The following is a 1,153,433-nucleotide window of genomic DNA, read 5'->3' as shown; positions in this document are numbered from 1 at the left end:
AACTTGACTCGATCACCTAGTCAAGGTAATGTTTGAGCTATCCTTTTCGATGTCAGGATGACAATAAGGATGCTAGGAACTTTTACTCAGGGGGGTGAGTCAGCCTGACTTGTCATTGGGACATCCAGATTGAAGCAGTGGAAATTCAGTTCTGTCTTCCAGAAGAAAGATCTGGGACAGCCAGTACCTCCCATGCACCTCCCAAAGTGCCATGCAGAATATAAAAATGGCATCAGTAACCTGATCATCACTCCCAATGCACTGCATCACCTCTCTCTCAATCTCCCTCCCTCGTGGCAGTGTTTTCCTTCACCCTGAGGACAAAGTGGCTCATTGCTCAACCAATGTTCAAGACTGAGAGTGTTCCCTCACAATATCAACACATTTATGGAAACTGAAAAATGGAATCACACTTTTTGATAGAACATAGGTCCAATTTGGCTTTTTGATCAGACCACGAAGATTGGTTATACAAATTTCAGTATTTAATGTACATCTTTTTCATCAACGAAAGCTGAACCTGCTGGTCCCATGTCTCCATAAAAATAGCTTGTAGATATAGACATACAATAGCTCTATGTAAATATGATGTTAATTAATTCCTTTGCCATCATTTGGCATTTAAACATTTTGAGAGGCCAACATTAAAATGGGTGAGGAAGGATACAATACAGTTCCAAATTAGTTTTTACAAAATGGCACTAGAAGAAAAGTTTTGAAAAACAGGGTTTATGTTTAGTTCACCGTTCAGGATTAACAAAGGAGTTTGTAGGGAGCCCATCTACAGACTAGCAATGGCGCATAAAGGACATGAAGACGGGGTGGTCATTGAGGGCCGAGCACGAATTGGAAGAAAATTGGTGTGAATTGAGAGCAAATCATGGGGAGCCATCTGGTAGTAATAACAGCTTACTTTCCTGCATGTAATGAGACCTATTTTTATCCTCACTTCAGACAAGCAGTCAGGGAAAGATAATGTAATCTCTAGTCCAAATTTCTGGAGAATTTACGAGCAAAGAAAGCATTGAGACAGAAGAAGCCTGCTTGGCTTCACATAGGAACCTGTCTTGGATCCTGACATCCAGATTCTAAGGGCTTCATACATTACATTTTACATTTCTACCACCAAAGTGCAGCTATGTATCTCCATATGGAGCACTTGGAACTGAAAATTGGTCTACAGAGATAAGACTGAAAAGGAGAAAACAGCAACTCAGTCTTAATTAGGGTTGAAAACAGGACACTGGAGAAATCCCCTAAGAGAAGCATGGTTAACATAATGCCACAGAGGCAGATCTGAGTGGGGTTATTGGTAGGGAGTATACGGAGGTGGCGATTAGGAGGGTTGGGGGCATCATTTAGTGTTAAGAACAATATATAAAACATGAAAAAAACGAAGTCATTTTTCTAAGAGTGGAAGTTAAAAGTGTCCAAGAGAAAATAACAGGGGACTTGATGGCCGAGTTTCCTGGGGAGAAATACGGATAAAAAAGAAAATGCATTGCAAGTTCAAAGCCAGGTGAAATGCATGCACAGTAGTGTATAAATCTAAATTGTCAGGACACAGGAGGAGAGACAGAAGAATATAGTGTATGGGCTTGGAGAAAATGATCCCAGAATTAGATACTGACAAGGAAGGCTGGCTGGAGTTCCTAAGGCATAATAAACGACTTGAAGAACAAGTAAGCCACAAAAGGTCAACAGCACATGGGGCATACCCAGAGCTCTGAAGAAAAGAACGAGTAGTTACTTTCGGGATATGAAAAGCCGGGGCCTGATACTCTCTTCCATAAAACACCCCTCACGATTGCTGAAGGATCCCAGAGAAAGAAAATGTTGTAGAATACAGGAGGACAGAAGAGAATGAATTAAACTCAGGGAGAACAACTTCTTTCCACATGTACACACAGTGACATAAAGTATAATCCTGTCGTTGGAAGAAAAAGAACATATTCATTGAGATTATCAAAATACAGTGAAATTGATCATTGCCAAACTGAAAAGACGGTTTCCAAATGCACTTTTCCTTTGACAGAATATAAGGGAATATAAAAAGTAGCACTGATATACCACTTTCGGTAATTTAAAAATATACCACCCTGTCTTATAACGTCTAATAATTAATGACTGCAATGTTCACATGTTCTTTATTAAAAGATCAAAAATAAATTTACTTTCAGAGTTGAGTGTCCTGAGTTATAATTATTTCAGTTTCGTGTATCACTCTTGATTTTAGTGATATTCTGCGAATAAAATAAACCTCTGAAGATGCCAGATGCAAAAGATAATACTTATCCATAAGAGGAAGTTGTGAATGAATGGAAGGGGCCAGTATTTCATACCCAGGTAAATAGTTCCTTCTCAAAGAAATGATGCTGCAAGAATTAAATTTTAAATGCTTTGTGAGGCGCGGTATGTGTACTGGGGACAGGGATAGATATTTCCTAAAAGGTCAAATGTATATTTCAGCATTATATATTTTCTAGAAATTACTTAAATTATGGGGATAATTATTTCAATACTGATAACTGAAACAAAATTGCATGGATAATGAAGATGGTCGCTTTCAAATCACAGTTTGGTATTTTGTTCATATTTCTGCATAAGATAGAACAGACGAAGACTGGGGCACCTGGGTAGCTCAGTCAGTTGAGGGTCTGACTCTTGATTTCAGCTCAGGTCAGGTTCTGGCGGTTTGTGAGTTCGAGCCCCATGTTGGGCTCTGTGCTGACAGTGGGGAACCTGCTTGGGATTTTCTCCCTCTCTCTCTGCCCCTCCCTGCTCTCTAAATAAATAAATAAACTTTAAAAAAAAGAACAGAAGAAAATTACTAGAGAGAAGCAAAGGAGGGAATTGTTGGGGGGAAAAATCAATCAATAGCAGATAACCATAACAAAGAATACAAACAGACATTGAAACAGTAAATATAACTGTTTTCAATATGTTCAAACAGTGAGGTGGTTACTCTGATGATTAAAATCGACCCAAATTCGAAAAAAAAAATTGAATTTAAGGAGGGGACAACTACAGTGTCTGAGATAATAAACCCATTCAGATTACATGTTGCAAAAAAATTAGTGAACTTGATGATCTAGGAATAACAAGTATACGAAAAGAAACACAAAGAGAAAAAGAATTGAAAAAATCGAGGGGTGCCTGGGTGGCTCAGTCTGTTAAGTGTCTGACTTCAGCTCAGGTCATGATCTCATGGTTCGTGAGGTCGAGCCCCACATTGGGCTCCATGCCGACAGTGTGGAGCCTGCTTGTGACTTTTTCTCTCACCCTCTCTCTCTCTGCCCCTCCCCCACTCATGCTCGCCCCCTCTCTCTCAAAAATAAATAAATAAACTATTAAAAAGAAAAAGTCGAAATGCATTAAGTAGAAACTGTATGTGGATTTTTGAATTTGGATCTTATGATATTGGGCAGGGTCACAGTTCTCTTGATAGTGGGCAGGATCACAGCTCTCTTGTGATATTGGGCAAGGACACAGCTCCCAGTAGCCGCAAAATCAGGAATGTCAACAAGTGAAAACACCAAGAAGCATTCTGTACCCATACAGCCATTCTATTTGTTGCTTTCTGTGCTATACTGCTATACGCGATAAGTTCTATTAGATATTTGACATTGTATTATAAATACTTATCTTTGCGATAAGACGATTTTGCCCAATTGGAGGCTAATACAAGCATTCTGAGCACATATAAGGTAGGCTGGGCTAAGCTATGGTGTTCAGCAGGTGAGGTACATTAAATGAATTTTCGACTTAGGATATTTTCAACTTATTATAGGTTTTATCAGGACACAGCCCCATCGTAAGAAAAGAAAGATCTGTATTTAGTAAATTATGATCTATCTACACTTTTTAGCTTCCGAAATATTAAGCCACCATTGCCTTGTCATCATTTTTCTGTGTTTTAATGCCTATGGATCTGTATGTTCTTTATCTCCATAATCTTATTACCGGAGTCAAGAAAGTGCCTTGATTAATCAGTGGTTTGATCTATCATGAATATACATACAGAAGTTATTGAATTTCCTGAAGCAGCTTTCACAACTAAAAATGTGGCTGTTAAAGTTTAAGAACATGTTTTTATTACCTTATAAATGAGTATCTTAAAATGAGTTGAAAAATCTAATGTCATAACCATTTATTCTCACAATTCTATCTTTTGCTATCTTGTGTTCTGGAATTTACTGTCAAAAGACGTCTGCTAAGTTTCCCTCCTCTTTACCATCTTCTATTGATATTTTTACCCTGCCGAAAAGCTTCCAGGATTCTTTTCATTAATGTAGATATTCAGAATGAAAATCGGTGAGGTACGTAGATCCCATGTTTTTCATTTTTCTCACCTCACTGTAAAAACTAAAGGTCCCTTCCTCAGTAGACCTTGGTTCTATTATTCATTACTGCATCTCTTTTTTTTAATTTTCGTGTCATGTTGAGTTTCTGGATGCTCTCTATAACACTCACCAATTTCACCGCTTTAAGAACCTGAATTATAGGGTAATTTCTAGATTTCACCTTCCAATTCACCTTTTTAAATATCCAACCTACACTTCCTGCTCTAATTGTAATTTTAAATATTCAGACACCATTTCCATTTAATCTCTCAAGTCCTTGACCTATTGTTGCAGTCTTCTCAGGATTCCTCGTTTCATAATCCCTCAAACCCTGATGACATTGCCCTTGAGAATAGGTCTTGTGGATATCAAAATGTCTGCATAATCACCATGATGTTTGTATATCACAATGGAAAGGGGTTTATGTTTTATCTTTTTTTCCCCCCCGGTTTGGAGTGTTGACAGGCATTGACACACCTTAATTGCCAACCAGGTGGAGCAGTTCAGTTCTCATATCCGGGAGTAGAGAGATAAGTCAGGTTTTCTACAATTTCACTTTTCTCTAGGGCCAAAGGCATGGCCCATGGAGAACAAGGAGGGGTTGCTATAGACTGAGGTAGCCTCTCTGTAGATGAACATTTTTGCTTGTTTTGTGTGTTTATTGGTAGTTGGAGGGAATGGGGAGCATCGTTATGTAACTGAACATGACAGCTCTGCAGGGAGCCAGAATGGCAATGCCTCATTCTAAGACATTGCCAGCCTCTTAACATAATACACTGGGCATTCACCTTAGAGCAAGAATCATGCTTTGTGGAGTCTGTTCCCTTACTCCCCTCACAAAATGCCATCAGATGGGCATTCTTCTTCACCTATGTTGTGTACTCTCAGCCTCCTCTGGATTCCAGCCAATATGTCTTGCACTAGGCAATACAAGAGTGTGTCTAGAGTGAAGCTTCCATTCACATGTGAACTGCAGTTTGACAGAACTTCTGTTCCTCCTTCTCCTGTATTTTATACTTAATTTTTGTTTTCTTTTAGAGAAAGTGTGAGTGGGGGAGAGGGGCAGAGGGAGACAGAGAGAGAATTTCAAGCAGGCTCCACACTCAGCGCAGAGGTGGACACGGGTCTCAATCCCATGACCCTGGGATCATGACCAGAGCTGAAATCAAGAGTCGGACACCCAACTGACTGAGCTCTCCAGGCGCCCTCCTTGTCTGGTAATTTTTATGTGAGAAAGACCAATCGTCACTTTCCAGAAGTAGAATACTCTTTCATTGGGCGTGCTTCAACTGTTTTCATTGGATTTGGGAAATAAAAAGTTAAATTTTGGTGCTCAAGTTAGCATGAGATGAAAATCTCTCTTATTCAGTCATTGTTTAATCTGGGCTAATCAAGTCCAGTTCCTTTGATTATCTACATATAATCTATCCCTTTAAAATTCTGTAGGAGTCTCCCCTAAACCTTCTCCAGTGGCGTCAATACTGTTCTATAGAAGGTGGTATAAACTGCACAGAGTTCTATAAATATGAAAGTATCTTATTACACAAGGATGCCATTGTATTTCCACCCAACAATGTCTTTGTTCTACAAGTTGTATTATGCACAGTATGGCACAAAGAATATCAGTGTGATGTTGGTTTTGCAGAAAAGATAGCTATGCATCCTCCAAACTCTATTGGCATCTGACTGTTGGTTTTTGCCTCAGATCATGATCCTGGGGTTATGAGATTGAGATCTGTCAGGATCTGGATCCATGCTGGGCATGGAGCCTGCTTAAGATTCTCTCTCTCTCTCTCTCTCTCTCTCTCTCTCTCTCTCTCTCTCTCTCTCCCTCTGCCCCACTACCCAACTCATGCACAGTCTCTAATAAGAAAATAGTATTAAATAAATCTAAATAAAAATTGTTTTGTAGAAACTGTACTGCCTACTTCTTTAATCAATCACATTCACTATTCAAATATAAATGATGTTCAAAACTTTGAGTTCTGCTCTTTACCTCTAGATCTTGTATGTCTCTCCAGGTTCTTGTGACCTCAGTCACAGGTTATTGGACCATCAACTTCTTGTCTTATTTCAGTCATGGCAACATTTGAAGAATTCTAGATGAGGGTGTAACCAAGTAGAGGTCTCTCAGAGTCCTCCTCTTCCTGACTGGATGATAAAGTAAATTCTGTACCGTGGGGTAAATGTTCACCAGTGAAAGACAGAAGACAGACAGAAACTCTACAGATAAAGTCCTCCCCATTTTCTCTCTATGGTGCAATCTTTCCCTGGCTTCTCCATTCTGCCTATCATCTGTAGTCTGCATACCAGACTGTGCAAGTACATCTATTTAACTTCTCTTGTTATCTATAATAAGACGCAAGATGTTCTCATCCTTATTTCCCTTACCCCTCCTTCTGGGATACACTGTCAAAAGAAAACATCTAAACACAATCCTTTCTTCAGGCTCTGTTTTCCAGTGAGGTCTGGATAAGACAGCATTTTCCAGAGAGTTTGCATTCTAAAAGTTAGGGGAAACAAACAAGAAATTCCTGAAGAATTCACACTGAGAATTACTTTTATTTCAGTATAGAATTCCTAACAGCTCTGAACCCTCGTGCACATTGAGACACTCATTTCCAAAGTAAGCCTGAACTACACATATAATCAACAGTGGGGGTAGAACCGTTCAGTAAGCATGGCAGCAGCATGATCGTTGGCAATACTTCTTGTAATGCAGTTCCTATCTTAGGAATAAAGCTACTTCTATACTAAATAAAGGCAATTCTAGGGTCATCACAAAATGCCATCGTCTGAGTGGTTTACACAACAGAAAGCTATTTTCTCAGGGATGAGGAGACTAAAATTCTGATATGAACGTGTTGACAGGATTGTTTTCTCCTGAGAACTATCTCCTTGGCTAGTAGATGTTGTCTTTTCCCCTTCATATCATCTTCCCTCTGCACTTCCAAGTTGTAACCTCATCTTCTTATAAACACACCAGTGCTACTGGATTAGAGCCTCATGCTAGCAAACTCATTTTACCTTAGTTACCTCGATAAATATTCTGTCTCCAAATACAGTCATGTGCTGAGGTTCAGTGGGTTAGGACTTCACCATATGAGTTTGGGTAAATACAAGTCAGCCTATAATAGTGACTGTGTATCTACAAACTTTGGCCCCAGAGACCACAGAATTGTTGAATCAAGAAAAAAAGGGAAAAATGTAGTACCTGTATGTGTAAGTCAGGGATCATTGGTTGTACACAATAAAACTGCTCAGAACTATCTTGAGAGGAAAAGAAAAATGTTTGAAAAGACTTGGGCATGGTCCATGAAATTCAAGGAATGACCAGAAATTCAGGGCAAAAATGAGAAAGGCATAGGGCAGCTACAGGGAATCTCTGTAGCAGGAGATAATAACTTCTCTCATATGTCCATCCATACTGCTGCTTAGGTGAATAGCGATCCACTCTCATTGTTTAATTTAAACAGGAGTTTGTGTATTGGTGTGCCTATGACTGGTCAAGTCTCCACTGTTGTACATTCCTTGATAAGGGATGGGAAGGCCATTTACGTTCACAGACCCATCAGAACTGCACACATTCTTAGACTTGTGGTTGTCCACCACTTCCCCACAAAAGTTGGGGACAGGGCAGCAAAGGGGGACAGAAAGAAGTGAAAATCATATCCCCCTAAGTTGGCTTGCATTGCTCACACCAATTGGGTAATTGCCACAATTCGCTTTGTGGACACAGATCAAATCTACAAAGCTGGGAGGAATGTACCCACTTCTGCCATTTCCCCCCTTGCATCTGTATTTTATCCTCCATTAGATTTGGCATTACATATCATTATTTCTTTGGCCACAAGCTGTGACAACAGGAAGGACTCAGCTGACTCAGCAGGAAGTCCGGCCACCCCTGTGAGAGAGATGCCCAAAGGCATGTCCCCTGCCATTAATTTTCTGGTTTCCGATTATTACTCCTTGCTTCCACAATGCTAAAACTGTGCCGCATTTTTGTTAGAGCTCTTTCAAGGTATCTTTGCTGTGATTCTGACTGTTACAGCCTGGTAGTAGCTCTTTAAAAGAGTCCTCGTCGTTTAGAGTAGGAAAACAATAGAATAATGACTTTTACAATAACTATTATAAAGAAATCTGCCATCTGGAGAGATAAGGGAGGCTGTCATTTTTGAATTTTGCTTCATCAGGAAGGAGCATCTCACTAAAGACGGATTTTTCTGCCTCCTATATTAAAACCGGTGTATGGTGTTTCACACATCACAGGACACTGTTCATATAAAAAATCCCATTTTGCATAAATGTCATATCACATCTGACCCAGTAGGTGACCTGATGTTGTTAAAACTCTGGTGTCCTAGCCTCACAGTTGTGCACCCAATTCTCTGCGATAAACATCACACATTCCACCTTCTTTCAACCAGGAAGAGTTCAGAACTCCATTCAGAAAGAAATTCACACATAGCCCCTTTGCCATCCCATGTTAGCCTGGGACACAGGTCTAGAACAGGAGTCACCAAAGATTTTCAGTAAAAGGGCAGAAAGTCAATATATTTGGCTTAGTGGGCAATAGGACCTCTGATCTAACTACTAATCACTCATGCTGTCATGATTATTTATAGATTATTTATAAATGAATGGGAGACTCTGCGTTTCATTATCATTTTCTTTACATCAACGAGCAAAGGCCCACATTTGGCTAAGAGATTGTCGTTTGTTGACCCGTGTCCTAGAATTCTGCCTCTGTCACTAGTATATTAAGTTCTGACCATGTACACAACAGCAACTTGAAAATAATTACTATCTTTTATCTTGTTATATATTTATTGTGTATCGATGCACCTGTGCAAATATACTAGTCTCCATAACAACCCAATAACATCACTATCTCTGCTTCACAAAAGAAAAATTGAGCTCAGGTAACGATTCTGGCTAATATCTCCAACCTTCTAAGTGAAGCTTCACATTTAGAAGTTTTACATGTTTTAGGGGCACCTGGGTGGCTCAGTTGGTTGAGTGTCCGACTTCGGCTCAGGTCATGATCTCGCAGTTTGTGAGTTCAAGCCCCACGTTGGGGTCTGTGCTGACAGGTCAGAGCCTGGAGCCTGCTTCGGATTCTGTACCTCCCTCTCTCTGCCCCTTCCCCACTCATGCTCTCTCTCTCTCTGTCTCTCAAAGATGAATAAACAGTTTTTAAAAAGTTTTAGAAGTTTTAGGTGTTTTAGTGGGTATGTGAGTCAGCATGCGTTGCGGTGTGCTGTGGTAATAAGAAACCCTCAAACTGCAGTAGTTCAACCAGCAAACATCTAATTTTTCCTTATGGAAAGGTGAGGCAAATCGTTGGGTTAAATGTCCTCCCAAAAGCTACCTAGTCCAGCTGCTTGGATCACAGATCACCTCTGTACTGACATGACATGGATACAGATCATCGGGGAGCTTGTTATAGTGAAGCATATAAAAGTTTTGGGGGGTGGCAAGAAAATGATTCTGTATGGAGGGAGAGACATCTAGTCAACATCATATCCGCTAACATAAATCACAAGGCTCTGCATAACTTGACGAGGATAGGGAAGTAGGATTTGCATCTTTGTCAGGGAGAAGAGGAAGCGTGTACATTTCGGACTGTAATACCTACTGAGTTCAGGCTTGTCTACCTTCAAAGTCATTACCCTTTTCACTGTATGATGCTGCCTATCCCGCATCCTGGCGCAGGTCAGTCCTGACACCCCATCCCATTAGCTTGGAACCATGCCTTTCCCTGAGAGTCCTCTTACTTGACACAGTATCCTTATCTCCTACCAAGTGTGGTTCCTGGTCCACCAACTTTATCACTACCGGGACCTTGCCAGAAATACACAATCTTAGGACCTACTCTAGATCAACTGAGTCACAGTTGCATTTTGATAGGATCCCTAGGTCACTTGTGAGCACCTTCAACAATGAAAACTATGCTATAATCCACCCTGTGGACAGCAGACTTGCACCTGGGAAGAAATTATTCAGCCTGTGAAAAGCTGTCTAAAAAAATCCTGATTATTCCATCATTTCCTGAATCCATCATGGAAGATACCTGAAGAACACACCTGAAGAAGCCCAGGGAACCTGTAGAGAAAAGCAGACATCCATCTCAAGGGACCAGTGGCAAACTTGAGCAAAATTGTGAAGAAAAATCAGAAAAAGGCACCACAAAGGAGCGCTGCTGGACGAGAAAGATGTGAAACTCAGTAAAAATTCCAGTATTTTATTTTATTTTTTTCAATATATGATGTTTATTGTCAAATTGGTTTCCATACAACACCCAGTGCTCATCCCAAAAGGTGCCCTCCTCAATACCCATCACCCACCCTCCCCTCCCTCCCACCCCCATCAACCCTCAGTTTGTTCTCAGTTTTTAAGAGTCTCTTATGTTTTTGTTCTCTCCCACTCTAACCTCCTTTTTTTTTCCTTCCCCTCCCCCATGGGTTTCTGTTAAGTTTCTCAGGATCCACATAAAAGTGAAAACATATGGTATCTGTCTTTCAAAACTCCAGTATTTTAATGGATTTCTACTCAATTATAAGATGTTCTGATTCCAGCAATGCAGTAGACTAGATATTTTGAAACTCTTTCTTATTAGGAAGCATCTAAGAGTGCTTTTTTTTAATGTTAATTTATTTCTGAGAGAGAGAGACAGAGACAGATCATGAGTAGAGGAGGGGCAGATAGAGAAGGAGACACAGCATCCAACAGGCTCCAGACTCTGAGCTGTCAGCACAGAACCCAACACTAGACTCAGACTCACGAACCTTGAGATCATGACCTGACCCGAAGTCAGATTGTCAGCCGAGTGAGCCACCCAGGGGCCCCCAAGAGTGCTTCTTAAATGCACACACGAGCTTACAGAAAAGTAACATTAATTCTGAAAAGTGAAATAAAATAAAACAGAGACACAAATCAAGAGAAGTAAACTAGTTCTAAGGCCTGTAACTGCCGTTGGGTTACCTGTGTACCCCAGCAAGGAAGAAAACTCAATTTTACTACCTGCACAGGACCGGAGAAAACGTCTTAGGTACTCACAAGACAAAGACAAAGCCAGAACCCTTCAGTGTATCCATCTCAGCTGAAAAGGTGAACTATGAGTGAAGACAACACAAAAATCTGAATCAAGGGACAACAAAATGTTTCCATTTTTAAGACTGACCTCTGTTCATTCTGGATGGGGTGGGATGCGGGCAGGCATCCCTAAAAATTCCTACAGGTTTCTGGCCTGAATTCACACCAATCGTGTAGTTAAAAAAAGTTCAAGCTGAGAGATTTGGTTTGACGTGGCTTTAGGTTGTTAGTACCTCCAGCACCCCAATGAGTATACACAGAAATCTTCCATAAAGGAGCCAACTGACACTGCAGTCCACAAAGACTTACCCTACAGAAAGTTTCCTGAGACACAGGTCACAGTCAGAAGCCACGGGGTACAAACAGGAACCAGGAAAACGAGCCAATGGCAGAATCAGATACTTTCTATATTAGAATAACCAAATACAGAAGTAATCAATAATGACATTAAACAACAAAAAAACAATGATTACACTCATGAGTAAGGAGAAAGTAGTATTAAAATAGAAAATGATGGGGTGGCTGGGTGGCTCAGTCAGTTAAGTGTCTGACCCCGGCTCAGGTCACGATCTCACGGTTCGTGGGTTCTAGCCCCGGGTCGGGCTCTGTGCTGAGAGCTCGGAGCCTGTTTCGGGTTCTGTGTCTCCCTCTCTCTCTGTCCCTCCCCCCACTCATGCTCTGTTTACGCTCATGTTTACAACATGCAAGATATGAGAACATTAACACACTAACTCACATAAACCTTACAACAGCCGTATGGGGTAGAAAGTAATCGCTCTAAAGTCACACAGCTGATACGTATCAGAACAGGGATGTGAAACCCAGCTGTCTGGACCATAATGTGACCTCTTAATCTCCTAACCCAGGTGACATACAATCTGTGGATGGCTGCATCCAAGGAGCAAAAGACACAGAAGTAAAAATTAAATTATCAACCTGGAAGAGAGATGTGAAGATAGCATGGAAAGGAATGCAGACAATGAAATAAGTATGGAAGGACTGTAGGACTGAGTGGGAAGTTCCAATATACATGATGGCCTTCCCGGAGGAGAGGGCAAAGGATGCGGGGCCGTCATTCCCACTGAAAAGGACAGGCAGGGTGTTTCAGACCGAGTTCAGCCAATCTCAAGGAGGAAGAAGAAAAAGTAAAGAAATCCACACTTGGAGACAGTAACGAAAATGGCGGATGCCACAAACACCAATGTCAAAGAGGAGATTAAAAGAAGGCTCTCGTACACGTGTGTACACACACACACACACACACACACACACACACACAACCAGGTATTTCCTGCACACTGACAACCCAATTCTCAATAGAATCAAAGGCAGCCAGAGGAGAGTGAAAACCATTCTTCACATCTCCCAGAAAATAACTACAACCCATAATTGCACTCCCAACAGAACAATCTTCTCAAGGACAAGGTAGGGATAGATTTTAGATCACGAAAACCATCACAATTTACTCTAAAGAGAGGCCCACTAAAGAAATCTCTAAGGGAAGTATGTATGGAAGAGGGAAAATGCTCCCAAAAGGAGAATCCAAGGTACAAAAAGGACTGAGGAGAAAGAAAAAAAGAGGGTTTTCATGGAACTTGGTGAAATCTTTTGAAATTTATATGTAAGTATAAGGGGCCAAGAATCACTAAAATCCTTCTGGACAAGGGTGGGTGCGGAGTGACAGACATCAAATCAAAGCGAAAGGAGACAAGGCAGTGTGTTGCATTATTCCTAACAGCCCAACGTAAAAAAAAAAAAAGGAAGGAAGGCAGGAAGAGAGGAAGGATGAGAGGGAGGGATGGAGGAAGGAAGGAAGGAAGGAAGGAAGGAAGGAAGGAAGGAAGGAAGGAAGGGAGGGAGGAAGGAAAGGAGGGAGGGAGGGAGGAGGGAAGGAAGGAAGGAAAGGAAAGGAGGGAGGAAAGGAAAGGAAAGAAAAGGAGGGAGGAAGGAAGGGAGGGAGGGAGGGAGGGAGGGAGGGAGGAAGGAAGGAAGGAAGGAAGGAAGGAAGGAAGGAAGGAAGGAAGGAAGGAAGAAAAAAGCTGAAAGCAACCTGTCTTAGCCTGCTTGGGCTGCAGTAACAAGTAACACTGACTGAGTGGCTTCAAAATCAAGATTTCTTATATTTCTTATATATTTCTTATATTTAAAAATCCAATATTTCTTATAGTTCTAGAGGCTGGAAGTGCAGCATCAGGGTGCCATCATGGGCGGGTTCTGGTGAGGGTCACATTCCTGGCTGGGAGATGGCTGCCTTCATGCTATCTCCTGACACTATGGAGACAGACAGACAGACAGACAGACAGACAGAAGGCAGGTGAGAGAGAGCAAGAGATATTGCCTTCATCTTCCTCTTTTTACAAATGCTTTTATCCCACCCTGTGCCTTAACCCCGTTACAGTTAGGTTAGCGTAACCCTAATTAACTCCCAGCGTCCCCACTTCCAAACACCATCACACTGGGGATATACGCATTAGCATACGATCCTGGAGGTGGGGGGTACATAGAATGACCATTCAAACAAGAGCACACATAACTGTAGTTTGATATATTCATAGTATGAAATCATATATATGTATCCCATAGATATGGAGTAGTTCATTGTAATGTTTTTTATTAATGCAATTTTTTTTCTCTTATAAAGAAGCATATGTTACCAGACAAATTTTATAGCACATAATATCCTAAGATACTGAAATGTACTCATAGAAATTCAGACCATTTATCTTTCATTACAAAGGATAGGCATTAAATGGCATGCACGAAGTTCCAGGCACATCATGAATAATGAGAGAGACTTTGATGTATAGAAACCCACATTTTCATTTGTAAATAAAAGAATCTCCATAGATTGAAATAAGTGTTTTGCAAAGCGTGTGCAATGTGCCATGAAGCTACATAAGACAGTAAGTACCCCAACAGTATTGAATGGCAGCTATATATACACATTCTGTACAGTTGCATGTATACATTTTTTTCTTTCCATCTGTCAACAACAACCTATGACATACAACTATCCCTCTATTACCAATGAAGAAAAGAGCCTCAAGGATACAGGGGAATAAAAAGGATACAGGGCCCATCCCAGACCCTCGGATGGAAGTGTAAACACTGAGGGAAGGCCAACATTCATTTGGCATCACCAACAATTTGGAAGGTGCGTAGACTCACAACACAGCAACCCCATTCCTGAGCGCTCCCTCCCCCCAATCAGTAGGCAGAAGCACATTCAACAGGCCACTGTTGGCCTGGCCACTTCCCACCTCCCTGCTTCTTATGACCTCCTGCCTTGCCATGTATCTCAATCACAAAACAGAGGCGCAGCAAATTCCTTCACAAACCATCTTCCTAACATCTCTGCCTTTGGGCATGGAGACAAAACCCTTCTTACCATTTCACCTGACACACTTTATCCCAGTGCCAGGATATTGAATCTTTATCTCCTATAAGTAGTGCTGTACAGCTGGGCAATACAGTTATTTAATCTGTACTCAACCCTCCCCGTGAAAATTGCCATTTCTGCAAAATGGGAGGTCACTTGGTGTTCAGAATTAAATTAAGACATCTGGAAGTGTGACTTCTTGTGCCCAATATTTAACCTGTTGACCTGGGTGGTCCATGATGTGAATCACTATGTACAGCAGCTTTGCAAAGATTAGCCTTTTGAGACCGTCTCAGCAGTGCCTTAGAGTGCCAAATGAAAATGCTACAATAAACTGCTACAATCAACTAAATGGCTGATAGGACACATTGCCTCTGCTGCCCATCATTCCCTATGTGCGGCAGCAATTGAAAAGGTTGATTCCTGGCAAGATGTTAGCTCTCTTCTGGGCTGGACAACGACAGTATAGTAGTGTGGATCACCAAGATGGCCCTTTTAAAGAAGGTTTAGCACCTCTTTGGAATGAAACTCACAGATGGTGGGTTGGATGACAGTTGATACCTGCTTATGGTGCTGACTATGGTGCTGAACAGAACCACAGCTTTACTGTGCTGGTAGGTAGATACTGGAAAATACCCTGTCTCTAGATAGTCTAAAGCACTGGCTTGCTCACACAGCTGCTCTATTTTAGGTCACAAGAGCAGATTGAAAGGGTCCACCATTCTTGCGCCAAGGTGAGACATTTCACGGTGCATCCACAGGTAAGTTTTCTGTTCACTCTTACAGTTCTTCTAGGTTAAATTTTAAGTTGTGTTGAACTCTTCTGTGAACCAGAAGCTACAATGATAGCAGGTTCAGACTCAATCCTCAAAGGATGCTGGAAAGGAACACTTCCATGCCAATGGGCAACCTCATACCAGCTCGACATCCTCCTGCCTCATCACTTTGATGGATGTTCTGCTTTCAGAGTCCATGTTCCCACGTCAGGCTTCGTCAGGCATGTTTGGGTTTTCTGGCAGAATTCAGTTCTAACTAGGATGATGATTTATTAACTGCATGTCATGTTGCACTGGCATAGCCTAGTAGTATTAGAATGACCAAGTCAAGAGATAGAAATCCAAGTTTAACTCCTGAACCTTCGGATGGAAGTGTAACTTCCTTATAAGGAACGTGAACTTGGACAAGATACTTATTTTCAACAGAACTTAGATTTCTCAACAAAGAGACTTACTGTAGTTTCCATAGGATGCAAGGAAGAGATTCTTTATCTCAGATACTAACTCAGAGGGTCTGTGTGAGGACTCAGTCAGGGATATAGCCTCTGACCTGCACCTAGAGCTACACTCTATATCATAGAATAGGATGATGGGCAAGATATTTGTGGGAGAGGGGAAAGTGGGTGATGGGCATTGAGGAGGGCACTTGTTGGGATGAACATACACTGGGTGTTGTATGCAAACCAATTTGACAATAAATTATATTTAATAAAAAAAGATATTTGCAAGTAGAAGAGTTAGAGAAAAATGGATATGTATGCTAACCCATATGCATGGCAATAACACTTTGTAAACTGTCACCTATGATGGCAGTCTCAGTTCTTCTTATTCAGGCATACAGCCAGGTGCTGTGCTTACCCTCCAAAGCACCCCATCATCTGTGGTGTGCAGGTTGGAACTTGCACCTTGAGAGAAGGTCCATTATCACTGACATAGGACACTACGGATGATTCACATACATTTCAGTGTATATGCATTCTCATGTACAGATCTCCCTGGAGACTAGAAGTCCACTGTGAAAAGCTTCCCAAAGACCTACTTTAATGGAAAGGAGAAATGAGCCAAGTAAATGGATACAATTGGCCCTATTATGGGACCCCGTTTCTTTTTTGTCTTGGATTCCTAAGTGAATGGAATGTGACTCCCTACTCACTACATGGGAGACAGTCAATGAGAAAACTCTTCTAATTGGGAAAATCACTCTAAGGTGACTCCTTAGTCACAGTGGTGACGCCTATTTTTCTTCATCAAATGCCATCTATAGCAGTAAGATACTCCTTATTACATGATGCTAGATGGTCATCAGCACAGCACAGAGCCTTCTTGGGATCCTGTCTCCCTCTCTCTCTGTCCCTCCTCCCCACTCTCTCTCTCAAATAAACCTAAAAAAGAAAAAACACCGATGAGAAAAACTAGACCCATGCATAAAAGAATTGTCTGCACATCATTAGAAAAAAAAAAAAAAGCTGATCAATCCCAGCCATATCAACTAACTAAATAGTAACTAAATAAATAGGGTGCTGGGGTGGCTCAGTTGGTTGGGCATCTGGCTTCGGCTAAGGTCATGATCTCAGGTCATGGTCTCACGGTTCATGAGTTCGAGCCCCATGTTGGGCTCTGTGGTGACAGCTCAGAGCCTGGAGCCCTGCTACACATTCTGTATCTCCCTCTCTCTCTGCCCCTCTCCTGCTCATGCTCTGTCAAAAATAAACATAAAAACAAATGAAGAATAAATAAAAATTGAGCTGCCATAAAAGTAGGCCCCCTGAGAACTGTATGTGTGAACCAATAGTTGTTTTAAAATACAGGAACTATCACAGGCTCAGTCTTATTATTTAATGTTTTATATTGTTATCTTATGTATTTAAAGAAATTGTGTCACTTGGTCTAATCCAGTAAAAAACAAACTATACAAAAGTTTTGTATACAAAAACTATACAAAAAAAACCAAAGTATACAAAACTGTATAATTCATGACTCATTCTATCATGAAAAAGAGTCAAAAACCACTTTCAGTGGGCATATTTAGTATACTTCTAATAGAACTGCACTAAGTCTCCATTATCTGTAGCCTCTACAGAAAAGTGGGTACTCTAGTCCTCAGAATTAAGAATGTACAAATATATACTTCTATATGGAAACATTAGCTTAAAAAAAAGAAAACGGGGGGCGCCTGGGTGGCTCAGTCGGTTAAGCGTCCGACTTCAGCTCAGGTCACGATCTCACACTCCGTGAGTTCGAGCCCCGCGTCGGGCTCTGGGCCGATGGCTCAGAGCCTGGAGCCTGCTTCCGATTCTAGGTCTCCCTCTCTCTCTGCCCCTCCCCTGTTCATGCTCTGTCTCTCTCTGTCTCAAAAATAAATAAACGTTAAAAAAAATTAAAAAAAAAAAAAAAAAAGAAAACAGGCACCGGGTGTCTCAGTCACATGAGCATTCCACTCTTGGTTTACGCTCAGGTCATGATCCCAAGGTTGTGGGAATGAGCTCCTCACTGAGCATGGAGACTGCATAGGATTCTTTCTCTCTCTCTCTCTCTCTCTCTCTCTCTCTCTCTCTCTCTCTCTCCTCCCTCCCTGCTTCCCTCCCTCCCTCTCCCTCTCTCTGTCTGTCTCCTCCCCAGCTCACACGCTCTCTCTCTCAAAAAACAAAAAAAGAGGAAGAAAAAAGGAAAAAACAAGCCATTTCTGCAGAAAGAATAAGAGGAAAGTGTCTAAAATTGCCCTGCAGACCTCAATTAGAGGCCCAGAAGTGCTATTTCACTCCAATGGCAATTAAACAATGAAAATGTTTGCCAAAGGCAAATGCGGTACCTTCAAACAGGAATAGTATTTAAAATCAGGATAGGATGAAGGATAGCACAGCCCCCTCCCTCTCTCATAGGATAATTCTAACATGAGTTCCCAGCATTGCCCCAGAAGTCTAATGCAGCTGTCATGCATGGAGTCAACCATCTGAACATCACCTAGTTCATTGCTGTGAACTCCAACAAGGTAGCCCCGAACCACAAGTGCATAGAGCACTTGAAACGCAAAGCATCTGAACCGAGCCGTGCTTTCTGTTTCAGAGGCACACCGACTTGAAAGACTTAGTATTTGAAAAGTGGACATAATATACCTCATTAATAATTTTATATTGATCACATGTGAAATGGGATACTGGGTTAAGAAAAAATTTATTACTGCCTGGGTGGCTCAGTCGGTTAAGCGTCCGACTTCAGCTCAGGTCATCTCACGGTTTGTGAGTTTGAGCCCCGAGTCGGGCTCTGTGCTGACAGCGCAGAGCCTGGAGCTTGCTTCTCATTCTGTGTCTCCCTCTCTCTCTGCTTCTCCCCCACCCATGCACTGTCTGTCTCTCAAAAATAAGTAAACATTTAATTTTTTTTAAATGCAAAATATATTATTAAACATTTTTCATGGTTTTTGTCCTATACTTAAAAAATGAGACAGTAGAAAATTTTAAATGCTAGATTTGACTCTCAGTATTTATCAATAGGCTACACTGTTTTACCAGTTACCTTCCTGCCAGGTCTCATGTTCCCAATTACCTAGCTGTAGACTTCCAACAGCCCACTTTTTTTAAAGTTTATTTATTTATTTTACGAGACAGAGAAAGCGCAAGTGAGGGAAGGGCAGAGAGAGAGAGGGGAGAGCGAGAATCCCAAGCAGGCTCCATAGCCTCAACATGGGCTCAAACCCAGGAACCACAAGATCATGACCTGAGCCAAAGGTGGATGTTTCACTGACTGAGACATTCAGACCCCCCCAAACAACCCACTTTCATTTGAACACTGGTCTCCGTTGCACTTACAGAGAAATCCAAATTAAACCAAATGATCCATACTAATAACCCCTCATAATTGACATAAGAATATGTTTTTCCTTCCTGGTCATGCTACACAAGTACATAATAACTATTCTTCTGAAAATTATTTATGTATTTGCATAAGATATATAAAAAAGACAACAGTAAAACTTTCAATTTGTGTCTTTATCGTATTTTCAATAAAACTGCAAAAAAATTACATTATTGGAAGCCTTTAAACACAAGTGTTACAGGGCCCAGAATCACAAATTTTCAGGTAGAAACTAGCAATCCAGCTCTCCAGAAGGAATTACATACTTCGAAAATGCCCTGAAGACTTCAATTCCATGACCCAAAGACCTGACTCCCACTGTAATTAAATAGTGAAACCTTTTTCCAAAGCCATGTGTGGAATTTTTGTAGGCATGACTCAAAAGGTACCTCAAAATATATGAAATGTGACGTCTTCAGTCTTATTATTTAGTATTTTTACCGTATACTAAGATATTTTTAAAAGGATGGTACCATATACATGAAAAATCAGATGTTTACTCTAAATGTTCTATTCCTTTCATTGTTCAAGGGGCCGTTAGACTTTTAGACACAGCAACACATCTTCATGTTTAAGTTCTGAGCCCGCAGCACATAGTTGGACATAAATGCTACTGACTCTGATACCAGTTACAAATTTCCCACCCTGGATGGGTTCCTGGGAGTTTATCAGTATTAACTGAATGCTAACATTTTGTTGAAATTCACTCAGCTGTTTAGACAACTTTATTGCCTGAACACATTTAGGAAATTTTTATTGTTGTTGACAAAATTGATTCTTGGCTCCCGAAATCATGACCCAATGTGCCAAGAATCATGACCAACGACATAGCCGCAATATTTGCATTTTTAATTATTAACTGTGGTTTTAAACCATAAAATTTATCATATTACCCATTTGAAGTGTATAATTCCATAGCAGTAAGTACACTCAGGGTTGTGTAATGGATCTCTAGAATTTTTCATCTTGCAAAACTGAAACTCTATACCCATTGGACAATGAACTCTCCATTTCCCTCTCCCACCAGCCCCACACAATCACAATTGTACTGTCTGTTTTTATGGATAGGACTAATTTACATACCTCATATAGGTGGATTCAGGCAGTATGTCTTTTTATGACTGGCTTTTAATGCACTTAGAACAACACCCTCAAGATTCATGCATGTTGTAGCATGAAACTGGATTTTCCTCTTTAAGACCCAGTAATATTCTATTGTGTCTCTAGCCAACATTTTCAGCACATGTGCTTTATATATTCATCTTTTGATGAGTATTTGGGTTTCTTCCACACCTTAGCTATTCTGAACAATGCTGTAATAAACATGGATGGACATCCTTTTTTCAATGCATCTAGATATATATACCTAGAAGCAGATTTCTGGATCATGTCATGACTGTATTTTTTTTATTTTTTATTTTTGAGGTATACCCATCCTATTTTCCACAGTAGCTGCACAATTTTGCATTCCCACTAAAAGTGCAAAAGGGTTCAAATTTCTCTATATCCTCAGCAACACTAGTCATTTTTCTTTCTTTCTTTTTTAATATTGAACACCCTAGTGGGCATGCAATGATATTTCCTTGTATATTTGGTTTGCATCTCTCTAATGACGCATCATGTTGAGCATCATTATCTATGATTACTGGACACTTGTATATCTTCTCCAAAGAAGTATCTGTTCAAGTTTCTGTCCATATTTTCAGTTTGGTTAATGGGGTTTTGTTTTCACTATAGAGTTGTAACAGCCCTATATATTCTGCAGAGTATCCCTTCATCAAAGCGTGATTTACAAATATCTCTCCCATTCCATAGGCTGCCTTTACATTTTGTTGTTTCCTCTGATGTGCAGAAGATTTCAAGTTTCACGTAGTCCCCATTTGTCTGTTTTTATTTTTAACGTGTGTGCTTTTGACACCATTGCTAAAAAAACTATTACCAAAGGCAATGAGATGGAGATTTTTCCCTTTCATTTTCTTCTGGCAATTTTTTAGTTTAAAGTCTTACATTTAAGTTTTAATCCAGTTTGAGTTAATTTTTGCCTATGGTATCAGGTACACGTCATCTACTTTTTTTTTTTTTTTTGCATGAGGACATCTAATTTTCACAACACAATTTGTTCAAGAGACTGTCCTGTCCCCATTGTGTTCTTGGCCCCCTTGTTGAAAATGGTTTGACCATCTGACCAGACTCTCAGTTCTGCTCTGTTGTTGTACATGTCTGTCTTTAAGCCAGGACCACACTGTTTAATTACAGTAGCTTTGGATTATATTTAGAAATCAGGAACTGTGAAGGGCACCTGGGTGGCTCAGTCAGTTAAAAGTCCAACTTGGACTCAGGTCATGATCTCACAACTTGTGAGTTTGAGCCCCATATCAGGCTCTGTGCTGACAGCTCAGAGTCTGGAGCCTGCTTTGGATTCTGTGTCTCCCTCTCTCTCTGCCCCTCACCCACTCACTCTCTGTCTCTCTCGCTCTCAAAAATAAATAATAAAACATTAACAAAAAATTTAAAAAACGAAATCAGGAAGTGCGAGCTCTCGAAATTTGTTCCTTTTCTAGAATGTTCTGGCTACTGGTTCCTGGTAATTCCATATTAATTTCAGGATTTATTGTCCTACTCCTACAAAAAAAATGCCATTGGAATTTTGATAGGGATTGCAATGAATCTGTAGAATGCTCTGTGCAGTATGAATATTTTAATAAAACTCTCTTCTACTCCATGAGCACAGGATAACTTTCCATGTATTTATCTCTTTACTTTCTTTCAACAATGTTCTACATATTGAAGTGTACAATCTTTCATCTCTTTGGCCTATCCCTAAGTATTTTATTCTGTCATGCCATTTGAAAGGAGATCCTTTTCTGAATTTTCTTTTCAGACAGTTCACTGTTATTGTATGGAAAGCAAGTGATTTTGTGTCTTGATTTTACATCCTGCAGCTTTGCCCAATTCATTTATTAGTTTCAACAGTTTTTGCAAGGAATCTATAGGGTTTTCCACATATAAGATCAACATTTGCATTTTTTATCCTTCATCTTTGCATTAATGCACTGTAGTCCCTGAGGAGACACTATTTCCGTGATGCGAAGCCCTACAAAGACATCTGCATAGTTGATTCATTATTTAAAAAAAAAAATCAAGCAACAGACCCAATGCAATGAGCACAATTGCAAGCTGTTGGATGGCTGAGGCTTCTAGAGTCTTTCACGAGGACATTTCAATAACGAAGTAAAGCAGGGAGAACGGCTCCTGCCTGTGAGCCTGCCTGGTTCCCCACCTGTTGGCAATGATGGGCTTTTATTCACATCTCAGGATCAGAAACATAAAATGTATTCCGAAAGCACTGTGGGGAAAAGAGAACGCAAAAACACTCCAGAATTTTTGGCAGTCTCATCTACTCTACAAGTAACTTGCTAAAATGAGCCAATTTTCCTCCAGCGCTGGCTCCGTATAGCTTGGCATTTTCTATCACAGTCGACGTTTTTAACCTGAAGCAAGGATGTGATGCATGACTGTGTGTGCACATCTTCTGAGGAGCCCTCCCCGCTCCCCCCGCCCCCATCATGCCAACTGAAACTGGCGTCAGGACCGTGACACGAACCTCTCAAGGTGCTAAATACTACAAGTTCCACTAGTCGATACCATAGGCCAGGGGATTAACACAACGATAATATTCCCAGAGTGAGAAGAGAGATTACTCTGAATAATTTAAAGAGTGCTATCATAAACTCGCAGGAAATGAACTTCAGAATTGCGCAACACATGGCACTGAACTTGAGACAGTGCAGAGGGAGAAAGCAGTGTGGAAAGGCAGGAAAAGACCATTCTGACCTAAATCCTTGATCTTGGTAGTCCTTTCCCTTTGGGGTAGAATTTGGATAGAGTAGATGAGAAGTGAGTTTCCAGCTTGAGGAGGAAGTGATCTTATTCTCCTTGCTGGTAAAAAAGCAAGATGCTGTTCCCACCTTCCCTTGCTGGGTAAAACGTGACCGTGAGCCAGCTGAAGGGAACTGTTGGGTCACACGACAAAAACCTCTCAGCTATGCTTCTCCAGACTCTTTCAACGTCTACCGACTTGAAGCTCCATGAACCGAGAACATGCACATAGAAGGTGGTGCTTTCATGAGGTGTAGGGATTATGGGTCCCAAATCCCGCCTGGGGACAAGCTTCCTAACATGCAGCACAGACATTATGGTCTTTGAAGCAGTCAGTACTTGTGTTCACATGTGTTTTGCCAGCTCAAGGAGTACCTGTGTAAACTCCAATAAAATATTCAAAGTGTCTCGTATCACTTACTCCCCAGAAACTATTACATTAGTACAACTAGAAAGAAGGAAATAAAGCACTGAAAATAAAAAATGGTTTGTGTGCCATAATCAGCATTATCCTGATCATAATCTCATACACGTGTGAATTAGAGAAGTCTCATCTGTGTATGACCTGCCACTTAAATACTGTATTTCATTGATTGTTTTTTTATATACTTAAAAAAAATTTTTTTTTAATGTTTGGGTTTTTTGGTTTTTGTTTTTTGTATTTTTTTTTTTTTTTTGAGAGAGAGAGAGAAACTGAGTGGAAGTCGGGGCAGGGCAGAGAGAGAGGGAGACACAGAATCCCAAGCAGGCTCCAGGCTCTGAGCTGTCAGCACAGAGCCCGACAAGGGGCTCAATCCCACAAACCATGAGGTCATGACCTGAGCAGACGCTTAACCTACTGAGCCACCAGGCACCCCTATATTTCCTTGATTCTAAGGAACATATTTGAAATTAGCATGTGCCTTACAATTGACCGACTGCTATAGCCAAGTGACACGTTAAAATAATTTCTTAGTGGTATGTAGAGGAGAGAGAGAGGTGGGGAGAGCGAGAGGGAGAGCAACATAAAGGTCCAGCTTTCAATCAGTGACATCGTAGATCTAATGAAGCAGCCTGCTGTATACTGGATTCCAAGATGGGAACTGCAACAGTTTTTGTTCCTCCAGGATTATGCCACCCTTTCCTGAGTCTTCCAAGTTACACTGCCCACGAAAGCTAGGAGATTATGTGATCCCGGCCAAGGGCAGGAAAGTCCAGCTTGGAAGTTAACAGCCAGTGCTGACTATGAGCTACCTCTCAGGGTGATACACTGCCTGCTCATCACGTGACCACAGAACCTTCCCATTTCCTCCAGCGGAGTGCAACTGAGGCTCAACGCTTTAACCGGATGGTTTATGGAAAGATTTAATTGTGTTGTCACTTGTAACAGTATGGACATGTGGAAATATTAAGAGGAATCACAGTCAACTCCTAAAGCCCCAATTAAATCATATTTAGACATGACTCATTTCTATAGATCTTGGTAAATGTATTTTATGTGCCCCACTGATCTGCAGCCTAATAAAATATACACAACAATTCAACATGTGGCTAACATCTGCATTACACAGGATATCTAGAAGTTAAACATTTGGAAATACAAATGTGGTCTCAGCCTCTATTCTCCCAGGACAGATAATCAGGATAGCACTTGTAAAAATATACATAAAATCCTTTACTTCTTTGGTGCTTTCTGAGAGGTCTAAACACACAGCAACAGCTGCAGATTAGCAGAAAGCAGTGCTCCTTGGTCAGGCCTGATCTACGTCTTGCAAACGGCTCAAAGCTAACACCCAGTGCCGACATGAAACACACATCAGCAGACTACGGCCCCAGGGCCATATATGGTCCACTGTTATTACACAGCTCATAAGCTAACATTTTTTTACCTTTTGCATTTCTATATGCTTGAAAAAAGTTTCAAAGAACAATATTTTGTGGCATGTGCAAATTCTGTGAAATTCAAATTTTCGGGTCCTGAAACAAAACTCGATGAGACACGGTCCCATCCGTTTGTTTTTGCAGGGTCTCTGGCTACTTTGGGGCTACGGAGAATGAGTGAGGACACAGAGTGTCTGGACCATAAAGCCTGAGATGGTTAGTACCTGCTACTTGGCAGAAGAAGTGTGCTTATCCTGGACTTAGGCCCCATGACACACAAAAAAAACCCAATAGGGCATTGGCATGACTCAGGATCTTCTGTGAAATACCGAGTTTCAGGCCTTGCACTACCGCCTAGAGATCTGCGTTTTCAGGAGACCCCAGATGATTTACATGAACATTGAAATTTGACAACTCAGAACTCAAAAGAAAATAGGTACCCTATATACTAATCAAGAAAGTCACGTCCATTTGAGGAAATACAAAGAAACAGATTCATAGCTCACATGAGTCATGGGAATTTTAGATAAAAAAAAAATACTAAATGATGAGACATTAGTTTTCATGCAGCAAAAGTGAGGCAATTTTAGATTTAACCCCAAACAACTACAAAATGGAGAGACATAACAAACGTAAGCCTAGGTTACTTTTCTAAAGTTGACACTCACTTAATCACAGAAGAGTTTTTGTTTCTGAGTGTGTGTTTATTTAAAATTGACCTAATTACATCTGCTTTACATACCTTGGGTACAGAAGTGAGTAATGAGCCAAGAAAGTCAGTGAAGTCCTTCATCTTTACGACAGAAGAATGGTAATGACACGCGAATATATGTTCGAGGGTTCCGTGCCGGAAAAGAAAGAGCATTTCTGCAACCCATGCATCATCATAACCAATGCATCAATATCCAATTATCAGCAGTCAGTTGCAATTTTCACTTTGACATTTTCAGCTTGTTATTTCATTATCATGGAAAAATGATTTCTCAGAGACAGCCTGCATAGTCCACATTCCTGAGGCGAGCACGTTAACTTTGTAACATTCTGTTTCTTAGATAGAAAGCCACGCTACTTGTGACTGGCAATCCAGGCAATTCCCGGGAATTTCTACTCTGGTCATTCATCATGAATAAAGAGCTGACAAGATGAGGACTAGATCTTTTCCTGGGGTGACTGGGAAGACATTCCCAAAAGACGGCTGGTACCTAGCCCTGGTCATAGGGGCTGACGTCAGAAAACTAACGATGATCAGGCTCATTTGTCCCAATGCATGTTTTCTCTTGATTCAATTCAGAACTGGGTGAGCAACTCCAGATGGCTGAACCTTCTAAATATTTGGGGGGAGGGGGTGGGTAACTTTGTAAAACATAATGACATTTGGTGAAATTTCCCAGGACAAAAGTCATACTCGTCTATCAACTCTGTGTATTTAGCCATCATTAAATGGGTTTGCATAGAAATCAGTAATCACAGGCCATTTACAACATTAATCAATCATCTGTATCTTTATCTAATTCTTGACGATGTGATGGTCAATGCGCACATGGGGATTTTCAGATTCGAGTTTAACCAGTGATGATGGGCCCATCAGGTACAGTCTACATCACCATGGTCTCATTTACAAGCCGTCACAACCAGTCGGCCTCCTCATCATTTCTATCCTTCACATTACCAGAAGGCCTGTTATTCTGCCTCTGACTTTGCGCCTAGCCCAACCTCATTCTACTGCGTGTGATTTGGACGTGAGAATACTGATCAGATTTCCCCTATGAAAGGCAACCCTTCAGTGTGAAAGAAATCATCATGGCTTCTACTGCTTTGAGTCATTTGAAGGGAGGATATATATCACAAAGATGTTCTGATTTGTATTTTAAGCCTCTACAGTTACTAAAACAATTCCTATAATAAATACAAAGCATAATAATAGTAATACTCTGCACTTGATCTCCTTAATGGTGAAAAAAATACAACAGGAATGCGGACAGTCCAGTGTTTTCAACCGGATTGAAAATACATTTTGAAGTAGTTAATATACATGTAACCATGATATGTTGAAATTAGTTTTGAAGACTTTCCATTTGGATTTATTTATTAGTCACAGTGACAAAAAACCAATGCTAGCTCTCATAAGGGAGAAAAGAAAAGAAAACAATTTAACAAGAAGGATAAGTAACTGGTATCTCAGACAGAATTGAGGCCAACACCCAACTAAGGCATGTCCAGGATACAGGAAACAGGGATTGTTTGATGGTTTCACTTGAGTGCAGTTCTTGGGATGAATCAGCCATAGCCCTTTCCCTCCTTTGCTTAACATCCAAAATCTCAAAAGAGATGGTCCAGTTGTCACTTTACATGACATGTTCATCTATTCATGATGCCAAGGCAACCCCCTCCACCCAAAGAAGTCAAGATGATCAGATAGGTGACCAAAAACTCATTGAAAAGTCATTGTCTCTGGTGCACCTGGCTGGTTCAGTTGGTAGAGCACGTAATTCTTGATCTCATGTTGAGAGTTCGAGCCCCATGTTGGGTGTAGGGAATCCTTACAAATACAATACAATACAATACAATACAATACAATACAATACAATACAATACAATATAACTCTTTGTCTCTTATTATCCAGAAACACCCCTGTCTTCATACACACATTTTCAAAATCATCCCCCACCCCACATGTTGAGTTCCATGTATAATAAAAACTCACGTAATTTCTCCCTGAGAGGAGACCGCCTAGAGCCTTGCCAACTGGTTATAAGTCCTGAATGTTCTGAGGATGGCCCTTTCATCTCTGGCTTTATCTGGATCTCATGTTGAGTGATATTCAACGACAAATGTAATAAGAAGTACACTGAACCACCACCGTCAACTTTCCCTACCATTTTGTAGGGAGAGGCGAGGAAATAAGGCATTTAATTAAAACGTGTAATTATATAACATGGAGCCAGGCAGGAAATACCTGGCCTACCAGTGGAGCCTACCAGTGCCATATCACATTCTTAACCTGCCTCCTTCACCACCTATTCAAGACCCTCTCTACTGCAGGCAGCACTTGTATTCATGGAGGTCCCTTCCTTCACGGTATAGGCTATGTATGAAATCATAACTACACAACCCAGGGGAGATTAGGTTGCTTTCCTTTCACCGTGACCACCATGCATGCTGGGAAAGTAGTCAACCCTGGCCCATCATAACAGGATCACATGAGCCCTTGAGTGTCCAACTCAATGATCCTAAACAACACTCTAAACACCTCCAACAGGGACATGAAAAGCCCCCAGTAGGCAAGCATGGAAACCTTAGCTTCACAAGAGTGCTACTGAAAGTGTATCCAGTTCAGAAGACACATCACCATTTAGGAAATTCAATGTCTGAATCACAGAAGCTCAGAATCAACTGGAAGGAAAACACCCATTTTCAGAAGGTTTCTTTAGGGACTGTCATGAGCAGAGAGAGGGAGAGACAGAGAGAGTCTGGTAAATAAAAGTATACGCTAGTTTGAAGATGATTAAGCCCTGAAAGTAGCAGGAATATTTATTTAGAAATAGCATTTGCAAAATGCTATGTGTTCTTACCTAAAATTTTGCAATTCCTTTTTACCTTAATGTATACTTCGATTCACTTTTTATCTAAGTGTTATGTGTACTATATGGTAGAAATATCACTTTGTATAACAATTATCAAATTCTTCATCCAAGACCCTTTGTCATCTTTTTAAGGATTATTATATTATGGTGATGCTGGTCTTCACATGCATAAAATGCTCTGTGAAAGCACTCTGTATTGGGGTTTAATCCTTGAGAGCCATTTGCAGAAGGAGAAATCATATCTTTTTAGGTGGTAAGTATATCAATAGGACTAATGAAATAATTAATGCCGATAAACAGACCAAAGAAATGTGAATATAAAACATAAACTTTACCTGTGCTACATTGGACTGTTTGTGCTCCTCAGCTAAGAAAGGAAACATGAGTTAAACTAATGAAAATTGTATAATAAAGGAAACCATAAGCCTATGGATTTATAGGTGATTATTGCAAAAAGTAACTGAGAAAGAGTACAATAGGACAAAACCAATTACCTATTTATTATGACAGAGATGTGCTGAGCAGGAAAAATGAGAGTTGGTGCTTTGCAAGGTTCATAAACCAGCAAACATTACTGACTCCTGGGTGCAGGGTTTATATTAGCTGGAGTAACCTACCAACGCTCTCTTGGGAGATGTAGAATTCGTCATTTTTGATTTATTATGGCAAAATTTGTTATTTTAAAGAAATGTGTACAGTTTACTGATTTACTAGCAAACAGGTTCATCCATTTGGGGACAGCATTCTGCTTATAAATAAACCATAAAATCATAAAATTAATAAAAAGGAATAGCAAGGGAAATTTGGACACAAAATTAAGGTCATAAATTAAGGAAAAATTTTCTTTTGACGTGTGTTTTTATGACCCAGACTGTGTTTTATTACAGAGAACTAATGTGACCATTTGTTGTAAATGAAATAATTCTCCACTTGATATTTTCCTTCCAAGTGCAAGATAACATTGGATGTGGCTTTATCATTAATAGCATTCTGTGTTTGAAGGTGATAAGGCCTTGTTTGAAATGTTGCTTCCATGTTTGATTTACAGTTTCTAGTAGACTACATCCCAGCTTTTTGCACGGGCATCATGAAACGCCTTAATATTCAATCCCCGGATTTTACCAGAGTTTCCTAGCAGACAAGAAGTCGACCACTTCTACCCTCTTGTTGAGACAACTAATGCAATACCATATACTTGGAGATGAGGGGGAATTTCTTTTCACAACCGTTCTGGTTCATTCTTCGATTCCTTTCATGAAGGAATGTACATGATGCTACTCCTGGTTGGCGATCGAGGAAAGTTAGATATTACTCATTTGCGTCCCCTTTGGAAGATCTTCATGTGCAAATATGTCTATTCTACAAAGAGATGTTTCTAATTGATAGCAATTCAGGATTTCTCATCCTTGACACCACTAACATTTGGTATGGGATCACTCTTTGTTGTAGATAAATACCCTGTGTGTTACAGAATGTTTATTTTAGCAGCATCCCTGGCCTCTACTCGTTACATGTCAGTTAACATCTTTCCCACCCAGGTGTGGAAACCAAAAATCTGCAGAAAATGCCAGAAATCCCCTGTGTGAAGTGCCCTTACTTGCCAAGAACTGCCATAATTGAAGATAAATACAAGTCTAGAATTTGATGGGTATAGCTTTGCACAGAGAAGGGGGGGGAGGGTTGTCTCCAGAATTCTGTTCAACTCCAACAACTTATACATTTACTGCACCATTTTTACTGTTATTTTGTTATTAGTAGCATTCGTTTTTACACTGCCACTACTGTTAAGCATTCCATGTGTAATTTTGTAACCCTCATCTTTCCCCCGGTCAGTGCTTTTGCTCCATTTCACCAATGAAGAAACTAAAGTTAAGAGTGTCTAGGCACGTGTTTCTCAAAATACTATGTGCACACACATCATCTGGGATGTAGTTAACCTTCAGATTCTTCAGCTGACCGGGGGTGGAGACTGAGAGTGCGCATTTCTAACAAGATCCCAGGTGATGCTGATGCTGCTGGTCCAAAGACTTCATACTGAGGAGGAGACAATGAAACTTGCCCAAAGTCCCGCAGCTATACAGCAGTGCAGTCATAATTGGAACCCGAGTCTGTTTCTCATAAAGGCTACGCTGTCTCGTTCCACCCTTGGGTGTGAATGTCTGTACTGTGTGGTTGGCTTTAATCTTCTTTGAAGGGGCCCATCTCTAGCATTCCACTCCATTTCATGCTTACAAAGAGTGCTCAGGTCTCGTGAAGGTAGAAGGCACTCACTCATTGTAAGGAATTAACATCAGTTGGAAAACAACTGGATCCCTCTTTCCCTGTTCATACGTTCTTCTAATAAGCACAAAGTACATCACCTTCTAGCTGCCAGGCAGGAACTAGAGCCTGAATTCAAAGATGAAGGGGATAGAATCTTTCTGTCTTGAAGTTCAGCTTTAATTGGCAATATCAATGTATGACCAGATCATTATGAAACAGTATCCCAGATTTATCCCTGAAGCCTGAACAGGGAAATTACTGGGACCAAGACTGAAACTGAGAATACATCATCACATCTATGATAATCCCAACCCCATCATGGCCCCTCCTTCTGTGGCCACAGCAGCTTGGGGTCACCATTTGAGATTGGTGTCTGGTATTCTGAACAAGTCGACCTGGTTCTGCCTGATAAGCTGGTGATGATGATGTAGGTTTATTCTTGAACAAGATGTATGACAAACAATGGGACAAATGAAAGTTTCCTTTACAGAGGATATTAATGAAGTTATCTGTCCATCACTGTTATACTCATCACATTACGGTTTATCCAACATGCATCTACTGTGCTACTGTGTCCATCAAATTATGAACTATGTACTACTGAAAACTTAGAAGAACAGTAGATAATAATTTCAACAATGAAAAATGCTGCCTGTGAACCACAAGACATAAAGGTAACAATCTAGAAGTTATTGAACATGGTCCATTTGTAAAATCAAGAGCTGACCTCAAAGCTTCCCAGTAACATTTCACAGTTAACAAGTTGATCACAACTCCTGGTATGGACTCCATCTGATCCTGAATTATGGGAAACCTCACTCCAAAATCTCTCACCTATAACTTGAACACAGTTCTTTCTACTGACACGCACCTATTCCACATGATGAATTAGCTCGATTGCCTTTGATCACTGGAGGAATGAGGTCAGTATAATGTGCACGTTGTGCTGGTTCATGTAAATTTTATTCCAGAGATTCATGTTTCATACCACCAAGTCACAGTGATGGGATCCAAAGTACACTGACACAGCTGAAAGCAATCAGCCACACAGGAAAAAAGCTGTCAAAAATTTCCATTCACCCCATACTCTCTTTCTGGCCCAGGTAGCCAGACATTCCTTCCATCTTGCACATGCCTGTCACCTGCTTCTCTAGGACTCTGGTGCATTTTTATTACCTTGGTCTTCCAAATCCTTACGTGCATCCCCTCCCGTCAAGCGATCATCACCTAATTGACAATGATACTCTACACTCATTTTTGCATCCTGTTTAAAATTAGCCCTTTTAATATCATTCATTTCCTTGTGCTTTTGTTCTCCTTGTATGTATTTTTATTATTCAGGATACAAATTTCCAAAGGTTTTGCAAAAGATGTTCCCAGCAGATGGTCACACGAGTCCTGCTCTTTTTGGACAATTTTTCTAACTACTAGATTGATTTTTTTTAAATTTTTTTTAATGTTTATTTATTTTTGAGACAGAGAGAGACAGAACATGAATGAGGGAGGGTCAGAGAGAGGGAGACACAGAATCTGAAGCAGGCTCCAGGCTCTGAGCTGTCAGCACAGAGCCTGACGCGGGGCTCGAACCCACAGACTGTGAGATCATGACCTGAGCCGAAGTCGGCCGCTTAACCGACTGAGCCACCCAGGCGCCCCTACTAGATTGATTTTTAAGGTGTGTATGTATAAGAGCAAAAACAAAACAAAACACTCAGCAAAACAAACAAAATAAATAGCCTTTGTATTTGCCCCCAAAGTAGCTCAAATACCTCTACGTTTCCTGCAATAAAAGTAACAAAATCTTCATTTCACTGTATAGATCACTGGAACTAGGGATCTCTGGTCATCTCTCATTTCACAACCAAATTTCATAAAAATAATCATCTATAACCACCAGGTCTCCCATTCATTGCTATCCTTCACTCAACCACTGTACTAAAGCAGCTTCTGCCTTGGCCACCAATAACACATTTGTAACTGAACAGTCAAGACACCAGGCACAGTCCACATGGCCCTCCACGGGGAGACGGACACACAGACCGTGGTGCAAACAATGGAACACCACTAGGAATAAAGAGAAATGACCTACTGACACATGCAACAGTGTGGCCGAATTTCACATGCACCGTGTTGCGTGAAAGAAGCCAAATTCGGAGACTAAGGAGTGCATAAACCCATTATGCGTGACATTCTTGCAAAAGCAAACCCTATGGACAGGGGACAGATAACTGGTGGCTAGGGTTGGGGATGCTTAAAGGGACATTTGGGGATAGGGAGGGGAAGGGTAGGCGTGCTAATGGAATTGTTCTATCTCTTGATGGAGTGGTGTTGCACAAGTGTAGATCCTTGTCAATTTTACAAAATTGACCACTTACAAGGGTTAATTTTACCATATGCAAATTATACCATAATAAAATAAATGGAAAAAGAGAGAGACAGAGAGACAGATCTCGGTCCTCCGTACACCTGAAGTTCTGTGCTAGTTTCTATTGCCCTCCTCATTTTCTCCATTCCTCCCTCGTCTCTAACTTCAGTTTCTCCCCCAACCCTCCCTTCCACCCACATCTTCCCATCAAGGATTCCAAGTCCTCCAAATGGATGCCGCTTCATGGCATCATTCTCATCCTTGTCATCCTATTTACCAGTTTCCGCAAGCTGCAGGCTGAATGGCCAACTTTCCCAGACAGCTCCGCTGTATGAAGTGATCTCTAGGAATGTCTCCTTAATGCCTATCATGGCTGCAAAACATGGCTACGTGCCCCCCCCTCCAACCATCTAGTCTCCAACTGGACAGAAAGCATCAGCCTTTCAAGGAGAATGGGGGAAATCTTCCCCACCGAATCCTCTCTTCTTCACCCCTCCGTTTGATAAACAAGAAGCAGGAACCAAGTCTACTCTTTCTCCCCTTCATGAGATCTTGCACCTCCTCCCTCGAATCCATGGGCATAGACACCGCCCTGGTTCAGGCCGCCATCATGGTGTGCTGGCTCTTGTCCCTGCCTCCCTGATCCCAATCAGTCACCTATTCATTTGAATAAAATGCACCAAGTCCCTTCTGCATGTCAACGCTCAACACTTAATTTCAAGAGCCTCTCAACCCAGCCGGTAGAGGCTAAACCCTTAACGTGTACTCAAGGCACAAGATCCTCATGAGGATCTAAAGTTTAAAAAAAAAGTACTAAAGTTTAAAAAAAAAGAATCACTTATTATATGTTAAGTGCAGAGACAGAATACAGGGATGAACATTGTAAGGAATGTTACATGAAGGAAACAGGTGAGTAAATAAAAACGGTTCCTCACATCCAACCCTCAAAGGCCCCCTCTGCAACACCTATGCTTTTGAAATAAATGGGCTGGTACAGAGAGAGTGTGTCATCTGGAAGTGGTTTGCTTTTCCTTATCTTTGATTTTCCCCAAAGTAAGGTTGTAATTTGCTCTCTTTCTCATGTTGAAAATCAATGCTGAACTTAAGTTACTCTTTCACGTTGACTGTTTATGGTGAGAAATAAAATGTTCCTGTAGTACATCCACTCAATACCACCCAAACGTCTTTTTTCTGCTTTACTGAGGCACAACTGACAAATAAAATTGTAAGGTATTTAAAGTGTGCACCACAATGATTTCATATGCTTACACTTATGGAAAGGATTCCCACGCATACATCACAAGCATATTTGCTCTCGTGTGTGTGAGAACGTTGGAGATCTACTCTCTTCTCAAACTTCAGTTATGCAATAGTGTGGTCAACCATCACCACGCTATACATTAGATCCTCAGACCTTATTCATGATCTCCCTACTTCCCGATACCCCCCAGCCCCCAGCAAACACTGTTCCAATCTCAGTTACTGCGGACTGAACGTTTGACTTATTTACTTTGTAAGATTCCACACATAAGTGATATCCTGAAGGGCTGTCCTTCTCTGTCGGGCTTTTTCACTTAGCATAAATCCCTTGAGGTTTATCTACGTGGTTGCATAGGACAGAATATCCTTCTATTTTAAGGCTGGATGATATTTCTTCACCTTTCCCCCCCCCCCCCTCTCACACACACACACACACACACACACACACACACACACACATTCTTGATCAATTCATCCACTGATAAACATGTAGCTTGTTTCCAAACCCTGCTTTTGGTGTAATAATGCTATCATGAGCATGTGGGTATAGACATTTTTTTTGAGATAATGGTTTTGTTTCCTTTGGATATACACCCAGTGGTGCGATTGCTGGACGATAGGGTTGTTCTATTCCAAATTAGGATAGGTTAAGAATGCAGACATTGTTAAAGAAAAACAAAATGATTCATGAGATTGGTCAACATAGGCAGACTTTACTTAGGACTCCCTTGATAGGTATAGAGACCACGGCAATGGGGTTTTGCTGTAGAGGATAGATATGGGGCTCAACTTCACATACAAGGAAAGCCGAGAAGCAAGGTACGGAGTGGGGTGACAGGGGTGGAGGCAGCAGTGGCTAGAAAATTACTGAGAAGGCAGGGTAATTCTTCACTCAAATGACCTAACTGGATTCTTGGTAGCAGACCAGGATGATCAGACAGCACCTGGGAATGATGAAGCCGGAGGACAATCAGATATGAATGACGTGGGGGCCTGGCCAGGATTTTTGCCAATACTAAACTCTTGGAGGACATACCCGAGGGTGGAACCTAGTCAGAGTCGAAAGGGTCTGATCGGAGTTTGGTCAAGGAGAGAGTCTTTGTCAACATTTCTGACACTGTTGAAAGCAAATGTCAGAAATGTGTATTATATAATAATAGTAGCAAACATTTCAGTTGTGTTCATCACACCCCATGGACATCTGATGTGCTTCACAAACATTCCTGAAATCCTCACTACAACCATGAAATAGGTCCTTGGAGGAATCCTGTCTCACACCAGAAGAAACAGAATAACCTAGATAGTGTGTCACTGGCCTAGGATCATACATTTAGCACCTGCAGAACCATCATTAGTAACCAGGCGACCTGACTCCATAGTTTACGCTCGGAATCATGGTGATACCTTAAGAAACTGATCAAAATAAAGAGGCAAAAATTTAATTGTTAATGCCAGGAATCTTATAATTGCATAAAAAGAGACTGGGGATAATGGTTTCTTACATGCATTCTAAAAAAGAAAAGTATTAAGACCAAGAAAAACACCCACTGTAAAAAGTAATCTTAAAGATGACATTAACATTCATAAAAAGACGTCTCTATGGAGCCTACTGACTCATACGGACAGAGAAGATGGCCACATGAGTGCCCCTATCTTTTGCCCATCAGTCTCCTCCTTGGAAGGCATTCTGGGTGACAACGGAGTGCATCCACGCATAATGAGTTCAAAACTTGGAAATCATATTTCAAAGAAACTCACTCCATTTCTAAACTAAGCACACATAAAATATAGCCAGTTCCACTCCCAAAAGTATTTCACGTTCACACACCTGGCAAAGTATGCGATATATTCAGGCTGTTTGTCAAAAACTCACAAACTGTATCTTAATAATCCTCCTTTTTTCTGTTTACCAGACAAAATATGTGATGCTATATATCTGAGTATGTTAAATAGGTACCATCTGCCGTCCTTCACCCAATGGGGGAGGGGGGAGAAAAGGAATACCGTTTGTTACACAAAGTACTTTTTCATTATCTTTAGACATTTAACAAACATATGACAGACCACAGAGGCAAGAAGATAATTCTGTTAACTTCAGCTTCCAGAGAATCTAATACTAAGTATGAAATGATCCCGGGCAGCTGAATCCACGTTCTGTAAATGAAAACATGTGGAGGGGAAAAAAAAATCTCTGCAGTACTTTAAGATGGGCATTTCTTTACAACATTAAAAATGGTTTTCCTGGGGCGCCTGGGTAGCTCAGTTGGTTGAGTGTCCTACTACAGCTCAGGTCACGATCCCATGGTTCATGAGTTCGAGCCCTGCACCAGGTTCTGTGCTGATAGCTCAGAGCCCGGAGTCTGCTTCAGATTCTGTTTCTCCCTCTCTCCCTGTCCCTCCCCAACTCATGATTTCTCTCTCTCTCTCCTCCTCCTCCCTCCCTATCAAAAATAAAAAAAAAAATAAGCATAAAAGTGTTTTTCTTAAAACTGTCGATTTTACAATTTTGTCAAATCAGAACGTTAAGGTACGATGAATGGCCAATTTTGCAATAATTAATTCTTCAAAAAACAAAGTAAGTTAGAGTGATATGCCACTTGTATATTATTTCACTTTCTGTTCTATCTGTATCACTATAGCAACAGACCAGCATAATCTAGAGACTCATGCTTTACTAGTAAACCATCTTCCCCGGGGCGGGGGATCTGTGAGCGGGTGACGACTCTACTGGAAACGTGGATCAGTGATGCTCTACCTGGCCTTTTTTTTCTGTAATTTTAAATGTCTATCTAGAGCTAGAACACAAAGGCATGGTAATTAACAAGGTATGTTCAATCATCAGCCTCAAAAGACATAACTATACTTTCTCAAGGGTACTTATACCTGATGGTAAAAATTTAAAATAAAATCTCCATTGGATGGAGATGAGCCATCCCCTCACCCCCCAACCCCAGTGTGACAGTCACTCTGAAGAGAATCACATGGATGACCCCGGAAAAGTCCTCTGAGGGCAAGAGGTGATCGTGTGCATGGGTTTGCACAATTCGCCCTCTCTTGCTTTAAGCCAGGTGATGAAGGCACGGAGTGCCCTATTCCACAAAGGACAGCTTTGTGACAAGGACCACCACCAACTGGAAGATACCCACAGGGCAAGCAATCCTTTCATTTGTGAACTGTATTCCTACGACAGGACATGGAACACGCAAGACATGATCTTCCCTGTAGTGATTATTCACTGGGTTTTTCTTTCTTTTTAAAAAGTTTTTTAATGTTTATTTTTAAGAGAGAGAGAAAAAGAGCATGAGCAGGGGAGAGGCAGAGAGAGAGGGAGACACATAATCGGGAGCAGGCTCCAGGTTCTGAGCCATCAGCACAGAGCCCGACGCAGGGCTCGAACCCACGAACCGCAAGATCATAACCTGAGCTGAAGTGCGATGCTTAGGTGACTGAGCCACCCAGGCACCCCTCACTGCATTTCATTTTCAATGACTCACTGCTACTGCTGACCAGGGCCGGGGTGAGAAGACTACATGGGGTCTAGGCGATAAAACAGAGGGCAAACTTCTGAGCCCCTTTATCACACGAAATAGGCAAGGAAACAAATGGCAAATTTCTGAGCCCCATGGAATATCATCAGATAAAACTGCAGATCAACCGAATCAAAACATCTTTGTTCAGCTGTTGACATTTCCTCTTCCGGTTTTAAGGTCTCAGAGAAAGAAATGTATTGACCAAATGAATGAGTTAGTAGTTAGAATGGGCTACCGGACAAAATGGGCTACAGGGCTAAATGTCTTAATCTCAGACGTTTCCCATGGCATGCTAAAGAGTCCAAAAGACACCCCAAAGAGACTTCGTGGAATAGGAGCTACAAGTAACAGAATGACCTAGGGAAAGTTTTATGGAGAAGGCCACCCTTATATAGTCTTGGGAATTTGCAATTGGATGGTACAGTCAGACTGCCCCACACACGTATGGTTCACCACTATATGCAGTGACTTTGTGAGAATCACAGAAAGTGTCTCTGCTGATCCAAAGGGTCTTAGTGAAAGGAAAATGTTGACTGTTTCAACCAGGGTGGTGGTCCTTTCCTGGGTTGTACAGCAAAGGCTAGAGTGCCTACTGATGTGCCAACTAGGCTGCATGACTTCAGTGTCAGGCTGACTTTGTCTTCTGATTTGTTAAAATGGGACCATTTAACCTATGTTTCAGTGAAACAATGTGTGGTAGTTTTTTTGTTTTGTGTCAATGTAGCTTATCTGGTTCTATGCTTGCCAGAATGTATTTCACTGTATAATTCTAGATTAGGGTTGACCACACAAAATTCTGTGACACCGGAATGTTCTAAAAGATTGGGAAGCAGCTGTTACAACATGGCCCCATATTGGTATGTGGCCAGGACAGGATGCACCCGTTCAAAAGTTGTCACTGATGGGCTAGACACATTTGTTGGTAGGGGTGGCAGCTGGGACCACAAGTCCTCAACATCCTTCCAGAACCATTCCTTTAGTGATTCCAACCCCCAGGACAGGCACACATACAGCTCCAGGCAAAGAGCACTGGCTTCTTCTGCAGATCCCAGCATTGACAGGTTTAGATGTGCCATTGGACACATATGGGTTGCACTTTGCACTGGTAGATTCCAAATCATCCGCATGGGTACCAGGCTATCCTGGAGGGATCTGGGTAGTAGTTAATCTTGGTGGGGCTCTGGTTGTCCTGATGGGATCCAAGTGGTCCCCATGGGTGTCAGGCTATGCTGGAGGGCTCTGGATGTCCTGATGGGTTCCATGTCACCTCCATGGGTATCAGGCTACCCTGGAGGGCCCTGGCTGTCCTGGTGGGTTCCAAGTGGTCCCCACAGGTACTACTTTATCCGGAAGGCCCCTAGTTGTCATGATAGATTTCACGTAGTCCCCACGGGCAGCAGGTAATCCTGGAGGGCTCTGATTATCCTGGTAGGTTCCAAGCTGTACCCCATGGGTAGTAGTTAATCTTGGTGGGGCTCTGGTTGTCCTGATGGGATCCAAGTGGTCCCCATGGGTGTCAGGCTATGCTGGAGGGCTCTGGATGTCCTGATGGGTTCCATGTCACCTCCATGGGTATCAGGCTACCCTGGAGGGCCCTGGCTGTCCTGGTGGGTTCCAAGTGGTCCCCATGGGTGTCAGGCTATCCCGGAGGGCTCTAGTTGTTCTGATAGGTGCCAAGTAGTCTTCATGGGTGCTATTTTGTCCTGGAGGGCCTTTGTTATCCTGGTAAGTTCCAGTCAGTCCCCATGGGTGTCAGGCTATCCTGGTGGGTTCTAGTTCTCCTAGTAAAGGTTCCAAGCTGCCCCCCAATGGGCATCAGTTAATCCTGGAGGGCTCTCATTGTCCAGGTATGTTCCAATCAGACCCCAAGGGTACCAGTTTATGCTGAATGCTTCTGGTAGGATCCAAGTGATCTCGATGGAGCCAGGTTAGTCATCTTCAACAGCTCCTCTCTGTTCTCCCTGGCTAGTAACTTTCCTCTGATTTTGAAATTGTCCCCATTCGAATTTTTACTATCCCAGCATCTCTCACAACTATGTAAGGTCTAATAAGGGATCCTTCTTCCAGGATGTTTACTTCAATTTTCTCTTAAACATCACTTGTAATACTATTTTTTTCATTATATTCCTCTTACTTGTAGTACATTTTATTCCTTTTCTGTTTTGTCCTTAATCACAATGAAAAGTAGAAAAACATGACTTTCATCTCTCCTGATTGCTGCCTTCCAATATCAAACACACTTCCAAATGCATCAGTACTGATGGACTATTTTAGAACGTATTGCCTGTAATCTGAGAGTATTCCTTTGACCATAGTGTAGGATTGAATCTCTGATCTACAATGAGAATTATTCTATACTAACATGTTTGAATGGTAATGGTGCAACCCAATCATCCTCCAAGGGCCACATCCACCAAACAACTTGATATGATCAACCCAGCCTCCTTGAAATCATGCTCCTATCTTACCTGAAACAAAACCAACAAAATACCTCCTTATTCCATTTTGCACATGGAATTGTGAATCAAACCCTTACCATCAATTCTGCTACTTCTAAGCATAGAGACATTAAACAATGGGGGCCAGGTGTTAATACAGATCGATGCAACTTTAAAAGACTCGGGCCAGTCTATCAAGACCCATCTTCACAATAAGCCAGGCTACTAACTAGAAACTTTACCTCAATTCCAGTGGGGTAGGGTCACCTTCCTAAGGAAAGAATAAAAAAAAAAAACAAAAACTGAAGATAACCTGGCTATGTGTGTACATAACAACATCCCTCAGGACCTTGTAACATGAGACCACTTAATCAGACTGCATGTTTGTGTGTTCTTGTATACGGGAGACGAAGAAGTAGAAAATGTATAAAACACTACGCCACATGGCATTCGGGGCTCAGTTCTTTGGATGCGAACCCAGCGGAGCCAGTAACAGCATGAATAACGTTGCTCCTTAGAAAGAAAAGCCTCAGAGCCACGACTCTCTCTGCGAAAACCCTGCTACACCAGGATGTCTTGGTTCTGTGTCTTCACAGCCTGGTGTTAGTCAAAGTCCCTGCCACCTCTTCTACGGTATATCTTCTGATGTCACTACTACCATTGTTCAACCTCTACCAACCTCACTGACAACAGAAAGGGATATTCGTAACCAAAACAGTAAGAACAACCAACGTGCAATTGAGTAAGCATCTACAATGGGATTGGAACTAGAATGGAATGCCATTAATAACTCTACAAGGCACATGACGTGGTTAATTTTTTTTAAAATTGAATTTCCTTCAATGTGAATTTATTTTTGAACAAGAGAGACAGAACATGAGTAGAGGGGCAGAAAGAGAGACAGAGAGACAGGAACTGAAGCAGATTCCATGCTGTCAGTACAGAGCACAGAGCAGGGCTCGAAATCACAAAATGGGAGATCATGACCTGAGCTCAAGTTGGACAGGTAACCAACTGAGCCACCCAGGTACCCCCGAGGTGGTTATTTTTAATCAAGTATGAGCCCGGACCTGTTTGTCTCTTAATTCGTTCTACTGTTCATTCTAAAAACTGAAACTCCGGAAAGAGAAAATTTCTAAGCCCTGGAGCCATGTCCCTAATGCCTCTGATTATATCCCCCAAAGTTCTGAAAGATTCCTTGAGGCTTACACCAACATAGGTGGACCTATGTATCTTTCACCTATAATGTCCTTTGCAAAAGTAGTTTTAACCGTGTGTCCTGGCCTCCATCTGTTGCTGTATTCCAGAAGTTCCACTATCCAATGACCACCTGCCTGAGTGTCCTACATGCTTGAATTCTTGCTGCAAAGCTTGGCAGAGTGAGGGTCACGAGAAAATTCAGAATGTCCGTAAAAGCAGCTGGGGAGCACGGTGGCATGGTGTAACCTAACGTAAATCCAGAAATGTAAACCAAAAGAGCAAAAGCTGTAGCAAAAGACAAAGTCTTTGCAAAAACAAAGACATGACTGCTGCACGGTGTGCTGCTCCCACAACTAGCTGTTGTTCTCTTGTTTCTATGTGCTGGGCTCAACCACAAGGGCACTGTTCAAGTGCCAAGTATCTCTCATTTCCAATTGTTCCTCTTCTAGTGATCAGTCCCATTCTGATCCCCTCCCAGCCACCCCCACACCTCCCCCCAAATTTGTAAAACTGGAAACAATTAAGAGTTTGTATTCTGTACTGTGTTATCTTGGGAAGGTCACGGTACACCTGAAATTCTTTTTTCCCTTAGGTGGGAAGGGTACCAGAATACGCACCCCAGTATATGCCCCTTTGGCAAACGTACTATTTTGAGCTAAGAGCAATTGAGACCCAGGAGACACAAGAGAAGATTTTACCTCCGTCAGCCTCAAAATGGGAGTATATAAATTGCCCCTTTTGTAATGGAAATGTACATTTATAAAGGGAACTTCCATTTAATTTTTATTTATTTGGGGGGGGTTTGTTTGTTTTTTTAACGTTTATTTATTTACTCTTCTGAGAGAGAGCGAGCAAGGGACAGGAAGAGAGGGAGACAGAATCCCAAGCAGGCTCCATGCTGTCCACTCAGAGCCCTATGTGGGGATTGAACCCACCTACCTTGAGATCATGACCTGAGTGGAAAACCAAAAGTTGGAGGTATAACCGACTGAGCCACCCAGCCCATGTTTTTTTTTTTTTTTAAATAAATTCTTTTTTATGTTTATTTATTTAGAGATGGAGAAAAGCACGAGCAAGGGAGACAGGCAGAGAGGGCGAGAGAGACAGTCCCAAGTGGGCTCTGGGGTGGGCCATGAACCATGAGATCAAGACCAGAACCAAAATCAAGAGTGGACCCTGGAGCCAGAGAGCCACCCAGGAACCCAGGAAATGTCCATTTGTAAAGATGTTTCAATACCAGATGGAGAGCTAGCACTCCTCTCTTTGAGGTGACTCTTCTCCGCAGAACAAGGCAGCCCGTAGTTTCCAGACATGTCCTCCCCCCGTTACCCAAACTTGCCTCCCTCACCAGATGCCCAAAGCTCTTTTGCTTTGTTTAGCCTAAAACGGTGTGTAACTTCAATCACCTGGATGCCTCCATGTACCACATTTGTCTTTGTGAACCCCAGTGAATTAAAAATGTCATTTCCCCCCCTCGTGTCAACCTGTCTTTTATGTGTTTGATTCATGGCCCTAGACATTGAATGTAGCAGGTAGCAGAAAAAAAAGATGTTTTTTCTCCCCTACACGTTCAAGAGAATCCTTTAAGGGGAGAGAGAAAAAAAGGTGTGTGTGTGTGTCTGTGTGTGTATCCACTCCTCGTACATGGATGTATATGGATATATGCATAGGGCTACAAACATGCTTTGTGCAAGCATGTGTACAAGCATGTGTATGTGTGTGAGCCCCTGTGTGCACTTCAATGCTGTCCCCAAATTCTCTATTACTCAGATCTCCTTTTCTGTGCTTAGATCTTGTGATGACAAATGTCTTCAGTGGGAAGGAACCATCTGCTTTGTTCAAACTATTCTGGTCAAGTTGGCTGAGACAGCACATTTGCATTAACCGAGTAGGGGCCACGTTCTTTCACATCTTGTCAGTAAGAGAGACTACCAGACAAAAGCCTTCACAAATACAACCACACACAACCCTGTTTTTTGCGCAGTGTGAAAGGTGTCTGTGGCACTGAATGCTATAGGACTCATTCGTGAACGGCTTCCATAGAGAAATGCATTATTCCTGACTGGTCTTTAACTCGAACGTACGAACCCTGCCTGCTTCTGTTTCTGGAAACGAGAGACACACGGGCACACAACACACCATCAAGGGATGGAAATGCAAATTCAAAAGAGAATCAACCGCTTTCAAATGGTTAACAAGTAAATGCTGCTACGCTAGAGCAGAGGGGGCACAGGGATGAGTAATTGAGCCAAGGTAGCCAGGTGCTTACACCTGCATCTCAATAGATAGTTGGGCAAGACTCAGGGGCAGGTTTTCCTGGGGAATCTTAGAGAAGTAGTGTTTAGAATTTAAAATGCTGACATGTCTTTATAATCAGATACTGGGCTCAGATTTCCTTGTCCACCCCTTTTTCACTTAGAGTCTTCCTTGGGCAGAGGTGCCCCAAGCGCTTACCTTAATGTGCTCCAGAAAAACACGTTCCGGCTCCAAAGATTCTGCAGCGGCACTGGTGTCCAAGCATTAGTGATCTTTGCTTTTCGGGCACACGGGGCGGTACGCAGTACCCGTCACCTCCAGTTCACCTAGTCTTTGTTAGGAGTTGCCTTGAAGTACTTTTCAAACAACACCCTGGAATCAGTAATGTTTTATCGCTAAGATCTCACTGTTGATGAGATTATCGTGTTATTTATCTTCTTGGAACAGAAATCCCAGAAGATCCTTGGGTAGCTTGGTGTGTGTGTGTGAGAGAGAGAGAAGGAGAGAGAGAGAAGGAGAGAGAGAGAAGGAGAGAGAGAGAAGGAGAGAGAGAGAGAGAGGGAGAGAGAGAGAGACAGAGAGACAGAGAGAGGGAGAGAGAGAGGGGGGGAGAGAGGGGGAGAGAGAGAGAGAGAGAGAAAGAATATGTAGAGAGCAAGAGGGAGTCACTCCTGTAAAGAAGCGACCTGCCTCAATCAGAAAAGCCTGTGTGAAGGAAGGACGCACGAGAACTACAGCTACAAGATAGGGCCCACACCCACCACAGCTGATGCCCCAGAACCCATGAGAAGCAGAACGGCTTGCACGTACCCAAGACTGATTTAATCCTTTTCACAAGGGATGATTTCTTGTTTTTAATGTTACTTTTCAATATTCTCTACATCCAACGTTGAGGCTTGAACTGACAACTCTGAAATCAAGAGTCACGAGCTCCAACGACTAAACCAGCGGGGCGCCCCCCAAAAGGGGAGAATTTTTGCAGGAAAGAGCCCGACTCTGCAGGGATGACCCCTCTATGTCTGATAAGTTGGAAAAGGCAGCTGCTGCTGGAGGCTGTGCCCTATTGATCTCCCAACAGAACGGAGACCCTCCACTGCTGGGGCCTGATAAGCAGTAAGCGTGGAGGGCCGACCCCGACCGGACCGAGACTTGACGTGTGGATCCTTCACTTCCTACCCTCAGTGACACTGCCTGTTGCATCACGTGTCCTGCTTCTTCTTCATGTAAGAAACCAAGTTAATCACGTGGTAGACACATCTTTGAATTTTGCAATCCGGCTTTATGATTATGTTAACCTTGCTTTATGACCGAATAGGGCTCACAGTGTGGAAAGATACAACTTGCGTGTGCACCTGCAAAGTGTGCTCATGATTGAGAGAGGGAGAGAAAGAGATGGGAGGAGGGTAACAATAACTGGGGTAATGCTTAAAAAGCTGAACCTGTATCAGCAAACATTCACTAATAGCCACTTGGATGTAGAAGCAAGACAGTCCTACTTCAGAAAGAAGCATTCACTGGACCCCCGAAATGCCAGGTACCCATTCACTAGCACATCAGCAGGTGTTCAACGTTGGGATGAAATCCATCCCCCAATTAGACCAACGCTCCATTGAGAAACCACTGGCCCTGACACACAGAAACGCTTCCAATACTAAGAAAAGCGCGAAGAAATAAATGCGACACTTCAGGATGGCTGTTTCAAGTGTAGGTGCCCCTGCAGACACGGTAACTTCAACCCACCAACCACCTCTCTTTTCACCCAATTTACCTCAATAAATCACATTCGCCGTAACACTGATTTTAATTACATCTAACTTTCTGTAAACTGAGAAGCCTGAGCAAAATGACTTCTAACTGCCTTCCATTGTTAATGCCTACAAATGTGAGCTCATATACCTCTAGAGGAAAAACAAACCATCGTGCGGGGGGTTGGGGAGGGAATGGATGTGTGGATGCAAACAGATCCTTAATGGTTCCGTCCCTGCAGGAGACACAACGGTGCCAGGTTGCAGCCTGTACGTTGGTTGGTTTGCTTGATTGATTAGGTGGCTTTACTTAAAAAGGTCAGGAGCCTGTTTCCTTAAGACTTCAAATTGATGGAAGTGTAGACCTGGAGACATTCATCTCCCCACTCCCCATCGACAGGACCGTTCTCCTGCGAAGGTCTTGAATCACCTCACAGCTCTGTCCCTGATAAGACCAATCTATTTAGCTGATTCATTTGACTACTTTCTGAGCCATTATCCCGATACTGAATTTCATCCTGCAGTGGGAAAAAAAAAACAACAACAAGCATTTACAAAGCAGGAGATACTGGGGAAGAGGAAGAATAAAGGAGCAACTTTTTATTGCTTGAACTGACCTTTAGGCAGCCTGCAGATGCGGACCATATCCCCACTCACAACAGAGCCCCGCACCCAAACTCAGCAATTGCAACGCACTGGATTTTGTTCTTCATCGAAGAAATACCTACGTTCAAATTGAACGTATCTGCATTTGCTGCCATAGAATTGGACAGCATTTTTCTTCTCATGCGATGGTATGTATGTCTTGCTCTGTTAGATGTTTACTTTCTATGCCCCCCAAGAAAGATAGATAGAGTCATTGCTTGGTAGTACAGAAAAGTAACCACAATGCATTTTCAAAAGTACTGGCCAAGGAAGACACCTTCCTTATGTGGGATAAGATCTGAGGGGAATAAATCATATCAAGTGACACATAAAATGTAGCGGTCAAGGGAACAAAGAACGCATACATGTGAATGCTATGGTATGCACTAATCGATAAAGGAATTTGACCAGGCTGATTTCCTGGGACACTAGGATTCAGGAAAACTTCTGTTTCTCTAACCAGCCCCTCTGCACTGGAAGACACAGACACTGAAACGACCAAAGTGAATCCCACTTTAAATCACTCCATGAACAATATAAGCCACTTGAGCTGTTGGGCGGGCAGAAATCTGATGGAGGATTCCCCATGAGGCTGAACCGAGAGAGATGATAAGGACAATCCAGACTGATCATTTCTGGTGCATTGTAAATGGTCCCTGTTCTGTGAGGATGCCCTCTGGCACAGGTGGAGATCATAGCCTTATCTGTTATAGTCCCCAGGCTCGCCACATGGCCGACATTATAACCACTTCACTACCCGCCACTTGTAAAACCATCCTTCCTACACGAACAAGAATCTCAAAGACAGCACAGAACCTTACATGTTTGGGCACCCATCCTACCCAGCACATCCTAGTTACTCAACAATTATTAAATCGATGAATGAATGAATGAATGAATGAATGAATGAATGAAATCGATAAATGAATGAAATCTCGTGATCGACAGCAGAAGACTGAACCTACATTAAGGTGACCATATACTAATCGTTGTCCTGAGCCCCACAACCCCTGAGGAGATAATTCAGCTGGGACCACCCAACTAGTAAGCATTGGAGCTCAGAACATACCAGAGGCTTCTGATACAGCATCACAGTGATACTTCAAGAATAGCAATTATGGATGGAATCAATGTCGGTGTCCATCAATGGACACAGGAGAAGGCCAATGTGGTCTATGTATACAGCAGTGTATTACTCGGCCATGAGAAAAAAAAAATTCTGTCATAAGTGACAACATGGACAGGTCTTGAGTGTATTACACTAAGTAAAATAAGTCAGAAACAGAAGGTCAAATGTATGATCTCTTATATGTGGAATCTGAATGGGAAAAAAAACACAACAAAAATCAATGGATTCCTATCGACAGAGCTGATTAAGATGGGTGGTAACTATGGGGGTCAAATTGCACACTACCAGTTATAAAATAAGTAAGTCCTGGGGATACAACATACAGCATAGTGATAGCTAATAATACTGTATTATATATTTTGAACTTTGCTAAGTGAGATTTGAAAAGCTATAATCACAGATGGAAAGTATAAAAAACCGATGAGAGAAATTGATGATGACACAACAAAAGATATTCCATGCTATGGATTGGAAAAGCAGTGTTAAAATGTCTAGATTTGAGCCCCACATCAGGCTCTGTACTGACAGCTTGGAGCCTGGAGACTGCTTTTGATTCCCTGTCTCCTCTCTCTCCCCCTCCCCCGCTCACACAGTCTCTCTCAAAGTTAAATAAACATTAAAAATTGTTTAAAAATGTCTACACTACACAAAGCACTCTACAAATTCCATGCAATCCTTGTCAAAATACCAATACCATTTTTCACAGAACTAGAACAAACAATCTTAAAATTTGTACGGAACCACGTAAGACCCTGAATAGTCAAAGCAATCATGAAAAAGACAAATAAAGCTGGAGGCATCACAATTCTGGACGTCAAGTTATATTACAAAGGTGTAGCCATCAAAACAGTATGGTACTGGCACGAAAATAGACACATAGATCAACGATACAGAAAAGAAAACCCAGAAATGAACCCAAAATTATATGGTCAGTTAATCTTCCACAAAGTAGGAAAGAATATCCAATGGGAAAAAGACAGTCTCTTCAACAAAGGGTGTAGGAAAACGATACAGCAACATGCAAAGAATGAACCTGGCCCACACTCTTACACCATGCACAAAAATAAATTAAAAACGGATTAAAGACCTAAATGTGAGGTAGGAAACCATCAAAATCCTAGAATACAACATAAGCAGTAGCCTGACACTGGCTGAAGTAACTTCTTTTGGGATATATTTCCTAAGGCAGGGGAAACAAAAGCAAAAATAAACTACTGGGATTATAAGAAAATAAAAAGTTTCTGTGCAGTGACGTAAACAACCAAAAAATAAAAAATAAAAATAAAAAGGCAACCTACTGAGTGGAGGAAGATATTAGAAAATGATGTATCTGATAAAGAGTTAGTATCCAAAATAGAGAACTGATACAACTCAACACCGAAAAAAAACAGATAATGCAATTAAAAAGTGGGCAGAAGACATGAACAGACATTTCTCAAAAAACAAAACAAAACAAGCCTTAGATGGCCAAAAGACACATGAAAAGATGATCGGGCGCCTGGGTGGCTCAGTTGGTTAAGCGTCCGACTTCGGCTCAGGTCATGATCTCACGGTTCGTGAGTTCGAGCCCCGCGTTGGGCTCTGTGCTGACATCTCAGAGCCTGGAGCCCGTTTCAGATTCTGTGTCTCCCTCTCTCTCTGCCCCTCCCCAGTTCATGCTCTGTCTCTCTCTGTCTCAAAAATAAATAAACATTTAAAAAAATTAAAAAAAAAAAAAGATGATCAGTATCACTTACCATCAGGGAAATATGAATCAAGACTACAATGAGATATCACTTCATATCCTTCAGAATGGCTAATATCAAAAACAGAAGAAAGAACAGGTGTGGATGAGGAGGCAGAGAAAGGGGAGCCCTCTTGTACTGTTGGTGGGAATGCAAACTGGTGCACTGTGGAAAGCAGTATGGAGGGTACTCAAAAAGTTAAAAATAGAACTACCTTATGACCCAGCAATATACTACTGAATATTTCCCCAAAGAAGATAAAAACATCAATTAAAGGGATACATGCAACCTGATACATATCACATTATTTACAATAGCCAAGATATGGAAGCAGGCAAAGTGTCCATCGATCTATGAATTGATAAGATGTGGTGTGTGTGCGTGTGTATGTACGCATGTATACAGGGAGTATTATTCACTCTTGAAAAAGAACGAAATCTTGCCATTTGCAAAGGACATGAATGGAGCTAGAGAATATAATGTTAAGCACAATAAGAGAAAGACAAATACCGTATGATTTCACTCATATGTGGGATTTAAGAAACAAAAGAAATGAGGGGCACCTGGGGGGCTCAGTTGGTTGGGCGTCCAACTTAGGCTCAGGTCATGATCTCATGGTTCACGGGTTCAAGCCCCGCGCCGGGCTCTGTGCTGACAGCTCAGAGCCTGGAGTCTGTTTTGTGGATTCTGTCTCCCCCTCTCTCTGCCCCTGCCCAGCTCATACTCTGTCTCTCTCTCTCTCTCTCTCTCTCTCTCTCTCTCTCTCTCTCTCAAAAATAAATAAAACTTAAAAAAAATTTTTTTCAAAGGAAATGAGCAAGGGGAGAAACAGAGAGAGACACCAACCAAAACCAGACGCTTAACTCTAGAGAACAGTCTGATGGTAGCCGGGGGGAAGAGGTTGGGGTACAGGGGAAATAGGTGATAGAGATTGGTGAGCTTACTATGATGAGCCCTGGGTGTCATGGCGAATTGTTGAATCACTATATCGTACACTTGGAAACTAAAGTAACACTGTTTGTTAACTAACTAGAATTAAAATTAAAACTTAAAAAGTCATAATCCCAAGGGAAGAAACTGTTCCTATGTGTACTGATGGATGTTAACTAGACTTAGTGCAATGATCATTTTGGAATATATACTGACATCTAATCATTATTTTGTATACCTCAAACTAATATTGTATGTCTAGGGTATTCAATAAAACAATAAAAACACAAGTATTTTAAAGTTTGAGACTGATTATTTTCATCACGTGTGCAACTAATGAAATACCTTATACATTTACAAAAAGAATTATTATGGGACGATCTTAAGAAGAAAGTCACTTGACTCCCAGAAGATATATGTAAATCAAAATAATCCACAGCATTGAACAAACACTCTTTAAGTGTCATGAAACAAATAAGCCATTTTATTATGCAATCATCAAATAAAATGTAAGACACAAAATAAGAGTATGGCAAGGAGCCCAAGGCATGTACTTCTATGTACAGGCAGATATGATAAGGAAATATACGTCCTGTCTCACAGACATCAATTCTCAAATCCTTAAAATGCACAGGGTGAGGTGAGCACACCTTCATCTGTGTATCAGATGATGAGGCTCAGAGAGGAAACTCAGCCCCATTACCACAAGCAAAGTGGTCCAGTTTGGAAAGAAGCCAGGTGGAAAACAGCAAGCCCTTTCCTACAAAAGAAGCCTGATGTAAAAGCCAGCAAACAAGGCTCTGAATTAAGCATTGTAACCAACAGTAAAGACAGAACATTAACTGGCTCTTAATTGTTCCACCTATTCAGTTTTTTTAAAATTCATATGTACAGTAATATATTCATTCTTTCTACAAACCATTATTGACCATCAGTCAGAGTAGCACGTCTTAAGTTTTTTTTGTTTTTTTTTGTTTTTGTTTTTTTTTTTTAATTTTTTTTTTCAACGTTTTTTATTCATTTTTGGGACAGAGAGAGACAAAGCATGAACGGGGGAGGGGCAGAGAGAGAGGGAGACACAGAATCGGAAACAGGCTCCAGGCTCCGAGCCATCAGCCCAGAGCCTGACGTGGGGCTCGAATTCACGGACCGCGAGATCGTGACCTGGCTGAAGTCGGAGGCTTAACCGACTGCGCCACCCAGGCGCCCCTCGTCTTAAGTTTTAATGAGCATGTGAGTCATCCAAGCATCCCATTAGAGAACGCAGGTGTAGTCCTTGAGGACTGGGTGGGACATGAGATTCTGGACGTCCGCTCCTCACCTGCTCGGTGATGCCGATGGACAACTCTCTCTTTAGAGCACTTGGGAAACTAACAGGTCATCCTCCTTCTGGTTCAAGAAATTTCTCTACTAGATGGGAAAAAAACGAACTAATAAAAACAGTGAGGTTTTCCTCAAAAGTTCTTCCACCCTCCACTTGAATGGGATGCTAAACAAACAAACAAACAAACAAACACATAGTATACCCTTTTAATTCTGTCTCTGATGTCATTTTATGTTATGTTGTGTTGTGTGTACAAACATATACCCCTGTGTTAAGAGGAAATTGTCTTTTAATCTTATCCAGTTTAGAATGTCTTAGCAGGGTACCCTCAGTCGTTCACAGTCCCCAGTGGTCTAGTCTCTGAACAGCAGCACGGTGTGATTATCTAGAAATGTGGGGTGGGGGCTGTGTGTGGACAGTTTCCTAAGTCACGATGGTAGACGGTGGGGAAGCTGCATGGACACAGCCTCCTCAGGCAATGAGAAGACCTACCTCGTCACTAGTTGCCCTGCTGGCATTCTCCATGGACACATGGAAAGCTGATCCTCCAGTGCCACTCGGGACCTCCTAGCCCTCTCTGGCTGGCTCGGCTTGAATTTGCCCGAACTGGTACTGTGAACACCATGTCTGCATTCTGGCCTCTTGGCCAGGACGGCTGGCCCCGTGTCTACAAGTGTACTGGAGGTGACCATACCCTTCACCACGGGGAGACGAAAATCGGATCAGCCTCCTTCCTCCATGATCCCCTTTAGGAGACTATGTAGACTCTGATGTGCTCCAGGAGACTAAAAACATGAACTTTACCCTTTTAGGTTCAGTGACTGAGACATGCAAATTAAATGAACAATAAGCAGATCAACAGAAGGAAAGGTATGGATTCTGTCAGTGACAAGGACTCTACATGCAAGGATTGGGCTTCACAGAAGAAATTAAAACCCAAGAGGCCGTTAGAACCAGAAGTTTATATACCATTATAGCAAAAGGCAGATTGACTGTTGAGAGGAGACCAGACAACGGAAGGAAGGAGAGTTGGGCTTCCAGGGGTGGCAAACTGTGGGCAGGAAATATATGATGGAAAGTAATGTTAGAAAAGGATTGTTTAGTAGGGTTTGTTATGCAGACCCAAGCCAGTACCCTCGGCCAGGAGTTCAAAGGCAACTCTAGTGATTAAAAGTTGTTCTCTTCTTGACATCAGAGAAAGAGACAGTTTTACAAATGAAGCTGTGTTACGTTTACAGTACCGTATGCCTTGTTTTTAGGCAGAAAGGGGGAGGATTCACAGGATTCCTCCCATGTCTGTGATCTAATTGCTTTTAGCTCCAAAGAATCCTTATGCCAAAGAGGCACGTTCTGATCGTCTTCTTTTGCATTTTTTTTCTTACCATTCTTTAGTAAGAAACACACTCTTCCTTCAGCCCCAAACACCTTTCTTCGGTATTCTGTGGGGGTGACTACCAACCTTCTCCATCTCTTCAAAGAATCAGGCACCCCTGACCTGCTTACTTGCACCCATTATGCACACTGCCGTCCTCAAAAACATTTCTAACATCTTCTATTTAAAAGGTAGCCTTGGGGGGCACCTGGGTGGCGCAGTCGGTTAAGCGTCCGACTTCAGCCAGGTCACGATCTCGCTGTCTGTGAGTTCGAGCCCCGCGTCAGGCTCTGGGCTGATGGCTCGGAGCCTGGAGCCTGTTTCCGATTCTGTGTCTCCCTCTCTCTCTGCCCCTCCCCAGTTCATGCTCTGTCTCTCTCTGTCCCAAAAATAAATAAAAAAACGTTGAAAAAAAAAAAATAAAAAAAATAAAAGGTAGCCTTGGGCGCCTGAGTGGCTCAGTCGGTTAAGCGTCCGACTTCAGCTCAGCTCATGATCTCACTGCTTTTACGTTCAAGCCTTGCATCGGGCTCTCTGCTGACAGCTCAGAGCCTGGAGCCTGCTTCAGATTCTGCGTCTCCCTTTCTCTCTGCCCCTCTTCTACCGCTCTCTCTAAGAATAAATCAACATTAAAAAATAATAATAAAATTTAATTAATTAATTAAAAGTAGACTTGTGCACGATTCGATGATTAGTGGCTCTCTTTCCCTCTGCATTGTGCAAGCGGGGAGTACAAGGATGTAGCAGAACCATGAACATGATCCGTGGCACGTGAGAAATGACTCTTGGCTGGGTGGTACACAGAGGGAACACAGGATTACATCTGTCCAATGCTGAGTGTCCATGCCTGCTGGTAGGCACTTTGTGTTAACTGAATTTCCACGACTGACAAAGTATACTGGGGGTCTGTCCCCATGTATGGTTCAGAGTTAGGGAAATTAAATCACTCATTAGGCAGAATTCATACCTCAGTAGTCTGGTATGCCCCTCACCCCCTGCCCCGCCCCGGGAACTAAATAAGGGATCGCATCAGAGTAGGAAAGATGCTAAACCAGTTTATTATCTAGAATTCTCTGAAGTCTCCCCTTGCATATTACATAGCAGGCATATTTTACACTCTACCTCCTTTCTAATTTTTCTTTCCTTTTTTTCTAATTTTTCTTATTTTACTGGAGGAAAGTAAAAGCCTCAGATGATCTCCCTTTTTAGAGCCACTCACTGCTGTTGCGGCTTGAGTGCGGGGACACAGGAGCCCATCTGATTATGGAATAGGAGAAAACAAAAACTTTTGGACTTCGGAATTAGACGTATTCCTCGTTGCCCATGCTTTGTGGGAAAGGTGCTACTTGGTTGAATTTTTCAAACCTCCAAGTTTTTCGGCCATGATTGTCAGATAGCTTAGATTCATTACCATATGCTACAGAAACAGTCACAAAGATTACAAAGCCATGCTCCTGACAGGACAGTTTCGTTCATGCCACCGTAAATCATGTGGCCGTGCAAGAAGGCGGAACCATTTCACCACACACGGTAAGTATTTGTGGTACATTTTATATGCAAGGACAGGTACAGATGTGTATGCACACAAAGATGCCTAAGGCAAATAGTACATACACCTATTCGTGAACTTTCTCTCAACTCAAACCCTTAGGAAATGCTCTTGACTTGATGTTATTTAATTAAATTTTGCTTTAATACCCAGATTGGCATTTAGGACAGGCTGGACTGACCGATGCTGTTAAGCCACTCACAAGTGGAAACAATCTCGGTGTTCATTGATCAGGGATCTTCCAAATCTTTTGAATACATACTGCTCTACCACAAAGTGCTAATCCAGTCTTGGAATCCCTGTAGCGCTGTGATTCTGTCCTGTTTACACCCTCTTCAAGCTGCAGTGCCCTAGGCAATGGACACTTGAGTGTCATTGTGTTCTAAACAAACACACTTCAATTTCTATCACAATGTACAAACAGACTATGATCCCAAAGATGGCAAAATATGGCAGAAGAGATAAAGCCAAACAAACACTCGGATAGCTCTTTAAAATACAACACAGAGGGAAAACACTCTTAGATACCCAGAGAAATTTCTTTAACCTAGTAGATAATTTTAAATTCTTGGAGCGCCTGGGTGGCTCAGTCGGTTAAGCGTCCGACTTCAGCTCAGGTCACGATCTCGCGGTCCGTGAGTTTGAGCCCCGCGTCGGGCTCTGTGCTGACAGCTCAGAGCCTGGAGCCTGCTTCAGATTCTGTGTCTCCCTCTCTCTCTGACCCTCCCCCATTCATGCTCTGTCTCTCTCTGTCTCAAAAATAAATAAACATTAAAAAAATAAATTCTAATGGCGTTTTTTCCTCCTCGATGTAATACATACAATAAAACAATCAACATATTTTTTTGAGCTTGATATAAAATGAACCATTATTGCTTTCACTAAGATAGCAAAAGCAGGTTACCCTGAATGTCAAATAATTTCTTTAAATGACCCAATGATTCACAGTCAACAACTTGATGGACAAAACTGTGAAAATTAATAATCACGAATTATAAAAACCCACAGAATCACTGTGTTGTACACCGGAAACTAATGTAACACTGTGTCAACTATGCTTCAAAAATCAAACTTAAATACACAACTATACTTAAATATTTTTAACACAACTTAGGAATTTTCGGTAACATCAGATATTTGCAATGAAATAGTAAAGGGAAAATAGTGTACCATCTATGTATGCACTTTGTCTATACCATTTCGTGAAAATCAAACAATAGGTAGATAGATGATAGAAACATATGGGTAAATACATACTCAGATACATAAATAGCACAAAGTAGACAAAAGGAAAAGGTCTAAGGAGACATACCCAAATCACATATATTTGGTGATGTATGGAGGGATTTTCGTAAAGAATCATCTTACAAAAAGAGTTGATGGAACTTGTAAGAAACAATGCAACCTGACCCTATGAGTTACAATTCATGACTTCTCCCTAATTATTAAATTTCGGTCGCCATATATGCTGATCTGAGTATCCGTGCCTGTGCACTCAAGCAGATCTCCTCCAATTGGTTCAAACCAATGAAAGTAAGGGAAATTTCACGTGAACTATGCGATAGCATTTTTCGACTTCCACATTCATGTGCTATTTAATGTTCAAAGTGATTTTAATCACTCCGATGATAAATAAAGTTTGGGATTCAGGCCACATGAGACTAACTCCAGAATACATGCAAACATATGTCATAATGTCATACACACATATACACATATATGCATGCACTTAGATATGTGCATGTGTGTGTGTGTGTGTGTGTGTGCAGGACCCTAATGATACACACCAGATTACTTGGAAACACAATTCCAAAAGACAGAGGCTCCTTGGGAAGGGCAAACCCATAGCCTACGGTCCCTTTCTCTATCCTGCTCCCTGGATAACTAAGTGTTTTGGTTGAAATTCTGCTCACCCACCTCCAAACACTTCTCACCTGTGAGATTTTGAGAAAACCGCTGAATGCCACTGGGACTCAAGTCTGTCAATCTGGAAACTGGCGATAATTCTCATCACACCTGTTCCACTTTGTTTTGCGGAGATTCTCAGCACTGAGGGGAGTCCACACAATGGATAATCTTGATCTAGAATTCTTACGTATCAGTCCAAGGACCCTCCCCCAATGAACTCAAGCTTCCTGACACAGTCTCAGAGCTAAGCCAGCCATCACTGATGTTTTAGATGTGGTCCAGAAGAAACATTTCCTTTCTATTCCAGAGCTCCAACAAGGGTCAGGTGGGCCAGCGGCAGCCTGGGGCCACAACCCGCCAGCACGGATTCCAAGCTCCCTTGAGCTTGGCCACCCTCATTCATTTCTGTACCGTCTGTGGTTGTGTTCACCTTATGGAGGAAGAGCGTGAGGCTTCTTGGCCAGCAAACCCTAAAATATTTACTATCTGATCCTTTACAGAAAGTTTGCTGAACCTTGGGCTTGAATCTTGATGAGGGCTGCAGATCACTTTTATTCTATGTTCAAGGTGTTTCTCATATATATTGATGCAGGGCATTGGATTAAGACTGACACAAAACACAGTGTCTCTTTCCATTTGAAGTGCTACGTGATGAGGTAATTGCCTAATGATAAATGATGATGTACGAATCACGGGCGTAAATAACCACAACGAAATGTAATTACAAAGACACAGTGAGGAAACAGCACTAATGGGATGCTGGCCTCACAATAAATTCCCCAGCAGACTCAGTAATGCCATTTCTAACAGGAAAGAAGAACCCAAATGGGGACATTCTCATGTTCCCTAGAAACATCTCCCACTTCATTGGCTGCATAATTTTAAGGCCCCGTGATCTCATTTCATTTCACTGTGGTGCTTTCATTCTGTAACGACTGTCTGGTAAAAGTGTACGGGCTCAGAGCTTCTGTGGGAACTTCCCTATGCGTGGGTTTTACCAAGTATTGAAATGCACGGGAGTTAAATGTGCAGACTGGGAACGGACAAAGAGTGGTTTGAGATGTGAGCCAGGGGTGAAAGGCATCTCTGATCTGATCTTACTCTGGAAAACAGTGATGTGCACTATAAACCCAGAGACCAGAGCTATAACTTTTCGATCCCAAGTAGAGATCAACGTCCCCAATTTTCCCACTCAGTGGCTGACAAGGGTGAGCCCAGCAGGCCTGGTTTTATGGTGAAGCTTCCCCACGCTGCCTCAAACTTGTAAATCTGTACCCTTGTCAGTCTGTGTCAGCAGCTCCCTTTACAAGGGGACGTAAGTGTCATGCTAATGATTCCGGACTTGGCACGTCTTCAAGGCTCCTACAGCCACTCAGAGAGCCTGTGTGAACTGGCAGGGCCGGGGATGAATTCTTCACTGAAATGAACTAGCCGGCTCTGAACCCAAGGAAGGAAATCTGGAGCCTAAAAGCAGCCCGTGACCACAATGACACTCCGCGTCCTGGCGTGTGAAGCTCGAAGCCAGCCTTTGAAAAGGTTCCTGTGCACAATGCTCTTCTCTGAAGGTTCTTTTCCACGACGCCGAGCAGTTTATTTGCTCTTTTGTTGGGCTTCAGTGACTTATGGGTCTGGGAAGCATTGCTTTGCAAAACATAATAACTCCTGCCATGAAAACAGACTGGTTTTAATGACAATAACTTGATATATCAATTACTAAGAAATTGCTAGCGGGTGATAGAAGGTCTGTAAACCTAAAACCTGATACAATGGTGGCTCAGAAGGAGGAAAAGGCACCCTTGGGAAACCATAAGAATAAAAATGTCAAATCTAGCGGTAAATTGGGACAAGGAAAATACTCTTTGGGGGATAAAGTCCTTGCCTGAAGCAGGGATAAAACCGGCTGCAGGGCCTTCTGTCTTCATGGAAAATAGAATTACAGTCTTTTTCAATTTTTTTTTTTTTTTTTTGTACAGGACAATGAAAGACTCTATCATCATTAAAAGCGAACACAGGGTGTTATATGGGAACTCTCTACTTGCTGCTCTGTTTTTCTGAAAAAATAAAGTCCATATGCCAGGAAAAAAGGAGAAAAAAAAGTAAACCTCGAAAGCAAAAGCAGAAAGAAAGGGGTGTCTTGATGAAAGTGGTTTCTTGATGAAATTCTTAGCTTAAGCTCAAAGCCTCCCCTTTGGTATCCGCTGAAAATCCAGACAGATCAGAGGGAAAACACAATCTACGTAATATTTTCCGTCCTTCTTCTGTGCACTTTCATGATGGAGGATGGCCGCTCTGGGGCAACAGATCCTGGGCAAGGTGACCAGGATTCCCACACAAGGAGGAGAGTCAGGATGTTAAGACTATAAAGCATATCAGATCACTAGTATGCAGTAAGGAATAGAGTTGCACCTTATTCAAGACCTGAATCTTTTTCGAGATGTTCTCTTTGTCTCCTGAAAATAAGTGGCTGCAATTGCCCAGGATGTTCTCTAGATACTGCTGGTATTGAAATACCATAGATACCATAGATGGAAGCACAGGGATTCCATGTGGGGACTGTAGGACTTTCTTTCTCAGGGTCTGATTTGGGCACTGTGCGCTAAGGTGCTAACACGACGGAAAGCATAGCGTAAAGCGAGAACACCACCTCCCTGCTCTCTGTCAAGGCACAACCCACACCCGCAGTAGGCATCCAGGTGACAGAATCAAAATCTCCACCTTGGGTTTTGGTGATGGGGTAAAACATATCCTTTTGGCTTGGTTCTAGGGCAGTTAGCTTTCCTGGCATGGATAAAAGATGGGTTCTTCTCTATACTTTCTAGTTCAGATTTGTTTGTTTTCAATGGGGGTTCCACATCCAGTGTGGGGCTTGAACTCAACACCCTGAGATCAGGAGTCACATGCTCTAGCAGGTGAACCAGCTAGACTCCCCTTATTCCCTATACTTTCTAGGCCAAACTAAATCCCCATTACTTTTTGTTGTTGTTGTTCAAATCTATACATCTGCAAACCTTTGCATGTATTTCTCTCCCCAAACACACAAGGCATGGCGTCTCACTGAGATAAGAGTTCTTGTGTTCACATTCAGACTGGTTGGAAAATGCAAGGTCTCCTATCCGGGACATTTAATTCCCTACCAATAATGTCCTTCATCCCATCATTCTGGATGATTCCCCACATTGAATGAAATGGCTATGACATTCACAATATAAGACTATTTTCTTTACATATTCTAAAATAAAAGAAGCTCAGACTCCACCATGACTACCTTAGGTATCTGTGCAAATTGTACCTTTTCTGTTTGGGAATGAATCCAATGTAAGAATGCCTACTCAGGCAAGGTGTGAGTCATACATTGGCTAGCAGTTTAAACCCATTTCGATCCAGACTTCCTTATAAGAGCTGAGGAGTTGAAGATTTTTGTTCCTACATCAGTGAGACTTGTGGCGATAGATTTGTACTTCTTACGTGAACAATGAGCAATCATGTTCCACCTTTACTAAATTCAACAGGGCATCTCCTTTCATGAAATAGTCTGGTGGTTATAGCTTTGCATTTCACATCGTTACTGATGCTATATTCTAGGCATTTATTTACATAATAAAATTTATCTAGTATCCAGTGAAACACCTAACCATTCATTTAGCAGTTAGAACAACAAAGAGTGGAGTTGTAAGATCTCAGGTTCATTCCTGGCTTTGCCGCTGGCTAGCCTTGTGAGCTTGACAAATGTACTTCACCTCTCTGGGCACCTCTGTATTTCATGGGAACACAGTGAGGATCTCATTAGAATGGTACAGGTTAAACAGTGAGTGCCGTAGCAGTGTCCGCCAACAGAGTGGGAAGACGGTGACGTCATCTAAGGAATTTTAACCCTAAGGGAGAAGCAAAAACAAAGCTAGAGTTGACTCTAGTTCATTTTGCCAAGAACGCCTCTTTCTACGAGTGAGAACTCTGTGCTAAGGACCGTCTTGACAAAACTCTCTTTAGTAAAGCTGGTGTTTTTGAGGAAAGAAAGACACTTCTATGAGGGGCGTAGTTTAGTAGGGAGGGCTACATCGTCTTGGGGAAAATAGTAGAATGGATGTCTAACACTGAAGATGTCTGGTATTCACACAAGTAAAAACGAATTTTAAAACAGGCCTTTGAAATTGCATTCAGGGGCGCCTGGGTGGCCCAGTTGGTTAAGCGTCCGACTTCGGCTCGGGTCATGATCTCACGGTCCGTGGGTTCGAGCCCCGCCTCGGGCTCTGTGCTGACAGCTCAGAGCCTGGAGCCCGCTTCGGATTCTGGGTCTCCCTCTCTCTCTGACCCTCCCCCATTCATGCTCTGTCTCTCTCTGTCTCAAAAATAAACATTAAAAAAAAATTAAGAAAAAAAGAAACTGCATTCAACATTTTCAAGAAAATGTCAAAATTATACTTGCTTGGGGACTTTACACAATGTTGCCTATAATTTTTCAGAATATGAAATACTGACATGTGCTTGGAATACACAAGTTCACACCTATAATTGTCCCTACTGTAATAATTAGGGGAACAAGTATAAATGGAACATACTATTATTCCCAAGTTATGACATTGCAGAGCTGTGAGCACCCAGAATCTAAACTCCGGAATGGGTCCAGCTTTTCCTCAGTGGTCAAAGGCTACAGCCCTCTTCCTCTCTGCATGTATCCGCTGAGATTCGGCATAGAGAGGATCAGAGCCTGGAAACTGCTTTGGATTCTGTGTCTCGCTCTTTCTCTCTGCCCTTCCCCCACTCACACTCTGTCTCTAAAAATGAATACATGTTGAAAAAATTAAAAATAAAAAAAAGGAATAGCTTTCCTCATGTTTGCTCCAAAGTGATAAGACCTGGGACCTGTGTATTTACTTGCCTCTGTTTTAGCTTAAGGTTCAGTCTGAAACTAGATACCTAGCCTTGTTTAAAATGGTTAGTTAATGGATAAAGAAGATGTGGTTTATATATACAATGGAATACTATTTGGGAATGAGAAAGAAAGAAATCCAGCCATTTGCAGCAACGTGGATGGAGCTGGAGAGTGTTACGCTGAGTGAAATAAAGTCAGGCAGAGAAAGACAGATACCATATGTTTTCACTCCTATGTGGATCCTGAGAAACTTGACCATGGGAGAGGGGAAGGGGGGAAAAAGTTACAGAAAGGGAGGGAGGCAAACCATAAGAGACTCTTGGATACTGAGAACAAACTGAGGGTTGATGCGGGTTGGGGGAGAGGGGAAAGTGGGTGATGGGCATTGAGGAGGGCACATGTTGGGATGAGTACTGGGTGTTGTATGGAAACCAATTTGACAATAAATTATATTTCATATAAAAAAATAAGAAATAAATAAAATGGTTGGTTAAATAAAATTAAGTAACGCTCTATCCTGGCATATGGGGTGGGGGGAAGTATAATGGAAGTATAATATTTTATAAAGTTATGGCTTAACCAATTTTCTTATTGCAATATTTAGAATACATTAGGATACAGTTATTATTTAATTTATTAAGTAAATATTCTCGGAGGAAATACTGGAAAGATGGAAGGATGGAAAAAATGAATTCACAAGCAATACTTTAATAAATGTACTTAAGTGATAATCAAGGAAAAGAAAAGGTTATGTGCTTGCAATATAAGAAAAAAATTTTTTTTGAGACAGAGTGAGACACACAGAACCCAAGTAGGGGAGGGGCAGAGAAAGAAGGAGACACAGAATCTGAAGCAGGCTACAGGCTCCAAGCTGTCAGCACACAGCTGACACGGGGTTTGAACTCACAAACCGTGAAGTCATGACCTAAACCAAAGTGGGACCCTTAACCAACTGAGCCACCCAGGCAGCCCTACTAAATGATATTTTTAAATGAGCTCTAATCCATTAACTAATTATCCTGAGATGCATTTGAGAATGTCAGGAAACATTCTTTTATCAACCACTTTAAAAAATAAAATTTCACGGGGCACCTGGGTGGCTCAGTCAGTTGACTGTCCGACTTCAGCTTAGGACATGGTCTCATGGTTCGTGAGTTCAAGCCCCCATCAGCTCACTGCTGTCAGTGTGGAGGCTGCTTTGGATCCTCTGTCCCCCTCTCTTTCTGACCCTCCCCTGCTCAAGCTCTCTCTCTCTCTCTCTCTCTCTCAAAAATAAACAAACATTAAAATTTTTTAATAAAATAAAATAAAATTTCACTTGGTTTCTAAAAATTAAAAATTCCTTTCCTTGCCAAAATTTGAAAAACAGAAGAAAGAAAGAAAGAAAGAAAGAAAGAAAGAAAGAAAGAAAGAAAGAAAGAAAGAAAGAAAAAGAAAGAAAGAAAGAAAGAAAGAAAGAAAGAAAGAAAAGGAAGAACTTTGTCCTATTCTATAGGATTGACAAGCCCATTGTTTCTACTTAGCATGCTAACTGGGTAAATTTTGTGTGTGTAATCAACAGTAATGTTGCCTTTGAATTAACCTAGGTGATTCCAAAGCTCTGACCCCATTGGGAATGGCCCTTTTAATATTTATTCTGCATTTTTCCTTCTAAGGGCAGTTGATGAATAGTGCTAGACAAGTTGCAATACAATTTCTTAGAATTTCTAATAACTCTGTGAGCCAGAATGTGCTTCCTTTTCTAATCCATCAAGTGCTGAGAGTTCAACCAATGACTAGCTTTTTCCAAGGATTTTCTGCTCTCTTTGATTATGCAAATCTTTGCTGTCTATGGGACCTGGAGGCTAGGTTTTCTTTCCCAGGTTGTTAAGAGTAGCTATTTCAGCTGACTTCAGAATGAAAGGTGCTCCATTCATCACTGGCAATTTCACTGAAGACTTTGTAGAAAAGATAGAAGATTTTATAGACAGAGATAGAAACATAGCTCTATGGATATAACCAGTTACGTCTACAGACATACATTCGTTTTCATATATACTATTATATGAAATGCATAATGTAAATAGAATCTATGTACAGTAAAACCTTGGTTTGCGAGCATAATTAGTTCCAGAAACCTGCTTGTAATCCAAAGCACTTGTATATCAAAGCAAATTTCCCCATAAGAAATAATGGAAATTCAGACGATTCAATCCACAACCCACAAATATTAATATAAAAATGACTACAATCCTGGGGCGCCTGGGTGGCTCGGTCAGTTAAGCGTCTGACTTCAGCTCGGGTCATGATCTCATGGTCCGTGGGTTCGAGCCCTGCGTCAGGCTCTGTGCTGACCGCTCAGAGCCTGGAGCCTGTTTCAGATTCTGTGTCTCACTCTCTCTCTGCCCCTCCCCTGTTTATGCTCTGTCTCTCTCTGTCTCAAAAATAAATAAACGTTAAAAAAAAAATTAAAAAAAAATGATTACAATTCTGTAATATAATACAAAATAATAAAGAGGATACAAAATATAAAGAAAAATAAACGAATTAACCTGCACTTCCCTTTGAAAACCTTCGAGGCTGGTTTGAGGGAGACAGGAGAGAGGAGGGTTATTGTGTGGGTGGCTTTCACTATGACTAACAGAATCACTGCTATCTATTGGCTCAATGGAATCTTTTTCTTTTCTGGCAACTTTAACAAGGAATTTATCTAATGACACTTGGTTTTGGCTCCTTTTGAGGATTTCACGGAAATGTGACACTGCATTGATGATCACCCAAAATCACACAGTGGGAGATAGAGATAGAGATAGAGAGAGAGAGAGAGAGAGAGAGAGAACACCATTGACTCAGTTGAGATTGTGACATTCATGTGAAGTATCACCCGTACTGTGAAACATGGTTCATTTATCAAGTTAAGATTTATTAGGAATGTTTGTTCATCTTGCAGAATACTCGCAGAGCAAGTTACTGACAATCCAAGGTTTTACTGTATATACAGGTAATTATAATACCTACTATATGCTGATACACATTAGGAACACGGCTTCATGTTTGGAGAGAAGACTGCAAAAATATATCCAGTGTCAGATTCCTGACCAGCAAAGGTGAACCGATGAAGGGACACCTCTCTATTTTGCCCACTGAGGTAATGACTTCATAAAAACGTTCTTTCATTAAAACAGAAAATATTCTTTATGGGGGAAAATGTGATTCATAACTGCCCTTTTATTTTAAAGACATCAAAAGAGTTTCCATTTGATTCTAGAATCAAAGCAAAATAATTAACATGGGTAGAGAGCGGAGAACAGAGGAAGATCAATGGAAAGGCATTGATGGCCTATCCAAAGCCCTTCTCCTTCAGGAAGTCCTTACTTATCAGTGCCTTTTGAGACCATTCTTTCAGCAGAATGTGAGAAGTAACCAGTCAGTCAGGTCTGGGTATTGGAAGTCAACTGAGGGAAAACTTCCTTGAATTAAACAGAAATACCAATACTGTTAGACTCTCAAATGAACTGTTTGAAAGGAACCTGAAGTCAAAATGAAGAAAATCCATGCGATTGAAGCTCTTGTCAATCAGAGCTCCAAGAAGACAGTTTGTCATGTCTTTGCCTCACTCCTGTACCCTCACACCTGAAACAAAGTCTGACTCACAAAACAGGAATGATCGGGTTCAAAATGATCCATCCCTATTTCCATAGCTAGGTAACATTATACGGAAGGCACAGACAGCATACCAGTCACATGAAATCAACCAAGCAGTGATTAAGGGACACTCAACCCTTAACTCCCAAGACCTTTAAGATGGTAATTATAAGGGTCATTGTTTTTTTTCTGAACGAATATCCTCTGGTTTGTGTGTCTAAATACTTGCTATTTTTTTTTTTAAAGAATTGATTTGACAACAGAAGTCGACCAGCTTTAATCATCGAAATGATCAAATGTCTTTTACCTTAAGTCAAAGAAAAAAGAGAAATGGCTTAAATCAAGAAGCAGTGATAGGTGCCTTGGCAGTTTATGAAGCTGATTGTCACAGTCATGAGGTCCTTGCACAGACACACTGGAGACTGTTGCCAACGGATACCGTATCCCAGGGACCTGGGGCACAACTTCACTCTTACAATATAGGCATTAAGCTCCCCTTAGCTGAAATTTGCCATTTGACACGTGACAAAAGCCAACTCCAGCTGCTAGAATAGGAGCTCTACCTGCTCCAGGTTCTGTGTCTCCATCTCTCTCTGCCCCTCCCTGGTATGTGCTCGCTCTCTCTCTCTCTCTCTCTCTCTCTCTCAAAAACAAATAAACATTAAAAAAGAAATTAGCGGGGCGCCTGGGTGGCTCAGTCGGTTGAGCGGCCGACTTCAGCTCAGGTCATGATCTCGCGGTCCGTGAGGGCTGTGAGTTCGAGCCCCGCGTCGGGCTCTGTGCTGACAGCTCAGAGCCTGGAGCCTGTTTCAGATTCTGTGTCTCCCTCTCTCTGACCCTCCCCTGTTCATGCTCTGTCTCTCTCTGTCTCAAAAATAAATAAATGTTAAAAAAAATAAAAAAAAAAAAATTAGCATAGGAGCTCTACATTTCTGGGTACTGAGTGAATAGTAATACAACCACTTGGCCTGTCCACCTTTGCTTGCCATAAATGAGATGGAGAGGTAAGGCAGGTTTGGGAACAGAGGCAAATCTGTTGGCAGAAACTCCCCCCATCTGTATCATCCTATAGCCTCTTGAAAGTATTGCAGTTTCATCAACATGGCAAACATCGCTGCCTACAGAGGGATGCTACAATCACCCTGGCCCCACCTGAGCAAATTCTATTAGTTATCAATTATGATGAGCCACCAATAGATTTCCAAGACGAACGGCAAAACACAACTAACAGAAAATACATGGTGTCATACAAGAGAGTTACCACCATTTTGGTCGTTGGTTTTTCATGTGGTATGCTCAGATGCTCAAGTCCTGATTCATTTATACATTCTTGGATTCTTTCAACACATAGGGAGTGGAGACATGATTTTCAGCAAAATAGGCTTACCCTCTTTCCTCAGGAAACTTACAGCCTAGAATGGAAATAGATTAACTTAATGAAAAGAGAATTTTTTTAAAAGACAGAAAGCAGAAACACACACAAAAAGAATGAGAGGGAAGGAGGAAGGAATGAAGGAAAGAAGAAGAGAGGCAAAGAGAAGCCATACGATGGTAAATGCGATGGTTGCTAAGGAAGAGAGGAGTATCAATACTTAGGGAGACACTTTTCCTATTGAAGGTGCCACACGGAGGGGGACCCAACATTTAGAGTCAGGGTGGCAAATTGACAATGGCAAGGGAGCGCTGTAACCAAAAGTGTTGGAAAACTAAGTGCAGATGTATAAACATGAGAACTGAATACAAGAGAATTATTTGTGTGCCTGAGTATCTTCATAATCAAAGGAGAGGCAATGCTCTGAAGTTACAGGTTGAGGTCAGATGGGGTCAGGGGAATAGGGATAGGAAAACACCTGAAAGATCCTCACACTGATTGGGTCCCCCTGTGCTTCTTTCTACATCTGTCATTTCTTTTCTTTTTTCCTTCATTAAGTTTTGATAATGATCCATGTAGAGGAAAACAAGAGCCTAAACTTGGGAGACAGAAGAAATAGGGCAAATACTAAGACTGGGTATGCAAAGCAACTGCTCTTGGAAATGTGTAGAAAATGAAATTAAAAATTAATGGGCCACTGATTGTTGTGGGAAATGGAAACTTTCTATTGCTTTAGGGTTTATTAGAGGGCACGGAAATTAGAGGTCTACTAAGCTAATGTTTCTTGACTGTGCTCCCCAAGAAAAAAAAGGGGGAAGATCTAAGAGTTCATGGCACCAGATCAGAGCTTCTTAGCACTCAAGGTTTGTTTTAATTCTCTTTTTACATCAACATAACATTAGTATGAATTTTGTCTAGAAAACTTTTTTTTTTTTTTTTTTTTTTGCTTTTCAGTCATTAAATATGGAAGAGGAAAAACAGATTACAAACGCAAAGAAATAAGTTTGGTGCATAATAGAAAGAGTTCTGTAGAACATTTAGACTGTTGCCCATCTGAAACCACTGCATTAGAACTTTCTCATGTGCTTCCTTAGCTTCTCTGCCTGCCTCTATGTCCTTGATGCTTCCTCAGTGCAGGGACCTAAGCGCCCACTATCTACATTGAGTCATGTCTTCAGAGCTGGGACGAGGGTTGGCCCCTACAGCTTGGCCGCCATATTGTTCACTATGGCTGCAGTACTCTGGCATCTGCTAACTTGTAGATGCTCTTCATCCCCCTCTCCCAGATGTGATAGAATGACGTTCCAAACTTCTAGGTATGAGTATGGCATTCCCAGAGGTTGCCTGGATGGCCTAGAAGCCCAAGACTATCAACACCCCGTAGGGGAGGTCTCATGGGGAGCAATGCCTCCATGTCACTTTCTTCCCACTGGACTTCTCCAGAGGACCTCATTCTTCCTCTTTAGACAGGTCCAAACTACTGGTGCATCCTGCTGTGTTTTCTTGTCTTGCCAGTTCTATAATGCATTGACCTTTACCTGATGTCCTTGAGCTTTCTTCTCCCCGTAAAGCATCACTGCACAAGTTCTGCCTTAGGCATGCCCTCCTTTCTAGGGAATCCAGGCTATAGACAGCAGGGACTTTCCTGCACTAGGAAGCAGACCTCACAAGACAGGATTCAGAATTCACACTGTCCAACTACTTGAAGGAGTGAGGACTGCAATGTTCGTAGTTAAGGGGCGATTACATGTCCCAAGCAGTGATCGCACAATTACAAAGCTTTCACCTAAGGAACACTGAAATCAGCTCCAGGATGGGGAAGACAAAACACTGGAGATTGAATCACTGTTGCCCTGAATCAGTATGAGGACCACGATAAATGTAACGACCATTTGGGGCGCCTGGGTGGCTCAGTCGGTTAGGCGTCCGACTTCAGCTCAGGTCACGATCTCGCGGTCCGTGAGTTCGAGCCCCGCGTCAGGCTCTGGGTTGATGGCTCAGAGCCTGGAGCCTGCTTCCGATTCTGTGTCTCCCTCTCTCTGACCCTCCCCCGTTCATGCTCTGTCTCTCTCTGTCTCAAAAATAAATAAACGTTAAAAAAAAAAATGTAACGACCATTTACTGAGGTGGCTGCTTTCGACAACTTCAGAAGCTTTGCCCAAAGAAAATGATAAGTGGCCAACTGTCCGTTTCATGCATGCTGTGAAAGCCAGGAGGTGAGTGGGAAGGTCTAAGAAAGACATGTCTTCTGCAGCAGCAAGGGAAGCTTTTGGGGAAAATCAGGACCAGGCTGGATGGTAATGGGGCAGAGTGGCCAAGATGACTGGATGTGGAGCCCTGCTATGTGATAGCAGGCCCTGGTAGGGAAAGAGAAATCCCTGAGACCTCTGTTGCAAATATTCTGATGGACTAACATCTAGATCTCAAACTCCACATCACTTGGAACACTCCTGACAGCCACATTCCACTCTGTCCAGAAAAACAAAACAACAACAACAACAACAACTTCTTCCTTTGCAATGACCTTGCCTAGAGGTGGTGCCTCCGAAAATCAAGTGTATGTTCCTCAAGACCCACATGCATCTTTCTTTGTGTTCCCCAGAGATGTGGTTTTCAAACTTGAACATGTGTTAGGATCACCTGAAAGCCTAAACATGGATCAGTGAGCTCTACCCCTCAAAGTCCCGGACTGAGTGTTGCTATGGAGTGAGTCCTGGGAAAGTGCCCTTCCCTAACGTTCCCAGGCGATGTTGTTCCTGCTGGTCTGAAGCCACACTAGGAGGAATGCCTGTTTTGGTCCTTGTACTCAGATGTCATCACAGATGAGCTGGGCGGCGTGAGCCCTACTCTGTGGCAACAAATGAGCTATACGCCAAAGGAGACACAGCACCTGTCTCACCGGAACGAGCTACAGGGATACGGGTGGAGATGAATCTTAAGACAGGATGGGTTTGGAAAGAGCAGCATGTAAGGTGGATAAGAGAATTCACTGGCATGGTGACACTCACACACGACCTGGCATTTGAGTTTTGGAAGGACATCTAGAGCTGGTCCAGTGAGTCTCAGGTGATGGCACTCAGGATAGTCGACACAGAAACGGCCTTCTGTAGCTAACATGGGGCTGCCAAACTTCAGCGCAGGACTGAGAGGGTTAGAAGGGTAAGAAAAGTTGGGGTACTAAAACAAGTTGCTCCTGTAAAACGAGACATGTCCACCTGATGTTGTTCAGAGGACTCCCCCTTCATGAAACACTACAGAATGTACAGGTGAGGGAGTATCAGCACACATTAGAAGGTTCTGAGCAGCTGTGTTCTATGGGCCACGGCTGAGAATGGATGGTGTGGCCACACGACCAGATTCCCTAATATTGATGATACTGATTTGATTTTGGAATGGTAGAGGAAAGGCACCAGCACTTAATCATCAGAAGGAAGGTACCTTTAAATTGGCATCAACCCAGAGCAAAACTCAGCATGCCTGATGTTCAGGAATCTGTGGATAATCAATGATGGCGGATGTAGATCATGGCATGTGCTTCTCAATGTCTTTAATGAAAAGAGAGTAGAACTACCAAGTACTAGGCTGCCACCAGCTGCATCAGTAGAAAAATCGCAGTCCCTTATTTTCCAGAGCTAGGAGGGCTCACATATCCAGAGATACTAACTGGCAGAAAAACCAGGACCAGATGAGGAAAGATCCCGCAACATGATATAACAACACACAGTAGATATTTGTTACTTTTCCTCAACAGCTTACACAATTACCAGAATATTAGAGAGAATAAAACACCGACAAACTCTTAGGAGTCCTAGACAAGGGCTTTTGACTCACTTCTCACAGTGGGGCCAATGGTCTCACAGACCTTTGTAGATCATTCTGTCAGCTCTCAAGTATAAAAGTGGCAGGCATCTACTATACCTAGCTGGCAGAGCCCTCATATGGGCTCTCTGATCTCTGGAGTAACAGTCATTATTATAGGAAAAGCCAAGAGGAATCCTGGACCAAGGACAGTAGATCAGTAACAATAATACACTCGGGAAAAATGCTAAAGTCGGGTCCACCATAAAAGACTTGAAGGATACAGGAGCGTGAGTTCCATTATATCCTTCTTGACATAACCGGCTTAGTCTATATAAAAACCAAATGTGTCATAGGACAGAACTGGGAACCACCACAAACATAACCAGAAAACAGGCAGAATTGGAGCCACTACTCCAGGAATGGTATAACGAATAGAACAGATGTTCAGTGTACCTTTTGGGAATTATTCTATTTCAAAGATGATCATAGATATATTACCTTCACATGTTGACTCTGTACCACTTTTTGAGAATTATTCCATCTCAAGGATGATCATAGATATATTACCTTCACACGTCGACTCTTCAGCTCCCCCTGTCACTTTGCTCATCGTGACATTCTCCGTAGCATCACACTGGTCCACCATATTTACGACATCACGTTATGAAATGGAAGTGACAAGTTCACTTTATGCCCTAATAAGACATAGGCATGCCAGAAGGTGGGAGATTAATTCAAGAAGGACTTCACGACCTGCCCCCACTGATGAGGCTTTAGGAGTCCAGGGGTCTGGGGCATGCCAGGACATCCCTTCTAAGGCAAATGACAATTTGTTGCATTATGATCTCCCTACGACTAACACAGACACACAACATGGTGACACAGGAGAGAAAGAGGAGTCAAAGTTGAAGTCAAAGTTTTGGTCTAATTAACTGGATAATGATTCCATTTACTATGAAACATTGAGGCAGGGACAGGTAGGGGGAAATGGCAACCATCATTCACTTAACACATAGAAATTTAAGATTGCTAAGGCAGAAGCAGTTGGATACTTGGTGGTGTATTCATGGAGACGCCAAGGGTAAAGGACATGGTTGGCAATTGTCAGGACTTAGCGGACATTTAGAAACCTGGGATGGATAAGGTCACCTGGAACAGGGAACACAGATAAAAGGTCCAAGCCTCAGGCCCCCAAAGGCAGGGGCACTGAAGCCACCAGGCCTCACAGCTCTCAGAGTGGGCGGGCTGATTCTGTGAGCACCCATTCAACTGAAGGGGCCACACCGGAAACTGGTTTACAAAGCCACACCCTGCCTCTTCTTTCCTGACCAGATCCCCAGAAACGGTGGAATCAAACCTTTTAGTGGGTACTAGGGTTGCTCAACAACAGGTTTCTCACAAAACGGTTCAGCTAGGTTACAATTCCCAAAGGAAATGAGGATTTCCTTAAAACCTTCAACAACCACATACTGCTAGAACTAAAATAGCCCATCGGCTAGTCTGCTGCTCCTGAACATTAACGTCTCACTTTGCCAAACCTGTCATTCTTTGAGAAGAGTTGAACTATGACTTATTTAGGATTCAGTGACACTGAAACTTTGAGGGTGCTTGGAGCTGCTTAGTGTTGCGATGTATGTGTGTGTATAAATTATAGACACTTATATTTCTTATTTATAACAGGACTCTTCATTGTAGGGGGTATGGAAAATACACAAACTATAATGAGAATAGAAACTTAATCCTCAATAACTCAGCGCATGTTCAGTTGTCACCAAAATGTATGTGGCTGATTATACCCAAAGAAGCCTGCAATGAATGCCTCCTTTGAGAACATTACTCCCCTCTTTGGACAGGAGGCAGGAATCAGGGAAGCAGTTACAAGCTACGCCACTAAGTGTAGCAACCACAAAGTATTACTTTCTGAGCAAACAGCTCAAAATATAAAGCCAGTATCACATTAGTGAAAGGTACAGGTAAAAATAAATATATGCATATTATATGCAAATATATACACACATAGATATACTTCCCCAAAGTCCTATAATTGTTAACACGATTTAAATATAACTCAGTTCAGGGGCACCTGGGTGGCTCAGTCAGTTGAGTGTCCGGCTTCGGCTCAGGTCATGATCCCACAGTTTGTGGGTTCGAGCCCCGCATCGGGCTCTGTGCTGACAGCTTAGAGCCTAGAGATTGCTTCAAATTCTGTGTCTCCCTCTCTCTCTGCTCCTCCCCCGCTCATGCTCTCTCTCTCTCTCTCTCTCTCTCTCTCTCTCTCCTTCAAAAATAAATAAAAACATTTAAAAAAATTTCTTTAAATACAACTCAGTTCAATGAATGTGGACTTGCCATCTTATTTCAGACCACTTACTAGGGTGAAGGGCGTATGGATGAATAGCACTTTCTTACATTTGGGGATATTAAAGAAGAGAAGGAGAGTCCATATGTAAGTCCAAACTCCATGCACAAATCTATAAGGTACAAGTGAGAGCCAAGAGGGAAGAGTGAGTTACAAGAGTTGCCAGTGGGGAAGGAGTCACGAGGGAGAGGACACTAAGTAGAGCTGAGGAAAGTCACCATCCAGCAGTGATACAAACAGGGGTGAGGCAAACAGGAGCAGAAGGAAGAATGTGCAGAAAGACCCGTCCACCAATGAATGTAATTTTTGCCTGGTCCTAACGTACAGTTTCCATTGCTATCTTTTTCATGAATTTCAGGTGTTCAGGACCAAACGAGACAGACTCTCTGGAAGAATAAACACATCTGGGTTGCGATCTCTATGTGCCATGTCCAGAGTGACACCCACTTCCCTTTCCAAGGAAACCCTGTGTGGGATTTTACAAGTGTGTGAATTCTTTCTCTTGGTTTATGGTCATTGTCCTCCAAGCAGAGCACAACTGGGGTTTTCTTTTTTATTAAACAAATAAACAAAGCTAGCGATGAGACATCACCTCTGCCAACGTTTTAATTATATTTTGATGGCTTCTCAGGAATAACACCTTTCTGCAATCATACATCAAAAGCAAACAAAATTAAACCCACACCTGAGGGCCTCCCAAATCATAGACATCTTTACTGAAACAACACAAAATTAATTTGAAAAATGGTGATTTTTGAAAACATTTTTCCTCCCCTCACTATTAAATGTGTCTTCTATACATCAAAAACTGAACCTTTTTATTAGTGTTCCTTTCTAAGATTGCTAACCAGGCCTCAGTATTTGTCAGGCTTCCAGGCATCTGGAGGAGGCCTTTTCTGCCCTTGGTGGCTGAGCATCGCGGTTTTTCTCCTGCAGGCTGGCTGTTCTCCTGCATGATAGGTCTGTGTCAGTAACCTCTCTCCTTGTGCATGATTTCCAAGGGTGACCAGGCTCACAACCCACAGAGAAGTGTGCCAAATCCCTGAGAGCTAGCTATGGGCAGTTTGAAGAGCCATCTAAAATTAGTGTTGGCTTGGGGTGCCTGGGTGGCTCAGTCGGTTGAATGTCCAACTTTGGCTCAGGTCATGATCGCACAGCTCGTGAGTTCGAGCCCCGTGTTGGGCTCTGTGCTGACAGCTCAGAGCCTGGAGCCCACTTCTGATTCTGTGTCTCCCTCTCTCTCTGCCCCTAACCCACACACGTTCTGTCTCTGTCTCTTTCAGAAGTAAATAATCATTAAAACTTTTTTTTTAAAAAGTAGGTAATGATAAATAGGATGATCATGACCAGAGTACTAAGCTCTGAATGAGTGACACGCGGTTCCATAACATCGTAGGTGTCTTGTAGGTGCTCACCAGCAAAATAACCTGCCAACGACCCTACCAAGACCTCCTTCACACACCTCACCCTCACCTATGGTTTGACAGCCACTGGCCTGCTTTACCACATTAACAACAAAGAATAAAAGGGTAAAGCAATGCTACCTGCTACAACATGGATTCACCTAAAAAAAGTGTTGCTATGTGAAAAAAGCCAGAAAAAAGTAGTATGTAGTATAGGATTTCATGTAGCTGAAAAGCCCAGAATAGGTGATGGTGTAGACACAGGGGATAGTTTCCAGGCAGCTGGGTGCAGGCGGATGGAGGAGGGGTCGCTCCACGCAGGCACAAGTCAGGGTTGGAGGAGGGACCGCCCCACAGGGGCACAAGTCATGTTTCTTAGGATGATGGAAATTCTCTCTGTCTGGATTGTGGTCACAGTTGTGCAACTCTATAAAATTATTAAAAATCATTAACATGTGAGTTCTATGGTATATAAATTATACTCAATAAAGCTCTTTTGAAAAAAGGAAGAAAAGAAATGGCCCTAATCCAAGAACAATGAAATATCTCACCTTTAAGGACCATTAATCTACTTTGCTACACGGTTTCCTGTTTATCACCTTCCTTATTTACAAAACCTATACTCCTGTATTTCTTCCTGAGTCTCATGCTGCTACCTCACTCACAGTACTTCTTTTGTCTTTGTTTTTGTTTTAATGTTTATTATTTATTTTTTGAGACAGAGAGCACAAGCGGGGAAGGAGCAGATGGAGAGGGAGACACAAAATCCAAAGTAGACTCCAGGCTCTGAGCTGTCAGCAGAGACCAGTGTGGAGCTTGAACTCATGAACCAGGAGATCATGACCTGAGCAGAAGTCAGATGCTTACCCGACTGAGCCACCCAAGTGCCCCTTTTAATTTTTTTTTAACGTGTATTTTTTTGAGAGAGAGAGCATGAGTGAGGAAGGAGCAGAAACAGGGAGACACAGAATGCAAAGCAGGCTCCAGACTCAGCTGTCAGCACAGAGCCTGACGTGGGGCTTGAACCCAAACACTGCGAGATCATGACCTAAACTGAAGTCAGATGCTTAACCCACTGAGCCACCCAGGCGCCCCATCACTCACAGTACTTCTGATGCCAGGTATTGTAGGGAGGCTCCGACACCAAGCAAGTCTGTGACACCAGCTGGGTGTCCTACGATTCAACTTAGTTCTGACACTGTCCACCTGCCAGCATCGGATCCCAAGAGTGCAGGGTTCGGTCCCACAAGCCTACTTCATGTTCTTCAGACACCATTCAAGTCCATGTTGTCATTTCTGCTTCTGAACCATCAGCTACAGATTGGAGGTTCCCCTCCTTGGGTTTGATTTATTTGCTAGACTGGCTCACAGAGCTCAAGAAAACAGCCTCTTCCTGTTTGCCGATTTAGTAGGAAAGGGTATAATACAGGATAGAGATGCATGTCCGTATGGAAGAGATGTGTAGGGTGAGAAGCTTCCAGGGTCCTCTCTGGGCTCCACTCCCCTGGCCCCTGCAGGTATTCACCAGGCTAAAAGCTCCATTAACCCTATACTTGAAGGGTTTTTATGGGGGCTTCATCATGTAGGCATGATCAATCTTATCTCTATCTCCAGCCCTTACCCTTCCTGGAGGTTGGGGGTGGGGCAGAAAGTTCCCGGCTTCTACTCATGGCTTGGTCTTTCTGGTGACCAGCCCCCAACCAGGAGCCCATCAAGTCACCTCATCATCACAAGATGTTCCTATCACCCAGGGACTTTCAAAGGATCTCGGAGCTCAGTGTCATGAACTATACACAGAGACCAACACATATTTTCCATTAGCTCTCAGTCCTCTACTAGGAAACTGCAGATTCCTTGCATGGCTTGCAGACCAAGCTTTTTTAGGTGCAATCAAACCGCCCTTCAGGACACAGGTATCAATTTCCCCTGATGCCTTCCATGGCCTTTTGAGCTTGAAATGATAGTGGTTCCATCTAAGTCCAGGGCACAAAAGGCTGTCCTGTCTAATTTCTCTCCCAGAACAAGTCAGTGAGCCTGCACGCTTGGTGTAGAGAAACAAAAGTAGCATTAATCATGCTCCTCATGTGTATGCCAAACACAGCCACCTTGCAGAAATCTTTTATTATTCCTCATAAAAACCTGGAGAATTGCACCTCATCGACTCACTTTTCAAATGCGGGCACTGTCATTCGGAGAAGTGAAATGATCTGATCCAAGGTCACGAAGACAAAACTCCAACTCCTGTGTTAATTCTGTCTACCCGGTGTGGTCCTAATCCTCCAAAGCACCACCTGATCTGAGATGAGGTTTCCAAAGTTGCTAGGACATCGATAAAGCTTGCACTTTGGAGCCCTAGAGCACTCGGTGGCTGGACAAAGTTAAGGAACTATGTTGGTGATGCCTACACTGCATGGTATCTCTAATCCTATTGTACAGCAGCCATGCAAAATCCCCAAGGAACTGTAACACTGAGTTGCCTTTAAATAAAATATATCTTCAATTTTGTTTTTATCACACCAATGAATTGGTGCCAAACGCACATCAATTATTGTATATTGTTTGGTTTTGCAAAATTCCACTTAAATTTTTCTCTAAAAATAACATTTTCCTTGCTCAAGGGCATGTACGATGAGCTAGGAAAGTCTGAGCAGAGGACACAAAGAACCCAGATAAAGAGACTGGGACGTGAAGGAAGAAAACCACAACACACAATTTTATTAAAACATTTAAGCAATGCTGGAGGGTGTTTACAGAAATGGAGCGAAGGAGAGTGACAATGGGGCCATGTTTATGAAAAGAACTCCTAAAAGTATATTTGATTTCAAGGACATCAATACTAGGTGGGGTGGCAAATGAGCTTCAGTTGAAAAAAAATCACAAATTGTGTGAATTATAACATTAGTAATGCTCAAGTGTAATGATTTTGCCAGTGTGTGCACTCGCAGGCCCACACACACACGCACTCTTTGTGGGAGACAACTGGCAATACACGGAGACATTTTTTGTTTTCATTTCAGGGGGACAGGAGTGTATGGCATCCACTGCATAGACGTCAGGGACTTCCTCAGACATCCCACAATGTCCTCCTCCCACAAAGGAGCCCCACAACAAAGAATTATCCAGCTCCAATGTCACTGGTGCCCAGGTTGAAAAAACTTGGGTTACAGTAACACCACAATGACCTTCTGTGCCGCTGAAAACTAACCTTAGGAATTTCACTAAACTGGTAATGATCTGGACTATATATTTTCTTAGTATCTCTTGATACAATTTACTAGAATTCTACAACCAGACTCTCACATCAGCAAACAGGAGCTTCATTACATCTCTTTAAGGAAAACATTAATTTGTGTAGAATAACTAGGCTACCAAAGTGCAACACTATCAACGCACAACACGGTCACATAATGGGGAGACTCACACTTGTGTTGCAGATACCGTCATTCTTTTGAGCAGTACTCTGCACCGGGTCCAGGGCAGGATGATATACAGGACCATGAAGCCATTCTGACCGGGCTCCAAAAAACTGTCCCCAAGATGAAATAAAAAGATTTTTTAAATTGCTGTTAAAAAGGTGCAACCTAGTCAAACACGTTATTTCCACTTTATGTACCTTTCTCTGTGAGACGGTGGTATAGCTCTCTTCAGGGATTGCCATGTAGAAACCGCTCAGCTGTGCATGTATTGGTGTTCAGACTAAACGTCCTGGGCTTGATCACTGAATGGGGTATCTTGATTGTGATTCCACAAGAAAGACTTAGAAATGAAGCTGCTCTAACCATTAACTCCCAGCAGTCCTGGCAGCATCGATTACATATTGATTTGTCGGAAAAATCTCAGGTTCCTGTAGCTTCATCCCAGGCTTATACACTCATAGGAGCCATTCAGCATTTAATGGACAAAAAGCACTTTCCCAGTGAATCAACATCTTTTTATGTATCTCTTAATCCTTACACAGAGGGGCACTCATAAAACCACAAGGCAATGTTCTGAAGGCTCGCTTCAGGGTGTTGAATGAGAGGAACCATTTGTGGGGAGTCACATTTCCCCTACAATCCACAATGCGCCAGATTCTATGTACTCCTGCATCCTGCCTTTGACCAAGAAGGTAATTTGGTCTACATGATCCATTCAAAGCTTATGTTCTAGCTACAACCAACAATAAAACAAACAAACAAACAAACCCACAAGAGTGACGACGTAAGTCATAACTCTTACTCGCAAAATAATCATAACTCTTGACTTCACGGTTTGGAAACGTTGCAATAGTTTGGAAACCTAATCCATTTACTATCTGTAAAAGGGCGCTGCATGCTAGTTGGAATCTTTAAGAGAAAAAGCAGCAAGTTCTATCGTTGACTTCATCTGTTATGGTGGAGTATTTGAGCAAGAGGTTTGGCACATGCTGCACATTAGAATTACCTGGGGATGACGTGGAAACAACAGGAACCACTTCAAGAACAATGGGAAGCCACTTCGTTACCTGTTCTGTCTATACGGAGGGCATCTGCGTGTGCATATGTGTGCTGTGTGCAACCAGAGAATCAGGCTGCAGATTTCCCACTTCCTGTAGATGTTTGCATAATATTGAAGCATTAATTATGTAATGTTTGTCAAGTGTTTGAAGCTCCTAGGGAAAAGGCACTATATTAACAGCATTATTATTAGCGTTTTCTCCATTGAATTTCCATTATAAAACGCATCACGAAACGAGTAGCAGCCATCTGTCACACAGCTTAAATGCTTACATTCTACACAATTTTGTTTATTGCTAAACAAAGGTACTCGGTAAGCCATATATAAAAATCATTCTCAAAAGTGAGTTGAACAGCTGCTGTGTTCTAGACTAATGTTAACACCTTGCTAGCAGCTATTATTTTTAATAATGTGAAAAACAAATCACAGCTTCCATTTACTCGGTTTTAATAATGATCGCAGAAGCATACGTTGTGTTAAGCTATAAGTGGCTTTGTTGATAATGAGAAGAATCAGCAACTCATATTTGACTTTTTATGGATTACAAGGTCTCTAGTGAAGTCAGTTCTTGCCCTCGGCCATGACAAGACCTCAAGAATGACCTCCAGAACAGGTAGCCCAATTCAGTCATTACCAGCCCCTTCATCAACACTGATTATTATCCAACTTTTGATCATTGCCAGTGTATCAGGCATAAAAAAAAGCATCTTTTGTTTTTTTTTTTTATTTCCTCAATCTTGACTAGAACTGAGTATTTTCCATGTGTACCAACCACTGGTGTTTTCTCTGAATTTCTTGTTCAGATCCTTGCCCATATTTGGAATGAGTATGATCTTTCTCTTTTTCACATGAATGAGAACTTGATTTAGTAAGCAAAGTATCCTAGGTAAACATAGTGTTGCAAGCACATTTTATTTCCCCTAAATTTTCATTTGCCTTTAAAAAAATTTTAATGTTTATTTATTTTTGAGACAGAGAGAGACAGAGCATGAGCAGAGGAGGGGCAGACACACACACACACACACACACACACACACACACACACACACAGAATCTGAAGCAGGCTCCAGGTTCTGAGCTGTCAGCACAGAGCCCGATGTGGGACTTGAACTCACGAGCTGTGAGATCATGACCTGGGCTGAAGTAGGCTGCTTAACTGACTGAGCCACCCAGGCAACCCAATGTTTGTTTATTTTTGAGAGAGAGGGAGAGAGAGAGAGAGAGAGAGAGAGAGAGAGCGAGCAGGGGAGGAGCAGAGAGAGAGAGAGGGAGACTCAGAATCTGAAGCAGGCTCCAGGCTCTGAGCTGTCAGTACAGAGCCCCATTTGGGGCTTGAACTCATGCACTGTGAGATCATGACCTGAGCTGACGTTGGTCGGTTGACCAACTGAGCCACACAGGCACCCCTCATTTGCCTTTTAATCTGCTTACGGATTGGTGTGAAAGGGATATATACATATAAATATATATATTTGACTTCTGTTTAATGTGATTAAAAAGGTCTTTTATACAGGGGGGAGAGAAGAAGTAAGAGAAGAAGCTACAATTTTCACATTTGCATTGTTTATAATATTTACATATTTAAATTACATAAAATTTATTTTGGCGCAAATTGTGAGGAAGGAATCCAGCTGTGTTATGTTTTCAAATAGCTTTTCTGTTGTCCCAATACCACTTTTTAAAAAATTATCCATTTGGGGTCAGCTGGGTGGCTTAGTGTTAAGCATCCAACTCTTGATTTTGGCTCAGGTCCTGATGACATGGTCCTGAGATCAAGCCCTGCATTGGACTCTGCTGGGTGGGGAGCCTGCCTAAGATTCTTTCACCCTTTCCCTCTGCCCCTGCCATGCTTGCCCTATGTTGAAAAGAAAGGAAAGGAAAGGAAAGGAAAGGAAAGGAAAGGAAAGGAAAGGAAAGGAAAGGAAAGGAAAGGAAAGGAGAGGAGAGGAGAGGAGAGGAGAGGAGAGGAGAGGAGAGGAGAGGAGAGGAGAGGAGAGGGAAGGAGAGGAAAGAGGAAAGGAAAGGAAAGGAAAGGAAAGGAAAGGAAAGGAAAGGAAAGGAAAGGGAAAGAAAAAGAAAAAGAAAAAGAAAAAGAAAAAGAAAAAGAAAAAGAAAAAGAAAAAGAAAAAGAAAAAGAAAAAGAAAAAGAAAAAATTATCCATTTTTCTAAAATATCAACATTATCCTGGACTCCATTTCTGTGTCTGGGCATTTTCCTGACATTCTGCTAACTACCTTTATCTGTCTCTCAATTTCTAGGCCAATACCAAATAATTTAAATATGGTCTTTATATTTTTGTACCTAATACCACCCCATCGGAAGTTGTATTTTCTTCCTTAGATGAGCTAGAATGGGGATTATGCCAGAAATTGCAAATATCCAAATGTCTCTTTACATATAGGAGAAATTAAGTGCCAACGCAAACCCTTGAAAACCCGTGAATATTTTTATAAAGGGAAGCAGATCGTGTCATTTTTAAAGTTTTTCACAATTGTAACTACACACCTCTTAAAGGCAAAAGGCTCGGAGTTAATCAGATGTGTTACCACAGAGCTTTATGGGTGGGTTCTTACAAGTTGCCATGATAATATTCCATCAGGATCTTTGAACATGGTCTTTAAACATGCAGAGCTGAATCCCGCCATAACTATTTCCCTAGACCTAACAGCAGATAGACAGCTAGTGTTTTATCCTGACTCCAAATACAGAGAGATGACAAACCAAGTGTCAGTTAGGATTTCCTCTGGCTGCGAGTTACAGAAAATTCTGCTAGGGTCACTAACATCGTTACTGGTGCCTGTATCTCGGCAAACGTTGTAGGCATTGTGGGAGTAACTCAAAAAATGTACCCATTACTCCAGGCTTTTCTATTTTTGGTGCCATGTGGTCTTTCTGTACCTGGTCAGCAAATGGCTGCTGAGTTTACAGATATTGGGCCAGATTTGCAAGCAGAAATAAAACGTAAAGGAAAAAAGTGCCAGCAATAGAAGGGACTTGTTTCACCGGCCACCCTCACGTCCCATGGACACTCCAGACAGCAGGGAAGCTTGGTGGATCAAATTGCTTTCACAGCCTTTGGTACAGGGGTAAAGAAGCTGGACACAGCGGTGGAGTTCATTACAGTATGGTGTCATACTACAAAATGCTGTCACCTTCATGTCAGAGAGGACTCTGAATTAATGAAAGAAACTCATGACTAGATCCTGAGAAAGTGCTAACATTCAAAACTGGGAGAAATTTTTCAAGACTTCAGTTCCTCACATCTTTAAGAAATCACATTATCCCATAGAAAATATCAAGTAAACAACAGAATTCTCTTTCAAAGTACAAGCTCAAAGCAAAGGGAGATTTGGGAATTTAGAATTGTAAGAGACAAATTCTACAGACAGCCAAGGAAAACTATCCTGCCCTGCAGGGACTTCAAAAGTATATCAAATACAAGCTATTCTTTGTAAAAATCTTCAAAAACTCCAATAAGCAGAGAAAGGAATTACATCAAAAACTCATCAAGAGAAGTTCTGGACAGAATCAAAATGGCACCAAGCAATGAAAGAGTGAAACTCTTGGTTGGTATCTAAATAGCTATCCTAATGATTAAACATAATCCAAGATTCAGAACTAACTCTTTTCTTTTTAAGTTCATTTAGAAAGTGTGTGTTCATGAACTTTTTCTTTTTCTTTTCTTTCTTTTTTCTTTACTTTCTTTTTTCTCTATTTTTTTTTTTTTGAGACATAGCACAAGCATGGGAGGGGCAGAGGGAGAGGGTGAAAGAATCTTGGGGGAGGAGAAAGAGAGAGAGAGACAGAGAGAGAGAGAGAGAGACAGAGAGAGAGAGAGAGAGACAGACAGAGAGAGAGAGAGAGAGAGAGAGAGAGAATCCCAACCAGGCACCAATAGTTAGTGCAGAGACCCTTGTGAGGTTCAATCTCACCGAGAGATAACAGCTCAAATCAAGAGTCAGATGCTTAACAGAATGAGCCACCCAGGTATCCCCCAGAACTAAATCTTTAAAAAGAAAAAATAATAATGTACCATGTTATAGAAATAAGATACTATTTTGTAAGTGAGTCACAATGGTCCTGATCTAAAGAAAAATCAATTCGTTTTAACCAAAATCTAATGATGCTAAAAGCTAAATGATGCTAAAAGCTAAAAGTTATGCTGAGTAATTACTAAAGGGCAGAAGGCAGGCGATATTATTTTAGAACTAAATAACCAACTATGTTTCCCTTGGTATAGTTTTCAAAAAATTGTGGCAAAAAAGAAAATTTGAGCAATTAAGTAAAAAACGGGGAATCAAGTAAGAAAATAACAGGAAAGAACAAAAATCCAGGATTTAAGAAAATGGCAGAGAACCAAATATCAGCCATTAATGAAATTATACTTATGTTGCTAACGTAGAGTTGAATATACACATACTTCGGGCATGTGGTTTTTGAACATTTTTCCCAGAGCAACGTGCTTGAGCGATCCACAGATCCTCACTGAAAACACAGTCAAAACAATCGCCAAGTTTCAAATCAAGGATTAGGTGATATATTCACCTAAGAAGGACATCCTGCCATATGTAACAACATGGCTGAACATGGAAAACATTATGGAAAAGGAAATAAGGCAGGCACAGAAGGACAAATACTGCACAATTCCACTTCTATGAGGAATCTAAATCAGAATAGAATGATGGGTGCAGGAACTTAGGGAAGCAGGAAATGGGCAGTTGTTACTCAATGGGCATAAGCTTTCTGTTATGCAAGAGGAATGAATACATTCTAGAGATCTCCTGTACAACATAATGCGTAGAGTTAACAGTACAGTAGTCTGCACTTGTCAAGCAGGTAAATCTCATGTTAAGTGTTCTTATGACAGTACAAACAAAAACAAAAAAACGAAGCAGTAGGAGACCTTTGGAGGTGATGGATACGTCTATTACCTTGACTTTGGGGACAGCATCAAGCTGTGTGCATATATCCAAATTCATCAAATTCTACATATTACATATGTGCTTTTTTGGTAAATCATTTATACTACAACAAAGCTGTTTTAAAACATTTCTTGAAATAAAATAAAATGTAGGGAAAATGGATAAAGATGTTCAAAGGTAAGCCTGTAATGGGGATTAATAAATCAGGTCCGTCATGTTGGGCAGAACTTCCCGGATACTGTGCTACAAGTGACTTACAGGTTTATTTCACAACTCAAATAAGTTAGTAAAAGTAGGCTCGGATTCAGGGTTCCAGCTCTATCTCTTGCTATCTGTGTGACCTAGACAATGGTATTTAATTTCTAACCCTTAGTTTTATTTCTGTAAAATAGGAATAATAGTATTTTCTAGTGCATGGAGATTTTTAAGACTTTGAATTAATTTAGGTAAAGCATTTGGAATCACACTAGGCATCTGTTAATTGTTCCTTAAATATTACCATCAGTGCTTATCCCAAAGGAAAATATTCGGAACCAGTGGTATATCAAGGTCAAGCTGGTCAAGCAGGCTTGGAAATTAGGATCTAGAAAATAACTAGGCAAATTGGTTTCTATGTGCATAGTGAGAACACTTGATACCACAGGAAGGAGGTGCAAAGATAAATAAATAGTGATTTTACAACAGACTTGTTTACAACGCTAGGAGAAAATTTAACGTGTAAAAAACATTTAAAGAAATAAAGAAGAATTGGAACCAGAATGGGGTGACCTAGGAATTCTCTCAACTCTTGATTGCTTTATGACTTTCACCACATTAAAAGCCTTTACCCTCACTGAAGTCGGGAGGAGGAGGGACTCTGTTCAGTGTACTGTTCTTGGACTCTGTTTTCCCACCACCACTTTGTATTCCAAGTTGCGATGCTTTTGGATTTCTAGCTTTCCTCTGTATCCGCTTGACAAATGTAGCCTTCCAATATCTGGCATGAGCTAGATGTGTTTATTTCCACACTCTTTTGTGTTTTTAGGCACCATCATCCTTGATTTGTACTAGTCCCTCAAAACTGGGAGCTTTCCACTCAGTTGAAATAGAAGGTCCACACTAAAAAAGTGAAAAATGAAAGGGGGACGGTGAAGGTGTCCTGAAACTAGCAGCTATTCACCAAACCAATGTCTTCTTCTTTGACACTGGGTCACACAGTAGGTCCTTCAGTTTCTCCTTCAGTTAAAGCTAATACTTAGGACGTTCTAGCCAATGGTTTATGAGCAGAAGTGATGGGTGCCCCATCCCAGCCTGGATCAGAAAAATCTCCCATGGATTTCCTCCACGGCTCCCCTGCTTTCTGCCGTGAGGGATAGGGATGAACCTCTGGGAGAAGCTTGGGCACGGTGCACTGGGCACCTCAGTGACGGCTTGCAACACAGGACTCCCTGCCCCCCAAATCTGCTCCGTCAGGTCACCCAATGTGGACTTCGAGCAAGAAGACAGCTACACCGGATGAGAGTCCATACACATTTTTGCTCTGCTGGTTACAGCATTTTGGCATACTCAAACTCATTGAGCATTCTAACTTATCCAAATGGTCCTGGCCTAACAGGAAGAATCCGGAATCTAGCTGCTACCTGGGAGGCACAAGGGTTCTTCTCTTCTGCTGAGTGTATTGAATATAAGGCTGGCTGATGCCAAGAAGACACAGGCGGAGGTTTAGATCTATTCCTGAGGAAGGCAAAGTCTACATATGTGAGAAGCCTCAGCTTCTTCTCCCCCCTCAGATCCTGTCCTCATAAACCCTTATTACGACATTTTAAGGGCCACCCCTCCTTCCACCTTTTGAGCAGGTATACATATTGGAACTTAGTAAAACATGGGTGAAATAGTGATTATTCTGGGATGCCTGGGTGGCTCAGTCGGTTAAGCGTCCAGCTTCAGCTCAGGTCATGATCTCACGGTCTGTGAGTTCAAGCCCCGTGTCGGGCTCTGTGCCGACAGCTCAGAGCCTGAAGCCTGCTTCTGATTCTGTGTCTCCCTCTCTCTCTCTCTCTCTCTAAATAATAATAATAATAATAATAATAATAATAATAATAAAAACAATAATATTTTTTAAAGCACTGCACTAATAATAATGCACACTTTTCAGGTCTCTGCATTTCAATAAAGTCATAACAGAGCAGGGCACCAGGGAAGGGAACACAGAATGACTGAAAGCCCACACCTGCTGTTCTATGCAAGAAGCCTTAAAGGATTAGTATGGATCCATCTGCAAAGACCAAAGCTGACAAGGGAGAGCACTAAAGTTTATAAACTCATAAAAGAAAGACCTGGGATGAACACAGACATGTTCACCAAATCCCAGTTCACCACAAAGCCCTTTACCTTATAACTAGAAAGAACGGAATTTAGGGCAAACAGAGAAAAGGTAAGTTAACAAAACAGAGCAGAGCAGATAACAATGTCCCGATTTGCAGGAATCATAACCTAGAAAACCAGAGGCCTCCTGCCAGAGTGTGTGTGTGTGTGTGTGTGTGTGTGTGTATAATTTTAGAAAAACTTCAAATAAGTACCAGGAAAATTCACACATGACAGTTCTATTACAGGAGCTTTCATGGCACCTAAAAAATTAAAGAGGCTAAAAGTGATGGACCCAAAATGAATGACTTACAACTGAAATGTCTGAATTTTGAAGCCCTATAAAAATGGCATTGTGCATACATTCTCGACAGCTGTGCAGCTTTGCAAATTGCACTTGCATTGCCTCTTTGGGTTAGCTGCAAAATACTGTCACTGTTAGATTTATTTTGTATCAGCCAAAGTGCTGTTTTTATGGAACTGCCCGTGGAGAGAAGCCCGTCATAGATTCTGAGCGACATGGAGAAGCCTTGGTAAACCACTAAATTTAGATAGGATAGAGCCACACACTGAAATTCTTAAATGACCTCACTTTTCAAATCTCCTCCAGGCATGAAATAGACCCACTAGCATAAGATATAGCGTGAGCAGTTACAGGGGGGAATGAGGAGACGTTCTAGTACCACAGCAGGAAGGGAAGTCACAAGAGAGTCACTGATGATATCCCCGGATGCTCACAGATTAAATACGGTCACGTTTAAACTCAAGTTACACACAATTCCTGCTTTAGAGAGGGCTGCTGTCGAAAGGAAGTAACATGACTTCTGGTTTCTGCAAGACCAACATTTTCAGCTTTTCTAGGAACTCTTTCATTTGGAAAAGGTCGCTTAGTCTTTGGAAACAATCCCGTTTCCAAATAGCGAAGATTGTACACAACAGATTAAAAATTAATATATGTTATGCTTGAACGTTAGGAAACACGATTTCTCAAAAGAGCAGTGAACTTCTACAAATCAGTCTTAAGTATTCCTCACCACATACTGGCAGGAGGAGTAAAAACGGCCACAGGCACAATTGGAAATTGAGAGATGTGCCTTGAATTAAATGCTAGAGTCCGGATCACGACTGAATCTGTTTAAACAATGAACAGATGTTTATTAAATATTTACTGTTATGGTTTATGTTCTCAAGGAAGAACGCTCATTGCAAAATTAAAAACAAAACCAAAAAAATACAACACCAACACTGCGCAGCTGGGAATCCAATGTGTCTGAAGTTAGTTTCTGGTGCATCTCTGCATGGCATGTCAAATTCATGGTTCATGCATCATAAACACAATCAGGGCTACAGCAGATAACTGCTACTTCTTACACCAAAAAACACGTTTTTGTACAAGTATGTACTTAACTATGCCTCATGATTTCCTCTTAAAATTTTACCAAATTGTGGCTGGCTGCACTGGCACCTTTCAAGAATAATGGTCAAGGGACATTAATGCTCATGGCCAAACATACTATATATACTTATATATTTAGATTTATATATTTATTTTCACCTAAATTCTGAAGAAAAAGATATACAATTTTCTAATAAAATGTTTTTTATTCCTATTTTTTAATTTAATTTATTTATTTTGAGAGAGAGAGAGAGAGAGAGAGAGAGAATCCCAAGCAGGCTCCACACTCAGTGCAGTGTCCCATGTAAAGCTCGAACCCACAAACCTGCAAGATCATGACCTAAGTTAGAATTAAGAGTAGGACGCTTAATCCACCAAGCCACCCAGGTACAACTGAAGAAAATGTTTTGTAATCCTCCAAAGAGGATCCCTTTAAAACTATTATCATTGGGTCCCCTGGCTGGCTTAGTCAGTGGAGAATGCAACTCTTGATCTTGGGGAGTTGAGCTAAAACCCCATCTGGAGTGTAGAGATTCCCTAAAAATAAAACTTTACACAAATAAAACAAAAGAACAGATCATTACCAGTATCCCTAATCCTAACCTTGTTTTAACCTAACTCTCCCTGATCCCATCCCTTTCTCTATTGCCCTGCCCCTCCTCCTGTGTCAATCCAGGGTCCTACTCTCTTCTTCCTCCTGTCCCCTCTCTCCCTCCTTTATGTCACTTCCTGTCCTGTCTCCCCTTCCTTCATGTCATTTCCTAGACCCTCCTACCTTTAGGTCACTTCCTGCCCCCTCCTTCATCCTTTACATTTCTTCCTGGCCCCTCCCCTCAACTTCCTGTCCCATCACAATTCATACTGAGATCTCCCCTAATAGGATGTGCTCTATAGATGAAGGGCACAGTACCCAGCAGAGGGAAGACTTGATGCAAAGGCCTTCTTGTCAAAAGACTCAGCTGATTTGATGGCTATCTCTGGGACCAGAATGGCCCCATGAAGATGATTCACCCCTGAAACGAGGTGGTGTATCAACAATTACACCCCTACCAGGACCACGGAGTGCATACAAGCTGCCCAGGGAGTGGGGCACAGCCCTGGGGTGGGAGCTCTTTTTAGCTGAGGGCAATTCAGAAGACAGACTCAACTGAGGTGTGTCAACAGAACATTCTCAGAAGAGGAGGGAACAGGTGCCTTGGTCCTGAAGGAGTCTCTGCAGAGGATGCCACCGTGATCACCACCGTAACCTTGACTAAGGAACTGTGTCCTATCACTGGAAAACACACAAAGATCTCAAAAATGTCATCCGGAACCTTATGGAAGCATACAATTCCATTAGAGAAATGAGACATATGCCATCTCTGAGGAGTATCTATCAAATCTCCCCATCAGATAGCTCCTGATAACACCTGGATTATAATTGCTCCAAAATCTCTTATAATTGGATAGAAATAAAGCAATGCACTCATAATTTCAAAGGAGGCATCCATATAGAATGATCCTAGGGACAAGTCTTGTAAATAAAGCATTACTGAAGGACTTCATGCCCGTTCGTTTCCCTATTTTCCATGGCTGCTTTCATTCTACTCCGCGATATAGTTACTACAAAGACCACATGGCCCGCAAAGCCTAAGTTATTCACTATATGGTGCTTTGTAGGAAAACGTTCCACTCACTATGGAACATTAGGATTCTCCAGGACTTAAGTGCAAACAGGTCTGCATCTATCATATTATTACTACAAAATGCTTTTCAGGAAGGTAACTTTTTCGTAGAGGACACTATATAAACATTTTGATGGACCACCCAAGGTTTACTTCCCTTGCGATTTGTCCACCCTCCACCTCTAGATAATAAAGAACATCCTCCCAAATATTTTACGGTAATACCCTAGCAGCGTTGGCCAGACCATGTTCAGGTTCTGTGCGGCTCAGAAAAAGAATGCCACCGTGCTCGGTAACAACCGTAAGACAAATCTGTGTTTTGAACCCTTTTGAGAAAGCAGTAATTTACCAGAAAGTATTTGGCCATTATCGTGACAGGCTATAAAATGCCTAGTTAAGAGAGAATGTGTTGAAAATAATATGGACCCCTCCTCCACTCTAGGAATCAAGTGACTCTCTCCAAGTCTGAATGTATTTAGAATGATTTTATATTAACAACAACAAATAGCTTTCAGGTATATAAAAAGCCAGAAATTCCAATGTAAGATGTTGGAAGAGTCTTTGGCTCTCTGATGACTGATGATGAACGTGGCTTAGGTACACACTAAATGAAAGAATTCATGAATCAGCAAACAAATGGGGACATCTTTCTAATCTTCCCCTTCAGCACGTTTTCTTAGCCTATCTCGTCCGTGGGACTAAATTGAACAACTCCCTCTCAATTTGTATTTTACTTCACAGTCATTTCTGTATTTCTCTTGTTTTCTCTCCTGGATTACAAATCTAAAGGAGGTCCTTTTCTTACCATACTTCACATTCCTTTCCACATTTAGTTGACAGCCTCATCCATATTGCACTATCAATGCCTGAAAGCTAAGGGAATTGATTACTACTTAAAAGTCACCTGATTAGCAGGTTCCTGACCTTCCACCACCACCTTTGGTTTCTATTACTTATGATGTGTGTAAGCTTTTTGGCGTACAAATATCAGAATGGACTCTGACAAAGTTAAGAAGAAAATTAAAAAAAAAATTATGGGAGAGAACACTGGAGAGCAGAACAACAGTAAAAGCAGAAACATCAGCCTCAGGAAAGATAACACCAGGGGGTGTTCCCAAGGACCCAAAAGGTCAGAATATCTCCCAAAGGCAGCGACATTGGAATGACTTAATTCCAAGAAACACATAAGGGCCACTCTTCTCAAAAATTGATCCGTATACAGTTTCTACCTGGCCCAACAGAACCATCCCATGGCAAATGGACCAACGCACTAACTAGGACCACAGAGACAAAAGACAGGTAGATCTCACAGAATTGGCAGAAAAAGGGGGAGGGACCTGAGAAAACAACACACAAAGACTCAACTAGACAAATTCCAGGCTCTTGTTCTATAAATGCATGGGGTAAATAGGCCTTTCATCTCCTAATTACTAAGGGCCGGAAAATGAATTCAAAATAAATAGCCTAGGGATGCCTGGGTGGCTCAGTCAGTGAAGCCTCTGACTTTGGCTCAGGTTATCATCTCACGGTTCATGCCCATGTTGGGCTCTGTGCTGACAGCTCAGACCCTGAAGCCTGCTTCGGATTCTGTGTCTCCTCGCTCTCTGCCCCTCCCCCACCCATACTCTGTCTCTCTCTCTCTCTCTCTCTCTCTCAGAAATGAATAAACATTAAAAAATTTTTTAAAAAAGAAATAAATAGCATAAAAGTAATGTTATCCAATAACTAAACACCTAGATTATGATGTGTTTATTAATTTTTAATGTTTATTTTATTTTTGGGAGAGAGAAAGAAAGCAAGCCAGGGAAGGGAAGAGAGAGAGGGACACACAGAATTTGAAGCACGCTCCGGGCTCTGAGCCATTAGCACAGAGCCCAATGTGGGGCTCCAACTCATGAACCCTGAGATCATGACCTGAGCCAAAGTCAGACGCTTAACAGACTGAGCCACCCAGGCGCCCCAAAATCTAGATTATTTTTTGAAAAGTTATATAGACTCCTGATGGAACAGTTCAGACTGGAGCAAAAGAAAATGCGAGCTACCAAGCAAGCATTAGACTCATGAAGCTCACTATGCGACTCAGGAGCTGAGGCAGCCCCACCAAGTTCATAGGCTCTAGCCAGAGCCACATGTAATTCAGAGGCCTCCCATGGAGGGAAATATGACAGAAAACTGCAGAAATTTAAGTGGTGTCTGGGATCTTATCATAGTGACAGCTCTTTATTCCTATTTACCCAGAGAACAAGAGTATAAACACAACAGCCAGCATCCTTTTATAAGCAAGCTCGAAGGACCGAACTGCAACCTATGTACAAAACAGCATCTTCCAGAGGTGACAGCAGACACATTAGACACAGACCTAGGCTTCGGGCCCGGTGGCAAAAACAGCCATTTGTATTCTAACTGTGCATCCAAAGCCACTTGCCTAAATGACACATGAGCATTTTCGTTTAGATCTTTTGAGTTATAATTTCTGGCTTTATTGCATATTTCATCTGGGCCACTTCCAAATGGATCTTCTGGCATGGTTATACACTGTGATAGAGTCATATTCGGTTTAAAAATCATTACCTTAATCATCTCTGCTACTTGGATTTAGCGCGAGGGAAGGTTGATTTAGTTTTCTGGTTTATTGTAGGAATTTTACTCGTGGTAACATTAGTTTTAGTTTAAATTGAAACTGTGGATCACGAAATGAAAGTTTAGAGCACATGGGTGTGGGATTTGTCTCCTGCACACGGGTGTTATATCACATCTGACAATGTAACTTTGCCTTGAGCTGAACCATGTATTAAAATTTAGTGTTTGCTTCAATGAGAAAAGAACTAACTTTATAGAACATCTTCTGAATGTAGACCACACCACATCATGCACTCAAGTCAGTGATGCCGACTTTCACACTGGCCTAATGGCTGCATTTTGAAATGATTTCTAAATTTTTCAAAAGTAGTTTCTCACAGGGAACAAACTTAAAAATAGATAAATTGGACTATTTCCAAATTTAAAACTTCTGCGCAACACAATCTGTGTTGGTCGTGTATCAGGACATTGAAAAGACAACCTATGGAATGGAAGAAAATATTTGCACATCATCTCTCTGATAAGAAGCTGATACCCAGAATATAGAAATAACCCATACGACTCAACAGCAACAAGAAAACGAAATAACCCAATCAAAAATCGAGCAAGGAATTTTAACACGTATCTCTCCAAAGATGCTATACAAACGACCAACAATCACATAATGTGTTCAACATCACTCTCATCATCAGGGAAATTGCAAATCAAACCCACAATGAAATTATCCCATCACATCCATTAGGATGGCTACTATTATGAGAAAACAAAAATAACCAATGTTGGCAAGCAGGTGGAAAACTTGGAACCCTTGTGCACTGTTGGTGGGGATGAAAAAATGGCGCAGCCACTGTGGAAAACAGGATGGGAATCCCGTGTAAATATTAAAAATAGCATCACCAGGGGCACCTGGGTGACTCAGTTGGTTAAGTGTCTGACTTTGGCTCAGGTCATGATCTCCCTGTTACCAACTTCAAGCCCTGCATGGGGCTCTGTGCTGACAGCTCAGACCCTGAAGCCTGTTTCAGATTCTGTGTCTCCCTCTCTCTCTGGCCCTCCCCTGTTTGCGCTCTGTCTCTCTCTTTCAAAAATGAATAAATGTTAAAAAAATTTTTTTAAAAAGGATGAAACTTGAAGACTTTATTCTAAATGATATTATTTATCTTAACTGACTAAATTATAAGTATTTACATCATAATGTGTAAATGTCATAGCACAAAATATAAACACAATCCTACCTACCCCAGATACCTTCTCTAGGATCTGACCTCAGGAAGATCCTACTAGAGTAATCCCAGGGTCCCAAATGTGAGAGGTAAGGATACTGGGTCTGGGAAAATGGTCTGATAAGAGTCATTCAATATTTAAGTGTAAAACATTGGAATTGGAATCATCCCTGTCAGTGGGGTGAGGGAGACAACAATAGCAAACAAGGGGCACCTAGCTGGCTTAGTCAGTAGAGCATGTGACTCTTGATTTCGGGTTGTAAGTTCGAGCCTCACGTTGGGAGTAGAGATTACTTAAAAATAAAATCTTAAAGAAAAAACAATAGCAAATGAACATAAGGAGTACATCCTTTCTCTCTTCTTGCTGCCTTATAACATCTTCTAGTGCTCCCCAATGGAGGCACTAAACAGGGACAAAGGAGAAAGGTATTTGCTGAGGACCAGCACCCACCCATTCACCATGGTGGGTTTGGAAGTGCGAGACAAGTGGTTGATAACCAGCCCAGACATCCTCTTAAATTCCTTTAGCTTGCTTCCACCATGTGCATTATAGGCCCAGCACCCCATAGAGACTTGATTGCTTGCAGAATACAGAAGTGCCTACCTTTGTTTTGTCACTGAAAGCTGAAGGACAACGATCCAAAGTAAGAAACAGCAGAGTAGGGACCTACTCCCTGGTTGGACTACACTGTGCTGTGTGGACTGCACCCCAACACACTGCATCAGAGACATCAAGTGAAACAAAACAGAGGGCCTTGGAGAAGAGCCTAAATAGACAGCAGAATGGAGCAGACAGCAGAAACTGGGGGGAACTATGGAGAGCTTGAAGTAAAGGGATATTTTGCCACCAACTGGGAGAGGAACGGCCATGCCTTCCCATACACTGACCCATCACTGTACATTGAACAACGGCCGCTTACCCAGTCCACGGAGACTTCTAAGAATGCAGCAACTACAGGAAGAATCTTAAGTGGCTCTCCTCTCCTGGTGGGCCTTCTTATACTTGTTCAAGTGCTGGTCATTCACTGAGTCATTCAAAAAGGCTCTGTGGCTCTCAGGTAGTTAGTACTGTTCTAGATACTTGCCCTCTACTTAAAAGATGACCAAATCGCTAATTCCCCATCTTTATAGAATTTAAAATAGCTTTTAAAAATACCAGGAACAGAGGATCATTCCTACGAGACTCTCCAATAGTTGTCTAGTGGTATTCGATGACTCTTACACTTGACAAATGTTAGCAGCCACGGATGTTAAAGATCACTTGTGTTCAGAGTCAAGCCTGCAAGGCAGCCTCAGGAGTAGGTGTTCCAACTGACCAGCCATTGAACAGAAACCTGTGCCTTGCACTGTCCAAGGAGAAATGGATTGGCTCCAGTTCAGGAACTGCTTTTTTGGAAATGCTTGTTTGTAAGATGGCATGGTTTCTTGTGATGGCTAAACTGTTGCCAGTTTGGCTAGACAATGGTGCCTAACTGGCCAACCATTAATTAGTCTAGATGTTGACACACCTACCATAAGCTGACTTTCAGTAAACAAAATCACCTACCCTCTTTCACATGGATGGGTCTTCTACAATCACGCGAAGGTTTCCCAGAGAAAAATGAATCCTGCCTCAGACTGTAACCTAGGAATCCTTCCTGAGTTTCCAGCCTGCCAGTGTGCCCTGTGGACTCAGACCCAAGACTACAACATCAATTCCCTGCCCGAGTTTGCAGCCTGAGGGCCTGCCACTGTAAAGACAGAATCCACAGACTCACGATTGCTACATCAAGTCTTCCCTGAGTTTACAGCCCGCCAGACTACCCTAAGGCATAGACCTGCCAGGCAACACAATTGCATGAACCAATTCCTTAAAATAAATCTCTCTCACATACATGAATATTTGTATACATACGGTATTGTATATATACCCTCTTGTTTTAGGAAAACCTAATTGATAAATTTCTTAACCTAAGCAAGAAAGCAAAGCTCAGGAAGCAGAAGCCCTAGTGTAGAGAGAACAGTAGCACTGCTTCATGCCATACTCTACCCAGCAGAGAAAATTCTCTTTTACTCCCAAATAATTAGTCTTCCTTTGCAAGGACTGTGCCAAAGACTTCCTTCTCAACGTTGCTTCAATTCAGTGGAACAGATTGAACTGGAATCTTCCAGATTTCCTTCTTGCCATCACTCCTGTTGAGTATCAAGTAGCAAAGGAGCATCCTGCCTACTCATCGATGTGACGTCCCGATGCAGGATTCATTCTGGAAGGTACCGCTACCTATACTGTGGTTGCTATTGGTTATGCCCAAGCGGGAAGAAGAGTAAACGCACATCTGAGGACTCCCAGTTTGACTTCACAAATCTTTTCCCAAGTAAGGCTCATCAATAAAACATAAGCGGTCGCCAAAATGTGGTCAGCCAGCAGGGCACTGGTCTAGAATAATAGCTTCATTGTGCACAACAAGCAGACCATAAGGACAGAATGGCCCTGGGCAACCTAATGAAACAGGAAGTAATCGTACAGTGGGACAACTGAATTTCTTTCATCTACCCTTCCTTCCAAGACAGATTAAACAGCCTTCCTTAAAACAATACTATTTATTTTCTTATTTAGGGAAATAGATTTTGGTTCCCCAGGTGGATAATAATTAAAAACATGCCTCTAAAAAGTGGTACCAGAGAACACTTGGATGTAGGGAATCCGACTTTCTACTGTGGGGCATAATCTCTGCATTTTTTTCTCTCTTCGGGTATGTTTCTATTAACAAAGGTGGATAGTTTCCACTTTGTTCACTGAGCAACCCCCTTTTTTTTTTTTAATCTCACCTGCCTGATTTTCTCTTGCTCCCATAGAGATCATCACGCCCTGACCCTCCAAACTCCTCACTGGGCCTCTAGAGCATGGCTGTGAGTTTCCCACATATTCCCTGGAACGTACATTATTAGCCTGGATGCCTGAAAAGCATCGAGATGAGGCAGACACCTCTCCACATAGCTTGTGGATAAACATAATTCAGATCATTCAGAGCTCTCCCTTGCCAATAATTGTGGAAGAGATTAACCAGGAAGAGAATATAATACATTAACCAGGAATAACCCAAGAAGAGAAAATATTTTGTCCAAACACCTGCTGTTGAGAATTGTGGCAAGTTTAGTAAACGAAGATTTTCTAGCTCATTTTCAACATTTTTTGCATGGTGAGATTTGCAGTGGTGTATTACAGAGCTCCACAAGGAAGGGAAGGCTTCCTGGAATATTACAGGGCTCATTTCTGTCAATCTATAGGCTAGTGTGAGCTTTTATGAAAATAGGCAAGTGGACTTGAAGACAGTCCTTTCCATGGCTGTTTAGAGAAAATCATCCTTCAAAGGCAGGTTCAAATTGCAGGTTATCCAGTAAACACCCCAATTGGCCTGTTCTATAGGAAATAACCTTAACAAAGTTTTTTTTTTTAATATATGGAAAGGCAGAAGATAAAGAACAAATCTTTATACTTACCTGAGATGCTTACATGAGAGGTCTGCATGAGACAACAGAAGGTTAAAGATACAGCTGGCACCCCTTGTGCCCTCTTTTCCTACTTTTATTTACAACCTCTATTTTCCTCCTGCAGGGAACGAATTTTGTAAGGTTGGAGTGTAGCTTCCCCAGCATTTTTCTGTAGTTTCAGTAATAGGACAGTGTATTGTAGTTTTAATTTACCTTTTCATTGGTACCAATCAGGCTCACTCTTTCGCACAGAGCTGTCTGGACGCTTTCCGTACTTGAGATTGGCGCTCTTCTCTTGTATTGGCTTGTAGCGATGCTTAATATATTTTGGATACAAATCTTTAGTCACTTGTACATGTTGCACATACATACCTCCAGCCTGTGGTTTGTTACTTGATGTGTTTATGGTATAAAAGATACAGATGGTTTAATTTTGACGAGGTCACAGTTACTTTCAGTAGGGCAGAAGAAATGTTTGCATGCCTGTCCCAGGCACCAACAGGCATTCTACCTGATGGAGAGGGAGATGGTGAAGGGGTTTAATAATTTAATTTTTTTAATGTTTGTTTATTTTTGAGAGAGACGTACAGTTTGTGAGCTGGGGAGGGTCACAGAGAGAGGGAGACACAGGGAGAGAATCTGAAACAGGCTCCAGGCTCTGAGTTGTCGACACAGAGCCCTATGTGGGGTTCGAACTCAGGAACCGTGAGATCATGACCTGAGCTGAAGTCAGACACCCAACTGACTGAGCCACCCAGGGGATTCAATAATTTAATATGCATATCAATCAGTTCTCTTGTTTTCACACTATGTCGCACTTATAACCATCACAGACTTTGCTCCATCAATTCACAGGCCCTACTAACCCTCAACAAGCCCCTAAGAAAAAGGGTGCTTTTGCACAGCAGCGACAACTAGTCCTTCATATGTTTTGTATGGTCGTCATTTCTGAGATTTGTGCAAACACATATTCTACCATTGTCTTTATCATTTCTGTTCTCTCACTGTCACTGAGAGAGAAAACATAAATGACTGTGATCCATTTCCTATATGTTAATGTGAACACCACACACTTGCTCCCAACTCAAGAGGCCTCTCCTGATGAATGAATGCCTTCTTCTCTTTGCAGGAACAGGTGATGGGGAACTGTCCAAGGTTCCCAGCAGATTATAAGAGCTACTCTTAAACACTGGGATCGGCTATCGGGCACAAACACGCATAAAACGTGAAATGGCAAACCACTGCTTGGTGATTTGGAAGGTATACAGATTAACTATGCTGTCCACTTACACAAGCACATTTACATGTTGGTATACTGTTAATATTTACAACACTGCATTTAGTATATACCCTTACTTACATAGCCCTTCCCCTATCATTGGGTCCATTTAAAATCACCCTACTTTTTATTTCAGTGATTCTAGAGGTGTGTAACACCTCATACCTACATCATAATCAGCTTACATTAATTTATACGGATTCCTGCTGCACGTGCAGCCTAAGAGTCTCTGTATATAAAATAAACAACATTCTAACATTTGCATATGCCTCAAATTTTTAAAATCATGGCTTCATCGTATACTTGATATTTCCATTTTGTTAGTCCAGCACCACAATAGGGAAGCTGATAAAAGAAAGGGATGGTCAGATGCTGAGAACAGAAGCAGAGAGAGGTAATCCAAGTGCGTGAATTTAAGCAGGTTCCTATCCCTGACGAGCCCACTGAGCTCTAGCTCCAAATTTCCCATTTAACGTGAACACTCACAAATGTTCCGCTGTCACTGAAAACTCTGAATGTCTGAAACAGAGTGAATTTCCAATTATGGTCAGTATAGGAACAGTTAATGGGAATGCAAAGTATGGTTTGTAAATGCTGGGGGTGGAGAGACAGGATTGTCTTCTCCGAGAGGGTGAAATGCAGATGCTCTGAGATAGAACAGGAAAACCAATAATCATGAAGTGGTGAAACGCCTGCCATGAAGGGAGATAATAGGAGAAAGGGTATGACATGGGCAGGGGAGTGTCGTTAATAAGCCAGGACTAATTAGAAGACTTGCCATATGAAAAAAAAAAAAAAGAAATGTTAAAAGTTAAACTATTTAAACTGTCACGGGAGCTCCTGAGTCGTACCAATAGATGTGCATTCTGGAAAACAATGTGGACCTTCTGCAGATTTCTGAACTGGCAACTGACATCTACTTTTTGACCCAGACTCTTCCGGAGGAATATAGCCCTGTCTGACTCTGGCAATATCGTGGTATAAATTGACAAAAGCTGAGACTGTGGCTACAGGTTGAAGGAGGGAGGAGAGAGAACAGATACAGAGGCATTTGGAGGGTCTGGGAGGTGCGTAACCCTATCCAGAAAACCGTTACAATTTGTATGCTTCGTGACTAATTTCCTCAGGTAAGCTGTATTAGTAAAGGGATACAAGCATAAAATAATTACTGAACGTTTCCAAATTCCTTCAACTTCTCATTTAAGCCTGATGTAACCCTTGCTTAGACCACAGCTTGTTCCTGCTTCTTTGTGAACTACCCTGAACCCCCACACACCTTCCATTCTGGCTCATCCATTAGTATATCATCTAAGCCATCATTCTTATGTCTGCTTCCTCCGGGGCCATTTCATTAATTATAAACTATATACTGCTGGCCAGAAAGAAATTGAATCTAGTGAATTTGGTTACCTGATAATGATGTTTATGCCAGTTTTGAGACGGAAAGTGTTTTGAGACTCCTGATCAAAATTAGGTTTGAGATCACCTTGAGATTTCATTGACCCTTATTCTCTTATTCACGGTTAGAATAAATAGGAGTGGTGTTTGTGCCACCAACAAACTGTATTTCTCATAATGTCTGTCATATTGATTTCACCCTGCCATGGTGCTGGTGGTATGGCCCTGGGAATGTGGACCTCCATGAAAACTCTGCTGCTAGGTGCAGCTTTCTGATTGGACACATCCTACTGGAAATCATTTTCTTCTTTAGTTGCAGTGGCTTAGGTTGCCTACTGTCTCAGAAGAGATAGAAACTTCATTTAGCAAGATTTTAGGCATATAATTTCAATATACAAAAGTCATTTTTTTTTTAACATTTATTTTTGAGAGAGAGAGAGAGAGAGACAGAGACAGAGTGTGACCAGGGGAGGGCAAGGAGAGAGAGACACACAGAATCCAAGGCAGCCTCCAGGCTCTGAACTGTCAGTACAGAGCCTGACGTGGGGCTCGAATTCATGAACTTAAAGATCATGACCTGAGCTGAAGTTGGAAAAGCCACCCAGGTTTCCCCACAAAACCCATTTTTGTTTCTGTATTAGAGCAAGTGATGTTTCTATGTTGGTAGCAAGCAATTAAAAAAATGATATTTTTTTAAATTGCTTATTTATTTTTGAGAGAGAGAGAAAGCGTGTGAGTAAGGGAGGGGCACAAATGGTAGGGGACAGAGGATCCGACGTGGGCTCTGCATTCACAGCACAGAGCCCGATGCAGGGCTTGAACTCATGAACCATGAGATCATGACCTGAGCCTAAGTCAGAGCTTAACCACCCAGGCGTCCCAACTGGAAAATGACATTGAAAAAATGATCATCATCATTTACTCTCCCATGATCCACAAAAATCACTTAGCTATGAACTTAGCAAAAGTTTCCCAAAATTTCTACACCCGAAAAGTACAAAACATTGCTAAGATGAGGGAACAAAGACATAAATTAATGGGGATAGTTTCCACTTCCACAGACTGTAAGATTCCATATTTTTGAGATGTCATTTCACCCAAGAATCTTCCACAGACTCAATGTCATACAAATAGATACCACAGGAACTTTTTTTTTTGTAGGAATTATCAAGCTGATACTAAAATTTAGATGAAAATGCAAAGGACTTAGATCCTGCAAACCATCTCCAAAATAAGAGCAAGTCTTCTAGAACTTGGAAGATTTGAGGGCAACGTGGTTGTCAGCAGACCATTCTTCGAAAGAAGATTGCCCTGGGAGTATTAAGGAAACAGGCACCAGAAATGGACAAACAGGCACTGAGAACTGAGTGTGTGAGTCACTGGCAGGAAATAATAGTCATTTCCTTAGTTGGCAAACCCAGAGACAGGTTCCAGCAAGGGTTATCAAGAGGTGAATATGGAACATCTTGACTGAGAGCCACCTGGTAGAAATGTTGACGTGAAAGTTGGATTCATGAGTCTGGACTTCAGGGAAGGGGTATAATTTGGGAGTCAATGTCATGGAGTTAACACTTCAACTTGACATCAGGTATGATTATCAAGGCAATGCATACAGGTGGAAAAGAACCCATCCGAGGAATAAACACTGGGTGGGGTACAGTACAAACTTAGAACGGGAAGAGAAAAGGACAAAGGAGATTGAAGACAACTGGCACAGGAGGAGGAAAATCAGAGAAGTATGCTTTCCTGAAATGTATGTAAAGGAGAACTGTATCAAGTAAAAGGGAATACCCAATTATATCAAATAATATTAATACATCTGATAAAATGAGGATTAAGGGTTTTTAGATTAATAGGAAGATGAGATTTCATAATAGGAAGATCACTGGTGATCTTGACAAGGTTAGTTTTGTTGGATGGTGACAGGCAAATTCTAGTAGAGTGAATTCTAGACGAAAGAGAAATCTAAAAATAAATTATATACCCTTTAAGTAATGCCAATAAATCAGTGTTTAAAAACAGTAAAGTATGATGTTTAATATTTTATTTACGTGGATGCCATGTTTCTTAGTAAACATGAAAAATATTAATTTGGGTGCTTGGGTGGCTCAGTCGGTTAAGTGGCCAACTCATGATTTCAACTCGGGTCATGATCCCACGGTTGTGAGATCGAGCCCCATGTCGGATTCCATGCTGACCATGAAGCCTGCTTGGGATTCTCTCTTTCTTTCTGCCTCTCTCCCCCACTCACTCTCTCTCTCTCTCTCTCTCTCTCTCAAATAAATGTATATATATAAGCATATATATATATATATGCCTGTTAAGCTATTTGGAAGATATTCATAATCTTAGCGAAAAAAAGTTGTAAGGCCAAAGGTATTTTTCCTCAAGATATATTCCCCCTAAATCTTCAGGTAAAAGAAAAGACAGAGGGAAAATATTTATCTGCCAGCACTGAGGAGCAAGTTCTTAGACACGAAGGCCAAAATGAGAAAAGGACTAATACAGCATTTCCTATTAGGGTATTTCAGTAGGAGGGATCTTGGCAGCTAAGCAGAAGTCTTCACTTACAAAAAGCTTGACGTACCAAGAAGTGGCAGTGTGGGTAAGAGGAGACAAAAAATCCACCAGGATACCAAAGGGCAGAAAGCTACAGAAGTAAATCAATCAGGATGTCAAAATGGAGCACGGAGGATGTCCGAGAGATGAATTGAAGGGTTAGCAGAAAGTATACAGAGGCAGAAGTCGCTGATAGTTCAAGACAGTTCAGTGTGAGTCGTGAGAACTCTACCTCTCTGTCCCTGTGTTCCTCTCCATCAGGATTGCCAATCCCTGCCCTAAAGTAAAAAGAGGTTACTTTTTTTTAAGCGTCCATTTCACAGAAGAAAGAAGTGAACTGAGAAAAGGAAAATATGAAATAGATGCATCCCACAATCACGAGACACATTATCATATTTCAAATGACCTGGACCGTGAGCATGTACCATTTTGTTTCAGAGAGTGGTTCAGAATATAAATAGCTATTGTGCAAAGGTGCCTGGCTACTTTCTCTGCTGTCTCTGGCCCTCAATACCACGGTGATGGAGGTAGTCAGTCAGGGCTGAGTCTGTACCTGTCAGCTCTGATTTATAAGGTACAAGGCAGGTCTGAATTGTCCTTGTCAGTCACCAGCCAAGCATACCAGGACTTGGGGCAGATCAAACGGGTTGCTCTGGTGAATGAAATATTTGGATTCATCTGTCCCTTGCAAACTATGTTCTCTTGGAAAGAGCTGAAGCAACCACTATATGCAAATGAATGTAAGTGCTATAGACCACACTGTGATGTGTTGCTAAGGGCCCTTTTCTTCGGACACCCAAATCATTTAAGAGACCTGCAGTTTTGTGTCAGTTTGTAAAAGACTAAAATATCTAATTGGTTTTAAAAAAGGAATCAATAACTTGTAAACTCTGGTGTCAAGAATTAGAAAAAGATTAATTGGGGCGCCTGGGTGGCTCAGTCGGTTAAGCGGCCGACTTCGGCTCGGGTCATGATCTCACGGTCCGTGAGTTCGAGCCCCGCGTCGGGCTCTGTGCTGACAGCTCAGAGCCTGGACCCTGTTTCAGATTCTGTGTCTCCCTCTCTCTGCCCCTCCCCCGTTCATGCTCTGTTTCTCTCTGTCTCAAAAATAAATAAACGTTAAAAAAAATTTTTTAAAAAGAAAAAAAGAAAAAGATTAATTGCAGGTGGTCCTTGCTTAGGGTGAATTAACAACCCCAGCGAGCAAGGTTCTAGCAATTAATAAAATAACCAGCCATAAGATTTACATTAGCGTGCAAAGGTCAATCCATTACAATGAAGGAGTGTATTCATTAGGAAAAGAAAACTCCGGGGAAATCCTATAACTGCCCCTGATCCTGCATGATTGTATTAGCCTTTACACTGGCCAAAACCTATAAGGGGAAAAGATATGATGTTGCTGCAGTAATGGATATCAACCGCTCTTCACAAACACTGAGTAGTAATTGCATTAACGCTCAGCTCTTGAAGCGGCTTGCAAAAACACAATGAGAGCTTGGAGAAGCAAACGTGCCGTTTCACTGCCCACCATGCAGAAGTAATTGGCTTATTCTCATCGATACCAACAGAAGAGGGCAGTGGGGAGATTTTTCTGTCCTTAGGAAATCTACATAGTTTAACTCTAACTCTTCATCTTGAGATATTGATAAAATGTGCAAATTGGGGTGGTTAAGATTTCCAATATGGATATTAAGACGGAAAAGAATGTATTCGTATGAAACATTCAACTTAAAACACTAATTCTAAAGTACATAGGGTATATAGTGCATATTACTTCCACTATAAGTTAACAGAGCATAGCTTGGTATTTTTTCTGATACAAATATGTCCCTGTAATCAAATCTAAGATTAAGATATAAAACTCTTCCCTCACCACCTGAAGGCTCCCTTATTTGGCTTTCCAATTAATGTTCCCTCCTAGTTAACTACTGTTTGGATTCCTATAGTACAATGCACAGGTTCTCAAAAACTTCCTATCAGAATTATACACACGTACTCTTTTGTGTCTGCTTTGTTTTACTGAACATTACATTTGTGATATCGAGCCGTATCCTTGCATGAAGAAACGATTCACTTTTGATTGTTACATAATATTCCCTTTTAAGAATATAGAACAATTGTATTACCTTAATGATGATAGTTGGGCTCTATCCAATCTGGGCTTACAATGAATAAAGTTCCTGTAAACATTCTCATCTCTATCTTTGAGGGGCTTATGTACTCATTTCTCATGGCTACACATCTAGGGGTAGAATTCCTGTCTCATAGACTAGACAAGGTTTCAGTTTAAATTAATGCTACCAAATGACGATTTTAACAATTTACACACCCACCAACTACGGGTGAAAATTTTCCTATGCCCACCAACCCTTGGCATTTACTTTCTATTTTAACTTTATCCATTCTGGTGGATTAAATATCATACTTTAAAAAATATATATTTACTTATTTTGAGAGACAGAGAGAGCATGAACAGGGATAAGTCAGAGAGAGAGGCAGAGACAGAGAGAGAATCCCAAGCAGGCTCTGCACCTGGGGCTTGAACTCACAAACCATGAGATCTTTACCTGAGCAAAAACCAAGAGTCAGCTGCCCAGGCACCCTTAAAATATCAGACTTTTGATGCATAGTAAGGTATAGTACAAACAATGAAATTGTTTCCTTATTGTCCAAACTAAAGAAATGTTGTAAAATAGTAATTAAATACTCTATGCTTGATATTGTAAGGGCATTATCTCTTACACTAGTTGCCATTTTAAAATGTCACACGATAGGGGCGCCTGGGTGGCTCAGTCAGTTGGGCGGCTGACTTCAGCTCAGGTCATGATCTCGCTGTCCGTGAGTTCGAGCCGCGTCGGGCTCTGTGCTGACCGCGCAGAGCCTGGAGCCTGTTTCGGATTCTGTGTCTCCCTCTCTCTCTGACCCTCCCCCGTTCATGCTCTGTCTCTCTCTCTCTCAAAAATAAATAAACGTAAAAAATAAATAAATAAAAATAAAATGTCACACAATAGAATTTGCTAGGTTTATGTGGCTGCCATTGGCTTTAGTAGGACTAGGATTTAGTGCATTTTCTAATACTGCACACCACACCAGCGTTTAGCCTTCCCAAGCCAGCCTCATTTTTATCTCATTGTACTCCCTGACCTTGGGGAATCTGACAAGTACTTCGTTTCTTGCACATTTAAATTTTTAATGCATATTTATGCTTCACCAAGATTCTGTGCTTGGTTCCTTTCTCTTGTGTTCTACGCGCTCTCCCTGAATGACTTCACCCCTGCTCTCAGAGTGAAAACTCACCAGGATAGATAAAACTCCCCCAAAAAACTGCAGGTCTCATGAAATAGTGAAAAATTGAATCCTAGTGCTTTAAATACCTTTCGTGTGGTTACACACCTTGAACCAAAGGACAGCAGAACATTAAGCTGATATAAATTTGACTTCGATATCCAAATGATAGTGTATCTAAAATAAGCATAGACTTTTTTTTAGGTGATATAATGCCCCTGAGCACCTCTTTAAAAATAAAAGAACATGAGTTCATAGAGTTTCTATATAAATCCTTAACATATATTGACTGATTACAAAGATAAGACAAAGCTTAATGTAACATTCTAGTATTAGACTCATTAATGTCTGAATTCATTCCACAAATATTTATTGAAAACCTACTACCAATAGCTATGGTTACAAAATCTTGGTCTCCAATTAATATTTATCCAGGAGAAAGACAGAAATTGAGTAACCAAATAAATATTTAACAACTTCAGTTTATTATACCTTCAGCTCACTTGGTGCTATAATAGAAATGTAAAATCATTAATTAAAATGTAACCCAAATCGTTCATCCATTTTAAGATTTTAAACTAGGGGTGCATGGGTGGGTCAGTCGGTTGAGCCTCTGACTTCGGCTCACCATGGTTAGTGAGTTCGAGCCCCGTGTCAGGCTCTATGCTGACAGCTCAGAGCCTGGAGACTGCTTCAGATTCTGTGTCTCCCTCCCTCTTTGTCCCTCCCCCATTCATGCACGTGTGCTCTCTCTCTCTCTCTCTGAAAAAAATAAATAAATGTTTTGAAAAGTTAAAAAGTACTTCAAACTAAACATTTCAATGGATTCCCAAATCAGGAATGTCGAACATCACCATTTGGAAGGATGGGCCCATTTTAATGTCCTATCAACCAATATGAGCCATATTTCACATGAAGAGCGGACTAGGGCACCTTGAGATACAGCTTATGGATTGGCTCACTGTGGTTTGACTCTTACAAGTATCATTTTCTTCAGGAGGCAACTCAAAGAATGACTTCCCAGCACCCTCTGTCTAAAGTATCTGAAGACATTTGCACTGAGCTGTTTTATAAAGAAAACACACAAGGAAGACAGTGACCTCAGGTGCATCCGTGAAATTTTCTGCAATATGCGGGACCAAGCTGATAGAGGATTACCATCCCCGGCCACTGGGGCTCATTTATGTAAAAGGGTTTCTTCTTAGTTGGTTTAATTTTTGTTAATTCAGCAGCTTCTGGGAGCAATTTTGCTGTGTGTGTGTTTTTATTACTAGAGCAGTCTCTCAAAGTGCATTTCCTTGAAATACATGAGTGATGGAAATAATTCAGACAGCATTCCACCCAGCAGACCATTTACGGGAAACCCACACACGTCGGCACCAGGATACGAGCCTTCCTATTGCAACTACGGTGGCATGGAAGAAAGGTTCACTTACCACACCTCGCCGGAGGCTGACTGGGTCACAAATTGTCCTTAGCACATTCAAGGAGCTCAACCCTCTCCAGGGAGACTTTGAATACATTTCCTCAGATTTGCGTGAGTAGCCATTTTGTGTAATGTGACCAGAATTTACTATCTCTGAAAGCTATTTGCCTAGGATATCTACATGTGAGAAATAATGAAGTAAGAAAGGAAGGTTCTATGTAAGGAATGCTACAGTGTGTTATGATTTTAATTGGAATTTAACACTTCACTTACATAGTGTCTACATATCTGGGGTGCCTGGGTGGCTCAGTAGGTTAAGCGTCCGACTTCCGCTCAGGTCATGATCTCACGATTCGTGAGTTTGAGCCCCACGTTGGGCTGTGTGCTGACAGCTCAGAGCCTGGATCCTGCTTCGGATTCTGTGTCTCCCTCTCTCTCGGCCCTCCCCCTCTCAGGCTCTGTCTCTCTCTCTCTCAAAAATAAACGTTAAAAAAATTTAAAAACAAATACTAATGAAATAACTGTACGCCATGCTTCCCCTTAAGTTACCTCCAAGTTGAGGCAGGATGGAAGGGAGGCTGTGGAGAGAACCTGACCAAAGTAAAGCCATTCTGTTTTTTATGCTGACCCTTAACCTAAAAGTCAGCAGGTCATAAAAAGACTCACAGGATCCAACTCATGGAAAACCACAGGACCCCACTCCCTCCAGTAGTAAAAGCCATAACACACTGGGCATTAAAAATTGATCCCCACAGGTCATTCCATAACCCTAAGACAGTGAGGAAACTAATTGCACAATGTAAGTGCTAGACCCAAAGTTAAAGAGTAGACCTCTTCCCTATATGGTTAGCTAATTTGAAAAAAAAACTGAGAAAACTCTTCATTAGAGGCAAAGTTGGGGTTCTCTTCCTGATCTGGAAGAAGAGACCACTATTTTCTTTATGAAGTAGGTCCATTCTTACTTCTGTACTTAATAAATCTTCCTCCCTTTCTCTAAATGGCTTGCTCTTGAAATCTTTGTTGCACAAAGCCAACAACCTTCTTGCCTGGTGGCCTGACGCCCTCCCTCTTAGGGAGGCACCAAAGTCAGTACCTGTTCACATGCATGACGTCTACATATCAAGGAAATACCAAAGTTAATTGTAGGTCACTCTTCTCCATAAGTTACCTCCAAGTCAGCAATGGGTCTTTCTGGAAACACGTAAATGAGAGGAAGCACATGATTCCTCTTACGAAAGAACTGAGACAAGAAATGTAATCAGTGATGTAAGTTACTCCACCTGCATAATTACCTCATGTACCTACCATTCCTTAGACACCAAGTTTTCTACTGATAACAACTGGATAAAATCAAGTCCTCGGATTAAAGCAGAAAGCATCACCAAGCCTCCTCTTGTGGTCGACTTCTAGGAAGCGATGGTCATTGATTTCCTGTTCTGAAGATATTTTAAGAACAACTAGACTAGAGTCTAGGAACCAGATCTCAGTGTCTGCCTATTTTTGTAAATAAAGTTTTACAAGGGAAAACAGCCACAACAATTCACTTACAGACTGTGCATATTGCCTCTGGCTGCTTCTGAATGCTCCCTTAGCAGAGGAAGGAGGCTGTAACAGAAATACGTTGACCCCTGAAACCTTCACTGGCAGGTCTTTGCAGAAAAAGTATGCCTCACACTTGAACCAGACAAATCCCCTCTTCTAGTGATGATGAGCCTGAGATCCACATTGACTGTGGGACCACCCCAGACCAGGCGGGAAGTCCCAACCCCCACAAACATATACATACACACACCATCATCTTTGTAACATTTCTGATGATGACATCTGGCCAGAACAGCAATGTTTTATAGAATAATCGGCATTCACCGATGCTTTTCAGAGAGGGCTCGGAATGCAATACTGATGCCCATATTTAGATATATATATATGGATATAGAATATATTAGAGTATATTACTATAGAACATTCAGAATGTGGAATATTAATCATATAGAATGTAGACTATTGTAGACTATTAATGATGTTGAATACAGAATAATAGAAGATACTAATATACAGTACTGCATATATGTGTTTGTGTGTGTGTGTGTGTGTGAAATTCAAACATTAGGGTCCATAAATATAGTTTTCCTGAAGCACAGTCATGTTCTCTGTGCAGGAACTGCCTGTATCGAGTTCTGCACCGGAGAGGCAGGCCCGCTAAGTGGCCCGCTAAGCCTGAGACGTCTGCTCTCTAGCCCCTTGCAGAAACGGTCCCTCGAGCCAAGGAGAGCTTGGCATCTCTCCTGCGGTCTGCCAAGCTGTGCTCCTCATGGCCCTCGAGGGGGCTCTGACTCCAGAGAGAAGAAAAGAACATCAGGCCTTGGTCTGTTCTCATCAAGAAAGTAGCTTCTTACACCAGAAAGCACTTACCGGCTTCTCAAATGACCAAGTGTTTCTAACCTTGCCGCCTGTGTATTTCCAGTTCACGTGCCTGCTCCGTGCTCCCCAAATAGTTATCCTGCTTCACACAACCCAGTGCAATCAGACAAGAAACTGATTTGCACAAGTGGAGAGGGTACTTCCAGAGAAACAACGAAAAAGATACATGTGCTGTGTGTCTGTGTATATACATATGCACACATACAACAGGGAGCATATTAAACATAAGAAATTTCTGTTCTATTCTAATTTTTATAATATACATAATATTTACTATAGGGAATTAATATAATATTTATTATAGGGAATAATATTTATTATAGGGAATTAGATCACAAGATGATGGAGACTAGCAAATCCAAAATCTGCAGAGACAATTTTCCAGTTCAAACGCAAAGGCCAGAAGCTAGCTGACCATCCCAGTTTAAACCAGAAAATTCCTCTTATGCCAAGGAAATTCAGCCTTTTGTTCTAGTAGGCCTTCAACTGATTAGATGAGGCCCTCCACAATATGGAAGGATTTCTGCTTTACTCAGACTATCCATTTAAATGGTTTTTTTTTTAAATTTTTAAATTTTTTAAATTTTTATTTAAAAAAATTTTTTAATTTTTTAATGTTTATTTATTTTTGAGAGAGAGAGAGAGAGAGAGTACGAGCAGGGGAGGGGCAGAGAGAGAGGGAGACACAGAATCTGAAGCAGGCTCTAGGCTCTGACCTGTCAGCACAGAGCCTGACGTGGGGCTTGAACTCAGGAACAGTGAGATCATGGCCGAGGCTGAAGTCAGATGCTTAACCAACTGAGCCACCTAGGTGCCCCCTATCCATTTAAATGTTAATCTCCTCCATGAACATCCTTGCAGAAACAGCTATAATAATGCTTGACCAAATATCTAGGCACGTCATGGCCTCCTCAAGTCAACAAATGATATTAACTATCACAAGAGTGCTGATAGACCAATGATTCAGAATTCCGGTATCCAAGGGTACTACAGTTAGACAACAGATTCCACCTAAACTCAGAAATTTGGCAATTAAAGTCAAGAACTACAAAGAGCCTGACTGGATGCTGGGGTAGTGTCTTATTACATACAAAGCTTACCAGATACAAAGTCGCTGACAATGTCGAGAGCCTGCTGGACCACATCAGAAATCAACACCAAGGCCTGGTAGACGTGATTTCTGTTATTGGTAAAACCCACAAAACAAATAAGCCCATCCCACTTTGAATGTGTTTCATTCTCTGCCTAAGGTTGAGAAAATTTTCAGTATACATTTTATTTAGGTAATGAACCGGTGAAATTCTCTACAAAAGCTAGGAGACCTTACACAATATTTGTCTACAGATTTATCATTTCCAATCCTAATCTTACTGGGGTTTTTTGTTTGTTTGTTTGTTTTAATTTTTCTTTTTGCAGAGAGAGATAGAGAGAGTGCAAAGAGGGCAGTAGAGCAGAGGCAGAGAGAGAGAATCCCAAGCAGGCTCCACGCCGGGCATCGAGCCTGACATGGGGCCCAATCCCACAATCCTGGGATCATGACCCGAGCCGAAACGAAGAGTTGGACGCTTAACCGACTGAGCCACTCAGGTGCCCCATAATCTTACCATTTCTACGCGTGTTTTCTTCATTAACATTCTACTATTTAACATTTTGGTATGAGTTCTTCATGAGTATTTTTTTTTCCAACTGTGCTAACTCTCCTCATTATTTCTGTTTCCTAAGACTTCCCACCTGCACTCAACTCAGCAAATCACAGTGAAACTCCTACGTCCAGTGTTTCTAGAGTACCTGGCTTTCACTTGCTTGTCTGAAACTTCTGAACACCCAAGTACATGTGCCAGGTCAAAAGAAGCATGGATTTAAGGACTGGGCAGTCAAGATTTAAATCCTGAAAGACTGCCCCACAGAGCAATGTAAGGAAATGTTTGCTCCCAGGGCAATATGAGAAGAAAAGCTTATTGAGAAAATAAAGGAAGGAAATATAAGGGACGAATGGAGCATGAAGGGAAGGCATGCATTCTCCATGGAGCTGGCCCAGGCACTGTCCTGGGCAACTCCTTCCCCAATCATGCAAAGAGAGGAGCGTTCCCCCCATTGTTGTCAGCAACAAAACCTGAAGCTGAAAGTAGACGAGACCTGCCAATGTCCTCTGACCCCGAGTCTCCTGGTCACTGACCAGGACAACTCCTTCCCCAGTCTTGCAAAGAGAGGAGTGTTCCCCCCATTGTTGTCAGTGACAAAATCCGAAGCTGAGAGTAGACGTGACCTGCCAATGTCCTTTGACCCCAAGTCTCCTGTTCTCTCCATCATCCCAATGATTGAGGTTGTTAGTACAAACTATCTCTTGGAACCACCTCAATCACAATAGTATTTCAGACTGAGAATACCAGACAAGCTCACAATAGCATTCCTCTTCTCCAACAGATTATAATTTGCAGAAACAAGGAAAACTTTAGAGAACCACTCCAAACATCATGTAATTATGTGTTACATCATCACCTTTATAAAGGCAGCCGACAATTCTCTTTGGTATCACACGCCCAAAAATAATCAGTACAACTCAGAAGGTGCCCGAGCAGAAGGTGAGAAGATGTCTTCACAGCAGAATTGATTTTGCTCCCTAAACTCCTGATAACTAAAGAGAGATGGTCCGTAAGACTGAAACACAATGTTAATGAAAAGAGAGTATGAGAAGGTTATGACTCTGTTGGTATTCTCTCACCAATTTGCTTCCAGCGAATCCTTGCAGAATCCCTGGAAATGCTCATTGACCCTGCTGGGACTTGGATGGATCTCTGTGAATCCTCTGCCTTTCTAACTCATTGGGGATTACTAACTAGGGGGTTACATGCACAAAATAACCCAAATTAAAGTACGACAGTATGAGATTGGCAATTTCAACAAAGAGGAAGTCAGTGTATGTCTCCTCTCTCCACAAAATAGGGGTTATCCTTTAGAATATGGCACCTTAGGGGCGCCTGGGTGGCTCAGTGGGTAAAGCATCTGACTTCGGCTCAGGTCATGATCTCACGGTTCGTGAGTTTGAGCCCCACGTTGGGCTCTGTGCTGACAGCTCAGAGCCTGGAGCCTGCTTCTGCTTCTGTGTCTCCCTCTCTCTCTGTCCTTCCCCTGCTCATGCTCTCTCTCTCTCCAAATAAAATAAAAACAATTTAAAAAAAAGAATATGGCACCTTAATTAACTACAGTTCATTTTAATCCACCACAAATACTTTTAATAAGAGGCAGGTGGCACTTAAACACAACTATGTACAAGGCTGTAATCATGAATTTACAATTTCATTTTGAGGACAGAAAAGAATGAGGACCATACAGTATTATATAACAACTAATTCTCATAACAACACCTGGGTGCCAAGATTAATCCCACTCCCCCTCTTTCTGGACCCCCTTCTGCTCCTCTGCCAAATAGAGCGGAAGGTCAAACATCCCCGATGCTTCACAAGTTGATGAATCACACAATATGTGATGACTGTTGTTCTACGCGCTCGATTTCAATAGACAGGGAAGCGTGAGGATATAATCGTGGATTATTTGCAACAACAGGAGTAAAAAAGTGTTTTGAGAGCCTTTAAGGGAACATGCAAATAATGTGCCCACTCCATTCCCCGAGTATAGCACGTGGCTAATTTTTACTGCCTAAGGAAGAAGGTGGGCTAATTTTATAATAGGTAGATACATCCTCATACATAAGGATGTACATGTACATACAGGCATAGACAGAGATGTTCCATTTGCAGGATCTTTCTGCACACGAGAGATGTGGACACACAGCCTTGCAGTGGGGGGGGGGGGCAAAACTCATCACCAGAGTTGCTTCTCCCCCGTCAGTGGGCAGTTGCCTCTCTGGCTTCACTCTCATGCACTTATACATCTGTCTTGTCCTTTACAATACCAAGAGCAAAACTGCCAAATACTCTATTGATGACTATACAAGTTACACCCACAGATTTTCATAAACCCAGCAGCACAGAGACAGGCTCTCAGCAAACCCATGGAGCTTCTAGAAACCACTGTTTCTTTTGGAGGACATCTTTTGGAGGACCTCTTCCAGAACATTAAGGATTACTTTACTGTCTAATTTACCACTCTGTAATTTCCAGAGTGTTATTCTTGCCTTGAAAAAAAAAAAGAGGGGCACCTGGGTGGCTCAGTTAGTTAAGTGTCTGACTCTTGGTTTTGGCTCTGGTCATGATCTCACAGTTCATGGGTTCAACCCCCAAACTGGGCTCTGTGATAAGTGTGGAGCCTGCTTGGGAATCTCTCTCTCTCTCTCTCTCTCTCTCTCTCTCTCCCCCTCCCAGGCTCACTTGCACGCACTCTCAATCTCTCTCTCAAAATAAATACATAAACATAAAAAAAGAAAAAACTGGGACATTTACCTGTTACCCTTATGAATTTCTCACTTTAGCCATGATTACTCAATGCACTACAAAATAGCTCTTGTCCCTGAGATAGGATTCACCTGACTTTGAATTTATTTTAAAACCCTGTGCCCTCTTATTGTTTCCTCATTTATCAAAGGCTTAAATCCCTTCTAACTCCATTAGCTTCTTACCTTGAAACTTTGAAGACCATTTTATAGGGTAGAAAAGGCAGTGGAAAATCAGTATTTGAATAAGTCCAATGCTCTCTCTGTATCTGTTAACATAGCACTTGCTCTCAGGAATGGGATTGAATTGTCTAGGACTCCTTACCCAATATCTAACTCTAGATTTTCTAGATTTCCTTCGTATTTTCCACAAGCCTGGGATTCAATGTTCCTCCACTCTTTTATTACGATCTCATCAGTGCACATTTTTTAAAGTTTTTTTTTTTTAATTTATGTATTTTGAGACAGAGCCCAAGTTGGGGAGGAACAGAGAGGAAGAGAGACAGAATCCCAGGCTGGCTCCATGCTGTCAGCACAGAGCCCCAAGTGGGGCTCGTTGCCACAAACCGTGAGATCATGACCTCAGCCCAAACCAAGAGTGGGATGCTTAACCAAATGAGCCACCCAGGTGCCCCATGATCTTGTCAATACACATTTCTAAATGTTCTTTTAATTTTCAATGTCACCAGGAAACACCTTGCATTGCCACATGCCCCCCCCAACCCCTGAAACCCTACTCCTCTCAGCACAAAATGCACAATAAAACTCCCATCTAAGCAAGAAAAACAAAACGACCACTTACTTTTAAAGCAAAACTTGTACTTTTTTTTTTTCTTTTTAAAAGCATGTTTTAACTTTTTACTGTGGAAAATATCAAACATATAAAAAGTAAAGGCTATGGTATAATGAAATTCCAGAAATGTATCACCCTACTCGCAACAGTTATCAATATTCTGCCCATTCTGTGTCATCGATAACTTTACACATTCCCAATTCCCACGTACTTATAAGTTTTAGGGAGATTTTTTGAGATAACATATGTATACACTGAAGTAAACAAAAGGTATCTGCACAATTCTGACAAATGGATACACTTCTAGAATCCAAAATGCTAATACCTATAGAACATTGTCATCCCTTCAGAAAGTTCTCTGTTCTCTTATCAGCCAAACCTCAAGCCAGAGGGAACCGCTGTTCTGTTATTTTTCCTTGTAGTTTTGCCTGCTTAGTTTTTTTTTTCTTTAAAAAAAAATAATGTTTATCTTTGAGAGAGAAACAGTGAGAGAGGGGGAAGGGCAGAGAGAGGGAGACACAGCGTCCGAAGCAGGATCCAGCCTCTCAGCTGTGGGCACAGAGCCTGATGCGGGACTTGAACTCACAACCGTGAGATCGTGACCTGGGCCGAAGTTGGGTGTTGAACTGATTGAGCCCCCCAGGTGCCCCAGTTTCTTTTTTTTTCTTGCCTGCTCTCCCAGCTCCTGTACATGGAATCCCTCAGTATGGATTCTTTGGTATCAGGTTACTTACATTCATCACCATGTCTGAGCTTCATCCATACTGTTGCATAGATCAGTAGTTTGTTCCTTTTCATTGCTACGTGGTGTTGTATTATATGAGTATACAATAAACAATATACACTGTGTGGGTATGATGAACAGTTTATCCATTCTCCTGTTGTGTATTCCAGTTGTTTCCAGGTTGGGCATTTGTAAATAAAGCTGGTATTATCATTCTTGCATAATTACTTTTCATGGATAAACACCCAAGAATGGAATTTCTGACTCAAAAGGTAGATGCATATTTCATATTATAAGAATCTGCCAACCTTACTGCAAAGCTGTTGGACCTAAGAGAGTGTTTCTCCCATAAAATTTCTATTGTCAGGGTTTTTTTTTTAGCCACTCTATTCACTATACAAATAGTGTCTCGTTGCACTTTTAATTTGGCTTTCTCAGGTAACTAATGATGTCCAACACATTTTCATGTGCTCGCCAGCTGTCTGTGTATCAGCTTAAAATAAAACGTTTCATTTTGAACTTTTATGATGAAAAGCCCTCAAAATAATACAGTTTGTTTATTGACCTCACCCCACACTCCCTAAAGTTAACATCTTACATAACCATAGTATGATTATCGACTCAGGGAAATGAACGTCAATAAAATGTCAAGTCAACTAGATCTTATGTGGTAAAAGTACATGGTTCAAAACAAAAGAAGGCCTATCCTGCATGGTCTCCTGCCTAGTCACGCCTCTCCTCCATTTCAGGCCACCGTCCTTCCAGAGCCTTTTAACGCTTCTGTATTCAAATACAAATATACATTATTCCTTCCCATTCACAGTGAAAAACCAGCCCACCATATAAACTCCCTTGCTCCTCACTTCATCTACTTACCAGCTTTCTGGGGACCTTACATATCTGTGCATAAAGCACCTCTCATTTTGGCCACTGCACCCAGTATGTCACTGTCAGGATGTACTCTCGTTTACGTAACAGCATGCAATTTTTAAAGATTCCTCCACCCTTGTATTTGTCAGAGTGATCTTGTTATGATGGTGGTGTCAGAACCACACATTTCAGAATTTCTGAGCAGGGGATCATAACCAAACACGGTCTGACATGGGAAGTACATCTGGTCGACCTTGCTGAGCTCTGCTTCTCGTAAACTCTGAAATAGGCACCCACAAGGCAGAAACATCAGCTCCCTCACAGGAGACCGCGGAAGCCTGGAGAACATGCATTCCACAGACAAGGGGAGAATAACCCTGCTAGACTCTACAGAAAACAGCCTACAGAAAGCTGTAGAGCTAGACTGTAGCTCCGTAGAGGTAGACTCTACAGAAAACAGCCTCACAGATAACCCCGGCTCAAGTGTTAGATGTACTAACACTGTTCAACTCTAGTATCTGAAGGTTCTAGATCCCAGAGGACACAACCTTCTACCTTCAGGCACTGTCACTGATACACCTGGCTTCAAGGACAGAGAAGGTCCCCTCTACCCACTCCCACCAAGGGTACACCTCATCATGTAACTCAGACACCGGTGGAGGAACCAGATTCACTGGCTCTAATCCAGAATCGAAGCCACCAGTGCACGAGAAGCCAGCTAGAGTGCCTAGTCTCAGACAGCTTCCTGTTGCCTTTTCTTCTCAAGCATGCCCTTCCCCCAGCGCCCAGAGATAGCCTGGGGCTCGGTTCACTTCCTATCCGCATTCTGCTAAAGCAGGACTCTGAGAGAATTCCTCAACCTCTCTTGCTCTCCATCAATTCATCCCTTTGTTAGGCTAGTGGATGGAACAAGTCCCATTTCCTGCTGAACTCTCTAAAGTGACTCTCCATGGCCTCCAAGATAAAAGGCCAAGTCTTATTGCAGAAAGATATATGGCAGACCTCTTTATTTACAAATGCTTGACACATGTAAAACAATGTGTCATTTCAGAATGCATGCCTTTGTCATAAATGTATGAAGATATGAATAAGGATGATAAACAACTCAGGACAGTGCACGTATCTGGTGGGAGAGGAGAAAAATGTGACTAGGGAGGGGAACACAGGAGGCTTCACTTAATAGACAACATTAAATAAGAGCGAATGACCTCCCCTCCTCCAGCCTCCAGACGGTCCAGTCACCCTTCTACTGCCAGCCTATGCTTGGTTACTCGGCTCTCATGCGCGGAGTAGACTTGGCTGAACTTGCCTGCTACAAATGCCAGTATTCACACAATCCTAAGATGTTACAGATGGCGTTTCTGGACTAACAATGCTACGAAACAAAATTACTCCAGCGGCATCAAAGTTTTTGTTACTAAAAAGAGTGGAAGCCAAGTTTTAAGTTCAAATTCCATCAAGAGCTGGAGAACTGGAACTATTTTTAATTTAAGCTTGATGTGGCGAGTTTAAGCATGGGAACAAACACAATTCACACGTCGGTGGGAAATGCGACTTATAATACACTGTTTCACAGAGCAGTCAGGGGAGAAGTTACATCCCTGCTGTTTTCCCATTTATTTAATCACCGGACTGCAGGCTTCCTCATTCCCCCCACTCAGTACTGGAATTGAAACAAAAGAAAACAGTTTTCAGTCTAGATGGATTAAACCTACATCTTACTTTTTGCCAGTGTGCAAATGACTGGAACAATTTGATTATCATGTGTTTGGGGAGGTTGAAATTGAAATTGTTTACTAAGGGAACACCATGTGTCTAATAAATCATTTACATGTCGATGTGTCGTTGGTATATTGATGGGACTCAAATACTATATATTCTGTATTGCCACCTTTTGGCTATTTATTCCTAAAATGCTGAGGGAAGGAAGGAAGGAAGGAAGGAAGGAAGGAAGGAAGGAAGGAAGGAAGGAAGGAAGGAAGGGAGGGAGAGATGGAAAGAAGGCAATGGGGCTGTTGTTACAATTTTTGACGCTGTCCATGGTATTTATAAAGCCAAGACTGCATCCAGCAAGAGATAGCATCTTCACATGAGGTCATTAAGATTTAGTGAACAGGGATGCCTGGGTGGCTCAGTCAGTTGAGTGTACGACTTCAGCACACCTCATGATCTCGCGGTTCGTGAGTTCAAGCCCTGCGTCAGGCTCTGTGCTGACAGCTTGGAGCCTGGAGCCTGCTTTGGATTCTGTGTCTCCCTCTCTCTCTGCCCCTTCCCCACTCATGGTCTGTCTGTCTGTCTGTCTCCCAAAAATAAATAAACCTTCAAAAAAAAGACTTAGTGAAGAATACTCACAAACATGTGGGAACCTGACTTATGAGAGATAAAACAAGGCCCAGGGGATATGGAAGCACCCCAAGTTTAGATACAGAGAGAGCATTCCTATCCTGGGTCTGAAGAAGCAGGGACCAGAATCAGCCCCCTTGGTCAGCTGATGTGGCCACATAGAAAAGCAGTAGAGAGGATCACCACTGACTTTACTCCCACCTCTGTGGTTTCCTGCCAATAAGCCACCTTTCCACAATTGTCCAACTGGCAGTAAGCGCAGGACTAAGGGATGTGTGCATGCAGGCCACTCCAGCCATCCAGATCCCAGAGCCAGAAGGAGAATGGACAGCAGGAAATCTGAGCAGAACGTCCAGCGTGATAGGAAGCATCACTGGAGACGGACAAGACTGAGTCATTGCCACTGGACGCTGTGATGTTCACACTATACTTCACTGTTTTTACTGAAATGGGACTGTCCCTAAGGAGACCATGCCTTCAAGGGGCAGGGAGCCCACTTGCATGAGTTTATGTGCTCGCTTACTATTTCCTACTTCTGCGTTAGATTTCGTATTCTTATTCGGCACACAGATATGCTCCCACAGAACCCAGTCTGTAAACTGAAGGTACAGAGCACGCAGTTACAATTAAAAAAAAAAAAGATGTCTTTTCCCAGTTCACGGGAGGAAGGGAAACATAAGTCAATGGCTAAAAACTGTCAATTTTAAGTTTTTCTTCCAAAACCTTGTCTCAGGTCTCAAGAATCTGCTACTGCATGACTGCTCATAAAAGACAAACCACTCTTAACAGAAGCAAATAACCAGCCTCAGGAAAAATTCAGAAGCAGCCTATTAAAGATAAGTGTGTCTGTGGCTGAGGTTTTACACTGCACAGAGAACATGGTCATATTTTCTGATGATAGAATTTCTCTTAAATGCTTTTTCATGGGATTAAAATATCAGCATCCCATAATGTCCTGCAAAGAACACTGTGAATTCCAGTCTCTCAATCAGCTGAAAAAAGTTTAGAAACACTCTCCTGACCCCTGGCAGGGTCTCTGTCTGATCTTCATTGAAAGCTCCCATCTGGCATATAAATCAAGAGTAAGACGCCCACAGGGGCCTTCCTGAGGAGACGTGCTTCATCTCCTCTGAATTTCATTCAGGCTAAAGCCAGCTTCACTTCCTGCTTCTTATAATTTGCATCATCAAAATAGAGGTCTTTCGGTATAAAAATGTATCACTTTACTGAACGTGTGTTTTCAAACTACATACACCTAAGATCCCCTCCTCATCCTCTACTCTTATGATCTGTTCCATCTCTCTGCACCTCCTCTCTGTCTCTCTGTCTCTCTGTCTCTCTCTCTGTCTCTCTCTCTCTGTCACACACACACACACACACACACACACACACACACACACACCTCTTCCCTCTGGGGAAATGTGCGCCCTTTTCATATTGACTAGTTGTGGTCAAGATCTGAGAACAGATAGAAGATACAGTACCACCCTTAGGGGGAAGAAAACAGAGTGAGGCACCTGGCTGGTTAGTTAGAGGAGCACACTACTCTTCATCTTGGGGTTAGGAGTTTGAACCCCACATTGGGTGTAGACATGACATCAATAAGCTTTAAAAAAAAAAAAAAAAAAAAGAGGAGGACAGCAGAATAATAAAGGTTGAAGGAACACCTGGCCCATATAAGCCAAACCACAACAAGGAAAAATCAGTGGGATTCTTAGGTCCCTACATGTGCCAGACACTGTCCTCAGTTTTGAAAAAAACAGTGAACAAAAGCAGACAAAATCCTTGTCTTCAAGGAGCTGACTTGTGGGAACAGATGACTGCCCATACACATAATGGATACATGGCTTACCTAGTCTATTAGAACGTGATGAAAGCCACAGAGGAAAATAAAGCGGGGCAACGGGGCAGGTTGTATACTTAAAATGAATACACTTGGGCTGGAACACATTTCTCTAATGTATTTATTTTGATTACACCGCCATTGTTTCCCTTTACTCTTAAGGAGAACAACCTTTACCACAAAGCACTTGATGAAGAAAGTGAGGGTGCCGTGTTTTCAGAAACCACGTCTGAGGCAGCCTCACTCACATGCTGGCAGCCAGGGTGTGGGAGCAGCCAAAGACACAGGGTGAGATGTTGCAGCTGTAGAGGAATTCCCTGCATATTTCAATGACTGCATATTTTTTTAAGGATTCAAGTAAAAATCAAAAGGAGAGAGCAAGTTGCAGATTGAATTTGTGGATCCTGGGTTTAGAAGCCAATCGGAACAGAGGGGTATTTCTAGGATTTTAAGGGTTAAAAGTCCTTAGCAGCTCTGCCCCATAAAACCATTGTTCTGGAACCTTCTAACCACATGCAGCTACTGAGCATTTGAAAGATGACCGAGTGCGGGGGCGGCTGGGTGGCTCAGCCAGTTGAACGTCCGACTTCGGCTCAGGTCATGATCTCATGGTTGCTGAGTTCGAGCCCCGCATCCGGCTCTGTGCTGACAGCTCGGAGCCTGGAGCCTGCTTCGGATTCTGTGTCTCCCTCTCTCTCTGCTCCTCCCCTGCTCTCTCTCTGTCTCTCTCTCTCTCAGAAATAACTAAAGATTAAAAAAGAATTAAAAAAAAAAAAGGAAAGATTACTTAGTGTAATGGCAGAACCAATACACTAAGTATTTTTACTTAATTTAAAGTGAATTAGCCACATGTGGTCAGCCGCTACGGTATTTAAGACCCCAGGTCCATACACACGCCCTGCCATCTTCGGCATGTGACAATGTGTTTGTGCTGCCCAACGTCCTTATTTCCGTTGAATATTTCACAAAGCGTCTGCACACAAACCAACCTCATTTCAACCCGGTGCACTTTGGCCCCATCCAATTTGATTAAAGAATGTGTATCCGCCAATTCACAAATGGTGAAGATGACGTTAGCACCGCAGACCTGAAGGTGATGGGTTCTTGCCCTCGTGTGTGTCTGTGACACCTTGGACCACACGCTCAGACTCTACTATTCCATGCCCCACTGCATCCCGTGGCACCAACCAACGCCTCTCTCCTGGTCTCTTCTCCGCATCTGCAAATTCACATCAATGCCAGTCCCGGAGAAGTTCTTGAAATCTAGCTCACCAGCTGTGCGGTTACAAGATTCCCCACCACAGGAAGTCTTTAAAATATGTAACTGCTAACCTTATTCAATCAATAGAATTATGTCATAGCAGGGGGACAATGAACAAAAGACGTTCCTAAGAAGTATCTGGTTAATACAAATTCTCCCCATATGCAAAACTAATTTGAAGAACAACAACTCTATGTTTAGTCTCGCCTCTGAGATAATGGACAGGTGAGTTACACCTTCACTTCTATATCATAGATCAAAGATAAACTGTAGTGCTGCGGTAGACTGGGGCGGAAAACGTCATTATTTTGTTTGCACTCAATCCCACAGAGGAATCTGAAAACAGAGAAGGGGTCGTCAAGTAGCACTGGGAGAGCTGGAAGATTTCTACTTCCAGAGGAGCAGTCTTCAGATTGGCCCTGACTCCTGGAGGAACAAAGGGGTGGGACTTTTCCTCAGCCCCACTGTTCCATGCAGGCAGTAATGCCTTCAGAAGATAAAATGGAATCTGATAGAGCATGTGCAATTCACTGACCACATGCACTATGGTTGCAAAGAAACGAAGGCTGACTCTTCAACAACACAGGGATTAGGGGATCCAACCCCCTCACACAGGGTTGATGATCCATGTATAACTTTTGATTGACGCCCCTCAAAACTTAACCGCTAACAGTCTACTGTTGACCAGAAGCCTCACTGATAACATTAGCAGCTGATTAACACACATTTTGTATGTTATTTATAATATATACTGTATTCTTCTTATAAACCATTTATTTTTTAGAGAGAGAGAGAAAGCATGGGGCAGATGCAGAGAGAGAGGGAGACAGAGGATGCATAGCGGGCTCCATGCCGACAGCAGACAGCCCCCATGCAGGGCTCAAACTCATGAACTGTGAGATCATGACCTGCACCGAAGTTGAACACTTAACTGACTAAGCCCCCGAGATCCCCCTATACTGTGTTCTTACAGAAAGGAGGCTAGAGAGAAGAAAACATGTTTAAGAAAACCGTAAGGAAGACAAACTAAATTTACAGTCCTGTACAGTACTTATCAAAAAATATCTGCATGTAAGTGGAACCATGCAGTTCCAGCCCATGTTGGTCAAGGGTCAACTGTAATTTGAATAAAGCCCTAAAGAAGCCCTTTCGGGGAAAAACTATGAAATGTAACAAAAAGGACCATCAAAAGGAACTGGAGATACAACTTCTGCCCTTGCACCGTACTTCTCCTTAATCAGAAAGATGAAACCGGGCCCAAAAGGAGCTTAGACCATATGACTGTTCAGTTTGATTTCCATGAATATGAAAAGCAACGTTTTTCAACATCCGAGATAATGGTCACTTGATGGAGCTCTGGATCCGTGCCTCCCTCTGCTCACTGTTCCCTTTTAACCAGACTCAAGACAAATCTAAAGCTGGAACAATCTACAGTCTGGAGAACAGGATCCAGGAGAGTTGGGCATGGTAGCCAGGCAACAGTAAACAAGAGACCAATGGAGTCTGGAAGTGGGCATGTATGCTAAGACTACAGACGGGGTGACTGAGTACTGAGGGAAAGGAACCCACCGGGTATGTTTACATGATCATGCACAATTTAATGTAATTTACCATGACCACATTTTAATGGAACATGACCAAACTTGGGATAGTCGCTCATATGCAGGCAACTCAAAATCATGCCAAAACATGAGGCACATGCTGAAGCTTTAATATCCCTGCCTTTTAAAAAAAATTTTAATAGCTATAGAAACAGTAAGTTTACAATTCAAAATTAACAGAAAATATACTATATTCCCCAAATTGCTTCCATTACAGAGCCTACTTCCAGCCATATCTGAGAAAGGCTATGTGTGTTTCCTCATGAGATCACAAATTGTTGATATTTTCTAATGTTTGGGTACTTCTGAAGAACTTAAGAGTATAGAGCAGGGAGCTGGTAATAAAGACTTTCTGAGAAAATAATCCAACAACATTTAATGTTCTTGCCTGCTGTGGACAGAGCCCAGAAATAGAATTATATTAGGCACTCCACTGTGACCTGATTTTCAGGGGGTAATGGATATGCAAAAAGTCTTTTTTAAGACATGACACCACTGTGAGTTTTACCAAGTATTTCCTTAAAGAGAAACAGAATAGATCGTCCTCTCAAAAATCTTTTTTTTTTAATATTTTTAACATTTATTTATTTTTGAGAGACAGAGAGAGAATGGGAGTGGGAGAGGGATAGAGAGAGAGAAAGACACACACACAGAATCTGAAGCAGGCTCCAGGCTCTAAGCCATCAACACAGAGCCCGACACGGGACTCGAACCCACAAACCATGAGATCATGACCTGAGCCTTGGACACTTAACCGACTCAGCCACCCAGGTGCCCCCTCTCAAAAAGCTTTCAAAGGAGATCCTTCCTAGATTTGGAATGGAATGGTTGATTTGAGAACCAACCAGCCTCTCTCCCTCCCTCCCTCCTCTCCTTTTCTCAATTGATTTTGTAACCTGAATTCTCTCCCTGTAAAAATTTTGGCTTTCTTGTGAATGCATGGGAGGGAGAGGGAAAAAGGCAAGATGAGGATCCATGTTCTTGGAACAAAGCAGATTAAAAACATATTGGATCCCATCTCTCACCTCATTCAACCTGAAACCTATTCAGGAAATGCGCTCTGCATTGCAATGTTCTGCTGGTGTTAAACTCTCCGAAACGGATGATGCCTCTCCATCCTTCGTGAATCCGATACACCAGAATGTCAGCCTCTATCTTTGTATGTGGTGAGAAAGTCTACAATCCCAAAAAACAACTGAAACGCATTTCTCTCAGATGGATGACTCCATTTCTCCTCCCCTGGATCAGACCAAAGGTGAAAACCCATCCTGAAGCATACATGCATTTTGATGTTCAATGACAAAAACCCAAGGACACTGTCTGTTGCAAAGGTATAAAGGAGGAAAATGAGGTTAGAAGAAACAGAAGCTATCTCGATAGTAAGTAATCACACAAGTTTTTCAGGTGATAAGTCTTATTTCTGTTTCCATACTGTTAACTAGCTTATATCCTCTTTTTTTTAAAGTTTTTTATTTATCTTGAAACAGAGTGTGTGTGCGCAAGAGCAGGGTGGGGCGGAGAGAGAGAGGGAATCCCAAGCAGGCTCCGTGTTGTCAGCACAGAGCATGATACGGGGCTCGACCCCACAAACCATGACCTGAGCTAAAATCCACAGTCAGATGCTTAACCAACTGAGCCACCCAGGCACCCCTCTAGCGTATATACTCTTAAATAACCTACTACTGGGGTGCCTGGGTGGCTCAATTGGTTAAGACTCTGAATTCGGCTCAGGTCATGAACTCACAGTCCGTGAATTCAAGCCCTGCGTTGGGCTCTGTGCTGACAGCTCACAGCCTGGAGCCTGCTTTGGATTCTGTGTCTCCCTCTCTCTCTGCCCCTCCCCCACTCACGCGGGCATGCGCCCTCTATGTCTCTCAAAAATGAATAAACATTAAAAGATTTTTTAAAATAAATAACGCACTACAAACCTGGCCATATATAAAGATACTAGGCAAGACCAAAAAAAAAAAAAAAAAAGAAAAAGAAAAAAGAAAAAAAAAGGCGTGAATCTCACTGACAGACTAAGCAGCATTGTGTGAGGACTTAAACAGATGCTCTATTTTAGCTCAGAAGTGAATTTCCAACTTGCAAATCATTTCTGAATGTTAACGCTCTCCATCCTTCACAGTGGGTTTCTGGGCAAATGACTCTCTTCTCACTGACTTGAATTCATGTGGTCTTTGAATTCCAGAAACAGGAGGTGACTTATTAAAATACAGCCTTCATTTAGACATTCCGAAGGACGCACAGAATCTACTTTGTAAGACAGTGATTCTTCAATTGTGCTTCGCCGGTGGGTACAAGAGGAAGAACGTAGGGGAGCCAGCAAGGGGAGGGGACAGATGAACAGGTGGGCTCCTTGCCTATGTGGGAAGCATGGCTTGATTTCATTTCCATATCAGCTTTATTCTAAAGAGATTTGTGCAAACACTACAAGAATAGTTCAGAAGTAGCTCGATCCTCTTAATTGTCTCCTGAACGAAGGGTCTAGTTACGGGATTCCACAACAGACCAGGAAAATGAACTTGCTTTCAATTTGTGTTTTGCTCTCCGATCTCACTCCATAATGTGGGATCATCTTATGGATGGGCCAATGTGGGATCACAGGATCCGGGATAAGAAGGACAGCTGGTGTCCCATAGCCTGTCTGGTGCCTATCAAGTGGGGGAAGCAATGGCTACCCCATGCTTCTTCACAACAGGGTATGAGCACCAAAAGAAATATTCATTTTACAAAGGCTTATAAACTGTAAAGTACGACATAACGAGTGCCACAATTTAAACAAATCCCAAAGAGTAGGCAATGAATGATTCCTCTCCCCTGAAAGCTAATGATATTATGTCTCTGCTATCTTCCACGTTTTCATAGCTTTGCATAAGGTATAAAAATATTTATTCAAACTACTCAGTGTTAGGGTAATTGTTTCAGAATCCCTTCTAACAGGAGCCGGCAACATCCTCACGAGGGACTGGCATGTATTTCTGTGAAACGTGGAACCGGTGGCGGTTTGGATCAGTAGCTGTCAGCACCTTTCAGGCCTCTTCCTTTCCTCTGGACTCTTCCATTCTTGGGTTCCCATGTCTCTATCCAAGACTTCATCAACCACACCCTCCTCAGTGTTCTTTCTCTAAACAAAGCATGTGCTTATTCCTCTGTGCCTCTGCAAAGACTCTCCGTGTTCCCGGCTCAAAGGAAACCCTCTTCATCAAGTCCCGGCACCAGCGTCTAGAAGGAACCCCGCCCATCTTTGCATCGTGTGTTCGTGCTTTTATTTCCCAAATGGGAGCAGCTCTCATGGAAGCTGACTTCATATCCTGTTAAAAACCAAACACCAAAAACCCTTCTCAAATCGAGAGAAGGTGTAGATGCAAGGAAGCAGTATATGAACCTCCAACGTCCATGATCTGGATGCACATTTCACTTACAAATCCTCACGGGCCTCTGGGTTTCCTTTATGTGATTATTTCCTCAAAGAAAATGTCTCCTCTAGGTCTTAGGAGAGCAAAGGGAGGCACCTGGTTGGTGATTCCATATAAGGTCAATGAGTAGGAGAAGGATCAGGGTTAAATATATGGACTGAAGTCTTACTTTGTTGGTGAGAGAGGGAAATAACCCAAGGAGGGTAGAGTAAATGTTCCTTCAACTATGCAGGTTTGAAAAAATATCTCCTTAGACATCTGGGTGTTAATTTGTTAATGTTAAAAACACACACGTAAGTACCCACCTACTTCCGTGAAATAAGTACGTATGGGGTAAAAAATCTGTTTCTCATACAGACACACATACACTTACACATACATACACACATGCACACACACACCTCTCTCTTTGGACCATGCCTTCTGCATGCAGATAAGGCAGAGAGAAAATGGTAGAGTACAGAGTGTATTCATCGGTGCCACTAGCAAATTATGAGACATGGAGTAGCATATGGTACAATCTATAGAGGACCAGGAAGCATGCAGCCAGCATTAAACCTATAAGGTATTTCCAATCAAGAAATGTTTTGATTCCTGTAATGGACATTCCTTATGCCTAAACTGCAGGTTTAACGTACAAGAGGGAAGACCTGGATAAAACTGTTTTCATAAGCATTCAAGAGACCTAAGTTTTGCTATCATTGCTAGTGTGCACGTTGTTCTAGCTTTAGTTGTTCAAGACATTTATTTACTTTGGGGCGTGTGGGTGGCTCAGTCGGTTGAGCAGCCGACTTCGGCTCAGGTCATGATCTCGCGGTTTGTGGGTGTGAGCCCCATATGGGGCTCTGTGCTGACAGCTCAGAGCCTGGAGCCTGCTTCGGATTCTGTGTCTCCCTGTCTGTTTGTCCCTCCCCCACATGTGCTCTGTCTCTCCCTCAAAAATAAATAAACATTTAAAAGTTGTTTATTGATAACACAATCCACTTTACAAAATTTAAGCAGACAAGATTGTACTGGGAGATGCAGATAGATAAGTCCCAGGAAGGGATGTAGAGCATAGATATATTTCCAAGAGAAAGTCCTAACCACAGTGAAGAATTGGCCAGATACAGGAGCAGATCCATCGTTTCATCAGTAAATAGCTGCCGAAAGCCAACCTCAAGACCGCACGACTGCTGTGTTCAACAGAAAACCAAGTCTGCACCTCAACCATGGGAGAGGCTACATAGGTGTGGGGGAGGTGTCCTTTATATCCTTTGCTTACTCTGGTCTACGACACAGAGTCAGAATTTACAATGAGACGATGTACAAATGAAGAGACAATGCTTCAAAGGTTTTAGGCAACCGTGAGTGGTTACATGTGTTAATACTGCAGAGAAACAATCCATCACTCATGGCCATTAGTCTGAAGGTTGTAGATTTGAAGGGAAACAATGGGTGTATTTTTCCATTGGGAACCTTCAAAGAGAAATGATTGGCTGGCATGATCATGACTGATGATCCTTATTTGTATATTTCTTGGATAAATTACATGTCCCAGAGAAGTTTGTGAATTTAGCTTTTAGTATTTGCCCTTGAGAGAAAACTGCTAGATTGATAGCTAAAATCTTAATTGCTACTCAGGCAATTAAGCTATCCTCTGAAACCCATACGGCTTTACAAGACAGAGAGGAATGAAAGATGTTTGCACTGCTCACATAAATAAACTTAACGGGGGTGACCACAGTCTTCCTATTGCAAACAGAGACAAAGGGATGAGAAGGAAAATGAGAATGCAGAGAGGAGGCCGCTTCCCTCATTACGAATAACATAGAGGTAACTTTTTAAAAAGAAAGCAATTCATTTTGGTTATAGAAGGCACTTTCTTTTTCAGTGTTGTGGAAGCAAATTTCTTGTTTTCAAATACAGATAAAACATGCATTTACTAGAAATCAGAGAAGGATGTGCTGTGGACACAGTTAAGAAATGTGGCACCTTCTGCATTTGCTCTAGAGTAGGGTGGCTACATGGGGACTAGAAGGTTCGTGGCTCATCAGCGTTTCTCAGCCGGGGCGATACTGAGCACAGGTTCCAGCACTAGCCACGTGCTTACAGTCAGCCCGTTGCAACCATTTCCAGCACAGAGCTGGAACCTGGAGGCACCTGACTCTGTGATCCTGACTGTTCTGATGCGAGACCGCTTCCTCTCTGGTTTTCAAATGAGAGTACCTACAGCTTCCATTTTTGTTTGCTGTGCTTGGGGAGAGAGGGGACTGCCGACCCATGCACAGTAGGATGTTGAACACAACTCCTGACCACCAGATGCCTGTCACAGCCCACTCTTCCTCCTACAACTTGGAACAACCCAAAAGGACTCCAGGGATCGCCCAAGGTCCCCTGAGGGGCAAAACTGCCGTCCTGAGGTTGTGATCTGTTTTCTAGATGTAAACTCAGAGAGGAAATTTTCATCTTGGTATTGCTCTGTTATATTGCCAATGAGAGAAGAATGAATAGGCTTTTCTTTTCTTATTTCAAAATCATTACAAAATGTGGGGCGTCTGGGTGGCTCAGTAGGTTGAGCGTTCAACTTCGGTTCAAGTCATGATCTCGTAGTTCATGAGTTTGGGTCCCATATCGGGCTCTGTGCTGACAGCTCAGAGCCTGAAGCCTGCTTCAGATTCTGTCTCCCTCTCTCTGCCCCTCCTCCCGCTCAGTCTGTCTGTTTCTCTCTCTCTCTCAAAAATAAAAGCATATAAAAAAATTAAAAACAAATCATTATAAATGTAAACTCAACCCTCTAGGATCTTCCCTTCAATCTGATGAAGACAGAGTCAAATAAGTCAGTTGGCTTTTCTGGCAGAAGGAGGATGGGGACATTCATATTTTCACTGCCCTATTCACCTTGACATGACTTCTTTCCCACTGACAGAGCAGGCCAGCAGCCACAGAGTCTTACCATCTGTTTGCATCTAATTCACACCATTCGCTTCTGTGAACATTTTCTCCCACATTCAACAAATGTCTAATTTCATTTTTATGGGTTTTTTTTTTTAGAAGATTGGACTCACAAAAGAATCAGAAGACATATCCACAGTGGAAGATTAGGTACTATTTTTTTTTTCCAAATGATGGTGCCAGATTTCTCATCAGGCAACCAAATTACGTATCTCTGACACCCACACGGTTGTTTGAGGGACATCATGCTGTAGTATGTGTTATGGCACATAAATCACTAATGCATTTAAATTCTAAATAAATAGTTTTGCCAAAGCTACACACCTTTGGTCCTATATGGGTAAGTTTCCCTTCTAGGTCTTTGTAGAAATGGACGATCTGATGAAAGACACAGACACGGTGTGGCATGAGCCAAATGGCCACTGCAAATGATTCGTTTTGTTTATCTGGAGGGCAAGTGGGACTGGGTGAAATTCATCAGGGAACCTTGTTTTTCTTTTTTTGAAGACCTCACCTACAGCTCCCCTTGAGGAATTACTCTACACAATACATGACACCCCAGGGATTCGATTGGCAACGAATCAATATTCTTGCCCATATTATGAGACCATTTGCAAGCTGTTTGGAAGCCAAGTTTCTGTCCTTCGGAATCGTTTTTTAAAGTCTAGCTTCCAGCTGTCATTCAACATGATGCATCCCATGGGACATATCTATTTTACCTGAAGTATTGGCAGTTGGTTGCGGGGCGGGTCGATTTCATGCACTGCTAATAAGAAACAAGACATATGTGTGGGGAGGGTGGGTGGGCGGGCAATAGTCTCCTCGGGGCGCCACACACACAGTTTGTTTTCTCCCACTGATCAAAGTGCAGTGTGTCGTGCTCATTGTCCATGGTGAGCCTTCCTCGAAGGGGTGGGCCATGATATCCGTGGAAGGAGCTGATCATGAGAGCCCGCGGTGACCCAACTTTGTAATTCTTGCTACATTCCAGAGCTTTCATACTTTGGAGGATTTCTTTCCATTTTTTTCCCCTTCACAGAATAGTCCAGCAACAAGCAAAGTAACACATTCAACTGAGAAAGTGAAGAAGATCTCCAAATTATGAACATATTTATGGCCTTTCCTAACAGGAATTATGGATTACATATGAATTATACATCATTACATACACATACGAATCAAGCATAATTATGTTAAACTAGATTTTTTAAAAGTCTGGATTGCAAGATCTTCCCAAATTTTCTTATCCACACTTGAGATATTTCCTCTCAAGGCCCACCCCCTTGATCCCAGGGGGACGTTGTTCTTCACATCAGAATCTGGGGCTTAGCCTACAAATCAAAGAACAACAAAACAAAATACTCACCGTCCCTTCATGTTGTCCCAAATTATATCACTAGGACTCATGGTTGATTAGTCTACATTCCATTATGGTCATGCGATCTAACACTAAAATTTAAGGGGAAAAACCCCCACAAAGCTAGTATTTTCCAAGAGAGAAGGTGTACTCTCCCTTTGATCTATTATCCTTGGGAAGGCAATGGTAGATTCGATTGCCTTCTCAGAGTTACAGACACAGGACAGCAGCTCCACATCTTTCTCAGGAAAGGCCTTGAAGTATTCCAAGTAAAGAGATTAAGACACAAAGGGACAGAGGGTGAAGGCAATTCTTAAGGGGACAAGGTCAGCACGTGGTGGGACCATGATGAGAAACACAAATAACGTCTCTACAAGGCTCATGAGCTTAACTGGTACCCATGGACTGCACTACCCACTTACTTTTGGCTCAACCTGGATATGCTCGTGGTTTCAAAAGTATTTATTGAGTACCAATCGGATGACAAAATCTGTATGAGATCCGTGGCTAGTTACACAGATACAGACCAGGCTTTATACAGCACAGAGGCTATTGGGTTGATCCCAGTTTCTGTGCCTTCCATATTCTACTGGGAAGCTGAAAGAATTTATATCTAAAGGCATGGGCCAACTTTCATTTGAAATGGTCAGCCTTGACTTTTAAGGCTATCAAAGCTCTCCATTACCTTCCCTTCTCCAGACTCTTTCACTGTTGAACCTCTATTAGCCATCGTTTCTGTTCCTGAACTTCCTGACTTTTTCCTTCTTATAGAACATCCTTCTGTCTTTTACCACACATAGGCATGGATCCAGGCATGTTCCTCCAGCTGCTGAGGAGTGGGAAGGTGGCTACAGAAATTGTGGCTAACGAAAATCTGAAAGTGAACTGAGTAGTGAAAGGTAAATATGTGCTCACCTAGTGAATGGAACAAAGTATTCTAGACTAATGGTTCCCTCTCCTACCTCAAATCTGTCACCCTTCAACTACAACCCAGACCTTCAAAACATTCTCTTGTAATGTGAATCATGCATTCACTTTTACTGATCACCTACACTGAGGAAGGCACCATGCTCTTCGTCAGAGTATCACAGCTGATGTCGTAAGGCACGTAGCAAAAATCTGTTACTTAGATCAGTCTCAAAACAGGGTTCTGCCATTTTCATTCCTTCTGTATCTTTACAGATGGCTTGTGTTTATACATTGGTGTCCAGTACTAATATGGCTTCTCAACACATGGTTTTACGAAAGAATCTCATTAGTTGCATTGGATGAACGAACATTGCCATTTCGATATGGAAATGCACAAGGTGAGGCAGGATCTTTGTGGACTCTCTCTGCCTCTCCTATGGGGTAGGTGTTGTAATGGAAGAGGATGGAAGAGAAAGTAAGGGAAGGGGAGAGAAGGAGAGGGAAGCGGGTAGCATTGAGTGATCCCCTCTAGAAGCCAAGCATTATGCTCGGAAGGAATTTGGGATACCCCAGACATTATGCAGGGTTCCTGCTTTCGAAGACCAAGGTCAATTCTCCTCTTGAATCCAGTAACTTCAGGTGATCCACTTGGCTAAAAAATAGACACCCAGGGGTATCCATTGGTCTCATTATTTAGAAAAATTGATAGATGGATCATTCAAAATACTACCTCTGGTCAATTCGAGATTATTATGTTGGGTCAGCCTCTGAATGCTTCTTTTTAGGCATTATATTGGAAAACAATGTTCATATTACAAGATGATTATTGCTTATTCATGCCATTTTTCTGTGCGCAGAAAGGTCAATAATAACTCTACTATTTACAGCGTGTTAATAATGAACTGGACTTTTTACATTGCTCAGGTCCTTCTCCCTAAGAACAACTCTCCAGTGTAGCTGATATTCACCATTTTACAGATGAGAAAACCGAACCCACAGACACATTCAATTCATCACTTAGCTTCTGAGTGACAGAATGGGACCTGACACAGGTCTGTGACGCTACATTCACCCTCTCCATGCATCGCATACATCAACATAACTAGTTCTGCTAGTTAGGCACTCACCATGCTGTCTAAGTCCTTGAGTTATCCAGGTGAGTTCTGCCACCAACTCGAAGCAACAATGAAAATGTAACAAGTCGGGGCGCCTGGGTGGCGCAGTCGGTTAAGCGTCCGACTTCAGCCACATCACGATCTCGCGGTCCGCGAGTTCGAGCCCCACGTCAGGCTCTGGGCTGATGGCTCAGAGCCTGGAGCCTGTTTCCGATTGTGTGTCTCCCTCTCTCTCTGCCCCTCCCCCGTTCATGCTCTGTCTCTCTCTGTCCCAAAACTAAATAAAAAACGTTGAAAAAAAAAAATTGAAAATGTAACAAGTCAATCTACGTGCCCGACATTCCTTACGCCTGTGGTTCTACCAAAAACCAACAGAGTTTAATAAAAAAGAAAATCAACATCTAAGAGTCTTCAAATTCCTAACAAGCAGAGACATGGAACTCAGCCCTAAACACAAGACACGTTCCATAAATGCTTGTGAAGTGAATCAAATTCCACTTGCAAATCAGAGTCATTATTTCTATCCACCCCACAGAAAACACCTTTCGGGGACTGAATGCAATCTTTTCCCTGGTTATTAGAATTATTAAAAAAAATAAATTCTGTGCTTTTAGACAGCTATCTATTCTTTGTATGTCAATGTACAGATTCCAGGGTTCCGAGTATGTACTCAAAAGTATTGCTTTCATTTATGTACATCCGTTCTGTTACTGCCAACACCACGCAATTTAGCCCCTGACACACATTCAATGGAGAGAGTTAGGTATATGCTCTGTCTCCAGAGACATTTATTTACAGATGCTGGCGGGCATACCCCACACCTCTTCTTGTATGTCTCCAGGACAGACCCGGCTGTGGGTATCCTTTTAATGTGGGTGGATTAGCACTGGGCTAGTTTGGAGGCACAGAAAGAGCTGATTATCTTGAAAACTGCATTTAAGAACAGTACCAATAAACGTGAAAATGGCCCAGAAGTACACGCTGTGTGACAATGGTGTCCAATCTGGCCATTGTCTTTGGTGGCTCAACCGAAACCCAGTTTCCTTGACCAGGAAAAAAACTCACTGAGTGCATGACAGGGTGCTGGCCAGAGTCCCCAAGGATGTGAGTTCACATCTGTGCTCTGCACCTCCTAGTTTTACAGACCTGTGCAAACCACCAAGTCCTCTGGCCTTTCAACTGTCTCCTCAAATGCATCCTGTCCTGTCTGTCCTCACTTAGAAACTCTGCTGTAAGTCCATCTTTCTTTGAAGAGCCTCTAGGAATTTCTCAGCTCCTCCAGGATAAACAAAGAAATCTGTAATACCACTGCACCACCTAGGTCTGGAGCTTGCTGCCCTAGGGCCTTTGCACATGCAATTTCCTCTGCTAGAACTGCCCGACCATCCTCTCTCAACTAGACTATAAGCTTCCAGAGGGCAGGGAGCAGATCTGTTTTGTCCTCCCCTTTGTAATCGTGGTCATTATATCCATAAAACCTGGCACAAGGGAAGTACCCATACTCCAGGTGTGTGAACATGTGTACCTGCTTAAGCAAAAACACACACGTACAGAAGGCTAGTGAGGGTATATACATTTTTCCAGTCATGCTTATTTATCACTCAAAACAGTGCTTGGCCCATCACAGGGTTAGATAGATGTATGTGGAATCAACAGAAGCTGTAATTAATGTAATTATTTTATTATGAGTAAACGCTTGGCAGGTTATTATCAAATGAGTTTGATTAGGTGTCCTCTGAAGAGTGTGAGTGGCTTCTATCATCTATCATCCCACAGCCAAGTGGGCCCCGCTATCTCTTTGTCCTCCTTGGACCCATCTATCACAACAGATCTCGCAAGGGTACACTGAATATGACAGAAGTGCATTTCCAAATCTGCCCGTAACCACACAAACAAGGAAAATACTTTCTTGCCAAAATGGGCCACCCAGCAGTGACAAAAACGACGCTCATCACTTTATGTGTTACATTCATTGCTGAAATAGCATCCGAAAAGGATAGGGAGAGGGAAATCCCAGCCCTCCCGGAGCCGGGCCAGGGAAGGGGGTGGGGACAGTGAGGCACCTACCTTGTGCATAAAATTTAAAGAGGCACAAAAAACATGAATCAAAAAAAAAATTTAGAGGTGGCTGGATGGCTTGGTTGGTTGGGCCTCTGACTCATAGATTCAGTTCAGGTCATGATCTCACGGTTCATGAATTTGAGCCCCACATCAGCCTCTCAGCTGACAGGGGAGCCTGCTTCGGATCCTCTGTCTCCTTCTCTGGGCCCCACCCCCACTTGTGCTCTCTCTAAGATAAATAAACTTAAAAAAAATTTAAGTGCCCGGGTGGCTCAGTTAGTTAAGCATCCAACTCTTGCTTTCGGCTCAGGTCATGATCTCACAGTTTATGAGACTGAGCCCCACATGGGGCTCTACACTGACATTGCGGAGCCTGCTTGGGATTCTGTCTCTCCCTCTCTCTCTACCCCTCCCATGTTTGTGCACGCGCACTGGCTCTCTCTCTCTCTCTCTCTCTCTCTCTCTCTCTCTCTCCCTCTTTCAAAAACAAACTTTTTTGAAAATTTTTTTTAACGTTTATTTATTTTTGAGACAGAGAGAGACAGAGCATGAACGGGAGAGGGGCAGAGAGAGAGGGAGACACAGAATCGGAAGCAGGATCCAGGCTCTGAGCCATCAGCCCAGAGCCCCACGCAGGGCTCGAACTCACGGACCGCGAGATCGTGACCTGAGCTGAAGTCGGACGCTTAACTGACTGAGCCACCCAGGCGCCCCAAAACAAACTTTTAAAAAATTAGAATTTAAATAAAAACTAATGATATTAAAATATGAATAATCATTTTTACAAAAATCTGCCTTGAGTAGGCATTTAAAGTACAACTCATGAAAGTCGGCTTTATGCCAGGAGGTCTGTTGAGGGCAGATTTGACACACCCAGATGGGAGAAATTCTCATCTGAGAACAATACAAAGTCTAGGGGTGCCTGGGTAGCTCAGCTGGTTAAGCATCAGACTCTTGATTTTTGCTCAGGTCATTATCTCACGGTTCATGAGTTTGAGTCCTACACTGGGCTCCACACTGCCATTTATTATTTGCTTAATATGACATTTAATATTTATTAAATAAACATTTAAAAGAAAAAAAAGGCAAAGTCTAGTAATCTCCTGACCTATTTTAGTACTTAATAACTGACAAAATTAGGACAATGAAAGTATAACGGAGCTCTCAGGTTGCACCATTTATTGTCGAAGCTTCTGTCAATGCTATAAATGTTGAAATTTCCCAACCTGTCTACCCTAAAGCTGACCAAGGTCATGCTCCCCAGCAGCTTCTAATATGCCCCAGATTTCATGTTTTCTCTTTGTAGACATAGAAATGGACCTCCACAGCTCTTACTATGGTTGGTAAAAGTCACTCCTCTTACACACATTATCATGTCTACAGCTCAGTAGCTCCTTCTCAAAATCTATGTTTATGGTCTGTAGGGCTATTATACCATTTCACCAATACCAAATAATTACCATTCATTTTCATCTATGCGGGCTTTGACTCCAAAATTAGCTTTCAAGCACCTTGTGCATTAGAAAGCTTAAGTGTTTTCATAGATACCTTATCTCGGTTTGAAAATAAAGCGTTAGCAAAGTGTTAACTGTAATATTAGTATACAATCATTAAAAATTTCCAATTATTAAAAAATTGTTTTAAGTTTATTTATTTTTGAGAGAGACAGAGACAGAGTGTGAGTGAGAGAGAGGCAAAGAGAGAGGGAGACAGAGAATCTGAAGCAGGCTCCGGGCTCTCAGCTGTCAGCACAAAGCCTGACGCATGGCTCGAACGCAGGAACTGCAAGATCATGACCTGAGATGAAGTCTGAGGCTTAAGTGACTGAGCCACCCAGGAGTACCTCCAATTACTTTTAAATTGAGAAGCCCAGGATGCAAAATTAAACACAAATTACAATATTTCTGTTCTCTGTCATCTTAGTTAATGCATAAATCATTCTTGTAGGAGTTGTACTGAATTGGAGGGATTTTTAAAAATCCACTGTGTGTGAAAATTTGCAGATTTTTAACAGAAGGTAAAAGTGATTTTTTTTTTCTTGGCAGATGAAAGGAATATAAAACAACAGATTGACTCTCTGGGCATGATTCTCAGGATGAGAAAAATATAGAGTCACATATTGTAGATGGGAGGGAAAAAAACCACAAAATCTCATGAATCATGTGTAATATCCAAATGCTAAACTATTGAGACTTCCTCGCTGGAAAATATATAGTAAGTGGAAGTTGCACTTTTGATTTTCCTCAGTCTCTTTCCCTCTTCTAGCTTAGTAAACACTTTATGTGGAATATCCCATGGCTTCCACCTGCTTTAATAATGTATTTTGTCATATTTTACTGGGTAAAACACGATGACCCTTTGGAGATGATCTGGAAAATAAGCTCCAGGCCAGCATGGTGTTGTCAGCTCCTAATTTATGAGTGGGACACCCAGTCCCCCTTTGATATGTGCTACAATTATGTGCAGTGATAGAAATGATGTGCACACAGAGAAACACACATTTATGCTGGTGTTGTTGTTGGGTCCAAAGATATTGTCTGATTTACTGCTTAGTTAGGGCTTCCCAGTCCTGTGCCCTTGTAAAGCTCCTGTTCTGTTTCATTTCAGCGTGGAACATTCTTACTCTCATTTTGCTCTCAAGCACTTAACTTCTAAGTGACCAACCCTGCATTATAGATTTATGTGTCCACATATGCAGGACGAGCTTCACTACAGCTGTGAACCTCTCCTCACTTGCACTCACGTGAAAGTGTCCCTGGGCCAGAATGCTAGTGAGAATAGATTTTTCGGTCTCGACACATGGCTTTCCAAAGAGCCCTGTGGTAGTAACTGTGAAGAGCCCACTGCAGAGGACACAATTATCAGCTGACCACACGCTACGTGGTTGTTCCAGGCAACATGTGCTGCTGTGATGTTATCTCAATGCACTCGCCTTTGGGGCGCCTGGGTCGTTCAGTCGGTTAAGCACGGACTCTTGATTTCGGCTCAAGTCATGATCTCACGATGGGGGGATTGAGCCTGACATTGGCTCCACACTCAGCATGGAGACTACTTGGGATTCTCTCTCCCTTTCTTTCTGCACCCCTCCCCCCAAAAGAAATAAAATTTAAAAAATAACAGTAAATGCATTTATCATCACATAGATTCATGAGTCATTGAGAATGGCCCCCAGGGATGCTCAAGCTATTGGCTATTTGGGATGACCCAGCCAAAGCACACAGTGACGCAACACTCTAGACGCCAACTGAGTCTTCCTGTAGAGTGCGTCCACACGAGGGGCTCATTCCTTTGATACTCGTCCACACCTGTTCTCCTATAGCTTTGCCAAAACTATGTTTCCAGGCTGGCTCATCTGGTGTCCTCAGCTATTTACAAGCTAAACCTACCCCCACCCAGCCAAGTGCTCAGCTCCCTAGACTAAGCTTCTGAGAACCTAAATTCATGGGTGAGAACTAAGGAAAACTTGAGACATGGAGAACGTAAGGAAAAATGGAAGCATCATCTCCTATTTTCCAATCTGTTTTGGACTCAGCCAATGAGGGCAAACTATTTCATGGTACACAGATTAAAGACACAAAGTTTGCCTTTGGTTCTAGACCTGCCACCTTCCATCCCGTTATTTCCTACAGTGACAAACAACAGAAAATACAGTCGTGTAGAGAACACAGGAAAGATTCACTCTCCACTATCCTTTTGTTATCTGCTCTATCTTATTTTTTATGTTCCACATTCTTAAGTTGGATAACTCCTTGGTTATTTAAACATAAACATATAAATATTTTAGGCTATTAACTGCCTTATTTCATTTTAGTAAAATTTCACGGATTTTCCTACATATTTGTTTAGTCTTATTTTCTCATTTTCATTAATATTTCTTCTCTAAACCATTAATATTTAAAATTATATTTTAGTGGTAAGAAATAGGGGGTTCCTGTTATATTTTAACTTGATTTCAAATTTAATTTCATCGTGTTCAGAGAAGATCTGCACATCCTTCCTATTGTACTGAGACATGTCATAGCATGTAAATACCTTTTGTACATGTTCCAAATTTGAATATTATATATACTTTCCAATCAATGGGGCAAAGTTTTATTATGTATCTATTTTTTTTTAATTTTTTAACATTTATTTATTTTTGAGAGACAGAGGTAGAGACAGAGAGACAGAGTGTGAGCAGGGGAGGGGCAGAGAGAGAGGGAGACACAGAATCCAAAGCAGGCTCCAAGCTCTGAGCTGTCAGCACAGATCCCGCTACAGGGCTTGAACCCATGAACCATGAGATCATAACCTGAGCCAAAGCCAGATGCGTAACCGACTGAGCCACCCAGGCAGGTGCCCCATTATGTATCTATTTTATCATGTGTTAAATGTGCTGTTTAAATTGGCTATGTATTTTGCACCCTCCCCATTTTCTTTCAATTTTTTTCACTCTTTGTTCTGTCAGTTACTAGAAGGGACAAATGTAGATCTGTCAATATCTCCTTGTAGTTTTGATTTTCTTGTTTTTAGTAATATTCTTAGTTGCATACAAGTTTAGATGTTTTAATATTTTCTTGGTGAATATCTTGTTTTGTGTGATATATGTGTTCTTCTTTGTCTCTAAATCACATTTTCCCTATAAATTCTTTTCACTAACAGTAAAAATGACCATCTAGAATACCTGTTTCCATCATTTAAGTTTATATTCTAATCTTAGACATATATCGTATGCACATACATGTACACACAAGCATGCAGTACATCTTTTTTTTTATTTATTTTTTACGTTTATTTATTTTTGAGAGACAGAGAGACGGAGCACAAGTGGGGAGGGGTAGAGAGAGAGGAGACAGAATCCGAAGCAGGCTCCAGGCTCTGAGCTATTGGCATAGAGCCCAACGCGGGGCTCGAACTCATAAACCGTGAGATCATGACCTGAGCTGAAGTTGGACGCTCAACCAAGTGAGCCACCCAGGTGCCCCTAGCATGGAGTACATCTTAAATACCATTCTAATAATCTATATTTTTATAAAAGTGTAGTTTATTTATATGCATAGTTATTCATCATAGCCAACCACTATAATGCAACCAGGTAAAAACTATATACCTACAAATTAAATGTCAGATATGTCTCAGGCAAATGTGACTGGCCTGTAAGCCAGGCATTAACAAAAGGATTGATAACCATATGCCTCCTGACAGTGGTTCACATCACACAGGATAATGATTATCCAGCTCACACTAAATAACACTGATCAAAGTTCTGGATCTAGATATTGGCTGGGGCATTAGCATTTATCCCAAGAGTGATATAATTGATTGGTGCCTAACTGAATTACTTCAAAGGGGAAAACAGGGCCAGGAAAATACTGGACCCTGCGCATAATTTCTTATTATTTTATTTCCCCCAAACACCCCTAGTAAAAACACATATGGTATACCTTTATGTTTTGAAATGTATCAAAATTATAATGTAATAATTAATAAAAACACATTAAATAAGAAAAAATGTGCTAACATATGAGTCATTACTGTTTTAGGAATTAGGAATAAAAACCAACTTTCAGTTTATATACAAATGTGGTTATAGGGAAGGCTATTGATATACTCAATATATTCAAAAAATCTATTATGCTGAGGTTAAAAGTGTTGGCACAGATGAAATATAAATATTCATTCAAGGAAGAAAGAATAATAATGTACATTTTTCAGCTGCAGTTGAAGTGTTTACTTATATAGTTTTAAATGGATAATAGTTGTCAAATAACTATGATACAAAGATGTAATTGAAAACATTTATAAGAGCAATATAAGATTTTGATTTTACAATGTCAACTTCATACATAACTGAAAGCCATATCATTTTCAGATATTGAAATTCATAATGAAACACTGTACATCCTAACTACAAACGTATGTCAGTGACTAATGAAAAAATGTCAGGCTAATATCAGCTATGAATGCAGATGCTTAAATACTAAGCAAAATATTATCAAACAGAATCTAACACCACGTTTAAAAACATGCCATGACCAAGAGAGATTCATTCAAAAAATCCAAGGACTCAAATCACCTCTACTGCTATTCAACATTATATTACAGGTGTTTGCCATGCAAGGAAAACAAATATGCCAATAAGCATTAGGAAAAAAATAAATCCCAGTTGGTTTGCAGATACCTGTAAAACTTAGCAAACAACACTATGACTAACTCAATCTATAGAATAAATCAGAAAATTAGCTCCATGAGTTAACATACAAAAGCAATGAATATTCCCTCAAATTTTAAGTCTTTAATGTAAAAGAAAACTCTACTTACAAAAACACCAAAGACAATATATGTAGAAACAAACTTAAAAAATGATATGCAAAAGGGGAGCCTGGGTGGCACAGTTGGTTAGGCGACTGACTTCAGCTCAGGTCATGATCTCACAGTTCCTGAGTTTGAGCCCCACGTCGGGCTCTGTGCTGACAGCTCACAGCCTGGAGCCTGCTTCAGATTCTGTGTCTCCCCCTCTGTCTATACCCCTCCCCTGCTCATGCTCTGTATCTCTTTGTCTCTCAACAATAAATAAACGTCAAAAAATTTTAAAACAAAAATGATATTAAAAAATATAAAAAGTGATGTGCAAAAATAAATCTATAAAATAAAACTATAAAAATTCTGTGGGCGTCTGAGTGGCTCTGTCGGTTAAGGATCCAACTTTGGCTCAGGTCATGATCTCACAGTTCAGGAGTTCCAGCCCCAGTCAGGTTCTGATCTGACAGCTCAGGGCCTGGAGCTTGCTTCAGATTCTGTATCTCTCTCTGTCTGTCCTTCCCCCACTCATGCTCTGTCTCTCTCTCTGAATCAAATATAAATCAACATTAAAAAATAAAAATCTCTGGAAAAAGGGGTGCTCAGGTGGCTCAGTCAGTTAAGGATACAACTCTTGATTTCAGCTCAGGTCATGATCTCTTGGTTGGTGAGTTTGACCCTTGCATTGGGCTCTGCCCAGTGTTGAACCTGCTTGGGATTCTCTCTCTCTCTCTCTCTCTCTCTCCTCCTCCTCCCCTAAATATGCACTCTATCAAAAATAAATAAATAAACATTTTTAAAAAAGCATTAGGAAGAAAAGTAGATTGAAGACATAGAAAAACACCCTTGAAGAGGAAGGACCAGAATCATAAAAATATCTACTTTAGCTACTTATTTCTAAAAGTAATGTTACCACAGTTTAAAAAAAAATAAAAGGACACACCATCTCTGGGAGTTAGACTAACTGACATGCAAGTTCATGTAGAATAAGCAGCTGGCAAGGAGAGCCAGAAAAATCCTTGGTGAGGAAAAGGCCTTTCAAATTTGAAACACATGGTGAGTCATCTATAATGAAACGCACTAGAGGCACATGAGCAGGCAATGAGGCTGGAGAAGACACCTGAACAGACACAGGCACATAAGGAAGTTTACTATGTGATAAAAGTAGCATCTCAAATGCCATCCTTAGACAAGGATGGCTTTAATTTGATTTTTTAAACGGCACTGGTACAAAGAAGAAGCCATTTGGAAAATGGTACACTTAGATCCCCATCTCATTTCTACCCAAGACCAACCTCAAATGAACCCAGTTCCTAAACATGCACACATTTACGTGCACTTTCATGCATGCATAGCTACATGAGGTCACACACAACTTCTCAAAGAAAAACGAATTTCTTCTTCTACAACCTTGTTGTGGGGTAAAAGGTTCCTAAGTATCATCCAAAATCCAAATGCAACCAAACACCGATAAGTTTAAAAACTATCTGGAGGAGGGGCCAAGATGGCAGAACGCATGGAAGTTTCTTTTGCATCTCTCCTCCCTGAAATGGAGCCAGATCAACACTAAAGTGTCCTGTACACCTAGAAAACTGATAGGAGGATTAACACAACCATCTGCACCACCAGATGCAGTACCAGTACTCAGCAGGTACATGGCGTGGAGAGGTCAAGTAGGGGGAGAGAAGCCGAGGAGGGCAGGGAGCCGTTTTTGCTTGCGGAGAGAGGATGGAGACAAGAGCAGAGTATGGAGAGCATCCCCCCGCCCGAGAGTGGCTACAGAGAAAAGAAAGAGTACACGAGGGACTGAACAAACAAGGCAGAAAGGAGAAAGGAGAGGGTTTAAATCCCACAAAGACTCTATAAACAGGGAGCACAGAGCGAGGTCCTCGGGCCACACGGGGAGTGGCAGTTCCCCTGCTGGGAGGACATTTAGTATTGTCCGTGCGGCCACCCCAGTGGACCCCAGAGGTCCCAGCAGACCCCAGGGAACAACCACATTCGCTGGTGCTGGAAAAGGGTCATTGGGGTTGAAGCCTGTTGCTGGATGTGTGTTGTGATTTTCCATAATCCCTGAAACGCTGCTGCCACAAAATCATGTGAACTTTTTGTGGGGCGGTTCTGGGGTGGGCTGGCACCCAGCCGCAGTCTCTGGGCATTGGCAGCAACACAGTCTCGTGAAGGTTCCTGGGGGCAGGTAGGAACCTGGCAATTTCTCAGTGAGACCTTCCCCCAGAAGGTCTGAGTGGGTCAAAGCTGCAGTCTCTCCAAGTGAGGGGTCAGGAAACATAGCCACATCTTAAGATAAAACTCAGGAGGGAGGTGCTACCTGGCAACCTGAAGGCTTGGTCATGAACATTATAAAAGCAGGGAGTGGAAGAAGCCAGACACAAAGGACGGGTGAGCGATTCCTGACTGGGGAGAACAGAGTTCTGGCACTAGAGACTGGGTAGTTGGGTGAAGCCATTTTCACCCCTCCTGCGCATGCGTATAGGTACCTACAAGCACCACCACAATCCACCCCAGTAAGCTAAGCAGCACCATCTGGTGGAGAACAGAGCAGTTACACCAAGGCCCTCCCAACAGGGACAACCACGCTCTTGAGGAACAACACAAGTCTCTCCACCTGCTTAGTTTATAGATTATAAACTGCTTCATAGTTCCACTTCCAGGGGAACTGATGTAATTTCAATCATACTTCAGTCTGTTTGCTGGTTCATCTATTCAATTTTTTCTTTTTCTTTTTTTCTTATTCTTGAATACAGAAAGAGAAAAGATTTTTTCCACTTCTATTAAAAATCTTTCTTTAATTTCTTTTCTACTAAATCTTTTACTTTTTTGTAAACGTTTCAAATTATATTTGTTTTACTTCCACCATTTTGTTTTATACTATTTCATTGTGTTCATTTTTTTCAAATTTTCAAATGTTTTCCTTTTTTTTGGTCTTTTTATTTTTTTCTCTTCTTATCTTTCCCCTTTTCTCTAATCTGTCAAGCTCCTTTCAACAATCAGACCAGAACACACCTAGGATCTACCATCTGTTATTTGATTTTTTGTGTGTTGCCTTTAATTATTTCATTTACCTTACTAATTCCTTTACTTCCTTCAAAATGCCGAAATGAAGGAATTCACCCCAAAAGAAAGAACAGGAAGAAATGACAGCCAGGGACTTAATCAACACAGAATCAAGCAAGATGTCTGAACCAGAATTTAGAATCACGATAATCAGAATACTAGCTGGGGTTGAAAATCCCTTAGACTTAAGGTTAAGATAAAGGTTAGAATCCCTTTCTGTAAAGATAAAAGCTAGTCAGGATTTAATAAAAAAATGCAGTAACTGAGCTACAATCTCAAATGGATGCTACAGTGGCAAGCATGGATGAGGCAGAGATGTGAATCAGCGATACAGAGGATGAACTTATGGAGAACAATGAAGCAGAAAAAAAGAGGGAGACTAAGGCAAAAGAGTACGATTTAATAACTAGAGAACTCATGGGAATGCAAGCTGGTGCAGCCACTCTGGAAAACAGTATGGAGGTTCCTCAAAAAATTAAAAATAGAACTACCCTATGACCCAGCAATTGCACTGCTAGATATTTATCCAAGGGATACAGGTGTGCTGTTTCGAAGGGACACATGCACCCCCATGTTTATAGCAGCACAATAGCCAAAGTATGGAAAGAGCGCAAATGTCCATCGATGGATGAATGGATAAAGAAGATATGGTATATACATACAATGGAGTATTATTCGGCAATCAAAAAGAATGAAATCTTGCCATTTGCAACTACGTGGATGGGACTGGAGGGCATTATGCTAAGTGAAATGAGTCAGTCTGAGAAAGAGAAAAATCATATGACTTCACTCATATGAGGACTTTAAGAGACAAACCAGATGAACATAAGGGAAAGGAAACAAAAATATAAAAACAGGGAGGAGAACAAAACATAAGAGACTCATAAACATGGAGAACAAACTGAGGGTTACGGGGGGGGTGGTTATGGGATGGGGGATGGGCTAAATGGGTAAAGGGCATTAAGGATCTACTTCTCAAATCATTGTTGCACTATATGCTAATTTGGATGTAAATTTTTTAAAAATTAAAATAAAATTCTCATAACAAAAAATTAGAGAACTCAGTGACTCATTAAAAAGGAACATCAGAATCATAGGGGTCCCAGAAGAGGAAGAGAGAGAAACAGGGGTAGAAGGGTTATGTGTGCAAATCATAGCGGAAAACTCTCCTAACCTGAGGAAAGACACAGACAGCAAGATCTAGGAAGCACAGATGATGCCCACTAAATTCAAGAAAAATTGACCATCAACAAGGCATATCATAGTCAAATTCACAAAATACTCAGGCAAGGAAAGAATCATGAAAGCAGCAAGGTGAAAAAAAAGTCCTTAACCTACAAGGGAAGACATATCAGGTTTGCAGCAGACCTATCCACAAAAACTTGGCCAGAAAGGAGTGGCAGGATATATTCAGTGTGCTGAATCAGAAAAAGAAACAGCCAAGAATTCTTTATCCAGCAAGGCTGTCATTCAAAATAGAAGGAGAGATAAAAAGTTTCCCAATCAAAAATTAAAGGAGTTTGTGACCACTAAACCAGCCCTGCAAGAAATTTTAAGGGGGACTCTTTGAGGGGAGGAAAGATGGAAAAAAAAAGACCCAAAGGAACAAAGACTAGAAAGGACCAGAGAATGCCAACAGAAACTCCAACTCTAGAGTGGAGTTTAATATAATGGCATTATAATGTCAATATAATAGTCTAATATAACGGCAATAAATTCATATCGTTCAGTACTCTAAATGTCAATGGATTAAATGCTCCAATCAAAAGACACAGGGTAACAGAATGGATAAGAAAACAAGATCCATCTACATTCTGGTTACAAGAGACCCACTTTAGACCTAGAGACACCTTCAGATTGAAAGTAAGGGGATGGAGAACCATCTATCATGATATTGGTCACCAAAAGAAAACCACAGTAGCCATACTTACAGCAGACAATCTAGACTTAAACATAAAGACTGTAACAAGAGATGAAGAAGGGCATTAATCTTAATTAAGGGGTCTATCCACCAAGAAGATCTAACAATTGTAAACATTTATGCTCGAAATGTGGTAGAACCCAAATATATAGACTAATTAATCACAAACATAAAGAAACTCATTGATAATAATACCATAATAGTAGGAGACTTCAACACCCCACTTACAGCAATGGACAGATCATCTAAACAAAATCAACAAGGAAACAATGGCTTTGAATGACACAGTGGACCAGATGGACTTAACAGATATATTCAGAACATTTCATCCTAAAGCAGCAGAAGATATATTCTTCTCCAGTGTACATGGAACATTCTCCAGACTGGATCACCATATTGGGACACAAATCAGCCCTCAACAAGTACACAAAGATCGAGATCATACCGTGCATATTTTCAGACCACAACACTATGAAACTCAAAATCAACCACAAAAAAAAAAAATGTGGAAAGATAACAAATACTTGGAGACTAAAGACCATCCTACTAAAAACTGGGCTAACCAAGAAGTTAAAGAGGAAATTAAAAAGTACATAGAAACCCATGAAAATGATAATACCACAGCCTAAAACCTCTGGGACGCAACAAAGGCAGTCATAAGAGGAAACTATATAGCAATCCAGGCCTTCCTAAACAAGGAAGAAACGTCCCAGATACAACCTAACCTTACACCTTAAAAAGCTGGAAAAAGAACAGCAAATAAAACTCCAAATCAGCAGAAGACAGGAAATAATAAAAATCAGAGCAGAAATCAATGCTATTGAAACAAAAAAAGTACCAGTAGAACAAATCAATGAAACCAGAAGCTGGTTCTTTGAAAGAATTAACAAAATTGATGAACTCCTAGCCAGGCTGATCAACAAGAAAATGGAAAGGACTCAAATGAATAAAACCATGAATGAAAGAGGAGAGATTACAACCAACACAACAGAAATACAAACAATAATAAGAGAATAATATGAGTGATTATACACCAATAAAATGGGCAATCTGGAAGGAATGGACAAATTCCTAGAAACATATAAAGTACCAAAACTGGGGGGCACCTGGGTGGCTCAGTGGATTAAGTGTCCAACTCTTTAATTAGGATCAGGTCATGATCTCATGGTCAGCCCAGGGCGCACAGTGCATGACTAAGTCAGCTCAGGGCACATAGTGGAAGACGAAGTCAGTCCAGGGCACAGAGTGGATGACTGAGTCAGCCCAGGGCACAAGGGGATGACAGAGTCAGCCCAGGGCACATAGTGGATGGCTGAGTCACCCCAAGACACATAGTAAATGACTGAGTCAGTCCAGAACAAATAGTTGATGATGGAAAGCAATGAACTCTCCTTGACCAAGAGAAACTGGCCTATGAGCAAGGCACTCCAAGGAAAATAGCTGATGAAGAGACCTCAGGCAGTGAGTGAGTCTCTGAGCCTAGAAAACAGGTGAGGATTGAGTCACTCCAAGAAAAACAGTGAACTACGTGTAGTGAAAAGAGTCAGAGACTGACTTATCCAGGGAAAAGAGTCGATGCCTGAGTCATTCCAGGGAAAATAGCCAATGACTGAGTCATTCAAGGGAAAAGTCAATTACCAAATCACTCCAGGAAAAGTAGAAGATGACCCAGTGGTTCCAGGAAAAGCAGCCAACGTCCGAGTTAGTCTAGGAAAAGTAGCCGGTGACCGAGTCAGTCTAGGGAAAATACTAGATGACCGAATTGGTCTAGGAAAAGCAGCCCATGACTGAGTCATTCTAGGAAAAAGAGTTGATGACTGAGTCACAGCAGGATCAAGAGCCAATGACCTATTCATTATAGGAAAAAGTGTCAATGACTGAGTAATGGCAGGGAAAACAGTCAATGACCCCAGTCATTCAACAAATCAATGACCCAGTCACTGCAGGAATAAGAGTTGATGACTAACTCCTTCCAGGGAAAATAGTGGATAACTGAGTCATTGCAGGGTAGTCAATGACTGAACCAGTCTAGGAAAAGCAGCTGATGACCAAGCCATTCCAGGAAAAAGTCAATGGCCAACTGGGGGAAACCAGTGGGGGATCAAGTCATTCTAGGAAAACTAGTAGATAAGGGAGTCATTCTAGGGAAAATAGTTAATGACCGAGTCATTCCAGGAAAAAGAGTCGATGACCAACTTATCCTAGGAAAAGCAACTGAAGACAGCCCAGAGAAAAGAGTTGTAAAATGACTAAAACAGCCAAGGAACACTAGTGTAGGAGCAAATCACTCCAAGGAAAACATGGTGTAGGGATGGGAGACAGTGAGTGATCTGTGAGTCTGGAAAATGTGATGATCACATCACTCCAAAGAAAGTCAAGTACTAAGTCAGGGAAAAGTGTCAACGTAGGAGTGATTCCAGGGGCAAGGGTCCAGGACCCAGTCATTCAAGCAAAAACAGTGTATGACAGAGTCATTCCGGGAAAAACGTGCGATGGTCAAATCATTCTAGGAAAAGCACTCAATGACTAAGTCACTCCAGGAATAAGAGTTGATGCCAGAGTAGGCCCAAGAAAAAAAAAACAGATGATCAAGTTGGTTCAGGAGAAGCAGTCAATGACCGAGCAACTCCAGGGAAAACAGCTGATTAGGGTCAGGTCTGAAATCTCCTCAGCAAAGAAAAAGGAGCCCATGAGCCAGAAAAACAACTTCTGAGAGGCAGTGAGCGGTCCCTTTAAGTCTGGAAACAGGTGATAACTGAACCACAGCAGGGAAAACAGCCAATGACGGAGTCCAAGGCAAACAACTGATGATCAAACTAGTTCAGGGAAAAGAGTCAATGACTGAGGCAGCCCACCGGAAAGGGTTAATAATGACTTATTCAGTCCAGGAAAAGAGTTGATGACCGAGTGACTCCAGGAGAAAAAGTCAATGACTGAGCCAGCCCAGGGGACACAGTCCAGGACAGAGTCAGCCGGAAGAAAAGGTCCATGACCTATTCACCTTGGAGGAGAGGGTCAATTAGTGATGCCTGAGTCCCTCCAGGGAAAATAGCTGATGACCGATGACACCAATGACCAACTCACAAGAACATTCCCTCCGTGACAGGTAACAGCACTGTGTCATTCCAAGGGAAAGCATCGAGAGGACAAATAATGATTCCCTCCGTCCATGGAGAATAAATGACAACCAAATCACCCAGGGAAAAGTCAATCACCCCATGAGTCCAGGGAAATCAATGACTCTGTCCTTTCAGGGAACCTATTGGTACTGGGATGACAGAGTCCCACACACCAGGGACACAGTGAAGGAGTCTGTCCCTTCAAGAAAAACAGTCTTTGAAGACGTAACAGGTGGCACTCCCCCAGCGCAGGGGAGGCAGTAGATGACAGGGTGCTCCAGGAAGCATAATGGAGTACACAGCATCACGCCAGGAAGACGAGTGGATAACCGAGCTATTCACGGGAACAGTCTGAGACAGAACTGGCCTAAGGGAAACAATCGATGACAAGATATCAGGATCACTAGATGCTCGGGTCCATCATCATTCCGGGGGAAAAACTGCGTGACTGAGTCACCGCAAAGGAAAGAGTTGCCCAGATGGCACCTGCAGGTGCACGGCCGCCCACTAGGGGTCCCCACACGCAGCCAGGTCTCTGCCACACCATCGTCCCTGGTGCAGGGCTTCGCGAGGACGGATTCATGCAGGTGCACGGCCGCCCACTAGGGCTCCCCGCGCGCAGCCCGGTCTTAGCCATGCCATGGCCGGCAGCGTAGACATGAGCGTCTATGCATTTTCCTTGCTCTGTTTACGAAAATAGCACGTTTCTCTTTTCATTATTTCTGCTGATACTCTGGCCATTTCCTTTCCTAAATGAAGTTGCTTTTCTTTTTCTCTACAAGTCCTTTTGATTCTGAGTTTTGATTGATCTTGGGTAAACAGGTGTGAGATGGCCAGGCCACTGGGTCAAAGTTAGTTTCTTACTGAACTTCCAGTAGTTTTTCCAAAGTCATTGTGCGGCTTTACACTCTCATTAAATACTTAAAATAATAAATTTATACTTATATATTATAATTACATAGAATTCATTATATATAATGTTTAATAAGATTGCACATACTTATACATATCTACATGTATATAGATATATACATATGTGTATATGTATGTTATTATAGATTTTATATAGTTCTATAGATATAGATATGTATAAAGTTCCATTTGCTCCATGACCCCAGGAACATCTGACGTTCTCAGTCCCGTTCATCTCAACGATGGGTGTCTACTGGAATCTCTCCTATATCCCTATCGACGCCAATGAAGCCAACCTCTGCCATGTGCTTTCTTGGCCACAGACTCTGCGCTACAAGACGTCTGCGTTGTTGCTGCTGTGAACATGCACTGCTCGGTCCACAGGGACTTCAGGGAATCCTTGGGCGACTTGCTGCACGTGGGGTGTAGACACAGAGCCAGAACACTGAACCGGCAGACCCCAGTCAGCTCTCAAGAACTCCCCTCTGGCTTTCCTTCCTCCCCAGGAGTGCACCTCCCATGTCCTGCAAACATCGGGCCCCTCACACTTGGAGAGCACCCTCCAGGAGCTCAAGACCTGGATTTGGCACAAACACGAGCTGTGTAGCTTCCTTCTGAGCCGAGATGTGCAGGCCGTCTGGGCTGTAAGCTGGAGCCAACTCAGTGCTTAGTTTTCTCTCCACCTTCCCTCAGGAGGACACATGTGCTGCCTGGTGTCCGAAGCCTGAGAATCACCATCTCCTGAATTCCCAGCTTTCCAACCGTCTGCAGTGAGAAGGCACCTTCCTTAGCAGTTAACCCTTCAAGAGCAAAAGTGTCCATGATTCCTTCCCCATGTTTCCCTTTGTTACAAATGTGAACCAGATGTGCTAAAATCTACTACTTGTAAATGAATAAAATCCTATAATAGAATAGGATGCCCTCCAAGCATGAAGTATCCTCCCTAAACTGCTCGGCCCCAACAACCCATATACACGTCTATACTAGGGGCTCCATTGTTCTCAATCAGCACAGAGGTCAACTCAGGGCCCCATGCTTGGAGATATTTGGGAAACACAACTGAGCTACTAAGAGCTGGTTCAAGGCCACTGATTTCCTTCTCAGCAATGTTGACTTGTTGTTTTATACTTTTTATTTCCCTATCCTTTTATCTACCTTCCCTTCCCCTCAAGGGTCTACTTTCTGCTGCACTTTATTTGGGTATTTGAATTCTTTTCTGCATTATGTAGAGTGGTAAATTGTGTTTCCTGTTTTTTTGTTGTTGTTGTTCTTTGCACTGACTCACATATCCTTTTATTAGCGTCCCTCACCCATTAAGTTTCTATTGTGCACTATCACCAATCACATAGACCTCAGCTTTTCAGAGAGCAAGGGAACCTGAGGGGTTTTTGCTGCAGTTTTTGTGTATCAACTGACTTTGAAGTATTGTCTCTCCTTCTTTTCCTGAAATGAGTAGGCCTGTGATTATAGAAGAATAATTTGTAACTTCTTAAAATATAATTTGCAGCTTGTTGAACCATAAATCTTAGGCATTAAACCCCTTGGTGACGGAGGCTTGGTAGAGGCTTCCTCTAGTCCAATGTATATTTTTTAAGAGAGAGAGAGAGAGAGAGAGAGAGAGAGAGAGAGACAGGGCATGTGGTCAGGGGAGGGGCAGACAGAGACAGAGAGAGATAGAGAGACAGACAGAGACATTAAGCAGGCTCCACACTCACTGCAAAGCCTGACTTGAGAGTAGATCCCACAACCCTGAGATCATGACCTGAGCTGATATCAAGAGTTGGATGCTCAACCGACTGAGCCACCCAGGTGCCCCCAGATACTTTCCATGAACAATGGAAGACCCCAAAATTACTTAAAAATAAAGGAAATGTATTAGCTTATGTGAAGGAAAAGTCTAGTAATAAGGTAACTCCAGAATAAATACATTTGTCTGCTCAATTTTCTTCTAATAGTATATATGTTTCATTAATTATTAAACTCCTCTGGGGGTGGGGTGGCTCAGTCTGTTACGTGCCCAACTCTTGATTATGATTCAGGTCACGATCTCATGGTTCGTGAGATTGAGCCCCCAAAGGGCTCTGTACTGACCGCGTGGAGTCTGCTTGGGATTATCTGTCTCCGCTCTCTTTATGTGTCTTCCCCCAGCACTTACTACTCTCTGTCTCTCTTGCTCTCTCAAAACAAATAAAACCCAAAAACAAAACAAAGAATGTCCTCTGTAATTTCCTTATAAGTATGGTTGGATGTAAGAATGTACTTTAAAAAAAATTATTCCTCAGGGCACCTGGGTGGCTCAGTCAGCTGACCATCCGACTTCGACTCAGGTCATGATCTCACTGCTCATGAGTTTGAGCCCCACATTGGGCTCTGTGCCGACAGCTCCAAACCTGGAGCCTGCTTCAGAATCTGTGTCTCCCTCTCTCTCTGCCCTTCCCCTGCTCACACTCTGTCTCTTTCTCTCAAAAATAAACAAAAGTTAAAAAATAAATAAAATTATTCCAAATAGATACCCAATGATGATATAACCATTTATCAGACAAATTCATCATATGTGCTGGTCCCTCCTGAATTCTACTGTTGGCTTGACTACATATATATTTAATATGAATTATTTGTTAGGTAGTTAACATTTGTGTGTATATCCACACATGCATATATTAATAGTCTCTTGTTTAATATATTTATCCATTTCCTCATCTGTGGTAGTATTAAGCTAGTATCTATTTTAATATGAAAAATGTTAAATAGTACCTATTTTAATAATAATTGAAAGAGTATCTGCTTTAATTAATGGGGACTTTATGGTAAGTCTTGATTTCTGAGAAATTATATTTGTCTGCACCCAGACATCACTGCACAAACACTACTCTTTTTCATCACATAGTTACTAGAACATAAATATTTAATCCTTTTCCTCCACCCACTCATTGGTATTTTGTTGGGATGTCTTCAATTTGCATACTTGTGTTTTTATAAGATTAAATATTCAAATCCAGGACAATGGTCTATCTCTACAAATGCTCAGCTTTCGTATTTTGTACTTAGGGTTTTACAGATTTCTGCATAGACATTCTAAATCCTTCTTATTCAATTTATGCCTATGAGCTGATCGTTATTGGCATTATTAGAAGCTGGTAATTCCCCTCATTGTTTTCTATGAGATTATTACCACTGCAGAGAAACAAACCTATTGATTTGTGTATTTAACTTGTATTAATGTTATTTTACCCTGTTAAGATTTACTTAATTTTAGATTGCTTTTACTCCTCCCCAAATAGTCTGCAGAGAGAAAGAATTTTGTCTCCTGTTCTAATGTTAAAATAAATTTTATCATCTTTTGTATTTTATTATCTAAAGTAAACAAAAAGAGTTTAATAACAGTAATGAAAACTGATGTCAGCATCCTGTACCCAACCAGAACAGACATCTTCCAGAATCACTAGTAGACTGGTTGTTATTTTGGGTCAATAATATTTATTACTTATAAGCAGTTTCTTTCTCCATCTGGTTCACTTAGATATTTTATTTGTAAGGGCTGTTGTATTTATAAGACACTTACATGACATACATGGATTTTATTCATTTTCAATTGTTATTGTCATTAGTTATATTGATATAATTCCTGGAAATTGAAATTTTTTTTCATTTATGAAATAAATGTTACTTGATTATATTATTTGGTACTACACCTGTGTAATGTCTGTCAGCATTTTATAAAGAATTTTTCATCTGTATTCACAAAGAAAATTATTACTATTTTGTTTTCAATTCTACCAACCAATCTTTTAATTAATGCTATATTCATATATAAAGTGAATTGGCAATTTGCATATTTTCTACTGAAGAGTAGCAAATTATGCAACCCCAAAATATGCCACTTTGGCCTAAGGATTATGCTAAATTGAAGGTAAATGAGAAGCAGACACCAAAAAAGCTCCCTGTGATCTCCCATTTGCCTAAAAGCGGGATATGAATTTACAAAGTGTCCCCCTTTCCCTCTCTACCCGGAAGGCCAGAGGTCAACCCTGGAGAAGCCTTTAGAAGCCATTGGCCCATAGAAGGCACCAGAAGAATCTAATATGGCAAATTCTACTAACTAGCCTTTATCTCCACCTGTTGAAGCTCTAAACGGTTTGCCTTTGCCCAGCGAGTTCTCCACAATACAGTGTTCTTTTCTGTTGTTGTTGAAGATGCTATATAAGCTGGAATTCTAAGTCACCTGGGGGAGTAACTCATTTTCCCTGGGTATCTCTCCCAAGTATACACACAGTGTACATGTTAATAAATTTGTTTTCCTCGGGGTGCCTGGGTGGCTCAGTTGGTTCAGCGTCCGACTTCGGCTCAGGTCGTGATCTCACGGTTCATGAGTTCGAGCCCCGCATCAGGCTCTGTGCTGACAGCTCAGAGCCGGGAGCCTGCTTCAGATTCCGTGTCTCCCTCTCTCTCTGCCCTGCCCTGCTTGTGCTCTGTCTCTCTCTCTTCCTCAAAAATAAATAAACATAAAAAATAAATAAATTTGTTTTTCCTCTTGTTAACCTGCCCTCTGTTACTGGGGACTCAGCCAAGAAGTCAGAAAGATAGGTAGAGAGAAAATTAATTTTCCTTCCCTACACAACTGTCTACAAAATTTTAAACTGGAGCCTCTCAAACTTGAACATGCAAAAGTACACCTAGAAAGCTTTTTAAATGGTAGATCCCTCCATGCCTCATCCCTGCACCAAACGTATTCCATTCAGTAATACCGATGGGAATCCTAAGGGTTTCCATTTCTAACAAGCGTCCAGGAAATGCCCACGATGCTGGCCCACCCCTACTCACAAAAATGCCACAGATTACATTGGAATTATTTAATGAGTAATATGTAAATCAGCCATTAAGCCATCTACTGCCATTCTTAATAGCAGATTGTTTGTTTCTGTTTATAAAAGTTTCCTATATTGTCCATGTGAATTTTGAAAGGTTATGTTTTCTCAGGAATCTTCTGTTTCTTCCATATAACTCCAGTAAGTGGCACTTAATATTCTTCTATAACTCCTCCATTAAACTTGTAATATTTTTTTTTAATTTTTTTTAACGTTTATTTATTTTTGAGACAGAGAGAGACAGAACATGAACGGGGGAGGGTCAGAGAGAGAGAGGGAGACACAGAATCTGAAACAGGCTCCAGGCTCTGAGCTGTCAGCACAGAGCCCAACGCGGAGCTCAAACTCACAGACCGTGAGATCATGACCTGAGCCGAAGTCGGCCACTTAACCGACTGAGCCACCCGGCGCCCCTGTAATACTTTTTTTACATTAAGGCACATCTCTGCACTTCCATAATTTTCCAAGTAGTTTGGAAAGTCAGTTCAAACAAAATTTGAGTTGGGGGAGGTATTTTGTTCTGTTCTGCCTTGTTCAATGATTAAAGGCTGTACTTTCCAATCAATTAAATCATTTGCTAGTAAAGAATTATGATTTGGATATATACCAAATCACAGAGTTGCGGAGAGATCTCAGTTAATTAGTAAAGAGGCAGTCCATTATTTCCACAAATAAAGTCTTCTGTTGCAAAAATGGCAAGATACATACAAATAGACACGTAAAACCAGCACACCATTAACTGGTAAGTCACAGTGGTATGAGCTCTGTGCTAGCCGGGTCCAGCCTGGAATCCCATGTCTAGATACAGCGATAGGTCACTATGAAACCCTTCACTCCATGAGCCATCAAACTCCTCTTTGAGTCACGTCTATCAGCAGAGCTTACTGCCTAACAAACTTCGCAAACGAGTTGGACGATGATGGTCTGGTCCTCTGCAGCAACACCGGTCAGACAGATTCTGCTCTGATTCTGCAACTGAACAGTCAACTCAGCAATGATGTGTGGATTTTCCAGACGTGGTAGGTAGCCTCGTAATAATTAACAACATCCCATTCAATTCCTCCAGGTGAAAACAGGACGCAAATTGTTTTTGTGAATCTTCTCAACATTCCACACTCTGGGCTATTCTTACATGACAAAATGTCACCAAGTGACTATGTGGACGGCTTCCACAAGGCTGCCATACAGATATGCTGCATTTTACAAGATGCCTTTTAAGAAGACTCTGGCATCATTCACTTTTGCAGGGCGCATTTTCAGAAGACTCTGGGGCCATCCACCTCCACCCGCCTCACCCACATTACCACCTGCCATGGCATTTCCTGACTGGTTTGTGAAAAGCAGCCAGAGAGGAATGGCTTTGTTTGCTTCCGATCGGTGATTGGTCCAAATTGTATGGAACATGTGGAATCAGCAAATGTTTGAGAATTCCTGCACTGCAGTTTTAAAAATAGTATGCCTTCAGGGGCACCTGGGTGGTTCAGTTGGTTGAAGGACTGACTGTGGATTTCGATTCAGGTCACGATCTCACGGTTCATGAGATCAAGCCCTGCACTGGGCTCTGCGCTGAGCACAGGGCCTGCTCGGGATTCTCTCTCACTTCTCTCTCTCTCCCCCTCTGGGCCCCTCCCCCACCTGCGCACGCTCTCTCTCTCTCTCTCTCTCTCTCTCTCTCTTTCTCTTCACTGATTTTGCTTCTGTCTCTACAGAGATGTCGCTTAGATGGCTTTTTGGTTAATGCCAACTGTTCTCTTTTAGAAATTACACACCAATTTGACCCACTAACTTCTCCACTTCAGACCTAAAACCCACCAAATCTCTGCTGAGATGATGTTACTTGTGCCCTTGATTTCCTTTTGTTATCAAATGTACCCTATGGTGTTATGACCACCAATTTTTATGTACTGTTCCTGCTATTAACTGTTCCCTCTCTAAGAGCCTTTATCCTTATTTCCATGAGACAATGCTACTCTATAATCAACTTTTTATAGGATATTTCAAATTGGGTAGGACTCTTCAGCTATCCAACCCTAGACTTGAAATTCTTGAAAAAAGGAGAAAAGCATATTCTATATACATCTTTCTGTCATAGTCATGTTGGTAGCTCAAAATTGTTTCAATGAAATTGAATCCCAGTGGATTTTTAAAAAAAACTTTTGTTGTTTCTTTTTAAAGTTTATTTATTTACTTTTAGAAAGAGAGTGAGAGAAATGGGGAGGGACAGAGAGAGAGAGAACCCCAAGCAAGCTTCACACTGCATACAGAGCCCAGTGTGGAACTTGAACTCAAGAATCATGAGATTGTGAGCTGAGTCAAAATCTAGAGTCAGACGCTAAACCAACTGAGTCACCCAGGCACCCCTGGATTGTTTTTTCATGATGTATTTCTGTTTCTTGAAGATCCTTCATTTTAAATCTTTTCCTCTGGAATTCTACCTGAATCGTGTTACCAACTTCTCTCCCTACCATGATTCACCATTATTTTACAGTCTCTTTCTAGATTATGAAGATTGTCTGTACATGCTCACTTCTCAGTTTCCACAGCTTCACATTAAAGATGAATAACACAGGAATTATAAAGAAATTATGTCCTTTAAATTGTATTCCGTGTTTTCTTTAATTGAAATGACAGTTTTTAACAAGCTGTTGTTTAGTTGTAACTATTTTGGTAAATAAGAACATTTGTGTTTTACGCCTGACTGAGTAAACTGCAGCACAAAAAATAAAATAAAAATAAAAAAAAGAAGAAAGAAAAGCATTTTATATTCCAAGCATTAAATCCAAACAACAGGATTCCAAGCCCACAGAAAACATGTGCCACAACACAAAAGACTGATTTCTACAGTTGAAAACAACTTAGCAACCAAGGCCCATCAACAGCAATGACCAGTCACATACAGGTTCCCAAACATGATCATGCCCACATATATTAGTAAGTGAAAAAAAAAAACATTAAGGATAGAAAAAAATTGCCACTTCCTGTGATATTTTAACAAACACATGGCATAGCATGTGGTTTAGATTTTTAGCTGCAGAATTTATCACGCTAGACCCAGCCACCACATTGGCTGCCGCAGGAGTGAGGGCCATGACCCAGAATTAGAATTTTCAGACATGTGGCCAAAGCATCCATAGTTGTCAAAGTCCCCAGCTGGTTTTCACAAAAACCTATATCTCAGGAACACACCTTCAGTGGCAGTTCCCCAACCAAGGTCCCTTTATTCTTCAAGGTCTCCAAATCATCCAGTTGAAGTGTCTTTTCGAGACTCCTCACGGTCCCAGAGAGTGCCTCTCTTGTCATTCCCCACAGTGGAAATTAAAACAGACATTTCTAGGGGCATCTGGGTGGCTCAGTCGGTTAGGCGTCCAAGTTCTGCTCAGGTCATGATCTCGCAGTTCGTGAGTTTGAGCCCCACATCGGGCTCTGCGCTGACAGCTTGGAACCTGGAGCCTGCTTCAGATTCTCTGTGTCTCCCTCTCTCTCTGCCCCTCCCCCGTTCATGCTCTGTCTCTCTCTGTCCCAAAAATAAATAAAAAACGTTGAAAAAAAAATTTAAAAATAAAAAAAAGAAAAAAAAAAGAAAATAAGCACAATTTACAAAATAAAATTTAAAAGGTAGAAGGGTGTGACTGTTTTTATTCTCTGTACCATCTCGTAGAAAACAGCTGGATTCTAATATGTGCTCCGGAATTCAATCTGCTGTCATATATGGCTATGATTGGAGTCTATGAAGAAATTCCACTCTTGTATAGCTATGTGGTTGGAAAACAGGAGTATTTTTATAGCTCTTCTGGATAAATGCGGACATTCTTCTTGGATACCACATCCACCAGAGTAGTTTGCGAACGATTACTTGAAATTTGGAATCTGTAGCCAGTATTAACAAACCTTTCATATGCTGTGATATTAAAATCCATGGGTGTACCTTGCATTTTAAGTGCATCTTTTAGCCGTGCATGATTTTGTAACATGATGCGTGATTCATGTACAAAGTAATGCCTTAGCACATTCTGCAGGTCTTCTCAATTGTTAAAATCAGTACTGATCTCTTCAGAAGAGTCTTGAAGTCCTGGGAAGCCGTCAAAGATTACCCTTGGCAACCGTTACTCTCAGTTGTTATTCTTGGAGGGACCGGTTCACTTTTGGTCACTTTCAAAATCAACGTCTTCCAAATCATCCAGTCGAAGTGCATCTACCAGTCATTCTTCCAAGCGGAAATGACACGCCACGAGAAAAGAGACCCATTCAGCACACAACTCAAATAATGAGATGAGTACTTCCCTCCCACAGAAACCATGACATTCTGGTATCAGGAGAACTGGTTGACACACACGTCCCATTTTGTCGTGCTGAAGACTGAGAAGACATCAACTCCAGTACTGAGATTTCGTAACATTAACACAGTTTTTCTGCTTTGTCAAGGGCATTCTTGAGTGAAACAGGCTTGTCATAAACTAATAACACATAGCAGGGAAGAACAAACTGACAACTCACACAGTTAAGTATCACTGCATGGATCTGTGCTAAGGTCCCAGCGAATTTTGCCCTGTGCTGCTTTTTGGTTTATCTGTACAAAGTCGATCCAGTGAAAAAAGGCAAGTGGCACCTTAGCATTCTTAGTAAAATAGTTCTGACAACCTTTGGATTTAGAGATGCCCAGGGGTCTGTGAATCACACTTTAAGAACCCACAAGGTCATATCTTACTGGTCCTTGGTTCCTGCCAATATGTTTTTACTCTATGTAAGGTGTTTTTTTTCTTTTAAATTATTACCAAATAATTGTTTTCAATTTGAGAACAATTTATAAAAGTCCATGTCTGATGTTTGGAAAGCTTCTTGAGTCATGCCTGGTCTCCTACCATGTATGAAGCCACCTGTGATCACAAAATTTGCTACAATCCCTTCAGGCCAGGAAGACTCTTGGAAAAGGAAGACAGTAAGTACGAAAGTGTTGCAATACATAACCATCTTCTAATCCCCAGGATGAACAGTGGTAAGCCCTCATGAGCTGTGGAGTTGTGAATTATAACAAAATGATTGATCTAGAGGAGGTACTAGGTAGAAAAATTGCTTGCGTGGTGGATTTGAATTAAGTTGGGCTTGCCTGGGTGGCTCAGTCAGTTGGGTGTCCAACTTCAGCTCACATGATCACAGTTTGTGAGTTCAAGCCCCATGTCGGGCTCTGTGCTGACATCTCAGAGCCTGCAGCCTGCTTCGGATTCTGCATCTCTTGCTCTTTCTCTGTCCTTCCCCGACTCACACTCTGTCTCTCTCTCCCTCTCAAAAATAAATAAACATTAAAAAAAATTTTTTTTTAAGTTGGGCTCAGGAAAACACAGAATGAAGAGAGGCAGTGTCCATGGCAAACCATCACCAGATGTCTGCAGGGAGCCTGGTGGTGTGGGTGAACTCTAAAACTGAGTTCTAAAGAAGAATTCAAAAGGCAAGAGAAGAGAGGTTCAGAAAAGAGAAAAACGCAAAGCTAATAACTTCTAAAGTCACCCTTTTGTGAGCCAACAGGTCAGAACAGCCAATTGATAACTTGGACAATACAGATTTTTGCTAGTGCCAAAGAATGCTGAAAGGAATGTTTCCTGTGTGTCCACCCCAACATGAATGTGTAGCTGGACTTCATCCCCTTCAGTTTCCCACACTCTTGGCATTAGAATAGACAGACCCCACAAAATGTTCCCACCTTGACACATCATTACATACTGAAGACACAGGCTGGATTGTAAACAACTCTGGAGATTGCACATGCTCTTGGGGGCCCTTCGTCCTAACCAGACTATGGTGACATCCTCTTTACTTCTACAACCAGCTCAGGGAATAAAAGATCTCTTTGAAATAGTGATGGGTCCTTCCATCCAGAAAAACAAATTCCTTTGAGAATTTTAAGTGTATACCTGCTTTATTTTTTTTTAAGTTTATTATTTTATTTTGACAGAAGGAGCGAACAGGGGAGGGTTAGAGAGAGAGAGAGAGAGAGAGAGAGAGAGAGAGAGAGAGAGAGAGAGAGAGAATTCCAAGCAGGCTCTGCACTGTCAGTGCAAAGCCCAATGCGGGGCTCAAACCCATGAACCATGAGATTATGACCTGAGCCAAAGTCAAGAGTCAGACACTTAACCAATTCAGCCACCAAGGTACCCTGTGCATGGCTCTTTAAATGCACACCTGCATGTACATAACGTTATACACTACCAAGGGATTCGAAGACCCACCAAAGTTTATCCATGATGTCCAGTTAAGAACTCCTATATGAGGGCTATCAGACTGATGTTTATTTCAACGTTCAATGTCCCTACAACATTTTTCAAGCATCTTTAATAGAATCATATTTAACTGAATATGTTGGGACACTGCAGCCCTCCCTGAGTGTATGCGGATGTTACTTCTAACTCCTTGCACTACTGTACGCATGCTTCAACTTCTGGAAACTTCCACTTGGAATACTTAATGTAGTTAATGTGGACTATACTTTAAGCAGAAGTTAGCAGCCAAAACAAGTCTGAAGTAAGTCAGCACCTCATTTCCCCTGCCAGGCTTCAGCTCATAATTATGCAAATGAAAACTTGCCTTTCACTAGAACTCATAATTCACACCCTAAAGGCTCTCAGTTGACAACTGTTTATTGGAAAACTGCCACACATCCAGGGCTCTGCCAGGCCCTCCCAATCCATGGCATGGCACACTATGGAGGAACACACAATACAAATGAAAAGTCAAGGCGCATGTTAGAAGCGATCAGTGAAAAGGAAAAGACTAGGTATAATCAAGTCCTGAGCTGTGGACTATCAGCCAGAAGTGGTACAGAGTTCAGGGAAAAGAGATGTTTGAGTAAAGAACATCACTCTTCTGTGGCAATTGGATCTAGGCTAAATGGCTGGGGACAGAATTAAGTAACTGGCGAATTTCTATGCCTGGTCCTTGAAGGGGAGATTGTGTGCTATGCTTGAGGTCTACATGGACACACTACCTGGGGTGTACAGAGTACTCGCTTGGTGAGTTCAAAGACATTTGGCATTGTTTCCAAAGCACACATTCCGACAAGGGCAAAAGGAAATGCAAGATGACAAATACAGGATATACCCCATAATAGAATGGCAATGGATTTGTCTTCCAGCTAAGGAATGATCTCAGAGATAGCCCTTTTTCTCCGCATCTTTTTCCACTGCCCATCCAGACTAAACCAGAGATACAGTACATTTATATACCCAACTGGACACGTTATCGTCTACTAGTCTTATATTAGATCATATATAAACATCCTGAGGCATGGCCACACTCTGTGTCTGTGCCATTATTCAGTGATTACTGAGTGTCTTCTAACTAGTCAAGAAACGCAGTCAGTATGTCAGTGGATTTGTTTATGGGGGTGTGGGGGAAGACAGACGGGAGGCAGAACAGGCAAGAATAAATACCCTATGCTTTATCTCCATAGAGAGTTCACAGGCTAGTCAACAGAGAGCTGCAGAGACAAACCATCATAAAATAGTCATTATGCTACAATGGAGCCATGTTGGAAATGCTGAAGGAGCACGGATAAGCTGTGTTGAAGTGCCAAGTACCCTACTGACACTCTGCAAATGAGAGTTTAATGAAAAAGAAGTGCTGATTGAGAGCCAAGATGCGTTCCTGCACTGCAGAAAGTACCATATCAAGTGGAAATCAATACGGAAGACAGTATTGACAGTTGATGCTGATATAACACTTAACTGACCCTCAGAAAAGTCTAACTGCTAATGAATGCGTGGCATGTTCCAGGAACGCAGAAAGCTGTCCTTTCTTATTTAACGGTTTGTGTAATTTTGGGAATAGGCTATGTCAGTAAACAGTAAAAAGTAGGCAAAATACCACATGTGTTAACAAAACAAGTATAAAATACGTAAGGCTTTAAACTGACAGCAAGGAAACACCCAACGTATATGAAATAAATAACAGCAGTTTCACTTAAAAGGCAAATTAAGCCATAGTAAATTAACAGACAAATCTTTTAACTCATTACACAAATATATAGCATACAAGCACTATCTTCCATAAGAATGACTATCATTTCAAAAAAAGTTTTTTTTTCTTCTGAGCTACTGTATGGATATGCATTCCACTGTGTGGCTCCCATTTCTATGTTTCTTGGTAGAAATGCCCTCAGGATTATATACCTTGGTCAATGTGGGTAGACACTGGATAGACAATGACAAATGATCTTGTAGCTCTGTTGTACAGCTGACTTGTATTTCTCACCCCACATGCTCATTAATGACAATATTAATGGGACGGTCACTCAAATGAACAGAACATTAAAATACTCATGGTGCAGAAAGGGCTGGAAAAGTGCACTGGCTAGTGGTTTTCTATACTGTCATTCTGTGAAAGACCAAAGGGCTGAGTTAGTAGAAAATGCCTTTGATCCAGCAAGTAAGTGAGGTTCATGCATTTTTTATTACAGAATAACTAAAAACCAGCACTTTTTTTCCCCACAAAGTCACTTATGGAATAATCTCACCCAGTCAAAATAAATTCACTTCACATTTGAGTTTTAAAACTTGCTAATTTCAAGCTCCTCATTAAGGCCCTTCTTACTCTCCATGAGCTGAGTGGGCCATAACATGAACTTTCCACTAAACTAGCATCCTTCTTTCTCCACTCATTGGCTTCTCTGTGCCACCTTTTCCCTGCCTGGAATGCCAAAGATAATGGAGCACAGGGGTGGCATGGTTGTGGATAGTTCTTAATGTTGATGATTAGCTTGTTCTCTCATAATACAGAATTCCCTTGTTTTTTTTAATTAATGTTTATTTTATTTTTGAGAGAGAGAGACAGAGCATAAGCACGGGAGGAGCAGAGAGAGAGTGACACACAGGATCCAAAGCAGGCTCCAGGCTCCAAGCTGTCAGCACAGAGCCTGATGTGGGGCTCGAGCTCACAGATTCCAAGATCATGACCTGCACTGAAGTCAGATGCTTAACCGACTGAGCCACCCCGGCGCCCCCAGAATTCCCTTATATTATGCCTCCTAACCTAAAAAGCCCAGGTTTTTATGACTCTGAAATCCAGGCCCACCACAGGCTCACTGTCCTAACCTTGGGTCTTGGGTTTTACTATCTTACATCCTGATGGACAAACCAAGTACCTAATTCCCTTATGAATGTACTATGCCTTAATGTCCTTTTTCATGACTTTCTTGAACAGAGGATGTATTTATCTCATAGACAGAATGAACCAAATGAGCCTGCAAACACCATGTCCCCTTTCCCACCTGATTTCAGCACTATGGCACTGGACAGGTCCACACCAGTTCCGGGCCCACCACCATCCCTGGCCAGCTCCATGGTCTTGTTCTACGTAAGACCAATGGAAATTCCTGCCAGGAAGTTAACACCCTGAGGATCACCCTCAAACTTGTAGGATATGGGAATCAGTGGAGAAGTACCCTCAATTGCATATCTTTGTTTACCAAAAAAATTTACCAAAAATGTCTCAATGAGCTTTTGTGAGAGGCTGAGCAGTGTCTCTTCTTTCTGTTCCACTTTTAATGTGAAATGGATAGTTGGTTAGCTAGGTTGATACATACAGACCTAACGTCCCACTGGCATTTCTTTTTATAAAGAAGCAGAAGATTAGTGTGTTTTAGAGATACTTTTTCCGTAAGCAGTGTTTCACAGTCAATAGCTGAAGATTTTGGGTGACTTTATATCCAGAGACTGGTTAAATAGAAAAGCAAGGTCCACTGTAATTTTACCTGAAAAAGTGGTTGGAACAGAAATGGAAATTGCCATCAAACACAGAAGATTGCTTTCGTGCGATTTCTCTGTTTTATGTTCAAACACATTTATTTTCAGAGACATTGTCTGTCTTTTCCTTTCCAAGGGATCAAATTCACAACTTATTCTTGAGTCTCTTTGCTTAAATGGCCTCAGAATTAAGTTGTACAATGCCTTGCTTCTTCAAAGCGCCCACATGGTGCTCCAGTGAAATTCCTGGAGAGACCACGGGGTGTCTCTTAGAACAGACAACACCAAAGAGGCTTCACAGTTTCTCAGTGAATCCTGGATGGCAGAGCAACATCACACATATCTAACCGGAGTGCTTCATCTATTCCTTTTCTTAAAAATGCCCATAGGTAAGAAAACCGTATAATATAGAGAACGCCTTTAGAGGTCTGTGCCTAGGATCACAGAAGGCAGCAGGATGAAAACTCAGATAAAATAACCCCACACAAAGGACTCATGGAGTTACCTACCCTGGATCTTCCATTGGCACCACTTAGATGTAGCAAATTGCAGAGAAAAACCCCTATTCCATGGTACCTACTTTCCCTCAATCTCATCCTTTCTCCAAACCATCCGATAAATTGCCTTCCAATTGCTAAAATCTCCTCGGGTTTTACAGATGACTCTCAGGCTTTGTTTCTATACAAAATCAACTCTTTTTTTTTTTTAATTTTTTTTAACGTTTATTTATTTTTGAGACAGAGAGAGACAGAGCATGAGCGGGGGAGGGTCAGAGAGAGAGGGAGACACAGAATCGGAAGCAGGCTCCAGGCTCTGAGCTGTCAGCACAGAGCCCGACGCGGGGCTCGAACTGACGGACCGTGAGATCGTGACCTGAGCCGAAGTCAGACGCTTAACCGACCAACCCACCCAGGCGCCCCCAAAATCAACTCTTAAAATGACTGATCACCCACTTCCTGCTTTCCCCCTCCAACTCCCAGAGCTCAGCACCCATGTTTACTCTTTGCCTTGTTGACTCAAGTTTCTGCTACCGTTTTTCAGATATCCCCCCCCCCAAAAAAAAAACAGCAATGAAAACCCACAGCACCAGGCTTACTGGGAAAGTAGCTCTCAATTATTAATAAAAAGCAAACAAAAAACCAGTATTAGTCTTCTATTCTTTGAGAAGTTAGCATTGATTATTCTCTATTTTCACCAAATAGAAAGAAACATCTACAGTGCAAAATGGAAATCAACTTGTGTCAACCACAATAATGGTGAGGTGTTCAGCATGAACCCATGGCATCCATCTATATTACAAACCATCTCAACCTGGTGCAAATAAACAATGACACTCTCCATTCCCTCAGACGAAAGCAAACAGAGGCTGTTTATTCAGAGCTTGCTATAGAAAGGCAGTCAGCCACCACCACTTAAGTCTGACATAGAACCAAGGAAGGCAGTGTGGAAAAGCTTCAGGCTTAGGATGGGCAGGGACAGCAGGCTGCCGGCCCAGGGAACTGAAAAGCATAGTAGCTAGAAGGGCTCAGTCGGGGGAACACATTTCACCTTCGCTTGTTGGTCCTGAGCTGGAAGACAGGCAAAGCATTCTAGGATGACTGAAAAGGCTGAAGTTTGGACTCTGGAGGTGGTTGCTGAAGAGGTGACAGGTGTGAAAATTATGGCCATATATGTCTGTCCACTGTCCGTTTGTACATTCTGTCTCTCTGGTTCATTTGGAAAGTCCTGCTACTTAAAATGAGCCACCTGGGTGGCTCAGTTGGTGAAGCGTTTGACTCCGGCTCAGGTCTTGATCTCACAGTTCATGAGTTCTAGCCCTGCATCGGACTCTGTGCTGGCAGCTCGGAGCCTGGAGCCTGCTTTGGATTCTGAGATTCTGTGTCTCCCTCTCTCTCTCTCTCTCTCTCTCTCTCTCTCTCTCTCTCTCTGCCCCTCCCTTGCTCGTATTCTATTTCTCTCTCTCTCAAAAATAAACATTAAAATTTTTTTTAAATGTCCAGTTAGGATTAGTCGTGATTTATAAGAATAAAATAGACCTTAAAGAAATCAATTGCAAATCATTTGCTAGCCAAAGCAACAGGATTTTATAATGATCATGGATAGAAGTTACTAACATGATTGCTATTGTTTTTAATATTTATTTATTTAATTCAGAGAGAGAGAGAGAGAGAGAGCAAGCACAAGCCAGGGAGAGCAGAGAGAGAGGGAGACACGAAATCTGAAGCAGGCTCCAGGCTCCAAGCTGCAGACCCTGACGTGGGGCTCGAACTCATGAACCTTGAGATCATGACTTGAGCTGAAGTTGGACGCTTAACCACCTGAGCCACCCAGGTGCTCCACTAACATGATTTCTAAACATTTGTAGGCACTGGAGGAGATCTCAGCAGTATCATGGGCCCTTTCTTTAATTTTCTAAGTACGAAAACTGAAGAACAGAATGGAAAGCTGACTTGTCCACAACTAATAAAAGTCCTGATCTGGACCAACTATTTGGTGCTCCAAGTGCACAAATGAAAACATAATCTCTGAAGTATTTTCATGCAGGGTGTTCATTGCCCCTCTGCAATGAAGCTTTACTTTAAATTTGAAATCCACATGTGAGGTCACGTAAAACTAGAGTCCTGTCCCTACATAAAGCATTGTGTGAGCAATTTCACTCCTGAGGCAAAATGGCACCACCCAATTCTGCCTAATGTGAGAACGGGCCATTCAACAAGTAGACAGAGAACAGCAATTATACGATCAATAATAACACATCTTGACGGGCATATCGAATGTGTTCACAAAGCCCCCAACTTCAATAAGTACTGAAGGTGCCAAAAAGCAACTATTAATTAGTTATATCTTATAATTTGAAAAAAAATTAAGATGAGCCTGTCTTATAACGAAAGACAAGAACATCTTCAGGTAATTGTCTCTGTGCGAGGGGGAGTCTTTTTTTTCCGTTTTAAGCATTATTGACGCACTGCAGCCTCTTGTTGATTTCGTGTGCATTTTGAAAGGAGTGAAGTCTATTTCTAGAGAGGGAATCTTGCAAACAATGATCAAAGTGTGAATGTATGCAAATTCAGTGTTTCACCTTAATTACCTCACTAGTGCCTGTCAGCAGGCACTTCCAAGGTTTCGCTGATTAGCAAACGATCCCAAATAATTATTATTGCATCTACAAGTACAATGATTCTGAGGCCTGGCTACCGGCCCAGCAAATTCATTGCCTTCCACCCCCCCATCTGCTCCTCTGGAACTATTCCACATCCTATAGCTCAAATGGGTAGCGACCCCACCCTACCTCACTTTAAAATAAATCTCAATAAACTGGTTCCTTTAGGATGGGAGCTGGGATGTCTTGGACGGCTACAAGTCGAGAAGGTGCATAAAACTGGCGAATGGGTTCCATATGTGGTGAGAAAAACCTTCTATGCCCCCGTGGTTTCTACCACCCACCAAATGTACCTGTTCCAAATGTAAAATTTTCCAATTCAAGCATATGCTCACTTTCCAAATTCACGTTTGCTGACTGAAACGGGGATTCTCCAAGCACTCTACACATTATTTTCAAGAAAATAATTTCAAATAAATTACAAGTTGGAAGTGGCAGGTGCACACGGACTGTATTCCGTTTTGTTAGCTTGAAGATGGACTAGACTTGTATTTCACACTCTAGGAAAACAATGGAGCTAAACGCAAAAACAACGTGGAATGTGATTTAAGAACTTGGACGCTGATATTAACTAAATGTGGTGTAAGCACAATAGTGTAGCAGATAATGGGATGTTTGTCGTTAAAGAAAAATCTCCCTTTTTTAAAACAAAACATTATTGGGACATCTGGGTGGCTCAGTAAATTAAGTGTCCTTTTCCTCATTTCAGCTTAGGTCATGATCTCACGGTTAGGGAGTTCAAGCCCTACTTTAGGCTCTGCGCTGACAGTACAGAGCCTCTCTCTCCCTCTCCCTTTCCCTCTCCCTCTCTCTCTCTCTGCCCCCCTCTGCTTATGCAAGCATGCTCTCTCCTCCCTCTCAAAACAAATGTTTTATTTTTACATTTCTTTAAAGTTTACTTATTTTGAGAGAGAGAGAGAGAGAACATGAGTGGTGTAGGGGCAGAGAGAGGGAGAGAGAGAATCCCAAGCAGGTTGTGAGCTGTCAGCTTGAACTCATGAACCATGAGATCAGGACCTGAGCTGAAACCAAGAGTCGAACACTTAAGTGACTGAGCCACCCAGGCGCCCCTCATAATAAATAAACACTTGAAATGAAATGAAATGAAATGAAATGAAATGAAATGAAATGAAATGAAATGAACCCCTGTCACCTGCAGAAAGATGAAGTTCCTGGGAAGTATATATTATACGTTTGTTGAATGAAGAATAAAGGACCGTGTGCATGCGTGAATGGCTACAATGAACATGGGAAAAGAAATAAAAGCCAGTTGACTCAGTGAGTCACCATAATCCTTTGATAAAGAAGGGATGTGTGCATTGGTAACTTCTGTTGGTAGCTGTTAGTCAGATTTTGAAATCCTTCCATGAACTTGCAAGGGTTTGTGTGGTCCATATTCACAACTTACTTCCCCCCCAAAGCATGTCTCTCTGACAAGGGGAGCTTAACATAAATGGCCGGGGATGGCACCAAAGGGTGATGTGAGGAGGGTCTTGGCTTGGTGGCTGCCACTTGCCAGCCTTCCAGCAAATGCCTTTTGTGATATGAGCATCCCTTTTCTCATTTGTAAAATGTGTGCAGTTCAGACTCACCTTGCAGGGTGGCAGTAAGCATTCGTGACAGTTGCAGTCAAGTCTCGCAAACACAGTAGGCTTGCCAACAAAGAATGGCTACTGCCATTAAAACCACTGGAATCAATTATCTTCCAACTGGCATAGGTGACTTTATGAATCTTGGCATCTAGTCTAGGAATACATCTCTGAATAAATAAATGGGCTGATATACAGCATACTTTGAGTCTTTGTCTTATCCAATTTATAAGGTAAAATATTTTTTAAATTATTTTTTAATGTTTATTTATTTTTGAGAGAGAGAGAGAGAACGAGCAGGAACGAGGGAAGGGCAGAGAGAGGGAGACACAGAATCCGAAGCAGGCTCCAGGATCTTAGCTGTCAGCACAGAGCCAGACGCGGGGCTGGAACTCGTCAACCGCAAGATCATGACCTGAGCCAAAGTTGGATGCCCAAGTGACTGAGCCACCCAGGCGCCTCAATGCTAAGATATTTGAGTCACTCCTGCGAATGCACATGAAGCACTTTTTAATACATGGAACATATTTTCTTCGTTTGATACACAGAAGTATTTGTTATGTTATGATACAGACAACTTACATGTTTATTAATAGAAAAATGCTGGGGCTGTTTCATTTTTCCCACACAACTGTAGTTTCTAGGAAGCTGAATGCTCTTCAGTAGTTATACATTTCTTTCCATGGAAGAATTTACTAAGACAGAAAATATCAATTGAACACAGGGTAAGTGATTCCAGGTCATTGAGCAACTTGATAGAGGTACACTATCAGAAATCTCCTTTAAACATTATGGTTTAAAAATACTATTTAATGTAAAATTCCAAAGGTTAAATGAGACCCTTGATCAGGAAGTGAACTGTAGACTGCGATAATAGGAAATTATTGATGTAAAATGATAAAACAAGATTTTTAACTAATTATTTACTCTCAAGCAGGGGTGCCTGGGTGGCTCAGTCAGTTGAGCATCCAACTTTGGCTCAGGTCATGATCTCCTGGTTTGTGAGTTCGAGCCCCACGTCAAGCTCTGTCCTGACAGCTTGGAGCCTGGAGCCTGCTTTGGATTCTGTGTTTCCCTCTCTCTCTGCCCCTCACCCGCTCACACTCTGTGTGTGTCTCTCTCTCAAAAATAAATTATAAACATTAAAAAAAAATTATAAGCTCTTTCTGCCATCTTGGAGCCTGTGGAGGCCTCATGGGAACAGGACTCCTAAAACAACAGATATGTCTAGAAGGCTGTGGTCCAAAGCCATTTTTGCTGGCTATAAGTGGGGTCTCTGGAACCAGAGGGAGCACACAGCGCTTCTTAAAACTGAAGGTGTTTATGCTTGAGATGAAACTGAGTTCTATGTAGGCAAGAGATGCGCTTCTATGTACAAAACAAAAACAACACAGTGACTCCTGATGGCAACGGAATAAAACCAGAGTAGTCTGAGGAATAAGTAACTCGTGCTCATGGAAACAGAGGCAAGGTTTGTGTCTAATTCCAAAGCAACCTTCCTTCTAAAGCCATTGGCCACAGAATCTGTGTGATGCTGTACCCTTCAAGGATTTAAACTAGCTGAAAATTAAATACATAAAGGTGTAGATTTGTTCTCTTACATTTTTGTTAAAAATTTTATACAGAAAAAAAAAAAAGATTTACTCTCAAGCATGTCCTCAATGAGGTTCAGGAGTCAGTCAGTGCTGGTACCTACCCATGGAAACATGTTTCTATTAGCCAAATTTTCCTCAATCCAGAGTTTAAGGAGAAAAACAAAATCACTTGGAATTTTGAATGCCTTACTTTACAGACGAGGAAATAGGCTGAAGAGACTGTGTCCTGCCTGAGGTTCTAATGACAAATGGAAGAGTCTAAATGAGAATCCAAATTAAACGAGAATCCAGTTCACTTATGACTTGTGTGTCTCTTAATAAGCTATGAGGAGGTAGGAGAGGCACCATAATTAAAATCACCAGACATGAGAATAGGGTTTGGAACCTTCTTCCACCAACCTTCAGTATGGAGTTTTGCTCCCCACCATGCGACATCAAACATTGTATTATCGTTTCACGGGCTCTGAACACCAACTCTGCTGTACTCAGAGCTGAATTTAGATTCAGGTAAGCTCCTATCCCATTAGCTTCTGATCCAAATTACGCTCTTTTTTTGGTTCAAAGTAGATGAGTTCTATTCTTTGCTCTATGAGGTATACTGAACTAATTCAAGGAAGTCATAATTTGGGTAAAGTGCCTTTTCTTCCAGCACTATACGTTGGTAAACGTTGCTTTTAGATGTGGAAAAGCACTGGTGAGTCAACCATCGAGTGCTGACATCCTAGGTTAAATTAATTTAGAATATTCATCAACGATGGAATAGTTAATAGAGTGTTCCTCTTATTGAAATAGCCTCACTTCTAAGAAAATACCATGGTTTCAATGTAGTCTATATTTTGCTATTTTTGGTGAAATGCTCTTACTTGAGTGGCCATTTACATAAAATGAATATGGTTTTAAAGCATTTTTATAAAGATGAATTTGCTTCCAGCTTTATACCACCTCATCAACGTAATAGGAAAACCACCTTATATTGTAAATGTCTCCCCTTTTGTCTCTTTCAAAGTTTCCTAACAAAACCAGGAAATCCAACTGTGAGAAATAGCTCAAGAGGACAAAGCCATGGTTTTCATGATGTGTGAAGAAGGGTAAGAACTTGCAAATGAAGGGACGTTTCATCAGTGGAAACAGAATCTGCCAGAACAGAACACTGAGGCTTCCTGATAAAGAAGAGGTCAGTCTGCAGTTAACAATCCTTACGCATATCCTGTGTGCATAGTTGGGCTGGTAAAACAGAAAGAAAAAAAAAGAGAAAGGTGGAGGGGAGAAAAAGAAGAGAGAGACTAGTGAAATATTTGTAAGCATAACCTCACAGTCAGTGGGTCAAAGAATTTATTGTAAACTAGAAGTCAAAACGGAGTAGGACGCCATTCAGACTTCAGTTGGCTGTTTTCCAGTGTGGTCACACATGTTTGAGGAGCAAAAAAGACAAACATGTGTGACTAAATAGGAAATGTAAACCTCACAAAACAATCTCTATAAATCTGGGATATAAAATAAGCTTCGATCATCTAGTTAATGATAAACACTTTATAAGGGAAATTGCAAGAAGCTATATACCATCTGTTTGGCTGGTCTGGAAGTCAGCTAATAACTTGTGGATGGAATTTCTGATTCAATATGGTGATTTATGGTGTGACACGTTTGCCTCCCTCCGTTCCTTCCGGGATGCTACTGAAATGACAATCAAGTTATAAAAGATAAATGCCAAGTCTATGGTAGGGTCAGAAAGAAGGGAGGTTACCACCAACTTTCCAGAACATTTTCAAATGGAAATGAGACGATATGAGTATATAAATGATAATGGAAGCTTAGAAGTGCTGCATGTGGGACCTGTAGATAGTATGCATCGAGAATCATGGGGGGTACAGTGGCATCTGGGTAGCTCCCTTGGGTTGAGCATCCGACTTCAGCTCAAGTCACAATCTCATACTTTGTGGGTTTGAGCCCCACATCAGGCTTTGTACGGACAGCACAGAGCCTGTTTCCCACTCTCTCTCTGCCCTGGCCCCACTTGTCCTCTTGCTCTCTCAAAAATAAACATTTAAAAAAAGAGTCATGGGGGCACACACACACATACATAAAATGAGTATCTATGCAGGTTTACATGATAGCCCTTCATCCCACCGTGGTTACAGATCAGCTGCAGGCTTGCTTTGTAAATAGGGAGAGACTTTCATGGAAGAGCCCTTGATGTAACTGTGGATGCAAAAAGAGGAAACACACACACACACACACACACACACACACACACACACACACAAGGAAATTTGAGATTATTCTTGGGGATATATAAAATGAAATGAGAGATATTCCAAGGAATGAAAAAAGCTCGGGATCCTTAGTTTGCAGGCTGAAGGCATCCTTTCTTTTGCTTTTACTCAGACCCTAAGAGTGCCTATGTGAACCCCATGTGTCCCCTCAGAGGAACCCATCTGTTGACGGGACCTGTCATCCCCAAATCTATGAAGAAAGTCTGTTAGAAACAGAGCCATCTGGCTGGAAAGCAGTCACTCCAACTACTCACATTAATCCTCTCAGTCTTTTATTCAATAATACGAACAGCTCAAGGAAAACAATCAGCTGGTAGAAAACCACAGAAGCCCAAAGAAGATAACGCATAAGTTATTACCAAGACGGCAAAGAACAACTAAAAATATATTTTCTTCTTCTGAAAGAAGATCCTCTTAAAATCTAATTAGTATCTTAAGGGACACTTAAGAGTATGTTCCATTAAGGAAAATGACATAAGGTTAGCCAAAAAAAAAAATGCTACAGTGAATGACCGTTACTAGAAATAAATAAAGTTCATGGAAAATCTCACCAGAGAATGAGGATAGCTGGAGACTAAATTTATGATCCATAGGATAAAACTGAACAAATCTTCTAGAACATAGAGCAAAAATTACAGAGAAATAGAAAGTAAATTGAAGAGGCATAGAGGGGAGATCAAGGAAGTACAATACTAAACTCAGAGGATTTCGGGAAGGAGGGAACCCAAAGCAGAGAGAGGCAATGAATTGAATTTTGGAATAATTTAATCATTTGTAGAAGAAATGATTGCACCTTCAGACGGAATGAGAATAAGGCAGCCTAATGAAACAACAGCCACACCACACCACATTCTGGTGAGTGTCCAGAAACACACAATGATAAGTAAAAATTCTAAAGGCTTAAACAGAAGAAAGGGGGTGAAGATATTTCCTTAAAACACGTCTCATCACATCCTTGGGGACTCGAAGGCATAAGCTAGGACTTCAAAGTTATGAAGGAAAATGTGTTTGCACCAGGACTTTTTTTTTAAAGTAAGCTCTACACCCAACATGGGGCTTGCACTCATGACCCCGAGATCAAGAGTCTCATGCTCTTCCGACTGAGCCAGCCAGATGCCCCTGTATCAGGATTTTATATCCAAACTACTGCACAGCACGAGAGCTTTTTTCAATCGTCAAAGTCTCACAATGTTTATGACACATAATGCTTCTTTCAAAAACAAATCCATGGGGCACCTGGCTGGCTCAGTTGGTTGAGCGTCCGACTTCAGCTCAGGTTGTGATCTTGTGGTTTGTGGGTTCGAGCCCCGCATCAGGCTCTGTGCTGACAGCTCAGAGTCTGGAGGATGCTTCAGATTCTGTGTCTCCCTCTCTCTGTTCCTCCCCTGCTCATGCTCTGTCTCTCTCTCTCTCTCAAAAATTTAAGGGGAGACACAACACACTCAAAGAACAATGTAAAGGATATTCAGTGGAATACTTTACAGCAATACAAAGAAATGACTGATAACGGCGTTATCGTTTGGCGGGGGGGGGTGGGGGAAGAGGGGGTGCTGTGGTGGTTCAGCACATTCAGAACAGACCTTCCGAGAAACCAATGTTCTGGTTTCTTATCTCGGCGGTAGTGACTCCACGTCTGTTGATTTTGTGAAAATTCATGAAGCCGGATACTTATTACCAGTGCACTTTTCTATGTGTTCCTACTACAAGAAAAACTTCACTTCAAATATGAGTAAATAAAATGATTGCCTCTTATGTTCCACAAAATCTCTGAGGTTGTCAGAGTTCATGACGCTCATTTTACAGTGAGAAAACTAAGCATCCAAGCGTGAAGGAAAAGGCGGACCCAGCACGCAGAAGCGGCTTTTCTCATCACTAATCTATAGGTTGAAAGCCCGCTTAGGGATGGCAGAGGCTAACAGAAAGTATGCCAACCACTTTCCTAACAGCGTAGGATGGTTAAGTTATGTGGACATCACTGTGGTCTATTAGGACCATAGAAAACTCCCTTGAAGACTGAAATAAGCACGTTCAAGGAAAACAAAGGGATGAGCTTTTAAGACTGAAGGTACCAAGTCATGTTTTAGACCACTGACCAGCACAGGAGGATGCTGTTCATGTTCATGCTTCCCATGAACCCCGGTGGGACTCAGGTACAGGTATCCACCTGTCTTCATGAGCCCTGGTGGGACTGAGGTACAGGTATCCACCTGTCCTCTCAGGTACATGTATCCACCTGTCTCCCATGAACCCTAGTGGGACACAAGTACAGATATCCCCCTGTCTCCCATGAACACCGGTGGGACTCAGGTACAGGTATCCACCTGTCTTCATGAGCCCTGGTGGGACTGAGGTACAGGTATCCACCTGTCCTCTCAGGTACATGTATCCACCTGTCTCCCATGAACCCTAGTGGGACACAAGTACAGATATCCCCCTGTCTCCCATGAACCCCGGTGGGACTCAGGTACAGGTATCCACCTGTCTCACACTCACCAAGATGCTCCTAAGAGCTGGACGTGGCGAATCACAGTGTCTCGTTCACCAGGTATGTTCACCTGTCCCAGGCGTGAAACGTCCCCTCAGCAGGTCTGGTCAGTGTCCTTCAGAGCTTTGTGTGAAGTTCAGAGTAATGAAGGAAAGCAGAATATGCTACCCCAAAATAGACCTCTCTGGCATACAGAATTTCTTGAGCTTATTTTGAGCAACAGCAGATTCAGGAAAAGCTCTGAGAACAGTAGAAGGTACTGTTTTGAAAGGGTAATTTACATTTATAAAGGAATCTTCATTTGCAAAGGTGTCTGCATCTCACTACCAAGCAAAGAAGGAGAGTTAAGTAGAGAATCTTACCAGTGGAAAAGGCACCAACTTAAATCTGCATAAAACACGCTTACCCTTGTTTACCTTTCCTTGAAACCCCACCATAATGCTCCCAAGCTCGCACGCGCACACACCCTTTCTTTAGCTGACGATGGTTAAGTTGGTGGCTTTGGGAATGCCCTACGTATACATGAGATAGGTTGCTACACTTCTATTTGTTTTTCTCTTGTTAATCTGTCTCTTTGTACAGAAGTCTGTGCCAAGAAGTCAGTAGGGTAGAAGGAAATTTATTTTTCCTCCCATACAGCGGGAGTCCCTTCTGTCATTGGAGTCCCTAGGCATCGAACATGATTGCTTCGAGTGACCAGCGGCGATCTCTCCTAACAATGGAAGTGTTGTCTCTACAGAGGACGGACTGACCAACAGCCTGCCCCAACAAGGGACACAGACCTGTGAGAGCCACTCGTGCGGAATATTCTGGCCCTGGGATCTTACCTGTCCTTTTCTGGTGAAGCTCCTGTGTGCTGGGGATCTCTCCGTGGCAACCCCCACCCCCACCCCCCGAGCCTCACTAATGGAAATATCATAAGTGAGAACGTGATACCATTTGCTGGTTACACTGGACGTATGTTGAGTAGACACTGCCTAATCCCACTTTCAATCGATGAAGTCACGTTTCTCTGTCACACGAAATACATTTTATTGACTAATCCCAAGGAGATACGGAAATTTGAAACTAAGAAAACAAGAGGGGTGGGGGGAAGATTCAAAACAGATTCTGAAGCACGAGATGAAATTAACACATGAAAGGGAAGCTGTTCTTAAAAGTGCCTGCAAGCTTCCCTACGGAACCTGGGTCAGGGCAGAGCTGTGAGCAGCTACGCAAAAACAACGGCAATTTGTGAGGATAATCTGTCCCTCTGTGAATAAACTCATGCCCCCTAAGGCACAGCGACATTAGCTCTGGGAGGGATTTGTAGCTCTGTGTGCACTATAAACTCACATAGTATGTGCTCAATACACGTTAGTTGAAGGAATTATGTATGATTCTCAATATATTCTGCATCGCCCACCAGGGAATTCATAAACTCGATTTATGAGCCCCTATACTGTGAGCTGAAGGATCCCACAATGCACACCCCAAAATAGGCCTCTTTGGCATATAGACTTTGAGCTAAAGGAGTGGAGAACCAGCCACTCAGGACAAGCTCCTTCCCTACCTCTGACTACTTCAAACTGAGTACATAAATGTCCCCTTCGGTAAAGGAAAACCGATAAAGGAAATTTCCATTGGCAAAGATGCCTCTCACCGGAAAGAGTATTTCTTACCACCTGAGAGACTCTTATCTGCATAACAAGACCACACCTACTCACCATAGATTTTTTTCCTCCTCCCCTTCCATAACTTGCCTGGCCACTAGAAGCCTGAAACGTCTTTATCTGAAGATGGGAATTAAGTCACAAACATCTGGCTGCATCCTTCTGTGGCGTTTTTGCTTGTGGCCTTCCATGTTTATATGCCTAATTAAAAATGGATTTTCCCTTGGAGCGCCTGGGGGGGGGGGCGGGGCTCAGTCAATTGAGCACCTGACTCTTGATTTTAGCCCAGGTCATGATCTCACAGTCTTCAGACCAAGCCCCACGTCAGGCTCTGCACTATGTGTAAAGCCTGCTTGGGGTTCTTTCTCCCTCTCTCTCTCTGCCCCTCCCCCTTTGCAATCTCTCTCTCTCTCTCTCTCTCTCTCTCAAAATAAATAAATGCATATTCAAAAAAACAAAAATAAAACAATAAAAATGGATTTTTCTCTTGTTCATCTGCTCCATGGGCAGAAATTGTGTGCCCTTAAGGATTCTTCCTTACAGATCCACATATAAGGCACATGTTAGTGACAGCATGTGTGCATGAAGTGAAGCATTGACAAGACAAGTAGGACTGGTGGGACTCAGCATTAGAATGATACATCCTAGCTGCATCACAGTTGCTGGGTTTTCAGAGAAGACAGATGTAGGCTGGGGGACAAAAGAGTGAAGAGTAAACCCCCCCGGGTGAAAATTAAAATCAAAAAGGAAATGACAGAGGACAGAGCCCTCCCATCAGCGCGGAACCATACAAGGATGAAAAACAAACAATCTGGAGTATTGGGGAGAAACAAGGCATGCTATCAGTTCAGCCTGAGGAGGAGAAGAACTACAGAAATACGAGGGACTGTTCATTGTCCTCTGTCACCGGAACCCTGCCCTGCACAGGCCCACACTGATGTCGGACATTACTATTGTCAGTGAGGGACTACTAACAGATATTCACTCTCTGTCTTTTATTACAAAAGTTAAAGTAGAGAGACAAGTGCATTATCTATGGGACGGCATAGTCAGGCTTCCTCTTTCCTGGCTCATGATGTTCCTGGGGCCAGGGCCTCCCTCCTCACCAAGAGGCACCGGCCCAGGTGTAATGTCCCCTGAAAGCTGGCACCCAGCACAAGGGGGTGGTCGTCCCCAAAGGGAGCCGCCACGAATACCTGCGGTGTCACTCCCTCGCCCAGTCCCCCCATGCCCCTTCCCCATATGTCACGTGAAAAGGACAAACAGTACAAGCTGGGGTCCCACCCACAGCACGAAGCACAGGGTCCTGTGTGGCCAGCCCACCACACCTCTCCCCAAGACACTGGGTCAGGACTGTCTACCCAGTGTGACCCTGTGCTCTCTGTCAGGGAGCCGTGCCCAAATGCTCAATTGCCTGATTCTGATCAGATTGCTAGAATGCGGTCTGGAGAGAGAACGGAGGTGGCCCCCATGCAGACTCGTCCTATGCACATAACACATTCTGTGTGCAAAATGTTTGGCTTCAGGGAAGATTCCAGTAAGTCTTCTCTTTGCTCTCAATTCAGAATGTAAAGAGACAGCTCCAAACAAGGGAAAATTAATTTCCCTACGAGCCCATTTCCTGGAAAGTTACTTACACATTTACATACATGCGTATATAAATATGGCTGCATCTGGAGCCTAGATTAGCTCAAATAGTTGATACACATTGGGAAAGGGGTTGGTTTTAGTCATAGTAGACATATCCAGATCATACATTTATGTGTACACATATACCATGCACACACATGCACACACACGCACACACGTAAGCATACAAGGATTACATAACAGGACGCCTGGCTAGCTCAGTCAGTGGAACATGCAACTCTCGATCTCGAGATTGTGAGTTCGAGCCCCACACTGGGTGTAGAGATTACTTAAAAAAAGAAAGCAAAAAAAAAAAAAAAAAAAAAAGAGGGGCGCCTGGGTGGCTCAGTCGGTTAAGCGGCCGACTTCAGCTCAGGTCACGATCTCGTGGTCCGTGAGTTCGAGCCCCACGTCGGGCTCTGGGCTGATGGCTCAGAGCCTGGAGCCTGCTTCCGATTCTGTGTCTCCCTCTCTCTCTGCCCCTCCCCCGTTCATGCTCTGTCTCTCTCTGTCTCAAAAATAAATAAAAGCGTTAAAAAAAAAAAAAAGAAAAAAGAAAAAAACAAAGCATTGGGACTTCTGGGTGGCTCAGTCAGTTAAGTGTCAGACTTCGACTCAGGTCATGATCTCACGGATCCTGAGTTCAAGCCCCACGTCAGGCTCTGTGCTGACAGCTCAGAGCCTGGAGCCTACTTCAGATTCTGTGTCTCCCTCTGTCTCTGGCTCTCCCTCTCTCTCTCAAAAATAAACCAACATTAAAAAAAATTTTTTAATTAAAAATAAAAAAATCATTATATAATATATATACAACATCACATCAAAGTAAAAAGCATTGTTATATACATGTATTGTCATATAACATTGTATATAGCACTACAATAAATTGTAACATTATAAATGTCTATAACATGTGACATATATTATGTATTATAAATAATATGTGTATATATACATGCCTGTGTATACATATATGAATGCATATGTACATATTATATAATATATATACATCAATATATCGTAACATTATAACATCTATGTTATATATTGTCATAAACTACATATTTCCATTTATGTTTAAATATATATTTGTATTTCAGTGAGAAATTCAATTTGTTCACTACCTTCCTCAAGAAGTTCTCAAGTTTTTTTTTTTTAATTTTTTAAACATTCATTTATTTTTGAGAGACAGAGAGAGGCAGAGCATGAGCAGGGGAGGGGGAGAGAGAGAAGGAGACACAGAATCTGAAGCAGGCTCCAGGCTCCGAGCTGTTTGTTAGCACAGAGCCCGGTGCGGGGCTCGAACTCACAAACAGCAATACCATGACCTGAGCCGAAGTTGGACGCTCAACCGACTGACCCACCCAGGCGCCCCAGAAGTTCTCAAGTTTGAGGGGTGTCTGGGTGACTCAGTCGGTTGAGTGTCCAACTTCAGCTTAGGTTGTGATTTCATGGTTTGTGAGTTTGAGCCCCACATCTGGCTCTGCGCTGACAGCTTGGGGCCTGCTTGGGATTCTCTCTCTCTGCCTGTCTCTCTTTCTATCTCTCTCTCTCTCTCTCAAAATAAAATAAACTTAAAAAAATACATTGAATAAAAACAAGTTCTCAAGTTTGACAATTTTTGAAAGTGGCTGAAAGAGGTCCACCCTCCATTATTATCTGTACACAGAACCAATATCTTTTTCCCAGCACTTTGCTAATGGGAGTCACAGAAATGAAGAGAAAAATCTAATAAAACAAGTCATTTTTTTCCTTTATTTTTGGCAGTTCTACACTGTAGAAAACTTTAAATCCTCTCTGAAGCTTAAGAAGAGTTCTGCAGTGGCCTTCACTGACCTCATTTCCCCCCGGTGCTCTGCTTTTGGGTTCTGCACAGGCATAGTTGATATTCTGCACCAAAAAAAAAAAAAAAAAGCAATTTTCTCATCTTCCTTGTTCTAAAGGACATACAATGAATCTCTGGACAAGTTTTGAAACATTCGTATGTCCTCGAGGAAGATGTGCTCATGACAAAATGAAGCAGATATTTTTTAAATGAGGAGAGAAGAAAACACAAGACACCAAAATCATAAAATTATGGAAATTATGCAAATATCTGTTACAATTCAGGCAGGATGAATTAACAGTCTGGATTCCTGCACAATGAGTTTCTGCACAACATAGCATGAATTTCTGGATTCCTGCACAACACAGCAAGTAGGGGAGGAAAAATCTTTTTCCTTCCACCCTCCTAGTTTCATAGATCTCGAAAGGGAAGGAAAAATCTTTTTCCTTCCACCCTCCTAGTTTCATAGATCTCGAAAGGGAAGGAAAAATCTTTTTTCTTCCACCCTCCTAGTTTCATAGATCTCAAAAGTCATCACCGGTGGGATTTATGGACGGTCTTTGGTCATCTGAGAACTACCTGGGGAGTACGTTTCCATGGAGAGCCAGAGCCGGTGTGGCCATCAGACGCCGAGGGACGCACTGCGTCTCTATCGGTGCCCTGATCAGAGCGGGTCACCTTTTTCCACAGAGGACATCAGAAGAGAAGCAGACATTTTCAGTAGAGTATCCTCCCTGGATCCCCCTGTATAATTTCTTCATCAAACCCTGGATCCCCCTGTATAATTTCCATGCCTTAATCCCTGAGACTATGAATATGCCAAAAGGGACTTTGCAGATATAATTGTGGTTACTAATCAGTTGACTCTAAAATCGGGAGATTATCGATGTAGGCATCCTGGTAGGGATCAGGAAGGTTCCATGTAATCACATAAGCTCTTAAAAGCAGAGATAAGAGGGGCACCTAGGTGGCTAAATCTGTTGGGCATCTGACTTCCGCTCAGGTCATGATCTCACAGTTCATGGGTTCGAGACTCACATCAGGCTCTGTGCTAACAGCTAGGAGCCTGGAGCCTGCTTCAGATTCTGTGTCTCCTTCTTTCTCTGCCCCTCCACTGCTCATGCTCCTTCTCTCTCTATCAAAAAATAAATAAACATCAAAAAAAAATGTTTAAAGCAGAGATAAGAAAGGAAGTCAGAGAAATTCAAAGTATAAGAAGGATTTGGTAATCAAGGGGGCATAAGCCAAGTGGTGTAGGTAGCCTCTGGGACCTGATAATGACTTCTGGCTGAAAGGCAGCAAGGAACCAGGGACATCAAGCCTTCTATCACCTTCAGACCAATAATCTGAGTGGCATTAGAAGCAAATCCTGTCCCACAGCACCTGCAGGTAAGAGCCCAGCCTTGTGAACACCCTGATTGCAGATTTCTGAGACGCTAAACCTCAGGGAAGAACCCAGCCAAGCCCACCCAGACTCCTCACCTACAAAATAAAATGAAGTTGTTTGCTACTGCTGAATGTGTGGTAGTTTGTTAGTCATGGAAGCAACAGAAATCAACCCCAAGATGTTAAAGTAGAAACAGAATGGTTGCTGTTGACCCCGCAGCTCCTCTGACCTGACCTCTCCACTGAGGCACATAGAACTGGCCAGGATCATAGTACTGAGCTCCTTCCTGTTCGTCTTTGCTGAGAAATCCCAGCAGGGATTCACCTCCTGACTTTCAAACACCTGCCTGCTCCTACATTCTCCCTTTCCTAAGGCCAGCCCCTTTGGTTAAATGTTTGCAGAGCAAAAACTAACAGGGAACTTTCTAACTTCAGTTGCTATCTTGCTTCCCTTCATCAAGGTGAAGATTAAAACCCCACACTCAATCATCTTGTCTTCTTGGCCTCTTTGTCCTTGATATGACCAAAATTGATAGATTCCACTATGAATTTTTATGTTGGCCTTCCAATTGAATCATAACCTAGTAATTTCCTTGTCTGAGCAACTCTCTTTATTCGGTCATCTGTTTCTTCCACACTTTTGTGAGCAAATGGAAACACTGGGGATAAATATCTAAGAACAGTCGAGAGAGGGATAAATCATAGCAGATTTTCCTTCAACTTGCACTAACATTCAAGCTCCTCACCACCACCTCAAGGGCTCCTCATAAACTGGTCTCTACTAATATCCACCGCATGATTCTTGCCCCTCTCCCTTTTATCCACTGTTTTCTAGACAGAGGACTGGCTTTCCTGTTAAGCAGTCAACTATAGCAGCATGCCCTAAGTGCTGAATTAATCTGCTTACCTAGGAGGGGCACTACTGGAAAGTCCTCTCCCCTCCCCCAGGTTCTTCAGGCCTCAGGAGGTTCTTTTATTTTCCTAATAGGGTCAAGAGGAAAAGGCCACAGTTGGGGCCATTATGATATTAAATTTTTGGAGCCAATATAATGGCCACCAACATAAGAGCTATAGCCATACAAAGTTGTGCACTAGGAGAGTTTTAGTAAGGCTAGTTGGGTCATTTCCACCTACTTACGCTCTTAAAATGGGGATTTCTTCAGAAAAAATTAAAAAGAACTGGGGAAGAGCTCAACCATCAATGCCTTTTGACCAGGATTTGGTCTTTACACGGGACTTGGGCTTTGCCTAGCTCTTGGTCCACAGGCTCCAGTCATGTGAGTTTTTGGTCTCCAAGTAACCTGCCATTAAACGGTGTGACATCTAATGAAACCCTAAACACTAATTGTGTTTTCCTCTAAATTACGTGAGGTCTCCTGTTGCTTCTTCATTGTGTTTGGTATTTAGGCTATAGATTTATTTACCATAGAATCTACGAACAGCAGAGGTAACTTAATCAAATTAAAGAACTCTGATGTTCATTTGCTATTAGTAGTGCAAATTATGAGAACAAGGTGGAACAGTCGTGGATAAAGGAGGAGGTCTTTAACCAACCTTCACTTCTCTGGCTCCCCAGGACTTAACTCTTCGCTCTTTTCCTCTAGTTTCTGACCTCCTGGCTGACGACGCTTGAACAATAGGGTATCATTGTTACAAAATCAACGTATAACCAATCTCAAAGCCCCCTCTGGGGACCCAGACTCCTGCATTTTTGTTGATTTTCAGGCCTGCCCTATAACTTACATATTCTATTGCACCCAAGCCACTAGCTCAGTGAGAAATCAACTGCACATCCCAGATTTAAGTGTTGGCCAGCAAATGCCAGTGGGGGCCAGTCTGAAAATAACTGGCTACGGAACTGTTCCAGACAAAAGGAAAACGAAACACACTGGGTGATCTTGGATTGCTGTGACTGGGAAATACATGTAACTTTGCGGAAACTGAGAAAATTTGATTACAGTAGATTAGATAATAGCACTGCATGAAGGTCAAATCTCTTGATTGTGCCCATTGTTAACAATGGTCTTTGTGTTTCTTAAGAAATACACACTGAGGGACACTGGGCTGCTCAGTCGGTTAAGGCTCCGACTTCAGCTCAGGTCATGATCTCACAGTTCGTGAGTTCAAGCCCCGCATCAGGCTGTCTGCAGTCAGCACAGAGCCTGCTTTGGATGTTCTGTCCCCCTCTCTCTCCCTGCCCCTCCCCTGCTCACTCTTTCCCTCTCTCAAAAATAAACAAACATTAAAAATTAAAAAAAAACCGACACGGAGATATTTAGGGGTAAAAGAGCCTGTAACTTATTCTCAAATGGTCGGGAGAGACAGAGAAAACGGCAGCAAATATATACCATTGGTGAATCTACATAAAATGTATATAAAATTCTGTGTACTTGTTTCCCAACTTTTCTGTAAGTTTAAAATAACGTTAAAATAAAAATGTTCCCAAGAATTAAATGCTGACACACTTGTTGGCATTGACCAGCTCAGAAAAGGTGACTGCTGAGTAACGGGATATAAAGGTTGGTACTGAGTGGATACACAGGACAAATAAAGAGTTGAGCCACCATCTTTGAAGGAAGATATGAGCTTTGAAGCAAATGATGAATACATGAATACTGAATAGAGTATAGAAACTCGTACATACGAGGTGGCAAGTCTGCAATAAAAACAAATTTGTCTCCATTCGATTTGTTCACGTCTCCAGCTGCCCGTTTCATGAGATTCAGTACCCGATGTATTTTCAATTAATTCAACATACAGAATGCATTTGTAGTATGTTTACAGTCGGATAAGATCCTAGTAATCTTTTTTGTTTAATTATTTTGTTTAATGTTTATTTACCTTTGAGAGAGTGCGAGCAGGGGAGAGGCAGAGAGGCAGGGAGACACAGAATCGGAAGCAGGCTCCAGGCTCCGAGCCATCAGCCCAGAGCCCGACGTGGGGCTCGAACTCACGGACCACGAGATCGTGACCTGAGCCGAAGTCGGAGGTGCCCGGACCCTAGTGATCTTCTGGACTGTTGCACCATCCAAAGGAAAAGAACAAGAAATCACAAGGGTCTCCACTGGTTTGCTTCATTGTTTCCTTCTTTTACATGGACACTGAGAACAACATGATGGAATATAGAATTGATTCTGGGAAATCAAAACATCTGAATTATGGTTTCTCGATTTCCACAAACCCTTCTGGGTTTCATATGCGTATCTTCCAATGAGTAGAGATGTAAAGAAAAGACACTATTCACAATGACTTTTAACCACTTGGAATCAAACCATTCCAAAGTTAGGATATGACGCAGTCAAGTTTCTCTCATATCTCCTAGCCCAGTGATTCCCGAGCCACGGATCAAGTTTCGGGGATTATGTGTGACTCTTACATGTTGACACTCTGATGTGACAAGAGTCCATGGAGATGTGGATTAAGAAGTATTAAAATTCAAATCCATTGTCTTTGCTTTTGGTAGTTTATCTTAGAAAGTTTAGTGATGATGCTGTATGTACCTGAGAGTTCTCTATCTGCAGGGTCCTGACTTCTCAAAGAAGAACTGAAATATTGCTAGAAGACTTTCCTCTGCCAGGGTGCTTTTCAACCGCCCATGCCCTCCAGATTCACATTCAATGTTAAGATGCTTCTGTATGAACAATGCAATCAAATCGTTTCCGAGGCTGGATAGAAAGACTCTTACACTCCTGTCTCAGTTACACAATTGGTAAACAATACCTAAACAATAAATGGTTTTCTGGGGCCAAGAGGATAACACAGCCAAGGAAATAATTTTCATCATACCAAACTCTAAGCAAAAACAAAAAAAAAACAAAAAAAAAAACAAAAAAAAAACTCCTATAGTTTAAAGACTGAAGAGACATATAAGAAGTCCCAAATATGTTTCTGCAAAAATTTACCTGTCTACTTTAAAATATCTTAGATCTCAGATTCACAGGTTTGAAGCTTCCTTGGGAAAAGCATTATCGTCATAAAGAATTCCTAGCTTTTTATAAATTGAGGCTTGTCTTGCCTTTATCTTGCGTTCGTTATATAGAGTCCCACCTACATTATGAAATAAATCAGATCTTCCAGACATGTTCCAGATACAATGGTTAAGCGAGAGCTAACTAGGTTAAAGAAACTCCATCGTTAACAGCCCCCTTGCTAGCTGAGACAGAAAACACATACAGACATTGAACTTTGTCTTAAAACTTCCTCTCTTGAACAATGAAGTCAGCCTGTGTCCTGCCAGTGTATCAGTCCTGAGGTAACACTAGGACCAAAATGGGGCCAATTAGACTCCTCCTTCTGGGGGTAGGAGCTCGGATCTAAAAACATGCCATCAAGTATGCAATAGTTTCTTGAACTAGGAGAAATGAGCCTCGTAGCTAACTGGAGGGAGAGAAATTACAACAAAACAAGAATCCGGCAAATGGGCTTGTTCAAAGCTACATTTTCAGGAGAAGGTAAAGTCATGCTGTGATACAGATCTAAAATGAATACGCGTTAAAGATTTTATTTTACTCATGGGATAGGAGGGAAGCAGGTAGATGTGACAATCCGTGGAAAGGCAAAGTCAACAAGACACCTGAACTGCATATGGTGGCAAACCACAGACAAAAATCTTACCTAGATCTGCACACAGGGTCTGCACATCCGTTAGTCAGCTACAATTTAGAGACAGAAGTAGCTAAAAGACAACGAACTGTGCCAGGATCAGACTGCCCAGAAAAGTGTGCTGTAGGAGATTCAGAGATTTCTACTGTATTAGACCTGGTATCTTTGCACCTCTCCCCAACTCCAATGCCACCACACCCCTACACCACACACCACAGAGTCCCAGCCTGGTCTCTTAGTCAGGGTCCACACGGACTGCTAGGATACCAGGAAGCCGTATTTAATTCTCTCAACTGGGAAGTCACTGTGACCTCTTCCAGACTCCCAACTGGAAGTTCATCTGTCATTCTTTATAGTGGTTATCACACAGTAATTTGAGTTACAGTGAGTCACCTGTCTGTTTTCCATCCTTTTGATCTACACCAGAGCCCTTGGCAAGGGCTTTACAGAGCAGACATAATTTAATAAAGTTTTGTGAGATCAATGAATGGACACTGCTCATTCCTGTTTAAGATTCTTCTATCCCTTCCCATGGATATCCCAATTGTATAAGGTATGTACAAGTTACTTTTATAGCCATTATATCTGCGGGAGTCAACTCTGAATATCTGTTCTGGGCAAGAACCATTCCTAACCACCAAGAGTACAAACGTGTACACCCACACACACACACTCCTGAGAACTTTGTCTCCAACATCCCAAATACTGGGTTCATTAAACATGTAGGCAGTGGGAGGTCTCACCCTCTCGACACACCTAACTGCACCAGGGCGCAATGATGCTGGCTGAACACATACAAATGCATTCTTCTCTATCAGGAATTCGGAATTGAGATTTAGAGGCACTGTCCCTTTGAACTGAAATCATGCAGAGTCAGCATGGAATGAAACAGCCACGTTGCTGGGTGCGTGCAGAATCAGAAAAAGCAAGAGAAGAAACATGATTTTCAAAATAAGGGGAAGCATGACTCTTATACAGATGAAAAATGAACATGCTATAGATTTTCTTTTATTCATTAATCAATGAGAGACCCAAACGCATGTGATAGCCAGTTCAAAGGGGAGAAAAACACATTCTTATGGAGCAAAGGAATTGAACTGTAAATCAAGGCAAAATTATTTTTTGGCTGGGGGAGGGGGTGGTTAAAACCTTCTTGAACAACACATTTACAAAGATGTACAACACAGGTCAAAGACCATGAACAACAGGTTGAGAGTCAGAAGTTTGGAGGGGCACATAGGAGTCAATACAAAGTTTTTCATTGAAGCACAATTTTTTCTTACAAGACCATGTGGTAAGACAGAGAGAGCTAATACCTGTTTTCCAATATCTTTGCTGTGCACGGTTTCATCCCTCAAGAGACCCAGGTATACATCCTTCCTGGGGTTTCTAAAGGATGTTGTGCTAACCCTGTAATAAATTCTGTTTGCTTGTCTTATTGAGCTTGTAAAGGTTTTCTGTTGTTTGCAAACAAAAGTTCCTCTGATAAGATATTCATATCATCAGGGAAAAAAAAGGCCAAAACTTGCTGATGAAACTCACTGAACCCCTGATTTCCTTCCTTTCCCGGTACAGGGTTTCCAGAATTGTTTCGATTTAAAGCGAAGTGTAAAGAACCCTGGATAGAGACACTCACAGAGGGGTATGCATACTTTTAGACTGTCTTGATGTTGGTCTGCGGTTCAGAAAAACATACGATAAACTAAATAATGGAGAGAAGGCAATGGTCTTAGGCGATCGTAATTGGAAGAAGTGTAAGGGTCATATCACCAGAAGTATTACAGAAGATGGTGATGCACAAAGAGCATCTCTCCTCGGCAGCCATGGACCGAAGCCGGGTACACAGGGCACACCTGTGCCACCTTACCTGGACTTCCTCCCCCACTGATTCTACCTGTGAGGGTCCTCTGCCTGGTCCCTGAAGGCATCGAGTCCCCAAGCCCTGCCTCTCACCCCCGTTGCAGGGTCTGGCCCGTAGGAATGACCCTCACTGCTTTATGTTTCCCACCTAGGACACAGTGGGTCCCAAGGTATTTTCTCTTCCCCTCAGGCTACATGTGAGGTTCTTTTGTCTTGGTTTCACCTTTGTCTTTGTTTTGCCACAGTCCCCCATAGATAACCCTGCATCGGGGACCAATGATACCCAGTGAATTCCCATAAGACACCACTGCCATGCGGACTCCAGCTTCCCATGAAACACACTAAGGTTAAATAAGACCACACATACCCACAAAAGCAGTATTTAAACATATTTTGGCCCCTCTGCATAGATCTCTACAGAAGCTCTAGGGAAAATTCCATTTCTCTCCCTAGAGCTTAAAAAATCTGTCTTTTTAACATACATTTCAAAATTTAAATATCTGTTACTTTCATTTAGCTTTATAGGGCTTTTAGCTTTTTTTTTAACTTCATACTAATAATTCATTTGCTTTCAAAGAATGATTTAGCTACCTTTATCCTTTTCTCATAGATATGCCTGGTAAAACTTAATGACTAAAATAGATGAAATAGTCTTTTGCTAGGAAAATTATGAATGCTTAAGTCACCCAAATTTTTATATCTTTTTAATAATAAGGAGAAAAATACAGAATACTGAACACAAAGCCTCGAACTTTTAAGCTATTATTAAAAATTTTGTTCAGTTTCCTAGGCTCAGAAGTCAGTTTCCAGACAGATAGTTGTATGGATCTTAAACCATTTACTTTTCCTTATTCATAAACTCTTCTTTTCAGATAAAACTTATCAAAAAACTTAGTTTCAGGGGGCACCTGGGTGGCTCAATTGGTTAAGCATCCGACTCTGGATTTCGGCTCAGGTCATGATCTCATGGTCTGTACTTCCTACAGACATTTCAGGATTGCAAAGAGATCGTAAATCCCGTTATTTTAAAGCAGTGATTTCTATTCCTCAGTCTCAAATTAGCAATGTGGACATTTTCAATACTCTAACAGTCCTGATGGAATTTTTACATTTAACAATTGTAAGTGGTCAATTAAGGCTAGTGTAAACATTATGGCATTTTCACGTTCATTTATTTATCTTGCTCTTTAAGTAAGCTCCATGCCCAAAGTCGGGCTCGAACTCACAATTCCAGCATCAGAAGTCACATGCTCTGGGGTGCCTGGGTGGCTCAGTCGGTTAAGTGTCCAACTCTTGATTGCAGCTCAGGTCATGATCTCAGTTCGTGAGATCAAGCCCTGTGTCAGGGTCTGTGCTGACAGCACTTGGGATCCTCTCTCCTGCCCCCTCATTGCCCTTCCCCAGCTTGGGATTCTCTCTCCTCTATGTCTGCCTCTCCCCCTCTCTCTCTGCTCACTCTCTCTCTCTCTCAAAGTAAATAAACATTTAAAAAAACTTAGTTTCACTATAATAAAAAATAGACTACAAGATCACCAGAAAAGATCACAATACAAGGAATAAGAAAAAAAATCCACTGAGACACCTGGGTGGCTCAGTCGGTCAAGCGTCCGACTTCAGCTCAGGTCATGATCTTGCAGTGAGTTCGAGCCCCGCTTCGGGCTCTGTGCTGACTGCTCAGAGCCTGGAGTCTGCTTCAGATTCTGTGTCTCCCTCTTTCTCTGCCCCTCCCCTGCTCATGTTCTCTGTTTCAAAAATAAATAAATACATTAAAAAAAACTTTTTTAAAAAGAAAAAAATCCACCAATGGCAAAGAAAGAAAATATGTATTTTTAAAATTTTTATCTTTCTTAAAAAGAAAAGAGTTGAGTTTTAAAAAGTAGTTTCTGGGGCACCTGGATGGCTTAGTCAACTAAGTATCCAACATCGGCTCAGGTCATGATCTCGTGGTTCGTGAGTTCAAGCCCCATGTCAGGCTCTGTGCTGACAGCTCAGAGCCTGGAGCCTGCTTCGGATTCTGTGTCTCCCTCTCTCTCTCTCTCTCTCTGTTCCTCCACTGCTCACGCTCTGTCTCTCTCTCACCCAAAATTAAAGATTAAAAAAAAATATTTAAGAAGTAGTTTCCTCATGCACCTGGACCAAAAAATACATTTTTTTCAACAACTTGATTGACAAAGATGAAAAAAGTTAGTACTACCTAATATCACTATACGATGTCAACAGAAGCACAGAAGAACCGTTGGAAACACATTATCAAAATCTTAAATGTACATGCCTATCAGTTCTCCAATTTCACCTGATGAATTTATCCCGGGAGGATCACTGGACAAATGTGCAAACACATGTACAAACATATTTAGCCTCTTTTTGTTTAAAGGAGAAAAGTTCAGAAACAGTCTAAATATTTAATAGGGTTGGTGAAACAAATTACAGTACACAACAAAAATATCAGACACAACAAAATACCAGAGAGCTACTTAAAATACCAGCTACTCAAAATACCAGAGAGCTACTTAAAATGATACTGGATAGGGCAGATAATAGACAGAAAAATTTTCCATGATCTATTCTTATAGAGAAGGAGAAGCAAATTTAAGTCATGTATTTATTAGAGCAGCCTCGTGATCATGGTGAAAATCATGAATCACAGTTTTTAATGCCAGGATTAGCTGATTTCTAAACTAATAATTATCACCAGGGCTTGGAGCTATGAAGTATCTATCATTGCTAAAACTCTGGTGAAGCCAGATTCTTTTCGGTCCTTGCAATTATGTAATCTGATAATTTATTGCCATTCAATGATGCATTCTCCATTCAATTAACAAGTAGATCTGAGCTGGGTGAAATGAGAAGGTACTATCAGCACCCCCTATTTTTCCTCCCATGTGTGGTTTGGATCCAGCCAGGGAATCTGTATTCAATCTAGCCCAAGCAACACCCCCAAGGAGAACTTCGAAGAAATCCTTCTCTTCTCTTGTAACTAACTATTCGTGCATTTAGGTCTGTTTCCTCAGGACTCGGACTCAGGAAACGTTGCACAAAATGTAGAATTTACAAGCCTGGGTCATCCTTTTTGCACTTTAGCGTTATTTTTTTCTCTCTTTTCTTTCAGGAAACAGATGGACAGAAACAGTTTTCCCCTATAATACCTACCAGTGTTTGCTCAACATCTGCGATACTTGCTGCCTGGGAAACCTGATCAGACAATCTGGGAGTAAAAACCGGATATATGATAATAGAACGAAATCGGGCATCTCGTTCTAAATCCACACCTGCAACAAACTTATTGTAACAGCTGCCCAGGATCCAATCAAAGAATACTAATTACAGGTTGTGAAGATCTCAGGGTGCCTGGGGGGCTCAGTCAGTTCAGTTTCTGACTTTGGCTCGGGTCATGATCTCGTGGTTCATGAGTTGGAGTCCCACGACGGGCTCTGTGCTGACAGCGTGGAGCCCGCTTTGCATCCTCAGTCTCCCTCTCTCTCTCTGGCCCTCCCCCGCTAGTGCTCTCCCTCTCCCTCTCTCTCTTCTAAAATTCCCTAAAATGCCCTCCACGTAATCATCTGGTCAAACTAATCAACAGAGAGCCCACTCCTTCTGTCAAACGTTCTGTGAATTTGCTAGTGTGCCGAAATTCTTGTGCCAAACTGGCCAGCCTCTAATTTAGGCGAATCTGTATACATATATAAATATATAATATGAAGACTAGAGACCATGAGATGCTCTACAAAATGTAGAATTTAAAAACTTAGGTCATTTTGGGGCGCCTGGGTGGCTCAGTCGGTTAAGCATCTGACTTCGGCTCAGGTCATGATCTCACAGTTTGTGAGTTCAAGCCCCATGTCGGGCTCTGTGCTGCCAGCTCGGAGCCTGGACCCTGCTTTGGATTTTGTGTCTCCCCCTCTTTCTGCTCCTACCCCCCGCTCATGCTCTGTCTCTCTCCTTCAAAAATAAATAAACATTAAAAAAAATTAAAATAAATAAAAACTTAGGTCATTTTCCTGCACTAGGAGTTGGAAATATGTATATATTTATTTACTCATGCTGTTTATACATACATCATTTTATACAATTCCCTATTCTAATAGACTGTTGATTAACTGAATGATGATAACTGATCTTTTTGGATAAAAAATGAGGAAGTTCCTCATAATCCTTCAAAAAATGCCCTAAGAAATACCTTAGCTCTGTTCATACACTCCTGCAGTGTCGGAGAATGTAACAAAGCCCCAACTTTCTAGTAAAGGCTAAATGAAAGACGACTGGCACTGCTAACAGTGCCCCTGGATTTGAAGATGGCCAAGCCCTCCCACCAAATCAAGGTGCATGAGAAATCCAGTCTGTGTGCTTACCAGAAGGAGATAGAAAGTGGACAAGCCTGTACTGGTCTGCAAATTCTAGAACACAGTAATCCTGCCCAATGGCCAAGCAATTCTCCCATGGGAAGTAGTTATTAAGTAGGGCAGGACTTGGGGAAGAAACATGGAACAGGTGAACAGAATTAGCAGTCCCCAAATGGAGACATGAGCAAGTGATCTCCACAGCCCTGCTCTATGGTTCAAACCCAGAGTATGTTAGGTAGAATATGAAGTAAATAAGATTTGCCTGTGAATGAACTAAATGTGACTTTTACAAATGCCATCAAAGTGTGGGGGAAAAAATATTTGTAGTGTTTAATTATGAACCAAAGTTTTAAAAATAATTTTCTCCAAAATAGCTTATAACCTTTTTTTTTTTTTCAATTCAGATAATTTGTATTTGAGAAAGAAAATCCAATATATTGGATACCAGATGTGTCAAGAAATAGTTGAGTCAGGTTCCACATACCATTGAACTTGGAATTATTATTATTATTATTATTGTTGTTGTTGTTGTTGTTGTTATTATTATTTTAAGTAGGCTTCATGCCTAGCATGGAGCCCATTGTGGGGTTTGAACTCATGACCCTGAGACCTGAGCTGAGATCAAGAGTCAGAGGATTAACGAGACGCTTACCTGGAATTATTGATAAATACATCGAGAAGTGTCTTTAGTTGTCCTATTTCTGAATCCAGCTGATGATGTCATTTACCAAACGATGCAAATGGATTTGCTGGATGAACACAAACTCCCTTTCTTTTCTAGATTATAGGCATCATTCCAAGACGGATTATTCTCCCCAGTCTCTCCCGAACAACATTCCCAGTATCCCCCTGACCTAATGCTTGGAGGGTACAGAAAGGTGACAGAAACTCACTTTCTCTCCTTACTTCAGTTGACCTAACCTTTGACCTATCCATGAACCCCATTCCTCTTAGCACACTAGGTATGGAAATTCAATCACTGTCCTATAAATTCCACACAATAGGCTATGGATTTCCTGGAAACGTTGTATTCATGAAATACAACTTCTCTCTTTTTTTTTTTTTCTGTTTAGCGTGAAATTAATAATTAGCAAATTCTAGCGCTGTGTGTGGTGAGATAGCACACCTCAGGGATTCCACACAGAAGCCTGAAATCTTGAGATTTAGTTAAGCTCTTTACCTGCGATGGCATTGACTTTTTGACTTTGAAAAGTCATTTGAGTTCATCTATTTCTTCACCTTCGAATTGGGGGGGAAGATGAAATCGTGAGCACAGTCTGCTCCCATGTGGAGGAGTATAACTAACCCACGTAACCGGACGAGGGCTGTGTGACCACCAACGGGTCATGGAACCCACCATTTTCCTTGTGGGGTCCTTTGGAAGACAAGTGGCTTTGCAGGGGACCACAGGGTCCAAAATAATGGCGACTACCAACAATTTAGATCTTTTTCAAAGACTGCCTTCCCCCGCATTGGAAATTACAGTGCAGAGAGAATAGGCTTTCTTGATTTCCTTTGAATAGAATATTTATAGCAACCTCCGCTGTCAGAGAAATTACTACTGAGTGAATTCAGTGAATTGTGGAATTCACTCCCCCAATGTAATGAAAAATCATCACGTCTCTGACCATCAAAGCAGGGTCCACCATGACAAAATGACCATGAGGATGTTGCCCCTCACTACATATGTCTGACTTTCACTATGTACTGTGAACTCCCGAGGGTAGGGAATGTGCTTCATTCATTTTTATGCTCCCAAATCCAAACACAGTATCCAGAATACAGCAGGTGTTCAATTAACACGCATGGGATGATGGGAAGGACAGACCAGAGGATGTGCCACAGGAGAAAGGAACGGCATGCATACCCTTTTTACTAACAATCCCTACTGCTTACATTTACACTTAGTAACAACTGTACTATCACAAACTACATTTGATTTTATTTGAGCATATCCTGCCAGATAACAAGCTACTATTCCCTCTTAGCAACTGAGACATTTTCTAAAGCTCTGTGTCCCTAGCTTTCGTTTCTCTCCAGTTTGTTCTTCCATTTGAACCGTATGTGATTTAATTCAATTTGCTGGTTCACCCTGGCCATCCCAGTTATTCAGACTTTCTCGGCCTTGCTAGAAATTCAAGATGATCATCTCATGTAAATCTGAAAACAAATCCGTCCTGCCAGCAATGTGCTGCAGGTATGATCCCCTACCGATGCCAGACATGGGCATGTCCCTGTCATGGTTCCCCACCAATGTCTCCTGCTGACTGCCAGGAACCACCTACAGGGCGGAGCACAACTGAGATCTACACTGTGCGATGGACCGCAGCCCGAAGAAGCGGGGAGGTGGAAGAAGGGGCTTCCTATCACGGTGTAAAACATGGTCAGTCACAAGATCCCCATGCTACTTTGCTTGATCGCCAGCTCATTTCCTGCTTCAGTGACATGGTCCTTTTTATATCTCAGTCACTGAAATATAAAACAAAATACCCAGTAGAAAAAGAATAGAAAAAAAAAATATCCAATAAACTTGAACATTCCTTTTTTTAGCCTTCAGAAGCTTTATTACCTTCCCTTGGGACATCTAATACCATCCAGATACTGTCTCCTTCTAAATATGATGCTCATGTCCTTGACCTGACAACTACTTCTGGATATGAATCACTCAGAATGGTGCATCTCTCCTATAATCAACATGAATAAGGTGAGTGCTTTTTCTAGACACCTTCTGTACTTAGAGCATGTTTGTTAACCAGGAGTCCTTTAGTTCAATCCAAGAGATGCATGTTGGGCTTACCTGGCCTGGTGGACCAGATGTTCCCAGAAATGCCTGACTCCAGGCAGTTGTCAAACGTTACCTCTTCCAACTCTCAAACACACCTGCCTCAACAAATCACTGGTTCATCACAAAGACAGGGATACTCCTGGACTTACTGGTCCCAAAGCCATCCCGCCCAACACTTCTTCAGTCCCTGAGTTTTGTGAAATGCCTCCAGGCTATAGTATATAATAGGAGCATAAGACAAACCCAGAGCTTTTGCAAATCCCCTGCCTGCTCAAGTCAGGGTTTCCAGACCTCAGCACCACTGTAATTTGCCCCTGGATCGCTCTTTGTCCAGAGGGCTATGCTGGGCACTGCAGGATATTTAGCAGTATGCGTAGCCCCCTACCCACTGGAGGAGCACACACACTATACTCCTCTCCTCTGGCAACAACCAAAGATCTCTTGCCAAATAGCATCCCCTGAAAAAGTTGTATGCCAGGCGCCTGGATGGCTCGTTGATCAAGCATCTTGATTTCAGCTTAGGCCGTGATCTCACTTTGTGAGTTCAAGCCCAGTGTCAGGCTCTGTGGTAACAGCACGGAGCCTGCTTGGGATTATCTCTCCCCTTCTCTGCCCCTTCTCCTCTCGTGCGTGTACTCTCTCAAAATAAATAAACCTTAAAAAAAAAGCTGTATGCTACCACTCTCTCCTGAATATTCACAAAGAACAACCTGGTAAAGGCTCTGAAAAGTCCTGTGGTACAAAAACAAGTCAGACAGACACCATTTTCCAATGTGTTTAGTTGTTTGCTAAAGGACACATGAGTTTATCTCACAAGAGCCAGCCTTGAACAGAAGAGAATTTTGGAACAGCTGTTCTAGAAAATATTCGTATTAACTGTATTTTAAGTACATGAGGCAAACACCTGACTGAATTTAGGCGCTTGTGAAAGTATGCCCCACAATCAAATGTCTGTTTAAAACGTGCAATTATTTATTCATGAATATGAATACCCATCTAATAGATACATTTGTAATGGAGACTGTCACCATGAAATTGTTTCAATTACTCTATGATTTATTATTCATGAGCATATTTATGTGGAAACACGTATTTTTACCAATACACAGTGCCCCAACAGGAGCACGTTGTCGTACTCTTGCTATTGGCAATGCATTATTTATTTGTACGCACTTCATGTTTCAAATGTACTTAGGACTCAATAATTTTTATAGGTGAAACACTGAAAAGACCAGGAGCATTAAAGTCAGTTTTGATCCCAACTCCCTGTCAAACACAGCTTTACTGGGAAAATTAACGTCTTTGGAAGTAAGAACGGGAACATTTAATCCAGAAAAGTAACATCATCTAAAGTTCTGGTCACTGAGTCCAACGTGTGGGGTTTTCTTCCCCAGGAACCAACCCAATTCTCGGACACCAGCTGGGTGTCCAACAATTCAACTCAATCTACCCGGAAGGAGAGTCAGATGCCAAGGGTCAGGGCTCTGTCCTAGGAGACAGCCCTCCCCGCCCCTCTCCCCGCCCCCACCCCCACTGAGACTTCAGACGCCAAGTTCACACCGTTAACAGTGCTTCTGACGGAGGATCCCACGCCAACCTCCTTGGTTTCTATTAATCGGCTAGAGCAGCTCACACAACTCAAGAGAAACGTTTCTCACTAGATCACCGGCTTATTACGGAAGGGTATAACTCAGGAACGGCCAGATGGAGAAGACACACAGGACCCGGTGTGGGGAAAGGGTGTAGACCTTCCAGGGTCTCTCCAGGTGCTCCAGCCGCCCCAGATCTCCACGTGTTCAGCAACCCACAAGCTCTCCGAACCCTGTCCTTTCAGGCTTTTATGGAGGTTTCACCCAGCATGATTGCTTAAATCATTGGCAGCTGGCAACCCACTCAACCGCCAGCCCCTCGCCCCTCCCCAGAGGTCAGGGGGTGGGACTGAAAGTTCTGTCCTTCGCATCACTTTTGGTTTCCCTGGCAACCAGCCCCCTTCCAGAGGTGCCTTCCAAAAGCCCCTTCATAACCATCACAAAAGACACATTTGTAGCTCTCTTTACAGGAAATTCCAAGGCTTTCAGGCGCTCTAGGCCAGAAACCTTGACCAAATAGGTATTTATTATAAATCCCAATATCACTTCAGGCTTTCAGAGGGTAGGTAAAATTGTCTTAACACTGCAAATGCTCACTCAGTGTGGATGTGTATTCAAGACCGAAACCCACCACCTCCTGATTCCCCCAGAGTTTTACAGCTTTGTAGCTTGGCTAAAAAATGTTTTGTGTTCTGGGACACGTGGGTGATTCAGTCAGTTAAGTGTCCAACTTCAGCTCGAGTTATAATCTCACGGTTCATGGGTTCGAGCCCCACGTAGGACTCTGTGCTGACAGCTCAGAGCCTGGAGCCTGCTTCCGATTCTGTGTCTCCCTCTCTCTCTGCCCTTTTCCTGCTTGCACTCTGTCTCTCTCTCTCTCAAAAAACAAGAATACACATTTAAAATTACATTTTGTTTCCTTACATCTGAAACTAATACAACACCATAAGTTAACTGTACTGAAATTAAAATAAACTTTAATTTTTTTTTCTATTACAGAAGGTATACTTGCATGTTTATTGTTAACATGAAGGAAAATATATATGTGTGTATGAAGAATAAAATAAAATTCATCTATCACTTTATTACTTAGAGATAAAAACACTGCTTAGAGTTGGCTAAGTTTCCTTCCTGTCTTTTTTTACTATAGATTTGGAGGCTTTTTAGGAAAAGGTTGAAAAATAGAACATGTTGTTCCTTGACATCAACTCTGACGTTTCTCACTCTCCTGGGATTTGAAAAACACAGTTGGGGAAGGAAAGAGGTGCTGCATACTTTGGAAATCCCCCATACCCCAATGTAGGGGCCAGGAAACTTCTTCTATAACGGACCAGACAGTAAATATTTCAGGCTTTTGGGCCATGTGGTCTCTGATGCAACTACACATCTCCACTCTTCCAGCACCAGAGACAATACATAAAGCACGGCCATTGCTCTGTTCCAATAAAACTTTATTTACAAAAGCAGGTGGTAGACAGGATTTGGCCCATGAGCTGTAATTTGTGACCACCTGTCCTTCAGTGTCAAATATTGATGAGGAAGGAACAGACTTCAGAAAAATAAAACACCACTTGTATCTCACTGATGGAACAGTTTCTGTTCTATAATAAGAAAAAAAAAAAGAGCACCAAGGTAAAAAAAAAAAAAAAATCCATCCAAATATGTGACTAAATAATCGTTTGTTAAAACTTTTTATCAGGGAAAATAGTGCAGCTCTGAATTCTTTTCAAATCGAAAGGCTGTCATTGCTTTTGGGCCACGCTTCACAGAACGTTGTTTTTCTTCTCAGGCAATCTGTTCACTGGAGTATTGATTACATTATAATCCCTCTGATCCAGCTTTTTCTGGCTGCTTTCCAAGTTATAACCATTTCTGCCACTACATAAATCTCCTCAATAATTTTCCCCAAATTAAGTCCCCTCTGTCTATTCTGATCAACCAATTTCCCTCCTACAAACTGCAGATTCGATCAGCTGCATGTGGCTGACGGAATCTGTTTTTACAAGGACATTCTGTGATTAGGCAATTTTCTTCAAGGCTGATTGCTGAGAAAACCATCAACAGTAATATTATTTTCCTTGTAAGAAATACTTGAGATGACATGGATTTCTTCCCTTCTTCCTTCCCTTTCATCCTCCCTCCCTTCCTTCCTTCCCTCCCTGGTTGCTTCCTTCCTTTCATCATCCTTCCTCCTTTTTTTTCTTTTTTGAGGTCTTTAACTTGCCACAGACGGAATCCCTGCATTGTCTATAGGCAAACAGACTTTCAGTTCAACAAATACTGAATGTCCACTCTAGCCCACATCGTGGGGGAGCTGCACTGTTCCAGCACATTCTTTTCCCAGTTCTGCATGACCACCACTCCCCTTTGGGGTGTTTTCCTCCAGCACATTCCTCAGGGGAAAATCAGTGCTTGCCTAGGGGGTAAAGACGAATGCCCAGCTCCCAGACCTTCAGACAAAATCTCTAAGGCATAGTTTCTGTTCCAGAGCCCTCCAGAAAGCAGGCTGAGGCTAGGATTTTGCAGAAATCACAATCTCTGGGTCCTCTCTTCCTTTCCTGTCCTGCCTTCTCATTCCTTTCCCAGCTTTCCCTCCCTGGACCCCAAGAATCCTCGCCCAGGGTCTGCCTGTGGGGAATGTGACCTGAGTTGTATGCTGTAGAAAGTTTCTTCACCCCCAATTACTACTGCCCCATGCTCTCCCAGTTGGATACCATCACCTTGCAGAAACGTCTTGAGCCAATGCAACAAATATCTGCAATGACTGAATTTAAAAATTATATATATATAATATATATATTATACATACATATACATACATATATATTTATATATATTATATATAAATAATATATAAATTAATATATATTATATATTATATATATTATATATTATATATAAATATTATATATATTATATATATTATATATTATATATTATAATATTATATATATTTATATATATTATATATATAAATATTATATATTATATATTATAATATTATATATATTTATATATAATATATATAATTATATATAAATATATATAATATTATACACATATATATTATATATTATATATAATATATAATTATATTATATATATAATTATATATATATATAAATATATATTTATTTATATATATTATATATTACATATAAATATATATTTATATATTATATATATTATATATCATATATCATATATATTATATATATTATTATATATTATATATATTATATATAAATATATATATAATATTATACACATAATATAAATATATGTGTATGTATATGTATATGTATGTATGTATGGGGTAATGCGGGTCTCCCACCACCATCCTAAGAATTGGCTGACAAGTAAACTAACGAGAGTGTTCCTTAAACACAGGGCATTTCTATCTGGTTCCATCCAGTGATTGGGATGTCAAATGAGAGTAGGGCCTCCATTGATTAATACGACCACCTCTGCTCTCAGATCAATACAGTCTGAACTGGCTCCAAAATACAATCTTTATCTATTTACCCGGCATCGATCAGACCCTGGCAAATTGATTCAGAATGATACGGAATAATTTACGAAACAAAATGTCAGCGTACAGGACAGCCATGAGAAAGACACCAAGCTTAGTCACTGGAGCTTGTTTAGCTCGGCACACCTCGGCTACCGACCATGTGTCTGGGAAGCAAGGCACGTCACCACATGGTAATTTTTGTTGGAATTAGAGAAAAGTGATTTAAGAAAGGTCCCAGCTAGGCTTCAGCATAAACGTCCTAAACCCTTAAACAGGAGGGATTTGCATGTGGAATTAGCTGGAAGCTTTTCCTCCCTCCCAGCTCACTGCTGTGGAGTGCTAATTGCTTGCATAATGGCAAGTGGCTGGTATCAAAATGCTTTCCTTGTATTAGGCTTTGTTTCACATCTCTGCGTGCTCCTGTTCAGGTTGTTAATGATACTTTACACTTACACTGATTATCTTCACTTTTATTAGCGATTAAGCCTGAGCCCGGTATGTACATTTTATTTTCCATTCGTCAGCTCTGATGACACATATTGCATACTAATTATCTGACTGGATGACTATTAAATACTTCAGAAGCCAGATGGTTTTGATGGAGTGCTGTTTCGAAAGGAAATATCATCTACCATACTGGAATGTGAAAAAAAAAACAATACTTTAAAACTTCTACGAGCGAATATATTAAAAATGTCGTCCTGACTTCAAGTAGTAAAAGTTTTCTTAGCGGGGACAAAGAATACAAATCAAGAAGGAAATGACTGATACGTTGATAACCTCAAAATTATAAAATAAATTCTGTAGCCTTAACTTTAATAACCAATAATAAACAAATCACAGAAACCACAGTTGACATTGCTTTTTTGTGCACAAAACTGACGAAAGCCTTATATCCATAGTATATAATAGAGATACGCATTATATAAATATATATTATAGGACACCTATTATATAAACATAGATAACGTATTTTGTATCAATAATATGTGTATTTATTTGCATATGTGTGTAAGGGTCAATAAAAAAACAAAAACTGAAGAAGATAAACTGGCAAAGAACATAAACAGGAAATTCTCAGAAAAGGGTATTTAAATGCTAATAAACATATGAAAAGATATTTGAGTACACCAGTCATCAGACGAATGAAATCAAAACAGCAATGAGGTATTATTTCCTAATAACAAGATCAACAAATATTAAAAAGTTGGCCAGGGGCGCCTGGGTGGTTCAGTTGGTTAAACGTCCGACTTCAGCTCAGGTCATGATCTTACGGTTCATGGGGTTCAAGCCCGCTGTTGGGCTCTGTGCTCATAGCTCAGAGCCAGGAGACTACTGTGGATTCTGTGTCTCCATCTCTCTCTGTCCTTCCCCCCACTCATTCTCTCTCTCTCTCTCTCTCTCCACCCCCTCATCTTTCCCTCTCTGTCTCTCTCAAAAATAAACATTAAAAAAATTTTGTTAAAACATCTGCCAGTATCAATTGTTAGAAGTTGGTTCAAACTCTGCATAGTAGAGCAATACAATGATGTGTGTGCCCTTCGAGCCAGCAATTGCATTCTTTTTTTTAATTTTTTTTTCAACGTTTTTTATTTTTATTTTTGGATAGAGAGAGACAGAGCATGAACGGGGGAGGGGCAGAGAGAGAGAGGGAGACACAGAATCGGAAACAGGCTCCAGGCTCCGAGCCATCAGCCCAGAGCCTGACGCGGGGCTCGAACTCACAGACCGCGAGATCGTGACCTGGCTGAAGTCGGACGCTTAACCGACTGCGCCACCCAGGCGCCCCAGCAATTGCATTCTTAATGGCACATTCCAGGGAGCCCCCTGTATCTGTGTTCAAAATGACATGTATAGGCAGATCTCTTCAGGTATTTCCTAGAACAGCAGAAAAGTGATCACAACTTAATTTTCCATCAGTTAGAGAAATAAAGTCATATGTTGGATATTAAAGCAATGAAAGGACTGCCTAGCAGTTCAAATGAATCAACTAGAGACAGATCAACATGCAAAAATCTCTAACAAGCGGGGGGTGGAGATCGTAAGTATGAGAAGGATACGTACAATATGATACCGTTTATGTGAAGTTTAAATTTTTTTAATTGTTTAAAAATTTAAAAAAATATGATGAATAAGTCAACATATTATTTCTGAAGACATCACCACCAGTGACATTGTAAAGACAAATAATGAAGACTAAACATCAAATTTGGGATCAAGAGTTTTCTGGGGGAAAAGCGGGATGGGAATGAGTGGGGAACACGTACAAAGAACATGTCAACAGTGCCTAATACTTTTTATTATTAAAGATGATAGACATTCGGGGAGCCTGGGTGGCTCGGTAGGTTAAGCATCTGACTCTTGGTTTTGGCTCAGGTCATGATCTCACGTTTTGTGAGCTGGAGCCCTGCACTCTTAGCACAGAGCCTGCTTGTGATTCTCTCTCTCTCTCCCTCTCTCTCTCTCTCTCTCTGCCCCTCCCCTGCTCACTCTCTCTGTCTCTCTGAAAATAAATGATGATAGACATTCATAGCTGAATGGATAGATGGATGGATATACAGATACATAATAGATAATTGACATGAGTTTGCCAATAATTCTCTGAGAAGAGCGACTCTCATGACAAATGCCAGACACTATTCATTTAGTGAAAATAAGAAAGTCACGTTATTTTCTCAAGGCAAATGATGTGTATCTAAACTACCCATGCCCTGGATTAGCAATGGACTGTCCACCGTCCTCCAGATTTTGTTTCACTTCTGTTGCAGTTAAATGTGATCTGAGTAGTTACACATTCATTATAGGTTATTTTAAGTCAGATGTCGCTGGAAAGTTAAAACAAAAGTTCAAAATGAAATCCCAATGATGGAGGTGCCTGGGTGGCTCAGTCAGTTGAGCATCCAACTTTGGCCCAGGTCATGATCTCGTGGTTCATGGGTTTGAGCCCCGCGTGGGGCTCTGTGCTGACAGCTCGGAGCCTGGAACCTGCTTCAGATTCTATGTCTCCCTCTCTCTCTGCCCCTCCCCTGCTCACAGTCTGTCTCTCTCTCTCTCTAAAATAAATAAAACATTAAAAAACATGAAATCCCAATAAAACCAAAGTCAGTGTTTTCTTTTGGATCCCTGTGAGCGTTGCATCTAATCATTAGTGGGGATTTGAGAGCCTTCCGTAAGGGTTCCACTTAGAGTTCAGGTTCCAAGAATTTATTTTCATACATGTGATTTGGAGTGTGGAGGTGATCACACGTCAGTATCCTATTTTCCGTTTTGACTCACAAGGTCGTTCCAAGTAATGGAAGTCCTATCGTGTTTCTGTTAAAGTGCATGCAACTTGAAGAACATACATGGGGAGAAATACACAGAACACAGGTTCTCAAAAGAGAAGAAGCAATTAACTTCCTGCTCTGTAAGAAAGTCTTTGCAAATTATTTTCAGGAATTGTAATAAGAAGGGCAGTTAAGTCTCAGGTATTAAGAGAATTCAAATCCTGTAATATTTACTTCTGTAAATCTCATCAACACTCATAGCACTATTAATCTGATAGTAAACATCCCAGAGTTATAACAAGTTGATATTTTTGAACTCATACTTGCCTGATTTAAAACAGTTCCAAAAAGTTACTTCACCCCAAACAGCACAGAGCTGCAGACTTTAGAATTTATTCATAATCACATCCGATTCTATTAAAGAAATTGTGTTTTCATCCTGAGCTACTGGCCTATGACCCTCTGTGTACACACAATTGGAGTGTCATGTCCTATTTAGATAACTGACATTGTGACTGACGTACACAATGCTTTATGTCACTCATGAAGGTTGATATCATTTACTCTTAATTCTAAGGCTTATTAAATCTTAGAGATGTGACTCATGCAGAATAAATGTAGCAAAATGAAAAGAAAGAAAGAAAGCGGCATCGAGGTTACCATTTGGTGGACCATGCTACCTAGAAGAAAAAAGAAAACAAAGAACATTCCAAATGAGACACAGATGAGAGCTTCGTGTCCGGCATTAGCATCAGTAATTGTTTTGTTGGATACCCTTTATGTTGTGAGCACCGGGATATGAGGAACACCCAGTCCTCTTGCACAACACAGGAGGTACACACAGACACCGTACTCGTTTCGTGGGTGACAACCTCACTGCTGTTCTGCTTACCACGTACCCATTAGAAGATCCTAAAGAAATGTCATAAAACCTGAGCACCTCGTTGAGTATCCAGGAGCCCAATTAATAGCATCCCTCTGGCCTATCGAGAGTCTGAAGTAATTAGGAAAACAAGCCAAAACGGTTTATGGAGACCAAAATGTCCACTTCATCAGCCTTCGCACCGACCCCAAAATCGAGGCTCCTGTGTTCCATTCCAGCCAGAACTGGATGGAAGTAGGCTTCCCTGAAGACTGCCAACTTAGCACTCACAATATGGAAAACAGACAAGACTGACCATAGTGCCCATAGGCTGCTGACACCCAGAAGGAAGGGCAAAAGATGCAGCTACTGGGACAGAGCCCCTTACAAGTCGGACAAAGCATTCCATCTCCCTTGGGGATGGGGGGGTGGCAGGAGTAAGGGAAAGGCTAGAGCACCTGCAATATCCACACCCACCATTGGAAGGACACACAGGGCGTGGATAAGTGTCCCCTCTTTCCTCAAATTGGGACGAAAATATTTACTTATGTGACGACCTGAGATCCTCAACACGACGTCCACCTGTTACACAGATATTTGTCTGAGCACCTACTATGCGCCGTGTGCACAAATGCACAAAATGTGCACTGCTGTGTTCGTACTCACTGGAGTGTGGGGGTCTCGCTGGTGCACGTCACAGCAAGGACTTCTTTGTGCCCGTTGTGCACTCATAAAACAAGACCAGTTTAGAGGCAATTAAACAGAGATCATGGCGGCTCCACAAGATTTGCATGTAGGTTTCACCCACAAACGAGGCAGAATGAACCAGCCTTGACAAAGCTGGGTGGGAGCGTCCACCCAGTACTTAACATGGTACCCAAACCACAAGGGACTTAGAGCTACTCAGTGCATGGCCTCATGTTCTGATGATGGAAGCAAGGGAGGGACAGAAAAGGAAGGAAGGAACAAGGAAGGGAACAGAATGACAGAAGGCTTCTATGTCCACATTGCTAATCATGCCAACGCGGGAGAAACGAACTTTCCCGGCGTTTTTCTGGTTTTACCAACCATGGCATACAGTTAACAGAGAAGCTGTAAGAAACACAGAGAAAGAACTTATTCTAAGCCAGAAATATCTGGAGAGTTAGTGAATGGAAAATAAAAATATGAAAATATGATTTATAACACTGATATTACTCATTGAAGACATAATGTTCTGAGCTATCGGATTAATCACCACCATTACTGGAACACAGAGAGGGAATCAGTGAGCTATAAAGATATCTTTGTCTACAAAGAATAATGCTGCTAAATTTTTGTAAAACATTAAATTAAAAATAACTTATGTGTATCTCTATGTGTTTGCAGCGTAATTTTAAAGTCACTAGGCTCTATAAATTTTAATTTGTTAGAGATGTATATAGCCTTTTCTACAAGAACAATTTTATGAAATCTTTTCGGCTTTCCTCTAGTTACACAGGTAAGATAAAATGATTTTTTTCTTATATACATTAGGACATTTAAATACAAGTAAACCTCCTCTGAGAAGAAAATTCTGGCATTAATTTTTCTTCAGTTTTGTAAATATCCTTCCTTAGTTTTGAACACAACCACGTCTTTTCATTTAAGGCTCTAGTAGTAAAGAAAGAAGAGGCGTTGGAGGGGAACAATCCAGTAACTACGTGGCGTACTGTTACCTCATTGATTATAACCCTTAGGAACATGAATTAAAGAACACTTATTAAACCTCAAAGTCTCCATTTCCAACTTTATGGCCAACTCAGCAACTCCTCCCAGTATAGAAACTAGAAAATGGCAGATAAAATGTAAACTTTTTTTTTCTTTTTTTTTTTTTTTTTTTAAGCACATCTGTGCTGGTGATTAAGAATCAGGTACCATGAAAGACAAGCCCCTGAGGTGAGTTACACTGGAGGAGTGCTTGCCCTGAAGGTGGTGTCCACTCACTGGCCCAGCACGAGCCTGTTATTTAAGGGCTCTACGTGCTGAAGACAGTAGTTCAACGCTTTGGTCTGAAGAACGAAAGCACTGTTTGAAACTCTTGCATGGATGGGAAGACTCAGTGTTACCAAGATGTGTCCTGTCACTGAACTGGTCTACAAATTTGATCCAAACCCAACCGAAAGAAAAACAAAAAGCACCAACAACAGCAACAACAACGACCACCAAGCAGACTTTTGTGAAAAGTGAGAAGCTAGTTCTAAAATTTATATGGCAAGTCAAAGGACCTAGCAGAGCCCAGACATTCTTGAAGAAGAGTAAAGTTAGAAGACCTACACTACCACATTCTGGGACTCAGAAGTATGGAAATAAAGACATACCTCGCTCTAAATGAGAACAAGCAGAGACGCTTAATTCAGGGGTTGCTGTAACAAAAAGGAGTCAGCCACCAATATCTGCATTTGGCTGAGACTCAAAAGGCAGGTAGGAAAGGTGGGAGAGTTTTACAGTGGATGCAGGGAAGGCTTCAGGTATGCTTTGATTGGAGGTTGTTGGTATGAGGGAGCTGGAGGGAGCCTCAGTAGAAGCAGGGTATCTTAGGGGATTGGTTTGGGGAGCATATTTGTCTTTCTCGGGTTGGTTCGGAGTTGCAAAAAAGGGGAAAGATTAGGGCTACTGGAAGACACTGACCAGGTCCTGACCTTTCCAGGTCAACTGCCACCGAGGCGGAGGTTCGACTTCAGGAATGGTTCAAGTTCTATTTTCGTATTTGAGCTGGACGTTGTACATTTGATCTTCATTCTTTCAACAGAAAGCTCCTCGTTAACATGGTGTGGTCATGGCTCAACGACAGACAGAACCGAACAGAGAGTCCAGAAAGAGGCCCACGCTTGACTCAGGGCAAAACTGTCATTGTAGTTCAGGTGGGGGAAAGATAGTCTTTTCAATACACAGAGGGGGATCAGTTGGAGATTCTCATAGGGGGAAGCTCTGATTAACATTAAACTTTATTTAAAAAACTAACTATGTATATGAAAAGAATAAAAACATACTGAACAACTTCCAACTATGTGGACAAGATAGGACAGGGATCAGAATGTGTAGCTACAACACTTTGGTTTGACAATCCTTTTGAGCTACAGGCTATTTAGAATTAACAAACAAAGGAAGAGTTATCTGCCACCTACTATTTTCCTAAAAGCAGGGTGTATATGGCTCTCAGAGGATGTTCACCACACCTGCCTCCCGGGGAGAGAGCAGACTTTCTTATCCCCACAGAGGGGAGTGGATACCACGGTGAGTTTGCACAAAATGACCTTACTAAAAACAGCCTGTATCGGGCATTAGTAACCCACCACCCGGGTTACTATTCATTTCACAGAATTTATCACCTCGTGATGCCCAAAAGGGCATCAACCTTTGTTGAAAGAGTATATAAGCCCCTGAATGAAAACATTCGTGGCTCCCTACCGTTCTGTGCACATAGACATTAATACTCTGTGCCTATTTTCCTGTTCATCTTTCTTTGTGATTTTAATTCTCACACGCCTGGTGCTTGCTTTTGTAGTGCATAATACTAATTCTCACACGCCCAGGTAATGAACCTAAGAGGAGAGAAGGGAAATTTTTCTTCCCCAATAAATGAAGTCAGGAAGGAAGATTAAATCTGGGTTCCTGCTTGAGAGTGGTTCAGGCTTGCATTTTCTTTCCTATGCATCAGTGGATGCAAAATTCATGGTTTAAAAAAAAAAAACTCTAAGGGACCCATGTTAATGAACTGAATCTAATTATTAGCGGCGCAAAATAACAACAGCAATTGCTAATGGGATACGATGGCCTGGCTTTTTAAAGACAGGCAATAAAAGAGGGTTAATCTGTGAATGGAGTCCTTGTTTGCAAGACTGTCAACTGTTCTTTCAAATAATAACCTCAAAATGAGTTTGCTCTTCACCAAATTTACTCGACTGAAGTGTCAGAGTACAGGAGAGAGAAGTTCTGAAGCTTAGATTAGGTAGTTAAAAGGTTGAAAATATTTGAGGCAAAGGACGTGAGTTAATGTGGTCATTACTGCGGTATGTTGTTCACCATGGCAGCCTCAAAGCCTCCTGCTGCTGTATGCAACCCTGGTGGCTGCATGCAACCGCAGAGGAGAACGTCCCAGAAGAAATGTGCCATGGTCTCCGCCGTGTGCAAGGGCCCAAAGCAGGCAGAACCCCCAGAAGGGTGTGTGATGTAAGACATATCGCATCGAGAAACCATAGTCTCAGTGTTGGCAGGTCAGAAGGAAAAGGAAGATGGCTGATGGTTTCTCCATCCAAAGGCAGACACGGGCACACTTCCCATGCATCGTCTTGCTTCAATAACTTCAACTTCTTGGGAGACAGTCAGATCTCCCAAACACCTAAATCCACGCATGCAAAAAGAGGCATGCGCATGTACATTCGTGCACACGTAGCTACATCTATGAGCACAGGTCACCAGGTTCTTCAAGAGCACACCCAGGCAAAAGGACATTGCCTGCTTTTACAGCCCCATAAAGATTTCTAAGAATCTACTTGTTGCCATATGCAGGAAAGCTGAAGGAGAAACCATCCACGCCTGGCAGAAATGCAATCATTACTTCACATGAAATGCTCGGGGCAAACTAACACCTCAGGTCATAGGACAAGGTCTGCTCTAACTAGAGGGTCAGGTGCCAACCCTTGCATTTGGCAGAGATCTAGATCTCCAAGAGAGCCGCTAGGACTTACAACTTTTCTAAAGTTAACACTCTAAGAAAAGGGGAAGGAGAACATCTCATCCTTTATTTTGATCAGAGAGAATTAAGCCTCTTACTCTTTCTGTTTTGTATTTCCCCAAAAAGGCCCTGTTGGGTCAACAAAAGCTCAGAGGGGAAGCTCCCACGGGGGTTTCAGACCTCCCTTGGCAGTCTTGCCTTGTTCAAGATGTCCTCATGTTTTCCAAAATGAGTTCAGTTGTGCTAAATGCTGAGTCTGTCTTTGGAAACCCAATTGGATAAGGCAGAAAACATATTTTAACTCCGCCAAGCAAATTTCATGGTGTTTAAATAAAAAAACAACAACCCGTTCTTTGGCTCTGTAAGCGGGTCACGCCTGGTGGGATAGAAAGGGGTGGGGGTATAAGGGAGATGAGCAGTGTTTGTGTCTGCTCCTTTTACAAGACTTTCAGAAGATGTCAAGAGAGACGCATCATCCAACGTGGCCCAGATGTTAGAATGGTGGGAAGGCTACAGGGTACCAACTTAGGAATTGATTTCAATCGCTTCTCGGCCTTTTGGCTAAGATCAAGTGTAGGAATTGATTTCAGAATCGCCTGACAAAGGCTCAAGCAGGAGGAATCAAAACATATGGCTTCTCTCATGATTTAATGAGCACATCATTTATGCCATGCTCTACTCAACACATTATTCTCCAAATTCAGATTCTCAGAGTAGGAACCAGAGATGCGAAAGAGAGAAACACATACTGCTTTCACCTAGCGTCCATCTGCACTGTCATATAAAACACTTTACATTTTGTCACAAATATCTTCCGATCAACCAGCATTTTGTAACCGTGACAGGAGAAGCCTGTGCTGAGGAGTAGGGTCAGGGGCCCGCATGTTCCCATTCTAAGAAGTACAACAGTGGAAACTATCACAGCCTTTCTGGTGGTCCGTCCTAATCACTCAGGCTAAAATTCATAACGCGCAAGGAGAGACAAAGCTAGGTCAGCCCAGAATTCCCTTCCTATCCTGTCCGTGCCCCTCATCAGCATACCGGTGGTGGAGAGGATTGGTAGGACGTGCACACAGAAGGAAGCAAGATCAAATCAGCTGATCTGGGTGGGCGCAGTGTTTCCCCTTTTCTCGTGAGGAGAAAATACATATGCATGTACCAGCTATGAAATACAAATTGGGTAATTTCAGTGGTTCTGTATGGAAGTTAAATGCTCTTATATTTGCATTTAAAACTGACATTGCACAATAGAAAGATGAATGGTAATGCCCGTGCTAATAATTTAAAATTTTAATTTTCCCTTACTTGCAGCAACATTAAAGAGCAAATATAAAACACCATGACAAGGCAAGAGGCAGAGTGTGGAAAAAAGGAAACAGCTTACACCTCATCTCTTTGACAGCATGTTTCTTCCTGATTTTTGAAAATGGGGTCTCATATTTTCATGCTGTCCTGGGCTCCTAAAATTATGTAGTCAACCCTGTCTGGATATATACTCTTTATATATGTCAACCACATTCTACAAAAATCTAGATGTCATACAGAAAATTCTGCTAATCTAGCGGCAACTGGGTGGCTCAGTCAGTTAACTGTCTGACTCTTGGTTTTGGCTCAGGTCATGATCTCACCTCACGGTTTGTTGAGTTTGAGCCCTGTGTTGGGCTCTGGGCTGACAGCAGGAGTCTGCTTGGGGTTTTTTGTCTCCCTCTCTCTGTCCCTCCGCCCTCTCTCTCAAAAGTAAATAAACATTTTTTAAAAGTTAAAAAACACTTCTGCCATTCTCTGAAGCTTTTGATTTTTTGTTTGTGTTTGTTTGTTTGTTTAAGTAATCTCTACACCCAATGTGGGGCTTGAACTCACAATCCAGAGATCAAGAGTCGCATGCTTTACTGACTGAGCCAGCCAGGCGCCTCTCCGTTGGCATATTTGATTTTTCCACTTTGATATTCAAAAATATCTCACTAGCAAATGTTGTGCGGTTAGGTGTACCTTTTGGAATGTTTTCGAATCAATCACTTTAACAAGTAGACTTGAAAGATGAGCCGACAATCGTGCTTTCAGGGAGTCGGTCTTACAGAAAAGTACATATTTGCTAGACCATTAATTGTCTCTATGCCCCTTCCCCATTGGAAAGCTAGCACAGATGCCTGATAGAATCTTTGTCAGTTGCTGACGGTGATGAGCGTGCTGTAAGTCAGCAGTTCTCAACTTTGGCTGCATCTTAACATGACCTGGATAGCGTCTATAAAAACAAAAACAAAAAACAAAACAAAACAAACAAACAAAAAAAACAGTCCAAAGGCTCTACTGCAGACAAGGTGTCCCAAACTCTACAGGAGTCCAAAGTATAATCAAGGTTAAGATAGGCTGCCTAAATCTATAACAGTGCTTTGCAATTCTGCCTGTGCCAAAAAACGCCACAAGCACCTTGCTGAAATTCCAGACTCCTAACTAAATTAACTGAGTCCTAGAGGGCAGAAATTGTGCACATTTCAAAAGCATTCCTAGGTGGTTCTCGTGATCAGGATCATTTAGAAAGCACGGCTCTAAGATGAGTTGAGAGGGAGGGAAAAAAGAGGTGAACGGCAACAAAGCCACCAGTGATAAAATCCTGTGAGAGTCATGCTATTTTCTAAACATACTAACCCTCCTGCTTTATCTACATCTCTTAGGGGCTTAAACCAGCACAGTTATTATCTTGTGATTTCTGTTGGTCAGGAATGCAGGCATGGCTTGACTGGGTCTGCTGTTTTAGGGTCCCTCACAAGGCTGCAACTTAGGTGCTGGCCAGGGCAGTGGTCTCATCCGAGGCTCAGGTGAGGAAGGATCCACTTCCAAGCCCATATGGCTGTTGGCAGAATTCAATCCTTGTGAACAACAGGACAAAGGCCCTCAGTTGCCTGTTAGCTGAACACAGCCCTTAGTCTCTTGCCTTCTGGGCACCTGCCACATGGCAGCTTCTCTCTTCAAGCAAGCGAAGAAGAGAGGCTCTGAGTGACACGGAAGTTACATGCTTCTGTTACATCATCACAGAAGTGGTGCCACATCCCCTCTGCTGTCTTCTGTGGATTAGAACCAAGTCTCCGGTCCTTCCCACACACAGAACAAGGCAATTACATGAGGGTGTGGATTACAGGAGCGGAGAACATTAGGAGCCAGCTTAGAGTCTAATAAAAGGCTGAACAGAGGTGCCACTAAGAACGTACATGGAGGCTGGGGCACCTGGGTGGCTCAATTGATTGAGAGTTCGACTTTGGCTCATGTCATTATCTCACGGTTCGTGAGTTCAAGCCCTGCGTCAGGCACTGTGCTGATGCCTGCTTTGGATTCTGTGTCTCCATCTCTCTCTGTTCTTCCTTTTCTTGCGCTATATCTCTGTCTCTTAAAAATAAATAAAATGTTAAAAAAATTAGAATGTGCATGGGGTCTAGAGTGAGAACCCCTGGGTTCATGTGTCTAGCATCCCAGCTTCCCACTGTATAACCTTGACAACCCCTTAGCTTTACTGACCCTCAGTTTTATAGATGTGTACAAAGGGGTTAAAAATTACATACACTTTATAGTGTTGAGACGGTCACCTGAATTACTAAATGCAATGAGCCTGGAAAAACGGGCAGTGCATAGTAACAGTTCCATACATAAGAGGTTAGTATTGTATTCCCATAAGACACTTGGCTATGCCATATCAAGGCTCATTTTCTCTTTTGTCTCCTATTAGTGAGCAAGAAAACATGTGATCTTGCCTACACACTGGGCCTATGAGACAGTGGTACAGCAAGGGGCAGTCTGTTTGACCCCCTTAAGTGCAGACTCATAAAAGTTTAGTGCAAACTGAACAGCATCATGCTTCCTTTATACCTTTGCTGTTGGGGCTCAAAATGGCTTCATGTGTACACTCATTGAACATGGACTGTGTAAGGCAAAGAGCAAAGAACCCCTGTGCCTGAAGCACTGTGGCATACGCACACAATTGTAACAGAAGGGAGATCATGACCGGTTGCTCAAGAGAGTGACAAGCAAACACTATGGCAGCTCACAGGGGAGAGAATCATTTCAGGCTCAAAATCCCATACAGATGGCACGTAAGGAGGGAGCAGTAAATGAAATACATCACTATTAGAAAGTCTATAAAAGGCAAGTTATCCCAATATCGATGGGTGAGTGCATTTTCGGCTCAGAGGAGTGAAGGCCTGCTTGTTCTGCAGAATGATACTGGCCCTCTGTGGCAATGCTCAGGGCTGGGATTTAGGCTGGTTTAGAAGTCAAGACAAGTGTTAGGGCGCCTGGGTCGCTCAGACGGCGAAACGTCTGACTTTGGCTCAGGTCATGCTCTCGTGGTTTGTGAGTTCGAGCCCCGCGTCGGGCTCTGCGCTGACAGCTTGGAGCCCGCTTCACATCCTCTGTCTCCCTCCTTGTCTGCCCCTTCCCCACTCGTGCTTTCTATGTATCTCAAAAATAAATAAACATGAAAGAAAAAGAAGTCAAGACAGGTGTCAAGAATGTATGAAAAGATTTATTACTCCCATCATGAGGCTTTCTGGGGGACAATAAGGCAGGCTCCCATGCTGGTTCAAACTGGCTCTGGACACATAGAAAAGAGACAGCTGACCTTCCACGATGGTTAGGGCACGGAGATGGTGTGAGGGTTCCTGAACACCGGTTGGGGCTTGCACACCTTACACCTCCCACCCTAGCCAAAGGAGGGCACACACGGGCATTCTTACTGTCTCATTCTCAGGTAGGACAGAAGGGGAGGAGCTCTCTGTGAAAGCTGTCAGCAGGAAAATGTCAAAAATGGAGTCAGACCCTTTAGTCTAACATATCTTATTCATGCATGTGAAGTAACCAGGTCACAAGGATTCATCTATTTGCCCAAGATCAGAAGCCAAACCGAGAATTCCAGAAACAGCAAGAATCCGGGCTTAGCTTCCTCCAGGTGCTCCCGGTCAAGCGTATGCCAGCTTTCCATGCGGATCAGATACTGCGAATAACAAAGAGTCTTCCCCTGCATGTGATGTCCTGAAATGCATTCTTGAGTGTGGGGTATCACATCCCCTCCGGACCACATCACAGAGGAACACGAGTGAGTGGAGAGGCCAAAACTCTGGGGAAAAGGGCTCAGCTGTGACAAGATATAAATCATCATTCCCTCTTTTTGTCATTATACCTGCAGATTAAACATAAAGATTCTACACAAGGATTTCTCAAAAAAAAAAAAAAGGGCATTTTTATGCCTCAAATTAAACAGAAGTGTTCTTTGCAAGGTTTCTTTCACAATGGCATTTTTATGTCGGGGTTATGAATTCCACATCTCTAGAGGAGACAGCTTAAGGCTCTTTATTATGACAGTATTATTATTTAAGAACCAGTGATCAGTATCATCCCCTCCTCTTCAGAGAACTAGCTTTCTTTCCAGACTTTGAAGAATAAGAGAAATTTTCAGACACGAGGCTCCTTCACTGAAGAGTCTGTCTCTTAAGACAAGTAAATAGAGGTCGAGGAGGACGGCCAAGGACGCAGCTATCTGGGGTGCCTCTTACCACCAGTTCGCAATGCCTTTTCATGTGGGGATGAGAAAGTTGGAATTCCCATTCTCCAGAATCCACTTGTCTTTAGAAGCAGCCAAACCCAGTAAGCCAACATAAGTGATTGAGACACCGCATAGCAGATGTTCTCTCTTGTAATTAAATCCCCTTTTAAAGTTTGCAAGTGACCTTTTGAATAAACCTGAAAGGGAAAAATGGCAGGCAATGCTTTCACCATCTGAAAAGTTGTTTTATCTGATTTTTTTTTTCCCTAGCAGACAGGCACTTATGCATCTGTGGGCATCCGTTCTCCACTGGGCCCTGGGTCAGGCGTGGGAAATACACCGGTGAGTAACCAGAAACATAAAGAGGTAAGTTCGTGGTGCTAAGACATAGGTTAAATAAAAAGAATGTGCATGGCATTAAAATGAGTAGAAGCAAACTCAGACCAACTCAGGGATGAAATCCAATTCATTCTTTAACGCCGAGTCCAAAGGATATTTCCTTTGTCAACACTTCTTCAATATTTTGTTTCCTTTTTTTCAGTTTTTATTTATTTTTGAGAGAGAGCGTGTGAGCAGGGGAAGGGCAGAGAGAGGGGACAGAGGATCTGAAGGGGCCTCTGCGCTGACAGCAGCGAGATCATGACCTGAGCCAGAGTCAGATAATCAACCGACTGAGCCACTCATGTGCCCCGTTCTTCAATATTTTCTTACTCAGTTGATTGCAGACGACCACGCGGTTTGCTTCCTGTGTGAGGTGATTACGAACAGCGCTGCTAAAAAGCACTCTCTTCTGTGTGGATGGTGCACACACGTGTGCATTTCTAAGACCGGAATTGCTGAGCACACAATCGTGCTTTGGCAGGTGCCATGAGTTTTCCAGACCAAGAAGTGCACACACCGAGAAGAGTTCTGGTTACTTGGCTTCCTCACCAACACTCGATATTGTCTGTGTTTTCCATTTGAGCAGCTTCTGGAGGTTGTACGGTGGTAAGACACTGTGGGTTCAATATGCATTCTCCTGATGACTAATACATTTGGGACACTTTAAATATGGTTTTGGCTATTTATTTAATTTTTTAAATGTTTATTTCTTTTTGAGAGAGACCACAAGGGGGAGGGGAGGGACAGAAAGAGAAGGACACAGAGAATCCAAAGCACAAAGCCAGATGCGGGGCTCGAACCCATGAACCATGAGATCATGACCTGAGCCGTTCGGACACTCAGCCCACTGAGCCACCCAGGCGCCCCTGCTTCTTGGTTACTTAGATGGTGTCTTTTCATAGTGCTTATTCAGCCCCATCTTTCAGTTGTGTTTTCTGTGTATTTGGTTTTGATTTATAGGCATTCTTTCTACATCCAGTATGTAAGGCTTTTTTTTTTTTATCTGTTATGTGTCATAACTACCTTTTCCAATGCCCTAACTGATCTTTTCACTCCTTGAATGCTGTGTGTTGGGGGGGGGGGGTTGGCTTTTAATCTAATTTATTTTCATTTACTTATTTTTTACATGTTTATGTATTTTTGTGTGTGTGTGTGTGAGGGAGAGAGAAAGAGAGAGGACAAGCAGGGGAGGGGCAGAGAGAGAGGAGACAGAGGATCCAAAGCAGGCTCCATGCTGACAGCACAATCCAATGTAGGGCTTGAACTCACATGAGATCAGGACCTGAGCCAAAGTCAGACCCTCAACCGATGGAGCTACCCAGGCGCCCATGTTTAATTTCAGAGAGACAGAGAATAAGAAAGAGAGCAAGCAAGCAGGGGAGGGGCAGAGAGAGAAAGGGAGAGAGAGAATCCTAGGCAGTCTCCACGCTCAGCGTGGAGCCCGATGCAGAGCTCAATCCCAAACCCCGGGATTGAGCCAAATCAAGAGTCAGATGCTCAAGCGACTGAGCCGCCCCTGAATGTTGTGTTTTGATGAACACCCCCTCTGAATGCATTAGTAGGAGTTTTCGTTCAACACATTAATCTCACACTTACCTGTATTAGTCATTAGACTTACACGTTGAGTCTGTTGTTATTCTTACATGCATCTGGGTTTGCCTCTCAGAAGGTGTACTTAGGAATATGTGATCTCTTAAAAAGCTAGATAAGAGTTGCACGTTAGCTTAATCTTTGACAAGCAGGATGCTCGGAAGACCAGTTCGTAGGTAAATTGCCTGGTTAGTGCAGTAGTGAGCAGACAAAACGAAAACTAAGGGTGGACAAATCTAGGCTGATATCACCTTGTGTGGGACAAAAATAGGCACTGAGAATATGGCTGTGGCTGAGATCAAGGATCTGGGTGGCTGGGAGTGATGGAGAGTCTTGTAAAGACGAGATAACCCAGATTAGAGAGAAGACAGATGGGTTATTAACATGCTCACTAAGTCCCCAGACCAGTTGTCAAGGAGAAATGATCACCCCGGGTTTAAGGAGCTGACACACTGAGTGACGAAAGAAAGAGTGGCTGGATTCAGAGAATCATACACTCCAGTGGCTACAGGAAGTAGACAGAGAGACGCTTCAGGAAGCCCAGAGGTTGTCATGATGAAAGGGAGGATGTTAAGGTGGTTTTATGAACGCCTAATGCCCTCCACCTTCTGGTCCTGGCATCCCTGCTCTGCTGATCTGCCCTGCCTGAATTAGGGTTCACATGCAAAAACGACTTTGGAACTGAAAATGCCAAGATCCGGGCTGAAGTCACGTTCCCAGGAACATTCCTGTCAACGTGGCATTAACACAAGATTTGCCAGCAATGAAACAGACCACGAGAATTACGTGTATTTACAAGGCTGCAAACAGATGAAGATTAAGAAACCTCACATAAAGTGCTGTTTCCTTGGTGGTGTCTCTAGAAGATGTATTCTAAGTGATTTTTTGGAAACTTCTCATCTTGATGCTAGCTAAGAAATCGGTAAGAAATAAGAAGAAATCAGTAACAAATAAGTTTCTCGTTTTGATCGGAGCTCTGAGTGCAGACAGGTAGCAGCTGTGTTCGCAACAAATTACCTGGGCATCTTATCCAAACACAGATTCTGATTCAGCACATCTGCACGTGGCCCAAAGTTCTACATTTCTAACAAATTCCCAGGAGATGCCTATGCTGCGGGTCCACAGACCATATTTTATGTAGCAAGTGGCAAAATCACCTGAGGTCAACAGACAGAGAGGCAAAATTATGGCAAGATGCATCCGTATTAGTTTTCTATTGCTGATGTAACAAATTACCACAGAGTTAGCAGCTTCAAACAATACCTGTTCATTAGCTCACTGTTCTGCATTTCTTTTTTTTTAATGTTTATTATCTATTTTTGAGAGAGAGCATGAGCAGGGGAGGAGCAGAGAGAGAGGGACACAGAAGAGTCAAAGCAGGGGCTCTTCAGAGCCAGATGCAGGGCTTGAACTTGAACCACGAGATCACAACCTGAGCCAAAGTCGGACGCAAACTGACTGAGCCACCCAGGCGTGCCCATTCTGCATTTCTCAAGTGTAGTTGGGGTCTCCCAACTACACTTTCTCAAGTGTAGAGGGTCCCCCAAGGCTAAAGTTAAGGTTTCACCCAGGCTGGGCTCTTATCCGCAGGCTCTGGGAAGAAACCATTTTCGAATGCATCCAGGTGGGTGTCAAAGTCCAGTCCTCGCAGTTGTAGGGCAGAGATCCCTGTTGGCTTTGTGGCTGTCCTTTGCACCCGGAGTGACCTCTACAGTCCTTGCAGGAAGTCAGCCTTGTCTCAGAGCCAGGAAGGATGCATGCAATTCTTCTCACACTATTGCATTTTGTCTTCTGCTGCTGCGGCTGCTAGACTCTCCTGGCTCCCGCCATGACTTTAAACAAATGATTCAATGGGGCCCATTCAGAGAATCCAGCATGATCTCCTTATTTCAGGATCCATGACTTTAACTGAATCTGCGAAGTACCTTTTTGTTACGAATGTGTCATTTTCCCAGGTTGTGGGGATTGGGACATGGAAATCTCTGGGCGGCTATTATTTTGCCTATCATAACGCCGTAAGAATGTGATTTTGTGATCACCTCAAGATGTATATCCTGTTGCTTTAGGGGGCAGGGTGTGAGTTGGGTCTCTGGACATATCTTTGAAAGACGGCTACACTCAAATACATGTGTGTGCGTGCACACACACACGTGTGCACGCACACACATACACAGCAGTCCTTCAGAGTGTATTGGCCAGCTCTGTTTGCCCATGACTATGTACCACCGAGGAGCTTAACCAACAGAAGTTCATGTTCTCACAGAGATTCTTTTTCATCACTTTCGTGCATATCTATGTGCAACTGTCCTCTTCTTAAGAGGACACATCATTTGGATTAGCGTGTATCCATCGGACCTCATTTTAAATTATATTTAAAGACCCCATCTCCAAATGCAGTCATATTCTGAGGTCCTGGGGGTTGGGACTCCAAAACAAGAATCTGGGGGGCACATAATTTGGCCATAATACATAGGTAGGGCCTGGTTACGGTCGAGGTCCCAACGCTCATTTTTGATTGCTTTTGACCAACTCTAGACTCTAATGAAACTGCCCCTAAAGCTGAGTTTCCATTTTCATCAAGGATAGATTTTCTACCCCTCCCCCCTACCCTGCAGGTATCTGGACTCCTTGCTCTTGCAAATGAACCCCCTCATGTTGGGGCATAGAGAGGCACTTAAAGAACAGAGCTGGTCTAAGTAATAAATAAAACTAGACTAAAACAGAATTCTTCATAATAGCTTTGCAAAAGACTTGAAATAGCTTCAATTATATGGTAGTGCAGGTTTCTTAAGAAGTGGGGAAATTTGTACTTGAGTTATTCTCTGATGTCAGATTACAGTACAAGCAAAGCAATTAGCTTGAAAGGGCTTCAGAGAAAGCACAGGAACAGAGGCAGATATAAAGAGAGAGGAATTCGCTCTCACATATTCAAATGCAAACTCCAGCAGCAACAATCAATAGTTTGTGTTTTTGTCAACAATAGGCGATCTCCATAATTATATATGTGAATTTTAGATTCCTAGGTCACCAGGCTGGCTTTGTTCTGTCTTTCTTATTCAGGACACTACAGACCCACCAGGGACAAGGAACAGGCTATGAACCATTTCCTTCAGGGTGAAATGGAACTGGCATTATTCCACATACATGCACACCCTGGGCCCTTTAGTGAGGTCTGCTTTGTGGTTCGTTTGTTATTATTTTTTTTTAATTTATATCCAAATTAGCATATAGTGCAACAATGATTTCAGGAGTATATTCCTTACTGCCCCTTACCCATTTAGCCCATCCTCCCTCCAACACCCCCTCCAGTAACCCTCTGTTTGTTCTCCACATTTAAGAGTCTATTATGTTTTGTCCCCCTCCCTGTTTTTATATTATTTTTGCTTCCCTTCCCTTATGTTCATCTGTTTTGTCTCTTAAAGTCCTCATATGGGTGAAGTCCTAGGATTTTTGTCTTTCTCTGACTAATTTCACTTAGCATAATAGCCTCCAGTTCCATCCACGTAAATGCAATTGGCAAGATTTCATTCTTTTTGATTGCTGAGTAATACTCCATTGTATATCTATATCACATCTTCTTTATCCATTCATCCATCGAAGGACATTTGGGCTCTTTTCATACTTTGGCTATTGTTGATAGTGCTGCTATAAACATTAGGGTGCATGTGTCCCTTCGAAACAGCACACCTGTATCCCTTGGATAAGTACCTAGTAGTGCAATTGCAGGGTCATAGGGTAGTTCTATTTCTGGTTTTTTGAGGAACCTCCATACTGTTTTCCAGAGTGGCTGCACCAGCTTGCATTGCCACCAACAATGCAAAAGAGATCCTCTTTCTCCGCATCCTCACCAACACCTGTTGTTGCCTGAGTTGTTAATGTGAGCCATTCTGACAGGTGTGAGGTGGTATCTCATTGTGGTTTAGATTTGTATTTCCCTGAAGAAGAGTGATGTTGAGCATTTTTTCATGTGTCAGTTGGCCATCTGGATGTCTTCTTTGGAGGAGTGTCTCTTCATGTCTTTTGCCCATTTCTTCACTGGATTACTTGTTTTTTGGGTGTTGAGTTTGATAAGTTCTTTATAGATTTTGGATCCTAACCCTTAATCTGATATGTGGCTTGCAAATATCTTCTCCCATTCTGTCAGTTGCCTCTTAGTTTTGCTGATGGTTTCCTTCGCTGTGCAGAAGGGGTTTTTTTGTTTGTTTTGTTTTTTTTAATTTTTTTATGTTGATGAGGTCCCAGTTGTTCATTTTTGCTTTTGTTTCCCTTTCCTCTGGAGACGTGTTGAGTAAGAAGTTGCCGCGGCCAAGATCAAAGAGGTTTTTGCTTGCTTTCTCCTCAAGGATTTTGATGGCTTCCTGTCTTATGTTTAGGTCTCATCCATTTTGAGTTTATTTTTGTGTATGGGGTAAGAAAGTGGTGCAGGTTCATTCTTCTGCATGTCACTGTCCAGTGTTCCCAGCACCACTTGCTAAAAAGACTGTCTTTATTCTGCTGGATATTCTTTCCTGCTTTGTCAAAGATGAGCTGGCCATACGTTTGTGGGTCCATTTCTGGATTCTCTATTCTGTTCCATTGATCTGAGTGTCTGTTCTTGTGCCAGTACCATACTGTCTTGGTGATTACAGCTTTGTACTATATCGTGAAGTCCGGGATTGTGATGCCTCCAGCTTTGGTTTTCTTTTTCAAGATTGCTTTGGCTATTTGGGGTCTTTTCTGGTTCCATACAAGTTTTAGGATTATTTGTTCTAGCTCTGTGAAGAATGTTGGTGTTATTTTGATAGGGATTGCATTGAATATATAGAATGCTTTCGGTAGTATCGACATTTTAATATTTGTTCCTCCTATCCAGGAGCATGGAATCTTTTTCCATTTTTTTGTGTCTTCTTCAATTTCTTTCATAAGCTTTCTATAGTTTTCAGTGTATAGATTTTTCATCTCTTTGGTTAGATTTATTCCTATGTATTTTATGGTTTTGGGTACAACTGTAAATGGGATCGATTTCTTGATTTCTCTTTCTGTCGCTTCATTGTTGGTGAATAGGAATGCAACCAGTTTCTGTGCATTGATTTTGTATCCTGCAACTTTGCTGAATTCATGAATAAGTTCCAGCAGTTTTTTGGTGGAATCTTTTGGGTTTTCCATATAGAGTATCATGTCACCTGTGAAGAGGGAAAGTTTGACCTCCTCCTGGCCAATTTGGATGCCTTTTATTTCTTTGTGTTGTCTCATTGCTGAGGCTAAGACTTCCAATATTATGTTGAATAACAGTGGCGAGAGTGGACATCCCTGTCTTGTTCCTGACCTTAGGGAGAAAGCTCTCAGTTTTTCCCCATTGAGGATACATTACCGTTGGGTCGTTTATATATGGCTTTTATGATCTCGAAGTATGCTCCTTCTATCCCTACTTTCTTGAGGGTTTTTATCAAAAACATTTTGTCAAATGCTTTCTCTGCATCTGTTGAGAGGATCATATGGTTCTTGTCCTTTCTTTTATTGATGTGATGAATCACAGTAATTGTTTTGCGGATATTTAACCAGCCCTGCATCCCAGGTATAAATCCCACTTGGTCGTGGTGAATAATTTTTTTTAATGTATTGTTGGAGCTGGTTGGCTAATATCTTGTTGAAGATTTTTGCATCCATGTTCATCAGGGAAATTGGTCTACAGTTCTCCTTGTTAGTGGGGTCTCTGTCTTGTTTTGGAATCAAGGTAATGCTGGCTTCACAGAAGGGTTTGGAAGTTTCCCTTCCATTTCTATTTTTTGGAACAGCTTCAAGAGAATAGGTGTTAACCCTTCCTTAAATGTTTGGTAGAATTCCCCTGGAAAGCCATCTGGCCCTGGACTCTTGTTTTTTTGGGGATTTTTGATTACTAATTCGATTTCCTTACTGGTTATGGGCCTGTCCAAATTTTCTATTTCTTCCTGATTCAGTTTTGGTAGTGTATATGTTTCTAGGAATTTGTGTATTTCTTCCAGATTACCCATTTTATTGGCATATAATTGCTCATAATATTCTCTTATTATTGTTTTTATTTCTGTTGTTTTGGTTGTGATCTCTCCTCTTTCATTCTTGATTTTATTTATTTGGGTCCTTTCCTTTTTCTTTTTGATCAAATTGGCTACTGGTTTATCAATTTTGTTAATTCTTTCAAAGAAGAAGCTTCTGGTTTCACTGATCTGTTCTACTGGTTTTTTGTTTTTTTTTTGTTTGTTTGTTTGTTTTTGGTTTCAATAGCATTAACGTCTGCTCTAATCTTAATTATTTCCTGTCTTCTGCTGGTTTGGGGTTTTATTTGCTATTCTTATTCCAGCTCCTTAAGGCGTAAGGTTAGGTTGTGTATCTGAGATTTTTCTTCCTTCTTGGAAGGACTGGATTGCTATATACTTTCTTCTTTTTTTTTTTTTTTTAATTTTTTTTAACGTTTATTTATTTTTGAGACAGAGAGAGACAGAGCATAAATGGGGGAGGGTCAGAGAGAGAGGGAGACACAGAATCTGAAACAGGCCCCAGGCTCCAAGCTGTCAGCACAGAGCCCGACGCGGGGCTCGAACCCACGAACCATGAGGTCATGACCCGAGCCGAAGTCGGACGCTTAACCGACTGAGCCACCCAGGCGCCCCAACTATATACTTTCTTCTTATGACCACCTTTGCTGTGTCCAGAGGTTTTGGGTTGTGGTGTTATCATTTTCATTGAGTTCCATATACTTTTTAATTTCCTCTTTAACTGCTTGGTTAGCTGATTCATTCTTTAGTAAGATGTTCTTCAGTCTCCAAGTATTTGTTACCTTTCTAAATTTTTTCTTGTAGTTGATACTTTGTGTTTAAACAGAGATTCCGGGGTTAGGGTTTGCACTCTGGGCAAGGACTCCAACCAGCACTCAGCAGGTCTCTGACCCTCAACCTTGCTACGTTATTATTTTTTTTTAAGTTTATTTATTATTTATTTGGGGAGGAGGGGCAGAGAGAGAGAGGGAGGGAAAGAATCCCAATCAGGATCCATGCTGTCAGCACAGAGCCCTACATGGGGGCTGGAACTCACATACCATGAGATCATGACCTGAGCTGAAATCAGCTTAACCGACTAAGCCACTCAGGTGCCCCTGGACCTTACTACTTTAGAAGACAGCTCTGCCCAGTTGTTCAAACCAGATACACCTGAAGTCACTTCAGACACCAAACATACATTCATGCTATCAAAATACCCTTGACCTCCAAGTCCATCACATCACACTGATTTTATTTTTTAATCTTCCTTAATGTTAAATTAGGACTGTTTAATAAGATTAAAGTAAACTGGAAAATAAACAATAACTAATTCTCATGTCTTTTGTTACGGTGTCCTGTAGAGTAACATCAGACCTTTATCAGATGCTCAGTGGAGTCATGTCTATAAAAGCAGCGACCTTGTCTTTTAGAGAAACCAAGGAAGAAGGCTGACCAGACTTTGAAAACAGAAACTGTCTCAATGGACAAAGAAAAAAGTTCTTGAATAACGCAGTGGTACCTTTCATGATCTTTCACAGCTTCTCCCCAAGATCCACTTCCCAGTTATGGGGACACAGATAGACCATCACTCTCCAGAGTTCCAGGTAGGTCCAAGTGCCTGGTCCCAAGCCATGGCTTTTGTTAAAGCTCAGACCTCTGAAGACTGGCCAATTCCATCGGCAAGTAAACTTACTGTCTTAGAATCGGCAGACCATCCATGAGAGCAGCCATTACTAATCTGTCCCAAACATCATCCTAGATGAATCAGCACCAAGAGGGGACCTAAGAAAGGCTAGAGACCAGAGAAAAAGCAAGCCTCCAGGTCATGGAAATGTGGCTTTTGGGGCCCCCTGGGCTGTGGAGGCCATAGAAAATGAGGAGCAAAATGAAAGGGGGGGGAGGATGATAGAAAAGAGAAATTCTGCCTGCATCATAATCATGACCTTCGGTAAAGTATCATAAAGTTGTCGCTCTCTCCTATGTTATATAATCACTTAATTTTCACCAATGAAAGTTTTGAATCAGCTAAGCTTTTCCCCCCTAAATTTGACACAAATAACTCAAGCATTTCCAACCATTATTTCTGCTCAAAGAAGGAATTCATTCTCTTTATGCAAAGTCATATTTCTTGTGCAAGAAAGCTAGGTTCATTGCCCACATGAAATAATTCTGACTCACTGTATGCCCTCTTTGACTCATGTTCCCTTTTAATTACTACTATTTTAATTTCATATTAGATTGGTACAGCATTGTGCTGTAAAATAAATGCTGTCAATAGACTTTATTATTGCTAAACAAGAATGTAAGCAGACGTGCATTGTGATGTCTCCAGCCTGATTAAACACAGCAGCAGAAAATAGTGACAACATATCCTTTGTTCATTTCTCGATGTTTTGTGGAATGGGGTTTTATCTACCCCAAACTATGTGGCCTTGGGCTTGTTCCTATTGTGTTTGTGTCAGATTTTGTCTGTTGAGTTTCTTATAATTGAAAAGATTAAACTACATTTATAATTGTATCTATAAATATAATGGTTCAAAGAATCTCTCTTCCCATAGGGATAAAAGCAAGATTTGGAGGATACAGATATGCTCTGCATAAATTCATATTTTCTACTAAGATCAACTCTTCCCTCTTTCCATCAAGCCTAACTTTTAATTTTTCCCTGTGGTCATGACTCTAATAATTTTACCCAAGTCCTCAACCATGTACACTGAAATGACAGCCGAGTCTAATATTATTGGAATTTAACATGTCAAAATAGCTCTACTCCAAAAGGGTGACATTTCTGTATATTGACTCTGGATAGTCAGTTCTGAGTGCCATTTATTATTAATTGCTAGTGATATTAGAAGTGTTTGTGAATGCTCAGGATGTTTTTACAACAGTTCTCTATCGCTCAGACAAAACCAGGAACTGCTTACCACTCCAAAGACCTATGCCCTACCCTCTTGGGGTTTCTGACTTAATGAGATTTATCAAAGCCATATATCAAGCTGGAAAGGGCCCAACCACTTTAGAACTCATAATGTCAGGAATTTCGATAACCTCCCAAGAAAAGATGTTTCCAAATAGGATTTCTAGTGGGTTGCAATCTCCGGGACCAGCCAGGGATTTTGCAGTGGCCGTTTATACCCTCTGGATTTTATATAAATGCTGACTACAACCTCATCATCAACAGCAAGCACAACTGAGTACTGTCTGCCTCCCACTCGGAGACTTTCAGTGAGAACAAGCCAGGTTCTAGGACAATACCTAACCACTCCAAAATCTCACTGGTGTCAGGCAAAGGTGTATTTCTTGCCCACACTTCAACCCCAGTGTGATTAGCGGAGAGATTCCGCTCATCCTTGTCACTCACAGACTGCTCAATGGAGACTCCTGCCATCTCATGATGGCACCATGTCAACACAGGGTGTCAGGCTTTCTAGCAGCAGAAAACAGAGGCAAGCCAAGATGGTTACCTTGACCCAGAAGTGACCTACACCACTTTGAGTTATGCCTCACCATGCAAAATCTGAAGTGTGTTCACCTGAACACACTGACCTCCAAAGGCGTGTTCCCAGAAGTAGAGGAGGACCAGATATAGGAGGAGGGTATAGCACGTAGCACAATGGCAAAGGGGTACTGAGTATGCTTCAGCCATGATGCTGAGCAAAACAAAGTCCTACGGATTTCCTCAGTTCATTTTCTTTTTTTTTAATTTTTTTTTTAACGTTTGTTCATTTTTTGAGACAGAGAGAGACAGAGCATGAAAGGGGGAGGGTCAGAGAGAGGGAGACACAGAATCTGAAACAGGCTCCAGGCTCTGAGCTGTCAGCACGGAGCCCGACGCGGGGCTCGAACTCACGGACCGCGAGATCATGACCTGAGCCGAAGTCGGCCGCTTAACCAACTGAGCCACCCAGGCGCCCCTCATTTTCTTAAAGAACACCCATGCCTTTGCCTGCATTAATTCAATGCACTTGTGGAGCTATATTATGAATGTACAAAATTGCCGTGCCTGAATATTGCCCATTTCATATGGCTCTCCATATTAATATTTATGGAATGGTGTAAATGTGTCTGAAATAGACTTTATTAAGTAAATGGCTCTGAGCATGTCTGCATTTGGCACAGGCAGGGGGTACATCAGGCTCTGGTGTGACAATAGCAACTTTATAAGGGAGACACGGGAGAAGTTGAGACTCATCACGCCTGTTTCCAGCCCCCTCAAGGCACAGGGGATTTACTTATATTTGTTTTATGAAAAGCACATTATACGACTGCAGGAGGAGGAGAGAGGAGAAAAGTCTAGAAGCATATTGATATCTTATTCCCCTACAGTTTCCGATCTTGAGTTTTGGTTCCTTTCCCTGTATTTGAGCTTCACAACTGACCTTGAGAGCTCATGCAATCTGCTTTGTTTCACATGGAGAACTCCATCCCAGCAGGATGTTTGTCCTGCCCAAGTATGTGCCGAGTGGCTATTAAGGTGGCTGGAAATTATTCCTACAAGATACAGACATGGACACATCCCTCCAGGGGAAAAATGGAGCCCAACTGGACAGGGATTATAGGACTCATTTCCAAAGAATAAAGTGTCTTCACCATCTTGTTCAATGTCATACAGTCCTCTTTCAAAAGGGCAGCACTAAACGTTTCCAGAACTTTTCAAATTACAATGGCAATTATATTCCTTTTCTGACACCATTAATCTCTGTATTGCCACCAAAAAACAAAAAACAACAACAAAAAAAACTAAAAGAAAAAACTAGCAAAGGATTTTTCTTTTTCTTTTTTTCCCCTTTGTTTCTTGTTTTTTTTTTACTAATAACAGATATTAAGCAAAGTTTGGTTTTAATACACTCTAATTTTTTTTAATCTTTTTTTTTTTTTTTCTCAACGTTTTTTTTTTTTTTTTTTATTTATTTTTGGGACAGAGAGAGACAGAGCATGAACGGGGGAGGGGCAGAGACAGAGGGAGACACAGAATCGGAAACAGGCTCCAGGCTCCGAGCCATCAGCCCAGAGCCTGACGCGGGGCTCGAACTCACAGACTGCGAGATCGTGACCTGGCTGAAGTCGGACGCTTAACCGACTGCGCCACCCAGGCGCCCCTTTTTTAATCTTTATTTTAGAGACAGAGAGAGCACAAGCAGGGTCGGGGCAGAAAGAGAGGGAGACAGAATCTGAAATAGGCTCCAGGCTCCTAGCTGTCAGCACAGAGCCCGACGTGGGGCTCGAACCCACGAACCATGAGATAATGACCTGAGCCAAAGTCGGGACACTCAACCGACTGAGCCACCCAGGCGCCCCTAAATGTTAGTATTTTGAGATGAAAACGTTCATACACAGTCACTTTGCATGGATCATGAGACTGTGAGCAGATATGCAAATCAGATCACCTACATTAATTCTGTGGGTATTTATAATCCTTTAGTCCAAAAGGCCAACATGTTCTGTTGTGCCTTCTGATGCTCAGGGTCCAAGGCGGTGTTCCAGGTTGATGAATTACAAGTTTACAGAGCGCACAAATGCCCAAAATGTATACATTTACAGGCACATTGTATGTATTTTCCACGTACGTTAAGGACATATGGCTGTGGTTACCAAGTCGGTGCCTCCACTGACATTAGGGAGAAACAATGATCAAATACGAGGAAGGAGAAAGAAAGCTACTGTTCTCACTTTAGTTGTCCGTATTAGGGAATAATTACAGATGGAGATGGGGATAATTGTGTAAAGACATCTTCCAGCCTCTGCCTTCCTGAGCTTGTACAGTCGTGTTCACATTTGGGACATGGTGGATTTAAATGTTTATTTTTACTCAATTCCCATAGAACATCATTATATTGAAGAAGGAGTAAGAGGAGCCAAAACTCCTTGGGAGACATTCCTACGAAGGACGAATGGACTCGATAGGTCTGACATCACGCACTCATCAATGTGGCATGTCTCTCGATGTCTCTTATGTAATGAATCTCTCGGTGGTGATGCACGTGATGCTGCATTTGTGTGACTGGACCAATGCTCCCCAACGCCTCGGTCCAGTAAACATTTCTAAAATCATGAGTATTCTTGTCATATGGTTTCCACCGCCTTTCATTTTGCAAAAGGTGAAGCCATGCCTATGCTCAGGCAAGGAGAGAAACAGTTATAATGAACACTTTTCACTGTACCTTTATTGGGATGTTGTTGTCTTAAATACTGGGCACCTTTTGAAGTATTTATCCAACGACCAGTCTCTTTTTGGTCTATCTGCTTATGACTTCCAGTAGTGGTTTTTTTTTTTTCCTTAATTGCATCCATTTTTGAGTATATATGTCCACTGATTGACCTTAGTGCAAAATATCCTCTTTTGTATGCATTTCTGAGTATCTGTGGTTGAGGGCTGACCTTACTGTATTTTTGTAAGACTGAAGATTATCTTTCTGGTTAAATATATAAATCTAAAATGCTTTTTCTTAGTGATCAACGTTGTTGCCCACACTATTTAAGAAACTTTCCTTAAAAAAAATTAATGTTTATTTATTTTTGAAGGAGAGAGAGAGAGAATGTGAATGAAGGAAGGGCAGAGAGAGAGAGGGAGACAAAGAATCTGAAGCAGGCTCCAGGCTCTGAGCTATCAGCACAGAGACTGACATGGGGCTTGAACTCATGAACCGTGAGATCATGACCTGAGCTGAACTTGGACGTTTAACTGACTGAGCGCCCCCCCTTAGGCACCCCTTAAAGGCACCTCTTAAAGGCACCCCTTTTAAGGCACCCCTTAAAAGTTTTATACATGGTCAAATATTTATGACGAGCATACTACAAAGGCTCTCCTTCATTTCTTACATCATTCAAGGACACTTACCGAGTACTTACAGAATTACTATATTCAGTAGTTCATTCATTTATGTTACTTTATAGGTTTTTAAAAAATATTTATTTATTTTTGAGAGCAGAGACACAGAGCGTGAGCAGGGGATGAGTAGAGAGAGGGGGAGACACCGAATCCGAAGCAGGCTCCAGGCTCTGAGCTGTCAGCACAGAGCCCGATGCAGGGCTCAAACCCACGGACCGTAAGATCATGACCTGAGCCAAAGTCAGACACTTAACCGACTGAGCGACCAGGCGCCTCCTAAGAAGCTTTCAATGGCACTGTGGGTGCACACTATTGCTGCCTCTATTTGCAGTGTAGTAGCTCTCAAGAGGGAAGCCTATTTCATGAAAGGATTCAGCGTAGTCAGTGCTGTGGATAAAAATAAGTTGTTCTTAACTTTCTTCCTCTTTCTTGTCAGGAAACAAATATGGAAAATACCAATTATTCCTTAATATTTATATTCCAAATGTTAAAGAAGTGCATTAACTATTTGACACATAATAATTATCAGCACTCAAATGGGATGGGTTAATTTAGTTTCAAAAATAATGAGGAAAACAGGTTGGTAAGAATGGAACTTCTTGCAAGATTGGTACACAATCTGGCATGATTTCCATTAATGGATGGACTCGGATTTGCAAAAGGGAAAAGATGTAGGAAGTAGGTGAGTATGTATATATGTATATGTGTGTGTATATGCCATATACATGTATGTATGTGTGTGTATGCCGTGTGTGCGCGCGCGCGTATGCCTTATGATAGAATCCTGGAGCAGGGAGAATGGACCATTTTATATTATTTTCTTCCTGAATTCCTAATACTACTCCCCTCTGGGTAAACCAACATGTCATTAATTATACAATAAACATGTTTCAGGGGCACCTGGATGGCTTAATCGGTTAATCATCCAACTCTTGATCTCCGTTCAGGTCATGATCTCACGGTTTGGGAGTTCAAGCCCCGTGCCAGGCCCTGCACTGACACTGAAGAGCCTGCTTTGGATTCTCTCTCTCCCTCTCTCCCTGCTCATGCTCTCTCTCTCAAAGCAAACAGACAAACTTAAAAAATAAATAAAAATAAGTAAATATGTTTGAATGGCTGATGTGTGTTAAGCATGATCCTAACTGCTGGTTATATAAACAAAGTCCTGCCCCCACGTATTCACGTGTTTAATCTTCTGGCAGAGGAAACAGATAGCACATACAAGACACAGATACACACACAAGGAAAGGAACATAATGAGCGCCAAGCTGGAATTTGACATTGGCACGTTTCACAGATCTCCACTGCGTACTCACATTTTTATACGCCCAAGGAAAGCCTTGCCAAGGAGGGGATTCCTTGAGAAGAAAACTGAAGAGAATAAACACCCAACCACCTCTCTTTCCATCCACACAGAGGCAACGGAGAGTGGACCCAGCATATTTGAAGACTGTGTGGGTGGCGAGCAGCTACCCTGTGTCATGTGGGCAGAACACACACAGAAACCAGGATGATGGCAGACCAGCGGGGAATCTGAAAAAGAAGGACCGAGACTCTTGGTCTACAGGGTCGTGAGCCAAGAAGGTAACTCGGTATTTATTTCATTGCTTAAGCTGAGTTACTCAAGACGAAAAGGATGACTGTGAAACCAGCCCTGAAAAGTGGTGGCTGGCAAGGCTCTGGGTGGCGGACTTGCCCAGTGCACGTGAAACCAGACCAGCTGAGAGCCCAAAGCCTGGGCCCCTCCTGCTTCTCCAGGCTGCCCTCCCCACCTTCTCATGCTAGTCACCCCTGCATCATCAGTGCTCGCTGGTGAGGATTCTTTGGCTGCCCTGCACGTCTGGACCGAAGCTTCCGCAATCATGTGTGCTTTTCACTCTTTATCTGGTTTCTGACGCCACTTGAACGGGAAGGAGAGTGTACATGCACAATGCTCAGCCATTTTCACAGCTCCCCCTGCGCCCCGCTCCTTAATACCCTGTACTGGACCTTCTGTCTCGGCAATATTTCTCAGGAAGAACCAAAATGATCACGTGGGCTGGTGTGGGCTTTCATCTGGAGACTCTGACAAAGAATCACTTGTAGGCTCATTCAGGTGGTTGGCAGAATCCAGTTCCATGGGGTCCTGGCATTGGGGTCCCAGCTTCCTCACTGGCTCTCCACCAGGGCTGTTCTCAGTCCCCAGCAGCTGCCTGAGGTCTGCATCACGTTGTCACCTCCATCTTTACACCACCAACAGCACGCTGTGTCCTTCTTGGGGGTCAGCTCCCCAGGACACGTGTGTTCCTCTCCTGACCAGCAAAATTCCCTGCTTTTAATGGTTCCTACGATTCCACTGGACCCACCCAGATAAGCCAAGATAATCTCCCCATTTAAGGTCAGCTGATGCGTAACCTTAAGTATATCAACAAAGACTGCTTTTACCGTGTAACATAACTGTGGGAGGAATACCAGGGATTGAAGGTCATGGGAGCCAGAATTCTGCCTAGCACACCCAATGGACATCTCTGATCATCTGTGTTGTACCTCAAGACGTCCCAAACGCCTTCTCTTTCAACGTTATCTGTCCTTTGAATTTCTAGGCATCTGTAATGGCACCCACCGCTCTTCACCATTTTTGCCCCTTTCAGGCTCTCCCTCAACTTGTAAATTTCTTATATGACACCCACAACATGGTGTGACAGTGTGCATGCCAACCCTTGTTTTGTCCCACCAAAAAAAGAAAACGAGCACATCTTTATGCCATGTTGGTATCAATGAACATGGCAGCTGGGATCTCCAGCCACTCCTGTCTCTGCTCAACCATCCTGTGGTGGGGGGATCGATATCTCTTCATCACCTCTTATAGCACAGGGATCTCCTGGTCTGCAGACCACCATCGCTAACACTACCTTGGAGCTTGTTAGAAATGGAGAGTCTCACACCCATCCCTGATTGACTGAATCCATGCTCTTCCCGTAGATATGCTCTGTGAGGTCTAAATAGCTGTCTACCTGATAAGAACGGCGAATGCACATAAATCATGCCAAATGATGTATCTCTATGTGGTCTTGTTTTCTTTTGTTTCCATAATTCATATTGTTATCAGTGTTCACATTCATGATCACAGATGGATTACTGCCTGGTTAAAATAAAGACTTGCTACTGCTATTTGTTATTAAAAGTTCAAGGTGCAATGGAGTTTGATTTCTTCTTCATTTTTATAAGGCAAGGAAGAGACTGAATTTTAATCTCAGTAATATATCTTCCAGTCTGTTGCATCTGGAGGGGAACATGAATCTTAGACTTAAGTTGTTTATGGTGATAAATCATATATCATTCAATAGTCACCATGTTCCTTGTACATTTAAAAAATGGGATTTAATTGCAAGTGTCTAGAATTATGACATAGATTGTTTCCTAACAATGTCCTTTAGGTGATCAGTATTTTTAAGTGATTCATTTTTTTTTCTAGTTTTAGAAATCAGAATTATTTCACATCTTAAATTCCTTAAATGATGCACATTCTTGTAACTATTAACTGCCGCTTTTAAGGTAAGATACACATTGCAATTCTATTCTTAAAATGTATAATTATGATGTAAATTAAAAATACAGAAAGAAAGTAGAAAAGGACAAAAATGTGTAGATTTCATTGTTATTCTAGGTCTTCCAAACAGCTACATTCCACGTGGTTGGGAACGGTTACAATTCAGTCAACATCATACATTTTATTGAGCATGATGAGATTAAAGAAAATGGGTAAGATATGGAGCCATCTCGAGATCTGACAGTATAATTGCGAAACAGACTCACGAAAAGAGGAAGTACTCCTTTAGCACACATGAGAGGAAACAGAGTAGAAAAGAAGGGCCAAGAAATGACTGGCTTTGTGCCTTAAAGTATAGCTACGTTTTGAACAAAGGAAGGGCAGAGGGAATCTGGAAAGAAGCTCCGGTAGTGGGCACATGGTTGGTTGTGTACAGGAGAGCCATGTACGCCGAAGTCCTAACTATGTGAGGCATCATACCTACTGATCGGATTTTAAGTTCAGAGAACCCAAATCGTGGTGGTAGTACGGAGCGGGGTAAGGGAAAGACTTCTCTCGAATCCAGTTACTTAACAATAGCCATTTAATTTTGCTGCTGAACTATAAAATGGTTATAGAGCAAACAAGCTGTCCATAATATGGAATCCACTGACAAACAATGGAAACATTTAACTATGGAACAAGGTTTAATAAAAAGACATTGATTCCGATGGAATATTTTCCCCTTTGCTGTATTCATTATTTCGTATCTTGGAACTCTGGGAGGTGGGGAAATCATGGAAAATTCAAATTCTGAACTTTCAGGGATAGAAGTTTGATAGAGAACAAATGATATGTATTATTAATTGTCAACTTTTGTTCCAAGAGAGAAATGTCCTCTTGGATCCTTGTGAGATTTCCCCAGAATTCACATGGCCTGCAAATGTATCAAAGCAGGTTCCAGGCTCTGAGCTGTCAGCACAGAGGCTGACGCGGGACTCGAACTCACGAACCGCGACATCATGACCTGAAACAAAGTCGGAAGCTTCACCGACTGAGCCACCCAGGCGCCCCATGGCCCATTTTCGATTCCTGCAGCAGCTATAATGCCATGTGATGTAAGGAGGTGTGGGAAGGGATCTGGCTCTGGTGAGTTGCAATATGGAATATTGCAATATGGAACTTTGTCCCATGGGATTAATGGATGATATATTTCATCGCCTATTGAATGAGTTGTATACTCAAAGTTGCTAAGGCTTCTTGCCTTTTAACCTCTTTATTTGGTTTTTCTTGCCATTTGCCTAACAATGGCAGGATTGGTAATCTGTGTACATATCTGCTTCCTTCACTAGATGGAGGCCTTCCTGAGGTCTTCCCCATTTCTGCATCACTCACTGCCTTCACATGGCAGGTGTGTGCTGATTGAAAAGGAGGTAGGAGGAATTACCCCCCCACCCCCCCCCCCAAAAAAAAAATTTCAAGAGTAGAGGGAACGTAATGATGTCCAAACAGAAAGAGATCAAAGGCACACGGAGCAAAGAAACATATCATATAACGAATATCTCCAACCTTATGCCATACATGGTTTCCATATTCTTACCATGCCACAGTAATGGAATGTGTTAGGAAGCATTGAACACAGCTTCTGTATACAGTGTTTCTGTACACAGCATCTAAGAACCTTGGTTTTCAAGATGATTCCCATGTGTAGCTTTATGGCCACGCTGACGTGGACGTTTTCCAGTATGGCCAGTTTTATTTACCACATTTGAAGTCAATGAGTCCTTGTCAACAGCAGGACATTAAACTTCTGACATTGTACTTTTGAACTACAAGAAATTGCTCCTCCCCATCTGAGACAGAAAGTATGAACACACAGATATCCACATCTCCTAGGTATTGGAAGTAGGCTTAATAAAATAACTATTAGATGTTGGAAAAAGAACCTTCTAATCGAATATGTTACATTTCCCCCTTTATCTACAAACAGGAATTCTCATATGTGTTGTTAACTATTCCTTTGAGCCTGTAACTCAAAGTTTTGCAAGCTGGGTAAGTGTAAACCTTCCCCCACACCACTGATAGTACGTTGGAGTTTGCAGGGAATAACTCTTAATGCTTCTAGTCACAAAATCGATACTTTCCAATAGTTCGGGAAAGCTAGTGTTGAAGAGAACTTTTACACCTGAGTAGCAACCAGGAGCTATAAGACAGACTTTACAAAAACAATAAACTTTATCACACGATGGCTGGCAGAACTAGCCTTCTCTCCTATTAGGCTAACACTCTATGTCTTGGTTTATGCCATTTTATTTAACAAGAACACACCCATGCCTGAATTTCCCCAAGATTCTCCTTGTAAAATTTTTACTGGGAAGTGAGGACAGCTGGAGGAGAGCCTACTTATTTTCTCCACGCCCTGTGTTCATCGGAATGAACCCACATTTTTGTTTTACTTAGTTCTTTATTGCTTCTCTAATCTCGCTGTCCCTCCACCTACTCTTTAATCCTTACTTCCAGTGGACGCAAATGGGATCTCTCCATACAAAGGCCCCTCCGAAGAGCTCCCCTGGGAGCAAATCTCTAGTCCCTGGCACGCTACAAAGGTTCAACAAACGCTAAGTATTAAGAAACAGTACACATTTGCTGTGTGAACATACAAGTTCCAAGTTCTTTAAGGGAATGAACTCGTTATATTTTAAAACTAAAACTAGGGGCGCCTGGGTGGCTCAGTCAGTTAAGCGTCCGACTTCGGCTCAGGTCATGATCTCACGGTCCATGGGTTCGAGCCCCGCGTCGGGCTCTGTGCTGACAGCTCAGAGCCTGGAGCCTGTTTCAGATTCTGTGTCTCCCTCTTTCTCTGACCCTCCCCTGTTCATGCTCTGTCTCTGTCTCAAAAATAAATAAATGTTAAAAAAATTAAAAAAAATAAATAAATAAAACTAATCACGTATCAAGTCTAGCCACCCTTGAAACTCACTTCTTCCTCAACATCCACTTACACAGTTAAAGAGCAAGTTGATGTGCCATGAGTTCTCACGCAGCAATGTGTGGCCAAAGTTCTCTCCCCACAGTAGGCCCAAAGAGACATAAGCTTAAGATGTTTTTCTCTTATCACACAGTGTTTACGTTTTATTTTGGACAATGTTTACTGTGGACTTTTCTCAAGCTAGTGTATCAAAGTGCCTCTATCTCTGACTTCTAGAAACGAACATGACAAATGGCTTCAACTATTTCTTTGTAATCCACAGCCCAGCAAGGCTCCCTAAAAAGGTAACTAGAGCTTTCAATAAATTCTCCATGATTCACTGTGATCACCCACCTTTGAGAGTGAGGCATGGTGGTAGGAAAGAGGACAAAGTCTGTGTTTTACTCTCCAGGCTGACGTGCAGGAAAGAGTTCTCCACTCCCTTGTCCTACGATACTTTTACTAGGGCATTGCTGAATAATTATCTCTACCCAGCTTCCAATATTCCCCTTCTTTGTCTGGGAACTAGTCTCCCTCCCATCTATTCTTTGAAGTTGAGAATAATTAAAAAGCCATTAGAGTTCTCTCTTTGCAATGACACTACATAAATTAAATCTTAGTGGTGCTGAAAAGCTGCGACGTGACCTAACCCTTCCAAAGTGTCACTTTATCTACAATTCAAATTTCATTTGTGTGAACAGGTCTCCTTCAAGTGTTGTTAATTTGAAAGTCGAGGATTTAGATGTAAATAATGAAAATATATTACTTATTATTAATGTGACAGCTTCTAGATTATTTTCAGTCTGGGGAAGTATATTAATAAAAGAAGGATAGTATTTCCTAAAGGACCTACTACAGTAGGGAAATCTCTCTTGGTGTTTTTAAAGTAGATTATTTTCTTGCATTATTTGGTGGAAAGTAGGTTCTTAATCCTCATACTTTCCGTCAATGTTTATGTAGACAAAGAGGATTTTTTATCGGCTTTCAAGTGGAAAGAATTGAGGTCTGAATGAAATGAATTGTGGGTGATTACGGTAGCATGCTACAAAGACATTCAAGAGAGTGCAAGACAGTGTTCTTGTAAACATGTACCCTCCCCCTCCTCTAGCTGAGTAGCAACTCAACACTTATGAATATTCGGGGTTGAACAAGAGATTGTTTGTACATGACTGAATCACAAGGCCTCATAGATACAACAGCCCCACGAACAGAACTGTAATAGAAGGTCAACTGTGTAGTGGGAATGGTAAATTCAAGATAGCATGGGGACAGAGGAGAGGCACAGAATCAGCCCAGGAGACCGGGAGAGCTGAGGCTCCCCAAAGGCTAGCCTTTGGGGATGAGGAAGAATGAGCACAGGACAAAAGGAATTAGCTCAGGAAAAAGATCTCTTCCAGAAGAGTGGCAAGTGAAAATGCACATAGGTAGATAATTGCATAGAAATTCTATCGTGACCCAGTGACAGGTGGAAAATCGCCAAGGGCCTCCTCAGCACCATGTTAAAGAGCTGGGAGTTTTATCTCAAAGGAAATTAGGGATGACAGCAATAGAGAAAGTCTGAGAGAAAACTTGTTTCCATTGACAAATTCCAACTGGGACACAGGCAATGATGACAGAGAGAAGGGGGTGATTAAAGAGATTTTTATAGTGGATTCTGTCCAATGTACTGCCTGAGAAACGAAGACAGGGATACATCAAGATGACTGTGGGGCTCTTACTTGGACAATCATGGTGGGAGTGGGGCAGAGTGATGTTCTTCATCAAAACCGAAGAGAGGGAGAGAGAGGAGAGAAAGACAATCAGTTTCGTATACAAAAGTAGTTAAGCATAAAGTAATGAGTCCATGCAAGAAGTTCTAAGGAAAGAGCAGATTAGCCTAGCTATGCAAGTTATATAAAATATTCCAGATTTTAAAAATATATACATGTCAAAAGTTATTAACTATTGGTGGGCACAGCATACCCAAATCTATTTTAAAAATACTCTTTCTTATTTACGTTGTGAATTAACTGCAGCTTCCTTAACCACCTATAAATTGTACAGTTCAAATGATGAAAAATACCTGCAGGAAGAACCTATATTTCATGGGAGAATAAGTAGGAAATTTCGAGAAGGTTTTGGAGATGTATTAAAAGAGAATGGAGAACATAAACGTCCCAGGCAAACATGCAATGCTGTAAGGCTTACACAGTTTAGACTGTTGGTGATGTCAGTAGAGTGAAGGCTGAGCTCTCAACAGCTCCCATGAGGCCACGAAAGACAGAAATGTAGAGGCTCTTCTCCAAAGTCATTAACAATTTCAAGAGAGTGAGAGAGGAACACAAGCCAGGTGGCCCTGTGGGACAGCCCAGGTCACAAACTCAGGAATTTAGCTCTGGGCCCTCAAAGACAAATCTAATGGAAGCTTGCCAAATGGACTGTAGTCTGTCCCCGGACACTTTCCATGAGCCTAGGCCTGTAAAAGAGTCACAGAGATACAAACAAGTAACTGGTGTTGATGGAAAGTTTTCTTGTGAGCATTTGCATAGGTTGATATGGAAAATGAGAGACTGGCTTAAAAAAATGTAAAATGAATTATGTGTCTACGTTGGAAAATAAAGACAAAATGATTGTATGATTTCAAGATGAGGACAGTACCAGTAGGGTAAGAGGGATTCAGAAATCGGATTGGCAAGAAAGGAAGTTGAGTATGCAGAGTTTCTAGAGTAAAACCTTAAGAAGTGGGACTCAAGAATCAGAAGTAAATTCAAAGAACTAAGGACAGCATAGAGTTGGTGGGTGTTGATGGCAAACACACATCCCGCTTGGGGTTTTGAACATCGTAGTGACAGTGGGTGACTGGAGGGGCTGAAAGTGTCACCAAAATCTAAGACAAAATCTGCCTTCCCACACACCACCTCCCAGGTCATTGCGTCTTCAACACCCTGTTTTCCAGAAGAAGAGAGAAATATTGTGTCTTCATTCAAAACTTCCAAAACAGGAGAGAGAAAGATGTACTGAAATAAAATATAAGCTAAAATGTTGGAAACCGATTAAGTAACATAACATGGGAAGGGTCTAGCAAAGGTATCCAGATGACTACTAATAAATATGGTGTTGGGACTGTCAATGTTTTAGGGAGAGGCTCTTCGGATTCTAAACACACTGTGATCCTAAGAAAATGATATGCTGTGAGAATATCCCGACTATGAGGTAAGCCAGAAAGAAGCTGCTTGGAGGTGTACATCATTCTTCACCTTCTTGCTGTACAACATTCACCTTCTAGAAGACATGCAGGGCAAGAGATTCTTGAAGGATGGGTCTAATATGCACCAGAATGGGAAATGCAATGCTTGCACACATGGGGTTTATAGCTCGAAAATCAATCTCTATGGAAGATTATTTTACCATTCACAAACAGAGCTGCTATTGTATCTTCCCCCTGCTTAAGGGTCTGTCCCTATTACCTACCCCATGAGGTGGAAATTCCTCCACCTAGCAGTCAAGGTATTCTAATAATAGGACCTCTGCCATGAAGACGATGCGAATTCTGTCCAGCTTCCAAAGTAGGCACACTCCTGAGTCCTACCCATATCCATTTGCTCCTGTGGCTGCCTCTTCTTTGACAAGATCAAAATCTCCCCACCCTGTAAAGACCGCTGCAAGGGACTCCGTGGTCAGTGGACAATGGTGAGGAGGAACCGGGCTGTGTCCCATGTTCACAGGTAGTTAGTAAAAGAACTACCACCTGTGACTTCAGGAAGCTGGCTGGAGGAAAGAGGTCTCCAAGACTTAAAAATACAAATAGAATCTGAAACTGTGAACATCATATAACAACAACAAAAAAAAAATAAAATAAATAGCAGTTCTATCAGAATAAGAGGAGGCTCCTTGAGATTTGGGCATGAAATAAGCACTCTGGAAAATGTTAGGTTAATGAAAGTGGACTTTTTAAGGGCTTTCAAGAGAACTGTAACATGACTTAGTTCGTTTGTTCAAACTATAATTCTTCATTTCTTTAATTTTCTAAAACAGAGATTCTTTATCCAGTGACAGTTGAATTATCCCGCTGCCCATACTGGCTTCTTCTTCTCTCGCACTGGCACACATTGGCTTGGTGTATGACTGGGTTCTTCATGAATAATCTCGTTCTTTCTCTTTAATATCTCAATCCATCTCTTCAGCATAGTAGGTAGGATGGCTCTTCAGGCAGACTTCCCAACCTGACAAGTACTGGTTGATAGCAGGCAAGGGAAGCACGGGAAGAGTCAGAAGGAGCAAACTCTAAAGGACAGCTTCTCAACACCAGCACCACTGACGGTGGGCAGGCTGTCCTGGCATTACAGGATGAAGCGGCATCTCTGGTCTCTACTCATTAAGTGGCAGGAACAACCCCTTCCCACTTACGACAACCAATAAATACAGCCTCCAGAAACTGCCTGATGCCCTTATGATGGGGAACAGAGGGGACTGAGAACCACTTTGATAAAGATGTGTCTATCTCATCCATAAAGGGGAAAACAACATTCCAGAATCTGAAAAACAATTTTTGGATGCAAAAGATATTGGAATTGTATAAGACCATAAAAATATTAAAATATAAAAGCCCAGAATATATTACAAGTTTAAGAAAATATTTAAAATCACAAGACATATTAGTATTGGCAGGAAAACAGGTGTAGAAGAACAAGGAATGAAAATGTTGGTAATAAATTCTCCTAATATGATACAGAAAAATAAATGCAGGTTGAACACGAGGCCCTCTTCAATGCAAAAATAAAAATTCTTCAAATTTCTTCCAGTTCTCAATGATCAAGCTATAGTTCACTTGTGCATAACCTTCAAAGTTAATGGTGCTTCCTCTCCTAAAGTTAAGGGCATGAGAAATCTAATCCTGTTCTACCATAAAATCAGTTTCACAAACATTGTAAGCCCTGTCCCTAGATCATAAATTCCTCCACTTCCTGTAACTTTCTTAAAGATAAGCATATTGCATATCTAAAATTTCACTGTAACGAAAAGTACATCTTTCTCTTTGCATCTGACATAGTTACTTGAACGCCAAAACCAAAAATAGGATTTTGGGATAATGAGATTTTATATCCAGGAATTTTTCCTTGGCAGCATAGTTTCTGGACTTGCCTTAGTTAATAGCGTCCTCCAAGGGTCCTTAGTTAATTGACATTTAAAAAATATCTGTATTCTGCAATGGTGGATATACGATATTATGCATTTTTCAAAACCCAGACGATACAACCCAGACTGAAAGCCAATGTAAACTAAGAACTTTAGTGAACAAGAATGTATGAATGCTAGTTCATTAACTGTCACAAGGGTAGCACACAAATGCAAGCTGTCAGTACGAACAGAAACTGAGGAAGGAGAAAAAGTAGCACATACAGGAGCTCCACACAATGCATGCTCATTTCTTCTGCAAATACAGAATTATTCTTAAAAAGAAAATCTATTAATAAAAAACACGTGTTCAATAACATTCAAACCTATTTAAACTCTTTCGAATGCCAACCATTAAAATGGAAAAGCACATTTTTTAAAAAAAGTTTATTTTGAGAGAATGAATGGGAAAGGGACAGAGAGAGAGAGAGAGAGGGAGAGAGAGAGAGAATCCCAAGCAGGCTCTGTGCTGTCAGTGCAAAGCCCGATGCAGGTCTCCAACTCACGAACCGTGAGATCACGACCTGATGCCGAAGCCAAGAGTTGGACGCTTAACCGACTGAGCCGCCCAGGTGCCCCAAAAAGCACATTTTAAAAAAGAGATGTCTGATAATGGGCCAAAATTAGATGGTAATTGGTATGCCTGGCTGGCTCCATCAGTGGAACACGTGACTCTTGATCTTGGGGTTATGAATTTGAGCCCCATGCTGGGTGTAGAGATTACTTAAAAATAAGTAAGTTGTTTTTTTTTTTAACTAAGTGGTAATTATGGAATGGGTATTCTTCTCTGATGTCTCCTGAGGTAACCTGAATAGTCTTTGGTAACTAGAAATAGCTACAGATGAATGTGAGGTTATGAATCCTCAGGATCTGTCTACAGCTGGACCACTAATTTAGCAGCTCAGCTTCCACAGAAGAGACATCTTTAGGCTCATCTTTGTTGAGCCCCTGAGCATCATCAAGGAAGTAAGGTGTGTTGCTTAGTGCAGGCTGATTAGAATTCGGCCTCATTTCCCTCTGTTCTTTCCATACTCTGGGCTCGTGATGGAGGGTGAGCTGAATCTCCTATATGGGTACGCTGTCCCAATGCTTGTTCATCAGGAACAGGAAAAGTATGTTCTAATGACTTGAGTTCTCTATTTCCCTTACTGAAACATGAGTTGGTGGTGTTGGAAGTAAAAATATTTCTCTTCTGTAACCCCAATACATGGATCAGTGTGAAATAATCCCTTTGGGGAACACTTTGGCCATTGCTTCCAAAGCTAAACATGACCTAGCCATCCTACTTCTGGGTATGTATCCAAGAGAAATAAAAATACATGTGTCCACATAAAGATATGCACATGAGTGTTCAGAGCAGTAGGGTTCACAAAACCCAAAAGCAGGAAACAGCCCAGAAGTCCATCAACAGGTGAATGAATAAATGCATTATGGTCCTTTTATATCCCAAACAAAAACATACAGGGAGACTGAAGTAAATATATGGGAGAATACAAATCTCGTAAATACCAAATAAACGAAAAGCAGTGCAGCTGTCTTAGCAGACAAAATATATTCTATGAATGAGTCACTGCTAGATAAACAAAATGCACAGTGAGAAAAAATATAACAAAACCTTAAAATACATAAAGGAAAAATTGAAAGAACCGAAAGGATTTATGAACAAATCTGTAGTTGTCATGGGGGGGGGGATTTAATACATCTTTTCCAGTAACTGGTAGAGCCAGCAGCCTAACAGCAGTAAAAATAGAGATTAAAATGATTCAATTAGCACACTTGACTTAATAGACAGTGCACTAAAAATTAAAAAGGATGCATACTCCGCAACCATACAGAAGACTTCCATGTAAATGGAGGCTCTGCTGCTCCAGAAAACAAGTCTCGATGTCTTTCAAAAAACTGAAAACACAGTGCAGGTCTCTGGCCGTTATGCAATTAACTTTGACATCCCCAAGTATTTGGAAATGTGTTTTAAAGTCTGCATTATCCACAAGTAAATGGGGGAAAGCATAATGGAAATTGAACAATATTTTTAAATAAATGATCTGAAAAATTACCAAATCTTTCAGGTGCGCCTAGAGCAGTGTTGTGGGAAACTGTGTGCATTAGCACAGAAGACAGAAAATTCACAAATTTATCACCACCCTGACAAGTTAAAAATTGGTAGATAATCTGGAAAGAGGCAGAAGGAAGGAAATCTAAAGATAATAGTAGAATTTAATTAAATAGAGAGCAAATATGTAATAGGGCACGTTGGTGAACATAAAAATTGGTTATTTAAAGGTCCAATAAAACGAGCAAATTAGCAAATCTGATCATTCAATAGTCAGGGAGAGAGAGAGAAGGCAGAAATAATCAATATTGGAAAGGAAAAAGGGGATACCTTAAGATCTTACCACATTAAAGAGATAATAGTAAAAACATTAAGGCAATAAAATCCCTGGAAAGATGTAACTTAAAGACCAAAAGAATAAATAGAAAGCCTCAAGTCATATATGCCTCAAGAAAATTAAATTCCTGGTCAAATATTCCCAGAATGAAAATGGTAGGCTCACATAGCTTCATCAATGACTGTTATAAAGCACTCAAAGAACAAGTAATTCAAATTTTATTCAAACTCCTATAGAGAACAGAGAAGCGAAGGCTCAATAAATCATTCTATGGTGCTAACATAATCTTCATTCCAAGACCAGACAAAGCAGCATGAGAAAGAAAGAATACTTATGGGCCAATCTCCCTCAACAGATCCAAAAAAAAAAAAAAAAAAAAAAAAAAAGAAAGAAAGAAAGAAAGAAAAATTTAGCATATACCTCCAGCAGTGTATTATTTAAAATGGTTTTATCCTGGGACCACAAGTGCTGGTTTAACATATTAGTATCATTCTGAAAACCACTCCCTGTTGATGAAGTTTTGTTGCACGTATTTTCACTTCAGTATGAAATTAATAACTCTATTGGACTCCTTGAATCAAATATATGAAATAAAAGATACAGTTTGTTAGGAAGGATCCGATTCTTTGGAAAATAAAGTTGAAAGTGGGGCATGTGTGCAAGCTGGTCAAGTATTGCCTGATTCCCATGTTACCCTTAAACACAAACTTTTCAAGAAAACTATGTAGATGTGTATTTTTCATGTTTCCCCTCTCCTCCAGTGAACAACACTGTTAAGAAACCCACTTATAATTTGTGTACTGGGATGAATCATATTGAAGTGACCAACCAAGCATCCCAGATCCTGGAGAAATGGAAAATGTAGCTTAACCACCTTACGTCCATCACCAAAACAATTTGCAGTCCTCTGGGGGTTGAGGGTTGGGGAGACTTAGTCCCTCTACCCACAGTTCACTCTTTTTTTTTTTTTAATTTTTTTTTTCAACGTTTTTAAATTTATTTTTGGGACAGAGAGAGACAGAGCATGAACGGGGGAGGGGCAGAGAGAGAGGGAGACACAGAATCGGAAACAGGCTCCAGGCTCCGAGCCATCGGCCCAGAGCCTGACGCGGGGCTCGAACTCACGGACCGCGAGATCGTGACCTGGCTGAAGTCGGACGCTTAACCGACTGCACAGTTCACTCTTTATTGGGTGTGGTGTACTTGGGTATCTCAACATTATGGAGCAAGGTCTTCTCTGAGACCCTGGGAACTCTGGGGTCTGACTTCTGCCTCGTGCTTCCTAAAGACCATCTTCATCAACGTTTGTTCAAGTTGTCATAGTCCCACAAATGTCTTCTGAGAAACAGTGTCTTTGGTGTTCTGTCCACCTCTCCATGTTTCCCTCACCCCCTTAGATTTGACCAGAGAGTCTCCTGCTACTTGTCACCTCATTCATCTCATGGAAGAAACTTCTTCTTGAATATTTTAGGTGTGTCCACTGAGATGGCTGGGTCAGATAAATAACATTAATCCCTTAAACATTTCGTAATGGTTCACAGCATGATGTCCTTTGCTTTGCCAGGAAGAATTTTCACTCTTCTCTATCTAACACAACGTACCCCTGCAGCCACAAGGTCCCATTTCCTACAACTTCTCATGTTGTATTTTATTTGTCAATCTCCTTATCAGACCCTCTCTAGGCTATAGGCCTGCGGATAGTGCAGATCTAATTTGGCTTAGTGTCCCCAGACTTTAGCCCAGACCTGGTACTTAGTGTATACCAATAATAGACACAATAATGTGTCTATTCAGCAGGATGTGCTAACGGCTGGGGGGAGGATCAGAGGGGACAAGTCAGGAAACTAGTTGGGAAGAAAAACAACAAATACTGTGAACTGATATGAAAGAGTCCTCACAGTCATGCTTTTTTTTTTTTTTAATTTTTTTTTTTCAACGCTTTTTATTTATTTTTTGGGACAGAGAGAGACAGAGCATGAACGGGGGAGGGGCAGAGAGAGAGGGAGACACAGAATCGGAAACAGGCTCCAGGCTCCGAGCCATCAGCCCAGGGCCTGACGCGGGGCTCGAACTCACAGGCCGTGAGATCGTGACCTGGCTGAAGTCGGACGCTTAACCGACTGCGCCACCCAGGCGCCCCAGTCATGCTTTTTTATGTGTGCAGAATAAGACTTTATTTTTATTTATTTTTAATTTGAGTATAGTTGACACAGAAGCCATCATTTTTATAGCTCCCTTCAAGAAAAATGTGGTAGAAAGTGAAACTAGGCAAGACTCTCAAATGAATCAACACTGTCCTTCTTGGCATCTTCCACCATTGAGCTCAGAGAGTAAAACACCGATAACCAGTTGACATGAAGCTTAACTGGATAGTCTTCCACAAATGGAGCTAAATCTTCCTTGTTATGGAATTTGAAGAAGATGGAAATTTTCAATTGAAATTATGGCAGGACTGTGGACTTGGCCATGTCAAAGCTTAGTGCATGTGGCATCTGGGGACTTGTCATTCTTCTAAAAACAACCATCTTTAAAGCAGGGGGATTATATTCCTCTAAAAGAAAAGCAAGTAGGGCATATCCGCAGAACACAGGACACTGTAACTATATGACTTAAAAAGCAATCATGAAAGAGTGCTCTAGCGTCAGGAAAAAGAAAAAGGAAAAAAGAGCTAAAAGCATTGTAATTTCAGACTACCCAGAAACCACGCAGCTGAATAGGTTTGCAGATCTGTGGCTCTGATTTCAAGGTTATCGCTCCGGGCACTGACAGTCTGTTGTTTGTAAAATTGACAGAGAAGCATATTTTAAAAGAAATTCTCATATCCTGGCTGCCACAGAGCTTTGAAGGTCATGAATGCAGGTAGGGTGCACTCACCAACAGCAAATGAGAGGAACCCTCTACAAGAGCATGGGCCGCCACTTACTTTCCTCTATATGCCATGACCATGAAGTTGGAAGCCAGTAGAGGCAAGTCCAAGAACAAATCTCTGCTTGGTAGGTAGCATCATGCCATGCTGACTGCACCCATACAGATCAAAAGACAGAAAACTGTCGGTGGGTCTCAGACAAATGGCAAAGGACGAGGGCTCTAGTTCACGCAGTCTTGTTCGATGCCAATTCTTTTGAATGCCAACTCACTTTTCTTGCTGTTCTTAATTTTTTCACTATGGCATTTAGTGAATGAGGGCAGACATCTGTGGAAGGCATAATTCCAAGATCCCCCCCTCTCCCCACCAATGACCAATGCCTTCTGACATTCAAGGCCTTCTGTGAACCTCTGCCCTCAGGCGTGGGCTGGAATCTAGGGACTCATTTCCGCAGAACAGAGTACCACAACAGTAACGGATGTTGCTTCCATGACTAGGTTATGAAACACTGTGACTTTCCATCTTGCTGGTGAAACCTCTTCCTGGCTTTAATGGCACGAGATGCCATGTTGAAGTGACCCAAATCCATGTTGACTGTTCCATGGCAAGGAACAGAGGGTGACCCACTAACAGCTTGCAAGAAACGAGATCCTGCCAATACCCATTGAATGCACTTGAAAGCAGGTCCTTCCCCACCAAACCTTGACATGGCAGTGTGGCTCCAGCCATCACCTGACTGTGGCCTTATAAGAGACGCTGAGTTTCAGGGCCTGGTCAAGCCACACCTGGACTCTTGACCCACAAAACCTGTGACATGAAAAATGTGTATTATGTTAAACTACTAGATTTCGCACTTCTAAAAATCTAGGCTGACAAATACATTGTATTTCTATGAGTACTTTTCCCCACAAAGATCTTTAAATTCCTAACAATGAAAGCAGAAATAATATTTTGATTTCAGAAAAGGGTTTACATACCTAAGTCAAGATCACATTACCTACTGCACCAACATCCTGGATAATACACCATATTTTTCAGAATTTATTATGGATAGGACGCAGATTGCAATTGCAACATAATCTTGATGAAGACCTTGTCCTTCACAGCTTTCAGACATACCATATGTATGGGGGAAACATTACTTTAATTTTTACTTTATAGGAAGTAATAAAATTGTCTTCAAGTCATGAGATCTGTGATTGCATGATGATATCATCTATCATCCGACAGTGACAATTCACAAGGCTAATTTCATAACATGCCAAGTCATTAACAAGTATTCCATGAAGATCTAACAACCTAAGTAATTGGCAGTCATTTCTCCTTCTGGATGAGAAAATGCATGATAAAACTGAAATTCTGCTTGACTGTTACTTTATAATTGTTTACTGCTTATTTTTGTTCATTTGTGTTGTGTTGTTTTTACTTCTCAGAGTTTTTTGTTTTGTTTTGTTTTGTTTTGTTGTGGGGGCAGAGGGGTTGGTTTGGTTTTTTTCATTTCATACCCAATACCAACACTTTGTGGTAGTAGATGGGTATTATCATTATCACAATGATATAAACAGTGATTAAAGTTATTTTGAGACTTTCTCAAAATCACACAACTCCAGGCAATGGTCAAGAATGTAGGGCTGTATTCAAAAATCCCCATCTCAAATCTAGAAATACTTGATATCTTTCTTCTACATGCCATGTTTTCATGAGATTCCTATGTTTTGTATTATTTTGCCACTTTTAAAATTTTTTAAAAATAAATTCTGCCCTTAATGTGGGGCTCAAACTCATGACACTGAGATCAAGGGTCACATATTCTACCGACTAAGCAGCCAGGTTCCCCTTATTCTGCCCAATTTTTTCTCAACTAAAATCTATCTTCCCCAATGTTAGTACCAACAACTAAGCAGTATTTTCTAATCATTCATGGTGAACTCACCATTGAATTCCATTTAATGCCTTTCCATAACATACAGACCATGGGAAACTATTGTTTTTTCCTTTGGTTTTGTTATACCAGTGGCTCATTAGTTATGAGACAGAAAAGACACAGAAATTCCTGGTTTCTAAATCTTACCCTGACATATAAAGTTTGAAATTATCAGAAAAAAAGTAACATTCACTCAGAACACAACTGGAGGTATCACAATCCCAGATTTCAAGATCTATTACAAAGTTATAATAATTAAAACAGTATGGTAGTGGCACAAAAATAGATACATAGATCAATGGAACAGAACAGAGAGCCCAGAAGTGAACCCATGACTATCTGGTCCATTAATCCTCCACAAAGGAGGTAAGAATATCTGATGGAAAAAAGACAGTCTCTTCTACAGTGGTGCTGGGAAAACTGGACAGGTACATGCAAACAGATAAAACTGGACCAGTTTCTCACACCACATACAGAAATAAACTCAAGCGGATTAAAGATCTAAATGTGAGACCTGAAACCATAAAATTCCTAGAAGGAAACATAGGCACTAATCTCTTTGGCATCAGGTGTAGCATCATTTTTCTAGATAGATCTTGTAAGGAAGGGAAACAGAAGAAAAATTAAAGTATCAGGACTACATCAAAATAAAAAGCTTTTGCATGGTAAAGGAAACCATCAACAAAAACGGAAGACAACCCACCAAATGGGAGAAGATATTGGCAAATGATATATCCAATAAGGCGCTACTTTCCAAGAACTTATACAGGGGCACCTGGCTGACTCAGTCAGTAGAGCATGCAACTCTTGATCTCAAGGTTGTGAGTTCAAGTCCCACACTGGGTGTAGTGACTACTTAAAAATCAAATGTTTAAGAAAAAAGAACTTGATGTAACTCAAAACCAAAAAAACAAATGATATAATTAAAAATGAGAAGACATGAAGAAACACTCTTCACTGCAGAGAACAAACTGATAGTTGCCAGTGGGGAGGTGAGTGGGGGGATGGCTGGAAGAGGTGATGAGGATCAAGGACACTTGTGATGAGCACCAGGTTTTGTGTTGAATCAGGACATTGGAAACCTGAACCTAATATTACACTGTATGTTAACCAACAGGAATTCAAATAAACACTTTACAAAATGAGAAGAAACGAACTGAAATTTTCCCAAAGAAGACATCCAGATGGACAACAGACACCTGAGAAGATGTTCAACGTCACTCATCATCAGGGAAATACAGATCAAAACCACGGTGAGATAACACCTTGCACCGGTCAGAGTGGCTAAAATCAGAAACATAAGAGACAAAAAGTGTTGGTTTAGATGTGGTGAAAAAAGAACCCTCGTGCACTGTTGGTGGGAATGCACCAACATTGAATATGTTATGCCCAAAGCCCATAATATTTTCTAAATATTGTCTCCTCCCCTGCCAAGAACTTAGCATGGTTTATAATATAGAGATGAATGAACCAAAAGACAGGAGAAAAGGGTTTAGCTCCAGCTTTCCACCTAATATGTGATCTTAAAGCAATGTTTTAACTGCTACGGGAAAAAAAAATACATGCTCTGGCTGTGAAAATCCTCTAGCAAGTTTGTTAGATTTGTTTTGGTTCCTGAAAAAATTAAAAGTTGAACTACTGGGGCACCTGGGTGGCTCAGTCAGTTAAGCGGCCGACTCTTGATCTCAGCTCGGGTCATGATTTCATGGTTCGTGAGATTGAGCCCCGATGTTGAGCTCTGTGCTGACAGCACGAATCCTGCTTGGGATTCTCTCTCCCTCTCTATATGTCCCTCCCCCCACCTCCCTCTCTCAAAATAAATAAATAAACTTAAAAAAAAAAAAGAACTACCATAGGATCTAGTAATTCTACTACTGGGTATTTACCCAAGGAATAGGAAAACACTAGGGGCACCTGGGTGGATCAGTCGGTTAAGCGTCCGACTTCAGCTCAGGTCATGATCTCACGGTCCATGAGTTCGAGCCCCACGTCGGGCTCTGCGCTATCAGTTCAGAGCCTGGAGCTTGCTTTGGATTCTGTGTCTCCTTCTCTCTCTGCCCCTCCCCCACTCGTGCTCTGTCTCTATCAAAAAAATGAATAAACGTTAAAAAAATAAAGAAAGAATAGGAAAACACTACTTTGAAAATATACATGAACCTTTATGTTTACTGCAGCATTATTTACAACAGCCAAATTATGGAGGCAGTCCAAGTGTCCACTGACTGATGCATGGATAAAGAAAATGCCACACACACACACACACACACACACACACACACACACACACTGGAATATCATTCAGCCTTTAAAAAGAATGAAATCTTGCCATTCGCAACACGGATGGGTTTAGAGGGTATAATGCTAAGCAAAATAAATCAGAGAAAGACAAATACCACATGATTTCACTCATATGTAGGATTTAGGAAAGAAAACAAATGAACAAGGAAAGAAGAGACATCCAAAAAGCCAGATTCTTAACTATAGAGTTTCAGAAGATTACGTCAGAGGAGGATCCTTGAACCTCTGCACATACAATTGTCTCCTTCTTTGGATGGTCACCAGAGGGGAGGTAGGTGGGGGGTGGGGGAAACAGGCGATGGGCATGATGAGCACAGAGTCATGTACAGAATTGCTGAACCATGATATTGTACACCTGAAACTAATATAACACTATATGGTATATGTTATTAATACTGGAATTAAAAAATAATGTTTTAAAAAGGTTGAGATAGACATTTAAATAAATGGATTAAAATATTTATTTTTTGTTTATTTATTTATTTTGAGACAGAGACAATGAGCAAGGGAGGTGGGGGGGAGAGAGAGAGAGAGAGAGAGAGAGAGAGAGAGAGAGAGAGAGAGAATCCCAAGCAGGTCCATTCCGTCAGCTCAGAGCCTGATGTAGGGCTTGATCTCATGAACCAAGAGATCATGCATGACCTGAGCCAAAACCAAGAGTCAGACTTAACTGACTGAGCCACCCATGTGCTCTGGATTAAAATTTTTAATTTTTTTAATGTTTATTTACTTATTTATTTATTTGAGAGAGAAAACAACCAGGGAAGGGGCAGAGAGAGAGGAAGAAAGAGAGAATCCCAAGCAGGCACCACACTGTCAGCGTGGAGCCTGTGATGTCATGACCTAAGCCAAAATCAAGAGTTGGACACTTAACCAAATGAGCCACCCGGGTGCCCCTTTGTAATATTAAAAAAATTTTGTTATGTTTATTTTTTGAGAGAGAGGGGGGATTAAACATTTTTAAAGGCAACATTCAATTAAGGTGGCACTATTATCTTTTAAGTGGAAAGTTTTTAGTCTTTTTTAAGACTTTTTAAGACTTTTTTTAAGACATGTCAGAATGCTAAAATACTATTTCTAATATCTTGTGTTATTTCCTCTGTAAAAGTGGTTCTTGCATTATACTAGCAATCAGCAAGTTGCTGGTGGCCACGTTCCCACCTTTCAAAATGTGCATTTCAATTTAAACATGTGCTCCTTGAAAAATGTTGAATTGTACAGTAGGTACAAGATTATTGTGGGATGAACAGACATATAATATGACTGGGGATTACATGAATGAAGGTGCCTTGAAAGGCAAATCAGATGCCCCTAAACATGACCCAGAGTAGTCCTGACATGTCACCATTGGCTCAGAGCAAGTTTGTTAGATCTGTTTTCTGAAAATATGCACTACATAGGTGGTTGGCCCCAAATCGATAAGCAGAGCTGAGGCACTGCTGTAGACCGAACTGTGTCCCCAAAATTCATACGTTGAAGACTTAGGCCCCAACATCATGTCCTTTGGAAAGAGGGGAAGGGTCTTTGGGAGACAGTGATTGTTAGATGACATCATGAGAGTGGAGCTCCCATAATGAGATTAATGCCCCTATGAGAAGACTCCCCACAACGTTTCTTCTCTTACTCTGTGTCTACCAGTTGAGGTCACAGAAGGTAGCCATTAGAAAGTCTCAGGGGGGGAGGGGCATCGTTGAACCTCTGCATACACAATTGCTTCCTTCTTTGCTAATTCATTTAATATGTTATGCCCAAACTAACCCCCCCACCCCTGCCCCGCCAAGAACTTAGCATGGTTTATAATATAGAGATGAATGAACCAAAAGACAGGAGAAAAGGGTTTCGCTCCAGTTTTCCATCTAATATGTGATCTTAAAGCAGTGTTTTAACCGCTAAGGGAAAACAAAATGTGAGCACTGGCTGTGAAAATCCATGTGCATACATGTGTTTCCATGTGAAAATCCTCTGGCGAGTGTGAACCCGGTTCAAGTATAAAGTTCTGTTGTTACACCTATTAACATTAACTGCTATTATTACAGATCTTCAGCTAAAATTTGCCCACGTGGTTTCCATCACCTCAATTAATAATATCTGTGCTCTCCCAAGACAGTCAAGTTATTATGCACATGGCATATAATTGCATTTTTGATGTTTAGATCATTCTGGAAATCATTAAAAGACCATTGTAGTCTCTAGCACTTTCTCTGCAGTGCTGTTCATCAAACACTTGATATGATGCATACGAACTGACCATTTATGTCTCTTTGGTGGGGTGGTGAAACTCCTCATCAAGCTGAACCTGCAGTCCCTTGAATGCATTAGCAATGACTAGTTATTAATCTTATAACGTCTTCTAATTAACAGAATAAACTGTAAAATGAAGACAAATTGAATGTGCCAATTCAAGGGTGAAATACACCCAACCACTAAATGCATGCTCATGCAGGAAAAAAAAAAATCTATGAATACTTCACCACAAAGAAAAGCTGGTCTGTGCTTATTTATAGACAAAATGCAAAGAAGCAAACTAACTCCTTTGTCACTTGCTTCTGTGTGTCTTTTTTCATGATGCCCCTGAAATTGCTAGGGATAAGTACTGTAAACATCATCATTACTGTTATTTATTTTATATAGCACCCCTTTGAAGGATCCCAGAGCTGCAGAAGAAACACCAAGACACAGAGAAATAACAAACAGATCTGTAACAGCAAAACACCCCCAGGAAAAATCATAAACAAAGAGTTGAAAAGAAGTAAGAGGCACGGATCATAAAAATGAACTGGATTAAAAGCTACGGCCAACAGCAGGGAGTATTTATGTCCAAAAAAACAAGTCTAGGATAGCAAAGGGGCGTGTTTTGTTTTGTTTTGTTTTTCTTTCTCTGTAAAAGCGATGCTTAAGAAACAGTTGATTAAGTCGAGATGTAGTGCAGGGTGTCCCAACCTCTACAGACATTGGCACTACTGACATTTTATTTTATTTATTTATTTATTTAAATTTTTTTAACGTTTATTTATTTTTGAGACAGAGAGAGACAGAGCATGAATGGGGGAGGGTCAGAGAGAGGGAGACACAGAATCTGAAACAGGTTCCAGGCTCTGAGCTGTCAGCACAGAGCCCGATGCGGGGCTCGAACTCACGGACCGCGAGATCATGACCTGAGCTGAAGTTGGCCGCTTAACTGACTGAGCCACCCAGGCGCCCCACTACTGACATTTTAAAGCAGTTATTTCTTGGGGCGCCCGGGTGGGTCAGTTGGTTAAGCATCTGACTTCGGCTCAGAATCTTGCAGTTCGTGGGTTTGAGCCCCGCGTCGGGCTCTGTGCTGACAGCCTAGAGCCTGCTTTAGATTCTGTGTCTCCCTCTCTCTCTGCCCCTCCCCTGCTCATATTCTCTCTCTCTCTCTCTCTCTCTCTCTCTCTCTCTCTCTCTCTCAAAAATAAACAGTTAAACCAGTTATTTCTTTGCCATTGGAGGGGGGGAGGGTTGTCCTGTCAATTGCACGATGTTTCCCATAGGCTCTGGCACCTACCCACTAGATGCCAGTAACAGTTCGGCACCCCAGATGTGACCATCAAAAATATCTGTCCTGGGGGCACCTGGCTGGTTCAGTTGGTAGAGCATGCCCCTCTTGATCTCAGGGTTGTGAGTTCGAGCCCCACATTGGGTGTAGAGATTAGTTAAAACTAAAGTCTTTAAAAAAATAACGTCTCCTCTGGAGTGGAGATGATCATCTGGAGGTGGGGTGGGGGAGGCACCTAACTGCCACTGGTTGAGAACCACGGATGAGGTGAAGCATAAAATAAAAGGGAAGGATTTGACACAAGGAGGGTAATTTTCAGAATGACACTTGGAAAGTTCGTGGCTTAAGGAATAGACTTCTGGAGGCCTAACAAATCTGAGAACGCTGGTTCATGAGAGTTCACAAATGTTTGGTGAAACGTATCTGGGCTTTAAATACCTTAACAGCTGTTGTTATCGGCTGTACGACTCTGAGGCAGTCAAGTCCTGTCTGGAACTGTCAGCATCCTCATCGGTGAAATGAGGATAAACATTAATGAATTCAGCCCCTGGCTGGCTCCGTTGGTGAAAGCATGCAACTCTCGATGTCATGATTGTGGGTTTGAGACCCATGTTGGGTGCAAAGATTGCTTAAATAAAAAATAAAATGTTAAAAAAAATTCTTTTTTAAATTTTGGTAAGTTCTGAGGATGACTGCGAGGTTGAAATTAGAACCTGCCCATGAAAACCCCTCACTCAGTGGCTGCTTCGTACCTAGAAGAATCCCAATGTCCATGTGCCTGCTGCCTTTAGGACAGTTAGGATCACACGGGTTTATTCACAAGATGGAGGAAAGAAGCCAGGATCAGTTTGATAATTCTAGATTATAGGCTAAAGCACAGGAAAGGACATGTGACTCTGAGTACCCATTACAGAAAGCCCCAATCACCAGATTGGAAAGCAGGTGTTCCGTGTGTCTCTGGAGAGAGGTCTTAGGACAGTATTCATGGAAAAACTAATGCCAACCATGGACATGGCCTTCCCCAGAAAACCATTTACACATTTGTATGAAATTCTGCACACCTCTCTGGAGGCTCGAGGATTTCCTGAAACCTAGCCATGACCTTGTTTAAGATCCATGCGCCTTGGGGCTCTTGGCTGGTTCAGTCGATGGATCGTGCTACTCTTGACCTCGGGGTTCTGAGTTTGAGCCCTATGTTGGGTGTACAGATTACCTGAAAATAAAATCTTAAAGGGTGTCTGGTTGGCTCAGTTGGTTAAGTGTCAAGTCTTGATTTCATCTTAGGTCATGATCACAGGGTTGTGGGATGGAGTCCTGTGTTGGGCTCTGCACTGTGTATGGAGCCTACTTGAGATTCTCTCTCTCTCTCTCTCTCTCTCTCTCTCTCTCTCTCTCTCTCTCTCTCCCTGCCCCTCCCCCTACTTGTGCTCTTTCTCTCTCAAAATAAAAAATAAAATAAAATAACTTATAAAAAGAGAACCACATATCTCTGGTTAAGAGATCCTGTCTTAGTGTGAGCTGTAATCGGCTCAAAATGGAGGGGACAAGACCTTCATTATGTCTCTGTGTGGGCATGCTCTAGGATATGCTCCAAGATTCGTAAGCCCTTGTGTATACATTTTTTTCCTCTTGAATATGGGCAGCACCTAAGACCTTCTTCTAAGCATGGCAAAGGGGATACGAGCAAAGTGGTTTTGCAGATGCAATTGAAGTCTACCTCGATGGTTGACTCTGAGTTCATCAATGGGGAAATTACCTTGGGTTGGCCTGACCTAATCAGGGAGCTTTTTCAAAGAAACCTTCCGGGAAAAACAGCAGAAATTCATCCTCTCCCGCAGGCACGCAGTTGCTGGTCTGGAAGGAGCAAGTTGCCATGAAGGCCACCATCGCAAGGATGTGATTTCGGCCAACACACTAAGGGAGCTCAGAACCAGATTCTCCACACAGTGAGCCTCCAGATGGCAATGTTAGCTCTGCTGACATCCTGACTCCAACCTTAAGCAGAGGACTCGGTGGTTAAGTTGTTCCCAGATTCCCAGCGCATGGAAACTGTGACATAATCGATAGGTATTGATTTAAGCTGCAATGTGGGTGACTGTGTGCTATACAGTGACCGATAACTAACACACTATGTACCTCCACATTCCCTTTATGAACACGGTCTCTTTAGAAATCAGACTCCCCAAAGTCAACCTGAGCTGGACTAGTGATAGTATAAGGCATTAACTTACACCCAAATTCGGTAGCTAAAACTCACACCGGAATGATGAATAGCTTCTTTAAGAGTGGACCCCTGTGGGGGCGCCTGGGTGGCTCAGTCGGTTAAGCGTCCGACCTCGGCTCAGGCCATGATCTCGCGGTTCATGAGTTCAAGCCCCGCGTCGGGCTCTGTGCTGACAGCTCAGAGCCTGGAGCCTGCTTCAGATTCTGTGTCTCCCTCTCTCTCTGCCCCTCCCCTGCTTGCACTCTGTCTCTGTCTCTCTCTCAAAGATAAATAAACATTTAAAAAACTTAAAAAAAAAAGAGTGGACACCTGTGTGCTAAGTTCACGACAACAGACAGTGCGTACATCCCCTTGTTCTTCTACCTGCTAACATAAAGCAGTTGCTATGACCCTTAACCAAAAGCCAAGGAGAGTGTGCAGTCTGGGAACCCTGGTTACCCAGACATTGCTCATAGTATACTTCTGGGTGGACAGGGAAGATGACCACTGTAGCATGGATTTGGCTGGAGTTTATTCGTATGCATTAGGAAGACCTACCAAGCAGCTTAAGACCTGCACAGACTTCGTGCGCCCAAAGTCTTCTGCATGGAACCTTTTCTGAGAAAATCTCCTATAAAGTGAAGATGAATTTTTAACATGGAAGCTATTATTTATCTTGATATCATGCCTAAATAACATTGTGCTTCAATACAACTGAAGAGTATAAAACCTGTACCCCCTAAAACACTTCTCAGCCCGTGTAGCCTCAACCAATAGTGCACACCACGCGGGGTGCCTGAGTGGCTCAGTAGGTTAAGCGTCTGACCTCAGCTCAGGTCACGATCTCACAGTTCATGGGTTCAAACCCCGCGTTGGGCTCTGTGCTGACTGCTCAGAGCCTGGAGCCTACTTTGGATTCTGTGTCCCTGTCTCTCTGTGTCCCTTCCTTGCTCGTGCTCTGTCTCTGTCTCTCTCTCTCTCTCTGTCTCTCTCAAAAATAAATAAACATCAAAAAAAATTAAAAAAAAAATACTGGACACACGGAAGATCACGTAAGCCACTCTAGGAAGCAGTAAGCTTAGGATGCATGGCCAGTGTTGCTGAATCCTGCGTGCAACTGTCGATTCATTTTCTGCGGTCAGGAGAGATTTGCCCCAGGGCTGCCACTGGATTTTGAATGTCCCTGACATTCAGAAAATGCATATATACGTAGAGGGCCCCGGGTTAGGTAAGGGTAAATTCGGGGTAAGCTAGTGTGGTCTACAACTTCCCTGGGAGACCCACGCCATCAGGAAGAGTCCCGTGTGAAAGGGTTAGAGCTTAATATTGGAGTTCCCTTCAAAGTCCACCTTTGCCAGCTCCTTTCTGGGCCAAGAAAACAATCCTGAGGCATTTCAGAGGGCAAGCCTGGGTCGAGTTCCAATTCAGATACAGAAAGCAGCACATCACACCCCCACCCCCACCCTAAAATAAGCGGCCGATCGTGCAGGCCCGCCAACGGAAATCTAGCAGCGAGGGTCCGTATGAAATATCAAGAGAACGTTTATCTTCACCAGAAGGGCTAGAAGCAATGCTAATCCTACATGGTGGACAGAAATACTTTGGTTGAAAGGGTCTTTGAAAACCAGGGAAATAATGTGGTAGGATTTCCCTACACTTGCTGGGAGAGATCAAAGAACCTCTGCTCCTATTCCATTTGCGCAACATTTTAAAAGTACAATTTCCAGGGGCGCCTGGGTGGCGCAGTCGGTTAAGCGTCCGACTTCAGCCAGGTCGCAATCTCGCATGATCTCGCGTGATCTCGCGTGATCTCGCGTGATCTCGCGTGATCTCGCGTGATCTCGCGTGATCTCGCGTGACCTCGCGTGACCTCGCGTGACCTCGCGCCCCGCGTCAGGCTCTGGGCTGATGGCTCGGAGCCTGGAGCCTGTTTCCGATTCTGTGTCTCCCTCTCTCTCTGCCCCTCCCCCGTTCATGCTCTGTCTCTCTCTGTCCCAAAAATAAATTAAAAAAAAACGTTGAAAAAAAAATTAAAAAAAAAAAAAGTACAATTTCCAGAGGTTTCAAAAACCAAAGTCCAAATCTAAAAAAAACCCAATATAGTGTATCTGCTATACCAATATGGACAGACTCACAAATTACCATCACAAATCGCAATTAAAGGTAGAATTATGTGTGGAGAAATCTATGCAAATAAACAAGAAATAGATGTTGAAAATAGTCACATATATACGTGCGGCATCATGCCTGTTAATATGTGCTTACTGTGCACGTAACGCTCGTAGGGGTTGACAGTATAAGAGTTCGAAACAAACCCCCACAGAGCGTTGACATAAATGTATATGTAACTTTTCAACCCAGCTTGGTGAAATGATTCTATGATCAGACCTTAACGTTTACCGGTGCTTTTGTATCCCAAAACGCTGTATTTATTTGTTTATTTAATGTTTATTTTTGAGAGAGAGAGAGAGAGAGAGAGCGAGCATGTGCTAGCACACAGGGGAGGGGCGGAGAGAGAGAGAAACACAAATCCGAACCAGGCTCTAGGCTCTGAGCTGTCAGCACAGAGCCCGATGCAGGGTTCGAAACCATGAGCTGTGAGATCATGACCTGAGTCGAAATCAAGAGTCAGATGCTTAACTGACTGAGCCACCCACGTGCCCCTGTGATGTTTTTTTAAATACGCAATTGCTTCCCACTTCAGGTGTCTCTGTAAACAATTATAACAAGCAGAATAACAGAAAATTTAGCATTTACTTGTACGCACATAGGCATGGGCAAAATTTCTCTGCGGGCTTGGAGAGCTAGTATTCTGTTAGATCAGAACTCACTCCTCTCCGGTGGGCTATCAGGTGAGTTAAAGAGAGGACTGTCTGAATTTGGGGGTTCGGTTTAGGCCCCATGACCCAGAAGGCTGCATTACATGAATGTGTTTACTGTTTCTGTTCTAACAGAGGTCCCAGGTGGAAATCAAGCAACTCAAACACATCTGTGTGCATATGTGGGTCCACACACGGTTGAAGATAAGGGAGAAATGTCCTCACCCTCTCCATTAAATTTGGAATGCAGCCGGCTTTGTCTAGTTTCACAGAGATCTAAAGAATCTGTGATATTTTCCGCAGTCGACCGATGCACCTAACTGAATGCATGTCATTAAAAACCAAAGTGCTGTACATGACCCGTGTATTCCGGCGAATCCTTGAAGGTTATACGTTTGATGGTGAGTTTTCATCCCATTCGGGGAATGTCATAATTACTGATGGAGATCTCAAAGAGTCATTTTTCATGACAGACACTGAAGAAAGATAAGAAAACAGATGCTGTCCTATTCGTGAACGTCTTACATTTTTGGGCAAAGAATTCGTGAGCCGCTCCGGGAAGACAGGAAAGAAAAGATCAGCACGGCAGAGGTCAACAAAACCAATGTAAATAACCGTACATTTTAGACTCCTTCCTCCCAAACATTTTGAAGGCTTACTGGAATGATTTTCTGGCATACACCCTTCTGGAAAAAAAAAAAAACACTGTGCACATCTGTATTCCTGGAATGAAGTGACAAACAGCACATCTTTCTTGGAATATGTGAGCTGATGGTTTTGCCCTTGGGGAGGTGGGGGGGATGAAAAAGCATTTGGACCATTTTGTCCGGGCGCCATAGCAACAGGAGGCAAACGATCAAGTGTGGATTCACTTCAAAGGGTCGGCCTGCCGCGGAGTATCTTAAACACTGCTCCGCTCTGGCTCCTCATGTACCTCCGTGGGAAGCAGGGCACGGTGCTTCATGTGACACAGCCAGCAGGGCTCTGTGTGTCCTGTGCGGAGCAAGGACACTGGGCAGAGAGAAGCAGGCCTGTCCCAGGGCTCAGCACACTCCATTCCTTTCCTGTGCTTGCTCTAACACATCTAACGGCTTAAAACAACACAGACTGATCTCCCTGCCCTCCAAACCCTATGTCTGAAATAGGTGTTAAAGGGACAAAATCAGCTTCTTCCAGAAGCTCTGGGCGGGATGGTGTTCCCTGGCCCTCTCCAGCTTCTAGAGCTCCTCGTGATCAGCATCCTTCTGCCCTCTGCTTCCCTCGCCACGTGTCCTTTTCTGACTTTGACCCCCTGCCTCCCTATTATAAGAATGCCTGTGATCGGGGCTCCTGGGTGGCTCATTCGGCTCAAGTCATGATCTCACAGTTCACGGGTTCCAGCCCTGCATCGGGCTCTGTGCTGACAGCTCGGAGCCTGGAGCCTGCTTTGGATTCTGTGTCTCCCTCTCTCTCTGCCCCTCCCCCTCTCATGCTCTCTCTCTCTCTCTCTCTCTCTCTCTCTCTTTCTCTCTCTCTCTCTTTCTTGTTCTCCTCGCTCTCAAAAGTACATAAACATAAAAAATTTGAAAAGAAAAAAAAAAAAAAAAAGAACGTCTGTGATTATATGGAGCCTGCCTGGATAATCCAGGATACCGTCCCCCACCTGAGTTCCTTCTCTGCCAAATCTCTTTTGCCACACAAGGCACCGTATTCTCAGGTCCAGGCATGAGGGTGGAGGGAGGGGGGTCATGATTCAGCCTCTAACTCTCATTATTCCTCTGGGAATGTTCAAAGAGTTCCTCAAATGGACTTTGAGGAGATGCTTCCTGCCTTGCATAAACAGAGTGAATCCGCACCGTGGCCCGATCTTGTCCTTCTATGGTTTCCTTTGGTGCATTCCCACACAATTTTTACCCGTGTTGAAATGCATTTTCTTTGTGGCTCTTGGCTTCGCGACCCCCACACTGATTAAATGAAAATGTCCTCTACAGGCGCGCCTGGTGGTTCAGTCGGTTGGGCGTCTGACTTCGGCTCGGGTCATGATCTCGCTGTTTGTGGTTCGAGCCCTGAGTCATGCTCTCTGCTGTCAGCATGGAGCCCGCTTTGGATCCTCTGTCCCCAGCTGCCCCCTGTCCTCTGCCCTTACCCTGTTCTCTCTTTCTCTCTCAAAAATAAATAAACATTAAAAAAAAGTCCCCTGTTCCACTCATGGTTTCTGGCCACCCACTTGCAAGTTATATATTTCTCTACGAACTCCCTTCTTTACTGCCTACCTCCCGTTACTGATACTTCGTTCACTCAATATGAATTGAGCCACACTATGGGCCAGGCAGTCTTCTAGGTTCTCCAAATGTTGGTGAATCCACGAATAAATATGCACATCCATTGCTTAGTAGTCCTGTAAAACCCGCTTACCAGCATAAAGCGTTCTTGGCTTTATCTGGAATCCCGTCTCTTTTAAGAGTTTCCTATCTCAAACAAAAAATATTCGATGACCATCGTCATCTGACAAATATGGAAAATACAACAGTTTATACCATCTGGAAAAGTTTACACTGTCTATGTAGATTGTTCACTGCATAGCCCATAACAAGGAATGCCAGAGACCATTATTATTTTCATCAGAGTTGGGTCAGAGGACGGATTTTCAAGAGTAATGCTTTTTCCTCCTACCGGCACTGCATCAGCTCTATGGTGGCATGCAATGTGGGGAATTCATTTAATTTTGCAATACTTGGAGGTAAAGGCACAATGCCATATACCTCATTAGTAAGAACTGTGGATGAGTGGGTGAATGTGTGTGTGTGTGTGTGTGTGTGTGTGTGTGTGTGTGTGTGCACGCCACATCTCTATTAAAAGAAACATTTTTTTTCTCTCAGTGACACTAGTATTCATTTCATTTCTCAAACTTTTACACAGCTGAAGTTCCAGTGAGAATTGTTTATTTTTGTATTGCCCATCCAAAACCTTTGGAAAGATATGAGCAAACAAATCTCTGATTGTGCACTTGTAAAGGGTGTTGAATTTTCCAGACTCTTATGAGAGGTCCTTGAAAAACAATTGCTCCTGTATTTTAAGCTGAGAAAATGAATTTTACATTGATTAGAACACAGACCTTTAATAAGCATCTCTAATAGACTTCATCGACTGTGTGCACGCCCGAGATAATAGAAGGATTAAATGCAAAGAAATTATACTTGGGAAACATAAAATGTAGAGAAATGGATTCCTTGATCTATTATTTCAACCACTATTTCATTCCCTTTTCTTCTCCCTCTTATTATCTCCTCATTTTGTGTTAGCAAAAGGCACCATCCCTATTCACAACAAAAGAAATCCTTCTCCTAGACCTTAATCAACATGCTAACACTGATATTCCAGGGACTTTCTGAATATAATGCTTTCTCATTTCATTTTAGAAAGGCCCTAGATTCCCAATGTGGAGACAAACCGGTAATGCTTACATCTGAGGAACACAATTAAAATGTACTCTCTCTTTCCATTTCTCCCTTTCCCTACCACATTAGTCTCTCTGTAGATGGTAGAAAATGTAGATTTCCACTGGCTTGACTTAAAATTTTTTTAATGTTTATTTTTGAGAGAGAGAGAGAGCGAGAGCGAGAGAGAGCACGAGCAGGGGAGGGGCAGAGAGAGAGGGAGACACGGAATCTGAAGCAGGTTCCAGGCTCTGAACTCTCAGCACAACACGGGGCTTGAACTCATGGACTACAAGATCATGACCCGAGCCGAAGGGAGACATTTCATTGACTGAGCCGCCCAGGCACCCCTCTAGTGGCTTGACTTTAAAAGCAGTGAAAAAAAAGCCAAAACCTCTCGTTTTCCATGAATCTTCTTTAAGAACTGATGGATGTAGTTTGTGGGTTTGAGCCCCGTGTCGGGCTCTGTGCTGACAGCTCAGAGCCTGGAGCCTGCTTTGGTTTCTGTGTCTCCCTTTTTCTCTCTCCCTGCTCCTCCCCTGCTTGTGCTCTTTCTCTCTCTCTCTCTCTCAAAACTAAATAAATATTTAAAAAAAAACCCACAACTGATGGATGGGTTTCTGATTATGCAGAATTGGAGGGGACTGTAGGGAGATTTTTAACAAAGGGGACGGAGAGGTCCCGTGAGACAGAATGCTTACCTGCACCATCTAACTGTAGTTTTCCATGTCTGAAGGCTATCCGCAGACAGAAGGACTCCCGCACGGAAAAGACATCCAGTAGCCTCACCACTGCCTATGCCACACTTAGGAGCCAAGCTCAAGAAAAATCTAGCTCAACATGAGATTGCTCAACTGGTTTTATGTTCGAAATCCACTATTGCTCTGCTCAGGAAATGTGTGTGAGTCCCTGCTGGGTCCAGCATACAATGAAAATAGTGCTGTACAATTGTCAGCATAAGACCCGCTTTAGAGGGAGAAGACAGGTGGTCACTCAGGTTGGCTGAACTCACCCCTGCATGGAGAGCGGAGTGAAGCCTGAAACTCAGCAGAAGGAACTTGTGGGGCGTGTCTCAAGCACCTGCTCGTCTTGGGGCTTGCCTGCTCAGGAACGACAGGTCAGAGAGATGTGGTGGGAATCCGTGTTCCACCTCAGTCTATCCTAGGAACCTCAAAAGGGCTGTGGATGGCCAGGAATCAGGGTGTGCACTGAGCTTCTTCCCTGTGTGTCCACCTTTGTGTTTGTTCGAAGCAACGTGCCTACTGCTCTCGCTCTCCTACTGTTATGCAGCCCTCACTCATAACATGGGTGAAACCAATGCTGTTATATCCTGAGTCTGATTTTAAGAGACACTGACAGTGAGCCAGTTACAGGCCTCCAAAGAGGAGAGGGAAGACACAGAAGACGATAAGCTGAATTAGAATAATGTCTCTTTCCTGGCACAAAAAAGTTATTAAGAAAACGTGTCTACTGAAAGAGACAGAGATTTGGACAAATGACATGAACACAATGTGCTTGGCTCTGTAACTGAGATATTTACAAGGATGGGTGTGACTAATTTTTCTTGAGAAGGGGTAACAGAAGACAGTGAAATCATTGAAACTGCTACTCAAGCTGGTGTTGTTTGAGAATGGAAGGAAACTATGCACAAAGAAGAGACGGGATGGCACAAAAAAGAAAACATGAAATTAATAGAGAACATGGAAAACATGTTCCTTAAGGAAGTATGTTTCCGAAAGATTCACAACTCATCTCCTTGGATTTTCACAACACGTTTTCAAAAACAAAAACAAAAACAAAAACAAAAACAAAAACAAAAACAAAACAAAAAAACAAAAGGGCCCAAGAAGTCCCACAGCAAAGAAACTTATCTGTAAGAACCAACATTTTCAGGACACCTGACTGGCTCAGTTGGTTAAGCACCCGGCTCTTGGTTTCGGCTCATGTCATGATCGCGTGGTTCATGAGCTGGAGCCCCACGTTAGGCTCTGTGCTGACAGCACGGAGGATGCTTGGGGTTCTCTCTCTCTCCATCTGTCTCTGCCCCTACTCTGCTTACAGCAGAGTACAGCATATCTCTCTCTCAAAATAAATAAATAAACATTAAAAAAAAAGAACCAGAATTTCCAAGATGCTTGAATGTCTTACTGTTTGTTTTAAGGAATACCACTTGGAACATATGGAGAACCAGGGTACCGTGTGTCTTTAGAAGAAAGTCTTAGAAAAGGAGAGTCTATGGAACAGTCTTGGCTGGGAGGTCTCTCCAAGCCCAGCTGTAGCTCAGGGAGCACCCTCTTTAACAATGCATGTGAGGAACAGGACACCAACGTGTACATGTGCATGACAAATAGAACTCCCACGAAGACTGGCAGGATGGGATGGTCAGCCTCTTCCCCCCTTCCCGAGCACGATCATGAGAAATTCGAATCTAAGAAGAAAGTTTACTTGATGCTTGTCTTAGTTTGTTAGGACTGCCGTAACAAAATACCGCCTTCTCACTGTGTCTTCACAGGGTGAAAACACCCCATAAGGGGCAGAGTCGCCTGAGTAGAACCACTCTTATAAATTCTGAGGCTGGTAGCTTCCTTCAAAGCTACTGATGTGATGTCTATGAGATGTAAATATAAACTGCCTACTACAGATCTCTATTAAAATGAGAAACTGACTCCTCAGAATGCACCTGTTCCCTAGGTGCCTCTCGGACTTCCTTTGTCTGCAGATCCCCAGAGATCTCTCCATGCCTCTGCCCCTGCTCACACCCTTGCCTGGGACACCATCCCCACTGTCTTTATCTGGCTGGCTCTCACGCCTCCTTAAAGAACTGCTCAGGATGCGACGCACTGGGGAGAACTCCCCTGACAACTTCTATGTTCCTAGGCTGGAGGAACACTTGCTTCCTGCCAAGGAACTACGGCATGCCCATCTCTGTCTGCAAGCATACACCATCTCTGCCTTCTGTGAACCATGTTTCAACACATGGGCTGCTTCAACGTCCGCCTCTAGGCACACAGATATAAATGCATGAAAAGTGCTGCTGAGTGAATGAGGGAGTATCCCTTTCATGCTTGAGCAGAATGAACTCTGTACGCATGACCCAGGCTCAGGTTGCAAGTCTGGAAGTGAGTTGACAACAGTCGTACAAAAGGCAATGATTAGCCCTTGTCCTCAGGGGACAAGAGTGAATAAAAGTTTAATTTCACACTTGGTGCATTCCAGGTAGTATATCAGAGATCACGCATGTCAAGAGAGGTGCTAGAAAATGCTGGAGCAATCATCAGAAGGATTTACTGGTCAAGGGCTCTGAGCCACGTTGGGTGAGAGGCCATGAGCGTCACGCAGAAATGTGAGGAAAGGCTGTGAATTTCCGGACGAGACTGGTGGAGGTGACTCGTCTACCACAAAACTGGAACAGAAGCTAAAGAAACACTCCAGAGAGTGGATAAGAGCACGTGAAAACACAAGGGTCTTGACCCGAAAGGCTTTTGAGAAAAGCCAAGAAGGCTGAGTGGAAATCTAGGAATGAGCTCTGGGTTTGCCTTCGGAATAAAGCGTGAGTTATCTAGTGAGGACACGATAGCTCTGGAGAGGGTCCAGAGAGCCACCGGGAGGACCTCTACGCCGTATCGTCACGTAGGCAGATGGGCCACACTGCGGGGCTCGTGTGCTAGGAGCTGCATAACAAGGGAGCTGCCTAACAAACCCTCCAACTACAAAAACCCCGTATGTGGTTTGTGCAACTGGAGTGTGGAGGCACACTCATCACCTGGGCTTACTCTCAGGTCAGGGGGTTGACTGGACACCGCCTGAGCCAAATGGCCCCGAGTGGGATGATCAGGGTAAACCAGGGCTGCCCCATTCTCCTAGACCCAGAGGCAAGTCTGGGCTCGGCCCTGTCCTGGTGCCGGTGGGGAGAGGGGCAAATGGAAGCAAGCCTTTGCCTGTGTCCTCTCTGTTCAAGTCTCACTGGTCAGACACACAGACAGGCCCGCTGTGTGAGGACAGGGGCAGGGACATGAGCACACGATGGGGGAGGGGTGCCCTGGGACCATCAACGCTATGCACCTGCTCTCAGCTCGTGCAGGAGGCTTAGAGGAGCCCCTTCCAACCATACTTGCAAATGCTTGTGTCAGATATGCTTAAGAACAAACTGCTTTAATGAATCCAACAACGAGACTTTTATGTTGGAAATCAGTGTGAATGGTGGGGGACTTAAACAAAAAAAAAAACGAGAGGCAGAGGTGACAGCCGGCCATTGAACTGCCTTTCATCCTGGACTGGGCACAAAGTGATGATGTCAGGATACCCAGGAGCATGGACCTCAGGATGTGTGTTGTGACTCCCAAGGGAGGATCCCACCTGGCTGGGGTGTGAACCTCTGAAGGCAGAAGGAAGTGAGTTTGGAAGGTCTAAAAAAGCCAACGGCTGTGGCAGTAATCCCTGTCCCTCTTTCTGCCTTGCCGTATGTCCCTAGCATCCCCGATGGAAGGACTCCAAGAGGAAGCCAAGAGGTAGAGGGGAAAGTCTATAGCCTCCTCGGATCATGTGAATTGCCCACACTGTACAATTTTTGGCCCATAAGGGTCAGAGTTTCACTTGGGTCACACTAATACTTTCCAGAGTCTCAGCTCCAGCCTCATGCCGTTGGACACAGAAGCGATGGGTTGGTGGCTAAGAACAACCCTCAAAATGGTTTCATGGTGTGTGAATGTGGCGTCTGTGAGCATCGGCCCAGCGTCCTCGGCACATTCATCGTAACCCGATTCTGAAGCCCGAAGAATGAAGTACCACCGGACGGATTTAGGGCGTGCGTGAACGCCGTGTAGACGTCCACACCCCCAGCCCAGGGCTCGCCCTGCAAAGCCAGCGGCCAGGACTCTGCTGCTGGAGCGGCCCCGGTGCCTCGTTATGTCAGGATGCCCCAGAAAAGGGTGCACGGAGTACCCCTACGTAGCACAGGTGTGTTTGCACTGACGAGTGTCCGAGAAGAAAGCTCCTGTTGCATTCGCAGTGACCGTACTTGTGGTTTGCTAGAAGCTTCACGGAACAAGGATTAAAAAGAATGAAAATGCGGGCGCCTGGGAGGCTCAGTCGGTTGAGCGTCCAACTCTGGATTGCAGCTCGGGTCATGATCTCACGGTTTGTGAGTTCGAGTCTCGCTTCGGGCTCTGTGCTGACAGTGCAGAGCCTGCTTGGGATTCTCCTCTCTCTCTCTCTCTCTCTCTCTCTCGGCCCCTGCACATCCAAGCTGCCTCATGGTGGCTATGGCAGTGGGTGGATCTATGGCATCTCTCACAAGGATCCAGATTCAGCCATGTGACGTCTCTGCCACAAAGACTTCCCAGCTGTGCCTACAGGCTTTCCTCAGCTCCTGGTTGACGCTAGAAAACCCCCGGGTATGCCAAATGATGAATAAGTGAAATTGGAAAATGTTCCTCAAGGCTAAGCGGGGGTTTTGTGTCAGTGTATTGCATTGGGGAAACTGCTGAGGGCTGGGCATAGGTTAGCTGTATCCATTTGTTTTCTTCTATAAAAAATAACTGTTCCAGATAGTTCTCTTTCTCCCCTCCCACCATCTGCCTCCCTGCTTGTCTCTCCCTCTCTGTTAAGTCTTCTCTCTTATTATTTTTTATTATTAAAAAAAATTTTTTTTTAACATTTACTCATTATTGAGAGATAGAGAGAGACTGAGCATGAGCAGGGGAGGGGCAGAGAGAGGGGGAGACACAGAATCCCAAGGAGGTTCCAGGCTCCGAGCTGTCAGCACAGAGCCTGATGCGGGGCTCAAACTCACGAACCGTGAGATCGTGACCTGAGCCGAAGTCGGACGCCCAACCGACTGAGCCACCCAGGCGCCCCTCTTATCATTATTTTTTAAAGATTTTATTCTGATGTAATCTCTATGCCCAACGTGGGTTCAAACACATAACCTTGAGATCAATAGTTGCACGCTCCATGTATGGAGCCAGCCGGGGCCTCTCAAGTATTCTCTTTAAATCCTCCTCTTTACCTACCCACTGGGTTATACCTTTCAAACACTAATTCCCAGGTTCCACTCTGACACACACATCTTTCCCCCTCTGACCAAAAAGTAGATTCTAGATTCTACGCACCGTGATTTGTTTGTGGATATGGGCAAAAACGCCGCAACATTTAAAGACAGGAGGTGGACGCAGCTTTCCACACGTGTAAAACTTTCCAACTGCAATCCCGCTTCTCCGGCTGGTCTATGCCACCCTTCCCCCCTCCCCCTCTGGGAACTCTCCAGCCTTTATGCAGATAATAGTGATAAAGTCAAAACCCTTCATGCTAACTGATGACATTTTGGGGTCATGGTGGGGGGTCTGTAGCCGACAACCAAGAAAGAATTCTTAAAGACCATCTTTGGTGCAAAAAGGTGGTTTTATTAAAACACGGGGACAGGACCTGTGGGCAGAAAGAGCTGCACTGGGGTCGTGCACAGTGACCGGTTATATACCATGAGGCTGGGGGAGGTAAAGTCAAAAAGGAGGCCTCCAGAGGGACTTTGATATGCTAACGAGGACTCCTAAGATACCCGAGGCTTTGCTATTCTCAAGCTAAGGTTGGGTTCCCTCTAGTAAGCCATCACGGAATTCCTGGAGGGCTGTTATCCTCTGCCTGTCTCAAGTATCTGTCCATGGGCCGCAGGTCACAAGGAAATTTAATTTTACCTGCCATTTCCTTCTGCCTTTGTTCCCCAAGTCACTGTGGAGGGGAGGGTGACACTGGGGCTCCAGGAAACTGAGTCTGTAGGTTTCTGGAGATGAGGCTGTTGACAGATTGCCTTTTTCTTGTCATTTACTAAGATGTTTGTAAACTGAAGAAGACTCCTGTCCTGCCTGACTGTGATCTCAATCAGTTACCCCTTTGTTTTCTTTCCTTTCCTGTGTCCTTGGGCAGCCAGGAGTATCTGAGGCATGTCACACGTATACTACCCGGGGTGGGGGGCACAGGCATGCACTTTGTCCTCAGCCTGACCCACGGTCCCTCATCATTAATCAACTGGCATCCTACGCATCAACCTGATTTTCCACTGACCTTTTTTATGCTGCACGCGGGGAGCATGAGCCCTTCTGGGCAGGTGTGAGCGGGTCAGTGGCCAGGAGTCTCCGGGTCCTCGGCGGTGCTAGGGGTGGGGGGCTGTACAAGGCTACTGATGTCACATTGCCTGCATCCCCCACCCCCACCCCCACCAGTCACATTGCCTGCTTCCTACTGGCTTGGCTCTTATCCTCTCAAGAATGCACAGAAGCCAAGTGCAAATACCCTAGCCAAGCAAAAAGGCAGGGAGCAGGACTCCCCACCAGAGTCAGAGCAGAGCGGAATGCGGCCCAAAGTAGAGAAATGGCTGGGGTCTCCCCAGCCTGAGGTCCCAGGCTGCCAGTCCATCTGCTGCCACAGAGTGAGCCATCAAGGAAAGACCCGGTGTCTCCTTCCTCTCCAAGGCTGACAAACCCAGCCGGCCAAACAGCCTGACGCCGAGAGGGAAGGGTCTGGAAGAAGATCTGCATGTGCCCACCCGCCAACGACAACACGCTCTCTGCATCGTCTCCCAGGAGGAAGCACCACACAGTTGCTGGTCTTTGCATTTTACTCACCCTCTGTAATCACTCTCCCCTTCAGAATATTACAGTTGAAAATTGTGACTTATTCTCACTATAAATATGCAAAACTGGCTTCTTTCAAGCCCTAGCTCCACGCAGGGAATCAGGGATTGCAGAGAAAATACACATATATTAACACATAAAGCTAATAGCCCACTGGAAATATTAGACGACTTCAGAAGGAGGCCCGTGCATCCCTAGAACAAAGAACGCATTGCTAACTTTTCAGATCACTCAGTAGATGCGATCTCAGTCTTTAGAGAGCCTTGCGTCTGTCGTGACAACAGACTTTCAAAGTTCAAACGCCCTTTCCTGATAAACCAGGAGCCACACCTGGAAGGTCGAGCCTGGCCTTTAGCAGGATGCAGGGTGCTGGAGAGGTGCCAACGTCACCATGAAGATGGGTCTGCTGAGACAGCAGACCTGCAGGGGGAGGGGACACCGGGCAAGCCAGAGAGCCAGGAGGTGGGTCCTCTGAGCCCAGTAAGCTTAAAGCCTTGAGCAGGGGCGAGACCTGTGTAGTAGAGGGCAGGGGTCTACGATGGAAGGACACCCCAGCAGAGCACAACGGTGGCCTGGCTCGTCTACACCAAGAAACACCCCTGAGAAACAGTTCCAGAGCCACCTGCCAGCATTGCAGTGCCCGGGCTCTCCAAACATCCTACTTAGCTCCGGTGGGGGGCACTGGCTCCCGCCTGGAAGACGGTGGAAGGCGGGCCTGGCACACTGAACCTTCTAGACGGGGAAAGTGACTCCACGCTGAGGGACTCCAGAGTCTAGTGCCTGAAACCAGGTACAAACAGAAATCACGGCCAGAATCCAGGGAGCCAGCCACCGAGGGGGCCCCGTCGGCAGCTCCACGGGGGAAACGGGGAGCACAGCTCTCTCATCCAGAGAGCTGACCATGGGCTATGCCCACCACAGGTGCAGGAAGCGAGGGAAGAAGAGAGAAAAGATGTCCACTCTCCCACGTCCGAGAACCTACAGAGCCTTCCCCTGAACCATCTCGACAGAAGGATGCAAGGCAGTTTTGAGATGCGTGGATGAGGATTCCAACACGCTAGGGAGTCTGCTTCTGAAGATTTACCCAAAACATAAAACCAGAAGACCACTGTGCTACCCTGGACCATGAGTTGTGCGTTGGAGATTTTTCTCTTCTTCCCCCAGCACCAGTGCACATGGCACTTCTGACAGGATGAGGCCACAAAGAAAATAATGAAAGCTACTCCCCCCACCCCCCGTGTATGAAATGCAGTGTAAACTATTCTGACACACTTTGTTCTTAGCCCCCGAGCATCTGGCTATTGTGGTGGTGATTTTGTGGTACATCCAACAGACTGAATCTAGAGCCAGAGAGAAACAAGGAATTGTAACTCTAACCTACATCGCTGATCAGGTTCTCTCCTCTGCCTGGACGGTTTCCATGACCTTCCCACAAGCTGATCTTGATGCAAATTCATTTGCCAACATTATGCAAACACTCAGCTCCAATGTCTTTAAGTCTGGTGGTATACACATCTGACGGGTCACACGCTGCTAAAAGATGCTGGGGACAACTGGCAGCAAAGAATCCTGACGTAGTCAGTGAGGTCCCAGGCTTCCCAAGATGCGAGGCTGGGCTTTCAGAGCTGGCACTTAGTCACAACCTATGTGAGTGTGACCGCAGTAAACCAGGATTATTGTAGAAAGCCATGGCCTTCCTCTGTAGCAACCATGTGTATATCCATGCGATACAGGAAAAATGCTAATAATCACATACATATCCATATGACACACGGCAGGAATAATAATAACGCATGACACTAAGACATGATTGCCAAGATGCAGATGAGACCCCTGGAAAGAATGCACACGAGTGCTCCATGTGGCAAGACTGTTGATTTCAGGATGGTTTCCCTTGGCACATTCACAGCTTTGCCTTTAGTCTCCCTGGGGATCAAGAGTTGGCGTCTTGACCAACCTTTCCATGGAACACATTCCAACTGCTGCATGGGCACCTTCTGGGTGACCACAGAGTTACCCGACATGACACGAATAATACACAGTACTTAGAACACACACGAAATTGTACTTAGAGCATCCACCTGCCTTGTACACGGGGATCACATGTGCTATTTTCAAAGTCATTGTCAATAACAGATTTTGCAATGACAGAGTAATACAGCCTTGCCTGCAAATAAATATTTTATATGCAGGAAGCAATCAAAATATCCTGAGCCTGCCTTTTGGTTGTGTATGGCTGTGTTCACATGAGCACCGAATGCCGAGGTCATAAAATTCTAATCCTACACTTTTCTTCACTTCAGATGTACTTATTTAGCATGTACGGAATAATTACTCCATGTAACTGCTATATGCTGCCAGTTAGTTTGAAGGACTGGAGTCCTCTCTGCCCTAGCTACTTTTGACACATGACTGAATTGACCACCTCTTGGCCCATTTGCAGATAGATCCTGAATGTTACCTCATCCTATTTCTGAGAAATTCGAAAACCTAGCATAGGAAGAACCCATGGTCATTAAAAGGCACATCAGTGGATGCCTTCAGAAGAAGAAAAAAAAAATAGGGGCACCTGGGTGGCTCAGTCAGTTGAGCATCCAACCTCAGATCAGGTCATGATCTCGCAATCTGTGGGTCCAAGCCCCACGTCAGGCTCTGTGCTGACAGCTTGGAGCCTGGAGCCTGCTTCGGATTCTGTGTCTCTCTGTCTCTCTGCCCCTCCCATGCTCATGCTCTGTCTCTCTCTCTCTCTCTCAATAATAAATAAATGTTAAAAAAATTTTTTTTAAAAAAGAAGAAAAAAATATACTCAGGTTCATTAGTACGAAAAAGAGTTCATATATCTCATTAAAATTAACGTTATGGAGTTTAACTATTTGACACATATGCATTCCAATTAACTTCAATTAGGAAAAACAAGTGTAAATGGATGTGTGTGGACATACAGTTACCAAGCAGCTTGTCGAGATCATTAGATGCGATATCCATGTGTAACTATCAGTATAAATGGTAGACAGTGAATTATTCCTTGTCGCCATCCGTTCTACTGGGTAGAAGTCATGGTGTGACAATCCTTAAATTAAATATCCATTAAGGATTCCAATCAATCTTGACATGCACATGTTTTTTTTTTTTTTTTTTTTTTGGTGAAGAAAATTAATAATGCATCAGAATTACAGAAACCAACCAAAGCTGTCTTCCTCTCAACTCTTTCATCTCCTGTTGCAATGCTGTGCAGAAAGAAAAGGCAAGGAGGGTCCGACAGTTTTGAAGCAGACCGCGGTAATGAATATTCAAGGCAGATTCTCAGCAGAATCACCCAATCGTGGCCCATTTATCTTGCAACTTGAGATATACCATTAATGGGACAAATGAACACGTTACGGTACCCATGTTAGCACACCTGCCTTCTTCTGAGGGTTCCAGACCTGCACAGCACAGAAAGTCAGCAAAGAAGGAACCAAGACATGTAGGGGCTCTTCCCAAGAAAAGTTCATCAGGACGAAATGCCCTTCACAAGCCTGAAGCCCAGGTGGCGGATAGAAACACATATGGCAGGTTGAGCAAATGGGGTCAGGGTACAGGTGGGCGGGGGAGAGAGAGGTTATGTGACAATATGCAATGGGCCTTATGAAAACAACAATTACACTCACTGCACATGACACGCCAAATGTAGCACGCATATGACTCTTGACTTTGACAACGCTACTGAACAGTACAGATTTTTATTCCCATTTTGCAGAAGAGGGAACTGAGACTCAGAGGGATGCCGAGGCACCTCCCCATGACCCGTCAACACCGTCACAATCTTCTCACTGGAATCCCAAGGCTCTCCCAATGATGCCATGTTCAAAAGAAGACAAACAAGTCAGTGTTTCATGGCCGAAAGGCAGTCTGAGTACCGTGGGGAATCAGACATGCAGAGGGAACATCGGGAAATGGTCTATAATCAGGAATGTATACAAATCCCCTACCCATAGCATGCAAAACGAGCTTTACAATGAGGATGATGCAGGGGAGTGAACGCTGAGAGTCACAGCTAAATTTTAAGACAGCTCCCTCATTCGAGTTCAAGTGATAAAAGGGTGATTAAAAACACTTGCCTTTAGAGGTACATTGTTGGTCAATAAACTTTCATTTTAACTCCTGTCTGTCTCAATCACAGCTTTATTTGTAATTGCTGGTGTTGCCTGTGGTATATGTGTCTATGACCTGTTCAAGGTGTGCTTCAAGCAGAACAGAATTAAAAGATGGTTTCAATTTGTTTTCTTTCCCAATCGACTCTTGTTACTAACATCAAGGACAGCTGCATTCTCCACGGGGTTGACACACTGAACTAGATCTTTCTTTCCTTTATACTTTGATTAGATGGCACATATTTCTTTACCTTTATTCAACAGACATCTTTGAAGGGTATCATCCTCCAAAGCATAGTGTCATATACTAGGAAAGGCACACAGTCCGTAGAGAGCTACTGAATCTAGCTGAGCAGACAGGTATTTGCAACAAGGAAATGAGTCAACAATACACAAATGAGTGAAGTTATAAGACAATGAGTAAAAGCTACAAGTGCATGAACTACAGTTAAGTTAATTAACAACAACAACAAGAAGGGGAACCCAGGAGACCCCCGAAGACCGGGCTGTGGCTAACACAGAAATAGCCAGTAATGAGTTTCTTTCTCGGTTGAGGAGCTTTGCTTTGTTTTGGTGACCAGGGAAGTGATAGGAGAGAAAGACAATGCCCAGTGGAGTTTTTAGCCGCACCGCTGATGGGAAAGTGTGCAGCAGTTCTGAATTAAGTAGATCTTGACTTTCGTGACCCCTTAATGCCTCACCCAAGGATGCTGCTTCCTAGATTCTATTCTAGTTGAGCGGTTTCCAGAGTGTGAACCTCGGACCCCTGGGAGTCTGGGAGACGTTTTTACAGGGTCCCTGGGAACGCATGTGTCTTCCTAATAATACGGAAATGCCGTTCACTGTTTTTGGCTTGTGAACAGCTGTACTGAGGGAGCAAAAGCAGGGACGGGCAGGTATGATCTTCACGAGTTCCAGCCCTGCATCGGGCTCTGTGCCGACACCTCAGAGCCTGGAGCTTGCTTCAGATTCTGTGTCTCCGCCTCTCTCTCTCCCCTTCCCCTGCTCACACTCTGTCTCTTTCTCTCAAAAATAAACATTAAAAAAAAAAAAAAGAATGTTGTTGATGAAGCTGTACAAATTACTAATTTTCTCAACTATCTCAGATTTTCTCAAATATCTTCTCAAATTCTTCACATATTTCAAATACAGGTCTTTTTAGTATTTTGCATAACATGGGAGTACACACAGTGTTCTTCTCGGGCAGGATGAAGGTTGATGGTCATCTCCAGGGGAGAAAAGAAAGCATGCCATTGTTTGTACAGTGATGTGAAATGCCTGGTACCATTTTTATGTGATGGAATGGGTGACAGATGATCTGTGGCAATTCAGACATGGCTCTTTGGCAGAAATCTACCCAAAAATGAACAAAGTGAGTCTGTCACATCATGGAAAACAAATGACAAGTATTTGCTGCCGAGGACAAAATTCAGGATTTCAGGAAAAATTAGTATTTTTAAAAAAATTTTTTAAATGTTTACTTATTTTGAGACAGAGTGAGTGGAGGAGGGGCAGGGAGAGAGGGAGACACAGAATCCGAAGCAGGATCCAGGCTCTAAGCTGTCAGCACAGAGCCCGACATGGGGCTCAAACTCACAGACTGTGAGATCATGACCTGAGCCGAAGTCAGACACTAAACCGACTGAGCCACCTAGGTGCCCCCAAAATTAGTATTTTAGAAATCTTCTATTTGCCACCATAAACTCGATGCCCTCCCAAAACTTACCTTCTTTCCTAACAAAATTGGTAGTGATGTTAATAAATGTGAGTTTTTGATGTTGTATAACAAACTGTGTGAATATTTGGAAGTCTTACATCACTTAGTGAACTAGCATTTTCTGAATGAACTAAAGTATAATGTTACAAAATGCATGGGTAAGATACGCATGTTAAGCACAAGATAAAACAATGAATTTTAATGTGATACTGAACAAACTGTTTATTGATATGGGCTCATATAACACTTAAAATGTTTTTAATGTTTTATTTTTTAAAAATTTTGTTTTAACGTTTATTTATTTTTGAGACAGAGAGAGACAGAGCATGAACGGGGAGGGGCAGAGAGAGAGGGAGACACAGAATCAGAAGCAGGCTCCAGGCTCTGAGCCATCAGCCCAGAGCCTGACGCGGCGCTCGAACTCACAGACCGCGAGATTGTGACCTGAGCTGAAGTCGGATGCTCAACCGACTGAGCCACCCAGGCGCCCCAATGTTTATTTTTGTGAGAGAGAGAGAGAGAGAGAGAGAGAGAGAGAGCGTGTGCATGAACAGGGGAGGGGCAGAGAGACAGAGACACAAACTATGAAGCAAGCTCCAGGGTCTGACCTGTCAGCACAGAGCCTGATGTGGGGCTCAAACTCACAAACCGCAAGATCATGACCTGAGCCCAAGTCTGATGCGTAACCGCCTGAGTCACCCAAGCGCCCTTCATATAACACTTTTTAACCTGCCGGAATCTACCAGTGTTGAGTTTTGCTGTAGTACTAGATAGAAATATCCACAGCTATTTAATTATCCTATTTTTTTTCAACTACATAACTGTGGGAAGCCAGATTTTCTTAGTATGCACCAACCAAAACAATACATCACAACAGAGTGCCTTAGCTGCTATGAGAATTCAGCTGTCTGTTGTTAAAATCTGTTGTTAAAAAAGTTTGCAAAAATGTACAAAATGTAATGCCACATATTTCACCATTTTGTTTTATTTTAGAAACAGTTATTTTTAAAAATGTTTTTATGTTAATATGAGATAGGTTTACTATTGTTACATTTATTATTTATTTAAAAAAATTTTTTTAATGTTTATTTGTTTTTCAGCCAGAGATAGAGACAGAGTGTGAGCGGGTGAGGGGCAGAGAGAAAGGGAGACACTGAATCTGAAGCAGGCTCCAGGCTCTGAGTTGTTGGCACAGAGTCCGACATGGGGCTCGAACCCACAAACTGTGAGATCATGACCTGAGCTGAAGTTGGACGCTTAACCGACTGAGCCACCCAGGCGCCCCACTATTGTTATTTTTAAATGAACGTGTAAGTATTCTTAAGTGTTTGCATTTCAACTTCTAATTTAGCAAACATCATAGCTAAAGCCCATACATATAATATCTCTGCAGAGTCCTCCATCATCTTCAAGATCAAAAAGATGTTCTGAGACCAAACCACTTGAGAACGACTCACCTAGAAGCATCCTGGTTTCTCCATGTGGCGAGGTGCCCTATCGTGCTTCCCTGAGCCCAGCAGCAGGCAGGCAGGGTTAACTGCTAGACTATACCTCGACTATTTACTTTAAGGCTATGAACTCTGGTCTTAGGCTTCCATTCGTTTCCTCTCCATCTACAAAGTCACCTTCCTTGAGGCAGCAATCCCCGCATGTAACTTATCCATCACCCGGCTCCATTATCAGCTGCCACTGTTCTCTCCTCCCAGTGTATCTGTTCTTCAGCCTGCTGAGTGATTTCATGTGGTTCAACATCCCCCCCCCACCACCGTCTCTGTAAAGACGGATGTGGCAGACAGACCCTTCAATGACCCCCGATGATCCCGCCTCCTGATAACCCACACCCCTGTGTTACCACCTGCCTGGTGTGGGGACTTAGAAACCTGCTCCTAAGAAATAAATGGGGCGTCACTTCTGTCATTAGGTTACAAAAGATTGTAACTTTACCTTGCTTCCGGTCTCTCTTGCCTTCTCAGCTCCAACCCTTGCAAGAATGAAGGTGCTGAGTTGGAGTTGCCCACATGAAGAGGAACTGAGGGAGGCCAACAGCTGGAAAGGAACTGAATCTTCCAACAACCCTGTGCTTAGAGGTGAACCTTTCCCTGGTCACACCTTCAGATAAGACCCAGCCTGTGCTGACGCACTGATGGCGGTCGCGTGACAGACCCGGAGCTGGGGACCCATTTGAACTGTGCCTTGCATGCCTGATCCACAGTGACTGTGAGATCATCAACCCATGTCATTTTAAGCCTCTGAGTTTGTGATATTGTGTTATGTAGCAACACGTACTAATACAAGTGTGGTGAATATTTCTTTTTCCACGCAAGCCAGAGGGTGTCTTGATGTGAGGAATCAAGGAAAAATCTAGGAAGATCTACCTATCGTGTGTTTACCTTTGTATTTAAAAAAATATATTTATTGGGGTGCCTGGGTGTCTCAGTTGGTTAAGCGGCCGACTTCAGCTCAGGTCATGATCTTGCGGTCCGTGAGTTCGAGCCCCGCGTCGGGCTCTGTGCTGACCCCTCAGAGCCTGGAGCCTGTTTCGGATTCTGTGTCTCCCTCTCTCTCTGACCCTCCCCCATTCATGCTCTGTTTCTCTCTGTCTCAAAAATAAATAAACGTTAAAAAAAATAAAAAATATATTTATTTTTGAGAGAGAGAGTGAGCAGGGCAGTGGCAGAGAGGGGGGTGGGTGACAGAGGATCAGAAGCAGGCTCTGAGCTGTCAACATCAAGCCTGATGGGGCACTCAAACTTCTAAACCATGGGATCATGACCTGAGCCCCCCAGGTGCCCCCTCTTTGTATTAATTGATGCCTTCAGATGGCTCCTGATCTGGAGGTCACAGCGCCTCAAACATATCAAGTGTTTCATAAACATTCACCAAATTCTTACAAATATATTTGTTTTATTTGACAAATGCATGTAAGACACTGGGCTGGATGTTCCCCACGAGAATCAAGGTGATCAGGGTGCATTTTCTGAGCTCATGCCATTTATCATTGATGGTGGGAGGCACTCTTGTAAACAAACCCCTATAACAATATCATGCATAAAGTAAGATAATGCATTAAGAGAGCATTAATAAACACAGTGTGAGGGCAATACCTGGAAGGAAGCAGCCAAGCGAAAGTTGCTTTATAGAGACAGAGTTTGTGTTTTGAAAAATCAACAGGCTTCTGTGTAAGGAGCATGCCTCCCCAAAGATGTCCACACCCTAATCCCTTGAATTTGTGCATATGTGAAGTTACATGATAATTACATCCTAAAATGCAATTAAGGTTATGGACCCTTACATATAGAGATAATTCTGAATTATACAGGTTGGCCCAATCCCATCACATGAACCTTAAAAAGCAGATATATATATATATATTTTTTTTCTCACCGGAATAGAAGAGAAGTGCCACAGAAAGGAGTCAGACAGATGTGAAGCATGGAAAGTCTTGGCACCTGCTACTTGTCTGGAGACAGAGAGGCCACATGGCAAGGGACACATGAGACCCTGAAGAGATGAGAATGACTGCTGGCTAAGCCAGCCAGGGAAAACAGGATGGAGAGTCCTGCATCTGGACGGAACTGAAGTCTGCCAACCACCTGGATGAGTTTGCAAGCAGGTTCTTCCTCAGAGTCTCCAGACAAGATCTCAGGCCATCCACCATCTGGATTTTAGCCTTACGAAACCCAAAGCAGAGAAACAAACCAACGATCACCCCACAAATCTTCTGACCTACCTGTGAGATAATAAAGGGGGGTTGTCTTATGCTAAGTTTGTGTTTTTTTTATGGCAGCAATAGAAAACTAAGGCTGCAATCGATGGCAGTGGGGGGTTGCGACAGGGGAGGGAAAGGAGAAAAGTCAATCGAGGCAGCAGGGTCTGGGAGCATGACCCCAGATGTATGGCCATGACCAAAAAGAGGAAATGGCAAGTTATCTGACGTGGCCACAACATAATAAATATGAAGAGAAGAGCAAACAGAGACAGGAAGATTGGTTGGGGAACGCACACCAAGAAAGACAATGGTAGCACTTATCTGTAGAACAGATTAGGCTGGTCCAGAAGTCCTAGGAAAGATGATCAATCAGAAGTAACCTAGATAAGAGATGACAAGACCCTAAACCTGGAGGGTGGCGTCTGGAATCAATACAAGTGTGCAAGTTCAAGAGATGGTTCTAAAGGGGGATCAGCAGAACTCGATAAAGTTAAATGAAGACCCGTCAGAGAAAGAAAAGGTGACTTCGGTATGTCAGGCTGCATGAGTCAGGATGCGAGTGCAATTAAACAAGAGAAAGAGGGGGGCTGTGTGGGGTTTTGTTTGTGTTTGTTTTTTGACACCAAAGGGGAGGTTCCTTAATTCTGTTTGGGGCGTGCTGTGTTTCAAGCGTCTGGGGAGGAATTTATAACAGGGACTGCAACTTCAGGGGGCTGGAAGTCACTTCTAAGGGCAAGGAGGGCCAGCCAGGAGCGGGTCTAAGAGACAGGTGAGGACAGAAATCCCTTCCCTGAATACCAAGGGAGCAGGGGCCCAGGTAAGGGAGAAATGCTGGAAAACCAGGTTTTGTGGTGGCCACAGAGAGCGGGAGGCAGTGTCCGTGCACAAAGAAAGTGCCTGAAGGGGATCTCGAGGGCAGAGAAATCTGGTGGCAAGGAAGAGAGGCTGAATTTACCAGAAACAACATTCAGATGGTCAGGGTCCTAGACAAACGGCAGTGAGTAGACTGGAGCACTTAAGAGCTCAGCATGGCAGGTGTACCTCCCACAAGCGTCTGACCTCCGGAGTCCAGAGCAGGCTGGGGGGAAGGGCACAGGGCTAGAGATGTGAACACCTGAATGGGGACCACGTGTCAGCAGCTGCCGTGGGCAATGGGGCAGGTCTTGCAGAAAGGACACAAAGTCTACCAGAGGGCGGCCAACATTGCTGGGTTATCGTGGATGGCCAAAGATTGTTTGGAAATGACCGTCAGGTCATACTGCAAACACGTGGACTCACGAGTTTGTTGGTGTGTATGCACAACCCTCCACGATGATACGTGTCTGCATGTACACACTACAGGAGAGGGCCTGGGTGCCCGGCCACACGCCAGGGACCAAGGACTTTTAGTTAGTTAGTTAGTTAACTCATTTGTGTTAGTCATCTCTCCATCCAACCTGGGGCTTGAACTCACAACCGGGAGGTCAACATCAGCATGCTCCCGCGACTGATCCAGCCAGGCACCCCCAGGGACCAAGGACTTTCGAAAGCAGGTTTGGGGGCTGCCTGGGTGGCTCAGTCAGTGAGGCATCTGACTCTTGCTTTCAGCTCATGATCTCATGGTTCATAAATTCGAGCCCCGCACTAGGCTCTGCACTGGTAGTGTGGATCCTGCTTGGGATTTTCTCTCTCTCTCTCTCTCTCTCTCTCTCTCTCTCTCTCTCTCTCTCTCTCTCTCTCTCTCTCTCTCTCTCTCTCCCCGCCCCTCCCCTACTTGGGCTGTCCCTCTCAAAATAAATAAATAAAACTTAAAGAAACAAAAAGAAAAGCAGGTTTGGTAGTTCGCAAGTGCACGTTCTGTGCAACAGTGTGAGACAGCAATAGGGACAGGGAGGGCTTGTCCGGGGCAGCGGGATGCCCGGAGATGCGGAGGCGGGATGAGTGCCGTAAGGGTTCTGCCCCTGGCACTCGGGCCTCATCAGTCCCCCTGCGCTCCCTGCTGTGCCACGGTGGGTGGGACAGCATTCCTGGTTGCTCACAGGTCAGTGCCCCTCGCAGGGCTGCAGCCTCGCAGCTCTTTCTCGTCCCTGCAGTTCTGTCTTTTGTTCTGCCTGTAGAGCTGCCCTGTGCCTCATCCCTCTCCAAGAGCGGTCGTCAGCCCCATCCCCGGAACGCCTTGGCTGGAGACCCACGTTATGTCTTCATGAAATGCCAGTCCGATGGCTGTTCCAGGACAACTCAGGAACACATAAAACACACCACAGATAAAGTCCACATTTCCTTCCGCATAACAGGGCCACTCAACACGTTCCCGTTAGCCTCTCACACAGACGGCTCGTGCAGAATCTTAGGGCACGACAGCTGAGTCACAGTGCCAAGTGCGCATTGCCTTTCTGACCCTTCCTCGCCTGGAGGCTTGGGGCAGGGAGCTGCCCTTTCCACGTCTCCGCGTCCACATCTGGAAAATGTGGATAAAAGACCTCACACACGTTTTCTGAGAAATAACAGAGTCAGGACGTATAACCGCTGCCCGGCAGTGGGTACACAGGCAATAAATACTACCTACTTTTGATTTAAAGGGACTTTTTTTTGGTATTTATTTTTGAGAGAGACAGAGCATGAACGGGGGAGGGTCAGAGAGAGAGGGAGACACAGAATCCGAAGCAGGCTCCAGGCTCCGAGCGGTCCGCCCAGAGCCCGACGCGGGGCTGGAACCCACAGACTGCGAGATCAGGACCCGAGCCGAAGTTGGACGCTCAACCGACTGAGCCACCCAGGAGCCCCACTGCTTGTGTTTTTATGTAACTATCAGAGGTCCTCCTGAGAGAACTCTGGTTTGCGAGGCACTGGACGTTATCGTCGGAGCTCATGGAAAGCTCGTGAAGTGTACAGAAAGGAAGCCAAGTGTTGCCAACCACCAGGAGATCTGGACGTGGAGATGTATTTTTGCAGAAAAGATATCTCCTCCTCTCTCTGGTTCTTGCTCTCACGGTGAGCTTTCCTGCTTCTCTGCTCTCTGCTCTCAACTGCTTCACCCTTTGTCTCTCCCTATCACCTCCCCCCATGTCCCTGGCTTCTCTCCAAGACTGCAGTCACTAGATGGTGGCTCCAATGTCACCCGAAGATAAGACTCTCATCACAGTGTCTTGGCTGGACGTCTTCCAGACAGATGCCTGGTTTCTGATAAGAATTCCTGGTAAGAAATTGGCCCCCACTGCCGCCCTCCCCTGCCAACTCCACAAGAGGATACGTTTCTTATCAGTCAGTAAATGCCTTCATTATCTATCCCAAGCTGCTTGTGTGTATGTCTGGGGGACACCGCGGTGAGCTGAGACAGGGATTACCTAGTTCCGAAGCAGGGGTTTGGGGGCGGGGGTCGCTCTAGAAGAGAGTTCTAGATGGACTTGTTACCCTGAAATCCATCTAGTACAGGCAGTCACGCATGGGATTTATAGCACCTTCCCTCCCTGTACTGGCAGTATTTACTTGATTGCGGAGTTTTATATGGCACCTCAGAGCCAATAAGGAGAAAGGAGGAACAGCCGTCTCTCCTCAAAGAAATATAGGTTGGCGTCGATGTCATATCTCAAGACAGTCACCGCTTTATTGCATCTCCTACTGTTTGCATTCATTCATAATCCTGATGTGACTTCAATTTGCCTGCGACATGACATTGGAGGCTTTTGCGAAGACGCCTGGTGCAGAGGGGAGTAGGTGGGAGAGGGGCAGTGAGGCGAAGGAAGAGAGCAGAGCTGAGCACCTGTGTATCAGGGTCCTTTCCTCCTCCGTACTGGGAGACACGGGAGCCACTTGTAAAAAACAAAATGACGCTTTCCCTTCGGAAAAAGGTCCCAAGCCTTCTCTACATTTCTTCTCCGAAGCACAAAAGCACAACTCGCGGTCTTGCACAATATTGCAGAGAGGCAGGTGTTTTAGCCCTTCCCGTCAAACAGCTCCGATCGTCACTTGCCTAGACCGTGCATCGTGCCTGACCTGCTACGGAGACAAAACCTGGGACTTGTGGGTCCATCGCCCCCTCGGCTTGCCTGACCTGCGTGGGCTCTGAAGGTGCCAGGGACACGGCACGGACGCGTAGCAGCTGCTACTGTTTAATTTCTGAGAAACATTCCAGCCGCTCTCCTTAAAACCTTTCAGGGCTTGCCTCTTCGACCACACCTCTATCTCAGGCCTCACGACGAACACCTACAAACGCATGCTCAAGGGGCGCCTGGGGGGCTCACTCGGTTAAGCCTCTGATTCTCACTTTCAGCTCAGGTCATGGTTCGGGGGGCTCACTCAGTTAAGCCTCTGACTCTCGCTTTGAGCTCAGGTCACGATCTCATGGTTCGCGGGTTCGAGCCCCACATCGGGCTCTGTGCTGACAGTGCGGACCCTGCTTGGGATTCTTCGTCTCCCTCTCTCTGCCTCTACCCACACCTGCTCTCTCATGCACTCTCTCCCTCTCAAAATAAATAAACATTAAAACAAACAAAATTTTGGGGCGCCTGGGTGGCGCAGTCGGTTAAGCGTCCGACTTCAGCCAGGTCACGATCTCGCGGTCCGGTCCGTGAGTTCGAGCCCCGCGTCAGGCTCTGGGCTGATGGCTCGGAGCCTGGAGCCTGTTTCCGATTCTGTGTCTCCCTCTCTCTCTGCCCCTCCCCCGTTCATGCTCTGTCTCTCTCTGTCCCAAAAATAAAAATAAAAAAAACGTTGAAAAAAAAATTAAAAAAAACAAAACAAAACAAAACAAAAAAACAAACAAAATTTAGTGGGTCCTCAAACATGGACACGCACACATGCCCACAAATTCAGACACACATGCAGGCACTTACACACACATATGAATTCACACACAAACACACGCACACAAACACAGGACCATTTGGGGGCTTGCAATCGCCAGAATGCAGAATAACGTTTCACCCTCCCTTCCTTGGCTCTTTTCCTGCCTTCTGCCTAGAATTCCTTTACTGCTGTCTCCACCTACTGAAACGACTTCGCTCGAGAGAAGCTCCTTTTTCTCATAAATTGAGAAAATGCTTCCTCCCTCCTGGAAACAGCGTGAGAGTAAAATGACGTAACGTAAGCAAGAGTGATAACACACTGGGGTGTAAGTCTCAACTGCCCTTGGGCCATCTATGTCTATTCTGGACTCCTTCCATAATTATGGAATCACCTGAGCCTGAAGCCCCCTGCTAAGGACTACATTTCCCAGACTCCTCTGTGGCTCAGTTTGGTCATGTGACACTGTTCTAGCCAATGAGCGGTAAGAGCCACACACTGTCCAGCTTCTACAGTAAGGTCCTAGACAGAATGGGGATGCTTCCCACTTTCCTCGTCTTCCTTTCCCCAGTGAGTGTAATGTCGCATGTTTGTGAACCGCCTTGGAAAGCAGCACCCTGAGGATGACCAAAGAACAAGATGAGGCAGTATGAACCCCTGACAAAAGTCTTAACAGGAAGGCACCCAATTACCAGTGCACATTTCACAGGTGCAGAGAAATACACTTCCGTGTTGTGTAAGTCATATCTAATTTCTACCTGTGCCACTAGTGCAAAGCCCTAGATCGCAACTACTATCTGCAATAATCATGGCTGAGGCAAATGATGAAAGACCCAAAGTTCACCTCGTGTATTCAGCTCGCTTCTCTGTGCCCTGCTTGCTCCAGATGGGGCGAGGGAAGCCGTGGGGGTCTTGAGCCCTCCCAAAAGATCAGCCAACCTAAGAGAGGTGTTATCCTTCTCTTCCGGGGTGTTTCTTCATGGGTCTTGTTCAGCTCACTCCTTCCATGCAACCCTCAAATGTCTGCGCCCCTAGAGCTCCCCCTATATCCAAGCGATCACTGTCCCCATAATTGTTCGTCATATTCTCTTTGGTAATCACTGAGACAGAGGGAGATCCCATCAAGGACCACACCAAGAGAAGGGGATTAGACATGGTATCTATTCTCTGTGACCCTCAGCTCCACACTGATACAACCGCCCACATCCCTCTTTTCCACAGAAGCCCTCCCTTAGACCCTGGAGATGATTACAGGGGTACCAGCTACCCTCTAGGCACATTTATATTCCTGCTCTCACTCTTTTATTTTGCTAATTCATGGATTTCTTTTCTTAAGATTTTATTTTTAAGTCATCTCTACACCCAACATGGGACTCGGACTCACCACCCTGAGATCAAGAGTTGCATACTCTAGGGGCTCCTGGGTGGCTCAGTCAGTGAAGCATCCGACTCTCGCTTTGGGCTCATGGTCTCGTGGTTCACGGGTTCAAGCCCTGTGTCAGGTTTTGCGCTGACAGTGTGGAGCTTGCTTGGGATTCTCTCTCCCTCTGTCTCTGCCCTTCCACCTCCTCCTTCTCTCTTAAAAGAAAAAAAATAATAAGAATTTTTTAAAAATAACAAACAAACAGAAAGAGTAACATGCTTTACTGGGCCAGCTGGGCGTTCCTGGATCTGTTTTACATTAACTGGGCCGATTTAGTGCACAGCCTGACTATCTTCTAGGCTCTACTCTGTGCTTCGCATTGGCAATCAGCAGTGACCACAGCACAGGAAGTCTTGGATCACACAGAGCTGGCAACGCAGCTGGGGACAGGAGGGATTACAAGCCACCACCAACAACCGGGTGCTGACCAGAGCTATGAAGGCGCCGCCGCCCCAGTGATGAGAAAACACAGCTGAGTCAGGGCAGGGCTCTCTGACCGGGCCACATTTGAGCACAAACCTGAAGAGACAGAGCCAGTGACCTCGTTCCACCAATCACACACACTTGGAGGGGCTCAGGGAGCTCTAAGGCAGCCCCAATTTACTAGGAGTGTTGCTTATGTTGGGAAGGGTACATGGGTTTGCTTCGAGAACCCACGTCTAGTGTCACAGACACCAAGCAGTGGGCAGAAACATTCCCAGTGGAAGCTTGGGTGTCCCTGCTGTGTGGGTCCCTTCCTGGCTTCACTGCCTCTCGCTGTGTAGCCTCAAGACACGTTCTGTGGCTTCCCGCCATGTTCTGAGAGCTAATATCTTTTAAGGTAATGTTAGTACATACCACTGCAAGGAAGAATCCTTCCTGCTCCTAACACTGATTTCTGATGTACGGGTCTTCTGGGTTCTCTGGCACTGTGGGTCAGATTGTGACACCAGTCCCTCGAAACTTTTGCTACTGGACTATTACCACACCTTTGCTCCAGCAGCTTACTGTGAAATAATGCGGTCCCCACGCGACACTAATAGAACTGTTCACACAAATTCCGAGGGAGACTCTGAAATAACATGGCAGTACTCAGTCATGATGCAGCGGCCCACATCACCCAGAAGGGTTTAGGTAATTTTGTCTGTTTGCTTTTCTTATAATAGTAAAATGGTAACACGAGATAAACATCTCTATGGAGAGCTCATAGACATCCTGGCAATCTGGAGGTTACAACTAGGAATCCCTGCCCCAGAACATATGTAAGATCTTTACAACTGTCCTGGGTCCCCTACTAGGGAACATCCTTTCGTTTGCCTCACCTTCTATATCTGGTCCAGTGTCAACTCCTGTCCATGTCACCTTCTAAAGAACTCTTGCATTTGTCCGTCTTTCACATTCTACAGGGCTTCACCCAAGGCCAGGCCACCATCACCTCTCAATTACACTATAGAAATGGCCATCTACATAGTGAGCCCTCAACTTCTCCCCCGCCGCCGGCCCCCAAAACACCGCTCTGTTCTTCTCTGCAATGTGCTAAGAATGATCTTTCAAATGTGATCAGCCCTCTCTCCTGCTTCAAATCCTCCAAAGGTGTCCCAAATGTTTAAAATACAGGTGAAGATCTCCATGGAGACATTTCACACCACGGTCCCTGCCTTCCTCCAGCCCCATCTCTCCCGAGTGTTTCAACAATGCTCATGAGCTGCTGGCATGTTCTGTGATGGTTAATTTTACGTGTCAACTTGGCTGGTCTATGAGGTGCCCAGATATTCAGCTAAATGTCATGTTGAGGGTATGTCTATGTAGGTGTTTCCGGATGAGATTAGCGTCTGAATCAGTGGACTGGCAAAGCCGATTGTTCTCCCCAGTGTGGGTGGACCCCATCCAATCCACTGAGGGGCTGACCAGAACAAAATGGCAGAGAACTTCACCTGCTGTTGCTGGTTTTAAACATGGAGAAGCCTATGCAGCAGGTAAGAGAAGGAAGTTAATTCTGTGAATAACCATTGAGCTTTCTCCCCAGGGGAGAACTACAGTCAATCTTAGCTGATACCATGATTGCAGTCTGGTGAGATCTATGGCAGACAAGCCAGCTAAGTTGTGCCGGACTGAGGCTTATGGACCTGTCGCACAACAAATGGGTATTATTTTATGCTGCTAATTTTGTGGTAATTCATTACACAGTCATGAAAACTATCTAACATAGTCCCCTCAACATCCATGGGAGGCACAGACTTCTCTGCCACATGCTGTGGCCAAACAAATGTGGACAGGAATGACCGTTACAGGCATAGATCTTAAGAGCAGCATGCATTTCTGCTTGACCTTTTTGGGCTTTTGTCCTCTACCTCTCGGTCCCCGAATATAATAGAGCACAGCCACACCAGATAAACTGCAGACAAGTGTGCAGAGTAATAAATGCATATATTCATGCCATTGAGTTAGGGGTTGTTACACAGCATTACTGTGGACATACCTAACTAATACATGACCATTTCCCAGAGCCAAAGCCTGGGCCAGAGGAGTACTCTTCTTTGAAGGTCTACAGCTATGGTTTTCTATTACATGGACTTACACATATGAGGCACTAGCATCAAGGGGCTGATGACCCAAAATCATTACCAAACTGCCTCAAAACCAAGAAGCTGACAATAACCAAGATCATCCCATGCAAGTATAGGTCTATTCTGAATCAGATCGACGGAACGCCACCCACTCAAACGCATGGAACTGTTTACACACATTAACCGCATCATATATACCTAAGAAATTTTACTTTTTTAAGCCGTCAAATGATACAGTTCTGGCATTAACAATCTGTATAACGTTGAGTCCTTCTGTGATTTGTCTAGCAGTTCAGGAAGTGAGTCAGTTCTGCATGCTAGTTTAGATGGATTCCACTTTGCACTTCATGTCTTTAAATCCCCCCAATGCAAAAACAGCTCAGACAATAAGAAAATAATGAACCAATCAATTTGATTGGTGGGGTATAGCAAAGACATACAAATTGTTAAATCCCGTTTTAAAGTTTTAATTCTGGGGCGCCTGGGTGGCGCAGTCGGTTAAGCATCCGACTTCAGCCAGGTCACGATCTCGCGGTCCGTGAGTTCGAGCCCCGCGTCAGGCTCTGGGCTGATGGCTCGGAGCCTGGAGCCTGTTTCCGATTCTGTGTCTCCCTCTCTCTCTGCCCCTCCCCCGTTCATGCTCTGTCTCTCTCTGTCCCAAAAATAAATAATAAAAAAAAAATAAAAAAATAAAATAAATAAAAATAAAGTTTTAATTCTATGACTAAAGTTTAATTATCATTGCCAAACCTCAAGGATGTGATCTCTCAGATAACTGAAAGTTGAATTATGTTATATACCACTTGGGATGATTTTAACTAGTCCAAGGCCCTATTCCTGTTATTATCTTCAAACATGAGTCAAAACTATCTTGAATCTGTTATCTGCCAAGAAAAAAAAAATAATTTTTGCTTTGTGGCTCTGGTATTTTTATTCCTAGAGCTAGTTAAATTTGCATTTTTATTTTTTTATTGCTAAAAACTTCACTTTACAAATATACCAATATATCATTTGGAATTTGGGACCCAGAAAATGTTTGGAATGTGCTATTACAGAATATCTCATGAGATATTCAGTTTATTTCAAAGTAGCCTAAAAGAAAGATAAGAAGTTGTCCACTAAAGGGGTAAGTGGATCCAAAAAACATAAAAACAGTCATTTAATGAGAAATCAAATGTGTTGGATATATAAATTTAGAGCATTATGATTTTTTTTAAAAAAAGGTTATTTATTTTGTGAGGAGAGAGACAGAGAGAGAGAGAGGGAGGGAGGGAGAGAGAAGTAATGTGAGTGGGGGGAAGGGCAGAGAGAGAGGGAGAGAGAGAGAGAGAGAGAGAGAGAGAGAGAGAGAGAGAGAGAGAGAGAGAGAGAGAATATCCCCAGCAGGCTCTGCACTGGAGTTTGAATTCCCAAACCGTGAGATCATGACCTGAACCAAAATCAAGAGTCGTATGCTTAACCGACTGAGCCACCCAGGCTCCCCAGATCATTATGATTCTTAGGGAAACATTACTTGCAATAGAGCCAGAGAACTCCAAAAATGTGTGTGCCTCTTTGAAACATCACGTTAGAACCCTCATCTATGAAGAATTTTTCCAATGTAGAAGTCACTGAATCACACAAAAGAGGCGTATGCAAATACATACACTCTGGAGACAAATATCATCACAGTGATTTATGCAGTGTATCTTCAAACACTAAAATGTTTATGTTCTGCTTATCAATAAAGATGCTAAATTTTTTTTTAAAAAGTTTTAAACGATTATTTATTTTGACAGAGAGAGAGAGAGTGTGTGAGTGAGCACATGAGTAGGGGAGGGGCAGAGAGAGAGGGAGACACAAAATCCGAAGCAGGTTCCAGGCTCTGAGCTGTCGGCACAGAGCCCGACGCGGGGCTCGAACCCACGGACCGTGAGATCACGACCTGAGCTGAAGTTGGACGCTCAACCAATTGAGCCAACCCAGGTGCCCCATGAAGATGTCAAGCTTTAAAATACTGTAACACAATTGTGTTTGACGAATGACACAATGGTGATAATTTCTGAAGATGAGGTCACGGAAGTTTCCATAGTATAGTCTTTCTACTTTCTGTTTGAAATTTCCCACCATACGTTGTTATTATGCTCAGCAATGTACGCTTTCTATCTTGTCTTCCCGTCTGGAAAAGCAGAGAGGAGACTTTAAAGATTTTAAAATTTAAATTTTCATCTGTGCCTCCCTCATGAAACACGATGATGTTATTGTATTCCAAGCTATCGTTCCAAATTGCGGAGGCTTCGATGGGCAGATTGGAAACATGTTTTCAGCGTAAACACCATGCCATCCCACGAAAATTGCAAACCATCTTTACTAATATCATATTTAATGTAAACACACAAAAGCCACAGAGTGTGCTGTAGAAGTGCATGTCATATGTTTGATGAAGAGATCTTGCTTTGTAACACCTGAGGTATGGGCAGCTAAAACGAACCACCAAGTAGTCAGAAAACGGAGTGCATGCTGGAAAAAACTCTCCATTTCTGTGCCAGGATAGATAAAGGAAAATCTAGGGCAATGAGATTACCTCCCTGCACTGGCAAATCCATACTTTACAGCTGAGGAAAATATTCACTGACCAAATAGGAAATGGTTTGGAGTACTATTTCAGTTTGTTTGTCCCTTACATACTACAATTAAAACAGTAGGAAAGATAGCAAAACAGGTCTTAATATGGTACTTGTGAAACATTTCCTCACTGCGTAATGGCCTCTTAAGAGGAAAATTAAAATGTGTCATAGAAAGTATTCATGGTTCCTCAAAATGATGCCTTGAAACTTCTGCTGCCACTGCCGTCACCAACCTGCCTTGTCAGGCACTAGAATCCGTCGTGTTATAAAGACTGAATTATTTTCTGTTGATAGTCCTCAAAATTAGTGATTTGGGCTAACATGCATCGGCTGGGTCAAATCTTTTTCCTTCTATGGTATGCAACTTTCTGTGGTCATATTGCAAAGGCGGTCAGTCCGCATAAACAACAGAATACAGAAGTGGACGGGCCAGGTCCGTGCATTACAGAAAGTTTCACAATGGATGGGCGAGGGTAATTATCGACGGTCTTCACAGAGTGTGCATTTACATGGCTGCCTGGGTGGCAGGAAAGACAGTCTCGTCATTGCCATTAATTTCTAGAAAGGCCAACGTGCCATGTAGCTGTTAGGGACACCGCTCATGGCCAGATCTCATCAGAAGATAATCCGAGAGCACTGTCATTTCCTCGAACCAATGTCTGCCTCGTCAGGAGGGATTTCTTGTATTTCTCCAAAACGTGTGAGAAGCAGAGGGCACGGAGACCCTCTTCTGCAGAGAAATATGTACTTTCAACGCATGGTAAGTGATGAGCTGACACTTGGTGCCTGCGCGTTTTAGACATACAAGACAGTGAGGGGTGGAGCTTAAATTCTGGCTTTTCTGCCAGCCCTGGAGCTAAATAGTTGTTTGGACACAAGCATTAATCAAGCGCTTTCCTGTGTATTATCTAAGATCATTGCAAATGGAATCTTACTGGGTAATTGCCACACGACGGCCAATGGCACGTCATCATCTCCAAAGAGAACGGCTCCACGAACACAAGTGGGGATGATTAAGCCTCCATACTGCACACCCATCTCTGACCGGCCTCCCGCCCCCTTTCTCCCAACGTAACATACAACCCGTTGCCTCGTTTGTTGCTTCGTGATTCTAACGGTCGTCACTGTTGAATGTAAACAACTACCCAGGGGAAGAACCATGTATTGGCCTGGACAGTCTTTAACACTGCCTTGTTGTAATGCAAATTACACACGACGGTTTTTGGTCTTTCCCGAACACACGATGCCCTTTAACTTGCCATGGAACATAATAGCACCATATGATTTTTGTTAGCACTAGAATTCACTTAAACATTACTAGGGTGGGGAAAAGAAGGGCACACTTAATTCAAACCATAAAAGGTTGAAAGATGGTTTCCTCGCATTTGAAGGCTAATAGCAGGATGCAAATAGACATCAGTGTTCCAACTCCCCTTTTTACTTTAAATGCACTGTCCAAAATTGTAAACACACAATTAAACAGGACTGAACATTTTAAATACACGGAGGATGGCATTCACATGTAGTGTTTGTTGTTGTTAAAAGAATTGAACTTGCAGAATAGTTACTGAGTTTCCGTGTGATGTAACATGTTATCCCACAATAATCTGCCTTCCTAAAAGCCACTCAGGAAAGCTTAGCAGACGTGTATAATGCTGAAGATACCACCAACCTAAACATTGATTTCTGTTGCTTTCTTTGTTTTGTTTTGTTTTGTTTTACACTGGCCCAAAAGCCACCTCATTTTTCCTCTCTTCCAACTACTTAAAATATCCTTCTGAGTCCGATGAAGCCTCAAATATTCCAGCGTCCAAAACTTTGCAGGATACCGTAGCATGCATGGTCTAAAATTGAGCAATGAAGTATTTTGCAGAATCTAAGAATTCTTCCTTTGCAGAACCACACGAGCTATCCAAAATGAACATGCCATCTTGTACGACCTGCACATCTCGGTCAGTAAAAGCAACATTGGTAGCAAATCCAAGGATGACGGGGCTGTACAACGGCAAACAGACAAGCACAAAACCAGGTGCCTGTTTGTTTGAATGCAATAAATCAATCATAAATTTGAACTGCATTTTCACGATGGGCAAGCTCAGATTGCTTCTTTCACCGTGCAAAGATCTCAAGTCTGCAGGCTAGCTCATGGATTCGACACATGGCTTTAATTGACACACAGTTCTTCTGTGTTCCTTGCTAGGCGAGTCAACATAAAAAGTGCTGTCACGGACTTGTATATCTATTTAATTATACGATGCCACAATCTAGCCAATACTGGTACATACTGTGGTCGGGGTTGTGCACTGCACAAATTTAGATTTAGGAAGCACTCTTCTCACTGCAGTGTGTTAATGTGGCTCCCAGAGTTGTGCAATAGGATAGCATGTGTGGTCATATACAGAGATCATGAAAATCTATCCGTTTACTGATTTTATGTTTTTAAGGTTTCATTTTATTTATTTAAAAAAATTTTTTTTTAAATTTATTTTTGACACAGAGAGAGAGAGAGAGAGACAGAGCATCAGTGCGGGGGATGGGGGGCATAGAGAGAGGGAGACACAGAATCTGAAGCAGGCTCCGGGCTCCGAGCTGTCAGCACAGAGCCTGACGCAGGGCTCGAACTCACGGACTGTGAGATCATGACCTGAGCCGAAGTCGGACGCTCAACCGACTGAGCCACCCAGGCGCCCCAAGATTTTATTTTTAAGTACTCTCTACACCTAACATGGAGCTCAAACTTACAATCCTGAGATTAAGAGTCACATGCTCTACTGATTGAGCCAGGCAGGTGCCCTCTGTTACTTATTTTTGAAACCGAGAGGTCACTACATCCATCTAAAAGCATAAAGCAACATATTTACATCCGGTCCTCTGGACCTGTTTCCTCATCTGTAACAGGACCATCACAACATCTATCTGACAGATGAATAGTGAAGATTTAGTAGATTAACCCACAGAAGTACCTGGAATCGAGCCTGAGATGAACGAGTCTAACCCAAGATTACTCCACATCGTAGCCCCTCTCATCGGCGTGGGACTTTGTACCAGTTCCTGCCTCACCAGCAGCGTGATGCAATGCACACTCCAAAAAGTCACTTGATCTCCGCTCCAGATGTGATGGCTGGGAGCAGGTGTCCCCGATCCAAGCTCTAACGGATGGCCTGTCTGATACCACTCTCTCTCAGCACGTTCCAACCCAGTGCACTTCTCCTGTCGGATAAAATGCCACGCGTGTCCTTTCCTGAATTACCTGAAGCCCCCACGTCTCCCAAACTCTTTGTACGGCACTTGCTGCCTTCAATTTGAGAGGGACCACTTTCAGTCCTTGCTGAAGAATGTCTGGATGCTAGCTGGTTATGGAATGTTTTCCACCCTTTTTTTTTTTGAAGTCAAATTTACTTTTTTATTATTTTTATTTTTAATATAACTTATTGTCGAGTTAGCTAACATACAGTGTATACGGTGTGCTCTCGGTTTCAGAGATAAGTTTCCATGATTCATCCATTAAATAAAAAACCCAGTGCTCATCCCAACAGGTGCCCTCCTCAATGCCCATCACCCATTTTCCCCTCTCCCCCAGCCCCCATCAACCCTCAATTGGTTCTCTGTATTTAAGTCTCTTATGGTTTGCCTCCCTCTCTGTTTGAAACTTTTTTTTCCCCTTCCCTTCACCCATGGTCTTCTGTTAAGTTTCTCAAGTTCCACATGAGTGAAAACACATGATATCTGTTTTCTCTGTCTGACTTATTTCACTCAGCATAATACCCTCCAGATCCATCCACGTTGCTGCAAATGGCCAGATTTCGTTCTTTCTCATTGGCAAGTAGTATTCAATTGTATATATAAACCACATCTTCTTTATCCATTCATCAGTTGATGGACATTTGGGCTCTTACAGAAAAGCAGGAGATGCATGAATGCCATGAATTAATTGTAAATATTAAACAGGAGTTTCCGTGGTTCTTATTTCAAAGGTGGTGAAAGAAATTGGCTTTAAAACATTACGCTGTCTTTTGATCTTTTTCTAAGACTAAAATCTGATCAACAAAACTAAAACAACACAGTGACCGGAGTCCTTTACATAATCACAGGAAATATGTTTTTAAGTATTTAAAAGGTTATAAAGTTTACAGGGAATTCAAAGAGTATTTTTTCCTTCCTTCCTTCCTTCCTTCCTTCCTTCCTTCCTTCCTTCCTTCCTTCCTTCCTTCCTTCCTTCCTTCCCTCCCTCCCTCTCTCCTTCCCTTCCTTCCTTCCCTCCTTTCCTTCCTTCCTTCCCTCCCACCTCCTCTTCTTCCCTTCCTTCCTTCCTTCTTTCCTTCCTTCCTTCCTTCCAGTTTATTTTTATTTATTTTGACAGAGAGAGCCCAAGCAGGGGAGGGGCAGAGAGAGAGAGAGAGAAATCCTAAGCAGACTCCCCACTGCCAGTACGGAGCCTGATGTGGGATTTGAACTCACAAACCATGAGATCATGACCCGAGCTGAAGTCAAGAGTTGGACGTTCAACTGAGTAAGCCACCCAGGTGCCCCTAAAGGGTATTTAATAGGGGTGCCAGGCTGGCTCAGTGGGAACAGCACGTGACTCTGGATCTCAGGGTCATGACTTTGAGCCCCATGTTGGGGGTAGAGATTACTTAAATATTGGAAAATTCTGCCATTGTAAATACAACCATCTGTCAATATATGTAACATAGTTTGAAATCTCCTATCTTCTTCTAGCGAATGAAGCAAAATCTAGTACTCCAAGTTTGAGAGGAGTCAACGTTGAAGTCATCATTGATTTGTTGGTTGTGTAACGTACTCAAGTCTGCCTACTCACTCCCTTGGTCTACACTACAATCATTTATCCTCAGTTCTGGGCCGCAGTCAATGGCTGGTAGCCCCATTATATATATTTAAAAAAATTTTTTTTTTCAACGTTTATTTATTTTTGGGACAGAGAGAGACAGAGCATGAACGGGGGAGGGGCAGAGAGAGAGGGAGACACAGAATCGGAAGCAGGCTCCAGGCTCTGAGCCATCAGCCCAGAGCCTGACGCGGGGCTCGAACTCACGGACTGCGAGATCGTGACCTGGCTGAAGTCGGACGCCCAACCGACTGGGCCACCCAGGCGCCCCAATAGCCCCATTATATTTTTATGCCGAAGTTTATCTGACCCCCACCCCCACACAGTTGATCATCTGCACAGAATTAACGCATAAACCACATTTCCTTTATCCACTCCTCCACTGATGTAGGCCACGGCCACATCTTGGCTATCGTGAATGGTGCTGTGGTGAAAATGGGGGTGCCCATACCTCTCTGAGATCCTGCTTTCAGTTCCTTGCGAACACCTGAGGCTTGCTTTCTTTCTTTGTTTCTTTCTCTTTCTCTCTTTCTTTTTTTAAAGTAACATACACCACCCTTCAGGGGTGCCTGGGTGCCTCCGTCAGTTAACCGTCCAACCCTTGGTTTCGGCTCAGGTCATGAGTCTCATGGTTCACGAGTTCGAGTCCCGCATCGGGCTCTGCACTGACAGTGTGGAGCTGCTTGGGATTCTCTCTCTCCTTCTCTCTCTGCCCCTCCCCTGCTCACAGTTTCTCTCTCTCAAGTAAATAAGCTTAAAACAAATAAATAACCTTAAAAAGGAAGGGAATCTTTTTAAGATAATCTTTCAATCTTAAAAAGGAAGGGAATCCCACGATATGCAACAACACGGATGAACTGTAGGGAATTTATGTCATATGAATTAAGTCAGTCACAGAAGCATAGATACTGCTGAGCTCTACTTACAAGCCGCATCTAAAACAGTCCACCTCTCAGAAGCAAACAGCAGGATGGACGTGGGCAGGGTCTGGGGGACAAGGAAAATGGGCGGTTGCAAATCGGCATGTACAAAGTGCCCGTCATACAGGATGGATTCTGGAGGTCTGCTGTGCAACGTGCTACCGACAGTTAACAGGTCTGCACTGCACACTTAAAAATCCAAGAGGTGACGTGTTCTGACAACCTTTAAAATTAAAATTAAAATATAAGAGAACAACACAGACACCCAAGAACGAATGCACAGGACCTCTATGTCGAGCAAGCACCCAGTAAGTCAGAAAAATCATTTGCAATCCAAAGAGCTACCGCAAAACGTCAGGCTTAGAGAGCGTATCACACCTACTGTGTTATTCAAGGTAATTAGTCTGGCTGCTGTGATTCTAACAACCTGCGAATCTCAGCGGCTTACGAGGTAAAAGTTGGATCCTGGTCAGGGTTGCAGTTGTCGGGTGACCAGGCAGCTGTCCCCAGCTGCCCCGGGGGGTGATGTGACTCAGGGGTCCGGGCCCTCGTATCTGCATGGTGTTCTTGTCGGAGCCCTTACCTGGGTGTTGTGCAGTTTGCAGCCACAAGCAGAGATGTGCGGGGACCTTTCTGGCCAGGCCTGAGTGTAGGTCTCATGGTGCCAACGTGACAACAAGAGAAATGGGAAATGTCACCCTGCCTGGTACCCGCGCATACGAAACTGTCCCATTTGCACCAGGAGAACATTTCTGTGTCAAATGTAGTCACCAAGGCGCCCCGCCCACTGGGGAACAGGCCACGTCTTTGTACATTTACGTAGTTTTGTACACTGTGTTAAATTTAGACAATATAAATTTTGATAGGCAACTCACAGCGCATATTTAGAAAAACACATGCAGTGGAAATTCTGCCTGTAGAAAATCACCACCACAGGTAATAGAGTTTGAAACCTGAGACGCTCACAGGATCGGTGAGGCCAGTCTTATACCCTAGATTTCAATATGACAATGACGGCTTGCTGACGGGGTAAAAGCATACGAAAGCATCGTGCAACTCGCCTCTATGAAGACGCGAAGAATCGCCGGGGGAGATAAACAGAGTCATCGTGAAAAGTCATTTAGACCATTTGAACCTCATGAGTAGGACCGTTTTTATTTTTTATTTTTTTTTTTAACTTTATTTTTTTTTTTTTTTGAGACAGGGAGAGACAGAGCATGAACAGGGGAGGGTCAGAGAAAGAGGGAGACACAGAATCTGAAACAGGCTCCAGGCTCTGAGCTGTCAGCACACAGCCGGATGCGGGGCTCAAACTCACAGACCGCAAGATCATGACCTGAGCCGAAGTCAGCCGCTTAACCGACTGAGCCACCCAGGCGCCCCAATGAGTCGGACGGTTTTTAGAGCAAACATTTGAGGGTCTCCGACATGGTGTTTTCTTCTTACAAAACCGGTGAGTCACTACATGAACAATGCCTCCTTTGTGTGAACTCACGGGTACTTTCCAAGCTGCTAGTGTCCTCATTAGGAGAGCTGACATGTCCTTCCCCTTTAGCATAATATTAAGTCCCGGCAAATTACGAGTGCTATATTGAGAGCCCGCTAAACAAAACAATGGTATTAAGTGATGTTCGCCGGATGGAGCTGTGGCAACACAGGAGTCTGTGATGCCAGAGTGAGAGAGAGCCCCACCCTCAGACCCATTGCAGCTGTCCTGGAAGGAGCCTGTATTTAAGGGGGACATGGTCATTTACATCACAAATCACATTCTCTGAGGGCTAAGGAAGGGAGTAATGAGGCCTGAGATCCAGATTGGAGCCTGCAGCAGTCAAAGTGTGTTGTGCACAGAGACCTCCCCCTAAGCACCCAATTGAGTTTTCGCACAGCAGTGCTGGGTCAAATGACGGGCCCCCTTCCCCCCACCCCTGGACCCAGTGTTCACACACATCTTCCTTGCCCTTCTTACTGCCACAGGGCTTTATCCGGACTCTGCTTCGGTCTTCCAAAGGATTCAGAAGGAATCCAGTCCCATGACAGACCAGAGAGGCCAACGTTTCCCGTTTCAAAATTTAAACCCTGCAGAATTCTCTGCTCCACGTATCTGTCGAGGAAAGGAGGGCGTTTCACTTGAGCACAGGGCTAGTTGAGACTTTCACGGGCCCATAAAGGAAAAACACATTAAATAGGTTTTCAGATAATGACATGAGGGGCGCCTGGGTGGCTCAGTCAGTTGACCATCCGATTCTTGGTTTCGGCTCAGGTCATGATCTCACGGTTTGTGGGTTCAAGCCTTGCATCGGGCTCTGTGCTGACAATGCAGAGTCGGCCCGGGATTCCCTGTCTCTCTCTCTCTCTGTCTCTCCTCTTCCTCCTCCCTGCTTGTGCTCTCTCTCTCAAAAACAACTACACATTAAAAAAAAAAAAAGAAGATAATGGCATGTTACACAAGAACCTAAAATATGTGAACACACTAAGATTCTATTTCACCACCGTGTTGCTACACGTGTGCACAGGACCTCCAACCCCAAGGGTTTATCTTTTTCTTTCTGATTTTAAAAGAAATTAAGGCACTTTTTGTGCACCCCTGAAAAGGCCTGAGGCAGTGTGCGTGATGGCTAACTGGTCCTGGAGGTGAGGGGCTGCCACACTCGTCACCCATCTCTGTATTTCTGAGCCCTTCCCTGAGGCTTTGGGACACGATCAATATTTGTTGAATTGAAACCTGTATCCGCCATTGCTTAGCATAGTAAAGCCCTCCGCGTACCCGTTGAATTGAGTCACACAGGAAAATAGAGCCATACGACACATTTCTTTCAAGGAGAGTTTTATTTTAAGTTTGCATGGGCATTAGAACAAGGTTCTCAGAATCCTTTACCAGCTGCCATCACTTTACAGGTGGCATTCTTCAGAGGCAGACCAGACACTGGACCCACATCTTTTCTCTGCTCTCCTCTGTGTGTCCTTCAGGGCAACCTAATGTCTGTTTCCCTTCTTGAATCCTTCACGACGTAGGGTGGGATTCTGGTTCTCACACAGCGTCACTGACCTTGGAAAACGATGCCTGTCTACACGTTACTGTTTGCTTAGCTTGGCATGTCTCTGAAATGCTACGAATGTAGTGATTTTGTTGCGGAAGAATTTGTTGAAACCTTCAAAACCCAGGAAGGTTTGGACATACAAACCCTATGGTACGTAATACCACTGAGATTCTTTGAAAACAAGTAGGCTCATACAGCTTTGTAAAACCAACAAACACAAAACCAGGTCGTAAAGAAGGCCTGCTTGGTGTTCCCTGAACAAAAGAATTCAAATTTCCTGCCATACATCCCAAGCAAAACTTTCAGATGGCAAGTGGTCTGAAATCTAAGAATCACCGTTATTATGACTAAACCTGATTTTTAAATACCCTGATTCGTAATGGTGATTTAACTTATTTTGAGGCAAATATGTGAGAGCTCATTTTATTTCTAGAGGTATATGTATCCTTCATTTGCTGCGAACATTGTACAGACTGAACAACTCTGAACATAAATGTGTATCCACATAATCTGTAAAAGTGCTTTAAATTACTTCATCCTCCAACATACATGCCCACACCATCAAGCGCTGTCTAAAAGTCCACTTGCATGGAGTGTGTTAAACTTTGAATAAACATGATCAGCTGAAAACCTAAGTTCCTAACAGAGGTTTTAAGTAGTTTCTGCCTGGTAACATCAGCAATAATCCTAACACGTTATTAACATGCTAGTGCATTCTTTAATGGTTCCTAAAGTAATACGACAGATTTTTGGCAATTTCTGGAGTGTGAAATCCACACGAGAAGTTGAGAATTCTGTTTGCTCTCCAACTTTCCACCACTCAACTGGGGAGAGGAGGAAAACTCACTTGCAGGTTTGAAGGGAAAGAAAACAAACATCAAAATCTAAAATCACGGACGTCAAGAGGAACGAGGGCACTATCGCTGATCTTGGAAGTGATTGATGGGGGACGAGTAGAGAGAAGTGTAGCCCACTGTGGGAACGTGGACAGAGCACACATTCTTCCCACTCAGCCACCCAGGCTCCAGACTTTCCATGTGGCTGTCCTCTCCTGGAACTGAGCCAACATGAGGCCAGCAGACAGTGCTGAGACCCGTTCACAAAAGACATGACTGGGTAGCCACAGGGACAGCAGCTCCTGCCCACGGACCAGGAAAGGAATCCATGCGATGCTGTTGGAGAACGTATACTGTCTGAACAAGTGATGTAAGCCTTGTCCACCCGGGTGCACTCTTTCCACAGTGGGGGCTCACACTCAGGACCCTTCTCCGGCTGAGCCACTGTCTGTCCATCGCCTGTGTGGCCTCGTGATGCCTTGTCCCTTAATTATTGATGTCGGAAGAAAGAGAATTAGAACAAAGTTGTACGTCTCACTGAGGACTGGAGGCATAGGGATTTCGTAGCCGTAGGACATGAGAACACAAAAGGGCTTACATTAACTCCTCTGGTCTCATCAGTAAACCCTGCAACCACGAAACACATCACAGCATCACGTGTGGATCATGGATTGCTTACGAATGCTTTGCCCGCAAATCATCTACGTGCCATGCCAGGAATTCTGCATCACGTTGGGATGGATTCCTTTCACTCCAGCCCCCCCACCCCACCCTGAGGTAGCCTTTATTTCAGAATTTCCATTCACCGAAGAATCAGTAAAACCCAAATATAATACTATAAATTATAAAACGGAAATCCCTTCGGGAGAGATTTGTTTTGGGATTATTGCTCCTGAAGGAAGGATTTCCCACAAAGTCTGTTGAACAATACATATCCATCTGTGAGCCTCTCCTGCTTTTACTTCAAAAGTGATCAGCTTCTAGCTTCCTAGCTTAAGTATCTCAGGTTTCTCAAGGAAAGAAATGAACTGGGAGTATGTAAGTATATCTATCACGAATAGCATTTGATATGTGTTCTAAATAATACCGATAATAATTGCCTTCCACGAGCCGAACTGCAACTTAGCATCATGTACTTCATGGCCCTTTGCTCACTGTAAGTTGCATATGTGAAGATTTACTAATTGCTTTTTCAGTGTTATCCCTTGTTTTGGGGGCTAGGGGAATCATGGCGGCCAACGCACCAGAAAGCGAGGCTCCCACAGGGCTGGGGCTGCCCAGTGCCACCCCGGACGTACAGCTAGTGGCTTGCTCTCCTGGCCTGTTTTTCTCGGTCACACTGGCAAGACAGGCCTGATGGTGAGCAACACATCTGAAGCCACGGCTTCCAGACAATGTTGCCCAGTGACAACTGATTGGGGACCGCCTTCAGGGTCTTGGTGTGACGGTCTACTGCCTGCTGCATGGTGTCGAGGACCTCCTGGAACCGGGGCTCGGTCGCTGGCGTCACTGGGTTTCTCTCTATGGGGTCTCTGGAAATATCAAACAGCAACGGCGGATGATGGTAGCTGACAGAATGCCCGTGGCAGAAACACACGTGTGTGGAAAAGCAGCCGTTGGCGCCCTCGGGGCTGAACTTGGGCGTGAAGAAGAAGGCCTTCCAGATGGACGTGCCTGTGGTGTACAAGGACAGAGGTTGGTGTGGTGTGGGAAGCATCTCTATTTCACCACGAATGGGAACGTGCACAGAAACTATGCTGCCAGCATGGGAAGCCTTAGTCAGGGATGAAACGGACCTGTTTCGATTCCTTACCCTTAAGGCTCAAAAGAACGAATGCCATAGCCAGAAAGATAAATAAGAAAGCAAAAACACGTGTGAAGGTGCAACTGGTGAGACAAAGGTAACATTAAGAGAATGACAGCTTCTACGAGGCAAATTTACATGGGACCGTGGCATTTTCTTCCTACTGAAAAACATCTCTCTCCCTCTCTCTTTCTGTCTCCCAATCTCTCCTTCTCTATCTCCGTCCTCTTCCTTTTTCCCAATCCCTAATTCCTTAGGTGATGCTGTGCAGGCAGGAGAAGAAAAAAGCCTATTAATTGAGCTGAGAACTCGGCCAGGACCGTCCCTTTGGTCTAATAAACTTTACAGTGCGGAACTGTGCAGCCGCCCTCAATAAACACACACTGACCAACAGAGGACAAGCTCCCAGCCCCGCCACCTCTTGCCCTCTGACGTTTTCAACCTGCAGGCTGTGTTTCTGTTTAAAACAGGACCTTCCGGAAGAGGTAGGCTCACTGCTAACGTGGACACGAGAGAAAAGTGCTTGCACACACACGTGCACATGCGTGGTTTTTTTTTAATTGCTCACAGCAAATGCTTACTCATGACTGAAGCCAAGAAGAATTCATAAATGCATTTTAATGCCTTCCTGATAAAACAGTAACATTCCATCTTTGCAATCTTGAAAGGAATACAGGAAGATACTATAAAGGCTTTCAATACAGAGAAAGACAGATACCATATGGTTTCACTCTTATGTGGATCCTGAGAAACTTAACAGAAACCCATGGGGGAGGGGAAGAAAAAAAAAAAGAGGTAAGAGTGGAAGAGAGCCAAAGCATAAGAGACTCTTAAAAACTGAGAACAAACTGAGGGTTGATGGGGGGGGGGGGGGGAGGGAGGGGAGGGTGGGTGATGGGTATTGAGGAGGGCACCTTTTGGGATGAGCACTGGGTGCTGTATGGAAACCAAGTTGACAATAAACTTCATATATGAAACACACACACACACACACACACACACACACACAAATAAAGGAACATTTGGGTGTTGGCCATTAAAAAAAATAAAATAAAATTATGGCCTCCCCAAGGTAAAAATAAATAAACAAACAAACACTAACAAAACAAAGAAAAAACCCACTGAGTTAAATGAATTGAAAGTTGTGTGTGCCAAGGTGGAACATACTTGCTAACAGTGAGAGACCCATTTAATGAATATCTGCTAAGGTATAGATTTATGCACAACAAAATTCTGCGTTTGACAGTTTTTTACTAGTCTGCATTTCAAGTTTGTACAAAAAGCTAATAATTTTTCTTGGTCGGCCGTTCTTCCCAAATGCGTTTAATCAGTGATAAGAACAACAAAAAGAATTCATTCTATGCCTCACCCTTTATAGTTTTCTGTATGCTTTTTTCTGTGTTTGAAATAAAGTTGCTCTTTGGGGAAAAAAAATAAAGGCTTTCATGTGTATGTCTATCATAACCAGGTAATCAGAACGCACACACATGATCACGCACACACAGCACCTACTTTAGTCTTACGCTACACCAACGTTTCAGAGAGGCCATCTAGAAGGTCTACTGGATAGCTAAGTAAATAGCGTCCAAGGTTTAAAGATGGGGGGAGTAGGGGAGGAAGAGATGGACGTGGTAAGCAGCACATATTTCAAAGCCCACTTTTAAGCACATGACATTATGAATATTAAAAAAAAAAAAAAGGATGCGGGGGTGGGGGAAGGCAATTCAGCATTTTCTGCAAGAGCACTGGGCAACATTCAATGCATTAGGAGGCTGTGCTTGGGCCCACCCACAGCTGTCACAAACAACCCAAACCATGTTCAGACCTCAGTTAACATTTCATTTTCTCCTTTCTGAGAAAACCTAAGCATATCAAATCAAGAATTAAACGAGCCTGGGGGGCCAGGCTGGGTGGCTCAGTCAGTTAAGTGTCCGACTCTCGATTTCGGCTCAGGTCATGATCTCACGATTCGTGGGTTTGAGTCCCGCGTCGGGCTGTGTGTGGAGCCTGCTTGGGATTCTCTCTCTCTCTCTCTCTCTCTCTCTCTCTCTCTCTCTCTCTCTCTCTCTCCCACCCCCTGCTCATGCCCTCTCTCTCAAAAATAAATAAACTTAAAAAAAATGCAAATTAGGAGAATTCATTGACCCCATGGTAGGATGGTTACAATAGGATGGCTACACAGTTTAAAAATTTAAGTTCTTTCGAAGTCAAGTCAGTGTTCCATCATACCCCCAGAGACTGCCTTTTTTAGGGAAGAAACCTGATTTACAAATAGTTATGAAAGACTTGTCTGTTTATTCTGAGGAGCTGAGTGCTCATCAAACGTCTTCTGACAGGGCCGTGAAAAGAGCTTTCTGCGCGTGAAGAAGGGAGTAGATAAAGACAGAATCAGCAGGTACTGACCAACTGGAATCAGGCCCAGGACGAGATCGTCTTGTCTTCCATGGTCACTACGGTGTTTTTATGTGCCCCCTCCCCCGCCAGAGAGCCAGAGATATTCCCACTGTGAAGGACAGACCTCTTGATTAATTCTGTTTCATAATTTGCACGTATCGTCGCAACGGTGACTTTGAGGCATTTACTGACCCACCGATTCAAACACAGAATGAACCAACAGAATGAACTGAAAACAACTGGCCCGAGTGTCCGCGTCATCCTCAAGCAACCCCTGCCCTCAGGTAAGCACGTGCAAGGGAAGGGGAGCCTCTCTGTGGTCTGGAGGAGGGGGAGACCTGGCACCCACCGGGCAAGCGATGTGCGTGTGCTCTAAGGGAATCCGTTCAAAGAGTTGCTCCACACGAGGACACCTCCAGCTTTGGCCTCGTTCTTGCTGCAGGAGACAGCAGACCACACCTGTGTCAAACCACAGGTGCTCAGCACACCTGCCGTTTAAAGGCCGAGTCAGGCAGACAGGCACACACGGGAGGCTGCAGACCATTTCTGAGCATCCTTACGCTCTCTGGCGGACTTGTGAAACTCACATGGGTTTCCTTAACATTCTCTACATCAACTCCTCTTTTCCCCCGGTCCTCTGAAGCGTGACAGATTTTCTCTAGAAGCCTTTTCGGCGGCACAAGCCGCTGCCACTTAGAAGGCATCCCGGGTCGGGGTCAGCGGGGCCATGAGTGTTTGGAGACAGAGGTGTGCGCGAAGCGCCCTGCTCGTGCTGCGAATGCAGCAGATTCGGGGAGGGTGTTTCCAATCTGACATTCGAGTCGCGTCTCGCTGTGTTTAACACCCCGAGACAAGGTGGGCTCCTGGAACAAATTCATTTTAAGGGCCCCTATTTCCCACTTGCTTTTGAGAGCCGCGCACAAGGGCTCCATCACTACCGCCTTCGGTCACGCCGGCCCAGAGGCTAACTGCAAAACTGACTCAAAGGCTACTCAGGAAATCTCGGGCGTCCTTGCCCGGGAGCAGTGGGGGATCGCTACCGAGCTCGGACAGGTGTAGAATTAATAATTAATTGTTCTGATTTTTTGCTTGTTTGGTATGCCGTAAGGAATACGTGCCTTTTTATTTTCTAACCTGGATTTTAAAACTTCTTGTAAAAAGACAGACGGCTTATTCTCTCTGCTGTTTCTTTGGACCATGTTGCATTTGCTCGACTCAGAGCAGTGGGATTGCATATGATTGCACGTAAGCTTACAAGACAGAGATGCCTTTCCGTTATTTACCAGGAACCTGGGAATCGATACCTTCAGAGCTGTCTTTTCAATGGAAAAGAGCGAATCCCGGGCATGGGATACAACAGGAAGCACGTCATGTCACGTTATACTGCTAACAGCTATATTTTGTCCTGTCTTCCAAAATCATTTTGATAGCGTACTTCATGCTGGATTTCTCCATATACTAGAAAAATGTTGTGGTGTTTTAAACATGTTTTTTTTTCTATCGTTAAGGGTCCACTATCCCCTGAGGAAAGATCGATTTTTCTCACCTTGTAACACATAAATATTTTGACCACAGCAGGGTCTTAAGTAATTTATATCAGAGGTCCCAGGACACCAATTACTAAGTTCTATAGCGAGAATACATGGCAATTCAGTGGGACATTCTCCAGTTACATTCAGAAGGTGCTTAATTCTGCATTAACGGAGGCCAATCCGCTTTCCACGTGCATCTCACTTGACATTAGTATGGTGGTGACGTGTCTTAGTTATGTTAGAGTGCTACCACTAGATGTTGGTCTGGTGCAGGGGCCAGCATCCTGTGTAGACACCCTCTGTTCTGAGTTCAGAAGCGTTTCCCAGGTGCGCCTGGGTGGCTCAGTCAGTACAGCATGTGATTCTTGATCTCGGGGTCCTGAGTTTGAGCCCCACCCGGGTGGACAGCGTACTTTAAGTAGAAGTGTCTCCTGGTTCTGTGGCTTGTGTAGTAGGATTTGCTTTAGTTCTGCCATCCTTTTTCTTGACATTTGCCCACAACACTGGGCTTCCAGTCCTAGCTCCGTGGTATCCTAGCTGTGCGATGCCGGCCATGGCTGTGAACCTCTCCGTGTCCACATCTCCCTTTCTGTGAGCTTACGAAAGTACTGGTCCCTGCCTCCTGGCCTTGCTTTGCGGGTTAAGAACCTGTTCCTGTGCATAAGTTCTGAGAACACAGCCGGGTTTGTAGTCAAGACCACATATGAGTGAGCTGTGAATATACCCTGGCAGCCAGTCTAAGTGACAACCACCCTGGATTCTGTCTGCTCTTAACATCCGTTCGCTGCAATACATGTCTTAAGACACTTTTTCCCCCACTGAGGATCCTTAAAGCGTTCCTCCTGACCCCAAGGCTCCCTCCTACCTGTTCGCTGTAGCCCAGACCCTGAATGACGCAGCACTGGAGTAATGGATTACAGCTCTGCCTGCTTCCTGCAGCTGTCTGCACCGGAACTCCACACGAAAATAGGACAACCAACGAGGAAGCAGCTGAGGCCAGGAGCTACTAGTGTGCCTCAAATCCAGGCAGGATTTAGAGCAATCCTACTTCCCCCGACCGATGGCTGACTGTCAGAACACAAAAAACTCCCCTCGACTAAGCCTCCGGTGTACGTACAAACAAACAAAAAATTGGGGAACGGAAAAATAAACCCCAGTACTGAATGAGTACACCATACAGGCTATGCCTTCCTCCCTGCTCTTGGCCGCTGTACGTTGAAATCCTCCCCATCCTTCAAGGTTCTACAACAATTCCTTGTCCATGGGCCTGTCTGAATCCCAGCCGATGCGATCAGCGTGTCTCTGTCCCTCTCACCTATTTTCACTGTACATTGGCCAGCCGTGGACACACTCCATGTCTCTCGCTGCATTCTTTGCTGTCTGAAATCAACAGCTGTATTTCCCACATCTCTTACGTGCCCGGCACCTAGCACCTTTCATGGAAGGGACGGCCTCTCACCTGTGTTGGGTAAATTAACTGATGAGATGATGATCTGAGCAGGACCGAGAGGGGGAGGAAGCCAACTGCCATCACGAAAGCTGGCGTGGGCAGAGAGAAGGCCCAGCACATTCTACCGTCCCTCCCGGGAACATCCTGCTGGACATCATGCAGTGCCTAGGAGAGCCGTGAGCACGACACAGACCCAGACAGATACATGAGTGATGCAAATACCTGTATCTTGGCAACAAACACCGAGCAGTCCTAAGGAACGAGCATGGCAAACACTACTCACCTGAGCCTTCCGGAAAGTCCACCGAGGGACAGGAGAGCAGCTGAGAGGGCGGGAGTCAGGTGTGGAGCCAATGAGGGACGGCCAGAGCCAATGCCCCCGAAGATGGCTACACATAGGGAAAAAGATGGCATGGGGGAATCCCAGAAACGGTCCACACTTGGAGGTGTGGAGATGGCCAAATGGTTCAGAGAACCGTCTTAGGTCAACCCATTCCCATGCACGGAGGGGCAGACCCTACAAGCAGACAGTGTTGGCCATGAATCCAACTTTGCTGTCAGCTGTGTTACTGCATGCCAGTTATGTGGCTTCCTACACTTGTGTCTCCCCAGCTATAAAAGAGAAATTCCTGAAGAGACACAGGTCCCCGTCTCTCAGTCTCCTGCACACGGAAAGTGCTACCTGGGGGCGTGGGCACCACAATGAACCCTCCACTTCCCAGCCTCCTTTGAAGCCAGGTGTGGACAGGTGACCAACTTCTGGCCAGTGGATTTACTCCGGAGCCTCTCCACATCGTGCTTGGGAGAAGACTGGCCTGCACCCTTTCCCTCTCATCTTTCCCACCCATTCCTCCTTCCTGCTGCCCCTTGGGGGACCCCATCATCATTCACCACAAAGACGTAGCTGTCGCATTCTCCAGATGGTGGTGGAGAATGTGGACTTTGCATCCTGAGACCGCATAGACCACCCGCCTCTGCTTGTCGCTCGTGAGATGGACAGAGGAACTTCCCTCCGATGTACATTACTGTTCCTTTTTCTTTCTTGTTCCAGACAAATCTGACACTAATGTCATCAAAATCTCTTAATTATAAGGATTAGAAGAAGTATCCGACACAAAGCGTGTAGCACAGTGTAGGACAGCAGGAGGTAAGGACGAGATGCCAGGGTATATGGTTAGGAAGTATATTTTCCTTAAAAAAATTTTTTTTAATGTTTATTATTTATTTTTGAGAGAGAGAGAGAGAGTGTGAGCAGGGGAGAAGCAGAGAGAGAGGGGGAGACACAGAATCTGAAGCAGGCTCCAGGCTCTGAGCTGTGAGCACAGAGCCTGACGCGGGCTCGAACTCACGGACCGTGAGATCATGACCTGAGCTGAAGTCGGTCGCTCAACCGACTGAGCCACCCAGGCACCCCAGGAAGTATGTTCTCAAAAGACAGATCATGGCCACAGACACACAAAGGTGACAAATTGGAAGAATAAAAGATTAACAGGGGACAAAGTATGTAACCACCTACAAAACACTTCTGTATAGAAGACGCACAGCCGAGGAAGACACAAATAGGTGAATACACAGGATGTGCCTTGCTTAGGACTAACATGTCCCTGCTGCAAATACCAGGTGCGACAGCAGACAGAAGCAAATCAGAAGCAACTTCTAGACACGAGCAGGCATACCCAGAGAACTGAGATTCGCCTCATGCTCAAGTCAGAGCAAAGGGATGCAGGAAACTATAGACGAGAAAATAGCAGAAGCCAGTATGCAGGGTGCAAAGGGCAGAAGACGGGACGTCTGGTTAAGATGAGAACAAGCCAGCTTCTGAGCTGAGACCCAAGAATGTGTTTGAACATTCTAAACGTTGTGTTTTGGTATTCAAGAAAGAAAATGTAATGTGGACTTATTCCGTGTCCGAAAGGAAGTAAGTTTGCATTGTGACAAATTAACCAAAGTCACAGCTGGCACGTTTTTCATCCACGGTATTCATGAAATCTAAGGTCAGGCATATGAAACCTTTAGAAGAAAAGTGGATGTCTTTCTAAAGATTTTATTTTTAAGTGATGTCTGCACCGAAAACGGGGCTCAAACTCACAACCCCAAGATCAAGAGTCCCACGCTCTTAACCAACTGAGCCAGCCAGGCGCCTCTGGACGTCTGTTTTAAAAACTGCCAAATACTGTCTAATATAAGGTAATATAAAGTGCCGTGTCAAAGTACACATTTAATGGACTACGTTGAAGAAAATGAAATCCATTTATGAGGTTTTTTTTTTTTTTCCTCCCCATTAAAGGAAACGAACGGCTGGAATGTTCAGCCCGTTCCTGAGAGTCTGAGCGCTAATGAGGTAAAATAAATGAAATAAAAGTCTCACGGTTTCAGGAAAGCCTTCTCCATCCTCTTATAACACTTGTTCTCCCCAGTTGCCAAAGCGGAGTCCGTGCCTCCCAGGACACGTCCGCCTGAGCCGTTAGGACTGTGCATTCGCGTCCTGTCCCTCCTGGTGCCCAGAGCTCGTGCGAAGTGGCATTTAGGGGAGGCATTCATAGAGGAAAAGGAACCCCTGAGGCCTAAATATCTCCCTGCAATGGTAACAGTGTATCCATCCACTTGCACCAGGACTCCTGGTCGAGTGCGAGGAGGTTAGTTCAACTACACACAGGTCTGGTCTGCAAAATACTGCCGCCCACGTCCCGTGGTGTCAACCCTTAATCCTTCCTTCCTGACCCTTCGGATCCCATTGCCGACAATCAGACAAGGAAGGGGGTCCCACGGAAAATGACTAACGAAGACGGAAGCCGAGCACAGCTTTGTTGCACTGGGTAACCGTCAACCCACGAGACACAAGCAGCCGCATGTAGAAGATTCTCTCTTTTCTTAGGTGTACTTTAGAGGCAAAATGCATTTCTAAACCGTGTGAAAACTTTAGGCAGTCAGCAAAGCAAGCATTTGGCTTTTCTCACCATAGTGATGCTATTTTCGTTTTAAACTTTATCTCTTGCACAGGCACGCTGAACAGAAAGGAGTTAACAAAATCTGCATATTCATTACAGAAATTATAATAATAAACAAGATGATGTAACTGAAAAAAAATAAAGCTTCCTGATCTATTTTGAAAAGAAGGCACTTTTTATTTATTTTTACTTATTTATTTTTTTACATTTATTTATTTTTGAGAGACAGAGCACTAGTGGGGGAGGGGCAGAGAGAAAGAGAGAGGAGAGAGGAGAGAGGAGAGAGGAGAGAGGAGAGAGGAGAGAGAGAGAGAGAGAGAGAGAGAGAGAGAGAGAGAGAGAGACAGAAGCCAGAGCAGGCTCCGGGCTCTGAGCTGTCAGCACAGAGCCCGACACAGGGCTCGAACTCACGACCCGCAAGTTCATGACCTGAGCCGAAGTCGGACGCTCAACCGACTGAGCCACCCAGGCATCACAAAGAAGGCACCTTTTAAAAAGTGGGATACAAACACACATGATTTTAGAATGAGTTCTGTTATCCTACAGTGTTTTGTTGCGATTTCTTTATAAGATGCCTTTTTTTTTTTCAATCACAGAAAAAAAGTTTCAAACAAACTTGAACTGAAAGGTAGCTCGTGGGGCACTTGCGTGGCTCAGTCAGTTAAGTGTCTGACTCTTGATCTCAGCTCAGGTCATTATCTCATGGTTCATGAGATAGAGCCCTGTGTTGGGCTCTGGGCTGAGAGCACAGACCCTGCTCGGGCTTCTCCCCCCCTCTCTCTCTTCCCCTTAAGCTTGTACTCTCTCTCTCTCTCTCTCTCAAAATGAAAACAAAAAAACAGTAGCCAGATTTGTGAGTCCCTTTTTGCTCAGCCTCAGGATGACCACATCCCATGCATTTCTCTGTCATCACATGAACTGGGTGTTCAGCCATTAACATAGTTTGTATGCTATATTCTTAAGCTTGCAAATCTGTGACAGAATGCTTCAGCCAAGGATCTCCTGCTTTCTGAGATAAATTTTATCCATAAAATCAAGCTGCCATTACACTGAATTTTTAATTCACGTCGATTCACATGCCCCAATTTAAAGCCAAGGCTTTTAATACACCTTGTACGGTATATTTTAATTCAAAATTCCCATTTTAAAGTAAGAAAAGCTATGCATGTGATAATAATGCTTTTGTGAGTTCTTTTACAATGTAACGGGAATAATGATATTAGCTCATGATTAAATTATGTCGTTCAACTTGCTGAGACAACTAAATTACAGAATTATTATAATTATGGAATTAGTGAATTATAGAGTAGACATTGCGTGTTAACAGTTGAAAGGGGTTTGTGTTTCAAAGGGGTGGAAATGGAATTCTAGCTCTCAGTGGGAAGCTGTGAGAGAGGAAGAAAGCCCGGGTCTGCTGTGCTCACCAATTCCCCGAGTGTAAATACCCTCCCAGCGCGGCTGAGCTCACGTTAGCAACAGTTTAACAGCGCGTGGGGAAGGTTCCCGACCTACCAGGAGCTGGCTCCAGCATGGGCCTGCTGTGACTAAATCCTGATCCTACATTTCTCTTTTGTTCTCTAAAAAGTCTTCTGAGCTCAGGCTGCAACCCTCTTTTCTTTTTCTTTTAATTAAAAAAATTTATTTATTAGAGAGAGAGGGAGAGAGAGAAAGGGAGACACGGAATCTGAAGCAGGCTCTAATTACATACAGTTCCTTCTGCATAGTTGTCTCAACCTGGTGCAGAATGAGGTCAAGGGGATGGGTTTTTTTAATTGCTTAAATGTTTGTTTATTTTTGAGACAGAGAGAGAGAGGGGGACACAGAACCCGAAGCAGGCTCCAGGCTCCGAGCTGTCAGCACAGAGCCCGAGTGGGGCTCGAACCCACGAACTGTGAGATCATGCCCTGAGCCCAAGTCGGACGCTCAACCGACTGAGCCCCCCAGGCGGCCCTGCAACCCTCTTTTCTTTAAGAATTACGTACCTCGTCCCACCACAGAGTACGGCAATCACTGACAATGTCCCACCAAAGAGATCCGAGCTGATGGAAGCTGACCCACCCAGCTAAGCACCAGTTCCCTTTGTTTCCTGTAGTTGACAGGTAACTGCGTGCGGGTGACAGTCCCACCTTCCTCTCGCACCTCCACCACCGCGGCCTGTGACAGAGCCAGCCACACAGCCTGGTGTCAGGCAGGGAATCTGGTCTGTTTTGCTCACTGGCAGATACCATTCTAGCACAGTGGATGCCACACAGTAGGTGCTGAAACATACCGGCGGGATAAACACATGAACTACTGAGTAGAGCCCCACAAAGCCGAGTGTGACAGTGCCTGACAACAACCGTCGTTACTGAGTTTCAGGTATCGCCTGAGAGGCAAGGGAGAGAGGACTCATAAAAATCTATGGCGTGGACACCCCTGGGCTGGACGGATGCTTCAGGCACTGGAGCGCCGCGATCCCCACTTTTCTGTTATCGGTTCAGCCTTTCAGGAAGTGCACAGGAGGAAATGTCACCCGCGTGTGTCTGGGCAGCAAATTTCATCCCAGGGCCAGCCACCTATGAGAATCTGGGTCTTGTTTTTCTCACTTCCTCCTGTTTTGTCTCTCTCTGTCCCTTGTGTCTTTCCTCCTCCACAGAGTGTTTCTCCAGCCCCTGATCCAATCTGTTCCTTCCGGTCTCTGCCCGGGGCTGGGGGTGGGGGTGGCGGTGGGGGTCGGGGGCTGGGGCTATGTATATGCACTTCTCCAAGGTTCGGGACAGGAGAGGCGCTTCCTGACAGAAACCTCATTCTCTATGTTTCTTGCAAGCTCCGTATACCAAGAGGTGGGAAGGAGTAGACCTCTCATTCCCTGGAGGTCTCAGACCTCCACGTGTCCCTTAATCTAAAAGAGCCCCTGTGTCCATGCCGAGATTTGGAATCAGGGACACAGCGACGGGACAGGCAAGCAGAACCCTCCCAGGTCGAGCATCCCAAACTCATGTTTCTCTCTTACTTATCTTCCAGAAAACGTTGCAAGGGAAGTGGCCCGGCCTTCCGAAAGTAGACACTGTGAAGGGTAAACCTGGTGTTGTCTCTGTGGCTAAGGGAAGGCCTGCAGTTTTGGAAAATCAGGAAGAGGCTGTTCTTTGAATAAGCATTCGGTAAACGGGCTGGGTGAGCAGGTGCAGAGTGTCTGGTGGTGATAACTGGTATGGAAATCGCCCGAGCTCAGGAATGAGCCATCCGCTGCGAGGTCCCCGCAGAGTGTAGCCTCCAGGGACAGGACCCAAGGGACAACAGAGAAATGGAGTTTTCCTTCATCTCTGAAGATGAAACGGGAAGCCTGCCCTCAACACCCACCCCCTGCATGTACAATCCCAGCACAGCCGCCAGCTTTCCAGGCTCCGCGCATCTTGGAGCTGCGAACATTGCTGCGATTCAAAGATTAAACACATGCAGAAACACCGGAAGCCCATCCCTGCACGCAGGACCACCGCTCTGCTCTTGCACGCCTGCTACAAACACAGCTCAAAAACCACCACTGGAAAACCCGAACTCTATCCCATTTCGGGTGCAGGGCACGCTTTAAACGACACCCAGTTGGGCATGTACACGATGACATTGAAGCATCTGGACTGCGCTTTCAAAGACCTGAATCCAGCTCATGATCTGCCACCTCCGAGGCTTTGGAGAGACTGTCGCGTGACCATCTCAACGCCACTCTGCATGACAGCGTGAAGCTACCAAGTGCTGGACGGCAGGCATGGGGCGGGGGGTGTTTCAGCGGGGCTTTGCGGGGGCACTGAGAAGGCCAGAGAAGGCGAGTCCTCCCGGGCAGAGGAAGCTGCAAGCAGGAGTCACATGCCACCCACAGCAGGGGGGGCTGCGGTGGCTGAGACTCAGAGCCACAAGGAGCGGGAAGGTGGGCAGCTCACGGGACATGGAGGGCTGCCAGCTGGGGCTTCCTCTGCCTGAGAGTCAGAGCTGCTCACGACTGACTGTCTGGATCACACACCCTCGTGCCTGCACAACGACGGGACCCCAGGGAACAAGAGAGAAAACAGGAGGAGCAGAGGCTGGAAACAAAGCACAGTCACCGTGGTGAGGCATTCCCTGGCCTTTGCGGAGCTAAGCTCTCTTGCCCTTTCGACTTGCACGGCCCTGATCGCGAGCCAAGCAGAGGCGTGGGAAGGCGTGCGTTACTCACTGTTCCAAGGATGCCAGCGCACGGCATTTAAGTAGAAGTTGCAGTAATGGAAGAGAAACTCGTGATCGGAGTGTTGGGTTTTCCCTTGAAGCAGGGGCATCAGGTCACGTCCATCAATGATTCTGTGGGGACAAAGCCAGCCAGGCATCAGGTGGCGAGTGGCCACATCATCCTCGGGCTAAATCGCCCCAACTTTGGAGCTGCCCTTCCAGCAAATGAGAGCACCATAGAGTCAGCTGGTCATAAGTGAGCAGCCACCACAAAGAACACTCGCTGATCCCTGTCAGGCACCGTATGCAACTTAGCGGGGCCACTTCTGCTCTCGTATGAACTCAGCGAATCCTCCAAGCTGCACCAGGAGTTGGGACCATTATCATCTCCTGGTGACGAGTTGAGCCAGAAGGTGCAAGTGCAAGGTCATGTAGCTACGACCGGCCACTGGATGGAAACCCAGCTGATTGGGGAGCCATGCTCTCGACCAACCCCTCCCCCTGCTGCTCGTCCTAAACCCAACTTCTGCCTATTGCCTTGTCACGCGGGAAGCTTTATTCCCGAAGTACAGCTCTCGTGAAAAGAAGGGTATCTAACTATTTGCGTTACGAAAAGGTATGGGAGCAGCTTGGCTTGGACAGAAGTCAATGGAAGCACATTTCTAAATCAGAAGGAATTAATCTCTAAAAGAATAATAATGCTGATGATACTAGATACCCTTTGGATGCGTTGTTCCCGGATACAAACATCTCTTGTATGACTGACTATCTAACCAGACCAAGGGGAACTTTCCAGACTGCAAACAACTGGTGATATACAATTGGTTAGGAGCAAAATAAGATTATTTGGCATTTAAAATAAGGGGGAAAAAAAGCCTAACGTTTTGTTTTGAGTTAAAACATACATTAATAGCCACTAGAACAGCTCAAGTCATTGGTACCATTAGGGCCATGCCATCAAAACAAGGGTCAGAGGGGCGCCTGGGTGGCTCAGTCGGTTAAGTGGCCGACTTCGGCTCAGGTCATGATCTCACAGTCCGTGAGTTCAAGCCCCGTGTCAGGCTCTGTGCTAATGGCTCGGAGCCTGGAGCCTGCTTTGGTTTCTGTGTCTCCCTCTCTCTCTGACCCTCCCCCGTTTGCGCTCTGTCTCTCTCTGCCTTTCAAAGGTGAATAAATGTTAAAAAAATTAAAAAAACAAAACAAAACAAAAAAGACAAAAAACAAGGGGCAGAGAGCTACTTTGCAAGTGCTAGATGGTCTCAGCTGAGGATTATCTTTCTCTGATGAAAAACACTCCATCCCTGTCATCCCTTATCAGGAGGAATTCGGAAGCTGGAAGTCGACCTTGGTTCTATAATTTGGGTTAGCATTCTTGAGAGGCTCTCTGCATCCCCTGAGCTTTGTGTGTGGCTTATTTTGGTGTCACTAAAAACCCTTAATGTAATGATAGTCTCGTTGCTTAGCACTTCTCTGGCCTCAGCCCTCGTTATTAATCACGCGCTCCGTGCAAGCCCATGGACTGAAAATATTCTGTTATTGTGAATTAAAAGTAAGAACAAAAGGCAGACTTGGCCCCCAAGCCTTCATTCCTGTTCACCATGGGAGGAGGAGAGAGAAGCAAGGTAGAGAGACGCTTCTATCCAGAAGCAGCACACTCTCTGAGATAGTATTTCTATCCTGAAATGGCAGTGATTCGTTTGGGTCTGTCCAAATCCCTTTGGAGAAAGGCTCAGTCCTTACTAATATGCAATCCTGAACAGCGTGTTAAGAAAGGAAGGGATGAGGCACGGTGTGTAGCTGTCAGCACCTGAACAGAAGCTCCTGGTGGTGGAAAATGACCAGGGGGTGGGGACACAGAGGGACACCACCCTGTCCCCAGACCTCCACCTCAAGTGCAGAGCAGGCCTTTCCCAGAACCCTCGGAACAGAGACCAAAAGTCCATTCCCAGGGCACAACATCCAACTCTATTCCCTTATTCTTTGGATGTAGAGATAGATCATTATTATTAAATTAAAAATTTTTTCTAATGTTTATTTCTGACACAGAGAGAGACAGAGCATGAGTGGGGGAGGGGTAGAGAGAGAGGGAGACACAGAATCGGAAGCAGGCTCCAGGCTCCCAGCTGTCAGCACAGAGCCCCATGCGGGGCTCGAACTCACAGACCGTGAGATCATGACCTGAGCCGAAGTCGGATGCTCAACCGACTGAGCCACACAGGCGCCCCTTATTATTTTTTTTTTTAACATCCTATACCTACTGTACTCATCCCTAGAAGCAGGCAATAAATCATGCCACTGTGAAAAGCCACCGTTTTTTTAAGAGTGCTACAGAAATACGGTCTGTCAAAGAGAGGCTCATTTCTGCCGTGAAAAATTGGAAGTGACCCCACTGCGCTCAACTTTTAAATGGTGTCGAAGCTATCAAAACACTTGGAATTGTTTTAAACAGCATGTGTGAGTCACCGATAACCGTGGCCATAACCCAGAGACAGCACATTTCCCCTGATGCGGCCTGGGCGGAAATGCTTCCAAAATGTCGCGATCTGTGGGACCAGGGACGAGGCACTCTCAGAGCGACACGAAGCATTGCTGTTTTCTATTGAGAAGACTCTTAATTGGGACTTTTCTGCCGGCGAATTCAAGTTTTCATAGCAAGTGTGCCCAGATAGTCCCTGCTATGAAATTGGATGAGTTCTTTTGTAGCCTCCTCTTGATTCTCTGAAAGATGTGTTCGTTTGAAATTGTTTTTAATTTGGAAAGTGAGGTAGAAACACTCTTCATGGGCTCCTGACCCACAATGACCGTCATGATTTTAAGCACTCATCTCCAGGCAGCTGATTTCAGAATGTCACATCAAATTAAATATCACGGGACAACTGTCACATCACTGCAAAGAGCATGTTTCGGGAACTTTCCTTGGGCTGCGGTGACTTCCTTCCCCGCCTGGATGTGCTGGCCTTTCTCTTAGTTGTGAACCAGCACATAGTTTTCCTGGATGTCCTTGACTCTGCTCGACTCTGCCTGGATGTCCTGAACTCTGCCTGGCCAGCTCTCAGAAGGATTTAGGGATCACAGGAAAGGGGAAAGCTTTGCAGAAGGGGGAGTAAAGACCAGACAAGGTTTTGGGGACTGACAAAGAGGCTAATCTGGGGTGCCATGTTGGTGAGATACCTGTGTGACATTCACAACAAAGTGATTTCTTCACTAGAAAGTAACAGTAAAGGGAGACATTTTTTGGCGAAAGTGTGTGTACCTTTAATAAACTACAGGAAATTCCAAGTAAACCAGGAAGTTATTTTCATGATATAAAAAATTCCTCCATTCATAAACATTGAACACACTGCCTAATTTAAATATAAAGCAAGACCAATCATGAGTATTTGTACGTACAGGAAGAGTCTCACCCCTTTTTCTGCAAAACGCAGGGGAACTAGTTTTATGTGTAGGACTCTACTGAAATAGTCGTCCACAGTTGCCTGGCCATTGGGCAGCAACATTTAATGGGAGAATGAAGTCACTTCCCTGGTCTTCATGAGACAAAAATGATACTGCTCATTCAAATACTGATTTCTTTTCCTAACGTGAACAGACTCAAATTTTATTTTATATTATTTAGGAGATCTAAATTTTATTTAGAAGATCTAAATTTATTTTATTTAGAGATAGGAGATCTAAATATTTCACCCGCAAAACTTGATTCTCAAAGATGTCAACACCCCCTTTTCTTTCCTCCCAGCTGAATGGGCTATGGCCTGAATTTAGATGATTACCAAAGGCTTCACCAATTATGGCATGTTGCAATTCTTTATCAGCAATATCTGTGAACAAGGAGCTTGGTCACAGGCTTACTATGGTGATAGTCTATCTGCTTGCAAAGATGTCCTGATGGGAAGGCTTTCATTTTCATGAATTAATGCATTTTATTATTATACTCTTCTTATGTAAGTCCCTGTTGCCTATGCTTTATCTCTCTCTCTCTCTCTCTCTCTCTCTCTCTCACACACACACACACACACACACACACACACACACACAAAGGTTGCCCTCCATTTATTTCCAGAATCAGCTCATTTGGAGACACAGGGGGGAATGATTTTTCAGAATACGCCTGGGGTAATGGCCACCAAAAGTTCTTTTGATAAACCTGTGTGGCGGAATGCAAATGAATCACTGAAGTATGTGTGAAGGCAAATTCACTGTGGACAGGAATCTCATACAGACACACTACAGGGTCAAATTAGAGAGTGATTCTCGCCGTAGTGCTGAGACTTTGCAAAGCGAAAACATCTTACGTGTATCTCTGACCACTGCTCTTTTGACCTAAGTAGAAATCCTGTGCTGAAGGGTTCTCATGTCCTATTGAGCTCTGATTGGGCAGGAAAGCCAGCTACCAGACGCAAAACGCTTCTTGAGAACGACAAGGTCGTACCTGAAGGCTAGGGGTCTTTTGAACAGAAATCCTCCTGTTGCAACAAAACACCAGAAAGATGTGAGGGCACCTCGTTAAGCTCCCGTCAGACAGCTCGGGTTCAACCCTTGAAGTGAGTTTATTCTCCTGAGGAATGTAAATTTAATACTGCTCAAGCAAGAAATCGGGGAGGCTGATTTCCACCAATCTTTCTGGGAGAGAGTTAAGGCTGTTTTCTCAAGAGTAGGTATTTGTGTATCATTTATAGATGGATATCCATATGGGAATGTGGTCCACATGCTTTCATTGAACCGTTTTGCTGAGGTTAATCTATTGTAACAATATTTTCCATAAAAGAGTAATAATTGAGCCTCCAGACAGGCTTCGTCAACCTCAGCACTACCAACATAATTGGTTGAATTATTCCTCCTTGTGGGAAGACGTCTTGTATCTCGCAGGATGCTTAGCAGCATCCCTGGCCTCTGGATGCCATTAGATGCCTGTAATTCTGGGTCAAGACAATCAAAAATATCTCCAGGCAATGATAAATGGCCCCTGGTGGGGAAAGAGTCACCCCCGCGGGGAGAGAATCATACCGTTAGATGTTCCAAGTCTCCAGGGCAGAGATGTATAAGGATGTTTTCTGGACCTGGTTTGCACTGTGATTTAAATAAGATATTGTGTGATAACTGTATTTCCAGGAAGGATTTCAGTTTTCTTATCTGAGTAGTCTCTAGGATTACGGTGGCATTTTATCAGGCCTTAAACCTGAACCCAGAGACAGTATTGTCACATTGACTTGGGTCAAAAAGTATCCGTGAGATCCAAGAAAAGCATCTTCAATCTTGAGGAGGAGTTCTTATAGGTGAGATGGCTCACACATCAAATATTGTGGGCCTGCTGAAGAGGGAGGCTGCCTCCTTCTTCAACGCGCACGAACAAGGAAAACAGACTGACCTCCGTGAGCCTCAGATTGGCGTGGGAGGGAAGGGCCAGCAGCAAGATTTCCCTTAACGGATTTTCTTCAGCCTCTGATCTTTTCCTTCCCTTGTGTTTCCACAACTACATGCGAACCCATTTAAAGACACAGGGAAAGCAAAAGCAGTGCTGATTTTAATATTATGAGCCATGAGAGAAAAATGTAATTAATGAAATCACCTGAACACTCTGTGTGAGCTAGTTAAGGAAAGATTAAGTTTTACGTCAAGGGTCAGAACAAAGGGCCAGTGAGTAGATGAGATAGAAAGTGAGATTTTTGGCTTCACATAAGGAAAGACTTTTTATGACTTTCTGCTGCCATGTTTTCTGTCATTGAGGCAGAAAAAGTATTTGAACAAAGTAGATGTTAAAAGTCCCCTTTAGCCCTCAAATCTTATGATTCTATGGTCCCAGATGCACATTAAATGAACACGGCCAACATTGACATGCTCTTGTGACTTTAGTCCTTCCATTGAGCCTGCAAGGTCAGTGCTGTTATTGAACCCATGATCCAGGTGAGGAATCAAGGCTCACTAAGGTAAACACTTGCCCAGCAGTGAAGCCGAGATTTGAACCCAACCTGCTGTCATCCACAGCACCACGTGCTCTCAAGAGTGTGGCCCAGACACCCCTGGGGGATCCTTTCAAGAAGTCTACGAGGTCAAAACTATTTTCGCGTGAACACCCAACGTTCTGTGCCCTTTGTGCTACATACAGCCCCTCCAGGAACGCACAGTGGACTTTGCCAGTGGACTCATGGCAGGAGACGTCATCATCCCTGCTGTCCGCGGACTTAATGTGGCTTGGGCGCTCTCGCGCGCCGAATGTTTTTTCAGGTTTAATTGCTCATAGGATAAAGGTTGATAGGCATAACGCACATACACAAAACGTCTTTGGGTTCCTCAGTCACTCAAGAGTGGACATGGGGGGTTGAGAACACAAAGTCTGAGAAGGGCTGAGCTCTCTGAAGCTGCCTGTGGTGCGTGCGCATGCACACACGCGTGTTTGGGGGAGAAGATACGCCTCAAGAAAAAAGTTGAGAATAGTAAGGAAAGAGTGAACAGTGACACAATCTTAAAATCAATGGGAGATCAGCAAACCTATCCCGGGACTCAGCTCGGGCCAAGCGGTGCTTCCCTCTCTGGTTTCCTGTTTCCTCTTGGTTCCGCTGGCCGCGGGATTTAAACAAAATTTGCGGCCCGCCTGCATGACATGAGCCCGGTCTGCCACCAAACTAATGAAAACAATTAATCAGCGTGCTTCCCTTAAAACTCTTCAGATTGGTAATAACGCTTAAGAAGAAACCATTGGCAATGTCATAGGAAGTTGTATTTAAATTTAAGAGAAAGACGTTTCATTTAGAACGTGCTAACTGAAGGCATGCTGGGAGGGAGGGCCGTTAACGGCGGAACCAGCTGCCTTTCTTGCTGCTGCAGCAGAGAGCAGCTGAGTGGGACCAAAAGGAAGGTAGGGGAGCAAAAACACGGGGGGCAGGGGGGGTAAAAGAGGTGTCTGCCCAGCTACCCCCAGAGCCCGTGGATGGCACGGCGGGAGAGACAGGGTCAGTGGCATGCTCAAAGCCTTCGGTTCGTGAAAGCCAAGGACCGTGCCACTGCATCACACCCCGGAGTTTATTACCCACTGGGATAATGGGGTTGACGGCGTTTTTACACCAGCGGCCCCGCCAGTGAGTCCCATAACGGGATGTGGGTAACAAGTGCAGTGGCGACAGACAGCACGCCGTCATGCAGGCAAACCGAACGCGCTCGCCTGGTGGATGCGAGGGAGACGACAGTGCGGGCGTCTGAGTCACAGTACCTGTCCTCAGGCAACGGAGCCCCCGCCAGTGTGGCCACCGTCGGAAACACGTCCATGTTGCTTGTTGGCTCGTCAATCTCTAGTCCGGCCTGTATCACTCCCGGCCACCGAAGAATGCCAGGAACCCGGATACCCCCTTCCCAGTTGTTTGCTTTTCCCCCTAAAACGTCAAAATAAAATAAGAGAGAGAGAGACAGAGAGAGAGAGAGAACAGGAATATGTCTTTTCAAAGCTTGGTTTAAGGCTCATTTCAACACACTCTTCGACGTTCAACATGGGGCGGGTGATCTGGATGAACAAAGTGCTCTACTTGGTTGGATTCAGTGAGAATTTTGTGAGCAACAGAGCAGACAATGGGATGAAAAAAACCACATACGACATGGTCACTATTATGCATGGCACACGGCTGGCACTGCCCGGTGGTCATGAACTAGGGCGACTCTACTCTCCCAGCGAGAGAGGACTCAGGTCAATGACCGTGGACTCACGAAGCTGACATTCCATTTCTACTTCTCACCGGGTTAGCAGGAAAAGTAACGGCCCCCCAAAATGTCCATGCCCAAATCCTCAAAATCTCTCAGACCAGGATAGTTCTGGAGGGCTGGGAACAGGACTTGTGGGCCGGGTCTCCCATTGAAGGTGAGTCCACTGGTCTGTGTTTCTGCCACTGAACATTTCTAAGATTTCCAACTTCCCAGGAAGTAATCTCTAGGCTCCTTGTGTGTTTAGTTGATGGCATTCTTGTGCCCTTAGAAACAATCCGCATCTTTTGTGAGAGACAGGCTGGAAGGTGGTACGAGGGTGGCCTTGACAATGCACAAGGGGGCCCACGCCAACGAATGCAGCTGCCTGCAGATGCTGGAAAAAGCATGGAAACATATTCTCCCCGGTAGCCTTCACAAAGGAACACAGCTGCCAACACAGAGCTTTGCACAGGTGGACCCACCTTGGGCATCTGAACGCCACACCTATAAGATAATCTGTGTTGTTCTGAGTCACTGCATTTGCAGTGTTTGTTAGTGCAGCTGTGCGGCTCAGACATTTGTGCCTCAGTTCCCCCAGCACAACATTAGGTTGACAATTACATGGAATCACCCCAAGTGTCACGTCCAGTGTCTGGAACAGAAGAAGAGCGCCCAAATCGCCATTTTCACCACTGCTATTATTTTTGCTAGCAGGGTGGCTCTTACTGTTTCGGTGAAGAAACCAGCTTTGCCCATAGGAAGTGACTTGACCATAAGCAAGCAGAGCGTGAATGGGGTGTGGGGAGACGACGGAATGGTGAGCTCCGTCCAGAGTGGCTCTGCAGACAAGATGCCCTCCGAGGCCTGCAACTAACGCACCGGGAGGGACACAGGCATGCCAGCGCGAGAGCCCAGAGAGGCGAGGGCCGGACCCCAAGCCATGCAGCTAGCACAGGGACAGGTGCAAAACCGGACGCACGGCTTTCCCCTGAAGTAACTCAGCGTGGCTTTAAAATGAGCTGAGCACCGCTGAACACCACAGGAATAACCACGCTGGAAGCTGGGATGGAGACAAGGGAGCGAATGAACGTTCAGCTACTTCAGAGTACCTTTTTCAAGCTTTGTAAGATTAAGTAAAGAGTTAAATTAAATGAACAAGTTGAGACATAAACTGATGTGCAGCGGGAATAGAACGCATGAGTACGATGCATGGTTGACAAAGGATGTGAGTGCCACTTACACTTAAAAAATTGGGGCGCCTGGGTGGCTCAGTGGGTAAAGCATCTGACTTTGGCTCAGGTCGTGAGCTCACGGTTCATGGGTTGGAGCCCCGCGTCGGGCTCTGTGCCGACAGCTCGGAGCCTGGAACCTGCTTCGGATTGTGTGTCTCCCTCTCTGTCCGCCCTTCCCCTGCTCCTGCTCTCACTCTGCCTCTTTCTCAAAACTAATAAACATTAAAAAAAATTTTTTTAAGTTTAAAAATGGAATACAGGAGACAGAAGTTTAAGGGATCTTGAAGCAAAGCTTCACTTCTTAATGCTGGTTTTTAATGACTGTGCTGGTTTTTGAATTCTGTCCATTGCAGAATGAACTGTAGCTGATGACTCTGGACTCAACTCCTCTACAAGCAAGATCTTTAAACTCTGGGCACTAAATGTTTTATACGCATAGACATCAGGGTAGACTCACATAAAAATTCACATTATCCTTTGCAGTTTCCATGATGGCCCCCAGGAAAAGTTAAAAGTATTGCACTATATCTTCTCAACATGATCTTAAGGTAATTATCTGACAAATACTACTATGCTTGCATCACAGACACCACATCGAAGAACAGGGAAGTTCAAATAATTTGCCATAATTTATTCAAGCTGTCAGTAGCTCAGGGAGCTTCAGGAGGACCCTCAAGGTGTGAGTTAGTCTGACTCTTCTTCTACGAGATTGAGCACATAGAAGTGTCACTTGCTTATGCGAATAGCAGACCGGGCTCACGGCATTTTACCTGCTTCTCCTTCTACTGGAGCAAACTCGGAATGTGCACCTGTTTACGCTTCTACCAGATCAAGATAGTAGGATTTGCACCTGCTTATCTGAACTCATAGACTTTAAACGTGTTTATCCATATACTGGATCAAGTTCATAGACTCGTCTGTTTAGCCTTGTACTAGATCAAGCCCACAGAATTTAAACTTGCTTACCCATCAACTAGATCAAGCCCAAAGACTTCCATCTGTTTATTCTTCACGATCAATCTCACAGCTTATCACACGCGAAATCCTTCTACTAGATGAACCTCAGACAATTTTCATTTGTTTATCCTTCCATTAGATGAACCTCATAATATTTTCCCTTGCTTATCCTACCCAATCAAACTCATAGATTTTTCATCTCTTTGTCCTTGTATGAGATTTAGCTCATAGGATATGCACATTTCTCTTACCAGGTGAGTCTCATAGAAGTTTCACCTTTTGTTGTACTAGATCAAGCTCCTGGAATTTTTTAAATCAATCCTACTGAATGAAAATCATAGACTTAAATCTTACTCTTCTTCAAGTTCAAACCCAAAGGACATGCACCTGCTACCCTTCTGGATGAACTTCATAGGATTTTCATCTGTTTGTCCTTCTGCAAGATTAAGCTTATAGAATATGCACATGACTATCTTTCCAGATGAACATCAAATAATTTTTACATGTTTCTCCTTCTGTGGGATCCAGCTGATAGGATACGCACACGACTATCCTCCTAGATCAAGCTCACAAAATTTTCATGGTCATCCTTCTAGATAAAACTCATGGGATTTTCATGTTTATCCTTCAACCAGATCAAGCCCGTAGAACTTCACTGTAAATTTAAGAACAACAAAATAAGTTTGCTACCTAACATAAAGATCTTGTTTAATTAATGGCTAGTGTATATATTTCTTGCCCCAATGGTTAACACAAAATAAAACAAATAAATCAGAAGGTAGGCCAAAATACCACAAAAACAAAAAAGAATCCTTTAAAATTTTTTATCTTCTAGATGTAACATGGCATTGCAGATTGGATTCTGAAACAGAAGAGTGCTTTAGTGCAAAATGTATGGTTAACAGTGATGTACCAAAGTTAATTTCTCGGTAAATAACAACGGTTATGCAGAAAGTTAACACTGGACGAAGCTGGGTGCAGGGAAAACAGTAGCTATCCTCACTATCTTTGTAATTCTGTCAATCTATACTAACTCCAAAGTAAAAACTGTACTAAAGACACACATAGAGATGCTATAAATATACGTGTGTTTCCCCGGTTAACTAAGTACTTGGCATTCTCCAGAACAAAGCAGAGAGAACAATACGAATTACTTCACAGGGTTTTATACATACTCTTTCTAATGGCTACATGTTACTGATCACGTACCATGCCATATGGACTATGACCTGCATTTTGTCACTACCTCCTTACAACCACCTCATGAGGGCGCGACTATCACTCCCCATGTATAGACACAAACTCTGATGGTCTATAATATGCATTTCATCTCACTGAATCCTTCCACCTATCCCACTGTGGTGCTACCATCACTCTCCATTGTGTAGATACAACACCTGACGGGGCTGAGGGCAGGTAGGTCCCGAAATTACAGAGCCTGCTTGGGATTGTCTCTCTCCCTCTCTCCCTCTGCTCATCCCCTGCTCACTCTCTTTCTCTCTCTCTCTCTCTGTCTCAAACAAATAAATAAACATTAAAAAAAAAAAAGAAACTTGGAAAGACAAATCTGAACTATAGGATTAAGAACCACAACCCTGGGCACATTGTTTTACCCTTCCAGAAGTGAGTGAACAGGTGCATCTTCTTTAAGGAAAAAGGCAGTGTTCAAGGACGGCTGACTGGAGCTCACCAGGTGAAGGTACAGGGACACCTGGCTGAAAATCCACGTGAGAGCAGGACTGGGAAGTGCCCAAGTTCCCACGTCTTGGCTACATTTCCATGTCTTGGAATGAGCACGGGGCACAGATGTCTCTTCAAAATTCTGACTTCATTTCCTTTGGATGTGTACCCAGCAGTGGGATTGCTGGGTCATACGGGAGCTCTGTTTTTAATTTCTTGAGGGAACTCCATACTGGTTTCCATTGTGATTGCACCAATATGCATTCCTACCAACACTGCATGAGGGTCCCCTTTTCTCCACAACCTCTCCAACACTAATCTTTGGTCCCAACACCTGAGATATGGAAATAACCTAAAATGCCCATCAATGGATAAATGAGAAAATGTGAAATTACACACACACACACACACACACACACACACACAAGGGAACACCAGGCACAGAAAAGGAGGAGGTGTTGCCATGAATCCACATGGGTGAAGCTGGAGAACATCATGCCAAGTGAAATAAGCCAGACACAGAAAGATAAATGAGTCAAACTCATGGAAACAGAGGGCAGAATGACAGTTGGCATTGGCATGGGACTGGGGAAATGGGGAGATACTGGTCAAAGGGTACAAAGTTGAATACGTTCCAGGATCTAATGGGCAACATGGGGGCTATAGCTAACCAGACCGTATCACATCACTGCGTACATGAAAACAGAGAGATCTTACGTATTCTTACCACACACACAAAAAAGAAAAAAATGGTGACCGTATGAAATGATGGGTATGTTAAATAACTTGGCTGTGGATATCATTTCACAGTGTATACATACACCCCAACGTCAAGTTGTGCATCTTAAATATATATAATTTTTATTAGCTGTACTTGAAAAAAAGCTGAAAAAAATCAGCAAAGGAGATACTTGTATTTATTTTGTAAATATGACTCTGTTTCACCATAAGAAAACCAAATAGTCTTTCCATTCATATAAACGTTACCATTTCCATAAATGCCTATCCACTTATACAGGCACCCCCCCCCCCCCCCAACACACACACAATGTAGACAGTGCCATAGAAATCCACAGGCTCATCCAAGGTATGTGTAGATGATGATTCAAGTATCAGGAATCTACTCTGGGAACTCTGCTCTGAGATCCCGAACCTCCAGGTGATGGAAGAAAAGGGTATGAGAGCATGCTTGGTGTCCAGCTCCTCTGAAATCACCACAAAACTCCCGGAGGAAACCTAGAGAAGTCACACCCTGCCAGAGATCTAAGATTCCCCTGAAGAGCTCCAAGCCAGAAACAGTCCCCTGGAGGCAACAATTCTGTGTGCAGCGAAGAGGCTTAGCTCTGCTCAGGTGCGGTGCTCCGAGCACCATCAAGAAAGGTACAGGACAAGAAAGAAAAGAAAAGAAAAGAAGAGAAGAGAAGAGAAGAGAAGAGAAGAGAAGAGAAGAGAAGAGAAGAGAAGAGAAGAGAAAAGAGAAAAAAGAAAAAAGAAAAGAAAAAAGAAAAGAAAAGAAAAGGTACAGGACTATGGGAGGCAGTGTGTCTGCAGCTCCCGGGGCCCAGCCATTCGCTGACCACCTGGATGTAAGGGCTGGCAGGACCACGTGCATGGTGGCATCCCAGGCTACTTTTCTGATAACAAACTATCATACTTGGGATGAACCATGATGCTCTGTCAGGAAAATATGAACCCACTACGTGTAACATCCAAAGACCCTCATCTTATAGGTCTGAATTTATATTCAGAAGGAAATAGATCAATAAACAGAACCCCGTGCAATTTTCTAAAGCTGTAAAAGGAGTGTTTTTTCTTTTTTTTTTTTTTACAAGAATGGTAAAAAAAAAAAAATGCACATTAAAAAAATTCGTAACACTCCGTGCACGCTCTGCTTAGGGAGAAACCTGTTTGGTTAAGTATGATCACATATTTCCAGGCATGTGTTCGTGAGCAAATAGCCTTGCTCGTCAGATGGTGTAGCTCTCACTCTTATTCCCCTTGCCACAGTCCATGGAAGAGGCTATGTGCAAAATGCGTCCATCAGGCTGAAACAGGACAGCTGACTCTCTCAGTCACTGCCACGATTATCCCTGGTGAAGTTCACGGCATCTACAATGGTGAGCTCCATTCATTCCGAAAGTGTTTATTAAGAAATTACTTAGGGTGACCAGGAGTAATGATGGAGTGCACCATGTTCCAGGAACTATTCAAGCTCACTGCAGAGATGAACACGTTCCTTCGCCACCATCGCTTGCAGGGTAGGTACCCCATTTCACAGCTGGGAAATCTTTGGTCAAGTGATGGCACCAGGTAGGGCTCCAGAATCTGGGCTACGGACCGCTAGGTTTTCTTGATTCTCAGAACCCCACAGGGAACACAGTTTTATGAACAAGGATCTCACCCAACAGGAATTCCAGGTCTGCAGGGAGAGCTCAGATGTCCCGCCAGATGCCTCTGAGTGGGAGTCCACAGAAACCACAAGGGGGATGCCTGCTACCTAGGAACACCCACCCTGCCACCACAGAGTGTGAGTGGCGTCACGGAGGACAAACAGGGGCAGGAAAGTTGGAGATGTCTTGCAGGACAAAGACAAGAAAAACAGGGTAAGAAATCTGGATTGCTTTTTCTTTCCCCTGAAAATGCATGAGCAGAAAGAAAAGGGAGTACATTTACAACTTGGTCAAGTAACTGTCAAAGTCGCACACTGAACATCTAGATGGCACTATGCCACGATGAGAAGTCACAGGGGAAGGATGGCTGAGTTCCCCAATCTCTCCAGGCAAATGCAGAGAAAATGCCACCATTTACTCCAAGCCTCTTGTCAGGAACAGCTGCTTCCGGGCCAGGCTTCTATTTTTGTCCTTTCTGATGCTGCCACCCGGCAGGTCAAATCACTTTTAGTGGCAAGAGCATATGCCAGTCATTCTCATACCTGATCTGAGCACAGAGTTTTGTGAAATCATCTCATTGCCACTTCTCTCCTCCTGAGCACCTCCATGACCGTGTAACGTGGATACCCAGCATGCATACAAACCACAGTAATGCAGGTAGAAGCACAAATTCAATGCTTTCTCACCCAAGATGCTATGTTTTAAGCTTTTCTTCACTTATTCATTCCAGGGACCAAAGCCCACAAATTACAGCTCTACCTGGTGCCATCACTTGACCAAAGATTTCCCAGCTGTGAAATGGGGTGCCTACCCTGCAAGCGATGGTGGCGAAGGAACGTGTTCATCTCTGCAGTGAGCTTGAATAGTTCGTCATTACTCCTGGTCATCCTAAGTGATTTCTTAATAAACACCTTCGGAATGAATGGACGTGACAGAATTATCTGCGTTCCGTCAGGCTATATCAGTGCAACACTCTCCTGATATCAGTGCTCAAAAAACATTGTAAAAACACCCTTAAAATGAACTGACTCAGTCTGAAGAGTTACACGTAACTCCTCGAGCACAACGTGAAACTGCTGACTCATCTGAGTAGGGGTTGGGGAATGTCTTCTCTCAGGGGCCAGGTAGGAGACAGGGGTTGGGGAACGCCTTCCTCAGGGGCCAGGTAGGAGACAGGGGTTGGGGAACGCCTTCTCTCAGGGGCCAGGTAGGAGACAGGGGTTGGGGAACGTCTTCTGTCAGGGGCCAGGTAGGAGACAGGGGTTGGAGAACGTCTTCCCTCAGGGGCCAGGTAGGAGACAGGGGTTGGGGAACGTCTTCCCTCGGGGGCCAGGTAGGAGACAGGGGTTGGGGAACGCCTTCCTCAGGGGCCAGGTAGGAGACAGGGGTTGGGGAACGTCTTCTGTCAGGGGCCAGGTAGGAGACAGGGGTTGGAGAACGTCTTCCCTCAGGGGCCAGGTAGGAGACAGGGGTTGGGGAACGTCTTCTCTCAGGGGCCAGGTAGGCGATAGGCATTGGGGAACGTCTTCTGTCAGGGGCCAGGTAGGAGACAGGGGTTGGGGAACGTCTTCCCTCAGGGGCCAGGTAGGAGGCAGGGGTTGGGGAACGTCTTCCCTCAGGGGCCAGGTAGGAGACAGGGGTTGGAGAACGTCTTCCCTCAGGGGCCAGGTAGGAGACAGGGGTTGGGGAACATCTTCCCTCAGGGGCCAGGTAGGAGGCAGGGGCTGGGGAACATCTTCTCTCAGGGGTCATGTAGGAGATAGCTTGACGTTCATGGTTTCTTTCCCAACACTCACTTCTGCTGCCATGTTGTGAGACCTCGAAGAATAAGCGTGGCTGTGTCTCGATAAAACTTTATTTACAAAGCCAGCCATCAGGCTAAATTCGGCCCTAATGCCAAAACTAGCTGAGCCCTGCCCTGAGTTAACTGAATTTAGATTCTGTGTCCAGGTGAGTGCAGCAAGCAGGCAATTCCACAATAGTAAGTCCTTCAGTATTGAGGCAAAATGTCAGCGAGGCTTCTAGTAACAATGCATTTGTTCACTCAACTGGACACCTTCTTAATATCTCCTACAGGATGAAAAACTAAGCCACGGACTGTGGCAGAGAATGCCAAGTGAACCATGTTCCGGGTCTGATCTGCTTCTGCAACATCATACTTTGGTTGAGCTAAGCCTCACCTAAGTGCCCCAGGAAACAGCTTGCCCCCTCTTGCCTTCTGGAAAGTTCTGTGTCTGGATGTCTGCTCTGCCAGGATTTTCCCCATCCCCCAAATCATTTTACCCATCCTCAAAATCCTGGACAACACGCCCCTCCCATTTAATTAGCCTCCCACGAGCCCCACTGCAGGTGATGTTTTCCTACTGTCCATTTCCTTAGCAGTTTTCAACTTCCTTGTTTATGGGATGTGTGACAATCAAATCTGTGCATATCTTATCATCCCAGCAGGACCATGAGTGCTTGAAAACAAACTCTGTCTAATTCAGTGTTTAATCAACTGAAATCCACATCATAATATTTTCCAAATTATAGGGTCCAATTTATTCCTTGAGTGAATGAAATCATGGATTAATCCCTGAGGAGTATGGCTGGGGAAAAGACTATCCTATAGAAGTGATTTGAAATTCCTATTTCCAACCTCCTTTTTGTCCGTCAATGTTGCTAGGACTTTTCATTTCCCTCATCAACTGCATTCCGTAAGTCCCCTCCTCCAGAGCCTGACCAGCCTCAGAAGAGAACCTCACCTTCCATCTCATGCAGGAAAATGAGCTCATCACCACCAAGTACTTCAACTCCCTGCCTGTCCAGACCTCAGTTGATGCTCCCCTGCCACATCCTTCCTGCTCTCCTGCCACTTTTCCTCCACACAACCGCAGCCGCCCTCTCCACAGACCACATGAGACCACATCGCTTCCATCTGCTCTGGCTCCAACGTGAGTAAATCAAGCATCCAGGATCCAACCACAAGCCTTACCCCCGATACGGCTTTTGCAACACGGGGCCCAAAGTGCAGTATTCTTTGCTCACGTGGACAGCCCCAATCACTGCAAATGGCACTACGATGTTTGGAGTTCTTGCTAATCTTATCCTATCTATGTGGTCCTCACTGCTGGCTCAGACCACGTAATACACTATTTCCCTCACATTCTTGCCCAAACACTGAGTGCCGTGAGTTCACATCTGATGCGAGCTCCCATCTCCACGGTAAGACATTAGCCCTCAATGAAAATGGATGTGTTCTCCACAAGTCTTGATCTTCTCAGCAATTTGACGTCAGTTATGCCTTGGGTTAGCTCTCTCATTAAAGTTGACCCTGATCATCAAGTATGCTCCAATCTTTCCCATGACAAAGCCCTGCTTACAATGGCTTGCCTGCCTTTATGGACAAATTTTTCAAAAGAACCAGAGAAATTTCTCATCCATCCATCCATCCATCCATCCATCCATCCATCCATCCATCCAGACTTGGCCTCTTGCGTCTCACTGAAAGTATACTTGTGAATCTCTCTGGTGGCTACTGAACATAATTGGTCTTATGTCCTCATCTTACTGGGCTCTTCAGCACCATTTACGTCTACTACCCTGCCTTTCCTCGAATCTTCTCTTCTCCTCGTCTTCTTCTGACTTCCCAAATAACTCTGGCAATATGGCCTTTACCATATCATCACTGTCTATCTCACCTTTTAGGTAAGAGTTCTTCAGGATTTGTTCCTTGACCCTCTTCTCTTCTTACACCAAATGATCTCATACACCTCTCTACGTGCCATGACTCTTATTTCATAAAGGGAATCTCTGTTTATACAACCACGTGAGCCAAAAACACAAGACACGTCTTCCTTTCCCTCAAACCCAGGATCCAATCAACAGCCAATGCCGATGGATTTATCGAGGCAGCAATGCTCTTCCATTCCCAGCTATATCTCCTCAAACTATGCATCTTTCCAACCCAAGCTCGAGTATTTTTTTTTTCAGTTATATATTTGGTCAGAAATTATTTCTGAAAACACGTGAGGCACCGTTGTAGGCTCCATGGATGCACATGTGAGTGAAATAACATATATGGCGTCCCAGATCTCGCGTGTGGAGGACGGTAATACCCTGCACGTACTGGGTGCTCCTGCAAACACTTGGCATGCACTGACTTTGTAATCCTCACTAAAGTTCCCCATGATATTCCTCTAATAATATTCAATCATATTATTCTAATTCTAAGGATGACAGAACAGATACACAGTCATTCCTCCACGTATCCTTATTTCCATGACTCTACCCTCTCCTTCTACTAGATTTGGGCGGCATTCTTCACATGCAATTTTACTACCCAAATGGCAATGATTATTTGAATGCATTTCTACTGGACATATTAACTTGGACGTGTGGCCTCATCAACTACATCACCCGACAATCCTTGTGTTCTCTTTCAACTCTAGCTACGCCGAGCCGCTCTTGCGCTCGCCGTAAACATCTCACTCCCACCTAGAATGAATTCCTCACTGCTCCTCTCCTTGCCAACATGCAAAAACATCAGCCCACAAAAGGTCATCTCCCCAGGGGAGGCTCTCGGAAGTCCAGGCTGTGCTGAGCACCTGTAACCATCTTCCCGTGAGAGAGTTCCCTTAGCACCTCATTATTCTCTGTAGAAAATTATCTCCGTAGATCTCCATCTCCTCAGTAGAATATGAGCTACACGAGGTCGGGAACCCTGCATCCATGGCCTTTATGCCCTAGCAGCTAGCCCCACACCTGGCACACTGCACAGAGTCGATAAACAAAATGCTTGCTGCTCCAATGTGACTGAACGAGCGCGCTGATAAATGAAGATAGCACATGGTCTTCTCACAAAGGTGAAAAGGCTGTGGATGCCTTCCGGCACACTAAACACCCATACAGCGAGACGCCACAGCTTTTCCCACTCCCGGGAAGCTGGTGAACACACCTGTCCAAATCTGAAGACAGAACCTGAACGTTATATAACCACCTTCCAAGAAACTACCAGACCCGCTTGCTGTCTGTTTCCCAACAAAAGTTATCAATGGCTCTCTGAAAGATGCATTACTGCATGAGAGAAAGACAAGCCGAATTCAGGGACTGTAGGAAGCAACTTATAAGTGGTACAGACTCAAGCCAATTAGTTGCTTTTGGAATTTGCATGTAAGGAAAAGGAGTAATGCCAGAAGCTGCAGAAATTCTGAAAGCATTTCTCTGCACGTGGGGAAAGTCTACATTCTTGAGCAACTCAGGAAAATAGGATAACCCCACCCCCATGCTTCTGCAAACACCGTCTGTAGAGTTAATTTATCCATTCCACTGACATTTATTACTTGCCTTTAGGCAGAGTAAAAGGGAGGTATGGGGAGAGCTTCCTTCAGGGTGACCTTGATTTCAGAGAGGAATGCAAATGAAACAGAGCTGGTCTAACTGTTCTCTTCCGAGAGCACAGGGAATTTTCTGCTATGAGAAAGAGACAGAAAACTCTCAACTCTGCTATAAGAAAATCTTAGGGAAGTTATTCTGGCCCCAGCTGAAGGAGGGTATTTTAGGGGAAAAGAGGAAGATCCTCAGGAATGGTCCTAGGAGCAGAAGGAAGAGAAATCTGGGACCTGCCCACTATTCATTCAGCAAGTATGTAGTGAAGACCTGCCGCATGGTTACTGTAGGCAAGGAGACAGAAGGAATAACACACCGCAGATGTCTGCTTCCATGGGATTTACATGATGAGAAGGCAGTCAAACCATGAGCACATAAATGAATAAACACAGAACATACTGGATGCACAAGAAATTACAGTGAGGTGGTGTGTTAGAGATCTGGTGGCACAGATGAGAACTTTTGTTTCAATGGTCCAGAGAGATCTTACAGAGGCAACCCGCAAATGAGGGAGCAAATGCACGCAAACATCAGGAGATGAGCTCTCCACCAGAAGGAGCTGCCAATGGAAAGTCCCGAAGGTGGAAACGAGATTAAAATGCAGAAAGACAGAAGGAAGATAAAGCAGTTCTAGGTCACACAGCCAAGGTGCAGACTTTACATTGTATTCTCAGTGCATGGGGATATAGCAGAGGGTTTTAGGAGGAAAGGAAGAAAAGCCTTGTGAACACAGAGGAGGCAGAGATTGGAGTGATGTGTCTACATGCTAAGGAAGGCCAAGGATTGCCAGCAACCACCAGAAGCCGGGAGAGGCAAGGAAGGATCCTCCAGTAGAGGCTTCAGAAGGAGCACAGTCTTGATGACCCCTTGATTTCAGATGTCTGGTTTCTGAAAGCGAGAGAGAGAATAACGCCGTGTTGTTTGTAAGCCATCTGTTCCGTGGCAGCTGGAGGAAAACTCAATGCAATACACTGAGTGCATGTTTATTGAAGCTCATCCAGCTGCCTCGGTGGAGAATGGATTGCAGACAACAAATCGAAAGACCACCTGGAAACCCACTGGGGAGATGAGCTGGAGGTGATACCGGCCTGGAGGAGGAGATCATTCTTGGACATGAGAGAAGTACATCCATGTCAGGTGTCCTTAGAAGATCAAGTGTATAGGACTCACTGTTGGGATATGAGGGACAGGGCAGATCAAAGAAAGAGGCTGCAGGGACTCAACAAAACCAGCTTTAGGGGTTGAGTCACTGAGCGAAGACCAGTGCCAATCAGTGCAAATCAGTGATATCATTGGCCTGTGAGACATGTGGTCTTGGGGATCTCTAAGATCTCTAGTATGGATCTGTTCATGGGGATGTGCCCCATGAACATCCATACCCTGCATCATGCAGGGAGCTGGATAGAACAGTCTGGGGTTCACAGTAAGTAAGGGTTACCAGCCCTCAAATGCCACCTGAGGGCACGGGCTTAGATGACACCATATTTGGTGAATGTGTAGGTAAAGAAATGAGGGGATTCAGGACACAGCCCCAGAGGTTTCCAACTTTGAGAGGCAGGTCAAAGGAAGATTATAAGCCAGCACTGAAGGGTGAGAAGAAGCTTCCATGAGGTGGCTTGCACCATCTCTACGAGACTGATCCAAGGGCTCTAAACATTGATGTGGACACCAAAGGAGGCTGGCTGAGGCCAACTGATCCTTTCTTAAGAGAGCCACAACTTTTGGGACTATTTCTTGAGCTCCAATTAAGCTGTCCTAACCCAGGTGAGGGTGTAGAATGAAGAGAGCCTTTTGAAGATCCCTCCATCTGTCTGATGTAAACAGACCCAACACCCGCCCAAGATGCAGTTACACAAACTGAGAGCCACGGTCTGTGCTCCCTACACACAGTTCAGGACTGCAAGGAGATTGTAAATCCTGTTACTTTAAACCAGTGATTCCTATTCCCCAGTCCCAAATTATCAGTGTGGACATTTTTCAATATTCTACCAATCCCGATGGCATTTTTACATTTAACACTTGTTAAGTGGTCATAGGCTAGTGTAAACGTTATGGCATTTTGAGGTTCACTTATGTATCTTGCTGTTTAAGTAAGCTCTACGCACAACGTCAGGCTCAAATTCACAACCCCAACATCAAGAGTCACATGCTCTGGGGTTCCTGGGTGGGTCAGTCGGTTGAGTGTCCAACGCTTGATTTCAGCGCAAGTCATGATCTCAGCATTTGTGAGATTGAGCCCTGCAGCAGGCTCTGCGCTGACAGCTCAGAGCTTGCTTGGGATTCTGTGTCTCCTTCTCTCTCTGCCCCTCCCTTGCTCACTCTCTCAAAATAAATAAATAAACTTAAAAAAGAAAAGGGTTGCATGCTCTACTGACTAAGCCAGCCAGGCACGCCTACTTAATCTTGCCCTTTTTTTTTTTTCAGTATATATTTTTTTAACGTGTTCATTTTTATTTATTTTGAGAGAGAGATAGGGAAGAAGTGGGCGAGGCACAGAGAAAGAGAGGGAGAGAGAGAATCCCAAGCAGGCTCTGTGCTGCCAGCACAGAATCCGATGTGGGGCTCGATCTCATGAAACTGTGAGACCGTGACCCGAGCCGAAACCGGAGTCAGACTGACATAGATGACCCATCTGTCAGTCTAAACAGGAGAATCATGCTGCAAACATCATCTTTAAAAGAATGAGAGAAGATTAATGGTGTCACTATTCCCTCACCCCCATAATATTACATTTTTTTCATGCCGACAACAGCACGGACCTTATGTCCCTAGGATTACGAGGAATAACCTGTTGAATTCTGGAGAAGGATGGTTTAACTGTAGCCATTCTATTAAATTAACCCACAGATTTTATTAGGGAAGCAGATTAGAGTGCTAACACGGCAGAATCACCGGGCTCATACACTAACGATCTTTCCGAGGGGTTTTGATTGAGAGTAAAAATCATCAGTGTTCAGAAAAAGATGCTCTCTTGATCACGGAGTTTAAGCAGCGTGATTCCTCTGCGAGCGAGTCTGTTGGAATTTGCAGCTTTAGGAAACCAGATGTTTTGACATTTAGAAGTCTTTGGTCATTTCCCACAGCTCGAAGGAAACCACATCTTTCTTTTAGGGCATCGCCTTTTATCAATGTTTCACTGGGAGCCCGATTTCAACTAAATCTGACAAAGGGATAATGCTCTGCAACAGAGTAGTGGCTGGGATATTGATAGAGCATAATACACTGGTGATATTTCCAGCATTCAAGCAAAACAGGACAACATGGATAACGCATCTGATAGGTTTCCTTTTATAAACGAAAATCAGGAGGTAGCTAGCGACACGCTGTGAGGGCTGTATGATAACCTCGCTTTGTGACCGTCATTCAGGACCCTTGATGCTCTCATCCTCACCCACACCACTTGTATCTTCAAAGAGCCAACTCTCAAAGCTACAAGCCAATACCACCACCCCCTCCGGCTCATACCCCATCCTGGGATCCATCATCTGGTCTATGCTCCCTGAACGGAGTCTCCGGTATCCGTAGCTTTCTTAAATCACATATTCCTTTGTAGCCACTTCTATGACTGCATTACTGTAAGACTGTACCTATTACTTCTATCAGTCCATGTCTCATCCCCAGCTGCTAACCCACTTTGGGACCTCACAGACCTTCCGCAGGAGAACGAATGAACGGAACTGTGCATGGAACACAGTCTGTAACTCCATCTTTAGAGACGATGGCATCTGTAAAATAAACTAAAAACCGCTCTCTCCACACAGGCCACAACCTCATGGAAACACGGCACACATACCTCATCTTAATATATTGGAACACGGGTTTTGACTGCCGCCTACGCTGAAATAAGACGATAAACAGAGGAAGCTGGCCGAAAAGAGTGGCTGCCTGGGGAGGGGTCGTCCTCTGCCCATGAAACACTTGGGTTCACTCACCTGACCCGCATCAAATGTCACGCGTATGCTCTGCCCTGGCGTGGTGACAAAGGCAAGCCAAGGAAGGGGAATGAACACCCCGTGCAGGTTATCCAGACCAGCACGGAATAGGAATGCTTTCCACCCTGCATTCCAGGGAACCAAACGTGTAAGAAAGGTCCCTGCCCCGAGGTGCTCAGAATTTCAGACGCCTGTAGGCCGTGCACAGAAAGATGTAAAACCAAGCATAAGGTATGCTGCCTTTGGGACAGATGGTGCGTTACCCTCTGTCCAGCGCCCTGCCTCGGTGCAGGTGCACTGTGATGTATATGACTCCACTCGTTTGTGTCGCTGGACAAGCCGTGTGCTGCTTCTTAGGCCCAGCGCTAACGTGGGTGACCGCTAAAGTGGGTGAGCCATAAGCACAACGAGAGAGCGGGCATAGCGGGTGGCTAACACCTTCCCAGCCATGCTTCCCCTGGCAACCATTGTTGACTTCCAAGATGCAAGAACAGGTCATTAGACAAAGAACACACGTGGCCTCCAGAGGCTTGAAAAGACAAGGAAAGGAATGCTTCCCCAGAGCTTGCACGAGGACACAGCCGGGCTGTCACCTTGGTTTTAGACCAGTGAGACCCACTTCAGGCTCCTGACCTCCAGAACAAGAACTTAATAAACTGTGCTGTTCTGGGGCACCTGGGTGGCTCAGTCGGTTAAGTATCTGACTCTTGATTTCAGCTCAGGTCATGATCTCACAGTTCAAGCCCTGTGTTGTGACAGTGCAGAGCCTGCTGGGAGTCTCTCGCTCTCTCTGCCCCTCCCCTGCTCCCTCTCTCTCCATAAATCAATAAATATAAAAAAAAACCACTGCTGTTTTAAGCCACAAGTCTCTGTTATTTTGTTTTGGCAGCAACAGGTAATTGATACACGCATTGTTGTTTTAACCAGCTATCCGGTATGAGGCTGCATTTGTGTGAAGACGACATCATGTCTTGACCCAGAATGCGTGCTTTTCATCCCCATGGAGACCACACAGAAACGCGACATGGCCACGTCACTGTCCAATGCCAGTGACACAGCGATGTCCCGCATATTGGAAAATGGCAGAGGAACAGCATTAGAGCTCAGAGATCAAGGAAAACTCAACCAGCGCATGAGCGGGGAGGGTACAGCTTCTCCACATCAGCACTTCCCACCTTCACAGAGTCCTCACCTTTATAGATTCCGTTACTTCCTCCGTGAACTTCTCCTTTAGGGGTCACCTCTTCCACGTGTGCTCCTTGGTCCGAACTGAAGTAGATGAGGGTGTTATTAGCCAGTTTCAGCTCATCTAGGACCTTCAAGATCTGCCCTGAAGGGGAGAGATAGCCAACGTTAACACAGTTCAATCTCTACAAAAGGAAAGGAGATTACTTGCTCTCACCGACTTCTCTTAAGATGGGAAGGAAATGTTCTCGGACATCACAGCTTTCCCACGCCGATCCCAACCGGGGATGCAACGTAATCAGAAAGTCTAACTGTGGCAGGGTTCTTGGAAGCTACAGTCATTGAACCAAGTATCATCAAAAGCATCATCTGAAACTCTAGGCATCGTGGACGGATTCTGCAGACTGATACCTTAGAAACTATTCTGGAAGAATCAGGACCACAGAGCATGAGCCACTTAGAGGAACGTGGCATGGTCCTGAGTAGAAGAAGTCTACCAGTTCCCCTAATTCAATGCAAAACCCCAAACCATCAATGTTCTTCTTACACGAACAAACATGCCTACAAATATGATGAATGTCTTCTTCTAATATAGTACATACAGATATAGAACTATCTGTATTTTATTTAGACCACACAGAACCTTAATGACTAAACAGTGTAGGTTCCATTTTGCAGATGGGAGCAAGTGGGGCCTCGTCATGGTCACAGAGTTAGGAAGTTGAGAAGCCAGAAAGTAAGCGTGAAATCTGATTCCAAAGGGCAGAGTCTCAAACCTTACATAGCTACACGGATGGACTCCATGGGAACCACAGAGGAGCGAAAAAGATATCTCATGATGACGTCTCATGAAATACTCATGGACGAGAGGATATGACAGCCACCTGTTTTCTTTCAAGCAGGAAGAAGGGAAGACAGGATGGGGTACGGATTAAACAAGATGCGGCACGAGTTCATGGTTGTTACAGGTGCATCAGGGGCATGTGAAAGTTCACTTCACTTTTCTGTCTGCTTCTATTTATGCCTAAATTTTCCATAGGAAAAAAAAAAAGGAGCTGGCTGAAGGCAGAAGGGGCTAAAGTATGGGCTGCCTGTTGAGGAAGCTGTTGCCAGCTCTCAAGTCAGAAGAACATGACAGTGAAAATAAGGAATACACTTTGTGATCTCCACAGAGACCCACATATGCTATGCTACCAGTTAAATTTAGTAAGTTAATGCGTGCAGTTATATTCTGATTGAGGTACTAGGGTGTGACCCCACTTTTGATGTTTGACTGCTAAGAGCTCTTAAAGCCTCACTGCTCCTCATTCTACATGTGCCCAGCCAGCTAATAAGAGAGCCAGGGTGCTGCACCCTGCCGTACTCATGGGGGAACCAGGCTATGCCAGCCCCCGCCTGCACACCGAAGTCAATCCCTGCTTCCTCCCCCATCGCTCTCAAGCTATTTTCGGACCAGCTCGGGACCTACCTTGCTTGCCACAGAAACCCTCATTATGTGAGTAATAAACCTTTTCAGAATTTTACAAGGACACCAAGTGTCCCCTGCAGCTGTAATAACTGGGTAAGGGCACACTGTACCCAGCACGTAGGTCAAGCCCCAGTGGGGACAGGCCCCCCACTTTGGGGCCGCACCTCCACCCATGTGGTTCAGAAAGGGTTGGGAAGGATCGCACCATCAACTCTCCGTGGAGGTGCACAGATGATTTCCGAGCCAAAAGCAAAACCCAAGTCATTTGTTACAAGACATGTGTCTCCCATTTGATTGTAAATGCTACGGGTTACAGTATATTCAATCTTTCTCAAATTTTTTAACTCATATCATAAACATTCTAAGAAGCCACACCGTATACATAAATGTCATACTCAGAACCAAGGAGTAAGATCCACAAGGGCCATTTCAGATCTGTCTCCCATGATACGTCATTATCAGGCAGACACAGGTTGTGGTGTTATCGGGTACAGCAAGGCAAATCACCTGTGTGCGTGGGGAGGTTTGGCTCCAACTCTAATTTAAGCTGTATCATAATTAACTTAATGAGTTGAAACAGGGAGAAGGAATAAGACAATATAACCTCCACTATGTTTTCAAGGGAAAATGCCCCTTTTGGCTCCTATGACAATTTCTTTTAAGTCTCTTTTTATTTATTTTGAGTGAGTGATAGAGAACAAGTGGGAGAGGGAGAGGCAGAGGGAGAGGCAGAGGGAGAGGGAGGGGGAGGGGGAGGGGGAGGGGGAGAATCCCAAGCAGGCTCCACGCTGTCAGCACAGAGCCCAACACGGGGCTCAACTCACTAACTGTGAGATCATGACCTGAGCCGAAATCAAGAATAGGATGCTTAATCAACTGAGCCACCCAGTTGCCCCTCATATGACAATTTGTAAGTAAAAACAGACTAAGCAGTTAGCAGAGGATTGAAGGGTTTACTTCCTTGAGTTATAATTAGCATTTTGCAAAAGGGTAGGCAATCATATATCTACCTTCCAAATAAGATTAACCTTTCACAGATTGAGAAGAAACTTAGCATCGTTTCTTTAAAATGTGGTGTCTATGATAACTTCTACACACACAAAACCTGCACATAAACATTTATAGCAGTTTTGTTTATAATTGCGCAAACTTTGGAAATGACCAAGATGTCCTCTCGCAAGTGAATGGACCCAGTATAGTGCATCCAGCCAATGGTCTACTGTCCATGCGGAAAAGAAATGAGCTATCTAGTCATGAAAAGACATGGATGAATTTAAAATGCACATTTCCAAGTGAAAGATCCCAATCTCAAAAGGTACATAATATAGGACTCCAACTACATGATGTTCTGGAAAAGCCAAAGCTATGGAGATAGCAAACAGATCAGTAGTTGCCATAGCCTGAGCAGGGTGGGGACAAAGAATCAGCACAGAGGATTTTTAGGGCAGTGAAAGTATCGTGTCCGATACTGTAATGGTGGATGTGTGTCATCATACGTCAGTCCAGATCCACAGAATGTAGGACTCAAACAGTGAACCCTAATGAAAACTATCACTTCTAGTCGGTAACAATGCTTCAACGTTGGCTCGTCAACTACAACAAATGTACTACACGAATTCAAGATATTCTTAGGTACACAATGTGCACAAGAAAGGGAACATATGAAAACTGTACCTTCTACTCAATTTTTCTGTAAACCTAATTTTTCTGTAAAAGTGATCAAAAACAGTCTACTTTTTTTTGAGAGAGAGAGAGAGCGTGAGACCAGGAGGGGTACAGAGGGAGAGGGAGAGAGAGAGTCCCAGGCAGGCTCTACACTGGGCTCAGAGCAGAGCCCAACGCAGGGCTTGAACTCATGACTGTGAGATCATGACCTGAGCCAAAGTGAAGAATCGGATGTGTAACCGACTGAGCCACCCAGGTGCCCCTTCCCACTACTTTTTTAAAAAGTGCCTTTCAGATGCAGTGTTGAGTCGGAGACTTCTTCATCCAGATATCCGATATGTGTTACAAAGCACCTACTGAACACGGGCTGTGTGTTAACGGCAGAGTATCCAAGCCCTTGGAGCCTCCTGGGGACCCCGTTCTCTGCTCAAGCCAGCTAAAGCTCCTGTTTCCCCTGTAGGCTCTTTTCATCTCCAGATGAGCCTACAGGTGCACTTAGCAGACAGACTCCGTCTTACTCCAAATCCCAGTATTCTTAATGACCGTGATCAGATATTTCCCTTGTCTCCATCCATTCTTCTTAATTCATTGCCTAGACTGATGACTTCATCTTTTTCATCAAAAGTTCCCTATACAGCTGGTCTGGGATTAACACAAGGCATCTAGCCGAGGCCATCGGGCATGTACAAACAGCGGAATATTTGCCTGAATCTGTGCAGAAATGGTGAGATTTCTGATTTCCTTTTAGTTCTTTCTTTCCCAAATGACACACTCTGGATCCCACACAATTTAGGTCCTACGCCAGAATCTCATTTGTAAAGCCTGAAGCCTGTTAACTGTTTAAGTTTTCATAAGATTGATCCTATAAAGCTCTAACATATTTCTCTCCTAAAAATTCTGAATGGAAATCTCCCGTGAGAACAAATGCCTGTGTATTATTCTTGCTTTCAGACAGTACACTGAGAGTCAGAGGTCCACAAATATTATTTTTCAGTAAGGTTCTCAAGGTATAATGATACCAATTTATATGGGATGATAGTTTTGAATTACCGATGGTGGGCTGAAGGATAGCTTATAAGTGAAATGTGTTATTTCCAAAGCTTTCTCACATTGCTGCCTGAATGAAACAAATACAGAAAATAAGTCACTTCAAGATCACTTTTTTATTTCACTAGGGTCAAACAAGAGAGAGCTTATCAAAAAATGAGCACTTCAGATAGGACTTTTGTAAACCAAAAGGACAACACATGGAAACGTCAAAGTCTGGCTCCTTCCTTTTTCTCCAGGTATGAATGCGGCTTGCAGAGGAAGCCTAAATTCTAGAGAGTTCCTTCATTCCATTTATTCACTCGACAAATGAGTGTGAAGGCACTATTGAAAATCAGGCAGTGATATGCCACTCAGGAGACAGAAGGCTTACCAACGCATGGGCCACATTCTAGATGGTACACGAGAGAGAAGCTATCACGTAGAACTAAGGGTTCAGGGTCTGCCTTCTGGCTCCTGAGAGTGGCAGACTGACTTTGAATCCTGGGTTCCCAGCTTGCTCTGTGGGGTTCTTTGCCTCTAAGTCAGAGATGAAAACGTAAAATAGGAAAGTGTTGCCAGGAGGCACAAACGAGGAGAACTTCATACACGACAGCCCAGAACTGGTCACACTACGATTGCTCAATGCACCTTAGCTCTTGCAACAACATGAAGAAAATTTCCACGTACTCAACATGACTCCAGGGAACACCAGAAAAATCCCCTTACAACTGTTTTAGTAAGTCTTCTATCTGATCAACAGGTTAAGGGTGGGACTCAAATAATCCTGCTGAAGTCACAACCATGCAGTCCCTCACCGTAGCACCTCTTGGTGGCTGGGAGTCTGGGTCAGGCATGTGCAATGCTTGGCACTCACTGTTCTAGCTTTAACCTACGTCCTCAGGCTCTCCTGAGCCTGAATCTGTTATTGAGTGGCACACAGAAATCTAGCTGTCACCGGCCCTAGAAAGGCAATTCTTTGTTAGCTTATGTAGGATGAGAAGCATACCCAACACCCCATGCATCATGTCATATCTGTCAATGCGCAAATAGATATACTGTCTCCAGCTGGAAGCGAGGTCCACTTAACGCAGGTAAACTTGACCTATCACATATCTCACATCAGTGTTGTTCGAATTTTAATGGCCTTATTTATCACCTTGGGAACCATGCTAAAACCAAGATTCTGATTCAGTACATCTGCGGGGATGTCTGTGAACCTCAACGGTGCCCGTCTGAAGACCGTACTTTTAGACGGTTTGACACGAGACTAAATGTGCCGTATTCCCTGACATACAATAAAAGGAAATGGCTGGCATTTTCCAGATTTCCAAACCAACAATGATAATGAGATGTGGGTACAGTTTCAACACCTAATTTTTACACATGGAAAAGAAACATAATAATGCAGAATTAGGATTGTTAGGGCAGTTAAGAAACGGAAGAGCCTACAATTTTCAATGTTGCTTTTCTACAGATGACCCTTTGTTCACTTTGCTGGTGCTTCTTGCTTTAGTGAGTTCCTGTCTGAGCTCCTATTGTTTCCGGGAAACGCATCCTTATTTTGTGCTGTACCTGGTTGTTATGATAATGTTGTGATTTCCTCCATTAAACCCGTCTCTGCCCTCATCACACTTGTAATGTGTGATTTATCCCCCGCACCTGCTCTCACCATCTGGGGTGTTTTCGCGGCTCGACTCAGCTATCTTCTTGGGTTAACAATAACGTGTGTGTGTGTGTGTGTGTGTGTGCGCGCGCGCTCGACTCAGCTATTTTCTTGGGTTAACAATAACGTGTGTGTGTGTGTGCTCGACTCAGCTATCTTCTTGGGTTAATAATAACGTGTGTGTGTGTGTGTGTGTGTGTGTGTGTGTATTCCAGGGCATTGCACTTGCTGGAAATAATCGGAATGGTGTCCGTGTCTGTTCAAGGGAATCACACACGTGTGTGGGAGGAAACCCAAAGCTGGCATGCCTGTGGGTCACAGGAAGCCATCCCAAGCCAGTGCCTGTGGTCACTGCTTCCCTAGGGTCATACACATCACAGGGGGGTGGCCGAGCTGAGCAGCAGGTGATGAGGCTGGCAGGGAACAGTTTTGAGAGGATTGTGCTCAGCGAACATATGGTCTTCCACCCTCGGTCCATTCTACTGCCTGGACTTTACTGTCTGGCAGAAAATGAGGTTCAGGAATTCTGGTGCCACCCTTTGGTCTTCTGAGTGGCCACCGGCTGAACCTGCCCTGGGGGTAACCCAGGCTTTGTCATGGAGTCCGAGGTTGCCCATATCCCCCGGGGCCATTCCTTGGATCAAAGCCAACAGAAAGCTCCAGAAACATACCAGCTAGGATTTGTCTGGCAACACCTCATGGGAAGCCAACCGTGAAAGAGCTGTGTGACCTGGGCTGTAAGCAGAGAACATCCAGAGGCAAACGGACAACATTCAACAAAACGAAACCTTTCAGAATTCTTACTTGTGATGCTCAACCACATCACCCATACTCAACTTTTATTTTAGGACTAGGTTATTTTTTTCATGGGGTTTTATCATCCATGAAACTGAAGGTACAAAATTGAACACTGTACGTCCTTTCACGGACACCCTGCACATACAGCACAGATTCCAGCCCTCCTGGCCACGTCGGCTAACACCCCACCAAGCTCCTCTCTTGGCTTTTGCTTCTAATCCACGTGACCTTCAGTTTGCTTGTGTGCGGGTCCCCTGTAGCGTCTTCCTAACTACAGGGTGAAGCGTTGGCTTTATGGAGAGATCGCAAGCTCTTAGGGACAGGTTGGCTGTTCCCCCGAGATCTGTACTACCAGGCTCTGGGTGGTCACGGTCTTCTGCAGACTGTGAGGTCCAGACAGGACCATCTCAAAGGAAACAGTCATCACGACATTAGAAAAACACACAAGATGCAGTGAATTCATGTTGACGTTTTCATCATGGACTCTTTTCTCATCCATGAACTATTTCTAAGAGCTTGAGATCTCCCCGTAAAGCTGGAGCTTTACCCTGGAGTTAGCCAGCCACTGCGGGGGACCTGCCCACAGCCGAACGGAAACCCACATCGATTAGGAGGTATCATATGCACACTCCAAGCACAGATGTTTTATACATCTGGGAAATAATAAGTCTTAGTATTAATAACAGCAGGTAGTATTTGTTGAGAACTTGATGCATGGAAGGCACCATGTGCCGTGCTCTAAATACATGACTTCACTTAATCTGGTTCATTAATTCAACCAATTCAAGCAGATGAAAGAAATCTTTGCAGGGGGAGCGTTGCATGTGATTTTCTGACCAGCCTCAATTGGGCCCTGACTTAAAAGGAACAGGTATTCCCCGGCTCCTGAGCGGCTCGGTCGGTTAAGCATCCGACTCATAATTTCACCTCAGGTCATGATCTCATGGTTCGTGGGTTCGAGCCCCACACTGGGCTTCATGCTTGCAGTGGTGACCATGCTTGGGATTCTCTGTCACCCTCTCTCTTTGCCCCTACCCTGCTCTCTCTCTCAGAATAAGTAAACTTTAAACAAATTAAAGAAAAAAAGCAAGTATTCATACCTATTCCTGACTCCTAATTCTGACCTCACCTTTCAAATACACACATTGGTATTCAGTGGAAACTTATCTGAGCACTGCTTTAACCCTATATCCTGGGTCCCAACACATGTTTTGTTTCCGTGCCTTGAAATATTTAAGTAGCAAATTCAATGCATTCCATGGTTAACTGAAGGGGGAGGAAACACTCCCGAGAACACTCCTCTAGTACCCACATCCATATTCTACCGTTTTCCGTGTCTGAACTTTAACTTGGAACACAGACATGTTTACAGTATACAAGGCAAACTCGAGAAGACATGCCTTGGTGGAATCTTCGAACACAGTAGCTGAAAGCACCTGGGTGGCTCAAACCACATGGGCTTGTCTTGTAGACAGTGTGCAGCCAGCGGGGGACAGACCGGTCTACGGTCTGAGTTTAAGTCGCCAGGACAGACACCCGCTTGTGCTCTGCTGGGCGTGTGGTCGCTGGGCAGTCCCGCACAAGCTGCTTCACCTCTCGGAACCTCCCTGTCCCGCCTGTAAACTACAGATGATAAAAATACCTGCTAGAGCAGCCGCGGGGAGTAAAGGAATTCATGCACGCAAAATATTTCAGTAAGTTACTGGACAATCACCATGCCGTTTTACAGGCTAGCTGCTGCCCAATAAACGTTTCCCATTCTTGCACTGGTGGCTGTTGCCATTATGTGCATTGTGGAAACGTGACCATGTGTTTTATTAATCCTGTTGGAATTCATCGGGACTTGATTTCCTCGATTACTTACAGTGTCATCTTAGTGACGGGAATGATTTATACGCCGGTGTTAAAATTGGTTCATTTTAATTGGAGATGTAAATTCGAGGTAACAATCATATCCGTCCAAGCCCATGAACGTGAAATTAAGCTTTGGGCTTTGCAAAAACGGGAACATGGCTACAGAGTTTATGAAGCCTGGAGGTTCATGATTTACAAACTAAATTAATTTGGAGAACCAGGGTTGATTTGAACACAATGCACCTCCAACTACACATTGCAGCAAAATGTTTGTTTGGAACACCAGACGCGCCTCGGTCCTGCCCTGGTGCCTTCCCTCCAAGCTTCTCCATCCCTGCTCTGCAGTCCTTATACCACTAGGCTACAGATGCAAAAACCCCTTTCTGCAGAAAATGGACTACTTTGTCACATGTGCAGTTTTTCTGGAAACTCACAAAGAAACCAAACAGAAAGGGAAAACACACACGATGTCTCTGTCTCCTTTATTCTCGCTGGTCTGCCATTGGATTTTCCGATACTGTGATTTACGTTAAGCTTTCCAAACGTGCATGCCTGCAGCATACATATAAAATCAAGAATAGGTAGATGGAGAAAAAAAAATGCTTTGCTGAAGATAAGGATTAATCTGTACGAACAAAGCATTTAAAGTGAATGCAGGTGAGGGGCGCCCAGGTGGCTCAGTCTGTTAAGCATCCAACTCTTGATTTCAGCTCAGGTCATGATCTCACAGTTCGTGAGCTGGAGCTCCACATGCACGGAGAGTGTGGAGCCTGCTTGGGATATTCTCTCTCTCTCTCTCTCTCTCTCTCTCTCTCTCTGCCCCTCCCCTGCTTCCTCTCTCTCTCAAAATAAAGAAAAGTAAACTTTATAAATAAATAAATAAATAAATAAATAAATAATAATAAAAAATTAAACATACGAATGCAGTTGAGAGCAGAGCCCAGGACTGACCACAGCAAGTATGCAGTGTGCCCAACTGGTGGGCAAAGGGGTCAGACGGAGTCATGGAGGAATAGACAGAAATAACTCCGTTAAGGCCACCTGCACGGGACAGGGGAAGAATGCTTGTACTCTCATGTGCCCAGTGGCCATAACTTGCCTGTGTCTCACCACGCGTGAGTCCTCATACTGGCTCTCTGTTAGCAATTCCATTCCTTTACTCCTTGAAAAGCACTGAGCGACAAAGCCTGATAAACGTGTCTGAGGGGCTCACGTCTAGCGGCAGGAGGGGTTCCACTTTCAGATGCCAGGAGGCTCCCCAAGTGCACAGATGTCTGACCCTGCCGTGCAGATGGCACAGAGGGCCAGGGAGATTTGCAGAGGGGCTCATCTCCAGTGCTTTAACAGTCATAGACCCGGGTGTCATCCTTCCTCCTAAAACAAGGGGAAGCCTTGCCACCTGTCCCATGCTGGCTTTCAGAGCAGAAAGAGAAACGGATACCAGATGCACGTAACTGGCATTTCGGACAGTGAGCTTGGGAAGAGCCGGCCCCGACCGGCGACTGCTGTTTGTAGTGCCACCTAGACCCGTCCAGCAGCCATGAACTGCACTTGTCCTCATCAGGAAGTGCTTCGGGGGGAGGAACGTGGAGCTACGGCCGGCAGAGGGATCGCAAGCTTTCTTCCAGGTGAATGAAGACCCCACCCCAGGAAACGGCCATTCTGAGGACGGCCAGTGTGGCACATGCCATGAAACACACAGGGAGGTCATGTCTGAGCCACAGTTAGCTACAGGATTCCTTGGCTTTTGGTGAGACGGGGTGGAAGGAAATACACACCATGTTCCTCGAAGTTTGGGGTCCGTGTACTCACGCAAACATGGATGCATGTGAGTGTATACTCTCCCCTCTGGATTCTGTCCACACGCACCAATGCTTGTGGCTGTCCTCAGTCTGTTTACAGCGTTCTGCTCAAGGATTCCCCTTCTCTTCTCCCAATCCAACAGACTGCAACCCTCCGTGGCCAGTGCCGTAAGAGCAAGTCTCCAGAAGAGCTGTGTTTTGTACAGAAGCATCCCCCTGCTGGCACGCCCTCCCAGAAAGCCCCCCGCGGATAACACGACAAAGCATTTCTAAGACGGAAGCATCTACCCTATTTGCAAATAGGGTAATTCCCTCCATTTCAAAATAAGTCATAACGTCCCTTTACTTTCCTTCCTCCGCTTTGCTTAGCTGCAAGGGAGCATGAAATGAAACCAAAATGTCAAGTTGTACAAACAAAGCGAATGTTTTTTCTCAGAGTCGGTACTCGAAGCTTCAGAGATTGTCAGAGAAGCTCATTTTCTGCAGCTTTCCTTCTTCGTAAAGTACGGCATATTTACCTGCTCAAATTCAGATGCATAAATGCATTTATAAGATGGTTGTTACTGATCAAATTTGGCAGGAAACAAACAGCCATACGACAAAGTTACCCTGACAGCCAATTTTACCTTCCCATGATTAAAGTTAAAATAGGTAAAATGTTGTAATTTTGTCGTATTTCTTCTCTCTCAACTACTGTCTTATATCAGAATGAAAAAATATTATGACAACAGTGTTCTTTTGATAACCATTTTCTACTCACCAGAAATGTGAACAGGGGCAGAAGTTACATTTTGCCACGACTGACTCAAAAGGGAATCTGTAGGTGAATGTCACTGTTTTACAACCTCATGACATCATGTGTTCAGTTCAGCAAGCACTCCAGAATGACAGAGGTCTGTTAACTCCAGAAATGACAGAGGTCTGTGCCATTTAAATTCTTTGATTCAGGGGCGCCTGGGTGGCTCAGTCGGTTGAGCGTCCGACTTTGGCTCAGGTCATGATCTCATGGTCCATGAGTTCAAGCCCCGCGTCGGGCTCTGTGCTGACAGCTCAGAGCCTGGAGCCTGTTTCAGATTCTGTGTCTCCCTCTCTCTCTGACCCTCCCCCGTTCATGCTCTGTCTCAAAAATAAATAAACGTTAAAAAAAAAAAAATAAAAAATAAATAAATAAATTCTTTGCTTCATTGCTATCTTGGAATACCGAGTGGACAAGATCTATTTTGGACTGAGAAGGAGTCGTTTTAATAAAACATGCTACTTCATAATCTATCTTCACTTTTTTTTCTCTACTTATTGGGAGCAAATAAAGTGATGCAAAGAGTCCTGCCAGAAAGAAGCTTTCCTTCACAAAGGTTTATATGCCTAAGTTAGCAGAAGAGCACTCAGCCATCACCATCTCCAATCTGGAGCTCCGGCTGCCATATTGAGAGATGCGTCTCCAGCGGGTGAACCCAGTGAGTACCTCAGAACACATGAGGTCACCAACAGCCGACTCTGAGCCATCCTGAACTCCCTCTCCACAAGACTTGTTGGAGACACAGTTCTCACACTCTAGGAAGACGGACATGGCCCCGTGATCTCAGACGACAGAGACTATAGAAAGATTCTATTCATTCCATTTTCTCATGGGGAGATATCAAACCCACGTAACACACGCAACTGTGCCCTGGGACATCTATTGCCACATGCTTCCCATCTCTACACAATGAGAGAAGGGAGTCAGTGCAAGGTGTGTGTGTGCTGACATGATAATAAGAACAGCACACATTTGTATCCCACGCATGCTTCAACACCTCCTGGCAAGATAGGCAATGGTATAACCCCATTTTACAGATGAGGAAATACACACCCAGTGAGACTGGTAACCTTCCCAGGCTTGGCAGCCAGCAGGTGCTGGGGAGGGGGTGCAGCTGCCATGTCAGGAATCTGGCCCCAGAGCCTACCCCTTCCCCAGCACCTGTGCTGCCCCCAACATGCAGAAGCCACATGTCATGGGGCCATCTCTGCCAGTCAGCACTGCCTGGGACATAAAGGCAGGCTCTTGGGTCTGAATCCTGCCTCTACCCCTTCCCTTCCATGTGCCTTGGTTTCCGTATGGGCAAAATGGAGTAATGCAGTCCCATGCGGGGAGTACTGAATGAGGATTACTGTGGATGCAGGATGCCCGGAACTATGGATGCAAGATGCCCGGAACTAGGGATACAGGATGCCCAGAACTATGGATGTAGGATACCCGGAGAGAGAAAGTAGCCCAAGGTACAGATGTGCAGGCTTATTATCAGAGCTTCAATGTCATTACAGCAGGAGGTGGTGGTAATGGTGTGGCGACGGGACATTCTCAAGGGGCAGAGGAAAGCAGGAGAGCCAGGGTGGGAATCCAACATTGGACACCACGTCTCTAATTTACATGGCCGAGAACAGCTTAAGTCCCTAACAGCCTTTCAAGGGCAGTCTTACTAGGTGGAACACGGGGCCAGGGTCACGAATTGCTTGCTTTTGGTTGAATCATAGATTCAATAATGTGGTAGAAATGTTTTCGAATGATCTCTAATTTTTTTTTTCCTGTTCTAAGTGTAAAAATCAATAATAGCTTTAACATTGATTGTTGAATATGCTGGAAACAGTGTGGACACACACTAGTCTCTGCCCCCCACCCCTTTTCCTGATTGTCTGAAAGTGAAACTAATCTAGGGTGGCTCAGTCAGTTAAGTGGCTGACTTTGGCTCAGGGCACGACCTCACAGTTCGTGAGTTCGAGCCCCATGTTGGGCTCTGTGCTGAGAGCTCAGAGCCTGGAACCTGCTTCAGATTTGGTACCTCCCTCTCTTTCTGCCTTGTCTCCACTTGCACTCTGTGTGTCTCTCAAAAAATGAATGAAATGTTAAAAAAAAAATTTAAAAAAGGAAGTGAAACTCATCTAGGATAAATGTAATTCGAGACCATCCAGGCAAAGCAGAGTGGGGTCCCAGGAGCATACCTGGACCTTCAGGATGAGCACAGGTGAGGGCAGGATGCTGTGTGGGATCAGCCACCTGCTCCTGTTTCACTGCCCGGGAAGATACCGGGGAGCAGAGCAGGAATCTCCTTTTGGGGGCATTTGCGGACAGCCCCTCCCTGTGTGATCTGAAGGCTTTGTGTCCCTGGGCAGGAGGAACACACGGGTAGTAAAGGGCCCGTCACCACCATCCCTGCATCCCACCATCCCTAATATGCCTTCGCACCAAGTCCAGTGCCGACAACACAGGTGTGAGCCCATCACCACTGCCCACTCACAGAGCAGACCTTGCCTGGTGAATCAGCTCATGCGGTCACCGAGGGAAGTGACCCCCGGACTACACCCACCTGGCTTGCAGTGGCCGCAGGGGCCTCATGAGTTCTCTACACACACCTTGCACAAAGGGCCTCACCTGCTGCCTACCCTGGGCACCACAGCCCATCCTCCTGAAGTCCTGAGAGGTCAGTCCCACACTAGCCAAGAGCATGGACCACCAAAGACCGACAGCCATAATAATGAGCAAATGACAGCACATGGTCACACACACGTGTGCTTTTCCACATGAGTACCTTACTGTAAAACGTGAGACTATAAACATATTTGGAGGGAACACAAGAGACAAACGCATATAATTTGGGAGGCAGGGAAAACCTTTTTAAAGCTCACTGCCAATCCCTAAAGGCACAAAGGGGAGGCTGACGAATCCAACCACAGAAATTCACCACGTAAGAGTCTATAAATAAAATGAAAAGACAAACAAAAAAAGACAGAAAAATATTTGTAATCTACATCAAGTAGGTTATTAACGTCCTTCATATGTAAAGAGCCCAAACAAATCAATAAGGAGAAGATGGACAATCCAATAGAAAAGTGCTCAAGGGATAGAAAATGGAATTCTTAGGACAAAAAACACAATCGTGGACAAAAATGCATTGACACTGAAAAATATCCCAGTACCTACTTCTGTAAGAAAGGAAAACTACAAAAACCATGTGTAGAGTTTGTGTCAAATCCTCTTAATAAGAATGGTGTCTTCGTATTATACCACACTGGCGACATATAAACAGTGAAACTTATACCGTAAACCATCAACCGGGCTGGCCATCAGGGGCGGGGTCACTAAAGGCACTTCCTTTCTGCTGTGTGTGTCTGTATTCTTTGGTTTTGTAGACTCTAGATTACTCTGGCCATTAGAAGAATTACAAAAAATTAGGAAAACATTCAAATTATAAAAAGAATATGGCAAAGGCATCTTGCAAAAATGGAGACATTGATGGACAGGCACCTCCAAGCTCTGCTCTTGATCTATATGGACCAAGGACTCAGCTGCTGGCTCGTGCTGATGCAGGATACACGGTGCAGTGACAGAAAACGCCCCAACATGCACAGAAAATGCCCCGACGTAGAAGCACAGAAAGAAGAAAGACTTGAGGTTGCTCAGTGGCATCTCACACCTACTGTGCCCTCCAAACCATCGCTCACAAAGCGGTCCTCTGACACACATCCCAGAAAGTGACAATAATGGAAAATCTTGGCATAGGAGATTTTATTTTCACTTACCATAAAGTCATTTTTTTTCTTCAAGCCTGGAAGGTGTATGAACCTCAATACAATTATATTCCAGGAGCAACATCACATATATGATTTTGAGGAAGCCCTGTATTTTCAAAGTATACATTAAGTGCTTCCAAATGGCCGAATTTCCCTTGCACATGTTCTAAAGCTGAGTGTATACCTTTGTAAACTGAACACGTGATTTTTTTCATACCGTCTCCCGGTTAAATCGGTTTGATGACCGTGGAAGGGAAATTATACATGGGTAGGTCTGTTTTAGACATCCCTTTACAATTTATGGGTTATCCTCATTTCCTAGATGTCTTCCTGAAGTTTCAAAAACCTTATTACGTATCTCACACTCGGGTAAACAGTGGGTTTGTAAGGAAAACTGCCTTATTCCTCTCCTGGCTAGATCCCCTGGAATGAAAATTTGTTCATTAAGCACAAGTGTTGTGATACCAGGCCCCGTGGAAAGTCCCTGGGGGGATACTGTCTGTCTGAACGCTCTACTTCATGATCATCTCTGTAACAAGGGCTCACAGTGACAAGACTGGCAGCCATATTTTACCTGATTCAGAGCTAACGTGCCATTCCAAGCACATACCCAACATGGGATAGTCTCGGATAAACTAGTAGACTGTTTTGTTTGTTTTAACATCAGTATCCCCTTTGGGGAATTAGCATCCATAGTGAAGTTATTGAATTAAGCAGATTTTACAAACTCATGCATTTTTTAACACGTGCTATTTAGGATGAAATTGAAAGCAAATGTAGTGCAAAAGGACCTCATGTAAACACACACGCGCGCGCGCGCGCGCACACACACACACACAGAGGCAACTTAAAGTCTTCTGAAAACTCCAAGAGGGAATTTTCAATGAAGAGAAGCACCAGTGTGAAAATAAAATCTAATTTGTTGCTTGAGTTGAGTTTTAATAATTGTGTCATGGATGCCCTGGGATTCAGAAATAGAAAGTGCTGGCTGAATATTTAAAATACACTTTGTAAGTAAACAGAGTGTACAGTTAAGCAGAGGCAACGTGGAAAACCCCTTGCAGCCTTAGCTCTTCGTCAGGTCGCCCCTGGAGTAGGGGCTTAAGAAAAGGCACTGACCCCACCAGAAAAATGACGATAGATTTTGTTTAATTAAAAAAAGCGCCAAGAGAAATGTCTGCCCTCCTTAGGATTCAATATAATGTGGTATATGTAATTTTAACAGGTTTCCTCTTTCACTCATCATATTAGCAGAGAGTTTGAGGGATGTTATTGTCATTATTATTATAGTATTATTTTAGAAATCATAACACTTAATGCTACCAAGGGTAGAGTGAGCGGACACAACACATTGGCACAACTAAGTCCCTCCTCTGGTATTTATCTTTTAACCAATTTCTTTGTACAAAGTCTTTTTACACCTCAGACATTTTCTCTTTATGTAGATGTTGCATATGCTTTTCAACTAGTTTGTCACTGGTAATTTTAGTTTGTTATCTTTTTTGACATCAGGAAATTTTAGATTTGACGTAGCTAAATCTAGCAATCTTTTCCTTTAGCATTTATTTCTTTGCTTTTAAGCTTAGAAAGAACCTGCTCAACAATACATTAGAGAGATAGAGCCCAATATATGTTCTTGCATTCTTTCGCGGGTCATTTTTCCAAATTCAACCGCAAGGGGTATTCACTTTCATGCATGGGACACAGCAGCACAGCACACAAGCAGATTAACCTTCTCGGTGTCATACACCATCTCTGTAACCTCAGGTAAGTTACTTTACTTTCCTAAACTGCAGCTCCCTGAAAAACTGTCTTTTTTTTTTTTTTTTTTTCAACGTTTTTTATTTATTTTTGGGACAGAGAGAGACAGAGCATGAACGGGGGAGGGGCAGAGAGAGAGGGAGACACAGAATTGGAAACAGGCTCCAGGCTCCGAGCCATCAGCCCAGAGCCTGACGCGGGGCTCGAACTCACGGACCGCGAGATCGTGACCTGGCTGAAGTCGGACGCTTAACCGACTGCGCCACCCAGGCGCCCCCTGAAAAACTGTCTTATTTACCTGGACCATCATCCCTTTTTCCCCTTTGCTTCGTCTTTGTTATTTTCGTCATCGTCTTCTTCTTCTTGATGACCATTTTTCTTCACTAACACCATCATCACCATCACCCTCATCGTTTTCGTTACTCTTCATCACCATTATCACCATCAACATCACCACCACCATCATCACCACCATCACCACCACCGTCATCACCATCACTTCCAGCATCATTATCTCTTTTAAGTGCGTGCAAAACACCACAGTGCCAGGGACCAGTAATTATAATGTCTCCCAAAGTTTGATCATCGCATTGCAATTAACGCATCATGTATTTTTAGCTATCTGCCTTGAAAGGCCACATCTACATTTACATGAAAGTCTCTTTCTGGGCTTCCTGTTCTCCTCCATCACTCTGTCTCTTCTGGAGCCAGTGCCACCTAGCTTCATTTATTTACTTTTATTGAAACTCTACAGTGCTTAGTTTTAAATACAATGCAAATTAAAAACACGTTTAAGAATTCACACCACATCCAACCTTGGCTGCGCGAGGCTGAATGGTGCACTTGCTCTGTTTGAGAAGCTTAGGAATTTTATACCTAAATGCTTCCACATTCTGCTTCCCAATGCCTCCGAGTAGGAACTGTCCCCAGCACAGTTCACTGTGATGTGCACCGTAGCTACAAGGTGACAATGAGTCTTGTGCTATGAGCATTTTCCTCTTAATACTGCCTTCATGGCAAGGAGCTGACAGATGGGGCTCTGCCATACAGAGATGGAAGCCAGGTTGCTTTACTGTGTATAGACCACCTCCCTTACTCCATGAAACCTGCTGGAAACCTGGAACTTGGGGCTGGTGACCAACCCCTTAAATAACTTTCGAGTCTCCACTGACTGTTTGTGTGAGAAAACTGGAAGTGCAGCTAATGAATGTGTGGTCCATAATGGCTCTGCACTGCTCCCTGTAAAATACACCATCATTCATCCAGTGTTCCCGCCTCGCCATAAACCTCCATCCTGAAAGTGTGTGAAGCTAACCAACCATCCCAATCAGGGGACAGCTGAACTTGGTGTCTTTGGTGCTTGTGCAGTCACAAGGAAAGAGCCAGCTAAAGGCCATGGCTTTCCAGTGCCTTGACGTACTCAACACAAGGAGACTGACTTCCAGTCCTTTATCCCTTCACCTAAAAGCAAGCCACACCTCTATGCATGCCCAGAATGGTTAGAATGGTTCTACCTCTTCCATGTAAACACTTTACCTCCTCGAAGGCCTCCAACACCTTCCCTACTATGTTGTTTGGACCTACAATCCATGGACTTCCAAGCCACCAGCCCCTGTCCCCCACACTCCTCATTCCCATGCTGCGGACTGACACTTGGGTCATTCTCTTGCTATTGCACCAATATCCAATGCTGAAATGTCTTTTGTGATACTCCCTGGCAAAATTTAATCATCATTCAATTCAATGATCTTTCCTCCCGCTTCTACATTGGCTTGAAAATCACCCAGTTATACACTCTGAGCCAACACTTGATTCCTGGTCTCCCTGTGAGCAGAGCTCAGACACAGTCCAATAAACTAACCCTCTGCCCACATCCCTTGTGCTTCCTGAAGGAATATCCAACCCCACTGACTTCAGACTCCTCAAATATCACTCGCTCAGCAATCTCTTACAACACTAAAGTTTATAGTGGCTAAATGCACTTGTGAATCTTCACCTGGTTAGAAGTTGATTGTCCTTTGAAGTTTTCTTTACCCCTGAATTCTGATACCCCCATTTCTCTTACCCTCTGTTCTCAGTCTCAGGGGTCCTTTGTTTTTCTTTTGGGAATTCTTCCTATTTTGCCCTTCCTTTCAATGTTCTACCTGGCCTTCCATTTTCAGAATGCATCAGAAGGGAGCACATTATTTTCACGCTTTAGAGGAGGCTCCATTTATCAAGAAAAGGAGCGTTTAAAAAATTCAAGACAGAAAACTGATGTGTTGAATCCCAAAGGAAATACACAGCATTATGGCCCAGATTGCATTCCTTAGAGAACAAAAGAATGACGAAGAGAATATTGCCACTGCTTTCTTAGACTCTGTGATGCTAGTTTTTGAGAAGTAGAAACGTGGAAATTAATTTCTAAACTTTTACCTTGGCTTTCAATGCAGGAAAACCTTGAGTCACAAGTTACTCAACTGCTTTCAACACGCTTGCAAAGCAATCTTATCCACTCCCATGGTGGGACCATTATCCACGTATGGAAGAGAAAACTAAGTAGGACTTGCAATTTCAGCACCTTGGATAGGGACTTGCTGTACCAGGCACCTCTCCCGGCCCCCCCCCCCCCCCCCCAGGACTTATTGAACCCTTGCCATGTTCCTGGTCTGCAGCCTTCTAGAAGCAGATGTCTTCCACATGAACCCAAACAGAGCACCTTCGCCCAGGCAAACGTACATACTAACCGAGAAGTTATTCACTGTACACAGCATTTCTACCACAACAGTCCCAGAAAGAGTCCATTTTGAAATGGATATTCTATTAGACTCATGCCCAATAAGCCAAAACCTTGTTAGAATTACATTGTATGTGTGAGGGGCTTTGACCAACATCCAAGGCTCCTCATTTGCAGCGTCTTTTCTTGTGTTACTTGAAGTTCTTGTCACTATCTTGATCTCTTGAGACCTTCCAATTCATTCGCCATTTCTCAAGATGGATTCCATGTGTGGTCATCAGTGTTGCAAGGCATGTGTTTAACTATATGTCAGGCATGGAAAAGAGGAATTCACCCTGTACCCTACCCTCAGCTGGTCTTGTATGAACCTGTGCATTATGTTCCCATTAGTTTGGTTGTGTGTTCTGTCCCTGCACCCACATAAGGTGGTGCTGCTCAGTCCCACAGATGGAAAGGGACGGAGAAACTGAGGACCGCCGTATCACACACAGCCATTAGGGGTACCACATCACAGATGCTGAGCGACCCAGAACACTTCTCAATGCCACCACCACAGGGGGTGCTTCTTCTACTAAAGAAAAAGCTTCACAGTTTTTGTTTGAGAGAAAAAAATCCCACATAAGCCACTGGATCCCAACCCTTGAAAGTAGCATTTTTTTGTTTGTTTTTTTTTTTCTTTTTAATTGAAAGGTTTGATCTGACGCCAGACATTTATGTTAGTGTTCACCTCATTGTTCTTGACTTGCATTTCTCTTTGTAGGATAGAGAATTTGCTAGTTGACTCCTGGGCAAGTGCTGATTTATGATTCCTTCCTGGGGCTCTATTAATAGCACAGGGCTCTAAATAAATGCTGACTGCATGCAAATTCCACCTGACAGACTGAAGGTGTTGCCTGGGATGGTACAAGTCACAGATAAGAAACCACTGGTGGGAACCACCTCCATGCTTCCACCTGCTTTCTCTGCCCCCTTCCCATTCATAGATCTCCAGTAAATACCACTTCATGTCCAGGGGAAGGAAAACAGCTACAATGGCACGCCCCCAAAATACTCAGTGCATGTTTGAAAACACCGTGATTTTGTCCATCTGTTCCTCCTCAAGGCTCTGCTGTTTCAGAATTATTTGGGACTGATGGGGCACCTGGGTGGCTCGGCTGAGTATCTCACTTTGGATCAGATAATGATCTCATGGTTCATGAGTTCGAGCCCCACATTGGGCTCTGCACTGGAATCTGCTTGGGATTCGCTCTCTGTCTCTCTCTCTGCCTCTTCCCCATGTGCTCACTCTCTCTTAAAATAAATAAATAAAAACCTAAAAACATTACTTGGGGGGTACCTAGGTGGCTCAGTCAGTTAAGCATTTAACTTCAGCTCAGGTCATGATCTCATGGTTCGTAGGTTTGAGCCTACATCGGGCTCTGTGCTGACTGACAGATGAGAGCTTGGAGCCTGCTTCAAATTCTGTGTCTCCCTCTCTTTCTCTGTCTTGCTCTCTCTCTCTCTCAAAAATATACATTAAAAAGTTGAAATAAAAAAAGAATTACTTGGAATTGAAAATCTCACTTTGCAATCATGCCCTGACTGTCCACGGGATTTGGCTGTCAGTGTTTCCTGCTGAAGGGATATGGTGGGCTGTATCCATTGGCCCCGTCTTCCCACCCTTCCTATCCCCAAACTATCAAGGGGTTTATCTGCATCTCCCTTCACTGGGACAGTCATTCATAACTTTGTGCTCTGTGTTATTATGACATCTCCTGGAAGAATCTTAAGTCCCTCAGTGGCTCCTAAATTCCCTTATGTCAAGGGACTTATCATTATCACATTCCCTCGCTCAAAAAGAAAAAACAACAGGCACCCAGTCCAGCATTCAATAAACATGCACGATGAAGGCATGAGCTATTTCCCTGTGATTTAGTGTGGACTGCTCCATGCTATGAAGCAGCCTTTCTCATTACAGGGAAAGCAGGAGACGCCGGGCTGCAGACTTCATGCTCCGGCTGAACACCTGCGTTCGGGTTCCTGCTCATCCCGTATTATTAATTCTGTAATTAATACACCTGAGGCATGGGGTGCTTGGGTGGCTCAGTCGGTGAAGCGTCCGACTTCGGCTCAGGTCATGATCTCACGGTTTGTGGGTTCGAGCCCCGCGTCAGGCTCTGTGTTGACAGCTCGGAGCCTGGAACCTGCTTCGGATTCTGTGTCTGCCTCTCTCTCTGCCCCTCCCCTACTTGTGATTTATCTCTCTCTAAAAAAAAAAAAAAAAAATTAAAAAAAAAATACGCCTGAGGCAGGTGTATTAGCCATTGGCACCCCTCACCGGCCTCACCTGCAGAACGCAGATGAAAACCATGCTCCCTGCCGCCCAGATGGGCCACAGCACCCAGGAGAGAATGCGCACGCCAGCCAGGGCTAGTTGGGGGGCACCTGCTGAGCTGCCAGTGACTGGCATTATTGAGGAACGCTGACCACCCTGCGGGTTAATTAGAGGTAATACGGTTCCAGGATGCTAGCACCCACATGGTGGCTCTGCAGGGCCCCTTCTGTGGCCCTCACACCAGATCTGTGTGCTCACTGCCCTCGGTGATTAAGCAGTGCACGACAGTGCAATCACCCAGCTAAGAATAAAGCAATGGACACACGGATGTGGCATGGAAGTGGCCTTGGAGCACAATTAAATAACAAAGGTGCTTTTGCCCTGAATATGCCTTTACGGGGACAGACGGGCCGCGGTGGAGAAAGCTATCCTCCATGGAATTATGCGGCCTCCACCAATTTTGAAAGAAATGCTCGGAATGACAGAGATGTGCCCTCTTCACTTACCCACTGCTATCTCAGGTGCCTTTTGTGCAGGACACATCATTTTTAAGGAGACGTCCCCATTTTATTACACAATTATTGAGAATGTTGCAGTCCCATGGTGTCGTAGGGAAAGGCTCTTCTTGGAAAGTGGAAACGCTCATTGAAACACTCAGAGGTACCGGATTTGTAAGACAGCAGACACATCCCGAGAAACTAATGTCATGGCTCACAGGGAGGATTTCATGTTTCGGCAAAAGAAACAAGATCGTCTACAAATGTGACGTCAGGTCCGAATGCAGATCTCAAAGACTGAAAAATACTCTCCATTTCATTCAAGACGGAACCGGGTTCTAGACGGAACCATTCTACATGCAACACTCAACGTCAGACTTTGTGACGGGTCAGGGTACGCATATGTGGGATTATAATTAAATAAAAGTACGTTTCACGATACCAGCACAAGCCTGCTGGCTTAGCCAGCAAATGTCTTAGAGTCCTACAAGCAACCTGTTATTTGAAACCTAATGCTCATCAACGAGATAAAACATTCTACCAATTCGCACTACCAAGAAGTGGAAAATATAAACGGATTTACATGCAACATTTAAAGAAGCAAACGAGAAAAGAGGCAGGCTTGTCCTGGCATATGGAAAAGGCCCACTGCAATGGATTTGTCTCACACGTCTTGTGATGGGGAATGTTTTGGTTTCGAGTATCCCGGTAATTATCATACGTCCTCCTTTCTGTTAGTTTGCAGAGTCACAGAGCTGCAGAGAGGACACACAGTGAGGACCTGCCTCGTCTGAATTCTTCATCGTAACATGATAGCCATGAAACCTAGAGATTCAAGATGTCTCCCAAGTTCACAGAGACAGTATAAACACAGAGCTGGAAGCTAGAATAAGGGTCCAGTCCTCTGGTTTCTTAAGACAGTGCACCAAGATTTAACAAAACAAAACTGTTCTTGTAATCACCACAGTAGGCAACCATCATCACCTTCAATTTGCTGCTTAAAACAAATCAACCAAAAAAAACCAAAAAAACCGCTCTGTGGCCATGTTACAGTATTTCCAAAAGATCTAGTTGAAAAAGTTAAAAACTACCAATTCAGTGCAAAAAAAGAAAAGGAGGAAGAATGAGAGAGGGTGAAAAAAAGGAAAAGAAAACAAACACATGAAAATCCTAAGCAACCTGCTGACTGGTGACATTTGGACAATTTTGTCTGATTTTGTCTGTAAGGATTGCGCAACGTCAACACAAAAGACAATGTCACCAGAAAAGACAGGATCTGAGTGACGCATTCAGGGCCCACTGGTTTTCCATTCCTTTGCTTCCCCTAGACACTAGAGAACAGACCCGAGATTGCTCAGCTGTACCAGAGAAAATGAAAGAAAGCAGGCTCATGACCATCTCCTGTAGATGTGGACAATATATTGTTTCAAGTAAGTCTTGCCAGCACCTCTAGAAAAAATGGTAGGTTTCTCAGGAATCGAGTAACTTAAGAAGAAGGAGAAGGGACAGAAACAACAAGGCAATGTTTGCATCCTCAGAGAGGCGGCGAGAGGAATATGGGCCCTAAAAAGGAAACCAGCGGACTATGCAGCCAAGAGGACAGGATCCCCAGGAGACCCTGTAGCTGCCACCCCAAGCCGCCAGCCAAGGCTGTAGGCGGCCGTGGTCCACTCCATCCCTAAATCCAGCACTCATCTAACAGCACTGCAGACGAGGTGTTGCTCACATTTGATTGTTCACAAGAATAGTCAAGAGAAAGGTTAAAACTTTGGTTCTTTTTCTCCATTACCCTCTACTCGCCAGCCCACACACCCAGTTCTTCCCTGGCGATGAGCCACATTCATGCACTTGGGGCCAAAGACACTTGTTACATCTCAGAATCAGTGTTTCATTACCTTCGTTTGATTAAAAAAATAAAGAAAGAAAGAAAAAAAAACATTTGCTGTATAAAGGCATCAGGGTGGAAACTCACAGCAAAGAAGGTAGAAAGACACCTACCAACGCTCCAGTCCATTTCCTCCACGGCATCCCCGTAAGCTCCGTGTTTGCTTTTTCCGGCAAACTCCTTGGAAGAGAACAGGGCCGTGTGCACGTGAAGGTACGACAGGACCAGCAGGAATGGCTTCTTGGCATTCCTGCGAGAGGAGAAGGTTCAGAGCAACGTAAGAACATTTGCCACATGGTCGTAAGGATCAAACTAGTACTCCATGACGCCATGTGAAAAGTCGGAAAGCACCATAGGATGATGTCTAATATTTTACACTTTTAAACATTTTTTTAAAGTGTATTTATTAATTTTCGAGATAGAGAGCAGAGAAGGGGCAGAGAGAGAGGGAGAGAGAGAGAGAACCCCAAGCAGGCTCTGCATCACCAGCTCGGAGCCCAATGCAGGGCTTGATCCCACCCACCATGACATCATGACCTGAGCTGAGGTCAGACGCCTAACTGACTGAGCCGCCCCGGCGCCCCTAATATTGTACGTTTTACTCAAAGAAGCAGAAGTCTCCATGGCGTGCCTGTGAAGAGACTGATGCTTACCCTGTGCAGATCAGCGGAAGGAAGTGCTGTGTCCTTGAGGCATACCCTGAGGACACAACTCTGGAAGGAATGTCGTGGGGTATGGCCTGCTTTGCTCTTGAATTCTATTCTTCCCTCTCTATACAGTTGATTAATACCAATTCAAGGGCCTTAAAAAGCACATTCTCTTTGGAACATGGACACACAGACAAGCCAGTGCCTAGTAAAGACCATCTCTTGATTTCCCAAGTTCTTACAAAGACACCTGTCTACTTGTCTAATGCCAACTCAACTCTGGATTCCGCCATATTGCTCACCTTCCACTATAGAACAGGTCTCCTGGAATGAACACTCCATTGTCAACACTAAAGTTTTGGAAATTATATGGAACATTCTAGGAACTGGGCCAAACTGATCAAGAGTCTCCAGTTACTGTGAAAGCAATTCTTTTCTTTTTTTTTTTTGTGTGTGTGTGTGCGTGTGTGTGTGTTTATTTTTGAGAAAGAGAGACACACAGAGGGAGGGAGGGAGAGAGAGAATGAACAGGGGAAGAGCAGAGAGAGAGGGAGACGCAGAATCCAAAGCAGGCTCCAGGCTCTGAGCTGTCAGCACAGAGCCCGACGTGGGGCTCGAACCCATGAACCCTGAGCCATGGACGGTGACTTCTGTTCCTGGGACATAGGAGGACCCTCCATGGAAGGAGAGAAGGCCATCCGTGCGTGTATGATAAGAGTGCACAGAGTTACATGAGTCTGTCTTCTATCATGTCTCTGCAAGGTGGTCTTTCACTGAGCAGACAGGACATCATGGACACCAGCCATGGTGCTGGGTGCCAAAGCACGGGGATCAGGTATTAGATGCACCAGCAACGCTGGGAAATGTCAAGTGGACCGGGGCTTGTGACAGCCTATGGCACAAAGATTTACCGTGCGGGACTACAGCACATTGGACGGTGCATGGGACGTGAGCTAGGCACACGCAAATGCATGGCTTCCGTGCACACACCCTGCAGTGTGACTCACAGCCTCCTCTCTGGGGTAGCAATTCTCGCTGAGCAACAGCCTCTGACAGAGAGGAGGTCAGAGTCATCGAGGATGCCTGGGTCTATGACCTGGAAGCCTCCGTGACACTCCATCAAGTTGCTGGGAGGGAGACTTGTCAATAACAGCTTAGGTCCTGTTTTATTACCTTCCGCACTTCAGTACACAACGCTTCTGAAAATGTATTGCCACGGTGTTGCGCGCCGTGTGAAAAGATAGAGAACTTTCCGCCGCTACATGCTTTCGCTGTGTTTGTAAAAATACGGCAGGCAGCTCTGTGCCTTCCCAGTAGCCTGCAATCATTTCAATCTGAGAATGCAAAGACTGATGTCCTATAAATACAGGGTGAAAACATAGGCAAGGAGACGGAGGAGGCATTTGGTTCTTTTTTTCTCAAGCTGTTGTTTTCTTTTTGTTTGTTTTTGTTTTTTTCTGTCTGCCATGAAGGTCTGGAACAGCATATTCCTCATCCGAGGGCTTGACCGTTCTTATTCAACCAAAGTCCCAGCGTGAGCCAGTGTCGGGCGTAACTGGGAAGCACACAGGAATGTGTGTTGGTTCCTTCTGAGAGCCCTCGGATGCTGTGATTACAGCAGGCACGAGGCAGCGAACGGCCTCACCAGTCACCCAGCCAGAGGTCAGTGCCGCCGCTGTGTACGAGACACAGATGTACACACCCAGCGATTCCTCTGTTGCCTCCACACACACCCCCACATCGACCGGATGAACATTTGGCTGACATGGTACTCGGGACTGAAACTATCAAGGTAGGCTTTCTCAGATCCTGCCGCCAGAAACCAATCTCAACTTGGCAGGGTCAATAACTTGCTCCTGGAGAGAGGCAGGTTCCAAAGGTTCATGCAACGTGACGCTGCATGCAAATGCTTTCCACAAACACGTGTATGTCAGCACTCTCCCGGTGTACACTCACAGACAGGACACTAGATGATGGCCGACAACCTGTCCTGGGTATTTGCTGCCCAGATGAGCTAAAAGCAGAAGTGTGATTACACGGAGCGCCCAAATTATTCATTCAACAAATTGGAATCGTTTTTTAAAAGATTTTATTTTTAGGGGTGGCTGGGTGGCTCAGTTGGTGAAGCATCCGAGTTTGGCTCAGGTCATGATCTCATGGTTCATGGGTTGGAGCCCCGCATCAGGTTCTGTATCTCCCTCTCTCTCTGCCCCTCCCCTGCTCATTCTCTCTCTCTCTCTCTCTCTCTCTCAAAAATTAAACATTAAAAAAATTAAAGATTTTATTTTTAAATATCTCTACATGCATTGTGGGGCTTGAACTCCCAACTCTGAGGTCAAGAGTCACATGCTTTACCAACTGAGCCAGCCAGGTAGCCCTAAATCATAATAATTTTAAAAATAAAAACTGACATGTATGGAAAGAAAGCCAGAGAGCTACCACTAACACACAGACTTTGCTGCATCTTGGGCTGGGGAAAGCGACAACTTAGTGTGAAGGAGCAAAGACCAGCAACAATGTCAACATTCGACATTACCCATTTTTACACCGCTTCAATTTTTTACAGTAGCACGTGTCACTTTTGGAGCCACAGAAAAGTAGAGATGGCTCTGGAAAACAAAAACAAAGACGAGAAAACTAGGAAAGACACCTTCTTCCCTCGAAAACGCAGGGAGACAAAATGGACACCCAGGTCTGAAAGCCAATCTATGTAACAGACCTAAAAAAAAGCTGCCTGGTTTCAGTCTTCACCCACATCCTTCCAGCCTGCCCACACTGGCCTCATCTGCTGACCTTCACGAAGCTGGGCTCTCTGTGCAAGAATTCTGCACACGCAGACTTGTCTGTGGCTCTCACGTTACATTAGATGGGTCACCAACGGAGGCTACCAGACTCTGAACCCACTCATCACCAGCTGTGACTCTCCAAGCCCACTGTGACCTGAATGCATGTACCTGAGGTCACCCACACGCCCTACCCTACAACAGGTACAGGAAAGATTCTTTGCTGCTTCTGGTTGTAAATTCCCTGGCGTCCATGCATTCATTCTCCTAACCCAAAGAAAGATTTTATTTTCAGGGGTGAGGTAACTGCAAGACACTGAGGTTATGCAGAAACAAAATAAAAAAATTGCTTCCCTGCATTTTAGGTAACAGGAAATAAAAACATCTGTAATTGTTGTAATAGGAAATGAGACCCCGAGGAAGGAGATGGTTTCTCCAAAGTGCCTTTGGAAAATCGATCGCATTTCTTTTCAGTTACTAGGAGAGTACCTAAAATGGTGGCAGAGAGAGCCTCCTTGGATGGGCCCTCCAAGGGGAGAGAAAGAGAACAGGAGAGTATATTCACCCCATCACAGTAAATGTGCCTGCTAGGAATAACTGTTATGATCCTGAAGGACAATAGAAGACAGATCATCTATTGTGCAGGTTCGCCCCCAGCCTAGGGACGGGGAGAGAAGCCCATGAAGGACACAAAAAGAGGACCCCGGGAAGTGAGTAAAATGGGGTCTATTCTAAGGCACAGAGAGTACAGCAATTCATTCATTCAACAGTGGTTCTGAGTGCTAAAAAAAAACAAGCTAACGTTAAAACACTGAGAAGTTTCCCATAAAAAAAAAAAAACTCCCCCTCAAATAGTTCCCTCTCACAAATAGGCATTTATCCTTTCTCTTTTTTAAGATAAATGTTTATTTGTTTTTGACAGACGGAGAGCAAGCAGGGAGGTGCAATGAGAGAAGGGGACAGAGGATCTGAAGCACGCTCCATGCTGTCAGCACGGAGCCCGATGTGGGGCTTAAACTCTCGGAATCGTGAGATCATGAGCTGAGCCAAAATTGAGAGTTGGATAGCCAGTCAACAGAACCACCCAGTACCTCCTCTCTGGAACAGGGGACAAGTCAGCAGCACCAGCCTGCATTTCTGAGGGACAGCAGGCCACCACTGGGAAGGAGCTGAACCAAAGCCAGTTCCCTTGGGCCTCCAGACCCGGACCACCCATTGCTAATTTCCTCACCAGCCTGGACCCCCGGGAATCCGTGCTTCAATGCCTGACGTCCCAAAGGCCGCGCTTGCTGATTCCAGTTTAGGTCATAATCCCAGGGCATAAAAGAGATGTGTGTGTTTGATGAAAGGAGAAAGGTCTGAGAGTGCTTTATCCACACGCCCCCTTCAGTTAGGAATGCTGTGGATCTAGACACACTAGAGCAAAAAGCAAGGAGCTGCCTGTAACTGTATTTGGCTTGTGGCTTGCTCAGCCTGGGATGGACACTCATACTAAGAGCCCAAACCCCCTGCATTCCTAAACCCACGTCCTGTTGGCTCATGCAAGGTAGAAACCAATCAAGGGGCATCTATCCTTACTGAGCAAGACCATTCTTTAATTACTTAACCTTTCTCCTGTTGAACACATATGTGTCCCTTTGTGTTGCCCTTAATCGTTAATCTGATGTACTTTTCTCCCCGTGAATTAAAATCGATATCACCCCCATTCCTTTCTGGCTTAAACTCTTATTTAAACTAATAAAGTCATCCCACAATCTCTTTCTTCAGAAGATGCTTTGTGCCAAATCGCAGCTATTCATCATGGCCACTTATACCACAGTCTGGCTGGAAATGTCAAAGGCTAGGTCGAAGGGACCCTGTAAATGCATTTCAAGATTTTGACTGTGCCAAATATCAATGGCAGTGGAACAGGATAAAAGGTCAGGTCTTCCGATGATACATTTATCAGCTAGTTCCAGGTTTTACAGCATTATGATGACAACAATGTTTGCAGAAAGAAGTCTCTATTTCCTGTAAAACTACACACCATGGAAAATGGTAGAGGGAGCACTTCTCCGTGACCCTCCAGTAAGCACATACTCTCTGTGTGGCAAAGTTACCTCCTCTGCTTACTCATGCTTTTCCAACATTCTGATGTCATGGTCGCTTCCCTTTGCAAATCAGGATTTGTTGAAGTCACAAAAATGAGATCTTGCCACTCTGGGAAATCAGAGATTAAAAACAGAACTCTAGGGACCTCATCAAGACAAAAGGCTTCTGCATGTCGAAGGAAAACAATCAACAAAACTAAAAGGCAACTGATGGAATGGGAGAAGATGTTTGTAAATGATGTATCACATGAAGGGTTAGTATCCTAAATCTGTAAAGAACTTATGAAACTCAACACCCGAAAAACAAATAATCCAGTGAAGAAATGGGCAAAACACATGAATAGACACTTTTCCAAAGAACACTTCCAGATGACTAACACACACATGAAAAGATGCTCAACATCCCTCATCATCAGGGAAATACAAATCAAAACCACAAGGAGATACCACCTCATACCTGTCAGAATGGCTAACATTAACAAGTCAGGCAAAAATAGGTGTTGGCGAGGATGCAGAGAAACCCTTTTGCACTGTTGGTGTGAATGCAAACTGGTGCAGCTATTCTGGAAAACAGTATGGAGGTTCCTCAAAAAATTAAAAATAGAACTACCCTACGACCCAGCAATTGCACTACCAGGTATTTGTCCAAGGGACACAGGTATGCTGTTTCGAAGGGGTACATGCACCCCAATGTTTATAGCAGTGCTATTGACAATAGCAAAAGTGTGGAAAGAGCCCAAATGTCCATTGATGGATGAATGGATAAAGAAGATGTGGTCTATATATACAGTGGAGTATTACTCGGCAATCAAAAAGAATGAAATCTTGGCATTTGCAACTACGTGGATGGAACTGCAGGGTATTACGCTAAGCGAAATTAGTCAGAGAAAGACATCATATGACTTCACTCATATGAGGAATTTAAGATACAAAACCGATGAACATAAGGGAAGGGAAGCAAAAATAATGTAAAAACAGGGAGGGGTACAAAACATAAGAGACTCTTAAATACAGAGAGCAAACAGAAGGTTGCTAGAGGGATTGTGGGTGGGGGGATGGGCTAAATGGGCAAGGGGCACATTAAGGGGGGCACTTGTTACGATGAGCACTGGGTGTTATATGTAGGGGATGAATCACTGGATTCTACTCCTGAAATCATTATTGTACTATCTGCCAACTAACGTGGATGTAAATTTAAAAATAAATAAATAAATAAATAAATAAATAAATAAATAAATAAAGGAACTCTAGATCTTTGCCAAAGTTTACATTTGCTTTCTAGTAGACTCAACGCTAAAAGTACAAGAGATATCCCTTCTTAAGCTCAACTGAAAATTATTAGCATTTATTTCACTTCCAATGACAGCCTCTTAGCACACACACACACCTACACTAAATATGTTCAATACATATTGAGTACATGTTGAATACATTCAATATGCACTGAACACGGGAGCCTAGAGAACAGAATTCTCAGGGTCAATTTCATATGAATTTTTGAATCCAATCGCTGGATACCATAAACTATACAAATTATATGGGTGCGTGTAAAGTCACCGTGCTTCTTAGAAATGTCCTCTTCAGCCTGAACGTGTGAATATTCGCAGAGAAAAACAAAGAGAAGTTTCTTTCAATTGTAATGTTTTCCCTAGCAATGAAGCGGTGTTTTCCATGAATTTAGGGAGAAAAGAGGCCAACATATCTGGCCCCTGACACCACACAATGACCCAGGTTCCCCTCGCTCTGTCGAGGACGATACGAAATGTGGATCTCATTCTACCCAGTGGCATTAACCTTTTTAAATGTAGCCTTGACTTAAATGAATGAAACACTACTTTGTGAATAAAATTAACTCACTAAATTCACCTGTTATTATGCAGCCTCTGTTTTCTTTTCAGAATATGCAAACACTTCTCCATCACCATGGTAATGACTGTGCGGACCTCAGAGCTCCTGGAAGAATTACCAGGATGCATCTCCTTTGAGGGGTGACACCTGGACTCTTCCGTTTGTAGAAGGTCTGCTGAGACATCTGTAAGATTCCCCGGTCTCCTTCCACCTCCCCTGTACTCAAATCTAATCAGCAGGTTGGCAGAGTCCCGGGCAGAACAGAGCAGAGGCATCTAAATGGTCCACTCCGAAAGAGAGAGGAGGCTTCACGGGCACTTAGCTGTGGTTTTGGATCTAGTGTGTTGCTATTAGTCATAGGGCTTTGGCAATTCACTCCAAATGTGGGGCCTCAAATGCCCCCACAAGAAGACATCTCTTTTCTCCCATCTCATGTGGCTGTTTTGCAGCATGAAAGACGTGATGTGTGTATCCCCAGGGCCTGGCAGGAAAGGACCACTGAGCAGAGGTTACTGACACTTGAACATGCCCCGTTTGCGCCTTGCACCCAAGCTGGCTCTGATTTACAGAGCCCTGAAGACAGGAATGCCTAAGGGAGGAAGCTGGATGGCTGTAGGATCCTTCACTCAGCACACAGGGGGAAGGCCGGCAATCTCCAAGAAATCTACAGCTCATTCCTGCCTCTAAGAGCAACAAGGACTCTTGCTAATTCAAGTGGGTTCAGGATGAGCTGCCTCTTGAATTACTATACAGCTTATAGCATATGGTGTGGTGAACCAATCATCTAGCCTTCCAACAAAAACATCTCCCCAAGACAAATTTTATCCCTGGGAGTAAATGAGGATGAGGCCCCACGGACCATGTTGTGGTTTCAGCATTCCCAACCACCAGTCTCCTCAATGTTAGAAGTAAGCACTGGTGACCTGTCTGTAGCAAATTTGCTTCAGAAGACCTCACGCCCCTGTCACCCGCAGCTCCACATCTCAAGTCTGTATCTTCAGTATAAAATCATTCCAGCGAAAAGGCTTAGAGAACGAATATAAATTTTAGAAATAAAAGGGGCGCCTGGGTGGCTTAGTCGGTGATCTCACAGTCAGTGAGTTCGAGCCCCGCATCAGGCTCTGTGCTGACAGCTCAGAGCCAAGAGCCTGCTTTGGATTCTGTGTCTCCCTCTCTCTCTCTCTGCCCCTCCCCTGCTCTAGCTTTGTCTTGCAAAAAACAAAAATGAATAAAAATTTAAAAATAAATAAATAAATAAATAATTTTAGAAATATCAGTTTAAACCATTTTTATCACTATTATTGACATACGAATTGAACGTGAACTGCATACCCCCCACATTGTCTTTTATGCTAACATATCACGAGAAGGTGCCAGTTTCCACTGGGAAATTCTGAACTGAAACGCATTTGGATAAATTTCAGAAACATTGCCATTGCTTTGGTCATTGTCCTGCTCCTGCCGAGTCTGAATCCATTTCTCACACAAAGGTGGTAAGACCTTCTTAAATTATTCAGGATATGCTGGCCAATGACACAACACATATAAATGAGGTCTTCACCTCCTTCAAACAATCTTTTTTTTTTTTTTTGTACAAATGTTGCTATGATTCTTTGGTGACACATTAACGCAGATCTTTCAAGATGTGTGGCCATCACCTGCAGCGAATCAGGTATCACATGTGACACAGTCTGAGGACAACTGTACCCAAGGATGGGTTTACCTAGATGTTTTCAATCTTTGTGTGTTCAGGCAACGTCATGGCAAAACCTTTTTGGGAAACAAATGCAGTATTTTCACTAATACTGACTGCACGTGCTACACCAACGTGAGCAACAGGCATTTCCTCTGGAACCATCTATTTCGAAGAATAAACCCTTCTGTAATAACTCAATAACCCCAACTTTCAACTGTGGTGTTGCTCGAACATCTTAAATCTCTAGTTCTGCCAGAAAATTGCAGATGCCTGCATCTCATCCACACGAACGACACAGGCTTCAATACCCTTAGGATCAAATTGCTCTTGGTTCCCTCTCAAAGCCACATGCGGAGGGACCCATTAAAATGCCTTGTAATCATATGAATATTCATACTCTCTATAGACTCCTCCACTGCTGTCAAAATACCACCTGTTGAAAAGAAGTGATTCATCTAGAAGCCAAGTCTGATCCCTGACCCCTGTGATTCTGCAGGGGCCACCGTATTATTAATGTCTTCTGTTTCTGAGAGATTGCTGGTGGATGCAGACGAATGGGCGAGTGTTCAGCTGTTAGAGCAAATTTGGCAGACAGCAGACTGCTGTGTTCTGGCATGAGTGGACAGGTCTGCAATCCCAGGGAGCGCCGTCTGAGTCCGGGATGGCTGCTCCCTTGCTTAGAAAACACAGCGAGGTTAACCCACGTGGTAAGAGCTTTTTCAACCACGCGAACTGTGGCCCACTGTTGACTTATGATGCTAATTTAGGGTCACAGCCAGTTCTTAAAAAATAATACACAACAGGACACCTGGGTGGCTCAGTCGGTTAAGCGTCCAACTTCGCCTCCGGTCATGATCTCGCGGTCCGTGAGTTCGAACCCCGTGTCGGGCTCTGTGCTGACAGCTTGGAGCCTGGAACCTGCTTCGGATTCTGTGTCTCCCCCTCTCTCTGCCCCTCCCCCGCTCACACTCTGTCCCTCTCTGTCTCAAAAGTGAATAAACATTAAAAAAAAAATTAAAAAAAATAACACACTACAGGGGCACCTAGGTGGTCTGTTGGTTGAGTCTTTGACTTTGGCTGAGGTCATGATCTCACAGTTCCTGAGTTCGAGACCCACATGGGGACTCACCGCCGTCAGTGCAGAGCCTACTTTGTATCCTCTGTCCCTCTCTCTCTGCGCCCCTCCCCCACTCGTACTTTCTGTCTCAAAAAGAAATAAAACATTACCAAAACACACACACACACACACACACACACACACACACACACACACACACACCAGAATAAGATGCAAAGTGGAGCGCCTGGCTGGTTCAGTCGGTTAAGCATCTGACTTCAGCTCAGGTCATGATGTCACAGTTTGTGAGTTCAAGCCCCGCCTCGGGGTCTGTACTGTCAGCTCAGAGCCTGGACCTGGTTTGGATTCTGTGTCCCCTTCTCTCTCTGCCCCTCCCTCGCTCTTGCTCTCTGTCAAAAATGAATAAATGTTAAAAAACTAAAAAAAAAAAAGAGTAAGACGCAAAGTATCAGAAGTGATCATGCTGCTAAAAAAAAAAGAATCGTTTCAAGAGACTTGTTTCAACTAACAATCTATGTATAACTTACTGGATGACAACATAACATGTATACCTTATAAAGTTCTAAAACTTTTGCATTAGATCACAAGTCAGTAGCCCCTTCTAGAAAAGTCTGGGGGCAAAACAATAATGGCAGCTTTTGTCCCTAAAGTCCCCATCGACACTCTAGTACGTTTCCGAGTGTCCTGGGAGACATGTGTTTTAGACTCTCTCGGGGAACTTGTTAAAAGGAGATGTTCCTCAGCACAGCTCAGTAGCAACCTCAAGAGAAAAGATGGGCAACCTTCAGTTTTAACAGTAGCCTCGGTTCTTGTAACAGTCTGAGCAGCCATTATTCTGGCTGTGTGGGAAAACAAACCTACGTAGGCACCGATAACCCAATGGCCCCTCTATATGCAAGTGATTACGACAGACACTTAAGAGCATGACTGCCAGCTTAAAATCTTCTGTCCAGACCCGCATTACGTCCTCCCTCCTGCCGTTGTGCTGAAACCCGGTCTCTGCAGCCTTTGGTGCCGGAACAACTCACGCTCCCAGCATGCACGTGGCCAGTGACTGCCCAGACCCAGTGTGTGATTTTCAGATGAAATTTCCACTTTTCTCAGGGCACCTGGGTGGCACCTGACTCCTGATTTCAGTTCAGGTTATGACCTCATAGTTCATGAGTTCAAGCTCTGCATCTGGCTCTGCACTCATGGACTGGAGCCCGCTTGCGATTCTCTCTCCCTCCGTTTCTGCCCTTCCCCCTCTCTGTGCCTCTCTCTCAAAATAAATAAACTTTGAAAAGAAAAAAAGAAACACCCACTTTTCTCTAAGGTGACAAATGGAACAGAATGGTTCTGTTTTTGACAGCAGGTGTTCCTGATACAGTTCCTACTCAGGAATGCCACCAACCCTTCTCTGGTTGGTGACTGCAACCCTCAACACTATGCATGAAAGGGGTCCTCACGGACCTAAACGAGATCGTCAGCTTCCCCCTTTCTCCTCACGCAGTGGTTCTGCTCGGAAACTTGCATGGGGGATCTCCCCGTGTCCTCTGTGTCGCAAGGACATCTACACTTACAATGCTCGCTTGAGGAGTAATGACCGTGCTTACAATGCTCGCTTGAAGAGTAATGACCGTGCTTACAATGCTCGCTTGAAGAGTAATGACCGTGGTGATACTTAAAGCCCCTTTGGTCATGTGGGAGACCTTTCTGGCACGGTACCAGAAGCACGAGATGTGAGGGATATCGGCAGAGCTGCTCCAGCGAGAGCCCACGCCACTACGCTTCCTGTCACGTGTCAGTCCGTTCTCTGCATCCTTCCTCCCGAGAGCCTGGCTGGACAAATCTGCTCTGCATGCAAGGGGCAACGTGGCTGGCAAGACCACACCATTTTTCCAACGTGTACGGAAATGACCAAACACTACGCTTCACGGGCAGCAGCGTCAGGATAAAAGGTGATACCCACCGTCGAATGAACTGGGCTGCATCCGTCACCAGCCTCTGCATGAGGTTGTCATAGGACAGAGGCTGCTGGGTGATCTCGTGGTTCCTCATCAGGAAGCAGTTCAGGGGCCGGAAGTAATGCAGGAAGCACACCAGAAGGCCCAGTATCATGGCGGCCAGGCAGAGAAGGCCGAAGAAGACCAGAGGGGGCACTCGGACCAGCCCCAGGTACTTGAGCACCACCATGGTGAGGAGAGTGACCGCTATGATCTGAAGAGGGATGAACACCAGCAGCCTGATACCCCTGGTGAACACACTGCCTTCTCCGGGCTTGCAGTCCCTTAGGTTGGTCACAGGGATCCCATGGAAATAATCAAAGCCGTGGCTCAATGGGTGGTGACAAAAGTCGCTTTTGTTGTGACAGTTCGTCCCAAGGTGCCACTTCCCTGAGAAGGAAGCGGATGATAGGTTTAGACCCAATGAACACCCTAACCGGAATGTTAGCGTCTGATTCCCACCTGGTGAAGAGCGGGATCGCTCTGCACGTTTATTAGCCAAATGCCTACTATTCTGTAGAACCCCTTGGTTTTTCACTTCCTCCTCCACAAACAACAAGGTATTCACTACTCACTCTATCAGAAAACAAGAACTAATTTAGTGTCGAAAATAACAAAAGAAAAATACCTAACATATTTAACAGGCAGGTGACAAAAATACACAGAAAAACACAGCGTCTTTAAAGACAGTTCCTTAAAATTAAAGTTGTAGGACCAATTTGGTTTTGTCCCTTGAATATTAAAAGTGAAAATGAATCCTTTCTCAAAAAGCTGCACCTCAAGCATGAGCAAATCACACTCATAACTCAGCAATTATTTTAAACATCTATGAACATTTCTTATAAAATGTTAATTATACCACTAAATTGGTTGAGTGTCTCACAAAAGAAAAACATGATGGTTTAATGACAAGAGGTAGGAGGAAAGACAATGGTCATTTTGCTTCTATGAAATATTTGAGGATTCATCTGATGACCCACATAGACTTAAGCGTATTAACTAAAAAAGGACGAATGTATCACTCCTATCAACTGAATAAAATCAATGTCAAGTGAGACAAAGTCTAACATAATTTTAGCACGAATATATAAAATTAAAATACTCAATAGCATAGTGTGTATATGTAGTTTCGTATGCTGTATGGCTATTTATAATTATTTATCAATCTATCATCTATCATCTGTTCCATCTCTGTATCTCATCTGTCCATCCATCACCTATCCACCCACCCATCCATTCATTAATTTATCATCCATCTTTAACCATCATCCATCTACTCATCATCCATCCATTCATCCATCCATCATTCATCCGTCCATCCACCAATTACCCATCCATTCAACATCCACCCATCTAACCATCTTCTATGCACCCATCCATCCCTCCACCATCCATCCATCATGCATCCATCCATCAACCAATATCCATCCATTCATCATCCATCCACCCATTATCCATCCATTATCTACCCATCTGTCCATCATCCATCCATCCATCATCTACCCATTATCCATATATCCATCATCCATCATCCATCCCTATATCCATCACTCATTCATCCCTCCATCATTCATCCATTCATCCACAATTCATCCATTCATCCACCCATCCATCATCTACTTCATCTGTTGATCTATCCATCCTTACCTCTGTCACCTATGTCATCCACCTTTCCATTTATCCATACATTCATCAGTCCATCCATCATTATCTATCTATCTATCTATCTATCTATCTATCTATCTATCTATCTATCTATCTATCTCATTTATGTACCTATCCATCCATCCATACATCCAATCACACACACACACACACACACACACACACACACACACACACACACACACTGACCGTATCCTTACATTCAAATAGCTCAGATAGGTGTATTGCATTTTAATTGAAATGGAGATCATTTGTTCCCTATCTGAAGTTGTGCAAACTGTATGCGTGATGTCATCCGTAAGAAGGCAGTCACCATGTCCTGTCCCAGGCCCTCGATTCCCACTCCACAGCTGCCCATACCTATGAGAGCTGTTGAATAGCCTTGACCCTTGAGAAGCTTGGCAAATGTAATCTCGCTGGTGGGAAGTCCTCCAGATGAGGCCGAGAAGAGATACACACCCACGAGGAACTCAGATGCCATTCCTGAAGCAGGAGAGATGAGCACTGAAACAGGAGTCTGGGGATGCCCTTAGGAGGCCAGCAGCCATGGCCACGGAGCCCGCAGGTTACCTGATCGGATGGGGTAGCGGCCTGTCATGAAGGCTGCCCTACTCGGGGTGCACAGGGGTGATGCCGCCAGGTGCTGCGTGAGCTTCACGCCCCCTTCAGCCAACCGGTCAATATTGGGAGTCCTAGAACAGAAGACTCGTGTCATTCACCATGACCTTGACACATGCAGCTCCACTGTGGCTTTTCACAGTGCGTCACCTCTCCGTCATCCAGAGAAACACCTAGGAGGATGCATGATGCAAGACAAACCATCCCAGTGCTTCTGCTCTGAGAACAGACTGGCCGATCCCATCACAGTTGTTGTGCACATGCTAGGCATTCTGTTCTGGGACCACGCTGAGTTCTCACCCCTTATCGCCCGCTGGGAATGAGGCCGCACCCTCTCTGCCAGCCCACCTTCCGTCCTGCAGGTCCTGGCACAGACGGGATTCTCCTGAGCCTCCTATGACCAAGCTTGTCCCTGGGGGGTCTTGATGTGTGTGTGGGACACAGATCCTATCACAGCACCTTGCTTACCATAAACGGACAGCTCGGCTCACTGCGCTCCGCGCCTGCACCGTGGGGGTAACACACATCTTGCTCATCATGGTCCACAGCCTGGTGCCCACACAGAGTAGCCCTCGGTGGTGCACAGCGTCAAGGGGACAGTCGTCTCTTCGCAGTGCTACCATCAACGTGCTCCCCCGCCCATGAATTTCGTGTGTGCATTTGACAGTCAACTTCTTCCCTGTGCTTTTCTGCTTTCAGTCAGAGATTTAGAAGATTTAGAAGGACTGAACCTGTGTATCTGACTTAAACCTCCCCATCCCTAGACTGACACTTTTTTTCTTCCTTTTGAGATTTGGTAGAAACAAAACCTTAAAGCTTGATTGTAATTTTTTTTAATTAAGACAGCTGAATAGGAACAGTTGTCTGTTCTCTCAGTGAACTTCAGGAATACGTATATTGTTTTAATGTTTATTTATTTTGAGGGGGGAGGGGCAGAAAGAGAGGGAGAGAGAGAGAGAATCCCAGGCAGGCTCTATGTGGTCAGTGCACAGGGCCTGATGTGGGGCCTGATCTTATGAACCGTGAGATCACGACCTGAGCCGAAATCAAGAGTCAGGTGCTTCACCAACTGAGCCATATGTATACTGAGGAATACACAGAATATTAAAAATAATAAATAAAATTTTTAAAATGAAGAGACATGAATAAGAAAAAGTAAATTACTAAAAAGAGATGTATGGCAAGTGTCAAAAAGTAAGATCTACGCCATTTTTTACAAAATGAGGCGAACGGTGGGTGGAAAACTTATGTGGTCAATTGAAATCTCATCCTTGCCCATGTGGTTAAAACTCTAACAAATATCACAGGTAAGCTCACAGTTTAAAACAACAAGCAGCATCGGGACGCCTGGGTGGCTCAGTCAGCTAAGCTTCCGACTGTTGGTTTTGGCTTAGGTCATGATCTCACGGTTTGTGAGTCTGAGCTCTGTGTTGCACTCTGGGCAGAGAGCGCAGACCCTGCTTGGGATTCTTTCTTCAATCTCAAAAATAAATAAACTTAAACAAAATTATTAAAAAATAAATAAGTAAAATAAAATTTGAATGACAGAGGGGCACCTGTGTGTCTCAGTCACTTAGCTCAGTCAGTTAAGCATCCCACTCCTGATTTTGGGTCAGGTCATCAACTTATTGTTTCTTGGTTCGAGCCCCACATCGGGGTCTGTGCTGACAGTGCGCAGCCTGCTTGGGTTTCTCTGTCTCAAAAATACCTAAACATTAAAAACAAAACAGAACAGAACAAGCGGCATCTGATGCAAAGGTTCAGTGTGGAACTGAGACACGTCTGGTTAAGCCTTGCACAATGGTTTCTCCTGAAAAGAAAAACGTATAGCCAACTTCTGTTTGATGTGACACATCACAATGAAACACCCCTTCCTGCTGCGTTGTCATGTAGAAGAGACAATGACGAGGCAGAGTGATGGCAAGAAAGTAAATCAGTGTCCAGTGCGTCCATCCCCAAGCTTCACAGAGTCACTATTGATAGATCTCATGAGAAGATTCTATAAAAGCACAGGATCTCTTTCCCCACCTTGTGTGATTCAGTTTGAACTGATCATTGCTAAGTAAGAGGAAGCTCAGGACCAGTTTATGTGATTGTTTCCTCATCGTTATAAAGAGAGAATGCCGTCTTGATGCCAATATTCTATTACTCAAGGACCAACTTCCTTTTTTAAACCAAAGCGCCCTTAGAATACATCTTACATGAACCTAGTGTTACGCAGGGGGCTGAGAAATGAAACGCCCTCATCTCTCCCTGATTCTGGTCCCCAGTGTCCTTCTAGCATCACCATGACCCCTGATCCTTGGAAGGTTCTGGAGTCATCCAACCTGACACATGCCTCTGGGCCACCTGTCCTGGCCAGGGTGGTAACTGTGGAGGCAAAAGAAGGAGGGATGGGGGCAGGGGGGCCACCCACTGGCACAAAGCCAGGTACCAGACAGAGAAAATAAAAAAGAGGTGAGCCAATGGGAAGAAGAGACGGAGGACGTGTGGAAGCAGGACAGTATCATTGGGTCAGACAGTCATTAGGAGTATCTTTCCAGTGGTCTCTCTGGGTTGATGCAACTCACTACCCGTGTTCGAACACATCAAGTCCTGCCCGCCTTCCCGACGCCAGTATCTGCCTGCACCCACGAGAAGTCACACATCAACGAGTGTGCCCTGAAGGGGTGGTCTGCATGTTCTGTGACTGTGTTCACATCACTGGGGACCACTGCCTACGAGCAGGGCCAGGCTTTCGCACGACAAGCACGTCATCGCACCTGAGGGTCTTGTTTCCATAGCACCCAAGATCTCCGATGCCAAGGTCGTCAGCCAGCAGGAGGACCAGGTTGGGCCTTGTGGCTGCATGGCTCTGGGCCACACTCAGGAATGACAGCAGGACCAGGCGAATCCTCATCCTCCTGCAAAGGGCAACGACAAAGACAGAAGTGAGGGACGCCAGCGTGCAATGGACCACCTCCTTTTCTGGGACCTTCTCCCAACCTGTCGCCCCAGACCATTTGTGCTGCAAGAACACAGACTCCGGTGAGCAAAGCACTTTGTCCTCTTTCCAGGGTGTTTGCTTCCAAAACAAACATTTCTGTCTCCAAGGATAGTAATGACCTCTCATTTCTTTTTCTTTTTTTATTTAAGTTTATTTGTTTTGTGCGAGACAGAGAGAGCGTGATGGAGAGAGGGGCAGAGAGAGAATCCCAAGCAGGCTCTGCAGGATCAGCTCAGAGCCCGACATGGGGCTCGAACCTACAAACTAAGGGATCATGACCTCAATGGAAACCAAGAGTCGGATGCTCAACCAAATGAGGCACCCAGGCACCCCATGACCTGTCATCTCTATTCTACTACTCTTCCCCAACACATAGGCTCTGCTTGGAAGAAGGAAAACACAACCACCCGCCATCTTTTTTTGGCATGTGAGCTCTGTAATTAGCTAAAAGTTCTCTGTGTGAGCTGTGGATAGACGAGTACTTCATTAAGACCCAACTGTCAACGTCCTCTCCTTTCTAAAATTCGCTTCTTTTTTGTTTGTTTTTAAAGGGAAGGTTAGGTCAATGTTTCAAAAATCAAGGAGCACAAGGTTTATAGCCTGGGGCAGCTCGAGGTGCTGGGTAATAGGTCACACTTTGCCGTCTCCCATCACTGTCTCCCCGCCTCCTAGACCAGGGTCCCTGTATCCGTTCAACCTCCCAGCTGGAACCAGAAGCCTGGCCCTGGGAATCAGATTCTCTCCTCTACCGGAGGACGGGGCTTCCCAGTTCATTTTGTTGTCTGCCTCCGTCGCTCCTCTGGTTCCCATCATCTACTGCTTTTGCAGCCCTGACCCTGTGTCCCATCAAGTGAGAGCCAGAGCACTGGCAGGTGCTGTCCCGGGCATGCTGTTTGACAGGCCTGGTGGGCGGCAGGGAGGTGTGCAGGAGATACACCCCAGTCCCTGACCACGGTCAACATTCATGTCCTTCTTAACCTCTCCTCTCTGAACGTACTCCCCGACGTTACACAGCATTTGTGACTCAGCGACACTGCACAACAACTTGGGTGGCTATGAAACTGGACGTCCTCTTTCCTTGCTGCGCTGTGGGCACTAGGAGGGCAGCGGCTGGGTGAGTGAGCATCCAAGAAAACCGCGTGACACATAGCACTGACGTTTTTTCTGTTGAATTAAAAATGCCTCACTCCAAACTCCACCGAAACACAGGTTAAGAAGGAGACTACCCTGCATGGTACGTGGTTGGAAGGTTCGATGGGTAGTAGAAGGATGTGAAAAGGAGCATCCGTCTGTCGCTATGAGCACCAACACACAGTGAAGCTTCTCAACATTACTGAAGACACCCATTAGTAGTGCCTAGGAAATGCCCTGGGCGCGCACGTCAGGGGTCCCTAAGTGGATGCAACCCCTTGGAAATGCAAAACTAACACCAGTGACGGATAAACGAGCATGCCCCCTAACCTCCCGTCCCCACAACAAAGCAACGTGGGGCCTTCCCACCAGAGAAGGCAAGAGAACCACAACACCATGCTTGTGTGCTTCTAACTACTGGGTGTTTTCGTGCTTCCCTTAACCTGGACACTAAATACACACAACTTCTTATCTGGAACCGCACTTTTGTGTGTGCACGTGCGCACTGTAAGCCCTCTGCCTACGCCTTTGTGAGCTCACCTACATGAAGAACACAGGAGCACGTGCTCGTTATCATTATTATTTTAACAGTATTTCATCAGGATTAATTATTTATTGGGTAAATAAACGATGATTGATTATTGTGAACAGGGTTTCCCAGCCCTGACGTCACTGGCACCCTTGCTGTGGGGCTCATGGGTCACTGGATGATGCTCAACTGCACCCCAGCCTCGCCGCCTCACCCCCTCTCTTCTAGCAGCAACAGAGGCCCCAGCGGAGAGGGGCCGACGTATGCCCACCTGGCACCCCTCCCAGCATCTGTCAAATCATCTGCACACATGTCGTGTGCTCTCCTAGCTAAGCAGCTCAGTGTCTACAGAAGGATTCGGAAGCTGCAGCCCATCTGAGTGACCACAGATTTCTCCTCTGCACCTACCTGTGTATCAGCAGTGCTTACAGATAATGCTCCGTGGCCATGACTGGCACCCACCACTGACCTGGAGGAACACCTCCTTCCTCTCCCTCCTGACGCACTTCTGCTCTCCCGTCTTACGTCTCTCTCCCTCTCAAGCACCTTCCCTTCTCATAAAAGCCAACTCTGTTCTCCACTACCCTCTTCCTCTAGAGACAAGCAAGCAGGGAGCCATGGCTCATACAGCAGCCACTCTCCCACCCCTTACGCTGCCCTCAATTCTCTCTTTGGTGGCTTTTACTGCCTGCTTGTTAGGAAGTAGGGGGGGATGAGTGAAGGACTGTGGGTCAGGGGTCTTGTCCCCGCTCAGGCCACCAGCAACGAGGTCTTGGGCGTGAAACATGAGCTGCCTGTGCCTCAGTCTCATCCACTGTTCCCTGACATCCTGCGTCCGCGACGGGGACTCAGCCAACGTGGTGGAAATAAAGGGCTGCCCTGCAATCGGGATCTCAGAGGTACATGCATTCCTGAGTTCATCACGTTATTCACAATGGCCAAGACATGGGACCTACCCAAACATCTGTCAACAGAGGGACAGCGAAGATGTGGCACGCATGCACGTGCACACATACACACACATGCACAGTCAATCAACTATTAGTCACACACACACACACACACACACACACACACACACAATGGGCTATTAGTCACACACACACACAGTCAATGGATTATTACTCAGTCATACACACACACACACACACACACACACACACACACACACAGAGTCAATGGGCTATTAGTCACACACACACACAGTCAATGGGCTATTAGTCACACACACACACACAATGGACTATTAGTCACACACACACACACAGTCAATGGACTATTAGTCACACACACACACACACACACACACACACACAGTCAATGGGCTATTAGTCACACACAGTGAATGGACTATTACTCAGTCATACACACACACACACACACACACACACAGTCAATGGGCTATTAGTCACACACACACACAGTCAATGGACTATTAGTCACACACACACACACACACAGAGTCAATGGACTATTAGTCACACACACACACACACAGTCAATGGACTATTAGTCACACACACACACACACACACAGTCAATGGACTATTAGTCACACACACACAGTCAATGGGCTATTAGTCACACACACACACACACACAACAGGCTATTAGTCACACACACATATACACACATACAGAGTCAACAGACTATTACTCACACGCACACACACAGTCAATGGACTATTAGTCACACACACACACACACACACAATGGACTATTACTCAGTCACACACACACAGTCAATAGACTATTACTCAGTCACATACATACATACACACACACAGAGTCAATGGACCATTACTCAGTCACACGCACAAACACACACACACACACACACACAGTCAATGGACTATTAGTCACACACACACACACACAGAGTCAATGGGCTATTACTCAGTCACACACATACACACACACACAGAGTCAATGGACTATTAGTCACACACACATGCACATACACAAAGAATCAATGGACTATTAGTCACTCACACACACATGCACATACACAAAGAATCAATGGACTATTAGTCACATACACACAAACACACAGTCAATGGACTATTAGTCACACACAATCAATGGACTATTGCTCAGTCTCTCACACACACACACACAGACACACACAGAGTCAATGGACTATTAGTCATAAAAAAGAAGAAAATAGTTCCATCTGCTACCACAGGGATGCACCAGGAGATATCACACCAGACAGAGAAAGACAAACACGGACTGAGCTCACTCATAGGTGGAATCTTAACTCTCAGAGGCAGAAGAGAATGCTGACTAGGGGCACACACATGGCGCGATGTTGGTGCAAGGCTACATGCTTTCTATTACACGACGAACACGCTGTGGGGACCTAACGGACAGCATGGTGAGCACAGTTAATAACAGGGTCCTTGCTTGCAACGGGCGTAGACGGTAGATTGTAAACGTTGTCACCACACACCAGAAAATGGTGAATATGTGAGGTGGGCAGTGTGTTAATTAACTTAATCGTGATCATCGTTTCACAACACATACGTATATGAAATCATCACCCTTCCACTTCAGATATATACAATTTTGTCAATCATACCCCAATGAAGCTGGGGCTGGGGAGAACATCGCCTTGCCTCCCCCTGAGGAGATGAAAAAGAAAGAGAAATAAAAGGTCTCCAAAATGATAAAGCATGAGACAAACACCACTGGTTGTTTAGGAAGACTTTCATGCATCCATACTTTTACAACTAAAAGCAATTCACTGACCATTCAACCAAATCCGTTCCAATTCAACACACCTATGGGGTGAAAACTGGTAAAAGACATCGTGATGGCCTCGGGTTGGGCTGGTTTCACAGGGGAAGGAGCCTCAGAATCACCCTGCAGGGCTCTGGCCGGCCACATCGGGGGGACCCACAAGGACAGCACCCTCAAGGATGGCCTTCTGCAGGTGGCTTCTGCAGGTGAGGTGAGGTTTCGATCCTGGCCCCCTGCCGGGTGGCGGCCAAACCTGGGCTGCGAATTCAGCCTCTTTGTCAGCACTTTGTGTTAAATGGAGATGAACATAACACTACCTTGTACGTGTCCTCAAGAAGATAAAATTATATGCTGAGTGCTGTGAATCCATAAGGGACTCGTCAGTAGCGGCCAGTAGTCGTTGGGGGCAGTCATCACAGCACTATTATTACAGCTTTGCGTAGATGATAGTAAGGATAGTGACAGGGTTTGAAACAAAGAGGTGACCCCAGTGACGCCCTCCTGCTACTGATTCCCATCTTGGATAATCCCGTCCCCGTGGGTGGGGCCGGACCTCCAGACTTGCTTGTAAGGAACAGAATGTGGAAAACAAAGGCATGTGACGTCTGTGATGAGGTTGCAAAACCCCATGACCTCTGTGTGGCTAGCAGACTCCTCCTCCTGCTGGACTTGAAGGAAGTGAGATTGCACAACTGGACAGATGCCCCTCCAGGACGAGGGAGTGATGGCGGCCTCCAGCCAATGGGCAGCAAGGACCTGAGGCCCTCGTGCCAACAGGCTGCAAGAAACAGCATCTGCCCACAACCACCTGAGCGAGCTCGGGCACGGATCCTTCGGATGACACACCGTTCCTGGCCGGTACCTCGGTGGCCACCCAGGGACCAGCTAAGCTGGGCCAGATTCCCCACCCACTGCACCTCTGGAGATAACAAACCATGCCGTCATCAGTTGCATGGAAGCAGAAAACTCACACAGGGTACAATAGCTTTAGATGTGAAGGTTCGGTTGTGCTAACGACGGCCTGAGAAAGGCTCTCTGTGGCGGGGGCTCACAGGCCACGCTTAACTTATTTTCAGAACACACTTCATTAGTAATGACTGGTCAGAATTTATGTAAGTAATTTAAAGATACATTGCCCAGCTCACCAACCATGTGAAAAATGAATTTTTGTTTTACGACTGAAAGTTGAAAATACCAGGAATGAAAAATGTACTTCTGGTAGCCCAGAGGAACACGGTTGACAGAGAGATGAAATGAAGCAAAATCCAGGCCCCTTGTGAGTCTTAAGTAACATTTCACCAAAAAAATCCAGCTGCTGAGAGAAGTTCTTTGGCCTACCCTGACTTCATCGTACACAAAAATCAAAACTCATTTTTTTTAGAATTTTGGTTTGCTGTGTTTTTACTTTTATTCTAAATGTACAGAAGGAAAATACATAAAGAAAGTATTCAGAGAACCGCTCAGGGGATCAGTTTCTTTCCGTGTTCTTTTTACGGTGTTTGTTGCGCACATGGCTGAATGCACAGCGTTCCCATAGCCACGTGCCGTTTTTCTGTTCTTTGTTTTTCTGTGCAAAACTCACACTGTGAGCTGGGGAAAAGTCTGCAGGAACGGCGGGGATCAGAAATGGACGGCACTGTTAGCCCACAGAGGTCACGGCGGACAGATGGTGATGAACTGAATCAGGGGGTGATGGGTGTGTCCGATTTGCATTCTCCCATCAACCTGTTGCTTTGTGGTGCCTGGATCTGGCAGAGGCTGGAGGAAATGTAAAGCACAGTGGCCATGACTCCATAGAGATGTTTGTACCCAGATGAAGTGGGGGCAGGTGGGAGAGAACAGGACTGATTGGGGATACTGTTACTACCACTATGTAATTAACAGGAGATGACATGTCAGAGAGAGAGAGAGAGAGAGAGAGAGAGAGAGGTCAGTGAGACTTCAAGCTTGCTCTCGGGAAAGATACTGCAGCAATGGGCTTTACAGAGAAGAATGAAGACAAAAAAAATCCAGGGCTTAAGATTATGAATCGGCTGCAAACCAGGATCTGACCACAGTCAGGATCCATTGTACATATGAATCCTCCTTGGGAAAAATTTGTTCCAACTTTCTGTGCAGAATTTTGCTGAGGTGCTTATTAATTCAGGTGTAGACTTTTTTTTTTATTGGAATTAAACCCAATAGGATGAATGCCCTTTAATAATTATTAATATCCACAGAGAATGAATTCCTGAGTCACAGAGTGGGTTTGGTTAGCTCAACGTGACATTAGATATAGTTAGGACTCGGGTGAGACCTATCATCGAGCCCAATTAAAACTGTTAGGAAATTTAAGTCTGTTCGTAGCCATTTAGAATCTCACTGCATCTAAATCATTACTGTCTGAAGTAACCACAACTTATTTGTTCCCCACAAGCATGAATTAGAAAAAGGTGTTTATGAAGACGTTTCAAACTATTAAAACGTGGTTGATACAAGCAGTTTAAAAATAAAAGAAAGTGCTCTGTTGCTAACTATGAACAAGGCACATTAATTTCTGAAAAACTGCATAATTTCCCTCCTTAAAAAGTTAAATTATTTTTCTGAACAATCTTAATTTGGCAAAAAACAAAAAACTTTCGTGGGGAAGTATCTATTCCTAGAACAGAATCATTATGGAGGAGAGAGAGAACTCAGAACACCTTCGTGACTGGAGGTGTAATTACATTACGTTTGTTCATTAAAGAAAAATTAACAATGCACTTACATAACAGAAGCTTTACCATGGCAACAAAAATGTTCCTGATCTATTTGCTCAATGGAGAAAAAGGCATATTGAAAATAGAGAAAACCCTACACTTAGAAACCATATTTTTTTTTTAGAACAAATGCAGTTTTATTCCATTCAAACTATGTATAATAAAAATTTCTTAACCAATATATCCCGTGGACAAAGTGTTATCTAAATAGATGTCCTGTTTTAAAATCATAATAGTCATCTGACATCAAGACAGAAAAAAAACCTATCTGAATATGTGTTAAAGAAAACAGGCATTTCTATAGATTTAAATATAAATTGTGATTTTTCTAATGTAATATTGTATGCAAACTATGCTTGAACAAGAAATAATAAATTGCTTGAAATTTTTCTAAAATAAATATTCAGGGGCAGCTGGGTGGCTCAGTCGGTTAAGCAGCCGACTTCAGCTCAAGTCATGATCTCACAGTTAGTGAGTTCAAGCCTCGCGTTGTGCTCTGTGCTGACAGCGTGGAGCCCGGAGCCTGCTTTGGATTCTGTGTCTTCCTCTCTCTCTGCCCCTGCTTTGCTGGGCTCTTTCTCTTTGTCTCTCTCTCAAAAATAAATAAACGTAGAAAAAAGTCTTTAAAAAAGAAAACAAAATAAAGTTAATGGTCACGTTTCACTTATTTACCACAACACTATCTTTACTGACTATGCCACGGTACATGGTCTTTTGGTGTTCGCATTTGTCAATACGCTTACCTATACATGGCACAATTAAACGAGTTACATTGATTTAATAACATGAATAAAGAAAGGTATTTTAAAAATTAAGCCTTGCTGAGCCTCTTCCTTTACATTTGAAATCTGGGAAGGGTTGACGAAGCGCTAAGTTCAGAAACCTGCAAGATCCTGGTGCCTCCTGCTCTGGGAGCTCGTACAGCTTATGCTCCGGGACATGAAGAGTAGGTCAGCACGCAAGGAATCTGGGCACAACACCCTGCAAATTGGTGCTGACGCTCCTTACCCACCAACCACCAGGTCGCCCGATCTCCGCACACCTCTGTCCTCCGGCCGTACAACACAAGGGCTCGTACCTCGTCTAAGCTCCCGTGATGTTTATGTTCCCCAAACCTGATGGCTTTTCCCTAAGTCTGCCTGGAGCTGACTGTGTGGGGAAACGTCTGGCTGCCTCAACCTGTGTTAGGTACCTTGGCAAAGGTGAGCGTTCACCTTGACACTGACACACGCCAAGATGCAGGTGCCCTCGCTGATCTATGGCACCCAACAGACTGAGTCTTTTACGAGACTAGACCCGTCCCAGGCCAGCCCGGGACGTGGGGAATGTCTCAGGCAAAGGTGGGAATGGTCCTGTTGTCTCCTCGAGACCCAACCAGACAAGCCAGCTGAAGGGAGCCCCTCCCCTGGAGTTCAGAGCAACCAAAACGTACACGCTCAGCCCCGGTGGGAAAGCGACGCCAAGAGCACAAGGCTTCAGAATCAGGGTGGTGGAGACACCCACAAATGGCCACAGTGATAATAACAACTCACCCCCTTCAGTTTGTATCAGCTCATTAGCCTTGAGGTTCCCATGGTACAGAGACCACCCTCTACTACCAAGAACAAGTGTGGTTGGCTCTGTGATGACTCCCCTTTTACAGATGACGGGGGTGAGCCTGGCACGTGACGTCATGCAGCAAGTGACTCATGGGACACGGGTGACAGCCCAGGTTTGCTGTACTCCAAATCCATTCATAGGGAAAAGTGATGAGAGGGGCCCGGACAACACGTACCTCCTAGGAAAGGTGCTGGGGCAAGGCGCGGCTGGAGGATTCTATTTTACTTCATATAGGGCTGGGCTGTTTGATATTTCATCACTAATTATGCAATTTTTATTTTTATTTAATTAATTAATTAATTAATTTTGAGACAGACAGAGGGCAGGGGCAAGGGGTAGAGGGAGAGAGAGAATCTTAAGCTCCATGCTTGGCACGGAGCTCAACGTGGGGCTCGATCCCATGAACCGTGAGATAACCTGAGCCAAAATCAACAGTCAGATGCTTCACTGACTGAGCCACGCAGCTGCCCCTAATTAGTTATTTTTTCATTGTGGTAAAAAGCCACATAAAACGTACCCTCTTAGCCACTTTTAAGCATACAGCTCAGTGGCATTGAGTACATTCACAACCGCTGGGAAACCGTCGCCCCTATCTATCTCTGTAACTCTCTTCGTGCTTCAAAACTGAAACGTCTCCTTAAACTCTGACTCCCCGTTTCCCCTCTCCCCGCCCCTGGACCCCACCCTGCTAGTCTGTGTCTCCATGAGTTTCACTGGTCCAAGTATTGCATCTGAGCACAATGGGACAGTATCTGTCCTTCTGTGTCTGGCTTATGTCACTCAGCACAATGTCCTTGAGGCTCATCCATGTCGTAGGACGTGTCGGGATTTCCTTCCTGCTTCTGAATAATACTCCATTGTGGGGACCGACCACATTCCATTTATCCACTCATCTGCCAACGGTAATTATGTGATTTTAAAACACAAAATATGGAAAATACTTAACCACCATTAATTTCACTCCTGGACTCCTGATCACGGTTAGGGAATTTCTTTTCACAGTCATTTGCAGGGTTAAAATTTGTGAACATCTACATATTTTGAAATAACTATATCATTCACATGCTAACAACATGTATGTTGCTGTCTGTGCCCCTGCATATAAGGCATTTCATTTAAGTAAAACCCAAACGAACACTTGTATTCATTATATAATATCTCATTCAGTTCTTTTTTTTAATGTTTTATTTTTGAGACAGAGAGAGAGACAGAGTGTGAGCAGGGGAAGGGCAGAGAGAGAGGAAGACACAGAATCCAAAGCAGGCTCCAGACACTGAGCTGACAGCACAGAGCCCGACAGGGGGCTCAAACTCACGAACTGTGAGATCATGACCTGAGCCGAAGTCGATGCTTAACCAACTTGGCCACCCAGGCACTCCTCTCGTTCAGTTCTTAAGTAACTGAAAAGCAAAATACACTTTACTATATACTCCTAATACATATACACACACGTATATGATATGTATACACACCCTAAATACACATATATACACAGAATGACCAGAAGTATGAGAAAATATATCTGTCTCAGAGATTATACACATGTACATATGTATCACCTTGTATTAGTATGCTGAAATGTCTACAAACATCAGTGTCTTATAAAAGTTAATATTTCACTGTTATCCCAAATTTTATAAGGGAAACTTTTATTGCTCATGATTCGTTATTTTCAGTCTAGATGGTTGAATCTCTTATAGGTAGATATTCACGTCTAATGGCTTGCGCTTAAGACGAAAGAGAATTGTCAGTTTCTCCCCCTGCACGTAATAATTCATAATTATCATAAGCATATATTTACTTACGTTATCATAGTCCCCAGAAAATATTTAATGCCATGGAGCTTCGATATAGTATCATTTTGTGAAATGTATATTTTGTAATGAGTGAACTGCCTTTACAATAAGAGGTTATCTTTTTAAATTTATTTTTTATTTAATTTATTTTTATTAAAAATTTTTTTAATGTTTATTTTTGAAAGAGAGAGAGAGAGAGGAGAGAGAGAGAGAAAGCAGGGGACAGGCAGAGAGAGAGAGGGAGACACAGAATCCAAAGCAGGCTCCAGGCTCTGAGCTATCAGCACAGAGCCCGATGCAGGGCTGGAACCCGTGAACCACAAGATCATGACCCCAGCCGAAGTAGGACGCTCAACCGACTGAGCCACCCAGGCGCCCCTAGATGAGTGATTATCTTTGCGGCGAATTGTGTTTTTGTCACAAAGGACAAAGTGCGTGTTGGGATGGAGATGCGCTATCAAGAGAGTCTAGCTCATTCACGAATGCAAACAACCAACAGGACATACAGGGGTTCTTCAGGGCCTTCAAAGCTCTGTGATGAAGAGACGCCCACAACAATGAAGCCACTGGAATCCCTGGTAATATCGTTTGTTAGGACAGTGCACACCGCCTGTAGGCTAGCGCATCTCCACCTGGGACACGTTTGGGTGAGTTTGCAAATGGGATGCTCTGGTTGCCGTTTTAGTTGGCATCAGGCAGTGATGTTAAGGTGCTTGCCAACAGACGACTGTGTGGGAGGAAGAAATCGCTGTCCTGCTTGGCCCTGGCATACCTCTCCTTGACCTCCACACCTAAATGCTCTGTCGTTACCCACGCGTGACCATGGCTCAGCTCACGTGTTCACTTATGTAAAACTTTACTGAATTTTATGAACCAGAGTGGCCCTCAAAACTCTGGGGCATGTGAACATCTCACAACGTCCTGTCTGGTCAATGGGGGTCACCATAGCTGGAGAGTTCTTGGTACCAGAGAGCAGTGGATGGAAGTGTCATTAAAATGAGGTATGGTAGAAGGTAGGGCGGCCAGATTTTGGGGAGCTGTTTATTGGCAATGGTGAATCACAGAAGGATTTTTCTAAGAAAAAGAAGCTGTCACGGTGTCATTGTCTGTGTCTCCCCCACCGCCTTGAAGAGATTCAGATGTTGAAATCCTAACCCCCCTACCAGGTGATGTTATTCAGAGGCAGGGCTTTGGGGAGGGGACGGGACCAGTGGCCTCATAAAGGAGTCTCCAGAAAGTCACATGCCCCCTTCCCACATGGGAGGAAGCCATGCTGTCCGTCTGCCTTACGCAGGACAGGAGGTCTGGGCACATCCCAGTCTAACTTGCTACAATTCACTGGAGTTCAGTGCTGGAGCAAATAACAAAGTGTACTTCTGCCTAAGGAGGTCACCGCCGTACAGAGGTCTTTTTCAGGGACCTCACGGGAGGAAACAGAGGCTGGGTCAACACGGGTTTGGGGATATCTGCATATTCTCGGATCCCCTGGCCAAAACACCCGAGTACCCTACCAGTTGTAATTTCTAACGTTCAGCACGAAGGACTGGACCTCCATCACAGGCAATGGCAGAGAACGGTTAGCAAATGTGAAAGGACAGAAAATGGAGCACGCAGAGGGTCTGAAGGAGAAGGGAAAGCCGGGGGGTTGGAAAGAGAGTGAAAAGCTTCTTCACGTCCTATTGATTGCCATCGGGGCTGTAACATCACAAGGCCCCTGGGATTATTCTCTGTTCGAGGTACTAAAGCTTTCTTTACGGGGGTGAGAACCGTTCAGCTGGGCAATGACTGGAGATGAAAAAGAAGAACATTATTTTAGCTATTAGGAATCAGGGGCAGGCATGACCGATTTAACAACCAGATTAGGGAACGAGGCAAAGATGACTCAAAACAACTAGGACATCCCTGCTAAGTGCATGGCCGGCCAGCGGTTTTTGTCAGCCTCACACTTCAGCAGGCTGCTTAACCCCTCCGCGTGAAAGACATTCCACAAAAATGATAATCAGCCTGACCATCTTTCCAGGGAGGATGGCCATGGCCACCCCTCCACCGCCAACACACAATCTGTCATTTAATCACTACTGTTTTGTTCGTGACTACAAATACATGCGTAATGCTGTCAGGATGTGTAAGCAGAATGCAGAAGCTTTTCATGCATTTATTTTTTCGTTTAATTACTCAGATAGTTAAGATGGTGAGCACCTGAAATGCGTAGCCTTATCAGAACATTCTGTCAGGTCCAAAACCCAGCCAGAGGAAGATTCCATGTAAAACGTATCCAAATGACACCCTTGGTTGGGAGTCCGCAGCAAAGCCACCACAGGGTCTCAGGGCAAGGTGAGCCAGTGTGACAGGTATGATTAGCCAACATGACCCTCTGGAAGAGAGCTCTGTTTGTGTGCATGTCCGTACAGGCTCACATCCTGGTTCCCGACCAGAGCCAGTCCCAGTCCTATACCCTTCTGCCAGGGAATCAGCCTTCCCCATGCCGGGGTCCCCCGACCCCAGCTCTTCCTTCTCATTCCCCCACCCAAGAGGGAGACTGGTTACCTGCTCTATCCATCCACCACATTGGATTAGGCAAAAGTAGAAACCAATACGACTGCAAAACTTGCCGGGCTCTTCGTCTAGGAGAGAAGATCTCAGAAACAGACCAAGACAGAAGACACAAGTTCCAAGCATTCACTACTGAGTGTCACATTGCCTTCTCCAAAACCCCCTCCGTGTGTCAAGGTGGTTGAAACATAAATGGGACAAAGTCCCACGAATGTCTTTCGTTGAGTGTAGTTAACGGTAACATAACTGTGTGTTAGCCAATTTGACAATAAACTGTGTTAAAAAATAAATAAAAGTCATTCAGCAAACACACATACACACACACACACACACACACACACACACACACACACACGAATCGCCTTTAAATTTGCTTGAGTAGCAGCATGCAAAAGACAGAAAAGATTTAGCTGTTGTCTCTGAGGCCCGAGCCAGGACAGTGTCCAAAACAAGGAAGACAATCTTACAGGAGCTGCCAAACCACGAAATGATCAGCCTGTCACATGGCATCTCTCCCCAGCCACGACCGGGAGGAGACTGAAAAACCCCATCTGTCGGGGATATTGTGGCAGGGATTAGTTGGTGGAGAAGGAGGGAATTTGAACAAAGTGACTGCTGTCATCCTTCCCAACCAGGAGATACTGTCAGTCCACAAGTAAACTCATCATCTAAGATAGATCAAGGTGGAAATAACAACACGAACGTGTACCCATTGAGAAAGAAACCCAATCAAATAGGCATTCTCTTTGCTCTCTGCAAGGGATCCATCTGCACGATACTCCTTGCTCTGCCCGTGAGACTGTGCACGGGATCTCCTGATGAAATAAACTCAATAGGAAGATGATAATTAACAAATAATTTGACAACATAATTTAATTATGGGTCATTTAAATGTTTGGAAACAGCCATAAAAGCGATTTGCATCTCACTAATTAGCCCCATTTATAACCCCTTCTAAACCTTCCCTTGCTAAGCATCACAGAAAATCATTATAATCAATGGAAATTATCAAGCAACAACAGATTTTAAACGCAAGTGCAGGACAATGCGTGTTAGGAGAACACCGGCGGAAGCAAGTGGCTGCCTTGCACTTCCCAGCTTGGTCTGCTTCAAGCTGGAAAGCAGCAAGAGCGCTCTCTGGAAGACATGTTTATCTGCAAGGCATCTCCCAGATGCCGCTCGCCTGTCAGGAACATGGGCTGATGGCCAAGGAGATGGGAACATCATTCACATATCCTCCTTCCATGCTTGCTTACCAGTAGTTTAGTGAGCATATTCCCAGGAGGAACCTTCTCCTTGGAAACACAGCCTGCCCAAGCTCCCCAAGGCATCACCCTCAAATCCATCTTTATTTTATTTATTTATTTTTTTTAAATTCTTTTTTTAAATTTTTTTTTTCAACGTTTTTTATTTATTTTTGGGACAGAGAGAGACAGAGCATGAACGGGGAAGGGGCAGAGAGAGAGGGAGACACACAGAATTGGAAACAGGCTCCAGGCTCCGAGCCATCAGCCCAGAGCCTGACGCGGGGCTCGAACTCACAGACCGTGAGATCGTGACCTGGCTGAAGTCGGACGCTTAACCGACTGCGCCACCCAGGCGCCCCTCAAATCCATCTTTAATGCACAGCCTGGCTCTGCTGAAATGGCTTGGCCAACAGATCATAAGATGGAGATACGCCCAAGTGTACATTCTCTCGGTGTAGCCCTTGAATATTTCCCCCCTTTCAGCCCAACTACATTGAATGGGATGGCGATACACCCAAGTATACATTCTCTTGGTGTATCCATGGAATATTTTCTCCTTTCTATTTCAACCACACTGAATGGGATGGAGATATGCCCAAGTGTATATTCTCTCTGTGTATCCCTTGAATATTTTCCCCCTTCTAGTTCAACCACATTGAATGGGATGGAGATATGCCAAAGTATACATTTTCTTGGTGAATCCGTCGAATATTTTCTCCCTTGAAGTTCAACCACACTGAATGCGATGGAGATATGACCAAGTATACATTCTCTTGGGGTATCCCTTCAATATTTTCTCCCTTGAAGCTCAACCACACTGAATGGGATGGAGTTATACCCAAATACACATTCTCTCCGGGTACACCTTGAATATTTTCTCCCTTGAAGCTCAACCACACTGAATGGAAGAAAAGGTTGTCAGTTCCAGTGCTGCCATTAATGACATTGAATTTCACCCAAGCCCTGTGATCTTGCAAGTCAGAAATAGTTAAGAAATACCCCTGCCCTCTCCGTTTTGGAAAATGGCTGACTGCAAAGAACCACCTTTCCTCGAATGACTCACATAAGATTTGTGAATGCCTCCCATGACAACCTTGGACAAGGTCAGACACAGACTCCCCAAATTCCCTTTCTTTGTGTCAAATGAATCACTGAATGGCTTGTCCCTACTTATCAATCAGAATAAAATACTTGTCAAACTTTGGTTCAGCTTCTCTCCTTCCCTGAAGGCCCCAAACTTTGGCCCGCTCTAACCCAGAGCCATCAGACAGCCCCTCCTGAGGACAGGTTGCCCCAGGGGAAACCATTCTTGGATCTACTGTCCAGTCTGTCCACCCTCTCATCCCACACCTCACACCTGGTTCCCCTGGCTTTGTTTACCTCTCCTCATGAAAGAGAAACCCTTTTTGCCTAAGCTTTGAAATTGTGTAAACCTAATGGCTGGAGTGTTTTTCCAACTTGAAATAATGCCTTTCGATAAAAGTCTCTCCTTCTTGAGTCTGCATCTGTGTGTTTGTCTAATGCAGACCAGGTTGTCTTGGGTGTAGGGGACTCCTAGACTGGCAGAGATGGAGCCTTTTTCCAAGTTTGATTTTTTAAATAGTTTATTTTATTTTTAAGTAACCTCTACAGCCAATATGGGGCTCGAACTCACAGCCCCGAGATCAAGAGTCACACACTCCACGGACTGAGCCAGCCAGGTGCCCCTCAAGTTTGATTTTTACATAAAATCAACCTTCCTGTCCTGTGAGATGTCATAAAGGTGCCAGAATCATAGCTGTTGGTGTAGCACCCTGCCTATTTAGCATCTACAGAAAGCCAGATGCCAGTTCACCAACACCATTCTCACGAAAAGTGGTGCAGGTGTGTGTCTGCCCCATCCCGTGAGACATTAGTAACATAAGGGTTATGTTGTAGGGCAGATAAGTCTATCTGTTACTCAGCTACTGGGTTGAGCATCTCTGATTGACTTCAGTGAGCTACGTATTGCACTATGTCTGCTGTACATGTAAACTTCAAAGTTACAGCAATGGTTTCCCTCCAGGGTCTACCAAGGATGGCCTCTGTGGTCTACAAATGAGCTGCCATTTTCCTGGGGGCACCAGGAAGAGCCCAGAATCAGTGAGACATCCCAACAGGAAAGAGAAGATACCCGCGAAATAGAATTATGGAGAATTTACTAAAACATTGACAGGGGTGTGGGCAGGAATAGGGAAGCCAGGAGGACAATGTTAGTCCCAAAAGATGATACCACCCTGATGCTCAAAGGGGAGAGAATGGTCACCCAGAGCAGGCAAGGGCTCTTCAGGAGAGCTGGCATCCCTGGTCTAGAATGCAGCCCTTCCTTGGTAACCCTGCAGGGAAGGAAGAGGGGCTCAGATGAATACCTCAACCCGGGTTCCTTCCCCTTCCAATGTCTTGGCTTTCCTTGGTCAAACGCGCCAGAGCCAGACGCAAGATAGTCTGCTGATGTAGTTCCCATGGGGCTTCCTCCATGGAAGGAAGGGAGGAGAACATAATGGGTGTGGGGGGGCAACGTGGCTCTGAGGACAACAGGGAGGAAAGCAGCTCCCCAGACGGTCACCATGCCACCGACATCCAGGGCAATGTTCTCCCCCCATTCCAGAGAACCATGAGCTGACAGGACTCTCCACACTTGCCCGGGAGTGCAAGAGGTGAAACTGTGCACTGAACCCTGCTTTATCTGCCTCCACAGAGCCTTTTTTTTCTCTTCACCGCTATCCACTGATGTGTAAGCTGTCTTCATTCCACAGCCCAAGAGAACACATGACAAAAAATGGGAGCAGGATTGCACGGACTCCTATTTCCATTAAAGCATACAGACATCAAGTGCTTCCTTCTAGACAGTAGCTTTTGCCCTCGATCAACTTGAGCCGACAAGGCCACGGGAGTTCATGAAAGATTTGGAGGGTGGGCTCTATGGAAAGGCTGAGAAAGGAAAGACATAGATAAATCTGCCTGAGTTTCCAATGTTGCAATGGGAATCCCTTGCGATCAGTCAAAAATAATGTGACTTGGAAAAGTGAATGCTGTCAGGTGGACCATGTCAACAGCATTGACTGTGCACTAGCTGTGCACCACGTACAGCACCTCTGCAGGTGTATAAACGACGGTGACACAGACAAAGATGAGTTGAGAGCAGAGCCAGGACCTTGCGATGGCACAGGCAACCTACCAATGGCGTGGGCACCTTGCATGGCATGGGCCCCCATGATGCTATGGGCACCTTGGATGGCGCAGGCACTTCATGAGTGTCTGGACACCTTGGACGGCATGGCTCCTGTCATGGAGCAGGCACCTTGCATGGCATGGGCCCCCTGTGATGGCGTGGGCCCCTTGGATGGTGTGGACACCTTGGATGGTGTGGACACCTTGGACGGTATGGGCCCCCTGTGACGGTGTGGGCACTTTGGATGGCATGGGATCCCTGTGATGGCATGGGCATCTTGGATGGTGTGGACACCTTGGATGGCGCAGACACCTTGGATTGCGTGGACCCCCTGTGATGGTGTGGGCGCCTTGGATGGCATGGGCCCCCTGTGATGGCATGGATATCTTGGATGGCATGGGCCCCCTGTGATGCTGTGGGCACCCTGGATGGCATAGGCACTTCATGAAGGTGTGGACACGCTGGATGGCATGGGACCCCTGTGATGGCATGGGCATCTTGGATGGTGTGGACACCTTGGATGGCACAGACACCTTGGGTGGTGTGGACCCCCTGTGATGGTGTGGGCACCTTGGATGGCATGGGCCCCCTCTGATGGCATGGGGACCTTGGATGGCGTAGACACCATGGCAGGTATGTTACAGACACTATCCCCACATCAAAGCGCCTTGGCGATTGTCCTCATTATGAACACCTCATTTCCCTCTCAAAAATGGTCCATGTGCAAATGAGAGACAGGACAGTCTCACATCTAATCCTCACAATGGAGGCCTGGCCATCATCCACCTTCCATAAAGGAGAAAGACAGGTTCTAAGAGGTTGAGGTGCTTGATGAGGGTCACACCTCTAATCAGTGCAGAAGCCACACCTACAGGATAAAATTGGCCCAGCTTGGGGGGGGGGGGTCTGCATTCAGCCACAGTAGATGACTCCCCCCCACCCCCTCATTGGTCTACAGAGAGTAAGATCAGAAAATGTCTCATTTGGACGGCGAAATGACCCGGGAAGATCCTCTGAGGACTTTTCCCATTCTCATGGGCTCATCTCTAAACACGTCCACCAGTGATACATCTGCAGGAGGTGCAGGTTGCAGGTCTGGCGTGAGTGTCCACAGCAGAGATTGCAATGGAGAACTTGCAGTAAAATTACAGAGAAAATGCACAGGTTGCAGGAGACCACCCCCCAAATTCCATGGGAGGCTGCCTACGTTATTTTTTTTTATGGGCTCCTCAGGGATGTGAAATGCCGAAAGAACGTTTTTGAAAGAATAAAATTACTCTCTGAGGAAACCCCATGCATGGATACAAAATGCTTATTGTCACGTTCAGCAGAATTTCCCCTGAAGGGGTTCAGAACAAGCCTCCCCCAGATACACCGCTTTGGCAGGTGCATTGTTCTGAGCTGAAGGCAACGAGAGGCCAGAAGACTCAGAAAGACCTGCTTAGCTCCTCCTTAGCTGCCTTGGAGAATTTAGGCAGAAGGGCTGGTCTGGCAACACAGCTCTCACCACAGAGAATGACAGAGTCTGGGTGAGTGTGGAAGGCTGGGGGAGGGAGAGCTGGGCAGGGGGTCAGCCTGTCTGTTCAGTTTCGTCTCGGTGCCCTACGGGCTCTGCGTGTGTTCACCAAACACCTGCTCTTCCCGTCTTCCCAGGAATTCCCTTCCTCCCGTTTGAAGCCCCAGGCCCCGACCCCCTTCTCCTTAGTCTAGGACAGCACAGACGCTTCAGCTGCCTGACTCTCTTGGAGCCCCTCACGTCCCTGTACGTATGAAATTAAATTTTTCTCCTGTTAATCTGTCTTATGCCAATTTCATTAATAGACCAGCCAAAAGAACCTAGCAAGGGAAGAAGGGAAAGTGTTTCTGCGCCTGCACTCCCCCACAGGAAATGGACAAAAACAAGTGCCTGTCTGGAATTAAAATTAAAAACTTAATAAAATTTTTAAAAAGAAAAAAAAACTCAAGGGCTTGCTAAAAGATATGGAATATTCCAGAATTCAGTTCCCATCTCCTGGTGATCTTGTAGAATTGCATGTGAGCCCAGAATGTTGGTTCAGCCACCTTAACGTGCCAGCTTGTCTTTTATAAGAGTCTCCTCGGATTTATCCTAGATATGGAGGTCTCTGCCATGGGCCATCTCCTGAACTCTAAAAGACCAATATGGAAGACACTTAATGAGACATCCAAGCTGGAGTTCAGTCTGGCTGCCCAGGGCTACCAGCCCATTCCAGTGTCTGAATGCCCACCTCTGAAGCCAAGACCCGAACAGCATCCTGTGTCCTGTGGTCAGTTCTGAGTTTCAGTGATGGGATCCTATTTCCACACCTAACACAAAGGGGCTGGACACCAAGCAGTGACCTTCCCACACTCAGTTCTGCATGTGGCCCTCTCCATTCTCATCCACAGTATCTTCTGTGATGTGGGGTTACAGACAAGTCCTTAACACCGTAAGGTCCAAAAGAACCCATGCAGTCCTCCAACAAAAGTAGGTAACAATCTCTAGAGCAGACACGCTGGGATGGGATGGGGGAAGCAAAAATCCCAATGGGATGCACAAGAAAGTAAGCGGCTGGCCTGGGAGGGTGGCTCTGCACAGTTCCTTCCCTGCCGTCAAAGACATGTAATCTTTACATGTAAAAAGGAAACCACAGCAAACCTGTAGGTTGATTAAAACCACGTTAGACTGCAGCATTTCCAACAGCAAGGAAGAGTGTGGATATTTATATAGAAAGCATTACATTTAATGCCGATTTCAGTTGTATCCTGCAAATTCATTAAAGCACAGTACTTGTTAGCAAGAAGACCATTCGGTGCAATTCCTCATTGTTTGCATCAAAAGGGAAGAAGTGTGGTTTATGTGTACGTAAGTAAGTATTCTGGTGATCTCCAAGGGATTATCTTCAGGATCACTGGATGAGTTATCTGTGTAAAACAACACACTCCCAGGGCAGGAAGGCACAAAAACCACATGCCCTTCTCGGTTCAAATTTTCCACCGAGCCAGATATTATGTGAGCCCACCTGTATCACAGCCCCTACTGCTTTTCTTATGGAGTACCGAATGCTTCTGATGGGTCCGAGGATAGGCAGAGAGACAAAGGAACACACAGACAACTCTCTGGCTGCTGGATGTACACGGGGGCGGCCCCAGTACGAATGGGAGGGAGAAGGACATGGCAGACGTTTGGATTCAAACCCAGTCTGGCTTTTAGCCTTGGAGACCATGCCTTCGACCCCTTCAATGCCTTCGATGAAACAACAAGAACGAACCAGCCAGTATGAAGTGGGTGTAAGAGGAGTCTAGCCTTCTCCCTGACCCCCTCTGCCTCGAGGAGACAACTGGGTGCCTACTGGGGATCTCACCAAATGAGGGGCCGCTCAGGAAGCTGGAGCATGCCACCAATAGACCCACGCTATGGACATCAGAAAGAGTGGTTAGAAAGAGAAGGGGGACAACCTTCTACGGAGGGAGGAGTTTCAACGGACAGAAGCTAGAAAACTGTGGGCAGGACAGGAGGAATTCTCAGATGGCCAGCAATACCCCTGCCCCCCAGCTGTACACGCTCTGTGTAACCCCCTTCCCTTGAGGGGCAGACAGGACCTGTAAATGTGATGGATGGCATTCCTGTATTAGGAGACTAGTCCGTTGACTCTGAATTCATCCAAAAGGGATATCATCTTGGGTGGGCCTGACGCGATCAGGTGATCCCTTGAAAGATATGGTTTCAGATGGCCTTGAAGAAGCAATAAAGAACTATGACATGAACTGCCTACAGGGGCCACGTGCCCCGAATCACAGGTGACCTCTAGGAGCCAAAAGTGGGCCAGGACCTACAGCCCACAAGGAAATTGGGGCCTGAGACCCCAACTGCAAGGAAGGGAATTCTGCCAATACCCATTGCATCTGGACAAGGATCCCGATCCTCAGATGACGTGCTGACTTCCCTGAGCACAGGAACAATCTATTCCTGGGCTGGACTCATGACCCACACAGACTGGGGCATAATATGTGGGTATTGTTTGCAGCCACTGTTTGTTATGGAAGAAAAGAAAACACATACGATGGGTACAAATGTTTGTATCCTATCTCCAAATATTTACAGATATTCGACTTATGGTGGTGTTATGTCCCAATGAACCCATCATAAGTTGAAAATATCAAAAAGTCAAAAATGCATTTAATACATCTAACCTACAGAACATGACAGCTTAGCCGAGCCTACCGTAAATGTGCTCACACACGTGCATTAGCCTGACATTGGGCACAATCATCTCACAGAGGCCTTTTTTATAATAAAGCATTGACTACCTCACGCCATCTACTGAATACGGCAAGTGACAAGCAGGTGCTTGTATGGGGACGGAATGGGTGTCAGGGTGCTGGTTCTTGGCTCCCGTGATGCTGGGGCTGACTGGGAGCTGCCCCTGGCCAGCCTCACGAGAGAGGACAGCATTGCATGTCCCTAGTCCAGGAAACGATCCAAATGCACAATGCCAAGTACAGTTTGTACCGAACACAGACTGCTTTAGCACCATAGTCAAATCAGAAGTGGAGAGATCCTAAGTCGAACCACCATAAGTAGGGGACCATTTCTCTGTATGGAACCGCGGTTCTATGCCATCCACCATGATTAGCACATCCCTGGGCATCCGATAAAGGCCCAGGAGACACTGTCTGGATGGACCGACCTCAGAGCAGAAAGAACACAGGAAAGGTGTGGTGGGCTGGAAAAAAAAAAAAAAAAAAAGACCCCCAAGGATGTCCACGTCCTAATCCTCAGAACTTGTGACTATCTTACTTTAAGAAACAAAAGAGGGGGACTTTGCAGGTGTGTTTAGGTTAAGGACCCTGAGAATGGGAGAGGATCCTGGCTTACCCAGGTGGGCCCCATGTCAACACAAACGTTCTTATAAAAGGCAGATGATGGGGCAACAGGGTGGCACAGTTGGTTAAGCGTCTGGCTCTTGATTTTGGCTCAAATCAGGATTTCATGGTTCATGAGACTGAGCCCTGAGCTGGGCTCTGAGCTGACAGTGTGGAGCCTGCTTGAGATTCCCTCTCATTCTCTCTCTGCTCCTCTCCTGCTCGTCCTCTCTCTGTTTCTCAAAATAAACACTTAAACCACCAGGTTTGCAGTAATTTCTTACAGAAGCCCTAGAAAGTTAATACAGAAAAGAAGGGGAGAATATAAGGAAGGAGGGAGGCAGGGAGGAAATGAAGAAAAGAAGAAAGGAAGTTAGGAAGGGGGAAGGAGGGCAGGAGGTGAAGATAGCAATTATCTTCACTGCTTAGGAATTTCCAGGGCTAGAAGTATAGGAAATATGTCTGTTGAAAACAACAGTCCTAGAATGCCTGGGTGGCTCAGTCGGTTAAGCATCTGACTCCTGATTTCGGCTCAGGTCATGATCCCACAGCTTGTGAGTTTGAGTCCCACATCAGGCTCTGTGCTGATGGTGTGGAGTTTGGGATTCTCTGTCTCCCAATCTCTCTGCCCCTCCCCCCCACTCTCTTTCTCTCTGTAAACAAACAAACAAACAAACAACAAACTTAAAAAAACTAAAAATCAACAGTCCTTTACCACCGGTCAGCCTGAACATATGGTACAAGACATCTTTCTGCACTCCTGCTTTGTATCTGTCTCTGAATCTATAGTTACTTCAAAGTAAAATTAAAAAAAAAAAAGGAAACCATACAACAGAACAAAGAGTAAGTTGTGATTTCTGTATATGATCCCTAAGAAATTCTGGAAGGACAACACACACACACACACACACACAATTACAGTGCTTAGTATCAGTGATGGAATTAGGGTGTTTTTTTCCAATGCTTCCCTGATTTTACATTTTTTAAATATTAAGCAAGTCTTGCTTTTATGACTACAATGAAAACAAAGAGAAACCCTTAAAATACAAATGGATGAGGAATGAGGGAAACTCACGACGTCATGGAGAGACAAGGCTTAACACCCCCATGTTGTTCATGCCTATTTACACTGTTTTCTAAGTTTGGCCCTCCCATCACCACCCATGAAGCAAGTATCTGGCGTTACAGTCATAACAGGAGTGGGCACTTCAAGCTCTGGGTTGGTTCCAACACCACCCAGCTTCCTGTTGTTCTATCAACTTCGAGAGGCCAGGAGACCATTCCCTTTGTGCCCCCCTACAATCCACTCCACTCCTGGGATGGGGTTGAAATTAGAAAATATTTCTCATGGGGCGCCTGGGTGGCTCGGTCGGTTAAGCGTCCGACTTCGGCTCAGGTCATGATCTCACAGTCCGTGAGTTCGAGCCCCGCGTCGGGCTCTGTGCTGACAGCTCAGAGCCTGGAGGCTGTTTCAGATTCTGTGTCTCCCTCTCTTTCTGCTCCTCCCCTGTTCATGATCTGTCTCTCTCTGTCTCAAAAATAAATTTAAAAAAACGTTAAAAAAAAAAAGAAAATATTTGTCATGCATTGATTTGTGCAAAGCTCATGATGTTTAACAGCTATGTGCAACCTTGGACCTGCCCCAAGTTATCACATAAGTTATTCTTTCCAGCAAGTTAGAGAATAATTCTTCAGTTATGTGAAAGTTCACTTCTACAGACGGATCCTTCTTTCGTTAAAGCTCCAATTTGGGATAAAATGTTGAAATACTCTGAGTTCTAAATATCCCTGTCAAACACTACGTCTGTGGCATAGGGTGAAATCTTCAGTTAGGGTTTGGTGTTTTCACCTCTATTTCAGAAGGCCTTTTTCTGACATCATTTAAATTAATTTTTTAATTATCAGTTTTTAAATTTTAGATGGGGGAAGGGGCAAAGAAAGACAGAGAGACAGAGAATCTCAAACAAGCTCCCTTCTGTCAGCATAGAGCCCAATGTGGGGCTCGAACTCACGACCCTGGGACCACAACCTGAGCCAAAATCAAGAGTCGGATGTTCAACCAACTGAGCCACCCAGGCGCCCCTCTGATGTCATTTAAAAAAATTAACACACTTAAAATTATTATTTGTGAATTCAAGCAGTAGCAAAGCTATAAATTCAGTCCTTCCTCTGCGTGAAAGTTTACAGAGAGAATCTGACTCAATTGTTGAAGATAATCAGTATTGTGCACCCCTCCCCTTGTCAGTACAGCCTTGCTCCTTGTGCTGTGCACACATCATGCAAACGTTTGAACACAGCGTGGATACAACACACGTGTGCTAAGGGGAGATGAGCACAGTGTGTTAGCTGTTGTCTTCTTGATACAAATGTGGAGTCCTGAGTGATGCAGAAAAATCAGTCAGCACCTCTTAAAAATGTGTTTCCCTTACAAGAGAGAACAGGTGTCATTTTTAAGAAAATTTGTAAGCTCTCAAAATGGATGACAGGAAGAGAGTATCAATTTGCTTGCCAAAGCGAAGCGAATAAATGATTTTCCCTGATAACCACTGGGTCTGTGTGATCTATCAGATAATCAGTAAATTCACCACCCAATTTTTCAGCGAAACTTTGGTTAGCTCTTCCTTCAACTTAGGATGTAGATTTTATTCAACACAGGGGCACCAATGCCTTTTAGTCAATGCTCCTGGACTATGCTATTACTGTCACTAATTATCATTGTGATGGAAAGGAAAAGCTTTAATTATTGATAAATGGGACAAGATCTTTTTACGAAACTATTAGGATCTGGCAGTGGAAACGACCATTCGTATAGGTCAAAAATAACTTTCGGCAGTGTCCTATGGTGCAACATACACCACAGACAAAAATTAGTAAACGTCAACTCTGGAGCCAGAGTAAACTGGTTACCGCGTCAGCAATAAAACGTCTCCTGTGTGGTTCTCAGGAAATTTCCTAACCGTTCTGGGTCTCAACTTCCTCACTGTCCAAGAGGGATACGGATATTGCTATTCTATAGACAGGATGATAGCAAATGAGAATTTTAAGCCTAAAACTTAAAAGGTTTTAAATTTAATTTTAGACATTAAGTTTTTAAAAATGCAGATGCATTGTAATCAGTGGCCTCTAAATACCACTTAAAAATCCAAAAAGGAAATGTTAATCGTCTACTAACCCAGTTGGACATAAGCAGTCGGAAAGAACAGACTGGTTTTGGAGAGTGGCAAGCAGACATGGGAAGGATCGCTGAGAAAGGAACCAGGAGAGAGTGAAAACAGGGTGTGCACTGCACACAGGGGCACGCCATCCTGAAATGAGGTCCACATGGCCAGGGGCCTCTCCTGAGGGTCCCAACTGTCTGCAAGACAGGACTCCTCTCTGCAGAAAGCGGACGTTCCCAGATAACAGCTGCAGGTCACAGACGGAAAGGCCAGCTATCTGACAGGCGAGACCCAGAGTAAGTGTTCCATTGGCACAATCTGCACAGCTTCCACTCAGCTTTGCAGAACCTCCCTCTTCACTATAAACAGGAGCAAAGGACCAGAATCCATTTGAAAGGAGTCCTTACCATGAAGGTCAGAAACAAAACCACCCAAACCAAAACCTTTCAATCATCCAGCAATTAATCAGTAGATAAACAAAAGGTGCTTTGGAAAAAGTACATTTAGAGAAGAAAACTGAAGTTTTGGAAAGATAGCACCTGATCGATGATGAAATAATTCAGCTGGGTACAAGAATTGTAGAGCATCTCAAAGGAAAGTGGAATAAAGAGCAAGGTGGCTGAGAACAGCAGAGAAAATATGAAACAAGAATGTCATAAGCAGGCATCGAAGCAGAGGAAAAAAGAAAGAAAAAACATGCAGGGGCGGTGTGTGTAAATTCCAAAGCAGTAACACAAGACAGTTTCAGAAGTCAGGGATGTGAATGTCCATCCTGAACAGAAGACAGTGTGTCCAGAGCCGTGACTGAAAACAGACCCGGGGGAAAAGCCCATGATCACTGAATCCTAGGGCACTGAGGGCAGAGGAAAGATCGTAAGTGCATGCGGAGGGGGGAACGGGTTACATCAAAAACATAAGACGCAGCGTGGCTTTGCTGTTGCAACAGCCACACTGAATAAGACAAAATCCTGAAACTCGCAGAATCCAAAGGCAAAACAATTTGCCACCTGGAGCTCCACGGCAGCCTCCAGGTGTGGGGGGCCAGGAACAGAGCCCGTGCACACGTCCTGCGCCAAGTGTTTGCAACTTGAGATCCACTATTTGGTCTAGGGAGAGAGCATTCATGCCCAATTGCGTGCATTTGTGGTTGTTACGCTCTCTTCACTGGCGTCCCCAAACGAGAGTGGATACGAGTGTCACATTTATCTTGGGGGAACAAGTCAAACATGATTAATAATAATTGCAATAATTAAATCCCCATCTCTTCCCTTTTTTACCGTGAAATGTGGATGTTGGCGCTTAGGCAGCAAAAACCACTCTTTACTTCTCATGTAATTCAACTGGATGGGCGCTATGTCTCTGAGCACAAAATTTACCCTTCTTCACTAGGCTGCAGGGTCACGTACTTGCTCAAGACTCTGTCTTATGAGACCCAGCAGCATTCATGTGATTTTTACTTATTTATTTATTTCTTTTTTATTTTATTTCTTTTTCCTGTTTCCATGAGGACTGGGCACCCGGCAAGTCTAAGCCCACTCCCGTTACCTACAAAAACAGGCTCCAGACACGGTCTGGGAGAAGAATCTAGGGTGGAAAAGAGTGTGTGTGGCCACAAAGTAGCTCAAAGGAAATAGGTCATTATTACCCATCATGTCAGAATGGAGAAGGATGTGATAAGGAATTGGCTGAGAAAAAAGCGGGCTGGAAGACAGGAGGGGACAGAGTAACAATCATCACCCTAACTGAAAAATGTCACATGACGAACAAGAAATCAACTATAAGTTAATAGAAACACGAAAAGCATCTAATCTCATCAGGAATCAAAAATTAAAATTAACAGGCAAGGAAAATGCTCCTTTTGATCTACCGATTTGGCAAATATTGGGACGTGATGACACTGTGCCTTGACAACAGGAAGCGTAATGGGGACCCTTGCTCACTGGTTGCGGAAATGCAGACTCAGACAGACTTTCGGGAACATATCTGACAATGGAGATCAAGCATCTCAATGGCGTCCCATTCTTTGAATCAGCACTTCTGTTTCTACAAATTTCTCTTATGAAAATACTGAGGGAGGCACGCATGCCATTCAAGAACACATTCCTATCAACCTCAGAAATGTGTGAAGGTACAAGCATGGGGGGGAAGACAAATAAGTGACACAGTAAAACATTACACAGCCCTTAAAATTCTTGAGTTTTGAAGAATATCTTGTCATGAAGGAAAACTTTACAGTGTAACATTAGGGTGGAAAAGGCAGAGCTTGACATTAAACAAAGGCAGCATGATCACAAATTTTTAAAAAATGTTTATTTATTAATGTTGAGAGAGAGTGTGCACGAGCAGGAGAGGGGCAGAGAGAGACAGAGTGGGAGAGAGAGAATCTTAAGCAGGCTCCATGCTGTCAGTACAGAGTCTGGTGTTGGGCTCAAACTCACCAACTGTGAGATCGTGACCTGAACCGAAATCAAGAGTCAGACACTCAACTGACTGAGCCACCCAGGCGCCCCATGGCAGCATGATCACAATTAAAAAAACAAAACAAACAACTATTCATATTACTACATGGATATGTATGGTTTATGCATGTATTTACTTGTAGAGAAAAATGATAAAACTTCATTTATAATCAGTTTTGAGTGAGTGGGACCAAGCAGGGGTTTTTAGATAATTTTTAAATGTATTCTTGTGTTTATCAAAGCGTTCTACTTATTTTTATAATCAGAAAAAAAAAAGTCCACAGAGTGCAACTCAATCATACTGCCTTTGTGCCGATGGATACAATGTCACAATTAAATTTATAAAACGCCTCAAATATGATAATTTGCACTAATGGGAGTAAAAAGACAATGAATCTATGCTTCCAGTAAGCCTGAAGAGACCCTAATTGAGACAACCTCAATGTGATGAGCTCTGATTTTTAAATCATGACGTTCTAAGGCTGTGCAGCTGGCCCTTGTCAGGCAAGATTCTCTTTTTAGAGAAATCTTTTTAAGTGCTTATTCTTTCCACACAAGCACATGGTAAATGCTTAATACACACTCACTGCAGAGAATTGAATTAACACAGATTTCGCATCTCTGGAGTTTTTCCCTTGTGGAAGAAAGTTCTGCTTGCAACAGCACTGTGTCTGAAATGCTGAAGGTCTAAAACCACAGGTCTAATATGCTTGTATCTGGCATAGCTTTGCAACCTTCGCCTGTCTTTGTCACCATCTTTTGGGTATGTGTTGCTGGGAAGAAAGAAAACCACCACCAAAGTGTCTAATGACGAGAGAGAGAGAGAGAGAGAGAGAGAGAGAGAGAGAGAGAGAAAAGGCACAGTGACTGTTTCATATTGAAGACACTGTGAGTTTGAAACCTGTGAAGCAACAGTCAGGACTCCACAGAACACCACAAGCCCGGAGCCTGGAGACCTCACGTTCAGTCTCCAAACTCTTGTCTGCTCTCTTATCATGGCTGGTTCCATGGCCCCGCAGCCCATATGGCAGGATGAATAGCATCCACGTCAGTGTCCCAAGATAAGTGCACCAAACCTCCAGGACAGCTCCCTTAAGCTGGGGGTACCCCCAAACCCCCGCAAACCACAAGGACCAGCAACTTGTGGGTAGATCACTACCGAGAAAAACGCATCCTCCCGCAGCACATCCAGAATGGACACAAGGATGGAATGTGACATCCATCCTTCCCAGGACGTGAAGAGGCTGATGCCTTCAGTCTGCAGCTATAAACAATGACTCAGTGAACCTTAACTCTGCCTGAAAATGTCTCCGTATGTGTGTATGACAGAAAGAGAAAGAGAGAGAGAGAGAGAGGCTAAGTAGAAGACAAAACAGGTTTGGGTTTCTATGTTCAGAACATTCTTAAATTAGGAGTATCTTTGTTGTTGACTCAGAGCACTTCACCGCAAATGCGTCCCTTCTAGAACATTCTGAACACGGAAACCACAAAGGAGCGGCAGCAGAAATGGGGGTGCTGGGGGGAAAAGGAGCAAAGTGGTTGAGATGATGGGAGGCTAAGAGGTGCGGAGCTGCAGGTGTGTGCAGGTAACGGGCTGCAGACTCTTCTAGAACTTTTGTTCTTGGTGTGGGTCCATGGAAGCTCACACTACCAGACTCAGCACCAGGGAAATGCGCTCGCCAGGGCGCTACGGATCCATTCTCGTTCTTGGAGAGTCATTGCCATCATTACGTAAAAACAAACAAACAAACAAAAACAAGTTTACCGCCCTTCCTCTCTCTCCCCATCTTTTCCCACCATTTTCCATGTTGGACCCAACAAACATCCAGAGACAGGAGGAAAAAGAAGGGAAGTCTGTTAATGACAGCAGTGAGACATGGACGGCCGACACGTTGCTTTTCTATACCACACACGCCATAAGATAACTCAAGATTTGAGAGTCTAGACTCACTGCATACAACTTGGACACTTCCTGCAAGTCTGGCAAAAAATTTTCTTGAGGGAGTTACCTCACGGCTCCTTCATGCTTTCCAATGTTATGAAAGAACGCTGATGAGAAAAAAACTGTTACTGAAATAATATTTTCAAATTAGTAACAAGAAAACAAGCCCTTGGAGACTAATCCACAGTTTTTGACCCTCCTAATGAAGATGACCCAGAATAATATTTGAAAGATCATTAGTATTCAAAAAAAAAAAAAAAAGAAAGAAAGAAAGAAAAAAGAAAATTGAAGTTCACAAAGTTCTCTGATACTCGAAATGTGAACTCCATCTGAACAGGAAATCAAAATTGCTTTTAGTTATCGCTATGATGTTCAGCATTATTAAACATGCTTAACACACTTATCTTTACACTTGGATGGTAAGGTCATAAGCTAAGGACCTTAGGAGGAAATTTTCCATTTCTAGTAAAGCCAAATGTCCTTCCGAGGCAAATTTATTCTGCAGATGAGGTTTCCTACCCTCAGAATAACTAGTTTGACGCCTGTCTTACAAAACAAAGAACATAACTAATCAAGGAGATGACATCTGACCCACTCTTGGGAGTATACATTAGCCATGCACCTGATCAAACCCTACCCTGAATATTAGATATTGAAATAAATAAACGTGACAGACAACTAAACCCAACCGGCTCCCCATTCATCCAGTACGAAACGTTACATAATTAAACACATTCAGCAAATCCCCCCAGAGTCTGGAAACAGACTGCAAAAATCTAAGGACTCCCACAGACTGACGTGTGGTTATAAAACGGTAGAATTCAAAGACAGAATGCACATGTGAAGTTACAAAAGACAGATATTAGGAAACCATGATATTCGAGGGCAAATTTCCATTCTGCTGTCATATTCCGAGTTTATCTTGTTTTAATTTATTAATGTTTATTCATCTTTCAGAGAGAGCACGAGCAGAGAAGGGGCAGAGACAGGGGGACAGAGGATCATGAGAAGGCTCTGTGCTGACAGCAGTAAGCCTGATGTGGGGCCACAACTCAGGAACCATGAGACCATGATCTGATACCACAGTGAGATGTTCAACCAACTGAGCCATCCAGGCACCACTCAGAGTTGATTTTACTAAACCAATGGATATAAAGTCATATAGGAGTACAGTACAGATTTAATGAAAAGATCTCAAGTGAAACAGTATAGGTAGAAATAGTATTACACAGACTGCTCGTCATCGACTGATTATTGTTTTAAAATTAGAGGGCTGTGCCTCTCCATTATAAAATCAATCTAATTATAAGCACTTTATTACTGTCTTTCAACATTTTATACGGACAGATGACAAAGAATGTGAAATTGAGGTATGGATTACTTCCTGACTTCAAATAATATCGTATTTCATACTTGAAACTGTATTGTAGTCGACTTTCTACGGAAGTCACTCCGAAAGTGGAGAGTTTAATAGCTTTTTATTATTTTTTAATGTTTATTTATTTTTGAGAGAGAGAGCGAGCACGCACACGTGGGGCAGGGACAGAGAGAAAGGGAGACACAGAATCCAAAGCAGGCTCCAGGCTCTGAGCTGTGAGCACAGAACCCAACAGGGGGCTTGAACCCACAAACCACGAGATCATGGTCTGAGCCAAAGTCCAGCATTTAACCAACTGACCACCCAAGCGCCCCAGGAACTTTTCAAAGGCAAAGAAGACCATCACAACAGAACACCCCACATGCAGCGTAGATGAAGTGACTGCCACACTTCCTCACTGTTGTCAGCTACACAATGAAAGCACATGGGGTGCAACATGGCAGAAAATTCAGGGACCTTAATTTAAAATTTTGCCTCAAGAAAAAAAGTTACATGCTTCCTCCAGGAGTGGTATGTGTTCACTCCTCTAAGGGATCCTGCCTAGGTTCGTTGGAGATCATCTTTAACAGGTGTTAGCCTCTGTCATATTTGGCAAAGAGGAAGCTTGAACCGCCCCAGACCCAGTTAAAGACTCTTTTCTCCACTGGGGTAAGTTAGAGGCCAAACTGTATCGGAAAGGTGATGATTTTTGTTTTGTTTTGTTTTTTTTGCAAGTAACCTTATTTGACTGAAATCCAAGGAACATAATTTAAAATGGATATGACATCAGAACTATCTTTTTTTTTTTCTTTTTTAAAAAAGTTTATGTATTTGAGAGGGAGAGAGAGAGAGAGAGTGAGCTGGTGAGGGGCAGAGAGAGAGGGAGAGAGAGAATCCCGAGCAGGCTCCACACTGTCAGCACAGATCCCAACGTGGGGTTGAACCCACAAACCGTGAGATGATGACCTGAGCTAAAATCAAGAGTCAGATGCTCGACCACCTGAGCCACCCAGTCATCCCAGAACCGTCTTTTTTCACTCATGTCTTCAATAAGTAGTTATTTCCTAAACAGCAACAAGGCAGCCTGCAGCATCAACAACACGGCAGGGAGCATCGTGGGTTTCCTGCCCTCAGAGAACCTGCGATGTGTCTGCGGAGACAGACGTGACTCAAAGCATCGAGACCGTGCCACTGATCCCATCCGAGAGGGACTACTGCTCCACATGGGGCACGAGTGTCTGGAGCGGAGAGGGGGGACATCACGTAGCTAGAGGGCCACCGCCAGAAGTTTGCTGGTCCGGGGGGGGTGGGGGGGGGTTGACCTTAGGAGGAAGAAACAAGCGCCTGACTCAAGAGCACTTTATAATGCAACGTGTCTGCAGGGCGCAGAGAGAGCAAGCGGGTGGAAGGGGCAGATCCCTGGGGAAAGCAAGGTCGGTAGGAGTCCCATCATGGACACCCTCCCTCCCAGCCCTGGTTCCAGAACCCTGTCTGCCCTGAGCCACTGGAGAGCTCCAACAGGGTCAGAGGCAGCATCACGTCTAGGTGTTGAGAAGGCACCTCTCACTGCTGATGGTGCACACAGACCATCAGGAGGCCGGCGTGATACACGCGTGTGAGGGGGGATGGCTCGGCCCGACGTGTGGATGGACAGACAAGGGTCACCTCAGAAGCAATGCACAGAGATTGCTGATCTATTAGCATGAGAAGATTCTGCGTCTAAATGTCACGTCCTCCAAAGTAATGCATGTGGCCCTGGTGTTGTGCTCACTCCCCATGGCCAGACAGTAATGCTAATGGAACTGTGCCTAAGACACAGCTGAGGCCACGGATGGACCCATCTCGTCTTTTTTTTTTTAAGTGTATTTATTTATTTTGAGGTGGGGGGGGTAGAGGAGGAGCCGCAGAGAGTGGGGGGACCGAGGATCTGAAGCAGGTTCTGTGCTGACAGCAGAAAGCCCGATGTGGGGTTCGAACTCATGAACCACGAGATCATGACCTACACCGAAGTCTGATGCGTAACCGACCAAGCCACCCAGGAGGCCACTGGAGGAGCCACCCGAGACCCATGTCGTATTTATGTAAATTATCACACATTTCTCGGCATCAGAGGTCCTCGGTTATAACACAGCACAGGAAGAGAAATCAGCAGTTACCACTGTTGTGAGTCAAAGCATCTTCTGTCCATAAGAAAGTCCAACACATGTGGGGGTGCCTGGGTGGCTCAGTCAGTCGACTGTGTGCCTTTGGCTCAGGTCGTGATCTCACAGTTTGTGGGTTCCAGCCCTGCGTGGGGCTGTGTGCTGACTGCTCAGAGCCTGGAGCCTGCTTCGGATTCTGTGTCTCCCTCTCTCTGTGCTCACGCTCTGTCTCTCTGTCTCTCAAAAACAAATGAACATTAAACAAAACAAGTCCAACATATGTGAAAGTCAGTGTTGCTTTGCGGGAAGTGAGTAGAATCAAGTTGCACCATTCCCCCAGGCTTGAAGAAGGTTCTGGGTCACAGCCTGAGGAGCCTTACAGTTCCAATGGGAACGGTGTGCCCAGCACTGCATATGGGGTCCCACGTTTGACGTGTTTTCACTAGAATGGATGTAATGATTGCAAATTGAGTATTTGGCTGGAGACTGTCTGTAGATGTGTTCTAAAACTGGAGTGTTTTATTCCTCAGGTATTATGACATGTGCTTTTTAAAAATGTACGATAAAGTTTTGGCTCTAAATTCTGAAGCCAGACTGTGCTTACCAACAAGGAGCTGGATGGGCTCTGACCGTCCTGCTCTGGCGAAAGATGTACAGACCCTCAGCACCTGCCTAAACTCTGCCTCGGCAGACCATGCACCCACAAAGGCAGAACTGGAGGTATAAAGCAGACCAGTATGCATACACATCCTGACCCAACTTCTGGGACAGAATGCAGTAGTGATCAAGCTCCATGTGGATCCTGTCTGGGAAAAGGGGCGGGGCCCAGGAAGTTTGCAAGGTGGCACAAGAATTACCAAAGAGGGGCGCCTGGGGACTCAGTCTGGTGAGCCTCCAACTTCAGCTCAGGTCATGATCTTGAGGTCCATGAGTTCGAGCCCCATGTTGGGCTCCCTGCTGACAGCTCAGAGCCTGGAGCCTGCTACAGATTCTGTGTCTCCCTCTCTCTCTGCCCCTCCCCCATTCTCACTCTGTCTCTGTGTCTCAAAAATACATAAACACTGGGGCACCTGGGTGACTCAGTCACTTGAGCATCCGACTTCAGCTCAAGTCATGGTCTCACAGTTTGTTGGTTTGAGCCCCGCATCAGGGTTCATGCTGACAGCTCAGACCCTGCTTGAGATTCTCTTTCTCCCTCTGTCTCTTCCACTCTGTTTTCTCTCTCTCTCTCAAAATAAATTTTAAAAAACTTAAAAAACAAACTGGTCCTGTACAAAATTTTAAACACACCATCAGTGGAACCAAAACATCTCCAACAGGAGAAGGAAAATAAAACTTTATAACCTGTTTTCCCCCAAAGTCACTTTTGAAAACTTCCAAACTCACAGAACAGTCGAAAGCACACACACAAAAGTTGAAAGCATACACACGAATGCACGTATCCTACTTCACTTAGGTTTACTGTCTCTATTTTGCCACAGCTGCTTGCTTTCTGCCTCTGTGTACCCGTGCATGTATACACACACATACGTATGTGCACACATTTTCGTTCTACACCAGAAAATTAAGAAAGGATAAGAAATGTACTTGTATTCATCTCATGATGTTTCAAAGCAAGCTGCACAGAGGATAACTCTTGACCCTCTAGAAAGTTCCACGTGGGTGTCTCAGAATAAGGACACCTCCTCCATAAACACAACACCACAAGAACAACTGTGCAGACTAACACTGAGTCAATCAACTCACCGCCCAGACAGCCCCCAAATAATTGTACCATCTGCTTCTTCTTTCCCCCGTCCAGGACCCTCTCCACATTCAGGTACTGTCATCGTGTTTCTTCATCTTTTTATTATTTTTCTTTTTGAAAGTTTATTTATTTAGACAGAGAGCAAGTGCATGTGCTTGTGTCCATGAGTGGAGGAGAAGCAGAGAGAGACCGGAAGAGAGAGAGAATCCCACGCAGGCTCTACACTGTCAGCACAGGGCTTGACACGGGGCTCGAACGCCCGAACCGTGAGATCATGACCTGAGCCGAAATCAAGAGTCAGATGCTTCACTGACTGAGCCACCCAGGTGCCCCTCTTCATCTTCTTAAATCTGGAACTGTCCCTGACCTTTCTGTGCTTCCCATGACACTGATTATTTTGGAAGAATCCAGGTCAATTGTCCTTGACAACGTGCTACATTCTGGATTTGTCTGCTCGTTTCCTTGTGAACGGATTCCAGTTGAAAGCTTTTGGTAGGGACATTACACGGGTTATTTTCTGTTCTCGCTGCCTGCTATCAGGAGGAATGTGACACCAAAGTGCCCCGCTATCCATGATCCCTTGGTCAACGGTACAATCTCCAGATTGTTTTGTGTTCTCTCACAATGTGTCTGATAATGAACCTTCCCTCATTCATTATCTCTGAGACACAAAACACAATCAACATAATTTTTGGGGGGTTGGGATTATCTTGACCCCAGAATGTGCTTGTTATCATGGGTGTTTGCTGCCACAAAATATCCTAAGGATTTACAATCCCCTTGAAAAATGTGTTCGTTATCATCAAAGGATTAAAAAAAATTACTATCCTAGTATATATTTAAACAGAATAAATCAAGAGATTGCTGGCAGTTCTTGTCAAATACCAAGAGGTGTCATAAAAAGGAAATTTTTTCAGTTTCATAGGCAAACTTTATTTTACTTTCAGTCAGCCTTTTTTTTGGAGGAGAAAACGGAGGAATATCTTATATAAAAGTATTTTCTTGATTATCGCCAATCCACTTAGGGAGAGGGGAAAAGTTTAATATGCTGTACTCAAGAACCCTGAATTTAAATTGTGAAGTACATTAAAATACCCCATGAGGATGGCTTTATGTTGGTAAGACATAATGGATATTGTTATTAGGTATTTAGGAACAGATATTTTAGCCCCCACTGAAAGACTCCCACTTTACATCAGAACATTAAGGAAGAATAATGAATGCCATATTAGTTTATCATGAATTAATCATGAGCCTTTTCAGCTGCATACTTTTCATTAGCTTACTGAGTCTGTCAATTTTTTCTGAGCTCTTGTTGCTGGGTCCAAAGAATGTCAATGTCCCCTCTAGACTAAAATGACAAAAAAAAAAAAAAAAAAAAAAAAAAAAAAAAAGTACTCAAAGTATTTCCCTGCAAAACATTCAGTTGGTTTCTAGGGGAATAAAAATAAAACTCTACTTAGCAGGTGCTTAAGGCTTTGAAAGCTATGTCAGAACTCCAAGCCAGCTCCTGCATTAACAATAAGTTTAGAAAATAAATTATTCTTTAAAACCCCCGAAAAGTCTGTGTCTGAACTGGAGAGAAGGAACAAACGAGCCTTTTAAGGAACAAATTACAGAAATCACAATAGAAAATAACTCTGTTAAGCTGCTAAGCATTAAGCACGAATATAAGCCAAGGATTTAAGCCTCCATGGACGTTTCCTGCGGTAGGAGAATCGTCTGCTGTGCGGTTTCAATTTAATAGAGAAAAAAAAAATCCTAAAACGTCTTTCTCTTTTTGTTCTCTTTAATTCTTATTCTACCGCAGATCCCTCAGAGTAAAAGACCGCTGAATATTCCACGAAGGAAAAAGAGAAGACCGAACAAGGAGGGATTGTCCAGTTCTGCAGTGCTGACGCTCGGGGCTGGGTCTGAGTCTGCGGGGGTGTTGTCCTATGTGCTGTCAGCAGAACCTCTGACTTCCACCCACCAGATCCCAACAGCAAAGCTCCTCCAGAGTTACGACACCAAGAATGCCTCCAGATGTGTCGGATTCCCACCCCCGGGGGCAAAACCGGTCCACTGGAGAACTGCCTGCCTGTCATCAGCAATGCAATGGTCCAAACTGGAGTTCTGGAGATCTATTCAGGGCCTACTTGTGGGGAAGTAGGTTCTACTTACATAAATGGGTTAGAGAACAGCTTAGGGCAGAAAGCCGCCACCACGGGGCGAAAGTGCCCGAGGTGAGCTAGCAAGATATTGGACTGGGATCTAAAGTAACTTGTATCACCTGCAGGAAATTACTTTCCCTCTGGTGCCAATATCCTTTGATCACAAACACCACTTGCCCACCCTACCTCCCCACCCCCACCCAGACTGTTTGCTAATATCTTGTGAGCTCAATCAATCCAGAGATGAAACCCGTTTGGGGCTCTGATCTCCTCCTGGACATTAGCCTCTCTCATATTCAATTCTGCATCCACCCTCTTCCTGGACAAGAGAGAACTCCAGACTCATAGTCAGCAACACCTCCCACCTTGGCTGGCAGCGTCATCCCAGTATTCACCATAGCTGTACCCCCCAAAACATCATCCTTCACTCTTCAGTCACCCTTGGAACCTGTCCTTGGCACCCCCATTTTACAAGAGGAGACCTGGGCACAGAGTCCTTAATCAGCTTCCTGAGAACATGAGGCCAGCGGGCGGAGAGCTGGGATCCGAATCCCAGGGACCTCTGACCCCACGACTCAGTTCCATCTTTGGGAGCCTTCCCACACCAATGTGAACCCGTATCTTCTTGGAAAGCATCTCCATGCAGACTTCTCCGAGCCTGCTGCTACGGGGGACAGGGATGGGCTCTGACTGCCTCGCGGTGCCTGTCTTGACATCATAATGGCAGTGTGTCATCAAGCTACACCCTCCGCGAGGTGCTCTTTCCTTCCCCCTTCCTCCCTCCCCTCCATCACGGGTATTTCTCCTATCAGTGCACCCTGCCCTCTTTGGCGGTACCGCTTTTCTCCAAGAAAGCACATGTGACCCCTGGATGCCGCCCTTTGGCAAATGTGACCTCTCGTGGGAAAAGTCCCTTCTGAACAAAAGGGCCAGGCGGGCTCCACATTCCCGTTGCCCCCAGCATGTCAGACCCTGCACAACACCATTTTAAAGTCACCAGGTACTCAGGCATGATTTACCAATGCGCAGGGTGAGGCAAGCACTTTGTGAACAGGCAGTGATCCATTGGAAGGAAGGGACGTATGCGGGCACCTCTTATACTCACCCTGTAGCAACGGAAGACCGTCTTGGGTAGTTGTCCTCAAGCATCTGAGCTTCCTGACAGCATCATGTGCGGGCACACTGATGTGAGGGGCCCTCAGCAGACACGGATGAGGGGCATCAGGCTCATCCTGTGAATTCATTCAGAGGAAGAAGAGTCAGACACTGAATGAGCACATGCTGAAAAACTGCAGGGGAACATGCTCTTTCCTGATGGGAGGATCTCCCTTCCCGCACGTTTCTTCTTTCCACTCTCTGCCCAAACCCTGGTTAGCTACAAGTCACAGCTGACTAGCCACCGCCTCAGAGAAGCCCCCCCTGAATACCAATACAAAGCAAATAGATCCCTCCATGCTTCACCGTCATAGTATCTTGTTTCCCTTGAAGAGCATTTATCACTATTTCCAATAACTTATATACGTGGTTTCTTTTTATTTGGTATCTGTCCGTCCCACAGCCTCTAAGGATCAAGACAGCAGAGGCCATTCATGTGCCGTAGTAAGCTGTCAATAAATATTTTCCAAATAGCACTTGGATTGCAAACTGCAGCTCGCAGGACTGTCCCCCACCTGTTTTTGTAGCAAAACAAGAATGTTATTCACATTCTTACATGGTTGAGAAAAGAATGTTTTGCACAACGTGAAGAGTATATTAAATTGACATTTCAGAGTCCACAATGAAAGGATATTAGAACACAGACACATGCATTCGCTTCCTTATAATCTGTGGCTGCTTCTGTGCTATGGCACAGAGTTTAGTAGCTACACAAGAGATTGTCTGGCCTGCGATGCTGAAAATGTTCACTATCGGGCCCTCGGTAGGAAAAGTGTTTCAACTTCTGGTATAGAATCCTACACTCTATGAAGATGACTTTGAATCTACTGAAGAATATACTTATTTTTTTGAGTTGAGGACATTTAGACAAAAACTACCATATGCCTTAAAACAATTCACGTATAAGTCTACTGTTCATGCTGTAAAATATGAAGTATCATCCCACTTGATACGTCATATGCACAAGAGATCACCACATTGGAGAAAAACCACTATTCTATAGATCTTCACACATATAGATCGTGCTTCACTGAAGTTAAGCTTCCAACAACAATTTTTCAGGTTCAATCAGTGTCCCAGAAATGTTATTTTTTTCCCCCCGAGATGGCATTTGAAACTGTAATCAATCTTCCTGCATCTTCCGGCATGGCATTTCATTCATGTTGGATTCTTGTGGAAATGGGATGCTGTGCTGTCAACATTGATCCTTAACCTCCCACTGCTGGGATGACAGAGCCACCACGCAGGGCCATCTCTTCCTCCGACTCTCCATGACATTATTTGGCGAGACAAAGATCATATGGATATGGATTTGAACAACTGGATGACCCCCCCCCCCCCCGCCCCGCGAAACAGGGAAGACGCAAGTCGGTGTTTTCCTTTCGGTTGCCCACCCCTCTTATTTACAGAAAATAGATGCCGAGACATCAGCACGGAAACCCTTTGACCCGTGTTTGATACTTTGTGCCTGCTATCCTCGGTGACTAATGAAGAAGAAACACGTCAAAGGAGATTAAGTCACAATGCCTATCACAGTGGTATTGCCACAAGAAACCCTACCTGCAGAAGGAAAACAGCACAGGAAAACCTAAAAGCCCATGGTCAGAGGACATTTCTCAAAACAGCAGTGGAGTTGTTCTTAGCCAGGAGTGATTTCAGCCCACCGGGGTCATTAGGCAGTATCTGGAGACATTTCCGGTTCTCCTGATTGGGTGGGTTCTACTAGCATCTAGTGGGTAGAGTCCAGAGACGCTGTTAAATATCCTACAATGTGCAATACAGCCCCTACCACAGAGAATCATCCACCCAGCCCTCCACCACAAAGGATGAGAAGATCTCAAGTGTCGAAGTTTAGAAACTGGAGGGCACTGGTTCAATAATCACTGAAGGGGTATGATCACAGAGACAGGAAAATAAGGGACGTAGTTTGCTCCAGCAATTGTACACAGCAACAACATATGTACCACTGATGGTTCTGCTATTACTCTGAAAAGTTATATGAACATAAGTCTCTTGAGACACCACTATAATCCGAGTTCTAGTCACAGAACAAGAAGATTTGAGAGCAAGAGGTTACGGGTGCTGTATTATCGTGAACCTGTATGCTGACGAGTTGGTGGCTTCACAAATCATGAGCATGCTTCATTACCCCTTCCTGTCTCTGTTTACCTACAATCGCCGTAACTGTCATTTACTTGGTCATTTGTCCATCACTCTCCTGCCCCTCCCCATTCAGTTGTATAAGACTGTGAACCACAACAGGGATCTAAGGATGGAATCAATGTCCACCATCCCTCTCCCTTGATTCTGAGATACAAGCCCTGGAAACCACAAAATTTTTGTAAACTTCTTATCGTATTTGGCAGCAGAAGCCAATGTGAACTGACTCGAGGCATCAGGTGGTATGTTAACCTGCCAGCCTCTGATACTGGCTAGTCCCAGGCGGCTCTGTGGTGACATCAGGCTTAACTGCACTGGGAAAACATCAACAAGAGCTCAAGACACCCTGTGAGCAGCAGTGAGAGGAAGGAGAGAAAGCATTTGTCACCAGCAGTAGCCTAGAAGTGTGGTTATTAAAGACGTCTGGTTGTGCCATGCCTCAAAAGGAGATGGCATGGGAAGACGGTAAAGAAATGGAAAGGCAGGTTGTGGAAATCTGGCTGATTGCTTTGCCAAAGGCTGATCAATCCTCCCAGTCTGTCTGGGACTGAGGAGTTCCAGTGTTCAGACTGAGACAGCCCTGGGCAAATGTGCATGAGCTGACAACCCTACCTGCTTGTATAGGCTAGCAGAAGATTCTGTAGAGAAGTAAACACCGAAAGCCAAGTGTGAATACCGAGAAAGTTGACTGAAAGACTTCAAGAAGCTATTGGAAATCCATAGTGAAAACCATCTTCTGAACATATAGGAGCAGAAGGTGGTGTTGAGGAATTGGTAAAGACAAGAGCGTTGGCAGATGCCATAGCATGGGCTCTGACATCAAGTGAGGACAGAGGTTACCCTTCCCACCAGCTGCTGGTTGTGTCGATAACTGATGGCGCTCAGCTGAATGTGTCTTTGGGAACTGCTCTCAGCCAGAGACAGTGGTCTTTCCTAAGGCGATGCCATCCCCCATCCCTCGAGATTCCCATGGCTGGGTCCCAAAGGTGTGCCCTCCTTGATGCAAAGTGAGACAACTCTGAGAGCCACACCAGCTCCAGAGCTCCCTCCCAAACGGGATGAAGTCTTGTTGCGAGGGTATGACAACCCAACTTCTCCCTCTGCCTCACCATCCTCATAAGTGTGGATCCTAAGAACTCCGCCACCCCCCAAAACCCACCTTGTCCCAGAACCATTTCCTGGGACCCAACATAAGACAAGAGCTGATAAGACCGTTAGTCCTGAATACATGTACAATATGATGAAACAGCCCCATATTCCCACTAAGCTATAATCCTAGGCAAACCCTCAAAAACCATGGGAGAGAGGACTTCAGTCTCAGCCTGATGGTCCCAAGGTGTGTCAATTCTTCAGGCAAAAGCAAGGTAAGAGTGGTCATTGATCAGAAAAAAGCAAATCAATTGCTTAAGAAAACAATCCCATTTATAAATGCACTAAAAATAATAAAAGACTTAGGAATTAAACAAGGAGATGAAAGGCTTGTACTCCAAAAACTATACAGTATTAATGAAAGAAACTGAAGATGAAACAAACAGATGGAAAGATATTCCACACTCATGGACGGGAAGAACAAATACTGTTAAAATGTCTATGCTACCCAAAGCAATCTACAGATTTAATGCAATCCCTATGAAAATAGCAACAGCATGTTTCACAAAACTAGAACAAATAATTCTAAAATTTGTATGAAACCACAAAAGACCGTGAATGCCCATAGCAATCTTGGAAAAGAAAAACAAAATTGGAGGCATCACAATCCTAGATTTCAAGATATACTACAAAGTTGTAGTAATCAAAACAGTATGGTACTGGCACAAAAACAGACACTTGGATCAACAGAGCTGAAAAGAGAGCCTAGAAATAAATCCATGATTATATGGTCAATTAATCTTTAACAAAGGGGGCAAGAATACGCAATGTGAAAAGGACAGTCTCGTCAACAAATGGTGTTGGGAAAACTGGACAACTACATGCAAAGAATGAAACTGGACCACATTCTTTTTTTTTTTTTTTTTTTTTTTTAAATGTTTGTTTATTTTTGAGAGAGAGACACACACACAGTGTGAGTAGGGGAGGAGCAGAGAGAGGGAGACACAAAATCTGAAGCAGGCTCTGGGCTCTGAGCTGTCAGCACAGAGCCCAACGTGGGGCTCAAACCCACAAACCGTGAGATCATGACCTGAGCCGAAGTTGGATGCTTAACCGACTGAGCCACTCAGGTGTCCCCAGACTGGACCACATTCTTAAGCCATACAGAAAAATAAATGCAAAATATATTAAGGACCTAGATGTGAGACCTGAAACCATAAAAATCCTAGAAGAAAGCACTGCCAGTAATTTGTCTGACATTGGCCATAGCAACATTTTTCTACTTATGTCTCCTGAGGCAAGGGAAACAAAAGGAAAAATAAACTATTGGGAATACATCAAAAAAACTTCTAAACAGTAAAGGAAACAACCAACAAAACTAAAAGACAAACTCCTGAAAGAGAGAAGATATTTATAAATGATATATGCAATCAATGGTTACTATCCAAAAAATATAAACAATTTATACAACTTAACGTACAGATAACCAAATAATCCAACTTTAAAAAACTGGGCAGAAGACACGAACAGACATTTCTCTGAAGAGATGGCCAACAGACACATGAAAAGATGTTCAACATCACTCGTCGTCAGGGAAATGCAAATCAAAAGCAAAATGAGATATCACCTTACACTTTTCAGAATGGCTAAAGTCAACACAAAACCAACAAGTGTCGGTGAGGATGTGGAGAAAAAAGAACCCTTCTGTAGTGTCGGTAGGAATGAAAATTGGCACGGTCACTGTGGAAAACAGTGTGGGGGCTCCTCCAAAAATTAAAAATAGAATTTTATGATGCAGTAATTCCCCTAGTGGGTATTTACCCAAGGAATACAAAAACACTAATTTGAAAAGACGCATGCCCCCCTTATGTTTACTGCAGCATTATTTACTAGAGTCAAATTATAGGAGCAACCCAAGTACCTATCAGTAGATGGATGGTTAAAGAAGTTGTGGTATCTATACACAGCCATGTATCGTGTATCAGTCGGCCGTAAAAAACAATGAAATTCTTGCCATTTGCAATGACATGGACGGAGCTAGACAGTTCATAAGGCTAAACGAAGTAGGTCGGTCAGAGAAAGACAAATACCGTATGATTTCACTCACACGTAGAATTTAAGAAACAAAACAAATAAAGACAGAAAAAAAAAAGACAAAGAGAAACCAAGAAACAGACTCTTAACTACAGAGAACATACTGATGGTCACCAGAGGGGAGGTGGGTGGAGGGAGGGGTGAAATAGGAGATGGGGATTCAGGAGGGCACCTGCTGTGATGAGCACCATGTGAGGTAGGGAACTGCTGAATCATTACGTTGTACACGTGAAATTACTACAACACTGTGTTACCTATACTGGAATTTAAAAAAAAAAGAAGAGGGAAAAAGAACGGATGGGTGTCCCTAGCTCTCAGTTGCAGAGCCCAGGGAGGCAGGGAACCGCAAAGCAAGCTAGCACTGCCCCAAACCCACCTTCTTCTCTCGTGTCTGCAGGCTGCCACAGGTGGCCCCATTTCTACTGTTTCTGAAAGCAGCATCCAGGAATCCACCCCAAGGGGCTCACACAACCTACAGGCATTCGCTGCTGTTCAAAGCACTTTCCTATCCAACATCCAACCAGTAACTGGTCGTATTTCTCAAAAGACATTCCCCCTGGGTTACAGGTAAAAGGACCGGAGAGGTCAAAGCTCAGAGCTAACGCTAGAATCTGTGTATCTATCTAGTCAGATACACAGTTCCAAAAGCTGTACCGGGGGCCCGCATGCAGCTTCCGGTTAGCGTTACCTCGCGAGAAGGACTAGCCATCCCATGGTGGGGCCACAGAGATAGAACTCACTCAGGGGAAGCCCAGCACTGGAGGGATGTGATGGATCCTGGCAGACACCGAACGCACAGAGAGAAGTTTTACCTGGCTTCCTTTCGGCGAGCTCCTGACAGCTTCTGGCCCCCACTATGAGATGCACGGCTGGGCACCTGACTCATGAAAGGCAAGGCCAACACAGTCGTCAACTTTCCGGCTGGACAGACAAAGCCCGTATGGCAAAACACTAGCAATTACTTAATCTATGATCTTCTGCATATCCTTACTGACGGTGTCTAGACCTTTCAGTTACCTTCAAAGGATATACTAATGCTCATTCTTTCATATGAGATATAAGTGGGGAAAGTATTATAATTAACAGTGGAGTCGATCCTTAAAAAACAGAACAGATGACAAAATAAATTATAATTGTTTTTTTTAAGTTTATTCATTTTTGAGAGAGAGAGAGAGAGAGAGAGACAGAGCATGAGCAGGGGAGGGGTAGAGAGAGAGGGAGACACAGAATCCGAAGGAGGCTCCAGGCTCCGAGCTGTCAGCACAGAGCCTGATGCGGGGCTCGAACCCACGGACCGCGAGATCATGACCTGAGCTGAAGTCAGACGCTCAACCGACTGCGCCACCCAGGCGCCCCTATAATTGTTTCTTAAGAGGCCATCCCTCCAGCATCAACTCATAGGACACTATCTCAGCCCTGACAACAAGGTTCCTGAAACTTCTGCTGGCTTTGAAGCCCAGGGGGGTAACTCAATAAGCCTGAAACAGCGTGATGTCTGCGTGAGCTCGTGGTCTGCAGGGGGTCTGTTGGTGATGGGCCTCTGGCCAGAGACCTGCATCCATGCACACCAGCAGACCTTTGCAGATTCCTGTCCTCGTTGAGGCCACATCATTCAGTTGTTCGTGTTCACGCCTCTTGGACAGTTACCTTCCTAAACCACGGTCTGTGACTCTTCATCCTTACCCTTTCTTGGCCCGACCTCGCCCTATTAACTGCTGTTTCGATGAGCACAGCATCCACAGATGGGATTCCATTTCACCCCGAGGACCCAGCATTGGGAAGGCCCGTCTTATAATCTCAACATTTTATGGTAAATGTGATAATATGTTGAATTAATGTGTGTAGGACTCGGAACACACAAATGGCCAAACACCACTTCTGTGTTTTTTACCGTAGAATAGAGTCTCTTATTCTTTGATAGGTACACACACTTGCCTTCTGACTCCAAGAGGAAGGGCTTCCCCGGTGCACGTTAAACATCCCCTTCTCTACAGGCACAGGTGAATCAGGGCATAAACAAACATGACAGCTGTGAAAAGCACCAGTTCTGGGCTTTGCTTGCTGGTAACAGGCTGGTAAGTAGTGCCTGACTTATGGGGACAGTTTGTCAACTTTTGAGTGCGGGTTTTAAAATGTGATTTAGAGGCAGATTCATAATTACTTGCTTTCACTGTAAAATTATCAATCTTGGGTGGCTGGGGGAATTTATGGTGCATGCCAGTTCTCTCATGTGAAGACTTTTATAAATCACCTCGTACTTGATTCCTAACCCCACCCTCCCCAAAAGTGCGGTATCATTCATTACATTAACACCTGGGTTTATGGTCAGATGTAAACCCAGGACACTGGATCTCAGATTTTAGCCTGGGAGCTTTGGAGAACATGGGCGTCGTGGCTCAACCCCCCAGGGACTGACTGTAGAATCCAAGGACGTCGATGGAGCCTGTGAAGGGTGGGTGCCTGCCCGATGTCACCCATGGAGCTGCTGAAAGGGCACCACAACCCAGGTCTCTGCTGTCCACCTGACACCACTCGCCTCATCCCAGGACCCGCTGAGCCCTGGTCAGTCATGACAGCAAAGGGTGACTAATCTCCAGTGCCTTATGCTTGTCAAGGAATGATTTTAATAAGCGGTAACACTGACTTTTCCTGCTTCATTCCCCGCTGGGTTTAGAATTCAGAGACTCTGGTTGGAACATCTATGCCATCCACAGAGAGCCAGTGAATAGAGAAGAATCCAGAAGTCAATTGCCAGAAAGAGCTAACTCTTGAGAAGTCTGTCAGCAAAGAAAGGACAAAGTCATGATGCAGAAGAATAATACCAGAGGCAATGGCCAGGGGAAAACCAACAGACTCAGGTGCCCCAGCCACAGGTGATGGGAGCATGAAGATTATGAGAGGTCACAGGACCCAAAACTCTCTTCACTGGGCCTCCAGAAAAACAGCTCCCACTCCCCCAAAGTACGCTCCATTAAAAGTCATTAAACAAACATCGAAAGGAAAGATCACGGAACAGAGTTAGTTGCTCTGGTAGAGAAGGAGAGAAGGAGAGAAGGAGAGAAAGAGAGAAGAAGGAAAGGAAGGAAGGATGGATAAAGGAGGGAGGTATGTAAAAGAGAGACAGAAAGAAAGCAAGCACAAAACTTTTCATGTTTTTGTTAATGCCCAGTCATCAAGAACATCCTAATAAATATAGTGCTTGGTATTCATTAATGGAATAAATCTGTTTACTCTGCAGTCAACCTTTCTCTCTCTTTGCATCCACAGATGTTGGCTCAAGAACATTGACCCAAGAAAAAATGTCTCTATTGTATGAAATCAGTGCAGGAAAAGCTCATGTGCACACTGATTGTTAGTGGACACATGGACATTACTTATATAATAATCTCATTTTAGCAAGCAATGGCAGTTGTTATTAATGTACCCCTGAACACATTTACAGCTAAGTGATACGCCCACAGAAAACTCTGATCAAAGTCTATTCTCAATGGAACCCAAGGATGGCCACGTTCTTAGCCCCAGGAACCTGTGACTATGTCACCCTACATGAAAAGGGACTGTGCAAGCATGACGATGTTAAGGATCTCGAGATGGGGAGATGATCCAACTCCAATGTCATCACAAGGGTCTCTTCCTTTTTTTAATGTTTAAAATTTTAATCTAAATTTTAGTTTGTCAACTCTAGTGTCACATTAGTTTCACGAGGAGAATTTAGTGATCCAGTCACAGGGGTCTTTATAAGAAGGGGGCGGTCAGGCAAAGTCAGAGAAGGAGATGCCAGGAGGGAAAGAACAGTGTGGAGAAAATGAGGAAGAGACACAAGGGTCCAAATGCAGGTGCCCTCTGGAAAATGTAAGGAAACAGCTTCTCCCCTAGACACGGAGCTCTGCCAACATCATTTTAAGACTTGTGATCTAAACGTGGTAAGTTTCTATGCTTCTGACGGTGCGACACAGAGGGAGTGCAGTTCCGTCCAAGGACACGGAACCTGAGTCAAGGGAGACCTGGGAACCAGACACCAAGAGAGTGTTCTAATCAGTTTGTTTTGGATTTTTGGTCTTCCTGACCTTCTAGGAGAAAGGTAAGCCATTCGTTGCATGATTCTCTCTCTCTTCCCCGACCTTGCAAATATTCCCTTTCAGAGCCTGGGGTTCCCACCATGCTGGTTTCCTCAATTCCGTATGCTTTCCCTCATCCTCTGGATCCCTTATGGCTTTGTGAGTGCAATGGCGGACTTTCATGTTTGAGTATATCCTAACACGTGAGCCATTACATTTTCAGAGTCCCTGGCCAGGAGAGGACATCTATATTTGTGTCTAAGTGACTCTAAACCTCAGGAATCATGCCAAGGTACGTCGGTCATTTACTATTACCATTACATTTAAAAGAGGGAGGGCTGTTCTACCCAAGGATATGATCACTTGTACATCACCAAGCAATTCTTCCTTGTTTATCACAGTCAATTTCAGAGCAATATTTTATCTGCGGGATGAAGTTTCCAGAAAGAAAAGAGTTTACAAGATATTAAGCTTTTAGTCGGGCAAGACTCCCAACAGATGTCCAATAGCTGAAGTCCCAGATTACCAATAGACCAGGCATCTGTGCCAATCTCATCTGTGGGTAAGAACTCACTAGTTATTGTCCGCACCAGGCCTGGGGGCCTGTCGTCTATTCCCAAATTACATCACTTTGGATTGCTGCTCTTGAAAACTCTTAGCCCAAGTAATCTCTCCAGCATGCTCCCATATCCAGATTCCAGGTTTTGGGTTCAACTGACAACCGTGTGATGCACCCATATGCACTGTATTTTCCTTACCCCTCTTATTAGATGTGTCTCTTGAAATAATGATCCATTTTTCAAATGATAGCGGTCAGAGACGTACAAATTATGGCAGTCTCATTGACAAGTGAGCTGGCTTGCTTAAGGGGAAATCAGTCCTAAGGGCCCAAGTGTAGGAAAGAAGGCCACAGGCATTTCCTCAGGAAATAAGCAGGTAGGAGGAGGAGGAGAAAACAGCAACCAAGGCAGAAGAGGGCTTACGTGATTTCGTGTCAAGGAAGACCAAGGCGAGCATTCCAAGCGGGGTCATGGAGATACATAGCACATACAGCATGCACAGGATTCATTTCCTCATGCCTCAGCGATTCAGTTCTGGGTCTTTCTAGGACAATGATAATAGGGTCATGCAGCGGAATGATGTAACTGCACGACTGTCAACATCCCTGAGGGCCATATTCATACGCCCTGGGTTCAAAGAAATGGGATGAAACATAGAAAAAAATGTGACTTCTTAAAAACCTGCTCAGGCAGGGGATAGGAATGGGGATTAGGAACTAGGCATGAAGGGTCTCACTGGGGTGATGAGCCTGTTCTAAAACTGACTTAAGGAGGTCCCACGGCTTGGTAACCTGATAAAAACCACTGAATTGTACAAGTGGGTGAATTAAATGGCATGGAAAATGTGCCTCCACACTGTGAACACGTATTTCACCAACTATTTCAAGAAAAATAAGAATACAGTGGATTGTAAAAATTCACTTAGAACATTAAACTCCTTTAGTTTTTTTTAAAAAAACTTTTAATGTCTTTTTATTTTTGAGAGAGAGAAGACAGAGTGTGAACAGAGGAAGGGCAGAGAGAGAGGGAGACACAGAATCTGAAGCAGGATCCAGGCTCTGAGCTGTCAGCAAAGAGCCTGATGAGGGGCTTGAACCTGCGAACCATGAGATCATGACCTGAGCTGAAATCGGATGCTTAACTGAGCCACCCAGAGGCCCCAAGGTTAATTTCTTTATAATTTTTTTTTTTTTAATGTTTGTTTTCGAGAATGCCAACGCAAGTTAGAGAGGGGTAGAGAGGGAGACTGAGATTCTGAGACAGAAATGACCCATCAGCTTTGGATTTTATCTGCATTGAGAGAAATTCCATTCACGAGTTTCTGTCCTTGAAACATGCCAGGAAATAGCACCACCATGTCTCCTTGCTGGATAACCAGACGTGTTTCCTGCATGAGATGTGCAAATATAATCAGTTTTGTTAGGGAGAACTCTCTCAGGACAGTATCCCCACATGAGGAGGCTATAGGTTTGGTTAAAGAAAGGGAACCCCGGGGCGCCTGGGTGGCTCAGTCGGTTAAGCGGCCAACTTCAGCCAGGTCACGATCTCGCGGTCCGTGAGTTCGAGCCCCGCGTCGGGCTCTGGGCTGATGGCTCGGAGCCTGGAGCCTGTTTCAGATTCTGTGTCTCCCTCTCTCTCTGCCCCTCCCCTGTTGATGCTCTGTCTCTCTCTGTCTCAAAAATAAACATAAAAAAAAAAAAACATCTCATTTAAAAAAAAAAAAAAGAAAGGGAACCCTAAAAGTCTTATTAAAACACAAGTGCTTCTATGAATAGACCAACTATTGGTAGGATTCAAAGGAAATCACCGAGTAACGGTTATGTTGGTCGAAAAATATAAAAAAGGCCACTTCAATGATTCCAAATATCCCTAATATCTAGTTATCACAGGTCAAAATGATGTTTGCCCCCCCCCCCCCACCTTAGGTCCCCATTTGAGCCACGACGAAGTAATTATACTCCAAGTATAATTTTATGCACAAGGCTCATTCAGTCTAAAAGATGCAAACAAATGTGAGGTGCGTGACTTAAAATCACAGGAAAACCATTTCCGTTTGACAAACCTTAGGGGCGGGCGTGTTCGAAGGCACGTGGGAATGTACAGAATTTCTGTACGTCTTCACGGAAGGCCCCCAGGATCACCGTTATCAGTCCCTGCGATGGATGCCATCACACACGGAAGGACGTACCACATAGACTCTGTGTACCGCACCATGAGATGTTTCGTTTCCTAGTTGATGGCTGGGCAGTGGCCAGGAGCACTAATTTGTAATTAGTCACTCAGCCACTTCTATGCTATTATGTCTAATAAAGTCCCTAATCTCGTAATTTGTCAGCTGGATGCGATTGTATTGAGGGTGAGGAAACGGGCGTCAGAGGTGAGGTCTAAAATAGAACAGTAAACCCCAACATAACGTCCCTGATACAGCTGGGGCTTGAATACCGTAAGCTCATGGTCCCCTGGGTCTGTCCTCTGGAAGTCAGAACCTGTAGTTCTGTCCCCAGACCAAGGGAGAGGTGACACACTGCAGGGGGAGCAGCAGAAGAGTGATGCAAGAAGCCAGGCACCAACAGAAAGGCAGCTGACCCGGCTTGGGGAACAGGCAGGAGGGAAAGGCATCCCAGGAGACCCCGTGCATGCAGGGACCCCATGCCGGCCCCGTGGATTTTCAAGACTGGGAGGCGAGCCACCAAGAGGTAGTGCCCAGCTGGGGCCACGTCAGGATGGATCGGGATGGTACGCCTGGGCCCTGGGCCTGCCCGAGGGTGTCATCTGACGACCTTGGAACCATGAGAAACTGCGCATCAGTGACCGACCGGTTGCTGGGCCTTCCTGTCCCATTTGTTTACACCTTGGCTCCTGCCTTTCCTAATAAGCTGCAGGGCAGACAGAAACAAGTCTCAGCAATGCTGATAATACATGCCGAGGTTTTGCCAACGCTCTTCCACAGCTGAACGCACGTCTCCTCAACACAAGTTCAGACAGGAGATGCTGTAATTCTGCCTCTCAGGGCTGCTCAGACGAGACCCTCGAAGACGAGGGCCTCAAGACCGAACGGCTATTGAAACACACGGTGCAAACCAGCACAGGAACTGCTCAAAGAGTCGAATGGACGTGCCAGATGACACAGCAATGCCGTGTATGAGGATGCACCCAGGGGAGCTGGCCGTAGGGTCTCCAACAGTAACCTATACACCTGCGTGCCCCGTGCACAGCAGGGTCTCCAACAGCAACCTCTACACCCGCGTGCCCCGTGCACAGCAGGGTCTCCAACAGCTACCTCTACACCCGCGTGCCCCGTGCACAGCAGGGTCTCCAACAGCAACCTATACACCCGCGTGCCCCGTGCACAGCAGGGTCTCCAACAGCTGCCTCTACACCCGCGTGCCCCGTGCACAGCAGGGTCTCCAACAGCTGCCTCTACACCCGCGTGCCCCGTGCACAGCAGGGTCTCCAACAGCTACCTATACACCCGCGTGCCCCGTGCACAGCAGGGTCTCCAACAGCTGCCTCTACACCCGCGTGCCCCGTGCACAGCAGGGTCTCCAACAGCTGCCTCTACACCCGCGTGCCCCGTGCACAGCAGGGTCTCCAACAGCAACCTATACACCCGCGTGCCCCGTGCACAGCAGGGTCTCCAACAGCAACCTATACACCCGCGTGCCCCGTGCACAGCAGGGTCTCCAACAGCTGCCTCTACACCCGCGTGCCCCGTGCACAGCAGGGTCTCCAACAGCTACCTATACACCCGCGTGCCCCGTGCACAGCAGGGTCTCCAACAGCTACCTCTACACCCGCGTACCCGAGCACAGCAGGGTCTCCAACAGCTGCCTCTACACCCGCGTGCCCCGTGCACAGCAGGGTCTCCAACAGCTGCCTCTACACCCGCGTGCCCCGTGCACAGCAGGGTCTCCAACAGCTGCCTCTACACCCGCGTGCCCCGTGCACAGCAGGGTCTCCAACAGCTGCCTCTACACCCGCGTGCCCCGTGCACAGCAGGGTCTCCAACAGCTGCCTCTACACCCGCGTGCCCCGTGCACAGCAGGGTCTCCAACAGCTGCCTCTACACCCGCGTGCCCCGTGCACAGCAGGGTCTCCAACAGCTGCCTCTACACCCGCGTGCCCCGTGCACAGCAGGGTCTCCAACAGCTGCCTCTACACCCGCGTGCCCCGTGCACAGCAGGGTCTCCAACAGCTGCCTCTACACCCGCGTGCCCCGTGCACAGCAGGTCTCCAACAGCTACCTATACACCCGCGTGCCCCGTGCACAGCAGGGTCGCAAACAGTTACCTATACACCCGTGTGCCCCGTATGGAGCAAGGCCTCGAACAGTTACCTATACACCCGCGTGCCCCATGCACAGCAGGGTCTCGAACAGCTACCTATACACCCGCGTGCCCCGAGCACAGCAGGGTCTCCAACAGCTACCTATACACCCGCGTGCCCCGTGCACAGCAGGGTCTCCAACAGCTACCTATACACCCGCGTGCCCCGTGCACAGCAGGGTCTCCAACAGCTACCTATACACCCGCGTGCCCCGTGCACAGCAGGGTCTCCAACAGCTACCTATACACCCGCGTGCCCCGTGCACAGCAGGGTCTCCAACAGCTACCTATACACCCGCGTGCCCCGTGCACAGCAGGGTCTCCAACAGCTACCTATACACCCGCGTGCCCCGTGCACAGCAGGGTCTCCAACAGCTACCTATACACCCGCGTGCCCCGTGCACAGCAGGGTCTCCAACAGCTACCTATACACCCGCGTGCCCCGTGCACAGCAGGGTCTCCAACAGCTACCTATACACCCGCGTGCCCCGTGCACAGCAGGGTCTCCAACAGCTACCTATACACCCGCGTGCCCCGTGCACAGCAGGGTCTCCAACAGCTACCTATACACCCGCGTGCCCCGTGCACAGCAGGGTCTCCAACAGCTACCTATACACCCGCGTGCCCCGTGCACAGCAGGGTCGCAAACAGTTACCTATACACCCGTGTGCCCCGTATGGAGCAAGGCCTCGAACAGTTACCTATACACCCGCGTGCCCCATGCACAGCAGGGTCTCCAACAGCTACCTATACACCCGCGTGCCCCGTGCACAGCAGGGTCTCCGACAAACAGCTACCTATACACCCGCGTGCCCCGTGCACAGCAGGGTCTCCAACAGCTACCTATACATCCGCGTGCCCCGTGCACAGCAGGGTCTCCAACAGCTGCCTATACACCCGCGTGCCCCGTGCACAGCAGGGTCTCCAACAGCTACCTATACACCCGCGTGCCCCGTGCACAGCAGGGTCTCCAACAGCTACCTATACACCCGCATGCCCCGTGCACAGCAGGGTCTCCAACAAACAGCTACCTATACACCCGCGTGCCCCGTGCACAGCAGGGTCGCAAACAGTTACCTATACACCCGTGTGCCCCGTATGGAGCAAGGCCTCGAACAGTTACCTATACACCCGCGTGCCCCGTGCACAGCAGGGTCGCAAACAGTTACCTATACACCCGTGTGCCCCGTATGGAGCAAGGCCTCGAACAGTTACCTATACACCCGCGTGCCCCATGCACAGCAGGGTCTCCAACAGCTACCTATACACCCGCGTGCCCCGTGCACAGCAGGGTCTCCGACAAACAGCTACCTATACACCCGCGTGCCCCGTGCACAGCAGGGTCTCCAACAGCTACCTATACATCCGCGTGCCCCGTGCACAGCAGGGTCTCCAACAGCTGCCTATACACCCGCGTGCCCCGTGCACATCAGGGTCTCCAACAGCTACCTATACACCCGCGTGCCCCGTGCACAGCAGGGTCTCCAACAGCTACCTATACACCCGCATGCCCCGTGCACAGCAGGGTCTCCAACAAACAGCTACCTATACACCCGCGTGCCCCGTGCACAGCAGGGTCTCCAACAAACAGCTACCTATACACCCGCGTGCCCCGTGCACAGCAGGGTCTCCAACAAACAGCTACCTATACACCCGCGTGCCCCGTGCACAGCAGGGTCTCCAGCAGCTACCTATACACCCGCGTGCCCCGTGCACAGCAGGGTCTCCAACAGCTACCTATACACCCGCGTGCCCCGTGCACAGCAGGGTCTCCAACAGCTACCTATACACCCGCGTGCCCCGTGCACAGCAGGGTCTCCAACAGCTACCTATACACCCGCGTGCCCCGTGCACAGCAGGGTCGCAAACAGTTACCTATACACCCGTGTGCCCCGTATGGAGCAAGGCCTCGAACAGTTACCTATACACCCGCGTGCCCCGTGCACAGCAGGGTCTCCAACAGCTACCTATACACCCGCGTGCCCCGTGCACAGCAGGGTCTCAAACAGCTACCTATACACCTGCGTGCCCCGAGCACAGCAGGGTCTCCAACAGCTACCTATACACCCGCGTGCCCTGTGCACAGCAGGGTCTCCAACAGCTACCTATACACCCGCGTGCCCCATGCACAGCAGGGTCGCAAACAGTTACCTATACACCCGTGTGCCCCGTATGGAGCAAGGCCTCGAACAGTTACCTATACACCCGCGTGCCCCATGCACAGCAGGGTCTCCAACAGCTACCTATACACCTGCGTGCCCCGTGCACAGCAGGGTCTCCAACAGCTACCTATACACCCGCGTGCCCCGTGCACAGCAGGGTCTCCAACAGCTACCTATACACCCGCGTGCCCCGTGCACAGCAGGGTCTCCAACAGCTACCTATACACCCGCGTGCCCCGTGCACAGCAGGGTCTCCAACAGCTACCTATACACCCGCGTGCCCCGTGCACAGCAGGGTCTCCAACAAACAGCTACCTATACACCCGTGTGCCCCGTGCACAGCAGGGTCTCCAACAGCTACCTATACACCCACGTGCCCCTTGTACATCCGCGTGGAGAACTGTAGTATTCACAACAGCCGAAAGGTGGAAGCGGCCCACGTGTCCGTCCATATGTCCACAAACAGCATCCAACGTATCCATAAACTAGAACAGGATTCAGCCATACAGTGGGACAAAAGACTGACGTGTGCCGTCACACAGGCAAACCGTGAACGCATCACGCCCCATGCGAGAAAGCCACTCACACAGCCTGTGAATGCACTTACAGGAAATGTCCAGACAAGTGCACGCACAGACACAGAAAGGACATTTGTGGTTCCCGAGGGCTGAGGGGAGGGGGCGTGAGGGTGTGGGAGGAACAATGTAGAAAGTTCTAGGACTAGAGGGGCAGGGGTTGAATGCACGAAATGTCTCTGAGTTGCCCTCTTTACAGGGGTTGATTGTACTTTGTGTGAAGTTCACCCCGATGGAAAAGTGTTACAGATGCATTGAAGCAGAAGTTTATTTAAAACAAACAGGCCTGTGTTATCAAGTCTGATCGTGTGATGTGACGTCCTGAAATTGAGACATGCCCAAGCGCCCAGCCCCTAGTGTGAGTGCAAGCAGGCTCTCGGCCACGGCTGGTGGGGACCGCAACCCCCAGGTGTGGCGTGGGGACGCGAGCCTCTATCCCAGCAGACGTTCGGGGGAAGGGCAGAAGGAGGGACAAGAAGCAGGGTGCTAGCATACAACTATTCCCAATCGGTGAGTGAGCCCATCCACTGCATGGCCCGTGGGCTCCAGGGCGAGCCCCACACCGAGGGTGGTGGCCGGCAGATGGCTGTGGGGTCCCCTGCATGCACAGAAAGGCGAGGGCAGTCCACACAGACCTCGTCAAGCCTGCTGGGCGACACTTCCTGATCACTGCACGTTTTTAGAGGCATCACCAGCCCCCAGATACGTTCTTGAGCAAGATAAGGATAGCACTGCCACAAATACTAGGGGGTTCTGGCTGCACACCACGAACCACTCAGCTACGTTGGGTACCCCGTGCTTTCATTACCGTCAAATGGAAATAAACGATGCTACAACGATCTAATTCGCACCAACACTAACAACCTTGGCACAGACGTCAGTTCCTCCAAATGAGTGCAGGGAACTAGGTCGTTTGGTTCCTGGGACGCAACGTATGTTCTACACCGTATTTAGGCCCCCAGCTCTGCCCACAAAAAGGCCCCTTTTCAGGAAGAATTCTAAGAGAGCCTCCCCAGCTTTCAGCCCCTAGTACTCACCGCTTTGTGTGATCCTCTCTTCTTGAATGTGAGGGTACCTGTGATGTCCTAACCAACAGGATATGGCAAAAGTAAATGGACGCTGCATCTGTGTTTGAGGTCCCCAGTCAGTTGACTCGGTGCTTATCGAAAGGGGCGCTATCAGGGGTGGGCCTGGCCTAATCAGGTGAGCACTTGAAAACAGATTCCTAACAAAAGAGACGCTCTCCTGCAGGTCTCGATGAAACAGTCACGGTGTGAAATGCCAATAGGGAGGGGCGGTTCCTGGGGACTAAGGGCCGCAGTCCCACAAACACAAAGAACTACAAGATTTGCTCACACCTTGAATGAGCTTGGAAGGGGATCCCTCTCTCTTCTAGATGAGAACACAACTGTGGCCAACACTTCGATGTAGCCTTGTAACACTCCGAGCGGAGTCCCCAGGTAAGCCATGTCCAGACACCTGAGCTACAGATACTGTGAGATAATCGACGGGTGGCATTGTGAGCCCTTACAGTTGTGGTAATTTGGAATGCAGCCAAGGATAACAGCCATGGTACCCAGCCCCAATTACACATAAAATTCTCCTAACACCACAGAACTTAACCAGGATGCAAAAGCAACTATTTTCTCTTTTAAATTTTTTTTAAATGCTTATTTATTTTTGAGAGAGACAGAGCGCAAGCAGGGGAGGGGCAGAGAGAGAGGGAGACACAGAATCCGAAGCAGGCTCCAGGCTCTGAGCTGTCAGCACAGAGCCCGACGCGGGGCTTGAACCCACAAGCCGTGAGATCATGACCTGAGCTGAAGTCAGACACTTAACCGACTGAGCCACCGGGATGCCCCCCAAAACAACTATTTTCAATACAGTGGGGTTTGCCTCCATCAGAAGGCACAAACCTGTAGAGACAGGTCTGATGTCCATCAGACTTACAAAGAATTTCAGCTTGTGTTTAAGGCAGCCAGTCCTGGATTCTGAAGCTTCTCCTTTGATTCTGTGACCTTCCCACACATGCAACTAGAAAATCCCTTTCTGTCCATAAAATAGAATATGATTCAGCCATTAAATGGAATGAAGTTCTGACACCTGCTACTATATGGATGAACCTTGAAAATACGATGCTGAGGGGAAGAATCCAGCCGCAAAAGGCCACATAGTGTATGACTCCATTTAAAGGAAATGTCCTCAATAAGCAAATACACAGAGACAGAAAGGACGTTTGTGGTTACCAAGGGCCAAGGAGAAGGGGAAGGAGGGTTTTGGAGGAATGATTTAGAAAGTTCTAGAACTAGAGAGGCAGTGGCTGAATGCACAAATTGCATCCTTTACAATGGTTATTTGTATGCTATACGAATGTCAACTCAATAAAAAATAAAAACATTACAAGAGATACCAAAGCTGAGGTTTATTTATGGGCCATGAGGCACTGGGTTTGTCACTGACAGCCAAAAAGCTCCGGAGCCATCTGCCCAGCTCTAGACAGCTACCACTGTAACCTTCTCGATTCACGAATTCGTCACTGGGGCTAAATGGAAGTAGAAACCCCTAGAAATCAGTTCACCTTGCTGACTATCGTGACTCAGCTTCTCAATAACATGTGAGTTATTAGATTCAGCTTAGAAGGCTTCTCACAGCTCTCTGGATGAGCCACACGTGGGGTATGTGACAATACAGTGGGACACAAAAGCTCTTGACCGTGACGCCATCTATAGAGCACAGGTTTGCTTTTCCCACCTGTAAAATAGGGCTCATCGCACAGTATAGCATCAGGCAAACCACTGCTTGTCAACTAGGGGTACCTTTCCCTTCCAGGGGACACTTGGCAATGTCTGGAGACACTTCTGGTCGTCACAGCTTGAGGGCTGCGCTCCTGGCATCCACTGGGTACAGGCCAGGGATGCGACTGAACATCTGATGATGCACAAGACCATGCATGGCAACAGAGAATGATCTGCCCCAAACTATGAGTCCTGTTGAGGTGGAGAAGTCTGCTTAAGTCAAAGCTCCGTTCTGCTAATTTTAAGTTTAGCTATTTTGCGGCATGGGGGGGGGGGGGCGGAGAGAGGGACAGAGGGAGTGAGAGAATCCCAAGCAGGCTCTGTGCTGTCAGTGCAGAGCCTGATGAGGGGCTTGAACTCACAAACTGTGAGATCACGACCTGAGCCGAAACCAAGAGTCAGATGCTTAACTGAGCCACCCAGGCTCCCCAATACTTCTTTTTTAATACATTTTTTTTTCATTTTAGAGAGAGAAAGAGTGTGTGAGTGGGGGAGAGGGGCAGAGAGAAGGAGAGAGGGAGAGACAGACAGAGAGAGACAGAGAGAGAGAGAGAGAGAGAGAGAGAAAGAGAGAGAGAATCCCAGGCAGGCTCCATGCTGAGCCAACATGGGGCTCAATTCTACGACCCTGGGATCAAGAGTCAGACGCTTAATCGACTGAGCCACAAATGCCCTGGTATTTGTTCTTAATGGATGGAATCAAACAGGTGGCCTTTCCAAAGTCAAGACATGCCGTTTGGTTTAGGATCCCAGGTTGGGCCATTGTGACCCCCAGTAGATTTGAATAAGTGTTCTTTGCCTCCCAGGTGCATGGGCTGGGGAGGAGGGGTCAGAAGCTGCTTCTCATCAGGGACAGTGGCCAAAAGACACAGAAATTCTGCCCTACTTTTCTGGCTGAATGGAGGTTTCTGACTATTCTCCCCTTGTCGCAAAGTTTGCAGAACTTAGAAAAATCGTGAGGTTTTTAGTGGTAGAAGGTGCCTCTGAGGGGATATGGGAACATAGTCTGATACCGTAAATGGGAAACCCCACCTGGAACAACCATCATCTGATGGTTCAAAGTCACAACGGGCTCAACATGAACTCTTCCCTGTTTGCAATGACAAGCACAGGTATACTGTCTCGAAACACAAGCTTTGGGGCCAAGTTAGTATTTCAGAATTCAAAAATTTCTTTTTGGGTTTTAGAAGGTAATTTTTTAAAAAATCAAAACAAATTTATTGAAAGTATGCACACTGCTTCCAAGTTAAGCTGTCCCCAGGACCGTCTCTGACCCTCATAACGGACACTGCTGTTTTCTCTAGAACACTCGTTGTATGAGACCACTTCATAATGGGAAGAAAGAAAAATCTGCAACTGTGTGAGGTGACAGATGTTAACAAAACTTATTGCACTGATCACTTTGCAATATATAAAATATCAAGTATATGATATGTCGATATATATTTGATTATCAATTATCACATTGGATATATATTTGACATATCAAATAGCACATTGGGGGGTGCCTGGATGGCTCAGTCACATAAGCGGCCGATTTCAGCTCAGGTCATGATCTCACGGTCCATGAGTTCAAGCCCCGCGTCGGGCTCCGTGCTGACAGCTCAGAGTCTGGAGCCTGCTTCCGATTCTGTGTCTCCCTCTCTCTCTCTCAGTGCCTCCCCCACTCACACTCTGTCTCTTAAAAATAAACAAATGCTAAAAAAAATTTTTTTTAACTATCACATTGGAAATATATTTGATATGTCAAATAACAAATCGCCACATCGTCCAGCTTAAACTCCCAGGATGCTGTATGTCAGTTGTATCTCAGTAAAACTTTGGCACATACAGACATCTGTATTCCAGTTTTATTGATTGTTAAAGACATATTCCAGGTTTACTGAGCTATAATTGCCATACCATATCTAACAACATAATGACTGGTTATGTATACATATTGCAAAGTGATTAGTAGAATACATAATGCATATACACACACGAGACAGCATAATGTGAGTATATCGTGTGTTACATAACACCGCCTGACCGAAGTTCTGGATGGCAACCTGCAGACACACATATGAACAGTCTTGCAGCATTCCATGGGATAAAAACGTTCAACTTTACATCGGTTCTGCGTCCATTGGTGCAGAACTGCCAAAAATAAGTTTCCCCAAGAGCCTGGCTTCCCATCCTTTTGTCTTTGTTCTTGTTGGTTATGGACAAAGAGCTGTGTATCTGTAAGGTGGCAGGGGCACTTGGAAAGGAGTCAAGACACCAGGCGCTGAGAAAACCTGTCCATGCTGAACAGGATGCTGATGGGTAGAGAGTAAACATCCTGCAAAGACAGGTCAGTCCCTATGGCAATGAACCTTCCAGGGCTGCAACCGAGAAACCCCGGGGTGGACACATTACTTGCAAAAGGGGACATCCCAGTCCTGCGTCTGTCTCTGGATGAGACATCCCCCAGTCCTGGAGCCACTAAGAGGAACAGAGGACCCTGGACCCCCTCTGCCTCACCTCCATGCTTTCTGCCGGAGTGGAAAGTCAAAGGCGCTACACTGAGCCCAAAGTGACTCTCTGGCCTGCACTTCCTCCTCGTAATAAGCACTTAATTATTATTGACATTGGCACCCGCAGTATTTACACAGAGTGTTTTCCCACGTGGACAACCCTCCGGGTAAGACTGGACTTGTGTTTCACGATTGCAACATATTTCATTACCTGAATCCCAAGGGTGCTAGGTAAGGGATTGTTGACTCAGCAGCCAAGTTTTACAGGGTTAATTTCCAAACAAGGTAGGAATTTTAATGAGAGGACAAGATACAAACAAAACAATAGAGATAGAGAGTGCTCTGGAGAAGAGTTTTTAGAGTTTTTCCCAGAAACTTTTAATGTTTATTTCAATCAGCCTTTTTTTTTTTAAATATATATATTTTTTAGCATTTATTTATTTTTGAAAGAGACAGAGTGTGAGCTGAGGAGGGGCAGAGAGAGAGGGAGACACAGAATTGGAAGCAGGTTTCAGGCTCCGAGCTGTCAGCACAGAGCCCGACGCGGGGCTTGAACCCACAAATCATGAGATCATGACCTGAGCTGAAGTTGGACACCCAACCAACAGAGCCACCCAGGTGCCCCATATTTCAATGAGCCTTTTAAGCAATGCCTGACATTTATTCTTTAGTTTTAAATGTAAATAGAAGGAGCGTTTTTTTGTGTTTTTTTTTAATGCACTGAAAGCATTTACATTTCTGGATCCTGATATCATCCGTCATTATGTTTTAATCTCAGTATAAATGAAAATGGGGCAATTTCTCACTTGATAAATATTAGTGTCACTGTAGACACCAATTCATAGGGATAGTCTGTCAGGTGCTATCATGCATTTGTAGAGACAAAAAGTGCCTATCGTAAATAACTGTAGGATGGAATAATCTTTTGACAAGCATTTCACCATTTTTAGTGACGTCATCTCCAGTGACAAGTCTTCTCATCGGCCCTCAAATTCAACCTGCAAGGGTTAACTTAGAGGATGAAATCAACGCATATGTGACAAATGTGGCTACCTGCGTAAGAAGTAAGCAAGTACGGAACGTTGTAATTAACTAGGATCATTCACTCAGAGAACGACATGGAAGGTTTATCCGAAAGACATTATGTCCAAGTCCTAGCACCCCTCTTTGGGGAAAAAAAGGAAATCACGCATTTTTGTTGACCCATGATGGGTAGATTACGTATGGCAGGCATTGCAAAGGTCACGTTGTTCCGGATGCTTATCTCCCGTAACTGATACCAATCTTCAGAATAAAGAGCGGTCAATTTCTCAGCCACCTGCCATTCATTGCTTAACCCTCCTCCTTTGCAAAGACAGTCTACACAGCTGGACATAATGTCCAACACTGGGGTAATGAAGCCCCCACCCAAAGCAAGACCATTGCAGCCTGTTAAGCAATGGATCTACTAATTGGGATCAGCTGTGTTCTGCCTTTTTTTTTTTTTTTCCAAACACCAATGCAAGGGGCTCATGAGAGATTATTTTGTAGTCGTACACTTAAAATGAAAGATAAATATGTCAAAATTTAAAAAAGCTTAAAACAAGAGCAGAACCGCTCTTGACTATGCCTCAAATTTACTCTTTAGGAAAGCAATGACTTGCAAGCTTACACGAATACCAATATTTCACGGCATGTGCTTCATGGCACATATATCTTATTTACACGCATTCTATCTAACCCAGAAGCACAGGTCCTAATATTTTGTTATATAAGGTTAATTCAATTTCTCTTCTGACTTAAGCACAGCACAAAATGCACCTCTTTATTTGCTCATTTCCTCTTGGGTTTCTTGCCTCTGGGCTCTCCATTATTCTTTTTATCAAGCGTGTGTTTTCAAACCACCACTTTAATCCAGAAAGAAAGAAAGACTATTTGGCAATCAGTTTCTTCTCCCTAAAGACCTCCCTGTTTCAGGGCAGATGAAAATGAAAACAGATGAATTCTTGTAGGTGGTTCTACAGGTTTTTTTTTTTTTTTAATTTTATTTTGTGATGGGGAGAGTGGGTGTGAGTGGAAGAGGGGCAGAGAGAGAGAGAGAGAGAGAGAGAGGAGTGGGGAGGAGCAGAGAGAGAAGGAGACAGAGAATAGCAAGCAGGCTCCGCACTGTAAACATGGAGTCCAATGAGGGTCTCGACCTCATGAACCTCAAGACCGTGACCTGAGCCAAAAAATCAAGAGTCAGACGCTTAACTGACTGAGCCTCCCAGGCGGTCCTACACGTTTTTTAAAAACTGTAACACAACAGGTAGGAGTGTACCAACTTTCATTATTCCCACAGAAGATCCAAAACAAAACAAAACCAAAATCAAAAAGCAATCCAACTCACCAGTTCTTCTGAGGCTTCCCCACAGGGTGCTCTCTCGCCAGGAGACTCTGACACTGTACCTTCCGTCCAAGGACCTCACACAGCTTTTGAAGGAGCCATGCTGGACAGGACCCAGCCCAGAGCTCCCGGGCTGTGAATAATCACGAGACAGCCCAGGTACGGCCAGACAGTCATCGCGGGGTGATTGGCGAATCGATCATAGAAAAGTTATTTAACTGCACGTATCTCTCCCCTTGTCTTCCCTCCCACCCCGCATGTTTCACATATAAATCAGAGGGAGACTGCCCTTCCTGACCCCAGCTGAGTATTCACGTGCTAGGTCTCACTTCGTTCAGAACACGTATTGGGTCTGAATGCTTCCCTGCAACCCTTACTGACCGGCTGGCAGGGGCGGGGGGCGGGGGGAAATGAAACCCCAGACGTTCAGCCAGCATTCCTCATGTGTCAGTGCGGGACAAGGAAACAGAGCTACGGGAGGGGGGCGGACAAGTGCTGACGTGTTCTTCCAGCAGTAAGACCTGGGGACGCGGGCGACGGTGATGTTTTGAATGCTCTGTACACATCCTGATGCACACAGGCCCTCCAAGCCTGTCTGTTAGGTGAGTTCCAGCCGCCTACACGGCACACGGGGCCCCGAGGAATTCATGCCCATCGCCAACACCAAGGCTCGGGCACTGAGCAAGGACGGCAGCAGGCTTCATGGGTGGCGAGCAGGTACGTGTGCCCTCAACACTGATGAAAGGGGCAGGGACTCTCATCTCCCATATCTTGGGGGAAACCAAACCTCAAGAAAAACAGCTTCCAGGATTGCCTTCTCCCCTCACATCATTCATCGTGTTTTGTGTACAAGAAGAAAAAAGGTAAAGCCGAACTCTGAGTAGTTGTGCTCATTATCCCACCTCTATAAATAAAACATTGCCCATTTGTAATTATTTTGTGTGCCTCTGGCTCCTGGTAGGCACCCACTGAATTCATACATAATGCAGCAGGTGCTAACATAGTTCCCATTCTTAACGGTAACCCGAGATGATATCGCACCGAAATCTGAAACAATATCTTATTGTGAATAAGCACGACCCACACATTGTCACGGGGTGATGTCTGGTCTCCTGGGGACTCCATAAAACTTGCACATGGGATAGAGGTTTCATACGAGCTAGTGGTCAAAACTCCAGCACACCCCGGGATGCTTCCAGTCAATGAATGCTTTAAAGCTCACCAAGAAATGTCTACGGCAATGCTGAAACTCTACAGGTTTAATTCCCACATGAGCCCCCCCCCCCCCCCCCCAGCAAAAGCATGGTCTTGGTGGTCCTGGAGGGTGGCTGCTGGCTTTCTCATTTATGACCCAGCACCCTGCCCCAGCTGCTGCCACAGTCCTGTGGCTTGGAGTGTGCAGGGCAAGGTGGGGCCACAGGGACAGAAAGGTCCCTTCTCAAGGGTCCTATTTGAGACATGGCTGCAGGTGGCAGACTGGAGACGGACCCTCCCTCTGAAGGGCATCTTCACGGGTTCTTGGGAGCCACCCAGCCGATTCCTGTCCATCCACAACTCCTGAGACAGGGGTAGTGGTGCCTGCTCCTATAGGAGCCCCCTCCTCGTCCTCCTCGAAAGAGGTCCTCCCAAGCAGAAGTCCCAAAGAGCAAGCCATCTGCAAACCTCTCATGTGTCTTTCTCCTTCCCTGCTACAGGGCCCAGATCCCACAGGGCCCGACTATGGCTACCTCCATCGAAGATTCCCCTGACACTTTACTTCTTTGCCCCTCGACCAATGCTCTCAATGTAGTACAGCACTACAATAAATATCCCCTCAGAATGAGGGGATATGAATTCAGTTCTGACTCTAGCACCGGATAGCTGTGTGACCTCAGGAAAGCACTCAGCCTCTCTTAGCACCAGCCCTCTTTTCCGCACAGCAGGAAGAATATGTTCCAGGCAAGGTTACCGACTAGGGACAACGGCCCAGCTCTGACTGGTCTGCCCATCAGAGGCATCACAGAGGAACCCTCACCCAAAACTGGGTATGCCGTCTCACTCGGCTCTCTATAGAGGAACAGCCCAGTGGAGAGACCATTGCTGGAAAATTCTCGACTCCCACAGAACTAGGGCACGACGCAGTCATTCAGGCATCAGCAAGCAAAGACTCATTCTCCAGGACTGAACATAAAGACCAAAGCTCAGTCATGAGAACCCTGAATCAAGGAAGAAGCATCTCCATGCAAATCGGGCCACTGGGACAGGCAACATGGTGCTCACGGAAAGGTTCTCCTCTTAGCCATATGGGGAGGAGAGGCCTTGGGGCCCCAGAATCCACCGTTCAGTTTTCCTGTTGTATTATCGATGGTGACATAGCGTTCAGTGCGTTGAGCTCTGCGTTCATTCGGGGTGGGCTCAGCTATTCTCCAGCAAGGCACCCACCACCTGCAAAACGCCCAGAAACGCTAAACCACCCCTCATCTTGAGACCCTCCTTGTGATTACCATGAACGTTACCGGGCATCACAAAAATCATGTAGGAAAGCCCCCTACAGAATGTGTAACATGGACAGGGGCTGAACAACGGAGGAAGATGGGGAATTTGTGGGTTGTTTCCAGGAGGCGCTTTTGGCAACTTATGGTCTCTCCTTACCACGTACTTCTCAGTGTTCACTAGCCCTGTGCACTAATCGTGACCTTCTCTTTGGCAGAACGCATTCCGGGGTTTGAAGCTTTATCATTAAACCCCAAATTAAGTCCTGGATGTCACCTTCCCTAAAATGGCATTGTGGTCTAGTCCAGGAGGAAGGACTCACAGGAACTGATTGCCTCTAAGGTTCATGCAGAGTAGTGGAAATGGCCCTGGGAAACAGAGCTGAAATACATCCTTTTAAATGTTTTGTTTTTTTTTTTTTAACGTTTATTCATTATTTGAGGGATGGAGACAGCAAATGGGGGAGGGGCAGAGAGAGAGGGTGACATAGAATCCGGAGCAGGCTCCAGGCTCCGAGCTGTCAGCACAGAGCCCAATGTGGGGCTCGAACTCACGAACCATGAGATCATGACCTGAGCCAAAGTCGGATGCTTAACTGACTGAGCCACCCAGGCGCCCCAGAAATACATTCTTTTTAAGTGTTACTCCTTCCATGTTAAATACAGTGGCAGCCGACATACATATTCATTTGAAGTGTGGCCACAAAAGAACAAAATATTGTAAAATATTATACCACTCTCAAGTCTGTGCTATTTTACGTATACATACATACACATTATATACAAAAAAACTTTCCTCTTAAGTTTCTGAAAGCCACACACATATCTATTTACATACTCAATGCATGTGTATGTGTAAATCAAGTCTGTTGAAATGCTATGTAATGAATTTTATTCATCAGTTTCTAAAAACCATAAATGCATATATTACTTATACGCGTCTGCGTATATGTAAGCTAAACATATTTAAATTATATACATCTTTCCTCCAGTTTCTTAAGGGGCGTCTGAATGGCTCACCTGGTTTCGGCTCAAGTCATGATCTCATGGTTTGTGAATCCCAGCCCCGCATTGGGCTCTGAGCTGACAGCATGGAGGCTGCTTGGGAATCTCTCTCTCTCTCTCTCTCTCTCTCTCTCTCTCTCTCTGCTCCTCCCCTGCTCGCTCTCTGTCTCTGTCTCAAAATAAAACACACACACACACACACACACACACACAACTGGCTGGCTCAGTCAGGAGAGCGTGCAACTCTTCATCTTGGGGCCATGAGTTCAAGCCCCATGCTGGGCACAGAGATTACTTTTAAAAAAACTCACACACACACAACTAGATGATTTATGTACGTACCATAAATGTGTGTGTCTGTATGTAGACACACACATCCCATTGCTCCTAAGATTGTTAGAATCTTCACTCTGGGAGGTACTTAAGATTCTCATTCTGTACAGTTTTACTATGTAGATTTATTCTGCTATCTCAACCTGTTGGGTGTCCCATTGATGTGCTCAGATCCCAAACTCATACTAAAAGATTGCTTCAGGACAGCTGTGGTTAGAATTTTGGAGTCTTCCTGGACTGTAATCATAACAGCAGCCTGGCATTTCTAAAACTGTGCTGGGATGGACCCAACCTAATGGAAGTTAACACATATTACTTCCTTTTTCAACAGTGCATGTGTGACGAGTTTGGGAAAAACTGTGTTAAAAAAAAGAAAAGTGAAAACACCACCACTGACCCCAGGAACAGTCCTTCTCAACAACATGTGACTGACAGATTTAGCAAGGATGGCTTGGCACATGCCCATTCCAGGCTCCTGTCTTCTTTTAAAAAAAAAAAAAATTTTTTTAATGTTTATTTTTGAGAGAGAGCGAGTACAAGCAGAGTAGGGGCAGAGAGATGGGGACAGAAGATCCGACGTAGGCTCTGTGTTGACAGCAGAGAGCTCCATGCACGGCTTGAACTCATGAACCAAACCGTGAGATCATGACCTGAGCCGAAGTCAGATGCTCAACCAACCGAGCCACCCAGGTGCCTCCAGGCTCCTGTCTGCTTGGGGAGGGAGAGGAGGAGGCCAGCAGCCAGCTGTCTGCTCCCACCTGCCATCTGCTTCGCTGCAGTTTGTCCAGGAGCAGGGTGGAGCTTGGCAAAGGGGGACACCTGCTTCTCTGGGGCTGACTAGGGTAAGAGCTGCTACTTTACTAAGGTCACAGTCAGGCACTGCTGATGCTGCTGAAGGGGTTCCGAGCAAGCCTCCCCAGAGTGGGTCAGCTTGGCACATGGACTGTTTAGAGCTGGAGACAGACAAGACCTCGCAGGCTCAAGAGCAGCTTTCACCCCTCCCATAACCACCTACAAGGATCTAAACTAGGGCTCTTTCTCAGAATGAGAGTTATTATCAGAGATGAATTTTATCTGAGTGCCCATCTGTGTGGCAGGGCAAACATCTAATTACTGAACATGTTCTTACTGCCCCATGATTTGCCTTCTCCTTTGAGGACACCATCCCACTCCTTAGCTCAGGATGGCATAGATACCTCGTTTTACCTTTCTGACCTGGAACCCCTCACGTATGTGGTGTTCCTGTACCTACGAAATTAAATTTGATTTTCTCCTGTTAATATGTCTCATGTCAATTTAACTCTCAGACCAGCTGGAAGAATCTACGAAGGGCAGAGTAAAATTCTTCCTCCCCAGCACTGCCCTTGTGGATTTGCATCTAAACTGCACAAGGGAAGGGGCGCCTGGGTGGCTCAGTCGGTTAAGCATCTGACTTCGGCTCAGGTCATGATCTCGCGGTCCATGAGTTCGAGCCCCGCGTTGGGCTCTGTGCTGACCACTCAGAGCCTGGAGCCTGTTTCAGATTCTGTGTCTCCCTCTCTCTCTGACCCTCCCCCCGTTCATGCTCTGTCTCTCTCTGTCTCAAAAATAAATAAACATTAAAAAAAAATTAAAAAATAAACTGCACAAGGGAAGAAAAAATATATATAGTGTTTCTTCTCATTTACTTTTCTTAAAAGATTATTTTTTTTAAGTTTATCCATTTATTTTGAGAGAGAGACAGTGCAAGCGGAGGAGGGGCAGAGAGAGGAGACAGAGGATCCCAAGCAGGCTCCGAGCTGCCAGCGCAGAGCCAGATGCAAGGCTTGAACCCACGGAACCTGACAATCACGACCTGAGCCAAAACAGACTCTGACCTGACACTTAACTGACTGAGCCGCCTGGTGATGCTGGCATCTTGCTTCCTTCTGTCTCTTCCCCCCAGATCACAGGAGGGGTGCCCGGGGGCCCCCCCGTGCTGAATCTCCTCCCCAAGGACAGACTCTGTCCTCAGCCTCACCTGCGAGAGCACACACCTTGCATCCAACTGCTCTGATAACACTGCTGGCTGGTCGGAAAGGCTTTGATCCTCTGTGGCAGTTTATACAAGATGCATGGGGCCCCACTCAGTGTTCAGCGATGTTTATACAAGACAGGTGCTCAGGGTCCACATTAAAGAATGACTGGGTATTCGCGGTTAAAATTGGCTTGCTGTTTCATAACATGTGTAGTAAAAGCCACCAGGCCTCCCCAGCGACTGGGATGTGCTCGCTACTTTATAAACCATCTCAACAACCTCGCTGGGAAAGCAGTTAATTATTCTTATATATAAATGAGTTAATGGTGTCTGCTCTTGCATCATTAGGCACATCCACCATGGGCACACCTACCCCTAACCTGTCCTGGAGGGAGGGCCCCCTGCCAGAGGATTAAGTCAGAGGCAAAAATCAAGAGGGAGAGAATTTAAAATGAGGGGAGCCCGGGGGGCTCAGTTTGTGAAGCATCTGAATTCAGCTCAGGGCACAATCTCACGATTCATGAGTTCGAGCCCCATATGGGGCCGTCTGCCGTCAGCACAGAGCCTGCTTGGGATCCTCTGTCCCTCTACCTCTCCAACCCTCCCCCACTTGTGCAACTGTGCGTGTGGTACATCTGTGTGCACCCATTGTCTCTCAAAACAAAACAAAACAAAACAAAACAAAACAAGAGATGGAAGGTAAGAGGGAGGGGGGAGGGCAGGAGACCTTGTGTAGTGCCATGGATCCCAGTGATGAACGAGGCTCCTACCAGGGGGGCACAATGAACCTCAGGCCCCTCCCTCAGATGTCCATGGTCGTGTCCAGTCACCGAGGCAGAGAGAAAAACAGGCTAGGGTTTGACCACGCACTTCCAATCTCCCCAATGTTTGAGCATTCATCCTCTCTGTAAGATACAATTTTATCTTATTTTATTTTTTTAATGTTTTTATTTATTTTTGAGAGAGACAGAGCAAGCGGGAGAGGGGCAGAGAGACAGGAAGACACAAAATCTGAAGCAGGCTGTCAGCCTGAGCTGTCAGCACAGAGCCTGACGTGAGGCTTGAATGCACGAACCATGAGATTGTGACCTGAGCCGAAGTCAGATGCCGAACGGACCGAGCCACCCAGGCACCCTGTATACATACAATTTTAGATGAGTGACATCTATTTAGGTACCAATGCGATGTGTGTTTTTTCTCATTCATGAGTGCTATAAAGTTCATGCTGGAAGTTACGTTTCCTTGCCATTAACATGGCCTGGCATTTTACTTTCCTGATAGAAGTTTCTTTAAGCCCTTTTGCCATTTTGTGAGGGTCGGTTTAAAAGTGAAATAAATAGGGTCGCCTTGGGGGTCAGTTAAGAATCCAAGTCTTGATTTCGGCTCAGGTCATGATCTTGTGGTTCATGGGGTCAAGCCCCACGTTGGGCTCTGTGCTGACAATGCGGAGCCTGCTTGCAATTCTCCTTCTCTCTCTGTGCCCCTCCCCTGCTCATCTGCATGCTGTGTCTCTCAAGGTAAACAAACATTTAAATAAATGAAATAAATAACATGTAAATACATTTAACCCTAAAACATACATTGCATTAACCTGAATTCAAGTAAAATAAGTCGAAGGCACGTATCCCACCCTCTTGTCGTCTCCTAAGACACTGGGAAAGCTGACCGGGATACGTGACCACCCACCGTGGGGATCACCCACCAGCGTCCACGCAGATAATAGACCCTAACAAGGTCTGGCATGTTTCCCACACTTTCACATAAAAATAATCGCCATCAGAGATCCTCATACCAGGTGGAGCTCCCATACCACAGTGCAGTGCCCGGCATACCCCAGGTGGGGGTCAGTGGCCTCGGCCACCCGGCTGATTCAGTAGGTCTGGGTGGGGCCTCCGGTTGTGCATTTGTGGCCAGACCCCACGTGAGGCTGACACTGCTGTGCCGTGGGCCACCTCAGTTGTCTTCCGGTGCCGGGAGGAAGCTTGGCTTCTCTCGCGGAGGTGAGTCCTTGCGACTGTACTCTGATGGCCAAGAAGGTCAACAGTCACAGCCCTCTCCACAAACCAACCAACCAACCACATCCCAGAGGAAAGACACCATGAGTGGCTAGGTCAGCCATTCACGGAGCTCAAGCCTCAGTCCAGGGCTGCCTGGCTTATGCAGAAACCAGGGGAGCAGGGAGAGAAGCAAACCCAAGGCCTCCCCAGCGAGGGGCCCCCAGTTCCCTATTCCCAGGCCAGGCACATGTTTTTGTTCTAAAAATGAACTCGTGAGATTTCTTAGCGGTACAGGGAGCGGGTTCTCCGCGTTCTCCCTCTCGAATCCCCGGTCAGCGAGCTCTTCCCACGGGGTCGTGAGTTCCTGGAGTCGACGGGAGTCTACCTAGGCTGAAAGGTACTGCGCATACGGGCCAGGACTTCTGAACATCGGAACCTGCCCTCCTGCTTCCCTACGCGGCTGGACTCCAGAACGGGACGCCGGGATGTGCACGCGCATACGTGTGTGTGGATGCGTGGATGGATGTGCGGCTGGAGGGATGGCTTCATGGATAGGTAGACAGACAGACACAGACGGACAGACACAAGTACTGCAAGGTGCTGCTGGCATCTACCGGGAGGAGACCAGGGATGCTGTTAAAAGCCTACGGCGCACAGGACGGCCCCCACCACACAGAAGGATTGTGCCCATCTGCTACGTCTGCCATCACTAAGGACCACGGGCTAGAAGCCCAGGTATGCAGGCGAGTGGTTCCGTCTCCAAATTCGGCCGCATTCTGAGGTGCTGGGGGCTGGGACTTCACCCCATGACTTTTGGAAATCACGATTCGGCCCACGTCAACTTTCCCTGCCCCAGATGTCAACAGAGCACGGGGCGGGGGGGGGTGGCAGGGGACGATTCCAGACCAGGGGTACGCAGGCGAGCGGTTCCCACACTTACTTCACTGCATCTCTATGCACACGCGAGGGCCCGGGAAGCCACCTGAAAGTCTCCTCGAACATGCACGAGCCTTCCCTCGCTGTGCTATCTGGCTCACGCCCGCCTCGGAGGGAAAACAAACCCGCGTGCACACTGCGGTGTGGAGGTCTACACAGGGCTGCCTTCCAGTCTTCGGAGGCATGTCTGGGTGATTGTTACAGCCGTAAACCAGCGCGTTCAGTCATCTGTCCCCAGCCAAGTAACCAAGGGCATGACTTATCAAACCGGAATATAACTGGATGGCAAAGGAAATGGTAACACTCTACGATGGACTGGATGTTGGGGGTTCCTCCCCCCCAAAATTCATAGGATGAAGCCTGAATCTCCAGTGGGGCGGTACTTGGAGGGAAGACACTGGAGAGCACGATTCTGACACCAATGCCTATTTGTGGGTTTTCCCACAAATCTAACACCAGGTGGGTGCCCTGCAGTTAAACCCAATGCTGACACACATACCTGGAGTCAGCATTGGATCTCACATGGGAAGTCACAGGGAAGTCTCCAACGCTGTTCCTGCTACCATCAAATTAGATGGCCCTAGCAGGGAGAGGTTGTCACCAGAGCCTCTGACGGAGCTGCTATAGATTCGAGGTTCCCAGGACCCCCTCTTGGGTTCTGCTAATTTACTAAAGTAATATAGGGGCGCCTGGGCGGCTCAGTCACTTAAGAGTCAGACTTTGGCTCAGGTCATGATCTGACAGATCACAAGTTCGAGCCCCACATCGGGCTCTGTCCTGACAGCTCAGAGCCTGGAGCCTGCTTCAGATTCTGTGTCTCCCTCTCTCTCTGCTCATCCCCCACTCATGCTCTATCTCTGTCTCTCAAATATAAATTAAAAAAAAATTTTTTTAAATTTACTAAATATATACCATGTATAAAACACATGCAGTAATGTATACAGACTTCACAACATACACGTGTGACATATTAATATAATGATTAATCAGCTTTTGATGAGATCATGATGGAGCCCCCCATGATGGGATTACTGAGCTTCTAAGAATAGGCATCAGAGCCCCCACCTCCACCCACATGAGGACAGAGAGACAAAACAGCCACCTACGAACCAAGACGCAGGCTGTCAGCAGGAACCAAATCCGTCAGCTCCTGATCTTGATTTTGGGCCTCCAGAACTGTGAGGGACAAATGTCTGCTATCCAAGCACCCCTGTCTGTGACACTTTGTTACAGTGGCCAGAACAGACTAGCATCCTCTTAGGAAGGGTCTCCCATCTGCAATGTCCACAAAGAATTTATAAGTCTCTGACAGACACAGTCCACTACCCTTAGGACTCACTCGGGAGGTCTTCGGTGCTTAAGTTTTTATTACTGTGTGCTGTTTAGAGTTTGATCTTACTGAATACAAAAAACTACATATAACTTAATAGACTTGATGCACAGATGCGTACCAATCCACAAAGAATATAAAGCACACAACATATAATAAAGTACAAAAGTATGTTTGCACACACATATGTGAAAAGATACGCGTACTTTGATATATGCCCTTCACTGCTCCATCGTTATGTCTGAAGCCACTCCCAGGCCAGTTCTCCAGCTAAAGGAATGTTAAGCTGTGCAAGGAACCTTGCAGTGGGAGAGGGTGCCTTGGGCTCTCCAAACTCTCCACAGGCTTGGCTAGTGCTGCCAACAGGGACCTCCAGTGTCCCTCAAGGCTTCCCTCCACACATCTTTTTGAGACCCAGCCCTGGCCCCCCCCCACCCCCACCCCAGCTGCTGCAGGGCCCCGCACAGGCAACCTGCAGAAAGGGCACCATCCATCAGCCTCAGGCTCCCCGGGACCGGGTCGGAGCCAGGGAAGGAAACGAGAGCCGCCCAGGGTGAACCGCAGGGCTCGGTGGGTTTCCAAACGGGACTTGGACGACAAGCGCCTTTCCAGATACGACACAGAGAGCAAACACACGGACAGAAAAAGCAAGACGAGGAAGCTGAGATAAGCTGAGACATATCTATCGTTTTTGCTTTAGCATGCATGTTCATTGTGTGGGAGAGGATCCTGATTTTCAATCTGTACGATCACTTGTGGATGTGTTTTGGACACCACCGCACTACAGTTGATTGGATCGTCTGCCGCATTTTAAACTTGTCGGGAAAAGTAAGACATCATCCCACGGGGAAAACACAATTTTGCAAACATAAATTGTAATTTGTGAAAGGAAATTCATCCTCTCTCTCTCCCCAGAAGCTCTGTTTCTATCCTTGACTGTTAGGAGAAGAAGCATCAAAGTGCATTTAGTTACGTGTGTCGAAACCATTTCAGGTGTGAACCTGTTTTCATTTTTTTTTTCCCCCAATCTAGCTTGTCACAAACATGACCGTTCTTGGGATCTGTTTCTGGTTTTGTTTTTTTTTTCTTTTGTTTTTGTAAATAAAGGGATATCTTCCGTCATATCCAAGAGATATATAAAATTCAAAGAAAAAATTATTTGAATCACATTTTTACATCTGTGGAGAGAAGTCCACACGACTCCCTGTCCCTCTGCAACTGCAGTGACGTATACACGTGTGTCTATATATTACACATATAATGTTGGAGTCCTAACCCCTAGGAGGCTCAGAAGATCATCTTATTTGAAGGCAGAGTCTTTACATAGATAATCAAATTAAAACGTGGTCATTAGGATAGGTAATCCCTTACAGCTGGAGTCATCATACAAAGGGGAAATTTGGACACAGAAACAGACCCACAGAGAGATGATATAAAGACATAAGAAGACCATGTACAAGCCAAGGAGAGGCCCGGAACAATCCTGTCCTCAATGTCTCCGAAGGCATTGACCCCTGTTGGCTGTTTGTTCTCCAACCCCTGGCTTCCAGAACTGTAAGGCAACATATGTGTGTTGTTCAGGCCACCCAGCCTCTTTGTTACAGCAGCTGAGCACAGTCCCCTCACTAACTGATTGAACTGCCTTCTCTGTCCTCAAAAAGAAATCATAACCTATCACAGCAACAGCTCTAAAAAGACACGAATTAACTGAATATATACTATTTGCTAGTACTAAGGGATTGCTTGACGCGCGTGTCTCCTTAAACATCCATCTTTCATGCCCAAGGAAGGCGATGCACAGAGACTCCTTGCCTATCATCTTGCTCCGCTTACCCAATCCACGCAAGTCACACCGGACTTTTTGCACTTCACCAGAAACACACCCTTAAGGTCTTACAGTCTCTGGAACTTTCTAAGTTCCGCTTCCTTAAAGAGGCCCTATCCTTATGCTTAAATATGCATATGCAACGCCAACCAACACTAAACAGAAACGGACACATAAAGGTATCTTTGATCGTGGCGAAAAAGAAAAACAAAATTATTTCCAGGTTGCATTCAGAAAGAATGCAAAAGGTTTAAAAAAACAAAAAACCAAAAAACCTCAGAGCCACAAAGGCAGGTGAAGCATGAGCAGGCGAAGGCGGCAAGGCACATCCCTAATTTTGCTTCCTCCGTTTCCTCTCTGATCGTTTTCGGCTGATTTTGGGAGGACGCACCAGCTGGGGAAGCTCTGTCGGTGATGAAGCAAGGGGGGCGGAAGACCCGGCAGACCCGCTGGCCATCGCGCATGCGCCAGGCGGGGCCCAGGGGGCAGAAGGCGCGCGAAACAGAAAGGGGAAATCTGCGAGGGTCCCGGGACGACCAATCAGGGCTCGGACGGCTGCATAACCAGGCCATCTGGCTCCACGTTTACCGGGTGGCTCGCGGTGATGCCCGCCTGAGCACCTCTACGGCCCTCCCCGCAACTGCCCCAGGGACCATCCTTCGAGGCTCTCCCTCCGTCCTCCCACCCTTTCCAATCTCGTCCTGCATCTGCCCCCACACCGGCAGGTAGTCGCTGCGCTGCCCCGTTTGCGGGGGTGTATGCGGCCAAACTCGTGCCCGCCCGTGCCGCATCCCGGCTCCTCGGCAGAGACTGGGTGACCCTCTTAGACGCGCGCGCGCGCGCGCCACAGAGGAGAGACGGAAGCGCGCGTGCGCGGCTCGGAGCGCGCACTCGACGACTCGCCAGAGACCGCCAGAGGCGCGCGTGCGCAGTGAGGTTCGGGACGTGCAGGGTGGCTCGGCGCGCGCGTGCACGGTAGCGGCTCAGGGCCGGGAGGCTCGGAGGCTCGGGGCGCGCGTGCGCAGAGCGGCTCCGGGTTCGCGCGGAGGCCTGGGGCGCGCGGGCGCGGGGCGGCGGGCGCGCGCACCTCTCTCCGCCCCTACCTGGCCGTGACGCCAGCACAATGGCGGCTTCCGTACCCCCGCCGCGGCCCGTCACCCACCTGCTCTTTGACATGGACGGCCTCCTTCTTGGTGGGTAGCCTGCGGCCGCCACCCGCGAGGGCTGTCCGGGGAGGACGCGGGCGGTGGGGGTAGGGGGGGCGCAGGCTTTCAGGCCCGAGGGCGGCGGCGGGGCCGAGTCTGGGACCCCCAGGCGGGCAGCGGCGGCGGGAGCGCCGGGGCCATGTCAGGCCGGCCGCGCGCGGGGCTGCAGTGTCGACGCCGCCCGGGGCACTACTTCCGGTGGCCGCGCCGCGCGTGGGGATGGAGTGCGTGTGCGGGGGGGGGGGCGGCGCGCGTGGGGGCGGCGCTCGGAGACCACCGCGCGGGAGTGAAGGGTCCTTCCCGCTGTGCTTGCCGGGAGCGTCGCCCTGCCTCAGTTTCCCCACGTGCGCACCAGCCTGGCGGGTCCCTGCCGGCCTGCTCCCGGGGGCCGTCGGCTTGGGCGCCGAGGTGCACGCACCTTGCTTGTAGCATCCCACGGGGCAGGGGTCCTCAAGCCGGAACGTCTGGAGGCGTTGGGGGGCACCTAGGTAGAGGGGGATGTTGCTAGAATCGGGGGGGCTAGAGGCCGGGCGTGCTGTTGGGGCTCCCGCGGTGCACCGGAGCGCCCCACGCCACATTATCCAGCCTCAAATGCCCGGACTGCAGAGGCGGACGAGCCCTCTTAAGTGGCCTGGCTGCCCGGAGTGACCTTCGGCTCCGGCATCACTTGGGGAGGGGCTTGGCTGTGAAAGAACTCCACCCCACCTTGCTTTTGAGCCCAAGGGTCTGAAAGTTGGATAAAGCACAGGGATTATCAGTCCTTCTACAACGTGCTCTCTCTGGGGTTCGACTGAGAAATCCATGCTCATCAGGAAGTTCACCTGCCGTGAAAAGTTCAGGTAGAATTCAGAGAAGACAAACAGCCAGTGCGTAAATGTGGAGAGAACTGTCCTGAGGGCTACCCAAAGCCTCCACATCCTGTTGCATAACAGTATTAAGTTACTGTGTTCTGACCTCATAGCCTCCAGAAGCCCTCACAGAACTGTAAAAATGCCTGCATAATTTACGTGGGCTGCTGACCTGGTGGAGGTGTGCATACATTAAGGGGCTCTTAGCCTAGAACCCTGTAGTGGAGGATATGTGCATTCACTAATAAACAATACAACTCAGAGAGGTTAAGTCACTTGCCCAAGGTCACACAGCGGATAAGGAACAAAGCTGAGGAATGATTCCAGATCGATCTGATTCTAAATATAAATGATGTGTTCATCTTAAACGGTGAGTATGACGTCCTTCCCCCCCACCCCCCCCCCCCCCCCGCACCCCGCCCTCTGCACTGGTCCTATTGCTAGGTGATTCAGTAGTAATAAGACTGATTTTTTTTTTTTAAGCCACAGAATAGAAACAGGCACTTTGAAACCAGATTAATTCCCGTAAATGTATAAAATAAATAAATAAGTAAATCCCCATAGAGGTCACCAATTGCAGAGAACAGTGCATGTAGCTCCTAAATCTGAAATGACTCCATTTCAGAAACCTTCTGGGATTCATAAGTATCGTTGGTAGACAGGACTTTTCCTGCTCAGGTGGTCAAGAAGTTTACGTTGTCAAATAAATTCCTTATCCTCTAATGAAAGGCCCAAAGAACTGTTCTGGGAGTCTCATGAATATTAATGCAAACTGAGAGGTCTCGTTAAAATGTAATTTATTAAACTTCTAAATGAGCTGCATGCTTACGTCGGACTCCCGATGCAAACATAGCTGCTCCTTGAAGCCAGGAATGTGGCTTCTGTCACGGGACCTGCAGGAGCAGTTATGCGCAGGGGTCTCCACTTGCCAGTTACACCAGGCGAAATGGTTTGCCCTTTGCAACTGTCATCCAAGCCTTCGAATTGGTCAGAGAAGCAAGGATTAGTGTCCTTTGGGAAGATAAGACATGGCCCTTTTTGGTTTTTTTTTTCCCTCTTAGTGTCTGCCCCTTCTTTCAGATTTCACTCTGCTTTGAGGTAGTAAGTAAGGCTTTGCAGAACCTCCTCAGAAATTCACTCGTTCCGTTCTTTTTATAAAATGTCTCGTATAAGACACTGCTTTCCAAAATGTACTGCTCTGTCTTGTGCGGTCTGGTCAGTTATGCTGGTGTAGTTCATTCAGTCTGTCTGCTGTTTGCAGCACACTGTGCTGTCCATTTGTAACGAGTCCTTTTGCGGTAGGTTTGTTAGCACGGTGAATGAATTTTCCCCTGCAAGTTCCATTTGTCAGCCTAGCCTCCTGTACTGCTGTGCTCAGGGAAATGCGGTTCAAAACAATTAGTTTCAGGAGGCAATGCTGATATCCGCGGGGAGGCTTGTTTAATCAGAGGAGAATGAGGAAGTAAACAAATTTTTGTGGAAAGGTTGACCACACCGAGGTACTATTTCGGACGTTTGAAATATATGACACTGTTGTCCTTTGCAATAGAAACGACACTTTTGGATTCTGTTTTTGTTGACACAAGGTAATAATCAACTATGATCTAGGTAATAATTTTGTCTCTCAAATGCCATTTAGAGAAAGAGGAGAAGGGACTGAAATTGTTTATCAACCACGACAAGATTTCAAAGGAAGATGACAGGTATTCCATGGTGTCTCGCCTTCTGGATGGGGAAGATTATCTGGTTCGTAAAAAACTGAAATTAGGAGCAAAGTGTGTGTGTGTGTGTGTGGGGGGGAGCCTGTCGTTTTTAGCAAACAGGAAGTTTGCTGTGCAGAGCAGTGCTCGTAGAAATAGGACCTGCATAAAACGTCCCACAGCAACGCTAAAACACACATGACCAACTGACCTGCGTAACATGTATGAGATTTTTTTTAAGTGGAGATCGGAGCTTCTTTTCTCAGTGGTGCCCTAGCATCTGGACACTACCAGGGTTGTGACACTTCCTCAGGAAGGCAGGGCCCAACGAAGCATTGTCAAGATGCCTCCCTACGCACACGCATCCCCATTGGCTGGAGATAATCATCGCATGCATGCTCTACATTTTGGAACCGCCCCCCTTGGCTGTGTGCCCCGGGGTCTCGTGCTGGGTGTGGGGGGCAGCCGTGCTCTGGTACGTTCACATTCTTTCTGCCCTGCTCCCCTGGGAGCTGACCGCACGTGCTCAGGCTTTAGCTCTCCTTGCTAGGTGAAACTGGGGTTCCTTCCGTCCTTGCAGAGAAGTCAGCTGAAGTTCGGAGGGCAGTCCAAGGCCTTGCAGCTGAGGAGAGCCCACGCCCAAGGCCTTGCAGCTGAGGAGAGCCCACGCCCAAGGCAGCGCAGACTCTGAGTTTCTCACTTTGGAATAAGATGCTGCCGGGGGTCTGGGGAAGGACCCTTTAGGAAGAGTGGACTCTAGACCATGTTGGAGAAAACTGGCCATTGCTAACAAAGCAAACCAAGTATGGGCCGATGCTGCTAAACTGTCCCCATCGGTGACACTTTCTAGTAGATCTGAACTGCATCCTCCTCAAGTTTGTGCCTGGTGTTAGTGGTCAAACGCGTCCACCTAAAATTTGTGCTTAGAGGTGGTCGTTGGTCGCCCACCACAGCTGCTCCTCTTTCTAGAATAATTGAGAAGGGATTGAGATCCAGATTGCAGAATCCTGCTGATAACAGACTTTTGTCCAGCTGGCGGTAGGACGGAGACATTCAGCAAATCCCTGTGAGTGCGGCTGGGCCCTGCCCTGTCCTCGCCTTCTCACTGTGTGTTTGCGGCTTCACAGACTCTCATCATCGAGGGAGGACAGCACTCACACTTTGTCACAAAGCCATTTCTGCTCTTTTCCTTCTTTCTTCTGGAAAAGCAGTGTGTTGGGCGATATTTTGGCCCCTTTTGTCTTTCTGATGATTTGCCTTCACTCTGATTCTTTTCTTTTTAAATTCCCGTGATTTACGTACCAGTCAGGGTCCCTGGTTTTTTAATGCCATGTAAAACAGCAAGGGAAATGATGCCCCCGAGAAGTGTCCTCAAAGCACTCATTACAAAGACGCCTGGTCACACCTAGGGAGGAGGCATTTTAAAAAGCATTGAGACACAGCCCATAACTGGAAAATAGAAAAGCGTCCTACCACAGTGGATTGCATTTGAAAATGAGTTTCCTATATCAAGTCTGCATGAGTACCTGTGGCTAGTAATTAGAGCATTTGATTTGTGAGAACTTTCACGTAATTGTGTTAAAATAGGTGGGGGCAATCTTGGCTGTTTGGTGCAGATGTCTCTGGTTAAAGTTGCCCTCAGGACGTGTAGGGAGAGTTTTGTTGAAAACGTAATAATCGTAACATGTCCTGTCTTAAGAAGCTTTCTCTCCCCGCCCCCTGCCAGCTCTGTAGAGGTGGACAGCTATTCTAGTGCCTCTTGGCATATGTTCTGAGCCTCGGGTAGGTACATCACCTTCCCTGTGCTCTGGCTCCCTCACACCCAGAATTCCCCGTGACGTCTGTAGTCAGTAGCTAAGTCTCAGTGGGCAGAGTGTCTGTGCGGAGAGGGCCCCTGTGTGGGCGGAGGGTGGTCGCGTCCTCACACCCCTGCCTGCAGGGCGGTTTCGTTGGCATTGCTGGTGGTCCTGGGTTGGGCCGTGGGCGACCTTTGATTCTCCTTTGCTGCTGGGTCTAGGAGCGAGGTCATGGCATACGCCCCTTTGTGATCAGTGATGCTGTACTGGAAAATCTCACACATGACGTGGCTGGTCAGGGAGAGACGCAGGAGCCAACCAAACCTTATGCAAGCGGCCGTAGACTGTCCTGTCTGTACCCGAAATCAGAACAAGACCAAAATCGTGGTTTGCACATGTGAGCTTCTGTGAGACGTTGGGGGCAAGAGTCAAAATAAGCATCAGGCTTCCCTCCCTCTCACGTCCTGAGATCCCGTCCTCCCCCCCTTATCTGTAGGAAAAGCGGAGTGTGCTTGATGAGAACTTTGCACATCTCTCCTCCCTAGACCAGCACGGTCCATGAAGCTGTCACCAGCTGCCTGTCACCTGGGAATGTTGTATGTCTGCCCTGCGAACAGGAAGCACACGTGGTACCCAGGGGCCTCAAATGTAGCTAGTTCACCGAGGAGCCGAATCGTCCCTTTTATTTAGTTGTACTTAATCTCAGCACTCCCCGTGGTGGACCCGTGCATTCTGGACCCGTGCATCCACTCATCCTTGTCTGCTCACATTCCCATCCTTGTCTGGTGCCAGGTGCTGTGTGGGATTCAGGCAAGCCCCTACTCTTAGTCTCAGCGTCCCGATGGGACATAAAACGTGGCGAGTGGACTCTGTACGTCACTGGCTACTAAGCATGGCAAGGGCATGGTAGAGACAGAAAGTACTTTCAACTGAAGTCACCTGGAGAATGTATGTCAGGTGCAGGAAGGAGCGAAGAAGAAAAACGGACATTCCAGACCAGGGGAAGAAATACGAGAGCAATAAACATGTTTTCTGAAGCAGGACAGAGTATTTTTATCAAGCAGACAGTTTGTGTTTAGAAAAAAAAAAAAAAAGACTTCTCAGTAATGATTGTATTAGAACATAGAGGGGACGACGGTCCAGCTGAGAATTCTCTAGTGTTTTCCAAGCTGGGTTCCACATGGTAGTTTTATGCCCCTTTATCCTGCTGTAAATCAGAAAGCTTCACCCCTTCCTCCAATCGCATCCTTTGTTTTCCCCCATGATAGTGACTTTGGGAAGGCCAGTTACGTTATGCAATGTTCTACGTTCTGGGTTTGTCTGGTTGTCTGCGCCTGCTGTCTCCTTACCTGTCCCTCTGTTTCCCATGACCTATGAATTATGCTTAGCGGTCAGCTGCACTCAGCCATTTGTGGCAAGCACACGCAGAGCTCCTGTTGCTTTTCTGGGGAGAAGATGCACGTGGTCAGTTCTGTTGCCCTAGTCCCTGGTCGTGAGAAGTCTCGTCCTCAAAAGACGTGTGGAACTCACTCTTGTCCTCCTTGGTGCCACACGGGGTGTTTTGGTGGGAGGTCTCAAGCCTGAGAGCCCAGGTGTAGGTGGTGGTCATAGTGTCCCTGTGTCTTCAAGACCAGAACCATTAGGCAGAAAGGTGGCCGGGGTTACAGGGGACGCCGAGGCCACGTTGGCACACACTCGGAAAAGAGGGTGCTTGCGGGAACCAAGGATAGGTGTGCTTGAGTGGCTGTGTCTGCAGCCTGTCCACTGTAGTGCGTTGATTTCCACCTCTTCCGGACCACGTGCCGTGATCTCTGAGTGGCTTCAGGGGATTTCATCTAAGTGCGTTCAGACCTGTGCATTCAGACTCCTTGGAAACCCAAGAGTGATGGGACAGCAAATACACATGCTGCACTTTGTACACGCTGGAAGCGCTAACTTAGTACTTCCTACAGAGGCGGGTCTGTGCGGATATAGTTGTGCGTTCTGCACAGTTTACGTCGCTTCTCCAGCCCACAAAGCAGGATTCATGAGTCTTAAGCCAGAATGCAGGGAGGGGTCCCAGTAGCAAAATGCAGCATGACATGAAATCCAGAGAGTAATGACTACGATAGATCGTAATACTCTAGGAGTGCCTGGGCGGCTCAGTCGGTTAAGCATCTAACTTCGGCTCAGGTCATGATCTCGCGGTTTGTGAGTTCGAGCCCCGTGTCAGACTCTGTGCTGACAGCTCAGAGCCTGGAGCCTGCTTCGCATCCTGTGTCTCCTCCTCTCTCTGCCCCTCCCATGCTCATGCTCTGTCTCTCAATAATAAATAAACGATAAAAAAAAAAATTGTAATACTCTAAAAAAAACAGGAAATGTCATAATCGTCTCAAGACAGAGAAGGTGGGGAGGGAGACAGCTCTTTTGAAGAATGCATTCAATAAATATGGAAAGCATGGTTGAATTAGGGGAATCAGCATTTCACAGTCCCCACCATGAATGGTTTGGACAGGAGTCACCAATGGAAGCCAAGACCATTGGACTCAGTGTGGGGGCCATGATGGTGCCCGGACAGGGGCCGAGTGCCATGGTAGAGGATGTGCTGTCCTCAACTGCCAGAACAGCTCACCTGTCTCACAGTTGGGTGGTCACCAGTTGGGTGGTCACCAGTTGGGTGTCTATGAGCGCTTTCTCGTTTGGGAAGGTCAAAGAACAAGTAAGGGGATGCTACGTGAATACAACCAGACAAATACAAACTGCAAGGTCATTCTGCAAGGTAGCCGGGCCAGACTCCTGATCAACGTCAAATATTCTGGGGAAGCAACAGGGGTGGGCATCTGTAGTTTGGTGACACTGACAGGGCATAAGCACTCGCCTTGCACGCCTCTCTCTTGGCGATGGCTCGTGAGCCCAGGCTGCAGCGAATGCTCTCGCTTTAAGGACTCTCTGACCCCCGTGGACTGCCCTCTGCTCTCTCTTGCGTTCATCCCAGTGACCATCAGTCAGCCCTGCCCCACCGGCACACTGTGTCTAGCGTGGAGCCCAGAATTCTCTGTCCGACCTGGTCTTCGGCAGCATCCCCATGAGCCATGCACGCCACACACTCAGACTTCCCTTCCAACCTTCTCTTCCTCACCCTCGGCCCCAGCCCCAAAGCATGCAAGTGCTTACTTAGTCCTAAATCCTTCAGAGCCATTTCTACGCCCTCCTGATCACCAGTGACTTTCTTTAGGCTCTCAGTGGTTTCCTCGCGCAGCCACAGTGTCTCTCGTGAGCCTTCACCATGTGCTCAGCGCTCTTGTGAGCTGCGGTGTGCCTTAGTTAGGTCTGCAAGCTGGTGGCCCGCACTTAACTGCTGTCGCTCCCCTTTCTGCAGAGGACGGAGCGGAGAACGAGGCAGTGATTCATCCAGGGCACTTCTGTGACCCCCACCGATACCAGTGGTGGTTCTGGAACTGTGCTCTTCCCGTGGGTGACAGGGCAGGGATGCTGGGGCAAATGAGTGGTTGAAGAAGGCGCTGGTGGGAGCCCAGAGCTCACCAGCAGTTTTCCCCTAGAACGTTCATACATGTCTTTGAGGAATTTGGCCACAAACTGGTCCCTACTTCCCTTCCGAGAGAAAGAGCGTTGGTGCAGGGAACCATGACTGTCAGCTCTGCCTGTTCTGTGTCTGGTGCCCTGTCCTGTGCCCTGCAGGTTTGCGCTTGGGTACGTGCTCAGAACGCAAACATGTAAGTCGTTTGTGGGTTTGCCAGTCCCAGCCTGACGAGCTCGTCCCTTCCTGAAGGTACAGCAGCGTATGTCTGATGCAATCTTGTTCAACCAGTTGTGCTGACCTTGCCCGAAAGGCAGCAGCCTGATAAAGGCATTTACAGTCGCCCACTGGGTCATTTGGACAATACAGGAAGCCAGCCATCCAAGGCAGTTCAGGTGACTGGAAGCTGCCAGCCCTTGGCTGGGTCCATCCACATGGCTTGGGGGTGGGGGGCGGGGGTAGGACTTTGACTTTCCACTGTCGAGGGTTTGTTTGGGGATAGAGTTCTAAGTGGAGGAGGGATTGGAGAAAAGTCTGATCGGATGGATCCACAGAGCTCGAGGAGACAGATGGTCAGGGCGTTCATTCAGTTCACGGGTCCCACAGGCCTGGCTAAGCTGCCTAGCCAATGCCGGGTAGAGAGACCGGCGCAGGGAATGGATATCTCCCCACCTCACCGCCCCTGTGCTTCTGGGGACACGGTCTGGGGTGCGGTGGGGTATGTGCTGCAGGAAGGCAGATGTTGTCCATGCTACCGCAGTCTCATTTATCTGCTCAGCTGACCCAGTGTCCTTGGGAGCCGGGAGCGGGACATGCACCAGCAGTCCAGGGTGCCTCCCAGAGAAGATCGGTCCTGCGCTCTGTGGCCGAGCTGCAGGAAGACGTTCGGTGGAGGGCGGCCCAGGCTGAGCGTGCCCTAGGCCGGGAGGACGCTGTGCACACATGGAAAAGGGCAGGGCTTTGGCAAAAGTGCCTGTGTGTGACCGGAGAAGAGGTTCCTCGCTGAGTGATGGGAACAGAGCTAGGAAAGTGCCCCCAGGACAGAGCCGTCTTCCTGAGGGCTTCCTGGAGCACAGGGCGCTGTGGCAAGCTGTACCTGGTGATGCAGATGACTAAGGCCTGCCCTCTGTGGAGATGGCCAGCAGGCTGTTCCGGCTGTCCCCGTGAATGACACCAGGAACGCGTTTGTGTCTCGGGAGCCCTGTCCCACGCCACCACAGACCGGTGGCTTTGACGTGTCTCTCCCGGTTCTGGAGGCCGGAAGTAGACAGGTGTGGCCGGGGCCATGCTCCCTCCAAGGTTGGAGGGGGGGGCTGTGTCCCGCCCATCCTAGCTTCTGGTGGCTCCCGCAGTCCTGGCTTTGTGGCCACATCCCTCCCACCTCTGCCTCCCTCCTTATGTGGCCTCTCATTTCCTTCCTAAAGGGACACCTGTCATTGGGTTTATGACACACCCAGATAATACAGGATGATGTCATCTTGAGATTTTTGACTTAATCACATGTGCAAAGACCCTTTCTCCAAATAAGGTCCCATTCACAGGGTCCAGGAAGGCAGGACGTGGATGCATCTGTTTGAGAGTCTCCACGCAGCCCATTACAAGGACACAGAGGGCTGGTGTGGAAGGAAGAGGAGAAGCCTGGTTCCGGGGCAGTTTAGTTCATGACACAGTTTGCAGGGACCAAGGCAGACAGATGTGGCCGGGATTCCCTCCTGCCGTGGCTGAATTGCACGGGCTCGTCCCCAAGCACCGCAGACACAAGGCTTTGGAAAAGTGAGCACTTCTGTTCCGGGCACGGATACATGTTGACTTTCAGTCGCCTGAAAGTCTGGCCACGTTTACGTTGATGTCATGGTTGGGGCGGGGGCGGGAGTCCCGTAGATGCATACGGCAGGCATCACCCTGCCGAGAGAACCACAAGAAATGGCCATCCGTCTAGGCCCATCTTTGAACCGTGCTGGTACCCGGAAGACGTTTCACATTTGCATGTGGACGTCCCCCTGCCTGCATGTGATGCACATACTCATAGCCCTGGATGGTAGGTCTAGGAAGGAAGGATCTGGGAACTCAGCCAAATGGACCTACACCCATCGCGTTCTGCTATGCGCCTTGATTTGCTTCGTTTACTTTTGCATGGAAAGAGCAAAGAAAGAAATTCATTTGGGGCCAGGAGGACAGTGTGTTACCTGCTACGGGGAGCGGGTGGGGATCCTTCATCATTTCCGGCCTTCGGCCTTCGGCCCTCTGATTCCTCCTGAGCCCTGTGCCAAAGCCTGCCGTTTTGGGTCCTGTCCGTGTGGACGTGTGAGCACGCCAAGTGCTGTCATTCGCTTGTCATTCGCTTTGAAAGGGTCTGAGTCCTTGAACAAGGAAGGGCATCAACCCCGAAGTACAATTACAGGCTGCTCCCGGATGAGAGGAAGGGAGTAGCCCTTTGCCGACAGGCGGTCTTTGCTCGCGGGTTTTGCTTCCAGTCTGTCCCTTCCCGTGGGTATTTGGGGGCAGGCGGCCTGCTTACAGTGCTCCGAGGGCGCCGTGGGCAAAACCCTGGCTCCTAGACCACGTGGTCCACCGGGGTTCGGAGCCAGGTCAGTTCCGTGGACTGTTGGGGTCTGAGCACGTAGAACAGCGCCCAGACGTGGTGTGTGTGTCGGCAGAGAAACCCCAGTCAGTACGTACCTGGTGGTGTGGATAGCCGCCGTGTATACCTGCATGGCGGGGACGAGCGTGGATGGGAGGAATCGGTGGGAGGGGACCCCTCGCTTCTCTCCAGCCTGCATTCTCAATACAGTGCAGCCAGTAAGAGAACAGAAAGTGGAACAGAACCTGGGATATCCGTGGGCATGTGCCGTGAGATGTTCCAGGGTTGTTAACTGTCGTTAATGAAACATTGGGCTGTAACTAATGACCTCCTGGCACCTCTCTGCTATATACTCGCCTTCTCTAATTATGTCCAAAGCAGTGGCTGCCAACTGCCGAAGGCCAAGGACTCTGTCCTGTCTTCCCACATAAGAACCACACTCACCGTGTCACTTCACCTGCGGGAGCTCAGAGTCCAGCTGCATTTAAGTGCAATTATATTTAATACATACTTGCCAGGTACAGAAAAGAGATCATGACGGCTTGTGCTGGGAATTTATAATCTAAGATACGAATTATTGATTATTCACAGAATAATTACCTTGGGCCTCGCTCTTGGGTCGGACAGCTGTCTGGATCCTGTCCATGGCACCCCTCGTTTGCATCAATACTAGCCTGTAAATGCAGGGCCTAATATAGCCTGGGTGTGTGGTACTTGGGTAATGGGAACATATTTCCCTGGGTGGGAAGATTATCAGTAGAAAGTGGGTATCCACATTCATATTGAGGAAACCCTCCTGATACACCCCTGTGTATTTCTTAGTTCCAAATGTCCCCGCTCACCTTTTCCTGAATGTGGGAAACTCCATTCTGGAATCAGCTGACATTGCCAGGAGCTGATTTCTGCCTTGGGGCAGAACCCTTTCTCCCCAACCCTTTCTTAGTCTCTGATTCTCTCTCTCTCTCTCTCTCTCTCTCTCTCTCTCTCTCTCTCTCTCTCTGTCTTTGGTCCACTTCCTGTGTTCAGACTTGACTACACCTCAGTTTTAAAAATGTACCAACTGTTAATGTTAGCAGTTCAAAACATTTAATTTCTGCCTACTCTGTGTACAAACGTATTAGGCTTACACCATCACCGCTAAGAGGCCATAACAGCCTCTGGTTCTATTTACAATTTCTGTCATCAACTTAAACACCTTTATGGTCATTAAACCATATTTATAAAGCCACTAGGTTTTATGTCCTCGTTCACTACTTCTCTTGTCCGATTTAGCCAATGGAACCTTTTTGAATAGCCAACGATCACTTTCCCCTAATAAATGAAGTTGATTGAGAACGATGAATCTGCAGTTCACTTCACTGTTCCTGGAGACGTCAGTTAATATCATCTTAACGTGTGAGTGAAGATTAGTAATTTCAGTGCACGTTTAAAAGTTTATTTATGGCACTGTGGCCCCAATGGGCCAAATTCAATTAAAGACTGTAAGTCACAAAGTATTAAATAGCACACAAGAGTTTCTTTGGTGGTCTTCCTTCCCTTAAACATCACTGAGTATCTTGGGCACCGAATGAGCTACCTGTCCCTTAGGGAAAATCCGTCCTCTACCAGATACTTTTCCCACCCAGCTGATTAAATTTTGCATTTTTTAACACACGTAAATGTCTTTCCACTTAAATCCAACACTCTTTGAACTCGACAAGAATTCTCCATTCTGATTATAGGTCCCAGCTTTAAGCAAGTCCTAGGGAGGGCTATGAAAATGGCGTCTGATTGAAGGCGATATCTTTCATGTACTGGGTCTGACTTAGAGTAACATCTTATAAGGCCATAGACTGACATGCCTCAGAAAATGAACATGCGGCCGGCCTTAACTCTGTGTCCATGGACCCTCTACGTGTTCACAGAGAGGTGTCATGAGTTGCCCCTTTGCCGCTGGAAGTCAGGACACCAACCCCATACCCTTTGATCAAGACTGCTCCCCCATCACTGCGTTTGAGTATCGGTGGTACACTCTCCATGGACGGAGGGACCCACACCTTGCTGCTTGTGGTTCTTTGCAGAAACCCTGAGTACAGTTCAGTAAAATCTGAGATTTGTAAACCCACTTAGGTCATGTGAGCATATTCTTTTAAATAAAAGGATCTTGATTGGGGGTGCCTGGGTGGCTCAGTTGGTTGAGCGTCCGAGTTCGGCTCCTCAGGTCATGATCTCACAGTTCGTGGGTTGAGCCCTGTGTCGGGCTTTGTGCTGACAGCTCAGAGCCCGGAGCCTGCTTCGGATTCTGTGTCCTGTGTCTCCCTCTCTCTCTGTCTCTCTCCCGTTCATGCTCTGTCTCTCTCTGTCTCAGAAATAAATAAACATTAAAAAAAAATTAAAAAAAAAACTACACTGGAATTAAAATAAAAATAAAAAATAAAATAAAAAGGATCTTGATTATTTGATTACTCTCCTAGTCCCTCCCCATTTTGAAAAATAAGATGTGTAAGGAGACCTTAAGTGGTTGGTTGGGTATGCCCTTGACAGAAAGAAATACTAAATAGATAAAGATTTATTAGAACTCCATGGACCGGACTGGGACTCCCCAAAATTCACCACTTGAAACCCTTCACTCCCTGGCCCTCAGAATGGGGCTGTGTGTGGAAGTGGGGTCTTTAAAGTGGTGACCAAGGTAAAATGAGGTCAGTAGGGCAGGCCCTGATCCCATAGGGATGGTGTCCTTGTAAGAAGAAGAGATTATGGGGTGCCTGCGTGGCTCACTCAGTTAAAGCCTCTGACTCTTGATTTGGCTCAGGTCACGATCTCACGGTTTTGTGAGTTCAAGCAGAGCACGTTGGCTCTGTGCTGATAGCATGGACCCTGCTGGAGAATCAATCTCAATCTCTCTCTCTCTCTCTCTCTCTCTCTCTCTCTCTCTCTCTTTCTCTCTGTCACTCCCCTGCTTGCTGTCTTTCTCAAAAATTAATAATAAATAAAAAACCAGGGGGAATTAGGACACGGGCACACACAGAGGGATGGCCACGTGAGGACGCGGGGAGAAGACGGTTTACACGCCAAGGAGACAGGCCTCAAGGGGGAACCAGCCTCGGCCCTGCCTGGATCTCAGGCTCACAGCCTGCAGTATTGGGAGTGGGAAAGGTCTGTTAAGCCTCCCGGTCTGTGTTCCTTTGGTATGGAAGACCAGTCCGCCCAGGAGTTTAGAATTTTTGATACCCTGAAGGGATCCAGCAGTCTGCACCAAGGTTCAACAGTCTTCGCCCTGGGGACGGAATGCTCTGGGATGTACAGAGCTGGGATGTACAGACGGAATGCTCTGGGATGTACTGGCTGTGCCAGTGGGAACACCACGGAAGTTTCTCCAGTCTTCCTTGGGTCCTCTTTCCACGGTTGAGTTTTGTGACATTCCTCCACCCCCCCCCCCCAACACACACACACACACAAACAAACAAAACTGCATAAACAAAAACCACGCCCTGACAGCCAAAGGAATATGCCTGGACGTGATGCATTTTGTGTCTTTAAAGGAGGAGCACTTTGTAGTGATCAGTGCTGAGTTCACCGCAGTGTGATTCCTAGATGTCACGATGCTTTGCCTCACCCTAAATTAAAACTGTTTCTGGCATCGTCTCCCTACTAATGCTTATGTTGTATCCCACCAGGCCCTCGGTGGGGGCTTCCTTCATACCAGTGGTAAGGACAGAAGGCGAGGAGGGGCAGGGCAGGCCACTGAAAGGTAGATCCCGATGAGAATGGAAGCTGTTCTTTCAGCGGGGAAAGAATGTCTTTCAGCCTTGCATTTTGTGGAGGACATCTGCTGGTTTTCATTTATTCAAAAGGCATAAAAACGTATGGATTCATCATTAAACCATAAAGCCTGGGGCCTTCGGAAGCTTATTCTTAGCAAAGTTTACACATCTGCAATATAAGAAAGACACATCCATCTAGAACGCAGTGGTTGTCTGTCCCCTAAAATTCAAGAAGGACTTAAATTATTGATGTTCATGGCACGTGTCAGTGGGACATGGGAAAGAAGAACCCAGCGATTAATGAGGTTTGTGCGTCTGCGATTGTGATGTAGCACTAAGAAAGGCCAAGGCCACGGTGTTCTTTAACAGCTGGTGGCCAGCCTCAGGAAAGCGTCACCCTTAGTGCCATCAACCGTCTGTAGCTGCCTTTTGACCTTCGGTTGTTAAGGTCCTCGTGAACGAAATGTTCAGAAAATTTTGTTCTTTCTTACGCTGGGTGTTTGGTCTGCTTGAGACTGACTGTATAGAAGTCCAGTGAAAAAAAGGAAAAGCAGGTGGCCGACAACGTTTCTTATTGTGTTACTTTTCTATTGCCGGAGTCACCAGTTAAGACAACACAGACGTCTTACAACAGCGACATTGTGCAGGTCAGAAATCCCATATGTGTCTCACGGGCTGAACTCTTGGTGTCCACAGAGATGCGTTCCTTTCTGGAGGCTTGGGATTCCCTTGCCTTGTCCAGCCACATGCGGGCGGCCTCATTCCATGGCTCACAGCCTCTTGCTCGTTTTCAGCCTATCCACACACTCCACGTCTCTGACCATTGTTTGGTAATACGGGCGTTTGGGGCCATCCACTTCCCTCCCAGCACTGCTTGCTCCCCGAAGATTTGGAGGTGTCGTGTTTTCATTTTCATTCGCCCCACAGGATCTCTGAGTTTCCCTTATAATTTCCTCTTTGGCCTTTGAATATACAGGCACGTTGTGTACTTTGCACGTGTTCTTACCAATTTCTCCAGTAGGTTTTCTATTACCAGCTTCTGTTTTCATCCCACTGTAGATTGGGGAAGTATTTTGTATGATTTCAAGCGTTTGTCAGTTTTCGGCACCTTGGCCTAGCATACCGTCTTCCCTGGAGAAGGTGTGTTTTCTTCGGCCAGGGGGAACGTTCCGCAGATGTCTACTAAGTCCAGCTGGTTGGTGGTGTTTACGTAGTTCACGGTGTTAAGTCTAGTTCCCTCTATCCTTGCTGCTTTTTTATCTAGTTCTACCCCTTATTAAAAGCATCATATCCAGGGGCGCCTGGGTGGCGCAGTCGGTTTAGCGTCCGACTTCAGCCAGGTCACGATCTCGCGGTCTGTGAGTTCGAGCCCCGCGTCAGGCTCTGGGCCGATGGCTCGGAGCCTGGAGCCTGTTTCCGATTCTGTGTCTGCCTCTCTCTCTGCCCCTCCCCCGTTCATGCTCTGTCTCTCTCTGTCCCAAAAATTTAAAAAAAAAAAAAAAAAAAAAAAAGCATCATATCCAAATCTGCAACTGCTATTGTTGAATGATCTATTTCTCCCAACAGTTTTATCAGTTTCTCTTTTACATAATTGGGGCTCTGTTGTGGAGTTCATACGTGTTTATAATTGTCGCATCTTTAGAATACGGAATGACCTCTTTATAAAATGCTTCTGTTAGATTTTTTTGCCTTGTAACCGCTACAGGCATTTGTCTTGAATCTCCGTTGTGTGATGTAGCCAATCTGCTCTTTTGGTTGCTGTGCACCTTGCCTATCTTTTCAAACCTCACCTTGCCTATCTTTTCAAACCTCCTTGAAATCTTGTGCTTCTCTCGACGTAAACTGTGTCTTGTAGACACGTTATAGTTGGAGCATGGTCTTCTTGTTTTAAAATCCATTCTGGCAGGGTTTAGCTTTTAATTGGGGGTTTTAATCATTTACATAAAATGCCACTCCTGATAAAACAGGATTTTTGTATGGCATATTGTTTTGTGTATGTCTTACTTTGTTCCTTTATTTCTTCATGGAGAAGTTATACTGCCTTCTTTCATATTAACTAGATACTTTCTAGTGTACTATTTTTTTAAAAATATAATTTATTGTCAAAATGACTAACATACAATGTGTAGAGTGTGCTGTTGATTTTGGGGGTAGATTCCCATGGTCCATTGCTTACATACAACACCCAGTGCTCATCCCAACAAATGCCCTCCTCAATGCCCATCACCCACCTCCCCTCCTTCCCATCCCTCATCGACCCTCAGTTTGTTCTCTGTATTTAAGAGTCTCTTATGCTTTGCCTCATTCCCTCTCTGTTTGTAACTATTTTTTTCCCTTTCTCTTCCCCCATGCTCTTCTGTTAAGTTTCTCAAGATCCACATATGCGTGAAAACATAAGGTATCCATCATTTTCTGACTCACTTATTTCACTCAGCATAATACCCTCCAGTTCTATCCATGTTGTTACAAATGGCCAGATTCCGTTCTTTCTCATTGCTAAGTGGTATTCCATTGTATATATAAACCACATCATGTTTATCCATTCGTCAGTTGATGGACATTTAGGCTCTTTCCATAATTTGGCTGTTGAAAGTGCTGCTATGAACATGGGGGTACAAGTGCCCCTATGCATCAGTCCTCCTGTATCCCTCGGATAAATTCCTGGCAGTGCTATTGCTGGGTCATAGGGTAGGTCTATTTTTAATTTTCTGAGGAATCTCCACACTGTTTTCCAGAGCGGCTGCACCAGTTTGCATTTCCACCAACAGTACAAGAGGGTTCCCATTTCTCCACATCTTCTCCAGCATCTATAGTGTCCTGATTTGTTCATTTTAGCCACTCTGACTGGCATGAGGCGGTATCTCAGTGTGGTTTTGATTTGTATTTCCCTAATGAGGAGTGACATTGAGCATATTTTCATGTGCCTGTTGGCCATCTGGATGTCTTCTTTGGAGAAGTGTCTATTCATGTCTTCTGTCCATTTCTTCACTGGATTATTTGTTTTTTGGGTATTGAGTTTTTTGATAAGTTCTTTGTAGATTTTGGGCACTAACCCTTTATCTGATACGTCGTTTGCAGAGATCTTCTTCCATTCTGTCGGTTGTCTTTTAGTTTTGCTGATCCCTTCGCTGTGCAGAAAGTCTTTAGTTTGATGAGGTCCCAGTAGTTCATTTTTGCTTTTGTTTCCCTTGCCTCCGGAGACATGTTAAGTAAGAAGTTGCTGCGGCCAAGATCAAAGAGGTTTTTGCCTGTTTTCTCCTCGAGGATTTTAATGGTTTCCTGTCTCACAGTTAGGTCTTTCATCAATTTTGAGTTTATTTTTGTGAATGGTGTAAGAAAGTGGTCTAGTTTCAACCTTCTGCATGTTGCTGTCCAGTTCTCCCGGCACCATTTGTTAAAGAGACTGTCTTTTTTCCATTGGATATTCTTTCCTGCTTTGTCAAAGATTAGTTGGCCATACATTTGTGGGTTCAATTCTGGCGTCTGTACTCTATTCCACTGGTCTATGTATGTGTCTGTTTTGTGCCAATATCATACTGTGTTGATGATTACGGCTTTGTAGTAGAAGCTAAAGTCTGGGATTGCGATGCCTCTGTTTTGGTTTTCTTCTTCAATATTACTCTGGCTATTTGGGGTCTTTTGTGTTTCCATAGAAATTTTAGGATTGCTTGTTCTAGCTTTGAGAAGAATGCCAGTGCAGTTTTGATTGGGATTGCACTCAATGTGTAGATTGCTTTGGGTAATATTGACATTTATAGTGACATTTTAACATTATTTATTCTTCCAATCCATGGCATGGAATGTTTTTCCATTTGTTTGTGTCTTCTTCAATTTCCTTCAAAAGCTTTCTCCTTCAGGGGTGCCTGGGTGGCTCAGTCGGTTAAGCGGCCGACTTCGGCTCAGGTCATGATCTCGCGGTCCGTGAGTTCGAGCCCCGCGTCGGGCTCTGTGCTGATAGCTCGGAGCCTGGAGCCTGTTTCAGATTCTGTGTCTCCCTCTCTCTGACCCTCCCCCGTTCATGTTCTGTCTCTCTCTGTCTCAAAAATAAATAAACGTTAAAAAAAAAAAAAACCACAAAAACAAAAGCTTTCTCCTTCATAAGTTTTCAGCATACAGGTTTTTCCACTTTGGTTAGGTTTATTCCTAGGTATTTGATGGTTCTTGGTGCAATTGTAAACGGGATCAGTTTCTTGATTTCTCTTTCTGTTGCTTCATTATTGGTATAGAGAAATGCAACCAATTTCTGTACATTGATTTTGTACCCTGAGGCTTTGCTGAATTCATGGATCAGTTCTAGCAGTCTTTTGGTGGAGTCTTTTGAGTTTTCCGTATAGAGTATCATGTCCTCTGCGAAAACTGAAAGTTTGACTTCATCTTGGCCCATTTTGATGCCTTTGATTTCCTTTTGTTGTCTGATTGCTGATGCTAGAACTTCCAACACTATGTTAAACAACACCGGTGAGAATGGACATCCCTGTTCTGTTCCTGACCCTAGGGGGAAAGCTCTCAGATTTTTCCCCATTGAGGATGATACTAACTGTGGGCTTTCCCTGTATGGCTCTTACGAGAAGAGTATGGAACGCTTTCCGAATTTGCCTGTCGTCCGTGCTCAGGGGCCATGCTAGTCTTCTGTGTATCGTCCAGTTTTAGTGTATGTGCTGCCGAAGCAAGCACTCTACCGTTTGAATTCTCCTCTTGTTTCTTTTATTATGTATTGTATACGTTCTTAGTTATTCTCTTAGTGGTTGCTCTGAATATTACAGTTAACATTTTTTTTTTTTTAATTGTTTTAATGTTTATTTACTTTTGAGAGAGAGTTAGATGGAGTGTGAGACAGGAAGAGGCAGAGAGAGTGGGAGACCCAGAATCTGAAGCAGGCTCCAGGCACTGACCTGTCAGCACAGAGCCGATACGGGGCTCGAACCCACGGACCGTGAGATCATGACCTGAGCCGAAGTCGGACACTTAACCGACCAAGCCACCCAGGCGCCCCAATTACAGTTAACATCTTAATGTGTCACCACCTAGTTTGCACTAATGCCAGCTTAGCTTAAAACTAATGCCAAAACTTTGCTCCTACATGGCTCCATCCTCTCCCCGCTCCTTCGTGCTGTTCCTGTCATGAGAATTTCATCGTTCAACATTATGTGCACATAAATAGAGATTTATAATCATTGCTTAGTGTAACTGTCTTTTAAATCAGATTTAAAAAAAGATTTACAGACGAAAACACATTTATCTTGTCTTTTATGTACCCCCGTGGGTAAAATCTCACTCCCCTCCCCCACATTTGTGAACCATTGCTTTAAGGAATATAAAAAAGTGTTGGAGCATCCCTATTGAGCATAATTTCAGCATAATCTACTAACACTGCCAAAGAAATTTTTGAGTTGGCCATTGCATAATGAGCCAAAACACAAACATTCTGGTAGAAAAAGTATTGCATGTTTAAGTAGTTCCAAACCTTACTTGATAATAGTTTGCAAAACAAAAAACAAGTTATCTGTCATTTTGGGTTGTAGGCCACCTTCAAGTCAGATCTTTTCTTGGGGTGTAGCTGACAATAGTGTTGATGGAGAAGGGACATAGATACCTCACCGTGCTAGCAATGGTATCAGTTTGACGTGGGGAGAAGTCTTTTTGGAGACCGTGCTTGAGTTTCCCCGGGCTGCACGGTCAGGGGGCATCACACAGTCTGAGAAAACTTCGGTTACGTTAGACGTCCTGCGTGTGCGAGTGGGCGAGCAGAGTCCAGACGTGCTGTGTGTGCAGTGTTTCTACTTCACCCCAAGCACGGAGGCGCGGCTGTGTCCCTGAGTCCTGCGCCCTGTCACTCAGTGGTGCTTGGGGCTCTCATTCACAATCCGGGGCCGACCCCTCTGCCGTCCCGTAACACGGCGGCGCCCGCTTCAGGGAACACCGGGCTCTCGTTGCCACGTGCATATTCTGAGATTCCGATTCTGCCTCAAGGACTCCACTTGGGACACATGAGACGAACACACGTACTACAGGGAGCAGCCATCACTGTCTGGGACTAGGGAAAAACTGGTGTGAAAAGCCTGTTTTCTCTATGCAGTCTGCTGAAAGTATGCTTTTAAAAAGAGAACCCGGGCACTTGAATGGGTCAGTGGTTTGGTAAGTGTCCAACTCTTGATTTCAGCTCAGGTCACGATCTCACAGTTCGTGAGTCCGAGCCCCATGTCAGGGTCGGTGCTCATGGCATGCAGCCTGGTTGGGATTCTCTGTCTCCCTCTCTCTCTGCCCCTCCCCCGCACGTGAGCTCCCTATGTCTCTGCCCATCTGTCTCTCTGTCTCAAAATAAATAAATGAACGTTGAAACAAAAGGAAAAAGGAGAGAGAAAATACGTGCACATAGAGCTTATTTCGATGTTACGCAACATCCTTCTGGACCCTTTCTTCTTCATTACGTGTATCAGCTTCTTGTAGGTACGAATGAATGTAAAAACATTTTAATTTGCGGGACTGACGACTGGCCTTCCTTTAGATGCCTCCACTTAAAGATGGTGTAGCTCTGTTGAATTTACACATGCAATGCGGGCTTTTGACCCCTCACTGCCATCACATGGCTGTGGGGTGAACCTTCACGCAGCACAGCAGAGACAACACCCTCCTAGTGGGTAGTGGGACACGTCCCATCGTCGTGATGGCAGCCTGGATCCTCCCCTACACCCGCCTTCGCCAGCCCCCCTACCTGTGGGTGCTTTGTGTGGGAGGAGTCTCACCGTGTCACGGATGGGGCAGGTCGTCACCCCTGGGGGCCACAGGCCCTCGCTCTGCTTTTCAGTTATCCCTGCCAGCCCACCTTCCCCATAATTCCAAGCATCCTGGAGCCCGCTCTTGTCCAAGATGACGTGTGTGTGCCACGATGACCCCCCAGGCTCTGTGGTACAGGGTCTCTGGTGCCCAGGGATGCCTGGCGCTCAGGAGGGGAGCTCGGGAAGCTGGGGGCCAGCGAAGGCCCCTTCAAGGATGCTCTGGTCCTGTTGCTTCACTTGTGTTTTCATCAGTGACCGTTCTGTATTTTCACACGCATCGTCTTGAGCACATATTAGGACAAGTGCCTGTGGCTTCATTTCCCCAGGTGACCTTTCGAAAAGCACCCCGTGTTGACTGTGTGCTCTCTTCTGGACAATTCCTACCTGACACATTTCATCCTCAGACAACCCGAGGTCACAGGGAGCATTCTCCCTACGGCACCCGTGAGGAAGCTGACCCTTCAGCAGGCTTTTTACTTTGACAAGGTGACACCTGTAGGACGCGGCAGCCCCAGTGTGCAGATGCACGTCTCTGTGGCCCCCCAGGTGTGACAGTCCCCGTATGCATTCCGCCTCCTCCACAGGCACAGCTTCTGGCTGCTTCCACTCTGCTTACCCACAGGACACCCATGCTCCGAAAGACCGCTTTGCACACTGCACAAGCCATGGCTGATGACACCTCCCCTCTCCGTCCCCATCCTGCTGTTCTCCCTGCCTGTGGGTCACGGCAGAATGGGCTTATGTCATTGGGCAGCCTGGCCCTTGTGTCCAGATGCCTGGGCGGTGCGTGCACGGCCTGCGTGGGCCTCAGACTCCCTGTGGGAAAGGCAGAGCTTAACGTCCCTGGAGGACTCCGTATGCTCGTGGCCCCCTCCGTGCTTAAATGAGGGGAGCTCTGCTCCAGGTCTTAAGAGAAATCTTTGGGAGAACTCACTTCTTGGGGAGCCCTTGGCTGACCTCAGTCCAGAGTCCGGAAATACCTTCACTTCATTCCCTCAGCTGGATAACTCCAGTTGCAGGGAATAACACACCAAAGCGTCACTGCTCCAGGCTTCTAGATCAGTCTTTCCAACGAGAGAGAGCGAAACGGCAAATGCGAAACTCCGAGCCTGGGTTTGCACAGGGAGGACGTCTGGGCTTAAGGAAGGCGATGAAACTTTGCAGCCCACGTGAGTATCTGGGTGCTGGAAGCCATCAGCTGTTGTGAGGACCAACAGGTGTCCCCAGGAGCACCCAGGAGCCCCAGTGAGGGGAGACACAAGGTGACCCGTTCTCTGCATCCTGTGTGGCTGGGGTGCTGGGCCCTGGCATCAGTGTGCCCATCTGAGAGCTGGGTATGCCATGCCCCTAGTCCATACCACAGACAGCTGTCACAGATTCCAGTGCCACTCACCCCGTGGGAAATGCCAGCAATTATTGACCCTGTCTTACTAATTATTGTGGTAGCCACACATTCTCTGTTGTGTCATGACCGTGAATGCTGATGACACTTCAGCCCCGAGGTTCTAACCCTTGTGCAGGCATCACAACTCTTGCACAGGGCTCGTTAAAACCCAAGTAGCGTGGGCCCCGGGCTCTCTGGCTCTGTGGGTCTGGGTGGATCCAAGAATTTGCATTTCCTGTGAGGGCCCAGATAATGCTGATGCCGGGGTGGGTGGGTCTCCTGGAGAGCCACTGCTTGAGTCCCAGTGCCCGGAACTGACACGGGACAAGGGAATGTGCGGAGGCCGTGTGTTAAAACGGGAGCTCACGGGATTGCATACAGGGCTGCATGTCATTGCTGGATGGTGCATATGCGGGCTCGCTGCCCTGCAATAAGTCCTGGACAGTGAGTCTCGTTTCCTTATTGTTATTTATTTTATTCAGATTCACGTACACATTTCCTTTTCTCGATTGTAAGCTGGGCCAGTAGCATTTACGTATCAGTAATGTACCATCAGGCATCAGATACGAGTCGACACCTTGTAGAGTGAGTCCAAGGCTGTGTTTGGGAGATTTGTAACTTGAAAAGCACTTCATTGTGACTGCCACCTTCCACAGTTCCTTCCCTGAATTTCCCCCTATTTTAGGAAATATTTGTCTGTAATCCTGCGGTTTCTCAGGGCTCGGATCGTGCCGTCCTCTCTGCCTTCTGCCTCTCTGTCTCTGGCCTTCACCACTTTGCTGTGTTTCTCAGGACCCACTGCGTATGTCTGTTGCCTCTGATTCCAGACCCCACCGTCACCCACACCCAGCCTTCCCCATGACCTTTGGCACCTGTCCAAGGGCAGGAGAAAGAGCAGGACGAAATGCCAGAGGCTCGGGGAGCACAGTGACAAGGGGAGGCCTGGGTGCGGGGAGTAAATTCTCCTATTGGTCTGTGTTGTACCCTTCAGAAAGGGGGGCATCGCGTCTCCTGTGGGTTCTGTGGGAAACACTCTGTGTGATCGTCACACCGCTGGAAGGTTGCTTGGCTGCACCTGCTGGCCACCTGGGGACCCCTGTCCTTGACCTGGCGGGTGCCTAGGGACACCTGGGACTTGCCTAGGGCAAGCTCGTTGCCCTTCTGAAATCCTGGCAAAGGGCGTTTCTTCCCAGGCCAAAGGTAGGAGGCAACACTGCTAAAAGTCTTTCCTCCTTGGCCACACACGTCATGGTTTCTAAAAGACAAGTATGCGTTTGGCCGAGAACCATCTCTGTGTCACCTGTTGCGTCCACATTCTTGTCCTGTCGGCCGTGGGCCGACCCCAGGGACCTCTCTGTTCCCCAGCAGGAGGAACGCTGTGCTCCGCGAACCCTTTGTGGCCTTGTTCTGCCAGCACTGGCTGTCAGTCTGTTCTCCTCAAGGGAAACCTGAATTCATGTGGCTCGTCCTACCCCGGCCGGACTTTCAGGGCAGTTCCGAAGCGCAGGGCAAGCGCCGTGTAGTGTTGGGTGATCTTCCAAATGTGTGAAATGGCTCTTCTCGGCAGTGCTGCAGATTCTCCTGCAGCTCTCCTGCAGGCTCTCCTGGAGCCTGCCTGCGTTTTCAGGACCGGACCATGCGGTTTGGATGCACGCGGAAAACTTTCTCTGCAACAGCACAGAGATGGCATTTTACGAAGGAAAGTCAAGGTCCAAGAAACTTTTGTCACCTTGGCCTTCACGGGTAGTTTAAAGTGTTCAGTTAGGGGCGCCTGGGTGGCTCAGTCGGTAGGCGTCCGACTTCAGCTCAGGTCATGACCTCGAGGTCTGTGGGTTCGAGCCCCGCGTCGGGCTCTGGGCTGACAGCTCAGGGCCCGGAGCCTGCTTTGGATTCTGTGTCTCCCTCTCTCTCTGCCCCTTCCCCGTTCATGCTCTGTCTCTCGCTCTCAAAAATAAATAAACAGGGGCGCCTGGGCGGCTCAGTCAGTTGGGCGGCCGACTTCAGCTCAGGTCGTGATCTCGCGGTCCGTGGGTTCGAGCCCCGTGTCGGGCTCTGTGCTGACAGCTCGGAGCCTGGAGCCTGTTTCAGATTCTGTGTCTCCCTCTCTCTGACCCTCCCCCGTTCATGCTCTGTCTCTCTGTCTCAAAAAAAAAAAAAAACGTTAAAAAAAATAAACATAAAATAATAAAGGTACAGTTAGATCAGCTTTTTTTTTCCTTTAAGTTTACTTACTTTGAGAGAGAGAAAGAGAGCATGAGTGGGGGAGGGGCAGAGAGCGAGAAGGAGAGAGAGAGTTCCTAGTAGGGTGCATGGCCAGTGCAGAGCCTCACGCAGGGCTGGATGTCCCGAACCATGAGATCGTGACCTGATGCTAATTGACGACTTGGACGCTTAACCGACTGAGCCACCCAGGGGCCCCGGTTGGACCAGTTTCAGTGTGTCATTACCTGTCTGACTTCCTTCATCGGGTGTAATTGACCTAAAACCCATTCATGTTGTTGCAGGCACCCAGGGGTTGTATTTTCCTTTCCACTCCTACTACTTAGGTGGAGACTCAACTCTTTCAGAAACCGCCCCACTGTTCAGCAAAGCTGTTTCTATACTGGGTTGCGTATTAGCTTGCTACGGGTGCTATAACAAATTACCACAAATGACTTAATGGCTGCTGGCTTGAAACAACACAGAATTGTTGTCATTCTGCAGGCCAGACGTACAACATTAGTCTTGGCAGGGTGTTCACAGGCTCTGCTCCTTCAGGGCTCTCTGGAGGAGAACGTAGAGGCCTCCCGCATGCCTTGCCTTGTGACCCTCCCCCGCTCCCAGCTTCTGGTTCTGTGCTCACCCCTCCTTCCCTGACTCTGACCCGCCTGCCTCCCCTTATAAACACCCTCTGGTGACCTGGCGCCTGCTGCATAATCAAGGACCAGCTCCCCATCTCAGGGCACATAACGTGGTCACACTGCACGCTGGGTCACAGTTCCTTTTGCCTGTGAGGTGAGATATTCACAGGTTCTGGGGACAACGTTGTAGACATTTTTGGGGGATTGCTATTCTATCTACTGCAGGTTTTTGGCTCATCATTGAGTTGTAAAGTTCGGTTCCTTGTGCGAGAAAAGTTGTAAAGTTTGGCTCCTTGTGCTAGAAAAGTTGTAAAGTTCAGTTCTTTGTGCGAGAAAAGTTGTAAAGTTCGTCTCCTTGTGCAAGAAAAGTTGTAAAGTTTGGTTCCTTGTGCCAGAAAAGTTGTAAAGTTCGGTTCCTTGTGCTAGAAAAGTTGTAAAGTTCGGTTCCTTGTGCAAGAAAAGTTGTAAAGTTCGGCTCCTTGTGCAAGAAAAGTTGTAAAGTTTGGTTCCTTGTGCCAGAAAAGTTGTAAAGTTCGGTTCCTTGTGTGAGAAAAGTTGTAAAGTTCGGTTCCTTGTGCAAGAAAAGTTGTAAGTTCAGTTCCTAGATACAAGTCGTGTGTGTGCATGTGTCTGTGTTGTAAATATCCTTGCCTTTTGGTTTCTTGCTGGTGGTGTCTTTTAATTTTGGCGAAAGCCCCTTTATCCACGTATCCCCTATGCAGGTTGCATTTTGTGTTCTCTGTGTGAAAACCTCATATAACCTATGATTCCAAACATGTCCTTCTATGTTTTCTTGTACAAGTTATATAGTCTTGGTTTTATATTTAGATCTATGATCCTAGTACCCGTGTTCATTTTTCCACCATTATACAGGTATACTTCCATACGTAGATGAGCGATCCAGCAACATTTTCTGAACCAGCTCATGTTTTAAATGAGTTTTATTTATTTATTTATTTATTTATATTTAAAAAAAAGAATTTTTTTTAATGTTTATTTATTTTTGAGAGAGAGACAGAATATGAGCAGGAGAGGGGCAGAGAGAGAGGGAGACACAGAATCCGAAGCAGGCTCCAGGCTCTGAGCTGTCAGCACAGACCCTGACGTGGGGCTCAAACTCACAAACCGTGAGATCATGACCTGAGCCAAAGTCGGACGCTTAACCGAATGAGCCACCCAGGCTCCCCACTGTCCTTGTATAATTTTTATATATTTTTTTATTTATTTTTGAGAGACAGTGTGTGAGCGGGGGAGGGGCAGAGACATACCCACACAGAATCCGAACCAGGTTTCAGGCTCTGAGCTGTCAGCACGGAGCCCGACGTGGTGCTCGAACTCACGGAGTGTGGAGATCATGATCTGAGCTGAAGGTGGATGCTCAAGCGACTGAGCCACCCAGGCGCCCCTTAAATGAGTTTTAGAAGTTGAGTATGGATTACCAGGGGACAAAAAAAATCCTTCGAGCAATCCCCATACACACTAAGTGGAATAATCGATAATGCCAGTGATTCATGCCAAATGCTAATCAAAGGTTTTTACTTCACAGGGGATCACACAAATGATCATTACTGGTCTTTATTTTAAGCAATCACAGTTATTATTACTCCTTTACGGTTCAAAACTGATAGCTTACAGGGGCGCCTGGGTGGCGCAGTCGGTTAAGCGTCCGACTTCAGCCAGGTCACGATCTCGCGGTCCGTGAGTTCGAGCCCCGTGTCAGGCTCTGGGCTGATGGCTCGGAGCCTGGAGCCTGTTTCCGATTCTGTGTCTCCCTCTGTCTCTGCCCCTCCCCCGTTCATGCTCTGTCTCTCTCTGTCCCAAAAATAAATTAAAAACGTTGAAAAAAAAAATTAAAAAAAAAAACAAAACTGATAGCTTACAGCCACGGGAAGCGATACATCAAAAACTCTTAAGTACTTTTCTCTAAGCCTGCTAGGGCAAGCAAGCTTCCAAAATGAAGCAAAAATTACCACGACTCATAATTTCATGCTTGTTAATTATTCATTTCCCTCTTTTACATCCCTAAACACAAGGAAGCGCTACCTTTTACGTGCAGGCTCGTTTGTAAAGGTTAACTAGCTGCCACAGAGACTATGCAAGCCTCTCCCATCTGTAGAAAGCATGGGCGCGTTAGTGGACGCGGGAGAGAGTGTTTAACTGCCCTCGGCCCGTAGGAACCTGCAGTCTTGGCTGGAGAACAGATCACCATACTTCCGTTCCTGCTAGGCTCTCGTTTTCCTTCCTCCTAGGCTCTCGATTTCCCTCCTGCCAGGCTCTCGTTTTCCTTCTCCTGCCCATACTGCTAGGAGGCCCGCTGCTGACCTCTGCTTGCTGCTCTCAGACGACCTTTCTTGGCTAGCAGGTCATTGCCGTTGGCTGAGGGCCGTATTTCAGTAGGTCTTGAGAAATACTCGGATTTATATACTGGCATTTTCTCATTCTTTTTGCAAAGTTTCCCCTACCTTTGCGGGTGTTTGACTGCTCCTTTGTTTGTTCAACAGGCATTAATGAGCCGTTTGGTTCTCATCACAGATTTATTTCACTTATAGCAGGGACTGTTTTGGCCTCAATTATCTCGTTTTTCTGAGGTCCTATCACATAGTAGGTGCCCAATAAATATTTGCTTAATCAAATCGATTGCATTTCAAGCATATGCCCTTTCTGTATTCCGAAGATCGATGTCTGGTTCTTAAGATTGTTCAAGTATGATTCTGTTGAGTGTTGCATGTCATATGTATTTTTATAATAAAAGACGTTTCCAATTTATAAATATTTGGTCCAGAAGGACCTCTGTGCTCAGTTATTTGCAACTTTGGCTTACTTTTAATTTGGAGGAAAAAAATCAATTTTACGTTGCTTTGGGTTCTCCTGTGTATCATTACAGTTTTGTTTTTTTCTTTTTTTCTCCATGGTATGCAAAGCATAAATGAAAATAATAGCTGGGGGGGCCGCGAGGAGCAGTGAGCAAGTAATATTTTTGGGTCACACGTAATTAAGCAAAACAAGCCAACACTACAACTAAATATGAAACAAGGTAGTTTTGTAGCTTATTGTGGTTTGTAACCTGCTGTTTTTTAATGGAAGATTTCTGTAAAGATTTGTGGGAATCCTGAAACAACATTGTTTCTGTCTGTGCTTTGTGCTGCACTAGATTTTTTTTTTTTTAAGCTTATTTATTAATTTTGAAAGAGTGAGAATCGGGAGGGACGGAGAGAGAAAATCAGAAGCAAGCGCAGTGACATTTGTGCAGAGCCCGATGTGCTGGAACTCACGAACCGTGAGATCCTGACCTGAGCGAAACCAAGAGTCAGACGCTTAACTGACGGAGCCACCCAGGTGCCCCCCCCTCCACTGCAGCGGATTTTTACAAAGTTTGTTTTCTTTTTTTTCCCTTTGGACTGTTAGGCGCCTTTCCTACCCCTGGCTTTTGTTTGGACCCAGCGTCCTGTGCTGGAGCGTTTCCCACAAAGGTCCATCCGCACAGTGCACAGCAGGATAAGAGCACATGTGTGAATGGGGTTACTGGGCAGAGGCTCAGACGTGAATCCGTGTGTGTGCAAGCCCGCGTCAGTGCTGCACGTCTTTACGCCACCTTGTGTCCTGACTGTCGCAGTCCCTCGTGAACGCTTCCTCACCCTCGTACAGGGTCCTTGTTGCTGTGCAGACCGCGGGGTATTTCCCTCCTTGTTGCTGTGCAGACGGTGCGGTGTTTCCCTCCGAAGGGCCGCGACTAACGCAGGGCTGAGAGGAGTTCCTGTGTGAAGAGGTGCTCTAGGGAGCAAGGTGAACAGCGCTAGGCAGTGCGTGTGGCCCCACCGCCTGCCCGGGAACGTGGTAGAGGTTTGCTTGTGGATTGCCGGGTATCCAGGACGACATGTGAGGGCAGGCTGTCGGCAGCCACGTAGGGCCCGTGGTCCCCGATTTTTGACTGGCTCGGTGACTGTTTCCTTTAATGGGACTTGAATGTCTGGGGCCAGCCGGCACGGCTCCCACCCCTTCGCAGCTCACCAGGTGGCTTTCCACGTGGGTATCTCGTGGACTTAAGGTGGAGATACCTGCCCCCTCGCGGTTGCCCGTTCTTCCTTCTCCATCGTGGGTGACGGTCCAGGAGCAGACGACAGCAGCCTGGGGGATACTGAGCAAGAACGAAATGGCAGGCAGCTAACTGCCACCTTACGCGTAGGACAGCAGGGTGCCGACACTGCCCGGGACAAATGTGACGGCAGAGCCCCGGCCCTCAGCGTCCCCGGCAGCTTTCCTGGGGGCCAGAGCACGCCCTCTGTGGAAGTCACTGGTCCCCACCACTCTGTCCTCACTGACTGCCAGCTTTCAGCACAGGACCAACCCCAAAGGCCAGATGTGCCCCCCAGACCTGTCACATAGCCTGCCCTGCTTCTGCATAGACCCCCTGCTCTGCCTTCTCCCCCCTGCAGCTTCCCTGTGCCCAGCTCTGAGTGAGCCACCCCTGCTCGGTCTCATCCAAGGGTCTTCATTGGCTTCCACACTTCCCTTTGTCATTCAGGACTTTGAAACCGCAGGAGTGCCTCTTCCTTCCCTCGCCAAGGCCAAGTCCGTGAGAGTGGTGTTTTCACACTTTCTTGGTCGCCCTCCAGGTGACAGTGCCTTTCTACTACGCCTAGGGCGACCGCTGCTCTCAGCAGATGCTAGCCCGTGCAAGGACATGGCTTGCGTGGGCCATGACTCTCCACGGCGGCTGGTCTGGCCAGTGGATTGACTGAGACCAAGCTGGGCCAGCAGGAGCGTGCCCAGAGCCCATTGGAGCCCCATGATAGCAGGGTGGGCAGGACGTGGGCTGGGTGCCCTGTGCCAGCAGCATAAAGAATTGCTCTTAGCACCTGCTGCCTGCAATGGCCTCACGGCACAGCTTTTGCCTTTAGGGTTCTAGGAATGATGAAGCGAGCTCGGCTGCCTTAAGAAGTCAAGAAAAGCCCAAGGCAAGCTAGATACCACATCCAGCGCTGTCAGATAACTCAGCTCCTGTCCCCTGTGAATCACTGTGTTTCCAGGCCATGACGTTAAGAGCTCAGGGTTTCAGATAGCTGTGCCACTGACCCAGTAGTCCACTTGTGGAAAAGGACTCCTCTTATGCAGCGATGACCTTCATGGGGCTGCCGATGCTTTCGCTCGGGGGAACCAGGTCCACCCTAGGGCATGCGTGTGCCAGATGCGAGCATGAGAGTAGCTGTTCTCCAAACAGGGCCACCAGCAACAACTGTGGCTTCATGTTTGCTGGTCTCAGTGCTAGACATTGTTTTCTTGGTTGCCAGTTAAGAGAAAAATGAGCCACTTAACTCCTTCTTTCAGTAGAGTATGTTCCACTAAACTGCCCATATTTTTATTCCTCAAAAGAAACAGTAGCTTGTTAGATGTCCTTTCAAAGGAGGTGCGCCCTTGCCCTGTGAAACCGTGCTGTGCACGGTCCCCTGGCCATCTCCTCTCCCCTCTGCTGGTGCCCAATTAACTCCGATTAACCGACAACTCTAATTAATTGGACTCATTTGCTGCTGTTGACTTCGGAAAGAATGGGGCATATTCATTTGCTTCTTATTTAAAAACTCTTGCTTTCACTAAAAACATATTAACATAGATCTCATCTGTTGTCAGAGGAATAGGAAAAGAAAGGAAGGTTTAAGTAGTAATAGTATACTGTAGAGAGGAAATGTAAACGTTAGGATTAAGGTCATAACTGATTTTTTCCCCTTAATTTCTAGTAATAAGTCTATATATGTCATTATTGAAGTTAAGCTTTTCTTAAAGGTATTCCATTAAAAAAAATTTTTTTAATGTTTATTTTTGAGAGAGAAAGAGAGACAAAGTGTGAGCACGGGAGGGGCAGGGAGAGAGAGGAAGACACAGAATCCAAAGCAGGCTGCAGCCTCTGAGCCCTCCATGGGGCTCGAACTCCAGAATCGTGAGATCATGACCTGAGCCAAAGTCAGATGCTTGACCAACTGAGCCAACCAGTCGCCTCAAAGGTGAGCCGTTTTTAAAATCAGCGGCTTTGTAAAGCACAGGGCTTCAGTAAAAACAGTACGTCAGCTCTGTGGGTTTCCACTCTAGCGCAGTCGCGACTTCCCCGGGGGTGCCTTCTAAAACTCACCCTGCAGGGCCCACCCCCAATTTCTGACTCTCCAGAATATCTGGTCATCAACTACGGATCACCTCCAACATGCTATCAAAACAGCTTAGGAAAAGGACACGCCCACTTACATCAAATGGCATCGTACGCTGAGTATTTGTCATTAAAGCTGTGTCACCGTTAAAATGCGTACTGTCCTCTGCATTCAGAAACACTGCTGCAGTTCTCAGTCCTCCCGTCTTCTGGTTGGGACCGTTTCGTCTTCAGTGAGGCTGGGCTCTCCCATCTGAAAAGGTATTCATATCTTCAGGACACCCACCTATCTGTCATTATCACACAAATCACTGGCTGTTGATCACCCCCTGCCCCCTTTTTGTAATTGGAAATCATCAAAGTATGACTATTCTGGAGACACATGAAGTCTGGAAAAAGCATTATGTTGCTTTGTTGTAGTGTTCAGGGTATGCAAGGTATGACTGCCTGGCAAGCAGTAATCGATGTGTGTCAGAATCCCTTTTCCGAAACTCGTGGAGCCAGTCGTATCTCGGTTTTTAAGTTACCGGTGTTAAAAACCATTACAGGGGCGCCTGGGTGGCTTGGTCGGTTAAGCATCCGACTTCGGCTCAGGTCATGATCTCGCGGTCCGTGAGTTCGAGCCCCGCGTCGGGCTCTGTGCTGACAGCTCAGAGCCTGGAGCCTGTTTCAGATTCTGTGTCTCCCTCTCTCTCTGCCCCTCCCTTGTTCATGCTCTGTCTCTCTCTGTCTCAAAAATAAATAAATGTTAAGAAAAAAAAATTTAAAAACATTACAATGCACATGTTCCGTGAGATACACGCTCTCAGTACGGCAGTGTCTGGGGCAGGACCCGTGAGCAAACCCACAGGTGTTTCTATAGAGAAGTGTGTGAATATTCGCACTGTGATAAATAATAAACAGTCCCCCCACCCCTCGTGCCAGTCCAGGTCAGGTTTTGCTGCTAAATGCAGACTTTTCACTGCAGAAGCGTATGGATGAAGCGATTGTACGTGAGGGCTCATGTTTGTGTACCCAGCCGGGCAGGTACTTAACAAGTGTATGAAGCTGGCTCCATATGCCTGGAGGAAGGTGTCACCGTCTTGTGAGTGCACTGCAGATACTTAATGGTTTGGTATTTTGTTATTATGTAAAACATTTTGCAGGAGGCAGTGTGGCTTCTCAGATTAAAGAGGTCTTGCCGTGCAGAGAAAGCAGCTCTTGTGGTCTCGGAACTCAGACACGCAGGTGCCAGGCAGGTGTCCCCCACCCCCACCCCCAAGGGGGTTCCAGACGATGATGCTGGAGTTTGCCCAGCCAGCCACTGCACTCACAGCTCAGCATGGACTATTGTACTTGAGTGACGCAACCATCCCCCTTACCATCCCCATTCTACAGGTGGGTAACCCGAGGACCAGCCGAGGGCCGAGCACCTGTTTGAAGATTTCAGTGACTTGTGAAGTGCAGGGCGGTGTCCGAAACCCAGGGACCTCCCACAGCGGGAGTCTTGTCACACCCAGCCCTGCAGGCCAGCCCTGGCAGTGTGCCACCACTCCCTGGGGAAGACACTACAAGTCTGGAAGGCTAAGAAACCCGCCCCAGGACTGGCAGCTAACATGTGGCCGAGCTGGGACTTTACTACTCAACTTTGAGATTGCTGATCTCCGCAATTTCTCCCAATACTTCATTCCAGCTCTGGGCTGGAAACGACAACGGGGGTGGGCGGAGGAATCAGGGCTCAGCATGCTCGTCCGTGACACATGGGTTAAGGTGTTTTGCTATGAAGCAGTGCAAGTTCTTGTTCTAAAACTGGAATTAGGTGCTCGTTTGCAGGCTGGGGTGCAGCTCCCTGCGTCGGAGATGTGGAGAGACACCCTTTATGGGGTGTCTCTTTATGGGGTAAAATGCAAAGCGTCACCGTCCTCTGGGAGCCAGGGATCGAGTCAGCAAACATGTAAATACATTCTCAGGGATGAAAAGATGACAGTGACCACGTTACCAGCGCAGAACCTTGGTGTCAGAGACCCCCGTGCAGGCCAGCAGGGTCTCCACGCCAGCCTTGCTGCACGTGAGGTGTAGACACGCCTTCAGCCGCAGCTCTGTGAATTTAGGCTTGAATGTGTCCCCGGGAGGGCGGCCCGCTGTCCGCGATGACACCCGCCTTCTGGCCACCGCGTCCCGGTTTGCCGGGTTCCGGTCTCCGGTCTGAAGCCCACCTGTCACCGCTCACCTGATGGCCTCACCTGCAGCCAGTGCCCGGCGGTGGTGCCCGGGCTCTGGGCTCTGGGCTCTGTCTTGCGCAGAAAGGGCGGTGCTTTGCAAAGCACGCTTTTCCCACACTCCTCAGTTGGGCAGCAACTTCTGCGGCTGTAACGCATTACGGTGCTGTTCTCCCGAAAAATAACAGACGCGTGAGTTGAACGCGTTGGCCCGGGCTCGCTTGTGCACAGCGGAGCTCACGCACCTGACACTTGCCCTGCTGCTTTTCATGCTCCTTTTAGGGATTTCTTTCCCCTTTCAGAACACTGTCCCTTTGCTTGGAAGCATGGTGTCATGAGCCTGCGAAGGCATGCTCGGATGTGAGGACTCTAATAACTTGTTTAGAGTCTCGCTTATTCACCCGGACTTTGGGATGATTTTGTCCAAACTGTGAACAAGAGTGGTCTGCCCAGCCCCCTACAGATAGGTAATCCCGCAGCTCGGCGTCTTGTGAGTTAAAAGCTCTGACACGCGGCTTTAAGTGCACACTGCTGAAAGCGTTTTCGGAGGCCACCGTGTCGTTTCTGGCTTGGGGATTATTATTTCCTCCGCGCTCTCCTCTTCATCGTCATCCACTTGCTTTACCCAGACGCCCCGAGCAGGACCCGCATCTTTCTGCCCGGGTTCTGCCCCTTCTTCTCTCCTGCGCAGCCTCGCGTTTGAACTCGGCTGTGCGCGTGTACGTGTGCGTGAACAGGCGTGCAAACGTACGTACGTCTAGACATGTGTACGGCTGTGCGTGTACTTGTACGTGAACACGCGCGCGAACGTAGGTACGTCAAGAGGTGTGTACGGCCGAGCGCGCGTACGTGAACACGCGTGTGAACGTACGTACGTCTAGATGTGTGTACGGCTGGGCGCGCGTACGTGTACGTGAACACGCGTGCGAATGTACGTCTAGACGTGTGTACGGCTGGGCGCGCGTATGTGTGTGTGCACACACGTGCGAATGTACGTCTAGACGTGTGTACGGCTGGGCGCGCGTACGTGTGCGTGAACACGCGTGCGAACGTACGTACATCTAAATGTGTGTACGGCTGGGCGCGTGTACGTGAACACGTGCGCGAACGTACGTATGTCTAGGCGTGTGAACGTATGTATGTCTAGACGTGTGTACAGCTGGGCGCGCATACGTGAACACGCGCATACGTGAACACGCGCGCGAAGGTACGTACGTCAAGACGTATGTACGGCTGGGCGCGCGTACGTGCACACGCGTGTGAATGTGCCTAGGTCTAGATGTGTGTATTGAGTCCTGCGTTCCAGCACGGCCACCACAGACCTCTCCCGCTCCCCATTTTCCTTGCCGCTGCGGGTGCTAGGTTTGCAGATGCTGGCTCCCAAGCAGATGACGACGTGCTGTGTAGGCCTCCTCGCAAACTCTGCTTTCCTCTGGGCACCTGGGCTCAGCGTCTCCAAAACGCACGCAGCCGCCTGTGGCGTCCCTGCTCCTCCGGTGCTTGCCTTTGCCAGACGTTCACGAGATCGCGGGGGCCACCGTGCACCGGAAATGCTGTGTTCCGGCAGGCCGCGGAGGCGTTAGCTGGCCTTTCAGCGACCTGACCTTTCTACCCGGGTCCACACTGGACACAGGGATGACGCTCCAGCATTAAGGAGCCCTCCCTGAGACGCAGATAGTGTTGGCTTTTTTTTTAAGTGTTTGTGTGTTTTTGAGAGAGAGAGACAAGAGCTGGAGTGGGGGAAGGGCAGCGAGAGAGGGAGACACAGAATCCAAAGCAGGTTCCAGACCCCGAGCTGTCCGCACAGAGCCTGATGCAGGGCTCGAACTCATGAACCACGAGATCATGACCTGGGCGGAAGCCTGACGCTCAACCGACTGAGCCCCCCCCCCCCCCGGGCCCCCTAGTATCGCTACTATTAACACTATGCAATTATTCAACATGTAAGGACGTAAACATAGATAAGTGTAAATGGAGCAAGTACCATTTATCATGCTGTGTCTAATTTACAATATAGTACGTGTTAGCGGTAACACTATAATTATTACCAGTCATACAATTCAGTGCTTGTTAACCTCGAGAGGCCCTGGGATGCTAACTCAGTTGTCTGAGGCTTTACTGGTAAAAACTCCCCACCCAGGATCCAATTCCCGGAGTGGCCTTTCACCATGACATGATACAGCCTCGTGAAATAATGGGAAATAGATGTACTGGTCTCTGCTCCCAGGTACAGGCACTGGGTTTCTAAAGCCCCCGAAACGTCCTAACTAATGAGATCACTAGGTGTATCTTTGTTCTTTAAATTTTTTAAAACGTTTATTTATTTTGGAGAGGCAGAGCATGAGCAGGGGAGGGGCAGAGAGAGGAGACAGAATTGGAAGCAGGCTCCAGGCTCCGAGCTGTCAGCACAGAGCCCGACATGGGGCTTGAACTCCATGAACCGTGAGATCATGACCTGAGCCGAAGTCGGACGCCCAACCGACTGAGCCACCCAGGTGCCCCTGGAGCATCTTTGTTTCTAGTGTTTGCTCTCTGAGCCTGCTTCCTCACACAGCTCGTACATTCCTTGTTGTTCCCTGGGTGACAGGAGCATCTTCTGCTCTATGGAGACAATCCTGGGTGGGCTCCTGCATGGGAGGCTGGTCAGCAGAAAGTCCAACCCACGCTGGCAACCTCGGAGCTTTGATTGCATCCCCATCGTGTAGTCAGGGGACCAGGGCTGGCAGAGGGGTTGATAACCTCATGCGTCCGTCACAAAGGCTTCACCTCAATCCCGATTACGCATGTCCTGAGAACTTCCTGACTGTAGAGCACGTCAAGGGGCCAGGAGAATGGCACACTGGAGGACGGGGGGAGCTCCATGCCCTTCCCTGCACACCTGGCCCTACACATCTGTTCCTTGTGGATGTTCCTATGTGTCCTTTGTCATATCCTTTTACAATACGCCGCGGAGCAGTAAGTAAACTGTTTTCCTGAGCTCTGGGAGCAAATCAGTGGAACCCAAGAGGGGCTCATGGGAGCCTCCCATCTATAGCAGCTTGGTCGGAAGCACAGGTGACCAGAGACTTGGGATTGGCATTGAGGTCGGGGTTGGGGACAGGCTTGTGGGACTGAGCCCCTTCTCTTTTAAATACAACCAGTACACAATGTCCTGTTAGTTTCGGTTGAATGCACAATGTCTGTCCTGTTAGTTTCAGGTGTACATCATAGTGATTCTGTATTTTTATCTATTGCAAAATGATCCCCACGATAGGTGCGGTTTCCATCTATCACCATGCAGTTATTACACGATGTTTGACTGTATTCCCCATGTGGGACCACTTGCCTATCTCATAACTGAACTTTCTACCTCTGAATCCTCTTCATCTGTTTCGCTCCACCCACCTCCCTGCTGGTGACCACCAGTTCTCTGTATTTAAATTTTTGTAAATATTTATTTATTTGGAGAGAGAGAGAGACAGCAGGGCACAGTCAGGCAGAGACAGAAAGAGAGAATCCCAAGCAGGCTGTGCACTGTGGGCACAGTGCCTGACACAGGGCTCGATCCCATGAACTGTGAGATCATGACCTGAGCTGAAATCAGCAGGCAGACCCTTAACTGACTGACCCAGCCAGGCGCCCCTCTGTCCTCTGTATTTAAGAGTCTGTTTCCTTTGTTTTCTCGTCTCTTTCCGAAATTCCACATATAAAGGAAATTCTATAATATCTGTCTTTGTCTGACTTTGCATAACACCGTGTAGTCTGTCCATGTTTTCGCAAATGGCAAGATTTCTTTTTATTGGTTAATTTTTTAGTGTTTATTTTTGAGAGAGAGAGAGAGACAAGAGTGTGAGCAGGGGAGGGGCAGAGAGAGAGAGGGAGACAGAATCTGAAACAGGCTCCAGGCTCTGAGCTGTCAGCACAGAGCCCGACACGGGGCTTGAACCCACGAACAGTGAGATCATGACCTGAGCTGAAGTCGGCCGCTTCACTGACTGAGCCACCCAGGCACCCCTCTTCTTGGTTTTCTTCTCCTTCTTCTTCTCTTTCTCCTCCTCCTTCTCCTCCTCCTCCCCCTCCTCCTCCCCCTCCTCCTCCTCCTCCTCCTCCTCCTCCTCCTCCTCCTCCTTCTTTTTGATGGCCAGGAAGTATTTTGTTATGTATGCCACATCTCTACCCATTCAGGTACAGATGGGCACTTAGGCTGCTTCTGTATCTTGGCTGTTGTAAATAATGCTGCACTGAACATAGGGGTACAGATGTTGTTTTGAACTAGCGTTTTTATTTTTTCAGATTAATACTCACAAGTAGGATTGCTGGACTGTGTAGACATCCTGTTCTTTTTTAAGAACCTCCATACTGTTTTCCACAGTGGCTGCACCAGTTTGCATTCCCACCAACGGTGCACGAGGGTTCTGTTTTCTCCACATCTTCACCAACGCTTGTTAACATTTTTGGTGACAGCCAGTCTGACTGGTGTGAGCTGCTGTGTCCTTGCACTTTGGGACTGCCCGTTACCTGTGGGACCTGCCTCTGTATACGCTGTCCGAATTGAGTTGAACTGTGGGATCCCGGCTGGTGTCACGGACTTGTGTGCTGTGGGAAAGACCCCCTCCACACCCACGCACACAGCAGGCATCAGAAGCGCTGAGACGTGCAGTGTGAGAAAGGAGGGGAAACACAGGCCTGTACAGGCTGTTCCGTTCTCATGCGGGAGCTTCTCAGTGGCCCCCGTGGCCAGGCGCCCCTGCAGTGAGGACAGACCCAGGGACAGTGGATGTGTCCCCCCACTGCAGAGGGCCGTTCACACAACCGTCATGTTCTGCCCTCTAGAGGCAGCTTCTGTCCCAGGGACGGTGTCACGTGATAGCACACAGATGTCACCACCCCATGTGCACATTTCGGCTCAGATACACGCACGTTTATGTCAGAGACCCTTTAACCACAGTGAGGGCTTACTTCCGTTCCCGTGTTGTCACTTTCCAGATCAGGCTGCAAAGACGCTCCAGCAAACAGACAGCAGGCAGCCAGGCCGTTGCTCCCGCGGCATGACCTGTGCGGTTTCCAGCACTTCCGTATGACTCCACACCGCTGGCCTACACTGCACCCCACGTGCTTATCTGATAGAGTCCGTGTTCACGCAGCACGCATCCTAAGCATTGCCGTGTCTTTGTTCCTGCAGATACCGAACGGCTGTATTCGGTGGTGTTCCAAGAAATATGTGATCGCTACGGAAAGAAATACAGTTGGGACGTCAAGTCCCTTGTTATGGGAAAGAAGGCATCAGAGGCGGCACAGATCATAATAGACGTCCTGCAGCTCCCGATGACCAAAGAGGAGCTGCTGGAGGAAAGCCAGACGAAGTTGAAAGAGGTGTTCTCCACGGCCGCCCTGATGCCAGGTACCGCCCCCTCCCAGCTACGGGGTTACATGTGTGCGCGTTCGCGGTGTCGTTGTAAGTCACAGACGGCGGCCAGTGTAGGCCTTGGGTAGTGACGACTTCTGTCTCCAGACCTTCTCAGAAACAGCTCTTCTTGTTTGAGGCTCACAGGTCATCCGGACAGAGTTTGCTCAATCACGTGCTACGATTCCATTTTGTCTTTTCAGGGGCTTTTTAAAATAACATACATTCCCTTCTTGAGGTTCAAAAATGTTTGAACAGTATTTGTTTCTTTTTTTTTTTTTTTAATCTTTATTTATTTTTGAGGGAGAGAGACAGCACGGAAGCAGGGGATGCTCAGGGAGACACAGGATCCAAAGCAGGCTCCAGGCTCTGAGCTGTCAGCACAGAGCCCGACGACAGGCTCGAACTCACAGACTGTGAGATCATGACCTGAGCTGAAGTCAGACGCTCAACCCACTGAGCCACCCAGGCACCCCTGTACCTTTTTTTTTTTAATAATTTTTTAAAAATGTTTATTTATATTTGGGAGAGAGAGAGAGACAGAGTGTGAGCGGAGGAGGGGTATAGAGAGGGAGACACAGAGTCCGAAGCAGGCTCCAGGCTCTGAGCTGTCAGCACAGAGCCCGACAGGGGGCTCAAATCCACAAACCGTGAGATCATGACCTGAGCCAAAGTCAGACACCTAACTGACTGAGACACCCAGGCTCCCGTATTTCAATATTATCTAAGATTATATTCAAGACAGGATTGCTTCAGAGTTTAGTAGGTAGCCTTGCCTTTTCCTGTTCAAAACCAGGTACAGGATTGTTTCAGTGAATATTTAAACTTTAGCAAATTAATGTTAAACCAGCTAAATCTCGCCCAAGAAGCTTAAGTTTTTTTTTTTAAGTTAAAGGCATAATTCATTTTCAACATGTCTGTTTCTATGCCCTTCACCCCTTTCTTTACTTGTTTTCCTTTGAAAGCAAAGATAACTTTTCTCCCTTGGGGCTTGTTAGCTAAGGATCGATCAAAACTGAATTGCCTGCTGTTTCTTGCTCAAAGTGAGAAGGTCAAGAATGTTCTAGATTACAGGGCTGAAAGATGCTTAAAAATGGAGTGCTCTTTTAAGAGTCTTCCAGAAAGAAAGGTGAACACTCCATCTTTGGAAGAAGACCTGATATGAGGGGAGAAAAAAAAAAAATTGTAGTCACTGCAGTAATTTTGGGTTTAAAATTGTATCGATGGAATGCGTGGCTTTTTTTTTTTTTTTTTAATATTTATACATATATCCAAAAGTGCAAATTGACTATTCCCTGGAACTAGAGAATTTCCTGTAAGGCTGTGCTAATCCCAGTGATGTGTCACATAGTAACCATGTGGGCTTTGCTTGGATGACACATATATCTGACCCTCAGGCGTGGGTACAAGCTCTGTCATACACACCGTCTGTAACTTTGCATAGTGAGTTTCCCTGACGAGCCTTAATGATGAAACACATCCAGGCAGTTCATTCGTATTAATCCTGGTAAGAGACACACAGGATAAAAGTTACATGTCATCCGTCTGTCAGTGTCCAGTCTGGGGGTGCTAAGTAGGTTTACACTGTTGGGCCACGGTCCCCAGCAGCCATGTCTAAAACTTCTTCATCTTGCAGAACAGAATCTGTGTCCCCATGAACCATGAAGTCCCCATTCGGCCCTCCGTCCACCCCTGGAACCATGATTCTACGTTCTGTCTGTCACTGTGCCTTGTGTCTGTGTGTATTCTAGGTACCTCATATAGGAGGACACACACAGGGTTTGTCCTTTTGTGACTGGCTTTTCCAACTTGGCATAACGTCCTCACCGTTTTTTCAAGTTGGAGCATGTGACAGGATTTCCGCTCCCCCCAGCCCCTCCAGCCTTTTTTTGTGTGTGTGTGTGTTTATCCACGCATCTGGTGACACTCATTTGAGTTGTTTTCTCTCCGTGGCTGTTGCAAATAATGCTGCTGTGCACATTGGGGTACACCTATCTCTCTGAGACCGTGATTTCAGTTTTTGTGGTTCCATAGCCAGAAGTGGGATTGGCAGATTATATGGCAGTTCTGTGGTCAGTCTCCTGAGGAACCGCCAGACTGTTTTCCTGAGTGGCTGGACCATGCTGTCCTCCCTCCGACTGTCCACAACTGTTGCATTTTCACCAACACGTGTTGTTTTCTGTGGGTCTCGCTTGCTGTTGTTTGTAGCCACCCGAAGAAATGAGAGGTATTGACTCACTGTCCTTTTGATTTGCATGTCTCTGAGGATGACGGATGCAGGGCATCAGCTCATAGGCTTTGGCTGCTTTCGTGTCTTCCGTGGAGAAATGTTTGTTTAGTCCTGTGCTCGTTTTTATTTTTTTATTTTTTTTTTAATTTTATTTTATTTTTTAATCTTTTTTTTTTTTAACGTTTTTATTTATCCTTGAGACAGAGAGAGACAGAGCATGAATGGGGGAGGGTCAGAGAGAGGGAGACACAGAATTGAAACAGGCTCCGGGCTCTGAGCTGTCAGCACAGGGGCCCGATGCGGGGCTCGAACTCACGGACCGCGAGATTGTGACCTGAGCTGAAGTCGGCGCTCAACCGACTGAGCCACCCAGGCGCCCACTGTGCTCGTTTTTAAAACAGGGTTCACATTGGGTTGTTGTTACGTTGTAGGAGTCCTCTATGTGTTCTGGATAAACCCCTTATCAGATACATGCTTTGCAAATTTTTACGTTTCCTATTTCCTGGGTGGCGCTTTTCCCCATCTTTTTTTTTTTTTTTTTTTTTTTTCAACGTTTTTTATTTATTTTTGGGACAGAGAGAGACATAGCATGAACGGGGAAGGGTCAGAGAGAGAGGGAGACACAGAATCGGAAACGGGCTCCAGGCTCTGGGCCATCAGCCCAGCCCAGAGCCTGACGCGGGGCTCGAACTCACGGACCGCGAGATCGTGACCTGGCTGAAGTTGGACGCTTAACCGACTGCGCCACCCAGGCGCCCCTGCGCTTTTCCCCATCTTGATTGTGTCCTTTGATGTGCAGAATTAAAAAAAAAATCTCTTTTAATGTTTGTTTATTTTTGAGAGAGAGAGAGAGAGAGAGAGAGAAAGAGAGAGACAGGGTGCGAGCAGAGGAGCGGCAGAGAGAGGGAGACACAGAATCCGAAGCAGGCTCCAGGCTCTGAGCTGTCAGCACAGAGCCCCACGTGGGTCTTGAGCCCACAAACCGTGAAACCAGGACCTAAGCCGAAGTTAGATGCTTAACCGACTGAGCCACCCAGGTGCCCCTCATGTGCAGAATTTTTTAAGATTGATGCAGTTCCATTTTGCCATGTTTGCTCTTACTGCCTGTGCTTTTGGTGTCCTATCCAAGACATTACAAAATCCAACTTCATAAACGTTTACCATGTTTTCTTCTAAGAATTTTCTACTTAGGTCTTTAATTTTGAGTTGATCTTTGTATGTAGGATAAGGGTGTGACTTCATTCTTTTGCGTGTGGATAGCCCGTAGTCCCGATTTGGTGGGAATTTGTTGAAGAGACGGCCATTTCCCTAACGAATGCATCTTGTTGAAGATCATTCACTCCTATGTGTGAGGGTTTATTTCTGTGCTTTCTGTTCTGTTCCGTTGGTCTGTATGGCGCTACCACATTGCTTCGACTGTTATAACTTTATGTTTTCAAATCAAGAAGTGCAAAACCTCCAACTTTTATTTTTCCTTTTCAGTATTTTTTTTTAATTTTAATTTTTTAATTTTTTATGTTTTATTAATTTTTCTTTAACGTTTATTTATTTTTGAGACAGAAAGAGGCAGAGCATGAACAAGGGAGGGGCAGAGAGAGAGGGAGACACAGAATCCAAAACAGGCTCCAGGCTTCGAGCTGTCAGCACAGAGCCCGAAGCGGGGCTTGAACTCACGGACCGTGAGATCATGACCTGAGCCGAAGTCGGAAGCTTAACCGACCGAGCCACCCAGGCGCCCCTAATTTTAATTTTTTTTAAACAATTTATTGTTGAGAGAGAGAGACAGAGCACGAGCAGGGTACAGAGGGGTAGAGAGAGACGGAAACACAGAATCCGAAGCAGGTTCCAGGCTCCCAGCTGTCAGCACACAGCCTGACGCGGGGCTCGAATTCGTGAACCCGACATCATGACCTGAGCCAAAGTCCAACACAACTGACTGAGTCACCCAGGCATCCTTTCCTTTTCAGTATTTTTATGGCTATTCAGAGTCCTTGAGAGTCTAGGTAAATTTTAGGATGGATTTCTGTATTTATGCAAAAAATGTTAGTAGGATTTTGGTATTGATTGCTTAGAATCTGCATATTGCTTTGGGTAGTGTGGACATTTCAGATTTTCTACTTCATGACATGGGATGTTTGTCATAATATTTGTGTCTTTCCTTTTTTTCAGCAGTGATTTATAGTTACAGTGAACAAGTCTTTCACTGTCTTAAAAAATGTATTCTTTTTTGATGTATTATAAAGGGAATTGTTTTGAATTTCTTTTCAGATTGTTCACAGTGACTGTATAGAAATTGAACTGATTTTTGCATGTTGACTTTTGTCTCCTGCCATGTTGTTGAATGTGTTTATTAGCTCTAACAGTTTTGTGTGTGTGTTTGGAATCTTTAGGTTTTTTTTTTTTACAAAGAGGATCATGCCATCTGTGAACAAAGATAACTTTGCTTTTTCCTTTACAATTTGGATGCCTCTTGTTTCTTTTTCTTGCCTAATTGCTCTGGCTAGGACTTCTAGTACTATGCATAGAAGTGACAAGAGAAAGCATCATTCTCTTGTTCCTGATCTCAGAGGAAGAGCTTTCAACCTTTTTTAATTAAGTATGATGTTAGCTGTGAGCTTTCATATAAGGCCTTTGTTATATTGAAGTAGTTTTAGTTTTAGCTTTATCGTACCTAGTTTTCTTTTTCCCAGTTTGAGTTGTTTATATGATGAAAAGGTATTGAGTTTTGTCAGATGCATTTTCCATACCAATTTATGTGGCTTTTGTCCTTCATTTTGCCAATATGGTGTATCACATCGATTTTTGTGTGTTGAACCCCCTTATACTCCGGGAATAAGCTCCACTTGGTCATAGTGTATAATCCTTTTAATACGCTGCTGAAATCAGTTTGCTAGTATTTTGTTGAGTATTTCTGCATCAGTATTCGTTATAGATATCAGTATATAATTTTCTTGTAGTGTTTTTGTCTGGTTTTCCTGTGAGGGTAAGCTTGGTCTCATAGAATGAGCGTATGTATCCTCCTCTTCCAGTTTTTGGAGGAGTTTGAGGAGTATTGGTGTTAATTTCTCCTTAATTGTTTGGTAGACTTCACCAGTGATGGTTCTTTCTTGTTGGGAGGTTTCTGATTCCTGAACGAATATTCTTACTAGTTTTATATCTGATCAGGCTTTCTCTTTCTTGATTTGACCTTGATAGGGTCTCTGTTTCCAGCACTTTATTCATTTTTTTCTAGGTTACCCAGTTTGTTGGCATACACTTTTTAATATTATTGTTTTAAAACCTACCCCCTTCCCCCCCTCCCCGCCCCGTGGCACTGGTTTTAATGTCTCCTGTTTTCATTTCTGATTTTAGTTGTTTGAGCCTTCCCTGTTTTTTTTTTGTTTTGTTTTGTTTTGTTTTTTTTAGTTAATCTAGCTAAATATTTGTCTGAACAGTTATTTTTGACCTGGATTATTTTTCATTGTTTAACACACCAAGCACCGTCATGTATAAGCACACAAATAGCTTTTTTCTTTCTTTTTTTTTACTTTTTTTTATTTTTTTTATTTTTATTTTTTTTATTTTTTATTTTTTAATATATGAAATTTACTGTCAAATTGGTTTCCATACAACACCCAGTGCTCATCCCAAAAGGTGCCCTCCTCAATACCCATCACCCACCCTGCCCTCCCTCCCACCCCCCATCAACCCTCAGTTTGTTCTCAGTTTTTAACAGTCTCTTATGCTTTGGCTCTCTCCCACTCTAACCTCTTTTTTTTTTTTTTTCCCTTCCCCTCCCCCATGTGTTTCTGTTACGTTTCTCAGGATCCACATAAGAGTGAAACCATATGGTATCTGTCTTTCTCTGTATGGCTTATTTCACTTAGCATCACACTCTCCAGTTCCATCCACGTTGCTACAAAAGGCCATATTTCATTTTTTCTCATTGCCACGTAGTATTCCATTGTGTATGTAAACCACAATTTCTTTATCCATTCATCAGTTGATGGACATTTAGGCTCTTTCCATAATTTGGCTATTGTTGAGAGTGCTGCTATAAACATTGGGGTACAAGTGCCCCTATGCATCAGTACTCCTGTATCCCTTGGATAAATTCCTAGCAGTGCTATTGCTGGGTCATAGGGTAGGTCTATTTTTAATTTTCTGAGGAACCTCCACACTGCTTTCCAGAGCGGCTGCACCAATTTGCATTCCCACCAACAGTGCAAGAGGGTTCCCGTCTCTCCACATCCTCTCCAGCATCTATAGTCTCCTGATTTCTTCATTTTGGCCACTCTGACTGGCGTGAGGTGGTATCTGAGTGTGGTTTTGATTTGTATTTCCCTGATGAGGAGCGACGTTGAACATCTTTTCATGTGCCTGTTGGCCATCCGGATGTCTTCTTTAGAGAAGTGTCTATTCATGTTTTCTGCCCATTTCTTCACTGGGTTATTTGTTTTTCGGGTGTGGAGTTTGATGAGCTCTTTATAGATTTTGGATACTAGCCCTTTGTCCGATGTGTCATTTGCAAATATCTTTTCCCATTCCATTGGTTGCCTTTTAGTTTTGTTGGTTGTTTCCTTTGCTGTGCAGAAGCTTTTTATCTTCATAAGGTCCCAGTAATTCACTTTTGCTTTTAATTCCCTTGCCTTTGGGGATGTGCCGAGTAAGAGATTGCTACGGCTGAGGTCAGAGAGGTCTTTTCCTGCTTTCTCCTCTAAGGTTTTGATGGTTTCCTGTCTCACATTCAGGTCCTTTATCCATTTTGAGTTTATTTTTGTGAATGGTGTGAGAAAGTGGTCTAGTTTCAACCTTCTGCATGTTGCTGGTTCTCCCAGCACCATTTGTTAAAGAGACTGTCTTTTTTCCATTGGATGTTCTTTCCTGCTTTGTCAAAAATGAGTTGGCCATACGTTTGTGGGTCTAGTTCTGGGGTTTCTATTCGATTCCATTGGTCTATGTGTCTGTTTTTATGCCAATACCATGCTGTCTTGATGATGACAGCTTTGTAGTAGAGGCTAAAGTCTGGGATTGTGATGCCTCCTGCTTTGGTCTTCTTCAAAATTACTTTGGCTATTCGGGGCCTTTTGTGGTTCCATATGAATTTTAGGATTGCTTGTTCTAGTTTCGAGAAGAATGCTGGTGCAATTTTGATTGGGATTGCATTGAATGTGTAGATAGCTTTGGGTAGTATTGACATTTTCACAATATTTATTCTTCCAATCCATGAGCAGGGAATGTCTTTCCATTTCTTTATATCTTCTTCAATTACCTGCATAAGCTTTCTATAGTTTTCAGCATACAGATCTTTGACATCTTTGGTTAGATTTATTCCTAGGTATTTTATGCTTCTTGGTGCAATTGTGAATGGGATCAGTTTCTTTATTTGTCTTTCTGTTGCTTCATTGTTAGTGTATAAGAATGCAACTGATTTCTGTACATTGATTTTGTATCCAGCAACTTTGCTGAATTCATGTATCAGTTCTAGCAGACTTTTGGTGGAGTCTATCGGATTTTCCATGTATAATATCATGTCATCTGCAAAAAGCGAAAGCTTGACTTCATCTTTGCCAATTTGGATGCCTTTGATTTCCTTTTGTTGTCTGATTGCTGATGCTAGAACTTCCAGCACTATATTAAACAGCAGCGGTGAGAGTGGGCATCCCTGTCGTGTTCCTGATCTCAGGGAAAAAGCTCTCAGTTTTTCCCCATTGAGGATGATGTTAGCTGTGGGCTTTTCATAAATGGCTTTTATGATCTTTAAGTATGTTCCTTCTATCCCGACTTTCTCAAGGGTTTTTATTAAGAAAGGGTGCTGGATTTTGTCAAAGGCCTTTTCTGCATCGATTGACAGGATCATATGGTTCTTCTCTTTTTTTTTGTTAATGTGATGTATCATGTTGATCGATTTGCGAATGTTGAACCAGCCCTGCATCCCAGGAATGAATCCCACTTGATCATGGTGAATAATTCTTTTTACATGCTGTTGAATTCGATTTGCTAGTATCTTATTGAGAATTTTTGCATCCATATTCATCAGAGATATTGGCCTGTAGTTCTCTTTTTTTACTGGGTCTCTGTCTGGTTTAGGAATCAAAGTAATACTGGCTTCATAGAATGAGTCTGGAAGTTTTCCTTCCCTTTCTATTTCTTGGAATAGCTTGAGAAGGATAGGTATTATCTCTGCTTTAAACGTCTGGTAGAACTCCCCTGGGAAGCCATCTGGTCCTGGACTCTTATTTGTTGGGAGATTTTTGATAACCGATTCAATTTCTTCGCTGGTTATGGGTCTGTTCAAGCTTTCTATTTCCTCCTGATTGAGTTTTGGAAGAGTGTGGGTGTTTAGGAATTTGTCCATTTCTTCAAAGTTGTCCAATTTGTTGGCATATAATTTTTCATAGTATTCCCTGATAATTGTTTGTATCTCTGAGGGATTGGTTGTAATCATTCCATTTTCATTCATGATTTTATCTATTTGGGTCATCTCCCTTTTTTTTTTGAGAAGCCTGGCTAGAGGTTTGTCAATTTTGTTTATTTTTTCAAAAAACCAACTCTTGGTTTCGTTGATCTGCTCTACAGTTTTTTTAGATTCTATATTGTTTATTTCTGCTCTGGTCTTTATGATTTCTCTTCTTCTGCTGGGTTTAGGCTGCCTTTGTTGTTCTGCTTCTATTTCCTTTAGGTGTGCTGTTAGATTTTGTATTTGGGATTTTTCTTGTTTCTTGAGATAGGCCTGGATTGCAATGTATTTTCCTCTCAGGACTGCCTTCGCTGCGTCCCAAAGCGTTTGGATTGTTGTATTTTCATTTTCGTTTGTTTCCATATATTTTTTAATTTCTTCTCTAATTGCCTGGTTGACCCACTCATTCGTTAGTAGGGTGTTCTTTAACCTCCATGCTTTTGGAGGTTTTCCAGACTTTTTCCTGTGGTTGATTTCAAGCTTCATAGCATTGTGGTCTGAAAGTATGCATGGTATGATTTCAATTCTTGTAAACTTATGAAGGGCTGTTTTGTGACCCAGTATATGATCTATCTTGGAGAATGTTCCATGTGCACTCGAGAAGAAAGTATATTCTGTTGCTTTGGGATGCAGAGTTCTAAATAGATCTGTCAAGTCCATCTGATCCAATGTATCATTCAGGGCCCTTGTTTCTTTATTGACTGTGTGTCTAGATGATCTATCCATTTCTGTAAGTGGGGTGTCAAAGTCCCCTGCAATGACCACATTCTTATCAATAAGGTTGCTTATGTTTATGAGTAACTGTTTTATATATCTGGGGGCTCCGGTATTTGGCGCATAGACATTTATAATTGTTAGCTCTTCCTGATGGATAGACCCTGTAATTATTATATAATGCCCTTCTTCATCTCTTGTTACAGCCTTTAATTTAAAGTCTAGTTTGTCTGATATAAGTATGGCTACTCCAGCTTTCTTTTGGCTTCCAGTAGCATGATAAATAGTTCTCCATCCCCTCACTCTCAATCTAAAGGTGTCCTCAGATCTCAAATGAGTCTCTTGTAGACAGCAAATAGATGGGTCTTGTTTTTTTATCCATTCTGATACCCTATGTCTTTTGGTTGGCGCATTTAATCCATTTACATTCAGTGTTATTATAGAAAGATACGGGTTTAGAGTCATTGTGATGTCTGTATGTTTTATGCTTGTAGTGATGTCTCTGGTACTTTGTCTCACAGGATCCCCCTTAGGATCTCTTGTAGGGCTGGTTTCGTGGTGACAAATTCCTTCAGTTTTTGTTTGTTTGGGAAGACCTTTATCTCTCCTTCTATTCTAAATGACAGACTTGCTGGATAAAGGATTCTCGGCTGCATATTTTTTCTGTTTAGCACACTGAAGATATCGTGCCAAGCCTTTCTGGCCTGCCAAGTTTCAAAGGAGAGATCAGTCACGAGTCTTATAGGTCTCCCTTTATATGTGAGGGCACGTTTATCCCTTGCTGCTTTCAGAATTTTCTCTTTATCCTTGTATTTTGCCAGTTTCACTATGATATGTCGTGCAGAAGATCGATTCAAGTTACGTCTGAAGGGAGTTCTCTGTGCCTCTTGGATTTCAGTGCCTTTTTCCTTCCCCATTTCAGGGAAGTTCTCAGCTATAATTTCTTCAAGTACCCCTTCAGCACCTTTCCCTCTCTCTTCCTCCTCTGGGATACCAATTATGCGTATATTATTTCTTTTTAGTGTATCACTTAGTTCTCTAATTTTCCCCTCATACTCCTGGATTTTTTTATCTCTCTTTCTTTCAGCTTCCTCTTTCTCCATAACTTTATCTTCTAGTTCACCTATTCTCTCCTCTGCCTCTTCAATCCGAGCCGTCGTGGTTTCCATTTTGTTTTGCATTTCGTTTAAAGCGTTTTTCAGCTCCTCGTGACTGTTCCTTAGTCCCTTGATCTCTGTAGCAAGAGATTCTCTGCTGTCCTGTATACTGTTTTCAAGCCCAGCGATTAATTTTATGACTATTATTCTAAATTCACTTTCTGTTATATTATTTAAATCCTTTTTGATCAGTTCATTAGCTGTTGTTATTTCCTGGAGATTCTTCGGAGGGGAATTCTTCCGTTTGGTCATTTTGGACAGTCCCTGGAGTGGTGAGGACCTGCAGGGCACTTCGCCCGTGCTGTGGTGTATAACTGGAGTTGGTGGGCGGGGCCGCAGTCCGACCTGATGTCTGCCCCCAGCCCACCGCTGGGGCCACAGTCAGACTGGTGTGTGCCTTCTCTTCCCCTCTCCTAGGGGCGGGATTCACTGTGGGGTGGTGTGGCCCGTCTGGTCTACTTGCACACTGCCAGGCTTGTGGTGCTGGGGAGCTGGCGTATTAGCTGGGGTGGGTAGGCAAGGTGCACGGGGGCGGGAGGGGCAGGCTTAGCTCGCTTCTCCTTAGGTGATCCACTTCAGGAGGGGCCCTGTGGCAGCGGGAGGGAGTCAGATCGGCTGCCGGAGGTTTGGCTCCGCAGAAGCACAGAGTTGGGTGTTTGCGCGGAGCGAGCAAGTTCCCTGGCAGGAACTGCTTCTCTTTGGGATTTTGGCTGGGGGATGGGCGGGGGAGATGGCGCTGGCGAGCGCCTTTGTTCCCCGCCAAGCTGAGCTCTGCCGTCCGGGGGCTCAGCAGCTCTCCCTCCCTTTGTCCTCCAGCCTTCCCGCTTTCTGAGCAGAGCTGTTAACTTGTGACCTCCCAGACGCTAAGTCACGCTTGCTGTCGGAACACAGTCCGTCCGGCCCCTCCGCTTTTGCCAGCCCGACTCGGGGGCTCAGCTTGGCCGGCGAGCCGCCCCTCCGCCCCGGCTCCCTCCCGCCAGTCCGTGGAGCGCGCACCGCCTCGCCGCCCTTCCTACCCTCTTCCGTGGGCCTCTCGTCTGCGCTTGGCTCCGGAGACTCCGTTCTGCTAATCCTCTGGCGGTTTTCTGGGTTCTTTAGGCAGGTGTAGGTGGAATCTAAGTGATCAGCAGGACGCGCGGTGAGCCCAGCGTCCTCCTACGCCGCCATCTTCTGGAACTCCTCTCAGCTTTTTTCTTTCTTATCCACCCAAACCTTTCAAGGGCTTTTCTTGTATTTTTGTCCTATATTCTTAGACATACTTGAGATATGTTCTACTGCAATACCCAGGAAATATGATATCTTCATCAGCTAGCATGGTGGTTTGGCCAGAATGCTAAGAAGGACCTATTTCCTGATTTTGCAAATCTTGCTTTTCCAATATAGGATCTTTCATGTATACTTCCCTGATCTTTAGCCTGTCCGATGAGAGTATGTATTTATATCAGTGATTCCAGAGTGTACCTTTGTAATCTTGGGATCATTTCCACACCACACACAGACTGAGAGGTGAGCTAAGCATGAGCAGACTGCCGACAATAAAGAAAAGGCCAAGATGACACCAATAAGAGAAACCTCACAGCACACTGGGATGCTGGGTCACAGCAGGGACTGCGGTCCACATGCCACCTTCACAATCTGACAGGCTTAGGGTGCAACACCACAATTAAAAATCATACTGATTCTGAAGGGGAAGAAAAGTGGGAAGGAAGAAGTGTTGCTGAGTGTAGGAAGAAGGAAGAGCCTCTATGAAAACCTCCTGATCTGGAAACACACGTCTCTGTAGGGTTTCTGTTCTGTAATGTGCCAATCACAAAAATAATAATCAAGTAGGGCAGGTTCTACGTCACCCCCATCTTCTCTCCATCCTGCATCCCACCCGTCAGCCCTTTACCTGAGCCAAAGCTGGAATGCACTGGAAACGTGATCTCCTGGAAGCCGCCGTGGGTACTGTGACTGTTTTCAGAAAAAGTGGCCACCATTCTTTTCTAGAGCCCAGCGTTCGTTCCGTTCCTTCACTGCTTTGTTCCCATTATTAAACTGTGGCTGGTCACATAGCCCTGGATGACTTTTATCTCTTCTCTTTCGGAACGTACTTTCTGGTAGGGTATTTTGGGTTGTGGAAGTCACCTTGAGCTTCTTAGAGAAGAAGACTGCATGTCGAGAGGGTGTATTATGAATTCACCAGCGTTCATTTTTTCATGCTTTCAAGGTGAGAGCTGCAACCCACGCAGGTATTTAGCAAGTTAAATTGGAGAAATGGATGGCAGGTTGCCAGGGAAGCAGCCTATGATTATGATGCAGGGGTGTGTCCCCCTGGGCCCAGAGCATAGGAAGCTGATCCTGATATGATGCAGGGCCTGTCCTTCCTGGGCCCATAACGAGGGGCCGTGGCTGATTATAGTCCAAGGGCACAACTTTACCTGGACCCATCACCAGGGGCTGTGGCTGATTATAATCCAAGGGCACGTCTTCCCCTGGACCCATCACCAGGGGTGGTAGGTCCTGATTATAATCCAAGGGCACAACTTCCACTAGACCCACCTCCAGGGGTGGTAATTCCTGTGATAATCCGGGGGCACATCTTCACATTGGCCCATCACCTGGGGCAGTAGCTGATTATAATCCAAGTGCACATCTCCATCTAGACACATCACCAGGGCTGTCGCTCCTGATTATAATCCAAGGGCACATCTTCTTCTGGCCCATCTCTGGGCAGTACTACCTCCTGATTATAATCCGAGGGCACCTCTCTGTCTAGACACATCACCAGGGGCTGTCGCTCCTGATTATAATCCAAGGGCACATCTTCTTCTGGCCCGTCTCTGGTCAGTAGTAGCTCCTGATTAGAATCCAAGGGCACATCTCCGTCTGGACACATCACCAGGGGCTGTTGCTCCCGATTATACTCCAAGGGCACATCTTCTGGCCCATCTTCTGGGCAGTAGTAGCTCCTGATTATAGTCCAAGGGCACATCTCCATCTAGACACATCACCAGCGGCTGTCGCTCCCGATTATAATCCAAGGACCCATCTTCTCGTGGCCCATCTTGTGGGCAGTTTTAGCTCCTGATTAGAATCCAAGGGCACCTCTCCGTCTAGACACATCACCAGGGGCTGTTGCTCCCGATTATAATCCAAGGACACATCTTCTCGTGGCCCATCTTGTGGGACTAGGAGCTCCTTTATAATCCAAGCGCTATCTTCTTCTGGCCCATCTCTGGGCAGTAGTAGCTCCTGACTATAATCCAAGGGCACATCTCCGCCTGGATACATCACCAGGGGCTGTTGCTCCCGATTATAATCCAAGGACACATCTCCATCTAGACACATCACCAGCGGCTGTCGCTCCCGATTATAATCCAAGGGCACATCTTGTCCTGGCCCATCTGGTGGGGACTAGTAGCTCCTTTATGTAATCCAAGGGCCCATCTTCTTCTGGCCCATCTCTGGGCAGTAGCAGCTCCTGATTATAATCTGAGGGCACATCTCCGTCTAGACACATCACCAGGGGCTGTCACTTCCGATTATAATCCAAGGGCACATCTTGTCCTGGCCCATCTCGTGGGGACTAGTAGCTCCTTTTTATAATCCAAAGGGATATCTTTGCCTGGACTCATCACCAGGGGCCATAGCTACTGAAATAATACAAGGGCCCATCTTGCCTGGGACCATCAGCAGGAGCAGTATCTCCTGATTATGATCCAAAGGCACATCTCTGCCTGGTCACTTCAACTGGGGCAGTATGTCCTGATTTTAGTCCAAGGGCACATCTTTGCCTGGTCCCATCAACTGGGGCAACATCTCCCCATTATATTACAATGGTACATCTTAACCAGGCCCCTCACCAAGGGTGGTAATTCCTGTTTATAATCCAAGGACACATCTTCACCTGGACCTGTCACCTGGGCCATACGTCTTGATTATGATCCAAAGGCACATCTTTTTCGGGTCCCATTACCTGGTACAGTTGCTGATTATAATCAAAGGGCACACATCTTCACCTGGGCCCATCACTGGGGCTGTCGCTCCTGATTTTGATCCCAGGGCACATCTTCATTTGAGCCCATCACCTGAGCCAGTAACCCACAGTGGTGTTGCAGGGCCGTGTCCTTGCCTGGGTCCATCACCAAGGGAAACTCCCCCTGATTATGATGCAGTGGTGTGTGTACTGTGGCCAGTCACCAGGGTAATTGTGATGCACGGGTGTATCTTTCCCTGTGCCCATCACCAGGGTAACCAGCCCCTCATTGTGATGTGTGGTGCGTCTTTCCCTGTGCCCACCCAGCTATGTGGAGGATGTGGCTAAATCCTGTGTCTTGAACACACAGGCAGAATGGACCTGAATCTTTCTTGCATCAGCAGACTCCAATGTTCAATTTGAAAGGAAGTCTCTCTCCCGGAAGAGGTGGGCCATGAATGTCCCCAGCAGGAAATACTTTTGAGCAGTAAGTTTTGTAGGCTTTTTGTAGGCATTTTCTAAATAACTTAATAGCGAAATAAATGTAAACCATCGATTAGTCAGGGGCTTAATTTTTTTATGACAAAAGAGCTCTTTTAAATTGTAAAAAATTTAAGAAATAAATACGTACATGGTTCATCTATTGTATGTTTTCTGTGGGTTGTTGGTTCCTTACGTTCTGTTTTCAGCAAATTCCTTCATGCATGGAATCTTCTAGATCCGTGAAATAATTTGGCACAATTTAGCAAGCGAAACTTGGCTGAGAAGACCTGTAACGGAAAGCAGGCACCTTTTATGGTATGGAATCCTTCAGAAGGTCTTTCTGTTGTTCTGATCTTTCACCAGCTCTGAGATTTCCCAAGTAAAGCCCAGGGCATGGCCTCTGGGCCAGACAAGGGGAGTATGACAGGGCCATACGCAGGCACCGTGGTCAGCCCCGCAATGCTCCCTCGCACGTGGGCTCCTCAAAAGTGCCAGCCCCATGCTCCTCTGGGCCTTCTGCCCCCACTGCACTGAGCTGCTGGCATTACATCTCTTTCCTCCTTGTTCCTTAGGACATTGCCCAGAGGGACAGAGCAGAATGATGAGGTAGAAGCCTGGTCCACTGGCCAGGCAACAATGGTGTGGTGCCCAGGGCTCCTTCCCAGGGAGAGGTGGCTGAGGGAGGGGGAGCCAGCAGGTGTGTCCTCTGAGGTGGGTGTGTGTTTGGGGGCGGGGAGGTGTCGGTCCCTGGTCTCCCATTGGGTTCCTCACATGTTCCGGGGACTCAGGCCCCTGCGGGAAAGCATTTCCACTGTGGAGTACCGTTCCAGCATGTAGACTGGGGATCACCTGTGAGGACGTCCCCGCAGAAGCAGCCGGTCCTCTCTAGGGCCGAGAACTTAGACCGGCTCGTCTCCGTCTCTGCTCAGCATCACAGAGAAACGCACCTGAGCCATGATGCGGGCACGCCTGACCACTGTGTGGGTCCTCGTTCCGTGTCTGCACAAGTCCTTCCTCCTTGTCCGCCAGGCTGTCTCCTCCTGTGTCTTTATGTCCCTTACTACTTTTGTTTTCCTCCTTTCCGTCCTTGTGTGTTTTCCCCACACCCTCAGTCGCCCGAGGCTGTTAGCAGGCCTGTCCACAGCCTCCCTCCTTTTCTGCACATGCTTTCCGCCATTGAGCTGGGCCACAAGGCACTGTCTCTTCCCATCCTCCTATACGTTTCCTTTTTCTTCGCTTAACCCTCAAAGGCATGTAGTGCTGTGTGAGTGCTCAGGGACGTAAAGGAAAGTTCTCCTTCCCCCTGGGGTATGCAGTCAATTTAGGGGACGTGCGGATCCATGCAAGAGAAAACCCATGGTAGCATACAATTTCACATCAAGAGGAAATTCAGGATGGGTATGGACAAAAATAAGGCAGATTATTATTTTTTTTTTTAATTTTTTTTTTAACGTTTATTTTATTTTTGAGACAGAGAGAGACAGAGCATGAACGGGGGAGGGCCAGAGAGAGAGGGAGACACCGAATCTGAAACAGGCTCCAGGCTCTGAGCTGTTAGCACAGAGCCCGACACGGGGCTCGAACTCACGGACCGCGAGATGATGACCTGAGCCGAAGTCGGACGCTTAACCGACTGAGCCACCCAGGCGCCCCAAGGCAGATTATTCTTGAAGCAGTGGCAACTTTGTGGCAGGCCCTTGAACTTGAGGTCGACTGAGGAGACCATAGAAGATATGGGTGGGTGAGGGGGGAGGGCATGGCCCTAAATAGGCACAGCTTTCCCCTCGGTTACTTCGGGTCCTTGGCCCCTTAATTGCTCATGTGTTTGCTGCTTCTGAGAGTGGGGAACCGCTGGGATTTTTGAAGAAGAGTAGTGCTGGAGTGAAACCACGCTGTGGGGGGGGGGGGGGTAAAAGGGGTTCTTCTGGGTTTATGGGACATGATGAAGAGGGCAGGGGAGAGGTGTGCTGGAGCGGGACTGGGGTGGAACGACTTGACCTAAGATGGACTCAGAAGGTCTGAGTGGACCACAGTCCCATGCAGGATGACAGTGTCCCATGATGCACAAGTGACAAGACTCTTGGGTTACTCCAGCAGATAACATGTGAGAACAGACGGACACTCCCAGGATAGTTGTGCACATACGAAAACTTACCACTCTGCGAATAAGAAGACAGGCAGAAGTAGGAACCTGTCCCTTCATCATAACAAGCCACAATCAGAATGTCATGCCTTTTGATGTTTTTTTTTTTGTAATTCTAAAAATTACACTTGCTTCATATGATACAAAAGGGTAGAAATTAGAAGCCCCTTAACTCCTACTCCATGGTGATGACCATTCCTTACTCCTTAGTTACCTATTAGGGTGTGTCCTTCCAGGCCTTAGGATGCCTTTTTGTTTGTGTGTAGACACACACACACACGCACGCACACACAACACACACTCACACTCACTCACATCCACCTTAAAGGAATATGGTAATTCATGAAGAGCATATACGGGATCTGTGTGTCTCCCTCGGACCAGAGCCTGGGAAGCCCCAGAACACGCTCCGTCTGTCGTGTCCCGATGTAAGCCGTGTGGGTCGCGGCTGGTTGGCGGCCAAGCCCCTCCTCCTGGTCAGCCTTGATTACAGTGGTATCCACCGCTGAGCCTCGAGGACAGGCCAGTGTCAGGGCCTCCGTGTTTGCTCAGCTGTGGGTATGTGTCGGCGTCCGGGCCCCTGTACCGTCTGCACTTCACACGCAGTGGCATCGGGGCCCGCAGGATTGAAGTTACTTGCGCAAAGACTGTGGAGGTTGGTGTTCCACCCTTGCACGGAGTCCGGCACATGGAGCTCCCGACCATGGCCCTGTGCTCCCCGATGTCGTGGCCGTGGCCTCACATCGAGGGAGCCGGCTGTCGTGCAATGCAGCGAGAAGGTGACACCCTGTGGTGCTCTGTCCTCCTTCAGTTGTGCACAAGCCACGTAGAGAAGTCCTACCTGTCAGGGCTTTGGCCTTCAAAGTCTACGCTTCTGGCAGCAGCTTGAGTTGGCGGGCGCTTAGCTGATTCTCCACTGCCAGACCAGCTTTCCACGGTAAGCTGGGAGTCCGCGAATTTTCACTAGGCTCAGTGCATTCGTTGAGGGAAAAATGAAGTGATTTGCCGTGTGCCATTCGTTGAGCATTGCACAATTAAAGGACATACGTTTCAAGTGACAGGAAAATCACAAGCTGACAACCATGATAATCCATCCACCTTATCCGGTGCTGCCTTTCTGTGTAAGAAATACAATTAGGCACATATCCACGGAAATGTATGCTTGGCAGGGGTTGGGGACCACCCCTACAATCAGACTCTTTGCTGCTCAGATACAAGTAGCAAACGTTTCATGTTCTTATCCGCACCCCCCCCCCCCCCACTGCCTTTTTAAAAAATATCAGGTTATTTGATATTGTATACAGACATAAGTCCTTTTTTGGGATTTAAAATTTCGATGTTCAGACACTGCTAATTGCATTCATTATTATTTCCTGAATTGTAAAGGAGATATTCTAAATTGAACAAAATGACATCCATGTCTTTTTTTTGGAGATCCTAGATATTACATGCCTGTGGACATCAGTGTTTTTCTCAAATTGTAAAGCCTTACAGATTCTGTTTTTACACGTGTTGGTTGTTTTTCCGTGGATTTTCCAGTGTGAGGAAGGATAACATAATGGACAAAAGAAATCCCCTGGGGGAAGGGGGTGCCTGCAGCATGGGTCAAGAGCTTTGAGGTTGCATGGCAACGTTCAGGCCGTGTTAGGAGCCCATGCTCTCCACACAGGTGCAAAGTCGGGTGTGGGTGGTGGGAGGCGTCGTACTGATGAGCGGCCAGGTCCACAAGGCCGACTGGTTTGCCCTTACTTCTACAGCTCCATTATAGCAGACTGGACCCATGGGGATGCCATGGACAGACGCACGGAATGGGAGGCATTATCGTTTTACGGTTTTTGTTTCAGAAACACAGTACACAACAGGCAGAATATTTCCACTGGGCCTTGATGATTGTTTTCCAATGTTTCTTGACAATATAAAAAATTATATTTCTTGCTTAAAGATTGAAAACAGCTCTTCTTAGCAGTAAAAGGTAGAAGCAAACCAAGTGTCCGTTGATTGAGTGGGTAAGGAATATGTTGTTTATACAGGGATCTATGTATAGTGATGTATATAGCATTCACTCTTTTTAAAAAAATTTTTTTTAATGTTTTTATTTATTAATTTATTTATTATTTTATTTATTTGTTTATTTTTTATTTTTATTTATTTATTTTATTAATTAATTTATTTATTTATGTATTAATGTATTTATTTATTTTTGAGACAGAGAGAGACAGAGCATGAGCGGGGGAGGGGCAGAGAGAGAGGGAGACAGAATCCGAAGCAGGCTTCTGACTCTGAGCTGTCAGCACAGAGCCCGACGCCGGGGCTCGAACTCACGGACTGTGAGATCATGACCTGAGCTGAAGTCAGACACTTAACCGACTGAGCCACCCAGGCGCCCGTAGCATTCACTCTTAAAAAAGGCAGGACGTGTGGCACCTGTGACCACATGGGTGAGCCTTGAGGGCGTGACGCTGAATGAAATGAGCCGGTCACAAATGGACAAATATGCATCCAGTCATAGGAGGCACGTGAAGTCAGACCCTCCGTGGAGACAGAAAGGAGGATGGTGGAGAGTCACGGAGTTCCTTGGGCCGGAGGAATGGGGAGTTAGTGTTTAATGGAGACAGCGTTTCATTTCTGGAAGGTGAAGCTTCTGGAATGAGATCATGATGACAGCAACAGTCTGAACGTATTCAATGCCATTGCACCAGACATTGAAATACATGGTTGATTTCATGTGACGTGTATTTTACCACAATGCAGAAAAATTATATGTTTTTTCTAAAATGCCAGAAGCCTTGCAAGGATGATAGAGTTGTCTTTTGGTAAAATTCCTGGACAGATGAGGTAGAAAGCAGCGGTAACCATATACTACAGTAGATGTTGATGTGAATGTCGCAGAGAGTCTCCGCGTCATGGGCGCGTTCAGATGAATCTCGAACATGGCACCACTGGGCACTTCTTTCCCGACTCACTCGTTGAAGGGGGCACCTGTCAGTGACTGGTCCCCGCATCACCTTCTGTACCCAGTGCCTTTCTCTGTGTCTCCAGCAGACTAGACCCAGGGACACGGCAAATCACTTCATTTTTCCCTCACTCAGCGATTCCTCCGAGCACAGACTAGAACAGCAACAAGTTTACATTTGAATCTTGTGTCGAATCAGGGGGCTGAGCCACAGGTTCAGAGATTCTGTGATGTGGGCCGTGGGAACCTTGTGTCGTATGAGTGGGGGTGAGCCACAGGTTCACTGATTCTGTGACATGGGCCGTGTGAGGATCTTGTGATGTGTGAGTGGGGCTGAGCCACAGGTTCAGACATGTAGAGTGAACAGGGAGCTCCTTGCCACTGGACTCGGGTCGTCGCCACACGAGTGTCATCGAGACCATCAGTTATGGCGGCACGTCTTGAGTGAACTAAATGCACTGTTTTAGATTTGGTTTTATCATGTTCGTAGCCCTTCCTTGTGTAAGTGAAGTTAGAATTTTATCTTATTCAGGTCAATAATAGAGATGAGGATTCCGTGAGGTGTCAGCATTTGTTGTGACATTTTTCTCTTGGGCTATAAGAAAAGGCTATTTAAATAGCTCTTTTCTGGGGCACCTGGGTGGCTCAGTCGGTTAAGCATCCGACTTCGGCTCAGGTCATCATCTCACGGTCCGTGAGTTCAAGCCCCACGTCGGGCTCTGCGCTGACAGCTCAGAGCCTGGAGCCTGTTTCAGATTCTGTGTCTCCCTCTCTCTCTGCTCCTCCCCTGTTCATGCTCTCTGTCTCAAAAATAAATAAATGTTAAAAAAAAAAAAATTAAAAAAAAAAACAAAAAAAAATAAATAGCTCTTTTGTATATTGGTATTGTTGTGACAGATCAGAAGCAGCAACCTTAAACGTGTCTTCTAGTAAATAAACACTTTAAGCAACTTACACTAAGTGAACAAAGGCACAGAATGAGATTTTTCCCCAGAATCTTCAATGTTTTGAAACGCAGTTGTCCCGTGAACAGCACAGCTCCACTTAGACCCAGGTTTCTTTCTGTAAGTACAGTGTGGCACTGTAAATGTGATCTTTATTATTTACTTAATCACATTGGCTTTTCTCTAGCCTACTTTATTGTACCAATACAGCATGTAATATCTATGACATACAAACCATGTGTTGATCGACTCTTTGTAGTTAATTTCAGGGAGAGTCAAAGTTAAGCGTGCGTTTTTAACGGTGTGAGGCTCAGCATCCCCACCCCCGTGTTGTTGAAGGGTGCCCGGTCGTGGGTCAGTTTCTTCCAGTATTAAAACAAATGTAAGAAAACATCCACGTTCAGTATGCTTTTTCAAAAAGAGTGACCCAGGGGCGCCTCGGTGGCTCAGTCGGTTCAGCATCTTACTCTTGATTTCAGCTTAGGTCGTGATCACGGTTTGTGAGTTTGAGCCCCATGTATGGCTCTGTGCTGACAGCATGGATGGAGACTGCTCGCGATTCTCTTCTCCCTCTCTCTCTCTGCCCATCCCTTGTTGCTACCCTCTCTCAGAAGAAATAATAAACTTAAAAAAATAACTAAAGATAAAAGAGTGTCCCAGTCTTTCCGCGATCTTTCTGGGGAAGCCTGTGGAATCCGTGGAAAGCTAGAGGCCCAAGGACCTCCAGAATAGACTGCCACCACACGTTTCCCTGTGTCCTCCATTCACCTCTCACGGCTGTGACCACACGTGTCGAAGAGTCTCTATGAAGATCCCTGTCGTTGCCTCTGTGTGGAAGGGGCTCCTGAGGACAAAGTCTTTCTAACAGAGTCCCCTAAGACGCTTAACGACCGACCGCCCTGTGCCGTTTGGTTTTCACATCGAACTCACACTTGGCCCGCTTGCTCTGCCATTGTCCCTTATGCAACACAGAACAATGTCCTTTACTCCGTTTCGGAAGCACAGATCGGTGATTCTGAGTTTTCCAGGTGACCTAGAAGTTACCAAGAGCAGTGTTTGTCGCATGGGCCGGAAGAGAAGACTGTGTCGAGGCCCGGTGGGGCTTGGGGCTGGCCTCAAGGGCAGAGGGCGAGATCTCTGGAACAGAGGCCTTCCAGTATCGAAACGCAGTGGCCTTGTGAGTTGATGGTTTAGATGCAGGAGAGTGCATGTGATCAAAATGTCGGTTATTACCTGACTTACGTTTTCTGAATGCCCCACGTTTCAGAAAAGAATGTGCAACTTCCAACTCAGATACCCTCTGGGTTGTATGAACTTTAATCAACTTATTTTCTTGGTCTGTGCACAGCCTATGCAAACGGCAGTTTAATATGGAGATTTTAAGCTTGTCGGTACAGCAGAGTGATTTAATTTTAATATACACAATTTTTGCCCATGAGGTATTTCTGCAGACTAAATTTCATAAGATGAAGCAAATGTTTTGCAGATTTAAAAGCTCTGCCCCTTTCTGGTTGCATTGAAATGTTAGACCTCTGATTCATAAAGTATTCTCTGTGCGGTAAATGGTCCAGTATCCGTAGCGACATTTAACTGCATAGTACAGGAATTGAATGTTAAGTTATTTATAAACATTACTATACCTGTATGGTAAATATTTTCCCATTCGATATCACATTTTATTTTACAGTGTATAAAATACGTAGATACTATCAATATTTAAACTCTCCACACTGTTTTGACATTTTGCTCTGATAATGCTCCAGTAATTTGAGCATAATTAGCAAATAGCTAAATGCATGATGGAAGAAGGCCTTGGAATTGTGGATTCATTTTCTAGAATGGTAACTCCCTGGTGAGGCCCCTTGAAGAATCCCGATACCTCCAGGTAGCATCCCTGTGTGAGGCAGGGGACCCAGATCCCAGTGCCTGGCTAACTTCCTTCACTGCGAAATTTATCTCTTACTTGTCTTTCGTCTCAACCGTTTGTTCCTCTTGTGCGTGCATCTGACCTCTTTGCTGTCTAGCAGAGGTCGGCAAACTGTGTCTGCGTTTTTGGCTTTGCAGACCCCACGCGCTGTTTGTCTCTACTCCTCAGCTCTGCCTTTTGAGCCGAAAGCAGCCACGGCCAGCAGGGATGTGAACAGGCGTGGCTGTGCTCCCACAAAGATTTCTGAGTGGACACCAACATTGGAATCTCCAATCCTTGTCACGTGTCCCAGAACATTCTTCTTTTGACTCTTTTCCTGTTTAAAAATAAGCGGCAGGCTGCATGCACATTTCACGGCGGGTGGACTAAAACACAGGGCACAAAGCACCGCAGGGTGCATTGAAATCCTGGGTGCAAGGTAGCTGGACCCCTGGACCTGGTGTCCCATTTTGTGCGTCCAGAGTGCCGTCCTCCCCTACCCTGGGCAGAACACGCGACTGTGTGTCTATGAAAGCAGAGAGGCTTCAGCTGGGGAATGATGAAGCACGTGGGGGGGCGGAGCACGGAGAACACTGGCGAGGAGCAGAACATCTGCCCTCCGAGGCCCCTTCCCCTCAACGACCAGCAGGAGCTGGAACATTCTTCCCTGGGGTCCTGAGTCCCCTCCTGACAAAATTGCAGTCCCCGACACTGCAAGGCACCAAGGTAAAGGCTTGCTGCTGCTGATGGTGTCCACCTGACACGTACCCAGGCTGGCACTGGTGGAGGGTCCCTCCTGCCTCTTCCTGCTTCTGGGGCCCCAGGTGCCCCTGGGCTTGTGGCCCTGCCCCTCCCGTGTCTGCCTCCCTCTTCCCGTGGCCGCCTTCCCCACGTTTCTGTGTCTTATAAGGACGCCCGTCAGTGGACCTGCGGCTCATCCTGTAAATCCAAGATGACTTCACCCCAAACCCTTAATCAGTTACACCTGCAAACACCCTGTTTCCAAATAAGGTCACATTCTGAGGTGCCAGGAGGACATGACTTTGGGGGAGGACACTCTTCAACTCGGTACGCCCCACAGCCCTGACTGGGAGTCCTCTGTGTAGGCCTCGTCGGCTGGTGGGCTTTATTGTGGGGTGACAAGGCTGTAAATGTGACGCGGGGGAGCCCTGTTGCTTTGGGTCACCTGGGAATGCGCATCCGAGCCATACCACGGACGGAACTGACCTCCCCTGGCCAGCTGACTCAAGGAAGGACGCTATCTACCTCATGGTCTCATAGAACCCCAGTTGCCTCCCAAAGGCTCTGTCTCCAGCATCACCCCGTTGGGGGGGTTGGGCTTTAACATGGGAATTCGGGGGGGGGCCTCCATTCACTGCAAAACAGTGACTTTATCTTGCCTGGAACTGAGTCGTGAACATACCCAATGCCATCACATTTCCTACGTGAGCCCCTCTCAGACGGGACATAGGCCCTGCAGGAGCCGGAAAGCTGGGATTGAAACCTGGGCAGCGTGACCTCGAACGACGGTGCAGTTACGGAAAAGTGGATGAAGCGGACATGACATGCTGTCGTCATCACCCTGTTCTTTGCTGGCGTGCAGATCCCTCTCTGGGCCAGCGGAACACGGCTCCATTGGCTCTCACTGCTCACCAGACCCGCAGGCCTGCTGTGACGCTGGACGCATAGGAAGAGCCCAGCTTACCCCCAGAAGCTGGACTTTGCAAGACACCGCCTCTCCTGCTAAGGCAGGGCTCCTCGGCCTCAGCGGTGCTGACCTCTGGGCGTGTGTCCAGAGGTGGGAGTCCCGTGCACTGTTCCACGTTGACCGGCGTCCCTGGTCTCCGCCCACCGGGGGCCAGTAGAACTTCCTTCCTCAGTTGTGACAACCAAACACCCGTCTCCGTGACCAAAGGCCCCTCAGCAGGGGTGCGAGCAAAAGTGCCCCCACTCCGGAACCGGCGCCTTGCGCTGGGCACTAGGTGAGGCAATCGGTGTCAGGTGCGCCCAAATATGGCATGGGGCCGATGGAAATTCCAGGCTCCTGAGCTGTGTTCAGAGTGAAGCATCCCTTGGAAGGAGAGCCCTTCCCGGAATTGTCATCACCCGAAAGCGGCCTGTCCCTCAAATCCTGCATCCTGGCCCGAGGGCAGAAGGTGCGGTCATCTCCGTCACCGTCCCCATACTTAGGACAGAAGGAGTTGGAATCCACCCGTGGGAGGGCCGTGCGCGCAGTGTGAGTCACCACTGGTTCGTCTCCCCTGGGGCTGTGAACACACAGCCTGTGGGTGTTCGTCACGAGGCTTGGACTAGAAAAATCAGTCAGGTTAGAGTCCAGGCAGTGCCGAATGTCTCCTGGGAGTGAGGACAGGTGTCAGAGACCCCCCTGGAGAACCACTGCCCCACCGTCTCCGGGGACCTTCCACGCCTCCCTGCTGTTGACCCCTGGAGGGGGGGACGGGTTGACCCCTAGAGGCGCGGGGGGCGGGGAGGGGGCTGCCTCTTGCTACCTCTTTGGAGTTGGTGGCTGGAGGAGGGGCCTCTGCTACTGAAATAGACAGCAACTGGGAACGTCTCTGTTCCTTTGTTTTCTTTCCTTGAGCTTTCTTTTTTTTTTTTTTTTTTTTTAAATTTTTTTTCAACGTTTTTTATTTATTTTTGGGACAGAGAGAGACAGAGCATGAACGGGGGAGGGGCAGAGAGAGAGGGAGACACAGAATCGGAAACAGGCTCCAGGCTCCGAGCCATCGGCCCAGAGCCTGACGCGGGGCTCGAACTCACGGACCGCGAGATCGTGACCTGGCTGAAGTCGGACGCTCGACCGACTGCGCCACCCAGGCGCCCCTCCTTGAGCTTTCTACTTGACCGGTAACAATTTCTGGAGTATCCCCGCCTGCACATTTTTTCGCTTTCACGATTGTGAATTTCGCCTCTTCTCAGGGTCAGGTCCCCAGTTTCTGGCCTCCTACACTGCCTGTGCCACCCTGGGTCCGTGTATTAGCTTCCTGCAGGTACTGTAGAAAATGACCATCAACTTGGTGGCTTACAACAACAGAAATTTGCATTCCCACAGTGCGGGAGACTGAGAAATCCAGAATCAGGTCTTCGCGGGACCATAGGCTCTCCTGAGGCTTAGGGGAGGATCCTTCCTTGTTTCTGGGGACTCCAGGCATTGATGGGCTTGTGGCTGAGTCCCGCCAATCCCTCCATGTGTCTACACACAGCCTTGTCCCTGTCTCTTCTCTTCTCTTATGGGGACACAGTTGCTATGATCTGAATGTTTGTGCCCCCTACAAAATTCATAGATTGCATTCCTCAGTCCCCCAGTATATAGGTATTAGGAGGTAGGGCTGTCACAAAGTGGTCAGGTTGGGAGGGTGGAGCCCTCACCAATGGGATTAGTGCCTTTATAAAAGAGACCCCATAAAGCTACCTCACTCCTTCTACCTTGTGAAGACACAGTGACAAGCTGATTGTCTGTGGACCAAGAAGGCCTCACCAGCTATGGAGTCAGTCTAGCTTCTTCCTCTGTCCTGACGCCCAGCCTCTGGAAGTCTGAGAAATAAATGTGTGTTTATAACCACCCAGTCTGGGCTCGTGTTGTTGCAGCCCAAACAGACTAAAACAGTAGCTACTGGATGTATCCGGGATGATCTTATTCTCAACATCCTTCATCATCTCTGCGAAGATCGTTTGTTTTCAAACAAGGTCACGGGACCTGGGGTTAAGACTTGGACATATCTTTTTGGGGACCAGCAGTCGAGCCACTGTACTCAATCCCATGCCTTTATATCTGTAACATCAAGGTGTTAGCCTGCTTGCCTTCCAGGTGATTGTGAAAGCCACCTTCTGGGAGAGCCCTTTACACATGGGCAGGTCGGGGTGAGCAGGGGCCATGCCCTGCCAACAGAATACACGTTTGGAAGGTCTAGGCTGGGCATAATCCTGCACCGTGTCTCTGTTCCCAGGACAGGGTTGGGGTCTGCTTTGCTTATGGGTAGCTACCTGGCGTTCATCAACAGGGCATATGGCCTGGCCCCAGTGGCACATGCCATCATCTTCCTAGGTGTTCTTCTAGACAAATCTAGACTTAGTGCCCACTCCACAGTTCCTAATGGCGTGCAAATTTTTGTAGAGTCTTGTCTCCCCCACGTGGTTAACTTCTCACTGGAGGTGTTTGTGTTTAGCGTGAAGTGCTTCGCACAAGGCCCAAGCTGGTAGTAGGGTGTCCGTGGATATATCTCAGTGAATTCCAAAGAAATTCTTTAAAGCGCTCGTGTCAGCTCTCAATCTTTTCTACATTTTTCCTTTTCCAAATCCATTTTAATGGCAGCATCCGTGTTTTCTCTCATCGATCTTGGGTCTTTAGGATGAAGTTTTAGGGAAGCGTCCTTCCTATCAAGACTGCTGATAATTCACATTTCTTACTTCTTCCTGTGTAGATTAATCCTTTGAGAGCTGATTCTTCGCAGCAATAGTTATCTTTCTGCCTTTCCCTTAAACCGACTTAAGCACACCATGGGCCAGAAGCTGTTAGCTGGATTTCATTTATATACTTAATTAACCAGCTTCTCTGCAGGACAGAACTCCATTTACATTTTTAGTCTTTGACTTCTCGGGGGCAGTGACTGAATAAGAGAAACTTGGCATCCAGTGGTTAAAGGCTACAAAAGTTTTTTTAAGGAGTCAGCCAATTATATACCCAGAGAGATTTGAATTTCTTTCTTTCTTAGTGACTGTGTCCCAGACTTTAGGTGATGGTGATGATGATGACAGTAGCCAGCATTTATTTGGGGACTTCCTGTAAGGCTTGTCAAGTTGTCACCCCACTGATTTTACGTGTGTGACTCCCCGTGTGCACGCCTGTACAGCAGCTGCACAGGGAGAGCACATCATTGCTGTTTGAGAGGTGACAACATTGAACAGGAGGAGGACACATGTTTGTGTGATGTCCCACCCGGAGGGCTGTGGTCTCTTCCCTTCACCCTCTTCTCAGCCACTTTCAAGGAGCTCACTGTGCTGTGGCTCATTTAAAAAAAATTTTTTTTAATATTTATTTATTTTTGAGAGAGAGACAGAGTTCGAGCAGGGGAGGGGCAGAGAGAGAGGGAGACACAGAATCTGGGGCAGGCTCCAGGCTCCAAGCTGTCAGCACAGAGCCCGACGTGGGGCTCGAACTCAAGCACGGCAAGATCATGACTGAGCCATCCAGGCGCCCCTGGCAGTTTTATTTTTAAGATTAACAATACTCACCTTCAATTACTATATCCAAAGTTTTGTAATTGGCCATGTTTTTATCATGAGGATTCTTTTGTGCCATCCATCAGTTAAGTAAATGTTTTTAATTGAAATTTAGCTAATAGATTTAATCCATGATATTAATCAGTAGTTGTTACAAACTGGGTGAGTGTTTAGGCATCTTTATACTTTCAACTAATGTATTCTAACTGCGTAGACACTATAAAAAAGACTTGAACACTGGTTGAAACCGTTTTTAAGTGTGAAGGTGTTATAACAGATGTATGGATGTGTATTTTTCTTATCTGGCTATTGTCCGTTCTGGTATCAGAGAAGTACTTGGTCTCATGACATGAGTTGGGACCTGTTCCCTCCTATTTTCTGAAAAGTTTGTTCAGAATTGGTATTATTTCTTTCTCAAGTGTTTGGTAAGTTCACCAACGAGGCCATTCAATCCTAGATACAGGAAGGTTTTTAACTATGAATTCTCTACTACGAATTGGACTGTTCAGGTTATTACTGGCTTCTTGAGTGACCTTTTTATCTTTGAAAAAATCTTTCTATTTCATCTTAAGTTATTAAATGCATTGGCACAAAGTTGCTCGTGATAGTATTTGTTAAGACTTTTAATGACTTTAAGGATCTGTGATGATGTCCTCTGATTACTGGAACTGGTAAATTTGGATCTTCCTTCTTTTTGCTTGATTAGTTTGGCTAACAATCGGCCAATTACATTGAACTTTTTTAAGATGCAGCTTTTGGTTTAAGGGATTATCTATCTGTATTCTCTTTTATGCTGTTTCATTGCCTCTCTCTCTCTCTCTCTCTCTCTCTTTTTTTTTTTTTTTTTTTTGTTTGCTTTAACTTGACTTTGCCCTTTCCTTCACTTTCTTGGGGTAAAAGCTTTAATCATTGGTCTTCATTCTTCCAGTTTTTTAGAGGACTGATTTGAGACCATCTTCTTCTGTAATACAAACATCTAGTGCCATAAGTTTTTTTCTAAACACTGTTTTAGCCACATCCACAGAATTTTAACATGCTATCTTTTTGTTCTCTACAAAATATTGTCTAATTTCCCTTTTTGACTTCATCTTTGACTCATGTCTTGCATAGAAATGTGTTATTTAATATCCATTTTTTAATTTTCCATATACCTTTCAGTTATCAATGCCTATTTTAATTCTTTTATGGTCAGAGAACATATTTTGTTTGATTTCAATCATTTTAAAATGTTTTAGAATTTTTTATAGTTCATGGATTCATGTTCTATCTTGTTGAGTGTTCCACATGTCCTTGAAAATAATTTGTATTCTGCTGTCTTGGGTGATGCGTTATGTAAATGTCAATTCAGTTAAGTTTGCTTGATAATGTTTTTGAAGTCTGCTGTATCCTTACTTTCTATTTGTTCCATCAGTTGCTGACAGAGGAATTTGAAACTTGAGTTTGTTTCTCCATTCAGTTCTATTAGTTTTTGCCTTATGTGTTTTGAAGCTCTGTTATTTGATGCATATACATTTGGAATTCTGTCTTGTTGATGAATTGACCTACTTGTCATTATGACATGTCCCTAGTTATCTCTGAGAACCGTCATTCACTGTTCTAAAGTGCACTTGTTTGCTATTAATGTAGCTACCCAATCTTTTGATTAGTAGTTACATAATACATGGGTTTTTTTTTTTTTTTTAATTTTTTTTTTCAACGTTTTTTATTTATTTTTGGGACAGAGAGAGACAGAGCATGAACGGGGGAGGGGCAGAGAGAGAGGGAGACACAGAATCGGAAACAGGCTCCAGGCTCCGAGCCATCAGCCCAGAGCCTGACGCGGGGCTCGAACTCACGGACCGCGAGATCGTGACCTGGCTGAAGTCGAACGCTTAACCGACTGCGCCACCCAGGCGCCCCCATAATACATGGGTTTTAATCCATTTATTTTTAACCTGTCTGAATATAATTAAAGTAAGTTTTCTGCAGATAGTATGTAACTGCATATCACTTTTGTTTTTGTGTTATTTTTTTTCCGTTCTAACTTGGGCATATGTATAATGTTTATACACCTTCTATAAGGTCATGATCTGCTAATTCCTTCATCTCAAACATTTCTCTGTCCATTTCTATTCATTGCTTTTTTTCTCCTGGCCATACACTGTGTGTGCTTTTGTATAGGCATGGTAACTTTTTTTTTTTTTTTTTTTTTTTGGGGGGGAGAGCACAAGCAGGGGAGGGGCAGAGAGAGGGGGACATAGGATCTGAAGTGGGCTCTGCACTGACAGGCTGATAGTAGCCAGCCTGATGTGGGTCTCGAACTCATGACCGCAAGATCATGACGTGAGCTGCAGTCTGACTGAGCCACCCAGGCGTTCCAAGGCATGGTACCATCTCGATTGGATGTCAGACGTTATGAATGTCACATCCAGTGGAGTGCTGGATTTTGCTTTCTTTTTCAAAAAGTTTTAACATTGTCCTCGCACAGAGTTAAGACCCACACCTTCCTTTGAACATCTCAGAACTGTTTCTCTTAAGGGTCAGGCACTTGACAGTATTTGTTGCTTTTGTGAACAGCTTTAGGTGTTTGAACAAAATAACCGTGTCCATCTTTTCTGTTACAACTAAGAAAGTAGGAACATGGCCTCATGCAGTTACCGACATAGTAATGATTACACAATTTAAAAATATTATATTAGGGGTGCTCGGTTGGCTCCTTGGGTTAAGTGTCCGGCTCTTGATTTCGGCTCAGGTCATGATCTCCTGGGTTGTGGGTTCAAGCTCCATGTCGGACTCTGCACTGACGACACAGAGCCTGCCTGGGACTCTCTCTCTCCCTGTCTCTCTGTCCCTCCCGTACTTGCGATCTCTCTCAAAATAGACATTAAGGTAAAACACAATGAAATAAAAATCATTGTGGGTGATTAGTGCTGTGTGTGGATTTAGACGTTACTGTCATAATCAAAATGGGTTTAAGGCGGAAAGGTACTGTTGTGGTTGACAGGTTTCTGATACGCGCCCTTTGTCCACTGGCTGTGTGCACGGCGATATGCCCCTACATGTTCCCTGTATGTGTGCACAGCGGTGTTACCGTGCTCATTCCCTTCCCCATGTCTGTGTCCAGTGGTATCACCTTACGCGTCCTCTGTTCCGTGTCTGTGCGCAGCGACATCTCCCTCCGCGTCCCCTGCCCTGTGTCTGTGCGCAGTAGCATCTCCGGCCACGACCCCCGCCCCGTGTCTGTGTGCAGCGACATCTCCCTCCGCGTCCCCTGCCCCGTGTCTGTGCGCAGCGACACCTCCCTCTGCGTCCCCTGCCCCGTGTCTGTGCGCAGCGACATCTCCCTCCGCGACCCCCGCCACATGTTTGTGCCCTGCGGCATCGCCATATGCGTCCCCCGTGTCTGTGCGCAGCGGCATCTCCCTCCGCGTCCCCTGCCTCATGTCTGTGCGCAGCGACACCTCTCTCCGCGTCCCCTGCCCCGTGTCTGTGCGCAGCGCATCTGCCTCCGCGACCCCCGCCACGTGTTTGTGCCCTGCGGCATCGCCATATGCGTCCCCCGTGTCTGTGCGCAGCGGCATCTCCCTCCGCGTCCCCTGCCCCGTGTCTGTGCGCAGCGACATCTCCCTCTGCGACCCCTGCCACGTGTTTGTGCCCTGTGGCATCGCCATATGCGTCCCCCGTGTCTGTGCGCAGCGGCATCTCCCTCCGCGTCCCCTGCCCCGTGTCTGTGCGCAGCGACATCTCCCTCTGCGACCCCTGCCACGTGTTTGTGCCCTGTGGCATCGCCATATGCGTCCCCCGTGTCTGTGCGCAGCGGCATCTCCCTCCGCGACCCCTGCCACGTGTCTGCGCGCTGCGGCCTTACCGTATGCGCCCCCCGTGTCATCTCCCTCCGCGACCCCTGCCACGTGTTTGTGTGCAGAGACATCTCCCCCCGCAACCCCTCACGTGTCTGTGCGCAGTTGCGTCTCCCTCCGCGTCCCATGTCTGTGCGCGGCGGCATCTCCCTCCGCGACCCCCGTACTCCTCGCAGTTAGCGTGGCGAGTAGTGCTTTCACGTGCCCTGCTGCTGGTCTTGCTCAGCCGCGTTAAACACAGTCTGGTGTCTGCGCTGCTCTTCACCGGCTGCTGCTGCAGCTTCCCACCGGCTCTCGTCTATGCGCGGGACCTGTGCTCCAAGGCCCTTCCTGCTCTCCCCTCCCCAGCAATGTGAGGAGAGATTGAATTGCTTTCAGTGGAATAGGGGCTTTTGGCAGAACACGCGAGCAGCACAATCATTGCCTATTCATCGCGAAAGGAAAGGAGAGGGAACGGAACCTGGGCCGCCAAGCAGGGACACCTCCCTGGGCTCACCCCGCGTGCTTTCCACGTTTCCACAAAAGCGGAAGCAGAGTTTGTTTCCGCTAAAATTGCCTGTGTTACTCTGGGAAATGCTATCGGGAAGCCCTGAACCGTGCTTGAGTTTTGTTTTGAGTAGCTCAGGGCCTCTAAGCACCCGCCCCGTCCAGTCGGTGTCACGTGAGCTCCCTCCCGAGAAGAGGCAGCGGGGACTCGAGGTCGCGGAGCTAGCCCAGGGTCCCGCAGGGCGCCTTCTGGCCCCGGTGCCCCCCACCTCTCTCACGGCTTTCCGCCCTCCTCCCCAGGGGTGGAGAGACTGATTCGCCATCTGCGCCAGCACGGCGTGCCCCTGGCCGTGGCCACCAGCTCCAGCCGCGCATCGTTTGACATGAAGACCGGCAGACACCAGGCGTTCTTCGGCTTGTTTGACCACATCGTGTTGGGGGATGACCCCGAAGTGAACAACGGGAAGCCACATCCCGACATATTTCTAGTCTGTGCCAAGAGGTTTTCCCCTGCTCCGCCCACCCACCAGGTAAGCCCCGCAGAGGGGAGAAACGGGGGTCGCCCAGGCGGGCTCTGGCCGCTACTCTGGCGCCTTGTGGTCACTGTCGGGCGGCCACCCGGGGATGCCCTTGTGCTCGGAGACAAGGGCGGGGGAGGGGCCGGGGCAGAGCACGGCACGTTGTGGGGGAGCGTCTCCCCCCGCGTCACCAGGCCAGTGGTCTGGGACTCGCGCACGCTGCCTTTGAGCGCTTACGTTCTCCGTAACGCTGCAGATGGGCCCTGTGACGAAGGGGCCCTGTGACGATGTGGCCCGACCACGTCCGTATTTGCAGCGAGCGGACTTCAAGGCACATGCTGATTGCAAGGCAAATGTGAATCCTCAAAACTCACCGTTCTCCCCACATGCTTCTCAAGGGATGTTTTGTTATTGCAGAGTTTGTGCTCATAGTGACCTTTGGTTTTATCACAGAGTTTCCAGGCTTCTCTTTCTCTACGGGAAGGGGGCCCTGGTGGAGTGTGGGCTCCAGTGCCCTGTCTCCACCCTGTGTGGACCGCTTTGGTATGCGGGGTGCACAGGCAGACGGAGCAAAAGGTTCGAAGATCAGAACCGACTTCAGAACCAGTGGGTCGTGTTTGTTCAGCTTTGCTTCACTTCTCCCTGCACTCTTACTGTTAGGATGGACAGCTTAGCCCCCGTGGGGGCTTACGCGGATTCCAGAGGAAGAGGGAGATGCTCTTGAGAGGGGGCGGGCTCAGGTCTGACTGTGCGCCTTTGCAGATTCCAGAATGACCAGGAGAGGGTCAGAGAGGGCGGGCTCAGGTCTGACTGTGCGCCCTTGCACATTCCAGAACCACAGGGAGAGGGTCTGAGAGGAGGAGGGCTCAGGGCTGACTGTGCGCCCTTGCAGATTCCAGAACCACAGGGAGAGGGGTCTGAGAGGAGGAGGGCTCAGGGCTGACTGTGTGTCCTTGCAGATTCCAGAACGACCGGGAGAGGGTCTGGGAGGGGGCGGGCTCAGGTCTGACTGTGCGCCCTTGCAGATTCCAGAATAACAGGGAAAAAAGGGCTCAGGGCTGACTGTGCACCCTTGCAGATTCCAGAACGACAGGGAGAGGGGGTGGCCTCAGAGTTGACTGTGTGCTCTCTCCAGTGGCACCTGTCTCAGCACCTCAGACTGGTCCTCAACTCAGAAGCTCTAAGAACCCCATGTTTTAGGGGACTTGCTATGGGTTTCATGCCTTAGGTATCATTGGTTAAATCATTGGCCATTGGTGATTAAATCCTTGCCCCTGGCGGTTGGGGCCAGGTGTAAAAGCTCCCTTTCCTCCAACTGTACCTTGGTCTGTCTGGAAGCCTGCCCTCATCCCAGGCACATCTAAGGACCCAGGTAGTCACTTGATCAGCAGAAACCCCGGTGTGGTTGAAACGGGCTTATTACAAAAACAAAAGATGCCCCAGATGCTCAAGAAATTCCAAACGTTTGGGGAGCTCGGTGCCAGGAGCCAGGGAACGAGACCAAACATAGGTTTTTTGTAACATCACAGACATACAGGATCACTGAGCGATTTGGGTACCGTATTCGCAAGGATACACGGATCTGGGCTGATTTCAGTCTCATCCGTGAAGCTAACTCAACAGCAGTTGTATGACAAGGGACGAACCCACGAGCGCCCCGCCCCTGAGCCCCATTCCAGGGCCGCGGGACAGGTGCGGGGTGGACCTTTCGCATGTGCTTCTTGTAAACGGGCGTCCAGGTACCTGAATGCGTGGCATCCTCCTACAACAAGATTGCACGGAAATGCAATCTTCCTGAGAACCTTCCCTCGCTCCCTGAAGGTTTCTCTGCCTTCACATTGTGAAGCTGTCCTCCTCGAAAAGCCGTTTGCAGTAGATCGTAGGGGCCGAGAGAGTCTGCACAGGCCGTGTGCCCTCATGGGAGCTGCCTGCGTGGCCGAGGCAGCTGCAAGAAGATACTACCTTTCTTCCCAGGAGAGCTGTCCTTTTTCCGCCAGGCATGGTGTCAGTTGAAACACGCCATCTGCGTGTTTTCACGTGTGTGCAGACCCAGTTTATAAGAAGACACTCGCTGGCCCTCACATACCCCTTTGCGTGAGGCCACTTGCGGAGGGAACACCCAGCTGCGACTGAACACTCAGCCCCACAGCTCCCGTGTTGTCCGTGCGTCCCCGTGTCCTTCCCGTCGACAATATTGATTTTAAACTTGTCAAAGGAAAACGAGCACTTGCCTGTCTTTACAGTAATTTATTTCATAAGGTGTTCTAGCCATCACCCTTGTTACTAATCCACACTTGTTTATGCACGGCTTTGTCTTGCGGAAACGAAACCTTTCTGGTCCTGTTTCTTAGGCAAATATATATAGTCAAGGCTTTCCAGGTTTTTCGTCAGGTGTTGTGCGTATGGTAAAATGAAAGCAAGATTGGATCAGTCTCCTGGTTGAGGAGACGCTGTACTTGGCTTTTTCTTCTCGTGCAGGAAGCACTTGCAAAGAGGGTTATTGAAATACGAGAAGGTTCTTAGAACGCGTCCGGCTCCTTTCTCTTTGATGCAATGTGGGTGCAGAAGTCTAGTGAGCCTGCCAAGTTCAGGGGCATTTCATATGACTGTTAAGTCCCCAGAGAGAGTCACGGTTGCAGTCGGCAACGTTTTATGCTGTGGGTATCATCAAATTAATTAGCTACAGTAGTAGGAATAGAAAGGAATGAAAAGCAAGCAGCGTAAAAGGAGGAAATTAGGTTAAAGCGTTAGTTACCGTTTTACTAGGAGAAAATGCCTAGCAGATCTGACGTTACACAAGTTCTCAAACGATTATTTCTGAGTTATGTATGAGTTATTCTTTTGTGCTAAAAATTAGCAAAGGTGGTACCTTCCCCAAAAAGTCCCTGTGTCCCATCCTCAACACTCTAATGAGTCCTCATCGGGTGTGTGCTGGGTACTCTCAGAGACCCTGTGCGGTGAGGTCATCTGCCCCGGCGTCCACTGCGCTTGACCATCTGCAGGCTCCACACCACCAGGCAGGTTGAGGGACAAGCTGGGAGTCGCCCCCAGGCCCTCTGTGTGTGTGAGCTCTCCATTTGACTTTCTAGCCCTAGCCGCTAACATGCACGTCTGCGGGGCAAAATAAAAACGACGGCATCATTTACACGTCACTTCTGGGCTTGACATTTATTTCACGTGAATCCTAAGATCGATTCCAAGAAGCAGACCAGTCAGGACTTTGCATGTTTTAGTTGTCTTGTTTATGTTAAAAGCTGAATTTCAGGGGTTTTCTTTTAATTCTTTTTAAAAACTTTTAAAAATGTTTTATTTTGTTTTTGAGAGAGAGAGAGCATGAGCAGTGCAAGGGCAGGGAGAGAGAGGGAGACACAGAATCTGATGCACACTGCAGGCTGCAGGCTCTGAGTTGTCAGCACAGAGCCTGACATGGGGCCCGAACCCACAGACCGCAAGATCATGACCTGAGCCGAAGTTGGATGCTTAACCAACTGAGCCAGCCAGGTGCCCCTTTTTTATTCCTTTTTAATTTTGTTTGGTTTTTGAGAAGATTGTGCACATTAAGCGTTCATACACCTAAACGGTAAGAATCTCTCTCTCTTTCTCTCTCTCTCTCTCCCTCTCTCTCTCTCTCTCTCTCTCTCTCTCTCTCGTTTTACTGTATGTGGTCTTCATCCCCAAAGTCTTCAGACAGGCGTGGGCTGTCAGGATGTTGCTGCGTGAAAAACTTACTTACCTCCCGAAACGATGGGAAGCAAGCGTATGCTTTTGGCATCAAATTTAAAATTGATTTGGTGGCCAGTTGAGCTCTGCCACGAGCTCTGTCTTTTGGGTGATAGGATGTTCCTTAGTTAGTCTCCACTCCCGGCCCCTCTGGGAGAGGCATAGCCGTGCTGGAGCCCCTTCTGGGGGTGAGGAGAGTCTCTGTGGCATCGTCGGCCACCTCCAGGGGTCTTCTGGACCTGCCCGCCTCCAACATCCCTGGCCTGGCCTCAAGACCACTGCCTCCTCCTGTCACCCACAACCACTCAGCACACATACAATGGTGTCAGTATCATTTAATGCCTCCTGCAACATGGTTTACCAGGCCCTCCCTTATTTCATTCAAAAAAAAAAAAAAAAAATCTCAACTATCTCGAATATTACCTTCACAGCTACTGTCCTTTTATTTCTTCTGTTGCACTGAACCTATGTGTGCTTGGTGCCCCTACTGAGTTTCCATGGAGGAGCTTGCTTGCTTTTCCAAATTCCACTGTCGGGGAGGAAACACATTTCCTATACTCCCTTAGGTTCTGTGCGGGGTGCCTGTAAATTAAACTGACAAGAGACATTAGTAAGAGACAAGACAGATTTTTATTCACATATGGAGGCAGCAGTTCAGAGAAAAATGTGATTCAAGGAGGCAGCTAAAATCTAGGGCTTATATACCATCTTAATAGGGGTTCGAGGGAGACAGAGGGACACTTTCAGGAGAACAAATGAGTCTCGGGAAAAATAAATGGGGCCTTGGAACGGGGAGAAGATGTGATAGCTTTGTGGCAATGTCATAATGTTTAGGCGATTTCTTATCCAGGTCCTGACCTGTGCTCACTTCTCTTCAGCAGCAAGAGTCAACTTTCCCTGGTTGTAAAACTCCCAGGGGGGCCATGGATGAGGATCGAATTGTTTAGGGAGCCTGTGCTTTTAGAAAGATAAGGAGAATTCAGAAAAAGCATCTTCCTGCCGCCGTCGACACTCACTTGTCCTCAGTTCCACGTAACTGTAGTCACCGCACCATGTTCTGCACTTTCCTGACCCCCACAGGGTCCCTGTTTTCCTTTTCCAGCCCCCTCGTTGTCATTCACTTCCTTCCTCCCTCCGCTGAATGCTCAGCATCTCGCTGGCCGCACTCCCTGCCCTCTGCTTGCTGAGCTCCTGTGGTCTCCTCACTTGGGAATAGTCCTGTGTCTGGTTGTCACGTCCCTCCTTCATCCCGGACCTCATCCTGTCTTCATCCCGGGCCACCACCCCGGGATGGCCTTCTGACACCACCACATCAGGCAGTGTGATCCCACGTAGCCACATGTTTGCCTTCTCTGTCTCACCTTCAGGTCTGCCTACCCTCCAGCCCACCAGCACGTCTGCTTATGGGACCTACTGTTTCCCTCCCACGTCTCCCCAGCCCCTTTCCACCCACGTGGCTCCACTGTCCTGCAGATAGAGTCCAGACGTCCCATCCGTGACGTCCTCAATGCTAAGGACCTCACACATGCCCCGCTCCTCTTTCCAGACCTTCTGCGGCATCGCCCCCAGTGGGAGCGCCTCTCAATAAAAACAGGAGCGCGTTTCTGTCTTCACTTTGGAGTGAGTGAGGCAGCCATTCGTAGATTTTTGCAGTTGTCGTTACCAAACGGGTGTAGAATACTTCTCTCACAGCACCACGCAGGATTCACAACCCTAAACACCTGGTATTCAGTGTGGTTAATGGGACAACAGAGAGATGTGATCTCCCTGGACGGTGAATACCACGTCGCGTCCCACGCACACGTCTGCCGCGATCGAGTAGTGACTAGGTGTTCGTCTCCGTTTCAGAGTCAACTATAGTTAGTAATTGCCCTTGGTGTTGGCCCCGCACCGTCCGACTGGCTGAACTGAATAAACAAAAGTCGTGGCAGCACCATTGTCCCTCGCAATTACAGAGACCGTGCACGCAGGAGGAGCTCCGCGCTCCGTGTATGTGTGATGTTTCTGTGCAGTGTTGTTGCAGGTCACTCCCGGGAAACACGTCGCTAAGCAGCTGATTTTTTTCTCGGTGTTTAGATTCACGCACACAGACGCATATGTCAAACCCAGCATAAACCGCAAAGTGGTATGCCCGGAGCAACTTCTGTTCCCGTGATTTGCGACATTACTGGAGGGGCTCCTTCCCAATTGAGACCTATCACGTGGTTGTGCCACCACAGCTGCCTAGCGGGTCCCTCCGTTCTGTGTGTGATTGTGCGTGAGGCTGTGGGATCTTCACGTATCAGCAATTTCCGAGAATGATAGCTCTCATTAGCCAGCCATAACACCATGTGGAGGCTAACCTGTCTGCATAAAGCCACCTCGCTCCTAGGGAAAGTTGGACACGAGATCAGATGTTTGAAAGGACGGCATTGAATCTGGCATTTCTGAAAAACGAACTAAGCAGTTGTGCAGAGAAATAATTCTTACCAGATGTCAGCAGCAGTGTGGACGGGGAGGGCACCCGTCACTTCCAGGCATGAGCAGTAGTGTGGATGGGGAGGGCAGTAGTCACTTCCAGACGTGAGCAGCAGTGTGGACGGGGAGGGCACCCGTCACTTCCAGGCATGAGCAGTAGTGTGGATGGGGAGGGCACTAGTCACTTCTAGTCGTGAGCAGCAGTGTGGACGGGGAGGGCACATCACGGTCCTACAGATTTCCTCCCTAAACCCCTGCTTCCGCCTTTCCAGTGTGTCTCACTACTGTGATAGTGCTCTGACTCCCTGTCCTGTCCCACACGCCTCCCCCACTGTGGCATGAAGGGGAAACTGGTCAGCCTGGCCACTCTGTCCCTCTCTGGTCCCTGCTGGATTCCATGTTCGCCTTCTCTGCGTTAGCACGTCATGGAGGGGGAAATGTCTGCGAGGCTCCTTAGGGAGCGATGATAAACGACATGGTTGAGAAACACTGGATTCATCACAATCTGGGTTAAATAAATAGTGAATGAATAGTCCCTAACAGTTTCCAAGGATGGCCTTTAACAAATTCAATGGTGATTTTTTGTTGTTTGTTTTTTTTTAATGTTTATTTCTTTTTAATTTTTTTTTAATGTTTATTTATTTTTGAGACAGAGAAACAGAGCATGAACGGAGGAGGGTCAGAGAAAGGGAGACACAGAATCTGAAACAGGCTCCAGGCTCCGAGCTGTCAGCACAGAGCCTGACGCGGGGCTCGAACTCACTGGCGGCGAGATCATGACCTGAGCTGAAGTCGGCCGCTTAACCGACTGAGCCACCCAGGCGCCCCTTAACGTTTATTTTTGAGACACAGAGACAGAGTGCGAGCAGGGGACAGTGAGAGTAAGACACAGAATCCGAAGCAGGCTGTAGGCTCTGAGCTGTCAGCACAGACCCCGACGTGGGGCTTGAACTCACAAACTGTGAGATCATGACCTGAGCTAAAGTCAGACACTTAACTAACTGAGCCCCCCAGGCACCCCTGTTTTTTTTCCTTTTAAGGATGTGCAAACTAGGGTGTGTCCCCATCACTTTGTGTGTTTAAACCTAGGGGAGTAGGTCATCTTGAGTGGCTGAGGGCTGTGGCAGTTTTTACCTCTGAATCCCTGTGCCCTGGGAAGTCCATCCCAGGCCAACAAAGACAACTGTCAACCCGCTTAAGTCCAGACGTGGCAACAGCTTTGTGCAAACTATCCATGAGAGGATCCCCGTGCTGGGGGGTGCAGGGGGCCTTGGACTAGTTATTCTGGAACACTCTCCTGCTTCTGGACATCTGCAGCCCCATCACGTATCTTGTCCATCAGTGGGTTGAAGGTGCAGTCCCTCCTTGTTTTTGACAGCAGAGCATCGTCCCCCAGGTGAGGGCACAAGGAAGGTGGCAGTGAATGTTGCCCAAATAAACCAGATTGCCCATTGGGATGGGAATTTCTTGCCAGGTTCCTTTGTGTAAGCTGTCACCTAATTAGCACATAGTGTTCCTTGATACTTGGGGGAGGAATATGTGATTTATCTGATTAGGTGAAGACGCCTTCGTATAGCTAAGTATACTTGCAAAGCCTTCCCTGTGACTTGTGAGGCTTGACCTAGGACTAGTCGCCTGTAGTCTTTGGGGTCATTGCTCACAACTCTGGACACGGCGTAGCTCGGCGCCCCCTCCCAGGACTCAGATATGGAGCCAGGAAGGATGTGGCCCCACGCTCATCAGGGAGCACACAGAATCCTTTTCCCCTCAGGGCAGGACCATGGTCTCCTTTCCCCTGCTGCCTGTCCACGGGGCTCTGCCCTTACCTCCTGCAGGCCTTATCTGGTCCTTGCAGGTGGCTCCCACATGTCAGAGCCTACAAGGAGGCTGCATCCAACCCCCGACACTTGAAATCTCTGCGTCCGCAGCATCACTGTGACTCCAGCCAGAGAAAGTGTCCTGCTTTTTAGGGAACACCTGGTTAGATCAGACCCACCCATTCCACCCAGGACACCCGCCCTATCTTCAGGTCCAGAACCTGAATCCTGTCTGCAGAGCCCCTTTGCCATTTGAGGGACCACAGTCCCAGGTTCCCGTCAGTTAGGCATGGACATCTTTGGGGGCCATCCTGCCCTCCACCGTGTCTATGCTTCATTTCAGTTTTCCCACTTACACAATGCAGATGGGACTATGCGTGTGTGTTGGGGTGGCCTGGGTGGCTCAGTCGGTTAAGCGTCTGACTTCAGATCAGGTTGTGATTTCACGGTCTGTGAGTTCGAGGCCCGCTTCGGGCTCTGTGCTGACAGCTCGGAGCCTGGAGCCTGCTTCGGATTCTGTGTCTCCGTCTCTCTCTGCCCCTCCCTGCCTGTGCTCTGTCTCTCCGTCTCTTTTTCTCTTTCTCTCTCAAAAATAAATAAACGTTAAAAAAAATTTTTGAAAAGGATGTGTCGAAATCACATTGGCATCAGGAATACAGCAACTCCGAGCCCCTTGGTCTTGGGCTTTCTCCCACGGCTCCTTCTCTGCTGGTTCCCGATGGTTGTCTAGGGGTTCAGATACCTCATTCCTCCAGGGTCCTGTTGCTGACCCACTAGTGCTCGCCCCCAGGTCCTGAGGTGCTGCTGGTCAGGAGAAGGCTGGTGTCGCACTCACAGGACTGGTTCTAGCGAATTCCACTGCTAATTCAGTCTGGGCGACGTGTGGCTGAGTGAGAGTCTGAGCTCCTAACTGCCACCTGTTACTACAGGGGAGAGACTGCTTCAGAAGCTGAAAAGGTCAAAACCTGCAAGGTAAACCCCGTGGAAGGTCCAGGGGTTCTCCTACAAATGCCTCGGGCAGAGGCGGGAGGCCTGTGTCAGGTGCTGAGTGTCCTCTGCCCGGTCTTAGAGAAGCAGAACACCCACGTGTGGTTCTGTCATTACGCCTACAGCTGTCAACAGGATTTGGGTCCCCTCGGAATCTTAGCAAGAAATACTCCCCCACATGCCATTTGCAGACCCCAGGAAGAGCCTTGGAGAGGTGGGGCTTGCTTTTTATACTCCGGAGAGTTTCTCCTGACCCGTATGGAGCCAGAACCCCTCTGTTCCCCACCCGACTTTGGGGCTGGGACGCCTTCTCCACGGCATCCTCTGGGCTATGCCCAGCACTGCCTACTCCGTATGCCAGCATTGAGACGATGTTTGCATTCTCTTCTCTAAAGAACAGGGAAGGATGGGACAGGTCACCTCTCTGGTGACCTAACCGTGCAGCCCTGTGGCTCCTTTTGTGCTGGACGCTCGGCGGAGCCCATGCCTGAGCTGGCAGAGGAGGGAGGGTGGGCGTCCCAGGGCTCCTTACCTTTTCACTCACTCTCCTTTCTAATGAAACACAACGTCCTTCCTCTGTGTTGTGACAGCCGGCTTGGGCTGCCAGAGCAAACCCCACATACTGGGCGGCTTGAGCAACGGCATTTGTGGTCTCTTCCAGTTCTGGCAGCTGGGAGTTCAAGATCAGGGAGCTAACGGGGTCGACAGTTGTAGGCGTAATCACAGAACCACACTTGGTTTCCTGCTTCTCTAAGAATCCTCCAGGATTCTTTGTCCTCACGTGCCTTTTCCTCTGAGCATGGGAGTGGGGAGCAGAGCAATCTCTCTTCGTCTTCTTATGAGGACACCAATCCTGTCTGATTGGGGCCCCCACGGCCCATTTAACGTTAAAACCCCCCTAAGCCCCCTGTCTCCAAACACAGTCATGAACTGGGAATTAGTGTTCACCGTGAATTTGGTGGAGGTCAGCTAAGCCCACGTACAACATGTTTAGGCATACTCGTTATGTCGATGCATCGTCTTCAGGAGGCTGATGTGCAAAGAGGTTAGCTTTTAACGTGTGAAACCAACAATGGCCCAGATCACCCCTGTGTTATCCTGAGTATCGTGCAAAGGGGCGAGTAATACCGCAGCAATTGTTCACATTTATTTGTATGCATAAAGTAGGAAAAGGAAAAAGGGGATTCTGTTGACCGTCTAGAAACTACTAAGACTGCTTTTATCAACCTTAAAACTCCCTTTGAGAGCTCTGCTGGACTTTTCAGTGGTCCCTGACAAATTTGGTGGACACAGAATCTGTGTTATTAAAAGAACATCAGACAAAGGTTTCTGAGCTATTTCAGACTCCTTTGCTCAACAGTTAATTTGCATGCGTATGCTCTAAAACGGACCCTGAGTGCCTTACAACGTACTTGTCCTGAATAAGAGGAGAGAGAATTTCTCAGGAAGCCTCCCACACGTACCTGTGACCACCACGTTATTACAGCCTACGTTTCTTTAAAGGCTTCTCAAAAGGTGAAGGTGGTGTCCATTCATGTACGTACCTTATGACTAGAGGATTTGGCTACGGATATGTTTATGCGAGTACTGGTTTTGTTCTTTGATTTCCAGACCAAAATTAATTGAAGAAGACAGTAGCTGTGCAGTATGCAAGGTATTTGCCAAAGAACTTGTGAGATGTATCTGAGTCAGACACTGTTTCCTGGGGACCACACCAGAGCTAGAATCTGCTTCAACTATAGGGAAGGGTATGGCTGTTCAGGTAGGTGGGTAGATAGGTAGAGAGAGAGAGAGACAGACAGAGAGAGAGGGAGAGAGAGAGGGATGGATGATTGATAGACATGATAGGTAGTTAAGTAGATAGATGGATGATGGATAGATGATGGATAGACAGCTGATGGATGATGGATGGTTGACAGATATAGGGATGGATGGATGGATAGATGATAGGTAGACAGATAGATAGACAGACAGACAAAATAGATGGGTAGGTGCATGGGTGGACAGATGGATAGATGGTAGATAGATAGATAGGTAGATAGGTAGATAGATAGATAGATAGGATAGGTAGTTAAGTAGATAGATGGATGATGGATAGATACTTGATAGACAGCTGATGGATGGAAGGATGGATATAAGATAGTAAGGAATGCATGGTTGGATGAAAGATAGGCAGATGGATGGACAGACAAATAATATAAACAAAAGTACTAATTAATAACAATACATGCATACTTCCATCATTTTAATATTATGTAGAGGTGTATTATTTAAGTAAACATCTAACGAAGTGTATACATGTCCATCATCACAATACTGTGGTACTTATTTATACTAATTCACGGTCTGACAAAGAACATGGAGATAAATAAAGCAAACCTTAGCTGGGAGCCCCGCTGACTGAGAACGCATCACAAATAAAGTTTAAGGCCTTCTTCAAGTTTCAGTGTCTCACGATGTAAGAACTGAGCTTGATGTTACAAAATTAACTTACAGAATAAAATCTACAAAAAGTCATACAGTGGAAGTTTCAGCATAAAAATAGCGGTTTAGCGGAACATTGCCTTTAGGGATTAGATTCCGATCATGCCTGGCTTCTAAATGGTGAATGACCATGGACGCGCCCATGGGAGTACTTAAAATGCACACACAGATGACCCCGGATTGTCTCTGAGAGTCTTGGAAGTGAACCTGAAGTGACTTGGTATCAGATTTTGGTTCACCAACAAAGGGAGACACTCTGTTCCCCAGAGACGATGTAGTCACATGTGGGAAGTTCGCTAGTTCCAGAGCAGCATGCAGCCTCAAAGGGACACTGGTAATTGCCGAACGGACAGCTTTAGTCACCAAACGACATCTCCAGCTGGTCTGGACACTTGTGTCCTGAGGGAGCACAGGTGCAGGGTTGAAGACTGACCCCGCCCACCAAGTGAGGAGGTCCCGTCCCTCTGGGGCCATTGCCACCCTTTTCCTGGCTCCGCTGACCTGAGCTGGTGAGGAGACGTCAGACACACAGAGAGTCTGTTCCGCCCAACTCGTTCTTTACAAAACGGCCAGTCTTGGTTATATGATGCTTCTCTTTGAAAGAATAAAGGGCAAGGGCCTTGTGACGCCCCCGCTGGTTCCGGTGACCAGGCTGGGTGAAGACACGCACAGATGTCCCCCGACAGGGTGCTGCTCAGCTTACACATGTCCCCCTCTGGGCGGTCAGCCCCCAAAGTGCCTCACCTCCCAGATAGTTGGAAATGTCATTCTTTCTAAATTAAACCCTTCAGGCTATAGTTTAATTAAGCTCATCTCCTCTTCCGCAGATGGAATTCAGATACATTTTAGGCTTCAGCTTGTAAAGTGGAAAGAACGTTGGATTACGGAGGCTGGGACTCTTCCTAAATTCTGTCACGTGCATGCCCGTTTGACCTTCAGCTTACATGTGAACTTCCCGTGGCTCTGATACCTTCCCGGTGACAAGGACCGGGCTGGGTCACCCGCTGTCCTCCAGATTGGACACTCTTTGGTCCCTTTGTTCCTTTTCGTCCTGGGCAGGGACACATCCACATCTCCCCTAATTTAGCACGTTGTTCATCAGATAGATGCTCCCTGTTTGCCATGGCACCCCGAGCAGGTGCCTGTCCTCCAATGCCACCCCGTCACGGCCAGGTGCAGTCCTGGTCCTGTCCCCACAGGTGAGAGAAGGATATTACTGCTGCCCGGAAGCTTCCTTGAAGTCATGGGAGCATGTTCTGGAGATCCCACCTCTTGTGCTGTGCCACAAAAAATCGCTATGTGAATTCACATGCACTAAAACACACGTACCCACACACATGTCCATGTGAATTTCGTGGGAGAGAAAGAGAGCACAGTAGAACAGGTTCAAAGGTCTCTGGTGCCCCAGCCCTCCTTCCCGCATGCAGCTAAGTGCAAGTAACACAATTCACGTTTTACAGGTGGGTGTGAGTGAGTTTACGGTGCAGTGTAATGAGTCAGCGCAGGGTGGGAAGGGGTAGGTTGGGGCTCAAGGAACCCAGAAGGACTTAAAAGAAGAAAGAGGTAAAGGTCGGTGGAGTGAAACTTTCAGTGAGCTGGGTGGGACAGGTAGAAACCACACGGAGGCGTTTGTGTATTTGAATAAAAAACATTCTTCCTGCTTTTATTTGAGCAGGATCTGAGCTTTGCGTTTCTGGTTTTGTTTAGTTTCAGCATACATCTTTCGATGCTTTTACGTTCTTCGAGTTATGATTAATAGAGTCACTTCAGGCAAATTTCAGAGATTTATTTCTGGGTTTCAATAGGTAGATAAGCTATAGTATGAGTATTCATAAAATGCCTAGGTGTTTACACGCTGGGCTCTTTCCTCCCACGCGTCCATGGAAATACATGAGATCTTAGGAGTCAAGACACAGGCAGTACAAGGGACACAAAAAGCTTTTGAGACGCTTTTCTAAGTGCTTCGAAATATAGTGGTGCTTGTGCTTTGTAGTTCTGCCTCTGCGAAGAAACAGGAAAACGTACAAGTCCAGGAACGATGGCATCTCAAGAATCCAGGCCCACACGTGGCTGGCGGTGAAGCCGGCCATGTTAACCTGTCTGTTAACCTGTCCTACATCTGGCCGCTCTGATTTCTTTAAAAAAAAATTTTAGGTTTATTTATTTACTTTGAGAGAGAGCATGAGCAGGAGCGGGCAGAGAGAGAGAGAGAGAGAGAGAGAGCGCGAGCCCTGAGCAGGCTCCACACTGTCAGCACAAAGGCCAATGCAGGCTCAATCTCATGAACCGTGACATCCTGACCTGAGCTGAAATGAAGAGCTGAGGGGGGTAAGCGACCGAGCCCCCCGGGTGCCCCCGGCCCCTCTGGTTGACTTGCAGGCGCCGAGCTGTCTCCGGCCCCGCACGCGGCTTGCTCCGCACTAGTCCGCCTTTCCCGCCGAGTGTCCTCCCACTGAGGGAACGCCAGGCTGAGAGGGAGGATCCTCAGGAACTTTCCCTGCCCCCCATGCCGAGAGCACCTGGGACGCCTTTCCTCGTCACTCGTGCCCCCTCCTTGTATCTCCCGGGACGCACACAGCGGCGTCTGCAAAAGAGCTCTCAGGCGTGGGCGCTCGGCGGCGTTCTGGATGGGGGACAGAGGCATGGAGCCCTTTTCGGCAGGTGCCGCGGTTTCCGGGTCTCCCCACAGCGATGAGCCTCCCAGATGCAGAGTAGACGCTGCTTTTGTGACTTTCGCCAAGCACGGCTACCCCAAGGGATCACCAAAACCTCTTCCTCTCTTCCAGCCGACGTTTCACAGCTGGACTGCACAAAGCTCCCAAATTCTCGGAGGACACAGGGCATAGTTGAAAAACACGAGGCCGCTGGACATTTCGGTGCCCATCCCTGACCCCACGTAAAGCAGTTGAGGACATTTAGAATGCAGTGAGGTCGTAACTGTAAAAAGGCAGGGACAGAACTGTCACCAGCGGGAAGTCTGAGCAGGAGAGCTAAAAAGACAAGCCTGCCCGTTGTCAGCCCACTCTGCCTCCCGTCTGAGAGACCGTTGACTCAACGGCAGAAGCAGGGAACTTGAAGAAAAGCCGGAGGCCTTGTTAAGTTCTCGGAAGGAAGGCAGAGGAGCTGAGTGTCCTGTTTGTCCAGTGTCTGGTTTCTACTGCTCGAAGCCCCGTCTCCGGGGTAAACCAGCTTAGTCCCTGAAGGTGGCCCCCTGCTGAAGCCGGGGGGTCATTCTGATGCCCAGGAGCTCATTCAGCCCTGGCTTCTGCCCCTGGGGGAGGGGGCCAAGGAGATCTCGGCCCAGCTGGAAAGGAAGGAGGGGGGTGGAGAAGTATACTTGCTACGGAACAGTGCAACAGGAAAGACTGTAGGAGTGTGTGTGTGTGTGTGTGTGCATGAGTGTTGGTGAGTGTGCATGTGTATCTGTGGGTTTCTGTGTGTGCAAGTATCTTCGTGTGCACGTGTGTGTTTGTGAGTTTGAGTGTGCATGCATGCATGCATCTCTGAGCGTGGGTTTGCATATCTGAGTGCTGTGATGGTGTGCATGAGTGTGCATATATATGTCTCTCTGAGTTTCTGTAAGCATATGAGTGTGTACATGTGTGTCAGTGAGGCAGTGTGGGCGTGTGTTTTCCACCGACCTACAGGCATGACAGGATGCAGAACTCGTAGTTCACGGCACTGTCGCTGATGTCTGGGAGCCCCCGGGTCACCAGCGCAGTGAGCTGCGACTACCCGCCGGGGACAAGGTTCTCGTGATGAAGGCAGGACGACACGGGCCGGGTGGGCGGATAGGTGTGACCTTGGCATGTGCTGGCACTTGTGAGTCAGCAAAGGACACAGCGGGGACACGGGGAGAGCATCTCGCAGTCGTGACCGGAGCCCTGTCTCCAGAAGTCTGGCCCCTGCAAGAACAGAACGTTACCAAGAGAGAATTCATGAAGCTGTTTCCAGGTCCCGAGGGAACTTTCTAGATGCGTGTCTCCCCTGCGCAGACAGTGATGTAGGATGACTGGCCGATCAACCGTTGCATGGATGTGAGACCTCTCGTTTGGAAAGACTCCTGATGGGAGCCATCCCGTGGTGCTGGTCACATGACGGGATGTCTAGGAGCTGCCTGATAAGCACTGTGCACGGACACCCAATTTTAAACGTAGGCATCTTGGGGCGCCTGGGTGGCTCAGTCGGTGAAACGACCGACTTCACCTCAGGTCGCGATATCTCGGTTTGTGAGTTCAAGCCCCACATCGGGCTCTGTGCTGACGGCTCGGAGCCTGGAGCCTGCTTCCGATTCTGTGTGTCCCTGTCTGTCCCTCCCCTACTCATGCTCTGTGTCTGTCTGTCTCAGAAATAAACATTAAAAAAAACCGTGGGTGCCTGACGGGGTGGCAGTCACCCCGATGACGAGGTGGGTTCGCACGGTGACCTGAAGGAGAGATCACACGTGGCAGCACGCGGCCTTGGAGCCCAGAAACTTTTGTCGCACGCCTCAGCCCAGTAGAGGCTCAGCCTTTCACGCCAGCACTGTAACCATTCAGTTCCCAAAGCCTAACAACACCACCAGCCGTGAAGTGCGCTTGCATTTAAAAAGCGTGGCTCGGGGCGCCTGGGTGGCTCAGTTGGTTAAGCGGCCAACTTCGGCTCAGGTCACGATCTCGCGGTCCGTGAGTTCGAGCCCCGCGTTGGGCTCTGGGCTGATGGCTCAGAGCCTGGAGCCTGCTTCCGATTCTGTGTCTCCCTCTCTCTCTGCCTCTCCCCCGTTCATGCTCTGTCTCTCTCTGTCTCAAAAATAAATAAACGTTAAAAAAAATTTTTTTTTAAAAAGTGTGTCTCATGTGCCCGCACTATTTTCTCTCCTGCTCTGAATGTTCAACTGTTGAAGGAACAGCTTCCTGGGATGCCAATAAAACAAAGTTTGACACCCGGCCTCCCTCTTTCCCGCCCCGCTGAGCCACATTTCGGTACGGAAACCTGTCCCCTCCAAAGTAGCAGCTGTGCGAAGCCCCACAGGACCACGCGTGCAAACAGGCGTGCTGGCCTCACCCACCGTGCCAGACTGGAAAGCTTGCACCTCGTTTCCGTCTCGGTCCGCACGGTGACACAGCCGACCGGGCATGTCAATAATAAATACCTTGAAAACCCAGTCTAAGCGCCTGGTTAGGAGAAAGGCCGTCTCAACCCTGTTTTTCTTCCTCACCCTACAGTGCCTCGTCTTTGAAGACGCTCCCAACGGCGTGGACGCGGCCCTTGCAGCCGGCATGCAGGTGGTCATGGTTCCAGACCGAAATCTGCAGCGCCATTTGACATCCAAGGCCACGCTGGTGCTGGATTCCCTGCAGGATTTCCAGCCCGAGCTCTTTGGTTTGCCGCGCTACGAGTGAGCGGCCCGCCGTGGCCGCGGCGCCCACTCGGGTGACCCGTGGCACCCAGGCAATCACCCCGTGAGCCAGCGGTCCTCCCAGCCCGTTATGTGTGGCTTCCCATCCCACGTGGGCTTGGCCTCCTCTGGCCGGTGCTGACAGACCACGGCGTCACAGCTGAGACACGGCAAAGCAGAGACGGCCCGCAGCACAGACCGAAACGCTCACGTGCATAGTCGTAGAGTGCGCAAATGAACACACAGTGTCTCGGTATTTGAGGAATCCTGTAGCCGTCACACACGGCAAATGGACAGACGTACACATGCTTGTGAGCGCCTGTGCATGTACGTATATGTGTGCGTATGGACAGATACGTGGGTGTTTATAGGTATGTGTTTAAATACATACGCCCGTGTATATGCAAATACTAACGTGTCCACCACAAAATGAAATTATATGTGTGTTCACTTCTGCCTGCCTTTTTAGTTTTCGTGTTTTTATTTTGTTCTGTTTTGTTTTGTTTTAGAGAGAGGGAGAGAACCATAAGCAGGGTCCACACTAAGCACAGAGCCCTATGCAGGGCTCGATCCCACAACCCGAGCTGAAATCAAGGGTTAGAGATTCAACTGAATGAGCCACCCAGGAGCCCCTCTTTTACTTTTTCTAAATCCTGGCTGGAAAATGTAAAATATGTGTACATATATGTATATGGTTATGTATATATATATATGTATATATGTATGTACATATATATTTATATGTTTCCTATGCTATTTTCTTTCTTAAGTATTGGTCGTAATGTGCCAAAGGAGCTGATAAACGTGAGATGGCAATTGCATTTGTTCTGCAATCTGAGTGGAAAAGCCATGTCACGGATGAGCCCTGAGAAATCATCCTCGTTATCAGCAGAATTCATGGTCCTTCTGTGCCCTCAGAACCTCTCTGTGCACCTCTACTCAGACACCACCTCTGAACCGTGACATCCTGAGTTTCTTTTCAGTGTGAGCATACCTGCAGCCCACATCTTATTACGTCTACGTGCACGTCCACATCGGAGGATGTCCTTTCTACCTCAAAAAAATAAAAACAAAAAAATCATCCCCCGAGTCTAAAAACATGTATTCTTTCTAGCACACTCTTCGATGCACATATAACTTGAATTCAGACTGCATGCTTACCACGACCGAGAGCCTTATTAGCACACTTTTGGAATAATTCTACTTTGGCAGTGAGTTCCTTTTAATAGATTTACTTGATGTTTTGTGGTGGGAAAATTGAGAAAGGCACTGGAATATGCAAGAAGAACGCAATCCCAGGGTGCATCTGGCCTGCTGGTGTGTCACACATGGTCGTTGAGCAAATTTCCAAGTGCAAATGGTGGAAAAATGCTGGTGATGTATTTCAGGGTACATCTGTTCATGCCTTGCCTCCGGCTGTTGACCAGTTTTGTATCCATTCAGAGATTCATTTCAGCATTCACGATCGCCAGTGTATGGATCCACTCTCTGAATTCTCCCTCAAGCTGCTTGTAACGTCTTTCTGGATCCCTCACCAGTTAATCAAAGAATAAAATCTTTGATGCTGGTTCGACATTACGTTCCTATGGGAGTTTCATTTCAACCTTTTTAAAAACATATATCCTCTAACAAACATAAAACATATGTGTCACTGTTTGACCTTTTTTCTTTTTTTTTTTTAAAGCCAAACAGTACTCACACCATAAAATGGCATTCATGTATTATAAGGACACATCGCTGTCTTTGCCTGCAACAGAGGCTGTCTGTGAAATGGTCACTTGCTGGGTTTGGGATCTCCTTCCAAAATATGTGTGTTTTATAATTTAAAAAAAAAATTTTTTTTAATGTTTGTTTCTGAGACAGAGACAGAGCATGAGCAGGGGAGGGGCAGAGAGAGAGGGAGACACAGAATCGGAAGCAGGCTCCAGGCTCTGAGCTCTCAGCACAGAGCCTGATGTGGGGCTCAAATTCACACACTGTGAGATCCTGACCTGAGCTGAAGTTGGACTCTCAACCTACTGAGCCGCCCAGGCACCCTGGTGTGTTTTCTAATTCTTAAGCCATTTTGCATCAATAACACAAAGAGCTTTCGTGCTTCTCTCAGTGGCGTATTTGTAGATCCCTGTGCACTTTCCTCTAGGGTAAATTTGATATCAGATACGTCGCTGTTACTTTTGTTCTTCTAACCAAGATGGCGGTGACACTCTTACTTTTTTTGTACAAAGGAAAGTGCTGGTGGTTGGCCAAGGCACACCCGTTCTTGCTTATTGTCCTGCATCATGCTGATGGCTTCAGTGCCTTTTAGTGATGGGATCACACTAACCACCCATCTGTCTCACAGAGGTATAATTAAACACAATGGAGACCACAGTGACTCCTGCTGAGAAAGTTTCAAGGGTCATTGTGCTTTCTTAGTGCACTAAAGTGTGCTCTATTAGGGACATGCAGGGATCAGGGGACTACGCAGGGTTGCCTTCACGGGCAGCTAGTGTTTGCCCATCCGCTGTACCTTTTCGGAAGCATTTGCTAGTGATGACGGTCCCTGAGAGGTGACGCTGTCGGTCTGTTCTTAATTCCCCATCAGTGAAACATATGTAACACTTGGAAGGTCTTACTAATCACTGTGCCTTAGAGTTCTACCAATTAGCGCTCAGAGTTCAGCGATCTGTAGACAAGAGAGGAGGTCTAGCAGAGACCTGCTTTACACTGGAGAGAATTGTCTTATCAAGACACACAGTCGGTTGAGCGTCTAACCTCGGCTCAGGTCATGACCTCACAGTTTGTGAGTTTGAGACCCACATCGGGATTTTGTGCTGACAGCTCAGAGCCTGGCACCTACTTCAGATTCTGTGTCTCCTCTCTCTCTGCTCCTCCCCTCCTCGTGCTTTGTGTCTCTCTGTCTCAAAAGTAAATAAACATTAAAAAAAAAAAAAAGACACACGGATCGTTTCTGCTGTGCAACAGTGTTCAGTGCTTGGCCACTGAGGTTCCTGTTTCTTTGAGTATAATACTTTGACGCTGAATTTCCCATGCTTTGAATGGTGTTACCAATGTTTAAAAACAAATTTGCACTTGGAACGAGTTTTATAATAAAAAAAAAAAATGTGTATCCATTCCTCTACTTAATGTTGTGTACACTCCCTTATTCCACAGGCTGAAGTCCAGAACCTCTTTGGTCTTATATGAAGGCGTTCTGACCTAAGTTTATCCCTAGCGGTCTTTACAGTTATTATCAATCATTATTAGCAGCAGCAGCAGCATCATTATTGCCATAGTTTGTAAAGAGAAGTTGAAGTGTGGTTTGGCAAAGGATTTCCAGTTAGAGTTCAAATCAGATCTCAGCTCCACCACTAAAAAGTTGTCACCCCCACCTCTGATTCCTTGCCCGTGACATGGGGGTAACGTATGCTCTAGGGCGTTGGGCTGAAGAAGTGACTGACGTCACACGTGGGATGGGAATAACAAACACAGAACTCCAGCAGTTCCCGTGAATTAAAGAGATTTGATTGACAAATGATATCTGGTGATGGAAGACCAGATCTTCAGGATAGCTCACAATATTCTGGTTTCCCATGAGTCTCTTTAATAGTATGTTGTGCACATAGCAGTTGTATGTCCTTCCTTAGCCACAGGATGTGATCACTATTGTAACTTTTCATCAGAAACACTCATCCGGATTGAGTTAACTCAAGAGAGATTATTTACGAGCTACTTGGAGGGCATCACAGGACACATAACAACCAAGAGACACCGCATCGGAGGGTATTTATCAAGTGCGTACACGGTGAGGTAGAAACGTGTGAGTTGCACCCACATCATGGTGCCGCCTCATCTGACTTGATTGCCCCTCGAATCGGCTAATTTGTTCTGTGCATCTTTTGACCCGAGTGGTGTTGAAAGGACTAAATAGTCACCTCTGTCTTCCTGGTTCTCCACAGAACGGCAGGTGCCTCACATAAGGTGGTTTTGGAGACTGAAACTGTCCCATTAGTATTAAGGCATTGTATCAAAGCATTGCTTTTTGTTGACTGAAACCCACGATTACCAAATTCTACGTGCATTTCTCCCACATCACATGTGAAATGAATATTTTACATTAAAGTATTTGCAACTGGTTGCCATAATCTTAGTAATATATTTCTCTATGGCGTACAAATTATAAACGACTATTTAAATATTCTAATGTCTCTAGTCGCTTAACAAGCATGAGGCATTGGGAAACATGCCATCAAATATATGTACTTATGAAAAACCTGAATAAAGGGATGAGTTTGTGTCATGTATAACACAAAGTCACTTAAAATGGCTTATTTTCAAAATCCATTCTAGGAAAGAGTGGGTATGCATTTGATACTCAAAGTCTGAATACATTATGGATACATACTTAACTAAATAAGAGCTATTTTGCTATGTTAGGTGGGTACTAGGTGGTAAAACAGACATTCCGTGTAAACTTCTACAACAAAAATGGAAACCAACTTATCAGTAAACTTGTATCATTGTTGCAGAAATCTCAGTCAACAATGCTATTGAGTGTTCACATAGATGGATTTGATGATGACAGATTATCTCGGTTGTTTGTCTAAACATGCCCATCTCACCACTTTATAAGGCTGGCTTCACTGGATGTTGAATTGTGGTTCAAAATGAATTTCCTCTTACTCGTTAAAGATACAGTTTCCTGTTCTATGGCTTCCATCATTTTGATTAAATTACCAGTTATTGGTCCTACATGTGTAAGCAGTCTGTCTCTTTTCTCCAGCTGCTGCTAAGATTTTGTTCATGGTCTTTGGTCATCTGAGAAACGGTTTGCTTTGATCCATGTGAACTCTGTAGATCCCCTGAGTCTGTGGCCTGCTTCATGTATCGTTAAGCCACTCGGTCATCATCTCTTCCAGCACACCCAGACTTACCTCTTGGGGTCCCTTCCACACACCCGAAGAGAAAAGGGTGAACTCTTGGTCGTGCATGTAGCTGTGAATTGTGCACAGGCCCGGGCTGTGCCACCACTGAGAGGGCTGGGGGACTGGGGAGATGAGTGAGCTGGCAGGATGGGTGGGAAACTCGTGTCGGCGTGGCCTCTGGGATGGCTTGGAGTCCCAGCACACACAGCTAGAAGGGATTAGAATTCTAACTTAGCCCCAAAGTCAGGCACAGTGAGAACCAGCCTGAAGGAGTCAGCCACCCAGAATCAGGTATACCAGAAGTCCAGAGAACCAGGAGGGCCAAGAACCTGGGGATCCACAGAAGGCCTCGCACAGAGCTCCAGCAGAGTCGTGTCCCTGGAGGGGACCTTTCCTTCTCCTGTGCTCCGTGGGTACATGCCGTGTGTCTTCTCTGAAGCCAAACCCAAGACTCACTTGCCTCTTGTAGAAAAACACTTCCCTTGAGAACAAAAGCAAAGACACAGATAGTTGCTGAAGTATGAAAAACTCACGGAAAACAGTTTTAATTAGGATAAAGTATTCACATACGCAGATCACTTGAAAATTGCAAAACACTACATTTCTGCATAAAGTAGGTCGTCTAACATTTGTTGAGTGCCATCATGAGGTAGGCACTTTTTATTTATGAACGTATGTCCTCGCCTTTTGCTTTGTTTCTGTCTGCTGCACGTAGTGGCTGAGAGTACTCCCAGCTTCCCCTCTCTTACCTCCAAGAAAATGCACAGAAAATGATGTGCAATTAGGTTACGTAACTCAAAGGCCACTCCATTATAAAGCAGTGGGACTGAGGAGCAGGGTTATAAGTTACACTCCCTTCATGCTCCAAAAACATCGCTGTTCCCTACATAATTACCTATAACCACAGGGAAAGAAATACATTTTCTTGGTCGAGTTAAAACGATATTTGATGTTCCATTGTCACTGGTGTAGACGCAGCCCATACGGGCTGCATTGAGTATCTATCTACACACACTGTGTGAAGCAGGCAGGACAGAACACACACCTGCCTTAGCTGTACTAGCAATTTTTACCACGAAAAATACTGTCCCTAAACAAGTTTGAGATGCCAATTTAATTGGGAAAATATTAAGGTCTTGGGATGCTTCCGCTTGTCTATGCATTTGACACCTCCCTCATTACTCTGGACTTTGGTATTCTCAACGTACCTTCAGAAAACACTGTAAAATGTCATTCCTGAGTGCCTTTTCTTTGCAAGTACTTATCAGGCCTGTGTGATGAGCTGTTTGTTCTCTGCTGATGTTCTTACTGATGCACAGTCTTGTCTATAAGCAAGTCATTAGCCAATTCAAGACCGGAGTGGTGTCAGTAATTGTCCATGGGTGTTTCTAGGCACACGGTAGCTCTTGGAAGTCATCCTATCCCTAGGCTCAAAGTTCCTCAAGAATGCCATGTGGTTATTCTTAGGGAGGGTGTTTGTTGTTGTCGTTGTTGTTGTTTTTTTATTTTTATTTTTTTCCAATATATGAAATTTATTGTCCAATTGGTTTCCATACAACACCCAGTGCTCATCCCAAAAGGTGCCCTAGGGAGGGAGTTTTTAATACCTCTCAAGGTATAAGATCTGAGGCTTTTCACCCATCACTTCCCTCCCTTAAAGTATTTCCAATGTCAGTTCTATTTCTCTACCTTGATTTCTTTCCTCCAAACCATGATCTGCAAATGGCCCGTTCTACCATCACCTCACCACATCCAGGGAACAGTTGCTACTGAGATGATGGAAGTCAGCCTTGAGTGCATGACCTACATTGTTCCCAGGGTCCCGGGACAGGCAGATCGAGTCCTGTGACAGTGCCTGCAGACCCATATGCTGTCTCCTCCTTCTTGTTAGTTGTGAACACGCATCCGACTTTCCCTGGCCAGAACCTCCTTGAAGGAATAGGTCAAAACGTATTCTGAGAGTTCAAGGGGAAAACAAGTGCCACCCAGTTCCCCCTGTTTTATTTCCCAGCGATGTAGACTGCATGGATATGGCCCAGATTCCTCCATGCGACATGTAATTTACTATGGGAGACACAGGAAGGAATCACACACCGAAAGGTGCAACTGTAAATTGTCATAAACACTGCAACGTGCAAGAACAGAATCTAAGAATAGCAGTGGGCACCTAATTTAATTGGGGGACTTACAGGGTCAAGGAGGGGTCCTCACTGTACAAGTGGCATTTAAGGTGAAATCAGAAGTCCCTCAAAGCCTGGCTGTTTTCTCAAAAACTAAAACATACATGGACCATACAACCCAGGAATTCATAATAACATACGTCCACACAAAAATTTGTGTGGACAAATTTTTTTGTACACAAGTGTTCACAGCAGCATTTTTTTTTTGTAACCATCAGAGGGAAAAAGTAAAAAAAAATCCTGGGTGGCTCCGTCGGTTAAGTGTCCCACTCTTGATTTCAGCTTAAGTCATGATTTCTCAGATTCGTGAGGTTGAGCCCCACATCAGGCTCCTCGTGTTAAGCCTGCTTGGGATCCTTGCGCGTGCGCGCTCTCTCTCCTCTCTCTCTCTCTCTCTCTCTCTCAAAGAAAATAAAACTAGAAAACAAATTTAAAAACAAGAAGCCATCAGAACAGAAGGTCTTGGGAGAAGTTGGCTGTGTGATGAAATCCCACAAATGCCATTGTCTTTGGCACTTTTTACCAACAGTCATGTGTCTGTCCAGTTAGCACGTATAAAAGCGTCTTCCTGTCTTTCTAACCAGTTACGTAATTTGGACAAATGATCCGTGAGGATCTCCACAGAGTATGTAGAGTGTGCCCAATGAATCAGTGGAGTCAGTCCATTTTCTACTGTAAAATATATGCACTTTTTAAATATCATTAGCTTGCTTAGCAACACGTGATGTCGGTGAGAAGAACCAACAAAGGTGACGGTGGTGGGAAGAAGGAGCTGAAATCACTTCATGGTTCATATTATGTTTCTCTTGACCTTGTGATTTTGTAGTTTGGCAAGATAAGCCAATCCTCAGCTCCGAGGAAAATGTGTAGCTTTGAGAACCTGGGTCTTAACAGATGAGAAGGTGTTCCATGAAACCAGTAGAAGGGAATTGGTGGGGACATGTCGGGGAAGCATGAGGAGCATTTCATGAAAGCGAAGGTCACCCTTCCAGTGCTGCTAAGATACCAAGATAGATCTGGATGGAGAACAGACGTGGGGCTTGCTTATCTGTCCCGGGACACATCAGCTCAGGGGACTGGTGGGGGTCAGGAGCAGATGGCACAAGGGTAAAGTGAAGCAGACCCAGGAATGGAGAAGGCTCTTGAGAAGTTTTGCTAATCAGGGAGCAAAGAAATGGGGCTGTCACTACGGGGTGAGAAGGACCCAGGAGGCAGTGCTTAGTCTTTGTTGAGGTTTGATGTGGAATAAACGCCTGAGAGCAGAAACACCAGAGCTTCTCAGCCCCAGATGGTGAAGCGTGCCACACAGGCTCCTTAACTTTATCCCATCGGAGGTGCACGGAGTTGCCATCTTTCAAGAAATGAGGACTCCAGGAAAAGGGAAGGAGTCAGGAGGCTGGCCCGGTAGAGGTGAGGCAGAAAGGAAGGACCTCCCCATGAATCACGTTGGCATTTCCCCCTCTCCAAGTCTGTTTAATCCCACAAATCCAACATAGCCCGTTAACTAAAATTCTTTCCCATCGCCACACTCCCTAGTTTTTTAGATGCCACTCATCAGAAGAGATGTTTGTTTACCACTTCAGCAAGGAAGCACACCTGTGCTTGCAGGATTTAAGTGCCCCCCAAATTCTTGCCGCCCTCCAAATCTCACTTCCTGCGCCGGAGGGAGCTCATTCCTGCTCTCTGCTGCTCTGCACAAAATTCCATGCTGACAGCTACAAACATGTCCATTAATCCCCTTGCAAACACCCGTGAGAACGTGACTGCCCTCTTAACCTCCTTGATGAGACTGCTCCCTCCTCGTTTTTAGCTGAGAACTGCTCACAAGAGGGAACAAGATTTTGATGCAGGAGGGTAAGTAGTGAAGGGCTTTTGAATAGGGAGCTTGGGAGCAGAGGACATAGATTTGAGTGGGTACTTCACAGGGCGCTGGAGAGGTTGAGGGTAGTAGGAGTCCAGATGGGAAAGGAGGGAGGAGGGGGGGCTACAGGGGGGAGCAGGGTCACAGGAAAGGGACAACCATGGGCATCCACAGTCTCGTTAGTGCTATCTCCTATGATTTGATTATTTTGTGCAGGAGGTCAGTGTGCCCATTGGGGCTTGCAGTTAGGAAACTTTCCTCTGAGCTGCAAGGAGCCTTTCTTAAATATCGGAGGAACCCAGTAACGTTCTTTATAGTCTAGTACTGCATGCCTGGTCTTGTTTCTTCAAGCACTTGGTGTTTTGTTTGTTTGTTTTTTCCTGGAATACTCAGAGCCTGCTCTGTTCTTTGAAAACTCAGCAAAGCTCTCACCATGGCCAGCACAAACACAGCAAGATCAGGTTCTGAGAAGTGCATGCCCTCAACTGTCGGGGAAAGTGAGTGCCGTGATCTTTTGTTGTTGTGACAGCCTTTTTATGGAGATGCTTCCCAAGGCAGTGTATTCTTTTGCGTCTAGCCCTGTGGCAGCAAACTTTCAATTCAGCTGGTTCTTCTCAATGGTGGGCTTAGATCGGGCCAGGGCATCCTGTCCTAAACCACTTCCTAGGGCAGGCGCCAAGCTCTGGGGTGGCAGAGATGCCTACAGCTCAGACTTTGCAAATGAGGGTGATCCACACTGGACCAGTTTCCCTGGGAAGTACAGATGGGGCTTGGTGTGCAACCCTAGTTCATAAGACAAAACAGAACAAATCTTGTCTCCAGACCAGTGCCCACAGGTGGGGTTGTGACACAGAGCCCAGGCAATCATGGCCATGAGATTTCCTCTGTGCTGAATGTTCAGCCTTGTTTGGACAAAGTATGCAAATGGGAGATGGCTGTGTGATGTCCTTTGCTGGGCCTCAAGCCCTGCCCTTACCTGTGGGGTTCAGAGGTGGTACACTGACAGAACGAATCTACATACACCTTTTAAGATTGCACACACATACACACACGCACACACCTAGGTGCCTGTAAAACTGAGGAAAAGGGGCGCCTCGGGGGCTCCGTCGGTTCAGTATACGACTTCAGCTCAGGTCGTTACCTCGCGGTTCACGAGTTCAAGCTTCGCATGGGGCTCTGTGCTGACAGCTTGGAGCCTGGAACCTGCTTTGGATTCTGTGTCTCCCTCTCTCTCTGCCCCTCCGCCATTCACACTCTGTGTCTCTCTCAGAAATGAATAAATGTTAAATTCTTTAAAAAAAAAAAAAAAAAAGATTGGAATGGCTGGTCTTCCTAATCATACCCCAAACCAAATGGTGGCTTGGAAAGACTATAGAAAAAGAGGCATTATTCTGTGCCATTTTCTTCACTTAGCAGAGTCAGAATTTTCCCAGAAGAATGTCAACGTTGTACCTCCAAAGGATACAGTTACCCCCAGCAGCACCTATAGATATAAAGTCTTTGCACTTGCCATTGGGTAGTCATTTCCAGGCTGACATCATTAGCCATTTTTTTTAAGAAAGTTTTATTATAAGATAAGCTCATAAATATCAGATTAATTCTAAAATAAACCTTGGTGATGACTGACTCAAGTTGCCATCCTTAAAAAAAAAAAAAAAAAGAAAGAAAAGAAGAGAAAACCTTCCTGCATTAGAAAAGAGGAACAAGCAAAGGAAAGAACAGTGTTCTTCCCACTGGGATATGGAGCGCTAAGTTAAACATAGGATTTACTTCTCCTTTAAGAGTATGATTATTTCCCCTCAACTTGCTTTTTTTTTTACTTCAGTATAAATCCATTACAATATGAAGTTACTAAATAACATTAATTTCCACCCAACCATCATGGTATGAATTTTGACAATTATGTTGGTCTATTTCTCAGTTGTGATTATTTTCCCTACCTATTGGGCAATAGTAGTGGGAAGAACCCTCCCTTCCTTTTAAACCTTTTAGTTTTTTGAAGTAAGCAACTGTTATAAGCAGTAACTTTAAATACCTTTAACTCCCCTTTCCAAAATCGCACTTCACCTCATTTTAACTCTGGGCCAGCAGACTTGTTGGACGACAGCACTTCGAGCTCCAACAGGGAAAATGCACTCTGCGGGCAAAATTAGGAGGAAATGGAAAAAATAGAAATTAAGGTAAAAAATGGGGAAATATATATCCTTTGGTACATTTTGATCAAAAGGACTTAGAAAAAAATTGAATGTGGCTATCTACATAGGCAATCTAATTGTTTTAAATTAAAGAAAAAAAATTACTGTGGCTTTTATATCATCCTTCTTACAGAGGTGAAATTCTGCATATAGACCATCCTTCTTACGGAGGTGAAATTCTCCGTATAGACCATCCTTCTTACGGAGGTGAAATTCTCCGTATAGACCATCCTTCTTACGGAGGTGAAATTCTCCGTATAGACCATCCTTCTTACGGAGGTGAAATTCTCCATCAGGTTTATTGCTGGAGCTCTTCGTCCTCACTAACAATATTTTTCACAGACTATCTCCGGTAGCATCAAGAAGTGCATCGTTACTCTCTTAGAGTGTTCTATGCCTACACCCATGACGGTGTGGACTTACATTGTTGGATATTGTCTTCAAGTCTTCTCTCTCTGGTATTGAATTCATTGGGGAGGAAAAAAGACAACTGGATTCAAAGAAAATAATTACTCTTTCAATTCTAAATGGTCGTATACACATATGCCTGTCCCGTTTCTTTTATGAAACCAACCCAAGGCATCCCAGAGACAAAAAAACAAAGAAATGTTATCACTGATGAAACTAGAGATCCCCTAGAGGATCTCCTAGATTCCTAGATCACAGTAGGTGCAGAAAGATGGCTAAGTGCATGAGACATTTCTTGACAACGACAGACGACACCAAGAGAAGACACCTTTTTTCTGCGTAACTCAGAGTTCTCCAAAGTGGGCAGCACCCGTTGAAAGGAAAAGCAATGATTCCTTGCTTACACGAGTCAGGTCAATGTCCATAGGCTGCTTTGGGAAGCCTCCTTACATCATGTTTCTGTCATGGCACAGGACAGGAGGTGGGGGTAGTCATTAACAAAAAAAGCCTGAAGGCAGTCTTTACCCAGAGCAGACTATGTTTGGCAAAGGGAGGAGAAACCGACACGTGTCACATAGTCATGCAATCACTAATCTGTAGTGCAGATAAGCTCAAGATGCAATGCCCACTTGCAAACATTCGGCATGAGCCCAGATAACTTGCTTTCAGGCCGGACAAGGCTGAGCCATGGTGCAGGTGCAGTTAAGAAAACCCTCCAAGGCACAGCCTGGAACTTAAGCTGCCCATTGCTTTCGCTCCTTCTGCCTACTCCCCCAGATTTTGCTCATGTACCTCGGTCCAGATAGACATCTCCTCCTTCTAACATGAGACACAATACTGCTTGAAAAGGTGGTAGCCAGCCATGGGTCTTGAAAAAGATTCTGTAAGGAAAAACAGAACAGCCTAAGATCAGTGAAGACATACTACCCAGCAGCCCCAACTGGGAACAGACCCCTGTGCAACAAATCAAATAGGTGAAAAAAAAATCTTGCTTCTCTGAAATGAGAATTTAAGGAAGAGATATATGGCATTAAGGAAAAACTGATAATACATTACATGGGAATGAAAAGTAAGGGGGCAGAGCCTCAGAAATAAATGACAATGAAAAGTAAGTATGAGAGAGACAGAGACAGAAAGAGATTGAGAGACAGAGAGGAAAGATGGGGCCATCAGTGAAACTGGTGCCGTGCCAAGATTCAGCAATGAATGGGACATCAAAACATATTCAAATGTATGATTCAAGGTAAAATTTCCAGAATACAGAAAAATTTGAATTTGCAGACCAAAAAGTAGCACAGTGAAGCCCAAAGCTGTACTTCTGTAGGTCAATTAACAAATATTCTAGTAAGTTAGTGGTATTTTAAGTGTTGTAAAGAACTCTGTGGAAATTCAGGGGAAAAAAAATCTAGGAATGTAAGATTTGTCTGTGAGACACAAAGTACTAGAAGACAGTGGAACAATATATAAAAATTCTTCAAAGAAAGCCTATGTGTTCCAAAAATGTAATCAAAACTGCCCATAAATTTAAAAGGGTAGTAGTATGTGCAAACATACAATTCAGGGGATGTATGTTTATGATGAAAACTGGCGGAGAGAGGTCAAATCCCCACCAACCCAGAGCAGCAGTGTGCAGGATTCACGGCAGACTGACTTGATGTCATGGTCACTGTAGTCCTTGTCCTGAGGGGGCAGCCCAGTGCCACATAACTTTTTTGGAGTGGAGTATGGAACATCAGATTTATACTGATTGCACTGGGTTGGCCACCATACCTCTCATGAACAGTGAGGTAGCAGGTACCTGACCAGCTACACTGGAGGCCTTGCTCGTGTTACAGATCAAAACCCATTGATGACCAGACGCCAGCCTCCCCTGGTGCGGCTAACTGCAGCTGGTAGGTTGGGACATCTGGAGGCAATCAGCTATACTTACCCTTCTGCAGCCCCAGGAAGCAAGAGGGAGACCAAATGAGAACAGAGAGTGAAGAGGTCACAAGATAAACGAGCACCCCCAAAAGAGGTATAAAGATTGCTTGGCAGTGAATAGCCATTCCAGTCCAATTATGCTCAAGCCATTACAGCACATGATGTTGAATGCATACCGACGTTGATCCTATCAAGCTCATTTTATTTTATTTATTTTATGAAATTTATTGTCAAATTGGTTTCCATACAACACCCAGCACTCATCCCAACAGGTGCTCTCCTCAATGCCCATCACCCCACTTTCCCCTCCCTCCCACCCCCCAACAACCCTCAGTTTATTCTCAGTTTTTAAGAGTCTCTTATGATTTGGCTCCCTCCGTCTCTAACTTTTTTTCTTTCCTTCCCTCCCCCATGGTCTTCTGTAAAGTTTCTCATGATCCACAGAGAGTGAAAACATATGGTATCTGTCTTTCTCTGTATGACTTATTCACTTAGCATAAGACTCTCCAGTTCCATCCACATTGCTACAAAAAGCCATATTTCATTCTTTCCCATTGCCATGTAGTATTCCATTGTGTATATAAACCGCAATTTCTTTATCCATTCGTCAGTGGATGGACATTTAGGCTCTTTCCATAATTTGGCTACTGTTGAAAGTGCTGCTAAAAACATTAGGGTGTGTGTGCCCCTATGCATCAGCACTCCTGTATCCCTTGGGTAAATTCCTAGCAGTGCTATTGCTTGGTCATAGGGTATATCTATTTTTAATTCTTTGAGGAACCTCCACAGTTTTCCAGAGCAGCTGCACCAGTTTGCATTCCCACTAACAGTACAAGAGGGTTCCCATTTCTCCACATCCTTGCCAGCATCTGTAGTCTCCTGATATTTCATTTTGGCCACTCTGACTGGCGTGAGGTGGTATCTCAGTGTGGTTTTGATTTGTATTTCCCTGATGAGGAGTGATAGTAAGCATCTTTTCATGTGCCTTTGGCCATCTGGATATCTTTAGAGAAGTGTCTATTCATGTTTTCTGCCCATTTCTTCACTGGATTATTTGTTTTTTTGGGAGTGGAGTTTGGTGAGTTAAGTATAGATTTTGGATACTAGCCCTTTGTCCGATATGCCAGTTGCAAATATCTTTTCCCATTCCGTCGGTTTCCTTTTAGTTTTGTTGATTGTTTCCTTTGCAGTGCAGAAGCTTTTTATTTTCATGAGGTTCCAATAGTTCATTTTTGCTTTTAATTCCCTTGCCTTTGGAGATGTGTCAAGTAAGAAATTGCTGCGGCTGAGGTCAGAGAGGTTTTTTCCTGCCTTCTCCTCTAGGGTTTTGATGGTTTCCTGTCTCACATTCGGGTCCTTTATCCATTTTGAGTTTATTTTTGTGAGTGGTGTAAGAAAGTGGTCTAGTTTCATTCTTCTGTGTGTTGCTGTCCAGTTTTCCCAGCACCATTTGTTAAAGAGACTTTTTTCCATTGGATATTCTTTCCTGCTTTGTCAAAGATTAGTTGGCCATACTTTTGTGGGTCTAATTCTGGGTTTTCTATTCTATTCCATTGGTCTATGTGTCTGTTTTTGTGCCAATACCCTGCTGTCTTGATGATTACAAGTTTGTAGTAGAGGCTAAAGTCTGGGATTGCGATGCCTCCCGCTTTGGTCTTCTTCTTCAATATTACTTTGGCTATTCAGGGTCTTTTGTGGTTCCATACAAATTTTAGGATTGCTTGTTCTTCCTTTGAGAAGAATGCTGGTGCAATTTTGATTTGGATTGCATTGAATGTGTAGATTGCTTTGAGTAGTCTTGACATTTTAACAATATTTATTCTTCCAACCCATGAGCATGGAATGTTTTTCCATTTCTTTGTATCTTCTTCAATTTCCTTCATAAGCTTTCTATAGTTTTCAGCATACAGATCTTTGACATCTTTGGTTAGGTTTATTCCTAGGTATTTTATGCTTCTTGGGGCAATTGTGAATGTGATCAGTGTCTTTATTTGTCTTTCTGTTGCTTCATTATTAGTATATAAGAATGCAACTGATTTCTGTACATTAATTTTGTATCCTGCAACTTTGCTGAATTCATGTATCAGTTCTAGCAGACTTTTGGTGGAGTCTGTCGGGCTTTCCACGTATAATATCATGTCATCTGCAAAAAGTGAAAGCTTGACTTCATCTTTCCAATTCTGATGACTTTGATTTCCTTTTGTTGTCTGATTGCTGATGCCAGAACTTCCAACGCTATGTTAAACAACAGCAGTGAGAGTGGACATCCCTGTCGTGTTCCTGATCTCAGGGCGAAAGCTCTCAGTTGTGGGCTTTTCATAAATGGCTTTCATGATGTGTAAGTATGTTCCTTCTATCCCAGCTTTCTCGGGGGGGTTTGTTAAGAAAGGATGCTGAATTTTGTCAAATGCTTTTTCCGCATCGATTGACAGGATCATATTGTTCTTATCTTTTCTTTTATTAATGTGATGTATCACATTGATTGACTTGCGAATGTTGAACCAGCCCTGCAGCCTGGGAATGAATCCCTCTTGATCATGGTGAATAATTCTTTTTATATGCTGTTGAATTCTATTTGCTCATATCTTGTTGAGAATTTTTGCATCCATATTCATCAGGGATATTGGCCTGTAGTTCTCTTTTTTTGCTGGGTCTCTGTCTGGTTTGGGAATCAAAGTAATGCTGGCTTCATAGAATGAGTCTGGAAGTTTTCCTTCCCTTTCAATTTTTTTGGAACAGCTTGAAAAGGATAGGTATTATCTCTGCTTTAAATGTCCGGTAGAATTCCTCATGGAAGCCATCTGGTCCTGGACTCTTATTTGTTGGGAGATTTTTGATAACTGACTCAATTTCTTTGCTGGTTATGGGTCTGTTCAAGTTTTCTATTTCTTCCTGTTTGAGTTTTGGAAATGTGTGGGTGCTTAGGAATTTGTCCATTTCTTCCAGGTTGTCCAGTTTGTTGCCATATAATTTTTCATAGTAGTCCCTGATAATTGCTGTATTTCTGAGGGATTGGTTGTAATAATTCCATTTTCATTCATGATGTTATCTATTTGGGTCATCTCCCTTTTCTGTTTGAGAAGCCTGGCTACAGGTTTATCGATTTTGTTTATTTTTTCAAAAACAACTCTTGGTTTCATTGATCTGCTCTACTGTTTTTTTAGATTCTATATTGTTTTTTTCTGCTCTGATCTTCATTATTTCTCTTCTTCTGCTGGGTTTGGGGTGTCTTTGCTGTTCTGCTTCTGTTTCCTTTAGGTGTGCTGTTAGATTGTGTATTTGGGATTTTTATTGTTTCTTGAGATAGTCCTGGATTGCAACGTATTTTCCTCTCAGGACTGCCTTCGCTGCATCCCAAAGCATTTGGATTGTTGTATTTTCATTTTCATTTGTTTCCATATATTTTAAAATTTCTTCTCTAATTGCCTGGTTGATCCATTCATTCTTTAGTAGGGTGTTCTTTAACCACCATGCTTTTGGAGGTTTTCCAGACTTTTTCCTGTGGTTGATTTCAAGTTTCATAGCATTGTGGTCTGAAAGTATGCATGGTATGATTTCAATTCTTGTATACTTATGAAGGGCTGTTTTGTGACCCAGTATGTGATCTATCTTGGAGAATGTTCCATGTGCACTTGAGAAGAAAGTACATTCTGTTGCTTTGGGATACAGAGTTCTAAATATATCTGTCAAGTCCATCTGATCCAATGTATCATTCAGGGCCCTTGTTTCTTTATTGATCCTGTGTCTAGATGATCTATACATTGATGTAAGTGGAGTATTAAGTCACCTGCAATTACCACATTCTTAGCAATAAGGTTGCTCATGTTTCTGATTGATTGTTTTATATATTTGGGGGCTCCCGTATTCGGCACATAGGCATTTATAATTGTTAGCTCTTCCTGATGGATAGACCCTGTAATTATTATATAATGCCCTTCTTCATCTCTTGTTATAGCCTTTAATTTAAAGTCTAGTTTGTCTAAGTATGGCTACTCCAGCGTTCTTTTGAGTTCTAGTAGCATGATAGTTCTCACTTTCAATCTGAAGTTGTCCTCAGGTCTAAAATGAGTCTCTTGTAGACAGCAAATAGATGGGTCTTTTTTTTTTTTATCCATTCTGATACCCTATGTCTTTTGGTTGGAGCATTTAGTCCATTTACATTCAGTGTTATTATAGAAAGATATGGGTTTAGAGTCATTGTGATGTCTGTAGGTTTCATGCTTGTAGTGATGTCTCTAGTACTTTGTGGTCCTTGCAACATTTAATGCACAGAATCCCCCTTAGGATCTCTTCTGGGGCTGGTTTAGTGGTGATGAATTCCTTCAGTTTTTGTGTGTTTGTGAAGACCTTTATCTCTTCTTGTATTATGAATGACTTGCTGGATAAAGAATTCCCGGCTGCATAGTTTTTCTGTTCATAACATTGAAGATTTCCTGCCATTCCTTTCTGGCCTGCCATCTTTCAGTAGATAAGTCTGCCACTAGTCTTATGGGTCTCCCTTTATATGTTGGAGTGCGTTTATCCCTAGCTGCTTTCAGAATCTTCTCTTCATCCTTGTATTTTGCCAGTTTCACTATGATATGTCCTGCAGAAGATCCATTCAAGTTACATCTGAAGGGAGTTCTCTGTGCCTCTTGGGTTTCAATGCCTTTATCCTTCCCCAGATCAGGAAGTTCTCGGCTATGATTTGTCCAAGTACACCTTCAGCCCCCTTCTCTCTCTCTGCTTCTTCTGGAATTGTGGTGATACGAATATTGTTCTGCTTCATTGCATCATTTAGTTCTCTAATTCTCCCCTCATACTCCTGAATTTTTTTATCTCTCATTTTAACAGCTTCCTCTTTTTCCATAATTTTATCTTCTTTTTTTTATTTTATTTTTTATTTTTTAAAATTTATATCCAAATCAGTTAGCATATACTGCAACAATGATTTCAGGAGTAGATTCCTTAGTGCCCCTTACCCATTTAGCCAATCCCACCTCCACAACCCCTCCAGTAACCCTGAGTTTGTTCTCCTTATTTATGAGCCTCTTCTGTTTTGTCCCCCTCCCTGTTTTTATTGTTTTTGTTTCCCTTCCCTTATGTTTATCTGTTTTGTCTCTTAAAGTCCTCATATGAGTGAAGTCATATGATTTTTGTCTTTCTCTGACTAATTTCACTTCGCATAATACCCTCCAGTTCCGTCCACCTAGTTGCAAATGGCAAGATTTCATTCTTTTTGATTGCCGAGGAATACTCCATTGTACACATATACCACATCTTCTTTATCCATTCATCCATCGGTGGACATTTGGGCTCTTTCCATACTTGGGCTATTGTTGATAGTGCTGCTATTAACATGGGGATGCATGTGTCCCTTTGAAACAGCACACCTGTATCCCGTGGATCAATGCCTAGTAGTGCAATTGCTGGGTTGTAGGGTAGTTTTATGTTTCATTTTTTGAGGAACCTCCATACTATTTTCCAGAGTGGCTGCACCAGCTTGCATTGCCACCCACAATGCAAAAGAGATCCTCTTTCTCCACATTCTTGCCAATATCTGTTGTTGCCTGAGTTGTTAATGTTAGCCATTCTGACAGGTGTGAGGTGGTATCTCATTGTGGTTTTGATTTGTATTTCCCTGATGATGAGTGATATTGAGCATTTTTTCATGTTTCGGTTGATCTGGATGTCTTCTTTGGGGAAGTGTCTATTCATGTCTTTTGCCCATTTCTTCACTGGATCATTTGTTTTTTGGGTGTTGAGTTTGATAAGTTCTTTATAGATTTTGGATACTAACCCTTCATCTGATATGTCGTGTGCAAATAACTTCTCCCATTCTGTCAGTTGTCTTTTAGTTTTGCTGATTGTTTCCTTCGTCGTGCAGAAGCTTTTTATTTTGATGAGGTCCCAGTAGTTCATTTTTGCTTTTGTTTACCTTGCCTCTGGAGATGTGTTGAGTAAGAAGTTGCTGCGGCCAAGATCAAAGAGGTTTTTGCCTGCTTTCCCCGCGAGGATTTTGATGGCTTCCTGTCTTACATTTAGGTCTTTCATCCATTTTGAGTTTATTTTTGTGTATGGGGTAAGAAAGTGGTCCAGGTTCATTCTTCTGCATGTCTCTGTCCAGTTTTCCCAGCACCACTTGCTGAAGAGACTGTCTTTATTGCATTGGACATTCTTTCCTGCTTTGTCAAAGATAAGTTGGCCATACGTTTGTGGGTCCATTTCTGGGTTCTCTATTCTGTTGCATTGTTCTGAGTGTCTGTTCTTGTGCCAGTACCATACTGTCTTGATGGTTACAGCTTTGTAGTATAGCTTGAAGTCTGGGGTAGTGATACCTCCTGCTTTGGTTTTCTTTTTCAAGATTGCTTTGGCTATTTGGGGTCTTTTCTAGTTCCATACAAATTTTAGGATTATTTGTTCTAGCTCTGTGAAGAATGCTGGTGTTACTTTGATAGGGATTTCATTGAATACGTAGATTGCTTTGGGTAGTATCGACATTTTCACAGTATTTGTTCTTCCTATCCAGGAGCATGGGATCTTTTTCCATTTTTTTGTGTCTTCTTCAATTTCTTTCATAAGCTTTCTATAGTTTTCAGCGTATAGATTTTTCACCTCTTTGGTTAGATTTATTCCTAGGTATTTTATGGTTTTTTTGTGCAACTGGAAATGGGATCGATTCCTTGATTTCTCTTTCTGTCACTTCATTGTTGGTGTATAGGAATGCAACCGATTTCTGTGCGTGGATTTTATATCTTGCAACTTTAGTGAATTCATGAATCAATTCTAGCAGTTTTTTGGTAGGATCTTTAGGGTTTTCCATATAGAAGATCATGTCACCTGCGAAGAGTGTAAATTTGACCTCCTCCTGGCCTATTTGGATGCCTTTTATTTCTGTGTGTTGTCTGATTGCAGAGTCTAAGACATCCAATACTATGCTGAATAACAGTGGTGAGAGGGTACATCCTTGTCTTGTTCCTGACCTTAGGGGGAAAGCTGTCAATTTTTCCCCATGGAGGATGATATTAGTGTTGGGTCGTTCATATATGGCTTTTATGATCTAGAGGTATGCTCCTTCTATCCCTACTTTCTTGAGGGTTTTTATCAAGAAAGGATGCTGTATTTTGTCAAATGCTTTCTCTGCATCTGTTGAGAGGATCATATGGTTCTTGTCCTTTATTTTATTGATGTGATAATCACGGTAATTGTTTTGCGGATATTGAACGAGCCCTGCCTCCCAGGTAGAAATCCCACTTGGTCGTGGTGAGTAATTTTTTTAATGTATTGTTGGATCCGGTTGGCTAATATCTTGAAGATCTTTGCATCCATGTTCATCAGGGAAATTGGTCTATAGTTCTCTTTTCAGTGGGGTCCCCTTCTGGTTTTGGAATCAAGGTAATGCTGGCTTCATAGAAAGAGTTTGGAAGTTTTCCTTCCATTTCTATTTTTTTGGAACAGTTTCAAGAGAATAGGTGTTAACTCTTCCTTAAATGTTTAGTAGAATTCCCCTGGAAAGCCATCTGGCCCTGGACTCTTGTTTTTTGGCAGATTTTTGATTACTAATTCGATTTCCTTACTGGTTATGTGTCTGTTCAAATTTTCTATTTCTTCCTGTTTCAGTTTTGGTAGTGTATATGTTTCTAGGAATTTGTCCATTTCTTCCAGATTGCCCATTTTATTGGCATATAATTGCACATAATACTGTCTTATTATTGTTTTTTTTTTTTTTTTCTGCTGTATTGGTTGTGATCTCTCCTCTTTCATTCTTGATTTGATTTATTTGGGTCCTTTCCTTTTTCTTTTTGATCAAACTGGCTAGTGGTTTATCAATTTTGTTAATTCTTTCAAAGAACCAGCTTCTGGTTTCATTGATCTGTTCTAGTGGTTTTTTTGGTTTTGATAGCATTAGTTTCTGCTCTAATCTTTGTTATTTCCTGTCTTCTGCTCGTTTTGGGTTTTATTTGCTGTTCTTTTTCCAGCTCCTTAAGGCATAAGGTTAGGTTGTGTATCTGAGATCTTTTTTCCTTCTTTAGGAAGGCCTGGATTGCTATATACCTTCCTCTTATGACCACCTTTGCTGTGTCCCAGAGTTTTTGGGTTGTGGTGTTATCATTTAAATTGGCTTCCGTATATCTATTAATTTCCTCTTTAACTTGCTGGTTAGCCTGTTTCATTCTTTCACAGGATTTTCTTTAGTCTCCAAGTATTTGTTACCTTCCCAAAATTTTCTTGTGGTTGATTTCGAGTTTCATAGCATTGTGGTCTGGAAATATGCACGGTATGATCTCAATCTTTTTGTACTTCCTTAGGGCTGATTTGTGTCCCAGTATATGGTCTATCCTGGAGAATGTTCCATGTGCACTGGAGAAGAATGTATATTCTGCTGCTTTAGGATGAAATGTTCTGAATATATCTGTTAAGTCCATCTGGTCCTGTGTGTCATTCAAAGCCATTGATTCCTTATTGATTTTTTTATTAGATGATCTGTCCATTGTTGTGAGTGGGGTGTTGAAGTCTCCTACTATTATGGTATTACTATCGATGAGTTTGTGTTTGTGATTAATTGAATTATATATTTGAGTGCTCTCACATTTGGCGCATAAATGTTTACCATTGTTAGGTTTTCTTGGTGGATAGACCCCTTGAATATGATATAATGCCCTTCTGCATCTCTTGATACAGCCTTATCTTAAAGTCTAGATTGTCTGATATAAGTATGGCTACTCCGGCTTTCTTTTGTTGACCATTAGCATGATAGATGGTTCTCCATCCCCTTTTTTTCAATCTGAAGGTGTCTTTAGGTCTAAACTGGTTCTCTTGTAAACAGTATCTAGATGGATCTTGTTTTCTTATCCATTCTGTTACCCTATGTCTTTTGATTGGAGCATTTGAGTCCATTGACGTTTAGAGTGAGTACTGAAAGATATGAATTTATTGCCATTATGATGCTTATAGAGTTGGAGTTTCTGGTGGTGTTCTGGTCCTTTCTAATCTTTGTTGCTTTTGGTGTGTGTGTATATATATATATATATATATATATATATATATATGTATATATATATGTATATGTGTATATATATACATATATATGTGTATATATATATGTATATGTGTATATATATACATATATATGTGTATATATATATGTATATGTGTATATATATACATATATATGTGTATATATATATGTATATGTGTATATATATACATATATATGTGTATATATATATGTATATGTGTATATATATACATATATATGTGTATATATATATGTATATGTGTATATATATATATATATATATATATATATATATGTATATATATTCATTCATGTTTTCTCCCCTGAGAGAGTCCCCCTTAAAATTTCTTTCAGGAGTGGTTTTAATGGTCACAGACTCCTTTTTTTTGTTTGTCTGGGAAACTTTTTATCTCTCCTTCTGTTTTGAATGACAGCCTTGCTGGATTAAGAATTCTTGGCTGCATATTTTCCTGATTCAGCACACTGAATATATCCTGCCACTCCTTTCTGGCCTACCAAGTTTCTGTGGATAGGTCTGCTGCAAGACTGATCTGTCTTCCCCTGTAGTTAAGGGCGTTTTTTTCCCTTGCTGGTTTCATGATTCTCTCCTTGCCTGAGTATTTTGTGGATTTGACTATGATATGCCTTGTTGATGGTCGGTTTTTGTGGAATCTAATGGGGGTCCTTTGTGTTTCCTGGATTTTGGTGTCTGTGTGTTTCCCCAGGTTAGGAAAGTTTTCCCCTATGATTTGCTCACATAACCCTTCTACCCCCTTTTCTCTCTTCCTCTTCTGGGACCCCTATGACTCTGATGTTGTTCCTTTTCAATGAGTTACTGGTTTCTCTAATTCTTAAATCGTGCTCTTCTGCCTTAATCTCCCTCATTTTTTTCAGCTTCATTTTTCTCTATAAGTTTGTCCTCTATGTCACTGATTCTGTGTTCTGCATCATCCATCCTTGCCGCCACCGCATCTATCTGTGATTGTAGCTCAGTTATAGCATTTTTAATTTCATTCTGGTATTTTTTACTTCTTTTATCTCTTCAGAAAGGGATTCTAATCTATTTTCGACTCCTACTAATAGTCTTATTATCTTGATTCTAAATTCTCTTTCAGACATCTTGCTTGTATCTGTGTTGGTTTAATCCCTGGTTTTCGTTTCTTTGTGCTCTTTCCTTTGGGGTGAATTCCTTTGTTTTGTCATTTTGAAGGGAGAAGAGGAATTAATGAGGTAGAAAAATTGAAAGTAAAAAAAATTAAAATTAAAAAATTAAAATTAAATTAAACACACACATGCCCAAAAATCAAATAAATGATGCTAGATCCTAGGTGTGGTTTGGTCTGGGTATTGAAAGTGGTTTGACAGAGATGAAAAAGGGGGGGGGGGGGGGGGAGGAAAAAAAGGACATCGTTTGTGAATTTGAAAAAAGTGAATACACTGAAGTAGACTAAAATGAGATGATCGAAGTAAAATAAAATTTGAAAAAAATATACACAAAAGTAATGAATACATTTTTTAAAAAATTAAAGAAAAATATTTTTAATAAAATTAAAAATCAAAATGATTTTTTTCTTTTTCTGTATTTAAGAAAAGGAAAAGAAATGAAAAAGAGAAAAAAGAAATAAAAGGAAATCATTTCAAAATTTGAAAAAGTGAATACACTGTAGTAAAGTAAAATAAAATGATGGAAGTAAAATAGAATTTGAAAAAAATGTACACAAAACTAAAAAATATAGTAATAAAGATTAAAGACGAATATTTTTAATAAAAGTTGTAAATAAACATGAAAATTTTCTCTCTCTGTATTCAAGAAAGAGAAATGTAAAAGAGAAGAAAAAGAGAACATTGGATAGATGAACCTGTTAACAGGTTGAAGTAGGACTGAAATTACTTCATTTCCCCCTAGAAGTCAGTCTATGTAGTGCCTTATAGTCCATAAACTAAGCCAGCTGTGAGACTTGGTTCTTGAGAGCGACATTGGCCCAGTCGGGCAGGGCTCGGTGTAACAGCTCTGCTCTCCACTAGATGGCGCCGCTAGCCTCCTGGGGTGGATGTTGGGGGGCTTGTAGGTGCACATGTGCATGCGCGGGAGCGGTGAAAAATGGCGCCACCCAGTCTGTTCTCCCGGATCAGCAGTCGCGCACCGGTCCTCCGTCTTCAGCTCTGTCCACTCCCCACTTCTCCACTCTCCGTGACCAGGCCCCAGGCAGTACCTCTCCCGAGTTTTGCCTCAGATGTGGCCGTTTTCCCGGGCCCCTACTTCCGAGGGACTGCGGCTTTGACCCGTTCCGCCCCTTTGCTGGAGGGTCTCACTGAGCAGTGGCGGAATGAGCAATGGCCGATTATCGGCTGCACCCGGGAATGCCCGCTGGACCCTGCTGTTGCCGGTGCCCCGAGACTGCGGCCAGGTGCCAGCCCACCCCCCGCAAAAAATCGCGAGACAGTGTAGCCTCAGCATTTCAGGGATGATGGAAAATCCCACACACATCTGGCACCGGGCTTTACCCTTAACAACCTTGCCCCAGCACCAGCGAATGTGGCCACGTTCCGGGGTCTGCTGGGACCAGGTGGCTTCAACAGTCTCTACCAAATGTCCTTCCAGCAGTGGAACCGCTTTTCCCCGTGTGGCCCGAGAACCTCCCAGACCCCACTCTGTTCCTGGGGATTCACCTTTCCCACCAGAGCACCACCAGGTATCCACCAGAGCACCACCAGGTATCGAGCTGCAGAGTTGCAGCCTTTGTGCTCCCCTTGTTTACAGTCTTAATGGAATTGAAACCCTCTCCTCTCTCCTTTCTCCCTTTTTAGTTTAGTCCCTGTGGCTGTTTCCAATTTTCCACTTTCTCTCCAGTTGCTTTTGGGGAGGGGGAAGGGTGCTTTTCCCGTGATTTTCACCTCACCCCCTCCTGCATCCTCTGTCCACTCACAGAAGCACCTCCCTTCCTGCGCCTTCTTGCTCCCCAAGTTCACTTCTCCACGCCACGTACTTGCTGAATTCTGTGGTTCAGGTTGTGCAGATTGTTGTGTTAATCTTCCAGTCGGTTTTCTAGGTGTGTAGGATGGTTTAGTGTTGGTCTGGCTCTACTTCATGGACGTCAGACATGCAAAAACCTTCCATGCTGTTCCACCATCTTGGCTCCTCTCCCATAATTTTATCTTCTAATTCACTTATTCTCTCCTCTGCCTCTTCAATCCAAGCTGTGGTCGCCTCCATTTTATTTTGCACCTCATTTATAGGATTTTTTGGCTCCTCTTGACTATTTCTTAGTCCCTTGATCTCTGTAGCAATAGATTTCCTGCTGTCCTGTATGCTTTTTTCAAACCCAGCGATTAATTTTACAACTATTTTTTTAAATTCTTGTTCAGTTATATTGCTTAAATCGTTTTTGATGAATTCGTTAGTTGTTGCTACTTCCTGGAGTTTCTTTTGAGGAGAATTCTTCCGTTTCGTCATTTTGGATAGTCCCTGGGGTGGCGTGGAACTGCAAGGCACTTCCCCTGTGCTGTCTGGAGTAGCTTCTGTTGGTGGGCGGGGCCACAGTCAGACCCGATGTCTGTCCCCAGCCCACCGCTGGGGCCACAGTCAGACTGGTGTGTACCTTCTCTTCCCCTCTCCCAAGGGCAGGACTCACTGTGGAGTGGAGTGGCCCCTGTCTGGGCTACTTGCACACTGACAGGCTTGTGGTGCTGCTTCGATGGGATCTGGCGTATTAGCCGGGGTGGATCCGCAAGGTGCACGGGGGCAGGAGGCGTAGGCTTAGCTTGCTTTGCCGTTGGTGGTTCCCTGCGGGAGGGGCCCTGCAGCACCGGGAGGGAGGCAAGCAGACCTGTCGGAGGGATGGATCCACAGAAGCACAGCGTTGGGTATTTGCGCGGTGCAAGCAAGTTCCGTGAAGGGAACTGGTTCCCTTTGGGATTTTGGCTAGTGGATGGGAGAGGGATATGGCTCTGGCGAGCGCCTTTGTTCCCTGCTGAACTGAGCCCTGCCCTCCGGGGCTCAGCAACTGTCCCTCCCGTTGTCCTCTCGCCCTCCTGCTCTCTGAGCAGAGATGTTGACTTATAACATTTCAGATGTTAAGTCCCGTTGGCTGTCAGAACACAGTCCGTCCGACCCCTCTGCTTTTGCAAGCCAGACTCCGGGGCTCTGCCTGGCCAGGCTGGCTGCCACTCCACCACCCCGGCTCCCTGCCACCAGTCTGCGTGGCATGCATCACCTCTCTGCCCTTCCTACCCTCTTCCATGGGCCTCTAGTCTACGCTTGGCTCTGGAGAGTGCATTCTGCTAGTCTTCTGGAGGTTTTCTGGTTTATTTAGGCAGATGTGGGTAGAATCTAGGCGATCAGCAGGAAACGGTGAGCCCAGCGTCCTCCTACACCGCCATCTTCCCAGGTCTCCGATCAAGGTCATTTTAGAAGAACAATTCCTTGTTTTAACTTTGTGGAAGATAGCTTCTGTTGCTTACCTGTCTGGAGGCTGTTAACTCCCCACCCGACTCAAAGATACTCAATGAAGAGTAATAACTATATGAAAAACTATTGTTCTGTAACATTGTTGGAAAAAAGAACACCTTTTCATCAGAAATTCCAGCAAGGTTTGTCTAGAGCCACATAGCAAATAGAAACGAACCGGAAACATTTTCTGTGCTGTGTAGAAATTGCATGTGTTCAGGCTATGCCGAAAGGCCAGTGCTTCTCCCTACTGTCCCCATAGCCCACAGCCCCAGCCGGTTTCCCTCTTCTAGTCCCACCCACCAATGACATGTAGCCATGTGACCTTCGGTTGCTCCCATTCTTACTCACAAGTCCTGCATGGGCAGTGCCATGTTTCTTGCTTGGAGTCACATTGCTCATTTCCTAGGAGCTAGGAGAAAACAGATGGAAGGGTAGTTGACAGCTTCATGTATTTGGGGTAACACCTTTCATTAGTAATGGGCAGAAAAGTTGTTGAGATCTGAGCTCCAGCTGCCAAACAGTTCCACAGACTTTCATAGGCACTGATAGATTCAGTTCCCCACCCTACTTTGGTGTGCCTGGGAGGCACCCATATTCCTAGAAGTTTCCCACTGCTTATTTTGTGTCTTTTCCATTCATCATTCTTCAGGTGTCCCCTTGTTGATATGGTCCAAATTATGTACCCCCCCCACAAAGTTCATATGTTGAAGCTCTACCCCCTCAGAATGGGACCGTATTTGGAGACGGTCCCAAATACGGTCTTTAAACTGGTCCCATTTGGTCTTTAAACTGGTGATGAAGGGAAAATGAGGTTACTAGGGTGGCCTCTAATCTAATCCTTATAAGAAGAGAAGATTAGGACACAGAGAGGGATGACCACATGAGGACACAGGGAGAAGACAGCATCTGCCCTCCAAGGAAAGAGGTCTCAGGAGACACCAACACTGCTCACACCTGGATCTTAGACTTCCAGCCTCCAGGACTATGGCCACTCAGTCTATGGTAGTTTGTTAATGGCAGCCTGGACAGACTAATACAGATGCGTATGGAATTGCTTCAGTCGTGGCAAGTCTGGAAGTTTACGTGTCCCTTCTTGCCCATTTCATTTGGTGGCTGGCAGCAGCTGAGTGCCATGTAGGTCCTGTGACCATAGAACTAAGCACTATTAACTGTCTGTTGCCATTTTTCTCCAGCAGAGTATATTTCCCTAGTATCATTCTTCCAGTCTTCCTGGCCTGACCCATACCTTCCCCTTTGCATCTGTACACAGACTAGCTGTTCCAGTATCCCCTGTCCTGACCTAATTGTCTTGCTCCTGGGTAACTTGAAACCTGTCATTGTTGTGATCAGTCAGAGCAATTTGACAAGAGGGTAAAAAAGACAGATTTTTTTTTTTTTTACAATTACATATGGTGCCTTGCCAATAATTTGAATCTTCTTGTCTCTGTTGAGGTGTCTTTTCTCAGTAACACACATTTATGGATTTCACCTTGGATAAAAAGTGAGCTATATATCCTCCTCCTTCAAAAGATATGTATCATCCTCCCACTTTGCAAATGAAGTGTGAAAACGTTCTCTTAGGATAGGCCCAGAGAAATCAGCACAAATATTAGATGAGACCTGCATGTATGGTTGTTTCTGCAACAGAGGTTTATTCAATGATGGCACGCAGCGTTTGAGAGGATTTTTGAAACTGGCATTGTTAGATGTTGACTCCTGGCCACGGTTGCATCCCCAGTGATGCGAGGTCAGGTGGGAGACCTGCTAGGAACCAAGGCTGAGAATGCAGGGCTGGCAGGGGAGGACGCACGGCAGCAGGTCTGCTGGGATGGTTCTGGCATGAGAATCTGTGCATCCCAAACGCCGTGTGTCAGTCTGATGCCTGGTTGGGGCAAGATGGATACCTGAGGGAATGCAGGAAGGGTTTTGCAGAAAACCAATAAGAACATGAAGTCGGTCTCCAGCTGGTGAACGTTGGCAGGATAATCACGTTTTCTGAGGAGAGGCTGGAAAAGATTTAGGTATTGAAATCCCAGTTGTGTAGAGAGACTTGTGGATCAGAGCTCAATCCTAGAGGAGAGTGAATCTCAGGTTTCCATGTCAGGTCGGCACACTGGGGTTTCCCAACCTGGGCGTTATTGACATTTGGATGAGACTGTTCTTTTTTAGAGACAGAAAGTGCGTGTGACTGGGGTAGAGGGGCAGAGGGAGAGACAGGGAGAGAGAGAATCTCAACCAGGCTCCATGCTCAGGGTGGAGTCTGACATGGGGCTCGATTCCATGACCCTGGGATCATGACCTGAGTCAAAATCAAGAGCCAGCGCTCAAATGACTGAGCCTCCCAGGCGCCCCCAAGGTCATTCTTTGTTATGGGGTGGGGTGGGGGGCTGTCCTACAGATGTTGGGATGTTGAACAGGATCTGTGGCCTCTACCCAGCAGATACCAGTTGTACCCATCCCCAGTTGTGAAGACCAAAAATGTCTGTGGACCTTTCCAGATATTTCCCGTGGTGAGAGTGGGACAATACATCATCCACAATAAGAAATGAACGCAGTGAAGAAATGTGGAAGGAATGGGTGCCATGCAAAATCTCAGCACCTTGGACAAGACCAAGGAAAGTGAACTTAATGTGTGTTGTATTCAGTTCCCAAAACATCATGGTGTGACTGGATTTGTGACATACTGTTTTAGAAAGATTTGAGGCCAAGCTTTGGGGGAAGAATTGAATAATCAATTAGTGATACGCAAGTGAAACAAAGGATGAGGGGATGGTCCTACTTCTGTCATCTGTTTGTCATTCCAGGACCCTGGCGGATCAGGGAAGGGGTGCCGTGACTCTGTGGGCCTCCACTCGTGGCTCTGCTTTCCAACAGGACTTACCACCTTTTCCTATCAACAGGGGACACTGTGCCTACCGAGTTTTCCCTTTCCCTATGCTGTCATGATTGATGTGGGGGCTAGGATGGCCTAGGTATGCTGGTGGAGCCTTTGGAAGGTCTAGCTATTGGAGCCATTGGAAGGTCTAGGTGGACAGAAAAAAATACACACTTCTCGTCTAGAGAGTTTATATAATATAGATCCCCAATTCAATATAAGAATAAGCAGTCTGTTCTCTGAGACCATGAAGACTATGGCGGAAACTGACACACTCTGAGTTCGAACTCCAGCAGATACCTCTGCTCAGCGACCTGTGCCTACCCCATCGTCCCTTTCACATGTAGCTCAATGACACGGCCCCCACCGTGCACACTGCTATCTGATGATGTGCAACAATTAAGCCAGAGTATCTATTTGCTTACTTAAGAAATCTGAAGTTTTTAGAGTCAAAAGCACTGAATCAAGTTTCAAAGTCGACATAGTGTATTTATCACGTTATGCCTATTGGTCTTGCTACGATGAATTGATGTAAGTGCTGTGCACTGGAGAATTGGCACAACTTACCTTTCTAAATAAGGGGAAGGCTGAAATGACAAGCCGGTCTCCCCTTGAGGTTTAGAGATGCAGCTCTCTCTTAGAATAGGGCATTTTGAAGTTGGAAGACCTTTGAAAGCTGACGGTTCATCCCAAGTGCAAAACACCTCATCCACCAAGGAGTTACGGATTAGGAACGTCAGCCCAGATGGATGAAGTGATGTCTCCAAGGCTTCGCAGCAGGGAGTTTGCACTACACACCTACAATGGTAACCCTTTGCTACCTTCCACAATCACTTTTCTTGCGTCTGAATTTTATACATCAAGCTCAGAATCATGGCAGAACCTTGGAGTGTCTTTATAATCATTGAAGGGTACGTGAAAACTGTAGAGAGAAGGCTTGCTTAGAAACGACTTCAGTTGTAAGTGGAATTTTGGAACATGGGAGTTCCAATGAGTAGCAGTCCTGTATAGAGCAAAGCAAGACAAAGGTAGCAGCTGACAGAGTGCATAGACCAGAGAGTAAGTGAGCCCTGAATACACACACACAGAAGAGGACAAGCTCACGCAGGCTGATCAGGCTGACAAGGGGAAAAAAAAAAAAAAAAACAACTACCAAAAACCAATACGAGGGACGATTATAACAGTCCACTCAGCAGTGAGCAGTGCTTTCCTCCCTTGAGCAGGCTCTGGAGAGATCATCCCAATGAATGACACCCTAGTACACAAACTGGAATCACACAGGCATGGAAGGGAGCCCCGTATACCTGGGCAAATTTACTCTGTGGTGTTCAAATGCTTCTGACGCAATTGCTCAGATTCCACTGCCACCCAGCAGTGAAGGACTATAATGCAATCATGTGAGCCACTGTAGAAGAGAACAGGATATTGTCATTACTTAATAATTCACACACAGCTGGAGCAGGCTAGTTTATGTCACAGAAGTAGGCTACAATATAATACTGTTTTCAAACTTTTGAAAACCAATCAGTGTAACCCACGATATTACCAAACTACAAAGAAAAAAAAAAAGACCTTCTCAGTAGCTGTAGAAAAGAATTTTTTAAAACCCTACATCCAGGACCGATTAAAACCCTGCAGCAAATTAGGAATACAAAGGATGTTTCTTAGTCTGATAAAGGGCATCTTCTAAAAACTTAAAGCTAATATCATGTTAATGGTCAAACTGAATACTTCCCCCTTAAGTTCAACAACAAAACAGAAGTATCTGTTTTCACCACTTCTGTACAACGTTGTAATACAGATTTGAACCAGTGGAATAAAAAATAAAAATAAATAAAAGGCACCTAGTTAGAAAGGAAGAAATAGAACTGACTTTATGCATAGAGACATTATCAAAAATCTGATGGAATGTACATATAGCCGCTAGAACTATTAAATGAGTTTAGCAGAGGTCTTTATACAAAAAAATCAACAACATATATTAGCAAGGAACAATAAAAAATTTTTAATGTTTATTTATTTGTGAGGGGGAGGTTCAGAGGGAGAGGGAGACAGCGGGTCTTAACTAGCCTCTGCACTGACAGCAGAGAGCCCAGTGTGGGGCTCGAATTCATGAACTATGAGATCGTGACCTTAGCTGAGGTCAGATGCTTAATCGACTGAGCCACCCAGGCATCCCTACATTAAAAATCAAAGCATTTTACAGTAGTATCAAAAATATGAAGTCTCCAGAGAAAATATGTGTAAAACCTGTACACCGAAAAGCATAAACATTTTTGAGAGAAATAAAAGAATGGAAGAAATGAAGACATATATATTGTCCATAGGTTGGAAGACTCAATATTGTTAACATGCCAGTCCTCTCAAGTTGATCTATAGATTCAACACAATCCCAGTCAAAATCATTAAGATTTTGGCCTTTTTTCCCCTAAAAGTTATCCAGCTGATTCTAAATTCACAGGGAGATTCAAAAGACCTGGAATAGCCAAACCACTTTGAAAAACCAAAAGCAAAGGTGGCAAACTAACACTACCAGATTTCAAGATGTATTATAAAGTTGCAATGATCAAGAGATTGTCGTATTGGCATTAAGATAGATAATTAGATCAAGAAAACAGAAAAGACTCACATATATGTGGGCAGTTGCTTTCGGCAGAGACACAAAAGCAGTTCACTGAAGTCTTTTCAGTAGATGGTACTAGAATAATTGGGTATCCTTATGAAAAATAAATGAACTTGATCCATACCTGCAAACAATACATACAAACAAGTATATACACTAATATGAACTCAAAGTGGACCATAGACCTATATGTGAAACCTAAAACCAGAGCACTTTGAGAAGAAAATATAGGGCAGAATGTTTGAGACCCAAAAACATGATCTAACCTCTACATCCGTTAGGGCTCAGTTTCAAATGATTTAAAGACAATTTTTTTAATGTTTATTTATTTTTGAGAGGGAGACAGAGTGTGAGCAGGCGAGAGGCAGAGAGGGGGACACAGAATCTGAAGCAGGCTCCAGTCTCTGAGCTGTCAGCACAGAGCCTGAAGCAGGGCTCGAACTCACACTGTGGGATCATGAGCTGAGCTGAAGTCAGAAGCCTAACCGACTGAGCCACCCAGACGCCCCACAAATGATTTTTTTTTTAATCGTGTGTCATTTTTTCCTTCCTCTTTGCATGCCTAGAAATTCTTGATTGGATGCTAGACATTGTGTTTTTAACTTTTTTAGATTCCAGATATTTTTGTATTCCTGTAAATATTCTTGAGCTATATTATTTTCCATTAGGTTACTTAGAATAATTTGCAACTTTTGGGTCTTGCTTTTAGATTTCTTAGGAAGGTGAAGAGCAATGCTTCATCTAGGTTTGATTATTCCTCACTGCTAAAGCAAGACTTTTCTGAGTACTGCACCCAGTGCCTCTGGCTGGTAGAAACACTCACTCTTTCCAGCCCTGTGTGAGCCCAAGCACTATTCCCTGCAATTATTTCTGGTGATTCTTTCCTTGGCCTCATGGAGTTTTCCCACACATATGCACTGATCAGAAGTCTGTTGAGACTTTCAGGGGACTCTCTGAGGATTTCTGGGGCACTCTCTTTGTGTACAGCTCCCTCCTTTCTGGGACTCTCCCCCACTGACTCTAGCCACCTTGGTCTCCCTGGATTTTCAGACCCCTCTCCTCCACTCAGAGATTTGATCGAGCTCTACCTGTTTTCCCTCTCTGCACTGCATCCTGGAAATTCTTTTAAAGCAGTGAGCTTCAGCAATCCTAGCACTCATCTTGTTTGTTTCTGTCTTTCAGGATTTGCTATCCATCACTATCTGATATCCAGGTTCATGAAAGCCACTCTTTCATATATATTTTGTTTTTTTGTTTTTTTCTGGAGGCTTTAGATGGGAGAGTTAATCCCATACTTGTCATTGTTTCTTGGGTAGAAGTGGAAATTCTCCCATTGCTCCTATTTAATCCCCCAGAAACAATTTCTATTTAAATAGAAACAATTTAATCCCCCAGAAACAGGTACCTCATTTAAAAGAAGAGGAAATAGAATAACAGACATCTCATATGTCTCAGAAACATTAGGGAGAGCTCTGTAATAATCGTCACCTTTGCACTCAGGACTTCCCTAGGTATGGATACAACATTTGTAGAGTTCCTCTCTCCCTGCCCCTAACCCGCTTATACTCTCTCTCAAAAATGAATAAGCATTAAAAAAAAAAAAAACTTTAAATAAAAAAAGAAAAGAAAAGGACATTTCTAGACTTTGAGGCATGCCCTTCCAAACATAATTCAGCCTAGATTCATCAAACAGTAGCGGGGGAGGGGTCCCTTTATCACAGTACCAACAGAAGGAAAGTACAAGAATGTATAGGAGTTGATGAGACAGTGCCCACAGTCCAGTTTGTTAATGATGTAGGGGATGTGGGTTTTGAATGATGAGGGTAAACCAAAGGATGCTGAGACAGGGTAGAACACGATTTTGCAGGTGCATGAGAAAGCCCTTCAGGCAGATTATCTTGCAGTCCTTAATTCTGCGATTAATTTTACATGAAATCAGCCATATGATACCTCCCTGAAAATTGGGCAGCAGCCTCCTCTTCACTGGCTTCCAGGACTTTGCAGGTATCAAAAAGGGAAGCGTCACAGGCATTTTGTGCACTCAGCGTTTCAGTGAATATTTCTGAACTAATACCCAGCTGTTGCTAGCTCTGCCCTCATTGCCAATATGCACATCTGCACCTATAGCTATAATTCGGATAATCTCAGTATAAAATTGATGTCCACAATAATAAATCGTAAAGGGGCACCTGCATGGCTCAGTAGGATAAATGTCTGACTTCAGCTCAGGTCACGATCTTGCAGTTTGTGGGTTCTATCCCCGCATCAGGCTCTGTGCTGACAGCATGAAGCCTAGAGCCTGCTTTGGATTCTGTGTGTCCCCTTCTCTGTGTCCCTCCCCCGCTCGCACTCTGTCTGTATCTCTCTCAAAAATGAATAAACGTTAAAAAAAATTTTTTTTTAAAGACATAGTTAAACAGGTACCTCAGAGCTACACCCATAAAAGATTGGATATGTGTAATTTTAAGGAAATTTCCAGCCCCCCAAAATGTTTGCTTTACACACTGGTTTACCAGTGGGTCATGGCAGTTGTATACAACACAGCGTCCCCAACACTGTTAAGTGAGGGGGATGGCAATGTGATAGGGAGGGAGTACAGGGGGCTTAAAAGTATTGGGGGGGCACTACCTTTGTTTCTCGTTCTTCAGGGTTTCCAGTCTATGGCACAAGGCCTTTTGTCTAATTATTTCTAGTTTGCTTAGCGTTTAGATCCCAACCCAATTGGGATTGGTGGCCAATTGGGTTGACTTTTCTTCCATAGGAGTTTGTACCAGTAACAGGGAAAATAACATTGTCATGCAGCTGCCTTTGAAATAAAAGGTAGTGTGTTACTTTTATAATAAAAGGGGACTTATGTGAGAACACCATTTGCAGCTGGAACCCTGTGACCTTTCTAGAGATGTTGAAGGTCAGGAAAATAGCCAGGAAGGCTGGCCCATCCTTGGCATCTTCCCTAGACCCATCATGTGGGGTAGCTGTGTGGCTTCTCACACCATCGGGCTTCTGCTCCACATGGCTCCAGGCCGCTTTTCCCTGGCCAGTCCCAGCTGGCGGCATGATTCCACATCCCTGATACACAGGGACGTGTGAGCTCTCCAGATCCGGGCTGGATTGTAGGCACTGGGGTTAGGCACTCACTTTGCTACCTTGGCTGGCACCTGGGGTGGACTTCACCAGCCATGAAGGTGATGGCAAGCCTTCTGATCAGCACAAGGGCCCATTCTGCCCAGGGGATCAACAGCACAGCTCTTTGTGCCTTTTATCATAGCATGTCCTTAATATTGTCTCAGTTAAGGAACTGTTCCCTGGTGACAAGGAGCAGTTTACTGTGGATAAAATGGTAGGAAGAATGACGATGTCACCTTGGGCCTTCAGAAAGGTAGTGATACCTGTGCATGTGTCACAGGCCTGTTGTCACCCTTAAACTGGCCCTACCACGAGGCTGAAACCGTACGAGATAGTCTTCATCCCTCTTATCAGTGACCATGCGGAGCTTTGAGGCAGTCGAACATCTCAAATGGGAGACAACGGGGAACGTGAGGTGCTGAGTACAGCTGGGACTTAGGATTGACAGATACTCAGCTTCCAAAGGGAATTCCTGAGGGCTTAGCTGATGCAAACTCTGTGTGAAACATTTGAAAAGGCTGATGCGGGGGTGCCTGGGTGGCCCCGTTGGTTTAGTGTCCAACTTCGGCTCAGGTCACGATCCCGCAGCTCGTGGGTTCGAGCCCTGCATTGGGCTCTGTGCTGACAGCTCAGAGGCCTGGAGCCTGCTTCGGACTCTGTCTCTGCCTCTCTCTGCCCCTCCTCCACTCGCACACTGTCTCTTTCTCTCTCAAATATAAATAAGGATTAAGAATTTTTTTTAAAAAAAGAAAAGACTGGAGTGCCTGGGTAGCTCAGTCAGTTAAGCGTCCAACTTCGGCTCAGGTCATGATCTCGCAGTCCGTGAGTTCGAGCCCCACGTCGGACTCTGTGCTGACAGCTCGGAGCCTGGAGCTTGCTTCAGATTCTGTGTCTCCCTCTCTCTCTGAGCCTCCCCCATTCATGCTCTGTCTCTCTCTGTGTCAAAAATAAATAAACGTTAAAAAAAAATTTTTTTAATAAAAAAGAAAGGCTGATGAACCATCCGGCTCCTTTGATGTAAAGCTGGGCAGCTTCACTTCCCATCTCAGCTAGGCATCCCATGACAATGGAAACCATCTGTGACATCCAGAGAAGTCTGCAAAACTGGTTATGTTTTCTGCAAAGTCTATCCAGCAGGCTCACAGCAGAACCATTGAAGCTTATATTCCTCCACCATGTCTTGTCAATATTTCTCCAGCATATCCAACAACCAAATGTGCTCAGACCCATCTTCCGCCTTCCCCAAAACTAACTCTCTCTCTCTCTCTCTCTCTCTCTCTCTCTCTAGCTTTCTTCTTGCCATCCTACTTTGGGTATTCCTTCCCCCCCCTAAAAATAATTCCTGTGTCTCTAAATATTTAAATCCACCCCATGATTCAAGAGTTTTTCGTATTACATCTGAATTCATTATCCCGATAAGCATAACAGCGCCCTCCCCACTCCCCAGAAAGTGACCAGATAGACCCATCATCCTTCTTGGAAAGTAAGGGAGGGAGAAGCGATGTGGTCCCTTATAAGTTAGCATGAATCTCCCTTTTTGTCTTTTTTAAATAAATATACCTCAAGGTGAAAGACAACCACACTCCTCTTGCGCTCTGTGGTTCATGAACCCGATTTCCGGTGGAGAAATGAACACACGTGGCCTAGTCTGTAAAGGATGAATTTTTGTTTTCTTTGGTTATTCTGCAGTGCTTGGTTTTCTCCAAAGTCCTCAGATACTAGGATTGCATCCTTTCAGTTTCGGAACATTATCTTTGATTTGTAATACCTAAAAGACTTTCAGCCTCAATACACCAAAAACGTGCTCACACAGAGGCATTTGGGATTGTAAGCAAAAGTACAAATATATATTATTTTTCTCATTTATAATTATAGACATTTAAAAAGTGATGGTCATGGGGCACCTGGGTGACCCAGTCGGTTAAGCATCTGACTTCAGCTCAGGTCAGGATCTCATGTTTCATGAGTTCGAACCCTGCGTCGGGCTCTGTGCTGATAGCTCAGAGCCTGGAGCCTGCTTCGGATTCTGTGTCCCCCCCCCCCCCCCGCCTCTCCCCCACTTACACTATGTCTCTCTTGGTTTCTCAAAAATAAACTTTAAAAAATAATAAATAAAAGTAAATAATAAGTGATGGTCACAAGGTGGAAATGAATGTTCCACATCGACTTCTGTTCCTTTTCTTTTTTGGGAAAAAACTGGGTGGATTTGTACCCTGAGAGTTCATCAGGCTTTGGTGTGTGTGAGGCCAGGCATGTATCAAATAGCTCATCCATAACATCCAATTTTAGGAAGAACGCCAAGAAATCTCGGCTGCCAAGACAAAATAAAGACTTGCCTTTTGTGCATTTGCAGTGCAGGTAAAATGAAGTCTGTTCTCATTTCCTGCCATCCCATCAGCAAAGGCGGTTTTAACAGCGGGCAACCTGAAACAACCAATGCACCCGGGACACAGACCTGACATGCCGAGCCCCGTTGTGCCCAGTGCACTGGGGTATGCACACCTAAGAAGGGGGTTCGGCCACAATATCCCGGAGAGCGTTGGCAGTGGGTTGAATGACGTGCCCGTGTTACTCTGTTAACAGCCCTCCAAGCAGGCCCCTTGGGTTACTGGTTGTTCCTTCACTCTTACTGAAACAGAGTTTCTCAACAGTGGCACATTCTATTACCGTATACTGCAGGTATGTATAATGCCTTCCTGGAAACTTGAAAAATAACAGTGCATCCAGAATAATAGAAGATGAGAACGTCTGATGTTGCAACCTTTGAAGTAGGAAATAACGGAAGCTTAGGGGCAGGAGAGCAAAACCACATGACTTCTATTAGAGAGCATAGTGCCTGTGGGGCCAGCACAGAAGATAGCGCATGGATGAAGGGGTTTGGCAGCTCAAAGTGAGAGGTGATGCTGAGTGGGACCAGAGCCACACCAGTGCAGGTGCTGGAAAGACCCTTGAGAACCACTCCATCCCCAGTCGTGAAAACCTTGTTCCAGGAGCTGGGTTAGCCAACCAAGTGTGGGAGCAGGGCACCGATGAGGCTCTACAATCAAGCTCTGTAATGCTGTATTGATTGTGAAGTTCAGCAAAGCTCTCATATTGGAATCCAACCCATGTTGCCCTGATTATTGAAATGAGGTGGGGGGGAGGGGTTGGTAAGCGGACAAGAAAAGAGAAGACCTTTTAAGTTGTGTGGCTCCATCTGTTTATTTTTCCCAGCTTTATTGAGATATAACTGACATAACGTTGTGTGAATTGAAGGTTTGCAAGGTGACGGTTTGATATACTTACATTTTGGAAAATGACCACCCGCTTCATCTAGTCACATAATTACCATTTCTTGTTTGTGATGAGAACATTCAAGATCGACGCTCTTAGCAATTTTCAAGTACACAATAGTATCGTTTACCAAAGTCACTATGCTGTACGTTATATCCCTGGAAACATCCATCTTATAATTGACACTTTGTATGCTTTGACCAAGTTCTCCCCCATTTCACCCTTCCCCTCTGGGCCCTGGTAACCATTCTGTTCTCCCTTTCCATGACTTTGAGTTTTTTTAGAGTCCAAATATGAGTGAGATCACACAGGATTTGTCTTTTTCTGTCTAAGTTAGTCCGCTTAGCATAAAGCCCTGGAGGTCCATCCGTGTTGTCACAAAAGGCAGGATTTCGTTCTTTCTTATGGCTGAATAATATTCCCGCCTGTGTGCGCGCTCGTGTGTGTGGGGCGGGAGGGGGCACATCTTTATCCATCCATTTGTAGACAGACATTTCGGTTGTTTCCATATCTTGACTACTATGAATAATGCGGCAGTCAATATCAGATGCAGATCTCTCTCTCTGAGACTGTGTTTTCATTTCCTGTAGAAATATACCCAGTAGTTGAATTGATGGATTATACGGTAGTTCTGTTTTTTAACTTCTTGAGGGAACTTGGTACTGCCGTGCACAGTATGGACAGTGTTGGCTGCACCCATTTGTGTTCCCACCAGCAGTGCGTGTGGATTCCTGTTTCTCCACATCCTCACCAACACCTGTCATCTCTTGTTTTCTTGGGGAGTGTCACTCTCACAGGTGTGAGGTGGTACCTCGTTATGGTTTTGGTTTGCATTTCGCTGATGAGCAGCGATGTTGAGCATCTTTTCGTGTGCCTGTTGTCCACCTATATGTCTTTGGAACCCCGTCTCTTTTCCTGTCCCCACCCACCAAATGTCTATGATGGGCTTGTGGGTATGAGAGGCTCCTGGTGGTGGGCTTGGGAATTAAATGAGCATCCTCAGGGTGGAGAGTTCTAAAAGTCACGTATGCACTTCCCTTGGGAGTCAACACTGTAGAGCAATGAGTGTGATGTCAATTCCAGGCCACAGTATGGAGCACTTTACGTACTTGCTGCCTTCTGCGTACTAAGGAGACAAGGGATGACTTAGATACATCGTATGGTACCCCAGAGGGTAGAAATGAGAACAGCTGATATGCCTCCTACGAAGACAGATTTTAACTTAATATTATAAAACCTGTTTGCGGTGCCTGGGTAGCTTAGTCGGTTAAGCGTCTGACTTCAGCTCGGGTCGTGACTTCATGGTTCCTGAGTTCTAGCCCCACATGGGGCTCTATGCTGACGGCTCGCAGCCTGGAGCTGCTTTGGATTCTCTATGTGTGCTGATCTGTCTGCCTCACCCCTGCTTCTGCCATCTCTCAAAAATGAATAAATGTTTAAAAAAATTTTAAAAAATAAAGAAAACACGTTTAAAAATGTTGCTGGGGCACCTGGGTGGCTCAGTCAGCTGAGCGTCTGACTTCAGCTCGGGTCATGGTCTCGCAGTTCACGAGTTTGAGCCCCGTGTCGGGCTCTGTGCCAACAGCTCGGAACCTGGGGCCTGCTTCCGATTCTGTGTCTCCCCCTCTCTCTACCCCTCCCCTGCTCACACTCTCTCTCTCTAAAATAAACGTCAAAAAAAAAAAAAAAAAGAAAAAAAAAATGATGTTAATTATCTGTGGGATGTTACAATATATTGAATCCTGACTTCGCTTTCGTGGACATATTCTAGCCTTCCTGGATCCTCCAGATTGGCTTAAATGCCGCAAGGTTGCTTTAAATGCTTCTCCTTTGTGCTCCATCCTGTTTCTAGAATGTTCTAGATGAGATATCTGTATTTTGGTTTAAATGCCTCAAGGTTGCTTTAAATGCTTCTCCTTTGTGTTCCATCCTGTTTCTAGAATGTTCTAGATGAGATATCTGTATTTTGGCTTAACTGCCTCAAGGTTGCTTTAAATGCTTCTCCTTTGTGCTCCATCCTGTTTCTAGAATGTTCTAGATGAGATATCTGTATTTTGGCTAGCTTGTCAGACTCTTAAGGTCAGATGTCTTACTCATCTTTGTATTTCTAGCACTGAACACAACTTTTGGATACAGCAGGGTTACTGAAAAAAAATCCTTGACTTTAAATAGGAGCTGCACCTTTGCGGAGGCAATGGTGCTGGTTGAGAGATAGCACTTGATGTATTTAAAAATCCTTCTAAATTTTAAGATTCTCTGAGTCTGCTGCACACCAAAGATTATAATGCTAACCCATCATTACCCAAAGAGATGCTTTGAACTGACACCAGTAGATGGGAATGGATTCACTCCTGCTTTCCAATTTCCAAATTCCTGGTTCCTGTTGTGGCCAGACATTCATGAAATGGCTACTTGTGGGTGTAGATTAGAGCTTAAATATCCTGGAAGAGACCACAGCCAGCACTATGTTTTAAGCAGCTTAGCTCGCTGGCAATTCACCACAAAACTGAGGAAACGGGTTATTCCCGTGGAAAAAAACTCCCAACTTACTGTTACCAAATTACCACCTTTGCTGCAAAACAATAGCAAAAACAAACAAAACAAAAAACCAACACATGCTTGCTATCCTAATTATTTTCCTTTTATTTCATTTCTGGTTGTTGGCTTATTCCTCTGAAATTTATATTGGATTGACTGGATCCCACTATCAAGGAGTAGAACTTAAAAAAAAAAACAAAACACTCCATTCTGTAGCTTGGAAAATAATCCCCAATCCCCAATAATCCCCAATCACAGGACCTCTGAATATCTATGTAATTCGCTAAACCAGTTCTCATGAGCAAAGGAAGATTTTGATATCATCAGCTCAGATAATTTACTGTCATACTTTTCCTTCCCTGTGCCTACATACATCTTGAAAATTAGTCAATAATACTTCTTATGAATTCTACCTTTATTTTAATCTTTAAGGACGTAATGGCATTAATCATTTAATTTATGCCCTCTTGATAATTCAGTCCCAACTTACAAAAATGAGGAGAGAAATTAAGAGTGAACGTACTCATAAAGCAAGAATGTCTCTCTCTCTCCCTGTCTGTCTGTCTCTCTCTCCCCTTCCTCCCCCTCCTCGTCCTCCCCATCCTTCTTCTTCTCTCTCTCTCTCTCCTCTCTCAATCTGTCCCTGTAGGCATTTCTACCTTCACAAATAACCTTTGGTCACGTCGCTGAATGGATAACACTCTCAATGTAAAAGAAAATATCTTTGAGATGAACAGAGGACATTATGTTGAAGACACGTTAGGAGCAGGGCTTCTGGGGCAGAATCTCTACGTCTAGAGGTAACCCACTTGTGGGTGGGAATCGACAAGAAAGCTCCATCATGTGTTCAGGGCTGAATTGCTACCATCAGTTCCCTTCAACACAGAACATTTGCTGCTACAACGTGGCACACTTTCTCTGTGCTCCCTCCCCGGTGGGCCCCTCCAGGTTGGTGGCCACCTCCCCAGAAGGACCTCCTTTCTGGGTCACTCCTTCCTGCCAGCTGGATCCTCATGCTGGGACCAGCAGCTTGTCTACCTCAGGCTCCACGAGGCGGCATCCCTCTCCTGCGATGCTCAGACGCCAATCGGCGCCCAGAACCCCGGTGATTCTCATGGAGTGAAGTCGATCTCTGTCAAAGACAGAGCTATCAGGAACATGTGTCCAGAGGCTAAAGATAGGAGGTTTTAGAAGAGAAATACTTGTCAGTTTCCAAAGATAAAATCTCCAGAGCTTGCTAATAATATTATGGAGCAGCTAACTGCCAGAAGCTCAAAGCTTTTTTCTCATATAATCACATAACGGCTGGCATCATAACATTACTCTGAAATGGCTAAGGGGTGTCTATTATCCCCATTTCCCCACAAAGGAAACCAAGATAAAAGGTTTAAGTGGTTTTGCCCAGAGGGACAGAGAAGAATTAGAGGTGGTATCAGAAATAGAGGGGAATCGCTCAATTTATACTCTAGACTGTGTTATATCATACAACTTTGTGAAATAAATAAATGCTTTGATATGGATATTTTATTGCATAAATCATCCCCACACACTTCTACTCCCTAGCTGGTAGAGTATGCTGGCTATTTCAATATTCTTTTCCAAAACCCAAATTACCTGAATGGAGATGTCTGTATTCGAGTGCTAGTGTTAGCCTCCTTCCTATAAGCCACCGAGTCACACATCAAACCATAGCAATCAAGTCGTTCCTATGGATATCGTTCCCAGAAGGTAGGTCCCTATGTGCTTTCTTTTGAAATCTGGCATGTAGTTTCTGAGTCTTCAGAGGATCAGAAAAACCACTCTAGACGGGATTAGAGAGAACCTGTTTTTTGGGAAGGAAGCCACAGACAGACACTGAGGAAGGAAAGGCAGCAAGCCAGTCCAGCAGAAGAGTTAGCGGGTACAACCTGCCCACTGTCTCGTGGCCCCCATACGTCTCCTCCATCACCCTCACGCATTTCCACATCTTGATGTGGTAGAAAGTCTCCTACCGATAGAGGGAGAGTGATGATGTCCGTGGGTGAAAGTATTCATTACTAGAGAAAGGAATGGCTTAGCTATCACCTGTGATAGTTAACTAAAGGAAGGAGGGAGGGAGGGAGGGAGGGAGGGAGGGAGGGACGGAAGGAAGGAAGGAAGGAAGGAAGGAAGGAAGGAAGGAAGGAAGGAAGAAAGGAAGGGAAGAAGGAAGAGGGAGAGCACCAGACATACATCTTGAAAATTACATCTTGAAAATAGACAATAAAGTCAGTAGGCACTTTTTGTCCAAAGGCAATAATAATGTCACTGGACAATAGCCATTGAGTATTTCGTACACCAGACACAATGGCCGCAAAGCTCTTTCTCATCATCCATCCTCCAACAACATTTTGAATCTCTGAAACAAAATCTAAAAACCAAGCAGCCTACTTCCTAACTGATGCTCGGGGTCTCATCAACAGAAGATTCTGTTATGTCACATGCAGTGAAACCACAGGAGAATAAAGATTTTGGAAGAAAACCAGGCAGTATGTCTCACCATTGTGAGGATGTCCTTAGCGTCTACCGGCATTTGGCTTGGTCTCCAGCGGCATTCTCACAAATAAGAGGGAGAAATACGCTCAATGACTGTACAATCATCTTAAATAATAAGCATGTTAACAACCAAACCCAAAGGGCTTTTTATTTTTTTATGTTATGTTATGTTATGTTATGTTATGTTATGTTATGTTATGTTATGTTATATTATTATTTTTTTTTTTAATTTTTTTTTTCCAACGTTTTTTATTTATTTTTGGGACAGAGAGAGACAGAGCATGAACGGGGGAGGGGCAGAGAGAGAGGGAGACACAGATTCGGAAACAGGCTCCAGGCTCCGAGCCATCAGCCCAGAGCCTGACGCGGGGCTCGAACTCATGGACCGCGAGATCGTGACCTGGCTGAAGTCGGACGCTTAACCGACTGCGCCACCCAGGCGCCCCTATATTATTATTTTTTTAATGTTTATTTATTTTTGAGACAGAGACAGAGCATGAACGGGGGAGGGTCAGAGAGAGAGGGAGACATAGAATCTGAAGCAGGTTCCAGGCTCTGAGCCATCAGCACAGAGCCCGATACGGGACTTGAACTCACAGACTGTGAGATCATGAGCTGAGCCAAAGTCGGACGCTCAACCGACTGAGCCACCCAGGCGCCCCCGCAAAGGGCTTTTTAACTAGGCCATGATCACCCTAGAGGTTTCTAATGAGAAGTCTTCATAACCAGGGTTCTGTTGCTAAGGTTTGGCACTGGCTTTGTTGAAAACAGTTGCACTGCTGGGTTCTCTGTAATAGCACTCACCCTCTTGGATTGGGGTGTGCTTTCTTGAATGAGACAGGGGTGGTTAGCAGTCCGTCATCCTACTTCTATGCAAGGGTGCGAGGAAACTGAGGAGGCCATGTTTCTGGAGAGCAGGGGGCTTCAGACTTGGTTGTACGTCCAGCATGGAGAGATTTAGAAAATGCCTCATGTCCGGGTCTCCCCACACAGCATTACGTCAGTCTTCATGTGTGGGATGTAGCCTCTGTATCATGAACAAGAATTGTTCTCAGTGTAGGGCTCCTAGGTTTGAGAAATGGCTGCAAAGCTTTCACTCTTAGTTTCTACAGGCATCTTAACGGATGAAAACTTAAGGACATCTGCTTCCAAGTGCGTGAGATAACAGCTATTTTTTTTCTCTGACGGTATGAGACTCCCCACATTGTTGACAGAGCAGTGGTTCATTTTGGGAATTTCACTGTGACTGAACGTAACGATTTGCCCTTCAATTGAAACTTCCTGGGGCAGAATCCACACTGGGGGGGTCTGTGGCTAGGCAGCAGCATCCTCAGCATGGCATGTGGACAAGATGGTGGAGAGTCTTGGTGTTCAGCTTCTAGAAAGAGTGGATGAAGAAATGGAGAATGTGGGCTTTTGGGGACAGGAGATTTGTGTGGGATGACCGTCCAGGGCACGTAAAGGGTATCACGTGAGCCAGAATTGGGTGAGTCTTCTGCATTGGAGTGCAGGCATCTTGAGTAGTTTTCTGATTGCTCTAAAAATGCCCATTGATCTTCACCAAGATGTCTTCAGTGATTGTTCCAGGGGAAACATTGCTGGAAACAATTCATATGTGCCTTTTTCCTCACCTGTGATTGTGGACCCAGGGGAGGGGGCAAGGGAAGGACAAAATTCAACATGATTCTTAATTTCATTACCCCAAATACTTGAGCCTCCATACAAAGACATGTTAAAATTTGACCTTGGGCCAAATTTTGCATCCATGGGCCAAAATTCTTCTAGCTTGAATTCTACACATCTAGAACATCTTCTTTTCTTAGAAAAACAAAACAAAACCTTGGATATTGTTCTCACCCACCCCCAAATAAATGTCAAAAATGTTGGACCTTGCTCACGTGTGAGTCCCCCCAAAGTGGGTTGTGTCACCATACCAGTGATATTCCTAAGGGCAGAGTTAATTATATGCTCACTTTGGTTCTTCATCACACAGTCACTGGCTAGAATAATTTTTTTTTAGAGTCTATTTCATACAGTCTTTCTATCTGTCTACATGGCCAGAGAATTAATTGGTCTATTCTAATTTTTTTATGTTTATTTATTTTTAAGGAGAATTGGGGGGCAGAGAGACAGGGAGACACAGAATCCGAAGCAGGCTCCAGGCTCTGAGCTATCAGCACAGAGCCTGACGTGGGGCTTGAACCCATGAACCGCAAAATCATGACCTGAGCTGAAGTTGGGCACTGAACCGACTGAGCCACCCAGGCGCCCCTTAATTGGTCTATTATGGACTGTGAAAGTAATACTGCCTACATAGGGCTTTCCTTTAACTGGTGGGTGAGGCACGTTTTCTTCCAACTCTCTTTGCTTTGCTTTTTTGCAGAGAGAATAAGAACATTTCTTCAACATCCTAAGTATCTCCCCATCCTGCGTTGCATTCCTTCCTTGCTTTCCTCAGATTCTCAAAAATTATCTCATGTCCTTCATGAGTTATGATCATGACACTGTATTCTTTTGAGTCACGGGAAGGATGTTCCCAATCTCCTTTCACTCACAAAAGTCCTTCCCCTGCCAGCTCCAGAAACACTTGATGCCGAACATTTACAGAATACAGTATTTTTATTTCTGCCTGTGTCAGATACCGTTTGACTAAGTATTATCCTTGGCTCTGAATTTTTCTCAACTTATTTCACATGTAATACAGTTTCCTATTTTTCTTTATTAGAGCAGATATGATTTTATAAAAGCTCTGTATCCTTATTTTCAAAAACCCGATTGTCTTTAAAAATTTTTCTTAAATGTATTTATTTTTGAAGGATGGAGAGAGACAGAGCGTGAGCAGGGGAGGGGCAGAGAGGGAGGGAGACACAGAATGCGAAGCAGGCTCCTGGCTCTGAGCTGTCAGCACAGAGCCTGACACTGGGCTCGAACCCACAAACCGTGAGATCATGACCTGAGCCAAAGTTGGATGCTTTGGATGCTGAGCCACCCAGGCGCCCCATAATTCCTATTTCTGCTTCTACCTGTCGACAAGTTCATGGACCCACACGTTAAAAAATGTAAATAGCTAAATAATGATTTTTTTCCTTGACATGCCTGGTATTAGGCTGCTTTGCAAACCCCCCAACAAATTTCAAACACTTTATTTGTTCTTAATTATTTATGCTCACTCCCCCAAGTGCTATCTTCAATATTTCATGACCAAAAATGTCACACTATTTGGGCAAAAACCTTTGAATGCAGGGTTCTCCTTAGGCATAATTTATTTTTTGACTCATTTTAAGGCATGGGTTTATTTCATTTTGTTTCAAAGCATGGATTATGGTGAAGACAGAACCACATTTCAGTGATGCTTATGTTGATGTCCCTTGTCGTTACTTTGAGCACAGAATTTGCAAGAACATTACAAATAAAGTGGTTTAGGTAAGCGTTTTCCTACCTCCACTGAAAAATGAGAAATTGAAAATTGCTTTTAATGCCAGCCGCCTGAGGTGTAGAGACAGAAGGTACTGCATGTGTAGAGTAGGTACCTGGTATTGACCACAGACGAGGGGCCCCCTATTCCTGAGGGTTTGCAGTCTTGCAAAGATCATACAAGTGTGTGACTGTTACCTGCGCTAAATGTACATCATTCTCTTTTGAATATAATGCTGAGGAAATGAGTCACGTCTAAACCAAGGATTTCCTGTCTTACCTGATGTTGGAATGATGTACATTTAGTGCAGGTAACAGTCACACACTTAAATGATCTTTGCAGTTAGCATGAAAACTTCATTACACATAATATATCCCTTGTGTACCTATTAGACTCTGGCATTTAGATGGTCTTCTTGAGACTTCCAAGAAGAAGGTAATCATTAATGAATGCTAAAAATCCTCACAATCCTTTTACGTTGGGTAGCTCTGTAATGACCTTCGTTTAATCCGGGAGGGAGATTAACAGACTAATCCTGAAGTCTGTGTCAAAGTCAGTTACAAAGCTGGCATGAGGCGTTGGACCTCCACGTCTGCTTCTGTGCCAGATGATCTGCCTGCGAGGGAAGCATGGGGCACAGTATAAGCTAAGCCACCCCTTGTTGTGCTCCTGCGTCTGGATCTGCCAGAAAGTCCTGGGGGGTGGGTAGTAAAGGCCGTATCTTCAGAGATGCCTCATCATGTGAAGATAAGTAAGTAAGGAAAAGGAAGTGGCCAAGTAGCTTTTGACCTTCACAACCCTAGGTGTTGACCCCAGCACATGGTTTCAGTCCTAAAAGCTGAGCCAGCCCAGTACTCTGTGTGTCTGCAGTGTTGCGTTTTCCACGTGTTAGCTCTTTTAACCCTCACAGTGGCACTGTGGGGAAACTGAGGCACGCCATTATGTAACAGAGCTGGGATCTGAAACCTCGGAACGTGGAGTCTTCTGTCTTGACAGGTTTCTACCTCTCTGCTGGTCTGCTCCTCGAGGGTGACCCGTGGCATATTAGCATCCCCTTTCCACCGTGGAAGGCGCCAGCTCTCAGCCTGCTCCTGCGTCTGATACCTGTACAGAATTTGCACGGCCATTAGACAGAAATTCCTGAGATAGAGAGCACCCAGGGTGTGCTCATGCCCACAGACCCTACCTGGCTTCAGATGAAACCCACACTCTATGTTGGACAAGCCATTCAAACCCATCTGGGCCATGATCAGAATCGGACTCACATTCTCAGATTTAATGCCCGATATGGCTCTTCGTGAGGTCAACAACCCAGCCTTCCTGAAGCATCACTAGTGTTGCAAGCTTCCCTAACTCAACAACAAAAGAGTGAACAGTTCAATTAAAAGGTCTTGAATACACATTTCTACAAAGAAAATACACAAACGACTAGCAAGCACATGGAAAGATGCTCAATATCACTAAGCATTAGTGAAATACAAATCAAAACCACCAGAGAGATACCAACTCATACCAGTTAGGTTAGCTGTTATGGACAACAAATGAAAACAAGCAAATGAACACAACCAGAAGCTAACAGGTGTTACCAGGGATGTGGAGAGATTGGAACCTTTATACGCTATTGGTGGGAATGTATGATGGTGCATATACTATGGAGGACAATTTGGCCCTCAAAAAGTTAACATATAATTACCATATGTGATTCAGCAGTTGCACTTATGGGTTTATACTCAAAAGAATCAAAAGCAAAGTCTTTAAGAGATGGTTGCACATTCATGTTCAGAGCAGAGAGTTTTTCACCATCACCCACAGGTGGAAGCAGTGTGAGCATCCATCAGTGGGCGAGTGGATAAGCAAAACGCAACATATACACTCAATAGAATATTATTCAGCCCTAAAATGGAAGGAAATTCTGACACCTGCTACAACATTGATGAACCTTGAAGACATTACACTAAGTGAAAGAAGCTAGTAAAAAAAAAAAAAAAAAAGTAGTGTATAGGAGGTACTTGAAGTAGTCAAATTTATAGAGACGGAAAGCAAAAGGGTGGTTTCGGGAGCTGGGGGAGTGGGAATAGGGAGTTGATGTTAATGAGTACAGAATTGTAGTTTTGCAGGATGAAGAAAGTCCTGGAGATGGATGGTAGTGAGAGTTGTGCAGCAGTGTGAATGAACTTAGTATTTCTGTATCGTATACTTAAAAATAGTTCAGATAGCACCTCTCACTGTATGCGTATTCTACCACAATTAAAAAATTAAGATTTCCTCCCTTCTGTGCCTGTGCCCGTTCTGAGCTGGTTTCTCCCTTCAGTGTTTTTCCTTTTAAAATCCTACCAACTCCTAAAGGCCTAGTTCAGATGTTACCCCCTCCATGAAATATTCCTTTTTGCAAACAGTTGACCCAAACACAGCCTTCTCCAAGTGGTCATCACATTCTATTTAGCTTTTGATCGCAGCGCTTGATGCAAAAGCATGTGTATTATTACTTAGCCGTGGTCCACGCACCTGCCCCAGCAAGACCGTGGGTAAAGTTCATGGGGACTAGAGTCTTGATGTTCTTGGTAGCCACTTTGTACCTCAGACAGTGACATCCATAAGACGTACCCACATTGAATAATTTGACAGCTCTTCTCCTTTTTTTTTCCTTTTTACCACAATGTCAGGGAAGATACTGGAATTGTCTCCAGCACATAGTAGATTTTGCATTCTTTCAGCTCTGGGCCACAGACGGTCTTTCGTTGAGCCATTTCCATTTTGCAGAAGGCCCTCAAAGGGGCATGAAGCTCTTTGAATGAGTCGAGATAAGTTCCTTTCTGCAGAAAGAACTTAATGACCTCTTAATACTCCTTCCATGCCCTAATCTTTAAATAACGTTTCTAGCAATAATTCCGTTTCCCACACACGTAGCAGAAGATCTGCGTATCCTCTAAATATAAAATCACTATTTTTCAAATTTTATTGCATTTCCTTTTAGTGTGCAGCGTTTGCTGTGTCAGGAGACCAGAGATAAATGTATGGTCTCCTAAAGAAAAGAAAAGGCGGGGCACCTGGGTGGCTCAGTCGGTTGAGCGTCCGACTTCAGCTCGGCTCATGGTCTCGCGGTTCGTGGGTTGAAGCCACACATGGGCTCTGTGCTGACAACTCAAAGCCTGGAGCCCACTTCGAGTTCTGTGCCTCTCCCTCTCTCTCTGCCCCTCTCCTGCCCCTGCTCACGCTCTGTCTCTCTCTCTCTTTCTCTCTCTCTCAAAAATAAACATTAAAAAATAGTTTTTTAAAAAAAGAAAGGCAAACCTTTATTTATGATCCTTATGTGATGGTGAGTTCTGCACGTTGTATAGGCAGTTGCGCAAAAGGAGTTCAATGTTACGGATAGATGAACAGTTTCATATTAGTGTGTATTTAGTAATTGTTCAGATGTGAAAAGCACTCTTCTCAGTCTGGCTGCAACTTGATAGATCTGGCTCATAGTAAATATTTATCATGCTATTGTTTTGGTATTTGAAAAAGTGACTTTCAGAATTATTGAACAGTGTCTTTTTCTCTTACGTTTTGTTCCACTGCTCTTTTTTTTTTTTTTTTTAAGGAAATTTGTTCAGTCCTTCACATAGGTTATCATGAATCTCCTGCATTTCCCTTCTGCTGTTTCCTGATGTTTTAAGCTGCATTTATTCATTTTCAAGTGGATCCGAGGAAAACTTGTGCACAGACCTGCCATACCCAAGCTTGTGTTCAAACACAGTCTTTCAATTCAGTCTCCCTTTATCCCCTGCCTTTGCAATGTCTAGTCCTGGCTTGAAAATGAGATGTGAGTTGCTGATTTGCATAGTTTGCCGAGGTGTTGTCTTTCTAAATTCCATGACTGCCTCTCCTCCATTCTTGCCTCTCCATTGGAGCACATGGTGATTCGGCATTCAGCCCAGACCTTCTGTGCTGTGCAATTAGACCCTGTTCAAGGCTAACATGTTCTGTACCCCTGGGGACGCCTAAGAGTTCCGCCACCATTTGTCAGTGAGACTGAATTGCCTTCGTGGCACTCTTTACCCAAGAAGAGGGGAATACAGCAGAGAAACTCAGTCCTTCAACACAAAGTACGTAAATGGAAATACTGATCTCTGAGGCTGGCTTAAACATCCGTCACTTCTTGAAATTGGTAGTAATTTTCTTCTTGTTCGTAACTTTCTCAGGAAACACGGTGATTGTTCTAAGCTTTGAGGAAGTAACACATGTGCGAAGTTAGCATTGTTACACATACTCAGCTGGTATATACGCCTTTCCTTTTCCCCCCAAGCAAATGGATATATTTGTTGTTGAAAATATTAATATTTGTAGAGTGACTGTAATTTGTCATCAAAATCAGGACAAGTAGAGAGTGAGAGGCATCTTTCATAATTAGCAGGACTGCAGAGATAAACCAATATGCTCCCTGGGAAACCAGTCCAGACAGTTTCCCTAGCTATGAATCCCTTAACTCGACTCCCTGGAGACCAATTTCTAGCAAGTCTAAGTGAAGTGGTGAAAAAGTCATAACACTTCATGCAGAAAAGAAGCTGTAAATCTTGAGTGTAATGACTTTATCTCCATGGGCATGCCAAAACACCGCCTGCAAATAAAACTTGTGGTTAGCTCTTGCCGTCCTACAAAGTTAGTTGAGCCCAGTTCCAACCAGTGGGGAAAATGCAAGAAGCAATACAAGAATAAGCACAGCATTCATTCATTCATTCATTCATTTTTGTGTAAACATGCTGTTCCACCCTTATCTTCTAGAAAAGTTCCCAACCAAGAGAGCAAAAAAGATCAGCCAGTAATTATGGCATCCTGTGATGAGGTTGATGGTGGAGGCATACCCAATGGGCTGGGCATTGCTTTATGCCCGTGTCTGCCGGGATTGGTCACAGCCACGCTGGGAGGCTGATACAGGGTCGGTGAAAGCCTCCCAGAGCACCTGTGCTTTGGTGAACACAGAGATGGGCCAGATGAGAACAGGCAGGAACCCCAGGAGGACCCAGCGGGGACGTCTGCCCGCACAGAGTGCAGAATGCAGAGACTGAGGACTGAGACAACAGGGCGAGCGGGAGGCCATCGCTCTTCTGAAGTCACAAACCTACGGCATTCCACTAAACCTTTACTAAGGGACGAGGATAGAGAGCATAGGATTAAAAAACTATTTACAGCAACACAAGTGCTTCCCTGCTGGAGAATTCCTCCAGGGTGCATAAATAATTGTGACTTGTTATGCCTTAAAGGAGCCTGCGGAAATCTAAGGAAAAAAATATATTTGGACAGAGTTAAAACAGCTGACAATCTAGTAATAAAACCCCATCACGTACTTCTTTGCAGACAGATTGCTTAATCTTTTGTGCTTTCCTCATCTTAAAAGGGGGACAGTCCCACTTGTAATGCCTCTATCCCGGGCTTCGTTCAGAATTATAGTCTGGTACATATTCGCTCAATAGACAAGGAATAGCTCCTTATTACTTACACTTAACACACAGCATATTTATGTCTGCAGGGGAAATATGAGAAAGCCTCATTTCGGTCATCTTCGCTCTTAGAATTATCGGTAAGTGGGGTTGCTCAAAAGCACAGCCACACACAGGGATTATGTATCGTTACTATAGTTTTCCACTTTTGCACGGGTGGAAGTCCAGGATGGAATGTTGGCTCACCCCGTGGAATCCAACCACTGTTTTCAGGGTGTCTTCGGGGCACGAAACACCAGGCTGAGACACAAATAGGGCACTGAGTTCCTGTGGTCTGCAATCTCAATCTATGTGACAAGAGACACATGCAAACTACATTATATCTACTTGTTTATTTTTTTTTTTATTACTCCAGTCATTCATTCTCATCATAAAAAGCTAGGATGTCATGCAAAACAGTAAGCCACCGATAACTTGACCATCTGGAGATGATCTCTATTAACAGCATGGATATTTTTGAAATCTTCCTGAAGTCTTCAGCCTCCTTATAAATCCTCTCTTCCCCGCCTACACTCCTATCCCCCTTTCAAAACATCCACTGGATGTCTGCCCTTTGCCTCGGGCAGAGAAATGTAAAAGAATGCGATATAAAGAGAAAAAATTGCTCCCTTTGCTTTTCAGAACCCTAAAAGCATAAGGGACCAGGACCACAAGGGCATAAAAACTGTATTTCATTGGTTTTATTCTTCTGTAGAATTTATTAAACCTATTTTGAGTGAGACTCTTATTCTTTGAGATCCTTATTCATTTGATGCATGCCTAGTGCTGCTATTAACACCTTTACTGGCACCTGAGGAAAGTCTGCCTATGAATTATGTCCATGAAGAGAAAAGCATAAACGGGAAATGTAAAGAGAGAATCTTGGTGGTTGCTTTGGGTGTCTGCATTCAGACGTACCTAGAGTTTTCTCTCATATTAACTTACGCACTTTAAAAAATTATTTTTTCTTATGCCTGGAGTTGGATTTCAAGTGGTTGGCGTTTCATTTCTTTTATTTTTAATTTATATCCAAGGTAGTTAACATATAGTGTAGTGTGAGTTTCACGAGTAGAATTTAATGATTCATCACTTACATACAACACCCAATAGTCATCCCAACAAGTACCCTCCTTAATGCCCATCACCCATCTGCCCATCCCCCCTCCACTTCCCCTCCATCAACCCTCAGTTTGTTCTCTGTATTTAAGAGTCTCTTGTGGTTTGCCTCCCTCTGAGTTGTTACCTTCTTTCCCTTCCCCTTCCCCTTCCCCTATGTCCATCTGTTTAAATTCCACATATGAGTGAAATCATATAATATTTGTCTTTTTCTGGCTGACTTACTTCATTTAGCATAAAACACTCTAGTTGTATCCATGTTATCGCAAATGGCAAGATTTTATCCTTTTTGATCACCAAGTAATATTTCAGTGTGTGTGTGTGTGTGCACGCCTGTATGTATGTATGTATCCATTCACTTTTTTTTCAATATATGAAATTTATTGTCAGATTGGTTTCCATACAACAGCCAGTGCTCATCCCAAAAGGTGCCCTCCTCAATACCCATCACCCACCCTCCCCTCCCTCCCACCCCCCATCAACCCTCAATTTGTTCTCAGTTTTTAAGAGTCTCTTATGCTTTGGTTCTCTCCCACTCTAACCTCCTTTTTTTTTTCCTTCCCCTCCCCCATGGGTTCCTGTTACGTTTCTCAGGATCCACCTAAGAGTGAAACCATATGGTATCTGTCTTTCTCTGTATGGCTTATTTCACTTAGCATCACACTCTCCAGTTCCATCCACGTTGCTACAAAGGGCCATATTTCATTCTTTCTCATTGCCACATAGTACTCCACTGGTCATTCACTTTTTTTTTATCCATCCATCAGTCGATGGACATTGGGGCTCCTTCCATACTTTGGCTATTGTTAATAGTGCTGCTATAAACATTGGGGTGCATGTGCCCCTTAGAATCAGCATTTTTATATCCTTTGGATAAATACCTAGTAGTACAGTTACTGGGTCATAGGGTAGTACTATTTTTAATTTTTTGAGGAAGCTCCATACTGTTTTCCAGAGTGACTACACTAGCTTGCATTGCCACCAACAATGCAAAAGAGATCCTCTTTCTCCGCATCCTCGCCAACATCTGTTGTTGCCTGAGTTGTTAATGTTAGCCATTCTGACAGGTGTGTGGTGATATCTCAGTGTGGTTTTGATTTGTATTTCCTTCATGATGAGTGACGTTGAGCATCTTTTCATGTGTCTGCTGGCCATCTGGATATCTTCTTTGGAAAAGTGTCTATTCATGTCTTCTGCCCATTTCTTCACTGGATTATTTGGTTTTTGGGTGTTTATTTGGTAAGATCTTTATAGATTTTGGATACTGACCCTTTATTGAATATATCATGTGCAAATATATTCTCCCATTCTGGCGGTTACCTTTTAGTTTTGTTGGTTGTTTCTTTTGCTGTGCAGAAGCTTTTTATCTTTATCAGGTCCCAATAGTTCATTTTTGCTTTTGTTTCCCTTGCCTTCAGAGACCTGTCAAGTAAGAAATTGCTGAGGCTGAGGTCAAAGAGGTTGTTTTCTGTTTTTTCCTCTAGGATTTTGATGGTTTCTTGTCTTGCATTTAGGTCTGTCATCCATTTTGAGTTTATTTTTGTGTCTGGTTTAAGAAAGTGGCCCAGGTTCATTCTTCTGCATGTCGCTCTCCAGTTTTCCCAGCACCACTTGCTGAAGAGACCGTCTTTATTCCATTGGATATTCTTTCCTGCTTTGTCAAAGATGAGTTGGCCATACCTTGGTGGGTCCATTTCTGGGTTCTCTGTTCTAGTCCACTGATCTGAGTGTCTGTTTTTGTGCCAATACCATACTGTCTTGATAGCTACAGCTTTGTAATACATCTTGAAGTCTAGAATTGTGATGCCTCCAGCTTTTCTTTTCTTTTTAAACATTACTTTGGCTATTCGGGATCTTTCCTGGGTCCATGTAAATTTTAGAATTGTTTCTTCTATCTCTGTGAAGAATGCTGGTGTTACTTTGATAGGGATTACGTTGACTCTGTAGATTGCTTTGGGTAGTATTGACATTTTACCAAGCCAGCTGCACCTGCCACCTCAGAGCCCAGAAGGTTGCCAGCAGCTCCATCACCCTGATGTACCCCCTCCTGAATTCCACCCTGCTCCCCCTACCACACACTGTTAACAGTCTCCCCAGCTTTGGCTTTTTAATCATTCCCTGGCCTTTCTTTATGGCTTTACAACTATGGAAATAATATAGCACCAGAATGTTGGACACGCATGGTACTCACATTTTAGTCTCCATACACCCTTTTTTTTTCAATATATGAACTTTATTGTCAAATTGGTTTCCATACAACACCCAGTGCTCATCCCAAAAGGTGCCCTCCTCAATAGCCATCACCCACCCTCCCCTCCCTCCCACCCCCCATCAACCCTCAGTTTGTTCTCAGTTGTTAAGAGTCTCTTATGCTTTGGCTCTCTTCCACTCTAACCTCTTTTTTTTTTTTTCCTTCCCCTCCCCCATGGGTTTCTGTTAAGTTTCTGAGGATCCACCTAAGGGTGAAACCATATGGTATCTGTCTTTCTCTGTATGGCTTATTTCACTTAGCATCACACTCTCCAGTTCCATCCACGTTGCTACAAAGGGCCATATTTCATTCTTTCTCATTGCCACGTAGTACTCCATTGTGTATATAAACCACAATTTCTTTATCCATTCGTCAGTTGATGGACATTTAGGCTCTTTCCATAATTTGGCTATTGTTGAGAGTGCTGCTATAAACATTGGGGTACAAGTGCCCCTATGCATCAGCACTCCTGTATCCCTTGGGTAAATTCCTAGCAGTGCTATTGCTGGGTCATAGGGTAGGTCTATTTTTAATTTTCTGAGGAACCTCCACACTGTTTTCCAGAGTGGCTGCACCAATTTCCATTCCCACCGACAGTGCAAGAGGGTTCCCGTTTCTCCACATCCTCACCAGCATCTATAGTCTCCTGATTTGTTCATTTTGGCCACTCTGACTGGTGTGAGGTGATATCTGAGTGTGGTTTTGATTTGTATTTCCCTGATGAGGAGCAACGTTGAGCATCTTTTCATGTGCCTGTTGGCCATCCGGATGTCTTCTTTAGAGAAGTGTCTATTCATGTTTTCTGCCCATTTCACTGGGTTATTTGTTTTTCAGGTCCATACACCCTTTTTAAACAGTCGGAGATACTTATCATATTCAAAAACTAGAATAACCTCATGTGACTTTTGTTGCATTGGGTTAAAGGTGAGATTCAACATAAACCAAATTCTAATCTTCACCAGAATCCCACGTATAGTTCAAGTGTTGGTGACTAAGATGGCAGGATGTCTGGGAATTGCCTCAACATAACCCAGGAGTGAGAGGGGAGAGCATACGTAGAGGTGTGATTGAAAGAAGATGGGCCAGCACTTGAGAATGGTTGAAGCTAAGTCATCAGTAGTGTGTGGTGTCCATTGCTGTTATTTCTCTACACTCTTTATGTGTCACTTTTCTTATTTAAAGAGCTTTAAAAAAACGCTTGTGTTTTAAAATTGTCATGGGGTCAATAAAACCTTCTCTACACCCTTATTACCATTGCTTATCCACTAATAACTGCTTATTCCTCTGGTTATTCTCCTCTTCCTACACTCCTAGCAGAAATAGCATTTTGAGTGCAATTGTCAGTATAGACAAATACACAGTTTCACCAGAGGACCTGCCCTGAAAATACCTCCTGTTCTGCGAGCCAGAAATAATTATGCAGCCTCTCTGTTCACTTATGAATGTCCAACTCTACTACATACAGAGTCCATTCTTCCCCATGTTCTAAGGAAAAACTACCCAACCCTATCTCTTTATAAATTTTATGTCTTTGAGCCACCTTAGAAAGCATCTATTCCAGAGGTGAATGGGTGGCTCAGCCGGTTAAGCATCCAACCCTTGATTTCAAGCTCAGGTCATGATCTCACAGTTCATGGGTTTGAGCCCCCCATCCAGCTCTGTGCTGACAGTGGGATTCTCTCTCACTCCCTCTCTCTGCCCCTCCCTTGTTCATGCTCTCTCTCTCTCTCAAAATGAATAAATAAATGTAAAAAAAAATGAAGAAATTATCTGTTCCAGTCCAGCAACACTGGTTTTGTGAAAACCAGTCAAGCAACATTTTTGCCTTTTCTCAAATCCTAGAGTTAAAAAAAAAAAAAAAAAAAAAAGCCAAGGGTAAGACCCAAGTCATCAGGCTACATTTTCCCACTCATTTGTTTGTTCTCCAAGGACTTGATGAGTACCATCCATGTGCCAGGCAGAATAAACAACGTAACCAAACGCCAGGCCCTTCTAGGGGACCCTCTCTTATAGTGGGGGAGCAGACAAGGAGAAAGAAATGAAACACACACACAGAGAAACTTGTACGTGGACATTCACTGCAACTAATTTGCAATAGCCAAAAGGTGGAAACAACCCAAATGTCTGTCGATCCCTGAATGGATAAAGAAATTATGGTCTGTCCATATAATGGAACATTATTCAGCCCTAATAAGAAATGAAGGACTAATACATGCAAAACCATGGACGAACTTTGAAAACATCATACAGAGTCGAAGATGCCAATCACAAAAGAACACAAACTTTATGACTGTACTTGTTTGAAATGTCCAGAGTAAGCAAGTGCACAGAGACAGATATTACCTCCATGGCCGCCTAGGGCTGCAGGTGTAGATGCATTGAGGAGTGGAGGGTGATGGCCGCAGGGTGCAGGCTTTCTCTGGGGGGTGACCGCATGGCCACAAGCTGCAGGCTTTCTTTGGGGGCGACTGCACTGTTCTCAGACTGATTGTGGCGATGCTTGCATAGCTCTGTGTATACACCAAAAGCCATTAAACTGTATGGTATGTGAAATCGATCTCAACAAAGCTCTTAATTAAAAAAATGTAAAAAAAAGAAAATTAAAGCATACAGGCCACGAGCCGTGCCACATGGAAAAATTAAATGGCAAAGGTGTTAAGGAGTGTCAGTGGGGTTAAATTTCAGTCGACTGTCTTCCCATCATTCTCTAAATTCCTATAAATAAGTAAATCTTAAAAGATTCCTTGAATCAGAGTCAACTAGAGACATGCCCAGAGATATCCACTGCCCTCCCGCTACATTAATTAAATTGTATCACCGCAGGCTTAAAAAACACCCGAATGATTTTTGGCCCCAGGAAACCCAGGGTTTGACCAACGGAATGCTGCCTGTGAACCCAGGAGACAATCCCCGCTTCAGGGGTCAGAATTCTATCTGAAGACTAATTGGGTTTCACACAATGTGCTCACCCGGGGGCTCTGCTTTGCAGGCATAATCTTGAACAAAAATTGGGTGGTTTAATAACAACCGGCCCACTGAATCCACAGAGTCCAGAAATCAGTGCCTTTCTGGCCATTGTATCATCTCTATGTATCATCACTTCTGGCTATGATAGGGCCAGTATTTTTTTTTAAAAATTAGTGTGCTTGGTATCTTTCCATATTCTATCACTAAAGAGTGCTTTTAGGTTTGCCAGACGCCTTCAGAAAGTCCTCCCCAGGCTGGCCACTCCGAAGGCAGCCTCCTGCCCCATAAATATTCTCAGAGTGTCCTCCTTCCTGGAGCCATGACCCAGCCCCCCACCTACGAGCTGGCCTCAGCTTGTCTGTCCACTCATCTCCAAGCCCGGACAGCCCAGGTGCCCAGTGTCTACTCCCACTGGCTACAAATCCATGACAGGAAGAATCCCTAGGGAATCACAACTGCCCCTTAAGTCCCTAGAGGACAGACACACTTGTCCCTGTACTTTTGTAAGATCTAATAAATTGTGTCCTGAAGAAGGGATGCCCTTGAAAGCATTTTAAAGGCATAATATGACCATGAAGTAGAAAACTCAGGAAGTTGCCGAGGGCTCTGGTCTGACCTTTCTTTGCACTTTTTGCTATTTCTGTGGTTACATTTGGCTCTGAATTTAGAGTCCTCTCTTGGGCTTCCACAGAAACTTGCATCCTGGACAGCCGCCGGCCCTAGCGGGTGATAAAGACTAGCAAATATGAAATATAGATTTAAAGGTGTCAGAAGAAAATAAATTGGGTTCACATCATATTTTCTTCTGAATCTGAATGTTCTGAAAGCAGAATTTCATTTCCAGTCTCAGACCTGAGGCAGAGATGGCCTGTTGAGCCCCTATGAATCAGAAAGTTTGCACACAACCCTCTCCTCCAGCTGCAAAGACCCCTGCCTCATCTGTTCCCCAACCAAAATAAAATTAAGGGGTGGGAAGCCTGCTCTGGGGCAGTAACTACTTATGTGGGAAACTTGAAACACTGGAAATCACCAACAAAGAGCCTAAAATGTGTGACTGTCATCCAGGTAGGATATGATGGATTCAGACAGAGCAGCAGAAAGAAGGCCCAGGAGGCAGGCATTAAAAGAGTCTGCAAAGAAAAATGCAAAATCTAGCATGCTTGGAGGCAGCAGAGGAAGCATAGTTGATTAGAATTATCAGAGCCACAAGAAGAATGGACATCTATTTCCCTAAAGAACATCAGCATCATCAAGGAACATTAACCATCACGTTAGGAAGGACACACTGGAAGGAAACTATCTGTCGATCATAGATGTTAAAGATACGGGCTTTGGGCTCTGGAAAATAGTGTGGAGGTTCCTCAAAAAATTAAAAATAGATCTATCCTATGACCCAGCAATAGCACTGCTAGGAATTTACTCAAGGGATACAGGAGTGCTGAGGCACAGGGGCACTTGAACCCCAATGTTTATAGCAGCACTTTCAACAATAGCCAAGTTATGGAAGGGGGGGCCTAAATGTCCATCAACTGACGAATGGATAAAGAAGATGTGGTTTATGTATACAATGAGATACTACTTGACAATGAGAAAGAATGAAATCTTGCCATTTGCAGCAACGTGGATGGAACTGGAGGAGATTATGCTACATGAAATGTCAGTCAGAGAAAGACAGATATCGTATGTTTTCACTCATAGGTGGATCTTGAGAAACTTAACAGAAGACCATGGGGTGAAGGGAAAGGGAAAATAGTTACAAACAGAGAGGGAGGGAGACAAACCACCAGAGATTCTTAAATACAGAGAACAAACTGAGGGTTGATGGGGCGGGGGGGGGATGGGAGAGGGGCAAGTGGTGGCGGGCATTGAGGAGGGCACTTGTTGGGATGAGCACGGGGTGCTGTATGTAAGCGATGAACCACGGGAAACTACCCCCAAAACCAAGAGCACACTGTACACATTGTATGTTAGCCAACTTGACAATAAATTATATTTAAAAAAAAGATACGGGCTTTCATTTTCCACCTAGTATTGATCACATCAATTTCAGTGCATTTCTTAACATCACTGGGCTTTCTTTGCAAAAGGAAAGACAGTTAATACTCCCCTTTCAGGGTGGTTGGATTGGTCAGTTCTCTACGTGACAGAAACTAAGATGAGCAGCTTAATAACATAGATTAGGTATCATGACCCATGGAAAATGTTCTAGATGGGGCTCAGCAACCTAAACCCACAGGCCAAATGTAGCCCACCGCCTGTGTTTGTAAATGACATTTTATTGGACCACCATCATGCCCAGTCAGGGTGTTTTGTCCACAGGTGTGTTCCTGGTACAGATGCAGAGTCCATTAGTTGAAATAAAGACCATATGGACCCCAAAGCTGAATATATTTGCTATCTGACCCTTTATAGAGAAAGCTTCCTGAGCCCTGCTGTACAACATCAGTTTATCATTCACTTGGGAATAGAAATAAGCTTCCATTTATCGATCATCTGTTATGTCTGGGCATAGATGACTTCATTTACTCTACGAGCCAGGCTGTTATCATCTCCACTTTATTTTTGAGAAAATAGAGGCATTAGGAGTCATTTCCCCAAAGTCACATCATGCAAACCAGTGGAGCCAAATTCTGATTTCAAAGTCAAGTGTACAATTTCTCAGTGGCAGTTTTACTTAAAAAAAAAAAAAAATTAAGTATCCATAGCAGGAGGAGAAAAATAGAAGTCATAAATTAAATAGAGATTGTTCAGCCAGTTGATGTAAGAGGAGCAGCCAGTCTTTGGTGGTGGTTGTATTCGGAGTTGGAGAAAACCCTAGTGAGTCTCCCCATTCCCCTGGGACAGGCAGGGAAAGGAAGATTTCAATGTCCTCGTCTCTGCTCATCTTTTCACCTGCACGTCCTTCCCCACCCAACCTTGCACCTTAAAATCTGCTCATTGCCAACGAAGGGAGCTCTCCTACCAACCCACATCCTAAACTCACACATGCTCATGGTATTTTCCATACTTACGCTTTCTTCCTCCTGAGAAATGCATTGGCAGGGGTCTAAATCCTGAACCCCTTCAGTGACTCGCTTTTTCAGGAGTTCCTCTCCAGTCCCAGATTGAACCCACTGCTCCCGTATGGGTTCTCAGTGCATTCGGTTTGCCATCCATACATGGAACACATCTGTCCCTTTGCTCATCTCTCCCAGTGGTCTGAGGGCACTTCGAGAATAAGGGGCATGTCTCTTCCTTTTATTTTTCTTTCTAGGAGGGGGGTCAGATATCTTTATTGTTTTTGAACTCTGCTGATAATTTGATTTTCTATTTTTTAATTTTATTTTTTAAAATTTACATCCAAGTTAGTTAGCATATACTGCAACAGTGATTTCAGGAGTAGATTCTTTAGTGCCCTGTACCCATTTAGCCCATCCCCCCTCCCACAGCCCCTCCAGTAACCCTGAGTTTGTTCTCCATATTTATGAGTCTCTTCTGTTTCTTCCCCCTCCTTGTTTTTATATTATTTTTGTTTCCCTTCCCTTATGTTCATCTGTTTTGTCTCTTAAAGTCCTCATGTGAGTGAAGTCACATGATTTTTGTCTTTCTCTGACTGACTCATTTCACTTCGCATAATACCCTCCAGTTCCATCCACATAGTTGCCAATGGCAAGATTTCATTGTTTTTGATTGCTGAGTAATACTCCATTATATACATATATACCACATCTTCTTTGTCCATTCATCCATCGGTGGACATTTGGGCTCTTTCTATACTTTGCCTATTGTTGGTAGTGCTACTATTAACATGGGGGTGCACGTGTCCCTTTGAAACAGCACACCTGTATCCCATGGATAAGTGCCTAGTGGTGCAGTTGCTGGGTTGTAGGGTAGTTCTATTTTTAGTTTTTTGAGGAACCTCCATACTGTTTTCCAGAGTGGCTGCACCAGTTTGGATTCCCACCAATGATGCAAAAGAGATCCTCTTTCTCCGCATCCTTGCCAACACCTGTTATCGCCTGACTTGTTAATGTTAGCCATTCTGACAGGTGTAAGGTGGTATCTCATTGTGGTTTTGATTTGTATTTCCCTGATGATGAGTGATGTTGAGCATTTTTTCATGTGTTGGTTGGCCATCTGGATGTCTTCTTTGGAGAAGTGTCTATTCATGTATTTGGCCCATTTCTTCACTGGAGTATTTGCTTTTTGGGTGTTGAGTTTGATAAGTTCCTTATGGATTTTGGATACTAACCCTTTATCTGATATGTCATTTGCAAATATCTTCTCCCATTCTGTCAGTTGCCTTTTAGTTTTGCTGATGGTTTCCTTTGCTGTGCAGAAGCTTTTTTTAAAATTTATTTTAATAATTTAATTTAGTTTTATTTTATTTTATCTTATTTTATTTTATTTTATTTTGATGAGGTCCCAGTAGTTCATTTTTGGTTTTGTTTCCCTTGCCTCCAGAGACGTGTTGAGTAAGAAGTTGCTGCAGGCAAAATCAAAGAGGTTTTTGCCTGCTTTCCCCTCGAGGATTTTGATGGCTTCCTGTCTTACGTTTAGGTCTTTCATCCATTTTGAGTTTATTTTTGTGTATGGGGTAAGAAAGTGGTCCAGGTTCATTCTTCTGCATGTCGGTGTCCAGTGTTCCCAGCACCACTTGCTGAAGAGACTATCTTTATTCCATTGGATATTCTTTCCTGCTTTGTCAAAGATTAGCTGGCCATACGTTTGTGGGTCCATTTCTGGGTTCTCTGTTCTGTTCCATTGATCTGAGTGTCTGTTCTTGTACCAGTACCATACTGTCTTGGTGATTACAGCTTTGTAGTATAGCTTGAAGTCTGGGATAGTGATGCCTCCTGCTTTGGTTTTATTTTTCAAGATTGCTTTGGCTACTTGGGGTCTTTTCTGTTTCCATAAATTTTAGGATTATTTGTTCTAGCTCTGTGAAGAATGCTGGTGTTATTTTGATAGGGATTGCATTGAATATGTAGATTGCTTTGGGTAGGATTGACATTTTCACAATATTTGTTCTTCCCATCCAGGAGCATGGAATCTTTTTCCATTTTTTTGTGTCTTCTTCAGTTTCTTTCATAAGCTTTCTATAGTTTTCAGTGTATAGATTTTTCACCTCTTTGGTTAGATTTATTCCTAGGTATTTTATGGTTTTTTTGTGCAACTGAAAATGGGATCGATTCCTTGATTTCTCTTTCTGTCGCTTCATTGTTGGTGTATAGGAATGCAACTGATTTCTGTGCGTTGATTTTATATCCTGAAACTTTGGTGAATTCATGAATCAATTCTAGCAGCTTTTGGTGGAATCTTTAGGGTTTTTCATATAGAAGATCATGTCATCTGCAAGAGTGAAAGTTTGACCTCCTCCTGGCCGATTTGGATGCCTTTTATTTCTTTGTGTTGTCTGATTGCAGAGGCTAAGACTTCCAATACTATGTTGAGTAACAGTGACAAGAGTGGACATCCCTGTCTTGACCCTGATCTTTGGGGGAAAGCTCTCAGTTTTTCCACATTGAGGATGATATAATTGTTGGGTCTTTCATATATGGCTTTTATGATCTCAAGGTATGCTCCTTCTATCCCTACTTTCTTGAGGGTTTTTATCAAGAAAGGATGCTGTATTTTGTCAAATGCTTTCTCTGTGTCTATTGAGAGGATTATGTGGTTCTTGCGCTTTCTTTTATTGATGTGATGAATCACAGTAATTGTTTTGTGGATATTGAACCAGCCCTGCCTCCCAGGTAGAAATCCCACTTGGTTGTGGTGCATAATTTTTTTAATGTATTGTTGGATCTGGTTGGCTAATACTTGTTGAAGATTTTTGCGTCCATGTTCATCAGGGAAATTGGTCTATAGTTCTCCTTTTTTAGTGGGGTCTCTGTCTGGTTTTCGAATCAAGGCAATACTGGCTTCATAGAAAGAGGTTGCTGCAAGTTTTCCTTCCATTTCTTTGTTTTTGGAACAGCTTCAAAAGAATAGGTGTTAACTCTTCCTTAAATGTTTAGTAGAATTCCCTCGGAAAGCCATCTGGTCCTGGACTCTTGTTTTTTTGGCAGATTTTTGATTACTAATTCAATTTCCTTACTGGTTATGGGTCTGTTCAAATTTTCTATTACTTCCTGTTTCAGTTTTGGTAGTGTATATGTTTCTAGGAATTTGTCCATTTCTTCCAGATTGTCCATTTTATTGGCATATAATTGCTCATAATACTGTCGTCTTGTTTTTCTTTTGTGTTGGTTGTGATCTCTCCTCTTTCATTCTTGATTTGATTTATTTGGGTCCTTTCCTTTTTCTTTTTGATCAAACTGGCTAGTGGTTTATCAATTTTGTTAATTCTTTCAAAGAACCAGCTTCTGGTTTCATTGATCTGTTCTAGTGGGGTTTTTTTGTCTTTTTGGTTTTTTTTTTTTTTTTTTTTGGTTTTGATAGCATTAGTTTCTTCTCTAATGTTTTTATTTCCTGTCTTCTGCTGGTTTTGCATTTTATTTGCTGTTCTTTTTCCAGCTCCTTAAGGCATAAGGTTAGGTTGTGTATCTGAGATCTTTCTTCCTTCTTTAGGAAGGCCTGGATTGCTATATACTTTCCTCTTATGACCACCTTTACTGCATCCCAGAGGTTTGGGCTTGTGGTGTTACCATTTTCATTGACTTCCATATACTTTTTAATTTCCTCTTTAACTTCTCGGTTTCCCATTCATTCTTTAGTAGGATGGAAAGTATTTGTTACCTTTCCAAATTTTTTCTTGTGGTTGATTTTGAGTTTCATAGCATTGTGGTCTGAAAATATGCACGGTATGATCTCGATCTTTTTGTACTTGCTGAGGGATGATTTGTGTCCCAGTGTGTGGTCTATTCTGGAGAACGTTCCATGTGCACTGGAGAAGAATGTATATTCTGCTGCTTTAGGATGAAATGTTCTGAATATATCTGTTAAGTCCATCTGGTCCTGTGTGTCATTCAAAGCCATTGATTCCTTACTGATTTTTTTATTAGATGATCTGTCCATTGCTGTGAGTGGGGTGTTGAAGTCTGCTACTTTATGTTTGTGATTAATTGATTTATATATTTGGGTGCCTTCACATTTGGTGCACAAATGTTTACAATTGTTAGGTCTTCTTGGTGGATAGACCCCTTGATTATGATATAATGCCCTTCTGCATCTCTTGATACAGTCTTTATCTTTTTTTTTTTTAATTTTTTTAACATTTATTTATTTTTGAGACAGAGACAGACAGAGCATGAACGGGGGAGGGGCAGAGAGAGAGGGAGACACAGAATCTGAAACAGGCTCCAGGCTCTGAGCTGTCAGCACAGAGCCCGACGCGGGGCTCGAACTCACGGAGCGTGAGATCGTGACCTGAGCTGAAGTCGGACGCTTAACTGACTGAGCCACCCAGGCTCCCCCAGTCTTTATCTTAAAGTCTAGATTGTCTGATATAAGTATGGCTACTCCAGCTTTCTTTTTTTGACCATTAGCATGATAGATGGTTCTCCATCCCCTTTTTTTCAGTCTGAAGGTGTCTTTAGGTCTAAAGAGGGTTCTCTTGTAAACAGCACCTAAATGGATCTTGTTTTCTTATCCATTCTGTTACCCTATGTCTTTTGATTGGAGCATTGAGTCCATTGATGTTTAGAGTGAGTACTGAAAGATAATGAATTTATTGCCATTATGATGCTTGTAGAGTTGGAGTTTCTGGTGGTGTTCTCTGGTTCTTTCTAATCTTTGTTGCTTTTGGTATATATATTCATTCATCTTTTCTCCCCTCAGAGAGTCCCCCTTAAAGTTTCTTGCAGGAGTGGTTCAGTGGTCACAAACTTTAATTTTTGTTTGTCTGGGAAACCTTTTATATCTCCTTCTGTTTTGAATGACAGCCTTGCTGGATAAAGAATTCTTGGCTGCATATTTTTTTCTGATTCAGCACACTGAATATATCATGCCACTCCTTTCTGGCCTGCCAAGTTTCTGTGGATAGGTCTGCTGCAAACCTGATATGTCTTCCCTTGTAGGTAAGGGACTTTTTTTTTCCCTTTCTACTTTCATGAGTCTCTCCTTGCCTGAGTATTTGAATTTGACTATGGTATGCCTTGTTGAGGGTTGGTTTTTGTTGAATCTAATGGGGGTCCTTTGTTCTTCCTGGATTTTTTTTTTTTTAATTTTTTTTTTCAACATTTTTTATTTATTTTTGGGACAGAGAGAGACAGAGCATGAACGGGGGAGGGGCAGAGAGAGAGGGAGACACAGAATCGGAAACAGGCTCCAGGCTCCGAGCCATCGGCCCAGAGCCCGACGCGGGGCTCGAACTCACGGACCGCGAGATCGTGACCTGGCTGAAGTCGGACGCTTAACCGACTGCGCCACCCAGGCGCCCCTGTTCTTCCTGGATTTTGATGTCTGTGTCTTTCCACAGGTTAGGAAAATTTTCTTCTATGATTTGCTCACATAACCCTTCTACCCATTTTTCTTTCTTCCTCTTCTGGGACCCCTGTGATTCTGATGTTGTTCCTTTTTAATGAGTCACTGATTTCTCTAATTCTTAACTCGTGCTCTTTTGCCTTAATCTCCCTCTTTTTCTCTGCTTCATTATCCTCCATAAGTTTGTCCTCTATATCGCTGATTCTCTGTTCTGCCTCGTCCATCCTTGCCACCGCTGCATCCATCTGTGATTGCAGCTCAGTTACAGCATTTTTAATTTCATTCTGGCTATTTTTTACTTCTTTTATCTCTGCAGAAAGGGATTCTAATCTATTTTCGACTCCAACTAGTATTCTTATTATCGTGATTCTGAATTCTGGTTCAGACACCTTGCTTGTATCTGTGTTGGTTAAATCCCTGGTTGTCGTTTCTTCGTGCTCTTTCTTTTGGGGTAAATTCCTGCGTTGTGTCATTTTTAAGGGAGAAAAGGAATTAATGAGGTAGAATAATTGAAAGTAAAAAAAAGTTAAAATTAAAAAAATACTAAAATTAAATATTAAACACACAGACACAAATCGAATAAATGATGCTAGATCCTAGGTGTGTTTTGGTCTGGGTGTTGAAGGTGGTTTGACAGATTAGAGAAAAAAAGGGGGGGGGGAGAAAAATAGAAAGGAAATCATTTGAGAATTTTAAAAATGTTAATTCAGTGAAGTAGACTAAAATGAGATGATGGGAGTAAATTAGAATTTGAAAAAATATACACAATAGTAAAGAATATAGTAGAAAAAATTAAAGAAAAACACTTTTAATAAAAATTAAAAATAAATATGAATTTTTATTTTTCTGTATTCATGAAAAGAAAAGAAACGAAAAAGAGAACAAAAGAAAAAACGAAAAAAAGGAAATTGTTTGACAATTTGAAAAGGTGAATACACTGAAGTAGATTAAAGTAAAATGACGGAAGTAAAATAGAATTTGAAAAAATTTACACAAAAGTAAAAAATATAGTAATACAAATTAAAAATATTTTTAATAAAAATTGAAAATAAAAATTAATTTTTTCTCTTTCTGTATTCAAAAAAAAGAAGTATAAAAGAAAAAAAAAAGAAAGAAAATTGAATAGATGAACCTGCTAACAGATTGAAGTAAGACTGAAATTACTTCGTTTTCCCCTAGAGGTCTGTCTATGTACCGCTGCATTCTCCATAAACTAAGCCGGCAGTGAGACTTGTGGTCATGAGAGTGAAGGTGGCCCAGTTGGGTGGGACTCAGTGTAACCGCTCTGTTCTACACTAGATGGCACTGCCAGCCTACTGGGGTGGATTGTTGAGGCTCTCCTCAGTGCATCTGCACATGCACGAGAGTGGTGAAAATGGTGCCACCCAGCTACCTAGTCTGTTCTCCTGGGTCAGCAATCGTGCACTGTCCTCTGTCTTCAGCTTCCATCCACTGCCCGCTTTTGCACTCTCTGTGACCAGACCCCAGGGAGTACCTCTCTCCTGAGTTTTGTCTCAGATGTGGTTGTTTTCCTGGCCCCTTACTTATGAAGGACTGCGGCTTTGACCCATTCCGCCCCTCTGCGGGAGGGTCTCACCAAGCACTGGCCGAATGAGCAATGGCTGAATGTCGGCTGCACCCAGGAACACTTGCTGGACCCTGCTGCTGCCGGTGCCCCGAGACTACGGCCCAATGCCAGCCCACCCCACAAAAAGTTCCCGGGACGGTGTAGCAGCAGAGTTTCAGGGATTATGGAAAATCACAAGTCACATCTGGCACCAGGCTTCACCCTCAACAACCTTGCCCCAGCACCAGCTAATGTGGCCATTTTCTGGGGTCTGCTGGTTCCAGGTGGCTTCAACAGTCTCCACCAAATGTCCTTCTGGCAGTGGAACCGCTTTTCCCCGTGTGGCCCGAGAACCTCCCAGACCCCACTCTGTTCCTGGGGATTCGTCCTTCCCACCAGAGCACCACCAGGTATCGAGCTGCAGAGTTGCAGCCTTTGTGCTCCCCTTGTTTACAGTCTTAATGGAATTTAAACCCTCTCCTCTCTCCTTTCTCCCTTTTTAGTTTAGTCCCTGTGGCTGTTTCCAATTTTCCACTTTCTCTCCAGCTGCTTTTGGGGAGGGGTGCTTTTCCCGTATTCTCTCCCCACCGCAGTCTCCATCCTCTCTCTGCCCACAAAAGCGGCTCCCTACCGTCTGCGGCTTCTTGCTCCCCAAATTCACCTCTCTGCGCTGCATACCTGCTGAATTCTGTGGTTCAGGTTGTGCAGATTGTTGTGTTGATCCTCCAATCAGTCTCTTCCACTTGAGTTTTGTTCTGCCTTTAAGATGTTTCTCTTGGGGTGCCTGGGTGGCTCAGTCGGTTGAGTGGCCAACTTCAGCTCAGGTCATGATCTCGCAGTCTGTGAGTATGAGCCCCACACCAGGCTCTGTGCTGACAGCTCAGAGCCTGGAGCCTGCTTCAGATTCTGTGTCTCCCTCTCTTTCTTCCCCTTCCCTGCTTGCCCTGTGTGTCTCTCTTTCTCAAAAATAAATGAACATTTAAAAAATTGGGAGAAAAAAGAGACTGTGGATGGCTTTGAGTAGTATGGTTTAAAAAAAAAAGAAATTTTTCTTGCCTGTCATGCAGGTTAGTATCTTGTTTGTGACTGCCTAAATCGGCTGCTTAGATAACCTGCCATTGCCCATTATTTTCACCACGTATTTCATACATTTTAAAGAATCATTTAAAATAGGAAAAAGGAGTGGCAAAAATATTCCATTTATACCATCTTCTGAGAAGAGAGGAATTTGAGACTGTGATAAACATAAACAAAGGACATCTATTTGAAAGCAAAAAGATGTTCATCACCCAGAAACATAAAGTGTCTATGTGCCCTGGATGTACCTAAATGTCACGTTTATGCTAATGAGACCCATTATATTTTATTTTTACTTGGAGGCAAAAACTGAAGTTTAAGTAGCTGCCAAGTTGTTGAGCTTGAAGGTGATGCTTTGTGTTTCCAGGGACATAATTGCTGTTGCACTGTGTGTACTTGTCTATTCACCTGATGCTCAAGTTGAAAATAAAGGCCATGGAAAGAACATGAAACTTGATCTCAGGAAAATTAGCTCTCCTGCTCACTGGCTGACAAATTGTGTGTGCCTCTCTGGATCCTGGTCTCAGGTCCTCAGTCTGGAAAGTAAGGGAGCTGGAGTTAGATCCTAAGAGTACTTCCCATTTCAAAATTCCCTGGCGTTACTTATCCACAGGAGGACATAAAAGAATGCCAGAAATAGGAAGCAAGATACAACAGGCCAAGTCTGTTTGTTGCCAAGCAGGTTTCTCTGGGTTTGTGAACACAGAGAAGAGGGCAGCAAAGAAATGGTTCCATGACAGGCAGCTGGGTGGCTCAGTTGGTTAAGTGTCCGACTTCAGCTCAGGTCATGATCTCACGGTTCGTGAGTTCGAGCCTATGCATTCGAGCCCTGACAGCTCAGAGCCTGGAACCTGCTTTGGATTCTGTGTCTCCCTCTCTCTCTGCCCCTCCCCCACTTACAATCTGTCTCTGTCTCTCTCAAAAATAAACATTACAGATATTTCAAAAAAAAGAAATGGTTCCATGAGAATTGAAACAAAGGAAATCCAGAGTCCTTCCAAGAACCTCGGAAAGCTGCATTCATCAGGACGCATGCACTTTTTTACATTCATAAAGACTCCATTTGAAGTAGAACTTGAAAATTGAGGGGAAAAAAGCCACGTTGAGTGATGTCAACCATCTGAATATTGTCAGTCTGATATGTAAAAACAAGTGTGATCAAATTTGTGTTACTCCTCCCACCCCAAGGCCTATCATATCCTTGTATGAAATGAGAAGAATATGAAATCGTTTCTCTAATTAGGCCAATTCACCTCAACAACCAACCAACATGTGCTGTGTGAGTCAACGCTCACGGAATTAGCAGTCTCGTAGGAGATACGGACCCAAAAGCAAAAATATTAAAAACATGTAAGGGACCCATATGTAATTGTAAGGCAATTACAATGGAGGTGATTAGCATATTGTATTTGTTTTATATTTCACAATTTTAGAAACAAACAGAAATAACAAATTTCTCACTGGTAATCTTAGCTATAGATATCTCTGCTGTCCTGACCAAAGCAATGGAAAACAACAAAGAGAAGGACAGTGTTAAAGTTCAGTTTCATGTTTGATGAAGTGAAGAAACACGCAAGTGATGAACCACGATGTATGAAGAAAGTCTCCTAATTTAAGTAAAACTTGGACAGTGTCAAGGGGGATGCCAGAGGAGGGGAGACACCTCCAATATGTTCTTCAGGGTGGGTGGCAAAGCCCAAAAGGCAAAACTTTGTTGGAAAAAAGCAAATCAGGGATGCCGAGGCAGGATGCAGAAAAGAAGCAGGGGGCACACGATTAGTCAAGGAATTGTGTGGTCGCCAGGTGGTTACAAGCGTGACGTGACAGAACAGAGTTTAAAGATGGTAGCAACTCTGCTCTGCTGATCATGCTGAGAAAAATGGGTGAGGTTTTCACGACTCACTCCCACAAAAATGACAGATGTTGAGATGAGGAGGCCCCCTACCAACTGTGAGTAAGGCTACATTATAATGCACAGTACTGATGGGCAAACATGCTTGGAGGCCATAAAAACAGGCATAGAGTGTCTAAGTTGTATATAACGGTACTCTGAAACACAATGGGAAAATACTATAGAAAAAAAATTAAAATATGGAAAAGGAGATTTGACAAGAAATGGCAAGGAGGGTCACATAACCAGGGAGGAATCTAAAACCTTCCATGCACCTGTTGGCGTTTTATAAGGAATTATCAGTTTCAGAGAGACAGGTAGCTTTCTTTTTAAAAAATGCGCAGGCACCAGGTGGCTCAGTTGGTGAAGCGTCCGATTTCTGTTCAGGTCATGATCTCGCAGTTTGTGAGTTTGAGCCCTGTGTCAGGCTCTGTGCGGACAGCTCAGAGCCTGGAAACTGCTTTGGATTCTATGTCACCCTCTCCCTGCCCTCCCTCTCTCCCTCCCTCCCTCCCTCTCTCTCTTTCTCTCTCTCAAAAATAAATAAACATTTAAAAATGTGTAACATGAAAATCAAAAATAAGGCGTTCATTTACATGTGGAGCAAGAACAGAGACTGGACAGGCAGTTTTCCAAAAGAGAAACATGACCGCACAATGGCAAATAATCCTAACGGATACAGCAAAGCTGACATTTCAACAGAGATTGTGATCATCACAAAGAAGCCATCTGAGTGAACTCAGAACATGAGCCAAATATGAGAGGATGGGCACAGAACCAATCCAGGAATATAAAGTCTTTGCAGAAATTTTTAAGAAAAGCGTTAAGAAGTCTTAAGCCCAGGGCACCTGGCTGGCTCAGTTGGTAGAGTATGCAAGTCTTGATCTTGGGGTCACGAGTTTCAGCCCCACATTAGGTGTAGAGTTACATTAAAAAAAGAGAATTAAATAATTAAGTAAAGCATTTAAAACTGTGAAAGATATCAGAAGAGCTTTTGAGTTCAACTGTATAGCTAGAAGAAGGAGAGAAGACCTCACTTAGTGTTCTATGGAATAGTCTAGCTAAAAAATATGAGGTCTTCACAGGTACTTCTCAGGGTTGACTGAAAACTATGCTCTAAATCTTTCTCCCACAGAGCCCAGGTAGTTACAGTTCTCATGAATTCTTTATGGCTGCCACTGTCCTTTCTGTCTGCCAATGTTCCTCTCACTTTCTTTTACCCAAAGCCACACTATAGTGTAAACAGTCATTTCTGTTTGCCAATTTAATGATAGTCCTGGAGAGAAGGATATATATTATTTTGTTGTTTAAGAGCTTGAGAAATCATCAGTAAGAGGAAATATATAGGCTATAATAAACTTGGGAAGTAAAAAGAAATGTCTCCACCCTATGGCATCTAACTACTTCTCCTTTACTCTGGAGTACTTCACATCTATCCACCTTCTCCAGACATTTGTCTCTTTAGGCAAACTTAACATTGTCTTTAATCCTTTTATGAAGTACTGATGGAGGAGTTTAAGAAGCAAATACCTGTTTTTTACTGACTTGTTCCCTCAAAAAGGCCACCAAATCCCAAGGGAGAACAATAGGTAGGAATTAGTTCTGCTCAAGGAACTGCTTGTACTCAAGTAATGGATATTTTGGGGGAACCCTCACAGCTTCTTGACAACAAGCTTAGTAGTTGCCCTCTGCAACACCAAATTTCCCTTGTATCCTTGCTTCTAAAATTATGTGATGGCTGTGGTCTTTTCACAACTCACCACAGTTAACTGCAATAACAAATTAGTCTTAACTTTAAATATTTCCTCCCATAATTCGTTTTTATTTTTATTTTTCTCTGTTTTCCATAATTATTTTCCATAATTGTTTCACATCCTCTTCCTTGTCTGATATTTTGACTACTAATCTCCTCAAATCAAACAAAACCAAACAAGCAGTTATTTGCAGAAAACCCCAGAATGGGATGATTGTGGCTGGCCAAACCAGCCAAAAGATGAAGAGAGCTACCAATAATTATGGTCTTTCATAATATCAGGGTGTTCCACAGACAGAACTTTAAATTCTAACTGTTTTGTCACCTAAGCAATGATAAGAACCATTGACTAATTCTTTCATAACAAGACAGAATATATCTTGGACTTTTATATTGCTTCCTCTGCTCTGTCCTTGAGAATAACTTGCACACAGGTAATTGTGAAACTAACATTTAGAAGAACATTAAAATCTCAAGGCTGTGAGGAGATTAGAAGGGGAAACCAGTTGTGGAGAAAGGTGTTCTAACTTTCAAATTTTGCTTCTCAAATTCATGAAAGAGGTCACCAGTTGTGTGGACTGATTATCACTGGCAATGTTGAGAAGTCATTTATAAGGAGCAGAGATTTCCATCCAGGAAATTGGAAGTGACCAAATGTTCTGATTTTTAAAAAACCAAGAAGAAGATGAATTGCACAAATGTGTGAGCAAGAAATGTGGGGTGTTTGACAATGTCAAATGCCATGAGGAGGTCTAGCAGGCATAGCGGAAGACACTGGATTTGATGATTAGAACTCACATGAGATCACCAACAAAGCAGTTTAGCTCTGAGAGAACATGAGCTTAATGTCATCCCTAAGGATAATTTGGAAATGGACTATTTTAAAGGCTGGTTGGTGAGCACTTAAATTAGAAAATGGAGGTCACCATGAGTCAGGGTGGGCTCATTATGAACAAATCATGCCAGACTAAAATCATTTCACTGGATTGATAAACTCGAGAAATGTGGTAGGCTTGAAGGATAGTATCTTCATTTGAGCAAAATTTTGACAAAGTTTTTTAATCATAGCTTTGAGAACTGGATGAAAATACAAATAAGGTCAGGTTAAACTTTTGAAATTAAAGATTAAGGGAGGGATGTCCAACTCTAGAGGATTGTTTCTCTTGGTCTCTCTCTCTTGTTTGCTCATTGGTCCTCTCCCATGGACATTTTAGTTAATGACTTGGATGAAGAAATGGATAGTCTGCTGATCAGGGTTACAAAGTAGGGGAAGCTGGGATGATTAGCTAATGGATTGAGTGATACACTTGAGACCAAAATAAGCCAGGGCTATTGCTGTGCTGGATTGATGAAATGAATCTAACAAGATGGAGACTGATATCAGCAAAATACGCAGTCAGATATGCCAGCCTCTCAAGTAACAACTTAAGGAGATAAGACTCAATAAATGTATAATAAAAATAACCAGACATTTTAATTGACTGTCAGGGCAATATGAGTCTTCGGTGTAATCCATCTAACAACAACAACAAGAAAAATTTCTCTAACTTCACACAATTACAATATAAATTATCTGTTGAACATGATGAAAGGAACCCTCACTTTAGGTGATTGCATTTGTTAGGATAATACAAAGCATGGTAACTTCTTAAAAATATTCCTTGATATTTACTTATGCACCTTTCCAATCAACAACAAAATTTGATAAACCATGTAACTTTTGGACAGGAAAAATTAATTTATTGGGTGTGTCATTAGAAACTCTACTGAGCAGATAACACCCACAGAGTTGTGCAGTTTTGTCCTAAGCACCCAATAATATGCTTCCAGAGACAGACATCTGTGGTAGTGAGGAACCAAAAAGTAGACACATGAACGAGTGGAAGAAAGATGAAAGAAAGCAAGCAAGAAAGCAAGAAAGAAAAGACACAAGGACCTAGTGGAGTTAGGGAGGGGAATGAGAATGAAAGAGGGATAGGGTAGGGAGACAGACCTGTACTTGAACCATTGAACCATCTTTGTTTTTTCCAATTCATATTAGTTAACATATAGTGTAGTATTGGTTTCAGGAGTAGAGCCCAGTGATTCAACACTTACATATAATACCCAGTGCTCATCCCAACAAGTGCCTTCTTATGCCCATCACCCGTTCAGTCCATGCCCATATCCAACACCCCTCCAGCAATCCTCAGTTTGTTCTCTGTATTTAAGAGTCTCTTATGGTTTGCCTCCCTCTCTGTTTTTATCTTATTTTCCCTTTGCTTCCCCTATGTTCACCTGTTGTGTTTCTTAAATTCCACATATGAGTGAAATCATATGTTTGTCTTTCTCTGACTGACTTATTTCACTTAACATAATGCACTCTAGTTCCGTCCACATTTTGCAAATGTCAGGATTTCATTCTTCTTGACCTCCAAGTAATATTCCATTGTGTATATACACACATCATATCTTATTATCTATTCATTGGTCAGTGAATATTTGAGCTCTTTCCACAATTTGGCTATTGTCCATAACATTGCTATAAACATTGGGGTGCACATGCCCCTTCAAATTGTCATTTTTTTGTGTCTTTTGGATAAATACCTAGTAGTGCAATCCCTGGGTCAAAAGATCTATTTTTGTTTTTTTGAGGAATGTCCGTACTGTTCTCCAGAGTGGCTTCACCAGTTTGCATTCCCACCAACAGTGCCAGAGTGTTCCCCATTTCTGCATATCCTTGCCAACATCTGTTGTTTCCCGAGTTGTTGATTTTAGCCATTCTGACAGGTGTGAAGAGATATCTCATTGTGGTTTTGATTTGTAATTCCCTGATGATGAGTGATGTTGGCATCTTTATGTGTCTGTTGGCCATCTGGATGTCTTCTTGGGAAAACTGTCTATTTGTGTCTTCTGCCCATTTTCTTCACCGGATTATTTGTTTGTTAGGTGTTGAGTTTGATAAGTTCTTTATAGATTTTAAATACTAACCCTTTATCAGATATGTCATTTGCATATATCTTCTCCCCTTCCATTCTTGATGATTCACATACTTGGGTGACTTTTCTATATTCTGTATGCAGACTTCTGAGTACAGTTAATGATGCCTCACATGCTGTAGCTAGAGTACTTTATCTCAGACAGAACCTTCCTCATTGCACACTGTGCTTTCCCTTTGTGGCATTTAACACAACAGTAAGTAACCATGTGAGTATTTATCCCTTTTCCCCTCTGGACACTAAGGTAGATCCATGGGAACATACACTATGTCGTTCTCTTTCGTCACTGTATTCTTAACACGTAGTATATAGGCATACATAAGCATGTGCTTAGCACTCTATAAACATATTTGAATTAATTTTCGAACATTGCTCTATAATTCAGTAACTCCTACAAGATGGAAATTTTTTAAACAGAAAATATAATGAAAAGAAAAATACATTTCATGTTAACATGTGAATGCACAGGCAACAAAGGAAAAATACATTCTCTCAAGGTAATACATGGAATGTTTATGAAAATTGAATGCTTAGTTCATAAAGCAGGTAATCAATAAATCTCATCAGGCTTGTATCATATGACTCACATTCTCTCTCCATAATGCATTAAGTTAGAAATGAAGAATAAAGAGTTAAGTAGAAAACCTCCATATTTTAGATTTTTAAAGCACATGTTTTAAAAAATTCATGGGTCAAAAAGAGATCATAATGGAACAGAAGATATAGATGAACAACAATAATACTATATACTTTAAAAAGGGGAGATACTATAGAGTAGTATCTAAAGGGAAATTTAAAATCTTAAGTGTTGATGTTAGAAGAGACAATAAGATGGACACCAATGAGTTGAACATGTAGCATAGGACATTAGAAAAAGAACAACAGATTAAACTTCACCAAAGTAGAATAAAATAGCAAGACTGGAAAACCTCTGGCAAGATTGATTAGGAAGGACATAAACAGAATATGAGAAAGAAATATACTATTAGAATAAAAAAAGAAAAAGGATAGAAACTGCCAAGATCAAGAAAATAATAAAATGATAGTGTTAATTTCACACCAATTAAAAAATGTAAATTTTCAAAATCCTAGAAAGTTATAACTGGCTCAAGAAGAAACATAAATTGTATTTATTTATTTATTTTTCAAAATTTTTTTTCAATGTTTCACTTATTTTTGAGAAAGAGAGAGAGAGACAGAGTATGAGCTGGGGAGGGCAGAGAAAGAAGGAGGCACAGAATCCAAAGCAGCCTTCATGCTCTGAGTTGTCAGCACATAGCCCAATGCGCAGCTCAGACTTGTGAACCACGAGATCATGACCTGAGCTGAAGTTGGATGCTCAACCAACTGAGCCACCCAGGCACCCCAATTTATTTATTTATTTATTTATTTATTTATTTATTTATTTATTTTTAAAGTGTATTTATTTAAGCAGTCTCTACACCTGACATGGGGCTCGAACTCATGACCCCAAGATCAAGAGCCGTACACTCTACCAACTCAGCCAGGGGCCCCAAGAAACAGATAAATTTTTAAAACTGAGCAGCGCCTGGGTGGCTCTGTCGGTTAAGCGTGGACTTCGGCTCAGGTCATGATCTTGCCCTGTGTGCTGACAGTTCAGAGCTTAGAGCCTGCTTCATATTCTGTGTCTCCCTCTCTCTCTGCTCCTCTGCCACTCACACTCTATCTCTGTCTCTGTCTCTCTGTCTCTCTCAAAACAATAAATATTAAAAAAAAATTTAAAAACTGAAAGACCTGTAACCACATGATTTTATACGTTGATTCTAGCAAGCTATCAACAAATAATTCCAAACCAATACAACTCTTCCAAAAACCAGAAAAATAAAAAACTTCTCTCAACTCATTTTATGAAGCTACCTAACTTTAATAACCAGGTTATCCAAGGAGAATAAATTTTATCAAATCTAAGAACAAACATCTCAAAATAATAACAAAATAATCTAACAATGTATAAAGAATAATAATTACATGGAATAATTGGGGTTATCTGAGAAATACAATGCTGAATTAATATTAGAAAGATCAATCTATTAATCACCAGATAAAAACCTATATAATCATTTTGATAGATTAAGAAAAAACAGTTGATAAAGTCAATATTCCTGACTTTTTCTTTTTCAAAGACGTCCTTACCAATTAGGGATAGAAAGCAACTTTCCTACCCTGATAAACATCATTTACAACAAAACCGACTTGAAATATAATTAATAGTGAAAAGGTAAATGTATTTTTGTTTAAGATCAGGAATAAGAATGCTTTTTATTACCATCTCCTTTCAGCTTTTTTATTGGAGGTACTAAAGTCCAGCTCAATAAAATAAGAAAAAAATCAAAATCTTTGAAGTTTATAAAGGAAGGAGCTGTTATCCTTCAGAGCTTATTCATTTTCTACCTAGAAAACTTCAAACCTCAAAGAATAGTTAGATAAATTGTTCAAACCAATGAGGTTTTACCAAGGTTGCAGGATACAACATAAATATTCACCATCACTTATTTATCAGTATAATGGCAATAATTAGAACATACATTTTTAGAAAATACCTTTCACAAAGGCACACAAATACAAGGAATTATTAATGAATAGAATAAAACTGGTGCAAAGACTTTTATAAGGAAATTGTAAACATACATTGAAAAATAATAAGATAAAAATAAATGAAGCATTAAATATAACTGATGCCAATGTTAGAGAGTGCCTTTCACCCTAAGGCCATTGGTCAGGACCAGTCAAAACTGCCTGGACCTTTAGTTAGTCCTGATCGGTCTGTAACTCCTGGTTTGCATCAGGAACCAGGAAATGCTATGGTCTGTCTCTACTAGAGATATCAAAGCAGGAGACTTGATGCTGTGCTTCATATTCCAGTAAAACGGTTCATAGAATATGTGCATTTGAAAACACATGTTAAAAAGGGATGCCTGTCTGGCTCAGTTGGTTAAGTGTCCAACTCTTGGTCTGGGCTCAGGTCCTGATTTCACAGATCCTGAGATCAAGCCCCCGCATCAGGCTCTGCACTGCCAGCCTGGAACTTGCTTAGGATTCTCTCTCTCTCTCTCTCTCTCTCTCTCTCTCTCTCTCTCTCTGCCCTTCCCCTTTCCGCATGTGCGCGCACTCTCTCTCAAAATAAATAAATAAACTTTAAAATGCATGTGAAACAATTATATTCTGGCTTCTCATGCAGGATCCAGCTATACAATCAATTTATTTTAATTGATTTTATTTTTTTGAGAGAGCAAGTGAGCGAGCACAAGCACGGAAGGGCAGAGGGAGAAGGAGAGAAAGAATCTTAAGCAGTCTCCACGTCCAGCTTGGAACCCGAGTGAGGCTCAGCCTCACAACCATGAGATCGCAATCATGACTTGAGTCAAAATCAAGAGTTGGACACTTAGCCAGTTGAGCCACCTAGGTGCCCCAGTACACAATCAAGTTTTTAAGCAAAGAAGTATCTCATCCATGATGAATTTGGTGACATTATTTTTTGTTAATGTATATTCCCCCTTGTATTCCATTCCTTAAATATGCCTTTTGCGCCTATAACATGACTCCCATTATAGTTGTATGCCTCTGTCTATTTCCAAAGTGGTAGCAGCTTGCTTCATGTTTATTTTTTATCTACAGGGATTTGGGGGAACAAACTTACCCAACATCTAGAACACTACAATTGGGGAGGGAGGGAGACAAACCGTAAGAAACTCTTGAATACAAAGAATAATCTGAGGGTTGATGGCGGTTGGGGGAGAGGGGAAAATGGGTGATGGGCACTGAGGAGGGCACTTGTTGGGATGGGCACTGGGTGTTGTATGTGAGCAGTGAACCACGGGAATCTGCCCCCAAAAACCAAGAGCGCACTTTACGTACCGTATGTTAGTCAACTTGACTATAAATTATATTAAAAAGGAAAAGAACTAAGCAAAATAAAAGAAGGTACTTCCTACTGACCCTACATTGTGTTTATGTTGAAATATTTTAATTATAGTATATTGATTTGTTCTATCAAATGCTTACTGATTTAGCTGCAAGGAGACATAATTTGGAAGATAACATGCATACAATGCACTGTCAGATAACATGACACAAATTATTATAACATTATATTTTATACATTATTACATTATTTAACACTAAATATTCGATGATAGAATATTAATCTAGAAGCAAATCACAGCCATGATTCTGGAGGTTTTATGTCTTATCTAATGATTGCTTATCTTCTGCTTGTTCCATCATATGTGACCATGAACGTGTCTGTTTTGAGCTTCTCCAGATCTTTAACAAGCAGTCCTATTTAGCATTGTTCTGAGGTCTAAGCCTGGACATCTAAAGTTCAGAGTTCATGAGGTTGGTGAATGGACTTGGTAATGCAAAGTGCACACAGTTCTCTCAAGAGACAGGAAACCAAGATTGTGAAATACAGTTCACATTTTCTTCTGTATCAGAATTCTTACCTTATGCTCCTGGTGACTTCTTAGTACTGTCATGACTGATCATCACAATCCATAAAAATATTCTTTGGCTAATATGGTCCAGAATTGATTCTGGAAAGGTTTTTTTTTTTTTTTTTTTTCTTCTTCTTCTTTTGGTTTGTTATATCTTCTTTGGTTGTTGTTATTGTTGTTGTTTTAATCTAAGAGAATCATGTCATGTGATTTAATGTAAGAGAATTATTATCATTCATAATCTGTCTTTGTTTAAACATCCTTACCAACATCGGACCTACATTGAGTCAATTAATGCTGTTTTCTCATCTGTTAATGGTGATTTAAATCTGGACTATGATAAAAATTTATTAAAAATAAGTTAAGACTAAAATTAAACTAGTGGCTATTTTATTTATTCCAAAATGTTAATGACACAGGGAAAAACAAATCCATGTTTCCGTTGTTGATTCACATTCTTCTGTCTTTTCTTTCAGAAAGAACTTTGCATGGTGTTGCCCCCTGAAGATGGAATTCAGCATCAGAACCAGCTTGGTCTCCCTCAAAGAAACCATTGACGTGCAAAAGACCTCTAGGATGTAGCATTTCATCATATACTAGGGCTGCAGTGCACTCTGCAGAATTGGACTTGAAAAATGAAGAAGGTAGATGGAGGTTATAGTAAATTTCTGTCGCACTAAAAGTTTCCTGATCCCACGGCCGTGGGGTTTGTTGGAATGTTGCGTGTCCTTGAAGCACTGGTCACCAGGCTTGTGGGGCTGGAACACATGGAGAACTCATTTTGCTACGACAGGAGGTTGCCAGGCCCTGGAACCCAAACAGGCGTCCAGAAGTACTTTGACATCTTTCTCCCACATCCATGGTCACCATATTGCAAAATGGTGGTCCCACATTCATATTCTCCTCCTGGATCCCATGATGTTTTCATCATGCTGACGTTCTTTGCCATGCTGCAGCTTTTCATGGCCTGGGACGATTGAGGGCCTCAGCATTGTAGCATCAGTTAGTAGAGACTCTTTCTCCCTGCCTTTGGTTTATCAAATGACTGACTCAGGAGCAGCGGCACATGGACCCCCAAGCAAAGGTCTCAGGTGGCAATCCCTGGAATGTTCTTGTTTCGATGGTCCTGAGAGTTTGCAATTAGGTTTATATACCTTGCCTTAATGACTGAAGTGTCCAAAATCATAAATTCAAACCGTAATGGAAGAAAATAATAATTTATCTCATGACTGCAGTAAACATAGTCCGATGTCTCAGATTTATCCCACTGATTATTCTTTAAACCAGAAAAGATATGTATCAACATAGAAATGGTCTTTTTTATGGGGAGCCAATTCCATGACTGTATGTACCATTGATTCTTGGTCACTGATGCCACTTTCCTATTCGTGGGACAAGGATGTTTTCCACAAAGCTCTCCCCTATAAGCTAATGGCAGCTGATGCCTGAGCATCTGCATCTGGAAGTCTTGATATGAAAGTTTCTACCCCTCTTAGATGAGAGGTGGCCTGTGGTCCCCACAATGGGATCCAATTCTTTCTGCCCATTCATGGAGTGACTTGGAGAACAGAAAGCTGGTTTGCTGAAGGACCACTCAGTAGAGAGGTAAGGAACTCATTTGTTTAAATGTAAGCTTAACTATGTCAAATATAGAAAAGCATGTGGGAAGATTTCTTTTACAGAGCACATTTCTGTTGCCTAGGATATGAATCTTTAAAGTCTTTCTAAGTAGTGATTGGAATTTACAAACAGAATCTTCCCTATGTTGCATGGCTCCATGTTTGAAATGCCTTTTGACTCAGTAATTATTTTGTTTGTATTCCATGCTCAGACAATCAGAGGGGATGCTTTTCACCTTGATATTTTGGCTCCTAGAATGGTAGGTAGGTACATGAGAAGCTTTCATTTTCATCCCAGGGATGTAATGTAGGGTGGAAATCTCTAAATAAGCAGTAGTAGGATGTCCCTTTGTTGCCACATTCTTCTTTTAATGAAACCCGGATTCAGAATTCTATGAGGAAGTAGCTGAGAGAATGATGTTTAACCTTCTTTCAAAAGGACTATTCTCAAGTCTCCTTGAGGGTATTTATGCCCAGGATTATACCAGGAGCTGCTGTGCACAGCTTCAGAGGCTTCAGTTGTAGCCTACATAAATGGATTCACCAAGCCATGCCATTAACTTGGACCACCATCGTGTCAGTGATGTGACCTTGACCCTTGTAGGGGACGAATCTAGAAGTTTCTCTGACATGTATTGACCCCGTTCATCCTAAAAGTTTTCTCTCTTTTCCTCTAGTCTAACTTTATGGCTAAAAAGTTTGGCTTGTTAACTTAGCATCTAAATTAGATCTTAAAAAATCTGAGATTGGAGCCACATGGCGAGTGCTGGTTATTTCCTTCTTGGAAAAGACGAATAATTGTTCTCATGGGCAAATTCATTTTATTTGTATTTATTTATTTTTTTAATAGGAAGTCGTTTTTTATTTTTATTTTTTAGCATTTATTTTTGAGAGAGAGACACACAGAGATACAGCGCAAGTAGGGGAGGGGCAGAGAGAGAGGGCAACACAGAATCTGAAGCAGCCTCCAGGCTCTGAGCTGTCAGCACAGACAGCTGACATGGGGCTCGAACCCACAAACTGTGAGATCATGACCTGAGCCCGCATCAGACACTGAACCAACTGAGCCACCCAGGCACCCCGGGCAATTTCATTTTTTTATTTTTTTTATTTTTTTTATTTTTTAAAATTTTTTTTTTTTTTTTTTTTTTTTTTTTTGGGACAGAGAGAGGCAGAGCATGAACAGGGGAGGGGCAGAGAGAGAGGGAGACACAGAATCGGAAACAGGCTCCAGGCTCCGAGCCATCAGCCCAGAGCCTGACGCGGGGCTCGAACTCACGGACCGCGAGATCGTGACCTGGCTGAAGTCGGACGCCCAACCGACTGCGCCACCCAGGCGCCCCCGGGCAATTTCATTTTAGAAGACGCATGCAAAGAGGCCCAACACATGTGGCCAAATGGAAGTCCAGTCTATTCGGCATGCCACCATATCCCCCCCCAGATGTATCATTTCTTCTCTGAAGTTTGTTGGAGGCCAGTGTCTGTCCATCTTTTGGCCCACTTCCCACCAATAGGGGTCCTCAAAATTATTTTTTCTGCCAAAAGGGAATATGTATTTCCAGAGGTCTTTTGCACCTACCTTCATGCATTTTACACTATTTCACAACACAGCGTAATTATTGTATAAACTTTTAGTTTTAAATGGCATCATACCTTGCAATACCTCATTTCAGAAAATGGCGGCTCCATTGCTATGTTAAGTCACAAATCTATTAATAAGAGCTACAGGTATTTAGAAGAGAACTTTAAAATGACATATATTTTTTTTCATTCAGATTTGCTTAAACAGAGGAGAGTACTCTGTGTTTAGAGGCATGATTACCCTTCAATGTTATCAGACACAATAGATTGTGTCCCACAGTTGCACTAGGATTTAGAGGCTAATGAGCTTTTGCAAAGAGATCTATTCTAAAGAGCAGGTGAAGCCGGACTTCACTGCTAGGATGGACCTCCCACGGGGATGTTTCTTCATACCCTCCTTGGTGGCGGTGACCAAGAGAGTGTCAGCCGTGATGCAGCTGCTGAGAGACAATGACACGTGTGGGCTTGGTGGATATGGATCACCAGGCTGTCCTGCTGTCTGCAGACAATGAGATGCAATTCACACATCCATTTCAAGACCAGATGTCTTTGGGGGAAATTTGTGTGAGCAGCATGGTTTATAATCCTACATCTCACCCTTTGCGTGCTGTTCCAGCCATACATACCGGCTCTGCTCACCTGGACTCCAAGGCCTTCTCATCACAGATGCTTTAGGAACACAGCTGTCTATTGGAGCCCCACAGTGGGTTTAAGAAAGACAGTCAGTATATTTGGGGGAGTTGCTCATCTCAGTAAATCCTGGCCATGAGTCAACGACGTTGGCCAGCACTGTGATATGTGAGCAGAATTTTGGTGACGACGAAGGGTAGTCTATTGGACATACAAGGCATAAAAGAGACGGAATCTGATCACCACTTACCCTCCACACCTTAGACACAGCCCCATATTAAGCCAGCCAGCCCCAGACTTAAGGGTTGACGAATAAATCAATCTTCTTTCCACAGAGGATGGGTTGGAAGCACCATTGATCTCAAGATCATAGACTCCAAGCTATGGTCAGGAGATTCACACCTGCCTGCCTCTGAATGTTAAAACCACGTTTGAAGCTCCACATTGGAGCTCTGTTGTGGAGGAGTGAGAGAAGTCAGCTCCTCATACGTGTGGGGATCTTCATGGTGAGGTTTCTCCTTCACGCTCTGCTCCCGTATGGTCACATGGGACATCCAGGTGAAACTCATGCTTCCAATATCAGTGAAGCCTCTCTCTTATTTTGTCTCCTACAGAAGCCAAATTTCAGACTGGATTATTGAATCAATGCCCATATCCTTGGTTTTGCCGAAAAACTGCAGTCTTGGCTTTCTGTGGGGTCAGTCTTGGTTGGCCTCCAGTGATCCATTTAGCAATACATAACTAACATACTGTTGAACCTACTAGATGGGTAACGCAGGGACAATTTGTTTTTCCTCTCTATTTCTTGGTTTCTTCATCCTTTTTTTTTCTAAAAGTTTATTTATTTATTTTGAGGGAGGGGAGGGGCAGAGAGAGAGAGAGGGAGAGAATCCCGCATAGAGCCCAGTGTGGGGCTTCAACTCATGAACCATGAGATCACGACCTGAGCCAAAACCAAGAGTCAGACCAACTGAGCCACCCAGGCGCTCCCAGTTTCCTCATCTTTCAAACTGAGATAATAATGGCTACCTCAGGGACTGTGGATGGTCCCTTCCAGAAAGTCTGGAATCCCCCAAATATGTAAAGTGAGATTTTCCCAGGGAACTCAGAAGAAGGACCCTCTGCCTAAGAGTTTGCATGCCACTTGTCTTGAAACTAGAGCTTTTCCTTGGTTCCAGGGTAAAGCAACCCAAACCTCAAAGGACCCCACCCAGAATGCAGAGTTTATTCATCCACGGATGTCAGGTGAGAACACATGCAGAATTACAATGATCTCAGGCCATGATAACATCTTCACAAACACCTGGAGATCCTCCTGATACTCCCCAGTACAGGGAAATAGCTATTCTCTGTAAGTGTGAGAGTTTTGGGAAGCACAGTTCTCGTAACCTGTCATTGAACTTGGATAGTTCTTACCCCTTACTGTACATCAGCATGACACGGACAGATTTTCTCAACATTCTTATCTTGAGGCTGTACCCCTGGTTAGTAACAACAGTGTTTCTGGGGTGGGACTGCGGCAGCAGTATTTGTAAAGATTCCTGGGTGATTCCGCTGTGCAGTGCAGGCTGAGACCATGGACTAGGGCTGTCCACGTCCCTTCCTTCCTGGGAGGTGAGCCCATCTGGTCATCGCAACTGCATCTCTCAAAGCCTGGGTCCCTAGCGCCCAGGCTCCTGACCCAACCTCTAACTGCTCTTCTCCTTCTGGGACATGTGTACCACAGTGAACAAACACCTCCACTTTCTCAACCCTTCTTCTATTCTTGGTTTTTCCCTGGGGCCACCACTGCCCTACAGTGCTCCCCCGGGGACAGCCATTGATGTGTACCTTGAGCCCTTTAGGGGAGTAGCACTCATCAAATTCTTGGTCTTCTCACTTCAAGATCTGTTGGTCATTCCTCTCCAGCCACCTCCACAGCCACGCCTTGCGTCTCGTCTTTATGCCATACTAACACCTGCCTGAAATCCCCACTGCACTGAATCCTCTCTCCGACTTACACTTTCTGTACAATTCCCTTTGGATGAATCCTTCTCTTGGGAAAGCTTTCCTCTTTGTCTTTCTTGGCCTCACATGTCCCCTGTCTTGTTTATCTTCTTCATCCTCTGGCTGATCTTCAGCTGTGTCCTTCGGGGCTCCTCCCCTTGTGTCTCCCCATTAAAGGTTGTTCTCATTTTCAACCCTTATTTTGGGCAGCTCCATCCAATCCATCCTTCAAAGACAGCATTAAGTGGTCCTCATGCTATACATGCTCCTAGCACCTGATGCTTTGGTGAGACCCATCACAGAGCATTCACATTGTGTATTTACTTCTGGTTCTTCCCACCTAAATTGGTTCTCTAGAGAAACAGAACCAATAGGATATCCCTAGAGATAGATAGAGAGATAGAGATAAAGATAGAGGTAGAGACAGAGATAGAGATAGACTTAGAGATAGAGATAGATACAGATAGATATAGACATAGATATAGACACAGATATAGATATATACATACATAGGTATATATACCTATCCATCTATAGATCTATTTATTTATAGAAAGAGAGATCTCTGTAAATAGATACATAGGTATATCCAATAGATCTTTATCTATACAATAGATAATTATAATTCTATTAGGTATATCTATTTATCATCTATCTAGACACATCTGTCTCTGTCTCTGTAAATAGCTGTATTGTTATCTCTGTCTCTCTTTCTCTCACTATTGAATTATTTTAAGGAATTGGCTCAAGTGATTGTACAGGCTGGCAAGCCCCCAAATCTGCAGGGCCGACGAGAAGGCTGGAAATTCAGCAGGGATTCTATGTTGCAGTCTTGAAAAGGAATTGCTTCTTCTTTGGGAAACTTCAGTCTTTGCTCCTGAGTCCTTCAAATGATTAAATAAGACCCATCCCCAACCCCCAACCACTCCCCATCCATCCACATTATGGAGGGTAATCTGTTTTACTCAGTCTACCAACTTAAATGTACTCACATCTAAAACATATGTTCGCAACAACATGAAGACGAGTGTTTAGCCAAACAACTGGGCATCATAGCCTAGTCCAACATAAATTTCCTCACACCACCTATCTCAAATATGGAATGGATGTGGTACCTGGCCCTGTGTAAGTAATTCTTTTGTGTATAACTCCTCTATAACATTAAAAATAGCGGTGATCAGTATAGGTATTGAGTTTATACTCTGTACATAGACTATCTATATAGACTATGGACATCCGCTAAAAAATGGTTTCTTAGCTTTTGCTCACAATATTCTGTTTAATCTTCACCCCTAACTTGGACGTAAGTAGTTCAGTTCTGTATGATATGGCTGGACTCAAAAAGCTTGATTTGTAAACCAAATGGATGTAATCAATGAGATACAAGACTAGGGTTTAAATCTAGGTCTCCTGGCTTCTAATCTTATCTCCCAAATTCTAACACCTTCCTCTCTTCCCGTATTTATATTAGTATGAGGTTATGATCGTGTGCTCAGATGTAAGAGAAATGTATCTTTTCTGTGTCTCTTGAACCATTTCTCTAAATGAGTATTTATGAACAATCTTTCTCCTCTCAAGCATGTAAAAAAAAATTCCAAGGGTTGCATTAAGCCTGTTATAACCCAGAGCCTCTCTCTTGACCCCAGCTGCCTCTTGTTTTAAAACAATACTTGGAAGAAAATAAATTGTTAGCTCTCGTGGCAGAGCCTTTATGCCAGGCTTTAGGGGATCATTACCATAATATTATGCGTCAGGAAGCAATTTTCCAAATGACACTTCAGTGACCCCAAAGAGCCTTAAATCAAAAAGAGAGCCTTGGATTCTATTTAGTGCAAAAACGGTCATTGACTTCTGTTTTTTAAAATAATCAAGCAGATATCACACAGAGGACAAAGTTATTGAGCTTTCCATTCTTTGGACCGTTGTCTGGGTCCAAGTAGATATGATCATTTTGCTGGTCGAGGTGCTAAATTTGGGTTGTATTAGGAAGGGATGGGGGGAAAGACTTAGAAATGTGTCATCCTCTGGCATGGTAGTCGAGAATTCTTAACTGGAATATTCATAAAACTGGAAGATAAATGTCTAGGGAGAATGGACCATGTCTTTTTCAATGTTTTATGCCCGTCTGCTTGATCTGTGCCTCGTTCCAAACACCAAGGAGCCCAAGACCCAGTTCTCAAACTGAGTTATCAAACTTCCCCAAAGTAGAGACTGAGGTCTTTCAGTAACAATTTGGTTTTCCTCTTTATTCAATAGCTTAGTTCTCCCAAATGCACATAAAATGGTCTTTTCTCATGCAGTTTCCAATACGCTTTCCAGAAAATAAGATGTACGTGAATGTCATGTCAATTGAAAGAGCCTTTGACTAGGAGTATTATGGTCACTAGAGAATAATCACTTGCTATGTATATTATGCAAAAGACTTTGTCTAAAGCACTCTTGTTTGTAAATAAAGCCCTTCAATGCCTATAATACAGGTGTAGGTCCACCATTCACTTCCTAGAATACAGTTCTTGATAAAGTACCAGAATAGGCACGCTAACGTGAGCCACTTGTTTATTTAACGTGAGCCTGGTTGGAACAATTGTGTTTGTTTGTAGGAAAATGGGACAGATGATGAACCTTGGCAAAGAGTCCCCAAATATTCAGTTCCTCCTTCACATAGAGTCAAGTTTTCCGGAGACTGAAGTGATGGCTGTCAAACCTGCTTCTTTCCTTGGAACAGCCCACAAAACATAGGACAGAAAGGGATTGAAACCATCAACCCAAATGACTACCCTGGAGGAACACTGGTGTGCACATTACGTAGGACTTACAGCCATCATCCTTGTCGCTGTGGGGTGGAAAAACCTAGCTAGAAATGCACTGATAAACAGCCAGCACTTCAAGAAAAAATTCCAAATAGAAACTCAGTAAGACAGAAGGGCTCTGGGCACAGATCAGCTGGAGAAAGAGAAGAAGGTGTCAAGAGCAGAACCCAGCCAGTCCAGATGGGACATGGCTCCCTGTATACCTTGCCCAAGCATTGCTCAGCGGGCATGCGAGACTTCAAGGTGTCTCCTTTGTAACCCACTGTGTTACAGAAAGTCATAGTTCTCTTTATAGACCATCGGCTGCATCATCACCAAAAAAAGTCCTTTTACCTTCTTCCAAAAGTAGCAAGTCCAACAGCTTCTCCAAGGAGTGTTGTGTTCTGAGGATCTGATTCCTGGTGGTAAATTCAACTCGTTACAAGAAAACAGAGGATGAAAGGAGCTCCACAGATGAAGCAAAGAGATGTCTTGAAAAATCGACTCCATCAGCGTTGAGGAGAGTAGGCCAGCATAGAAACTAACGATGGTGTTGCCAGGAACCACTTGTCAGTTAGGTCCTGAGAACCCCATGTGTGTTTGGGTGTCAAAACACAAAACAAATGAAAACAAAGAAACAGAAACCAAACGCAGACTTAGTCAGGAGAGAGTTTTATTCCAAAGGATTATTGGAAGTGTGGGGAAAGCCACTAGGGACATAGCGTCCATGGAGCTTGAGAGAATACTCTGTCTACAAGGTCAGCAAGGACACTTAGGCAAAAGGGGATTTAAAAAGATTTTTAATGTTTATTTTTGAGAGAGAGAGAGAGAGAGAGAGACAGAAACAGAGAGAGACAGAGCTTGGGGAAGGGCCAGAGAGAGAGGGAGACACAGAATCCGAAGCAGGCTCCAGGCTCCGAGCTGTCAGCACAGAGCCCGATGCGGGGCTGGAACCCACGAACCATGAAATCATGACCTGAGCTGAAGTCAGACACTCAACCGACTGAGCCACCCAGGTGCCCCAAAAGGGGATTTTCTCTTGTAGAGAAGAGTAGTCATGACTGTCATAACCCACAACTCTAGAAGGATCTGGGCATGGGAAATGTAATGAAAGGTGGCACAATCCAATGGTAGACCAGAACTTGGGTTTCCCCCTGAGCCAGCCTGTCCTGAGGAGAAGCTGTTCTGTCTCAGGCTGAGCGTGCCAAATAAAAACAATCTCAGTAGAAAATTCAGGGCCTCGGGAGAAGGAGAGAAGCTGAACTAAAGTTTGCTTAGCAAAGATTTTTGTTGCAGTGGATGAGTGGGAACAAGCCATTCAGTGAACCATTGAGGAGGCAAAGAATGGGAATCTGAAGAGTGTGTGTCTGGCTCGTCTAGGTGAACAAGCAGGCGTCTGTGAACTTATCTAACTCACGCGAGGGAGGGTGGTTCTTCCCAGTCAGCGGCTTTCCAGAACAGAGAGGGTGGGGCAATTTCTTAACCTTCCCCATTTTCCAGGATCACGGGGTTCAGGTAGATTTCAACATTGTCCTGGGTGTAACCCTGTGGAAGGGTCTTGGGGGAAACATTAGTTTCAACGCTCAGCCTCCTGGCCACTCAGGCTCCATGGACTCAGCATATAAAGAAGGAAGATGACTGTGAACGGAAGGAATGTTTCGTGGAATCCCGTTTCATGGGATGGCGTTGGTGCCATGGGTATGGTCGCTACAGCTTTTCTTGGTCATGTGGCTCTGGGAATCATGACGCACTCTGGAGTCTCCAGGAAGGAGCCCTGGAGGCCTCTTCCTTGGCCCATTGGAACAAGCTCACTGCACACCCCTTAGAAAGGATTTCTTTTCTTAATAGCAGCTTCCTTGAGATGGAACTCACATGCCATTCAGTTCACCGACCTAAATTCCACAACGTTTTCAACAGATTCAGGCTTGTGCATTACCACAATTTTAGAACATTTCCTTTCTGAAAGTAAACCCCATAACCATCAGCAGCCACTCCCTATTCCACCCTCTGCCAGCACGTGGCAGTCACCAGTCTGCTTTCTTTTGATAGGTTTGGCTTCTCTGGACATCTGACGTAAATGGACTCTACAACGTGACCTTTTGTGTCTGGCTTCTTTCACTGCGTGTGATGTCTTTGAGGTTCAGCCACATGTAGCATGTGTCAGAATTTCATTGTTTTTTTTATGGCCAGATAATGTTCTGCTATGTGAATAGAACACATTTTGATGATCCGTTCATCACGTGGTGGACATTTGGGATTTTTCCATGTTTTGGCTATTATGAACAGTGCTACTGTGAACATTCATGTATGAGTTCTTATGCAGACAAACGTTTTCTTCTTGGACAAATGCCTTCATTTCTACAAGACTCTCATGACCACCAGGGGCCACCCACTATTAGAGGATGGATCCCAATAGGTACCTCCTTACAAGTACCTATAGAATCCAGGATTCTGGGCAGAACCAAATATGCAGCAGCTACCCCCTACCCTTACACTCTTGCCATGGCTCATTCTGTCTGCATGTCCCATTGCTTAGATTTGCACTGAAAGTATTAGTTAGCCCTTTGGGTCAATCATGCTCTCAAGAGATGAAAAGCCCATTTCCTCCTGGAGGAAAACATGGGCAGTTAGAGTGTTGGCCCAAACAGCGATGGCTATATCCCCTCTCAAAAAGATATTTGCAGTGAGCAAGCAGTCCAGTTGATTCAATGATACTTTGATTAAGTCATGGCATTCAAGCAGTGATGGATAGAGAGAAGGTACAGCATTTGGGTCAGAAGAACTTGGTTCAGTCCTATTCAGGCTCCTTCTTAGCTGTGGAAGAGACTGCCCACCCCTTCTTCCGTATGCCCAGCTCTGCCCATTTCCAGTCTCCTAATGGGTAGATGTCCCCAGGTGACCAGGCCCCCCCAGAAGTGAGCAGAAGTGGATGTACCAGGTGTGACTGTGGATGTCTGTCACAGGATCCACCCCTCTGCACTTCCTTCCAGCTGACTGTAAAGCTGATGCCCAGAGGGACCCTGCAAGATGTGGGCTGAAGACAACAGAAGCATGACAGCTTGGATCCCCAAATGACTGTGTGGACCAGAGACTTCCACTGCCCCATGGCACAAGCCCTACACTGTGCATGAGAGTGACCACGTCTGAGCCACCACGTTAGGTCCATTTGTAACTGCAGCTTACCTACTCTAAAGCACCACCTCTGGTAAGTGATATTTCTCCCTGGAATCTCATCTGTCAGGGATGATAGCTGTGCCAATACCTTCTCTTCTTTGGGGAGTAAATTAAGCAATGCATGTCACCAGCTCTATAGGTGTACGTTGTAGTCAAAACATCTATTGTTGGAATTAACATTGACTAGAAATCATTGCTTATCAGTCATAGCTGAAGCTGTAGATTTACTCACACAGAGTGGGGCTAGAGATGTAGCTTTTAGAAAATGTGGAAGGAGACCCACAATCATCATCTAAAGGCTAATTTCCAGAACTCTTACTATGGGCTTTGTAAGGAACAGAAAAAACTTAAACATAAAACCAAAACAATCCTTTGCAACAGACCTGGGACAATTGAAAGAAACGTTCCCACCAGGGGCATTTCACGGCATAGGTTTTCATCTTTGAGAGACTGTGATCATTTAGACATTTGGTCAGAGACATGTTTAACAAAATACGAGCTTTCCAAAGTGACTATGTTATGTCGAAGAGGAGTTCGGGTGGCAGAAATAATAGAATCTAATCTAAACACAGGACCTTCTGGAATTGTATAGCAAAGATTTGATGAAAACTAGACAGAACCATGTGACATTAATACCTGCAGCTGTTTGTGCCTGGAATTTATTGTGTGTGAATGCTCTGTCATACATAGGAGTATAGCATTGGCATCAAACACGTTTTATGGAATTAGTGAGAACATTCTGTTATTTTGTTTGACAAGAACACGTTTGTTCTTTTATATGACTTTTAAAAATATTTTTGGGGGAGTGCATGCAAGTGAGGCAGGGGCAGAGAGAGGGAGAGGGAGAATCTCAGGTTGGATCTGGGCTGCCAACACAGAGCCCGACGTGGGGCTCGAACTCACGAATCGTGAGATCATGAACCATGAGATCATGACCTGAGCCGAAACCGATGGTCGGGTGCTTAACTGACTGAGCCACCCAGGCACCCCCTTATTTGACTTTTTAGAAAGAGACCTCGCAGAGGCATACCCTACCAAATTAAAACAGTGGTCCAGCTATGTAGACTGACATCTCTACCAGTGGTTAAAATGCCACCTCACACCACAGAGAATGGATTTTTTGAGCTCGACAGCAGGCCTTTTATGAGTTCTCAATACATGCAAAACTATAATAATTGTTTCTACTTGCTCCCTCTTTCAGAGTCATTAATTGATTTTCCTTATTGTATTCAAATTACAGACTATATTTAAAAATGTTTTATTAATTGCCAGCATACTCCAGGCTCCTTGGCAGTGTGTTTCCACTCCGCAGAAGTTGTTGCTTGTTTTTGTATTATTTATGAAGGGTATGTTTATTCTTCCTTAGCATAAAGAGTACTTCTTCCAAGTGCCAGATCGCTCTCAGGAATAATGATGTTGTGTTGATACAGAGAAGGGGAACGAGCCTTCGGCTCCTGGGTCTGTCCTTGGGTCTCTCACTTACTAATTGGGTCGCCTTGGAAACTCAACTTAAACTCTCTGTGTGTCACTTTTCTTGTTTATAAAAAGAGAATGGTAATCACAGTGTCCCCTTCATCGGGTTGCAGTCGGGACCAAGGAGATTAACAGAACCATTCTTGGCTCCATTGTAAACGTTCAATAATTGTGTTATTTTTATTGTTAAGCTTTGGTGCTCAGGTGGTTGCTTTATTCATGACATGATTCTGTACCACCTCCCTTGTGGTAGAGATGGTGCTGGTTTCTTGCAAACGTAGAGATCGTTACAAGGAAGCTTGGGTGAGCTTCACACTTGGCGGGGAGGAGGCACCACGACCTCCATTCAGTGTTGTTGTGTTTACAGTCGAAGTCACTTCAGAAAATGCTGGTGTCAAAGTATGGAGTTCTCAGTTAAGACTGAGAAAGGTATGCCTTCACGGAGGGGTTGCTTTCATTTCTTTGGACTTTTTCTTTTCTAATTGTGCTGTCTCCCTCCCGTGAAAGTTTAATGCCATAGTTACACAGTGCCTCTGGTTTTGTACTACGTGCCTGTTTGTGCTTTATACATAAAAACACTACGGCTTTTTTTACCCCTAAGATTCAATCTTGATCCTTTAGGGGTTCTTTCGTCTCCATTGATGGTACATGCCGTACCAAGAAATAGCACCATGGAATGAGCGGAGAGGAAATTTTGATAGACAAATAGGAGTGTATTCCCATATCACACTAGCTGAAGCCTCTTATATATTCTTGAGTGACACAATCCACACATGTCTCTATATCAACATCTGCATATAGTTATTTTTACATATACACGTGCCTTGTATGTGCTGACACTGTTTAGGTATGTATTTACATTATTATACTTGCACACATACCTAATTCTAGTTAGCAAGTACGGTTTGCATTATTCTTTTTTAATTTTTTAAAAGTTTATTTTTTTATTTTGAGAGAGAGAGAGAGAGAGAGAGCAAGTGTGGGGGAGGGGGAGAAGGGAGAGAGAGAATCCAAGCAGGCTCTACGCTGTCAGTATGAAGCCTGATGTGGGGCCCGATCCCGTGACCCTGGGATCCTGATCTGAGCCGAAATCCAGAGTCGGATGCTCAACCACCCAGGTGCCTGAGTTTACATTATTCTTAACATATCCTTTTTAGTGATTTTTTAGATAATTCAGAGGAACAAAAAGAGCGTATAGTCCTCCAAATACTATTTTATATCAATGGTTAGTAAGTGGACAAATCTTGTAGTTCATAGTGAACAAAACTGGATAGGCAACATGTGAAAAAAAAGCCTCATTAAAATCTGTTTTCCTATCCTAGTTATAGAGGCAAGCGTTTTTGTAGAAACTTTGGATATAGTAGAAAAGTATACATGAGAAACAAACAAAATCAACCTTGAACCTAGCACTCTGGAAACATCATTGTCAATGTCTGAGTATCTGTGTATACACACACGTTCTGGTTATGATAAGAAACACACGCAGAGCTAAGTGTTAGAAAAGGGGGCAAGGGGGCGCCTGGGTGGCGCAGTTGGTTAAGCGTCCGACTTCAGCCAGGTCACGATCTCACGGTCCGTGAGTTCGAGCCCCGCGTCAGGCTCTGGGCTGATGGCTCGGAACCTGGAGCCTGTTTCCGATTCTGTGCCTCCCTCTCTCTCTGCCCCTCCCCCGTTCATGCTTTGTCTCTCTCTGTCCCAAAAATAAATAAAAAACGTTGAAAAAAAATTAAAAGAAAAAGAAAAGGGGGCAAGGTCCTCAAGATGGTAAGACACACTGACTGTGTAATCTAGAATCTAGTCGTGTTCAAAAAGAGATCTGGCCTTTGCCCCTTACCTTCTGGAGGTGACCTCTAAGCCCTTGGAATGTCCTGTGTGAGAGGTGTCTTTGCCTGGGGCCTTGGGGTCACTGGATTGTGTAACATTGTGATTTAGGGTGGGGCTTCTGGCCATGCCAGAAAACCTCACAAAGTGACAGAGGGTGGAGGCTTTGGGTCATGCGATATCAGCTTGTCTTCCTGAGTGTGTTGGGACTGAGATCGGCCGCATGGTCAGTCCTTCTTACATGATGGAGCCCCCATAAGAACTCTGGACACCCAAGTCTCAAGGGGGTGTTCCTTGGCAGTATTCCGTGTATATTGTCACCCATCAGTGCTGGATTGTAACACTGTCCATGTCTCCACAGGGACAGAGTACCTAGAAGCTCTGCATTTGTAATTTTCTCACATGCATCTCCACATGCCTTTTCCCTTTGCCAGTTTCCGTGTGTACCCTTTAGCTGTAGTAAACCGTAACTGTGAGCAAAACAGCTTTCTCTGATACCTGGGAATCCTTCTATGGAATTACTGAACCTGACAATGGTCTAGGGAAGCTCCCCAGAGCTTGCAAAATTGCATCAGAAGTGATGACAGTCTTGAGGACTGCTCTCTGTACTTTGGTGGTTGGGTACCTTTGGCATGGGCATGTAGCTAAACACAAGGGGAGACCACAGGAGTGGGTTAATGCAAAGAGGGGGGATGTAGTGAGACGGACATAATGTACGGCTCCAGCTAAGAGGCCAAAGACCTTCCCTGGGGGTTTCCTAGCGCAGGCACTGTTAATCAGGGCTGGAACTTTTATACTCTCCATGGCATGGTGCAAGGACGGGCTAACCCTGTTTAACAAGCTGGGTGCAAGGGAATGAAGACCATCTCTAGTGCTAGAAGCAGCACACTCAACATGAGGGGGAAGGCGTTGTGGGTGTGATGGTCATGAGGAGGAGCTTCCAGGAGGAGAAGAGCTTCAGCTGGGCCTGGACGATGAGCGATTTTGGGAAGGTCACTTGGAGAAAGGGGGCAGCAGGAGTGAATGCTGAAGGCAGTGATATTTAGGGAATGCTTATGGTGCAGGGCGCAGACCTCTCTTTTCGGGAGGGTGAATGGGAGTGGGCCCATGCAGGAGAGTGACAGTCATATTTGAGAAATTTGTGGGTGATCTTGAACCTCTGGGTAGGGAATCCAGGTTCTCTCCTGTTTTATTACTTACTGTCCTTAACTATGGCCTTGGGAAAATTAGTTTCTTCATTTGAAAAAAACGGTCTGTTAATATTTAATTTAGAGAGCTCTTGTGAAATGTAAGTAGGAAATGTATATAAAATATTTATGACTTTCCTTCGCACCTTGGAGATGCTCACAATACGGGTTTCCTTTTATCCCAACCAAGAATAGCCTCCAGGTTGAAGCAGGAGAGTTCTATGAGAAATATGGTATTTAAGAATTTTTTTCTGGAGGAAGGCAACAGAGATGAAATTGAATTAGAAATAATTGAACATGGAGAAAAGGAACTCAATAAAAATAAGAAATAAATATAACTTCAGGTATTTTGAAAATTGATACATTAAAAAAAATCCCATGGTCACACAACTCAAGAAATGATTAACAGTGGAGAAACTCAACAGATACTATCTTTAATAGATGACCATGGTTAACATCTTCAGTGTTGAGTCATATGGAAATCATGGACCCCTGATAGGATGTGATGGGAAGGACACCTTCCCTCTGAGGACTTCTTCCCCAAAACCCCTATCTCTGCAGTTTAATCATTAGAAGGCATCAGACAAACCCAGATTGAGAGACAATCTAGAAAATATCTGTGAAGGTTACAAAAAGCAAGGGAATTCTCAGAAATTGTCATGGTGCAGAGGAAACTAGGAGGTATAATAAGTAAATACAATGTAGTATCCTGGATGGGATCCTGAAACAGAAATATGTCACAATTGGAAACACTGGGAACATCCTCGTAAAGTCTGTAAATACAGTTAATAGTAATGTTCCAAAGTTGGTTGCATAGTTTAGACAAGCAGGCCATGGTCATGTAAGATGTGAATATTAGGGGAAACTGGGTAAATGTTGTAAGGGAAATCTCCATGCTATCTTTATAACTTTTCTGTAAAATTAAAATTATTCCAAAATTAAAAAAAAGTTTACTAAAAAATACTAAACAAGACAAAATTAAGAAAAATTATTCCTGATTTAGTACTGGCTGTACAAAGAAATTTACTGCCAAATAAACTACTCTAATCTGGGGTTCCAGGATCTGAGGACAGGAGAAAATGAACATGCCAGCTCAAGAACAAAGAAAGAGAATTTGTCCTTCCTCTGCCTTTCTGTTCTATTCAAGTCCCCAGTGGGTTGGATGAGGCCCTCCCGCGTTTGGTGAAGGTAGATTTCTTTACTCAGGCTACTGATTCAAATGTTAATCTCTTACAGAAACACCCTCACAGACACACCAAAAGTAATGTTTTACCAGCTATCTGGACATCCCTCAGACTGGTCAAGTTGACACATAGAATTAAACATCATATGAGCATCTAAGAGAAGCAATACATGGTTTCTAAGTAGCCACTTAAAGGAGATCAGCACCCTTTGGTTTTGTGGAGCATGGAGTTTGATAGCACATATAGGTTTAATGCCATATGGCCTTCCTTCATTGAGGAAGATGAAGGTCATCAAAGGAGGAGAGAGATATATGGAGGGAGAATAGGAGATGGGAATCTTTAAAAGGCATGCAAGGTCACAAAGATCTGGAAGATTATAAGCTGTGAAATGTATGAAGTCTATCCCTGTTCATCTCACTTATGAAATCTTCGATGAAATCTGCAAAACAGATTCATAAAAACTCTGTGTGGCTGGATTTCCCGTGGACATTGGTGAATGAGACAAATTCTGCATGCCATTTGTGTTGGATGACTCAAATAAGGGGCTCCGTTCTAGGTTGTTGATACAGTGCAGTGATCTAGAATGAATGGTCCTTGGTTTTACATTCCTGTTCCATCGTGGTGTCGTAGGTTGACTTAACATGTCACAGTTTTTTACTTCCATGCAATGAAGAGGGTTGGCGTAGGAAACACCAATAGTACCTGCCTCTGTCACTACCACAAAGTTGTCTAGAGTGTCTGTGTTCTTAAATCGTGTTTTTGTCTTGCCTGCTAGCAGGGCATGATGCCATCTAGTTGGTTCAATTTCCATGGAAGTATACGGTATGCTCCGGTAACAGACCTACTAGATTCCAACACCCTGCAAGATCTCTTTCTTTACTGTTTGATCCATTTCAGGGACATTTCATTCTGTTGTAATTATCCAGTCTACACCCTTGGATAAAAAATGCGTATACCCAGAAACATTGCAAAAGTTGGCCATAATGGCATGCAAATTACGGAAAATTCTCATACGCAAGAAAATGTTATTGTTTCCTCTAGTGCTGTCAAAAACCTTTGCATTCAAGCACAGTTCGGGCAGCCTTGGTTCACCTGGGAGCTTGTAGAAAATGTAGTATCTCAGGTCCCTTCCCACCAAGACCTATGGAATCAGAATCTATAATTTTAACAAGACCCCTAGTGGATTTGTGTGCACATTAATGTTTCAGAAGCTCTGCTCCAAAATATACCATGTGAAATCTCAGCTGACCCCGCCAGTGAAGGGAGAAGAGAGCAAAGGAGACCATAGTTGGTACTTGAGAGTCTGACCCTGGGGTTGAAAAAGCAGATTTCCTAACTCCTGCCCTCTTTGTTTTCTGAAAGCCTCAGAGGAGTTTCACCCTAAGACCAAGATGTCAGTTTAACATAAGAACCCTTATTCAAACACTGATTGAGAAAGGCAATCCTTTCCTCCCCTTTTCTAAAGCTTGCAAATAGCTGTCAGAACCAAAGGATCATTTTTTTTAGGTGATTTCTCTCCTGAATACAAAAATAGTCCTTTTGTGTGCTAGGAGAAAGGACTTTGCTCTCTCTGGGACCTCTTCGTTTGTTTTATTTACAGTCTCCAATCATGGTGGTATGGAGGGCAAGGAATCATGTGTGATATTCAGTTTTCCTCCTTTTCCTTTTAAAAGACTGGATGTGAAAGCTTATATTGCTGGGAAGCCCAGAAGAGGATACTGTGGGAAGAGGCTCATTCTGTGTAAAGGACGAATAGAATTGCCCACATCTCAGCATTTCTCTGTAACTTCAACCATGTTCAAATTAAGAACAGTAGGGTCCACAATATTCACCATGGTTACATTCAATTAAAATGACCTAATATTTTTAAAAGCCCATTTTATGTAGTTACTACTTGGATTGATAGCTTCAGTGATAAAATGTGATGACAATCCATGTATGTGTCAGTCCCCATCTGTAGCCACTCCACCCTTAAATGTGCCATCTGTGTTTGCTGACTTTAGACCAAGACTCTACATGCAATTCTTAATGTCCCTCCTATTTGTCAGAGTATCAAATTAGCACATGTTCATTCTAAAGCTACAAAGTATCTATAAGCATAAGGAATGCAATGAAGATCGACAACTACCCTACCCCAGGAATGACCAATGTTTACATTTTATAGTATAGCCTTCCATATTCCCTTCATTATAGCAAGACCTGGAGAATGTTCTTCCACAACATGGGATCCTTAAATAAAACCACTTTGTGAATTAAAAACATTTTATATATTATTCTCGTCTTTCTGTACAAATTCCTAATATTCTTTGGTATCATTGTTACTGGCCAGACATGACTTTATTTGTGAGAATCACACACTTTGTCCCATCTGTCTGACGTCATTGGGTACTTACATTGTTGCCAATGAATCTTCATAGATTTTAATTTTATTTTTAATTTGCATCTTTGTTAATGGACTTTTCTCTAGCATTCTTGTGTTCTTTGGACCATTCAGATTTCCTTCTTCCATCTGGTTTTCCTCACTTTTTAAAATCAATGTTTCCTAGTTGTTCTAGTTCAAAAACAGGTAAAAATACAAACACATTCCATTTTAAAGACTATAAAGAAAAATGCTAAAATATTTGTTTGTAAAGACCAAGAAAAAAAAAAAAAAGGAAAAAATACAGAAGTACAGATGTAAATTGGAAGTCCCAATCTCCTCATTCCCAGCTTTCTTGCAGGTTCTTCCTCCAAATTTCTCCCTTGTGGGGGTAATGACTCCATTGCGTCTATGTTCTACCAGACCCTTTAGTAAGCACATACAATATAGTGTCAGCACACATAGAGTATTTTTAAAATAATGTGAAATCATCCCAAATATTCTATTGTGTGTACATCTTAGATATACTTTTTTTCCATGCACTCCGATTGGGTTACAGTATGGTAATCACACTTCGATGCCTTTGGACAATGAAGCCCTTGCACACATATCCTTATACACCTGTGTGCATCTCAGTCTTGGATGCATCCAAACAGCTCTTGGGAAGTGCCAGGAGTCCCCCCATGATCCATCACTTGAGTGCACAGAGAAGGGTGGCCAGCTGAATACAGGCAAAGATGTGTGGACCTGGGCCATATTCTTGCTTTGAAGAGCAGAAGCCCCCATTCTGACCATCTGCTTTCCTGCTTCAACAGAGCGTGTCTGACGTTTGCGTGGGCACGATGAGCATCATTTCCTCTCAATCCTAGAGGTAGTGACAATTCCACGGATGGACGCCAATTTCCCCAGACTCTTCAGATCACCTAATGTTACATGCTCGGGATGGAGAGAAGGTGGCACCAGCAGAATGGGGTGATAGTCAATGGTGGTAAGAAACAATGGAGACGGGTTTCAGAAGAGTCACAAAAGCATCACCGTGAGAGGATCACATCAGTTACAGAACCAAAATCCAGAATTCTCTGAGTGGCTGCTTTTTGCCCCAGATGTGGTAGGTTCCGTGTCTCTGTTGGATCAAGGTAATCAATGGAGAGAAGTAAAACTTTCTGGATAGTACTTGTAGCTTTGGACTTTTTTCTTTCTTCTTCTTTTTTCTCAGCTCTGTTCTTTCTGAATTGCGCAGCCATGGCCTTAGGTCATAAAACCTTGAATGGCAGAGAATGGATGTGTTTAACTATTTTATTGAGGGAGAATAAAATATTCATGTTTGCCTCAAGTGTCAGTGTGTTTGATGCTTTGTGAAGTGTTGAAAATGTGGTACCATTTAAGAGAGCTTAAGACTCATACTGAAAGGCAGTTTATCTTTACTGGTGAAATGCCAACATCCTACATTTGAGTTTTAGATCTTGTGAGTGGAGATAACAGGTACCCATTGAATATTTCTGGCACTAATAAAAACATGGTTTTTCAGAATGTCAAGGTTTTATTCCCCACCCATCTCTCTGAATGCCTAGTACTTAGGGGAAGTGTTGCCTACTTTCTCAGCTCCTTACACTGGATAAAGTCTTTGTGTGAAATTTCCTTTTAATCCCAAGTCTGTAAACCACAACAACGAAAACCCAAATAACAAAAATCTGGGATAATGAATGAAACGATTTTGCCTAAGGCTGAAATACATCTTTGAGTCACAGTCCCCTGGGTAGAAAGACTTTCTGCTGAGATGAAAGAAACTTTTAAAGTATTTTATATATTAAAGTAATTGCTGAAATGGTAATTGGCAAAGGAAGAAATGTTCTGTTATTCTATTTAATATTTTAGAAGTGCTGGTGATTAAGACTCTGGAGCTGTGTAGGTGGTAGCACAGTTGGGAAACATATATGAAAGTCTTGAAATGTACGTGCAGCAAAAAGCCCAGCATAGCACCCAGCCTATGTTTCGAGTTCAAGAATTCAAAAGATAGCACATAATGGTCATGATAGTAAGGTTCCGTGTAGGGGCTTTGCAGTACAGAGAGATAATTGTGAGCGTGTAACTACTAAAGGGTGTTGATGAGATGTTTGTTTATGTGTGTGACAATCAAGCCTTGAACAACACACAGTTGAAAATCCACATAAACTTTGGACTCCCCCAAAACTACTAGCCTACTCTTGACCAGAAGCCTTAGCAACTGCATACACAGTCAACTAACACATATTTTCTATATGTATTACACACTATATTCCTAGAAACAAGTAAGGTAGAGGAAAGAAAAATGTGATTAAGAAAATCATTAGGAAGAGAAAAGGGATTTTCAAAACCAAGGGTTTTGAAGAAATTGCACACGAATGGATCAGTGCTGTTCCAACACGTGTTGTTCATGGGTCAGCTGTAGTCTTCTTCGGCTGCTGGAATGCCGTGTTACAAACTGGTGGCTTACAATGACAGATTTATTCTCTGATAGGTCAGGAAGCCAAAAATCCAAAAGCCCAAGGTGTCAGCAGGGGTGTGCACCCTCTGGAGGCCGTAACAACTATGCCTTCCTTGCCCCTTCCAGCTTCCAGTGCTGCCGTCCCCGGCTCTCTGGTCCATGACAGCATCCCTCCCTTCTCTGCCTCCCTCTCTACATGGCCCTCTTCCCTGTGCATCTCTCTGTGCCCTCTCTTCTTAAAAGGATTTGGGGCCCCCCCTAAATTCAGAACTGTTTCATCTCCAGATCCCTAATTACATCTGCAAAGACCTTTCTTCCAAATAAGGTCACATTCTGAGATTCTGGGTGGACCTCAGTTTCTTAGGGAGCACCGTGCATCCTTAGGATAGCCGGGGGGGATCAGAGTATGCCATCCCGAAATATGCCACTTTGACAGAAGGATTATTTTGAACTGAAGGCAATTAAGAAGCACCAAATGCAGAAAGAGCTCTGTGTCCCCCCACTGTCTGCCCAAAAGCAGGACGTACATTTACCTTCGTAAAGGTATTTCACTTCCCCTGCTCTTGTACCAGGAGGAGAACCACCTTGATCGTTGGAGACAGAAGATCGACAAACAAACCTTACTAAAATAATCCTTCTCTTCCATTCGTTTCTCTCCATGTTATTTACTTTCCCACAATTTACTACCCTAGGACCCTAGACACTTTTGCCTTTTCATGTTTTCTTTTTAAAGTGTATTTATTTATTTTGAGAGAGACAAAGACAGTATAAGTGGGGAAAGGGCAGAGAAAGAGTGAGGGAGAGAATCTGAAGCAGGCTCTGTGCTTGAGCCTGACGTGGGGCTTGGACTCACGAAACCATGAGTTCATGACCTGAGCTGAAACCAAAAGTCGGACACCTAACTGACTGAGCCACCCAGGTGCCCCTCCCTTTGCCTTTTCTTGTCACTTACCTACAATGTATTGCCCTTTGTTAAAATGGCATATAAGCTCCTTAGTCTGCCAGTGTCTTCTTTTCTATGAAGGACTCTATATGCACAAATAAACCCTCTTTACTATTAATCTATCTTTTAGCAGTGTAGTTTGCGGGCCTCATTACTATAACCTAAGAGGGTAGAGGAAATTTTTTTCCTCCCCTACATATCCAAGGACGCTAAACTTTCTCCTCAATTTCTCCCCACAAAATGCAAGCACAGAACACAGTATCTGGAATGTGAGTATTCTTTATTGCCATTCACCCCAGACCCCAACAGGGAGCCCTAGCAGACCACACCAGTCATGAATGCCATTCTTAGAGCATAGCCTAGAGGAGATCTTGAGTAGGGACGAAAGCAACTTGCACAGCTTTCCTTCCCTTCAATCCCATACTTAAACTTGGGTAGCTGCCCCTAATGGAAAAGAAAGACCTTCTTCCATGGAAAGGCGAATTGGCCCCAGAGCCTAGGAGAGTCCAGCCAAGAGCTTCTTCGCTGGGGCCTAGTACAGACCGCTTGGGGGCAATGGGCATAGGTGACAGGGACAAACTGGCTTTCTTCAGGAGGGCAGCCAAGTGAGAAAAAGAATCGAAAAGAGTGGGACCTCTTGTCCCCCCACTTTGTGGAAGGAGAAATTGAGGCAGGGATGCTTTCTCTGAAAGAACCCTCCCAACAACCCAAGAGGAAACTGTTCCCTGTCATAGGAGGCTGAATGCCAGACACTGGAGGAAAACAAAATTAAAAAAGGGATTGATCATTTCCAATAGAGTTCTTCAAGTCTGCTCACTTAGGACTAGCAGACCATTTCCCTCCACCCTCTCTACCCGTAAAATAATCTCTGTTGGGCCTTAGATTATATACAAGAGAGATTGCAAGTTTAAAGTTTTAGGAAACTAGGGCTCGTGGTTGTCCCCACCTCTTGGCTGATAAATAATTTCTTCTTTCTTTCCTGTAATTCAGTTATGGTAAATATGGCACTTTGGCCTGACCTAGCTGATTCTCATCAACACCTATAATTTTCATAATAACTCTGTCCTTGTAATGTGAAAACAGCCATGAACAATATCTAAGCCAGTGGATGTGGATGTGCCAATAAAACTTTATTTATAAAACCAGGCTGAGGGCTGGATTTGGCTCATGGGCTGTAATGTGCCAACCCTTGCTATAAACCATGAATCAAACTGAGCCCTGAAAAAAAAAAAAAAAACAAAAGCTTAAAAGACCCTTTATTTTAGAGGAAAGGAGAGGCTCAAGCTTCCAGCTCAGTTTTGTCACACTATCCCAGAATGGCTTTTATCCCTTGATTTCAGTGAACACAGCAGAAGGAAGAACTAATCCAATATCAACAATACCAAATATAGAAAAAATGGTATGCAAATCTTTGTGTTTTTTAAAGATCTTTATGCAACTCCTACATAGCTGCCTATAATTCTTGAGTTCTTTTCATGGAATAGCGTCTCTCAGTTGTAACAATAAATAGGTCGTCAGGTGTCAGGAAATTCATACCAAAATACGGATTTTAAATTCAAAATATAAAGTTATTTTCTCCAATGCTGTGGCTTCTGGGACACCTCTAAGGAAACCTAACACAGTAACACATTTTCCCCCATACTTTGGCAAGACTGTCAATAAGGATAAAAGTCTATCTCGTCTTGAGCAACAGGAGGAACCTAGACTCCTCTCATCCTAAGACACAACTAGATAACCATCAAATCATCCCAAATACCCCAGAAATTGACTTGAGGACGGAGCAAAGAAACTCCACAACTAAAGAAAGAAAAGAGACAACACTGAAGAAGCCACGAGTCTTGGGGAAGAAGTCTTCTTTGCAACTTCTCGGCACTGCGAAATTTCATGAGGAGGAAAAGCTACAAAATGATTTGCAGGTACACCTGTGATAAATCATGTCCAATCCAGATAGAATAAAGAATAAACAAAAATTAGGCACATTTGGTTCTCACTACCGAACTTCAAAAGGACAGAGTTATAATCACACTTTAAGAAGACAATTTGTTTTTTTAATAGATGTGAGTCTCTGGAGGCTAAAAAAAAAAAAAAAGTTTCTCAACATAATTGCTCTATCTTGCTATTTTTCGTTTCCAACTGCCGAAGGATTTTTAAAACTTTGCCCAACTTATGACTCCCAGGTGCAAAGTTCATTCTACAAAACAGTTACTGAAAACTGTTCTCTTAAATTACATTTTGCTATGCACCGGTTAGTGATATGAAATATCCATATTCTGTATGTCAGATATCTGGACATAAAGAAACAAGTAGAAGTTTTCTTAAAGCTCGATAGCATAATAAACTAGAGATGGATTTAAAAAAAAAAAGAATCTGTCTCATTTTGGGGGACAAGAAATTGGATTCCCTCCATTTTCTTCAATGTAAAAGATTTCACCAGATCTCTTAAAATGAGGGATGATACCTAGAGATAAAAAGTCACGGTTCGCATAAATCAAAAGAACCAAAGAGCTGAGAACAAGTTTGCAAAAAGATAATTTTAAGCATACATTATAATTGGTCTGCCACAGTACTTATCCATTATCTGCCTTTTTTTTTTTTTTTTTTTTTAGTTATTACCAATTTTCTGGGACATAATGGACAATTGTGCTTAGGAATTTGAAAGTAAAATGTGACATTTGTAAAAAGGTTTCCTGTTCACCTTTGTACTTCTTAGGTTTGGCAGAATTGGTATTGCAAAAAAAAAAAAAAAAGGAAAGAAAAAGAGAAAAAAAGTTTCTCTGTGAAGGTGGTTCTTAAATTGACATAATTCATGTGAACCTTGACCTGAAACGGGTAGCTTGCTCCATTTGTGTGAGATTTGATCTGTGCTTTAATCCTTCCCTGGGAACAAATGCTTAACTCTGCAAGGATGAAAGAATGGGGGTTACCAAGGACAACGGAGGAGATATGCATGTTCTGGAAGGTGACAGAAAAGAGAAAAATCTGTGCGTGTCAACCTGCACCATTAGGAACTGCAGAGACTTGTGCCTCCCATGTGGAATCACGGAAGAAAGTCCTGGTGGCAAGGGCCATCTATCACCCGTCAGCCACTGCATTGTGAGGCATGAGGGTGCCCAGGTAAGCATGCCTGCACCTGTCCACTTTGAAGTCCCCAGCCTGCCTGGAAGGCTCTGTTCTGGGACTATAAGCCAAAGAATGAAGGGAGGCATGGTTTGGGAAGTTTGCTTTAAGAAGTTCTTATAAATGGCATGGCCACACACACACACACACACACACACACACACACTTTTTTTTTTTATAAACATTTAATTAAAGGAGAAGCTTCTTGCGTAAGGTGTTAACAGACATGTGACAAGTTAATTTTTACTCATTTAAAAGCTTCTGGGAGTGAACCTTCATAAGAGTTAAATATCTTGGAGCTAGCATTTTATTATTTTTTAACTTTATTTATTTTCAGAGAGAGAGAGAGAGAGCGCGCGCACAATCACTCAGGGTTCCAACTCATGAACCGTGAGATCATGACCTGATCCTAGATCAAGAGTCAGCTGCTTAACCCACTGAGCCACCCAGGTGTCCCTTGGACAAGCTTGCATTTTAAACACTCAAGCTGGTTTTTGTTTTTTTGTTTTTTTATAAAGCAAGAGTGATTTTGTAGCATACTCGCCATAGCAGAGGCACCAGGAAGGGTAGGAAAGAACTGTAGAGGCAAATGATTTCTCTTGTTTATCTTGGGGTGAGTCTTCGGGGTGCAGGCTGGGTCCTGTCCACTGCGCCAGAGGTCCGTGGAATCCTGCATCTCCTGCAGACCTTCTTCCCATCGCAAGGTCTCCGCACAAAAGAACTGCCTCTCTTAAATGTTCTGATTTACGCTGACTTGCTCAGTAGCAATTAGGAACAGAAACAGAAATAGCAAAAGCCGTTACTTTATCGGCCGCATACACTTCCATCCTGTGGTGCATAACAAATCTACCTAATTATTCCCTTTGCGTTAGACATCTTTGCTTTTAAATAGAACACGATCTCAAATGTTCACGTCCTTAGTTTTTCTGTCTCCTCCTTTCAGGAGCAAGCCTCTCAAGATAGTGGCCTGTACTTGCTGTCTCCGTGTGCTAATCCCTATTCCTTCCCAGGCCAGTATCAGCCTGGCTTCTGGCCCTTTCATCCCCGCCCCCCAAACAGTGGTCACAAGGACTCCAGAGATTCCATAGCATCGATTGCAACAGATCTGGGTTAGTTTTTTTTTTTTTTTTAAGGCTTTGTTCTTATGGGACTTCTCACCAACATGGCCCCTTGGCCACTTCCCCATGGGAGATCACTGTACTGTCTTCTCTTGTTCTTCCTTACTGACAGGTCCCTCCCTGTAACTTTTTCCAGTTTCATTCTCCTCTGCCACATGTGTCTGTTGGAGATGAGCAGGTCTTTGTCCTGCACTCTCTCTTGCTGTATCTGTGCTAGTGTCTCCCCAAGCTACTCTGCTCAATCCCACAGTATCATGGAGAAACACCTGTCGATGATTTACAGGAGAGAGTAATAAGAGGGAACACGTACAAAGTGTTCACACCAGAACCTCACCATACCTACTCCTCGTAATGTCCCTATGAGGTAGGTCTTACTATTCTTACTCCCTTCCAACACATGAGGAAACAGAGGCATATGGAGATTCAGGAACTTGCCCAAGGTCAACATCCAGGATGCAGCAGAGACAGGATTTAATCCAATCTCTTTGTGTTCTTAGACGTTACACTCGTGACACTATCTCCTGAGCTCAGGATCTGTTTATCCAACTGCCCCTTTGTTGATTTTCCGGTGTGTTTTGAAGCTCAACACGTCTGAAACAAAACAAACGAAGTTGGAAACTTGGTTCTTGTTAAGAACCTCTCTGTGTCTTTGGGCAGGACCACCGTCCTTCAGAAACCCCAGAGTCACTATGGTCAGTCTACAGGCATTAGAATCAGCAGGCAATGACCCCCAACCCTGGCAGAAGGCTCTGGACCAATCCACTGGTTTTGACTTTATGCAAGAGCACCACAGGGCATCTGGGGAGCTACCATTGAGTTTAGAACGTGACTCCCATCCTCAGGGCACAAGATGGCGCTGGAGCTGAGCATCGCACTGAGGTTCCGGGAGAAGAAAGAGAAAAGCAAGGTCAAGCAAGGTCTCCAGCTGAGACCTTGCCCTAAAGGAAAGTTCCAGAGAACAGCCCCCAGTCTCCTGGTCTCCATTTCTCCTGGTGAAGTGAACCCACCCTCCTTGTCTTTGTCTCATTTAGAGTCACAGCTGTTCTGTGGTCATCTGTGCCCTGTGGCAGATCTGGAAGTTTCTTGTCTTTATCCTGTGCCTTTCGTGGTGCAAATGGTGCAAATGAAGGTGAACTAACACCTTCGTTACTTCCTCTGTACACACTTTGAAAACAAAGTTCTGTTTTTAACAATGGCCTGGAATAGAACGCACTGGTCTGTAACAAGAGCATTCTGAGACCCCAGCTCCGTCATATGAGAAGATATATATTCACATCACAGAAAGGAAGGTTGGTGAAGGGCGGAGGGTGGGAACAGGCAAAGGAACACTGCGTTTTGGCAAAATACGATCGTTTTGGTACACCAGTACAAAATAGGGTTGCTAGATGAAATACAAGACAGCCATTTAAATTTGAATTTCATGTAAATATGGAACACACACTGAAAAGAATGATCTGTTGTTTATCTGATATTCAAGTTTAACCAAGTATCCCATGTTTTTATTTACTAAATATGGCACCCTTAGTACAAAGTCATTCATATGTAATATGTTGGCCTCTAGTTTCTGGTCTGTGCAATATAAGATTGATACCAGTGGGGAGGAATAAATAGTTAAGTGATGCTAATGCTTCTCTAGCATCGTGCTTTCAAACTGGGGTCCACATATCTGGAGGGCATGAAAGAGTGAGCTGGAGTTTACAAAGTTATAGCATAACTATGGTTTAGTTCTTTGCATTATCGAGTATGGGAAGTGGCAAGTAATTTATAACAGATTTCTGGGCAAGTATCAATTGTAGGGAAGTGATTTTTAACACATTTTTTTGGATGTGCCCAATTTTTTTCTGAGTTATTTATACTTTTAATTTTATATTACATCCAATATTGGGACATTCTTACGGGATGGAGTGATAAATTTACTTATGGGATGGAGTGTTAAAAATAAAATGTATGATGCTAAAGAGAACTCACATGTTGTCGTTACACATCCCAAGTGGTCCTGCCTGCTATATAGTCATTGCACCTGAATTGGAAGGCTTGAGGAGGCCTGTTCCAGTCCAGAGATATCCACATAACAAGATGAACCGAGTTGATCTGAATCAGATCACAGATCCAAGAGGATTCTAAGCACCCGGACAAACTCACGGTCCCGGGTACAAGTGTCAGCCGTCACAATGGGAACTTCATCTGAGAAGGAACGTGGACACAAACCCAACATGGTGCCAGTTACTAAAAGAGATACAATGATTTTCGTGATGTTGGCGAGGTCTTCTTCAAGTTGCCCTAGGCAAGCCAGGCCAACAGACAGACTTTCTATCTCCTCAAGATTTGGCCAAATGAGGTCATTCTGTATGAAGTACAGACATGCCATTGGGATAATTCAGAGTTCCTTTCTTGGTAGCAACCAATGGGTGATAAAATGGTTTTGTCAAAGTACAGAGAGCAGTTAAGGAAGGGCAGATATAGTATCTTGCATTTGCAATAATTGTTTGTAGATTACAAAACAGGATGGCATTAATTAAACCGAATTAGTGCTGACCTGCCTCCCTGTTCCCTTTCAAAGGCTTTGTCTTACATTCCATTTTCGTGGAATTAGAATCATTAAAAAGAAAAAGGAAAAAAAAAAAAAGGAGAACAGAACAGAGTCTTCCAAGAAAAGAGCTCATTTTTCAGACCTGCAATTTAAGTTTTGCTCTTCCCGTTTGAGTGTGCCCATAATTCTTGCTGCCTTTGTGTTTTCTATTGTGTGTTTATTCAGTTATATTTTTAGACGCTAATTCCATAGCGCACTCCTGTCTGTTCGCAGAAGGGTGAGAGGCAGACACAGGTACAGAATTTGTTTGAGGGGTTCGTCTGGCCAGGGTCTCTAAAGAGCATTTCCTCCATCGTAAAACATAACATCGTCTTGGGAAAGGGACTGGTGAGCCACAAGAAACGTACCCAGAAACCCCAAACTGGGACAGTTCAGTAGTGTGTCCCCTGCATCCTTGCTCCCTGAGACCCCAGTTGTTGGCAGACACATGGCCAGCTGAGGTGCCACAATTTGCCTGTTGCTCAAACAGGGTTAGAAGGGTAGAAAAATCCAAACAGAAGAGAGAACGAGAAAAATCCAAACAAGGAGAGAAAGATAAGGAAACAGAATCACTTGGCTACCAGCATACTTAACAACTAAGCATTTGGGTCACGTTGTTTTCATATTGAATCTATAGCACCAGCTTGGTTTCTTTTTATGGAAAAAAATGTTTTAATTGTAATCAGTGGCAGAAATTTGTCCCTTACAAGCAGAATATAAAATACAAGGTAGAAGAGGGTGTTTTGTTTGTTTATTGTTTTTGCAAGACATGTTGTATATCATGTTTCTACTTGAGCATTGTAATATTTACCATCTGGTCTCAAACACATCGCAGCTTCTCTCTCCTGGAACATTCTGGCACCTGAAGAGTGCATAACCAAACCCTAGTCACTGGGGCAAATGCTTCTAATGCCCAAATACTTACAAAGAAGAACAAATCACTAGAGCACATTTAGTGGCTAGAGTTTCTATTTGCAGTGTGTGTGTGTGTGTGTGTGTGTGTGTGTGTGTGTGTGTATACTTTTTTTTTTTTTTTTTTTTTTTTTTTTTTTTTTTTTTAGAAAAATGCAAGTAGGTCTAAAATGCCAATTATGCAGACAGTGCTCTCTGGACATTCAAGTTCTGTTCCTCATATGCCACTGCCATGATTTCTTCCAGCTCTTTCTAGTCAGCATTCACACAACAAATGGTTTTCACACAATTCCTTGGCACGGGGGCGGGGGTACGGTCGTCAGCAAAACAGGTAGAGAAATCCATGCCATCACGAGGGTCCCGTGCTAATGTAGAAGACAGGTCATAGACACGACAGATCCATAAACTATTCAGTATGTTGGGGGCGCCTGGGTGGCTCCGTCGGTTGGGTGCCTGACTTCAGTTCAGGTTATGATCTCGCGGTGTGTAGGTTCGAGCCCCACGTCAGGCTTTTGCTGGCAGCTCAGAGCCTGGAGTCTGCGTCGGATTCTTTGTCTCCTCCTGTCTGCCCCTCTCCAGCTTGCTCTTTCTCTCTCTCTCTCTCTCAAAAATAAATAAAACATTAACAAAATGAAACATACGGTATGTTGGATGGAGATGTGATTTCAAAGGAGACAAATAAACAGGGAATAGTAAGCATCAGGGCTCTGGTGAAAACGTTAGGTAGGGCGTCAGGGAGGAATTCCTGGGATGGGGAGTTTGCAGGAGCCTGAAGGAAGTGAAAGCATAAGTCACAAGGTTGCTGGGGAGAGAGCAGCTTCGGAAGCTGCAGGAGCGGATGGAATGACTCTAAGGAGATAGAGTGAGTTTGGGGGCCAGCTAAGGGGCAAGGACCTGGAAGCACTAAAGAGAATGTGTGGGCAGCATGGTACACGTCCAATAAGTCACAAAGGACCAGAGAGCAGGTGGTGTGGAGAGTCACCATGAAGCCTGTGGCTTTGACCTTGAGTAGATACGGAGCCAGATGCGGAAGGTGTTGGCTGAGATGGTGGATGAGGGGTCCTAACGTTTCAGTATGCTGATGGGGTGGGCGAGCGGGCAGTTGATGCAAAGGAGGCAGCAGGGAGACCACACAGGAGATGTGTGCATCAATCCAAGGCTGAGATAATGGTGTTAGGGCGTTGTGCGATTCTGGATACATCTTGGTATATTTCCTAGCAGACCAGATGAGGGCTGGAGGAGGAAGATGGGGACTGGAGGGTAACAGGCAGGTTTGGGTCTGAGCTACCAGAAGGCTGAATGAGTTGCTGGTTTGTGGGTGAGAACAGGATCTTGGTTTTGGATGTGCTTTGACTTGGCCATCAGATATCTAAATGAAGACGTCATAGAAGAATGGTCCTGTATTTCTGGAATTCAGGGAAAAGGTCCACGGACATAAAAATTTGGCAGTCATTACTATACAGTGGTATTCAAAACCACTGTAGACAGAGGAGCCCCAAGGATTGAGTGCAAAGACAGATAGGACGTAAGAGGGACAGGAGGAACCAAGAAAGCAGACAGAGGACCGTGCAGAAATCCAGGAGACAAAGAGGGAGAGAACAAAGAGACTGTTTCAAGGAGGAAGCTCAGTCAATGGTGTCAAATGCCTTTGAGAGGTTAAGTTAGGGGGGTGTAGGAGTGCTGACCACACTGAGTGCCCCTTGGGCTCTCCACCCTGTTTCCTGCCCATGCAACGACCTCCCTCAGGGCTTGCGCTCCAGGCCTTGTGCGGGTTCATGAATTGCCTGACCTGGGTGTGGGGAGGCTTGTTCTGCTCTTCCCCAAAGAGGTGCAAGAGAAAACCCCAATTTAGGTAAATAGTGGAGGCGACTGGTGCACAGAAGGTGTCAGGTTAGACAGCTAATAGACAGCCTGTGGTGCACGGATGGCCCCTTTTAAATCACGACCCTGTGACCTCACTCCATAAAAACTGGGGATGAAGATCCAGACAAGGCACAGAATGGGGGGGAGGAAGGATGAGGGGGGACGGTGTTTGCACATCTCCTGGATAGTCTGCCCTCCTCATTCCCCCCCAACAGTACATTACCCTGGATGAAACTCTGTGGAAACCATGCTGAGCGGCTTCCTTCGTTGTTTCAGTCCCAACTGCCTTCTCCACCTGGAGGATGCCTTACCGAGGTTCCTCCACCTTCCATCAGGAGGTGTGAGAAATGACCATTGGCTTCACAGCACAGAGATCACTGGTGACTTTGAGTGGTGGTGGTGACATGCCCCTGGCGAGGATCCAAGACAAAATGGTAGAACGATCGTAGACCGTTTTTCCAAGGAATTCTGTGCTTAGGGATCAAGAACAGCCAGGAGTGGCAGCCGGGAGTGGGAGAAGGCTCGAGGGAGGGTTTGTTCATTTTGTTTATGACGAGAGAAGGGATAGCCCATCGGTCTGCTGGTGGGAATGGGGAGTGGGTCCTGTAGACAGAAGGAGATACTGCAGGAGACAGAGGGGACTTTGCTGGAGCAGAGGCAGGGAGAAGTGCTGGGAACCCACGTGCACCCTCTTCCTGATCTTTCCACTTGCCTCAGCTGAGTAGGGAGCAATACCGTGAACTCAGAACACAGGGGAGGATGGAGGTAGAAATTGAAGGAGCCACCAAGAAAGAGTCATGGGATGGGGCTCCTGGGTGACTCAGTCGGTTAAGTGTCCAACTCTTGGTGTTGGCTCAGGTCATGATACCACAGTTCATGAGTTCAAGCCGCAGGTTGGTCTCTGTGCTGACAGTGAGAAGCCTACTTGGGCTTGTCCCTCTCTCTCTCTTTCTCTCTCTTTGCCCCTCCCTGTTTTGCTCTTGCTCTCTCTCTCTCTCTCTCTAAGTAAATACACTTAAAAAGAAGAAAAGGAGTCATTGAGGAGAGTGGTTAAAAAAACAACAACAAAAACAAAGGTGTAGAGAAATGCAATCTGCTTAGCTGCCTGCGTGGAAGACATTTTTTTTAGCCACATCCAGCTGGGTATGTTCACACATGGAATAGGTGAATAAACATGGAGAGGGTGATGGCGATTAACGGGATTTAAGTGTTTGCTTTGATGAAGGACCTCAAGGAGGTGATGAGGAGGAGACGAGTGAGTTAAGGATATATGTACAGGACATTATAATGGTTGACGACAAAGTCAGAGTATGAGATGGGGGGGAAAAAGAGCTCACGGAGTCTGTGAGGAATCTTGGAAAATGGTAGCATTAGTGGCTGGGAGGTTCTGTTTGGAGAGCATAATTTTAAGGTGTGGGTGAGAGGGAGACCAGTAAGAAAAACAGGAAGGAGTGGTTCAGGGTGGGATATCTGGCATTTGTAAACAAGAGGCACTATGTGGGGTACCTGGATGGCTCAGTCCGTTAAGTGTCTGACTTCAGCTCAGGTCACGATCTCACAGTTCATGGATTCGAGCCCCATGTCAGGCTGTGTGCTGACAGCTCAGAGCCTGGAGCCTGCTTCCCATTCTGTGTCTCACTCTGTCTCTGCCCTTCCCACATGTGTGTGTGAGCGCTCTCTCTCTCTCTCTCTCTCTCTCTCTCTCTCTCTCTTTCTCTCTCTCTCTCTCTTTCTCTCTCTCTCTCTCTCTTTCTCAAAAAATAAATAAACATTAAAAAAAGACGCACTACTGACTGGTATTTGGAAAAGAAAGGGTGTGGCCAGAGGAGGGAAGGACTGAGATGCGTGTAGGACAAGACCCCTGGGGGACCCACGGAGAGCCCCAGAGTTGGTACCAGGGTTAGTTTAAGCTGAAGACGTTTCAGATTCAACAGACACAGAACGAAGTCTCCAGTTCCACGAGCCTTCTCTCCTAAATTTTCATTTGGATTTGGAAGTTCTTCTCTTGTAATTCTATGCAGCAGAATTAATGCAGGCACTAAGTGAACACCACATGGGTAGCGATGCAACAGAATTCAAGAGAAGCATCCCTTGGCTTCTGAATTTCAATGAGAAATGCATCTTTCCATTAAGATTCTCTACGTCCATTGGCAGGATTAGGGTGCAGGGGAAGGAGTTTTTTTTGAAGGTTACGATGGCATCGGTCGTGTGAGTTTCAGCTTTTCAAAGAAAAGCTCAAGATAAAAGATTTGCATTTCAGGCTGCAGTGAATTTCAGCTTCCTCCGCGTGGGACTCGATGAATGTCCATTGAGTTGGAGGGAATCGGAATTGGTTTCTGTGACACTGGCTTACAAATGCCAATGTCACCAGAGGCCCGGATGCTTTTATTGTAGATGAAGGGATCACACTATTTCTAGTACTCTTTCATTTTAGCTGGTGAGATGCCCTGATTCAATATGCATTTATTGACTGCCTGTCTGCAAAGAGCTGTGTGAGGGACTGTGCTTAATCAAAGACAAGTCAAGAGCAGAGTGATAAGAGCTGATATCTCTGCCATCATCCACAGTTAATGTCTTTTTTTTTTTTTTTTGAAGGCTTGTTAAAAAGCAAGAAAGAGTTATGGGGGGAAGGTTTAGATCTGAAGCTGGGCTCAAAAATGTTAGCCAAAGGGCTGTGGTCTTTATCTTTAAGCTGGCTAGAGATGAGATGGCTCAAAATGTTAGCCAGACGGCTGTGGTCTTTATCTTTAGTGACGATTCCTTGTGAATGCATGTGCTGACCCAAATGGGAGGAGTTCTATTTGGCTGTCTCCCTTCCCCGCCGCCCCATGGCATCCAAATCTCCCATCACCACCCCGTTCTCCCAGGCTTTTCCTTGCTTGGTGTCATTTTGGCAAAACATGCAGTGGTCACAAAACAACAGGTCAGGTGACTCTTATAAGTGCAACCCTAATACCATCCATTAAGACCCAGGTCAAAGATCTATTTGGTAGGAATTCACACTGAACCAACCTCTTAAATGTTATTTGCAGAGGCTTTACACCCTGAAGTCTGAAGCCACAACATGTTAGTTTCGAATGCTTACACATTACAAGTCAGAAGTCCACAGGCTTGTTTTGTTGTATATCATCCCTATTTTGTTTTTAGAAAATTTTTTCAGTGATTGCCCTTGTTTTGTGTGTGTGTCTCTCTTTGCCAACTTGATGTTTTCAAGCTTGCTAATTTGTCGGCAAGATGTAGGAAGTTCTTTATTTAAAATCAAAGTCAAAGTGCTGTAAATGGAAGAAGAAGAAAAAAACATTCTGACATTCTTGTTTGCCCCCCCTGCGTGTGCTTTAAGGTATTTTCATGCATGTTTTCTATAAACATAAAAAGAACAAATTGTTAAAAAAACTTTTTTGTGTGTGGATCTTGAATATTTTTTTCTTTCATTTTCCTGGAAAAACTCTATACAGATATAGAAATAATGCTTTTATTAATTGCAACTTTGTTTTACAAATTTTTTTCAGTGAGCATCAAATGAAAGCAGTGGATATGACGAATGCTAACCATTGGCGAACTCACACATTACGGTTTCTTCAAAGTATACCAGAGTTTGAGTAACATGTCAAAGTCAAATGAAAATGCCAGTTGCATTAGTGAACAAAGTTATGTATGTGCATGCTTTGTTCAGCAGCCCTGAATGCCATCAGTAGCCAAAGCCTTAATGTCTTCTATCTCAGCCATCTTTATCATATGGCTATTGGCCTTATGGTCGCATAATGGCTGCTGCGCTTCCAGGCATCGCAACTGCATTCCATGTAGTAAGGAGGCAGTAATAAAAGAACAAAGGGTGAATAGCTGAGGGAAACTTGCTGAATCTGATCCTCTAAGTAAACTTGATAAATTAAAGAAACAAACCAGTACTTTAAAATTTTTTTAAATGTTTATTTATTTTTGAGAGAGAGACAGACAGATAGAGCATGAATGGGGGAGGGGCAAAGAGAAAGGGAGACACAGAATCCGAGGCAGGCTCCAGGCTCTGAGCCATCAGCCCAGAGCCTAATGTGGGGCTCAAACTCATGAACCATGAGAGCCTGACCTGAGCTGAAGTTGAAGTTGGACACTTAACTGACTGAGCCACCCAGATGCCCCAATCCAGTATTTTTTAAATGTTGTTTTGTTTTGTTTTTGCTTTTTGCCTTTTTTTTTTTTAATCTTGATTTTTGGATTGGTTCTTTTTAACTAGTCTTAGTTGCAAAAAAACCTGGAGATGTGAGAGAAGAAGGAAAGGAAAAAGGAGGAGTGAGTGGTTTGGAGAGGCAGGACACAGACTCTATACTAGTCAGGCTCAGCATAACCTCCATGTCATGATGTGGGTTCCACAGGCAAGACTTGGGTCCCATGCTTGCTGATCCGATTATCCAGGAGAGTTCTGTGTGTGTGCGAACCAGGGAAACGCATGGCCATATTGGTGACTGGGTGAAAACGTACCTGCATGGGTATGATGCTTCATTGTACTGGCCCACTTAACTGGATCACACAGTATCCAGATATTTGGCTAAACATTATTTCTGGGTGTATCTGTGAAGGGGTTGCCAGATGAGATTAGCCTTTGAAAGGGTCCACTGAGTAAAGCAGATGATCCTTTCCAGTGTGGGTGGGCCTCACTCCATCTGTTGATGGTCGGAATAGAACAAAAGAGTGGAGAACAGGAGAATTTGCCCTTTTGGGTCTGACTGGTTAAGCTGGGATGTGGGTCTTCACCTGCCCTCAGACTGCACCTTATATCATTGGTTCTGCTGGTTCTCGGGTCTCCAGACTCATGCTGCATTCTGCGACCACCTGTCTTGGGTCTCCAGGTTGCAGGGAGCAGATTGAAGGATTTCTCAGCCTGTATGATCATGAGTCAATGCTTGCTAAGAAGTCTTTCTTATGTATGTGTATAAAGGAGATATGAAAATACAGGGGTAGATATCTATATAGGAGATATGGAAACACAGAGGGTAAACGTCTGTAAAGGATACATATATATACACACACAGACAAAAGATACGTATAGCTGCGAGGAACATATATAAAGGATATATATAAATATGTATATGTAAATGATATATAGAGAAAGGATACATATATAAGTATAAAAAATAGATATAAAGGATGTATACAAAGGATACATACATATCCTATTGGCTCAGTTTCTTGGGATGAATACAATGGGGGAATCTAATAGTCTATGCGTTTTATAGGAGAGGCTGGGAAAAAGCATCAGTTAGGTGATTCAGAGGAATGAATATCTGCGAGAGACACAGCAATGCTTTGGTTTCAAGTTAAGATGGGTTGGGGCTGCCTGGGTGGCTCAGTCGGTTGAGCATCCGACTCTAAATTTTGGCTCAGTTCATGACCTCACGGTTCAAGAGTTCGAGCCCCGCATCAGGCTCTGTGCCATCAGCACAGAGGATTCTTGGGATTCTTGGGAAACCCTAGCTGACTGTCTCTTTTGTTGCAAGGTGTGGCTACGAAAATATACAAGAGACAGTTTCTGCTTTCAGGGGTCTTGAAATGTATCCAGTAGCTAAGACTGGAGGCACGTGGACAAGAGAGTGGGAGACAGAGTATTACCAGGGGTCAGATGTGTGATGCAGGTAATTGTATTTTCTTATAATTACAGAGTCCTCTGTCCGTCCCATCCATTCCTCTTCTGTCCTTTCCCTAAAGGTCAGACACATATGACCAGAAGTGATTGAAACAGCTCTTTAAACTGATTGGGGGGCCATGAACTTGGAGGAAGGGGACACATTCAGTCACTGATTCAAAAGAAATTACACCTGAAATTTTCTGCAATTTACTGTAGAGCAGAATACAGCTCACTGAGGAGACATACACAAAAAATTGAAGCAAAATGGTAGCAGAGATATGTAACAAGTCTGCCTTTTTTTTTTTTTTTTTTTTTTTTTAATGACTGAAAACAAACCATGTCTTTACGAGTTGGTCACATGGAGGCAGATTTTAGAAAAATATCTCTGGGAAAATAAGCTGCCATTGAAAACAGCCCTTCAGAACGGACCGCTTAGGAATGGTGCTTGAGAAATACAAAGGCTGATTCTCCATCTTGCCCGAAAATAGCTGAAGGAGATTCATTTGAATGCACCATTTCTGAAAAAACACTGCTGGGAGGTTATGTTGCTACAGATAGGAAGTAAACATTAATGGGACTCGTGACATTAGGCTCTGTGTATTGAGTTGTACGTTTGCAATTTCTGAATGTATAATTACATTTTATTACAACGAGAGAAACATTACTGGTAAATTGTGGACAAACGAGGGCACTGCCCTGTGTGTCCAGGTGACATCACAGTAGACAGCCAAGCCCTATTTCCTGATAGGCATCGGGTGAGTGTGGACCCTTTGTGCATCATGACAAGGTGTGCGTGAGATACGTGTGCATATTTAGATACATGTGCAGATTTAAATGCATATTTGGTCTCTGAAAATAAGGCCGGTCCAGGAAACGAAGGGCCATCCATTTCCAGGGTCCTCTGCCCTACTTTTGTCACAACTTGGTAAGCTTTGTGGATCCGAAATGCAGTACATATTCAGTATAGACTGATACGCTTACCTAAGTGGCGACCGTCGTTCCTGCTGGGCCATTGCAGACAACTGGAATGTATTCAAAGAGGCACCAAAGCAGTCGTGAGTCTACTAAAAATAAAACCTGCATGACGCTGCACAAGGTGAGAGAGGAAGAGAGAGTCTCTGTCAAAACACAGACTTCTTCCGCCCACTGTGCCCTGGAAAGGAAATGAAATATGTCCCCGAGGGAAGCTGTTTTGTCATTGTCACGGGTTTTAGGGCCACAGCTCTGTATGCAGGATACGGGCGTTCATCACAAAAGCAGGCACATGAAAAACCCTGTCCCTCTTTCTTTTCACCCTCCTTTAGTTGATTTACCCTACAGTGCCCTACGGTCTGTATGTTTCCAACCTTATCTGTGTCCCTATTTACAGCTACACTTGACTCTTGAACAAGGTGGGGGTCAGGGGCGCAGGCCCCACCAGTCTTTGGCATTATGCATATAACTTTTGCAGCCCCCCAAAACTTCACCAGTAATAACCTACTGTGGACCAGAAGCCTTACCCCATAACATAAACACTTGATTAGCACATGGTTTGTATAGAGGTAACAAAATGGATTAATTGTAGGGAAAATGCCTTTATAGGACTGGACTGTTGAAACACACGTGCACATAAATGGACCCCTACTGTTCAAATCCATGCTGGTCAAGGGTCAGTTATACACCGTTGGAGGAAAACTTTTGACAAATATTTTACAACCCTTCACTTATATCCCTTGTATATATAATTTGGGTATCACTGTCGAGAGATAAAATTCACACTGCCATGAAGATGTTTAGGCTCCCAGATGAGAGAATTTGGAACGAGGCACAAGCATTGCTCTTTGAAACTTTTTTTTTTTTTTTCTTGAACGGTAGAATCACATACTGCACATATAGAATATCCTCATCTGTGAAAAGATTCAAACTCGGAATAATTTGGGGATAACTTAGGTAAACAGAGATAACTAATATTTTGTAGACCAACCATTTTCAAGAAAGTTTCTGATGGAGGGTTGGACCGTGTCAGATAGAAAAGAATGATTTTTTGAAAATTAGAAAAATCAATTTTGGGGCGGGCGCCTGGGTGGCTTAGTCAGTTAAGCATCTGACTCTTGATTTTGACTCAGGTGATGATCTCATGACTCATGACTTCGAGCCCCACGTTGGTCAGTAGGCTGACAGTGTGGAGCCTGCTTTGGATTCTCTCTCTATTTCCCTCTCTCTCTGCCCCTCCACACATGCTGTCTCTCTCTCTCAAAATGAATTTAACAAAGATGTAGAATAAAAAAAATTAAAAAAAAGAAAAATCAATCTTCTATGTAAGGGAATTATTATATCACTGTCTCAATAAGCTATTGATCCCTCTGTAAAAAGATTACTATTAAGTTGCCTAGATTATGATAAAATTTGGACTGGGAAGGTCTTTGCTAAAGAAAGCTCTCGCAAATTTTAAATACTTTAAACAATGTTTCCTTTATGAAAATTCTAGAGTTTCTCACACTGTTGTTTTTTATAAGTAGGTAAACTTTATAGATCCAAAATACAGTGCATATTAAATGTGTGGTATCTCATACAGATAAATGCTAGATTTCTATTCCAGTCATGTACATAACAGTGTATAGTTATTCCAGGGGTAAAAGGAGTGAGTCACTAATAATCGAAGCAATCCATAAATATATTGATCGCTTTGACCCAATAATTCCATTTCTAGAAATTCAACCTTCAGAAATTATTCAGTCCGTCTAAAACATGCAGGCTTTAGGATATCAGCTGAAGTCACTTGCAGAAAACAAATACAGGAAATAATTTATGCCCAACCATAGTAGATGGGCAAAATGACTTTTATGAATTTGTGTCATGAATTAGGATATAGAAATGATTTATTGACGTGGAAAGGTGTTATGATATTAGGAAGAACAGGGAGTGTTTGAAGCAAAATTTGCAAACTCTCTTTGCACATGTATGCAGAGAAAATGATTTGGAATGATTTATATAAAACTATAGATGGTTATTTCGCGGTGATTTTGATTTTCATTTCCCTGATGATGAGTGTTGTCAGGCACTTTCTCATGGAGCTGTTGCCCCATCTGGATGTCATCTTTGGAAAAAAAATGTCGATTTAGGTCCTCTGCCCATTTTTTAATCAGATTTTTTTCTATTCAGTTGTGTTGTGATTTCTGGGTACAGTTTGGGTGTTAACCCCCTTATCAGATATAGGATTTGCAAATATTTTCTCTCATTCCAAAGGCTGACTTTTTATTTTGCTGACTGCTTCTTTTGCTGTGAAGAAGCTTCGTAGTTGGATGTAGTCCCACGTCTTTATTTTTGCTTTTCTTGCTTCTGGTTTTGCTGTCATATCTCGGAAATCACGGCCAACACCAATGTCAAGGGGGTTTCCCCCTTGTGTTTTCTTCAAGGAGCTTTATACTTTCAGGTCTCAGGTTTAAGTCTTTAATCCATTTTTACTTCATTTTTGTGAGTGGTACAAGCATTCCAGTTTCATTCATGGTCATCATTTTGTAACATACAGATCTTCCTCTACTTACCTTGGGGTTACGTCCCAGTGAAACCCATCATACGTTGAAAATGTCACGACGTTGAAAATGCATTTAATACACCTACCCTGTGGAAGGAACATGATAGGCCTGCATTAAACATGCTCAGAACAGTTGTCTTAGCCCATAGTTGGGCAAAATCATCTCACACACAGACTGTTTTATACTAGAGTGTTGAATATCTCATGTAATTTATGGACTACTGTATGGAAAGTGACTTCCAGATGGATGTGTGGGAACAGAATGGTTGTAAACGTATCGGTTTTTGACTTGTGATTGTGTGGCTCACCTTTGCTGTCCAGCATCACAAGAGAGTATTGTACCCCATATCACTAGCCTGGGGAAAAGATCAAAATTCAAAATCAGAGGTATGGTTTCTACTGATTGTGTGTCGCTTTCGCACCATGGTAAACTTGAAACGTCATTAGGTCAAACCAGCCCAAGTCCTTTATACCGTCTGTATAAAGGTATCCAATCAACGCATTGTTGTGTTAAACTTACACAATGTTATATGTGAATTATATGTCAGTTACATCTCATCAACTGATGAATGGATAAAGAAATTTCTACATGCAGTGATCAAACTCTTTGGGAACAGGCTCTCTGTTTCTTGAGGTTTTTTTTTTTTTTTTTTTTTTTTTTTTTTTTTCCCATCTAGAATTGGACTGAGGTTGCCCTACTCTGCTCTCCCCCTGATTTACACTGTCAGACCCCGTGCACGTTGAGGCCCCTTCCCCAGGAATTCCCAAACCTTTTCCAGCCTTCACCGCTGGCCTCAATGTAGCATTCCAGCCATGCCCAGTGGGTCAGTTTCCCCCCTGCATCCGACAGTGTGTCTTAACTCTGCCAGCAGTTAACAGTGATGAGAACCATCCTTCCTTAGAGTTTCTGCCTGGAACATATTTAGAATTCACCATGTCTCTAAACTCAAGGCAATTTTCATTGTGGCCATGGGGGGGGGGGGGGGGTTGATCCATAATCATGCCTTTATCTCTTTTCTTTGTCTTCATATGGTTTCTGGCTTGCACAAGTCACTGTCCCTAAAAGCTGTGTTTTAAGTTTCTCACTAAGTAATGGGGAAGTTGTCCCTGCTGATGTCAGTTATCTCCTGTCTTATGGTAGAAAGCTAAGGGGGCCACCCAGCAGCTGACTCTACATCTGTGTACTTTCTGGATACGCAATGGTAATGGTGAGCAGCAGGCATTTCCAAACTGGCTTATCTTTGCGGAAGGAACCTCTCACTCCCAGAGCCATTGGATGGTAAAATGTCTCACACTGAGCTCTCTGAACGGGGTCCTGGAGAATGGGGCAAGCAAAAGACAATGGAAAGGTTACAATTAGCAGCCTTTAGGGATAAAACGTATTAAGGTAGAGAGCTCAAAGGATTGTTGGGAAGAAAACACTTCAATCTGATCACAAGGAACAACTGCCAGTTCAGGAAATCAGAGGGGGAAATTGTCAGTTCAGTGCATTCAGAGGGAAAATTGCCAATACTATTGATGAAAACAGTTTCACATTACCCCATGGAATCTGAGACTTTGGGTCTGAGTCTACTAAAAATAACTATCATTACTGTGCTTCTGTATTTAAGAAAATTCACGGACCTCACTTGCTCATCCTCACCCTGAAAATAGTAATTACGGGGCGCTGTTCCCTGTGTTACAGTGTCTGGGCTGATTGCAGCGCAAAGGTCGTTGGATAATCATCACCACTGGTATTTATCATCCTGAGTTTACCACTGAGCAGAGCTCAGAGTTAGGGAAGTCCTGCTCACTGAGGCAGGACGCATCAGAGACTCCTATGCCAGCAAATTCAGAGCCGTGACTGCTGCTCAGGCCTTGTCACTTCTGACCCATTACTCTTGCCCAGAAAGACCGCCGTAGCATTTGGTATGAATATCCAGGTTATCACCTTCATGACTGTTAGCCTTGGCTCCTGCGTGAATCTCAAGCACAATTTCCAGGAAAATGTCGTCAGCTGCTTGAAGGAGCGCTATGAAGGAGGTGGGGTGAGGAAGGGGTGGGGACAGAGTCTTCCGAGGAGTCTGGACATGTGTTGGCCATGACAAGCCCAGAGGAGTGAATGGAGAAGGCGGACATCAACGAATCAGAAGTGAAATAGACTCACGCAGTAAAGAGGTGACTGAACCTTTAGAACCTTTAGGGTATGGAGGGCTTGCGCTTGCCTCTCTCCTTGTGTTCTTCCTCATCCCTGCTCTGCCCTCTGCCCCTGGGAGGCTGATCTGTACGGATGCCATCAACCAGGCTGACGCACGTCTGGCTTCCTGGTGGGTTTGGCCAGTGGAGAGCTCCAGCTGGACTGTGGATTCAGGGAGAAGAGGAAAGTCAGTCTACCAGTTCCCTTGGCTGATGTCCTTCCAGGTATCTTGTGTTGGCTGAGCCCTCTACCAAATGCCATTGCTGCTGCCCTGATGGCTGAGTCCACACAATCTCTACCATTCTGCTGTCAGCCATGACTCCTTCCCTTTGCCCACCTCTGCCTAGTGGTTCAAGCAGTACGGATGCTACTGACCTTGGATCATTCTTTTTGCATGTGTTGAAAGTTGTTCCGTGCATCATAAAAGGTTTAGCCTGGCCTCTACACACCCCTGCCACCCGCATGCCCTCGGATTTGGCAGCCAAAGATGTCTCCAAGACATCTCCAACTTTCCCCTGGGGGACAGACCAGCTCCCTGCCGAGAACCACTACTCTGCATCCACACTTCTATACATAGACCCATTGCAAGGCGATCCTTCTCTAATGACTCTGTCTGTGTGGAGATTCTGACTGATTCAATGAGGAAAAGAGTAAAGAATGTGAGACCATTTATTCTTGAGGAAGCAAAAGGATGATATAAAAGCTTTATACAGGTAGTGCTGAAAAAGAAAGAAGGAATGGTTTTCAAAGGAAGTGGAAATGGCATTACTTAGCTCTAAGAAGACATTGCTCACTTGGTAAAGCCTTTAGTTTTTAGAAACTTAGCAGTACTGAGACATGTGTGATCTAATTTAGAGACATTTGTTGACTATTAAAATAGGTCTAAGGCAGTCATTCTCAACCACTGGCAATTTTGCCTCTTAGGGGACATTTGGCATTTTTCGTTGTCACACTTGAAGGAGGTAGGTGCCACCTGCCTGTGGTGGGCGGAGACCAGGGATGTTGCCCACTACCCTACGCTGCAAAGGACACCCCACCCCACAGAGTCATGCAGCCACCAGTGTTAGCAGGTGCAAGGCTGAGGAGCCCTGGTCTAAGGAAGGAGAATGAACTGGAGACATAAAGACTGGCATCCAGGATTATTTGCCTAACAAAAGCCATGTCACTTTATGCATCGAATTTAACGTTAGAGATTTCAGTTTACCAACTAGGTACGTTGAAGGGTCAGAAGAGAGTATTTCCCAGCATCTGTTCAGCTCTTGCTTTCCAAGATACCAGCTCTCTTTTCCCAGCGATGTTTAAAATTCTATAATCGAGTATTTGTGTATTGCAGCCCTCCCCCCGCTGTCTGCCCGGGGCAGCATCTCTGTGGCTCCATGGTTACCTCTTAGAGTCAGAGTTATTTAGGGAATGTGATGCCTCAGATCCAGTGATGTTGGACTTGTAATTCCGGTGTCACTACCTGAAAGATTGTCATTGCTGCTTTTCAGTTGAGTGAGTGGAGAGTCATTGTCACCGAATGCGTTGCTCAACAGATTCATAGGCAGCTCTCCTGCACCTTGAAGCACACACATAAGTGCAAGGCTTACGTGTGTCCTTCAGTTAGTTTATAGTTGATGAGAGAGGTAAGACGGCCACATGAAAAGCTAAGTAGCAGTGCCATTTTTAATGTAAAAAAATTTTTTTAATGTTTATTGATTTTTGAGAGACAGAGACAGAGCATGAGCAGGGGAGGGGCAGAGAGAGAAGGAGACACAGAATCCAAAGTAGGCTCCAGGTTCCAATCTGTCAGCACAGAGCCCGACGTGGGGCTCGAACTCATAAACCGCGAGTTCATGACCTGAGCCAAAGTCGGATGCCTAACTGACTGAGCCACCCAGGTGCCCCAGCACCATTTTTATTTATTTTTATTTTTTTATTTTTTATATTAAATATAATTTATTGTCAAATTGGTTTCCATACAACACCCAGTGCTTATCCCATCAGGTGCCCTCCTCAATGCCTATCACCCACTTTCCCCTGTCCCCCACTCTCCATCAACCCTCAGTTTGTTCTCAGTATTTAAGAGTCTCGGGGCGCCTGGGTGGCGCAGTCGGTTAAGCGTCCGACTTCAGCCAGGTCACGATCTCGCGGTCCGTGAGTTTGAGCCCCGCGTCAGGCTCTGGGCTGATGGCTCGGAGCCTGGAGCCTGTAGCCTGTTTCCGATTCTGTGTCTCCCTCTCTTTCTGCCCCTCCCCCGTTCATGCTCTGTCTCTCTCTGTCCCAAAAATAAATTAAAAAAAAACGTTGAAAAAAAAATTAATACTAGGGGCGCCTGGGTGGCTCAGTCGGTTAAGCGTCCGACTTCAGCCAGGTCACGATCTCGCGGTCCGTGAGTTCGAGCCCCGCGTCAGGCTCTGGGCTGATGGCTCGGAGCCTGGAGCCTGTTTCCGATTCTGTGTCTCCCTCTCTCTCTGCCCCTCCCCCGTTCATGCTCTGTCTCTCTCTGTCCCAAAAATAAATAAAAAAATGTTGAAAAAAAAAAAAAAGAGTCTCATGGTTTGCCTCCTTCCCTGTCTGTAACTTTTTTTCTCCCTCCTACTCCCCCATGGTCTTCTGTTAAGTTTCTCAGGATCCACTTATGAGTGAAAACATATGGTATCTTTCTCTGCCTAACTTATTTCACTTAGCATAACACTCTCCAGTTCCATCCACATTGCTACAAATGGCCAGATTTCGTTCTTTCTCGTTGCCAAGTGGTATTCCATTGTGTATATAAACCACAACTTCTGTATCCATTCATCAGTTGATGGACATTTAGGGTCTTTCCATAATTTGGCTATTGTTAAGAGTGCTGCTATAAACATTGGGGTACAGGTGCCCCTATGCATCAGCACTCCTGTATCCCTTGGGTAAATCCCTAGCAGTGCTATTGCTGGGTCATAGGGTAGATCTATTTTTAATTTTTCGAGGAACCTCCACACTGTTTTCCAGAGCAGCTGCAGCAGTTTGCATTCCCACCAACAGTGCAAGAGGGTTCCCGTTTCTCCACATCCTCTCCAGCATCTATAGTCTCCTGATTTGTTCATTTTAGCCACTCTGACCAGCGTGAGGTAGTATCTCAGTGTGGTTTTGATTTGTATTTCCCTGATGAGGAGCTACATTGAGCATCTTTTCATGTGCCTGTTGGCCATCTGGATGTCTTCTTTAGAAAACTGTCTATTCATGTTTTCTGCCCATTTCTTCACTGGGTTATTTGTTTTTCGGGTGTGGAGTTTGGTGAGTTCTTTATAGATTTTGGATACTAGCCCTTTATCCGATATGTCATTTACAAATGTCTTTTCCCATTCCATCAGTTGCCTGTTAGTTTTGTTGATTGTTTCCTTTGCAGCCCCAGCACCATTTTTAAATACCCACACGAACAAGATGGCAACATAAAGATGCTACTGAGTTGACATTCATCAACTCAACTGTAGATGGCCTGCTTGAAGGGGAATCTACTTTTTTCGGCGGGGGGGGGATCTACTTGTGATGCTGGGCTTCTAGATGTTCCATTGGTTATGCTAAGGTGATATGGAATTTACTATCTTCATGTTCCCACGTAAGCCTGAAATGGCACTTTGGAGAGGGAGGCATGTATTGGGACTTACGACATTTCTAATCTGTAAGGGGCATGTAGCTTTGGCATGACCACAGCCAACGTTTGCATGGAAGGGTAGCAGTAGTTGACCTGGGTCGTTGCATATGTTACCAATCAACATCACTATCATTGTCCTATCACATCCACACCTTGTGACTTTCTATTCTGCACTAAGACCATACTGAGTGTTCTAAATGTATTGTCTGTTTTTCATTCTCAAGAATAGTCTTATCAGGTATGCACGTGTTATTTTTTTCAGTTCTTATTTGAGAGAGAGAGAGATAGTGGGAGAGAGCCAAAGCATAAGAGACTCTTAAAAACTGAGAACAAACTGAGAGTTGATGGGGGGTGGGAGGGAGGGGAGGGTGGGTGATGGCTATTGAGGAGGGCACCTTTTGGGATGAGCACTGGGTGTTGTATGGAAACCAATCTGACAATAAATTTCATATATTGAAAAAAAAATAAAAATTAAATAAATAAATAAATAAATAAATAAATAAATAAATAAAATGAAAGAGAGAGAGATAGCAGGGGAGGGGTAGAGACAGAGAGTGAGAGAAAATCCCCAGTATTCTCTGCACTATGAGCACAGAGCCCAATGCAGAGCTCAAACTCACAAACCGTGAAATCATGACCTGAGGCAAAACCAAGTGTCAGAAGGTCGGCTGACTGAGCCACCCAGGTGCCCCATGTATATGTGCATTATGATGATGACTTTGCAGACTGCGTCAATGGGGCTGGCAGTCCAGCCATGACTGGTCTGTCTCCACTTGTCCTTGCAAAGGGGACTGGCCTGTATCTCACTGAATGACTGATGGATGTTTATTAATGTGTTTGGAAGGAGATGGACAGATATCACAAAAGAGGTGGACCTTTAACCAGCCCTTGAAGGACAGGGTTTGACTAAGCAAAGGTGAAGGGGTAGATTGGGCTGATGGGAGCAGATTCCAGTGGCCCTGGAATCTCAAGTTAAGGGGCATGGATTCTGCCATTTTGAAAGCCACAGCCCACAAGTTAAATCCAGTCTCTCACCTGTTTTCAGCATCCTTGCCCACAAGCTGAGAATGGTTGTTAGATATATTTAAATGTTTGGGGTACAAAAATCAAAAGACTATTTCACGACACATAAAAATTATATGAAATGAAAATGTTGCTGTCCATAAATAAAGTTTTATTGGTACTCTGCCTCCCCCACTCCTGTCTATGTGCTGCTTTTACACTACAGAGACAGAGCCTGATTGCAATGACATAGACCATATGGCCCCCATAGCCAAAAAAATTGTCCTTATCTGGCCCTCTAGAGGAAACATTTACTGACCCCTGCTTTAGCTATTTCAAAAGCAGCCAGACTTGTTTTGTTTCATAAGCAGGAAGATGAACCCGTTATCACATTTGTTAATTAAATGTAGCCATTCAAGCAGTACCAGTGGTAGTTTAAGGCAAGGCCAGAAAACCAACAAGTGGGTTTAGTTCTTTGAGGTGCCTGAAACCTTCCAGTGTTGAAGAAACAAATGAATTTGGTCAATCTTGACATGCAGTTTGGTGGGGTGAGTTGAAAGACAGGGTGCCCCTGGGTGGCTCAGTCGGTTAAGCGTCCGACTTTGGCTCAGGTCATGATCTCACGGTTCATGAGTTTGAGCCCCATGTGGGGCTCTCTACTGACAGCTCAGAGCCTGGAGCCTGCTTCGGTTTCTGTGTCTCCCTCTCTCTGTCTGACACTCCCCCACTCTCATGGTCTCTCTCCCTGTGTGTCTCTCAAAAAATAAATGAACATTAAAAAAGAAAGACAGATGTTACTTCTGGATTCATGTAGCTGCTTCCCAAAGGGCATGCTTCCCTGATCTGTAGCTGAACATGCTCAGGACACATGGGACTCCTCAACAGTTATGGGTTCATGTGCCCCATGGGTCACCATGCACCATACTCTCGGCCTTTTCCCTTGGGCTCTTTTGTCTTCTGGATCCAATCCCACTCTAGGTGACCATAATATGGGAAGGCTTCTCGAGGTCCCCTGCCAAAACATCCTTAATAATATTAACTAACAAAGAGCAAGTGCGCGGTCTTTGTGGAGTGCTTTTCTGCGAGCATGGTTTACATATCTCATCTTCTGTATAAACTTCTATAAAACTTGCAATCCCCCAGGTGGATGTGTGATCCCACTTTATGGTGGAGGAAATGAAGGCACAGGGATGCATAAATGACCTGCTCTTGATCATGGGCTCCAGTCCAGTCCCTGGTGCACCTGAGACTCTGTCAAACCAAGACTGTCTGGAGGACAGTGAATGTTTAATCCTGTGCAACCCATGCTGTGCATGCTAGTGGCTGTGTAAGGAAGTAGGTTTTCTGTTTCATGTTAACAAAACAGAGGGATGTTGCAGTCTACTCCAGTAGACATCAGATCATATTCCACGCAGACACACATCTATATTTTAAGAATCATCTGTTCATTCAAGAAATTAAACCATGCTAAATTATGTGATGTAGAAACCCAAAGTCTCCACGGCAACCTGTGTTGGTTTTTCTATTCAAAGGATATTTGTTACTTAGAAGCTAAATGATGTTGTCTCTCTAAGATATATGGTTCTCCCCACCTCCTGGCTTGTCTGCTCTGCTCCAGACGTCCAAGAGCAGAAGTGGTAGCCGTCTGAGGATTAGGGCCCTAATCTGAGTGGTAGCCATCTGAGGGTTCCGTCCCTCTTTCTGCATTTGGCTGCCTTCTGGGTGTGGACTACAACCACCATAGATTGAGCACATAAACACAAACTGTGTAAACCTAGTGAAATACAGGATTTAAACCTGGCTTTAGAAACCAGCTCTTAGGGGCACCTGGGTGACTCAGTGAATTAAGAATCCCACTCTTGGTTTCGGCTCAGGTCATGATCTCATAGTTTATGAGACTGAGCCCCACATGGGGCTCTACACTGACAGTGTGAAACTTGCTTAGGATTCTCTCTCTTCCTTTCCCCGCTGCTCCCCTGCTCATACTGTCTCTGTTTTTATCAAAATAAACTAAAACAAACAAACAAACAAAACAAAACAAAACCCTCATAAAATGTTGAGCAGCAGCTTCCAAATTATATGGACTTGCATGGTACTTCTCTAAAATCCACAAAGAGCATCTGTTAGCCGTCCAAGTCCACCATCCCTAGAAGTGTGTGGAAACAAAGGCAAGAGGAGCTTGGAGCTAAAAACTTCTACATCTCTGAGTACCAGGGTCACATAAAAATCGAACTCCCAAGTCCTAGACCCTCTTATTTCCTGTGAAGCAGAAAATAAAACACCAACTGCATCGTACTTCAGGAGGACAAAATGGTATACGGAGTGAAGGGAACCCTCTACTACACCGGACTTTAAGGACAAAGCCAATTAACCACATTCAAGGAGTGAAATTACGTATCCACCTGACACAATGGCTTTGACAACTTCATCCCTGAAACAGAGCCCGGGCATCTGCAAGCACTCAGGTTTGACGTGTAGACACATTTACAGTGTTTGATCTGCCCTGTGTCAGCAGATGCACAGGGTTATGCCCTGTGTTATGATGCACAGGTGAAGACGTCTCGCGTTCAGACCAAGGAAACACTTGTTTTTCCGACGGAACGATGTTAAATACAGAACTTATCACGGCACCGCCTTATTACATCAGATGTTCGAACCAACCAATTCTGCTTCAAGACAAAAGACTCATCCGAGACTCTGAAGAAACATGGGAGTGTCTTCTTTGCTTCATTACTGACCACCGGAGAGCCAGAAATAAAAGTCTAAATCGGTGATAACAACTCAGTGAGTAAAAACAGTAACCTGCCTCTGAAGAAAAACAACAAAAACCAAGCCTCAGTCTGTAACACAATCAGGTCTAGAGTTCTAAACTTAGGAGTTTTTGTGGATTGAGGCAACTTCCCAGATGTGGTCCCGAAAGGGTCCTCTTAGGAAAGAATATTTGGTGTCCTATCAGAAGAGCCCTCTGCCTGGCATTATCCTGGCACAGGATGATATGAGTTCAGTGATTGAGCAATTTTACTCACTCCTCAGGGACCCATCCTGGGTATTGTTTCATTTTAGATTTCCATGTCGAAGCAGCAGGGAATTCTGGAATTTAAAAATGAGTTTTAAATTGGCCGTTCACTGGCTTTACCTCTCCAGAGAAATCCTATGTATCTCATATATAAAATCTGCAGTGATACACAGCATTTGGTTCTTCTGAGGAATTAAGTGCTTTACGTTTTCGTTTTGTCTTCTCTTTGCAAACATGAAATACGTTTGTTTGTGTTTTTTTTCCCCACTCCCCACAGAGCCCAAATCTTTAGCACCAACAAACATCCTATTCTGGAATACCTCCACTGTTTTGTCCCATCCATCCATTGTCAGAACTAGCTTTTCTGGCGGCCAGCATCTAAACAAGAAACTCTATCTGGCAAAAGCTCTGCCTGTATCAACGTTTTCCTGGAAACCACACGCATCCCCTTTTCCAGGGCAATCTTTGGAAAATGAGCTTCTGAAAGTCTTTTGTTTCATAAAATACTATGTCAAGTCTTCTTAGGTACGTAGAGTTGGAAACAAACAAACCAGCACATTCATGCTTGGCAGGATGGAATGACCCACGGTTTGGCTTGGGGGTCCTCTGCTCTGCCAGGGGCTTTCTTTCAAGAGAGCAAGAATCCTACGCACTTCTTGGCTTTTGACAGTCCTGTTCATGTAACTTTATCAGCCTGGGAACCAGCTGTGAGAGGTACTTTACGCAAATGGTCACAAATCGTTCTGGAGAGAAATCGTTTTCGTCTCCTTGTTTTCAGAAAAGTGAAGCTCATCTTAGACTTGTAAGAATAAAACTCTGTTCTACAAATCTTGCTCTAAGGAGGATTGAGGCCAGTAAGTTTTGCAAGCCTCAACTACAGAAATGTTCCTGAAGTAACAGCTGAAAATTTTGAAAGTCCTTGTTATAAGAGATTGCATTAGAACCCTCTCTGTGTCCTAGTTGGGTGTGGGGAAGATGATTGCTATTTATGACTAAAGTTATCTACACTCCCCCCAGATTCTAAGTATGTGACAATACCTATGTTCCCTTCCTGGGGTTTGAGGTTAGTCTTATGGTTCCACAACTTTTATGTTTATGTTTCTAAGTTTATGCTGCTTGCATAGAATCACATTGCCAATAGGAATTATCATCATCACCCTTGTGGTGATTAAGTAATTATTTTACACTTCTGTCTGAGTAACTGCTTTTTACTTCCCCTGTACTCGGAGAAGGGATTGTCCTTTGTGACTGACTAGGTCAGGTTTTGTCATTGACGATCCAAGATTCTTGGTATTTTGGAAAAACTGGTAAAAACACACGCAGAATGACACTGGTGATGCTGGACTAGAAGCACAAGAGAATGATGAACTTGGTGGTCATTTCTACAACGTCTGCTTTTCCAGGGACATTTACCTGGTATTATACATTAGATTGTTTCCCACCCCCTCCAAATCCACACATTGAACCACTAATTGAAGTCCACCAATAGGACTGTATTTGGAGACGGGATCTTTATATAGGCGATAAAGGTAAAATGAGGTCATTAAGGCAACCCTAACCCAACAGGACCGGTGTCCTCGTGAGAAGAAGAGACTAGGACACAGACACACACGGAGGGACGACCATGTGAGGACATGGGGAGAACACGGCGTCTACATGTCAAGGACAGAGGCCTCAGGAGGAACCAGCCTCGGCCCTGCCTGGATCTCAGACTCCCAGCCTCCAGGACGGGGAGAAATAAATGTGTGTTGTCAAAGCTGCTCATTGTGTGGTGGCCACTATGGCGGCTTTAGTTGACTAATCCAGTTGGTCTCCGCCATCTGAAAACCCATGTCTTTTCTTCCTCAAAATTCGGCTTTAAGGACATGTCCTGGAAACCTGAAACAGTTAATCAAACGTGACTTGAATTATATTTTGTGCCTCCTCAGCCAGTATCTGAATTGAGTACAACTTCCTCCCTGTGGCTTAAATCTTTTTATTCTCTACGCCTTCTCTTCACAGCTAGAAGGCAAGACATCTGCTACTTTTGTATTTCCTTAGAAAGCAGTTCATTCCAATAACGTATTGGGAATACTAAAGCTGCTCTTGGTAAGGCTACCAGATCTGGCAAATAAAAATACAGAATGCCCAGTTTAGTTGGAGATTTAAATAAACAGCCTATCTTTTGTAGTTCAAGTATATCTCTGCAGTATTTGGGACAGACTTCTAGTGAAAGAGCATCCATCGTTCATCTGAAATTCAAATTTAACTGAGCACACTGTATTTCCTCTGGGAACCCTGATTGTTAGAAGTCTTGATTTGAGGGACATGGGAGAAAAGTTTACTCAGCAACTGTACAGAGTGCTATGGACAATCTTGAGAAGCACAAAGACGTCACCCATCTGCTCTGTGTGATCTGTGCAAGTTCCCATAGAAGTTGACTCCATCAGTTCACCACATGAGTGCCTTGGGCTACAGGTGCTCTGGGGACTTTGGGGACAAGCAAAAGATTGCAGAAGGTAAGCAACAGAGACAGCTTCATGGAGGAGGTAGTCCTTCAGCTGGACTTTGTAGAGGTGGTCACACCTCACTGGGAGGAAGGAAAAGTGAGAACATTAAAGGCAGTAAGCAATAGTTTTTCTAGGCTACAGGGAGGAAAATAGCAGTTAGAAACTGGGAGAACAGCTAACAAATTATAGTGATAATTCAGCTATGAAGTGAGTGCCTGAAGTATGGCTAGCGTGCAGGATGGAAAGAGAAGGAAAGGAGAAATCATGATGCAAGCTTTCAGTGCATGTGATGAAATGTGGGTGTTGCTTAAGTGAAGGAAGTTGGAAGAGAAGGGAAATTGGCTAAGGGCAATTGGGAGAAGGAAGGGCAGTTGACTGTCATAATCCACTGAAATGATGTTCTATAAAGTTGTAGTGAACTCTGAGTCAGCAAATACTGAACACAGCTCCTAGGGGAAACCTGGGGCTAGGTTCCTGTGAACCCCTGGTCACAATACTTTCGTCACCCAATCAATATGTAACCTTGTTTTGTGTGAATTTCTGTTTAAAGAAAAAAGCCTTATTAAATATATAGCTGACTCTCTCACTTTGAACTCAGGACAAACAGCACTGTGACTCATGCCTGGAAAAGGAAGCTTATTTAACTCACATATTCTTCTTTGTAAGGCAGGTTCCATACCTCTTGAGCTTAGGAACGCTGACCAACACTTTAACGGTACACCTGGGAGCCATTTTAAACAGTGAAATCACCAACAAGAATCACAAAAATGCATAAAACGTGGCTCTACATATACTGTGAAAAGGATGGTGTTTTTTGGTAGTATGAGAATGAAGACCGTGTTGCCTTGTTGGATTCAGCTAGGAAGAAGCGTGTCAGCTGACTCAAGTTTTTTCGCCACTCTGCACATGTCTGTAAATGAGTGTGAAAGCCCCACAAATATTGATGATAAAGTTATAAATAAATGTTAGCAAATAGCAGAGTTTGAAAGTGTGCGATCACTGCGTATGTGAATAGAGTCAAGGGCTGGAAAATCAGAGTGCACGTTTCTGCCTCGTGTACTTCTCCGTACCTTATGCGTGCCTGGTCTGCCCTAGTGGGCTTCTGGGTCAGCACCAGGCAGGCAAGCCCTGTGGAGTCTGGCACATGGTGGCCATACTCCTGATTCGGACACCACGCTTTCCGTTCTCTTCTCCCAAGCCATGGTTAGCCCAACCTCAATGTTGGGTACACTTCCTAACTATACTCATCTGTGGGTCATAGCCAGTCGCCCTACACTGCTAAGAAATGACGTCTCAGCTCACCGAATCAGGTCTGCCTGCCCACATGTCTCCAGCATTACCTATTTGCTTACACTAACCCCATGCAGATGTTTCCTTCCCTTCTTCTTCATGTCCTCCCTCCAGTGGTTTTGACATTGTGCTAGTCCTAACTTCATCTGTGAGGACTCATGAGGCCGTCTTTGGATGGGGAAAGTGCTGAGCAGTGAGTCTTGAGGAAAGTCCAGAAACAATGTAAAAGACAGTCATCAAGTCAATAAAGGTAAAACAAATCAGAAAGGTAAACGGAGAAGGAAAAAAAAAAAGTATAACTACTTCATTCATACATCCACCCACCAAATATTGATTGAGCATGCAAGGAAATAAACACATCCCGTGTCTGCCAGAAGAGAAGTTCAAAGACATAATGATCAATCGTATCCAACTCAATAGAAAAATAAAGGAAAATGTTAATCCAGAAAGCCGGAGAGAGAGAGCCAGAGAATATCACAAATATACAATAACAAAGGACAAGCTTATACCCCCTGTCACATTCATGAAGCGAGGAAAAAGCTCAGCGCACAGGATCTTTGCCTCCAAAGATAAAATATAATGAGTTGGGCTCAGATTTACATCTGGCAGCTTCTTGGTCTTTTTATTGTACTGAGAGACTACATCTTGTGTAATGATTCACAGTATGTGTCCTGGGTAATCAGCTCAGTGAGTCATACCTAATTTCTTCTTACATTTCCAAAACTCCTTTCTGAGAGGGTGGCCCAAACAGCCTTTTCCCTTGCCAGAGTAAAATATGAACTCCCCAACCCGTCTTTTGTCCGAGGTACGTTCCACGGCATTCCCCAGCTGGAGGTGCGGGCTCTCATTGGCCGTACCTTGGCTGGGAGATGGCGGGGGCCTCTTGAAATGGTGTTTGGAATCCTCCTGTTTGGAAGCTCCTTCCTGCTTCACATTCCACCAAAACATGAGATTTCAGCGTCCTTGTCACGTTCAGGCACTGGCAGCTATCCCAACGTCATTAATGGGGACGCCAGATACTGTCAACCATGATATGTCTTGTTGTGGGTTCTGTGCCTGTGAAATGAATTTCCTCTTGATAATAAAATGCTCACCCACATGTGGTAAATTGCCTTTTCTGGGACCATTGAAATCAGATTTAATACAGTCTTCCTTCCCACATGGAACTGAAGAAAGATGGTCAGTGGTTGTCGCACAGCAATGCACATTAGCAGCATGGTTGCTTTAAGAAATTATTCCTTCAGAAACGAATTTTAACATTTCATATGAGCTGACTACACGCTCTCGATTTTCACACTTTCATCAAAGAATGATTAATGTTTTGGAATGATTGTGCTGTCTCTCAAAAGGAGCACGTTTGGACTTCAGTGTCTCCATAGGCATGTGGTCTACAGAACTGACTTTACGAAACATCTTCAACCACAAATGTTCTTACAGTTCGACCAAAACTAACTGTCTTGGCCCTGAGCTCATGTTCTGACCTCCATCTTTTTGACTCTTGAGAACCTGTGGCTCTAAAATCCTACAGCCTCACACACACACACACACACACACACACACACACACACACACACACCAGGCACACACACCTCATCTTTATCCATTCATCTGTAGATGGACACTTCCATATCTTGGCTATTGTGGTAATAATGCTACAATAAACGTACGGTGTGTCTTTTCAAATTAGTGTTTTCATTTGCTTTGGGTAAATACTCAGTAATGCGATTGTTGGATCTATGGAATTTCTATTTTTAATTTTCTGAGGAACCTCCACACTCTCTTCCACACGGGCAAATTAGTGCAGCACCAATTTGCATTCCCACCAGTTGTGCACAAGAGTTCCTTTTTCTCCACATCCTCACCAACACTGGTCCATGGCCTTTAGGTTTGATGGTGTGATCTCCTCTCACCTAAGGTCCTTGAACTTGACTGCACATTGGAATCACCTGGGTAACTGAGCTAGTACTGATGCCTGGGTCCTACTCACAGAAATTGGAGGTTGTGACCAGGGCAACAGGATTTTTAAAAACTTTCCAGACATTATTGTGTGTGGCCAGTGCCATTGACTCCAACTTTCTGAAGACCTTCTTGCTTTATATTAATTGCTTTGCCATGAAGCCACCAAGACTTTTCCGCCATTAACACAACAGCCAGGGATGTTTCTTTCAAGAAAACAATCCAAACCGTCTTTAAAACAAAACAGCGGCTAACGGTCCATTTGCCAATATTTCTTATATCTGGACGTCCTTTCCTCTTTGCCCCTGGTCACTTGGAAGGAGCTAAGATCCCTCTCACAGGAGGATCAGGCTTGATGCAGAAAGTGTCCACTTGTAATGTCAACGGCTTCCTTTTCTACAAAGTGAGGTTGTGTCAGAAAACACTTCCATTTCATCAGGCGGTACTTGAGCCAAATGGTGTGATTCTAGATCCACAGTCTTTCTTTCGGTGACTTCAAAAGAGACCCAGGGATTTCCTGTTCCTCATTCAACTCTTTGTGTTTTGGATTTATTAATTCTGTTGCCCTTGCATTATAATTGCTCACACCCTAGAAGAGACTTTTTAATGAGCCAAGAAACCAGAATCCCAGCCATCCAAAAATAAAAGGGATAAACCTTACTCAGAGAAAATGTCTATCAATTACAAGAGTGTCTTAGATCATGAGTACCTTTTATAGCCCAGAGGAAAATGGTTTATATCTGTACTGTCATCATGCCTTTCAAAATCTGTTTGAAAGAAAATTAGCATTTTTTTTCCTTACTGTTACTTTCAAAATAAACAGTTCATCTGTTATCAAGGCAGGGGAACTTCAATTCTTAGCCTTGTGAAAAATTTTGTATAAGTTAATAAAGGACCTGTGTCTTTTATGTACAGACCTATTTGTAAAAGAACGGCGGTAGTAGGCTTTAAAATGAAATACCCTTTGCATTTATTCTGGCAAATGGTTGAGCTTTGCACAGATTATATCACAAGAATGAGCTCCGATTTACATAGGTATTTCAGGATGGGTGTTTATTTTACAGTTAGAAGGTGATGGCCAGGGAGCCGTCATACTGGTATTCCATGGACCACATTCTGCTTCTCTGCTTCCTGAGAAGGCAAGATGCACTAGATTTTTGTTTTGTTTGAAATTTACTTTTTTTTTTTTTTTTAGTAATCTCTACACCCAACTTGAGGCTCAAACTCACGACACCAAAGTCAAGAGTCACATGTTCTACCAACTGAACCAGCCAGGTGCCCCTGATTTGTTTTTTTTACAACAGAAAAGCATTTGGAATTTCAAATCTCAGAAAGGCTTAAATGACAATTTACACATTATCTAAAGTCATTCCATACATTCCTAAAAAGAAAGGTGATAGCAAACATCAAGACAAGTGTAAATGTATCTTTCTATTGAATTCCCTTTGTTCTGTTTTGGAATATTAGCGGATCCATTGTATATCCAGTATATAGCTACGTGACTTTTGTTTTTCTCTACAATGTGTGATGCTATTACTTTTTTTTAATGTTTATTTATTTTTGAGAGAGAGGGGCAGAATGTGAGTGGGGGAGGGACAGAGGGACACGGAGACACAGAATGTGAAGCAGGCTCCAGGCTCCGAGCTGTCAGCACAGAGCCCAACGTGGGGCTCAAACCCATGAACCATGAGATCATGACCTGAGCTGAAGTCGGATGCTTAACCGACTGAGCCACCCAGGCGCCCCGAGACCACTCTGTCTTAACTACTTGGTACTGACATAGCATGAAAACCACAGGGACAATATGTAAACTGAGTGGGACCAGAATAAGCCACTCCAAAATGGATTATTGGTAAATGGATTATTGGCAAATGGATTATTTTCAGCTGAAAGCAATCAAGAAACAGCAAACGCAAAAAGTTTGCTGCCTCCCCATCTGCCCAAAACCGTAGCATAAATTTCTTGTGAGAAAAGTGACCTCTTTTCTTTTCCTTTTACCAGGAAGTAGGGGGGGGGGGATGACTGTAATCATTGGGGAGGCAACATAAATGCCTAGATGAGTTTGCATAAATAGACCTTACTAAAATAACCCCTATCTTCTGTTTGTTCCCTTGATATATTTCCTAGTCACTTTGCATAACTTACCACGCTTTTTAAAAATGATATATAAACCCCTGAGTCTAACACCTGGAGTTTTCATTCTTTTTCTGTGAACCTCTGTTACATCCATAAAAATTGTATGCCTTTTCTATTAAGCTGTCTTTTGTCAGTGTAATTGCAGACCTCAGGCACAGAACATAAGAGGATAGATTATTCCTCCCCTACAAAACAAACAGGCAGGGCCATATTCCAATAAAACTTAGATAGTGGGCTGGGTTTGCCTCTGGGCTAATATAAACATTGGCCAACTGGGTAATCTCTTTTCAGGGTTATATTGAGTAGGAGGAGAGGAGGCCTGGTGAGTGACTTAATTTATTGTGATGCTAGAGATAACTTTGAAAGTAGTTTTGCTGTCGCAGGCACTTAACACATCAAAGTTTGCACCTGCCTCAAACTGTTCTCAGTCAACCTGAAACTTTCTGCCACTAGAATAGAAAGTTTTGACTTACTTCCTTCTTACGCATCGTCACAAAATCTTTAGTGTGTGTCTTCCCAAGGATACTTGGGCTGTATGATGATAGGGGCAGTGGACATTTTGTTAGATGTATGCCCAGCACTGAGCGTAGGGATTCATACAAAGAAGACCCTGAAATATTTATTAACTCTGGTTTATTTTATTTATTTATTTTTAAAGTTTATTTATTTTGAGAGAGAGAGAGAAAGTGCAACAATGAACAGGGGAGGGACAGAGAGAGAGAGAGAGAGGGAGAGAGAATCCCAAGCAGTCTCTACACTGACACAGAGCATGATCCCACAAACCATGAGAGCATGACCTGAGCTGAAACCGAGAGTCTGACGCTTGAGTCACTGAGCCACCCAGGTGCCCCTGGGTTTTGTATTTATTAAGTTCAGCCACACAAAACTGCAATATTTGCTGGCTGCAGGTGGTCGCATAGCATCAGTTTCCTGTGGTTCAACCTGAGATCACAGACTTCTGTGAAAATTCAGACATGACCACTAACCATGACAGTTCCTAATAAAGATGATGGGGAGTGGTTAGAACGGTGTTCTCCAAACTCTTGTGATCACACACACCCAGAGCTAAAGCAGTAAAATCCACACGTGTGCATCTATGTCTTGTAAGTGATTTACACAGCAGAGTGCTCACTACCTAACATCTCATGGCACAATATACATTACCGTGAAGATTCTTTGTTCATGATAGTGGACGCAGATTACTCATTTCAATAGCCTTCTTGAAAACTCAGAATTTTCTTTTTTTAAAATGTTTATTTTTGAGAGAGAGAGAGAGAGAGAGAGAGAGCACCATTGGGGGAGGGACAGAGAGAGAGAGAGAGAGAGAGGGCGACACAGAATCTGAAACAGGCTCCAGGCTCTGAGCTGTCAGCACAGAGCCTCACGCGGGGGCTCGAACCCACGAACCATGAGATCATGACCTGAGCCGAAGTCGGACGCTCAACCGACTGAGCCACGCATGCGCCCCCCAAAAACTCGGAATTCTTACTTGGAGTACTCTGCATTGTTTCCCTGTGCTGCCATTATTCCTGTTGAGGTCAGTCTTGGTATCTTGGTAGGAGCCTTTAAGTCACTCATCCATTTCCCGGGGGCTACTGTGGCGAGAGCTAGATGGCATCATCACTTGAGCTTGGCACAGGGTTGCCATTTGCTGCAAATAAAAATTAATGCAAATTAGTGAGTCACTCCTTGTCCTTGCCATGGAACCCACATATAACGTCTTACAGGACTGCATGGGGCAGGGAGCATCAGTCAGGATCTGAAGTAGTACTAAACTCTACCCTGAGCCAACTCATTTAGACATAAAACAGAAAATCCTAACACTTCCTTCCCATTCACCAAGGGATATCTTTGCAAACACCCAGAGCTGGGCTCATCCAGTGTAAGAGCCTCTAGATCAGGGAACGTGTATAATTCAGGTGACGACTGAAACAGCGTCTTGTGCAAGGTGTTAGGACTGAACTAAGCACACCCCAATCTACCTAGAACATGCATTTCCCAGTTTCCTGATGAGCAGAACTGAGCCTTGTCATACTGTAAAATTCGTTTGCTAATGTTTATTTTTGAGAGAGAGACAGACCGTGAGCAGGGGAGGGGCAGAGAGACAGGGACACAGAATCCGAAGCAGGCTCCAGGCCCTGAGCTGTCAGCACACAGCGCGATGCAGGGCCGAATCCACTAGCTGTGAGATCAGGACCTGAGCCGAAGTCGGATGCTTACCAGACTGAGTCACCCAGGCGCTCCCAGGGTTGTCTTCCTTTAACCACTGGAGTGTCAAAAGTTGCATTGCCCGTCTTAAGTTAGGGAGTGTGTGTGATAAGAAGTTGCACCTGCCTCTGTTAACTCTGAGTGAGCCCCATGACTCTGGGATTGTTGACCACATATGTTGAGCATATATTAGGTGGACTCACTTGTCAAGAAACAGTTTGCAGCTACCAGGATATCTCTGGCCATTTCAAATCCAGACGCAACAATAAGGCTCAGTCTCCACTCATCTCCGCTCCATCCACTCCACTCATGGTTGGTTTATTAACTTTTCCCCTTACTAAGGTGTAAGATTCGAGACAGGACATCCATCCTGTAGTCTGTGTGCAAAACAATGTAGCAGTGTTCAGGCCCAGGTACTTAATTTCTATCTGTCATAATACCTGAATAAAAGGGCACATAAGTGAAGTAAATGCATGAACACATACCCTAAGTGGCAAAGCCAGGATTACAATTCTAGTCACCAGACAGTGGGTGAAGTCCCGTGCAGTTTTCCCAGTCACTCACCAGGCTCCTTATTTACAGTAAGCTTCTGTTTTAAAATTGCTTCTTATGGGCACCTGGGTGGCTCAGTCAGTTGAGCATCTGACTCTTGATTTTTGACTCAGGTCATGATCTCACAATTCGTGAGATGCAGCCGCACATCGGTCTGTGCGCTTACAGTGTGGAACCTGCATGGGATTCTCTCTCTCTCTTTCCCTCTCTCTCTCTCTCTCTCTCTCTCTGCCAGTCCCCCGTTCATGCTTCTGCTCTCTCTCTCTCAAAATAAGAAAAATAAATATTAAAAAAAATAGTTACTTCCTAAAGCTTCCTGTTGACATAAAAATATCTTATTTAAAAGTTACAGACTTGCAGAATGCTCTATCCTTGAGTTAGGATAGACTAAGTGACGTAGTACCAAGATGAGCACTCAGCGAAAAAGCAAACAAGAAAGAGTCATGTCAAAGTGGCAGTTTCTTTGCCTCTTTTTTTTTCTAAACTCAGTTAATAAATTTTGAAGGGAAGCCATTTGTACAATCGTAAATTCTGGGCTCAACAATATTTTAATTGATGGAGATCTTAATAAAAACACCACCCTTAGGATTCTCTTATTATTTGTGCTGAATTCTTTTTTTTTTTAAGTTTATTTATTCATTTCGAGAGAGACAGAGAAAGGAAGTGGGGGAGGGGCAGAGAGAGAGAGAGAGAGAGAGGGAGAGAGAGAGAGAGAGAGAAAGGGAGAGAGAGAGAATCCCAGGCAGGCTTTGCTCTGTCATCACAGAGCCCGATACGGGGCTCAATCAAACTCATGAAACCCAAGACCCTGACCTGAGCCGAAAGCAAGAGTAAGACACCTAACTGACTGAGCCATCCAGGTGCCCCAATTTGTACCGAATCCTAGTCCGCCTGTTTCTGACGGGAAAGCTGAGATCCACAGGCATGAAATGTCTTGCCCCAGATGACACATGCATCAGCAGAGTTAGCCCAAACTGAGACAGTTGCTCCTTGGCTGCACCGTGACAAGCCTGCGCTGGGATGCAGCTTGCATTTTCTGTCCCCCACTCAGCTCTGGAATGCAGGCTGGGGGCCAGGTGGAGGAGCTTCAGTAACACAGTTCAGTGCCATCCTGTCAAACCCACGGATGGGACCATGCTTTCATGCCACCGTCATCCAGGGTTGGCACGGCGAGACAGCGAGGTAGCTCATAGGGCCGTCTCCCGAAACACTGCAAATGCAGAGTTCTCGAGCAGCATCCGCTCTGGGCATCCCTTTCTTCCTTCATTACACACACAGCGGTGACCTCGGGCGTTGCACGGTCCTGGGCCATGAGGAATGGATTTAGACCGTCTCTCCACTGATTGACGGTAAATACAACATGCCCTCAAGTTTTCATTTAGAAAATTCCTTTTCCATCGAGCAGGATATTTTGTAGACACTTTGCACCATGAAACTGACCATAGAAAATCATTACCGTGGATCCTGCCTCCTGAGACGTGCTGACAAGAGAAAAGGATGTGATTGGACAAGGAGTCTGCTTTCTGAGCGACGACTGTGGACATTTGTACACAGCCACAAGTGAGGATATGCAAGGAATCTCTGGATCTTTCGTGGGAGACCAGGTTTTTGTGAAGCCACCCTGCCCTGGATGGAAAATACCTTCTGTTCGTATCCAACCAGCTATCGCCACTGTTGGCATTAAATCTGAGACGCTATTTGTGATAGCTGATGTACATGATATCTGATGGAATCTCAATTAAACACCGGGCACTTCATCCCAGTAAAAGGTTTGCAACAAACACCATGAAGACAACTTGTAAAGAGTGGGTGAACGTTCTGTATCAGATGCCTTAGATGATTCTTCAGTAGCAGGAATTTCTTGTTCTTCATGATAATTGATGATGGGCAGAATGGAAGAGAAATCTAATGTATTCTATCACTTAGACAACAGGAGTTAACACAGCTCTTTTATTTAAACTTGAACTATGCAAAGCAGGCATCCGGGCAAGGCCAGTGCCACTGTTGATGAGAATACCAACTGAAAATCATGTGTGCTTACACTTTATGAGGGTGGGGAAGCCCTTGTGGGTACACAAACAGACCATGTCAGTAGCTGCGAGACTAACACTCTAAGCCGGTTGCAGAAAACACGCTTCTCTCTGTAGCCAGCTAAACGCCAAAATCACAGAAAAAATACATTAAAATAAATCAGAGAAGAATTAAAAACCAGAGAGGGTGGTGTTCTTTCCCTGGCATTAACCTCAGCGACTTGCCCCACCGTGCACTCCCCGTGCTGTTATGCTAGTTCTCTGCTGGAGGTACTCCAGTCACTGTCATCAGAATCCCTGGGAGAATGGGGGATAGGTCTCTGAGCCCGAGCCTAGGAATATGGGAGGTGGGACTGGAGAGCCCTGACCTTAACAAGCCCCTTACATCCCGGAGATTCGGATGCACCCTGAAGACTGGCTGAGTCATTACTTAAGCTCGCTCACTGCTTTTCAGCCATTCGGAAGTGTTGTCTGTTCAAGACTTTGTGAGCTCCCTGATAAATGACTGTGGATATTGCTCATTGAACTGGGCAAATGAATGACACTCTTCTGATTGCTGCTGTGTTTGTATCCCCATTCTGCCTCAAATCCTACTGTGGAGTGCTTGCAGGAAAATTTAATCTTTCCTCAATAGCACCAGAGGAAAGCTTTTTATCCTGTGGTCCGTTCTCCACCCTCATGCCATTTAACTCTGCCATATGGAAGTCCCCTAAGTGTAGGAGATGTACTTCAGACACAGTGTTTGGTGCCGGAGGCCTTTTAGACTTTTTCAACTGCCTCATATTCTTTCTTATGTTAGGGCCAATAATTTAACGTGTTTGATCCGTGAAAGAGTACCCAAAGGGATAGGAGTTGAAATAAATACAGAATTTTGTTAGCACTTAACTTAACCACTCTGCCTGCTTAAAAGGAATACAGTTTGAAAGGTGGACCGATTAAAAAGATCCCAAATTCAACAACAAACGGCTAAGTTACGCACCATGGCTTTTGAGAACATAGCAAACATATTTGTAGCTAATGAGCCTGCTTACAGAGCGGTTATGTGGGAAAGTAAGGTTAATTGAGAGACTTAGCACCTACTGCATAGCCTACAAGGGAGGCATCTTAGACTACTGAGGCTGGAAGGCTAAAAATTATGTTTCCCAGATGCCCTTGCAGCGAAGCAAAAACTACATTTCCCAGGCACCCTTGCAGGTAAGTTTCAGGATGTGATTTAGCTTCACCAGTCAGAGGCAGTGTCTTAATACTTGGTTCAGGAACTGAGTCAGGTGCAGGGGAGGACAGGAAGGGGGGTGAAGGGCAGATCTGGCAGGTGATGTGGGGTCCTGGGCTAGGTCATAGAGGCAGCTCTGTGTCCCCAGCTATGGCAAAACCAATATGTCCCCAGAGGGCTATTTTAGTCCTGTTGATGTAGGGGTCCTTCGTAGGACCCAGCCAGTGATTTGTAAACACATGTACCATGCCAGCTGTTTTTCAGAAGATAGCTGGAGCAGCGCCTGTTGTCCGCAGTTAAACCCCAACAGGCAGTTATTCAAAATCAAAAGTGTATGAATGTGCGTTCACGGGAGAGGGGATACAGGTACAAGATGATGGAAATCACGTCTTGACACATTGAAATTTGGAAACTACCATTGGAACTGGCAGTCCTCACACACTAAAGTTAACTGCTGGAAAGCTGAGGAAAACCTTATCTCTACTGGAATAAAAATGAAAAAGAAAAACAAACAAACATGGCCTCCACGTCTTTGAGTGACAGTAGGTACAAGAAGTACGAAAAGAGAGGGTATTCGTGGATTTGAATTTGAATGAGTTGAAACTGTGTTTGAAACTTCAGTATTGAAATCAAGTTTCAATATCCAAATAAGTGGCAGTGCTCGAAGAAAGGACCCTACAGAATCTTCTGGAGAGAAACATGATTATTGCTTTCAGTCAGTGTTCCCTGCACACTTATTTAATGCAAGGGAGGGAGTACAGTGGGAACTTGGCCACATGTGAAATGCAGCATACCTGCAAAAGGAAAGAATGCACGTCTCTTTTCATACAGAATATTCGATGGGCATCGAGGTGGATCAAACTCAGCACAGTGGTGCAACTTTACATTTCATTTGGCGCATGTAAACACAGCCTATACTTTCCCATTTTGAGCTCAGTCCTGGGCGACTCTGTACAGTAATTTGAGTGACATCTACACCGATAACAGAATTGTCTCCAGACAGCCGCTCATCCTCTCAAAATATTTACATCTCCATTGGTGGTCTGCTCTCTCTGTTCTCGGTCTGAAATGATTTATGGGGGATTTAACCAACAATACTCACTGAACCCTATTAATAAAATCAGATGGGACTCTTGATTTCTGTTTGTTGAATGATGTTTACTGCTGGGTACACATGAGTTAGTTAATGCAAAGGCTTTCACATAAAATGGATAAGAGATTTTTAAAACCTGTAAGAGAAGGAGACGAGAAAGGTGTGTGTGTGGCGGGGGTGGGGGGGGGTGCGGGAGGTACGGTTAAGATATGATGCCTGGTCAGCATTTGCAATCCAGTAAATGCTCAGTGTGAGGCGGGGGGAAAATCCTAATCATAGCATTGAGTTGAATCCTGCTAGAAGTGTTTAAACTTTAATTTTCCTGATTACTGTTTTGCTTAATGGAAAAACAGCTCCATATTCTCAGGTTATGTCAACATATAATGCAATTTGATGTAATGTCACTGTACAAAAATAAATTGCCTGGTCCATCAGTCTGAATGACAACTAGTTTTTTACTGCCAGTAAAAAGCAGGTAATTACCTATTGCCCATGGGTGTTGACAGATATCTAATACACAGTGAGTGTAATATATGGTTGAGTTTTCTACTCCTAGCACACTTTTAACATACATAGGATATGCCATTATGTAATTGCCAATTTATTATTTGACCCTAGTACTGATTTAATAGGTTTATTTTGTAAAAAAAAAAAAAAAAAAAAAAAAAAATCTATGAGCTATTTGAACATTGACTTAATCAATGAAAACTTGTTCATGAATTAGGAGTGAACTCCTCATTGTTTGATGATGAATGCATGGTTTTAGGCCACCAGAGTGTTAACATTTATTGAAACAAATGTTGATCAATGACAATCTATTAAGCCAGAAAAACTACTTAAAAAAATAATCCATCCATCTATCTATCTATCTTTTTTCTATCTCTTTATCTATCTCTCAATCTATGTATTTATCTTTTATTGGCATTTGCCTTTATTTTTCAGTATCCAAGAACTAAAGATGAACATACATTGCTCACTACCTCTTTATTTTAAAAATGGGGAAAACTCAGAGGACTTCATCCAATTAAAAAGCTTCTGCACAGTGAAGTGAACACTGAACAAAAGTACAAGACAACCTAGGGAATGGGAGAAGATACTTGCCAGTGACATATTTAATAAAGGGTTAGTTTCCACAATCTATGAAGAAATTTCACAACTCAACAACCCCCTCCCCCCTAAAAAGAATGTATAATTCAATTAAAAATGGGCAGAAAACATGAAGACATTTCTCCAAAGAAGACATCCAGATGGCCACAAGACACATGAAAAGATGCTCAGCATCACTCTTCAAAATACAAATCAAAACCACACTGAGATGTCACCTCGCACCTGTCAGGATGGCTAAAATCAAAAATACAAGAAACAGGTGTTGGCGAGGATGTGGAGAAACAGGAACATTCTTACACTGTTGCTGGGAATGCAAACTGATGCAGCCACTGTGGAGTTTCCTCAAAAAGTTAACAATAGAACTTCCCTATGGTCCAGCAATTTCACCGCTAAATACTCACTCAAAGAATTCAGAAACATTAATTCAAAGTGATACACGCACACCCACACTGCGATGTTTATAGCAACATTATCTACAATATCCAAGATATGGAAGGAGCTTAAATGTCCATCAGCTGATGAATGGGTAAAGAAGATGTGATACACACACACCACACACACACACACACAATGAAATTTCAGTCGTAAAAAAGAAAATCTTCTCATTTGCAATGACATGGTTGAGTCTAGAGAGTGTGATGCTAAATGAAGTGAGTCAGAGAAAGATGAATACCTTATGATTTCACTCGTATGTGGAATTTAAGAAACAAAACAAATGAACAAAGTGGGGGGGGGGAATGAGAGAGAGGCAACCCAAGAAACAGGCTCCTAACTATAGAGAACAAACTGCTGGTTACCAGAGGGGAGGTTGGGGGAGATGTGTGAAATAGGTGAGGGGGATTAAGGAAGGCACTTGTGATGAGCACTGGGTGATTCACATAAAAAGTTTTTGAAAATGGGAAAAACTCAGGTGCCAGGAAGCCGATGAAATGGTTAAAGCTCTTTAATAATAAATATCAAAGTCTGGAATGAATCCAAGAACTCCTAGATTATAATCCAGAGGATCTCTACACAAGAGGCTGATAACTGAAGTGCTCACTGTTCGACATCTCCCTCAAATACCTTGTGTGCTTTCCTTTGTCCTTTGGGGCTGTGAGATTATCACCTTTCTAGCAAAATTAGGCTGTTTGTTCCCATCAGATGCAACCAAGCCTTCTTTGATGAAGATATGTCAGAAAGTCATTCAACTCATCGATTGAGTTGAGTTGGTTTTTTAATGTAGGCGCGTGTCCCCAGCGTTGGGGGCTTCCGTAGGGTGCTTAGGGCTGTTAGGTCTTCCTGCCAATTCTTGCAACCTGATTTAACTGACATGCAAGGTAGACTCCTCTCTGTGATGTTTGGCAGGTGGACCCCAATGGAATTTGCTCCAGTCACTGATATAAATGGTGCAGTAGAACTCACCCTTTGTCTTCCTGTTGAGTGTATGTTGTTAAAAGGATCATTGACACTGGTGTGAGGGGAGGATGTGAGCATATTGATCTTGTGCATTCTGATCCTCAGCTTCTTGTGTTTCATGCATTGAGTTGATAGGATCGCCTCCCTGGCCAGACTTTTATGTTGAAGTCCTCTAACCCCCAGTACACCGATGCACACTGATGTATATAAGGTCCTTACAGAGGTAATCAAGCTAAAGTGAGGTCATTAGGGTAAATGCTAAGCCAATATGACTGGTGTCCTTATGAAAAGGGGAAATTTGGACCCACTCTTGGACAAAGGGAAAACTACGTGAAGGCTCAAGGGAGAAGGCGGCCCTGTGCACGCGAAGGAGAGAGAGTCATGGAATGGATCCCTCCCTCACAGCCCTCAGAAGGAAACAGCCCTGCTGAGGCCTTGATTTCAGGCTTGTACATCCCAGCACAGTGAGACAATAGACCGATGTTGTTTTAAGCCACTGTGTTCGGAGTTCTTTGTTATGGCAGCCATAGGTTACTAATACATGCATGCAGATTCATGTTAGCGAGAGGGTGATGAAATCTTAGGCATTCGTGGTTGATGAGGGCAAGCTGGCTGTACGTGGCCCAACCCATGCTGATTTGTGTGGCAGTGTCCTCGTGGTGACACTGCCTTCGTCCAGAGCCAGCAAGGACCTGTACATCCCACAGTGCCTCCCTCTGGTGTTCATCAGGCTGTCTCCCCGAGTTAGTTTCTTACTTCTCAAGAGTAGCCCGTCGGGGCGCCTGGGTGGCTCAGTCGGTTAAGCAGCCGACTTCGGCTCAGGTCATGATCTCGCGGTCCGTGAGTTCGAGCCCCGCATCGGGCTCTGTGCTGACAGCTCAGAGCCTGGAGCCTGTTTCGGATTCTGTGTCTCCCTCTCTCTGACCCTCCCCCGTTCATGCTCTGTCTCTCTCTGTCTCAAAAATAAATAAACGTTAAAAAAAAAAAAATAATTAAAAAAAAAAAAAAAAAAAAGAGTAGCCCGTCAAAAGGAAGAGTGGCAGATGTGACCTTTGTAGGAGTATGGCTCAGTGATTAGGACAGGTCTTGCGAGGACGTGGCATCCTTCAGGGCTTACTCAAACGTGCTCACGAAAAGACTTCCTATTATTCCCCATAGCCCTGCAATAATCTAAAATTCCACAGCCCTTTTGACTCGCAGTAGATTTTTCAGTCTCCGAGACTGTTTTAGGTCAGATTTCCTGGAAGTGGAGCCTGAGCCGAGGAGTCACAGGCAAGTGATTTATTGATGGAGAGCTCTGAGGGGAAGTGTCTCAGGAGATGTGGGAGGCAGGAGGGGCAGGGAAACAACGTAGAACGGGGTCTCGTTGTAGCTGAGGTTGCCTGAACCTGATCCCGTGAGTGGCTCTGGAGCCTACAAACTAGTGTGGATCTGCCCCACCCTGTTCCAAGGGGCCCGGTCTCCCGGACACCATGGTGGCTCTAAAACACAGCATCCATCCTGGGACACCCTTCTGATCACAAGACGGGTCTGCTTTGCCAACACTGCAGATTACTTCAACCGACAGAATGTGGTGCAGGTGACATGCTGTGTCGTTTTTATCTGTGCTCAAACACACATAACCTAAAATTGAACCGTTTTTAAGTGTATACTTCAGTGCCTTTAAGCACATTCACATGTCCAAACCACCTTTCATCTTGCAAACCGGAAACTGTCCACATTAAACAACACCCCTCCCCCCCATGTCCTCTTTGCCCTTCATCCCTGGGGACCAGTGTTGTAGTTTTTGTGTCTGTGACTTTGAGTGTTTGAGGTACCTCAGATTGTGCAATCATACAGTATCTATCTCTTTGTATCTGGCTTATTTCACTTAGTGTCATGTCCTCAAGCTTCATCCACATTGTAGCAGGTGTCAGAATCCCGTTCCTTGTCAAGGCTGAGTGATATTCCATTGTACAGTGTGTACAGAGTGTATATATGTATATATATACATATATATATATATATACACACACACACACACACACACACATACACTGTTTATCCACCCACCCATTGGTGGATATATACTGTTTATCCACCCACCCATTGGTGGATACGTGGCTGGCTTCCACCTTTTGGCCATTGTGAATAATACTGCTATGAACGTGGATGTACAAATATCATTCAAGACCCTGCTTGTATTTGAGCCCATGCTCACAACTGGGATGGCCGGATCACCTGGTAGTTTTAGTCTTAATTTTTTGACGAACTGCCATATTGTTTTCCACAGCACCTGCATCCTTTTACAGGCCCCCCAAGAGTGTCAAGGGATCCCTTTTTCTCTATATCCTCACCGATATTTGCTCTTTTCTCTTTCTTTGTTTGTTTTCTAGTAGCTGCCTTGATGTGTGTGAGGTGGTATCTCATTGTGGGTTTGATGTACATTTTCCTGAAGATCAGTGACGTTCAGCTTCTTTTCACATTTTTATCAGATACTATTTGACCCATGAGGCCAGATTATAAAAGGCCAACCCCCTCACCCTCCCCTGTTCACTGATACACTCACTCCTGGAGTCTTAATTCACCACCGATGAGCCCAGCTACCCTGAGGCAGCATGCTGGAAGGAAGCCCAAGCTTCATGGAGAGGCCACATGTAGGTGTTCCCATTAAGAGGCCCATCTGAGTTTGGCCTGGGAGGCTTCCTACCCCAGGCACCAATCCAGTGAGTGAAGAAGCCTCCAGGAAATTCCAATTCCCAGTTCCTCAGGTCACTCAAAATCATTTGAGTTTTCCAGTTGAGACTCCAGTCATCGTGGAACAAGAGGAGCCATGCTCACTGTCCTGAGTCCACATTCCTGAGCCACACGGTTCATGAGCATTTTTGTTCTTAAATCTGGTGTGTGGGGGGAGCTCCTGTATGCAGCCGTGGATAACGAGAAGATGCTCATATCAGTCACTGGCTTTGAACCACTTCTGGGGAGGAATGCCACCTCCCAGATCGTTCCCATTTTGCTGAGAGCGTTGGTGCAGCTGTGAGCTTCTAGGAGCTCTCAACGGGGACCGGGTATCCGAAAGGCTGAAGTGGCAAAGAGTTAACCTGGATAGGCCTCCGAGAGAATATGTTATCCACCAAGTAATTCACCTCCCTCGGATAGGGATTAATGTTTTGCCGGGCAGTTAGCAGTCCCACGTTGAAAACAGATTGGGAGAGTGAGGACCAAGAGAAAAGGAGCATGGTAAAGGCGAGTGATTGGATAAGCCCGCAATGGTTCCCTTTCACAATTCTTCCCAGGACAATGCTGCTGGTTCCTCATTTAAAGACCTACAAGGACAGCTAAATCAGTAGTTAGAAAATCACTAGAAAAGGCTATTTTTGCAGCTGACAAAGAATTTTGCAGAGATGTCCTTAAGAATATAAAGATGCCAGGAGAGATGAACTAGGCTTCCTATTTAGAGCAAGGTAATAGGAACAGAAACACTTTGTAGCTGCCTGAGAAAAGACACTTGAATAGAGAAACACAACGCCAACTTTAAAACAAATGCTAAACCTGCATCTGAATCTTTCCCCCCCGCCATACAGTTTAGGCGATGTGACGGCAACCCTGTCATGACAAGTCCTCAAATGTCTCTAGAGCCTCAGAATGTGATTACAGGGCAGTCAGCCCATTCCTATTCTAACCATAAACTTTCCCCTGAAAGTCTGTGGTCGATTACTAATATTCTTGAACCTTTAGCCCTACTCCGTAAAATCTTCATCATGAATATGGAACACAGGATGCCCTTCTTCAAGCCACTTAGCTTTGAGATCTTGGTAAGTGTCACTGCTTCTGAGAGCTCTTTCCTGACCATCCGTCCAAAGTAGCTTCCCGGGGCCATGGCATGAAGTTACATATGTTCCACTTCCTGTTGAGCACTTGAGGCTGCCTGTTACTTCTCTCATGTGTTTCTTGCATCCCTTTACCTCTTGCACCTGTACCTGCCCACCACTTCTTTGGCTTCCACCTAACCTCGAGATAGCAAGGGCATTGTTTTCCTTCATCGTTGCTCAACGTACCATGTTGGACTCCTACCCAGTTCGAAGAAGGCAGTGGGTAAATCCGTGTTTGTTGTTGGACCAGGAAACGATGGGGACCCTGCAGTGTTGATACTACCTTCGAAGGGTCAGGACAGCGTACGGTCTAGGGAAGCTTTGGTACACTGACTTAGATCTCATTTCCGGAGGATTTGTTAGGGCTATCAGCAGTCAGAAAAGGTAGACCCTGGTGGGAACATTCTCAGAATGTTACCAGTGCCTTCCCCAGAGCAATGAAAAGAATCTGGAAATGCCGTGACTATGGTTACCCGGCTGCCTCCCCAGCCTGACGTGCATGGCCATCTTGTAACGTGACCTCAGACCCACCTGCTGGGGCCCAGTGGGTTTCTTTTAATTATTCAGGTCGAGTTTCATTTACAGAGCAATTTACGTGACGCCTCTCTTTCTCTGAGCTCTATAGCACTTCATTCTCCTCTGCCATAATGTGACTTCCGTGTAGCCAAGGCTTCCATCCATCTAGTTAACTTGTGCGTCTCCCCCAAGTCCCACAATGGCCCCCACTGCAGAGAAGGCTGTCGTACCTATTTGTCACAAGAATCGAATGGATTTGTGATAAGCTCTTCTCCTTGGATGAGAACTTCCCTGGCCCTCATCTTCTTCATAACAGTCTGTGTGAGATGCCCAGAGAGGCACTGCTGTGCATGCAGTCCTTTGTGAGAGTAATGAGAAGACACCCTCCTCCAAAGACACATCACAAAATGGTACCCCTTTCTCGTGACCACCGCAGGTCCACATGGGTTCGATTTCCTCCGGCCCCCCACCCCTTGTGAGTGGGCACTTGTTGAGCGCTTGGAGAGAAAAACAGCTTCCCCAACTCTGTGAATAGCCCTGAGCTAAATAAGTATCTGTAAGGGCGCCTGGGTGGTTCAGTCAGTTAAGTGTGCAACTCCAGCTCGGGTCATGATCTCACAGCTCGTGGGTTCGAGCCCCCCATTGGGCTCTCTGCTCATAGCTCAGAGCCTGGAGCCTGCTTCGGACTCTTTGCCTCCCTCTCTCTCTGCCCCCCCCCCCCCCTGCTCGCACTCTGTCTGTCTCTCTCTCTCTCTTTCAAAAATAAATAAACAGGGGTGCCTGGGTGGCTCAGTCGGTTGAGCGTCCGACTTCGGCTCAGGTCATGATCTCACGGTCTGTGGGTTCGAGCCCCGCGTTGGGCTTTGTGCTGAGGCTCAGAGCCTGTGCTCAGAGCCTGGAGCCTGCTTCGGATTCTGTGTCTCCCTCTCTCTCTGACCCTCCCCTGTTCATGCTCTGTCTCTCTCTGTCTCAAAAATAAATAAATATTTAAAAAAAAAAGTTAAAAAAAAATAAATAAATAAACATTAAAAAATCATAAATAAGAAAGTACGTAAGTGTCCCCGGTTGAATGAATTTTCTTTCTTTGGTATTTAAAAACACACTTTTAGGAATCTTTGAATTTAGCTTCTATTTATTAATTTTAAAAATGTTACTAACCGTGTGCTGTTGCACATCCTGTGGTGCAGTGGAGCTATCCCCAGAAGAAGTGAAAACATAAATGTTAAAAATGAAAACACACTTTCCTTCCCATCAGTTTTGGTTGCTCTGAAATCAGATTTGAGTTCCGATTCGACTTCTAATTCCCCAGTAAAATAAATACGTGTGTTTTTTTGACCAACAGCTAGTTGGTCCAGTTCGTTTGACCAGTTAGTATTGCTTAGATGTAGGTTTGTTTACTTGGAAGGTTTGAGTAAATTTCTTCCATACTTTGCATGTTTGCCATGACACAGGTATCTGAGGCAATGACCAATCAAATGACAATTAACTCCCTTGCCTAGAAAAAAAAAAGTTACACACTCATGTAAAATTCATTGACCCATTCACATATTTTTAAAAGGAAATGTGCCTTTCTGAAAGTGGAAACTCTGGACAAAATGTTGCTAATGGTAAGAACATTTAGTGCTGAATATTCATTCTGTTCCCAGAATTGACCCATTTACCAAGTGACTAAAAGTGTGACAATGTTTCTTGGCTTCTGTTCTTCCAATGTCTTATGGGAAATATCCTGTGCTCTGTGCAGCATTTGCAACTCTCTGAATGAGACAGCATTTATACAGGTATGGTGAAAAGTATTTCTAATAGGAAAAGCTGAACATTGTGGTTTGTTGATGCTTGTCTTAGAGCTATGCGTGGGAAGAACACATTTACTGCTTTCATTGGGCATTTTTTCCGTAGACCGTATGGTTTCATCAAACACAATGACATTAATAACAAAAGAGAATTACAATAGAAGGAGGCCGATGTCGGCAAAATGATGTCCCCACCACAAATATCTCTGTCTTAATCCCCCACATTGGTGAATATATTGAATCAGAGGGATGTGATTTGAGAAACACTTGACCAATTATTGCTGGCTTTGAAGATGGAAGGGGGGCCATGAGCCAAGGAATGCAGGTGACTGTAGATGCTGGAAAAGGCTAGGAAATGATATTTCCTCAAAAGTCTCCAGAATAAAGGAATTCCTGCTGATCCTTAGATTTTAGCCCAGCAAAACCTATTTCAAACTTCTGTTCTCCAAAACTGTAAGATGGCAAATTTGTGGGTTTTTAAAAATATTTACTCATTTATTTTGAGAGAGAGAGAGAGAGAGAGAGAGAGAGAAAGAGAGAGAGAGAGAAAAGCTGGGGCAGAGAGTGAGGGAGAGAGAGAATCCCAAGCAGGCTCTCCACTGTCAGCATGGAGCCCAATGCAGGGCTCAACCCCATGAACCGTGAGATCATGACTTGAGCTGAAATCAAGAGCTGAACACTCAACTGATTGAGCCATCCAGGAGCCCCTAAATTTGTTGTTTTAAGCCACTAAATTTGAGGTAATTTGTTACAACAGGCATAGGAACTCAATACAGGCTCCTCCTTCAATTAGGAGAATAAAGTACAAAGATATCATGAGTGGGAAATGGAAACATTTCTTGGCAAGTATTATATTTTGTTGGGGATAGGTGGTTCTGGAAAGACAGGGCTGGACATAGACCAATTTTTAAAACTCCCAGGAATTAAAGTATCATCTACTTCCAGAGTACTTCTTCTGTTATCATTTAGAGAGCTTAATTTTCCAGGATGTTCTTTACCACATGAGTCACAAATACGGACACCAGTAGAGAATGCCTGTATTGATTTGGAGATTGGGAAGGTACAGCACATAAGAAAAAGGAATTTACAATCTAAGAACCATCTATGGTAGATATTCCCTTCTCTGTCCTGAAACCCATTCACCAGTTTAAACTCCACCATACACCATGGTCCACCCCAAGATAAGCTAGATTTGCATGATCCAATATGGCAACCAACTCTCCACATGTGGCTTTTGGCACATATAATGTGTCAAGTCCCAACTGAGATGTGCTCCAAATGCAAAATACACAGCAAATTTCAGTGACTTAGGACAAAAAAAAAAAAAAGTAAAGTATCTCAGTAGTGTCTAAAATACTGTTTACACGTTGAAATGCTTTGGGTGTATTATATAGCATATCCTATTAAACTTAGCTGTTTTGTTTTACTGTTTTAGATGGGGCTACTGAAAAATTTAAAATCACAAATGTGGCTTTCATTTTATTTCTACTGGACAATGGTAGTCTTGAACAAATATTACAAGTGACCATAACCCCAGCCTATTTCCTCTACAAATTCATTATCAGTAGATACTGGCAATGTTGATCATAAATATTTGAAATTTCAAACTGTAAGTCTGATCATGGGAAGAGCTCTCTGAAAATCACACTACTGAGTCTAAAATATATACCAGCTGTGAGTCATGCTTATATACCCTCTGCATGACCCCCAGGAAATTTGGATGCCTGGTTCTCTTCCTGTAGAGGATGTACAGCAAGTTATTCAAAGTGAATTAAGAAGAAATAAAGAGATCATAGGAGATACAGAGTATCTTCCAGTGGTTTTTATAATTGTCAACTTACCGAATCATTTTGTGTGCTGTCTAATCATAAGATGATATGAAAGAAATGTTTAGAAAACCTCATTGCTTCTTTTAGACTTGTGCATGGAAAGAGAACATCTTTTTGGATTTCAGTACATATTCCTGTATTCACATGAGCTGTCTGTCTCCATTCACCTTCATCCACATAGTTAAACACATTCATTTAATAAAATAATGATCCAGTGCTTTCTGTGGATGAGGCAAATTGCTACAAAGGAAATGTGATGCCTACCTCAGTGGGCTTCCTATTCTAGTGGGGGAGGTGTTGAGGGAGAGTTCTTGGGTCCCCAGCTTAGACCTGGGGTGTTTTCTCATTTGTACAGTGCCGCAGAAGCACAAGTAGAATTGACAGAGTTTTCTTTAGCATTCTGAGCATCTGAAAATAGGCACTCAAAATAAAAGTGTTGGGGAGCACTTTCAGCATGGTGCCTTAAGCCTCTCTTGCATTTACTGTAGATACCCACACTCATCCCATTGGCCTGCTTGAGTTCACCAGCAGATATGGTGGACAAGGGATCTCAGCAAGCTGACCCCTTCTCAGTCAAGTTCTTCTGTCTCCCTTCTTCTCAGTGGGGGGCTGGGTGGATGGGTCAAATGCTATAGCCTCCTGTCCTGGGGCAGGGGTGATATTTCCAAGACCACCCCTTCCCACTGATGGACTTCCCCCCAGAATGACTACCCCAGTCACTGGCCTAGTTAGCCTCTTACTAACACATTTTCTTTGGCTTATCTCTTTCTCTACTCACTTTCTCTGCTTCCTCATTTGTGCTTCTGGGAATCATATTGTGAATAAACTCACTCCACCCAACTCCTTGCCTCAGGGTCTACTCCCTGGGCAAACTCAAACTAAGACATCCATAAGAACCAAGCAGCTCCATCAACTCTTTGAAGCCACTATTATCAGAATTTCAAAACCTGCATATGTTCTGAGATTGTGATATGTGCACATTCCAAATATCATAATTTTTTATTAATAGTAGATAATGTTCATGACATATAGAATCATGTTATGTTAAGCATTGCTATGTAACATTACAGAATTTGTTGAGGAGACTTTGGGGAGAAGGTAATAGTGACAAACCATGACCCTCCTACACAGTTAAAAATCCCTCTTGAATAAATTAATTAGAAACCCTCTCTATTTCTGCAGCATTTCAAATTTGGGGACATATGTCTTGTTTTCTATGGTGTGGAAGTATATTAAGAACTAGTTAAGTCTTGAAAGCCATGGGCAGCATCAATGACTTCAACCCCCAAATCTCCAGGGGCCAAATCACAGACTAAGCTCTGCCATAGTAACATAAATCATGTACCAACTGCAAAAGACGTAGAAGGCATTGCCTGACAAAACTTTCATCAGATCTCCCTATACTAAAACCAATAGAGATGGGCTTTTCAAGGCTTTAATCACATTGGAAAATGTCTGCATATGCAAATATGGCCACAGGGTTCAAATCAGCTATATTTCCCTCTCTATAAAATCCCAGGAAAATTACTTAGGTTTACAGCAGTAAAGATATCCATGTGGTGGTGCCTCTTCCTTTTATTATAGCTGTAATGCCCACTCATTTACTTGTCCTTCTGTCTCCAGGATTGAACGCTCTGTGACAATAGACTGCACACCATTGAAATAATGATACTGTTTTCTCTATTGGAAAGGGTAGTGGTAGTCTGCCTAACACATGTTCCAAAACCAGAAGCATTTATTAGGAGGCAGAGCAGGAGACTAGTAACAGTATAGGTTGAGGCCAAACTGCCCACCTTCCAATCCCAGCTCATCCCTGAGCCGATTCCTCTGTACCCCAGTTGGTTCAGCTGGAAAATGGGATTCACAGCGCTGTGTACCTCCAAATGTGCGAATATGCATCATTCTGTTTCAATCCCAACTCTGGCACTGGCCACCTGGACCCCACAAGTTAAGACCCCAAGGAGACTGTCCTAAATTCAGATGCCAGCCTGTGAGTCCCCAGGCCACCCATACTTTGGACCGAACTGGCCATAAATTCAGGGGACTTCTCACAAACCGCTCAGGTTCTCATATTCCCTAGAATGACTCACAGAACTCAGGAAAGGCCCACACTTACAATGGCGGCCCTATTCTACAGGATGCACGTAGGGTGAGGTCTGTGAAGGAATGCAAAGCTTGTGAGCCCTCTCCCCATGGAGTCAGCACTCATCATCCGGGACATCAAAATGTTCACAATCCAGGAGGCGCCCCTGAACGTCAGTGTCTACAGTTCTTACGAAAGTTCCATTTGGTAGGCCAGACTGAATGACTGCATCATTGGCCACATGCTGGAACTCAATGTCCAACTTTCTCTCCTCCCCAGGGATTGGGTATCTGAAGGCTCCAAGCCTCTAATCATATATTTGATCTTTCTGGTGACCAGCTCCCCTTTCTGAATCTATCGAAGGGCCCCACCATGAGTCACCTCATCTGCATAACAGAGACACGCCTGTCACTCAGGACATTCCAAAGATTTTAGACAGCTGTTCCCAGAAGCTAAGCCCCAAGACCCCACAAATGACTTACTATCCCATATGTGTTAGGATGTACCCTTAAGGCTGGCATATAGTCATTGGCCAATATATGGGAACCATGGTTAGAGTAGAAAAGGGGGCACAGTGTCAAGGGACATATTTGCATCTCATTTTAAAATCTTCTTAATTTGAAAAAAAAAAAATGTTGAAAAAAAAAAATTTAAGAAAGGGGCGCCTGGGTGGCGCAGTCGGTTGAGCGTCCGACTTCAGCCAGGTCACGATCTCGCGGTCCGTGAGTTCGAGCCCCGCGTCAGGCTCTGGGCCGATGGCTCGGAGCCTGGAGCCTGTTTCCGATTCTGTGTCTCCCTCTCTCTCTGCCCCTCCCCCGTTCATGCTCTGTCTCTCTCTGTCCCAAAAATAAAAAAAAAAATAAAAAAAAATGTTGAAAAAAAATAAAATCTTCTTAATTTGAAACATGTTCAGATGCATTTAAGTTTCTGTATTTCCACTGTTCTGTCCACTCAGAAGAAATTCTATGAGAACAAATCTATCAACTCTTTACATGCTCCTCCAAATATTTGCTCCTGTTTGGTTCCCCCAGTTTATCACATTATTTTCTGTTCTATTCCTCATTTCTTTGGGGAGCATTTTTGTTCTTCATTCTGTCTGCTCAAGAATATTTCCTGTGCCCCACAGTAAATGCTCACTGATTTTTTCTTAAACAAATGAATCAATATTTGCTGAATTCCTCAGATTTTAACCTTTTGCTTTAGTTCTTAGCGGATATGTATGGAATGAACATGTGTGTTCTTTTATTTAATACATCTTTATCCATCATAGCCAGGTGAAAACCATCTGAATTTCCTAGTGACTGGCCATGGTTTCATAACTCTATTTGATACAAGGTATAAACAAATTTTAATTTAATTTGAATATATGTGTCTGTGCTGGAACATCTGACTTCTTAATTGGCTTATTTAAATCAAAATGACAGGAATCAGGTAGAAAATCAAAACTAAAACAAGAAAATGGGGCCCATGGTGAAGATAAATCAACTATAATCTGTTTCATTAAACCAGTGGCCCATCCTGGCTGAGTAATTGCGTTTTTAATAATCTGTAGATTCCATAGAGTTTCTGTGTTCTGTATTTAGACATGCTAGTGAGATTTATTCAGAGGGTCTTTCCTGCAATCAGATATGAGGTGTGAGATTTCAAATATTCTTGGTATACACTGCCAGTGTCTACTGATAATGCATTTATGAAGGCAGGTGAGTAGGACGATGGCGAATTGCAATATTACTTCAAGACCAGCACCATATAATAGGTCAACAGAACAGGCTTGTGTGAAGGGCATGTACATTGAGCATGACTCTTTTGCATGTGTATTTGCTTAGTGCCTGGATTCCAGAGCTGAAAATGGTCAGTGATCATCAGTGGTGTTTAGAGAGCCTTCACGGGAGCCTCATGGGGGAGACAGAGAAGGAGGTGTTGTAGGAGAAAGGGTGATATATTTGACAGGGCTCTCCAGAGAAACTGAACCAATAGGAGCTATATACAAAGAGATTTATTATAAGGAATTGGCCCTCATGATTGTGGAGGCTGAAAAGTCCCTTGATCTGTCGTAGGCAATGTAGACACCCAGGAAAAAACAATGATAGAGTTCTAGTCCAAGTCTTAAGGACTGAGACCCAAGAGAACCAACGACATACGTTCCAGTCTTGAGTCTGAAGGTTTGAGTACCAGGAGAATCAATGACGTAAGTTCCGGTCTGATGGTAGAAAAAGATCCGTGTCCCATCTAAAACAGTCAGGCAAAATTCCCTTCTCCCTAGTTTTTGGTGGTTTTTGTTCTAATCGGGTCTTTAAATGACTGTATGAGGCCTACCCACACAAGAGAGGGCAGTCTGCTTTACTCAGTCTTCCGATTCAAATGTTCATCTCATCCAGAAGCACCCTCACAGACACAGACAGAATAATGTTTGACCAAATATCTACACACCCTTGGACGGTCAAACAGACAAATAAAAATGGTCCTCACAGGTGGACAGCTATCTAGGTACCCCCATCCCCTCTTTAAACAGAGTGGCTTTTTCCCCCTAATGCACCTCTCCAGTTTTTTTAATTTCTACAGAGTCTGAATGCACCTAAAAGACATCATGCTACAATATTAGGAAGTAGGTCAAGTGTGTGCTCTGTTATCCTGACCTCAAAACCACAGGGCTTCCCAGGAGCCCTTGTTAATGTCAGTTCTCCCTCCTTTCTTTTAGTCTGTCCCCTCCCTTATTGAAAGCCATACTGCCTCCTAAATTTATTTTTTATTCTAAGGTATAAATATTTGAAAAAGGTCAAGAGCAACATTTTCCATGACTTGTACTGAGGAGCATTAGCCCTGATTGACAGAGACTTCTTGAAGGTAGTTTCTGAGACTAAATAAAAGTGAGAAATGTTCTAACGTCTACTTTTGTGATGCATCATTATATATTGAAGATATACAGATCGAGAAATCAAAGAAACTGGTGGAAGTTTTAAATTTAAAACTTTTCTGACTTACCAGATCACAGTGCCTTTCTTTCTCTCTTTACTGGCATCTGTTAGTGTCTTTTGGAACTGTTTTTCCCCTTACCATAGTTCGGTAGATGCTGGTCAAAAGTGATCTGGCAATGGAGAGTGATACATGTACGGAATAGGGAGCAAGACTTGAAACTCATGACTCAGCATCTACTGTGGCAGTGTGTAGGACGTAGCATGGCTACACATCTTGGAAAGTGGAGCCTACCATTTCTCTGAGGGCATTGGGTGAAATGCAGCTGAGAATAAAGTTAAAGAGAATCAACAAAAGATGCAACGTTGATTCAGATTCAACTCTACAGATATTCAGTTGGTGCCTTGGTATTATTTCACAAGAACTAGACATTGACATGAATTTTTTAGAAATGACTCAGCACTGGATTGAAAATGTGCACATCACTTTTCAAAACCTAAAAGAAAAAGAATACCCATAAAACAGTTTTTACAATCTGAGGTGGTTGATGGTAGGTAGTTCTACATTTCTAGCAGATTTTTCTCTTTTTCTCTGATTCTGAATGTTTTGAGATTTGGGAGCCGAATTCCTTTCAGTTGTATGTGTATTAAAATTGCTCTGGGCTGAGAAGTCAACAGTGAGTCAGAGTGTTGAAAAAGAACTGTATGTGCAAGTCGGATGGTCTTTAACATACATGTTATGGAAGATTAAAAGCTGAAGGAAGTAGAATATTATTTGATCATAAAAGGCATTATGACATATGCTACAACATGGCTGAATCTCAAAAACATTATGCAGAATGAAAGAAGCCAGTCACAAAAAGCCACATAGTACATGATTCTGTTTATATGAAATGTACAAAATGGGCAAATGTGTAGAGACAGAAAGCAGATTAGTGATTGGGGCAGGGGGAGGGGGCGCTGTAGGGAGAAGGGAATGAGGACGAAGGGCTCATAGGTTTTCCTTTCATGGAAGCACATTCTGCAGCTGGATGGGGGCGATGATTGCACAACACTGTGAATGTGCTGTGTGCCATGGACTTAGATGTATATTTTCAAATGGTTAATTTTGCATTGTGTGAACTTAACCTTAATTTACACAAGGAAACACTAATGGGAAAAACACGATAAGACTTGACAAGACCACTTATTTTTCATTAATACTGATGACTCTGGACATAGGATCTAGGGGAGAAATTTTTAACATGAGCCAGAGAATCCCTTTCAGTTGCCATAATGAGTATGTCACACACATAATGAATTTAAAATATTTATGTCCTTGGGTCTCCTGGGTGGCTCGGTCAGTTAAGCATCTGACTCTTGATTTCAGCTCAGGTGGTGATCTCATGGTGTGTGAGATGGAGACCCGCATCAGCACAGGCCCCAGTTGGGATTCTCTCTCTCTCTCTCTCTCTCTCTCTCTCTCTCTCTCTCTCTCTCTCTCTCTCCGCCCCAATGTTTATCTCTTTATTTTTTTTAAAAAGGAACCATACTTTTCTTCTCTTTCTCTGCATAAGAAGGTATGAGCTTAACCAGTGGTTTTTGTAGTTGTCGTTTTGAGAAGGATTCTACAATCATTTAGTTGTTTCCAGAACTCCCACACTGCTTCAGCTACAAACAGACCATGGGGAGAATAGTAGCCTTGAAGTAGATGGCCTGTGTCCTGTTCCCAGTGGGTCCTATGCCCATGTGCTTTGGCTTGTCTGCCGGAGGAACAGTGGCTCCGCCAGCCCGGAAATCACATCGCACGCGGGAACGAGGTACATTCTAATTTGTAGGGCGCGAGCCTGGTGAGTTCTGTTCCTCTGCCAGGTGGGAAGATGTTCATTGGGATGCCTGTTAGGAGAGCTACACCTGCACACAGACGATGCTTTATCTCTTGTCTCTCCTGCAGCCACACATGGAAGGTCCTTCCAGAATTTTCTGAGCCAGCTGTTCAGATGCAGCATCTCTGGCCACGCAGCTATGCTGTTGTATGTGATGTCCTCAGCAGTCCCTAGGAAAACACCAGAAGCTTAATTTGACAGACAGAGATAGAGAAATTGGCCTGTCCCTTAACAGATGTCTCAACTTTGTTCTTCCACACAGTGTGCCATACAAACACCCACCTAACCGTTGGGAGTAGTCAAAATTGCTTGGAATCGAGGCCTTCTGGACAGAGAGGGTTCCTGGGGGAGGTTTGCTCTTCCTCCATCTTTTCATGGAGGAAGGGACTGATGGCTCAGAAAGGGACTTTTGCTGTTTTGGAGTGGGGCAAGGACAGAAATGATATCCGGGACTCCAAGGCGGCTTGCCGATGCCTGGGTTAAGGTGATGCTTACATTACATGTTGCGTTACATTCCCCAGGGCCAACGGCACAGCTGGTGTTCCGGTGGTAGCATTACCTGTGGCCACAGTGTAGAAGGTCTGCACAGCAGAGCTTGTCATCGTGCGTTACCTGTAACAGGCTTAAAAATACTCCGTAATTACAGCGATTGTGAAGTAACGCTTAAAAATAATGTCATTCGTGGGGTTTATCTTACGGGCTTAGCATCCCTTCCCCTCGTGACACGTCTCGCTCACCCTCTCCCTCACTCTCTCTACCCTCTCTCTCCCTCTCCCCTCCGAGGAAACGTATAGTAAAATTCTGTCCACGCTTTATTTTTGCAATGACAAAGTGCCACCTGCACTACGTACATCATCAGCGGCACGTCTTCAATCTTTGGTAATGAGATTCAGAACAGAAGAAATGAAGGATAGCGCCTAATTGCTTTTGCTTCTCTGGAGGTCCTCAGAGAAATGTTAACATCTGGCATTGTATCATTGCTTGAAAGGTGATTGGGTTTTTCTGAGAGTAGCTCTTTCCTGATTTTGCAAATTCTCCTCCCTCTTCAGAGATGCTTCAGAATTCAAGAAAGGAAATGATCTTCTTTCCACGTGAATGTGATTTTCGGGTGGAGGGGAGGGGAGCATAGGTTCTAGGAGGTATCTTTCCTTAAGGAATGGCAATTTTTCCAGGGGTAAAGATTTCCAAAAATTATACGTGTCTGTATGGTTACAATGCCTAAGCTAGGTGCCTGGATGATTTGATTAAAAATTAATTTTTCAAAATGTTCAATAGATCTTTTGCTTTATCTTTGTCCCTAAAGAGGCTACACTGTTGTTGTCAGATGAATAATCATGTGGCTGTTTATTTTATTTTTCTGTATAATACATCACGTATGCATTGTGTTGTTAGGTTAGCCTCAGATAATTTTTTTTAATAGACATCTCCAGAGGGTGACTGTGGTGTGAGCTACTTTCGTTTTTCTTTTTTTAATTGTTTAAAATGTTTATGTATTTTTGAGAGAGACCGAGAGAGACAGAGAGCAAGTGGGGGAAGGGCAGAGAGAGAGAGAGAGAGGGAGACACAGAATCCGAAGCAGGCTTCAGGCTCCAAGTTGTCAGCACAGAGCCTTACATGGGACCCGAACTCATGAACTGCAAGATCATGACCTGAGCCGGAGTTGGGTTCTCAATCGACTGAGCCACCCAGGCGCCCCTCAGCTATTTTCATTTTAATGGCTGTATTTGGTAATAGCACGTATACATGGCAATACATCTTTGGAGAGGCCCTAAAGAATACTTCTAATTTTCCTCTCCTTCAGGGATCATGAGCAAATACATTATGAGGCTCTGAAGTGTTAGGCTGTAACATTTAGAATAATGTTGTTTATAAGGTGAATTCCTAGACCAGTGTCCTCATTTATTTTTCTTTCTCACGTGGGCGTTATGCTCATAGGTGCTACCCGCCTGGTTTGGGATTCACAGATACTTTATCATTTAGATTAATTAAATACTCAAATTCTGTGGTTTTCTTTACGATCTGTGACAAATCGGTGTTGGCTGGAATCTCAATTTTCAGTTTAAAGACAGTAATCCTTTACCCTGGGACTGTCTGTAACAAGCACCACCAGCCCTATCTCAAGCCTTACTCTGTCAGTCCCGCTTTTAAAAATGGATGTAGCGGTGGCCAGGTCCTTTGCCAACTGGATATTATGTTCCTAAACAGCTGGCACGTGCTTCGTTATTCTGTCCAAAGGCAGTGAGCGGAGCCTGATGACCATCGAGTGTGTTGAACATGCTCGTTGAAACCTGCACAATCACGTTAAGTTTAAATGGTACACAGCTCAATGACGTTGAGGGTTTTGAAACACTTGTTCTTTTAGAATTCCAATCTTGCTCTATTTTTACCTGTGTTTCCCTTCTTCTAGAAACACATGGAGTGTGCCTACAGAATGAAATCTTAAGCCTGGCTCCAAAGTGGGAAGTTAAGGAAGTCGTGGATATCGTACAAAAGGCAAATCAAAAGCTACTGTAAACTTCCCAGAAGCTTCTCCTTTGATTTGTGATGTTAGTCAGCTGGTGTCTTACGAGTTTAGAATAGAAATGGTCCTGGACTATGTAATGCTGTGTAGGTGAGTTTGGACAGAGCATCACTATTTGAATTACATAAGAGGAGACAGAGAGGTTGAATGAGTTGCCCAGGGTCACACAGCTCAAGAGTGAAGAACCCAGCGTGTTCCTGTAGAGATCTTCCTGCCCTTTGTGCTGGGCCACATGTTCACGACTTGAGATTTTCCTGAGATGGCCCAAGCTGAGTCTAAAAGCCAGCGTATAGGAAGGCAGTAATTACGTGGTGTCTATTTACCAGACACCATGCAAGTGAAGACACAGTTACCAGTTGTGGGTGGTGAATGTTGGGTGAACCTTAGAAGCTTAGCATTTCCCAGAAGAAGATCGAGGGGCCAAAACTAGCTTGGAAAGGTTCTCAAGACCACGTGCGATTTTCTGATAAAATATGTGAGGAATCATGCGGGGTCATGGGTGACACCCCAGACACAGGGTGCTCACCTGAGGCCAGAGTTTAGCAATCTGTGGTCATTAATGTTCCCACAAATAAATGAATAAGTGAATCCTAGGAAGAATGCAGGAATCCCAGAATATGGAGAACTTCAGAAGTATCTTTGATGGGCTTTAAGCAGATCGACATCCTGCTGATTCACACCGATGTGGAGAAAGGAGAGCTTTCCTGTGGAAGAAGTTCAGATAGTTCTTTCAAGAGAACACAGATGGAAAGTTTGTTAGGGTGTTTTCAGGTGAAGATGTGAAAGGTGGGGCAAAAATCAGTAATCCACTGTGTATTTGGGGCAGAAGAATGTGACTGATTGAAATAACTTTTGGTGATGTCAGTTGATTTACAGGAAATAGGATGGGAAATGTTGGCTCTGGAGAGAGATACATGATAAAGGTGTCTGAGAATCTCTGCATCTCACCAAGTTTCAGTTTCCTAGTCAGTAGGATGGGTTCAGTGACCGCTTCTAGTAGGACCACTTAGTAGACATTCTGTGCAAAATACACAGGAGACACTGACTGTTTACCTCTTCTTCCCCTTCCTTCCATTTGGGAAGGAGGGAGATGACGAATTAGTTGCATGGTGCTGGGAGGGGATGATAAAATCTCATGTGATCCATTTATTTGCTTCCGGTTTCCACATGTACCCAATCAGTTCGATAAGCACAGCAGTTAATGATGGAAGGAAAACAAAAACTCACTGCATCCGCGTTTTCCTCTTTAGCTTTGATTTAGTGGGGGAACCATTGCTCCTGGGTACCATGCTTTATGCAAACTCCCAAGTGGCAAGTAAGCTACAGATAACTTATGTGAAAAAATGAAGTTTCGAATTACATATGAGAAGGTCAAGTCCAAGATATTGATCAGCATTTCAACTTCACTCAAAACAAAGATATCCTCTCTGCCTCCACAGCTAAGGACTGTGGTTAATAGGCTGCCAGTCTTTTGGGAATACATAGTGGTACCGTCTCCTTCCCGGGTTACTATCTGGGTATTTCCTAATTTGCTAGGATCTGTTGTAGCGGGGGACAGGAAATATGAACAACTTCAAGCAGTTCTGACTTGTTGAAATGGCCACAGGGCCACTCACATTCTGTTTGTGGGTATTAGTTTCCTCTTGCTGCTGTAACAAATTACCACAAACTTAAGGCAAACACATTTATCATCTTACACTTACGGAGCTTGTAAGTGTAAAGTCAGTCTCGTGGGGCTAAAGCCAAGGTGGCTGGGAGGGCTGTACTCCTTCCAGAGGCTCTAGGGAAGAATCCTTCATCCCTGTATATTAGCCTAACTATTCCAATCTCCCCCTCAGTCTTCACATCACCTCCTACCCACTCTGTTTCTCAACTCTTTCTTATAAGGACTCTGTGAGTACAGTAGACGATCTCTTCGTCTGAAAACTCTTGACGTCATCCCGTCTTCAAAGCCCCTTTTGCCACATAGGGTAACATATTCACAGGACCTGGGGATTAGGGCATGAACATGTTTGGGGGGCATGATTCAGCCTGCCTCACTGGGCTTAAGGAAATCTTTCTCATGAGGTTAGTGGGCTCCTAGGATACTCTCCTGTATCGAGAGTCTCCCATGCAAAAATATGGTGCACAGACATACAGGAGTGCAGGCCAACCCTGACAGACTCACCTCTCCCATGCCTGTGGTCTACTTTCTCTTCTCCAGTGTGAGTCAGGCACCTGAGGCAGTTCTCAGTACATCTCCCCTCCAGGGAACAAAATCAAGCTCTCTGAAGGCTTCCAATAAAGTTCATGCTCGTCACTCTCTATGTAGCTTCCCCAAGGAAATGTTGCTTCCATATTACAATCCACTTTGACATGCTTGATTTGGAGAAGAGATCTGAGATCTGGGGAACAGATCTTTTCTGTTCTGCATTTTGTTTCTCACCTCCTTTCAGTATCTTACATCAATTACATCCCGGTGCCCCAAACCTTCAGTTTCCACATCCTTCACATGTATAATGTAAACCACATTTTCCGTAGGTAAAACCAGATGAAGTACATCCTGTTAGGGCCATATAACAGAGGAAAGGTGACTTTCTGGAAACTAACATAGATTTTGGAGTTCCATAGGCCCGTTTTCAAATTACTATTTGCGCGACCATGGGCAACTTCTCAAATTTCCCGAGCTTTGATGTAGGGGATCGAGTGCATAAATTGCCATGTTTAACGTATACCTCTCTACACCCGTGTTCTTTGCAGTTAGCTACTTACCATTCAGAACTTGAAAGTGTTGTCAAAAAGTCCTGCTCTGCTTCCTGAGGTGTGTCTTTATAAAGCAGGTCAGCATGGTTGGATGTTAGTTTCTCTATGACTGAACTAGGTGAGGACGAATTATAATGATCTGGCAAAAACGCTCATGGAACCCATGGTTTAAATTAAGTGTGGCAAAAGAAAATAACATGCAGTGGGTTCACATCTGATCCACAAACCAGCTCAGGACTCATCTCGTAGTCCTCTCTTACTCCTGACCGTGAACCTGCTCTTGGGACTTGCTGTGGCCACTGTGACGTAAGCCAACATTTGAGAAGGTACATCTGCTTCCGATCTTTGACCCCAATCACTGCCATGAGAACCAGCCCAGGCTAGCCTGTGGGAAAATACAGTTGAGGTCACTCCGGAATAGCAACCCACAAGCTAGACCATCATGTGACCACAGACTGCGGACAGAGCTCAGTCCAGATCAAACAGCTTGTTCTAGATCAGAAGTACTTGTCTAGCTGACTCAGATACGTGGCATGTAATAAATGGCTGTTGCTTTAAGCCACCCAAGTTTTGGGGTAAGCAGCAATGGCTAACAGATACACTTGGTTCCTTCATTTGTGAAATGGGGGTGATAATACCTATTGCATATGGATATTATGAGAAATAATTGTACATAAACAGCTTTATAATTTTCTGGGACACACAAGATATCCAAATGATAACTGAATTTAAGGATGATAACGTAGAAGGACTGGGATCTTCTTGTGTCACTTAGAAGTGAGATTCTGGTTAAAACAGATCTTTCACGTAAGAATTCTTGTTTTCTCCTTGGGTTTACTGTATTTGGATTTTAGATACTCTGGTAATTGTTTTAAAAGAGTTTGGATTTAGGCAAAACTATATATATATATATTTTTTGCCTTTTTCTTCTTTGGGCGGTGGTGGCAGGGAGCAGCTTTAAAATCATCTCTGTTTCATATCTTTGCACTGTAATTCCTTGGTCTTAAAAAATACATTTGCATCGTCAAATGTCAATGCCTGAAAACCTGCCTTTGAGAAGTAAAAGTATATAAGTGACACTGTCATGATTTCTGCAAGAGACATTGAGCTTTTATCAAAATTTATATCCTGTTTAAATGATGCCTCTGAAATCATTAATTTTACCGTTTAGCAAAGAACCTTTGCAATTAGCTATTTAGAATTCAAATCTTTAAAAGCCTTCATGAAATGTGGCCACTGAGCTTCCTGTACAGCATTTTTATAGTTTTAGGTCAGCATGACTGGACTTTAGATTGTTTATAACTCTGAACTAGGAAAAGAATAAATTAAAAATATTTGGTGAAATCAGACATGCACCCTTGGTGTAAATTAGCAGAGCAGAAAGAATGTATACTGGTTTCCAAACCAGCTCAGGCAGGTCCCCTCTTTGGACTTCCCTTTCCTCATTCATAAGGTGACTCACTCCCCTGATGGTTATTAAAAGGGTAAAAAATAATGTATGTATGATGCTCAGTAGTGCTTGGTAGTAATATTTTGTTAATACAAATTGGGATTTTGAGGACACGCTTTTGCTTGGATCTCAAGAGATCATTTAAGATGGCAAAACAAAGGTCAAGGAGTGAAGACAATGGCAATAGAAGGTAGGGTGGCATTTGGTGCAGGACTGACTGAAAGAGAGGGACAGTGAGCAAGGTAGTAGAGGGATCTCACAGCCATGGACCTGAGTCTACCTGCATCACAGCCTCGGGCAGCGGAAAAGACCCCAGAGCAACAAACACTTTTAAGAAAAGAATCTCTGTTGTTTCATGGACCAAAACTTTCGTAAACCAAAATGAAGCACAAGAAAGACGAAATAAAAAGACTTACAACATACAAGCTCACGTTCTCATTATTAGAATCCATGGTCAAACAATGACTGTATTAAATTACTGTCTACATTTCAGCATGCCGATTCTCCATTTCTGCACTTAGCTCCTGGGAACGGCAGCTGTCCACAGGCCACGTCAGGTCCCGCTGTCCTAAAGCCATCTGAATGAAACTTCTTCACGGTCTAGTGCTTCCTCGTATGGTATTCCTCATGGGTCTTTCTGCCATCGTTATTATTTCTAGGGAGAGACCACTTGTGGCTTCATGAGCTGCTTCCTTCTAATTTTGGAAAGCTTCAATTTATCCTTCCAAGACCTCGGTGAGAGCCTGGAAAAGACAGGAGCCAGTGGCTGGGTTGAGAGAATACAATCCTTCCTTCCTGCTGGGATGCTGCAAAGCAGAACTTGTACAAAGCCAAGTGGGTGGATCATGATGGTTTTACCAGGTACCAAGAGACTGAAACATTGGTTTGCAAATTAGAGCATGCAGTTAGGAGAGAAAAGGTCCAAGTTTTAGAGTGTAAATGCAAGAAAGGCTGTCACCACCAGAAAACAAAAGAAGAACTTTCTGTGGCAAGGTGCGGGGTAACTGGTATTCTTGCCTCCAGCACCTTTGTCCTGTGGCCCACTCTCCATGTTGTAGTTAGAGTGACTGCTCCAACGTGCAAGTCTGATCATATCAATGCCCAGCTCCTCACTTCTCGATGTCACTGCTCATTTAGAGATGAGTACTCTGTTTAACACCTCTTGTATGTCTAATGTTCCATGCACTTCCCACTTCTTAGGACATAGGGATGCCCGATGGGCTGAAGATCTGCCTTTCCATCAAACTTCCATTCTCTTCCCAACCAAAGAGACTTTATTATAGTTGAAGATTCCCCATTAGACCATGCTTGGAAAAAATAAAGAGATTCCCTTGCTAATTTAATCTGATATGACAAAACCTAAGGGTTTTAGCATGGTAAATCCTTAGTTTTACCCATTTTCAGGAAGAATACACCATAAAAACCCACTTACATGTTAGCTCATCATTTCTTGCCTTCTTGCTTCATCCGAGCTATCCCCTTTACTTGGAATTCAATATCCCATCCCTGCTCATTTGGTCTTTAAGACTACTTGTTCTTTTAGACTTAGCTCAGATGTTACCAACTTGAGGAGTCTCGCCTGGCTCCTGGCACTAACATTGTGTATATTTTGTCACAAATCTTCTTCCCAAGATGGAAGGCTTCCGTCTTCCCAAGATGGAAACCCAAGATGTCAGGCTGTGTGTTGTATCTCTGGGAAAAGCAAGGTATCTGTAGTGGGCACTATGCTAGCAATCCAAAGATATGCATGCCCTGATTTCCAAAAACCTAGAACTATATCCTATTACATCCAAAGAGGTATTAAGGTCACAGATGGAACTGAGGTTGCTAATATACTGACCTTAAAGTAGGGATATTATTCTAGACTATCGAGGTGGACCCAAGGTAACCACAGCAGTCCTTAGAAATGGGGACAGTGGAGACAGAAGAGGGACCCAAAGAAATGGCAGTGCAAGAAAAACAACAACCCATTTCTGGCATTGAAGGTGGAAGGGTGGCCCTGAGTATAGGAAGGCAGATGACCCCTAGAATCTGGAAATGGCAATCAGCTGATTCGCCCCTGGGCTTCTAGATGGGAACATCATTGTGTAACACCTGCATTAGAGTCTAGCAAGATCCTTTGTGAACATCTGGCCTCCAGAACTATAAGATTAAAAATGTATGGTGTTGTGCGGTAATTTGTTACAGCCACAATGGGAACCTAATACAGTCACTTACAAATATGTGACATTTATCAAACATTTGTTTGGACACATGAATGTAAGTTTCACCCAGAAGGGAGAAGGAAGGCTGCTTTGGTATCAGGCAAGTGGAATTCTTGTCCAGCATCCCTGACAGTATCGAGCTTACCACAGGGTTGAATCAACAAGGGAGACGTTCCCATCAAGTGGAGATTTACAGGGTCAGGGGGCAAACTGTTCTTTGTTGGACTGTGTTCTTCCACATGTCTTCTAATTTCCATTACTGAAACTCTGTCTTCCTCAACATTACCGTGACTTGTTTTGGATGTACGCAGAACACTGCTTGTGGATGTTTTGTTTGTTTTTCTTTCCCGCCAGGTTCTTGTATTACTAACCCCATTAATTCAATGACAGGACCTGGGGTAGCATTCATGACACTGACTTTCTATTTTATAAGGTGTTCAAGTCTTGGTTCTCATTAATACCCTCCACTGGGGACCACCGAGCCAATTTAAGAGTCTCCCACTAGACCTGAGGCTGAATCTTTATGTTATCATGGGTACTGGTGCAGAAACTCCACGTAGGATACATGCAAGCATTGCCATTCCAAGGTCGTGGGGCTTGGGAGACACATGCCCAACCTCCTTACATTCCCGAGGGATCCAGGAAGACACAGCTCTTTCCCTGGGGCCAGGGTCCCCACGATTGAAGGGATCCTTGATCACATCGTGTTCTGTCTTTGGTGTCTTGCAGCTTCTGATGCCATAGGTAAAAGAAAATTGTATTCGTGATCTGTTGCAAATCATCTCAAAACTCAGTGGTCTAGAATGACAAAACAAACCTCTCTCTCTCCCTCTCTCTCTCTCTCTCTCTCTCTCTCTCTCTCCCCCTCTCCCTCTCACTTATAATTTCTATAGGACCAGAAATTCGGGAACAGCTTAATTTAGTGATTCTAATTTTGGGTCTCTCAGGTTTTAAATCATTTGACACGTGGATGTGGGTAGAGGACATTTTGAAGTGCTTAGACCCACCATCACGCTACTCAGATAAGTGGGAAAAAATGATAGGACTTTTTTACTTCATGGTCCAAAATGAGCAATAGTAAAACCTTTTGAAACAGAGGTTCTTCAGGCACCCGGGTGGCTCAGTTGGTTAAGCATCCAACTTTAGCTGAGGTCATGATCTTACAGTTTGTCGGTCTGAGCCCCTCATTGGATTCTGGGCTAAAAGCTCAGAGCCTGGAACGTGCTTCAGATTCTGTCTCTCTCTCTCTCTCTCTCTCTCTCTCTCTCTCTCTCTCTCTCTCTTTGCCACTCCCTCACTTGCACTCTCTTTCTCTCTCTCTCAAAATAAATAAACATTTTAAGAAGTAAAAGATTGAATAACGGAGATCAACAATGAAATATTGTATATTTGAATATACATGTGAATATAAATGCATACATATCTGTATGACATTTTTCACAGTATTAATATGTACATTTGGAAAGTATTTCTTCCTTACAAAATGACAATTAAACTGGCAGAGAAACTCATTTATCTTTCCATATTCATTTTGAGATAGAGGGGTATGAGCGTTTGGGAGATTTGATGAGCTATTTGCATTGAACAAATGGCCTATCATGTCTGTCCCAAGCTTCTTCCATTGAAGAAGTTTGCAAAGTGCACATTTACACACACACAGTTCACACACACACACCTTGGTGTATTCTGGCTTTTTAATTTTTTTAACAAATACAGTTGTGTACTACTTTTTGGTTATCTCAAATAGCTTTCTCAAAATACAAGGTACAAGTATAGAATGGATGTATTTACAGCTTAGGATTTGGTCTCAATTCGCTCCACAATTGCCCAGGATTTAATGTTGTATATTTTTACAAAAAATCTTTATGGGTACATGCACTTCTACATTGGAGTTGGCAGGAAACTATTGTTTGTTGAAAAACTCTTATGGGTCAGGCACATGAAAGATAATAGTCAAATGATCTCTATAAGAACTAAACTGAATATACATTAGTTTCTCTGCTTTACAGATGGGGAGACTAAGACTCAGGGAGATATATTGTTTATACCATTTCCCCTAGGTCACCAAGAGTCATGTTGATGAATAATTGCAAAGAGAGTCCAAAATAGAGACAGACAAATACCTGAACAGCTGCCAGTCTGTCTATGTATCTATTCCTGAGAATGTTCTCTCTCTGTATCATCTATCAATCTATCATCTATCTATCTGTCTATCTATCCATCCATGCATCCATCCATCCCTATATCTATCCATCCCTATATCTATCTATCTATCTATCTATCTATCTATCTATCTATCTATCTATCTATCTATCTACCTACCTACCTACCTATCTATCTACCTGTCTATCCCTGCATCTATCAATCTATCTATATATCTATCTATTCCTGTAACTATCTATCTATCTATCTATCTATCTATCTATCTATCTATCTATCTACCTACCTACCTACCTACCTATCTATCTACCTGTCTATCCCTGCATCTATCAATCTATCTATATATCTATCTATTCCTGTAACTATCTATCTATCTATCTATCTATCTATCTATCTATCTATCTATCTATCTATCCCTGTAACTATGTACCTATCTATCTATCTATCTATCTATCCATCCATCCATCCATCCATCCATTCATCATATCAATCTATCCATCCTTCCATCCATGCATGCATGCATCCATCCATCCATCCATCCCTATATCTATCTATCTATCTATCTATCTATCTATCTATCTATCTACCTACCTACCTACCTACCTACCTATCTATCTACCTGTCTATCCCTGCATCTATCAATCTATCTATATATCTATCTATCCCTGTAACTATCTATCTATCTATCTATCTATCTATCTATCTATCTATCTATCCCTGTAACTATGTACCTATCTATCTATCTATCTATCTATCCATCCATCCATCCATCCATCCATTCATCATATCCATCTATCCATCCTTCCATCCATGCATGCATGCATCCATCTATCCATCCATCCCTATATCTATCTATCTATCTATCTATCTATCTATCTATCTATCTACCTACCTACCTACCTACCTACCTACCTACCTACCTACCTACCTATCTATCTACCTGTCTATCCCTGCATCTATCAATCTATCTATATATCTATCTATCCCTGTAACTATCTATCTATCTATCTATCTATCTATCTATCTATCTATCCCTGTAACTATGTACCTATCTATCTATCTATCTATCTATCTATCTATCCATCCATCCATCCATCCATTCATCATATCCATCTATCCATCCTTCCATCCATGCATGCATGCATCCATCCATCCATCCATCCCTATATCTATCTATCTATCTATCTATCTATCTATCTATCTATCTACCTACCTACCTATCTATCTACCTGTCTATCCCTGCATCTATCAATCTATCTATATATCTATCTATCCCTGTAACTATCTATCTATCTATCTATGTATCTATCTATCTATCTATCCCTGTAACTATGTACCTATCTATCTATCTATCTATCTATCTATCCATCCATCCATCCACCCATCCATCCATCCCTATATCTTTCTTTCCATCCCTCTGTCTATCTATTTATCTGTCTATCTGTCTATCCATCCCTGTTTCTATCCATTCATCCATCCATCCATCCATCCATCCATCCATCCATCCCTATATCTAACTATCTATCTGAATGTATCTATTCATCCATCTAATTACCCACCATCTACTTTATAGTTTTAAATACATATGCATGTTAGAGATACGTTTTTTACACAAAACACGTATTGTAAAAACATAGTTTTGCCCTCCTCTTCTCCCTAACTTCCTGTCCATGCTATTTTTACATGGTTGTAAATGGCCACTTTTAACAGTTATCTAAATACCCTTCTGTGAGTGTGTGTGTGTGTGTGTGTGTGTGCAGGTGTGTGTCCAGCAGGATGTCCAGAACAACGTCTGATTTACTCTAAGGCAGGTCCTGCTCCAGCTGTGGTTTGTACTACAGTGGGGACCTGGGAGGGGCTGACCTCCATAGCAGATTCCAGAAGCGGGCAGCGCCTGAGGGGTCCAATTCCAGCCCACTGAGGGGCCCTGCTGCTTCACCGGGTTGTCTTTGCCTCTGCCATTGTGCAGCTCTGGAACGGGCTCTAAATACATTGGTCCACTTCTCTTGCATGGTCAGCTCTTGCCCCAAGATCCAGATGTCCCATCCCCATCCTCCTCTAACGTTACCCCAAATGGGGGAGTCTGTGATTGCTCTCCACAACCACTTTAGACAAACATGGCACGTAATCACTGATCTATCCACTCCCTACTTGACGCATCGCCTCGGCCTCCCAGTGATGTGAGCTGGCCAAAACCCTGCCCTTTGGAGACCCAGCATTGATGGTCCCATTGGAGTTTTCTGGATGACCTTATGTTTATTTCCAACAAAATTGCAGTCATCTCTCAGGAGGAAGAGTGTGGAGCTGCTCCGGTGGTCTCTTGAATTTGGGCCAATTTGTTCTAAACATGGCAGAATTTCCTTGAGGTACCTGCGTCTCTTGGCTCTGTTTGCTAGTTTGAACATCACAACTGTTTCTCTGTCTCCTTTTGTGTTTCCTTCTGTAATTTTTCTCAGGTGTGTAGGTTTGTTTAATTACGAGGACAGAGGTAAGGGACCTGTACTTAGGCTGTTATTTTCCCCCAAAATGTTTAGATTTGGGTTTTATTTTTTAGCCCAATTTGAGAGACTTTGTTTAGGTGAGAGTTTAACCTTTTCTCTGTTCCAACCATGTGTGATAATACACGTGTGATTGGCTCCACTTGTCTCCTTGCCGATGAGGATTTTAAGGCTCTCTGGACATGTCCTTTGTTTTCTGTCTGTTGTCCTATGATTATGTCTTATTTGTATACATCTTTTCCAAAGATTGCAAAGGCAGATTCTGCTTTTGAAAATATGCTCTGTGGTTCCCTTTCAGCTTTTCAAGAACATTCTTGCTCTAACCTGAATGTTTCCCTGAATTCATATTGATGCCATAACCCCAGTGGGATGGTATTTATTTGGAGGTGGGGGTCTTTGGGACATGATCAGGTCATGAGAGTAAAGCCCCCAGGGATGGGATTAGTATCCTAAAGAGACCCGAAAGAGATGCGAGGACACAGAGAGAAGACAGCCATCTATGAACCATGAAGCAGGTTCTCCCTACACACCAAATCTGCAGGTGCCTTGATCTTGGACTTGCAACCCCCAGAGCTGTGAGAAATAATTGTGTGTTGCTTATAGGCCCCCTAGTCTTTGCTATTTTATTATAGTTGCCCAAATAGACTAAGAGAATTATTGAACCCGTATTACAAATCTGCATGAAAAAATGCTAAGGAGACCACTTGGCACTTAATAAATGGCTCATAAATATGAGTTACTTTTGTTATTATTGATACTTAAATTGTTCAACATGATGACTGAAGTGGTTATCTTTAAACTCCCCCCATATCCAAGGAGGGCAATTTGTATTTTATTGACTTGTGTTTTCATATCGTTTCCTCACACAATATAGGATTGTAAACCCAATTCCGTTTGTTGAACAGGTGACAACTAGTGTATCTCTTTCAACCCCTTCTGGCATTTAATTCATTTGGATAACCATATTTGAAACTTTGTTCTTGCAGAAAACACTATGCATACCTGGTGTTAGTCTTTACTTTCGGACGTGGCTTAGAATTAAATTAAAATCAGACCTGTCTTTTCTCCATTCTTTCTTTTTAAGTTTATTTATTTACTTTGAGAGAGAGAGAGAGAAAGAGTATGAGTGGGGTAGGGACAGAGAGAGAGGGAGAGACAATCCCAAGCAGGCTCTTTATTGTCAGCACGGAGTCCGACATGGGGCTCAAACTCACGACCCGTGAGATCATGACCTAAGAAGAGTATTTGGGTTATAAACAAATGAAATCCTTGAGTATTTGAGAATATTTGCTTTTCCACATGACACCTTTCTTGGTCAGATAGAAAACTCTTTGGATACCAGTTTTTCTTTCTTTTTTTTTTTTAATTTTTTTTTTTTAACGTTTATTTATTTTTGAGACAGAGAGAGACAGAGCGTGAATGGGGGAGGGTCAGAGAGAGGGAGACACAGAATCTGAAACAGGCTCCAGGCTCTGAGCTGTCAGCACAGGAGCCCGATGCGGGGCTCGAACTCACGGACCGCGAAATTGTGACCTGAGCCAAAGTCGGCGCTCAACCGACTGAGCCACCGAGGTGCCCCAAGGATACCAGTTTTCCTACTTTGAGAAGCAAAAGACATTTCTACTTCAGGCTTCCATAGGAAATATCTGGGCACCACATGATTTTGACTTCTTATGGGTAGCTTCTCTTTATTTTAGATTTTTATTTTATTTTATTTTATTTTATTTTATTTTATTTTATTTTATTTTATTTTATTATTTTGTTTTATTTTGTTTTATTTTTATATTTTTTCCCCTGCCCAAATGCTTGAAGAACTCTTTTTCCTTTAACTTCAAAGTTCACGAAAAGAAAAGTTCCAGATTACATTCTTTGTGAGTGGCTGCCCTTAGTCTCCAGGTTGATACTGTGTTTCCTTGTTTTACATTTTTCCATAGATCTGTGTCGGTTTTCACCTCTTTTCTTAAATCTTTGTAAAGTTTATTTATTGATTTTTAGAGAGGGAGGGGTGTGTGAGCAGAGAGAGAAGGAGAGAGAGAATCCCAAGCAGGCTCTGTGCTGTCAGTACAGAGCCTGATGCAGGGCTCCAGCCGAGGAACCGGGAGATCATGACCTGAGCCAGAGTCAGAAGCTGACCCGACTGAGTCACATGGGTGCCTCTTTTCTTAACTCTTTTTTTTTTTTTTTTTTTTTAACGTTTATTTATTTTTGAGACAGAGAGAGACAGAGTATGAACGGGGGAGGGTCAGAGAGAGGGAGACACAGAATCCGAAACAGGCTCCAGGCTCTGAGCCATCAGCACAGAGCCCGATACAGGGCTTGAACTCACGGACCGCGAGATCATGACCTGAGCCGAAGTCGGCCGCTTAATCGACTGAGCCACCCAAGCGCCCCTTTTCTTAACTCTTTGAAAGAAGAGAGCTGATTTGTGCCCACAGGCTGGGTCTGGGACTTCTCTTTTGCTCTTGTCTCTGGGCCCTTCTTCTGGAGGGGAGATTTAATACTGTTTCACGGTCACGCCCCAGGGGTATATTTCCTGGTAGCTCCAGGCATGACTTTATGCTGTGAAAACTCCTCTTATCCCGTTACTAGATCGTGTGTTCTTTCCCACTCTGGGTTAATGGGGTCCCCAAGTCCCCACATTCACTGCAGCCAGAGCACCGCGTCCCCGGACCCACTCAGCCTCCTGTGCCCCGGGCTGACGCTTCCCTGGGCCCTTTGTGCGACAGACAGCCTCCCTGTACTTTTCACTCTGGTTTTCCTGACAGTTGCCATCTCTGGGGGCAAAGCACCTGCGAAAGGAGGGAAGGACCAACATTCTACCTTCAGAAGCAACAGCGTCCTGTGTGTGCACCTCTGGTCAGTTTTCTTCTGCTCCTCCTGAGGTCTGGACCACTGGCAGCTGAGCATGCATGGGGTGGGGTGTTTATTGATCTCCCTTCTCTGAGCCAGCCTGTTTGCTCTCATATACATTGTACAAAAGGTGCCAGGAAGTAGGTGTACGTTGTACAGGTTATGAACACGTGTGGGAGACAGGCGTCGGCCACATCCGAATCCCAGGCACCTGTGAAAGTGTTATCCTACCTGGCAAATGGGACTTAAAGATTGTGCATCAGCTGACCTAGAACTAAGGAGGTAATCCGTGGTTATCCAGGTGGGCTCAGTGCACTTGTAAGAATCCTCAAAAGTGGAGGAGGTGTGAGTTAATGCCACGGGAACGTGATTACAGAAATTTAGAGATGCAGGTTGGCTGGGGTTAAGCTGCGAGTCAAGGAAAGGGGACAGCCTCAGGAAAAGAGATTCTCCCCTAGTCTAGAAGGAACACAGCCCCACAGAGACCTTCATGTTAGCCAAGTGAGATCCATATTTAACTTGTAACCTATGGGCGCCTGGGTGGCTCAGTCAGTTAAGCACCCAAGTCTTGATTTTGGCTCAGGTCACGATCTCAGGGTTCATGAGTTCGAGCCTCACATTGGGCTCCATGCTGACAGCACAGAGCCTGCTTGGGATTTTCTCCCTCTCTCTCTCTCTCTCTCTCTGCCCCTCCTTCACTTGCTTTCTTTCTCTCTCAAAATAAATAAATAAACTTGAATAAAAACTTGTAACCTAAACAGCTATACAATAATACATTTCTTACTTTAAGCTGGTAAATGCTGCTTTGCTTCAGCAGCAGGAAACTAATACATGTGTATAGGTATATTCATAGACATTCTTGTTCATAGTTACATTTAAAAACTATTTTTGTGACATTTATTTACTTTTGAGAGACAGAGACAGAGCATGAGCAGGGGAGGAGCGGAGAGAGAGTGGGAGACACAGAATCCAAAGCAGGCTCCAGGCTCTGAGCTGTCAGCACAGAGCCCAACACAGGGTTTGAACTCACGGACCTTGAGATCGTGACCTGAGCTGAAGTCGCATGATTAACCGACTGAGCCACCCAGGCACCCCTCATAGGTACATTTTTGAAGCACAGAGCTGAGAGCAAAAATGTTCTCCTGTCTGAGTCCCAAGAGTGCCTGCATGCCGACGTTGCCACTATATAAACATGGATGTATCAGTCTCAGTCACAATCAGGGAAATGTGTTGGGCCCTGCAAAACCGCAGCAGTCCTGCTGGAGAACCAGTGCTTCCTGGCCTCTGTGCTACATCTGGGATAGTTAACGGGATCAAAGGGGCAAGCTTCCTGCCCTCTTGGAACCCGCAGACCAGCTGGGGGAAGGTGACCCCTGTCTCTTCTGGAGATTATGGTGACTCTGTGGCTTTCCTTTTACATGGAAATGATAGACTGAGGAAGGCTTAGAGATGATGCTAACAGCAGGAAGGTCAAGAATCAGCCAGATGCCTCTGTTGCTGCATTAGTGCAAATACTTTGTATAGTTTCTCCTAGATATTGAAACCTAGGACTTACACAACTAGTTTGCTGCTACATTGACATGAAGATCAAGCTCTCTAGAATTTTTCTTTTCTTTTGCTACTACGTATATGTTTGTGAGTTTATGGTACTGGGTATTTGCTTAGATATGTATCTGTATACATATATAAGTTTATGATACTATGTGTATCTATGACAGTTTACACTGTGATGTATGTACATACGAGTTTTGCTACTTTGTATATCAATGAAGCTTATGAAATGTGTGTATATGTATCATATACATATATAGGTATATATATGTATTATATATATATACATCCACATCCATGTAAAATGTCAGCTCTACAGCTCTATTAAATAAGAATCTCCCTTATTCCTCCTTTTCTTTCAGTGGTCCTAACTGGCATTCTGGTCACAGGTACAGGAGTTTTGGCAATGACGAAGTTAAGAACCACCTTCTGTAATGAGATGATAACTCCGTCTATAATGATTCCATTAAGTTGGGGCGCCTGGGTGGCTCAGTCGGTTGAGCGGCCGACTTCGGCTCAGGTCATGATCTCGCGGTCTGTGAGTTCAAGCCCCGCGTCAGGCTCTGTGCTGACAGCTCAGAGCCTGGAGCCTGTTTCAGATTCTGTGTCTCCCTCTCTCTGACCCTCCCCCATTCATGCTCTGTCTCTCTCTGTCTCAAAAATGAACAAAGGTTAAAAAAAAAAATAAATAAATAAATAAATAAACGTTAAAAAAAATTTTTTTTTTAAAAATGATTCCGTTAAGCTCCAGAGTAGAACCAAGAATGAAGTTAGCATATTTGGTGTTCAATATAGATTGCACACTTGTTACAGCCATGCCTCAAGGTGCATACAGATACTACTTCTGTTCAGTGTCAAAATTTTGCAATAAAGATCTTGTTTTAAGGTATATTATAAAGTTAAATGAAATTAGTGTCCCAATAAATATACATAGGAATTTTTTTTTTCAAACCCCAGCTCAGACCATCTTCCTTTGGGAAATGAGAAAAGAAGAGTAGGTGTCAGGAGAATTGTTAAAAAACTGGATATTATTTCTGACAAAGTCAAGAGAATTTATGAAGGGGGTAGTCAATGTTTTGGGTTAGGTCAAGAGTTGGTGGTAGTTATTGTAGCAACGGCCTTAACTTCGTTCTCCCAAGATCAGCTCAATGGGCTGGTTTTGATCACACGTGCGCGACCCAGGTGCCACCCGCCCCTTTGAATGAGTCTCAGGCACAAACAAACGACTCTGAAAAGAGCCCTGTTTCTGGTATGGAGGCCTGGGCAACAAGGAACTTTGCACGACAGGGTCTGTTCTCATGCACAGCAGCTGGGGCAGGGCTCACAGTTGGGGCCAGAATGGGAAGGGGACGCGGGGATTCTGCAAAAGCTCCAGGACACCTGCAACCTGGCCACAGGTGGGCCATGGGCTTCACGGCCTACATGCATCCTATGTGAGTAATACTGGAGTATTACTCCAGTATACTGGAGTATGTGAGTAATACTCCCTATGTGAGTAATACTGGAAACCCAACACTCTGCTAGGGAGGTGGGTTAATGTCCACTAGGTCACGTCCAAGAAGAGCCAGAAACCCACCTGTGCCCATCCCCAAGGTTCCCAAGGAGACAGACAGTGGTCTGTGCTATCACACCCCCGGCATGACCCTTCCTTTCCCGCATCCAGTCCCTTTCCCTCCCGCAAGTGCCAGGAGCTCACTGCTTGTCTTCCTCCGACCATGCAGGTGGGCTTCGAATGACTCCCGTCAGCTGTTTCTCTCTGCCCTAATTCTCTCCGTGCACTTAGAAGGTGATGTGCAGCTTTTATTTTTCTGGGATCAGCAAAGCCTGGGTAGGGTTTCCTGGGGTGTTTTCAAGAGCAGTCTGGAAGCATCTCATGGGGGTAGTTGAACAGGTATTTTGTTTCATTTCATTGTAGGTGGTCCTAACACACTGTGTGCAGTGGTAACATTTAGTGCCTCCTGCACCCTCTTGCAGGATCCCCTCCTGCTCTTTGAGCCCCACAACCCATACCTGTCTCCCAGCACCTCCTTGTCCTTCAGTAGTCAGCTCAACATCCTTTACTGAAATGTTCCTCAAGGCAGCAGAAGTGTTGGCTTCCAAAACATGGGCTTTTTAAGAGAGATTTTTAACATTTAATACCTTAAAATTTAATTTTTTCCTGTGAATGCCCACCCCATGGATGATTTTATATACAAAAGCATGCATGCCATTGTGGATAGGCTTTCCATGCATTCTCTGAATTCTTCCTTTTTGGAAGAAGGTGACCTCAAGCCTTAGCTCCCCTCCAAACTCTGTGAGCACGCAGACCCGCACCTGGTAACAACACAACCGTGAGACCTGCACCAGAATGTCTTCCTGGTTTGTGGTGTGAACCTTCTCCGCGTGGGGGGCCTTTCTCCGTGTTTGAACCGATCTCCCAGATTCTGTTTTCCTCTCTGAAAATATTATGCCGAGCACAAAGGCACCACATAGGCCACACTGCTCCTAGGCTGTGGCTAAACATGAATATCCACGGAGAAAAGAAATCCCCTCATAAAACTGACGAGGCAGCAGAATCACCTGTCAGAACCTTGTGAATGGAGACAAATTATTGCACCTGCAGGCCTGGTTTAAAAAAAAATAGCATGAATCCATGAAGGCTTTTTTCAGATGTGATTTTGAGTGAATCCATTCTTCCACTGATTCATTCATTCTGCGGAATAAAAAGGGAGAAATTACAAATGTCGTTTAATTATGCAAATCTTGTCACTAACGAGGCTCTGCATGTGTCTGTGTAGCCATTGTGTGGGCCACCATTGCATTCGATGCGTAAATTAGGACATGCGACCTATACCCTATCTTCTTCAGGGAGTACGTTTAAAATTCTGGAGGGAGGGAGACAGGGCGAGAGAGGGAGAAAGAGAGAGGCAGGCTGTGTGTTATGTGAAGTATTGGTAAGATTCAGGGCCAAGACGGAAATAATTACGGAATAGGATTTTCGTGGAAAGCAATGAGCAGCCTTCAGAACCATATTCTCCTCTTGGACAGAGAACCCCGTCTTCACATTGTTGACGTAAGTCACAATTTCACCAAAGTCCTTTCTTTAATAAGTCACTGAGCTTGGGGTACCCGCGTGGCTCAGTTGGGTGAGAGTTGGTCTTCGGCTCAGGTCATGATGTCACGGTTCGCGGGTTCAAGCCCCGCGTCGGGCTCTGTGCTGACAGCTCAGAGCCTGGAGCCTGCTTCAGATTCTGTGTCCCCCTCTCTCTCTGCCCCTCCCCTACTTGTGATCTCTCAAGAATAAATAAAACACTTATAGATACAGGTATAGATATAGATACAGATATTAGATATATATAATATAGATTATAATTATAATATAGATTATAGATAATGATAATATGGGATATAATGTAGAATTATACCTATAGATAATATAGATATCTCACTGAGATTTGGATTCTCCGCTCATACTTAAGTAATGTCCCTTAAGTGTTAAACTTTTAGGGGTCTAAGTTCCTTTCACCAAATAGTACCAATAACAGGTATATCTTCCCAGAAGGAGTTTCCTAGCAAGCTCTAGAAATAACAGGGAGAAAGAATGAAGAACTCTACACACATTTTCTTCTTTAACTATTTCATTAACCTTTTGAACTATGAGGACCACCATCATCATAAATGTGATCATTCCCATTTCTTCAATGATAAAAAGAGTAAGTTTAGAGGATCAATCCTATGTACCCACGTCTCAAGTGGCTTAATTAAATTTAGCTGTACATCCAAATCTGGATGCCTGAAAAGCGCATGATTTTTTTTTTTTTTTTTTATAATGCTAGCGGATATTGTATTTTACCTGTGGCAGGTGATACAAGGCGCAGGAAGAAAGCAAGCAAGCACTCACCCGATCCTACATGCCTGTGCTGTTCTGGGCTTGTTCCCAAGGTACAGTCACGGCACAGACACCCAAGGTAAATCCTGTGTGGACTCACCAATACCAGTCTTCATGACTGTTTTGAAGGCGGAGTGGAGGTTGCCCGCTGACATGGACTTAGTTGCACTTTTGGAAAACACAAAACCTAATAGGAAGAAAATGGAAGCAGAGAGGGTTTGTTCCGTGTGTTCGAGATTCCATTCACTTTGTTATTATTTTCTAATGTTCATTTATTATTTCTGAGGGAGGGTGAGACACAGGGCTAGCCAGGTAGGGGCAGAGAGAGAGGGAGACACAGAACCCGAAGCAGGCTCCAGGCTCTGAGCCGTCAGCACAGAGCCCGCCGTGGGCCTTGAACCCACAAACCGTGAGACCACGACCTGAGCCGAAGTCGGACGCTCAACCGACTGAGCCACCCAGGCGCCCCATGAATCCATTCACTTTAAGTCAGGACACTCTAGCTGGCAGATAAACTGATTCATGGAATCTTACGTAAAATGTTTTTGCGGTGTTCTTGCGATGGTCCTCTGCCTTGACCTGACCTGGACCAAAGGAGACTGAAGTCCTTCTCAGGTCTGCTGAGAGTCACTCAGCATGTGCCTTTCAAACTGCTGGCATTTGGTTCTAAATAGTCTAAAGGACGCCACCGGAGGGCTGTGTGTGTCAGGACGCAGTTTCCGCGTGCGTCTCCACCTTCAAGGCTATCGGAGAACAAAGGTCCCCAGCTGGAGCAAGGAGAGTTCATCTACAACACGGGCCTGGACACATCAAGCAGAAATAAGAAAAGAAAAGAACTATACTGGGGCAGTGGGTGTCACTTCTAAACATCTAAGTTGTTGCTTATGGGCTTGTGGAAAAATACATCCTGGATGTACCTGGGGGGCTCACTCGGTTGAGCTTCTGACTTCGGCTCAAGTCATGATCTCATGGTTCGTGAGTTCAAGCCCCACGTCAGGCTCTGTGCCGACAGCTCGGAGCCCTGAGCCTGCTTCGGATTCTGTGTCTCCCTCTCTGTGTGCCCCGCCGTGGCTGAACGGTCTCCCTCTCTCTCTGTCTCAAAAATAAATAAAACGTTAAAATAAATATCCTGGATATCGTGGCCAGATTGAAATGAGATGTCCTAAGATGGGAGTTGGGGAGAAGAGACCCAGACAGACATCCCTCTTGTGTTTCCTGACGGTCACAACCCGTGTCATTTCCTCCCCCTGTGTGTGTGCAGGGGGACTGGTGACTCCCTTTAGGATGAGTAGACACAACGTGATCTGACATTAGCGTATTGTCTTCATCAGCTCGGGCTGCCATAACAACATCCCATGAACTTGGTGGCTCAAAAGGCACACACCTATTTCGCACAGTTCTGGAGGCTGGAAGTCTGGGATGAGGGTCCCACCACGTCAGGTTCTGGTGCTGACCCTACACCGGGCTTGCAGACGTCAGCTTTCTCACAGTTTTAACCGCGTGTGTTGGGGGTGGTTGGCGTCGGCCCCCGCCCCCCGTGTTGTGCAAGCCTCAACCATAATTTTCAAACTCAGTTATCTTTAAAGAAAGCTCGTGACCAAAAAGCACTTCCTTTCTTCCCACCTCATTGCCTCTCCCATTCAAACTGCTTTCCTAGAGGGCATCAACTCCTTCCCTGTTTCTTCTGGAATGTAGAGATATTTCTCCCGAAATATCTGTTCATTTGTTTCGAGGCAGCTCTCCTCTATTAGCGTGAAAGCAATTTTAAAACAATCAGCAAAAGAAACAAAAGCACCAACCTACCTCTCAATCCACTCCCTTCACTATCTGAACATGTTTAGTGCTGGTAGAAATAGGGAGATTATTGACAGAGCACCTTCTGAAAACTCTAGAACTTAACTCCTCTTGCAAGACTGAAACTCTATACCCATTGAACACTCTCCCCGTGTCCCCTGCCTCCAGCTCCTTGGCAATGACCATCCTTTTTTCTGCCCTCTTTGCATGCAAGACTCATTTTCCCATTTGTTCTGGACCAAGCCTTGTTCGTTTCTTAAAGCCAAGAGAAGAGCCCTTTACAAAGAGAGTGTGCTCCATGCATGTGGATGGAGCCATCTTTAAAATCTGAACTGCTCAGTGTCCCGTAGTGGAAAGAGAGCGTGGGTTGTTGTTTTCTGGATGGTTGTTCAGACCTTGACGTGCGTCCTTCCTGTCATGGTGCCCACACAGACATAAAATCCTGACCTCGGTGTCTACACATCCACGCATCCACATTCCTAAACTCCACATCCATCCTTCCCCCTCACCCCGGGCTCCCAGCAGCTGCCCAGAACCCTAAGCAAAGGCAGACAGACCTCCTGGGAGGTGGTGATTTGCATGACAATGGAACCTAGCAAATTCCGCAGGTTTTAAAGCAGGGATTCTGGGACCCTTCAGTGAAGACTTGAAGGGTTTGACAGAATTGCAAAAACTCACACCCACCACCCATGCTAGAGGAGTGTTTCAAAGTTACGCGCGTGACCTCACTCCCCACTCGCCGTGGCGCCATGGTGCTCTTCTGTGATGTCTCGCCGTGAGCCTCCGGATGGTAGATTAAAGGGTGTCTGTGCACGCCTTTCTCCCCATAATTTACGGCAGCGACTCCAGCCCAGAGATGCAAATCCTTCTGCTCAGAGGACGCCCGTAAGTCACAGAAGTCACAGGACCACCGTGCGGCTTGCCCCTGGCGTGATTCCAATCCCGGGGAACATCTCAATGTCAGCTGCTCGTGCTCCGTTACTCACTCTTCTCACCCCCGCCCCTGCGTGTTCTGTTTTCTCCTTTTTCTCACTTGGGGTGACCTCTTTTCCTGGAGGCCTCTGCCTCCTTCTTTCCCACTTCTGAATGGTACAGTTCGGGCGGTCAGGGATGCCTGGCCTTTTTGCCATGTTTACTCGTGGAACACAACGCTCTGATTTACAGCCCCTTCTCGCCTGGACGAGCCACAAGTGTTAACGGGTGAACATGACATACACAGAGGATAGAGGATGGCCCTCGAGGGAGACATACCTGTTTCCAGATCTATGCGTCCCTGCTCACATGGGCCACTCACTCCGCCCCCAATACTGAAGGTCCTGGTACATTCGCCAGAGCAAATGTCTTCAAGACACGCTGGTGAAACCTTCATTTGTAACAGTCGGAACTTGGTTGTGAGGAAGAAGAGAGAGGCGTTCTTGGATTTGCTGGGTTCCGCTTCATGGGGTGAAGCAGTGCCTTCCCGCCCACTGTCGTTTGGGTCGGGGGACGGTAGCAATGAGCAGTTCAGTGACTGCACGAACTTGGGCCCAGTGTCTCAGTCCTGAGCCTCAGCCGGTATTCATCATACATCACTCTCTTAACACATCCATTTCCACATCCTCCCCCCATCCTTCATCCTGTCAGAGGTCAACAGTTGCTCGCTTAACAATTAGGTAATCTTATCATGGACTTCTGGCAGTCGCAGTACTTCTGAACGGCGATGGTGCTGCCCCCTTATGGAACATTTGGGAAATTTGGGAGGCCATTTTTAGTAGTTGCCTTAATGACCACCCTTAACCATTTCGAGGTTGGATTCGCTCGGCGTGCTTTGCTGGAACCCACAGGCAGCCCCACCACAAAGAACGACCCCCACATCCTGCATGGTTTTCAAAAGCCTTACTAGATACCCCTCTCGGTGAAAAACCTTTTCATAATTATCGATGCCTACAAAGGAACTCTATCTCCTCTGTAAACTCAAGTATTTTTCCTCCCAGGACAATTTTCTTGAGTCTAAGTGTCATGTGCCATCAGCAAGATTATACAACTGACCCTTAAACGACGGTCCTTTCCTATGCAGATCCTTTTCTAGAAATACATCATAATACCATAAATCTATTTTCTCTTCCTTATGATTGATTTTCTTAATCACATTTTCTTGTCTCTAGCTTACACTACTGTAAGACTGCAGTATATTATACAGAGAACATACCAGAAATGTGTGAATCTACTGTTCATGTTGTCGGTAAGACTTCTGGTCAACAGTAACCTATCAGTAATTAAGTTTTGGGAGAGTCAAAAGTTTTACTTGGGTTTTTCCTGTGTAAGAGGAGGTGGGAATTGGAGCACCTAACCCCCACGATGTTTAAAAGTCATTTGTACTTGGTAATGCTTAGGATTCTGACAAATCTTGAACACCATTATGGAAAATCACTTCACTGATACGACCTCTACTCAACCATATTGGAATCATCTTAACACACAGAAGACTTTCCACATTGGACCATGTTTTCTGTGATAGTGTGTCACAGTCTGTTTCATTCCATATCCTGAGCAGAACATTTGATACTATGCTTATAAATAAGGGCAACCCAAGCTTGTGCGAGGAAATGCCATCTATCTGGATCTCTCCCCTCAGACAGCCTATAATTTGTCTTGGCACATAGCCTAACTTTACTTGCTTTTATTCCCTTTTCTTTTCCTCTTAACCTTGTCAAAGAAATATTGGCTGTTGGTCCTTATGTTTGTTTTATTTATTTTTTTTTAATGTTTATTTGTTTTTGAGAGACAAAGAGAGACAGGGAGTAAGCGAGAGAGGGGCAGACCCAGAGGGAGACACAGAATCTGAAGCAGGCTCCGGGCTCTGAGCTGTCAGCAGCACAGAGCCCGACGTGGGGCTTGAACCCATGAACTGCGACATCATGACCTGAGCCGGAATTGGATGCTTAACCGACTGAGCCACTCAGGCACCCCTGTTGGTCCTTATGTTAATGCTGCTTGTTACTAGTGCCCTCTACATTCTACTCTTCCCACTTCTGCCTTTTCCTTTTGAAATGTCTTCTGATCTCTTCCTAAACTCAGGCTTATGCTTCCTCAGGAGGCACCAGTGTCTTTACTTACTTACATAATCTCATGCAATCAGGTCTAACTGTTAATGCATTGGGGTACGCATTATTTAATTGGAACTATTTTCCTTGATTTTCTCCTTTACAACATAGATAGGGCATGATACAGATTCATTTTCTTCCTTTTTAAAAAATAGTTATTTATTTTTGGGAGAGCGCAAGTTGAACAGGGGCAGGGAGAGGGGGACAGAGGATCTGAAATGGGCTCTGTACTGACAGGCAGATACCAGCAAGCCCGACGCGGGGCTCAAACTCAGGAACTGCGAGATCATGACCTGAGTCGAAGTCAGACGCTCAACCGACTGACTGAGCCACCCAGGTGACCCTATACGGATTTATTTTCAAATTCTGATTGTGGGAAATTATATCATGCATGAGTCTTAATGTCAAGATAAAGAAGGCATTACATTTGTTATAAATAAAGCACCCTGATGGACATAATGTTGAAGAACTCTGGTGTGTAGGTAGGAAAGTAATATGAGAGGGCCCCCTCCCACCATGGCACACCTTCTTGGCTAAGGAACGTTTAAATTTTTTTTAAGGCTTTATTTTATTTTTGAGAGAGACAGACAGAGCATCAGTGGGGGAGGGGTAGAGAGAGAGGGAGACGCAGAATCCGAAGCAGGCTCCAGGCTCTGAGCTGTCAGCACAGAGCCCAACACGGGGCTCAAATCCATGAAACACGAGATCATGACCTGAGCCGAAGTCGGATGCTTAACAGACTGAACCACCCAGGCTACGTAACCTTTTACGGTGGTGCATGAAGGCATGATAACACCCTGGATCGATGAATGAAAAAGAGAGATTAGCTCATGAGCGGGGCAAGAGCAGTGGGCCAGCATTTTGGTCTGGCTTGGCTTATGAGACCATGTACAGCTCTTAACAGGCTCAATTGTCTTCATGTGCCTAATGCCAAACACACTGTGTCCAGCAACTGGGCAGATGTCCACTCACCTGACAAGGGCGTGTTCTTACGTTGCTGCCTCTGGGTAGGTTAGTTCTTTTCACACCATTGCACTGATTTGTTTCGAGGTATGACTTGCCAACCCAACCATTTTCTCTTTGAGGATAAGGGATATTTCTTGTTCATCTTTGTGTCCTTGGACTTGAGTATTGAATACTATAAGGTACTTCAAACATGCTGGTAGACTCAAGACACTAGTTCAATAGTGTATTTCCAAGGGTAGGTAAGTTTACATCTGTAGTTTAACATCTCTAACTTGACTACTTTGAGTAGCCAGGAAATACATTGTTGTGCTTAGCTGCAGTAATGAACATAAACGTGCTTGAGAGCCATGGTCGTTATTGTGATTCTCCCTTAGTTTGGCAATTTCAGATGAAAGGGAAAGGGACCGGGCAGCTTTATTTCTAGTATCCAGGCATCGAAATCAGAGCATAAATGCACTACAGCTTTATGCATATCAAGGGTCATTTCCTGGAGGCACACATCATAACCACAGAATAAAATTTACATTCCTGCAGGCTTTAATTTCATATTTATGAAATTTTTATAGGTTTTCTAATAGAGAGTCTGCCTAAAGTTTGGCCAAGGTGTGAAAAATATTTTATAGTAAATGGCTGTATCCAGCACTATTTTCTAGACATGAGAGTAAAAATACAAATAGTGGAAACATCTTCAGATGAAAGACTAAAGTATCCTGGACATTAATCTCATGTCATTCCCTGCTATTAAGTACTTTGATGTACATGAGGGGGCTGGGGCCCAGATATATCGTCACGCCACCAGTAAATGATGGATATGTCGGAGCCCGATTTCCCTAACGCTAAAAACATTTCTCTGCTAGACTGTATTCCTCATTTATGCAATGTCTTTCTTTTGTCTTTATATATTTTTTTCAGACTTCCTTTCCCTAAATGGAGTTGGTACCATCGTTTTGGCTATTCCCTTCATGAACATATTTTCCCCTAGTCAAATTTAGCCACCTTTCCTTGTCTCGCCTCGTTAACAAATGCTTCCCAGTATCTATGATAGAGACACATCCCTTTGCGTCTGTCTGTATGGCACGTGGAAATTTCAGCCTGCCAGAGTATCACTTTGAATATCCATCCTCATAAGTGGGGATGAGGGCAAGAGTGGTCCAGCCAACAGCTGGTCTTTCTGTGGGATGGTGCTGACCTGGTTTGCTTATCCTGAAAAGAGACGGCGTCTTATTCTCTCCCGCAACAGGCTTGGTCCTCACACACCCCGCGTTCTCTCCCAGTATCACACACGTTAAAAATTCACCACGCCCACGCTCCTCCTCTTCCCATGTCAAAACCCAGAGACACAGGGACGTGGTTTCTCTTGCACGTGCAAGTGGCCAAAGCCTGACCCGGGCCATGAAGGGTGAGATACTGAAAACCACATTTTGACCCACAAATATTTCAGTCAGCCGTTTCATCGAGATGCCTCCTTTGATTATCTGTTGTGTTACAATTACCTAAAACCCGGGCAGCAATCACAAACAGCCAACGTGGGCTGATACAACTGCGTCTGTACCTGGATATGGGATTTCTCTACCCGTGTTGCACGTTTATTCCACGACCTCGATCAGGAATTAGAGGGACAGCAAAACCAAGGGCAGGAGACCAGAAACAAAACGATAGCTACTTGGAGGCATTGCTTCAGCTTAGCTACATAAAGATGATCGAGATTGTTAAAAGCAAAAATAACCCAATGCCCAGCCTTCCCAGTGGCACCCTCTCAGACGGCTCCTTGTCACCTTTCTCATGACACCGTCTGTTTTGTCGCCGCAGAGGAATCTCAACCGTAACGAGTTACAGACGTAATTCTCCACTTCTCCCTCTCTCACCGTCCATTGCCACAACGTCACCCTCCTGCGCCATCCCGTCTCGGGAAATACCGATACCTCCAGGACGCGTGCCCCGCCAGGTCCAACCTTCACACCTTTTCTGTCCCATCACTCTCCCCTCCCAACCTCTCATGTGTCCGAAAATCTTGCCTGGCTGACTCTCAAAATGCCCCCCCCCCCCCGCCCAACCCAGGTTGCAGATGAGGGTGTGGCTGGAAGAAGCTTGGGAAAGGAGAGACACAAGAAAGACAATAAACACAAGCCAAACTGCACGTTATGAATCCTAAGTGCCATGAAGGACACACACAGGCAGGGCACGGGGGTGCTGGGGAAGCCGTCCACACCCCTGAGAGGAGGTGGCCACACGGCCAGCATCTCCAGATCGTCTACGGTAGGACAAAGCACCGCCTTGTCTCACTGGCTTTGCTGCAGCCACCTTCCCTTTGGGGGAAGACGCTACAGTCCATGCTACACTCAGCCTCCCAATGACCAGTGAAAGGGACAGGTCGATGATGAAATTCTTCAACTCAAACGTCACCTCTGGCTGAGCACTGACCTTAGAATGAACTACCAAATTCATGCCGTGCCCTCTTTTGCTGTGCAAAACATGGCTCCTGACTTTCCTTCCCTTTGCTCTCTGGACGTCATGCCCCCTGGCCCTCCCGTTACCTGTGCTTGTGACTTGCTGCCCTCAGGACTCAACATGCTGCCTCCCGGTCTGGGTGCCCTTCACCTCATCTTCTCCAGAAACTTCTATTACGTCCCCAACAACCAACTGTCCTTTCATTGGAAAGCTCTTCCCTCGTTTCTCCTTCATCCATTAGATCCTTCTCAAATTCTCCTCCCACTGCCCCAGACTTCTGTCCACAGACCTTATGGTAACTTGTGATTCATGAATACCTCTCTGGTCACTTGGTCGGATGCCTCTCCCCTTCCACGACCTCTCTTTGGATGGTGCGGACGGGTAGAAAGTCTCTTTGGTTCTGCGACGTCTACTTGGCATCCAACACAGCCCATGAAACGTTGGTTGAATTAAATCAGTGGTTGTCAGCCAGGGGTCACTTCAGCGTCACTCCCACCCTGCTCAGGGAGCACTTGGAAACAGCTGGAGATGTTCATTCTCACAACTGAGTGGGTGCTACTGCTATTTGTACGTAAAGGAATGCGCGAAACCTCCCAGGGTCCTTGAAGGAAGGCAATCCTGCCCCTGTGAACTTAGCTATCTTCTCTAGGACATCAAACAACAATAGAGACTACAACCACATTTGCTGGGTCCAGCGGGATCCCTTGCCTGGGATCTTTCCAGCTCTGAGGGAACTTTGGTCAGATGTACAAACTCAAAGCAGAGTGAGAAGCATCCGATGGCCTGAAATCTTCACCAATTGCTGACGGCAGTGTAAATACATATATACTCTCGTGCCTGATGTCTGTATGTATACAGTTCATAGAGATGCCCCACACTCTTTTCTCTTATATGCCATTAATTCTGGAACCTTTCCAATCACATCATCTCAAACACTTTTCTAAAGTTTCATGCCACATCCACTGCAGAGAACATCAAACTCATCAACGAAACACGTATTAATTTTAATATTGAAATAACGAAAGCATTCTCCCGAATTAAATTACCATATGTTGGCCTGTGACTATAAGTCTTGTGAATATAATTAAAATATCACAAAAGAGAAAGCATCAATATTATTTACCTTGAAGCCATTCCTGTACAGAGTGACAGGAACGGTTGTGCAATTATCTGGCGAATTGATCGATGCAGACCGTTAATCTGTGTGTTTCAGACACTCTGGCCTATTTTTCTTATCTGCTACCATTATAAATTTCTCAGCGGTGTAAAATAGGATTGTACCATTTCCTTCAGCAGTGAAGAAATGCGTCAAGCTCCGAGATATGTAAATCTCTTATCAAAAGTTTAGGAATTATCATGTTCATAAGAGAGAAGTTTGAGATAAGGTTGAATTCCCATGAGGCAGTCTTTCAGAAGGGGCCACACTTTCCCTTCTGCAGTCGCTGCCTGTCTCTCTTTTCTGGTTACAGTGGCTTCCGTGCAAAGCACGTGTTTTACGAGTGATGAGGTTGCTGGGTGTGATGTGTTTTATTGCCTAAAAACTGGAAAATGTATTTCATCTTTGCTTTTGCCTTTCTGTAGATGTTCCACTTCTTTCCTCTGAGGATTCCCACCATGAGAGGATATACATGTCTTGTTGACCCGTTCCCTCTCCTAATCTATGTCTCTTTATTGGTGGACTGTTTCTTGCTGCATCATGCTTTGGGTTGAAAGGTAGATTCTGACTCAGGTCAAGAATACTGAATGGGTTTGCATGTCCTTTGACTGACGGATGAAAGGCAAAGGTCTCATCCCCGCCTTGGATGCTGTTTCATGGCTCCAAGGTCAGCTCGGGGCTCCCCCCTCTGGTGGTGCCACCATTTCCCACTGACTGTACCCTCCTGACATCGTCCCTCCTGTATGAGCTGCTGTCACCCAGTCTAGTGTGGAGACTAAGGGCATAGAATCTGGAGCCAGACTGCCCGTGTCACACCCCTACATAGCCCTCGGTAATTTACTTAAACGCTCCGTGACTCAGTTTCCCCATCTGTGAAACGGGGTACTAGTCCTTCCACCACTGGCTGGCATTAAGATGCTCCCTTTACAGAAGAGGGTGGTAAAGCCCAATAGGGGTAGAAGGCGTGAACCTCAGCTTGGACCTGGTAGTGGCTGGAGGAGGCTGGGGCCACCCATGCATGCTCTGTGACCTTTAGTTTCCCGTCTGTGAAATGGGTTCTATAGTTTGCCTTCCTTGCATGATCCCTGTGGCGGCTTGAGTGAGAATACGGAAGCCAAGGTGCTTCATAAATGCAAACACATGAAGCACGGGCTCATTTGCATTATTACCGAGGGCGGTATTATTATTGAAGGCGTTACACACACCAACACAGATACGAACCGTGCTTGAAGAACCCACTGTGGTCTTTCTTCATCTTAAGAGTCTGAGGGAAAGCAAAATGTTGTATTAGCAAAATCCTGTTGCCTCCACTCACCTTAAATGTTTCCATTCCTCCTGCATTTTTTTCCTTCCCGTGTCACGCCCTCCTACGGAAGACCAGCAAGTGTTTGCAAATGTCTCACTTGGAAACCCAGCGAGCCCCCGGGAAACACGCATGGTCACCTACTGCCAGGATTTAATTCATCGCACAGAAAGTGCTTCTGGATATTGAGATCAACGAGGAAGAGACGCATATTAACCTATGATGGGTGATTGTTCGGACCAGGGTTTCTTCCTTTATGGAAGAGAGGTCCAAGTGGGGAGACCCAGAATGCCCGTGTCCGGAAAACAACTCAGACCTGACACAGAAGGTCGCCTGTCGTGAAGCACGTGACGGACGGCCACATCTCTTTTTCCGTTTGGCAAAAGCCACGGAAATAAGTGATGCTTTCAGCCCGTCAGCATTGGCCTTTTTCCCTCCGCACCCCCCTCACGGCACCTTTTCTAAGCGTGCTCCTCATTGTCCTGTGTCACCGAAGCATGTGTCCTTTCCTTTGTGCCGTTTCCATACAGAAATGTCAGCCGTGACAGCCCAACGGTCTTCCAGGAGATTCCGCATCTCCCACCTGATAGAGGCCTGAACACTCACACCCTTGGCCAGGGTGGTGTCTTTCGCCCCAAAGACACTCATGCGTAGGGCTCTTTGCTGACAAAGGCCACCAGGAGGGACACACTGCCTTGTGGGCTCTTAATACCCTGTTGCCTGTAAGTGACCGCAGAGCAGAATTACAGGAAATTAGGCTGCGTGTACTGATGCTCCTGCCTTCTCATCAAAGAAGGCTCGCGTCCCTGGGATCAAACAGCACATCTGTGCTGGCTGTGTCAGCACGTTGACGTCCCCATCCATCAGGCTCAAGGCTGGAAGGCGTTGAGCTGCCTCAGGCGACTGCAGGGAACGTTCCTCCCCCCCCCCACCCGCCCCCCGGGCAGTTCCGACCTCCGCCGGGATAGATGGACAGGAAGAGGGGGTGATGTTACTTGTATGCAGCCAGCCCGCTTGTCGCACTGGTAGGCGCCTACAGCTGGCTCGCAAGAATGGGACCCTCTTTCTTACTCGGAAGCCCCAGTAACCTTCCACCTGAGCTGCTAGAGGTGAGCTTATCGATCAATAACAGAAGCTGTCTTGCCATCACTCGTCCTGGGAGGCCTAATTAACACAGGCTTGCTTGCTGAATTAGATAAAATTTACTGTCCGCCGAAATTAATGTGATGTTCTCTGAGCATCCTTCACCTAACAGTGGAAAATCAAGTTTAAGTGGTGGGAAGCTGGCGGGCGGGGCGGGGGGGTGGGGGGGGGGGGGTGGGGGGTCCTAGCCTACTGAGAGCTGAAACATTTCGCAGTACAAAGAAGTAGCTTTTTCCAAGAGTTTGCAGGGACCAGTCTTTCTCCCTGACACCTGAGAGCCAGGGGTTAAACAGAATAACTAATTTTTATGCAGAACAACTGATACAAGAATTGTTGCTTGTGGTGACTATTGTCATTTACTTTTCCCTCTATGCAGAACTGAGATGTCTCTTCCATTAAAGATAAGAGGGAATACAGATTTACTGCGATTTCGTAGCGTTGGGAAAATAATAGAAGTTTGAAGTTCCTTATTCAATACTTTGAAAGGCAGAGTAAGGAGGACTGTTTCTAAGTCTGGATTTACAGTAGAATCTGAAAGAGGAAAATTTAATCAGTCCTCGCTGTTTCAGATGCCAGAACTGTTCTGTGACTTTGTAAAATGTAATTCTTCCTATTGTATTCTGATTGATCGTGGTGCAACTTTTTAATTAAGTAGCTCTCTCTGGGCTCCACAGATTTCTGCCAAGACAACCTTACGTCTTCTGTATAGCACTCTCTAATTCGGTATCCTTTTTTTTTTTTTTAATGTTTACTTACTTTGAGAGAGAAAGACCTTGCGCGTGAGTGGGGTAGGGGTAGAGAGAGAAGGAGAGAGACAATCCCAAGAGGGCTCCGTGCTGTCAGCATAGAGCCCAGTGCCGGGTTTGAACTCACCAGCCATGAGATCATAACCTGAGACGAATCCAGAGATGGACGCTTAACCAACTGAGCCACCTGGGCCCCCTTATTTTGTCTTTATTGAGAAACTAATTAGAAGGGGGAAAAATGTTGTAACTAGAGCCATATTCATAGACGCTCTATAAACATTTAGGGGATCAGAGTTTTACAGCCCAGTACTTAACAGTCTTGAACTTTGAAAGAATAGGGATACATTTTTTTTTTAATTTTTTTTCAACGTTTTTATTTTTGGGACAGAGAGAGACAGAGCATGAACGGGGGAGGGGCAGAGAGAGAGGGAGAATCGGAAACAGGAGGGATACATTTTTTTTTAATGAATGTATATTTCTATTTCTTTCCTCCCTAGGCATTTTTTTTAAAAAGGCCATTTTTTTTTTTAAATATGCCCTGTTCGTCCCAAGACTGATTTCACAGCCAGATATGCTACTGATCTTTGGGTTTAGCGTTCTATTTGAATATATAAAAATGAAGACTTCATGAACATCTTCAAACCACATTTCAAATATCTAGAGGTCATTATGTCTGAAAATACTGTATTTTTTCACACGTTTAGCCACGTTCATTTTGAATTCTTCCACAACGAGTTCAGTCTGTCTCAACCACTGAAACAATTACCTCAGGAGCCCACACTTCAACTAAATCCTTCAGGTCACTTTAGAATCAAATGTCATAGGAAAGATTTGTCACTGTGAATCTCGGGACTGTTTTTGCAGGAACAAGGGTGAAGTGTGGCAGTAATCATGTGTAGCATCTCTAGGTCACCTGTTTTACATCTTATTTTAGCCACATAAAGTTACTGGAAGATGGATCCATAATTATACTGAGATGATTCATCCTTTTAAATGCTTACATGAATTTTATTGAGAAGGTATAGCATAGTTCATGTAATCATTTTTCTACCAGTGGACATTTAAATTATACCTAAACTTTTAGTGCTGTCAACTATCGTTTCCTAAGTATTCTTGTCATATCCTGTGAGTCAGAACCAAACTACAGTTGGCCCTTCAAACGAGACAGGGGGTTGGGGGCGCCGACCCCCCACACAGTCAAAAATCCACGTATAACTTTTGTCAACCACTAGTAGCCTACTGTTGACTGGAAGCCTTAACAATAATATAAACAGTCGATCAACACATAGTTTGTATGTTATATTATTACATACTATATTCTTACAGTACAATAAGGGAAGAGAAAATGTGATTAAAAAATCATAAGGAAGAGAAAATACACTTACAGTACTGTAAGTATTTATTCTATACTTATTGATACATTCAATATATATTGTGTTATTATTTGCATTATTCTATTTGTGTATTATTTGTATACAAATACCGTATACAAATATATTTGTATATTACATATTGCATACAAATATTTATTGAGTCAATTATTTATTGAAAAAAATGACAAGTGGACCCATGCAATTCAAACCCATGTTGTTTATGAGTCAACTGTATTTTAGTTACTATAGCTTAAAACATGATTTACTACTTGTGAGGCATCATTTCCCCCTTAATTACCTTTCTTTTCCTGAATTTTACTCACTTTTTTTTTTTTTTTGCAGTTTTCACCCCTTGAGGACCTTAGAATAAGCATGTGTAGCTCAAGCATAAATCTGATTAATTATATCTTTTTCTCAAATGTGAACATGGGTGAAAAAAATAAAACTATTTTATACTTCAATATGATCATCTACAAAGATCCTGCATCTTAGGGGTGCCTGGGTGGCTCAGTCGGTTAAGCGTCCAACTCTGGCTCAGGTCATGATCTCCTGATTCGTGAGTTTGAGCCCCGCATCAGGCTCTGTGCTGACGGCTCAGAGCCTGGAGCCTCTTTTGGATTCTGTGTCTCCCCCTGTCTCTCTCTCTGCTCCTCCCCCTCTCAGGCTCTGTCTCTCTCCCTCTCTCAAAAATACAATGAACATTAAGAAATTTTTTTGAAAGATCCTGCATTTTAATACATTGACTATAATATTTGCCAGAATGAGATCATGGCAACTGATGAGTTACCCGTGAATAATATTTATCACACTAATCTCTGACTATCGAGGTCATTGACATTTGTGTCATTGCACACTGATGTCAAACAGCATCCGAAGTTTCTGTGTTGAATACTTCTCATTCCAGCCATAGTCTCGATGTTTTGATTTTGTTCCCACAGCGCAGGATGGTGTGGGTGATTATATTCCTCAGTCGTCTAATGCCGTGTCACAATAAAATATACACCAAATGTAGTCTCTTACAACAGCACACGTTCATGTCCTCGCAGCTTCTGTGGCTCAGAAATCCTGCAGTGGCTGAGCTGGGTATTCGTGGCTCAGGTTATCTCATGATGTCAGCTGGGCCTGCAGGCGTCTGTAGGCTTGACTGGGGCTGGAAGATCTGTGTGCAGGATGGTTTGCCTCAAGCCTGTTAGCTGCACGTGTCCATTCCTTGCGACAGACTGCTCAGCCTACTCCACTGGGTTGCTTGAATGTGCTTACAAGAAGGCGGGCCACTGGCTTTCTTCAGAATGAGTGAGCCAAGACAGAGAGCGAGATAGACGCCAGAATGTATTTTACGACCTAACTGGGTGGGAGGCATATACCGTTCCTGCACAACAGTAGAGTTCTATTGGTCACACAAACCCATCCTGGTGCACTGCAGTAGAGGATTATGTCAGGGTGTGCCTAGCACAGGGCAGGGATCATTACAGCCCACTTGACTGCAGCTACAGCAGTAAGAGCTCGTAGTTCCAGTTCTCTGTCTGCAGCCAAAGACACATCGTTCTTACTCAAATTTTCAACAGCTTGTGGTCTCCAGTGACTTCCTTTTATAATTTGCCACCCTCACCACCAATATGTGCAATGCACTGTGCCACCATGACCACAGTTATGAACGGGGGCACTCAGATTCCCTTCAGCATTACTCTAAGATCAGTCTCTTAAGTGATGAAGTGCTTTGTTGTAGCTAAGTTCTTTTTAAAACTTAGTAATTAGCTTTTTTCCCCTCCTCCATAGTTAATTGAGGTTGAACATGATTTCCCTAAAGCACAAGAGTACAGATGGTGCCATCTGCAATGTACCCAATAGGGCTACACAGTGAACAGGTCCCACAGTCTGGATAAATACTCCCTTTCTACTGGCCACATCTCACCCATCATCACATCTGTACGTTGCTCCAGTAAAGTCAGCCGAGGTGAATGTTAAGAATGGTTGAGTCACATGGCTTCCTGTCCTTCCTTACAGTCTTTTCTTTCTCTCCCGCCATCGCCATCTCTCCATCTCTCCATCTTATTCTGTTTTAGGTTACAAGCACACACCTATGAGTATATCATCCGAGAAGAGTTGGGTGCTCCAGTGATTCACGCAGATATAAACTACAACATAGAACTTGTTTTTCAGTGACTTCTCTACTCGATTCTGTCTGCCATAAGTAGAGATGTCGAGGTAATTTGTGGAAACTCGCTGAGTAGAATTAAAAGCACATTAAGATGTTTTACCATATTGGTCACGAAATGTTTGATCTTTCCTTTTACTTATTCTTTCTGACCCACAATTTGACTGTCGTTATGTAATAACTTACGTCCAAAATATCCCTCATAATGAAGGGACTTGATGATAAAGACTTGCTCATAAACACACGTGCATACGCACCCGTGCACACACACACACACACGCACACACGCACTGAACCTGATTAAAACAAACTACTGTCAGTTTTTACCCCTCAGGCATCTCTAAAGGTATAAAAGGTGTCACATTCGATAGTATAATGGCCTTCCATTCAGGGCCTCCTTATGGTCCAGAAGGCCCACACTTGCTCAATGAACGCGACCTTGGTTTCGGATTGCTGATGATGTTGAATCACTGTATTTCACTTCTTTTCAGGGAGGTTATGGTAGCAATTAACTTCCCAATTCACATGGTCAGGATGACTCACACTTGAAAGCCCCAGAGTTGTCCAAAGATCAATTTTCTTTTAGGATTGCCCTGGGAAGCTCAAAAGCAGCAGTGAAACATGACGGTGTGAATAGCAAAGGTCTAATTTCCAGGAAGGAGACTAACCCTTTGGGGGAGTTTCTCACCCTATTTTCCCTGAGGACTGAGAGTCGTTATGTCTCAGTTTTTGATATAGTAAAGGCACCATTATATACCCCTAAATAATTTTATTATTTACCCAAGACATATTAAAAAGATGTGGAGATGTAATTCTTGAATTTCTTGCATTTCTGCATGTATTACAAGCAGAGGAATTGGTAGCCTTCCTTGTGGACTGTCTTTCCAAGGATGTCTGTGTAGCTAACAGCCTTCGAAGACAGATAGTGTCTTCCCTTCAAGCAAGTAGCCCGTTACTTACTCCCCATTAATTTATTGGTGAAGATAATGTCTTCCTCGAGAGGAAAGATCAGACCGGCTGACTGCCCGTTGTAAGTATTCAGGTCAGGTTCCCTAAGCTACAGTGTCAGGTTCCCACCCCTGTAGGAGGTTCTTGTCCTGCAACATTATAGACTGTGTGTGTACCTGCACCTGGGGGAAGTCAGCCACCATATTGTGAGGAAAACTTGTGGAGAGACAGAGAGCACCATGAAACAAGACACCAAAGCTTGCTTACAGCCACATGAGTGAGCCACAGATGGGACGGCAACCCTGCCGACACATGGGCTGCAACCCCATCAGATGCCCTGAGCCACAGGAGCCCAGCCACCCCACACCTGTGAGATGCACCCACACAAGCTGTGAGATAATCAGCGTTTGCTGTTTTCAGGGCTGTGTTTGGGGATGATTTGTCACACAGCAATAACTAAATAATACAAACCAAGAAGAGTGCCTAGAGCATGAGAGGGCTTCGTTAACAAACGAGTAAAAGAAGATCCATGTCTCTAGGTTCTTGGATGTGGTCGTCCTGGTGTCCAGCGGGACTCTTTGATTTCTGGAGGCGGTGTGACAGTTTCCAGACATCCGGGACAATGGAGCTGGAGCTCTCCTCAAGAGCAAATGAAGGGACAGACCAAAGAAGCTTCCCTGCATGAGCCTAGATCCAATCCAAGAAATGTAGCTGAGATGGAAGAAGTGAGGTCCACCAGAAATCCTCTTGAACAGGATTGGATGTCTGGGAGATACCATCCTGTGAGTCTCCTGAGGATGGACAATTACACACCTGCTCTGGATTAAACAACCTGCTCAAGAATGAATAAATAACCCTTGAGAGTGCCTGGGTGGCTGAGTCAGTTGAGCATCAAGCTCTTGGTTTCGGCTCAGGTCATGATCTCACAATTCATGGGTCTGAGCCTTGCATCAGGCTCTGCACTGACATTGAGGAGCCTGCCTGGGATTCTCTCTCTCCCTCTCTCTCTGCCCTCCCGTTCTCTCTCTCCCTCTGTCTCTGCCCCTCCCTTTCTCTCTCTTTCTCTGTCTCTCACTCTCAAAATAAATAAATAAAACCTTTAAAAAATCAATGAATAAGTAATCCTTAGTCTGGAGGGAGACACTGATTAGCTTTCAGGTTTCTTGTTTCTGAGGGGGTGTGCAGAACTGGGTAAGCTGAGACCTTCGTCTGAATACATGTTTCAGAAAAACTCCAACTTGCCTGCCTGCAGCCCCCACTTGTCTGACCCCCTCCCCAGTCTCCACAATCCCCAATTTGATTCTAAAGTCAGATCCTTCTCTTCCCACAGAATGGATTCCGAAATAGCTACTATGGTAATCTACCATGTTTTCCTTATTTTCAATAATATATTCATGTAATAATGAAAATTTTAAAACATACAAACAACTTGAACGATTTTTTTCATGGAACAGTGATGTACCTGTCACACGGGTTCTACCATTAACATTTTACTAGGTGTAGGAGTTTCCTATCACTCCTATGACGAATTGTCACCCTCTTAGTGGCTAAATGACATAAATTTACTATCTTACTGTTCTGGAGGTCAGAAGTCTGATGCAGGTATCCCCTGCATAGTGTTGACAGGGTTGTGGTTTTTTCTGCAGGCATGAGGAGGAATCGTGTCCTTGACTTTCCAGCTTCTAGAAGCAGCCCATATGCCATGGCCTTCCCTTCGTTCTGTGTGCAGTCTTGCTTGCTTGCCTTTCTGTACACAGGTGTTGATCCTGATAAACTTTGTGCTTGCGAATCACCCTCTTAGTCGGCTTCCTGCCGAACCCAACCCCAGACACCACACTCTGTCAAATCCTGCTAGGAGCACAGTGCCTTACCCCCAGCTCATGAAAATCTAAAATTACGTTCTGGAAGAATCCAAAGATATCTATAAGAAGGAGAAGGAGAGGGAAGAAGAGGGAAGAATAAAGGAGAAGAATAAGGAGAAAAATAAGAAGAGAGAGAAAAGGAAATGAAAAAAGAAGAGAAAGAAGGAAGGGAAAGGAAGGGAAGGAAGGAAGGAAGGAACAAAAAGGCGGGACAGAAGGAAGGGAAGGAAGGAGGGAAAAAGGAGGGAAGGAAGAAGAGGGAGGGAGGGAAGAAGGAGGGAGGGAGGGAGGAAGGGGAGAAGAGAGGAGAGGGGAGGAGAGGAGGGACCTACCTTCATTCAGTAGGATGTTGGGACAAGTCTATCTTTTGTAGATGGTGGGTCAATGTGACTGTGAGTCTTCTTCAGGACAGATGTGCTTCCTTAGGACCATGAGGTTCAGTCCACATTCAGGCATTCAGGTGTTAGCTGGCTTTCACAGTGGAAATGGGGATCCCGATGGGGTGAACTCTGAATGTAAAGCTTTTCTTTTTACTTCTTTTCTTGAGTAATGGTAGACTTTCTCAGAGGGTAGTTTGCTATTTAGCTGAGACTAGCTTCACCTGGACCAAGTCAAAATGACAAAAACCAATAATCATCTCCAGTCACTTTGTTGGAAAATGGAGAGAACCATTGAAATTTTCTGTCCACGTACCAGAAAGTAAGAAACAAATTGCTTACTGATAGCTCTATCATCTAGCTATCTAGCTATCTAGCTATCTATCTAGCTATCATATCTATCATCTATCTATCTATCTATCTATCATCTATGTATCATTTCTATCATCTATCTATCCATCCATCATATCCATCCATCCATCATATCTATCTATCTATCTATCTATCTATCTATCTATCTATCTATCATCTATCTATCTATCATTTCTATCATCAATCTATCCATCCATCATATCTATCTATCTATCTATCTATCTATCATCTATCTATCGACCCATCATATCTATCTATCATCTATGTATCTATCCATCTGTCATCAATCTCTGCATCATCTATCTTTACGTATCATCTGCCTACCTACTAAATTAGTAATTATTTATTATCTCCCTAGCTATCATCTATTTATCTATGTATCATCTCTCCATAGATATACTCATCTATGTTAAATACACAAAAATCCCACCAGACCTCCTGATTCTTTTCCTCCCTGCATATCGCATATACAATCTATTATTAGATCCTGCCGGCCCTATCTATTTTCTACCTGGCTACCACTGCCACTCTAGCCCAGATGGCCTGGAGCTCTAGTTCCTACACACTGTGCTAGTCTGTCTCTTGCTGCATCACCTCGCACTTCCCTTCCTACTGTATATTCACACTGCAGACGGAGTGATTTTTTGGCAGAAACACATCTCAGCTTCACACCATCCAAAGCCTTCGCATTCAGCCCAAGATAACATGCAAACTTGTTTCCAAGATCCCAAGGCTCTGAGTGGCCCCTGCTCCCTACTCCCCTCTTGAGCCTCCTCTCTTCCTCCTCTCTTCTCTGCTCACTGGCCTCTGACTGGCAGCCCTTTCTTCTTCCCTATTAAGCGACAAGCCCTCTTCCCCAGGCTCTGTGTCTGCCTTGCCCTGTCTTCATGAGGACAGTCTGAGTGTTATCTGTGCTGGGGAACCTTCTCCAACCACAAGTTGAGAATATCACCTCCACCAGCCAACTTGGAATCACTCTTAATCTCCGGGGGACATTGTGACTATCCCATTTCTTTGTTTCAAATTCTCCATCACATGAAGCAGCACGGTGGCATAAATTATTTTGCTCACATATCTATCTGCTTATTGTATGAATAGGCTTCATGACAGTGACACTCCCTGTCCTTGTCACCACCCTCTGCCGGCACTTGGAACATCTACCAATACGTAGTTGGTGTTCACCAAATACGTTATTGAATGAAGGGTTGATTCTTTGGTTATGAAGTAAGGTAACACTAAGAAAATGAAATTACATCCAAATGAGGTTTTATTTTCTCTAAAAAAACACAGGCTTCAGAACCCAAAGTGTAGTCAAAGTGTTAAGAAAACATTGGTCTGCTTCAAGATTCATGAATATAGCTTTCCCCAAGATTTTGGTGATAACAGCAAAGATAATCCTTGAGTCCAATGATTGAAGTAAGTACAAACAATTGGGACGCCTGGGTGGCTCAGTAGGTTAAGCAGCCGACTTCGGCTCAGGTCACGATCTCGCAGTTCATGAGTTCGAGCCCTGCATCGGGCTCTGTGCTGACAGCTCAGAGCCTGGAGCCTGTTTCAGATTCTGTGTCTCCCTCTCTCTGGCCCTCCCCTGTTCATGCTCTGTCTCTCCCTGTCTCAAAAATAAATAAAACGTTAAAAATTTTTTTAAGTAAGTACAAACAATTTAAGCATGAGGATATATTAAATTCAAGCATCAAAGACAATTCGTATCAAGTATCAAAGACAATTTAAACGAAAGTCGTTAATGACCACACTGTGCCATCCTCATCAAATAAGAAACTACGTTTTCATTTTTGGTCCGAGGTTGTTATGCCATAAACACTAGGAAATTGTGTAAAAAGAGTTGCAGGGAAAAATAATCACCTACAGTTACATGAAGGATTCTGTAGCACAGGAAAAGCAATTTTCCTTCTACCACTTAGAGTTTTCTTCTGAGACCCCTGTAATAAAAGACAGGTTAGCAAGAGAAAAACACACAGAAGTTTATTAACAGGTCTATCTCCTGTATACATGGGGGATACCCAGGAAAAAACTCAGAGGGGTGGCTTTAGAATTTAGGATCTGAATAGGGGAGGGGAAGGGGGATGTAGGCAGGGAGAGTAAATGATTTTAGGAAAGATGACTGGGCCCTTGGAAAACCAGGTGGAGGTAGGACAATTTCTGACCGAATTTGTGTGCGGGTAAATTGGAGGTCTAATCTCCTCTCCTGTGACAGGAGACCATCTTCCCAGTTGATGACACTCCCAAGGAGGGCACCCATGACAGTTGCGTTCCTTTTGGAGGGCGTGTCTTTAGGCCAATGAAGGAAGTTCAGGGAAAGCCTCTCCCTTCACCTGCTGGTTTTCAAATGGCTACGATTCAAAATAATCTGGATAACAAAGTGGTAAATTTGGGGGTGGTTGTAGCCATTGAAGTGTCTTCAGCACTAATGCCACCGAATTAAAAAGTAAGGAGCAGTATTCCACAGCACAAAAAGCAAAACACAATAGGATAATAAAAGACCAAGAAATGGGGACATTCTCTTGAACAGTGACACAGACTTTCTGTTTCCTCACTGGGTGTCTACCTCAGAAAAAGAGGCAAAATGCAATGCATCTCACTAGATGGTCTGTACCAATGCTCACAGCTACATATGGCAGGCACCTAGATGTTTCTGCTTATATTCAGCAACCAGCCCAAGGTCTGAGCAGTAAACGTTTGAGGCCGGAGCAAGTTTTATTGTCTCTTGTCATGATTTACCTTGTGTTTTATGTTAGGTAGCCAGGATTCTGACTACGTGTTGGTTGATGCTCGAACGGATTTTTGAGCCACAATCGAATCATTTCTGAGGTCCGTCTACCGAGATCAAGTCCCATAAAGCAGGTAAGCCACGTGAAATTTGACCAGCGCCATACTGACGGGCTATTGTTATAATCTTCCGGTGTGAATCAACCTGGGCGTGAGGTGGGGAGAGAATGTTCAAGACAGAAACGGAGAACCTGCTGGAAATGTATTCCATCACAGTGCAGAAGAGGAAGTTGAGAAAAAAACATAGGTTTCGAAAGGAATAATAACAATGATCTTTTTTACCTGGTAAGATTTAGGAGGTGCTGGGAGTGTTTTATAAGATCCTAAGGAGCAAGTCTCAGGGATTAGGTGGGTGTATTGAATGTGGGCTACAGATAAGAGGCAGTAAAGGTGGCCCAGATGAGTGTGTGAGCAACACCCAACTTTTAGAAAGCGCTAGATGCTTTAATCTGGCCTTCAGAAGAGTGCAGTGTCCACTCCCATCTTACATGGAAGTCTGCAAATGCAAAGGCTCAGGGTATCAGAGAACATTTGGAATATCTGAATTCTGCACTAAGACTTTTGTCCAGAGAAGAGTGGGTGCTATGCAAAGAATCTACACACGGTAATAGAAATGATTCACCCAGATGGTGTCTTTTTCTTTAGTTCTTCCCCTCTCTGTTTTGTTTTTTCTTTGGAGACACTGCTGGGAATTTCACCCAGACAAGCTGTGATCTATAGAAGACCAGTCCCTATCTTATTTAGTACGTTCGTCTTCTTGAAGTGCAACTCATGGTCTTAAACAAATACCTTGCGTGTTTCTATGCTTAATGTCTGTTTCTGCTTCAAGATTTTAGACTCTAAGAGCTGGGCATTGAGTCTCTCTGTCTCCCTATTGCTATGTGCCTGGGGTCGAGCCTTTTTGGTTGGGCATGTAGTAGATGATTGATAAACGGGTATTGAAGAAGTGAATGAAAAGTTAAATGGCATTGAGTTGACTGTTATATGAGCCAAGAAGAGACAATACGATAAACGGTATGGCGTCTTAGAAAGGGAGAGAGCAGTGACCTGAGTATTCATGAAGGTTGTTGGATCTTGGTTCAGACCTTAAATGATGGATGAGATTTACAGAGAAAGACCCTGAATGTCACCAGATGAACATGAACAAGGTGTATTATGATTACATCATGGAGAATCTGTTCTGAAGTAGAAGGGAAAGAGTCTCAGCCCGTTGAAAGAGAGACCGAGATGGTGATAAGATACCAGAGCCCTACAAGTGCTTTGCCATAAGACCGACATCCACTTATAACTGATGCTGGTCAGTTTGTCCTTACATACACGATATATCCCTTATAAAGTTATTAGGAGTTTTTATTTGGTGGGGGGGGGGGGCAGGGAAAGTTGTGATGGAAATATATCATGAGTGAAGAGTTTGACATGTTGCCAATTTCTTGCTTCTTTTTTTTTTTTTTTTTTTTTAATTTTTTTTTCAATGTTTTTTATTTATTTTTTGGGACAGAGAGAGACAGAGCATGAACGGGGGAGGGGCAGAGAGAGAGGGAGACACAGAATGGGAAACAGGCTCCAGGCTCCGAGCCATCAGCCCAGAGCCTGACGCGGGGCTCGAACTCACGGACCGCGAGATCGTGACCTGGCTGAAGTCGGACGCTTAACCGACTGCGCCACCCAGGCGCCCCAACCAATTTCTTGCTTCAAGTTAAGACAGCAACACAAGTTACGGGGCACCTGGGTGGCTCAGTTGGTTGAGCATCCAACTCTTGGTTTCAGCTCATGTCATGGTCTCATGGTTTGTGGGATCAAGTCCTGCATCGGGCTCTGTGCTGAGAGCAGGGAGCCTGCTTGGGATTCTCTCTCTCTCTCCCTATCTCTCTGCCCCTCCCATGCTCATGCTTGCTCACGGTCTCTCTTTCCCTCCCTCTCAAAATAAATGAACAAACATTAAAAAAAAAAACCCACAAGTTTATAACATTAAGGAATGAAAGGGAAGTTTTTTGCCAGTAAAGTTACCCAATGACTATTGGTTGCTCAGGAAGAAATTTCAAACCTACCAGAGGTGTGTGAGATCAGAACACCCTCCAGGGAGGTAATACAGCAAAGGCTCAGGAAGTGTCAATTTCTAGGGAAATGGAAAACATCAATGAAAGAAATATAATTTGTAGAGGAATGCTCAAATATTGAAATTGGGACTGTGTTGCAAATACGTCCCTGGGTAATAGGAAATTCAGTAATGAATTTTCTCACCCATAGGTGAAGAAACATTTGCCAAGTAGAGGAATGTTAAAAGAGAAGGAAAATAACACCACAGGTAATGCAACGTAATGATTTAGTAATTTAAGCAGGTACTTGTGTAAAAAGGACTGTTCCTAAAATTAGCCAATATTGAGTCTAAGAAGAAAAACGCTTTTCAGCTGTCACTGATTGAATCAAATCAAACTAGAAATAATGAATTGCTCTTTGACAAAACGTTCACATTGGTAGAAGAGAGGGTGGCAGCCAGTGTGATCACATTCATCTCCACGAAGGGATTTACATTTACTTATTCACGGCAGTCGTGCAAATTTCAGTGTCGTGGGGAGACTCTGTCCTGGCCACCGTTTGGCGAAGACTGCCCTAGGTTACCACCTAGGTTACCCTGCCCTAGGTTACCACCACGGCGTTCAGTTTTGTGTCTCGTTCTTTCCCGGACTTTGTGTCCGTGTTTCCTCCGCGTCCTGGCATCCGTATCTTGGTGTAGGCTACTGTTCCCTCCCAGAGAACATTCTCAGAGATTTGTGAGAGTGTCGGAAATGAGAGGCATGTCTACACAGATGGTACATTCATTTTCACTCTGCGGTCTGCGGAGATTAAGCACTGACCCGACAAAAACAATGTGCCGAGAAGTCAGGGTAACTGGGGCAGTGCGTGGACAGAAAATACAGAAAGTAGCACTCCCACAACCTGTCAGGAAGGGAGCCTCTGTTATTGCTGATTACAGAATAACCTCGTGAAGCTGAAGTCAGACTCAAGAAAAGCATCCACTGTTATGTGCTGGGCGAGACAGAATGTGTGGAGACAGGATGTGTGGGACCAACCGAAATGAGCAGGGAGCTCCCTCCCATTTGAGAATGGCCGTTATGCTCTAGAGTTGTGTCCCCACCATGCCCCCCACCCCTGCCCTGCCAATGTAATCAGTCCGTTTCCTGAAGCATCCCGGGAATGCCGTCTGATTCCAGGAGGAGACCAGCCCTGACCTCTGGGATACATATCTTCTCTTTTTTTTTTTTTTTTTTTTTCAACATTTTTTATTTATTTTTGGGACAGAGAGAGACAGAGCATGAACGGGGGAGGGGCAGAGAGAGAGGGAGACACAGAATCGGAAACAGGCTCCAGGCTCCGAGCCATCAGCCCAGAGCCTGACGCGGGGCTCGAACTCACGGACCGTGAGATCGTGACCTGGCTGAAGTCGGACGCTTAACCGACTGCGCCACCCAGGCGCCCCTAGGATACATATCTTCTCTTAAGCCAACTTACAATCTTGGAGATACGTGGCATAAAACACAAATGACATACGCACCCCTCTCACAAATACAATCCACGAATAAGAAGCCACAAGCACCGTGGAACAAAGTGTGCATGCAGCAGCCAGTAGGTGATGATTATGGGAAGGCCTTTGTGAAGCCTTTGCCTTGGGGCACCTACGTTGCATGAAAACAGAGACCGTCCACTCTGGAATCCTAAATGGAAACCGGCAGCTATGTCTAACATTCCGTACCTAAGAGACCCATGCATTCCCTCCTTCTTCTCCACCCATGTCCATTGCCAAGTGATTGCCTGGTGGTTAACAAGACCGTCCTACTTCCCCGGGGCTCGCACAACACAGGGCTCGCAAAATCCCCCTTCCCCTAATTTGCTGAGTGAGGGGTGTGGGGCGTGTTATATGTGAAGGACGTCAGGACTCCCTTTTCAGGAATGATGCACATATATGGTTTGTCCCAGGAGAGGGGTCTTCAAGAATCACCTCATCTGGTAGGATAAGCTCCATTTTCCTGGTGAGCAAACCAAATCTCGTATTTTGAGAATGCTTGCCTGATCTCATGTCACATATCACAGAGAACATTTATTAATTAAGGTTCTTTCCAATGACACTTTTGTAGATGACCAAGCTGCTGTTCATGGGCTCCTAGACTGGCTGTTGTGTTTTAGAGGACTATATGCCGGGGGAGGGCCAAGCCCAGGGTGGAGGTCACTGCCATATTTTCTCAGTATTGTCAGGAATCTGAGACAGATTTTAAAATGGACCGGGGCCCAGACATGGACTTCTGCTGTTTCAGGCGGGGTGATTCCAGGAATCAGCCGCACACGTGTCACACTCTGCAAACCCTGTGTCTTCCCTTAGGTGGTACAGACCTGATGGGCTTGTCTGGGATCCGGGAAGCCAGTGTGGCACATTCAGAAGAACTAAGTCCCTTGCAAAATGACTTTCCTAAGTGTTTCTGCTCACTGCTTTGCCAACTGCAGGCGCTACTCTCTCAGATAGCTACTCTCTCTCAACCTGTCAGGGATCCAGAAGTAACCACTCCTAGCGCAGTGTCTCAACGTTGGCATCACCCACATTTCGGGCCAGCTGATCCTTTGGGGTGTCCTGTCTATTGCAACATGTTTGATAGCATCCGTGGCCTCGACCCCCTAGATAGCGGTACCAATCCCCCGACCTCCAGCAGTTTCGAAAACCGAAAATATCCCCAGACGTTACAAAATATCCACCACGTGAGGCCCACTTCCCCAGAAGAATTATTTCCCATGGGACTTTCTGATGTATTGAGAATTAGTCATCTCAGGCCCTGGAGAGAGACGTAGGGGTCATCTGTGACATGTAGTTTCTGTTCTTGCAAAAAATACCGGATAAATGTACCCTTTAACCTTGAGGGGATTCAGAGCTGTGGGGACTTTTCCTTGGTTAGTTGTGTAGCCATTCCTTTATCTTGCAAAACTGGGGGAAAATGGCATTTTGGGGAAAATGCCGTACGCAGGGCCATCTCAAGGAAATGACCACAGGGCACCAAGTTGTCATATCTTGATCACAGAATGGGACACTGTGATCGGTGACCCACAGCCTCTTGGAGGGATATGCATGTCTCGAGAGAAAGATGAATCTCTATAACCTGGACATGTGGCAATGCCAGGCTTATAAAATTTTGGTGAATGTATAATATCTTCTGCAGAATAATAAACTTCTGCAGTGGGCCATGCCAACATGCCTCCTTCCCTCCTAGTGGGTTATGGTGTGTGTGTGTGTGTGTGTGTGTGTGTGTGTGTGTGTACATGCACATATTTGGCCGACAGACTCAGTGGGTACCCACCAGAATCTGACGAGAGCTGTGCCCCCTACCCCCTCTGTGGACCATGTTTGTGCCCTACACGGCAACTTGGAGCTCACTGCTTCTTTTTTTTTTAACTATCTTTTTAAAGTTTATTTACTTATTTAGAGAAAGAGAGAAAGCAGGGGAGGGACAGAAAGAGAGAGAATCCCAAGAAGGGTCCACACTGTCAGCACAGATCCTGACGCGGGGCTCGAACTCATGAAACCGTGAGATCATGACCTGAGCCGAAATCAGGAGTCGGCGGCTTGACCGAATGAGCCACCCAGGCGCCCTGGAGCTCGCTGCCTCTTGCACACCAGCTTCTCGGCAGTGTCTCATTGTGACACCAAGGGCAGGGAGGGAATGTCCCCAGAGCCCTTGGCTTCCTTTCTGGGCACAGTGAAGCTTTGCGTTCATCCCCTCTGCAGAGCACATGCTCGGAATAGCTGGAATCACCCACATTCATGAGGAGGGTAAATAACAAATTATTGAGTCGCACAGAAAGGCCGTTCCAGAGCATGGGAAATGGGCTTGGAGAGAGGGCTGTGAACCCCAGTGTCGTAAATGAGCCCCGTTGTTGGGCACACCACTGCCCTCTCTCCCAGATCCTTCCTTTCTCAAGGCCGTGCCTAAAAATAGCCCACAATTAGCAGCGGTCACAAAGCAGGGTCTTATGGGTGCGGAGTCTATTTTAACCCTGGTGGAGTCCGAGTGACACGCTCCAGTTCGAATCGGTTTTCCAGTTTGGTATTCAGAGAGCTAATTCATTTTGTGGCCTGCCACCGCTCCATTCCTGATCAGCCCCTGACTGTGAACACTGTCTGCATAACAAATGTGTCTTTCTCAGGCTGCAGCAAATACGGAGTAATTAACATGAAGTAGGGGCTGGGGCAGGCGCGCTTTCCCCGGCTTTTCCACCAACACCACTGTTTTTATTTAACCCTGCGTTTGTCGGGTCTGCCAGAAATCCGCTTGGCTTATATTTTTCTTCTCCCTCCCCCCAATCTAAAAGCAGAGAGGGTGGGGGGGGGGTCCCCCGTCACCTCCGAAGTCCCTGCGGCTGAGCCTTGGAGAGCTGCCTTCCGCAAGCCTCATGCAAATGATGCTGTGCTCACCGCTTCTGACATTTAAGGAGGCAGACGCAGGCCAAGGGGCCGATCCCACCTCCTGCACCAAGCCCGGAGTCCCCGTGTCTCTTCCGGGGTGAGGACGTGCTCAGGTGGACGAGGACACAGAGAATCGAGCCTCCCTGCGGCAACAGGCTGAGAGAGACTTGCCCGGGGACCTGGAATGCGCTCACAGCCCGCCGTGCATACCTCCTGGCCTCAGGCGCCCCGTTACGAAACACAGAGGATAATCCTATTTGCCGGGAGAGCCCGGGTCCAGGTGCGCATGAAGGGTGTCTTCAGCCTTCCCTTTTCAGACCGCCTGCTTAGCAAGTCCCTGCTCTGAAACTCTGGGGACGGGGAGTATCTCCCGTAGAGAAGGGAACAGGAAGACAGCGGCTCCTGTCTGCTTCCATAAGCAGTCCCACACGCGCTGTTTTTCACACATCTCATGTCTTCTCATTCTGGCTCATGAAAACATGCCAGAAGCTTCTCTTATCTGCTCCAGAATAGTCTTTCCAAAATGCATCTTTATTAGAAGAAATGTCAGTCTTGGTGCAGGGGCCCGGGTGGGCAGGTACCTTCAAAGTAGTTAAAGTCCCTGTATGACCCATGAGTGCTTATGGTGATGAGGTTTTCAGGGGTGATGGTGGGGTTCGTGGGGTCCGTAGCCGACAGCCAAGAAAGAATTCTTGAAGACATCTTTGGTGCAAAACAGTGATTTTATTAAAGCACGGGGATAAGACCCATGGGCAGGAAGAGCAGCACTGGGGCTGTGACACTGGGGGAGGGACATAAAGTCCAAGGGGAGTTTCCAGTGAGATTTTCATATGCTAAAGACTCACAAGATCCCGGAGGAGGCCTCGCTGTGGTCAGGCTAAGGTTGTCATCGTTCCCAAACTCTGAACCACGCTGTGGACATTTGGAAGGCACGCGGGCCCATAGCAACTATGTGGTCGGACACACTACTCTGCCTTTGCTTGCTTTTTGGGTCTTCGGTTTTTCTATTGCGTCTCGTGCAGAAAGGATTTGAAGGAGCCTCCATAAAGATGGATATAAAAGAAAGATCTCACCACAGGCATAGAAAGGAGTTGGAAGCAGATATGCTAACCAGGAATCTCAAATTGTCCCCTGAACTCTCTGCATCAGGGGCAAAAAGACGGGGGAGAGGGTGGGGGAGAAATTATTCATACTTTCTGAAATCAGACAAGATGCAAAGAAGTGTGTTCCTTCTCACGCGAGGGACAATCCTCCATACATACATTAAGTGCGCTGGAACTTGATTGGGCTTCTTGATTCGTAGCATCTCCCACTGCTCGGGTTGTTTTATATCCGGCCATCTCTGTAGTTGCCACACACTCAAGCAGAGCGTTCCCCATTGACGAAACTTTATCGAGTTCACGTATTCAGTTACACCCTCTCCGGGTTTGTAGGGCTTACTCCTCCCCGGCTTTTCCCCACATTTTTCCTTGTTTGGGTTCGTTGATCATAAAACCAACGGTAGAGCAAAATCACCACGTATAAAAACGAGCACACAAGCAACCTAAGGACTCTTTTTTGGACTCGAACCCAAACCCAGTCATGTGATGGTGATGCACTTTCTCATCCATGGTTTTTATTTTTACGAAGTGGAATGTAATCTAGACATATACCGTTTATAAATCCTACGTGAGGTGAACTTGACGTGATTTTGGAGGGTGGGGGCATCCGGAGCCGGTGGCCAAGAAAGAATTCTTGAGGTGTGTTTGGTGCAAAAAGGTGATTTTATTAAAGCACGGGGGGGGGGGGGCGGGGGGACAGGACCCCGTGGGCAGAAGGAGCTGCACTGGGGTCTTGCACAGTGACTGGTTCTATACTATGAAGTAAAGGCCAAGGGGAGGCCTCCAGAGGGACTTTAATATACTAACGAGGACTCCTCTAAGATTCCGGGGACCTTGCTATTGCCAAGCTGACGTTGTTTTCCCTCTAGTAAGGCGTCAACATTATAACAGTGAGGAATTCCTGGAGGGCTGTTATCCTCTGCCGGTCTCAAGTATCTGTCCATGGGCTGCAGGTTATAAGGACATTTAATTTTACCTGCCGTATCCTCCTTGCCTTTGTCCCCCACATCACCCTGGAGGGGAGGGTGATGTTGGGGCTCCAGGAAACTGAGTCTGTAGGTTTCTGGAGATGAGGCTGTTGATAAGATTGCTTTTTTCTTGTCATTTACTGAGACATGTGTGAACTGATGGAGACTCCTGTCCTGCATGACTGTGATCTCTTAACCACTGGTTTTTCCCTTTCCTTTGTTCTGGGGCGGTTTCCAGGGTGACACCTCGCCTTATGCTCCCTCATGAAACTCACACCAGAAATTTGAGTGTGTTCAAACAGGCATAAAGATATGCACATGTGAAGCTTAAAGATTCTGGAGACCCTTAAGAATTCAGAGCAAACAGGGGCGCCTGGGTGGTGCAGTCGGTTAAGCGTCTGACTTCAGCCAGGTCACGATCTCGCGGTCGGTGAGTTCGAGCCCCGCGTCAGGCTCTGGGCTGATGGCTCGGAGCCTGGAGCCTGTTTCCGATTCTGTGTCTCCCTCTCTCTCTGCCCCTCCCCCGTTCATGCTCTGTCTCTCTCTGTCCCAAAAATAAATTTAAAATGTTGAAAAAAAAAAAAAGAATTCAGAGCAAACAAAACAGCTTAGGTCAGGCTTATTAAAGCCTCAGCTCCAATCAAATGAGGATATTTCCATGGTTGGGGGTGGGGGAATCCTCTGGGAGTGACATTCTCAAGGCCGTGGACATTGTTATGAAAATACCTCACAAGTGGCATTGTGCGTTCGGTTACAGTTCCTGCTCTCACCTGATGATTCTGAACAGCCTCCCAGAAGTCTCTTCAATTATAGATGGAGAAACCGTGCACTGAGAAATTAAATGGCTGGCCCAAACTCTATAATCCGCTCATTATAATTCTAAACTCGACCAATGGAGATAGTCAGAGATGTTGGCAAATACAAATTGTCAAGAATATTCACTCAGTACTATTTATATTAGGGAACAAATGGGAAGAACCAGATATCTTCCCTCCCCCTGCCCCACAACTGCTGTGAAAAAGAACTGTTGAGTGATAATGGGTCTGTTTTGTTCTAGAATGTTCTATACAGATATTTCATTGCATTTTCAAATAAAGATTCATGATGTGGGTAGATGCACACAGTGTGCCATTAAATGAAAACGTTGCATGTTATGAAATTGCGTGTAGGGCATCAGTTCCCAAGCTTTAAAGTCCTTGGAGGACTGGCTAAAAATGGGGCTGCCCCTGCCCGCCTTCGGAGCTTCTGATTAAGTAGGTCTCAGATGGGAAACAAGAATTTGCACTTCTAACAAGTTCCCAGCGAATGCTGGTGCTATGGCCCAGGGACCCCGCTGAATTAAACAAATATGCATCAGGAGTGTTAACAGGGCCAACTTTCCTTGTAGACACTAACCGTCAACACAGGGTGCTGACAGAACTGAATGGGGAACTTTTTAAAAAAAAAATATCACTGTCAGAAGGAGCTTGGTGTTTCTTCAGTAAGTTAAAGATGGAATCAGCCTATCATCTTCCAGCTCCACTCCTACACATACATCTAAAGAGAATTGAAAACAGGTGTTCAGGGGCATCTGGGTGGCTCAGTTGGTGAAGCATCTGACTCTTGATTTCGGCTCAGGTTCTGATCACATGATTTCTTAGATCACCCCCTGAGTCAGGTTCCATACTGAGTATGGAGCCTGCCTGGGACTCTGTCTCCCTCTCTTTCCATCCCTCCCCACTCGCATGCTCTCTCTCTCTCTCTCTCAAAATGAATAAATAAATACGAAAGAAAGAAAGAAAGAAAGAAAGAAAGAAAGAAAGAAAGAAAGAAAGAAAGAAAGAAAGAAAGAAAGAAAGAAAGAAAGGAAAACATGTTTAAAAACAGGCAGGCAAATGAATGTTCATAGCAGGGGTCGTCACAATTAGTAGAAAGTGAAAACGACGCATACGTCCATCAACATATTAACGGATAAATAAAAATGTGGTCTAGATCTACCATGGAATAGTACTTGGCCATGAAAAGGAGTGCAGTCCTTAAACGTGCTGCAATGTGGCCGAACCTTGACTAGGTCAGGCTGAGTGAAGAAAAGCCAGATCCAAAGACCACATTTGAATGATTCTATATATTCTAAATGTCCAGAATAGGAAAATGCATAGAGGCAGCAGACTGATGGGTTGTCAGGGGCTGAGGTCAGGGGACGGTGGAGAGTGAGTGACTGCTTAACAGGTACAGAGTTTTTTTGAAGTAATGAAGTGTGCAGAAACCCCATAGTGGTCATGGCTGTGTACAGTGTGAATGTGCTAGAAGCTAGCAGGTCATACATTTTCAAATGGTTAATTTTACATTATATGAATGCTACTCCAATTTTTTTTTTTTTAAGTGTTCAGACAGTGCGTACAGATTCTGATTTCATCATTCTGGGACTGGGCTATTTTAAAAGCTTTTCAGATGGTTCAAATGGGTAGCTCAGCTTGAATGACCTGGTGGGGATTCAAACAATCCCCAGGATGGACAATACCGAGGGCTTCAGGTAAGGTTCAGGTAAAGGAGAATACAACATTGGGAAGACAGAACCTGCAGCTGTAGGGGGTGGTCCCGGTCACTTTGCTGCTCACTGTCCAAGGACCAGCAACATCGGCCCCACCTGGGAGCTTGTCAGAAAGGTGGACTCTCCAGCCCCACCCCAGGCCTCCTGAATGATAATCCGCCCTTTAACAAAATTGCACAGCCCTTCCAGCATGGTATTTCATGGAACGCTGGCTGGCGTGGGGGGCGGTTATCATTCCTTGTTCTGAGACAATGAGTTTCTACTGCCCAGAGGATGAGGGAAATGCTGGTTGATAGCCTGTGAATTGCATTCATAGCCTCCCGTATCTGTGAGCCTTGGAGAATCTCCTGCATTGGACCCCTTCCACGAGCCTTGTAGGGTATGGCATGCAGTCGCATCCCAAACCATTTGAAAAACGGAGCTCCTTTGACAGGAACACTTTACAATTCTGAGGGACGCTAGCTTTCGACAAGGATACATCCGGGAAATGCCTCTCCCAGACAGTTTTGAATCTTCTCCGGCATCAGAAACCAGCTTGCATTTGGTAAAACATCACTAGGGAGCCTAAACGTCCGTAACCAGAGAGATTGAGTGAGAAGCCATGCATGTGGAGTTATCACGACGGCACTGAAACGTGGATCACAAAACAAGGGGAAATGTGGGGAATGGGACAGGATCCCTCCACAACACTGCTCTTTGTCGTCCCGATCCTGGAAGATTCTGAAGTTTCAGCCCTACAGTCAAGGGAAGTAGAAAGAGGAGATTTTACGCCCATGTGGACCACGTTCCAGAGAAATCGTTTCCACTCATCTCCAAGCACTGCAGACTTTTCTGCCAAGTCTTCCCAGGCTACACTGGGCCCAACTAATGCCCAAGAAAAAGTTTAATATTTTTTTGTGTGAAATCCATCTTGACATGACTCAATTTCTATAAATGGTAAAACTATCCAAACAGGAAACAAAGTTCACGAACTTGTGGAAAGAAAGTCAACAGCCCTTTTTGTCCTATCAGTGGACTTGTTTCCCCCCCCCCCTATATTTCCCCAAAAGTCCAATTAGCCATACTCAAACTTGTTTTTCTGGAAATGGCTGCAAGTATCAATGTAATTTTTTAACCTGGCATGAAATATTCAAGAAGTGGGACAGACGGGAACCTCAGAGGTCAAACATGAAATTGGTCCCAATATTGAAGAGATAAAAAATGATGTTCCCTGTTCTATGTATCAATCTATTAATATTAGTTCATAAATGGGATGCTGACTCTGGAGCCCCTTACACCAAAGGTACCCCTTAGCCCCTTACCTTTGAGTTCTTTGCAAGATTCACGAATTCATTAGCCATTTTACAAAAACGAGGACAACTGTGTTCCATTTGATAGAGTCAAAAGAAGATTTCCCACCCAAGCCCACATTTCTGAACTCAGTTAAAATGATTTCCATAGACTTAAGGGCTACATAACACAAATGATTCACAAACTGTACAGAGGAACGGGCAAACAAAAACCAGAGAAAGGGAAATGTTGCTCACTGCTGTGTGGCCGCAAGCCGTGGGGGAAAAAATGTTTCTTTAAAGAAATCTTCTTGTGGGAAAATTCACATCTGCCTATTTATTTATTTGTTTCCTGGATAGAAAACACAGGTCAAGGTCTCTTCAGCTCAACATTCATTTCTATGTTATGGAGATTGTGCAAGATTTCTTTGTCGGGCATTTTCAGGGATCTGCAAACCACAGTCTGTGAACCAAATGGGGCCCACCACTTGGTTTTGTAACATCCTTCTGGAACACGGCCATGCTCATACATTTACACATCATCTATGCCTCCTTTCCTCTGCAATAGCAGTCAAGTCGTTGCCACAGAGACCAGAGAAGCCGAAAACATCTATCTGGCCCTTTATAGAAAAGTTTGTCAACCCCTCCCCTAAGAATATTGTACACATGAGGTCATTTCTGCAGGAATCTCATGATAGGGAGAATTTAAATACCAAATTTTATATATATATATATATATATATATATATATATATATATATATAAATTTTATATATAAATTTTATATATAAAATTATATATTTATATTTATATCTACCCATGTTGGATATGATAGGGCACCCAGATGTGTAGCTAGATGACATGAGATTAGCCCTGAATCAGTACACTGAGTAAAGCAGACAGCCCTCCCCACTGTTGGTGGGCCTCATGTAATCAGTTGAAGGCCAGAAAAGATCAAAGAGGTGGAGGAAAGTTTGAATTCTATCTGTCACTCAGACTGATGGTTTGAGCTGGGCATTGGTCCCCTGCCCTCGGACTGACACTTAAAGCGTTGGCTTCCCTTGTTCCAGGCTTTCACACTCAGAGCAAACTGTCCTACTGGCTCTCCTGGGCCTCCAGCTTGCTGGTGGCAGACTGTGGGACTTCTCAGCCTCCATAATGGGGCAGTCAATTCCTTATAATCAATCAGTAGATCAATCAATCTCTCCTCCCTTCTTCCCTCCCTCTGCCTGCACCCCACATATTTCCCATTGGTTTTGTTTCTCTGGAGAACCCTGACTAATACAAACAAACACTCTCTATTACGCTTTCTTAACTCTTGTGGCCCAATTCCACAAACCTTATTTGAACACCAGCTATGTGCAAGGTAAGGTGAAGATTAGGAAGATAAAGAAAATGGTTCTCACCCTGAACATGGTGTAATGGGTAAGAGGCCCATGACTCTTCATTTAAGTGGAGTGTCAGGCATGGCTTGAGAGAGAGCTTCACAAACTTCTACCTTATTTACTCTCAAGAGGAATCAAACCCCCCACCATCCAGGGGTTGCTCACGGTTTCATAGGAATGATGGGATTTCAAGTAGTCTTCAAAAACGTCAGGTGTGAAAAGGAGGGCATCCCAGAATATAAAGAACAGGAGGTCGCCAATGCAGGTGGCAGCCATGGAAGAAAGGAGTGGGAAATAAGGCAGAATGGACTGAGCTTGAATGCACGCTCTACGTCGTGGACACTGGAGTTTGCATGTAACCCAGAGGAAGACTTTTGGATGGTGAAGCCACAAGCTATTTGGAATGACTTATGTATTAGGGGAGTGGGTTGGGTTGGAAGGGGAGAAAGCCTCGTTCTTCTGTTAGAGAAATTCCCCATCTCTTGATTTTTGCCAGGGGTTGATAGAGTATCCTTTGCTTTCCCTTATCATTTAAGACCTGATTAGAGATACTTGCTTTTCAGGTGGGTCTTCTGTTCAAACTCACCAAGCAGCCTGACACTGCATAGCCATCGCTCAGGTTCTGAATGATTTAAAAACTGACATCCTATCCTTAATGCAGGTGGGCACAGTGTGAATGATTTGTAGGCTGAAATACCATTTGGGAGGAAACACCTGCAACGTGAAAGGTGGCAATCCATCCATCCACTCGCTTCTTTCTTCCTTGCCTGTCATTGGACAAAGACCTCTTGTGCAGGTTAAGTTAATTTGTGTTAGAGAATGTGCCACCATGTGATGAGTGTTAACACTTCATAGATGTCAAGAGGCTAACTCATGACTCCATCACAAAGCCCTAAAAACAAATATGGTGTCTGCCTGTGTGCTCTTGAAAAATTGTCACCACTCTGGGTTTCTGGTTCCTTAACTCCAAACAAGGGGTCAGCAGACTTTTCCGTAAAGTCCAGTGAGTCAGTGTGTTTCCCTTTTTGGGCCATACATTCTCCATCACATAGACTCACTTGTGCCATTGTAGAGCAAAAGCCCCCATAGACCATAGGCAAATGAATGAGGATGGCCAGATTTGGCCTGCCCACCATAGTTTGCCCATCTTTGGACTTGATCACTCTCCCAGATCTTATTAATATCCTGTGTTGGGAAGACAAGGGTAAAGGGAAATTCAGAATTTGCTGGAACTGTTTCATTGCCCTTCATAGGAGAAAGCTCCATTTCATCAAGGTAAAGACCCAGAATGGGGAAAGATACACAATCAAAATAGAGCCCATACAGGGGGAAAGAATGTATGTAAATTGCTCAGTCACAAGTCCCTTAAGTTTGTCATGCCCAAGGCAAACTGAAGGACTTTGGAAACAATCTGTAGAACAGAGTGCGCCTCCAATTTATCTTCCTTTTAGATAACTTGGGCTCCACGGGTGCAAATGATGGGAGACTGTTTCCTGATCGTGGTATTTTCTGGCCATCAAAATTGCTATTTCTTTAACTATGACTGAGAGCCCAGCTGCCAGGCTCACCTGGAATCCTGTCCAACAGACTCAATGAGTTTGTGATGGTTCTATAAAGCAGCGGTCCAAGCAGGAAGGAGACGCTACAATGCTCACAAACCTTTGCAATTTTCTCAAACACAGTAGAACTCAGACAATGAAAAAGACAGGCTCTAAACACAAGCGATCAGATGAAGCGAACTACAGGGGAAAAAGTAATCCTGATTTTTATTTTATTTTTGAATAGTGGAATTGAAACGGAGACTCCTGACAGCCCGCCTTGTTTTCCTTGGTGTCTCAGTGATAAAGAGTCACGGGTTTCCTCCGCCTGCCCCTGTGGATTAATGAAGGGCGAGACAGGAATTGCAGAACTGACAGGCAGAATGACCTTACCTGATAAGATTGTTCTGCCTTCCCTGCCGAAGGTGAGCGGGGCATTTGGGACTCAGCCGACCATTTTCCCCACGCCTTAATGAGAAAAATTGACCTGCTTCGTCACCAGCTGTCTTCCCTGTTTCTGATCCAAATAATTTCTGCAACATCTTTGTCTTCTAACATGTAGAAATCAAGCTAAAGACCCTCAAGGATGGCTTATCCGTTCACAAACTCCAGGGCTCAGGCTTGCTTGGGACAGTCACGGAACGGGAGCGAACATGGACAACACTGTGTTCGAGACCTGTTCTTGGGAGGATGGCCATACTAACATCACAGCTCAAGCTCTGTGCTGGTCAAAGTGCCTCTTTTTCTCTACATAGACACACATGTGGTGCTGTGGTCTAGTACATCATGTTTAATGCAGGGCAGCCTCTGCCGATTTCAACAGGGTGCCCACTTTTTGGGGGCTAGAACAAACAATGCAAAAAAAAAAAAAGGCATTGCTTACCTGTGATGAGCTTGTTTTCTACCTATAGAACTTGTCCACTAATATTCTGCGGTTGTGAGCTTCCTACTGAAAATTATTCAACTAAACCAATGTGGATGCATGTTGATTAGAAGAGAATCGCCCCTACTGGGAGTAAGAATAATAATAATATGCCCAAAAAACAAAAACCAGAATCTCAAGTTAATTCCAACAATCTAGATAACTTTTGATGAATTTTTTGTGGATGATCGGATCTTGTAATTTTTATCTCAAGGAGAATTCTGTACGTAGTAATAGCCCACATCAATGTGCCCAGCACCATTCAAAGGAAATAAGCTACAATTACTTACTCAATCCTTCCTACAACCCTAAGGCAGAAATCATCACTGCTACCATTGTAGCTACTATACCGAACCAGACACAAGTAAATGGTGAAGCCACTGGAACCAGGCAGTGTGGTTTTGGGTGCGTGTTCTTAAATGCTAGATCAAATTAGATATTGGATATTGGATGGAAACAAAGCTTCTCCACCTTGGCACTGCTCACATTGGCAGTAGATGATTCCTTGTTGTGGGGTATGCCGTGTGCATTGTATGATGTTCCGCACCAGCCCTGGCCTCAACACACTGGATGCCAATAGCACCCCGTTCCAACTTCCCCAGTTGTGACAACCAGACAAGGTCTTCACATATTGCCAAGTGTCTCCAGGAGGGGGAGGGGGAAACAGGAATGCACAACATTGCTACTGTTCGAGATCCACTAATTTAGGATATGCTTCTTCAACATCAGAGGGTTGCAAACTCTGATGTGTCGAGGGGCCAGGCAGGTAACATGAAGAGGTGAGTCGGTTCAGTGGAACAACAGAGGTTCAGCTGATGGTATTATTAATCTAACTAACCTCGCAGTTTAGGACCACGGAGAGAGCAAACAAAACTACTTGCAAGGGTTATCTTTGGCCCACAGATTGCCATTTGGCCCATGGGTGCTTGCATGGACTGAAGCAGGATTTCTGCACCCTGGCACTTTGAAGTTTGGGGCTGGGTGAGTCTTTGTTGTGTGTATGTGGTGGGGGGGGGGGGCCGTTCTCTGCATTGTAGGATATTCCACAGCGTCCTTGGCCTCAACCTGCTGAATTCCAGTACCACTGCCACCCCCTAACACAAACCCAAAATGGGCCCAAACACTGCCAGCTGTCCCCAAGGAGGACAAAATTGCCCCAGGTGGGGAACCACTGGTTAAAACGCCACGAAACTGCCAACATTTAGTTTTTCTCGATCTACAAAAATGGCAGTTTCAAATGGTCCAATAGAACAGTCTCTCCGAGGCTCCTCCTCCAGCTTACCTGATAGGTGAGTTTTTCAGGCGGCAGACAATGGCAGTAGGTCATGTACATGGGAAGTAGAGACCCAGGAGGCCCTGCTCACACCCCACAAGTCCGTATGTGCGCAAGTCTCCAAGACACCCCTTCTTCTGCACAGACTAAAATGAGAACCACGTGGCCAATGGAGTTTGAAATTGCAGTGTTACTTTTTTTTAAGAAAAGAAGAAGAAGAAGAAGAAGAAGAAGAAGAAGAAGAAGAAGAAGAAGAAGAAGAAGAAGAGGAGGAGGAGGAAGGGGAAGAGGAAGGGGCAGGGGAAGAAGAAGAGTAAGGAGAAGGAGAAGAAGAAAGAAGAAAGAAGAATGGGGCACGGGTGAGAGAGAGAGAGGAAGACACAGAATCCAAAGCAGGCTCCAGGCTCTGAGCTGTCAGCACAGAGCCCGACACGGGGCTCAAACTCACGAACTGCGAGAAGGTGACCTGAGCCGAAGTCAGACACTCAATTGACTGAGTCACCCAGGCACCCCTGAAATTGCAGTGTTTCAAGGCACACACACAGATGAATTGCTGGAAAAGCCCAGGGAAGGTGGGCAGGCACTGATGGAGAGATGCTCAAAGTAGAGTTGTGTAAAGACTCAAACCCAAAAAATGCACATCTCCTTTCTCATCGCTCAAGACGTCCGCTCTGTGACTAAATAGAGCTTCTGAAACATTTGAGTCACATGTAGTGCACTCCAGAGCTGTGCCATGGAAGCTGGTTCTGAGGTCCGTGCTCTGTGGCCAAGCGTGAAATGACCGTGGCACTATGTTCCAAGCTGGGTAAAGGGCAGCTGGTACTAAGGGTGAAGTGGCTTCATTGTGTCTTCATTAGGAACAAGGTGAGTCCATTAAAATGGGTTATTATTTCTGTCCAACTGTGGATTCCACATTCACCACCAGCTAATGAGGAAAATAACACAGAAAGTAGCTCCCCTCCTGTGACGTCTTCATTCAGGACAGTGCAGGGCCTCATTAATGAACTAGGTCCATAATGCAGCAAGAATTTAGACACATAGCAAGACTAATACCAATCAGCCCCTTTCTCTGGCAGGTGCATGGTAAGCAATAACGGCACTGGTTTTCAGTTTGTTAACGATGGACACAACACATGTCATTGCTGATCAGATTCTTTATGTAACGTTAGCTTAGCTACACTAAACAGTTCCACAACCTTACAATGCTGGGCCATGGGAATATAATTTTTCTAGTTTTCAGTGTAACATTTGTATGGAAAAGACAAAGCTAAGTGAAGAAAAATCTCACAAATTCTTTTTACATTTTTTAAAAAATGTTTTTATTTATATTTGACAGAGAGAGAGAGAGAGAGAGAGACAGAGTGAAAGCAGGGGAGGGGCAGAGAGAGAGGGAGACACAGAATCTGAAGCAGGCTCCAGGCTCTGAGCTGTCAGCACAGAGCCCAACACCAGGCTTAAACTCACGAACTGTGAGATCGTGACCTGAGCCAAAGTCGGGTGCTTAACCGACTGAGCCACCCAGGCGCCTCTCACAAATTCTTGATAAAATTGTTATATATTGTGATAATTGTTTAAATGGCATATACCATTTTATTTATTCTGATTTTTTAAATACTGTTTAACTTATTTTTTACATTAATATAAACATTTTAATCTCTTATATGCATAGTTGAGGTTTCCTAGTATTTCAATCCCCTTCATTTCTTAAATTTTTGGAATGTTTATTTATTTTGAGAGAGACAGAGAGACAGAGAGACAGAGCCAGAAGGGTGAGAGAGAGGGAGACACAGAATCCAAAGCAGGCTCTAGGCTCCAAGCTGTCAGCACAGAGCCCGATGCAGGGCTAGAACTCATGAGCCGTGAGATCATGACCTGAGCCGAAGTCGGACGCTTAACTGACTGAGCCACCCAAGCACCCCTACCCCCTTCATTTCTTAAATAGCACATCATTATTTCACCTAGCTGAAGAGTTGTTGTGTAAATATTGGTATTGTACTTCAAAGAAGAAAAGGGCTGTTGATTCAAGATGAGTATTCATTCTGATATCTTTGATAGCTGTTTAAGTAGGCAAGCTCTGTGTGTGGAAATGTTTTACTGGAAGATGTCCGGTGATTAAAAAGCAATCACATGTTCTTATTGGATGTTGCTCATATAGGCATGGAAGAATTAATGTACTTTTCAGGTCCAAGAATTCCTAAGGTGGAAGACCTAGTATAATCTTGCCTCTTAGGGAGCATACATTCTGTGGAGAAAGACATACCCAAAAAATATATGGGAGCACTACTCAAAATTTCGTCCACCTTCTTTTAATCTTATTTAAAGCCAACCTAGTTAACATGTAGTGTAATAACAGTTTCAGGAGTAGAATTCAGTGATTCATCACATACAACACCCAGTGCTCATCCCAACAAATACACTCCTTAATGCCCATCGCCCATTTAACCCACCCCCCAACATCAACCCTCAGTTTGTTCTCTGTATTTAAGAGTCTCTTGTGGTTTATCATATAGCATTTTAATGAACATATCATGAATGTGCTTCCATCCACTTAAAGGATCTTCTTTGCTGCTGTTTTTGATAATGACTTTATTCCTTTCTATTCTAATTAAGCATGTTATTTTGAGATAATTATAGACCTTGAGTTGTAAGAAATAATAGAGATATAGCATGTACCATGTATCCAGTTTCCTGCAATAGTAATATTTTGCAACATTATCGTACAACACCACAACTGGGACACGGACATTAATACACTCAAGTCATAATATTTCCATCACCACCAAGAAACATCATGGTAGCCACACCCCCTTCCCACCTGCTCCCACCCTTCCCTTAACCCCTGGCAACCACTAATTTGTTTTCCATGTCTACAATACTGTCATTTCCAGAGCTTTATCCAAGTAGGAGCATAACCTTTGCGATTGGCTTCTTTCATTCAGTATAATTCTCTGGAGATTCATCAGGTTGTTGCTTGTATCCAAAGTTTGTCTCTTGATTTCTGACTAATATTGCAGGGTAAAGACATTCCACATTGTTCAGCCATTCACCCACTGAAGGAAGTCTGCGTTGTTTCCAGTTTTTGTCTTCATTTTAATTAAAAAAAAATTAAACTAATCTCTACACCAAATGTGGGGCTCAAACTCTTGACCCTGAGATCGAGAGTCAAATGCTATCCCAACTGAGCCAGTCATATGCCATTCCAATTTTCAGCTATTACAAATAAACCTTCTGTAAACATTCACATACAAGTTTTTAGGTGAACGTAGTCTTTATTTCCCTGGGACAAATGCCTAGGAGTGCAGTTTTTGGGTTGTATGTTAGTTGTGTGTTCAATTATTTGAGTGACTGCCAAGCTGTTTTCCAGAGTGCCTGTACCGTTTTGCACCCCACACCAGCAGTGTATGAGTGATTCAATTTCTCTGCATCCTTGCCAGCATTAGGCACTGTCAATATTTTTTATTTTAGCTGTTTTGGTGTATGTTATTTGTTTTTTGTTATAAAATTAGTTTCATTAATATCCTTTTACTTGTTTTTTTTTTAATTTTTAATGCTGATTTTTTGAGAGAGAGAGAGAGAGAAAGAGATAATGAGGTGGGAAGGGGCAGAGAGAGAGGGAGACACAGAATCTGAAGCAGGCTCCAGGCTCTGAGCTGTCAGGACAGAGCCCAACATGGGGCTCAAACCCCTAAACCATGAGATCATGACCTGAGCCAAAGTCAGGCACAACCGACTGAGCCACCCACGTGCCCCTTACTTATTTACTTTTTAAATAACCTCTCTGCCCAACGTGGAGCTCGAACTAATGACCCTGACATCAAGAGTTGCATGCTCTACTGACTGAGCCAGCCAGGTGCCGGTCGCTGTGGTTTTAATTTGCATTTCTCCAATAGCTAATAAAGTTGGACATCTTTTCATGTTGTAATTTGCCATCTGTATCTCTTCTTCAGTGAAATGTCTATTTATGTCCTTGAACCTGGTCTAATTGGATTATTTGCTTTTCACTGTTAATGTTTTGAGGGTCCTTTATATTTTCTATATACAAGTGTTTTGTCAGATACATGGTTTACAGATATTTTCTCCCACCCTATAGCTTTGTCTTTTTATCCTTTAACAGGGTCTTTCATAGAGCCAAAGCTTTAAATTTTGAAGAAGATTAATCTATCAATGATTTCTTTTGTGGCTCATGATTTGGTGTCAGGACTAAGAATGGTTTTATTTATTCCTTTCTGAACTGTATGCCATTTACTTTCTTAGAGCTTCCAGCACTAAGTTGAGTAAGATGGTGAGGGTAGGTATCTTTGGCTTGTTCTGTATCTTAGGGGAAAGCATTCAGCTTTGCACCATTAAATACACTGTTAGCTACAAGTATATACCTGTCTTTTTTGGAGTTGAGAAAGTTTTCCTCTATTTCTACTTTTCTGAGAGTATTTATCATAAGTGGATGCCTATCTCTCTGTGTTTTAACTGGTCTATTTAGATCATTTACATTTAATATAATTTTTGATATGTTAAGGGTTAATTATGCCACTTTTTTCTTAGCTCTGTTTTCTATTTCCTGCATTCCTTTGGGTTACTTGAACTTTATTTAGAATCTCATTTGGGTTTATCCATAGTGATTTTAGTGTATCTCTTTCTATAACTTTTTGGTGGTTTCTCTAGATATCATATTACATATTCATAACTATCACAGCCTACGATGTCACCATTTTATCAGTTTTAGTGAAGTATACAAACTTTGTCTCCCCTAACCTTCTCCTTTTATATTATAAATGTCTTAAGTATTTTTTCAGCAGAAACTAAGTATGACATCAATGTTCTAGGTTTTGCTCCCACCCTCAAAAATTATTTAGAACAGTCAAGAAAAAAACCCCATATTTACCCATATTTTTGTATGTTGTACTTTTTTCCTTCCTGATTTCCTCTTTTACCATTTACCTTCTTTTTAGAGAATTTCTTGTAGCAATTATTTAGTGTACACTTACTGTTTTCAAATTCTCTTAGATTTCTTTCATCTGAGAATGCCTTAATTTCCTGTTCATTCCTGAAGGATATTTTCACTGAATATAGAATTTTGCATTGACAGTGATTTTTTCTTTCAGCATCTGAAAATATCATGCCACTTACAAGTGGCTTCCATTGTTTCTGGTGAGGAATCTGCTCTCATTTGATTCCCTGTCCATGGATAAGGGGTGTGTGTGTGTGTGTGTGTGTGTGTGTGTGTGTGTGTGCTTTCAAGATTTGTCTTAGTTTTAGCTTTCTTTCAGAAGTTTACTTGAGGGGTGCCTGGGTGGCTCGGTCAGTTAAGCGTCCGACTTCAGCTCAGGTCATGATCTCATGGTTTGTGAGTTCGAGCCCCGTGTCGGGCTCTGCTGACAGCTCAGAGCCTGGAGCCTGCTTCAGATTCTGTGTCTCCCTGTGTCTCTCTGCCCCTCCCCATCTCATGCTCTGTCTCTCTGTCTCTCTCTCTCTCTCTCTCCCTCTCTCTGTCTCTCTCTCTCTCTCTCAGAATATAAGCATTTTTAAAAAATTTAAGTTTAATTAAGATATGTCTTGGCATGGATTTAATGGAATTCATCCTCTTCAGTGTTCATTCATGTTCTTAGCTGAATAAGTCAGTAGGTTTATGTCTGTTTTCAAGTTGGAGAAGTTTTAAGCCATTATTTTCTTTGAGGACATTTTTTTTTTAGCCCCTTGTCTTGTCTACAGAGACTTTGACACTTGTGATATCTCTAATTGGGAAATGCAGCTCATATGGTATGCACAAAGGAGTCTAATGTCTCTTTTTGGCTAAATATGTGTGAATCATATATGGTGTTTGTACATAAAATAATTTGCTCCATCACCATAGTCTTCTCTTACTAATTTTTAAAGGTTTTAACTGGGCGCCTGGGTGGCTCAGTTGGTTAAGCGTCCAACTTCAGCTCAGGTCACGATCTCGCGGTCCGCGAGTTCGAGCCCCGCGTCGGGCTCTGGGCTGATGGCTCAGAGCCTGGAGCTTGCTTCCGATTCTGTGTCTCCCTCTCTCTCTGCCCCTCCCCCATCCATGCTGTGTCTCTCTCTGTCTCAAAAATAAATAAACATTAAAAAAAAATTTTTTTTAAATAAAAATAAAAAAATAAAGGTTTTAACTAAATAGGATTACTTATTACTTTCAGATGGACTTTAGAAAAAACATTACATGTTTCTAAAAATATCCATTGAGGATTTTTATTATCATTGTGTAAATCTACAATATATTTGGACATGTTTTTCTATGGAAATAATTAAAATATTCATATTTTGAATCCTAGAGCATGATTTTTTTGTTTGTGCAAGTCGTTTTATATTGCTTAGTAAAGTTTTTATATTTTTCTAGATATGCTTTATATATTTCTTATTAAGGTTATGTCTAGATTATTTTTGTTTTAATTTCTATTGGGGTAGGCCCTTTTTAATTTTTTTTGTTTTATCTATTTTTAAGAGAGAGAGAGAGAGAGAGAGAGAGAGAGAGAGAGAAAGCATGACCAGGGGAGGGGCAGAGAGAAAGGGAGACATAGAATTTGAAGCAGGCTCCAGGCTCTGAGCTATCAGCATAGAGCCTGACACGAGGCTCGAACCCACAAACCATGAGATCATGACCTGAGCTGAAGTCAGATGCTTAACCGACTGAGCCACCCAGGTGCCCCAGTTGTAGGCCCTTTTTAGATAATATTTTAAAACTAGTTGTTTCTTATACTTAGGAAAACTGTTGTTTTATTATATTTATTTTGTATTCAGCCATTTTATTAATATTTTCAAACTTCTTTTTTTTTAATGTTTACTTATTTTTGACACAGAGAGAGAGAGAGCATGAGCAGGGGAGGGGCAGAGAGCGAAAGAGGGAGACACAGAATCCGAAGCAGGCTCCAGGCTCCAAGCTGTCAGCACAGAGCCCAATGCGGGGCTCGAACTCAAGAACTATGAGATCATGACCTGAGCCAAAGTCAGGCGCTCAACTGACTGAGCCACCCAGGCGCCCTTTTTTTTATTAATATTTTTAATTAATGCTATTTGTTTTTCAGTAGGATTCCATATCTTTTCAGAATATTCTCTATATCTCCTGATTCCTACCACAGATTCCCCAAATTTAGCTACAAAACATTAAAGCATATTCTGAAAGATGCCTAGGAAACAGATTTGCCCATTGTCAATAATTTTAGCAAATGCCACATTTGGCAATCCCACCTGTTGATTCAGAATTCACCTTATCATATTAAAGGCTTTGTGAAGTCTTGCATTAAACAGTCTTGCCTAGTCTCACTTAACCCAGTGTTGTCCATTTACAAGTCATACATATCAAAAACTCATGAGAAATGCTTAGAAGTCTTACACAAAATGTACTTAGGAGATAAAACATTTATCATCTTAAAATATAGAGATCTTGGGGCGCCTGGGTGGCGCAGTCGGTTAAGCGTCCGACTTCAGCCAGGTCACGATCTCGCGGTCCGTGAGTTTGAGCCCCGCGTCAGGCTCTGGGCTGATGGCTCAGAGCCTGGAGCCTGCTTCCGATTCTGTGTCTCCCTCTCTCTCTGCCCCTCCCCCGTTCATGCTCTGTCTCTCTCTGTCCCAAAAATAAATAAAAAGCGTTGAAAAAAAAAAATATAGAGATCTTACAAACTAGTACAAAGATAAACTTCCCAGTAATATATGGGGCAAATAACAGAAGTAATACAAATGGCCACCACACCATTGTCACCTGTCAAATTAACAGACCAAACCATGGTGATATCTAGTTGCCTTTGTTTCTGATATTCCATTAGGTGGAGTGCAAAGAGCTGACTTCCACGGCAACTCGAATTCTTTATAATTGCTGATAATTCTGGTTGCCTAGCCTAGGACGAGGAACCATCTGCCTTGCATTCTGCTCTGTGGCCAGTTTGCCTCATCAGTCTGTCTGCTCCATTGCCTGAGCAGGGATCTCTGTTGTTATATTCTCTTTTCTGATGACTGCCTGGAATGATTGCTTTCCAGAGGTCAAACAAACACATGGGTTATTTTACTGGTTAAAATGTCCATTGGATGTTAAGCTGAAAGTTGTGTGGCATTCTAGGTGCATGGTACAGGTGGATGTAGATAATTTCCTAGCTACCAATACCATGAGAAAGAGTTGTAAGAATTATAGAGAGAAAAGACAGCTAATAGTTTTGTATTTGTGTATTGGTTGGAGATGATAGACCTCCATGGAGGAAGCACCATGGTGCCAATTCAGAGCCCCCAATTTTACTAAGCACCATTGGCATGGAACAGGATACACGCTTTCTGCCTTTCTGGAGGATAATACATCAAGAGGTATAAAAATATCTATTAATTATGGCCCTTGGTCCATAATTAGTTACCCAGAAAAATATTCAGGGGATGTCAACCATAATTTAGGTCAAGAAAACTCATAACCAAATTACCGAAAATAGCAAGGAAGAGCTCCATGATTCTCATTAATAGGGAAACAATTATAAAATATGTAAATTGTGATATATGCAGAGGCTATATAATTATATAGATTGGGGGGTCAGCAAACTTTTTCGGTAAGAATCCAAATAGTGAATATTTGAGCTTTTGAGTATCATATAGTCTCTATCACAATTACCTAACTACTCTTGTGAGACAAAAAAAAAAAAAAAAAAAAAAAGCCATAGTCAATACATAAAGGAAAAATGAAAGGTCATGGCTGTGTTGAATAAGACTTTATTTTTGGACACTTAAAGGGGAATTTCATATAATTTTCATGTGTCATGAACAGTTATTTTTATTTTTTCAGCCGTTCGATTTCAGTATAAAAACTACCCTTAACATGTGGGCTATGTGAAAACAGATGGTGGTCAATATTTGGCCCATTAATTGTGCTTTACTGACTCCCAAGATAACGAATCAAGTCATGTTTTCAAGTACTATTTTACATGGGGCAGCTTCACAACAAAATATTAAATGAAAACAAGTAGAATATAAAAGCATTTTAGAGTACGCCCCCATTTCGTAAAAATAAAGGAATATAAAAAGGATTTGAAAGAAATACCCAAAAATATTACAATGTTTTTCTCTGTAGGGTGACCTCTGAATGATTTCTACTCCCTTTGTATGCTTCTCTTTGTTTGCTGGGTGTTTTGCAATGAATGAGCATTATTTTTATAATAAGAAACATTACTTTGAAAAATGGTATTCTAAAAAAAATATTCTCAAGCTGGTTCTTTCTTCTGCTATTTTAAGGATTCATTTTCCATATTTTGAAATTTATTTCCTTTCTCTGTCATTTGTTTCCTTCTTTCAAGTATGTTTGTTTTCTATTTTGAGAACATCCTTCATTCATTTCCTCACTCATTCTTTCCCTTTCCCCCTCTCCCTCCCCATGATCTTTCTCATGGATGACATTTTTTAAGGTTCTATTTTGAGCCAAAGGGGAGAAAATATTAAACATATTCATTATATTGGAAATGAAGATAGAAAAGCGTACTGTGCTTTGAAACCCCACTGATTTAATTTTAGTGTTTTGGGAATCAAGAGGTTTCTCAATGGTGTGACCATGACATTTTCAATGGATAATTTAACCATACAAAAAATTATTAAAAATAGATTTCTTCATAATGTATACTGAGCCCTGCTTAGACCATTGGGCCAAGGCTCCCCTATCCGAGGGGCAGGAAGAATGGCTTTATGCAGCTTGATGGGCTTTATGCCCATTTCTCATTTGGTTCATAAGGGGCACCCACGGACTACCTATCTAGCCTGAGTGTCCTCTTGAATGTGCTCGTCACTGTCCATCTGCAGATGCCCTGCCATCACCATGGCCAGGAAAAGGAGGCAGTGTGGCCACCGTGCTGCATGGCTCTCTTTATTCAAAGCCCACCTGCATCTCAATCCCACTGCTGTAAAGAAAATCCTGTGAGAACATTTTCAGTCTTAGGATAGACTCCTGGGTCAGACAGGTATACCTGGAGCATCCCAAAGCTGTCCAGTGCACTGGCATAGCTAGTTCCATAGTTATTCCCCTGCCAGATCTTCATGAGTAGTGCTTTGCAGCATGTACTCTTCTACAGGCTAGAAATTTGGGGATGGAGAAGATGGCCATCACAGCTGCCCCATGCAAGCACACTCTGCACAGTGACCTCGAATTAACTGTGGTCAATGAGGGAAGCATGGGCTCAAAGCCAGAGAAGCAATAGTACTGTTGGCATTGAGAGTTGAGGAACTGTCATAAATAAAGGAAATGGGCCACGTGTCCATGACTGTGCCAGAAAACAGTGTCAAGAGGATTGCAAATGAGGAAGGATGCTGGGACTCCATTCTTAGTGAGAGCCAGATAATGAACAGACACTTGGTATGCTGCTTGTTGGGAAAACCATGCATTATAGGTCTCCGACAGAGTGGCTTAGTCCCCAGTCTTTTATACCATCATACAGGAGAAGGTACAAAGAAGGAAACAATAGGGCTCAGCAGAAACAGTGGTTATACCACTATTTTGTATCACTTCACAGTGTGGAACCACAGAATTTGTATCACTTGACCCTATAACATGCGCTAGGCCTTCCTTAGCATTTTACATGTACTTTCTCACTGAGTTGTCAAAACAACCTTATGGGGTTAGTATTGGTTTCACCCCATCTGTATTAATCAACACTGGCCAGAGAAACAGAACAATTGGATAGATGGCTGGGTGGGTGGCTGGGTGGATGGATTAATGGATGGATGGATAGATAGGTAGATAGATAGATAGATAGATAGATAGATAGATAGATAGATAGATATGATGGATGGATAGATACATCTATAGATAGATCGATAGATAGATATGGATGTATAGATAGTAGATAGACGGATAGATAATAGATAGATAGATAGATAGATAGATAGATAGATATGATGGATGGATAGATAGATAGATAGATAGATAGATAGATAGATATGGATGGATAGATAGTAGATAGAGGGATAGATAGATAGATAGATAGATAGATACAGGGATGGATGGATGGATGGATGGATAGATAGATATTGAGATAGATAGATAGATAGATAGATAGATAGATAGATAGAGGGATAGATAGATATTGGGATGGATAGACAGATATAGGGATAGATAGATAGATAGATAGATAGATAGATAGATAGATAGATAGAGGGATGAATAGATAGATGGATAGATAGATAGATAGATAGATAGATATTGGGATGGATAGACAGATATAGGGATGGATAGATAGATAGATAGATAGATAGATAGATAGATAGATAGATATAGGGATGAATAGATAGATGGATAGATAGATAGATAGATAGATAGATAGATAGATAGATAGAGGGATAGATAGATAGATAGATAGATAGATAGATAGATAGATAGATACAGGGATGGATGGATAGATAGATATAAGCATGGATAGACAGATATAGGGATGGATAGATAGATAGATAGATAGATAGATAGATAGATAGGATGGATAGATAGATAGATAGATAGATAGATAGATAGATAGATAGAGGGATAGATAGATAGATAGATAGATAGATAGATAGATAGATAGATACAGGGATGGATGGATAGATAGATATAAGCATGGATAGACAGATATAGGGATGGATGGATAGATAGATAGATAGATAGATAGATAGATAGATAGATAGATAGATAGAATGGATAGATAGATAGATAGATAGATAGATAGATAGATAGATAGATACAGGGATGGATGGATAGATAGATATAAGCATGGATACACAGATATAGGGATGGATAGATAGATAGATAGATAGATAGATAGATAGATAGATAGACAGACAGACGGATGGATGTATTATAGGAACTGGCTCTCACAGTGATGGAGCCTGGGAAGTCCTATAATCTGCTGTCTGCAATCTGGAGAACCAGGCACTATGGTCTGAATGTATGAAACTCATATATTGAAATCCTAACCACCAATGTGATAGTTAGGAGGTGGGATCTTTGGGAGGTGATTAGGTCTTGGATGTGGAGCCCCCATGAATGGGAATAGTGTCCTTGTAAAAGAGACCGTAGAGACCCCACCCCCACCCCTGCGCCTCGCCCCTTCTGCCACATGACAATACAGCCAGAAGGCTCAGGCTATGAACTAGGAAGAGGGCTTCATTAGAACTCAACTGTGCTTTGACTTCCCATAAGTGTGAGAAATACATTCTTGTTATTGATAAGATACCCATTTTGTGGTGTTTTGTTGCAGCAGTCTGAATGCCTAGGACCCCAGGAAAGCCAGTGTTGTACTTCAGTCTAAGTACAAAGCCCCACAAACCAGGAGCGCTGGTATCCAAGGGCTGGAAAGCATGGCTGTCCCCGCTCTACAGAGAGAGTGAATTTGCTCTTCTCTGCCTTGTTGAGACCTGGGTCCTCAGTGCACTGGGCGATGCCCATCCACGCTGGTGCAGGGTATGTGCTTCACTCAGTCTGTGAATTCACGTACTAATCTCTTCTGGAAACGTCCTCACAAACACACCCAGAAGGAATGTTTCACCAGCTTTCTGGGCATTACTTAGCTCAGGCAAGTTGACACATAAAATTGGAGCCAAGTCCTGTAAAGAAAGAAAATCTTACCCTTGTTCACGCAGCTGCTCCACAGTGGAGTCAGAACCCATGTCTGCTATCATTGTTCTAATCTATGCAAAATAAGAAAGAGATAACCCATGGCTTTAAAATATGAATCAAAGTGTCCCCATCCCCTTTCTCCATTAAAATATTTAAGTCTAACCTGTTGGTTTTAAATTGGTACCATATGACAAGTGTGACCTCTAGCTATGCTATTTGTTTAATGCCAAAATGTCTTTTATTAAAAAGGAATGTTTCAGTGGCATAAGGACCTCTATGTTAAAAATAAGGGAGAACCACGGGCACCTGGGTGGATCAGTCGGTTGAGCATCCGACTTCGGCTCAGGTCATGATCTCGTGGTTGGTGGGTTCGAGCCCCACGTCAGGCTCTGTGCCGACAGCTCAGAGCCTGGAGCCTGCTTCTGATTCTGTGTCTCCCTCTCTCTCTACCCCTCCCCCACTCATGCTCTGTCTCTCTCTGTCTCAGAAATAAACATTAAAAAAAGAAGAAGAAAAGCAGACATGAATATCTTTTTGCCCATGAACCATGCCTACCTTAAGGGAAAAGCTTACTGCACTTTTTACTTATCCATTTTTAATTTTTTCAATGGTTATTCATTAAAAAGTTTTTTTTAATATTTATTTTTGAAGGAAAGAGAGACAGTGTGAGCAGCGGGGGAGGGAGGAGGAGCAGAGAGAGAGGGAGACACAGAATCCAAACCAGGCTCCAGGTCCCAAGCTGTCAGCACAGAGCCTGACATGGGGCTCGAATTTACCAACTGTCAGATCATGACCTGAGCTAAAGTCAGATGCACAACCAACTGAGCCACCCAGGTGCCCCTTACTCATTTTTCAGAGAGCGAGAGAGAGCGCAAGTGGGGAAGGGGTACAGAGAGAGGGAGACACAGAATCCGAAGCAGGCTACAGGTTCTGAGATGTCAGAGCAGACCTTCATGTCAGGCTTGAAATTGTGAATTGTGAACCTGAGCTGAAGTTGGATGCTCAACCGACTGAGCCACCCAGCGCTCCCTTCCTGGACTTTTTAAATGAACACTGATTCCCAACATACAGCTTTGGAGAATGGGTCTTCCCTGACCTTGGCGATTTTGCCTTGATAGAAGTTTAAGTTGATATCAGAATTGACATGAACCCGCAGTCATGAATGTTAAACTCCCAGCAGACCGCAATTGGGATGGATTCCTTATCTGCCAGTGTCGCTTCTCATGACTCCTGTCCTGAGGAACGTTTGCATGGTCTCTCATTAAACAGGAGGGATTTGTTTCTCTGGAGTCTTAGCAAACTGGCCATGGCTGAATTTTCCATGTTCAAGAGCTGAGGCTTGCCCATCAAGGCCCAATGAACCCATGAAAGGCATCTTTCTTCCCTTCAGCCTTCGTGCTTATGAGCTTTCAAGACAATAAAAAACCTTAGTGGGCTGGCATTGCACAAAAGCTCCAAGACTCTGAAGAAAGAAAATCAAATCTCTGTGCCCACCACAGAAGCTGGGGGACAGCTGGGTGTGGAATGTGTTCACTCCCACTGGGTGACCAGAAGGACAGCTCTGAAAGTGTGAGCATTCTCTCCCCTTATGTAATAAGTTGCGTGATGTGAAACCCTTCTTGACTGTGCTCCATAAACACTCTGCAGAACTGTCACACGGCTTTGCAGTTGGATCCGCCAGTCTCCAGTAATTCACCTGAAAAACCTAAATGAAACCTAGATCGATAAAGAAAACCCAACAACACAAGAGGGACAAGGAGAGGGAACTTTCGGTCAACCTCGCATTGTTCTTTTGGCCACTTCCTTCTGAACCGATGCCCAGGCTGTTTTGTGGACATCAAGGGCACGCAAACTGTTCAACAAGAAGTGCCCTGCGTTGCCATGGCAAAACGGGAAGCGTCCGCAACGTCACAGAGCTCATTGGCAGCACTGTGGTAAACAAAGCAGTTAAGGCCAGTGTTTTTGGCAACAGAAGTCATGTGTGCGTGTTGTGGAGTCAGACGTCTTAAAGCCGAGGGCTGTGTCCTGAAGCATATGAAAGAAATTGACCGGAAAATAAAAAGGATAAAAACCAATGAGAACACTGCTTATGGATTTAAGTGTCAACGTAGTCCGTGCCTTTGGTTCTTAACCGGGGTGCAGTTTTACCCTCAGTGGACATTTGGCAATGCTGGGAGTCATTTTTGGTTGTCATAGCTGCAGAGAGGGTGATGATCGTACTACCACCTGGTCCTAAAGGGTAACAGTAGAATGCACGAGACAGCTGCGTACAAAGAAACAAAAAACAAAAACCCTGACGATCCAGCCCTGTATGTCACTAATGCTGAGGTTGAAAAACCCTGCTCTCTTCAAGGAAGAACTTTTCATAAGACCGTCCGTAGGAAGCCTGATCTGTTAAAAATCTGTGCCCTACCGGGGCGCCTGGGTGGCGCAGTCGGTTAAGCGTCCGACTTCAGCCAGGTCACGATCTCGCGGTCCGTGAGTTTGAGCCCCGCGTCAGGCTCTGGGCTGATGGCTCGGAGCCTGGAGCCTGTTTCCGATTCTGTGTCTCCCTCTCTCTCTGCCCCTCCCCCGTTCATGCTCTGTCTCTCTCTGTCCCAAAAATAAATTTAAAAAAAACGTTGAAAAAAAAATTAATACTAGGGGCGCCTGGGTGGCTCAGTCGGTTAAGCGTCCGACTTCAGCCAGGTCACGATCTCGTGGTCGGTGAGTTCGAGCCCCGCGTCGGGCTCTGGGCTGATGGCTCGGAGCCTGGAGCCTGTTTCCGATTCTGTGTCTCCCTCTCTCTCTGCCCCTCCCCCGTTCATGCTCTGTCTCTCTCTGTCCCAAAAATAAATTAAAAAAACGTTGAAAAAAAAAAATCTGTTCTCTGCCAATCCATGCCACAATGGCCAAAACAACAGACTTTTGGCTGGGGGGGGGGGGCGGGAAGTGAAGAAAACAGATAAAAAATTAAAGAAAATGTTGCACTGACATCAACTCCCAGTATAGTATATAATGCTCTTGAAGGGTTCTGTTAGACAGAAGACATACAAAGCCCCAAACTATGGAATCCACTTAATGACCCAGCTGAGAAGAAAACAGGCATATCTGTGGGCTCCAATCAATTGATAAGATATGTGAATCTCTGAAGTCCGCCTGCAGAGTCTGGGAAGGAACACGTGTGTGTCAAGCTTGTGTCCGAGTAGGGACGCTCACAGACAAGAGCCAGGCTGACAGTGCAGGTAATCTGCTCTCTGGTTAGCAGCTGTCCACACCTTCTGCAGGGCTGATGTGTGCACTCACCATCACTGTGTGATGCTTCTGTTGCAAACCAGCCACTTGGCCTGGGAATCAGAAACCTGCAGCATGACTCATCCGTAGCTATGTCTTCATGATGGCCAGTGTCTATGTCACACAGCCAGATGCCCTTGTCACGATCTCCATGCTCGCTTTGATGGGGCAGCTTGTCTTTGACTTTGCAGAGACCCAATGTCATCATTTGGGTGCCTTCCCAACTATCCTTTGAGTGAGAGACTGTTGGTTCCCAGGAGCTTGTCTTTCATAAAGGTACATGAACACTACTCTACAACGTCATGTGCAACTGTCCTTTCCTCTGTGAGAACTCAGGAGAAGCGTGCTAGAAAGTCCATGGCAGGTTTTCTCTTACTATCACACGACACATCATTGCATATCACCTTGGTTGGATGAAGAATGCTGTGCTGAATCTCTGCTTTGGCTGCTGGCCAAAGGATGAGCTTGTTTTTGGTGTTTGCTCTCATCTTATTACTATTTAACCAAGGCTGGTTGACTCTGTGTGTGTGTGTGTGTGTGTGTGTGTGTGTGTGTGTGTGTTGTATGTGTGTGTGTGTGTGTGTGTGTGTGTGTGTGTGTGTTTTAAAGACAGATATTTCTCTGAGGAGTCAGTGTATGGCCTCCACCATCTTTAAGGTGACACACTTATTTACCAAACCAGTTGATGTGAAAATGTGCCTTTCCATAAATCCCTCTCGGGAACAGAGGAAATAGCTCTTGATTATCCACAACATGAGTGTCGTAGAACATAAAAGTGGTGTCCATCTCGGGAGTTTGACAGGGTCTTATCCAAGGGAGATGACTCAATGGTGTAAGCATTCGTTGTCATTGGAGAGCAATTTCACTGAGTCGAGTGCTCCTCCATGGAATGCAGAAAGGTGGTAGTACAACCTTACTCGTTCAAAACCCGCCCTGCCTAGTATCGTTTCAGAAGTTACTGCTTGGGGCGCCTGGGTGGCTCCGTCGGTTGAGCCTCTGACTTCAGCTCGGGTCATGATCTCACAGTCTGTGAGTTCGAGCCCCGCGTCGGGCTCTGTGCTGACCGCTCAGAGCCTGGAGCCTGTTTCAGATTCTGTGTCTCCCTCTCTCTCTGACCCTCCCCCGTTCATGCTCTGTCTCTCTCTGTCTCAAAAATACATAAACGTTGAAAAAAATTAAAAGGGGCGCCTGGGTGGCTCAGTTGGTTAAGCAGCCAACTTCGGCTCAGGTCACGATCTCGCGGTCCGTGAGCTCAAGCCCCGCGTCAGGCTCTGTGCTGACCGCTCAGAGCCTGGAGCTGTTTCGGATTCTGTGTCTCCCTCTCTCTCTGACCCTCCCCCGTTCATGCTCCGTCTCTCTCTGTCTCAAAAATAAATAAACATTAAAAAAATATTTTTAAATAAAAAATTAAAAAAAAAGAAGTTACTGCTTATTACCACCTAACATTTAGAATTTGGGGACGAATCACCTGTTCTTTTCCTGAGGATTCACACAGGTGCCTGTCGTTCACGTTCTGATGTATGTGTCTGACTTTGGGGAGCTGTCATCGCCTGTGTAGCCTTGTTCAAAGGTTTTATAATTTGTAAATCAAAGCAGAAGTTATAACCCCTTGCATCTCTTGCAAAGATACTTATGTCTCATCATTTCTCCTTGAGCGTTGTTCTGGTAAAAATGGTTCATCTCTGTTGTTGATGAGTGTTGGCTTCCTCAGTATATCTACTCTCTGACTGGTCCCTTCATCCAGGCTGGACCCACTGTGCATCCCTACCTCCCATTTCTCACTTCCTGTCCATTCCTGTCCATTCGGAAGTCCCTTCCTGGCCATTCAGGCCGGACTCCAAGATTTTCATTTCAGCAGATTTCTCCTTGATGCATGGACTCCTATAACTCTCATGTTTCTGTTTCCTCTGCTGCATCACTTCTTGAACCTGGGCTGAAAACCTAGTTTGTTTCTCCAGTACTAACTGCTGAGTATTTGGGGGGATTGGTATCATACCACTTTATTTGCCTCTAACTTACATGTACCCCAATGCCATCAGCAATCCTGACAGATGGGGGGCCCTTCTGTGTTCCTCCAAGGAGTGGTTCCAAATCCTTATCACATTGTTCAGGGCACTCAAGGCCTTCTTTGTGTCCCTTCCTTTACCCCAGTAGAATGTATCCCTACTTCAGAGGGAATAGGAAATGTATTGGGATGATCCAGTGAGTGCTTGACCACTACACCTGTCCTTAGAGACTCTATAGGGATAAGCTGCTTAGTGCTCTGCTACTATGCATTGTCCTTGTTCTATGACCTACTGTTCTCACTTTCCGTCTTCCCTCTGATCCCATGGATGTATGATCTGTCTTTTGGTGAAATGGCTTGAGTAGAGAGAGAAGAAAATCTGAATGGCAGGTCTGAAGGAGGGGTGGGGAGGAAACTGGAAGACAAAGTACTGATTACCATCCTGGGAATGTTGATGGGCGAGAAAGACTGAACCAGCTAGAGAGGATGTAGGCTGGGGAGAGTGTGCAAGGTGTACGGATGATCCTGTACTGTAATTCTTATTTTCCACACTTCTAGTGAGGCTGCGAAAGCACCAGTCATTCGGCTTAACTGCTCAGCTAAATTCCTCCTGCTGTAAAAAAAATATCTTGCATAATTTATAGGTTTTCACACTTAAAATATAATTCATACAAACATGGAGATTTGTGAGGTGAGACGCAAGAAGAAATACTCACCTAAGCATGGTTGATAATGAGTTTTATATTTCTGACATCTCTCAAAGTGTGATGAAAGGTTGTATTTATATCTTGAAAAATGATCACAAGGCCCGCAAAGAGATTCTCCTTAGCTAATAAGGATTTGGGCTCAATGCTATTTTCTTTCCATCCCTTCTCCAAAAAGAAAGCATTCGATGTTTTCATTGCTGAAGTATTGGTGAGCGGGCTGTTTACTAAATAAACTCATAGAATGTGGGGCTGGAGGAGGTAATTATGAAAACAGATCGGGGACCAAAATATTCCTGTATCGCTAGCTGTGATTTCTTTATTGGAAGCCAGAGACTTTGCCTAGGGATTTGCCAAGTGACTTGCATAAGGGAATCCACAGACAGAAATGATGAAGAAAGCCAGAAGTGGCTTCTCTTTTTCCCCTTTTCTCTCAGTGTGTGAAGGACATCAGATTCTTTCTTGAGGGTTTTCAGCAGTCATGGCACCATGGCAATTTGGGCACTACACCAAAAAATTCCCAGGGTGTTGTTGACTCTGGCGACTGTTCAGACACCAAGTCCCCTTTAGGTCTCTCAGCTGAAGTAGTTACTGAGTTAATTACCAAACCACAATTGATTTAAACAAGTACCCATGTGACGCCTACAGCACATCGTATCATTGGGATAGAAACCTCCAATGATTTCCTTGACATTTTTAATTTAATTGTTTCTTTGAGGGAAACACAAAACCTCACCATATTCAGCAAAGGGACTGGTAGTCAGTGATTCCAACAGACAATTCCATCTGCCTGAAGACAGCCAGGCAGCAACAGTCATGGGATGGGGCACTCACTGTGTGGAAAATACCACGTCTGTGTGTTGGGCTCTTTAAGGGAAACGGTGAATGGGGACCTCAGATGTTGGCCGTCTTTGGGAGCAACACACACACACACACACACACACACACACACACACACACACCTTCTACCCAAAGCACTGTTTCCAAAGGCACAACTCAATAAGCAAACATCTTATAGTAAAAACAAAATGCCTGTGTGCTAAGGGTGCATAGTGGCAGGGACTGGTCCATGCCCCCTGTGAGACTGAATCTCTGAAACAGAGTCTTCAGTCTAATGAAATTGTTCTCTGCAGCATGGCTCCTTGACATACTTAACATTTGGGAAGCACAGACCGAGCCTTGTGCACGTGAGTGGCCCAACACCTGCCACAATTTCCTGTATGTAGAGAACATCCAGCAAAGACTCTGGCCATTGCCTTTGCATATCCTCACCGTGGGGAGTACATCCCACTTAACCTTACTTCTTTTATACTTGACTCAACTTGCTGTCACCTGTCCACACAGCCAATAGCCATTTCATAATCAACTGTCATGCCTTGGGGCAAAAATCATTGCTGGCAGGGAAGAAAAAAATTAATGCACTACATCTCTGTGTCCCATGGCCAGATATTAAGGGCAATTTTCACCGTGTTGTGAGCGGATACCCATGCAAGAGATGATGCTAGCAACTCAGCGAGTTCATTTCCTTCTAGCACACAGGAAACGGACTTTGCAGGGGCTTGTTACACACATGAGACATGGCTGCAGAAATATCTTACAAAAACGACCACTTCCCGTATCATGAGCAAAGGCATCATAGAAGCAAAAATATTTAATGTGCACCTAGCTTGTGCCTGCCCCTTGTGCAACTTCACTTGCCGTCCTCTCCTAGCTAGAGCATCGCTGTTCCCACCACCACACCCTTGCCTCACATCAGCTCTGCCCCACCAATCCTTATGCCTGGATCTACCTCCCTCTCTAATGCAAAGAGAAAGTAGTCATTTTCCAGAATAATCTCCCTTGTTTCCGCACATCTCCTGCAAAATGATCTATAGTTGCATGCTTTCTTACTTACCTCCAGTCTGTGGGGAGCACAGGAACAGAAAGAAGAATCTCCCCCATCTGCTCTTGAAACTCCATCACATCTCAGGACGATCTCCAGCCTTCATCCTCTTTCCCTCCCTTATCACCAACCTTTCCAAGAATAGACCACCTATACCGAATGAGTGCTCTGTGCTTTTCAACATACTTGCCAAATATCATCAATCAGTATGGTTCCAATTTTAGCACGTCCATTGCTGGGCAAACACTCACAAAATTGTCTTTGCTCCGTATTCACGATGTTGCCTCCTACTTATTCCTTAAAGCCACTGCCACCTGCTTTCAGAATTCGCTACTCTTCAGTTCCGGGTACTTTCAAGGTCAGTCCTCAGTGACCTTCTAAACACACTTTAATAACATCTCTGCGGTCATATTTCTACTTGGTCTCAGTGCATGTATTATCGCAGAATGGGCACCTTTAAAAAAAATCTCGCCTTCCCTTTTTTAAAGGAGTTAAGAGTTTTAAACTAAACCTCAGTTGTTCAAACAGCATGCTTTAGGACTTCTGTATTTCTTGAACCTCTGGTAATTCATGCCTCTGAGAGAGACTGAACAGTGAGTCTATTCAGGGTGTTTACCACAATCTCATCTTACACTGTATTTAAGGAGTAGGTGCATAGGATATGACTGATTGTGGTCAGAGAAATTATTTTGTCAGCAACAATATAGTTGTATAATAAGGCTCTGTGTCAAACCTTTATGGTTGAACATAAAAGAAGCTTGCAGGAAACCCAAGAATTACTCAGATCCAGGGCCTGAAGGTGTTCATGGAGACAAATGAAAATTAATGTGGTAAAGTAAAGGCAGAGTGATTCACACATTCACAGAGTTCCTACTGGGTCATGACCCTTGAACTGCAGACACATTAAGATGGAAGCTGTTATTGATGAGGCCCTCAAGGGGTCAAATAGGTAAATACTAAAATCTTAAACATAAACTTTCACAAAAAGGGGAGAGAGCTATTTCACCCTACAAGGTTTTTCCCCCCACCTTTCTTAGGATGGTGAACTGAAGGACACATAATAACTTGAAATGATTTTCATAGACCATCTACACACACATTTTTCTCTTATATTCTCTGCTGCACATTCTGCAGACTTCAAGACGTGAGTCTAAAAATAAAGACGCACGGAGATTCAATCACTACTATTCTTTTATTTAAAGCTCTGGACAATTACTGAGAAAAAAAACCCCAGGGGATGAAAAATAGAGATTAGAAAAATCGAATAAGAAAGTCATTATGTACAATGCATCATTTGGTATATGGCGTTTTGTGATCTTGAATTTTAATAATGAGTCAGAGAATAGTTAGGATTTTTACTGAGTATTATGATCCTGTAAAATTATTCCCATCAGGGCATTTTCCGAAGTACCTCAGAGATTAAATTGATATTTAAATATACCTTTCTAAAGTAGATATTATTTCCTATATGTTCAAAGACGATTATGGTTGTCTAATTAACATTAGCCAATGATCAATATGCTCATCATTAATTTGGAAAATTTTCTGAAATAATGCATGTAGATAATTGGGCAACAACAGAGTCATATCTATTCATATCTAAAGAGTATTTAAATATTGACAAGGGCCTCATGCATATGTATGCACCTGAAAAGGTCAAGATGAGTCATGGTGTCGCACTGTACTTCTTGAGAATAAGCTTGAAGAAATATGTGTAATGCCCTTCTCCAGCCCAAAGCCTAGCAGATAAACTCAAGCAAGATTCAACGTACATACTGGACCCGAGAGGAAACGTTCTACCCTACTTTGGATGTCATTAATTTGTTTATTTCTTCATGCATGCATTACAAAAAAATTACGAAGATGAAGGCACTGTGCTAAAGGATGACACATGAAATACACAGTTCCCCATCCCAAGCCACTTATCACCTCAAAGGAGAAACAGAGAAATAAAGGTTTGGCATGAAGCAAAATCAGATAAGCTATTTTAGAGAGGCAGGAGCAAGAGAGGTCCTCCTGTTCCCTAGTGTAACGATAGATGATGATCGGAGAGGGCTGAGGGAGGTCAGATTTGGAGGTGACTTAAAACAGTGCCTTTTGAGTTGGATTGGAAGAAAGTGTAGGCACTGGTAAGTCTAACAGGATATAGTACATCTTGTTAGCCATGTAACTTCTGATGCCACTGTCCCAGGGGTTTGTCATGAGCGAGTGCCCTGCCCCTCTCTGTGGAAATGTGCAGAGGATTCAAAGTTGGCTCACCGGAGAGGACATGAGTGTCCACCCCCACCCTCTTCTTTCAAGTGTTGGAGTTCAGTATGGAATCTCTTGTCCATTGGTGATACCATTTATGGTGGAGCTTAAACAATTATAGCATAACCCTGTTTCTTGGAGATACTTGAGAGCTATTTAGATCCAATGTGGTGGGAGTGTGAGATGATTCTTAAACAATGAGTAGGAAGCCACCTGATGAGCAAGGCTTGAAAGAGTTGTGCCTGGCAGGGGAGCCAACCGCAATGTCAAGGCATGGAATCCTGAGGGAGCAGCCTAGTGTCATTTGTTGGGCTAGATAGGAGTCATCAAATTAGGGGCCACTGAGCTTAGAATAGTTCTCACATTTCTAAATGATTGGAAAAAAAATCAAAAGGAGGGTAATGTTTTGTGACACATGAAAATTACATCAAATTCAAATTTCAGTCTCCATAAATGAGGTTTTATTAGAACATAGCCCCGCCCACCACTTAGGCACTATTTCTTAACGCCTATGGCTACATTCATTCAGAGTTGTTGGGATAGTAACCACAAGGCTCACAAAACCTAAAATGTCTTAGAGAAAATGTTTGCTGACCTCTGAGCTACATCTGAGAAGGTGGGCATGCTGAGCTAGAAAGGCGGATTGCAGATGACAGAGAGGCTTACATGCCATATCAAGAATTTGGATTTTATTCTGTGCCAGTTGGAAGCCATTGAAAAATTCTCAGCAGGGAAATGCGTGCATTTGAGAAAGTGTGCATATTGGGAGGCTCACCTGGGTGGCTGTGTGAACAAAGCACTGAGGAGAAAAACCACATGGAATTAGGGAGCTGTTGCAGTCATCCCAGTTAGAGAAAAGGAGACTTAGAGTGTGGGCAGTGACAGCATGGAAGGAGGCAACAAGTGAGAGAAAAAAAAAAGAGTCTAGAATAGTCCCAGAATAATCTCGTGTATTGGCAAATGGCATCATCATCTTCCAGTTACCTGGATTGTCTTGAATACTGTCTGACTGCTGCAGCTTTGAGAATCATAATTTGAATCCCTTCTAAGATTGTGGTGGATTCAGTCCCTGACCCACCCGTGTTGCCTTGACAGAGACCTCTACCTGCCAAAGGTTCTCATTGCTCACGCCCCTGATGCCCTGCTTGGGGTGGTTTTCTTGCTATGGAAACACACAATGGACCAAATATAGGAGAAGACAAAAAGTTCTAAGGAGTTGTTGACCTTGTAAGCACCCCTAAAGCAATGACAGATGGTCAGTAGGTGGATCTACTCTAGCTTCCTCACCCATCAGGTGGGATAATTCTGTATTGTGGCTCTCAAAGTCCCTAAATAGAACTTGGCCTTTTTGCCCACAAGGATAACTCACCACTTACTGCTTTCCTTTCCTGCTGTGTCTCACATCCCACTCTTCCTCTGGTCCTCTTGAGCACAATAAACTATTTGCACTCAAATTCTTATCTCAGAAACTATATCTCATACTAGAACCCACCATAAGACATATTGTAAGTGTATCTCTTTATTCATGATGTATATTAACACTGGAAATAATTTCAATGTGCTCAGCATGACCTGCCTACAAAAGTCTTTTCATGCCTATGAATTATTTTACCAACTTCAGCAAGATAGCATGATGAAGTTAATGATGAATTAAGATTCTCTGTTTCCATACCCTCCCCACCACTTAACCCAGCCTACCAAGTCAACTTCTCTGGCCTGGTCTTAAGAGGAAAGAGTCATATTAGAAATTGATCCTCACTTGCAAAATAACAGCCTTAAAGGAAATGTGTCAGTGGAGGGCTTAGGATTATCTCACACACAGGGTCAGTAAAGACAGTTAGGAGTAAGGGTCAGGGTGCTATCAAAGAACTGAGTTCTGCCAGGGATAAGAGGTCGCTGGCTGTGGTTGGCCAACATTTGTGTTCAGATGGTGGCGTGATCTCCATCCTCCCAGCACCAAAATTTGAGCAGGGATTATCTCATCTCACGTATTGGCCAGAGCAGCTCCCTGTCATGAAGTATCATCATTGCAAAGATGCCCATATCACAGAGATATGGCTCCTGGTACCAGATGTGGGGCAAATGATGGGACAGACCATTTGTCTCACATTCTTTCTTCTTTATCAGGTCTACTACATTGAATAAAAGGCCACCATTTATTCATTCATTCATTCATTCATTTTAGCTGCTTCATGTTGCTTGCTTAATTCACTTGTCTCATGTGGGTGGATACTCACTTTTCAAATAGACCATCCCTAAGGCATTCTGGAATGTCCAGATATGGCAGAGGGACACTGAGTAAAAGGCAGATGGTTCGTTACATTTCAGCAGGTGGAGTCTGATGTGCCAGAAAGACACTTGTCCATTATGTAGCCCATGAGATAACATGTCCGCTAGCTAGTTGGCAGTAAGTACCTGGAGCAAAAAAAAAAAAAAGACTGCAGTTTCAGAGATGGACTGGAAGTCCTCATATTTCCTACTCTGAAGGGCCCAGGACCAAAGAGACACAATCGACGTGAAGGAATGGAGATATCTGACAAAGATACTAACAAAGATCCAAGGGTCATTCTAACACTTACCAGCTCCATCCACCAGAGCTGGTATTCTGCACTCCCCATCCAACTCCAAAGTATCTGTCTACCTGACTCCTCCTTTCTAAGGAAAGCTATCCATGGTGTTTTATTCTGTAAAAAAAATTGCTTAAGAAGTTTGGTCCAAGTAAATTTAACCCTGCTTTCCAGGCATGAGATAATTGTATCCACCAGCTACAGGGTCATGGAACAGCAAAACAGCCTCGGACACAGAATCAGGAGCTGGCCTGCCACACACAGCTGGCTGTGCTATCTCCTGCTAATCATGACGATTTCACACAATATCAGCATCAATTCTGTACTTGGTGGACTGAAAGCAAAAAAAAACACACAACTTCTGTAATCATATCTGTGTCCAGATAAAACAGGAACCGTGTCCAAATCAGAAAATATGAAACACTCTTAGGATCCAGAAGTGACTGCTGTATCTTTGCCAATTACAGCTTTACCTTACCTTCTCCATTGGTAGGACTTATTGAGATATTCAGTCATACAGTTTCTCATCTTCCTGGGAAAACCCAATGCAGAATGAAACCCTAACTAGTTGTGCCTTGATTCCTACCCAAATCATCCAACCAAAGTCCAAACACTACCATATAATTTTTTTTTCTTCTTGAGGTGCCCCAGAGAGTGCAGTTTTGTTGTTTTTGCAACAAGTAATAAGTTAAAATTGTCCAACTGCTGGTCTGTCCCTGGTGGTCGTTGGCCAAAGGGCACTGACAGGTGTGAGAAATTCCAAGAGTTTATGCAAAGAGGTAGCTTGGTGTGTGAAGATCTACGTGTAAAAGATATACCTATTAATTAGTAACAAACGGATTCAATCTAAATCTTCTCTTGTTATGTTTCTCACTCCATCCTAAGGAAAAAGATACTCATATCTATAGGGTGTCTACAGTTGTCCATTCCAGGAAACAATGGAACCTAGAGTACTAAATACTAAAGGTCTACAGTTGTACATTCCAGTAAACACTGGAACCTAGAGTACTAAATAATGGAGACCAGAGGCTAAGCAGTGGAGCCTAGAGTGGTAACCAAAGCAGCCTAGAGTGTTGAGCACTGGAGACTAGAGTGGTGAGCAGTGGAGCCTAGAACCTGAGCTGTGGAGGCTAGAGTGGTGAGCAGTGGAGCCTGGACAGGTGAGCAGTGGAGCCTAGAATGCTGAGCAGTGGAGCCTAGAGAGGTGAGCTGTGGAGCCTAGAATGGTGAGCAGTGGAGGCTAGAGTGGTGAGCAGTGGAGGCTAGAGTGTAGAGCAGTGGAGCCTAGAGCGGTGAGCAGTGGAGGCTAGAGCGGTGAGCTGTGGAGCCTAGAGAGGTGAGCTGTGGAGCCTAGAGTGGTGAGCAGTGGAGACTAGAATGGTGAGCAGTGGAGACTAGGCGGTGAACAGTGGAGACTAGAACCTGGACTGTGGAGGCTAGAGTGGTGAGCAGGGGACCCTGGACAGGTGAGCAATGGAGCCTAGAGGCGTAAGTGATGGTGAGCAGTGGATGTTAGAGTGACAAGACGTGGTAGGTAATCCAGTGGAACACCAGCTATGCCCAGTGGCATAAGCGGTAGAATCTAGGGACATAAGCTGTGGGTCTAGAGACACTATGGAGCAAAGGTAACCAGCCGTAGACGCTGCAGCTCTTCACACTCTCTCCTGGTTAACTGAAAGAGGTGGGCTCATTAACACTGAGTGACTTTTTATCACCAAGTATCAATACATCCCTAAGGTGTAGAAAGTCTAAGCAATGAGAGTCATATTTCCATGTCGTAGAAAGGAAGTGTCTGAATACTGCTGAGCAAATACAACACAGACACGCCACATGTGGGGAAATGGTCACATGAAAACGAAACCATCAGAGTAACCATCGGTTGTTTTTTTTTTCCTGTCAGTAATAATGGCTAAAATGTCATTATTCAACCTTAGTTTGAGGGAGGCACCCCAGAAGCTATATGCCACATATCTAGAAAAAAAACCCACTGGCCATTTGTGGAAAGAAAACCCTCTAACTGGCTTCCAGGGAGGTGTAGTACCAGTCCTGAAAATTGCCGCAATGAGACTTTCATCAGTGTCCCCCTCGTAGCCTGCTCTTTGCACCGTGATTCATTGCCATCTGGACGGATGGTGGCCGACACTGAGATTCCTACCCAGTTTACCTCAAACAAGAAGGTGTTGGGGAGGCACCATCATCAAATGGATTCAGGGTTTCCTGCATGCATTCAGCAGACAAAGGACGCTGAATGTGAAGATAAAGAGTTTGTTCGTTCATGGAAATCTCTGGATCAGCAACAAGGAGAAGGGAGGTAAATACCAGACAGAACTCAGTGCTCAGGCGCATGGTACAGCTTTAATTTCACCCAACCACAGTCACATTTTCCTTCTCGCTTCGTTCCACTCATCCTCTTTACTGAAGTTGGAAACAGCCTTCAATGGGAGTCACACTGTTTGTTCTTCAGAACTGTCCCAACAAAGGAAAAGGAGAAGGGAGAGTGCCTTTGCCCATTTGGGCCACCATAACAAACATCCTACAGACTGCGTGGCTAAAACAACAGACGTTTATGTCTCACAGACTTTGTCTCTCACAGTTCGGGAGGCTGTAAGTCCTAGGTCAAGATGCTGGCAGAACATCTGATGTCTTCTCACTGTGTCCTCAAATGGCAGAAGGGGCAAGGGAGCTCTCTTGGGTCTCTTTTATAAAGACGCTGATCCCATCATGAAGGGTTTACACCTTCGGTACCTAATCCCCTCGCAAAGTCATAATCTCCAAATACCATCACCCTGGGGGTGAAGATTTCAACGTACGAATTTTGGGGGAGACACAAACCTTTAGCCTGTAACTGAGGCCTGTGTAATGAAGGATGAGTAAGTGGGCCAACGGGTAACATGGTACCTGCTTGCTCCCTGGTAGCACAACGTCATAATAATGATAATAATCATTATTATTCTGACTATTATTACATATATTATTATATAATATAATAATGATTGTAGTATTATATAATACATAATGTTATATAATTATATTGTAAAATATAACAATTACATATGATAAATACTATTATTGTTATCATTATTATTTTCTGGAGTGTTTTGGCAAATCAGCTCAGCTAATATGTTGTCTTTTTACTGTTGGTTTGCTAATATTGTTGTTTAGTTGTTTTGTTTTGTTGTATTTTGTTGCTATTCAGATTTTTATTGTTATTATTGTTTCAATCTACCTGGGCTTTAAAATATTTCACCAGCGATTTAGTATTCCTAAAAATAATAGAACTTGATTCTCTTTAGTCTCACTTCAGGGTAGGCAGGAGTTTTCTGTGAAGGGGTGAGTAGTAAATATTTTGGCATTAGAGGCCACACAGTCTCTGCACAGACACACTATCCTTCCACTGCAGAACAAAACGCAGCCTCATGCAGTACCTAAATAATGGATATGACTGTATACCAATAAAACTTTATTTATAAAAACAAGCAGAGGGCCAGATTTGGCCTGGGGCTGCAGTTTGCTGACCCTGCCCTAAATTAACCTAATATCTGAATCCAGACAAGAATTTTGACTTAACTCAGTAAATCCAGTTATATTGTTTCCCTATTATTTATACAGAATCTTCCAAACACAAACATTGGGAGAAAAAAAACACGAAGTCTTTCTATCAGCATGAAATTTTGTTTTAAATAGCATGAAACAAGATGATATCAGAAATTTACTTGTATATAAAAATTCCAGGATGGATCATGGAATCTTATCTCTGTCTCTATATATTGACATCTACTTTATTAATTTATCATCTGTTTTCATATATATGTATATCTAATCTTTTCATGGCTGTGTGTCTGTGTGTACACATACATATATACATATCCATATGCACGTATATGGAATCTTTATTGAATTTGTAACCATGTTCCTATATATTCACATATGACTATGTTTTGGGTGTATAGTAGGACACATTTGACATCACAGAGATAATTATCAAGAAGTATGTTGGGATTTCTCAGCTTTTTTATTGTCTCAGAGCTGCAGAGGCAAACATAGTAGGAAGTACAAATGACTTCGGTTTCTGGAAAAAAGGCACTGATGAGTTTTCTAAATTAAAATGTCAACCCCTCTACCAAGTGCACAAGGATATTTTATTAGAACACTCTGAGAAGATGTTTTTTAAGTGTGAGCTAATGGGCACTCCAGCCTGATCTTTATCAGCCCCCTTGGTATTGCTGAGGTGACGCCTAACTGAATGAACTCATTTGGGGCCACTGTGGGGACCGGAAGACTTCTCAGGGCTCTCTAAAGTGGGTCCCTGTTATTAACAGGGCTATTATTTAAATGTGGTGCATGACTTTACATTTGTGAGGAAAAGAGTGAATTACAATACTAATAGGCATGCATACACAATTCTTTAAAGTGTTAAAAATCTTACCCTTAGTGACATATTCAGTGGTCCTTGAGTTTTATCAAACTGGATACAAATAAAATTTAATCATGGAATGAGGAAGCTGGAATATTTTAGAAACAACTCTCCAAAACAAGTGAATTAACTGTTAGGGATAGGATCCTTTCTCTCCCTAGTGAAAAAGATCTACTGTGTGTATAAGAAGTGTCCATCGCATGACAAGAGAGATTTAATCATTTCTTTCCCAGTTGGGGGGAATGCTAAATAGCGAGTTATGCTTTGGGAGGCTGTACCAATGCAACATTTCACCAAGCAGACTTAAAATCATTTTCATGGAATGTGGATCACCAGCGATCCCAGGATGAGGAAGTTCCCAGGACATGGGACTTTTATTTCTAACATTGGGGCAGGACTTCACAAACCGGGATGAGTTGAACACAATAATGGAATCGGGAAGAGGAGTATTACTCTATGTAGGTTTTAATAGTCAGACACTTCAGGAGCGCCTGGGTGGCTCCGTCGGTTGAGTGTCCGACTTCAGCTCAGGTCATGATCTCGCAGTCTGTGAGTTCGAGCCCCGCATCGGGCTCTGTGCTGATGGCTCAGAGCCTGGAGCCTGCTTCCGATTCTGGGTCTCCCTCTCTCTCTGCCCCTTCCCTGCTCATGCTCTGTCTCTCTCTGTCTCAAAAATAAATAAAAACATTAAGAAAAAAAATTTTTTTTTAAATAAAAAAAAATAGTCAGACACTTCAGAGAAATTGTGGCATAGATGCAGTCCAACCTTTGTTTTCCACTTAAGCACTCGCAAAGTCACAGCAGGCTCAGTAAGAAACAAGATGTTTATTGGGTGCTCCATACTACTGAGAAGGCGAAAATCCTTCTCAGAGATGGCTAGGTAGTCAATTCTAGTGCAAGTTCCGGCTGTCTTGGAATATTGAGACTGACTCAACATTTTATTGTAAAACCCTCTTGACGACCAGGACTTTAAAGACAACAGATGAAGGAACAAGTATTTGGAGAAAAAAAAGAGAGTATATCAATACATCTAACGAAACCACATGCTAAGATTATTTGTAAAGGCATGCATCTTTTTCTTTATTCTGCTGTTCTCTTTCCAAGAGAGACTCGGGCTGAGTCACTCTTGATCGCGGGGAGGGTTGTCCTATGCATTAGGGGATATTGAACAGTATTCCTGGCCATTCTTGACTAGATGCCAGTTGCACCCCCACGTTGTTTGTGACAATCAAAAATGTCCTCAGGCTTAGCCAAATGCCCCCAAAGTCGCACACTCACCATCAATTATAATTGATCATCTATTTGGCCCCTCTAAAAAATAGTAAAATACTGTCCAGAAACAGTAACACAGTCAGGAAGTGCACAGGAAAGCAAACTCTAGGATTTGCTTGGTCCCCACTCAGTCATTGACAGCTTCCTGAAGGATGCAATGCAGTCTTTGAAAGTGGGGGCCCTCCCATCATCCATGCACACCATTTCAGTGAAGAGCAGGCCCTCTGGCTGATGCGCTGTGTTCAGAACCTTGAAGGAACAGACATCGGTGCTCGACCCAACACCTGCCGTGTTGATAGGACTCTATCAGATAATTAACTCAGCTCTCACAGACGCAGTTCAGGAAGGAAAAGAACATGCAAATCGTTGTTCCGTTTGCTCTCAAAAGCTGCTAATTGTCCCCCAGACTAGCTCCTAGAGGCACTTAGGTGTGTGAGAGATGATGTTCAAGCCAGGTGTTCCCACACTTTATCCTTCTCGTCCCCTGCTTCCATTTTGCCCTCTCACGATTTTCAGTTTGTTGATTAAAACCCAAACCCAAAGTGGTACACACACACACACACACACACACACACACACACACACACACACACATTTAAAAATTTGGCAATTATTCCTGGACTCATTAATGCAATAATAAGATTCCCTGGGTTTGGGATGAGGTTTATCAATCTCATATTTGCGGTTGGATAATTCCCTGTTGTGGGGACTCTCCCGTGTGTTGTAGGATATTTAGACCATCCCAGTACATGATAATTGTTTTGCTAGAACCCCAAGTGTCTCCTGACATTACTAAATGTCCCTGGGACACCAGGAACAGTAGAGTACCACTGGTTTAGGGGATAAAGATGAACAGAAAATGAAGGGCAGTGTTGTGAGATGTTTAGGAGAGACTCTAAAGAGAACGTTAAAAGTACATGTGCCAGGTTCTATCCTTGGAGGTTTGGAAGTCATGGGTGTGGGGTTCAGCTTGAGCGCAGGAATTTTTTTTAAAAAAAGTATCCTAGGTATTTCTGATGTGCAGACAAGGTTGAGCACTACCCGTCCAGAAAAAGACAGTCATGACTGGTGTTCAAATGAGGCTTCACAAAACTTCTCAGAAATCAATACACAGGGCACAAGCATGTCCCATTGGGCAGATATCAGTTCTAGAAATTGTGCACATTTCTGAATGTCTAAGAACTGTTTTGTGCACCGGCTAAAGGGTAGGATGTGTGCTGGACAGTCAGAAAGCGAGACTCATCAGCCATTCTCTGCACCTTCAGTTTCTAGAATTTTCCAAGATTTTCTAGGTGTCTGTCCCACCCAACGTCCTATCTAGTGAACCTTCAAAATATGTCCAGAGTATAACCCTGTCTCATGATCCCCACTAATGCCCTTCTAGAAGCTTGTACCATTGTCTCTCTCAGGATAGTAATAATAATAAAATAATAATAATATAACACAATAATATAATGTCACTACCCCAGTTCCCTAGTCTTGGAGGCTACATGTAGGTGGAAGAATCATCTTTCTAAAACAGAGGATAAATTGTGTCACACACACCCCCCCCCAACAGATTCTTCTCATAAAATCTGAGAACCTCACAGTGATGTGCAAGGTCCCGACTGATGGGTCCCCATCACCACCTCCATGGTCCCATGTTCTTCTACACCCTGGGCTTCTAGATATTTCTGGAGCATTCCAGGCAAGTTCCTCCCTCACCTGGTGCTTGCTCTCCCTGGAAAGTTCTTTGTAAGGCTCTCCTCTCCTTCCGCAGGTCTTTGCTTAAATGCTACTTTCCCATTTTAAGTAGATGTTACCTTGCCTCACCATTTTAAGTGAAGTTGCCACCCACAAGCATTCCTTACGTCCCCTTTAATTTTCTTCATTGTATTTCTTGCCACGTCTATTTGTTTCTTAGGACCTCAGTAACAATTCACTACAAACTGGGGCAGTGATAGGAATGTGTTATGAGCAGCAGAAATTTATTCTCTCCCGCTCGAGAAGACTAGGAGTTTGAGATCCAGGAGGGGCAGGGCCGAATTCCCTCCAGAGGGTCCTTGCTGCCTCTGCTAGCTTCTGGAGCTCCAGACATCCCTGGGCTTGTGGCCACATCACCCTAATTTTCAAGATCAGTGTCTCCAAATCTCTCTTTCCTGTGTATTCACCTTATCTTTTTTCCTATGTGTTGTAAATCGCCTTCTGCCTCCCTCTTTTAAGGATACATGTGATATATTTGGGGCACACCTGGATATTATCATCCAGGACAATCTCTCCGTCTCAATTTAGCCCTTAATTTCATCACATTTTGAGAGACCCTATATCCATAGAAAGTGATGTTTACATATTCCTAGAATTAGGACCTGGTTTCTTGAGGGGATGGGTGTTATTCAGACCACTCTACCCCTTATTTGTTTTTCATACTATGTGTTTATTATAGCTTCCACCACTGAGATATAAAATGCACTGGGGTCAAAAGGTTTTTATTTTTAGATGTCTTACTCCATTGCTGTATTGCCCATCTAGACTATCACAAACAGTCAGTAAATAATGCCTGCTATAGGAGAATACGAGAAGGGAACAAATAGCAGCTGAGAATTTTATAGACTTGAGAAAAGAATACAACTCCCATGTAGATCGATACAAAGAAATCTACGCCAGACCTATGCATTCAAACTTGAACACACCGATGACAAAGAGGAAGAAAAGGCCAAAAAGAAGATATTGGGTGCTCCATACTACTGAGAAGGCGAAAATCCTTCTCAGAGATGGCTAGGTAATCAATTCTAGCCCAAGTTCCAGCTGTCTTGGAATATTGAGACTGACTCAACATTTTATTGTAAAACCGTCTTGACGACCAGGACTTTAAAGACAACAGATGAAGGAACAAGTATTTGGAGAAAAAAAAGAGGGTATCATTCCCAGCCACTGAAGGCAGGCATTCAAAGGGAGGAATTTCAGTCCATCCAAAGAGCAAGCCAGAAAGCGGTAGAAACGGCCATTTCTTATAAAAAGAAGATCGAGTGTTGGGGACAGTTTGAAGCAAGCAACAACTCAGAGGCTGTGGCTGGAGCTTTAATTGCTGCTGGAGAGCAAGGTGGGGGCGGGGGGGGACATCCAGGAGAGCTCACTCAGCATTTTGCTCCTTGCCTATTTGCACTGGGATATGTGTACAAGGATGTTTATTGCAAATCAAGTTAAATACTCAATTTGAAGTGTGGAAATTAATTGTGGTAGAGTCATGCATGAATTATCACACAGCAGTGGAAAGTGCATTAAGAGGAACTCACCTATCAGCATGATGACCTTCACAGATACTGTGCTGATTGAAGCATTCTGGAAACCGTGGGATGGAATGCAAACAGGACACAGCTGGAGAAGAAAGGATTCCATATACAGGATATACCGGTGGTACGCCTCAGATTCGTAAGGGCAGTGTGAATAACCCGGTACCCCAAAACTGTAGAACAATGCTGGGAACAGATGAAAAACCAAAACCCAGAGAGAGGTTAATGACGCCCAGGAGAGTACAGAGATGGACCACAGAAGCAGGCACAGGGCCCTTCCCTTGTATTTGTTGTATTTTGTCTCTTTGTATGGTAGGTTGATCACTACATTGAACAGTGTGGTTTTTATGTCTGAACTTATTTATATGCAGGATCTGTGCCAAAATAAGTAAATATACAAAGAACAGGAGAAAACATGCAAAAATATTTTTTACTTTTATGGAGTTTTTACCTTTTCTCCTTTCAACATTTTTAAATGAGCCCGTGTTATTACTATTTTTTTAATCTTAAACAAACTAGTTCCCCTCACTTTGCAATGTCTGGGGTCATGGATGACAGAAATCATCCGCACAGCAGACCAGCGTGGTTAGAACTCGTGTCCACGTATGGATGGTTCTCCGTGAAGGCTGCCTGAACCGTCAAGATACTATTTCTTAGCCGATTGCAACTTGAATTTAGTTGGAAAGAAGCCAGCCGGCTCTGAGTGTAGTTGGCACTCTGAGAAACCTCAGATGCTGTGAAGAGGCAGGGGGAGTTCACAAAATGCAGGCCATCCCTGGACATCAGTGGCTCCCAGGGCAAAGAGGATCCGAAGTGAGAGCCTACATCCACGTCTTGATGTAGAACGAGGGCCGTCCTGGCCCTTGAACGTTACACAGCAAATCTGGCCCCCCAGGTGTCCCGTATTAATATGATTAATTCCTCTGGAATGAACTTTGCAATTGCACATTTCAGCTCTGTATTTATAAACCCCGAGCACTGAGTTTCCTATTTTTGTTTCCTGTTCGTGCACCTGAGTGTCATCGATGCGGGTGAGCTCAGGGTAGCTCTGGAGTGGCCCCCAAGCACGTGGTGTTGGCGGGCACCTGGCTGCGGCGACATCGCGGGCAGCATTCTTCAGGCGGTGTTTCTAAGCTCAGCTTTGCAAGGACGGAAGCCGATCCAATTTCAGTGATAGGAGCAACGGCCCGGGCGGGGGGGGGGGGGGGGGGGGGGGGGGAGGCGGACAGGAGAACTCACCTGCGCTCTGAAAGCCTGTTCCCAACACCGGGAACATTTTCTCCTTGTTGACAAATGGCCCCAGGGCTTCGCTGCAGGTCAGATCCCATTTTAAACTGTGGGTTCCCCACTTGCTACATATATTTGGTGAGACAGATCGTCTTTCCGATGGCCAGAGGCTTCAAAACAGATCCAGAATCCGGCCGTCTCCATCGGGCGCCTGGTGTGCAGCACTCGGGACCGTCTTTCCTCTGAAGACAGCGGGAGCCACCTGACCCGCCTCACCCAGACTCAGCAGGGTCCACACAGCAGCCACGGGAGCCCGTCCCCACCTTCTGCTCCAAGTCCCGAGTGGCCACCATGTCTCTCGAGCCAAAACCAGTCCCCGTGGCCTCCCCAGGCTGTGCACCTCCACCCCTCTGGTCTCAAATCTGCCTGTTCTCTTCCAGCAGCCCCACTCAATCATGCCTCCTGGTGCCTGCTTCCCCACACCCGGCATTCCCAGCCCTCTTTCCCTCCTCTCCCTGCTGCTAGGAACCCCCATGCGTGAGGGCATCAGCCCCGTACAGAGGTGGGATGAGAGGCTTCGATCGCAAAGCTGTAACGCTGGACATGTGGTTCAGTCCATAGCACTTGTCATTAGCCTGCTACCTGTCCCCTGGAGTTTGCTCTTCACTCACCATCAGGGATGCCGCCCTACCCGATGCTGATGCCATCGCTGTCCTGGAAAGTGACTCGTTACGGTCAGTGCCGGCTGTCGATAGCACCCTGTCCTGGCTGTGGACCGCTAATGCATCTTTGAAAGCAGCCTGCGGCGTGGGCAACAAACATTTGCCAGAGTCCTCACATTACAGCTTTATTAATTCATTTGTTCAGTTACATTCTCAGACATCTTATGTAGAAGCTTTTCTCCCTCCCTCCCCACCCCTCCCTCTCTCCCTTCCGCCTTTCCTCTCCCTTCTCTTCCTTCCTTAGTTCCTTTGTTCAGTTATTCATTTGCTCTTTTCTCCTTTCCTCCTTCCTTCCTTTTCTCCTCCCTCCCTCCCTCCTTCCACCTTCCTTGCTCCCCTCCTCTTCCTTCCCTTCCTTCATTCCTTCCTTCCTGCCTGCCTTCCTGCTTTCCTCTCCCTTCTCTTCCTTCTTTCCTTCCTTCATTTGTTCATTCCTTCCTTCCTCTTTCTTCCTCCCTTCCTTCCTTCTTTCCTTCCTTCCTTCCCTCCTCCCATCCTCTCCCTTCTCTCCTTCTCTCCTTCCCTCCTCCCCTCCTTCCCTCCTTCCCTTCCTTCCTTCCCTCCTTCCTCCCCTCCTTCCTTCCTCTCACTTCTCTTCCTTCCTTCCTTCTTCCCTTCCCTCCTTCCCTTCCTTCCCTTCCTTTCCTTCCTTTCCTTCTTTCCCTTTCTTCCCTTTCTTCCCTTCCTTCCTTCCTTCCTTTTCTTCCCCTTCTTCCTTCTTTCTTTCTTTCCTTCCTTCCTTCCTTCCTTCCTTCCTTCCTTCCTTCCTTCTTTCCTTCCTTCTTTCCCCCCTTGTTTCCCTTTCTTCCTTCTTCCCTTCCTTCCTTCCTTCTTCCCTTCCTTCCTTCCCTTCCTTTCCTTCCTTCCTTCCCTTCCTCCCCTCCTTCCTTCCTCTCACTTCTCTTCCTTCCTTCTTCCCTTCCCTCCTTCCTTCCCTCTTTCCCTTCCTTCCCTTCCTTCCTTCCCTTCCTTCCTTCCTTCCTTCCTTCCCTTCCTTCCTTCCTTCCTTCCTTCCTTCCTTCCTTCCTTCTTTCCTTCCTTCTTTCCCCCCTTGCTTCCCTTTCTTCCTTCTTCCCTTCCTTCCTTCCTTCCTTCTTCCCTTCCTTCCTTCCCTTCCTTTCCTTCCTTCCTTCCTTCCCTTCCTCCCCTCCTTCCTTCCTCTCACTTCTCTTCCTTCCTTCTTCCCTTCCCTCCTTCCTTCCCTCTTTCCCTTCCTTCCCTTCCTTCCTTCCCTTCCTTCCCTTCCTTCCTTCCTTCCTTCCTTCCTTCCTTCCTTCCTTCCCTTTCTTTCCTTCCTTCCTTCCTTCCTTCCTTCCTTCCTTCCTTCTTTCCTTCCTTCCTTCTTTCCCCCCTTGCTTCCCTTTCTTCCTTCTTCCCTTCCTTCCTTCCTTCCTTCCTTCTTCCCTTCCTTCCTTCCCTTCCTTTCCTTCCTTCCTTCCCTTCCTCCCCTCCTTCCTTCCTCTCACTTCTCTTCCTTCCTTCTTCCCTTCCCTCCTTCCTTCCCTCTTTCCCTTCCTTCCCTTCCTTCCTTCCTTCCCTTCCTTCCCTTCCTTCCCTTCATTCCCTTTCTTCCCTTCATTCCCTTCCTTCCTTCCTTTTCTTCCCCTTCTTCCTTCTTTCTTTCCTTCCTTCCTTCTTTCCTTCCTTCCTTCCTTCCTTCCTTCCTTCCTTCCTTCCTTCCTTCCTTCCTTCTTCCCTTCCTTGCTTCCTTCCCCTGTCCTTCCCTTCCTTTCTTCCTTCCTCCCTTCCATCTTCTCTTTCTCTCCTTGACCTTCTCTTAAGGGGAATCAGAAATTTATATTTTGAACTTACTTATCAGTTCAACTAGTTTTTCATTTTGTAATCCACTTCCTGAATGTGTTAACATTATTTCTTTTGATTTCAAAAGGATTATTCCCCTACCTTTAAAAAAATTTGGTCCTCATCCTTTATCACACAAGTATAAGTTCTCCAAAACTTTTAACATTTACATTCACTCTTACATTGGTATTTGTCACTATCACTTAGACTTAGTTCTGTAGTTAAAATGATCCCCTATTTGCTTCTTTCATGGCTTACTGCCTCCAGTGGTATTTTATTTTTATTAATCTATCATTTTGTTGGAATACATGCCCAAATGCTTATTTATTTCCAGGAAAACTTATGAGTGATATCTTTCTGATGTTCTTGCACATCAAGGAAAATCTCTCTCAACAGGTTTCGTATGGGGGTGACATTTCCCTAAGGTGTTTTATGACCATCTCCATGTGAGTAGAAGGAAGTGTAAATCAGGCTAAGATCTACTCTAGAATATGTGTGTTAACATAGGTACCTGAGTTAATGTTGTGACACGTGGCCATCCATATCTAAATTCCTAAGTGTTGTTGAAATCTGTCTCATTGAGCACAATGCTCAAGAATCCTTCCTTCCTTCTCAGAAGGAAGAAAGGGGGAAAATGAGCCAGTGAGAGATGAACCCTCATCTGTGGTGGGCAGAAGGGGAAAGGAAGACAGTCCTCTGCTTTTTTTGTTCAGATGCCAGAAGCAGGATTTGGAAGTGTCTGGGCTTCATCACTCCTTAGGGTGCCATGTCCCCATTTTCTCAGCTATCACTGGATGGCATCCTCGGTGGGGGAACACACTGGTGCTGTGGTCCATCGCCATCCATGACCACGTCATTGGGGACCGACCACAGCGAACCCAGCAAGAAGCACCTGCAGATCACGGGCATGGCATGAAAATTAGGGACAAGGACAGCTTGTCCCATTTCTTTTACCATCCATTTACTCATTTTAAAATAAAACTTTCCCTGGGGCACCTGAGTGGCTCAGTAGGGCAAGTGTCTGGCTTTGGCTCAGGTCATGATCTCACAGGTCATGAGTTCGAGTGCCGCATCAGGCTCTGTGCTGACAACTCAGAGCCTGGAGCCTGCTTCAGATTCTGTGTCTCTGTCTTTCTCTGCCCCTCCCCTGCTTGCTCTCTCTCTCTCTCTCTCTCTCTCAAAAATAAATGAAAAACATTTAAAATTTTTAAAAATAAAATAAGACTTTCCCCCTTTTCAAGTGCCTGCTGTTGAGAATTCCCCACTTTATCAGATCACAGAATTGTGTCAATTAACATAGACTTTTTGAAGTCCCTTTCACAGCTGTGATCCATGTAGAGGAGAGGTGTTTGTGGTCGTGGATGGTAGGAGATCTTTAATGTTACAGACGCTCCCCCAAGATTTCACCGAGTGAGATCTAGAAGTCACCTGCTTAGGCAATTCTGCATAAAACACTGATTCTTACTTTCATTTAGAACATTGTTTAATGAATCAATCATTATAATATAGCAAGTACAAGATCAAATCGAGTTTATTAAAGATAAGTCCTGAAGTCACATATTTACCTCAGCCTGGCAGGATTTCCAGATCTACTTTAGTTATTTTGTGTGTATGTGCGTGTGCGTGTGTGTGTGTGTGTGTGTGTGTGTTTGGCAGACGGATGGTTTCTTATGCATGTTTTTATTCTTTTTTATCCCCCTCAAATATCATGAAAATGTCATGAAAAATCGAAAAGGGAAATGAAGCCAATAGAGCACACATTTGCAAACAGCAGATATTCGTAAGTTTTGTGCAGGATAAGTTTATTCATTTTCGTAAATGCATTAATGAGATGGTTTTATTATTCCTTGACCTTTCAAGGCTTGAATGTATCTACTTTGTTCTCTGAGATATTGTAACTCAGGAAATGTCTTTTTGGAGAGAATGCTAAAACGGTGCCTTTTTTAGTCTTCACCACGGGGAGTAGCTTCTGACATTTTTGCACATTAAATTACATTACATGTGACGTTGCTTTTATTTGAGGTTGTTATGTTTAGATAGTGTGACTTAATGGAAGTACGAAGTATATGGGAAGAGATTAAAATACAAGAAAAAAAAAAACAAGGCTGCTCTGGGAGGGAAGAAAGCAACAGATTTCTTTCAGTTTTCAATTAAATCTGCCTTCAGCATGTTTTGTTAAACCCAATCCACATAGCTTCTTCAATTACGAAAAAATAGGAAGTTTTGCAGACTTATCAGGAGACTATGGAAAATTCCGTTTTCCACCGGGTGCTGCCTTATCTTGACGTTTTTTAAGCCAATCTAATTGCTATTAAGTGGTAGCTGCCTATTGCCTAAAGGCTTGCTTTCGTAATTTTTAGGGTTGGAGCAGAGTTTCCTAATGTTTTCAGTTATTCAGTCTCTTTTGCTATGAATTAGCTTTTCATATGATTTCATCACGGTGCTCTTGAGGGTTCTTTTTCTTCCTGACGTGGAGCACTTCTGAACCCAGGCGGGAACTAATCCATTTTGGGTTTTATCCCTTGTAAATCCCCTCTCTGTCTATGGCTTATGTTTTAAAGTGGCTTACAGTGTCTTGCCTAACCTACCAAAACTTTTGGCTTTATGAAGTGACTTGGCATGTTGACATTTTTCTCAAGGGCGGTTTGTGTGTTTGGGGTCCTCACAAAACTTTTCATCATCTGACCTCTGAAACATATTTTAGTACGCTTTTGACCAGTTGTTGGGACATTTGGAAACTTTTCCTTCACCTGAGTTATTTTTTTTAATTTTTTAAATAACATTTATTTATTTTTGAGAAACAGAGAGAGACAGCGCGTGAGCAGGGGAGGAGCAGAGAGAAAGACAGACACAGAATCTGAAGCAGGCTCCAGGCTCCCAGCTGTCAGTCAGCACAGAGCCCGACACGGGGCTTGAATGCACGAACCGAGATATCATGACCTGAGCCAAAGTCCGATGCTTAACCAGCTGTGCCACCCAGGCGTCCCTTCCTGCACCTGATTTTTTAAAAAGTAGTGGAATGGAGGGAATCTGTTATTTTTCTCCACCCGTCTGCATGCTGGCACCATGCACCGAATAGGCTGTCCATTTCTGCCCCACCACGCCCATCATTCTGCAATGAATGGTTGCCATAGTGTGAGATTCTTTATATGCTTTATCTATTGCCTATCCCTCCACTTTGTTCCTTTAGTCAGTTTGACCAACTGGTGTCACCCTCTTTTAATCACTACAAACTTTCTAATGTCATATATTCTTTATTTAAAAATTCTTTAATGTTTATTTTATTTTTGAGAAAGAGAGAGAGCATGAGTGGGGAGGGGCAGAGAGAGGAAGACACAGGACCTGAAGCAGGCTCCAGGCTCTGAGCTGTCAGCACAGAGCCCGATGTGGGGTTCGAACTCGTCAACCGCGAGATCATGACCTGAGCCGAAGTCAGACGTTCAACCGACTGAGCCACCCAGGCGCCCCTCTAATGTCATATATTCTAACATGATTCTCCTCTAGCTATTTAGAATTAGAATTTCTTCATCTTTATTATCCTTCTTCCAGATATTATTGGTAATTCTCGGACACTTACCTTCCGTGATTCCAGCTTCTCCAGGGTAAAGAAATCCTCTGTTGGAGGATAATAAACATCTTTAAAGATACTGAATCTTTCCCTTTAGTGGACAAAATAAATCTACTCATTTGTTACATCCTCTTTCATGCTGTTCATAAACCTGTTTGTTTCTCTCTATCATGGGCTTTCATGTATTCGTATATTTTAGGCAGTTTAGAGTTGAATTTTTGTGTATTTTTAATATAGAGCTTGTCAAGTGGTGTTTTTAAATTATTTGTTGCTGGTATAAAGGAATGCAAATTCCTTTTTGCATATTGCTCTTGTATTCAGCAGATTGGAGGAACTCTTTGCTTAATAGATTCCCTGAAGATTCTCTTGGATTTTCTTTGTAGATAATCATACTCTTTGTGCATAATGATAACTTTTCTTCTGTCCCCTACTCTTTTCACACCCTTTGAAACATTTTTCTCTAATTGCCTGGCTTGGCCTTGCCATGTTGGTTTCACTGTGTCTTAACTTTTATCAAACAATATTGACATTGCTGAATGTAGTTTATGGTGGGATTCAGTAATTTATTGAATATTCTACTTTAAATTGTTACATGGTTAATCGTGTCAGGGAGGAGAAGACGTCTCCACTACCCACTTAGGTTCCGTACGGAGGTGGTACCAATTTAACAGACAAAAGATGGAGCAATGGGGGAAAAGACAGAGTTTATTCACAGGCCTACAGGTGTAGGAGCTCGCAGAGAAAGTGGCTCTGGGGTTTACAGTTTATGTTATATACTGTCTTCGTGGAGGTGGTGGAGAAAGGCAGTCATGGAAATGCAAATAACTTAGGAAATACAAGTGAGTCTTTAGGAGAATATATCGTATATATCGTAGGTTGTATAGATTTGGGACAATGTTTGCTTCCATGATTTCTCATCGTGGTACCTCACTATTAGGAGCCCATTTTCCCAGATCCAAGATGCCTCTTGGGAAGGGCAGTTTACGGCAGTCGAAATGTTTGGGAAGGCCCTGGTCTTAGGCAGAAAAGGATAGTTCAGACAATGCCTTTTCCCACATTCGTTGATTCTCAAATGTCTTCAGCTCAAAATAACTTCTGTGTCATGGCAGGATATCCTGAATCCCTTCAACCACATTAATAAATTTAACTACACACTGTATTTTTATGTAAAGAACGCATATGCCCCCGAGTTCCCATCTGCCCTCGGAGAGAAAGCTCTTCAGTCTATTCTAAGCATCTTATTCTCAAGATGGGTTTTTTCCACTGGCTTCTGCCTCAGGGAGCCCAGTGGCCACCTGACAGGTCTCACCTGCTCTCAGGCCCGGCTGGCCCTGTCCAGCCTCTGTTACGTTTTCCTCATGGCACGGATCGCCTTCTGTTACTGCCTCGCTCCTTTGTTGATGGGACTGTTCGATTATGGTCTGCTTTCTCCTCCAGAATTCACGTTCCATGAAAGGAGGGGCCATCCTTTTCTGGTATGTGCTGTACCAAGAACCGTGCCCTCCCCCTGTCCCCACACACAGCTGACGCTTGAAGGAGTGTTGTTTTCTTTCTTTTTTTTTTTTTTTTTTTTCAACATTTTTTTTTTATTTATTTTTTGGGACAGAGAGAGACAGAGCATGAACGGGGGAGGGGCAGAGAGAGAGGGAGACACAGAATCGGAAACAGGCTCCAGGCTCCGAGCCATCAGCCCAGAGCCTGACGCGGGGCTCGAACTCACGGACCGCGAGATCGTGACCTGGCTGAAGTCGGACGCTTAACCGACTGCGCCACCCAGGCGCCCCAGGAGTGTTGTTTTCTAAACAACGTGAGTTAACCTGTGTTAGGCGCCTGCCAGAGCCAGGATTGAATCTTTTCTTTAGTTTTCTTTTTTTTTTTTTAAATTTTTGATTTATTTTGAGAGAGAGAGAGAGAGAGAGAGAGAGAACATAAGTGGGGGAGGAGCAGAGAGAAGAAAAGACAGAATCCCAAGCAGGCTCCACACCATCAGAATAGAACCCGACGGGGGGCTCAGACTCACAGACTGTGAGATCATGACCTGAGTCGAAGTCGGATGCTCAACCGACTGTGCCACCCAGGCACCCCCAATCGTTACTTTTTTTAAGATGAGCATTTAGGTGGATGTTTTTGCCCACAAGAACCTTCAACGCGGCCTCATCATTCCGCTCTTTATTAGCAATTGAGAATCATATCCTGTGACATTCAGACATTATTACCAACATGGTCTTCTGTCCTGTGAGAGTTTCTCCCTTTGAGTCTTCCTGACCGTCTGAATGTTCCCAGTTACACGATTAACCATGTAACAATTTAAAGTAGAATATTCAGGGCAAGACGGCCATCCTTGTGCCAAGGAGAGTGACCTTGGGGGACGGCAGCCTTGGACTTCCAGCCTGCAGAGCTGGGAGACCAGAATTCCTGCTGTTTTAGCCACCTGGGCAGTGCTTCTTTATATGGTGGCCCTAGCAGACTAACATAGCTGGACGTAGCCCAGTGTCTCCTGGACGCTGCAAGCCAGGTGTCCACAAGGCTAGGTTCCTATCAGAAGCTTAACCAGGGGAAGGTCCGCTTCCTTTCTCCCTCAGGCTGTCGGCAGACTTCCTCGCCTGCGGTCACAGGACTGGAGCCCCTGTTTCCTTGTTGGCTCTCATCTGGGGGCTTCTCCCTGGTCCCAGGAATGGTGCAAAGTGACCCAAGGACACAGCACCGACTTTTTCTCCTACAGAAGGTGAGGGTAAACCACTCGCTCCTGTTCTGGAAACAACCTGCGCCTTCTCGGAGTATAAACGGATTGGGGAAGGTGGAAAGAAGGAAACCAAGGTCACAGGCAGTACCATCCCAGGGGTACCCGTGTCTGGACTTTCCTACGGGTGCACATCCTTACCCTCCTGCCTAATTAGACAGTCCGTGAGTCGCTGCATTTCCTCTCTGGGCACACGAGCCGTCCGCCGTCACCGCGCTTGTCTTCCATGTGTGTTCTCTCAAACAGCGCATTTCCCTTGTCCTCAGCATTAAAGTAAATAACAGGAACAGATATGGGTGCTGCTGACACCTTGTCTCTATGAGTGAGCTAATTCCCAGTCTGAATAAGTGCGGTAGGGAGCCATGCCACTGATGCGGCGGATAGGTCACTCTTCCCAGTAAAATAATGCACCTGTGCTCAGACGTGGTGAGGACTGCTCCAGAAGCAGGCTAGCAGCTTTCTGTTAAGCACTTTGGACCCACCCATAACGATTAAGGCTGAGTACTAGACTCATTGCTTTGTAGGAGCATGTGAGTCTTTATTTTTGCGGCAATAAGCGAATAGCAGAGAGACCCCGGACCTTGATCGCTTTTAGTGTGGGCCTTGCTTCCTTCCTTGGGTTTCGTAGGGATACATGTCTGTGGACACTGGCACTTCGGGCCTCTCTCTGCCCGGGGTCCTCTGTCACAGGTGGCCCAGCCCGGCTTGTCCCACATTCTACTTTTCAATGCACTCTTGGCCACACGGAGAGGAATGCCAGGTGCTCTGGGCATCCCACAGCTGCACGGGCAAGCCAGCCTGCCTCTGTCGTCCAGTCCAGGGAACTCTAGCTTTCTGCAGGGACATCAGGTCATTGATCAAGCAGCCATTTATCGAAGGCATTCCATGAGCGAGACAGTTGACAGGAATCTATCATCAGCCATGATTCAACCATGTCTGAGCAGAGTCTGACTGAGGAGTATTACGAATCTCGTATTTCCCTCTTACTCCAGTATGCAGAAAATCTTGCCATGTCCCTCGAAATCATTGTGGGGGAGGAACCAGTGGCAACATTGTACCAAATTAAGGCCACCTAGCACAACTGAGAAACGTGTAGAATACGTCCAAGTAAGTGAAAGGGTACTAAAGGGGCTCAGAACATGCTACCCTGTCTACACCGCTCTGACGTGTTGGTTGTTTTGAGCTGAAGGTACTTGAGAAACAGCAGAAGCACCAAGACCCCCCGTTTCCAGGGAAAACCAGGGCACAGGCTTCCCACGAGCAAGGTGTCCTCTGCACCACGAAGAAAAGAATGTTCTTATCACCAGAGCCTGGGAGTCGGTCCAAAATGGACCTGTAGAAAGAACCCAACAAAAACCCATGTTTATCTTCCATTAGTTTTCCTCCGGTATTTCCCGCTAAGTTCATACAGTTTATTGTCCTGAGAGCACGAACCCTTTTTCTGCTCTCGTCAGTTCTTCCCAAATTTATCATCTTTTGTTAAGAAAGATGGTATATAAGGGCGCCTGGGTGGCTCAGTGGGTTAAGTGGCCAACTTCAGCTCAGGTCATGATCTCACAGTTAGTGGGTTCGAGTCCCACGTCGGGCTCTGTGCTGACAGCTCAGAGCCTGGAGCCTGCTTGGGATTCTGTGTCTCCTTCTCTCTCTCTACCCACCCCCCCCCCCCACTCACACTCTGTCTCTCTCTCAAAAATAAATAAAACATTTAAAAAAAAAGATGTATATAAGCTCTCTGTACAAACCACTTGTTTGGGTCTTCATTTTTGCTTTTTTTAATATTAAATATAATTTATTGTCAAATTGGTTTCCATACAACACCCAGTGCTCATCTCAACAGGTGCCCCCTTCAATACCCATCACCCACTTTCCTCTCTCCCCCACTCCCTATCAACCCTCAATTTGTTCTCAGTCCTTAAGATTCTCTTATGGTTTACCTCCCTCTCTCTCTGTAACTTTCCCCCCTTCCCCTCCCCCATGGCTTCTGTTCGGTTTCTCAGGATCCACATATGAGTGAAAACATATGGTATCTGTCTTTCTCTGACTGACTTATTTCACTCAGCATAATACCCTCCAGTTCAGTCCATGTTGCTACAAATGGCCAGATTTTATTCTTTCTCAATGCCAAGTCATATTCCATTATATATATATAAACCACATCTTCTTTACCCATTCGTTAGTTGATGAACATTTAGGCTGTTTCCATGATTTGGCTATTGTTGAAAGTGCTGCTCTAAACATTGGGGTACAAGTGTCCCTATGCATCAGCACTCCTGTATCCCTTGGGTAAATTCCTAACAGTGCTGTTGCTGGGTCATAGGGTAGATCTATTTTTAATTTTTTGAGGAACCTGCACAGTTTTCCAGAGCGGCTGCACCAGTTTGCACTCCCACCAACAGTGCAAGAGGGTTCCCGTTTCTCCACATCCTCGCCAGCATCTATAGTCTCCTGATTTGTTCATTTTAGCCACTCTGACCAGCGTGAGGTGGTATCTCAGTGTGGTTTGGGTCACTTTTGGTTTTGAAATCACCTGCGTGCATGCAGAAATAGTAGGTAAAATGTCGATGCTTCTGTCCTGTTCATGGCTCTTATGTCAGCTTAGAGTTTAGGCCCTATCCCAGACCCTGAGGGTACAGGGAGTGGTTTTCCTCCCTTAGAACAGCCAGACCATTGAATGCCGTGTGGTCCATAGAAATGATGTGCAAGCATTTATAGAGATGGAAGGTGATTATGACCTGTTGTTAAATTTAAAATATGATCATCATTGGGGCGCCTGGTTGGCTCAGTCAGCTGAGCGTTTGACTTTGGCTCGGGTCATGACCTCACAGTTCAGGAGTTCAAGCCCCGCATCCAGCTCTCTGCTGTCAGCACAGAGCCCACTTTGGGTCCTCTGTCCCCCTCTCTGTGCCCCTCCCTTGCTTATGCTCGCTCTCTCTCAAAAATAAACATTAAAAAAACCTTTTTAATAGTCAGCATGAAGTCATTTTCCATAAATAAATATATATATGCATGTCTAATGTAATGTCATATTATAATGTATATAGAATGCATGTATAACTGTAATACATAAGCATATTTCTGTAAGGATATCTATATGCACAGTCAGACATATACACTCCCGTTGAGTATGTGTATGACTGCAACAGGCAGGCAGCCAATTTAGAACATCTAAGATCTGTGTCATAACAGTGGTATGTTGAAAGAAGAATGAATGAAGCTTGCTTTGAAGTCTCACCTAAATTTTATTCTTAGATGTCTCTATTTTAGCTTTACTTTTATATGGTTTGCAGTGCATGGTCAGCAACATATCGGCCAAAGATAACTTCTGTTTATATCTCCTTCCATATCTGTCTGCTTATCTACCTCTCTACCTATCTCTGTGTATCTCGATGTATGTATGTATGTATGTATCCATCCATCCATCCATCCATCCACCCATCCACCCATCCACCCATCCATCACATCTATCTATCTATCTATCTATCTATCTATCTATCTATCTATCATCTATCTATCTATCCATCCATTCTATCTATCTATCTATCTATCTATCTATCTATCTATCTATCTATCTATCTATCTATCTATCCATCCATCCATCTACCCATCCATCCACCATGTCTATCTATCTATCTATCTATCTATCTATCTATCTATCTATCTATCATCTATCTATCTATCTATCTATCCATCCATCCATTCATCATATCTATCTATCTATCTATCTATCTATCTATCTATCTATCTATCCATCCATCTACCCATCCATCCATCATGTCTATCTATCTATCTATCTATCTATCTATCTATCTATCCATCCATCTCTCCATGTATTCACCAACCCATCCAGCTCTCCAGCCAGTCTCAAACATCCATCCATCCATCCATCCATCCATCCACTCAAACATGTAGCAACTCAAACATCCATCCATCTACCCGTCTACCCACCCACAGACTTATCTACTCAAACATCCATCCATCCATCCATCCATCCATCCATCCATCCATCCATCCAATCTATCTATCTATCTATCCACCCACCCATCATATCTATCTATCTATCTATGTATCTGTCTATCTATCTATCTATCTATCTATCTAACTACTGTCCATATGCCTGTATGTATACATTTTCCATGGGTAGCACTGAATGGTTGAACTGTTGACAATGCAGATTTTTGCATTTTGTATAATTTACATAGAATAAGCTTCGTCTACAATCATCAGCCCTTTGAGACTCTGGTAGCAGCATTATTAGTTTGAAGTCATGACTTGTTCCCTGTTGAGCCCTTCTTCGTCCCTTTCTCTTCTGAAGACTCATTTGCTGCATATTTCCCTGGACCTAGAGTGCCCAGCAGACAATGCACCCCCATCTAGCTGTTAGTTCACACCTGGCCACCCCCCCACGCCCAGCTGGCTGTGCAGGCACGGGGAGAAGGGGAGATGTGTGTGTGTGTGTGTGTGTGTGTGTGTGTGTGTGTGTGTGTATAACCTGATGGGAGACAGATTCCTTTTGATCTTTCCTGGGAGATAACATTAAATGTAAGCTTTTTGAAACAGCGTCTTGATTGCAGATGCTCGGCTTCCCGTGGAAAAGACAAAGCCAAATAAGTAACAATATTTCCACTAAGTTGTGAATCTCAAAGGGCCCGCCATGGTGCTCACTTCAGGGACATAAAGATGGACAGATGCAGAGATGGACAGACACTATTCCTGGCTTAGACGAGCTTGCATTCTTGCACAGACCCACCTTTCCTCGGTGTTTCTTTCACAGGATTGCAAAGACCCAGTGAAGAGTCACCACTTTGGGGCCACTGCCTCTGAAAAGGCTCTTGGGGGGTTCCCAACCCTCTGGAACTCATCCATTTCTCAGAGCTCCTGAGATATCGTTGATGGCATGATGGGGGCCCAGGTCCTGTTCCTCTAGCAAAAACCATTCAGTGTCTCCCTGTCACTGCCTGTTGCAGAGACGTGAACTCCATATCCTTGCTCAGATGTAAACTAGAACGATTTATATATTCTAAAGAATGGTTTCCACTATGATCACTAGAGCTTGGTGCACCAATTCCCCGGCCTCCCGAGTCGGGCTGCCCACTGCTGCAATCGGCAGCGAATGCTTACTTTCCGAGTCTGGAAGGCTCTGTAGACGGGAGGCACCACCAGCCTGCCAGGCAGGGTGCTGACTCCGGGAAAGCATTCATTGCTGGTAATACTGTGGGTTCATAGTCTGGGGGATCAGACGGACAAACAGGATATTTGCTCTGTGTGAGTCACTTGGGCCCCAAGAGCAGGGCACCCAGAGAAGAAACCACTTCACGGCCTCAGAGCACAGCCGGGGAAGCACTGATAAGCTGTGGTGAACTGGGCAGATGAACGGCTTTGTGCCATCCCAAATGGACCTCGCGCTTAACATGCACAGCAACCTTGGACCCTCCCTTAGTCCTCTGGGTGACCTTTCTCCCTCCAGGGACGCTGCACCAAAAGGTGCTACGTTCAACCCTACACATGGCATCCTTTTATTTGCCTTAACGGGAAACTCGGGCTATGATGGACAAGCCAGGTGCTCGGGAGAGGTTGACAGCATGCACTTTGGGGCAGACGAGCAAGGCACAGCGATGACCCCTGGCTACGGGGAGACACTGGAACACACACACACTCCCTCTTATTGGCTCCACAGGAAACCAGGTCACTAAAAATGATTATAAACCAGACAAAGAAAGCAAGACCTTTTGTCCAGAGGCGTGAGCACCTGCTCCTGGATGGGGTGGGCCGAAGGGGGGTTTCTGGCGGCCACGCACAGCAGCAGCCACCTCCTGCATCACTTGGAACTGCATACCGCACATCCAGCCCAACGAACAGATGGTGCTAACACTTCATTTTGCCGCGCTTAATAGTAAGGACAATGGCAAGGGGGTGCCTGTGGAACACTTAACACCAAGAGTTGCTACTGGGTCCAGACAAAGGGGAACGGAGGCCACTTTAGGGCATGAGAGACCGAGGGGGTAACAACAGCAGTGCACGAAAAGAAGGCTGCATGAGCCTCGCTGTAAAGACCCACTGACTCAATCCTGGGCGCACCAGGGGTCCCTCAACCAGCTTGAATCTTCTATCATTTCCAGCACACGTGTGAGCAGTGGTGTCCTGTGTGTGTCAACGTCAGTGGCTCTGGTTCCGAGGGTTTAGTGCCTCCAGATGGAGCACAGTTAGCTCAAGTGGTGGTGACGATTCCATCATCAGTGTGGACAAAGGGTGAAGTTGCTTAGCCAGATTCTGTGTATCCTGTTTGCCTGGATCCCAACTCCTTTCTTTCAAGGAAGGAAGGAAGGAAGGAAGGAAGGAAGGAAGGAAGGAAAAGAAAAGAAAAGAAAAGAAAAGAAAAGAAAAGAAAAGAAAAGAAAAGAAAAGAAAAGAAGAAAAGAAAAGAAAAGAAAAGAAAAGAAAAGAAAAGAAAAGAAAAGAAAAGAAAACAACAAGTTTAGTTTCTTTGTGCCTTGGGTTTGACAAAATCAGAGAACTTTATGAGTGAAATGTATCTAAGAGCCTGCCATAAAAGACAATTGTCCAAAAGATGATAGACATATGTCGGCTCATGCTCTGAGCTGAGGGTCCCATCATTTTAAGGACTGCACAGGGCTGCCCAGCTCCACTCAAGCAGCATTTGTTGAGCTGTGCCTGGGGAGCAAAACACCTGTGGCTAATGTCATTTAGGGTTGGGGGTCTGTGAATAGCCCTTCTACTGAGCCACAGATAAAAGCCACCCACGATGCTTTCGGTGACTCAAGCACAGATTCCTTTTGCCTGGGGAATCAGGAAGGAGTTTCCAAATGGCCCATAAACTGGGTCTTGATGGGTTAGTAGCACTTGGAGAGACAGAAAGAAGGGGAGGAAGGTCCATTTGAAACTGGAACCCAGGCAGAGGGGCCTGCACAATTGTGTGGTGTCCCCAGGGCATCACGAATGGGTGAGAGGTGGGGTAGGGGCATAAGGCACAATCAGGCAATATGGTGGCAGGTGAGATTGGGGGGCAAGTAGAGACAGACCCCGGAAGATGCAGTGTGCTGTGTTGAGCAATGTGGTTTTATGTCAGGCTGTGCAGTGTCACCTGGGGATTTGAGTAGGGAGTTGGCATTCCCTAATCCTAATCTTTCAAGGGGGTGAGTCTAGTGGGCTTGCCAAAGGGCTTGGGGATGATGTGCTCCTTTTCAGAGATTCAGGTCCCTTGGGCTACAGTCATCTTGAGAATGACTCTACGTCCAGGGATTATGTACAAGAGTATAGATACCTACAGACTAAGGTGCTAAGAGTATACATACATACCATGTAGATACCTATGCGTAGGACAGAGGGCAAAGGGTTGGCTGCCTTGGGGACAGCATTTGCCTCTGGATCTCTGTTGGATTTTAAACTGAGTTAACTGGCCCCTGCTCACTCACTCCTGCACACTTTTGAGGATGTGGCAGGAAGCCAGCATCGACAGGTAATGCTGTTATACAGACGAGGGACCCATGGGACCCTGGCCCTGACTTGCTCCTTGATACTCCTCTTCATCCTCCAAGCCTTGTATGGGAATCCTGATCATGGAGACATTGGCCATAAACTGACCATGACCAGAATGATGACTGTTGACTTGCAAAGGCCGTTTGATGCAATGGTAAAGACTCATGAGAAGAACTTAGTGTCTCCTCCCCTATTAAAGAATCTAGTCGTTATGTGCACTAACACCATACAGGTTAATACCCCAGTGCAGTTCATTTATATATGCATCCCATTCTCTTAAAGCCCCCGAGGGCCCCACAGATGTCATCTCATTAATCTCCCTGGCACTTTTAGGAGCCGCAAGACAGCCCTGGGGCCATGGGTTACATTAGGGAAACCAGAGGGAGACAGGGAGTGTCTTACTTCAGGCTACAGGGTCTATTTCTATCCTGGCAGAGACAACTCTTATTCTGGAGGGTTCTGCCCACAAGCCATCGTTGTCACACTGTGTGGGGGGATAGAGGCTTCCGGAATGCTACCATGGGCAGTTGGCATTTCACATGAATTCTTTCCAAGAGACTGACCAAAACTTGTTGACTCTCCATTCAGGAATGTAGAAACAGATAGACCATTCTTTCCTTAGGGCATCTGTCCATGTTTGGCCATGGTTGATCGACTCAACTATTTTAGGAATTCAACTTGTTTTGGAGGGCGGGAAGTGTGTTTTCGGGGGAATGCAGCCATGATCGAAGGAAATCCCATTGGAGACTTTTTGTTTGTTTTTGCTTTAGAGGAGACATTGTCAAAAATTAACAGTGAGGTATTGAAGTTCTACTTAAACAGAGAAGATACGATAGATTGTTAGATGGGGGTAGGTGTTTCTCCAGAGTCCGTACACAGTTGTAAAATAAAGTGCCAATGCCATTGGTGGGTATCAGATTGTGTAAAAACACGATGTTGTTGTTGTTGTTTGTTTTGTTGTTGTTGTTGTTGTTGTTGTTGTTGTTGTTGTTGTTTTACAAGAAACCATGCTTCTTGTTACTCTGGCAAACCATCCAGTGGTTGAGAAAGACTGACCCAGTCCTGCTTCTAGAAGATGCATTTCATGGAGCCCTCTAAGCATTCATAAAACTTAATTGTTCCTTTCTTAGTGAACTCCAACCCTTTTTAAAGAATTCATTGTATGTTATTACTTTTTTTTTGGTTTTTTTTTGTTTGTTTGTTTTTTTTTTACAAAATTTTGTCTAAGTTCTAGTTAGCTAACATACAGTGTAGTATTGGTTTTAGGAGTAGAATTCAGTGATTCATCTCACATATAACCCGAAGTTCTCATACCAACTAGTGTTCTCCTTAATGCCCATCCCCATCTATCCCATCCCCCCACCCACCTCCCTTTCATAAACCCTCAGTTTGTTCTCTGTATTTAAGAGTCTCTTATGGTTTCTTTCCCTGTCTCTTTTTCTCTTTTTCCCCCCTTCCCTTATGTTCATCTGTTTTGTTTCTTAAATTCCATGTGATTGAAGTCATGTGGTATTTCTCTTTCTCTGACTTACTTTGCTTAGTGTCATACACTCTAGCTCCATCCATATCATTGCAAATGGCAAGATTTTATTCTTTTTGATGGCTGAGTAGTATTCTATTGTGTATATATACTATGTCATATTTATCCATTCACCAGTCAGTTGACGTTTAGGCTCTTTCCATAGTTTGGCTATTGTTGATAACAGGGCTATAAACATTGGGGTGCATATACCCCTTCAAATCAGCATTTTTGTATCCTTTGGATAAATACCCTCTAGTGAGACTGCTGGATCATAGGATAGTTTGATTTTTAACTTTTGGAGGAACTTCCATACTGTTTTCCAGAATAGCTGCACCAGTTTGCATTCCCACCAGCAGTGCAATTTGTATGCTGTTACTGATGTTTACTTACCTAATCTTATAAAATGCGTGACACAATACATGTGACATAAATGTTACATTTTAACCTTTTGTGAAAGTGTCTAGATCAAATGCCATTAAGTATGTCCACATTGTTGCCCAACAATCACCACCATCCATATCTAGAACTGTTCTCCTCTTTCCGAACTAGAACTCGGTATTTTACTACACAACAATTCCCCCTTCCTTCCTCCCACTGCCCTGCAGCTCCTGGAAACCACTAATCTACTTTGTCTCTATGATTTTGGCTGTGTTCTGGGTACCACATGTAAGCAGAGTCAAGTAGTAGTTCTCCTTTTGTATCTGTCTCATTTAACTTCCATAATGTTGCAGGACAGCAGAATACGCTACCCCAAAATATGCTACTTTGGCACAGGGATTATTTGGAGTTGACAGCAATTGAGAAGAAGCATATATAAGTCAAGCTCCCTGAGCTCCCCCCGTTTGCCTAAAAGCAGGACATAAATTAACAAAGGTGTCCCTCCCCTTCCCCCATCTAGAAGGACAAATGGTCACCCCGAGACAACTTTAGACCCCATCATCTTGGAGGACACACTGGAGGAATCTACATCAAAAACCTTACTAACTAGACTTCATCTCCCATTAGTCTATCTTCCCATAGATTGGGGTTGGAAGCCCCAAACCACGTCCTTATTTCCTATTATTTCTCTCTTTTTTTTTTTTTTTTTTTTTAAATTTTTTTTTCAACGCTTTTTTAATTTATTTTTGGGACAGAGAGAGACAGAGCATGAACGGGGGAGGGGCAGAGAGAGAGGGAGACACAGAATCAGAAACAGGCTCCAGGCTCCGAGCCATCAGCCCAGAGCCTGACGCGGGGCTCGAACTCACGGACCGCGAGATCGTGACCTGGCTGAAGTTGGACGCTTAACCGACTGCGCCACCCAGGCGCCCCATTTCCTATTATTTCTCAATGAGTTTATTGTTCTTTGCTGAAGTTGCCATAAAAGCCAGAGTTCCGAGTTTACCTGAGTATCTCCAATACAGACAAGAGATAAACATGTTAACAAACTTCTGTTTGCTTTTCTCTCGTTCATCTTTTTTTTTTAATTAAAGAAATTTTTAACTTTTATGGATTTGAGAGAGAGAGAGAGAGAGAGAGAGAGAGAGAACACAAGCAGGGGAAGAGGCAGAGAGAGAGGGGGACAGAGAATCCGAAGCAGGCTCTAGGCTCCGAGCTGTCGGCACAGAGCCCGACGCGGGGCTCGAACCCATGAACTGTGAGATCATGACCTGAGCCGAAGTCGGACGCTTAACCAACTGAGCCCCCAGGTGGCCCTCATCTGTCTTTCATTACAGAGATCCCCACCAACAACTCAGAAGGGGAGAGGGACCCTTTTTCTGCCTCCCTACAGCGTCCTCACGATACATCCATATTGTATCATGTGTCAGAATTTCATCCCTTTTCAAGATTGAATAATATTCCATTGTTTACATAAGCCACATTCTGTTGCTTATTGAAGTCATCTTGAATTATTTTTTGATTCTCAAGTTTCTGTGCCAATATGTTAGTCCTCTGGCAATTAAGGAGATGAGGTTATGAAGGCACACATCCTTTTTTAACCAATATTTTATATGTGGACAGGCAGATTGCTTGGAAATCCTATATACTCAGTGATTTCTACTTTACGTTGTTTTATTCTTCTGCAGAGGCAGACATCTGTTTCACTGAATTTAAGGGAATTACAGAAAAAGACAAAGCCCATCCATTTTTACCTTCAGAATCTTATAACTTATAATTTTATACCTGTATCTTTATTAAATTTTTTGAATTTTATTTATTTTTGAGGGAGACAGTGTGAGTGGGGGAGGGACAGAGAGAGAGAGAGAGAGAGAGAGAGAGAGAATCTCAAGCAGTCTATGGCCCTCCAGCACAGAGCCCAATGTAGGGCTTGAACTCATGAAACTGTGAGATCATGACCTGAGCCGAGAGCAAGAGTCAGACACCTAAACGACTGAGCCACCCAGGCACCCATGTAACTATATCTTACCATCATATAACTACAGTCTTATAACTCAGTTGTTGCACATGTGTCTGATCTGTAAGAGCCTCACATCTGCAGGTGCTAACGTAGGGCAGTGTGGTATTGAGTGAACCCCTCTCCACATGCTGACATCCTTTCTCCTTTCAAAGACCCAGTGAGAGTTTCTTCTCCTCCCCATACTGTCTTTGTCAATAATTTTCCAGTAGTTCAGTACACATTGCTTAATGAAGTATCCTTCAGAAAACTGAAGCAGAAAACGAAATTATTGGATGATTACAAGAGCCGTCTCTTTGTGATTAGGGATAAGAACACTGACAACACTTAGGACAAGGTTATCCATGCTGAATGCCCAAGCAGACACAGTCTACGTCATGCATTTTTGGGGTTGAACATGTAGGTTGTTGAGCTGAGGGGGGAATTTATACCTGAAAACAAACATACCGTGTGGTAAGATCACTGATGGCATAAAATGGCAGGCATGACCCAGGCCTCGATTTCATAAGTTCCCAGGTGATTCTGTTGTGCTCTCGGTTGAGAATATGTCATTAAACAAAGGATATAAACAAAGGTGTTCTCATCTCCTTGTAGAAAAAATGAAAAACCATTTATTAGTCTCAGTACCACCAAGAGATAGACTAATGCTAGGGAAAACAAAGGAAAAGCTGTAAATCCAAATGAAATAAAGAGTGTGTTTGCATAGGTGACCGATTCTAAAGCAATTATAGAAATGTCTTTCGTGATGTTTTAAAGGATCAATCAGCTTTATAAAGTATTTCTTAAGGGGAAAATCGTGGTGGGAACAATCGCTCCCACTGCTTGACCCAAATCAATCAATTATGGAATTGGCTTCATTTTGGCCTGCTTGCTCCAGAAACATTCTCAAGTGAGATTAGTGCTAAAAGTATATTTATCTATCAAAATGACCTACCTCTCCTCTCTAATCTGTAATATTGGCTATATGGAACTTGGTAAATCTGTGGAGTTGGAGGCATGGTAATCAGACCTAAGCAATCAAAAGTGATTTAAAATGTTAAATATGCTTCTGTGAAAAACCAAATCAAATGATACAGGTTTGCTTAAAGCTTAAAGCTCCCAATTTAATTGCCAGATAATTCTGCAACCTAAACAAACCTGCAAACAGTCTGTTTTTGTATAGACTACAGCAAATGGAAACATGTACAACTATATATTTATATACATGCACATAACAATGGATGTTTCCATATGTGATACATATATTAAAAAGATAGGTTCCAGGGGCTCCTGGGAGGCTTAGTCGGTTATGCGTTCTGACTTTGGCTCGGGTCATGATCTCGCTGCTCTCTGCTCCTGGGTTTGAGCCCCGCCTTGGGCTCTGTGCTGACAGTGTGGAGCCTGCTTAGGATTCTCTCTTTCTCTCTCTCTCTCTGTCTGCCTCTCCTCTGCTCACTGTCTATCTCTCTCTCACAATAAATAAATAAAGTTAAAAAAAATAGATATACATTGTGGGGCGCCTCGGTGGCCGAGTCGGCTAAGCGTCGCACTTCGGTTCAGGTCATGATCTCAAGGTTCGTGGGTTTGAGCCCGGCATGGGGCTCTTTGCTGACAGCTCAGAGCCTGGAGCCTGCTTCAGATTCTGTGTCTCCCTCTCTCTCTGCTCCTCCCCCGCTCACGCTCTGTCTCTCTCTCTCTCTTTCAAAAATAAATAAACATTAAAAAACAGATAGGTTCCTTCTGTGTGTATTACAATTTCCTGGTTTCATTAGGAATACAACATAGATATTTATACATATTGACACTTAGATCTTATCCTTTCTGGGTTCATCTTGAGATGAAAGGGGGGAAAAGGATACAAATGAGAACCTTTTAAAAAGAAACTTGGGGGGGGCGCCTGGGTGGCGCAGTCGGTTAAGCGTCCGACTTCAGCCAGGTCACGATCTCGCGGTCCGTGAGTTCGAGCCCCACGTCAGGTTCTGGGCCGATGGCTCGGAGCCTGGAGCCTGCTTCCGATTCTGTGTCTCCCTCTCTCTCTGCCCCTCCCCCGTTCATGCTCTGCCTCTCTCTGTCCCAAAAATAAATAAAAAACGTTGAAAAAAAATTTAAAAAAATAAAAAATAAAAAGAAACTTGGGAAACTACCTTGGATAATTGCAAGTTAGCTCCTTTGGATGTAAAATGGCATGGGCCTTTTCATTTTAGTGAAGAAGAAACATATTCTGCCTCTTCGGGAAGAAGTTTAAATTGTAAAGGATCAACTTTTTTAATGAACCGTGTGCAGTTCCAATAGATGAGCTTTGGATGTAGAATATCGAAAGGTCTTAGAAAGGAGACGGTGCACGTAGTACACCTTCTGACCCACGGCTCCAGCCATATAGTAGATGGTCGGGAGGTGTTAGTTCAGTAAACGAAGATGCTTTCGTAAGAAACATCCACGGGGGAGGAAGACAGGCTGCAAAGAGCAGGCCGACCTCACTCAAACTAGTTGAAACACTGAGGGCCATTATTTCATTGATGCAAGTGCAGCGGGGAGAGCCAGCCTCCAAAGAGATTGATGACTTCATGGGGCGCCTGGGTGGCGCAGTCGGTTAAGCGTCCGACTTCAGCCAGGTCACGATCTCGCGGTCCGTGAGTTCGAGCCCCGCGTCAGGCTCTGGGCTGACGGCTCGGAGCCTGGAGCCTGTTTCCGATTCTGTGTCTCCCTCGCTCTCTGCCCCTCCCCCGTTCATGCTCTGTCTCTCTCTGTCCCAAAAATAAATTAAAAAAACGTTCAAAAAAAAATTTTTTTAAAAGAGATTGATGGCTTCACCAGCTCAACTGCACCATCAAGATCCTTCCACCTCCCTGGTCCTTCTAAGGCAGCGGCTTCATCATTGGCTGCGGGTGGTTGCCAGTAGCAATCAGAGCATCTTCATCCACATCCTCATGGAGGGACAGTGACTGGCCTCTGTTTCCCAGCAACCCCATCCGGCAGATCTCTTTCTGTAACTCATCCGTTCAATGTGGACCCATTCTTGGCGCAAGGGATTGGGAATGACCAGTGGTGGTCCATGATGATACTCTGGGAGGTGCTGCTATATAACCCCCAGGCTGACTCTTCCCTCTTTTTCTTTTAGAAAATAACACGCTATAATAGAATCTCCTTGCAGTCATAATATCTCAGTCTGGGGTGGTAGCAATGTAGCAAGATTTGGCATAGCAAAGTGTGAGGTACAAAGAATGTATAGAGTTCCCAAAGTGATTATCATCCATGGTGGGTCTGGGATTGCCAGATAGTTTTTTTTTTTTAATTTTTAAAATATTTGTTTATTTTTGAGAGAGAAAGAAAGAAATAGCACAAGCAGGGAAGGGGCAGAGAGAGAGGAGGAGACACAGAATCCCAAGCAGGCTCCAGGCTCCGAGCTGTCAGCACAGAGCCCAACACGGGGCTCAAACTCACAAATTGTGAGATTGTGACTTGAGCCGAACTTGGATGCTTAACTGACTGAGCCACGCAGGTGCCCCAGATAGTATTTTTTTTTTTAATTCAAGTATAATTAACATACATTGTTATATTAGTTTCAGGTATACAGTATGATTCATCAAGTCTATACATTGTTCAGTGCTCATCATGTTACATGTAGTCTCCATCTTGCTTATCTGTTTCATTCGTCCCCCTACTCATCTCTCCTCTGGCAACCACAGTTTATTCTGTATATTTGAGTCTGGTTTTTTATATGTCTCTTTTTTTCTTGGCTCATATATATATAGAATATTACATATGTATATGCCATATATATATGTGTGTATGTATATGTGTGTGTATATATACATATATATACATATATATATACATATATATACATATATATATGTATATATACACATATATATATACACCACATCTTCCTTATCCATTCATTTATTGTTGGACAGTTTGCCTGCTTCCATAATAATGCTGCTATAAACATCGAGTGCATATATATATACATATATATATATATATATAGTTTTGAATTAATGTTTTCCTATTCTTTGGATAAATACCCAGTAGTGGAATTATTGGATCATATGGTAATTCTGTTTTTAACTTTTTGAGAAAGCTCATACTGTTTTCCACAGTGGCTGCACCAGTTTGCATTCCCACCAACAGCGTAAGAGGGTTCCTTTTTCTCCACATCCCCCTCAACACGAGTTGTTTCTTCTGTTGTTGATTTTAGCCCTTGTAACTGGTGTGAGGTGGTATCTCATTGTAGTTTTGATTTATATTTCTGTGATGATGAGTGATGTTGAGCATCTTTTCACGTGTCTGTAGACCATCAATATATATTCTTTGGAAAAATGTCTATTCATGTCCTATGCCCACTTTTTAATTGGCTAATTTGTGTGGTTTTTTTCTTGGTGTTGAGTTGTAAGTTTTTTACATATTTTGGATACTAACCCTTTATCAGATATGTCATTTGCAAACATCTCCCATTCTGAACACTGTCTTTTAGTTTTGTTTCCTTCACTGTGCACAAGCCTTTTATTTTGGTGTAGTCCAAACAGCTGAATTCTGCTTTTGTTTCCCTTGCCTTGGGAGACGTATCTAGAAAGATGTTTCTATGGCTGATGTGCGACAAACTACTGCCTATGTTTTCTTCTAGGAGTTTTAATGGTGTCCGATCTCACACTTAGGGCTTTAACCTTTTTTGAGTTTACTTTTGTGTATGGTGTAAGAAAGTGATCCCATTTCATTCTTTTGCATGTTGCTGTCCATTTCTCCCAGCACCCTTCGTTGCAGAGACTGTCTTTTTCCCATTGTATATCCTTGCTTCCGTTGTCGAAGATTAATTGACCATCTAGTCACAGGTTTATTTCTAGATCTCCTATTCTGTTCCAATGACCTGTGTGTCTACTTTTGTGTCAGTACCGTACTTCTTTTTCAAGATTGCTTTGGCTATTCAGGGCCTTTCTTGGTTCCACATACATTTTAGGATTGTTTTTCTAGTTCTGTGAACAATGCTGTTGGTATTTTGATGGGGATTGCATTGAATCTGTCGATTGCTTTAGGTAGTATGGACATTTTAGCAATATTGGATCTACTAATCCATGAGCATTGTTAGAGCCAGTTGTGTTGTGTTACCTCTGCAGTGCTGGATTCAGGATTCTTGGAGTTGGTTGAACTGAGAGTATTCTTAAAGGTAATAGGCATTTGTATCTAAACTATATAGGAAGCAGAATTTTGGACCAAAGCCCCCAAAGGGAACTTTCATTTATAACAATTAACAGGAATTCGAAGTTACATTTCTAGCTGAGTGTTAAAAACCATAGAAAAACACCTTCACTTCCCAGTGCCTTTTTTACTGTATTCACTACACAAAACATTTTGCCTAAAAGAATAAGTTTAATTAAGTAAAGATCTTCATTCAGAAATAATCATGTATGCAACATTAAAAATAGTAACAAGGGTGCCTGGGGGCTCAGTTGGTTAAGCATCCGAGTTCAGTTCAGGTCATGATCTCACAGTTCGTGAGTTAGAGCCCCACATCGGGCTCTGTGCGGACAGCTCATAGCCTAGAGCCTGCTTCACATTTTGTGTCTCCCTCTGTCTCTGTCCCTACCCTGCTCACACCCTGTCTCTGTCTCTCTCAAAAATAAATAAATGTTAAAAAAAAAGATTTAAAATAAATAATAAAAATAAAGATTTTGTTTTAAGGGGTGTCTGGGTGGCTGAGTTGGTTAAGTGTCTGACTCAAGTCATGATGTAGAGGTTCATGGGTTCAAGCCCCACGTCGGGCTCTGTGCTGACAGCTCAGAGCCCAGAGCCTGCTTCTGATTCTGTGTCTCCCTCTCTGTATTCCCCTCTTCCACTCACACTCTGTCTCTCTCTCAAAAAATAAACATTTAAAAATTTTTTAAAAATAGTAACAAAATTTATATGGTAGATAATACTACATGTTGACACAGACTATCTTATTTAGTCATTAAAATAACAACTTTGCTGAATCCATCCATCTGTCCATCCATCCATCCATCCATCCATCCATCCATCCATGTATGTTTATCTCTCTTTCTGAACTATATGGGAGGGAAAAAAAAGCCCTTTTTCCCTCTACCTTTTTAGGACCTGTATCTGGGGTGTTTGAATTAAACTGACAAAACACAGATCAACAGAATAAAAGGCAGATGTTTCTTTATTGATACTAATATCTTTGTCTATGGGAGCTTCACAAAAAAGAAGTGAAAACCCAGAGAAGCAGTTAGACTCGGGTGCTTTATATACCATTTTAACAAAAGGCAATAAATTATGGAGAAGTGACCAGACAAAGGAAAAAGTGTTTGGCCTCTAGGAGCATCTTCACAAAGGGAAATTTATGTCCTACTTTTGGCCAGGAAGGGGGAGGGCAGAGTCCTTCCTGAATCTGCTGCTTCTCCATTGCCTTCAACTCAGAATAATCTTAATGGCAAAGTGTCATATATTGAGGTGGCATAATCTGATCCATCATCTATCCATCTATCTATGTATCTATGTATCTATCTATCATCTATCCATTATTATCTATCTATGTATTATCTATCTATCTATCTATCTATCTATCTATCTATCTATCTATCTATAATGTATTTGTGTATTATCTATCTATCTATCTATCGATCTATCTATCTATAATGTATTTGTGTATTATCTATCTATCTATCTATCTATCTATCTATCTATCTATAATGTATTTGTGTATTATCTATCTATCTATCTATCTATCTATCATTCCAAAACTCAGGGTCCCCACAATACAGGGTCCCCACAATAATCAATATGTAAAATTATTATGGGAATGCTCTAGGCATTACCCTCAATGCATGTGGTAAAACTTATTACTAGCATGAGTGTGTACAACGTTAAGACCTTACCCCATAGCGAATAAGTAAAAAAAAAAAAAAAATGAAGAACTTTTGTTTTCATTATATCCATTTTCTTTACTACATTATATTTTTAGAGTTTAAAAAATAATGACTTGCTTTGTCAGGCTCCCATTAATGGTAAGGAATCAATTTAGATGTTTAATTTTGTCCTAGACCAGAATCTCCCCTTTCTCAAAGAGAAGAACGGAGAGAGAGTGAGAGAAAGATTATATATATATTCATATTTATATATATGTGTATATGTGTGGAGAGAGAGGAGACTCATATGTATGTGATATGGAACACATACTCCTTACTACAACTTTGTAGACCATGGAAAGCAGCGAACTTGTAAAGCATGCACTTTAGAAGTAGCTCGGGGAAGACCTACGAGGGCCTATACGTTTGAAAGTCCTGATTCTTGGAAACCTACGTTTACCAACTTTGCTTGCACTCGCTGTCTCTGCTCCTGCTGAGTTCCCTTTTGGCAGATTATGTAAGTCGGGAGGGCACCGTGGATCATTATTCCAACTTTTTCTTCTTAGCTTTGCTCCTCGTGAGCCATTCCTTCCTACTGAAGTTGAAAATAGCCGTGCCTCTTTGATGCAGAAGAAAGAAGTTGTCGCTAGTCCTGAAGAGGAACAGGCTTGGCAGTAAAGGGAATTTTCGAGTTCTTTCTCGGCCAGTCCTGCAGTGACGAGAGCACAGTAACGGCTTCATGTGTCACATCTATAGCATGTAACTGCTCTGTGATGGGACGCTGAGGTTTCCTCTGTGATGTGACTTGCTGACGTCCTCAAACTAAAAGAGTCGTCACTCTTCATTGGGAAAACTGCTTCCCCCTCCCCCCACCCAGGGAAAGTTTTTAGTCAAGGCCATATTCTCAGGTTTGCATTAACAAGTCAATGTGCCTCATCAGTGTCCATTATGTTTATTTTGGTGACAATAGATTTAAAGTTAGAGGAAATTTTTGACTCACTTATGGGGACAGAAAGCCATCCCAGGCATCTAGATGTTATTAAAAATTCTAAAATTAAAGCTTAAAGGGCAGGAGACACTATTCTTTTTCTCTATTTACTCGACCTGTCTGTAGGTATTTTTGTAAATAAATATAAGAGGAAATAATGTCTGTCTTCTTAATTAATTTCACAAAGACATTTTGAGCTTGACATAAGCGTTGAATATGAAAGCGTTTTGCAATAATTCTCAGCCACATTCAATCATATTCTTAACACATGATTCTGGATGCTCTGAAAGCCTTCAGGCATTTCAGCATTTGGATTTCACTCGACGTGCATATCCGTCCAGACTTCACAACTGTGGGTCACTTAGGACCGTCAAGCTACACAAACTGTGCCCCAGAGATCAACAGTTAGTGGAGTCACCAGAGAGCTCACTGGAAATGCAGAACTTCGGGCTCGGACCGCCTAAGACCTACTGAACCTGACTTCCTTGTGCCAAGACCTCCAAGACATTCGATGTGCACGGAAGCGTGAGAGCCACTGATGTCAACATCTCCACGTAATGAATTCTTCAACTTCTTGTGCACTACGATGAACTGGAGAATATTCCTCCAAAGATGTGTTGAGCCTGGGTGTTTGTAGGATTCAATGTGTGTTTCATCCTTTCGTGATCTTCCCACCCCACCCCCATTAGCTGTTCTGGAGAGATCTCAGGTGGCAGATTCCCACCTCGCCTTGTTAGGGCCTCGTGGTACCCATGTGGGGACTTCCAAGATTGCCCAGTCCCCTGAGGATATCAGAGCAGGGCACGTAGCATTAAAACGTGCAGCATTGGGGTGCCTGGGTGGCTCAGTCGTTTAAGCGTCCAACTTGGGCTCAGGTCATGACTTCACAGTTCATGAGTTCAAGCCCCGTGTCGGGCTCTACGCTGACAGTGTGGAGCCTGCTTGGGATTCTGTCTCTCCCTGTCTCTCTCTGCCCTTTCCCTGCTCTTGCTCTCTCTCTCTCTCTCTCTCTCTCTCTCTCTCAAAATAAATAAATAAATAAACTAAAAAAAGTTATTAGGAACTTAAAAAAAAAGTGCAGCATTAAAAGTAAGAAAAAATGGAAGTTTGTCCGCGGCAATCTGTTGCGCACTGTGCAAACGATCACAGTAAAGTAAGTGGACATCTGGAAACTGTAGGTTTGTCTCTTCTGTTAGGTGAACTTCCTTCTGGTGACTGTTAAATCAGCTCATGAGGAATAGAGCCTGAGGTTCAACCCAAAATTGGCACAGTTTGATGTAAGGAAGGAGCAACACAAAGACATTTACTGGGCAGTGAAATTGATACATCATGTTTTTTGTTTTTGTTTTAGTTTTAAATGTTTTTTTTAAATTTATTTTTGAGAGAGACAGACAGCATGAGTGTGGGAGGAGCAGAGAAAAGGAGACATAGAATCTGAAGCAGGCTCCAGGATCTGAGCTGTCAGCACAGACCCTGACTCAGGGCTTGAATCCATGAACCGTGAGATCATGACCTGAGCCGAAGTCGGGCGCTCAACCAACTGAGCCACCCAGGAGCCCCACTATATCATGTTTTTTTTTTTTTTTAATTTTATGTGTATTTATTTTTGAGAGACAGAGCATGAGCAGGGGAGGGGAGAGGCAGAGAGAGGGGGAGACACAAAATCCGAGGCAGACTCCAGGCTCTGAGCTGTCAGCCTACAGCCTGGTGTGGGGCTCAAACCCATGAACCATCAGATCATGACCTGAGCCAAAGTCGGACGCTTAACTGACTGAGCCCCCCAGGCACCATGAGACATATGCTTCTTAACTATGTTAGAGGTGTGGTGTGCAGGAGAGCAAGGCTGGAATGTGGGATCTGAAGACATGGGACTGTGTCCCACTCCCACACTCTGCACCTGTCTGACAAGGTATATGCCTTAGACTTCTGTAGTTCTCTGTTTTACCAGCAGTAAAATCAGGATGGTTTTTACTGGTTACAAGTGACCTTATAAACAAAATAAGGAATATGGAAATGGGATACGGAATATAGAAAAAGCTTTGTACGGTAATATTAAGAGCACTTTATACCTTAAAATAAAGGCCAGGACACCTGACCGGTGGTGTTGAAGAAAGTAAGCTCTGTGTACTTGCCAGACAGAATGAGATGATCGGAGGCAGGCAGGTCCTCACAAACAATGCACGGGGTATATATACCGCTGGCGGCCGGGCGTGTGCACCACTCGGCTTGCCCTTGTGACTGGGCTGACTGCGTGTCCTCCAAAAGCGGGCCCTGCAGTTTTGATCAGTAGTCTTAAGTCCCCGTTTGCCATGCCAGATGCCCTGAATCCAACTATGGCTGAATGTTGCACGTCAGGGGAACCCCCATAGTTATGCTCATGAACACAGCAATGTTATATCATTAAGGTCATAGGATAATCATAGCACGGTGTCTATCTCATATGGTTCTATGAGGAGCAAATACACTGATGTTTTTAAAGGTGCTTACCATAGTGTTTACCAACTATAAATGGGTATAAGTGTAGTGCTTTCCTTATAATCACATCCAAAACTGCAATGCCTTCCCACCCCATTCAGTATTTCCCATATATCACTATGCGATATGCAATATATTTTGCCTAGTGACTTTAGAAACTTGCCTTCTTTTTCTCCTTCTCCTTCTCCTCCTCCCTCCTCCCCCCTCCTCCCCCTCCTCTGCCCCCTCCCCCTCCTTGTCTTCTCTCTAACTAAAATTCAAGCTCATTTTAGGGAAAGGAATTTTGCATTTTCCCCCAGCTGTATGCCTTACCCCCTAACACAGTGATTGACACAAAATGGCACTCAATTTGTTAAATTACTGGCCTCTGAATGGTCACTCGGAGGAGAGAATGAGTAATTGTATGCGTACATGAATAAGTAAATGGATGCAAAATGTTCTACTGCTAAATCTGAGCCTTGTCTCACCAACTGGGACACAGTTTCTCTCTTAGATGATGAAGAGACACTTTTACCGTTTTGGGTCAAAGCGTTGAGAAAAGTTAGCAGTGCAAGAGAAGTTAGGGAGAAAGCCTATCTTCTGTAGCCTGTTTCTTATTTTGTTTTGTCTTGTTGTTTTGTTTTTAGTTAATGTATTGGTTTCAGAATAGAATTCAGTGATTCATCACTCACGTACATCGCCCAGTATTCATCCCAGCAAGTAGCCTGTTGAGATGCAGACACATGATTTCCCATGGGTAGAGTCAAGTGAATTATGGTGATGATGTTTTACAAGTGCTATTAATTCCGAAGAATTTTTTTTATAATAGTTATAGGAATGTGCTATGCAAATAGGATTTGGAAGTTATTCTTCAGGGTTAAAATTTGAGATTGTTCTGTGAATTAGTGGATTTCATTTGTTGTTATTCTTCTTTCTTGGGGTTTTGTTTTGCTTTTTGTTTTTTGTTTTTGTTTTCTTGTTGTCGTTGTTATTTGTTGGAGCCAAACGTGTGCTTTCACGCTTAGTAAGGAGACGGTCTGCTGTAAGGGGCCTCATAAGATCCTGGAGGTGAAGATTTGATGGAAGGTGGGTTGACCAAATGTCCTTATGTTGCGTGCTGCTAGTGTCCCAATGGCTGTCATCCGTCTGCCCGAAAAAGACTGTTAACATTATTAGCATTTAGAGAGAAGAGTTTATCTTGTGTTCTCTACTTGATTTCTTTTTTATCAAGCTATATAAGAGATCATACGTTTTAAGCTGCATGAATTTTGGAAGTTAAAAACCACAAGTGAAATCAAGGTATAGCGTGTTTCTGTTACCCCATTTTTAGCTCATCCTCATGCCCTATCTGCAGAGTTCACATCTTCACCATTGACTAATGTTGCCTGTTCTTGAAATTCACATAAGTGGAAACCTAAGGTGTGTTTGTTTGTGGATTTTTGTTTACTTAATGTAATGATTTTGAGATTCAGACATGTTGTTTAATGTATCAACAGTTGTCTGATGCTCTCGAGCTGCCGTAACAAAGGACCACAATCTGGGGCGCTTAGCAGACATCTGTTCCCCATATTCCTGGAGGCTGGGAGTCTGAGATCCAGGCAGGGCCAAGGCTGGTTACTCCTGAGGCCTCTCTCCTTGGAGGATAGACACCGTGTTCTCTCTGTGTCCTCATGTGGTCGTCCCTCTGTGTGTGTCTGTGTCCTGATCTCCTCTTCTTCCAAGGATACCAAGCCTTTTGGCTTACAGCTCACTCTAGTGATCTCATTTTGCCTTATTTGTATCTTTAAATACCGTATTTCCTAATACAGTCCTACTCTGAGGTCCTTTGTACTTCACTGCACAAATTTGGGGGTCGGAGGGACACAATTGATCCCATAGCAATACTGTTTAAAAACAATACTGTTTAAAAAAAAAAATCCAAGTTTCTATCTGGTGTCATTTTCTTCAGCCTGATGGATATCCACTACGATGTCTTTTTTTTTTTTAATATTAATTTTTATTTTTGAGAGAGAGAGACAGAGTGTGAGCAGGGGAGGTGCAGAGAGAGAAGGCGACACAGAATCTGAAGCAGGCTCCAGGCTCTGAGCTGTCAGCACAGAGCCCGCCGCGGGGCTTGAACTCACGGGGCTCAAACTCATGGATCGTGAGATCATGACCTGAGCCAAAGTCGGACGCTCACCCGACTGAGCCACCCAGGCGCCCCATCCAGTACCATGTCTTTTCATACAAGAAAGAGCGCTGGTAGAAATTTTCTCAGCTTTCTTTTATTTAAAAACCCTTTCATGGGGCGCCTGGGTGGCGCAGTCGGTTAAGCATCCGACTTCAGCCAGGTCACGATCTCGCGGTCGGTGAGTTCGAGCCCCGCGTCAGGCTCTGGGCTGATGGCTCGGAGCCTGGAGCCTGTTTCCGATTCTGTGTCTCCCTCTCTCTCTGCCCCTCCCCCGTTCATGCTGTGTCTCTCTCTGTCCAAAAATAAATAAAAAACGTTGAAAAAAAAAAATTAAAAACCCTTTCATTTTTGAAGGCTATTCTCACTAGATATATAATTAGGGGAGACCATTTCTTTTCTTTCAGCCCCTATAAAGCTACATAATTGTTGGCTGGCATGCTGAAAATTCAGTCAACATACTTGTCTTTGTAGACATAAGGCCTTTCTAATTTGCCTGACCTCAAGATTTTTTCTTTTCTTTCCTTGCCTTGTCTTTTTTTCTTTTCTTTCCATTTTGTGTTTTGTTTTGTTTTCAGTATTTTGATTCTATGTGCCTAAGCATAATTTTTCTTTGTGAATATCCCACTTAGGCTAAGTTTGTTAACCCTAAACAGGATAAATACAAAGAAAACCATATTCAAACATATCATACATTTGATATTCTTAAGTAATTTTATGATTTTTTTTTTTACCATTGATTCTTCAAATAATTTCCTTTTCCTGCAGCACTATTTTTGCCTTTGTTTCGTGATTCCAAGTCTGGATATGTGGGACTTTCTCTAAGGTCACTGAGATTCTATTCATTACCTTCATTCTTTTTCCCTCTCACTTCTTCTGATTATTTAATTTCTAAATATCTGTGTTACGTTCATCTGCCATTGTCAGTCTTTCCTTAAACCATCAAGGGAAATTTATTTTCACATATGATACACTGTATGCCTTGAATTTCTGTTAGGTTCTTCTTTATAATTACCATTTCTCTGGTGGGAATTCACAACTGCTCAACCTTCACAACCACCCTTTTCCTTTAATTCCTTGAATGTAATTATATAAGCTGATTTAAACTCCTTGCCTGGCAATTTCACTCAGTGTCTGTTTGTGTTGACTGTTTGTTCTTCTGGCTATGAAATTTATTTTCCTGTTTCTTCAACCATTAAGTTTTTTGTTTTTTGTTTTTTTTTTTTTTAATTTTATACTGGACATTAGGGAACATAGGTGATAGAGTTTGGATTCTGTAATTTTCCTTAAAAATGGTAATTTGTGTGGTAGCAGGCAAAGTATATTTATATATACAAAACATATATATTGCATATATATTGCATGATATATATGAAATTTTGTAATGTCCTGTGTTCTGGTAAAACAAGATATATTGTGCAGTTGGCTTCATTGCAGCATGAGAAGAGAACTAATTTTAATTATTTTAGAATTGCTAAGCTACTATTTCAGCGTAGTGAAATTTGCTATTCAGTTTCTATGAATTTAAATGGCTCACATGCCACATCAGAAACATTAGGTACTGAACACTCGAGTCTGTCTGTATAGTCTTATCCATCATTGTCGACATATCTATTCCTGAGCTGGTTACATTCATCTTAATGTAACTGTAGCTTAACAAGAAGATTTAAGTTCTGCTCTGGTGATTTTATCACAATTATCTTCTAACAAAGAAAATGTTTGTCAAATTAGTTTTTCCTATACACATAATATAGTTTTGTCAGATTTCTAGAAAATGAGATGGTTGATTAGAACTAAATTAAATTAATGCATTTTTTGAGAGATTGTGACATATTTGTCATCTGCTTTCCTTCTTTTTTTTTAAGTTTATTTATTTATTTATTTTGATAGAGAGAGAGAGAGAGAGCATGCATGAGCCAGGAAGGGGCAGAGAAAGAGGGAGAGAGAATCCCAAGGAGGCTCTATGCTCAGTGCAGAGCCCCATGCAGGGCTCAATCTCATGACAGTGAGATCATGACCTGAGCCGAAATCAAAAGTCAGATGCTTAACTGATTGAGCCACCAAGGTGTCCCTTTCCTTCTTTAATATTAAGTGAGATTTTCTATTTTTTTCTTTTGCATATGTAATTACAGCCTGGTGAGTTTATTTTAAACTATTGTATGGTTTTGTTGCTATAGACAAAATATTGTTTTCATCATATTTTAAAAGTTTTTTAAATTACTTATTTATAGAAGGCTTTTAAAAATTATTTTTCTTCTAAGTGACCATTAACACTGCTGCTCACATTTTTTTGTCTTGGTTCTTGTAAGTGGATACTAATTTTATTTACATGTAACATCAATTAATCTCATATCTGATCATAATATGTATTACTTCCTTTTCTTGTTTCGTTGTTTTATGAAAACATGTCCAAAGTGATATCAAATAATAATGGTGATAATGAAGATCTTGTCTCATTCTTATCTTTCCAGACTTTTAATTACCTAAGAGATTTTGAAATGGAATACAATTAGATCTTATTCTTTATTCTTATAATAAATCTCTAATAACTTGATTGAGGTGATTAGCTTTCATGCATTTGAGAAATCATTTTTTTTGTGCAAGTGGCCTATGCTTTCCCTACCTTTGACATATTTTTAAATGTCTAAATATATTTAAATTTACATACTGTGAAATGCACCCATCTTAAGTGTGTGATAAGCAATGTGATATGCTTTGATAATATATAGACTCATGAACCAACTTCCTAAATAAGATGTAGGAGGTTTTCAATACCCTAAAAAGCTCTCTTTCTGCCAATCAGTCTCCACCATGGGTTACAGACAGCCAGTTTTCTCATTTCCATCACAGATTAGTTTTTCCATTTTCTTGAACTTCACATGCATCCAATGGTATGGTTTCTAGTGTTCCATATTATTTCATGTGTCTGTGGTTTGCTATTTTTCAATGCTGACTAATAGTCTGTTGTATGAATATACCACAATTCACTCTTTCTGTGGATGGACATTTGGATTATTTATCGACTTTGCTTATTATAAATACAGTTTGTATGAATATTCTTGTCCAAATCTTTTTATGGACTAAAAGGAAACATTTCTTCTGGGAAGTGTTGTCTTTATTTTGTTATATTGCATTGTAATATATAACATATTATAACAAAGAAGTGTTGTCTTTATTATAATAGATTATGCAAACTAAATGTTGTTTGGACAGTTTTATCCAGACAATAAAATTGCTATTCCAGAGAAAATATTTCTTGGAAAGGATGTTAAGAAAATGAAACAACAAGGATGTGTCATGAGGGGTACACTGAATTTTCTAGCCACAAAGAATCTGTTTGTTTGGGGTTTTTTTTAGGAACACAGGATACATTTGCAGAAATTACCAATGCCCTAGACTATAAAAGAAGTGTCAATATTTTCCAAGGGTTCAGCGTCATACTCTGGTCTATCTCTCTGCTCTCTGTTCTTGGCAAAAGAATATTAAACGTTAACCCAATATAATGAGTTTCAATGTAATAAATTCCACGAAACAAGCGGCTTTGTTCTGGCTGTCTCAGGGTCAAGGAAGCAAGGTGATGATTTGCATGGGGAATTGCACAGTTTGTTAGTGTCGTGTAATACCATCCAAACTGGCAACATGAAGTGAGCTGTTGGAACTCTAGAGGGGAGGTCCGCGACTGAAGTAAACATTGTCAAGCAGGTTTAAATGCACCAAGAGGGAAAAAAAATACCACAGCATTTCCAGTAGAGGCCTTGGGCTTCTCATGAACTTAGATATCTGGCCCGTGCTTACTGAGCTTTGCATGAAAGCAAAACGTGGTTATTTTCGGGATTTACGTGTTTCACACAAAATTTAAAATCACCTTTTCAAGACAGTGCTTTTGTCCCCGACAAATACGGCGTTGTTCTATATTACTTAGTGTGAGTTAAGTGTGATTTTTCTCCACCTCAGACTATTTGAACTTAAAAAAGTTATTTGTTTTCACCACTTCTGGAGCATCAGTATAATAATATGGTACCTACAAAGAATCTATTGGCAATCATTTGCTGCTGTGTCCTCAGAACATCTACTGCCCTGAAAACTAAAGGGAGAATTTGTACTCTGCACACATAGACAAACAGATATCCCTCCAAAGATGAGATAAATGAGAAATTACATCAAATTGCAGAAATGCTGTGGGCGGTGTCCTTAACTGAACCCGCAAAGAAAGTAATCATCTCCATGATTCACTGTCTGCTTTCCATTCCCTATTTTATGTTATTTTATTTTATTCTATTTTATTTTATTTCATTTTATTTTATTTTATTTTATTTTATTTTATTTTATTTTATTTTATTTTCTTTCATTCCCCTTAAGTGTTAACGCTATCACATTGACCTTCTTTTGTATCTTGTGAAAGCCCTCTCCTGATCTCTTAAGGACCAGCATGACAAGCCGGAGTATAGTTAACAAGACGTGAGGCAGCCCCTAGGTTTCTTGGAAAAAATTCCTATGTCTTTTGATCTGTCAACTCCATAAAGAAATCCACCTCCGAGAATGTGGTCCTAATAAGCACTCTGCTTGAAATGGGGAAAAGCTGATAAAACGTAAAAGTTTGGTACAAATTGAAATGTTCATATTAAATAGACAAGTAAATTATGCTGGAGAATTTTGTTACATTGTGATTCACATCTCCAGTTTTCCTCCAGATGATGAACTTCACTTTAAAGAATCAAGATATTTAGGTAGATGATTTTTTTTCTTTTTTGTTTCTAATCGGAGTGACAGATTGTCAGGATTAAGAGGCTTTGTTGCAAATTTCAGCTCGTTGCCCGTTGTAGCTGCATTAACTTCTACTTGGCCTCCTCTGTGCAACCTCAGTGTTGATGCGTTCAGGGAGCTCGGCGTCTCACGACTGCTGGGGGCTGTGAAATACCGAGGGGCAGAGAGCACGACATCCACCGCAAGTTTGCAAAACCAGCGCTGAGGGTTGCGAGGAAACAGTGCATATGTGCACACACACTCTCTCACACACACACAGACACACAGTGAGATCATGAAGAGAAGAAATACAAATCTACATAACTTATGCAATACCTCTAAATATAGAGTAACTTCTTGGAATTAAGTTTTTTTAAATCTATATAAATCTTGATAGGAATGTTTTATATAGACACGTGTATGTGTCTCTGTGTTTGTGTATATGTATATATATATACATATATATATATGTACGTGTGTATAGGTATATATTCTATACGTGTGTATATGTATACATATTATATAGGTGTGTATATATATGTGTGTATGTATGTGTAAATATATATAGAAAGAGAAATCTCAGCATGATTAGCCATTGTTTTAATTCATATTATCATTTTTTTAAAGTTTATTTGTTTTTGAGAGAGAGAGACACAGAGACAGAGTATGAGCCCGACATGGGGCTTGAACTCACAAACTGTGAGATCATGACCTGAGCCAAAGTCGGATGCTCTGCCGACCTAGCCACCCAGGTGCCCCAATATGATGTTATAAAACACATATTACTTTGTAATATATCAGAGGAGTATATATTAACACATATTACTAATGCATATTACACTGTAATATATCAGAACAGTATATGTTAGTGTGCTTTTGTGTATATGTGTATATATACATATATGTATACATAAGTATGTATTCATACATAACAGCTGTAGCCTGTTGTATATTTATATATACTACAAAGAATATATTTTAGATGCACTTTTATAACATTACATGGATTTAAAAAATTGATATTTATATATAAAATGTTAGCGTATAATATATAACATAATATGTATCACATTGTTTTAATCTTAGTTATGTAAGTACATTTAAAATATGCTCTTTGTAACATACATATAAAACAGTTTAACTATTATATATGAATAAGAATATTGGGGCGCCTGGGTGGCGCAGTCGGTTAAGCCTCCGACTTCAGCCAGGTCACGATCTCGCGGTCCGTGAGTTCGAGCCCCGCGTCAGGCTCTGGGCTGATGGCTCGGAGCCTGGAGCCTGTTTCCGATTCTGTGTCTCCTTCTCTCTCTGCCCCTCCCCCGTTCATGCTCTGTCTCTCTCTGTCCCAAAAATAAATAAAAAACGTTGAGAAAAAATTAAAAAAAAAAAGAATATATATACCTAAGTTATAGTCTTTCTTATCTAAATTATATAATATGTAGTCTTTGTAATATATATTTATATCTGTGACAAAATACTATATTTATATATATTACAAAGAGGATATTTTAGTGCACTTTTATAACATGCACAGTAAGATAATTGTGATATTATATTACATATCGTATAATATATGCGTTGATAGATATCACAATTACTTTAATACACATGTTATATATATGGACTAACAGACTATAACTGCTATATGTGAATATATATAGGGACATATGTTTGTATACATGTGCACAAACACACTGCACCTAATATATCCGCTTTGTAATTTCTTTCTATCATAAAGCAGTATATGTTAGGTGCACTTTTATAACATCATATAGATTAAAATAATTGTGCATCATGCTGATTTTCTATAAGCTTAATATACCCTTTTAAACCCCTGATTTCTGCAAGTTCTTTTTTCCTACCACTGCTGAAGCAAATGAGTTTCTGGAATGACTTTGACACCTAACATTTGAACCTGTCTCCAGTGGCAATCCAAAATAGCATGACCGATCTTCATTAAAAACGGCAATTTTTATTCTCCTATTCAACACATCGCTTGTTCCTTGAAGAACCAAATCAGAGATGTTTTAAACAAATATTGCTTGTTGAAGAACAGAGAATCAAAATTGATTGGTATGCAATTATGCATTGGAGAATAAAACATTATGGTAGATTTGCAAAGGAAAGCATTTTTTACAAAAGCCATTGCTGCATTTTTTAAAAAAACCATGAGCCTATCAGTGATACAAAATTTGTAAAATTTGATACTTCTTCCTGGTAAATAATCTGCTGCTGTATATTTTATTGAACACACGGAAGAGGGGGGAGAGAAGGTTTTTATGTTCATATAGCAGTTGTTACTGAAAATTTTTCTTTTGGTTTGTGCTTGAGGGGAGAGAGGTTTAATATATACACAAGAGGCCATGTAATTTAGGGTCAGAGAGGTCTGGTATTCAATTGTCTTTCTCACTTGTTTGTCGTGCAATCTTACGCAATTTATGGGACCTTTTTGTGCATAGAAATCAGGCAGCAATGCCTACCTCAATGGTTAATGTGTAAACTAAGGAAATCCTGTAAATTTTTATATATAGTATTTTATATATATTAATCATAGATATGTGTGTGCTCATATATATGTGGTTTATCATAAATATATAAACAGTATGCACCACACAAGTTAGGTGTTGACTTTTTAAATTTTATTAGAGAGAGAGAGACAGAGAGAGAAAGAGACAGAGTGTGAGCCGAGGAGGGCAGACAGAGAGGGAAACACAGAATCCAAAGCAGGCTCAAGGCTCCGAGCTGTCAGCACAAAGCCCAACACGGGGCTTGAACTCACAAACTGTGAGATCATGACCTGAGCTGAAGTCGGACGTTCAACCAACTGAGCCACCCAGGCGCCCCAAGAAGGAGAGAATCTTAAAGAGGCACAGAGCCCCACGTGGGGTTCCATCCCATGACCCTGGGATCATGACTTGAGCGAAAATCGCGAGTCAGACGCTCAACTGACTGGGCCACCCTGGTGCCCCAGGAATTTTGAAACTCTACAGTTTCTGACATAAGGTAGAATATTGTCTCTCCATGTAGTTTAGGAATTGTGAAGGCACATGCTGTCAGGGGCAGGTGAACAGAGAATATGAGTGTCTGCTCACATCCCTGCCTTGGGGAGACAGTAAGGGGTGTTTCCATGGCGGCCTCAGTCCCCTGACTGTAAGCATGGGCGTGCAGAAATGCAGGCTCTCTGTTGCCTGTTTTCTGCAGTGTTCTAGGACAATCAAACGCTGTAGAATTTTTCTGCAAAGTATCCACATTTTCAAATGTTGGCAAGTGGATTCGCTCAGACAGGCACAGGGGAAATTGACAACAGAAACAACAGCAGTCCTTTGAACCAGGGTTTCAGGACAAGCTCCTCGATTTGACTTCATGTTTTCCTCAAGGCGTGGAACCCACAACCGGACTTACTAGAAATGCAATTCTCCAGTCGCCCCTGCACCCAACAGAATGGGAAACTAGAAAGGGGCAGCCAGCATCTGTGTCTTAACAGACTCTCTGGAGGTGGGCTTGCAAAACTCAGCCCAGGCTGCCAGATGTGACCCACCATCTGCCTTTTCATAGCCACCATAGCACTCTTTACATGTTTAAATGGCAGCAAAGAAACAAACCGAAAAAGGAGAATCAGATTTGCCACAAACACCTGGGAACTGAGATTCAGTGTCCATGAATATGGTTTTATTGGGACACAGCCATGCCCCTCTGGGTCATGTTATTTGTGGCTGCTTTCGTGTTACAACAGCACGGTTCACCAGCCATGAGGAGGCTGTGCGGACCGCAAGATCGGAAATGTTCACTCTCTGGCTCTTCCTACCAACGCCGTGTGGGCCCAGTATGGTTGTGTGTTCCAAGTTTGAGAACACAGATATCTGATTGCAGATTGAGCTTTTCAGCCACCATCACGGAAACCTAATCCCGTGCTTACGTCGACAAGGAGAAGGGAGGAAGCCCCTGGAGAAGATATTCTGTGCGCTCACCAAGCATGTCTTTCTGAATCCATTTCAGCCAGATAAGTAGAAAGAGCTTTGGGTTTTCAATAATGTAGATGGAGTTGAGATTCTCAATCCGTTTCCTGGAAGTTTAGACACTTGAAATCATTTGGATTCCTGTTCCTGTAAAGAGAACAAACAATCCACACAAGGCAGGATCATTCTGCAGGTGGAAGAAATACATGAGATTGCATATGACGTGCATGACAAACTTTCAGGCGCATAGCAGGTGTATCAGAACCAGAATTATCATTTGAGTTTTAAGACTGTCTTCACGAGGCAGAGGTACTAGGAGAGGGGAAGGGAAATACGAGGACCTGATCCATCAAGACTGTGTCTAGGCCTGAAAAACAATATTCCCACAGTGTTATACATTTAGAAGAGGACCAGCACATGGAGAAAAAGTCTGCATTCCTTTTCGGCCGCCATCATTACTTTCCTTCAAAACTCCTATGCAGGACTGGAGGAAAATTAAGTTTTAGAGACCTGGGTTGTGACGGACCGTACGAAAGCCCTCATCGGTAGTTCCATCAAAGAAGGCACAGGTGTCCCCCAGGTTTTCAGTCACGCTCTGTTGAGTGAACCGTACACCTATCATTAACCGTTGCCTCTGTGTTGCAAGATCCATCGTTTTCTTAATCCAGTCTTCCAACTTCTTGTTCAGTGTCCTTTTATTTTATTTTATTGTTCTATTGTATTTTATTCATTTTAATTAATTTATTTTTTTGGCGTCTTATTTTATGACTAGGAATCATTGCCCTCATCTCCCAGGACTAAGCATGCCCCCCACCCCTCCGCCCTACTCTAAAAGACACAATTGGGTTTACCTTCTCTTTACTGGCTCTACCCAGCTCATTAAAAAAAGAGCGCTATTATTGGCCGCCCGTCTGTGATAGCCAGATCACGGGACACCTTCTTCAGTAGGGCACACCAGCCAGCCCCACACACGACAGCCCGTGCATGTCCACACGTGGCTGCACGTTCCCTCCAGAGAACAGGGCTTCGTGGCATCCTGTTCCCAGTCTCCAAGGCGAACCCGCAAAGTCTCTCATTCATGACCCGCCTCATTCCTGATTCCTTCCCCAAACGTGCATGCTTCTTAATCTATTTATTTCCAATAATGTGGCTTAATGTATCCATTGGGGCTGAAATTCCCAAAGTGAGAAGAAATGAACGAGATGAACTAGAATTTCCAGGGAGAGGCCTTTGATCACCCATTTGAGCATGACATAATGGATTCCAAGTATTTTTATTCTCTCCTTCAGATGAAAGTGGGAAATGCCAACTGATTGCCTGGAAAATTGCCTCTGTCTGCCAGCTCCCTTGAAAGAGATTTCACATTGGTGGTTGCACAAAAACCCTTTGAAATTTAAGTCTGTAAGATTCTTTTGAAGCTAAACATTATTGATAGCAAAGGAATTTCTCCAGAGTAGGATGCACTGGGTAAGATATGTACCTGTATTTCTCTCACATTACTATTTTCTGTCTATTTCTTTCTTTATTCCACTCCCTCACTGGGATTTCTGGCTATTCTGCTGATATCTCCCTCCCCCCGACCCACCTCTCTCTCTCTCTCTCTCTCTCTCTCTCTCTCTCTCTCTCTCTCTCTCTCCCTTCCTCTGTCTTTTAATAACATTCACTGGTGAGGTCCACTTTATTAAAGTCCATTTTGGGCACAGAGAATGAAGTCTGCCAGTATAAATGCAAGCCTGAAGTGGGAAATTCTTGTCAGGCATGTATAATTCATACATGGCCTGGCGTCTATAAACATACTAATGGACCTTATTAAACTTTCACGTAAAGGGCATCTTTGAATAGAAATGAAGGAAGAAAAATCTTTTACCCCATCTCTATGTTCATTTTATCTAATAATCACTACAAATCAATTTTTTTAGACTTGCTACAGCTTTGACCTGACCTACAAATTATTTCAAACCCCAAGGGTTTTGTTTGTTTGTTTGTTTGCAGCATCATAAAAAAAATAATTAAAAAAACACATTTTGAAAGACTTCCTGCTTCCATGAATGGAGCTCAGGACTGCTGTTGAAAAGAATTTATAAATTTCACTTTATTCATTTTGGTTAAATGAAGGCGGTAATACTTCCCCTCCTATTTCCTTCATTACAGAATCATATTTTATTTGAATATAAATCTATGAGAATAATAGGCCTAAGAAAAAAGTGATAATGGTGGGAATAGAGGCTCAAATTCAGTACAACCAGTAGATTTATATAGAATCATGATTCATTTTCTGTAAGGCTGCTGTAAACCAGTGAGGGCGATTTTACAGTTTAAAATAAATCCGACCAGTTACCTTTATACACATCACTTTAGAACGCGACTCTGATTTTATAAAAGAACCATGTGTGTTCCCGTCAGACTTCAGCAGGGTTGGTTCATCTGTGGAAAGAATGTTACTAAGCCATAGAGAGGCGATTCTGAAGGGCAGGGGTAAACTCACCGGCCAGTATTTAACAATGAACACTATCTATTGCCTTGCATTTGTGTTCCTAATACTCTGAAAATTGAGATGAATTTCCTATTTCAGTTATACCAAATTGTAGATGACTGATAATTGGTTCCTCCTGGTGTATTCGAGGGTGAAGGCTTAAAAGAAAGGAGTTACGTTTAGCTGGTTTACCTAAATACAAAAGGAAAACAAGATTCATTTAATAATCATCACAGAAAAAGAACCACTGCAGTATAATCAAAGTACTATCTGAGTAGACTTCTGCCTCCAACGTTGGCCTAGTTGTTTCCGACAATGCGTCCTGCTGACAACAGAGAGAAATAAACAGAAAGGTTGCAGATGTCAGAGAGCCATCAAGAAAGTCAGAATTTTCCCAGATATATTTGACTGGACGCACATACACAAAACCATGAGTTGTAAAAGAAAACATTGATAAATGGGTAAGATGTTCTCATCGCAAAAGGCACCAGTAAGACAGGAAAAAGGGGGAAGGCGCGAAGTAGGAGATTAGGAGATATTTACAGCATTTTAAATTAGCACTTCAGACTTTGGACTTCCAAATGCACGTGGAAACCACAGTGGGCGCCCTCTACCCAACCACCAGAATGGCTACAAGGATGGACTGACATCGCTACGGGTTAGCAAAGGTGCAGACAAGATAGTTGTAACCGTGACTCCTCATATTGCTGGTGGGGGTAGAAATGGGCGCAACCGTATGTCTACAACAGCATCCTCTATAGAAATGAAAATGAATAAAACACTACCGCATGCAACAGCCTGGGCCAATCTTATAATGTGAAGTGAAATAAGGTGGCCAGAATAATAATACTTAATAAATCATCCCACTTATAGAGAGTTTAAAAATAGGCAAATCTAATCTATGGCGTTAGAATTTAGAAAAGTAGTTATTTTTGACATCAGAATGGTAGTTTTCAGGAGAGGTCTGGAAGATTCTCCTTAGATGCAGGTAATGATTGATTTTTTTTTTAACCTGGATGCTGGTTACATACATTCCCTTTATGACCATTCATTTTACTGCAGGAATGACCCACGTACCTTTCTTTCAGCATGGTATACATGCACAACACTTGTTAACTTTTTAATGTTACTTAATTGAGCCAATTACCTATGAACTCTCTTTGATCTCAAACCAAATGCAAATGGAAATTTTTAGGAGATTTCTATTAACTTAAATTCCACCGTCTCTCACCTCCGTGCCCAACTGAGGTTTCCTCTTCCCCTTTTGGCTTTGGCTAAAGTTACACAAATGCAGGTTATGGTTTTCCAACACTATTTTGCATGTGGCCTGATTTTCAACTCACTGCAATCCCCATCAAGATTTGTGAAACTTGGGGGCACCTGGGTGGCTCCGTCCGTTAAGCATCCTGCTCTTGATTTCGGCTCAGCTCATGATCTCATGGTTATTGAGTTTGAGCCCCATGTTGGGTTCTATGTAGGGGTGCAGAGCCTACATGGGATTCTCTCTCTCTCTCTCAAAAGTAAACATTAAAAAAATATTTGTGAAACTTGGCATGCCAGGTGATTTCTGACTAGTGGGGTGAGTCTGAAGGGGAACTCAGACTTCCCTGTTTTTCCCAGGCGGGTTGCAGTAATGAAGACATTCGTTTATGATTTGATACATTTTTTTTGGACTCTTAATTGAATGGAATCGCTGAAACTCACTAACCTTGTCTTAGTATGACCACTGAAGAAAAAAAAATCCTAGAAAGGCTGGTATTTAATATCTATTCAAGTGACTCATTCAATAATTTCCCTCTGCAGTGTCAATATAAGAGCTGATGTTGGGACGCCTGGGTGGCTCAGTCGGTTAAGCGGCCGACTTCGGCTCAGGTCATGACCTCGCGGTCTGTGAGTTCAAGCCCCGCGTCGGGCTCTGTGCTGACAGCTCAGAGCCTGGAGCCTGTTTCAGATTCTGTGTCTCCCTCTCTCTGACCCTCCCCTGTTCATGCTCTGTCTCTCCCTGTCTCAAAAATAAATAAAACGTTAAAAAAAATTTTTAAAAAAAGACCTGATGTTGACGTTTATCACTAAATGGACTGATTACAGGACTCTGTGAGGCCACCTTCCAAAAGTTCTCCCTCCTGCCTCACTGGATTATTTGTTATTGAAATGGTTTTTCATGCCAAAGCCCATTGTCTCATTCTCTGTTTCTTCCCAGACATAGCTTAGAATTAACCCATATTTTCACAACGGATTAGAACCCACATAACATGAAAGACTTTGAAAAACTGTCAGTATGACTAAGTTTAAAAAAACAACTAAAGACAAATCAATCATCTTTCTTCAGCTTTCTATAATTTGAATTCTGCCCCTGCTTTTCTCTTGATTTAGTAGAGCCTCTCAAGTGACATGTATAATGCCATTTTTCAATAATAAGATCAATAGTGAACATTTATAGTTTCCACCATCATGGGAGAAATTATGAGAAACAATTTTGTAAAAGACAACAAGAGACTATCTCTGAAAGAGCCAACTGATTAGAAATTGGCATTGAGGATTTAGAAGAGATGGGATATTTTCTTCAACTCCCTAAAACTACCATTTTGAGGGATGTTAGCGATGTTTCTGCTGCAAGAGACCGTCCAGTGACTGCTAAATAATTAGATTAAATAATTTTTTTAAGTTTATTTATTTATTTTGGGAGAGACAGAGACAGCATGAGCAGGGGAGGGGCAGACATAGAGGGAGAGAGAGAGAATGCCAAGCAGGCTTCACACGGTCAGCACAGAGCCTGATATGGGGCTCCAACTCATGAAACTCCAAGATCACGACCTGAGCTGAAACTGAGAGTCGGATGCTTAACCCACTGAGTCACCCAGGCACCCCTAGATAGTTAGATTTTTTTTAATTTTTTAATGTTTATTTATTTTTGAGAGGGAGAGACAGAGCATGAATCGGGGAGGGGCAGAGAGAGAGGGAGACTCAGAATCTGAAGCAGGCTCCAGCCTCTGAGCTGTCAGCACAGAGCCCAACGCAGGGCTCGAACTCACGGACTGTGAGATCATGACCTGAGCTGAAGTCAGATACTTAACTGACCGAGCCCCCCAGGTGCCGCCAAATAATTATATTTTTAAAAAAGCGTTGATGGCTGTCTCACTCGTTAAGGCATTGTGAAATCCACATGCTAAGAATCATTTGATAAGGGAAACAATGGGTCAACATTTTTAACCAGCAAAACTCAATCGTCTGTAGGAAAGAGCATCTCTCTTCTGGATTAAGTTGCACATAAAAGCATTGGCACCTGTTCATCCTGGAGAGTCACATATCCTGTGAAGCTCCGTGTGCTTGTCTGTAGAATAGAGGTACCACACTCACAGGCATGGACTGCGATGCGAATTAATTGAAATGAAACATCCTCTACTCCAATGGCTTATCTGTCTGCAATTGCTAGGGAAAGACGGGACTTCTCTTGTGCCTACCACTATCTTGGCCACCCTACCATTGCCTCCTAAATATGGACCTTGTCGTGCTGCTTCTGCTGTGATGTGTGTCATTTGATTGCTTTCCTTGTTGCAAAGCCCCTAGGACCCCTGGAGAAATGTTATCCTTGCACATGATCAACAGAAATGAGTGGGGTTTGAAAGGCCACTGCCGATCCTACATGCCAACATTTCCTACCCTCTGCTGCAGAGGCTGAACCCATGCACACAAAGAATTATAACTGTGTGTAGCACAGACGAGCTGTGTAAGAAGTTTACTGACCGGTCACCATTTAACAATTAACAGTATGTGTTAAATTGCTGTTCTGTGTATTTTTGCATTGGTTCTTGTCAATAATTTGTAGACTGCTACATGCATCGGGTGCTTCATCACTAGAGGGAAACATCACAAGGAGAGGAAAATATTTTAAAACCATAAGCTTTCTATTATTGCCCTTAAGTTCCAAGGGAAACACCGGTCCTTACTGTTTATCCAATCTCCAGATGCTGGTCTCTTGAAAGAGCATTTCCTCTTTCTTTTATATGAAATATAGAAAGATGGAAAATTCCCACCTTTTTTTAAGGGAAAAAAACCCTCCAAATGGTGGGTCTGGTTCTAGGGTCACCCCTCTGTCTTCTCTTCCCTTGCCCAGTGTCCAGAGGCCATGGAGGAAGAGGGGATTTGGTGAGAGGGTCCGAGTTGGCTTTCCTTACCCTCAGTTACAACTCACTGTGAGTCTCTCTAGTTATGCACCATTGCAACGCACAGTGTGGCTTTCTCATCTTTCTGGGTCATTCAGTGTGTGGCTATGGAACCTCACAAATGGTTCATTCTGAATTCACTGAGGGGGGGGGGAGAATTTTCTTAACACCCCCTTGTAGCCAGTAGCTTGGAGATGATGGGTCTTGCCATCCGCCAGTTGAGTTTTGCTTCCAGAGCAACCACACCTTTCCCCGTGCACTCTGAGCAGGTGAGCTGCCAAAAATGATCGCTGTGTGTCACCTAGTGTAGCTGCGTGAGTCCTTTACCCGACATAACAAGGCAACATCCTCACTGCCAGCAGCAAACACTTTTCCTACACTGCATGACAGTTTGGGGAAATGCTGAAGGGAGCAGATATGAGCAGTGCTAACAGTCCTGCCAGGCTCCGTGTAATATGTGAGTCTTATCAAGGGATTTGTAAGAGGCGTAGGCGGCTGCTGTTGGCATTGGCATCACAGGGCTAAAGGAAGGAAGTTAAGTGCCAAGAGAGAGCATTTCAGAAGTGAAATAAATGAGGTGCAGAACGTAGGGCATTGCAGTCGAGGAAAGGAATCTTGCTCCAGAAAACAAGGCTTCATGACCACAAAAATGCCAAGTGTGAGGATGAAAATGTGTGTGTGTGCCACGCCACAGCATGCCTCCATCACTAACACCTCTTTATTTCCTTCCGTTAATAAATGCATATGTGCGTTGACAGACCACAACCCATTTACCAGATTCAGACGCTCGTGTGAATGTAGACCCTCCTGGGACTAACTCAGAAATTACTTTCAATCCCTCGGTGTTGTTGTGTGTGACCCACTTCTTTTTATTTTTATTTTATTTTATTTTATTTCTTTTTGCCAGGCTGTCTGCCTGCTCTTCATACGCATTCATTTTGTTGGTGGAAGGATTTGCAGTTGCGTTTCTGGGCGGCTGGATTGTTGACGTTAGACAGATGTCTTCATAAGATGCTGTTGACTCTGTTAGAAAGTAGAAGCTGTGATTCAACGGAGAGAATAAAGAGGGCAGAATGGTTTGCTCAATGCCCCACTTGGGATTTCTCCAGAAGGCGTGTGTGCAATAATGCAGAAGCCATGCCCCTGTCATACGCAGCACAGTGAGGCACAGTCTTGTTGTCCTGTGGTGCCTCTCAGTCTCCTTCCTCGAGTCTCCCGCATTTGCATTTCCACTCCCGGATGGCAGGGACGTTATCTGTCCTGCCGGCTCTGATTTCTTCAGTGTCTCACACATGTGGTAGATACTATATAGATATTTTCTGTTTTAAAGGAGAAATCAATGCTAAGAGAAGTATTGTGTTTTAATTATATCAATGGCTCCTTTGGGGGCCACATTGTCACATTGTGAGGAGGCAAGAAACAGGACTCCCCGCTAATGCGAGAGAGGCAGTTCAGTTGCTCTAAGTGTGGGAGCATCCTGGGCCATGTGGGGTGTGCACATGGCTTCCATGCATACTGGTGCCTTCTCTCCCAGTGCCACCTCACCTGCTTGGTTCATAAACCCTACAGACAGGCTACAAGCTTGGGAGACCCCTGTCTTCCCCATGCTCTATTAGTGACGCCCCGGGAGGCTTAAGCTCCTAGTGGGTTTGGGGTGAACGGAGTTAACCAATGCTGTGACAGCACACTAATAGAGAGCTGGAAGGGCTCTCGTCGCCAGTAGGAAATGGCATGTTCATTCATCACTCCCCACTTTGAGAGAAGAGAGGCAAGAAGCCGGTTTGGGTCCAGATGTTTTACTTGCCTATTTGAGGCGATGTCCGTTTCTTGCCTAAGCCCATCCAGACTCACCATTCTGCCTGAGGACCATGGACACCTGGGACCTCGCAGGACAGATGGTTGATCTTCTAGAGCCAAAGGCAAGACAGGAAGTTGTTCATGCATTTTATAGATTAAAGGAGAAAGCATTCTCCGCAGTAAGAATCATGTCCCTTGATTAAGTATCTTTCCTTCCTCTTTCTGACTCAAACAGATCATCAGAGACAAAGGTCTTGATAATACCCTTGAGATCCTCCCATGAGGTGCCAGGGAGAGAAGGGGGCATGTGGCTTTCCACTACATATCTGTTCTCTGGAAATTTAAAGAGGACCAAGAGAAGAGTTTGTGAAAGTTTTGCTCGAGGGCTCAGTACTCAAACATATGTCTCCACAAATGGTCCATATGTTATGGTCTTTACACAGGCAAAATTCCCAGGGAATCATGGGGTTTCCCTAAGTAAAGATTAAAAGTTCAGCAAATGCTTTCAAAACTGCTCTGCAGATTTTTGCAGCTGGCCAGCCCTCGAGTAACTCAAGCAATTAGCTGCAAATAAACGTATTAGACCCCCTTTCCCTTTTCTGCGGTCTACTGGGTTTTCCTGGGAGTTTGTGTCTGTGGGACAACCGTTACTATATTTGGTGCGAGCAGTTATTTATACACATTCCATGTCTGAGAGATCAGGATGAAGGAGGTCATGGTTAGGTGATTCAAGAACACTTGGAGCATCTCTGAGTACTTTATGGCTACCAGAAATCTGTGCCTCTTTTCCCTATTTCTGTACTCAAGGGACTCTCCAGGATCCTGCACATCACAATAACAACAGTACAATAAAGTATGTTAAGAAAGACTATTTGGGTGGCAAAATCGTAGGTGACTTTGTTCCAGCCACAGGGTCCAGTATGCCATGGGAAACGGGCACTGTCCATTTTGAGGTACAACAAGAGAGGGAACATTTGGATATCTTACCTAGACCAAAGGATGCACAAGTATCACAAGTAACACCTCCACTTTCTGCTTTTACCCCCCTCCATAGTACACTTCCCATGCTAAAGCCCTATAACTGGAACAAGAGAAATGTCTCATCTTATCCCAGTCAGGCCTATCTCTTTGAAGAGAGCAATGGTTTCAGCATTTCTAATAGCTGATCGTTGAGATTTGGAAAGCAAGGTGAAAGCACACTACGCCTCTCATCAGACCTTGCCACCCTTGTGGACATTGGGGAAATAATAATGACATTCAAGGGCAATTGTTTGGGGCCATTGAGGACGGCCAAAGGTAAGAGCATTCACTCTTCTTCCTTGAGGATCTATGTAATGGAAGAGGGAAGTCACATTTGCAAGTGGTCTGTGTTCTCAGAACTTCATGTAACGAATCCTCATATGAGTCGTCTAAGGGATTCATAGGATTTTTTCAACCAAAGTTGGCACTGGTATCCTGCATCCAGGGTGAAGTATCCATCCTTCTCCTGATAGAATTCCATCAGACTCTTCAGATAGAAGAGTAAGCACATCTGAGAATGGAGAGCCCACTTGATGAGAATCCCAACCGCCTCGTCACTTATTCAAATGTGATGAATTGCATGGCCTGCCCTTCTGTACCTCAACGGCTTTGCCTCTCAGTTGGGTATCATAATACCTACTCTACCTCAGAGACCATGTTTTTTTTTCTGTATGAATGGAGAAAAGTAGATAAATGCACTTTATGAACCACAGAGCACTGTGCAACCATAAGCCCTTATCATTTGAAGACCCTCACATCTTTGTGCCCAAGTGACTTTTCATGAACGAAACAGCTTTTCATGCTTTGCATTTAAACCATCCTCTGATATTAATTACAGTGCACGCTAGACTGCTTTGCTGGAGATGCTAAGTTCCATAACAGTGGGAAGAAACCCACTGCTTTCAAGTATTTACAAACTCAGTGTTTCTTACAAGGTTTCTGTGGAGGTGGAGGTGAGGGTGGAAAAGGCATACAATCTGTCCACCAAACAGAGACACTTTGGAGAGTGAAAAGAAGCACCGTCAATAATTCCATGGGGAAAACCGGTCTAATTCAAGACTCTCCTAGACACACCAGGACGTGTGGCCACCTTATCTGTAAGGACAGGACATGGAAACTCTCTGTATGACAGTCACATCTAGACTGGAGCATTCCACACCCTCACTCACATGTCTAGCCTTGTCTTCTCCTCTTGCCAGGGACCCCATGAGTGCCTGTGTGGGGTGAAGTCCTCCTCCTGCCATTGACTCTACATCAACACGTGATCACCTCACTCCTTCCTCAACCATCATACTGTTTCGTACACTTGCCCTTTTAACATATCCAGTCCCTAGGGGGCCACTGTAATCAATGGTCTGAATCTTTTTTATTTACTTATTTTTAATGTTGATTTATTTTTTTAGGGGGGAGGGGCAGAGAGAAAGGGAGACAGAGGATCCCAAGTGGGCTCTGCACTGACAGCAGTGAGCCCAACGCAGGGCTCAAACCCACAAACCATGAGATTGTGACCTGAGCTAAATTCAGACACCCAACTGACTGAGCCACCCAGGCGCCTCATGGGTCTGAATCTTTTTTTTCTTAATTAAATTTTTTTTTTATTTTTAGAGATAGGGACAGACCAGACCACACAGGCAGAGGAGAGGAGAGGGGGAGAGAGAGAGACAGAGAGAGAGATAGAGAGAGAGAGACAGAGAGAGAGAGAGAGTCTTAGGCAGGTTCCATGCTCAGCAAGGAACCCAACACGGAGCTGAGCTGAAATCAAGGCTCTGATGCTCACCCAACTGAGCCACCCAGACACCCCAAATCTTTTTCATTTTTAAAAGTACAACAAGGTTAAGTACTTTTATTAAGACCACAGGGATGGCAGGGGGAGAGAATGACCCCTGTGAGCTCACTTTCCACCTGGGTGCACCAGAGAAGGGACATTTTAACTGGATCTTCAAGGGGAAGAGTTTTCTAGGATAAGATATATGACTCCATTAAAATTTTTATTTTAATTTGAGTATAGTGACACAGAATGTTACATTGGTTTCAGGTATACAGCATGGTGATTTCACTTCTAGATACATTATGCTTTGCTCACCCTTAGTGTGGTTACTGTCTGTCACCATCTATCACTATTATAATTCTGTTGACTACACTCCCTGTGCTGTGCCTTGGATCAGTGCATTTAATTCATTCCAGAACTGGAAGCCTGTATCTCCCTCCCCCCTTCGCTCATTTTGCCCATCACGTTGCCTTCTTCCCCTCTGGCAACCATCAGTTTGTTCTCTGTGTTTATGGGTCGGCATCTGCTTTTTGTTTGTTTACTCATTTTTTAGATTCCAGATAGGAGTGAAATCACATGGCGTTTATCTTTCTCAGTCTGACTTATTTCTTTTAGCATGATACTCTCTAGGTCCATCCGTGTTGTCACAGATGGCAAAAATCTCATCCTTTTTTATAGCTGCATAATATTCCGATCTATCTAGATAGACATAGACATGGACATGGACATAGACATATCTCAGTAGAGCATGTAGCTCCTGATTTCTGGGTTATAAGTTCAAGCCCCACATTGGGTGTACAGATTACTTAAAAATAAGCTCTTAAAAAACTGTTGAGTTGTAGGGGTGCCTGGGTGGCTCAGGGGGCTGAGCGTCTAACTTCGGCTCAGGTCATGTACTCGCGGTTTGTGAGTTCGAGCCCCACGTAGGGCTCTGTGCTGACAGCTCAGAGCCTGGAGCCTGCTTCAGATTCTGTGTCTCCTAGTCTCTCTGTCTCTCCCTCCCATGCTCATGCTCTGTCTCTCTCTGTCTCTCAATAATGAATAAACGTTAAAAAATTTTTTTAAAAAAACAAACACTGTTGAGTTGTAAATAATGGGTGCATATGTCTTTTCAAATTAATGTTTTTCATAAATAAACATGAGGGTGCATATGTCTTTTCAAATCAATGTTTTTGCTTTCTCTTAGTAAATACCCAGTGGTGAAATTGCTGGATCATATGGTATTTCTTTTTTTAACTTTTTTGAGGAACCCTCTCTACTGTTTTCCAGAGTGGCTGCACCAGTTTGCATTCCCACCAACAGTACACAATAGTTCCTTTTTCTCCACATCCTCCCCTACCCTTGTTATTTATTTTTTTTCTTTTTCTTTCTTTCTCTCTCTCTCTCTCTCTCTCTCTCTCTCTCTTTTGAAACTAGCCATTCTGACAGGTATAAGGTGATATATCTCCTTGTGGTTTTCATTTGCATTTCCCTGATGATTAGAGATATTGATCATCTTTTCATGTGTCTGTTGGCCAGCTGGATGTTATCTTTGGAAAAATGTCTATTCAGGTCCTCTGCCCATTTTTAAATCGAGTTGTTTGTGTTTCTAGTGTTGAGTTGTATAAGTTCTTTACGTGTTTTGGATATTAACCCTTTATTGATATGTCACTTGCAAATATCTCCTCTCACTCATTAGGTTGTCTTTTTGTTTTGTTGATGGTTTCGTTAACTGTGCAAAACCTTTTTATTTTGATTGCTCCCAATAGTTTACTTTTCCTTTTGTTTCCCTCACCTCAGAAGACACACCTAGAAAAATGTTGCTAGGACTGATGTCAGAAAAGTTACTGCCTGTGCTCTCTTGTAGGATTTTTATGGTTTCAGATCTTACATTAGGTCTTTAATCCATTTTGACTTAATTTTTGTGTATGGTGTGGGAAAGTGGTCCAATTTCATTTTTTTGCATGCGGTTGTCCACTTTTCCTAATGCCATTTGTTGAACAGACTGTCTTTCCCCCATGGTGTATCCTTGCCTTCTTTGTCAAAGATTAATTGACCATATAATTGTGGGTTTACTTCTGGGCTCCCTCTTCTGTTCCACTGATCTTTGTGTCTATTTTTGTGCCCATACCATACTGTTTTGATTAGTACACCTTTGCACTATATCTTGAAATCTGGGATTGTGATAACCTCCAGTTTTGTTCTTCTTTCTCAAGATTGATTTCGCTATTCGGGGTGTTTTGTGGTTCCATACAGATGTTCTATATGGCAGTTTATTTCATCGAAAGTCAACAAGAGAGAGTCTGCTAGAAAGACAGAAATCAGGGTCTTAGGTAACCTAACGTAGATGTGTCCTCCCTTCATCTTTGCTGTATTCCATTGGTTAGAATCAAGTCACTAGGACAGTCCACACTCAAATGAAAAGGACTAAATAGGGGCATAAACCAGGAGGTGGGGGTCCTTTGGGACCACCTGAATTGGCTCACCATGCTCCTTAAGAAGAGGAACAAATATTTGATGTTCTATTCCTCTGTGCATCCACTTACCCATTTCCTCATTCTGTAATAAGAGGTCATGAGCTACCACCATTGTAAGTAACTCAGTGTTTCTCAATATTTTTTTCATTATTGCTCACCAAGGAGGTTTTTCACACATTTTTTTCTTAATCTATCCCCCTATGAAAGTTTAGCAAATATATGGCTTATCTGTACTGTATTTCTGGACTCTATTCATAAAACGAGTATGACTTTTGTCATCTCCCAAGAACCAATTTTCACTCCACTTGGGATGGTATTGACTCCAGGAAGAATGCATCCTGTAGAGTCAGACTGCCCAGGTTTCTGTATCTATCCTACCACTGTCCAGCGCTGTGATCTTAGACAAGTTGCCAAATCCCTCTGAACCTTAGCTTTCTTAACTGTAAAATGAGAACCACAACAAGACCTATGACCTCTAAGTGTTATGGAAATTGAACAACACAATACACATGAACTATATATGATTTAGGAAACAGCAGGAACTCAGTAAATGCCAATATTCTGTCATTGCAATGTGCAGAACACCATGTCTGGCACTGGAAATTCCAGAACAAGACAGCACCAAGAGCTCTGGAGACTGTGCTGTTTGTTAAAGGAAACAGATCACAAAGGGTATGGTATGTACTATATAAGACAGTTATATCCATGATGACTGAGGCATAGGAAAGAGGGGTGTCTAAATTCCGGAAAGAGAGAGGAGGGCATGAGAAAGAAGAGTTTCTCAGAGAAAGGACAATTGAAGAATGAAAATTGATTTAAGAGCTGAGGGAGAAGGAACCAAAGCAATGTAGGGTTAATGGTAAGGGAGAGGAAGAAAAGGACTGGGCAGATGATTATATGGTACAACACAGCATTTAATCAAAAGGTTTGCTGGCATATTTATTCTTTCAGTTTTTTCCCACTCATTCATTCATTCATTCATTCATTCATTCATATGTTTACCCAACCACTTGGCCATCTATTCATACATCGATCCATACCTCCATCTATCTATTTACTTATATCTCCCCCTCCGTCCATCCATCCATCCATCCATCCATCCCAGCCAGCCATCTTCTGTCTTTTTCCAAAGTTTTTAAGATGGCCTAGAAAGACACATAAAATATATACAGACAATAAATCAATAAGCCAGCAGAACGAAGAACAGATCAAACACAGAAATTAGGTGAGCATGTAAAGGAGAGAACTCCAGTAGGGACATAGATTAGAACCAGGGGTCTGATTTGTACAAGTATGCGTTCTCTATCGGCCGATATACCAGCCATATGGGGGTCATCCATTTGCTATGTTACGATGTTGAATTGCCTGTGCTTCCAGTGTGGCATCTATTTGTACAGAACTTTCTCCTGCCTAAAGTCTAAGTAGGGGATCCCCTAAGGTATTTACCGTACTCCATGTCAAATACTTGATGGCATTTGAATAGTTGTAACACATACAGTCCGTCCCAAGTGAGTCAGGCAATGGAGATGAGATGACACTGGTCAAAATCAAGTCAGGTTTCCAATATTTTCTCCAGAAAACCCATTAGACTCCTTTGCCGTTAGCAGCATTTACTCCGGGAAAATGTATACTTAACATTTAGCCAAAAATAAAAACCTCTGCAAAATACCTAAATATAGATTGCTTCATTACCTTCAAATCAGCCCGAAACGAATGCAGAGGCTGGCACTCAGGAGGAATCAAGTGGCTGTGTAACCACAGTGCCGCCTGCAATCAGAAGGAATTACAATTATGGCGCTGAGCACTAATCCTGGAAAATCAAAACACAGTTAGGCAGCCACTAAATCCCATTATAAAATATAATAATCATTATTAAGCCTTTTTTCCCCAGAAAATGAAGAGTTGGAGACATTATGCCGTCCCTTAACCATTTTCCATAGCAGGGTCATTATTCTTTATGGCGTTGCTAAATATACTCATCATTTTACAAATCCCAAGTTCACCTTCCAAATACATGATCTCGTCCTTCTGTGTAAAGTTAATCAAAGTTGTAAAAGTGCTTGATCCCATATCTTTATTTTCCCCCACGGGGATGGGGGAGCGAAAATGCGATGTGTTGGCGAATCACGGAACTCCACAAAAAACCTTGGGATGTTATTGTCTCTCTCTTTGCTTGGAAAAGATCCACACTGAAATTAACCCTCTCCTGGAACATGGACGTCTTATGTACTTTCAGAGAAAAACATGCTTTTTTGGCAGGAATTTCCTTATTTCTATCCTGACTTCTTACATGCTGTAGTAACCTTTGAATCCCTAGTGAAAATTAAAAACAAACCGGGTAATAGCTTCTATGAGCTCTTTAAATACCAGGAGACCATAATCAAAACTTCGCAACACCAGTGCCAAAGAGGTCCAGAATGGTGCCCATTTTCCTGAGATAATGACCTCTTCTAGTGCATGCCAGAATCAGGCCACACTGTTTCATTTTTGTTCTGTACTCACACAATACAGCACATTTATGGACACACAATGAATATTCATAAATCTTCATTGAAAGAATGAGTAAATCAATGAATCAGTACTTCCTGAATTCAGTACAGACCACTTCAGACAATGAAACCAAAATATCCATCATTCATCTCCCTCAGTTCAGAACCTCACATTCTCGCATAAACACCAAGTTCTCAGAAAATGAATTATTTCTAGGTTGAACTATATGAAATTGCTATTTTTTTTTTTAGGTCAGAAAATGGTTGCCCATCAGCAGCATGGTAATATTTGGATTCTTCTGCTGATATTGGAGACTTTTTCCTTTTCTTTAGCAACATCAGGAAAAGTAATTTAAGATGAGTTGGGGATATATAATAGCATCTCACCTCAGGAAAATAACTACGTGAACATCAGATGGAAAGCTAAAATATTCAGTTTGGGAATGTACTCTTTCAACTAGAGGAAAACCTTTGGTCACTGGTAGATGCTTCCTTTAGCAAGGTGAGGCACTTAGCCCAATAAAGCAATGGTTTCATCTTCTGTTGACTTAGCCTGAAGAGCTAATGAGTGAATTAAGAATGAGTGTCAGGGGCCCCTGGGTGGCTCAGTTGGTTGAGGGTCCGACTTCTGCTCAGGTCATGATCTTGCAGTTCATGAGTTTGAGCCCCACATCGGTTCTCTGCTGTCAGCATGGAGCCTGCTTCAGATCTTCTGTTTCCCTCTCTCTCTTCCCTTCCACTACTCATGCTCTAGTTATCCAAAAAAAAAAAAAAAATGAGTGTCAAAGGATCTGAATAGACTTTTTTTTTCCCCAAATAAGACATACAGATAGCCATGAAAAGATGCTCAACATCACTCATATCAGGGAAATGCAAATCAAAACCACAATGAAATATCACCTCACACCTGTCAGAATGGCTAAATCAAGATGACAAGAAATAATCAGTGTTGGTGAGGATGTAGAGAATAAAGAACGCTTGTGCGCTGTTGGTGGGAATGCAAACTGGTGCAGCCTCTCTGGAAGACAGTATGGAGGTCCCTCGAAAAATAAAAAAAATAGAATTACCATAGAATCTAGTGACTACACTTCTGAGTATTTATTCAAAAGAAATGGAAACACTATCCTGACCAGATATCGGTACACCCCTGCTCAGTGCAGCATTATTTGTAATAGCCAAGCCATGGAAACAGAAAATATATACGTATATCTAGAAATATTATTCAACCGTAAAAAAGAAGGAAATCCCACCATTAGTGACAACATGGTTGGACCTTGAGCTCATTAGGCTCGGAGAAATAAGGCAGACGGACAAAGACAAATACTATATGATCTCACTTACGTGTGGAATCCAGAAAAGCCAAACTCATAGCAACAGAGAAAAGATTGGTGGTTGCCAGAGGTGTGAACAGGAAGCAGTAAAATGGATGAAGGTAGTCAAAAGGTTGAGACTTTCAGTTATAAGATAAATAAGTCCCGGAGATGAATGCATAGCCGGGACTATAGGATGAATGTATAGGATGTGACTATAGTTAGCAAAGCTGTGTTGTATATTTGAAAGTCACTAGAAGAGTAGAACTGAAACGTTCTCATCCATTAAAAAAATCGTAACTGTGTGGTGAGGGATGTTAACTAAATTTATCATAGAAATCAGTTTGCAATGTATACATGTGTCGAATCATTATGTGGTACACGTGAAACCAATACATTGTAAGATGTCAATTATATCTCAATTTAAAAAAAACGGGTGTCAGCTTTGGCAGAGAGCTGGAGGAAAAAGGAGTCTGTAGGAAGTGTAGGAGCTAAGCCGAGAGCAAGGATTAGCCCTGTTGTGCTGGTTTCAATGATGCTTTCAGACCTGATGTGATCTTGGCTCCTCTGGTACACAGAACACTGACCAGACACCAAGATGTCCACATCCTAGTCCCCGAACCAGTGACTGCATTACCTTTGAAGGCAAAACGAAGTTTGTAGGCATGAAGACGTCACGAATCCTGAGATGGGGAGAGATCCTAGATTATCTGGGTGGTGCTCATGTCCCTCTGTGGGTCCTTCTAACAGAAAGCTCTAGGCTCAGGGGAGGAGACATGACAGTGGGAATGTCAAGATGCCACACAGCTGGCTTTGAAGGGGCCCTGAACCAAAGAACTCAGAAGCTTCTAGAAGCTGGAAAAAAGCAAAGGAACAAATAATACCCTACAGCCTCCAGTAGGAAGTGCACCCTAGTGAGACCCATTTCTGACCTCTGACTTCAAGGAATGTATAATAAGAAATGCGTGTTGTGTTGGGCCACTGAGACTGTGCCAATGTGTTACAGCAGCATTAGGAAAATAATACAGAATATTCCTCAGGGCTTCCATCACTAGGCACAGACGTCTTTGGGGAGGATGTTGAACATTGCTAGACACGTAGGAGGATGTTGACCCCTACCATATTTGTCAAAAGCAAACCCAATAAATATGCATCTGTTTAATACCTTTTATCTGTGTGTTAAGACTGAGGCCATCCATTTTCTTCCTCTGTCCCTCTAACTGACACACTTTTCTGTACAGGACATGATAACTTCAGGTAGACATCTAGACCACTGCTGGGGGCTCTTGTTCAGTGAGAGAAAACACAGGGCTCATTTCTGCAGCTAGGACAACTCGGACACACGTAAATATGAACAGAGACGGTTACAGGGGGACTAACAAGCCAGCAAGAATTTTGGAAAAGGAATGTGAAGTTTGAGCAACCATCTGGTTCTTGAGCACTAGGAATGTGAAGTTTGAGCAACCAAAACAGTTCCTTGGACATCGGACTTTCCACACTAAACCCCAAAAGTCCTCGGCAAACTGAGATGCTTTGGTCACCCTATTTCCGAATAAAGATACATGTGTCCATGGAAGAGGGGGAAAGGACTGACATTAACAACCCAGTAAGGCAATTGAATAATCCATTTGCTCAACTAATTACGTTAAATATTTGTGATATTATGTTTAATCAATAAATATTATGTTTAATCAAAGTAATTAGGGTAAAAATTGTGATGTAGACTACCCTCAAGCAATATGTTATCCATTGGAAATATATATATGCTATAATATCTATATTGAGACAGAGCACGTATGATAAACCTCAAAAACCAGAACTGTGAAGTTTTATTTTTTTTATTTTTTTATTTTTTAATGCAAGCTCATTGGGTAACATTTTTATTTGTCTTGGTACCTCAGTGGTCTCTTGTGACACAATGAGGGAACTACTAAAATAGATCAAAAGTAGGAAATTGAAACAGATGTGCTCCCATACTTAAATAGGACATTTTGCCCTGACAACTTATTGGGTTCGTTCAGGGGGAAAAAAAACCCACAGCAGGACATCAGGAAATGGCAAAGTGCTACATTTTGCTGAATGCGGGAGGCAGTTTGTGTGGCTTTTAACTGCCAGGTCCAGTTTCTGGAGGGATAAAATTAGGTTAAAAAAGAGCGTTCTCAATCTCTCTCTCTTTAGTCACTCCTGTTATAATTTGTGAAGAGCCAGGCAGTCTGAATGCCTGTCTTTTTTGGGTGGACAGGAGTTGGATTCTCGCCACCACACTACCCCATGCGTTCCCTCATTCACAGAGCCACAGAGTGACTTTCCCATGAGGGACATGTTATTCCTTCCTGCAGTACCCTCGTTTTAAAGGTGGAACGTCTTTGCGTGCCTACCAACAACCCTGCCGTGAATCCAAAGCCCTGAACTGTCATTGACCTAATTAACTTGAGATTGGTCACCTGTTGCATTTTTGTAAGTAAATGTATGTATCAGAGTCTACAGTAAAGTGCATAAGGTCTGCTTTCATGTATGATGGCAATGAGTCTAAGAGTAACCCAGAAAATGTCAATTATGGCTTCAACAGAGGACAACTGGCCCGCCATCACAGCGCGAGACTGCCAATTACTCACCCCGAGTTACGAATTTCCATACCGAGGCCAGCCGAGATTTTCGGAGAGCTAATTAACCTCCGGGTAACTCCACTGGCCAGTGAAGAAAAGCTGCAAAATGGGATTCTTCTCCAAACTGTGCTTCCCCACCTCACAAGGGCAGACACTGGCCAACGTCGGGAAGGACAGCCTTTGAGCCACACGGGACAGGAAGTGATGAACACGTGGCCAGAAAGACGCAGCTGTGGCTTTGCTGGACACGGAGCATCTGAACTTTGTACTTTCCGGATCACCGTCCCTGCTCCTCACTCATGGTGGACCGTCTGTGTGCCAGTGCTCTTAACCGCGTCGGAGAGAGACAGAAGGAAGAAAAGGAACTGATGTTCCTCAGAAGCCAGTTTCTGAAACGAGAGTTAACCTCTGGCACAGCACTAGGGTGGGAAATAAGCGGCAGAAGCCAGGAGGTGCAGAAGTGGTCCCCGATTTGGCCTTTCCTAAGCTCTGTGCAAAGAGCATGTTCTTCTGTAGATCCAAGCCCAGTTTCCTCGCTGAGAAAAGGGAGATAATGATGTCTGTATTACAGCTCTGGGAGGGAAGGCGCGTGGTTACCAGCTAGGGCGGCCTGGAGAAGTTACCTCCGTGGGTCGATGTTGACACAGGGGATGCTGAAAAAGTCAGACAGGGAGAACAGGCAGCAGAAATCACGTCCTGTGGAACCGTGTCGTGTGTCAGCCCTGCGGCTCGCAACGTGTGGTCCAGAAGCACCTGCGTCAGCCGCTCCCGGGAGCCTCGGAGAAAGGCAAATCCTCAGCCCCAAGCCAGACCGCCTCAGTCAGGTACTGTGGGGCTGGGGCAGGTGGGGCCGAGCGAGCGCATTCGGCACCAGGGGTCTTAACAAGCACTCCAGGGGACTGCCGTGCACATTCAGGTGTGGTCACCATCACTGCACAAGGACAACTTTGGTGGGGAAAACAAAGAGACGAACCAAAAACAAAATAAAACAAGAAGGCAGCGAAGCCCCAGTCTTGCAGAAACGGGGGCACTTGGCCAGGATGCAAGAAAAGATTTGAGGTGTGAGGAGCGGGACAGGGCTTTTCGCCGTGCACCTGTGTGAGACGGTGTGTGGCAGAAACAGGGACTGGGTTCACCAGCAGGGCAGAATTCCTGCCACTGGCTGTGAAACAGAAACCTGGCAGAATCAGGTGGAAGACTGACCTGCAGCTACGTCTAGATGAATCTAGAACCGTGGCCAGGGTGATATTCACAGCGGGGAACCACGTGGTCCTACTTGCTGGGAAGACCACTGGGAAGTATTCCCTTCATTTCCCCGCCATCCTGACCACAGAGACCTCACTTTCTTAAGTATGTGCTTCCTTCTGCTTCAACCCAACTGTTGTTGACCACTTTCCCTGCATCCCTTCATGAACTTGTTCCGGTTGTCTGTATGGTTGACTTAGGGCTGATTTTCCTTAGATTGCCTGTCTCTCTTCAGGTTCCAAGGCTACAGTTGTGTTCAGAGAATTCCAAGTGCAGGTATGCTCTAGATCCATGGAATGATTGCATTATATTTTCTCTTGGGCATCCAACGTTGATGCTTAGCGCTTCCTGGCTATCTAGACCTCACACTGCACCGGGTCAACATCCAAAAGCAACACTGCAAAGAAGCAGGGAGGAATACGCAGGGGCTGAGTCTCTGAGGCCCGGGGTCTTATTCTGTCCCTGAACCCAGTGCCTCTGTGGCATGTGGGAAGATCCATGATGTCTAGGCTTTGCATATTTCATTAGAGTGAAGCTATTTGAGTAGACATGTCTACAGTCCTTTTAAGTCTCAGGTCCACAATCTATAGTACTGGTTCCCATCGTTGAGCCAAACCTAGTATGTGAGAGCTTCACCCAACATCCTAAATGCATGGTGTGCAATGGGGCACATGGCTGGCTCAGTTGGTAGAGCAAGCAACTCTTGATCTCTGGGTTGTGAGTTTGAGCCCCAAGTTGGCTGTGGAGATTACTTAAAAATAAAATCTTTGGGGCATCTGGGTGGCTCACCTAGTTAAGTGTTTGACTCTTGGTTGCAGCTCAGGCCATGATCTCACAGTTCATGAGTTTGAGCCTTGCATTGGGCTCTGTGCTGACAGAGCAGAGCCTACTTAGGATTCTCTCTCTCTCTCTCTCTCTCTCTCTGTCTCTCTGCCCCTCTCCAAATCACACATACTCATGCACTCTGTGCCTGTCTCAAAATAAATAAATAAACTTAAAATCTTGGGGTGCCTGGCTGCCTCAGTCGGTAGAGCATGTGACTCTTGATCTCGCGGTTGTGAATTCGAGCCCCATGTTGCCTATGTCGATTACTTAAAAACAAAATCTTTGGGGCATCTGAGTGGCTCACTTAGTTAAGCATCCCGACTCTTGGTTTCCACTCAGGTCGTGACCTCATGGTTCGTGAGTTCAAGCCCCCCGTCTGGCTCTTCACTGACAGCACAGAACCTGCTTGAGATTCTCTCTTCCTCTCTCTCTGTGGCTCCCCAGCACCCCCCTCTCTCAAAATAAATAAACATTTAAAAAGTAGAAATAAAAATCTTTTTAAAAAGGCTCAGTGAACAATGAACATAAACAGTGCATGATGTTCTATTTTTCTATTTTGAACAGATCCCTATCTCCCAAGGCTTAGGAGGTAGCTCTCTCCTGAATTTGAATGTCTTAGGTTAGACTGCTATACCCCAAATACGATAGCCTGGGTGACTTATACACAACGGAAAGTTACTTCTCACAGTTCTGGAGGCTGGAAGACACCTGCAGATTCACCTGCTCACTGGTTCCTAGACAGCCATCTTCTCACTGTGTCCTCACATGGTGGGAGGGGCGGGGGAGCTCTCTGGGGTCTCTTTCATAAGGCACTACTCACACTCATGAGACGCCACCCTCATGACTTGAGCGCCTTTGAGAGACCTTACCTCCTAATATCATCACCTGTGGGGGTGGGGAGGGGTCAGGATTCAACATATGAATTTGGGAGGTGGGGACACAAACATTGAGTCTATTTCACTTAATGAGATGACTTTACTGAGAATAAGGGAAATCAGCTGCTAGCAGAAGTTTAAAAAAATGGACAGAGTAAAAATGTTCCTTCTATGAGCTCATTTCTCAATCACCAGCAAACTCTCTCATTAGAGGTATCTGCAGCTTAATTAAGTCTTCTGGGTGAAGGTAAAAAAGAAAGATGACCTTTAAAATCAAATTGGCATTGCTCAAGTCGGACAAAACTGATTTTCCCAGTCACTTTATAACATGGCACAGAATCTGTAAGAGAATATCTCATTTTATAGTAAGTGTGTGTGAGTCAGAATTACAAGCCCCCAAGATTCCCACCCCCTCCCTGGTCTGCACATCCTGTGTAATCCTTGCCTTTGAGTGTGAGCCTTGTCTTTGAATGTGGTAGATTCATCCAGTGATGAAGTTATGTTACCTTGAAGAGGTGAAGGGGTTCTTGGGTAGATGCAGTTAAGGTTCCTCACCCATACACTTTGAGTTAATCAAGAGGCATTATCCCAGATGGACATAAGCAAATTCAGCAAGGCAAGAGGCTGGAGACAGCAGAGTGTCTGTTTCAGACATCATGGGCTCTCCCAACAATCAGAGAGCTTGCAAAAGGATCCAGTGCTCCAGATAAGAACACGGTTCCGACTGTCACCTTCACTGCAGACTTGCAAAACCCACGGAGGACTCACCTAAGCCAACTCCTGGACCTCTAGCCTGCAGAATCTATGAGATCACAGTCATATGTTGTTTTAAGTTCCTAAATTTGTAGCGCCTTGTCCCAAAGAATGGGAACGCTAATACGGGTAGCTTGGGATTATACACTGGGAGAAAAGACAATTCCGAGTACTTAGAAGAAGTGTAGAGAAGAATGCCATTTTTTCAGTCTTAGGAAAGTTGCTTTCCATGCCTTCCATGATGAAGAAAATAATGTGTTTAGTATTCTCCTGTGAATCTTAATAACAGTCATTGTTAACGGACAGATATTCAAAGGTAGCATGTAAGGAGCAGTTCCACTAAATTAGAAGAATCATCTGGAGTAGGGATCACAAAAAGCAGAAAGGAAGGAAATAGAAAAAGAGAGTCATCCGTTACTAGCCTTTCCTCTGGTAAATTTTAGGAACCCAAGCCATTGGCTCCCAAACGGCAGGAAACAGGCTGATGTCAGCTGGCAGAGATGTTTTTTCTAGGGTTTGGTACTTCCTTCAGATCAATGTCCAGCTGGACCCTATGATCTAGGTCTCTTCCAGAAACTCTTCCCTGTTGTCCTGGGCCAGCCATTGCCACATTTCTTACTGAGTCCTGGAAGGGAAAGACAAGAGGACCACAATGACCAGGGGTCTAGTGTCTCAAAATATTCTTATGACAGCATAAAGGAGGAAGAAATCCCCCTCTGTCCTCTTTGGGTCTCTGTCTGGGTCTGAAGTAAACTGACAGAAGACAGATTGACAGGAGAAAAGCATACACATTTCATGGAATTTTTACATGTGCATGGGCACCTTCACAAGAGACGGAATACCCACACGCAGTTTTTAATGCCTTTGGAATAAGGAAGCAATACATTCGTAAAGAATTGACAAGACAAGATGGGGACTTAGGGTTCAAAATGGTCCAGAAGTAACCAGGGAGTCATGGGTTGGTTTAACAACATTTGTTTATATATATTTCTTGGCCCCAAATTCCCCCTCTCCAGTGACAAGATAGGCTTCCTTTCTCCTGGGATGGGGAGGGGACCTTTCTCAGGAGGGTTTTATGACCTATTTCTGGAAACAAAGATGAGATGGGGGAGGAGATCAAAGTAACCTTCCTGCCTCTGCCATTTTCTCAAACTCCTTAAGCTCAAAATACTTAAGATGCCAAGGTGCCATTTCTGGGCTAGTGGGTCTTGAATCCCATCAACAGTGAGTCACGACGAAGAGCTGGAAACAAAACAAAAATGACTTTGTTGACAAGCATTATCAATTTTTTAAAAAGATTTAGAACAAGCTTGACATTCAAGTTCCATTTTGAGTCTGCACTGGAAGGAGAGGGAAAAGGTCAGAGAAACAGCAAACTTCTCACAAGACAACAGTGCAACGTCGTAAAATAGAGTGTTATCTTGTAATTGTTCTCTCGCTGAAAATTTGAAATACATCTTGAGAGGGCACTAGGTAGGTATAAGTTTGTCAATAAATCTTCCTTGGAAAGATCTCTTTTGTTTCACCTAAAAATGAGTCCATTCTATGAAAAGCATCCTTTAAAGGATGATTTTCAAAGAAATGCTAAGATCATGACTCTCAGACCAATACAAAAGGAACAAGTGTTTGAGAATGTCATTTGACTCGTTATTGGTGAATGAACCACTGGTAAGGTGTTACAGAACTATCAAACAACAATCCCCCCCCCCCGAATAAATCCTATTTCTAGGTTAAAAATATGGAAATGTGTAAGCAAATGGAGGCAAAACAGACTTCTACTTTTGTGGGGGAGGGGAGCCAACTGAATTTTCAAGAGACAAATTTGCATGCCCATAGACAATAATTATTTTGTGTTATTCTTGGTCATTTGCTACTTTGAATCGTAAAATCACTCAACGGCAACGCAAGGTGCACAGAGCCCTGTAGACTCAAGCAAATGAGCAGGAAGGCTGTGATGAAAACAATGCATACTTTCCTGTGGAAGCTCAAATATTGCCCTACACGTACTTTATTTTATGAATTACAGTGATCATACCTGATAATATTCACTTTTGTTGTTGTTGTTGTTGTTGTTGTTGTTGTTGTTGTTGTTGTTTATTTTACTGGCAACTCTGTGCAAGCTTCCAATTATTTGAAGAAATGTTCCTGGTCGATGTGAGGCAAGAGTAGACGACCCAGGCTGGTCCACACCAATGGTTCTCTTTGCTTTTAAATTCAGAGTGTTATTCTTCAGAGGGGGTTCCCCTATTTTCTAAACTTGTCCATAAGTGGGTTTTGATTATTCCAAAAAAATGACCTAGAACACGAAGAGAAGAATTTGCCACTGATGAGAATCTTCAAAGTAATTTGTGGCCGGCTTTAAGAGTAATCCCGAGTGAAGACTTCAAAACGTATCTTGAGCATTTATGATAAGAACTTCAAAGGATGATCATTTTCTGAAGGGGATAATGCAAATTTGTGTGTTTATGTTCTGTGTTGTTTCTTAAAAATAAAGCAAGTTTAGGGGCGCCTGGGTGGCTCAGTCGGTTAAGCGGCCGGCTTCGGCTCGGGTCACGATCTCGCGGTCCGTGAGTTCGAGCCCCGCGTAGGGCTCTGTGCTGACTGCTCGGAGCCTGGAGCCTGTTTCAGATTCTGTGTCTCCCTCTCTCTCTGACCCTCCCCTGTTCATGCTCTCTCTCTATCTCAAAAATAAATACTAAAAAAAAAAAAAAATTAAAAAAAAAAATAAAAAAAAAAAAATAAAGCAAGTTTAACTTTAGAGTCACATGTCATTCGGAATGAAAACAGTGGATGGAACATAAATCCAATCAGAAACAATTTTCTCCCTGAGCTGTTGTTTTTTTTTTTAATTTTCAATGTTTATTTATTTACTTAGAGAGAGAGCGAGAGAGAGAGCAGGGGAGGGGCAGAGAGAGGGAGAGAGAATATTTTTTTTAAGTTTATTTGAGAGAGAGACAAACACAGAGAGGCAGAGATAGAGGGAGAGAGAGAATCCTAAGCAGGTTCTGAGCTGTCAGTGCAGAGCCCAACATGGGGCTCAGTCCCATAAACCACGAGATCATGATCTGAGCTGAAATCAAAAGTCAGATGCTTAACCGACTCAGCCACCCAGGCGCCCCCTCCAAGCTGGGTTTAAGGGTATGGAATTGTGGGAAGAAAATGTGCTTCAAAGAAAAGTATGCATTGTCCACATAGAGCACACTTCTCTCAATTATTGCAACTATCCGTCAACTCTGTAAACTGTAGGTAACACGTAGAAATGTAAAGTCATTCTTAGAGATGCACAGTCTTTTCTGTCCCATTATGGCTTATGAATTAAGTTTAATCCCCCCTTTTCCTGTTGCCCCATAGAGAAACCAGTTGGCCTTCCATTACGACAGTTCAATATTCTTAGTTTATATTTTATGATTTTTTAATGTTTATTTATTTTTGAGAGAGAGAGAGAGAGAGAGTGAGCGCGGGGAAGGGGCAGAGAGAGAGGGAGACACAGAATCTGAAGCAGGCTCCCAGCTCTGGGCTGTCAGCACAGAGCCCCATGCAGGGCTCAAAACCACAGACCACGAGATCATGACCTGAGCCGAAGTCAGACACAACCGACAGAGCCAACCAGGAGCCCCATATAATTTTATGATTTAAAAAAAAAAAATCCCCTCGGAGCCAATCATAACATCGGGTTGTTTCTCCATTGACGAATAAGATTGTGAAAATGTGTTCATTTTTATATCTTATTATGAGTGTAATCACTTTACCCTTTTGTGAGCTTGACCATTTCAAGTGCAGTTGCATTATTAGTCATAGACACAGATGCAGCGTAAATGCCTATTATGGTCAAGTTTGTTGTTGGCCGTGAGATGGATTTGGAGCTGTTGCCTGCACGGCATATACAGGGCATTTTTCGAGCACCATCCCTCCATTGCCCTAACCCAGCCAAACACCCACACACAGCACTGCCCCACCTCAAGGAGTTCTGTAATGTGCTAAGGACACAAATGCAGGCATACCTTCTGTGGGCTGAAACCGAATCTTCCAGAGCAATCTCCCCCTTTCTGCCTTGTATGAACTTTTGGTTCCTCTTCAAACTGCTTCTCCCTCAGATCACATTTCTCTTCCAATTAATTTGCCTGCTTAAAATTTATCTCTACCATGGTGGATGTTTTCAGATAAGCTCAGTGTGTCCTCTCGGGAGGAAGTGCACATTGTCCCTATTAGTTTATGGTGGTCGGAGGTGGGGTGGGGGGAGGTGATCCAAGTTAATAACTGGCAAGACAATATGCCTAAGATTCTTAAGGGTTGTGGGACCCAATTCCCATGCCAGTCTCAGACACCAGCTGTGTGTCCTGCAGTTCTACTCAATTCTGACACATCTACCCAGAGATAGCGTTCGATGCCATAGATGAAGGGTTCAGTCCTACCACCCTGCCTCATTGTCACCTGTGCATCTGACCCACCTGCTGTGGGTCAACAGTTCCCCCACCACCACCCCCCACCCCCCGGGTTTCATTAATCTGCTAGAGTGGCTCACAGAATTCAGAGAAACGTGTTACTCCTTAGATCAGCAGTTTATTACAAAAGGCAGGAAGTCAGGATCAGCCACACAAAGAGATGAACAGGGCCAAGTATGTGACAAGGGGCACAGAGCCTACATGCCGTCTGCAGGGACCTCACTGTGCCCACACCTCCTCGTGTTCGCTGACCCAGAAGGTCTCTGAACCTTGTCCTCTGGGGTTTTAGGGAGGCTTTATGGCATGGGCACGATTGACTAAATCATTGGCCACTGACATTTGAATTCAGCCTCCACTCTCGTCCCCACTGATGGGCAGATGGAGAAGGGACTGAAATTCCCGACCTTCCAGTCATAAAGTTGTCTCTGCTGGCACCCAGCTCCCATCCTTAGGGGCTTCCCCAAAGTCAACCTAGGAGCTCTGTGCCAGAAACGGGGACAAAGACCGAATCCATATTTCTTTTTACAAATCACGGAATCATTTACCTTAGTGACACACGTTATCCACATTGGGTAAGTCAGCTATCGCTTTCCACTCTGACTTTCCCTCCTTCCTGCTGGACCGTGTGCCAGGTGATGTCAGGCTGGATAGACCGATGTGAGGGGAAGGGAGTTGGGAATACATTCGGTTTGGATGTGGGTGTCCACTGTCACCTCCGTGTAATGTCAGATTTGGCTAGCTCTTCTGGTGCATCATGGTTTGGATTGCAGAAATACTCCTGCCAAGTTGGGTCCTAATTCACCTGACACTGCAACAGAAAGGGGCTGGACCACAGGTCCTGTCTCGATATGAAAATATCCTCAGTGCCCAGCCCTGGAAGTGGATGAGTGGGGGAGGAACAAATCAGCCTTCAAATGTACAGAAATAGAAGCTCTTTTATGGATTTTCACCCTAAATATCAGACGTGTGATATTGTAAGAAAGCATTCAATTGTCATCATTGCCTGGGAAAAAGGGAAGCTGTATTCTGTCAGGAATAGGCCACATCATGTAGGATATTAAAACAGAAACACAGAATGCTTGTTTTCTTACTTTTGTTCCTAAAAAATGAAATGGAGTGAATACCTGTGTTTGTAAATCAAAAGCACACCGTAGTAAAGCCAGCAAATGGCAAACACATCAGTCACGGGTCATATATACAAGAAACTGGATACAACTTTCACGTTCAGTCCTGTCTTGAAAATCTTGATGGGGTCTCAAGAATATCTGTTGGGAGCTGTGAGGTCAGGATATGTTTTTCTAATGATAATTAATTTAAAAATTCAGTCAATCCCCAAACCTAAAATGAAGAGATTGTATAGCTGTGTGAACAGCACAGGCTTCTCCCATAGTGACTGGTGATTCTCTCTCTCTCTGTCTCTCCGAAAGGTTATTAAATCTCCCTACCCTTTTATATTCCAAGAAATGGCTACCTGTAAGGCACCACCGTTCTCTCGAATATTCCCAGGGAAGACCCACCACCTTCCTTGCTTACCACTGCTACAAGAGAAGGATGATTCCCTTGTCTATCTGCCTCTATGAAACCCCACCCTCCAGTCCTCTTCTTCCAGCCATTCCCCATGAATGAGCTCCCCCCCCCCCACCCATTGCAATAGCCCAAATCAAATGTAAGGGTGTAAGGGATGGAAAGCACATGTGGAGTGTTTGGAGCAATTAGGCTGCAGGAGAATGCACGCCCCGCCCGCCTGGCATTTCTAACATTCAAATACACTCACATCACCCTGACAACGCTCAGATGCCTTCTGGGCTTCTTACGGCTCTGAGCTGGAAATCCAAATTCCATAAATCACTGCAGATTCAGCATCATCTGTACCCATATCCAGAGACCCAGCCAAATGCTGACAATTTGTAGAAAGAGCCCTGCCTCTGCATGCAAGCTTCCCTCTGCTTCAAACCCTTCTCAGGACACCCCATCTACATGCAGTCCATAGTGGACAGAGAGTCCAAATCCGTGACCGTGTCTTTCGCTGTGTGCCTTTCTGTAAGAGAGCCACAGCATCTGCCCATCATGGCTATGACGAAGTCACACTGGCACAGAGACCACCAGCAAAGATTTCATTGCCGAACCAAGGAGTTTGGTTTCCCGCTAGGGAGCCGTTGTAAAGGAAAGGGTCCAGAATACAGCACTGTGGCCTAAAAAATATTTTGAGTTGAAGGCATGTGAGAATGAGAGTTTCTCCCTCCCCCCCCCACCGAAGTGTTTTATCTGCCTAAAAACAGAACCTCCCAAAAGAACTCAAAAGACCTTCACTGTCATAAATCACCTCCCGGGGGACAACCCGGGAACATGGACTCATCACTGGAGACTCGAAGGCAGCACCATACTAAAACAGACATTGTCAGTATGCCACAGTAGACCTCCCATCTATTTTTGTAAGGGCCTGCTTATCTTCCCTAAAAGTCATTCGTGTGTCCTTAAGAGCCAATCTCTGCCTCTCCTTCCCTTACTAAGATAGCACATAAGCCCCCAATTCTGACTCCTTAAGTCACACTTTTTTTGTGAACTCCCGCATGTAAAAATGTATCTTTTCTCTTGTCAATCTGTCTTTTCTCAGTTTAATTCACAAGCACCCAAACAAGAACTTAAGAGGGTACAGGAAAAGTTTTTCCTTTTTGATGTAGCCATATGACAGGTCATGGCTACATTTTTTTTTTTTTTCTAAATCAACACATCAATTCAATGTATTCCTATTCCTTTCTTCTTTTTAATTGTGCTAAAATGCAAAACATAAACTTTGCCATCGGAAACCATTTTTAAATGTACAGTTCAGTAGCATCAACTATATTCACGTTGTTGTGCAACAGATCTCCGGAACATTCTTTTTTTAAATAGTGAATCTACTAAATATATACTTATTTTTTAGGAGTCAAGTTTTGAGAGCAGTTTTACATTTCCCGTAGAATTGAGAGGAAAGTACAGAGACTTCCCAAAAGCCTCCCTGTCCCCACATACGCAGCACATTCACCCCAATATCCGCATCCCCACCAGAGTGGTACACACTTTTATCAGGGATGAAGCCATACTGATACATCGTGGTCATCCAAAGTCCAAACTTTTCATGGCACAATGACTTAGTTATTATTCTTCATCCTGAATGATACTTCATTGTCTTGTTTGGAGGGCACTGTCTCCTTTCGTCTACCGAAGCATGTCTTGGTGACTTGCAAATTTTGTCAATTACGAGTAAACCTGCTACAAACAGCCATGTGCAGGTTTTTGTGTGGACATAAGTTTCCAGTTCTTTTTGGTAAATACCAAGGGGAGCATGACTTCCGGCTTGTATGGTAAGAATATGCTACGTTTTGTAAGAAACCGTCAATCTGTCTTCCAAAGTGGTGGTACCATTTTTGCATTCCCACCAGCCACGTGCCTCTGGAATGTTTGCATCTCGCAGATCTCTTAATCTAACACGCATTGAACACCATGGCCCCATTTTCCTCTGCCCTCATCCCCTGGTAACCACCATGATGAGCTTGGCTACTCTAAATGCCTCACATGAATGGAATCGTCCCGTGTTTGTCCTTCTGTGACTGGCTTATGTCAGTCAGCAAATGTCCTCAAGGTTCATGAGCCATGTAGCACGTGAGAGGATTTTCTTCCTTTCCAGGATGAATAATATTCTGTTTTATGTATATACACATTTTGCTTATCCATTCATCCATCGCTGGACATTTGGGTAGATTCCCCCACTCAGTTACTGTAGATAGTGCTGTAGCCAACACAGGAGCACTAATACCTATTTGAGATCCAGCTTTGGGTTCTTGCAAATATCTGCCCAGACGTGGTATTGTTGAGTATTTTCTTTTATTTTCTTTTTTTTTAAGGAAAATGGGCAGCACATAGTTAAAATCAGCTTCAAGAAACAGAACTGCTGACACTTAGATACATTTGGATAAAGAGAAGATAATGATCCCTGGGAAAAAAGTGCTTCTCCTACATTTATTCCCCCAGAGCTTTGTAAATGGAAAGAAATCTGAGGATTGATTACAGTTATTTGAGTAGACAGAGTCCCTGAAAGCCATGCAGATTCAGTATAGTCAGTGCAGCCATGCCTCATAGGTAACGCTCGTCCCATGCCACACCACTGGAAAAGCACAAAACAAAAAGCAAGTCAAATGAAGTTTTTGGTTTCCCAGCCCATGGAAAAGGTATGTTTACCCTGTAATGTATAGTCTGTTACATGTGCGATAGCATTATATGTAAGAAGGCGTACCTCCCTTAATTTAAAAATACTTTATTGCTGGGGACACATGGGTGGCTCACTCGGTTGAACATCTGACTTTGGCTCAGGCCATTATCTCATGGATTGTGAGTTCAAGCCCTGCATTGGGCTGTCTGTTGTCAGCACAGAGCCTGCTTCAGATCCTCTGTCCCCCACTCTCTCTCTGCCCCTCCGCTGCTCGTGTTCTCTCTCTCTCTCTCTCTCTCTCTCTCTCTCTCTCTCTCTCAAAAATAAATAAACATTGGGGCGCCTGGGTGGCGCAGTCGGTTAAGCGTCCGACTTCGGCAGGGTCACGATCTCGCGGTCCGTGAGTTCGAGCCCCGCGTCAGGCTCTGGGCTGATGGCTCAGAGCCTGGAGCCTGTTTCCGATTCTGTGTCTCCCTCTGTCTCTGCCCCTCCCCCGTTCATGCTCTGTCTCTCTCTGTCCCAAAAATAAATAAAAAACGTTGAAAAAAAAAATAAATAAATAAATAAATAAATAAACATTAAAAAAATAAATAAATAAAAATACTTTATTGCCAAAAATGCTAACTAACCATCATCTGGGCTTTTCGTGAGTTACAATCTTGGGCCACAGAGCATCATGACAAGTACAATCATCAAAAAGCTTGAAACATTGCCGCCATTATTGAAATGTGACACAGAGGCCCAAAGTGAGCCAATGCTGTTGGGAAAAAATGATGCCAATAAACTTGCTCGACGCAGGGTTTACATGAAACCTTGTGGGAAACGCACTGTGTGCAGAGTGCAGGAAAACGAGTCTGTAGGTCTGTCTGCCTGTAACTTGACGTTAACCTCCTTTGCACACATTTTTCATTTGAACAGCATTTCCACGGAATCGGGGTTTCTTGGTCGGTTGGTTCATAGTTCCGTTATTTTCCATGGAAAAGGGTGTGTCAGGTATATGTTTTGTTGTTATAAAGCTGTGCCCAAGGAGGAGTCTCATAATAATCCTTTCAAACCAGCCATTATGATAAGGAAGGAGGCATAGCTACATGACTCAGTGTCTTCTTTAATTAAAGCCTGTGAGCCTGGATATAATTGTCTGAGGACCCGTAGTTCTCTTCCAAAGGCTAGGATTTATTCCTATTTGAAAAGGAACAGGGTGATAAATTTATACCATGATGCCCACGGAAGGGGGAGAAGCCATTTGTTGGAGGTGTTAGGACTAACACGCCAGCAGAATCTGGCTGCCTCTAGCTCAGTACAATGTGCTGGGATTAACAGACGGAGATGTCCTTCCCCTTCTGGTTGATTTTTTCAGCCAGGGTCCACAAACCATGACTGCCTTCGACTCGTGTTCCTGTCACTGCGGTATAATAATAAAATATATTTGCTCTCTGCCTACTGGCACAGAGCCCCCCCAACCCCCCAAACCCTTGAATTTCCTGAACGAGACGACGGTCTTTTATTATTTATAATGACACCTTTTTGAACCACACCAGAGTGTATGCTCATGAGGTGACTCAAGGTGGGTCCCCCTGGTGGCTTCAGAATGGGGGCCGGTCAGAAGAAAGACCACATGGTTAGTAGGTTGGCATTTTCAGCCCTATCATGACACATCCCCTCTGGAGAGGGGAGGGAGGCTAGAGGCTGAGGTCTATAAACATTCTTAAACAATGGCCTTCCAAGAGCTCCTAGGTTGCTGACCACTTGAAGGACTGAGAAGCATGGCATATGGAGAGAGAGCACGAAAGTGGTCCTCCCCACTCCCATGCCCTGCCCTACACACTTCTTCCATTTGGCTGTTCCTGAGTTGTATCTGTGATGCTACACCAGTAACAGTAAGTACATGGGTTTCCTGAGTTCTGTGAGCTGTCCTAACAAGTTATTGATCCTCACAGGGAGAATGTAGGAACCCCCCCACATTTATAGTTGGCCAGGCAGAAGTATGGGTGACATTTGTGACTGATATCTGACATGGGGGACAGTCTTGAGGGACTCAGCCCTTAACCTGTAGGGTCTGCTCTGACTGTAGCTAAATCGTGTCTCAATTCAATTGGACTGTTGAGCACCCAGATGGTATGAGAAAACTAGAAAATTAGTGTACGGAAGGAATGCGTATTTAGTGTCAGAAGTGGTGTTGAGAAACACTACACCATCACAAATCTTGTTAAATTGCAGTCTCGTTAAATCTACTCTGAATGTAATACTGGAGAGGAACAAAAAACAGCCAAGGATTCCACAATCCTCCGCACGACTGCATGCTGACCAGTACATCTGTTAATTCTTTGTAGATCAGTTAATTCTTTGCAGAACTTTATAAAACATATCCAGTCAATTACCCTTGGGAGAGTGAGAATTGAGCGTTTTCCAATTAAGAAGATGAATGAAGGGGCACCGAATGGCTTAGTTGGTTGGGTGTCTGACTCTTGATTTCAGCTCAGGCCATGATCTCACGGTTCATGGGTCCAAGCCCTGCATCAAGCTCTGTGCTGACAGTGTGGAGCATTCTTGGGATTCTCTCTCCCTCTCTCTCTCTCTCTCTCTCTCTCTCTCTCCCTCTGTTATGATTATGCAGTGGTGGGTGAAGAAGGACCTTCCAGAGTGTTGTTGAATCTGGTGTGTAAAAGGCATTCTCATCAGGTCAGAAGGCTGGAATAAAACATGTGTTATCATTTGAAAGATGGAATAGTGATAATGATTAATGACAGCTTCTCTCACATTCCCTTCCTATTTGTATTTTTCAACTCAAGATCATAATTATAAAACTATTTATAAGCTCTCTGCAGTGATGCGACTAAGTGAGAATTCCACTTGGGGATATAAGGTCAGGTAACGCGTTAGCAATTTACCGTAGAATTTATGTGTGTAGTCAAGTGATGTATGGCATAGCAGAGGGGTCTGATGGTGTGAGATTCACCGGCATGCCTTTTCTGCGTGACCAATCCAGTCATTGCCTTTCTGAAGTAGACATCAGTTTTACATCGTTTATGATTGTCTAAGTGGCTTAGGCAGCTTCCTTGTGTCTCCTTCTTGGTGCCATCTAAACCGTGGTAGACTTCCACACTTGGCTAAGGTAAGAATTCATCTTAGGACCAGTGTTACAATCCACCAGATGTTCCCGGTTGTTTGAACAGCTGGCTCTTGTCTTTATTCCATTCAAACCAAGTATTTGAGTAGATATCTTTGCATCCTTGAGAGTTTGTTATTTTAATATATGCCTTCTCAATTGATGGAAAAGGTTTTTGTTGGTTTTTGTTTGTGATACAGAGAGATGGGGGGTGGAGAGAGAGAGCTGGGGACAGGGGCAGAGGGAGATGGAGAGAGAAAGAGAGAGAGAATCCCAAGCAGGCTCCATGCTGAGTGTGGACACAGGGCTTGATCCCGTGACCCTGGGATCATAAGCAGAGCCAAAATCAAGAGTCAGATGCTCAACCAACTAAGCCATCCAGGCACCTCCATGGAAAAGGTTTAATAAAGAAAGATGAATTGCAGTTCATATAGCCTGATAAGTAAAACAGATAATACAGATACAATTTTCAGTTCTCTTCTTTACCTCTTTCTACCTTTCTCTTGACTTGCTTGAGACTGTAGCCAGGGAGTCTACAACTATACATTATGTGTGTATCCCAAAATATGTATTTTGTGTTTACTATTTAGTTGGCAATGAGCCAGGTGCTGGGAGTATATTTCTTATACAAGACGCACATAGCCCCTCCCTTGGATGTCTACATGTAAACAATGAAGCTCGACCTTATTGTGCACTTTCTACAAACTGAACTCAAAATGGACCATCAGCCTAAATGTAAGAGCTACTTTATAAAACTCTTAGGAGGACACATGAATCTTTCTTCATGACCTTGGCTTAGGCAATGATGTCTTAGATATGATGCATGAAGCATGGTGACCAAAGAAAACAGAGAAAGCTGGACTTCATCAAAATTAAAAATATTTGGTCTTCAAGAGACACCATCAAGAAAAGGAAAGGACAACTCACGGACTTGAGAGAAAATAATGGAAAGTCATGTATCTGATAAGGGACTTTATTCAGACTATGTGAATAACTCAATAACAAAAGAATAAATAACCAATGGAACTGAACGGAAATTTCTCCAAAAACAGATGTATGAATGGCTAAGAGTTACATGAAAAGATGCTCAATATTACTAGCCATCAGAGAGATGGCAAATCAAAACCACAGCAAGATAACATGTGACATCCACTAAGGTGGCTAAAATAAACACCATAGGCAATAATAGGGTGGGGAGACCCCGAAACCTTCATATATTGCTGAGGAAGATAAAACGGTGCAGCTGCTCTGATAAAACAGGCTGACAGTTGTGCAAAATGTTAAACCTAGAATTACTATCTGACTCAACAATTTGACTGCTAGGTATCTAGCCAGAAGAAACAGAAACATGTGTCCACCTGAAAACTTGTCATCAACGATGACCGTTCGTAACAGTGATAATTCACAAGAGCCGAAAGGTGGAAACAATCCAAATGCCCATCAACGTATGAATGCAGACAGAAGTGGTCTGTCTGTACAATAAAATATTACTCAGCCATCAAAAGGGATGAAGTATGCGGATATGCCGCAAGATGGGTGAATTTTGAGAAAAAAAAGCCAGTTATTAGAAAGTATGCATTGTAGGGGGAATGAGAAGTCATGTTTGGTAGGTACAGACTGCCTGTTTTGTGAGATGAAAATAGTTCTGTGGATGTGTTGGTAAATTTTATACTATTTATATTTTATCACTATTAAAATTAAAATATATATGCTTATATGAAATGCTCAGAAAAGGAAAACCTATAGAGACACAAAATAGTTGGGTGATTGTCTGGCACTGGGGGCAGGATAATGGAGAATGATGTAATGAGCACAAATTTTCTTTTTGCAGTGATGGAAATGTTCTAAAATGACATTGGTCGGGGGGGAAGGCTCATGGGTGAATAATCAGTTAAAGTTGTGACTCTTGATTTCAGCTCAGGTCATGATTTCACGGTTTCTGAAATTGAGTCCTGCTCTGGGCTCTGCACTGGCAATGTGGAGCCTGCTCGCGATTCTTTGTCTCTCTCTCTCTGCCCTTCCCCTGTTCTCTCTTCCTCTCTCTTTCCCAAAATAAATAAAATAAAATAAAATAAAATAAAATAAAATAAAATAAAATAAAATAAAATAAATAATAAAATGACATGGAGGGGATGGTTGTACAATTCTATAATATATTAAAAGTTTATGGAGGGACGTCTGGGTGGCTCAGTTGGTTAAGCATCCGACTGTGGCTCAGGTCACGATCTTGCGGTCTGGTCTGTGAGTTTGAGTCCCTCATCGGGCTCTGTGCTGACACCTCGCAGCCTGGAGCCTGCTTCGGATTCTCTCTCTCTCTCTCTCTCTCTGCCCCTCCCCCACTCACACTCTGTCTGTCTCTCTCTCAAAAATAAATATTTTTTAAAAGTCATGGAAATGTATGCATGAAACAGGTGAATTGCAGGGCATGGAGGTAATACTCAGTAAGGCTGTTGAAAAAGCACTAAGATGTCTTTGTTTATTAACCCATAACTGTCAGTTCATAATTGGCTACCATTTCACAGACAAGAGCCTTCAGCACTCCATACAATGGAAAAGGAAGAAGAAGAGAGTTGAAGACAGGACTGGACCAATATGTGAAAACCCAGTGTGGGTGGGCCAGACTGTGGAATGTCCATCCAAGGAGCTGAGAGTCCAAATGAGTTTACTTACGGCCAGGGGCGAGAGGCTCTCAGACAAAGACCCAACAATTATAACCCCTGGAGGCAAGGTCGTAATGACTGTTCCTTCTGGCTTCATTTAATTGTGTTTTAACAAAGATGTTGAGCAACCTTGAGTCAGCAGTGCAGTTGCTGAGTGGGGTTTAAATACTGCCTCCAAAATTCATTACCCACAGACATACGCAATCCTTAATCTGTCTAAAGCTCACAAGCACATAATAGGGGGGATAACGAGATGGCATGTGCATCACAAGATGAGAGTAGGAACTCTGTGAACTTACATACAATAAACTGGCATTGAATCTACTTGTGAATATTCCATTATTTCTCTCTCTATGATAAAGATTGAGTCACATGGCAAATGTAGGTGGTGTTCTACATTCATTAGAGTGGTATTTCTGGTCAGGGAAGTTTTTTCATGGTGTCCTAGAAACCATCCTATCTAACTTTGTTTAAGGTCAGCATTCACGAACCGTGTCGGGGAACGGCAACTTTTGCGATCCCAGACGCCGGTTAGGTATAGGCAATATCTGATGCAAGTTCTTTATTTTTGTATCTGTAATTTTGTGCCTATTCAGCATGTCAGCAATCATTCTTCTGATTCAGAAAAGGCTTCTCTGGTTACATTTGGACAAATCATTACATTTCCTAAAATTGTCTTAACATCGTATCAATAAAGATTTTGTGTGTGTTGTATACCAGGGCATTTTACTCTAAAATCCATTTTCGAGGGGCGCCTGGGTGGCTCAGTCTGTTAAGCGTCCGATTTCGGCTCAGGTCATGATCTCACGGTCCGTGAGTTCGAGCCCCGCGTCGGGCTCTGTGCTGACAGCTTAGAGCCTGGAGCCTGCCTCACATTCTGTGTCTCCCTCTCACTCTGACCCTCCCCCGTTCATGCTCTCTCTGTCTCAAAAATAAATAAAACATTAAAAAAAATTTTTTTAAATAAAATAAATAAAATAAAATCCATTTTCGAATTCAATGACATTTGCATTTTACAATTGAATTTAGCAGCCGGTGATGCATTTTTCTACACCAAAGGGGGAAAAAATCCCCACAAAAGAAAATTAGGCATTTGGGGCTACACTCAATTATTTGAAGGTTATTTGCATAATAACAGGATTTTGTTAAGAGTTCACTGTGCCTGCTGTTTATTCCCCACTTGAAGTCATAATCCTGTTTGTGACATCCCAACCATCTCCATGGCAACCGATTGTGATTCAACAAACTGAAGATTTTGATGGGGACCAAGGGACAACGAAAACAGGTGGTACAGGTGGATGACATAAACTTTAAAAAAAAAAAGATTGCAAATATTTAGGTACTTAGTTTTAAAATATAAAGATATCCTGCTGTAATCATGATTCTCTCCCACCGTAAGCTTAGTCCTAACTAGACTCAAGGATAGGGGTTAACTGGAGTTACACTGACTGACAGGTAGTGTATATAAGACAGGTAACCCAACTGCCATTTCGACTTGTTCAGACGTTGCCTATAAATGTTCATAGGTAGCGGCTGTGCGGCTTTACGTTTCCTAAACCTGACACTTGTCGGCAAGCTGTTGTAAAAGGGATGGTCTCTAGACTTCTCTAAGGGCTAGAGGACATTTAAATCTATACTTAGCTCATTTTCTCATCACAGTGAACAGGTAAGCACTTTCTCCAAAGTCATCCCATTGGAAATAACATGGCCCTCTTTTTCATTTTGATTTTGTGACTCTATGTGCTAATTGTCGTTGCAGTGCCCCATGGCAGCTATTAAATTGGCCACAGAAAGTACAGATATCAAAAGGTGAACGTTTTTCTTCTGACCCTTTGTCCAAATGTTGCTTCTGAAACATGGTTAGACATTTTTACACCCTGGTTTTATCATAATTTGTTTTCCAGAGACCTGGGTTTTGGAAAATGAGTTTTCCCCATGTCCAAAGTTTTGAGATCTTTTCCCACTCAATATTCTACAAAAGTGAATCTCGGAGATGAAATGGTGAGCTGATATCACCGATGGTCACTGACATTCTCTACGTTAGTCACAAACACACGCATCCAACCCAAATGAATATTTTCAGAATACTTGGATGCCAACATTAGTCATTACCGCACCTCCCTAGGAATTCAGGCCAATCAATTACTTCTCCAAGCCTGCCATATGAATCAAAAGATCGATACGTGGCCAAAGTCATTTATCAAAACACTGTAGTAACACTAAGTGACAAGGCTATAGAAGAAGGGATCGGGAATGACACTTTTATTTAAAGGAATTCTTAGGACTTGAACTGTGTCCCCCTCCAAAATTCATATGCTGATGCCCTAGCCCCCAGGATCTCGGAATGGGACTGTATTCGGAGATGGGGTCTTTAAAGAGGGAATTAAGGTAAAATGAGGTTGTTAGTGCGGACCCTGATCCCATAACAGTGGGATCCTTATAAGGAGAGGTTAGGACACAGACACAGACAGAGGGACGACCACAATCACGTGGTCAAAAGGGGAGAAGATGGTATATACACGCCAAGGAGAGAGTCCTCATGAGGAACCAGCCCCAGCCCTGCCTGGATCTCAGACTCTCAGCCTCCAGGACTGTCAAACATTAATATTGGCTGCTTAGGACCCCCTCATCCATGATACTTTCTTATGGCAGCTTTAGAAAACTAATACAGTGACCAATGTTATTTTTAATAACCTTTATAATATTTTCTGTTCTTTTCTTCAGCCCTGTATGGATATTTTAGGGGATGAAAAGCATCCATGTCCCCTGTGTTAACAACAGGGATTTTGGAACGATGTGATTAGTAAGGCAAGTGGGTAGGTTAGAGAATGTCTCTAATTCCATGATGACTCTTCAGAGTCTCTAGAATTCATGCTAACATGTTCAAATTTTCTTCTCTAAAAGTCTTCTAATCTGAACTCATAATCAGACTGTCTTGTGTTGAGAAATTGGCAGCTGGCCGTCCCACATTTGGTTCAGCAAAGACCACCTGGATGTTAAAATTTCAACTCGGCTTAAATCCTGAAGAATATATAAAGTTGACCCCATTTAAAAGCTTTGTTGTCTCTCCAGGAACATTTTATTATTATAGTGCCATGTTTTGAGGGACAGGGATGGGCAAGATTGATCAAATGGGGTCCATGTAGGTCATCTGGAACATTTTAGACTATCTTAATGTTAAAAATAAAATACCATTCTTGAAGGATTTTAATCAGAGTAGTGGCACAGGCATTTTTTGTTGTTGCAGAAAGGTCACTCAGACTTCCTTGAAGAAAATGAATTGGAGGCAGGCACAAGGAGATAGGAGACACCCATCATGGGGTCTGCTGCAAGAGTCCAGGCAGGAGACAGTTGTTTGAAGCTGGGCGGCTGCCGTAGATATCACGAAAACGAAAACTAAAATTTTCACACAGCAGACGCCCAGTTGTCACGGCTCTGACAAGGAGTGCGAGTGGAAGGCAGATGTTTGGAACCTGCCAGTCAATAGGCTGAAATGAAGGAAGGGGCCAGGAGTCATATTATGAAGCCAACTACTGGGAAGAATGATGTGGATGATGTCTCATGTGTGAGTTCACAAAGTCAGCCCGGGCATCGTCCGCCTAGTGGCCTTTTGAGGATGTTTGTACTTCCGCACAGATTTCGATGTCATCATGATTCTTAAAAATGGGTACCACACAGTACTAGGAGAATTCAAATGTGTGACAGAGAAAATCCTAATTCCACCCTTTGTGTGTGGTAACCCTCTTTGCCTCCATGACTCCTCAATTTAATAGCATTATGACATGAAATGGTGATAGTACTTTGGGGAAGAGAAAATAGGAAGCCATGCACCTTCCTCAAAACGTGATAGACAATCCCAAGTTAATGGTGGAAAATCCTTGCAGGTGTTCTGACCTTAGGGTAGACTTGAGTGGATCCACAGTGGGAATGTGCTTTTACCCAAAGTTTATGAGTGTGGAGTGGGACACCCCACTCAGCTCTTCTGGAAACCACGACTTTAGGAAATTAGGTCATTACAACTCTACACTAAGTAGGTCAGATAATAGCAATCAGAGCTCTATTTTGGTTTCTGAGGGAGCAAAGGTAGGGAGTATGGAGAGATTTCTTTCTGTAACAGCTATTGTCCCAGGTCCCTGAGACTATAATAGATTTTCCAGTGTGTCACTGGCATATGGAAGCCTTTAGTGAAATATCAGGAAAATCCATTTTTATCATCATGCTTTGCAGAGGTCCAATGTCATGTAGCACCGGTTAAATCTACCGAATAATCAGGAAGTGATGCAGTACGAAAGAGTATCGATGTATGTGAAGAATTTTCACCATCTGTGTTTGCTCCAGCACATATCCAAATTAGAATTAGGGTTTATGGAAATGGAGTGAAATTTTTAATTTCATTCTGAATTTCTTTGAGAGGACAGTTCTAACATCATCATTACAAAGAATCTTTTACGGGAAATACGTTATATATGCAAGCTAGTGAAAGGATCTCCGTTGTGGGAAATGCAAGTCCAAAAAGCTGTTCAACAAGACAATGAACTCTTTGGAAACCGTTTATTTTAAAATGTCTCCGTGTCTTGTGAAAAATTCGGAAAATACAGAAACATGAAGAAAATAGTTTCCTTTCTTGGAAAGTACACGAGGGGAACTTCCGGATGGCCCGTCACTATGTACCTCTTAACTTGCACCAGGATTCTACAGGTGTATATCCAAGTTACGGAAATTTACCAAGACTTACACTTTTTTCCCCCCCGCTGCCTTTTATTGCTATGTGATATCCTTTGGGCAATTTGTTTATTCATCTTCTTCACAGATATTTGGGTCATTTCTTGTTTCTCTTTATGAAGAATACACCTGCTATGAACATCCTTGAACAACTCTTTGAGGACATGCATTTTCATGTCTTGTATGTAAATATCCAGGAGAGAATGGCTGGATCATAGCGCCAGAGTTCATTTGAACTTATCAATAATACCCCAGGGAGTTTTCCAAAGTATCTTTGCTGTTTACTCTCCAACTAGGAATGTATTCTGTTTTGTGTTAACTGGGGATTAGTTGGCTCTTTTTTAGTATTGTGTTCGATCTCCTCTAGTGATTAGATAGCTATTTTCTGACTGCTCTATGGGACGGTCCAGCTCACAACCTGTTTTTCTAGGCTCTAGTAGCTAAGATGGTTATTATATTTTTAATGATTACATGTTAAATAGTTATGTGCGTCCCAACATTACATCTTCTGTTTCACATGTTGGTCAATAAAGCCGAAACTACATCCTACCTGACCTTTGACAGAAAATGATTGCCCATCTGTACCCCGGATACCCTAGAGCTGCACTGCCCAATACGGTAATCATTTGTCATCTGTAGCTATCGAAACAAAATAAAATAAAATTTAAAGTTCCACTCCTCAGTCCTATAAGCCACATGTCAAGCGCCCAGTATCCACGTGTGGCTAATGGCTACCATCCCGGATAACACAGAGGAACAGTTACATCACCTCAGAAAGTTCAGCAGAAAAGCACCACTCTAAAGGGTGCAATATTTATCTTTAACATATCATAGTCTACCTTTAGAATAACATTACCTTCAAACTTTACATCAGAGTATCGGCATGTATTTGCTTTCTGCCCATTACATTTTCATTCTTCTGCTAAAGGAAACGTGAACCTATAGGTACAAAATTATCTATCTATCTATCTATATTATTTATCTAGATATTACACAATTGCTCTCTGTTCTTTTCTTTTTTGCGTAACTGGGTTTTATCTGGTATTCTTTTCCTTCTTCCTGAAGACCTTCTATTTTTATATTTTGTAGCATGTAGGGTAGGCTCACTGGACAGGAACATGTCAGGCTTCATTTATTTACCTGAGAATGTCTTCATCTCCCTTTGGGTTTTGAAGGAGGTTTTCACTGGATATATATAATTATAAGTTGATACTATTTGTTCATTACCTTAAAGGTGGGTCTTTCCATTGCCTTCAGGCCTCTCTTTCCTTGCTGTGAAAAGTCAGCTGTGATGCATACTGTCACTTGCCTGTGTGTAATACGGCTTCAACATTGACTGTTTACCTTGGGTCTTCAGCCCTTTGTGAAATCATTACGTGCTGTTTTCTTTGTGTTTATCCTGTCTGTGGTTTGCACAACAGCAGTAATCTGTGTGTGACTACCTTTGGTTGATTTTAGAACGAACGTCCTTGGATACTATCTCTTTGAATACTGCATGCACCCCATTCTCTGTTCCTTCCCTTCGGATGCCAGTGGAAAAGTATCCAAACTGAAAGACGGTGATAAGAAGACTGAAAAACAAGGAAACAGACTATCTGAGGTCCGTGACACAATGATGTAGCTTTCCAAGGACCTCAGCTTTTTCAGGACAGGATTACACCTTCATGCTCAGTGGGGTTTGGGATCTGGGATTTGATACAATGACAGAGTGCTCTCTGTGCACTGCAGGGAAGTCCGTTTTCTTGACCATGAGACTGCTCTGTCCCCTTACCCCTGAGATGTATTGCTGGGGTGCCTATTTGCTGTCTCCCTCAACGTGCCAGCTTTCTGCAGCTCGGGAACCTTCTCTCCACCCTGTGACACTGCCCTTGTCTTTGCGGGGCTGCTGTCTTATTCTCTGGGACGCCCAGGTACACTTTCGGTCGGGTCTCCTGCCCTGACACCTACCTTCTGCAAGAGGCTGCCTTGAACTTGGAGGAGAACCCATGTGCATGTGTGTCCAGGGCTGTTTATCTCAATGGTCTTCCATCCATGGCACAGTGGACATACAGTCACTTGACTTTGGGAAGATTTTTGGGACACCATGGGCATATGCCCCAATCTATGTTCTAGGACTTATTCCTTAAAGAAATTTTTTTCTAGTGTTTTTTTTTATTTATTAATTTCTTTTAATGTTTACTTATTTTTGAGAGACAGAGAGAGCACAAGCTCGAGGGGGAGGAGCAGAGAGGGAGACACGGAATCCAAAGCAGGCTCCAGGCTCTGAGCTGTCAGCACAGAGCCCAACACGGGACTCCAGCCCATGAACCATGAGATCATGACCTGAACTGAAGTCAGATGCTTAAGCAACTGAGCCACCCAGGCGCCCCTTGCAGGACTAATTTCTAATCTGAAGACCCAACCCGTGTGTGGCCACTGAAACATTTTACAGGTTTAGGTAGTTTCTCCTTCCCGTCATCTACGACAGATTCCTCCCGCCCCAATCACTTCAACAAAGATGGAACCAGGCATGGGTCTTTTCTTTCCTTTAAAAGGCTTGCTCCTTTTTAGAATGTAGTTTATTGTGTTTCTTTGTGTCCTGAGCTCTTAATGAACCTTCAAAACAAAAACTATGATTTTGTGATTTTTTTTTAAACAATATCTTTTAATCATGTTGTTCTTGCTTGGATTTTTAGGATGAGAGTGATATTCTTTCTTGAAATATAGGTGGTGGTTCTAACAATTATATTTAATTGTGGGGTTTAATTAGGTAGGAAGTGAATCTTATTTTTCCCTAAATAGTTAGCCCAAATGTTCATTACCTTGTGTTAGATTATTTAAGACATGTGTGCCTTAGTGTACGTCTCTTCATGTGTCTCTTTCACTTTATTCATCAGTCTCTGTATGCTTGTTCTGATACCACACTGTGTGAGTAATTGCAGATTCTTGGTTGGGATAATTCATTCCCTCTCTCTGTTCCTTCCCTGCTCGTCTTTATAAAACTGCCGTAACTATTCTGGTACATGTATATTCTTCCAGATGATCACAAGAAACCTGTGAACAACAACACACAACAAAAACAACGTCCATTGTGATTTGCATTAACTTCGTGTCAAACCTAGATTTGTTGTTTTTTTTTTTTTTTAAATATGTCAACAATATCGAATAGTCTCATCCAGAACCATACTACATGTCCTCATTCATTTTAGGTTTCTTCCCCTACATCCTTCGGTAAATTTTGCATTTTTCTGCCTAAGGAATTCATTTAAAAAAAAAAAAAAAGAAGAACAAGGGAGAACAGAGAAGTTTATTCTATCAGGATGCAGTTGGACAGGTCTATATGTCTGGGGCCACCTTGAGGAGAAGGACTTCTGGTTTCTGGTCCAAGTTACCTGGAGTGTCCTCACTCCAACCTCCCATGGCAGCTGACACTTAAGTTTGCTTTTCCTCTCCCCTTGCAGGCCCCATGCCTGTTTATCAACTGCTGTTATCTTCTTGGCCTAGACTAAATGGGATTTCCTTCTTATTTTAGCACTGACTAATCCCACTTGTACATTTTGCAGAAATAGAGAAAAAGGTTTTTTTTCATACTCCATTATACTTTGAATATTAAATATTCTAATATGCATTTTAATAGGAAATTTTTGATGGTCTGGTAATAGACAACAGTCAGAACGCTCACGACAAGTGAAGAAAAATGGCTGTGTGGTGTAAGCCCGTGACCTTGTAAAATGTTGAAAGGGTAATTCTCCCTGAATTTGGTACTAAAGAGGATGGGTTTAAGGTCTGCCAGAGTCACTGCTCAAAGAATAGCTATTGTGCTGTTTTGCATTATTGAAGGGTATTACCATGCACAGAGCGCCAGCTGAAAGAACACAAAATCCTAATAAAAAAAGATACCAACCAAAGTCTGCTGAGCTGTTACCTACCTCCCACGGTCGGCGTAACGCATCCTCAAAGTGACTCTCAGCAGAAACCAGTGTGCAAACGTATTCACTAGATCTGAACTAATTAGAAGCACATTAAATCACCAAAATTCACAGATCTGACCTAGCGTAACTTTCCACGCCATGTATGTCCCAGAAATATAAGTTGGAGGGTCGCGGGCCATTTTCATTGAAAGGCTGGATGGCACATATGTTAAGATACGTAATCAAAGTTTAAAAGAACTGAAGTCATTTTTGAATTGTTGCTGCATAGACGGAGGACTAACACGTATATCGCAGTAGAATATGTATCAGTGATTCCAGGCTAGAATATACTTTTGTTCAATGTTAAAAGCCATACGGTGTCATTAGATATGGTTCAAACTATAATCTTTTCCACAAACTGCAAAGACATTAGACTTAATTAGTTTCGTATCACAGAGAAAAAGGTTGGAGAATGAAATTGGGGCCAGAATATTGGCATAAATTCTGAATACATGGGGCATATCTGAACAGAAGGAGACACTCGTACGTAGCTGCCCAGGCAGGTGTTTTCTAGGTAGGAAAGAGATTTATCTTATGGACATGAGTGTTTTCCTCTTGAGTATTTTACTGTCCTTCTTTATGGTAGACCCGATTCTTTCTGCGTATGCTCTTGCCATGGCCTTTTTCTTTCTTTCTACTCCTGAGCACCCGTGAGTGGCTTGAAACTTGCTATTATTTGCTTCTTTAAGCATCATCCCATTTGTCACAAAGACATCAAACAGCTGCATCTAAGGCACGTCACAGATGAGGAACTGTTTCACTATACATTTTGCTCTGCAACATGTGACCCCCTATAGTGGGCTCAGCACACAGCTTTTGCTGGTGAATACTTTGGTGAATACTTTAGGCTTTCAGGGTCTAAAGACGTTTCGTAATGTGAAATCCACTGCTGCACTGTGAACAGAGCCCTAAGCACCGTACATAAGGGCTGCATGTCAATAAAACTCTACAAACACGCAGCAGGCTGGACTTGCCTCACTCCACAGCTTGGGAACCCGTGCCTTAGAGAGTAGGAAAACCCTCCGTGCTCAGAGGCAATGCATCGACAGACTCTTGTGCTCGAGTTAATTCATACAAACCTCTGGAGAGACAGCCTTCTGAACACGGAGACCAGAGCAATGAGAGATAAAAAGACGCTTTCCCCATAAGCTCAGGGGAGGACAGAATTCAGAACGTCCATTAGTTTTGATCCTATAAAGAAAATCACTACATACGCACAGCGCTTTACCAAAATCACTATGATCATCACGTCGGGCCCGGTGTCTGTTTCCAGAGGCAAATGGGACCTACTTGTCACACTCCATCCAGCTGGATGATACCAACACACATGCACGGGTGTCGTTTTGGGCGACTCAAGTGAATCCCCAGTGGAGACCAAGTGGACAGTGGTGTCCCCCGCCCCTTTACAAAGACTGAGCTCAACTCTTCCTCCTCTGGTGAGACTCTGAGCTCAACTCTTCCTCCTCCTCCAGCCGATCTCTCTTTGCTGCTGTGCAGCGAACGGATTCTGTCTGCCTCCATCGCTACCTTTTCCCTGCCGGCAGGGAGATCTCACGATGTCCTAGAAACATTCCTTTGGCAGGGAACAGTGTCCCCGAAAGCAGAGATAATCTACTCTGAATGTGAGCTCGGTGCTGAATCGGCCTCCCTGGGCTTGGCAGGCAGCCCCCTGGGCGAGCCTTTTGTGTCCGCCTGCTTTTGATGGACAGGCACCGCTGATCCGGGGACCCAGCTCCCAGAAAGAAGCCCAGCAGGGAAGGGAGGTTGCTAAGTGGTCTTCCAACCTTGGAGGTGAACAGCACACATGGGTGAATAAAGGGGGAAGCCGGACCAACGTCCAGGCACAGCTCATTAAGTTTGCGAGGGAGGACCATGCCCGCTGATGGCAAGAAAACGCCCTGTATTTCGCCGTCATCCCAATTAATCAGGAGCAGACGAGCCTCAAGGCGGCACACATTCCTGTAGTTTTTCATTTTTGTTCTCATCTGTGCGGCTGTCTCCCGCCCCCACAGATTGCTGGTCCCAGGGGATCTCTGGGAAGGTGATCCATGGGCATGGGCACGGGCAATGCCACTCTGTAAATACCAGGCTGTGCCCAGAATAGCACACTTTGTCGGTTCCTCCTGTGGACACCACTTCTTGGCGCCTGGGGGGTCGCTGCAAGGTGAAAGCCTCACAGGGACGACAGAGAGACCCAAAGGGATGTCCCACAGTGTGTCCACGACGGTCCCCTTCCTCAAATTTACATCACCAGGAATCTCACAAGGGGACCTTATTGGGGGGATAGAGTGTTTGCAAATGTAATGAGTTAGGGATCTTGATTGGAAATCGTGATGGGTTTCAGGTGAGCCCCCGATCCAGTAACTGGTGTCCTTATCAGAGAAAGGAGAGTGGATTTGGACACAAAGACGCATAGAAAAGGGACAGGCACCGCTGATCCGGGGACCCAGCTCCCAGAAAGAAGCCCAGCAGGGAAGGGAGGTTGCTAAGTGGTCTTCCAACCTTGGAGGTGAACAGCACACATGGGTGAATAAAGGGGGAAGCCGGACCAACGTTCAGGCACAGCTCATTAAGTTTGCGAGGGAGGACCATGCCCGCTGACGGCAAGAAAACGCCCTGTATTTCGCCATCATCCCAATTGAGGACAGAGGCCCAGATCGCAGGGAGGTGGACACAAGCTAAGGAACAGCAAGCATTGGAGACAGCACCTACCAACAGGAAGAGGAGTTGTTCTTCCCACAGCCTTCAGACGGAGCAGGGCCCGGCTGTCACCTTGGTCTGGGACTCCTGGCCTCCGAGAGGCTGTCTCATTTCCACTTGAACTTGGATTTCCTTGGAAGGTAACAGACAACAGCCCAGATCCCACCGCCGGGGCACTGCAGAAGGTGCACTCGAATCGTGCCCCCACGAGCAGAAGGAGCGGAAAATACAATCAGGGGCCGGTGAGCTGCTCCTTGTTTGTGTAGGAGACGAGCCGCAGGGTGAGAGCAGATGATTAACAGCACAAAGCCGAAAATAAGCTTGTCTTTCACAGAACCTTTTTATTTTTTATTTTTTGGCATTGCACCATCTTGCAACAAGAACAACAACAACATCAAAAACAAAAACAGGCTTAATGAGTTCAGACCTCGCACCTCGAGGTATCTTACTACTTTTAAAGCATCAAGATCCACCCCCCCCCCCCCCACCATGGGAACTGCCAGTAATGTTCGGACCTAAGGTTAACACAGTTCTGTTTATAAATGTGGCCAAGGTAAGCAGGGTAGGATGGACGGGAAATTGAGGCATCATCCAAGGAGTCGACTTAGACTTTCTGTTCGCTTCTTCCTTCCCACGGGACACTTTTCTCCATGCTGGAGCTCAGCCGAAGCCGAGGGCATCCATTCAGTGACTGGGGACACTGATTCTACTCGGCAATATTTTGCCGCGCCAGCCTCCCCTGGGGGGAGTTGGTAAGCGTGGCAAGAGGGCAGGGAGTGGGGAGGGGAGTATGTCTCCCATAGGACATTCACACTCACACAATCCACAGCAGTGCAGAAACGGAGACCTATAGGAGGACCCTAGCATTCCGGGTAATGAGTTGCTGCAAAGAGTAAATGTTAATTGCACCAGCAGGGATAAAAATTGAAAATTAAAAAACAACTTTTAAATATGTACATATTAGGAAGTTCTCTAAAGAGGCGCCTGGGTGGCTCAGTTGGTTGAGCGACCGACTTCGGCTCAGGGTGTGATCTCATGATTGGTGGGTTCGAGCCCCACGTCAGGCTCTGTGCCAACAGACAAACAAACAAACAAAAAACGTTTAAAAAACCTGTAGAAAGAACCTTAAACATTTCCCCATCAGTATACGGCAAGTCAATTTACAGACATGACATTTCTAACATCTTCCCAAATCCCTTCAGATGGTAATTTAAATTAATACTGGCTCTTTGTTTCCTTTGTGAAGAAATCTACTCCCTGTCAAAAATCACAAGTTCCTAGTGTTGGGAACATGTTTAAAAAAAAAAAAAGTAAAAAAAAAATGTTTAAAAAAAAAAAAAAGACCATGTCCAGGGGCACCTGGGTGGCTCAGTTGGTTAAGGATCTGGCTTCGGCTCAGGTAATGATCTCGGGGCTTGTGGGTTCGAGCCCCAGGTCAGGCTCTGTGCTGACAGCTCAGAGCCTGGAGCCGGCTTCCGATTCTGTGTCTCCCTCTCTCTCTTCCCTTCCCCTGCTCACACTCAGTCTCTCTCGGTCTCCAAAATGAATAAACACTAAAAAAAAAAAAAAAAAAAAAAAAAGAGCACGTTCAATTTTGTTTACCCTTCAAGAAATGTCAGGTGAACATTTTCATGTATTTTACGTCAATGCCTTGTTGTTCACCCAACTAGACTTTATACTTTTTGAGAACCATACCAGTCTAAGTTTGGGTTCCCAAAACTTGGCACCTGAGACAAGAACTTTGGTGCAAGTAGTTTATTGAGGGACTGATCTCCGGAAACATGGTGCAGAGAGTGACAGGGAATGAGGAAGGCCAACTGTGGCACATCCACTCTCCCATCGTTTCTGAGGGTCAGGAATCCAGATGCATGTGACCTGGCTCTTCTGTTTGGGATCTCGAAATGCCTTTCCTATTTCTAGCTCATTTCAGTTTGTAGGATGAAAATCCCAATTTTTGTCCTCAATGTTGGCCAGGCACCACAGCCAGCTCCTTGTCGCTGCCTGTGGTTTCCTGCCACATGGCTGCACAAAGCAGTTCTCACTATGGCTCTTTGATTTCTTCCAAGCCAGCAGGTTCCTATCTTTCTGACTTGATACCTTCTTCTAATTAGGTCAGGCCCACCCAGGATAATTGGTTGACCCCAAAGTCAACTGATGAGTCACCCAACTGAGGGAATGGCATTAACCATGTTCACGGGTTGTGCCCACTCTTGTAGAAGAGGGGACGCTGCGTTTTGGGTACAGCATTGGATGACAGTCTCGGTGTCCAGCTCGGAATTCAACCCATCACAGCACCAGGAAGTGTTAACGAGGGGCCCCCTGCTGTGGATGACTGGGTGTGAATCACGCTGGAGACGCCCTGAGACACTAGGGTTGCTTCTCGGCATGCCCTGCTCTGGGGAGCAGAAGTCTGGAGGACACCTCCACAAACCCCTGTTCCTCACCAGGATAGTGCCTGGGGTGTGCGTGTGCAGGACACTTAGCACTCCCCTCCCTGCTCCTCTGGCAGATATACCCCGATGCAGAGAGACCCCCAGCACTGAGCTCAGCAGCCCTCATCAACACAGCACTGAGCCCAAGGAGTCGATTTGCACCTGGGTTGCCAAAGCCCTATTTTCATCCCCAGGGGCAACAGCATGGCTGGTTTCCCACTCTTGGCTCTGATGTGCCCATGAGGTTTATGATGCAAAACTTTAAAGTCTGAAACCGCGCTGGGTCTCCCCGTGGGTTGATATTTCACTGACGGTTTGCAATTCGCCTAGCCAGTAAGATAGATGGGCTGACTTCATCACGTGCACAGAGGAGCGTGAACGTTGAGGGAAGCTTGCGTTTCGAGCTCTCATGGAGAGGGAGTCAAAATTCTCTCCATGGATCTTGATGGCGTAACTCTTTTGTTTTTTAATTATTTATATTTATTTATTTATTTGGAGAGAGTGAGTGGGGGACAAGGGCAGAGAGGGAAGGAGAGAGAGAATCCCAAGCAGGCTCAGAGCACATGGGATCATGACCTGAGCTGAAATTGGGAGTCGGACGCTAAACCGGCTGAGCCACCCAGGCACCGCTGGATAGTTGAATTTTTTTTAAATGTTTGTTTAATTTTGAGAATTTGAGAGAAAGAGCATGAGCAGTGGGAGGGGCAGAGAGAGGGACAGAGAATCTGAAGCCAGCTCTGTGCTGTCAGTGCAAACCTGATGTGGGGCTCAAACTCACCACCTGTGAGCTCATGACCTGAGCCGTAGTCAGACTATCAACCGACTGAGCCCCCCAGGCACTCCTTGATGGTTGAATTTGGAGGCATAATTCAGCCTGTGTGCAAGTAAGGAACACAGGAGGTTGTGCCTGATGCCTGGAATGTGTTTTGGCCGTCCTGGCCCTGTACATGTGACTTCTGTCCCTCTCCCTCTCCCTCTCCCTCTCCCTCTCCCTCTCCCTCTCCCTCTCCCTCTCCCTCTCCCTCTCCCTCTCCCTCTCCCTCTCCCTCTCCCTCTCCCTCTCCCTCTCCCTCTCCCTCTCCCTCTGTCTCTCTTTGGGAAATCCAAAGCTGTGGATGAGCCCCTCCCGGTGGGGTTATGGGGTTTGAACACTGACAGCATCTACTTGAAAGTCTCGCTGTCCTCACAGGCTGCCCCCGCCTCCGACACCCTTCCTGACGCTACATCAGTGCTCCAACATCCAGTGGATTAACAGCCTTCCTTCTTATATTGGGGATTAAAGCCCAACCATGATATCCACGTCTCCCGTGTGTTTCCTGGGTATGGGTTGGCCAGGTGCTGCAATGAGCACTGTCAGAGCATTGACCCTTCCCTCCCACCCACCCCTGCCTCTGTGCTTGATGCACAGTTTGACATCTTCGCCCCATGGAGCCACTTCAGCTTTGACTTCTCTGCAACGGCCCATCCGGCTCGCCACAGTGCCTCCCCAACGATCAGCAGCCAGCATGCCTCAGACTGGAGGGGACCTCGAGGTCGGCTCCCGCCAAACCCATGCAGGAATCTCTTCTGCTCACACTGCAAGGTTGTTGTGGCCAGCTCCTGAAAGCCTTCCACTGACCTGCCCTGCCCAAGGACAGCCTGAGTTGTGTGACTTGGGATGTCTTCCTCCTTTTAGAGAAGAGTGACAGTGCCTTTGAAGATTCAGGAGAAAAGGTTTCCTTCCATCCCGAGATCGCACGTAAGATGCTGTCACCAAGGAGGTGTCCCTGGAAATGACTTCTTTGTGTTTCCTGAGCAGGAATCACTGTTTCTGGAAGATTAGCGGTTAAGGCCAAGAAGGGCTAATGGGGGAGAGCGTCTGCGTGCCGTGAAGCTTAAGCAAAAGGCCGGCATCCTGGCTGGGGGCAGGCGGACGGGGCAGAATCCATCCCTGTGGGCTTTGTGAGTAGCACAGAGGTCCCTGCATCTGCCTTGCAGCAGATGCACACAGCAGCAGGGGAGAAAGAATTTGCCCACCACAAAAACCAAGGCCAGGCACATGGATCCCAACATGGCCCTGCCCCTGAGCAGTGAACAAAGACAGATGCCAACAAGCCGACAAATAGCTATGGGCTGTGCCACACGCTGGCCCAGCATCACAGCCCAGAGACTTAACTACCAAACCACGTTGCCCCCCATATCCTGAACAATGATTCTGGAAAGCATTCTCTCAAGCAGTAACTGATAGGAAGGAGGCCCTGAGTTCATCCATCCCATGCACGTAGTGCTTATTTGGGAAGATACAGGGATAGGAGATTCACTGTTCAGGCTTTAGGACCTTGCAAAGTCTTGGGGCGCCTGGATGGCTCAGCCCGTTGAGCACCTGGCATCGGCTCAGGTCATGAGCTCGTGGTTTGTGGGTTCGAGCCCCGTGTGGGGCCCTGTGTTGACAGCTCAGAGCCGGGAGCCTGCTTCGGATTCTCTGTCTCCTTCTCTCTCTCTGCCCCTCCCCTGCTCACACTCTTTCTCTCTCTCAAAAATAAATAAGTAAACATTAAAAAAAAAATTTTTTTTAAGACCTTGCAAAGTCTGATGATGTCAGACTGGAGGGCTGTATGCTCCCCCCACCCATGACAGACCCATTCATTTGCTCAACCTTTTCTCGAATGTGGGTGGTATTGACTTTGTCAGGCTGTAGTGAGTTTTCAATGCGATGGTAGCCGCAACGTGCAGTTCCCTAAGGGCTGTCTTTGCAGAGAACATTGTCATCTGCATTCCGTAATAGTAGAGACCACGTCATGTTTCTTGTTTTTATGAATTTGAACCGATGGAATTTGCATTCTGGGATACTGGGGAAATAATTGTGTTTTTTTATTATTTATAATTATACATTATTATAGTATAATATATAGTATATATATGGTGATAATATTATTTGAATTATCTTAGGAAGCTCGTTTCCAATTAGCTCAAGACATAAACACTGGCAGTGTGCACGAAGATGTCTGACCCCAGTGCTATCAGTGCCTTGACCACATTCTTTTCTTTTGTCCGTGGCCATAAACTGCATTTTCACCCATGGCTTCCAGATGGGCCCAAATCAGGAACCATTCCCATCATTCAGAAAAATGGAACAAAACAGGACACGAAACCATGTACTTTCCGACATCCGTTCATAATTGCTACTTTCATATTTAGAGAATAACCTATCACCAGCCATATAATAATGATCAGAAGAATGAGAACATATTTTATGTGTTTCACAGGGAATAAGAGAGCACACTAATAACAATAGGTTATCAGAACACAATAGTTCTTGCCCTAGAAGAGGTGTAATGGAAAATATCATCTATGGGAGTGAGAGGTGCAGAAATATTTTCTTTTTTAGGAGAGCAAAACTCATCAGCATTATCACTTTCCATGTGCTCTCCCATGGTATTTCTCTGAAAAAAAAGAAAAGAAAAGAAAAGCTATTTCTGCTTTAAAAATCACCAAGAAGAGATCAAAAGAAATTTTCAGGGCTTAAAATTTCACAGCGAGAAATGCTACAACTCATTTGTTTAAAAAAATTACTTAAATAAGATACGGGGAAACACATTAGCGTATTGAAACTTGTATGCTACGTATGTAGTCTAAAAAGGGAAAACAGCATAATGCTGTTTTTGTGTAATCTGACATATGCTTTATTGGGAGAGAATCACACTATTTGGTAATTACCAAAATTGCCACTTCTCAAATTTGTGTAATTATTTCACGTAAAATATGTCAGTCTGGCCCCATTTTTAAGCAGAGATTTTAAATGTTGTTGTAGCTAAATAGTGCAGAGACGATGGTGCTTTGCAGAATATAACTATGTAACATTTTGATTAACAGCATCACTCTAGAACATTCATCTATCTCCCCGTTACTGAAAGAGGTCCTCATGTGTGCCTGCCTTGAGAGCCATCTCACACTACATCTAGCTTTTGTGTGTGTGCATTCCCAGGATGCTATGCTGTACTGACTTACATTTAGGTAGCACTTTCATTCCCAAAATTCTGTGGTAGGAGTTTCTGCATCATGTGGTGGTGAGGGATGCTCAGTCAATGCCCTTTGGATGTAGACTGATTATAACATTTCCATTGTGGTTATAGATAGCTTCTCTTGCCTGAATAACTATACCCAGTATCTAGCAAATAGACAGACTTCCTTCCCACATGGTGTAGGTGGTATTCTCAGGGCCGGTTGGTTGGGTGGTGAACAATATGGAAGGAAGGGACACTGCTGGTTGACCAGCTGAGTATATCAGCTCACTGGTGGATTGGGGTTTGGCATTCAGTCAACAATATGCTAACCACAAGCACTTGTCATGATACCTGCTAGGAGTAAGACATGATGCTAGATCCTAGGGATATTATGACAAATGAGACTCTGCCATTACTTCCCACTGTGAGAAAGAATACAATCAAGTGATCTCCACGGTTCAGAGGGAGCTCAGCGGAGTGAGGAGCAATGAGTGCCAGGAAATAGTAGGGCAATGAGTGCCAGGAAAGCACACGGAAGAAATACGGCAGAAGACAGGAAATGTTAACCACAGGAAGAACCAATGGACACTTTGCAAAATGTAGGTGTTGGAGGTGGGTGGAAGATCCTAGAGGTGAGGCATGAAGTTGAAGGCATTCCAGGCAATGTGAGGCCACACCACATTGGAGGAAATGAAATGATGTGAGAGGCCATAGTGCATTTACAAAGGAACCAGAAATAAATGCAGTGTGGCTGGCTGGAGTGAAGGGCAAACATTCGCAGTTGGGATAGCAGGCTGGATGTAGGCAGGGACCAGATCCTGAAGGTCATGGTAGGGGCTTTGGCATTCATCCTGAAAGATAAAATGGGTTAAGAATGGGAGCAGGGAGAACATGTAAAAGGCTGTCAGAATAATTCCAGTGAAAGACTCTGGTGACCTGATTTATTGGGAGGTGGTACAGGCAATGGGAGATCTACAAAATTAGTACATATGAAAGCACGTAAAGACTCATTGGAGAGCTCTGGGGTTATGTGACACATACTCATTCTCACCAGACAGAGAGAACCATGAGGTTCTCATTCCGCACCTCATGTTCCTTTCTACTCATGGCTTCATCATTCCTTCCCATCAAGACAAAAAGCTGATATCCCTTGAAAGGCACAAACAGCATTCGTGTTGACCTAGGAGAGTCGACTGCACAATTTCAAATTTTAATGCAAATCACCCAACACCAGTCTTCACATTGAAATTTAACTTGAATCAAGATGAAAGCATACCTGTAAAAAATTATACACTTTAGCATTTAGTCCAGTGGTTCTCTGACTGTGGCTGTTCTTTTAAATGACAGAGTGGAAGTGATATACTTCATTCCTCATAAAGTTTACGGTCATTCTATATGAATGAGATGTATACCCATGAGGTGAATTATACGTAAGGATTTTGGGTTTTTAATCTTTTCCAGCTGGGAAGGTCTGTATCCATGTGGGTTTTGATTGAAAGCAAGTGAAACTCACTTTGGAATTTGGTAGAACAATTATCAGGAAGGTTCACGAAATCCCTATGGGCTTGGAGGTCAACTCCTGGCATCAGGGGGTTCACAGGGACCACCAGAGGCCCCAGGAAGCCATCTTGCCAGCAGGCTGGTCTACAATGATTATGCTTCAACCAACCATTCCATCCTTGCTCAAGAGACAATGTCCTGAATGGAGGGGCTTGGGTCAAATGCCCATCTCTCAGGAAAAGGGCACATTTGTCCCACTTGGCTTCCTAAAAAGAAGCCAGTGACCTTGATCTACCTTTGCACTAAGCTGAAGCACAATGGGAATGAGACAGTCCTCCCAAAAGGAAATTCAGAGGCTGCTATGGACCCCCACCCCCAAAATTCATATGTTGAAACTCTAATTCCCCATGTGATGGTATTTGGAGACAGGGCCCTTAGCCCATAATCAGGTCATGAGAGGAGAAGCCTCATAATGTGATTGGTGCCCTTATTATTAGGAGACACCCCAGATGAAAGAGCTTGATTCCCCTCTCTCTCCCTCTCTCTGCCATGTGAGGACACAATGAGAAGGTGGCTGTCTATAAACCAGGAAGAGGGGTCATCAGAACCTAGAATCTGATGATGCTGTCACCCTGCTCTCAGACTTCCAGCACCCAGAATTAGTAGATCGTAAGAAGCCAAAATCTGGCAGGCACCGGGGTGGTTCAGTCAGTTAAGTGTCCAACTTTGAGGTCATGATCTCACGGTTCATGAGTTTGAGCCACACATCGGGCTCTGTGCTGACAGCTCAGAGCCTGAAGCCTGCTTCGGATTCTGTGCCTCCCTCTTTCTATGCCTCTCCTCCATTCATGTTCTATCTGTCTCTCAACAATAAATAAACAGTAAAAAATTAAAAAAAAAAAAAAAGGAAGTCGAAATCTGGGAATTTTCTGCAGCATGTTGCTTTGCTCATAAAAAGGCATTAAGAACCATCGCTTAATCATACATTTAGACTAATTAGTGTGTGTATTTTCCTAGCGATAATATCTGCCTCAAGTAAGGAAAAGCTTCTTTGCCTCCAGACCACATGCACCTGAGTAAATATTTCTAGTGTGTACATGACCATACAGGTAGCTCTTCCTCTGTCAGGCAAACATCCTAAACAGAGCTCTTTCGGGTATGATTTGTGGTAGCATATTTTGACACTGTCCCCACCTGATGCCACTTGAAATACAACCATTTATTCTTTCTCTTGGTCCAGGGAACCCTAATAAGATTTAAAAGATAAAATACAGTTTGCTGATGGGTTAAGTTAGTTATTTTACGCCCATTGCTGGAAGTCTAAGTAAATTTCACCCAATCCATTACATGCAATGAATCAGATTACATGTGACACCTTTTCTGCGTGACAAATGGGTTTATAAAGTATCACTCGCACAGCATAATGGTAATCTGTCTGCCCGATGGCTGGAACCCACACACTCCATTTTTCTGTAACAGTCCTAATCCATCATTTGAAAGCATCATAATACATGTAAATACTTCTTTGTCAACAGGAGATAAATAGCATATCAACACTAAAGTAACAGTGTTTTCCCCCAAATTTGTGATGAGATACAAGAATCAGTCAACCTTCCCAAAGCTCAGCAGGACATGGGGATAGGAAAGTGTTCATAAGAGGGTCAGAAATTGGGCATATTCCGATTTGTCCATTGAATCGCCTCATTTTGGATGGTCTACTCAGTTGAGACCCATTCAGTGGCTGTGTCTCAAACATATGTTGCAAAGGAAGCTAGAAATTTTTGATCCCCTCATTTTTCCAATATCTTCCACCTAAATTGCAATAACAATATTCTTTCAGTAGCACATCTCATTCTATTCCTTTCATACAGGTGATATTTTAGCACTGATAGAGGTAGCCAAACTATCTCCCACCTCAACGTTCTTAGATATATCACCACCCCACTCCCCAAAGCTGTATGCTTTATAATTCCATTTCTGGACCAACATTTTCAACCATGTTTCTGTAAATGATGGACAATTTCCGAGATAAGGAGTGGTTAGCTCTGTACAAACTCTTTGGAAGATTATAATGCTCTCCCCAAGATTGTCTTTCCCTTTAAATTGATGAGATATTGACGTTTTGAATTTCAGATGCCCGATGCTAAAAGGCTATCTTAGTTGGAAAATCTTAGCACTGCTCAACTAAACCATTAGACTCATTTGAGCAGTAAGACTTCTGAAAATATAAAGGATCTCTTTGCGATGTCAAGGGACCAGAAGAAAGCTTGTATTTTATATGTTGAAATTGTTCTTCTTTAATGTCTCCATAATTTGAGAAGTGAGGGAGGAAGGAGCAGAAGAATTCCACCTCTGCCTGGTAATTTCTTTATGGATAAACACTCAAAAATAATGCAAGTGCATCTGGAAAGTAAATTCTTCCTTATCCCACACCTTGTTATGAATATCGTGAAATTTTTCTCTACACTTTGGAGCAACCAGTGCTATGCAAATGCACTCTACACAAATCTTTTTCAAGGGCACGTTCTTCTGTCTCTGGTGATAGTGAGTATACTTGTGTTAGCCTACGTATCTGCATCTACCATCCGTGACTGTGGGAACGTAGTCCAAGAAAAGATCACGTAAGGGAACAGAAAGACTCATTGTTGCACAGAGTCTTACCTCATCCCTGAGAACTGCTTAGAAATGGTTTCTCTTGGCAAAATTTGTCCAGACCAACCATAGACACGTTAGTATTTACTGGAGTTGTTGGTCGATGAGACCCCCAGTGTCTTTGGTTGGAGACCGCTCCCAGCATTTCAGACCCGGCTCAACATTCTACATACGCACTTATTTAGCCAGGAAATTCTCAGGGAATGGATTGTAGCAAGGAGAAATAGCATGCTAAATTTCTGAGAACATACCTTTGCCATGCAGTATTTGCCTTCAGGTTCCATGAATAGAGAGCTGGAGGTAAATCTCGTGAAGACTTCCTAAGATTTCTAGTGTAGTTAATGGTATTATATCAATGATAATTTCCTAGTTTTGTAATTGTACTGTGATGACAGAGATGTTAACATTAGAAAAAGCGTTGTAAAAGGCATACAGAACTCTGTTTACCATTTTGGCAACTTCTGGAAAGTCTACAATTGACATAATATGTTAAAAAGTCAATAAAGCTGAAGTGAACAAGAAAAAAATCCTGCACCTCTCTGGCGTTTTTGAAGTAGGGAATGTATTCTTTCTCCTTTGTTTGGCATACCATTTTGGAAAATGTCCTACAAGTCTTTATCTATAATCCTTACATACAACTCAGATTATTGGGTTTTGTTTCCAGTCATTTCTTTCTCTCGAGGTCCCTGGAGATAGCACATTCTGATTGTAACCCCTTCTGTTTAGGAATGTTGTGGAGTCATTGGAACAGATGTGTAGTTTTCCCCCTAAAAGATAATACACAACCCAATTTTTTTTTAAACGTTTTTTTTTTTTTTTTTTAAATTTATTTTTGGGACAGAGAGAGACAGAGCATGAACGGGGGAGGGGCAGAGAGAGAGGGAGACACAGAATCGGAAACAGGCTCCAGGCTCCGAGCCATCAGCCCAGAGCCTGACGCGGGGCTCGAACTCACGGACCACGAGATCGTGACCTGGCTGAAGTCGGACGCTCAACCGACTGCGCCACCCAGGCGCCCCAATACACAACCCAATTTTAACAAAGAACATACTGCTTTTCTCCTGACTATTTCTCGTAGTTGGGTCAAACCTTCAACCAAATTTATAATTGGACACTGTCCTTACCGGCTGAAGCTTTTCCTCGATGCCAAGTGGAAACAACTCACCATGGGGCAATTTTCTGTCCCTTCTTGTCACTGTTCTATTTCACACGGTCTTCATTGCCTATGTACACTCCTGTGTGGATTCTGAGATGGTCACAATATCTTTCAGCCAAGTCAGGATGGCTGCTCTTTCTTATGCTTCTTTATTATAAAGAAGACATCCCAAATTTGGCTGAGCCCAGATGAGTAAAACTGCCAAAATTAAATAGAAGTTTCACCCCCATTATATACTAATACAGTCCTGAATTAAATTCTTCACCCAATAATGTGACACACACAGCCACCTCCAGGGATTCAGATGACTAGAGCCATTTTCCTTGGGTTCATCTTAACTGATTATCAGAGTTCTGGCTACTTAATTTCTAACTGGGCACCTTCTCTTTTTACTTGGGGGTTATATCTGCAGAGCAGACAACCTCCTCCGGATGGGATCCTCCCATAGACCCCTCTACTCTCAGAATGTTCGGTAGGCCATTGTCAACATGCCTGGCTAAGAATGGAGAGAGTTTGATATGAATGAAACAAGGTCAAATGACTCTCAGATGTAACTTACCACTCTGGAATACAAGCTCGATATGGTCACACCATGTTCGCTTTGCATTTGGATCTGCACGTCTGGGATCCCCCAACCCATTCGAACATTTCACCCAGTACATATTGAGTAGTTATTAAATGTTGCACCGAATCCCCACATCTGCAGCCCCCCAACCCATACCTAAATGCACCTAGGACATATTGAGTAGGTAATAAATGTTATACTTGGATCTCCACATCTGGGATCCACCAACCCATGCCTAAATGTCACCTAGGACATATTGAGTAAGTATTAAATGTTACACTTGGATTTCCATATCTGGGGTCCTCCGACCTGTGCCTTAATTTCGCCAGGTACATACTGAGTAGTCATTAAATGTTGAGTGGAAATCTTGGCACACATACATGTTTTCTTCTTCACTTCTCACCATCCCTTTTCATGCTCTCTCCTCCACAAATAAAAACTTTTTTGCATTTCCCAGAAACAGTGGCCTCTCTCACATTCCCATAGCTTTGCGCCTGTTTTCTTCTCTGCCATGTACAAAGCTACAAATCTCTGGACACTTTGTGTATCAACTTCTCATTTCTGCTGAAAAAGTTCAGTGAACACCCAAAGCTGAAGGAGGCATTATTGTGCTACTTTCTCATGTTGTCTTATAGGATGAATTTTTCTACATTCAATATTACTTCAGATATGCTTATATATTCATGAGATAAATGTATTAATAATATAAATATATTATTCAGTTGTTCATGTTTTTGGTATTTATATGAATATGACCACACTGGACAACTTCTTTGACTTCCTTTCATTTTTTAATTCAGCATATGTTTGGTAAGTTTATTCATGTTGAGATGTATCACTATAATTTGTTCATTATTAATAATCCATTGCATAAATCCATTCTATCAAAAGACCATCTAAGGAAAAACTGATATGGTTTTCTGTTGGAACACATGTGGACTGTTATTGGTCTGTTCTTAAATATCTTTTTTTTTAATTTTTTAAATGTTAATTTATTTTTGAGAGAGAGACAGAACACAAGTGGGGGAGGGGCAGAGAGAGGGAGAACAGAAACCGAAGCAGGCTCCAGGCTCCAAGCTGTCAGCACAGAGCCTGACGCGGGGCTCAAACTCAGGAACCATGACATCATGACCTGAGCTGAAGTTGGACGCCCAACGACTGAGCCACCCAGGCACCCCTGTTATTAAATATCTTGACATGTGCCCTATTGAAAGATAGTTTGACCAGGGTTAAACTTTCTACAATACATAGATTATTTACTTGAATTGCTGGGTTGTACAGTGAACTTCTTCCCCTGAACTTCTTGCTGGCACGAACTGTGAGTGAATTAACAGCTGTCTGATGTTGGTTACAGAGTGTTTATTACAGTTTTCAAATTGCATCATACACTCAGATTTCCAAATGTACCCATTTGTGCTTCCATTGGCAATTTTCATTTAAGGGTATATTCATAATATTAATGCAATGTCAGCAGTCATATTCAGCCTTTTCTATTATTCTACAGAATTTAACTGAAAAGCATGAGTTATTTGAGTAATTTTAGCAATAGAGTAAAAATTATTCCCACTAGGATCCATCGTACGGCACTCATATACATCAACTGACAATTATGCTTTGGTTCCCAGCATTCTGAAGTTAATCATTACCCACTCTATTCTCAGGTTAGAAAAATAATAATAATCAACAGTGCGACCAAACTGACAAAACAAATCTAAATGTACGGATTCATTAGAATGTGTAAAGGAAAAAAAAAAAAAAGCAATACAGGGCACATATTTCTAATGTTATCATTGTTCATGGAATCCTGGCTTTGAATCCCAGATTTTGATCTAATTAAAAACTGAGCTTTAATTCACCACTAACAGGGTGATTTGCATTAGAGAGTCTTATATATTCTTTTTATTTCCTACATATATCCTGATTTTCTTCAAAATATATTTCATAGGTGCGGTGTTGCCTTTGAATATTTACAGCTACTCAAGTTACCCCTAATGACTAATTATGATGGAAAACTGTAAGGCAATAACATATTTTATCAAGGAAATGTTAGAGGGATTTAATGAGCCAGTTAAGAGGAATGAGGTGTTTGACTGTGAGAATTCAAGACTTTGAAACTACTTTATTGCAGAAGGAGAATTTAAGATTCTTCACAAAAATTCTTAATAGAACCAAGCAGATGAATATGTTCATATATCACGTAACTGGCAGAGATAGATTTAAAGTTTTTCATTTTTTCCTTATGAATCTCTAATTAATCACAAGGTTTCAAAATCATTGAGTCGGTGCACCTGATTGCTTCAGAAGCTCTATCACTTACAAGCACATTTGGATTTCTGCATCCCCACTATCTGTTTCTTTTTTTTTTTTAATGTTTATTTATGTATTTTGAGAGAGAGAGTGAGCGAGGAGGAAAGGGGGGCAGAGTGAGAGGTAGAGAGAGAATCCCAGGCAGACTCCACATCAGCACAAAGCCTGATGCCGGACTTGATCCCACGAATCTGCGATCATGACTTGAGCCAAAATCAAGAGTGGGATTCTGAACCAACTGACCCACCCAGGCGCTCCTCCCCACTGTCTCTGTCTAATTCAAGGCTAAGACATGGTCGTACCCAAAGTTCTCTGTGATCCAAACTCCCATGATCTCAATTGTATACTATCTTGTGCTGCTTACCCATTGTCTACACATTGGCCCCTAGGAAAACGAGGATGGGTATTTTTGGGTTGTCCTAAGAAGTTTACTTATCTTTCCCCAAACAGTCATTCCTTGAGGATGTAGGAATAACCTTGAACATCACTGTCACCATAAATAAGTGAATCCATCTAAATGTTCACACGAATGTGTTCCCCAATGCCTGAAGTTTATAAGAGAATGCAAAACAAGGCAGAGCTTTACAAGATCATTGTGGAAACATATGGGGAAAAGCAGAAACATTTCCCTATACCTACAAGACCGAACACAGAGAATGAAAATGTACACACCAGTATAATACCCATTTGGTATGTACTGAGTTCTCGTGGTGTGGGTCTCATTTTATCCTTATTAAAAAATGTTAGGCAGACAGAGAAAATATTGTTACTACCACCATGTGTAACAGAAGAAACCAGAAATCAGGCGAATTTGTAATTTGCCCCGAGTTTCCATGGCTGGTCAATGCCATGACTTCTTCCCTTCACGACTTCATAGAGTAAAGTATTCTCCATTCAAATTTTCTCTCCATTGTAGAGAGCTGGAAACTTTACTAAAATGTATACGAGGTAATTAAAACCTTAAATTAATGTATCCGATCTCAAGCATGCAGGGCTTTGTGATATGCAAAAGAGAATTTATTGAACGTGGAGTCTGAACGAAAATGAAGCAAAAGCAATAGCAGTGAAGAAAAAGGAACAAACAATCCAGATATAAAACAAAAGCATCAACAATTCCAACCTAATAAACCAACGTTTTATGTGGGGTTCGTAAAGAAAATGTCCACGGAGATCACTTGAGAAAGACATCTTCTAGTTGAATAGTCACTACTTTGGAGTCAAAATGATTTGACCTCAACCCACTTGTGAAAACAAAGCACAACACAGCAGTGATGGAGATGGAAGTGAACACCCTTTAATCAGCTTCACATTTCAAGGAAAGGTCAATTGCGAATCAAGTCTAGATTTCTTGGCATTGATCTAAGATAAGAACACTTCATAGCACTTTAAGAATATTAACTTCTGCGTTAATGAAAGTATTTATAGCATTGTGCTAATGTTTGTAGAGACTTGGCAGGAGGAAATGCGTGTTTTAGTGGCCTCTTGGTGGAGGGTGGATGAGGTATTCTACCTGCCTCAGGTTCCTAACTGCCTCAGATTCAATGCTGTTTATAACATTCCCATGCTTTGAAGGTGTACATATATTATGGAGAAGAGATCAAAACAAAGCCTCCCCAAAATGTAAATCATCCACAAGAATTTCTGTAGGGAAATCTGCAAATATATCTATACTGAGAAAAGAGACAAGTTCCTTGTATGGGAGGCCAGCCCACAATTAGGGAATTGGTAAAAATAATTGATGGATCATGTCTTTAAATGGAATGGAAACAGCATGACATTTGGTTATATGCCCTCACAAAGCCCTGGGAAGGAAGGTATCTGTGGAGAAGAGAGTTCTTTGCCATCCTTGTGACTATTTTCTGGAGCTTTTCAGCAAAGCTAACCTTGCAAGTCTGAATGCCAGGAGGTTATTCGAACACCGAGACTTCTATAAAAGCACAGTAGAATGTTCCTTCCACAAGATAAAATGTCAACATTGTAAAAGCAATAATGAAGACTGCAGGGGTATTTGAGGTGTAATAATGAAGAATTCATTAGCTGAAGAACCACGAGATGGTCCTGATGCATAGTTCTGCGTGTCTGTGGGAGGTTCCTGTCCAAGCCTAACACGATGTGATGACTTCAGAGGGGAGAGGAAATTCAACACACCTGGAGAACACCCTCCCTTTTCTGAGGAGCCTTAAGAATTAGCCTCGCTGAGTGGTTCTGAAATTGTGGTCCTGGGATCAGTGGCACTGGTGTCACCTGGAAGCTTGTTAGAAATGCACATTCCAGGGGCACCTGGGTGGCTCAGTCGGTTAAGCGTCCCACTTCAGCTCGGTTCGTGAGTTCGTGATCTCTCGGTTCATGAATTCGCGCCCCAAATTCAGCTCCATGCCTCAGATTCTGGGTCACCCTCTCTTTCTGTCCGTCCCCTGCTTGCACTCTCTCAAAGGTGAATAAATGTTAAAAAATAAAAATAAAAAAATAAATGCACATTCTAGGGTCCTGTCCTTGACTTACCAAGTCAAAACCTCTAGCGGTGGGGCCCTCCAAGTAGTCGTGGTGAAAGCTGGGGACCTCTGCTCTGCCTGACTTTTGTATCCGACCAAGCCACACCAGAGGGTTGTGATTGCCCCAAAGCACAAGTGACTGCAACCTGAACTCAAACAACTACCTTCTTGGCATTTCTAAAGAGGCAAACTCTCCGAGTTAGGATGTGATGAGTCTTGTTAACAGTTGGCTCTTTCTGTAGGTTTTTGTCTCATAGTTTGGGTTCATCAGCACCACTCTCTGGGCACACCTGCTGGCACTTGTCTCTAGAATTATATGCCTAATGGAATTGAGGCTGTGATAACATCATTTCCCTAATGAGGGCCCGGAAATGAAATTGCTAACAAAATTGCCTTAAGGTAAAAAAAATAAGGAATGGATAACACCTGTACGAGTTAAAGTCTTCCACTTTATTCTTCCCGTTCAACTTAGTAACAACAAAAATGTATCGAAAACAATCATGCATGGTGTTCAGTTGTGAGTTAATTTTTCAGTGCAAAGAAACAGCTCCTTTAGGGCACCTGGCTGGCTCAGTCGGTGCAGTGTGTGACTCTTGATCTTGGAGTTGTGAGTTTGAGCCCTGTGTTGGGTGTACCAATTATTTCAAAATAAAATCTTTAAAAAAATGGCATTTTTCAAGAAGGATGAAGGTACCCTCCTCATTAAACTTATTCTGTTCCATTAGGAACCGGGCAGTTATTGATGAAATCATACCTTGTTCAGATACCTAAGCAATGGAACAGATATTAAATCACAAAAGCAAACACTAATAAATTTTATTACCACAAATTATTTATGTAGAATAAACTGCTTGCTCTCTTGAAAAGAAATTACTAATACTACCTCAATAAGAAAAGCTAAATAATCAATTTCACAATGCAAATTATGAGTCAGTGAATATCCCCCAAATTACATGAAACCTGATATGTTTGAAGAGCAAGTCCTATGAGAATTTCATGTGACTCTCATGTTTTGTAATCTCTATGAGTATCTTTTAAGGAAGTTTCCTCCACCATTCTGTTGATCTACGATAACACTGACTTTTTAAATATTTTTAATGGTGTTATTTTTCATTTATTTTTTTGAAGGAGAGAGAGAGAGAGAGACAGACCATGAGTGGGGGAGGAACAGAGAGAGAGAGAGAGAGGGAGACACAAAATATGAAGCAGGCTCCAGGCTCTGAGCTGTCAGCACAGAGCCCAACACGGGGCTCGAACTCACAAACCGTGAGATCATGACCCGAGCCAAAGTCGGACGCTCAACCGACTGAGCCAGCCAGGCGCCCCAACACTGACTCTTTAAAAACACAGGGAAAATAAAATATGGAATAAACCCCAACACCCATCAAGCATACCTCAGCGACAGATAAAAATAAAATATTAGCGAATTTAATGTACTTGTTAGAGAATACACACAATTTCCCAATGGAGTTGATTCCAGCAATGTGAGGATATTCCATACCAGGTGACTTATTAAAATATTATCGTATTAACATTGGAAGAGGAATATAGTTCAATTATAGCAGGGTATATAGGAGAAAAATGAATGAACACGAAAGCACATCAAAGAAGGAAAAATAGGGGTGCCTGGGTGGCTCAGTCGGTTAAGCGTCTGACTTTGGCTCAGGTCATGATTTCATGGTTCGTGAGTTCAAGTCCTGCATCAAGCTTTGTGCTGATGGCTCAGAGTCTGGAGCCTGCTTCAGATTCTGTCTCCCTCTCTCTCTGTTCCTCCCCAGCTTGCACTCTGTCTCTCAAAAATAAGTAAATGTTAAAAAAAAATTTTAATAAAAAATAAGAAATTAAAAATTAAAAAGAAAGAAAAATAAATACCTTTGGTACAAGACAGTTCCAACAAACACCATATAATGTTACAATAATTTGCTGCAGGAGGGATTTGGGATCATGAGCTCCTAGATGGGGAAGAAAATGTCAATTCATCCCAGAAGTGCCCCAAATCCTCCTACAGCAGTGGGAGAAAGGCTGGACACACCCAGCCCTAAAAAGCCCATATGGACCATGTTCTCTTTATCTCCTCTTAGTGCTGGTTCCTAGGGAAGATGACCCAAGAGTTCCTTGAAAAATCACCTGCTTTGCCCGCATTTTGTAAGTTGAGAAAGACCTGGAGAAGTCAGCACTGCCTGATCTAGATGCCCTGGGGAAACAGCGTGCATTACAAAAAAAAAAAAAAAAAAAAAAAAAAAAAAAGAAAACAATATAGTGATACAAAACAGTAGGATGTGAACTGAGTCAAATATGTGTTTTTGACATTGCAGCAAAAACCTATTGATACATATTTTTTAATATGTCTTGTCGGGGGTAGACATTTCAGTCAAGTATGAGGAAACATTTGAAAATATTGAGTGACTACAATGCAGAGAAGCATTTCTCAATGTTGCGTGGGTTCTGACAATGCCTCATGTTATTAGTAGTAGATGTTTTACACACTTACACTCACATACACACACCACACACAAGGGCTTTGTGGACAAATAAACTTGGGTCAAAAAATTAAAACAGCCTTCTTCACCAAAAGATGCCAGGGTCTTGGTTATGCTAATGGTTGGTATGAACTTCTCTGTGGGATGACTTCAAGGTGGATGTTTTTCACACTTGTTTCATCTGGAGACTATTCACCCTCACATCGTACCTTGGGAAACACTGCTTTCCACCATAGGTGGTTCCAATTTCTCTTGTCTGTATTAAAGTTCTTCTAACCAAAATAACACAAAATACACAGCACAGAATAAAGGACCTAATTTAACTCAATATAAGCCAAATAACTTGAAGACTATGAGGAAAAAAAAATACCAAAGCAGATAGCTCTTGTTGATTATAAACAGATAAAAAAAAAAGTCAGTCATGGTTGACCTACAGACTCACACCACTGTAGAGTCCTAGCTAAAAACAAATAAAACAAACAAACATACAAACAAAAAAACAAACACAAAAGTGTAACAAAGTCATATATTTAGTAAACATGCATTTATGCTCCTCTTTTTATTCTTTTTTATTTCAAAGATTTTAGTTTTTAAGTCATCTCTACACCCATTCTGGGGCTCAAACTCACAACCCCGAGATAAAGAGTTGCGTGCTCCAAATACTGAGCCAGCCAGGTGCCCCCCTTTTATTCTTTTTGACCCTAAAAACATAGTTTCCATAAATGATCAAAGTAGAAATATAGAAAAATTTTCAATGCCAAAATACAACAGTGACACTTATGAGAAAACATTCATACAGTTATTTCCAAAAAACAGTTACTTCCAAAACAAACTACAAAACATAAGAAGATAGGGGCCAATATGGTCATCACAAGTCATGATAGTTCAAGCATAATTGATTTGACTAATCCCAGAGGACAGAACTTTTTAAAGCAACTTTATTAAGAAAACTGTTGCACAAAAGGAAACACAATTATAGCAGATAGATAGATAGATATGTGTGTGCGTGCGTGTGTGTGTGTATATGAAGATGTTTTAATAGTTTATCATCTTACAAGAGGACATAGACAACAAGTAGAGAATACAAGTAATACCAGAACGAGACAGCTGTCAAGCAACACAAATTATAAAAGAAAAAGAAAGAGAAAGAAAGAAAGAAAGAAAGAAAGAAAGAAAGAAAGAAAGAAAGAAAGAGAAAAAGCATACGGCTGTTAAGCATGAGAAACGACTTCCTGTGTTAATAGTAAAAAAAAAATCTAACTATTTTTAGCTAACAAATTGACCTCTCACATAGTTTTAGAAGAATTGGAAACATGTTGGAATATTCCTGCAAGGCAGTTGGTTATTGGTTTTGACTCTTTATGCTTTCATAAGTTGTAACCAAGTAATGTCAATTTCAGGAATATTTTTTAAAGGAGCTGTCAAAAACATAAAATAAATAAAAAATACAGAAGCTGTCAGATAATGTACTGAGAGATTTGCGCCCATGCACAGTCAGTATCATATTGTTTCTAAAACCTGAATATGAGAAGCAATCTGAATATGTGAGATGAGGTAAATGAACTAAGGAGCATAATCATATAGGATGTAATGTAGTCAGAGGAAAAAACAATGCTTACAATATGATGTTATGTAAAGAAAGCAGAATATTGGGGTGCCTGGCTGGCTCAGTCCGTGGAGCATGTGACTCTTGATCTTGGGTTGTGGGTTTGAGCCCCACATTGAGGGGTGGTAATATTTAAAAGGAAAATCTTAAAAAGAAAAAAAAAAGAAAGCAGACTATAAAGGGATATATGATGTGATTGATCCCCATTGTGTTAAAAATTTATTTGGAGATTTCAGGTTAGGATATCAGTATGAACTTAGACATCACAGCCCTAGAAGCCCACTCAAATTCACCAACTAATAATTGAAATTGTGGAACACCTGTCACTCAAAGGGAGGTCTCTATACACCAAAACTTATTGAAAGAAACAAGAGTAACTCTTGAGGAATCTTGGCCTATCTAAACACGCACACTATTCAGTAGGAAAGTACATCTATAAATTAGAGAAAGGAATCCAGGGAGAAGCAGACTGAGGTCAGAAATTGAACAGAGACAAAAAAGGAAAACCAAATGAAACGGCAATGGAGACAACGAACAGCAGGCTGTGTAGTGAAGAAAACTGAATTGTTGAAGAAAAAGAACAATTGTGAGGAATGGCAGCAACTCAAGGACGTGGAAAAATGGATGAGCAGGCTGAAAAGGAGGATGAATGAAAATACAGGTGGATGGCACACTCAGAATTCCCACTGAGATATAAAAAGGAACTCTAGCTTCCGGTGGGAAGGCAAACTGGTGCGGCTGCTGTGGAAGACATCACAGACGTGCCTCAAAAATTTAAAAATAGAAACACCATGTGACCCAGCACTTCCCCTAGTGGGTATTTGCCCAAAGAAAATGAAAACAGTAAATTGAAAAGATCTATGCACTGCTATGTTTATAGTTTATAGGAGCAGTATCTACAATAGCCAAGGTATGGAAGTGTCCATCCATAGATGAACGGATAAAGAAGGTGTGGTGCACACACACACACACACACACACACACACAAAAACCACAGTGGAATACAACGCAGCCATAAAAAAGCAGGAGGTGGTGTCATTTGCAACAACGTGGATGGGTCTAGAGAGTATAATGCTAAGTGAGAGAAGTCAGACAGAGGAAGACAGATAACCATATGACTTCAGACTTATGTGGAGTCGAAAAACAAGCCAAATGGATAAACAGACAAGAAGCATCATAACCACATTTGTAATTACACAGAACAGACTGCTGACTGCCAGAAGGGAGGGGGTGGGGGGTAGGGAGAATGGGGGAAGATGCGTGGGAGATACAGGCTTCCACTTACGGAATGCACAAGTCATGGAAATAAAAGGTACCGCCCAGGGAATACAGCCAACGGCCCTGTAATCGCACGGTGTGGTGACATACTGTGGGGAGCATATGTGACGCATAGACTTGGAGGACCACCTGACACTGAGGGAACATGGTATACTCAAACAAAAAGATTTTCTTTTTATTTTTTAGGTTAACTAATTTTTAGAGAGAGAACATGAGCAGGAGAGGTACAGAGAGAGAGAGAGAGAGAGAGAGAGAGAGAGAGAGAGAGAGACTGAGAGAGTCTCAAGCAGGCTCCACGCTGTCAGCACAGAGCCTGATGAGAGGCTCGAACCCATGAACCGTGAGATCCCAACCTGAGCCAAAACCAAGATTTGGACGCTTAACCAACTGAGACACCCAGGTGCCCCTAAAAAGAATTTTCCTAATGGAGTCCTAGAAAAAACAAAACAAAACAAAACTCCAAACCAGAAGGCACAGAAATACAGAAGGGAGAAGAAAACTTTCCTTAAAGACAGCCTTCCAGCTCCAGATGAAAAGGACTTGCCCAGGGCCACATAAAATTCCTGGAGACATTCTGGCACCACATGAAGAAAGTGTAGCTGTGCGGCACACCCCAGAGCCGAACAGAGGAGAAGCATCTCGGAAAATCTAAGGGAAGCAGCCAGCACCTAGCTCATGCCTGGGGGACATTCAAGAGGCAGCAGCACAAGCACGAAAAACAACCCGCTCTCTGCCCTCCCCAAAGACAATGTATTTAACACCAAAGTCCCAACAACCCAGACAGTCACCTGAAAAGGAGCTCAGGGAAGGAAATTAGGTGTAAACAGGCTCAGGCCAAATACGTGAATCAGAGTTCCGTTAAACGCTTGCTGTTAATGTGTTTACAAATCGAGGCAAATGTCCCAAGAATTGGACAAAAGAACATAGGCAGCGTTTAACAGGAACAGAATACAGCATCAGTTATTAAGATCACAGGCCCAGAAAGGAACCCCAGGGGTCTGTTGGGGTGCGTGTGGCCCTGTATTTGTGACAATTTAAAATACAAAGGCAGTAACTCCAAGGGGCGACAAACAAGGAGGGAAAAGACAGATCACCACTCAGTCCCGAACACCAGATGTTTCCAGGGAGGATAAAAATCTTGTTTAAGGAGTGAAGAAGTAGGAAGCCAATGAAAAGAAAATATAAAGGAAGGTTCATCTTTAACCTGTATTGAGAAGGTCTTTATACTAACAATAGTTAAGGTCAGTGTATACTTGAACACTGAGTATAAAACTAACTACATAAGAAGCAAACTGGATCATCACACATATCTGAGAAAAACAGTTAAGATACTTCATTTATCCCTTTCTCTTGTAAATCAATAAATACCAGCAGCTCAAAAGTGCTCAAATAAGAAAAATGATGAGCCACCTGGGTGGCTCAGTCGGTTAAGCATCTGACTCTTGATTTCAGCTCAGGTCATGATCTCACGGTGGGTGAGTTCAAGCCCCACGCTGGGCTCTGCACTGACAGTGTGGAGCCTGTGGGATTCTCTCTCTCTCTCTCTCTCTCTCTCTCTCTGTCTCTCTCTGTCTCTCTGCCCCTCTATCACTTGCTGTTTCTCTCTCAAAAATAAATAAATAAAGGGCGCCTGGGTGGCTCAGTTAAGCATCCAACTTTGGCTCCAGTCATGATCTTGAGTCATGAGTTCAAGCCCCGCGTCCGGCTCTGTGCTCACTGCTCAGAGCCTGGAGCCTTCTTCGGATTCTGTGTCCCCCCTGCCCCACTCCTCCCCTCTCTCTCTCACAAATGCATAAATGTAAAAAAAGATTTTTAAGTAAATAAACTTAAAAAAAAAAGAAAAACGATAACAATATTTGAAGCCTATACAGAAAGGAAATGAAGTGACTAGAAACAGAGTACTTTTACCTCATTAGAAGTCAAAGGCAGATAAACTAGAAGTATAATTTTAAATAGCTTTCACCTAGGAGATTGTTAAAAATGTAAAATGTAGGGGCGCCTGGGTGGCGCAGTCGGTTAGGCGTCCGACTTCAGCCAGGTCACGATCTCGCGTGATCTCGCGTGATCTCGCGTGATCTCGCGTGATCTCGCGTGATCTCGCGTGACCTCGCGTGATCTCGCGTGATCTCGCGTGACCTCGCGTGATCTCGCGTGACCTCGCGTGATCTCGCGTGATCTCGCGCCCCGCGTCAGGCTCTGGGCTGATGGCTCAGAGCCTGGAGCCTGTTTCCGATTCTGTGTCTCCCTCTCTCTCTGACCCTCCCCCGTTCATGCTCTGCCTCTCTCTGTCCCAAAAATAAAAAAAAAAAAATGTAAAATGTATAATAGGCAATACTTTTGAATTTGGCCCTCCCAGATGCCTATTTCCCTTTTACAATATCCAAGACTACACTACACTAATATTGTAAATATACTTAATGTATGGAAATAGATATTGTTCTGCAGAAGCTTAATTTACTATCTTGTGATGCAGATTATCAAGAGGGAAATTCTCTTCTCTATGAAGTTTTAATGCAGAGCAAATGAGTTTAAATGGCAGCCAGTGATTGGGTTTAGGTGGGGATGATTAGATCTGAACACAATTCTGGATCTGAGCGATAGCATCTCTATGGGAAGAAATACCAAATGTGCTGAGACATCCTCGTGGTTGGTTTTATAAAGATGCGGTGGGTTGGATTCTTTTCAGGTCTTGATGACAGAGAACACTTGCTGTATTTTGAGAATTTCTGCTTTAAAATATGCTTGGGGGTCAGCAGACATTTGTGGATTTCCAATTACTCTACATTGTAACTGCATTTCATATTGCCAGATTTTCCACGGATATAGGAATTTAGTTGTTCTGGTACATAATCGTTTTAATTTTCCTGAGACTAACCAAGTTGAGCACTTTTGTGCATATCTACCTATCTACAAACATGTATATATAAAAATACATATATAATATATCATATAATATATATAATATAATATAATATAATATGCATCCAAGAACCAACATGAAGGAAAATCACAGTTGAACAGAGATATATAATATGACTATATTATTTATTAATAGATATATAATATATATGCATAAAACACATAAATCAACAGATTTTTAATATATAAATGTATATTTAAAATATAAAAATATTGCATATGCATATGTATGTGTATATGTGTCTGTGTGTGGGTTCAGCTGTTTGGATATCCTTTCTGTTTTTGTAGTATCTTAGGGTTTTTTAAAATATTTTATTTTTGGGGTGCCTTGGTGGCTCAGTCAGTTAAGCATCCAAATTTGGCTCAGGTCACGATCTCACAGTTCATGAGTTCGAGCCCCGTGTCAGGCTCTGTGGTAACAGTTTGCAGCCTGGAGCCTGCTTCGGATTCTCCCTCTCTCTCTCTGCCCCTCCCCAACTGGCTCTCTCTCTCTCTCTCTCTGTCTGTCTCTTAAAAATAAACATAATAAAGGAAACCTCCATCAATGCATAGTTAAGTCATGCTCGTATATCACAGACTTCACAAATTTTGAGGATAAAAGTCCCCTATAATAGATAAATAATGCTAGTCATGTTGCCTTAAACACTGAGTTGGGGCTTACCCCATTGGACATGAAAAGCTACAGAAAGAATGAATAACCCCCTGGAAACCTGATGGTGTTCTCTGAATTGCTTAAAGCAAAGAATGCCTCAGAAAATAGGCTAAAATCATCCTGTATGTGTTGAAAATGATTATTAGAAGCACAGTTTGGTCTGATCTCTTAGAGGCTTAAGAAGGATACTGGCAACAGGACTGCTAATTAGCAGAACATTTTTTCCCTTCATTTGATTTGTTACTTAATCCAATTAAAATGAGGTTGGATACATTTCAGGAGGAAATATTTTAGTAGTACCCACCTAAGTTTCAAAGGCAAGCTGATTTCACACAATTCCACCGATAACCCCAGTCACATTTGAGAGGATGCTCTGTATTTCTAGATGTGAAGTTTCTTGTTGGCGGGTGGGGTGTGGGAATGAACCAGCTAGAGAAACAGCAGGTGGCACCGTTCAGGGTTGGAACCAGAGACAACAGGAACAGCTCAGTTGGCTGAGTGGAAGCCACTTTTTCCAAGGACCCATCCATCCTGCGTCTCTGCCCAGAACATGAGCTTCCTTTGTGCCCTCAGTCAGTGTGACGCTCAGTAAGGGAGCCTTGGAGGAATTCACCAAAAAAGTACAGCTGATCTCAAACATATTTTTCAAATAACAGCGTTAAAAAAAAAGCGTCTAGAGATGCTGGCGTAAAGCATGGGGACCATTCGTTTACTATGTTCTTCATCTTCTTTCAGCAACTTTCCGATGAAATACTTATGCTAGAAACCAGTTTACTCTTACAAAGTGAACTTTCTGTAGGTAAAAATATACCACCATTCCTTTTTAAAAATTACCTCTAAAAAGTGAAGGCCAAAGTTGTACAAAGCCAACAGTTGCCTGGTAAGCATGAACGATGCATCGTAGGACCCTTTTAGAGATGTGTCCCAACTTTCACTGTAACGATGAATCGTAGGACCGTTTAGAGATGTGCCCCAACTTCCACTGCTGGGCTTCCACGTGCATGTAAAGAGCATTTTAATGTTGCAGGACTTTCAATAATACTTCAAAGGGTTAAACTAGACCTTCACACTCAGAACTGTTCAATACCGAACAGAAAATACATGTTACCAGAGCACGTTCTCCATGTTCCTTGTCCCTATGCTGAGTCCGCTGTATCATCCTTTTGTGGGGCTTTGCTTTTCAGAAGGAGGTCATTTACGACACTAAGGAGTTACTGATGGTGATGAAAGCAGCCATGTAGCCTTTGGGTTTTTCCACGACATGATGCCGTATACCGACCAAGGTCTGGCTCCGTGCTGTTGCCGTGGGTTTTCAAATCCTTTCTCAGCCCAGCCGTTAAATATTGGACCAAATGGAGACCTCCATGATATCATGGATGGAGGACAAAATGCACTCAGAGCATAAATTATGAACCCTGGATAATGGCTTGTACCATTGATTATGTTCATCAGTGCGATGTAATGTAATAAAAGGAACGTGGGCTTTAGCACAGGACACACTGCTTGTCAGAGGCATGAATGTGGTCCACTCCTTCCACTTGTCCAGACACCACTGCCATTGTTGTGCAATGGTGGTAGGTCCTTAGGAACACTGGACCACTGAACGAAGCAAGGGCGTGTGAATGTGCTGTGTGGACTCTGATGTGCTCTAAAGACCTTATTTCTTGCACAATGTATTTGGGCCTCTTGCTCTCAAAGCATATTCCACACACCCACATTTTCCATTCATCAGATAGAATCAGAATACTTTAATCCAGTGTTTGGAATAGACACTCAGAGAAAACACTGGTCTCATCCCTGTATTCCCGGCATTGGATACATTTCCTTGCCCTCGATAAGCTAGGTGAACAAATGCAGAACTGAATGAGAAATTATTACATGACTGACTGAGCAACAGGATGAATAAGCCTTGTATATTTCATAAGCATATGCGGCAGAAAAGGACAATTTGGGGGAGAAGAATAAACAGTTCTGCTGTATTACATTATTTTCACTTGCTTGTTATCTGGGCCATTGAACTAAGGCTATATACTAAAAGCATAATTGAAACTTTACTCTGTCCAATTATTTCATGCTATTGCTAAGGAAGGCTGATCTCTGGGTTTAAACTGAAGTGTCACCTCTACATATTTTTCTGAATCACATTTGTCCACAGTACGGTTGATTATTTATTTGCATGGTGTTTTTTTTTTAACTTTATTTATTCTGAAAGAGAGATAGGCAGAGAAAGAGGGAGAGAGAGAAGACTGCATGCTATCAGCACAGAGCCCCACGCAGGGCTCAAACCCATGAACTGTGAGATCATGACCTGAGCCGAAACGAAGAGTTAGACGCTTAACCTACTGAGCCACCCGGGTGCCCCTGCATGGCTCTCTTTAAGTACTGGTCTCTCTCCACTGGGTGATAAGTTCACTGGGAATATGCATTTATAGTTTGTATTAGAAAAGTCCATAAAGCTTTTTTTTTTAATTCTCAAAACTAAATGGATTAAATTTGATATTTCAGACTATGTTCCCCGACACATTAAAGGGAAATATGATCAAACCTGGGGGACTGTGTGGCAGGAATGTGCACATAAAATCACTGTTCTCATGACTGCAACGATTCCATTTTGTTGTGTTTAGATTAACCAAAAATTAGGCTTTTGTCTCCAAATAAGCATAAATTTCCAAAGTTCTCAAATAAATGTGCTCAAAATGTGTTTGGGGGCTACCCCTCCCTTTTCATTCAGATTAAATGTAATTAATTTTATTCGATTAAAAGCCCTCAATAAAAAAAATTGTTGGGGCGCCTGGGTGGCTCAGTCGGTTGAGCGTCCGACTTCAGCTCAGGTCATGATATCACGCGGTTCGTGGGTTTGAGCCCCGCGTCGGGCTCCGTGCTGACAGCTCGGAGCCTGGAGCCTGCTTCCGATTCTGTGTCTCCCTCTCTCTCTGACCCTCCCCTGTTCATGCTCTGTCTCTCTCTGTCTGAAAAATAAATAAACATTAAAAAAAAATTTTTTTTAATTGTTAGTGATTTTAGAGTAGGAATAAAAACAAATAAAATGTCTTTGCTGATGAGCAAAGTGACAGAGAAAAGCTAGTCTCTAGGCTCTGTTAGGTGAGGAGCAGAGTCTGTCCTGTTCTCTCCCTGCACCTGTTTTTAGATAAATAAATGTCTAGTGATCATCGATATGCGATAATAGTAATATCAGAGCCTCTGGCCAGCTTTGACACCCATCGCTAAAGGATGAATGCCTTGTAATATTATTGAATTTCCAAATTATTATGAGTCTCCAAACTGGTTCATCCCATAAAATACAAGAATGGCTCAATACCTATTAATGCCAGGCACCATGATGATAAATCACATGGTAAGCCTCATGGATAAATCATGATGGATAAATCACATGATAAGCCTCATGATCCATATGTGCCAAAATGGATCTGGTAAAACTCTGTGTCAAGTCTGACTAAAATGGGTAATAAATAGGGACTGATAATTTTATAATGAAAAAAATAAGTATTTTCAGCGGTGAACCAGCTTTAATTCATGTGGAAACATTAGAAAAATTCCTATTTAAGTCAGTGAAAGGTAAGGATGCCCACTGTCATCGTTATGATTTGATGTTGCCCTGAAATTACCAGTCCATTACATTAGACAGAAGAGAGATCTATGGAACAAAAATTAGGAAGGAGGAAACACAAACACTTGCAGATGTGAGTGTGTATCTTGAAAACATTAAGACTATAATCTGAAAAGCTGTTAAAAATAAGAGAATTCAGTAGTTATATATATGCAAATATAATTTAAATTATATAATAGAGAACATATAACAATATGGGTTCCTGCTTTCTTAGAAAAATGTTGAAATGTCTCACATTTATTCCCTGTGAACTTTATACACTGTCCAGATGTACACAGCTCTTACCTGTATGTAATAGCTATTATATGCATACATATGTAATACATACATAGGCATACACACAAATGTGTATGCACAAGACAAATACACAATGGGGAGTAAAATATGGTGGGTCTAGGTTATGACCATCTTCTCCTCTTCATCGCATATCCCTCTTTCTCTTTGAGAACAGCCCCCAATATATGTTCATTGCTTTTACTTTAAAAAGTAAAAACGAGTGAAAGTGGAAAAATTAAGTAAAATGCGTCTAAGTCAACTTCCTTCATTTCTTCTTGTTTTTCCACATTTTTACCCAATACTGCCCTCTTATTAGAGCCAAACAAAAGCTAACAGCTTTTGGGATGTTTTCCCCCCAAAGAAATACCAATTCATTACTGGATTAGAAACAAAAATTTGGGGCACCTGGGTGGCTCAGTCAGTTAGGCATCCGACTTCAGCTCAGGTCATGATCTCATGGTTCTTGAGTTTGAGCTCCACGTTGGGCTCTGTGCTGATGGCTCAGAGCCTGGAGCCTGCTTTAGATTCTGTGTCTCCCTCTCTCCCTGCCCCTCCTCTGCTCACACTGTGTCTCTCTCTCTCACTGTCAAAAATAAATAAACATTTAACATAATTTTTAAAAAAGAAATGAAAATTAATCTCACATTTGTCCTGAATGAATTAATAATTTAATATTTCTGTGACAACTCTGGGGATGTCTTAGGAATTAGCAGTATCTTATACTTGTTCCTGTGACTGTCAGTTATTGTTGTGCGTTAGATGTTCTGACGTCCAGGTTAAAAATTTACCAAGAATGTATTTAAAACAATGCTAAGGAAAGTGGCACATCCTAATATTTCTATAGCTTTTTATATTTCCATTGATATATTTTTGCTTTACCTTCTCCAGCACATTACCATCCCACTGAGCTATCATCTGTCTCTGTGTCTATGTATCTATCTATGCATCTATCTATCCATCCATCTCTCCATCTCCCTATCATCTGTCTGTCCATCTGTCCCTCTACCTATTCATCAATCCATCCATTATCTATCTTCTATCTATCTATCTATCTATCCATCTACCTATCTATCCATCCATCCATCATCCATCCATCATCCATCTATCATCTATTTATCTAATATCTATCCATCCACCCATTCATCATCCATTATCTGTCTCCCTATCTATATCTATCTGTATGTAACACTATCCAACTCATATCTACACCATGAATATTTGAGCATGTAATATATAACACATATATCTCATGATTTTAAAACCACATTGTTGGTAATAACGATTAGGTAAATCTCAGGATACAATTTTAGACTCATTTGCAGGAATTTACCAAGCCACGAAAAGATCACTTTGGACTACTGTGGGTTCTGTGAAGAATGATACTGGAGAAACACAAAACACCATTACAATTACTAGAGCATCACGTTGCCAATCAGGTGCCTCTCCTACACTCACCTTTACAACCCAGTCATCTTCAAGCATCCGCTTCCTGTCGGCTCTCTGAAAACAGAGTTTTACGATAGAGCATTAAATATCCGTGTAGCTCTGTCACAGGACGGGCGAATGAAAAATTAAAGAATTAAAGTGTCCCGCATTTCAGTGGCATGAACATCAATTGCAATAAATGCGTGTGTGGCCTTTCTGGCGACAGTCATTCCTATTAGCTGTTAGGGCTCAGTGGCATCTGTCAGTTCTGCTAAGTAAATGACAAATGGAAAGGCTGAGAATGCAGTTGAGTAGGGATAGCATTGGATTAGGCTATGTGACAGCTCCATTAGATTTAGGTCACTTGTCACGAGCCTTAATCCGGTCACGTATTTCCCTACGTATAGATGACGGACAGTGGACCATCAGCTCTCCCAGGTGTGACTGTGCATGGAGGCTGGGGAGACAGATGCGGGGGAACCTTTGACAAGGGGGCAGAGTGGCTGGCTGGGCAGAGCTAGTGGCAGGTGTAGGCATGGTGGCCAGATGGAGTGGGGTTGCAGGCGCCAGATTGTGGCGGGAGGGCCCTGCCCGCCTGGAAGTTCAGACGTTTCTTTTTTCTGTTTGGCTTGGTTTCCTCCTTCTTGGTCACTCATTTTTCAGGCATTTCTCCGAGTCACCTAGAGATGGTTTTTTGGAAACTACTCGGGTAGCAGCATGCCGTGGAATGCAGAGAGGGACAGAGCACGCTCAGATGCAAAACTCGGGAAGAGCTGAAGACGGGCTGCTGAGTCAGAGCAGTAGGGATGGTGGGGGGTGCAAAATCCAAGAAACTCAACAAAGGAGCCAAGCATTGTTTCAGGAAACCTAGAGATCACTAACCCACCACACACACAGCTGAGCCAGAGTCTTAGCGGAGAGGCTCCATATGCAGATGTGAGCCAACCAGCTTCTCCAGCTTGCTCTGTGGACATCCGCTTCCTGTTTGAGCCCCTCTCCACCATGCACCCTGCCCCCCAAACCATCAGGGGTCCAAAAGGCAACACACATTTCCAAAAGCCATCACTCTGCTTGTGAGACACCACCGGAAGGCTGTTGGCATCTTACTCTTTTGAAGTCACAAAAATAAAGAAAATCAAATGTAAATTAAGGAGATATTTGCAAGGTATCCAAAAACGCAGAGAGGCCAACTCTATTATTGCAAAATAATAAGAGACAAAAAAAACATGTTTGCTTTGACACTTGTCATTCTGTCACTGACACCCTTTTTGAAAGGGGTGTCTTCAGTCACGGTGTGAACTTCCCAAAGTGCCAATCACATTTAAAACCGTGACAAGAGACCCTGTGTTTAATCTCCCCATCCTGCTGGGAATGACCTCCAGTTCATTTCAACCACACTCAGTTTTTTCTTGTCTCAAAAGACACTGGCTCTTCCTTGACCCAGAGGGTTTCCATCTGCTATCCCGCTCCCCTCCTTTCTCCTTTTCCATCCAGTGGACCGGCATGCACCTCTTCCTCAAGGCTACAACCAATGCACCAACTTTCTGAAGCCGTGCAAGCTTCCTCTGGAGGATTAGTGACTTGGCACTGGCTTCACAGAGCCTGGACTGCCTGTGATCAAGGCAGTGCGTGTGGCTACGTGTTTACTTCCTCTACCAGACTTCGAGCATCTCGCGAGCATGCTATTTCCCTTCGTGCCCTCAGCTCCTGGCACATGATGGAGGCTTTTTAATGGTTCATTAAAACAAAACAAAAATAAATGAAATATATTGAAATAAATGAAATGAAATGAAATGAAATCATGCATACAGAAATGTGTTAGGCATTCTGGGAATTGCAAGAACCCCAACTTCATGTTAGATTTATGACAAGTGACGATGTTATGTTGGTCCATGGCTATGTGGATTCTGTTGTGATGCTCCCTCCACTAGGAGTCAATATGATGGAGAGTGGGGTCCAGCACAGTGTATCAACCTCAACACTATCGACATTGAGGTTGGATCATTCTTGTTTGTGGGAGCTGCCCTGTGCATTGTGGGTCATTGAGCAGCATCCCTGGTCTCGACCCACCAGGTGCCAATGGTAACATCCTCCCTGTGTTGTGACAACCTAAAAGGTCTCCAGACATTGTCAAGTGCCCTCTGGGCAGACGAACTCACCCCGAGGTAGAGAATTGCCAGACTACCCTATAGGATCGTTTTTTTTTTTTTTTTTTTTTTTTTTAGCTTTCTTGTTTCTTAAGAAGGGAGTCATTAAGAGAAAGAGGAACATCATTTATTGTGGAAATACTAAAGTATCTCCAGTTTCTTTTTGGACATTGTTGAAGCCAAATAAAACTCATCTTTCCTCTCTAAGGAGAAAGAAAGGAAAAAGATGAAGCTGGGACAGTTCTAGTGGAACCATTTCCAACCAAAGGAGCCTTACGTGGGGTGCAGATTCAGAACACGGACACCCATCAAGGAAAGGCATGGTTTGGGGTGAACAACTGTGAAGTGCAGTCATTCGTTTGCTCTTTTCCTTACAACCTGGCCACTGCGTGCATGTCTCCTTCTGGATGACCCCATGCATGCTGGAGGGCTGGGGTCCAGTCTTCTCCATGTCTGCATCCAACTGCCAGACACACAACAGCACTGGAACATGAACTGAGCTGGCATTCTTGTCAGTCTCACAAGCCAAATTCCATCTCACTTGAATTGAAGCTGTTACTAACAGACAACCACAAAATCTTTTCCTCCGAAATCACACACATGCTTACTACTCTTGACCTGCTGGTTTATGGTGAATTACTTCCTTATAGCTGCTTAGGTAATTGCATCGTTAGTAGTAAGTCAGCAATAGGAAAAGGTAACGAAATGGTTTTGTCTCCATTTCTACTAAGAAACTACCTCATTATACTTAAACATTTCTGGGGCGCCTAGGTGGCTCAGTCAGTTAGGCATCTGACTTCAGCTCAGGTCATGATCTCACGGTCCCTGAGTTTGAGCCCAGCGTCGAGCTCTGTGCCGACAGCTCAGAGCCTGGAGTTTGCTTCCCATTCCGTGTCTCCCTCTCTCTCTGCCCCTCCCCTGCTTGTGCTCTGTCTCTCTCTCTGTCTCTCTGTCTCTCTGTCTCTCTCTCAAAAGTAAATAAATGTTAAAAAAAAAGAATACACTCAAATTTTTCAAATTATTTCAAGGAGAAAGAGCAAAGATCATTGGAGTAATCTGGGTTCTACAGAGGAACAGGCAATAGAATACATATATAGTATGTCAAGGAATACATGATGTCATAGTCATATATGTACATGTTACAGAGATATTCATGTACACAGGGTGTGGAGATCTCAGAACCTATGATTTCTTATTTGGAAGTTTCCATATGATTTATGCACCTACACAATGTTCTCTGCTTACCTTCTACTTAATAACACCTTTAAAAGTGCTTAAGTACACACACACACACACACACACACACACACACACACATCTGAAAAGTAAAATAATTGAAATCAAAAGGGTATATTATAAATTCCTGGAAGATAAATGCCATGTTCTAATTCGACATGTGTATATTTTTTTCCTTTTGAAAAAACATAAATAAATGTGCTATACATTAAATATCAAGAAGTAGTCATTATTGGAGCACCTGGGTGGCTTAGTTAGTTAAGTGACTCTTGATTTCAGCTCAGGTCATTATCTCACTCACTCAGGTCATTGTTCCCACTTTGTGGGAACAAACCATCATCAGGCTCTGCACTGACAGTGTGGAGACTGCTTGGGAATCTCTTCCTCACTCTCTGCCCCTCACTCAAAATAAACAAATAAAGATTTTTTAAAAAAGAAGTATTCATTATTGATTACAATTCAGGATATACTACTGAGAGAATCCTAGAATCAAAATATCAACTCACAATACAGTAGTGATAATTCCCTTCCAATTAATTGACATGTATTTTAATATAAAAATAGGATTCATGTAAATCTGCCTAACAAAATTCCAAAGTCCCAATTATTTCCCATTTATGGCATGAGAAAAATTTGTCTCCAAATGTTACCGTCCCTTCCCTTATACTCATCGAGTGTGTTTTGAATTAGTGGAGGTTTGTATGCCAGCCTTGTTAAATATTGCAAATTTATCTGAAGAAATGACAGGCATGTGAGGATATTTTATTGAAACTTTACAAAATATTCAGTTCAATTCATTTGAAAACATCAGGGGGGATAAAAACCGAAAGCATTAGAAGTATTTCTATCACTGAGCCATCATATCCTAGGAAGCCAAAATTTGTTGTAATTCAATATTCCTATGAGTAATTACTTTTATTCTTGGATTAGAAACAATTCTATTTTCAGTGGAGTCTTGACTTTATTTTGTTCTTCTTTAGGGAAATCATTTCCATTGATGACGAATAGGTTGCCTTTATGTGTTACCTTCACTTGGACACATCCCACTGGAAGTCCTGGCTTTCAAAGGATCATTTCAGGCCATCGGTAATGGATTATGAACCGTAGTCCATGAAGGAGCAGGCTTGTTGGGAGACGGTAAGTCGAACCAGTTTGTAGAGCGTATCGGGAGTGACACAGAGCCTTTCATCACTGGCCTCCTAACTGGGGTGTGTCCTCCCCTTACGTTCTCTCCAGGGGAAAACTTCTTTAGCCACCCAGGGTCTTTGTGGTTACATATAAATTTTAGGGTTGTTTTTCCTATTTCTGTAAAGAATGCCATTGGCATTTCGATTGCGATTGAGTCTGTAGATCACTGTGGACTGTGTGGAATGTAACCATATTAATTATTGTGGTTCATGAACAAGAGTATCTTTCCGTTTATCTGTCATCTTTCATTTCCTTCACCAATATTTTATAATTTCCAACGCACAAACTTTCACCTCTTTGGTTAATTTATTCCTAAGGATGTCAGTGTTTTTGTTGCTTTTTCTAATGAGATGGTCTTCTTAATTTCCTTTTTGGATAGTTTATCACTTGTATGTAGAAATGCCACTGATTTTTGTGTGCTGATTGTGCGTCCTGCAACTTTACTGGCTTTATCGGTTCTAAGAGTTTTTTTGTTAGGGAGTCTTTAGGGTTTTCCCCCTATATGACCATGTCATCTGCAAAGAGATGACTTTACTTCCTCCTTTCCAATTTCGGTGCCTTTTATTCCCTTTTCTTGTATAGTTGCTCTGGCTAGGACTTCTAGTCGAATAGACTTCTAGTCTAGTCTAGCTATGTCGAACAGACGTGGCTACGGTGCGCATTTTTGCCTTATACTGGATCTTACAGGAAACACTTTGGTTTTCATTGTTGAGTGTGATGTTTGCTGTGGGTTTTTCGTAGATCATCACATTTATTGTGGTCACTGAATCACTGGAGTAGATAAAACATTCTCTTTTTGCTTAACAAAACAAAACAAAGCAAAACAAAACACAGATAGAGAAGGCACCTGGATGACTCAGTTGGTTAAGCATCTGAGTCTCGATTTTGGCTCAGGTCACGATCTCACAGTTTGGGGGAGGTAGTCCCGTGTCGGGCTCTGCACTGACAGTGTGGAGCCTGCTTGGGATTCTCTTTCTCCCTCCCTCTCTGCCCTCCTGGGGATTGCTTTAATTTTTGTACATGTATTCGTCTCTTTCTCTGATGTGTCTCCTCTCCCTCTGCCTAGAAATCATGTCCTGGGGTGGGGTTGCAGTCACTCTGGAATAGAATCTATCCTTATTTCTACTGTGTTTTGACACACATTTTAAAAGGCTTCTCCACCTCTGACATTACAGAGAATTTTGTTTTTCTTACTCTCACTGGAAATATTCTCATTTTGATTGCATATTTGAAGAGTGTACATAGATGAGTAAATGTAATTTATTTCCAATTTATAACCTTTTTCAGAATATAAATGTCAAGAATGGTCAAAATCACACACATTACATTATAAACACCATACTGCTAAACCGTGCATGCCCGTGCACACACCCACATGCAAGAGAGAGGATGGTACATTTGTGTTATTTATAGATTGCTGAAAAATATAATTTCGTTATTTTTCAAGCTAAATGCCAATATTCAAAATTTCCAAGGTCCGCCTCATTTTATCTTATGCCATAATAAAGTCAAAGAAAAGAATTCACTTTTGAGTTCCAGTTACCTTGGAATTGCCCTAACCATTTCAGGTACCTCTTTAATTTGCTCTCAGACTCTGAAAAGTACATCGAACTTCCATTTGCCTGCTGCTCTATGATCATCCTGTTTCAAAGCACTCCCCAAACACACCCAGGCAAATGTTCTGTATGATTTCCACGTGAGCCAAAGGGAAAGCCAGCACGGCTGAATGTGGCTTTATTTGGCACAAGCGGATAAGAAAACAGATTTCATTCTCTCACTGCAACCAGTTGTTATCAAAGAGAGAATTTAATTTCACGTCCATGTTTTTGACTACAGCTACATGTGTCGTCCGTAAGAAACCCGACAGGTTTTAGGTAACACACACAGCTGGGTGTGCAAAGCGTTTCTGAAATCTACATAAGATTGCGCCATGGCGACATGGAACGTCCTGCCATCACTCTTTACCACGGACCCAGAGGGAACACACAGGAAACTTTTCAGGGATTCTCTGGAAGTTTCTGCCCTCTCCGGTTACCTAGATATTCGGTCTAGGCTCTGTGGCTCCCAGGATGGACCTCTGGAAGCAAATTAGTGTCACTGTCTGGGAAGAGGACCCTCATGCATGTTTGGAAGCCAATGTTTCATCTTTATGTTTCTTAGGAAAATGCACATTTCCGAATTGCCAGTCTCTTTAATCAACCACTTGAAGGTTATAGGTTTGATGCATCGAAGAAGCAAAATTATGTTCCTTTTCTACAAGGGTCACATTTTCCGTAAAGTTGCTTCGTGTTTTCAGTTTAGCATGCCATAACGCAAGTTTGCATGGGCCTCGACAGGAAGGCTTGTTAAACCTGGACGGCTGGGCGCCCCTCTCAAGTTTGTGGTTCAGTAGATCTGGGGTGGGGCCCCCAAATCTGCATTTCTAACAGATTCCCAGGTGGGGCCCATGCTGATGGTCCGCATACCACACACACAGAGAACCATTCTTCTGCAAGGTAATTCTCACATTTTAGCCAAATAATTATATTCCACAGACCAAATAATTCTATATTTTGGGCTCCAGATTCATAATGATTCATTCCATTAAGACATTCTCCTTTTAAAAAAATTCACTGCTTAATTATCCACATCTTGGCACTTTATAATATTTTCACTCTGGCTCTGATAGCTGTGATTTTCAGAAAACAATAAAATCCATGCAGGCATTGTGCCTGATGATGTTCCCATCACACCCATTACTTATTAGACTTTATTTCTCCCTTTATTAGAATTGATTTTAAAATCCCTCTTACCTTGTTGGAAAATGAACTGGTAAGATCTATCAACACATGCATATTGGAGCCACCTGTGAAGTTTAATCACTCACAGAAGGCTCTTACTAGCTGTGGCTTGCCAGTAGGTCCCCTTTCACCTGTGTTTAGGAGCCACGGGGTCACGCAGGGTGGCCAGGAGGCAGCCCGCCTCTCTTCCGTGGTGAAATTTCAGGTGTGCGGAGAAGGGCTCAGACTTCCGGGCAAAAATCTCGCCCACAGGCCCAGTGGTGGCTCCATGTCCACTCTTGCTTTGATTAGCAACTCTTTCACTAAATAACTAGAACTAACAGAGTGTACGTATTCCCCAAACCGGTGACATATGGAGGAAAAAGCGTTGAGCATACTACATGATGGTATTCATTTCCTAGGACCGCTGTAGCAAAGGATTGCAAACTGGGGACAACTTACTGTCTCTCAGTTCTGGAGCCCCCAAGTTTGAGATCCAGGTTGGGCAGGGCGGCTCCGCTCCCCCCAGCGTTTGGGGGCGGGGGTCCTTCCTGCCTCTCCCAACTTCTGGGGCCCCAGGGATCCCTTGGCCTGTGGCCTCATCCCTCCCATCTCTGCCTCTGTCTTCCTGTGGCTTCTCCTGTGTCTGTTTCTCTTCTTCTGTCGTTTATAAGGACACTTATTGGGTGTCCTGTCCATCCTAGTCCAGGATGATCTCCCTGGTTCCTGGCGCTGAGCTCCTAACACCTTTGGAATTTCCAGATGGGAGAATAGGAGAGAAGAACATCTTTTGTTATTCATAAAAAGCGCCTCCCCCATTGACCACACCTGAGTGTATGCTAATAGGGTGCCCCTTAGGGCTTGGAGGCTGGTTGCCAGGGAAACCAACCCCAAGATCTGGGGGTTGGACTTTCGGCCCCAGGCCATACCTCCAGGAAGGAGACAGGGGTTGGAAATTGAATCAATCACCGGTGCCCAAGGATTTAATCAATTGTGCCTAATGAAACCTCTGTAAAAACCCATACATGAAGGGGTTGAGGGGCTTCCGGGTTGCTGAAGGCACCCGCATCTCTGGAGGGTGCTGCACCCCAAACTTCTGGAGACAGAAGCCGTTGTGATCGAGCCCCTCCCGGAAGTCAGCCGTCTGTATCCTTCACGATAAACGGATAATAGTAAGTACAGCGTTTCCTTGAGTTTTCTGAGTGCTCCTAGTATAGCAACAAAACTGAGGACTAGGTCATGGGAACCCCTGATGCGTAGCCAAGTCGGACAGAACGGTGGGTACCCTGGGGACCCGCTACTTGTGATTGGTGTCCAGACTGGGCAGCCTTGTGGGACTGAACCCTTCCCCCGTGGGGTCCACCCGAACTCGCAATACTGACAGAATGAAACGGTATTAAATGGTAGGACACCTTGTTGGGGTCTGCAGAGAATTGCTCGATGTGAAAAATACACATTTGGTGTCAGAAGTGTTGAGCAGAGAAACTGTTTTCCCTTCAACAATCAAACATCTTTTTTCTCCTTTAGAGCAAACACCTCCTCCTGGCTGACCTCTCTGGCTGTCGGCCTTTTCCCCTGTAAGCCATTCTTGTCTTTATAGTCAGAGAGAATCCTCTGAAACACAAATGAGATAATGTCTGTGTCCTACTTAAAACCCTCAGCGGTTTTCTGTGGCTGTGACAAAAAAAGATGTCTTCACCTGTCCTGCGGAGCTGGAAGGTGCAGCTGGCGTGATCGGTGGTCAGGGATCTAGTAAACACATTTTGGGGGTTGATGCAAATGCTTTTCCACCAAGCACACGTCTAGGTATCGTCTGCTTTGTATTCTAGGACTTCCATAGCTTTGAAAATTATTTCTTAGTACTTATACATAGAAGAAAGATACTAAAATAATTTGTCAACTAATCAATGCATTCGACCGTCTGAGACTCGATCCTTCTGTTTTCGCAAGGGAGGCCATCCTAACCTCTTGAAATAAATTCACTTTTGCCTTCCTATTTCCAATATTTCTATCTCTTCCTCTTCTTCTTCCTTTCTTCTGCAGAATTTCCAATAATCCCATCTATTATAGGAGTCCTCGTTTCATGCCTGGTATAATAAGCCTCCCTCAGTTTTGCTCTCCAATATATTGGCTCGGAGGGACGGATCAGTGATCCTCACCATATCACAGATGTATTCAAGACCAAACAGAGCTCAGACCTAACCAACAAAGAACACCCTCTTGATAGTAATTCACGATGGGAGTGACAACTCGGTGTGATGTAGAAATTTGTGGAGTGTGTGGGCACGATTTCCTGATTAGGCTCGCAGACAGCTCTAAAGGCTGCTATTCCGTGTATATCGCTCTCTTCAAAAACTGCGTCTTCCTCTCTCTCTGCCCCTCCCCTGCTTGAGCTCTGTCTCTCTCAAAAGTCAAGAAATAAGCCCTTTCATTATTCAAAGAGGTATGTTGTATGGAACTCTACGCAAGATTATTTGAACATCAGACGCACTGAGGTCTACATGAGGTGAACGTACTTCTGCAAGGAGTAGGCACAATGCAAAAGGTCCAGATTCTCTAGCCCCCTTTTCTTTACCTTCCGTCTGTTGGTAAGTAACCTGGCTCACACTTGTCTTCTGTCACAGACCCCAGTTACCCCAGCTGGAAATAATCTCTCCATCTTCTGAAAGCCTTGCATAGTATTTTTGTCCATTTGGTTATTTGGTAGTTGTCCCTGATTTTTTTTTTTTTTTTTAATCGGTATACAGTTGATGCAGTATCACGTTAGTCTGAGATGTACAACGTCGTGATTTGAGAAGTCTATGCATCACGCTATGCTCACCGCAAGGGTAGCTCTTACAATACCGTTGACCGTATTCCCTATGCTGTGCCTTTCAACCCCATTAATTGTCCTTGATTTTAACACGTTCACAGTGGTGGTCGGTGCTTCAGCATGTGATGTGTCAGGGGCCACACACATTCCGTCCATAGCAGGCAGATAGGATATGAATACAGTGCTTAGGAAGTCAAAATGAGCTAGGTCTATGCTGCACAAACTCGACTGATTGGCCTCTTGCCTCTCCTAATCTCACGCGATCAAACTCCGTATACCCAAAGAGATTTTGATATTTGCGTGAGCTCTTTTCTCCTGGTAGTAACTACCCAGCTGTTTTCACTGGTGGCAGAATCTGTGACCTAAGTCCAGCATAGGATTTCCTAGGGCCTCAGTACCTTGAATATGCTAATTACCCCCCAAATATGGGAATGAATTGAATGAATTCTTCTTTAGGAACTGTTTGACCTACTCATTTGTTTTCTTTCTTTTTAGTGACACACTTTTCATGTGGGCAAATGAAGGTTCTTACCTGGTCAGACTACTACTTGTAGCTAACAGTTAAGTTATAAATGTAGGTATTCAAGAACTAGGTATTGTGTCCAATACATCTTAAAAAAAATTTGTTCTGGGTTCCTGGGTGGCTCAGTCGGTTAAACGTCCTACCTCCGCTCAGGTCATGATCTTGCAGTTCATGAGTTTGAGCCCCGCATCAGGTTCTCTGCTGTCAGCACAGAGCCCGTTTCAGATCTACTGTCCCCCGCACTCTCTGTCCCTCCTCTGTTCCCGCTCGCGCCGTCTCAAACATAAATGCTTAAACTTGATCCTTTAAAAACTAGTTCTGCGTTTTCTGCCAACTGTCCACATCTTCTGTTTCGGCCAGTCTGGTTCCCTTCTCACATGGCGGTGGAATGTCTCTTGGCGTCTCCTCAAAGCCAGAGAGCTTCATCCCATGGGCATAGGTGGGTTTTGGAGGCATCTGTGAACGTGACCTACCGTATTTGCTTTTTACTTGTTTCAATTTCCTTCTTCTCATTTAATAACCTGATAAAGAGAGAAGTAGATCAAATGTTGTTATGAAGGAAATGTTCCCTCCAAACCAGTTCCAGTACGGTGAGGGATAGGTATTCTGTCTCAGTCAGCCAGGACAGAATGCTCTGTTTGAGTCACCGTTAGTCTGTCAAAGCCCGGGGCTGACGGACTTGTCAACCAGGTCCGGATCTTAGTTTGTGGGAAGCCTGAGGTTAAAGTGCCTCAAGTGCCAGCATTGGTGACTCTATGAGGCCACTGAGAACTCAGGTGTCCCTCCTCCTTCCTCTGATACGATCTTTGTCATTACTTGGTCTTCAGCTCTATGGCAAGATTTCCATGCAGTTCCAGGTGTGGTATCAGAATAGAGCGCGAGAGCCATAGAGAGTGGAGGCCAAGAGCCCATGTGTTCTTGTGCGTCCCTACCTGTCAGGAGGACTCTTCCCAAGAGCCTCGCGGAAGACCTCCATCTTAATAGAAAGGGCAGATCACCTGCCTGTCCTGGGCCGGACACCAGTGAGATTAAGGGGATTGCCTCACTGTTGAATCAGATACTCCTCAACGAGCTGAGGAGAGCATCAACCTTTCCATGGCCATTGGGCAGCAGGGCAGTGGAGGGCGCTGATGATAAACATAGGAACAAAGTCACACATGTAATTGGAAGTATAAATTCATCCTGAGAGGCAACTGCCCTGTGTTCCAAGGCAAATGTCTGCAACGGTTTGTTTGGTTTTGCTTTTGTTGTTGATAGACTAAAATTTCTGATGGTACAAGATTATGAATGCCTACCTTTGTTTACATCAAATTGAGCAGAAGTTAGAAAGGGTCAGGAAGAAAAAAGCATGATAAAGCTTATGCATTCTTTGAATTCTATTTTCCTCCACGAACAAGATGGAATTCAAAAACAACGGTGCTTTTTACACAGCAACGTCCTCCTCAGAGGAAGAATGGAAATAACAAAGCAGAAATAACACCCGATGACTTCCCATCCTGAAAATGCATCGGACGTTGTAATTATCTCATAAAAGACACAGACTCAAGATTTGAAAAGTCTTCACACACAGGATCCTTGGTGATGCAGAGCTTGTCAAAAACAGTCCATTTGATTTCAGGATAAATAAAAGAAGGCATTATGAATTCAAGTGAAGAGTCTCAGGGCATTCCTGGTTTCTCCAATCCAAACCTACCAGTGTTTGAAATGTAAACTTGGACTTTGGAATCCATTTGCATCATAGGGCTAGGAAGAAGAAGCTTGTTCCACACACCAACTGAACAAAATATCTTAGGTTATTACAGGGGAGTGATCTCTTCCAGTAGATTTTAGTGATATTTTTAGATCTGTCACAACTTACAGGGCCACTCTGAATTAATCACCAGGGCACACATAAATCTGGTTTTCAAAAACTTCCCCCACCCCTAGTAAATTTCTTTCTTTCTTTCTTTCTTTCTTTTTTTTATACGTTTTGTTTATTTGAGAGCGAGTGAGCAAGAGAGAGAGAGAGCAAATCCCAAGCAGGCTTGCAGCATAAGCACAGAGTCCAATGTGGGGCTGGGACCCACACAGTATGAGATCATGACCTGAATCTAAATCAACAGTCTGATGCCCAACTGACTGAGCCACCCAGGCGCCCCTCCCCTCGTAAATATCTTTGATTTCACCCACCCAGGGACAAAGACCCTCCTTCTGGCAAAATAGTGAATTAAAGTACCATGATTCAATAGTGAATTCAATTAACAGAACTTGGAAGGAAAGCTTCTTTGGAAGTTTTAATGGAATGGGCGAGAGTTCTATTTTTGTTCCTGTTTTATGTACATGTTAAATTCCCTCCAGAAACCCCTGCTTTCTCGATACCTCCTCAGTCAATTCTTCCAATTTCTTCAATTCCCATCTGGCCTCCATGTACAATGGATTTATGACCTGTCCTGTAATTGTGGTCCCCTGTCTGTGGAGGTGTCTTGTCTTGTTCCTAGGAAGCCTCAGTAAGGAAGGGCCTGTTTCTTATCCTGGAATCTAAGAAGCTTGATTGTGTGACACCCCACTATTCCATGGCTCTCTGAGAGGAAACCTTGCCAATTCAACCACTGGCATGTTTTCTTATCACTTACTTTATACTCATCGATACAGCTTTTTATTTTTTTTTTATTTTTTTTAACGTTTTATTTATTTTTGAGACAGAGAGAGACAAAGCATGAATGGGGGAGGGGAAGAGAGAGAGGGATACACAGAATCGGAAGCAGGCTCCAGGCTCTGAGCCATCAGCCCAGAGCCCGATGCGGGACTCGAACTCACGGACCGCGAGATCGTGACCTGAGCTGAAGTCGGACGCTTAACCGACTGAGCCACCCAGGCGCCCCGATACAGCTTTTTAAAAAGTGGATTATGCCACCGTTACATATGCATAAAATGGAAAATAGATACAAAATGAAGAAAGGGGTCCCTAAAACTCTGTACACTTTTTACATGTTGCTGTTGGCATCCTCCAACATGGGTAGAAATCACCCGTGTCGCTAGCATATTGCTAACATAGCATCCTCTGCTTTGCGTTCAGAATTTACATGGAAACAGACAAACTGAAACATCCCAAATCTTCCACATGCAGCTGGAATTCTCACAAGTGGATACACTTGTATATGCATCACCTTGAGCCAAAAGTTTACCATCACCAGCAGATTCTCCCAACCATGACTTTCTACCCCACAGATGACTTTAGGGTCCTTTTAATGTTTATAAAATAGGGACACTTGGCTGGCTTAGTCGGTAGAGCACCTGGCTCTTGATCTCAGGGTTGTGCGTTAGAGCCCCATCTTGGGTGTAGAGATTACTTAAAATATCAAAAGAATGTATAAAAATAGAATTCTAGAATATTGATTCTTTTGCCTCTGGCATCTTGTGTTTACCATTACATTCGGGAGATTCAATAGTGCTGTTCTATGGAGTGGTGGTCCATTCGCTTTTATTGCTGTGTGGTGTTCTATTGTATAAAAATACTATCATCTGTTGATCACTGCTGGGCATTTGATGTTTTCCAATTTGGGCTCTTATAAACCATGCTGGTGAGCACAGTTTTGCCTAGATACCTCAAAGTGAAATTGGTGGGCTTGAGGGCCTGAGTATGTTTAACTATAATACACAGCGATGTATGCTTTTCAAAGAGCTGGGATTAATTTACATTCCTACCCACAGCATGTGCATTCACCTAATGTTCTATATCTGGGCTACTTAATATGGCAGCCACCAGTCACCTGTGGTCCCTTAAATTTAATGACTGTTAAATAAAGGCAAACATTTCCTTCCTTGGGTCTAGTGTGGTCAAATTTCAAGGATTCAGTGGCGTTATGGCAGCTAGTGGCTACCATATTGGACAGCACAGAGTAGAACCTTTTCATGAGCACAAATCGTTCCGTTGGAAAACACCATTTCGTATCCTTACCATCCTGTATTGTTAGTCTCTCTAAATTTATATATCCAGATGACTGTGAGTGAGATCACTTTGTGATGTTAACTTGCCTTTACTTGGTTGCTAATATGTTTGGAAAACTTGTCATATTTCCTAGCCATTTAGACATTTTTTCCTAAAGTGCCTATTAAAGTCCCTGGCTTCTATTTTGTAGATGGTTATCTGTCTTTCTATATATATATTTTTTTCCCTGATGGAGTTGAAACAGTCCATTATATTTTCTCCTCTATCAAGCTTTTGTGTGCATGTTGCAAATATCACCTCCCACATGTGGTTTTTCCTTTCACTCACTGAACAGTGACCACTGTTGAACAGAGGTGGTTTGTTAATAAGGCAGCAAATTTTATAATCTTCCAGGTTCATGCTTTTTGTGCACTGTTTATAAAAGCTTTGCCTACCTCAAGGACGTGGGTGTTTGTTTCTTGAGATGGATACATTAATGGGCATTGTACAAAAAAGAATGCTATTCCATGCGAATTAGAAAGGTAGATAAAGTTGGAGCTCTGCCAAAAAGACGTCTGCTAACAGGTCACTTTAATAGAATCCATAAGGTTCTAGAAAGAATATAATAGTACAAATATTTTATTTCTATTCTAAACCTATGTTTAACATGAATACCCATAGCATCTGTTAAAGTGTAGATGTCCTTCTATACTATACCTCTGCATTTTTTCAAGTCTGTTTATTTAAGTTATTTCTAAACCCAATCTGGGGCTCAAACTCATGACCCCAAGATGACTGAGGGGGCTAGATGCCCCTATACCTCTGCATTTTTTTACAAACAAAATTACTGACCTTTGTTTATAAGTCCATTCTAATTTCTTTGAAATTATTGATGGGTACAAGAGACCAAAATATTTATCAGGATATATTCTGATGCTGTGTTTCAATATCCACAAGGCAAGTTAGACATTTGGTAAAATATCAACGTTAGCACAGTGGCCACTAGATAACTAGATCCTACCTCAAACTAAATGAATACATCATCACATAAATTTCAGATCAATGAAATATGTATTTTGACAGGAAAAGTTATATACAACGTAGACAAATATGGGTAGAACTTTGGGTCGTAGAAAGACTTCGTAAGCTTAATTCTAAATACAGAAATCAGGAAGGAAGGTACCTATTGGTACCTGTCTGGACCTGTCCAGTTCTGCCACTGACCTTTCCTTCTTCCCACTGATGGACACCAGTCATCCTTCATAGAGTAGCTCAAATATCATCCCTTGCCTACCTATACCCCCTTAATAGATTGGATCTCCCTGGGAACCACTGAGCTTATAACCTCCAATACACCTTCATAATGCTAGCCAAAATTGATAGCTGTGTATTTACTTCTGTGGCCTTTTAAAATTAATATCTTTCTTTCCTCAAATACATTAAGGCCCCCAGGAGAGACCAGGTATATTTTACTCACCATTAATACCCAAACATTATTGTCTCTTTCCTATAGATGGAACTCAAAAATATTTTTATTTATTTTTTAAATTTTACAGACAGTGCAATGGAGGGGGGCGGGGAGCAGCAGCGAGAGGGGAAGAGAGAGGGGGGAGAACCTCAAGCAGGATCTATGCTCAGTGCAGAGCCAAACACGGGATTTGATCCCATGACCCTGGGGTCATGACCTGAGCTGAAATCAAAAGTTTGATGCTCAACTGACTGAGCGCCCCCGGGCACCTCTCAAAAATATTTTTAAATGATAAAAATACTTACAGATTTTACTATACAAATAAAAATTTTTCGTATAAAAAGGAAATGTACATGAAAAATATGTAGAAAATAGTTTTAATACCTATGGCCTCTATATCAAGTATAATACAAAAGCTCTTAAAATTGATAGGAAAAAAGTAAAATCATGACAAAGATTGAAACTATTTACAAAAGCTTTCAGAGCCCATAAACATGAAAGAAAAGTTTAAATTCATTTAAACAAAAATGGCTTATATTTAAATACTGCCTGGAGTTTTCCTTGATATTGGTGAAAATAATAATAGAAAATATGGGCACGGACATCTGGCAAAGAATACTCTGGGACACTTTGAATAAAGTTGTATAACCTTTATATTTCTGTTTGGAAATATAAGATGCCTTTTAAAACGTCTTACATTTGTCTCTGCAAGCATAGTTTTAGGAATTTAACCCAAAGAAAAATAGCACAATGGGGGAAATATATAATCCTGAGGAAATGTACAATACCAGAATAGTGGCACAAACATACTTGCCTATGACAGATATTGGTTAATTATGACATCCGTGGAACAGAATACTCTAGCTGATTCTATATCGGGAATAATCAAACATATTCTGTAGGGACTGGAAAAGAACAGAATCATAAATAAGATTTGCAGTTCTTCTCTCTAGTGTGCTAGAAAAATGGCTGAAATTTTGTTTTTGAAAATTGGTTATTCAGAAATTTTCTAATTTTTGTCCAACAGTTAAGTCATACAATTAGGTCACAGTTAAGTCCGTCCCTTTATTATTCAGATTTGTTTCAAATATTTTGTCCAATATTTTTAAATGAAGTTAGAATATATAGTATAATGATATTTATACATGATACAAAATGTATTTATTTATATTTATAACCTATAATAACTTATAGCATAATATAACATTGTACATTATATAATATACATTATTATAACATTTATAGAATATGCATTATATATAACATACAATGTATATTATGTTATATAGTATATAATAGGTGATTATGGGGGCGCCTGGGTGGCTCAGTCGGTTAAGCGGCCGACTTCAGCTCAGGTCGTGATCTCGCGGTCCGTGAGTTCAAGCCCAGCGTCGGGCTCTGTGCTGACAGCTCAGAGCCTGGAGCCTGTTTCAGATTCTGTGTCTCCCTCTCTCTGACCCTCCCCCGTTCATGCTCTGTCTCTCTCTGTCTCAAAAATAAATAAATGTTAAAAAAAAAATTTTTTAAAAATAGGTGATTATGTAAGATATTATATAACATAGTAACATTTTTATAATATAGTTACATATCTCTATAGTATCTGTATCTATGGTATGATATAGGTACATATAATAGAAATACAGTTTATATACATCTTGAAAGACAGAAACAAAATAGAATATGAAAGTCTTGCTTTGAAACGTAGGGTTATGGAGAATCAGTTTTAACATTTTTTTTTTTAATTTGATAAATGGTAGGCATTGAAAAGTATAAATTGTTACCTTTCTACCCTTTTTGTTTACTGGTATAGAGGAATAAACAGAAATAACAGTCATTCAAATCGTAGAAATAACTGTATTTCCAGTTAATTTTCCCAGTGACTTGAATGCATCTCATAATGAGATAACCATGTGAAATGGTTTTGAGAATTGTAAACAATAGGAAAAACGTGAGTGTTTATTTAGAATGATCTTGCCCTGGCAAATCCATTCATGCTGTTTTCCATACATCCCCACAATCCACTTTACTAGAAATCATTCCAAATAACTTCTAGAAATTGAAACACTTCTTCTACTGCTTTAGGAGACAATAGAAGTACACACATGCTGAGTGCCAGAACTGATTAATAGTGGACCCAGAACCAGCAAAATGAGCCGTCTTGTGGGATGAGCGAATCAGCAAGCTTACCAGTATTAAGCATTTGATTAAATGAAATACTTTGAGACCACTGAGCAAACCGCAACTTTCTTCTCAATACCTGCCTTTTTAATGTGTTCTAAAATACTTTTGTTTTTCATGAATGCCAGAGAAGTCTAGTGTAGACTGTAGAATATCAAGTCACAGAGTGAATTTATTTAAATTCGGAATTGATTTTTTTTTTTTTTTTTTTTTGTAACTTGAATCTACTTGTCAGTAAAATGAAACCCTTGAAAACATGGTGAATTATGTCGTGGAAATTTTTAGGTAAAAATAATTTATCAGCGGCCATAACTAGGATAAATTCCCTACCCCCTTCATTTTTCTACAGGCCTCTAAAAAGTCCTAAAGACCTGTTGGGTGTGCAGCAAACTTAACTCACAAAAACATATGGGTATGGCCGCGAATAGACACTCCCCTCCCTTCCCCCATGAATTGATATCTCGAGCAATCAAAATGTTATTCATAACGAACACCTTAAAAAGAACTTACTGCTTTTAATTCAGCTATGCTGTGTGGTGTTTTCTTTAACAAAATGTTTAAATTTTTATTTATTTTTTTGAGAGAGCATGCAAGGGCATGGGAGAGGGGCAGAGGGAGATAGAATCCCAAGGAGGCCCCATGCCCAGTGTGGAGCCTGATGCACGGCTCAATCCCACAACCCTGGGATCATGACGGGAGCTGAAATCGAGAATCAGACACTTGGGGTGCCCGGTCATGATCTTATGGTTCGTGAGTTCGAGCCCTGCATCAGACTCCATGCTGACAGCTCAGAGCCTGGAGCCTGCTTCAGATTCTGTGTGTGTGTCTCTCTCTCTGCCTCTCCCCCAGTTGCACTCTTTCTCTCTCTGTCTCCAAAACAAAAATAAAACATTAAAAAAAAAAAGAGACAGAGTCACTCACCTGGAGCAATCAAGGCGCCCTCACCCATGTTTGCTTAATAGAGGAACATCCATGTGTACACAGAGACTTCTCCAGAATACCCCATCATGTTGTCGGATCATCCCTTGGTTTATGGGTTAGCTGGCCCCCATGATCCCCAAATTGAAGTCTATGTAGAAGAATTGCATGGGAAACATGCCTGATATTACTTTATGTTTTTTGATTCCCCAATATCCTGAGGTGTCTTACCATGTCATGTTAAAACTGCTGTATCGGAAGAGATGCCCCAGCCAAATACAAATACTTTACTCCTCCCATGTGCCCAGTGGCAGCCTGTGCTTCTGCTAAATCAAACTGCGGTAACACAGAAGACAACTTCCTATTAAGACTAGAGCCTTGAACAAAGAAATCGGACCCTGTTTCTCTCCTCTGAGTTACATACTCATAAGTAAGGCTGCTTTCCAAGGGGAAGACATGAAACCATGCGAGTAGAAGGGACAATAATAACTACTTCCCAGTTGAGAGATTATAAAGATCAAAAGCCTCTCAAAATCTTCAAAAACTCATCCAGTAAAAACATCTAAGAAATCCAGTAGTTCTAGGTTGCTTACATAGTCCTGTTTCCCAACAAATTTTCCATCCCTAAGTCTAACAGACTTAGACAGACAGACATGGGGTGGTCTGAGGACGGAATAACATGGGGAAAGAGAAACCTCTCTTCTGCTCATGACACTAAGAAGGGGCTTCACTCTATGACCTCCCGTATTTTTTGGTTTCATTTTCTACTGACTCACCCTTTTCCCCATTGAGCACCGTGTTTCCCATTTTCCTAATGGTTTGGGGCATTCTTCTCCACGTCTTCTTCCTTTTAGTTGATTGGTGACCATGAGGAGTTCTTCACCTTGGAATGCTCAGCTGCTGGGGCTAGAGCTGGACAAAACATGCTAAAACAGAACCCAGTGAGTACAGGACCAAAAGTAGAACACTACAGCATGACGCAGAGCTGGCCTGTCAAAGTGTGGAAGACAGAATGTGTGAACGATGGAACCAGGATGCCCACATGCACAGTGTAGTGAACAGCATAATGTGGGGGATTTGGGGGACATAGGAATAGTTTGGAAAGGGCTAGAACATATACTGAGTATTGGGCGCTGTGAAAGTTACGTGGAAGTCACTATGGAGTCACCAGAGACCATTATGAGTGATCCCAGGAAGATGCACTTGAGATAATTTTACTCATCTGGTCACAATGGCAGAAGCTTTCCGATCCTTTGTAGCCGCCATGGTTTTTTTTGGTCACTAGGTGATTCCTTTCTCTTAGTGTGCTCTTCCTCTCTTTTACCATCTGCCTTTGGATCTTGCCTCCAAAGACCTCTTCTCCGTGAAACTTCCAAGGCTGTCCCTCCTTCCATTCCCCCTACCCCCACCAAACACATCATACCTACTTTCTGGGCTCTATTTCAGTTTATCCTTAAGACTTTTATGTACACTCTGTTGTACATATGTTTTTCTTTTTTCTTTTCCTTTCTGGTCTATCTCCCTCAACGAGGTAGGTGAACTAGGATCTATGCACAGTGGATGTGCTGCCCTGACATTCGAGCTCAACCTGGTAAACAGTGCGTGTAGGGTCTGCTCTCTCAGACTTGATGAAACGGTTCTGCATAGGTTTTGTAACATGGATCACTCTTGTTTTCCATTTTAAAAAGTAATGGTTTGGGGGCGCCTGGGTAGCTCAGTCAGTTAAGCATCCGACTTGGGGTCAGGTCATGATCTTGTGGCTCACGAGTTCAAGCCCTGCATTGGGCTCTGTGCTGACAGCTCAGAGCCTGGAGCCTGCTTCAGATTCTGTGTCTCCCTCTCTCTCTGACCCTTCCCCATTCGTTCTCTCTCTCTCTCTCTCACACAAATAAATGTTAAAAATTTAAAATAGTAGTTTCACTGCAAAATCTTTTTGAAAATAAAAGAGTAAAAAGGATAAATTTAGTCTCTTTGATATACTTGCTTCCCAAAGATGAACTGTCCATTTTTTGGCAAATGTGCAAATTATTTAATACAGTGTCCATTGTACATGAATTAGGTGATATACACACTTTATGAAATGTTTACAAATTTAGGATCTTGTATATATAATTGTGCATTCTGTTTTAAAAATGCTGTATTTTTGAAAATTTACAATGTGATATATATTTTTATCTGAATTTTAATGGCTGAATACTACCAGAAAATCTATTCAACTATCTTAATTTTGTTGAGGATCTACGCTTTTTGTGATTTTTAAAAAACTATTAATAACCTTGTAGCGAACATCCTTTTGCATTCATCTTTATGTAAATCTCATTTCTTTAGGATAAATTCCAAATAATGGAGTTGTGGTAGGTTTTAAATTGTACTGTTATTTCCCCCTTAATCTATGCAAGACTCAACTCAGCCCTACTAATAACATGCTATTTCATTTTCTCCATATTTTTAGATATGCCTGAGGCATTGAGAGAAAAACTAGTCATTTTCTTTATTTTCTTTCATTTTAAAAACTCAAATTCAACATTTATCGAGCTTTCCAAACACTGTAGTGTTTTTATCTGCACTTTTTAAGCATCATTTATGAGTAGACAAGATTTCCAGCTTAAATAATTAGGCATGACGATGAAATATTTAGAACTCCTCTTGGAAATAAGCATTTATATTTTCATCCATAATGATCAGTATTCACCTTAATTGCTTAATTTTCTAACAAAAAACAATAGTGCTCACGTGATGGTTAGGTAACTCAAATCCATCTTAATTACCTTATTCTAGACTATAATAGTGTCAGTTGTTAGGACCTTACATAGAAAAGCCTGTGTCTCTAAGGTGACTCTCTCCTTCCAAATTGGACATCAAGACCCCCTCCCCCCCCCAAGTATATAATGTCCGGCTATATTTATTCAATATCTGATACCCTTAGAGCTCTGTGCTAAATGCCAAGCATGCTTAATGCTAACATACATCCTAAATATTCATGAAAAACATGTGAGAAATATAAATGAAGTCCATTCAGTAGAACAAACTGTGTAAGGAAATGATTTGGAAATTACATACATCAGATCTCAAATGAGAAAGGACAGTTCCTTGGAAATGAGTCTGCCTTGCCCTGAAGAAGTGATGAGAACATTGAATGGAGTTGGCATTCCTCACATACACATTTGCTTATTTAACTTCAAGGAGGAATCAATCTGTTTCAAATGAAGAAAGGGGTTTTGTGCCCAGAATGGCAAATGGGCTTATAAGGCTAATTCTGCAGGAAACAAGGGATTTGGAATCTGTGGAGAAGATGCCATTCAAATGAAGTTCATAAGCTCTAAGAAGGTGGTGTGGCCAGGCTCCTTTACGCATCCATACCTATTCAGGACCATCCCAGCAACAGTTCAGCATCTGTAAATATTTCTAGTATAAATATTTGAATCACTTTAAAATGATCCCTCGGGGCAAAAAAGTCAAGGCTTCACAGAATGTCTTCTAAGGTGAATAATGTAAGTAAATATCCAGTATTCTTGTTAAATATCGTCAAGACTTTTTTTTTTTTCAATCTCTTAAAGAGTAAATGGACAGAAAGCTCATGTTCAATGAATGCGAGACATGGTGATCATTCCCAACCACAAAGTCCACCCATGAAGAGAGAAATACAGTTTACCCTCCACCAGAATAAACAGGGTCAGATCTGCAAAGGTATATCCAATCATTAGAAAGAAATGCAGATGGGCAGGTGTAAATCCTTCCTCTTCACAAAGCCTGTCTATAAAGACTATATTGCTTGCTCCTGAATCCTGTTTTCAAGGTTGACCTCTACCTATAAATGTTCCTCCACCTCCTCCCAGGGCACAGGTGCTTTGGGCCGGCTCAGGATACCATTGTGGCGACAAGAATAGAATGAGAAAAGCATTTGAACTTGTGGTTAATGCTGTCCATTTGCATTGCTTTTTCTAGGACTTTGATTCCTACTTCTGTGGACGTTGTTCAACAATGTCAAGAATGGAGTCCTCTCAAGATTATGACGATATACACAGAGAAACCAGGGGATAAGGGGTTTTGCTGTCATCTCTACTGTCTCCCTGAACTCTTGAACCTGAGGAAAGACCTGTTCTGTGGGGCAAAGAATAACAGACAAGAGGGAGTTTCAAGTAACAAAGTGAATCAAAGCTACAGACAGATCCCTTGGGTTTCAATTATTGCCCATTGTCAATGGTCTATTCTCACACAAGCAAAAATCAGAAAACAACCAACAGAATATTGCAACGAACACAGGTGACATGGAATGAGAAACCTCAGCCAAGGAAAATACCGTAAACTTCACATAAGGAAACAGCAATCTCAGATAATTCTTCATGGTCTACAAATGACTTTTAATATACAATCTCTCAAAGGGCGTGAAGAGAAATGAAATGTCTCAAAATAATACAAAAGAACAGAGGAATGTGTAAACTAAGTTGGAAAAGCTAATGGAAAGAAATGAAAGACAAAAATAAGAATTTAAAAGTTTGGAAAAGCCATTTGGAGTGCCATAAAATAGCCTTAAACAGACTAAAATATTGCTGGAAGCACAGGAGATAGGTTTAGGGAAGTCACTAAAAAATAAAACAAAAGGGTAAACATGTTTACAATGAGTAAAGTGATTGCCATGTGAGAGCTAGGATAAAATGTTTACATCGTTGGCGTTCCTCGAGAGCAGAACAGAAGGAAGATTCATTTCAAAGCTGTGACACAAGAGACATTTCTTGAGATAAAGCAACACTGAAATCTAGTGTCCAAAACTTGTTTTTAGGAAACGCTGCTGTACCATGAATGTCTTATCAAAACCTAGCCTACTGATGTTGCCAAGTGGGAAAAACAAAGAGATAATCAGAAAAAGAAACCCAATAGAACATGGAGGAAAGACATTTTCAATATCTTCATACAGATGCTCACTGTCAGAATGTAACAGAGCAATGGTTAAAGTCAGAAAGAATACATTCTTCAGAATTTTCCATGGAGTGTAAGGACATGTGGCAGCAACTGTGACTCACTGAAAACCTTCAACTGCACGATGAGACCCTTGAAAGGATGTGAAAAGAATTGTGAAGTTGAGAAGTCCTGATCAAAAGGAGAGCTGGTGTGCATGGAATCCCTTCCAAGATAGTTCCAAGATAAAATGGTAGAAGGGATTTTGAAAACTGAGTTGAACTGTTATAAAACTTGCCATTTCCAGAATGACAAGGGAACTGACAAAACTGGAAAGTCCAAGAAGAGAGAAAGTGCTGGAAATGTATTTCTAGCAAGTCCTTCATCTTTCATATCGGAGAGTCCATGGATTACCCCTAAAGCAAAACATATATACATTTTAACAAAAATAGAAGACCTCCAATTTTTTAAAGACTTTTCTTTTTTAACTAGAGGACCTTTTATGAAGAGCTATCTTCTTGAATATCCATTATTTTTCTAATTTTAACGTTTATTTATTTTTCAGAGACTGAGACCGAGTGCAGGCAGGGGAGGGGCAGAGAAAGGGAAACAGAATCGGAAACAGGCTCCAGGCATCAGCCCAGAGCCTGACACGGGGCTCGAACCCAGGAACCATGAGATCATGACCTGAGCCGAAGTCGAACCCTCACCCAACTAAGCCACCCAGGTGCCCCGAATATGTTATGTTTTCAGCTTAATTCCATTTATTTTCTTTTGATATAAATCATATCTTTAAGAATATGGCACACATCATTTTTAAAAAACAATTCTATGCATTTACTTATTACATTTGCTTCTTTAAATGTTTTCAGAGATGCCCAGGATGATATTGACTAACCATAAACTATGCTTATCTTAGGTGACTTTTGAGGAATCTTCTTTATGCAATTCTGTATTATCTGAATTTATTATTTAACTAAAATAGTTTATTGGGGGAAAAACCCGGAAAGTGCATTTGTGAGGGGGGAAAAGGTAATTATTGAAGACCAAATCCAACCACACCTTCACAGTTTGGGTGACCTCTGCCTAAATACCTTCTTAATGAGAATGAAGAGGGTGAATATAGATCTGCTTAAGGTCCTCGCACACCTCTTCAGACTTTCCTAGACCCTCCTGTCTCGTCACTTTGACAGAAAGAAGCTGTTGGAATTTTCCCCCCCGCCCTCTTCTCCATGCAGAATTAGGGACCGTAACGTCCTATGTTTAGGACGTGAAACTGAATCCTTGTGCCCTTTTATCTTAAAAGATAAGCTGCTGTAAATTTAACAACATGAATACATGCCTGTTGTCTTAGCTTCTCCGAGTTCCAAAGCTCCAAATACCATGTATTCATCCAACAGAGATAACGTTGGTTTTAAAAATCCTCCTGTCATGACCTGCTTTACTGCCCTGAACACACCTCGTTTGCTCAGTCACACTGAGGTCTGCTTCCTCTTCTGCCTCTCTCTGGGATCCCTGCCATCATTTTGACAATGTCTGTCTTTATTAAGGAAAAACCAAAGCAGTCCATCGTAATTGTCTTGGTTGCATATGGAGAACTATGGCCTAACTCCCAGAAAACAACAGCTTTTGAGATCATCTGCTTAATGAGCATTGAGTTTTAACCTCTGAGACCAGTCTGATCACAGATGTCACTGATAGGTAACATGACAGAGGTGTTAATGATTACTACAATGGCCATGATATTGCAATATATAAATGTATCAAATTAACATGTTATATACCTTAAATTTGCATGTCAAATACATTTCAATTTAAAAGGGGGAGGGGGAGGAATCCAAAGATCTGAGTAAATAAGGGCAGATCCCTGGGTCCATGAAGTTTGGATTTTTGCCCGCACCACTCAACTAGAAGCCAACTCTTTGTACCAGCCTTACCCTTTGAGAATTAACTTGTTCTCTATCCTGCTTTATACTCCCCATCTCTGGAGGTTGGCATAACGGGAAGCAAAGGGAATCCATTCAAAACCAAGCAGATCTGAATAGGAATCCCCTTCTCTTTCCAAGTACGAATATAGATTCTTAGGAAGATTAAATTATATTTTTCTAACTGTTCCTTTTCTCCAGTCCTTTCCTATCTCCACCCCATTATTGAAAGAGAATATCACATATTTTGATGGATCTTTTTAATTCACTTGGCTTGCTTTTTTATTGATAGGGAAAATTAACCTGAAATTTATGTATATTTATAAGTGTTCAGTCCACCTATATGGGTGTTCATCAAGGTAAAATGAATGCCCTATAAATTAATTAAATCCAAGCTAAAGCTGTGTGTTTTCCTTTGACATGGGCATTTTAAGGGGCTGTGATTGATACATCATTAAAAGAATTAGGATTGAGGTTAAATTAGTTATTGAACTACCTCCACGCTGATGCTTTCCATCGTGTGTGAGATTGGACAGGCCGACCTACCATTCTGCATAAAGCCGGCCATCACACCAATGCTGTTCAATGTGGAGAAGTTAGAGAATCGTACTCCTGGAAAGAGATTCGACCGTGTTGCGGATAAAATGTGCATTTTTATAAAACAGTAAAGTTTATAATAGTAAATTCCTTTCTCTGCACAAAAGGAACTGCCTGAGCAGCTTTTATAAATATATGGCCCCAATAACTGCACATCCAAGAAGTAAAATCTTGAGTCTTGCTTTCTGGATGCTCAGATCTGCATCACGAGGCCATCTTGGATTGATGTGAATGAGGGAGATTCAAAGGAAGTCTTATTACTAGAAAGTCTTATTTAAATGAGTGTTTGGCACCATTTTTAAGAAGCTGATCTTGAAATGCAATTTCGTTCAGGGACACTACTGCAACTGAGATTTAAGTACTTATTAATAAAGGTAGCTACAAGTGAGAATACTGCACACAAAGAGCCTGCTTAGGAAGAGAGCGTGGGAGGATCAAACACCACTTGCCCTACTTCATGAATCAGTGGTGTCTCTGTAAACATCCAATTGATTTATCAGTCTTATCTCGTTTTGTATATTTTCATTTAGGTAAATGCATCATGTACATGACTATTAAATATGGTTTATGGCAAAACAAATATTTTGATGCATGCCTCCTAGATTGCAGGCATCACTCTAGGTGATGATGAGCAAATATATAGGGTCTCTGCCTCCATCAATTTTTTACTCTGTTGCGTGTGTATGTGAAGAAAATTCTACCATAGATAAGCAAACAAATCAATGAACAAGGCTATTTTAGGTATGCTAAGCACAGTTAAACAAAATTAAACTGGATGACAGAAGCTAAGTTCGGTGTGGGCTTCGTTAAGATCAACAGCTCAGGGCCCCTGGGTTGCACAGTCAGTTAATCAGGCGACTTCAGCTCAGGTTATGATCTCACGGTTTGTGGGTTCGAGCCCCGTGTTGGGCTCTGTGCTGACAGAGCCTGGAGCCTGCTTCAGATTCTGTGTCTCCCACACTCTCTCTGCCCCTCTCTCGCACATGCTCTATTTCTCTACATCTCCCAAAAATGAATAAACATTAAAAAATTTTTTTTAAACATCAACAGCTCATTGAAGGTTATATCTGACATCCTGTATTAAGCAAGGTGCACAATGGGAAAATGGGAGAGCCGTGAACTTCAGCTAATGGACAGAGCAATTGGGAGACTGATCGATCTTCCACTTTCAACCAATGAGGTTGGGTAAAAGTAGCCCTTACAACCTTTCCCAGGAATGGATCCTCATTTGCTCAAGTTGGGGAGTACCAACTTCATGCTCAAAACTGACTGAATTAGAAATGGGATATGGTCACATCGTAGTCCATAGGACCATTGGAAATATTTTCTGGGGCCTTCTCTCTCTTTCTTGTCCTTGATAACATGCTGTCAGTATGTATGGCTAGAAATGGTGAGTGATATTTCTACCTGGCTAATGTACAAACAGCAGTGTAGAGAGAAAAAGAGGTATTGGATGTTTTATAGCTTTATTTGGTGCTTTCTCAGAAGCTAATCCCATATCTGGATGCTAAATAAATTGCCTTTATTTAACCAGTCTGAAGGAGGTTTTCTGCCACTTGAATATATTCCTGATTAATATGGTACCTTTTCTTTGGTCTCTCATTGTCTCCTTTCCTAGATTTTAACCACAGTCTCCTAATTGACCTGACACCTGTCCTTCTGAATCCATTTTCCTAACCATAGCCAAAGGAAAGCTTTAAGTCATAAATACAACGATGGTACCTCTTTGCTTAATTAAACCTTCTTAATGGCTCACCCATGCCTTCAACAAAATTTCCAAATATCTTAACATGAATGTGTTATCACCCTTCTGCCTTTTAATTGTCCTATTACCTTAGGTAAGTTTCTCAATTTCTCTGTCATCATCTATTAACTAGGAAAATTAGTGGGTCCCATCCCATAAGCATTGACATGAATTGAAATTTGTGCAGTGCATGGAGCAGGGTGGCACCTACCGGTTCTCCGCATTTCTCAACCTCCCTCTTATTTGGGAGTGGTCATGGAACTCCTTCTGTCTAATGACCTGTAGGAGACAGTGGCCTGTGTTATCACTAGAGAGAGGCACTTGAGGGCGGAAGTGACTTTCTGCAATCTCTCTCCTGCTATGTTGACCCCAGCAGCCACGTATTGTTGACAGTTTCCCCATATGATGGCGGTATTGAGTCACTACTGTAGAGCTCCTTGATCTGTAGTGCACTTCCAGAGCAGGAAAAAACCCTTATAGGGATGCCTGGGTGGCTCAGTTAAGTGTCCGACTTTAGCTCAGGTCATCATCTTACAGTTTGTGAGTTCAAGCCCTGCATTGGACTCTCTGCTGATAGCACAGAGCCGGCTTCAGATCCTCTGTACCCTCCTCTCTCTCTCTCTGCCCCTCCCCCACTCACTGACACTCTCTATTTCTCAAAACTAAGTAAGCATTAAAAAAATTTTAGGGGCGCCTGGGTGGCTAACCCACTTGCATTCTGTCTCTGTCTCTCTCAAAAAAATATATATTAAAAAAATTTTAATTTTTAAAATTGTTCCATGTTTGCTTATTTTTTGAGAGAGAGTGCAAGCTGGGGAGGGGCAGAAAGAGAGGGAGACACAGAATCTGAAGCAGGTCCCAGGCTCTGAGCTGTCAGCACAAATGGGGCTCGAACTCACAAACCAACTAGTCATGGGGCTCGAACTCACAAACCACTAGTTCCTGACCTGAGCTGAAGTCACATGCTTAACCGGTTCAGCCACCCAGGTGCCCCTAAAAAAAATTTTTTTAAGAACCACCCTTATATACATGTGAAAGAGCCCATATATGCATATCATATATATATAACATAGAAATATATAGAAATATTAATATAAATATTCAAATATAAATAATAAATAATATATAAATACAAATATAAATAATATGTAAATATATTAATATATATACAAAAATATATAAATATACATGTATAATTTATATAAATATATATTTATATATGTAAAGACTCTGAGATGTGAGGACCTGCTTGTTATTGCATTATTACCTGTCCTAGCCTGACTCAAGCAAAAAATTCCTGACACATCAGAAGCCCTTATCTAATTGTTAGCTGTCATAGCTGGCCCTTTCTGGCTTTCCTCTTACAAGAACAAGCCTCAGGAAAGCCTGAAGCCTGAATCTGCCAAGAGATGCTGGCTTGGGCAATGACTTTGCTGTGCAGTCTTAGGGGACACATCAGGAGTATTCACTGCTGTTCTGTCCCAGTTGTTTCCACCTTACGTTCAGGCTGATGGATAAGAAAGCCCCCAGTCAGAGTCCCCACTCAGCCCGAGTCAGTGTTATAATCTCCTAGGAAGTCTTTGAGCCCAAGGTCATGTTACCTCCCTTGAAAAGATCCCATGTGGTGATGACTTTAGCTTTGCATGGTTGCCTCTGAACAGATCTGTTTCCATATGCTTTGTCACGAGCATAAGTTGATGCTCTCAGGCATGTCTGTTGGTGTTGGAAGAGAGGAAAGACTTTTCCTCTATCCTCGTAGGTTCCATAGCTGGGTCTTTGGGGGAAAAAAATCTAACAGGCAGATTAACAGGAGAAATGGTATGCATATGTATTAATGTTTAATACTCTGTTCCCTGGGACATCTTAGGGGAAAAGGTGAATCCCCTAAAAAGGCAGTGAGATTTGAGAGCTTATACATCATCTAAATAAGGGAAGGGGAAAACATGTGGGTCTTTAGGGGAGAGTAAGTGATTTTAGGAAAGATGACTGAGTCCTTAGAAGAACAGATGGAGGTGTGACCGTTTGTGACAGAGTCTGGGTGTGGAATCAACCTCTAGTCTCATCTCCTGTGACAAGACTCAGTCCTCCCCAGGAGGGCAATGATGGTGGTCAAGTTCCTTTTGGAGAATCTGTCTTGAGGCAGAAGAGGAAAATTCAGAGAAAGCCTCTCCCGGCATCTGCTGTGTTTCAAGTGTCTACAGTTCATAGCCAACGTCCCAACACAGTTCATTTTGGGGTGGCATGTTCTCAGCTCCTTCTGCATCCATCCATCCCTGTGCTGGTGTGATACTGATATCCCCATTCTGCCTCCTCCTTCTCCTTTCCTGAACACCATATTTGCAGATAGAGTGAGTTTTGGTTACCAATGTGCCATATTACCCTCCTTCTCAAGAGTTCATGCATGATGTTTCCCCGGACAGGTGTGCATCAGCCAACACGAGACCTCCTGTTCCCCTTCTTCTTCTTCCTAATAGTCCTGTTCATCCTGCAGTCATGCCTTAGATATCGCTTCATTGCCTGTAATTAGTGCAGGCCCTCTCTCTGTGTGCATTGCCAGGAAGCTTCCTGCACTTACCCGTTGTACCATCATCCATTTTTTTTTTTTAACGTTTTATTTATTTTTGAGACAGAGAGAGACAGAGCATGAATGGGGGAGGGGCAGAGAGAGAGGGAGACACAGAATCCAAAGCAGGCTCCAGGCTCCAGGCTGTCAGCACAGAGCCTGACGCAGGGCTTGAACTCAACAAACTGCAAGATCATGACCTGAGCCGAAGTCGGACGCCCAACTGACTGAGCCACCCAGGCGCCCCAACCATCATCCATTTTATTGTAGCTACTGGATCACCTCTCTCTGCAGCCTACTGGCCTGTAGACCCCTCAGGACCCATTCAAGGAATGAGTCATGATCATTATCTGGGTGCCTGGTTTTCCATAAACATTTGATGAATAGATGAATACATAATGACCTACTATGCATCACCTTGAAGAAGCACAAATCCTTATTTCTCCAAAGGAACTCATGTTCCAGTGGTCTTGCTTTTCTTTTCTCTTTTTCTTTTTCCTACACTCTGTTGACTTGTAGAAAAAAGCCTACGAAAACAGGAAAAGGTAAAAGAAATATTGAAACTTAGCTGTCTTTTGTTTGTCTTTAATTACAGTATCTATAACAACTAAAGACCATATAAAGGTCCAAAGAATAGAAAAACAATTAGCAAATTCATTAACTGTTTGCTTATGCTTTCAGTCTTAAGGATAATTAGTTGTCTTATACTTCTGCTTGGATTAATGTCTTCGGCATGGAAGCAGCCTCTATTTCATGAGGGTTTTTGCAAAATATAACAGAGTGGCAAGCCTTCTGAATGAATTAATACAATGAATGACATTGTGCACCAAGCGGTGTCTTTATTGCTGCAGCTAAATTTGAGTTTGGGGGTAGAAATAGAAATGCATGGATTTGCCAGTGTTTGAATTTCTGCAGAGTTCGTTTGAAGTGTCAGATTTCATCAAGGGAGGGAGAGATCTTACATAATGGTAGCAGAAACTCTTTGTCATGTAGACGTTTTCAATTATTTATATGGCCTGATAATGTTTGAGAAACTTAGTGATAATTACTGGCTGATCCAAATTTATATTTGAGGATCCATTGAGGCAAATTATTAATTCATTAAGTAGCTATTTGTCTTTGCCTGTATTCCATGCAGGACTCTATTCTAGGAGCTTTGGAATAAAAACTGGAACAGGACAGTATAATTCATGTGCAAAAGCAAACACACAAGTACAACTCAAGTGAAAGTATGAAGCACTGATTTACGATAAATAGTAAACTACTAGATTTTCGAGGAAAAAGGTGTCTGCAGATAGGAAAATGAGGGGCATCTTTGTAAAGGAAGTGGCATTTGACTTGATCTCTAGGAAACAGAGGGATATTTAGATACGAAAACATCATGTTTTGGAGGGAGCAGGAATCAGTCTGACTGATTCCCAAGCTGAAGTTATTTCTAAAGGAGCCTCTTGAAAAGAGAGAGAATGGGGACGTGCCCTCATGGCCAAGTTCCTTCAAAATCCATGTCCTGTATTTGACCAGATAGTATCAATTTTAACACTAAGGCTCAGTTCCTCAGGAAATAACTGTTTTTCTTCACAATGCCTGCCCTCTGAGTTTGAATTCATTCATACTTTGTCTCAGCACCATAAGACTTCCTTTCAAATAAAATCATTTAGCAATAGCAGGTGTCTGCGATCCTGCCGATCCTTGATATACTTGCCAGAACATACATCTTAGCAACAAAGTACGACTGTGATACTCTGAACAGTTTAAGAAATAAGCCATTGGGATCACCAAATGCTAAGCAGCTTCATTCCAGAAGACTCTAGGGCTGGGGACAATGCCATCCATTCCTGTAAACTTTGCAATGAAATGCAGTTGTTCAGATATAAACCTGGATCACTTATTTGGAACTTGGGCCTTAAAATACCATTGGGATTGAGGAGGGACCAATATCCCCACTCACCAAGCCTAGTTCATCTGAATGTGACTACAAATGAGGCAAGTTGTATGTTAGTCTCTGCCTGAATTATACATAAGGACAGTGCTTTGTGGCAAGCGGCATCGTTGCCTTTGTCTGTTAGGGGCCCTTTTAAAAATGGCAAGTAGGAGAGACTTCACTTGAAGACACCACATTATAGTAACAGCTGATTATGTAATGTGCTGTTGTTTGAACTATCCAGAAAAGGACAGAATGGGACACAATAATCCACCTTCTGAATCTCATGGAACATGGTGTATTTATATAGCCAATATCCAGTGCATTCTGCGGGTTGTTTCCCAGGAAAGGAGTTCTTTTTTTTTTTTTTAATTTTTAAAAATATTCATTTATTTTCAGGGGAGTGCAAGTGGGGGAAGGGCAGAGAGAGAGAGGGACTGAAGATCCAAGCGGCTGGTACACTGACAGGCTGACAGCTGCGAGGCTGATGCGGGGCTTGAACTCACAAACCATGAGATCATGACCTGAACTAAAGTCAGACGTTCAACTGACTGAGCCACCCAGGCACCCCCCACAGGAGAGCAGTTCTGTCATACAGTGTGAACTAAGAGCAACATGACCATCCTCATGATGGTGTACCAATAGTGTTTGAGGCACAGGACAATAGAGAAAATACAAGTTTTCATTAGAGCAAAAGGTAGTGTCTCCAGCACAGGCTAACAAAGCACCAACTTCTACACTTAGCATCAATTTCTCTTCTCTCTTTTATAAACTTGAGTCTTCCTGATAGGGGCCAGGGAATGGGATCCCTGTGATTTTAAAATACCTCCACTTTGGTGATGACCCACACAATATATTATCACAACAAAGGTAGCTATCACTGTGTCATAGACCATGCTGAATTTCAAAGGCAAACTAATCTTCTCTTTCCTTGTTACCTATGACTTCCTGACCCCAGGTTGGCCAACGCTGACATCCAAGAACAACAGATGCCTATTTTAATGATATGCCCATTAAATGAGTTGTTTTTCTCTAGCTTCATTAAAGAAAAGCCAAGGAATGAGAGAGCATGCATGGAAATAGAAAATTAGGTAGAAAACCTTGGTAAGCTGTATGACGATGTCTATTAAATTCACAAAGATCAGAAGACATTTTTTTTTTTTACTTAGGTTTCAGGAAAATGTTCAAAAGTGATAATTTGGTACTATATTCTTTACATTTAAGGAAATGCAACATGATTTTCCAAACACAGTCATTTTTCTCATGGTCTGTTTGATTTAGGAACAAGTCGAGTGTTTTTAGAATCAGGAGGACATTATCACTTTTGTCATCTAATGCCAGATAGTCTATTTAATATTTTTCACCTTTCATCTTCTATAAAATGGTGCACAAGAAATAAGTGTCCTATTTACTTAATGAGATTTTTGTGCAAAGATTAAATTACAAAATTATAAAATCGTGTCTCAGCTAATTCCTATAGAGATTTTATGCACAAAATTTCAATCACTTTGCAACCTACTGCCTGGGACTTTTTAAGCAAGGAATCAATGGTATTTGTTAATCATTAATGATTTGCAGAATGTGACATTTCTGATTGGAAACATGGAGTCAGAAGGAAAAGTACTTTCCCATATGTGCATTGGAAAAGACCCCAGAAAGTATGCAGTTCTAAGGTACCCATATAGCGAATCATACGAACAAGGATGCTTTCAAGAATGTAAAAGGATTCTGGGGCGCCTGGGTGGCGCAGTCGGTTGAGCGTCCGACTTCAGCCAGGTCACGATCTCGCGGTCCGTGAGTTTGAGCCCCGCGTCAGGCTCTGGGCTGATGGCTCGGAGCCTGGAGCCTGTTTCCGATTCTGTGTCTCCCTGTCTCTCTGCCCCTCCCCCGTTCATGCTCTGTCTCTCTCTGTCCCAAAAATAAATTTAAAAAAAAAAAAAAAAGAATGTAAAAGGATTCTCTTCAAAATAGTGTTGGACAACAGGCCTAAACCAGGAAGTGTGGTTTTGTCCGAATACCCATTTTTTGCCTGAAGAAACTCTCATCCAGATAAGTGAGATAAAGGCTATTCAAAATCTATCCCCAAGGTTAAACTGTTAGCAGCAACTTTGGAACTCTAATATATGTGCCCCAGCGTTAACTGAAGCACGTCCTACACTTTGAAAATGTGATGTTGTTCCATGACGTGTAGAATATGACTTCTTTCAACTCTAGTTAATCTCTTTCTTTCTTACTGTGATGTTTTAGAAATAAAAGTGCTTGATTACCTTGATAACAGGGACCAGGAATGCATTGTATTGAATTAGCAGTCAACAACATGCTCTATCCCTTCAAAAAAAGTACCATGCCCAGATAGTTTTACTGGTTGAATCTCAGTGAAATTTCAGTAAAGAGAATACTCTTACCTTTTGTGAACTCTTTCAAAAATATGACAGGAACGAAAACTTGCCAACTCACTTGATGGTACTGGTAGGGCTTTGATCCAAAATTAATCTATATATAATTTGTGTGCCTGAAATATTTCTTCATAATTCAAATGAGAATATTGTAAAATATTGTGCAACCATAAATGAATATAGATTAATGGTAGCTGTTCCTGGGGCAAGAGGATGGCTCAGTTGGTTGAGCGTTGGGCTCTTGATTTTGGCTCAGGTCATGATCTTGCTTATAAGATCAATCTCTGTACTGACAGCATGGAGCCAGTTTGGGATTCTCTCTGTCCCCACCCCCCTCATGCTCTCTCTCTTTCTCTCTCTCTCTCTTTCTCTCTCTCTCTCTCTCTCTCTCTCAAAATAAATAAATAAAAAATATTATCTGTTCCAGTCTTCAGGAGGAACCTTCAGCACCATACAATGCTAGCATTTACCCATAATTATAAAGATTTATGGGTGTCACTATAAGACATTTGTTCCAAATAACTCTTTAAACAAACCTGGGAGGGTACAATTTATCAGGCACATCTCATGGGGGAATTCTGCAGATATTTGGAAAATGGCCAAATAGACACAAAGACTCCAAGCACAAATACATGGTGGGAGCATATAGTTAATGTGTTGACAGAACAGCATGGGGGATATAGTGGCTGAAACAGAATGCACAAAATGAGCAGCTAGAGATTAGAACAGAAATGTGTCAGGATCCCATGAGAAGTAGGGCTTTCTAGGCCATTATAAGAAATTTAAATTTACTTTGAGTGCAATGGGAAACCATTCAAGGAACTTGAGAAGTGACAATCTGTATCTACATTTTATTTTATTTATTTATATATATATATATAAAAATATATATATATAAAATATATAAATATATATAAAATTTATATATAAAAAATATATATAATATATAAATTATATAGATAAATATATAAAATATATATATAAATATATAATTTATAATATATATATATATATATATATATGTATATATATATATATATATTTTAGAGAGAAAGAGCCGAGAGAGGGGCAGAGAGAGAATCCCAGGCAGGCTCTCTGCTTAGAATGGAGTCTGACATGGGCCAAAATCAAGAGTCGGATGCTTAACTGACCGAGCCCCCGAGGTGCCCCACGATCTACATTTTAAAAGAATTAACCTGGTTGCTCAGTTGAAAGTAGACGGCACCGGGGCCCCTGGGTGGCTCAGCTGGTTAAGCGTCTGACTTTGGCTCTAGTCACGATCTTGTTGTGTGTGAGTTTGAGCCCCGCATCGGGCTCTGTGTGGACAGCTCAGAGCCTGGAGCCTGCTTCAGATTCTGTTTCCCTGTCTCTCTTTCTCTGCCCCTCCCCTGTGCACACTCTGTCCCCCTCTCTCTCAAAAAAAATCAACATTAAAAAAATTTTTAGAAAGGAAAATAGACTGTAGGGTGACAGTCTCAAAAATATTTTTTAAAATTTTTAAAAAGGAAAATAGACTGTAGGGTGACAGTCTCAAAAATATTTTTAAAATTTTTAAAAAGGAAAATAGGACTGTAGTGTGACAGGTCCATATAGGGATGCATGTTAGGGAGTTGACTGCAGTAAACCTACAGAAGATACGTTGGAGGCTAGGACCAGGTTTGGGTGGAGAAGCGGGTGAGAACTGGTCAGATTCTGGGTATGTTTTGACCATGGCTGAAGAATGAAGAATGAAGATAAGGATGATTCTTACATTCATTGTAGCTTGGGAGTAGATAGAACATTGGCTTTTTCAGGATATTTTAAATTCTATTTCAAAGGCATAATGGATAAACTTCTCCCTTCTCTCTGGCTTATAACCCTTACTGAGAACTTCAGGGAGTAGCTAATTTTCTCCAACACCCTGAATTTTTCCTTTTAGCAGCCCTAAGTCTTGAGGGGCACAGAGTCTGAGTCCCAGGAAATAATTGGTTGGGGCTGAACTAGTATTTCAAAACTACATATTAACGCTAACCAGCTTCTGAGACCAGGGTACAGTTCTCATGTTCTCCTACCTTTAAATTTTTTTAATGTTTATATATTTTTGAGACAGAGAGAGACACAGCACGAGTGGGGGAAGGGCAGAGAGAGAGAGGGAGACACAGAATCCAAAGCAGGGTCCAGGCTCTGAGCTGTCAGCATGGAGCCCGATGCGGTGCCCGAACTCTCAGACTGTGCGATCATGACCTGACCCAAAGTCGGGTGCTTAACCGACTGAGCCACCCAGGCACCCCTCTCCTACCTTTAAACTGTCTCAGCACATTTAAGATGTGTGAATTGTGGCATACCACTTCTTTGGACATCATTCTTTGAATAGCCTATCGTGGATGGCAAAATAAATTTAGAAATTATTCACACGTGCTTTCAAAAGAATAGTATGTATTGGTGTTTATAACTTGCATTTAGGTGGAGGGCAGTTTTCAGGGCTGGCTTAACCAGAAGCCCCTGTTCCATTTTTGTTGTGATATCTTTGGCTTTGGCTGTCTGTGGGGGTTGGCTTCATATTCAGGCAGCTCCCCCTTATGGTGCCAAAATGGCTAAAGCATTTCAGCAATCACACCAAACACCACTGTGTGATAGGAGAGAGGATGTTCTCCTGTCTAACCACGATCAGCTAGCATCCCAGAATTAGCTCTGATTGGACCATTTGTGTCACATGCCCATCATGTGCTGATTAGTTCAACCTGAGCCACACCACAGCAGCAGCAGCAGGGGCAGGATGGCATTCGTGGTCCATCGGCAGGAGCAGGATGGCATTCGTGGTCCATCGGGATGTATGAGCTCTGTGGATAAGAGGTAGTTACTGAAAGAAAAATATGGGTGATCTTAACAAGGAGCCTTAAATGGATATTCATGGGCAACCTATACGCCCTCTAAGTCATTTTGTCAATATGTATTTGTCCTACACACGTACTGTATGGCTGCTTTCATTTTTAAACAATCACAAGTGCACATAGCTGTTTATTTACCAATCTGCTTTAGCTGTGTGGTAGGCAGCATCTAAGATAGTCTCAAATGATCCGTGCCTCACGATATGCAGACCTCCATGTTGTCCCCTCCCTTCACGGTTGGCTGAATCAAGCAACTTTGTCTAATAAATAGAATACAGCAAAATAATGGGATGTCCCTTCTGAGACGAGAATTCCATCATGGGCTTCATCTCTCCTTTGCTTGCTCTGAGGAAGCCCTCTGCGATCTTTGGAGCTGTCCTGTGGAGAAGATCACCTGTAAAGAAATGCCATCTCTGGCCAACAGCCAGTGAGGACCTAATGCCTGCTTGGAAGTGGGTACTTCCACCGTCAAATCTTCAGATAAGACCCCAGCCCCAACTGACGTTTAATTGTAACCTTGTAAGAATTCCGAAGCCAGGGGACCTAGTTAAGCTGCTTCTAGATTTCTAGCCCACAGAATGTATAAGCTCCATTATTGCTTATTTTAACTTGCCAAAATTTGGATCCGTTTTTATGCACCGTTAGACAAATAATAGTTCCAATGTCTCAAAATTGGAAACCAGTGAAATTTTCAACAGCAAGGGCTTGGCCAACCAAAGGATAGTATTCCATGTTGAGGAAATGGAGTTAGACTACTTGAGTGAGAATACCACTCACTTTGTTCCTGTATCGACTACTGTGACCAGGAACCTTAACCCTCTCTCTGACCCTCTGTTCTCTGTAAATAATAGCAAGCATTTCATAAAGTTATCAGGAATGCGAAAGGACATAATCCATCACTGAACAAAGTGCCTGGCAGAAAGCAAACCATCAAGAGAAGAAAAAGAATTTTTTTTTCTTCAGTGACTGTGTACCTGTTATAAAGCATGAACCTGAAGAATATTTATGGATGTGGGAAATGTTTACAACATATTAAGTACAAATTCAGGTTAGAAAACTGTATGATGATGCATTGATACGAAGTCTACGCATTGTGTGTTAAAACGTAAATTGTCTAAAATTGATCACGATGATTATGGCTAACTCTGTGAATACACTAAAAACTGGCAACGGTACACTACGTGAGTGAATTGTATGGTATGTGAATTATAGGTCAATAAAGCTGTTAAAAATGTAAACAGTGTTTTTCTTTATGTTGTAGACTTTTGTTTGCCTCATTAAACATTTTCAATGTTCTCTACTGTGACCATTTTTTTAAATAATCACAATGTCTTTTATTAAAAACCTAATAATGACTCCAGTTAAATACCTGCAGGAAACAGCTATATGATAGCTATCCTTGTCAATCTTCCATCATTGGCATTTATCTCTAAGTAGACACATTTAATGTGTATTCGTCATTCTTGTGAACTAAACAGACAGAAAAAAAACTTTTTTTTTTACTTCATTTCTATTATCCTATTAAGGCCAAAACTTTATAGATAGGTATATGCAAATCTGATGGTCATGGTGAGTATTCTATCATTTGGGAGGGCAAATCAAGCATTGGACATAATTCCTCAATAAATTTTCTTTATAACTTTGCTTACAACATAGCCTGAAATACTGAGACAGAACTGTTTCAAAAAATAAAATAAAGGCAAAGGATATGGGGCCAGCATTACAGTGATAATTGATTGACTATCTATCCAGCATTGTGCTAAGCATTCTGCATTGACTGTTTCCTGGAACGCCCCAGTCAGTCTTGTGAGGCTGTTTGTAAATCAGTCTTGTGAAGTCTAGGAGGTGGTGCTGTTTGTAAATCGCTCCCAAGGATCCTCACCTCCTATTTGTGGCTTTGTGTGACTCCTTCCTTTTGTGTGTGTGCAGGGGACCTAATGACTAGTGTTGTTGGTTTTTTTTTTTTAGTGTTTATTTTTGAGAGAGAGAGAGAGAGTGTGTGAGTAGAGGGAGGGCAGAGAGAGAAGGAGACACAGAATCCGAAGCAGGCTCCAGGCTCTGAGCTGTCAGCACAGAGCCCGACGTGGGGCTCAAACCCACGAACTGTGAGATCATGACCCGAGCCGAAGTCGGACGCTTAACTGACTGAGCCACCCAGGCACCCCCCCCCCCCCCCAGTGGCTTGTTTCTAATGCAAAAAATACTGCAAAGTAATGAGATGTCAGTTCTGGGATTAGGTCATAAAAGTATGTGATCCCTGTTGGTGGTACACTACCTCTATGGCCTTCTTGACTTGAGAACTTTGATAATCCAGGTTGACGTGTTTGGGAAGTCCATGAAAGAAGGCATCAGGGGAAACCTCTAGCCACTACTCACAAAGGAACTGAGGCCCTCCGTCCAACAAAGTGTGAAGAAGTGAATCCTGCCAGTGACCACTTTCACTGGGAAGCATGTCTGTCCCCGCTTGAGCCTTCAGATGATTATGGTCAGAAGACCTAGCTAGGCTGTGCCAAGACTCCAGACCACAGAAATGGGGAGACAACACGTGTGAGTTGATTTAAGCTGCTACATTTTGGGATACTTTGTCATGAAATAATAGATAAAGAATGACGTTCTGTTATTGGACTTTCCAAATGGGAAACACGTTGGGACAACAACCAAAAAATATCTGTTTTCGGATAAGGAAGATAATTCCTCACGTTAGAAGGTATTCCAGCCAGGCAGAAAGTAGATTGCAATGAATTTTAATATTTTGGTAAGTTTGTCGTTGATAGTTTATTTATAAACATGTGGTTGATAGGAACTGAGTTTTACGTTCTGTCGTGCCCTTTTGAAAGCAAAATTACTTTGTGTTTTTTCTTTTCTGATGTTTATTTATTTTTGAGAGAGAGAGAGAGAGAGAGCACATGAGCAGGGGAAGGGGCAGAGAGAGGGGGAGACACAGAACCTAAAGCAGGCTCTAGGCTCCGAGCTGTCAGCACGGAGCCCGATGCGGGGCTCGAACTCACAAACCCTGAGGTTATGACCTGAGCCGAAGTCGGACACTTAACCGACTGAGCCACCCAGATGCTCCAGACTTACTTTCTGACAAAACATCTCAAGGCACGCATTTGTGACAGAACCCTAGCCCTAGGGTGCCATCCCTGCCTCATCACCACCTCCATGTTATATTAAGGAGAACAGCCTACAACTCCTGGTTTCTTACAACGCAGCTTTTTGCTCCATAATGCTAACCACGTCCTCCTGAGTCCTCAGGAATCCTGGACATAATCTGAGACGTGTGTATAGACTCATTTATATACACACTGTACAACAAGTCTGTTTTTGCTCTCTGAGTAGATCCTTCATATGGTGTTAGTAACGATGTCTCCTTTTGGGTCCTGGCAGGGTCCCATGTGAGCGTCTCCCATAATGCCAGGAGGTGAACAGCCAGTTACCGCAGCTGCACCCTGAATACGCTGGGTGGTTAGTTTGCTTTCATGTCACTTCACCCACGGCAGCACCATGGAGACATATGGAATGGTTTCTGGGAAAATTGTGTGACTCTGACTTAATTCCTCAAAGAGTGAAGTTGGACCTGAACTTTGTTCTTGTTCAAGAAACATAGTTTTTCGGTCATAAGCTTACCCTCCCTCTAAATATTTTTATTCTCTGGGACTCACTGTTTCTTCCTGCTCATTCCAGTATTCATGCAGGGTCTGGGCTACGTAAAATAGAGTACGGTTTACACATTTCTTTTTCCACACAACTTCTGTTGTGCAAATCTCTGAGGCCGGTATACATGTATTATTCCCGTACGCTTTACAAGAGAGGAAATAATTCCAAGTTTCCAGAGAGCTGGTCTGTGTCACTTACATGGATATGGAGGAGAAGACCCAGTATTGTGACCTTAACCTGCGTGTTCTTCCCAGGATATCACACCTTCTCCACCAACTGCCTTGGATGTTATGCAATAAAGCAACGATACTCAGCAGAAGGGGCAGACGTGGTACAATTCAGAGAAGCAGAACACTTCCATTAAAAAAAAAAATTTTTTTTAATGTTTATTTTTGAGAGAGAGAGACAGAGTGCAAACAGGGAAGGGGAGGAGAGAGAGGGAGACACAGAGTCCAAAGCAGGCTCCAGGCTCTGAGCTGTCAGCACAGAGCCCAACACGGGGCTCAAACTCATGAACTGGGAGATCATGACCTGAGCCGAATCTGGACACTTAACTGACTGAGCTACCCAGGTGCCCTAGAATACTTCCATTTCTTAGTAAAACTCCTCGCGGGCAATGCCTGTCTCAGAACTTGAGCCACAAAAATCTGTACAAGCCATTTTTTTTTTTTTGCTGCTTGTTTCATTGTACCCTTCCTTTAATGCTATTTAACAACTATGTTGTGTCATTGGTGTACAAAGGGATGCGTATTTGCAAGATGTATCATCTCAAAACTCTTGAATAGTAAGATTGAAAATGTTTACTCTCTTAGTACAAGGTAAAAACACCAAGTAATATTTAAAAAATGTCTTAAAATATTTTCACTGTTTTTCCTCCCAGTTTTCCCAAAAACCTCTCTCCGCCCTAAAATTTGAGATAGTTTTGAAATTCTCAACTTCAAGAAACATCATTTCAAAGGGGCATGTTTAGCATTGTCAATGCAATTTGATTCCCAAATTCTATTCAGGATAGTACCTCTGTATTTTTCCGTCTTCAAAGAGACCGTTTATAGAGAAGTGCATTTTTTAGATAAATTTAAGTGAAGTTAATAAAAAGCATTATCTATGTCTGATTTCTTAAGACACATAAGTTATTTTAATTTTTATTTATTCTTTGGAAGCACATGAGCAGGGGAGGGGCAGAGAGAGGGAGACAGAGGATCTGAAGTGGGTTCTGCGCTGACAGCAGACAGCTGGATGTGGGGGCTCAAACCCACGAACCTTGAGATCGTGACCTGAGCCGAAGTCGGACACTTAACCGACTGAGCCACCCAGGTGCCCCAAGGCATATAACTTTTAAGGAATAGTTAAAAACATGAACACAGTGTACATTTCTATAGAATTACTTTGAAGAGGTGATAGTTTACGTTGACCTAGTATAATTGAAAGTTTTATCAGAATGACCTCACTGCAAAAAATAAAAATTATCCACTCTTCTAAAACAGTGAAGTTATTAACTAAAGATGGTAAATTAAGGAAGGATTGGTAGAATTCAAAAGGAAGTTCTATTTGGGTTAGTGAAGATGGGGGAAATCTCATTTTCTGGAAATGACACCCTATCTGAAGCTTGAGTGAGTTGATCTATAATATTTTATTAAAATACATACCCCAAAGTTTGCAGTGGTAAGTTAAAAAAAAAAATGACCGGTAGGAATAGAGTATTTTAAATAGAAATGAAGAGAGTGAACTCAAAATTTTCATAATCCATGTGGGATCATTTCTGAAATATTTAGATATATACACTGGGTGGCAAAAAGCTGTGCCCACAAGGGGCATACAGTTCTTTTTCCCAGAAATAACGTAAATATCCTTGTTGGCAAAAATAGCTTAGTTTGTTGATCCAAGTATTGGAGGCTCATGGCTTGAAGGACACTTCTCTGGAAAGGCAGGTGGAAAACTATTGTAGAATACACATGTCAGATACCAAATCCAGGGGCATCTGGCTGGCTCAGTCCATCAGTAAAGCGTTCACCTATTGATCTCAGGGTTCTAAGTTCAAGCCCCACATTTGGTGTAGAGGCTACTTACAAATCTTAAAAAAAAATACCAACTCTATTCTTTAGCTATGTTGCTTGGGAAGGCCATTTGTGTTGTAAAACTCCCTACAGTCAGCTGTAAAGGGAGAGGAAACGAGATGGAAATACCCACATTATGGATGTTACAAATAAGTAAGGTAATGCATGGAAAACACGTAGTACACAACAGGCACGTGAGTCTTCAATGATGAAAAGTTTTATTATCATCAGGGACTTATGATTAAGTGTGGGCCAGTGACCAACATTGTTCTATGAAGTATGTGCTGCTTGAAAGAGTTTCCTCCTGCCAGAGGCAGAACGAGTAAGTCAAGAATACAAGTCGGGGCCCGTGGCTGTGGATGGAAGGTGCTACATCTGGAAATGCTCATGGGAGGTCTGGCATACGTCTGGAGAGAAAACAAGAGGGTACTGGTGCTATTTCCTCAATGGCGTGTGTGTGTGTGTGTGTGTGTGTGTTACATTAGGAAGCAATGCGGTCAAGGTTAGTTTCTTGCAATCAGCAAATTGGAGTAATTAAGGAATACACACAACCCAAGTGAGCAAACTGGTGTTGACACCCACAAATCCGTTCTGGCTGAGTGAGAATGGCAGGAAGGATCTTCAGAGCTTACAGGCATGACTTGGTGTCTGGCCATAGCCAGGTGTGGAAGAATATTGGGAATGGTGTCAGATTTCGTCTTTGTTCAAGCAGTTCTCTCAGAATACCATAGATTGGATGGTTTACAAAAAAAAATGATCTTAGTTCTGGAGCTGGAAGTCCCAAGATCAAGGCATGGTATATTCAGTATCTGGTGAGGACCCACTTTTGGTTCACGGGAGACTGTCTTGTCAGTGTGTCCTCAAATGGCAGAAGGGATGAGGGAGTCCTCTAGGGTCTCTTTTATTAGGTCCCTAATGCCATTAGTGGGGGCTCCACTCTCATAACTTGATCACATTCTACAGGTCCCACCTCCTAATAAATACCATTCTATTGAGAATTAGGCTTCACTATATGATTTAGGGGATGCACATTCAGTCCATTGCAGACCTGGAGACTGGAGTCCACATTGCAGTGTAAAGAGAAAGCAGACAGGACCCCAGGCACAGATGCAATGGAGCTGCCACTTGGTACCAATCCGCTGAATTGGACCCTGGATCTTCTGTGGAAGGACAGGAGTCTGACGGTGAACAAATGCTCTAAAACAAGGCAGAGATCCTCATTTATGGCACAGACAATCAAAGCCCAAGAAAGCCCGTGAGCTTAAAGGAGTGGCCATCCCTAAAATAAAAAGATGGTATTATATGAGTATTTACTCCCTTCTGAGACTCATCACAATATGGAAGCCATGTAAGAATGTGAATGACAACTCAGAAAATACTATGCTTTCAGCTTTTTATTGAAAGGCACACTTTTGTTGTTTTTAATTATGGCCAGTGGGTTTCTTCTTTCCTTTTTCGTTAAAAAATTGTCACTGTACGAAAATGTCCCTAAGATATAATCAACAATATCAACAGGCTTCCATTAATAACGTAAATAATGTATAAGGAGAGTCGTTATTTGCTATCTGACAAAGAAATATTGGCAAGGTGGTTCAACTATATACAGGTCATTTGGGAAATAACTTGTCAGAGTATAAAATTGCAAAAGAGATCTCGTGTCTTTTCATAGATCAAACCTCAAAAATATAATTCACAATGAAAAGTAACACGAGAAGGAACAAAGCATCTCAGGGTTTTCTAATATTCAACTCAAAGATGTCAATGGTGTTGTAAATGTTAGATCACTAAGAAACATACAAGAAAAAGTAAAGCCCCAGGGAAAATGTCCTAGTACAGACAGGGTTATTGTGAATGACTACAGAAATATACACTGGTGTGTACTATTTACAGGAAAAAGATAAATCAGTCCAAAGCATGAGTAGCTAAACTTAGAGATCCTTATAGAATGTGGGCCTTTATAAATACCCTCCTGGCCTTTGTGTTTGGAATAAAATGATAAATTATGATTCTTAGTTCTGCCTGGGACAGTATGCATAGGACGCCCTCTTTTTGTGGGGTCATTTGGTTTTCTGTGACCACAGAGGACCATTCAATTGGCAATGATCTCAGCAAGTCAGGAATAGCTAAGAAACCTACAACTTGGTTCTCAGATCACAGAGAAGTTGAAAGCATCTGAATTTTACCGAGATGACTAAGTTTACTTGTAACTTAAAGGAGAAGTTGCCATTTGTCCTCTCTGTACTCTTCCCAGAGTTTCTGGAACCACTCGGAGTTCAGAGGAAACTGGCTTGTATGTTTATAATGCTTCACAGTTTCCCATGCAACAAAATTGACTTTTGGTCCCAAATACTGAGATTGTTAATTTTTTTTGTTAAAAAAAAGTAGTATGGCTTTAACAAATGTTGTAACTTACCTCCAACCCTAAAAGTGTGGTGGAAATTGTTATGGCATTTTTATTATTATTATTATTTTTTTTTATTTTGACAGAGCGAGCATGAGCAGGGAAAGGGCAGAGAGAGAGGGAGGGAGAGAATCCCAAGCAATGTCACAAACTCTGAGATCATGAGCTGAGCCGAAATCAAGAGTCAGACACTCAGTTGACTAAACCACCCAGGTGCCCCTGTTACGGACTTTGAAATGAATTGTGTATTCTTCACTGAAATTCTAAGTAACAATAGAAATTGTTAGAAATTTCTAGAATAGAATTTCTATTAATAGAAATTAATAGTAACAATTGTCCAGGTCTAGAGTAGGATAAAGCCCCTTATGAATATGCATGCACATTTATTGGGAGCCTAGGGGATGTAGGAGGCTATGTGCTAATAGCAAAAGACAGCAAAGTGGGGTATCTTTTTCTCTTTAAACTGCTTTACAACCTCATAGAAAGAGCAGAGACACACGGACAGGGATGTGTAACAGCAGACCAGAAAGTGCTGTGTGCCAGAGCCGTGAAGTCCTGGGCTGTGACACAAGGGCAAATGACTGTGTTTGAGTGAAACAAGCAGAACTTTGAAGGGAGGCTTTAACCCGAAAGTAAAACTTGAGCTTATACCCTCCAACCTCAACATTTTATTGTTTCTCCTGACCAGAACAACTGTGGGCATTTTATGAGAAGTTTAGCTGAAGGTGGTAACTGCCTTCAGCTCTTGGGCTAAAATTTCTACAGGATGGAAAACCCGTCTGTGTTTCCCTTCTTACAAGCTCAGCTCTTCTCCAGTATGTGCCTGTTTCTAGATCTTCTCCTCTAACTTCAGGTAGTTGATTGATATATACTGTTTGGAGTTTATTCTTGGTACATGGACATTTGTTGGTTCAGTAGGATCTTAATTGGCCACACAGAAGTGGGATTCTTGAGCTGGATTTTTTAAAAATATTTATTATTGAGAGACAGAGCACGAGCATGGGAGGGGTGAGAGAGAGAGGGAGACACAGAATCCCAAGCAGGCTCCGGGCTCTGAGCTGTCAGCCCACAGCCTGATGCGGGGCTCGAACCCACAAACCAGCAAGATCATGACCTGAGCTGAAGTTGGACGCTCAACCGACTGAGCCACCCGGGTGCCCCTCTTGAGCTGGATTTTTAAGGAGTTTGAGACTTTGATAAAAGAAAAGCAGAAGGTGATGTGTTACCTGCAAGAGACATATGTCTGCCAGAGATTCTGGGGCATCAAGTTCTATGAAACAAATAGGGAGGTCTACTTCGGTGTAATGGAACTGGGAAGCTAGGTCTGAAGGCTGGAAGTATATTATGCTATTACGAAGTCGTATGTGAGTGGTGGCGTTGGGTGTCATCCTGTGGCTGTCACTGAGAGGTGTGAGGTAAGACAAAGTGTAGGTGAATCTGCACAGCTACCTGTCATGGATTTGGAGGACAAACCCCAGCATTGCACCGGAGTGAGGCAGACCATGGGAATTCAGACACAGAAGTATGATGGAACAGATTTTTCTTTTACAAACATTAGATTGTATATTGAGGTGCACTGGTAACATGGAGAGAAAGACCATCAAGGGATTAATGGATAAATGATGTGTGGCACATCTACACAGTGGAGTATTAGCTGGCAATGAAAAGGAAAGACATAGTGATGCATGCTATATCATGGATAAAGCCTCAAGCATTATGCTAAGTGAAAAAGCAGTCACAAAGTGCTACATGTTGTGTGAGTCCCATTACATGACATGGGCAGAAGAGGCAAATAGCCCCATCCCCATTTTTTCACCCTACAGAGACATTTTGCCTCATAAAACCTTCCTGTAGTTACTTTTGTCTTGATTGCTTCTTCAGAGGACATGGGGTCACACAAACATCCATTCAAGCATCTGAGTTTGCGTCCCGGCCACATCATAGTAGACGCTTCTTCCTCGCATCCTTGACCACACCTTCATCGTTCATTCATTGATCTGCCTTTCCTGGTAGGGTGCAAGATCCTTAAAACCAGGGCCCTTATGCCAAAGCCTAGGACTCTCTCTGGCACAATACTGATTCCCAGCAATTGTTGAATGAATAAATAAATTAAAATGACCCTGTCTGTTAAGCTTATATGAAAGTAATTTCCAACAATGACTAGTTAATTTCTCAGCAACCTGCCCTCCTACCCGTAGCTATCATTGTCATGACCCCATTGCCTGGGTTTCAAGATGCTTTCCTCTGTTATTTTGAATAGCACGAATCTGAATCTATGAAATTCTCCATGAATGGCGTCTATAGATACTGTGGTTGACTCTCAGCACATGCCCTTTCGGTATGTGTGGGTATTTAAACCACTAATGGCCTTTTTAAAAATGTGATTTGGGAGTGAAAAATGATGTACTATACTACATCAGATTCATGACTCCACTTTTGTCATGTAGGGAATAGTTTAATAAAATAAGCCATCCATTCTGAGTGGGTGATATCTTTAGGAATGCCACAAATGTACTAAAAAAGAAATTTAGGAACTCATCTGCTCTTGTCATTCTAGTCAGGGTTTTCCAAATTTTAGTGCACATACAGTCTCCTTGGAAATCTATGGTAGAGGAAATAATAGCTCAAATACTAGCCATAGACTTCATCAGTTACATGAGCACTGATATATATATATATATATTTTTTTTTTTTTCTTGATGAAGGCTCTACCCTACTGTAGTCTAGATAATCCAAGAGTAAATGGAAGGCAATGTTGTATCTGTTGACTACATTAGATCACTTACCTCTAGCTGTTGTATTTCTGCTGTCTGGATTCAGGATACTTTGCCATCAGATTAGGATCCTAGACAAAGATAGCAAAATATTTCTGTACTTTTATGAGATAAACTACATTGTATCAATGCAGGTAATGACTCTGATGTTTGGCTGGAAGTTTGCAGTGTTTCTCATAAGGTGAAATATGGAGCACTTCAAATAGCATTACGCTCTCCTGTAAATGTACATGCACAGGGTATTTTAAGGAATGAATTTTGCTTCTGGTTATCTCAACCTGACTGACAAAGTCAGAGTAGTTTTAAAAGTCATAATGAGAGAAATCTCAATCCAGAATTGTATTTGCAGAGTGTCAGATTGTAGAGAATGGTACCCACAGTGAGACCATTTATCTTATTTTAAGGGCCAGCATTATTTGCTCTGTGAATACCTGTATTGCAAACAGGCAATTTTTTCTGGGTTATGTTTATTAACACCTTTAATCTCTGGCTCTCTTATCTGAAAGAGTCAATAATTAACTTATACTATAGAGTCATTTTCTTACATGGAACCAGAAACTTAATGGTGACAAAAAGACACTTAATTGTTTTTGGAAGGCTCATACTAAGACAAATTCATATGATCACAGTTTTTCATCAAAGACCTGGAGGGAGGGAGGCAATGTCATCAGGTCAACTGTGTCTTTGCTATTAGACAACACACATTTTTCCTCAGTCATGTTCCTTTCACGTGACCCATCGGCATATCCTGAGAAATGTCATTATTGCTTTATCAGATCAACATAGGTACTAGATAACAGTCAAGATTTCGCCAAAATAAGACCAAATCTCACATATTTTTTAAAGTTTATAAATTTGGTTTTTAAAATGACTCAGGTGTGGGGCACCTGGGTGGCTCAGTCGGTTGAGCATCTGACTTTGACTCAGGTCTCATGATATCAGGTTTGTGGGTTTGAGCTCTGCATCGGGCTCTGTGCTGACAGCTCAGAGCCTGGAGCCTGCTTCAAATTCTGTATTGCCCTCTCTCTCTCTGCCCCTCCTCCACTCATGCTCGGACTGTCAACAATAAATAAACATAAAAAAATAAGATGAAATGACTAAGGTGTTAGGAATATCAACAGTTTGCCTGGCCAAACTGTGAATCCCGGTGCCTGGCCAGTGGGAAAGGGTCTGCTGTGAAATGGAGACCATGGTGTTATTTCTTGGTGGATCCCACAGCATATTGCAAATACATAGATTTGGTAGTTTCTAATGTTTCTGCTTTTAGTTTTTTCACCAAAAGCCTTCAGGCATTGCCTTATCCATGGGGTTTTCCAGAAAACCACTCCCTTCCTTTAGAAAACAGAAGAGGTTTGTTTTCCAGTGGAGAAATCCTGGGTACCAGTATGGGGCATCTCTGTGTGTCCTAGAAGCTGCATTACTACTGGGATGGGCATTTCCACTGTATAGTATTTTAACGCTGGAGTGCTATGTATCTCACATGCAACAATGTGGGAAGGAAAGCAAAGGAAGAGGGAAAATTTGGGCTGGAGGAAATAGGGATGGGGGCTGAAGCGGGGAGTGTGCGGAATGGATAAATCAAACAAGGCTTCAGTGAGAGAGAAATCATGATTATCACATACCATAAATAGGAATACCAGTCCTAAAAATAGAACACAAATAATGTATTTTATTTGAAGAGAGTATTGGTCATCTATCACTACACATGCCAACTCTTGTCTACAAGTTAGTGGCATAGGGAAAAAAAAAACACTGCAAATTATTTTTGTAAAATTATTCCATTGATGATTTTTAATCTACCAGTGCTTCTAAAAACATTAAAACCAGTGCATTTAAAAACATTCTTCAGTGGATATCTACCCTGAAGATTTCTTACTTTAATTCTATGCTAAAAAAAAAAATCAGCAGTGGAGTACAGGCTTGGTTGCTGTATCATTATCGAACCTCTGTATACTGATGAATGTTTAAATAGCGAGCTACAAGGTTTAGTGACCTATCAGAGGCAAGAGGTCCATTCAAATTACAATATACATATTTTGGTATAATCCCTGCCAGACCACCCAACTGTACCTCACTCAGTTCGTGACTGATGACGAATGGTTGAAATGAAAGTATTATTTACAAGTATTTCACACTACAGAATCTACCAAAACAAAGAGATGTGTTTGAGCTATAGCCCTGGGACCTCCATTCATCCACTGAGGTGTATGTGGAAATTGTTAGTTTACCTTTTCTGTGTCACATGTAAGCCCCAACCAGGACAGCATAGTAATCAGAGGATACAGCCATCATTGGTCCAGAAATTCAGGATATTGGAATTGACTGCAGGGACTTCCTGTACCATGCAAAGAAGTGGACTTTGATATTCAACCCAATTTGTAGCAAAGAATGAAATGTGGAGGTCAGTCAATGTGTGAGCTCAGCTTTGATTTTGAAGGCAGGATGGCTGCTTGGCCAGGTCAATATTCTTGCCACCATCATCATCATCCTCATTTATAGAGCCTTCTACTATTTGCAAACTGTTTTCCTATGTCCTCTCCATTGATGTGAATGTCATGGTACTAATTTCTGTCTTAAGAGTTATCAGTAGGGATGCCTGGGTGACTCAGTTAAGCCTCTGACTTCAGCTCAGGTCATGATCTCACAGTTCAGTTCAAGCCCTGCGTTGGGCTCTGTGCTGACAGCTCAGAGCCTGGAGCCTGCTTTGGAGTCTGTGTCTGTCTCTCTGCCCCTCCCCCACTCATTCTCTCTCTCTCTCTCTCTCTCTCTCTCAAAAATAAACATTAGGGGTGCCTGGGTGGCGCAGTCGGTTAAGCGTCCGACTTCAGCCAGGTCACGATCTCGCGGTCTGTGAGTTCGAGCCCCGCGTCAGGCTCTGGGCTGATGGCTCGGAGCCTGGAGCCTGTTTCCGATTCTGTGTCTCCCTCTCTCTCTGCCCCTCCCCCGTTCACGCTCTGTCTCTCTCTGTCCCAAAAATAAATAAATAAATAAATAAATAAATAAATAAATAAACATTAAATTTTTTTTTTAAAAGTTCTCAGTAAAATTGATGTGCATGTTGAGACACACAAACAAGCAATGAACAGGACTTAAGTGATTGAGTAAATACATTATATTAAGATTCAGGCTGGTGTAGACAGAGTGCTTTAGCACTAGACAAAATCCCAAGTAATCAGAAGTGAACTTCTTGGAGAAGTAGGGATGCTGAAATGTACTCACTGATTCAGAAAACATTATGGACCACTCATTTTATTCCGGGTTGTATGTTAGATGTGAGGGGATTATGAATTAAAAGCTATGTTCTCCGTGTGATGGTTCATTGTATGTGCCCATTTGTCTATAATTAGCAAATGACTTTCACAACCCTATGATTGTGTGCCACCTGTCAGGTAAGTGGGAAGGGATTATAATTTCCTTGTGGAGATTGATAAACCTTGTGGTCAAGTAATACTTTTAATATTTTAAATATTTTTCCCTGTCTCCTGACTCTTGGTGCAGTGTTCTTTTAGACACTAAAATATCCATTAGTAGACTTGATCAGCAGCCATGCTAAATTTCAGAAAAATGCCCAAGAGAGACAGTGGCCAATTCTAGATACTTTTTTTGTAATGGCTTTAATCCCTTTGATTTGTAAACAAGAAAAAAAAAATCAGATCTTAGTACAAGAGCCGGGAATTATAAGTTGGGATAAGAAGGATTTGTCAACTATAAATTCAATGAGCCCTTTAAAATTAAACTTTATATTCAATGAAATAGATGTATAAAAATTTAATTGATATTATAGTGACAGAATTATTGTGTTCTCATTTAAAATACACAAACAAAATAATTAAAGGTAGTCCTCAGAGAATGTAGTATCTTGGTTAAATTATATATTTTCTTCCTATTAACTAAGATTATGTCCTATAATTTCTCTCTCCCAAGCTTCCTAAGTTTTTCAGAGGGGCTGCGTTTTGCCCGTCTCTGTATAACTTGTTGTAGTACTCTGCTTTTGAAAACGTTTTTAATGTTTGTTTATTTTTGAGAGAGAGAGAGAGAGACAGAGCACCAGAGGGGAGGGGCAGAGAGAGAAAGGGAGACACAGAATCCAAAGCAGGCTCCAGGCTCTGAGCTGTCAGTACAGAGCCCCATGTGGGGCTCGACCTCATGAATGGTGAGATCATGTCCTGAGCTGAAGTCAGACACTTAACCAACTGAGCCACCCCGGCACCCCAGTACTCTGTTTTTGTACACAGGAGGTGCTTATTAAATGTTTGCAACAATTATTTTGCAAGTGGCAAATGCTGTCATGTGGATCTGTGAGTAGTCTCCGTCCCTGAGAAAGGGAGAATGCTGTGAACTCGAATGTGTGGTTAGGAGCTCACATTCAGTAGACACACCTGGGTAAGTGATCAATCTCCCTGCCTGACACATGTTTGGATTTAACTTTTGGGGATGTCAGTTTGCTTATTTGTAGATCAGGTATAATTGTCACAGTTCACTTACATGGTGGCTCTAAGGGTTCCTTGTGGGGAAGGTTCTAAGAAGCAGTTAGCTACCATGGTCATAAGTAAGTTCATTTCAGCCTTTATATATCTAGAGGATGTGTGTCCATGTGTGTCTTTTTTTCTACTTCACTGTTTTTTAAAAATTTTTCCTAATATTTTTTAATGTCATAGTATAAAGGACCAGAATTAGACTACTTATTACCAATCTATTTATTTTAATAACTAAGGTGGTGAAATCTGATGTTTCAAAAGATCAGGTTTATAGCTTTGCAACCCTACAGTGAAAGTCAAGTGGAATATTTTTCTGTTGCTCATTCCATAAGGGAAATGTTCCTTTGATGGAAACCATCACTTAAAATATTCATGCAGCCCCAATTTAAATATAGTTAAAGAGGCATTTCCTCACCAGCAAATAAAACATAAATTCCAAAGAAAGCACTCAGAATGTTCACTGTAGGAATGAAGTGTTGCCTCCTACCCGCGTGTGCCTTCAGAAATGGATACTTTCATAGTATTCTCATTCCCCCTCTGGCTCTCAAGACTACAATATTCCAAGGTATTATTAATGAAAATATTTTATCTTTGAATATCGTATTGAAAATATAACAGGTGCCTCTATGCACTGATTAAGAGATAACTGCATCACCAGTGGACAGAGTATTTCTAGCACTGTTTATTTTTTGGTATAAAAATCTGCACTGTAACAACTCAGCATGGTAGAATTTACTCCAGTTTAATAGCAACTGATTCACTGCCTGGGTCCTATTTAGAATAACTCCTCTCTAATGAACATAACCCACAAATCTTCAATTGACGAGGAGGCAAAACTCCAATACCTTTTAGAGAAGGGGATTCATAAGTATCATTATTTCGTTGCGGAAGTCATGTTGTAAAATATTTGGTGCTTGGAGGGGGAAGTAAGTCCAAGTTGTATAAAGGGATGAAACATTGATTTCAATGCTGGAAGTGAACAAGTCTAAAATTGACTGGATGAATAACTTAAATCTCCAAGTCTCCTTCCAAGAAAATGAGAATACACTTTGGAATTGAACACAGCAACAGATTCCAAGGAATATGCTTGACACACTTATTCAGATGATTCAAGAGTCTTTTCTCCCCCCCCCCCCCCCAATAAATTGAATTATTTGGAGAAGCATTACCTGTCACTTTGGGAAAATAGCTAAATGAGTTAGACCCATTCAGAGATCCGTTTGGCATATGAAATTGGAGACGTGTTATGGTCTTTTTCAAAGGGTGCTTGCTCTTAACAAGAAATTATCTAGCCTGTTTCCCGAGTCCATCTTTATCTGATTAGAAATCTAATTGCTTTACCCTCGAACTCAGGGTAAACCGTTTGTGTGCCTGCTGAATAAATAAATGAGTGTGTGCTCCTAAGACAGCTTCAGGAGCACAGCATGGACAGAAACACAGAAGGCATCTGGGGAAGAGAATGGATGCAACAACATAGACGGAGGGAAAGAAAACATACTCCGTGGGAATCACTCCTCTCCACGTATTTCTGCTTCCCTCCCCATCACCCAAAGTCCATTTCCCTTTGTTCCCTTTGTCATTAAAAGGAATACATTCACTGAAATCAAATCTTGACTTTTGCCTATTCAGGAAGGGAGATAAAAGAGAGTTTTTATAATGTTTAGACAATACCAACATCCCATTTGAGGAAAAAATCACTTAACTAACATATAAAGTTCATCACGTCTTTATAATGGAACAGGGGGATTTGGGAGGGACCAAAATTCTTTATTTTCTTTCTTTCTTTAGCACAAAGCATTTGCTTCTGCGATGTTCCTTTCTGTTCCTTCCCAATCTATGGCAGTTAAGTACCTGCCAATGTTGCTTTCTAAAACATGCCTCCGCTTGGGACAGATCTTCATTCTAGAGGTAAGGGTACCCATGTTTTTGGTGAACCAGCATCAGCCCTGCCTCTGTAAGTTGCATCCATCTTGCTGTGCTCCATTTTGTTGACCCTTGCCAAGTTGACTTCCATTACTAAATCATTTTTCTTAGTTGCCAGTTGCTATGGTTTATGAATATCAGAGTAGTCATTTTTTTTGCCAGAATCCCAGAAAAAAAGCCTCCCCCTTCATCACACCTGCCAGTCCCTTTACACAGAGCCTTGTAAGCATCACACCCAAAGACAAGGACACATGGACAGCTCATCCTTGCTCCCCACAGCTTTGCTCTGAAAGAGCCAGCACAGCATGGCACATTTCAAAGCTGTATATTTTATGCTCCTTGGCATGGCCCATTTGTCATCCAGAAAGGAATTTGGCCACCTCTGAGCACTCACAGGGAAAAGGCAGGGAGGACTCAATCCTCAGGCCCTGATTAGCTGGCACCCATAAGTAACTCCCACCGCGTAATCAAACCTCCATTATTCATGTTGCAGAGCACCGTAGAGAATCCGTTAATCCATTATTTGTGGTTCAATATATCCTTTCTACATTAGACCAGGTAGAAGCCCAGTGTTTCTCTGAAATGTGGGTGTAACTGTGGATCATGCTTTGTGGTTAAGTAGATCCTGACCTCTGTGACATCTTGGTTGGACGCCTTTTAACTACTGGTACTACAGAAAAAGAGGGGAACGTAGCCATGGCTTTTATGCTTCTTTAAATAGTTTCATTACCATTTGGCAAGTGGAGCTTGCCCAGTTCTTTCTCCGTCTCCTGGGAGAAACTTCCCTAACGCACATCTCTATCACACGGACAAGTCCTTGTACTTAGGCATGAGGGTCAACATAGAGACACCAGCAGGTCCATCGTATTATGTTTGAAGGAGGCCAAGGAGGATGATTGGGGTGCAGTGTAACTCTTGAAATTTTGACTTTGATGTGCCATTTGCCAGAACACCTTGACAGTGGTATTCCCTTTGTTTCTTGGGTTTTATATTACTTTCTTTCTTGAATTTACATTTTTTTTTAATTTTTTGATGTTTATTTTTGAGAAAAAGACTGAGCGGGGGAGGGACAGACAGAGAGGGAGAGACGGAATCTGAAGCAGGCTCCAGGCTCCGAGCTGTCAGCACAGAGCCCAACGTGGGCTCAAACTCACGAGCCCCGAGATCATGACCTGAACCAAAGTCAGATGCTTAACTGACTTAGCCACCCAGGCACCCCTACATTTCTTACTCTAACCCCAGAAACCAAAGCTCTACCTTTTGGCAGAAAAACAGGGCAATAGGTTGTAGGTTTTTGTGAGGGTTATGGGAGTGAAAGTCCATTTTATCTGTCTATCTCTCCTTTTCCCCTCAGCTATTGTTGTTTGGACATCCATTGAAGCACAATATCACAAAAAACAAGAACTGATCTTTTTTTTATTGAAGTAAATGTGACACACAATATTATGAGTTTCAGGTGTAGAACATAGGGATTGACAACTCTGTGTGTTCTGCACAGCTCACTGCAACTGTGGCTACTGTTTGCCCCCACACAATGTGATTGAAACTCCTTGGACCATATTCCCTGTGTTAGACCTTTCATCCCCTGGCTTCATCCATCACTGGAAGCCTGTGTCTCCTGCTGTCCTTCACCCACTTTGCCAATCCCCCAACCTCCTTCCTCTCTGGCAACCACCAGTTTGTTTTGTGTATTTATGGGTCTGTTTGTGTTTTGTGTGTGTGTGTGTGTTTATTTGTTGCACATATAAGCACATATAAGCTTATGTTGCACATATAAGCACATATGTTGCATATAGAAGCATTTGTGTTTCCCTGATTTATTTCACTTAGCATAACACCTTCTAGGTCCATCCATGTGATTGCAAAACCTAAGATCTCATTCTTTTTTTATGGTTGAGTAATATATATAACATTGAGTAATTTATATGTATTATATATGTGTGTGTATATATATATATATATATATATATATATATATATATATATATAATTTTCATAGACATACAAACACACATATACACACGCCATATCTTCTTTATCCATTCCTCTATTCATGGACACTGTATTGTTTCCATGTCTTGGCTATTCTGACAGCTGTAAGGTGATATATTTCCTTGTGGTTTTGATTTGCATTTCCCTGACGATGAGAGATGTTAAGCATCTTCTCCTGTATCTGTCGGCCGCTTGTGTATCTTCTTTGGAAACATGTTTCTTTCTGTTCTCAGCCCATTCTTAATTGGATTATTCGTGGGATTTTGATATTGAGTTGTATCAGTTCTTTATATCGTTTGGATATTAACCCCTTATTGGATATGTCATTTGCAAATATCTTGTTCTATTCAGTGTGTTCCATTCTGTGTGTTGGAGCAAAAAGGCAAAATGGAACAAAAAGGCAAAAAGTTACCTTTTTGTTTTATTGATGGCTTCCTTTGCTGTGCAGAAGGTTTTTATTTGATGCAGTCCCAGTAGTTTGTTTTTGCTTTTGTTTCCCTCGCCTCAGGAAATGTATCTACAAAAATGTTGCTATGGCGATGTCAAAGAGGTTACTACATATGTTCTCCTGTAGGATTTTTATGGCTTCAGGTCTCACATTTAGGTCTTTCATCCATTTTGAGTTTATTTTTGTGTATGGGGTAAGAGAGTGGTCCAGGGTCATTCTTCTGGCATGTCTCTGTCCAGTTTTCCCAAAACTGTGTGTTGAAGAGACTGTCTCCCTCACTGGATATTTTTGTCTCCTTTGCTGTACTTTAATTCAACCATGTTATCTTGGGTTTATTTCTGGGCTCTTTGTTCTGCTCCATTGGTCGATTGCCTATTTTTGTTCCAGGACCATACTGTTTTAATTACTGCAGCTTCATGATGTGTCTTGAAATCTGGGATTTCAAGCTCCGTTCTTTCTCAAGATGGCTTTGGCTGTCTAGGGTCTTTTGTGGTTCCATACATAACTTAGCATTATTCGTTCTAGTTCTCTGAAAAATGCTCTCGGTATTTTGATAGGGATTGCATTGAATCTGTAGTTTGCTTTGGGTAGTATGAACATTTTAGCAGCATTAATTCTTTCAACCCATGAGCATGGAGTATCTTTCCATCTGTTCCTTTCATTTCCTTGATTAAGTTTATTCCTAGCCATTTTATTCTTTTTGTTGCAGTTGTAAATGCATTTGTTTCTTCCTTAACAATTTGAATGCCTTTTATTTCTTCTACTCATTTATTTTTTTGGCCTGATTGTTGTGGCCAGGACTTCCCATGCTATGTTGAATAAAAGCAAAGTAGGAAAAGTGGCAAAGTGGACATCCTTTTATGAGCAATTTGACATTAGGCAATGTCTTCAGACTGTGTCTGTGTCTCCGCAAAATACTTCATACACACACACACACACACACACACACTACTATAGAGCGCCATGAAAATTCTAACTATACTTGTCAATGAAAGCAAAAACATTTAAGAATGTCAAAAACTCAGCCATGCAGGTGACATTCTCTTACCGATATCAACGTAAGAAGTGATTATCTTACATCGATTTTCTGTCATTGCAGGTTGTGACACCCCCAGGGATGCCTGCCAATTTAAGTAAATGCCATGAAATGCAAAACAAACATAGGAAACAAGAGAAAGGTCCTCAAACCCTTAATTCCACCTCATTCTTTAAATTCCAGCCCGAACATCTCTCTCAGTATTTCAGGGAAGCAGAACTGGTTACTTCTTCCTTCTATCGTGATGACACTGAATTCATAATGATAGAGCAGGGGTCATCACACTTTTTCCAGAAAGACCCAGTTGGTACACGTTTTCCACTTTGCAGGCCATGTGGCCTCTGTCTGAAACACTCAACTCTACAACTATAGTCCCCACAGCAGCCACAGACGATATACAGATGAATCACTATTATTATATTCCCGTTAAAGTTTTTCCATCGACACTGATATTTGGGTTTCATATAGTTTTTAATAGGCTACATTTTGGGTTAACAGAAAAATTGAACAAAAGGTACAGGAGTTTCCCAATATATCCCCTGCCCCCACACATGCACAGTTTCCTTAATTATCAATTCCCTGCCCTCAAAAATATCTCCCCCAGTGGCACCTGGGAGGCTCAGGTCATGATCTCATGGTTTATGAGTTTGAGCCCCGTGTCGGTCTCTATGCTGACAGCTCAGAGCCTGCTTCATATCTTCTGTCCTCTCTCTCTGCCTCCCACCACTGTCGTGTGCACTCTCTCACCCTCTGAAAAATAAACAAACATTAAAAAAAAATCCTTCTCCAGAGGGTACGTTTGTTACAACAGATAACACATACATTGCCATCAAATCACCCAAAGTCCATATTGCACATCAGGATTCACTCATGGGGTTGGATGTCCTATGTTTCATACGACTGTATAATGATGTGGACCTACCATTACAGTATTATACAGAGTATTTTCACTGCCTTGAAAATCCTCTGTGTTCTGCTGAGTCATCTCTTTTCCCTCCAACCCCTGGCAACCACTGATCTTTTTACTGTCTCCACAGTTTTGCCTCTTCCAGAATGACACAGAGTTGGACTCATACAAGATGTACCTTTCTGAGATTGGCTTCTTTCACTTAATAATAGGCATTTAAGAATACCTCATACCTTTCTATGGCTTGAAACCTCTCTCTTTTTTTTAAGCACTGAATGATATGTAATTGTCTGGATGTACTAGTTTCTTCATCCATTCCCCTACAGAAGGGCATCCTGGTTGCTTCCTAGTTTTGGCAGTTATAGAAATAAGGCAACGATAAACATCCATGTTCCGGTTTTTCTGTGTACATAAGTTTTCAACTGATATGGGTGAATACCGATGATTATAGTGGTGGAATTGTAAGAGTACACTTTCATATGGTTGCTACATGTCACAAGATACTATTCTTTTGGTTTTTTGCAACTATTAAAAATGTATTTTCCGGGGGCACCTGGGTGGCTCAGCCAGTTAAGCGTCCAACTTCGGCTCAGGTCATGATCTCACGGTTCGTGAGTTCAAGCCCCATGTCAGGCTCTGTGCTGACAGCTCAGAGCCTGGAACCTGCTTTGGATTCTGTGTCTCCCTCTCTCTTTGCCCCTCCCCCGCTTGTGCTCTGTCTCCCAAAAATAAATAATTATTTAAAAAATGAAATATATATATATATATATATATATATATATATATATGTATATATATATATATTTTTTTTTTTGAGAGAGAGAGATCACAAGTTGGGGAGGGACAGAGAGAGAAGGAGACAGAGGATCTGAAGCAGGCTGCACGCTGATAGTGCAGAGCCTGATGCAGGGCTCAAGCTCACGAACCATGAGATCGTGACCTCAGCTGAAGTTGGACGCTTAACCGACTGAGCCACCCAGGTGCTCCCAGCTATTAAAAATATGTTTAGAATTATTCACAGGCCATACACAAAATAGGTAGCAGGCAGAATATGGCCTGTGGGCTATAAAGTTTGTAGATCCCTGGTCTACACCATGCTGTTCTGTCAATACGTAAGTGTGTTTTTTTTTCATCACAGTCTTTAAGCCTCTTGAGGGTGCTAAGGGTGGTGGCACATTTATGTTCACATCGTGAGCATTTATTATAATGTCAGGCATAATTATTAGTAGAAAGAATACAATTGGGAATAAAAGTCTGCCTTCTTATCCGTGATAGTAACTACCTCCCAAACTTCTCCTACAACAAAGTTGGGAAGAGATTTCGGCACCGGCATAAACCAGACACATCGACAATAAAATGTAAATAGTTTAGGGGCGCCTGGGTGGCGCAGTCGGTTAAGCGTCCGACTTCAGCCAGGTCACGATCTCGCGGTCCATGAGTTCGAGCCCCGCGTCGGGCTCTGGGCTGATGGCTCGGAGCCTGGAGCCTGTTTCCGATTCTGTGTCTCCCTCTCTCTCTGCCCCTCCCCTGTTCATGCTCTGTCTCTCTCTGTCCCAAAAATAAATAAAAAATGTTGAAAAAAAAATTTAAAAAAAAAAAAATGTAAATAGTTTAAAGGGATAGTCAATATTGAATTTTAGGCCCCTCCCCATGATACATAAATTTCCTAAAACGTGTCTCAATGATGCGTTAAAAATAGCGACACATCAGAAGATTTGGTAGCGATTGCCAAACCGCCAGCGTTCTTGCTGTCCTACTTCGCCTTCTGTGTCACAGACTTGTGTGTGGAAATGCATATTAGTTTAGAAAGAAGCACTTTGGGTTCAGAGACCTGATGCAAATTAATTAATTAATTCAGCCTACAGCAAAACATCTATATCAAAGGATTGCAGTGGTTCCAGCGCTACCGATGTTTAAAACATGAGTTTCCATTTCAGTTTATTTTGAGAGCCTCGCTTTCAAGAATGTATTCTGCGCCCTTACCCTCCATACTGATCTGCAGGGTGACATCAGGATCTTGGAGTTTAAGGGTCCAAGACAAGGGAGGGGTCATGGTGTTCTGACTCCTTCACAGGATGTCAGGAAACCCCCAGAGAAGCCTTCTCCGGGGACTTCTCATGATCAGCTAAAGACTTAGCAAGCTGTGTGTGTCCCCTATCTTTCCAACACCCCAACCCTGCCTTTGGCTGCCCTTGACTTTGCACATGCAGACTGGAGCTTCCCCACCCTCTCCACCCATTGCCTCCTTCCTCGTTTTCTACTCTAGACAGAAGGATTTAAAGGACTCAACTCTCTAAGTCTTGTCACCCTTTCTGAACGTATTCCCTGTTCTGGTAACTGGTTTTTGGCTGAAGACCCCACCCTACTTATGCACCAAGCCTGGAGACCACAGTCTTTGCTCAAGTCCTGTCTGCATCTTTGTTTGATCATGCAGCCCCATCAAGACAGGGATCTCCCATTTCATGAAAACTGAGCCTCATTCTTGGACATGGCCCGTTGCCATATGGCACTGCTTATTCCCAGCATGCTTTGCATACACGGGCTGTCCTCTTGGGTCTGTGAAGGGGGGCCATTGCAGGGCTCAAGCCCACACTTCTTCTGTCTTCCAGAAGCTGCGATCTTTGCAGCCTGTTGACACCAATGAAGCCTACTCTGCTCCAGGCCTGTTACCTCCTCTCAGCAAGGCACCTGGCCTTCCATTGTGGGGAGGGTCTACCTCCATGTTTTAATTCTCACCACATTCCTTGATCAACAGCCAAGAACTAGACCTTCCATTCCCATGGTGTGATGATGTTGACCTATGATAAAGTGGGGTCTGAGCTTTTGCACTTAGGGTACATGTTTACATTATCTGTGTTTTCTCAAAACATTATCTCAGTTGGCGATGACTAGGTATAGGAAGTTGATTGTGTCCTCCAGATATTCAAGTCCTAACTTCTGGCACCGTGAGTATGTCCTTTCTTTTTTTTTTTTTTTTTTTTTTTTAATTTTTTTTTTCAACGTTTATTTTATTTTTTGGGACAGAGAGAGACAGAGCATGAACGGGGGAGGGACAGAGAGAGAGGGAGACACAGAATCGGAAACAGGCTCCAGGCTCTGAGCCATCAGCCCAGAGCCTGACGCGGGGCTCGAACTCACAGACCGTGAGATCGTGACCTGGCTGAAGTCGGACGCTTAACCGACTGCGCCACCCAGGCGCCCCGTGAGTATGTCCTTTCTTGAATGCAGGGTCTTTGCCGATGTAATTAAGGTGAAATCGTACTGGGTTGGGGTGAATCCTTAGTCCAGTGACTGGCGTCTCCAAAACAGAAATTAGAGGGAAACTTGGATACAGAAAATATCATGTGAGTACAGAAACAGAGACTGGAGTGACACATCTATAGACAAAGAGCTTCAAAGACCGAAAGCAACCACCAGGAGCTGGGTGGGATGCATGAAACATTTTATCCCTCATAGAACTCAGAGGAAAGAACCCTGTCCACACCTTGATTTTGTGGTGATTTTTGACAGCTTCCAGAAATGAATATACTTGGGCAGAGGACTATGGTTCACAGACATCACGTGAGGTAGCTCTGGAGAGAAAAGAACATTGTCATTCCCATGGAGTACGTTCAGTTGGAAAAAAGCTTGATTCTGTGATGCTGATAAATATAGTTTAGGCCTCAGATTTATACTTTTCACCAACCCTATGATTTTTTTGTACACAAATGGAAAATCTACTTGTACGTTTGCCTGATGAGTTATCACCCAGGCTAGTAGCTTTAAGTAGTATCTCTCTATGCTGACACCCAAATCTATGTCTCCTATACATGCCTGTCACCAAGCTGCACACACGTTTCCAACCGCCTGTAATAGCTGATATTTAAAAGCACTGACCATGTGCAATGATTTTTGTAACTTAAGTGGTTCCTATCTGCCTGGGGACGTACATACTATCTCACTTCCACTTTCCAGATAAAGAAATAGGGACAAAGGATAGTCAGGTTCTCCTCCAAGCTCATATACCAGTAAGGGAAGGAGGGAGAGATACATTTGATGGCAAGGTGGCACAGTGACCAAAGTCGCGCATTGTGGTACTAGGCAGTGTTGAGTAACCTACAGGGTTGTGTCCTGGCTTCAGCATTTGGGCGCGTGACTCAACAACCCAACGCTGCCCCAGGCTGCCTCTCTCTACTTGGAGGGCAGGTGGAAATTCTCTACATCCCCATCTTTGCACTTGTAGAATGGAAATACCTAATGTACCCCATAATCAGGAAGATTAAACATCTGGCAAGTATCAAGAGCGTAATGAGCATTATCACGGTTGTTAATATTACTGTCATCATTCAGAAAGAGAGTAATAAAAATCATCATAATTACACTTACCAGGGAATGGCTTTTTCGGTGCCACGTGTACAACACTCTGGGATTTAGTCTCGATCCAAGACGATAATCAGAAGACTTCGATTTGGGCTACAGGGATGGCAAATACAGCCGTACCTGCTTGCTTACAAGTTCCCCATGGCTGCTTTGATGCCGTAGCAGCAGGACTGGAGCAGTCATGGTCATGGAGGATCGAATGGCCTGTAAAGCCTAAACATGTTTTACAGGGATTTCAGTCAACCCCTACTGTAGATTATCATCTATACTAAGCATGATGTCTGCTGATGCCTACTTCACATGATCGTATGTTCTGAGCACACAACTTTGGTGCTTTATATACATTGTCTTTATTTTATTTTTATTTTTAAAGCTTTATTTATTTTGAGAGTGAGCAAGCAAGCGAGCATGAGGGGCAGGGAGAAGGAGAGAAAGAGAATCCCACGCGGGCTCTGCACTCCCAGCGAGGAGCCTGATGCAGGGCTCCAACTCCCGAACTGTGAGATCATGACCTGAGCCGAAATCAAGAGTTGGTCTCTTAACTGACTGAGCCACCCAGACTCCCCTATCTACATGGCCTTCAGACATCCAAACACTTTGACAGGCATTTGTGTTTATCGTTTTTACCACATGCTCAGAATAAGTGATTTGCTGACCACCAAATAACAGAGAAGTGATGTGTTACAATTTCAGGTTCTGAAATTCTAATTCTGAAGCTCTCTTTCACACCCCTAAGAACAAAGGAGCAGTTTCCTGGGGCTTGAGGAAGTAGACTGAGGGATCCTCTGGCATTGGACACATTTCAGGGCTTGGGAGAACTTCGGAGAACTCAAGACACTCCAGTCCTTGTAGCTGTCTAATAAATGAAGACATGCCAGGGTATCAATGAAACGGGACTTGCCGTTCAGATGGAGCAGAAGATCCTTAGGCACCACATGGTTCTGTCCACGTTGGGAAAGTGCATCCCGAGAAGGAGCCACAGGTCTATCTGTATGTCTGCTGCACACCTGAAATGTGCCTGCACGTTTGAAGAGTACCCATGCTTTATAAACACCAGCAATGCATTAAGCGAACATCCAGGGACTCAGGCATTTATCAGACCAGGACCTGCCACCTTGACACAGAGCAGTACCAACACTAATCCTTTGCTTCTGTTCCAGTAATGCTTATTTCTACATGTTCACGGCAAATCCTTATCACCCATCCTTATCACTGGGACTCACCCAAAAACATCCTTTGTTTCAAAGAGTTGTCCAACTTTAAAAATTGTCCTAAAACCTCTGTTGGGTATATGAATTCAAACAAAATGTATTTAACCCTTTAGAGATGTCCATAAATAAACGAAAATAAAGGACTTTTATGGAGGTTTTCATCTCTGCCAGCTAATAAATACGTAAAACCCCAAGGCTTACTAATGAACTCTGAGTGATGCTTTTTCTCTTCCTCGAAAGCAGTGACCACATCTGTATCAGTAGGTAATTTTCAGTTTCCAACACTTACTTGAACTTTGTTTTAAAGAAATACCGGTTCTGAAAACAATCAACTGGAAATGAAGACTTTTGGAGTCTATGGGGTGTAATCCATTACTAACAACGAAAGCTGGCGTTACATTTCTGGAAACGTCTGGACATCCAACCACGTGCATGAGGCAGACAGATATATATTGTGGCAATTATATTTCCTTTCTGGTTGACTTCCCCGGTATAAATGGTGGTCTTCATTTCTTTTGTCCTATATTGAATACATAATGACTCCTTTATATAAATGGATCATCATGCGTATCTCCAAAATGAGAAATCAACATCCAGATTCTAATACCCTTAATCAGCTTACATTGTCTTGAGGGAATCACATCATGAAAAAATCATAATATTACTGTCTAGACCAGTGCTGTCGAACACAACTTTCTGTGCTGCGCACTATCAAAGTCCCTAGCCACAAGTATGTATGGAGCTCTTGGAAGGTGGCCAGCGTGTTGGACGTACCTCCTGTAGTTACCATCTCTCACCATACAACACTGTTATAAAAGCATAGACTGTATTCCCTGTGATGTGCCTCTTATCTCTATGGCTTATTTATTCCATAACTGGAAGCCCATGCCTCGCTCTCACCTTCACCCGTTTTACCCATCTTCCCATCCCCTACCCCTGTGGCAACCATCAGTGTCTCCTCTCTTTATGGATCTGTTTCTGCTTTTTTTTTTTTTTTTGCTTTGTTTCATTCACTTTTTTAGATTCTACATTTACGCAAAATCATATGGTATTTGCTTTCCTCAGACTTATTTCATTTAGCACAATACCCCCTCCGTGCATTCATGTTGTTGCAAATGGCAAGATTTCATTCTTTATTATGGCTAATATTCCATTGTGTGTATACATACACCACTTCTTTATCCATTGATCTATCAGTGGACATGACGCTACTCCATATCTTGGTTATTGTAAATAGCGCTTCAATAAACATAGTGGTGCATATATTAGTGTTTTTGTCTTCTCTGTGTAAATACTCAGTGGGATTACTAGATCGTGTGGTATTTCTATTTTTAATTTTTTGAGGAACCTTCACATTCTTTTCTACGGTGGGTATACCAATTTACATTTTCACCAACCGTGCACACATGTTCCCTTTTCTCTATATCCTCACCGGTATGGTTATTTCTTGTCTTTTGATGTTGGTCATTCTGACAGGTGGAAGGTGATATATTTCCTTGTTTTTTGTTTTTTGTTTGTTTTTTTTTTTTTTTTTAACATTTATTTATTTTTGAGATAGAGAGAGACAGAGCATGAACGGGGGAGGGTCAGAGAAAGATACGGAGACACAGAATCTGAAACGGGCTCCAGGCTCTGAGCAGTCAGCACAGAGCCCGATGCGGGGCTCGAACTCACATACCGCGAGATCGTGACCTGAGCCGAAGTCGGACGCTTAACCGACTGAGCCACCCAGGCGCCCCATATTTCCTTGTGGTTTTAATTTTCATTTCCTTGATGATGAGTGATGTTGAGCATCTGTTCATGTGTCTGTTGGCTATCTGGATATCTTTGGAGAAACATCTATTCAGGTCCTCTGCTCATTTTTAAATGGATAATTTGCGGGGTTTTTTGTTGTTCAGTTGTATAAGTTCTTTATGTATCTTGGATACTAACCCTTTATCAGATATGTCATTTGCAAATATCTTCTCCCATCCGGTAGATAGCCTATTAGGTTTGTGGATTCTTTCCTTTGCCATTCAGAAACTGTTTATTTTCATGTAGTCCCAATAGTTTATTTTTGCTTTGGTTTTCCTTGCCTCAGGAGACATATCTAGCATAATGTTGTTGAGGCCAATGTCAAAGAGATTACTACTTATGTTTTTTTCTAGGATTTTTATGGTTTCAGGTCTCACACTTAGGTCTTTAGTCCATTTTGAGTTTATTCTCTGTATAGAATACCTGTACACTATAGTACAATGTAAGAAAGTGGTTCAGTTTCATTCTTTTGCACGTTGCTGTCCATTTTACCCAACACCATTTGTTGAAGAGACTGTCTTTTCTCCATCAGATATTCTTGCCTCATTTGTCGGAGACTAGTTGACCATATAATCATGGGCTTATTTTGGGGCTCTCTATTTCTGTTCCCCTGATTTACATGTCTGTTTTTGTGCCAGTGCCATACTGTTTTGTTTACTGCAGTTTTGTAGTATATGTTGAAATCTGGGATTGTGATACCTCCATTTTTGTTCTTTTTTCTCAAGATTGCTTTGGCTTTTTGAGGTCTTTTGTAATTCCATATAAATTTTAGGATTATTTGTTCTAGTTCTATGAAAAGTGCCATTGGTATTTTGACATGGATTACATTGAATCTGCTGATTGCCTTGGGTTAGTAGGGACATTTTAACAATATTGGTTCTACTAATCCATGAGCATGGACTATTTTTCCATTTGTGTTGTCCTTGGTTTCTTTCATCAATGTTTTATAATTGTAGTTAATCCCAATTTTTGCTAAAATTGTCACAAGTAGCTAGTGATGCTGTATTGGAAACATGAATCTCTTTACCAGAGCATATTAACCTGAATAATTAGGTGAAATTTAGATTATTTTCAAGTAATAATAATTATTATTTAATACTAAAAGTCCATAGTGATTTTTATGTATGTGAAGATATATGAAGTCAGTGATGATTACGTTGTAAAGCCATATCTAAATTTGCACATTACCCCACATGAATACAGGAGTGTCCTTCCATTGGGTAGTTCTAGACACAAGATTATCATGAGGGTGCCCTTGAAAACTTTTACCATTGCTTTATAACAGTGTGAGGAATTCTTGGGTTTTACCTCTTGCTATAAACCTAATTATTTGCTAGTTTTCAAGAGTTCAACTCTGGTAGGCTCAATAATGCCCCCACCCCTGCCAGTGTGCGTGTCTTAACTCATCGAACCTTTAGATATATTACTTTACTCAACTGTTATAGGCCAAATTGCTCTCCCTCCATTCATATGTTGAAGTCCTAACTGCTAATATCTCAGAACATGGCTGTATTTGGAGATAGGGTCTTTAAAGAGGGGATTCAGGTAAACTGAAGTCATTAGGGTGGGCCCTGATCCCATAGGACTGATGTCCTGGTAAGAAGAGGAGATGAGGACACAGACTTGCACAGAGGGACAGCGTGTAAAGACACAGGGAGAAGACGGATGCTACACACCAAGGAGAGAGGCCTCAGGAGATGCCAGCCCTGCCCACGCCTGCATCTCAGACTTCCAGCCTCCAGGATGGGGAGCAAATAAATTTCTCTTGTTTAAGCCCCCCAGTTTGTCTTACTTTGTTATGGCACCTCCCTCTAATACAATGGCAGAAAGGATTTTGTTTAAGCCCCCCAGTTTGTCTTACTTTGTTATGGCACCTCCCTCTAATACAATGGCAGAAGGGATTTTGTAGATGAGATTAAGCCTACGGACCTTGAGATGCAGAGATTTTCCTGGATCCTGTGAGTGGGCTCCATCTAGTAAAAATTGCGAAATGTGAGAGGGGCCAAGTCAGCTGGGACTGGCTTTGGGGGTGGAGGAAGTGGCTTATGAAGCAAGGAGTGTAGGGGGCCTCCTGAGTCAGGGAACAACTTATAGCCAACAGCTAGCAAGGAAAAGAGGAGGTCTCTTCTACACAAGGACATGTATTTTGCCAACAGCCTGGTTGAGCTTGGAAATTAATTTCCTTCCAGTACCTCCAGATAAGAGGCCATTTGAGCTGACACCTTGATTTCAGCCTTGCTGAAATGTTGTCTTCATATCTGTGAGATGCAAACTGGGATTTGTGTTAAGCCCCTAAGTGTGGCGGTAATTTGTCACAGCATCCATAGAAAATAAGCACATACCTATACAATCATTATCATTCAATATTAATAATACCTGGTACCCACAGTTTATGGAGCCCTTTAACTAATTAGCAGACTCTTGAGGGAAGCAAGATTCTCCTTCTTTGCTACTGAAATCATTGACATTTCCTCCAGGAAGAAACCCATCTATAAACAGATAGAAAGGTGACCAAAAGCCAACACACAGAGCAGGTGCAAAGGTACTTAAAATGTTTTTGTGTGGCTGGTAAGCACCTCTTCTGGGTAAAATACTACTTTTGTCAAGGACCTGACTTAAACGACCTAGGGTAACTACAGAGAGAGTTTTCAGAACCTGATTTACCCACACAGCCTTCATGGTGGAATGTGTTACAAATCCCTTCAAGGTATAAGACTCCAGTGGCAACATGCCTGTTCTCAGCATTGTCAGTGTAAGTCATTGTATTACTTACACAAATTAGCTGCAACTCTGCAGACCAAGTGTTGATTGTTATTCCCCCCTGGGGTGGACTTGGGGCCTTTTTAGGTATTCCTCTTCTGCTTGCTTGGGCTTAGCACACTAATATACCATAAATATTTAAATGTAATTGTGTTTTTCTGCTATTGTTACCCACCAAATCATGCTTCCCTAAAGAAACATGTTAAGATTTTGGTTCTCTATGAAACCACTCAAGGTGTAACATAATATGCATTCTTCACAACCAACGTTCAACAGCACAATTTATTACCCACCTGCTACTTAATTTATAATAAAAATATTTCATTCTACCAGTATTGATTTAGTGCCTACAACGTCTCAGGAACCTTTCAGGAGGCTCTCTGGAAATCACGGGGATAGAGTTCCACTTAGGTAGGGGATATAGGCAAGTACAAAGGGGAGATGCCTGCTACGTGGAAAAGAAGCGTACAGCTCCCAATAGGGTGACGTTGCAGAGGACAAGGAAAATCTGCGCGGGAACACGGGCAAAGGTGTCCTGTCCTTGAAAAGGGAGATGTCTACTTGATCTTAATGAGTGACGTGGAGATCCCAGGAATATCCCAGAGGGAGGAACAGACCAGGTAGAGACAAGAGCAAAGGAAATTACCGGGAGATGGAAGCACATATAACATGACTTGAGGTTTCATGTGGGTGGAACGCAGTTCAACAGTGGGGAATGTAGCCACTTTCTTTATTTTTGCGTCTAGCTCACAAGAGAGGACCATGGACCTGCACTTCTTCCTGTTATCTGAGGATCACACAACTTACCTCTTATTATTGACTTACCTCACCTCCTCGATTTTGGCTTCTGGTACCAGTCCGTTGATGGTTTGATTCTGGGTTTAGTGAGTCCCCACATGGTTTCCTGATAGCCATCTCTGCAACCTTCAGAACATGTGTCTTCAAGAGTCCTGCCCCTGTTTATTCAGTGAAACATGAATCTAGGTTCTGCTGCAAAGGCACCTTACAGATGGAGTTAAGGTCTCATCAGCTGAGCTTAGAATAGAATCTCTTGGACTATGCAGGTGAGCACAACATAATCATGTGAGCCCTTAAAAGTACTCAGTTTTATTGAGCCCCATATGGGGCTGAAGTTGTCTATTGTGGGAGAAGAAGGACTCCTGGAGATGTGTGGGAGAGGTAGACAGGGGAAGGATGAGGTAGGTTGAATGCAGGAGGAGGGCTCAACACATCCTGGCTGGCATCAGAGGGCCCAAAGGCCGAGGACTAGGAGGGATAGGCCCCAGAAGCTGACAACCTTTCAAGGACGTACGGACCTTTGTCCTACAACCGTATTCTTCTTTGAGTCACAGGAATGCATCTGCAAAGGAATTCTCTTCGGGAGCTTCCAGAAGAGAACACAGCCATGTCTAAAAGTTTATTTTATTCTCATCCACAGAAACCACAAGCTAATAAATCGGTGTCATGTTAAGGCCTTGCCTTCGTATTAATTTGTTACGGAGGCATAGAAAAGGAATACCTTGTCTCCTGGAAGTCTCTGGTGACATTGAATGGAAGTGGTGTCACATCTCAGCACAGCACTGGGGAAAAATTGCCCTGGAGATCCAGCATTTTGACACTTGACGACCTTGTGTAACCTGAGGAATTTCAGAAGGGTGATACCTCCCTGAAACGTGACACTAGACTCATGCCTAAACTTGCCTTGTTCTCCCATTGCAACAACACCAAAGGACATAAGCGTTTTCACTTCCTCAGCTCTGGGATAGCTGTGTGATTACCACGGTCATGTTGACAGGCGTGGACCGAGTGCATAGTCTGTGTGGGATTAAAAGGCGTGTGAATACTATAAGCAAACCATGCTTAGATCTTCATATGGATCTTTCACGTATAACAGGATATAAATTTGCCTTTCTAGGAGGTCCCTTGAAAACATAGCTAAGCGGCACCTATGTGGCTCAGTCGGTTGAGCGTCCAACGTCGGTTCAGGTCATGATCTCAGTTTGTGAGTTCTGGACCCACGTTGGACTCCCTGCTGTCAGCACAGAGCCTGCTTTGGATCCTCTGCCCCCACTCTCTCTCTGTCTGCCCCCCACCCCCATTCATGTTCACACACTCTCTGTCTCTCAAAAATAAATAAACCATTTAAATACCCTTTAAAAAATACACAACTGAGTATAAAACACATAGCAAATGTCTCATGGGTGTGCTGTCCATATGGGGCTGAAGTTGTCTATTGTGGGACACTGTGGAATGATGGAAAAGTCTTCCTGAACCAGGAGAAAGTTACGTCATACATTTAGGTGAGGTTTGCAACCCCTATCATGTGGAAACAATACCACCAACAAGAAACATAGCATGAAACTGGGGGGAAAGTTCAAGAAAAGTTAACATATTGTGAGCGGACCAATGGGGCTCAGAGGGCTAACAATATAACTAGGACAAGATTGGGGAAGTCCATCGAGGTAAAGAATGAGATGCTGAAGAAGGTCGCCCAGCTAACAAGTGCTCCAGGGGAATAGGTAGTTGACAAGAATTCCTCTGTGTGGCTCTGGAGCATATGGGGGGTATCAGGCATGACTGAAAACACAAGACCATTTAGGAGTCACGCATTACCTTCCAGATCAAAGATGGCAAAAGGGAAAAGAATACGCTGGTGTGAGGAAACCTATAATGCACTGGGTTTGAATCGGCAGTGGCATGCTTTACTTCAACGTATCTATCTGCATGGAAAAAGCAAGAGTCAGAGATCTTGAAAAACTCTGAGCAAAAAGAACCATTACACATAAATGTTGTACAGGATGCAGGTGACTAAATTCAGTTTTCTAAAGCAAAACTCTATAGCTAAAATGAAGAAGGCATAATTACCGATAGCAAAAAATTATGTTTTATGATTGTCTGGTATCATAAATTTTGTGGTCAAGGGGTGCATTCTTTAGAGATGAAATTAAATATATGTACCTTTATGTGTAATTTATATACACACATATGTACACATAAACACATAGATATAATAATGTGCGTAAATACATTTTTGTCTCTCAGGAATGCACCCTTTGGTCATATAATATATTGAGAACTGGAATTCTAAAATCAGGTCAGCACAGAAGAAGAAGAAGATTCAAAGACAAGGAAACTGGGACTGAGTTCCTCTAAACTTAAATGATCAATGAGCACATTAGAACAGTGTCCCTCCAACTTGTTCCCAGGGACTCTTCTGTTATTAAGGTATTTCATGTGTCCTGAAAGCATTAGATTCAAATTTGTGAAAACTAATGTTGAAATAAGGTTGCACCCATCACCCATTATTCAAACTTATTCTAATTTCCACGTTTGTCCAAAAAAAAAATCACTTTCCATTGACTGATTTTACAAAGCCACTGTCATAAGTTTAAACTAAAAAATGTCAGCGCATTCACAAAATACAGCATTTACTCTTATATTTTGAGCATATGCAGATGAATTCCTTTCACAGCCTGTGAGGAATCCAGGAAGACGCGCACCATCGGAGGAACATGGCTTTCCCAGGGCAGTAATGTTCCCGCTTCTTGTGTAAAGTCATTCAAGACAGTAAACTGGAATGTTCGGCTCTCCTTGCGATAGGAGTTACAGCGTGGATTACCCCGAGACCCTGCAGAGCCGTGGGCATTTATGTCACGCCGTAAACACTGTTTGTAAGCCTTGCAGGTGCATGTCTGGCAGGTGTTAGCGCACCAAGCTGTTGGCTGTGCAAATAAATAATCTGAGACTGAGAAACATCACCAGTTTCTACGTCTCTTGTGTCAAAGCCTGCTTTCCACAATTTTGTTTTCGGTATCAGTTTTATTGTAATAACATTCACAAATCATACAATCCTCCCATTCAAAGTGTATGATGAAATGGTTTTTAAAACATATGCAGCCTTATATAACCACCATCACCACCAATTTTCCAACATGGTTATCACCTCCTATAGCATACTGTCTCCCTCAACCACCTGCCCCTGTCACCAGCACTGCCTCACCGTAGGCAAACACTAATCTACTTTCTGTGTCTATGTGGGTTTGCCAGGTCTAGACGTTTCACATAGATGGAATCATATGGTACTGTCGTTACTTGACTTCTTTCACTTAAAATAACGTTTTCAACAACAAATGTTGTAGAGGATATTGAGAAAACGGAACCCACGTGAGGGGAATGTAAACTGGTGCAGCACTGGAAAACACTATGGAAGTTTCTCAAAAAATTAAAAATAGAATTGACATATATTCCAATAATTCTACTACAGGTATCTACCAAAATAATACAAAAAACATGAATTTAAAAGATATATGCACTCCACGTTTCTTGAAGCATTATTTACAACCGCCAAATTATGGAAGGAGCCCCAGCGTTCATCGATAGATGAATGGATAAAGAAGATGTGGTGTATATATGTACAATGGAATATTACACAGCCATAAAAAGAATGGGATCTGGTCATTTGCAACAACATGGATGGATCTGAAGAGTACAATGCTAAGTGAAATCAGACAGAGAAAGACAATTACCATAGGACTTCACTCATATGTGGAATTTAAGAAACAACATAAAGAAAGACAAAAAAATACTCTTAACTCTAGAGAACAAACTGGTGGTCACCAGAGTGGAGGTGGGTGGGGAATGAGTGAAATAGGTGGTAGGCATGAGAGGACACTCATCATGATCAACATGGAGTAATGTGTAGAATTGTTGGATCATTATAGTAAACACCTAAAACTAATACAACACTGTATGTTAATTATACTGGAATTAAAAAATATATTTTCATTTTTAAAGTTCATCCATGTTGAAGGATGTATTAGTACTTCCTTCCTTTTTATGACCAAAAATTAGTCCATTGTATGGATATAGCATATTATTTATTCATTCATCCACTGACGGACATCCCCCTTGAACATGGCTCTCACTAAATGAAGGCAACATCACAGCCATGGTAGGAAGGGAGTTCTCTGGACGTGGGTGGTTAAAATAGAATCTGAGCCTGAGAACTGAACTTGGAGAGTGTTATGGGCAGGAGTCAGAAAGTGGAGGGTGTAAAATAGGACAGAAGGGGAAAGCTAATAAAACACAATGGTTTTGAGAACTGCAACATCAACCAGAAGTTGGAAAGAAAGTGGCTAAGTTTCTCACTTTTATTCCTATCCAGAAAATATGAGCCTCTCTCTCTCAGAAAAAAAAAAAAAGACAAAAAAAGAAAAATGAAAACAAGAGTTAATTCATAAGGTTTCCGTGACTTCAAAATAGAGGTATTCTTTTTTTTTTTTAATTTAAAAACAGTTTTTCTTTAATGTTTATTTATTTTTGATAGAGAGCACCAGAAGGGGAGGGGCAGAGAGAGAGACACAGAATCCAAAGCAGGTTGCAGGCTCTGAGCCGTCAGCACAGAGCCTGACATGGGGCTCGAACTCACGAAGAATGAGATCATGACCTGAGCCGAAGTCGTCCACTTAACCGAATGAGCCACCCAGGCGCCCCGGGAAAAGAAATATTCTTGATGGTTATGGGAAAAACTATCCTTAGAAAAGCCACTAGTGAATATGAAAATTGTATTATCACCCTATCACCACTTTTCCTGCAGAGTCCTTCACCGTATAGTCTGTCAGTTCCCCCAAATAGTTGCCATGGACAAATGTTCTGTTGAAAATCCCATCGTCTGCCTAAATCTATCCACTGAGAATTGCATTTTTATGCCACATGTAGTGTGAATCCCTAGTTGCTGTTATATAATTTCACTCCGCTCCATTTTGTGAATATCCCACTTCTTAGCAACTTCTAGAAAATCACTTGAAGCTTTTATCACTTGCAAACATAAGTGCGTATGCACATCCAAATGTAACTCTACACCAATGCATGATGGATCACTTAACACAAGTCTTTTAAAGTAATGGACCAACCTGTGGATCCAAGTGCTATATGCCAATGTCGCTGTCTACCATTTTTGAAATTCCTTTGGTATAAGTTGTTTTAAAAACACAACATATCACCCCACCCCAAAATTAGTTGTATTGCTTTAAAAATCTCTCGATTTTAACAATACGTCCCAGTTGCTAAAATTGGTTATACTTATCATCTGCATTACGCTTATGAGCCCTTTATTAATCTTGAACTTTACCAACTTAACACATTTTTACATGCATTGTATTAACTCACTAACAGGCCTAGAGGGAACCTGAGGCACAGAGGTGCTTGCTTAATGTCACATGATGAGCCTCTAAGGTCAGAGTTCGCAGCTGTATTCCTATTATGTCTCTGCTCTGTCATGCTGCCATTTTGATTATCAACCATATTCACAGTAGTTGGCTCTGACTGAATTTCCCTATTCCCCAGAGCCTAGGAGGAAGGAAGGAAGGGAGGGAGGAAGGAAGGAAGGGAGGGAGGGAGGGAGGGAGGGAGGGAGGGAGGAAAGAAGGAAGGAAGGAAGGAAGGAAGGAAGGAAGGAAGGAAGGAAGGAAGGAAGGAAGGAAGGAAGGATTTGCTGAAGACAGAAAAATAAGGAGTTGCTACCTCTAAAAATATTTTCAAGTATATAAAAATATATAGGCCATATGGTGTAAGAAATACAGTTTAGCTGGACAGAGAAGGGCAGCCACAGAGAGCACTCAGTAACTTTTATGCTTTTTCTTCATGAGCGTCAGAGCTTTTCATTCCCTCCCATGCTTTTATTTTGGAAATGTCAAAACTACATCAATGTGGTAATGATAATGCAATGAATACTTACATACCCTTCATTGAGAGTCACTATTAATATTTATCATTTTCTCAGATTATCTCTCTACTATTTCTGCTTATGCACCGTCTCAAACATGTATATACACATACATAAATACATAGGTATATATAATGCACATATATAAATATATATAAAATGCATATACATTGTATAATATATAAGTGTGTGCATATATGTATATGTATGTATATTATATGTATAATATATATGTGTGCATATATGTATATATATATATATATATGTATATGTACATCTTTCTGAGTCTGTTGAGAGTAACTACATTTTACTGATAAATTCTTTAGTGAGCGTGTCCTAAGAACAAAGATGTTCTCCCTAATAACCGTAATACATAGATCACATCTAAGATATTTAAGAGAGATAAAGTAACATCTAATGTACCCTCCCAAATTAAAATTGTCCAGTTGTCACGTTTCCTATCTGTATTCTTTATAATGAGAGTACATATATACTGCAATTACAAATGTGAAGTCTAGAAAGCTCTCTAATGAGACTCTCGTTAATACTCATGCTTGGCCTTCCCTTGGTGTGTTTTCTCACCCTCCAGAAATCTAGAACTGCTCCTCTGCCTTTTTGGTTTGTTTCCAAAAAATCGACATTTTTGAAGCATCCACGGTGTTTGTTTCATAGACCGCTCTTCAATTTGGATTTGTGTAATTGCTTTCGTCTCCTGATTAGATTCAGGTTAAGCTTTTTGGCAAGAATATTACTTATGTAATTTTGAGCAAATCCTATCAGGAGTCTGCTAATGTCAGTTTCTGCATCTGTTCCAAGATCATACGTTTGGTCTAAGATATGTAGAGACTCAAATAGGGAAAGAGGTGCTAAGGAGATTATGGTATCATTACAATTACTTGTTCTTACCATTCTTTCAAAGAAAAGGGACATACTGGAATATTCTAATTAAATAACACAATGATGAACTTTAGGTTAATAACTCACCGACTCTGGAACAAGTTCCAACATTTTCTAATCAAAAGCTAAAAAGCATTCCTGCTTTCTCCTGTAGGTTTTTGATGGTTTCCTGTCTCACATTCAGGCCCTTTATCCATTTTGAGTTTATTTTTGTGAGTGGTGTGAGAAAGTGGTCTAGTTTCAACCTTCTGCATGTGGCTGTCCAGTTCTCCCAGCACCATTTGCTAAAGAGACTGTCTTTTTTCCATTGGATGTTCTTTCCTGCTTTGTGAAAGATGAGTTGGCCATACTTTTGTGGGTCCAATTCTGGAGTCTGTATTCTGTTCCATTGGTCTATGTGTCTGTTTTTGTGCCAATACCGTGCTGTCTTGATGATGACAGCTTTGTAGTAGAGGCGAAAGTCTGGGGTTGTGATGCAACTGGTGTGCCCAGTATTGGAAATGCCAAGGTCCCTGCATGACTCTAATTGCCCCAAATTGTTGCAACTTTCTGTAATCTCCCTTCTAACCCTTCATACAAGACAAAGTGGGAGTTTTCTTATAGCCCAACCTGAAATCAGGCAGGTTTCTTTGAAGGTTGCTGACTTGACTTACCTTGCAGGATAGCCAGAAGGAGTTAATCATAAATAAATGAACATCAAGTGCCTGACCCAGTTGGTTGCTGAAAACTTGCAGGGTGCCTGGGTGGCTCAGTCGGTTAAGCGTCCAACTTTGGCTCAGGTCATGATCTGATGGTTTGTGGGTCCGAGCCCCACCTCAGGCTCTGTGCCGACAGCTCGGAGCCTGGAGCCTGCTTTGGATTCTGTGTCTCCCTCTCTCTCTGCCCCTCCCCCGCTCACACTCTGTCTCTGTCTCTCTCAAAACATAAACAAACATTAAAAAAAAATTAGAAGGGGAAAAAAAAACTTGCGGACTACAAGGCACGATACATGCCTATCCTCTTAAACATCCTTGAGCACTTATTCAAGGACATTTTAGAATCTGTAGCATTCACAGAGAGTGTGTTATATTAAAAAGTGTTGACGTGAAAAAGAGGGCACATTGTTGGTTTTTGTAATCAAGCGGTTAAGTTGTGAGCCTATCTTTCTCATGTGAGCAATAATACATTTAGCAATGTGCCCATATATCTGCCCAAACCTTGACTGTTGGGCAAACAAAATCTGGGGTTTCACTTATAGTATTCACATCACAAAGAAAGATCTCCAAAAACTCAACTGTCAAGCGGGTAAATACAACCTCTTTTTTTTGTGTATATGCCAAACATCTATATTGTAGCTTCGTTACTAAAGAAAATATGTTAAATATAAATAATTGTCAGGATACTTTATAGAGCTCTCTGTTTCCATTTTTGTAAAAAAAAAAACACAGAAGTGTCTAGACTTGCCCATAAATCCACACTAAAAATGTAGAAATTCCTGTAAGTTGAAACTTAACAAAAATTTGTGCGATGTGATATATTCCTCCTAAATACTTATCACCATGCATTTATTTTCACAACCAGTTTTGACTCTGAGATCAGTGGGCATTCATTTAGGTGACACATTAAAATTTCCTCTGGACTGAAGATGGCCTTGGCTGAATTATGAGCGACGGTGGTAAAGAGAAAATGCATTCTTTCCGAAGCTCATTTCCAGCATCCCTGCCTCCAGCATACCATGATTTTAAGCCTTCTCTCCCTTTACAGTTTCCTCCCAGTAAAAATGTCGAATGCTGGTCACAGTGGGCTCAACAATCCTTGTTAAATCATATCTCTTCTTCAGGCCATAGATGTGCGATTCATTTTCTTGTAGTATCGGATTTTCTAGTGGCACTCAGGGCACTTGCATTGTTCATTCGAGGTCACCTTCTTTCCGGACTGAAACAGCCAAAGCAGATTTCAGTATCTTCACATTTTCATGAAAAAGATTATTTTTCGTGTGTTTTTAAAATTTAAAAATTTTAACTCCAGTATAATTAACATAAAGCATTATGTTAGTTTCAGGCGTACAATATAGTGATTCAGCAATTCTATACATTGCTCAGTGCTCATCATGATAACTGTACTTTTCATCCCCATCACCTATTTCACCCATCCCCTCCCCACCTCCTCTCTGGTGACCATCAATTTATTCGCTATAGTTAAGAGTGTTTCTCGATTTGACTCTTCTTTGTTTCATTTCTTCAATTCCACATGTGAGTGAAACCATATGGTATTTGTCTTTCTGTGATTGGCTCATTTCACTTAGTGTTATGTCCTCTATAGCCATCCAGGTCACTGCAAATGGCAACATTTCAGCCTCTTATGGCTCAATATTGCATTGTATATAGACCACATCTTCTTTATCTATTCATCTACCAGCCGACACTTGGGGTGCTTGCACATCTTGGCTGTTGTAAATAATGCTGGTGGAAACATAAGGGTGTGTGTGTATCTTTTCAGTTTGGTGTTTTTGTATTCTTTGGGTATTTACCCAGATACCAGAATTATTAGATCCTATGGTATTTCTTTTTTATTTCTTTTTAATGTTTATGTATATTTCAGACACAGAGAAAGACAGAGACAGAGCGTGAGTGGGGGAGGGACAGGGAGAGAAAGGGAGACACAGAATCCCAAGCAGGCTCCAGGCTCTGAGCTGTAAGCACAGAGCCTGACATGGGGCTTGAACTCACAGACTGTGAGATCATGACCTGAGCTGAAGTCCGATACTCAACTGACTGAGCCAGCCAGGTGCCGCTTGTTCTAATTTTTTTTAGTGTTTATTTATTTTTGAGAGAGAGACAGAGTACAAGCAGGGGAAGGGCAGAGAGAGAGGGAGACACAGAATCCGAAGCAGGCTCCAGACTCTGAGCTGTCTGCACAGAGCCCGACGCGGGGCTCGAACTCACAAACTGTGAGATCATGACCTGAGCCAAAGTTGGACGCCCAACGGACTGAGTCGCCCAGGTGCCCCGAGCCTACAGTATTTCTTAATTCTTTGAGGGACCTCCGTACTGTCTTCCACAGTGGCTGTGCTAATTTGCATTCCCACCGACAGTGCACAAGAGTTCCTTTTTCTCCACATTTTCACCAACACTTGCTGTTTCTTGTGTTTTTTATTTTAGCCATTGAAAACCACTATTTTTTAAGTAAGTAGGTTGCAATTCGTTTTTGATCTTGAAGCCATGGGTCTTCATCCTACATCAGCTATAGCAGGTTGATGGCAGAAGGTGAAGTTACCTTTCCCAGGATGGAATCTTTTTCCTAAGGCAAAAGCCCTCCTCCCCTTCTCCCACCTTTGTTTCTGCTCTTTGGGAAATAAATTCTCTTACTTTAAGTCTTTTGATTCCCACAATGAATTTCCACATGGGAAATATTTCAACCTATGTAGACCAGAATTTTTCTTCATTTTAATCTGCATATGGGTCTCCGTGAGACTTTTTTATCCAATAATACAAAGCCCCCTCCACTCTCTGAAATAAGACTTTTTCATTCATAGGTTCTAAGATTTAGACTTTACGGAGTGAATCTTTCTATCCGCATGCCATCATTCAGGAATAGTTTTGCAGAAAGGTAGAATTTTTTGTCAGCTGAAGTATACCCTTTAAAGATCTCAAGGAGACCTTACAGTGTGTGATTTTGATAATTTCTCCCAGTACTATCTTTATCTAAACCCCAATCTCCTTTACACTTAAGATTCAAGTGACTCTCTTGTTGCGATGAGCAGAGTGTTGTGTGAAAGTGTTGAATCGCTAAATTCTACACCTGGAACTAATATTATACTCTGTTAACTAAATGGAATTTAAATAAAAACTTGGGGGAAAAAAGATTCAAGGGACTCTTTTTTTCCCAGACTGACTTCTGGTTATGTCTTAAGACAGATCTCATCTCTAATCACAGTGCTCGGTTTGTTGGGGCGCCTGGGTGGCTCAGTTGGTTAAGTGTCCAACTCTTGATTTGGGCTCAGGTCATGATCTTATGGCTTGTGCATTTGAAGCTTGTATCAGGCTCTGCGCTGATAGAGTGGAGCCTGCTTAGGATTCTGTCTCTCCCTTTCTCTCTACCCCTCCCTGATTGCTCTCCCTCTCACTCTCTCTCTCAAAATAAATAAATAAACTTAAAAAAAAAACTGGTCAGTTTGCTAACGCTTCAGTGTTGCTTGGGCTTTCCTTCCCCGTGCATTAAAACCACCAAATCCTAATGTTCCACTTAGCATAATCCAGGTAGACTAGGGGCTCTACCGATCTGTCCCTGTGCACTCAACGGAGAGCCTGCTATGATAGGAATATCAATAAAGCCCACCCAACTGAGTCTCTTGTATACTCAGTATTCATGCACTGTATGTGATCACAGTATATGCACACTCACACAGACACATGTGTGCCTTTTCCTCTCCAGCTTGAAGCCATGTGATGCAATCTAGGACACACAGGTGGTTAAGATAAGCAAGCCAGATTCAGAGTCACAGCTTGGTCAAGAGGTGATGTGCCCTCTTCTGTTTGCTTAGCTCTAAAAAGTAGATCAGTGTACTATCCTCATGAGATTGTTATGGCTAGAGATCAAATTTCATATATATATATATATATATATATATATATATATATGGCACTCACCTTTGTATTTGGGGCAATACTATAACAATACAAGAAGCTTGATAATTATATGTTCATGCGTTGTTTCTTAAAATTGATTAAACATCAACCCAGTTAATTATGCCTCCTCAATTTTCAAATTGCTTAAAATGAAATGTCAACCTGTCATCTCCTTTACTCATTTTAAGACCCGGGCTCCAGTGAGTGAACAGATTACAGCGCTTACAACCCTGTCTTTTGATAGTTTCCCTTAAAAAGTTCTTAAATCATCAAAAGCCAATAAATGTATCGTTCTCTTCTTCCATACCCAGACCTCAAATGACTCAGTAATTCTGACCATGTTGGAGACCATGCTGGTTTCATTCTCTTCTCTTAGATGAACTGTCCCCCATTTTCCCTCAAGCTACATTGTTCCTTTAAGTAAAAACCAGTCAAGTGAAGAGAGGGAATGTGGTTCCTGCGCTAAGGAAACCCTTGGCTGGTAGGGAGACTGTCAGATTCTCCAGAGTGTGTGCAAATAAGTTAATTCACTTTACCATTGGAAGGCTTGTTTTTTGGTTTTTGGTTTTTGGTTTTTGGGGGTTTTTTTGTTGCCAGCTGGGGAGAGGCAGTTAATTTCAGCTCGCTGAATTGAGTATTGGATCTTGCTAAGTAGTGGAACACAGCTCGACCTACCAGCTTTCCTGCACACGCAGTTCTTGAGCAGAAACGGTAGGTAACGGAGTTGGCATCGATGGGGTATGAGATCAGCACAGCCAGAGTTCAGGTATCTGCTTAATTTTCCCCACAGTGGAAACCAAATGAGTGATGAATTTTCTACGTATCCATCCTGGCATTCCGTGCCCTGCTGTCCATTTTAAGGACACTTGTACACATCACGCTTGTAAACACAATTACATTTGTTTCCACCTGTTGTTTTTGTTGTGAATTAAGTGAGGGAATCTTAAATTATTTCTCTTGCAAAAAGCTTCATATGCTTTACAAACAAATGTAACCTTATCAGTAAATTTATGGTAGGCATGGAAACTTTTTGTCTACGGATCTGAGTCCAGATTCCAATATTGTCTTTGATAAGGATGGCCTTTTAAATTGGTCACTTCTCATCGATCCTTTGTTTCCAGTGCATCAGATGAGCATAGGAATACCTTTTATTATCGCTGACTGTCTCGTTGCAAATATATCTTTTAAAAAAAATAAAGAATAAGCACTATTACACAACAAAGAAAGCTGTGTTAAGAGTTTGATTGTAAAGGTCTTCTGATGCATTCCCTGGTGGATCCATCATGGTCCTCTGCCATGGGGTTACCTGGGTGACCTCAAATTCCTTTACATTTTCTCACATACTCTAGCTTCAGACAGACGATACTTAGGCTTTGGAGAAGAAGCTGCAAAGTGTCTGTTATCTTTGACCTTGGGCATGACCTTCCCCATGACATTACAGATCAAGGCATTGTCTTCCACCAGAGCACCTAGTTGAGTTCAACCCTCTTTCTGGAGACCAAATCAAATGCCTTATCCCAACAGACTTTTCTGTTCCCTATAGTGAGAATACTACAGTATCGCTTTCTGCAAGCTTCTATCAATCTGTCTTCCCATTTTACACCACTAGGGCCATTTTCCTTGCATTGTTGCAATATTTTTGGAACTCCAACTTGGAGTGACAGGGCTACAAGAATGAACACAACAGTACTGCCTGATGCTTAGAGCATCAGATTGGCCAACCACAACACTGTAGGGTTTCTTGTTGGGACGACCACCTGATGTTTAAGGAAGATCATTCTTCCAAATCAGTTTCACAGCCTTAGGAACCAAGGCTGGAGCCTAGGGCTGAGTGTCTACTAGTCCAGAGTGATATCGTTCGGCCTGAGTTATATACACTTTTGCTCACCTTGACCACCTTCACCTATTTTCACTCTGAACCCTGATGCAGAGCTTAGTTGAAGACCTCAATCTAAGCAGTGCGTCTCCCTCACACAGCATTCTGTCTAAATGGCATTGACACAATTACATTCAGGGCTCCAAGCAAGACTGTGGGTGTGGAATGGAAAATGTGAAGGACAGACTGTCCGCTGTCCTAACACATTCACGACCGTCACTCCAGGACAGGATCATCGCATGGGTGGCTGTTTCTCCTGCCTGTAACTATGGCAGGTCCATACCATTTTCACCATTAATCTGGCTTTCTGTTCCCTTCACTCACCCAGGAGAAGGCTGAGATGTGGAATGCATCTTCTAAGATATCTGAAATGTGCGGACGACAGCCTGTTGTACAGAGTTAGCCTGGCTCATGAGTGCTGGCTTGTGGTCTTGAATTCCCTCCCCACACCCGCCTGCAGAGGCCTGGGAATAAAGCCACATCCAATATGATACTCACATCTGGTTGGTTGGTCTAAAGCCCAGCTTCTCCTCACATCACCATAGAGAGAAACTCTTCAATTTTTGATTGGTTAATTCATGAACTCTTTCAAGGCAGATAATTTCTAATCCCAACCAGAGAAGAGGGAAGGGGTTCTCTGCTGTTTTTTCTGAAGGACCTGTCAAATAGGAAATACCCAATTACGTTCATTGAACACATTGAAAGTATTGCCTATCCCCTGTATTATAGGTATTTGCCTAAAACATTGGTTCTTTTCTACAAAAATGTTAAACTCATTTAATTCTGGGACTATTTTATTTACACATTTCTCAGCGGGTGCCTTATGTATAGGAGACACTTATCAACTGTTCGTAAGCAGGCAGCCTGTCTCTAAATAGCACCTGCCATCCATGTCACAGTGAATCATAATTCTGGAATCTCCTTTGTGTGGTAAGAGCCTAAGCCATTAATTTACTATTCCTGAGATGCTGAGTTACTCAGGGAAAAAAAATAACACAAATAGAGGCAGCCTTGAAAGGCAGCTCTTTGTGTAGTTTTAGAACTACCTGCATTTCATTCTTAAGGATTCCCCAGATGAAATTTTTACGTGAGAAATAAAAGCGTAGAAAATACACTTCATTCACTACATTGTTTTTTTTTTTTTTTTTTCTGGCCTACATCTATAGGACCACAGTGATTATAGTAGAAGCAGCTGAAATAAAATGTCTGCTACAGATTGCCTTTGCTCCCCGGTACGGCATTATGTAATAGAATCCAAAAGCATGATGCTGCACATCTTGAAGAATGCAACTAATGTATGCTGATCTGCTTTATATTAATGTAGCAAAAAAGTTTTTCCAGAAATTTCTAGAAAGCTGTATCTGTTTACAATACACAGAAGAAATACATGCAATCCCTTGGTGTGGTTTATCTTAAAAACCACATTGTCTACAAATGATAAAAATGGTTTGAGCAAATCACTCCTATACGAAAGATATTTTGGTACTGAAACTTAATGAACTTGTATATGCAATCTTTCTTGCTTTGTAACATCACTCTGAAAACCTGGGATATACTTGCAGATACATACTGCATGTAACGCATGGAAGCTATGAATCTATTGAAAAGGCATCGCACCAACAATCAGATCAGTTGCCGGGTATACAGGCTTCCAGATAGTTTGGGGGGACTGTGGTGATTCCCTTTGGTTCTTTCTTAGTTTTCGTAGTAAGAGGCTGCTGGGATGAGCTGTGCTTCGGACAGTAAATAAAGACAGATGTAGGTGGCCACCACATAGTGAAAGTTGAGTTAGCTCCTTCTTTTGTAGTTGACACACAATGTTATATTACTGATACAGATATAGATACATATGTTCTATTAGTTTCAGGTATAGTGCGTAGTGATTTCATAGTCTTCAGTATTATTCAGCCCTCACCGTGCTCGGTCGCCATTTGCCAATGCACAACACTATTGTAATGTCATTGACTATATTCCTCAGGCTGTACCTTTCATCCCCGTAACTTATTAACTTTACAGTTGGAAGTTTATTTTTCTCAATCCCCTCCAGCCATTTTGCCCATGCGCTCCCTCGGCAACCACAAGTTTGTTCTGTGTACTTACAGGTCTGTTTCTTTTGTTTGTTCATTTGCCTTGTTTTTTAAGACTCCACATACAAGTGAAATTGTATGCTATTTCTCTTTCTCTGGCTTGTTTCACTTAGCATGATACATATATATACACACAGACCACATCATCTGTATATGTTCATCCATCAGTGCATATCTGGGCTATTTCCATATCTTGGCTATTGTAAATAATGCTGCAATAAACAGAGGGTGCACATATCTTTTCAAATTAGGGTTTCTGTGGGTTTTTTTTTTAATGTTTATTTATTTTGTGAGAGACACAGAAAGCAAGGGAGAGGGAGAGAGAGAGGGAGACACAGAATCTGAAGCAGGCTCCAGGCTCCGAGCTGTTAGCACAGAGCCCAACACAAGGTTCACACCCACAAACCATGAGATCATGACCTGAGCCAAAGTTGGATGCTTAACCAACTGAGCCACCCAGGTGTCCCTAGTGTTTCTGTTTTCTTTGAGTAATTACCCAGTGGTGAAATTACTGGATCATATGATAGTTCTATTTTTAATTTTTTGAAGAACCTCCATACTGGGTCCTTACTCAAAGAAAACAGCATTCCCATCAGCAGTGCACAAGGTTCCTTTTTCTGTACATCATCGCCAGAACTTCTTATTTCTTGCCTTTTTGATTCGAGCCATTCTGACAGGTGTAAGGCAATATCTACTTGGGGTATTGATTTGCATTTCCCTAATAATTAGTGATGTTGAGCATCTTTTCATGTGTCTGTTGGCCATCTATATGTCTTCTTTACAAAAATGTCTATTCAAGCCCTCTTCCTATTTCTTACATTATTTGTGGTTTTGGTTTTCAGTTGTCTAAGTTCTTCATGTATTTTGGATATCAACCCCTTAGTGGATATGTCATTTATAAATATCTTCTCCCATTCATTATAAATATCTTCTCCCATTTCATTCATTCCAATGAAAGGGAACCCATTCATTAGGTTCCCTTCTCATTTTCTCGATGGTTTGCTTTGCTGTGCAAAGCTTTTTTATTTTGATGTAGTCCCAATAGTTTATTTTTGGTTTTGTTTCCCTTGCCTCAGGAGACAGATCTAGAAATATGTTGCTATAACCCATGTCAGAGACATTCCTGCTATGCTTTCTTCTAGGAATTTATGGTTTTAGGCCTCACATTCACATCTCAGCTAATTTTAGCTAATAAATTAGGTCTTGACTCACGTTTTCTCTTTTAACCACTCAGAAATTCTATGAGGTAAGAGTTATTAGCCCATTTCACAGATGAGGCAGAGAACTGTAAAGGAGTTAGAGTGGTCACGTGGTCTATATTGAGCTCTCTCAACTCCGCTGCTGTGGGAAAGCAGCCTTAGAAGAGGCTAGATGAATGGGTGTGTCTTTGTCCCAATAACTCTGTATTTACTTATTTAATTACTTTAATTTTTTTTAATGTTTGTTCTTTGAGAGAGAGAGCACGCACACAAGCAGGGGAGGGGCAGAGAGAGAGGGAGACCCAGAATCTGAAGCAGGCTCCAGGCTCTGAACTGTCAGCACAGAGCCCAATGCAGGGCTCAAACTCACAAATCGCGAGATCATGACCTGAGCCAAAGTCAGACACTTAACTGACTGAGCCACCCAGGTGCCCCTCAATAACTCTTTATTTATAACAACAAGCAGTAGGTAGGGTTCAGTCCATGGGTCGTAGCATGCAGACCCATTTTCCAAAGAATGGCAAGTCCTAACCTTATTTGGATTGCAAAGCCAAGTTTTGCACACATCCTGAGTATGGGTTCCTATTCGCTACACATGATCCCCTGTAAAAATGTTGGAAACCTACAGAAAATTACAGAAAATGGCACTCATGCATCTTCTGGAGATAATCGCTAATAACAGGTGTATTTCTGCTTCATCCTGGTTCAGCATGTTTTTGTGCGTGGTTAAGATTGTACTGTTGGTAGTTTCCTGTGCATACTTTGGTTCTGCTTAACACAGGTCATAACCAAGTCTCTTCCATTTACATCCTTCATGCATATCATCTCAATGGATGCCCCCAACACCTACTGCCTGCATCCAATGACAGGCTGAACCTGCAGTACAGAAGACTGACTCTTTTGCCTCAGGGCGTGTGCGTGCTGTAGCCTGAATGCTGATGGCTCCCTCTGAAAAAAAATTCACGTGCTGCAACCTAATCCCTAATGCAATGGTATTGGGAGGTGAGGCCTTTAGAAGATGATTAGTTTTCACAAATGGGATTACTGTCCTTATAAAAGAGACCTCACACACTCTCCTACCCCTTCTCCCATGTGAGGAGACAGCAAGAAGACAGCCATCCATGAACCAGGAAGTGCATCTCACTGGACTGGGAATCTGCCAGCACCTTGATCTTGAACTTCCGGCCTCCAGAGCTGAGAAATACATGTCTGCTGCTTATAGACTCCCCCAGGCTACGAGACGCTGTTCTAGCAGCTTGGATGCACTGAGAGAATGGTACTAAGTGATGTGCGGTGTGGGTCATGCTCCAGACCTCCCCATGGGGTCAGGTTGAAGTTCACGTGCACAGAGATCACATCACCTTGCTTTTACCACCCCAACCCCATCCTCCTGTCCTGAGAGCTTGCCTTCAAAAATTTCCATGCACATGTGAAAATAATCCTTCTCACCTTTTCTTAGGTCAGAAAACCTGATCTAAGATAGTACTTCTCTAGAGAGAGAGACAGACAGACATCTATTTGGATCTTGGTCTTAAAAACCTAATTTTAAGAGACCCTAGGTCTAAAATTATAATGTTTTATTCCCATTGTTTTATGTAGCTTGAAAATGAACAGGGAAAAAGATCCCTATGGTTTCCTAAGAAAAGTTGAACAAGGTGTTGTAAAAGCTTACAAACCTAATCACTTGTCTTACGTGTGAGAAAATCCATTTGCTGAGTAAGATAATGGGTCTGTTTTCTGAGTATTCAGCATCATCTGACAGTACACCGGTAAGCTGTAGTCTTTATGGTTGGGAAAAATAAACTCCAGGGATTAAAATAAATATAATAGCCTGAGACCAACTTAATTTAAAAGTTCCCCATGGGAGGGACATAAAAGTAAAATGTTTAGTTCCTGATCTTCAGTATAGAATTCAAAGAATTCTAATTCTAATTCATGTGTGGGAATGAAAGAAAACATTTCTACTGTTAAAAAAAAATTCATGTGTCAAGCTACTGTATTCAAGTCGCAGTGCAATCAACCCTCCGAATCCATTGCCCCAACTCCAAAGGATAACTTCTTAAAACCACCGTTTTCCCTGCTTGTCCCTGAAGTCAACCTTGCTGTGTTTTTGTTATTGATGTATGTGTGTTTGTTTTCATATCCCCAAATAGAAATTTATACAAGCAACTATTCTCACTAATATTCTCAACAAAATAGAGGCATAATCTAACTCCTTGACATCTTTCTGAAGGTTTTTTTTTTTTAAGTCACCTAAAGACACATTTAAAGTAATGAAAACACAACTTTTTTTTTTCTTTTTCATAACAAACACAGTTGCTTTTCTTGAAGTGTAGTTTTTCCCTAAGGGATAAAGTTGGAAGCATTTTAGTCCTGTTTGTTTTTCACAAATGCCCTGATCTATTCAGTGAAACCTTAGTAGGATTCACTTGAATGCGTGAATTTGCTATCCTTTGCCTCTCTGTCGCTGTGCTTTTTGTAGACTGCTATAAGACTGTCAGTACATCTACAATCCATTCATTCATCTGGTTGCAAGTGCCAACTACTTCTTGGCATGAGAAAACCTGTCGATCTCACAGGAATCAATCCCAGTGGGTGCTCACTACCAGATTTAAACCCGATTAGTAGGATTCTGTGCTGTGTAAGCTGCATTTTTTGGTGTGTGTTTCCAAATCACGTACCAGCACACACGGTACAACCTCATGGTCATAACTGTATTGACGTGGTTAATATGAGGTAGGCAGGCTTCTTTGATTTCCATGTCTTTTGGAGTTACCCTTACAGAGTGGTGCCTTGTTGTTTGATTTCAGTCAGTGATGTCGGGCATTGCTTGACATTCAGGAGGGCACATCAGGTGGCCCCCAAAATCTCGACAGGGTGCATGCCTTCCCAGTGACATAACATGGTGCCTTCCCATTTCTCCATTGAGTGACATCACATGGGTAGCTTGAAATCAGCCACAGTAGGATTACTTACACCACAGAAATTGGTAAACTCTACAAATCACACTTCTCCCTGCACCCCGTCCCAGCTCCTTTAGAGAGCCTGTTATGAAGAATTTGCTTGTTTTCTGCTATCTAAATCTCCAACACGGCAAGAATGATTAAGAACAAGGACAAAAGCAAATATAGCCTTGCCGTCTGAGTACAAAACCAATAATGGGATGCTGAGACACAAAACAACCAAAATCTTCACTCTGGTTTATAAAATGGAGGTGGGGCATTTGGGAGTGATTGGATTTAAATGAGGTCATGGGTCTGGGGCCCCATGATGGGATTAGTGTCCTTGTACAAGAAGTAGAGACACCAGAGTTTGCTCTCTCTCTACCATGTGGGGACACAGTGACAAGGTGGCTGCCTTCAAGCCGGAAGAGAGACCTCCCTGGGCTCCCTGACATGGACATCCAGCCTCCCGATTTGTGAGGCACAACAGTCTGTAGTTTAAGACACCGGGTCTACAGTACTTTATTTTGATAACCTGAGGAGATCAAGACACCTGGCAAGGTTGATGACCTTCACTGTAATTTTCAAAGCATTAGACTGACTATTCTGATACCATTACAGAGCTCTGCTCTGTGTACAACCTAATTGTGTTTTACAGACAGGTTGTTTAGCAACTGGAGTGGCACAATAATTTTCTAATTCAGAGAGGTAACTTCTGGATGGAAAATTTAAATGAAGATCTATATTTCAACAGGCCATTAAAACATTCCCATTGGCCAAGTCTGGCCAGGTATCCATCCAATGGATGGATCCAATCAACCCAATGGATGGGTTGAGATGTGGAGATGTCAAAAAGAAAAAAAAAAAAAAACTCACTATTTCCCACCGTTTCTGAGTTTACCAGATGTACAACAAATTTTTTTTAGTCTCCTTAAAATAGTCCCATGACGATTATACCCAAGTGTTAAATAGCTAGCTTCTGTGTTTCAGATATAATTTTATTTATGGTAAGAAGATCTGGCTGAAATGAGGCTCACTGTGTTAAAGGAGGAAACTGGCAACAGCTCACAGGGCAATGACCAACCAGTTCTAAGGACAGATGTCTTCCAAAGGAATTTGGGGGGAGGGGTCATTTTATCTTGAGAGACACCAGAGAACTGAGAAAAAAAGAAGGAAGGATGTTAAAACACCTTTTTCCCCCCACTCCATGGTGGGATAATTCTGTAGCAGGTAGAAGTGTGTTTCAGATAGAGTGTTGAACAGCAGAAGGGATTTTATGTGGAAAGAGGGAAAATAGCGCATGATTCAGTAAAGACGTATAAAAGTAGCCAATGCAGGAAAATGTTTGCCTTATGAAGAGAACAAAGAGAAGGAGTTGAGGAGACCAAGGGTAAATCGGAAGCCCATTGGAGAGGAGAGTTGCTCAAACTGTAGACAACATAGTGATGTTGATTTAAAATAACATTTTATGTAACCCAACATATCTAAAATATTATTTCAACATAGACCACCAATATTAAAAATGTTCTGTGGACATAGTTTACATATTTTGAAATCAGGTGTGTGTTTTGTACATGCAGCCTGTCTCAATTCAGACTCCCACATTTAAAGAGCTTCATGGGCTGCCTGGGTGGCTCAGGTGGATAAACGTCTGGCTCTTGATTTTGGCTCAGGTCGTGGTCTCGTGGTTCCTGAGATCAAGCTCCATGTTGGGCTCTGCACTGAGCATGGAACCTGCTTGGAATTCTCTCCCTCTCTCTCTGCCCCACTTGTGTTCTCTCTCTCTCTCTCTCTCTCTCTCTCTCTCTCTCCAAATAAATAACCTTAAAAAGCAATATCTTTAAAAAACAAAGAGCTTTATTGCCTCACATGATAAATGGTCACCATCCCGGATAGCACAGGTCTCCGGTAGACAATTGCCCATGGCTTGGGTTTGTGTCTCCTAAATGTGATTTCTCTTTCAAATGAAAGTGACAGCCAACCCTCGAGAGTTCTTGAGGGTTTCACGGTCATGCTCCTCCTGCCAGTTTATCTTGTTGTTGTCATTTGTTTTCACTATTTATTTTTGCCAAAACTCGTGATGGGCACAAACAGGCTCTTCTTTTCTCCATCTACCCACCCTTCTCTTCCCCGTACTCAGCTTCTCTGCTTGACTGTGACATTTTCCAAAACTGTATTCTTTCTGGCAGTCTGGTCTGCTCTCTTTTTCCTCCCCACTTGAGCTGCTCCTGTGAGCTCCATGCCCTGGCAGAAATGAGACAAACAAGGAAACTCTGTTGACATGAGAGTGATAAATTGCTAAGAGACATCCTGATTTGCCACAGACAAAAGGCTTCGTTCTCTTTCTTCATCAAAGCGAGAGAAACAGCACCGAGTAATTGGGGCTGGTCTCAACATGGTGCGTTTTTACCAGAAATTGCTTCCAAAAGGGCTGAGGCGTCCACAGCAGAGAAGCCAGCATCCGGGCCCTTATAATTGCAACAGAATATGCTTCTTGAGGTCTGTGCTTAGGTGCTTATTTATTTTGCACTGAGAAGTTGGGTACAGGTAAAATAATAAGGTCAGTGCTCCCCAGGAGAAACACAGAAGGAAGTAATGGACCCTTGGTGATGGCTTTGCTGTACCCAATATTTGCTTATTCTCCTCATCCAACACATTAACAATAGGATCTCTGTGTCCTTGTAATTGATTATTTAATAATTTTATTATTTCTCTTCCCTTGTTCAAAAGCCATTTGTATTGCTTTGTTTTGCTAGGAATGGTCAGTTCCTGTCCTTTGCCCATTTGGTAGCTATCTGTTGTCGGTCTTTTAATTACCACTTCCCAGGAGCTGCTCGTGGAGTAAGCAATTCACCTTTGCTTATGATATGAGCGGCAGTGCTGTTTCCCTCACTTGGGAATTCAATGTAGGATACAAAATAATATGTAAACGTGTTCCCACATAAAAGCAACAACCAATTAGAAGGACATATAGAAAAACAGTGAATAACTAGAAAACATTTGAAAAATAACAGTGAGGAGGCTGGTTAAAAGCCTTTGAAGTATCATTACAGTATGTTTTTAGAGTCTAGTGGCATAGACTAGCCAGTGAAAAACAAAATAAGCATTTCATGTTTGTTTCCAAATTACACCTAGCCGTGTACTGTCCATTATGGCAACCCCTGGCTGCATGGGGCCATTTAAATTTAATGTCTTCTTTAATTAAATTAAAAAGTTGTTCCTCACTCGTGTCTGCCACATTCTAAGGGTTCAGTAACCGCACATGTGGCCTGATGTTACCATAGTGGATGCCAGTGATGCGGGACATGTTCATGATTGCTGGAAGTTCTATTGGACGGCACTGGGCATTTGTCCATTCGGTCAGTTTTCTTGAACTGTATCCTGAAGTACTGTGCTAGTTACTGTAGATACAGCAGAAAAAAAACAACAACAACAGAAACTGCTGTCCTGGAGAAGCTTATATTTAAGCGACAGGTGCCAACACCAAGAGGTGGTCAAGTCTTAGTTTGTAGTCACTGTGTCTCCTGCGCAAATTTAATATAGACCTTATTTACATACTTAGTTTCTTTATTAAACCATGAGCTTCATGTAAAAACCAAAGGAGCCCTACTCATCTTGGTAATTCCTGAGCATGATATCGTGCCTGGTACTTAGTATATATAGTAAGTGCGTAATGGCTGTTTAATTAGTAAACAAAAATCATCTTTATGACTCATCTGCCATTTTGTTCATAGGGAAACAGGAACAAAGAACTCCAGACACTAAATATCACTCAGTAAGTGGCAGAACCAAATTTAACATCCATTCTCTCAGTTTTACCTCATCTCCAGAGAATATTAGAATTAACAGTGATGGGTTTCAGAGCAAGCCATTCCATAAAGAAACACATCTGGATCTTAAATATTTGGGGGAAAAAAGGTAATTACCATTGGGAAGATTGCTCGGTTGAGATGATAAAGCTTTTCAAGAGAACACAGGATACATGAAAAGTTCTCGGTTCGTTTTACGTTGGTCCTTTTGCCGTGGGTGACGTGTGCTCCCGCACGTCAGATTCTCCGCTCCTTGCTGGTATGTTCTCTCGGAAACAACCAGGGCTGCTGAGGAAATATTTGCACATGAATTGTTATAATGTGTCTTCTATTCATGTTGGATTTTACCTTATGATACCTTCTTTTAACCCAAATTAGTCCATAATGACTTAAGTACTCACAATTATATGTTTTTATTCAAAGTGCTCATTTCCTTTTTAAATTGAATTGTCAGTCCGGGACCCTGGCAACATGTTTATTTTCAATATGCGTGATTATCTGAATTCCACTTTCTCTTGGAATCATTTTTTTGTGAACATAGAGTAAGTCCTACAAGTTTCCCGGAAAACCCAATTAGTTGCCGGTTGGTGATGTTGTAAACCGTAGATATTTGGAAGGGACAAATGCACTTGTCAAATTAAATGCGGATGTTCAGAGTGTGGTACGTGTGCTGGAAGACTGGAACATTTGTTAAAGCTGCAAAAATGACACTGTTATAAAGTCCTTCATAAAACGACATGGATTATAATCTTTGCTCCCAATTTTAAAATAAGTTTTTAGAAGTTTTATTAGCTCTGGGGCATCTGGGTGGCCCAGTCAAGTTAAGTGCTGGACTTCAGCTCAGGTCACGGTTCGTGAGTTTGAGCCCCACGTTGGGCTCTGTGCTGACAGCTCCAGTCTGGAGCCTGTTTCAGATGCTGTGTCTCCCTCTCTCTCTGCCCTTCTCCTGCTCACACTCGCTCTCTCTCTCGCTCTCTCTCAAAAATAAATAAATGCTAAAAAAAAATTTTTTTTTAAATTTTTATTAGGTCTTTCTTTGACAAAACAAATTGTTATGTGTAGAAAGGTATTGAGAAGAACACGAAGAGTAGAAACCACAATCACCATGGCTCCTGAATTTCTTGAAATAATGCCAAATATTTTTTGACTCCTTTCCTCTCAAGTATCTTTTTTTCTATGTTCATTTTTGTTTCATTTCATTATTTTATACGCTCCATTATTAAATACACAGTGTCTCACGTTCTCATTAAATGGAATATAATCTAATGATTGTGATTTCAGCCCTGTGTCTTTTGAACATCTTTGTTGCTTACCTATTTCTTCTGAGAATCAAAACTGTTACTTGGGAATATTTTAAAATTTAGTCATTTCGAAGGGGACCTGGCATTAATTATGAATCAAATTTGGAAGTAACAGGGTTGCTGACCTGAGCACTGAGCATACAAGGATTTCTGCTTGTCAGCTTTTCAGATTGGATGAACACCTCCCAGGGACCCCTGTGTCCCTGGACTATAAAGCTTCTTGGCCAGAACTGTATGTTTCATTGTCCTTACATTGAGTGGATTGAGTTATATGTAGAACACATGGTTATTATTCGTTCTTAATCTCTACCATGTATTCCAAAATTCCCATTTCTGCCTCTGCCCCCTTCCCTCAGAAACTAGCTATTTTTATCTGTTTTCCCATCCTCTTCCGGACGGGGCCCCATATGCATTTGAGCGTTTCATGTCAAATATTTCCATGGCTAACCAAGGCACAGAGCAGGCATTTTGAAAGACACCAGAGCAAGCAAAACACTCCTGCCTTCAAGGAGTTTAAAACGAGAAGCATATGAAATAGATGATTGCTTTATAAGTAAATGATGAGGGGTATGCCCCTCCCCTCTCAACTCAATGTAGCTTAACTTAACTAATGTCATGTTGTCACTATCCATCATTCAGTAAAGATGAGGATTCGATTCCCAATAACGAGTAGAATGTCCATGTGATGTCCGTGATGTTTATCATTGACCCAAGGCTGATTAGTATTGTAGCAAATTAGTAACAATATATTATTAATGACTTAGTACTAACTGATGGAGAAGGTCAGTCTAAATTAGTGAAAATCGTTTATTTCTAGAGTGCTCATTTACAGATTAAGTGCTTGCAAATTTTGTCCACGGTGCTGACGATAATGAACAAAATATGTTCATTTGTCATTATGAAATTAATTATGGTCAAATATGTAGCCTTTTCCCGCTCTCATCTGACCTAGGCTGATTTAGCCACTTAGCAGTGCCCTCATACTTTGCATAGATATCAGGAGTTTCTGGTCCTGAAAGCAGCCCAACAACTTGTCCCCTCCAGCATCTAGTGGCCACCTACATTCCTTGATTGTGGACTAACCGAGTCCTCAACTCTCGCCATTCTGATCTCTTAAGTGTCTTTGAAACTGGATGATTCCACTGAGCCCACCTGGATAATCCAGGATACTCTCTCTATGTTAAGGTCAGGTGATTAACCTTAATTCCATCTGCAACCCTAATTATGCTTCATCATACAAGATAACATTGTCACCTGCACTGGGAATTTTAGTAGGTGAACATTTTGCAGCAGGACATTATTCTGACTACTACACTATACAAACACATATCTTGGTTCCACCTGTCACCAGAGAAAGATTATTTCTTTTATTTTTTTTTTAATGTTTATTTTTGAGACAGAGAGACAGAGCATGAGTGGAGGAGGGGCAGAGAGAGAGGGAGACACAGAATCCAAAGCAGGCTCCAGGCTCCGGGCTGTCAGCACAGAGCCTGACACGGGGCTCGAACCCACAAACTGTGAGATCATGATCTGAGCCAAAGTCAGACACCCAACCAACTGAGCCAGCCAAGTGCCCCAAGAAAAATTATTTCTTATATGTTATAAATAAGAAATCTCTGTTGTAGATTTCAAAAGGATGTTTGGAATATATCCCACGTACGTGGGTACTTCTGGATTCCCGATTAGTGATTTAAAGTGCTAACTTTCTACACTAGGTGACAAGTAAAGTTATTTTTCACAAACGAATACAATCATTCAATATATAATGAGGCAGTTTGTAGTTTTATTTTATTTTATTTTTCTTAAGTAGGCTCCATGGAGCCCAACACAGGGCTCGAACTCACAACCCTGAGATCAAGACCTGAGCAGAGATCAAGAGTGAGACACTCAATTGACTGAGTCACCCAGGCACCCCTGTAATGATGCAATTTAAAGTGAACTGTCAAAAAATGATAAAACACGATGCATGAAATGCAGTTTCTACTATGAAGTGACATGCCTGTTATCCCTTTAATTTATTGAACAAATGCTTTCTGAGTCCAAAGTGTTCAAAATACAGGATTAAGAAAAAAATCTCCGAGTAGGTATAGCTCACAGACAGCTTTAGTCTCATTTCCTCATTTTAAAGATGAGGAATGTAAGCTGAGGAATTTATGTAACCTGCTGAAAATCACAAATCCAGTTAGTGACAGAGGTGTGACCAAAATCACCTTAATCCATGGTCTGGTTTTAGTAGCAGAAATAAAAGTCTACCCCTCATCTCTGATAGTAACACTCAAGGAATGTTTATTTAGAATTATTAAAAATTTTCAAATTAGTATTATTGTTTTTTTAACATTTATTTACTTTTGAGAGAGAGAGAGCCAGAGAGCTAGCGGGGGTGGGTCCGAGAGAGAAAAGGAGACACAGAATCCGAAGCAGGCTCCAGGCTCTGAGCACAGAGACCGACGCGAGGCTCAAACTCACCAGCCGTAAAATCATGACCTGAGCCAAAGTCGCATGCTTAGCTGACTGAACAACCCAAGAGCCCCTCAAATTAGAATTATTAAAATTATCTGAATTACCAGTAACAAGTCTTTATTTAAAACTGTTTAAGGGACGCCTGACTGGCTCATTTGGAAGAGCATACAACTGTTGATCTTGAGGTTGTGAGTTTGAGCCCCATGTTGGGTATCGAGATTACTTGAATGAACCTTAAAAAAAATGTTTAAACCTACTAGCTGATTGCTAGGAGGTTTCAGCCAACAGTTCACTGATTTTATTTAGCATCTGGTAAGGTTGAAGGTAAGTGTAAGTGTTGACATCTTAACCAACAGATGTCACTTACCCATGTAGAAGATCTTAACTGCATTCGGAACTGTGGCAAGAAGGATCCAAGTCATCCTGCTCTTTTCCATAGGCCACACTTTGTGTGTTCCGAGGGACCTGATGCAATTAATTGGATGGAAACGTGGGAGAATTGTTTGAGAGCAAAAAGTGTTTTTTTGATCTCCATGGAAACCATGTTGTGCTCTATTATGATCAATGAATGTCAAACACTGGGAAACTGAGAAAGGCGTAAATGATTTTAAATGGTTGTTGTTACCAGAGACTCTGAGGCCATGTGACTGCACAGAAAGTCACCGTCAAGACTCACAGTGTGTTTCATAAACTCAAACGTGCAAGGATGGCCAACATTTCAATTGGTCCCAGCTGATGCCCATGGCTGTCAAGGTGTCCGTTGAAATCCAGTGCCTGGACTGAACATCCCATACACTCAGATTGTAGGTGTACAACCCACAGCTTACAAACCACCATATGCGTTTTCTTCATCTCCAAACTCTGGACAGTTGTTCTCATTTTACAGGTGAGAAGACTGAGGATCGGGAAGGTGACGTGTTTTATTCAAGTTCACACAGTAGTAGATGCCTGAGCAGGGGTGTTAGTCTAATGACTCATTATCTTTCTGCACTAAAACAACCTTCTGGTTGAGTTGATTTGCTCATACTCTCTGTAGTTCGTAGCGCACTCTGCACAGAGAACTCACACAAACATATGGTCTTTTTTATGACTCAGGGAAGAGTGTCTTATCTTTTACTTATACATATATACTTGAAAGATCTCATTGAGGGCAGGAAAGGCCCCCGTATCCCCATCATCCTGCCCCTTTGACTTTCTAATGGTAAGTGAAAGCTCTCCTTTACTCGCATCAAATGATGTCAAGACCACAGTCTAAATCCAGCCACATGCAAAGGATGTTCTATCTGCTGCCTTAGAAAATCTGCTTTTGAAGACAGAGCCTCAGCAACTCATCTGTCCATTCATCTAACAGATATTTATTCAACAGCCACTGTGCTCAAAACACACAGCAGAGTCAATACACAAGTTCCGCGCTTGGCCTCAAGAGTCAGTCAGTCTGATGAAGAACGCAGTCATACATGGCTCTTAGCAAATGGTATTATTTGGGATCTGGAAAGCATAACCAAGGATACTGACAAAAAAACAATGGGGAAAGATGCCTTTACCAACAAACTCTACTGAATTCAAAAAAATTCAAGTGCAGCTGAGTTGTTTGTAAATTACTAAAGTCTATATCGTGAATCTTAGGAACCACTACATGATCAGTCAAATGGCAATGGAGGGACAGAGATATTAAATAAATCCTTTGTGGGGAGTTCATCAGTCTCTCGGATTCAGATACCGGTTTTCCCCTCTTTCGAGCTATAACATGAATGCACCAACTTTTCCATGGAAATAGAGTCTCTCAAGTTAAATCTTAAATACTCAAGTGGGTTTTCAAAGGGCTAACTAGGGCGCCTGGGTGGCTTGGTCGGTTAAGCGTCTGACTTCGGCTCAGGTCATGAACTCACGGTCCGTGAGTTCGAGCCCCGCGTCGGGCTCTGTGCTGACAGCTCACAGCCTGGAGCCTGTTTCAGATTCTGTGTCTCCCTCTCTCTCTGCTCCTCCCCTGTTCATGCCCTGTCTCTCTCTGTCTCAAAAATAAATAAACGTTAAAAAAATTTTTTTTTAATAAATAATAAAATAAATAAAAGGGCTAACTATCGAATTTGCAAGTTGAGACCTGTGAATGAAAGCAGATAACTTAATGAACCCATGAAAAAATTTAAAATTTCAACAAAAATTCCTGAGAAAACTTTTAATAGCACAAAATGAAAAGGGTTTGTAAATGCCCAGGGGTAAATTACAGAAGTCTGTAACATTTCCTTCAAGTTATGAAATATTTTAAGATACGTGCTTGCCTGCTAGGAATTTACCCAAGGGATACAGGAGTACTGATGCATAGGGGCCCTTGTACCCCAATGTTTATAGCAGCACTCTCAACAATAGCCAAATTATGGAAAGAGCCTAAATGTCCATCAACTGATGAATGGATAAAGAAATTGTGGTTTATGTACACAATGGAGTACTACGTGGCAATGAGGAAGAATGAAATATGGCCCTTTGTAGCAACATGAATGGAACTGGAGAGTGTTATGCTAAGTGAAATAAGCCATACAGAGAAAGACGGATACCATATGTTTTCACTCTTGTGTGGATCCTGAGAAACTTAACAGAAACCCATGGGGGAGGGGAAGGGAAAAAAAAAAGGAGGTTAGAGTGGGAGAGAGCCAAAGCATAAGAGACTCTTAAAAACTGAGAACAAACTGAGGGTTGATGGGGGGTGGGAGGGAGGGGGTGGTGGGTGATGGGTATTGAGGAGGGCACCTTTTGGGATGAGCACTGGGTGTTGTATGGAAACCAATTTGATGATAAACTTCATATATTGAAAAAAAAAGATACGTGCTTGTAATAGCTTCTTTATCAAGGCAAAATTTTTACTGCCCACACCTTCAGAATGAAAAGACACCCAAGTGTTTATCTGGACTCAGCCTCTCTTCTTCAATATGAAAAATTATACCATCGTGTAGAAACTAAAATTGTAATTTATGTCCTATTATAGTAGAAACTTTACTGTTGCTATATCTAGGAAATTCCTGATATGAGTAACCCCTCAAAAGAGTTATTACAGATGGAGGACATTTTTGAGACTATGTTATGCCAACATGTGGGGTTTTTTAATAGCTTTACTGGGGCATAATTGACATACAAACACTCCACGTCATTCAAATGATGAGTACCTGATAAGTTGGTCTGTCCCTGCTTTTATAATACTTGTGGCAATGCGTATTTTCCACATATTCTGTACTGCTTGGAGTCTTTCACATGCATGACTATATTCTTGCAAGGATGAACAAGACATTGTTTGCTTTAAGTCTATTTGTCCACATATGAATCCTATGCATCTCCTCAAATACACTAAACAAACAATTTACATATTCAGTGGATCCAAAGGCACAGTGCAAAGGTGGAAATTTATTGAGTGATTGGAGAAGCTTTACAAGTCAACACTTTGAATTGTTCAACATAATCTGACTGATGTTTCTCCAGAAAATGCAATGCTGGGTTCTAGGCATTTTCCATGATAAGTGATCATTTTGTGCAAAATAAATTTGCTTTCCTCATACTGGAAGCCTCTGAGGCTTGCCCACTGGTTTCGAATTATAGAAAAACCAGGAGGGGTGTCCAACTGACTTCAGCTCAGCTCATGATCTTATGGTTTGTGAGTTGGAGCCCTACATCAGGCCTGCTGCCGTCTGCCTGGAGCCTGCTCTGAATCCTCTGTCCTGCTTTCTCTCTGCACCTCTCCTGCTCACGCTTTCTCAGGAATAAGTAAACATTTTTTTTAAAAAAGAAAGAGAAAGAAAAACATGCAAAAATAGTGAATTTCAGCTTCTATCAACGTGTCAGAAAAAGCACTAAAAAAACAGAACAGAAAAGCACTCCTGATTCTCCACTTAACCGCTAAGAGAGTGAGCCTGTTTGTTTGGGAAACAAAGGGTAAATGGTTTAAAATCCATGGTCTCCGCGAAAGGGTAATTTGTGAGGACAGTTAAGGAGGCAGGGGATTCAGGTATTCTGCAGGGTTCTTAATACACTCCTCGCCAGACGCACTTCTCTACGCGGGACCAAGGTGAGCAGAAACACAGCTCATTGTCCATCCCTGCCGCACTCCCGGAGCCATTCCTGACTTTCTGTTTGGGTTCTTAGGAACACAGAAACAAAGAGACATTCCTTAACTTGCTTCCATAGCCCCTGCGAAGAGAAAAGTCTTCTTGCCAAAAATCTCCTGCAGGTAACTGAGAGGGCTTTGCCCTCCCTCCCCCTTTACGCCCCCACGCACCTCTGCACATGCCACACCAGCCCACCTACAAGGGCCCCCGGTAAGTCACCTGACGCACTTTTACTTCCACCCATGATTTCTGAATGGCAGACTGCTATCTCCCACAGAAGGCATCCGTGGAGAATCAGTTCTTGTGGATTTTCAGAATGAGATGTTTCCGTTGCGTAATTTCAAGCTTGGCCAGCTCTGAGCATCATTCTGTCAGGTGAATATGAGCTGGAGGAAGGAACACATGGGGACTCATTATAGGCTAAGGGAAGTGAAAAGGATTTTCTCTTTCAGAGTTTATCCAGCTGGATTTATAGTTGATCCAATAATTGCTTTAATAGCGGTGCACGATTCAGAGCACATCTGCAAACATCTCTGTACCTTTGATAGTTCCCTGGAACTCTGCACTTACAAGTCCCCCGGGGTATAATCACAAGGGCTCACGAGGTGGGCAGATGGGGGACGCTGGGGACTTTCGTGATCATGAGTGAGCCAGCAAAGTGTTGGCATCGCGGTGAATACTCGGTTGGTGGAATATTTGGTTTAAATGACATTAAACACCAGGTCGAAGGATGCGTTTTGCAGGGAGTGCGTTTTCAACGGTCCAGCCCGTTAATGTCCTTGGCCGCTATCTCCAGGGTGAACTGTCCTCTGACCAGCATTTCTGATGTCTTCTCTGGATTACTATTCCTACAGTGTTAGTGGGTACTTGTTATGGATGTGCTGGGTTGTGACCCTGCCCACCTCCAAATTCACAGGTTGAAGTTCTAACTCCAAGGACCTTGGTTGGAGGTAGGACCTTTAAAGAGGTGATGAAGGTAAACTCAGGTCATTACGGCGGACCCTGATCCCACCTGACCGTGGCCTTATAAGAAGAGGGGATGAACACACAGACACACACAGAGGGACGACCACGTGAGGACACAGGGAGAACGTGGCATCTGCACGCTGAGGAGAGAGGCCTCAGGAGGAACCAGCCTCAGCCCCACCTGGATCTCACACTCCCAGCCTCCAGGACCAGATTGTGGGAAATTTTTTATCTTTATTTATTTTTGAGAGAGAGCCAGAGCCAGAGCGTGAGCGGGGGAGGAGCAGAGAGAGAGGGAGACACAGAATCTGAAACAGGCTCCAGGCTGTGAGCTGTCAACATAGAGCCCAACACGGGGCTTGAACTCACCAGCCGTGAGATCGTGACCTGAGCCGAAGTAGGATGCTTAACCGACTGAGCCACCCTGGCACCCCTTCATGTTAACATTTCGAACAGCATTGTGTGCTGTGAATCCACAAGAAATAATTATCATATGCAATGTTTTCCCAACTTCTCTGGCCATAGATCCTTTTAACTCAGATAATTCTGAGAAACCTTCATTCTGATAAATATCCTTTTGGAAACATTGCCCTGCACCAAGGTCATCTAATTAATACAAATATCTATTTATCCCCAAATACCCTCTGTTTGCATAGCACATTTTTCTAGCATCCCATTTAGTTTTGCTGTGTGGAATTAACAACCAGGAAGAGTGCTCTGAAAAGAGGTCCTGTCCTGATTCTCTTCCTGGATACATCTTCCAACATAAATGAAAGAAACAAGTGCCTGTAAGCATACAATAATAGCAAAAGCAGCACCCCGTATCGGTATAGTGGTGGGAAGTTTACCATACTTTAATCAATATTCCTCGATCCCCAAAATTCTGTGGAAGAAGGCAGAACTTACTTACCTTCTTTCTTCTTTTTCTTTCTCTCTTTCTTTCCTTCTTTCCTTTTCTTTCTCTTTCTTTCTTTCTTTCTTTCTTTCTTTCTTTCTTTCTTTCTTTCTTTCTTTCTTTCTCTCTCTCTCTCTCTCCTTCCCTTCCCTTCCCTCTTCCTCCCTTCCTCCCTTCCCTTTTCTTTCTTTCAACAGAGAAAAAGACACAGAAAACATGCAACAATTTTACACAGCTTCTTTTGGTATTTAAGGCCATGACTTTGGAACCCATTCCAGGGACCTAGAATACTCTGCCTAGGAAAATCCATGAACCCATCCGAATCTCAATTTCTTCATCTGCTCGGTGAGAGAATATCCCGGACACAGTTTTGCCTCTCAGGGTCCAGTTGAGACTTAAGTGAGCTCATAAAAGTAAACAAATAACACAGAGCCTGGTGTCGCAAATATTCAGCAAGCACTAGGTGTTGGGTTTATCCAGTTTACGTTGGCCCAGGAAGGAGTGGTAGACATGGGTGGCAAATGGTGTCTTCTGATATTCCACCTCTTCCATCTCCTGTGTTTTTCCACTGCATGCAAATCACTTTTTCGAGACTGGCTGATACGAACTGATTGCCCAGGGCTTAATCAGGGATGAGCGAACTGATAAAACTATTTTTATCCTACAAAGAAAGATCAGCACAGCAGAATTCAAATCAGCAAAACTGTGCAATTCCCCCCACCACCTTCATGAGGAAACTTAGAACCTCAAAAACCTTTCCCCTGAAAGAGTGATGCCTGCCAGTTGTCCTGGAGACACCAGTGAAATGCATTAAAGGTGTCTCAGTGAAAATTACCCGATCAACACAGAAAGCACAGTTTATACTTAGCACGGTAGATTCCCCACATCTGCTTTGGGACCCTCAAAATCTAGCATTCAAATAAAGTGCGGTTCGTAAGTTTGTCTGATGGTTCGTTTGGGGCATGCATGTTGGGGTCTTGGGTAAGAGTTTCTTCTATCTTACATCTGTACTGCCTGGGTTCATTTTCGTGGCTCCATGGTCACTTTTCGTCTTCAATGATGCATGCCTGTACATTACAAATGTGCTCCTTCTTGCCAAATTTTAAACTTAAGATCTTTCATGATGTCAAGTCATGTTCCAGAGCAAATATATATTGACAGTAGCCACAAACCAACCGAGCAACTAAGAAACCACAACCTTATTCCAGAAGTTCAAGCCACAACCAACATTTCACATGTCAGGTTTTCTTTTTTTTTAATGTTTATTTATTTTTGAGAGACAGAGAGCATGAGCGGGAGAAGGGCAGAGAGAGAGAGACACACACACACACAGAATCCGAAGCAGGCTCCAGGCTCTGAGCTGTCAGCACAGAGCCAGATGTGGGGCTTGAACTCAGATCCAGTGAGATCATGACCTGAGCTGAAGTCAGACGCTTAACCAACTGAGCCACCTGGTGCCCCTCACACACCAGTGTAAGACAGAGGGCGTCGACCACCCAGGGCACAGCATGAAGTCGGTCTGCATGGGGTTTTGTTGTATTCTTCACTCAAACATTTTATTTTGAAATAATCATAAATTCACATGCAGTTACAAAAAAGAGTAGAGAGAGGTTTTGTGTGCGTTGCATCCATTTTTTCCCTAATGTAACTGCTACTCTTTTATTTTTCTTTTTTCCACGTTTATTGATTCATTTAAAGGTAGCAATGATGGGGTGCCTGGGTGGCTCAGTTGGTTAAGTGTCCAGCTCTTGTTTTTGGCTTAGGTCATGATCTCACGGTTCGCGAGTTCAAGCCCCGCATTGGGCTCTGTGGTGATGGTGCAGAGCCTGCTTGCGATAGTCTATCTCCCTCTCACTCTGTGCCTTCCCTTCCCACTCCCTCTCTCTCTCTTTCAGATAAATAAACTTGAAAAATAAAAAATAAAGATAGCAATGATGAGCACATTACACATTGTTAATAACAGTATTATAATGAAATTAGTAGTGCCATTGTGGAGCCCCTCAACTCTTGATGATGATGACGATGATGATGTATTTTGAGAGAGAGAGAGAGAGTGTGTGACCAGGGGAGGGACAGAGAGAGAGGGAGGCAGAGAATCCCAAACAGGCTCCCCAGGTTAGCATGCAGAGCTCAACGCGGGGCTCAGTCTCATGAACCATGAGACCATGACCTGAGCCGAAATCAAGAGTCAGACGCTTCACCGACCAAGCCACCCAGGCACCTCCCCCAAACTGTCGTAAAGTGTCAGTTTATTCCACAATGTGAAGGAGCAAATGAAAAACAAGATTTGGAAAGTAAATTTTATTTGACCTGACTTATAATGCCTAAGTTTGACAAAAAGTTACAAAATTTGTTAAAAATCTTAGAAGTGTTTTCAATTTTGATGGCTTTATTTCCTTGGTTTATTGCTTATTGCCTTTGCCTACAATATAAAGGGATGCTTTTTACTTTCTAGATAGTAGAGATTCTATGTCTAACCAGAATAATTTCCTGTACTTTATGTAGACTTTATTATATTCTTGACTATATAACAAAGAAAGAAAAAGACAGAGGTTTTCCTTTCCTCACTTTTAAATGAACTAAGATTCTTCATAATTGTGCTACCGTCCTTTTTATTATTGTAGAATGTTTCATTGATGCTGACCACTGTCTTTTAAAATGTGATTTATTGAGCATCTAAAGTTGGTTAGATGTTGATTTTAGAATTTGATGTCTTGTTTTTCTTAAAAACTGGGAGGTTCAACAATAGAGGACCTATACTTTTGCAGGCAGACGGGTCGTGGTTCTCTGTGATTCCCGATCCAATACACATGGAGATTTGTCAGATTTTCTGCAAAAGGTGTTCGTGTTTCTATGAGATCATTAGCCTCAGGCAGATTGCTCAGTGGAGGGGTCATGGACTCCCCAGCTCCTTGCTCCTGTTCTTTCCCTCCCCAAATTCTGGGACTGCACATCTCTGTGCTCGTCCCATTGACCTTTGCACACCCGGCATCGTCTTCATGTCTGTGGTACCCTCTGACTACAGCGGCATACAAGAATGAGACTCCAGGCTCCAGGTTACTTTGAGACAATTTAGAACAAAACTAATTTGGCCCTATGTCTGAGAAGTAGAAAGATCTGTCAAGCCTGTTGGAAGAGGCTTCTAGTCCTGGCAGAAGTACAAGCAGATCCTGAAGTCAAAAGTGGGAGATGGGGTGCCTGGGTGGCTCAGTAGGTTAAGCGTCTGACTTCGGCTCAGCTCATGATCTCACGGTTCGTGGGTTCGAGCCCCGCGTCAGGCTCTGTGCTGACAGCTCAGAGCCCGGAGCCTGCTTCTGATTCTGTGCCTCCCTCTCTCTCTGCTCCTCCCCCACTCATGCTCTGTCTCTGTGTCAAAAATAAATACACATTAAAAAAATTTCTTTTTCCAAACAAGTAGGAGAAAATGATGAAGGCATCACGGTTTATGCAATCAATCAGAAGCCAGTAGGAATAATCCTTAGGGATGAAGACAGAATGGCACAACAGAGAAAAAGTCCTGGTTTTGTGTCATCAACAAACATGAGAAAGTGAAGGAAGATCATTGAAGGTGTTTTGGAACTCCCAGTATATAGACCAGATCTATAGACCAAATCGGTGTGTGTGGGCGTCCATCTGGGCTCAGGTTGGTCTATGTTCTGTTCATTCCACAGGTTGTCGACTCTTCAGGACCTGCTCAGTAACACACACAGTGTTCCCGCAGCCAGTTTGCAGCTACACATACTGAGGCTATCTCTACAGATGTTCCCGAAAGGAGTCCAGACGGACGAGCGCTAACCTGCCTCAGTGGTAAGCAAACATGGATGAACTTAGCATGGCTTGGGTGTGGGCTAAGATAGAATATTTGTCATCATGAGGGACATGGCTGCCCGGGTGTCCTGTTTCAGGATCGACTCATGTTCTTTTCTGATGGAGATGACATTGGGCACAGCAAGCTTACGTTTCCCTGGGTCACTGTGCATTCATCAATCACATGTGTACAACCAGCCAACTCATTAAGAGCCTTCCCCAGTGTGTCCCTGTTTCAAATGGCTCAGGACACCCTTTTTCAGTCCCTAATGCTGGGGGAACTCATGCCCATCACCTGGAATCAGCAAAACTCTAGTTTATATATATGTCCGCATGTATCGGGGACACTTCCCTATTGTGTTTCCTTCCTTTGGCTATATCAGTATCCCATCTCAGGGAACTGCCTGCCTCACCTATGCTGGGCCCACTGTGCTATCTAGCAGGGACGCATTTGTGTGCGTGGGATTTTCTGGCACCACAGAGAAGTTCTTTGTGTAACGCAGTTAGACTGCTCTCATTCACGGTTACTCATAGTCTTGGTTTTGTGGGTGCTGCTGTTGGGGGGTGCATGCTGTCCAACCTATCCCTTCAGTGGTAAGGTGAGACTAAACACATTAATCTCCGTCTTACCATATTTAACCTCTTTTGAGGCTTTGCTCGGTGTTTTTAAGGGCTTACAGTATGTTCCTTGTGGGGCTCACTTTGGCAAAATGCTGAGGCTCTTGGAACTTTAAAGACATCATCTCTTGTTTCCGTTGACAGATAATCTTAGATCATGTAAGATTTAATTCAATTGGGCATGTGAAAAAAGTGATAATATTCTCAAAATAGAAACAGACTAAATATCAATCCTAAATAAAGAAGAAATGCGTAAAGTAAAATGTTTTCCCCGACATAGATGTTTATATTTGTAATTGAAAAATTAATCTGTCTTCAGATTACCCAAGGGAATTACAAGAAGCTTAGCTACTTTAAATAACAATAATTTTATAAAATGCTTTGAAGTAATTATAAATACATAGTAGTAATCAATCTTTCTAAACTTTTGTTAAGTTACTTGGATTCTAGCTCTTTAATTAATAGACTTGTTCTTCAAAGGTTGAAGATAGAGAAAGATGTAGCCCTACATTCATAATTACTTCCACTTATTTTCTTGTTTCTAATTTACTTTTATGTTATTGTTTATTTTTTCTCAATGTTTCTTTATTTTTGAGAGAGAGAGAGAGAGAGAGAGAATGCACAAGGGCGGGGGTGGGGGGATGTTGCAGAGAGAGGGAGACAATCCCAAGCAGAGCCCGATGCAGGGCTTGAACTCACAAACTTTGAGATCATGACCTGAGCCAAAATCAAGAGTCAGATGCTTAACCTGACTGAGCCACCCAGGTGTCCCGTTTCTAATTTACTTTTAGAACTCAACATTTTCTATTATGTAAGAAGTCTATTTTGGTCCATTCCTTTGTTTTTGTTTTTGTTTTTGTTTTGATCGTAGTGGCAGAAAACTTTTAAACTTTTAATTTACCTCCTTTTATAAATCTGGATTGGGGAGACTTACTATTGTGTATGTGTAATAATTATTTCTAGAAAGAACATAGATGACTTCTCTAGGTTCTTTTATTTAACACCAAGTAAATATCAAATAATAATAGCAAATCTAGTAATCGTAGGTAAATCCCATTCCTAAAATTTGATTACTTTGTGAATGTTTGAGAAAAATGAGTGATCATATTTTCAAGAATAATCCACTTATTATTATATTTGTGTATTAGTTTTTCAGTCAATTCACATTTCTTAATTACCATGTTTTCCTACAAAATATCTTAAACTGTCTTAATATAAAAATATATACAGAGGAAATTTTGAAGACCAATTGATCTCAGTGTAAAATATTATATGTACTTATTTATGTACTTTTGTTCTGTATATTTTCAAAAGGATCTGCAACTTTGGGCTTTCACTACATTGTGGTGGTTAGTTTCATCCCAGGGTAGATGTATTTTGGGAGGAGTCTACTTATGCAGAATTTACTCTGTTCTGCATTGCAGTTTAAAATCAAGTTGGGGTATATCTAATTCCACTGCACTGGAAATTTGTGTGCAAAAATTTGTATGCAATGTTTTTAGAGCCCAGTTGTGCATTTTCTTGAAATAATGTCCTTTGGCCCTGTCACTAAAACCTTTTTGCTTGCGTGACCTACATAACAAGGACCTGGGTCACTACCCACAGCTGGTTTTGGTCTCTCTTCTCTCTCTGTCTCTTTTTTTAATAGGACAAGGACCAGATAAGACCACGATTAATTCACTGTTCCCTTGACTAGTACAGCTTGTGCATATCTTAGATATCGTGCTTTAGAATTGTGAACGACCGCATTTCTGTACGGTTTGCAATAATTAGCAAGCTTACCAAACTCAGTCCGCATGTGGAGTCCCTGTAAGCATCATCCTGACAAGGGGGATTGTTTCTCTTGTACTGAACGCAAGCTAAGAGGCTCCCTGGTGATAGACGGTCAAACCTGACTTTACACGTAATGAAAAAAATACAGAGCCTAGGCTAAAGCAATGAGAAGCTGACTCATGAAAGGACATTGCAAAGCATGACGAGTGGTAGCATTTTAAATTTGGGGCTGAGTTAGCAAGACTGATGGCAGTCAATGCCGTATCTTTTTTTGCTTCAACATTTCACATCATGGCTCTGATGGTTTACCTGGAAATTATATTTTCTGGAGCGTCACAAAAGAAGATCCACACCCACACTGAAAGGATAGAAAGCATTTATGAAAGATGGTTGAGGAGTGTGTGTCACATGAAGTGAGCATAGGTTGGCAAAAGGGTAAAAACTATCGAAAGCTGCCAGCTTCTGTGAAGTATGACACGAGAGGCTCCCGTAGGTTTCTGACAGATTCCATAGTAATTCTATTTGTTGGTGTATTTATAAATGATCTATCCAGGCTTGTTTCGTTTTACCAGCTTCACGGTAATAGCAGCAGCAGCATATTCCTAAGGTGAAACGTGTTTACAAGGAGGTTATGCATCACGCATTTGGGGATATTACGTGGGATGCTTGTAGGACCCGTCAGAGCCAACCTTGGCTGCTGGGATTTTTGCGTCCTTGGGGGTCACCCCTTCACAGCTGAGGTTTTGCTACAAATATTAATGCTTCAACTGATTTCCCTTCTGCAGAAGGGCATGTCACAGTACATATCCTTGAAGTAGATTTAGAGAATAACAAATGTGCAGATGGGGGTCTAGCTCCCCAGTGAGGGTGGCTGTTGAAAGCGTGGTTCTGCCTAGACAGTCTTTGGGAAAGAATACCACTTATACTGAGCAATACAGAATGGGGGGAGACAAAACTTATATATCTTCCTTCTGTGGTGCTAAAGAAAGAGTACGTCTGTAGTGTGTGAGGTAGGGATTCACCGTGGCGAGGGTTGGAGCCACACAGAAATGGGGACCATGACCCCTAAGGCAGGCAAAGAATATATTTTAATTTCTGGGTGGATGAACATAGTTGCCCTGAGTATCTGAGTGCCATAAGACCCAGAAAATGACATACTCATTTTATTATAGCAGAATGATCATATCTGAGTCATGAACACTATATTCTTTTTGACAAGAAACAAAATAATGAGTCAAAACTCATATGATATTTGAGAGAATGAATCCTAGGCATGAGGGTGTCAACTCTGTAGAAATAAAGACACAGTTGATCACTGAATGTTTATGGAATTAAGCAATGAATGTCAGAGAATGGAAAAAGTTGCAAATAGATGGGTTAAATCTTTTTAATGTTTATTCAGTTTTGAGAGAGAGAGAGAGAGAGAGAGAGAGTGTGACTTGGGGGGGGGGAGGGCAGAGAGAGGAGACACAGAATCAGAAGCAGGCTCTAGGCTCTGAGCTGTCAGCACAGAGCCTGACATGGGGCTTGAACCCACAAACCATGAGATCATGACCTGAGCCAAAGTCGTCCACTTAACTGAATGAGCCACCCAGGCACCCCACAAATAGATGGGTTTAGAAGAAAGGGAATCATTCTGGGAGGTTATATGGTAGATGACTTTAGACAAGCATATCAGAGGGTGACAGTGGCCTCCAGCTGGTTGCCTAAGGAAAGTAAGTAAGAATCCATGCAAATGAAGACTTTCCACAGCAGGAGAAATGAATCTTCCCACCAGGATAAACAATCAATAGTTTGAAAAAGAATTCTATTGCATTCTCACGGTGAACTTGACGTTTGATGGCTAAATTTGCTGCTTATTTCCAAGTCCCTCAAAACAGTTGCCAGACATGAGGTTTGTAAGATGAATCCCGTATTGTAGAAACATGCATAAAAGAATAAAATAGATACACAAGAAGATTTGCTGTGTCTGAGCGGTCAGCACCCACATCATGTGCCCAGGATAGTGAGATGGAGTTTTACATGCAGACAGACAGGATCGTATCCCTCCCATCTAGCAAGGCGGGGAAAACAACATGAGGGTCAACAGCTACTAAGAGTGGAAATTCACTTTTGTTGGTGTAATCCAGTTTTCTTGATTCGGTATGTTTCGCCCATCCTTTGCAACTCTCCCATTCAGTGATAATGAAGGGCCATATGAATGCTATGATTATACTAAGAGCTCAGAAGGGGAGGAATTAATGGGAGCTGTTCTACTTCAAGATGATTTCCATAGTCAGTGGGTTTGTGGCTGAACCCCAAAGCTGTGTAGCACCTGGGTGGACACAATGAAAACAGACAGGTGGTTCTGTAGGTGAGCATATTAGCAGAGATTTAGGGAATCACTGTTTATTCATGAGACCATAAGACAGCCTCAGTTTAACCCAGAGTGTTCATTGAGAGGCAAGACCTACAGATGCATGTGTGTAAGCAAGACTTAATATGGCCTCGAGGGACACACCCACAGGTTACTTTTTGATATGTGGCAACAGCAAGGAGGTGATACAGCATATAGAGCAATTGAAAAACATTTTACTCCTGTGGTATGGCAGAAAAGAGGAAAATATGGAAATGCTATTTTCTACATAATTTTGAGATTGTCCAGTAGCTTTAAGGCTGCCATCATACTAGTCCTAATTAGGAGAGATAAATGGGGAACGGGATGCGGTGGGATTCCTTACATAGACACAGAGAGAAATTGAGAGATGTTACGTCGAAGGGAGAGGAGTGCTTTTGGGAGAGGGTTTAGTAGAACCACGATACTTGATGCCCGAGCGCATCAGCTGAACTTGTACGGGTTCGGAAAAACATTACAGGAAAAGCCACTGAGAACACAAATGGGGGATGTTTCTGCCCCCAGAAACCACAAGCACGTGATAGGAAGACAGAAGAGGTTTGACCAAGGGGAGCCAACAGAATCACAAAGACAAGCTGTGCATTGGTGTGAGGGGCCGTCTCCTTGTGGAAATGGTGTTATAATGAGGGAAAACACACACACACATACACATACACACATGATCAAACGGGACAAGATGAACCTCATGTGGTCCAGGCAGCTCTGGCCTGGGGCGGGGGGGTGGGGGGCGGCCCAGAGAGCATGTGGGTGGAAAGTGGGATTTCTTGAACCGTGGGTATTTAGCCACGTTTTGGCTTTGACAAATCTACATGTCGCGTCTGCCATGGCCAAATGTATACACACAGGAATTTGGAGAATCCGTCTGTTGCGCAATCTGTACCCTTCTCAACAGACCCGAGACTGAGTTTCCATGGTAGTATGTCACTTACTAACGTGATTCCTCAAGGCTGAGCTCATGGGTTCCTGCTTAGGCTGCCCCAGGGTGTCCCCATCTCGACACTAGTGACACGTGGGGTCCTAACTTTGCTGGGCGCCCGTTCTGGACGCTCTGGGATGTCTCCCAGCACCCCTGGTCTCTACCCACCAGAATTCAGGAGCAAGCTTCTGAGTCAGGACAGTGAAAACTGTCCCCAGACACTGTCAACTTCCCCTCAGCGCAGAGAGACCCCTCATGTTCCTGTGAATGAATGAACGTGTGAATGAATGAAAGAATCGGCTATTTCCGGAATAATGATGGCTCTGAGTCTGAAATGCTGGGCTCCACATCCCCCATGCCCCTAGGGACACAGAGATGCTTTGGAAAAAGCCTGGGCACGGAAATTTCCTACTCAGTAGCCTTGGTTATGCACAAAACGGCCTACCCCCTCCTCCAGTGCTTTGGGAGGTAAACCTGTCCAAGACAAAGGATGTGTCTACACCGCAACTCATTTTCCTCGGAAGGGACTTGTTGGAAAACAGTGTTACCTCTCTGAAATGACTGCTTTCTCCATCCCGTGAGACTTCCCGAGAGTCCTTTCCAAGGTGGGCTCCGGGACGCCTGGTAGTTTGGAGGTGCTCTCCCTGGTGCACGGGTGCACCCGGAGCAGGCCCCGAGCCGTGGGCAAGCCGGGCTGAATGACCTCATTGATGTGCAGTGATTATAGCCAGGGCGCTCTGAGCCTGGCAGAACCTTCAAAGGATTCCACGGGGGGCATTCCTTTGCCGGGGCAGAGCCAGGAGGTAAGAGACACAAAGCCGAGGACCCTCCTGCTTAATAGGAGGCCTGCAAAGCTGCGTGCTCTCCTGCCCCCCACCCCCCCATAAAATGAAACTATTCAGCTTCCTTCAGATGCCAGACAGCACAACAAATCACTTTGAAGTCGAGGCCACTCAGCTCCTGAGAATGCCCTTCTGGGTCTTCTCATCAGTCGGAGACGCTCTGCAATTAGGGTGTTTACCCAAGCGCTGCATAAACCACCGGGTGGCATCAGAAGGGATGCAGTAAGCAACGATTATGCACCGACTGTCTGCTCCGTGCTGATGGGGTTATGGAAATGCTCCCGGAGTTTGGGTCATTCGCCTCGCCCGGTCAATGAATGGGACTCCAAGGGCTCTGATTGACGTCTGGATGCGGAATCCCTTTCACTTTGGGAGATAATGGGCTGTGGGGTCATCCATCATTCTCTTGGAAAGAACACGGTGGGGGGTGGGGGAGTCATGCCAAAGCCCTTCATCCTCTGGGCGCCATGGCGGTTGGTGACATTTTGTGGAAGACCATCGAGGTGGGTGCCCTCCACACGTCTCCCTGCTCTGAAGCTGGATGAAAACGTCTCGTCCCCCAAATACCACTGGCTGACCTTGCTTCTGTGATTCTCTGAATCCCTCAACTCTCAGGAGGCTTCACTGAGATGGGTGATGCTCCCATCTCCGATTATGGCTCAGGGCTCCTACCCTCCGCTGTGCCCTGTCACCCCCTCTTTCTTTCCAAAGTCACTTTTATTCCATCAGGCATCCTGTACTTGAGCCTGGGTGAAGGCATCCCCACCAACACAGACACATCAGCATTTTGAGGCCTTGGTAGAGAGAACTGCAAACCTCACGTTCCCAACAGATGATTCTTGTCCCGCCGGCTGGGCAGGATCCCCAAGGCCAGCACAGTACATCACACCAGTGTGGTATCTGGATACCGGCAGGTGTTCAGGGGGCAACCGGCAGCCTCAGATCTTAGGAAGGCAGCCACAGAACCCCACGGGGCATTGGGGTGCATGTGCTGTGGGGCTTGAGATCAGTGACTTGAATCTACCCAATGCGGCTGTAGACTTGCAATCCTACTACTCCAAACTGCTACCTCCTTCTCCCCCAAAATGACTTCTCTACTCCTTTGAGGCTGCTATTCCATGGGGACTGCACACAATGTATTCCGTGGACTTTGGAGAAAGGTAAGACAAAGTATCACTTGCAGAGGCCCCACGGATTGAGATTGAAGCAGTCTGAGAGCATGGAGTACCTTTTATATGCATTCTTCCAGTTGACATGCATTCTTCCATGGAAACTGCCGGGGGAGAGGGCTGCCCTACAGAGCCTTGCCCAAGGCAAATCACCTGGCTTTGGCAGACTTTGACATCTGTGGTGTTAGCATAGAAGATAGTTATTTGCAAATTTTTGTGCTTTTTTTTTTTTAAGAGCAGGACAGGTGTAAAAATCAACAACCTGTTAGATTGATAACTGCTTCTCAAGGAGAGACCAGTTGACAGATCAATATCTCCACGAGATCATTTCTTAAATGTCAGATGACCAGCTGATTTTCCTGAACTTATTTTTTTTTTTTACAGTCAGATTTCTTGAAACATTTTTCTGCTCTTCCGTTTTAAGAAAAACCTGAACTTAGGGTAGCGTTTATGGAAACCACCTCTGGAGTGTCTGTAAATGCCTGCACGTCACAAGAGCTGGGGACAGAGTGCACCAAGACCACACCACCCTCTGCTTTCTTAGCAGCCTGGGAGCTACTGAAGTTTAGTCGTGGCAAGCCAGTTTTTTTTTCTCCAGAAAGCCCAGAGTAATTAAGGGGAGAGAGCCTGTTTTGTCAACTGGTGCCCAGGAAAAGATCAAATAAGGAAAGGTCACGGTGAGGAGGAGGGGTGCGTGGTTGGTTCATTTTTAACAAGCACTGTGCCTTCCGTGTTGTAGCTATTTTCGGACACTGCATCATCTGTCAGAAGTTAATCAGATTGAGGGTGATTTAAACAAAGCAGAAAGTGGCGCCAAAAAGAATGTTGCTTTTGTTCTTGGGGAGACTAGTTCCAAGATCACGGAAAGATGGGGTGTAAGAGGCACAGGAAGAAACACAACTCAGCTTATTTTACATTGGATCTCATCTCTGGGTATTTGGAAAGATGCCTCTGTGTGTGTGTGTGTGTCTGTGTGTGTATGTATAAATTAAATATATGTAAAATAAATTATATAAATTTAGGGGCACCTGGGTGGCTCGGTCAAATGTCTGACTTCAGCTCAGGTCATGATCCCACGGTTCATGGATTCGAGCTCCACGTCGGGCTGTGTGCTTGCAGCTCAGAGCCTGGAGCCTGCTTCAGATTCTGTGTCTCCCTCTCTCTCTCTGCCCCTCCCCTGCTCACTCTCTCTGTCACAAAATGAATAATACATTGAAAATTAAAAAATAAAAATAAATTTAAAAATAAAAATAAATTATATAATTTATATGCATATATGTAAGTAACCATATAAAATATAATATATACTAAACAAATATATAAATATAGTATATAATTAATACATATATAATGTATAAATTTTATAAAGATATATTATACATAATTTACAAAATATATAAGTTATAATTTTACATACAATATATAACATACATAATATACATAATTATATAATAAAAATTATATATATAAGTAAATATAGAAACATGAAATATAATAAATATAATATAACATGATATATTAATATAATATAATTATATATGTTATATTACATTTTTTTACATATAGTATGTAATTAACTATATTACATATATATTACATATATTATATATTATATAACATATATTATATTAATTATATATAATTATATATATAATAAATTATATATATATTATATTATATTATATATTTATATATATATAAATAATTTATAATTTATATAAATAAATTATATATATATTTATATTATTTATATATATATTTATATATATGATATTCTATATTATTATATTATATTTATAAATATATAAATAATTTATATAAATAATTTATTATTTATATAAATAAATTATATATATAATTATATATAATTAATATAATATATGTAATATACTAATATAATTAATATATAATATATAACATATATATAATAAAAATATAATATATACGTATTCTATTCTATTCTATTCTATTCTATTCTATTCTGTTTTCATGTTTCTGCTCCAGTACCCTTTCTGCTTTCAATAGGCATTTCTTTGGAAGCTAGAATGTAAGGGAAATGCGAATGACTAACTGCTATACCCCAACTATGCCTGGGGGTGCTCAAAAAGGAAATAGAGTAACCTTTGTGTTCAGTTACAAGCATTACCCTCTCTTTGGCCACCGTTTCCGTCCTCTGAAAAGCCTAATCAGCCATCACAGAAGATGTGAAGCGTCAAAAATAAAGTAGGCAGATGAACCGAGGATATGCCCACATTGCATGCTGGGCAGCGATCTGACAGATTGTACCAGCATCAGGACCGGGGGCTACAAATAAAATCTGATACACGTTGCTGTGTGTAGCACGTAACACATATGTGTGGTTTCTCTGAAACAAAGAACTTTATGTCATTAAAAAGATGGAATAGGGCAGCCTAGGTGGCCCAGTCGGTTAAGCATCTGATTTCGGCTCAGGTCATGATCTCACGATCCGTGAGTTGGAGCCCCGCGTCGGGCTCTGTGCTGACAGCTCAGAGCCTGGAACCTCCTTCGGATTCTGTGTCTCCCTCTCTCTGCCCCTTCCCTGCTGGTGCTCTGTCTCTCTCTCTCTCTCTCTCTGAAAAATAAACATTAAAAAAAAAAAAAAAAAGAATGTCAAGAGACATGAAAAATGTGGTTTGTGAATCCTGACTGGATTCTTCGGAGCAGGGGAAGGGCAGAAGGAGAGAGGAGGAAGACGACCGTGGGAGTCACAATTTTCGGATGAAACAGGTATTATTGGATGACCATGAATAGCACACGATGTGATTGACTTTTTAACAGTTTTCATAAGTGGAAAAATACTGACACAGGAGCAAGTCCTGATTTCAAGGAGAAGTACAGCGTAAGAGCAGGAGGCTCGCAGCAGAAATGCCCCAGTGCTAAACCAAAGTCCTGTCTTCTTGCCTGCATCCCCGGTGGATGGTTAGCGAGGTTCCACACTGAGCCAGGACCTGTGAGGAGTCCGAGGGTAAGCCGATCCCTGTCTGGGAGGGATCCACGGAGCCAGTGGGTCTGCCGCACGCCTGGGGGACAAGCATAGAAGGCTGAGAGCAGCCCAGTCGGGGACACTGTAAATAGATAGAGGCAGGCACAGGGCTCACACAGAGACAGACTGACCCATTGGTGGGATGCTGCGTAGCTTGCTTTTGCTGTGTTGCAGCCGGTACCCAGGGAAGGGAGGCACTGAGTCCCATCAGTCCCTGATTGTTACGGGACCACGAATTCAGCAACTCCCTTCCCGTTGCCTCAGTGCCCCACCCCAACGGGGCATCCTGATCCCCAGCACGGTATGGGTTTCCCAAGCTCTGCCAGAGAAGGGCAATGCCACAGAGTGTAGGCTCTGTTGCAACGCAGGCCAGGGGCACCCAAGGAACCCCTGCCCTTTGTGAGCTGTGCCATTAACGGTCGGGAGGCCCTGTCTCAGTATCCGCATGCCAGGCTGACTCACAAGGGCCATTTCGAGCAACCATAGGACGAGTGAAATGCCTGTGTTCCACGCACTGGGTGTCGTCCCTGACGGAGCCTCTGAAAGTGGGAAAGGCTCTGCACCCCGAAATCATCACCAGGGCGTTGATCTAGTCCCCTACCCCATGACTCAGATGCGCTCAACAAACAGGCACCGAGTAACGTTCAGCCCTGGAAGGCCCCGCAGAAGAGGGGGGGGGGGTGCCAGAAACCTGAGCCAGCAGAGCCTGCCGTGTGGTGGCTTCCCATGTGGAGGGGCGGATGAGCCCAACACACACAGAAAGGCTCAAGAACAACGGGTGTGAACACACATCCTGGACGGGGCTTGCGGATAAAAAGGGCTGAGCCACTCTGTCGAACAGCGTTTATGAAGACTTTGATGGATGACACAGGTTTCCTGCTTTGAAGGGCAGATTTTCGTGCAGGGTGGGGAGTCCGTCGTCTGTGGGAAGGAGGGGCTTGGCTGTTCCTGAGACAGGGGGCAAAATAAGGGGGAGGTAACACAGGCACGGCAAGTGGGACTCTGGGGAAAGGGCTGTGAGTCCTCGGCAGGCGGCGATGTGGGAGAACCAAGGGCACCAAGGACAGGAGTCTCATTGGGAGGAAAGGACACCATCAGTCAGGCACACAGCATATTCAACCTTCCTCTGCCCTTGGCCTAGGCAGACCCTCGACAGATTGTAGGAGTCCCAGCCACACAGCGGAGGGCCTTGTGTTTTACTGGGACCACCAATTCAAATGCTAATCTCATGCACAGAGATGCTCACAGATACACCCAGAAATAACATTTAGCCAGCGACCTGGGCATCCAGGACCCCTCAGGTGGACACAGGAAATTAGCCATCAACCTGCCTCCGTGCGTTCTGACCGTGCCGCCTAGCTGAGCTACAACTGCGTTTCCTTTTATTATCATTTCTTTTAATTTGTTTAAAGTTTATTTATTGAGAGAGAGAGAGAGGGAGGGAGAGAAAGAGAATCCCAGGCAGGCCCTGCACTGTCCCCGCAGAGCTCGACGCGGGGATCGAGCTCATGAACCGTGAGATGGTGACCTGAGCCGAAATCAGGAGTCGGACGGCTGAGTCACCCAGGTGCCCCCAAGGACTGCATTCTCTAACATCCCCTTCTGTGAATGTTGGCAGACCCCCGCAAGTACGTGAATGTGCCTTTTTCCCTGCCCTAAAGTCCTCACAACACTCCACTGAGTTTAACCTCGGTGATGTTTTTATCACCGTGGTCGTTTCTTTCCTGTTCTCTCCTTTGCAAATGGAGAAACTCCTAGGAGCACCAGAGGGAAGGGACACAAGCAGAATTTGGTCTTATACTGACCCTTTCTCCTTGCTGTGTACATCACACTTACATCATACAGCTCCTGAGAGCCTTTTAAAAATCACGGCTCTGCATTTACAACACAGTGCTAAGGACACAGTTTGCCCCGCATACACAGTTGCTATGGCAACAGTTAACGCTTCTGATCAACATGCTGTTAACCTGTAGAAGACCAATTGTTTGAAAGTGAATGAAGAGGGGCGCCTGGGTGGCGCAGTCGGTTAAGCGTCCGACTTCAGCCAGGTCATGATCTCGCGGTCCGTGAGTTCGAGCCCCGCGTCAGGCTCTGGGCTGATGGCTCGGAGCCTGGAGCCTGTTTCCGATTCTGTGTCTCCCTCTCTCTCTGCCCCTCCCCCGTTCGTGCTCTGTCTCTCTCTGTCCCAAAAATAAATAAAAAACGTTGAAAAAAATTTATAAAAAAAAAAAAAAAAAAAAAAAGAAAGTGAATGAAGAAGAAGTTCCTGGATTCTGAAAGTTCATGCAGGCTATGCTCATACAGACCTCATTCCAGACTGGCCCCAGGCATGGTCTAGAAGCCATCTATGGAAATTGCCAAAAAGTGTGCTTTTTGTTGACACGGACTTCTTGCTGCTTAAATCCTTTCGTGATCGTGCGTATGCGTGTGTGCACGCACTTCTGGGGGTTGGCGTGCCAAGAGAGACAAGAGGCTAATCAACGGATACATGTGACTGTTTCACAATCGCATCTCCTGAGATGCAGGGACATTTCTCAACCACCACCCGAGCAACACATCCATACAACTTTTGAGAGTGCGTCTGAGTCATTAGAAACTGTCCTGCCATTACCCACTACCCTCTTTGGGAAGTTATGAGGCTGATTCCTTAATAAGAACAGTGTAAATAGCATTAGTGGATGGATGGAACTTAGTTGTTTTCTTCCAAAGACTAACTCCTGTGTAACTAAACCACTTTACGAGTAACTATTTAAGAGCGAAATTAACCACCGGAGCAGAACAAAAATGAAATTCTTCAAGGCACAAAATGTATTTTTATAGACTTTAGGGCGGGGAAAAAGGCACATTCACGTACTTGCGGGCTTCTTTTGCAATCGTCCAATGGTATTGGCCTTACTTGTATAAATGCTCAAACTCCTTTCGAAATGATTTTTGACCTGGGTACAATATCCATTCCCTCCCTGGGGTTTTTCTCATAAAATCCTTTGAGGCCCGTTTTGAAATAAATATCTATGTATAAAACCAAAATGGTACAGCAAGCTTCTCCAGATTTCTTCATAAAGGGCCAGACAGTAAATATTTTGGTTTTCAAGTTTACAGACCAGGGAGTAATGCTGTACAACCATTTAAAATTTAACCATTTGGAAACGTAAAAGCCATTTTTAATGCAGCAGCTATCAACAAACAAACATAAGCAGCCGCTCAGATCTGGCCCAGCTCTGATCTAAAGTATCAAAAATGGTCTAAATTAGCTTCTAAGTGCAGAAATGTTAATAGTAATAAAAGTATTAATACAGTCACTCACATTTATAGGTAAAAGCCTACAGAATGATTTCACACATTATCCCTTGTTTGACTTTTATATAGTTCTTACTTCCCTACCATCATTTCAAGTGATATTCCCATTGGGAGTTTTGACGGAATGAGTTGATTTAAGGCAGTGAAGACAGAAATGTCCATAAAAGGGACATGATTTGTGGCATCAGCCAGCACGTGAATGATGGCCAAGCAGGTCTGTATGCTGTTTTATTGACACCGTCCTCAACAAGACAGGATTTAGAGAAAAACAATACGCGAGGCACAATACCACTTAATCCTCGGAAGGATTTTCACGGATAAAGCATGAGGGGCCGTGTTTCCAGAAAGAACTTTGCACTTTTACCACTTTTTTTTTTTTTTTTACCATGGGTGGCCTCCTACTGAGTAGACTGTTTCACCTGTTGCTGAAGCAATAAACTTGCCAGAGTAGATATGTCCGTGTATTTTTTGGAAGCCCAAATGAAAGTAACCCCGACTCGCTTTTGCAGAAAGCATCCTATGTCTGACACCATACCATTGCCAAGTTAAATATTGAGTGTCAAAGAAAGAAAAAGTACCCTGGAAAATGCTGGTCCTGCTCAACCACGTAACTAATGTTATTGAGACAAAGAATGGCACTGATGTCCAACGTCATCCCAACAATGTGCACGAGAAAGGAAATCAGCAAAGATCATGGCAGAAGATTTGTGACTTGCTTCTTGACAATAATGTGAACTCTAACCCTGGGGTCAGGAGGCCCAGCTTTTCTGGATTTGTCACTGACCAGTGATCATCCTATGGTTATTAAGCTGCTTACCTTCTTTCCACCACCACCTCCTTCCACAGGAGTTTGACATTGAACTCAAGAATTCTAACCTTCCAGCCAGCTATCAACACTTCTAGAAGGCCTACCTTTTCCCAACGCATATCTTAGCTCAAAAGCTACTTGATTCTTATTACCTGGTCTTTGTTTCTTGGAATAGCATCATGGTAACCATTTCACACACACAAAAAAAGTATCTTGAAAAGAAATGATAACTAAGGATGTCCTAGAGATGCTAACTAAAGCTACAATAGCAATCATATTACGATACATAAATATATCAGAACAACATTACTCACCCTAAATGTACACAACACTCTATGTCAAATATATTTAAATTTTTAAAACCTCAGGGGTTTTTACAAACCCTGATCCTGGGTGGCTCAGTCGGTTCAGTATCCAACTTCAGCTAAGGTCATGCTCTTACGGTTTGTGAGTTATGGCCCCGCATCAGGCTCCCGCATCAGCTGGGAGCCTGGAGCCTGCTTTGGTTTCTGTGCCTCCATGTTTCTCTGCCCCTCCCCCCTCTAAAACGAATACACATTTTTAAAATGTTAAAAAAAAGAACTCAGAAAATATGTTGGCATGCCTATGTTTTTTCTTGTGACCCGCATCAACCTAGAGCAGTATAAGCCATAAGGATGACGGGCTGGCCAATGGAAATCAGTACTTCAACCTTTATCATTTCTTCCTTTGCTCACATATGCTCTCTTTGTACCATGAGCACGCATTTACTAGTTTTAAAACAAAGAGAGTTTTAAAAATTAATGGTGAAACACACACAACATAAAATGTACCCTCTTAACTATTTTTAAGTGAGTAGGTCAGGGACACTGGGTACATTCACATGGCCAGGCAATCATCGCACCATCCATGCCCAGAACTCTCTAGATGTTGCTAAACAGAACCTCTTTACCCATTGAACACTGCCCTCTCATATGCCCTCTTACCAGCCCCTGGCCACCACTGTTCTACTTATTGTCTCTGTGAATCTGATGATCTTGAGGACTTCATAGAAGTGGAATCATACAGATGGGTCATTTTGTGATTGTCTTACTACACTCTAACATAATATCCTCAAGATTAGCAAAGGGAGTTTTAAAAGCTTGTTTCACAAGGCATAGAATTAATTGTAGAATACAATACCCCCAATTTAAGAACCTTTAGAACAAGATTGGGTCAAATCAATGTTTCTAGAATCCAGCAACTGGTTCCTATGCTTGAAAAGACGAACATAATTAACATACATGTTAATTTTCCAATGGTGTCCACTTCCTGTAACAACACGGGGGCAGGTTCACACTTTAGTCTGGGATTTAATTAGAAACTTAGTACTGAGAGGGAATATCTTCCAATTAAAAAAACTGGGTCACAGGGTAATAACGAATAAAAGTGATTTAAACGTACGTTGGAAACATACCCTGATGTGTCTCTGCAGTGATGATGATGATGTTGGTGTTTATGGGCAATTGTTTCCAATAATAGCCAAACGCACTCAGTTCTGAAAAACGACATAACATGCCTTTTAATGTCGTTATCGTCTCAAACGGTCATCTAGTTTTGTGGTTATGCAATCAGAAAAGCCTTATTAGGCTCTCTGTTTAAGAAAGATGAAGCCGGGACCGTTTAGCGGCATGGTGAAGGCATATTCTTTCCCGTGTGTTTTTACATCATCTTCCTTCACGGCTTCTTATCTGATTATTGATTTTAAAGAGCAATAATGCCTACAACACTTGGGGTATTGGGAAGAATAATGCATCTGTTTTGCCTTTACGCAGTGAGGTAAACCTGCACATCAGTGTAAAGGGCACCGGTGTGTAACACACCATGACACTTGAATTTTGCTTAGAGCTCCTTCAGCAATATTATAACCTCAGACGAGACATGTGGCTTTCATACATAATGTGAAATGAAGTTCTTGGTAGATCATGAGTCTTCAAAGGAAATTGTGGCTGAAATTGCAATCCATTAAAAAAAAAAATCAAGACAACAAAAGCCGGAAAGTGAGCAATCCATAAAACAACCAGGAAAGACATCTGCCTCTAATAGCTTCCCCTCCTGCTCCTGGGGGGCTCAGCACCACCCTTGGTTCCTCCGGGCAGTCGGAAACCTGTTGGGTCAGGTTAGGATCTAAGGGGCCACCTAGCTCAGTTATAAAACTCGGAAAGAACCAATTATTTTAAAACAATGTAAATTACCTAGAATACAGATGATTAATATTTCTAAAAATAAAAGATACCATCAACAAAGAGAAAAGTCAAGAATGTGGAAAGTCTCTTTGGAACACATTTTACCCCCACCATTTGTAATTAGTATCAAGGATATAACAATGTACTGTATTATAATGCACTTATATACAGAAAAATATATGTTGTTTATTATAACATCAACAAGACAAAAGCCATGAATGTGTGAAGACTAAAGCATGTTTTACCCCAAATGTTTATGATTAATATTAGGAATATAAGAATGTGTTGTATTATAATACATTTATATATAAAAATGTAAATACGTATCTGTGTATATAAGAATATGTAAAAGTACACACACAGATTCTGATAAATCAGAAAAGTGCAGGAAGGGGCGCCTGGACAGCTCAGTCAATGGGGTGAGTGACTCTTTATCTCGGGGTTGGGAGTTCAAGCCCCACGTTGGGTAGAGAGATTACTTAAAATCTTAAAAAAAAGTGGGGGAAAACTCCATACAAAATATGGAAGAAACCAAATAGCACCTAGAAAAAGGAGTATGAATGGCCAATAACACATGAAAGCTGTCTTTTACTCGTGGACAGAGAAATTCAAGTTAAAACATGAATAAAATTCCCTTACCTTGGGCAAAAGAATGAAGTCAGACTGTGTAAATTACTAAGGAAAACATGAAGAAAAAAGGATCTTTGTAGTGTTAGGAAGAGCATAGATTGATATGCCACTTTGGGAATAGACAGATACATCCAGAAGATGGATGGATGGATAATGAATGGACAGATATAGATAGATGATAGGTAGATAGGTGATAGATATAGCTGGATGATAGAAGGAGAGAGATAGATAGATAGATACAGGGATGGATGGATGATAGATTGATAGATCGACCTAGATGATTGATGGATGGATGGATGGATGGATAGATGGATGGATGGAGAGTTGCAGATAGATAACTGGTAAATACATAAATAGATGATAGATTATGTAAATAGATAGATATAGGGATGGATGGATGGAGACATGTAGATAGATAGATAATAGATATAGGTAGATGATAGCTAGCTTGATTGATAGGGATCAATCGAACTAGATGATGGATGGATGGAAGGATAATGTATGGAGAGATGTAGATGATAAGTAGATAATAGAATAGATATAGGGATGGATGGATGATAGATCTATCTAGATTTATGGATGGATGGATGGTTGGATGGATGGATGGATGGAGAGATATAGATAGAAGATGGATAGATAGGTAATGGATGGATAGATGTAGATAGATAATAGATATAGGTAGATTATAGCTAGCTAGGTTGATTGATAGATGGATCAATTTAGATGACCGGTGGATGGACGGATGGATATGGATGGAGACAAGTAGACAGATGATAGGTAGATAGATAATAGATGCAGCTAGATAGCTAGATAGACAGATGCAGGGGTGCCTGGGTGGCTCAGTCAGTTAAGCATCTGACTTCGGTTCAGGTCATAATCTTGTGGTTTGTGGGTTCGAGCCCCGCATCAGGCTCTGTGCTGACAGCTCAGAACCTGGAGCCTGCTTCAGATTCTGTCTCTCTGCCCCTCCCCCACTCATGCTCAGTCTCTCTCTGTCTGTCTCAAAAATAAATAACCATTAAAAAAATTAGATAGATTCATATGTATTAGAATGATAAGAAAACGTAAGGATCCAAGAGACTATCAGACCCAAGCTGAGTGAACTCTGCTGGGAAGAGAGCAAGAAAAATGAAATTGAGGGTAGGTACATAGGGGATTTAAAAATATTTCTCTAACATGTTTTAAAACCCATCAAAGAGAAAGCATGAAGGAAACCTAACAAAGGTCTTCACACCAACCCTGCCTCTTTTCAATCCCCTGTCCCCAGCGGCAAGGTTTCATTCCACAATATCAAACCCACTAATATTATTTTTTGGACATGAGGAAAATTACATTATTCTCCTCGTGAGAAATGGTGGGTCATCAGTTTCAAGTGTCCTAAGTATTTCCAAGTGAACTATGTAATTAATAACTGATATGTTTATTTTCTTCATTCATTCATGTCTTTCCCCCTGTTTCAATGTACTTCTTTTTATATATCAGCAAACCCTATCAAGCAACAAATAGTTGAGATCTTCCCATTTGAAAATATGAATTGTTTTTTAAGGAATAAGGCCTCTGGGAGTCTTGGGCATATGTTAAAACTCGTGGGCATATGCTCACATACTCCTATAAAGAGAGTCAGTCATGGCAATTAGCTTGCGTGTGTTTATTGCTACCACCCATCACTTGCCAGGGTGTAAGTACCAATTCCCTCTGAATCTAGCAAACCTATGCCCCCGTCCTTAACGTCTCCTTCTTTCCTGAGGTCAGGCTTGCTGGTCTGGACCTTGTATTCCTTTCGGTGAGTGGGGCAATCTTGATCGTGGTGTGATTGAACTCTGCAATGGGTCATAGAGCATAAAAGTAGTGTAAAATTTCATGTTGAAGAAAGCAAATGTGGGAAGAGGGCAAAACACTTCCAGTGAGGAGGGGCAGTTCCAGTGATGGAGCCACCTCATAGGAAGCCCGGTCACGTCATCATGGCTTGAAAGGGAAGAATGTGAGAGACTTGTTGCCAACATTATACATATAGGACACACTAGCATGTGTCTCTACATATGCCCCACCTATATGTCTCCTTCTCTCTCTGTCTCTCTCTGTATACACACAATTACATATTATAATGCATAATTTTACCTTATATTATTGGTATGTATAAATATATTGGTTATTAATATAGCAACACTAGGGGCGCCTGGGTGGCTCAGTCGGTTGGGCGGCCGACTTCGGCTCAGGTCATGATCTTGCAGTCTGTGAGTTCGAGCCCCGCATCATGCTCTGTGCTGACAGCTCGGAGCCTGGAGCCTGTTTCAGATTCTGTGTCTCCCTCTCTCTCTGACCCTCCCCTGTTCATGCTCTGCCTCTCTGTGTCGCAAAAATAAATAAATGTAAAAAAAGATTAAAAAAATACAGCAACACTAATACATTCACATCTGTAAGAATACAAGTGAATACTATTAGTGTGTACATTATGTAATATAATGTTACATTATACATTATATATATCATATAATATGCATTTATCATATAACGATAGATGACATATAATATGTAATGATATATGATCTGACATATTATAACATATAATATCATATGTTAATATTATATATTAAAATTTATTAATTTATATACAGTTTGTTGATATTACATTTAATATAATATTTAATTATACATTAATAAACAAAACATTTGCACACAGTTATTTAGTGTGATTTATGTCAGGTAGCATTCTAAATAGGCTACATTTGTTCCTTTCGCAACTCAGTCTTCACAACAGCCATGAGCTAGAAGGTATCATTATACCCATTTGCACAGAGTACGGATACCCCCAGAGGCAAGTTACCTGAGGTCCCAAGATGAGAAGTGCTGAGTACAAGCGGTGATTTGATTCCAGGGTGTGTGGTCTAGAGTTCCCTTCCCAGCTAGCATTTCCCAACTGTTGGAAGTTGCCAATGGCTTCCACTTTCCCGCATGTGCATGATGGCACCTCTGAGGATACGAATGAGTCACATCCAGAAATCCGCCATGTTGAATTTGGCATTGCAGCTTCAAGATTAATTATTACCCTATAAATTCAACATCCCTTGTCACTGCTATAAGTGCTGTATGTACCACGTCTGCATAGAACAGGTGCATTTTCACCTCCAAACCAAAAGAGGGAGATAAGGAATCCTTGCTGTGGACGCATCTACGTTAATCACCAAAGGGAATCACTAATAGCCTTGGATCTATTTCAGTAGCTCGTGTATGGAATGTTCTTTACGTATTGAATCTTTTAAGCCCCATTATTATCTTCATCATCTACAGCTACATTCATCATCATCCGCACGTAATGGAAAATGTTTTGCTAACTCCCAAAGTGCAGTGTGTTCATTTCAGAACGTCCTGTGCTCTTAATGCATTTCTTAATGATGGTTCCAAGTTGTGATGGGGACCAGGGGCTTTGGAACTCAACAAGCCCGTATCTCATTGCAACCTTTTCTTCAGGCAGAGACAACCCTGCCCATCTTAAAACAGACGCCAATACATCGAGCTCCAATTACCAAGACTTCAGTTACTGAAACCAAATGAAATATCAATATCCTTTTTCAGGTGATTATTGCACATATAAAGTCACCTCTAATTTTTGTGCAAACAAGCACAAAATGGGAAAGATGGGAAGATACTGCCGATGCATTCAGACGTTGAGACTCCGACCAAGGAGCTTCACCATAAAATAATTAGTTGCAAATTTAAAGGAGATTTTATCTTCTACTTACCTTAAATTGGCGTTGGTAATCCAAATGAGTTGGAATGGCAATCCATGTGTGAAGAATTGGTAGAAACAGCTAGGGCCTTGCATTTGATTCTGTAGAAACAGAGCCTGAGACAAAGAATGTGGGTACAGTTGATTTGCAAAACCCAACAAGGAATGTGAGGGGAGAAAGAATGAGAAAAGAGCAGCGTCTATACAATGCAGCCTTGATCTCACATCATGGTGGGTTTTGATGTCATGGTCCCCATGGAGGAGAGGTAAGGGGTCACTTTCCAGTCAGGGCAACTCATTGTCAACCAAGGGCAATGCTCTAGAGGGAGATGAGCTGTAACCATTAGCACCTAATTTTGACAGCTGAAAGACAAGTGCATTGGCCCTGTGAGGGGGGCTTGGGCAAGGTACCAAAACAGCATCTATCACCCCTACCAACTCCTGCAAGTGGAAATCTCTTTAAGCATTCTTTTATAGTAATATGTCTTTTCCTGCTGTGACTCCTAATATGTACCACTCAGAAATTCCAACGTGTTGAATTCAAATTAGATTCTGATTCTTAATGCTGGCCAAAATTGTACATACTTAAGGCCATGGTTTCTAAATCTTTACTTATCGCCCCAGGGTAAGGTAAGGACTTGTAAATAACAGGTTGTTGTTTTGTTTTTTATAAGATTTATTGGCATGATTTTAAGATCTGTGGTTTGTTTTGCACATGTGTTTTCCTGGCTTATAAATCCTCATACTTAGCTAGAGCTGATGCTTAGAATAATGATTTCTCAATGAGAAGCTGAACTGGATTTATTAGCAGGTTTTATAAATCAAGGGCAAAATATATAGTCTAAACTTCTAAAAGCACAGATTTATGTATCCTTGCAATAAATCATGAGAATAAGTATCCACAGAGTCCCAGTGTTTTTTTGTTAATCCGGTCAATTGCTGGGTAAATACTTCATGCCTTTTAATCCAATTCATATTCATAATTAGAACTCATTATTTCAGTAAATATCTGTCGATTTATGGTTATCCTAAACGCGTGCATTTGGAGAGGCTTGGAAGCTTGCCTGCATTCTAATAGTTACTGAGGATAAAAAAATGCTATCACCATGAGAATGAATGAAAAATGTATAACAATAATACTGAGTCCCATACGTAAAGGATAAGGCAGAATTTAAAATATCTCAACTTCTGTTCTCAAAAAGGCACCATTCAGTAATTATTGTGATGCGGTACTAATTCAACTTTATAACTGTAGAATGTTTTATAATTGACTGAACACTTTTATGCCTACATCTTTATTTTATTCTGACACTAGGAAGTAGTCAGGGTCCGTAGAACTATCTGTTGAAACAAGTTGATGAGATCAAGGCTTAGACACTCAATGCGTTTCTGAATGTCACTGAGGTCATCTGCACAAAATGTCGCCTCACTCTGGGTACTGGCATCCTGCAGCCCTTACACTGACTGCCATGTGCTTTAGCACGGACCCAAATGCTAATCCCAGGAAGGAAAACACTTTGATGGTGACTCTTGTCTCTTTCCTCCAAGTCACCATACCCCAAGAATCATGCAAAAGGTTGACACTGAAATTTCGTTCCTGTATATCTTCCCCCATCATCATGGGAGACAACACGTAACCGACTTACCATCCACACAAGCCACCTTTATTTTTTTCAAGTTTATTTGTTTATTTTGAGAGAGAGAGAGAGACAGAGACAGAGAGAGAGAGAATCCCAAACAGGGTCTACACAGTCAGCACAGAGCCCAATGTGGGGCTTGATCCCGTGAACCATGAGATCATGACCTAAGCCAAAATCAAGAGTCACTTAACCAACTGAGCCACACAGGTGCTCCCACAAACACCTTTATGGATGTTGTCACAACTTACCTCTCAGCAGTATGTATGTTGCCCATTGCCGGAGACACTGGCTAGAGCTCATCTATTATGGTTGACATGGAGTAACACTTACGCCCGTAGAGAAATTCCATTAGACTTGCTACTGGGGCGCTGGTTCCAAAGCTGTCATACTGTCATAAAAAAAAGAAATATGGGTTTAATTTCCAATAAGGGATTAAATACTTTGTTAATATTATTAAACATTAAGGTGGTGATTTAAATTTTAATCAATGATTAATGTCTTTACTTGAAAGCTGAATGCAAGGGGGCTGTCAGAGAAAATGTATTCCATATTCTATATAAATGAGTATTTAAAAAGATGAGATATGGGAGATTTGGGGAATGAGTGGTCAGGATGATGTTGAGTAAGGTGACTGTATGATTTCTTCATTCTGGGGCACCTGGCTGGCTCAGTCGGTAGAGCTCTGGACTCTTGATCTAGGGGTTGTGAGTTCGAGCCCACAATGAGTGTGGAAATTACTTAAAAATAAAATCTATGTTTTAAAAAATTTCATCATTCATCCAGAACTAGAGACAATTAGAGACAAAAATTTTATAATTCTATAAATTTTATAATTATAAAAATATTAACTGAAAAATGTTTTATCGAATTGTTGGAGGCATGTATTAGTCCTATTTAAAAGTATTTTTTACATATACCCACAGACACACACATCATTAAAAAATATTTCTTGCAGGGCACCTGGGTGGCTCAGTCGGTTAAGTGTCCGACTCTTGGTTTCAGCTCAGGTCATGATCTCACCGTTCCATGAGTTCGAGCCTCACATCAGGCTCTGCAATGACAGCACAGGGCCTGCTGAGGATTCTGTCTCCCTCTCTCTCTCTCTGCCCCTCCACCTCTCTCTCTCTCCAAAATAAATAAATAACCTTTAAAAAATAGATTTCTTGTATTCTGGTTCTGGTTAATATGTTATATTAGTCTGTTGGGCTGCCCTAATAAGATACCACATAATGGTTGGCTTAAAAAGCAGAGATTTATTTTTTCATGATTCTGGAGGCTGTAAGTCCAAGATCAAGGTTGACAGGGTTGGTACGTCCTGAGTGAGGCTTCTCTCCTTAGCTTGTAGGTGGCTGCCTTCCTGTGTCCTCATGTGGCCCTTTGTCTGTGGTGTCTCCTTCTAAGCACACCAGTCCCATTGGATTAAGGCCCTACCTTTTGACTTGTTTCAACATTAATTACCTCTTTAAAGGCCCTCCCTCCAAATATAGGTATATGGGAGTTTGGGTTTCAACACATGAGTTTTGAGAAGATACAATTCCATCTGTAAAACGGGGACAGTACGTTGTATGCTGACTCTCCCTGGACAGGATGCATAGAACAGCTATTTGAAGACTCTGAAAACTTACGGCCACTACACGCCCATTAGCATGGCCCAAATCCAACAGCAAATGCTGGCAAGAGTGTGGAGAAAAGAGGCTCTCATACACTGTTGGTGACAACATGAAATGGTGCGGCCACATTGGAAGACAGTTGGTTAGTTTCTTACAACATGAAATGTACTCTTCCCATGCAGTCCAGGAATCCTCCTTGGCATTCATCCTAAGACATTGAAAACTTACATCCCCGTGGATGTTGATGGCAGCTTTCTAACTAATTGTCATTACCATATTTGCTAACATCATCAGTCCAATTTGAAATGATGTTAGGTATAGGAAGCTCTCAGGAAATAAAAATTAGATTTTTCTCTGAAGGGAAAGGCTCCCTTTGTTCACGTTTTAGTTACCGAGGTGGGTGCATTTTATCTGTTCTTCCAGGAAAACAGCTGTTAGCTCACTTTGCAACACAAGCAACCGCACGTGTGCTTCCTTGCAAGGTGGCAGTCGTGCTTCAGCATGCAGAAGAGTTTCATGTACACCTCCCATTGCACCATGCAGATTACTAATAAGACCTGCTGAGGGGCTGAGATTTAAAAAAATCTGTAGCTTTATTGTTTCATAAAGGTCACTTTGGAAAAAAAATAATGTTTATTTATTTTTGAGAGAGAGACAGAGACAGAGCGTGAGCAGGGGAGGGGCAGAGAGAGAGAGGGAGACACAGAATCCCAATCAGACTCCAAGCTCTGAGCTGGCAGCACAGAGCCCAATATGGGGCTTGAACCCACAAGCCGTGAGACCATGACCTGAGCCAAAGTCGAATGCTTAACCAACTGAGCCACCCAGGTGTCCCCTCATAAAGGTCACTCTTAAGTGAAGCTGTCTTTTCCCCCGGGTCTCTGAGGATGGAGGGTATGAATAACACAGTGACTAACAATAGATATTGATGCCGTTGTTTTGACTGGTTCTAAGTCACCAATAGTTTGACTGGCTACGTTTGGCACATTAGGTACACATATCAACATTGAGGAAGGAGCAGAAAACATGATTTTGTTCTAAAAATTGTTCTGACCTCTTGTTTTGAGCCCCTTCTCACGCTCTTGGGGACTTCAGGGGTCTGGAAGCCAGATTTTGATCGTGGATGCTATAGCCCTACTGCGTTCATTTGTAACTGTCCAGCATCGCAGCTCAGATTTTCACACATTGTCATAGAACAGCCACTCGTGTTGAAATTGTGAATGATTTGTGGACCACAGTTCCTGCCAGGGACCTGTCTGCCCCATTGTTTTCTCCACTTACTAAGAACATCATTTTACCAAGACGTGCACTTCCTTAAGGTTTGTCTTCATATCATGACCACCAAACCAATAATTTCATCTTTCATGTGGAGCATAGCATTCCTAATACACCAGGTGGCCAATGAACTTGGAAAGTCTCTACTCTGATTCCTTGAATTGGTTGAAAAATTGAACCACTGTTAAAATTACTTTCATGGATATCCTATTTCAAGCATCTCAAGTTGTGACTATAAAACCGATGTCACTCGATGAAGCCTTACGAGTGGAGTCAACATGCTAACAGTCTTTATGTTACTGTTAGTACAGGCACAAGAAACTTGGGGAAAAGCGAAGAATTTTGAATAGTCATTTGATCTAAATGAAAAGTCATGCTTCCCAACATGGCATGCAAATTCACTTTCTGCTGGTGATGGAAAAGGAATCATTTTAAGTTACACCAAGAGAGATTCACATTCTATTTTCTTAACATAGAGTCATATTTTTAAGGATGGCTGCCATCTAAAATTACACTCATTGGGGACCCCTGGGTGGCTCAGTCAGCTAAGTGTCTGGTTTCAGCTCAGGTCATGATCTTACAGTGAGTTTGAGCCCACACTGGGTTCTGTGCTGATAGTTTGGAACCTGAAGCCTGCTTTGGATTCGGTGTCTCCCTCTCTCTCTGCCCCTCCCCCTGCTCATTCTCTGCCTCTGTCTCTGTCTCTCAAATAAATAAATAAACATTGGGGCACCTGGGTGGCTCAGTCAGTTAAGCATCTGATTTTGGCTCAGGTCATGATCTCAAGGTTCATGGGTTCGAGCCCCACGTTGGGCTCTGTGCTGACAGCTCAGAGCCGGGAGCCTGCTTCTGGTTCTCTGTCTCCCTCTCTCTCTGCCCCTGCCCTGTCACACTCTGTCTGTCTCAAAAATAAGTAAATATTTTTTAAAAATTTAATTAAAAAAAAGAAAAATGGACATTTATTTCTTAATTAAATTTGCTCTTTTTTTGGAGATCATTCTTGTCAAAAGGCTCTATTACAAACATTTTCACATTTGATCAGAAACAAATAATTGCAGATGTATACTATGATGTTAACACAGCTATTATGACAAAATATTCAGATGACTATACGACCTAAGGCAGGACTACTGAGCCTTCTTTTCCAGTACATATTTGCTATTTACCCAACAATGATGTCCTGTTCCCACATTGAACTTGCCCTGGTAGCTTTGCATGTATTTTGGAGGAGTGGCACCAGCTGTGACTCAGAGGACTGGCACACCAAATGGCCAGGAAGAGTCAGCAGGTACCCAGCTTCTTCGGTTCCTGTACCATTTGCATTACCTGTGAGGACACTGCATGTTTGAAAGGACAGCGTTAGCTACTTAGCACCTGGAAAGCATGCTTGTATTTGAGATACAACCACGTTTCAGTGGTGATTCTCAAAACCACGCCTTTATCACACATATCACCAGAGAAAATCACAGCAGAATCTGGAGCTTTAGCGTGGAGGAGTCCACCTCTCCTAGCTTATTTTAATGCAGTTATGAGCAAGGACACGGTTAACTACAAATTAAAAATCCACGATGGAAAGCCAAGAGGATAGTGAAGCAGCAGGCCAAATCGTGCACATTTTGAACATGCAAGAAATGCCCCATGCCAGCCAGAAAGTGTGGTTACCAAATGGAAAAAGAACTGGGAAGAACATAGCCTAGAACGTCATGGAGCATCCAACATCAATGGTTCTTGACCTCTGGGAGAATCAATGATCCTTATGATTTGCAACTTTGCTGAAACTGAGCGACGGCGTCCCCAGCAGAGTGCGCTTATGCTCAGCGTTTTGCCTCGAATTTCAGAGTCCAAGGAGATCCTGAATTCTATCTGTAGATTCCATAAAACTAACTCTTCACTGGTGGTTATGGACTGAGTCGTTGTGACAGTTGTTATAATAATTTAGTGTCACTATTGTCACTTAGTGGGCAGGAGCCAGGAACGATAAAAAGTTCAACAATGTACGCTGGAAAAAACCCAAGCCAAACAAAAATTGCACTCTTTCCCACACAACTTTGAAATACCCCAGGTATTCGTTTATGTTAAAAGGAAGCTCTCAGGAACTATCAACCTAGAACCTAACTCCATTTTATATCCAAACTCAAGGAGTATTTTTTTTCCCACACAGTTTTAATAGGGCTCTGAATTTTCCAGGAACACAGCTGCCAAGTAATTAGAGGGAAAATTGTCATTTACTTGTTTGGAAACGTACCAAGAGTTGTTAACAATTTCAGAAAAATTCCAACATTGCTCATGATGTTTGAGTCACTGACAAAAACGGCTCACCCACCAAAGCTCCAGACTGCTTCATTATGTCATTAGTGAAAATACATATCGTATTATCACGTTTCGCTTTCCATGTATCTCCTGTGTGTATTACAGTTAGGGAGTCCATCATCATCATCATTAATATTATTCTTAAATTAAGGGTCTGGGTATGTTATAGCAGAAGGGGCGAGATTGCTGGATTCATAGGCCATCCTTTTTCAGATTTTCAGTCTTGGGCAAGTTGAACCCCTCTCTCTGCCTCAGTTTCCTCATATGTGATCAAACCTACTTCCTTCACAGAGCCTTAGAGAATTAAGTGAGTTAGCACTGTGTGTAAAGGGTTCGTATCTGACACCTAGTATACATCAAAGTTAACTATTCCTAGCATCATATTAGTTATTAATATACATGTGTGAGCATAGAGGTCTGTTTAAAATTTTTTATCTATAACAAATGTATCAAATATTGTTATAAAAGTGGGAGATTTATGTCTGTTAAGATTTAGAGCAGGAATTTAGGTAACCCATTTGAGAGACTGAATGAAAATTGCCTTCAGCAAGAGACATGATTTTAGGCTCTACCTTTTTTTTTTTTTTTTACATTTATTTATTTTTGAGAGAGAGAGACAGCGTGAGCAGGGGAGGGGCAGAGAGAGAGAGAGAGAGGGAGACAGAATCCCAAGCAGGCTCCAGGCTCCGAGCTGTCAGCACAGAACCTGATGCGGGGCACGAACCCACGAACCGTGAGATCATGACCTGAGCCGAAGTCGGACGCTCAACCGACTGAGCCACCCAGGCGCCCCTAGGCTCTACCTTTTAAAAGATGAGGATAGTTGGGTGCTTGGGCGTCTCAGTCGGTTCAGCTTCTGATTCTTGATCTCAGCTCAGGTCATGATCTCATGGTTGGTGAGTTCGAGCCCAGCATCAGGCTCTGCACTGACAGTGTGGATCCTGCTCAGGATTCTCTCCCTCTCTCTCTCTCTGCCCCTCCTCACTTATGCTCTCTCTCAAAATAAGTACATTAACTTTAAAAAAACGCATATTTAAAGTGAAGGGATAGAGGGTCGCCTGGGTGGCTCAGTTGGTTAGGTGTCAGACTCCATTTTGGTTCAGGTCATCTGACATTTCATGGGTTCGAGCTCCACATCAGGCTCTGCAGAGCCTTCCTGGGATTCTCTCTCTCTTGCTCTCTCTCTGCCCCTCTTCCACTCACTCTCTCTCGCCCTCAAAATAAATAAATAAACTTCAAAAAATATATAAAAAAGTAAAAGATGGGCATGCTTCACTCCTCTTTCCTGAATCTTGACCCATTGTTGGCATCATTGAAATGTTCAACCTAGAGATGAAATCTTAATTATGTTTGGAACTGTAGAGAACATGGCCGTGGCACTTTCTATTCAGGAAGACTGGTTGCCATGTCTGCCCAACACACATCCCACTGAAATCGCAGCCTCACCTGTCAAAACTTTTTGTAATCAACAGATCTCTCCCTCGGTGACCTCCTAGGGGCCCCGGTGCATTCACCACCACCACAGTGGTGATATTTCTGTGTCTTGGTGTTTGCTGAGATGCAAATATATTTGATTTCTGCTGATAAACGTTCATAACCCTAAAGCCAAAGAGATTCTGAGACATGGCATGGGTTTCATAATTTCTTGTAATAAAAGTGAAATCATGCATTATTTTCTTGGCTCTGTTTTAAGGAGTAGAACCAGTGACTTTTGCTAGTTATGTATATTCACATTCCTGAAAAAATATTATTGTTTACATTTTTTTTCATTCTCTGGATCTCCCCAAGTTAACTAATGCCTATGGGCCCTTTACCCACCCCTAAAATTACTCTTTATTTTTTTAAGTTTATTTTTCTATATTTTGAGAGGGAAATAGAGAGCAAACAGGGGAGGGGCAGAGAGAGAAGAGAGAGAGAATCCCAAGCAGGCTCCACACTCTCAGCGCAGAGCTTGACACGGGGCTCAAACACACCAACCGTGAGCTGAAGTCAACAGTCGGGATGCTTAACCGACTGAGACACCCAGGAACCCCCAGAATTACTCTTTAAAATCTTGCAATATCAGATGTGGATACTGCTCTGTGGTTCGTCATCCTTAAAGTATATAGATCCACTGTCTTTCAATATCAAGGAAGGGCAAACTGTAATGACTGATCAGAAAAAAAAAAAATAATTCCACAGTACCTCCTACCCAAGTTATCGACAAACCCCATCTGAAGAATTCACGTAATGAGGACTGGTTGCAGGAGAAATAGCCCACCTGAAATTCTAGATTTTTGAAACATCAGGAGTTTGCAGACTCTGAGTATCTAGACAGCACCGAGTGGCATTTGAATCCAGATTGGATGCTCCCACATCTGCCTGCATTGAGGATACGCACAAAGATGTCCCTACAGCCTGCCATTTCACAGATTGTAAAGACGCTGTGCCAAATGTTCACCACTTCATCCTTTTTTTTAGTGTTTATTTATTTACTTTTGATAGACAGGGCACAAGCAGCGGAGAGGCTCAGAGAGAGAAGGAGGGAGACACAGAATACGAAGCAGGCTCCAGGCTCTGAGCTGTCAGCACTGAGCCCCGTGCAGGACTCGAACTCATGAACCGTGAGATCATGACCTGAGCTGAAGTGGGACGCTCAACCGACTGAGCCCCCCAGGCACCCTAACGACTTCATCTTTTAACCTCACCATATTAAAAGCCATCTAAAAATAAAAATTACAGTTTCATGTACCAGAATACTGTTAGCTTCTCCTAATGAATCAATTGACTCTATTTATTTCTAATGGAATGTCAAATGCTGAGTTCATTTCTATTAACTTTATGGACTCTATTACGTTGTCTATAATTCTAATTTTTACTCACATGTGTTTTCACATTTTATCATATGTGCTGTAACAGGTGTAAGAAATACTCATCAGCATCATTATTTTCATAACACTTCCTTCAGTCTCCTCTGTAGTGTTTTCTCTTGTTTTTCCCGTTACAAAGCCTTAGTTTTTTTTTCATTGTAGTTGACGCACAACAGGACATTAGTTTCAGGTGCACAACATAGTGATTCAACTTCTCTCTATGTTAAGCTGTGCTCACCACACATGTAGCCACCTTCCAACACCATTACAGTATCGCTGACTGTATTCCCTGTGCTGGACCTTTCACCCCCCTGACTCACTCATTCCAAAACTGGAAGCCTGTATCTCCCCCTTCTTTCTCTATTTATAGGTCTGTTTCTGTTTTTGCTTGCTTGTTTGTTCATGTGTTGTGTTGTTTAGATTTTGCATATAGGTGAAATCATATGGTATTTGTCCTCCTCTGTCTGGTTTATTTATCTTGCTTTACTATCCTCTAGGTGCATCCATGTTGTTGCAAATGGCAAGATTTCCCCCCCCCCTTTTTGATTGCTGAGTAATACTCCACTGTATATATATGCCACATCTTCTTTATCCATTCATCTATCAGTGGACACTTGGGATGCTTTCATATCTTGGCTGTTGTAAATAACGCCTCTGTAAACATAGGAGTGCATAGATCTTTTCAAATTGGTGTTTTCATTTTCTTTGGGTGTATACCCAAAACTGGAATTGCTGGATCATATGGTAATTCTATTTTTAATTTTTCAAGAAACCTCCGTACAGTTTTTCAGACTGGCTGTGCCAGTTTGCATTCCCACCAAGAGTGCGCAAGAGTTCCTTTTTCTCCACATCCTCACCAGCACCTGTTGTTTCTTGTGTTCTTGATTTTAGCCATTCTGACAGGTGTGAGGTGATATCTCCTTGTGGTTTTGATTTGTATTTCCCTGACGATGAGTGATGTTGAGCATCTTTTCATGTGCTTATTGGCCATCGGGATGTCTTCTTTGGAAATGTCCATTCAGGTCCTCTGCCCATTTTTTATTCAGGTTATTTGGGGGTTTTTGTGGGTTTTTTTTGTTGTTGTTGTTTTCTTTGATGTTGAGTTGTATACGTTCTTTATATTTTTTGGATATTAACTCCTTACGATTTATATCATTTGCAAATATCTAGGTTTTCTTTTTCTTTTGTTGATGGTTTCCTTTGCCAACTTTGCCAAAAATTTTTATTTTGGTGTAGTCCCAATTGTTTATTTTTGCTTTTGTTTCCCTCGCCTCAGGAGACATATCAAGAAAAATGTTTCTGTGGCATGTCAAAGAAACTACTGCCTATGTTTTCTTCTAGGAGTTTTATGGTTTCAGGTCTCACATTTAGGTCTTTACCCCATTTTGAGTTTATTTTTGTGTATGGTGCAAGAAAGTGGTCCACTTTAATTTTTTTCCACATTGCTGTCCAGTTTACCAAACACCATTTGTTGATGTCTTTCCCCCTTGTACATTCTTGCCTCCTTTGTGGTAGATTAACGCATCATATGAGTGTAGATTTATGTCTGGGCTCTCTATTCTCTTCCAGTGATCTATGTGTCTATTTTTGTGCCAGTAACATAATGCTGGATCACTACAGTGTTTTAGTGTTTTCTGAAATCTGGGATTGTGTTACCCCCAGTTTTGTTCTTCTTTCTCGAGATTGCTTTGGCTATTCAAGGTATAATATGGTTCCATATAAACTTTAGGATTATTTGTTCTAGTTCTGTGGGAAAATGCTGTTAGTATTTTAATAGGGATTGCAATGAATCTGTAGATTGCTGTGGGTAGGTCTCCTTTGTAGTAATTTCCTTGATGTGCATGCCCTGACGTTGGAAGGTCTTGACTCTCTCCTGAGAAGGTTAAAATGCCCTGTGGTGCAAAGCCCAGGGCCTTGTGTGGAAATTTATCTCACTTTCTTCCAACAACAGAACAACACCATGCCGAAACCCACCTGAGGACCACCGTGAGCTCCACATCTCCATGTTGGTTTGAGATCACTTTAAATACTGAAGACCCAACCTCTCCCCCTGCCCCTTACCTCCAGGAGCAGGAGCCGAAGAGATTTTAGCGTTTCTGTCCTAAAGAGAGACACACACTTTCCTTTGTCATGAGAGAAGGGAACTAGCAAAGAAACCACCAAAACGTCCATGAGACAAATGTTAGCCTTGAAATCAACTAATTCTAGGGCAAGAAAACAGAGTGTGATTAGTGCCTTGCAAGCAACAGTGTCCTCAGACCCTTACCAGCTCCCCCTGCCTTATAGACCCCAGTGTAAAACAAAAACCACAACAAAACACTCAGGTAGGGGAGAAAGGGAGACAGAACACCAGAACTACCATCACCCCTGTATACTCTAATTGGACAGTCTCCCACGGACTCCAGTTGGGGGAAAAAGAAAGGTTTTAAATCAAAGTCAAGTTTTTAACATGTATTTGTCTGTAACTGGATAATTTACACTGCTGAATTGACAGTGGGTTGTGTGACCAAAACCAGTTGAAGGGGAGAGACTCCTCTCATTGAGGGGGTTCGTAGGAGCAGACAGAGCAACACAGGATGTATTCTAATTGTACGTCCGGAGTCTGGGCTGTAAGGATCCCAACCAAGCACGCCCAATGAATATGTATCAAGTTCGAACAAAGCTACAGGCAATGCTGAGTACCAGGCAACCCAGGAGAACAGGGACATGGAGAGAAGTACGTAGAAAGACCTGGGCCCCTGGCGAATGCCTACCGTCTCTGTGCTGCATGTTGAGTAACAGATCTACGAACCCAGTGGTCACCCAGTATCCTACTTAATTGAAGGAATGGTGCCATGTTCTCCATTCTCAGGAAACAAGATAACCAAGTGAACACCAGTTGACGTTTACTTTAAATAGGCCATTCTTAAAGCATTTCTTATGTGATCACTCTATTAAGTACCATCAATATTATGCTACGCAGTTTGGGATTAATGGATCGTCTTTTAAAATCTTTCTAACAACTACAACCAGGAAGGCAAAGGGAATGCCCATAAAATAATGAACAATAAAAGCCTGTGTGTATTTACCTGTTACTTTGAAGCAATTACAATAAATGCTACAGCGTTTTACTAGGGTCAGAGGTAACTTGATTAGTAAAAACCCTCAAAAACAAGGTGGGACTTGCAGAATGGTTAGGATTTACCCCAGAAGGAGGAGGAAGAGAAGTTACTCCACGGAATAAAAGAATCAAATGAGCAAAGGCCCTGAGGGCTACAAGGAAGTGTTTTGAGAGACTTTGCTTAAGTCGCATGGATGACAGTGGACTTTGCTCATTGGAGAATGGTCAACATGAGTTTGCATAACTAAAAAACTAAAGCTCCAGAGTCCTAGAAATCCTGAGAGGAATGGTCAACACGAGCTTGTATAAAGAAAGAGGTAAAAACGAGAAGAGTCCTAGAAATCCAAACATTTTCATCTTTGAACAATAGGAGAGCAGAGTAAGGTTTGGAGCAGAGAATTAGGATATAAATAAAACTTAGATGAGATTAAACTCATGGAAATCATTGCCAGTAGACAGAAATAGAAGTCTCTAGTTAATGAAGTTCACTGGGAGGCTAGTCCATCATCCAGTCTAAAAGGGGAGTGGGAGAGTAAAGGCAGGGTGGATGGAAAAAAAAAAAAAAAGATGTGTAGGATTTTTTGCTTGCAGAGTATGGGAGACTAGCTATGCCAAACTAACATTTCTACCAGAAAAGACATAGAATTTCCAGATAAAGCGTACCGAACATTCTTTTAAATACAGAGCTCATTATAATGAAGTAGAAAGAATTGATTTCTAGGGGTAGAAATGTAATAGCACAAGAAATAAGACTGTCCAGAGGGATCAAAATTTCTCTGAGGGGAGTAACTATTTCCAGGACAGAGAGTACACAAGACCTTGGTCTTATGCAAAGGATGGAGTTGAAATGGAGACCTCTTCCTTCAGCCACGAACTCACAAGGCTCTTCTGCTAGTCAAGATTTGCACTAGAAAAAAATACACACCTGTTAATACAAGGAAATAACAATGATATGTACCCTGTTGATCTGAAATCCAGATTGGAAACATGTCTCCTTTGAGAATTTGTATAGAACTGCTGTTGTAAGGATTTGGGGATTAGATCTTATACTTGCTACATGATTTAAGACCCAACACAATGAACAATTGCCTTACAATGCACCAGCGTTGGTAGGCACAGAAGGTGTCTGGCATCTGGAAAGTGGTTCTTCCTTGGAGTGATGCACCCTGAAAATGAGCAGAAGGATTCCCCCGGAGGAAGCACATGGTAGGTAAATCCACAACCCCAGTTGGCAAAACAAAGAACACAAAGCATTGAGACCAAGCTTTAGCTCTCGGAGCAAACAGCAGGCTAGATCTTTAAGGAATAAATCTTTACAGTAGGATGGATGGCTAGGCTATCCATCATCCTATCCCCAATAAAGTACCTTATCAACGTCCTTCATCCTATTCCCAATAAACTATACCAACTTCCTTGCTCCTTTCCAACATGAGGTACCGACACCAACTTTCATCATCCCATCACCCATAAACTATTTCTATCAAACATCTTCCATTGGATATTATTCCAATAAACTATCTACACCAAATTCCGTCATCCTGTCCCCACTAAACTATTTCTCTTGGGGATGACTGCGTGACTGGGGCATCTGTACCTTCTAGGACCACATTCCCTCCTACAGTCTCATTGCATTATCACCTCCCTACCTTGGTCCAGCCGTTGCCACCTGGAACATACTATTTGGCCACATCCAGAGCTGACCTATTTAGCAAGCTATCCTCAAGCAGCCAAGCAAAGGCACAGCACTGGATGATTCCACAATTTGGACAGAGAACCCCACAGGACATCTGATGCTCCATGTTTGACAATTATGTAAAGACTTCGTTAAGTGACGCAGTCACCCTGCATGGTGTCATGTCCATAAGTACAAACAGAAATCAAACATCGCTATTTCTTTTCTATTTCTTATGTGGATTCATCATCTCTGACTTTATTGGAATCTTTTTGTACCTATTATATACTCTCCATCTACTGTAGCCCCTTCGAGGAATAAATCCTGTAGCCTTCTTTCCTGGCATGTGAAGAATGCTTCTGTGTGTCATAAAACAATCATGTTCTGACCTCCAGGAATGTGTCCTGGTTCTCATATTCTGGAACTATGTGAACAAGAAAATATAGGTGTGTACGTACGCCATGATTTTATAAATGTCAGTCATGACTGCCCACTTCCTTATATTTTCTAGCACAATTAATACTTAACCTATGACTCCCTAATGACCTTTAGTTTTTCAGTTTTATTCTGAATCAGTAGAAGAAATCTGGTCTTCAGTTACTCTGTCACTCTTCCTAGGCAGAAATTCATGCAAAGGCACTTGGACATTCTTGAGGTCATTGATTTCACATCCTGAAAGGTGCAGACATGAATTTTAGGTTGTGATTCTTTAATAGGCAAAGAGCCTTAATATCATCATTTTTTTTTAAATTTTTTAACGTTTATCTATTTTTGAGAGAGAGAGAGAGACAGAGCATGAGTGAGAGAGGGGCAGACAGAGAGAGAGACACAGAATCCGAAGCAGGCTCCAGGCTGCGAGCTGTCTGCAGAGAGACCAATGCAGGGCTCAAACTCATGAACCATGAGATCATGCCCTGAGCTGAAGTCTGACGCTTAACCGACTGAGCCACCCAGGTGCCCCTTAATATCATCATTTTGCTTGTTTGCCATACATTTTAGCTTTGGGACTACTATCAGATAATGTTAAAGATTGCCGTGTATGGGTTTGTGGAAATGTTGGAAGTTTATCTCTTGTAAAACTTGCTGAAGATAATAAAAGGCAATATGGCCTAGTTTTGTTTTGTTGATTAAAGGTCATAGAAACTATTTTAGGTGAATTTACAGAGTAAATTCCCAAGGAAGGAAATGGTAAAGGAGTTTGAAAACTATCCAATAGAATTCTGCTAAATATATGAGGATTTCTTTATATTAGATGAAAAAACTACAGTGCAAAATAACGTATATGAAAAGGTACCTTGATTTTTTAAATGTTTATTTATTTTTAAGAGAGAGAGAGAGAGAGAGAGAGACCATGAGTGGGGGAGGGGCAGAGAGAGAGAGAAGGAGAGAAAGAATCCGAAGCAGGCTCCACGCTGTCAGCACAGAGCCTGATGCAGGGGCTCAGTCCCATGAACTCATGAACTGTGAGACCATGATCTGAGCGGAAATCAAGAGTAGGATGCTTAACCAACTAAGCCACCCAGGTACCCTGAAATGTAACTTTTATGTTGGAAAAGGGGTTTAAAATGTTACCCATTCATTTTTTATTTGCATAAAGGAAACACTGGAAAGATGCATCAAACAATTTGAATGAAATGTGAGCTCACATTTGAGCTTTGAATTATCTGAATGTCTTACTCGTTTTCACATTAAATGAAATTTAAGTGGCTTATCAAGGTGATACAAAAGATGTAGATTAAATTACTAATCCCTGACTTTCTAGTCGAAATCCACTGTTCAGGACATAATTCTGACCAAGATGGAATTAGTTCAGACAGTAACATTCTGAAGTGATGTACAACTCAAAACACTCTTTGATGAGTCCTTCGTAGTCATAAGAGGAGGCACTTTGGATATGCCCACTGGGTTCAGGCAAATGATTTATTGACATATAGGTTTTCATGGCTTGAGATTCTCCACAGAAAAATTACTCAAGCAGAACAGGTATTCTCAAAAGTGAAATTTTGCACTTAAACTCGAAATGAGCCTGAGGACCTAGAGGTTTTTGAGTCTAGAATGTTCAGGGAACACATCCAGGTTTTCTGACAAACCCTTGGGGGGAAATACAGAAGAGAGGCAGGGACTGTAAGTTGAATGTAAAGAAAGCTCAGGTTCAGAACAAGCAGACACTTTAAAAAATGTACAACAGAAAATGTTTATAATTCCCGAGTCACTACCAGAGTAACATGGTCTGTTGTTTGCTGTAGAAAACATGCTTTTCGTTGCTGATGGAGATAAAGCTCGACTGGGCTTTTACTTCCCTTCAATACGATGGATGGCTAGGCTGGATGGGATACAACATGGCTACATAGGAACGGGAGACCGGGGGGTCTCGAACGTTTCCTGCCCAAAGTTCATTGTCCTTTCTCTCATGGCCAAGGGGTCCTCATGCTTTGTTCTCAGTGGCAGTGTGTCCCATCAGGAGAGGACTCCACAGTCCATTGTCCCTTACAGCTGGGTCATGTCATATAACATGCATCTGGACATGGAATTTAAGTGGAAATCATTGCTTTGGCTTCCACAAAGGATGATCTGACACAAAATGGAATTAGCCGGCTTGTCCCTTTTATTCTCTTCTCTTTCCTTCTTCTTGCCTGGAAGGGACACACTGTGGCTGGGGTACCACTCTTATCTTGTCACCATCCAGGAAAGAGAGGCCAAGAGAATGGACCCCATGTAGCCTTGACCTTCTTAAACCCCTGAGCCACAGTAAACACGTCTCCCTTCATAAATAAGAACTGACACAATTCATCTAATAATCACAGTAACAAGAGCTAACATTTCTTAAGCATCCACTATCTGTTTAATTTTTTAAAAAGACACATCTAGCGGTCCCTGGAGCAGGTTAATTAAGGTTTCGTCCGACACGTGACATTTAACGTGTCTTTTTATTTTTTATTTTTTTTATTTTTTTTAATTTTTTTTTCAACGTTTTTTATTTTATTTTTGGGACAGAGAGAGACAGAGCATGAACGGGGGAGGGGCAGAGAGAGAGGGAGACACAGAATCGGAAACAGGCTCCAGGCTCCGAGCCATCAGCCCAGAGCCTGACGCGGGGCTCGAACTCACAGACTGCGAGATCGTGACCTGGCTGAAGTCGGACGCTTAACCGACTGCGCCACCCAGGCGCCCCTAACGTGTCTTTTTAAAACTGGACTCCAGAGGACACTGATGGGGCAGGAGATAAAGACGGAGTTGGACAGAGATGGGAACATTGGAGAAATAACGAAGGGGGAGGGTGTGCTGTTAGAAAATGGGTTGGCTTACCTGGAAAATGGGATATTTTTTTTGTCCTGTAAAAAACACAGAAGTAGGACAAGAAGGGTCACGTGACACTTACACCAACTAGCCTGTCATCCTCATGACATCTGCTTCCACTTGTGTGGGGTTCCAGTTACCCATCCCCCCCCCCCCATTCCTGTTGTGAGCAAAGAGAATCACTTCATTACATTATTTCCCCATCCGCAGGCTTCACTGGACAAATGGACTACTTGGGAGAAAAATCCCTTCTTCTGTCTCTCAGGAACACTAGACTTGATATTATTTCAGTTCCCTGGTTCACATAGCAACTCCACCCCCCACCCCAGCCCGAACTCTTTGTCCACCCCCATTTCTCTAACGTAGCCAGCCACGACCAAGTAACCCAAAAGGCCTTAGAAATTATTTAAATCATCTTAAAATATAATGAGCTTGAATTCACGTACGCTGAGCGAATATCTTAAGTGCTGTGTACAGGTTATTTTGTCGAGGTGGTGGATGTAGGCAGGCAGAAAGGTGTCATGGAAGAGTAAGTTCTCCAAAGTCTGTCTCAGAGACTTGTCAGCCAGGAATAATTCCTAGAGACACTGAAAAGTTACAAGGATCATTCCCATAAACCACCTCTCGCAAAATAAGCACAGTTGCAGCTTAAAGTAAATGTTGGCCATTTCTCCAACGTGTGTATCTGCCATATTTATTTTCGTAAAAACCCTGAATAGTCTCTTGAGGGCATCAGCAGATACAACCGTGCGGAGATGCCTCTGAATTTGGCCTCCTGCTGCAAGGCAAGCATCCGTATAAAAGAGCGTGTAAGAAATGGGTCAGGGATTCATCTATTTGATCATATTTTGTAGTCGACGAGTTCTATATAAAGAAAGAGATTCAATGATAGAAGTTACCTTTCCTTCTTGAATACTAAGCTGGGGCTTGTTATCTATCAAGGTGCTACAGTTTGGCTGTGCTGGGTATGATATTTATTATGGGTGCATGTGCATTCGAGGGTTATTGATTTTATTATAGAACACCCTGGGTGCAGGAACTAGGAATACACGTTGGAATTCAAATAGACCAGATTCCAGGTTGAAGGGGGAAGGTGGATGAGGGCAGGAAGAATTGGTATGGGAAGCTTATGAAATAGACGTGATAAGGCGGAAGCATTGATTTGTACATTAGTCATTTGATGAGCCGCAGACTTTAAGGCAAAGAGCTGTGTTGGTTACAGTTTCTATCTTCGAGATCAATACTCTCCGTAGCATCTCTGTGAATTGGTTCTTTCACATCACATGTGGTGAACTACAGGGTTGGTGAACGTTGGGCTGTGTGTTCAGAAAATCCCAAAATGTATTTCTCATTTGTGGCAAAGTAAATATAACGTCCCAGCACCGTATTATGACAACACTTACTTACTAGTTGTATAGGCAACTGGCAGTTGTCAAAATATTGGAACCCAAATATTACGAGAATGTTTCACTTGAAAAATACTAATTCTGCACTTCTCATATTATACTGTCTACTTTATTCCATGGTTAAAGCTGTTGAGTTTTCTTGGAAGTCGTTTCCAATCTGCTTATTCTTTTTTAGTAAGTTTCTGTCTTCCACACTTTTCCCAAGCAGTGGGTGATAATAAATCATTCTGATTTGATTTCTTAATATATTTCTTGCCATTCCTCGCTGAGCCACAGTATAGCATACTAATCCTTTCATGCCAGTCGAATTCACTGATTCTTGTATTTCAATTTTGAATCAAAAATGAATTTTATTGATCCACATGTTTCAATCTACCAGGTTCATTAAAAGGTGAGATTTTATCATTGACCCTTGAAAGAAAGAAAAGTTTTACTTTGCTATGAAAGAATTTGGTATTTGAAAGTATGTTCTCGTACTTCCCTAACCTTCCTCACCGTATAATAGCGATAAAAACCACACCGCGTACTTGTAAATGTTCAAATATCAATTATTAAAAAATACATCTCACATGCACATTATATCAATTACAAAGATTTTACATACACATCACATACATTTTAAAGTCAGCATGAGTCTCAGCGACTCACGAAACCTGACAGAGGGAACAGGTTTGAAAACGAGAAAGGAGTAAACTGAAACCAGCTGCTGAAAATTCCGAGTCCAAGCAGAAAAACAACAGTAGTGCTACAGTTCACCTCATCCTAGTCTCCTGAAACACTGAGAATATTTCTACAAATCCAAACATGATGATTGACCCGCAGCAGCCTCTGTCAAACACAGCACCGAGCCCCAGTTTTCTGGTCTCCTCGAAACGACATCTAACAGCGAGGACACCCCTGCAGGCAGCCAGAATTCCTGGTGTTTGCAGGTTCTTCAGTGGACCTTTTAATCTCTTTCCTTTTTTTGTTTTTTTGTTTTTTGTTTTTTTTTTGAAAGGTGGCGCTTCTCCACACGCAAATTGTGTCCAGCATTTGGGGCGGAAACCCAAATATGTAAAACTCAAAGCGTCTCCTGTGGTTTTGGCTAGAAAGTGTAAAACTACACAACAGGCAATCTCTCTCCTTCCCCGAATACTTATCACAGGAGGGAATGAGCCGCGGCAGGAGTCGGGAAGAGGAGATTGCAAGTATTTGCAAAATAATGTTCTATAAGAGAGTTGAAGACAAGAGACAATTACGTTACCCTGTTGCCTTCGCTGTGCATCTCCAAATGGATGCAGGTGATGTCTGCCCATTCTGCAACTTTTCCATGTGACTAATTCCAGCCTGTGTGGCCCTCTCCTTTTCCCCTCCTTTCCTCTCCCTCTTTTTTGAAATGCTTGGTATCAGCCCCTGACAGTCCTGTGCTTGGACCATGAACCTCCAGGTCCGCCAAGCAGTTAGAGGTTTACTGGCTGTCTGGGTCACGTGCAACCGTGGTGTCTCCACATCACATCTGACCAAGTGATGGTCGTGAAAGGGAAAACAAAGCAGACCAAGGCACCATATGCCTGAGACGCACAGCCTGGGACGATTACTGGTTAAGAACACGAACATTCCCGCTAGGTGACGGTGGTCATCCGGGAGAGAGCATGGTCGTGTTCTGGAGTAGCCTGGTTCCTGTAAGGCATACTTATGCGCTCACGATTGCTCCCCAAAGTGTAGCGTGCACTCACAGCAATCCAACCGTTGCTGGAATCTCAGTCCCCCGAGGGACTTCAGAGCCGAGTGCATCCACTTGTCACAACGTGACAGCATTCTGAAGGTGGTTACCCACACGGGGAGGTTAACTGGAGGGCACACAGGGGACGCATGGCTTTGAATCCTAAAGGTATGATAACATGTAGATAGAGGCTCCTGGACAAACACTTGGTTTAAGAAATTAAATGGTAACTTACTGTGGAAGTCAAGTTTATTTCACGGTATGCATATTTCAAATCAATTGAAATGTAAATTTAAGTTCTACATCAAGTTTATTAGGTGTAAAATACTTATTAATTGAAGAAATATTTCTTTTTTAATGTTTATGTTTGAGAGAGAGAGAGAGAGTGGGCAGGGGGCAGGGAGAGGAAGGGGGACAGAGGATCTGAGCAGGCTCTGTAATGATAGTAGACAGCCTGACGTAGGGCTCAAACTCACGACCTGTTGTTATTTAAACTCCTTTATTTCTGATTTTATTTGTGTGAATCCTCTCTTTTTTGAAAGTCTCGCTGAAAGTTTTTCAATTGTATTTATCTTTTAAAGGAACCAAGTCTTGGGGCGCCTGGGTGGCTCAGTCGGTTAAGCGTCCGACTTGGGCTCAGGGCATGATCTTGCGGTCTGTGAGTTCGAGCCCTGCGTCGGGCTCTGTGCTAACAGCTTGAGCCTGGAGCCTGCTTCGGATTCTGTGTCTCCCTCTCTCTCTGCTCCTCCCCCCACCCCTCACCACCACCTTCATGCTCTCTTTAAAATATAAACACTTAAAAAAATATGTGAGGGAAAACTAGTCCTTAAAAATAATTAAAAAAAATAAATGTAGCCAAACGTATGCATCCGTTCTTTTATTCAGTTTGGACTTTATTACGTCTAGATGCGATGATTAGAAAGCCATTTCCCTACACCCAGGCCATACAAGAATTTTTCTGGTTTGTAGTGGTCCTGACCACTTTGTAGTTCTGGTTCTTTTACCTTTTCTCTGGTCCATTGTGGATTCGTTTCTGAGTACGGCGTGAGGAGTGGATCGAATTTTATCATCTCTTAAATGGCTGCCTACATCTGTCACAGTGTCCATTATTAAAACATCCATTATCCCCAAATGATTTAAGATTGAACTTTATCCTACGCTAGGTTTCTATGTGTCCTTGGGTCTATTTCTCTTCTTTCTATTCTCTATTTCATTTTTTTCCCTTTCTCATGCCAGTTCATCGTTGTCTTCATTATAAAGACTTTCCTGTATGTTTTGTACATATTTGCTGTATATTTTAATATGCGATGTGACTACACTCCTCTTATACATCTTCCTTCTCAGTATAAAATATGCTTTTTTGATGAAAACAATCCGAATATTGGTGAGGTCTCTTCAATCCATTACTGCTATTGACCTTGGGTGCTTTTTTCCAATCTTTCAGAAATGTCAACCTATCTAAACAGTCTTCAATCCGGTGATCATATCTGGAATGCATTTTTTTGTCCACCGACGAGAACACTACAGACACACATGTCCTATATTTGCATTGCAAAAATGAACACGGCTATCTTGATTTTCCATTACTAGTGACACAAGCTGTTAAATTATCTCCTCTGGGGGCGCCTGGGTGGCTTGGTCGGGTAAGCGTCTGACTTCGGCTCAGGTCATGATCTCACAGTCCGTGAGTTCGAGCCCCGCATCGGGCTCTGTGCTGACAGCTCAGAGCCTAGAGCCTGTTTCAGATTCTGTGTCTCCCTCTCTCTCTCTGCCCCTCCCCTGTTCATGCTCTGTCTCTCTCGGTCTCAAAAAAATATATAAACGTTAAAAAAAAAATTAAAAAAAAAAAATTATCTCCTCTGTAATTGAACATAATAAACATTAGGGTTTAGATGAAAATGCTTTAGTATTGTCTTTTATAAACAAATACTGATACTGTATTTCACTCTCAAACAAAGGTAATTTAATGTTAAATTAATCTCGGGAGGAGGGACAAGCTGTCTCACATAATCTCCTGTTACCAATTTATACGTATTATTATATCAAGTAATAATCTGATCTGAACTGTAAAAAAGAAGTGCATTTTTAGCCAAACATTGTCTTAAAGTAGCCCATATGTCTACTCCAGATACTTCATAAGAATTTTTAAATGTGTAAGAGATATATTTAGAGTATGTTCCTCACTATAAAACATGGTCTCTTAAAAGCTCCAATCAGTTTATTACCATAGCTATAATTGATAATGAATTATTAGTAAATCATTTTGAAAATTCCAACCAATGTCTCATAAAAGCTTTCTAATAAATTTTCTGTCGACAGTGATTGGCCATGCATACAGATAGTAAAATCCTGACTCATGGAATGTCACAATCAAAGCCCCCCAGATATTTTCTTTATATTTTATGGTTCAAAAAAACCAGACTATAAAAAGTCATACTTTTTCCTATTTCCTAGCCTTCTCAGATTGAAACTGGATTTTATTCTGAAAATATCACAAGGGGATATAAATCATTAATAAATTGTCAGTACATATGGAATTGACATCTCTTCATTTTATAAATAGATCTTTGTTTTTTAAAATGATACTAAGTATATTTGATCTTGACACATCATTTTAAAATGTAGTTGTGACATGTAGTCTAATCAAGAAAAATACATTTATAAAAACAAGTTAATCTTCTTAAGCTTATGTCTTATAGAACTGGAAAATCGTTTAGACAGTATAGTAAGTCAATAAGAATATTTTAAAAAACACATTTCCAATTATGTATATTTTCAGATAAAACATGATTAAATATTCCTAACTCTGGTTAAAGATGCTATCAGATCATAAATATCATAAGTGAACAGGTTTAAAGGTAGATTAAACACAAGTATTCTATGGTACCAGTGTAACTATAGACAATTTAGCCTTTTATTTTCAGCTGGACCATATTCTGGACCTACTACTCCACACCATCTATTCTCTCCTCTGGCCTGCCATACAGAAAATTCTGGATCTGACTTGAGCAATGCGCTTCTTCTGAGTCAGCCTCAAATTTCTCCCCAGTTGCCAATGTATGATTTTCTCACCTGTAAACTAAGATGTGGGGTGGTGAAGGGGTGCCCGGGTGGCTCAGTTGGTTAAGCGTCCGACTTCAGCTCAGGTCATGATCTCACAGCTCATGACTTTGAGCCCCGCGTCGGGCTCTGTGCTGACAGCTCAGATCCTGGAGCGTGCTTCATGTTCTATGTCTCGCTCTCTCTGCCCCTCCCCCACTCATGCTGTCTCTCTCTGTCTCTCAAAAATAAACATTAAAAAAAATTTTTTAAAAAAACATGTGGGGTGGTCAACATCGAACATGGGATATTGGATTGGTCATCAGCTAGAAACAGCTACATGATAATCTCTGATGAGAAGGAATGAAGGCCTATCTAGAAACAATATTGGTCACTGAGTCTGCACAGAAGTTGGAAGATGATCTGAGGGTATGTGTCCCAAATACCTGCTCCTGATGTCCCTCAGATGTCATGACTGTGTGTGTGTAGACATGAAGTTTACCATCAATGTGTGCATCTGTTTCTCTAGTCCCATATTCTGTTCACCTGGTCTGTTGGTTTTCATACTGATATTATGCTGTCTTGATTACTATAGCATGAATGTATCTTGAATACAGGTAGTATGAGACCTCCAAATTTGTTTTTCCTTTTCAAACAATTTTTCCCCCTTTGGCTATTGTACATATGAATTTTAGAATAAGTTTATCAATTTTGACAAAAAATCCTGCTAAAATATCGAATGGGGTTGAATCTGTAGATTTATTTGGGGAGAACTGACATGCTGAAACCTACATAGTTCTCCAACCCATGAACAAAGTATACCCCTCCACTTATTTCAGTCTTCAAATCCACTCAACACTGGTTTGTAGTTTTCAGTGTACTGGTCTTACACATCCTACGTCAGAGTTACCTCCAAAGTATTTCATACACTTAATGTTCTTGCTATTGATGTTGCTTTCTCAATTTCAGTTTTTTAATGTTCGTTGCTGGTATATAGAAATGCAATTTATTTTGGTATATTGATCTTTGATCTTGCAATCCTGCTAAATACATTTGATGGTTCTGGTAGTTGTTTGGTTATATTCCATTGGATTTTCTACATGGATGGTCATTCCATATTTAAATACAGGTTAATTTTCCTTTTCCAATCTGGAGTTTTGATTCCCACTGCCTCCCCCAACCCACCCTCATCGTGCTGGTCAGAATCTGTAGTACAATGGTGAAAAGAAGTTGTGCAAACAGACACATTTGTTTTGTTCTGATTTTAGGTGGAAAAATCCATTACTAAGAATGCTATTAATTGTAGAGTTTATGTAGACGCCTTTTATCAGATGGATAATTTTTTTTAAGTTTTTCAGTGTGTTTTTTAAAGCCAGGAATACACACTGAACCCCAACAAATTGTTTTCTGCAAATATTGAGATGATCAAGGTTTTTTTTCTGTTGTAATTAGTCAATAGGACATTGAGTTTGTATGTTAAGATAACCTGGTATATTGAGTGGCTTCGGCTCAGGTCATGATCTCGTGGTTGGTGAGTTTGAGCCCCTCTTTGGGCTCTGTGCTGACAGCTCAGGGCCTAGAGCCTGCTTCAGATTCTATGTTTCCCTCTCTCTCTGCCCCTCCCCCACTTGTGCTCGTACACGCTCTCTCTCTCCCTCTCTCTCCTCTCTCTCAAAAATAAACATTAAAAAAATTTTTTTAAAATACAACCTTATATATTTGGAATCTCCCTTGGCCATGATCTATTACCCTTTTTATGCAGTTTTGAACACTTTCCTAACATGCATTTAGAATATTCGACTGTTAGAAATATTCATCAGTTTTTGGGTTTTGTTCTCTTTCTCCAGTTTTATGTGGTAGTATATTTCTACTCCCCCAGCCCCAACATATACTATTGTTATTCCACAAAACATCCTGTCATTTTTGTTTACTCCATCAATTATATTTTTTTAATGTTAATTTATTTTTGCCAGAGAGAAAGAGTCCGAACGTGAGCAAGGGAGGAGCAGAGAGAGAGAGAGAAAAACAAAGACAGAATCTGAAGCAGGCTCCAGGCTCTGAGCTGTCAGCACAGAAGCTGACATTCTTGGTTTCATGAGCCAAAACCAAGAATTGGACATTTAACCAACTGAGCCACCTAGTCACCCTGTACCATCAATTATATTTTACAAATATTTATATAATCCAATAGGTTTATCAAGGAGTTTCTGCTATTCACTCTTGTGTTAATCCAAATACCCATCTAAGATTGTTTTTGTTCTGGCTAAAAGAATTCTTTGGACATTTATTGTGGTACAGGTGTGCTGGCCATGAGTTCTTCAAGGTTTCATATGTCTGAAAATGTGTTTTCTTCACCTATATCTACTTTAAAGATATTTTTGTTGGGTATAGAAATCTAGGTGACTTTTTTTTTTAATCTTAAATGTGTTTCTTCACGATCTTTCTTTTTTTTAATTTTTTAAATGTTTATTTATTTTTGAGAGAGAGAGACAGAGAGCTTGTGGGCAAGGGTCAGAGACAGAGGGAGACACAGAATCCGAAGCAGACTCTAGGCTCCAAGACCTCAGCACTGAGCCTGACATGGGGCTCAAACTCACAGATCATGAGATCATGACCTGAGCCAGTCTGACGCTTAACCTACTGAGCCCCCAGGTGCCCTTCACCATCTTTTTAAAATTGTTACTGACAAGAAATCTAAAGTTATTCTTATCTTTACCCATCTATATAAAATGTATTTTTAATCTAGATGCTTATTCAGATGTTATCTTTATCACTGGTTTTGAGCAATTTGATTATGCTGTGCCTTGGCAAATTTTTTCTTATATTTCTTACACTTAGAGTTTGTTGAGATTCTTGGATCTCTGGGCTTAGAGGTTTTTTGTTTTTGTTTTTTTAAGTTTTGGGAATTTCTGACAACTCTAAATTCAAAATTTTTGTGGCCTCTTTCTTCTCCTTTGACCATTCTAATCACCCACATATTAGGATACTTGATGTTATATTATAGTTCACTTATGCTTTTTTCATTTTTATTTGTTCTCTTTCCATATTTTATTTTTTGATAGTTTCTGTTGCTATACTTCAAGTATGTTAATATTTCAATGTAGAATGTTGTGCATCTTACCACTTTGGGTTTGGGTATTTTCATTCCTATAAAAACTCATTGGCTTTCTTTTGGGATTTAGTTAAGCTATTTGGAAGGAGATTTATCTCTTCTAGTCTGGCTAATAAGGTTTGGTAGCAAGACCTGAGCAGTGCTCAGGATGTGAAGAATGATTTCTTCCTTATTGAGCTGGAATCTTCCTGAAGACTTTATGCAATGTTTTCTATACTATGAGATTTCTTTCCTTCTGGAGGGTGGAATCAGGCACCGCTTATAGTCCTCTGTGAGCCCTGAGCAGTGTTCTCATTCTTTGGATGGTTATATCCCACCCTTACATAGTATGTATGACTGTACAGGTTATGTGTATGCATTGATTAGTAATTTGCTAATTATTCCACTTTTTTTTTGTTTTGTCAAGAAGATGATTCCCTGTTACTGCTGCTTCACCAGAAGCAGAAGGTCTTAAGTGAACTTTTGACATCCAGGGTTACATAATTCCTTGTTATGAGAAAATGTATAATATTTTATCTGGCCATGAGAAATATTGAGCAGTTTTTATGCCAACAATTTTGTTACCTGGCTGCCTTCCCAAATGCAAAGGTGCATCTGCTACTGTCTCCAACCCAAGTGAAACAACTTGTCCCTGGATTTTCTATAATAGAAAAGCAATGCAGATCAGTGGTTAGAAGGTAGGTTTTGGAACCAGAATCTATGTTTGTATCATAGCTGCAAAATTGACCTGCTGTGTTCCACTGGAGAAGTTACCAAAACTTTCCACACCTCCATTTCCTTAGGCATAATGTAAGGAGAACAACAGTGCTACCTTATGGGATTGTGGTGAGGATGAATTGAGCTGGGATTTGTAAGAGGTTTAGAACAGAAGCACCATATGTGGTTGTTGGAAGGAAGGAAGGAAGGAAGGAAGGAAGGAAGGAAGGAGAAAGAAAGAAAGAAAGAAAGAAAGAAAGAAAGAAAGAAAGAAAGAAAGAAAGAAAGAAAAAGAAAGGGAGAGAGAAAGAAAAGGAAGGAAGGAAGGAAGGAAAGAAGGAAGGAAGGAAGGAAGGAAGGAAAGAAGAAAGAAAGAAAGAAAGGAAGGAAGGAAGAAAGAAAGGAAGGAAGGAAGAAAATGGTAACTCCAAAAAGGAATTATAAATGTTGCAGTGAAATAATGGGAAAGTACTATCTGTGATTTCAGGAACCATTATGTAGACAAATAGCTCTCTCATTGCAGTTGTAATGGTTTTATCAATAAATTATGCTTAAATCTTTTATAGCACTATATCACATCAGTATTTTTTTAAATGGGTCATCCTGACAAGATTGAAATTAAATCATTAATCTTATTTTTAATTCAGAATTCTAATGATACTTGCTACTAAATACATGGAGTAATTATCAGCCTCCAGCTACTAACAAAAGAAAGAGCTTTCTTTTCTTTTCTTTCTTTTTTTCTTTTTTTTTTTTAGAGGAAACGGATAAACATGAGCTTAAAAGGCAAACATTAAGTGATGGGATGGAAGAAGTAGGTTAGTGTGCAGAAACTCAAGGTTGATTAGATTCAGGGGAGCACCGTTCCTAAGATTGTCTCTTTGAAACCGGGTGTGTAGCATGTGTTTTTCCAAGGAAGGTAGGACACAGTGGTGGCCAGTTTCCACAACTACAGTGGTACAACCCAAACGTGGGAACCGCTGGGGATAGCAGTATGATTAGCCGACCACTTTTTGTCTTGAACTCCTTTGCATATGAAGCTTTATCCTGCCACCTCCTTGACTTCTTTCTCAGTCTCATTCAGTGGATACACAATAACATCACCCTGTTTCAGAATGCTTATGGATTCAGAGGAGACATTAGTTTTAGCGCATTATACCAGACGATCAAAACTGGACACCTGAGTTAGGAAAGCAGGGTCACAGAATAGGACACGTATTTGGACATTTCATGTTGTTTGCTTTGTGGAAAGTCACTTGACTTGCAGCCAGGAAGTCTGGGTTTAATTCAGTTCAGATTCACCAATCTCAAGCTCTTGGTCATTACATGCTACATGAGCTACGTCGGGCAGAGGAAAAGGTGGATATGCCTTTGGAATGTGTCCCCTTGGCTTTGCTGAATCACTTATTCCAGAAATCCCCTCCCAATATGTGAATCTCCACCAAGGAGATCCTTGAGGGATTAGGAGGGTAGGAGAGAAGCAGCCGCCATTTTGCAGGTTGCCTCTGATTTACTGACTCACCTTGGTGTGAAGCAGGTGTGTGTACTTTCCTTTCCCTGCTCCTTTATTGGCTTCTGCAGCACACAGGCTTGGGGTGCATGTGCAGGTGCACGATCAACGGCCATGGATTCTGCAGGATGCTTTTACCAAAGGTTAGAGGCAACAATAATGGACACAAGTCTCTGTCCAACTTCACTCATGCTTGTGAGTTCCAGCCTGCCCACATCTCTTCCCGTTAACATCAGCTGCCCCTTCGTGACCACCTGCTCTGTGGACTTTCAGCTGCAGCAACAGGCACAAGGATGACAGCTTGAGAAAGGCTGCTCAGACCACCCCACAACTGTGTCAAGTCAAATCCCTGCAACAAATCTAAACACAGCCTCTAGAGAAAATGCTTCCATGATAACACCTTGATTGATTCGCAGGAATGAGAAACAGGTAGGAGGCACAGCAAATGCATAAATAAATGTGATGCCACAACACTGAGAATAAATACCTTCCTTGCAATGCATTGGAATTTGATCCTTTTGGGAACCAAAGACATCAAATTAAGGCGTTTACCAGAGCGGATTTTTTTTTTCTTCCACAATTTGCGGAGAGAAATGATCACCAGTGGCTATAGAGGAAGGCATGCTTTACTTCAATAATTAACATAAGGAGAGCTGCTTTTAAGTATCCGAGGAATGATTTTTTTTTCTTGCAGATCATATTCTTTAGATATGAAACATTGAAGAATAGGATTTTCTTCCTACTCCTTTAAGAGTAGACATTTATAAAACTAATGCAATAATGAATTATGGATGTTTTAAGAGACAGAAATTAGGATGAATGCCTTTAGAGATTTCTGTCTTTCTGCATTTCTTAAAAGAGATTAAAAATAAATTGGGGTGCCCCGTCTTTTGATCAGGAAGGAGCCAAGGGTAGAAGAGGGCACTCCTCTTACTAGAGTCCACATGTCCAACAGGGAGAGCCACCTGGCTGGGATTCCGAAGGGCAAAAGCCTTGCTTTCTTGTGGCAGTATCGTGACCAAAGTTCCTCCCCCATCCCTGACTCACTACCCACACATCTTCACACCTAAGACAGATGAGGGTTTAACATGCAGGACATTTTCTTCACTAGCAGCATCGCGAGTAGGATATTTAATAACGGGACCCCCAGGTACACCTGAGTGGAAGGCTCTTGATTTCAGCTCAGGTCGTGGTCTTGTGGTTTGTGGGTTTGAGGCCTGCGTCACATTCTGTGCTGACAGTGCGGAGCCTGCTTGGGATTCTCTCACCCTCTCTCTCTCTCTCAAAATAAATAAATAACATTTAAAAATGGGATCCCCAGATCTTCAGTGTTTTAGGAAATGGTTTTCCTTGAGTGCTAGTTGTCATATTGTAATGGATATATGAGTCACCTCGGAAACTTGTTCAGGTGCAGAGTCCACCCTAGGCATGGGTTTGGTCCTGAAATTCTTCATCTTCTACAAGCTCCCAGGCAATGAGAATGTTACTGGCCTAAGAACTGGTCCCATAACAAGGCCTTAAAAACCAACAAGATCCATACATCCCTTAAATGCATTTCTTCTTAAGTGAGGGGCATGGTGAGTAGAGTATAAAGACCTCAGTATCTTCAGGACATATTTGTCTACTAATGGGAGGTGTCACTGCCTTTATGAATGTTTTTTTAATTTTTCTCACTGACTTGGCTATAAAGGATTCATGATGAATAGCCTGGATATTTTTTTTACTTCTTCCAAATACTGACCTAAATGTGCATTGCAAGGCTTTATTTGTAATTGATGGTAAAATATGTACCTGTATTCTTCAATTAAGGAGCCAATTTATCTACCTATCACATGCAGAATACTCAAGACGAGGTTTTAAAAGGAATGGTCACAAAACATGTTTGATTTTGAAACACTCTTTGCTTCCATCCTGACACCCTAAAGTGAAATGGAAATTTAGTAATAATCCTATTAATTCAAAGCCCAAACCACGTGGGGTCCTGAATTATGTGGTAAGGTTATTTTGACATGAAACAAATTAACAGCTAAAGCATAAAAAGCACCCAACAGATCGGCCATGGAAAAGCAAAGGGGAAGAGAAGTAATGTGTTTACAAAAGACAGGAGGCAAAACAAATTCAAAAACAATACTGACATTCAGAAACAAGTTAACAGATTAAGAATAAAAATGTACCAAGTCCAGACTGCTTCCATAATCTGTTGATTTACATTTAAAATGAAACCCTCATGAATTCCCAAAATTGCTTTGTATACATGGGTGCTCACCATTTTTCCTTTGAAAATATAATAATGTGTCTGTGAGCCCCATATTCTCTCTAATACTTTGTAAGCAGCTGGTTGGTAGACATGAGACAGATAAAAATGATATTTCTAAAAAAAAAAAAAAGTGAGGATACTTCAAATCTGTGAAATGATCATTGAATTGAGGATGTTATTAATTAATTCTCCTTTATTTTTCATTAACAATCGGAGCAAATAATCAACGATGTATAAATAGCGTATTTTTTGTTTGTTTGTTTTTTTAAGGACAAAGAAAGAAGAGACTCCAGGACGGCATCCATTTCTGGGATGTGGGTGAGTGTAAGACTTGAAAATTTTAGACCTGGGGGCGCCTGGGTGGCTCAGTTGGTTGAGAGTCCTACTTTGGCTCAGGTCATGATCTCATGGATTGTGGGTTCAAGACTCGTGTCGAGCTCTCTGCTGTCAGCACAGAGCCCGCTTCAGATCCTCTCTGTTCCTTTCTCTCTCTGCCTCTCTTTCTCAAAAACAATGTTTATATTAAAAAAATTAAGAAGAAAGTTGCAGACCTGGTACTAATTTTCTCTTTCCCGCCACGAACCCACCCAAACCGTGGATGATGTGTTTGAGCTGTGTCTTTCAGACAATTACACCTACCTGCTTAATAGCCAAAGTTGTTGCTTCTGCTATGGTTTCTGCTCAGCAAGTCTGGGATGGGACCGGACACTTCACTTTTTTTGACCAGTTTCCAGGACATCTCAATGGAGAGGTCTAGAGACCACAATTTGAGAACTGCTGTTGTGTACCATAGTCTGTCCAGCTCATCATTTCCAATTTCCTAACCTTTTTTGTGTATGTGCAGGAATTAATTACCAGTTGGAAAGTGTCAATTTTTTTCTTCTTGCTCTTGGACAATACAAATTACCAACACATACATATGTGCATTACAGCACGAAGGGGGGAAAGTGACTTTAGTATAAAGAGAAGCCTTCCCTTGCTTTAGAAACACATAAATCTATAGCCAAGACTATCTGCGAAAGAAACAGCATGTAGAGAAATTTTCAAGAGGTTTTGTAACTATTAAGAAAAAAAAAATGCATAAGGTTTGCTTACATGTTAAAGTGAATGTATGTTGCCTCTTCTAACATACCACTTTTGGTATTAAAATATCTCATTTTTAATAAAGAGATCTGGTGTGCTTCAAGGGCCCATCAAGTGTCCTTGAGGTACGTTTCTGTACCTGTTGGCACCAGAGAATCCTAATCTGGGCTTGTATCCAGGAAATTGGCCATCAGAGCATCACTGGTCAGGACAAGCTTGATGCTATTTATCTGGAGGTATGGAAATGGCCAGTTCTTATCAAGACTGATCTGCTAGAGTTTTGCTCTTTTACAGAAATGGGACTTTTCCCACAGAGGGACAGAAATAGTCCATCAGGGAAGGAAACTGCTAGTTTTCTTTTGCTCCCGTATCCAATCACCATGAAACTACTTGGCTTGAAACAACACGAATTTATTCCTTTACGTATCTGGAGGTCACGATGCTGCGATGGGGCTCCCTGGGCTAATGTCAAGGTATGGGCACAATCGAATAATCCCTTTTATTGAAGCTTATGCGTTTCCCAACATCGTCTAAGTGGGCTGGGGCCCAGGCTTTCGAAAATAGTCAGTGGATTTGTTTGAGAGTCTCATCAGTTCGTGCTCTCCCTGCCTTTCAACCCCGTCAATGGTGTTCCATCAATCCATTAATAAAGAACAAATTGGCAAAATTAGAGGCTGCTTCTCGCTTTTTACTCTGTCTTCTCTCTAGTTTGCATGCTGCTGAGAAGCCACAGTCAGCAATTAAAATTTAGCTTATTTGACATTTCTCAGATGTAACCATTGTTAACATTTTCACATATAACCTTCCAGACGTTCAGTTACCCCTTTGTAAATACGCTCTTGGGTATATATGTGTTTTTAATCATAATTGGCCAACACTGTACAAACTGTGTTTTAACTGTTTTCTTCACTTAATACATTCTGAGTTTCCTTCTTGTCTGCTTATATCTCTATTGCTCTTAGTGTGGGTTCAGAATATCCTGCTATATGTCTGTACAAGCGTCTATATGGAGTAAGTATGCCCTCTTCCTGGAGTTTCCGACATATTATTTTAACCTTATAAAACATTTCAATATCTGAAAAAAAGTCTCTTGTATGTTTCAAAACTTACTTGAAAAAATCTACAAAATGTGTTCATTCAAAAGAACTTTCAAGTATTTCTTCAAGTTAAAACTTTGATATTTTGAATGAATTTGCATTAAATTGTGTCAACTGGAATTTATCTTTATGATTTAAGTCTTTCCAGACCAGCATGAGCTATGTCTCCATATTTAGTCAGGGCTTTCTATTAAATCATGTCATTTTTTTAATGTCCTCCGAGTAAGTTTAACAAATCCATCCTTTGGGGCACCTGAGTGGCTCAGTTGGTTAAACATGTAACTCTTGATTTCGGCTCAGGTTGTGATCTCAGGGTTTGTGCAATCGAGCCCCACATCAGGCTCCTCACTGACAGTGTGGGGTCTGTTTGGGATTCTCTCTCTCTCTCTCTCTCTCTCTCTCTCTCTCTCTCTCCCTCAGCCCCTCCCCTGCTTGCATGCTCTCTCTCAAAATAAATAAACTTGAAAAATAGTTTAATGTATTAATTGAAAACATAATAAATCCAGGGTGCCTGGGTGGGTCAGTCGGTTAAGTGACAGACTTTGGCTCAGGTCATGATCTCATGGTTTGTAAGTTTGAGCCCTGCATTGGGCTCAATGCTATTAGCACAAAGCCCACTTTGGGGCCTCTGTCCCCCTCTCTCCCGCCCCCCACCACCACCACTCTCGCGTGCTGTCTCTCAAAAATAAATAAACATTTTAAAAAAAGGAGCCCTGCCCCTGGACTTTGAAGCTGTATGAGTAAAGAAATCCATCATTCTTCATATAGATCCAGAGACTTTCTCATTAATTTTGCTCCTCTCTATTATGACGTTTTTATTTGGTTATTTTTATTTATTTATTTTTAAGTAGGCTTCATGCCTAGCATGGAGACCAATGTGAGGCTTGAACCCACGACCCCGAGATCAAGTCCTGAGCTGAGATCAAGAGTCACATGCTTAACCCGCTGAGCCATCCAGGCGCCCCTCTATTTTCATTTTGTAGCTGCTTTGCTAGCAACATGGTAAAATTATGTTTCCTAACTGGTTAGGGTTTGGACATAAAAACCATATTGACTTTCTGTTTTAATGCAGTCAACAGTAACAATTTTTTAACACAGTTACTGTTTTGTCCCTGGGCTTCATAATGAACTTTTATAATTTTGAACATTATTTATTTTAAATTGACTCCTATGGGCAAATCTCAGAGCATCTTCACATATCAACAATTTTGCCTCCTCCTATCAAATATGATCTTTCTGCAGGCAAACGGTCAGCAAAACTTCAGTGAGGAATCTTGTCATGTCCTTGGTGGAGGTTAAGGGGAAATATTGAGTGTTTTACTTTCAGCATAGCTATACTTTTAAAGTAACTTAAAAAATTTTTTTTTAATATTTATTTATTTTTAAAGAAAGACAGGGCACGAGCAGGGGAGGAGCAGAGAGAGAGCGAGACACAGAATCCGAAACAGGCTCCAGGCTCCACGCTGTGGGCACAGAGCCCGATGCGGGGCTCAGACCCACAAACCATGAGATCATGACTTGAGCCAAAGCTGGACACTTAACCACCTGACCACCCAGGCGCTCCTGAAATAACTTTTTTCTTTTTTAAATCATGCAAGGAAATTTATTTCTCTTGCTATTTTAGTAACACTTATTCTTAGATATTGATATTGATTTTTATCCAATCTAATTTATCTAATTATCTAATAATGTATCTAAATTATCTAATTTATGAAAAGAAATGCTTACTCTTTCTCCTGTGTTCCCCTAATACAATGAGTTATACATTTGGATTTCATCATGTTGACCTGCCTTGCATTCCTGAAAGGAACCTTACTAGGTAATGACATATGGTTTCTTTTATTGTCCTAATTTCTTTCTCTGTTCTTAGAAAATTATAAATACACAGGAATCCTGTGTTTCATCAGAATTTAAAATAACTCATTACATTTATGGCATAATCGTTTGGCAACTTTCTCAATGTCTGCTGGAGTGATTGGTCTAAGATTTTTACCTCTTCTGTAGCCAGTTTTGATAAATTATGTTTTTGCAAAAATAATACTCCCATTCATTCTCATTTTCAAATTGTATATGTTATAACTTATATTATGCATGCCAAGTTGTATATATAATATGTTACATATCAAATGTTTTATATATATAACACTTGGATATGAAACAGTGGATAGGATTTTCTTCCTATTCTATATATAAGTATATATCTTTCATAAGTATTACTTTCTCTGTATTTGACTATATATAATTTTTCACTCCTTTTAGATATCTCTAAGTTTTTTAAATGCCTTTCATAGTTATATATTTGACATTATATTTTGTTGTTTGTTCCTTAGAAAATCATATCGAGCATGATTTTGTAAAAATACTCTTTTCTCTAATCCATTCATTCCCAGTATTATTTACATTACTTTGTTTCCATTTGTTCTGGTCTCCCTTGAAAGTTCTTACATGAGAGGTGCCTGGGTGGCTCAGTGGGTTGGGCATCTGACCCTTGACTTGGGCCCAGGTCATTCTCCCACAGTCATGGGATCACACCCCACATTAGGCTCCACTAAGCCTGCCTAGAATCCTGTCTCTCCCTCTGCCCCTCTCCTGCTGGTTCACTCTCTCTGGGGGGAGAAAAAAGTTCTTAAATGAATGCTAAGTTGCCTATCTTCATGTATTTTTAGTAATTCGTCAGTTTAAAGCTATGCTATTTTCCTTGAGCCCAACATGCCCAGCATGTTAGAAGCTGAAGACAAACTTCTCACATTGTTGACTTTTGGTCTATTGATGCAGTTTTAATATTCAGTTTCCCTTCAGCCTCACCTCCTCTTTATCTTCTATGTATCAACCAGAAACCTTTTATTTTTTTAATATTTTTTAACGATTTATTTATTTATTTATTTATTTATTTATTTATTTATTTATTTTTGAGAGAAAGAGAGTGGGGTAGGGGCAGGGAGAGAGAGGGAGACGGAGAATCCCAAGCAGGCTCTGAGCCGTCAGTGTAGAGCCTGACGTGGGGCTCGATCCAACAAACGGTGAGATCTCGACCTGAGCCGAAACCCAAGAGTTGGATGCTTGACCAATTGAGCCGCCCAGATGCCCCTCAGCCGGCAACCTTAACACAATTCTAATTATCACGGCTCATACACTTAAGTTCTCCATTATGTGCGAAACATCCATTCAGTTCCTTAAGATGGCATCCCCTGTCTCTTCTGATCTGACCTGTCCTACTGGTTGACCTTGAGGCCCTACCTCCTCTGCACGAATCCTGCTGTCAAGTCCATGGGCAGCAAACGTGACTCTTCAAATAGACCACAAAATCTCCTCCTGACCTTCCTACCCGGTGCTTCCCTTCTTTCACTTCCTTTCTCTTCTTGTCTCCCTCTGGTTCCTTCAATGTCACCCTGACTCCTAACAGAGAAGATTTGTGATCTGTTTTTGCTGAATGAGCAAAGCACATGATTGCCTAACTCATCCCCCCACGTTTCACACTTCTCTTCCTCTACTGACACAATTTCAAATCCACTCATCTGTCACATAATCAGCCCTCAAGGTACAGATAATGAGTAGATAATCCAGATCGCCTGATAATGCCATTACACAGCCTTTTTGACCTAGTAAGTATTGAACTAGCCCCTTGGCACAGCGAATCTCTGGCATCTTTGTGAATTTTGTCATATGGAGTTGTAGCCGTAAAATATCAGAGCCAGAAGTGGCTTTTCAGAACTCCAGTCCCCACGTTGCAAGGAGGCAAAGCTGAGACTCACAGTTACTGGTCCCAAGATACCGTGAAGGTGTAGACAGAGGACTGAAGTCTGTTCCCCTGAAGCATACCCAATATTATCTCCATTTCCCGATAACTGATTGCTTCTCCCTTCCCAATGATCCACCTTCGCTCTGTCATTGATTCCTGCTGCCCTAAACACGGGCCACCAAGAGCCCACAGCTGCTCTGCTGGCTCTATCCCAACCCAACTGTGTTAGGTAAACCAGAAAAACCTTGTCAGGGAAAAAAATGCAGCTGTCAGATCTTCCAACCAAAAAATAAATGGCCAGAAAATACTAACAGTTTTTTTAAAATGTGGTTTAAGGGGAAAACAACACCATTACCTCTATGGCTGGTTGGGGTAGAAATTGGCACCATTTGGGATCAAAGCTTTTCCGGAAATTGCTTTGGAAACTCTCTGTTAACTGTTCATAGTCAACACTGTAGCTGAATGAAGGTGCCCACCATAATGGTAAGCATCTTGGCCCATCCCAGGGAAACCCCTGGTGTCACAAAAGAGCTGAACCCCAGCTCTGTGACATCACCAGGAGCTGGGACTTACACTCAGTGGGCAGGTGAGAGAAACACCTGAGCCTCAGTCCTGTCCAGCCCAGAGGAAGGTTAGGGCAGGTCTCTTCCTCTGGGATATGTTCTCAGAAATGACCATTACAGGGTATGAGAAGCATTCCCCACAGAAATGCCAGAAGGCTTAGAGAGAGGAGCTGTTTATGGGTGAAGGAGACACGTGAGATTTGATACAGTCTAGACTCAATGTTCATCAACAATGCCTAGAGTAGGCTCCGAGAAAAGTCTTTACCTCAGATGAGACCACCTGTTATGCATCTTTCTCAATGGGGAAACTGGCAGATGTGGATGAAGAGACTGACGCGGGAGGGCAGGAAACAGACTCGCCTTGGTGAATTCTCCCCTTCGCAGACATCATCTCTATACACACAACACTAACTCAAAGGCCTACTGCACTCCAATGTCCTTATTCCCTATTTCATATCCCCTGACATCCCTTTGCCACTCCAAGACCCCACCTGGATGCCACATTCGATTCACTCCTCATGTTTTCTTAGGTCTCTCTTGGCTGTGACGGTTTCCCCAGACTTCGGTTGGTTTTTGAGCTGGACGGTGTGAACGAGGAGTGCTCAGGTATTTTGTACAGTATCACTCAATCGGGATTCGTGGGAATACTTTTCTCCTGTTTAGCCTGGGGTTGTGGGTTTTCACAAGAAAGACAGAGACAAAGGATCATTTTTGTCGCATCCTAACAAGGGCACGTTCTAGTAACATCACAGCACTGTTGGGGTTGAGTATGATTGCCTGACCGGGGTGGTATTGTTGGGATTCTCCACTGGAAAGTTACTTTTTTGTTGTTGTTTACTAAAATATTTGGTACATACAGAAATGTGCAAAGAAGGAAGCATAAATTACCTGTAATCATACCATCATTTCCTATTGAGTATATATCCTTTTGGTTATTTCTATAGAGATATATCTGTATCTATCTATCTATCTATCTATCTATCTATCTATCTCTGTAGCTGTATTTATATCTGTCGAATATTTTAACTTGTTTTGTTATAACCTATCCTAGAATGCCATCTTAATTTTTTTTTTAATTTTTTAAAGTTTATTTATTTTGAGAGAGAGAGCAAGTTGGGGAGTGACAGAGAAGGAGAGAGAGAGTCCCAGGCAGGATCCGTGCTGTGTACCCAGAGCCCGACTCTGGGCTGGATGCCATGAACCTTGAGATCCAAGAGTTGCAGGCTTAACCATCTGAGCCACCTTGGCACCCCTGGAGTACCATCTTGAAATAGCTGCACTGAAACTCAGCTCCTTTTTATTTTTATCATTTCTCCATTTGGGGCATTTAGTTTCTGGCCATCTCTTCACTGTTAATCAACAGAACTTGGGAGAACACACAATTAAGTTTTTGCACACACCAATGATTGTTTGCTTACAGTGTGTTTCTAGGAATGGAACTGATTGTCAAAGGATAGTCCTTTATCTAAAGCCTTTGCTATGTATCGCCATATCTCCTTCGAGAATGTTCATAACAACCCATCAGACACGCTTATGTATTCTTATTTCCCATGGGTGCCACCAGGATTTAATGTTAATATATATACTATGCACATACGCACACATTATTGGTTCTGTTTTTCTGGAGAATTCTGATCAAAACATTCTCTAAGCTTCCCTTAACCTAACGCTTAGCATGCCTTTATGCCAAGAAGTAAGCATACCACGGGCAAGACCCGCAGAATAAACTAGAATATTCGCCAACTTTGCCTTTTATTTTCCCTGACCAGCTCAGACATCACACTGCCAAGCCAACTTGCAGTGCAGGTGTGACTCATCACCTGTCCCGATGTACTTTCTCAAGTACAACAGACATTGCTGTGAGCTGAGTTGCTCAAATATGTGGCAATCCATATTTACACTGCACATTATGAGTTCACTGTCAGTGGAAGCATGACCCCATTGGCTGTCACTGAGGCTTCTTAAAATTACAGAACAGGAGGCCCCTGGGTGGCTAGGTCAGTTGAGCATCCAACCCCTGGTTTCGGCTCAGGTCACGAGCTCTCAGTTTGTGAGTTCGAGCCTTGTGTTGGGCTCTGCGCTGACGACATGGAACCTGCTTGGGATTCTGTCTCTCCTTCTGTCTCTGTCCCTCCCCTGCTCATACTCTTCCCTCTGAAAATAAACAAACAAACTTACAATGACAGAACAGGACTCCCAGAGTGTGGCATACATTGTAATTGTGCCCAGGGCACATGGCGACATAGCAGGAAAATGTGGATATGGGCCTGAAGTCTGAAAATCCCTCCCTCATAAATGAATAATAATAATAATAATAATAATAATAATTCATTTTCAAACCTTTTTTATTGACTATGTGGACCGTTTTTGCTTTGGAGCTCACTGGAACTCATGAAATCCCATCTTTACAAGGAAAATTCTCAAAAAAAACCCCTTTCTCTTTTTAATATTTTAGAATTCTTTCATAGGATCTATGGATCTTTTTTTTTTTTTTTTCAACGTGTTTTTTTTTTTTTTAATTTATTTTTGGGACAGAGAGAGACAGAGCATGAACGGGGGAGGGGCAGAGAGAGAGAGGGAGACTCAGAATCGGAAACAGGCTCCAGGCTCCGAGCCATCAGCCCAGAGCCTGACGCGGGGCTCGAACTCACGGACCGCGAGATCGTGACCTGGCTGAAGTCGGACGCTTAACCGACTGTGCCACCCAGGCGCCCCAGGATCTATGGATCTTGAAACAGAATACATACAGCAGTATCCTGAAATTTAGGTAACCCACCCTGGAGATGTCCTATCTCTTTAAATGTTTTTAAATTGCTTTAATTATGGACTCTGGATTTCAAACCGTTGAGAAACTGGAACCCCTTCCTCAAAATTGGAGCGTTTTTACCTAAAATATGTATGTAGAAAAGTTTTGAATCAGCATCACACATCAATGAACTCACCTCAGTGAAGCATCTGAATGGCAAAAATAAATTAACATTAATTAGTGCCAACAGCCCATAATCATATTTGTATTTTATTTTTTAATTTTTATTTATTTTTTGAGAGAGAGAGAGACAGAGCGTGAGGGGAGGGGCGGAGAGAGAGAGGGAGACAAATCCCAAAGCAGGTTCCAGGCTCCCAGCTGAGCCTGGCCCGGGGCTCAAACTCATGAACCACGAGCTCATGACCTGAGCTGAAGTCGGTGCTTAACCGACTGAGCCACCCAGGAGCCCCTCATATTTTAAGTATAGCTTTTATTTTCCATCCTGATGTCATGGGACATTTGAATTCTCTTTTGAATTCCTGAGCTTCATTTTTTTGTTTTTTCGTGTTTTTTTTTTAATTTTTTTTTAACGTTTATTTATTTTTGAGACAGAGAGAGACAGAGCATGAACGGGGGAGGGTCAGAGATAGAGGGAGACACAGAATCTGAAACAGGCTCCAGGCTCTGAGCAGTCAGCATAGAGCCCGACGCGGGGCTCGAACTCACGGGCCGCGAGATCATGACCTGAGCTGAAGTCGAACGCTTAACTGACTGAGCCACCCAGGCGCCCCAATGTTTTGTTTTTTTTTTTTAAACCAAATCAATTTTTCCCGTTTTTGCCTTCTGTGGAAACTACACGTGGTGGTGACTAACAATTCTGTACACATCATGCCAGGTGCAGAGAGGAACTCTGGAAAGCAAAGGGAGAAACCTAATGTTTACTACAAGCACAACCCTTAGGGCAGTGTGTGCATTCACATAACCTAAGATGTCTCTGAAACACAGTTTCCTCACTCTCAAAAGGAACACACATTTGACCTGTCGCAAAATTGGAAGATACCAAGGAGATAATGATTATAGAAGGTCTTTGTAAACTGACAAGTGCTTTATAGTTGTGAGACAACATTACTGTTTGTAAACTGAAGCTGACCAGTTCCGGAATGGAGCTTCTCAGCACCATTTACAATGACACTTTTCTTCATATATTTTCAATCGATTCTAAGATTACCAATACTTTCGTATTGCTGCATTCTACTTAAAATTTGTATTTGAGTATCATGGGATCAATCTTCTGTCTGTTTTTCTTTGTGTGTTTATTTTGGAGGAAGCACTAAAAACGAATTTAGGTTTGCTAAATATTAAATTCTACTTGAGGTATTTGGGAATTCACACTTTACCATTAGCACAAGTTTAAGACCACTTACTATGTAGCATATGGCACATGGCTATACATGTTTCAGAATGAAAGGAAGTATGTAGGTCAAAATTCGAACATAGATCATTAAATCAGTTGTAGTACTTTTCCAACATATACAGAAAATCAAAACAAAACAAACAAACAAACAACAACAAAACAACAACAAAAAAACGCCCACAGGAAATCTGCAAACCACCAAGCATTAGCATCTTAGTTAATGGTGAAAGGTTGGATGCTTTCTCCTAAGATAAGGAGCATGACCAGGATTTCTGCTCTTAACACTTCTGTTCAACATTGTTTTGAACATTCTAGACTGGCCGGAGAAGGAAATGCAATGGAAGGTATGCAGATAGAAAAAAATTGGAAGTCCAGTTTATTTTGATAAATTCAATAATTTTTTTAAAAAGGTATGCAGATAGGAAAGGCAAAAGGCCATTTCTATTCACAGGTGTCATGATCTTATACATAGAAAATTCTAAGGATGCAAGCTTAATATAAGAAAAATGAATCAAATTTCTATATACTTGCAATGAATAATCCAAAAATGAAATTAAGAAAACAATTCTATTCATAATTCCTTTGAAAATAATAAAATGCTTAGGAATAAATCCTATGAGAGAAGTACAACTTAACTTGAAAAAGAAAAAAAGAGGTGAAAAAAAAAGTAGTACACCTCATACTCTGAAAATTAGAAAACACTGCTGGAAGAAAGTAAATAGTTGAAAGTGGAAAGGCATCCTGTGTTCACAATCTGGAAGACTTCATCTTGTTATGGTGAATGATACTCACCAAAGCAATCTACAGATTCACCACCATTTCATCAAAACCCCAATGGCCTATTTCAGAAATGGGAAAGTTGATTCTAAAATTCATACGCAATTGTAACACACCATGGTAGCCAAAGCGGTCTTGAAAACGAAGAGGCAAGTTGGAAAACTCACATTTCCGTGCATGGATGAAGTAAAAAAAAACATATGTGGTCCAACCATAGAATGGGCTGTCCACCATGAAAAGAAATGATGTACTGACACCTGCTGTAACATGAGTAGTCTTTGGGAACAGTATGCCATGAGAAGAAGCCAGTCATGAAAGCACATGTTGTGGGACTCCCATTTATATGAAAATGTCTACAGTAAGCAAGTCTTTAACGACAGTAACTGCACTAGTGGTTGCATGGATTGGAGGGGAGGGGTGGTGAGGAATTGCATGCAAAATATACAGGCTGTTTTTGTAAGCTGATGAAAATATCTTTAAATTTATTGTGTGGTTGCACAATTTTGTGAACATACAAGAAACCATTTAATTGTGTGCTTTTAAATGGGTGAGTTGCATGGTGTGTGAATTGTGACTCCATAAAGCTGTTACCAAAAACCCCCAAAGTTTATAGAATTCAAAGCATTCTATAACTTGAATCCCTTCTTATAATTTGAATGAGTTCTCATAGTGTTGATTTACTTTTCCTCCTGTATCCCAAAGTTCATGCTTAGCTGAATTCTGGGAACTTGGATTTCGTTTACTTCCTAAGGATAAGTGAATCAATTCCTGCCTGGATATGGAGAAAATGTTTATAGTTCCACTTACGGAGTTCTAATAAACAGAACTGATAATCAATTTAATGTGTCTGGAGCAACCATTGATGTCGTGTGCTATGCTGTTGGCTTTTTGATGATACCAAATAATTAAATGCACCAACGAAAGCATCCCTTGTTCAAATTCAGGATGGCCTAGGCCAAGAGATACATTTTTTAAAATTTGTTCTTTGATTTCATTTCTAGTATGTGTCTGAATGCAGAAAATATAAATTCATGTGTGGCCAAATCAGTAAATCTGTGTAGTGCCTGGAGTTTCTGTCTTGCTTTGAAAGTTGTCTCCAGTTCATCACTGAATTTCCTGTTCCGTTCTGGAATCTCTACCCTCATTTTTAAATTTGTATAATGAATAAAATAAGCACAGGTAGATAAATAGGAATATCTATCTATCTACCTACCTACCTACCTACCTATCTATCTATATCTAATCTATATATCTGTCTTTCTCTCATCTATCTCATCTATCCATGTACCGTCTCTATGTACACACAGACACTATTTAGAACTACAGTTATATAGGAGCACCTGGGTGGCTCAGTCGGTTAAGCATCCAACTCTTCATTTCAGCTCAGGTCATGATCTCATCGTTCGTGAGATCAAGCCCTGCACTGGGCTCAGTGCTGACGGCATGGAGCCTGCTTGAGATTCTCTATCTGCCCCTCCCCACCGATGCTCTCTCTGTCTCTCAAAATAAACAAGCATTTAAAAGAAGAATTATATTGTATATACACTTATTTGTGCATGCACGTATATTACCCTCTGATGGCCACATCGCTGTCTCACAGCTTTAAGTGTATTCTCTCTTCCTCGCTCATTTGGGATATTCTCTTTGTCATCCACTAAATTCCCTTCTGTGCGTCAATCTATTTATGGACTCTTTGTCCTGTTGATTGCTCTCTGATTATTGCTGTGCCAATACCAAGTGCCTATGATACATGTAGCTTTATAACCCATCTGTGTATCCGGAGGGGCTGATGCTTCCTCACTACTCAGAGAACCAGCTTTTCTTGTACTCAAAGAAATCCTGTTGGCATTGATATTGAAATTGCTTTCAATTTACAAATTAATTTAGGGAGATTGACATCTTTACAATACGGAGCTCCCTCGCCAAGAAAATAATAACATGTTTTTCCACTTATTTAATTCTTATTTAATATATGTCAATGATGTTTCAACATTTTCTCTAAATATGTTTGTACATGGCTTGTTAGGTTAATTTTGAGGCACTTTATTATTTGCTTATTTGCTAATGTGGGTTGTCTGTTAGCTTGTCCTCTAACGTATTATTACTCATGTGTGGGGAAATTATTGAACTTGTGTGTCAATACCATAAATAGCCATTTTGCTTCAACATTTTAATGTGTCCATTTTTTTTTTCTGGGTCATTCTCTTAGGGTTTAGTTACAAATCTAACCTTTCTGAAGATAAGTCCACCCTCTTGTATCATAGATAGATTATTTTTTTTCTTTCTCCTATGTGTTGCATTAGATAGTAATTCTAGAATAATACCAAGCACTGATATTCTGGACCATCATGAAGGCCAATAAAGAAAATCTCAAACGCTTAGGCAGAAAAGATAACAGAGACAAAACATCAGGGAAAGTGGTGAAGATATAGAAGGAAACAGAAGAAGGAGGGCCAGTGGTTCTACACAAGAGAGAATTTTCATCCTCCACTTTTCTTTGGGGATCTCACGGGAGCCCAACCTGAGTTGAGCAAACCCAGGGAGCTGTGCCTGCATCTGTTGACCCACAGCGCAGTAGCATTGACTCAGCCGTCTGGATGGCCTCTCCAGCAGCATCAACTCACCTGGAACAAAACTGCAGCGATGCAGCTTTGGGAGGGCACAGCCCCTCATTCCTCAATGGAGGGCATCAGCCTCCACTCTGCAGGAAAGGAGATACTAGTTCGCAGTTAACTTTGACCAAGATTTTTCTGTGCCTCCCTCAACTACCCCACCTGCGTGGGATCCCCATCCATACAGGCAGTGAACTTGCCGGGGGCAAAAGAGGTCCACATCATTTTCAGAAGTCTCACAAGAAGAAGGTGATAGTCCATTTCCTTACAACTTAAGAAAAAAACCTCATGGGGGAGGGGAAGGGAAAAAAAAAAAAAGAGGTTAGAGTGGGAGAGAACCAAAGCATAAGAGACTGTTAAAAAACTGAGAACAAACTGAGGGTTGATGGGGGGTGGGAGGGAGGGGAGGGTGGGTGACGGGTATTGAGGAGGGCATGTTTTGGGATGAGCACTGGGTGTTGTATGGAAACCAATTTGACAATAAATTTCATATATTGAAAAAAAAAAAAAAAGAAAAAAAAAAAAAATAAAATAAAACCCAAAAAAAAAAGAAAAGAAAAAACCCTCAAATATACAGAATGTTCCAAGTGTAGGGTAAAGAACTATTTTTAATTTCCAGAAACATTTGTGAGTCAATGTGGTGACTCTGATGCATCATTAATCCTGAAAATGCCCTACTGGTTTTCTACAAATGGGGAAACTCTTACATCACAATAAGGAAATTATCCTGGATCCATTAAGATGGTCTAATTGCCAGACCTTATTTAACCTTGCCAACTATCACAATTATGTCCTTTAGACATAATTACATTCCATAAAAAATTAAAAATTAAAACAAAATTACATTCTAGAATCACATGAGACATTTGATTGTGTCTTTCATCCGGAGCATTTCCTCGGATTTTCCCTTGACCTTTACAACCTTGATAATTTTGAAATTCACAAGGCCAGTTATTTTTCAGCATGCCCCTCAAATTGGGTTTGTCTGACTGTCTGCATGACTCCATTCAAGCTTTGTGTCTTTGGCAGGAATATCCCAGAAGTAATGACATGTTCCCCTTTGATCCTGTCTTGTGGTGAACAACGTTTTTTAGTGCAGTTAACAATGATGGTCACTTGATCATTCCATTAAAGTGACATGTTTTCATGCTTTACTGTAAAGGCACTCATTTGCCCTTTGTCAGTACGTATCATTGGGCAGTTCTTTCAAATTATGAAAATGTCCTATTCCTCATAACATTTTCCTTTGATTTATTTAGATCAATATGGCCTCATGGTTTGTCATTTCACTCAATGGCTTCTAATTCGTTCAAACTGTCCCCAGTTTAACCAGTGTTAGATCCTCCAAATAAGCCTCACTGTCCTTTGACATGATCTTATCATTTGGGCACTTTCTGACACAAGACATTATTAACTCATCTTGTACTTTTCCTGATCCAGCCCAGCCCTGGACTTCCCCCCACCCCCCGCTTTTTTTTTTTTGTTTATCTCAAGGAGCCCTGGTATCTCTTAATAAAGAGTGGTACATAGAAGCCAAAATCTGGGCCCTCGATGTGCTCATTGGACTGTTCCCAGGCCCTCTGACTAAACAGAACTAGGGAATATCTGCATACATTTCTATCTACATTCATTTCTTTGGATCTCTGACTGCATCGAAAATTGTGAGCTAAAGATGCCTCTGATTCTATTTCCATACCACAGTCTTCACTGAAACCTTGTCCATTCGTAATTTTAACTCCCTTATCTGACCATGAGAACCTTGGCTCCCCTCGTGACTAACGCACATGCTATTTCTTATTCCTCCCCATATGTATCCAATTTCCCATAGCTGATCTGGCTTCCTCTCCCCCACACTGGTGCTACCTCTCCTGCTTATACTGGCTCTGACATCTTGTTCTGGAACACTGAAGCTCTCTCCCTGACCTGGCATGGACACCTGTTGTTGTCAGCCCTACCCTATGGATTTAGGATGAACTGTTCAAGAAAGGGATAGAAAGTAGAGCACATAGACGAATTCCAGGCTTGTCTAATATTGGGCTTACCTGTGATGAAGGTATTTAATTCCATTTTTCAAAGCAAGGGAACAGTCATACACTGTATTCGATAAGGTTACCCTGACTGAGGAAATAAACCCACAACTGTATAATGGTTCAAACGCTATAGTACCCTTTCTCACATGATGTCTGAAACAGGCTATCTTGAGTCACAAATAACTTCTCTAAGAAATGGTTTAGGCACCAATTGGTGTCCATCGTTTGGTGCCGTAATTTTTCATAGCTAAATTCTGATGCTTCCATGTTTGTGTTCATCCTGGCCAGTGGAGAAAGGAAAGAGAAGGAAACATATAATTAGATTTTTATGCAGAATTGAAAGTCACCCCCACGAATTATGTCCACATTGTATAGCCCAGGACCTCACTCCAAGGCAAGCTGGATGCAGGTTCACAACAGGTCCAAGGAAAGATAAAAGACGTGACAGTTAACCAGTTGCTGCCAGACAGGACATACCACAGTTGAAATGCAAATTAACATATGGGGACTAAATGATGGAGAACTCATGATACTATGAAGGGAACAACCTTATACTATCAATGTGTGAGATGTGTGTGCATGCAACTCTTCACACCCACTCACCATTACCTTGACTGTTACTTCAGCTTTTTTGTGTTTCGTCCTCCAAGAAAAGGGGAACCATCTTTTTTTTTAAGCCATGTTCAATCAGCAGACGTGACTCAATGTGATTGTTTCTGTGAAAATGTTCTTATGTTGTTAAAGACAGAGGTTATTTTTTCCCCTCTAGTTTTTGTCAGTTGTTTATGGTGGATTTTAAGGAGAAAGAGTGTAATAAACATCTTTACTCAACCATCTTTGGTCAGTAACTTCAAAAAATGCTTGTTGACAAAATGTGTAAATAAATTCATTTTGCATAAACCCAAGGACTCATTCAAAATAGTATCATCAGACGTGGAGATTCCTGGTGGAAGCCACATATCTGGAAGCTCACACCCACTTGTTTATTGGAAGGAATCTCAGGGTCGAGTGATAAGAAGGATAACTCACATGACCTTGTCCATTTTCTTGCCAATGCAGCTTCCGATGCACGTGACTTTGGAACCAGTATCATCTAGATGGTGTCAAATGTGTAAAAGATAAAAAGAAGAAAGATGTAAATCATGACACTGACCATATTTAGAATACTCTAAAGTGTGCTGAGAGCTCCACTATCCTGGAGAAAAGGATTAACAGACCTTGTGCTCAAACTTGATTTATCCTAAGACCTTTGGTGTCTCTTGGTAAATATTTCCTTTTCGTAACATTAAAGTCATGATATCTGGCTGATCGATCTTTATTGGTAGGTCTTCCTAGCTGATCAGGAAAAACAAAACCTAGAGTGATAAAACCTCCCATACATTTTAAACTGAACCTGGGGCACCTGAGTGGCTCAGTCAGTTGAGTATCCAACTTCGGTTCAGGTCACGATCTCGCCGTTCCCGAGTTTGAGCCCTCGTCAGGCTCTGTGCTGACAGCTCAGAACCTGGAGCCTGTTTCAAATTCTATGTCTCCCCCTCTCTCTGTCTCTTGTCTGCTCGTGTGCTTTCTCTGTCTCTCAAAAATAAACATTTAAAAAAATAAACTGAACCTGACACTCTGGGTATAACCAGACTCTGCCAGTTGGTATGTCAACATGGAAAAAGTAAGGGTCTTGCCAGAGGTCAAGATAAAATGAAGAGATATGAGGATCAGGAGGAGAAAGACAGAGTTCACTCCTGAGGTCACCCCTAAGTGGATATCAGGTGGACAGCATTTCAACCATGAGCGATGGAAGGTCCCAGACGTCACCTCCACAACCACATTACTCCTGCCTGGGGAGCTCGGGCTCACCTGGTTGACCACGGGTGCTGCCTTCCGCCCCACGTATCTTTTAATATGTGACCCAAGTCACCCCAAGCTTTGCTTCCAGAACTGCCTATGAGCAACAAGTTCCAAAAGAAAACGATTTTAACATTTTCACAATAAATGTTCTCCATGTGTCTGTTTAGTAATTATAAAAATGGGACCAGGGTGTAAAATCTGAGGAATGTTAAAAAATAGTGTAATGTTCTTGCTGTTTGTGGCATAATAACCACATACTGGAAAGACTCTAATTTACTCCATGCGAATTTAAAATGTTCATGGCAGAGAAGAGGACTTCTCAGTTTGCACAGCATAATTCTTCGAGGGGGTGGTGTTGGGAGTGAGACAGGCAGGAATCCATGAGGAAGAACAAGGATTTGGAAGGAACACGATTCTCAGTAGTAAAGGAAGACAGGGAGAATCGAATTGCGTTTGCCATGGGCCTGTGCTAGCACGCTACATGAGGCTGGAACTGAAATTAGGTGGATGCCCTCAGCCCCCCCCCTTACAACCTGGAGGGACACAGGGCTGGGAGGGGCAATGCGGAGTGGCAGGGGGGACTCTCAAAATCAGGGAAGCCTCTCAGGTCAAGTGCCCTCAAGAGTGCAGCCCAAGCTTTACATGGAGGTGCAAAGTCTGGGCTTTCCAATCAAAATCAGGAAATCAGATTCACAGCAGCTCGGAGTAGAATCCGGTGCACATGTCTGGTGTAACTGGGCACCTCTTCCATCATTCAGTCTCTTTCTTTTCAAAGCAGGACCACTCCTGTCTAGTTTACCACGGACTTGTGAAGATGGAAATGGACAATATTTGAAAAGCTTCTGATACAGACAGGTCAAGAAGTAGGGGTTCCTCCACCTCCGACAACATGTTGGCTCAAAAGTGCTGATTTGCTTGAAAGCTTTTCTCCCAATGACGAGGCTCTGACTCTACACGCTTTGTGCAAACATCAGGCTTTTATAGATCTTCCCTCACCCAGATCTTCCCTCACTCACAGGGGACATTCTTAAATAATTAATGATACAAGAGATATGCTGAATGTTTATTGTTTAGAATGCTCTGAGATAATGTGCTCTGCAGTGAAAACAGACTGGTGAGCAAGACATATTTCCCCTGCCTTTTTATAGCTTATAATAGACTGGCAGCATTTTTGTAGGTAATAGAGTCCTCAAAAATACATTTGAGGAACACCTAACCCCGAGATGTGGGCACATCCCTTAGGACAATAGGAAAGGCTTCTTGTGAGACATGATGTCTCAGAGGAAAAAGAAAGAATCACAATGGACATGATGGATCTGGGGAGAAGAAAGCATGACCCAGGCAGCAAATATGTGCCAAAGCCTAGGTACAAGGGACCCTCATGCCCCTTTTTCTCTTTTAGGCTTAAAAAACTATATATATATTTCTTGTAATTCTGGAAGCCACATGTCCAAGATGAAGATCAGAAGGTCCAGTGTCTTCTTTTTCTTATTGAGATACAACTGACATATAACATTAGTTTCACCTGTACACCATCATGATTCGATATTTGTAATGTTACACAATGATCACCCCACTAGTCTGCTTCACATCCATCATCACACATAGTTACAAACCAGCAACTTCCGAATATACAACACAGTAGGATTAACTAGAATCAGCATGCTATACATGCCATACTTTCTAACATAGTTAGAATATCTAAAGTGTACGGGCGCCTGGGTGGCTCAGTCGGGCGAACGACTCAGGTCATGATCTCATGGTTCGTGGGATCGAGCGCATCGGGCTCTGTGCTGACTGCTCGGAGCCTGGAGCCTGCTTCGGATTCTGTGTCTCCCTCTCTCTTTGCCCCTCCCCTGCTCACGCTCTGCCTCTCTCAAAAATTAAACATGAAAAGAATGAGATCTAAAGTGTGGAGTAGGGGAGGGGTAACAATACGCAGAGCTGGGAAAGATTGTGTGGAGTTGAGAAACGCCATCCTGAGATGAAGATCTGCTTTACAGTCTGGGGTACCAAAGAGCAAAGTGTGGGGAAATCAACCCAGTAAGCCAATCTCAGATGGCGGAATGAAGGCAAACGAAGAGAACACAAATTAGTTTTTCACAAGTTGTTTTTGTTTTTGTTTTTGTTTTTTAATGATGGTAGAATGTATTACATTTCTCAGGCTTAAGAGTCCTCCAGGATCTTACTTTCAACTCCAAAGAACAGTTGGAACTTGGGAAAATAAAGACCACTGCAGGGAAAACAGTATTGAAACCATCATCGAAAGAATTTTCCTAAAGCCGAGGAAATAATTGAGTTTGGTGACCCAGAGGGCTTGCCAAGAACTTCATGGAAGAGAAAAGAATCACATACAGGCATTCGAGCAGGAAATATAAGTGACCTAAAAAAATGGAAGGAAAAAATAGATTATCCTCAGGGGGTTTTCCACAACAAATGCCATAAGATGATTTAAAAGTAATGCAGAGGAGGGGCGCCTGGGTGGCTCAGTGAGTTAAGCGTCCAACTTCAGCTCAGGTCATGATCTCACAGTTTGTGGGTTTGAGCCCCACATCAGGCTCTGTGCTATCAGCTCAGAGCCTGGAGCCTGCTTCAGATTCAGTGTCTCCCTCTCTCTCTGCTCTTCCCCCACTCGTGTTCTGCCTGTCAAAAATTAACATTGAAAGAAAAAAATTTAAATAATAATGCAGAGCCTTTAAGGGAAATGGTTGATGGACAACAGTGGTAGTCTTAGTTCATTTGTGAAAATAAAAACAAAGTCAATAGCGGTTAGCCTGGTAACAACCTGATGTTTGATGTCTGGGTCTGGTTTCCCTTCTGGTCTGTCAGTGCCTTGAAAGGAAATGATCTTTATTTACTTATTTTTTCACATCCATCCATCCATTCATTTTAGACAGAGCATGTGAGCAGGGTGAGGGGCAGAGGGAGAGAGAATCCCAAGCAGGCTCCACACTCAGCACAGAGCCTGACTTGGGGCGCGATCCCCACCCGGGGATCATGACCTGAGCTGAAATTAAGAAAAAGGACCAACAATGTAAATGCCTCCTGTTGGTAAAGGTTTAAATAAATTACATTGCATCAAGTCAGTGGACCACTATGTATCAGAAACCAACATGGTGAGAAGCACATACAAATTTAGAAAATGTAATATACTCTATTGAGGATTAAATAAATTGGATATAAATATCACAATACATACAATACACTTGAAAAAAGGTGGGAGGAAATGTAGACAAATATTAGTAATTCTCTTTAGGGGGATTTACTATGATGCTATTTTTTCTCCTAATTATCTGAAATGCAAAGCTTTCTATATTTAGCCTGTGTTCGTATAATACACAAACCCAAAATTCAGTATCTGATTTTTTTAATGTTTGATGCATCAGCAGTTAACAGATATTGACTCAACTAAGCTTAAAAATAAACATTGTTTGGGGCGCCTGGGTGGCTCAGCTGGTTAAGCATCCGACGCTTGGTTTCAGCTCAGGTCATGGTCTTGCAGTTTGTGAGTTCCAGCCCAAAGTCAGGCTCTGCGCTGACAGCTCGGAGCCTGCTTGGGATTCCCTCTCTCTCTGCTCCTTCCCCGCCTGATTCCTCCCTCTCTCAAAAATAAACAAAAAATTAAAAATAAACATCATTTCCCGGAGCACTGGGGGAGCTCAGTCAGTTGAGCATCCGACTCTTAATTTCAGCTCAGGTCGTGGTCCCAGGGTTGGGGATCAAGCCCCAAGTCGGGCTCTGTGCTGAGTGTGGAGCCTGCTTGGGATTCTCTCTCCCTCTGCCCCTCACCCTGCTCACGTGCTCTGTCTAAAATGAATGGATGGATGGATGTGAAAAAATAAGTAAATAAAGATCATTTCCTTTCAAGGCACTGACAGACCAGAAGGGAAACCAGACCCAGACATCAAACATCAGGTTGTTACCAGGCTAACTGCGTGGAGGTCTGCTGGCTCCTTCCTCATTTTTACTGTCCTGGCCCCTCTCATTCTATCCCACGTCTGCTCCTTGCTTCCCCAGGTACCAGCTCCTTTCTTTTCCCTCCTCTCTTTCCCCTTCCCTACTTCATATCTGCTGCTGCTCACCTGTCACTCAGGGCTTCCTCCTCCTCAATGTCCTTCTGCATTCCTGCAGACTCAGCTCGCCCACTTGGAGACATCACCTTCTAAGAGTTATTTACCTGAGGTTTCTGGAAGGAGCGTATTAGTAGCGTGTTTGATCCCTGTGCACCCCAGCGCACGCCTGACCTGTCCAGCCTCTCCTTCTTGATCAGATTCTCTGCACGGGTCCAGTCAACAGTATTCAGGGCATGAAAACAAGACCCTCCACAAAATCTCCTTCAATGAGGGACAGAAGCAGGGCAGTGAACAAGGCAGTCACCGTAATTGAAAATCAATAGATAAAACCATTGACCATTTCAATCATAGACAGTTAATTGCTAGTACTCAGCATGAATCACCCTCTCACTGTCTAAAGGCTTGCACTGAGGAGGATGAAAACAGATCCTTGCTTCAAAGAACATCCAGTTCCTTTGTGCCACCTTGTTATATTCCTTGAAACAACTGAACGTTTTTTTAAAAGCATATGTTTATTAGATCCATCCGTTGCTGAAAATAACTGTAATCCTCCTCTTCATTGAGTCATGTGCCATGTGCTTTTTACCCACTTAAGAACTAACACACTTAGGGGGCATTATTATTATCATGGCCAAGTCATGGCTACAACTCAGGTTTGGTTAACTTCCAAAGCATGGCCCCTCCATGCCTTCCCCAATGCGATGCATCATGGCATGTAACATCCACACATCAACATCAAAGACAAACTAGACAAACTAGACAAACAGGACTCTCCCCAATTTTCCATGCACTCCTGATAATAGGAAACAAATTTGCCGATGTCTTTCCTAGAATTGTAAAACTCGTGTCCACTGTAGAGACAGAGAAACCATGGAGCCTAAGTGTGAGTTATGGGTGTGGGCAGAGCATTAATTAGTCACATCAATATGGGCATAAGTCCCTCTCCATATCTTTGTCTGGTCCCGATGGTGCTCATAAAAAGGCAGTGTGGACTGTAAGCCCATGTGGTTGTCCTACCACCATATTATCTTCGCTCTTTCTTCCAAATTCCCTGCATGTCTATAATTGCCTGCTAAGACCATTGATCCAAACCCAGTGCACACACATACTGTAGGAAACTGGAGAAAATTCTGCCAATAATTTAGGTGAAACAAAAAGTCTGCCAGCAATAGCAATTTCACATGTGGACTGTGACATGTTCTATTTTGAATTAAGGAAAGTAAAACACCCATACAGTTGTGGAGTCTTCTACGTGTGACTTAGATCCATTGTAAACTGTTCTCTTTAATGCAAAGTACCAGGTTCTGCAATGACGAAGAAGAGCATGAGAAAACACCTCCATTCTAAAACCTCATCTATCGCTTACAATAGCACAAACTCGGGAGCGTTTAATCAGCATTCTGAGTCTAATTTTCTCTGTAACAGCATCTGAAAAATAACACTGCGTTTGGTCCTGCTAACCTGTCCACTTGTGATGAAATAGAAAAGATTTTAATGAAAAATGTCATCAGAGAAATGCAAATTGAAACAGCAGTGAGATAGCACTGTGCATGCGCTAGAATGGCCAAAGTCCAGAACAAAGACCAATGCGAAATGCTGGCCAGGAAGTGGAGCAGCACCAAGGCTCATCCACCGCTGGGCGGAATGCAGGATGGTGCAGCCCCTTTGGTGGTTGCTTCAAAAGTGAAACGTACTACTTACTGTTCCACTACGACCCAGGCATCGTGTTCCTGAGTACTTACCACAAAGAGCTGACAACGTATGTCCACCCCAAAACCCGCTCATGGGTAGCTGTACAGCAGCTTTATTCGTCATTGCACACACTTGGACACAACCAGGGTGTCCTTCAATAGGTGGCTGGATAAATAAACTGTGGTCTATCCAGTCAATGGAATTATTCACACTAAAAATGAAATGAGCTCTCAAGCTGTGAAGAGATACGAAGGAACGTCAAGTTCACATTTCTCAGTGAAAGAGACGGGTCTGAAAAGCCTACATAGTCTATGATTCCAGCTCGATGACACTCTGGAGAAGGCGAAACTATGGCGATAGTAAAAAAATCAGGGGTTGCCAGGGGTTGGGGAGGAGGTAATGATGAATTAGCAGAACACAGAGGATTTTCAGGGCAGTGAAATTAGGCTGTGCGATTCTGTAACGGTGGGCACGGGCCATTACACGTTTCTCCAGAACCGTAGAACATACACCACCAAGAGCGAGCCCTAATGTGAAGTATGCACTCTGGGAAATAATGATGTGTCAATATAGGTTCGTCAGTTACAACAAATGCCTCACTCTAGTGTGGATGTTGATAACAGGGGAGGCTGATGTATGTGTGGGTGGGTGCAGGAGGTATATGGAAAACCTCTGCACCTCCCTCTCAGTTTTTCTATGAACCTAAAACTGTTCCCAAAATTAAATCTTTTAAAATACAGATTTCAGGTGACTTCGGAAACACAATATAAAAGCTAGCTCTCGCTAATAAGTCAAAGCACAACCACATCATGGTACAAAAAGAGAGGTTGTGTTGCTATGTTGCATACTCGATGCCTGCAATATTATTGTGTTTCCCATCCAACTTAGATATTTATTGCATAAAAATAACCTTCTTGCTGCAAGTCCCTGGAATACCATAAGGCACCGAGCGACCTCACACAGATTATTTTCACTCAGCCTATTCCTTAAAGTACACCTGATTTTATTTTTTTTGTCCCGAAAGGTTGCCTAATCAAGCACAATTGTTGCCTGTTCCAAGCCATTGGCAATTACTTAAATAAACCAAATCCTGGAAAGGTTCTGTGTAAGGAAGTTAATACTAATATAAATGCCACTGAACGGAAGGAAAGGCATTTAATTAGGAAGTTCCAATTTAAGCATAGGGATTACAGGTGATTCTTACCCCCCAGTACCAGTTTCTGTCTCACTGCCCATGGCCGTGTCCTGCAGGGAATTTTCATACGTCTGTCTTCTTTACTCAGTACTTCATGCCTCCAGTGAACAAGGCCCACTCTCCTTTGCTCCCCACACCTCCAAAAAAAAGGCTAGTATGTGTGGCATGACAGTCAAAATATCAAACCACTCCTTTTTCTTCCACATCTCCTGAGGTTGTCTGAAGCTGCAAAGAATGCCGCTTCTACTCTTACAAGGTGAAAGAGAAGGATAACCTACAGAAATCTGAACTTGCTTTGAGCCCTCCGGTGTGGTTAAGACCTTCCAATGAGGGATGAGATATGCCACCTCCATTACCTATCTCAGCGTGGAGGGGAGAGCCATCCTTCACTCTGGAAAGTGTAGGCGGGGAGAAATCATTTTTCCTTTACCTTTCTAGGTTCTTGGCTGAGAACTGCCTGCAATAACAAAAGAACAGGACAAGGGGATGGTCGTTAGGTAGATTTAAGTCACTGTCTTCCCCATTGATACGAGTTTCTAGAGATTCAGCCATCCCTCTCTTTCTGGCACAGACGAGGGGACACCCTTGCAAACGGAAATTTCCCTTTTAAACATAAAAAGGTAAATTTCTACTAGGTTTGTGGAGCTTCTTATATGTCTGCAGCTCCTCAAAATGAATCGGCTCAAAATAACCTTTATGCCCAAGAGGGATATTTTGGTGTCATATTCCTCTCCCCTTCATAATGCTGATGAGGAAAACTTTCCTCTGCCCTTCAGGGTCCTTACAGCTGGATGAAAAGTCAAATTGACATGAGACCCATTAACAGGAGAACATCAAATTCAGTTTTGTACCTACAGGGATTTGGAAATTCCAAAGACAGGCAGTGGGAGGCTTATGTGACCTGAACAAGAGGGGTAGGGGTCTGAGGATACCAAGAGGAGCAAGACCATTAGCAGGAAGGTGACAGGATGTGTGTGGAAAACAAAGGTTGCTCTAAGTGTCTTAGGTAAAGAAGAAGCTCTTATTAATACCTCTCTTCTTAGTGCAGGCTCTCCTTTCCAGTGTAAATTTAGACACTTGAGGAGGAGGTAAAGAGTTTTTCCTGAATCTGCTCCATTTCGATTGCTTTCAACTCAAAATACTGTTCATGCCAAGGTGGCCTATCTTGAGGCAGCCTGTCATTGGCCCCCTACAATAAGCAAGACAAAATCTGCTGAAATATTAACCAACTTTTATAGCTCAACTGAGGGCTAGTATGCCAATCTGGAACAACCCCACGCCCTCTAAGGTGAAGGTTTGAAAGACTGAAATGTCATGGATGTCCTAGCTAGCTCATCCATTCGGGTAGTCTCTTCCTTCATAGGCCTTCACCAGACTATCTACAACTTTCTAAATGACAACAAACAGAGAGCAAGACAAATAATTCCTGTCCAAAGCAATGCAAATTAGGTCCCGTGGAAAAAAGTTGCTTTTCACCTTTTGCCAGTGCGATGTTCTTTCCACACATCAACTTTGCTTGGCTGCACAATGGGAAACCAGTACATGAGTTGGTCAGTTTTATATCCATTTGTAAATTCATTTCAGTGTTGCTTATCAGACCGTAAATGCTCAAACCAACCATAGATCTTACCAATTCCCTCTTTAATAAGTTAAAATAGTCAGTACATGTTTACTTTATAGCTTAATGAGCATCTTGGGTTTGCATTTTTAGTTTTATGCTTAGGACCCCAGGCACAAGGAGAGTCTACACTTACTCACAAGCTCTCAGGTGGTCTTACTGTTTCTCAAGAGAGGTTGGAAGCAGAGTGGGACGTGAGACAGACTCCACCTCAGTGGTACAGGTGTGATGGGGTTGACCAACACCTGCCAGGGGAAAAGCACAAAGACCCACCACCTTCCCTGAATTCTCTTCTCACAGGGAACAAAATCTTCAATGTCTGGTCAAAGGTACGGCAAGTGACATCACTCCCAGGGCCCAGGCACAGACGCTTTGCAGCTGGGTCAAGCATAGCAGACAAATCCTCTAATCCTAAGGGAGGGGCAGAAAATTCTGTTGGCCCCCAGATCCTATACTGGTGACAAGCAGAACTCTGCTACCTCCAGAGAAAGGGCATAAACTCCCTCCCACCCGAGACCAACCGTAGAGGCCAACCCAAGTTTCACTGACAGAGAAGGGAGGCCAGGGATGCTGAGAAGGTCCCATCTCTAAACCCTGGGAATACAAGAGCAAGCTAAATCTGACATTAGATGAGGAGGACAGAACACTGCACCCCTTTCCCCCACACCCTCCCCATCCTTGACATCAGGCTAGCATCGATGAACAAGGAACATCCATGCACTTCTGGGGGAAATGAAAGAGCGTGAAGACACTCACTCTGCCTGGGGAAGGTGGGTGGGGGAAACCAAAAGCAGAAACCAAGAGGAAACACTCTAGCGTCTCACATCCAGCCCTAAGCACAAGTAACAGCCCCGCCCCCACTACTGGACACATGAGAAGCCAGTGGTGTCCCAAAGATCACCCAAACACAGCCCCATTCATTCCCAACATTACAGCCAGAAATACTATTTATTTCATTTTTTACCACGTCTTTTGCAGGCAACTCACTCTTAGAAGACCCACCCCCATCACCGACTTGGTTTTACGCTCTGCTCTCAGCCATCTTGAAATTCACAATAAGTTGAGACCAAGGGGCCCCACGTTTTTATTTTGTACTGATCCCTGAATATGATGAAGGTGGTCCTGACTTCTGTTATTCTGCCCGTGGGAGGCAGCTTTCCACAAATTCAAGCACATGTTTCCATACTGCGGTTCAGGAAGCCCTGAGTGTCTCAGGACCCTTTCCAAAGGTCCTTGGGCCAAAACTGCACTCATGATAATTCTCAGACACTGTTGCCTTTCCTCCTCTCTCATTCCCTCACTGATTTGCAGTAACATTTTCCAGAAACTACATGACAGGTGATATTATAACAGACTGAATGCAGAACCCAATCTGAGAATCCAGCTGCCTTTTTATGAAGCTCACTGAGGAGATTTGTTCAGATACATAACAATGGGACCCTAATCACTATTTTTTTTAAATACAGTCATTTTTAATAAAAGATGTTATTTATACTAGCATGCAAAGGGCTTATTACATTAAATATAAATTTAATATAGTAATAAGTAAATACTTCAAATGTTTCTCCATTTTCATTTCCACTTTTGCCAGATAATGATAGATAGAACCCAGACTAAAAATGTTCTTTGAGGTCCTGGATCATTTTTCAAAAGGCAGAGCGATCCCCCAGATAAAAAATGTTGAAGACTGTTGAGTTAGAGCACGCTGCCTCCTCCCTGCTCCCTAAAATAAAAATTTCGGAAAGGTTAAATGGGCTCGGTGAGCTGATTTGTGTTGACTTGAGAATCCAATGATGAACCCTGACCTGACCTTGAGGGAGACCGACTTCCCTTCTTCCCTACAGATACTGTGTCATTTCTAAATCTCAGAGTCACAACTTTCATGTTGTGGAGTTTTCAGAATATTTAGCTGTTTCTCCTCTGTATTTTTGGAAACGGTGGGTGACGATGGTAACACATCCAGAGAAAACACCTCATGAGCTGAAATGTGTGTACCCCGAGGGAAAGCAGACAGGACTTTGTGTGCGTACATGTGTGCAATCAGGTGCACAAACCTGTATAATAAATAGTAAGATAATTACGGGTATAGGATCGGTAAATCATATGACAATACTACCTTCACTGAGTGTTAGTGAGTGCAATTAATGTTCCTTCTCCTTTATGCAAACATGTCCCTGGTCAAGTGGCTCCAGGCGACTTTTCTCTACAAGAACTTCCTATACTGCAATGTGCAGGTGACACATGGGGAGGGGTGGGGGGGGGTGTGCTTATCGCTCTGAAGTGTCCGATTGAGCAAGTTTAGGATGGGGTGGACCTTCTGCATTTTTAGCAAGCTTCCGGACAAGGCTGATGTTGCAGCCCATGGAGGAGGCTTTGAGTAGCAAGATGAACACAACCATGTGGGTCTCTGGTATGTGTGGGTACACGTGCTCCCGGGAAGAGAAAGTGGGGCGGACGAGCTCCTAGCTCCTTTATGACACACACAGACGCTGGCATAGTAATACGTATTTGGGGCTTTGGTGTCTTAGGTATATTTACCTTGGAAAGGGCATTTTGCCTACATTGTAAAACCTTCTGTATTTTCATGTTGGTCGTTAAGGAAAATAGAGCACAATCTTGTTATACTCAATACTATAAGGCCTGCCTCACAGGAATTCACTCAAACTCCATAAAATTTTCCATTATGTCCAGAAAATTTCCTCTAAACAAGTCCACGTTTCATCTCAGTGCCAGGAACGTGGGATTCAGGTGTCTGCAGTGCAAAATAAACAGGCCAAATGAATTTGAATGGCCACACGAGAAAATCGTTTTCGTCCATGTTTGTATGACTGATTAAAACATGGTTCTATTTTATAAAACATAAAAATTAAATATGGATGGTCTCTGAAGAGAGCAGTTTACATCTAATTTTTAAAGATAAACCTTTTAATGATTTACATTTTCCTTTCCTATCTAAGCACCAAAAGATTTGATTAAAATTTTATCTACTTTGCTATCTGCCATTTTATGCAATTACTATCCCCTTGGATGGTTTTCTTTTTATTATTCTTTAAAGAAAAACTGCAAAGATAATGCACGGATAAATTTGAAGGATTTTACAGCCAGGCAATTTTCTCGGTTTTACAACAATTACACTTTTACAAAATTCCGAGTCAGAAAATCCGAAGCTGGGTTCTTAAGGAGGGATGTTCCGTGGTAGGGCAGGCGCTGCCTGTCTCTGACGATTGCATTGGCCTGTCTATCGCAGTATGCACATCACACCTGCACGCTTCCGTAAACGAGTGGCTTCTGACTTGCTGACACCGTGAAGGATTTCTGTAGTTTCTTGACATATGTATTGTAATGTGGAAACCTCAGAGCCAACAATGGCAGGATCAAGTGTACCATTTCTACGTCACTATAAGCTTATGATGGCACCTGTTTTAAATCAAATGGGATGAGCAATCATATAACATGAGATCCTTTGGTAGTTGCTAAACTTGGTACGAATGTGTATATCCCATGAAGACAGTGCTTTCATGGAGATCCTGAATATAGCAAAGCCTTTGGGGGTTCAGGAACTCAACCCCATGGCAGGAAATCTACTGGCCTTGGAAAGATACAGTATGGCTTCTGAATCCTGAGCTAGAGAAATAATCATTGGAAAGTCTGCAGTACTGGAGCAGGCCGATTTTCTCCTTCAATCGAAGGGTTTTCTTTACCGAAGGGTCTGAGGATGGCAATATCAGTAAAAGGGAAGGTATTTTAGGGAACTTTTATAGAAAAGCAAATGGCTACAGCATTTAACAGGAATAATCTTAAGGAGGTGCAGATCGGATTGAACCTACTTTAACTGGAAGACAATTCGGGGATGGAATGGATCTAAGCAAAATTGAGTTTCATAATGTGACCAGCATTAGAAAGAAAAACACTGTTTCCTTTCTATGATCCATATCCTAAAAAGGAGGTTTTTTTTTTAATGTCTTGATAATACTTCACAGTGACGGTGTATAAAGGTAGCAACCATTGTTGTGACAAAGAATTAGAGAGAGTTCAGATCATTTGGTCTCCTGTGAAGAAAATAAATAGAAACAGGAGGTAAATAAGAAGAAAATGCTGGGGGCGCCTGGCTGGCTGGGCCAGTAGAGCAGGACACTCTTGATCTTGGAGTTGTGAGTTCAAGGTCCATGTTGGGCTTAGAGCTTACCCCACAAAAAGAGCTTTTGAGGTGCCTGACTGGCTCAGTCAGAAGAGTGTGTCACTCTTGATCTTGGAGTTGTGAGTTCAAGCTCCAAGCTGCGTGTAGAGATTACTGAAATAAATAAATTTAAGGAAGAAAATAGTGTTTTTTTTTAAACACATACAAAAACTTTAAGTGTCATTCTTTTTTTAAAAAGAAATTTTATTTTTAAGTAATCTCTACACCCAACACGGGGCTCAAACTCACAACCCTGAGGTGAAGAGTTGCAAGGTCTACTGATGGAACCAGTCAGGAGCCCCTAGGTGCCACTCTTTATCAGGACTCTGTGTGTGTGTGTGTGTGTGTGTGTGTGTGTGTGTGTGTTTTGGTAGGGCATGGACATCAAAAAGTATATTCTCTTAAATCCCGGGAATATACTTGTAGATGAGTAGAGTATGCATAGTAGTCTTTAAATTTTATTTTAATGTTTATTGATTTTTGAGAGAGAGAGACAGAGTGTGAGCAGGGGAGGGGCAAAGGGAGAGGGAGACACAGAATCCGAAGCAAGCTCCAGGCTCCACGCTGTCATCACAGAGCCCAATGCGGGGCTCGAACTCACAGACTGCAAGATCATGACCTGAGCCAAAGCTGGATGCTTAACAGACTGAGCCGCCCAGGTGCCCCAGCATAGTCTTGAGTGTACTTATAACTAACTAAGGAAGCCATTAATCTCTTATACAGAATATTCCTAAAAATTAATACAACATTGGAAAATTGAAAATCAAATAACCACCTCTATGCTCCAAAGAGAACATTAGGTCCATGAAACAAAAAATGAACCTTAAATATTTCTTTTAGACAAAATTGTCAAGGATGCTAGTCCAACATTTCATACATATTAGTTCTTTTCCTTCAGAAGGACACATGCAGGTGCAAACTTAAACCCAACAGGGCTCTCAAGGAAATGAGACATCACAACCCATCTGAGCTTAACTGTGGATTCTTCCCCAGTCAGTCCTCCGGATGACAACTCATCACGGACGATACGTCTATGGAAGCCCTGATGGATTCTGAGCAGAGGACTCCACTGTGCCTGAACTCATCACCCACAGAAACTGTGAGACCACACGTGTGTGTTAGTTTAAGTCTGAGGTAAGGTACCGTCTCTGTCAGGGCAGGGAGTGCCATTTGCTTGCTGCTACCTTCTTAGTTTGGTGGGTGGCCCTGCACACGAGGGATACCAGTAATGATAGCTGACAGGGCATGACTGGTTGCATGATGAAGAGTAACTGTGATGAGGGAAGAAGGGAGAAGTCGTGGCCTGGAAAGTAATAGCTTTGCATTCTGGAAAGGACTTGGTGTTGTTGCTGAATGTTTTCTGAAGCTGTGGCAATCTCTAAGACAAACACAGTTCTAGCATGAACTGATTCATGTTTGCCGAACAGGTTGGCACTCTGGACCTCGAACACGAGGGTCAGAACCCCATTTATGCCACTTATGAACCTTGAAGCTCTCATCCCGTTGTAGCTTCCTTGGTCTCCATCTCCTTATTTGGATGATGCAGATAATAATACCTCACAGGAACAGGATTAAGCCAGCTATGCAATGGAAAGACATCCCCGAAAGCACCTCAGGCCATGTGGTTTGACTTCCTTCTTTTCTTCCGCAGCCAATCCTCAACTATGGTTCTCCCGAAAACAAAATGAGTCTAGTACCTTCTATTCCATGCATGTTATGGATTTTATTCTTATTATTTTTATTACTCATGGAGAAAGGCAACAACCAGAAGTTCCCTGAGCTGAGGGAGGTTCCAGAAGATGAAGATCTCTCTCTCTCTCCTTCTCTATCCCTAGTGGCCTTCCAAATTGTAAGGCACAGCATTTTGCACATAGGTTACATTCATTCATGTAATCATCCATCCAATAGATATACATAGAAAACATCACTTATGCCAAGCATATAAAATAGAAAAATAACTATAATTCTTCAAAGAGATCTGTATGGTTCCAAGAGTTAACGTTTTGCTTTGATTTTCTGTAGCTGTATCAGCAACAGAATTCTGCAGCATAAGGGATGATGGTCAGACCAGAGTCAGCCAGGATGTTACCTTAATTGAAGCATCATTCACACTTATAAGATGAACACTGTTTTAATAGGTAAAACCCTATCTTCCTACACCTATAGGAAGATCTGAAAGCAGATGGTTTGCATATTTCCCAGTGAGAGAGGGAGATAGAGAATCCCAAGCAGGCTCCGCACTGTCAGCACAGAACCTGATGTAGGGCTCAAACTCATGAACCATGAGATCATGACCTGAGCCAAAATCAAGAGTCAGATGTTTAACCAACTGAGCCACCTAGGTACCCCTTAAATAATTATATGTAAATTCAACTGATACCATGGTTTTAATTCAACTGATACCATGGTTTGCTCAAGAAGGAAAATGAGAATCATTCATTTTTTTTTTCTATAGAAGAAGGAAGGCAGAGTTCGGCCCACAATGAATTTACATCAAAAATAAAAATTAAATATAAGTGGGAGTCTAAAAAGAACCCTTGACAAGATATATGTAGGGACCTATAACTCTAAACCATTAGAAAAGACAAATGTCAAACACTTGAACGTATCTTTATTCCCATCTATTTTTCATTCTTATCAAACTAAATAGATTTCATTGAGTTATTTAATTCCAATGACAATAACACTGAGCAAACACAGAAGTCATAAATCACCTCTCTACTAACTGAAATCGTATATTCACCAGAGTATTTTATGTAGAGTGTAAAGGAAATTCACAATTTGTTCACATTCTCCACGACTGAAAAATAGAAAAGGTGAATCTTCTTCTTTGGAGCTCTCAGTGCGCCTCTGGGGTCTTCTAGCCATTGTTTTACCAGCACATTCTGATTCCATTAATGACTTAAGTCCACAGTACAAGGTGCTTTTGAATCCATTTGAATGGCAATTTGAGATTTCATTGTTGTAATAAGATGCCTCTGTGTACTTTCCTTTCATAAAAGTGGAAAGAAAGGAAGGCTTTTTGAAACAAAATGAACAATGGAGAGAGCAGGCGGACGTTAATCTTGACTTCCAAGCTATACCGAATCCCCGAGTTCCAGAATCAACACTGACGGCTCTCAGAGAGTGGGCTTGAAGAATGTGGCTTCTTGCAGAATTCTCCAGATCCTTAGTTGGAGGGCTTTCCTGCAGCAATCTGATGTATTCTGTGAACCTAGCTCCCATCTACCACACCCCCAAAACTATGAGCTCACTGCCTCTCTCTCTCTGTTTTTTTTGTTTTTTTTTTTTTTACTTTCTTGGAGAATCTGGGCTGTAGAAAAACCAGTAAAAACATTTACATCTCACTGTTGGAGCGCTCGATGTTGAAACACTCATTTTACAACTCAACCCACTGCTTAAATTGCACTGTGAAGATTGCAGAGATTAAATTATAACTCCCAGGAGCATCCACAGTCTAGAACTTAATGAAGGAGAAGGGTCCATTGAGATATATATCTTTTATATTGCTTCTAGCCGAAACAGCTCATGGCCGATCCATCTAGAAGTTCTAAAAAAAAAAAAAAAAAAGCAAGAGTATAATGGCAGAGGAAGTTACATAATTCTGCAGGTTATTTTTAGAATCATTTCCATGCTGTGAAAAATACCGGAGGAGAGACTTCCATTAATAATGTGTGTCTAGCTACCTAGGAACACACTGAACGTTCTGAGCGGTGGGGTGTGCTTCTATGGACCTCCCAGAAAAGCCTTGCAGAAGACTGTCCTTTCTGCAGCATCTCATGTCGGACAGTGCGTGGCAAAAGTCACATGGTTTTCATCCCCTCCTTTTAGGCGTGGGAGTCATCGCAAAAAGGAGGGGGCTGATTCAGGCTGCCAATAGCTGCCCAAAGCCTTTCTCCTCACCAATTCTTCACTGACAGCGTCTCTCTTTTCCTGCATCCATACCAAACCGATATTGCTCCGCACCTGTCTTTCATTCACTCTTCCCAAGATAAGGTAGAGAATCTATAAATATCACCACAGTTTCACATTTCACTTTGTCCTTAGGGTATCTTTCCCCCCACAAAGCCTGCTTTCTTTTAAGAAGAGGCTGATTTCTCCCGGAGCCAGGAGGCGTGAGCCAATCAACAGAGTTGTTCCACGTCACCGTGCCTTTTAGGATGTTGCGGGAAACACACACAACCACAACTGCCATGCTCAGTGTTTGCGAGCGGTTGCAGGGACATGAACTGCACCGCCACGGATGGAGATGTGCACAGGGTCTCCCAGTGCAGGTAAAAAGCAGGAACGGAAAGGACACTGGGAAACTCCGCAGTATCTTTATGGTGAATGCTTCCCTCCCCTGATTCCAGAGACCAAAGCAACATAGCCCAGTAAGGCTGAGACTAGGGACTTCAGACAAACTTTCTTCTTTCTTACAGGGGCTTACAGGGGTCGAGAGGAAGCAGCTCAGCCCCTGCTGATGTCTGCATGAAGGGGCCCAGCCAATGCAGGGTGACTTTAAGACTGTCTTGCTCACTCCCATGTCTGGGTATATATCCAAAGGAAATGCACTCAGGATCCCAAAGAGACACCTGCACCCCCGAGTTCATTGCAGCATTAGTCACAATAGCCAACAGTTGGGAACACCCCGAAAGTCCACAGATAGATGAGTGGATAAAGAAGATGTGGTGTTTATCCATACGATGGGATATTAATCCCCCTTACAAAGAAAGAAATCCTGCCATTTGTGACAGCATGGATGAACTTGGAGGACATTATGCTCAGTGACATAAGCCAGACACAGAAAGACAAATACTGCATGATCTTCCTTTCATGTGGCATCTAAAAGAGCCTCACAGGAAGAGCAGGTAGAATGGTGGAGAATATATAGTTTATTTATTTTTAGAAAGAGAGAGTTAGAGGAAGAGCACGAGGAGGGGAAGGGCAGAGAGAGAGGGAGAGAGAGAAGCCCAAGCAAGTTCCACTCTCTCAGTGCAGAGCCCAACACAGGGCTCAATCCCACGAACCGTGAGATCATGACCTGAGCTGAGATCAAGAGTCACTCAACCCACTGAGCCACCCAGGCACCCCTAGTCTCTAGGATATTTTTTTTTTAATTTTTTTTTCAACGTTTTTTATTTATTTTTGGGACAGAGAGAGACAGAGCATGAACGGGGGAGGGGCAGAGAGAGAGGGAGACACAGAATCGGAAACAGGCTCCAGGCTCCGAGCCATCAGCCCAGAGCCTGACGCGGGGCGCGAGATCACGCGAGATCACGCGAGATCACGCGAGATCACGCGAGATCACGCGAGATCGCGACCTGGCTGAAGTCGGACGCTTAACCGACTGTGCCACCCAGGCGCCCTCTAGGATATTTTTAAATGTGCTAAGAGGATAGATCTTTTGTAGGATATCACACACGCAGAAAGAGTAATAATACGCAAACAAGGTGAGAGGCAACTTTTGGCGTTGTGGATACATTTATGGCGTGGCTTGTGGTCACAGTTCCACGGCTGTACCCTCATTGCGAAACTCATGATGTCGTACACATGAAACATGCATACCTTTTATATGCTGATCATATCTCAGTAAATTGATATTTTTTTCAAGACTGCCCTCCTGCAAATTCTGAAAGAGAAGTTGTCCATTTACCATGGATATGAGTTGGAGAACATTTATAGGAAGGGAATTTTGAGCAGCGAGTTAATAAAACTTGTCACCAATGCCAGCGCTGTGAGTTGTATAAAAAGTCAAGGCATATGTTGAAAAGATTCCAGAAAGCCCGTTCCAAATTGCTGCTGTGGCCAAGGTGACAAGGCTTGGTGTACCAAATCCAGCTACCTACCCTGAGCTTTTCTCTCTTTTCCCAGTTTCTAAGTCAGGCACGGAGTGCTGGGTCCTGGGTCAAGGTGTTCCCTCGATGTTAATATCTCTTCCCCAAATAGGTCTCTAAGCTTTGGCCTGAAATATCTCCTATCTCTTGGGCAGCTCGTAATTCTCCTTCCATTTCTCCACTTAATTTTAATGGTGCATGCTCTTCTGTGTGTTCTTCTGAGCAGGACCCAGAATGTTAAAACCCTTTGCAGGTTATTGAGAGGATGTCATCATTTCTAAGACTCGGGAACAGCTAAGAACTGATTGCAAAAGACATCTCTCTAAGTCTTGCTTTGCTTTTTTCAGGTTTTACACATCCCCCTCAAAATGGCACACGACACAATCTTCAGTGTCATGGATATTTTGATGACCTTCTTCCCTGGAGTTGTCATTTGTAAGAATGGGCATCACATTGGAGCTGAAACCCCCCTCTTAGGAGGTGGTGAAATGTTGAAACTCACCCACTTCGGTTAAGTGCCTCACGGTCACCTGCTTATAGTTGGTGAGACAAGATCTCACATGCAGCCATGAACGACCTTGTATGCTCTGGCTGTCCTTTTTGCCGATGACGGAAATAGACTGTCTCTCCTCGTATGGGTTGAATTGCATTCCTCCCAAAATTTGTGTGTTGAAGCCCTAAACCCCACCCCGCACCCCTGCCTCAGAATGTGGTCTTATTTGAAGACACAATTGAGTTAAGATGAGGACATTAGTGTGGTCTCTAATCCAGTATGCCTGGTGTCCTTCCAAAGAAGGGAAATTTTGATACAGACGCAAATACACAAGGAGAATGTCAAATACACAGGAAAAAGACCTCCGTCTACAAATCCAGGAGAAAGACCTAGAATGGATCCTGTTTTCTTGGGCCTCAGAAGGACCCAAGTCTGGCACGCCTGGGTAGCTCAGCCAGTTAGGCATCCAACTCTTGGTTTCAGCTCAGGTCATGATCTCACGGTTTCAGGAGTTCGAGCCCCACATTGGGCTCTATGCTGGCAGTGAGGAGACTGCTTGGGATTCTCTCCCTCCCTCTCTCTCTCTGTCTCTCCCCCACTTGCACTCTCTCTCTCTCTCTTTCAAAATAAATAAATAAACTTAAAAATAATTAAAAAAAAGAAGGAACCAAGGCCACAACGCCTTGACCTCAGACTTCCAGCCTCCTGAAAGGTGCTACAAACAACTTCTGTTATTACAGCCGCCCAGTCCATGGTGGTTTGTTATGGTGGCCCTGGCAAAATAAAGCAACACATAAGGTCATCATTAAAATATATGGCAGACCACGGTCTGCCATACTTAAAACGCGCCTACAACAATAACCACGGCAAAGTCTAAACAGAGTTTGAGCCGAGCTATATAAGTTTAAGTAAGTGCAAAATTCTTTGTCCACTCGTAAGTCAAGAAATGCAAATCAAAAGTGATGGCAACCTGTGTATTTATTTATTTTGCAACCGTATTTATTTATTTTGAGCAAGAGAGAATACAATCAGGGACGGGGCAGACAGAGAGGCAGAGAGAGAGAATCCCAGGTAGGCTCCATACTGTCAGTACAGAGCCCAACATGGGGCTCGATTCCCAAAACCACGAGATCATGACGTGAGCCGAAACCAAGAGTCTAATGCTTAACTGACTGAGCTACCCAGGCGCCCCGGCAAGCTATATTTTAAACCTTTGGATTGACAACTGGGTAAAACACTGATAACACATAGCCAGTGTTTCGATAGTGATACTATGAATCAGGTAGCCCCTTAAATGGGATATTTGGCAAAGCACATCCATGCTTGAAATGCATGTGGCCTCTGACCCAGCCTTGACTCCAGTTCTAGGAGTGCACACTGAAATGCACACTCCCTTGCAGCAGAGAGATTTGTGTTTTGGGGTGTGTGTATTTCAGAACTGTTTTATAAAGGCACAGAAATAAGACAAAAATAGAGAAATGACCACTGACAGATGTTAAAGGACAGTGACTCATAAATGGCAAATTAGCCAGCCACAAACACGAATGCACACGCATGTACTCCTGAACTCAGCTACACTGTTCTCCAACAATGGCTCGTTCATGATGATGGCCATCTTCGTGATGCTTAAAAGTTAAGAAGAAGAAATCGTTAATAGCAACAAATATTTGGACCATAAAACTTGCATGAAATAGCAACGAAGGAGAAAAACCTGACATCTCGGATTTGCAGGTTTCTCTCCAGGTTCCAAAATTATTCCGGGAAGTATGACAAACTTAAAATATTCTCAAGTGCCAACAATCTTCATTGCTGCTGCTGAGGAGACAGGCTGTAATTGTTAAGAACACTTCTGACGAACCCGTGCAAAAGAAAGTACTTGACATTTATTTAATCGTGGCGCATTAAAAGGTGAGTAGTTACCAAAGTGGATATTGTGATGATTAGTAGATTGTCTGTAACAATAAGATGCAGATTTGAACTCATTGCCTTTGGAATTTGGCAAAACCTCTTGGATCAGCCAGACTTTGGATAATGTATAGATCTCAAATTAACGGATGTGCTCCTCCAGGGTTCAGAGAATCTGACAGCTTGACATGGTGGAAACAGGATACTGATTTCCGATGCTGAGCCAGCTTTTTGTCGGGGAACTGAGTCTCTCTTGCCAAGGTTTGAGCGTCCCTGGGTGGTCTGAAGGGCCCTGACTTGGAGTCCTGAACTCCAGTGCCATTTCTCTAATTCAGTAGTGTCGTAGGCTGAGTTGTGTCGCCTCAACATTCACGTGTTGGAGACGTAACCCAGAGCACCTCAGAATGTGACCTGACTTGGCAAGAGAATCGATGCAGATGTAATTAAGTTGAGGGGAGGTCATAAAGGTGGGTCCCAATCCAATACGACTGCTACACTTATACAAAGGGCAAATTTGGAGACACACACACACTCACACACACACACACACATACACACACACTCGGAAGGTTAAAATTGACCCCTTCACCAAGCCCTCTGGAAGTTGGGGAAAATCTTACAATATTCTCTGAAGGAAAACCATGACTTCAGAATAGGATTTACCTTTGCATCTGTAATGAGATTGTGTTACTTCTGGTGGACACAGTTTTAGAGCACGAATGAAGCAATGTTTCTAGTTGGCATGTGTGAATTTCTCCTACGGGCGGAAAGAAGGGTATAAAACAAAATCTAACCATATGAGAAGACACACATGAAGGTCCCAGCCCCCATGTTTTGTGCCTGTGGAATGTCCTGCATTTTATTGCATCTCTCCCAAAGCATCTCTGGTCACCCCCAAAGAGGAAGCACGTATCCCCCAAGATCTGACATCTGGAGTGGTCAGCTCTGAGCTCATGTACTGGCCCTGCGTCCACTGGCCAGGCATCCACTGTGGTGCTCTTGTGCTAAACCCACACACACACTTGAACTTCTCTCTCCCACTGCTCAGCAAATCCTCATCTGGGGACCTAGATAAAATTTAACCCGGAAAAGACACTGGAGAGTGACCAGAGAGAAAATAAGAGAACTTGAAACAGCTTCCTGGGTATGGTGGTCATAGTTGCCATGGACAAATGCCACCACCACCACCCCCCATGTCCAAGTGTGGCAGGGAAGATAAGGAATGTTAATCCCTAGGAGATAGAATACTTCTTGGATGATCAGCTTTCACTTGAAGGCACTCAAACCACCTTTCCTAATCTTTGTATTCCTCTTCTCTCTCTACGAAGTTGGACTTGTATTGAGCACTGGTGTTTCTCTCAGCCTCTCCAAGATCCCGCCCCATTTCTCCCTCATGCAGGTGTTTCTCCTAAAACCATCCATTTCCACTAAATCACAGCTTGTCTGTTCTCAGGTCAATCTTGGAGTCTCCTCATCTAGGAACTCAGATAAACCCAGGCATCCTTCTGTGTAACCTCTTCCATCCAAGAAGGTATGTCTGTTTGTGTGTCTTAAGTAGAAGCTGTTTTCTGTGAAATGAAAAGTGAAGGCTTCACCAACTCAGGAAGAGGTGAAAACAAAATGCCTGCAGCTTCCAAATGACTCTTAGACCATTCTGGGGCCATGATTGTTTCCAAAATGATTATGGTTTAGTTTGGGTGAAAGTATAAGCTGCCCAAGCAACTGTTACATGTTTATAGTCACAAAAGAACTCTGCCTGTGTCTGATGGATGGATGTAATTCATTTGGGATCCTCTACAGGACAAAAAAAAAGAAGGTAAGTCTAGGTCAGGAATATCAACATTTAAAAAAATTAGTCTGAGGTATAGAATTAAACGAGTAAGAGTCAAAGAGAGAGTTGAACTCCAAGACATATTATAGCATGATTTTTATCCCTCCCTCCCTCCCTCCCTTCTTTCCCTCCCTCCCTTCCTTTCCCCCCTCCCTTCTTTCTTGTTTACTCCTAATCTGTCCCAAACACGTATATTGTATTTAGGTCAAAAGCTAGGCTCTGCTACTCAGCGGTACAAATCTGGGTTGATGTGCATAGCACTTTTTTTAAATGGCAACACCCAGTTCAATCCAATTAACAGAAATCTTGATGGAACTCATAGCAACTGGGATTCTTACCAGGTATGAATGGTTCTTAACCCCCCCCCCCCCCCCCCCCCCGCCCCCCCAGGGAATCACGATATACAGGTGTGATGGAGAAGGGTCAAATCATGTGTTTGGCTGCCTTGTTAATGTTAAGCAGTCTAAATGATCAAATATGAAACATAAGATTGTCCACAGAAATGCATAAATATTATAAAAATATTTCCTAAGGTTCTAGCTGCTTTAAGTAGCTATGTAATTGTCTTAAAAATAATAAAATAGGCAGATCTTTACATGTAATAGCAGGTAAGTGATTTTATATCTGTTATTCCCTAAATATAACAAACTCATGTAAACATGGTAACATGAGCTTCTTTTTGATCTGATGTAAGGATTAGTGATATTTTGGTATGTGAATAAGATGCTTTTGTGTGATTTGTTATAGGAAAATGAATAGTTGCTATCATTGATCTGTTTGCAAGTTTCAATATACCTCAAAAACAAATCAGTTGACATACAAAAGCAAATATTTAGGAACTTTTGACTAATGTAGATATAATTTTAGATATATTAAATTCTACACTCCCCCTGCCCCCCACCCTGCCAAAAACCAAATCCAGCAAGTGAATGTAAACAGATAGGAAAGAATTTCCAGATCTTTGCTAAGTAATAAAAAATAAGGCTAGCCAATTGTGTGTAGCTTCAAATTTTCCAGAAACTTCTTTAAAATAAGCAAAGCAAGGGGCGCCTGGGTGGCGCAGTTGGTTAAGCGGCCGACTTCAGCCAGGTCACGATCTCGCGGTCCGTGAGTTCGAGCCCCGCGTCAGGCTCTGGGCTGATGGCTCGGAGCCTGGAGCCTGTTTCCGATTCTGTGTCTCCCTCTCTCTCTGCCCCTCCCCCGTTCATGCTCTGTCTCTCTCTGTCCCAAAAATAAATAAAAAACGTTGAAAAAAATTTTTTTAAATAAGCAAAGCAAGGTGAAATCAATCTTAGGAATATGTGTAATGTGACCAAATACAGACAAAATACTATCACTCCAACATGTGATCAATATAAAAATATTAATAGCCTATCTTACATTCTTTTTGATATTCTAAGTGTTTGAGATCTGATGTGTATTTTCCACTTTGAGCACATCTCAAGTTGGACTGGCCATGTTTCAAGTTCTTACGGTCACATGAGGCCATCACTTGTGCAGCAAAGATCTTTATAGTTGTTGTTTTCTTCAGGCAATAAGGTGTGAATGCATCATCAGTATCCAAGCATCACAGGACATTAGAGATGGATGAGGCCATAGATATTTTCTAGTCCAAAGAGCCATTTTACCAAGGATGAGTCTAGGGCTCAGAGAGTTTAACTGGCTTGTCTAGGTCACAAAATCAATAGCAAAACTAGGACTAACTCCATTCTCAGGATTCTCCTTTTTTTTTTTTTTTTTTTTTTGAAATAGAGAGCACCAGTGGGGGAGGGGCAGAGACAGTGGGGGACAGAGGATCTGAAGCAGGTTCTGGGCTGACAGCACAGAGCCCAATGTAGGGCTGGAACTCACAAACCGTGAAATCATGACCTGAGCGAAAGTCAGATGCCCAACTGACTGAGCCACCCAGGCGCCCTTAGATTAATACCTTTTATATTGGAGTGTGTGTGTGTATGTGTGTATGTGTTTAAATTCAGTTACCATGTATTTTTCCTTGCTTCTAGTGTCCTAAAATGATATACTTCCTCATGATTATCATTCAACTATGGTATGCAGACACTAGGGTAATCCCTGTGGCCCCACCGCATAATGTCCATGCCCTATGCAATCCTCTCCCCTTGACCGTGGGCAGGTGCTGTGATTTGCTTCTAGCCAAGAATGTAGCGATGGTGATGGAGCTTTTCAGATGTAATTAATATCCCAAATCAGTTGATCTTGAGCTTCTTCAAAGGGAGATTTTTCTGGGCTTCATCGAACCAACTGAATGCCTTCCCCAAGCTGAGGGACCTTCTCTGCAAGCCTGATGACATAAGCACCCATGTTGCAGAAATCCAAATGGCAAGGCACACTTGGTGGCCTCTAGGAATTGTGGATAGCCTTCAAGACCTGCTGGTGGCCTCTAGCCGGCAGGTAGCAGAAAGGCGAGACCCTCAGTCATATACCTGCCAAGAAATGAACTCTTCCATTTGAACCTCCAGGTGTGAACACAGCCCAGCTCCTACCTTGATGGTAACCATTTGGGACCCTGAGCAAGGATCCAGCGAAGTCACACGCCAGAAGCACAGAAACTATGAGATAATAAATGTCTTATTGTTTTCAGCCTCTGTGACTGAGACAATTTGTTAAACAACAATGGAAAACAAATATATCTGGGGGCTCCTGGGTGGCTCAGTCGGTTGAGCATCCAACTTCAGCTCAGGTCATGATCTCACGGTCCATGAATTTGAGCCCCGCGCGTCAGGCTCTGTGCTGACAGCTCAGAGCCTGGAGCCTGCTTCGGATTCTGTGTCTCCCTCTCTCTCTAGCCCTCCCCCGTTTGCACGCTCTCTCTCTCTGTCTTTCAGAAATGAATAAATGTTAAAAAAAATTTTTTTAAAAGAAAAAGAAAACAAATATATTTGTTCCCAAAATTTCAAATGTATCCTGTAGAAAACCAATGCCTTCTTAAGAGTGGAATCCATGATTAATTTCTTAAAGACTGTCCTTCAAAGCAAGTAGTCATGGAGAATGAATAAATCAGATAGATCACTTGAATGAAAATTAAATAATACTCTTATGCATTAGTAATATAACTTTCAGGCTTATGTGTCACTTTTCTTGTTTGATCCACTGAGATTAAACAGTCTTAAAGGGACGTTGTGATTTCCTTTTAGAAAACCAGGTAACTTGGGCGCCCATAAGAAATTGTCATTAAAAAACTCCAAAAGGCTGCTCATGTGTCTTACAACCATAACATATCAAAGATCGGGGTTTTCAAAAATTAGGATGTGCAGTTACATAACATGAGGAGGGCAACCTATTCTAGATGTTGGTCAGGGGTCACAGTCCGAGCCTTTGCAACATATGGGGACCAAGGGTTTTGCTGCTAAGACCTTATAAATGATCCTGCTTATACGTGTGAATGATATCTTAATAGCTGCTCCATCAGGGGGGACTTCTGTTAGTTCACATAAAGGCCACCGCTCATTTATTAAAAGCCTTTGTCATTGTAATATAAGAGAGGGAACAAAATCAATGTGTTCACTTCAAAAATCAATGGATTGCTGATGTTTGGGGGTGAGGGTAGAAAGTATATAATTGCAGAGACCTTCAGGAAGGAGAGACCTCATATTTAAAGCTGTCACGCAAGCAAGAGAGGGTCAGATGTTCTGAAGGCATAGCTTCTTCAAGCAAGTACTTTCTTTCTAAGTAGAGCTCAATTTGGTCTAATAAGTAGAAAACTACGAGCTAAGCAATATTAATTTCTTCATACGTTCAGTTCCTTGACTGATAAAACAACAGTGATAATAATCATCGCTTGATTAAATATTTATTCTGAAGCACTCACCCCACTAAGGGCTCTGAAAAGTCCACACTTTAGCTACATAATGACTGTGATGGAAAGTATAGATTTTACCCCAATTAATAGGTGAGCAAACTGTGTCCGAGAGAAGTAAAATCTGTTTGGATTCAGAACCAAGGTCTCCAACACTCTGCTTCAGTGACATTATAATGGAATCATACGCGTATTAGCTATCTGTTGCCATGTAATGAATTATCCCATGACACAGCAGCTTGAAACGTGGATCAAATGAAACCATTCACTACCCCACAGCTCTTGTGGGCTGGGACTCCGGGCCTGGCCTAGGCGGGTCAGGTGCTCAGGGTCTAACAAGGCTGCAGCGACGACCATCTGTTTCTTCATCATCGGCAGCAGAACGTCTTTAGAAGAGATGGACGGTGGCAAGATGGAGTTCTGTATGGCACAGGTAAACGTGACAGTGACATCCTAAGACCCTGGGCACACCAAGGACAGGGACATATACAAAGTAGTATCCAGAAGATGTCAGTCATCTAGAAAACTGTCGAATCCAGGTGGACCCTGAGTCAGCTTCTCCAGGGCGATGGCTCCCTTCGTTGACCCAAGGCACAACCGTCTTCTCGGGGAGGGCCCTGTCCATCTTTTAAGGCTTTCCATCTGATTAAGTCAGGCCCACCCCAGATGACCTTCCTGTAGATGAACTCAAAATCGGTCAATGTAGAACCATAAATTACATCAGCCGTCTCCCTTAAAACGTTCCATAGCTTATGCCTAGATACAAGTCACATGCCCCACCTACATTTTTTAAGTTTTTTTTTTTTTTTTTTTTTTGAGAGAGTGCGTGTGAGTTGGGGAGAGGCAGAGAGAGAGGGAGACAGAGGATCCAAAGCAGGCTCCATGCTGATATCGCCAAACCAGATGCACGGCTCGAACCCATGAACCGTGAGATCGTGACCTGAGTCAAAGTTGGATGCTCAACTGACTGAGCCACCCACACACCCCCTGCCTATATTCTAAGGGAGGGGGTTACACAAATATGTGAACACCAGGGAATGGGGTCCATCAGGATCACCCTGGAAACACATTGCCCATCACCCCATATTTGAAATGTTTAGATGCACAGTATCTGAGAATCTACAGTTCCAATCACAGGCATGTATGATGCAAGTTAATAAAAGAAATAAAGGTATTTTCAGGCATAAATGACTCCAACAACGTTTTACTCACAGACCCCTCTGCAAAGACACTATGCAAAGATATACTTCAGCACAAAGAGTAATAAACTCGATGGGAGGTACCAGGATTCCATGTGCTAGTTAAGTAAAGGCCATATGAGCTATTTTGGTAAATCTATAAATACACACTAATTGCAAAAATGACTGTAATGCAGTATTAATATTTATACTGAAACATAAGCTGGGATAGAAATGTTAAAAGAAAACTGGGGCGTGGGGAATGTATTTGACCAGTGTGAGCACATTAACAGCATCGTCTTGTGCAGAAAGAGGAAAAAGACAGATGATTTAAAGTTCATTAGAAAATTGGAAATCTGAATATTTACGAGCGCCTGGGTGGCTCAGTCGGTTGAGCGTCTGACTTTGGCTCAAGTCATGATCTCGCGGTTTGTGAGTTTGAGCCCCATGTCAGGCTCTGTGCTGACAGCTCAGAGCCTGAAGCCTGTTTCGGATTCTGTCTCCCCCTCTCTCTGCCCCTCACCCACTCATGCTCTCTCTCTCTCTCTCTCTCTCTCTCAAAAATAAATAAACATTAAAAAAAAGAAATCTGAATATTTAAACGAGCAAGTGTGGAAAAGTAAGAAAACTGAGCCGGCAGTGACTAAAAGCACCAGAGGTTATGAAAGGAGAGAGAGAGGGGGAAAAAAAAAAGCCAGACACAGGGTAGGGTGAAAAATGTAAATACGACTTGAGATAGTAGGAATATGTCCAATTATATCAGGAATCACAGTAAACATAAAAGGCTGGCATCTCCCCCATTAAAAGGTATAAACAGTTTGGATTAGAACAAAGTAAATAATATTTTGCAGCTCAAGAGTATTTACTAGCGAGCCATCTATAACAAAAGAGCAAAAAAGCATTTGAAAAAAATGGAAATGAAAATCCCACACCAGGAAAACAGTAAGCAAAATGAAGCAGATATGTAAGTGATGACCAAAACAGGGAACAGAGGTTAGGGTACGACATCATCAGAAAATCGCCCCACTAAAAATCCATCATAATCTCAAACTTGGGTTTTAAAGCTAACAAGAGTCTTGACATACCTCAAACTCAAAATCATAGAATTACCCAAAGATATTTTATTTTACTTCTTTTTTTAAAGATTTTATTTCTTTAAAGTAATCTCTACACCCATGGTGGAGGTCAGATTCACAACCCTGAGATCAAGAATCACATGGCCTTCTGGCTGAGCCAGCCAGGCGCCTCTCCCAAAGATATTTTAAAAGTGCATCTTTAGGGCACCTGGGTGGCTCAGTCGGTGAAGCATCTGACCTCAGCTCAGTTCATGATCTCACGGTTCATGGGTTTGAGCCCCACGTCGGGCTCTGTGCTGACAGCTCAGAGCCTGGAGCCTGCTTTGGATTCTGCATCTCCTCTCTTTGCCCCTCCCCCGCTCACACTCTGTGTCTCTATCTCTCTCTCACAAAAACAAATAAATGTTAAAAAGAATTTTAAACAAAAACACATCTTCAATGGGAGAATTAAATGACGTTCTGTCGTGTCTTACCAAAGGAAACGGATGCAAAAACAAAACGAGAAAACCTGGAATCTGGTCCTTAACAAGCTTGATCTAATTGATACATCAAAAAGAGATAGTTAAGTACACACAGCAAAAAGACATTCAGCATAAATTTTGCAGGGCATCTGAATCATTGACAAGGTTTAACCAGGACTGCAGAGGAAATCTGAAAGAGAATCCCTCCAAAAATCCCAAATCATGGAGACGTGATTCACTTTGCCTTGCGCAATTATATTAGATATCAGCAGGAAGAAAGTTTAAAAGTGTAAAATGTAAATGTACTACTAAAACATACAGGACGCATTGGATGGGAGATAGGAATCAGGAAAAAAAAATGAAACCATTATTCAAAAACATGGAATAGGAATGACTTTAAATAATCAGCTTAAGGGCAAGCCTTCCAGAAACTGCTAAATTTCTCAGCCCCGTTATAGCCACTACCCACTATTATTGTTCGTACAAGCCCTAAAATTATTCAAATGATCCCATGAGTGCTGATTTTCCCGTGGGTCAGATCATAGTTTCCGTAACATGACTCTCTGTGGAGAGTATAGCATACTGTGGTCAGTTCCATTTATCTGTCTCCCTGTGCTCTGAACGTTGATGTCGTGCACGGGAATAGGGCTGATACATTGTTTATTCGTTGTCTTCTGTGATAAAACGGCTTGCTCTTTATTGCTGTGTTTGTAACATGTTTACACTTAGAAACTTCCATCTCTAAATAAGCACCTTTTCTGCCACTCACACATTGCCTAACAGTACCTAGAAACCATATGCTATCTGAAAAAGGTATTGATTTACAATTTCCCTAGAGCAAACAGGCAGAAGATGACGGGTGAAAACATATCACACAAAAACGTAAAAGAAAAACAACCACCATCAGGTGAGATCGCTAATTATGGTTTTTTACGTCGATGTTGAAATTTTAGGTCCAGGTTCCTAAAAACCAGGCATTGGCTTTTTGTAGCATTTTTGTTAGAACGGTGGGTCTCATTAAAGATCGTGGACAGAAGAAAAAAGCACCATCCATCAGACAGAACTATGGTTGACAGAGTGAATTAAAGGATAATGATACGGAGATATGTTAGGAATGTACTTTTTATTTATTTTATTTATTTTCTTTTCCTTTTTAAAAATCTTATTCCAGAGAGAGCGCAAGCCGGGGAGAGGGGCAGAGGGAGAAAGAGAAACTTAACCAAGGTCGACGCTCAGCACAGAGCCGGATGCAGAGATCGATCCCACGACCCCGGGATCATGAAATGAGCCGAGATCAAGAGTCAGAGGCTCAACCCACCCAGCCACGCAGGCGCCCCTAAAACTACCCCTTGTATAATTTCATAGTTAAATGTATAAGATGAATTTCTAACTTTATTGTTCTTAACACTGTAGCTACAATTTAACTCTTTGAAGAGTTATTTGTGACTTACAAAATAGAAATTGACTACTGGCCTGCCGGAGAGGGCACTGGCTTTCATCTGAGGTCATTGCTACACAGTATTAAATTCCCCAGGGAGGGAAAAAAAAAAACAGCAATGTTGCTGCATAATCTTTGATGGTATAATTTTGTGTAACAATATAATAATCACATTAAAGTCATCACCTTTCCATATAACCTAGTCCCATAATAAAAGGACTGAGAAAATTCAATTAGATGTAGAACCGTATTAACCCAAGCACGTTTTATTTTAAGTATGAAGCAATTAAAGAGAAAACAACATTCATTTAATTATTTTCTCTGAAATAAGATTATCTTCAGAATCCATTTGGCACTTTTCAAAAACATTTTTTCCTCTCTCCTTCCTGTATCCAAATATATATTTGGAGAGTGATTCAGGCAGAGATGTTCTGAACATTTAACAGCTAAGAGAGTAGGTCACATTAAAGTTAATACAAGGATATTGGGTGATAATTGCAACCATGGAGATAATGTACCCAAATATTTTCCCCATTGTTGCTACACAATGTAACCCGAGTGTCGGCCATGTGCCCCTCGATCCTCCTGTCTTTGGAAGTCCCGTGTCACAGGCGCCCATGAAAAGATGAAGGGCCCATGCGTAGTCTGCTTGGATGGCCCGTCACAATTCCCAGGGTCCCAGGAAGCTTGCAAACAAGGCCCCTCCGTGTTTGGGGCTGGGGAGAGCCTTGCCTGGTTCCTTCCTATTGCAGAGGGCAGGCTGCCTCCCAGGATCCTCCACAACCCCACCCCCACCCCCCCCACCCCCACCCTAGAGCCTTCAGACCCCTCGGTGCATGCTCCTACAAGACCAGGCACGCTTCGGGTGTTGAGGAAGGATTATGGACAGCACAGTGGGAGAAATTCCTGTCCAATAAATATCGCAGGTTCTCATCTTAACCGTCCCTGGTTGTCGCCTGGCGACGTGGGGACTTTGCTGATCACGAAGTGTGAAGGTGACTCCCCTTCTGCATGGGGGCGTGCCTGTCTCCTCCAGTGCGTTCCCACACCCCTCCCCTAAGCCCACCCTCATCCCTGAGATGTGTTTTCCCATCCCTCACCCTGTCACCAGACCTGTCCTCTGAAACCCCAAACTCCTCGATGAGGCACAACAATGATCTTTCTCTGTCTTTGAGTCTCCTCCTTCTAGGTCAGGTGCAGAGACATCACCGTTCACAGCCACAGAGGCATTTCCAGCCGGTGCCCTCAACCAGCACTGGGGGAACGTCTTCCCTAAAGGTACAGGTAGGAACTACTCTAGACTTCGCGGTCAGAAGGTCTCTGTGGTGACTTCTCAACACTTCGAGGCAGCCTGAAGCCTGAGGGCACGCTCACACGGCCCAGGAAGGCAGAAAGAGCGGCTATCTGCCCATAAGACATTACTGAGGGATGCCGGGATTCACATCTAATCTCCTTGCATCAACAAAGACTCCTCTTTCCGACCAGAATGAGGTTCTCTCCGTTGCTATGTTTCTTGACGCTCGATATGCGAACCGCACAGCAGGCTGATTTTTAAAATAACATTTTAAATGTTTCAAGTAACATTTTAAAAAGGGTACAAACGTTAAGAGGAACATCGGGAGAAAAACTTGGATCTGAGACCCAGCTCAGACACATCTATGGTACAAGTTGAAGAATCCGCATCTGTGGAAAACGACGCAATGGGAACTCCCCTGTTGCCCGATTCTGTGGATTTTGGAGCAGCAAACATGGAGGAAAATGGAGAGACTCTGTATTACCTATCATTTGCTAAGAACGAAGGCCACATGGAAAGGAGCTGAGGTGGCTGGGATCTGATTATTAAAGCCTGCAATGGAGAAACATAGTACTTGCAAATGTTACAACAAACACAGCCAGGAAAAAAATAGAATTTCATATTTCCTCTCCCTCCTTCTGCCTTTTTTAAAAAGTAATTAATAGTTATGGTATCAATCGATTCACGTCCACAACTTAGTCGCCATGATGGGACTGCCCCCAAGGTGAAAATCATTCTGGAATGCTCCGGTCAGCAGTAAATCTTCAATTCAGAGGTTGATGGGGATCAATAAAGGACAGCTGGAAGGAAACATGTTTGCCTGAGAAATTTCTCCTGTTTTCCTCCATGCTTGGCCTCCAGATTCCAAATTCCAGATTCCCCTTTGGCAAGCACAATGCTGCTAGGGACCCCCAGGCAAGCAGTTTCAGAAGGATTCTAGTGAAACCCTTGACTTTCAAAGCGTATGATGCCCAATCTCTATTCACATTATTTTTGTTTGCAATTATTTTCCTGTTTTATTGATTAAAACCTTTTTCATTACCCTCTTACTCTCTGGAGTGTCTCTATGTGTGTGTGCATTATATATAGGTGTGTCTATATATATATTATATGTATATGTATAATATTATATATATATATATATATTATGTGTATATGTATAATATTATATATATATATATATATAATCCCACAGTGAACTTTCCCAGATATTTGGGGTACACACATCTCTGCCTCAACTGCTGCAGATAACCGTGGTGATCTAGACCGTTCATATTGGGACTTACGGTGCTAAAGCAAACAGATCCATCCAGGAAAAGGATGATAATTATGGGACACGCAATGCTTGTTGGAGAATGAAGTATCAGGGTGTTCAGTTGTTCAGTGTCTCCTGCTGAATGTTTCATCCGCAGAAGGAAACCGTGATAGACACCGTATTGCTTTGTGTTTTAATGCAGGGTCAGATACTTCATAAATAAGACACCAAACAACTGCTTGTATAATAGTCCTATTGTGCTTAACAAAAATAATCCTCCTTTAAACAAACGACTTCATTGTTTAGGCCCAAACGTAACGATGGGAGACATTCCTTCTATTCTCGTCTCTAGATTTATTTAAGAATGAAATGAGAGGAAGAGGCCCATAAATATGGGGTGGAAAAATCCCATTACAGTAAAACAGAGATAAACATTTTTAAATTGAATTCTTTGGTAGTCTTTCCTATTTTAGATCCCTGCAGAAAAGGCCGTACTGTGTTTTCTTTATTCTTTCTGTACTCTTGAAATCAAAACTTTTCCTAAATACTGCCAAACAGGGAGTTTCAAAGCTAAAGAAGAAAATCAAATGGGTTGAATCTTGTCTTCATGCCCGGACCAAATCAAGACTGACTTAATGGCCAGACCAAATTGGCTGTTCAATTTCAAGGTCTACCAAAACAAATTGAGTGTGCTTTCTACCCATATGACTGCAGACCTATTAGGACAGCCAATCTACTCCTGACCAACCCCCCATCCCTGCAAAAAAAAAAAACAAAAAACAAAAACAAAAACAAAAAAAAAACCAAACAACCTTAATTCCACTTTGTGTTCCCTTTGACTTACCCAGAACCAGAATCAACTGTCGTTGGTTTCAGGTTTTCTGAGATAAATCCCCACTATCTTTCAAGGCCATGTTTCCTTAGGCTGTACATGGATTTGATTTGAAAAAAAAATGAGAATTTCCACACGTAGTTTAACTAGAAGACTCTTTGAGCATGAGATTGGGATATAAGAGATAATAGTTTTTTCCCCTTCTCATCTTCCAAATGAAAAAATCCGGAGGGATGACCCTCTTCCAAATGGTTATAGTAAGTGATATATTTATTTATGTTCACAGGAAAAGGTCCCAAGAAAATTCGAAAGGCAACATGGCCAACTCCGGTCAGATTTGCCAACATTAAAATGAAGCCGGGTTCCCGGAGGTCATTCAGGCTTTGTGACACCGTATTTCTTAGCAAAATTCTAAGTGCTTAAAGTTTTACTACCCTATAATAGATAATAGACAGATTCTCAGGGAAGATATACCCCAAATGCTAAGAACCAAAGCAGGTTGGAAAAATCTGTTAACTAAAACTGACCCTCCTACATTTGAGGGCACTGAAGGTGTCCCACAAATGCAATCAACAAACAGAGAGCAAATTTTATAACAATAAGGAGCTCTTTCTAGATGGTTCTGGGCACGAAAACATGAGAAATATGTAGAAATGTGCTGTGATGGATCCTTGTAGTGAAAGGATCCATCCTTGTAGTGAAAAAGTGCTAGTATGTAAAATTTATCCACACCCTGAAATAAAGTCCCTATATAGCTACATATTCTTAACTACCTATTAATATTAGCTACCAATTCTTCCTTCTTTTAAATTTTTTAACGTTTATTTGTTTTTGAAAGAGAGAGAGCATGAGAGGGCCAGAAAGAGGGAGACAGAGGGTCTCAAGCAGGCTCTGCTCAGTGAGCTCAGAACCCAACCCAGGGCTTGAACTCACGAACTGAACCATGGTACTGTGACCTGTAGCTACCATTTTTTAAGGTGGACAACTTGCCACCGAAACTCATTGACGTTATTACAAGGCAAACATCATTCACTGGGATTCCACAGTTGTGGAACAACCAAAATCTTCTAGCACTTTCCCCGCCCCCCCCCCCCCCCCCATCCAGAGTCTCTTCAGTAGGTCTCTGCTTTTCATCCCCAGGAGACCTGGTGCCATGAATCACAGCCAAGTGGGAACACGTTTAAAGAAACACTAAGCTGGAAAGAAAGAAAGAAAGAAAGAAAGAAAGAAAGAAAGAAAGAAAGAAAGAAGAAAGAAACAAGAGAGAAAGAAAGTAAAAGAAAGAAAGAAAGAGAAACAAAGAAGAGAAAGAAAAGAAAGAAAGGAAGAAAAGAGAGAGAAAGGAAGGGAGGAAGAATAAAGGAAAGAAAGAAAGGGAAAGGAAGGAAGAAAGAAAGAACAAATGAAAGAAAGAAAGAAAGAAAAGAAAGAAAGGGAGAAAGAAAGGAATAAAGAAAGAATAAGCTGGCCATTAAAACTAGCAGAAAGAACTTGGTTATTAGTAATTTGCTTTCCCAGAAATGTCCATAGCTGAAAAACCCAGAGCTCTGCACAGCTTTTGAAAAAAAATGTTAACATCATTTTCATAAGTGTTTTTAAACATCAAACTTGACCAACAAAACATTTCGACTGCCACTCTAAGAAAGTAAATACCAATGACCTTGTAGGAGTACAGCTTTTCAATCTGCATAACAGCCTGTACTCCCGGTGAAAGCTTCCTGCCTCTTAACCTCGCAGGGCTGAATGTAAGAAATCAAATTTAGCACATTCCCATAGTTAACTTCATAAATTGTTTCCTGTCTTTTTTTTTTCATAAAATAAAATATTCATCCATTGCAAGTGTTCAAATTCAATCACTATATTACTTTTACCTAAATGTCTACTTCAATAAGAGAAAGCAGGAGATATTATAAGAACTAAATCTTATAAAAGGTTTTACGAAAACCAGCTGAAATTTGGTGTCACCATTATTAATCTCTTGAAAATGTGAGATGAAAGTTTAAATTCCTCTTCCTCGACAAAACAAAACTCCATAATCTCACAGAAAAAAAGTGCTTATAATTTTATACCCTTTCATTATGGTTTAATAGATCACTGGCTTCTGATTTGAAAATAAAAGGTTGCCAATCTGTGATTTACATGGACAGATGTAGAATATTCTCTGGATGACTCCAGTTGTCACTGAGCCCACATCCATCCCCACTGGACAGGGGTGGCTCAGCTTTCTCTGATTCTCCACTTGGATCACTGGAGTGCGTGGCTGTTGCTGGAATCCAGCACCCCGGGGAACTTTTGTGGGCCAAGAACACTTACCGTGTGCGTTTTGTGCGGTGCCCATTTTGCTGAAATATACAACTTCTTAAGCAAGTTCTTAAACAGTCTTTAAAGATGATCAATATAATGAATAAATAAAATCTATAAATTACAGAAAGTTGCTATCTACTATCCTAAACTGTCACTGCAAACAATGTTAATACCTGCCTTCTAAACCTCTTTAAAAAAAATCCCATGCCTGATGCTTCAGTTTCTCTTACGATCATACCGCACTCTCCTCCTTCGTAAATCATAGGAACTTGATTCCATCTGCTTTGAAGAAGGGCGTCCCGGGGAAGGGCAGTCACCAATTGCCCACCCCATTATAACCAAGTTTGCATGTTTATTTAAATCCAAATCTGCATTTGCACATGGTAGGTTTGATGAGCTTTTATTCTGAGGAACCTTAAAGAGTTAAGCATGGTTAAATTTTATGTATGAAAACTTCATACCGGAAAGCACGGTTGCTTTCAAAAGCTCTGTGTTGTCCATATGAAACTAGTATAATGTTGTATGTTAATTATACTTCAGTTAAAAAAAAAAAGTCCTCAATCCATAGTGAAAGGGTCAGAATAGAAACACAGGTATTGGAATAGAAGGGTTTACACTAACCTTGTCACAGTTACTTGAATATTTTGCAAAGAATGATAATGAAAGCTACCTGGAATAAAGGGGATTTGTGCAAAGCCATCAAAACCCAAAGAAACTCAGAAATGGCAGTTAGACTAAAGCCCATGAACAGATATTATACATACAACAAAGGAAAAGCAATGCTAACACCGTTTGACTCATTAATGTGAATAGTTGATGCATCGATCACATTTGTGAATTCTGGACCCCGCTGACATTGGCTCCTGATCGCCCGCGGCTTACTTTTCAGGAATTTTGAAACGTCGGTGCTTAACACAACCGCCATTAACACTTAAATTATAATAATCTTAAAATTAAACTCACGGTTAAAAAAGATAAATGCTTTGAAACTCATCCCTGGCCATTTTACTGTCGCATGCTCATGATGGAAATTCTGTATCATCAGACCTGTCTGCGCATCTTCCTATTTTCACCATGGAAATCATCACCTGCTACAAATCAGGGCTTTCCTTGACTGAGAGATCCGATCGTTAAATATTTTTCAGCCTGCCGCTGTGCTTTATGGGTATGTTTTCATGACATTATTGCATTTCTTGAGGGTGTTGCCTTAGACAATGTCTTATACACATTAAAGAGTCCTGCACTATACTGAGCCCCTATACATTAATAAATTCATATTCACTTACTTTTTTGAGTGGCTCGGATGCTATTTGAAATATATGTTAGATATACTCTACTTCTGCATATATATCAGGGGTACACAATAGACTCTTCAACAACCTGGGTTTGAACTGTGCGGGTCCACCTATCTGTGGGTTTTTTTTTTTTTTTCAATAAATGCAGTACAGTACCGTAAATTCATTTCCTCTTCTTTTTGATTTTCTTAATAACATCTCCTTTTCTCTACCTTGCTTTGTTATAAGAATGCAGTATCTAATACCTATATAAAATATATGTTGATTGTTTACGTTATCGGTAAGGCTGCTGGTCAAGAGCAGGCTGTTAGGGATTGAGTTTTGGGGGAGTAACTTTGGGTTACCCTTGGATTTTCAACTGCATGGGGGTCGTTGGCACCGCTAACCCTGCATTTTTCAAGGGTCAACTGCATGTATATATTTCTTTATACATAAAGATAACAAGATGTTTTTTGCCAGTTTTTACCCCCTTGGTGTCACCCCTGTTGAGAATGCATCACTGTCACTGTCTTCTTCCATTCCTTGTTAGCTAAGCCGTATGACATGGAATTCTTCTTCAGTGTTTTACTTATGTGTTTTGCTATCTCTGCTTCTGTGTAGTAAATAGAATGTCCTTTGAGGTCCTGCCGGCCGCTTTATTGGCTCTGTACATCAAAAACATGCTCCGTAGACTTTCAAAGCCTCACCTTCCTCATCTGTGTTATGGAGAGATAGACTACCCTCTTCCCTTACCTTGTCTAAAATACTCAGGAAGAGAATATATTTGGAAAACTACCTCATTCCCTGACAAGCCTTCTCTCCACTTCCCTGGCTGTGCACAAAAACCAGCTGCTAAAGCTGCATCCTGATGAGCACCCTTTCAGAGTGGCTTGAACATTTACGTTCTAGGGCTGGGTGATGCTGATGAGGCCTTAAAAGAAATGGATGCTGATTCTTGAAAACACAGAGGCAGAAAGTCACCGCATTATTGTGCTGTTTTTCCTGGAACTTGATGACAAACTTGTAAGGAAACCTCAGCTTTCCGAGAACACACATTCGCCTTCCTGGTTTGGTCACTTCTCTATCATCCAGTGCACTGAGGTACACAGCACTGCCTGCTAAGCCAGACTCAAGGATGGATTTTACCTCTTGGTACCACTGTGTACATTTTCAGGAACTAGGTAGCATCTGGCAGTTTACTCCATTTGGAAGCTGACAAAGGCAGCCAGCCCCAGTTTCATGGATGCTGGCAGAAGACATGAAACCCCAGGGTCAGAGACAAAGAATGTTATTATTCACAGCACAGCAAGCAGTGTGATTGTCCCCTTCTGCCCTCCAAGTTCCAAAGGGGCAATCCACAGAGGCCCAGGTTGATGCTCCACACATATCGTGAGCTTATGGAAATCAACCATGTTATACTGGACACCACACCAACCTGCCCTTTGCTCAATAGGAAGACACTATCCGTCTTTCCAGGCTGTTGACTATGCAAATATTCTTGAAAAGATAGTGCAAAACAGATGAAGAGCCAATGCCTCCCTCGCAAGTAATACAGGACACAAGAGAGACCTATGAAAAGTGCCTCCTATCATGTATCTCTTAAAAAACTGTTAGGTTTATGATGAACTCAAACCAGTCTCTGTTCAATGCACTAGTCCTTCACACATGGAAAGGTTCTCACCTCTTCTCACAGAGACACAGGGAGCAGAAATTGGGTACAAAAAAGAGTAATATTTGCAGATTAAGTACCTTCTTTGGGACTCTGCTATATTTAAACCATCAGATATTATTAATTTCATTGTCAAACTACTGATGCAAGGGTAAATATTTTCATGGGATCTGTGTAAGATCGAGTTAAGACATGGTATTTAAATTTTTTATTTTTATTTTTTTAAGTTTATTTGTTTTGAGAGAGAGAGAGAGAGAGAGAGACCGTGTGCAAATGGGGGAGGGACAGAGAGAGAGGGAGAGATTGAGAATCCCAAGCAGTCTCCGTGCTGTTAGCACAGAGCTCAATGCAGGGCTTGAACTCACAAACTGTGAGATCATGACCTGAGCCGAAATCAAGAGTTGGATGCTTAACTGACTGAGCCACCCAGGTGCCCCAAGACATGGTATTTAAAGTGTTATTATCCAGTGGCATGAGACCAATTAGACCCGGAGGAGGCAAACAGTTTAAGGGGAAAAACCATCCACTTGGAATTCTGCTGTTGGCTTTCTTTTCTCTTTTCCCTCCTCCTCCTCCTCCTGTTCCTCCTTATACCTCTCTCTCTCTCTTTGCTTTAACATTAGTAATAAGCAGATTTCAAATACCTAGACTACCATAATGAGGAAAAACCTAAAATCAGAAATAACGCAAGACAGAAAACATGGCAGACAGAAAAGTTCAAGAGATGCATAGAGGGAAGTTCCTTTTGGAAGGAATTCTCTAGCACACTTCTTTAGCTTCTGAGCCAATGCACGGTGTTTGACATCCATGAGAAATCAAAGTGTGTGTTATTAATTAAGAAAAAGGTGGCTCGAAGGAAGCCAGATGGTTGAGGGCTGGGCCACTGGAGGGAAGACAGCCGTGTCCCTCTGACAAGGCAGGTGTGGTGCAGACAGATGCACCCCGGGAAGACCCAGCTTCTGCAGCCCAGCGAACGTTGCACTGGCGTGATCGCCTGGGTGCCCCCTGCAACTTAAAGTGCCAACACAGAGATTAGCTAAAGTCCTGGAGGTTACAAGTGGCTGCCTAGTTTTTATTCACCTTTCCATTCATATAGAGCAGATTAGAGACACCCTTCCGGGGGACCATCCCGCACGGTTAGAAGTGCTCTTCCTGGGGCGCCTGGGTGGCGCAGTCGGTTAAGCGTCCGACTTCAGCCAGGTCACGATCTCACGGTCCGTGAGTTCGAGCCCCGCGTCAGGCTCTGGGCTGACAGCTCGGAGCCTGGAGCCTGTTTCCGATTCTGTGTCTCCCTCTCTCTCTGCCCCTCCCCCGTTCATGCTCTGTCTCTCTCTGTCCCAAAAATAAAAAAAATAAAAAAAAAAAAAAGAAGTGCTCTTCCAAAGTCATGGGCAGCCAGCCACGTAAGGATGATCGGGGGGCATCAGAGGCTCAGGACATTCCCATTGTTTAAGGCTTCGGCTGTATATAAAAATAGATGAAAAGATAGTTGTAAAAAGGTCACACAAATCATGGACTCCTTGAACAGAAATGGTAGAATGTTTTAACCTAAAGATAATATACACTGAAATAATTGATGCTTTTAGCACATTACAAATAGCGATTGTTTATGGCTGAAAGCTTCTCAGGATGGGGCCCTGGATACATGACCCCTCCTCCTCCTGACTGCATCCTGCCCCCTCCCCTTATAGGCCAGGAGGGCACCGCAGGGGCCTGGGCCCAGCCAACGTGAGGCTCTCCCAGAAGGAGCAGCCCCAGGCGCCCATCTGCACATGTGGGTGTGTGTGAGGGTGGCTGAGGTCTGTGGCCATCCAGGACTTCTCCACAGCAAGCTGGGTGCAGCCTGCAGCCCAGTGAAAGAGAGCACTGTGGGGTCCTTGGATGAAAGAGGAAAATTACTCAAGTATGTGATCCCTGCTCCTGGTGCCCAGTCCTTTCCAGAGGAAAAGAAAGGTGGGTATGCCTGTGTGTGTGTGTGTGTGTGTGTGAGAGAGAGAGAGAGAGAGAGAGAGACAGAGACAGTTGGACTGACAGAGACAGAGAGACATAGGGAGGGAGAAATTGTTTTCTCCTTAGGATTATGAAACACATTTTGAATGTGTTTGAATTTGAGAATAGGCTCTATAAATAATTTTTATTTTCTTTAAATTGGCCAAGTTGGAATAAACATTCCTTTGCAGTCTTGTAACCCATCTGCTAGGTGCTCGCACTAAACACTATTGATCCCCGATTGCTATCAAAGAGGGTGTGTTTACCCTCACTGTCAGGGATCTCTGGACAGAATAGCTTAATTACGCTGGTTATGTGCACAGGGCACTTGGTGATTCAGCAGGCGTGGGGATCGTGTTTACCTGGGACTTCACCCTTTCACGCTGTTAATAAAACCCTGTTGCTTCGTTTCATACCAGGGGGCCAGTGGCTTTGCCACTGGATTCGATGACCTTTGCAAATGACTTCGTGGTGGTCTCCCCAAGGTGGGAATCTCCACACGCAACGATGAGACAGTATTCAGAGGAAGACAAGGGAACGCCCACCCTTCCCAGGAAATTCTGATTGAGGTTTTTGGAGTAATCTGCCCGAATTATTGAGATGAAAGTAGGCTGAAGAAAAAGAAACAAAATTCAACTTCTATTATGTGAAAAGTCATGAGCATTTTTAAAGTGAGGCATTAGGGAGCTTACAGTCCATTGAACCAGGTGCGTGCGCGCACACACACACACACACACGCACTCATACGTACCTTCTAAATGCTGCTGGAAATAGTGCATTAACTGCTTTGTGAACACACAAGGTGGCACGATGAATTTTTCTACGGGACAAATTGGAGTGGGTGGTTCTATGAGGAAATTGTAAGTCCTTTGGAACCGAGTAATATTTCTGAGCCTCTCACATCCTGGTTAGCACAGAGCTGACCAGGTGGACGAGTGGATTCCCTAATCACTCCTTGACTTGATAAACTATGAAAAGATCAAGGCTATTGATGAGAACAAAACCGTTCTGATGCAGGGTGAAGAAAGTCTATTTTGCTTGATGCAGGAATCACAGATTTTGTGGTCCACTTCTGCCTTTCCTCTAATTTGATACCTTTTGCCAGGATTTATGAGCACATGATGTACTTCTGGTTCATTCGTCTATGGCGTGTAGGAAAGAGCTGAGGAACCATTCTGAAAATTGTAAAATGTGTTGCATATTGGTTTGAATTGTTCAATGCTCTTTTCTCTTCCTCGGTGCTACAGCTGGCTTACTGCCATCCCTATGCATATCCACCCAGGCACACATATATGCATATAGAGGTACCTATATACTCTTAGTTATCTGATAACAGCACAGCAAATGACCACAGATCTAGAGGCTGAAACTCATACTATCTCACCCCTTCTGTGCTTCAGCACATGGCGTGTGACTTAGCTGAGGGCTGTGTTCCAGAATGTTCACGGGCTGCAATGCCAGTATCAGCTGGGCAGGGGCTGGGGTCTCATCAGAAAACTCGAGTGGGGAAGAATCTACTTCTGAGATCACATGGTTGGTGGGATTTGGTATCTCACAGACAGATGGACTGAGGACTTCACTTCCTCATTGGCTGTGGCCAAAAGGCACCATCAGTTTTCTGCCCTGCAGATGTGGCACAGGGTCAGGGGTTCCCCATGCAATTTTGGTCACACATACTTGGAAAATACAGAAAATTATTTTCCATATATCCTTGGTCATATAGACCAGGAAAATACTACTGTATTACTAATATACCAATGCCTTTTAGCAGGGTTTGATCCCCATTCAAAACAAATCCACTGATCTTTTTCTAAAATACATTTTATTTTATTTTATTGTTTTATTCTTTTAGAGCAAGAGAGAGCACAAGCAGGGGAGAGGGACAGAGAGAGAATCTTAAGCAGGCTCCATGATCTGCGTGGACCCTGATGTGGGGCTCAATCCCATGACCCTGGTATCACGACCTGAGTGGAAAACAAGAGTCAGATGTTCAGCTGACTGAGCCACCCACATGCCCCAAATCCATTGATTTTAATATATACCTTCATACTGTTCTGGTCCTACACATTGCACATATACGTACACATATACACATATGTACACACATACATATATGTGTGCATGTCACATATAAAGCTTATTTGCAATACTTGCCTTCTCATCTCAATGAATGTTGATACAAAACTAAATTTTTAAAAAGAGATTCTAGAATGAACCTTTAATTCAAAAGGATAAAAGATAGCATTTTTCCTAATAATTTTTTGCCAACTGCACTTTATTTCATTTTCTAAAAAGTTTTTATTTAAATCCAGTTAGTTGGGGCACCTGGGTGGCTCAGTCGGTTGAGCGTCCGACTTCAGCTCAGGTCACGATCTCGCGGTCCGTGAGTTCGAGCCCTGCGTCGGGCTCTGGGCTGACAGCTCAGAGCCTGGAGCCTGCTTCCGATTCTGTGTCTCCCTCTCTCTCTGACCCTCCCCCATTCATGCTCTGTCTCTCTCTGTCTCAAAAATAAATAAAGGTTAAAAAAAATTAAAAAAAAATAAATCCAGTTAGTTAACATAGTGTAATATTAGTTTCAGGTGTACAATTTGGTGGTTGAATGCTTTCCTACATCCCTCAGTGCTCATCACAACAGGGGCACTCCTTAATCCCCGTCACCAATTTTACCCATCCCCCACCTCCCCTGTGGCAACCACGAGTTTGTTCTCGATAGTCGAGAGCCAGTTTCTTGGTTTGCCTCTCTCTTCTTTTCCCTATGCCAACTGCACTTTATTTACACTCAAAATAACGAACCATATTGCATTCACCAGAGATGTTCTATTTTTCTACTGGCATGGCTGACATAGGTCATTAACAGGAGACAGGGCTATCTGCTGTGGAGTCCATACGCAAAGCACATCAGCGCTGCCCTTCATATTAAACTTCCTTTTGTTGTACCTCCAAATGCTACATTTCTTTCTTTTCAAATACAGATTACCTGCAGTATAAGTATGAAAGTAGGAAGATAGGTGTCCACACACAGGATAAAGACAGAGGGGCAGAATCAGGTGTGAATCAACATTCTGGGAGTATAAATATCTGTCTGTTATTTATTATATATATTCAGAAGGTTACATACATGTGTACATATAGTAACGTATATATACATATATATACAGAAAGCTTTGTATGTACATATAGTTATGTCTATATAGTGCCAATATAGAGTAATATATGTTAATATATAATGAAGAAATGATGCATATATTTTATACATAGTATAAATAAAATTATCACAATATATATTTATATTATGTTATTATAACATATTATATAATATATATTTATATACAAATACATAGATATTTAATATAATAGAGTATATTAATATGTAGTCTGTATAATATATGAATATCTATTTTATATAAGATATTATTATACCAAATATACATATCTATGTGTATAGATACATACATATACACATATCCA

At 43.4% G+C, this 1,153,433-nt stretch overlaps 2 protein-coding genes and 1 non-coding gene across 9 annotated transcripts; 1 reads left to right on the top strand and 2 right to left on the bottom strand.

Moving 5' to 3' along the window:
• Nucleotides 1–299,388: 299,388 nt before the first annotated feature.
• Nucleotides 299,389–457,511, bottom strand: STS (steroid sulfatase). 3 transcript variants are annotated; one of them, XM_058714422.1, is made up of 11 exons: nucleotides 457,259–457,511; nucleotides 419,015–419,141; nucleotides 380,340–380,480; nucleotides 377,530–377,651; nucleotides 377,320–377,442; nucleotides 375,261–375,684; nucleotides 363,281–363,417; nucleotides 339,178–339,315; nucleotides 321,964–322,123; nucleotides 314,770–314,891; nucleotides 299,389–302,129 (listed from the first exon to the last, which is right to left on the bottom strand). In XM_058714422.1, the coding sequence occupies exons 2-11, from the start codon at nucleotides 419,056–419,058 to the stop codon at nucleotides 301,756–301,758; spliced, it is 1,785 nt and encodes a 594-aa protein (XP_058570405.1). In that variant the 5' UTR covers nucleotides 419,059–419,141; nucleotides 457,259–457,511; the 3' UTR covers nucleotides 299,389–301,755. The 3 variants fall into 3 exon arrangements, with proteins under 3 accessions (XP_058570405.1, XP_058570406.1, XP_058570408.1); XM_058714423.1 differs by lacking the exon at nucleotides 457,259–457,511 and adding an exon at nucleotides 456,798–457,037; XM_058714425.1 differs by lacking the exon at nucleotides 457,259–457,511 and adding an exon at nucleotides 443,746–443,853.
• On the top strand, nucleotides 456,657–1,122,635 carry PUDP (pseudouridine 5'-phosphatase). Of its 5 annotated transcripts, XR_009257299.1 has the most exons (10): nucleotides 456,657–456,828; nucleotides 495,518–495,736; nucleotides 528,533–528,762; nucleotides 627,268–628,396; nucleotides 638,387–638,601; nucleotides 755,163–755,268; nucleotides 934,684–934,840; nucleotides 1,037,685–1,037,820; nucleotides 1,090,949–1,090,996; nucleotides 1,122,330–1,122,635. XR_009257299.1 is itself a non-coding variant. In XM_058714426.1 (4 exons), exons 1-4 carry the CDS (start codon nucleotides 456,759–456,761, stop codon nucleotides 545,594–545,596), a joined length of 696 nt encoding a protein of 231 aa, XP_058570409.1. In that variant the 5' UTR covers nucleotides 456,660–456,758; the 3' UTR covers nucleotides 545,597–546,967. The 5 variants fall into 5 exon arrangements, 1 of the variants encoding a protein (XP_058570409.1); XR_009257300.1 differs by lacking the exons at nucleotides 934,684–934,840; nucleotides 1,037,685–1,037,820; nucleotides 1,090,949–1,090,996; nucleotides 1,122,330–1,122,635 and adding an exon at nucleotides 836,388–837,112; XR_009257301.1 differs by lacking the exons at nucleotides 934,684–934,840; nucleotides 1,037,685–1,037,820; nucleotides 1,090,949–1,090,996; nucleotides 1,122,330–1,122,635 and adding an exon at nucleotides 806,848–807,329.
• On the bottom strand, nucleotides 475,594–475,699 carry LOC131503295 (U6 spliceosomal RNA). The gene has a single exon (XR_009257394.1). It is a non-coding gene; the product is annotated as a U6 spliceosomal RNA (small nuclear RNA).
• Nucleotides 1,122,636–1,153,433: the final 30,798 nt, after the last annotated feature.

The sequence above is a fragment of the Neofelis nebulosa genome, chromosome X (assembly GCF_028018385.1).
Source record: "Neofelis nebulosa isolate mNeoNeb1 chromosome X, mNeoNeb1.pri, whole genome shotgun sequence".
Lineage (NCBI taxonomy): Eukaryota > Metazoa > Chordata > Mammalia > Carnivora > Felidae > Neofelis > Neofelis nebulosa.
The sequence above is the reverse complement of the archived record's forward strand: the minus strand, read 5'-3'. Positions and strand labels throughout refer to the sequence as shown.

Coding starts and splice junctions, on each gene's coding strand:
- PUDP (XM_058714426.1), top strand. CDS start 456,759: ATGGCGGCTTCCGTACCCCCGCCGCGGCCCGTCACCCACCTGCTCTTT. Junction 495,737..528,532: donor CACGGCCGCCCTGATGCCAG/GTACCGCCCCCT, acceptor CCTCCTCCCCAG/GGGTGGAGAGACTGATTCGC. Junction 528,763..545,419: donor CTGCTCCGCCCACCCACCAG/GTAAGCCCCGCA, acceptor CTCACCCTACAG/TGCCTCGTCTTTGAAGACGC.
- STS (XM_058714422.1), bottom strand. CDS start 419,058: ATGCTTGAGGACAACTACCCAAGACGGTCTTCCGTTGCTACAGG. Junction 377,652..380,339: donor TATGGAAACAAGACCCTCAG/GTGCGATGACGT, acceptor CTTCTGTTCTAG/GACTCCCAATATTGACCGGT. Junction 339,316..363,280: donor GGAAATGGACTGGAGCGTTG/GTAGGTGTCTTT, acceptor TCTCCCCTTCAG/GGCAGATCTTGAAGGTCCTA.